The 937,988-nt window shown below is 47.6% G+C and overlaps 322 protein-coding genes and 6 non-coding genes across 340 annotated transcripts; 167 read left to right on the top strand and 161 right to left on the bottom strand.

Moving 5' to 3' along the window:
• Positions 1–1,256: 1,256 nt before the first annotated feature.
• On the bottom strand, positions 1,257–3,239 carry TrAFT101_010796 (uncharacterized protein). Of its 2 annotated transcripts, XM_024901030.2 has the most exons (6): positions 2,569–3,239; positions 2,323–2,507; positions 1,945–2,271; positions 1,778–1,885; positions 1,529–1,695; positions 1,257–1,480 (listed from the first exon to the last, which is right to left on the bottom strand). In XM_024901030.2, exons 1-6 carry the CDS (start codon positions 3,200–3,202, stop codon positions 1,306–1,308), a joined length of 1,596 nt encoding a protein of 531 aa, XP_024756740.2. In that variant the 5' UTR covers positions 3,203–3,239; the 3' UTR covers positions 1,257–1,305. The 2 variants fall into 2 exon arrangements, with proteins under 2 accessions (XP_024756740.2, XP_065985199.1); XM_066129069.1 differs by having other exon boundaries at positions 1,257–1,695.
• A 5,138-nt stretch (positions 3,240–8,377) lies between these two features.
• TrAFT101_010797 (uncharacterized protein) lies at positions 8,378–9,855 on the bottom strand. The gene is made up of 4 exons (XM_024911058.2): positions 9,667–9,855; positions 9,494–9,598; positions 9,054–9,436; positions 8,378–8,958 (listed from the first exon to the last, which is right to left on the bottom strand). Exons 1-4 carry the CDS (start codon positions 9,814–9,816, stop codon positions 8,523–8,525), a joined length of 1,074 nt encoding a protein of 357 aa, XP_024756741.1. The 5' UTR covers positions 9,817–9,855; the 3' UTR covers positions 8,378–8,522.
• A 771-nt stretch (positions 9,856–10,626) lies between these two features.
• Positions 10,627–12,055, top strand: TrAFT101_010798 (uncharacterized protein). The gene is made up of 3 exons (XM_024910752.2): positions 10,627–10,852; positions 10,932–11,366; positions 11,430–12,055. Exons 1-3 carry the CDS (start codon positions 10,786–10,788, stop codon positions 11,792–11,794), a joined length of 867 nt encoding a protein of 288 aa, XP_024756742.1. The 5' UTR covers positions 10,627–10,785; the 3' UTR covers positions 11,795–12,055.
• A 2,102-nt stretch (positions 12,056–14,157) lies between these two features.
• Positions 14,158–16,023, bottom strand: TrAFT101_010799 (uncharacterized protein; the record flags this gene model as incomplete). Its single annotated transcript, XM_024906985.1, has 1 exon — positions 14,158–16,023. One exon carries the CDS (start codon positions 16,021–16,023, stop codon positions 14,158–14,160), a length of 1,866 nt encoding a protein of 621 aa, XP_024756743.1.
• A 1,535-nt stretch (positions 16,024–17,558) lies between these two features.
• TrAFT101_010800 (uncharacterized protein) lies at positions 17,559–18,988 on the bottom strand. Its single transcript, XM_024902759.2, has 5 exons — positions 18,773–18,988; positions 18,438–18,718; positions 18,178–18,372; positions 17,880–18,123; positions 17,559–17,824 (listed from the first exon to the last, which is right to left on the bottom strand). Exons 1-5 carry the CDS (start codon positions 18,887–18,889, stop codon positions 17,648–17,650), a joined length of 1,014 nt encoding a protein of 337 aa, XP_024756744.2. The 5' UTR covers positions 18,890–18,988; the 3' UTR covers positions 17,559–17,647.
• Positions 18,989–21,969: 2,981 nt separating this feature from the next.
• On the bottom strand, positions 21,970–23,530 carry TrAFT101_010801 (uncharacterized protein). The gene is made up of 2 exons (XM_024902760.2): positions 23,215–23,530; positions 21,970–23,138 (listed from the first exon to the last, which is right to left on the bottom strand). The coding sequence occupies exons 1-2, from the start codon at positions 23,496–23,498 to the stop codon at positions 22,139–22,141; spliced, it is 1,284 nt and encodes a 427-aa protein (XP_024756745.1). The 5' UTR covers positions 23,499–23,530; the 3' UTR covers positions 21,970–22,138.
• An 842-nt stretch (positions 23,531–24,372) lies between these two features.
• Positions 24,373–27,318, bottom strand: TrAFT101_010802 (uncharacterized protein). Its single transcript, XM_024902761.2, has 6 exons — positions 26,736–27,318; positions 25,993–26,682; positions 25,485–25,925; positions 24,893–25,421; positions 24,757–24,824; positions 24,373–24,689 (listed from the first exon to the last, which is right to left on the bottom strand). The coding sequence occupies exons 1-6, from the start codon at positions 27,200–27,202 to the stop codon at positions 24,464–24,466; spliced, it is 2,421 nt and encodes an 806-aa protein (XP_024756746.1). The 5' UTR covers positions 27,203–27,318; the 3' UTR covers positions 24,373–24,463.
• A 745-nt stretch (positions 27,319–28,063) lies between these two features.
• TrAFT101_010803 (uncharacterized protein) lies at positions 28,064–29,369 on the bottom strand. The gene has a single exon (XM_024908736.2). The coding sequence runs from the start codon at positions 29,266–29,268 to the stop codon at positions 28,402–28,404; it is 867 nt and encodes a 288-aa protein (XP_024756747.1). The 5' UTR covers positions 29,269–29,369; the 3' UTR covers positions 28,064–28,401.
• Positions 29,370–29,984: 615 nt separating this feature from the next.
• On the bottom strand, positions 29,985–31,328 carry TrAFT101_010804 (uncharacterized protein). Its single transcript, XM_024908737.2, has one exon. It carries the CDS (start codon positions 31,089–31,091, stop codon positions 30,108–30,110), a length of 984 nt encoding a protein of 327 aa, XP_024756748.2. The 5' UTR covers positions 31,092–31,328; the 3' UTR covers positions 29,985–30,107.
• A 1,092-nt stretch (positions 31,329–32,420) lies between these two features.
• TrAFT101_010805 (uncharacterized protein) lies at positions 32,421–33,446 on the top strand. The gene has a single exon (XM_024908738.2). The coding sequence runs from the start codon at positions 32,524–32,526 to the stop codon at positions 33,382–33,384; it is 861 nt and encodes a 286-aa protein (XP_024756749.1). The 5' UTR covers positions 32,421–32,523; the 3' UTR covers positions 33,385–33,446.
• A 313-nt stretch (positions 33,447–33,759) lies between these two features.
• Positions 33,760–35,763, top strand: TrAFT101_010806 (uncharacterized protein). Its single transcript, XM_024910175.2, has 5 exons — positions 33,760–33,934; positions 34,000–34,392; positions 34,495–34,757; positions 34,815–34,936; positions 34,989–35,763. The coding sequence occupies exons 1-5, from the start codon at positions 33,919–33,921 to the stop codon at positions 35,617–35,619; spliced, it is 1,425 nt and encodes a 474-aa protein (XP_024756750.1). The 5' UTR covers positions 33,760–33,918; the 3' UTR covers positions 35,620–35,763.
• Positions 35,556–37,500, bottom strand: TrAFT101_010807 (uncharacterized protein). Its single transcript, XM_024908739.2, has 6 exons — positions 37,406–37,500; positions 37,303–37,344; positions 37,060–37,238; positions 36,790–36,984; positions 36,297–36,716; positions 35,556–36,230 (listed from the first exon to the last, which is right to left on the bottom strand). The coding sequence occupies exons 1-6, from the start codon at positions 37,422–37,424 to the stop codon at positions 36,183–36,185; spliced, it is 903 nt and encodes a 300-aa protein (XP_024756751.1). The 5' UTR covers positions 37,425–37,500; the 3' UTR covers positions 35,556–36,182.
• Positions 37,501–38,228: 728 nt separating this feature from the next.
• TrAFT101_010808 (uncharacterized protein) lies at positions 38,229–39,594 on the bottom strand. The gene is made up of 4 exons (XM_024902083.2): positions 39,164–39,594; positions 39,007–39,106; positions 38,622–38,929; positions 38,229–38,548 (listed from the first exon to the last, which is right to left on the bottom strand). The coding sequence occupies exons 1-4, from the start codon at positions 39,464–39,466 to the stop codon at positions 38,363–38,365; spliced, it is 897 nt and encodes a 298-aa protein (XP_024756752.1). The 5' UTR covers positions 39,467–39,594; the 3' UTR covers positions 38,229–38,362.
• Positions 39,595–43,787: 4,193 nt separating this feature from the next.
• On the top strand, positions 43,788–46,763 carry AOX1_3 (Alternative oxidase, mitochondrial precursor). The gene is made up of 6 exons (XM_024908740.2): positions 43,788–44,078; positions 44,134–45,074; positions 45,151–45,373; positions 45,430–45,646; positions 45,699–46,108; positions 46,168–46,763. Exons 1-6 carry the CDS (start codon positions 43,981–43,983, stop codon positions 46,304–46,306), a joined length of 2,028 nt encoding a protein of 675 aa, XP_024756753.1. The 5' UTR covers positions 43,788–43,980; the 3' UTR covers positions 46,307–46,763.
• A 1,499-nt stretch (positions 46,764–48,262) lies between these two features.
• On the top strand, positions 48,263–49,701 carry TrAFT101_010810 (uncharacterized protein; the record flags this gene model as incomplete). Its single annotated transcript, XM_024901043.2, has 2 exons — positions 48,263–48,368; positions 48,473–49,701. The coding sequence occupies 2 exons, from the start codon at positions 48,263–48,265 to the stop codon at positions 49,543–49,545; spliced, it is 1,179 nt and encodes a 392-aa protein (XP_024756754.1). The 3' UTR covers positions 49,546–49,701.
• A 1,833-nt stretch (positions 49,702–51,534) lies between these two features.
• Positions 51,535–53,599, top strand: TrAFT101_010811 (uncharacterized protein). Its single transcript, XM_024902762.2, has 5 exons — positions 51,535–51,856; positions 51,911–52,170; positions 52,230–52,566; positions 52,630–52,851; positions 52,915–53,599. Exons 1-5 carry the CDS (start codon positions 51,678–51,680, stop codon positions 53,507–53,509), a joined length of 1,593 nt encoding a protein of 530 aa, XP_024756755.1. The 5' UTR covers positions 51,535–51,677; the 3' UTR covers positions 53,510–53,599.
• Positions 53,600–54,333: 734 nt separating this feature from the next.
• TrAFT101_010812 (uncharacterized protein) lies at positions 54,334–55,935 on the top strand. The gene is made up of 3 exons (XM_024910176.2): positions 54,334–54,530; positions 54,585–54,815; positions 54,886–55,935. The coding sequence occupies exons 1-3, from the start codon at positions 54,499–54,501 to the stop codon at positions 55,916–55,918; spliced, it is 1,296 nt and encodes a 431-aa protein (XP_024756756.2). The 5' UTR covers positions 54,334–54,498; the 3' UTR covers positions 55,919–55,935.
• On the bottom strand, positions 55,815–56,746 carry TrAFT101_010813 (uncharacterized protein). The gene is made up of 2 exons (XM_024901040.2): positions 56,325–56,746; positions 55,815–56,242 (listed from the first exon to the last, which is right to left on the bottom strand). The coding sequence occupies exons 1-2, from the start codon at positions 56,729–56,731 to the stop codon at positions 56,188–56,190; spliced, it is 462 nt and encodes a 153-aa protein (XP_024756757.2). The 5' UTR covers positions 56,732–56,746; the 3' UTR covers positions 55,815–56,187.
• A 553-nt stretch (positions 56,747–57,299) lies between these two features.
• TrAFT101_010814 (uncharacterized protein) lies at positions 57,300–61,259 on the bottom strand (the record flags this gene model as incomplete). The annotated part of the gene is made up of 3 exons (XM_024906986.2): positions 57,300–60,093; positions 60,590–60,947; positions 61,247–61,259. 3 exons carry the CDS (start codon positions 61,257–61,259, stop codon positions 57,300–57,302), a joined length of 3,165 nt encoding a protein of 1,054 aa, XP_024756758.2.
• A 4,369-nt stretch (positions 61,260–65,628) lies between these two features.
• TrAFT101_010815 (uncharacterized protein) lies at positions 65,629–66,590 on the bottom strand. Its single transcript, XM_024905479.2, has 4 exons — positions 66,397–66,590; positions 66,184–66,332; positions 65,840–66,073; positions 65,629–65,775 (listed from the first exon to the last, which is right to left on the bottom strand). Exons 1-4 carry the CDS (start codon positions 66,575–66,577, stop codon positions 65,662–65,664), a joined length of 678 nt encoding a protein of 225 aa, XP_024756759.1. The 5' UTR covers positions 66,578–66,590; the 3' UTR covers positions 65,629–65,661.
• A 2,098-nt stretch (positions 66,591–68,688) lies between these two features.
• TrAFT101_010816 (uncharacterized protein) lies at positions 68,689–70,844 on the top strand. Of its 2 annotated transcripts, none has more exons than XM_066129070.1 (2): positions 68,689–69,034; positions 69,088–70,844. In XM_066129070.1, the coding sequence occupies exon 2, from the start codon at positions 69,251–69,253 to the stop codon at positions 70,385–70,387; it is 1,137 nt and encodes a 378-aa protein (XP_065985200.1). In that variant the 5' UTR covers positions 68,689–69,034; positions 69,088–69,250; the 3' UTR covers positions 70,388–70,844. The 2 variants fall into 2 exon arrangements, with proteins under 2 accessions (XP_065985200.1, XP_024756760.1); XM_024905480.2 differs by having other exon boundaries at positions 68,689–68,995; positions 69,088–70,675.
• Positions 70,845–71,250: 406 nt separating this feature from the next.
• TrAFT101_010817 (uncharacterized protein) lies at positions 71,251–74,273 on the top strand. The gene is made up of 3 exons (XM_024910177.2): positions 71,251–72,138; positions 72,207–73,840; positions 73,937–74,273. Exons 1-3 carry the CDS (start codon positions 71,297–71,299, stop codon positions 74,131–74,133), a joined length of 2,673 nt encoding a protein of 890 aa, XP_024756761.1. The 5' UTR covers positions 71,251–71,296; the 3' UTR covers positions 74,134–74,273.
• Positions 74,274–76,438: 2,165 nt separating this feature from the next.
• Positions 76,439–79,853, top strand: TrAFT101_010818 (uncharacterized protein). The gene is made up of 6 exons (XM_024900991.2): positions 76,439–76,941; positions 77,003–77,600; positions 77,670–77,750; positions 77,822–78,459; positions 78,550–78,741; positions 78,829–79,853. The coding sequence occupies exons 1-6, from the start codon at positions 76,799–76,801 to the stop codon at positions 79,508–79,510; spliced, it is 2,334 nt and encodes a 777-aa protein (XP_024756762.1). The 5' UTR covers positions 76,439–76,798; the 3' UTR covers positions 79,511–79,853.
• A 656-nt stretch (positions 79,854–80,509) lies between these two features.
• On the top strand, positions 80,510–83,509 carry TrAFT101_010819 (uncharacterized protein). The gene is made up of 8 exons (XM_024910178.2): positions 80,510–81,368; positions 81,448–81,685; positions 81,742–81,804; positions 81,894–81,971; positions 82,034–82,445; positions 82,513–82,934; positions 82,996–83,134; positions 83,193–83,509. Exons 1-8 carry the CDS (start codon positions 81,161–81,163, stop codon positions 83,331–83,333), a joined length of 1,701 nt encoding a protein of 566 aa, XP_024756763.1. The 5' UTR covers positions 80,510–81,160; the 3' UTR covers positions 83,334–83,509.
• Positions 83,510–84,300: 791 nt separating this feature from the next.
• Positions 84,301–86,268, top strand: TrAFT101_010820 (uncharacterized protein). The gene is made up of 5 exons (XM_024910753.2): positions 84,301–84,451; positions 84,529–84,897; positions 84,961–85,354; positions 85,449–85,718; positions 85,791–86,268. The coding sequence occupies exons 1-5, from the start codon at positions 84,330–84,332 to the stop codon at positions 86,124–86,126; spliced, it is 1,491 nt and encodes a 496-aa protein (XP_024756764.1). The 5' UTR covers positions 84,301–84,329; the 3' UTR covers positions 86,127–86,268.
• Positions 86,269–86,481: 213 nt separating this feature from the next.
• On the top strand, positions 86,482–88,800 carry TrAFT101_010821 (uncharacterized protein). The gene is made up of 5 exons (XM_024910179.2): positions 86,482–87,048; positions 87,122–87,505; positions 87,563–87,630; positions 87,687–88,188; positions 88,257–88,800. Exons 1-5 carry the CDS (start codon positions 86,764–86,766, stop codon positions 88,653–88,655), a joined length of 1,638 nt encoding a protein of 545 aa, XP_024756765.1. The 5' UTR covers positions 86,482–86,763; the 3' UTR covers positions 88,656–88,800.
• TrAFT101_010822 (uncharacterized protein) lies at positions 88,626–90,021 on the bottom strand. Its single transcript, XM_024904369.2, has 2 exons — positions 89,003–90,021; positions 88,626–88,935 (listed from the first exon to the last, which is right to left on the bottom strand). Exons 1-2 carry the CDS (start codon positions 89,855–89,857, stop codon positions 88,777–88,779), a joined length of 1,014 nt encoding a protein of 337 aa, XP_024756766.1. The 5' UTR covers positions 89,858–90,021; the 3' UTR covers positions 88,626–88,776.
• Positions 90,022–90,143: 122 nt separating this feature from the next.
• TrAFT101_010823 (uncharacterized protein) lies at positions 90,144–92,957 on the bottom strand. Its single transcript, XM_024900996.2, has 2 exons — positions 92,610–92,957; positions 90,144–92,513 (listed from the first exon to the last, which is right to left on the bottom strand). Exon 2 carries the CDS (start codon positions 92,330–92,332, stop codon positions 90,485–90,487), a length of 1,848 nt encoding a protein of 615 aa, XP_024756767.1. The 5' UTR covers positions 92,333–92,513; positions 92,610–92,957; the 3' UTR covers positions 90,144–90,484.
• Positions 92,958–93,156: 199 nt separating this feature from the next.
• On the top strand, positions 93,157–94,656 carry TrAFT101_010824 (uncharacterized protein). Its single transcript, XM_024908741.2, has one exon. The coding sequence runs from the start codon at positions 93,345–93,347 to the stop codon at positions 94,446–94,448; it is 1,104 nt and encodes a 367-aa protein (XP_024756768.1). The 5' UTR covers positions 93,157–93,344; the 3' UTR covers positions 94,449–94,656.
• A 34-nt stretch (positions 94,657–94,690) lies between these two features.
• Positions 94,691–96,488, bottom strand: TrAFT101_010825 (uncharacterized protein). Its single transcript, XM_024908742.2, has 3 exons — positions 96,125–96,488; positions 95,954–96,051; positions 94,691–95,888 (listed from the first exon to the last, which is right to left on the bottom strand). Exons 1-3 carry the CDS (start codon positions 96,378–96,380, stop codon positions 94,803–94,805), a joined length of 1,440 nt encoding a protein of 479 aa, XP_024756769.1. The 5' UTR covers positions 96,381–96,488; the 3' UTR covers positions 94,691–94,802.
• A 2,158-nt stretch (positions 96,489–98,646) lies between these two features.
• On the top strand, positions 98,647–99,559 carry TrAFT101_010826 (uncharacterized protein). The gene is made up of 4 exons (XM_066129071.1): positions 98,647–98,824; positions 98,901–99,004; positions 99,082–99,184; positions 99,253–99,559. Exons 1-4 carry the CDS (start codon positions 98,724–98,726, stop codon positions 99,386–99,388), a joined length of 444 nt encoding a protein of 147 aa, XP_065985201.1. The 5' UTR covers positions 98,647–98,723; the 3' UTR covers positions 99,389–99,559.
• On the bottom strand, positions 99,411–101,121 carry CWC25 (RNA-splicing factor). The gene has a single exon (XM_066129072.1). The coding sequence runs from the start codon at positions 100,925–100,927 to the stop codon at positions 99,752–99,754; it is 1,176 nt and encodes a 391-aa protein (XP_065985202.1). The 5' UTR covers positions 100,928–101,121; the 3' UTR covers positions 99,411–99,751.
• A 320-nt stretch (positions 101,122–101,441) lies between these two features.
• Positions 101,442–102,322, bottom strand: TrAFT101_010828 (mitochondrial 37S ribosomal protein uS14m). Its single transcript, XM_024908743.2, has 3 exons — positions 102,181–102,322; positions 101,870–102,041; positions 101,442–101,778 (listed from the first exon to the last, which is right to left on the bottom strand). Exons 1-3 carry the CDS (start codon positions 102,285–102,287, stop codon positions 101,716–101,718), a joined length of 342 nt encoding a protein of 113 aa, XP_024756772.1. The 5' UTR covers positions 102,288–102,322; the 3' UTR covers positions 101,442–101,715.
• Positions 102,319–102,539, bottom strand: TrAFT101_010829 (uncharacterized protein; the record flags this gene model as incomplete). Its single annotated transcript, XM_066129073.1, has 2 exons — positions 102,319–102,453; positions 102,501–102,539. 2 exons carry the CDS (start codon positions 102,537–102,539, stop codon positions 102,319–102,321), a joined length of 174 nt encoding a protein of 57 aa, XP_065985203.1.
• A 413-nt stretch (positions 102,540–102,952) lies between these two features.
• Positions 102,953–103,327, top strand: TrAFT101_010830 (uncharacterized protein; the record flags this gene model as incomplete). Its single annotated transcript, XM_066129074.1, has 1 exon — positions 102,953–103,327. One exon carries the CDS (start codon positions 102,953–102,955, stop codon positions 103,325–103,327), a length of 375 nt encoding a protein of 124 aa, XP_065985204.1.
• A 1,381-nt stretch (positions 103,328–104,708) lies between these two features.
• Positions 104,709–106,174, top strand: TrAFT101_010831 (uncharacterized protein; the record flags this gene model as incomplete). Its single annotated transcript, XM_024900982.1, has 2 exons — positions 104,709–105,505; positions 105,577–106,174. The coding sequence occupies 2 exons, from the start codon at positions 104,709–104,711 to the stop codon at positions 106,172–106,174; spliced, it is 1,395 nt and encodes a 464-aa protein (XP_024756774.1).
• Positions 106,175–107,513: 1,339 nt separating this feature from the next.
• TrAFT101_010832 (uncharacterized protein) lies at positions 107,514–108,975 on the top strand. Its single transcript, XM_024901028.2, has 2 exons — positions 107,514–108,258; positions 108,345–108,975. Exons 1-2 carry the CDS (start codon positions 107,658–107,660, stop codon positions 108,719–108,721), a joined length of 978 nt encoding a protein of 325 aa, XP_024756775.2. The 5' UTR covers positions 107,514–107,657; the 3' UTR covers positions 108,722–108,975.
• Positions 108,976–109,053: 78 nt separating this feature from the next.
• Positions 109,054–110,174, top strand: TrAFT101_010833 (uncharacterized protein). Its single transcript, XM_024904370.2, has 2 exons — positions 109,054–109,225; positions 109,310–110,174. The coding sequence occupies exons 1-2, from the start codon at positions 109,076–109,078 to the stop codon at positions 110,060–110,062; spliced, it is 903 nt and encodes a 300-aa protein (XP_024756776.2). The 5' UTR covers positions 109,054–109,075; the 3' UTR covers positions 110,063–110,174.
• Positions 110,015–111,513, bottom strand: TrAFT101_010834 (uncharacterized protein). Its single transcript, XM_024901042.2, has 3 exons — positions 111,014–111,513; positions 110,884–110,918; positions 110,015–110,759 (listed from the first exon to the last, which is right to left on the bottom strand). The coding sequence occupies exons 1-3, from the start codon at positions 111,053–111,055 to the stop codon at positions 110,222–110,224; spliced, it is 615 nt and encodes a 204-aa protein (XP_024756777.1). The 5' UTR covers positions 111,056–111,513; the 3' UTR covers positions 110,015–110,221.
• Positions 111,514–112,043: 530 nt separating this feature from the next.
• TrAFT101_010835 (uncharacterized protein) lies at positions 112,044–114,341 on the top strand. Its single transcript, XM_024901049.2, has 4 exons — positions 112,044–112,701; positions 112,768–112,881; positions 112,963–113,549; positions 113,611–114,341. Exons 1-4 carry the CDS (start codon positions 112,299–112,301, stop codon positions 114,079–114,081), a joined length of 1,575 nt encoding a protein of 524 aa, XP_024756779.2. The 5' UTR covers positions 112,044–112,298; the 3' UTR covers positions 114,082–114,341.
• Positions 114,342–114,492: 151 nt separating this feature from the next.
• On the top strand, positions 114,493–117,588 carry CSN2 (COP9/signalosome complex subunit Csn2). Of its 2 annotated transcripts, XM_024901058.2 has the most exons (3): positions 114,493–114,684; positions 114,741–114,963; positions 115,030–117,588. In XM_024901058.2, the coding sequence occupies exons 1-3, from the start codon at positions 114,641–114,643 to the stop codon at positions 116,251–116,253; spliced, it is 1,491 nt and encodes a 496-aa protein (XP_024756780.1). In that variant the 5' UTR covers positions 114,493–114,640; the 3' UTR covers positions 116,254–117,588. The 2 variants fall into 2 exon arrangements, with proteins under 2 accessions (XP_024756780.1, XP_065985205.1); XM_066129075.1 differs by having other exon boundaries at positions 114,493–114,963.
• Positions 117,589–125,216: 7,628 nt separating this feature from the next.
• On the bottom strand, positions 125,217–125,753 carry TrAFT101_010837 (uncharacterized protein; the record flags this gene model as incomplete). Its single annotated transcript, XM_066129076.1, has 2 exons — positions 125,217–125,324; positions 125,616–125,753. The coding sequence occupies 2 exons, from the start codon at positions 125,751–125,753 to the stop codon at positions 125,217–125,219; spliced, it is 246 nt and encodes an 81-aa protein (XP_065985206.1).
• A 610-nt stretch (positions 125,754–126,363) lies between these two features.
• On the bottom strand, positions 126,364–127,551 carry TrAFT101_010838 (uncharacterized protein; the record flags this gene model as incomplete). The annotated part of the gene is made up of 2 exons (XM_066129077.1): positions 126,364–127,162; positions 127,228–127,551. 2 exons carry the CDS (start codon positions 127,549–127,551, stop codon positions 127,022–127,024), a joined length of 465 nt encoding a protein of 154 aa, XP_065985207.1. The 3' UTR covers positions 126,364–127,021.
• An 827-nt stretch (positions 127,552–128,378) lies between these two features.
• TrAFT101_010839 (uncharacterized protein) lies at positions 128,379–131,925 on the top strand. Of its 2 annotated transcripts, none has more exons than XM_066129079.1 (3): positions 128,379–129,271; positions 129,489–129,830; positions 129,899–131,925. In XM_066129079.1, exons 2-3 carry the CDS (start codon positions 129,734–129,736, stop codon positions 131,203–131,205), a joined length of 1,404 nt encoding a protein of 467 aa, XP_065985208.1. In that variant the 5' UTR covers positions 128,379–129,271; positions 129,489–129,733; the 3' UTR covers positions 131,206–131,925. The 2 variants fall into 2 exon arrangements, with proteins under 2 accessions (XP_065985208.1, XP_065985209.1); XM_066129078.1 differs by lacking the exon at positions 128,379–129,271 and having other exon boundaries at positions 129,328–129,575; positions 129,767–129,830.
• Positions 131,926–137,205: 5,280 nt separating this feature from the next.
• Positions 137,206–139,774, bottom strand: TrAFT101_010840 (uncharacterized protein). The gene is made up of 3 exons (XM_024906989.2): positions 138,713–139,774; positions 137,635–138,613; positions 137,206–137,582 (listed from the first exon to the last, which is right to left on the bottom strand). Exons 1-3 carry the CDS (start codon positions 139,137–139,139, stop codon positions 137,552–137,554), a joined length of 1,437 nt encoding a protein of 478 aa, XP_024756785.2. The 5' UTR covers positions 139,140–139,774; the 3' UTR covers positions 137,206–137,551.
• A 987-nt stretch (positions 139,775–140,761) lies between these two features.
• Positions 140,762–141,924, top strand: TrAFT101_010841 (uncharacterized protein). Its single transcript, XM_066129080.1, has 2 exons — positions 140,762–141,095; positions 141,183–141,924. The coding sequence occupies exon 2, from the start codon at positions 141,219–141,221 to the stop codon at positions 141,834–141,836; it is 618 nt and encodes a 205-aa protein (XP_065985210.1). The 5' UTR covers positions 140,762–141,095; positions 141,183–141,218; the 3' UTR covers positions 141,837–141,924.
• A 26-nt stretch (positions 141,925–141,950) lies between these two features.
• Positions 141,951–144,279, bottom strand: TrAFT101_010842 (uncharacterized protein). Its single transcript, XM_024901036.2, has 2 exons — positions 143,616–144,279; positions 141,951–143,521 (listed from the first exon to the last, which is right to left on the bottom strand). The coding sequence occupies exon 2, from the start codon at positions 143,452–143,454 to the stop codon at positions 142,129–142,131; it is 1,326 nt and encodes a 441-aa protein (XP_024756788.2). The 5' UTR covers positions 143,455–143,521; positions 143,616–144,279; the 3' UTR covers positions 141,951–142,128.
• A 139-nt stretch (positions 144,280–144,418) lies between these two features.
• On the top strand, positions 144,419–146,494 carry TrAFT101_010843 (uncharacterized protein). Its single transcript, XM_066129081.1, has 4 exons — positions 144,419–144,571; positions 144,723–144,800; positions 144,863–145,743; positions 145,820–146,494. The coding sequence occupies exons 2-4, from the start codon at positions 144,753–144,755 to the stop codon at positions 146,313–146,315; spliced, it is 1,425 nt and encodes a 474-aa protein (XP_065985211.1). The 5' UTR covers positions 144,419–144,571; positions 144,723–144,752; the 3' UTR covers positions 146,316–146,494.
• Positions 146,495–148,867: 2,373 nt separating this feature from the next.
• Positions 148,868–149,170, top strand: TrAFT101_010844 (uncharacterized protein; the record flags this gene model as incomplete). Its single annotated transcript, XM_066129082.1, has 1 exon — positions 148,868–149,170. The coding sequence occupies one exon, from the start codon at positions 148,868–148,870 to the stop codon at positions 149,168–149,170; it is 303 nt and encodes a 100-aa protein (XP_065985212.1).
• Positions 149,171–149,385: 215 nt separating this feature from the next.
• TrAFT101_010845 (uncharacterized protein) lies at positions 149,386–150,494 on the top strand (the record flags this gene model as incomplete). Its single annotated transcript, XM_024901015.2, has 2 exons — positions 149,386–149,793; positions 149,859–150,494. The coding sequence occupies 2 exons, from the start codon at positions 149,386–149,388 to the stop codon at positions 150,492–150,494; spliced, it is 1,044 nt and encodes a 347-aa protein (XP_024756790.2).
• Positions 150,495–150,564: 70 nt separating this feature from the next.
• Positions 150,565–151,518, bottom strand: TrAFT101_010846 (uncharacterized protein; the record flags this gene model as incomplete). The annotated part of the gene is made up of 3 exons (XM_024902764.2): positions 150,565–150,900; positions 150,965–151,333; positions 151,423–151,518. The coding sequence occupies 3 exons, from the start codon at positions 151,516–151,518 to the stop codon at positions 150,745–150,747; spliced, it is 621 nt and encodes a 206-aa protein (XP_024756791.2). The 3' UTR covers positions 150,565–150,744.
• Positions 151,519–151,904: 386 nt separating this feature from the next.
• On the bottom strand, positions 151,905–153,081 carry TrAFT101_010847 (uncharacterized protein; the record flags this gene model as incomplete). The annotated part of the gene is made up of 3 exons (XM_024902084.2): positions 151,905–152,089; positions 152,152–152,879; positions 152,936–153,081. The coding sequence occupies 3 exons, from the start codon at positions 153,079–153,081 to the stop codon at positions 151,905–151,907; spliced, it is 1,059 nt and encodes a 352-aa protein (XP_024756792.2).
• A 536-nt stretch (positions 153,082–153,617) lies between these two features.
• On the bottom strand, positions 153,618–155,839 carry TrAFT101_010848 (uncharacterized protein; the record flags this gene model as incomplete). The annotated part of the gene is made up of 2 exons (XM_024902085.2): positions 153,618–155,262; positions 155,316–155,839. The coding sequence occupies 2 exons, from the start codon at positions 155,837–155,839 to the stop codon at positions 153,618–153,620; spliced, it is 2,169 nt and encodes a 722-aa protein (XP_024756793.2).
• A 1,565-nt stretch (positions 155,840–157,404) lies between these two features.
• On the bottom strand, positions 157,405–158,259 carry TrAFT101_010849 (uncharacterized protein; the record flags this gene model as incomplete). Its single annotated transcript, XM_024910181.1, has 1 exon — positions 157,405–158,259. The coding sequence occupies one exon, from the start codon at positions 158,257–158,259 to the stop codon at positions 157,405–157,407; it is 855 nt and encodes a 284-aa protein (XP_024756794.1).
• Positions 158,260–160,386: 2,127 nt separating this feature from the next.
• Positions 160,387–161,106, top strand: TrAFT101_010850 (uncharacterized protein; the record flags this gene model as incomplete). Its single annotated transcript, XM_024910182.2, has 1 exon — positions 160,387–161,106. The coding sequence occupies one exon, from the start codon at positions 160,387–160,389 to the stop codon at positions 161,104–161,106; it is 720 nt and encodes a 239-aa protein (XP_024756795.2).
• A 1,221-nt stretch (positions 161,107–162,327) lies between these two features.
• Positions 162,328–163,323, top strand: TrAFT101_010851 (uncharacterized protein; the record flags this gene model as incomplete). The annotated part of the gene is made up of 1 exon (XM_024910183.2): positions 162,328–163,323. One exon carries the CDS (start codon positions 162,328–162,330, stop codon positions 163,321–163,323), a length of 996 nt encoding a protein of 331 aa, XP_024756796.1.
• A 1,133-nt stretch (positions 163,324–164,456) lies between these two features.
• TrAFT101_010852 (uncharacterized protein) lies at positions 164,457–164,942 on the top strand (the record flags this gene model as incomplete). The annotated part of the gene is made up of 1 exon (XM_024911059.2): positions 164,457–164,942. The coding sequence occupies one exon, from the start codon at positions 164,457–164,459 to the stop codon at positions 164,940–164,942; it is 486 nt and encodes a 161-aa protein (XP_024756797.1).
• A 797-nt stretch (positions 164,943–165,739) lies between these two features.
• Positions 165,740–168,213, bottom strand: TrAFT101_010853 (uncharacterized protein). The gene is made up of 3 exons (XM_066129083.1): positions 167,451–168,213; positions 167,006–167,361; positions 165,740–166,934 (listed from the first exon to the last, which is right to left on the bottom strand). Exons 1-3 carry the CDS (start codon positions 167,570–167,572, stop codon positions 166,219–166,221), a joined length of 1,194 nt encoding a protein of 397 aa, XP_065985213.1. The 5' UTR covers positions 167,573–168,213; the 3' UTR covers positions 165,740–166,218.
• Positions 168,214–169,029: 816 nt separating this feature from the next.
• On the bottom strand, positions 169,030–171,321 carry BTN1 (battenin CLN3 protein). The gene is made up of 2 exons (XM_024901022.2): positions 171,098–171,321; positions 169,030–171,010 (listed from the first exon to the last, which is right to left on the bottom strand). The coding sequence occupies exons 1-2, from the start codon at positions 171,237–171,239 to the stop codon at positions 169,764–169,766; spliced, it is 1,389 nt and encodes a 462-aa protein (XP_024756799.2). The 5' UTR covers positions 171,240–171,321; the 3' UTR covers positions 169,030–169,763.
• A 203-nt stretch (positions 171,322–171,524) lies between these two features.
• TrAFT101_010856 (uncharacterized protein) lies at positions 171,525–172,482 on the bottom strand. The gene is made up of 3 exons (XM_024902765.2): positions 172,417–172,482; positions 172,019–172,348; positions 171,525–171,925 (listed from the first exon to the last, which is right to left on the bottom strand). Exons 2-3 carry the CDS (start codon positions 172,246–172,248, stop codon positions 171,586–171,588), a joined length of 570 nt encoding a protein of 189 aa, XP_024756800.1. The 5' UTR covers positions 172,249–172,348; positions 172,417–172,482; the 3' UTR covers positions 171,525–171,585.
• Positions 172,483–172,929: 447 nt separating this feature from the next.
• On the top strand, positions 172,930–174,203 carry TrAFT101_010857 (uncharacterized protein). Its single transcript, XM_024902086.2, has 2 exons — positions 172,930–173,626; positions 173,750–174,203. Exons 1-2 carry the CDS (start codon positions 173,079–173,081, stop codon positions 174,024–174,026), a joined length of 825 nt encoding a protein of 274 aa, XP_024756801.1. The 5' UTR covers positions 172,930–173,078; the 3' UTR covers positions 174,027–174,203.
• Positions 174,204–174,231: 28 nt separating this feature from the next.
• Positions 174,232–176,129, bottom strand: TrAFT101_010858 (uncharacterized protein). The gene is made up of 2 exons (XM_024910754.2): positions 175,774–176,129; positions 174,232–175,682 (listed from the first exon to the last, which is right to left on the bottom strand). Exons 1-2 carry the CDS (start codon positions 175,912–175,914, stop codon positions 174,381–174,383), a joined length of 1,443 nt encoding a protein of 480 aa, XP_024756802.1. The 5' UTR covers positions 175,915–176,129; the 3' UTR covers positions 174,232–174,380.
• Positions 176,130–176,522: 393 nt separating this feature from the next.
• On the bottom strand, positions 176,523–178,285 carry TrAFT101_010859 (uncharacterized protein). Its single transcript, XM_024905483.2, has 2 exons — positions 177,884–178,285; positions 176,523–177,788 (listed from the first exon to the last, which is right to left on the bottom strand). Exons 1-2 carry the CDS (start codon positions 177,943–177,945, stop codon positions 176,678–176,680), a joined length of 1,173 nt encoding a protein of 390 aa, XP_024756803.1. The 5' UTR covers positions 177,946–178,285; the 3' UTR covers positions 176,523–176,677.
• A 519-nt stretch (positions 178,286–178,804) lies between these two features.
• On the bottom strand, positions 178,805–180,013 carry TrAFT101_010860 (uncharacterized protein). The gene is made up of 2 exons (XM_024911060.2): positions 179,811–180,013; positions 178,805–179,751 (listed from the first exon to the last, which is right to left on the bottom strand). Exons 1-2 carry the CDS (start codon positions 179,993–179,995, stop codon positions 178,962–178,964), a joined length of 975 nt encoding a protein of 324 aa, XP_024756804.1. The 5' UTR covers positions 179,996–180,013; the 3' UTR covers positions 178,805–178,961.
• A 1,145-nt stretch (positions 180,014–181,158) lies between these two features.
• TrAFT101_010861 (uncharacterized protein) lies at positions 181,159–181,977 on the bottom strand (the record flags this gene model as incomplete). Its single annotated transcript, XM_066129084.1, has 1 exon — positions 181,159–181,977. One exon carries the CDS (start codon positions 181,975–181,977, stop codon positions 181,159–181,161), a length of 819 nt encoding a protein of 272 aa, XP_065985214.1.
• Positions 181,978–183,558: 1,581 nt separating this feature from the next.
• TrAFT101_010862 (uncharacterized protein) lies at positions 183,559–185,341 on the top strand. The gene is made up of 2 exons (XM_024908744.2): positions 183,559–183,997; positions 184,061–185,341. The coding sequence occupies exons 1-2, from the start codon at positions 183,664–183,666 to the stop codon at positions 185,137–185,139; spliced, it is 1,413 nt and encodes a 470-aa protein (XP_024756806.1). The 5' UTR covers positions 183,559–183,663; the 3' UTR covers positions 185,140–185,341.
• A 334-nt stretch (positions 185,342–185,675) lies between these two features.
• TrAFT101_010863 (uncharacterized protein) lies at positions 185,676–188,082 on the top strand. Its single transcript, XM_024903763.2, has 2 exons — positions 185,676–187,609; positions 187,679–188,082. The coding sequence occupies exons 1-2, from the start codon at positions 186,078–186,080 to the stop codon at positions 187,794–187,796; spliced, it is 1,650 nt and encodes a 549-aa protein (XP_024756807.1). The 5' UTR covers positions 185,676–186,077; the 3' UTR covers positions 187,797–188,082.
• Positions 188,083–188,090: 8 nt separating this feature from the next.
• TrAFT101_010864 (uncharacterized protein) lies at positions 188,091–192,870 on the bottom strand. Its single transcript, XM_024902087.2, has 6 exons — positions 192,090–192,870; positions 191,796–192,033; positions 191,705–191,730; positions 191,011–191,554; positions 190,830–190,944; positions 188,091–190,769 (listed from the first exon to the last, which is right to left on the bottom strand). Exons 1-6 carry the CDS (start codon positions 192,752–192,754, stop codon positions 188,290–188,292), a joined length of 4,068 nt encoding a protein of 1,355 aa, XP_024756808.1. The 5' UTR covers positions 192,755–192,870; the 3' UTR covers positions 188,091–188,289.
• Positions 192,871–193,784: 914 nt separating this feature from the next.
• Positions 193,785–194,255, top strand: TrAFT101_010865 (uncharacterized protein; the record flags this gene model as incomplete). Its single annotated transcript, XM_024904373.1, has 1 exon — positions 193,785–194,255. One exon carries the CDS (start codon positions 193,785–193,787, stop codon positions 194,253–194,255), a length of 471 nt encoding a protein of 156 aa, XP_024756809.1.
• A 1,878-nt stretch (positions 194,256–196,133) lies between these two features.
• Positions 196,134–197,746, top strand: TrAFT101_010866 (uncharacterized protein). Its single transcript, XM_024902088.2, has 2 exons — positions 196,134–196,669; positions 196,729–197,746. Exons 1-2 carry the CDS (start codon positions 196,254–196,256, stop codon positions 197,570–197,572), a joined length of 1,260 nt encoding a protein of 419 aa, XP_024756810.1. The 5' UTR covers positions 196,134–196,253; the 3' UTR covers positions 197,573–197,746.
• Positions 197,747–201,329: 3,583 nt separating this feature from the next.
• On the top strand, positions 201,330–206,483 carry TrAFT101_010867 (uncharacterized protein). Its single transcript, XM_024905484.2, has 3 exons — positions 201,330–201,529; positions 201,582–204,723; positions 204,786–206,483. Exons 1-3 carry the CDS (start codon positions 201,420–201,422, stop codon positions 206,274–206,276), a joined length of 4,743 nt encoding a protein of 1,580 aa, XP_024756812.1. The 5' UTR covers positions 201,330–201,419; the 3' UTR covers positions 206,277–206,483.
• TrAFT101_010868 (uncharacterized protein) lies at positions 206,439–207,784 on the bottom strand. Its single transcript, XM_024902766.2, has 3 exons — positions 207,605–207,784; positions 207,107–207,471; positions 206,439–207,036 (listed from the first exon to the last, which is right to left on the bottom strand). Exons 1-3 carry the CDS (start codon positions 207,613–207,615, stop codon positions 206,636–206,638), a joined length of 777 nt encoding a protein of 258 aa, XP_024756813.1. The 5' UTR covers positions 207,616–207,784; the 3' UTR covers positions 206,439–206,635.
• Positions 207,785–208,624: 840 nt separating this feature from the next.
• On the bottom strand, positions 208,625–214,889 carry TrAFT101_010869 (uncharacterized protein). The gene is made up of 9 exons (XM_024902089.2): positions 214,696–214,889; positions 214,359–214,635; positions 213,444–214,305; positions 211,702–213,371; positions 211,299–211,649; positions 210,630–211,238; positions 209,475–210,576; positions 209,114–209,416; positions 208,625–209,059 (listed from the first exon to the last, which is right to left on the bottom strand). The coding sequence occupies exons 2-9, from the start codon at positions 214,526–214,528 to the stop codon at positions 208,874–208,876; spliced, it is 5,253 nt and encodes a 1,750-aa protein (XP_024756814.2). The 5' UTR covers positions 214,529–214,635; positions 214,696–214,889; the 3' UTR covers positions 208,625–208,873.
• A 1,741-nt stretch (positions 214,890–216,630) lies between these two features.
• Positions 216,631–218,713, top strand: BIO2 (biotin synthase). Its single transcript, XM_024901062.2, has 3 exons — positions 216,631–216,911; positions 217,011–217,532; positions 217,593–218,713. Exons 1-3 carry the CDS (start codon positions 216,894–216,896, stop codon positions 218,502–218,504), a joined length of 1,452 nt encoding a protein of 483 aa, XP_024756815.2. The 5' UTR covers positions 216,631–216,893; the 3' UTR covers positions 218,505–218,713.
• Positions 218,324–220,190, bottom strand: TrAFT101_010871 (uncharacterized protein). Its single transcript, XM_024900979.2, has 2 exons — positions 219,233–220,190; positions 218,324–219,167 (listed from the first exon to the last, which is right to left on the bottom strand). The coding sequence occupies exons 1-2, from the start codon at positions 220,062–220,064 to the stop codon at positions 218,692–218,694; spliced, it is 1,308 nt and encodes a 435-aa protein (XP_024756816.1). The 5' UTR covers positions 220,065–220,190; the 3' UTR covers positions 218,324–218,691.
• Positions 220,191–220,871: 681 nt separating this feature from the next.
• TrAFT101_010872 (uncharacterized protein) lies at positions 220,872–222,261 on the top strand (the record flags this gene model as incomplete). The annotated part of the gene is made up of 3 exons (XM_024905485.2): positions 220,872–221,071; positions 221,250–221,346; positions 221,434–222,261. 3 exons carry the CDS (start codon positions 220,872–220,874, stop codon positions 222,259–222,261), a joined length of 1,125 nt encoding a protein of 374 aa, XP_024756817.2.
• A 68-nt stretch (positions 222,262–222,329) lies between these two features.
• On the top strand, positions 222,330–223,611 carry TrAFT101_010873 (uncharacterized protein; the record flags this gene model as incomplete). Its single annotated transcript, XM_066129085.1, has 2 exons — positions 222,330–222,760; positions 222,819–223,611. The coding sequence occupies 2 exons, from the start codon at positions 222,330–222,332 to the stop codon at positions 223,609–223,611; spliced, it is 1,224 nt and encodes a 407-aa protein (XP_065985215.1).
• A 749-nt stretch (positions 223,612–224,360) lies between these two features.
• Positions 224,361–224,804, top strand: TrAFT101_010874 (uncharacterized protein; the record flags this gene model as incomplete). The annotated part of the gene is made up of 1 exon (XM_024903766.2): positions 224,361–224,804. One exon carries the CDS (start codon positions 224,361–224,363, stop codon positions 224,802–224,804), a length of 444 nt encoding a protein of 147 aa, XP_024756818.1.
• Positions 224,805–225,625: 821 nt separating this feature from the next.
• TrAFT101_010875 (uncharacterized protein) lies at positions 225,626–228,264 on the top strand. The gene is made up of 2 exons (XM_024900998.2): positions 225,626–226,711; positions 226,784–228,264. Exons 1-2 carry the CDS (start codon positions 226,404–226,406, stop codon positions 228,015–228,017), a joined length of 1,542 nt encoding a protein of 513 aa, XP_024756819.1. The 5' UTR covers positions 225,626–226,403; the 3' UTR covers positions 228,018–228,264.
• A 249-nt stretch (positions 228,265–228,513) lies between these two features.
• TrAFT101_010876 lies at positions 228,514–228,587 on the top strand. Its single transcript has one exon. It is a non-coding gene; the product is annotated as a tRNA-Asn (tRNA).
• A 649-nt stretch (positions 228,588–229,236) lies between these two features.
• TrAFT101_010877 lies at positions 229,237–229,345 on the top strand. The gene has a single exon. It is a non-coding gene; the product is annotated as a tRNA-Leu (tRNA).
• A 900-nt stretch (positions 229,346–230,245) lies between these two features.
• On the bottom strand, positions 230,246–233,176 carry TrAFT101_010879 (uncharacterized protein). Its single transcript, XM_024902767.2, has 4 exons — positions 233,067–233,176; positions 232,952–232,997; positions 232,162–232,889; positions 230,246–232,101 (listed from the first exon to the last, which is right to left on the bottom strand). The coding sequence occupies exons 1-4, from the start codon at positions 233,111–233,113 to the stop codon at positions 231,336–231,338; spliced, it is 1,587 nt and encodes a 528-aa protein (XP_024756821.1). The 5' UTR covers positions 233,114–233,176; the 3' UTR covers positions 230,246–231,335.
• Positions 230,289–231,212, top strand: TrAFT101_010878 (uncharacterized protein; the record flags this gene model as incomplete). Its single annotated transcript, XM_024908745.2, has 1 exon — positions 230,289–231,212. One exon carries the CDS (start codon positions 230,289–230,291, stop codon positions 231,210–231,212), a length of 924 nt encoding a protein of 307 aa, XP_024756820.2.
• Positions 233,177–233,717: 541 nt separating the features above from the next.
• Positions 233,718–234,979, top strand: TrAFT101_010880 (uncharacterized protein; the record flags this gene model as incomplete). The annotated part of the gene is made up of 3 exons (XM_066129086.1): positions 233,718–233,924; positions 234,104–234,369; positions 234,733–234,979. 3 exons carry the CDS (start codon positions 233,718–233,720, stop codon positions 234,977–234,979), a joined length of 720 nt encoding a protein of 239 aa, XP_065985216.1.
• An 83-nt stretch (positions 234,980–235,062) lies between these two features.
• TrAFT101_012068 (uncharacterized protein) lies at positions 235,063–237,011 on the bottom strand. Its single transcript, XM_024908746.2, has one exon. The coding sequence runs from the start codon at positions 236,655–236,657 to the stop codon at positions 235,119–235,121; it is 1,539 nt and encodes a 512-aa protein (XP_024756823.1). The 5' UTR covers positions 236,658–237,011; the 3' UTR covers positions 235,063–235,118.
• Positions 237,012–237,358: 347 nt separating this feature from the next.
• TrAFT101_010881 (uncharacterized protein) lies at positions 237,359–239,472 on the top strand. Its single transcript, XM_024902768.2, has 5 exons — positions 237,359–237,991; positions 238,084–238,563; positions 238,614–238,945; positions 239,001–239,100; positions 239,160–239,472. The coding sequence occupies exons 1-5, from the start codon at positions 237,527–237,529 to the stop codon at positions 239,340–239,342; spliced, it is 1,560 nt and encodes a 519-aa protein (XP_024756824.2). The 5' UTR covers positions 237,359–237,526; the 3' UTR covers positions 239,343–239,472.
• A 97-nt stretch (positions 239,473–239,569) lies between these two features.
• TrAFT101_010882 (uncharacterized protein) lies at positions 239,570–241,229 on the bottom strand. The gene has a single exon (XM_024901041.2). It carries the CDS (start codon positions 240,783–240,785, stop codon positions 239,649–239,651), a length of 1,137 nt encoding a protein of 378 aa, XP_024756825.1. The 5' UTR covers positions 240,786–241,229; the 3' UTR covers positions 239,570–239,648.
• Positions 241,230–241,892: 663 nt separating this feature from the next.
• On the top strand, positions 241,893–242,451 carry TrAFT101_010883 (uncharacterized protein; the record flags this gene model as incomplete). Its single annotated transcript, XM_024905486.2, has 3 exons — positions 241,893–241,910; positions 242,008–242,086; positions 242,141–242,451. 3 exons carry the CDS (start codon positions 241,893–241,895, stop codon positions 242,449–242,451), a joined length of 408 nt encoding a protein of 135 aa, XP_024756826.2.
• A 261-nt stretch (positions 242,452–242,712) lies between these two features.
• On the top strand, positions 242,713–242,880 carry TrAFT101_010884 (uncharacterized protein; the record flags this gene model as incomplete). The annotated part of the gene is made up of 1 exon (XM_066129087.1): positions 242,713–242,880. The coding sequence occupies one exon, from the start codon at positions 242,713–242,715 to the stop codon at positions 242,878–242,880; it is 168 nt and encodes a 55-aa protein (XP_065985217.1).
• Positions 242,881–243,517: 637 nt separating this feature from the next.
• On the bottom strand, positions 243,518–244,128 carry TrAFT101_010885 (uncharacterized protein; the record flags this gene model as incomplete). Its single annotated transcript, XM_066129088.1, has 2 exons — positions 243,518–243,742; positions 243,820–244,128. 2 exons carry the CDS (start codon positions 244,126–244,128, stop codon positions 243,518–243,520), a joined length of 534 nt encoding a protein of 177 aa, XP_065985218.1.
• A 2,503-nt stretch (positions 244,129–246,631) lies between these two features.
• On the bottom strand, positions 246,632–249,093 carry GLN1 (glutamate--ammonia ligase). The gene is made up of 6 exons (XM_024908747.2): positions 248,887–249,093; positions 248,777–248,812; positions 248,605–248,694; positions 247,651–247,991; positions 247,506–247,588; positions 246,632–247,446 (listed from the first exon to the last, which is right to left on the bottom strand). The coding sequence occupies exons 1-6, from the start codon at positions 248,887–248,889 to the stop codon at positions 246,920–246,922; spliced, it is 1,080 nt and encodes a 359-aa protein (XP_024756828.1). The 5' UTR covers positions 248,890–249,093; the 3' UTR covers positions 246,632–246,919.
• Positions 249,094–253,996: 4,903 nt separating this feature from the next.
• TrAFT101_010887 (uncharacterized protein) lies at positions 253,997–255,014 on the top strand (the record flags this gene model as incomplete). Its single annotated transcript, XM_024906991.1, has 4 exons — positions 253,997–254,073; positions 254,139–254,325; positions 254,401–254,687; positions 254,747–255,014. The coding sequence occupies 4 exons, from the start codon at positions 253,997–253,999 to the stop codon at positions 255,012–255,014; spliced, it is 819 nt and encodes a 272-aa protein (XP_024756830.1).
• A 1,078-nt stretch (positions 255,015–256,092) lies between these two features.
• Positions 256,093–257,741, top strand: TrAFT101_010888 (uncharacterized protein). The gene is made up of 5 exons (XM_066129089.1): positions 256,093–256,624; positions 256,686–256,759; positions 256,839–256,894; positions 256,948–257,052; positions 257,115–257,741. Exons 1-5 carry the CDS (start codon positions 256,185–256,187, stop codon positions 257,547–257,549), a joined length of 1,110 nt encoding a protein of 369 aa, XP_065985219.1. The 5' UTR covers positions 256,093–256,184; the 3' UTR covers positions 257,550–257,741.
• Positions 257,742–258,373: 632 nt separating this feature from the next.
• Positions 258,374–261,042, top strand: TrAFT101_010889 (uncharacterized protein). The gene is made up of 2 exons (XM_024901021.2): positions 258,374–260,787; positions 260,858–261,042. The coding sequence occupies exon 1, from the start codon at positions 258,736–258,738 to the stop codon at positions 259,822–259,824; it is 1,089 nt and encodes a 362-aa protein (XP_024756832.1). The 5' UTR covers positions 258,374–258,735; the 3' UTR covers positions 259,825–260,787; positions 260,858–261,042.
• An 86-nt stretch (positions 261,043–261,128) lies between these two features.
• Positions 261,129–263,620, bottom strand: TrAFT101_010890 (uncharacterized protein). The gene is made up of 2 exons (XM_024901001.2): positions 262,261–263,620; positions 261,129–262,170 (listed from the first exon to the last, which is right to left on the bottom strand). The coding sequence occupies exons 1-2, from the start codon at positions 262,389–262,391 to the stop codon at positions 261,270–261,272; spliced, it is 1,032 nt and encodes a 343-aa protein (XP_024756833.1). The 5' UTR covers positions 262,392–263,620; the 3' UTR covers positions 261,129–261,269.
• A 525-nt stretch (positions 263,621–264,145) lies between these two features.
• On the top strand, positions 264,146–264,463 carry TrAFT101_010891 (uncharacterized protein; the record flags this gene model as incomplete). Its single annotated transcript, XM_024901051.1, has 1 exon — positions 264,146–264,463. One exon carries the CDS (start codon positions 264,146–264,148, stop codon positions 264,461–264,463), a length of 318 nt encoding a protein of 105 aa, XP_024756834.1.
• TrAFT101_010892 (uncharacterized protein) lies at positions 264,402–266,101 on the bottom strand. Its single transcript, XM_024904375.2, has one exon. The coding sequence runs from the start codon at positions 265,718–265,720 to the stop codon at positions 264,734–264,736; it is 987 nt and encodes a 328-aa protein (XP_024756835.1). The 5' UTR covers positions 265,721–266,101; the 3' UTR covers positions 264,402–264,733.
• An 826-nt stretch (positions 266,102–266,927) lies between these two features.
• Positions 266,928–268,880, top strand: TrAFT101_010893 (uncharacterized protein; the record flags this gene model as incomplete). Its single annotated transcript, XM_024902769.2, has 1 exon — positions 266,928–268,880. One exon carries the CDS (start codon positions 266,928–266,930, stop codon positions 268,878–268,880), a length of 1,953 nt encoding a protein of 650 aa, XP_024756836.2.
• Positions 268,881–269,044: 164 nt separating this feature from the next.
• On the bottom strand, positions 269,045–270,857 carry TrAFT101_010894 (uncharacterized protein; the record flags this gene model as incomplete). The annotated part of the gene is made up of 4 exons (XM_024901064.2): positions 269,045–269,302; positions 269,367–270,502; positions 270,556–270,589; positions 270,654–270,857. The coding sequence occupies 4 exons, from the start codon at positions 270,855–270,857 to the stop codon at positions 269,045–269,047; spliced, it is 1,632 nt and encodes a 543-aa protein (XP_024756837.2).
• A 782-nt stretch (positions 270,858–271,639) lies between these two features.
• TrAFT101_010895 (uncharacterized protein) lies at positions 271,640–273,812 on the top strand (the record flags this gene model as incomplete). Its single annotated transcript, XM_024901023.2, has 3 exons — positions 271,640–272,630; positions 272,686–273,106; positions 273,161–273,812. 3 exons carry the CDS (start codon positions 271,640–271,642, stop codon positions 273,810–273,812), a joined length of 2,064 nt encoding a protein of 687 aa, XP_024756838.2.
• Positions 273,813–274,644: 832 nt separating this feature from the next.
• Positions 274,645–275,786, bottom strand: TrAFT101_010896 (uncharacterized protein). The gene has a single exon (XM_024904376.2). The coding sequence runs from the start codon at positions 275,767–275,769 to the stop codon at positions 274,978–274,980; it is 792 nt and encodes a 263-aa protein (XP_024756839.1). The 5' UTR covers positions 275,770–275,786; the 3' UTR covers positions 274,645–274,977.
• Positions 275,787–276,368: 582 nt separating this feature from the next.
• TrAFT101_010897 (uncharacterized protein) lies at positions 276,369–276,824 on the top strand (the record flags this gene model as incomplete). Its single annotated transcript, XM_024908749.2, has 1 exon — positions 276,369–276,824. The coding sequence occupies one exon, from the start codon at positions 276,369–276,371 to the stop codon at positions 276,822–276,824; it is 456 nt and encodes a 151-aa protein (XP_024756840.2).
• A 432-nt stretch (positions 276,825–277,256) lies between these two features.
• TrAFT101_010898 (uncharacterized protein) lies at positions 277,257–278,186 on the top strand. The gene has a single exon (XM_024908750.2). It carries the CDS (start codon positions 277,452–277,454, stop codon positions 277,941–277,943), a length of 492 nt encoding a protein of 163 aa, XP_024756841.1. The 5' UTR covers positions 277,257–277,451; the 3' UTR covers positions 277,944–278,186.
• Positions 278,187–278,222: 36 nt separating this feature from the next.
• On the top strand, positions 278,223–279,581 carry TrAFT101_010899 (uncharacterized protein). Its single transcript, XM_024908751.2, has one exon. The coding sequence runs from the start codon at positions 278,497–278,499 to the stop codon at positions 279,349–279,351; it is 855 nt and encodes a 284-aa protein (XP_024756842.1). The 5' UTR covers positions 278,223–278,496; the 3' UTR covers positions 279,352–279,581.
• Positions 279,582–279,894: 313 nt separating this feature from the next.
• On the bottom strand, positions 279,895–280,943 carry TrAFT101_010900 (uncharacterized protein; the record flags this gene model as incomplete). Its single annotated transcript, XM_024904377.1, has 2 exons — positions 279,895–280,526; positions 280,589–280,943. The coding sequence occupies 2 exons, from the start codon at positions 280,941–280,943 to the stop codon at positions 279,895–279,897; spliced, it is 987 nt and encodes a 328-aa protein (XP_024756843.1).
• Positions 280,944–283,067: 2,124 nt separating this feature from the next.
• TrAFT101_010901 (uncharacterized protein) lies at positions 283,068–284,147 on the top strand. Its single transcript, XM_024908752.2, has one exon. It carries the CDS (start codon positions 283,099–283,101, stop codon positions 283,864–283,866), a length of 768 nt encoding a protein of 255 aa, XP_024756845.1. The 5' UTR covers positions 283,068–283,098; the 3' UTR covers positions 283,867–284,147.
• Positions 284,148–284,475: 328 nt separating this feature from the next.
• Positions 284,476–285,446, top strand: TrAFT101_010902 (uncharacterized protein). Its single transcript, XM_024906992.2, has one exon. The coding sequence runs from the start codon at positions 284,734–284,736 to the stop codon at positions 285,157–285,159; it is 426 nt and encodes a 141-aa protein (XP_024756846.1). The 5' UTR covers positions 284,476–284,733; the 3' UTR covers positions 285,160–285,446.
• On the bottom strand, positions 284,497–290,492 carry TrAFT101_010903 (uncharacterized protein). Its single transcript, XM_024903772.2, has 2 exons — positions 287,070–290,492; positions 284,497–287,010 (listed from the first exon to the last, which is right to left on the bottom strand). Exons 1-2 carry the CDS (start codon positions 289,250–289,252, stop codon positions 285,780–285,782), a joined length of 3,414 nt encoding a protein of 1,137 aa, XP_024756847.2. The 5' UTR covers positions 289,253–290,492; the 3' UTR covers positions 284,497–285,779.
• TrAFT101_010904 (uncharacterized protein) lies at positions 289,324–292,278 on the bottom strand (the record flags this gene model as incomplete). Its single annotated transcript, XM_066129090.1, has 2 exons — positions 289,324–289,574; positions 292,146–292,278. The coding sequence occupies 2 exons, from the start codon at positions 292,276–292,278 to the stop codon at positions 289,324–289,326; spliced, it is 384 nt and encodes a 127-aa protein (XP_065985220.1).
• A 1,870-nt stretch (positions 292,279–294,148) lies between these two features.
• On the top strand, positions 294,149–295,281 carry TrAFT101_010905 (uncharacterized protein; the record flags this gene model as incomplete). The annotated part of the gene is made up of 3 exons (XM_024906218.2): positions 294,149–294,318; positions 294,401–294,843; positions 294,899–295,281. 3 exons carry the CDS (start codon positions 294,149–294,151, stop codon positions 295,279–295,281), a joined length of 996 nt encoding a protein of 331 aa, XP_024756848.1.
• A 1,126-nt stretch (positions 295,282–296,407) lies between these two features.
• Positions 296,408–297,208, top strand: TrAFT101_010906 (uncharacterized protein; the record flags this gene model as incomplete). Its single annotated transcript, XM_024903774.2, has 2 exons — positions 296,408–296,453; positions 296,508–297,208. The coding sequence occupies 2 exons, from the start codon at positions 296,408–296,410 to the stop codon at positions 297,206–297,208; spliced, it is 747 nt and encodes a 248-aa protein (XP_024756849.1).
• TrAFT101_010907 (uncharacterized protein) lies at positions 297,155–298,585 on the bottom strand. The gene has a single exon (XM_024908753.2). It carries the CDS (start codon positions 298,408–298,410, stop codon positions 297,544–297,546), a length of 867 nt encoding a protein of 288 aa, XP_024756850.1. The 5' UTR covers positions 298,411–298,585; the 3' UTR covers positions 297,155–297,543.
• Positions 298,586–300,290: 1,705 nt separating this feature from the next.
• On the top strand, positions 300,291–302,795 carry TrAFT101_010908 (uncharacterized protein; the record flags this gene model as incomplete). The annotated part of the gene is made up of 4 exons (XM_066129091.1): positions 300,291–300,469; positions 300,810–301,485; positions 301,551–301,715; positions 301,782–302,795. The coding sequence occupies 4 exons, from the start codon at positions 300,291–300,293 to the stop codon at positions 302,532–302,534; spliced, it is 1,773 nt and encodes a 590-aa protein (XP_065985221.1). The 3' UTR covers positions 302,535–302,795.
• Positions 302,769–304,924, bottom strand: TrAFT101_010909 (uncharacterized protein; the record flags this gene model as incomplete). The annotated part of the gene is made up of 4 exons (XM_024906219.2): positions 302,769–303,294; positions 303,346–303,575; positions 303,628–304,349; positions 304,450–304,924. The coding sequence occupies 4 exons, from the start codon at positions 304,922–304,924 to the stop codon at positions 302,769–302,771; spliced, it is 1,953 nt and encodes a 650-aa protein (XP_024756852.2).
• Positions 304,925–305,834: 910 nt separating this feature from the next.
• TrAFT101_010910 (uncharacterized protein) lies at positions 305,835–307,212 on the top strand (the record flags this gene model as incomplete). Its single annotated transcript, XM_024900997.2, has 3 exons — positions 305,835–305,930; positions 305,994–306,497; positions 306,553–307,212. 3 exons carry the CDS (start codon positions 305,835–305,837, stop codon positions 307,210–307,212), a joined length of 1,260 nt encoding a protein of 419 aa, XP_024756853.2.
• Positions 307,213–307,480: 268 nt separating this feature from the next.
• On the bottom strand, positions 307,481–309,654 carry TrAFT101_010911 (uncharacterized protein). Its single transcript, XM_024905487.2, has 2 exons — positions 309,012–309,654; positions 307,481–308,932 (listed from the first exon to the last, which is right to left on the bottom strand). Exons 1-2 carry the CDS (start codon positions 309,617–309,619, stop codon positions 307,606–307,608), a joined length of 1,935 nt encoding a protein of 644 aa, XP_024756854.1. The 5' UTR covers positions 309,620–309,654; the 3' UTR covers positions 307,481–307,605.
• Positions 309,655–311,130: 1,476 nt separating this feature from the next.
• TrAFT101_010912 (uncharacterized protein) lies at positions 311,131–311,905 on the bottom strand. Its single transcript, XM_024908754.2, has 3 exons — positions 311,642–311,905; positions 311,349–311,488; positions 311,131–311,280 (listed from the first exon to the last, which is right to left on the bottom strand). Exons 1-3 carry the CDS (start codon positions 311,796–311,798, stop codon positions 311,272–311,274), a joined length of 306 nt encoding a protein of 101 aa, XP_024756855.1. The 5' UTR covers positions 311,799–311,905; the 3' UTR covers positions 311,131–311,271.
• A 392-nt stretch (positions 311,906–312,297) lies between these two features.
• Positions 312,298–313,886, bottom strand: TrAFT101_010913 (uncharacterized protein). Its single transcript, XM_024908755.2, has 5 exons — positions 313,577–313,886; positions 313,382–313,518; positions 313,210–313,308; positions 312,982–313,140; positions 312,298–312,902 (listed from the first exon to the last, which is right to left on the bottom strand). The coding sequence occupies exons 1-5, from the start codon at positions 313,645–313,647 to the stop codon at positions 312,691–312,693; spliced, it is 678 nt and encodes a 225-aa protein (XP_024756856.1). The 5' UTR covers positions 313,648–313,886; the 3' UTR covers positions 312,298–312,690.
• A 327-nt stretch (positions 313,887–314,213) lies between these two features.
• Positions 314,214–319,564, top strand: TrAFT101_010914 (uncharacterized protein). The gene has a single exon (XM_024908756.2). The coding sequence runs from the start codon at positions 314,363–314,365 to the stop codon at positions 319,523–319,525; it is 5,163 nt and encodes a 1,720-aa protein (XP_024756857.1). The 5' UTR covers positions 314,214–314,362; the 3' UTR covers positions 319,526–319,564.
• On the bottom strand, positions 319,498–321,590 carry TrAFT101_010915 (uncharacterized protein). 2 transcript variants are annotated; one of them, XM_024904379.2, is made up of 2 exons: positions 321,403–321,590; positions 319,498–321,278 (listed from the first exon to the last, which is right to left on the bottom strand). In XM_024904379.2, the coding sequence occupies exons 1-2, from the start codon at positions 321,506–321,508 to the stop codon at positions 319,714–319,716; spliced, it is 1,671 nt and encodes a 556-aa protein (XP_024756858.1). In that variant the 5' UTR covers positions 321,509–321,590; the 3' UTR covers positions 319,498–319,713. The 2 variants fall into 2 exon arrangements, with proteins under 2 accessions (XP_024756858.1, XP_065985222.1); XM_066129092.1 differs by having other exon boundaries at positions 319,498–321,590.
• A 397-nt stretch (positions 321,591–321,987) lies between these two features.
• TrAFT101_010916 (uncharacterized protein) lies at positions 321,988–324,268 on the bottom strand (the record flags this gene model as incomplete). Its single annotated transcript, XM_024904380.2, has 4 exons — positions 321,988–322,619; positions 322,685–323,200; positions 323,256–323,910; positions 323,987–324,268. The coding sequence occupies 4 exons, from the start codon at positions 324,266–324,268 to the stop codon at positions 321,988–321,990; spliced, it is 2,085 nt and encodes a 694-aa protein (XP_024756859.2).
• A 243-nt stretch (positions 324,269–324,511) lies between these two features.
• TrAFT101_010917 (uncharacterized protein) lies at positions 324,512–325,627 on the bottom strand (the record flags this gene model as incomplete). The annotated part of the gene is made up of 1 exon (XM_066129093.1): positions 324,512–325,627. The coding sequence occupies one exon, from the start codon at positions 325,625–325,627 to the stop codon at positions 324,512–324,514; it is 1,116 nt and encodes a 371-aa protein (XP_065985223.1).
• A 364-nt stretch (positions 325,628–325,991) lies between these two features.
• On the bottom strand, positions 325,992–326,373 carry TrAFT101_010918 (uncharacterized protein; the record flags this gene model as incomplete). Its single annotated transcript, XM_066129094.1, has 2 exons — positions 325,992–326,261; positions 326,347–326,373. The coding sequence occupies 2 exons, from the start codon at positions 326,371–326,373 to the stop codon at positions 325,992–325,994; spliced, it is 297 nt and encodes a 98-aa protein (XP_065985224.1).
• Positions 326,374–327,687: 1,314 nt separating this feature from the next.
• On the bottom strand, positions 327,688–328,662 carry TrAFT101_010919 (uncharacterized protein; the record flags this gene model as incomplete). Its single annotated transcript, XM_066129095.1, has 1 exon — positions 327,688–328,662. The coding sequence occupies one exon, from the start codon at positions 328,660–328,662 to the stop codon at positions 328,360–328,362; it is 303 nt and encodes a 100-aa protein (XP_065985225.1). The 3' UTR covers positions 327,688–328,359.
• A 926-nt stretch (positions 328,663–329,588) lies between these two features.
• TrAFT101_010920 (uncharacterized protein) lies at positions 329,589–330,802 on the top strand (the record flags this gene model as incomplete). The annotated part of the gene is made up of 2 exons (XM_024901025.2): positions 329,589–329,984; positions 330,107–330,802. 2 exons carry the CDS (start codon positions 329,589–329,591, stop codon positions 330,800–330,802), a joined length of 1,092 nt encoding a protein of 363 aa, XP_024756860.2.
• A 17,388-nt stretch (positions 330,803–348,190) lies between these two features.
• TrAFT101_010921 (uncharacterized protein) lies at positions 348,191–348,653 on the top strand (the record flags this gene model as incomplete). Its single annotated transcript, XM_024900984.2, has 4 exons — positions 348,191–348,208; positions 348,306–348,412; positions 348,471–348,487; positions 348,550–348,653. 4 exons carry the CDS (start codon positions 348,191–348,193, stop codon positions 348,651–348,653), a joined length of 246 nt encoding a protein of 81 aa, XP_024756863.1.
• An 8,747-nt stretch (positions 348,654–357,400) lies between these two features.
• Positions 357,401–365,292, bottom strand: TrAFT101_012069 (Type I Iterative PKS). The gene is made up of 5 exons (XM_024900995.2): positions 365,045–365,292; positions 364,504–364,975; positions 364,130–364,438; positions 363,739–364,073; positions 357,401–363,682 (listed from the first exon to the last, which is right to left on the bottom strand). The coding sequence occupies exons 1-5, from the start codon at positions 365,223–365,225 to the stop codon at positions 357,666–357,668; spliced, it is 7,314 nt and encodes a 2,437-aa protein (XP_024756865.2). The 5' UTR covers positions 365,226–365,292; the 3' UTR covers positions 357,401–357,665.
• Positions 365,293–366,776: 1,484 nt separating this feature from the next.
• On the top strand, positions 366,777–368,070 carry TrAFT101_010922 (putative secondary metabolism biosynthetic enzyme). The gene is made up of 4 exons (XM_024902090.2): positions 366,777–366,892; positions 366,951–367,198; positions 367,249–367,528; positions 367,593–368,070. The coding sequence occupies exons 1-4, from the start codon at positions 366,856–366,858 to the stop codon at positions 367,847–367,849; spliced, it is 822 nt and encodes a 273-aa protein (XP_024756866.2). The 5' UTR covers positions 366,777–366,855; the 3' UTR covers positions 367,850–368,070.
• Positions 368,071–368,220: 150 nt separating this feature from the next.
• TrAFT101_010923 (uncharacterized protein) lies at positions 368,221–369,201 on the top strand. The gene is made up of 2 exons (XM_066129096.1): positions 368,221–368,670; positions 368,729–369,201. Exons 1-2 carry the CDS (start codon positions 368,353–368,355, stop codon positions 369,062–369,064), a joined length of 654 nt encoding a protein of 217 aa, XP_065985226.1. The 5' UTR covers positions 368,221–368,352; the 3' UTR covers positions 369,065–369,201.
• A 359-nt stretch (positions 369,202–369,560) lies between these two features.
• Positions 369,561–371,161, bottom strand: TrAFT101_010924 (uncharacterized protein; the record flags this gene model as incomplete). Its single annotated transcript, XM_024905490.2, has 10 exons — positions 369,561–369,740; positions 369,814–369,950; positions 370,023–370,079; positions 370,137–370,200; positions 370,263–370,278; positions 370,357–370,429; positions 370,485–370,658; positions 370,775–370,782; positions 370,853–371,074; positions 371,127–371,161. The coding sequence occupies 10 exons, from the start codon at positions 371,159–371,161 to the stop codon at positions 369,663–369,665; spliced, it is 864 nt and encodes a 287-aa protein (XP_024756867.1). The 3' UTR covers positions 369,561–369,662.
• A 964-nt stretch (positions 371,162–372,125) lies between these two features.
• Positions 372,126–374,272, top strand: TrAFT101_010925 (uncharacterized protein). Its single transcript, XM_066129097.1, has 6 exons — positions 372,126–372,520; positions 372,632–372,874; positions 372,953–372,988; positions 373,045–373,203; positions 373,258–373,631; positions 373,705–374,272. Exons 1-6 carry the CDS (start codon positions 372,149–372,151, stop codon positions 374,192–374,194), a joined length of 1,674 nt encoding a protein of 557 aa, XP_065985227.1. The 5' UTR covers positions 372,126–372,148; the 3' UTR covers positions 374,195–374,272.
• Positions 374,273–374,774: 502 nt separating this feature from the next.
• Positions 374,775–376,548, top strand: TrAFT101_010926 (uncharacterized protein; the record flags this gene model as incomplete). Its single annotated transcript, XM_024908757.2, has 10 exons — positions 374,775–375,210; positions 375,302–375,313; positions 375,366–375,546; positions 375,630–375,669; positions 375,772–375,794; positions 375,849–375,932; positions 376,016–376,049; positions 376,106–376,181; positions 376,325–376,344; positions 376,419–376,548. The coding sequence occupies exons 1-10, from the start codon at positions 374,884–374,886 to the stop codon at positions 376,546–376,548; spliced, it is 927 nt and encodes a 308-aa protein (XP_024756869.2). The 5' UTR covers positions 374,775–374,883.
• A 138-nt stretch (positions 376,549–376,686) lies between these two features.
• On the top strand, positions 376,687–377,763 carry TrAFT101_010927 (uncharacterized protein; the record flags this gene model as incomplete). Its single annotated transcript, XM_066129098.1, has 6 exons — positions 376,687–376,707; positions 376,914–377,031; positions 377,120–377,259; positions 377,343–377,383; positions 377,431–377,488; positions 377,548–377,763. The coding sequence occupies 6 exons, from the start codon at positions 376,687–376,689 to the stop codon at positions 377,761–377,763; spliced, it is 594 nt and encodes a 197-aa protein (XP_065985228.1).
• A 2,298-nt stretch (positions 377,764–380,061) lies between these two features.
• Positions 380,062–380,907, top strand: TrAFT101_010928 (uncharacterized protein). The gene has a single exon (XM_024908758.2). It carries the CDS (start codon positions 380,149–380,151, stop codon positions 380,668–380,670), a length of 522 nt encoding a protein of 173 aa, XP_024756870.1. The 5' UTR covers positions 380,062–380,148; the 3' UTR covers positions 380,671–380,907.
• Positions 380,814–382,317, bottom strand: TrAFT101_010929 (uncharacterized protein). Its single transcript, XM_024902091.2, has 4 exons — positions 381,664–382,317; positions 381,477–381,602; positions 381,120–381,401; positions 380,814–381,057 (listed from the first exon to the last, which is right to left on the bottom strand). The coding sequence occupies exons 1-4, from the start codon at positions 381,855–381,857 to the stop codon at positions 381,000–381,002; spliced, it is 660 nt and encodes a 219-aa protein (XP_024756871.1). The 5' UTR covers positions 381,858–382,317; the 3' UTR covers positions 380,814–380,999.
• A 1,455-nt stretch (positions 382,318–383,772) lies between these two features.
• Positions 383,773–384,247, top strand: TrAFT101_010930 (uncharacterized protein; the record flags this gene model as incomplete). Its single annotated transcript, XM_066129099.1, has 2 exons — positions 383,773–384,084; positions 384,143–384,247. 2 exons carry the CDS (start codon positions 383,773–383,775, stop codon positions 384,245–384,247), a joined length of 417 nt encoding a protein of 138 aa, XP_065985229.1.
• Positions 384,248–384,445: 198 nt separating this feature from the next.
• Positions 384,446–385,956, top strand: TrAFT101_010931 (uncharacterized protein; the record flags this gene model as incomplete). The annotated part of the gene is made up of 3 exons (XM_024908759.2): positions 384,446–384,879; positions 384,938–385,805; positions 385,873–385,956. The coding sequence occupies 3 exons, from the start codon at positions 384,446–384,448 to the stop codon at positions 385,954–385,956; spliced, it is 1,386 nt and encodes a 461-aa protein (XP_024756872.2).
• A 46-nt stretch (positions 385,957–386,002) lies between these two features.
• TrAFT101_010932 (uncharacterized protein) lies at positions 386,003–387,094 on the bottom strand (the record flags this gene model as incomplete). The annotated part of the gene is made up of 5 exons (XM_024900970.1): positions 386,003–386,193; positions 386,264–386,580; positions 386,662–386,768; positions 386,823–386,981; positions 387,053–387,094. The coding sequence occupies 5 exons, from the start codon at positions 387,092–387,094 to the stop codon at positions 386,003–386,005; spliced, it is 816 nt and encodes a 271-aa protein (XP_024756873.1).
• A 1,537-nt stretch (positions 387,095–388,631) lies between these two features.
• Positions 388,632–390,634, bottom strand: TrAFT101_010933 (uncharacterized protein). Its single transcript, XM_024902772.2, has 6 exons — positions 390,324–390,634; positions 390,037–390,253; positions 389,900–389,967; positions 389,517–389,843; positions 389,062–389,435; positions 388,632–388,977 (listed from the first exon to the last, which is right to left on the bottom strand). Exons 1-6 carry the CDS (start codon positions 390,597–390,599, stop codon positions 388,716–388,718), a joined length of 1,524 nt encoding a protein of 507 aa, XP_024756874.1. The 5' UTR covers positions 390,600–390,634; the 3' UTR covers positions 388,632–388,715.
• Positions 390,635–391,537: 903 nt separating this feature from the next.
• TrAFT101_010934 (uncharacterized protein) lies at positions 391,538–393,136 on the top strand. Its single transcript, XM_024902092.2, has 2 exons — positions 391,538–391,842; positions 391,950–393,136. Exons 1-2 carry the CDS (start codon positions 391,640–391,642, stop codon positions 392,941–392,943), a joined length of 1,197 nt encoding a protein of 398 aa, XP_024756875.1. The 5' UTR covers positions 391,538–391,639; the 3' UTR covers positions 392,944–393,136.
• Positions 393,137–393,840: 704 nt separating this feature from the next.
• Positions 393,841–395,692, top strand: TrAFT101_010935 (uncharacterized protein). Its single transcript, XM_024900975.2, has 3 exons — positions 393,841–395,015; positions 395,070–395,231; positions 395,380–395,692. Exons 1-3 carry the CDS (start codon positions 394,118–394,120, stop codon positions 395,478–395,480), a joined length of 1,161 nt encoding a protein of 386 aa, XP_024756876.2. The 5' UTR covers positions 393,841–394,117; the 3' UTR covers positions 395,481–395,692.
• A 1,042-nt stretch (positions 395,693–396,734) lies between these two features.
• On the top strand, positions 396,735–398,346 carry TrAFT101_010936 (uncharacterized protein). Its single transcript, XM_024901000.2, has 2 exons — positions 396,735–397,851; positions 397,917–398,346. The coding sequence occupies exons 1-2, from the start codon at positions 396,857–396,859 to the stop codon at positions 398,035–398,037; spliced, it is 1,116 nt and encodes a 371-aa protein (XP_024756877.2). The 5' UTR covers positions 396,735–396,856; the 3' UTR covers positions 398,038–398,346.
• A 251-nt stretch (positions 398,347–398,597) lies between these two features.
• Positions 398,598–400,532, bottom strand: TrAFT101_010937 (uncharacterized protein; the record flags this gene model as incomplete). The annotated part of the gene is made up of 3 exons (XM_066129100.1): positions 398,598–399,726; positions 399,807–400,219; positions 400,284–400,532. 3 exons carry the CDS (start codon positions 400,530–400,532, stop codon positions 398,682–398,684), a joined length of 1,707 nt encoding a protein of 568 aa, XP_065985230.1. The 3' UTR covers positions 398,598–398,681.
• Positions 400,533–406,136: 5,604 nt separating this feature from the next.
• TrAFT101_010938 (uncharacterized protein) lies at positions 406,137–407,711 on the bottom strand. The gene is made up of 3 exons (XM_024901066.2): positions 407,365–407,711; positions 406,981–407,296; positions 406,137–406,914 (listed from the first exon to the last, which is right to left on the bottom strand). Exons 1-3 carry the CDS (start codon positions 407,491–407,493, stop codon positions 406,256–406,258), a joined length of 1,104 nt encoding a protein of 367 aa, XP_024756879.1. The 5' UTR covers positions 407,494–407,711; the 3' UTR covers positions 406,137–406,255.
• Positions 407,712–411,371: 3,660 nt separating this feature from the next.
• On the top strand, positions 411,372–411,707 carry TrAFT101_010939 (uncharacterized protein; the record flags this gene model as incomplete). Its single annotated transcript, XM_066129101.1, has 1 exon — positions 411,372–411,707. The coding sequence occupies one exon, from the start codon at positions 411,372–411,374 to the stop codon at positions 411,705–411,707; it is 336 nt and encodes a 111-aa protein (XP_065985231.1).
• Positions 411,708–413,302: 1,595 nt separating this feature from the next.
• On the bottom strand, positions 413,303–417,692 carry TrAFT101_010940 (uncharacterized protein). Its single transcript, XM_024901011.2, has 2 exons — positions 416,077–417,692; positions 413,303–415,991 (listed from the first exon to the last, which is right to left on the bottom strand). Exons 1-2 carry the CDS (start codon positions 416,605–416,607, stop codon positions 413,790–413,792), a joined length of 2,733 nt encoding a protein of 910 aa, XP_024756880.2. The 5' UTR covers positions 416,608–417,692; the 3' UTR covers positions 413,303–413,789.
• On the bottom strand, positions 416,787–418,706 carry TrAFT101_010941 (uncharacterized protein; the record flags this gene model as incomplete). The annotated part of the gene is made up of 2 exons (XM_066129102.1): positions 416,787–416,832; positions 418,468–418,706. 2 exons carry the CDS (start codon positions 418,704–418,706, stop codon positions 416,787–416,789), a joined length of 285 nt encoding a protein of 94 aa, XP_065985232.1.
• A 1,783-nt stretch (positions 418,707–420,489) lies between these two features.
• TrAFT101_010942 (uncharacterized protein) lies at positions 420,490–424,782 on the bottom strand. The gene is made up of 3 exons (XM_024906993.2): positions 424,651–424,782; positions 422,293–424,545; positions 420,490–422,240 (listed from the first exon to the last, which is right to left on the bottom strand). The coding sequence occupies exons 2-3, from the start codon at positions 422,392–422,394 to the stop codon at positions 420,735–420,737; spliced, it is 1,608 nt and encodes a 535-aa protein (XP_024756882.2). The 5' UTR covers positions 422,395–424,545; positions 424,651–424,782; the 3' UTR covers positions 420,490–420,734.
• A 4,230-nt stretch (positions 424,783–429,012) lies between these two features.
• On the top strand, positions 429,013–432,430 carry TrAFT101_010943 (uncharacterized protein). The gene is made up of 2 exons (XM_024906994.2): positions 429,013–429,720; positions 429,886–432,430. The coding sequence occupies exons 1-2, from the start codon at positions 429,487–429,489 to the stop codon at positions 431,506–431,508; spliced, it is 1,857 nt and encodes a 618-aa protein (XP_024756885.2). The 5' UTR covers positions 429,013–429,486; the 3' UTR covers positions 431,509–432,430.
• Positions 432,431–433,493: 1,063 nt separating this feature from the next.
• On the bottom strand, positions 433,494–434,337 carry PSF3 (DNA replication protein). The gene is made up of 2 exons (XM_024908760.2): positions 434,179–434,337; positions 433,494–434,099 (listed from the first exon to the last, which is right to left on the bottom strand). The coding sequence occupies exons 1-2, from the start codon at positions 434,218–434,220 to the stop codon at positions 433,602–433,604; spliced, it is 540 nt and encodes a 179-aa protein (XP_024756886.1). The 5' UTR covers positions 434,221–434,337; the 3' UTR covers positions 433,494–433,601.
• A 1,184-nt stretch (positions 434,338–435,521) lies between these two features.
• TrAFT101_010945 (uncharacterized protein) lies at positions 435,522–437,137 on the top strand. Its single transcript, XM_024908761.2, has 2 exons — positions 435,522–435,699; positions 435,762–437,137. Exons 1-2 carry the CDS (start codon positions 435,682–435,684, stop codon positions 436,953–436,955), a joined length of 1,212 nt encoding a protein of 403 aa, XP_024756888.2. The 5' UTR covers positions 435,522–435,681; the 3' UTR covers positions 436,956–437,137.
• On the bottom strand, positions 436,838–439,127 carry TrAFT101_010946 (uncharacterized protein). 2 transcript variants are annotated; one of them, XM_066129103.1, is made up of 3 exons: positions 437,927–439,127; positions 437,716–437,874; positions 436,838–437,634 (listed from the first exon to the last, which is right to left on the bottom strand). In XM_066129103.1, exons 1-3 carry the CDS (start codon positions 438,876–438,878, stop codon positions 437,459–437,461), a joined length of 1,287 nt encoding a protein of 428 aa, XP_065985233.1. In that variant the 5' UTR covers positions 438,879–439,127; the 3' UTR covers positions 436,838–437,458. The 2 variants fall into 2 exon arrangements, with proteins under 2 accessions (XP_065985233.1, XP_065985234.1); XM_066129104.1 differs by having other exon boundaries at positions 437,033–437,634; positions 437,720–439,127.
• A 198-nt stretch (positions 439,128–439,325) lies between these two features.
• Positions 439,326–441,135, top strand: TrAFT101_010947 (putative secondary metabolism biosynthetic enzyme). The gene is made up of 4 exons (XM_066129105.1): positions 439,326–439,776; positions 439,868–440,628; positions 440,713–440,790; positions 440,857–441,135. Exons 2-3 carry the CDS (start codon positions 439,905–439,907, stop codon positions 440,760–440,762), a joined length of 774 nt encoding a protein of 257 aa, XP_065985235.1. The 5' UTR covers positions 439,326–439,776; positions 439,868–439,904; the 3' UTR covers positions 440,763–440,790; positions 440,857–441,135.
• Positions 441,136–441,982: 847 nt separating this feature from the next.
• TrAFT101_010948 (uncharacterized protein) lies at positions 441,983–444,194 on the top strand. The gene is made up of 5 exons (XM_024910185.2): positions 441,983–442,467; positions 442,533–442,724; positions 442,782–443,113; positions 443,180–443,615; positions 443,716–444,194. The coding sequence occupies exons 1-5, from the start codon at positions 442,080–442,082 to the stop codon at positions 444,003–444,005; spliced, it is 1,638 nt and encodes a 545-aa protein (XP_024756891.1). The 5' UTR covers positions 441,983–442,079; the 3' UTR covers positions 444,006–444,194.
• Positions 444,195–445,565: 1,371 nt separating this feature from the next.
• TRI5 (Trichodiene synthase) lies at positions 445,566–446,635 on the top strand (the record flags this gene model as incomplete). The annotated part of the gene is made up of 2 exons (XM_024906221.2): positions 445,566–446,061; positions 446,121–446,635. The coding sequence occupies 2 exons, from the start codon at positions 445,566–445,568 to the stop codon at positions 446,633–446,635; spliced, it is 1,011 nt and encodes a 336-aa protein (XP_024756892.2).
• A 1,796-nt stretch (positions 446,636–448,431) lies between these two features.
• TrAFT101_010950 (putative secondary metabolism biosynthetic enzyme) lies at positions 448,432–449,964 on the top strand (the record flags this gene model as incomplete). The annotated part of the gene is made up of 6 exons (XM_066129106.1): positions 448,432–448,442; positions 448,500–448,832; positions 448,905–449,074; positions 449,133–449,348; positions 449,410–449,511; positions 449,573–449,964. 6 exons carry the CDS (start codon positions 448,432–448,434, stop codon positions 449,962–449,964), a joined length of 1,224 nt encoding a protein of 407 aa, XP_065985236.1.
• Positions 449,965–451,246: 1,282 nt separating this feature from the next.
• TrAFT101_010951 (uncharacterized protein) lies at positions 451,247–453,312 on the top strand. Its single transcript, XM_024910186.2, has 5 exons — positions 451,247–451,434; positions 451,496–451,519; positions 451,620–452,518; positions 452,577–452,768; positions 452,841–453,312. The coding sequence occupies exons 1-5, from the start codon at positions 451,303–451,305 to the stop codon at positions 453,040–453,042; spliced, it is 1,449 nt and encodes a 482-aa protein (XP_024756894.1). The 5' UTR covers positions 451,247–451,302; the 3' UTR covers positions 453,043–453,312.
• A 59-nt stretch (positions 453,313–453,371) lies between these two features.
• On the bottom strand, positions 453,372–455,033 carry TrAFT101_010952 (uncharacterized protein). Its single transcript, XM_024911062.2, has one exon. It carries the CDS (start codon positions 454,642–454,644, stop codon positions 453,409–453,411), a length of 1,236 nt encoding a protein of 411 aa, XP_024756895.2. The 5' UTR covers positions 454,645–455,033; the 3' UTR covers positions 453,372–453,408.
• Positions 455,034–456,460: 1,427 nt separating this feature from the next.
• Positions 456,461–457,656, bottom strand: TrAFT101_010953 (uncharacterized protein; the record flags this gene model as incomplete). Its single annotated transcript, XM_024906995.1, has 2 exons — positions 456,461–456,996; positions 457,056–457,656. The coding sequence occupies 2 exons, from the start codon at positions 457,654–457,656 to the stop codon at positions 456,461–456,463; spliced, it is 1,137 nt and encodes a 378-aa protein (XP_024756896.1).
• A 519-nt stretch (positions 457,657–458,175) lies between these two features.
• TrAFT101_010954 (uncharacterized protein) lies at positions 458,176–460,114 on the top strand. Its single transcript, XM_024910187.2, has 4 exons — positions 458,176–459,225; positions 459,289–459,417; positions 459,475–459,581; positions 459,653–460,114. Exons 1-4 carry the CDS (start codon positions 458,344–458,346, stop codon positions 460,059–460,061), a joined length of 1,527 nt encoding a protein of 508 aa, XP_024756897.2. The 5' UTR covers positions 458,176–458,343; the 3' UTR covers positions 460,062–460,114.
• On the bottom strand, positions 460,096–462,902 carry TrAFT101_010955 (uncharacterized protein). The gene is made up of 2 exons (XM_024910188.2): positions 462,638–462,902; positions 460,096–462,553 (listed from the first exon to the last, which is right to left on the bottom strand). Exons 1-2 carry the CDS (start codon positions 462,738–462,740, stop codon positions 460,215–460,217), a joined length of 2,442 nt encoding a protein of 813 aa, XP_024756898.1. The 5' UTR covers positions 462,741–462,902; the 3' UTR covers positions 460,096–460,214.
• Positions 462,903–463,089: 187 nt separating this feature from the next.
• Positions 463,090–464,978, top strand: TrAFT101_010956 (uncharacterized protein). The gene is made up of 2 exons (XM_024900988.2): positions 463,090–463,843; positions 463,912–464,978. Exons 1-2 carry the CDS (start codon positions 463,157–463,159, stop codon positions 464,881–464,883), a joined length of 1,659 nt encoding a protein of 552 aa, XP_024756899.1. The 5' UTR covers positions 463,090–463,156; the 3' UTR covers positions 464,884–464,978.
• TrAFT101_010957 (uncharacterized protein) lies at positions 464,952–466,272 on the bottom strand. The gene is made up of 2 exons (XM_024906996.2): positions 465,655–466,272; positions 464,952–465,577 (listed from the first exon to the last, which is right to left on the bottom strand). Exons 1-2 carry the CDS (start codon positions 466,013–466,015, stop codon positions 465,261–465,263), a joined length of 678 nt encoding a protein of 225 aa, XP_024756900.1. The 5' UTR covers positions 466,016–466,272; the 3' UTR covers positions 464,952–465,260.
• A 126-nt stretch (positions 466,273–466,398) lies between these two features.
• On the top strand, positions 466,399–467,516 carry TrAFT101_010958 (uncharacterized protein). Its single transcript, XM_024901029.2, has 3 exons — positions 466,399–466,607; positions 466,751–466,856; positions 466,937–467,516. Exons 1-3 carry the CDS (start codon positions 466,468–466,470, stop codon positions 467,372–467,374), a joined length of 684 nt encoding a protein of 227 aa, XP_024756901.2. The 5' UTR covers positions 466,399–466,467; the 3' UTR covers positions 467,375–467,516.
• On the bottom strand, positions 467,492–473,961 carry TrAFT101_010960 (uncharacterized protein). Its single transcript, XM_066129107.1, has 7 exons — positions 473,786–473,961; positions 472,312–473,694; positions 472,171–472,199; positions 472,051–472,099; positions 471,720–471,969; positions 469,148–471,622; positions 467,492–469,069 (listed from the first exon to the last, which is right to left on the bottom strand). Exons 2-7 carry the CDS (start codon positions 472,777–472,779, stop codon positions 467,724–467,726), a joined length of 4,617 nt encoding a protein of 1,538 aa, XP_065985237.1. The 5' UTR covers positions 472,780–473,694; positions 473,786–473,961; the 3' UTR covers positions 467,492–467,723.
• A 776-nt stretch (positions 473,962–474,737) lies between these two features.
• TrAFT101_010961 (uncharacterized protein) lies at positions 474,738–476,469 on the top strand (the record flags this gene model as incomplete). Its single annotated transcript, XM_066129108.1, has 3 exons — positions 474,738–474,778; positions 475,531–475,881; positions 475,989–476,469. The coding sequence occupies 3 exons, from the start codon at positions 474,738–474,740 to the stop codon at positions 476,467–476,469; spliced, it is 873 nt and encodes a 290-aa protein (XP_065985238.1).
• Positions 476,470–476,617: 148 nt separating this feature from the next.
• PCA2 (putative proteasome subunit alpha type-2) lies at positions 476,618–478,357 on the bottom strand. Its single transcript, XM_024901034.2, has 5 exons — positions 478,204–478,357; positions 478,106–478,125; positions 477,950–478,000; positions 477,291–477,890; positions 476,618–477,209 (listed from the first exon to the last, which is right to left on the bottom strand). The coding sequence occupies exons 1-5, from the start codon at positions 478,245–478,247 to the stop codon at positions 477,091–477,093; spliced, it is 834 nt and encodes a 277-aa protein (XP_024756904.1). The 5' UTR covers positions 478,248–478,357; the 3' UTR covers positions 476,618–477,090.
• Positions 478,358–478,505: 148 nt separating this feature from the next.
• TrAFT101_010963 (uncharacterized protein) lies at positions 478,506–480,258 on the top strand. The gene has a single exon (XM_024908763.2). It carries the CDS (start codon positions 478,892–478,894, stop codon positions 479,831–479,833), a length of 942 nt encoding a protein of 313 aa, XP_024756905.2. The 5' UTR covers positions 478,506–478,891; the 3' UTR covers positions 479,834–480,258.
• Positions 480,259–480,563: 305 nt separating this feature from the next.
• TrAFT101_010964 (uncharacterized protein) lies at positions 480,564–482,853 on the top strand. The gene is made up of 3 exons (XM_024901054.2): positions 480,564–481,383; positions 481,495–481,922; positions 481,990–482,853. Exons 1-3 carry the CDS (start codon positions 481,089–481,091, stop codon positions 482,203–482,205), a joined length of 939 nt encoding a protein of 312 aa, XP_024756907.1. The 5' UTR covers positions 480,564–481,088; the 3' UTR covers positions 482,206–482,853.
• An 805-nt stretch (positions 482,854–483,658) lies between these two features.
• TrAFT101_010965 (uncharacterized protein) lies at positions 483,659–486,040 on the top strand. Its single transcript, XM_024908764.2, has 3 exons — positions 483,659–484,024; positions 484,090–484,695; positions 484,758–486,040. Exons 1-3 carry the CDS (start codon positions 483,924–483,926, stop codon positions 485,749–485,751), a joined length of 1,701 nt encoding a protein of 566 aa, XP_024756908.2. The 5' UTR covers positions 483,659–483,923; the 3' UTR covers positions 485,752–486,040.
• Positions 486,041–488,904: 2,864 nt separating this feature from the next.
• Positions 488,905–492,488, top strand: TrAFT101_010966 (uncharacterized protein). Its single transcript, XM_024900986.2, has 4 exons — positions 488,905–490,365; positions 490,440–491,044; positions 491,150–491,252; positions 491,320–492,488. The coding sequence occupies exons 1-4, from the start codon at positions 489,897–489,899 to the stop codon at positions 492,282–492,284; spliced, it is 2,142 nt and encodes a 713-aa protein (XP_024756909.2). The 5' UTR covers positions 488,905–489,896; the 3' UTR covers positions 492,285–492,488.
• A 1,505-nt stretch (positions 492,489–493,993) lies between these two features.
• Positions 493,994–495,363, bottom strand: TrAFT101_010967 (uncharacterized protein; the record flags this gene model as incomplete). The annotated part of the gene is made up of 3 exons (XM_024903785.2): positions 493,994–494,219; positions 494,318–494,397; positions 494,566–495,363. The coding sequence occupies 3 exons, from the start codon at positions 495,361–495,363 to the stop codon at positions 493,994–493,996; spliced, it is 1,104 nt and encodes a 367-aa protein (XP_024756910.1).
• Positions 495,364–496,084: 721 nt separating this feature from the next.
• Positions 496,085–496,465, bottom strand: TrAFT101_010968 (uncharacterized protein; the record flags this gene model as incomplete). Its single annotated transcript, XM_066129109.1, has 1 exon — positions 496,085–496,465. One exon carries the CDS (start codon positions 496,463–496,465, stop codon positions 496,085–496,087), a length of 381 nt encoding a protein of 126 aa, XP_065985239.1.
• A 3,170-nt stretch (positions 496,466–499,635) lies between these two features.
• Positions 499,636–503,066, top strand: TrAFT101_010969 (uncharacterized protein). The gene is made up of 4 exons (XM_024903788.2): positions 499,636–500,424; positions 500,524–500,672; positions 500,748–501,769; positions 501,893–503,066. The coding sequence occupies exons 1-4, from the start codon at positions 500,310–500,312 to the stop codon at positions 501,954–501,956; spliced, it is 1,350 nt and encodes a 449-aa protein (XP_024756913.1). The 5' UTR covers positions 499,636–500,309; the 3' UTR covers positions 501,957–503,066.
• TrAFT101_010970 (uncharacterized protein) lies at positions 501,960–502,881 on the bottom strand (the record flags this gene model as incomplete). The annotated part of the gene is made up of 2 exons (XM_066129110.1): positions 501,960–502,115; positions 502,855–502,881. 2 exons carry the CDS (start codon positions 502,879–502,881, stop codon positions 501,960–501,962), a joined length of 183 nt encoding a protein of 60 aa, XP_065985240.1.
• A 129-nt stretch (positions 503,067–503,195) lies between the features above and the next one.
• Positions 503,196–504,775, bottom strand: TrAFT101_010971 (uncharacterized protein; the record flags this gene model as incomplete). The annotated part of the gene is made up of 6 exons (XM_066129111.1): positions 503,196–503,336; positions 503,408–503,983; positions 504,041–504,202; positions 504,257–504,488; positions 504,557–504,583; positions 504,741–504,775. 6 exons carry the CDS (start codon positions 504,773–504,775, stop codon positions 503,196–503,198), a joined length of 1,173 nt encoding a protein of 390 aa, XP_065985241.1.
• A 745-nt stretch (positions 504,776–505,520) lies between these two features.
• On the bottom strand, positions 505,521–506,492 carry TrAFT101_010972 (uncharacterized protein; the record flags this gene model as incomplete). The annotated part of the gene is made up of 1 exon (XM_024906997.2): positions 505,521–506,492. The coding sequence occupies one exon, from the start codon at positions 506,490–506,492 to the stop codon at positions 505,521–505,523; it is 972 nt and encodes a 323-aa protein (XP_024756915.2).
• Positions 506,493–507,055: 563 nt separating this feature from the next.
• Positions 507,056–508,183, top strand: TrAFT101_010973 (uncharacterized protein; the record flags this gene model as incomplete). Its single annotated transcript, XM_066129112.1, has 3 exons — positions 507,056–507,073; positions 507,141–507,594; positions 507,651–508,183. 3 exons carry the CDS (start codon positions 507,056–507,058, stop codon positions 508,181–508,183), a joined length of 1,005 nt encoding a protein of 334 aa, XP_065985242.1.
• Positions 508,184–514,023: 5,840 nt separating this feature from the next.
• Positions 514,024–514,371, top strand: TrAFT101_010974 (uncharacterized protein; the record flags this gene model as incomplete). Its single annotated transcript, XM_066129113.1, has 1 exon — positions 514,024–514,371. One exon carries the CDS (start codon positions 514,024–514,026, stop codon positions 514,369–514,371), a length of 348 nt encoding a protein of 115 aa, XP_065985243.1.
• A 612-nt stretch (positions 514,372–514,983) lies between these two features.
• TrAFT101_010975 (uncharacterized protein) lies at positions 514,984–517,341 on the top strand (the record flags this gene model as incomplete). Its single annotated transcript, XM_024900987.2, has 2 exons — positions 514,984–515,145; positions 515,206–517,341. The coding sequence occupies 2 exons, from the start codon at positions 514,984–514,986 to the stop codon at positions 517,339–517,341; spliced, it is 2,298 nt and encodes a 765-aa protein (XP_024756920.2).
• An 892-nt stretch (positions 517,342–518,233) lies between these two features.
• Positions 518,234–518,941, bottom strand: TrAFT101_010976 (uncharacterized protein; the record flags this gene model as incomplete). Its single annotated transcript, XM_066129114.1, has 3 exons — positions 518,741–518,941; positions 518,637–518,682; positions 518,234–518,259 (listed from the first exon to the last, which is right to left on the bottom strand). Exons 1-3 carry the CDS (start codon positions 518,882–518,884, stop codon positions 518,234–518,236), a joined length of 216 nt encoding a protein of 71 aa, XP_065985244.1. The 5' UTR covers positions 518,885–518,941.
• A 239-nt stretch (positions 518,942–519,180) lies between these two features.
• On the top strand, positions 519,181–522,388 carry TrAFT101_010977 (uncharacterized protein). The gene is made up of 5 exons (XM_024901005.2): positions 519,181–520,040; positions 520,126–520,725; positions 520,793–521,044; positions 521,108–521,636; positions 521,717–522,388. The coding sequence occupies exons 1-5, from the start codon at positions 519,847–519,849 to the stop codon at positions 522,047–522,049; spliced, it is 1,908 nt and encodes a 635-aa protein (XP_024756922.2). The 5' UTR covers positions 519,181–519,846; the 3' UTR covers positions 522,050–522,388.
• A 257-nt stretch (positions 522,389–522,645) lies between these two features.
• TrAFT101_010978 (uncharacterized protein) lies at positions 522,646–524,677 on the top strand. The gene is made up of 6 exons (XM_066129115.1): positions 522,646–522,693; positions 522,797–523,018; positions 523,108–523,209; positions 523,298–523,572; positions 523,665–523,919; positions 523,981–524,677. The coding sequence occupies exons 1-6, from the start codon at positions 522,657–522,659 to the stop codon at positions 524,557–524,559; spliced, it is 1,470 nt and encodes a 489-aa protein (XP_065985245.1). The 5' UTR covers positions 522,646–522,656; the 3' UTR covers positions 524,560–524,677.
• A 186-nt stretch (positions 524,678–524,863) lies between these two features.
• TrAFT101_010979 (uncharacterized protein) lies at positions 524,864–526,636 on the bottom strand. The gene has a single exon (XM_024901017.2). It carries the CDS (start codon positions 526,606–526,608, stop codon positions 524,899–524,901), a length of 1,710 nt encoding a protein of 569 aa, XP_024756924.2. The 5' UTR covers positions 526,609–526,636; the 3' UTR covers positions 524,864–524,898.
• A 2,498-nt stretch (positions 526,637–529,134) lies between these two features.
• Positions 529,135–532,020, top strand: TrAFT101_010980 (uncharacterized protein). Its single transcript, XM_024901004.2, has one exon. It carries the CDS (start codon positions 530,413–530,415, stop codon positions 531,877–531,879), a length of 1,467 nt encoding a protein of 488 aa, XP_024756925.2. The 5' UTR covers positions 529,135–530,412; the 3' UTR covers positions 531,880–532,020.
• Positions 532,021–532,084: 64 nt separating this feature from the next.
• Positions 532,085–534,704, bottom strand: TrAFT101_010981 (uncharacterized protein; the record flags this gene model as incomplete). The annotated part of the gene is made up of 4 exons (XM_024910190.2): positions 532,085–532,240; positions 532,319–532,430; positions 532,518–534,248; positions 534,590–534,704. The coding sequence occupies 4 exons, from the start codon at positions 534,702–534,704 to the stop codon at positions 532,105–532,107; spliced, it is 2,094 nt and encodes a 697-aa protein (XP_024756926.2). The 3' UTR covers positions 532,085–532,104.
• Positions 534,705–535,657: 953 nt separating this feature from the next.
• TrAFT101_010982 (uncharacterized protein) lies at positions 535,658–541,958 on the bottom strand. The gene is made up of 2 exons (XM_066129116.1): positions 539,095–541,958; positions 535,658–538,833 (listed from the first exon to the last, which is right to left on the bottom strand). Exons 1-2 carry the CDS (start codon positions 540,540–540,542, stop codon positions 536,073–536,075), a joined length of 4,209 nt encoding a protein of 1,402 aa, XP_065985246.1. The 5' UTR covers positions 540,543–541,958; the 3' UTR covers positions 535,658–536,072.
• TrAFT101_010983 (uncharacterized protein) lies at positions 541,220–543,814 on the top strand (the record flags this gene model as incomplete). Its single annotated transcript, XM_066129117.1, has 3 exons — positions 541,220–541,282; positions 541,355–541,421; positions 543,759–543,814. The coding sequence occupies 3 exons, from the start codon at positions 541,220–541,222 to the stop codon at positions 543,812–543,814; spliced, it is 186 nt and encodes a 61-aa protein (XP_065985247.1).
• Positions 543,815–546,483: 2,669 nt separating this feature from the next.
• Positions 546,484–550,000, top strand: TrAFT101_010984 (uncharacterized protein). Its single transcript, XM_024910191.2, has one exon. The coding sequence runs from the start codon at positions 547,531–547,533 to the stop codon at positions 549,523–549,525; it is 1,995 nt and encodes a 664-aa protein (XP_024756930.2). The 5' UTR covers positions 546,484–547,530; the 3' UTR covers positions 549,526–550,000.
• Positions 550,001–550,460: 460 nt separating this feature from the next.
• TrAFT101_012070 (uncharacterized protein) lies at positions 550,461–552,194 on the bottom strand. The gene has a single exon (XM_024908765.2). It carries the CDS (start codon positions 552,016–552,018, stop codon positions 550,726–550,728), a length of 1,293 nt encoding a protein of 430 aa, XP_024756931.2. The 5' UTR covers positions 552,019–552,194; the 3' UTR covers positions 550,461–550,725.
• Positions 552,195–553,680: 1,486 nt separating this feature from the next.
• Positions 553,681–558,268, top strand: TrAFT101_010985 (uncharacterized protein). The gene is made up of 4 exons (XM_066129118.1): positions 553,681–554,678; positions 554,802–555,442; positions 555,497–557,220; positions 557,349–558,268. Exons 1-4 carry the CDS (start codon positions 554,584–554,586, stop codon positions 557,703–557,705), a joined length of 2,817 nt encoding a protein of 938 aa, XP_065985248.1. The 5' UTR covers positions 553,681–554,583; the 3' UTR covers positions 557,706–558,268.
• Positions 558,269–559,473: 1,205 nt separating this feature from the next.
• On the bottom strand, positions 559,474–560,787 carry TrAFT101_010986 (uncharacterized protein). The gene is made up of 2 exons (XM_024908766.2): positions 560,471–560,787; positions 559,474–560,402 (listed from the first exon to the last, which is right to left on the bottom strand). The coding sequence occupies exons 1-2, from the start codon at positions 560,530–560,532 to the stop codon at positions 559,502–559,504; spliced, it is 963 nt and encodes a 320-aa protein (XP_024756933.2). The 5' UTR covers positions 560,533–560,787; the 3' UTR covers positions 559,474–559,501.
• Positions 560,788–560,985: 198 nt separating this feature from the next.
• TrAFT101_010987 (uncharacterized protein) lies at positions 560,986–561,593 on the top strand (the record flags this gene model as incomplete). Its single annotated transcript, XM_024908767.2, has 2 exons — positions 560,986–561,217; positions 561,325–561,593. The coding sequence occupies 2 exons, from the start codon at positions 560,986–560,988 to the stop codon at positions 561,591–561,593; spliced, it is 501 nt and encodes a 166-aa protein (XP_024756934.2).
• Positions 561,594–561,781: 188 nt separating this feature from the next.
• TrAFT101_010988 (uncharacterized protein) lies at positions 561,782–562,589 on the top strand (the record flags this gene model as incomplete). The annotated part of the gene is made up of 2 exons (XM_066129119.1): positions 561,782–562,393; positions 562,464–562,589. 2 exons carry the CDS (start codon positions 561,782–561,784, stop codon positions 562,587–562,589), a joined length of 738 nt encoding a protein of 245 aa, XP_065985249.1.
• A 1,061-nt stretch (positions 562,590–563,650) lies between these two features.
• Positions 563,651–565,748, top strand: TrAFT101_010989 (uncharacterized protein). Its single transcript, XM_024902774.2, has 3 exons — positions 563,651–564,259; positions 564,336–564,949; positions 565,049–565,748. Exons 1-3 carry the CDS (start codon positions 564,028–564,030, stop codon positions 565,529–565,531), a joined length of 1,329 nt encoding a protein of 442 aa, XP_024756935.2. The 5' UTR covers positions 563,651–564,027; the 3' UTR covers positions 565,532–565,748.
• Positions 565,749–566,076: 328 nt separating this feature from the next.
• On the top strand, positions 566,077–566,168 carry TrAFT101_010990. The gene has a single exon. It is a non-coding gene; the product is annotated as a tRNA-Ala (tRNA).
• Positions 566,169–566,381: 213 nt separating this feature from the next.
• TrAFT101_010991 lies at positions 566,382–566,466 on the top strand. Its single transcript has one exon. It is a non-coding gene; the product is annotated as a tRNA-Pro (tRNA).
• A 377-nt stretch (positions 566,467–566,843) lies between these two features.
• On the bottom strand, positions 566,844–569,489 carry TrAFT101_010992 (uncharacterized protein; the record flags this gene model as incomplete). Its single annotated transcript, XM_066129120.1, has 3 exons — positions 566,844–568,200; positions 568,283–569,114; positions 569,204–569,489. The coding sequence occupies 3 exons, from the start codon at positions 569,487–569,489 to the stop codon at positions 566,844–566,846; spliced, it is 2,475 nt and encodes an 824-aa protein (XP_065985250.1).
• A 580-nt stretch (positions 569,490–570,069) lies between these two features.
• TrAFT101_010993 (uncharacterized protein) lies at positions 570,070–573,144 on the top strand (the record flags this gene model as incomplete). The annotated part of the gene is made up of 1 exon (XM_066129121.1): positions 570,070–573,144. One exon carries the CDS (start codon positions 570,070–570,072, stop codon positions 573,142–573,144), a length of 3,075 nt encoding a protein of 1,024 aa, XP_065985251.1.
• A 1,709-nt stretch (positions 573,145–574,853) lies between these two features.
• Positions 574,854–575,595, top strand: TrAFT101_010994 (uncharacterized protein). Its single transcript, XM_024902093.2, has 2 exons — positions 574,854–575,205; positions 575,343–575,595. The coding sequence occupies exons 1-2, from the start codon at positions 574,902–574,904 to the stop codon at positions 575,453–575,455; spliced, it is 417 nt and encodes a 138-aa protein (XP_024756936.2). The 5' UTR covers positions 574,854–574,901; the 3' UTR covers positions 575,456–575,595.
• Positions 575,596–576,275: 680 nt separating this feature from the next.
• On the top strand, positions 576,276–576,356 carry TrAFT101_010995. The gene has a single exon. It is a non-coding gene; the product is annotated as a tRNA-Ser (tRNA).
• A 1,611-nt stretch (positions 576,357–577,967) lies between these two features.
• Positions 577,968–578,806, top strand: TrAFT101_010996 (uncharacterized protein; the record flags this gene model as incomplete). Its single annotated transcript, XM_066129122.1, has 9 exons — positions 577,968–577,976; positions 578,036–578,046; positions 578,111–578,153; positions 578,275–578,295; positions 578,355–578,375; positions 578,428–578,448; positions 578,573–578,599; positions 578,663–578,683; positions 578,738–578,806. The coding sequence occupies 9 exons, from the start codon at positions 577,968–577,970 to the stop codon at positions 578,804–578,806; spliced, it is 243 nt and encodes an 80-aa protein (XP_065985252.1).
• A 512-nt stretch (positions 578,807–579,318) lies between these two features.
• On the bottom strand, positions 579,319–581,045 carry TrAFT101_010997 (uncharacterized protein). The gene is made up of 3 exons (XM_024910755.2): positions 580,102–581,045; positions 579,778–580,037; positions 579,319–579,674 (listed from the first exon to the last, which is right to left on the bottom strand). Exons 1-3 carry the CDS (start codon positions 581,008–581,010, stop codon positions 579,494–579,496), a joined length of 1,350 nt encoding a protein of 449 aa, XP_024756938.2. The 5' UTR covers positions 581,011–581,045; the 3' UTR covers positions 579,319–579,493.
• Positions 581,046–582,497: 1,452 nt separating this feature from the next.
• Positions 582,498–584,017, bottom strand: TrAFT101_010998 (uncharacterized protein). The gene is made up of 2 exons (XM_024902775.2): positions 583,262–584,017; positions 582,498–583,211 (listed from the first exon to the last, which is right to left on the bottom strand). The coding sequence occupies exons 1-2, from the start codon at positions 583,840–583,842 to the stop codon at positions 582,551–582,553; spliced, it is 1,242 nt and encodes a 413-aa protein (XP_024756939.2). The 5' UTR covers positions 583,843–584,017; the 3' UTR covers positions 582,498–582,550.
• Positions 584,018–584,326: 309 nt separating this feature from the next.
• Positions 584,327–586,880, top strand: TrAFT101_010999 (uncharacterized protein; the record flags this gene model as incomplete). The annotated part of the gene is made up of 6 exons (XM_024910192.2): positions 584,327–584,932; positions 585,014–585,257; positions 585,320–585,728; positions 585,796–586,174; positions 586,246–586,505; positions 586,592–586,880. Exons 1-6 carry the CDS (start codon positions 584,510–584,512, stop codon positions 586,878–586,880), a joined length of 2,004 nt encoding a protein of 667 aa, XP_024756940.2. The 5' UTR covers positions 584,327–584,509.
• A 439-nt stretch (positions 586,881–587,319) lies between these two features.
• Positions 587,320–588,713, top strand: TrAFT101_011000 (uncharacterized protein). Its single transcript, XM_024901016.2, has 4 exons — positions 587,320–587,423; positions 587,485–587,524; positions 587,780–588,156; positions 588,276–588,713. The coding sequence occupies exons 1-4, from the start codon at positions 587,384–587,386 to the stop codon at positions 588,503–588,505; spliced, it is 687 nt and encodes a 228-aa protein (XP_024756941.1). The 5' UTR covers positions 587,320–587,383; the 3' UTR covers positions 588,506–588,713.
• Positions 588,714–589,372: 659 nt separating this feature from the next.
• TrAFT101_011001 (uncharacterized protein) lies at positions 589,373–592,368 on the bottom strand. Its single transcript, XM_024900985.2, has 8 exons — positions 592,156–592,368; positions 591,788–592,059; positions 591,549–591,723; positions 590,429–591,478; positions 590,212–590,296; positions 590,088–590,148; positions 589,843–590,004; positions 589,373–589,788 (listed from the first exon to the last, which is right to left on the bottom strand). Exons 2-7 carry the CDS (start codon positions 591,905–591,907, stop codon positions 589,873–589,875), a joined length of 1,623 nt encoding a protein of 540 aa, XP_024756944.2. The 5' UTR covers positions 591,908–592,059; positions 592,156–592,368; the 3' UTR covers positions 589,373–589,788; positions 589,843–589,872.
• Positions 592,369–592,577: 209 nt separating this feature from the next.
• On the top strand, positions 592,578–594,696 carry TrAFT101_011002 (uncharacterized protein). Of its 2 annotated transcripts, XM_024908768.2 has the most exons (2): positions 592,578–592,896; positions 592,983–594,696. In XM_024908768.2, the coding sequence occupies exons 1-2, from the start codon at positions 592,793–592,795 to the stop codon at positions 594,577–594,579; spliced, it is 1,701 nt and encodes a 566-aa protein (XP_024756945.2). In that variant the 5' UTR covers positions 592,578–592,792; the 3' UTR covers positions 594,580–594,696. The 2 variants fall into 2 exon arrangements, with proteins under 2 accessions (XP_024756945.2, XP_065985253.1); XM_066129123.1 differs by having other exon boundaries at positions 592,578–594,696.
• A 1,261-nt stretch (positions 594,697–595,957) lies between these two features.
• TrAFT101_011003 (uncharacterized protein) lies at positions 595,958–596,125 on the top strand (the record flags this gene model as incomplete). Its single annotated transcript, XM_066129124.1, has 1 exon — positions 595,958–596,125. The coding sequence occupies one exon, from the start codon at positions 595,958–595,960 to the stop codon at positions 596,123–596,125; it is 168 nt and encodes a 55-aa protein (XP_065985254.1).
• Positions 596,126–596,908: 783 nt separating this feature from the next.
• TrAFT101_011004 (uncharacterized protein) lies at positions 596,909–597,331 on the bottom strand (the record flags this gene model as incomplete). The annotated part of the gene is made up of 1 exon (XM_066129125.1): positions 596,909–597,331. The coding sequence occupies one exon, from the start codon at positions 597,329–597,331 to the stop codon at positions 596,909–596,911; it is 423 nt and encodes a 140-aa protein (XP_065985255.1).
• Positions 597,332–597,622: 291 nt separating this feature from the next.
• On the bottom strand, positions 597,623–598,147 carry TrAFT101_011005 (uncharacterized protein; the record flags this gene model as incomplete). The annotated part of the gene is made up of 1 exon (XM_066129126.1): positions 597,623–598,147. The coding sequence occupies one exon, from the start codon at positions 598,145–598,147 to the stop codon at positions 597,623–597,625; it is 525 nt and encodes a 174-aa protein (XP_065985256.1).
• A 252-nt stretch (positions 598,148–598,399) lies between these two features.
• TrAFT101_011006 (putative NRPS-like protein biosynthetic cluster) lies at positions 598,400–602,347 on the bottom strand. Its single transcript, XM_024908769.2, has one exon. The coding sequence runs from the start codon at positions 602,253–602,255 to the stop codon at positions 598,773–598,775; it is 3,483 nt and encodes a 1,160-aa protein (XP_024756948.2). The 5' UTR covers positions 602,256–602,347; the 3' UTR covers positions 598,400–598,772.
• Positions 602,348–603,368: 1,021 nt separating this feature from the next.
• On the bottom strand, positions 603,369–605,051 carry TrAFT101_011007 (putative secondary metabolism biosynthetic enzyme). Its single transcript, XM_024905496.2, has 3 exons — positions 604,660–605,051; positions 604,470–604,603; positions 603,369–604,407 (listed from the first exon to the last, which is right to left on the bottom strand). Exons 1-3 carry the CDS (start codon positions 604,890–604,892, stop codon positions 603,443–603,445), a joined length of 1,332 nt encoding a protein of 443 aa, XP_024756949.2. The 5' UTR covers positions 604,893–605,051; the 3' UTR covers positions 603,369–603,442.
• A 446-nt stretch (positions 605,052–605,497) lies between these two features.
• On the bottom strand, positions 605,498–607,461 carry TrAFT101_011008 (uncharacterized protein). The gene is made up of 3 exons (XM_024902776.2): positions 606,844–607,461; positions 606,664–606,790; positions 605,498–606,612 (listed from the first exon to the last, which is right to left on the bottom strand). Exons 1-3 carry the CDS (start codon positions 606,964–606,966, stop codon positions 605,660–605,662), a joined length of 1,203 nt encoding a protein of 400 aa, XP_024756950.1. The 5' UTR covers positions 606,967–607,461; the 3' UTR covers positions 605,498–605,659.
• A 256-nt stretch (positions 607,462–607,717) lies between these two features.
• On the bottom strand, positions 607,718–610,253 carry TrAFT101_011009 (uncharacterized protein; the record flags this gene model as incomplete). The annotated part of the gene is made up of 7 exons (XM_024900972.2): positions 607,718–608,280; positions 608,348–608,479; positions 608,543–608,706; positions 608,773–609,638; positions 609,713–609,955; positions 610,140–610,183; positions 610,235–610,253. 7 exons carry the CDS (start codon positions 610,251–610,253, stop codon positions 608,132–608,134), a joined length of 1,617 nt encoding a protein of 538 aa, XP_024756951.2. The 3' UTR covers positions 607,718–608,131.
• A 1,659-nt stretch (positions 610,254–611,912) lies between these two features.
• Positions 611,913–616,553, top strand: TrAFT101_011010 (uncharacterized protein). The gene is made up of 4 exons (XM_024905497.2): positions 611,913–612,604; positions 612,833–613,427; positions 613,518–614,133; positions 614,209–616,553. Exons 1-4 carry the CDS (start codon positions 612,002–612,004, stop codon positions 615,812–615,814), a joined length of 3,420 nt encoding a protein of 1,139 aa, XP_024756952.2. The 5' UTR covers positions 611,913–612,001; the 3' UTR covers positions 615,815–616,553.
• Positions 616,554–620,659: 4,106 nt separating this feature from the next.
• Positions 620,660–623,567, top strand: TrAFT101_011011 (uncharacterized protein). The gene is made up of 8 exons (XM_024910193.2): positions 620,660–620,952; positions 621,008–621,164; positions 621,288–621,627; positions 621,683–621,803; positions 621,866–622,095; positions 622,146–622,984; positions 623,080–623,204; positions 623,258–623,567. Exons 1-8 carry the CDS (start codon positions 620,699–620,701, stop codon positions 623,301–623,303), a joined length of 2,112 nt encoding a protein of 703 aa, XP_024756954.2. The 5' UTR covers positions 620,660–620,698; the 3' UTR covers positions 623,304–623,567.
• A 229-nt stretch (positions 623,568–623,796) lies between these two features.
• Positions 623,797–626,671, top strand: TrAFT101_011012 (uncharacterized protein). The gene is made up of 3 exons (XM_024910757.2): positions 623,797–623,836; positions 623,886–623,981; positions 624,033–626,671. Exons 2-3 carry the CDS (start codon positions 623,897–623,899, stop codon positions 626,642–626,644), a joined length of 2,697 nt encoding a protein of 898 aa, XP_024756955.2. The 5' UTR covers positions 623,797–623,836; positions 623,886–623,896; the 3' UTR covers positions 626,645–626,671.
• Positions 626,672–627,631: 960 nt separating this feature from the next.
• On the bottom strand, positions 627,632–628,909 carry TrAFT101_011013 (uncharacterized protein; the record flags this gene model as incomplete). The annotated part of the gene is made up of 1 exon (XM_066129127.1): positions 627,632–628,909. One exon carries the CDS (start codon positions 628,907–628,909, stop codon positions 627,632–627,634), a length of 1,278 nt encoding a protein of 425 aa, XP_065985257.1.
• An 844-nt stretch (positions 628,910–629,753) lies between these two features.
• TrAFT101_011014 (uncharacterized protein) lies at positions 629,754–631,412 on the top strand (the record flags this gene model as incomplete). The annotated part of the gene is made up of 3 exons (XM_024911063.2): positions 629,754–630,472; positions 630,549–630,750; positions 630,816–631,412. 3 exons carry the CDS (start codon positions 629,754–629,756, stop codon positions 631,335–631,337), a joined length of 1,443 nt encoding a protein of 480 aa, XP_024756957.1. The 3' UTR covers positions 631,338–631,412.
• Positions 631,413–631,915: 503 nt separating this feature from the next.
• Positions 631,916–633,614, top strand: TrAFT101_011015 (uncharacterized protein). The gene has a single exon (XM_024908770.2). It carries the CDS (start codon positions 631,978–631,980, stop codon positions 633,298–633,300), a length of 1,323 nt encoding a protein of 440 aa, XP_024756958.2. The 5' UTR covers positions 631,916–631,977; the 3' UTR covers positions 633,301–633,614.
• A 1,085-nt stretch (positions 633,615–634,699) lies between these two features.
• On the bottom strand, positions 634,700–635,985 carry TrAFT101_011016 (uncharacterized protein; the record flags this gene model as incomplete). Its single annotated transcript, XM_024901048.2, has 2 exons — positions 634,700–635,466; positions 635,520–635,985. 2 exons carry the CDS (start codon positions 635,983–635,985, stop codon positions 634,700–634,702), a joined length of 1,233 nt encoding a protein of 410 aa, XP_024756959.2.
• Positions 635,986–643,778: 7,793 nt separating this feature from the next.
• On the top strand, positions 643,779–645,674 carry TrAFT101_011017 (uncharacterized protein; the record flags this gene model as incomplete). The annotated part of the gene is made up of 3 exons (XM_024910195.2): positions 643,779–644,257; positions 644,314–645,001; positions 645,084–645,674. The coding sequence occupies 3 exons, from the start codon at positions 643,779–643,781 to the stop codon at positions 645,672–645,674; spliced, it is 1,758 nt and encodes a 585-aa protein (XP_024756961.1).
• Positions 645,675–647,502: 1,828 nt separating this feature from the next.
• Positions 647,503–650,431, top strand: TrAFT101_011018 (uncharacterized protein). The gene is made up of 2 exons (XM_024902094.2): positions 647,503–648,239; positions 648,291–650,431. The coding sequence occupies exons 1-2, from the start codon at positions 647,649–647,651 to the stop codon at positions 650,349–650,351; spliced, it is 2,652 nt and encodes an 883-aa protein (XP_024756962.1). The 5' UTR covers positions 647,503–647,648; the 3' UTR covers positions 650,352–650,431.
• Positions 650,432–651,369: 938 nt separating this feature from the next.
• Positions 651,370–652,683, top strand: TrAFT101_011019 (uncharacterized protein). The gene has a single exon (XM_024908771.2). The coding sequence runs from the start codon at positions 651,551–651,553 to the stop codon at positions 652,559–652,561; it is 1,011 nt and encodes a 336-aa protein (XP_024756964.1). The 5' UTR covers positions 651,370–651,550; the 3' UTR covers positions 652,562–652,683.
• On the bottom strand, positions 652,600–654,451 carry TrAFT101_011020 (uncharacterized protein). Its single transcript, XM_024907000.2, has one exon. The coding sequence runs from the start codon at positions 654,364–654,366 to the stop codon at positions 652,726–652,728; it is 1,641 nt and encodes a 546-aa protein (XP_024756965.2). The 5' UTR covers positions 654,367–654,451; the 3' UTR covers positions 652,600–652,725.
• A 220-nt stretch (positions 654,452–654,671) lies between these two features.
• TrAFT101_011021 (uncharacterized protein) lies at positions 654,672–657,218 on the top strand. The gene is made up of 4 exons (XM_066129128.1): positions 654,672–654,982; positions 655,048–655,448; positions 655,560–655,965; positions 656,022–657,218. The coding sequence occupies exons 3-4, from the start codon at positions 655,569–655,571 to the stop codon at positions 656,834–656,836; spliced, it is 1,212 nt and encodes a 403-aa protein (XP_065985258.1). The 5' UTR covers positions 654,672–654,982; positions 655,048–655,448; positions 655,560–655,568; the 3' UTR covers positions 656,837–657,218.
• TrAFT101_011022 (uncharacterized protein) lies at positions 657,175–659,130 on the bottom strand. Of its 2 annotated transcripts, XM_066129129.1 has the most exons (5): positions 658,885–659,130; positions 658,450–658,806; positions 658,076–658,231; positions 657,707–657,972; positions 657,175–657,618 (listed from the first exon to the last, which is right to left on the bottom strand). In XM_066129129.1, the coding sequence occupies exons 2-5, from the start codon at positions 658,562–658,564 to the stop codon at positions 657,319–657,321; spliced, it is 837 nt and encodes a 278-aa protein (XP_065985259.1). In that variant the 5' UTR covers positions 658,565–658,806; positions 658,885–659,130; the 3' UTR covers positions 657,175–657,318. The 2 variants fall into 2 exon arrangements, with proteins under 2 accessions (XP_065985259.1, XP_024756967.1); XM_024908772.2 differs by having other exon boundaries at positions 658,076–658,806.
• A 586-nt stretch (positions 659,131–659,716) lies between these two features.
• Positions 659,717–661,210, bottom strand: TrAFT101_011023 (uncharacterized protein; the record flags this gene model as incomplete). Its single annotated transcript, XM_024906225.2, has 1 exon — positions 659,717–661,210. One exon carries the CDS (start codon positions 661,208–661,210, stop codon positions 659,717–659,719), a length of 1,494 nt encoding a protein of 497 aa, XP_024756968.1.
• Positions 661,211–663,685: 2,475 nt separating this feature from the next.
• Positions 663,686–665,377, top strand: TrAFT101_011024 (uncharacterized protein). Its single transcript, XM_024902777.2, has 2 exons — positions 663,686–664,070; positions 664,195–665,377. Exons 1-2 carry the CDS (start codon positions 663,769–663,771, stop codon positions 665,222–665,224), a joined length of 1,332 nt encoding a protein of 443 aa, XP_024756969.2. The 5' UTR covers positions 663,686–663,768; the 3' UTR covers positions 665,225–665,377.
• A 1,715-nt stretch (positions 665,378–667,092) lies between these two features.
• On the top strand, positions 667,093–668,482 carry TrAFT101_011025 (uncharacterized protein; the record flags this gene model as incomplete). The annotated part of the gene is made up of 6 exons (XM_066129130.1): positions 667,093–667,268; positions 667,334–667,413; positions 667,467–667,681; positions 667,743–668,005; positions 668,077–668,101; positions 668,225–668,482. 6 exons carry the CDS (start codon positions 667,093–667,095, stop codon positions 668,480–668,482), a joined length of 1,017 nt encoding a protein of 338 aa, XP_065985260.1.
• Positions 668,483–670,374: 1,892 nt separating this feature from the next.
• On the top strand, positions 670,375–671,191 carry TrAFT101_011026 (uncharacterized protein). Its single transcript, XM_024910758.2, has 2 exons — positions 670,375–670,769; positions 670,838–671,191. The coding sequence occupies exons 1-2, from the start codon at positions 670,445–670,447 to the stop codon at positions 671,167–671,169; spliced, it is 657 nt and encodes a 218-aa protein (XP_024756971.2). The 5' UTR covers positions 670,375–670,444; the 3' UTR covers positions 671,170–671,191.
• A 1,015-nt stretch (positions 671,192–672,206) lies between these two features.
• Positions 672,207–673,201, bottom strand: GET1 (GET complex subunit get1). Its single transcript, XM_024904389.2, has 3 exons — positions 672,976–673,201; positions 672,725–672,911; positions 672,207–672,602 (listed from the first exon to the last, which is right to left on the bottom strand). The coding sequence occupies exons 1-3, from the start codon at positions 673,060–673,062 to the stop codon at positions 672,223–672,225; spliced, it is 654 nt and encodes a 217-aa protein (XP_024756972.2). The 5' UTR covers positions 673,063–673,201; the 3' UTR covers positions 672,207–672,222.
• A 93-nt stretch (positions 673,202–673,294) lies between these two features.
• On the top strand, positions 673,295–674,708 carry TrAFT101_011028 (uncharacterized protein; the record flags this gene model as incomplete). Its single annotated transcript, XM_024908773.2, has 1 exon — positions 673,295–674,708. One exon carries the CDS (start codon positions 673,295–673,297, stop codon positions 674,420–674,422), a length of 1,128 nt encoding a protein of 375 aa, XP_024756973.2. The 3' UTR covers positions 674,423–674,708.
• Positions 674,709–677,663: 2,955 nt separating this feature from the next.
• On the top strand, positions 677,664–680,626 carry TrAFT101_011029 (uncharacterized protein). The gene is made up of 3 exons (XM_024904390.2): positions 677,664–678,370; positions 678,442–679,540; positions 679,610–680,626. The coding sequence occupies exons 1-3, from the start codon at positions 678,194–678,196 to the stop codon at positions 679,873–679,875; spliced, it is 1,542 nt and encodes a 513-aa protein (XP_024756975.2). The 5' UTR covers positions 677,664–678,193; the 3' UTR covers positions 679,876–680,626.
• A 2,796-nt stretch (positions 680,627–683,422) lies between these two features.
• TrAFT101_011030 (uncharacterized protein) lies at positions 683,423–685,546 on the bottom strand. The gene is made up of 8 exons (XM_024910759.2): positions 685,099–685,546; positions 684,891–685,037; positions 684,718–684,834; positions 684,280–684,655; positions 684,102–684,224; positions 683,920–684,042; positions 683,682–683,870; positions 683,423–683,631 (listed from the first exon to the last, which is right to left on the bottom strand). The coding sequence occupies exons 1-8, from the start codon at positions 685,351–685,353 to the stop codon at positions 683,474–683,476; spliced, it is 1,488 nt and encodes a 495-aa protein (XP_024756977.2). The 5' UTR covers positions 685,354–685,546; the 3' UTR covers positions 683,423–683,473.
• Positions 685,547–685,839: 293 nt separating this feature from the next.
• Positions 685,840–687,306, bottom strand: TrAFT101_011031 (uncharacterized protein). Its single transcript, XM_024910760.2, has 2 exons — positions 687,136–687,306; positions 685,840–687,069 (listed from the first exon to the last, which is right to left on the bottom strand). The coding sequence occupies exons 1-2, from the start codon at positions 687,236–687,238 to the stop codon at positions 685,886–685,888; spliced, it is 1,287 nt and encodes a 428-aa protein (XP_024756978.2). The 5' UTR covers positions 687,239–687,306; the 3' UTR covers positions 685,840–685,885.
• A 1,014-nt stretch (positions 687,307–688,320) lies between these two features.
• TrAFT101_011032 (uncharacterized protein) lies at positions 688,321–689,270 on the top strand (the record flags this gene model as incomplete). Its single annotated transcript, XM_066129131.1, has 2 exons — positions 688,321–688,449; positions 688,584–689,270. The coding sequence occupies 2 exons, from the start codon at positions 688,321–688,323 to the stop codon at positions 689,268–689,270; spliced, it is 816 nt and encodes a 271-aa protein (XP_065985261.1).
• A 359-nt stretch (positions 689,271–689,629) lies between these two features.
• On the bottom strand, positions 689,630–690,691 carry TrAFT101_011033 (uncharacterized protein; the record flags this gene model as incomplete). The annotated part of the gene is made up of 1 exon (XM_024907001.2): positions 689,630–690,691. The coding sequence occupies one exon, from the start codon at positions 690,689–690,691 to the stop codon at positions 689,630–689,632; it is 1,062 nt and encodes a 353-aa protein (XP_024756980.1).
• Positions 690,692–691,272: 581 nt separating this feature from the next.
• Positions 691,273–692,335, bottom strand: AXE1_2 (1 carbohydrate esterase). Its single transcript, XM_024908774.2, has 3 exons — positions 691,876–692,335; positions 691,641–691,820; positions 691,273–691,567 (listed from the first exon to the last, which is right to left on the bottom strand). Exons 1-3 carry the CDS (start codon positions 692,239–692,241, stop codon positions 691,397–691,399), a joined length of 717 nt encoding a protein of 238 aa, XP_024756981.1. The 5' UTR covers positions 692,242–692,335; the 3' UTR covers positions 691,273–691,396.
• Positions 692,336–694,765: 2,430 nt separating this feature from the next.
• On the top strand, positions 694,766–694,846 carry TrAFT101_011035. The gene has a single exon. It is a non-coding gene; the product is annotated as a tRNA-Trp (tRNA).
• Positions 694,847–695,204: 358 nt separating this feature from the next.
• Positions 695,205–695,852, bottom strand: TrAFT101_011036 (uncharacterized protein; the record flags this gene model as incomplete). Its single annotated transcript, XM_024900971.2, has 1 exon — positions 695,205–695,852. One exon carries the CDS (start codon positions 695,850–695,852, stop codon positions 695,205–695,207), a length of 648 nt encoding a protein of 215 aa, XP_024756982.1.
• An 883-nt stretch (positions 695,853–696,735) lies between these two features.
• On the bottom strand, positions 696,736–697,782 carry TrAFT101_011037 (uncharacterized protein; the record flags this gene model as incomplete). Its single annotated transcript, XM_024901014.2, has 1 exon — positions 696,736–697,782. One exon carries the CDS (start codon positions 697,780–697,782, stop codon positions 696,736–696,738), a length of 1,047 nt encoding a protein of 348 aa, XP_024756983.2.
• A 1,590-nt stretch (positions 697,783–699,372) lies between these two features.
• TrAFT101_011038 (uncharacterized protein) lies at positions 699,373–701,331 on the top strand (the record flags this gene model as incomplete). The annotated part of the gene is made up of 5 exons (XM_066129132.1): positions 699,373–700,035; positions 700,110–700,177; positions 700,228–700,522; positions 700,586–700,921; positions 701,020–701,331. 5 exons carry the CDS (start codon positions 699,373–699,375, stop codon positions 701,329–701,331), a joined length of 1,674 nt encoding a protein of 557 aa, XP_065985262.1.
• Positions 701,332–703,214: 1,883 nt separating this feature from the next.
• TrAFT101_011039 (uncharacterized protein) lies at positions 703,215–704,536 on the bottom strand. The gene is made up of 2 exons (XM_024911064.2): positions 704,204–704,536; positions 703,215–704,084 (listed from the first exon to the last, which is right to left on the bottom strand). The coding sequence occupies exons 1-2, from the start codon at positions 704,377–704,379 to the stop codon at positions 703,439–703,441; spliced, it is 822 nt and encodes a 273-aa protein (XP_024756985.1). The 5' UTR covers positions 704,380–704,536; the 3' UTR covers positions 703,215–703,438.
• A 71-nt stretch (positions 704,537–704,607) lies between these two features.
• On the bottom strand, positions 704,608–706,509 carry TrAFT101_011040 (mitochondrial 54S ribosomal protein uL24m). The gene is made up of 2 exons (XM_024900977.2): positions 705,576–706,509; positions 704,608–705,514 (listed from the first exon to the last, which is right to left on the bottom strand). The coding sequence occupies exons 1-2, from the start codon at positions 706,029–706,031 to the stop codon at positions 704,825–704,827; spliced, it is 1,146 nt and encodes a 381-aa protein (XP_024756986.2). The 5' UTR covers positions 706,032–706,509; the 3' UTR covers positions 704,608–704,824.
• A 2,580-nt stretch (positions 706,510–709,089) lies between these two features.
• TrAFT101_011041 (uncharacterized protein) lies at positions 709,090–710,420 on the top strand (the record flags this gene model as incomplete). The annotated part of the gene is made up of 5 exons (XM_024904392.1): positions 709,090–709,157; positions 709,290–709,317; positions 709,797–709,994; positions 710,063–710,197; positions 710,262–710,420. The coding sequence occupies 5 exons, from the start codon at positions 709,090–709,092 to the stop codon at positions 710,418–710,420; spliced, it is 588 nt and encodes a 195-aa protein (XP_024756987.1).
• Positions 710,421–711,723: 1,303 nt separating this feature from the next.
• On the bottom strand, positions 711,724–712,195 carry TrAFT101_011042 (uncharacterized protein; the record flags this gene model as incomplete). Its single annotated transcript, XM_066129133.1, has 3 exons — positions 711,724–711,738; positions 711,800–712,080; positions 712,168–712,195. The coding sequence occupies 3 exons, from the start codon at positions 712,193–712,195 to the stop codon at positions 711,724–711,726; spliced, it is 324 nt and encodes a 107-aa protein (XP_065985263.1).
• A 1,071-nt stretch (positions 712,196–713,266) lies between these two features.
• Positions 713,267–715,596, bottom strand: TrAFT101_011043 (uncharacterized protein). Its single transcript, XM_024902778.2, has 4 exons — positions 714,443–715,596; positions 714,192–714,354; positions 713,515–714,087; positions 713,267–713,440 (listed from the first exon to the last, which is right to left on the bottom strand). Exons 1-4 carry the CDS (start codon positions 715,307–715,309, stop codon positions 713,412–713,414), a joined length of 1,632 nt encoding a protein of 543 aa, XP_024756988.1. The 5' UTR covers positions 715,310–715,596; the 3' UTR covers positions 713,267–713,411.
• A 4,857-nt stretch (positions 715,597–720,453) lies between these two features.
• Positions 720,454–721,756, bottom strand: TrAFT101_011044 (uncharacterized protein). Its single transcript, XM_024911065.2, has 2 exons — positions 721,560–721,756; positions 720,454–721,510 (listed from the first exon to the last, which is right to left on the bottom strand). The coding sequence occupies exons 1-2, from the start codon at positions 721,575–721,577 to the stop codon at positions 720,572–720,574; spliced, it is 957 nt and encodes a 318-aa protein (XP_024756989.2). The 5' UTR covers positions 721,578–721,756; the 3' UTR covers positions 720,454–720,571.
• Positions 721,757–722,686: 930 nt separating this feature from the next.
• Positions 722,687–724,659, top strand: TrAFT101_011045 (uncharacterized protein). The gene is made up of 3 exons (XM_066129134.1): positions 722,687–723,043; positions 723,106–723,807; positions 723,892–724,659. The coding sequence occupies exons 2-3, from the start codon at positions 723,309–723,311 to the stop codon at positions 724,470–724,472; spliced, it is 1,080 nt and encodes a 359-aa protein (XP_065985264.1). The 5' UTR covers positions 722,687–723,043; positions 723,106–723,308; the 3' UTR covers positions 724,473–724,659.
• A 1,030-nt stretch (positions 724,660–725,689) lies between these two features.
• Positions 725,690–727,558, top strand: TrAFT101_011046 (uncharacterized protein). The gene is made up of 3 exons (XM_024902095.2): positions 725,690–726,157; positions 726,232–726,790; positions 726,853–727,558. Exons 1-3 carry the CDS (start codon positions 725,975–725,977, stop codon positions 727,269–727,271), a joined length of 1,161 nt encoding a protein of 386 aa, XP_024756991.1. The 5' UTR covers positions 725,690–725,974; the 3' UTR covers positions 727,272–727,558.
• A 4,086-nt stretch (positions 727,559–731,644) lies between these two features.
• On the top strand, positions 731,645–734,224 carry TrAFT101_011047 (uncharacterized protein). Its single transcript, XM_024901013.2, has 2 exons — positions 731,645–732,301; positions 732,386–734,224. The coding sequence occupies exons 1-2, from the start codon at positions 731,841–731,843 to the stop codon at positions 732,969–732,971; spliced, it is 1,047 nt and encodes a 348-aa protein (XP_024756992.2). The 5' UTR covers positions 731,645–731,840; the 3' UTR covers positions 732,972–734,224.
• Positions 734,225–735,678: 1,454 nt separating this feature from the next.
• TrAFT101_011048 (uncharacterized protein) lies at positions 735,679–737,205 on the top strand (the record flags this gene model as incomplete). Its single annotated transcript, XM_024898645.2, has 1 exon — positions 735,679–737,205. One exon carries the CDS (start codon positions 735,679–735,681, stop codon positions 737,203–737,205), a length of 1,527 nt encoding a protein of 508 aa, XP_024756993.2.
• Positions 737,206–739,811: 2,606 nt separating this feature from the next.
• Positions 739,812–740,860, bottom strand: TrAFT101_011049 (uncharacterized protein). The gene is made up of 3 exons (XM_024910761.2): positions 740,571–740,860; positions 740,485–740,516; positions 739,812–740,425 (listed from the first exon to the last, which is right to left on the bottom strand). The coding sequence occupies exons 1-3, from the start codon at positions 740,814–740,816 to the stop codon at positions 740,026–740,028; spliced, it is 678 nt and encodes a 225-aa protein (XP_024756994.2). The 5' UTR covers positions 740,817–740,860; the 3' UTR covers positions 739,812–740,025.
• A 3,385-nt stretch (positions 740,861–744,245) lies between these two features.
• On the bottom strand, positions 744,246–745,118 carry TrAFT101_011050 (uncharacterized protein; the record flags this gene model as incomplete). The annotated part of the gene is made up of 1 exon (XM_066129135.1): positions 744,246–745,118. One exon carries the CDS (start codon positions 745,116–745,118, stop codon positions 744,246–744,248), a length of 873 nt encoding a protein of 290 aa, XP_065985265.1.
• A 2,015-nt stretch (positions 745,119–747,133) lies between these two features.
• Positions 747,134–747,307, bottom strand: TrAFT101_011051 (uncharacterized protein; the record flags this gene model as incomplete). Its single annotated transcript, XM_024907002.2, has 1 exon — positions 747,134–747,307. One exon carries the CDS (start codon positions 747,305–747,307, stop codon positions 747,134–747,136), a length of 174 nt encoding a protein of 57 aa, XP_024756996.2.
• A 1,311-nt stretch (positions 747,308–748,618) lies between these two features.
• TrAFT101_011052 (uncharacterized protein) lies at positions 748,619–749,877 on the bottom strand. Its single transcript, XM_024901026.2, has 4 exons — positions 749,403–749,877; positions 749,224–749,319; positions 748,986–749,161; positions 748,619–748,933 (listed from the first exon to the last, which is right to left on the bottom strand). The coding sequence occupies exons 1-4, from the start codon at positions 749,581–749,583 to the stop codon at positions 748,709–748,711; spliced, it is 678 nt and encodes a 225-aa protein (XP_024756997.2). The 5' UTR covers positions 749,584–749,877; the 3' UTR covers positions 748,619–748,708.
• Positions 749,878–751,246: 1,369 nt separating this feature from the next.
• On the bottom strand, positions 751,247–752,740 carry TrAFT101_011053 (uncharacterized protein). The gene has a single exon (XM_024902096.2). The coding sequence runs from the start codon at positions 752,502–752,504 to the stop codon at positions 751,386–751,388; it is 1,119 nt and encodes a 372-aa protein (XP_024756998.1). The 5' UTR covers positions 752,505–752,740; the 3' UTR covers positions 751,247–751,385.
• A 728-nt stretch (positions 752,741–753,468) lies between these two features.
• Positions 753,469–754,122, bottom strand: TrAFT101_011054 (uncharacterized protein; the record flags this gene model as incomplete). The annotated part of the gene is made up of 1 exon (XM_024901031.2): positions 753,469–754,122. The coding sequence occupies one exon, from the start codon at positions 754,120–754,122 to the stop codon at positions 753,469–753,471; it is 654 nt and encodes a 217-aa protein (XP_024756999.2).
• A 685-nt stretch (positions 754,123–754,807) lies between these two features.
• On the bottom strand, positions 754,808–757,432 carry TrAFT101_011055 (uncharacterized protein). The gene is made up of 4 exons (XM_024908776.2): positions 757,185–757,432; positions 756,530–757,110; positions 756,099–756,473; positions 754,808–755,883 (listed from the first exon to the last, which is right to left on the bottom strand). Exons 1-4 carry the CDS (start codon positions 757,230–757,232, stop codon positions 755,022–755,024), a joined length of 1,866 nt encoding a protein of 621 aa, XP_024757000.2. The 5' UTR covers positions 757,233–757,432; the 3' UTR covers positions 754,808–755,021.
• A 181-nt stretch (positions 757,433–757,613) lies between these two features.
• On the top strand, positions 757,614–758,758 carry TrAFT101_011056 (uncharacterized protein). Its single transcript, XM_024902097.2, has 2 exons — positions 757,614–757,892; positions 758,081–758,758. The coding sequence occupies exons 1-2, from the start codon at positions 757,733–757,735 to the stop codon at positions 758,584–758,586; spliced, it is 666 nt and encodes a 221-aa protein (XP_024757001.2). The 5' UTR covers positions 757,614–757,732; the 3' UTR covers positions 758,587–758,758.
• A 985-nt stretch (positions 758,759–759,743) lies between these two features.
• On the top strand, positions 759,744–761,175 carry TrAFT101_011057 (uncharacterized protein; the record flags this gene model as incomplete). The annotated part of the gene is made up of 5 exons (XM_024900974.2): positions 759,744–759,961; positions 760,021–760,451; positions 760,506–760,692; positions 760,755–760,875; positions 760,936–761,175. 5 exons carry the CDS (start codon positions 759,744–759,746, stop codon positions 761,173–761,175), a joined length of 1,197 nt encoding a protein of 398 aa, XP_024757002.2.
• Positions 761,176–764,340: 3,165 nt separating this feature from the next.
• Positions 764,341–766,026, bottom strand: TrAFT101_011058 (uncharacterized protein; the record flags this gene model as incomplete). Its single annotated transcript, XM_024901009.2, has 5 exons — positions 764,341–764,481; positions 764,604–765,189; positions 765,247–765,314; positions 765,370–765,670; positions 765,782–766,026. The coding sequence occupies 5 exons, from the start codon at positions 766,024–766,026 to the stop codon at positions 764,341–764,343; spliced, it is 1,341 nt and encodes a 446-aa protein (XP_024757004.2).
• Positions 766,027–766,694: 668 nt separating this feature from the next.
• On the top strand, positions 766,695–769,515 carry TrAFT101_011059 (uncharacterized protein). The gene is made up of 9 exons (XM_024901019.2): positions 766,695–766,826; positions 766,877–766,922; positions 766,985–767,111; positions 767,169–767,334; positions 767,392–767,998; positions 768,074–768,142; positions 768,194–768,453; positions 768,519–769,003; positions 769,091–769,515. Exons 1-9 carry the CDS (start codon positions 766,759–766,761, stop codon positions 769,147–769,149), a joined length of 1,887 nt encoding a protein of 628 aa, XP_024757006.2. The 5' UTR covers positions 766,695–766,758; the 3' UTR covers positions 769,150–769,515.
• A 598-nt stretch (positions 769,516–770,113) lies between these two features.
• Positions 770,114–771,989, bottom strand: FDH1_2 (formate dehydrogenase (NAD+)). 2 transcript variants are annotated; one of them, XM_024902779.2, is made up of 6 exons: positions 771,803–771,989; positions 771,675–771,689; positions 771,496–771,610; positions 771,294–771,429; positions 770,599–771,236; positions 770,114–770,539 (listed from the first exon to the last, which is right to left on the bottom strand). In XM_024902779.2, the coding sequence occupies exons 1-6, from the start codon at positions 771,821–771,823 to the stop codon at positions 770,325–770,327; spliced, it is 1,140 nt and encodes a 379-aa protein (XP_024757008.1). In that variant the 5' UTR covers positions 771,824–771,989; the 3' UTR covers positions 770,114–770,324. The 2 variants fall into 2 exon arrangements, with proteins under 2 accessions (XP_024757008.1, XP_065985266.1); XM_066129136.1 differs by having other exon boundaries at positions 770,189–770,539; positions 771,496–771,689.
• Positions 771,990–773,997: 2,008 nt separating this feature from the next.
• On the top strand, positions 773,998–774,735 carry TrAFT101_011061 (uncharacterized protein; the record flags this gene model as incomplete). Its single annotated transcript, XM_024901038.2, has 1 exon — positions 773,998–774,735. The coding sequence occupies one exon, from the start codon at positions 773,998–774,000 to the stop codon at positions 774,733–774,735; it is 738 nt and encodes a 245-aa protein (XP_024757009.2).
• A 1,136-nt stretch (positions 774,736–775,871) lies between these two features.
• TrAFT101_011062 (uncharacterized protein) lies at positions 775,872–778,136 on the top strand. Its single transcript, XM_024902098.2, has 2 exons — positions 775,872–776,275; positions 776,344–778,136. Exons 1-2 carry the CDS (start codon positions 776,037–776,039, stop codon positions 778,037–778,039), a joined length of 1,935 nt encoding a protein of 644 aa, XP_024757010.2. The 5' UTR covers positions 775,872–776,036; the 3' UTR covers positions 778,040–778,136.
• Positions 778,137–778,717: 581 nt separating this feature from the next.
• Positions 778,718–779,768, bottom strand: TrAFT101_011063 (uncharacterized protein; the record flags this gene model as incomplete). The annotated part of the gene is made up of 3 exons (XM_024910762.2): positions 778,718–778,752; positions 778,811–779,161; positions 779,219–779,768. 3 exons carry the CDS (start codon positions 779,766–779,768, stop codon positions 778,718–778,720), a joined length of 936 nt encoding a protein of 311 aa, XP_024757011.1.
• A 1,809-nt stretch (positions 779,769–781,577) lies between these two features.
• Positions 781,578–782,352, bottom strand: TrAFT101_011064 (uncharacterized protein; the record flags this gene model as incomplete). The annotated part of the gene is made up of 5 exons (XM_024903810.2): positions 781,578–781,717; positions 781,817–781,898; positions 781,966–782,062; positions 782,127–782,197; positions 782,260–782,352. 5 exons carry the CDS (start codon positions 782,350–782,352, stop codon positions 781,578–781,580), a joined length of 483 nt encoding a protein of 160 aa, XP_024757012.2.
• Positions 782,353–782,792: 440 nt separating this feature from the next.
• On the top strand, positions 782,793–784,397 carry TrAFT101_011065 (uncharacterized protein). The gene is made up of 3 exons (XM_024901012.2): positions 782,793–782,863; positions 782,911–782,976; positions 783,037–784,397. Exons 1-3 carry the CDS (start codon positions 782,836–782,838, stop codon positions 784,107–784,109), a joined length of 1,167 nt encoding a protein of 388 aa, XP_024757013.2. The 5' UTR covers positions 782,793–782,835; the 3' UTR covers positions 784,110–784,397.
• Positions 784,398–784,579: 182 nt separating this feature from the next.
• Positions 784,580–786,886, top strand: TrAFT101_011066 (uncharacterized protein). The gene is made up of 4 exons (XM_066129137.1): positions 784,580–784,976; positions 785,047–785,177; positions 785,236–786,317; positions 786,382–786,886. The coding sequence occupies exons 1-4, from the start codon at positions 784,931–784,933 to the stop codon at positions 786,773–786,775; spliced, it is 1,653 nt and encodes a 550-aa protein (XP_065985267.1). The 5' UTR covers positions 784,580–784,930; the 3' UTR covers positions 786,776–786,886.
• Positions 786,829–788,084, bottom strand: TrAFT101_011067 (uncharacterized protein). Its single transcript, XM_024910763.2, has 2 exons — positions 788,000–788,084; positions 786,829–787,948 (listed from the first exon to the last, which is right to left on the bottom strand). The coding sequence occupies exons 1-2, from the start codon at positions 788,017–788,019 to the stop codon at positions 786,922–786,924; spliced, it is 1,047 nt and encodes a 348-aa protein (XP_024757016.1). The 5' UTR covers positions 788,020–788,084; the 3' UTR covers positions 786,829–786,921.
• Positions 788,085–789,092: 1,008 nt separating this feature from the next.
• TrAFT101_011068 (uncharacterized protein) lies at positions 789,093–789,465 on the bottom strand (the record flags this gene model as incomplete). The annotated part of the gene is made up of 3 exons (XM_024900999.2): positions 789,093–789,163; positions 789,231–789,315; positions 789,403–789,465. 3 exons carry the CDS (start codon positions 789,463–789,465, stop codon positions 789,093–789,095), a joined length of 219 nt encoding a protein of 72 aa, XP_024757017.2.
• A 1,552-nt stretch (positions 789,466–791,017) lies between these two features.
• On the top strand, positions 791,018–792,723 carry TrAFT101_011069 (uncharacterized protein). Its single transcript, XM_024903811.2, has 2 exons — positions 791,018–792,643; positions 792,704–792,723. Exon 1 carries the CDS (start codon positions 791,463–791,465, stop codon positions 792,258–792,260), a length of 798 nt encoding a protein of 265 aa, XP_024757018.1. The 5' UTR covers positions 791,018–791,462; the 3' UTR covers positions 792,261–792,643; positions 792,704–792,723.
• A 114-nt stretch (positions 792,724–792,837) lies between these two features.
• TrAFT101_011071 (uncharacterized protein) lies at positions 792,838–796,735 on the top strand. Its single transcript, XM_024907004.2, has 5 exons — positions 792,838–793,819; positions 794,002–794,463; positions 794,540–795,438; positions 795,510–795,705; positions 795,771–796,735. The coding sequence occupies exons 1-5, from the start codon at positions 793,658–793,660 to the stop codon at positions 796,149–796,151; spliced, it is 2,100 nt and encodes a 699-aa protein (XP_024757019.2). The 5' UTR covers positions 792,838–793,657; the 3' UTR covers positions 796,152–796,735.
• On the bottom strand, positions 792,933–793,246 carry TrAFT101_011070 (uncharacterized protein; the record flags this gene model as incomplete). Its single annotated transcript, XM_066129138.1, has 1 exon — positions 792,933–793,246. The coding sequence occupies exon 1, from the start codon at positions 793,170–793,172 to the stop codon at positions 792,933–792,935; it is 240 nt and encodes a 79-aa protein (XP_065985268.1). The 5' UTR covers positions 793,173–793,246.
• Positions 796,736–797,155: 420 nt separating the features above from the next.
• TrAFT101_011072 (uncharacterized protein) lies at positions 797,156–799,847 on the top strand. Of its 2 annotated transcripts, XM_066129139.1 has the most exons (4): positions 797,156–797,380; positions 798,449–798,552; positions 798,623–798,724; positions 798,798–799,847. In XM_066129139.1, exons 1-4 carry the CDS (start codon positions 797,375–797,377, stop codon positions 799,666–799,668), a joined length of 1,083 nt encoding a protein of 360 aa, XP_065985269.1. In that variant the 5' UTR covers positions 797,156–797,374; the 3' UTR covers positions 799,669–799,847. The 2 variants fall into 2 exon arrangements, with proteins under 2 accessions (XP_065985269.1, XP_024757021.1); XM_024901006.2 differs by having other exon boundaries at positions 797,156–798,552.
• On the bottom strand, positions 799,803–802,634 carry TrAFT101_011073 (uncharacterized protein). Its single transcript, XM_024902780.2, has 5 exons — positions 802,270–802,634; positions 801,860–802,172; positions 801,218–801,809; positions 800,254–801,163; positions 799,803–800,200 (listed from the first exon to the last, which is right to left on the bottom strand). Exons 1-5 carry the CDS (start codon positions 802,505–802,507, stop codon positions 799,926–799,928), a joined length of 2,328 nt encoding a protein of 775 aa, XP_024757022.2. The 5' UTR covers positions 802,508–802,634; the 3' UTR covers positions 799,803–799,925.
• Positions 802,635–803,016: 382 nt separating this feature from the next.
• TrAFT101_011074 (uncharacterized protein) lies at positions 803,017–806,238 on the top strand. Its single transcript, XM_024908777.2, has one exon. The coding sequence runs from the start codon at positions 803,213–803,215 to the stop codon at positions 805,940–805,942; it is 2,730 nt and encodes a 909-aa protein (XP_024757024.2). The 5' UTR covers positions 803,017–803,212; the 3' UTR covers positions 805,943–806,238.
• Positions 806,239–806,465: 227 nt separating this feature from the next.
• On the bottom strand, positions 806,466–808,250 carry TrAFT101_011075 (uncharacterized protein; the record flags this gene model as incomplete). The annotated part of the gene is made up of 1 exon (XM_024906227.1): positions 806,466–808,250. The coding sequence occupies one exon, from the start codon at positions 808,248–808,250 to the stop codon at positions 806,466–806,468; it is 1,785 nt and encodes a 594-aa protein (XP_024757025.1).
• A 2,495-nt stretch (positions 808,251–810,745) lies between these two features.
• Positions 810,746–811,798, bottom strand: TrAFT101_011076 (uncharacterized protein). Its single transcript, XM_024910197.2, has 3 exons — positions 811,638–811,798; positions 811,372–811,515; positions 810,746–811,318 (listed from the first exon to the last, which is right to left on the bottom strand). Exons 1-3 carry the CDS (start codon positions 811,704–811,706, stop codon positions 811,052–811,054), a joined length of 480 nt encoding a protein of 159 aa, XP_024757027.1. The 5' UTR covers positions 811,707–811,798; the 3' UTR covers positions 810,746–811,051.
• A 6,416-nt stretch (positions 811,799–818,214) lies between these two features.
• Positions 818,215–820,902, top strand: TrAFT101_011077 (uncharacterized protein). The gene has a single exon (XM_024908778.2). The coding sequence runs from the start codon at positions 818,329–818,331 to the stop codon at positions 820,585–820,587; it is 2,259 nt and encodes a 752-aa protein (XP_024757028.2). The 5' UTR covers positions 818,215–818,328; the 3' UTR covers positions 820,588–820,902.
• Positions 820,849–823,335, bottom strand: TrAFT101_011078 (uncharacterized protein). The gene has a single exon (XM_024908779.2). The coding sequence runs from the start codon at positions 822,910–822,912 to the stop codon at positions 821,110–821,112; it is 1,803 nt and encodes a 600-aa protein (XP_024757029.1). The 5' UTR covers positions 822,913–823,335; the 3' UTR covers positions 820,849–821,109.
• A 1,749-nt stretch (positions 823,336–825,084) lies between these two features.
• TrAFT101_011079 (uncharacterized protein) lies at positions 825,085–828,918 on the top strand (the record flags this gene model as incomplete). Its single annotated transcript, XM_066129140.1, has 5 exons — positions 825,085–825,146; positions 825,706–825,917; positions 825,989–827,418; positions 827,481–828,174; positions 828,266–828,918. 5 exons carry the CDS (start codon positions 825,085–825,087, stop codon positions 828,916–828,918), a joined length of 3,051 nt encoding a protein of 1,016 aa, XP_065985270.1.
• Positions 828,919–829,147: 229 nt separating this feature from the next.
• On the bottom strand, positions 829,148–831,804 carry TrAFT101_011080 (uncharacterized protein). Its single transcript, XM_024910198.2, has 5 exons — positions 831,476–831,804; positions 831,129–831,393; positions 830,862–831,069; positions 830,313–830,786; positions 829,148–830,228 (listed from the first exon to the last, which is right to left on the bottom strand). Exons 1-5 carry the CDS (start codon positions 831,652–831,654, stop codon positions 829,339–829,341), a joined length of 2,016 nt encoding a protein of 671 aa, XP_024757031.2. The 5' UTR covers positions 831,655–831,804; the 3' UTR covers positions 829,148–829,338.
• Positions 831,805–832,163: 359 nt separating this feature from the next.
• On the top strand, positions 832,164–836,049 carry TrAFT101_011081 (uncharacterized protein). The gene is made up of 2 exons (XM_024901033.2): positions 832,164–834,649; positions 834,775–836,049. Exons 1-2 carry the CDS (start codon positions 832,264–832,266, stop codon positions 835,773–835,775), a joined length of 3,387 nt encoding a protein of 1,128 aa, XP_024757032.1. The 5' UTR covers positions 832,164–832,263; the 3' UTR covers positions 835,776–836,049.
• Positions 836,050–836,115: 66 nt separating this feature from the next.
• Positions 836,116–838,657, bottom strand: TrAFT101_011082 (uncharacterized protein). The gene has a single exon (XM_024908780.2). The coding sequence runs from the start codon at positions 837,386–837,388 to the stop codon at positions 836,183–836,185; it is 1,206 nt and encodes a 401-aa protein (XP_024757033.2). The 5' UTR covers positions 837,389–838,657; the 3' UTR covers positions 836,116–836,182.
• A 1,960-nt stretch (positions 838,658–840,617) lies between these two features.
• TrAFT101_011083 (uncharacterized protein) lies at positions 840,618–842,320 on the bottom strand (the record flags this gene model as incomplete). The annotated part of the gene is made up of 3 exons (XM_024902781.2): positions 840,618–840,908; positions 840,972–841,838; positions 841,910–842,320. The coding sequence occupies 3 exons, from the start codon at positions 842,318–842,320 to the stop codon at positions 840,618–840,620; spliced, it is 1,569 nt and encodes a 522-aa protein (XP_024757034.1).
• Positions 842,321–842,631: 311 nt separating this feature from the next.
• Positions 842,632–843,057, bottom strand: TrAFT101_011084 (uncharacterized protein; the record flags this gene model as incomplete). The annotated part of the gene is made up of 2 exons (XM_066129141.1): positions 842,632–842,685; positions 842,845–843,057. The coding sequence occupies 2 exons, from the start codon at positions 843,055–843,057 to the stop codon at positions 842,632–842,634; spliced, it is 267 nt and encodes an 88-aa protein (XP_065985271.1).
• Positions 843,058–844,260: 1,203 nt separating this feature from the next.
• On the top strand, positions 844,261–845,073 carry TrAFT101_011085 (uncharacterized protein; the record flags this gene model as incomplete). The annotated part of the gene is made up of 1 exon (XM_024900966.1): positions 844,261–845,073. One exon carries the CDS (start codon positions 844,261–844,263, stop codon positions 845,071–845,073), a length of 813 nt encoding a protein of 270 aa, XP_024757035.1.
• Positions 845,027–847,881, bottom strand: TrAFT101_011086 (uncharacterized protein). 2 transcript variants are annotated; one of them, XM_066129143.1, is made up of 5 exons: positions 847,282–847,881; positions 846,962–847,208; positions 846,681–846,846; positions 846,098–846,629; positions 845,027–846,039 (listed from the first exon to the last, which is right to left on the bottom strand). In XM_066129143.1, the coding sequence occupies exons 2-5, from the start codon at positions 847,020–847,022 to the stop codon at positions 845,329–845,331; spliced, it is 1,470 nt and encodes a 489-aa protein (XP_065985273.1). In that variant the 5' UTR covers positions 847,023–847,208; positions 847,282–847,881; the 3' UTR covers positions 845,027–845,328. The 2 variants fall into 2 exon arrangements, with proteins under 2 accessions (XP_065985273.1, XP_065985272.1); XM_066129142.1 differs by having other exon boundaries at positions 846,681–846,899; positions 846,959–847,208; positions 847,282–847,800.
• Positions 847,882–849,765: 1,884 nt separating this feature from the next.
• TrAFT101_011087 (uncharacterized protein) lies at positions 849,766–850,871 on the top strand (the record flags this gene model as incomplete). The annotated part of the gene is made up of 3 exons (XM_024904394.2): positions 849,766–849,852; positions 849,920–850,676; positions 850,735–850,871. The coding sequence occupies 3 exons, from the start codon at positions 849,766–849,768 to the stop codon at positions 850,869–850,871; spliced, it is 981 nt and encodes a 326-aa protein (XP_024757037.1).
• Positions 850,872–851,050: 179 nt separating this feature from the next.
• On the bottom strand, positions 851,051–853,130 carry TrAFT101_011088 (uncharacterized protein). Its single transcript, XM_024911066.2, has 3 exons — positions 852,860–853,130; positions 852,315–852,798; positions 851,051–852,259 (listed from the first exon to the last, which is right to left on the bottom strand). The coding sequence occupies exons 1-3, from the start codon at positions 853,107–853,109 to the stop codon at positions 851,182–851,184; spliced, it is 1,812 nt and encodes a 603-aa protein (XP_024757038.2). The 5' UTR covers positions 853,110–853,130; the 3' UTR covers positions 851,051–851,181.
• A 685-nt stretch (positions 853,131–853,815) lies between these two features.
• Positions 853,816–854,960, bottom strand: TrAFT101_011089 (uncharacterized protein). The gene has a single exon (XM_024902099.2). It carries the CDS (start codon positions 854,930–854,932, stop codon positions 853,967–853,969), a length of 966 nt encoding a protein of 321 aa, XP_024757039.1. The 5' UTR covers positions 854,933–854,960; the 3' UTR covers positions 853,816–853,966.
• A 730-nt stretch (positions 854,961–855,690) lies between these two features.
• Positions 855,691–857,033, top strand: TrAFT101_011090 (uncharacterized protein). The gene has a single exon (XM_024903813.2). It carries the CDS (start codon positions 855,744–855,746, stop codon positions 856,932–856,934), a length of 1,191 nt encoding a protein of 396 aa, XP_024757040.2. The 5' UTR covers positions 855,691–855,743; the 3' UTR covers positions 856,935–857,033.
• Positions 857,034–857,625: 592 nt separating this feature from the next.
• TrAFT101_011091 (uncharacterized protein) lies at positions 857,626–858,184 on the bottom strand (the record flags this gene model as incomplete). The annotated part of the gene is made up of 2 exons (XM_066129144.1): positions 857,626–857,836; positions 857,916–858,184. 2 exons carry the CDS (start codon positions 858,182–858,184, stop codon positions 857,626–857,628), a joined length of 480 nt encoding a protein of 159 aa, XP_065985274.1.
• A 2,642-nt stretch (positions 858,185–860,826) lies between these two features.
• Positions 860,827–861,927, top strand: TrAFT101_011092 (uncharacterized protein; the record flags this gene model as incomplete). Its single annotated transcript, XM_024901045.2, has 2 exons — positions 860,827–861,743; positions 861,807–861,927. 2 exons carry the CDS (start codon positions 860,827–860,829, stop codon positions 861,925–861,927), a joined length of 1,038 nt encoding a protein of 345 aa, XP_024757042.2.
• Positions 861,928–861,959: 32 nt separating this feature from the next.
• Positions 861,960–864,202, bottom strand: TrAFT101_011093 (uncharacterized protein). Its single transcript, XM_066129145.1, has 6 exons — positions 864,027–864,202; positions 863,627–863,863; positions 863,505–863,573; positions 863,152–863,438; positions 862,835–863,089; positions 861,960–862,759 (listed from the first exon to the last, which is right to left on the bottom strand). Exons 1-6 carry the CDS (start codon positions 864,088–864,090, stop codon positions 862,115–862,117), a joined length of 1,557 nt encoding a protein of 518 aa, XP_065985275.1. The 5' UTR covers positions 864,091–864,202; the 3' UTR covers positions 861,960–862,114.
• A 3,022-nt stretch (positions 864,203–867,224) lies between these two features.
• On the top strand, positions 867,225–868,063 carry TrAFT101_011094 (uncharacterized protein). The gene has a single exon (XM_024903816.2). The coding sequence runs from the start codon at positions 867,248–867,250 to the stop codon at positions 867,881–867,883; it is 636 nt and encodes a 211-aa protein (XP_024757044.2). The 5' UTR covers positions 867,225–867,247; the 3' UTR covers positions 867,884–868,063.
• A 409-nt stretch (positions 868,064–868,472) lies between these two features.
• TrAFT101_011095 (uncharacterized protein) lies at positions 868,473–869,288 on the bottom strand. Its single transcript, XM_024908781.2, has one exon. The coding sequence runs from the start codon at positions 869,014–869,016 to the stop codon at positions 868,669–868,671; it is 348 nt and encodes a 115-aa protein (XP_024757045.1). The 5' UTR covers positions 869,017–869,288; the 3' UTR covers positions 868,473–868,668.
• Positions 869,289–870,547: 1,259 nt separating this feature from the next.
• Positions 870,548–871,360, bottom strand: TrAFT101_011096 (uncharacterized protein; the record flags this gene model as incomplete). The annotated part of the gene is made up of 1 exon (XM_024910200.2): positions 870,548–871,360. One exon carries the CDS (start codon positions 871,358–871,360, stop codon positions 870,548–870,550), a length of 813 nt encoding a protein of 270 aa, XP_024757046.2.
• Positions 871,361–874,512: 3,152 nt separating this feature from the next.
• On the top strand, positions 874,513–875,835 carry TrAFT101_011097 (uncharacterized protein; the record flags this gene model as incomplete). The annotated part of the gene is made up of 6 exons (XM_024904396.1): positions 874,513–874,650; positions 874,709–874,810; positions 874,864–875,160; positions 875,263–875,348; positions 875,413–875,520; positions 875,580–875,835. 6 exons carry the CDS (start codon positions 874,513–874,515, stop codon positions 875,833–875,835), a joined length of 987 nt encoding a protein of 328 aa, XP_024757047.1.
• A 1,319-nt stretch (positions 875,836–877,154) lies between these two features.
• Positions 877,155–879,412, bottom strand: TrAFT101_011098 (uncharacterized protein). The gene is made up of 3 exons (XM_024900992.2): positions 879,127–879,412; positions 877,874–879,073; positions 877,155–877,807 (listed from the first exon to the last, which is right to left on the bottom strand). Exons 1-3 carry the CDS (start codon positions 879,194–879,196, stop codon positions 877,386–877,388), a joined length of 1,692 nt encoding a protein of 563 aa, XP_024757048.2. The 5' UTR covers positions 879,197–879,412; the 3' UTR covers positions 877,155–877,385.
• A 558-nt stretch (positions 879,413–879,970) lies between these two features.
• On the bottom strand, positions 879,971–880,964 carry TrAFT101_011099 (uncharacterized protein; the record flags this gene model as incomplete). Its single annotated transcript, XM_024910201.2, has 2 exons — positions 879,971–880,073; positions 880,168–880,964. The coding sequence occupies 2 exons, from the start codon at positions 880,962–880,964 to the stop codon at positions 879,971–879,973; spliced, it is 900 nt and encodes a 299-aa protein (XP_024757049.2).
• A 1,440-nt stretch (positions 880,965–882,404) lies between these two features.
• On the bottom strand, positions 882,405–883,720 carry TrAFT101_011100 (uncharacterized protein). The gene has a single exon (XM_024908782.2). It carries the CDS (start codon positions 883,536–883,538, stop codon positions 882,582–882,584), a length of 957 nt encoding a protein of 318 aa, XP_024757050.2. The 5' UTR covers positions 883,539–883,720; the 3' UTR covers positions 882,405–882,581.
• Positions 883,721–884,807: 1,087 nt separating this feature from the next.
• TrAFT101_011101 (uncharacterized protein) lies at positions 884,808–885,926 on the top strand. 2 transcript variants are annotated; one of them, XM_024911067.2, is made up of 4 exons: positions 884,808–884,996; positions 885,048–885,229; positions 885,287–885,724; positions 885,777–885,926. In XM_024911067.2, exons 1-4 carry the CDS (start codon positions 884,944–884,946, stop codon positions 885,881–885,883), a joined length of 780 nt encoding a protein of 259 aa, XP_024757051.2. In that variant the 5' UTR covers positions 884,808–884,943; the 3' UTR covers positions 885,884–885,926. The 2 variants fall into 2 exon arrangements, with proteins under 2 accessions (XP_024757051.2, XP_065985276.1); XM_066129146.1 differs by having other exon boundaries at positions 885,287–885,926.
• Positions 885,868–887,513, bottom strand: TrAFT101_011102 (uncharacterized protein; the record flags this gene model as incomplete). The annotated part of the gene is made up of 1 exon (XM_066129147.1): positions 885,868–887,513. The coding sequence occupies one exon, from the start codon at positions 887,511–887,513 to the stop codon at positions 885,936–885,938; it is 1,578 nt and encodes a 525-aa protein (XP_065985277.1). The 3' UTR covers positions 885,868–885,935.
• Positions 887,514–888,365: 852 nt separating this feature from the next.
• On the bottom strand, positions 888,366–892,882 carry TrAFT101_011103 (uncharacterized protein; the record flags this gene model as incomplete). The annotated part of the gene is made up of 3 exons (XM_066129148.1): positions 888,366–888,410; positions 888,496–892,821; positions 892,871–892,882. 3 exons carry the CDS (start codon positions 892,880–892,882, stop codon positions 888,366–888,368), a joined length of 4,383 nt encoding a protein of 1,460 aa, XP_065985278.1.
• Positions 892,883–893,575: 693 nt separating this feature from the next.
• TrAFT101_011104 (uncharacterized protein) lies at positions 893,576–894,562 on the top strand (the record flags this gene model as incomplete). Its single annotated transcript, XM_066129149.1, has 1 exon — positions 893,576–894,562. One exon carries the CDS (start codon positions 893,576–893,578, stop codon positions 894,560–894,562), a length of 987 nt encoding a protein of 328 aa, XP_065985279.1.
• Positions 894,563–895,398: 836 nt separating this feature from the next.
• TrAFT101_011105 (uncharacterized protein) lies at positions 895,399–897,170 on the bottom strand (the record flags this gene model as incomplete). Its single annotated transcript, XM_066129150.1, has 6 exons — positions 895,399–895,682; positions 895,745–895,950; positions 896,014–896,447; positions 896,508–896,569; positions 896,639–897,071; positions 897,132–897,170. 6 exons carry the CDS (start codon positions 897,168–897,170, stop codon positions 895,399–895,401), a joined length of 1,458 nt encoding a protein of 485 aa, XP_065985280.1.
• A 1,393-nt stretch (positions 897,171–898,563) lies between these two features.
• On the top strand, positions 898,564–899,802 carry TrAFT101_011106 (uncharacterized protein). The gene has a single exon (XM_024908783.2). It carries the CDS (start codon positions 898,617–898,619, stop codon positions 899,514–899,516), a length of 900 nt encoding a protein of 299 aa, XP_024757057.2. The 5' UTR covers positions 898,564–898,616; the 3' UTR covers positions 899,517–899,802.
• A 590-nt stretch (positions 899,803–900,392) lies between these two features.
• TrAFT101_011107 (uncharacterized protein) lies at positions 900,393–901,331 on the top strand. The gene is made up of 2 exons (XM_024902100.2): positions 900,393–900,956; positions 901,014–901,331. Exons 1-2 carry the CDS (start codon positions 900,467–900,469, stop codon positions 901,151–901,153), a joined length of 630 nt encoding a protein of 209 aa, XP_024757058.2. The 5' UTR covers positions 900,393–900,466; the 3' UTR covers positions 901,154–901,331.
• A 1,172-nt stretch (positions 901,332–902,503) lies between these two features.
• TrAFT101_011108 (uncharacterized protein) lies at positions 902,504–903,413 on the bottom strand. The gene has a single exon (XM_024905509.2). The coding sequence runs from the start codon at positions 903,119–903,121 to the stop codon at positions 902,528–902,530; it is 594 nt and encodes a 197-aa protein (XP_024757059.2). The 5' UTR covers positions 903,122–903,413; the 3' UTR covers positions 902,504–902,527.
• Positions 903,414–903,858: 445 nt separating this feature from the next.
• TrAFT101_011109 (uncharacterized protein) lies at positions 903,859–905,826 on the bottom strand. Its single transcript, XM_066129151.1, has one exon. It carries the CDS (start codon positions 905,680–905,682, stop codon positions 904,237–904,239), a length of 1,446 nt encoding a protein of 481 aa, XP_065985281.1. The 5' UTR covers positions 905,683–905,826; the 3' UTR covers positions 903,859–904,236.
• Positions 905,827–906,698: 872 nt separating this feature from the next.
• On the bottom strand, positions 906,699–908,102 carry TrAFT101_011110 (uncharacterized protein). The gene is made up of 2 exons (XM_024904400.2): positions 907,213–908,102; positions 906,699–907,161 (listed from the first exon to the last, which is right to left on the bottom strand). The coding sequence occupies exons 1-2, from the start codon at positions 908,009–908,011 to the stop codon at positions 907,022–907,024; spliced, it is 939 nt and encodes a 312-aa protein (XP_024757061.1). The 5' UTR covers positions 908,012–908,102; the 3' UTR covers positions 906,699–907,021.
• A 482-nt stretch (positions 908,103–908,584) lies between these two features.
• On the top strand, positions 908,585–913,268 carry TrAFT101_011111 (uncharacterized protein; the record flags this gene model as incomplete). The annotated part of the gene is made up of 4 exons (XM_024906229.2): positions 908,585–908,595; positions 909,187–909,684; positions 909,746–912,035; positions 912,093–913,268. 4 exons carry the CDS (start codon positions 908,585–908,587, stop codon positions 913,266–913,268), a joined length of 3,975 nt encoding a protein of 1,324 aa, XP_024757062.2.
• A 707-nt stretch (positions 913,269–913,975) lies between these two features.
• Positions 913,976–914,838, bottom strand: TrAFT101_011112 (uncharacterized protein). Its single transcript, XM_024908784.2, has one exon. It carries the CDS (start codon positions 914,773–914,775, stop codon positions 914,053–914,055), a length of 723 nt encoding a protein of 240 aa, XP_024757064.1. The 5' UTR covers positions 914,776–914,838; the 3' UTR covers positions 913,976–914,052.
• Positions 914,839–915,197: 359 nt separating this feature from the next.
• Positions 915,198–916,291, top strand: TrAFT101_011113 (uncharacterized protein; the record flags this gene model as incomplete). The annotated part of the gene is made up of 5 exons (XM_024906230.2): positions 915,198–915,389; positions 915,447–915,551; positions 915,609–915,951; positions 916,011–916,205; positions 916,260–916,291. 5 exons carry the CDS (start codon positions 915,198–915,200, stop codon positions 916,289–916,291), a joined length of 867 nt encoding a protein of 288 aa, XP_024757065.2.
• Positions 916,292–916,383: 92 nt separating this feature from the next.
• Positions 916,384–917,688, bottom strand: TrAFT101_011114 (uncharacterized protein). The gene is made up of 4 exons (XM_024911068.2): positions 917,654–917,688; positions 917,185–917,601; positions 916,933–917,131; positions 916,384–916,873 (listed from the first exon to the last, which is right to left on the bottom strand). Exons 2-4 carry the CDS (start codon positions 917,472–917,474, stop codon positions 916,493–916,495), a joined length of 870 nt encoding a protein of 289 aa, XP_024757066.1. The 5' UTR covers positions 917,475–917,601; positions 917,654–917,688; the 3' UTR covers positions 916,384–916,492.
• A 146-nt stretch (positions 917,689–917,834) lies between these two features.
• On the bottom strand, positions 917,835–918,724 carry TrAFT101_011115 (uncharacterized protein). The gene is made up of 3 exons (XM_024908785.2): positions 918,372–918,724; positions 918,197–918,311; positions 917,835–918,139 (listed from the first exon to the last, which is right to left on the bottom strand). Exons 1-3 carry the CDS (start codon positions 918,540–918,542, stop codon positions 917,958–917,960), a joined length of 468 nt encoding a protein of 155 aa, XP_024757067.1. The 5' UTR covers positions 918,543–918,724; the 3' UTR covers positions 917,835–917,957.
• Positions 918,725–919,571: 847 nt separating this feature from the next.
• On the top strand, positions 919,572–921,442 carry TrAFT101_011116 (uncharacterized protein). The gene is made up of 4 exons (XM_066129152.1): positions 919,572–919,691; positions 919,759–920,363; positions 920,427–920,501; positions 920,558–921,442. The coding sequence occupies exons 1-4, from the start codon at positions 919,574–919,576 to the stop codon at positions 921,314–921,316; spliced, it is 1,557 nt and encodes a 518-aa protein (XP_065985282.1). The 5' UTR covers positions 919,572–919,573; the 3' UTR covers positions 921,317–921,442.
• Positions 921,443–921,455: 13 nt separating this feature from the next.
• On the bottom strand, positions 921,456–922,574 carry TrAFT101_011117 (uncharacterized protein; the record flags this gene model as incomplete). The annotated part of the gene is made up of 1 exon (XM_066129153.1): positions 921,456–922,574. One exon carries the CDS (start codon positions 922,572–922,574, stop codon positions 921,456–921,458), a length of 1,119 nt encoding a protein of 372 aa, XP_065985283.1.
• A 1,610-nt stretch (positions 922,575–924,184) lies between these two features.
• TrAFT101_011118 (uncharacterized protein) lies at positions 924,185–925,783 on the top strand (the record flags this gene model as incomplete). Its single annotated transcript, XM_066129154.1, has 1 exon — positions 924,185–925,783. The coding sequence occupies one exon, from the start codon at positions 924,185–924,187 to the stop codon at positions 925,781–925,783; it is 1,599 nt and encodes a 532-aa protein (XP_065985284.1).
• Positions 925,784–926,334: 551 nt separating this feature from the next.
• On the top strand, positions 926,335–927,438 carry TrAFT101_011119 (uncharacterized protein; the record flags this gene model as incomplete). Its single annotated transcript, XM_024907006.1, has 4 exons — positions 926,335–926,442; positions 926,502–926,728; positions 926,779–927,113; positions 927,182–927,438. 4 exons carry the CDS (start codon positions 926,335–926,337, stop codon positions 927,436–927,438), a joined length of 927 nt encoding a protein of 308 aa, XP_024757071.1.
• Positions 927,439–928,571: 1,133 nt separating this feature from the next.
• Positions 928,572–929,302, top strand: TrAFT101_011120 (uncharacterized protein). Its single transcript, XM_024904401.2, has 4 exons — positions 928,572–928,690; positions 928,755–928,837; positions 928,890–928,946; positions 928,998–929,302. The coding sequence occupies exons 1-4, from the start codon at positions 928,610–928,612 to the stop codon at positions 929,107–929,109; spliced, it is 333 nt and encodes a 110-aa protein (XP_024757072.1). The 5' UTR covers positions 928,572–928,609; the 3' UTR covers positions 929,110–929,302.
• Positions 929,303–930,148: 846 nt separating this feature from the next.
• On the bottom strand, positions 930,149–930,611 carry TrAFT101_011121 (uncharacterized protein; the record flags this gene model as incomplete). Its single annotated transcript, XM_066129155.1, has 2 exons — positions 930,149–930,290; positions 930,376–930,611. The coding sequence occupies 2 exons, from the start codon at positions 930,609–930,611 to the stop codon at positions 930,149–930,151; spliced, it is 378 nt and encodes a 125-aa protein (XP_065985285.1).
• Positions 930,612–932,063: 1,452 nt separating this feature from the next.
• TrAFT101_011122 (uncharacterized protein) lies at positions 932,064–932,924 on the bottom strand (the record flags this gene model as incomplete). Its single annotated transcript, XM_024898687.2, has 1 exon — positions 932,064–932,924. One exon carries the CDS (start codon positions 932,922–932,924, stop codon positions 932,064–932,066), a length of 861 nt encoding a protein of 286 aa, XP_024757076.2.
• Between the last annotated feature and the right edge of the window lie 5,064 nt (positions 932,925–937,988).

Raw genomic sequence — 937,988 nt, forward strand, 5'->3', positions numbered from 1 at the left:
GTCACTTGACCAATCCATGATCCTTTGTAACATTATGCTTCGCAACTGTGACCGAGAAAAGTGCCAGTAATTTTGCCCATACGAGACGACCATGACCAAGACGGAGCTTTTGTGCTGGGATCAGATTTAAAATGATACCAATACTATGCCAGCTCTTTATCAATCTATTCAACTCACTTCCCAGCAATATATCTCCCTTTTGAAATGGTCTGGATAACCCTTCTATAACCATCAGTTGGTCACTAGATATAGTGAGTTTAGTGGATTAGTACCGATCTAGAAGCTCTATCCAATCAGAGCGAACTGTATATCTTCGCTTACGATGGAAATCACGATAAGTAGACGTACCGCCTGCGCGGAGTTAAAGCGGAGAGTCCGCTTTGGCAAATATCGCTCTGGAATGGCCCGTCCACGAGTGGCTAGAAGATTTTTCATCGCATAAAGAAGCGTTACTGGCAAAATGTTTTAAGTGCGTATTCTCGCTTCTGATATTGACAAGACTTGTGCATTTAATCTATCACAGAAACATCCAACACTTCCGTTGGTTGCCGAAGTAGCAGCGATAGTCAGGTTACAGTTCCCGTATATCTGAGTCATTAAAGCAGATGGAATTGTCTGATCTTCTTTGCTATCCTGGATAATAGATGAGGAATCAACCCAAAAATACGAAGCTCCGAGCCATTCGCAAATATTGATGGTATCTTGAAAAGTCTTCGGCAACAAGGCGAGTGGAATATGCTTTCGGAACCTATCCAAGGTACTCTGAAGAGCCGTAAATAGCTGTATGCTGTAATTTCTAATAATGCATGTTGAAATCTTGCGCTACGTTATTAGCGAGCAATATAACTACAGGGACGGCTTAGTCAGTACCTAAGCAGGCTCTTTTGATGTTTACAATAGTGGAATTTATCTATTTACAGCTGGCATAGATGTAATTGTAAAATTTATTTAAGCAAGTACATACTAGTTAGTTAATTAATTATAGTAGGTAGCCACTATATTATAGGGGATAATTGCTATAATATAGCGGATAAGCGCCATAGTATAGTAGAGAAGCACTGTAATATAGTGATCAAGTGCCATAATATAGTGGATAAGCACTGTAAAATAACACTGTAGTTAAAAGTCTATAGGTGTTCTGAGAGATAGCATCTTACTACATACATGTACTTAATGGGTAGTCGCAAACATGTGACTCTAGACTGCACTGTTTGTGCATAAAATCGGAAACTCGTGAATGCTGAGCAAAGGGGCATACGGTGTCATATAATTCTGCATTTGGTGTATAGTTACATTATCTTGTGCTTAATTCCTTTTACGAATCATTTCGACTCTCACACCCTTTGATTCTATACTAGGCAATCCAATAAACGCATCTCGTACAGTGTCCACATCTCTTTCCCTGATTACGTCGTACAAGCGCATGTCGAAGCGCCTAATAATATAGGCAGAAACGAGATATAGCTCGGCGTATGCAAGACTAGTCAAAGATCGTCAGCTATACCAGTATAAGATTCACAAAACTCACTTCATTCCAATACAGCCTCGGTGGCCCTTTGAAAACGGCGCAAAATGGTGAAGCAATTTCTGGGTTCTCCGCGTATCGCCGAGCCAGCGTTCGGGATCAAACATAGTAGGGTTACTATATATGGAGGCATCGAGGAGATATTTCGAAGTATTCATACAAAAAGCAGTCTTGCGCAGGAGTTAGCCAATAACTACCTCACCTGACCTATATCCACAGAACCAGGTTAATAGTAGCCATAGCAATACTCACTCCAGGTTTGAGGCTCCATTGCTTATATTGCAGCGGCTCATCCGCGGTCAATAGAGAGCGATTTGGCACTAGTGCACTAACACGCAACGATTCTCTGATTGTGGCGGTCTGATGTGAATGTCAGTTACAAATTATCATTCAATAAAAAAAATTATGAAAAGTCAAACCAGATATGGTAGAGCCTCAAGCGTCAAATATGGTACCTCCATGTTAGCATTTGGTATGGCTGTGTCGAGTTCTTGTCGCAAATTAGCGAGAATGTGTGGATTTCTCAGTACATGGTAGATGAGTGTTGCTAAGGCTCTACTAGTCGTCTCGGAACCCGCTGTGATAAGAACTAGAGCTTCGTCTGCAAGTCTCTGAGTCTCTATTTCCTCCTCTGGAAGCCTGTCTAGTGCCTCTGTGAAGAGGTTTATCTGCGTTTGCCTAGTTGTCGAATTTGCTTTCGTATCGTTATGTGCGATTTTGATCAGTCGGCATGTTTCAAAGCATCTCTGCATGGTTAATCAGCATAAGCGTCTTAACAAATGGGAATAGGGTTATACATATTTGAATTCAAGAAAGACTTTCATATTCAGACTAGACCAAGCTAAAATACTTGGTGGAACCAGTTGAATGGCTGAATTAAAAAGCTTTCGAACCTGGAGCGTCTCAAAGCCTCCTCTCATCACCTTGATGAAATTATAACTCAAGTCATCGTTATCCATAAGATTCCAAGATTCGCCAAATGCTTTTGTCCTATTCAGCAGGTGATAATCTTTTGAGTAATAATTTACATTCAGTAGACTTACAATATTCTGTGATAATATCCAAGGTCAACGATGTCATTGCCACACTCATGTCAACTATTTCTCCTCTTTGTAGAAAGCTAGATAGTCTTTCACAAAGAATCCTAACCCTACTTTGGATTCTTTCTTCAAGTCTGAGGACTGCGGCTCTTGAAAAGAATGGATTCAATGAGCTCCGGCGGAGACGGTGTAGATCATGAGAAACAGCTGAAGCCATGGATCCAGGTGATCCATTGCCCGAGACGCTGCGTGCATACCGATGCCTTTTTGTTGATCCCCCGGCATAAATCTGGTTATAGAATTCTGGGTCGTGAATTTGAATTTCATCTGGATTAATACGTATAATAGGGCCGTATTCTTTATGAAGTTCGTCGATTTTGTTCCAGTACTGACCGCTAGGTGTCTTGAAAAGGTCATAGTAGGTTTCATACCAGCTAGTAATTGCGGCAAGCCTCGGACCGGGAATTCCGCACAAAGGGTGAAAATAAAGGCGATAGATAATGAATGAGACGACATATATAGCTGCAGCTAGCAAGCATATGCCAGACAAATTGATGGTTTTAAAACTCTCGAGGGATTGTGTCATCATTTTGTCAAATAGAGGGATCTGTCGAAGAAATCGTCGTGACAATTGCATTATCGCTATTCACTATAAGCTGAATCGACGAGTACGATGTTGCCATTATAATGGTGTGCCGCTTACGTGGAGAAAGTTAATTAAATTAGAGGCATCCGCCGGCGTAATATACGGACAGCTCATGAATAATAAGTGATTCAAGGTAAGCTGACAGTTACGCTGACTGTTGGGGTCATGATTCCAAATCTCGGAGCTATAGAAGATAGCATCTGCTACAGTGGCACATAGAAAGTAATTGGCCCCCAAGGTACCGATTATTGAAGCTAGCCATTTGGGATACTAGCGGAAGAGGATACTTATTACCGCTTTATTTCCGATATTGCTCGCTATAGTATAGCGCTTAGTGCACTATATTATAGTAAGTAGGTTGCTGTAATACAGCAAGCGACCACTGTATTATAGGGGCCTTTTTTTTTTTTTTTTCATCTAGCGGCGTAAGCACTAGTACTAAATAGTTAACCTAAAATAGCTTAAATTTTCAATTACCCAAGCAAGGGGTGTGAAGAAAAACGGGGAATTTGCAAACGATCGGCACACAATTCTCAACTTCGCGCACCAATTTGACACCAGTATCCAGTGTTTAGTTGGTCAAATAGTGCTCATACTTTCAATTTGTGTGTGTATTTCATTTTGCGGTCCCTGTTTTTCTTCGCACCGCTTGCCAAGGGAGCACTGTAGCTTAGATTTTTAATAATATAAGATAAGACTATTTACTTTATTCCTTATAATAAAATGCATAGCGTAACCAAATCTTATTTAGCCACAATTCCAATGTGGCAAGAGGCAATGGACAATCAAGACAATGCAAGTAAAAGTAGAAACTATAACATATATCCAAGCAGTATCAGAAAGACTTACAGATGCAGCTTAAGACAGCACAAATGATCGTGGTTAGGTTATTGTGCCAAACTCCTACAGAGAGTGGCTTGGTCTATCTCCGTCTGAGAATGGAGCCTTATAGATAATTCCGACCTCGTTTACTAGGTCAATCACACCGTGTTATAAAGAGGGAGAATGAGAGACAGGGCGAAGAGCTAACGCGTTCAAAGATTTACCAAGGACTGCTTCTTGGTTGCCGAATTTTCACTATCGATCTAGAACCCACGTCGAAAAACAATGAAACAGAATATGATGCGAATATCTGAAACATCTGGCCTGTGCTCTTCCCGTAGAAATACGTATCCAGAACGTTAAACATCACCGAATCAGAATTACGCTGCATACCTCTCAACAAAATTACCAATAGCAACTAAGATCCCGATGCTTCAAATAAAGAAGGTAGTGGAGATAATAGAAAAAGTAAGAATAGGGATCAATTGGGTACTGCTTGTACTTATTTTATGTCTACCCTATAAGCGACACTGCTGTTAACGATTTCCGCCTCTTGCGTTATGTTTTTAGACATCGTAAAGGTCACTGGCTGGAGTAAGAGAAATTGAATTAAGGGGGTATTGTAGAATAGAATCTAGGGCTGTTATGGCTGCTTTTTGAACTGTGTATGTGTTTCAAATGACGATGATTAGAGGCCTCTATACCGCCCATAATCTTGTCAAGGGTCTTAATAGCGTCTGTCGTCTTGATAATCCCTGCCTTTATGGGCTCATTCCTCTTCGCTCTCTCAACCGACCTTAGCACCGCAGACTTCAGTCGAGCAAAATACTCTTGTACTATGCAATTAGTGAAGATATTAACCGTTGGAAGACGAAACGTTGCTCGAAATAACGTGTCTGATATAATCTCATGTCAGCTCTTAGCACAGTGCTGCAATTGACTGGCCTCACCGGCGGCTGCTATTGTGTCTACCATCCGGTTTTATTAACCTGCAAATCCTCAGACGATTCTTGTACATATATATAAAGATAAGCCAATAGGACATATATCTAGCTATTTAATTACAGGGACCAGGGAGCCAGAATATCCCATTGGGAAACTCTACTTGATAACGTAAAAACTTAGAGTGGTAGCGCTAGCCTCAGAACCAGTTCGTTCGCTTCTACATCAGGATTCTTGGTTTTGAAGAGACATAAGCCTGATTACAGATTCATAAGACAACCCTTGCAATGTTAATGGCTTTGCAGTGGCTAGTGGCGGCCGCGTAGAATGGTCGTTGGCGCATGGACGCATTTCACACCAAGGAATAACCCCTAGCTGGTATCAACCTACTGGATATCTTCAAAAGCCTAGGACTTGTTGATTTTAAGAGGTCAAATGCTCACCAACTTGCGTATTCTTCAAGCTCCCCGCGCTAGCAGGGTATTCTTCGCGCAACCTAAAAAGATACGGTGCTTTGGGATTGAGCATAGCGCTAAATGAATTGGCCAGGCGCCTCGGACGTCCCCCCCCCCAAATACAAAAGCAATAGGTACTATGTGTGTTTATAATATTTCCATGGAAGCAAGTATTTGAGTGGTCGCTATTATTAAAGATACGAAGCCATTAATGCACCTTTTTTACGTTAGCTTACAGCGGACAGCAGAGCGCTACTAAGGACCTAACAAAATCACTAAGTTAGCGCTCCCGAGCAATCGATACATGGCAGAGCAGTAATCAACTTACATACCTAAGTAAATAATCGCAAGTGTAAATGATCGCTCAGTCAGAGAGACCAGGTTCCATAGAGTAGCTTAAAGTCTAGAATGCGATTAGACCTTTACCATATTTATTTTCTTTCAACTAATAATCCTTACAACGCCGTCTAGCACTCGAGAATAGTTTTGCAATAGGACACTCGAGACTGCTTAGTTTGCTCAAAGAGTGTCGACTTTCAGATATGTAGCCTGTTTACTAAAGATAATAGCTGCTAATAACGAGGCTGCCTTACGCAGGGATGCTGATGAACTACTCCCCCAACCTGTTCCCGATCCCATAAATCTTTGTAGGCGTTTTTCAGATCTGGTGATTCGAAAATGTACGGCAGTGGCGGTTTTGATATCTCTCGATTCAATAACGTGACTGACTTCTTCAAACTGTTCCCGACCTCTTCCTAATGGCACCGAATCGCGGCTGATCACAGGACAGTGTTGATAAAAGTGGAAGCCCTCCAATCTGTCTTTAACATAAGCTAAGAATTTGATGAATTGGATTTTGCCGCTTGAGGTCAATGACTTAAAACTCTTCTTGCAGGTACTCTAGCCGCCACTTATCTTCACCTTTGTGAAACTAAGCCCACCTGAAGAGGCAATTTTGGCAGTAGTTCCCATTTATCGTCTTGCTTGCTTATAGCTGCTAATGTGACGAGTTCCCAGACTTGTGAAGGGACTGGTGATCAAGAATAATTTAAGTTGCATACTATAACGGTGCTACAAATGAATTGCAGGAGGTATGGAAGCGTTGATTAAAACCTAAGCGGCTGTTTAGCATACGTCTTGCATTAGATGTTGTATAACCTAATTAACTATATAATTGAGAGACGGAGGGCAGTAGAAATGCAGATTGCGTGGTAATATTATAGAATTTGATCTATATCAAGCAACCCTGATTAAGTTTTACACAAGTCTAGAATTTTTAATTAAGAGAGTAGTAGTAGATCTAATAAAGGGTATATGGGCTAAAAGAAGTCCCATGAAGTAACCACTTATTAGAACAATACAGACAGTGTGGGCTAAGATATAGCCATTAGCTCAAGTGACTTCTGTTATACTTACTAATATAAGACAATGGAAATAAAGTCGCGATTAAACCATAAGTTATATATGAGTTCTTAAATCCATATAATTGTGTTGCTTTTGTTTGAAAATGAACAAAAAAAAAAAAAAGGGACAGAAAGAAAGAAAGAAAACAAGAGGAGAAGAAAGGAAGAGGAAATTACAAAGTGCTGCTGTAAGATTTGTGAGGTGCCAAATGGGGCTATAGGTATATATCTAAGCTGGCTAGGGCGCTATGTAAAAAATAAAGTATCAATTCTTCAAGCCATGTTAGCCTAGTGATTCTTTTTGCTTTCTACGTCTATTCACGGAAGGTTATCACAATAAATGATGTCAATGGAATACGGTATTTGTAGCAAAGCTCAAGAGACACTTTGAGAGCAACGGGTTACAAGGAGTTGAGTAAGAAACATAAGATTTAGCAGCGACTTAATTGCCCTGAAACAGGATGGGGCAGGCGCGGGGTTCTTGTTCATAGCAGTGCCCGCCTCGTAACTAATTGGGCGAACCAGGTTGCGTCAGCCCCATGGCTAGTATGCATTGCGAGCCACATGGAAGCTTGGTAAATGCTGTCCCGGAAGCTTTTGCTACTGTGTCTGAATTCTATGGTGAAGTACATAAGTTTATTCTCTCCGGTTTTAAGGGATATACTTCGTTAGGCTGTGGCAAATGTGGAATTTTAATTGCCGCTTGGGGCAGTAAAGGTCAGCACGATCGGGACACAGAGCCTCTATGATTCGCCAACCCTTGGAACGTGGTACAGGAGATATGTGTAGAGGGGGAGGAATGGGGTTTGGGCTTGAGAGTCGCTGACAACTCTGGCCATATTCACCGATGGACTATGCCTTTGCCTTTAAAGGACCGCTCTCCTGCGGCTGGGAGGATTAATCTAAGCGGTTTTAAACAGATTAAAAGACGTGGACGGTATGGAGTAAACTAGCTGTTAATCACGATGGCTAGACTTGGCCGACTCAAGACTAAGCTACTTAGGAATCGTCGGAATCGCCAGAATCGCCGCCGAGAAAAATTAACAAAGAACTAGGTAGTTCGACAAAGAGTAAGCAAGGCTCTCAACCAGAAACCTAGAAACCAAAAACCTAGAGCCAAAACGGTCTGGGATAAAGGCAATTCAGGTATATACAGAATGCATAGTCAAGGCTGACAGTATTGACAGCTTCTAAATTTCATAAGCGGGGCTATAATATTACACTCATGAAGGCGAGGAACATTGGACCATGCCACTTATGGTAATCCGGCGTGCTAATACTACCTACTACCAATAACATAGTCAAAGATGTTCCTTTTTGTCCGACAGAACGGCTCCCAATGGACACACTCTCCAGTCAGCCAAGCTTATCCCCCGCCCCTGCCCCTTATATATATAGAGAGAGAGATGTAGACTTGCTTAGTTCTGCTGAAAGAGCCTCAACCGATCCTAGCAATTGCATTCGCAGTGGAGAATTGATCGTGATTATGGTTCAGGTGGCTAAAACTGGTAGACACAAGACCGTCTTTTAAATTGTCCTTGCGTGCCAACATCCAATTTGATCAAAACTGTAAAGACAGAAGATTAGGTCTGTGACCATTTTGAAAATAAAGCTAAACCAGCAACTGATTTTTCTTTCTGTAACTCTATTAAAGAATCATTTGCTATTCGAACAGATATTAATTCTCAATCAACTCTCATAATTGCTCTGCTTCCACCCCAGGACTTGGCTTCGATCATACGCTCCTGGCGAAATCGCTCGATTGCTTCTTGTCATTGTAACTTTCGTCTCCTTTAAAATGTGTTTAGAGCTTTCCCCATCTCCATCTGTATCTCCCAGCTGCTGAAACGTATCCATGTTGATATCCGCACGCCTATCTTGATGTCCACTCCTTGAAGACATGAATTTATTGGCCGAAGAGGAACCCGAAGTGCCACCACTGGAAGTGCCGCCGAAGATGGGGAGAGAGAGGAGAGGGCGAAGAGCATGCAGCGAGCCTGCGATGATGCCAATGCCCTCTTCGATAATGGACCAAAGGCCGATCTTGCCGGTGCCGAACATGAATTCTGTGGGGTTGCTGTAGAGAGTTAGATAGCGAAGTCGGACGATTGTCGCGCAGCTTGCACTGGTAAAGGGTTAGCTAGCTCGTATAACCAGGTTTCCAGTAGTAGTGGCAAAACGGTATAAGTGGGGCTATTTTCTGTCAGGGGGAGCACATACAAAGCACCCATGCCAAGAATTATAGCCACTGAGAACTTGACCCTGCTCTTCATCTGAATATTCCACAACAAGGCCGCAGGCAAAACTGCCAAAGTCCAATCTGTTATAATCTCGATAGCAGAAAAGAAGAAGCTAACATCGCTATTCAACTCGAGATTACATGAACCGGTAGTAGTTTCGCCCCATAGAGTAGTGATGGGATGGCAAATATTGGAAATGCCGACTATGAAGACGATGGCGGAAACAGCCGTGGCGATTATGACGGCCCAAATAGTCCACTTATAACGACGGCGGGCATCGGCAATCCGGTAAAGAGTTATGGCGATGCTGCTCTTGATGAAGACAGTGCTAGAGGAGTAGAAGTACTCGGCGATGAAAAAGTTCTTTGCCAAGGATCAGTCTCACTTTATTCAAGTGGCTATCGAAGAGGGAGTACACACCTTGGTCCCGTGCATTCTATCACTCGCAGACAGATTGACAGCAAGCTGACCAGATCCGAGATAGCAGCAGACAATGCATAGGGAAGCTGTCACTGTGAAGAGAAGCTGCGAAGCATTAGAAATTTTGCGGGGGTTATTTAGAAGAGGATAATCTGTGCTAGTTGTGCACGTACGAGGCCTATAAACATTAATATATCGTCCCAGCCCGAGGCATTTCTCCAAAACCGCACTGATATCCTGAGGATGAAGGTGAGCCAAGTTAGGACAAGCAGCACTATCGAAGCATAGAGAAGCTGGACGCCGTCCCCCGCCGGCTGGACCATGATGGCAGACGAGCTGAGTCTTCTAGCTGAGGTAGATGAAGAGAAGATGGATAAAAAGAAGAGTTGAAGAGTTGAAAAGTTGCGGAGGAGAAAAAGAGTTGTAAAGTATAGAACGACTTCTCATCTTCAGACTAAAAGGATCGGCGTGGATGAGACCGTAGTGAAAATAAAACGGCGCTTGTCATTTCTTGTTTTCAGCCCAAGCAAGGGGTGAGAAAAAACTGCCGCTGGTCACAGACAGTATACATTATGGCGGCAGACCGGCGGTGATTTCTTTCTAGTTTCCTTTAACCCATGCCGCAGAAGAAAAATAGTGACACGCAAGTCCACTTTGGTATATAAATTGGGTTTAAAGGTGCCACTCTTTTCCTTCTACCACCCGTCACGGCATGCCAAGCTTAGTGTTCATTACTCGAGTACCCCCCTGCACTGTTTTTCTATTGCTGCATGCAAAGCTTGAGGTTCATTACTCGAGTCCCCCTGCATCATGCCACCGGGATGCAACCCTTAATAAGAGAGTGGCCTGTGGGCACAATTCTGCGGTGGAAAAAAAAATGGAAGAAAGTTTAGCGACGGGCAATCCACTTTTGTGCGTAAATTGGGCAGCATACCCCGTAATCATGTCGCTCTTTTTCTTCACACTACCTGACAATTGCCGGACACCGCGCACCAGTCCTCTGTATCCTATGGATGCGTGTGGGGTACAGGCCAAGCTAAGCTTGTTTCACCACCACATCCCAGGCAAAGGGGGGTTATAACGGTTTTCCCCCCTGTTCATGCAGCGGACAAGGAACACCGCCAGTCTGTCACTATAAATCTGTATGTGATAGGCGGCTGTGACTTCTTCCCCCCTGGTTTGTCTTCCTTCCACGATCTCAATCCTCCGACCATTCATCAATCACATTTTCCTGTCCTCCTCTTGTCTCATTGCCTCCACCATTTCTAGAGATCTTATCTTATCTCAACACCATGTCTGAATTTATCATCAAGGACGAGGATTTGAGCAGCCTCAAAGGCAAAGTTGTTGTCCTCACAGGTACGGCCGATTCACCTCTTTGTGCTGTGATCCTGCTGTAATCATGCTTGGCTCGGGCTGACCAACCTATGTCCTATAGGCGGCTCTTCAGGTATTGGCCTGGCTACAGTCAAACTGTTGCTCTCACTGGGAGCATCAGTGGTCAGCGGCGATATCAATCCGCCAGCGGCCTCTGAGTCGACAGAAACGCCTGCCTTTCTATTTGTGAAGACGAATGTGGCCAGTTGGGATGATCTGACTGCACTATTCAAGAAAACGAAGCAGCATTTTGGTCGCATCGATTGCGTCTTCGCCAATGCCGGTATCGGTCCCCGTGCCAACTACTTGGCCCTTGAGACAGATGACCAGGGTAATCTAAAGGAACCATCACACGAACTCATGGAAGTTGGTTTGAGAGGCCTTATCAACACAACTTCTCTAGCTGTTCACTACATCAAGGACCAACCTGAAGGGGGTAGCATTGTTCTTATGGGATCTAGCACCGGGTTACAGCCCCTTCGAGCTGTCGATTACTGTGAGTGGGAAGCAAAGCACTTGGCCGTTGGTAGAAGTTGGCTATACTAACCGAATCATGTAGCCGCGGCCAAACATGGCGTCCTCGGTTTCGGCAGAGGTTTTGCACGGATCGCAGATGTTGCCGGGCTTCCCATTCGCATCAATACTCTGATGCCATCATGGACAACGAGCAACGTCCTCCCAGATTTGGAGGGCCTCATGAGAGGGATCTCACATGTGCCGCAACCCGCTTTGGTGGTTGCACGCGCTGCTGCCTATCTAATGGCCGATGCCTCCAGGCAGGGCGATGTGATATATGTCGCTGATGGGAAGTACAAGGAAATCGAAAAGACCGTGCTCTTTCCTGCGTACGAAACCATTAAAGGAGAGGGAAACCCCACCGATGACGAAGTTCTAAAGCGTCTTCTAGAATTGCCTGCCAACTAATCTGAAAGGATTTGGTAAGTTGCTTAAAAGAACTGGAGCTTTTTTAAATAGACCGTTTAGCAAGCAAGCTGGCATTTTCTGTTCGATACTACCAAATATTGTAAATAATGCGCTTAAGTTGATTAATACAATCTCTAGAGGCAGTTTTTTGGATCTTGACGGCTTTAGTTGGGCAAAGCCATCAGTCAGTTATTTTTAAGTTGCGCAATTGTATATTTCAGGATAAAAGGCTTGCATTCAAGTGGAATAATTATATCGGGTAAAAGTTATGTGGAATATGGCATGATTTTGTAAGCGTTGCACAAATGCTCTAATATCAGAGCTCCTGCGTAACGAAGAAAGCAGCAGCAATTGCTCACTGCTGTGGCAATGCAATTAGTTACACGAAAGGAAGGATGCTGTTATAATGTGGGTGTTGGTTGATATAGAGAGCAAACGAGAGTCATTTAGCCATTCTGCTTTATACGCTCACGTCCGATAATATGCCCAATTGTACTGCTGCTGAGTATGAGTATTGCTATTCTCCTTTGTGGCTAAATACTGAGCTTAACAGGTAGAATGTAGGACTACCTAGTATTATCACGGTGGTTAGCTTCGAAAACAGCCGTTATTATAAATTGGGCGTTAATTAGTGGCTGGAGCTACGCGACTAAGCCTGCATACTAACTTGAGGCATTAATACATGTGGCTGGCGCATTGACGCCAATCTGGAAAATGAATACCGCCTAGGCTGAGGTAGCTCCAACTTGAACCCTACCTATATATAATCTACAACCATTAAAAAAGCTGCCTCTAGTAAATAAGGTGACCAGCAGTCAAAGTCGCCTTTTTCGTTCATCAATTGGTACCACCTCTGGCATCCTGTACCCTATCGCCTATCAATGAGCTCTATACGGGAGTCCAAATAAAATCGTAAGATGCCACTGTATGCTAGCAGTCGAGACCCATATTTTCTGCTGCAAACCGACTGGGATCTACATCAATATTCTCTGTTTACGGGTAAAATAAAATCGCTTGGGTATCCCGGCGCTTGCTCGTTTTTGTGAACGAGGCAAGCAAGGATCTCAATCAAGATCAAAACGAGGTATTTGTCTGTCCACCAGTTGCCTGACTAATTATTCGCATGATATAAACATAGGTTTGTCTCTACTGTATTAATTCCCCTGCCTTTGTACTTCCCAGCACCACTGTCGCTAGTCAAGCGTCAAATGCTGCATGTCAAGCGGCCTGCACGACGACTCTGCCTGTCACCCTGGTGCCTGCCTCTATGCAACTTGCTATACGTAGTCGACATGTGCTTCATTATCTGCTATGGCAAAAGGCATCCTAGATAGGTACATGTAGTAATATAAACTCCAGCTAGGTGGTAGTTAAGTCTGATCAGATCTGTCGTCACACGTTTAATACTGGGCCAAATTATACCAATGATTCGTAAATCTTGTTTCGGCTTCTCTTTTAAAAAGACCGATTTTAATGTAGCCTCTTTTCAGCTTCAACATCACATCTACATTTTCTAGGCGATTATAGCTGTGAGCCAACGGTATGAAAGAGAAAACGGAGATGGAGGGGTTTTTTCTTCTTCTTTTAAACTGAACAATTGAACGGAAATGGAGCCCAATATCTCGGTTTTCATTTCATTGGAATTGACTGTATGAGTTATCTGCAATAAACATGATAAAGCAGAGGGAAAGGGTACAAGGTTGTTCAAACGTTCAATAAAGAAGCTGAAATATATGTTTCAGAAAGTGTCTAGGGCTATCAATTTCCCAAATTAAATTGATGATTCTTTCTACGTGTTATATTAAGCCACTTTCAATTTTGGCATTTCAGTTGTAATAGAACAATCTTTCGTTGAAAGTTTTCGTCAGCAAGGATGATCTTGGGGTTGAGCCTTTAATGATAGATCTTACCGCTATATGACTTGCGTCTGTTTCGCGCTATACTTGTTTGGTGGTGGGAGAGCTGGCCACCTGCCTAGAGGGTAAGAATCTTCTTCTCTTGCCTGGAGATCCCTCCATTCCCCTTGTCATAGATACAAGGGATTTGCTATTAAGATTGGGTATTTCGGGCATAACGTCTGGTGGCATTATGCATAAAAAGAGTCTTCTTTTGGCATATCGGCCCGCAGAATGTTACAAATGTGCAAGATTGTCTGGGGAAGCAATAGATTTATCGTTTTTATATAAAATCTCCACTTTTTAGAGTCTGTCTGACATGCACAAGGCGCCTGCAGTGTTTTCAAACGCATTGCTGGATGCATTGCATTTACCTTACGTAGGTAGTTAACTCTCCATTTAGAAAGGCCCACATAGCCGTTGAATCAGTTTGCTCGTATGTACGAATACAGAGTATTCATATGTAGCTTATTTTGCAGCAAATCTGCTTCTTCGTCTCAAAGCTCCTCCGTAGAAATAGAGCACGAATATCCCGATCACACCCGCACAGCTCAATCCAGCTAACAAGCTGACCCCTTTCCCGACACCCAGATTTATAAATAGTGGCCGCGAAAAATGAATTGCGCCACAAGCGACGCTGCTCCGCACAAAGTCATTTGCTGCAAATAAACTGGCGCTATACCTGGGATAAGCAAGCGCAATATAAATGAAGACGACCTGAAAGATGATAAATATGCCAATGACAACGATTGTTATACCGATAGTCGGAACGATCCACGGTATTTCTGGGCTGGAGTTTCCTGTCCAGCCAAACATAAATAGGCCCATGGGGACAAGAAAGCTAGCAGGAAGACCGCAGACAAGACGACGCTCTGGCTCACCCAACCCCTGTGTTTTAACTTCGGGTTCAAAGACGAACCATAGATACCCGACATAGCAAAATATTGCAATGGAAACACCAACACTAACAGAGAGGAAAATAAGACCGACCTGACCAGCATTCATTCCATAACCATTAGTCGGAGACGCGAGACCAGGGAGGCCCGTAGCATAGACGAACGGAAACACTTCAAAAAAGGAGTAAAAAATTCCGTACATAAGGCCAATGTATAAGCTGGTGAAGAGAACCGACGGGTCGAACAGATTAATTTGAAGGGGCCTCCACAGGCTCTGCACGATGATTTCGCTGACAGTGAGAGCAGCTTGTTCGGTTTCTGATTCGGAATGTAAGTTGTTACTTTTGACCAATCTACGGAGACGCCTAGCACGCCGGAGTAGAATCGTTGCCGTAGATGTCTCTGGCAGACAAAAGAACATGAGTACAAAGACAGGGCTGGCAAGCCAGAGAATCTCCCACAATGACCAGTGCCAATTTGTAGCCGGGACTGAGAAGCCTGAGATGATAGGACCGAGTGCTGGGCCAGCAGTCGCGAATGCAGCCCAGCCAGTCAGTGCATATGGCAGCTTGATGAGGTTATAGATATCACCAAGGCTTGCGCCCCCAGTCGCTAAACATGGAGAGCCAAAGAATCCCTGTAGAAAACGCAAAACAATCAATGCCGGGAAGTTATTGACGACAGCGGTACCAGCTGAGATTGCAACAAAGATGCCAAAACTGATTATATATGGTGGATTACGGCCAATGACTGGAATCTCAGAGAGAGGGGAAAGGATTAGTGGCCCGATGCCATACCCAAGAACATAGAGAGAAAGGCCCATTGATGCAACCTCTGGCGTGACCCCGAATTGATGTTCAATAAATGGCTGAGACGGTGTTATGATAGCGGACCCAATATACACAGAGAGTGTATAGAGATAAATTTGGAGCATAACAAAGAGTTTCTTCCGGGACGACCAATTTTGTGGATTTTCATCATCATCAGTTGCGTACCAGTCAACCAGAATAGTTCCATTCTCTAGTTTCCTAGGCTGGATCGTGGAATGTTGCGCTCTCGCGTTTGCTTGCAATGCTGCATCCGTATATGCTTTTTCTAGGGTGGCGTACGATTCAACATGCGACATCCGAGGCCGAGAAACAATTTTGGATAGCGCCTCGCTGTCAAGATCAAGCATGCTTTCTTCTTCTGTCGAAAGTGACCTTGTTTCTTCAGATGCCGCCACGACCGGGGGACTTTGCTCATTATTTCTGAGATCCTCTTGGGAATGATTGACGGTCCTTGAACTTGGAGGCGGTGTTGATTCTCTGCGGCCGTCATTCATATACAGCTCTCGATAATGAAATTCTGCCTTTTCATCAGGATATTTTAGAAGCTTGCGCTTCGTTATCCATCGTACTAATACACCAAAGGCCGAATCGCGAATCAGAGCAGCCATTGTGTGCAGTGCAGTACCAAATTTGCAAGTTTTACTGGTTTCTTTATTCTAAGCTGTAAATGGGCGTAATGACTTTTTAAGAATAAATTCAATTCAATCTATTGGAAATCTTTAATGAATATGATTGGGCAGACTAAATTTGACTTTGCTCTCTAGCTCTCAGCTCGGGCGGCGGCACATGTAAAGTTGGATTCTTTCAAAATATAGACCAATAAGACCTTTGGAGATAGTCATGTAAGCTGTCAGCTAGGCATAACGACGAAATGGCCCAATGCGGCGTAATGAATCGCAAGTGGCTTCTTTCTTTGAAATGTAGCCCCGCATATTGTTTTCTTACTGGGAGGTATGAGTAGAGCTCCCAGGAATGTGCACCCAATAAGAGTTGTTTCTGTAAACGAGGAGCTACGAATAGAGCTGGTTATCCTTAGATAAGTCATTAATACAACAATATTATTTGTTAAAACATTTCCAGCTAGTTAAAAGACAGCTCAAATTTCTCTGCTCGGAAGAGATCCAATGTTCACCTAGTGACATAGGACACAGCACCTTTGCTTAACATCATTCATCATACTGGTTCTCACGACTCGCCGTATCGTTGCTTGCATTTTCTCACCACCCTTCCCTCAATGTATTTAATCCCACATATCATAGAGTAGTTCGTAGTATCCTCATATTTAAGGCTCCATCTTTTACACAGCGTGATTTCCAATCCCGTGGATAGTCTATATCTCAGCAATACAAGTTCATACTTGTATATTGAATTGCAAGTATTTGTAGAGAATGTGTAATTATGAACGAAGCATAGAGTAGAAGCATATAGTAGAAGCACAGCGTAGAGTGGATGGGCGAGAATAAGTGGCCAGGCTGTGGCAATACAAAGAAGGCTGCGACATCTTTTGAAACGAGCTGCGCGCTTCTGTTGCTAGAACTAAAGAAGAGTAGGTGACACTAGCGAGGCTGATAAAACAGAGATTGAAGACCGCGTTGCTGGTGCCGGAAACGGTGACCTTACTACTAGGGAGCTAAGAATTAAGCCATAGCTAATGAAAAGCAGACTAAATCCAAACTTTTTTATGCTAATTTTCGTCGTTTAGGTGTGCATTCATTTAGGGTTGGTAAAGACGGATAGAGTTGATGGTTAGAGTAAATTTTTTTCTCCCTAAAAAAAAGCTATCTGAATAATTAGTGTATAGGGGCTTACAGATCCGCATTGAACAAAGGTAGTTGTACAAGTCCATTCCGAGGCTCTATGGACATTACGAAGTGAAGTAACAATGATGGATGCAATAAGAGCTAGATATAGCAAAAGTTATACAATGGGGATGAAGCACCGTAGATCAAGCATCATGGCGAAGATTGCTGTTGTCTTTTAGGTTTATATATCTCTAGTTAAGATGATATAGTCTAATAGATGGCTAAATTCTAGAGCAGCATTGGAGATATATTGATGGCAATTATAAATGTTATAACAGTTCAATCATAGGCAAAAAAAAAAAAAAAAAAAAAAAAAAAAAAATTAACAACCGTTAAATTGGGGCAAATATTAAATTTACTTGTATTCTAATATGAGTATGTACAAAAATAATTGTATGAAGCCCTGTATCGAAGAATTCAAGTTGTCCTTTTATTCCAATTCCTTAATTATAAATCTTGATAGAGTTAAACAACCAGTAAGAATTTTTAAACGCTTGGGGTTATTAGTAATATATTGATCGCACGTTTTTACTCCTGTAGAAGCTGCACAACCAGATTCCCAGGTGCCCTGGTCTATACCGTTGCCGCAGAAGTCTGTATTGATGATCTAGCAAATGTTAGTAATGAACCAAATTTGAAGGAATTATATCAAAAGAACTTGCAATTGTTAATTCTTTGAAATACTTCCCAACATTACAATTGCTACCGCTAAGAAACTGTGAAGCCGGGGTGCCCCATTTAGTAGGATCAGGGTTACCACTGGCAATGTCCGCTGGTATATCACTTCTCTTCCACCAGTACAATTTGAGAGCGTCATGCTCCAGCCATGTAGCATAAATGCCGCCTCCGGCCGCATTAAACGTGCTTCCGTAGGAGCCTTTGCTCATCGTATTACCACATCCATCACTGAAAAAGAAAATTTAGCAGCTTGAGCATGTTTCGAAGATGTAGTTGACTAACAAGTTTTGTCCATCCTCGCAAGCTTGGGATATCGTGCCCCCGTTATTGCAATTTGCTCTTTCATCTGTGCCACCAATGTTGGTGAAAGTACACTGACCGCAGGTGTGTAGAGAAACAATATTTTGAGTCTGCATGTTTATATTCTCAATGATGTCAATCTCACCGACAGGATTTTCGTTGAAGTTGTATGCCCAACTGAATGTATAAATTTAACAATTTTGCGCCTCAACACGGAGAAAATGCGAAAATGTATAACTTACAATGCCGGCCAGACACCACATGCAGTGCCTGGCATGTGGACAATATCTGCGATCATAATGCCTGTGCTCCAGGTATCCACAGACTCCAAACGTACACTATCTCGGCCATGGACGGTTGTGCTATTGCCAAGAAGCTGGGCCTTGTTGGTATAATCTACACCAAGATAGACTTGATTATTATCGGTGTTCACGATTCCAGAGGCTAATGCATCAGTCTTGCTCAGATAATTGACCGATCCGTCAGTTGGGTCGCCTGGATAAGTTGGGTAATAATAAGCAGCCTGTCCGTTCTAATTGTTAGTGGTATTGCCACTTTAGTAATATTTAGTACTTACATCTCGAAAATAAAATTTATCTAGAAAGTTGCTTGAGTCATATGTGGTTTGCAACGAGAACGCTTGGACCAGAGATCCTAACGTCATGAATGCAGCTGCTTGTCGAAACACAGACATGGTGAATAGGTATTAACAAGCAAAAAAATGGCATATATCGGTTAAGTTCAATTAATTGTTCGCAGCATAGCAAAATATATTCGTAGCCTTGTATCACGTCGCTTCCCAGTGCTATATATGTATACAGCATTTGTGGGTTGTCATCAATTTAGCTACTCCTAACGGTTTCCATTGAACCACTTCCATCTCAGGGGGAAGATATTGTCAGGACTAACATTGTGGGTCTCCAGGGATCTTTAGGCAGCATCATTTTAGCATAAGAAGAACGTTAAGCTTAGTGAGTTGCAGCATACCTGTTGTTTATCGGCAGGATTCGAGTCATGTGGAGTGTATTGGGGCGGTGACGAGGCTGTGTTGGTGAAAAAATGCACCATACCAGCCATATGGAATATAGGAAAATGGCACCTTCCTAATGCTAAGCTGTGGTGCGAGTGCCCAATACTGTATATGGTGCCAGGTTAGGTCATCCCAACTTTTGACAGATATGGACCAAGCCAGACGCTGTACTGTATGTAGCATAATCTCGTTACATTAGACTGCTACTAATGCACGTTGAAGGGTTAGCTCATAGGCTAGTATAACAGTTTCGTTAAAGAACCAACGTCCAGAGCCCTGACGCACGTTGTGCACGAACATGCGATACTTCGCTGAACACATGGTATACACGAACTTTGACTCTTGAGTTTTGATGGTAACTCTTATCACAACAGTATTTAACGCCTTTAACAAAAGTATAATGACCTTGGTCTGCAATTGAAGATGCTGGCTGCTGCTTTGGTTGAGCGAATCGAACCTAGTCTTGATTTCTCACTCTTACTTGGTTCTAGCCCCAACCTGATGCAGATATGCAATGTAAGAAGGATATGTAACAAAGATGACCAAGACGGCCCTTTTTTCGGCAGGTTGTCAGTTGTACCGTGGCTTCTACCGATGTAACAACAGCCCAAGGGTAGTCATGGTTCCAGCACAGCTATAAGCTCCCGTACGTTACACTCGATTCATGAAGTGTTTGACTGATTCACGAAGCTCAAGGGTTAGATATTCAAGGTATGATCTGTGTTATAAGTGAATCATTGCGAATTTAACGCTCTAACTGTTCTGGTCTGGCACTTATGCTTCTAGTTCTATCAACACAACCTTTGGCTTTTAAAATTCTTGCGTAGGCTGAATTTTTTTTCTTCTATTATTAGTTTCAACTGCAATTCTGTATTAATTATACCATATATTAAATGTTGTGAACAGTACTGCCTACTTCTTGGATGTAGAATATCTGGCGGATACCTAGTTCAGGCTTATTACGTTTCACGCGGTGGTAAGTATTGCTGACCCGCTCCCGAAACACGTCTTTCAATATCTCCGTATTTATTAGCGATCGGACGAATCATGTCTTGCTATCCTTCGGCACATCGGTGCTACAGGTAAGAAAATCAGCCACCCAAACGGACTGGAGGTTCTGCAGTCTTTGGTTGATGAGATAGCATCGAAGTTCAACTGGAAGAGCTGAAAGAACAACTCCCAGAGGGCATCTAATCTCTAGTAAGAAGCACATGGACGGTAGCGCACGTTGGCTTAGGCGATCAATGGGCGCTGAGATAAAGAGAGCGAGGATTTGTCGGCGGCGGCAGAGAGCGAGAGTAAGCGTTCGCCGTCGGACGGATGCGCAGTTTACGAAAAAGTCTATACGTCCTCGATGCTGCGCTGGGGATACAATGCCGTCATGTATTATGGGTGGACATTTCAAGCCGCTCATTGCAAAGAGCACAGCGCATTTGTCGAGTCACAACTTCTAAGAATTTATTTGTTATGAAATGAACGTAGAAGAAGTCGACATCTTTACTGGAAGCGTACTGCAATTTGTGTGGTTATGTGGATATTATTCATATTATAGAAGAGCATCTTGACGTATTTCGGCTGACAACGTACTTGAAACTCGCAGTAGGAAAATAGCAAAAGCTAAATGCGGTAAAGCTGCATGTACGGAATAGTTCTTGCCTAAAGCATACTGAGTAGGAAAGAAGACTGGGCATTTGCGTTATTCGACTCCAGCAGCAACTTTTCAAAGACTTCATTTTCGGCGACCACAAACTAAATCTTAAATAACTAGGTGACGAAACTCGGACACTGATATATTCCGCTGCACGCAAAGGCCTCGCGGCGATAGTGAAACTACTTCTCTTGTATGTACCTATAATTCTTACTATTATATGTCAGTTTTAGTAATGACGACGCTGGCCATGGCATACATCTACGTAATTGCAAAGTGAGCGCAATTTTTCTAGTGCTGTTTGAATTCTCTTTGACCGCGATGCTATTTGTGTAAGGTAGATGTTAACTTTAGACGCACTAGACTAATCAAGCACGGGAGTCACAGTTGCGAAGTTAGAATGCTGCTTTGAATTAGTTACGGAGTAAAGAGAATGGCAAATGCTTACAAATGTTCAAATGGTGGGAACCAACGAGGCCCCGTAGTAACAAGAGTGAGCCTCTAATTTTGGTAGGGAAACATAATGTATGCACGATATACTATAAGTGTCGAGTAATTTAAACAAGATTGCTACCATGATACTAATTGAGTAATTTAATTTACAGTTATTTTACGATGCTCTAAGTACAGGATTTTATTAATTTTCATCTTTACTAAATACAGGATAACTTATCGTGTATTCGAGCAGGCATATTTAGTGTCCAAAAAAATACAGCTTATAGAAGGAAGTTCTTATACCTTTAGCTACTATAATACAGGGATCTTTACTATAATACAGCAGGGATCTTTACTATAATACAGCAGGGATCTTTACTATAATACAGCACTTATCCACTATATTACAGCGCTTATCTGCTATACTTATTACATGTCTATATACTATAAAACAGCACTTGTCCGCTATAATACAGTATTTATTCACTATAGTAAAGTGCTTGGCTACTACTATATAATACCGTTTACTATAATACAGCGCTTATTCAAAATAATATAATACCTTTTATTATATTCTAGTATTTAAAATTATTAACTATTACTTATATTTATTATATTTATTATATATTTTAGTTTTACCTTGTATATATATATACTTCAAGTTACCTTAATATTTAACAATACCTAGGTGGGTATATATCTATTGTAATAATATAAATTCTACTTTTTAAATATTAAATACACCTGCTTAAATGCTATATACATAGCAAGTTCCCGCATTATAAACAATGGGAAAATACCTCTATGCTTCCTATAAGCGCAGTAATATCTTAATCAAAGATGCCCGTTCCTGAATTTTCTTTATCTCCGAACCAGCTCCAGATATCGTTAAGCAAAAGATCAGGAACCTCATATGAAGCAAAATGGCCGCCATGGTCATGAACAAAGCATTTCACAACGTTTCCGCCTCGCCTTGCCCAATCGATTGGTAGACCGTATGCAAGATCGTAAGGAAATTGGCTAATTGCCACAGGTTGCGACACTATTGGAAGATCTGCAAAAGCAACGCTAGAGAATGCCCCATCATTTAACATCTCTTTATACATACGCATGCCACCATAAGGGCCCTGTATATAATACATCAGTGACCAAGTGATGATTTCATCAGGCGTCCAAGCAAAATCTGTGGGGTCAACAATTATTTCCATAATGGAATATACCCATAGAGCATTCCCCAATGGAGAATCAGTGAGAGCGTAGGCCGCGGTAAGAGGCTTTGTTTGCTGGATCATCCGGAATCCGTTATCATTATTGACAAATCCCTCTGATCTGGTGATGTAGAATGTCTCCTCATCGCTTGATAATCCTACCATGAGATTATGAAGGTCATATTCTGAAGGCATGAGAACCCAGAAATTGCTGAGCGCAGTGACAACATTCTTCGGAAACATGTTCGCTTGGTAGCGGAGAATCATGCCTCCAAAATCTCCACCTTGCATAACGTACTTGGGATACCCAAGTTGCTGCATTAGAGCATTGAAAGCTTGTGCAGATTTCACCGGACCAAAACCGGCATGTTGAGGAGCAGGCGAAAAGCCAAATCCTGGAATTGATGGAGCAACAACGTGAAATGCAGGTAGAGATGCGTTTGGAGGACTCGTCAGCTGATCAATGATATTCATGACCTCAAGAAAAGAACCTGGCCACCCGTGAATGAAGAGAAGAGGAATTGCATCATCTCTGGGCGAAAGATGGTGAACATAGTGCAATGGCACTGGAATTGTGGTGTTATCATCTGCAACTTCTACAATAGTTGTAAACTGCTTAAGCCTTTACGGCGTATGTTATGTTAGCAGAATAGATATTGAGCATGGCCGGTTGCTGCTCTTTTTGGAAAGCATCACACCTCTGGTTTATAGATCCTTGAGTTTTTTCCCAGTTGTATTCATGAACCCAGTAATCTCGAATGACGGTGAAATTGTCGAGTGTCGGACCGTCATCTACATCGCCAATAGTAATAGGAGCTCTTGTTATTTCAACCCGACGTCGTGTGTCTTCAATGAATTTGGGATCTACATTGATCTTGAATGGTGTGGGTGTGCTGTAGAAAGAAGCTGCAACATTTGGTATAGAGAAATTGTGAGACGCATCGCAAACAGCCGCGCAAACTAGAAGAAACTTCAATAGCATAATGACCTTGTGCAACGCGCTAGCGGCGAAACTGATGTCTCTGCAGACGAACAGCGAGTATTTTTCCGCCTCACAAGCTTACATATATATATCCCTGGGATACCACAAAAGATTTTTACAACAACCATTTCATTAGTATGGCATAGCGAGAATGAGTTGGAATGACAATATGGTAGTGGTAAGCTAAGAAGCTTTGCCAAGAAGTAGTAAGTAAGGAATAAATGACTCATATGTGGTGTAACTCAGTGTAACAATGTATTACGAGAGTCCTGCGGGTCTATGAGGCGGTAATATTGTTCACCAGTGCTAGGATGCGGAAACGATCTGCGTTTGGATACTGAATAATATAACTTATAGACTTTAGATGAAAGTCTCAGATATTGACCTTGGCATTCAGACATTCCGCTAATGGTAGTATCAGATATTACGATAGCTATTGCGCTAGCTACTGGCTTTCACATTAAAATATATTTACGTCAAAATATAACAGCAATTTCTTTGTTTAAAAAACCACAAGAATTCATAATTCCATTATATAAACGCCAGGTAAAATAACCCAATCATGATAGTAGCTCTGAAAATATTTTCAGTGTATTTCAAAACCGCAGTGCAACTGAAGTTGAGAGATTATTGTCCATTTTAAGTAATTTTCTTGTGTAGCAGTGCGGCTGAAATTGAAAATGAGTAATTTAGCTAGAAAATGTCTCCTCAGGTAGTACTGCAGCAAAAGCCGAATTACTACCTAAATAGTCTCTCTGAGCGTAATAGCGCGTATGGAGGTATATACAAAACTCATGCTATGACAGAGAAAGAAAACAGGCCGGGACGAAAATATAATGTTTCAATAATGTTTATTTCTACGGAAGTATATTTATTATTTATTAAAATATAAGAAAAAAAAGGATATTATATTAAAGTGGTTTATATAAGCTAGTATTGCAGCATTTTTGCGTTTGCCGATTAAACTACCACGACAATAATAAGACTAGCAAAACACTACTAAGGCTTGGCAAAGCTATTACACGGTATCCACTGCTGCTAACTGGCACCGTGGGAGCGAGTATGCCTCCAGTTGTGGTTGCTGGCGATGCTCCTCCAGTAGGCACGGTGGTATTCCAGTTCGTGTTCACAGAAGAGCCAGCTGCAGATTCAGCAGCAGTCGTAACAGTGACCAGAAGGCTTTCAGAAGTGCTAAATCATATCAGTTACAAGGTCGCTTTTTAACCGATATAGAATGTAGAAAGAATGAGTAACTAACATTGTGGCCCCATTTGAGACTGTGTGAGTTAATGTGCAAGGACAATCAGTGATAGTGAGGGTCGTAGCCTATGAACAGGTAAATAATCGTTAGCCGACCAGTGCCCAGGAACGGGCAATATTGAAATATGACTTGCCTCTGTGACCGTATAAGTACTGGATCCAGCTGTGAAAACCGTGCTACCTGGGCAGTATGTTGTGTAGCTCGTAACAACCTCCGTTACGGTGGTTGCCTCTGAAGGCACAGACACAGATACTGCGATAGACGCCGAGGTAGACGTTGCTGTGCTCAAAACTGACGAAACAACTGCAGAGGAGCTGCTCGTAGAACTACAAGTCCCAGCAGAAGCACTTCTCTTCAATAAAGTAAGCTTATCACCCTCCGTGCCGTCAGAGCCATGGATGTAGCTCCATGAAAGGGTTGTAGCATTATGAACAGTCAATCCGCCGAATCCATAGTTGGTTTGGTCAAGGTAAGTAGTGATATTCAATAACGGGTCCGAGCCCAGAGTGCTGTGGCTCTCGATATTTCCCGCAGCTCCGTTGATAATATGAGCCATTGAAACACCGGGATTTGTCCAGTAGGTATTATTGTTTATAACAGAGACTTCGTCGATAGTGCCATTGCTTCTAAGGGGAAGCAGGCGTTCATACCAGTGGATGTGCCTATATAAATATCAGGTGAGTATATGTCGCCAAGATTTACTTAGGTGCGGACTATTAACATACCCCGAAAGGTAAAGATCAACACCATTTTCAAGCATCAAGTCCTCAAAAGCTGCGCGGATGGCTGCCTGATAAGATGAAACTTGAGAGCTATAGAATGGGCGGTGGCTCATCGCAATGACCCATGGCGTTTTGCAGCGGTCTACGCTCTCCAGGTCTTTCTTCAGCCATTGGTATTGCGCATACGCTGTTTTATCCTTGTAGCTACCATCAACGCTGCCAAATGGACCACTGTCAGTAACATAGGTCTGGTTAGCAAAAGGATGAGTCTGATTTCCTTTCACATCTTTGGCGAATGGCCATTCGGGGCTATTGGGATAGTCGGTTTCTCCGTCAAGGGAAACGAAGTGGGCCAAGCCATAGTCAAAAGAATACCAAAAGTTTCCAACTCCTCCCGTCTCATCTCCAGGCATGCGAAATCTGTTTTGGAAAGCGGTGAAATTTCTATTGCCTGTTAGTTATATTACGCGAAGACTCACGGGCCTTCTGCTTTGTCTTTTATGCAACGTACCTCTGTGAAGGAGGGCAGCTATAATAAGTGAGCGAAGACTTCGCAGCCGTTCCATTGGCCTTGTCTTCGTTTAAATAAGCTGTCAGGACATTTCCGGGGCCATCGAATTCCGCGCAGCTGGCCTCATGATTTCCCGGAAGCACCATGTGAGGTGCTTTAAGGGTGATAGGGTTCATCCATTGTTGCCACAAATCCCAGTTTGACTCATATAATACGCTCATGTCACCACCTTGCGGACCACCCTGGTTGGGAACCTCGCCGCTTGGAAGAGGAGTATCATATTCTTTTGGTACAGTACCACCGGGTAGCTGAGTGGATGTGCCATTATAGCACACTGGCCAATCACTTTGGCATGGGAGCAGGCCTGAATACCAGTCATCCGCGTAGCTGATGTCGCCTCCATGCCAAATAAAGGCAGCACCGCCATCAATAGCTTCGTTGAGGTACTTGTACGTTCCGGCAGCATTGGTATAGCCCATGTCATTGATGACTGCAATAGTAAACGCTGAAGAATCTCCTGCCTCATTTGCAGTCTTGAATGAGAGAACGTCAGATGCAGTGGTACCGTTAGCCGCTGGGATCTGGTAATAGTAGGTTGTCCCGGGTTTTAGGTTGGTAATCTGCACATCATGGAAGAATTCGCTGCACTGAGTCGTTACAGCAGTCGAACAAGAAGGCGTGCGGCCATACCTATTTAATCGTATTAGATGCTGTGAATAAAGGACAACGAGAGGCATCAATACGTCACAGTTTTACCAGTAGCGGTTTTACTTAGCTCAGATGCACTAGATCCCCAAACGACGGAGGGAGACTCTCCAAGGCCATAAGGAGTCTGGTAATGAATATTAATGCCGCTTGGTACATATGAGATTGAAATGACATTAATATTGTTGGTCGGGTTTGAAGACGCAGGCTTCACGGCTGGTGGTTCTACCAGTCGTACAAATCCCTTGCCGTTGCCTTTGACAGTCGGGTCAACCCAGTCGCCAACCGGGACTTTTGGGCCTGTGTACGGGTAGAGCTCATCAACAGTTGGCGCAGCCTCGACCGTTACAGCGACAAGCGCTCCCAGAAGAGCAGAGGTAGAGGCGGGCTTCATACTGAATCGATTTCTTTTACCCAACACCAAGACGACCAATGAGATACCGAGAGGCCAAGGGGAACAGCCAAATAGCAGCTCACAGGTTCTAGCAGGCGACGGCAGCAGCATGGCCGAGGCATCGGGGCATTTAATACCAAACGGCTGGCCGGCTCAGGCACCAGCACGGCTATGGATCTCCATTTCATTTTTCACCTGCCATTTAGAGGCTTGTCATGGTTACACTCGTGCAGGCATATATCGGATACGATCCGATTCTAAGAAATATTTTTCATGTGCCCGATGTGGACAAATCTCGTCCAATCCAATAGAGTGATAGATCGCACGTGTAGAGATAAGACTGCTACGATGGACCCTGCGAGGGGAAACCAATAGATGTGGAGCAGTGCCTATCAATTGGCCCTTGCATACAGTCAGGGTCTTTTTGTAAATGAGCCGGAAAGTCGGCATGAAGGTATTCTGGGTAAAGCGCGTCCGAGTTCTTACGTATTAGGTACTTCTAGCAGCTAGTATCTTAGATGGACGCTGGAACTTTTTGATGCTGGTATACTTATCTACTCATACTCGCATACAGTATTTGTGTGGCTGCAAAACGACTGTAATTTACATACAATGCTAGGCAGGGATCTATGTAAACTCTGCGACATGAGGAGGAACGACTTATTTATTGTTTCTAATGCCTTTACGTCTAATTCAAACTTCTTTTCGAGGTTTCTGGGTCTCTAAACCCTCTTCAAAGACGAACAGTTGTGCGAAATCGTGCCGCCAGAGATTTTACACGCGCACCCAATCTATATCGCTTCCCGCACCATTATAGCACATCCCACGTGAAAAAGGATCCTAGCGCGCAATGTCGGTCCACAAAGAGGTCTAGCTGGCTGTCAATTCAGCTGCTGCCAAGCTCCATGGTGCCTGTGTCCACTAGCCAGCATAGGAGAAATGCTAGATCCAACGCAATATGATTACAATTTAGCCGGCAGAAACATGGCAAAAAGCAGGCTTTTGATTTGTTTTCTGTTCCAAGAAAAATTAAGCAGCTAAAATAACTTGCAAAATTCTCCCCCTCGGTGACGATAAAGGGTGCTACTGGACTACGGAAGAGTACATGTAATTTACCGCCATTTGTACCTCAAGTAGCATTCTGTGAGGGCCTCGTGGTAGAGAGCATGTCCTGAGCCTGACGGTAGTTGTGGTAGCTCTCCGTTTCCCTCATTAGTAGCATTGCTAGCTTGGAAATACCGCATTTAACCTGCCCGATTGTGAAGCACTGCCCTAATCCTCACCAGCGTCCCAGTTCAACACAATAACCCTTACAAATCGCTGTTCTTATTGCCTGAAAATACTTTATAAACAGCCATCATATCCTCATCTTGGAACCCAGACTCCATTGCCTGTCGATATAGAGAGTTGCACACTTCCATAAGAGGGGTTTTTGCCTCCGCAGCCTTTGCTGCATCTTGGATAAGTTCAGTGAGGTTGTAGCAATCCTTCACAGCCGCCTGGGCGGACCAGTCTTGCCTGGCCATTTTGGCCAGCTTTATCTTGGAATAGGCGGAAGCCATAGGGCCCGCATCCAGCACACTGCTAAACGCTTGAAGATCAAGGCCCTGTGCCCTGGCTAGATTCATTGACTCTGCAAGGCCAGCCGTAACGGTGATGAGAAAGATGTTGACCGCGTACTTGGTCTTCAAACCTGAGCCGATAGGCCCACAATAGATAGCTGCGCTGGTTATCGGCTCCACGAAAGGCCGGATGCGCTCGCACTCGATCTGGTCGCCCGCCATCATTCCCACCAAGGTGCCTTGTTCAGCAGGAACTTTGCTTCCGCTGACAGGCATCTCGATAAATTTCCCTCCTGCTTCGCGGATCTCTTCTGCTAGGCTGTGGCTGAATTCCGCGGACACTGAGCTGGTGTTGACGAGTGTCTTTCCCCTAAGCGCCCTTTTGAAGTCATCGTCGATTACGGATCGTAGGGCAGGCCCGTTAAACATCATCATGAAAATAATATCGGATTGCTCGACCACGTTGGCTGGAGTGTGACCTAGCGTAGCACCTGCTTGTGCTAATACCGCGCATTTGGAGACCGTTCTGTTCCAAACCGTCGTAGGAAATTTGCGGCATAGATTGAGCGCCATGGGGGTACCCATCACGCCCAGTCCCAGAAATCCAATATTCATATTGCGTGGTGAAAGCTTTTCTTCACTGCGGCTATTCCTTTCCTCCAGCTTTTCTTCTCTCAGCAGCCAAGCTTCTTGGCTATATAATAATTTTTACCATTATATGGGCACAAGTAAGGTCGCGACAAATTCTAGCAGCACTCAGTCTTGCGCAGGGCGCGATCAACATGCTGGGTCCATTGGACGGCTAGATGCGGCGTTAAAGGCAGCATGACGGCCAGCTCCCTGCTTCCCCGGCAACACTTGATTCCTTAAAGCGACACTTTAATGCCGGCTAGATCAAATGATTCTGTGATTTGTTTTCGCTCTATGGTTCCAATCGCAGTAAGACGAGTTAGACTTCCGAGGTTATGTTTGTATGGATGTTAGCTAGTTTAGAGATGCGTTTCCTAATTGTCAATAAGCAACTCATCAAGTTATTAGTCACACTTGACCACACTGAGTTAGGGTAAAATTGGCTATCAAATCGAACAGGCATTTTCTGAAAATATCATGGTAAGGTTTAAGAAGAAACTTGTTTAACTGCAGATAGATAAATGCCCTATTTATTCTTGGACCACAAAATTTCAACAGATAATACCAGAAGGTGCAGCAATTCCGCCTCCATATTATACCTCATGCTAGTAGATACACTTATCCCATAGAACAGGATACCTTAACTGCCATCACAAAAGATGGAGTGGATAACCCATAGATTGAGAATTAATTAGATGTTCAAATATCTGAAAATAATATGATTTCTACGTCTTGAAGCTCTGTAAAGATCCTACTTTTCAATAGAACAAGATGCGCTGTGTTTTATTAGCACAGTTGACTTTTTATTGGAATATACCTCTATATCAGTGCTTTACAACGATTTTCCCTCCCGCATTATGCGAATCCAGCATTTCATGAGCCTTTTGAATCTCGTTATATTCGAAAACAAACGCTGGCTTAGCGTCCCATGCTCCTCTCTCAATCTTGCTAACTATGTCTTGAATGGGAATATTAGACATAGGGAATTCGGGTGTACCCAGCACTTTGCTGTGGAATAAGCTGAAGTGCACTCCAGACTCCATCTCAACCATGGGGTTGAAATCGACCACGGGTGCCAGCCCGCCCAGCCATCCAGCCTGCAACATCCGTCCACCAGGCCGAGTCAGACCGATAGACTCCACCAATACACTGTTGCCGATCAAGTTCAATACTTTATCAAACTTAAATCCGCTAGGAAACTCTGACTGGAGGTCCTTGTGCTCAAGCTTCGCGTCCACAGCCCCCCTCGCCTTGATCTCGTCAAATCTTTCTTTCCGCCGTGTTGTAGCTGTGACCCGAGCTCCCGCATCAACAGCTAAGTGAAGCGCTGCTTGGCCGAGTGTTGAGGTAGATCCACGGATAAGTAGGGTTTCACCAGCCTTTAGATCGAGAACCGTGAATAAACAAGAGTATGCCGTCGAATAGACTTCCGGGACAGCTGCTAACTGCTCCCAAGGAAGGTTTGTTTTGATTGGCACCACATTAGAAATTGGAACATTAACAAATGATCCATATCCTCCAGGGCGATTCCTGCCCATTCCTCCCATAACACCAATTACTTTGGTGCCGATATCTATCTCGCCGCCTGGGCAAGCTTCGACAACCCCGACGCACTCTAAGCCAGTGATGGGATTCCATTCGTCCCATTCACCCTTTCGCATGTGCATCTCTGCGTGGTTTACACCGAAAGCAAAGACTTTAACCAGCACTTCACCGGCGATAGGTTCTGGCTTAGGCACTATTTGGATCTCAAGAACCTCGGGTCCGCCGAATCTCGGTATCACAATGGCCTTCATAGTCTCCGCCATGATGTTCTATTGAGGAGGATTCAAAGGTAAAACTTTTGTTGAAAGTACTGGATTTGTCCAGGTGGTTTCAGATAGAAGGGTATGCCACAAATAGTGATGAGTAGATGCAGAGATGAAGAGATGCTCAGATGAGGAAATGCACAGATATATAACATAAATGGTAGAATGCGGCTGTTCCTAATTCGTATATACGCAACTGTCATTATGTGGTGCCATCTGCATAGTCTTAACCTGACAAATCCTATCTATTGAAGCTATAGCAGTTTACGTCAACACCTCCCAAAGGCAAACAGAAAAAACAAAGCCAATAGTCGTTAACTGGGCTGATTTGTCAATGGCACTACCGGCATACCAGTGATGTAATCGTCGAGAAGTCAGTTGGAGCGTGGGCACACCCGGAATTGTCCGCGCCGTTAGCGTGTGAGCTTGGCAAGCACGGCTAGAGGCAGCATTGACTGCTTTCGTTCTAGCGCCTGTATTTCGCCGCAGAGTCTGTGGAGCTATGAGACCCTTTCAAAGGGTGTGCCGATGCCGAGTCAAAGAGACCTCTTTCCTAAGGCTAGGTCTAATAAGGTCATGAAATTGGCCCATCCTCCCCGTTAGTTCGTAGTCCAAGTCGTCGCCCGGCCTGCGTGAGCAATTGATACTTCATAGTATTGCAAATGGACGAGAAGCCGTACCGAGTTGTTGTATTGCCTTTTGAAGTTTCTGTTATTAGGAGTCTTCTGTGAATGATTATTCGACGGCTTCATTTTCTGAGCCAATTAGTTTCTGAGATAATACTCGCTGTGTTCCAGATGCTCTCAAGAGAAATTTTCTCTGTGAATGAACTACGGAGTACTATATTTCGCCCAATAGCCCAACCTCTGAAATCTCGATATAATTTGTCCATTGAAGAGAGCCAAAGAAAAATGAGCACTGCCTTAATTGAGTTGTAGTTATTTTTTTTACGTCATCATTATCATTATCATTCTTTATTCTTTAATTTTTAATCTCTTTCATATGTCTTCCTTTTCCTTTTTTTTCCGTCATTTAATTTTCTCTCCAGATTACGTGACTGAGCAAATATCACCTTTAGCGCGCATAAACGTTATGTGGGTGCGCAGGCAGCATTTCCCCCATTTGGTTTAGTGACTGACGTCGTTGTAACTTTAATCCATCAGTAATTCCAAACCGCGGAGGCGCCTAATTGAATGCAACAATAGACGGAAAACCTTGGTTATGGTTAACAACGACAAAGATAGAATAGCAGCTATATTTTCCTGAAGGATAAAAGTATATAAAGTCCTCCTGTTAGAAAGTAGCCAGAATATACAATTCATCAACAGTACAACAAAAGAACAACAAAGGAAACAGTACCAATTCCAGATTGCTCGGCTAATAAGCTGCATATATCAACAGATTCGACATCATAGAACCAAAAGCAAGCACAATGGCCGCAACACGGAACATTCGCGTAGCACTACCAAAGAGTGGTGTGAACATTTTTTATCGAGAGCAAAGTCCTGAAAATCCTTCCAGAACTCTTCTACTACTCCACGGTTTCCCGTCGTCGTCACATCAGTATCGCGACATCATTCCATTGCTCGCCACAAAATATCGCGTTATTGCTCCGGACTTGCCCGGTTTCGGATTCACAGAGACTCCTGAAGGTTTCAAATTCACATTTGAATCCCTTACAGATGTTGTCGCTGAATTTTTAGATTCACTTTCTATCTCCAAATTCGCGGTTTATGTCTTTGACTATGGAGCTCCAGTTGGCCTCCGTCTTGCACTACGTCGCCCAGAATCGGTGGAAGGAATTATCACCCAAAACGGAAATGCTTATGTAGAAGGTTTTGGTGACGTCTGGGCACCGATTAAAGATTTTTGGGCTAGCAAGAACACCTCGGATGATCGTTCTAAGATCGCGGGCGCCATGCTGAACTTCGATATTACCAAATTTCAGTATGAGAATGGCACTCCTGACTTACAAACGATTGCACCTGAGTCTTATACGCTGGACTACACTCTATTGCAGCGCCCGGGAAGGACAGACGCGCAGCTTGACCTTTTCATGGATTATCAAAATAACGTTCCACTGTACGAGAAGTTTCAAGAATACTTCCGAAATTCTCAAGTGCCTCTATTGGCAATCTGGGGGCAGAATGATGTGTTTTTTATTCCAGCTGGAGCTCATGCGTTTAAAAAGGACTTGCCCAACGCAACTATTAAACTCATCGATGCAGGCCATTTTGCGGTGGAGAGTGATGGAGCATTGATCGCAAAAGAGGTGGCAGAATTCCTACACTAAACTATTTACAAACTTATAAATGAATCTTAGTTCTTTCACAAATACAATTAATTACCCTAGCGTGCAGAATTTCTCTACTGTGAATGTCGAATGCTGCTAATTTTTTCCCCGTTCTATTCAAGCTTTCGAAGGTGTGCCGCCGCTATCATTCATCGTTCATGCCATTGGCGACAAAGGTGAAAGGTGTCTCGTTAAGCAAGACAGTACTACTAATCATATGCGAGCAGAATTGCAGCGTCAATGCCACTCTGAAACTCAATATATCGGCTACGAGGAAAGAAGTAAGCGTGAGAGACGGACAACAGTCTAGCAGGCTTACTTTGAAGCACTACTTACTAAACAATGCCTAAGCAAGAGGCCGGATTAAGTGGAGCAGCCTTAAGTCTCGGGCTATTCTCCAGCTGTCAAGCCGCATATTCAGCGCCCTCTCTAATTAATGGCTGCGGTTCACTAATAACGATCAATGTTATTTCTCGAGAGTGAAAATCTCTCTGTCGACACTCTTTGGCGTTTAATATACATGAATATTTCAGAATGACAGGAAGAAAGGGTAAGTAAGCTAAAGCATAATGGTATTAAGCCATTCAGGACGCTCCGTTAAACAGCTCATTTTAGGTCAAGAGCAGCGCAGCACTGGCGCTGGCCGTCAACAGTTCGAGTTCATCTCTGTGTCTGGGACGAATATTCGCGGCAACGCAGAAACACGGCGGCGCGTGAGGAGTCGTGCGCAAGCTGACTATCGTCGGCGCAACCCACCTCCCCCGCGGAACGCCTTGACGGTTGACTTGGATGTTGGATCATGGCTACAGGCTTTGTCGCGCGAAGCAGCGACCAGGCCGCCGCATCAAGGACTGGAGTCCGCGGGGATGCAACCAGTGTTGCAATCTACCGAAATGATGCAAATAAACACAAACGAATTTGGTCCTATCAGTGCAGAGAATAGCGCGAGCATTTTTGAGCTGGTGCCCGCAGACCAGAGACCAAGAGTTCGTCAGCTATGGAATCACTGTTCGTACTCCCCTATATGGCTTATGCCTTTCTTTCTTTCTTTCTTTCTTCCTTTCTTCCTTTCTTTCTTTTTTCTTTTTTTTGCTAAAATTCTTGATGCAGTATATGGAGGCTGTGTCGTCTTCAAATCTATGATTGAAATTGGATTTTTCAATCTGTTACAAGGCTCCGCGTCACTTACACAAATGCTATCATCGTCAGCGTGGCATATGAAGAGTTCAAGTACCGAAGACGACGAGAGCAGCATAGATTATGCCAGATACTCTCTGATGGCTACCAGAGCGCTACGGCGTCGACTGGATGACCCCGTTCAAAGGGCCAGTCTAGAGACCATCACAGCAATCCTTGCGTTTGCGGCTTTCGCAGTATGTGTCGGCTAAACCACCCAAATTACCAGGCTTTATCATGCTAACCGCTACCAGAATTTAACTAGCAACCCGCAGCTGATCAACGTTCACCTTGACGGACTTTCTCACGCCATCAGCAGTGTGGGTGGCCTGGCAGCACTCCGGCATTTACCTGTTATTCAAGTAATGATGTATTGGTGCGTTTAATTTGATTCATGTTATCAATGGAATCTAATTTATCACTGCTAGGATCGATGTCCGAGGTAGCTATCTGCAGGATAGAAAACCGCGTTATCCACAGCCATATGAAATCCTATCAACAGAGAGTAAAATTCGAGTCGCACCGATGCCCACCGTGGAACAGTTAGGTAGCAATGGCTTGCTAAGCCAAGATCCGGCCGTGAGACACATTTTTGAAGCCATACAGGAGGTCAATTCTCTCATAAATGCTGAAGCATATGCTCTAGGCGATGCATTTTGGCAAAGCGTCCTCTTCCCAGGCTTTCAACTAGCTCCGATCCTTTACGACCTCTTATCACTGCCCCGAGTTACACATGGTATGTCTAGTAAAATCTTAATTCGAAGAGAATGTTTTCGATTAGCTGGTATCCTCTACATTAGCGAAGTTCGCGCAAAATTTGGGATGGATAACACCGGGGCCACCTCATTTGCCCAAAAATTGCTACGCAGCTTAAAGAGCCCCGAGATGCTCAGCTCATGGGAGTCTGATAACTTTTTCTTAATATGGAGTCTCACTATTGGCTCTGTTTCATTATGCGTACCTGAAGCTCTGCGCCTGGAGTTTATGGACATGCTGGCAGAACGCCTAACACATTCACTTCCTGACGTTTTACCGACAGCGTCTCGGTTGTTCATATGACTAATTTAAAGAAAGCCATTCACTTTTTGTTTACATATTCATTATTTATAAAATAGAGCTTTGTAAGTATATAGGGTTGTAATAATTGCAGAATGCCAGCCTACTTGACTATATTTTTGAACAATAAAAGTCCCCAAGTGTTGCGCTATGTGCATAATTGCCATTATTTGTTTTCATCTTGAAAATTAATCGCACCTATAACGCCATTTTGCGAATTTTACAAACTTTTAAGGCGTAATGTTATCTTCTTCATACCTAGCTTTAATTCCGTACCGTTTACGAAATATGTATTATTATAATAGAGGTAATGGGCCAATTCCTATCGATCCTATGAACGGTTCAAATAATAATCGATATCCGATAATAGGTCCGAGTCAAATACGTCAGATAAACAGCACACAACGCAAACTTGGAGTTTTGTTGTGGATGCGGCCGATAAAAATGGAACAAGCATAAACCTCAGAAAGGTTATCGACGCGCATATTTGCCCAACTGCTAAATCTTTATTCTTCCTGAAATTCAATTGTAGATGAAGCTGAATATTTTAGCAGCTAAAATATTGCTTAGCTAAAGTATGCATGTGACATGGCGTCATTAGCAGTTATTCTTTCCTACAAGTAAAAACATAAGTAAAAATCTCTCAACATCTTCAACGGAATCATCGTGTCATATCTTACTGCATGATCCCACCGAAGCAATTTATCTAAGAGATCTATCGCCTCAATGCTTGCGTATTTCTCATTATCTTCGTTGAAGAGGTTCTGCAAGGGTGTCTTTTCGAAGTGTGGAATATCGTCAAAGCCATCTGGAGTGGTATCTATGTCATATTTCTCCACAACATTAAGTAGACCCTTGGTACCCAATACTCTGGCAATTCTTTGAAGCTGAAGTGAATTGCTCGCTCCATGAAAGAATGGCTCTTTTCGAAAGATCATAGAAGCAAGAAGGACCCCTAAACTCCACATGTCCACGCCACAGTCATACCTTTCGTGATTTAATAACAATTCGGGGGCTCTGTTGAAACCCAAGCCAACGCGGACGCTATATAACGAGCTGGGCACATAAAATTCTGCGTAGTCCCAGCCGAGTAAACGTAACTAGCATCACATAAGTTTTTGTTCAAGTTCTAGCACGCATATCAGGGCCAGAAATATGAGAAGCGGAAACTACCTTTCGCTCAGTAGGGTCAATCATGATATTGTGAGGTCGAATGTCTCTGTGCATTATGCTTTTGCTATGGGAAAACTGGAGGGCTTTCAGAAGCTCTTTGATGTAGTATCGGATATCGTCACTACTAAATGTAGGATATAAACGTCGGAAGTCGATGTTTTCCACGTATTCGAGGACCAAGGATGGTGGTTCCAGCTAGCAGCACACCGATAAAGTGGTCATCGTTAACACTGTCTCGACGTGTTACAATAACATCATAGGGTAGCATACCGGACCATTTCGGATTACACCATATAGCAACAGGATATTAACGCCCCCTCTAAGGGAATGAAGAATATTGATTTCCCGCTCTATCGTGTCTCTCCCCACTTCTTTGGCGGGTTTGAGGATACGTCTCGTAAAATCTGGTATATGGACACCCTCAAATAGATCTGCGTGTTTGCCAGTGCCTTTTCGCGTAGTTATACATCAGAATAAATTGCATATCAAGCTAGCTGACACCAGTAGACATACTAATCTTACGCACAATCTCGTAATCCTCGCTGTTGGTATATTCTATCAAGCGGTATTTGTAACTTGTCTCATTCAAACTTTTACGCTCGTGTTGGCAACATACCGTTAAGATCGCTTGACATAACTTCAGATATAAACGATACTATTGTATGCGATATTTAGAGATCGAGTGGAGGTGGTACTAAGCTGATGTAACGATGGATGCTTTCCTCAATGAAACCATCCACAGGTGAGATCAATCCGCAACTCCGTTATTTTTTTAGGCATGTACGTAAGCCGTTTCGGTGAGCCGGCGGTAGCGTAGTTTATGCACGTGGTTACACCACCGCACTTTACATTGCCGAAAGGAGTAGACCCCATATCATCAATCATTGATGAAGAGACATAAAATGTTCCGAAAGAAAAAAAAAAGTATGAATAACCTCATTCATAGACTATTCAAACAGCTACTACACAAAGCTGATGAACATAAATGATGTTTGATGGACAAAGAAGCGCTACGTCGCTCTAACTACGTAGATCAGGCTCCAAAGGGGTCCTACCCTAAGAAGCATCCATGCAATTTCGGTGGGTGCTCTAAGATGCAAACACCGCCCAAGAGACGCCTACCCCGTTCGGTTCTCTTCGGCGGAGAAAAGGTCCGCTGGACACCGATGCCGAATGCAGGGCTGGAGATGGGGCTATGTCACTAGAGGCTGTTCAGCGTATTCTTCTTCTCTCTATTAAACTTCTAGAAAATGTGCTGTTATTAAGGGAGGGTAGCCGATGTGATTCCATCCAACTCAAAAGGCTTTTTTCAAGTTCCCTCCCATAGGTCGACCTATCTTTATTAAGCATAAGAGCTCTGAAACTAGCGGCCATTCATAAGCCACCTCTCTTAAGTGACCGTTATTATCGTTTTGCATTGAATAGAGAAACAGTGCCTTGATGGATATTATCATTGATCTGAGCAGCATGTGGGCATTTTGATGGGATCATAACCTTCTAAAGTATACTGCGCAAATGTACTGCATTGATGCCAAATATATTATAATTCTGTCCATTTAGCTCCTCGTACTTCTTATTCTACCAATCCTATAGCATCAGGACCATCCACGAATCGAAAGACCGGGTTATAGACTGATCTTGCCAGTAAGTATCCCAGTAGGCCCTCTGGACCAAGATTTTTGAATCCGCCCCTTAGTTGAACCATTCTGAGGATCGCTTCCCCATGTAGTCGGGATTCGATGACATTCCCAGAAAGAAACTGATAAATTTTCATTTTGTAAGGAATAATTCTCCAAGAAGACAACAGGCACAGGTTTGGCTGGAATGCTCACTTCTTCGGTGGATAATACTAAGGCTAGGGCAATAGTATGATCACTGATACGTTGATCGGGGTCTGAAAGTGCAGAGCGAAGTATCTCGATGCATTGGCTCTTATATTTAAGTAATGAAACTTTGTATGTCTCATTTTCGGGATATAATGTCAGTAGACTCCGACAAGCTGCCATTAAAAGCCCGGCTTGGAGTCCTCGTTCCGTGAGTGACCACGGTACAAAGCGCGATCGGACGTTTTGAAGGAGTAATTGTTCAGTTTCATTATGAATGCAATCTGTATAACCATGGTCTATAACATAGGTAATATCTGCAGGCAATTAGTGTTTGCTGTAGCTGCAATTACTTATCTAGAAAATATAAATGATCCTCAACAACCATACTTACAGTGATCGATTAAGGCACTTTCGGGATCAGAAATCTTCCCAAAAGAGGTCTGGAATGGATTTCTCCTGTGAGATGTCACAAAAGTTTGTGGGCTGGGTATCTATATTTCCGATTGATCAGACAGGTTAGTGTTCTCCTGACTCTCCTTCTGACGTACCACTGGCAAGTTGAACTTCGAATTTTCCGGGCCAAGCTGTGTGCCTATCTTCTCTTGTGACCAAAGACTGTTAGTCTTGTTCCCTCGAGTCGCGGGACGGTACTGGCGGATCTCTAGGCGAGTCCGGCGGCTTTCTTGTTTGCGACCATGGGTGTTTTTTGCCACATGAGAGCGAATAGCTGTGAGTGCATCTGATTTAGTTGCATCGTTTGGATTTGTTAGGTTGAGAAACCGTATGTTTAGCGGCTGCTTCCCTTTGTCTTGAGAGCTTGCGGCCACGATCGTGTTGAAATGCTCTTCCATGAGTGTGGTTTCTAAGTGTAGGACAGGAGCTTGCTACAGCTAATGCTTAAAGGGGGGTATATACAACTACCAGTTCTGAAAATATTGACACTAAGCGCCGTTTTAATCTGTTTGCTCAGATGCTTTTGCCTCCACACGTTGGGGGTCACTTTCTTCCTTTTCTTCTTCTTCATTTTAGGCTTAGTTTCATTGTCCCTTCTATGCGGCGAAGGCGGCATAGAGGTTTCACACTAAGACGCCACTACAGAAGGTGCCAAACACCGCGCTGACAGAGATTAGGCTTTGCTTGGCAAGGCGCAGCATACTGTATCCCAGCTTCGGATCAAAAACACACCGTGATCTTCCAATCATCGACATATATCGTATGTGTTGCGGTATAAGTTACTTCCATCGCAACAGACCTAAACTCCGTATTCCTCATCGCTTATGAGCACGAGCCACTCTAATTCATGGATTGTTAGGAAACCCCCCACTCTTACTCCTAACCGAGTGGCCAGGCGTGTGAAGACAGGCAGTACTAACTGAGTCGTGCATAGGTACGGAGTACTACTAGCAGACACTGCAATTCTATGCAAGACTCCGTGATAGAAATATGGATCTATTTTATTCTTTTTTTTTTTTTTTTAACAATTTTTTACAACTTTCTTGAATAATCTTTTTCAGAGGCATCGGTATACCTAAAGACACCATAACTGCGTCTTTTGAGACTCCAGTTCCGTCAGTTGTGTCAATTCACCTGCATATCCGAAGCGCGAAACAGTAGCTGTCCGGCTGCTCAGCTTTAGATCGAATATTTTTATGCGACCTGAGAACAAGATAACTAGTAGCAACTTCGTTCTAGGGTCCAAGCTTTATTAATAGCTATCTGCCGAAAACGGATAATGCTCGTTCCAATCAGCGATCAGCATCGCTTGAATAGTATGTGGGCTAGTCATATGTGGGGCTGAGAACTGCTTTTTCAGTCACTTATAGGACGTGTGGATACTAGCAAAGAGGCTGCATTGCCCAGGAGCTTGTCCGCAGCTGGGCTATTTCTCTTTCTATTAGCCATAGGCAGCATCCAGGGGCTAGGGAGTGATATTGTTATTACTAGCATTATTCTTCCTGGTCGATCGCAATCCAACGTCTTTTGTCTCAATGTTTATAATACAATCAATAAACGGACTATCGAAGTAAGGCTACCTTTTTCACTAAACTGTATTGACGATATTACTTTAACCCCACCCTCCCTCAAATGCAGAATCTTGTTCTACGGGTTACGTGTACTACAAAGCGCACCGAAGTTGTTGTTACAGAATAATGTGAGTTCCTAAATCCACTAGCACTTCTGGGTTCACTTCGTTAATATGGTGTTCATACAAATAGGCATATCCGTTTCAGTCTAACTTTATTCATTTTCTAGCGGAACATTACTCTTTCGAAAAATGTGAAGCTATATGTAGCCCGCACCCAAGCTGACCCATGTTTACTCACGCTGTTGTTAGAAATAACCTCTTTATTAGTTGGGTTTCAGTTGAAGCAAACGCATTTCAATAGTATTTTTTTTAAAAAAAAAAACTCCAGCAGCGACAGTAAATTTCTCCTGCTTATAAAATGTCACGCTGAATGCATGATTGCACCATACAAATCATGCAGGTTATAACCAGGGATACGAGGCTATATGCCCCCTGAACCCAGCATAGAGTATTATTTTACGGATTTACGGAAAACTTAATATTTGTTTAATTTCTCTATTAATGTACGCAATTCAGGGGTAGAAATCCCGAGTTCTGGTCTCTGTATGTGGGATAGTTTCTATGCTACATTAGCTTCGCGGCACTTGGCGTAAACTATTATACTATATAATTAAGGGCGTTACTATCCTATGAGATAGGCTATTTAAAGGCTCAAAACTAAGCTTCCCCCTTTATAATGAGAGTTATAGGTCCAAGTTTGAAGCAATACTTGATGATGGAAACAGAATCATTACACTACAACCCAGAACATAGTTATTGCGACCGAGGAGATCTACTCATCAATATTAGTAATAAACAATTTAGCTCCATTCAAGTGCATTTCCGAACGCTAGGGCATGCTCGAAACGACTGTAAAGCGACCCTAGGCTGAGCAAGATAAAGCTGATGAGGAATCGTAAAATAAAGTTAGCGCTACCTGCCGAGCCCCATATTTCTGGTAAGCGCTTTGCGATTTGAAGAGACGAAATATCACTTATGAAGGCCTTCCTTTTGACCTTGATCATATGATGGTTACAGATTGGAAATTCTTCTGGAGGTTCTGTCTCCGCTTTACTGGTAAAATTCTACGATGACAGGCCATTGAGAATCGAAAACTGCCAATAGCTGGTCATCAAGGAACATGGTTTGGGCGCATGGTCAGTGAATCAAGAATTTTAAGTATACTAGCTCTCCCTGGGAGATAGTTCTTCTCTGTACGACTATTCTCAGTACGAGTAGAATTTCGTAGATAGTTGATGGATAAGATGAAACAATGTGATCAAAGTGGTGGAAACATGCCAGTAGCTCAATCTATAAATAGGCAAGTATACATGAGTACGATGTTGTATTATATAAATTATCCGAGGTTCATATATGGGCTAAAGTAGTGGTGATTTAGCCGCGAGGTCAAGACCCAGGCAGCGGTTAGAGCAGAAGCTTGCCAGTCATAACAATTAGATATACTGTCTATTGATCTTAAATGATATTGCCTTCCCGTACTTTGTGTTTATAGTATATAAACAATCCGCATCTCGCACTCTTGAACATGTATCGTAAATGTGTTACAGTGTCTTGTTATAATGCTTGCTTCCATATTTGTTCTTTCCTTCTGTCTCAACCGTGGCCCAACCAAGGACTAGGTGAGCGCATGTATGCACTACCTAATACCACTGCAACAACGTTATAGGCTATCTTACAACAACCGTAACAGTATTCCGTAGCAGCAGCCTTGATGTACAAATGTGCCATTGCATCATATCTTATCTATTGCATATTACTTCTTTAATAATTGCTTGCCTAATGATTAATAGTACGACATATCAATACCGAGCCAGAAGCATTTATCTTCAAGGTCGACTATCACACTGCGGGGGAGTCTCGACCACACACTTGGGAGATAGCACCGGGAATAATATGCCCCTCTAGACCCTAAACTAGGCCTAGGTATTCGGGCTGCCCGTACTTTGCTATCCAAGCTCAAGCCCACCAGCGAAGAATTGTATAAACATACAATCTTTAGCTGGGATTTTTTTTAGACTAATTGTCCATGTTCCCGCCATCTATATAAATAACATTTTGATTAAAGGAATCGATTTTTTTATAGTTTAATGATATTCAACGACATGAGAATCATTGGACCAGTATCTGCTGTGATATGTTCGGAGCAGTTCATGATACCAATGCGGGGGCCGAGCCTGGCCCTTTCCCTCTGACTTTGTGATCCGTGATATCCTGATTAAGCTATTCCATATCCTCAACACAGAATGAAACACAAAATTACCATAGCATTCCTAACCCCTCACCAACAGTTGCCGCTCGTCTCAAGAGGGTCAAATAATACGTCACATAGCGAGGCAATGTGCTTACACCTTGATGATGAATAGGTCTTTCCCCCGCACTTGACGCAACAAGAACGCAACCTGGGAGATATAAACTCATGAGGGGCTATGCTATATCTCCACAGTCAGCGCTTGGCGAGAATCCGGGGTGCATGAACTGTGGTCGTGATTTGCTCGGATGCTATTGAACACCTAGACAAGCGGGGAGAGCCAGTTCAACAATCATAACATTTCATCCGTGGCTGCCGCAGCTATGCTCAATCATTTAAAGTCAGCCCATGGAATAGGTTCTTTCTTTGAAGTATCACAGATGTAGTAGTACAGGTCTAATAGTGTACTATGCACGATAATATTTGTTATGGCTTCATTAGATGAAATACTATTACCATTGCAGGTCAAATATGAGGAGTAGTTGCGATTAAATACTATAAGACAAACCAACTTTCCGCGACATGTAAAAGTAAAAGCGCAGCAGATTTGTGAAATGACAAAATATAATATATATGTATATGTATCACAGCTATCGTCGCATTTATCTCTTCTTTAGGTAAATATACACGACCATCTCAACACCACTCACCGCATATCACCCCGCAAGTCTTGGCTATGCAAACAGGAAAGCTGCACACCAACCTGCTTTATGTATGCCTATTGGATGTTGTAGCGAGACTAGGCGGGTAAATGGAACAATGGTAGTTCATGGAGACAAATGCATTTGGTGGTCTTGTCTTTGCTATGAGAGAGGGGATACGGCATGATGGTTCGGCTCTTCGGGTCAGTGAGACCCTTAGGGCTAGAGACGTTTTTGAGGGCCTTTAGTTGATGGTCACGATTAGTGATGACATACTTGTTTCCAGAGGTCTATTTAAGATAAAAGATCTGCCACTTACTTTACATGACACTCAGATCAACTTTACGACATCCAGTTTAGGCTTTCAGAGAGTGAAGCTGAGCCCCAAGGATGACAACGCAATACTCAGGATATGGCAGTTCGCTGCCTGATGAGTTCGATATCATCGTGGCAGGAGGCGGAAGTTGTGGATGTGTGGTGGCGGGCAGGTAAGTTGCTGATCCCAATCGCGGCATGAATGGTAGGCCTAACTATATGTAATAGGCTGGCCAATTTAGACCACAAACTCAAAGTTCTCTTGATTGAAGCTGGTGAAAGCAATCTCAATAATCCCTGGGTTTTCCGCCCAGGCATCTATCCGCGAAATATGAAACTGGATTCAAAGACAGCCTCCTTCTATGAATCTCGTCCGTCTAAATGGCTTGCTGGTCGCAAAGCCGTTGTACCTTGCGCACATGTTCTTGGAGGTGGTTCATCAATTAACTTCATGATGTACACCCGTGCCTCGGCCTCTGATTACGATGATTTTCAGGCCAAAGGCTGGACAACCCAGGAACTATTGCCTCTCATGAGGAAACATGAGACGTATCAAAGAGCAAGTCAAAACAGAGACATTCATGGTTTTGAAGGCCCAATCAAGGTATCTTTCGGAAACTACACGTATCCGATTAAAGACGACTTCCTTCGAGCTGCAGAGTCGCAAGGTATCCCTGTTGTTGACGATCTCCAAGATCTAGTCACTGGTCATGGCGCCGAGCATTGGCTCAAGTGGATCAACCGAGATACAGGACGGCGAAGCGATAGTGCGCATGCATACATCCACGCCACTCGAGCAGCCCATTCCAACTTATACCTAGCCTGCAATACAAAGGTTGATAAAGTAATCATTGAAAACGGACGAGCTGTCGGCGTGCAGACTGTCCCAACCAAGTTTCTTGGACAGGGCCAGCCACAAATACGTATATTCCGCGCTCGCAAGCAAATCGTCGTATCCGGCGGAACACTATCTTCCCCACTCATTCTACAGAGATCGGGTATCGGCGATCCCGTCAAACTAAAGAATGCAGGCGTCAACTGTTTAATTAACCTTCCCGGCGTGGGGTTAAATTTCCAAGATCATTACTTGACCTTTTCAGTCTTTAGAGCTAAACCCGATGTCGAAACCTTTGACGACTTCATTCGGGGGGACCCTGAAGTTCAAAAACGTGAGTATACCGGCCATATGACAGCCTTTGATACTCATAAATCATGTGTTTATTGATATTCATTCATCTGAGATAGGTGTTTTTGATGAGTGGCATTTGAAAGGAACAGGCCCTCTCGCAACCAACGGCATCGATGCGGGCGTAAAGATTCGCCCTACGGAGCAAGAATTGAAAGAGTTCGAAAGCTGGCCAACTCCCCATTTTAAAGATGGCTGGGCAAGTTACTTTAAAGACAAGCCGGATAAACCAGTGATGCACTACAGCGTCATATCGGGCTGGTTTGGCGATCATATGTTGATGTAAGATATGAAACGCTTGGAATCGAGAGACCTTTCTGCTCTAACAAAAATCCAAGGCCCAACGGAAAATTCTTTACCATGTTTCATTTCCTAGAATACCCATTCTCTAGGGGTAGTACGCACATCAAGAGTGCTGACCCGTATGAAGCTCCAGATTTTGATTGTGGCTTCATGAATGACGAGCGCGACATGGTACCCATGGTATGGGGATACATTAAATCCAGGGAGACAGCAAGAAGAATGGATTCTTATGCAGGGGAGGTGGAAAATATGGTTCGTATCAGCCTTCCAGATTTGTGGCTCTGCTATCACTAACGAAGTGTAGCACCCATTCTTTGACTACGATTCACCAGCAAGGGCTCATGACATGGACCTGGCCACAACCAAGGCTTATGCACTTCCTGGTAATCTGTCTGCAGGCATTGGCCACGGAAGCTGGTCCTCTCCTCTTCCCGCGGCCGACAACATAGCTGCTGCCAACATCCTGAGTTCAAACAAGGTCAATACTCGCCAAGAGCTTAAATATAGCTCCAAAGACATAAAAGCTATTGAAGAATGGGTTAAACGCCATGTGGAGAGTACTTGGCATAGCTTAGGTACTTGCTCAATGGCTCCAAAGGAGGGCAACAACATCGTGAAGCACGGTGTGCTTGATGAGCGGCTGAATGTGCATGGTGTTAAAGGCCTCAAGGTTGCCGATCTTAGTATTTGTCCCGACAATGTGGGGTGTAATACGTGAGTTTCTTCCTTTTGTCTCCTCTCCGTTGCCATATAGTGGACTAAGTACGGTATAGATATTCAACGGCTCTGTTGATTGGAGAAAAGGCCGCTATGCTAGTAGCAGAGGATTTGGGTTACTCTGGTGAGGCATTGGAGATGAAGGTACCTACTTATAATGCCCCCGGGGAGCTGGCGTTGCAATATCGCCTATGAATGAGGGTGCTATTCCCACGCCATATTTCCAGTATAACCGCTAAATTTAGCCGCGAGCTGGAGTTAAAACGTCAGATTGCTTACAGTCTATCGTGTATTTACCCTGTGTGTATTTCCTGATCCTCCTTTTTGCGTTTTACGCACATTGCGTCTAAATTGTCTATACGCAATAGTATATTTTTTTTCTAAGTTCATTGCGGTAGTGTCTGGAAACAAGGCTCCTTTTCATCCCGTGTGCGCTTGAGAGTGGCGGTAGTGGTGGCTAGTGGGCTTTCTCTGCGCAAAATAATCGTTAAATAATCGCAGCAGTATTCATCGAGGAGAGAAAACTGCGTTACTTTTAAATGACCAGTAAAAGTACAAATATTCACGATTAGTAATCCTGATGAGGACTCTCGCATATTCTAAAACATCTCACTATTAAGGCCCTGTCACCGATTCTACTTACAAAAGCCAGGCTTAAATAACTTCCCTTCTCCCATAATGAAATGGGAGGATTACATGAACGTTATTAAAGGCTATAAAAGTACAATCAGTAGTATATATGAGATCAATATGCGCTTAAAATGAGCGAGGCAGTATCAGAAATGATATATCTCTATCATTGCAGTTGTAGCGTTCAAGTCTACTTGTTGTAAGTTGTAACGTCTCCCTTTTCAATTCTTCACATATGAGGCAGATGGAATTTTCATGTAACCATTTGACTTCCCCAGCTGCCAATAATGTCAATGGTCATTTTGGGAAAAATCGAGAGGTCTAAAACCCTTTATAGATAAAGTAGTACATGCAAATATCTGATAACTCTACTCTACTGTCCCAATTGCGTAGATTCGGATTGATAACGCGGCTGATTTCACGTCGCGTGACTGGTCTTTGCTACAGCCAACCCACCTCCTAGTCGACCCGCCGTAGCATCTCTGTGTCCTTGTCTGCCCCGTGGTGTTTAGTGCCACGAGCTTAGACTTTGGGGTGCTTAACAGTGCGTGGTGCCGTCTTATCCGAAATTACAGAGCGAAAACACTGCCACGTGCAGGAACTGAACACAGGCCATGCTCTGTCGGCGGATAGGCCCTATCACCAATGCGGAAGCTCTGGGAATCAGAGCTGACAAAATGGGCTAGATGCTAAACAGCCTGGGTAAACCGCAAAGATTACTGCCGAGCGATGAGAAGAAGCATTAACGTGCATATCAATCTTGAAATACTAGGAGAAAATGGCTATAGACAGACTTTCGGATATTGGAAACATTTGACACTTTCTATAGGAAGGATGCTCTCGTTAATTTATATCTACCTACCTTATAATATCGCCTTTACAGCTAACAAGCGAACCATGCAGATTACGTTATGCGGCTGATGAAAGAGATTACATGTTTTGGGGGGATGGTTCCTGCATATTTATCGATTTCTAGCTATAGAAGAGCGCGCGATTGGAAGTCCTCTAACCGCTTTCGTTCTCTCAACCTTCCAGATTAGTTATGAGAATATCCTCACCCTGGCTTGACTGGAGCATAACGTTGCATCAATTTAATGCTAATCACTGATATTGCTTTGCAATCTATAGCAAAAGGAGTGCATGTGAATTTTGCAGGTCAATTCCTATCTTTGTCACTATGCAGAAAGCGTTGGAATGTTTCACTCATTAAGCAATCCGCCTGTTCATGTAACCATATCCGCCTGTCAACTGGATCGCCTGAGCAGATTATCTCTCAATTAGCATAGCACCTACTGTAATTTCTTGAATGGAATCAGCACAAGGTTACATGTGTCATCTCTTATTCTAGCTTCCTTATTAGATTGACTAGCTGTTCGTCCCGAAAATCTGCTGGCGCCTGTCAATCAGAGTTCAGAGTGATATAAAGATGTGATCTTCTTTCCCTTTTTCCTAATTCATCATCAGCCACACAACTGGCTCCAATCCCCCAGGCCTTTTCTTTCATTCAGGCTGACGATCACAATGCCTTCTCTGTACCTTACATCCGCCCTCGGGCTGTTGTCCCTCCTCCCCGCTGCACAGGCAGGCTGGAATCCGAACTCAAAGGACAATATTGTCGTATACTGGGGTAAGTATATTAAATTGCAAAAGATGTGGAAGATGGGCCGATTACAATCTCAGGAGATAAAATCGCTGTACGACTCAGAGACTAACGAGCCTTCCAACGTCTAGGGCAGGATGCAGGCAGCATTGGCCAGAACAGGCTGTCTTACTACTGCGAAAATGCCCCTGATGTTGATGTTATCAATATCTCTTTCTTGGTTGGCATCACAGATCTTAACCTGAACCTTGCCAATGTTGGCAACAACTGTACCGCCTTTGCTCAGGATCCCAACCTCCTCGACTGCCCTCAAGTTGCTGCAGATATCGTCGAGTGCCAACAGACATATGGGAAAACCATCATGATGAGTTTGTTTGGCTCGACCTATACTGAAAGTGGTTTCAGTTCGTCGTCAACTGCAGTGTCAGCTGCTCAGGAAATTTGGGCCATGTTTGGTCCTGTCCAGAGCGGCAACAGCACCCCTCGACCTTTTGGCAACGCTGTGGTTGACGGCTTTGATTTTGATTTAGAGGATCCCATCGAAAACAACATGGAACCTTTTGCGGCAGAGCTGAGATCTCTCACAAGCGCTGCTACGTCAAAGAAGTTTTATCTTTCGGCTGCCCCCCAGTGTGTGTACCCCGACGCGTCTGACGAATCGTTCCTCCAGGGAGAGGTGGCCTTTGACTGGTTGAACATCCAATTCTACAACAACGGTTGTGGTACCTCTTATTACCCCTCGGGCTACAACTACGCAACTTGGGACAACTGGGCCAAGACTGTCAGTGCTAACCCAAACACTAAGCTGCTTGTCGGCACTCCGGCCAGTGTCCATGCTGTAAACTTTGCCAACTACTTTCCCACCAATGATCAACTCGCTGGAGCTATCTCATCTTCTAAGTCTTATGATAGCTTCGCAGGTGTGATGTTATGGGATATGGCTCAGCTCTTTGGAAACCCTGGATACCTTGACTTGATCGTAGCAGACCTGGGTGGCGCTTCCACCCCTCCCCCGCCAGCTTCAACCACCCTGTCCACTGTGACTAGGTCATCTACGGCCAGCACCGGACCTACCTCTCCTCCCTCTGGCGGCAGTGTTCCTCAATGGGGCCAGTGCGGTGGTCAGGGATACACTGGACCAACACAATGCCAGTCTCCCTACACTTGCGTTGTTGAGAGCCAGTGGTGGTCATCTTGCCAATAAAGGGCAACCAGACACTTTATAGAGCTCTATGCCTGAGCGCCTCTCGGTATCTGTAAATAGGGAGCAGATGATCCTTTGCGTCTAAGATTGACGAGGCATAGCCCTAGACTGTTTGAGCAGGCCTTTGCGTGCGCGTGCGCATTTGTATATATTTCCCCTATTCTAGTATATATTTAAATATTGTATATAAACATCTTACACTATTAAACCTTATATGAATACCAGACAGATCCTGCTGAAAAATTAAGATTTATGAGATATAATCAATAACTGTATTATAAAACGTAAATACTATATTATAGCAGACGGATGCTATATCATAACATGGCGGACGCTGTATTACAGCATGCAGGCCCTTTAAATATTATGACATATAAATGCCCCATTAAAGCCATTTCAGGAACTGCACTTTACACTGGTCTCGGCTCGTCCAATGAGCCAGACTGGCCCTATCGTCAACTTGCGTCAACTTCTCTACGCTGATTTGTATAAATTAGGTACCAGTTGCTAACACCATTGCAATAAGACTGGACTCAAATACATCTCTATTAACCACGTGATATTTCATTGCCCCTAGTTAATTTAATCTATCGCTTAACATGTTCCAGGATATAGGCTTGTCATTTGTCCCTTGGAAATTGTGTCTATCTCAACTCATGGATAAACTGGTTTGCTACATTTTGCGATCATTTTCAGCAAATTTAGCGTATCCTTTTTAAGCATCTCAAACTATTCTTGTGTATGTATATCTTCTGATGTAAAATCACATTAGACGAACTAAATCATTCATAAAAATAAAAGATCGTGCTTAGGACTAACAGCGTTTAGGTAGTGAGATGCGCTAGATTGACATTTAAATGTTAAGATAAAGAATTGTTGGCTTCTTCAACAATACCTAAGCTGTCATGTAGCGCGGCAACCACTATATACTCTATTTATCACTAATGCCGCAGCATACTTGATCACAATATGGAGTAATACATACTTAATAAGATCGCGTGATTGTATTTTCTCCACTTAGCTGTAAAGCTCGGATATAGTCAGGCAGTTGCGCCAGAACTGTCAACAAGCACATCATGGGGCCAAAGCTCTGGTCTAGGATTATAGAGCCAATGTGTGGCCAGAGCTCCTTGCTGCTGACGTACATACTTGTACAAGGCAGCCTGTACTAATTTGTAGACATGATATACCTATGTAGGTCAATAGTGCAAACCCGTACGCAGGTAATACGCTAACCATCCAAGGAATACGTATTGCGAATACGCGTTGATGTTTTCAAATCGCCAAATTCGCAGACTACACATCGGCATCATACCACAGTTAACCAAGCTGCATTTTCTTCATCCATTGGATGTGGGAATAATAAGCTAAAAGATAGTATCGACCATCGGCTGGTCTAGCAAATAGGTATTCATGCAATGGCAATCTCACCAGTCAGCGGTGCCCTGACATATATGTAATGTTAGTCATTCTATACTTTCAAAGCAATTAGAAAATGAAATTTGCTAGATGTGAATTGAGAATATGTATTTTTTTTTTTTTTCATGAGGCTCATTGCTAGTGATTATCTAGCTGGACAACAACGTCGAAGTGACTCAAAAACTACCCTTACCGCTCACCACAATAACTCCTGGCATTGAAAGTCGGCTTCTGCCGTCCAACCAACAGCGCGGCGTAAGAGCTAATTGTACTTGGGCGATCACACTAACTGCCTTTGGAACCAACGAAAGAATGCGCAATGGATACATACATATTTGGTCATCTTGGCATTCAGGTACCACTCGTGAAATAGGAGTGCCAACTGCTCCGGTGCAGAGAAACCCCAAATCGATAACGTGCGTTGCATTGTCAAAAATTACTATATAAGAACGGCTAGTCATTATTGAGAGAGTGGGACAATCGCCGCAAAACGACCGTTCTGGTGTACAGGCAGCACCCGATAACGATCACGCAATCTGACCGCTGTTGGTGTGCAAGCACACCTTCTCGGCAGGTCCGTGAGACGCTATGATAGTAATGCAGGGAGAATTGTTTGTTTATGATGCGATGTTCGCGGCCACAGTTTCGTCTTTTTGCTAGAAGATACACTTCCCTTCTTCTGTCAGCTGGCTTAGAGAACACCGCAGAACGGCATGGTTACCAGCGACTCTCCGGCGCATTCGAAAAACGAAGCGGTATTTGAGTCCAACGAGAATGGGACTCGGTACTCCGAGGCTGAATTCAAAGAGGAAGTGGGAGGGTTAACATTCGACCAGTATCTTGCAGGAGGACTTGGTCGACATCTGGGCATATTCAGCACAACTTCTCTTATGTGGGATTTCTCGCCACTCCCAACGATTCTATAAGATGGCTAATAAAGCTATAGTATTGGGCGAATAATTGGCACGGGCATTTTCTCTACCCCATCATCAATCATCAATGGCGTTGGATCTCTGGGTGCCTCCATGTTCCTATGGGTTCTGGGACTTCTGTTATCGATTTCGGGCCTTTGCGTCTGGCTTGAATTCGCCTGTATGATCCCTCGAAGCGGTGGCGAGAAAGTATACCTCGAAGCAGCGTATCGCAGGCCAAAGATGCTCATTACTACTGTTTTTGCAGTTCAGGCTGTCGCCCTCGGCTTCACTGGTGAGTCTAGTCTCTCAGAAAGCGAAAGAAAGGGAAAATAATCTAAATTAATACCACAGCTTCTGGTTGTATTGTTTTTGCATCGAACATTTTAGTAGCGGCCAACAGGACTGTCACGGAATGGGCAGAGCGAGGTATTGCCATTGGAGTCATCGTTTCGGTTACTCTGATTCATACATTCATCCCAAAACTCGGAGTCCACGGAATGAATTTTTTTACCGTTTTGAAACTCGTGCTTCTTATATTTATCGTCGTAACTGGATGGGTAGTTCTCGGTGGAGGCGTTTCACGAGTTCCGGATCCTCACGCAAGCTTCCGCGATGCATTTGCTGGCTCTGCAAACTCTGGAAATCCGTATGCAACAGCACTTTTCAAAGTGTTGAACTCGTTTGCGGGGTAAATATCACACTCCAGCAAAGAAATTAAAAGAAATGATTCGGCGCTGACATGCTTCTTTAGATGGTCTAATGCTATGTATGTGCTCAATGAGGTGAAAGATCCTGTTCGCACTATTAAGATAGCTGGTCCTCTGGGTCTCTCGACATGTGGGATATTGTACATCCTTGCAAATGTTGCTTACTTTTCTGCGGCAACACCCAAAGAGATTGCTGCGAGTGGAACGACAGTTGCTTCATTCTTTATGGGGAAAGTGTTTGGAAAGTCCGCTCAGAGAGCGCTTAGGTTAGCCGGAGGCACACCATCCTCGCATTCGTCAACTGTATCATGCCGCTAATAATTTCCCAGCGTCCTTGTAGCTCTCTCTGCATATGGCAATGTGTTGACGGTAACATTTGCCCAGTCTCGCGTTAACCAGGAACTTGCGAAAGAAGGCGTTATTCCTTTTCCACGATTTTGGGCATCATCATGGCCGTTTGGTTCGCCAAGCGCAGGCTTGATTCTGCATTTCATCCCTTCATTCATCGTCATTGTTGCCATACCGTTTGGAGATGCTTATAGTTTCATTCTCGACGTGGAGGGGTATCCAGGGGCTGTTATCAATTTCCTTGTTGTCTCAGGGCTGTTCTATCTTCGTTGGAAAGAGCCAAAGGCGCCGCGTCCATTCAAAGTATGGCTTCCTATTGCAGTGTTCTTCATGGCAGGGCAGGCATTCCAGCTTGTGGCTCCATTCTTGCGGCCCCCAGGCGGCAAAGGTGACACCAGCCTCCCATATTGGCTATACGCAGTTGTGGGCATTTCGGTTTTAGTGGCGTCCGTCGTATACTGGGTCGTATGGTGGGTGTTGATGCCCAAGATTGGAGGATATACATTGGTGCCGCGAAATGAGCCTCTTAAGGATGGGACAAATGTAATTGTTTATCATCGTAGATCGAAAAAATAATTACTTGTCCTTTGTTCCTTTCTACATCCCACAGAACATTGCTTAGAGCTCCATATTATTACAGAACTTTCCACTCAACGCATTTAGGCGCCTGCTTGTGATTGATCAAGAAACGCCCAGTCTCTTTGGCTTATCTTTTTATGCTATTTGCTGATGAAATTGTTGGATTACATGTAGTTTCATTTGCGTCTTTAATTCACTCCAGATACAACCTATATGCTTATCGCCCACAGCATTGGCCTAACATATAACATCGAATAAGCATGTTGGTGTTGTAAATAGAAGCCTTACGGACTTAGAAGCTATTATTGTTTCAACTTATATCCCCATTTTACAAGCTAGAACAAGGCGCAAGATATAAAAGAAAAAAGAATCACTGGTCATAGGAGGAGAATAAAAAATGAAGCAGAAAACGCCGAGTAATATCTTAAAAGTACGCTGATAGTGTATGTAGCTCACCTGACTAGACAGATCCCAGTTGGCATTAGCCACGCCCACAATAGATGGGCTTAAAGCATAGCATGTAGGAATTAGTATATCTCAATCTTTGATTTCGAAAATTGGCCTGAACGCACTGTGCAATCATGCGTGTCCGATTGTCATCTTCCACGGTGAGTGTTCGGTCAATAGAGTTTATTTGCAATTTGCCGGCTGTGTTGGCCAGTAATTATATGTAGTATTGAGCCTCAAAAGAAAATAAACAAAAATAAATAAATACTTGTGGCCGCGTGCCATAAAAAGGCGATAAAAAGATTGTCTATAAGTAAGCGTGGACTATGTGCTCCACATTTTATCAAGTACAAACAACCACCACTCTTTCGATTCCATACTGTACGGTTGAACTTGCGCCACTCGATAATGAGACTGTCTCACCGCCTCTAACACAACAGCCAGCATTGAAGCCATGACGACTATATCAGTCTTGGAACGTTGAACTTTCAATTCTAAATGCTACATGCTTCTCATCTCAGCTGACAGGCTTCTACGATATGGGCTGCTGGGACTCTTTCTGTTGCTTCTGGTAAGGGTTATTTATGTACCCCGCATCTTAGGAGGCTAGTCACTGACAGATCAGCTCTGGCCCCTTGAATAACGCACGAGATGAATGGTACCTGTTTCTAATTGACGGCGCCGGAGGTCGCAAATGGCCGCCGGGAGATGGAGAGTGGTATAATGATCCTGGATATCCAGTCCCGTCTCTGCCGATAGAAGAGATTGTGACTATATCGAATGATGACGGCAAATATTGGGATCTAAGCGTTGCCGTTACGCCCAACCAGCCTGACACTTTTGTCACCCCACTCTGGTGAGTTATCAAGCCGATGAAGACTATACGCATTCGTGTGACGCCTCCTACTTATACATCTATGATATAGCATGGTTGGCTCCTACGGAGATGTATCCATTCCCGGCGTGAAAGATAAACTACACTTGGGTTCTGACTTATGTCTTTTGATACACCCCGCATGCCTCTCTTTTCTCTGTCGCCATACCACTATCACCCCTCGTGAACTCTGGGAGTCATTTTACAAAGAAAATTCATGCTACCAGATGTATGGCGGCGAACTAAATGGACTATTATATTGCGTCAACTACTATGACATGCAAGAGAGAAGTGGGCAGGTGTTTCAGTTTGCCATTGAGCGCCAGTCGCCCCCGTTAGAGCGTCCCGATCTTCCACAAACAAGATGGTTCGATCCGAAAAGCATGGAAGATACAAAGTGGCTGCTGGCTAGGCCAACTCGCCTACCGGCTCCGAAGATTCTGCAGCCAAGTCCAGTGAAGATCTCGGCAGTGAAGCGCCGAAAAGTTTTTGATACTAACGAATTAATCGACATCATTCTCAGCTATATTGTTGACGTTCCTAGCGAAGTTCTTAAAACCGAGCTCCAGCGAAACAACCAGCATCAACATCTGAACGAATCTGGAGACCTTAATAACAATGACCAGGGCAGTCGACGTCGAGACATATTTGAGCCTCCGTCTGCTATTTTAGCGGCAAAAACTCTCCTCTCACTAGCCCAGGTAGATCGCTGGTTCTATGATGCCATCATATATAAGCGACAAGTTTTTTTCCTACGCGCTTTGCGTAACTTTGGCTGGATGCTACCATTCACACCTGCCGATTGGAGAGACAACAGCTGGGCTGAAGATATCTTCGCCGACACATCATCTTCGCGCCAGTCTGAGATCGATTGGCGGCACTACATGCTCAGTTGTGTGAAAAAGACCGACCCAAATATTCGCAACCGTTGGAGGTTTCACAAAATGGCCATTCAGTTTGCACGGGGGACGAACAAGTACAGGAGTGAGGAACACCCCGACTGGTTTTGGAACGTAGGTAGCCTTGGATTTAAACCAAGCTTAGACAAACCAGACCCCGAGGTATGGGAGCTTTACTCGCGGTAATCGAGGGAAACTAGCGAAAATAAAAAATAAAAAAATAATTTCTTTTTTAGCAATCTTGCATATATAATGCTTGGAACAGGTAAAGCCAGCAGCCAAGCACTTGGCTCCGCCGGAATATGTTTTCCTGATTTCACAGCTATAATTTCTTTAGATTGTAAGACCAGCTTGTACAATGTGTAAATGAGTAAGGGCTATAATCTGGAGATGAGAATTTGGGATAGAGTCAGTATAATCAGCGGAAGAAAGGTGGTTATAAAGGACCCAACGTCCTAAAAGTCTTCAAGCCTATATACTTCATATGCCGGTTCCTCATATGGGTGAGCTCTAGAGAAACAAGATTTTAGTTTTATTCTTCATTTCGCAGATCTCTTTCATATCTAATAGCATCGGATGACTTGTGACTTACTTCTTCAACGCCTCCACCGCCTTCTTTGCCACAATAGGACCGACGCAAGGGGCCTCAACCCGGATTTCAGTAACGGATTCTAGCTTGTCCAGCGTCCCAATGTGCGGATTCGCCCCAGCAACCGGTCGAAACTGACCGGTGCCTGACGTCGTCCAGCAACATTCAGTATACGAGCTATTTGGATAACGACCGGCTCCAGCGGCAAAGATGGCGGCTTTGCAGGCTTCAACATGAGTCTCTGGGACGTAGAATACGAGTCGAAAGACAGTTGCCATGGTGCGACGTTCTTTTGCGTTAGAAGAGAAGCAAACTCTTGATTGCGATTTGGAGTAGCTGATAGTGGGTATGCGTGCTCGGAGGAGTGGCAGAGTGCGGGGACGAAGTATCTGAAATGCAATCGTCTTCATTTGATTAAAACTGTTGGAGAAGTACATACGCCGCAGGTATCAGAGAAGTTGGCGATTAGAACCTCGTGACGTTTGGCCAATATTCGCTTACCTAATATAAAGCTAGATTCCCATCATGCTGCGAAACAGACCTCTATTTCATATCTCCAGCTTGCAAAAGCAAACTCGACGTAAATAATGCGCATTTCGCAGTGATCCAATGCAAGCAGTCATCCAGACTCTTTCAAATGCAAAGCACGCTTAATTTTTTGAAACGAGATCCCATGGCTCATTCTACAACCCGCAAAAGGGCGAGCTACGCTTTTGCATAATGTTACTATCACGGCAGCCCTTCCCTTCTGGTTCTTAGCTCTGCGCAGAGGAGACCAGGTATAACTATTCGCAATATACTTAGTTCAAAGAGCAAGAAATTAACAAAGATCAAAAGGACATATGCCGTCCGTTGTATATTGTATCAACGCCAGTTTTAATGCCGTGCCCAAGTATATATCTGTACATCAAGAAAAGCTAGAAAAAGTGATATCAAAGAAAAAGAGACGTCAAAAGGAAAAGTAAAACATATGCCTCTTTAGTTGGCATAGGGCCCATAACGCCATCGCTTCCCATTCTCTTCGACCCACCAGCGGGCCATAAATGCAGCTTCTTCGACCCATTTCGCGGCGTCGACACCATGTGATTTCTCAACACCATACATGAAATTAACAAAGTCGAATCCGAGTAACGTTTGTGCTCCAGTTGGGTCTGTCATTAGATTCGTGAATTGCCACTCGACATTGTCGATAACGGGCACAATGAGGAGCCAGTCAGGGTGACGGGCGTCGCGGATGCTCAGCATGGCGCGACCTGGGTTGATGACGGTGAATTGCCAGTTCCCTTGGCCGGTTTCATTGGACGACGCATGAAGTGGGCGAATAAGAGATTGTCCTTCATAGTTTTGGACCAAATCAGATGCGGCTTGCGTCTGTGACTGGGAAAGCGAGCCTGTTTCGCGGAGGAGATCGAGTATGGTCGGTAAAATTTGCGACGACATTACTGCATCATCGACATCAATTGCCGGCAGCTTTGGGTGAGAGAGAACAAGAGGTACGCGTAGGGTGCCAACATTGGGGTTGTAGTATGGCGCCAGAATGTTATTTTCCGGCATAGACACGCCATGGTCGCCAACCAAAACAACAAGAGTCTCATCCGCAACATCTTCGTCATCAAGAATATCCATTATCTTGCCTAGCCATCTGTCGTCGTAGCCGATGGCATTGAGATAGTGTGAGATATCGTCTAAGCCGTTTCCTAGGGGTGTATATTTTTCCTCAGCAGGAATAGCAAACGGATGGTGGCTTGTACTGGTAAGGTGTGTGACAAATGCTCGCTCGTTATTCTTCTTGGCCTGTACAAATGCATCCCGAATGTAGTCCTCAACGGCAATATCGGCCATGCCAAAGTAATTGATGTCTGGTAGATCTACAGGGCCAAATTTGGCAAAAGGACTCTTTAGATATTCTTTAGAGACCAGGCTTTCCGGGGTGATGCCCATTTTTGACAAGAGGGGCACATATCGATCGTAGTTTTTAGTGACGGATTGCATGAAAGTAGAGCGCCACTTGAACGATGTGAAATCATCAGAATTTCGGACTTCGTGGTGGCCAGGACCGCCGTGATGGCCAGGGGGGCCGTGAGGGTCAGGACCGCCATGGTGACCAGGAGGACCAGGAGGGCCGTGAGGGTCAGGGGGGCCGTGGTGACCAGGAGGACCAGGAGGGCCGTGAGGGTCAGGGGGGCCGTGGTGACCAGGAGGGCCGTGATGACCAGGAGGGCCGTGGTGACCAGGAGGCCCATAGGGGCCACGGTCGTCGAAGTCATCATAATCATCATCGTCTAGTCTGTTGAAGGCGTCGAAGATCTGGGGTAAGCATGGCTGGTAGAAGTGGTGGAGATATTCGAGATTGAAGTCTGCCATGAGCGGTGTGAGGCCGCACATTGTACCCGTAATACTCTTGATGGTGTAGGTAGCCGTGGTGAAGACGTTATTGAAGTTGATACCGCCGCGCTTCTTCTTGGTCTGGTGAGCAAAGCCGTCGTCGTAGTCACCGGTAATAAAATTAGCATTGGGCGTGAGATTTGCCAGCACAGTTTGGGTCTCCTCGGGCAATGTGCCGTTGCTATATGAATTCGCCAGGCGGTTCCAGACAATGCCATCCTTCTTCAGAGGGAAGACGTCTTTTCGTGTGCTTTCGAGAAGGATGAGCATGACGTGGCGAATTGGTACGTCACCCAGCTTGCCTTGTAGAGCTGGCAGCAACTTCTCTTCCAAGTTGGAGATTTTAAGGGGATCTGCGTCAGCACTATAATGCTCGTCGTCCGTATACCAGTCCTCAAATCCGGGAACAGGCCTCTCAGGCAGCCACGAGAACAGGGCTGGGGCGGCTAGTGCGGTGTAGTTATCCCAGGAGTGCCCAATGCTGGAGCCATAGACGGGTTCCAAGTGATCCAGGCTAGGAGACGAAAAGCTGAAGTCGACAAATGGTAAGAGGGCGGGTGTCCAGGATAAGAAGTTTAAGGCACTCTCGTTCGGCCGAATCATAAACAAAATGACATGGGTTAAGAGTGCGCAGCCGATGAAGAGGGAGAATAATCGCCTCAGAATGGTCATTGACGTCTTGCTCTTCATGTTGCAAAACTCTTCTTCTTCCAGCTCGTTGTATGTGTTGGCAAGCTCAATGTCGAGCTGTGGCACCTGAGAGTAAGTCGTTGGCGGAGATGCTTTGCGCAAAGCATACGATATGGGCCACTTGAGAATGTCGGTGGCCACGCCCGCAGTCTTGTAGCAGATCTCTTGCAAGACATAGGCGACAAAGAGGACGGTGGAAAGCACAAACAGGAACGACGCCAGACCAGATAGAAACATGCCAAGGGACGACGCATCGCCCGCCAAGCCAATGTTGCGCCAATGAATCTCCGAGCCGCTTACTGCAAAAAAAGATACCGTCAAGACGCCCACAGTAATGAGATATCCGATAATGATAGAGGCCAGAGTCATCGTCACTGTTCGCAGCCACCCAGACCCCTCCACCAACCAGGGGTCAAGCAGCAGCCGCACGAGCACGAGAAGCGCAGCATCCTGAGCAAAGAACGAATAGCCCCACCGCACCAAGTGAACGACTGGCAATGAAGACAGGTGTGTATAGATGTGAACGCCCTTGGCGCTGAAGATGGAGACGGTTGCGACAGCAAATGCAAACCGCCGGTTGGCGAAGCGAGAAGCGAGGTTGGCAACGAAGCGTCGGCGTGTCAATCGGCTAGCGATGGCAGACGCAACTCGGCGTGTCATGCTGGGGCGTATGGGAGAAGGCGAGGCATCGAGCCGACTGCCAGCGGGCGGCTCCATTATAGTATATGTCGGGAGAATTATTCGATTCGGTATCGCCGTTGCGGTCGAGGAGAAACAGGAAGAGAAGAACAGAGAGAAGGAGAAGAAGAAGCCTCAGAATGGCAAGTAATAATAAGACGATGGTAGTAAAAATCGAACAGGCCGTGGATCAACAAAGAAAGGGAATGCTTTGGATTAGAGAAGAGTCGCACAGCAGCTGGTCTTGACGGACCGTGCCTGGGGTTTGAGGAAGCGACTCGAGCACGATTGCTCGCAGACTCTCATGAGGAGATTTGGATGCAAGACGACGAGGAGGAGAAAAGACTATGGCAAGGGCCAGAGCGCAGCAGAGCAGAGCAGAGCAGAGCCGTGCCGAGCTGAGCTGAGCAAAGCAGGGAGCGAAGAGATTCGGTTCGATGCGATGGGCGAGATTGAGCGGCGGCTAGGCGAAAAGAACGAGAGCACAGACGCTGGAGGAGAGGGACGAGCCGCACGACGAAGCCCGAAGGAGTGGAGGGCTGCTGGGCGGGCTAAAAGGAGCGTTGAGAGCTGACGATGGTGTAGGAAGATGGTCGACGGCGAGGCTCTCTCGCTGCGAGTCTGGCAGCGAGAGAGCCAGGCGGCCACTAGCGGCACGGCACAGTGGCCCAGCTGGAGGCGCTGAGCGCTTTGGCAGCGCATGCAGGCGCCCTAGACAGCGCCTTCGCACGATGTAGCGCGGGATGCGACCAGCCCCTGGCCAGTGTGGAGAGGCGACTGGAGCCGTTGACGAGGGGCTGGAGCGCTGCTGCAGGCGCTGTAGCTTGTCGCCAAAGGGGGGGCCCAGGCCTGGAAAGGCGCACCTGGGGCGAACTGCGCCAACTCAGCCCCCCGCTAGCTCGCTGTGGCTTCGAGAAGCACGCCCTGGGGGGGGTAGAAGGGAGGCAAGAACCGCACGTTGTCAGGAGGCGCGGCGCAACAGGATTGGCCGCAGTGGGCTGGGTCGCCGCCCATTGCGCGCGGCTGATTGGGCAGAGAAGCGTGTGGTCGCGTGCTTGTATTAAACACTAAAAAAAAAAAAAAAAAAAAAAAAAAAAAAAGCGCCATGCTTTTACAGGGCGTTTTAGTTTCTAATTTATTATGAGAATATGCTGTATGCAGTTTATTTTTACACAACACCATCATGGCTTAGCTATTTGTAACAGCGCGAGGATCTGCTTCCCGCTTGCCAAGACACCCCTGCTGACCAGGCGGCATATTTTGTATTTCGTATTTACCTGCCGACATGAAGCTTCACCTACGTTGGAGTGGAATTTCTAAACACTTGCCCTCTCCAGGAGTATATGCACCCATGCTCGTACATCACCAAGATTGCAAGTAGGTAGTAGTAATAGCAGGTGCTGTAGGTAGGTATATGAGGATGCAAACATACTCTACAGATGAAGCCCACTTTCCTCCTTCGTACAACCATAAGCGAGCATACACTCACTGCGAAACTGCAATCCGACTGTGTTCTCGGCATATTCCGCTGACTCATATTGACGCCAATAACATACGAAGTAAGGAGCGGTAATAACTAACACTAGGGTGCTTCATCCATGAACCAGCACGACGTCGATACGCGCATCTCTGGAGCAGGCTCAGGATTGATGTCTCTTTAAACCCCCAGGCATGCGGGAATGCTATCCTTCTCGACGCTGCGTTCAATAGCCGGAACAAGAAATCGTCAAGTACCTACCTATGAAATACGAGTGCTCCAAATTCAGCCTGCTACTGGTAGATACTACTAGGCTACTACTGTAGCATTTGCGTGTTATCGAATGGTTAATCTGCATATCAGCTGCATGCTTGCTGCAAGCCGACATCGAGCGCTGGGACGCGCAGCAGCTAGCGTCATACTGTCTTTTGCCTAGATGTAGTTTAATAGCAAGTTAAAGGTAACCACATGCTACAATCTTTGAAGCCATTTCCAAACGCTCTCATTCCCTATTAATTTTCCATGAGGCGGAAAAGATAACGCCGCGCTGATCTCCGCGCAAAAAGATCCCAGCTGGCAGTAGCATTACTCCAATACGAATAACATATGCACCTAGGAGGTAGTCTCTGCTGTAATTACAAGCAGGCTTCCAAGAGAGGAAGAAATACGCGGGACTAGCATACGCTGAATTTGATATTTTTAGTACCTACATGAAAATCGCTCTGGCGTTTTCTTTTCTTTCCACCGCATGGCCTCTAGAAAGTAGTTATCCCCGTCCAACATGCATACATATATACATTCATACATACATACAAGTAGTCGTACTGGGTGTTCAGCACCCCGTAGCATTGTCAGTGGCACACGTGTGGATGCGGCGTGGTCCGTTTGTCGTCGCTATCGCCCATCTCCGGCTTTTGCTGCGGGTCGGCGGAGCCCCGAGCGAGATGAAGCTTCACTGTTCGTTTCTCGTTATAAAAGGCGGTGGCGGTTTGCTAGCCTGATGTGTGCAAAGTAATGCACATGCGAGCGTGTAACCGAAGAGTCGGCAAAAAGGGGCTGAGAGGGGCCTCTATGAGACGGAGGGAGGGCCATGCTTCCACATGTATCTACTACACGAGACTACTAGCTCCACAGCTCAAATGACTACGAGATGCAGGTACACGAGAGGTACATATGAAGGTCTGTATATCCATTCCAAGTTAGGTACTGAACTCTGGTACACTCGCACTGCTGATAGCAATTTGGAGTTTGACTACTATTACCCTGTAATACTAACAATATGAGTCCACGGGGTGTCCAAGAGCCTACATTGACCTCATAATTTATATGTGCTGCTCCCTGAGCGACGGCTGAGAGTAATTCTATTGTTGCGTGACGCCAAAAGATCCCAGACCTTGGCGCTGACTAGTCACCTTACAATGGATTCTTACAACCCCATATTTTCCGTGGCTAAGCGTCTGGTATAATGAGGAGCACATCGGGAATTGCTCGTTATGGGTAGCAGTACTGGGTAGCGTCCACACGTGCTTCGTGGGCTGGCGCGCTTTCGGGGAGAAAAAGGGGGTATCGCGAGGTAACTCTACATGTGCTTCGCCGACGTTTGGTGCACTGGCAGCACTTGTTGCGAATAATACGGAGTACTATGGAGTCAGTTCTTCGCCCTTTGTCTCCACCAGGGTCAATTTAGCGCCTGTCCTGGGAGACCGTTATTGCAGATTGAGTTGGAAGCCAAGACTGCCAAACTGCCCTGGCCCCTTCTGGTTACATGTATTTTACGGCTGCATTTCCTGGCTACCCAGATAGATGTCTTTGCCCGCGTATCGGAGGGGGAAAAGAGGTCTTTGCCGGCATTAGTAGATACCAAAATATGCCCTCTGCGTACGTACAAGTACGTGTGAGCAGTACTAATAGAACTTGATCATCGCGCGCGCTTGTTTCCCACCAGAAGATCTGTGCCTGTTAGCGACAAATTGCCCACTGACTCGAGTTGGCGATGCGAAGTATCAGCATATATAGATACAAGGCAACTTGCTTGCTAGCGACCATCACAGCGGCCAGGCGTTTTGTTCGACGCTTGTCCCCACGCATTTCGTCATTGCTGTGGTCCCAAGTCGACGATCGCAGCGCGAGCCCCTTCCGCAGTGGCACCAAGGTTCACACCTCCATTTCGGGGTAGCCAGTCATCAGTGTTGCCAACGTACAGTGCTGCGCCTGGGGCTATGAAAATCTCAAACAATTGTGAAGCAGTCATGTGACGAAGGATCTCGGCCCTTGCCAACAAGAGAAGACAGCAGTTTTCTAGTAGTAGGAGGCTAAGACATACCTAGGTATGTAGGTATCAGCATTCAGTCCTCGAGTTTGTACGAAGACTAGATGGTCGATTATTAAATACCGCTAACCATTACGTTGTACACGTAGTTATTCGCATATCTCCCGCCCATTCAAAAACTCTTCTACCACTGTGTTCTTTCAGATTCTTACGGTGCCCGAGTTTGGTGCATTTAGCTGAAACAAATGCTGGTGAAAGTGGAGCATAGGAGAGAGTGTAAATCCAGCTGGAAGGTTCCCATTCCTTCATTTGAAGAAGAAGAAATAAGAGAAAGAGAAAGAGAAATTGTTAGGCATATGATGGTTTGTTGCTCACATATATACTAGGTTTTAAACTATTTATGGTATGGCGTATTCCAGTTGCATTTCCTCTTTGACCAGCCACCAATACAGGACCTCCTCGCTTGCCTACCTGTAAGATGATATTACATATTATAAGTGGCATTTCTAATTTCATTTTAAATTTCATTTTAGTCTTTAAAACTTCATAAACGATGTGATTCTTTCGTTGAATAAAGTCAATACCGTCGAGTATGGAACAAATTATATATTGTCCTTGCAGAGCTGTTCATATTATCTCGGACCATCATTCGGCGGTGGCGCCAAGGTTATTCCTACGAGAAGAAAAATTTACTGGCTTCTGCTTGATAAATTGCCGCCGGAAGCTTTGAAACGAATAAAGAAAAATGACCTTTAGGCCAATTAGTTAATTCCGCAGATAATCCTCCAGGTGCAAGACTGGCGAGCGAATACTATGTCGCAACATCGTGCTGTTAGTTTTCTAACCGAGCTCAACTCATGCAACAGGGCGCTATTGAAGGAGTTGTTTCTTGATTCTAAATACAAACATCAATTGATAAAAGAAATGACAGCTCTTACAACAGCTGATCGTACCCAAATCACTCCGTCGCGACTCTTTTGCGGTTACAGTGCACTTTCCAGGACGACAAGAAAATTATATATTTAAAATAACTTAAAGTATCTAAGCAACTTGAGCTTGAAGCTAAACCACCTTAATACCAACATCGAGGCCAATCTGAAACTCCTCTTTTTCTTCTTCCTCATCCTCATTGTTATTATTAGTTATTAGGGAGAATTAGGGGGAGGATACCTTCCCTCAAAGGAAAAAAGAAACCATAAAGTCTGTTGTATCTAGTAGTCATTCGTCCAAAAAGGCGAAGTGGATAAATCTTTTTTTACAAATTGAAACAACTTAGAATGCACCCATATAGCCTTTCTCATTGAGAAATTCCGGAAAGGAGTAGTCATACCAATGTATGTCATAAAAAAGATCTTATACGACTTTCTTCATTAGCATGAAAACTTTAAAGTTTACCCGTACTTGATAGAGTTATCCTCGCCCTGTTCCAAAACGAAAAAAAAAAAAAATAAATAAATAAATAAATAAATAAATAAATAAATAAATAAATAAATAAATAAATAAATAAATAAATAAATAAATAAATAAATAAATAAATAAATAAATAAATAAATAAATAAATAAATAAATAAATAAATAAATAAATAAATAAATAAATAAATAAATAAATAAATAAATAAATAAATAAATAAATAAATAAATAAATAAATAAATAAATAAATAAATAAATAAATAAATAAATAAATAAATAAATAAATAAATAAATAAATAAATAAATAAATAAAGGATGAGAGGGACAAAAGAGCTCTTTAAATAGCTCTGCTAGTCTTTGGTAGGTAGCACGTGGCAGCCGTAAGATAGCATTCTTAGGATCATATAATATATTGTGTAATATGAAGAAACTATTTGTGTTGGCGAAGCATAGTATACCAAGCCCCAGACCCTGGGCCAAAGTATGGCTGCAAGCGGTTGATTTCCTCTGAAAATGCTTCAGTTTGGGTCCCATCCTCGTGAAGCTAAGAGCCCGTCAGCAGCTCTAATACCATAAAATGTCGTTTACCGATATAGGGTGTTTCTTACCTCAATGCTGTCCCACCCGAGATAGTAGACTCCAAGCTTTCGGTTTGCTTTAGGGACAATTTCTTCACATGGGGCAAAGCAAGATACGCCTGCAGTCTCATTTGTATTAATTGCATATGCCCAATAGCCACCAGTAAAACCCTGGATTTGGTAAGTATCGGAATATGTCTTGTGCATTGACATTTGTAGAGCTTCATTTTCCAATGGCGCATCGTCTTTCAGTCGGATGCATGCCTTGCACGATTGTAAGTAAAGTCAGAGTGACACTGGTGAACAGAGCAACTCCGAATATGTGAAGTAAATGACCAGAATAATATAGAGAGGAGAAAAAGACGAATACGTACAAATTCGCAAACGGGAGCTTCAAGAGCCTTTACGAGATTCTCTAACTGAGCATTATCAAATTCGAACAGCAAAGACGTCGCATCTGTAACACCAATCGCAGCCAACCCTTCACTCAGGACGCTACGATCACGCAGCTCATCAGGCCAATCTAATTGTCGCAAGAATTAGACAGATATCAAAATCATCTTCTCTATCAGTCGGAAAACACTCACGAATTACCCAGCATACCTCGTGGCGTTTTCTAGGTAGACTCAAGGTCCTTGTAGGCATGGTGTAGCCATAATACTGAGTTGTCGCACCTGTTACGGCAATGCTTTGGCGCAGCTTCAAGAATGCTGCTGACGATATGGTAGATGCTGACGGAAATGTGAAGCGTAGTACTTGAGATATCATCGTCTTAAATTTTGGCCGTGTGTTCTAGGTTTGAAAGTCCAAGATAAAATAAAATAAATCCCAAGCGGCCATAACCCCATACTTATAGAAATGAGCCGCCAGTTTTTAGCCTATGTGCCAATATTCGTTGCTCTTCGAAGTACGGAGCAATCCGGTCAGCTATTGGACGCTGGCTTTCTAAAACAGCGGCATCTACAAAGTAGCCCACATCTTATTAATTGATATGAAAATCTCGATTTCAGGAACACAAATACGCATGCACGTCGAATCCTCAATAAGCTATACAATGCAGATATAGGCTCTGCTGTGCTGGCTTCTCCGCTGCGGGCGGAGTTCCGCATCCAGGCGCGGAAAAGCTCTGTTGTACTCACTAGCCAGAGGTGAATCTAATTGGACAGAGGGTACAGATCGAGCACTGGATTGATCTAGAGATATGTTTGTGGTGGGCGCGCGCTTTCCTATTATAGCCCAGGTGTCCAGATGAGACAGTATAGCTCGTTTTACCTCAGCAATTCGAGGTGTAATCAAGACTGCCACATTCAACTCTTAGTGAGAGTTTCGCTACTTTAGTTACTTAACACTATGCCATTCTCGTCCTCTTTCTTTTTACCCTTTCAAGGGAGTTGGGATCTCAATCTCGCGGAGAGGAGTACGCCACGATGATATGCCGTGTGCTTTCAGGATTACTAGCTCAACGAAAGATGTGAGGCCTCACGACTCTATCGAGAATGCATTAATAAAATAAATATTTGTAATCAACAAAGCAGCAATTCTCACATACCTGACCAAAACATTTATAATTTGATTTCCGTGAGGTAATGTCAACAACCAGCTCGAGGACTAGTCGGAGCTCCGACTGGGCTGGATTACCCATGGTAAAATGCCGAATTCAATTGCGCTTTCACAACACAATACTTTAACATCTCAAAATCACAATATAAGCTATGGGTAGGCAAGTTTTTCCAATTAGTCTTTAAAGAAACAATGTTTGTACTTAGTTCATTTCACTTTGCCATAGAATGATATACAGCTACATTAGCACCTCATGCTTTCTTAAGAAAGCTCAAATGGGTATTAACACAGCATTCCATTAGGTCATATTTGCTATATGATATAGGTTACTGTGAGAACGAGTCATATTCGATGCGAATTACTGATAATGATTATTCACAATGGTCTGCTGGCAGTTTCACCAGTTAAAAGAAAATCTAAATATGGACTTTTTAAACTCTTACAAAACCTCCAAGTCTTTCTTCTCGCATTCAAAGACAGGACGAGTCCATTTTCCCATTAGATGAATATCGTTACAATTGGATAAATGGGGTCAAACAAAGTTTATATCAAATACGAACATGGGCGATACTGTATGCTGGAAGTTCAGTTCTTGTCCCTTGCAGCATTCTAGATGTGATGAATAGTTCTTGCATAGCTTATAAATTATCATGGATCTACTACACAATATTCCCAAAGGGCTTCTTTAGAATGAAAACAGTGTTCTTTGTTGTCTTTTTTGACGGACACAACAGGCTCACCTCACGTGTCATTATTATTTAGGCGGGTCGCATTCCGCTTGTATGGAGCATCTGTGACGGGATACATTACCCATTTTTGCTGCAATGCCAAAGGGGATAATAATTACTCGCCGTAAAATGGTCGAAAGGGATATTATTATGACATATAACCCGGTCGAGCCATATCACACGAGTAAACAATATCAGAATTCACAGCCTAAATGAAGTGGCTACGACCCAGTAAAAAGACGAAGAAGAAATTCCGACAGCGCTTAAAATTCCGCAAAATCCGGATACCATACTCCCGTCAATAAGCGGGAGTTTAAGAAGGCGATGTTGCCATACTTTATCAATCGGTGTTATGAAGTTTCCGAGCCGGATTTACGACATCTGTTTCCTATTAGTATGACGCAGATCCATGCTGGTGGAATATCTCCGCGGAATACTGAATAAAAACACCTACTTCGTATGATAAATAGAATAATAATTTGAGGAAAGGAGATATGTCTGACTCTCTTTACCGCATGAAGCTAGCAGTCCTGAGTCATCACTGGACATTCTTACTAGTAGTTAATAATCTCTCCGGTCCTCGCTGCTTTCAATCCTAGACTATAAATACTCTCCAGACCATCCTCACATCTTCTGACCAACATTGCTTTTAAACCCTCATCATATTTTACCAATTAATGCAACCACGCTTACCAACGCCACACGCTTGAAAGTTCGAGAACATGTCGACGCTAACCCAGACGACGGATGAGACGATCTCATTCCATGGCCGATTTTTCCAAGATGATATCGCACTGACTCAGCGTAACCGACATGCACCGCCTAGAGAAGAAGTAGAATCTGCAAGCCCGCCATCAATCGCTCCCGCAGAGACCTCCGAGACGCAATCTTCGAATCGGTACGCTTCTTGAGTATTATACTTGGCCATAGATTTCCGGTTACGATGAACCTTCCCCATCTTTTCTAAACAGGTACTAATTCTTCGATTAGACAAGCTGCTATCATTACTGTTGCCTCTTTTACGGTTGTCTTCACTTGCTGCGGTATCAATTTTGCTTTTGGAATCTTCCAAGCCGTGTTTGAAACCCTTTCGCATCAGCCAGATACCCCCTTTACCGGAGCATCGCCCGCAGAGATCGATCTCATTGGCACCATGTCCATATCTCTTATGACTATCGGAGCTCCATTTGTAGTCGCATGGGCCAAGCGCTTCTCGCCTTCATTGATATCTCTTATCGGGTCCATCATATTCTCGGCATCGCTCATTCTGGCGAGTTTTGGAAAGGCTCTGTGGCATTTCGAGGTCACACAAGGGGTTCTGCTCGGATTAGGAACCTGTCTGAGCTACATGGTTGCCGTGACGATTACCCCTACATGGTTCACTGCTCGTCGTGGTCTTGCATTAGGGATAATCACTTCTGGCACGGGTATTGGAGGCCTTGTTTGGGCTCCTGCACTGAAAGCAGCGATTGACTCCATGGGCTATAGAAATGCCCTGCGCCTTGCTGGAGGAATCGCCTTCGGACTTAATGTTGCAGCTAGTTATGCTATGGAATGGGAACCAGCGACGAAGGCTCGTATCCAAATGGAGAATGGAGCAAGAACGAGCCGCATGGATGGCATCCTCAAGGTGCCTATTGTTGATTGGCGCGTAGCACGAACACGCAAGTTTGTTGCTCAAGCACTGGGTGCTGTCTTTCAGTCTGCAGTCTACTACCTCCCGCTCTTCTTCTTCGCCACTTACGCGAGGACTCTGGGATACAGCGACACAGCCGGCGCAAATTTCATTGCCTTGAGCAATGCGTGCAATGCAATTGGAAAAATTGCCATCGGCTATGCAGCAGATCATCTAGGACGACTAAACGCTCTTGTCATTACCACGATCATTAGTGCTATTGCGACTGTTAGTTTTTGGCTCCCTTCAACAATATCTGGCGATTTAGCTACATCTCAAGGCCTATTCATCACTTTCACGGTCCTCTACGGTATCTTTGCTAGTGCGTACGTGGCTCTATTTCCTGCCAGTTTGGTGGAGCTATTCGGTATTCAAAATTTTTCCTCCGTTAATGGGGTGCTCTACATGGTAAGAGGCTTGGCTTCTCTTGTTGGCACTCCAATTGGCGGCGTTTTGATCCGTAGCCATTCTACTGGCGGCCCCTCGACGTCATACGAAGGCATGACACTGCTTACTACGGTCCTCCTCTTTGCTGCATCTTTCTCAGTCATGTGGGTAAGAATAGAGGCGATGATAGGAGCCGATGGAAAGCTTGTCAAGAAATGGAAGTTGTGAAACATTTCTTCTTCAAAGACTTATTTGCGATACTGCTGTTGTTTAGCTCTTCCAAAGCTTCACAACTAGCTTGAATGAAGCAGATATCTAATGTCATCTGCTCTTACCAACAGGGCAACGGGTTATTGCAGCCATCAATAGTATATGAACGGAAGATAAAGCGCGGATGCAGCTGCTGAAGTAAGGGTATAAAACATGAGGGCGGATATAAAACTAGGTTTTTTTTTTCTCTCAAAGCAAACACAAGACCAAAATAGATTCTGCATCGATTTCATTTTCTAATACCCACTTACTTACATTGTAGATATGTCTCTTCTTTTTATTATCTTTCAAGGTGAATCTATAACGCCAGTGTCGCATTCATATTTTCTACCTTAGCTAGTATCTTGCGCACACAATATGAGGCTATCGCATTGCTCAGTCGCGACTTTGCAAACACCAATCAGCACCAATAGCAAACATGAAGTTTTGCCGTTTCCAGGCAGGTCTGTTATAGATGTGTCATCTAGCTGCCATGCTCATGGAGAAACGCCCAATAGAGCTATATCAAGCTACTAAATGAATCATAATTTATGCCCTGTTCCTCTTTCAGAGCTTCAGCTTGTGGCGTCTAAGCCTGAACCGTTTTAGGACTAAGGTGGCGATTGCGCCTGGAGGCTGCATCAGGTCGTCATATAGCTGGACTCAATGTGTAGAAGACTTTCCAGTGGCTGGCGGATCTACCGGATGGACAAAGCCGTCATCCACAGCATTAACCGGGCGCAAGGCAGCTCTGGGCTCTAGACATGTCCCTATATGTCTTCCCTCCACCTTTACCTCAACAGTCTTCTGAACTTAACATGGTCCATCTTACAAACCGTCAAGGCGACAAAATATTTCTTTCTGTTTGGGCCTGCAAGTGAATCCAAAATGCTGCTCAATCGTACTCGATCGAATGTGGACCCTCATATCAAAACTGATGAAGGACGCAAAAAAAGCAAGGTGCCAGGAGATAAAGGAGCTGTCGGATGCGACGGAAGATTTGAGGTATGCTTCCAAACAGATACTGGGGGCCTGGTGAATTGGTGTAAGAACCTCCAAGAGGCATCACAACGAGTGAAGAACGATGTCTGCTGTGATCCTATATGCGAGAGACGCAAGTCAACCAAGGGCCTCCGCCCACCGTTGAACATTGCAATACACATAGTCGGTTCCCGCGGCGATGTTCAACCTTTCATACCGATTGCTCAAATCCTTTCCAAGCCCCCGTATGAGCATCGAGTGCGCATTTGCACGCACCCTGCGTTCAAAGACTTTGTTGAGTCTCAGGGGGTCGAGTTCTTTAGCATTGGCGGTGATCCTGAAGCGCTAATGTCATACATGGTGAGGAATCCGGGTCTGTTTCCCAATCGAAAAAGTGTCAGGGCAGGTGATATTGGAAAAAGAAGGGCGGAGATGTGGGAGATTATAAATGGTGCGTGGCGAAGTTGTATCGAAGCTGGAAATGGAATGGGGGATCCTGTCAAAGCTACCGACGTAGAGGATGTTGAGGATCTCTTTCTTGCAGACGCCATTATCGCCAACCCGCCATCTATTGCACACATCCATTGCGCCGAAAAGCTAGGGATCCCGCTACATATGGTTTTCACAATGCCATTTTCTCCCACTTCGGCTTTTCCACACCCATTGGCCTCGATGAACTACGCTGGTGCGGATGCCAAGACAGCCAATTATCTTTCTTTCGTTGTGATGGAATTGTTGATGTGGCAAGGGTTAGTCCTTATATCATGTATATGATCCACAACAGAATCTTCATCTACTAACTTAATTCTTCTGTTAGCCTCGGAGATTTAATCAACAAGTTCCGCCGCCAAAAGCTTGGGCTAGATCCTATCAGCGTCATGTGGGGATACCAGCTCCTGTCTAGACTCCGCGTACCGTTTACCTATCTCTGGGCCCAGTCTCTAATACCCAAACCACCTGACTGGGGCTCGCACATCGAAATCGCTGGATATTCATTCCTGCCACTCGCCAGCTCTTACACGCCTCCACCCGAATTGACAGCTTTTCTCGAGGATGGGCCCGCCCCCATTTACATTGGTTTCGGATCTATTGTTGTTGAAGATCCCGATGCTCTTTCAGAGCTCATCTTCGGAGCTGTTAAGCTTGCTGGAGTTCGTGCCATTATTAGCAGAGGGTGGAGTGGTGTGGGGGATAAGTGTACCGTCCCAAAAGAAGTTTTCTTGATTGATAACTGTCCACACGACTGGCTGTTCAAGCGCGTCTCGGCGGTAGTTCATCATGGAGGTGCTGGTACCACTGCCGCCGGAATCGCGGCTGGCCGACCTACTGTCATTATCCCTTTCTTTGGCGACCAACCTTTCTGGGGGAAGATGATTGCACGCTCTGGAGCTGGACCAGAACCAGTGGCGTTCAAAGCATTGACAGCGGAAATCCTTGCCGAGAGCATAACCTTTGCTTTGTCCCCGAGCGCTCAAGAGGCCGCAAAACGAATGGCGGCAGATATTTCTCAAGAAGATGGTGCAGAAGATACCGCAAAGAGGTTCCAAGATCGCATTGCATTGGACAAATTCGAATGCGAGATTTGTCCAGGCCTCTTAGCTACTCATTGGCATAAGAAAACGAAGACGCGCTTGAGTGGCTTTGCTGTTGCATGCTTAGTTGATCGCGGGCTAATACAACCCCCTGAGCTTGACCTTATACGACGCAAAAATTGGTACGTCGATGAAGGTGTTGAGCATCCTTTAGTGGGGTTTGTATCCGCATTCACTGGTCCCGTGATGGACATAACCACAGCAACGTTCGACTACAGTCATGCTTTGAGATCTCGACCCAAGCATGCCCCTGCGCCACCAGAAGGTAGAAGGCAATCATGGCTTGATCCATGGGCAAAGGATAAGATCGAGAATGGATCAATAGCAAGCAACGGGACGTCTCCGAGCCGTCGAATTAATCCCACCACTTTCTCTCGTAGAGAAATGGAGTTGTATGCCTCGAAAGTGGCGAGGAAATCCATAAAGACCAATAACGCCGATGTCGATACCCTTCTTCGACCGCCAACTCTGTATGATAAACAGAAAGCGGCATGGCACGCGCGAGAGAAAGGTCGAAATGGCCGCATCTTCTACTTAACTCGTGCGACTGGCCGGTATGCTTCTGAGTTAACCAAAGTAACCCTAAAAGTTCCTGTATCTTTCTTTTATAACATTGCAAATGGATTTCACAATTACCCTTCGGTCGGCTATGCTGGGGTTGAAGTACGTCGCCGAGACCAGATCGTCAATTTTGAAACTGGTCTTGCGGCAGCCGGCAAAGAGTTTACGCTCGGAATGTGGGAGGCCTTTAGCGGGGTGGTTGTCTGGCCTTACAAAAGTATTCATGAAGATGGTGCGAAAGGAATCGGCAAAGGTGTATGGCGCGGCTCAAAAGGCTTTTTCTCCAACTTGGGTGCCTGTGAGTAATCTTTCCCAATCCCTCCGTCCAATAATCATAAGATGACTGTGGTTATTATTATAAGCAATTGGCAACAAGTTACTAATATCGGCGTAGCAACTTTTGGTTTGCCAGGTTATACGCTTAAGGGTGTGGAAAGGGAGCTGCAAAAGCACCATCTCACTTACTGTAAAGCCGAAATCATTCTAATCAGGCTACGACAAGGCATTGAAGCTTTTCGAAACGCCACTCCACGAGAGAGAGATGGAGTTGTCTGTCGATGGCAGAAACACATCCAAAAGAAAGGTTTGTGAATATCCTTTGAAAGTGAACACTCATGCCGATTTATGGTCACCTTGGTACCCTGTATGATATAGATTGGGATTATACGCCCGATTTACGTCGAAGACAGTGGTTAAAATTTATATTTGTACAGATAAACGATTAGTACTGTTTTTTTTCTTGTCCTTTGAAGTATCCTGTGTATCTAGTAACAGCTATATTACTCTGTAAACTTCATGTGTGCTATGCACTTAAAATTTGGTGAGACCTATATGATATATTCAGTGTGAAGATGAGTTCAGTCGGCAAATATCCAGTATGGGTCTATGTCATAAAACGAGAGACCTAATTGCTCACTTGAAGCACCAGGTTTGCCATTCATGATAGTCTAGAGTAAGATTGATAGAATTCGACGTATTCAATCCATAAACCCAGATTAATAGGGGCGTTGCATATCTTTGTGATATCGTTCATCTACGCTAATTAAGCGCAGCTGAGAATATCATTACCGATGAGGCGGAATGAGGGCAGGGAGGTCGAGTTAAACAGTAAGTGATGTGTTATTTCGTACATTGGACTAACTGGGCAATGAGACTTCAGCAAGGACAAAAGCGAACAAGACAGCGGCCTAATAAAAGCTCCTCATTATAGTACAATTAAAATAATTAATTTGTAATTCTCCCCCGCAACGCTATTCTTGAAATGAATTACGCTGCGTTTATAGAGCAGAATTTTATTACTGAAGAGTAGAGTGAGTGGGTCTTACCGAGGTAATACTATTTCTCTCTCCTAAGACTTGCTTTCTCCGCGTCAAGCTGCTTAGGCCATGATGGCATATAAGTGATTAGTATTATGCAGCACTCTTATTATTAAGGTTAATGTTTCTAGAATTTCTATTTAATGACTGCTAGATTTCTCCTCGTTCTTCTATTATATAAGCTAATATATATGATTCAAAGAGCATCCAGCGGACCTCAATGAGTTCAACTGGGCAACAGTCTGGAAAATTGTCTTATAGCCTAACCGAAGTGACAGCACAATTCTCGTGCAACGATTGATGTACATAAAGCATACATAGTCGAAACAGCGTATTCGCCTTTCATTAAAGATGTGACATATAATCTTTAGTCACAGCTGGGCTAAGGAACTACGATGAAAGTTGTCTCCACTTTGGCTCTTTCTAATACTAACATCTGCGAATCATGGAATAATACAAGCAAAGTCGTCAACTTGTAGAATGTATAATTCACGGACACTAGTTCAAATACCGAGGTCATTGTGGAGCCCGATGTTTGGTATACATAGCGTTGCTGGCTTGGCAGCTACGGAGAATGCCTGCTAGTACATGCGGTTTGGAAAGCCTCCAAGGTACCAGAACCTGGGGATCTGATGGACACACGTTTAGTAAATAGCAGTGAGTGTCACAAGGCCGCGTGGGGACTTGCCACAACCATCGGCCATTCAATACGTCTGCATTACGAGTGTGCGCAAATTGTGTTCTCGAACGAGAGCTTGATACTAATATATATAGAACTAGTATGCGGATTCAGAAGAGGCCATTGGCAGATTTGGAGCCGCCAAGCTACTAAAGTACCTTACTATCTCGCATTATCTTAATCTACGATTAACACTGCTTATCGTTTTCATATCGGCGATGGCGATATTTTGGATCACATCTATCACTTCACTGCTCCATTTTCCAAGTTTGGAACGAGGTTTTGGGCAGTTAGTTCTTGCGCACGAGAGGTTGCAGTGTTTCCATCTCCCGCTTACTAGCGTCCCTCAGCATGGGAGAAATTACATGTAAACGAAACAGTCCCATCACTAAGGCCATACGGAGTAGCCGGGCGCATGTTGCCAGAGTAGGAAGCAGCTTTGGAACTATATTTGGAAAAATGTTCCTTGGCCTTAACATGTGAAAAGTACAAAAGCTGGGATGGATGAAGACGGGAGCGCGGCATATAATATACACTTGACTGATTTAAGGTACAAGGTCACGACAGACAAGAAGCGCTCGCGCACAGTTTTCGCGTGCTCGGAAAAAAAAAGGTTCTTACTGTAAGATTGCGACACCGGAGTCGGAATGCCCAGCGCCAAAGCTCGAGGCTATAGACGGGCATCCATTAAGAGATACACAGTCAACAGCTTTCTCTGAAGTAGGTGGAAACTCCATGGAGTCCTATTGATCAAGCAATTCGAACACTATAACTGCAAACTGACTCGAGGAACCGACGATGCGATGTCTAGCAGCGGCTCCAGAACCAAGCTTGCTTACCAACCACGTAGCCTTGTACTCCGTATATGGCTTCAAAGCTCACATTGAAGATAGTCTCAACTGTTATTAGGTAAGAGCTGCGCGCTGTTAGTGCAGCAACATGTGGCTTGCTGAAAGTAATGGGGGCTGCTATCATTCTCAGCCCTCGGATGTTAGAGTCGGAACAAACGGGAGATTGCGGAGCTCAGCTGGAGTTAGCTAAGTCCCGAGTATGCGGGGAGCGGCACTAAGGCGAACAATTTTCTGGGGAACCGGGGCTCCGACGGATGAAGAACTATAGCTAGTGGGAAGAGAGCAATCCACGTCATGGGGCGCCCTTTTCCCAATCCACAAACTGCTTCTCCGACAGGTCTGCAACTTGTTTCTTTTTTTACCTTTGTTTCTTTTCACCGCACTGCTGCCGATTGGCGTTGCTGAACACGATGCCGCGACGACGCGCCAGCAAGGCTTGCCTTCATTGCCGCCAGAGAAAGGTCCGTTGCGATGTGACGCTGCGAGGGGTTCCTTGCTTGAATTGCCAGCTGGATCACCAGACATGCGCGATCCAGGAGCGCAAATCCAAACGGTATGGCGACCGTAGCTGCGAGCAGTTTCCTTCATCAGACTGACTGTGGGGGCGGCCAAAGACCGCTGGCAGATTCGAATATTTCGGCTTACCGTGAAGGCGGCGCGGTGGTCGAGGGCCTATCGACGAGAGTTGCAGACGAGAATCCCTCCGGCATAGACAGCATAGATCAATGGGCCAAGCGACTGGGCGGAGTGCCACCATTTGGCGCCAAAGGATTATCGACCAGCCCTCACAGCGACGCACGATCGAATGAAAGCAACTGTATCGACCTCGAAGGATTCTCGCCGAAGACTGCATCGGCAATTGCGAATGTACACAACGGCAAAACGAAGTCGAGTCGATATAGTACATTCTCGAATTCATCAAAAGCGCGAGCCAATAGCAACGCATACAACAGCTATGACACTCTGCCCTTTATCGCAACCCCCGAGCTGGGACACCTCTCAGCTCTGGATGTTCGTTTTATGCAACTCAATGGGTGTTTCGAACTCCCTCCAATGCCGATTCTCAACGAACTAGTTCGAATGTATTTTCTTCATACACATCCTATCGTACCGCTCCTTGATGAGGGTGATTTTTGGGATTCATTCTCATGTTCAAGTGGGGAGAAAATTTCTTTGCTTTTGTTTCAAGCGATGGTATTCGCTGCATGCGCCGTGAGCCCAGAGTCCACATATCCTTCGTATAATGTTAATACTGTAGTCTCTCTAACAAAAACACAATAGTTCATTCCAGAAGCTGTTGCAGAAGCAGCAGGTTTCCCCTACCCGAGGGCGGCCGCAGAGGCTTTTTACAAGAAGACCAAGGTCTGGAGCCTATCCCAAGCACGCCGTTGAAAAGAACACTGCTAAAAATGCGAAATTTATCCTCTATACAGATCCTATACGACTTTGAAATTGAGTCGAATCCCATCGCTCTCGGCCAGGTGGCAATACTGCTCACCTTCTGGCCGGGTGGTCTACGGCTGGGCCTAACGAAAGCAAACTCAGCATGGCTGGGCACAGCCATTCGACACGCAAAATCCCTCCGAGCACATCATTTATCGTCGAAGCATGCCAGCCAGCACACGCAAAATGTCCCCCCCAAAACACGGATAATGCTTCGGCGACTCTGGTGGTGCTGTTACTTTCGCGACCGCTCTCTCGCGCTGGCTCTTCGTCGAACGATGCGGATCCCTGAAAAATATCCATTGTTAACTCTCGAAGATTTCGAAGGCGAATTTCACCGCTCTCGCGTATACAATGCTGAAGCAAAGCGCCATATTTTCGATATTTACATTCAAATATCTAAGTTAATCGTAATCATGACGGACGTGCTTCGACTATGCTCGATTTCAGAAGACGGAATAGATAGCGAGACGACCAGGACGGATCATCATGCGATAGCGAATTGCATGGCTCAACTGCAGGCATGGCATGATGAAACCAGGCTACAGTTTCCAGATGATGGAGACCGGCCAGGTGTCCAGCCACACTTTGTCATCATACAGACCAATCTGATGTTTATATACTACTTGTGAGTTCCAATGTCACCTATCACAGCATAATGCCGGTACATACGTGCGGCAATACAGCACTTACAAAAGCTGACAGTGTGCTGATTAAGCGCTGCGAAATTGGCCATCCACCATCAAGAGATTTTCTATGCTGTTCGCGATTCCGACAATGCAAATGGCGAAGGGCCGTATCCCACCCTTGCCGGCAAAAGCGACCAAGTTCGTGATGCTGTCAACAACCTTATCAAGCACCTTTCCAACCCTGTGCAGCTTGGACTGGCGCAATATCTACCCGTCAGCGTGTAAGATTATACCTACTACTACTACCATTCACCATTTTAATCCCCGCCCGTGAGCATGCTTTATGCTAACTTGTTCTGGGTGTCAAGCGTTGCATTTGTTGCCATGCCCCTCCTGGTACAGATTCTCAATGCAAAGATCATGTCCCGCGGCGTGGTAAGTTCGCGAGCGGCAATACATCAAGAGCAGCTGCATTCCCTGATCAATCTGGTCAAGCAGTGCCACCGGCGGCTTGGTGGAGTCGACGCCATGTGTGTTATAATTCGTCGACTAACGGATGCGGCTCAATCCCGATTTCTGACTGGAAAGACATCTCAGGTCACTGAGTTCATCGATTTAATTGACTACAGCCCGCTTGAGTACCTAAGATTCTTCTTGAACCTGGACCTGAACCTCAGCAATGCGACGTTAGTAGAGAATATCCGGTTTTCAGAGCTGAAAGAGGAACTACTCCAATCGAAGAAGACTCCATCAGAAAGCGAGAGTCACACACCGGTTCCGGATGCAGAACAGACCCCGTCATCCACGCAGCCAACAGAGCCAGCCCTTATATCCACATCTACACAGCAAGATGCATGGGGCCTGAATTTCCCGGGGGCCAAAACCGACCCTTTCGCCGCAATAGGCGACTCTCCTCTGGACTTTGACGAGCTCCTAAGTGGACAGGGCATGCTGGGCATCGACCCTTCTTTGATTGATTTGGAGTCTCTGCCCTTTATGAATCAGCGTATGGAATGGGAGATGGATGCCTGGCTGGTGGGAGGATCCTAGGAGGCAGCTGCCACTGTGGCCGTCCGTATGACATGTGCAGTGAAGACATTTTTTTTTTTTTGGAGGGCGCTTAATATGTTCCTTTTCAAAGAGGAACTTTCAAGGAAACAAACTTCGAAAAAGGAAGTGGAAAACGAATTAGCATGGCGCTAGGGGGGCGGTTATTCATTGTGTCTATTACTAGTTTCTGCGTTGTGTGCTGGAGCACGGAATAGCTCACAGCCAACTGACAGAAAATGAACTTGATTTTGTGCCGAGCTTCCTGATAATATCCAAAAAAAAATTTCTTTCACCGTCACGCAGCGAGCTAAAGGTGTAAAAAAAAAACCGCCGTAGATTGGCCACGAATCATGCCATCCTTGAATGATGGGGTGATGAATTTAGCCGGAGCTTTCACCGAGTATACAGTGGGAAAAAAAAACGTGGATTTTTCCAATGCCAAGGCTATCGCTTGAGGCATCCCGGATGAGTAGCCCGGAGCAGATGACTCTGAGAGCATATTAGCGGTTGATCCCGTATTGGGGCGCTACACGGTAACACACACGCCCCCCCATACTGCCGGTTAATATAGCCGCCTCGTGGATAGTTGGAGTGGGCATGAGATCCTTGAGTAGACAAGGCTTCCCCATTCGCGGGTGTGGGTTTGTGGGGTAATATTGCCGCAACTGGGGCATCTTATTCGCCTTGCCAGATAGCTATCAACTCCACTGCCTGGGGAAATGGGAATCGCGACTCAGCAGAAACGCGGAGGGAGGTAAGCTGGTAACCCAATTTTGGTACAATACGTGTACTTGTGGTGGTAGTTGCTACTGTACCACGAAGAACTACAAGTATATTACATGAGTGGCACTGCTACCCAAGCTTCATACGGGCTGCTGCATATGGGCTGCTCCACAGGTCTAAATACATGGTAGCCCAGACATGACATTTATCCTCCCGCTAGAGATTCAGCTTTATTATCCACTACATCACCATGTTAATATTAGAGTGGGAAAAAAAGCTAATACCACCACTGCTAGCAGCATTTTGGCGGTCCTCAGCCAGCCTCGCCTTTGTTCACCAGGAAATGCTGGGACGAAGCGGGCTGAATACTCCAGGAAATGCTCTGGTTCTCTGGTCCGGGGAACACGCCGAATAGGGTCGCCACGGGTGCTAAAGTCGGACCGTTAACACTTTTTCTTCGCCGCTCTTCATTCCTTTAGGACCAGAGCCCCTGTCAGTCAGTTAGTTGGTCGATGTTGGTGAGCCACTCGTGAGCTACGGAATATTTCAAGGCTGCGGCTATTTAGGCTAAATAGCCAGAGCGCTCCTTGCCGTAGCGCCGAGAGTGCCACACGCTTTGGGTGAATATCGCATTGATGCTTCGAGATGACCCTGCCCGTCGGGTACATGGAGACAAGGGCAGAAAAATGCTTTGGAGACAAATCATTTATAAAGTAGTAACGGCCCTCTGATTCCCAGGGTCGCATTGCAGGATGTAACAGAGCTCAATTCGGACTCTGCCTCTTTTTTTTTTCCTCTCTTCCTACTTCCTCCTCCTCTTTCCTCTTCTCATCCTCTACTTTTAATTTTTTCCTTTTCGATATCCGAAGTCCTGTTGCTTTGAGACAAGTGAAGAAAGGAAGCACATTCTCGTCTCTTGTTCTCACAATGGGCGTACAAGCCGACTCCGGCGCTGCCATCTACGATGCAGCGTTGAATCGCCGCCAGGCCCTTATGGGCAACAGTGGAGCTCGCGCTCTTCTCAAGAACTTTCGCGTCTTCAGCTTAGCTGCCTTTGCTTGTATTGGTGGTGTGCTATATGGTTACAACCAGGGAATGTTTTCTGGTGTCCTTGCTATGCCATCTTTCAAACAGCGTAAGTGGCATATACTTGTTCATACTTAGAATTACAGCGTAGTATCAAGTTCAACTATTTGACTAACATGCAATATCAGACATGGGAGCATACGATCCTCTCGACGACAATGCTAGCCAGACTAAGAAGGGTTGGTTGACGGCCATCCTGGAACTCGGTGCCTGGTTTGGAACCCTGTTCTCTGGTTTCATGGCTGAGGCCATCTCTCGCAAATATGGAATTATCGTTGCCTGCTGCATCTTCATTATTGGTGTTGTGGTTCAGGCATGCTCCATTGAGGCCGGATATTCTGCTATTCTTGGAGGTCGATTCGTTACGTATGTTTACATTCCATAATAAGTTGGCGTGGACTCATGCTAACTTTTGAAACCAGTGGTATGGGAGTTGGAAGTTTGTCTATGATTGTGCCAATCTATAACTCCGAAGTGGCCCCTCCGTAAGTTCTCATAGTTATTTGTCCTATGAATATAGGCGGAAGAAATCATAATACGAGGAAGAGCGAGAAATAGCTAACAATTTTCCAAGTGAGGTTCGAGGTGCTCTTGTTGCCCTCCAGCAGCTCGCTATCTGTTTCGGAATCATGGTTTCCTTCTGGATTGATTAGTATGTCCTGAACATCAAAATGGTTGCATATCTATATCTACGATGGAACTAACATATATTAGTGGCACCAACTATATCGGCGGAACTCAACTTGGCGAACAAAGCGACGCGTCTTGGCTTGTACCCGTCTGCCTCCAGATCTTCCCCTGTCTGTGTCTCTTGCTCGGCATGATCTTTATGCCATTCTCTCCTCGTTGGCTGGTTCACCATGATCGCGAAGAGGAGGCCAAGAAAATCTTGTCGACTCTCCGGGATCTTCCGATCGACCACGAGCTGGTTGAACTCGAATTCTTGGAAATCAAGGCTCAGTCTCTGTTCGAAAAGCGAAGCATCGCTGAGCAGTTTCCTCATCTCCGTGAACAAACTGTGTGGAACAACTTCAAGCTTCAGTTTGTTGCTATTAAGTCTCTCTTCCAGTCGAGGAGCATGCTGAAGCGAAGTGCCATTGCCAGTATCACCATGTTTTTCCAACAGGTAAGACTAATATTTCTACATATTTCTACACTCCTTTTCACATCACAAAAATTAACATTATTGGCAGTGGACAGGAATTAACGCCGTGCTTTACTATGCTCCGACCATTTTCAAGGACTTAGGACAAACCGACAACACCGTTTCTCTACTTGCAACCGGCGTGGTTGGCATCGTCATGTTTGTTGCTACTGTTCCTGCTGTGCTGTGGATCGACCGAATCGGACGTAAGCCTGTTTTGATTACTGGTGCCATCGGTATGGCTACATGCCACATTATCATCGCCATTCTCTTTGCCAAGAACTCCAAGAGCTGGCCGGAGCACCAGGCTGCCGGTTGGGCAGCCATTGCCATGGTCTGGCTCTTCGTTGTCCACTTTGGTTACAGTTGGGGACCTTGTGCCTGGATCATTATCGCCGAAATCTGGCCATTGAGCTCTCGACCTTATGGTGTCTCACTGGGAGCATCTAGCAACTGGATGAATAATTTTATGTAAGTCAACACCCAAGAATCCGGGCTTACTTTCAGCTTCTAATACGTTATTCCTCTACAGCATTGGCCAAGTAACCCCCGATATGTTGCAGGGCATCACGTATGGTACTTATATCCTCTTCGGAGTCCTGACGTACCTCGGTGCTGCGTTTATCTACTTCTTCGTTCCTGAGACCAAGCGTCTGACCCTGGAAGAGATGGTAAGACACCCCATCATAGCCAAACCTTCAAAGGCCATGATACTTACTTCTACTATAGGACATCATCTTTGGCAGCGAAGGTACTGCACGTGCAGACTTTGAGCGCATGGAGGAGATCAACAACGAAATTGGTCTTACCGCAATCGTTTACCGACAAGCTGATGAGGTGGTCACAGTGGAGGCTGAGAAGGCGGCCTAGAATGCTCGGCATTTTCTAATTTCTTTGGGGATGAAGATTGATAGTTGGTAATTGCAGAGTGAATTATGCATCAAATTGCGATATTGCATGTATTGATCTCTCGGCTCCTTGAAAACTTAATAGCAATGCGTAATGACATGCGCATTAATAACAATATATCCATATCATTACACGTATCTTCAGTACGAGGTGCAGATTTATTTTCCATGCCATTCATCAAAGTCAATAGTAGCTGCAGCAGTAAATTGAGGGGCTTGGTATACTCATACTCTAATGATAGAGTAATCAAAGTCAGACGAGGCCTGTGATATATATAGCTGGCCATAACCATTTCTCTCTAGCGCAAACTAAGCTAGGAACGGCTGCTAATTGTCATATGGAGCTCAAGGTCATGAAGAGGTTTAACTACCTTTGGCAACCTAGGGGGAAGTAGCCTCTTAAGAATAGTAGTCATTGGTAGCACATCTTTCTCCACCATCTTTTTCTCAAAGGGGAGGGGAAGACCCCACTCTCCACGATTTCGACCCCGTAATGCTCCATTGATAGGCTTTGGTCATTCTGACTGCGAAGAAGTATCTAGCAGATAGGCGTAAAATTGCTTCGTGTATTATTCCAAGTGAATGCGAATCTTGATGAAAGGGGAAAATAGCTAACTGCTGCATCGGATAGCTATCATAGGATTTAAAGACGTTCCTATATCAATGCGGGATTGCATGGTAACGCAAGGAGTATAGTCACTAGCGATAAGCTTTCTTACAAGTTCACACTGCACTCGAAGATAGCTTCAATTAGCGTGGATCTTGACGCTGATAGCATTTGGTGGCGACCGCGGTTCCCCGCGGCGTGCGGCCTAGCTAACGGGTGTTTGTCTTACAAGTGACGAATGTGATTACATCAATGTCTCGTTAGTTTAGTGGAGGGTATATATATGGCTTGTGCTTCGTTCTCCGACTGAGATTTGTTCCCTCCAGCAACATCACATCATCCCTACATAAAATGGCTGCCTCAGTGAAGATTTCTTTGCCCAATGGGCTCAGTTATGACCAGCCCACTGGTCTTTTCATCGATAATAAATTCGTCGCCGGCAATGGCGAAAAGTTTGCCGTCTACAATCCATCGTAAGGCACCCTAATCACCCTTTCGAGTCGGCTAATCTCTTATATAAACGGTGTAACCTGACTTATCTGCTCATTAGAACTGAAGAAGAGATCATCACTCTACAAGGCGCGTCGGAGGCAGACATAGATAAAGCTGTCGCTGCTGCTCGCCGCGCGTTTGAGGGAGAATGGTCGGAGCTTGAAGCGAAAGATCGAGGCGCTCTCATCTATAAGCTTGCTGAATTAATTGAGAGAGATAGAAAGCTACTAGCAAGTATCGATTCTTTTGACAACGGCAAATCTTTCTCCGATGCATATGGACTGGATCTTCTTGAGAGCTATAATGTTTTCCGGTACTACGCCGGCACCGCCGACAAGATCATGGGCAAGACAATCGAGACATCGCCCAAAAAGCTGGCTTATGTATTGCAAGAGCCTCTCGGAGTTTGTGGCCAGATTATTCCTTGGTAGGTGGACCTGAGGAGACAAGCTGTAACTGGGCTGGGTATAGCGACTAACAGGAGTACCAGGAATTATCCGTTCATGATGCTCGCATGGAAGATCGCACCAGCGATAGCATGCGGAAATACTGTAGTGCTGAAGCCTGCAGAACAAACACCTCTCTCAGCTCTTTACTTTGGCAACCTCATCGCCGAAGCCGGCTTTCCACCAGGTGTCGTTAACATTGTCCCCGGCCTCGGAGGTGTAGCTGGCAAAGCTCTTGCGAGCCACTTGGACGTTGACAAGATTGCCTTCACTGGAAGCACTGCCACTGGAAAGGCAATTATGAAGGCAGCCGCAAGTAATCTGAAAAACATTACTCTCGAATGCGGCGGCAAGAGCCCGTGTATTATTTTCGATGATGCAGATCTCGATCAGGCTGTGAAATGGAGTCACAGTGGCATCATGGATAACATGGGTCAAGTAAGTCTACCACAAAAGCGCTGCTTTTATATGCCCTCTGTCTTTTTCATTTTACTTCTCTGGGTATTGTCATATAATTAATCTTAAATATTAGGTATGCACATCAACATCACGTATCTGCGTGCAAGATACGATCTACGACAAATTCCTCGAAAAGTTTACCGAGAGGACAAAGGAAGCCGCAACAAAGATTGGCGACCCATTCCATGAAGATACTTACCAAGGGCCTCAAGTCTCCAAAGCACAATTCGACAGAGTGTTGGGCTACATCGAAGAGGGCAAGAAGTCTGGTGCCCGACTTCTCCATGGCGGTGCTAAGCACGGCGACAAGGGCTACTTTATTCAGCCCACGATTTTTGCAGACGTATTAACCCCCCACCCCACCCGTTTTCTTTTTCAAAATTACATGAAGATTTGCTAATGTGGGTGATTATAGACTACGGAAGACATGAAAATTGTCAAGGAGGAAATTTTCGGCCCCGTTGTTGCAATTTCCAAGTTCAGCACCGAGGCAGAAGCCATCGCCAAGGCAAATGATACATCATATGGACTGGCCGCTGCAGTTTTCACGCAAAAGGTGGCTAGGGCACATAAAGTTGCTCGCAAACTTCAAGCCGGCATGGTTTTCATAAACTCCTCCGGTGATTCACATTTTGGCATTCCGTTTGGCGGCTATAAGTCGTCGGGCATCGGTAGAGAGCTTGGCCAGTACGCTCTAGATGCTTATACGCAATCTAAAGCAGTCCACATAAATCTAGGTACCGAGCTGTAATTAAGCCTTTTACTAAGAGAGAAATGGCACGAGAAGGAAAAATAAAATAAAAGTTCGTTGGCGCTCTTGTATATTTGTTTAGTAATAGGTGTTCCTTACACATGTGAGACTGCCAGGAGTATTCAGTGACACTCATCACAGAGCAATTTACGCTCCCATCCGTATCTACCCGGTCTCTGGCTAATCAACGATTTAATTTACGCCATAGGAATGCAATCCTAAACATACATCGCAATAGCCACGTGATGGTCTTCTTCTAGCTCGGCGAACTGTGATAGCAGCCCGTGTTAGCTTATCGGCTTGGAAGCCACAATGACCCCTCATTTACCGTGATACCATGAGGGGTAGCGGAGAATATATGGTAATAGCGCTCGCTCTCTTTAGATACCATTTCTAGCGCTCCTTTTAGATTCCATTTCTGGCCAAACCTTCCCCAGACTCGAGATTCTAATCGACTCCATTGGGCAGCGTCAAGGGCGACAGTCTATAAGTGGAACACTGGGGCTAATCCCGAACCCGTTATAAGCCGGCCTCTACCTCAGCTTTAAACTCCGTTATCTTTCCTCTCAACATTGACAAACTCATTCATACACGATAGGCTACACAACCCAGAGTACAAAAAAAATAACAAGAAACAATGGGTGACGTTCAACAGCTTCAGTCTTGGGAAGTCAAGGCTTCTTCAGCTAGAGCAAGGCGCGATGCTGGCCTAGCCAAAGTTGAGCCTAAGCTAGAGGGCATCCCTGATATACTACCCCTCAGTTCTCAGGATCTACCAAAAGGCGTGTTGACACCCCGGGAAATCGAAATCACAGAGAAATACTCTGTTACCGAATTATTGAAGATTCTCCGTGAAAGGAAGATCTCAGTTGAGGAAGTAACGCGAGCATTCTTGCGCAGAGCAGCGGTGGCCCAAGTTGCTGTACGTGTCATGTACTACTATGCATATCTTGCATATATCACTGTTGGGCATGATTTGATACTAATTAGTCCAGGTCAACTGTCTTACTGAGCTGCTATGGGATCAAGCGATAGCTCGTGCAAAGCATCTTGATTCGTTGCCAGAACCCAAAGGCACCTTTTTCGGTCTTCCCATCTCAACCAAGGAGCATCATGGCATGGTCGGTGAGAACGTAACTACCAACGCTTCCTATATCGGTTGGGTTGGTGATAACCATGGTTCAAATCTTCTCTACGATATCTTGTATAGTGAAGGATGCGTCTTCTATGCCAGAACCACTCAGCCCCAAACGATCATGCACTTGGAGACGAGCAGTAATGTGTATGGAGTTACTGTTAACCCATACAACCGTACTTTGACTCCTGGAGGAAGCTCCGGAGGTGAATCTGCCCTCGTTGGTATGCGCGGCAGCATTCTGGTGAGTGACATAAATGCCGTTATTCATGCCTTCTGATCAGAGTACTGAGTTGAGCAGGGCGTTGGTGGCGATATTGGAGGCAGTGTTCGATGTCCATGTGCCCATGTCGGCATATATGGCTTTAAGTGAGTGGAATAGCTCTGCTATGCGGCTTTTGGCATTATTGACACACGCTTTGCAGGCCAAGTTCTAAACGAATCTCTGTCTTTGGGCAGAGGGCTAACATGGCTGGCAAAGAAACGATTCTCTCTACTCCTGGACCCATGACAGTAGAGCGTGACGCACTAGAGCTCTTCATGAAAACTGCTATTGCTGCTGAGCCATGGCGCCACGACCCATCCCTTACGGTCAAGGAGTGGAAGCCATATCACTTCACAAAGCCTCTCAAGATTGCCGTCCAATGGTGGGATGGTGTTGTGAAGCCACACCCTCCCATGATACGCGCACTCGAAGAAGTTGTTGCCGCGTGTCGAAAGGCTGGTTTCGAGGTGGTTGACTGGAATTGCGAGTCGCTTGGCCATGATGAAGCTTGGGATATCATCTCAGGGCTCTATTGGCCCGACGGCGGCAAGGAGGTCCTTGATTTGATCAAGGGAGCTGGAGAGTCGGTCTTGCCATTGACCAAATTTATCATTGAAGAGCAGCCAAACGTCAAGGACAGGACCGTGGCTGAGCTTTGGGAGGTGAGTTATCCTCCATGGCCTCAGCGTTGATTTCTATGAAGCACACTGACATGTTTTCTTTTGCTTAGCTCACCGCTCAACGAGATGCCTACCGCGCAAGATACGCCAAGGCCTGGACAGATACCGCAGCTAACGGCGAGAGAGAGGTTGATGTCATCCTGTGCCCTCCTTCATTTGGAGCTGCTACTCCTCTCGAGCAGTCGCGGTACTGGGGCTACACTTCGCAATGGAACCTCCTGGACTACCCGGCCGTTGTCTTCCCAGTCACCACCGTCGACCAGGTGAAGGACGTAAAGGATACCAGCTACGTACCTAAAAACGACCAAGATCGATTTGTGTATGAGATGTACAGCCCAGAGAAGTATGTCAATGCGCCAGTGAGCCTACAGATTGTTGGCAGGCGACAATACGATGAAAAGGTTCTCGCCGCATTGGTAGAAATTGAGCGTGCTATGGGAAGACCATAAGCACTGATATCTGCTATAATATTGTGTACAAATATTCTGGTTAGTAGAGTTTGGTAGAATTAGAAGCGACTAGCATCATCTAAACCACGCAAAACATTCTATGTTTGTCTCTATGAAGCGTCTAGTTATATAATTCAGCCTGTCTCTCAAGCACAATTGGATGCCTCACAGAGCCTGGCTTAAGCTCGGCAAAGTTCAAGTTGATGCCTTCCTCCACTTCCGGATACGGACCTAGAGGAGTTATTGCTAGTGGATTGATTTTCGGGTGACTCTTCGTATACTTCTCCAATGTCAGGTCAGGAAATGCTCTCGGCTTGATTTCCGATTCTCGGATTATATCGACTCACGTTTTCTTTAATGTGTTTGAAATCTGTCGTCTCCTTGAATCCCTTTACATTCCAATACAGATTCTTCAGCCATTCGTGAATGACAGGGTAATTTGCGCGAATGGTCCCCAGGTTGCATTTGAAGTGCTGGACATAGACAGCGTCGAACCGTATAATCGTCGTGTATGCGCGGATGTCTAGTTCTGTAAGATGGCTACCTAGAATGTATGGCCCACCGTTGTGGTGGATGAGACTTTCCAGATGGTTTAGGGCGGCAAAGACAACAGGCACATTTTTGTCGTAGGCCTCTTGTGTCTCTGCAAATCCGGCTTTGTAAACTCCAGAATTTAGATTTCTCTGCATCCACTCAGAAATTTCATCAATTTGGCTTCTTAAGTGCGTCGGGTAGAGATCCAGGTCGTATTTATGTCCCTCTTTGGGCAGTATATCCTCAAAGGCGGTTGGAAGCCAGCGCAGCAGCTCAGCGCTTTCGTTGTTCACAATGGTTCCCTCTTTGGTGTCCCATAGTACCGGAACGCTGTATTTTCCTTTGTATTCAGAATCAGCTTTGAAGTAGACCTCATGAATGTGCTTGGACCCGAATAATTTGTCTACAGTCGCTCCCGCGTATTCGTCATTTGAAGTAGGGAATCTCCAGCCTGGCCAGCCGCCGTCGCCCTTGGGATACGGCATCACAACCGATACATCGATGAGAGATTCCAGCCCTTTAAGATATCGTACAAGGAGAGCACGATGCGCAAATGGACAGAAGAGCCCGACGTAGAGGTGATAACGACCAGCTTCGGGTGGGAATTGGCTCTCTTGCTTGATAACTCCATGCCAGGAGTCAGTTGGGCCGGCGTGCACAACAGCCATGTTGGGTTAAAAGACAATAAACAAGCTTTGTTAACTTTGTTCGCTCCAAAGTTTCTTTAGTTTCACAAGCCTCCTAAAAAGTGTTAGAACTTGGCGATTCTCATGGTCAAAAGAGAATGACATCCAATGGTCTTATTAATCTTCGGAGTAAGGCCCCGCACTGTATGGCCGATTCGCGGAGTTATTTGACGCCAGAGGCAGTTTTGCTGACACTCGATGCGGGACAATCAGTGATATTTTCAGTGATTTACGGTTACATCGAAGGATGACATGAGAAAAATTTTATGCCGTTTGGCGAGGTTGCTCGTTCTTTCTCGTATCCTGGTCGACTCTATGTATTGTGTATCTGCACTGCTTTCGGACTTGAAGAAGCATTGTTCTCGAGTTTCCTTTGCAGTCTCTCAAGCGCCATCATTTAGCAAAGCACAAATAAAAGGGGATAAAAAAAAAAGATATTTAAACGTATAACAAAATAATCCACTTAATATATTAAAACTGCTCTCAAGAGCTCCATCCAATAGCACCAACTCCCTTTTTTTAATTTTCATTCCATCACTATTATTCGGGTATTTTGCCATTTTGCCTAACCTTAACCATCAAATGCAATCATCAAATTCATATATCCTCTCATGACTTGGACGGGTTCTCCACGTTCTCCTCCACTACAACTTCGCCGCTCTGCTCGGCTTCGGTTGAGACATCATCAACCTGCTTCTTCTTCACATCTGCCAGACCATATATAACAATGCTTATGATACCGCAGATAGCAGATAAAATAGAAAACACCAGCGCAACGATACCTCGTGCAGTGAATCCGTCGGGAATCCAGCCGGGCTGGGAGGCTTGGCCCTTGAGGTCGAGGAAATCCAGTGTGTCAGCCGCGGCGTTTCCTTTAGAGGGTATCCCGGCAGCCTGACAAACGTCGATATGCTCTTGTGGGATTGTCATGCGCTCCTTCATCTGCTGAGGGGCTTCGACAAAGATCATGGCCAGACCAGAAGAAAGATGCCAATCAATGTGGCAGTGGAAGATCCAAACACCGGGGTTATCAGCAACAAATCGCATGACAATGTAACCATTGGGAGGCAGCACAAACGTGTCTCTGCGGGCCGGGACCTTGGGGAATGCCGTGTGGTTGTTCGGGTCATACGGCACAGGATCTCCGTTCAAGAAATCGAAGAAGTGCTCTCCATAAGGAGGTTGGCGATCGATCACCTGGAAATTATGTCCGTGAAGGTGGAATGGATGTGAACCAGTGTCAGCGTTGTTGACCACAACCTGCACGACATCATTGTGGTTCAGGACCATTGGATGAGTGAATTCGCCATAAATGCCCTTGTTGCTGACGAGATCATCCCCAGCTGACATTGCAGTGTAGAGAGACGGCACCTTTGGCGTTGTGAATGAAATGTTGTTCAGGAAGGCGTAGCTCTGTCCATTGTTCAGGTTATTCATGATGACAGTCACATTAACCTCCATATCTGGCTCGGGAAGCAGTTCCATTCCGTCAGACGATACCAAGTTTATATCATCGAATGGAACAATACTTTTGCTGTCTGTGACATTAATGGTTGCCTGTGGGTGATCGGCATTTTTGTTATATTCCAGCCAGTTGGTGTTGTTAAGGCGGAGTTCCGGAGGCATGGTGTCGAGAAGAGAGGAATCCGCAACAGTAACAATAGGATAGTTGGTGTCCGTCTCGTTCTTTGTCGTCAATAGAATCGCATATCTTTGAGCAACGCCAAGGTAGAGAGTGTCAGCCTCAGCGGGTTCTGTATAAACACCATCGATTTCCACAATCTTGAAGTTGTGGCCCTCGATGTAGAAATACTGCCCAACAAAGGCGCTGATGTTGATGATTCGGATCAGGTATGTCTTGTTTGGCTTCACGGGCAAGCTGGTGTTGAAAGTGTCGTTGAAAAGGAAAGCATTGGGGATAGGTTCCGCGCCGGTGGGATTGTACACAGACATGAATTCAGACGACAAGTCCTCGACCATGTCGTGATACCAGTCTGACAATGTGACTGTGAACTCTTCGTCAAACTTGAATGGGGCGTCCTCGTCATGGACGATGAGCGCCTGGCGGTAGCCATCGGGGTAGCAGTAGTCTGTATGGCAGTGATACCAATAAGTACCGTTCTGGTTAACTGTGAAGTTGTAGGTCATGCTTGATCCGGCGGGCACAGGGCATTGTGTGATCATGGATGCGCCGTCCATGTAGTTTGTGTTGTTTTGGAACATGCCGTGCCAGTGAATCGAGGCTGCCCGATCAAGGTTGTTGTGCATGTTGACTACGAGGCGATCGCCCTTGTTGACCTCGATGACTGGAAGAGGCCATTGGCCGTTGATACCAACGACTTTGCGGTCTGCCAGTCCATCGGGGTTAGCTGTGACCCAAGTGACGTTGAAGTCGTGTGTAACCGTCTTGGCCTGGCAGCCAAGCGCCGCGAGGGCTAGAACCAAGAATCGCTTCATGTTGGAGAGCTGGTGAAGGCAGACGAATCAAATGATCAACGCGGTAGCCAATTGACCTCTCAGCCGTTCTAGTCCCGTCTCTCTCGCACTCCGTCTGGAGAGCAACGTATGAGATGACACGGTTCCAGACACAATTGACTTGGCTTCGTGTGTGCCACCGTCAAGTGTGGGCGGCAAGGGGCTGATATCTTATGTTAATTGACCATAACCTCCCCAGCAAGAATGGAACAATGTTTCCCCTTCTCTCTCAGCAAAGTTCCCGAGGTCAGCTACTCACCATCCATCAGATAACCAACAGACCGGGTTCCTAGACGAAAAAAAAACGAGCTAGGAAGAGAAAACTAGAGAAGCCCCCACAGGCTAGATGGAAAAATTCTACGCATGTGTGCCGACCACCGCAGCATATGATCCTTGTTCCACGACCCTGAAATCGAATTAAGCCCATAGAGCCCCCGTTTAGACTTCCTGCAAACCCTTCTTGGCGTTCAATAGCGCTGCCGAGAAGCCGTTTGGCATGATCAGATAACGATGTTTCGGCGCTCTAGTTGAGCCATTTTCTTGATCAGATAATTTTTCGTTTGATCAGATAACTCAAAATGCTCATCAAAGCGCGTGGTAGTGGTGGGGTCGCGGTGCCGTGTTAGCCGAGGGGCCGCAGCTGGAGATGCATCAAGAGAATCTGACTGGACGATGCGATTATCTGATCATCTGATTTAGCTGGGAGAGTCCACTTGTGGTGCTTCCAGGCGGCGCCTCAAATGATCCGTCGGGGTCGAGTCCAGTTTCTATGACAAGCTTGGCTGAGGTTCCGGCCCTTCTCGGTTAGAGCTGCCATGAAAGCTTTTTCTCCCCGTGTTATTCAAGCCTTACTCATTCCGTATGCGGCCATGCGAGGCTAAATATACATCAATTGCTGGCCGCCGTTGGAATTGGGTTCCTTTGTCTCTCCCCCCTTCATCTTTCTATTGCCCATTGCCTCTTTCTCTTTGTGGTGTATAGACAGACAGGCACAATGGCGAAGAACGTCTTCGCCGTCCAGATTTTCTTCATTGTGTTCCGAGAGTGCTTGGAAGCTGTCATCATCATCTCAGTCCTCCTCTCTTTCCTCAAACAATGTCTCGGTGGACCAGGCCAAGACCAGGCCATCTATAAACGCCTGGTCAGGCAGGTATGGCTTGGCTCAGCAGCTGGTATTGTCATCTGTCTTATCATTGGTGGTGCTTTCATCGGAGCCTTCTACGGCCTTGGCAAGGACATCTGGTCCCAGTCTGAGGATCTCTGGGAGGGTATCTTTTATCTGATTGCCACAATTATCGTCTCAATCATGGGACTTGCCCTGCTAAGAATCAACAAGATGAAGGACAAGTGGCGTGTCAAGATTGCTCATGCCTTGGCTGAAAAGTCTGGCAATTCTGAAAAGCCGAGGAACTGGCTCAGCGACTGGTCCAGGAGACACGTCATGTTCATCTTGCCGTTTATTACCACTTTGCGAGAAGGAGTTGAGGCTGTCGTCTTTGTTGGTGGCGTCTCTCTTAGCTTGCCCGCAACGGCCTTCCCTCTGCCTGTTGTTTGCGGAATCATCGCTGGTCTCGCCGTCGGTTTCTTCATCTACCGCGGTGGCAACCTGATGTCGATACAGCTCTTCCTCATTGCTTCGACCAGTGTTTTATATCTGATTGCCGCCGGCATGTTCTCCAAGTCTATCTGGAGTCTGCAATACCACACATTTGCTCAGCGTGTCGGAAGCGATGTCGCTGAAGAAGGCAATGGCCCCGGCTCATACAATATTCTCGAGACCGTCTGGCATGTGAACTGCTGCAATCCCGAAACCGACAACGGCTGGGATGTTTTCAACTCCATCCTCGGTTGGCAGAACACCGCCACGTACGGCTCAGTTATCGCTTACAATGTTTACTGGATATTCCTCGTTCTTACAGTTTCTCTGCTCATGTACGAGGAGAAGACGGGATCACTGCCATTGAAGAATCAATTCCTAAACACCGCATCCAAGGTTCCAGGCCTCCGCCGATGGGTCGAGAAGAAGCGTGCGAAGAAAGAAGTCAACGAATTCGAGGTTTTCCAGCAGGTTCAAGCTGCAGGACTTTTGCGAGAGTAAGCTGGGGTTTCAGCAAGATTGGGATGCATAGCGGGGCCACGAAAATGGGTTATGATATTATGTTGATGGGAGTTTTGTATTGATGACGAATATATCCAAATGGCAAGGAGGGCTCGGTTAGACCTCGCAGGCTGATTTTATACTATAGCTTGTGAAGGAGATAATAAAATTTTTCTTTCATCTGCGGGTTGCTTACGTTATTCTATCGCACCGTTATTGTCATCAACCACGTGAAGAAAGCTGTTGTATCGTATTCTATTTGAAACAAATTGAGCTGCAGTCTATATGGCTCCTGGTCTATACATAGTCGCGCTTCTCTTCGCTTTATTACGGCAAGAAATCAACACTTGATGTTTATAGCCACCCAATTCTCCTGAACAAATAGCTACCACCGCCAACGACAGCCGTTGCCCCTGTAAAGGCTATCAGTGTCCCATATCCGCTCCCATATCCAGCAGCAGCTTGGCCTTGCCATGGCATCCCCTTGATCAGTGCCTCGCTCAGCGGCCCTGAAACGACGTTACCAACGCCCCGTCCAGCGGAGAGCACGCCAAATATCATGAGGGGGTCGTAGCTACCACGGTTCCCACTGCCCTCTTCTCCCGATCCACTCATAGTTGATAAATAATATTTCATAACTCCTGGCCAAGTTGACGTATACGAGCCTGCAAACAGACCATATATGACGCAGAACACGTAAAGGGACGCCATGTTAGTGCCAAGTCCCCATAGAAAAAAGGTACCGATTGCTGTGCCAATGGTCGATATTGCGATACACGTCGTCACATGGAGACGATCAGTCAAGGTACCCATGACGACGCACCCTATGACTGCGCCAACGTTCAAGACCAAGAGTGTCAGAGCCGATGGGAAATCGCCAGCACCAAGAGACACACGAGCATATGTCGGCAAATAAATACCCGGAAGAAAGTAGCCAATGCCTTCGACAATATTCGTAAGCTGGAACAAGCAAAAAGAACGGGTCAACAAAAACTTGAGGTTAAAAGGATTGAGGTGTGTGCTTGACGCAGGTACCCGTGGCTTGATGAACCATATCAAGGGAGCAGACAAAATGAACACGCTGAGAGACCATATCCGTAATGTAGTTCTGAATCCGTACTTGTCAAGGAAATATTCCAAAAGAAGAGGAATTGTAAAGCCACCTAGGCCGCTGCCGGCCCACATAGCCCCATAGGCCATTCCACGACGCTTGACGAACCATTCGTTCATATATAAGATACATGGGCAATAACAAATGGAGCCGCCAATTGCGTATAGGACTCCCTGTGTCAAGATGAGGTGCGTGACGTTTTGGGAAAAGGAAGAGATGGCGAGAGCGAGGCATAAGAATAGAAGACCCACGGCAGGCGCATGGCGGGTGGGTCTCGGGTACAAGCGCTGGAGGCCCATGATGATGGGAATATCGAGATACATGATACCCTTTTGGGGAAACACAAGTGTCAGCTTATTTCTTCTGCATTATGGTAATGTAGGATTTCATTTACCATTGCCGTAGTTCCAATAACAGCAATTTTAGACGACCCAGCAAAGGGTTCGTGTGTGCGATAATAGTCTTGAAACACACCAAACGCAAATGGAAAGCCTATCAGAAACAAATATCAAAATCAGTAGTCCACTCTTGGCATCTCCATACATATAGTTAATCTGTCACTTACCCCATACTAACGCCTCTAAAACGAAACAAGCTGCCAAGAAAAGCCAAGCATCTTTCCCCCTGTCTACGGGCGGCAATGAAAACTCTGTTGTGCCGTCCGGGGGAGATTCATCATCTCCAGAGATGACTGCACGGTCTGAATTGTAGTTGCTCTCAGCGGGGGTTGGGCCAGAATTTTGCCTCGGAACATTGACTATATCGGTGGATATATGCTGTGGAGTTGTCTTCAACTCTATAGATGATGGTGTGTCCGCCATGAGACGTTCCAGAGTTCAATTGACTTGAAGAAGTAATAGACCGAATTCGTGTTGTTCAAACGCTACCCTCAGATAACTATATATGTGTATAACAAACCTTGCTTTTCAATCAACCTTTTTATAGGGTAATTATAGCCATATAGATGAGAGGTGGCGTTCATAGCGATCGTTCCGGCAATGGTCTGAGGCCTAATCAATTGACGCCTTGGCTCTGCGCCCTACATGTCAAACCCCACAGCGCCATATAGACTGTCCACGAATGAAGAGCCTTTGGGAACGGACAGACTCCACTCAACGGCACTTAATGATGGGGCATCGACATCGTAATTCCTGATTTATGGTTTAGCAACGAGTCGCGAAAATGCTGCTCAGTCTGAGCTAGAATATTCTTTTCCTAGAATGAGATCACCATGGTATAGAAATGACCACGCCTTTTGCGATGGCACCTTGTTTTATGCCCCGCATCTCCCAGGGAGCGCAACGATTGAAGCCAAGTGGACGTCTCTCGATCCGTTACCTTCTCGAGCGCCCAGTTCCTTGGCCAGCTTCAGTCATGAGGAATCTTCCCATCTGCACAATGCTTCTCCTACCAAAACGGCTATATCCTTTATGTGGAATTGTATAAGCGGCCACGCCTATGTCGCCAATTGCCTTTTAATGGACGGGAAGCATAAAGCAGAAGCAGTAAGAACAGTAACAGCAGGAGGGCAGTGACTAGCATTGCATAGCATCCTGTATATCTCAAAAGTATGAATGGGCTACATCTATTCAAACAAGAATCACAATTGTGTCAATCAAAAAACTCTATAGAGAGCATAACAAAGGACATAAGGCAGCAGGAACGTTTCGAATTATAAAGAGTAATCTCAAAGACCCGACCCTAGGCCAGCTAAAAAAAATATATATATATATATATATATATATAAATAGATCAGTATAGAGGGCAGCATATATTTCTACGATGTTAAAAAAGAAATGGGTTCACCTTGCCTTTTACTTGGTGCAGTATTTCGTGTACTCGCCATACTATTTCTACTCTAAGGGTATAAGTAATCACGCGTGAGGAGCCGACTACTTGCTTTCTTTAAAGACAGCCACTCATTAATGATAGCATCCAGCAGTAATATTTGCTAAAACAGCTCCTAGAAAAGATCAACAGGGGTCTCAACGCAGAGTCAGATGTCCATAAACATCCATCTCAGTCTGAGGACTGACTCAGCCACTCAGACTTAATAAGTCATGCATCTCGAGTTAGGCACCAAGTATTCAATGTTTCACAGCCTCATGCACTGCGAAAACGCACGGCCCCATTTGCCATCCGCGTGTCACCGGTATCGCGATAAAATTAGTAAGAATGTCTCAAATTGCACGTATCACAGCCCAGCCAAGCCAGAATATGCTTAAATTATACTTTCCATCTTCCGGCTGTAGCCTACCCGATGCAAATTATACCTCCGATCTGAGGGGGATCTTGAGACACAGTATTATGCCAAGATCAGACATCACTGGTTTGTTTGGCAGCCCCAGATTATGCGGCTGGAGAACGTCATTTCTACCCCTTTGTCGCCATAAGGGATATGTCTGAGGGAAGGCCTTCTAGAATTGTCGTCTCGCAATAATACGTACTCTCTCATTATCAGATTTAGTATCTTCAACAAAAGCAATAAGTGCCAATTTCTCTTAAAAAAAAATACCCTATTCAGTGTACCAAGCAAGATATCGTATCAATTCCAGCTTATAATGAAAAGAAACACGGTGAGGGCTTGTTCTTGAACCAATATCCATTAATAATATCGACAAGTGGTCTAGAACCATAATATGCTTGATATACTCCCTACATATGTGGCTTACGAAGCGTCAACTCTTGCATGTCGGGGTCTCGGCCACTTTTCAGCTCAGTAAGTTACCATGGCCCCAATAAGGGCCCAGGCGCCTAGCCATTTGTATATTACCTTTTACTGCTCGGCGAGAATTGGATGAATATCGGAGGCAACTACTCACCAATGGCATGAGACCATCAGGCATTCGGTGAGAGGAGGCAATGTCTCACAGTCGGAACGCTATGACAGATGCAGAGATGGGGTAATCCTTGGCGAGATGGAGAAAGGCTCAAGTCATCAAGAAGCAATGGCAATCATGATGGTAATAGTAAATAGTAATGGTAAGAAGAGAAAAGAAAAGGGCGGTCAAAAGCCAATGCTCAAAAACATATAAAGCGAGAGGGTGCTCCTCTCTAAAAACTGCTCTCTTCACCATCATCTCAACGAGACATCAGCTTCATCACCAAGTAAAATCCGTTCAGCAATAATCTTTTTTCGCTAGCTACTAATAGCCTCTATCAAAATGTCTCTCTTTGAAGGAACTTACATCATCCGCTCCGCCTTGTCCCAGCACAAGCCTGTTGATCTTGAGGCTTCCAATCCTACTGGCCGTCTCATCCAATAGTATGCCCTTACATCCACCTCTTGAATTCAATCTTTGATATGGGAAGGCATAGCTAACGCAGAGAGTGATCTACAGCACATTCCACGGCGGCCCCAACCAGCAATGGCGCATTTCCCACGTCGGTAACGACGAGTTCAGCATTCAAAACGTTGCCACTGGCACCTATGCTGCTGCTCAGAGTAAGTTTGGCATCCCTAGAAGCAGGCCAGATACCCAAACAATCCCCGTCCATTGCCTAACTCATTGTCCAACGCAGATGGAAACAATACCGTGATTAGAGCCGCCAGAACCAATCCCCAGGGCGATGCTTCTGCTCGTTGGAAATTTGTCAGGGCCAATGCCAGCAGCGACACTTGGTAGTAAGTCATCACCATGAGCCTCGCTCCTACGTGTACTTAGAGGTAGTATAACTCACACCTTTGTACAGCATTCGCAACGTGGCATACAACAGCAAGACTTTTGATGTAACTGCTAGCAACCAGGCGGATTTGACGGAGATCCTTGCTTATTCTTACCATGGCGGCTTGAACCAGCAGTTTACCTTTACGCGCGTTGGTTGTTAATTCAAGTCTATCTGAATAAAGCCTATGTCGTAGCTGTCGTAGCCGAGATTCAAGACGAGCTCTCTCTATGCTTGTCTTCAGCTACTAAAAGGTTGCCAGATGTACAAGGGAGGGAGGATAAGATCAACTAGTTATATAGCATTGTGAATCGTGAGAATATACTTGTTGCCAAATATTATCAGATGTTTCTATACTCGCGGGGGAAAAGAAAAGTGCTGCCGTCATCATGCCCCAATGCCACGATACAGTATCCCACGAACGCCAGGTGAAGGCCGCCATTAATTAGCCTTGTTTTTTTATTTTCATAGACACAATCGCATCAACATCATCATGGTGTTTTATTAGCCTTGGCCCCCCTGCCTATCACCGTCCGTGTCGAGTATTCATGTTCAATGCCTTTCGATGCAATCCATTGACGAAGCCTCGATCTCCTCCTCGCTCTCGAGCCTTGTCATCAGCCTCTCGAGCAGCACATTCTTGACTTTCTAGAGCCGCGAGTCGCTTCTCTCGATCTTCGTCAAGCTCGGACGCAGCCGACTGCATGGCAGCCAGCTTCCGTGCCTGTTCCTCTGCCTTCCGAGCATCCTCCCCGGCATCATCGCGCTCACGCTCACGTTCTCTGTGAGCGCGAGGATACGCCGGGGAGCGCTTCCGAGGCCGGTCTCCTCTACCGTTGGAGTCTGAGTGTCGGTGGCGACGTTCGCGGCTGCCATCACGGTTCCGATATGAATCATGTCGGTGGCTTCTGGCCTCACGCTCTTGAGAATCATCCCTCCGACGGCTTGATATGTGCTCTCTGTCCTCTGAATAGTCTCGCCGTCTCTCCTTGTAGCTGCGGTGGCGGTCTTCGGAATCAGAATCATCGCCTCGATGGTGGCGCCGTCGCGGGCTGCGCGATCTAGAATACGAGCGTCGGCGATGCCGTGAGTGTCGGTCGTCGTCGCGATCTCTGCTGCGATGCCTGCGATGCTTCCGCCCATGTCTGTCGTCCCCGTTTCTATCACCGTCCTTGCGCTTCCTCTTGCCATCGTCTACGCCCATCGATGAGAGGAGCTGGCGGCGTCTGATCGGGTCGTTCATCATTGCCTCGTACGCGGCCTGTTCTTGGCGCTTGATGGCCAGCAGAGGATCGTCACGGATCTTGGCCGCCGTGTCGCGCGCGCTGTTGGCATTCTGCAGCGCAATGAAACTCTCCTGTCCAGCAGCCTTCTCGAGCTTCTTGTTGTCGTTGCCCTTGATGAGGTTGTCGATTCTCCTCTTTCCCAGCAGATAGGCCTCTGTCTCTTCGGTTGTGCCGGCCTGGCCATCTGTAGGGCCTTGGTACATCCAGTCGACGCGATCTACCCTCTTCTTGCCTCCCGCCGCCTCCAGCTGCCTCTGGAGATCTTCTTTGGCGCGTTCCTCTTTGATCTCATTGATGCGTTGCTGAGTGCGTTTGCGCTCGGCGAGTGCCTTTTGTTCTTCATCGTAGACGGCTTGCTGGTTCCGCCGCAGGCCGGGATGGAACGATTTCTTCAAGTTCAAATCTCCGCCACCCATGATTGTGGCTCGCTGTGTAGACGATCGGGCTGCGGTGGCGAGTTTAGTTGGTGAGCCGCTGCTGTATGGTCGCGAGCCCGCGCGCTGATGGAGAATGAAATGGCAAGATCAGGCTCGATGAATGGTACGCAGAGAAAGCGTTGGATTATTGACAAAATTCAGGTTGAAAGTTGCAGCAAGAGTTGCAAGACTGCAGTGAACGAATGGATGAAGTGGAGAACGCCACATCTTTTTCCAGCTACGTGCAAATGCCGAACTATTGCCAAATCTGCACAGTCTAGGTTTTTGGTCAAGTACAGGGTAGGTAGGAGCCGCAACTGAGGCAGTCTTCGAATTTGACATACTCAAGGCTTGCATCTCTCTGAGGAATAGCGAATATGGATGGCAAAGAAAATGCTATGCGACTGAAATATAGATGGCTTCAAAATGACATTTGTGATTATAGACGTCGCAGGAATTGAAAGCAATTGAAACATGGCCGCCAAATGGAGTAAATTATTTGCTGACAGGTATCTTTGGAATAGCACACATAGAGTAGGTATCACATTCAAGACTCAGGTGACATCTTGAATCTTTAGCACACCAATATGAGAAAAGAAGGGTATTCTTTTCCTCTTTTCCTTTCATTATTAGTTTTTTTTTTCTTCTTTTCTTTAAATTGAACATTTTCTTCTTTCCCCTTTTAGCCGCCTTTGCTTAGAGGTTTGTCTAACCGCACGCAATATCATACACAGATTTTATACAGTCAAGTCGGAATATAAAACGTCATTGAATCGTAAATGCCATATCTACCAGCTGGCTCTCTTCACTCCAGGAAGGTTTCCTGCCAACGCCTCCATTCGGAAATTGAACTGCAGGATTGATATAATGTTAGCTGAGCTGCTCTCTCCACGGGAACACAAACAACGCTGGCCGATCGGCCGACCAGCATGGTGCACGCACTCTAGTCATCTTAAACGCTCTCAGCACACCGCGTCCCTGTCCCCCCATTATACAACGGTTGCGGATCTGCGTGGGTCGGGTATAGGCATGCATCTGGGAGAGCTGCAGCTGGGCAGTGGCGCGAACTCGAGGCGGCAGCGTGGTGTTGCGGATCATGTATCGAAGAGCTTGTCTAAAAATAGCAGAAAAAGCAGAGATTAGCACGCTTCTCCGACCAAGGATTCGTCCATTTCGGCCGCTTAATCTGCGCAATTTTCCTGGCAATTTGGCGCGAGATGCAGCCAGCCATGGAGAGATGAGATGAGCCTTACCTCTCCGTCTCATGCTCCTCAAAGACCTTGCGCTTGGTGTGGTCGCGAATGGTGCGGGCCTTGACGAAGCAGCCCAGGTCGAGCTTCTTGGCCCGGAACATGGACATGGTGGAAAGCGGCGGCCGAAGCTCTGGCAAGTCAATTGACGAGGGTCGGAGACGTTGAAATCTCGGGATCTGGCGAAAGTTTGATGATGCCGGGTCTGGCGGCATTTAGCCGACGTATTGCCGGCAGTTCCTCCGCGACAATTTCGTCAAGCCACTTCGCTTCCGCCTGTTTGTCGAGCTCGTTAGTAGTACTTGTATAGCGCATGTACTCACATCGCCAGCATCATGTGATGTGGTGCTGGAAATAGCCATTGCTACAACTTCATCCTTGATGTTCCTAATGTGGTTTGCTTCTTATGCTTCCATTTGCCGACTCGGCTTCCATATCCGGACTATGTCGCGCCCATTCGTCCAATGACAGCTTTGCTCGTATTCAAACTACGATTTGCTCTCGACCTTATACTAACCTCCGCCAAGCTCGTGTGCTCTCTCTCTCTGTATCTGTACGTCTTTCTCTATCACACAGGAGCACGCCACACCTACAGATGGAAATGTTTGATTTCAGGGGATGTGCAAAATGCAAGAGACTACTACTCACGCTCACGCTTTCGTTGCCGTCACAACCGTTGACAACTCCGCCAGTTGGGTCAGAACAGCGGGCGGGTTTTCTGCGGAGGCGCAGTGCAGTAATACTACTCGCAAGACCGGCCCTGGTTTGATTGCGGATGGATAAACCGGCAGCACTTGTAGGCTGCCTTTCGCAAACTCGGCATCATGGCAACAAAGACCTTTCTATTCTGGCTAATGGGTGGGCTGTCCGAGTCGACTACGAGCACCGATCCAAGGTCCTTGTTTCAAAGAGCAGCACACGCACAAGAGGCTTACTTGCACATCGTGGATCCCCCGTGCTGGACCTTGGCTTGTGCCTGTTGACGGCTTTTGATGGCGATGCCCACTTGGCACACGCACGCATTTTAACTAGCACCTGGCTAGCAGTCGAATACTGGACCCAGCCAGCACTGCGAATCGCATATACAGCATGCATCAATGTACTCGATACCTGGCTGGCGCGACGCTGGGAGATTGGGGCAGCAAATTAAGATCCTGGACGACGAGACGACGACAGGAAACAGAACGAATTGCAGCTCGAGCGCTGCGTGTTCGCGCGTACCCTGTACCCGGCCGCCGCGCCGCGCCGTCAGCAGCGCCGCAGGTACTCGGTACCGCGCACGGCCGTCTCCATCTTTCAGGGGAAACCAGGCCCAGCGGCTTATCCCCTCGCGGGCCTAGCAGCCTCGGCGCGCTGTGCCGGATCGGTCCCTGGCGCAGCATTTGCCTGGAGCTGCCCTTTTCCCTTTTTCCTTTGTTGTCTGCGTGGCGCCTCTCATTGGCCTGCTGGCGCGCCGTTGGTGGCAGCGTAGCTCTCGTGGAACAGACTCGTGGAACAGACTGGGCGGCCCCTGCGTCTGCGTTTCTTGTTCCAGCGTGCCAAGGCGTGCCGGCGTGCATTGCCGGAGGATTTAGAGGTGCCTTTGGGGGCAGAAACAGCGATTGACGATTGATGCTGCCAGCCGCCGCCATGCTGCACCGCTGCGATCGTTCCACGGCCGGCTTCGACGATTCCATCTGCACGGCATCCCAGCGCGTGATTCCATCTTGGTCGCTCTTGGATTCCATTTTTGCCTCCAGGGCCCCTCCAGCACGCCCGGGGGGGCTATTCCCGGCTGTTCCTGGCTGTTCCTGGCTATTCCTGGCTGTTCCTTGGCTATTCCTGGACGCTGAAATTACCAGCCAAGACACTCCCCAGGCGGCCCCTCGCTGGCGACCCGCAGCGCTCAACTGCCTTCGCTCGCAGGTACCAGGTACCGCCCGCGCTGCCCCCCGGCCCAGCATAGCGCGGTACCCCTTACACTCAATGGGCGGACCCCTCGGCGCTTCTTCCCCCGTCTCAGTGCGAAATGCATCAAACCAAGGCGGCGCCCCTAATCTCTTTTACTTGACTTGACTTGCTGGTCGCTCTCGTTCTTCTCTTCTTCTTCATCTCTCCTTCACCTCAGTCCTTCCTTGAAACTCTGCAAATAGAGACATCCGCCGTCGTGCTTCAGGGGCCTCGCAGTCTCTGTTGCTCGCTGTTGAGACTCGTCTCGTCCTTTCATTGTCGTTTTGGCTTTGGCGCAGCTTCGCCGCTCAATCTCTCCAGTGACTCTTTATTGGCTCCCGTTTGGCTGCCTCCTTGCACATAGTCCACCAAAGAAATCACTTATACGCTCTTTCGAGATATATCCCAAATTCGCTTCTCTGCAGGGCCGGAGGAACCACACACTCCCTAAGTTGATACAATTACTCCCACTTGGAGTGTACTGTTCTCGCGCATCGACCTCTTTTATACCCAACCGTGTGTTCAGCTGTTTCATACATACGCCTATATACCGTTAACTGCTCTTCTCTCGCTCTCTCTCTCTCTCTCTCTCTCTGTCCAAAATGCGGTACTTGAGCGGTCTTCTGGCCGCCGCCCCTTTGCTGGGCCTCGTCTCAGCCCAGGTTTCCACATCGTGTAACCCGTTGAATTCGACATGTCCTTCCGACCCGGGCTTCAATACCGACTACACCTTCTACTTCAACACCACGCCGTCTTATGAGCTGTGGGAGACGACTGCTGGGTCTGTCACCTACGACAACGAAAACGGTGCCGGCTTCACCATCAACAAGCAGGGTGACTCGCCTACTATCCGCACCTTGTTCTACTTCTTCTTCGGCCGTGTTGAGCTCTTCCTCAAGGTCGCCCCGGGTGTCGGCATTGTCAGCTCTTCCATGTGGCTGAGTGACGATCTCGACGAGGTCGACTTGGAGTTTCTGGGTGTCAACAACACCATGGCCTCGACCAACTACTTCGGCAAGGGTTATGAGGATTTCCACAATGCCGGCCTGTACACCACGGCCAACAACCAGGAAAACTTCATCAACTACACCACCGTCTGGACCAAGGACGCCCTTCAGTGGTACATCGATGGCAACCTGGTCCGCACTCTCACTCCCGAGCAAGCCAACAAGACCCGAAACTACCCCCAGACTCCCATGAGACTCTCTCTCGGTATCTGGGCTGGCGGTGATCCCAGAATGCCCAACGGTACCCGTGAATGGGCCGGTGGTAACACCGACTACTCCAAGGGCCCATTCACCATGTACGTCAAGAGCGCTCGCGTCACTGACTACGGTGGTGGCACCGAGTACACGTACGGAGATATGACTGGCAGCTATGAAAGCATCAAGGTCACTGGGTGAGTTGCATTATACTGTACCGCACAGCCAGCGGTTGAATCTCTTGATTTTACTGACAGGTGATAACCAGCGGAGAGAAAAACTCCACATTCTACGAGGCCCTCCACCAGCCACCCAAGCTGTCTGCAGCCGACAAGTGGAACAACCTGCCTGCCGGTGCCAGGATCGCCGTGTACGCGGCGGCCGGTGTCGTCGGAGCCGTCCTGATCGGAGCCTTGATCTTCTACTGCATCAAGCAACGCCAATCCGGTGCCCGAGAGGCCCGCCTGGCGACAGAAATGGAAAAGATGGACCGTATGGAACTCGACAAGCTGAAACGCGAAGGCGTTGACCCGGACGCATACACTGACTACGATTCTCGCAGTATGAGGAAAGAAGGCATCGTCACGGCTGATGCGCCCCCAGCAAACGTCAGCCCTCTTGACAGCAAAGGTTGGACCGCCGTCAACATCGAGTCGCCTATGCAGTCGCCCGCTCCCTTCCTCATCCAAGGCTCCAAGAGCCCTACCGCGAGTGGTTTTGATCACGCCATGACCGATCATCCCGGAAGCCCTGGCTCTCCTCCCCAGTCACACGCCGGTCCCCAAAGGGCCTCCAGCACGGCTCCCATCCGGACCTTCAGCGCGAGCCACTCAGGATACCAGGGTCTCCCGGGCGGAGAAGTCTAAAACCCGATAAACGTCATGATAGAAAGGAAGCGGGCTGGTTTTATTTTTAACTTTTTTTTTTTTTGAAACCAAAGAGCGATGGGGGCCATATACAACAGCGCGTGGATGAACTCTTTTGCGTCTTCTTTTTTAATCCAAAAAAAGGGTCTCATTGACTTGTTTCGTGTTTGAACTTTTGCCTCCAGACCTTTGGATGGCGTTTAGGTGTTGAGCTAGAAAGGGATGTATGGCAATTATGGACACACTTTTATTTACCACTTTTTTTTTAAACCCACACATTTAGCCCTTGGGCTTTCTACAACACGTTGCATATAATTTAGCTTGGTCGTGAATATGAACATACTACTTCACTTATTTACATTGCTGAGCTTCTTCTTGCATTGTGATATTCATATGCTGGCCCTTGAATCAGACATATACTCTGTACAGATTCTTGTGCTCTTACTCTTGACGATAAATGTGATACTGTTGAGGCCGGGATCTGTCTACTGCGAGGCTAGGCACATGGCTATGGCAGTATGAACACGACCTGGTTCAAATATTGTATTGACCCTTGATTTTTATTATGTTCTCTGCGGTTACCTGTGCGAGTACCTAAAGACCTGTGGCTACGTTCTTTGTCGCAGATGGAGCTTGGGTGAACGAGAAAAAGAAGATATTAGAGTTGGTTCTCATTTATTTTATTCGTAATTTATAATCTGATTTCCGAAAAGACCCCCAGATTCTATTCTTCCCTTACCATAGTCATGACCATTGTGACGCGAATCGAGCTCTTGCAACAAATGCGTGGAAGCTGGATTGAATTACAGGTTAGGCAGTCTATTGGAGACGACATTGTGAAACCTTTTGAAACCTTCAAATTGATAAGACATTCGTAGAAAGAAAGTGAGGGAGAGAAAAATATTGTATGTGATTAAGATGAATTTTGGCATCATTTCTGTTTCTTTTTTTTTTTTTTTTTTTTTTTTTTTTTTGTTCGTTCATATCTCTGTATATGAAGCAATGGTGTTTGTGAAGTGCATACAGGTACCTAGCAGCATGTGTGTCGTTCGCATAATGCACGTTTCCCAGTGCACGTCCTAACACCTGTTCGATGAAACTGCTGCAGTTTGTACATGAACATGGCAGCGCTGCCTAATAGTTAGCAGTATAGCTCTAGGACAAGTACATCTACTTTGTCCAAGCTAAAAGTCCACAGCGGCCACTCTTCACTGTACTCGCTGCTTGCGCTCGCTGAACTCGCTAAGCTGTTCGCCGCGCTGACGTCACGCGATGAGGTGGAAGGACAAGATGAAATGATGCCTCCATCTCGTTCAGGATCCAATCGAGGGTCTGGAACGCGCGTTCTGCTGTGAAACTGTGATCCTACAAAAGCATTGCCTTTGGCGTTATATCTTATTGATAATTTCTCTCACCCACCTCTTGTTCCTATCAATTTTTGCAAGCTACAATAAAACAAGATACACATATTCCAGCTACAGCCATGGCCGTGAACATCCCCGGCATCGTCTGGAGCGCCATGAGAGCGCTGGGCCTCAACGCAACGACCGCAGAGGACGACGAGGAGCCGATTCAGCATCATGCAGAGCGCCACGATCTGTACGAGCCCAGCCCGATAGACATTGCCGTGGTCAGGGCCATGCTGTGCCGCACCAAGAAGCTGCCGCCGGACCTGATTGACGCCATCTTCGACTTTGCCGAGTACTGGGCTCACTCAACCACGCAGCTGCACGAGAGCATCAGCATCATGGGCGGCAACCCAGACCGGGAGGACAGATTTCTGCTTCGATCGTATCCGCTCGGGCTGGTGAGCGCCGGAGCTCGGCAAAATGCCAACGACCAGCCATACACCACGGCCCTGCCGACTCCTCGTCCGCTGGGCGAGAGCCTTGATGCCAGCTTCTTCGCCAAGTCGGCCAAGTACCCTGTGCCGCGCCTAACTCACCCCGCACGAAAGGTGGTGTTTTCGTTTCGAAGCCAGGACCAAGGATGGGTCACCAGCTCCTCAGACGCCCAGGACCCGTATTCGAAATCGTGGACGTGGTTTGACGCGGGATTGGAGAGGTTTGACGCATCCGGTGCTGGTGAGTTTTGCTCATACCCATCTCACCCATACTGACAAAGAACGACAAAAATTGACAAAAAGCCGATGACTAATGTAACCATTTAGAAGATGGATCAATACCCTCCGTCGACTCGCTCCGGCCGCTTCATCCTCAGATTCGGCAGACATCATCTGATCCAGCCGGCTACAACTACACTCACAAGCTACTGCATTCACCTGAATGGGAGATCCAAAGGAACAAGACAGCTTTCGGAAAGTGGCAAGATCACTCCATCACGTGGTCTTACCTGGACGACATTGCACCTGATTCCGAAGGTGGCCAAGCTCTCGTGGCAAAGGGCAGAGGTCGTGAGACAGGCGATGGAAAGTTTGTGAGAGGACTGCAGGTGGGCGACGTCGTGACGGTCTGGGGCAGGGCGAGATTTGGCGGGTGGGCGAACAGGATCGAGTCTGTGCGGATTGACGTATACTGGGCAGTGTAGATGGGCTTTCTGGGCTTTCTTCTGGGCTTTCTTGTTTTACTTTGTTTGGTCCAAGGCGTCTGGGAGTCTGGAAGCTTGTTAAAGAGTCGATGATTTCACAGCAGGAAGAAGAGAGAAAAAAAAAAAGAGAAAACATATGAAGATTACAGTACTCCCCTGAGATAACAGTAATAATAGTGCATGTGCATGTCTTCATATTGGGCTGAGACCTTGAGCGTTAAATTGAAATTGAAGCCTCAGTGGCGTTGACGTCACGCGAACTGCCGGGTTGAGAATCCACAGCCTCATTCATAGTATCAGGCAGACGGCTCAAGTAATCAAATACACCAGCACCCCCCCAAAATCTATCACGGCATGTTTCTACGGCCGAGGCGCAAACTCCCCTCAAACATCTCTGCTCGCGTGCATCTTCGCACCATGTTGACTTACCGCGGCATTTCCGTTTCCATGCCGGACACGCTCCCCGATCCAGAATCTCACCTCAAGTCCTTCAAGCCTTTCAATGTAAGCCAAAACCAGCCATAGGATATAGCAAGAATATGGAAGTGGAAGCACCTTCAAACAGTTACTAAAATATCCACTTTATAGACTTGGATTGATACTCTGACCCAGTCTCTTGCGCTGCAAAGCCATGCCTCTCACCCATTTCACTCCGACCCCTATGTTCTTCGCAATGTCACGGTTCAGTCTTGCGACTTCTGGGGACCCAACCGGATTGGCTTTATGAAGCTCACCGCGCACGTCTCCAATTCTGCCGGAGAGACGCTGCCCTCGGGATGCCTCTTGCGCGGCCCCAGCGTGGCCATGCTGGTGATGCTCATCCCGGACGACGTGCCGTCGGATTCGGAGGAGCGCTACGTCGTCCTGACGGTCCAGCCGCGCACCCCCGCCGGGAGCCTGACGTTTGTGGAGCTGCCGGCGGGAATGGTGGACGGGGCTGGTAACTTCAAGGGCGTGGCAGCCAAGGAGATTGAGGAGGAGCTGGGCATTACGATTCACGAGGACGAGTTGACATGCCTTAGCCAACTGGCAGAGGCGTCTAGAGAACAGCGGAATACGGATACGGACACCATGGGCGAAAAGGAAAATCTAGCTGCTGCCGTGTTCCCGAGTGCGGGTGGCTGCGACGAGCATATCACCATCTACAGCGCTGAGCGACGCATTCCGAGAAGCCAGCTGAGCGAGTGGGAGGGGCGTCTCACAGGAGAACGAGACTCTGGAGAGAAAATCACGCTCAAGGTGGTGCCCATGAAGGATTTGTGGAAAGAGGGCGCTCGGGATGCCAAGGCCCTCGCCGCACTGGCGCTTTGGCAGGGTCTACGCCAAGAGAAGAAGCTGTAGCTGAAGAAGAAGCCCTGATAGATGCTGAAGATGCTAATGATGCTAATGCTGATGCTGCTGCTGCTGCTCCTCCCCTCCAGTTTCCCCTCTTCACAAGATTAAAATAGAATTGGCTGCTCCAATGGTAGATTTTCATGGCCCATCTTCATCGTCATAACGTTATAGCTTGAGCCTCTGTGCCAGCAGGATACCCTCGGCGAATGTGCCTACTCGCGCGTCGATCGCATAGCCCTCCGCCTCCAGCTTCTTGCATTCCTCCCACAAGCTCGCCAACGGCACGGTGAAGACCTCGATGAACTCGTTTTCTTCCAGCTCCGGCTTCAAATCCTGATTCTCGGGCAGCGACATATCGATCGTGACGTGCACCATGCGCAGATTCGTGTTGCAAAACCCAGGGTCGTTATACATGATGGGTGTTGTCTCAGATACCACGCCCACGTAGCCCGTCTCCTCCTTCAGCTCGCGCACGGCGGCCTGCTCGGCGGTCTCGCCCGCGTCGATCAGTCCGGCGGGGACCTCGATCACGACCTTGTCGACCGGCGGGCGGTACTGCTTCTGCAGGATGATCTCTTTGCCCGTGGGCTTGTCCAGGATGGCGACGATGCCGACGCCGTCGATGTCTGCGCCGGCAGGGCGAGTGCGTCTCTCAGCGGTTTCCCAGACTCGCTCGGTGCCCTTGGGGTCCTGGTACGTGATTCTATGCGCAATATATCAGACAGATGAACGAGGAGAGGAGAGAGGAGAGGAGAGGAGAGGAGAGGAGAGGAGAGGAGAGGAGAGGAGAGGAGGAAGCAGTCTGGTGGCTGTTCCATTCTTCTTACTTGCTCAGGGAGATCCATCGCGACTCGTCGTTGGACTGTGACGGCGCATCGGGGTCAGCAAGAAAGAGAGAAAGACGGCAGCTTGGCGCACGGCTGGGCGACTGGCTAATCCGAGCATGTCAGCACCTACCAGCGGCGTTGTGGACAGCACTTTTGCACTAGCAAAGGACATGGTGACGCGACTGTGGCTGCTTTTGAAATGAGGGAGCAGAAACAATGACGATGCCAAATCTCAGCAAGATGCGGCTAGAGGCCGATGGCGGGGTTCGATGGCGGGGTCCATCGTCCAGCAGCGTGTCCTGCCCCTGTAACTGGCGCTATAATCTCGAGGCAAGTGAAGCAGCTAGCGGGCCAGGTACCCGCTAGCGTTTGCTAATTTGCACCCATGGCTTGGAACTTTGTTCAGCCCCGGGTCTGTGTCCAGTTGATGCTTCGACGCTGCCACGAGCATTGATTGATTGCCACGAGCCAAGAGATGACACGCGTTGCTGGAATCATATCACGACAACGGCCTGGTCTACGCTCCTGGCCTCAACAATACATGCATGCACGTAGCCTTGTCCCGGCTGATGAGCACTGGTTTACCGCTCCGTCATTCGGAAAATCCCCCGCATGGAATGAGACACTCATATTAGGCTCATATAACGCCATTCGTTGCCGAGAGCAGTTGAATCCATGAACCATGGATGCGGAAAGTGGTCAGCATCGGCTACACCAATAAATAGCCCTGCCTTATCTTTGCTGCCGTTTTGAGCTTGTGCCGCCCCATTCCCAAAAGCATCGTTTATACATACTACTAGTAATAGGTAGTACTTGGCTCGTATGCCTCTCAGCACTCGCTCGCTGCAAAGGAGGGAGCAACAAAGCATTTTGGCCATTCCAGACAACATTGAAGACTCATTCTCAACTCCGTCTCTCCAGCCCTGGCGGCAAAACACCTCCCCGCCGCAATAGCCTCGTCCCAAATGCGACAAAGAACGGAATATTGCTGACACGGCCATTGTCATGGTTTGGTGGCGTACGCGTTCCGGATGCTGTACCCACTGTAAAAAGTTCCCTCGGCCGCGCCAATCACCGCCGCCGGGATCCTGAAGCTTTGATAAAGGCTTCACGCCGCCGGCTAACCTTATCCCTTGTGCCCTCGAATTAGACCGTGGGGTATTTGTTGTCTTTGCTACGCTTCGTATGCTATCGACGTGTCGTGCATATCGTGTCGTCATGTAGATGATCTATCTTCTCATCTCAACCCCCCTATGTGCCCCCTTCTCCCAGTCCTTGGCCCTGACGGGGTTTTATAATACAGTCTTTGCAGCATTTCATTTAGTTATTCATTCTTTTTTCTTTCCCGTCTCTTAAGGACCTTCTAATACTATAATAAAACACAAAATAAAAGATACCCCAAAATCTGCCCTATCATGACCCGATACGGCACCGAAGCAGACGCCGAGCCTGCCGGCGTGGGCTCTGACATTGAGGCCTTTGGAAACGGATACCGTCACCGTATCAGTGAGGATGAAGCCGACGAGGAAACGTCGCTGTTGCAGAACAACGATCTGCCAGCCGATATTGCGCCCTCCAAGGGATTCCGCCGCCTCGTCGTGGGAATGTGCGTCCTGTTCCTCTTCATCGTCGAGGTCAGCCAGTACATTCTCAATCCTCCCATGGAGCAGATCATGGAGGATGTCATATGCCGGCGTTACCACCCGGATCATGCCATAGCGATGCCGCAGCTTCACGATAACCGGTGCAAGGACACAGAAGTGCAGAAGACCCTGGCCATGGTGCGGTCGTGGAGCACGTCTCTCGATATGCTGCTCCGTAAGTGTTGACAAAGATTCTAGACTCTGGTTCCATTACCTCTTGCCGCTGACATTTGAGCCATAGCGCTTTTCGTCCAAATCTCTTTTGGAGTCGTTGCTGACAAGTATGGCCGTCGTCTTGTCATATTTCTCTCCCTCTTTGGATGTTTCCTCGAGCAAGCTTGGATAACCACTGTCCGTATGTAATATCCTCCCTCTCTTCTTCCTTCTTCCACCTTTTGTCCGATCTTTTTTTCCATCTGACCTTGCCCTTGCACAGTATTCTTCCCCGATACTTTCTCCATATGGAGCATCCTATACGGCAGCATTTTCCTCTTAATCGGCGGCGGCAGCCAGATGGTCGTTGCCATGATTTCGACCATCGTTGCCGACGTCGTCCCCGTTTCCGAGAGAACTGGCGCATTTTACCTGATTTACGCCATGAATCTTCTCATCTCCATCGTTGTCAACCCCATCGCTGCATTCCTTCTCAGCATTGATCCTTGGCTTGCAATGTGGATCGGAAACACCGTCCTCACCATAGGCATGCTGTCGTCTGCTCTCATCCCGGAGACGCTCAAGTTCCGCCAGGCTGCCGACAACAAGCGCCGCGGTCAGGATGGTTCATCTACCGCTCAGCAAGAAACACTGCTTCCATCGAAGAAGCTTCCTAGTGCGAGAGAACTGGCGCAGCGCGCATGGTTTTCCGCCAAGAACGATGTGTCTCACGTATGGCGCTTCATCTTCACCTCGAAGACGGTCGTACTGCTCCTTCTTGCCTATGGTCCATTCTACCTCATCAAGTTGACATTTGTCTTGGACATTTTGCAGTACATGACTCGCCGCTTCAACTGGGAGTGGTCAACTGTAAGAAAAAGCCCCTTGCTTATATACGACATCCAAGTAGCGGCATTGCTAACATGAATAGGCAACATACATCAACACAGTCAGCAGTTTGGCGGGAGTCTTCACCTTGTTGGTGCTGCTGCCAATATCATCCTCTATTCTGAGCAAACGATTCCGCTTTGATTCCATCAGCCGAGATCTGTTCTTGGCCCGCGCCTCCATCGTCGTCTTCATCGCTGGCAGCCTGCTCACTGCCCTGGCCGGAGTTCCGTGGCTGTTCATCTGCGCCATGGTCATCACCAACATTGGCGTGGGCGTCAGCTCTCTGTGCCGTGCGCTGCTCAATGCTGTGGTTGAGCCGCATACAGTTGCCACTCTGAACACGACCATGTCTACCATGGAGACTCTCGTCGGCTTCCTGGGCGCACCAGTCATGGGATGGCTCCTAAGTCGTGGCATGGAGCTGGGAGGAGTATGGATGGGGCTGCCGTATTTAGCAACCACTCTGCTGGGAGTTGGAGTTATGACGGCGCTCGTTTTCGTTAGACTTTAGACCGAAGCCATTTAACATCTTGGGAGAATAAGTAGTAGAACTCGAGAAACATGAGTTTTAGATTAGAAAGAGAAGCAGCGCGGGACGCAAAACACAAGATGAGAATTGAGACAATATGGAGGGGCTATACAGACGGCGTTGGTGGCTACATGATTTCATATGTTCAATGATGATAACCCTGTATTTAATTTCAAGTCGAGTCTGATCAAACCATTTCATTAATACTAAGTATGTACTCTATGAATATGTACCAGAATCATGAAATGATGTAAGTGCCTGTGCTCTATACATATACTTGGGTGGAGGTTATGGCGCTAATCGGAGCGGAATATTCCTTAGTGCAGCTCCTATCGATAAGCTCCAGCGCGCCCCGCGAAGTTGTCACCTAACAGATACGATGCAGAGCGACTCCACTGAAGCTTCGATTTCAAGATACGCCTGCTCACGACCCAACAGACATAGCGCCACGACTCCATCAGCATCTCTACGACAAATTGGTTGCTTAAAAGAAGCTCCTTCTCCGTTTCCAACACTCCGATAGCCCATAGAATCAGCCGCCATGTCTGACGACGAGGATTTCATGCAAGAGTCCGATGAGGAACAGTTGGTCCTAATCCTAGGAAGCCGAGGGGCTCACGGCCTGTGCTGATGCCTAGCAGATACGACTTCGAGTACGAGGAAGACGACGACGAGCAGGAGGCTGGAGATGTCGACATCGAGAACAAATACTATAATGCGAAGCAGCTGAAGCTCAGCGACCCCCAAGATGCCATTGCGGAGTTTCTCGGAATACCGCCTCTCGAGCCTGACAAGGGAGAATGGGGATTCAAGGGCTTGAAGCAGGCCATCAAGCTGGAATTCAAGCTGGGGCAGTACGATGAGGTGAGTGAGGCTGGCGTCTAGGCTGGGATGATTTGATACAGTTCACTGACAAATTACGTGCTCCAGGCAGCCGATCACTTTGCCGAGCTGCTCACATACGTTAAATCGGCCGTCACGAGAAATTACTCGGAAAAGTCCATCAACAACATGCTCGATTACATCGAAAAAGGCGCCGACGAGTCAGCGGCGGTGAAAAGCATAGAAAAGTTCTACTCCCTAACTCTCCAGAGCTTCCAGAGCACGAACAACGAGCGGTTGTGGCTGAAGACGAACATCAAGCTAGCCAAACTCTTGTTAGATCGCAAAGAGTACTCGGCAGTATCCAAGAAGCTGAGGGAGCTGCACAAGGCCTGTCAGCGCCCCGATGGCAGCGATGACCCGGGCAAGGGAACTTATTCGCTCGAGATTTACGCCCTGGAGATTCAGATGTTGGCCGAGACTAGAAACAACAAACAGCTCAAGACACTGTATAATCGTGCGCTCAAGGTCAAGTCTGCCGTTCCACACCCCCGCATCATGGGCATCATCCGTGAGTGCGGCGGCAAAATGCACATGAGTGAGGAGAACTGGAAGGAGGCGCAAAGTGACTTTTTTGAATCATTCCGCAACTACGACGAGGCAGGATCACTACAGCGGATCCAAGTTCTCAAGTATCTGCTTCTCACCACCATGCTGATGAAGTCAAACATCAACCCGTTTGATTCCCAAGAGACGAAGCCCTACAAGTCTGATCCTCGCATCTCCGCTATGACGGAGCTTGTCGATGCATACCAGCGGGACGACGTTCACGCGTACGAGAAGGCACTGCGAAACAACCAGGACATTCTAGCAGATCCCTTTATCGCAGAGAATATCGATGAAGTTACTCGTAACATACGGACCAAGGGAGTCCTAAAACTCATTGCGCCTTACACACGCATGAAGCTTTCATGGATCGCAAAGCAGCTGAGAATATCAGAGCCAGAGGTGCAAGATATCCTTAGCTTTCTCATTATTGATGGCAAGATCAAGGGATCGGTCAACCAGCAGGCAGGCGTCCTAGAGATAACATCTGATGCCGACATCAGCAGAATCCAGGCGCTCGATAGTCTGACCACGTCCATTAATGAGCTATTTGGGGCGGTATTTCGAGAGGGTGAGGGCTTTCGGAACGAGCATTCCTCTTTCGAAGACGCGACTCCTGGTCTCGATGTTCAAGCCCTAGCCAACCTTGCGAAAGTTGGGGGTCGTCAAGCACAGCGCCAACTACATAGGTCTGGCAAAGGCAAGTCTGCGTTAACGCCACTATGATTACATTGTCTTCTTTCTTTCTTTCTTCTATTATGTTGAGCTCTATGTTTCTCTCACTTTGCTTTGGGGAAGACTTAAGACACATATGCCCCCTTTCAAGCAAGCTTCTATTATAACACCCCCACGCCGGAAATTTATTACCGGATGATCACTCCCCATATACAAGCGCCGTCGCGAGATGGAGAACAAAGCCGGGTCTTCAGTGTGTAGATTTTTGCGGCGGATAAAAGCTGAACGCCAGTGCTTAGCGAGGAAATGCTACGTTGCCAGAAAGGGGGGGAAATAGGCTGACTGGGATTGGCCAATATAGAGCGAGGCCAGCGATTGATGCTTGTCATGCCAACCAAAAAGAAGACACCCACATATATGTAACTACGTGTAGCACTCTGTAGACGAAGTGATATGTATGCGTCCGCCACCGCGATATCAAGGATGCGGATGACATCCGAATGGCGCGGCTAAGAATAAGACAGGGCAGGATTCTCCGTAGTTCATGCGTATATATCGCTTCAGAGAATGGTTTTCTTTTCTAGACACTTCTTCTTTTATGAGATTCTATGTATCAGATTCTGTTTTGCATGAATCCATAGCTTTGAAAGACACAGACATACCATGTTCCTCGAAATATTGGACCGTGGATTTTAACGAGTATCCCTCCGCTATGTACTACAATTAACCAGGAGATTTCCAGGGATACCTAATGAAGTACTCGGTGATGAAAGATTCACAGTCTAATACGTTGATGAAACACGGTACGGAGAGCATTTAATAAACCAGGAGAGCCCATATGTGGGATTCTGTCTTCGGTTGCAAGTCAGCCGCTCGGAGCAGGATGACCGCCAATTGCCCAAACAGCCAGCAGAGATTACTGCCCCTAAACATGTTCCATTCTGACCTCATCTAATCTCAGCCAATAAGTCTCCTGATTCTATAAAACAGGCAACGCGGATAATATAATCCCGTAATCCCTTATTTGTACGAGTACGACGATGCTTCGATTCATGCCTCAACACAACAGACGGAACAAATCTAGGCCGATTGGCAAAGCTGCATAGAAGCGAGTTTGGAATGCCGGGTATCAAGTGTCAGGGATGAGATATCAAAACAAGAAAAAGAGAAGGGAGAGGAGGTATAGAAAAGTGGGAGTGTTACACCGCGTAGCTGGGCTCAGACAAGGGTGTGAAGCATCTCCATTATCCACGCAGTGGAACGTTGATGCTATAAGTCAAATAATCCACATTGAATTTATCATTCACTAGTAGTGATGGAGAATTGCGCAGGGATTGACACAGAAAGGGAAATCCGAGAGCAAGTATTGAGCAATAGGAGAATGACTTATTACTAATTCTCTAGTATAGTCTTCAACACGTAGTTCTTTCTATACCTAAGTAGTGAAACGGTTTGCTCTCCATCCATAGAGACACAAGCCAAGGCTTGTTCCACACAGCAGCATGTCTCGTATTCTTTTCTCTTTTGTTCTTGCTCTGCATGAGACCATAGATAGAAGATGCGTGGACGTGTATCACAGCGAAAATAGAGTCTACAGTGCAGGGTAGGATAAAGAATCTAGACTGGGCCTTGACACAGCACCATCACATTACACACCACACACATATCTACGACACTAATGCTGTGCAGCCACGATACGTAGGGCAGAGAGCTGATTATTATGGCTGCATCATTGGCAAAAAAGCACACACTGCTACTACTGTGAGATAATTCACAAGTTTGCCACGAGTATATCCACTTATAATCCACGGCCCGCAGCTGTCACACTCCAAAGAGGAAGCTGGAGATTATCGCAACAGAAAGCTTCTCGTGCTCTGTAATCTAACGGCTATCGATCGATCCACCAGGCGCTCCGAGCTTCGTCATCGTATCCTCCAGAGCGACACTTGCTTACGCGTGAATTCGTTGCCTCGCCTGGATGCACTCTGTCTGAATTCCTCTATATCTCGCTATAGACACTCCTCTTGAGAGATACATCCAGCTGCGACTTTATAGCAATTGAGTCCTTTTAAGCCCCGGGTTTCACTCCAGGTCTGCCGTGTCCTACAGGGAGACCTTTTGGGCAACGTGCCGCTGAAGAGATTACGCCCGTGGTCGAGCAGCACAGAGATGTGACACCTACCGCTGCGCAGAGCCTTGTGAGCCGAATGATTCGCCGTGGAGACGGCTGGCCCCGAGAGGGTGACACAGAGATTGGTCAGTGTGTGTAATACCTATATCGGGCTCTCTTGGAGACACCTGACAGTTCACAATTCTTTTCCATGCCAAGTTTTGCATAACGCGCTCTCCTGTTGTCATTATTGAACCTGGCCTCTACGTAGCTGCGTTGTGCTTTCTCAACTCTATTTCGTCTCTCTGCGCAGAAGGTTACAGCTAATCCTGCATGTCTCAAATGAATCCCTCCACCAGTTTCCTGCGCTTGTGCTCGTGCGCTTGTGGACCGGGCACACTGAAACATCCTTGGGGGCTGTAAGAAGGCGCAGAATGAGCTTCAGCTTCCTTGCTTGGAAATTTGGTTTCGGAGCAGATCTGCCGTAGGGCGATGCTACAAGTACTTCTACGACCACGAGAAGGCCGGCTCAGGACCCTGTCGGTTCCCGCGCAGGGAACGCCAAAGCAAACCTGCATACATGATGCTAACTACTAAGTGGAAGCATAACTACATGTAGTTACGGCGACAGCATCATTGGTGTTAGTCCCGGCATCACTCTAGAGTAGCAGTAGCGGCGACGGTGGCATTGGTGTGTAGCACAAGCATTTTGCAGTACGGGGGCCAATAGACGCAGGGCCTTGTCTACTGCGGACAGGCATCGTGATGGAGTGGAGATTGACGCCGGCGATCCAATCAACCCCCCCGGAAAGACAGAGGAGAAGGCCTGGCTGCTTGCGGCACGCCACGGACCGCTGAAGTGGCTTTCCTTTTGAGTGCGCGCTATTATTATTCTTGCCGACATAGGGCAGGCTTTGGGATGATGCTGGGGGAGACAATGAGACAAGGACAGCATTGAAAGCATGGATATATACCTACTAGATACTTAGAACTGCCTGCTTGTATGCGTGTATTGGTCTGTATGCAGGTTGCTTGTGTGTTTGTGTGAATGTGCAGCTTGGCGCGGTGATTGGAGTTGAAACATTCAACTTCTGCCGTCTGCCAGCCTATTCTGAAGAGCAGACATGGTGATGTGTTGCTGTAGTTGTATATGTGTTAATATTTAGAGGGTGGTGGTGCTTGTGAAAACTCGCCATCACCTGATGCATACATGTATACTAGACGGCCTTTTGCACGCATTTTACGCCAGACCCAGACATGCAGAGGCAAGTATGTTTTTCGTCACCTTTGCTGGTATCCGTACTCATATTAAATGCTGATAATGCAGGCGTGTACCTTGTATTACTTAGAGACACACTAATATATGCTGTAGATACTTGTTGCACATCATGTGCATTGTAATGGGACTAATACTGCTAGTAATATATTAATATTAACAGCAGCTCAGCTGCCGGACAAAGCCACGCGTAGACAGCCGTCAAGTGGGGGTTAACGTGGGATCTAATGTTTGCCTTTACTAGGTGTGGTGGTATCGCAAATGGGTATGTGCAGGAGCTGAAAAGCGTCGAGTACATGTATGCTAGTAGGTATCTATAATACAGTGGAATGAGACTCTTGTGGAGGAGGCTAGCTGGCATTGATGATGTTCGCCGGCATCGAGAAAGGCAGGGTGGATGGAGTGCCATCATCAAGAGAGCAAGGGAGCAAACACCTGACCACGGCGGATTTCTGAGCTGGGAAATCTTGGTATAACGCGAACAAGGGCTTAGCTGAGGGAGGGGCTAAAGAACGAAAACAGGGAATACCTAGACCTATAGAGGGAACAAAGAAAGAGCTCGGTTACAAGCTCGTGTGCTATAAGTGTTGCTGGATAATAAACTAGTGGCATACGGGATACACTACGAGATATGACATAAAGCTCGATAGCTCTCTATACTAGACCCAGGACTGTGGACTGGCGATATATGGATGTCGATGCTCCGTACAGAGTGCATTCTGCACTTGTAGAACCATATCTATTTTAGAATACAAAAGTAGACGTATTCATCAGCTCTCAGTTTACAACCCGCGCTACCAGTCAATCGGAAAGGTAGGTGATTAGGAAGCAAGTGGCTTACAATATAAATGTGGAACGAAAGCTACATGTGCTTTGAAGGCCATCCAGATTCCATATCACTCAAGTGTCGACTGGCCAACCAGCCTCAAAGATCATTATCCGTTTCAAGTAATTTCTGAAGACGATTGAGTGGAGTCTCTAGCGGAATTAAAGAGCTATGGCTTTTGTGCTGTGAGCAATTACTAAGATGTCTGTGGAAACAAGCAACTTGCCAGGATATCCCAAACCCAGGGCAGTAGGTATGAAGTCGGTATCCGTGTCGGTATCCGTGCGTAAGCTACCTGTACGCAGTACGACTGGCCTACCGAGCCTTAGGTACCTGTATGTGCGTGAGATGAGCATGGGTGGACGGAGCATCCGTAATTATGTAGGTACCTATGAGCCCGAGGGTGGTTTTTTGTGAGAGATATGGCAAGACGGAGGTGATGGTAAGAGGGCAAAAAGAGATCCTGTCATAGATTCAAGCTGCTGGTGACTCTTTTTGCTTGGAAAAATCCTCAGCAGAGCTCTTGCCAGAGCATACTTCTTGCCTGATCTCTTACCAGAAAACGCCCCCGCCTCGTAGGTATGTATAGTTACGAGGTACCTAGTGCTACTGAGTGTATGGTAGCTGTGGTCAAACTTGCCTTGTACACAGAATGCCCTGTCTCGGAGGATATAAATGGGCCTACTTACAAGCAGGTAGTACCTTCATGCTGGCTGCGGAGTAATAATATTACACGTCGTTAATTCTGCGCAGGTTACTGCCCTGATCTGTGCTACTAACTGATTCAAAGCACTTCATGCGACCCTTTAAGCATGCCTCACCGGATAGCTTTACTGTAGGATGGAGGCGATACCACTCTGCTACCAACGACAAGGCACGATTAGCGCCATTTACGAACAAGGGGGCAGTCACATTTGTTAATTTCGTAGTCGTATGTAACTTGCAGCGTATACGGAGAAACTGCTCCCATTGCTGATAGGGCAAAGCAAGTTTTGCCGGTGATCGTGATGCGGTGATGGTGTTGTGTCTAACGCAAGCATCATACATGGACTTAGCAGCATATAACTCCGGTCTACAGATGCTCCAACAACCTAAGCGAGAAGACGAGAGGATATGCGTGCGAAGAGACTTATGCAATCCCCCCCCTTCCAAGGGAATAACATGTAGTATTACGCTGGAGGTATACAATAATAGCAAGCACACGCTTGTGTTTCCGCAGAATGACTGCGCGGAAATCATCCGTGCCACCGGCTATGCGTGTCGAGAGTATCCGGCGCCCTAATGTATCAGTGTCTGTGCATGTAAGGTTTGGCCTCACCTGTTCTTCTGATTGGCAGAGAAATCTTCAGCCTCTTTGGCCGTGGACAGCGCAAAACCTGTTGTTGCGTCGTACAAGTACCGCCGCTTTGCAAGGCCTTGGCCACCTGCCAGGCAATGCAATGCAAGAGCCCTCAAGCTACAATGTATGTATGTACGTATGTGCTGTCCTCGGCTGCGTGCTTACTTGCACGTACATAGTAGGCATGTCTCGGAGCAAGCCACAGCGGCCGTTGGAGAGAGCCAATCGGCAGTCTACGCGCTTGATGACTTGATTTGTATGCGTGTCGTTGCAGGCCTAGGCATAGCATCGGCTGTTGCTGCATGAAGCGAAGGAAGCACACGCCCGCGTCAATGGGTCTGAGTGGCTTTTTCCGTCTTCTCAAGCCCCCGGTCTTGTTCAAAGTAAAAAATTGGTGCTAGCATTGATATTGTGTGTGGCTTTTTGTGTACTCTGCAATCCAGCAGGAACATGCCTTGTCCTGGAGCCATCATACAGACTTTCCTATCCAAGGATTGCCTATCTATCACGCTGTACATGGACTTTAACCCCCTCTGCAGCCGTCGGTATCTCGCCTTTAACGCGTCCCCTCCTTGGGCCGAGTTGGAAGATGTTTGCTCCCCTAACCCATGAGAATCTTGGCCGCCCCCCTCTTCGTTTTAGTGGCCGAAGAGCAAACATTACTACCACTAGTATACTAGTGCTGCTACTAGCGAAGTGGAAGGACATGTCTGCGCCGCTAGTGAAGAGCGCTGAGATCGACAACGGGAGCTATTTTGACGAGGTATTGTCCATCATTGGCCTGGGAACTGGGGTTACAACTGGAGACGAGCGGCTTGTACAGTACTCGTTACCGGCCGCCTTCATGCTGGCGCTGCTGGTGGCATACAGGGCTCGGGTCAGGATTCGGCAGTCGAGGAGGCAGTGATGGAAGCAAAGCCTGCTGGCCAGTCCTCGTGCATGTACCGCTCCTTGTATATACACAGCACTAATCGCTGTTCATCACAGCGCTAAGCAGGGCTTGAGAGCCTTGGGCACATGGCGCTACATGTGTCAAGGCTGGATGGAGTCGGCGAGCTCGGGTGCCTACAAGGTAGTGCCCAGCATCTCCCGCCAGAGAGCCCGTCGACTTGACCTGTTTACGACTGCTGCTAGTACGGCTCGAGTCTAGGTGGCAGGCTGTGATTACTCTTTCTTGTTATTGACCTCCCTTTACAGTAAGATGGCTGAACAAGGACCTGGGAGGCCCGTAAGTGGGGGGGGGGGGGGGGGGGGCAAAAGGAAGACAAAAGGAAGAAGCGGAAGAAGAACGCGGCGGCGAGAGAGAGGTAGCAGGTAGAGAAGAGCGCAGATGGGCCGGCGAGTTGTACCATGGCCGTGCAAGTGGCAGCAAGCAGCACCAATGAAGAGCCAGTGGGGAGTGTCGGCCAACTTTAAAATCAAATGGATATGCCTGGCTTGAAACCCCTGGCAACTGAGTAAAAGAAAGGAAAAGGAAAGCAAGGGAAAGCCAGGAAAAGCAAGGGAGAAAAGCAGGAACAAAAGAGGAGTCAAACATTCGGTGATGTGCTTGTACGGAGCAGCTTTCTGCGCCTCCGCCTTGGCTTGGCACTGATTGGGCTTCGGTGTTAGCTCGCTAGGAAAGCTGATAAATAATTCCTAGCTTACTGTACCAGAGGCAATAGAACAAAAGTCTATGTCTACCTATTCCATTCGAAAGCCCTGTGACATGGCTGCAGATGCTGGCTATGCCCACTGACGCTAATGAATTGGCACCGAGGTAGGGCGCACATCCTGTAGGTAGAACTAGTAGCTGTAGCTGATACTCATACTTGGCAAGTAGAGTATGCTGTAATACTCTCATGCGTCGTTGCATGGTTTCAGGCGCCGGCCCCTGATGCTGCAGTGTTGCTGTGATGTGATATATTCTTTCACATACACGAGCAGCTTGCATGGTTGTTGAATCTCAGCCAGAAGGCGAGGCAGGGCAATTCGCCCTGGATATGAATCGGGCGAGGAGAGTTTATCGTCAAGCAAGCCCGGTTCTTATTCTGGAAGAGGATAGACAATGTACCTCTATACATGGAGTTTAGCCAGTACCTACCAACTAATCTATATACCTACTGGCGCTCATACAAAGCATAGCGTCATTGATTGCAGGCGTGGCATGAGTATAGTGACCCAGGGGTAGCTGCGTGTCCAATGAGAGAGGGTGGGTTTAAGATGACCTCGCGGACGGGAAGCACTCTTTGCGCATAATAGATGCACACGGCTGGCATAATTATGCTAAACAACTCCTATACAATATAGTATAATATAATTGAACAAAAAGACAACGGCAGTAACAAGGTGTGTCAAAGCAAGGTGCCACAGAGCATGGATTCACGTACGCGAGTGCAGCCACACACACGCCCGCTTCTCTCCGGGCAAAGAGGTCCATCGCCCGTTGCATCACGATGGCTCTGTGACTTTTCCGATGGCGCCCAGCTTCACTGTTCCCACAGTTGGCCTACCAGGCCAGTCGCGGATGTCATCGTCGGCGACGTGCAGCCCGCACAGACTCTAGAGGAGAGAAAAGGGCTGGAGCGGGGAGCCTTACCCGTCACTTACAGCATGTACGGGATACATGGACCATACGCACATGCAACTTGATGCTGCAAAGCCTCGCTCTCGTTGTGTGGCGTGCTGCACGAGCATCACACTTACGAATACCTACATGCTTCGTATAATACATGCTATGCCTGTAGCAAATACCGAGCATCGGCCCCTGCCCTGGCTACTGTGCCACTCCAGGAGCACCAGGCTGCTGCATCTCGCCCTCGTCTCCCCTTCATGCTCTCTCTCTCCTCTGGCAGCAACCCCCCCGCGCAGTCTGCCAGGCTCCTGGGATCCTGGCTGTGACCGGCATTGCCGCGTGTGGTCCCCGAGGAACGACGGAGCCAATCTTGCACCCTGTAGCTTTTCCCTCCCTCTCTGCTTTTTCAAATCCCCCCGGTTTCGATAATCTGCAGCTACCCTCTTGTTGCATGCAGGCATTACTCCTTCTCCCAGCTATCGGGAACGAACAAAAAAAGGGCCTGGGTACAAGTACCTCTGAGGCCGGGGAGCACCATTGAATATCAATTACGAGTAGACTAGGTGATAGACCAAGCTGAACCACGGCACTAGCAGCAAACGGCGACTTCTAATGTCGAGGCTGGATGTTTTCATTGGATACGTACCAGTTGAGTAGGAGGGAAAAAAAAAAAAATGGCAACGCATTGCCCAGAGTCTAGTCCTCAAGCTCCCTTGCCCGTGCAATGCAATGCAGTGCAACCGTATTATGCGTACATGTTCCTTTGGACATATGCGGCATTGTGTGCGGCATACAACTACAACGCTCCCCAAGTTGCTCTTGTAGTTAGATGTAGGTATTGTTGGAGAGAAAGAGCAGCAAAATATACAGCAGTAATGACGACACCAGCGACGAGATTTCAAGTCACGGCTATCGCCTCATCTCGTCCCAGCCCTTGGCGTACAGGGGCGGAGGCAGAGGCAGAGGTAGAGGCAGACAGGCAATGACCAGGCAAGAAACACGGGCGGCGTAGTGTGTCTGTCAAAGCTTGGGTCAGCCTGTTGTCTCTTCTCCTGCTCGTATGCAGAGTAATATCTGCGGTATACTACCAGGTATTTGTGCCAGCAGTTGGTGATGACGCATGTATAACCACGCACTAAGTACAGTAGTGGCACATGCCATGTCATGAGCTATATTGCAGCAGCAATGCTGCGCGTTCTCCCGGTCTATAGATAAATACATGTACCTTCATGTACGTCCATGCAGCCCACCTCTACTATGCACAGACAAGTGTCTAAAGCCTGCACGAAGCAGAGGTACAGCCCATACCCTAGGAAACACCAAGTACCCACGCAGTAGGGTTGCAGCCTCGTCACGATATGAGACACCGGCTATTATGACGCTTCCTTCCTCGATCTTGGTCTTGGCTTTTCCACGGAACTTGACAAGGACCTGGTCTTTGTGCATGCAGCCGGCACGACGGAGTCGAACCCGAACGGCTTGGAGGCCCGCCTGCTTCAGGTCCGCAAGCCTTGTAGGGTTTCTTTGTCTCCAAGGTTCTCTTATACTGCTGCTGCCATGCGTACAAGCATCTTTGCCATTTCTTTTTCTTCTTATTTGCCTGCTCGTTTATACGAGGCAGACCGATGTTCTCAGCTCTAGGTACTTCCCATCCCTTGCCCCCTCATCTGGTGCTCCGGCTTCTCCTCGTCTCCTCACTGTCGGTCTCTTGACTCGAGCTACGGTATGTGCCTCTTCCAAGCCTTCATGTTCCTTCTGCCCCGGCTCGTCCATATAACGCCACCTTTTCGCCGCTGCGGCATGGCACCATAGCATTCGCGGATGAAGCACGCACGCAACCGAGTACATGGATCCATTACTCACCTGTGCTTTGTATGTGAGTAAGGCCTCACACCACTCGTAGGTATGGTATAATACTAGCACTCTGGATGGAGTAGACACACACCCACACATGATATAGCTAGCCACTGCTGGGATATTCACTCCCCTGCCAAAACTGTGTACAGGTACTTGTACTTGCACTAGGTACTTCATACCCAGGTATGACCGGGATATGCCCAAGCCCATTGTCGCCTCTATCCTTCCCTTCCATCTCGCTCCGTGAAGGCTGCCAGCACGTACATGCTGCTAGTACCAGCACGGCTACCACAATTGTGGTGTCCTAGTCTACCCGCGAGTTGCGTTGGCTCTTTTGGCCGGGGCGACTCCCCTTCCCCTGACGGTTTTTTCTTCTGAACCGTCACGGTCCGCGCCTTATTAAATTGGCCGTTTTCTCACCGTTCTTTTGGCAGCACGAGCATGGGGGTTAACTGCTGGATACGTAGTAGTGGGCACCTCTTCATCTTGCCCACTCTAGGCTGGGACCAGATCGCCCCCCAGAAGCTCTGGCACCTGATGGCACTGCTAGTGATTTGATTTTTTTTTATTCCGGGTTGACTTGTCTTTTGTTCCTGCAGACAGCGGACGCGCACCAATGGGCCCTGACCGCGGCTCTCTCGCAGCCACCAGCGGGACGGTTTCCAAGCGTTTGATTGAAACGAAAACTACTAGAAACGGTAGGGCTTGTAGTACTGTAGTGTGATTTATACACCCTGCTTATAGGTATATATATATTCGGTACGCGTGTGTGCGTGCGAGCCCGGTCCTTTATTCTTCCATTTTCTTCTGCGTTTCTTGGATTTTGTCCTTGGTCCTTGAATTGTCGGTGTTTGTCTTTAGTACCTGTACAAGGACGAGCACACGAGTCCTACTCTACGCGCGGCCCTTGTCATTTCTGGTGCTTGGCCTCCGCTTGGCCTCCATCCCCATCTCACATCGCGTTGAGCTGTTAATGCATGCCTCTGATCATCCTGGACCTTGCTCCAGCTACAAGTAGTCACAATACAGGGACCAAGTACATACATGTAGGTATTCTACTTGCCCGTCTTTGAGTAGCCACCCGGAGAAGCTGTTTCCAGTCTTGGAGCACTGACCAGCCAGAGGCTTGAGAGTTGAGAGAGTTGAGAGACGGAGAGATGGGGACAGAAGAAGAAGAGAGGGCGTATACTGTAGCAGGCAGCAAGTCGTAGCAAGCAGAACCGCAAGTACCTACATGGCCACCTTGAAGCCCTGCATGTCTCCATTTCTCATCCCTGGACGCTGTGGCCGGACCGCCGAGGCTTTGCGGGAGTTGCCTGTGCGAGCGCCTCTCAACTCTGCTGGGGCCAGACACGCTTTTACGTTGCAACCCGTCTGCTGAGGACATATCTTAGCATATAAGCCGGGAGTTGCTGGTCATATTTCATGTTTTTTTTTTTTTTACCTCTCTCATCCCGCCGTCACTTTGCAGGCTTGTCGACGTCTAAGCGCATACATGCTGTATAGCTCGTACCTACATATTGAGCCCCGGTGGTGATCACTCTCATCGAAGTGGAGGCTCAGAGAGGCTTCAACCCTTCCCCGCTCTCTCTCTTCCTCACACGCTGCCTCCTTTTCTGCCCTCTACGATACATCTCAGTTGTCTGCTCTTCATTCTCTGCCTCCTGCTTCATCTCGGCTTCCTTCGGCATTTATCGATTCTAGTTCTCTTATCCTCCCACAAAGATCAGCCTCTCGCTGTTTGATTATTGTTAATTTTATATCCTTCCGTTCCGTGATCCCCATAAGGCGCCCACTGTCCCGTCTTTTGGTCGCTGCAGCGGCACAGCCGAAGCTCGCTAATCGGTCACGGCGCCTTGACTTGGGCTGCTGAACCCGCCCCCAGAGAGTTGCTACAGCGCTAGACAGGGCCCACCCTCCGCCAACGCACCGTACAGGCACCGCAAGGGCGCCCGTAGCTCCAGCCAGAGCCCTGGAACGCCGAGGACTCTGCACAACAGCACAGCACAGCACAGCACAGCACAGAAGCAAACAACCTGACATTCTCCAAGTACCTACTTGTACCCACGCCCGCTAGGCCTGCATACGGGCAGTTGAGCGCAGGTACCAGTACATGCGACGGAACTTGCAACAGCCCCGGCTCGTGGCACCGACCGCCGCCTGCACCACTCATTTCCTCCCGCACGTCTAACCGCTGCTACCGCCGCTAAGTCGAAAAAAATCAAGACAAAAAAAAAAAAAAAATTAAAAAAAAAATAAATAAATAAATAAAAATAAAAAAAAATTTAAAAATTAATATTAAAGAAGGAAACAGGGACAAGAGAGAAAAAGAGGCAAGATCGCAAACAGAGAAAATCGCCGCCGGCACTGCAGGACTTAATTTTTCCTCCTAGCCCTTCCAGGATTCTTTTTATCTTGCATTTTCGAGCTTTAATTTTCTTCTCTCTCTCTCTCTCTCTCTCTTTTCAAAATATTTCATCCAATCCCGGTGCAGCGCGACTCTGCCTCGATTGCTCCATTCTAGCACTGGGCCAGACATCATAGTGGACACCAGCGCCAGACCACGCCACCAACGCCCGGCCGGTGCCACTGAAGCGCTGCCGCTAAACACACCCACGACGCTGCCGCCGCCCACCGTCACGCCGCAAGAGCTCATCAACCCATCCAGGTGATCTGACGACACTCTTTCCTCACCTCTTCGCCATTCCTCCTCCGCCACTCAAGATTCGTCTGTTTCCGGCCGCCATTCCGGAGGCATGTTCCAGGCTCAGCCAACGCCCTATTCAGGCTCTTCCTACTCGCCCTTTCCATATGGCATAGCAGCGGCAGCTCCCCACAGCCTCGACTTTCTGTTCCCCACCGGCGGAGCTGGCGCTGGCGGCGCATCGAGCGGTGGCTGCTTTTACCCGCCCTACAGCTCCTCGTCTCCGCAGCCGGCGCTGCAACACCAGCACCAGCACCAGCACCAGCACCAGCAGCAGTTCCCTCTGCGGCAGCGACTCAATCGAAGCGGCAGTCCCGTCATCAAGATGGAGGATCAGGACCCGAGTCTGCACGACATGGCAGCGCAGCAGGCGGCTGCCGAGCGGTTCCAGCCAGGCCTTGAGGTGCGTATATGATGCGTATATGATGCGTATATGATGCGGATGTCCAGATGGGCGGGCGAGTTTGTTCGTCGAGAGAGCACCAGCCGGTGGAGAAGGAATGGCGTCCCTTGATTCTTTTTCTCTCGGCAGCAGTCTCCCCTCCTATCTGGTTGATGGGCGGGACAGAGGATATCGCCGGTCAAGATGGCATTGCTAACGTTTCGTGCTGCTTAAACAGGGACCCTTTGTCGGCGACAAGACACCAAGCGACGCCATCACCCAGGAATACGCCAAAGCTGACCCGGTATATGTCGAGAAAACTATTGTTGGTTTACCTTCTCCCCTCCCTTCATCCTCGATGCAAGCAAACAAGAGCACATGGCGGAAAGACGAGCTGGGCCGAAATAAGAAGAGAACAGGGTTACAGGGAAAAAAAAGAAGAGACGCAAAGAGGATGAATGATGTATATCTCGAGAGCTGCTGATGCTGACCACTACTCTTCTCCCCACATCACAGGCTCTGCCCCAGACGTATTCTCACTATCGCCAGATCAAGGGCGATGGAAACTGCGGATGGCGCGGTAAGTCGAGCCTTGGCCCGCTCTTCAAGGGACGCGCAAACTAATGACAAGAATTTCTCCTTCTCCAGCAATCGCATTCGCTTACTACGAGAAGCTTATCGACCTCGGAGACCAAGCCCAAATCGAGGGCGAGGTGGCCCGTCTCATGAGCCTTGGCTCCATGCTCTCCAACATTGGCCGCTACGAATACCACGAAGATTTCGCCGAGGAGGCTCACAGCTTGCTGCGGGATCTTGCTGCCAACATCGCAAATCCGGGCCTGGCTCGAGTGATACTTCTTCAGCGTTTCAATGACGACACCGTCGAGGCAAACATCATCTACTACTTCCGCATGCTGGCCGCCACATATCTCAAAGGAAATGCGAACATCTACGACCCCTTCGTTGCAGACCATGGAGGAATTGCGGCATACTGCTCGCAGGCAATTGATATTGTCAACCGTGAGATTGAGCATCTGGGCATCGTTGGCCTGGCCAACCTGCTCCTCAAGCCGATCGACTTCGTTTTGGAGGTTGCATACCTGGACCGCAGCCCGGGCAGCCAAGTTAACCGCTACCGCTTTCCGGAAGAGGCCAACGAGCAGGACCCGGCAGCTCTCGGACCTACGATATATCTGCTTTATCGCCCCGATCACTACGATATCCTGTACCGCACGCCACCCATCCAGGCTCCGTCGACCCTCCCCTCCAGTTCCGTTGATTTGCAGGTAAATCGAGTTTCCAGCCTCACAAATAACATTGCCATCAATGCCGTTCCTGGCAGCACGGCAGGCTTCCCAGGAGCCAATATGGATCTGCTTTCAATGCTGCCTGGTTTCAGCCTCAACTCGCTGGGCTCGATGAATACCATGCCCGATATATCTCCCATGACGCCACCTATGGCCAGCCCTGTCGACGATCATTATGTATCGTCGCAACCGCCAAGTTCTTGGACAACACCGTTTCCCGAGCCCTTGCCGTCTCAGGTTCCACAGCAGCCACCGCCACCCTCATTCCCTCCCGTAGTCTCGCCGGCTCCAATGACCCCCAGCACCTCGATGACGCCTAGTCCGACAATGATGAACGCCACGAGTATCAGGAGCAACAGCAGCAGCAGCAGCAGCCATCTCTCTGGGTTGGTTTCGAATGCGCGGCCAGCGGATCACACACCTGGATACCGCATAGTGTTTAACCCCTTCCAGCTGGAGTATGACGAGAGCAGGACCACTACTGTTAGAGAGCCAATAGACCAAGCACCGAGAAGCACTACTTTTAAGAACAGCGTGTGGAACAAAGCGCACTATGGCAACCCTGATTTCCACCCAGAAGAGTACGTTCCGGAAGACGACCACTCAGATGGCCGTGGAGGTGGAAGAAAACGGCGGAAGGACTCATGATGATTTTATTATGGCACGCACTCACTGCTTTGCTACCTACTAACACCCGTTGGGTGAAAGTGAAGAGCAGAACAAGCTTGTTCATTTAACCTTGGCAATGCTTAGGCAAAAAGAAAGAAAGAAAAAGAAGAAACAAAATTGCGAAGACCGAACTGGTTTAGCAGAAAGAAAGCAAATACAGAAGAAAAGATACAGCATAGGATGTTGAGATGGTTAAAGCAAGGAGCTTTTGATCGCTTCTGGCTACATGCGTGGAGACGACTGCTTTTTTTTTTTTTTCATGCGAGGATTGATATGCTTCTTTGCATCATTTGGCAGGCATGGCATTCTTCTTGTTTGTGTGTGTGTGTGTGTGTGTTGTGGAATTCAGCTTTGTCTGCTTATCGCATTTTTAATGATGGAATGCTTAGATGAAGCTAAGATGAACTATGAATGGAAGGAGTGTGGGAGACGGAGTGCGAGGCTGGAGTCTGATCAGATTCAATGTCCAGCCTAGAGGAAGATTCACTGGGCGACCAAGCCCCATTTCCTGTACCAGCGTTATTTGGTTTTTGTTGACTTTGTTTTTATCACCGAGAGAATCCTTGGTGGGTATGTCAAGGCGGAGGGCGATATGGTGGAGGCTTCAGATTCTTGTTATATTATGATACGTCATAGCATCGGCGTTTTTTGGGAGAGCTGGTCGGTGGAAACTAATAAATGCAATAACTGTTTGTTCCTACTATCCACTACGCGCTTATGCTTTTTGATTCTTCCTATTGGCCTGCTACACGTGTACGTGTGCTATGTCCTTGTGTATAACCGAGGCTAATGTTGAAGAAGGATGACGAGAGCGCGCCTGTGCTGTTGCTGCATGTGGCTGTTGCCCCTGGTACTTACCTACCTAAGTAGGTAGTATCCTACCAAGCTGTCTTGCATTAACGAGACCAGAGAGACACTTGAGCTAGCAATATAGCATGTGCCGCGAGTAAGACAGACGCCATTGGGCTGACTGCACATAGGTACCTACATATAGCCCTGCTTGAGTGCTGCGTTGGATTGCAGTGGATTCCGGCAGATTTGAGTCCCGCCCAGACGACAAGAGGAATATGGAGCCTCATTTTGAGTCGTATAACAGACTGCTGTGTCTGAGAAGCTGTGGTGGCATATTTCGATGCCAAGACGGCGAGCCCGAACTCGCATTGATAGGGTTGCGACAGACGGCGGTATGATGATGATGCTCTATCGAGTACCCCACCATGATACTGTGGTGTTAAAGTAGAATGCCGTTGCCTTAAGAGATGTTTAGTCTTACTTGAATATATCTGTATGACTGAAGCTAAGGTTTCAATAGCCTCTTGGAAATTAAATTAGTTTAGCTATGATTTTTAGTAAGTTTAACCATTGTATATGATATTACATATGGATTCATTTCCCTACACATTTTTAGCTTATCTGTATTGACATACAATATCCGATTTTTGTATAGGGCTACTGATTATTGAACTTTTCCAATATAGAATACTCATTCTGACACTTATCCTATGCAATTGAGCCTCTTATTTCGTGCTTTAATGTTATAGGGTAATTGGAATGATCAAAGACAGGGCTGTCTCCATCGAATAGGCACCGACATTTTGTCTTTGGGCCGGTCTTAGTCGAACGTGGTCTTATCCGCATTGTCTTTGCTTGTATCGTCCTAACAGAAGTACACGGCTTAAAATGCCTTCTTTGCTTCCTTGGCGGTCCAGCTTGCTAGTGGCTGATAGCAGGAACCTGGTTAAGAAGCACTGTGTTACTTGCAGCACGATGTCATAGTAGCATTCACTCTTCTTTGTAAGCAGTGATGCGCATAATGTGGTTGGATCGAGACTCTTGTCTTATGTGCATATTGGTGAGCGGTGGAGCTGCTTGATTGAGGATTTCTTGTACATAGACACCCGCACGTTATTTATGGAGCGCGGGAGGTTGCCTATGCACTTGTGACAAGATATAAAGTACAAGTATGGAGCACGGGGACTTTGAAGGGGTTGTCCGGTTGACAGCGGCACAGGGAGACGGGAAAAGCAATGACTTCTCTCTGCTTCATACATCGTTTTGGGATAGACACGCCTGGTTCCTTGTCTGCGGACAGCCGCGCGTCTTGATCCGAATTCCATAAGTCAAAGCCCCCCTTCCGACAGGTTTCTTTTGGCGGAATGATCCCTTTCCGGTTTGGCAGGATATGCAGCAACGGCTTAAACTGCATGGGATGGAGCGCTGGTCCAGCCAACAGCGGAAAGAAACCCCTTTAGGGATGTACAGGCCCCTGACTACTATGGTTGCAGTGCATCAAGGGCGTGCATATCACGCATGTGTTCTCTTTACAGTATAAATGGAACGAACACGACGGGTGGAAGGAAGAGAGAAAAGACAGCAGCCAGTAGGATCCAACGCCGGCGGTCGATTCTTGTGCAGTCGGTTGGTTGATGGCTTGGAGGCGATTCATGCTGGTACTGTGGTTGGACGGGCTTGAGTTTCTATCAGCTGAAAAATGATACCCATATGCAGGTGAATTCTGAGATGTTGTTGGTTGAGTATGCATGCTAGGCAAGGTAGTATAGTTCCGGACAAGCTCTTTTCCTCGCTGTACCTAATACCGTATACCCAAGTATAGTAGGTGTGCTGGCTTCGTTATCATCAGACGTTGACCGCATTCGCTTAACCACAGGCGTGGGGAACTGGACACAAAGACAGTTTTGTCTGTCTGTCTGACGGTTAATGAGCTCCATCAATAGCCCATCCTCCCAGCGTTGCAGTGGCCGACTGCCATGCAATAGCCGGAAGGATGAGAATGGATCGTTGTGAGGATGCACGCTGCGCCGTGATGGAGTCTTCTCCAACGTGAGACAAAGATGCAATGCACCTATTAGGCCGAGCAATTGGCGGGGATCTGCTGACCGTAGCAGAGACACGGAAGGACAGAGAAGCGAAGAGAAGACGGTAACAGACGGTGCCCTCATCTCTCTGCAGAGGAGAGGAGAAATTGAGCAATTAAACAGACGGACGGATGGATTGATTGATCCCATCACATGTTTGAGCATGGCCAGCTTGGCGACCAACAGCAGCAGACAGGTCATTTACGTATAGTCATGTATCCGTACATGCTCGGATGTTATTACGTTTAGCCCACACGCGAAAAGGAGGTTAATTGTTGTTAGATGTCGATGGCCTTGCGAGGTAATAATGGGCAAAATGGGTAAGCACATGGCCATCAATATCGTTAGCGGCGGGATATCTGTCAAATGAAACAGCAAGAAGCAAAAAAGAAGAAGAAAGACGAAAAAAAAAAAAGAAAAAAAGAAAAAGAAAAAGACAGAATCCTTGTGCCGGGCTGTCAAAAAAATCCTCCCATTATTGGATGCCACTCCAGCAGCAAAAGGGTTACTTCGCCCGATTTTTTTTCCCTGGGCTGATAGGCGACGGGCCATTTCTGCAGCAACCCCTGTCGTGTCGCTCATGTTTGACACGGGATTGGGCCTCACCTTTTTTTTTTTTTTTTTTTTTTTTTTTTTTTTTTGTTTTATTATCATATTTTTCATGCAGCTTCTTAATCTATTTTAATTAATTTTTTTTTTCTTTCCTTTATGATCCATTTCTGTTCCGTCCTTCTTCCTCGCTTGACCTTTTTGTTCTCCTCCAATTGCCTTTTCTGCCCCCCCTCTCTCCCTCCAAAAAAGACATTAGCTGGCCCTTCTTCTTTATTTCTTCAATCAACAAACACGCTTGTCCTGCTAGGCAATTTTTTTCTCTTTTTCTTTTTGGTGCCCTTTGTTCTCCCGATTCATCTATATCAGTTCAGCAGCAGGCGACAACTGCCGCCTTCAGATCTTTAGTCAAGACAGGCCATTGACCACGTCTCATTCCTGGCCTTTCTCTTCTTAGAGAGCTTCCAGATCAAATCCATCTTCTTCTTCATCTCGCTGCTCGCAATTCAGACTATTACTAGCCGGCCCGCCGTTACGCAATATCCCCTCTGGAGATTAGAGCCAGACAATTGTCTTTTCTTCATTTAAATAACGGTGGACAAGGCACCACCTGATGATCTCACGAAATACCAATACAAGTAGTACTACCGTGTAGTCCCGCTACTTATCTACCTTACCTGATCAGCCTTGGGTGACACCAAGTTACAGCTACCAGGGGTCTTGGCTGCTAGGTATCTCACGTTGCTCACATCACCTGACGGGCTGTTCAAGCTGAGCATAGCTTCGCCACGTGGAGACACTGACGGGCCATTTTTTTTTTCTCTCTCTGTGTTCCGCAAGGGAGCAAGGGGGTGTGAGAAAGAGCTGCTATCGTGCTATTAGTTGTCCCTCGGCCCTGAAATCCAACTTTAGGCAATCACCGATTGTATACAAAAAGATACAAAAGGGAAAAGACGAAGCTATTAAATAAAATTAGACAGCTCGCGGCTCCAGATTTGGTCTAAATTGGGGGCGGGTGGAAGTCAAGCCGCGGCGCTCCACATCAATCCTACTTATTGCTGGTAGCGGTTGGTAGCACACCGAACACGCCCAAAGGGGGTTGAGAAGTGAGGCGGCAAAATCAGGAACGGCGCCAGGGAGAAGATCTGGGGACGGGCTAAAGAACGTGTCTAAACAAGGGAAAGCAGCTTGGCTGAGCATCTGCAACTAGAGGAGTTTTTAATTTGCTTTATTTTTTCGATGGCGGCGACAAATACGGCACCCTCCGACGACCTAGGCGTTGAAGGCGGCATTCATCATCTACATCACGAGGAAGATGATGGTCAAGATTATGCTGCTGGCGGAGAAGATGAAGGCAATGAAGAAGAAGAAGAGGAGGAAGACGGAGAAGCTGATGAGGAGGAAGCGTTAGAAGACGACGATGAAGACGACGCCACGGCCAGCGACTCCAATTCAAACTACTCAACCGCCTCGGAAGATGCCTTGCCGCCCATCCACGAATATGGCCACGTCTACCACGGCTCGGGCCGCATGGTCACCCCCAACGACAGATATGAGAACGAGCGCCAGGGCTACCAACACGAGCTGTTTACGCTCTGCCTCGGCGGCGCCCTCACCTTCACCAAGCTGCCCCTGGAGAAGCTCGATCCCGAGGCCCCTCACTTCCACGTCCTCGACGTGGGCTGCGGCGGCGGCCATTGGGCCATGGAGATGGCGCAGACCAACCCCCTCGTCGACGTGCTGGGCATTGAGCTGAGCAGCGCCAACCTGCCCAAGGAGGTGCCCCCGAACCTGACGTTTGAGATTGCCGACGCAGCGGACGACTGGCCGCCGCGGCTCTACGACTTCATCCACCTGCGGAACCTCGTTGGCGGCGGCATCCGCGACTGGAAGAGACTCATCGTACAGGCCTTTGACCACCTCAAGCCCGGCGGCCAGCTCGAGTTCACCGAGGTCACGCCCATGTTCTTCGCCGTCGACCCCGACCCGCTGGCCGAAACCCCCTCGGACACGTCCTCGGCCGGCGGCGCCGAAGACTCAGAGAGGCCCAGGGCCGCCGTGGGTGCCGCCGCGATAGAGTACGGCACTATCTTTGCGGAGATTTCGGCCGCCCAGGGCATTGACTTTGACCCGACGCCCAAGGTGCGGCCGTGGCTCGTGGAGGTGGGCGCGGAGAGTGTGCGCGAGAGGTCGGATTGGCTGCCGGTGCGGAACTGGGCGAGAGATCCGCTGACGAAGAAGAAGGGGGAGATTTTGAACAAGATGCTTGCTCCAGGTAAGGGTTGTGTGACTTTTGTGTGTGCCTGGCTTTAAAAAAAAATATGGATGCTGATGATTTCGTTGTTTCATAGGTTGTGACCACTGGACGCTGAGAATGTTTGGCCTCGCTGGCTGGAAAGAAGAAGCGACTCGGGAATTACTGGGCAGAGTCATGGAAGAGTACCGGGATCCTCTGCTCAGGAGCTGCATCAAAGTGTACGTGTGATGTGACCTTATACTCCATATTCATTTCTATGTGTGTGTGGTAGGTGTTTTAATTCTGACAACCCCATGACACAGAACCTTTATATCGGCAAGAAAACCTTCCAGCAAAGGCAGTAAGTTGAAGAGTTCAGACAGATCACAATAACACGGCCTCGCAACAAAAACCAAAACTAGAAACCAAGCTTGTTGGTCTCTTTGATGCTTTCCCGCAAGAAAAAAAAAAAGAGCAGCGACAAATAAACGCAAAAAAGGCACGCTAGTACACGATTCAACTACTTGAAGAAAAAAAAAGGAAGTCTAGCCAATACAGTACCCGTCGCTGGTATCTACGTCTCTTACTATTCAAAATCACTCGCATTTATGTGCAGCAATTCATATTTGCCATCATACATGTGTACCCTGCCGCCTCTTACACCTTACACGGACTCGATATACCGCTTCATTTCCCTACGGACAGTTAGTTGTAACCAAAAAAAGAGCTGGGGGGGCGGCCTCTTACCAATCCGTTACGGCTTCGTCAAACAGTCGAATCTCATGCTCCCTGGTGCCGCCGAAATGATCTACGAAATCATCTCCGAGCACTTCTCGTGCGATGCTGTCCTTGGCCATGAATTTGGCTGTTGCCTCTCTCAGGCTCTTCGCCAGACGCGCTCCCTTGTCTGAGGAGCCACCAACATTCTCGCCCATAGCCAGCGGTGGACACGGGATCTCGAGCTTCTTCTCAACACCACGCCAACCGCAGGCCAACACGGCAGCGAGCACGTAGTGAGGGTTCGAATCAGCGCCGGGAACACGAATCTCGAATCGTGTAGCCGAGGCCTTGGACGTGGGCGGTGCGATGAGGCGGATCGAAGCAGCGCGATGCTCAAGACCCCACGAGACAGTTACGGGGGCCCAGAAGTTCTCAACCAGACGCTTGTATGAGTTGATGGTGGGTGCCAGCACAGGCATGATGTCGGGCAGGCCTTCCAAGACACCGGCCAAGAAATGACGTCCTAGATCCGACAGTCCTGCAATGTCCTTCCACGGCGCATTCTCGTCGACTGTCTCTCTCGCCAGCAGGTTCTTGCCGCTCTCGTCAACAATGGACACGTGCATGTGGCCGCTGTTTCCGGGAAGGCCCTGTTTCGGCTTGGCCATGAAGCATGGCGTGATTCGATGCTGGGCGCCGACGCTCTTGACAACGTACTTGAACAAGCTGGCACGATCTGCCATCTCGGCGGCCTCACCAAACTCCAGGGCAGCCTCGAAGACGCCCGGGCCGGACTCGGTGTGCCAGCCCTCAATGTCGCAGGAGAAGTTCTCGCAGGAGTCAAAGACCTCGTAGTACCACTCCTTGTTGTGGACGGGCCGCGTGAGGGAGTATCCAAACATGCCCTCTGTAAGCGAAGGGAGCTGTTGCGTCGGGTTGTTCTGGAGGAAAGCGGCGGGGGACGAAGACGAGTCTGGGGTCTGGAACGTGTAGAATTCGTATTCAGCTAGAAAGAGAGAAGAAAAGAAGAGAGGTTAATATGACAGAGCCTCGTTTGTTTACATTATAGAGAGAAGATTTCCCAGTCGAGAATCTAAAAACTCACCACCAGCCATGGCGCCGTAGCCCTTGGTGCGCAACCGATCCAGCTGCGTCTGCAGCAGACCGCGCGGGCATGCGCAAATCGGCAGCTTCGTGTCCGGGTCGTGGAAGGTAATCAGGAAGAAGGGCACGTTGCCCTCCCACGGTATCCTGCGGTAGCTGCTGAGGTCCGGGATGGCCAGCAGGTCGCGGTAGCCGTTCTCTGCGTTTGAGATTTTGAGCTCGCGCATGTAGGTCATGTCGTGCATGTCCCAGCCGAAGATGACGGAGCAGAAGCCGAAGCCGGCGGTGGCGATGGACAGGAACTTCTTCTTGGAGACGAGCTTGCCGCGGAGGATGCCGTCGACGTCGAGGCCGGCAAGCTTGACTTTGGTGTCGTGCTCGAGGAGGGCCTCGAGGGCCTCGGCCGTGATGGTGGGTTTGGGAGCCATGGTGATGAGGGACGAAGTAAAAGGAAGGGGAGTTAGATGATGAAATCCACGGCGTAATCTTCTACTACGATCCTGTTGAGAGGTTGTTGTAGCTAGAGACGAGTTGAGAGAGACAAAGATGGGGTAACAAGACGGGCAAGAAGGTAGAGAGAGAGAGAGAGAGAGAGAGAGAGGAGAGAGAGAGAAGTAGGAGCCGTGGTTATTAGTGGAATGCGACGATACTGCTGATCAGCCTCCCAAGATGGGTTTAGGACGAAAAAAGAGTCGCAAGCTGCCACAAGAAACAGAATCCACCGCAGCCTTCTAATCGCCCGCTCTTTACTATTCTGAGTCGTCGTCTCCCCCGGATCTCGCAAGCAGTTTTAGATTACGTATCGCAAACTGGAGCTCCGTTTGGCGCGCGACGACAAGCAATGGAGATCTCTTGGTTTCGTTGGAGACGGTCGTCTATGATGCAGCCAACTTGGAGAGCGACAGCGCCCAAATCAAGTGTCAATTCCAGAACTGCGGGGCATCTTGGCCGCGGCTCAGGCAATCATGGCTGAGCTACCGGCCGTGGAGGAGGGGAAACAGGAACCAGGAGGAGGCTAATGATAGAGCTAGCCGCAACCGCTAAATCGTTATCATTGGGGATGGATGGAGGGGATGGAGGGATGGAGGGGGGCGGTTTTTGGAGAAGATGCGGATCGAGTCATGGGCTGGAACTGTTATCTTTGTATGCACACATACACACATACATACATACATACATGTGCTGTATGCATACCATGCACACCTCGCTGGGAGTTGAGATGTGATGCGTGCTTGAATGTATATGGCCTAGTACATGTAACGATGAGCATAGTGGCACTTTTGGTATCAGATGTTTGATATTTGATACGACATACCTGTAGTAGACATCACAGCCACCGCAGCAGCATGAAGCCTCCAGCTCTCGGCCTGTCTACGCGTATAGAATCTCCAGCCATTGCCCAGAACCACGCCAAGCGCCAAACCCCCCTCAGTCACCGCTGTCGGAGCCCCTCCAACGCGCAAATCTAGGGGTCCCCTCCTTCTGATGGATCCGGGCATGTCATACTTTGCCCACCGGGGCCACTCATGGCTCGTTCTCACGCCCACTGGGATGGGGAAGCCTGATTAATGAGCTGCTTAGCACGCGCCAGCCTCGCTGCTAGTCTTGCTTTGGGAAGTTTTCTAGCAACTGCCACAGTGCTGGAGGGCCGTTGCGATAGGGCGCCCTGCTGCTTGTGCGGATGCAGTAATGCTGGGCATCAAGAGCTGCTCCGTGCCCCTGAGCATCGTAGCAGCACCGTCCGCGTCAGGCAACGATCTAACGGTAGTACATAGTAATGGAAGCCTTCTCCAATGTTCCACAGCAGGGCAATCAATCACAAGGGCCGCGGCTACTGAAGGACTAATACTCGGCCTCGAGCCTTCTCCGGACACGGCTGCCAAAAACCCCACCATGGAGGCCCAGCTCAGGTACGACAGATTACGGAACGCATCAGATGGCCACTCCACCCCTTGCGTTGCGTCCCAAGATAAAACCCAATCTCAACCTCAACCTCAGCTTCGCCACTTTTGCATCTGCTTCTCTTTGAATTCTATACTATAAGCAAGCAAACAAAACAAACACACAGTCATCAATCATGGTTGGACGTCTGGCTGGCAAGAACGCCATCATCACCGGTGCCGCGGGGTGAGTTTTTGTCCTCTCATATCTCTCCCGTCCTGTCCGCCGTGAAGATGGATAGACGGATGAGATGAAAAAGAAGCCGGTATTTGCTGACACTTTTTTTTTTTGGTTCATAAAGCGGCATTGGTCTTGAGACTGCAATTCTCTTCGCCAAGGAGGGCGCCAACGTCCTTCTGGCCGACATCTCCGAGCCTGCCTTGGAAAAGGCCGTCGCAAAGGTCAAGGAGCTCGTCCCCTCAGCCCCTCGTCTGGAAACCCGAGTATGTCATGCCATGTCATGTGCAGTCCCATGATGTTTACACATTGGCAAAGTGGTAGTAGACCCATGCTTACGTGCTCTCCCGCAGAAATGCGACGTCTCCAAGGAGGCCGATGTCCAGGCCATGATCGAGTCTCTCGACTCCTGGGGCGGTCTCGACGTCATCTTCAACAACGCCGGCATCATGCACGCCAACGATGACGATGCCATCAACACGCCCGAGGCCATTTGGGACCTCACCCAGAACATCAACGTCAAGGGCGTCTGGTTCGGCTGCAAGCACGCCGTCCTGGCTCTGCGCCGCAACAAGAAGACCAAGGGATCCATCATCAACACCGCCTCCGTCGTCGCCCTCGTCGGTGCCGCCACCCCTCAGCTGGCCTACACAGCCTCCAAGGGCGCGGTGCTTGCCCTGACGCGCGAGCTGGCCATGGTGCACGCCCGCGAGGGCTTCCGCTTCAACAGCCTGTGCCCTGCGCCTCTCAACACGCCTCTGCTGCAGGACTGGCTGGGCGACGACAAGCCCAAGCGCCAGCGCCGTGAGATTCACTTCCCCACCGGCCGCTTCGGCGAGGCGGTGGAGCAGGCTCACGCAGTCGTGTTCTTGGCCAGCGACGAGGCCAGCTTTGTCAACGGCAGCGACTTTGTGGTGGATGGTGGCATGACCAAGGCATATGTCACTCCTGAGGGACCTGCGGCACCTGCGCCGACCAACAATGCTTTGAAGACTTCTTTGGACTAAATGGAGGAAATGCTGGCAAAAAGGGAAAATTAAATAAATAAATATATAATCAAAATTGTATGAATTAATAGATTGAATCGACCACGGGCCATATTTGACAAGTGAATGCAATTGTTATATCGCAAAATGTGTGTATTGCATGAAACAAAATATATATATATACACATCCACATACAAACTATATACCCAACTCCGCCCAAATGTCACTTATGCTATATCTACATGTTCTTTGCAAGTCTTTTTCTTTTTTTTTCTTTCATCAAGTTACGATTTTCATCTTGTTTTAGATTTCTTAGTCAAACTGGCCTTCAGTGTTGCCTTCTCCCATGCTCTTGCTGCTCGAGCTGCCACTCTGGATGGCTCCCAAAATGCCATCAATGTAGCTCGCGCCACTCCACTTCTGGTGCGTCAGGACATCACAGCCCAGCTCTTTCTCTCGCCTCTGCACAACCTCGACATATGCCTTCATGCCGTCCGTCTTGAACTTCTTGGCAAGCTCGTTGGTGATGGTGGCGGTGGAGTGCAAGCCTGCCAGTGAGATGAGCTGCAGGGTGAAGCCCTCCTTGGCGATGTCCCAGATGAACGACTTGAGGCCCTCCTCGGAGAAGCCGTGGGCCATCCAGTTGAATGAGGGAGAGAGGTTGTAGACGAGGGACTTGCCGGGGTTGGCAGCGCGGACGGTGCGGCCCAGCTTGGCGGCAACCTCGACGTTGGGGTCGCCAGTCTCAACCCAGAGGAGATCAGCGTACGGGGCGAATGCCAGGGCGCGCTTGGTGGCGGCCTCCATGCCAGCCTTGAAGTGGTAGTAGCCTTCACGAGTACGGGGGACGTCCCAGTTGAAGTAGACGGGGGTCTCGGTAAACTGGGAGGCGAGGGCACGGCGGCGAGCGATGCCCATGTCGCGGTCCAAGGCTGTGGCGGAGAGATACTCGTCAATCTTGGCCTGGGAGACGCCCTCCTTCTTCATGTGTGCGACGGCAGCCTCATCAAAAGTGACCAAGGTGCTGCTCTTGACCCATTTAGCCTCGAAGACATCGATTTCCGCACCGGTGGCGCCCCTGGCTTCCATGTCCTGAAGCGTCTCGGCGAGGGGCTCGATGGAGGGGTCTGCAACTCCTAGGATGAACTCGTGGTCGCGGACGTCGATGGCGGACGAGATGAGTCGGCCAGACTCGGAGTCGGTACGGGCAATCACCAGGTTCTCAGAGCCCATGACGTCCCACTGGAAACGAGCGGCGTTGAGACGGTTGATATGCTCGCCCGTAGGCACCAGGACCTTGCCGGCCAGGTGGCCGCACTTCTTGCCGCCGTGAAGCTGGTCCTCGAAGTGGACTGCCGCGGCGCCATTCTCCGCAAACAGCTTGGCCAGCTTGAGCACAGCCGAGAGGCCGCCGTGGCCAGTGTCACCGTCGGCGATGATGGGTCGGAGGTAGTCAGTGTAGGGCGTCTTGGAGCGCTCCTCGGGGTCATCTTGCGGCGCGTGTCCCACTGCTTGCGGTCGTGCATGGACTGGGCCTTGGCAAGGCGCTGGACCTGGTTGGGGACGGTGTTGTAGGGGTAGTCGCCAAAGTCGGGAGACACTTCGTTGGTGCTGGTGAGGACCGACGAGCAGGCCCATCCGGAGATGTAGAGGACCTCTTGGTGAGGAGCCTGCTGGGTCATCTGGACGGGATCGATGGCGCCCACTGAGAGGTAGTGATTACAAGAGTCAGCTTTGCGTGCCTTTTATTCTGCGCTTTATGTTCCCTTTATGTTCCCTTTCCTTGAAGTTCGACTTACTTGTGTGGATGGGCTCGCCCTTGGCCTCGCGCTCGCGGATCAGGTTGAACAGCTTGGTGGCCATGACGGAGCTGGGATACTTGATGTACTGGCTGCCGCGCTTCGAGGCGACGTCCGCGGCGCTGTACGGCCGTCGAATGCCGGCAAATCGAGGTGACGCCCACCACTCCTCGATCTCCTTGACCTGGGCCTCGTAGAGGGCATCCTCAGCCGCGCCGGCCTTTTGCGCCTCGGGCAGCAGCTGGTACGAATCGGCTGGCGGGATGGAGTGAGAGGGAGCTGAGGCAGCCATGCGGGCGGTGGTCGCGATGGCACGGATGGCGACAGCGCGTGGGATGGTGCGGCGAAGGGCGACCGAAGCTGTGGAGGAGGAGACCAGAGCGCACGCCCGCTGAGGAGCCCTTGAAGCTATTCGCATCATCGTGATGCTGGTGCTTGTGTGGCGGGAGATGGACACAAACAGAGAGAGAGAGACCCTGTTGCCGCGCTTACTTTACCGAGGCAAAGCAAAAGAGAGCAAACGGCGCTTCGCTGATTTATATTTTATTATTTTATTTTATTTTCCGCGTTATATCCTTCATAGCACTTGGCATTTCGAGCGTCTTCATTTTTTATTTCAAAGCATGGCAACAGAGCTGATTCGGGCTGCACCCCAGACTGAGGGCCGATGCAGGCGAGATTGGCCAATCAGCAGCCGCGGGGCTACCGGCGGGCCGAGCGGCGACGGCTTTCTTCGGCTGTTGCAAAGCGGTGACGGACGAGCTGGCCGAAGCTGCGCCTTTTGGGCGTGCCTGGCCGTGTCTGGCGATTTTGTATTGGCCGGAGAGACGGAGGGGAGCGTCTGGACAAAGTTTTCTGTAGCCGAGTCTGGGGTTTAATCTCTTCGGTCTCCTCCCTTCCCCTGATTTCTCGAGTTTCCAATCCATCATCTTTGTGTTGTGCGGGAACCAGAAGCTGTAAGTATCGCGCCCCGTCTTGTTAGTTGGTGGCATGTGCAAATATACCACCTAGTAGCTACCTACCTAAGTACTACGCAGGCGCAGCACATGTCAGGCAGTAAGTACCTGTAGTTGATATAGCTAACCGACTGCCCCGCCATCCAAACAGCTTTCGGCTCAACTTCATCTGCAAGCAATCATGGCCCTCAACCTCACCTCGTCTGCTCGAGCCCTGCGCTCATTCAAGGTCAGTCAAGATCAGCCTGGACGGCCGTGGGACATTCAATTGACTCTCTGCTCTGCGAACAGCCCTACACCCGTGCCGCTCTCCTCGCCAACGCCGCACGATGCTACTCAACCGCCGAGCCCGACCTCAAGACCACCCTCAAGGAGGTGATCCCCGCCAAGCGTGAGCTTCTCAAGCAGGTCAAGGCCCATGGCAGCAAGGTCATTGGCGAGGTCAAGGTCGAGAACACGCTCGGCGGCATGCGCGGCCTCAAGGCCATGGTCTGGGAGGGCTCCGTCCTCGACGCCAACGAGGGCATCCGCTTCCACGGCCGCACCATCAAGGACTGCCAGAAGGAGCTCCCCAAGGGCAAGACCGGCACCGAGATGCTGCCCGAGTCCATGTTCTGGCTGCTCCTGACCGGCAAAGTCCCCTCCGTCAACCAGGTCCGCGAGTTCTCCCGCGAGCTCGCCTCCAAGGCCCAGATCCCCGCCTTCATCAACAAGATGCTGGATGACTTCCCCAAGGACCTGCACCCCATGACCCAGTTCGCCATTGCCGTCTCGGCCCTCAACTACGAGTCCAAGTTTGCCAAGGCCTACGAGCAGGGCCTGAACAAGGCCGACTACTGGGAGCCTACCTTTGACGACTGCATCTCGCTGCTCGCCAAGCTGCCCACCATTGCCGCCAAGATCTACCAGAATGCCTACAAGGGCGGCGGTGCTCTCCCCGCCGAGGTTGATCTTGAGCAGGATTGGTCTTACAACTTTGCTGCTATGCTCGGCAAGGGCGGCAAGCAGAACGAGGACTTCCAGGATCTCCTCCGTCTCTACCTCGCTCTCCACGGCGACCACGAGGGTGGCAACGTGTCTGCCCACGCCACTCACCTTGTGGGCAGTGCTCTCAGCGATCCCTTCCTTTCTTACAGCGCTGGTCTCCAGGGTCTGGCTGGTCCTCTTCACGGGTAAATCTAGCCCCCCCCCCCCCCCCTCTCTCAAAGATGCTTTCCCATCCCTTACTAACTATGGTGCTCTCTCCAGTCTTGCCGCTCAGGAAGTCCTTCGCTGGATTCTCCAGATGAAGGAGGCCATCCCTGCCGACTACACCGAGCAGGATGTCCACGATTACCTCTGGTCCACCCTCAACTCTGGCCGTGTCGTGCCAGGCTATGGCCACGCCGTCCTGCGTAAGCCTGATCCTCGATTCGAGGCTCTCATGGACTATGCTGCTTCTCGCCCTACCATTGCTAAGGACCCCGTCTTCCAGCTGGTTGAGAAGAACAGCCGCATTGCTCCCGAGGTCCTCAAGAAGCACGGCAAGACCAAGAACCCCTACCCCAACGTCGACAGCAGCTCCGGTGTTCTCTTCCACCACTACGGCTTCCACGAGACTCTGTACTACACCGCCACATTCGGTGTTTCTCGTGGTTTGGGTCCTCTTGCCCAGCTCATCTGGGACCGCGCCCTGGGTCTCCCCATTGAGCGCCCCAAGAGCATCAACCTGGAGGGCTTGTTGAAGCAGGCTGAGAGCAGCTAAATACCATGTATAAAAAAATACCAACGTTGAAATGAAATGTCATCTATGTGAAAGAAAAAAAAAAGGATTGAGATTAGAGCATTGGGCGGGCTGGAATCTTAGTGTACGTGTTTTAGGAGAGCACCTGTATATATATTATGTTTAGCTTGTTGAAATAGATGAGCCCTATTACGTTTCACACACCATTCACAGATCGGGGTAGTCTCGTGTTGTCCTTTCCTTAACCTTTGTTAACAGGTTCTTCTTGGCGGTCCCTTGCGTGCGGAAGGCTGTCTTTTTCTAAACAGGATACCTGACAATAATGGCTGTTGTTTGAGCCGAGACTTCGTACGTTATGGATCTAGACCTTGCAACTACCGGTAAAGGCAGCTGAACGTCTTGGCATGATGTTACGGATCCTAGCGTTGCTGACACTACAACTCTGGGATTTAACGCAGCTACACGTGGTATGGCTACAATAAGACTGGATCCTGAAAATGCCGGGATCTTGACAGCCAGTACATTGCGGATTGTCGGTGGTACTATTGAATATACCTAGGACTAATTCATCGACTGATGATCTGCGCTGTTTATCATTAGCTGAATCTTGAGTTAACGGTAAGTAAACTCCATAATTGAGTTGGCAAGTTGTATTGCATGAACTCTGCAAGTCGACATATATGTATCTGATATCGCATTGGTTACGAAGTTGACAAGGATATACTGGGATTAACTGGCGGCATGTAGTGATAATCTCCGTTCCGCAGCCTCTGCATGGATAGAATTGTGCGAGATATGCATGCTTTACTTGTCCTGGGTGAAGCTTAATCATTTGTCTGACGTAGTTTCGATGCATATGCCAAAGCTGTCATATTGTGATGAGCCAATGAATGCCAAGTTGCAATTCAACTGGCTTTGTAGGCGCATCTTTTAGGACGCAAATACCTACATAGTATTTGGTATGTGTATTACATGTGATCGATACCTCCTTCCAAATATTACTTGATGTTGTTTTTGCCTCTGTTTTGCTTAGTAGACTATCTTATTACCCGATTCGTGCGAATAAGCAAACAAACAGGGTAGTTAGTATGTAGTAAGAGGAGGCGTCTGAGATGATAAGAGCGGGCCTCTTGATCTGACCCTTTTCAGAAAGGTCATCTTCTAAACATAGACATAAACAAAAAGCGTGAGGCTGAAACATAGTCCTATATCATCCCCTTTTCTAATTTCACGGAAAAAATGTACATTAGAGCCGTTGGGAAATGGCTCCCATAATATCTTCCCATGCATCGCACCATGGCTGTTTTAGACAGGTCCGTGTTAGATTTAAGAGCCTTAATGTGCTGCTCTCGTATAGGTAGGTTATACGAATCACACCGCTTCTAGGTGCTATAGCTGAAGTGGATCTTTAGAATAGACGCTTAGTAGGGCATAAAAACCCGTTCTTTGTCTCGCGACCACAGAGGAACGAGAGAATAGAGCAACGACTGGAAATGGGCACTTGAAGACCAATTAATACCCTCCAAAGCGAGCTGCGGTACAAGGTATTATTGTCGACTTACCTTGTTTCTGTTTCTGTTGAGTCATCAGAACATGCTCATCCCCTGTTGAGGATCAGCTCATGAATCTCCTTCCCCCAAGAAACTGCATGATGGCCAAATACCCGAAGGATATACTCCTTATAGCATATTCTATTAATGATGGATGCTTACTTACAACTCATATGAGTAACACTCGTATTCATTAATCCTTCGTCCAAACACAAACGTGGAGGAACCGGCGGAGTACATGTAACCTTAAAATTAGATCCCAGCATAACTTTTTACTTTGTCGATGAGCTAGCAAGGCTTTTTGCCAAGCTCACAACAGGCTCTAGCCAGAACGATCGGCAACCAGGGGTGCCGCCCAGAGGAGAGAGCTGACTGCACTGTATTACAACGGATAAGCTCCACGAATTAGAGGATGACTACAGTATGGTACTGCAATTATCGTTAATTCTAAGCCTTTTTTTTACTTTCTTCTAATTTTTCCACTGCTGTTTATTAATCCGGCCTCGTTAACCCTTCTCTGGACCATCCTGATTCATCAAAGTGGCCGTCACTTGACACAGGGATGTGGACCTTGAATAGTCGAATTGATCGGCCCCCCTCAACGGCCAGCAGGAAAATAGAGAGACTATGACCAAATAGAATCAATGGAAGTGCACCAGAAGCCAAAAATGAAAAGATGCATGACAACAAGCGCGATTCAGGACTGGGCTTGCCCCAAAGTAGCGCGTGTCAGGCTCCCTGCTAGGCCGAGCTTAACGGTCAGGTCCGAATTTCTCGATTCTCATCTAGGAAGCTAGATCTTGGATTGACTACCCCGTTCATTTCACTTGCTACAACTGGATAGGGTAATGCCTATGGCGATTAAGCTCGATGGAACGTTTGCCGATTTGATGCCTGTCAGTCGGTGCCCTGCCGTAATTGCCGGCTAAGGCTGGCTGGCCCAATGTGTGCAGTCGGCCCTTTTGGCCCGGCTGGCTCGCAGAGGACGCATCGAATAGCCTCGTCTCCCCCGGTTTATGGTTGATGGCGGCCAATATTTGTCCGTCCATATGGCGCCAGGAACGCACACACTACTGGGCTCTCGCGTTATGGGAAACAGGGTTTGAGCTGGCTAGCACGCTGATTATGTGGGGGAACATGGCCCTTGGGCCATATTCAGCTGCTCCTTTGAGCCTCCTGAGAAAGATACCCGTCTGCATGGCCGTATACGAAGCACATATCCGCAATCATACGGAGAAAACTTCCAAGGAGTACGGAGCGAGTGGAGTGGCGAGCATGAAGAACGAGGAGCCGAGGAACCCTTGCGTGGATAGTAGTACCCGGTAGGTAGTATGATATGGTATGGTATGGCTTCTCCGTTGTGATTGATGAGAACGGCTTACAAGGCTGATCAGGCGCCGCCTGTAGGCCTCACCAGATCTCAACAAGTATTAATAGCCCGGCTTGGCATCTGCTTTTCTCCCGGCTGAGGCTATCACTCAACTCCATCTCCTCTTATACCAGACTACGCCATCTAGTAAGGAAAGAGACTATTCGCAGCCATGATCTCCTCGCTGCTCTCGCTCGCCGCTTTGGCAGCTGTTCCCGCTCTTGCGGCTCCTACTCCTGCTGCTGCCGGAAACTGCTTTCCCTTTGGCAACGCCACTTTCCCCGGCAACTATGCTGCCCCAAGCACTGCTCTTAGCAACTGGTGGTGCCCTCAGTCCGACTTCTATGGCTTCATGGGCTTCTCGTATCCTCTCGAGGATAGCACTTGCTCCGACTCTGACAACGGCTACGCTCAGATGAAGAAGGACTTTGCCCAGCAGAAGAAGGACTTTGGCGCCAGCATTGTGCGCATGTACTACCCTACGTGCACTCAGTCCAGTGTCTTCATCAATGCGATCAAGGCCGCCTATGACAACGGCATGGGCCTGATTGTTCAGGTCTGGACCAATTTTGGCGATGGTGTAAGTAGTATATGACGATTGACTTTCACATATATGAGTACCCAAGTACTGACAAGATCATTCAGAATGTTTGGCAGCAGTCCCAACAGGCCATCTACAATGCCATCAACGACCCTTCCGTTGCGGCAATTGCTCCTTATGTCGTCCACTGGGCTGAGTTCGGCTCCGAGCCCGTTGGTGATGGTATGGACCAGGGCAACTTTGTCAACGACCTGGGCAAGTTCCGCGCCACTCTCAACGCCAAGGGCATTCAGGCCGGTATCAGCGAGGACTGGGATAGACCCGGTACCATGAGCGGCAACAATGGCCAAGGCCTCGGCTCTATCGGCAAGGGTGTCAAGGCCAACTCTGACTTTGCTCACATCCACCCCATGCCCTTCTACCACTTCAACAACCCCGAGTCGCAAGCTTGGAGCTACATCCAGTCCCAGATCGCCTGGGTCAAGGCCAACGTTGGCCTGCCTACCTTTGTTACCGAGACTCAGTGGGCTTGGGGTCCTACCGACCACTACCCCGGACACCAGGACCTTGGCGTCACTCAGTACACCAACTACTGGAAGACTTTTGACAACAACTGCGCTTACTTCAAGGCCCAGAACGTTGGCTGGTTCCTTCACGCATGGAGGGGCGAGGACACCTTCGACATTGTCAACCCTAATGGTGGCTACATTATCCCTAACTGGAGGCCCCAGCAATGCTAAACGATTAATGACATGACATTTGTGCCAGGGCGCAATATGACAAGCAAAGATGAACCATTTCTTGTGTGAATAACGCTTCATTGTACATAGCTTTGTAACCCTTAATAGGGCATATATATAAACAGCATTGAATTATCCAGGTACTTGGAGTTGATTGTTCATACATCCCACGACCTCAGTATCCGATCTAGATTGTTTTGTGCAAACATAATTTGGAGTACATGTATTAAGTTGTAGATAAGCATTTAAGCTAAACCCGAGCCGCAACCAAGCTCATGTAGATTCCCCATAACAGGCCAATGAAGCTCAGAAAAACGATGCGGCGGTGCACGGGAATGAAGCTAAAGCTAACAATTGAAGCGATTGGCCAAATTTTGTACCCTGCGATAATAATAGGCATTGTTTCCTTGGTTGAGATGATGTTAGTTGTAGTAGTAGCAGCATTAAGAGTCTAATGGTTGAACACTCACAGTTTTAATGTTGGATACTATCTGAATGGCGGGCTGGCCCTTTAAAATCCCCATGACGACCAAAAATGCCACTGTATTCATAATAGCTCCGGCAGTGATGCAGTCAATGAACCATTTGGCCAGTGTGTTGCGAATGCTGAATTTGGATTGCACCGGTCCATCGTCTTGACGCTCGATCCCTTCCCCAATGGAATCTTCCATGGCTCTGAGCTCGATGTCTTTATCACCATGATTGTGCTGTCGACGTATAGGCGGATATGCCGGCAGAGCCTTTTCGAGGAACTGCTGCCATATGTAGTTTGGCGGAGCAGTGATGAGAGTGTATGCAATGAACCGTGCGAGCTGGATAAAGTCCAAATAAAAGGTACGCTGTCATCGCTGTGAGTGTGAGACGTCGAACGTTGTGAAAGAGCATTTGAGACTTATCCAATGGGATTGCGCGAATTAGAGAGTCTTACATTATTCCAGTATGCCTCAATAAACTGGGCACAGAAATTTGAGAGAGTCGACAGGAACGCCGCCTGTAGCGTGGCTGTCATCATTGGGGACGGCATCTTGGGCCACAATTGCAAGCAATTTGTTCACCTAAGCTCCTGTCAAAGATGTATGTGTAGCGATATTGTTTAGAGTTTCGAAATAAAGAAGAAAAAAAAAATAACGTTTCGCAAATGAGTCCACGTCAGAGCCAGGAGAACATCACGTGCCGGGCCGGAACATGGATGGTGATCTACAAGACAAGTGGAATTTTGGTGGAGATGACCGAGTCGGTGTTGTAAAGTCCCAAGATGCAAGAGTTGCGAAAATAGAGTAAGAGTGTATTGTATGCATCTTATTTCGAATCTACTTTTATGTAGATGTAACTGAGGCTGCTAATATGTGCTTCCGTGATATTTCCATTTATTTGACCAAGAAACCAAGAAACGCCACCTTCTCAATACCCTCACTGAGGAATCCTCACCACTATTCGTCCCGTTACCTGGTTATTCTTCAACTTGTCAAAAATATCTGGAACTTTTGAAAATTCTTCCACTTTGACCATAGGACGGATAACTCCTGCAGCGGTTTGTTGGAGAAGCTCCTCCATCATTTGCTCAGTCCCTACCATGACGCCGGTGACCGTGAGTGCTAAGACACGATTAGCAAGATGCCCTTTTCCTGTATTGTGGCTCACGAAATTATGACTCTACCTTTTGCGGCGAATACACTGGCTGCCAAGGGAAAGTTGAAGGTGGCGGCAGGTAATCCTATCACAGCTAATAATGCATTGTTCCGAACCAGCTTTGGCGCAAGCTCAAATGCGGCTTCTGATCCAGAAACAATGAGACAAGCATGAGCCCCCTCACCTGTTATTTCTTTGACTCGCTGCTCAACATCTTCGGTAGCGAAATCGATGAATTCATGGGCGCCGCATTGTAGACTGAGCTCTCGTTTGGATAGCCCGGAATCGACTGCGATAACCCTAAATTTCCTTAATCTGCTGGCGATCTGAACTCCGATATGTCCTAAACCGCCGCCCGAGCCTGAGATTACGACCCAGCCATCTCTGGGTATATGTTCGTCAAGTTTTGCAATCCCACCCATCATTGTTAATCCCGCGCATAGCAGAGGAGAAGCCACTTCTCCGGGAATGCCGTCTGGAATTACGGTCAAGTATCGTGAGTCGGCAATTACGTATTGCTGTAGAGTTCCCTGAGCATGAACACCTGTAAAGGCTGGTTTAATGCAGTGATTGGAAGATCCTCTTTGGCATTCAGAGCATAGCCCGCACGCACTGTGAAGCCATTTCACGCCTACTCGCTGTCCAAGCACTGACTCTGAAACATTCTCGCCTATTTTCACGACAATTCCAACTCCCTCGTGGCCAACAACCGGCTTATAATTTGCCCAGCCGAGCAGTGCCCGAACTTCTGATGCGCTGAAATGATGTTCATTAAGATGCTCATCGCGAAAGAAGAGAAGTCAAGAACGTACCAGATACCGCTATAAGCTAATTTGACAAGAACTTGATCTTTGCCTGGTGTCTCTACGGGATGGGCGTCGTCAATTCGCACTATACCGTTTGGGCCTGGGTGTTCTATAACGGCTGCAGTTTGGAGCGAGGGAACTGGGCTGCCCATCTTAACGCTGTGCCTGTAACAACCTTCGAGTGTAGTCGCGTAGGTGCGATATAACGATTAGGTAAATGTAGCTTCTGAATCAAAATATGATATTATCTTGACAATAGATTACATTTTTGCAGTGGCCAGGCTCATGCCTTTTAACAACTTATCAACTCGCTCTCAACCCATTAGTCCCACTTATAGTGGGCGATTTGTTCGGGCTTCGCGGAGGTAGCATTAGCGGCATCTCCGCACCGGCAGTGGGCTCGGGATACTTGTGATTGGGGAAATTGGAAAGAGATTGAGGGGCGGCTTTGGTATCGGCAGTCGCGTATGTCGAGTTAGAGAAAACAACATGAATCACATATACTGACGGTAGCCAGCAAATAACTTGGCATAAGATAACCATCATGATTTCTTCCATCGCGAACTAATTCTCGAAATACTATAACAGTATCTTTCGGGGTCTGAGAATTTGAAGCACGGTATCAGATGTAATAGTTGAGCAAACGCTTGGGATGAAGCCGAAACATATCGTATAGCAGCTGCGCTTACTAAACTGAACTCTGATTTTCTCCCGAATACTTTTCAAAAACAGCTGCAATATCCAACACTTTACCATCGTATCCACTGCCGCCTTGAAATGTGATGCCAAATGGTAGCCGAACTCCTCCCTCATTAACCCATCCGGCATTGACGCTGACTCCGCATAAATCGATAACATTTCCTGGATGCGTGAATATGCCAAGCTTGGAGTTCGGAATTAGTGGACTGTCTTGTATTTCTTGTATAGTTGGATGCCATGGTACTGTTGGCACGACTAAAACGTCGATACCATCTTCGAATTTGTTGAAGATTTGGCGTCCTCTGGCAATACATTTCATTTGTATGGCCTGGTCTCTATATACCTCCCAACCTTTTAAATCCGACGAGAGAACCTTTTGAATGACCAATTTGGTGGTCGGATGAAGTGTATCGATCTTCTCTGAGAGAAATTCGTAGCCGATTGAAGCGAGACGTTCGTGAATGAGGGATGCACCATAAATGAGATCGCCTGCTGTAGCAAATGGCGTGTAATCGACGTCAACGAGTGTTCCCCCCAGCAACTGCAGCGTTTTAACAGCTTTTTTAAACAGCTCTTGGTATTCCTTTGAACACAGTTGTAAAAGAGAATCTGGAGGCACACCAAACGTAAAGCCCCCCTCTCTTGGTCCTCGGAAATCTACCGTCCAGGTTGGCAAGCTTGCTGGTGGTTTGGCATACGGGTCTAGAGAGTCATACTGATCAAGCACATACCAGACTTGTCTTGCATCGGCGATAGAAGGTGCTAAAATGCCAATTGTATCGAGACTCTGGCATGCAGGCACCGCACCTCTAGCAGAGATAGTGCCCTTGGTGGGTTTGAAGCCAACCACGCCGTTTAATGCAGCAGGGGCACGAACGCTCCCAGCTGTATCAGTTCCAATAGCAAAGGAAACAAGTCCAGCAGCGATGGCGACTGCAGATCCGGAAGATGAGCCACCCGGGACATGACTTTTGCTATGGAAGCAGTGAAGAGCACCGTAAGGCGAGCGGCATCCCACCAAGCCAGTCGCAAGCTGTTCAAGGTTCAATTTCCCTATATACAGTGCCCCCACGTCGAGTAGATGTTGAATTGACGGAGCTGTAGATGTAGCTGTATACGCATAGCTTTCGCATGCTGCTGTAGTAACCACTCCTTCAACATCAATGTTGTCCTTTGTCGCAAACGGGATGCCAAAAAGAGGAGGGAGAGGCCTTCCGGCATATATTGTGCATAACTTTTCAGCAGCTGCTACTACATCCTCTTGAGACTGCCTAGAGATCCAAACAGCTGGATTGACATCTTCGTATTTCGATATGCGATCAAAGACAGATTTTATAACTGCATGTGGCGTGATACGGCCATCTCTGTAAAGACTCTTGAGCTGATCGATAGAAGGAAGCATTGGAGAGTTAAGGTCATTCACAGTCGAAGATGGAATTAGCTGGCGGATTTGCTCTGTTTCCGTAACAAATTCTGAACTATGGCCAACGTATCCGAAAAGGCCATTTTGGCAGCAAACAATATCCAAGGAAGTGGCCGCCATTTGCTCATTAAATCCAGCCGTACAGTCTGATAGAACGCAACATTCATAACCTCTGTCGTTGCACTCTCTCAAGGTACTCGTTACGCAACACCTGCAGACGCAGTCAGTCGCATGTTTTGCCATTATGGTTCGCTTGAAACTTACTCAGTCGTGACTCCAGCAAAGATCAAGTGCGTGATACCTCTAGCTAACAACAATCGGTGAAATTCTGTGCTCCAAAAACTCCCTTTCCCAGGCTTATCTATGATTGGTTCCCCAGCATATGGCTTTAGTTCGTCAATAACATCGTGGCCTTTCTCGCCTCTCACTAGAAGCCTTCCCATGGGGCCCTCATCACCAATACCCATTGATTGACTGCCGTTAGGTCCTCTTGTTTGTCTTAACTTCTTCGCAGCTGGTAGGTCGGAGAGATTCGGAAGGTGGCCTTCTCTGGTGAAAATTATATGCATCCCAATAGCTCGAGCTGCTTCGAGAGCTCTCTGAACATTTGGAACAATTTTGCGAACAAATGAGAAGGTAGCAGGATTTTCGCAAACAATTGACCCGAAGCCATTTGGATCTAAGAAGTCTCTCTGCATATCGATTATAATAAAGGCCGTGGTTGCAGTAGGGCAAGAAAACGGATATGGACGAGCATTTTGAAGCAACAACTTTTCGTCTTGAGTCATATTGAGTGTCTATAGGGCGGTAAACGGAATTTGAAAATACAGCGAGGTAAAATGGGGATGATGTTGGATTCAATTACGCGGAGAAGGGACTTCAATATGCGGGGTGATTTAGCACGACAGTGCAAGTTCCCTCTAGTCATCGAGAGCTTCCGTACTCCTTCCGAGCTTACAAAGCATGCCGGTCATGAATTAAAATGATGTACAATTTTTAACATAGCCTTATGAAGAGTCTGAAAAGAGGGCTATTTAGGACATCGAAAGGCTGTTCCTATCGCAATATATCCATCTTGATAATAGTAGTACGAAGCGATTGCCAGCACCCAAGAGGGGTCAAAGTGAAACAGAGATTGTAGTCTGAGGATAAGCCTGCGAATAGACAAAAACGCTTTGGTATTCTTTCTCTCTATTAAAGAATGCTATTTCATCATTGATAGAATTAGTGGTGAGAATAAGTGGTTGAACTGGCGCCGAATATGCTTTATTTCTTGAGACGTTATGGTGTAGAGTGGGGCCGATATGGTTGGATAAAAGCATTCAAAATACGGCAAATCCTCCTTACAGCTAAGAAGATGGTCTTTCGGGTAATGGTGGCGGCATGCAAATTGAAAGCGAGTTAAAGACGATTATAATACATGGATTATGACAACACACACACACACACACACACACACACACACACACACATATATATATATATATATATAAGTGGTCATATTAGTCTATTGACTAGAATAACTAGCTCTTCATTCTAGATTCATTTTCATGATCATTCTCTTTCTATTAATCCATAGAACTAGCGATATATTTCTACGCATGATAGAGCTTGATCGCCGAGCTATCGCTAATGAATCTAAAGACCACTTTGACACCAACCATACTCAACGAAGTAGCCGCCATTCGCTCATCAAACCCCGGACTCATTAATGTCTTGATACACCCGATGTACTTGGTGCATTTTATTCACAAGGTTTAAAGAAGCTAATGAGCAATATTTCGAGCCTCATTCAACAGTGTCAATAAAGATGTACTTCTCCTACATCATATTCAACCCGCCTCGCTTCTTCCTTGAGTATTAAGCCGACATTAATTCGCGCAACAGCTAGTCAAGCGCAAATGAAGAACACTAATTTTGTCAGAGGAGTTAGAAATCCCAGACATCCAGGATTCAGTGGCAACGTTCCCTCAGCGCCTCAACACAAGATTATATCGGGTCCCAGGAGACGCGAGAGGCTGATGATAACAGTGGCAACAACTACAGCGACGGTGAAAAGAGTGTAACAATTGTTCAAGAATGTGCGACATGGCCATGTGTGACAAGTGTGCGTTAGATTTTACTTTATTTTGTTCATAAAAGAACCACCAATACTGCTGAAGTCAATATGTGTTAATGCTGCTCATAAATACTGCTTATAAGCGATTTACACAATATAGTTATAAAATATAGAAGTTAATATTTAAATAAGAATGCAAAAGTTTTATACGCAAAACAATAAGTGATGCATTATCTATAAATATGTAAGCAATAAAATACCCTCGACAGCTTCAGCACCAAGGGACAAGACTTTCTAATAATCTGTAGAGCTAGCAATGTCTTTCCACTCCTTACACACATCAATCGCTGAGGTTGCGGCAGCAGTAATGTCTTCGATCGCATCAGCACCCAGAGGCAAGAACGAAGGCATTTCTTTATCTTTAGCCATGCCGCTAGAAGTAACCACGTCATAGATAACCTGGGCACCTTTAACCGGGTCTCCACGCTGTTTGTCGCTTTCAAAAGCAATATCACGCTTGTTTGCTTCGCTTAGCTCTCGGTAATCGGCGATGCCGCCGCTCCCACTTGATGTTCTAAAATCCCCATCCTGCTTCAACAATTCTGTACGGAACCGGCCAGGTTCGACAAGCAAGTGTTTGATGCCAAGAGGTCGAACTTCGCCGGCGAGACCAAGGCTGAGTAGCCGTAGAGCTGCTTTGGAGGCGTTGTATATGCTCGCGGCTGGATGGGCAAACCATGCTGCCATTGACCCGATGGTTACCAGAGTTCCAGATCTTCTGCTCCTCATGTGAGGTAGAATGGCGCGATATACGTTGAGGGCTCCAAAAACATTCGTTTGAAATTGTTGATATGTATCTTCAGGAGTCAGATCTTCAAGAACACCCATTTGGACGTAAGCCGCACAGTTAACGGCAACATCGATTGGTCCATGAGTGGAGATAATGAGGTTCATATCTTCCTTTATCTTGTCAAGAGGTTCATTCTGATCAAGGTAGACGAAGTTGATATTTGTATCTTGAACTTGCTGAGCTTTCTTAGGTGAACGTGTTGTGGCAACGACCTTGTTGCCTTGCTTCGCAGCGACAATTGCGAGATGGAGGCCAAGGCCAGATGAGGCGCCAGTGATGAGCCAAGTTTGAGGAGCCATTATTGTTAAATTGTATTTATTTGTTCGATGCGATTCTGGTGTAGATGATGTGAAAATGAGACTGAAGTATCCGGTAAAGAGAGTGGTTGGAATACCATCTCTTGAGAGCAGGAAGTTCCATCTTTATACTTGAATGATCAAGCCACTCCGGGTAGTCTCTGTCTTGCAATCACTAGATCATCTCAAATTTTCTGATCTCGGTATGACTCAACTTCGAAAAAGGTATCATTTAGCCTCTTTTGTTCAATAAATGTTCTTTTTCATGAAGCCATTTAACTGTATTCCTCCGCAATGGCCTGTCTTAGCGGGTCTAGCAAGAGCGGATGAGAGCGGGTGCGAGCGGATAGTGGAGCCTCGGGGCCGCCATTCGGCGTTTATCACGTACTAAAAGATCTGGCGTTGACAATTGCGGAGATAAATCTGCGGAGAATATGGCGATTATACGATGTGCATTAAAATTCGGAAGCAGCAGGAAGCTGGCTGTATGGCGTTCTATTTAGTCTATAATGTGGAATAATTAATGGAAAAACTCAACAGAATTTGAAGAAAATATGTGCAAAACGTCCAAATGAGGAGCAGGTCTTGTCGACACGAGTAATTGCCACTGGCTCACGAATAAAACGGCTGATGGAGCCTCAGTGATGTGGCATTTATTTTCTTTTGAAGTGTTACACGGTTTCTGCTCATAATAGCTGCCTGGCGTGAATTGATACTCTGAGATTCCAATGTGGAATCATTAAGCAGCAATAAGTATACGCGGGAGAGGCCGAAAAGATGAAAATAGAGAAATTTTGCAAAACGGCAAATAGCTAAAGGAAGAGATATAATTGGAGACTAATGTCTCATTTTCAGAGTCTATTATTCCAGAAGATGTAGAGAAAAGGAAAAGCTACAAGTGCTGCTATTGAGATGACCATGAAATCTTCCCTATATAGAAATCGAAGAGTAATATTCTAGACGGAGGAAACGTGATGAGATGTAGTAGAACTGAAGGCTTCTGAGGTTATTACGAAAAGTGGTTCTGCTGATATCAGTATGACGCTACATATCATATCAGCTTACAAAAATCTATAGCTTTGATGCTATATATACAGCAGAGTCTATCAATGAACTTTTGGTATGTTTAGATGCATAAATGTTCGGAAAATGGATAGGAGGAAATGTCAACTTGCCACAGCCATGTTCATACAATTTGGCTATAGAGGGTATATATTGTATCCTCTCTATAACTATTTCACTTTTAGTAAGCGACGTAATTATCTACGGAATTGATTGATAAGGGGAAAATCTAGATTACTGTGACAACTTTTCTTTAGCGGCTTTTCGACGTTAATTTCTGACATGATGCTAATTATGGTGGATTATCCATCTCCGCAGCATACTCGTCTTATATCGGAAAACAGAAGATACTAGCTAGACGGAAATGTCTCTTGTCTATGGTATGTTAAGCTCCTTTTCCTATCTGTAATAGCTATGTTGGTCAGATCATTCTTTAACTTATAGCAATGACATTACAAACGCCATGGCCAGCGAAGACGTGACAGCCGTAGATGATTGTTTTCTCTCGCTTTGTTTTGCTACGTTCAGATTGTTTAACGACATGGAGTGTAATTAGATCGGGATGCTATTTGTTTAGCTTAGGCTATCATTTATTTCTTCGTGGATAAAATGGTTGATGGTTTTTTTTTTTTTTTTTTTCATGTATTATTAAATTTAGATAGCTGAGTCTATATATATGCGGTAGTATGGCTCAGGGGCCTTCTCTTCTGAATCAATCTTCCTAAAAGCACGGTGTTCAATACTCTATGATGCAAAATTCATGTATTTCTTACCAGCATGAAACATTTACACCAATTATAAAAATTCATGTTCTTCTATAGGGGCTTAAGTAGATATCCTGACAGGTGGGGGAAGCTTTTAGTGCTGACCTTTCAGCGGATTCGAGTTTCTCTCCTACTCAAGGTTTTCCTATGCTGACTGCGTTCATATAAAAAGTCTAACAAAGTTCGCCTTATCTGTCCAAACGTAGTTCACTCTCAGTTTTTTGTCCCTTTCTGCAAACCTATTTGGCAATATTCATATTCCTTACGTACTGCTACTATGAGTCCATTTCTATCAACGGCAACGATGCCCCAGTGGCCTGTATCGACCACAAGCATAGGTGTTGTTGTAGCTCGCTTTCAAGAAGACCTCGCACCCTGGCTCCCGGTAGCCAGGTATTCCTATGTATATGACAAGGGTCATATCCCACAATCCAACGACACAGTTAACCACGACGCTTTTCGCTCCTACGTTGAGCTACCCAACATCGGCCGAGAGGGACATACGCACTTGTACCACATTGTCAACAATTGGAATTCTCTAGAAGACTACATGGTCTTCTCTCAGGCAGACCCATTTGATCTGATTGGGTCCATTGTCAATACTACGAGCAAAATGGTGGATGTGGCGCTTCGAGTCAAACCCGGCGAAGTCAATCCTTTTGATTCCAGTCTTTTCCACGATGTAGATGATTGGGCCAAGATTAACTGGACTGATCCAAAAGAAAGCATCTGGATAACACCAAGCGAGCTAAGCTCCCTTGTCTTTGCGCCGTATACACCAGCAGAATTGTGGAAATTTGTGTTAGAAGAGAAGCACCCGCCAGCTATTCGAGCCGCACATGGTGGTACTTTTGCAGTTCAACGAGATACAATTAAAAGTCATCCACGAGAAGTATATGAACGTGCCTTGGAGCGATTTGTCGAGGCCAATGTTTCAAATCCCGAAGTAGGCTTCATGTGGGAACGTTTCTGGACACCAACGTTTTCTTACCGATATTGGCTCCAGGAGGTAGAGAAACCCTAAATCAATTCATCCAGAACACGGGGTCCCTAGGTACATTGTGATAGAAATGTGCCGAGATAGCCTTGATGATATGTTGCAGCGGTGCATGTACTATATTAGTAGTGTATACAAAGCTTATTACCAAAGCAGCTCTGGTGTTGAATATTTTCGATATTATTAGTTCTGCTTTGTGAAAAGCGATATTAGAGGAGACGATAAGTCCATTGTTTAACATGTGGATTATGACATCAAATAACTAACTATGCATTATGACTGGTTTTAATAAGTTTGGCAATAAGGCCTCGTAATACATGATATTGTAACCGCGCAGGCAATCCGCGCCAAAATCCCGGGAGTCCATGTGCAATGGGAGAGCCCAGTGGACTACGTCAGGACGCAGCTTAAGCCAATGGCCCTCGCTGCCGACTCGATAAATATGGACATGCTGTACTTCTCTACGGAGTCGAATGATCAAAGATCCTCAACTTCAGCGGATGATATAGCCTCATTTGCGACTGCAGAGATGGGTATATTCGGAACCAAAGTTCAGAGCTTTGCCGCTTACAAGTCACTATGTAACTCGTAAATCGATCAGTAGGAAGTATCTTTTTGCGTCGGATGCAAAGATTATCACAGAGATGTTTTCTCCCTCAGCATAGTCCTTAGTATACTTTGTTTCCCTACAATTATACGACTTCTACATATATCATGACAAAAGCATGATATATCCAACTGAAAAGAAAAAGAGACAAGTAAGAATTCGAGCTAAAAATAGGGGTATTAATAATTGGAAAATGTTTCGTGGGTCCTGCAAAGTGGTTATTCCCGTTTGCAGGAAGGGAAGTCGTGAAAACAAGCACGAGGAAACAGTGCATTGATGTACCATTTGGCAAGTAGTTGGAGAAGAGAACGTATCAATTCAACAGTCTCTACACAGTAAACACACAAAACATGTGTCCTAAAAGAAAATACGAGATTATTCCACCGTTTGTCCAACATTGATCCCTCCAGTACCGGATTGCTTTGTGGCTCCATTTGGCAGTGTGTTTCAATATAAGAAAAAGTGGCGAAAGCGAACAACTCTTCACGCAAAACACAACTAAAATTTGCTAAAGCGGCGGCAGCAGAACATGCTCAACACCAAGACCGGCACAGACAAAAGACCGCAAAGCACCATCGCCATACTTAGATACTTACCCCCATTCCCACGCAACAAACAAAGAGTCTCTCTGCATCCATCCCATGGCCGGCCCGTCCACGCCGCGGTTCGCCGCCCCCCTGCCGCAGTCCCCGCGGTCCAGCGTGCTCGAATGGCGATTCCCCAAGCCGCACAGCCAGCTCGTGCTGACCGGCCGGTCCCGCGCCGCCTGGCACACGTCGTTTGTGCTCCCGTCGCTCAACCTGCTGCTGGACGCCGGCCTGGTGGTCAACAACCAGCGCCCCAAGCACATCTTCCTGACGCACGGCCACAGCGACCACACGCTGCTGGCGCCGGCCTTTGTCAAGCGCGACGACCCGCCGGACATCTTCTGCCCGGCCGAGATGCGCGCCGCCCTCGACGACTTTGTGCTGGCCAAGACGATGCTGAACCGCGGCGGCGAGATTGGCGCCGAGGACGCCGCGGCCTGTGGCCTGCCCGTGGACGCCGCCGTCGTTGCGCGCAGCGAGCAGCTGGGCCGGACGCCGTCGGCCACGGCCTTTCTCGGGACGCACCGGACGCACGCGCTGCGGCCCGGCGACTCGGTGCCTCTGCGGCGCGCCCCGGGGGTCTCCGCCACGGCCTTCCGCTGCCATCACCAGGTGCCCTGCCTGGGCTACGTCTTCAGCAAGACCACGCAGCGCCTCAAGCCCGAGTTCGCCGCTCTGTCGGGCCCCGAGCTGCAGGCCAAGCGCAAGGCCGGCGAGGAGCTCACGGCGCCTCACACGGCTCCCATCTTCGCCTTTATGGGCGACACCACGGCCCAGACGCTGGCTGAGGAGCCGGCGTGGCTGCAGGAGGGCATCCCCGTGGTGATTACCGAGTGCAGCTTCTTGTACGAGGAGCATCGGGCGCAGGCGGAGAAGACGAAGCACACGCTGTGGAGCGACCTGGAGCCCATCATCCGCAAGTGGCCGCGGACGACGTTTATCTTGACGCATTTCAGCATGAGGTATGACGATGCTGAGGTTGCAAAGTTTTTTAAAGAGATGCCTGATCCACCAGACAATATGGTTGTGTGGGCAGATTTGGAGTGTTGATGTGAAGGAGAGAGAGGAGATTCTTTTCCAGCAACGACACGACACACCCCCGCTGCCATGAGCAGCAGCAGCAGCAGCAGCAAATTCTGTGCGCAACGATGCCGAGTCGGGAGAGCTTCACCGCCAGATGCACCGCCCATTGATGAGCTGTCACTCGTGTTACCGTATATATATGTATGCGTCCCAGTTGCATGTAACGACATGCTGGTCCTACCACAGATGATGCTCTGAGATGAATGTCAGGGGGGGGCTGCGAGCCTGTACGCGGACGCACATTAGGCGAATAAGAAACAGGAGAGAGGGAGAGAGAAAAAGAGAGAAGCCTTGCCTAGGAAAATAAACTTGAACAGCGAATCGTATGCGTGATTGTGATTGTGCATGGCACCATACTTGAAGATATCTAGACTTACACAGAAAGATAAAAATAGCTATAACAAGCAACACGCCATCCTCCAAATTCCGACTCATCGGGACTCCGCCTCCAAAAGCAAAGCCACAGAACAAAGAGAGAGAAAAAAAGACCCTTGCGGCAACTGCTGAGAACCCCGTGTTTCACCTCCCACAAGCCCATCTACAAAAGGCAGTACTAGGGAAATAGCAAACAACTTTATTTGACCCATATGATCGTCCGAGCGTCTAGCCACGAATCGATGATGCAAAGCACGATTTCACAAAGGGGGAAGGGGGAAAATTGGCTCGGTCACGTCCTCCCACTCAAACGAGACTATTTGTAACACATACGATATAAAAAAAAAAAAAAAAAAAAAAAAAAAGGCGCTGTATCCATGACACCGTATCTGTCGAGCAGATTCAAATATAGATAGGGGCTGCCTCACCGGCCTACACTCTCGGTTTTCTTTGGGAGAAAGAGGGCCATCCAGCAGATAACCAATCCTTTCTTCACCCTATCTATGTGCTCGGATCGAAAACGTAAAACAAAGAAAACAAAGAACTTTATGAACGACACTATTCACTCACAAGCGCAGACCCAACTATAGCTTTTTATATCCCCATCTGCCCAAGTCAACGAAGCCATATTCCACACAAACAAGCCATCAACACACGCGCACACACACACACACACACATATATATATATATACCAAACTCATCCACACACAAAATCAAAACGCAATGTGCGTCCACTTCCAGTCCTGGAACCGCTGCTCCTCCTGCCTCCTCACCTTCAACCGCCGCCGCAACCGCGTCCCCTGCTGGAACGGCTCCCTCTCCCACTGGCGAATCCACCACCACGGACTATCCTGCCGCAACGGCCAGTACGAGCGCGCCCCCGACGAGGTCTACACGCACAGATGCTGCGAGGCCTGCCGTCTCGAGGCGGCAAACAGAGCAGCAGCGGACGAGAAATCAGGCGGTGCAGTGGAGACTTCTGACGAGACGGCCGTGGCAAGACTGGGATGGAGGAACGGGAAACGGGCCGGCCGACTTGCGGCTGCGGCAACGACGAGGAGAAGGAGGGCTACGAACGTGAAGAAGATGCTGCTGCTGCGGTGGTGGGCGCTCAAAGAGGCTTTGTGCGGACGAGGTAGTGTGTGTAAGCGGAAAGGGGGGGAGAAGAGACTTGCTCGAGCGAGGATATGGATGCTGGGATACTTGTAAAAAAAACACAGGCAATCAACGACGGCCAAATGTGCCTTTTCCTATGACGGCAATTCTTGATTTATATTCTATAGTTCTCTCTCTCTCTCTGATTTCTTTTTACCTTTTTTTCTCAAAAACAGCCCTCCATTGTCGTGAGTGACTCAAAACACCCCCGTAGCACCAACCTTGCTGCATGTTTTCAATAAGCCTCATGCGCGGCCTCCTGTCCAACTCAATCGCCGTGTCACAGAAACCGGGTCCTCGCAGGATAAAATTACACAGAAAATCGACATAGTTTTAAAGGCGGTGAGGATGATGTTTTTTTTTTTATTCCCTTCTTCTCCTTTTTTTTTCCTCGCGTCTTCTCTCGATTAGCGTGAGAATTTACGAGGCTGGATAGAGACTTAACGGCTTTAACTCATGCACCACCATCTTTTCTGTAGCAAAATGATGATGAAATGATCATATCAATGTCCATCTGCATGTCCACCAGATTGCCTCTTCTTGCAAGATGGGTTATTTTCGTGCTGCTTGAAAGTGATCATGTGGGCACTTCACCCGACAACTTTGCCTTTTCAACTCTCACGCAAACAACACGGCACAGCCTCACATCACAGCCAGAAATAGAATGTTGCCTCATAATCAGATGGGACGCCTTTTTGATGGCTCATCTAAGGATTCCCCCCCGAGGTCGACGTTTCGTGTGAGCCATACCGCTCACACAAAACATGGAAAACTATCTTATACGCAGGCACACATGCTTCAGCTCATAGAACACAATACACCATTGGCTATGCACATATAACAGACAAGCATCCATCCTCCAGTCATTGTAAATATTTATTTCAGCAGCATATTAACCATCTGCCGTCCATTCACTCAGTTATGATGCAAGGTATATCACCATTCGCTATTTATCCACGCCCCAGAGAGCTTTCTTAAGCTGAAAAAAAAAAAAGAGATCCCAAGAAATAACGTCCTTCTTTATATATACAAATCGCGTTTCCTGTTTGAAAGTTTCCATTCCACCGCCCTCTCTTTAAGAAAAAAAAAATGACGAGTCTTTTTTCTTTGCGTCTTTAATGCTTACATATCGTATATGGAAAAAAGAGAAGAAAAAAATTAAGACACAGTTAAGAAAGCCAAGAAACACGATTTGAAAAATGGCCTAGTAGAAATGGCTGGCCGTATTATAAGTGCATTTGTTATATGCCGATATAGATGTATTTTCTCAGTCCTGTCGTGTCGTTTCGTTATGAAGGATCCGTCTCAAAAACGATAGCGTATAAACCATTTATGGCCTCGCCTCAGATGGGACCTTGGCCTCTTCGGCTGCTGCCTTGGCCATGAGATCCTTCTCGGTAATGTAAAATTCATGCTTTGCCTCAAGGAACTCCTTGTGGAACATTTCGAGGTAGGCGCCAGGAACCTGCTGGCCGACAAAGATCTTGATCCAGCTGTCCTTTCCGGTCCACAGGTGGCGGATGAAGCGGCCCTCACACTCGGAATCGCTGTTAGGGAAACCGTTGGCGTCGGTGCAGGCGAGCTGCTTGATGTCGTCGGGATAATCGTATCGGATAAAGGTGCCGAAACCGCCCTGGTCAGTAGGCCGGCCGGGAGAGTTTGTGCGGAACTCGACGCATTCGGGGTGCTTGCCGTTCTCCTCGGGACATCCCGCCCAGGCGTCCATAATCTCGTAGGTCTTGGCGTTGTTCTGCGTGATGATGAATCCGGTGTTGAGCATGAGCTTTCCAAACTTGTCCTTGTTGTACTCGCGGTCAGGGTCAACGGCCAGGGCGAGAGAGTTGTTGGTGGGGCTAATGTCCCAGTAGTTCAAAAGCCACTCGAAAGGAAGGTCGAGGTTCTGGAAGATGGCGTCGGAATCGAGGTACAGGCAGGTCTTGTGCTTCTTGAGGATGGTGGAGATGACCGGGGCCTTTTTCCACGAAGCACGACGGTCCTCGGGCTTCTCGATGGCGACGAAGTAGTATTTGTAGCCGTGGATTTTAGCTGCAGATGATGAGGTTAGTTCAACTGTTCTGTCAATGTTGCCACAGCAGTGGTAGCAGTGCGCAACATACCATAGAGCCAGTGGTTGAGCACGCCAACAGACAGGCCGTGGACCTTTTCAGCATCCTTGTCCCAGCTCATAACAGTGGGCCCAAAGACCTGGCCGGCGACATCAAAGGGCCGGTTGTCGAGATCAATGATGCAGAGGTCCTCGCCCAAGGGCTCTGGGAAGTGGACCTGGTGCTTTTGCTCGAACTTGAAGGCGCCAAAGGGCTGGTAGAATGGTGCGTCAGGCTTGATGGAAGGCTTGTGCACCTCGAACCACACATCGCGGAAGCTGGTCTGCGGCTTGACAGGCTCAGTGGGCGGTGATGGCGATGAGGGCTGGCCGGGCTTCAAGGGCGCGGACTCTTGGTTTGGCTGCGTTCTGCAGGCGACAAGCTGGGTCAGCCTCGTGGTCTGCGGGCAGGGAACACGATGCGATCGATCTGTACGAGGCGATCTGGAGGGACGTACCTGTTGGGCAGCTCGATGGAGTCCATCTGGTTCCAGGCCAGGCCGGCAAAGACGATGATGAAGATGATTGTGCCGGCCAGCAGGGCCGACAGCTTGGAGGATCGCACGCCGCCGACGAACATTATCGCTGCATGCTCTGGCGAGACGAAGCGGTGCTACAAGGAGGGGAGACGAGGCTCGCTGTGCCTGTGTCGCGGCGCAAAAGAAGTGGTCGGAAAAGAAGGATGAAGAGAGTGGAGCCCGGGCGTTGGTAGCGAACGACGATCCGCGAGTCCACCAGACGGCAGAAACGAAGGAGGCGGAGGACAAGCGATTGGCAAGAAAAGAAGGAGAAGAGAACAGAAAAGGGCAATAACAACAAAAAACAGGAGACAGAGGAGAGGAGAGAAAAGACGAGTAACGAGAGAGAGCCAGCGACTCGAGCTGAGGGTTGGACGACGAAAGCGTGGCGAAGCAGCACACAGACAAGACCAGGCGAGAGGATGCAGACGGGCAAATCAACCGGCACAGGCGAAACGCTCAGGCCTGGAAAAGGGGCTCGGCACGGCATCCTAGCGCTGGGGACCTGCTAACAGCTGGCACCAGACACCAGCCTTGGCGCCTTGGCGATGATGGGGCGCGGCGCATTTGCAGCGACGTTTGGGGCCTGTGAGTCGCTAGCTGGTAGCGATGGTCGCGGCTCTAAGGCAAGGGGGGGGGGCACTTCAATTGGTGGCCGCTAACGATTTTATTGCTTTTGACTTTTTTTTTTTTTTGCCGGTAGTAGTAGTAGATGGCCAAGCGGGGGTTGTTTAGTGCTATGAGTAAGAAGATAAGAAGAGGAGCTGGAGTGACGGATGCAAGGGGCAATTATCGTTTCAGCTGTGTGCCGGATGTGCGTACGTATGCTGCCGTCTGCTGCTGTAAACAGCCGTGGAGCGTATTTGTACCTGAGGATCGAGAAAATCATGCTAAAATCGGCTGTCAGCTGCGTTACCAAGAGAAGGTAATCGATGGTTTACCTCGATATGTACATACTGTAGTAAGAATGCAGAAAGTAATCCTTTGGCGGCCATCAACAGCCAATCATCGCATGCGCCAAGAGGCATTGCTCGTATTGACCAACGGCCCAGTCTGCAGCAATTCGACATCCGCCCATCCATCCATCCTCCCAGATCGCCGCTTCAAGCTCCTCTTCCGGCTTCGGGCTTCGTGTGCCCTGCAATATCGAATGCTGCTTCAGGACTTGGGCCCTTGTACCGCATCGTCACTCGCTGGGCTCAGCGCGTCTGTGCTTCAATGCCGAAAGCCATCTAGCGCCAAGGGCCGATCAACACTGCCGGATTTGATGTCGTGATTTCCAGTAGAGCAAGGAATCCTCTGCCTTTTTCTTCCTTTCTTCCTTTCCTTAGTATACTCGGGCTCTGTGATTCGATGCTGCTGTTGGTAGCATCAAGTTGATGGGAAATTACGTAGGTACATAATAGGCACTCCCAAAAATGATGGTTTTTAACGCGAACCCCACTGAAAGTCGTAGTACAATAATTCTGCCTGAATACAATGTAGAGAGACAGAAAATACAAACTCGAATGGGATTACTGTCGCAATGGCAAAAATGAAAGTCAGAATCTATGGATACCAATGACCTTGGTGAGCCTGATTGAGGTCAGGACCAAAAAATTAGACAACACAGGTATAGTACCTATCACTTACACATACTTCATAGTACAGGCAGGTAAACTACTGGAAAAGCCAGCATTAAATCAACCAACAATTACCTGGCACATAGTCTGCCTACTTACACAAACTATACAACCCTCCCATAAGATTGACTAAAACTCAAGACGCAAATATAATCGTTTCTTGTCCCCTCACGCGACAGGCATCTGGCGACAAGACTGTGTAGTATGTCCCAAAAGAGGAAAAGGCCATCAGCAACCGTATCGAGCGTGAGAACTTTGAACGCCACCATTTGAAGAGTCAAAAAGTTTAACAATGTCAACTAATTCTGCTTTCGGCATTTGCGTAATACTAAATCCATTGGCGCTTGCTGCTAAATATATCTTCTTTCATAGTGGACAGTACGATGCATAGAGTACACAGTCCAGAGCGTATCCTAACTTTCAGTAGCGAGTAAAAAAGAGTGATGCTCTAGGCGATATTCGTTTCGCTGCGTCTTACAAAGAGCAGCCAAAAAAGAAAATCGAATGCGTGAACTGGGAATCGAACCCAGGGCTCCCCGACGTTGCGGATGGCAACGGAGAATTTTACCACTAAACCATTCACGCTACTCCATTTGATGTCTGCTCTCTCAACTATTTGCCTCTATATTCCTCAGTTGTGCGCAGGTCCAATCCTCTGGCACCAATCCCGCCCATGCGAGACCTGGTACTCGCAGAGACTCGTCTCCATCAAGATGCTAATCAATCCCGCGATGCATATGCCCCCGCTATCGCTCACTGTCGTAGCGCTCAGACTAAACTCTCGCTCTTCCGCTGGCACTTTCTCCATGATTTCAGCAAAGCAGTTCACGTATACGGCGCCGCCTAGGAGGCCTTCCCAAAAGATGATGATGAACACAATGTAGACGGAGGGGATGAAGAAAAACATGGCATGCAGTGTCAGCAGGATGAGATTTCCCACTTGAAGCAGAGACGGAACGTATAAGTGGTGGATACGGACGAAAGCCGTAGAGGATCGCGAGATGAAGACGCCGAGCTGGTATAGAAATCCATAAAACGGATAGAACTCGCGGTACTCGCTGAACGGTGACGATTCGAGTGGGAAGAGCAGTGTCGGAGAGACGCCCTGGTTGATCGTGTACTCGGCGACGTATACCATAAACAGAGGAGCCATGTACGGTATCACCAGCGACTTGGCTCTCCGCAAGTTATTATTGAGCGAGTTTCCATCGCCCTTGCTCATCGCGTAGGCAGTGTTCGCCGACAGAACGGAAGGCTCTGGCGCAAGCAGGGCAGAAGTGCTAGCTGCCAGTTCCTGCTCCCTCGGCTCCCCATCCACTTCGTCTTCTACGTCCCCTCCGGGAACAGCATCATATTCTTTTAGCGTACTGCCTTGGCGTAGCTGTTCTAGCGGGAGGACGAAGAAGAAGCTGATGAACATGATGGCGGGTAGGCACGCAGAGAAGAGCAAGCTCTGTTGGACAGTGAATCCCCACCAGTCCGTCAACAGCACGTAAAGACCAGCACCGACGAGGCCTGCCGCGCCCGTGCCAGATCCCCATCCCGCCAAGCTCGCATGTCCGTAGTAATGGGACAGCCCCAAGAAACTAAGCTCCCCGCCGCCGCTACTCAGGCTGGCCAAGACAACGCCCACCATCTTGACGGGTACCGACTTGGATGGAGGAGTAAGCGCAATCATCAGCATGCCGCCGGCGGATAGTGCGATGAAGATTAGGACTCGTATTGGATATGGCACGCGGTGAATAAAGTATGGAGCGATGAGCTTCGTGAAGAACGAGGGAACGACATCGGCGAGGAGAACGACACCTTTCGGCAGCGAGCCGACGAGGTCTTGGGCAGCGGAGAGGATGATTACGTAGAGCACATTGTTGATTAGGCCTATCGCGCGCAAAGACAAGACGAACGGTTAGCCCAGCGCATGTCGCACTGAATTTATATGGCCAGTAACTGGGTCAGAATGCGCACCTAGAAGCCAGAAAGCAACCACGACTCTCATGTTGGGATGCTTCACCAAGCTCCGAAGCCGAGAGCCGTACATTGCCCATGACGACGACGGAGATCCCGGCATGGGAAGAAGCCCAGACGCGGATGGGGGTCGACTAGACATTCTAAAGAATCAAGCACAAGTAGTGAATCATCATAAGGAAAGGAGCATGATGGGGCTGGTGAGCTCTGGATAAGCTTGGGAGGATGGAGATGATGCTTAGAGTCAGTGGCTGAGATAGGTCACGCTACATAATGTAGACAGTACTGGCTAGCGATAAGGATGGCGATAAGGAGTGACAGACACTATGACGCAGCCAGGTATTTGGTACTAGTACTACGGTCTAGCCTCTGGCACTTACACGCCCATTTCCACCTTATGATGCGACAACTTGGAGAGGAAATAGCTGTAAAATTCATATTCATTCATTCAATTATTCTTTTTTTTTCTTTTACACAAGTTTATCCATTCATCGCTGCGAATACCCTTCCGTCTCCCGACTCGCCTCAGTCACACTCTCTGGTGCTACCCATCCCTCCGCAGAGATACTATCAGGCACGCTCTCAGGAGTGTAATACTCGCTGCCCTTGAATTGCGATCCTCCAGCTCCCGGAGGGTTTCTTCCTACGTTTGCCTTGGAAGCAATCTTTCCCTGAGTCGCAATGTCGTTGGCGCTGCCAAGACCCCCAGTGTCGGACACTCGTGCGTCTACAATATCGATGTCATTTTGGCCGCCTTGCTGACGGTATGATTCAGCAATCTTATCGTCCGGTCCTCCTTGACCTTCGTAAAGATTTCCTGTAGCTTGTCTGTTTGTGAAACCACCTGTATTAGCATTTTGCTCTCACTGGCATCAACACAGTCAAGTTAACATTAGGGTAGATGGGAGAGAGCTGACTCACCTTCCGCGAGCATCAAGATCTCCTCCCTCACTCGGAGGGATGCGCTTGTTGTAGCCTCTGTTTGTGCTCAAATCATCCCCGTAGGTAACTCCGGCAGAGTCAAACTTTTTTTCCGCATAAGAATTGACACCGGCGTCATCCAAGCCTAGGGGACGAGCGTTTCCAGTCTTGGACTGATACGTGTTGAGGTCGGCCTCGGCACGACGTGAAATTTCTTCGTAGTTGGGCATTTTCGAGACTGATTCTGTATATTTGAGTGAATTTTTAAGAAATTGATAGATTTACTGATGCAAAATTGAAATTTGGCTGTGAGAACCGCAGTATTTATATCTGCCAGAAACTCAGCAATGTCATCTGGATGACTTCAGAGAAGCGCTGTATGATTTCATGATACCCACAACGAAGGCGAAATGTGGACCACGATAGCATATGTGATTGACTACAGCTTCAAAATAGAGTTTCATTTCTGCGATGGCGAGATGGACTCGCAAGACTGGCATCAAGGCATCTATGATGATGAGGACCTCCACAGCTTGACAACGTTGACGCCAGAGCTGGCCAATGTAGCATGATCGTCACCTTTTACTGGAGCCTCACCCTGGAACATTATTTCTGATGATGATTCAATTTACTCTTTTCTTTTCTTTTTTTTTTTTTTACCCTTTTACTTTCATAATGTACTGTAAGGCCCAAATTTCATTCCCTTAGAATGCCAATCATAATACCATTCTTGCAATAGCTATTATGTAGTAGGGTACTATTCAGTTCCTGTAATCTCATAGGTACTACCTAGGTACCTGGTAGGTAATTGCCGGCAAATTCTCGGCTCAAGCCACCACGATGTCGCGATCGCAAAAACGTCCCATAATCTTTTTGCGCCGGTATCCAGAAAAAATTATTAATCTGCGAATCCCGATTCGGCCAACCACAAACCTCTTTTACAACACATTGGAGCTCAGCTTTTAGCTCAGCATAGTGCTATCGTATACACATCAATCCCATCATTTAATAATATATAAACACAACGCACCGTCCGCGTTCCACAGATACAAAGCCCAGCATGGCAGACAACGCCGAATCGGCCTGTCCCGTCGACCACAAAACCCGCGATGCCTGGCTCGAAGCCGCCCGCGCCGCCGAAGCCTCCAAGCAGAGCCAAAGCCAGCCGGCAACGTGCCCCGTCGACCACTCCTCCAGCGCAGCTCCCCCATCGTCCTGGACCCAGAAACTCTCCTCCCTCATCTGGTCACCCTCCGCCGAGACGCCAAAGCTCCCCGCCAACCACCCCACGATATCTTCAAATCCCGGCCTCGACAGCGCGCGAGTCACTTCTTCCATCCCTCGATCCTTTTCAGGAAATGCAGACGAATGTCCCGTCGACCATGGCGCCTCTGCGAACCCTTCCAATGCGGAGATTGAGTCTGGCGTAGACGCTTCCGGGAACTGGGTCTACCCCTCCGAGAAGATGTTCTTCGACGCCATGAAGCGCAAGGGCTACGACGCTCGCGAGGTGGACATGAAGACGGTGGTGCCGATCCACAATGCTGTCAACGAGCGAGCGTGGGAGAAGATTAAGGAGTGGGAAGCTCCCTATCTGATTGAATCAAAGTGCGTAACTTGTCTCTTATTTATACTTCCAAACTTCATTCAACACAAAAAGACATCTCTCTCTTCTCTACCACATCTACACAACAATGCAACTACAATATCTAACTTAATTACCAAAACCAGATGTGGCGGCCCCAAACTCACCTCCTTTGCCAACAAAAGCGAGCGCATGACCCCAACCGCCCGCATCAACACCATCCTAGGCTATACCGCGCCTTTTGATCGCCACGACTGGGTCATCGACCGCTGCGGCACTCGCGTCGACTACGTGATCGACTTCTACGCCGGCCGACCGGGCGGCACTGCTGGCGGGCCGAGTTTCTATCTCGATGTGCGGCCAAAGCTGAATACGTGGGAGGGCGTGAAGATGCGGGCTCTGAGGTGGACAGGGCTTGCGTGAGGGAGAGCAAGATGTTATAAAAGTGAGGTAATATCTTCTCCTTTGGAATGATTCATGTTTGGGATGTATAAATGGGCGTTTTCTTGGGACTGGATAAAAAAAAAAAAGCATGCTGCATTAGATAGATATAAATGGAGCTGACAAGGCTCCTTGTACAATACAATCTCCCTGTACGATTTACGATTACAACATCTTTTTTTTTCATCTGCGTCAATGCGTCATGTCGTTTCTTCGTTATGGTCCTATCTTCGTTTAATCTGTATAATACAGTACCAGCCATATCCGGCGAATAGCAAGAAAAGGTCTTCCCTTCAGCTTGTCCATCATCGCACTTTTCCTAGCAGCAGAAACCATTTAAGCATTCTTTGCACGCGTACGCCGAATCTGCAAGCGCACAGGGGCTTTTGTCTCCAAAGCCTGTGTCTCAAAATCCCAGCCTTGCTCTGCCAACTTGGCCCAGAGGTCGGGACGGTTGAAGCGCGGCACAAAGTCACTGTCCCTGTCCCTGCCCGCGATGCTAAACTTCCTGCCATTGCCTTCGACCCCGGCGTCGCAGAATATTTGGTCCAGTTTCTGTGTGTATGCGCCATTATCGCCCATCATCCATGCCACTTCCATGGCGGCAAACCATGCTCGGATAGCATCGATAGGTTGGGCACCCACCCACAGAAGGAGCTTGATGGGAGTGAGGCGACCAGGGACACGAGAACAGATAAACCGGGTATGATTGATGCCGTCGACGATGATGAGCTTGTCGTGCGGATCGGAGCAGCTCATCGCGTGGCCATAGCTCTCGGCAAATTCGACATGAACTACTTTCTTTCCATGAAGATTGCGCATGATAGGACTCCAAAAGATGACGTTTTCTCTTTTGGCAACTTGCTCGGGAGACAGTATTGTGCCGCTTCGAAGGTATTCTTCAAACAGGATTGTAGCACGTTGGCGATTCAGTGTTGCCATACAGACACTGCATACGCCGAGATAATTCGTCACGAGATGGGCCATGACGAGGAGAATCATCAAGATAACGACGCTGGAGTGATCTTCAATCATCTTGACAACCAGCGTTCCCACAAGCAGACCTATCAATCCCACGGCTGTCTCCTGGCTGGCTTCCTTTGCGTTGAGCTCTGCGAGATTGTCATGTTTTGCAAAGTGAACACTTAGAGCGGCTTTGCTTGCACTGGCAGAAACACCACATAAGGCCCTGAGCGCTTGACCTGTGCTGAGCGCGACGACTTTGCCCCAAGAGCCAAAATATGGACTGTACAGCTCCAAGAAGAAGGCGCTATCGTTGAAGACATCTGCCAGAAAACGGTAGCGCTTGGCATCCGGCTCGATGCGAAGTCCAAAGCGGTGGGCGAAGACGATGGTGGCAATACGAGACATGGCATCCTTCATAATTGTGAGAAGGAGGGCAAAGGTAGCAGAAGACGAAGCATCGCCTACTCCCAGGCCTTGAAGCAGGGCACGATTGGCAAGGAGCGAGCTGATGGTTGAGAAGAAGGCCTGGAGAGAATCGAACATTTGATATGCGAGGTAATCCTTTGAGACGGAGTGTGGGAACCCGACTGGGAGGAACGAGTCAAGCATTGCCTTGCGCCATTCTCGAAGAGAGCGAAAGAACAGGCTGTTGGACTTCTTTTTGAGTTGAATCTAGATTCAGCAGTTAGAATACGCTGTGCTGGCACAAAGAATATCTAGGGAGAGGGAGGAGGATAGAAAGAAAGAGAAAGACTCAGCTCACAGGCAGGATGTGGCCGTCGTGGGCATGAAGCCATTGCTGCTGCGGGTGGCCAGATTTGTCGAGCTCTACAATCTCAACATCGTTGCCCCAGGCCAACAGATCGGTGATCTTCTCCATCGGATCGTCCTCGTCGGACAGCATGGCTGCCTTGCTTGGCCTTGGGGACTTGAAGGCGTATCAGTAAACTCGAGATGGATAGCTAATAGGCTTTGTAGATGATGCAGGAAGAGAATTGCGTGCAACAAGGCTTGCTGGGAAAAATAAAATAAAAAAAAGGTTAACGACGATAGGATTAAAGAAACAGGAGATTTTAATTAGGCGAGGGAATCGAAAGAGGCGTGTGAAGTGCGCGCCAGGTTCGGAGTGAATGGTGCAGAAGGAAAGTTGTAGTTGCAGGGGTGAGGCGGCGGCGCATGGCAGGTGAATCAGAAGTGGCAGATAAAGTGCCAGCAGCTGCTTGAGCCACACAATGGCCAAATATCAGATTGTACGGCATGATGATTATTTGAAATAAAGGGAATTGTCATTAGACGCCCTGATATTGTTTATCCAACATTCTAGCAGTAGCTAAACGCCGTGAATACAATTACATGTATTCGAATCTTTTACTCTTTTTACTGCTTCTTCTGCCTCTACTGGCCTCTGCTGCTTCTTTTACCTTTACTTTATAAGTACATTATAATTTGGCCAAATATTTTACATTACGGGCTGATCTCTTTGCTAACGGCCACGTTGCTGGATAATGAAACTGGGGTGCGGAATAGTAATTCCCAAAATAAATTATCTTTCGTATCCAAGTCATCTATAGATTGTACCTATATGTATCAACTTTTTTGTTCGCCATAGACACATGAACAGCTTATTACATCCCAACAAAAACGCCGTATTTCTATTGCTTTTTCCTCTATCGCTTCACGGGCGAGCCATCCTCAGCAATCAAAAACTCATCCGTCTTCTGCGGGCCCTCGCCAACGCCAGTCATGATGACTCTGCTGACGCCCTCCTTGATTGTGCTTGCAATGCCCTCGTCCAGCTTGACGGTGGCATTTGTGGCGCTTCCGTCCTTCCAGCCGTCTGTGGAGGCGACAAGCGGCGCAAAGGCACCCAGCACTGTGGCCGCATCCTCCTCCAGGTAGTAGATGACGGCGTTTGGGCCGGCGTCAAAAGTGTAGGCAGCGACTGTCTTGCCCGCCTGAGCGTTGATGGCCTCGACGGCGCGGATGGCGGCCCTGGACACGTCGTTCATGTAGAAGATGGGAGGGTAGGTATCGGCGCAAGTGGAGTGGAACGAGTTGGAGTCGCGCATGGTGACCTCGGCGAATTTGGCGAAATCGCGGTTCTTGATGGCATCCTCCATCAGAGCCATGTTGGCGGGCACGACGGTTTCTATTCTCGACTTGAAGAGGCCCGAAGTGGCGACGGTCTGCTGCATGCCAGAGGTGGAGGAGACGCCCTTCTTGGCGGCGCTGACAACCAGAATCAGGGCTCGCATGCTCGGCCAGTGCGATGCGGGGGCGACGAGGTCAGCCTTGGAGTCGCTGCCGTCCTCCTTGTCGCCCATTCTCCAGGCGACGTAGCCGCCGAAGAGACTGCGACAGGCAGAGCCGGAGCCCTGGCGAGCAACGATGGACAGCTCAGACGGAGAATCGGGGAGCTCGTAGAGGTTGGCAATGGCCTGGACGAGGGCTGCGAATCCAGCAGCGGACGACGCCAGACCAGCGGCCGTGGGGAAGTTGTTCTCGGAGACAATCTTCAGGGGAAAGGTCGACAGCTTGGGCAGCGAGGCATCGGCAGCCTCGAGCGCAGCTCTGCGGGCGCGCAGCTCGCGGAAGCAGGCCTGGGTTCGCGCGCCGGAAATATCAGAGGGCTCGCCATTGAGGAGGAGGCTGTCGTCGCCGGAGTAGGTGGAGGAGCAGGAGGCGGTGGTGAGGGTTCGAAGATCGTTCTGTGAGAGCGTCACGGAGAGGGAGCTGTTGGTGGGGAGGTTGAGCTTGGCGTCGCGCTTGCCCCAGTACCTGAGGAGCGGAGATGTTTGTTAGTGATGCTTATTCTCCTCTGAGGCCGCTATTCTTCCTTGCAACATGCGTAAGACTCAACTGCTTCGACGTACTTGACAACAGCAATGTTGACGGGAGCGGTGGTGCTCGCGCGGTAGACCTTTGTGTCTGACATGATGGCGGTTTATGCTCTGTGAAATGCGACAACAAGTGGCAGAACTGGCGACTGTGTGGCTCGGTCCTGTTTCTTATGCAACCTGGATTCCAACGACTGCTGCAAGAGAGAACAATGGCGACGACCCGCGGGGAGACGATAAGGAGAAGTGGTGAGAATGGATGGTGTTGGGCGCAAAAGCGACTAGCACCACTGCCGTCGCCTTCACACCGCCCGGCTCAGGCACCGCCCGTCCACATGCTATACCTTACTAGGCGCTAAATTATAGTGCCCAGCTCTGTATGTGCGCCGCTAATTGATTGATTGATCTCCTTTCTCGATCCTTTGGAGCCAAACCATTGGTGGCGGCCGTGAAGCGATTTTCGTTTTCGGGTCTCTGGCGCGGGGCCTGCGCTGCAACACCCCACCACGCCTCAAGAGCGCCGCTAATATCCACGATTGCAGGGTTTAGATGGGGGATTGGGGGAATACGAGTACGAGAGCTTACATGGATATATGGATGATGTCTGCGCCTTGAGAGAATGGCAAACTCCAGTTGGTTGCATGTCGACTATTGTCAAAGGCGAAACGAATGGCCGACCTTTCTTATTCAAAGAATTGTATCAATTACGTTGTAATAAAATATGCAGAGAACCATTAATGGGGCCATAGATCTCATTGCAAGACGAGACAATCCGCAGCGTAGCTCAAGAAGGCGTGTAGCCTCAACATGCATGTAATATATATCATGCGAAAGAGTTATAGTAGTTAATGATACACGCATTTGAGGTTATGGTATCGCCATCTTTATTAACCTCTTTCCGTCCACGCCCATTGTGATGGGTAGCTATTTCAGAGACAAGCAAGACACGCGATAGAAGCCATGTATTATGCGAGGTGGAAAAAAAAAAAAAAAAAAAAAAAAACTAGGTCACTTGACGATAAGTTCCGGTAATATGTTATATGATTGATATGTAGGAGGTTTGTCAACGTTGGGCCTTGAGCCGGCCAAATTACAAATACCTTCCATCAGATCCTCAACAAACGTGGCTGACATCCGCTTCAGTCGAAGATTTCTTCTGCTCCGGCGAATTACCCGCTGGTACCTCTTCACCATCTGTGCCTCTCCACCTTCTCATTACCTCGGAATCTCTCAGCTTCTGCAGCTCATCTCCAACCATGTCAACGAGCTCTTGGGGATGTTTCCCTAAGCAGTACATGCCAGCTGCAACTACACCTGACACCACGAGTCCAAAGAAGATGGCCGTGAAGATCCAGGACACAAGAGTGTTGAAAAGTCCCCCGAAGGATTCGACGACATCGGCGAACAAGAGTGAAAATGGTGCGAGTACCAGGATGACCGCGACACGGACAGGATACGTGTAGGATGGCGATGAAGAATTCGGCTGCAATGGGACGCTGGCTCTGATCGTCGAGGTGTCGTTCCCCCACATCTTCAGAGACAAAAGCGCATCATCTCCGTGTCCTCGCCCATTCAGTGATATATCGAACTTCTGCACCACTCCTGCCTCCTGCGCCGACCATTGAAGTGTGAGCGGAACATTCGCATACTCTCGGTGAATTTGCCAGAAGAGCAAGATTGCATCTGCTTGCGGGAACCACGGCAAGTTGGCGCCATCCGTATCACCCGCTCGCGCAGTCACGTTGGCTTCCTCCATGCGTCCGTTGACATCAGCCAGTGTATGGCGGAATATGCTTAGAGGCTGTTCCAGCCCCGAGACTGCAAGGGTGAGGTTGGCCCTATCGAGCTTGTAGTCAAGCGCAAAGCCCTGTCGGGAAGTATAAGCATCGACCATTACGGAGCTCCTGTAGGGATGAGAAGTTTAGTCTTTTTGTCTTTATTCATTCGGTTCGCATGCCATTACCAGTATACTCGGCGCAGTGTCTTGCCGCTGAGGAGGACCTTGGTTGCGTAGTCGGTGCCATTGTCATTGTGTTCAGCGGAAGGAAAGGGAAGAAGCGCCCACAGCAGGGCGAGAAGCAACCAAGACCCGAAGATGGCCAAGAATAGGCGCCAGATTATACGGCACAGTTTCCAAGGGCCTATCATCGTGTATGAAAGGGGATACCTACCATGCTAGGTGATGTTGTTGATGGGAATTTTATGAGAATACGACACCATGAATCGCGTGCTAATAGGCTTAGTAATCTGTGATAGTGTAGCGGTTAAGAGGTGCACTAAGGTATGGCGTTAGGGATGTAGTTGCAGTGCGATTATTACATTTATATAGAGAGCCGAAATTAAATATTTACAATGTTTATAGTTGAAGTTGAATGAAGAGAGGGAAGCGGGGGAAATAATATGAATGAACGAGTGGCCTGGTGCGTGCCCTGCCATTGTCGCCCTATTGTTCTGACTTGATATCACTACATCTATCTACTAAAACGGAGTACTCGTTTCGCCTTTGATGGTATATCTTCTTAATGGATATATATCTCTTGTTAAAACTGTATGACAGATGGCTATACTGCCTTTGTTATTCACATTTTACACTTTGTGGCCTGATTAAGTATAATGACCAACACTAGGTTGTATTGAGCCTTGCCGTCGTCATGCTCAGCTACTATGAACACTTGAGCAGAGCGGGACTGGTGTTTCAAATACAACTACAAAGCAGGACATGTTAGACCAAGGTTCCTAGACCATCAACTGATGTCAATATCATCATAAATCTTTAAGCACGAAGAATTTCTCAGTGAAGTCGAGCTAATGTGGAACAGAATTCGGAGTGAGAAGTGGCAAGACGAATTGAGCGAGGCACTTGCTAGGAAAGTTATTCGAAATATCATCTGTAAACTTCCAGAGCAAATCAAATATTCTTTTCAAGCTTGGACAACTTAGATAGGAAGACACGGCATTCAGCATTGAGTTCAGGTACGATAGATGGCACTGGGAAAAAATCGCCTTCGTGGAATCTGGTGGGATGGACAGACAGCGATACGTTCATCATCTGGAGTTTGCTTATGTTCGAATCTTGTCATAATTCTAGTATAAAATCTAATATTATCATCGTGAAAGAGATCGGATAGACGGACACCAAGTAATCTGTCAAGCTAAGCCAAATCACGGCCAAATCAAAGGGGTATCAATTCTATAAACGCCATCCCCATCCAATCCCTAAAAAAGCAAAGTCTTGAAAATGCTAGTCACAATGCCGCCCCCAAACTTATACCCAACTCTACCACCTTCATCCACCTCGTCAACCTCACCCCCTATCCAAGGCCCCAATGCTCCGACCAGAGCAGATCAATAAGGCGCTGCTCTTCCACCGTAAAGTCACACCTATAAATGACGTGCCTATCTTCTCCACAGGGAGTGAAAAAGACGCTCAAATTGGCCTTTTCGATGGTCAAGTTCGGAAGGCCCAACTCTTCAAACCGCTCCATGATGATCTGGGTATTGACCTCATCCATGGCCATCATGACCGCGTTACCCTCGCTATCCCCAGCCTCCCTCACAAGCGGCACCATCCACCTCAGGAACCTCGTAAAGCCTCTCCTCTGGTCATTGTTCCAGCATCGGTGGTATCCTTTATCTTGGACCCACAGCCAGACGTCCAGAGGATTGCACCCGGCAACCCATTGGTATAGCCCGGTGACTCGCTCCAGCATGGGCACACTATCGTAGCTTATTTCGTTGGCTATCAATACGTCCATGGCGACTTTGTCCCCGGTTCTGAGCGCTACGTACATGAGCTCGTTGTAGTCGCGCTTCAGGACGTGGGTGAGGGCGTAGTTGTACATTTGCCCGTTAGTGATGTCGGGGAGGGCCGGGAGGTTGCTGCCATAGTACTCACGGCGAGGTTCTGGGATATCTTGCGCCGTCCCGTCTTCGTATATGGCAAAGTCGAGATCCTCCTTGGTCAATTTGATTCGTGGACCAAGTCGATACCCGGCTGATGCCACGGGTTGCTGGGGACGATTACGTCTGCTAGGGCGAGGGGGAACGGCGGGGAGGTGAGGGTCGTTTTCTTTATTACCACCGTCTCCGGCAGGATTGACGAAGGCGGTGTTGGTGTTGTTCATCTCCATTTTGTGGCAAGAGGAGGAGATGTCTCTCGTGTGGTGGAAGCCAATGGGGCTTGTAGTGACCCTTTTGTGAATGATAGTTATAAGATGTCACAATAGGACATCAACTAATGAAGGTTAGTAAAGGTACTTTGGATAAATAATTTGGACTGAATGCTTTGCAGACATACAATGTAACTACGTAAGTAGGCGTGTGTCTCTATCGGTATCTGGAAGCGGTAGAGTCCAGTGTGTCGAAGGTACAAGATGGTGAAATGTGAGTAAGAACTTGTATAAACCTTGTCAACTGGCTGGATAAGAATGGAATGGAATAGAGAAATAAAGGACGGATGGAATTCTGGTAAAAAGGGCATAATAATAGCTCTTGGGACCTGAGTGGCTGATTGAATTGTTGAACAGAGTTTCCTCTCGATATCGGACAAAGTCTCAGTTAGAGGCGCCATAAAACTCAACCAGAGTTTGAATGGATACTCTACGGAGGTTTACCAGAAACATTGAAAGTAAATCGAGGAGACGTTTGAGAAGGAAAAGCCAATACTGACGCGTAATTGCGTTCTTGTCGTGCCGCCATGCCAACAGCCTCCTTTTAGTCTTGTAGCTTCAGCACTTACCATGCTGTCGGGAAAAGAACTAACTTCGGCTCGAATACCGTTGAAAGTTTGAGAAACTTACACATAATTTTAATAGTAATCGCATAATTCACAATATCTTGACTTGCAGCTCCGCTATACCGACTTTGTTCGTCTACAATTATCACCGCACTATGCACTAGCAATTCCAGCCCCGTGTTCCTAAAACAACAAGATCCATATTTCAAAATCCAAAACCCTGGATCAAGCAACTCATTATACTATATACTCTAGGGCATATTTATATGGTTTTTCCCTTAATTCGATGTCTTGTACCTTTGGGTCATCTCGTCTGCGACACGAAGGTTCGATAGAATAAATACATGTTCAAGATCTAGTGCTGCTGTATGCTACATCTTGCAAACTAATACATTTGGGGTACATATAACTCCCATTTACATCATTAAGTATAGCTCTTGCCCAGCGTATTTGAAGCGTAGCAATTCTTTCTGGGGCGTTGCCCCTCGACAGCACGCCGCCGTTTACTCGTCTCTACGTACAGAATTTAAGGGGGTGTATTATCTCAACACTATGACTTCGATACCTCTTTAGTTCTAACATTATAATTTCAATATGGAAAGAGTCTTTTTATGGAAGCACCCCTGGCTGCTTTGGCTATTGCTCCTCGCGAAAGACTTCATGGTTTAAGATTTCATGGCTTCAGATTTCAAGGGTCCTATTACCAGTACAAGCCACCACGAGTGAGCCTAAGTTTATTCACTCCCTGATGTTAAAGTCTAATCGCATAGGAGTAATTATATTATTCAAATTACATTAGCTCCAACATTTTGTTTGGCGATGTTATCAGTCGCTGTTTTGCTCCAACTGGAGGCCGAAACTAGCAATTTAGATGCTGCGACGACTAACATGGATTGGCTGCAGGGAGCCACAATTGATCGCCAACGCGGCCCGTGACGTCATGATTATTGCTATTCCAAGGAACCAGCTTCACAGCGATTGTCCTTTATTTATCTACAATTTCAACGCGGAATTATCTGTATCAACTTTACCTTCGTTTTACCTTTTTTAATGCACATGACTGGCAACGGCCTAATATGCAATGTTTGGGGCCAGCGCGCGATCAAGCCTCGGCGTCTTGCCGCTGATTTCTAGGTCGCAGGCACTGCCAAGAGCGCATCAATGGCTCAAGCCAAGCATCCAGCAACGATTTCACACGCCTATAAGAAACTTTTCGACGTCGCGGGGGCTGTATGAGGACGGGTCGAAGAGGAAATCGAAGCACTTGCACGAAAAAGGCCAGGAGGCGGATGAGGAAGATGGCAGACGCCATGGAGCGCAGAAAAAGGCTGACGACAGGCCCTGGCACCGATTGAGCGGCAGCAAACAGTACAAAGAGACGTCGCCAGATCCATCTGGAGGAGACGAGTCAAAAGGTATTGCCGTGATGGATGACGGAGCAATTGAGTTCACTGAAAACTGACGTACCGAGTTTTCAGGACGGGTTCTTACAACGCCGACTCGCTTGTTGAAGCTCATACTGCCCATTCCATTCCACCCCGAGCAGGACACGATTAATGAATCGGAAGACGAAAGCTACAAAAAAAAGGGAGAAAGGGTAGAGCCGCTGGCGCTGCTGGTGCATCCCCAGCAGCCGCTTTCCTACCTTGAGCGGTTGATACAGGCAGAGATACCTCCATTGCTGGTCCGTGGCCGCGAAAAGCTGCCTGATATCATCTTTCGAGCTGAGGCCGATCACCAGGAGTTCCCAGGGAGATCGGGAGAACGCGGCAAGAGCAATGTGGCGACGTATTCAGGACTGGGCCGCGAGGGTCCCACAAAGGACAAGGAGGCGAACTGGGTTCGATGGAGTGGCAGCACCGAGGTTGGAGACTTCATTCGAGATGCAGCCCGTGGGCGCGAGTTTGCGATTAATATCGAGGGCTTCAACCAGGAGCTTCGTGTGGCGGTGCCCAGCTTCAAGGATCGGACGTATTACATGCGATTGCAGCTTCGGCGGATGTCGAAAGACATTGACCAAATGAGTAAAATCAAATCCGAGTGCGATCTGTTGGCGCACAAGGGGGCGCACCGCTTGGCCCAGGGAGGCTTCGCGGCTCTCGCCGGCTGGTGGGGGGTTGTCTACTATGTGACGTTCCATACCGAGTTTGGATGGGATCTGGTAGAGCCGATCACGTACCTGGCTGGACTGGCGACTATCATGGGTGGTTACTTGTGGTTCCTGTTCATCAGCCGAGATCTGAGCTACAAGGCCGCGATGAACATTACGGTATCACGGCGGCAGCATGCGTTGTACCAGGAGCGAGGGTTTGATCCTCAGAAGTGGGAGCATCTGGTGCACGAGGCGAACACGCTGCGTCGAGAGATTAAGGCCGCGGCGGTGGAGTACGGCTATGACTGGGATGAGATGAAGGATCTGGGAGGAGAGGAGGTGAAGGAGATATTGGAGAAGGAGAGGAATGGGAAGAAGAAGGACAGAGATGACGATGACGTTGGAGTTGACGACGAGACGATACAGCAGTCGAAGAAGACCAGAGAGGAGCCAAGCCGGAGCTAAGGGCGGGTATCTTTGGAGCAAAGATTTGATGTTTTTTATATGGATCGTACATACAATATCATGGCGTTTGGCAAATGTAGATGCGAGCGGGGATTATAGTCGAGAGCATAGATTAGTAGATGAGCGGACAAGCAACGAGCAGAGAGCACATCAACTTTGAATAGGGTTACATCCAACGAGCAGTTTCCTCCGTACAAGTAGACGAAATAGACATGACTCGTCACCAATATTTGCCGGATCAACGACGCGGTCCGCCCAGCCGAATGGGCCTATTTGCTAGTGTGCCACCATCGGCTGTCTGGGAGCGTCTAATTCGGTATAAAGAGGCAGTGGCGCAAGACTATTTGCGCTGGTCAGGCCACAGCAGCTCGTTCGGTTATGTTTGTTTGCTGGGGGAAGGAAAAAAAAAAAGTTTGTCTCAGCTGTGTCATGAAGCGAGAGAGAGAAGTGCTGTAATGCTGTGATTCTATCAAGAAAGGGAAGAAGAAAAAAAAAAGCATGTGATGCAACTGATGCTGATGCTGCTGCTGCTGCTTGGCGGCTGGAATGTCACCCGCGCCCATGCCAGCAACGCACCACCAAAAACTCCATCTCGATGCATCGCAGCAACGCACCCTGGGATATAAATCCGGGGCAAAGCCATGGCTGCATAAGCTCTGGATGCTCTGCTGCCAACAGCTCCTCTTTCAGCTGCTGCAGTTACCCCGCCCCCGCTGCCGCATTTTGCTCCTGTTCGCTCCACACACCGTTGCATTGATTGTCCCTCCATTTGCTGATGATCTCCAGCACTGCAGCGTCTCTGCGTCTCTGCTTCAGCTTCAGCTTCTGCTTCTGCTTCTGCTTCTGCTCCTGCTCCTAACATCAGCATCAGCATCTACATCTACACAATCCAATCCGTGGTAGACAGACGCAGAGAGACAAACCCCCGGCATCATATCATGGCGCCGCAGCTGCTGCATCTGCCGGACGGCCAGACCTTCACCGTCACGCCCGTCTTCGCCGGCCTGGGCTTCAAGAGCCACGAGATGAACATGCACCCCAACGCCTTCCCCATCGGCTGGAACGTCGTGCTGCACACCGAGGAGGAGGTCGAGTCGCCCTTTGAGCCCTACGAGCGCCGCCGCCGCAGCGACGCCGACGAGGCCGCCGCGCTCGCCACCGAGGGCGACGTCGACGACGACAACGACGACTTCAGCAACAAGAGCCGGTCGTCGCGGCCGTCGTCGTCGCGCACAAAGACGCGCGTGCACCCCTTTGTGCGGCCGACGCTGCACAACGACACGCTCTTCATCTCGTCCATCTCGAACCCGTCCAACTCCGACTTCAAGCCCGCCGCCAGCCCCACGCGCCAGATCGCCATGATGATGTGGGTGACGCTGTACTGGTACTTCCACCAGCCCAAGCCCAGCGCCCAGCTCGACGTGCCCGCCGCCAGAGACACGCCCGCCGACGCAAAGCCCCGCGGCGAGTGGCGCATCAACATCAAGCGCGACGGCGTGCTGCGCGGCCGCAACCTGATCCCCAAGCTGGAGCGCATGGGCCTGATTGCCGCCGCCGACTCGGCCTGCGGCACCAGCCTCGACGACTGCGGCGACGAGTGGGCGCGCATGTTTGTCACCCAGCGCATGTTCTGGCAGATCCCCGGCCACCTGTTCCTCTTCACGCTGCAGCCGAACCATCGGTCCTTCTCGTCCGTGCCTGGGTCGCCGGTGGCTAGTCGTCCCAGCTCGCCCATTCACAGCGAGTCGTCCATGAGCCACTACCTGTCCATGGACAGCCTCGCGCGCCTGGACAACGACCTGCCTGGCGGGCCCATGCCCACGAGCATCCCGCCGGCGCACACCATCACCGTCCCCATGGGGCCCTTTTACTCGTCCTCGCATCTCCCGACGTACTTCCCCCCTCCTCCGCTGCAGTACACCTTTACAGATGGCGTTCGACACCCGGTACGGCCGAAACCCCATAGGATGGGGGAGATTTTCTACTCGCGCTTTGTGCCTAGTGTTGGTCGGTACTTGTCTCTGCGGGTTGCCTCGACGTCGACGAAGCCAGTCCCCTACTTGGGCCCCATTGGATCTAAGCCCCAGGAACACGTACACTTGACGTCTTTGACAGACATGCAGCTCCTGCAAACATGGATGTCAAAACCCCGAGTCAGCGAGTTCTGGGGCGAATACAAACCGGGCTTCCTAGAGGGCGTCCTACAGAAGCGACACTCGTTCCCCGTCATCGCTTCATGGGACGGCATCCCCTTTGGCTATTTTGAGATTTACTGGGTGAAGGAGGACATTCTTGGTCGACACCTGGCCACGGGCGCGGGCGACTTTGATCGCGGCATACACGTCTTCATTGGCGAGGAGTGGGCGAGGGGGAAAGTGCCTTTTTGGCTGACGAGTCTTGTGCACTGGTGCTTTATTGCGGATAATCGGACGATGAGCGTGTCGCTGGAGCCGCGGGTTGATAATGCTAGGTGAGCATTTCCTTTTTTCTTTTTCTCTCTTTTAGCGTTTTCTTGTACTGATGCTGATGAATTGGATAGAATGATGCGACACCTCGACGAAGCAGGCTTTGGAAAAGAGAGGCAGATTTCCTTTCCGCATAAACAGTCGTGGCATGTAAGGCTGTGGCGGGACGCTTGGGAAGGGCCAGCGTTGTAAAGGATTTTTAAAAAGAGGGAGTGAAGAAATTGAATTTGAAATGGGCAAATAGGCATACCTTGGTAGTCGATGGTAGCTTGGCATGTTTTTTTTTTTCTTTTTATTTAATCAAATAGCATAAGGGAGGGCGGAAAATACCCCTATGAGCGAGCTAAGCATGTATAATCGGCCGAGTCAAACTGACTGTTTAAGCCGAATGCATGAGTAATGGCACAACACTAAAGAAAGAATTAAAAAAAAAAAAATTATCATCACACAAGTCAAGAGTTACACTGTTCGTTTAAGCTACAATTGGTGCAATGTTCAATCTCGATTTGTTTTTGTATGGATAAATTTTCCTGTCCTTGTAAAACCAGCCCGTAATCAATCAACCCACCCTACATACGCCTTCCACAGTGTTGAATATTTTCTAAAGTTTCGTTTTTTTTTAAAACAACATGACATGTAATGGAAACAAGTTATAACACAGAATATCACTTGTCAGTGAGTGACTCTAACCAACCCATCTGCGGGCACTGCGGAACATCCTCAGCCAAGGACCAAACTCGCCCCATTGCTCAAGATCCTCCGGAGGTGCATAGCTGGTAATATCCGCCATGATGGTACGCTCGGGGTGAGGCATCATGGCCACGACACGGCCATCGGGGCTCGACACACCAGCAACACCCATCGGGCTGCCGTTGGGGTTGTAGGGGTACTGCTCCGTCACGTTGCCGCGGTTGTCAATGTACCGCAGGGGGACCATGCCGGACTCTGTCAGGGTCTGGAGGGAGTTGGGCGAGGAGAACAAGGCGCGGCCCTCTCCGTGGGACACGACAATGGGCAGCTCGGAGCCGTCCATGCCGTGGAAGAAGACGGAGGGCTTGGACTTGTCGACTTGCACCTTGACCATGCTGTAGCGGGCCTCGAACTGCTCGCTGGTGTTGTCCACAAAGTTGGGCCAGTCCTTGGCGCCGGGGATCAGTTCCTTGATTCTGGTGAGCATCTGGCAGCCGTTGCACACACCCAGCGCAAAGGTGTCGGGGCGCTTGAAGAAGGCGGCAAACTCCCTGCGAGTGTTGTCGTGCATCAGAATCGACTTGGCCCAACCCTGGCCAGCGCCGAGCACGTCACCGTACGAGAAGCCACCAGGAGCTGCTAAACCGGTGAAGTCGGCAAGTGAGCGGCCGTCCAAAATGTCAGTCATGTGGACGTCAATTGGCTCAAAGCCGGCCGCCTTGAAAGCGTAGGCCAGCTCTGCATAACCATTGACGCCCTGCTCTCTGAGAATAGCAACGCGGTGAGTTTTGCCAAAGAAGCCGGTGATGGAGGACGTCAGAGGAAGAATATTCTCGGCAGGATTGAATGACAACTTGTAGGAAAGGCCGGGGTCCGTAGAGTCAGCGATGGTCGAGAATTCAGACTCTGCACAAGCAGAGTTGTCTCTAATCTTTTGCATCTCAAAAGACGTCTTGGACCACCACTGCTGCATCTCGGTTCGATCAAGGGTGGTGAAAGTTGTGCCTCCATAGCGAATGTTCAGGTTTTGTTTGCCTGTTGTTCGAACGACACCAAACTTGCGGATTAGGCCGGGTGGAGGTCCGCAGGTAGCGAAGCACCGCTTGAAGTTGATTTCATCTTCAGCGCGGATCTGGAAGACAGCACCAATCTCCTCGTTGAACATGGCATCGATGATATCTTCGGGGTTGCCCGACTTGGAGATTCCATCCAGCATCATGTCGACACCGCAGCGACCAGCAAACATCATTTCCGCTACGGTCGCGATGAGACCACCGTCAGACCTATCGTGATAAGCGAGGACAACGCCGCTTCTGTGGAGCTGAGACAGGGCATCAAAGTAGTCCGTGATGAGATCAAAGTTCTTCATGTCGGGCGCCTTGTCACCAATAGCGCCGAGAGACTGTGCGAGTGCTGAGCCACCCATGGCTCTTCGTCCCTCTGCAAGATCGACAAACATGAGAGCAGTCTCCCCAACGTCTTCCACTCTGCGAAGCTGGGGAGTCCAAGTGCTGCGAATCTCACGCACGGTAGAAAAGGCGGAAATGACCACAGAGACTGGTGCCGTGACGTTCTTTGATTCCTCTCCATCCTTCCACGATGCCTTCATTGACGTTGAATCCTTGCCGACAGGAATGCTGACCTTGAGTCTGGTGCACATTTCCATAGCTGCTTGGACTGCTTCATACAGAGCAGCTCCTTCACCAGCGTGATTCACAGCAGCCATCCAGTTGGCAGAGAGTTTAACGCGTCGCAGATCGGCTGTAACGTCGGCAGCACCAATGTTCATCAAACTTTCAGCAATGGCCATTCTCGCCGAAGCAGCAGGATCAATCAGGGCAAGCGTAGGCTTCTCTCCCATTGCCATGGCCTCACCAGTCTTTTGCTTGGTATCAAGGTGGAACGACGTGGCTGTTACCGCAACGTCGGCAACTGGGGTTTGCCAAGGTCCAACCATCTGATCGCGCACAGTGAGACCGCCGACAGTTCGATCGCCGATGGTTATCAAGAATGATTTGGAGCCAACTGCTGGCATTAAGAAGACGCGCTCAACAGCCTTCTTAAACAAGTCGGCTCCGCTCAGTTCTCCATATGCCTTTTGTAGGCTGGCCAAGGCATTGAAAGGAAGCAAGTTGGGCTTCTTGGAGACTACGTCTCTCTTCAATAAGCGCTTAGGAGGGAACAGGGCATCCATGGGCAAGTCAATCGGCCTGGGGTACTCCTTGGACTCTCTGTCGGTGAGAATAAGACTAGTAGCTCCGTGCTCATCTTTAGAGATCACAGTTCCGACGTCAGAAAATCCACATCGCTCACGTCGGCAGATGCTCGTGAAGCGGTTCATGCCATCAGCGTTAATAAGAAGGACATATCGCTCTTGAGCTTCGTTGCACCAAATTTCCAACGGGCTCATGCTCTGGTCCATACTCTCGACTTGGCGAAGCTCAAATTTTCCTCCGAATCCAGCGTCCTTCACAACTGGTTAAAGTTAGAACTGCAATAGATCAAAAGATATCACAGGGGGGTGCGTAAACTCACGCTCAGGGAGAGCATTGGACAGTCCACCAGCGCCAACATCGTGGATCATGCCTATCGGGTTCTGGTCACCCAGGGCAGTGCAAGTGTTGATGACCATTTGAGCGCGTCGTTCCATCTGCACTACTATTAGTAGCTGTTTCCTTAGGTGTCTGAATTATCATCCAGTAACGAGTCTGCTTACTTCAGGGTTACCACGCTGGACACTGGCAAAGTCGAGATCCGCATTGCTTTCCGCAGAGTCGCTGCTAGATGCGGCACCGCCACCCAGGCCAATGAGCATTGCAGGGCCTCCGAGAACGATGACATGGGCGCCCTCTCGAACATGCCTCTGCTCTTTTTCAGCATGCTGAGGTCGCACAGTTCCCATACCACCAGCAATCATAATGGGCTTGTGATAGCCCCGCCAGTTTGCAACATCTGATAAATCGGAGCTATCATTAGCATCCTCAGGTGTGAGGAGTGTCCTGAAGCAACCTGCGAGCGCGGGACGGCCAAATTCGTTGTTGAACCGCGCACTACCAATTGGTGCCTCTAGCATAATGTCCAAACTGCTAGCATAGTGGCGAGGCCGGCCAATGTCAGCCTCCCAGGGCGCTTTGTTGTCAGGGATAAGCAGGTCTGAGACCCAAAAGCCGCTTAGGCCGGCCTTGGTCGTAGAACCGCGTCCGACTGCGCCTTCATCTCTGATCTCTCCGCCTGAGCCGGTGGCTGCTCCAGGGAAAGGTCTAAGGGAACATGATTAGCTTCTATTCCAACACCAAAATCCCCAAATGGATGCATTTGCTACTCCTTGAACAGTCTATAATTGAAAATTGGCAAGTAACGAATGGAATTCTGCCGCGTTCAAGGGAAAAAGGAGTCTGGGAGGAACCTACGAGATGGCCGTGGGGTGGTTGTGCGTCTAATATGCAAGCTTTGTTAGAAGACCGCTTACTGGCAAGAGACAATCGCCATGCAAAATCATACCTCAACCTTGGTCAGGATATGGACGACTTCTGGAATGAGCTTCCATGAGCCGGTGGAATAATCCGGCGCCCAAACATTGGCATGATCGCCCTCAATAACCGCCGCGTTGTCACTGTAAGCAGAAACGGTGAAATCAGGCGTGGTCTTGTGAGTCGTCCTGATCATTTCAAACAGGCTCTTATCTTGGTCGACGCCATCGATGGTCCAAGCCGAGTTGAAGACCTTGTGTCGGCAATGCCTGTATATAACAGTGAGCAGCCCACTCATGAGAGTCAAACAGGGATACACTCATACTCTGAGTTAACCTGGGCAAACATGAACAGCTCGACATCGTGAGGCGGCCGTCCAAGCTTGGTGAAAGTGTCGACGAGATACTGCATCTCAGAGTCGTCGAGGCTCAGACCCATCTTGAGATTGTACTCTCTGAGAATCCGCATCGGATCCTCCTTGTCCGCGAAGATGTCGACAGCAACCAGAGGAGACGAAGACTTGGACTCAAACATCTGCACCAAAGACGGCGCCTGAGGGGTGAACAGCTCGGTCATGCGGTCGTGAAGCACATCGCGGAACGCGGCATCTCCGCCTTCGGGCAAGGCCTCCTCAAACTCAATGGAGATGCGACGGCCCCTCTCAATGCGCAAGACACGCTCTCTCAGGCCACAGACATGCGCAATGCTGGTGGCCTTGGAGCTCCATGGCGAAATGTAGCGAGGCGTTGCGTAGATGGTCATGGCATTGCCGGCAGTCTCGGAAGCCAGCCCCCAGCCCTTGACGTCGTGCAGCAGCTCCTCGACCTGCTCCAGAGTGTCGTGGGACGACACCTGCAGGTTCACATAGTAGATCCATTGGCCCTGGATGTCCTTGACCTTGGAGGGGCTGGACTTGTTGATGAGCTCCCTCAGCTTCTGGGCATCCGGGGCCGTGTAGCACGAGCCTCCGACAAGGACCTCGTACGGCATATTGAGGACTTCTGCGGCGGAGAAGAATCACACTGATGCCATAAGACGATTGAATGGAACGGAAGGCTTTTGCACCGGAGAGACGATGCAGCCCCAGGCCAAGCAAAAAAGTTGCGATGATAGAAATTATGCCCCTCTCTTATCAGTCGTGGTGGGGTGAAAATTTTCGGACCGGCAATCGGCCGCGTCGATCGCATAACTGTTTTCTATGACTCAAGCGGTACCTCTGGCCAACTAGCGCCTGGCAGCTCCAGCGAGGTACTCTTTTCTCATTCGCTAACACATTCGCTAACATTGCGCTGGACTAACTCGCTATTGAAGATCGTGCGTCACGGCACAGACTATCCGTGGATAGTATCACGAGAGAAGCAGAAAAAATTTAGAAGAAAAGGAAGGGAAAAAAAAAAAGTGAAAAAGAGAGAGAAAGGAAAGAAAAGAAAGTCTCAATAAAAAGACTGGCGTTCCGTATAGCAATCTAGTGCGTGATTGGCCTATTTGCAGTGAATCTCAATGCATTTATTCAACGCGCTTGAACGTCCTCAAAGTGGAACGCACATGCAATAGAGCGCAAAGTTTGCGAGTGCATGGACGTAGCTGTTGTAGCAATGCGACTCCTCACCGCTTTGCGCATCGATTCACCATTATAGTATTCGACGTGGCAATCTTTTGCTAGGCATGGCTCGGATTCGAAACATCACTGATCTAGATCCAAATGAGAACATTGTCACTGCTTGGCCGCCGCGGCCAACGATTGTTCTCGTATTCAGGTCTCAATGCATGAGTAACCATACACGGCTCTCAAAGTTCAATATCCGATGTGGTTTCCTAAAAGGAAAAACATTTACAATATGAGTGAATCAATGTAACAGAATTATTTAGAAAAATATATAAACCAAGGAACTGGGTGCTACTTGCATTAATCGTTAGCAGACTCAGGAAATATCTTCTAAATAAATATCCCTCGCCCGCATACCACTGAACCATCAGCTACTAAACAGAGCATTTCGCAAGGAGCAAAAATATCATCGCCATGTCGCTTCGTCTCAGGAACAGGCTCACCAGACAGGAGAATGAGCGGATAGTCAGAAGAGTTCTCGACACCAAGATTAGGATTGGCGGCAAATCTTCGTCAATCCGCAACAAAGGTAGAGCTAGGAACCTAGATACTAACGATGGATACGCGATCGTGAACGCTATTAAAGAGGTCATAGAGGATAACAGGCTGGACGTTATCCAGGAAGGAATGCTCTTCGCCGAGCTCGACTGGAGATTCGAGTGCAGCGAATGCCACGTTGTTAAAGACCTTTCCGGATATGTAGAGGCAAATTCTTTCGAAATCAAAGTCACCGACAATGATTTCAAGTTGAAGAGCGTGGGTTGTTGTATGAGCTGCGATGAGCAGCATTATGACGAAAATGATTGGGGAGATTATCAACTTTCATCAGGGAGAATCCAAGACCTTCCAGGTGATCCAAATAGGAATTACTCCCCTAGAAGGTGAAGGAATTATAACGTCAACGGCGGAATGGTAGTTAATTACATGCCAAACACCTTTAGAGATATTTACATCAATACAAGCACGGTGATATAGATCCCTTGGCCTGGATTCTGCTCAACTTATATGACTTAACCAATTCATTACTAGGTAGCGCGTAGCCTAATATCACTATAACTAGAGCTGTATGACAATGCATCTTCTTTCTTCTTCTATGTCATTACATCTTCCTTTCCCTCTAAATACGCCGATATTATATTTTACTAATGGACATTCCGAAAACAGCTCTATTGGCCATTTGGTAAGCCTGATTTCCATCGACGTGACATCAATGTCCAAATATCTATCATAGAGTGGCGAGTTGAGACGGAATTTTCGAAAAGTGGGGGAAAAAATGATTGTAACTTTCGGGTTTTATATAAAAGTTATAGATTTCTCCAATCGAACAGCGCAGCGATCAAGGGCTTTATTGGTGTCCAATCACCACGATAATCGCACACTATCTATCGTTCAGAGACAGCACAAAATGTTATACTTGTGTCGTATGTGTAACCGTACACAGTACACGGATCGAGAACAAATGGCCGTTCAACGCCTGGTCTGCTGGTGAACAAGAGTTCTGCATGCGTCGCCAAAATTCAGGTTTGGATCCCAAGTGCTCAGCTATGATGCTAAAAACAATCGTAATGTGAATGAATGTATTGCAAGAACGCTGTTGAGAAAATTATATAGACCATGTGAGATGGACACTGACTCCATTTACAACAACAGCCAGTATAGCCAACAATCATCTTCCACACAAACATCTCTTATACATCTATTACCAAAATATCCGCTGTCAAAAAAGGATTGAGCTCTATAGCATAATATCATCATGTCGGTTGAAATAGAAGTCAGAGAAGGTGTATCATTGTTTCCAACATAGGCATGGAATCTGGAAGCGAGATCTAGTGGTAAAGTTTATATTAAAAGCCTACAATGATAAGGTTAATGTCAATAGTGAACAAAGGAAGCACGTATTTATTGTCTCTCAAACGCCCTGTCTTGCGGGCCATCTATATGGAAAAAGGCTCAGACGTTGTAGTCGCTGTGGACCCCATAGCATGTCGCTGACGAATGATGTTTGGTTATTTTTATACACCATTCTGCTATATATAGATATGCAGTTGGTCGCTACCATGTGACAGTTCGTGTTTCATATCAGAAGATGGATGTGTAAAGAGCCAATCTGATGATTGCAAATTCGGCCAAGGGATGAAGCAACAGTCGAGATTTAAGCGTTCCATGGTTCATGTTGCTCTTATCAGCACACTGCTGCCCCGCCATGCTTTTTTTTTTAACTTTTGTTGACGAGCTACTTACAATACTCAACAGTATGTCAGCTAGAACAAGCCCAGCTAAGCTGGGCCGTGTAAGGGGATTGTCCAATTTAACAAACCCCTTCTGTGTAACTGACGCTTGGATCGGCTGGCACTTAGTAGGAGCTGTTGGTGGGAGAGACACACTTCGGCTGGTGCCGCCACACTGACCGCTTTGCGAGCAGTTCGTTCTTCAGCATCCAGTTACCCGTCATTGTATAAGCACTGGCCTTGGTCAAATTACAACAGCAAAATGCTCACCTGTAGATCTATAAACCGTACATCACCCCATCTACCTCGTAATAGCGCTACAGGCTGAGGCGGGGACATGACTAGCAACTGGCTAGCTGCCGCCCGCTGAGATTTTGGGCTAACAGGCCACCAAAATTAATAAGCCAATCCTCTCCATTCCTACGACGGCACAACGGTGGATTCGAGCCCTCCCTAGGCGCTTAAGCTGAGCGCTTCCTCTGCCAGTAAAATATGAGAGCCTCATCCCCGGCGTTTAGAAGAGGAGCGCTGTTGCCTAAGGCCCTCCTACGCGAGTTCTTATATCCCCTCTGAGTTCCATGGGCTGGCTGAAAGCATCAGTCTCGATTCCCCGAATGCTCTGCAAAGCATTACAGCGTTAAAGTAAGCCGGCATAATGGCAGAAGCTATCGGAGTAGCCTCAGGGCTACTGGCCTTGGGCCAATTCGCCTTCCAGTCCAGTATCGCGCTTTACCAGACAATCAGTAGCTACCAGTCTCACCAGCAGCGAGTGCGAGACCTCGCAGAGGAGGCAAGCGCACTTAGTGGCGTACTGGCTTCGCTGGTCGAAACAGTCCAGGCTACTACTGATATTGACCTTTCTTCCCTTGAGCTACCTTTGCGACAGTGCGGCAAAGCTTGCCAAGTGTTTGAGCAACAGATACAGAAATGCTCGTCACGGTCTACAGGCTCTCGAGCGAGCGTTCGCGACTGGGCGAGGCTAAAATATATGGGCGACGACATTGATGGATTTAGAAGACTGCTGGCCAGCTACAAAATGACCATAAACGTTGCCCTCACAGACGCCAACCTGTAAGTGCTTTTTGGGTGTGCCACAGACAAGACAGTTCTGACTTTATTACCCTGAGCAGCCGCAGATCCGCCGTCACATCTGAAGCCATAGAGGGTTACAAAGAGCTCCTCGACAGTGCCAAGGAAAATTTGGAGGACCGTCTCGATACAATAAATGAGAAAATGGACGCTATGCTAGGCAAAAGTGTCGCGGGTTCTACGCCAAACACATCTGAGCTGATGCAGATCAAGGAAGAGAAAGCAAGCACGGAAAAGAGTCTCGCAATTTGCGCTCAATTGTCCATGCACATTAGCCAGCTCCAGTTTGCGACAACTCCTACCCCAAGTGCAGGCGGCAGTACCGGTACGAGCTCTATACCCGAAAAAATCACACATGAAGGACTAGAAGAGTGCAAAACTAGCCTTTCTCGTATGGCTACAAAGTTGAGAGCACACGAGAAGCTGCTCTTCAGCCAATTGACGGAAAAGATGAAAGCTTCAACGACATCCCCTGAAGAAGTTGCAGATATTGCAAGATTAAGGGATGAATGGGAGTCCACCTTTGAGTCGATTGATATCTTATCCAAAGCAAATACTTATTTCGAGAACGAGGCAAGCGTTATCGAGAACCACGCAACGGGTGACGCAATGCAGGTGATGGTTACCACCGATGAGAAGACTTTGCACGGGACGAATCGAGGACTCGGATGGAGGTCGAGACAGATCGGTGGGCGCATGGACAATGAGACAGTGCGGGCGATATCGCGGGACATGGTAACCGTTACCATTCGGAATATCCATAACGAAGAACTGCAGCCGCGCCAAGTAGCCCCGGCAGCGCCAGGCGAAATGCAAAGAGATAATCGATTTTCGGAGTTTAATGAGAGGTATGGGGAAGGATTTAAACTAACATCCATGAAGTAAATTAGCCAGTGTTCTATAATGTGTTTCAAAGTATTCATATATCGTTTCTTTTGGTATAATAATTTGTTGTTAAAGGCGCACCGGCCGAGCTTCCAAGCACAAGAGAAATGCATTACAACGATTGCCGTGAACTAAAAGTAGACGTTTATGTAATAATGTGTGATAGCGTTGGAACAGTGCTTCTTAATACTATGAATTTTCGCCATTTCTTGCAGCACAAGACCGGACTGATGCTTCCTGAACTGCAAACTGGAGTGTTACGTCACATAAACTTTCAACTTCTGTCATATCTCCACCTTTCCATTAGGAGTACGGAGTATAGTATGAACAAGGGAGAATATCTCCACTTTCCCGGGTGAAAATTTAACATATATGTTGAGTGCTACACTATTTGAATCATTTTCATTTAGCGAACATAACATACTGCTATACTATCGTCACACGGACCATGCGGTTGACGACTTTTCTCCAGCGATCGATTTTAAGCGGGCATTTGGCCAAATTATGTGTGTAACCGGCTATTCAGTCAATCTTACGTTCCATCCCACGAGATTAACGACGCTGTATGTGATTCTCAATCTAGAATAAATCTTTAAACATGTAATAGCACCGACGACAAAGATAAACCAACTTATGGCGTTTCTGTTATACTTTCCTTTTCGGGCTTCAAAGACCAAAAGGGCAAGCACGGATATAGTGGTACACCTGCTGCGGGGTTTTAGCGCCTTGATTAGTATATATAAGCGCTACCCTATTGTCCATCGAGGTAATCTAAAGAGGTAGTCTGTGATAAATCCAGCTGGCTACCTATAGTACTTACGTTAGTGGCTCTTGTAGAGCGCAGTTTTATACAGACACTGTTATTATTAGCCGTTATTGGAAGTCTCCTTACTATTTACCAGCGCGCTCTGGTAGTATAAATAGCTTAAGATTAAATGTCTCTATAGCATTAGTGCCTAACTGTAAAGCAATATAAAAGCCTATTGGAAACAAGATTTAAGATTTATAAAATTAAAAGGCTTCCATTTACTTATGCTGTAAATATTAAGAGTTTAATTACCTTGGTGGTATAACTGGACGGTATAATAAACTGCCGACTAAAGATAAGAGATTAGTCGTGGAAGCTTTCGAAAGTGCTTTGACTAGGAGAGAACATAGCTTGATACCATTCCGGAAGAAGGGCTTGATCTTTCTCAGATGGGAATTTAGGTGCCCGAAGTGCAAAATTGAAAAGCCGGCCGAGTACTTCGTAGCCAACAAATTTACTCTTAGTGTGCCTAGAGATGAGGATTCTGAACCTCTTTTGATAAGCAGGCGCAATTGCACAAAGTGCGGCAATTGAAGTCCAGTAGCTAGTGGAGCGAGGAGAGAACTTTGTGTTTATTGCGGGCGATGCAAGTAGCTGGTTGGTCTTATATCTGTTTATTACTTTTCGTCTTCTCATATTGTCACTTCTCTTTTTCTTCTGAAAGCATTGAGAACTTGGTCATGATAACCAATAGTGCACAAAATAGCCTTGCAATGCTAGGCGAGAATTTAATACAGGTTGGAGGTACTGAATGAGTAGAAAAATTGGGCTGAGATTTTGCTCTTTGACCGCTGATATACGACTCGTAAGAAATATTGTAAATAATCCACCACATCGTTAACTTTCTCCGTCGGGTGTTTCAAAGCGATATCGCCGCAGGCTGCACCAAGAAATGCTATCGCCACCGGAAAACAAATTGGAGATGATAGGATGAGACAAGCGTCTGCTGTAATTAACCAGCAGTTCCCTTGCTTCAATGTTCCTTAGCTAATTGATACCTCAGTATAGCTAAGACGCCTTTATTCTTTTCTTTTTGCATACTCACCCGTATGCTGTTTATTAAAGCTCAGCTGCACCGGCTAGCTGAACTGTAGAAAGGTGAGCATGAAATTGTGCTCGATTGACTGTAAAGCTTTACTCGGTACGTAAAGAGAAATACTCTTGCCGTCGTAAATCTCCGAATATGGCTCCTTTCGCCTCCCACCAGGGAGCAAATATTGCTCATGGGTTTCCTTTTACGGCCAATATCTCTGGCAAGCTTGCGCCACCCATAATGCGGGTGGTATCAATCCTCCGACCACGTGGATCCAGTAAACCGGGGGGTTACCTGTTCGCTCATGCAGATTGATAAAAGGAAATTATTTTAAACACCTAGACTGAACGGCAAGAGCTGTTTTTGCACATGGGTTATACAGTATACGCATTCTCAATGTGAGCGCATCTAGACCTAAGCGCCTGATCAAGGTGGCGGTAGCATTGGGGGCGCTTTTGGCCGCACGTAGGAAAAAATAGTATTTTCTCCTCTGTGGGAGAGGGGGATGTCCGAATCTATGTGCAAGGTTCAGATTCAGCTGGCGAACGTGAAGTGATGGTGTCGTCGCCGGTGAGAGATGCCAATGGCAGGGCATTGCCGTATCTAAGACAGGGCTCTCGGCGAATGCAGTTGAGAGCACCACTACGAAGTACAGAGCGGAATTTTTGTATCGGATACATGTACAATCTGTGCATGACAGCCGCAGTGAGATGCCGCTAGTTATTGTTCAGGGCGCCAAGCATTATTGGTTTGTAGGCAGGATTCTTGAAGGATAATAATAGACGCAGCTTTGATCCTTAAGCAAGGGATAGGGCGGATGCATTTCAAAATTTCTTTTGTTCCTCAGCTTGAAATTGCTAGTAACACCAGCATGTTGGAACTGCTACTATTATTACTAGGATTCGTATTGGTTTGCTTACTAGCCTGCAAATGATGCATCTTAACATGCTTCTTTTTGCCCAAAGTGGGCCTGACGTTGCGCCTGTATTACAGTATTCTACGATAGCACAGAGTACATATACATAGCATTTTTATCCTTGTGCAGATGCTATCAGTCCTATGCTGGTTATCTGCGTACTGTATGTTGTATGTTGTCTCAACGTGGCATACATGAATTCTACAGCAACGCCACAGCCAGTCCACAGATGCTTATACTACTATCTATGTATTACCAATTCATCTGTAGCTCTAATGCTGCGCATCTTGGTTCCCCCCGAGATCGATTGCCCTCCGTTACATCTACTGTAAGCTACATGCACTGCTCCCACGCTTTATGCCGCCATGCGCCACCGACCTTGCAGGGGATTCCCGCCAGGCACCCGATATTAGAGGCCGCGGCTAGATCTGATTTGTCCCTAGCTGAGCGGTGGTGGCTTTGCGCCAGACTCGGCTTGGCCAGACTCGGCTTGGCCAGACTCGGCTTGGCCAAGCAAACATTGAGCTCTGTTGCTCTATCACAATCCGCTCTTTGGCCCCCCAAGACGCCAGCTTTAGTCTTGCTTCTCTACCTACTATGCTACGGAAGCCTGCCGAAACCCCCGGTTGACTGCTTCTGCACTGCATGTGCCTACTTCTACCTGGAACTACCTATGGTGAACGAGGTCTGGTCTGTGGGTATTGCTGCTCCCACCGTCCACGTCGCACTGGCTGTGCGGCTGCGTTTTTTCGATGCGCCATCAGCCCGTGTCTCCACCAGTCTGCCGGTGAAGGCAAGTTGAAGAGCTAGCCAAGTGGCAAGATATGGGTCCCTGAGGATTCCGAGCGAGTGACCATGGCATGACGGCTGCTTCCTGCCATTCCGAGGCCCGGCCAGGGTTGTTCAGCTCTCAACTCTCTCGGACATGGGTACCGATATCGAGTACGAGCGATATCCGTCTTGTATATTCTCTTGGCGGACTAGCTCAGAGGCTTATCATCTCGTTTTCCTTTAAGATGGGCGAGTCTCCGCCGTTTTGGTTGTCGTTGGACACAACTGTGCTTCGCATCCATCGTTGATATTTGCAATAATGGGTTTAGCGGTACTGCTGCTCACGGCCTTTGTCGGCCTGGCCCAAGGGCTGGCGTCGACAGATACCATAACCTGGGGCGGTGATAACTCTAGGGCCGGATACCAAACGTAAGAGAGCCAGGAGTTGTTTGTTCTTCTACCAGTAACTAATTGCAACTAGGAATCACAATATGGATCCCTCTGTCGTGGGGAGCTCTTCGTTTGGCCAATTGTTCCAGACCCTCCTTCCTGGCGTCTACGGCGGTGCGGCCGAGCAAATCTTCTCCCAGCCTCTCGTCTATACCCCCAGTGGTGGGACAAAGCAGTACGTGTATGTGGCAACTACACAAAACAATGTCTACAAGCTCGATGCAAAGACCGGCGCGATCCTGGCCTCGAGGAATCTGCACATTCCCTTCTTGGCTGCCGATCTCGATGGATGTGTCGATATTAACCCCAACATTGGCATCACTGCTACTGGTGTCATCGATCCTGACACCGATACCATTTATTACACCTCAAAGACATATGCCAATCAAGCTGTGTTAAATACACCTCAGGGTCGTCCTGCCGGCCGATACTTTATCCACGCTTTGGATGCCAATGATCTCAGCGAGAGACCCAACTTCCCGGTTCCCTTGGAAGGAATCATCGCCCGCAACAGCGATGTGCGAATGTTTAATGGAGGCATTCACCACCAGCGCACTGCATTGCTACACACTGGCCAGTTCATTTACGCTGGATTTGCGTCGCATTGTGTTCAGTATAACTTTACCGGCTGGATCATCGGTTGGGACAAGACAAGTGGCAAGTTGGTTGAATACTATGCCATGGAAGGCAAAGGCGTGCCCAACGATATTCGTGGTGCAGGAGTTTGGATGTCTGGTGGAGGTATCGCATCTGACGATGCTGGCTCTATTTGGTATGCCACCGGCAATGGCTACGCGTCACAGTTGTCCAACGTCCCTGTCAAGGGGTTTAATCCTCCCACTTCACTAGAAGAAGCCGCCGTCCACATGACGGTCAACTCTGATGGCAGCCTAAACCTGATTGACTTCTTCATGCCATGGGAGAAGCAAGCTTTAGATGGCGCTGATAGAGATCTGGGTACGAGTCCTCTTGAGATCCTTCCAAGTGAATTTTCCTGCGGCGATATAAAGCGCATCGGAGTTGTCACCGGAAAGAGTGGCAAGACGTATTGGCTCAATATGGACAATCTGGGAGGTTACAGAAATGGCCCTAACAACTTGGACGCTGCTATTCAAGTCTATCAGAACGATAACTCTGTCTACGCTGGCGCTGGCGTCTATCCTCTGGAGGGTGGCTATATATACATCAACGTTATTCAACATCCATCTAATGTCTTCAAATTCTCTTGTGATGCCGGCGTTCCTTCATTTACCAAGGTCGCTGAGAGCCCTGAGACCAACGCATATATTCTCGGTGTTAGCCATGGTACAACAACCTCTCTCAACGGGCAGCCAGGAACAGGTCTCTTTTGGGTGACTGATGTGCAAGGTCTGAATCTCCGCATTTATGATGCTATTCCCAACAATGGCAAGCTCAATATGATCAACTCGTTCAACATCCCCGGTGTCATGAAATTTACTCGACCTGTGTTTGGCGATGGAATTGTGTACGTCGGGACCAACCAAGGCCTTTTCTATGGCTTTGGATCACCCGTTAACGCGCCTCTCAACTGCACCTCGCCCGTTGCGTTTGGTAATGTTAATCTCAAAGCAACCAGCGACCCGCAGTCCGTCAAGTGCACAGCCTTGATCGACCTAACCGTTACCGGCATTGCGCTTGATTCTAAGAAAGATTACAGCATCTCAAGCCTTCCCACCACGCCGCTTCAGTTGGCCAAAGGTGATTCTTTTACCATCCAGGCCAGCTTTAGTCCTACCACCGTTGGCCTCATCTCGAATGATGTTGTCGTTAATACCACAAACAATGTTGCTGGCTACAGTCCCAATACTCACGCTCGATTAACCGGCACTGGACAGAGCGCTGGCCCACTCCTATCAATTGCCCCAACTACAATTACCTTCCAAGGCATTGTCACTGGGCAGAACCCTGATGGCGTCACAGAGACCATGATACTCACCAATCTTGGGAATGGGCCCCTTACTTTCCAAAGTGTCCGGTATTCTAACATTAGCTCCACTGGTCCATGGCAAACGTGGAACGGCTCGGGTAACTTAACAGCTGGTAAATTCCTTGTGCAGAACATCCCCTCTTCCATTGCAGCTGAAGGGAGCTCTACTATACAGATTACGTTTGATGGCTCTGAAAGCGGCACCTTTTCTGGCTTTGTGATGTTTGTTTCTGATGGTGGTAACCAGACAATTTCTATAGCTGGCTCCTCTGGCCCCGCCGCCGTTGCGCTACTCGAATTTCAGACTCCTGATGCGTCTGGCTGGGTACCATACGTTAATGGAACTCCTTTCACTTTTGGAAACGTCACTGAGAACAACGAGCGCTCACTCAAGTTTCGCGTTACTAATAAGGCACCGGAAGGCGGTGTCAGCCTCTCTCTTACTGTCTCCAAGCCTCCTTTTGGTCTTGCTGGTCTCATTCGAGCCGTCAATCAGGTCGATCTTGCTGAAGGAACGTCCTTGGCTCCGGGTGAGAGCGCAAATGCTACCCTCACGTGCACTGTCCCCAAATCGCAATGGAACGTCGATCCTTATAACGGGACAGCGCCTTGGACAATGAATACCAACGATCCGAAGTTCGGAAAGCAGTTTATACAATTCTTTTGCCAAGCCGTCTCAGAACAGGCTCCTCCTCTATTGCCCAACAGTGACCAGGGCCGATATCGTTACATTGGATGTTTCAAGGAGAACAACCCAGGCCGTCAACTGTCTACTCAGCTTTACGGAAATGATAATAATACCAACGCCATGTGCATTTCAGCATGCGCCGAGCAGAACTTTGCATACTGCGGAACACAGTATCATACAGAGTGCTGGGCAGGAAATACGATTCCTATTCTCAAGGTTGATGACTCTAATTGCAACTACTATTGCGGTGGAGATATTAACCAAGTTTGTGGTGGAAACGGCGACGGCACGGAGGCCTTTATTTCTCTTTTTGCCGATTCCTTGTCTACGAATTCGACGACCCCTCCACCACCGACTGGTGGTCCCGTGGTAAATCCTGGTGTTGACGGTTATGTCAGCATTGGATGTTATACTGAAGCTACCAATGCACGCGCTCTTCCTTATGAGCTTGATACGGATAAGCGAACTGTAAAAGAATGTGTAGACGCTTGCAAAGCTAGCAATTACACCTATGCTGGCGTCGAATACGGCGGAGAGGTAAGTCGTTTATGCCGTACGTTTACTAGGGGAGAATTTGTTACTAACATTTGTGTGTTTAGTGCTGGTGTGGTGATTCATTTGGCGATGGTTCCGTTTCTGCCCCTATTACGGATTGTGGCATGACCTGCAATGACAACTCCACAGAGTATTGTGGTGGCTCTAACCGCCTCAACGTTTACAAACTCGGCACTACTGTTATTTCTACAACAACTTCAGCCGTATCTAGCACAGCTACCACTGTTCCTCCTACTAATGGAAGTACGACTGTGATCGCCACAAGCACTGACACTAGTATTTCTAGCACTAGCATCTCGTCCAGCAGCCCAACCCCTACAGGACCATCAGTCAACCCCGGATTGGATGGCTATTCCAGTATTGGCTGCTTTACTGAAGCTACGGATGCGCGGGCTCTCGCCAACTTTATAGACACTACCAACAAGACTGTCGCAGATTGTATAGAGGCGTGCAAGGCAGACAGCTACATCTATGCTGGCCTTGAGTACGGTGGAGAGTGCTGGTGTGATAATTCATTCGCAAATGGGTCTGTTCCTGCTCCGATTGGGGATTGCGGCATGACTTGTGATGGTAACTCGACTGAGTTTTGCGGCGGTTCGGATCGACTCAACGTTTATCAGCTTAAAGGTATTCCGGTTACAAGCTCTGCTCCCGCGACTGCTGCCTCTTCAACCCTCAGCCCTCCAACTACTGTCCCTCCGACTACAAGCTCGGGGACGGCTACGTCTATTCCCACTCCCACCGGCCCTGCAACCAAAAAGATTGTGAACAACTACATATTTCAAGGGTGCTGGGACGAGCCGCCTAATGATCGTGCCATCATTGACCAGATGTATGCGAACGACTCGATGACACTCGAGTCCTGCGCCACTTTTTGCAAAGGGTTTACTTATTTTGGAACCGAGTATGGAAGAGAGTGCTACTGTGGCAATGTTTTGAAGGAAGGCACTGTCAAAGCTACCAACCAAGGGGACTGTTCGTTCCCTTGTGCTGGAGACAACACAGAATTCTGTGGCGCGGGATTTAGACTCGAGTTATACAAGCTCTCGTCCAACGCTACAGCTACGACTGCAAATTCAGGGTTTGGCACCTCAATAGCTCCCAAGAGCTCTGGAGCAGCTACTACTATTTCAGAAGCAGCTACTTCATCTGCGCCGTCTGCATCACCATCTCCGACTGGTCCTGTTATTTTCCATGGCAATAAGAACTTTACCTACTATGGATGCCTGGCAGAGCCTTCGGAAGGTAAACTGATGGACAACCAGGTTTATAACAATGACACGACTATGACACCGCAAGTCTGCTTATCTCACTGTGGGCAGTATAAGTACGCTGGTGTTGAGTATGGTCAAGAGTGTTGGTGCGGCAATACTCTGAATCTTGCGGGCTGGGCCGATTCTACACCAGGCAAGAACGTATCAAGCTCCGAATGCAATGTTGTGTGTCCTGGAAATGCTACAGAATATTGTGGTGCTGGAAACGTGCTTCAGCTGTATGTGAAGAAGACGTTTGTGAGTAAACGATGGCGGAAATGAGATGGGTATGAAAGGTGAAAATAATATGAATGACAAGGGAAGTCTCTTTCTCTGCGTAGATTAGCTTGTGTTATTTATTATATGGATTTTATCGGTTAGTGATTGGGTATGATTGGTGTTAGGTATATACGACGGGAATAATTGGCATATATAAAGTATAGGCTTTCTATTAGGAAGACTGCAAGTAGATAGTGTGCAATATATGGTCACTTTATACTAATGTTCTACTCAAAGAGCTTTATTGTAAATCTTCAATTGTTTTGCCTTGTTGCGTTAATATATCATATCGTAAATCATACATGGCCGACTCGCTTGATCTCTCGCCAGCTTTGTCTTATGTTGAATCCAGGTGTTTGCCTCTATACTGCCTTTCCATCCAACAAAATTTCCACCTTCTCATTATAAAAGGAGATCAAGCCTGCAATGGCAATGCTCTCCTGAATCGGAAAGTTATAATACCAGACAATATCCTTATACTCTTTTCCATCTAGGACGATATTGTAGTATTCTGCAATGCCCTTATAAGGGCAGATTGATGTAGTAGTGCTAGGGCGAAGGAGAGATGGATCAATAGAAGCAAGGGGGACATAATAGCGAACTTTGAGGCCAGTCTCGTGAAGGTGAATGGCGTAGGGGGATTTGGCAACCGTTTTGCCATCGATGCGGACTTCGAAAGGACGAGTGGAGTGGAGGAAGTCGAGGCGCTTGAAAGGGTCCTTAGGGTGGCCGATAATACGGACATCTTCTTCAAGCCATGTGTCTTTAATATGAGGTTAGCATTTGTATTATGAAAGATTTGTATGGATTGGAACGGATATCGGAGGTCTCACCCATCGCACCGAACTCTAGTCTCACAAGTCCTGCCAAGTCTCCCAAACTAGGGTCATTGTCAAACCTCAGTACTCGGTCTGTGGTCTTCTCTGGAACGCCCACTTTTGCCGGAACTGTGAGTTTGACAATGGCTGCGGTCTTCGCAGTGCCTTCGCTCTCGATAGATTGGCTATCGCTGAGAGTGCTGTCCTTGATTTCGGAGGAGGGGATGTAAAATTGAGGGTACCATTCGTGTTCCCAAACCCAGACCGCTCGGGTAGTATCTACGATGGTAGTTTGGTTGAAGACGACGCGAACTCGGCGAGGCGTGGGGAGAACTTTGTGAGCGCCATTCTTTAGGAGACGGTCTGCGAGCTCGACGAGGCTGTTGGTGATTATTGTGTTAGCCAATGTTTAGTACGCAATGTTATTGTGATTGAGGTGTGCGAGAATTGCAATAATGAGAGGTGGAACTGATATGATAATTATCGTCAACTGTGGTGAGAGTAGTGACATACTTGGATCCCATTTTGGCTACTGTCAAAGTGTTATTTTAACTGATAAATGATCTACAAAATTGAAACCACGGGAAGGAAACTAATAAACCAAGACAGAAACAAAAAAGGTATGAAGATGTATTTAAATGCTACGAAAAATGGCCTTATTAATCAACGGTTTGTTTCAACTCCGTTACTCATCTTTTTTCTGCTTTTGGGTTTGTAGGTTTTGAGCGTAAACGCGTGAAAGACCCCGCAAGCTCGTGGTTTTGACGCGCATGACGCAATGGGGAGAGCCGGAGAATTGAGAGCTGACAGATCTTTTTTGAATAGAGGAGGGGAAAGCAGACGCTTAATTGGCGGCTGACGAGCAGCGGCGTGATTTGGAAGAATAGCAGGTGGAGTGGCGATTTGGCTATGCTAGTTATATGCAAGTTAATGTTTACCATTATCCGGATTTAGACAGCAGTGGTTACATAGTTGAATGAAGCTGGACTGACTGGGCCAATTTCGGCTACTTGGTATTAATGCTGACGTGAATTAGCTGTTCACTAAGAATACACCTGCTTTGTATTTACAAAATGAATGTGAAAGGTATAATCGAGCTTCTCCAACCGGAATAAGCTAATAGGGCTGTTCATTACAATAGCTGATGTTGACAAGCGTGAAGTTGTTATTTGTAATCGACGCTATCTAGGTGTAAACACGCAGTAGACTGCCAACCATCGTAGTCACTTGGATAGATACTGGAAGCCCTCTACACTGCCGCTTCTTTTCAAAATATACAAGCCAAGAGTCTATTAATAAAGAAATAGGCCTGCTGAGGATGGGGTGGCTTTATATAAACCTGCAAATGTTATTGAAGCTGCCTATAGTCTAGTTAATGGGCTATAGAAGCTTTCCGCTAAAACCGGAACAAGCCAACAACTATAAGATATATAGGCACCTATAAATATAAATACTATAGATCGAGACAAATAGAGAAAGTGTTATGCATGCAATATCCATAGTTTCAAAGGTAGAGCAACTTTTGAAGGAGGCCAGGCAATTTATCAGGGGCTGCCACGGAAGCTGAAGCGCTAGTGTACTGCGCGTGTAAGCCTGGTTAGATCATAATTTTCTTGTTATTGATACACTCTAAAAGTTCTATTGGAGAAATTGCCAGCATCAAGACAGCCATGCGATGGCCTGTTAGATACAGATGCTACCTCTCAATGCTCTGGCAACGTGCCCTCCTGCCAAAGCTTTGGGCTTAATCTAGCCCTTCTGTGCCACACCATGGCAGAGTAATTAATCTTCAGATTCCACAGTAGGCGTGACAGACCATGTTTGCGCCGTGAATAACAATCTCCCGTCTTGCCTCAGTTGCTCAGGGTCAAAGTATACGCACATGCCAATATTATCGCTATTAAGCCAAAACACACGTAGGATCATGTATATCTCTGAACGATCCGGTGTTGCGTGTGTGCGCCTCATCTGTATGCACTTCATTAGTCTTCGCAGGGATCAACCCTCTTGGAATTTACTTACACGCTCGTATTGGCTGTTGCTCATGTAGAACGGGGTCTCGCGTGGCCCTGTAGTAGTCTTTACCTCTATATAGTACTTGGGTCGAGCATTATGCCATTCATCTTGATCGAGATAGCCGCAACCGATGAGAGTATTAGTGAGCTGGCCTTCAGTATCGTCGTAAACCAGGTCTGCGGTCTCTCTACCACGCCAACTAGCCATGTTGCGATAGTTAGGATGGGCCCTAACGTAACTTCTAATTGTACTCTGCCAGTTCTCGTTACTCCAACGGGGCAATTCAAGCGTGGATAGTAACTCAAACACCTGCAATAAAAAATCAATTAGCCCTTAAAGTTCATGTTGCGCTACTTGCAATACTCACGAATAGCTCGCCCGCGGCCCCGACTTTCTTGTCGCGCTCCAGCTGATTCGCTGATCGAAATCGAGTGACAATACCCAATCCATCGAAACTCTCAAATGTATCATCGCTGAGCTGTCCAGGAAGGTTATTGCGCAAGTCACTCATATCAAAAGAACCTTGAGAAGGAAATGTAGCACTCTGAGCTGTGGCAACAACCCTCTCCAAAAGCACGCCATACTGCGTATCGTCAGACGCCCCCGAAGATGCCAAATTCTCACGACTCTCTACTGGAGTCAAAGATGAATCAGGAGAGCTCAAATGGCCCGAATAAAGAATGGAACGTTGCTGATGAGAAGGTATATCTTCCTGCCTTTGGCCAACCGGCGGCGAGTGATTTGAAAGATGACTTCGCCGAATGACGGTCTCGGCTAATGTCTCCGAGTTGCTTCCTTGACGTCTTAAATAGGGTGTTTCTGACGTCTCATAAAAGCTAGTATTTGTTGACGAAGGACTTGGCGAACGACTTGTGGTAGATAGCTGTTCCGATGGGGTCCCTTCGCTTAATGTACGGTTGTTAAGGCGTAGCGACTGCTCTTGCCTTCGTTCTTGCTCTTGCTCTTGCTCTTGCTCTTGTAGTTGTTCCTGAATTTGACCATGTTCCTCTTCGAAATCACTATCGTCCTGCTCCTCCTCATCGTCTTCGATATCCTCGTTTGACACCCCAACTTGAATGATTCCATGACGGTCGCAGATTTCGTTGAGAACAGAACGATCACATGTAAAGACAATAGCTAGAGTGTTAACTAATTCACTCTCAACTGCGGCAGATTTTTGCATTTTCGGATCTTGCATTATCCACTCGGCGAACTTTCTCGGCAGTGCCGAGCTGAAACAGATCGTCTGGGGCTTTCTCTTCCGAGGCACAAAAATTGTGAGTCCGGAAGAGGTGCATTCAATATGCTCATTTCCAATAACGTTCTCGACGCAGAATTGCTCGTTATTCTGTGATACACTCAGGGTAGAAGATATACGATTTGTCTCCATGGTGTTCATTGTCCGCAAAAGCTGGTAAAATCCAGATGGGTCTGCCAGATAACGGGGGCTGCTGAAGGTAGCCGCAATTCTAATAGACCATCAGCATCGTTAAGTCCAGTTTTATGGAAATGTTTTACATACCGAAGAATATAATAAGCTTTACGCTTCAAATCCCTATTTTTTACCAAAATGGGTCGTCCTGTCTCGGAGACAGAGGTTCCCTCCATAACGCAATTAGAGAGATATCTTCCTTGAAGTTTTGTCCACTCGAAAAATGGCTTCAGCCGACAAATATCTTCCAGATCAAAATCCAGCATCGCTATCTTCTCTTTGAATCCAATACTTAAATAATCCCTGTCTGGAATAGCAAAATCCACCTTCGCTGACCGGAGGGCGACTTCTCCGTTGCAGTATCTTACGGGGAAAATATTAGCATCCAGAATTGGTTGCGGATCCAATGGCATCAAGTTGGTTTGGAGTTGGCTGCTTAGAGATAAGATGGCGACTTTAAGGTCATTGATACCACTTTGCGGGGACGGCTGTTTCAATTCATCATAGAGCATTTGGAAGGTGAGTGATGTAACGCCTAGCATTTCAACGAAAAATGATTTGAGGGCTTCGTAGTCCGAATCCAAGGTGACCTTACCCCGGATTTCAACCGTACTAGACCAGAGACAATCGGAGATGTTGCACCATCTCCATTCGCCACGACATTTCGCATATATTAGTTGTTTCGTGGCAAATACGCCTCTGTGTTTCTATCAGCCTATTTTGAAAATCTCTGGTTCTGCGTGGTGCCACCGAACTCACCTCAAATCGTCTATAGGGGGGGTTATTTTTCTCAGATATCTATACAACCGATCGATCTGTTGAAGGTCATCACAACCTTCAGCTTTCAGTAATTCCAACTCAGCCACAATGTCGAGTAATGAGGCAGAAGGTATTTCGACAATCCTTTGAAACAGGCGCCCTATATACTCCAGTTGATCACCGCCTAAGCTTCTCGAATAAAGGCTACTGAGAGAATACTTTGATCGCATGTCAGGGGGGGCGAGCCACAAGCAATCCGAAGACGATGCCCAGATGGGGACTTCACCATCTGTGAGCCAGAAGGTGCTTTCATCATCTGGCACAAGAATTCTGGCCTCTGCGAAGAAAGCCCTAATCAAGCTTATCAGTCAATACACCCAAATTTAACTTTCTTCGTACTTACTTAATTGTGAGTTGATCCTCCAATTGGTTACCAGCAACGGCTAGCTTCGCGTGGATAGCAGCGTATAAATCGAATATCTTCTGTCTCTGAAGAGCTGATACGACATCCAGGTGTGATTTTTGAATATAACACAACATTTGCATATAGAAGTCTAAATTTTCCTCTTTCCTGACATCGAAACACTGTGTAAGAAAGCTCCATTCGAAACCAAATGTATCAGCTGAGCCGGTGCTATCGATTTTGAGAAATGGGAAATGTGTCGGAAATTCCATGTATAGTGATACTTGGCCGCAAAGATTCCCAAATGGGAGCCATGTATCCCCCAGGGAGATGGGGTAGCTCACTCTGCAAAGATCTTTAGCGGGCAAAGCTTTGATGTTTCGCCGTAGAGTCTGGTTTTCCCTGACTTTTAATCTCGCATTCCGCCAAAGATACTTAAGCAGTTCAAGAAATTGCTCTGGACGGTGTTCATGGACATACATTACAACTTCCGATAACGCTTCTCCACTGTATGTGGTAAGCGGTAACTGTTCGCGTATGCAAACAAAGTTGGAAAGCCACGTCTCCCAAGATGGATGGTCTGAAGTAGGTTTCTCTGGAGCATTTCTCATGTACGATGAATGGATGAATGGAACTGAGAATCCGGGAGCTGCCTCGTCAGGCGCAAGAAGGGACTCTGGGCTTAAAGAGTGAGTCCTTCCAGGACGGTAAACGGCAGTCTGGTATGGCCGACAACGATTCCTCTGGCCATCCACCACCACAACATTTTTAAGCTCTGTTTTGGTAGATACCCCAGGATGGTGTGTGAGATATAGGTACCGTAAATAAGCCATACTTTCCTTGAGGTGAATAATGTTTGCCGACGTGTATGCCCTTAGTATCGATGCCCTAACTATAGCATCATCCGCCTCTGAAGCACCCAGATACTCAAAGAGCCTCTTTCGGTTGACATTGGACGCTGCCGTAGCCTGTAGAACTCTAATATCCAGCTTTTCAGGGATGTCAATGCCTTTTGTTTCTGGAAAATATACTGGACTCCGCGCAGCAGAAGTCCATGTCCCGTATCTAAGGGGAATCAAACGCAATTCCTTTAATTGATTTGCCGCAGCAAAGCCATGATCAAACCATGAACAAAGCAGTCTAGCAACAGCTGAATGCCATTCTTCGGTCATTTCCGTTCCGTACATTCTTGAATTAGAGTTGTGAATATCAGTTCTCAGTAATGCCAATAAATCGTCTGCTGTGAAATACTGAAGCCCATAGTCCTCCAGAATCCGCTTTACTCGTGGAGAATACTTTCGTGAAAGAAACGGATCCTTGACTGGGTCGTCAAATATGGGCTCATCTTTCCCATATACCGCATCAGAATCAAGGATGAACACATCGGTGATGAGACGCAGCTCTTTTCGGCGCCGTGATCTGAGAGTGGGGTTCCCAGTTACCATTTCTTGAATTTGCACATCTAGCTCGGCCCAAAACGTGTTCGAGGCGCCTTGAGTGGTTGGAAGAAACAACGGCCATTCATAGCATAAAGTGTCATGCTTGCAAAACTCTTTGACGGCACAGACGAATGCCTTTGCTATCCAGCAAAGGAGATTTTCATTCCTTTTAGAAGTGGTGATAATGTCTTGGCGATTGGCGCTGGTGTCAAAATCCGAATGAATAAGAAACTACATGACGTGAGTGTTAATCCTTTTGTGCAAAGAAATTAGGATATAATGACGCTGTATATAAAATCTCACCTTATAATCTGATTCCCTTACGGGTAAGAATGCGAATATTTCTTGTTTCTTCTCTGTATCAACAAGCGGCTTGAATTGGACTGAGAGAGGAAATGCTAAAACGACCTCGGCCGTAGTCGAGATAGCCCGAGCTTCATCCGTATTGGGTAAATCGCGATTATCGCTCCTCGCTAATTCATTTGCTTTCAATGTCGTGATATGGTAAATTTGACTTTGATTCCTTGTCTTGGTCCCTTTGGTGGAGCTTGTGTCCAAAGCTACTCGGTATTCATCGACTTGGCGCTTAAGGAACTCTTTCGACTTCTCGACCCTTTCATTTTTGTCATAAAAGGTGACCTTTATTTTCTGAAGTTTTTTCAGAAAAAGCAGACATGTTTGTTGCAGGTCTTCCAACTGTTTGAATATCATTGACTTGAGGTGTTGAAGATCGTCCGGGTCTCCTTCGTCATGAAAATGAAGAGTCATGCGTGTTAGTGGCCCTTTAAGCTTCTCACGAGTCGATACCCAAATAGGTCTGACCATACCAAGTCCTGGGTCATCTTTCTTATGCCTAAATTCAAATGAGAAGTTCCCAGATTGGATATATACCTTCCAAGCGGCGATAAAAACAGACTTGAAACCGATGCCCTTCGCGCCAATATAGCCATATGAGGAGGATTTGGTACTCTGCCCAACTGCACAAATGGCCACCAAGTCCCGCTCGGTAAAGCCGTCTTCATTACATTCTACAATAATGCGATTTTCATACACCTTAAAGGAAATGAAAGGATCTTCGGTGGTCTTGGAAAAGATATTATCTTCCGCGTTTTGAAGAAGTTCAAACACAAATCGAGCGCCACTACCATAAATTTGCTTGGCTAGTCTGAAGATTCGTTAGTACCTTTGTATATTTTGGGGGCTTTGGGCAGCACAAACGTCTTGATCGAGTGCGCCGCCGTATTCTCCATCGCAAGCCAGTTTTCGTCGATTTCGCGACGGTATTCTGGTTTCCATTTTTCGATATCGCTCATCATTTCCTCGTTTAGGTACCCATATTTCCTGGTCAAGCGGCGTACAATCTCCTCGGCCTTCTGTAGTGAAGTCATATTTGCAATAATATACACAATTGTGCTCGTACCATGACAGTATGCGTGGTATACCGAAAGGTGTTGGGACGGACGGCCAATGCGTCAGATGTCCACACGGGTAAAGACTTTGCTTGCAAAAGGAAAAATTAGAAATCACAGTAGGCACATCAAATATTGACTCTTACGTCTCTTCAACGTAGGTATCAGCTGAATATTTAAGCCAGCCATAATCTATAGCATAGCTGTTGTTCTGTGACATGATCTCGTCTGATTTTCGTCAGCTCGGTATGGCCCAGCGGCAAGAGAGGAATCTAGATTGGACAGTGTAGGAATAATAAAAACTGAACTCCGCTCTAATGCAGAAATTCGGATTGGTGGGGCTTGTAAACCAGCATAGCTACTACAGCATTTGCGTTGGTTATGTGGACTATTACTGTCAAAATCTTCATATCGAGCAGGTCGATGTAACCGCACGAAACCCGTCAGCCGACACAGCCTTGAATGAACCGCGCGGCTGAATCAACCTGAAACAAAGGGTCAAAAAGAGCGAAGGAGCATTCGCGGCTAACCTGATAGTAACGCATCCAATACCGAGGGTCTCCGGGAGCCGCGGCGTTGTCTATCTCATTCAGATTCGCTCGCCTTATCACACAAATAGGAAATATTCCTAATAGATGGGAGGTGTTTGCGGGCAAAATAAGCCGACTGCGCAGCGGATGTCCCAACCAACATGCATATCCCCTGTCGTTATGGGACCTCTCTAACCGCTGCGCTCTGATTAGTTGGCAAAATACGACGAACTTATTGGCCTTCCTTAATAAAAGCCTCTTCTGCAGCTCTTATAATGTAGCGATTTGGTCAATTGGTTCATGCTTCGCTGTTGTAATACATATATGTGTAATGCGGAACCCCGTGGCGGCAAATGCTTCTGGGCTATTGCCGCGTCTATTCTGGGTAACCCCATAAATCTGACCGCGGCAAAGAAGCTGCCTCCTGGTTCGATGTACCTGAAGCTGTGCTCTGTAATAATGGAGATAAAATGATGGGGATAGAAGCCGACAATGCTAACATCATTATATATATGATATCGCGTTATACAGTAGCATATGAACAACTTTACACCCACCCATGTAGTATAGGTAACGAGGGAAACTTGTAGAATTGGTCAGTCAAGTAGTGTTGCGACGACTCAATTCTACAATGTATATTTATGATGAGCTAGATCATGTAGAGATATAAGAGGGACATTAGATTGCAAGGTGTATCTGCGTAAAAAGCAAGGCCGCGTTGCACAATCTCTTGTTGAGCTTTAAATGAGTCAATAACCACGCCCAGCTCACGAGGTATGTTGGCGTAGGTTCTTCAGTTTTGGGCGCGAATGTATACACAAATGTACAGATGAAATGCTATTTTATTGAATTATTCCATCGTCCAATCTGTAGATTCGCAGCCAATTTCGCTGTTTCAGGTAATTTTCGCTATATTCGATGCATGCAGAACAGCAAGTGGTTTACCAACCGAAGCATTAAGAAACCTGGCCTACACAGGTACGAAGCATGGTCCGATAATAAGAGGGCCGCAGCCTCGGATCATCAGGAACGCTCTTGATAGCTCTAAAATATTATATTCTAGAACCTTTTAGTCCCCTTTGATAGACTACAATAATAATCATGTGCTAGTGGCGATCTCTCAGATGGTTGCATCATGTATTCAGCGCCAGCGCTAAAATACAGAGGGTTATAGTAGGCCCCTTCAATAGGGGAGAGACGGCATTGCAGGCGTGTACATGTAGTTTATAGCGATCAAGCACAAGATAAACGTGGGGGAAACAAAGAGTCAATCAATCAATGATTAAAGAGTCCAGTAGAAAAATATTTAAAAACATGCAAAAGCGCTTGTTAAACAAACTATCTGGAGACGCCATGGAGTTTAGAATACCATGTGCGTGTAGCTATTCTCCTCGTCGCTTGCCAAGGCACGGTACGCAGCTGTCATTCGCCAGGTACAAATTCATATGAGCCATATACATGTAGATACAGAGACGATGAAGTCAACTTATATCCTATCCAAGCGCTCTGATTCATTTCATTGATGCTGATCACCTCCTTTTACGCTCGTCGGCACAAGGGAGAGTGACAAAAAATTACCGAGCCGCTGCTTTAAGCTGAACCGAAGCCACCCGCTTTGCCCTTTCAGTATTGACTCGATAACCGAGGCCATTTTTTTTTCTATTACCCCATAGCACAAGACGCGGCAGGACAGGGCCGCGTTACGCATCCAAATGACAGCAGGTTAGAATACTGTTAGATAGCAGTGCCCAACAAAAACCGAAACCGGATTTGGATGGAGTCAACGGCGTGCCCCGCCGGCCGAAGATCCGCCAATGCGGAGGGCAGAGAAGGTAAGCCGCAGCTAGACAGACAGCCAAATAGACTAAGAAGACAAGAGTAGAAGAGAAAGGATGAGGGAATTCGACTAATCATAGCGAGTTGCGCTGAAGTCCTGGTCGAGTTCGTCCGTACCGGTGGTGCCACATGCACGCACTGTAGACCTTGAGCCTAGAGAGACGCCATTGAATCACATCAAGCCAAACCCCGATCTGCCCACTCTTTTCAGCTATTGGATAGTAGCGAGTCATAGCTGCTCCCCATCTATCTATCAATCAATACCATTCAACTCTCGCAACAACGCCGGAGAAACACACACAACAACAACCACAACAATGAGAATATCGACCACGACTCTAAGGGCCGGGCGATTGGCCCAGCCCTTCTCGCCTTCGCTCAGGCAAGCCCCAGCCGTGGTGCGAATCAACAGCCGAGCCAACAGCACCGCCGTCGACTCTCCCGTCAACTTTGGAGCTGCCCCTCCCCCTCCCCCGCAGCAGCAGCAGAAATCGGGCTTGGATGGGAAGAAGCTGGTGGCCGACGCGGTGGCAGCAACGCAGCCGCGCAACAACTGGACCAAGGAGGAGATTTCGGCCATTTACTACCAGCCTCTGCTGGAGCTGGCCTACCAGGCTGTAAGTCCAATCAATTGATGGCAGAAGTCAAACACGCTGAAGCTGACTGACATCAACCAGGGATCGCTTCATCGCCGCTTCCACAGCCCCGGCGAGGTCCAGCTATGCACGCTGATGAACATCAAGACGGGCGGCTGCTCTGAGGACTGCTCGTACTGCGCCCAGTCGTCGCGATACTCCAAGGACACGGGCCTCGAAGCCAAGAAGATGGAGTCGGTCGAGTCTGTGCTGGAAGCCGCGCGCCAGGCCCGCGCCAACGGCAGCACGCGCTTCTGCATGGGCGCCGCATGGCGGGACATGCGCGGCCGCAAGTCGGGCCTGAAGAACGTCGTCGAGATGGTCAAGGGCGTCAAGGCCATGGGCATGGAGGCCTGTGTGACGCTGGGCATGATCGATGCCGAGCAGGCGCGCCAGCTCAAGGACGCCGGCCTGACTGCCTACAACCACAACGTCGACACCAGCCGCGAGTTCTACCCTTCCATCATCTCGACTCGCTCGTACGATGAGCGACTGACCACGCTCAGCCATGTGCGCGATGCCGGCATCAACGTCTGCTCTGGCGGTATCCTGGGTCTTGGTGAATCATCCGAGGACCGAGTTGGGCTGCTGCACACAGTCTCCACGCTCCCTAAGCACCCGGAGAGCTTCCCAGTCAATGCCCTTGTGCCGATCAAGGGAACGCCATTGGGCGATCGCGAGCCCATTGCCTTCACAAGCATGCTGCGCACCATTGCCACAGCACGTCTGCTGATGCCTGCGACTATTATTCGTATTGCTGCTGGCCGCAAGACCATGTCGGAGGAGAAGCAGGCGCTCTGCTTCATGGCCGGTGCCAACGCCATCTTTACTGGTGAGAAGATGTTGACGACGGAGTGCAATGGCTGGGACGAGGACAGCGCCATGTTTGGCCGATGGGGGCTGGAACCCATGCAGAGCTTTGACAAGAAGCCCATGGATCCCTCAAGCGCATAGATGGATGGCTATGAGTAATTTTTACGATTTTGTTTTGTCATGATCAATAGGAAATGAAAGAAAAGAAAAGAAAAGAAAAGAAAAGAAAAGGGATAAACAAAAAAGGTTTCTCGCAACGAGCATCACAGGGATGGCACTAGTGAGACTATTTCTACATATACAAGCACAAAATATTATATTTCAATTACTATAACTTGCTCTTTATGGCACCCGTTATCCATTCTTCTACTGCCTTGCACAGTCCTTCCACCTCTTCCACAGTGTTTCCGGCATGCAGGCATACTCTTACTCTGTCCTGTCCAGCTGGAACTGTCGGTGCTACAATCGGTCTCACAGTGAAGCCTCTCTCTTGGCAGTATTGCGCCAAGTTCCTTGCTCGATTCGTAAACAGTGGTAGAATCGGCGATTGTGGTGTCTCAGGGTTTATGCGGAATAACTCTGGTGAAGGATGATGTTGTTTAATAGTATTAGTGAGGAGGTTATGCATTTGGAGGATGAGTGACTGGAGATGCTGAAGGAGAGGATCCGCGTGACCCTGTGCTAGAAAATCGTAGGTTGTGCGTATGCTGGCGAGAGAAGGAAAGGCCATGGCGGTTGTATAGATGAAGCTGCGGGCATAGTTGATGAGATATGATCTCGTTACCGAAGAACATAGCACAATGGCTATTTTCATGCACAATTCCATTAGTATGTTAAGAAGTAAAATGGAGAGAGAAGACGACACTCACCTCCGGAGCATCCCATAGCTTTACCAAAGGTGTGCACACGACCCCATATTCTGCCTTCAAGCCCAAGATGGCAGACGAGCCCTCTGCCCTGGTTGCCAAATATTCCTGTGGAGTGCGCCTCGTCGACAATGATGTAGCCGTTGCCCAGGGGTAGTCTCTTTTCCACACATTCAGCAATGTCTCTTAGCGGTGCTGCATCTCCATCCATACTATACACTCCCTCAACTGCTATGAAGATGTTTTTCTTCCCATTCCGTACATCCACTCCTTCAGCGCCCTCTGTTAAGCTTCTCAATAAGGAGTCTAGGCATTGGCGTTTGCCCTTCTCGCTTGCTGTTTCTGATGCTGCTGCGGAATCTTCATAGACTTTGTTATGTGCAAAAGGAATTCTTTGCGCTCTACTTAATCTCATGCCATCATGAACACTGGCATGAATCAATTCGTCGTAAACAATGACATCTCCCTTTTGCGGCACACAGGCGAATAGCCCTGTGTTGGCTTCGAATCCAGAATTAAATAACAGTCCTGAATCTGCACCGTGAAACTTAGCAATTCGATCTTCCAGATCCTCTGTGAATGCTGAGTTGCCGTCTAATAATCGAGAACCTCCAGATCCCAGGCCAAAGCCAGCTCCAGAGTCTGTTGATTGCAGGTATGGTTGGATGAAGGACAAATAGGCAGCTTTGACAGCTGGATTGGACGAAAGTGATAGATAGCTGTTTGAAGAAAAGTCGACAGAGCTGGGAGAAGGAATTGTGAGGCGGCGAAGGCGGCCTTGAGAAAAGCGTGATGAGAGGATAGAGGCGAGTGTCTCGTCGAGCTTGGGAGCCATCGTTGTTGATTATTGGCTTCGTTTGGCTCAATTGATCGACTCAATTCACGCTTCTCATCAATCGAACTTTGCTATACTGTTTGAAATGATCAATGCACGCTTTTCCTGAAACAACAATACATGTACATGAATGCAGTCACATTCGGCCTGTATCGGCGTCTACGCAAGAGACTCCCGCTCGCGAATTAGTTACTCATCACATGGGTTTAGAGTGAAAAAAAAAAATAGCAATATCTGCTCCACTATATCCAACTATACCCAATTGTCAAGCTCATCCCGCAACTCTACGCCCTTTAAAAAAACCTAAATCATCAATAAAAAAGCCCGCTTATCCATCTTAAGGCAACGTGACAGATTGCCTCGGGTATGCTAACGAATGGGCAATAGACAGCTTTGTTGTCGGCTCTAATAGCAGTGAGGGATTTCGAGGTTCCCAGCTCGTGTCAGTTACTAATATTGAGCTCTTCGGCTTTCGAACCAGGAGCTGCGATGGGTTGCAGAAACCCCACTTCAGCATGGACAAACGGAGATCGGCACGCCCCCAACAAAAATGACAAACGAGAGATGGAGAGAGACCAAACGCAATTCGCACTGCGAAGCAAGCTTCAGCTTAGTGGCCGCCATTACCCTTCTGGGCAACTTCTGCATTCCTAATCCGGCCCCAGAGCTGTCTGTTTTCAACCCTTCTAGCCTCCAAGACAACAAAAAAAGTCAAGGAGGATAGAAGAAAGGAAACACTCTTAATGTCTCACGGCTAGAATCCTAAGTCGCTTTTCTATTTTCATCTCTCTCTTTTAATTTGTCGCCATGCCACAGCCGCCACCGCCGCTCGCATCGCCGCTTTGGCGCTCCCTGCGCGCGTACCAAATCTTCGGTGCCAACACTGAGGTGGGGAAGACGGTCTTCTCAACGCTGCTCTGCAAGGCTGCAGCCGCGAGGACGACAGGTCGCGGCGTAGCGTTTTTGAAGCCTGTCTCGACGGGGCCAGATAGCGAGGCTGATGATCGGTGTAAGTGATGACCTTTTTGAAACAAAGAAGAGAAGAGAAGAGAGCAATTAGAAGAAGAATGCAATTGTTTATCAGAAGTGGGGTTAACGATGAAGAATTAGATGTAGAATGATATAACCACTCAACTGAGACTATGATGAGGGCATCGCTGATTAACCAACCCATCATCCATGCAGTCATATCTCGAAGTTCGCCCCAGATGTCTCCAACAAGACTCTTTTTCAGTATAAAATCCCCGTTAGCCCCCACATTGCTGCCAAGCTCTCCAATACCGTAAGTCTTGCTCAATCTTTCCACAACAAATGAAAGTATCTTAGCTTTGAGATCTGAGTCTCATCATTTCCATCTCTTTATCCTTAGACAATCCCTTCCAATGAAACCCTCCTCTTCCAATGCCGAGACTACGCAGCTCAATGCGCAAACATAGGCCGGAAATGGCTCTTTGTTGAAACTGCCGGAGGTGTTCACTCACCTGGTCCCTCGGGGACAACTCAGGCGGACATGTATGCGCCTCTTCGTTTACCTGTTGTTCTTGTCGGTGATTCCCGACTGGGAGGTATATCTCAGACAATATCAGCCTTTGAGTCACTTCGTATGCGGGGTTATGATGTTGAGTCAGTGGTACTATTCAAGGAGGACAAGTATCAGAATTTTGAGTATCTTTCAGAGTATTTTGCAGAGCATCACGATGTGCCCGTCGCTGGGGTAATCGAGCCGCCTGAAAGGAAATCAAGTCTCGAAGAGGATGTCCGAGCAATGGCTCGTTACTATGAAGAGCAATCCCAGGATAAAAACACAGGCGACGTCATCTCACATCTCGATAAACGTCATGAGCAACGTATCGAATCGCTGGGTTCCATGGCTACTCAGGCTCTCGAGAAGATTTGGTATCCCTTCACTCAGCACAGTCTACTTACTCCCAAGGACATCAACGTCATCGACTCAGCCCACGGCGACTACTTCCAGACTCTCGCTCCCTCTTCATCTTCGTCGACTTCACAAAACGACAGCCTACTCCGCGCCTCATTCGATGGCTCAGCATCATGGTGGACTCAAGGCCTTGGCCATGCCAACCCCAAGCTCACTCTCGCAGCGGCCTACGCTGCCGGCCGTTACGGCCACGTCATGTTCGCCAGCGGCATTCATCGTCCTGCTCTGGAGCTCTCTTCAGTGCTTCTCAAGGGATGAACAGCCCTCGCCTTGACCGCGTATTCTTCTCTGACAACGGCAGCACGGGTATCGAGGTGGCCCTCAAAATGGGCCTTGGGGCAGCAAAACTCCGATACGGATGGGCCAAAGAGGAGAAACTCGGGATTGTAGGCCTCAAAGGCTCCTATCACGGTGATACCATTGGCGCCATGGACTGCTCAGAGCCCAGTGGATATAATGAAAAGGTTGAGTGGTACGATGGAAAGGGTCACTGGTTTGACTATCCGACTGTCCTATGCATCAACGGCAAGTGGCGCGTGAATGTTCCTGAAGAGCTGAGACAGGCATTGGGTGAGGACGCAGACTTTGGCTCGCTATCGGACATCTTCGACGTTCAAGGTCGGGAGAAGAAGGGTCACCATGTTCGATACGAAGCCTTTATCAGAGAATCTCTGGAGAAACTCATTAAGCAAGGCCATCGATTCGGTTCCGTCATTATCGAGCCTGTTGTTCTTGGTGCTGGAGGCATGGCATTAGTGTAAGAATCTGCCCTTCTCGTTAGCTTTTTAAAAGCTCTACTAACTCTTCATACACAGCGATCCTCTCTTCCAGCGCGCCCTCGTCAATGTTGTCCGCAAATCCCCAGATCTGTTCCGCAAACCCGGCGCCGCTGTTGAAGAAACTCCCAGTGATCCCAACGCATGGACTGGCCTTCCTATTATCTTTGACGAGGTCTTCACCGGCCTCTACCGCCTCGGTCGCTTCACATCTTCCTCTTTCCTCAACACATATGCCGACATTTCCGTCCACGCGAAGCTTCTTACAGGAGGCCTTGTTCCACTGTGCACGACGCTTGCTTCGGAGAACATCTTCCAGTCATTTAGCTCTCAAGATAAGACTGATGCACTTCTCCACGGTCATAGCTATACAGCACACCCTGTGGGTTGCCAAGTCGCCTTAGAATCCCTTAATGATTTGCAGAAGATGGACCAAGACGGATCATGGAACTGGGCAAAGTCAAAAGGCTGGAAATCCTCCGAAACTTCTCTCACGAGCGGCCAGTCTGCTGCCAACGTCTGGTCAACCTGGCCTCGCGATCTGGTGGAGGATCTTTCCCGCCAAACAGACCGCGTATCGGGCATCTGGGCTCTTGGCAGTGTTCTTGCAATCCATATCAAGGACGCATCGGGCAGCACGGGATACTTCAGCAATGCTGCACAGAGCCTTCGCGATACCCTCATTGCAGGGGATTCGGAGGGCGCCAATGGGTCATGGAACGTGCACTGTAGAGTGCTTGGAAACGTGCTGTATCTGATGGCGGGGCAGAAGACGACAGAAGAGAGCATTGCGCAGATTAGTTTACAACTGCGAAAAGGATTACAGGTTTAAATTTAGAAATTAGCATGGAACAAAACAATGACTGGTGACGAAAGACTCTGGCTAATTGTCAAAGGGCTGTTACGGGCCAATGAATGAAACAAAAAATATTTTCAGAAATATTCAATGACATTTTTCATTGCTTTGAACGACTCTCTTTTCTTTCTCTTTGTTCAAGGTACATGCCATTGCTTTGATATATTCATCTCTGTATTCAGCCCAATCACTTCATTGTAGTGTAGACAACAAATTCTATCAATATCATAATCGGGATATTTCTGTACACTTTTTTTTTAATGGCAACTTAATAGTGTTCAAATGAAGATATGCAGAGACAAGATCGAAGTATGCCATTTGTGCTTCTAGAGCCTTTCATATACCACCCACTGAATTTCGACTGCATAAAAAGACATCTAAAAATACCACTCACAAACACTGGTTTTTACATCTCATGATTGTTTCTTGTTTTTAAAGAAACAAAATCCTGTATATACATTATGCTGAGGTCAGTCAAAAGAGAACACAGCATCTTTCATTGAACAAGATGTCGTGGCAAGTTGTTAACTGTGACAACTGGAAATGGCAAGTGAATAACCCCCATAATTTCAGCTGTCTTTCCAGCTTAAATACTCTTCGTGCCAACCGTTGAAATGAGAACTTTCTTCTTCTTCCGCAGTCCTTCTTTTAAAAGCTAGCCTGATCTACTGTCTCAATTCTCCCTTCGCCGCAGTTTTAGCAGTACCTACCAGTGTGCCCCAAAAATGGAAGCTTTTAGCGCTATCTCCTCAATATTCAAGTCAATATGGAATATTGATGAAGAGGTGGATGAAGATGAACCCCATCAAGAATCAAGTCCACTAAACAGCTTACACATGCCCCCGCTCCAAGATGACGGAGGCGACAGTAACAACGAAGAGGAGTCAGAGGATGAGGAAGGCCGTGACGAGAGAAATAATTTTGATCCATTCGAAATCATCGACATGGCGTACGAATATCTAGATGGTGAAGAATATTTGGAAGAATCTTGCCTGAGGCTCATCGTGGCTCTGGGTCATGCTATGATACCCACTGCTCAATCCATAGTAACCACAGCTCGTGCAATGATTCCCACTTTTCCGGCCCTTGATTTCTCTTTCTCGGATTTAGAAAGTATTGATGACAATGCCGACCCAGGCGAGGACCTTAGCTGGTCAATCATCGACTAGCGATAGGATCCAGGAACCGTCCTGAATCAAATCGGAAAATAGAGCAGCATGAAAGGGAATTCACTCGCGGGAAATTGAATGATTCACGCGCGGACATTTTGGGGGAGGACTCGACTCCGCGGGGACTCCACCACCCTAATACAGCGGCTGCTGAGTTCGGCAAGGGAAATCTGGGGATAGGGCAGGCTTCTTTGTGTTTATGCTTCGTTTTTGTGTCTGCGCTCGATGATATTCTGGTCTTTATATTTTAAGGGCGGCATACTTATTGTGTGTATCAATGTAATTTGTTTTTATTCAAGTCATTAATAAAACCTCTCTCTCTAATCCGTATAACGGTACTTCCAAACTCCAGCGTTTGACTTGACTCGTGAGACATAGCGAGCGTTACAAAGGCGACTTTAGTATTCTGTACAGGCCGTGAAGACCGTGAAGGCAAGCTACAAGTATTGTTAACTGAAAAAGATGATAGGGCTATTGTATCAAAAATTCCGCTGTGTAGATTTATTGTTTGGGTTGTACTAAGGCGCGTCATAGCAGTTACAGTAGCTACATATGTACGTCTTAATCTGAGATGCAACTCCGGGATCTACATAGAAAGTGCTCTTTCTGTTCGCTATTTGCTAAATATAACCCTTGCCAATATTACGCAAATTCTATGCTTCTAATATATATCATAGAGTTATGATGGACAATAGTGTGTTCCCGTTCCTCTAATCCTACGTAAATAGCATTGTCATCAATAAGCTCCGCGGAGGCGGGAGGGATGGAACACACTACCAGCCAATCAGTTTCCACGCATATCCAATTCACCTACTGCCGCTTCCTCTTCCCGGCTCGTCCCCTTCTTGCCTCACCTTGTAAACAAACTGCAGCGGCATATCCGCAAGCTCAATCCACGGAAAGGTGGGTTGCTGCCAAAGGAAGCAAGGTGAGAAAATACAACTCAAAGCCACTCATTGAATGCAGCCCGCAAATATCGATTGCCGACTCCCATGCCGGAAACACAATCTAGCTCGGGGCCTCGGATTGATCTTCGCCCCAGGCCAGTCTTTGCCCCTCTTGGAAATGGCAACCCTTCTAGGCTGTTTTCCCCCAACTTTGCAGCGACAGGGCCGCCACAGACGGGCAAAGGCTTGTCGTAATTTGGCTGGGAGGCTAGAAGCCGCTACCATCTACCGATTTCTCGCACCCCTTGACGTCTGGGGCAGATTGCGGGGTTAGTCGTCAGGGCCGGCCTGTAAGTTTTGTATATATAGCGAATTCGCCGCTGGGATGAGATTTGCGTTTGGCGACATAGCAGAGTTGTCTGACGTGTAGTTTACCTGTCTGGTTTATTTCTTCTTCTTTTACCCTTATGATTTTTCAAATTCAGACTTCCAAGCGCTGATAACACATCACGAGCTTGCGGCATAAACTTTTTTGCTGCTGACGGAAGAATTAAAAGGCGAAATCATCTCCACAGGAGCTACTAAATAGTCTCCATAAAACGGAGAGCTACGACCCATTCCGACAACCGAAGCAACTTCATATTTTAGTGTCGCAAGGCCTGTGCTCTGGGAAACAAAAGAAGCGAGACAGCAACAGCTCATCAACGCAGCCATGGCGCTGATCGAAAACCTCCTGTCACCTTGGACTCTGGTAGCCCTCGGCGGACTTGTGGTTGTATCATATCTATACCAGTTTCTAGTCACATATGCGCCACTTCGTCGCTTCCCGGCTCCCTTCCCAGCTCAATTTTCGAACCTATGGCTTTTGAATGTCTGTCGCCGAGGTGATCGCTATGATACCGTCGACAAGCTACACAAGAAGATGGGCAAATTCGTGCGAATCCAACCCAACCATGTCTCTATTGCCGATGACGAGGCGATCAACGCCGTCTACGGCCACGGCAACGGCTTTCTGAAATCGTATGGCGCATCCCCATCAAAAACTTCTTTTATAGACCAAAGTGAATAGGGCTTAATACTTACATGAAATAGTGAATTTTACGATGCTTTCGTCTCTATCCAGCGTGGGCTATTCAACACGCGCAACCGCGTTCAGCACACTCGCAAGCGAAAGATGGTTTCTCACACTTTCTCTGCCAAGTCCATCGTCCAGTTCGAACCATACATCCACCAAAACCTGGAGAATTTTGTTAAGCAGCTGGATCGCCTGGTGGATACAAGCCAATTCAAGGGCAAGGATGGTAAAAAGGAGGCCCACTTCGACTGCCTTCCATGGTTCAACTTCATTGCCTTTGATGTCATTGGCGATCTCGCTTTCGGTGCTCCATTCGGCATGCTTGAGAAGGGCGTGGACCTTGCGGAAGTTCGACCCTCACCGGATAGCCCTCCCATCTATGCACCTGCTATTGAGATCCTAAACCGTCGTGGCGAAGTGAGCGCGGCTCTTGGCTGCTTCCCAGCGCTTAAGCCCTATGCCAAGTATCTGCCCGATCCTTTCTTCAGCCAAGGCCTCGCCGCAGTGGAAAACCTCGCCGGAATTGCGGTTGCGTGTGTGAAGCGACGTCTTGACAACCCCCCTGATGTTGAACGCAAGGATCTTCTCGCTCGATTGATGGAAGGCCGTGACGACAAGGGCGAGCCGCTTGGAAGACAGGAATTGACCGCTGAGGCCCTGACGCAACTCATCGCAGGAAGCGACACAACCTCCAACTCGTCATGCGCCTTGATGAACTATGTAGCCCGTAATCCCCGTGTCTTGGAGAAGTTGCAAGCCGAACTGGATGCTGCCATTCCCCAAGGTGTCGACGTCCCAACCTTCGACATGGTCCGCGATCTACCCTACCTCACCGCTGTCATCAACGAAACTCTGCGCCACCACTCGCCTTCCGGCATTGGTCTGCCTCGTGAGATCCCCTCGGACTCTCCTGGTGTTACCATCTGTGGAGAATTCTTCACTGCCGGCACCGTTCTCAGCGTTCCAACTTATACAATTCACCACTCCAAGGAGATCTGGGGCCCCGATGCCGACGACTTCAAGCCAGAGAGATGGGACAGCGCCACACAACGCCAGAAGGATGCCTTCATTCCGTTCAGCTACGGACCTAGAGCTTGTGTTGGCCGAAACGTCGCTGAGATGGAGATGAAACTGATTGCGTCTACTTGGGCGAGAAGATATGGTGCCAAAGTTCTGCAGGGCCCCATGGAAACAAAGGAGGGCTTTTTGAGGAAACCATTGGGGTTGGATATTGCGCTGTACAGGAGATAATTTGGCTCCAAAAAGGAATGGGGAGAATTGGATCATGGCTTTATGAAGGCGTTTTATATATGTGAAGATTGATGCATAGTTTAGAGACTTGATTGAACATCAATAGGAGACTAAGCCGGGGTCTTGAACCAGACAAGGTAAGGAAGGAAAGACAGAGTATTTTATTGTCTTTTGCATTGCAAATAGTTGTATCAATTCCATGTACTATTTCCACTCATATCCTACTTCAATACAACTTCGTCTGTGCAACCTTCTGAATAAGACATAGCATGTAGATGCTCTACCGCTTTCGCAGGTATAAGAGTACACGGCATTAACCATATCTTTGCCTCCAAAACTCTATTTGCAATTTCCTGTCCAACCACAAGTATCCATACATCATCACCATGAGATCCTCTAGCGCTTCAAGCTCTTCAAACAATATGCGAAACACTCGTTCCAACTCTCCTAGGCTTTATGTAGATCATTTACGCTCTCACAGACATCAACAAGTGGATCCTCTGTGGCGCAATTGGCTAGCGCGTCTGACTGTTAATCAGGAGGTTGGAAGTTCGAGCCTTCCCGGAGGAGAACAAAGCTTGATTTTTTGCATTTTTTACCAGTAGTTGGTTGATTTTTCTTTTTTTGGCTGGTTTATATAGAGTATTGTTCTACATATAGGGTTCGGGATATAAATGTTAAAGAAGTAAAAAAAAATGCACACGTACACATGCAGAGCTTTATAAAAAATACAGAACCAGGCATAGCTGGTGTAGGAACACAGCCTTATTGCACGTCGCTATATTATCTATTATATTTAATGGCATACCTCTCTCTATCCATGTATTAAGACTACTGTTCCCAAGAATAGGGATTTTGCAGCATAGTTGATTATATATGCAATACCGCCAGGAATCTATTCTGCGTTTTTGAAGTTGCATTAGGTGCTTACCGCATACGCACAGTTACCTTTTAGGAACACCCCTAATTTCCCTTGAATATTTTATTTTCTTCCTGCCTTTCATTTACCTACATTTAAATACAAAGGATGAATCCCTGCGACGCGCACAGAAACACTTTATTTCTATCAATCACATAACTTTTCATGAGTTTTATTCTTATTGCAGCATTATTTCCGTGGTGATTCTCTGGCTTCTAGGGTATTCACGCAGCCTATTTTGCCACTGCTGCAGCGCAGGTTCAAAAACTGATTGCCGTTCCAGTATTCCCATCTAAAATAGGCACTTTGGCCGAGTGGTCTAAGGCGCCGTGTTCAGGTCCTGTCTAGTCTACTAGACGATCTATTCGCGGTCTAGAAATAGGCGAGGGTTCGAATCCCTCAGGTGTCACTAGAATTTACATTTTTGCATTTTGATGCAAGCAGACACATGCATTTAGGTTTATAATTTTTTTTTTCCTAATTCGCTACAACACTGAGAACTTACATATGTTTTTGTGTTTCTCTTGTCTTGAGTTTCTCTTGTCTTGTCTTGTGCAAAACCTGTAAGGGAACCCCAATTCAAGCTAGGCCATGATACTTCTAAGTTGACCCTCAAGTATTTTCCCATTCCTGTTTTCAATCCAGTTGCATACACGAAAATGGATGTATTACCTTGCGCAAGGTTAAAGGATCGTTTTTAAGTAGATTTACTGCTTGAAGAACTTGGTTTATAAAGAACACATCATTAACATCATATATATGTAATCCGTGTAGATTTGTTTGAAGTGCTCTACTTACAGTCTTGTAATAGCCCTGCACAACGGAGCACAACCTGCTGCGGAATGACGGAAATATACTGCAAGCTACTGTATTGAAACACAACCTATTCCACGGTTATACATTAGGGTGGATATGGAAAACAGCCCATATTGGAATAATACTCCATTAATTATGCTCACAAATAGCAAGAAGCGCCTTTACCATGGAAGCTTCCGCTCACGCCCGCTCGGGGTCCGCTCTGCATAATCCGCGACTAGGCTCCAGAGGCGGGAATATCCCTAATACAGCGGTTTCAACGGTGCTAGCATCGCAAGGATCGACCACATTTTGGAATTTTCCGTTGGCGACATTGGGTTTGTCATGCAACCTCTATCAATTGTGGCTGATGCTCAAGTTATGAGGCGGGCGCCAGAGCGGACGAATGAGGCCAAGGGCGGGCTGTGGAGGAGAGCCATGATCAATTACGAGATAAAGGAACTTAGCGAACCAAGATATATTTATCTGAGTATTATCCGTTTAAAAAATCGGCTATTTTTTTCTTTCAATCAACATACACACAGAAAAGCGCTATCATGGCGTCCGTCGTTTCGCACAAGAAAATATGGTTCATCACTGGCGCATCCTCAGGACTTGGCCTCAGCATGGCTATGTCTGCCCTCTGCGCTGGCCATCGGGTGATTGGTACTGGACGAAACGTTGAGAAGGCTTCATCAGAACATCCAGAGTTCGCTCAACTTGGCGGACAATGGCTCCAGCTCGATGTATCATTGCCAGACGCTGAACAGGCTATACAAGAAATCGTAGCACTGGAAGAGCAGCGTTTTAGCACCGAGACTGAACCGCTCCACTGGGTTGTCGTGAACAATGCAGGTGCTACTTTGCTCGGAGCAGTGGAAGACATGAGCGAGAATCAGATTCAGCAATATTTGCAGACCAATTTGTTCGGGTTCATTCGTGTATGGAAAGCCTTGCTGCCGACTCTACGCCGCAACCGCACAGGAACTCTTGTCAGCATTTCATCCATCTGGGGGTTTGTCCCAAAGCCAGAACACATGCTCTACAGCGCTGCCAAAGCTACTACCGAATCTCTGACCGAATCGTACGCCACTCTGCTCGAACCGTTTGGCATCAGGACTATGATCGTAGAGCCTGGAGGCTTCAGAACCCCTTTTGCAGCCAACAACTCCAAATCGGATGGCGGTATTTCGGCAGATTACGAACCCAGGATTCAAGCTTGGATTGACATTGTAGATGCAGCGTCAAGGGATAAGACAATGGTGAACGGAGACCCTGCCAAATTTGGCGACAGAGTTGTTGAGGCCGTTGAGAACCAAGGCTTCTTCGAGAGTATTTGGGCAGAACATGATAAGAGTAAAGCTCTGAGAGTCTTGCTGGGGACAGACTGTTATAGCTTATTTGAGAGAAGGCTTGGGACTCTGCAGCAGGGATATATAGATATGGCTGAGGTGGCTATATCAACAAATGTAGATCAGTAGCGTTGAAGGGCATGTAATGTTGAGATAGAAGCAGTCAAGTTCAAGTAGTCTTTTCATACGGTACAGATTCTCTAAAGTTGATATTGAATCCAGAAATGAAAAGAGATGTGGATCAACACTGAATCATCCAGATGATGGTGTTAGTGTGTTTGATGCTGTATCAGAACTAGTCAGGCTGAGAATGCCAGCTTGCTGGAGTAACGCCAGATATTCTGTTGCAAGGTTCCAATTATCACCAATCAGCTTCAAGTCTCGTACGATGTCTTCCAATGCGTTGTACATTTGTGGCTCGTGGTCTTCTCGGATAAACCAGGCGCACTCTGTGGCTGAGTGGTATAAGCATTGTGCTATGAGAGGGCACTCGATATTCGCGCGCGCAATCGCCGGTACAATAGTGGAGGAGATGGATATGATTCCATCCAGACTGGCTCTCTGCATCTCCGTCTCCATGGGTATCCTGCTCTGCTCCACAAAAGCTCCCGGCTCATTGCATGCGTAAAGATTGTAGAGGAGAAGCCGCGCAGAGATGCACAGAGAGAGTGCAATTATGGCGGACTTGCGCAAGATCCCTCCAGAAACGTGTCCTTCGATAGAGCTATGCAGCGCTGATAGTGCCGAATGGAGCGCTTGTGCTTCCGGAAGGAGATTCTCAACTTCTTGCAAAGCCTTTTTACTTGCTCTATGACGCATGACTTTACTGAGCATATGTGAAGCTTGACACATCTTGGCAAAGGATCCAACAGATGTTGAGCTGCTGAATGATGTGGTGAATAAGGGTTCGCTTGGGACTATCTTCCCTTCATCCCAATCATCATCATTTATCGGCAACAGCTCATCTTGGGCAGGTTCAGGGACCGTGATTGGTAGATTAGTTTCAATGTTCATGAGTCTATTAGATGAATGTCAGTTGCCCCAGTTGGCAGACACAAGAGCAAAACATATATCTCACCTGTCTAGCAAGTATATCACCCACCACGTTCGGCGCTGTTCTTCCCGAAGCGTCCAGGTTTCGGCACCTTTAAAAAGCTTGTTGTTCTTTCTATCGTGCAATCCTAGCAGAAGACCCAATCTTGATGCTCGACCAAGAGTTGAGTACGCACAAGGGTAAATAGCATGAGACAACTCATAGGCCGCTAAGAGAACGAGAGACTGGACTAATCTCAAAGACAAAAATCCCATCGACTCTGCTTCTGAACAAAGCGACCTAGCTAGCAAATACGAAGGAGAATCTCTGGCACATTTAACGTCTCTTGTGGTGAATGCTTTCATGCAAAGCAGCAAGATCGGGAGACAGCCATCCGCGTCACCCGAGCCGCTATTCAGCTCGTTGAACAGACGTTTCCGGCTAATCATTGGCACCCATTCATGCACCGTCGAGAGATATTCTTCGCACAAAGCGGCTCTATCATCGTCAAGATGCTCGGTTACAAGCTCATTAATGTCTAGATGGCGACTCCATGAGAAAGAATTGACTCCCTGTGGAGCTAAATCCTCAGAGTCCAAGAAAAAGGCCAAAGGAAATTCTTGCGCGGGCCTAGGAAAGGACGCAGCAAGATTATTGTTCAAGAGTATCCCGGATGGAGAAGTTGTGCCAACGTGGAGAGTCTGCTCAATACGGCTGGCTGCTTCTGCTGCTATAGGCTCGGCGTACTCGCAAGCCTTGCCTAGACGATGGCACTTTCTTCATCGTTAGCTGTGAACATTTCATCTAGAAGAGTTCCCCGCAATATGAGACACACCAAAGAACATTTAGGGACCTCTCTCGTGCACTTTCTCTTCAGGCGTCTACAGCGAGTCATGTGTCAGCTCTCAGGCCATTTGGCAGCTGTTGGAAGCGAGGTGTGGATCATGTACCGGCAAGCTCGACAGGCTTGAGACGAGTATAGCTTTGGTCGCATCATGTTACGGTATACTTTGTGCGTATAGAGAGCTATCAGCTTCTTCAATATTGGTTAGGATGTTTTCTACAAGATCATTTGCTGCTTGTCGGTTATGTTGCTTTACGCGGAGTTAAGCTCGAAGCTTGAGATTTCGCCGGATAGTTCGATCATGACGATTAGTCATCACATCTCCCACGTTTGCGTTTGTTGAACTAGAACATCAATTGATGTTCAAGAAAACAAAACATAATGAGGAGAAGACGAGAAAAAAAAAAGTAGTTTTAGTATGACTAGTCTTTCTGCTAGCTCACAATAATGACAGAAGAATTAAATCATTCTGCGGAATGCCAATGCATTTGCTCTGTGGCGAGATGCATTTTACTAATCCGCGTTCTCGTTTGTGGTCCAAATAGTTAAGAAGACAAATTCGTTTTATTGGGCCTGAAATTATTCTATTGAAGCGATTTTTGTGTCTTTTATATGTCATACTGAACACTACATCGAGGTCATTCTTGGCTGGTAAATAAATCGGATGTTAATCGACGGCACAACTCCATCGCTACTACAAAGTGGTCCGCAGACTGATATCCGCTTCTAATTTGCCTTTATTCCTAAATAGAACCCAATGGCATTGTATCCTGGGTATCTTGATTTTATACGTGGTCATGCCGCTTCATATGAGCCCTTGACGGAATTGAGCGGCTTGTCCGCTTCAAGCCTGGATGATCCGCTTCATTCCGCTCTCAAAGGCGGAACGAACGCAGTGGACCAATTTGCCTCGATGGGCCATTCTATTAGACCCAATTATTGGTATTCTTCTTCTTCCAGCCCAGTAAATCATCAAATCATGGATATCAGGCTATAGCGAGAGATTGCCCACTGCGTGTATAAATTCTAGAAAGGCACCGCCTCATACAAGTCGAGCATCTCTAGATTTATTTTGTCTTATATATACTAATATCTTTTCATTTCTAGACGTCCTACTTCGTCAAAATGACATCACTTGTTTAGCTTGTAACTGGCTGCTCCTCTGGCTTTGGACGAGTCTTTGTTGACGAGATCCTACGCCGTGGCAACAAGGTAATTGCAACTGCTTGCCGGCCAGAGAGTGTCGCAGATTTGAAGAAGACCAATGCTACGGTGCTTCAACTCGATGTTACATGGGACTGGACTCGAATTATAGAAGCTATTGATGACGCCATAGGTATTCATGGCCATATAGATGTGTTCGTCAATAATGCCGCTTACGTCCTAGGCGGTGCTTGGGAAGACTTATCGTAAGGACTCACCCGCAGCCTCTACCGATGGAGATGGAGATGCGAATTATTAACAACACACTAGCTCCGAGACTTCCGTGATGCATTCGAGACAAATGTATTTGGCCCTTAAAATGCACCAAAGCAATACTACCCCACTTTAGAGAAAGAAAAACTGGCACAAACGTGTTCATCACTTCTATATCTGGGTGGAGCGGAAGGGAATTCAACGCAGGATACTCTGGAACGAAATTCGCTTTAGAAGGTGCACCGACATGTTCTGTATTAACCATTAAGATGAATATCGCTGGCGAGTGTTAATAGGCATGGCTGAAAGCCTAAATAAGGAAGTGAGATCGCTGGGTTTGCGAACGCTGATTACAGAGAAGATTCTAAAGCTTTTAAGCTTCCCATAGACAAAAATCACACGCAGAGCGGTGATCCCCAAAAAGGAGTGGCAATCATCGTGGACCTTGTTCGCCAAGAGGGAGTTGCCAAAGACGAGACTGTTCCTTTGAGAATGCCTCTGAGTCCTGATGCCTACGAGGTTATTAAGAACAAATGCGATAAGACGATAAATCTTTTGGGAGACTGGAAGGATGTCATCTCCAGCACTGATTTAGACGAATAAGCTGCTTTGCTCGTGCATCACGGCATGTCACTACAATAACTTCTTTCTTCCACCTGTACTTTCGCACATACTAAGGTAGTTTGGGACAATATATAGATGGAATCTTGAAGCTAGCTTTTAATACACCTCTATTCTATACCTAAATATCCGGGCCTCTTAGAGACTCATTCGACTTATCAATCCACACCGTTTTCAACTTAGGCATCTTGTCAAAATGCTCATCAAACGGCCACATAGGTCTTCGTATCCGATGATGCCCCAGCCTCTTCAAGTCCTGATCAACACCGCCCGGCGTTAACCCGAGCATCCAGCCCTTTGCCATATCATACAGCTGCGGCTCAAGGTATCCAATCTTCACAATGACAATATCAGCCGATCTCGGAAGGAGATTAAGATCAGTAAAGTCCTTTTCCTTGTGATATGGCTTTCGTAGCTTTGTCAAGATAGCATACACGGAGCCGACCTGCAATACGACTTCGGTTTCGGCGTCTCGATCGCCATGCTTGATAGAATGAACACGACCAGTCATTGTGAGTGGAGGTGCGTGAATGTTGTCAACATCGGCGCCAGCAGTCACAGTGACAACCGCGTCAACACCAGCAGCAACGGCGGTTTCGATAGCCTTCGGCCCTGGGACACTGGCGTATATGACTGTGTATCCAGAATCAGGCGATTTGAACTCTGGCCTCTCAAGCAACTTTGTGAGCCCCCAAGTCATGTCTCCCGAGCCTCCTGCCGTCGGGTTGTCTCCAGAATCAGAGATAAAATATGGGCGCTCTTCGGGTGGCGACTTGACGGCAGCATCTAGACATTCTGCAAAACTGCCAGTAGGCGCAACGAACTTGAAATCAGCTCGCGCATCCCAGAACAATTTGGCCAGCTTCTCAGCTCCTTGAGAAACCGCACTCTCATCCCATCCCGTAACAACAATGGCAGCGCGGTTTCTTGGCTCATCAGCCCATGCATATCCTACCCAGATAGCCGCATCCAAAACGTCATCCACAGCTTCCACTTCGGGCACAGCAGCGTAGATGTGTTTTGCCGGCTCATCTCGCGTCGAAGTCTGCTCTCCAGGAAGCAAGATAGGAACGGGGATCCAGGCTTTGAGAGGTCGTCTGCCTGGCTCTTTGCCCTTCAATACGTTGACAAGATTCCGGCAGGCTCGCTCTTTTGTGTCCATGGCATCTTCGTGCGGCGCCATGCGGTAGCAGGTGATGAGATCGCACATATGAGCCAGTTCTCGTGAGACGTTGCCGTGGAGATCCATTGACGCCGATACAATGACATCTGGCCCGATGACCGCGCGAACGCGTCTCAAGAGCTCAGCTTCAACGTCGTCCAGTTCCTGCACGCACATGGCGCCATGGATATCGAACCACAAGCCATCAACTTTAGTCTCCGAAACAATTACCTGCAGCCTCTCTACAATCTCCTTGGAGAGCGTCTCAAACGCATCGCGAGTCACAATCCCTCCAGGCAGCGCATGTCCGATGAGAGCGCCTTTCCACTCTGCCTCTATCCCCAGCGGCTTATCGTCGTGAAGAAACTCGTATCGCTCGGCAATCTCGTCACCACGCTTGGGGTGAAAGGCCGGGGCAAGGGTAACGGCAGGGGAGAAGGTCGACGTCTCGCAGGCAAGACCAGCCACGGCGATAACCGGCCGCTTCGACACTTGCATTTTCTGGTCTCTGGGGGGCCGATAACGCTGACGGGCGGTCTGAATGATTATCTTGCTAGCGCTGTGTCGTTGTTGTCCTCCTCTTCCTCCTCCACCCTTCTTATAGTTTGGCCCTTTACCAATGTAATATTAGTCTGTCTCCAGAGTTGTAGAAATGCGGAGCGGCGAGGCTAGTTATAACTGCTATCATACCATGCTCAATGGTTATCGTCGTATTTTGCGTGTCATCAATGGTTTCGAGAGCTAAAGAGCCGTTTATCCGCACAAGCTTCTTTCCATTGGAACTTGACTAAGCTGATTTGACTGTCTGGTGATCAGTGGGGGAACAAACGCGGGGTATCGCCAACGTGAGGAGGCGAGCCTTGGAGTTTAAGATAAGTAAAACATTTCCATAAAGGGTAACTGAATGCAGGTCTGCCACTTTTACCCGACGGCCCTTGTCTTGGCTTGGTAAAGCCGAACCAATATAAAGCCGTTATCAAAGACTTAGTGTCGACCACTCTCATGATATCTGGGGATCGGCCATGAAACGTTCTCTTTCTAGTAGTGTTATCCGCTCTACTGCCGGTACCCGATGAACCGTTGTCGGCGAACTTTTGCTCGGAAAGATTATCAGGCGGTGCCAATAATATGGTGTCTCACATCAATGTTACATCCAGCAGATTAGCTTTAGAGTAGCATTTATATATCCCCCGACGACCTGCTGTTCGCGGGGTGAGAGAGAAAGGCGGAATGATTCGTCAAGGAAGAACGACAGGGCGCAGGAGACGTTCATAGTCTCAGCGTCGGTGCCCATCGGTTTTTGACTCTGATTTAGTCAACCCAAGCATTTCGTGTAAGCGTGAAAAGGACAAACAGAAACAGAAGCCATGCTTCGCAAATCTCCCACTGGGACTTGGATCCCAGCCTGGGTCCCAGAGTCCACCACCACGGTCTCGATTCTTCTGTTAATCTGCTCCATGGTCCAGTCTGCCACCGGTGGCTACGATGGTTCCATGCTCAACGGTCTCAATATCTTGCCTTCGTATGTAAACTATTTCCATCTCGATAACCCCGCGTTTACTGGTCTCAACACCGCATCTGTATTCATCGGCGGCTTCTTCGGACCTATCTGGGCTGGTGTCATGACCGATCGGCTCGGTCGCCGGCCCGCCATCTTTTGGGGTTCGGTGGTCACGCTGCTGGGGATTCTTCTTCAGACTGCGGCACAGAACATTGCAATGTTTGTTATTGCGAGAATCATCCTTGGCTGGGGCAGTGCCATTTCTTCAGTCGCTGGAGGTGTCTATCTTAGCGAGACATTTGCGAGCAGATATCGTGCATGGGGCGTTGGAGTAAGTCCTTGTCTCTCTTGCAGCTCTTTCACGGATAGAGAGAGAAGAAAGCAATGTGTATTTGGCAGCTGACAGTTTGTTCTTTCTGTTAGATCCTAAACAACTTTTACTATGTCGGTTCGTTGATTGCTGCTGGAGTCACTCTCGGTACAGGCCAATGGCAGTCCACCTGGGCTTGGCGGCTACCATCTTTGCTCCAAGGAGTCTTTTCGCTGGCCTATATCCTTGTGTTGCCATTTATTCCTGAATCGCCACGTTGGTTGGTCAGCATGGAACGCTATGAGGATGCTCGTCTATCTGTTGCCCAAACAAACGCTGACGGCGACATCACCAATCCCGTCGTGGTGGCTGTCTACAAAGAGATTGTCGATACTCTTGAGTGGGAGAGGAAGAATGACATGACCATGAGTCCGCGGGAGATCATAAAATCTCCGACAGCACGCAAGAGAACTTTGATTGGCGCTTCGGTCGGACCTTTCTCATGCATTGCGGGAAATGTCATCGCTTCTTACTATCTCGGAAACGAGCTTGACACGGCGGGTATTACGGACCCGAATCAACAACTCAAAGCTGTAAGCATGCCGCTTCATGTTTTGGAAGAGGCGACTAACTATCTGCATAGAATGTTGTCCTTAACGTCTGGTGTCTCTTTTGCGCATTTGGAGGGACTCACCTAGCGGCAGTATGGGGTCGAAAGCCCACTGCGCTGCTTTCACAAGGCCTTCTCATCGTCTGCCTCTTCATCATTGGCGGTCTGACCAAGATGTACGAAGATAACCCCGACGGTGCCTCCAAGAGCTTGGTCTATGGTGACGTCGCTGTCATGTTCCTCTTTCAGGGAATTTACTCCATCGCTTGGACTCCTTTGTTGTATCTTTATCCGCCAGAGGTGATGAACTATCCCATTCGAGCCAACGGACTAGCATTGACGGGATTCGGGTTGAATGGACTGGCGTGAGTACTCGTGAATCTAATCAGTCAATTACTAAGCTAATATCGTTTACTCCAGTTTGCTTCTCACATTCGTCATGCCCATTGCGCTCACAAATATTACATGGAAGACATACATCATCAACGGGTCATGGGATATCGTCACGTTTGTCCTGATTGTAAGAATTTCCTCAGAGGTGATCAAAAAAGAAACAAACTTGATGCTAATTCCGTCTAGTACCTGTATTGGGTGGAAACAAAAGGCAAAACACTGGAGGAAATCGATGCCATTTTCGAGGGAGAGAAGCATTCATCTGTGCCTGATATCGAGGATATCCGAACGGGTAGGAAGACAGTGGACGTAACACAGATAGAGCTTGAGCTTCACGAGGATGTTGGGTTAAAGGAGCACGAAGCCTAAGGCAGAAGTAATTTCCATAAATTGTAGCTTTTGAAGTTATTCAAAGCAAACACGTCACATGTCCATGATATAATTTACTGATACCGCATTCAAGGAATATGTTAAATTAACTCCTGCTCTACCTTTTCGCGATCCAAATAGTATAAAAGTATTAATATGAAGAAGAATTATGCACAGAGAGTGTACTGTTACACTCTAGCAAAGATGTAATCTCTTTGCGGACCACCATCCTCTCCCCATCGATAGTAAACCACCTGCATCAGTACCCCCTTACAATTTGAGCCAAATGTGTATATGCGTCCAAGCTTAGTATGCAGCCAGACCAGAAGCACCGTCAGCAACGGGGATACCTTGTCCTGCGCCGAAAGAGTTGCTAAGAGTCTTGAGAGAACCGTCGGCCTGGATCTTCCAGCCAGAAATAGCACCGCCACCACGCTGGAGGTTGTACAGATATTGACCATCGGCGCTAAGAGCAAGATCGACGGGCTCGGTGCCCTCACCGGGGCTAGCAGCAACCTCCTGGATGAGAGTTGCAGTGCCGTTCGCGGCAACCTTGTAGCTGGAGATGGCGTTGGTGATGAAGCTGGCCGTGTAGGCGTACTTCTCGTCAGGAGTCACAACGACCCAGCAGCCATCAGTCTGCTGGTTCTTCTCAGACTTGGTGATGGGCTTCAAGAGGGGGTTCTCGTCGACCTTGTCAAGACGGTATGTTGACAGACCAGCGTTGCCGAAGGCGGGCAGGCCAGACTCGACAACATAGAGTGTGTTAGACTTGCCCCAGACGGCTCCAAAGGGACGGAGGCCGCTGGATGCGTAAGTGGTTTCCAGGACGGCCTCGCCGTTGGCTGCCACTGAGTATTGGTCGATGGTGCTGCCGACCTTGTTTGTGACGATGATGGTGCGGGCATCAGGGGAAAAGGCAACGGTGCCGGGAACACCAATGGGAGTGCTGGTAGCAATGGTGGAGTTTGTAATGGGTGTAAGCATGCCAGTCATCTCGTTCCTCTTGAAACCAAAGATGCCTGTTGTGGCAACGGAGCCGTCCATGACATAGGCAAATCCGTTGCTGCTCAAGGAAATAGCCAGAGGCTGATCACCAGCATAGATGCACTGAATCTTCTTAAGGCTGGAGCCGCTAACGGAGTAGACGGTAACCTCGTCGCTGGCCGGGTTCACAGCATAGAGGAACTTGTTGTCAGCACTGAGCTGAAGACCTCCCTGAGAATCGAAGTCGACGCCCTGGCCGTGGCCACCAGTGGGGTATTCTCCAGTCTTGGTCAATGTGCCATCGGCGTTACGGGAGAAAGCAATGATTGCGTTGTTGACCGCGTTGGTCAAGGCGAAGACCGCGCCGTTGGCGTTTCGGGAGTCAACGCTGCTAGGAGCAGCGAGGACGGTAGAGAGACCAGTAAGGCCGACAGAAGCAAGAGTAGAGAACTTCATCTTGATTGAATTATTATTGAAGAAGAAGCTGTAAAAACGGCTGAGAAATTATTATTATTAAAGATGTTTGAAAGTGTTAGGAAAGGCGGATATGAGGAGGAGTGTTGATGGTGTGATGATGATGAAGTAAAAGAGAGCAGTTGAGAAGAATCATCGTCACTATTATATACTTTCCATGACTCCTTACAACCATTCAACAAAACTATTCATCCAACTGAGTTCCATCATGTTGAGACCAACACCTCGCCAACATCCAAGTCATCGTCAGCATCAGAGGAGTCTACGTGTGTACCTGAGCAAGTAAGGCTGAGGCTGAGCCCCAAGCCCGCGAATCGTAGACTAGAATCATCCTTGAAAGCGATGCTAATTCCACATCTTGATTCCACTACCCAAGCTGGCGGTATGCCCTGGCTGTTCGTCTTTGAGAACTTTTCCCCTTTTAGAATTTCCTCTTTGGGATCTATTTCTGTGCTTTGCCCGCACCAACTCGGACGAGGACTGGGCTTCTGGGCTAATTAGTACAAGTAAGGTTGTAAACAAAGAATAGTCGGTACCTGCCGCCATCAGCACTCAAAGATTTAGCAAGGACATTTTTTTTCCAGCCACCTGAGGCTGTTTTATTTTGTCAAAAAGCTATCATTGGTCGTACGAGCCACTCAGCACGAGCCGTGTAGCATAAATCGTAGTGCTGGGATCTGCAACGCGGCCCATGATTCCAATTTCTATGTGTCAAGCTTATTCAGTGAGACAACGCTCAATATGGCTGCAGCCGTAACGCTAAATTTCCTTATTCAAGCTAGAGTCTATCTTCGATGTCCCTCCAGATCTCCAGAGCAACCTTCAAGTTTATGCAGCTTTGGGAGATAGATTGAGCCTCTTTAGGTTGGTTGTATAGTGAATGCGCGACATTAAGAGTATGCGCTTTTGTCAGCGAAATCCAGCAACAGACGTATATAGAGCTCGACTAACGTTCCCAGGATGTATTATGCTCAATGAAATAGCTTCAACCTAGGTAACAAACGCTTCTTTCGGCAGCGCTAATAAAGACCGGCAGACGGGCGAATTAGATTACTTTATCCCACTTTATTGGAACGTCTCCGCGGAGCCATGGCGTCCAAGGTGCATGTATGCATAATCCTAATAATAGACGGCCGTCATTTTCACTTGCGAGACACTCCGAGCGCTAACAAACTCTCTTTTCTATTTTCCAGGCGGCTCGCAGTGGGCCCAGGTGTCCCATCTTGCACTGGCGGAAAAGGGTGTCTCTGAAAATGAATATGATGTCAAGGATGTTGATCTGTGTAAGACCTAGACCCTCCGACTAGGCGCAAAGCAGTAACATTTGGAATCAATAGTCGCTGCCGACAACTTCAATCCTGAATACTTGAAGGTGAACCCCAACGGCACCGTGCCTAGCATTACTTCGCCTTCACTAGACAAGAACATCATCGAAAGCGTAGATGTCGCCAGGTGGATTGATGGACTAAAGGGAGAGCGCACCTTGGTGCCCTCGGATGCCGCCGCCAAGAGCAGGGCGCAAGCGATTATTGATCTTGTCCACTCATACGATGGCAGGACCGATACCGTCCTCTTCAATTCTCGGAATGACGAAGAGATGAATGCGAAGAGAAACTTCGGCTTCAAGGATTACCTGGTCAACCGCTAAAACAGGCTCATCAAGGAGAAGGAGGCCAACTCAGACCATCCGTTCTATGGACCCAAGATCCTCGACAATGGCTCCCTTGCCAAATTCTACACTGAACCTATCGGATAGGAGCATAAGCAGTTCTACAAGGAGACTGACGAAGCCCTCAAAATCTGGACCAGAGAGCTGGAGCGGCTGGACTCTCTCCTAGTTCTACCGTATGCAGTAGGTGATTCTGTCACGGAGGCTGATATCCACATCACAACCTAGCAGGCGCACGCAATGTGGGGAGCCGGCTCGGACACGACCCAGATTCATAATTTTGACACCTTGGAGAAGTTGATTCAAAAGTCCGCCTCTAACTTCAAGTTTGGTGAGAAGACCAGGGAATGGTGGGCTAGTATTACCGCCACGGATTCATTCAAGAAAGTATTCCCGCAGTTGTATTAATGAAGCATTGAAATCAGGAGGACATCAATGACGATAGAACGTCAGTAATGTCAATGTTTAGGAAATAAATTACCTTGCTGTATAAACTATACCAGGCAGGCTCAGAAGCGTTGTCGTTCCTAGCTTATATTGAAAAAAAGAAAGAATGAATGAAAAAAGAAAGAACTATAAAAGTCCCCCTAGAGTTAATACTCGAGCCAGTCCTTTATTCCAGCCACTTCAATCTTCTAGGATCCCATCTGTTTAGTCGAGCGCGTCTTGTATTCAAAGTAATTGCCATTAACAAAATATTGGTCTTGTCCAATCAGGTAATAATGATCAATGTGGCCCTGCTGCGCTATGGGACAGTAAATACTGGTAGATTTGATCTAGCAAAAGTGTGTTAATTTCCAGGATCCTTGTTAATCAGGGGAAAGCTGAGTAGCCCACTTGCTGTAGCCAGAAAGCCTGCATGATGGCTTCCCAACTAACCACTTGTTGAGCTAATTTCGCGTTCATATTAGTGGCATCATAGTTATATGTAGGGTAAGCACCAAATATAGCCGGAAAGATGCTGAGGTAATAAGCAGTATCGAGATCCTGGCACCGTCCCGAATATAGAAAAGTATATTTCGTGTAGTGAGCGTTTCTCAACGTCCTAAGCGATTCTCGGATGAGTCGGCATTTCTTCTTCCTCTTCCTCTTCCTCTCCCTTCACCTCTTCATCCTCCTCTTCTTCTTGTATCGGAGAGAGAACCCTCCTTCGGAATTTTAAAGAAGGAGGAGGTTCGTGTGGGGCAGGAATATCGTCAACTCCAGGAACGGCATATATTAGGGCCTTTAAGGCTTTGATGTCAGGGTCCTCATCAAGACGGCCCGAATCCTATGTTCAGAGAATCGAGAAGTGTTAGCTAACTAAGACCAAGAGAAACAAATTGCTCAAGATAATTCAAAACCAACCGGAGACTCGATTGGATCAGCGCCGGCAGCCTCCAAATCCAGGCCGCAAGGCTCAACTTCTTCACCAGGCTGGGGGCGAGGGCTATCCTCGATATCTGCCTGTTTCCAGACCGGCTGAGAGAGGGGGGACGGAGGATGTAACCTTCTGCCGGGGGCTAGAAGCTCAATGTGCTCCCTCTCTAGCTTTCTGGCCCCCTTGAGCGCGTTCCCGAAGCGAACGATCGCCGCGGCGCTCTGGTTGGTGAGGCCGTAGAACTGCACCTCCGCCTCCACCTCCTCTTCGGTCTTGGGTCTTCTTGGTTGGGACATTTTCTTTTATGTTGGCGTTCAGATAGATGGACGGAAGAAACAATCGATGATACTGTGCTATCTGGAAAGCCATGAACAAAAACAGGTAGAAGGCAGTGAAGGTGTGTACTCGAAATACGACAAGCCGCATGGCAGCTGTCAGAAAACCGTCGCAACACGTCCATGCCTTGGTAGCCGCGCAACGCGTTACATGCTCATTCTTTTACAGCTATGTCCTATTCACCTCTCTGGTTTCAAGTCGCGAATGGATAGTGCCAGATAAAGATGAGAAAGTTCGGGATATGCTTCTTGAGATTGTCAAGCTACGGCCTAGTATTTCCCCTATTTCCTCATCAAAACTGCTCTTGGTGATCATTATGCTGGCCCCTCTATGATTATTTGCCAATACTTGGTCTCTGAAGAGCCTCGTGAAAATGCAGGCCCCAAAAAAGCTGTGACATCCCCCAGAGCCTGATACTCCCGCCATTCACTCATCCTCCAACCCGAATCCCGACCGAGGACTTGGATGCCCATGCTGTGCTTAGTCCTACCGAAACATCTGGCTCTATTCCAATCCACGCTGACTTCTCATAATTACACCAATCTGCGCAGATACAACATCTTTTATCACGCTCGCCGACAGCGCCAAGCTCGCGAAAAACTACCCGACCCTCGAGATTCGTACACAAGCCACCCTGGTGACAGCCAGTGGAATACAAACAATAAGCGAACACGCAACAAATACATTATATTCGTCTTCAGATTCCATCTTGTTGCTACCATTCTTCTCCTTTTCCATCAGTCAGGAGTTTGGTAATGCTTCTGGCAACCGTGTTGGCCATCGTGGTGGTATTTCATTATTATAATCGAGCTGGATGTAAAGAAAGACTATAACAGGCGTCGTGCTGAAGGATATAAAGCGTATATCAGTTTACATTTTCTGGCTACTTTGTCACAGACAATGCACTTTTTGGCCACAAGATGAAGATTTCCGCAGACAAAAGAACACGAAGGCGCCACATTTGGTGCGCAGATGGCGGTGGTGAGGTACTCTTGGCACATGTTGATTGTTGAGAGAACAAAGCAATTGTTCTGCACAGGGGTGTGTTGATTGTTGATAGAATACAGTAATATAGTGTACAAGTCTATGTCGATTGCTGAAAGAACAAAGAAATATTTTGTTCAGGTGTGGTAAGTGTTGCTTCATTGTCAGGTAGCCGAGATTAGCTGAGGCTAACAGTAGACGAGGCAGAAGATGAAATGAAGACGAGACGAGAACCAAGTCGTGATGTATCTCTTGTCTAGCAAAGAGCTAAGGATGTTCAAGATGATGGACGCAGAAAGGATGTTATTCCAGAGCAGATTATTCAAGGTGGGAAACTTGACAGTGTGTGCTTGCGTACGTTCCGTTTGCTATTCACTTTACCAGCTGCCATTTGATAAGCATTCAGACACGGGGTGAACAACAGCAATAAGACCGTAAACAATTTAATAAAAAGCCTATGAACCGTTCGCCATAGTAACTGAAACAAATTGACTTTCATTCGGAACATAAACTGCTATACTTTGTCGCTGATGATTTTGTTTTGTGTGGGTTTGCCTCGAGTGGTGTTTGTTGAAGAAGCCTCAAGCCAGCGGCCTGAGAGTTTTCTGTACCTCATATTGCGGCTGTCTCTAAGCTTTGGCTCCATATACATATAAGAGTATATGGGTCAGAAGCGTTGAGCATACGAAGGCTTGTATCAAACCAAAAAACCAGTATACATGGTGACTATGTAAGTGGGAGAATGCGATGAAACGAATTAGCTTCACGAAGTGTCGTATGATACACAAACATGTTCAGCTCATCCGTGTTTTTCTTTCCACAAGGATATTGATTCATTCACACATGCATTTATAAACACAGCTCCATGTACGTATCCACTCCATTGATTTATTTGGTGACCAGTTGATACAGCACATCATAGGCTCCCTTTGTCGGACGGCACTCAAAAATGGCTGCGATCAGATAATTTCCAGAAATAGCCATATTTGATGCACCAGATAAAGTTCGATTCATCGCACGGATACTACCTTATCTCAAAGGCCCAAAAGATTAAACTAAACGAATCATCTCATCATACTTAAAATATAGGTAGGCAAACTTTCTCTCTCCTACAGTAAATCCCACCCAACCTTGTACCTGAAGCCAATCCAGGGTGGCTTGGACCCTTGAAACGGGTCTGATCCACACTCTTAGACTTCTCCGCCAAAGACATGAGTGCCGAGAGTAAGTAAGTATCTGTGTGCATCTTATTGTATGCCAGGTGTTGGCCAGAATGACCAGGGCCAGGTTGGATACTTCATCTGTGCATCGTATATAAAACATACTTGCAAAATGAAGCGATTGCTTAAATTGTATAAGTAGAGGGTAGTGAACATGGAAATGAGAAGAGATAAAGTCAGAGTCCGAGTCAGAGAGTCAGAGTCAGAGTCAGTCAGAGAGTCAGTCAGTCAGTCAGAGAGAGAGTCAGAGAGAGAGATTGCAGAAGTAGTCGCTAATATATTTGCAAAATAATTCTAAGCCGCAGCACTTCTTTGTGCGCAGCCGTCAATGTCTAAACGAAAAATTTCCCATCATTATCCCGTTACGCCGTTAAACCAGAAAATTATTCTGGTCAGTCCATAGCTTCCCTCGATATCATATTAAAGTGTGTGCAGCTTATCCATAATGTTACAACTATCGCCCACGTAAAATTTTCAAATCCACTTCCACCAGCTCGCTAACCCTTCACCTTGATTAGTCCCATCAGCTCACCCTCAGCCGTCCCCTTTAGATCTTGCCGAAGATGGAGGTCATCAGGACCTTGGTGATACGGTACGGGTCAGCGTTGGAGGCGGGGCGGCGATCCTCAAAGTAACCGCAGCCACGGGCGGCAGTCTCACGAGGGACACGGATGGATGTGCCGCGGTTAGCGACACCCCAGCTGAACTTCTCGATGGAGCCGGTCTCGTACTCGCCGGTCAGACGAAGCTCGTTGTCCTCACCGTACTCCTTGATACACTCGGTGTGGTGAGGCTCGAGGGCCTTGATGGCCTCCTCGATGTACTTCATGCCACCCTCGGCACGCATGTCCTTGGTGGAGAAGTTGGAGTGCAGACCGGAGCCGTTCCATGGGCCCTGGATGGGCTTGGGGTGCAGGGTGACCTTGATGCCGAACTCCTCGGCGATGCGGGCAAGGAAGAAACGGGCCATCCAGAGCTCGTCACCCATGTTGATGCCGACGCAAGGGCCGACCTGGAACTCCCACTGACCGGGCAGAACCTCGGCGTTGGTACCGGAGATGTTGATGCCAGCATCTGAAATTCTGATTAGCCTTTGATCAAGAAATATGCAGTTATCAAGTGTGTCAACTTACAGAGACAGGCCTTGTAGTGGGCGTCGACGACGTGGCGCAGGACAACCTTGCCAGCACCTACACCGCAGTAGTAGGGACCCTGACTGTAGGAAAATGTTAGCTCAAAATTCGAATGCTTTTTTTGTTCAAGACATGTATGACGTACGGAGCAGGGTAGCCGCCAACGGGCCAGCCATAGGGCCGGTCATCCTGGCCGAGGAAAGTGTACTCCTGCTCGAGACCGAACCAGGGCTCGCGCTCGGCGTTGGCCTCCATGACCTTGGCGCACTCATGGCGGTAGTTGTACTTGTTGGGAGTGCCGTCGGCGTTCCAGCACTCGGAGAGGACGATGATGTTGGGTGAACCACGGAAGGGATCAGGGTAGACGGCGCAAGGACGCAGGTAGACGTCGGAATCGTGGCCAGCAGCCTGGCCGGTTGAGGAGCCGTCAAAGTTCCAGATGGGGAGGTTTTCGGGGGTGTAGGCCTCGTCCTTGGCATCAAGAGTCTATCATGATGAAGTCAGCAAGCATGTTCGAAATACAGGTTATCGTCGACGATAACGTCAACGTCACACGCGACCCGTTCACGTCACCGCTCTGGTCCCTTTGGGCGATCGACAGCAAACCCGACACTGGCCGAGGCATAGTCATCAATGATCTCAGCCCCAGACAGGCGGGTCTGTCCATGTCCAGAGTGGATAGGCGCAGGCCAGAGGGAGAACGAGGGGCTATTTCGGGATATGGCCAAGGCAAAGCAAGGCTAAGCTGAGCTGGGATAACAAGACTTGGGAAGGTGACCAAGCACTATGTGGTGGACAAATTACACTGACCGTCAGGCACTGCAAAACCACAGCAGCCGACGAGCAGCGTTTTTTTTGTCCCACACATTGCACCAAGCCCCAAGCCCCATCAAAATCCCGCTTGCCTCCGAGCCACACACCAAGAGCGCCAGCTGTGGCGTCATGATTGACACGCGCACAGCCAAAGGCGCGAGTCCCAGCGATATGCGGTGGCGGGGCCAGCGGGACAAGTCGGGGCTTTGCCGGCAAGGTTGCCTTGCATGGCCAAGAAGCAGGGACCAGGGTCGAGATAAGGAAAACGCGCTGGGAGGGAACCTACCCTTGATTTTGATCGAGTCTCGCCGCCGGCATCGATCCAGACGTACTCGGCCATGATCTTGTTCTTCTGGTCGAGCTGGAGATATTTGAGCTGTAAAGAGAAAGCAGGAGTCAGCACTCTATTGTTATTGCATTCGCGCGGTCGGCTCAATGGGGAGAAGCGGTAGTCGTACAGTCTCTGAGGGAGACGATGAAGTCTGATTGGCAGCCTGTAACGCGCAGAACACAATTAGTCCCAGATCCCTTGGATAATAGAGAAAACAGCAGCAGTGGGCTAGCTTACCATGATAGCGGTTTGTGTGGTGTTTGTTGGTAAAATGAAGTAGAAGGAAATCGAGAAATTCCTCTGCGAGGCTGCGGAGAGCGAGACGACGAAGGGTGAAGAAGTTAAGTGTAAGCTCGAGTGAGCAGGCCGGGTATTTAAAGGGCAAAAGAATTAAATGTGCAACCAGTTGGAATGCAATGATTGTTTTCCAAAAAGAAGGTTTCTGTTTTCGATGAAGAAGATTCGGGCGGCGAGGGTTTTAAGTACTAAAGTCTCGAAAGCAAGCGAGAACTGGAAAAGACCAGACTGTGAGACGATACGTACCGCCCCAACCACGGGGACCTGGCGCGCAGGTACCTTCACCCCCAGATGGAGGGGCTGGCCCCGTAGGGTCGCACAAGTATGGAGTACTAGGGGATGGGTATCGCCACCAAGAGGGTCCCCCGCTATCTGTGGTGCTGCTTGTAATGGGTAGTGCGATGGGCGTTGTATGTGTGACAAGTACAGTAACAGGTACTAGGTATGTATGACGGAAGGCGTCGAAGAAGCATCTGTAGAAGACTGAAGAACTTGGAAAGATTAGCATTGGAAGAAGACGCAGAATGAATCTTTGCGATTATTTATTTATTTATTTATTTATTTCTTAATATTTTTCTTTCTTTTGTCAACTGTGCATGATGTCTATTTCTGCTTCTACCTATTCTGTGCTGCGCTCTATTACTTGTTTGTATTTTCAAATTATTCAGCCCTCTGCCAACAACACGGTACGTAGATACCTCCCCCTCCGGTACTCGGTACTTGGTCACACTCGCCCTCTCCGCCATCCTGCTGTACTCCATCCACAAGTACCTGATAAGGGGCGGCGCAGAGGCAACTGGTGGTGGCTGCTTGGACCGCTAGTCCCACTCCCCGATTCTGGACTCTGAGTGGTGAGTGGCCGCGGCGCCAGAGTCCTTTGCTCATTGATTCGTGTCATTCGATACTGATTGCCATGGGCCCTAAAAATTTACATAAACGCCTCACCAAGATTTTTGTTCCCATCGTCCCTTGAGGCTCCAAGCACTTATCCTGGGGGAGGGGACGTAGCCCGCGAGCCAGTGGCCCAGCTCCGATTACCATCCGATGACAGATGATATGACTGTTTTGTCTCTTTTTCGAGTCCCTTGTTTTGGGGGAAATCCAACGATTGCAATTGGTGTGCGTTGAGGTTGGAAGTAGGTTGCATGCAGTTTGTTGCACAGTGCTGCAGTGCATCACCGCCTCAGCCTTTTTCTGTGGTCTGCACCTAATAGGTACTACTCTAAGTCTGTCTGGCTGGCTGGGCCTCCTTTCCAGCTATGCATGTGCTGGCGGTACATGTGTAATGCAGCAATCTGCACGTGTAATCTACCTAATCTGACTTCCTCACATACTTTGCGCCTTTGGAGAACAGGCACATGCGCCACCCGAATCGATGCCGTGGCACAAAGTATAAAATTCTCTCCGAGGCAAAGCCTCAGCCAAGGCCCGGAGAGTTGAGGCTGTGCGCAAGCACGAGCTGAGTCAAAGTGCTCCAGGGTGACGCCTGTTGGTCCCGTAGAGTCGGTACGAAACGCTGTTCTCCGTAAAACCTTAGCATTACACTGGCTGCTTCTAAATATGGAGTATACTGTGAGCAATAGCAGTAGTATTCACGAGCAATACATGGTACTGCAATTGCTTCTTTTACGGAGTATCCGCGTCGCTAGCTTCAGGCACTCGTGCATCCCTCACCGTATTAGCTCCGTGCTTCCCCTTACTTACACCGTCCCGTCCACCGCATGAACAAAGGCCATCGCATCGCCAGCTGGGCTGCCGGCAGTGCCTGTTCTAGGCGGTGCCATGCGCCCAGAACGACCATCGACACGTATTTTTGGGTTTATTTTTACGTTATTTTTTGGTCGCTTCCATCGAATCGGCTTACGCCGAGCATAGCTGCGCAGGTACGTGTCATGTGTCATCAAAGCATCAACCCAGGAACGAGAACAACAGATAAAAAAAAAAAAAAAAGGAGAAGCGGGCAAGGTCATTGATTGTTTGTACGTACAAACTACCTACTACTGGACTTGATGCTCCGTAAGTTTGTGGATGATGGCAGACGAGTACATGCAGAGATACTGTAAGTACTCCGTATGCCGTGAGTCTTCCGGAATCGCGCACGGGTCACTCGCCCATCGCATCCACCTCGGCGGTCCATCGCGGTACTTGCTACAGCCGCCTGTGGCCGCGTGAAAACAGTGCCTGTTTGCGGTACCTGCGCTGGCGGCGAGGCCGTCCACAAGCGGCAGTCCGACATGTGAGCACAGTGTGTGAACGGTGGAGCTGTGGCGATGCCGAACTCGCTGCGACTCGGGATAAGTTAGAGACGAGACAAGCCACAAGACAGACAAGAGACAAGATGCACAAGTACTAGCGGAACTAAGACATGGGAATAAGGGAAAGAATTTGACATTGCTAGAAAAAAATGACGCTTTCAGCTCGGCTGCTCTCTCTCTGTTTCGGCTCCCTTCCCAATCGCTTTCGGCTGTGCGTTGAGCCGTTTGGGCAGCCAAACAAACCAAAAAAAAAAAAAAAAAGCCCGAGTACTGCCGCGGATATAGACATAAAGACATGCTCCCTTGCCAGCAATGCGACTCTGCTTGCGGCAAAGGGAAATTAATACCTCTCTATAACCGCTAGACTGTAGTTTAGCATCTGTTTTAGTGTTTTAGTGGAAAAGACAGATCATCAGTGAAGAAAAAAAAAACGAAAGATAGGGATATTGCATTCCGTAGCCTTGCAGAACGTGTGGCACATGCAAGTCAAATCCTTCACGATATTGACCCAATTCGCTCAGATTATCCGCTCGTCCTAACGCGCTCTCCATAGCACTTGTCATGCTAATAATATCTCGACAGAAAATCATTTGCACCGTACCAAGCTAGCCCGAACTACGGAGCACAAGGGCGCAGAGAATCCCCAGCACGCCTCGCACTAGCCGCCACTTGCAAGGGCCTCTTATCGTCGAGCCCTCATTGGCTGCTCTCCCCGGCTTCTTGACGAATTCTCATCCGAAAGGTTCTCGATTCTCTCGCACGCCCACGCACAAGAAACAGAGAAACGAAAAAGAAATACTGTAGCAAGAAAAAGAAGAAGAAAAGAAAAAGAGGTTCTACATAGGCTAGTAGGAGTAGAGAAAGAGGACTGCCCCGAGCTTCTGGCTGCTGGTGGGGGCGCCCTTTTTCGAGCTTTGCCTTCCCGCGAGGATTAAGAGATACGCTACGATACGGTGCGATGCGATTCGATGCGATGCGATACTCCAGAGTTTATGCGCGGGTAGATGGACTGGGAAAATGTCTCCCCCAAGTTTTCTGCTTCCCCTCCCCCCGAAATCGCTCGACGGAACGGGAGCGCCACAGACGGAAGCTTGAGGAGAGGCCCTGTCCATTCTTCATAGCGCGGCTGCAATCTCTTAACCAGGCGTGGGGAAGAAGAGCGATTGGACTGCCTAAATGGCAGATTGCCCGGGTCGTCGGCGGCTACATGAGCTTCTGGCTTGTGATATAGGCAACATGGGGTGTTGAGATGGCAGGCCCATTGCAGAAACAGAAGATGCCTCCCACGCAGCGACCCCCAGATGATATCTCGGACTGAAACCCCCAAAGTTGACTGTCGGCCGTTTTGCAGTATACATCCATCTCAAATGGATGTTGCCAAACATGGATTGGATGATTGTAATATTATGCCTCACGCCGTTGGTTGGCGGGATAGAGATGCAGATTTGATGCTGCCCGTCACCAGGGTTCGTTCACACCACCCGCATGGCAACAGAGATAAAGTGGCCGCCCTCAGCTGGCACAGGCTATTCCCGAGTGGGAGACTGCAGATTGCAGATTGGAGAGGCGAGGCGAGATGCCAGCGTTATGCTCACGTGCGTCCGGCAAATTCATTCGCCGCTCCGACCGCTGACTATGGCATCAGCCACACGAGCATTACTAAGAGGCTGCTTCGTAGAATAGGTTGGCATTGGGGTTAGCGCCTGAGCCACTCAGCAAGCCATCGCGTCGTCGCTCGCGCAGTGAGATTCAACCTAGTGCCAAACAATAGTCATGCCAAGCACTATTTTGCGTTCAATCTTATATTAGACTAGTATGTCACTTTATTTGTCAATAGCAATGGGAAAACTTCAATATTTGTCATGCCTTCATTCAGTTATGTGAATTATGCGAGCCATATCCCATTGTTTTCCTGAGGCTCAGCGCGCTGTGGCTGAACAACTGCCTCGATATGCCCTACTCCGTTCAAACCGTCAAAACCATTCGCATGCAAGCCTAAATTTTTACGAGCATTCTCAGAAAGCGACAGGCCAATAAGCTTTACCGCCAAAGATGGTACGCGTATCGTCAGCCAACCACAGCAGGATCTCAATGGTATTGTTTCCTCATCTACGGAGGAATCTTCGACCGCCATGCAGTGTGTAAGCCCCCTTAGGCAAGGTTCTTTCTATTTTCAACCCCATACGACCGGGCTATCGGTTTGACTAGCATAGTGGCCAACTGCTAGAGCTTACACCAGAGAAACGCCCCAGCACTGCTGCTTCATCGCCTGCTGTTAATGAATCCAAGAGCTGGCAGCCCGGCTTTGCTCGCTTTTTAAGGCTGTCGTTGCAACTAAACATGGCTAATTCAGCCAAGTTCAGGATTCTCAAAACTCTTTTTTGCACCTTTTATTTCCCCCCTCGGGTTGTGAGATCGTACGGCCAAATTACATACACTAACAGATCGTGAGAGTTCGTCAGCACCGTCTTTCATCCTGCAGCTTAGCCCCTTCAAGTTCAGCCAATCAGCCCACGTATTTAGCCCCCTAATTAACAAGCTCAGCCCAGAGTAATGATCTGAAATCAAGTCATTGTTGCTTTATAACAGACTTTGACACTACTTAGACGCTGATCGTAGCTGTTAGCGGAGCTCTTAAAGATGGCTGCCTATATATGCATATATATATATATATAGAACCTAGCGAGATGCCAACTCCGAGATTGTTTGGCATTCTTGCCTTTAACTCTCACACCTAGCAAACAGCGACCAACAAAACTATCCTCTGCCGAAATTCTTCATACATCAGATTCAGCATGTCTCGCCTTGTCGATAGACTTCCTACACCGGAGAAGGTGAAGGAGAAGAAAGTGATTGTGCTCAGTCGCAGTCGGTAGGCTCTCCTTACCTCGAAGCTTTACCTCCATCTTATCTAACACAATAATGCGTCTTCATCAGTGTTGGAACTTTCTCTCTCTACCAAGCTCTCGCAACATTAGGATACAAGCCTTACCATATGTACGAGGTGGCCATGAATGGCACCACTCATCTCGAGCTCTTCGAAGAGGCTATACGTTGCAAATACTCAGGCAAAGATAAACCATATGGCAAAGCCGAATTTGACAAATGGCTCTGCAACTATGATGTAAGACATCTCTCCGTCCTTCTGTCTCTCTTTTTCATACATGCAAGAGGGATTATAAGCTAACTCTACAACAAGGCCATCGTTGAAATCCCCCAATTTTTCATCGAAGAGTTTGTCGAGTTTTACCCCAACGCGAAATTTATACTCGTCGAACGCGATGTCGACGCTTGGGAGCGTTCGTTGAATAATACTATCAAGGGCGTTTTCGAGGCTTGCAGATCGTTCCCCATGAATGTCACCCAACATGTTGATCCTTTCATCAAGGGGTTTGTCGCTCTCCACAATACGTTTGAAGACGTCATGTTCCACGGAAAAGGTGTAAACGGGGGCATGGAAGACGCCAAGAAGGATAGTATATCAGAGTATGCACACCTAATTCTCTTCTTTTAATTGTGAGAGGCTAACAAGAACAACTCTGTAGCGCCAAAAAGGCAAAGAGACTGGCTCCAAAGGATCAGCTTTTGACCTGCACCCTAGAAGGTGGTTTTGGTTGGGAAGAGATTTGTCCCTTCCTTGAGAAAGACATTCCCAAGACACCGTACCCTAGAGGTAACGCTCCCGCTCAGTTCGAACATCTTGTGAAAACAGTCCTTGGCCCTCGTATCAGAAACTCGGTTTTGAAGCTTTTGGGGACGGTACTCGTGCCAGCAGTTAGCATTGGCATGTGGTTTTACGTGAAAAGGCGTTAAGGGCAGCTACTGATTTCATATTGGCGACGTGGAGCGGAGCGCTGAGTTGCATTTGATGGCAGTTGGGCGTAAATTGTACAAGGCTTTAGCATGATCCTGACCGTACTTGTTCCAGCGTCGTTTCACGGAACAATTGTGGTATAAACAAATAGGATTATTACACGAATTTTACCTAATATCTAATTGAGCATTCTAGAGATATATGAGCTTTTGTTCAAGTCCAATGCTTTCCTATCTTTATTCGTTGAACGATGGTGTCTGAGACTATCTAGCTTACTCTTGTTTCTCTCTGTTCGCAAAAGCCATCCAAGTTCTGTCACACTTCGACACAGAATTTTATTGAGCAGGACATGTAACTTATACAGCCTAGACATGCTGAAGCCAGGAATCGCGTCTCGTTCAGGAGAACTACCGGGGTGCGAATCCCTGTTCAGTCAGCATGTATATCTATGCCTTAACTTGTAGTATAATTTTAGTTGCCGGCTATGAAAAGGTATTCTCGCATTTGGCTTGCATCTTTCATGCAATTGTGGGTATAAAGGAAGCTGGTGCTGGTTTATAAGCAATATAAATTTCCGACGTAGGGAGAAGAAAGAGGATTATGTCCCATGTAAACATGCCGTTTACTCCCCTAACGTCGACTTACTCTATTATACTCCAGAATTTCATCAACTGAGAGTATCTTTATTCCGTACAAAGTTGGGTATATGGTAGGTGTAATACTTAGGCATATAAGATTTATGCCTCAGAGATTTCAATATTCGGCATGGCGATGCCTCAACTAGCCAGGCGTGTATTTTGTAACACTTTCAGAATGCAACTCAGTCGAAAGGCTAAAACCCTTTTTAATAATTGTATAAAGTATTTCACGACAGTTTCACGGGCCTAATTACTTGGATGTGTATGCAAGAACAATTTAATACCCAGCTGTCATATCGAGCTCTTGCCAAATGGTGAAAACGCAAGCAGAGAAAAGTGAAGAGCGCGTCGCTGAGAGATGAAGGAAGTAACAGCCATGCTATACCAATATGAGCTCAAATTATTAATATTTAAATTTCTAAAAATAAATCTCTCTCTTTTAACTATTTTTTGTTTCTTTGATCAACCAAACAACATTTCTCGCACTCATATTTGCTCCTCACCCATTCTATATTTCTTGCGCCCGCTTCAATGGATCCTCGTCGACCGACTTTAATCTTCTTGCCCCCGGAAATCATGGAGAACAAACCGTCAAATAAACCGCTCCTCGCGACGGATGGTTCATCCACCGAAAGCGATAGCAACTCCGCGAAGAGCGAGGATACGAAACGACCGGCTTTATCCATTCCTTCAAACATTCCCCCAGTCGTTCTAGACAAGATCAAATCACAGGACAATCCTTTCCCGATCGACTATTACAACTTGTCGTTGGATCCAAAAGTCGAGGAGATCATTCAGGGGGCTTTTCCGTCTTCAATTTTCACCGGAAGATGGACTTACAACAATCTCCCGCAATTTGGCGATATTCCTCACCCTTTTGCACCTATATTAACCCAGGGCCCATCATCAGCTAACAAGGAATCGGACAAGGGCGCGGTCCAAAGGGATTTACCCTGCTGCTTTCATCAAAAGTATGTTTGAGTCGCTCATATTATTATTCGACATGAGGACAACGCATTAACGTTTTTTAAGCCTGCTGCCATGTGTACGTTGTGCGCTGCGTTTACAAGATGGTGACCTTCGCGCTCTTTGCCGAAAGGATGTTGGTATGGAACATTGATGATGCCTCGCAATTTCACTCATATTTTCACTGTTCTGGGCCTTCATTTAGCTGACATGCTCTAGAAAATGAGACTGAGACCTGTGTCGAATGCGCTTATGCTGGTCGCACATGCACCTGGGTGAGCACGGCAAGTGAAAGGAGGAATCGTCTAGTAGGCTGATATGGAATTAGGCCGGCTTCAAGCCATATGAAGAAGGGATTATTTTGGTGCGGGCACGTTTACACGCAATACAAAATGTTGCCCAAGATGGATTGGATGATTCGCATTCTAGAATTGTAGGTCGATATACTCTTTACGGCTGCAAAGTGCTGACTTATGCGCGGCTTCACATTCACAGGCTCTCCAGGCGATGCAGACCGCAGCGGCACAATACTTGGCCGCATTCTGGAGAGACGGGGATATTTATGACTTGATCGGAGTTCAATGCCTCTATAACTCATCAAGTGCAAGGAAACAGAGGGCTCTCATCCAGAAGAAGAAGAACAGCCGAAAGCGTATCCAGAGAGGGACTGGAAATGAAGCTAGTAAGGAAGACGGCAAAGACGCTGAGATGTCATTGTTTCTTAATCAAGGCTTCGGCTTGATGATGGGGCATCTGCTCATAATTCGAGAGATGATGAACTGCAATAGGAAGATCTCAGAGACGCTTCAAAAAAATAATGAGATGTTGCACAAACTCCTAGGCAGCCAAAAGCCCTTAGCACAGGCCGTTGGTTTTGCTGAAGAAGAGAGTGAGGGACATGGCACTGTTCCCGAGGCTGATGTCGCCTGAAGCTGAGTTTTGCCGGAGGGAGGGGAAACATAAATTGTCGAGCGGAGTAGCAATACGAGATGCTGGTATTGGATGCAGCGTGTGTCAGACAGCGAAATTTGTGTGCGATTCTCGAACCTAGATTCTAGCTAGAAGATCGTGCTAGCGGCAGAAACAGTATGATTTATGACTAGTAATAATAGTAACAGCAGCAGTATTAAGATTACGGAGAAACAGTGTCTTAACCGCTTAAGCGGGCCCTGCTTAATTGGTGTGAGACAGATGGGTAGGCATCTCCAAGAGACCGAGCGTCGTACTCTGCGTCAAGAGGACTGTGATTGCCGCAAGATAGGGTTCATGAATGTCCAGGCGCCCGCTCTGATTAGAATGATATACTAATACGGCGACTATTTCGTGCCATTTTCCGGAAATACTATGCCGTCTTATCGAGTTGAGCCTACGTGCTTAGACGCGATATCTGCGGGCAAAGATACAGCAGGAGGGACAAATATTCGGCCGTCGCCCTTTCGCGGCAGTCATGATCACAATCACACGATGAGAATGGTGGCTCTTGGCAGCTATCAGGGCCCCTGGTAGCGCTCCCTGCAACGGCTAATAAACTCTAGAACCTAGGTTGATATATGCTTAGCGTGCATAAATGTAACCTTGGCCGTTAGACTTGGCCTGTCCATCTCCCGTCGGAGACGCCCCGGCCAGAGACCCCGCGGCTCATACCAGAGTATGGGACGGCAACGGTGCTGGTGAGAGGGCTCCGCAATGGTGTCTTGGCATGGCCTACTTGGGAAGGTTGCAAGAATCTGATTGTTTCCCAAGGGAGAAGCTGTCCCAAATATTGGAATCCTCTTATGCGAGTGTGCCTGGGTGTAAGTGGATCGTGAGCCTGCTCTTTGGCAGAGAGAGAGGCCTTGGAAGGGGAGAGCAAAAGCGTCAAGGCCATGAGGGCTAAGAGGAGGAGGGCCCTTGGCAAATGATCAAGTCCGGTCCTAAAGGCCCGAATTTGGCTGAATTGCCCGGAAGAGAAGGGGAAGGGAGACGGTAAGACTTGTTGTGGTTTAAGCGTTGAGGATGGATGTATATATAAATCTCCTCCCGCACCGGCGTGGTTCTTGGCGATGGGATCTTGCCCATCCATTGCCTTCTTAGCCTTACCCTGTCGTGCCGGTGCCGATCTTTCTTGCTCCTCAAAATGAAGTCGGCATTTGTCTATCTAGCATCCATGCTGGCGACGCTGTCGCTGGCTGTGCCTGTCCAGGATGTTGCTGTTGCTCGGTCTGAGCCGACGGATCTGCCCCGTCTGGTGATTTACTTCCAGACGACGCACGACCAAAGCAACAACCCCATCTCGATGCTGCCGCTCATCAACGAGCAGGGCATTGCGCTGACGCATCTGATTGTGTGTTCGTTCCACATCAACCAGGGCGGCGTCATCCATCTCAATGACTTCCCTCCGGATGACCCTCACTTCTCCACCCTCTGGAACGAGACTGTTATCATGAAGCAGGCCGGCGTCAAGATCATGGGAATGGTTGGCGGTGCCGCCGCCGGATCCTACAGCACTTCCACGCTTGATTCTACCGACAGTGCCACCTTTGAGCACTACTATGGCCAGCTACACGACTTGATCATCAACTTTGGGCTCGACGGCATGGACCTCGACGTGGAGCAGCCCTTTAGCCGGAACGGCATCAACCGCCTCATCTCCCGCCTGAGGTCCGACTTTGGACCAGACTTCCTCATCACCTTGGCCCCCGTCGCGACCGCGCTGGAGAACAGCGCCAACCTGTCTGGCTTCAACTACAACGTCCTCCAGACGGACCAGGGCTCCAACATCGACTGGTACAACACGCAGTTCTACAGCGGCTTTGGCACCATGGAATCGCCCAACGACTACATCAACATTGTCAACACCGGCTACTCGCCTGACATTGTCGTCGCCGGACAACTGACCTCGCCGGCCGATGGCGGCGGCTGGATCCCCACGGCCGACCTCAACAACACCATCATCACGCTCGACCAGAAGTACGGCCAGATTGGCGGCGTCATGGGCTGGGAGTACTTCAACTCCCTGCCCGGCGACACCAGCGCTCCCTGGGAGTGGGCGCAGATTGTCACGGAGATTCTGCGCCCTGGCCTGACGCCTGAACTGAAGATTACGAAGCAGGATGCGGAGCGCCTGCAGGCTGCTTATTCGACCAGCGTGGCGGCGAATGGCAACAAGGACAAGAGCTTCGTTAAGAAGCCTAGTGTGAATTACATGAAGTGGGTGAATGCGTAAAGGGGCAATTCGTTGGAGGAAGGGATGGGGGATTTTGTAAATACATACTACACGCTTTGGATAGCTTGTTCATAACGAATATTTGCCTGGCATCAAAAATGCATGGCTGCGTCGTCAAATGTGCGCGTGAAAGCCCTGACAAAGGAATACAAAAAAACATCAAAACGTTGGACAATTGCGCACCTGACTGATTACTGAGAAATTAAACTTAAAATGTTGGTTTCATGCATGATTTGCGTTTGAACCGGTGATCATCCATGACCGGGGGTGTGTTGCATAGCATCGGACTATAATCTTGCATGAGTGAGGGGTTGATTTCTGCGACGATCAAGGTAGGAATCGGGGCGATCACAAGATGGAGAGCCGGGGGGGATGAAGCTTGGTTTTGGGGAGAAGGGATGCAAAAGTGCAGATCTTGTTGAGAGATTTGGATGATGGTGGTTGTTTTCTTTATGAGATGTGATGATGGCACATCATCTCCTATAAGTACCTATCTGGATGGTTGAGGGTTGATATGGTAGTAGCCATGGGTAATGCGAGGTTACATTGTGGTGCTGCATCTGCGGCATTAATGTATCACAGAATATACCATGAACTAAAAGAAATCGCAACGTATAAGCAGTAAATGAAAGTTTTTACTAGTACCTTCAGGCAAACTCGGGATGAATCTCAAAGTTAAGAAGCGAGGCCAGGAACAGAGATAGACTTTCGGCCGAACATGAGCATGTGAGAAACCTTATGGGCAAGGAGTATTTGAACATGTCTTTCCATCTTTTGCGCAATTATTCCTTTTGAACGTGTAAGTATGCTCGGATGGCCGGAAGGGAGTGGATTTGGACATCTCATGCGGGCGTTATTCAGTTTCTCATAATAGCATTTGGCAATGACGAGAGCTTCAAACCGTGGCTACTGATAAGACTACAAGATCTGGCAAATTTGAGTTTTCACTTATTTATTGTATGAGTAGGTACCTGATATATTCCACCAGGCCTTGTGGATACTGAATTGCGGCCGCTTGGCGTTTTCTATGTAGCTCGGGCTTACGATTAAGCAATAGTCAGGATATTGATTATGAGCATAGTATAATATTTGGTTTCTCCTCATTTTTGGCTAGTAAAGTAGCTAGGTATTGGTGACTAAGCTGCGATTTTGATGAAAATCCGCGTATTTCGTGTATACCGCATGCATGTATGGTATGTATGGTGATGTGCGTTCCGTAATGGCTCTCATATCTTAGAGTAGTTTCACTTTATTCTCATAGAGAATATAAAATATGCAAGTTTATACAAAATTGACAACTGGATGTAAAGGTATTTTTTATTCACTCTGGTATTTTCGCTAATTCTAGACCTTTGCTAATCCCCCTTCCCGCCATAACCACGAAACTCCCTGCCCAAGCCTCTTTTTTAAAACTCATGCCACCATCATTCCAAGCATCCTTTTTTTTAGTGCTTGTGGTCGTGGTCGCGGCTGTTGCAGCACGCGCCCTGCATAGCCGCTCTCGCAAGCTTAGCACGGGTAGCAGGACGAGCAGCGGGCAGCAAGTCTCGGCCCAGCAGGTCAGGCAGGGGAGCAGCATCACGGGCCTCGGCAGAGCCCTCGTCACGCTTGGCAATGTTGGCGCTGTAGACCATGTTGAGCCAGTTGCCCAGGCGGTAACCGGCCTTGGCGATCTGCAGCTCGACGGTGCCAATCACAGAGTTGTAGTAGGTAGGGTAGAGGTCGCCTTGCTGCAAGGCAGCGGCACCGTTGGGCATGACGACGGTGCAGACGTAGGCGTTTGCGTCGCTGGCCCAGCGGGTGGCAGTGGTGATGACATCGTTGATGTCGTCGCCGTCGATCCAGCTGGCGGCCTGAGACTCGTAAGCGCCAGAGGTGATGTCGCCGATCAGGGTGTTGGCCCAGGTCTGGGCGTCAGCCAGGGAGTCGCCTCCAATAAGAGTCTCGGGGATGTAAGTGTCCCAGTCGGCGTGGAGGTTGTCGCTGTAGCCCTGGTAGGTGACTTTGATGTCGTTTCCACCAACTTCATAGGCCTCGTCGTGAAGGGGCTGGGTCAGATCGCCAACAAAGTGGACGAGGAACTTGAGAGCCTGCTGGACGTTGGCCGCGGAGAGACGTCCGTCTCCAACGCGCTGGGTGTAGTTGGCCATGGCCGAGATGGAGCAGCCAGAGCTGCCGCAGTCACGGTCATAGTCGACGTTGCATGAGCTGGGAGGGTTGTCCTCAGCGTCAATGAAGTGGAAGGGAGCAGACCATTTACCGGCAGTGGTTGCTCGGTAGTCATCAGCCCATGAGGCGATGTTGGCCAGGTATGAGCTGGAGGAGTCATCAAGGACGCCCTGAGCCCTGTTTATTTGTCTGTTAGCAAATCATGGCCATAGTCACAACGGTAGAGTCTCTTCTCTTCTCTCAACTGCTCTAGATCATAACGCTTACCATGAGGCCGTAGCAGAGTTGAGATAGTGCTGGGCAATGTAGGCAACAGTTGCGTGGCCCAAAACACCCCAGGCCTGAGCACCCTGGACTGAGGCGAGAGCCGTCAAAGCGACCTTGGAGATGGAGGGCATTTTGAAGACTAAGAGTTGCAGATCTTGTTCACTGACGCCTTGGTAGAATCAACAGCGATAACAGCAGAAAAGGATCTGCATCATAAACAGCCACCAACTCCAGCTTTATATAACCGCTTCCCCAGAATTACAGCTTCATCTTCAGCCGGCCCGCAACTCGCCGCATTGCGATGCGATGCGATATACAATGCGATGCTAGCTTTGGATCTTTGTCTCCCTCTTTCCACTTCGAAGCCGTATCAGATGCCTTATCTCGACCACGATCTGCGTCTAAACCCAGACCCTGAACCGTAAGAGGCTGATCTAATCTTCACGAGCCCTTCTCCCCCGCGGCCAGCTTGCCCGTTTCAGCAGGTCAACGGCACCGGCATTGGAGCCAACCGGCGATTCGGCATCGGATGGTGGAGCAGCGTGAAAGCGCATGTGCCATCTTGTTAGTGTGATAGGAGGGAAAGAGACAGTGTTGACGAGCGTTGCGGGACTTTTTGCTGGCGATTGATTGTGCTGCCGGATTTGGCGTCGGTCTGGGAGGGTTTGTCTGCTTAAGTATAGGCGAACCGGCACTAGCAAATTTTTAAGAACTGTAGGCGAGGGCAAGGTGGGAGAAAAAAAGCTTGTTTCCCGGGCAATTTTGAGATCTGGACTGGATCAGCGTCGATGGAAGATGCAACAGGGACAGGGCTGATGGTTAATATAGCATTCGGGCACTGGAAGATGGGCAGATGAGAAAGGATGATGGACCTATGGAAAGTCAGTTTCCGAGCGCGTGTTATCGCCGTCTCTAGTTTATGGAGTTGTCTTCTACACACCTTGCTTATCGAATGGGGGGATTTGCAAGCGAGCTAGATGGTTTGGAGATGCCTATAGTAGAATAACCACTTTGCCGCTCACATGTAAGTGGGTGGTGTCTTAATAAAATCCGGGCATCCTGTACGAGCAGCAAGGCCCGTTATTGCCATCCAGTGTTGAAGATAACACGCCTGGATTGTTTTGCTTTAAGCAGATACATGCACACACTTTTGTTTTCCTCTACATAGAAGCAGCTGCCTGTGCTATTCTCTTGATTATTCGTTGGTGTTTTCCCATTCATCGGACCTTATACGGCTCGGGCCGAGCCAGCCTCTGATCCTGAAACCTGTCTGGCCAACACGCAGTTGAGGAGCTGGGGAATAGGAGGATGTCCAGATAGCGATTCAGTTATAAACTAACCTTCCGAGACTAATCCAACCATATCAGTACTCTTATAGATTATTTCATCCGCACATGAGCTAGATTCAGCCCTCCTTCTGTTTTCTCGCAGCGAAACGGCACGCTTTTGCCGCTCTGGTCCATTTTTGCCCCTCTTTGATGAGAGCCGTCTATTTGCCCTGGAGCATGCGAAGAACCTCCACTCACGTTATGCCTCGCAGATGCTGCGTAATCAACGGTCCTGATGAAAATCCGTCTCTTGAAGCTTCGGCATCGGGTCTCAATTGGGCCACTTTGGCGATGTAACCCCCCTGCATATTTTCTCGGCCTCTCACAGCACGCCATTCGCCCCGCCAAAGCCATGGGGGTCCCCTCTCTCAGCTTTAGGACCAAAGGCCCTCAGACTAGCCCCCTTTTCCCATGTTTCCTTTCCAGCCCGTAGGCTATTATAGATTGCAAGACCACGAAAAAGAGAGGCCACTCTACGGATAACAAGTAAGGCGTAAAAAAATAATATTTTTAGTGCTACCGCTGCTCGCTATCCTCCGTATTAACAGCCAATGTAGATGTCCAACAAAATAACCGATGCTCGCCTGGAATGGCTGGAAGACACAAGACGGCGAAAGAGTATGCTCATCAAAAAGCTTGAGGAGGAGGAGAAGAAAATGATGGGTGAAAAGGGCGCATCCGCGGACGCCGCGGCAGAACCGACGCCGCAGCAAGATTCTGAGGGCCAGCTGCCAGACGCGCTCGAAAAGTACCAATTGAACATTGACCGGTATAAAGAGGAGCTGCTCGCGATTGAAAAGGAATTTGAGTCCTGGCAGGAAATGGGATTTAGCCTGCCTGCTTCGAAAGGCGTGGAGACGGACGCCAGCACATAAGTTCCCGTGGAGCAAATCACGCGTTCTCGCATCTTTCTCTATACATATTTGCTGGCTTGGCGGGTAAATCTTTTTGCCTGCGCTTTATAACGCATATCATGAATTATATAACGACATGATGATCAATGCTAGATGAATCGCATTTTTCTTCTTTAATTGAACATGCAATTGGGATCAGATGACTAAGACGCTCCCAGCAAGTAGACACGCGGTTGTGAAGATGTATCCTCCCTCTGATTTTATGGGCAATGTCTGATGACGCTGGTTATTTCAGGCGGATAGAACATCGAGAATGGATAAGATAATGCCCCTGAGTACATTGTTCACGCAAGCTCCTTCTTGGATGACCTGTTCAATCCGCTCGAGACATCCGGCTGCAGTCTGAAAGACAGACTTGATGGCATCCGAGGTGAAAAGATCCAGGCCTACCGTGTATAATTCGGCCACATAGTCTTTGCATTCGAGACTACAGAAGCCATTGGCAATATAGCACTGCGCGTGTGACCCAAACGCCGCATCATGGACGCTCTGGCACGTGGCATTGCAAGCTGAAACCACTGGAACGAGTGTTTTCTGCAGGCAGTTCATGGTGCCCCATATAAACTGCTGGCCATTTTCGGAAAAGAGATTGAGATTCTGATCGAACTTTTCGCAGTTCTTCAATCCGTAGTTGATGGCGTATGAATTGGGGTCACCAGAGCAGGGCACGGAGTCTTCGACACAAGTCTGGTAAAAGTCGCACTGGTGAGGAGGCGGCACTTGGCACGAACTTGCGCACATTGGATAGCCGGGACACGAGTTGCAGTCGCCGCACGTTGAGCATCCATTGTCTACCGCAGCCTGGAGGAATGACTTTGAGACATTCACAATAGAAGTCGGAGTCCCAAAGCGAAGCGAGAAGCTGCTCACAAACGGATATCCTTGGGTGTCGGCAGCGATGATTCCTAGCAGAGCTGTGCCGTCACCGAGGCCGTTGGGGAACGCAATATCTGAGGCGGACGCTTGAAAATCGCTATACTCTTCGCCATTGACGAATACAAACACTTTGTCGGCGTCGAGGCTTGAGCATGAAATGACGGCTTTGAACCGAGTTCCTGGGGCGTTGACCTCTTCGGTTGAGGCGCCCTCTAGAGTGAATCCCGGCTCACACGGGGGCTTTGGAGGAAGCGTCGAGCCTCTTTTCGAAACGCTGCCATCGGCGCGGCATAGCTGGATGATTGTGAAGCCAACGGCTGCGATGTGGTAAAGAGGCTTCATTCTGGGTTTGATGGGCTTGTCTTCGTAGCAGTGGTGAAGAAAAGAGCGTCGCCAGACATCAGACCTGGAAGCACCCCAGGTATTCGGCTCGGGCAAACCGTCAGCCAACAACCCCAGCGTTTCAAGCGTCAAGGATCGGCTTGGACGGACTGTCTGCCGTTACATCCTCGGCACCGCTACCCTGTAAATGTGCATGCGATCAAGAAAAGGTGACGGCGTTTCCATCTTTTGAAGATTGGCATCTATCGGAGGAGCGCGTCTAAGCAGTTGATGAAGGCGTCCGTACGCTCTTCATAAGAAGCATGCATGGCTGATCGGCTTTCATTGGCTAATACGTGCGTGGTACAGTATGTGAGTAGTAATGCGGATCTCGGAGGCATCCTGCCGAGTAACCCACCCGCTAAAGGGATACGCCATGACTCTTCAACATCTGATTAACAATCAACACGACGCAAAACAACTGAGCGGGAGATTCAGAGGTTTTAGGCAGTTGTAATTGGAAACGACCTTGTCTGTGTTCACGGCATTCTGTCAGAATCAACTCGCGTCATGTGATGCTGCCATCACGTGTGCTTGTCGTTTGTAAGGCGCTAGGGCGTGCTTTTGACTCGACATTGACATTGACATGGAGTGGAACCCGGTCTCTGGGCTTCGTTAATAATAAAAGTTGGGGTAGATTCGTCTTGGAGCTCCGACTCACCGAGACTGACGAAAGGGCGTGCACCAGAAAAGATGCGGCACAAGGTCAAGGTGCCCCCCTGCCAATTCTGTAGCAAGTCGTTTCTGAGGACGGAGCATTTACGGCGCCATGAGAGAACTCGTACGTGCTTTGGATGGGATTCTCATTGTCTGGTCTGTTAATCACTGACTTGGGGTAGATACAAAGGAGAAGCCCCATGCCTGTATATGTGGACGGACGTTCTCACGCCAGTGCGTTTATTCCATTGTCATCATTCCCACAGGGCGAAAACTCATGTGAACTAGGGACTTGTTATCACGCCATGTCAAGTTGGCCAAGGAGTTGGGAGAACATGGGCCCCTTAATCCTAATGCCTCCCACCGGCGAAGGAGAGTAGGGGACAAGACCGAAATTCCCATCCCGGATTTTGAGCCAACAGAAGGGCTGAGAGCCAGTAACACACACCATCAAAATGCCTTGACCCCGTCCGCGAGCAATGCGCAGCCCTGCCATTCTGCAGAGTTGGACATGCTATGGGACAGCTTCCAATTGCAACACAACCCTTTTGAACTTTCATATTTTCATCCAGAATTTCCGATGAATTTTCAAGCGTATGATTTTTCGTCTTCGCTAAGTGTGCCGTCGCTGCTGGAGACGACGACATCTGAAAGAGATGTGTCAATCAGAACAGAAGAGTGCATATGGCAGGATGACTTGCCGTGCGCTTCTTCCTTGTTGCTCCAGCCCCCTATCAAGGATCCATCTATACACCCTCGGCCAATGCTCGCCAATGCGTCGGTTGGCACGCCGAGCGAGCAATACTTGCAGTCTTCGGCGAGGAATCTATGCTACATGTCCCGGGATGCTTATGACTTGGTTTCGGCCAGAGTCCAAGACAATGCTGCGCTTCTCCCATTGGACTTTCAGCTTCCTTCGAAGCATACATTCAGTAGATACATTGAAGGCTTCTCTAGCTTCAACTTACACCGGCCGTTTCTACATCTCTCAACAAAAAATCTCTCTCAGATGCCATTGGAGCTGGTATTTTCCATTGCTGCAATGGGGGCTCAATATCGATTTGAGGCAGAGTCGGCCTTGTCGCTGTATTACGCTGCCAAGAGTCTCATAGATATCAAACTCAGCAAGGTTTGCGCAGCCGTAGTGGAGGCCGCTCATAACTCGACGATACAAGCAAAGCCAACTCATGAAGCCGTTGCTAGCATTATGACGAATACACGGAGGTCTATAAATCAATCGCCCCTTGAAATTGAAACAATCCAGGCCATGATCATTTGCATGTCCCTGTGTTCATGGGAATACAAGAATCTATTACCGGACGCGTTCAGTTTAGCAGAACAGATTGTCTTTCACCTGCGCCAAGGAGGATACTTGCGTGAAGACAATGTACCAGAGAATGAAACGTGGGAACAGTGGATATATAACGAAGGGCGTCGACGGACGGTGTTCATTGCATTTATAATCTTCAATCTACATACAATTTTCTACGAAACTCCGCCGCGGCTCATGGCCCGAGAACTTTGGTCGATAATGATGCCACAGCACGAAAGTGCATGGTGGGCTTCCACGGAGCCTGAATGGGAGGAAATACGACGTCGTGACCCGCCAATGTCTAGTACTTTTGGCGATTATTATTTGGAATTGACCATACCCAAGGAATCACGAAATCCGGACCATCGCACTTCTGCCTTTGGAGGTCTGATTTCTGTTCATGGTCTGGTGCAGCAAATACACCTCACGAGAGAGACTCTTCTCCATATTGACGCCTATGGAGATGTTGACAAAGTGCCATTTTCAGAAGACGTCTTTATGAAGTTTAGACGAGCCCTCTGTCGCTGGGATGGCAGCTGGTCGCGGAACAGAGAGAGTACCACGCAGCCCATTGCTTACATGGCGCCGCTAGGGTTTAATGCTACAGCAGTGTTCCGCATTGCCTGGATAAGGCTGAGCTTCAACATGGCAGTATGTCGAAACTTTAGTACCAGAGATCCAGCTATAATCGCAGCCGCATTTGCTCAATCTCCCATGCCCGAACGATCGCCGCGTTTGTATTCGGCCGTTCTCCAGAGCGCCCATGCACTCAGCATACCAGTTCGCATCGGAATCAGATATGCATCAAAAACTCAAATCTTGTCCTGGAGCATCATTCACAGTATTGCGAATCTGGAGTGCGCTTTGTTCTTAAGCAAATGGCTCATGCGGGCCAGCTTGGAGAGTGAGTCGTTGGAGCAAGAGGAGAAGGTCTTGATTCGCATCATTGCGCGTATTTTGAAGGAGACTCCCTTCTTTGAACCTAGCTCGGAAGACTACTGCAGTGCAGTGGTGATTAGACACATAGCGTATTCAGTGTTACGACTATTTACGGAGATGTTTAAAGAGTCTCATTTGTTTGATGCAATTGGAACGTGTATAGAGGCGGTTGACCAGTATGCAGCAACGTTAGAATGTTATAACGAGATTTAACAAGGCACGTAACATATATAGGCGTTTGAATACACATTCATATTTTTCTTTTACCAAAGACTTTGCCTTTGCGACGTTATACATAAGATATCTAAATAAGCACACCGGCTGGAAAAGAAGAGGGGAGACACGGGAAAATAATGCACTTCAGTTCATATATCCTCTTAAACCAATCCGAAAATAGTGCGAAGCGCAGTCCCAAAAGCCCGAACAGCCACTTCTATGCTCTCGGCGTTCGCCGCTGCAAACGTGAGGCGGAAGAAGACGTCTTGAAGAAGCAGATCCGGTTCTGCCCTAAACCAGGAGCCCTTTGCGAGGAGAACACCTCTTTTGAGGCACGCTGAGAATATTTCTTCTTCAATGTCGAGCGGGGAGTATATATTCGAGTTGGGGTGGCAGTTGTACTTGATTTTGAGCCAGCACTTGTAACATCCTGTTAGCTTCTACAAAACATGAACAGGATTTTTTTCTTTTTCAACAACTTACAAACATCCCAGCACTTGGAACATCCCAGCTGACAATCAACTTTGGCAGAAATTTGTCAAATGCACTCATCATGACGTCTCTTCTGTCAGTATATCCCGCTTGTAAACGCTGCAGCCAATTTAGAAATCCCGTGTGGCCCCATTTCTCATCGACTAGCTTATATACGATGGCCTGCGAGAAGCCGCTGGGGCCTTGGTTTGCCGTTTCGCTGTGGCGGATGAATCGCTCAATCATTTGCTCGGAGGCGGTCACCCAGCCCATTCTTGTGCCGGGGGCGAGGATCTTGGAGAAGGAGTCGAGGCGCAGTACGCGGCCGTCGGTGTCGATGCTTAGGAATGAGGTTGGCATGGAGGCGAGAAACTCGCCGACGGATAGTTTTGGAGGAGGTTGGCCACCAGAAGTGCGAGAACGTAGCTGGAGAAAATAGTATGGGTCGTCTTCGATGATGTATACGTCGTGTTTCTGGCAGATGCCGTATATGGCCCTTCTTCTTGATGCGCTTTGTGTTGATCCTGTTGGGCTTTGGCCCGTTGGTACGGTGTACAGCACGTGTGGTTTTCTTGCTCCTCTTTTCGCTACATCCCAGTTGGTTAGGATTTCATCCATAGCTTCTGGTATGAGTCCTTCTGCATCCATATTGATGCCGACTGTTCTAATGCCCAGGGGAATGGCTGTCTCCAAGGCTGTAGTGTAGCTGTATTCTTCCGTCATCCACGAATCACCTCTGTTTTTGTCACAGAGCATCCTCAATGCTTTATATAAGCCGTCCGTGCTTCCAGTAGTTAGGCAGGTATCCCAGTCGGCATAAGGAGGGTTGTGAACCAGCTCCACATGTTCAGTGATCCAACGGATCATCTGTGCCGAGCCTGCTGCTTGGCCATAGTTCAAAGCGACCGAGAGATCAAACGCCGCGTTTTCAGAAGCGATATCGTGTATTCCCATTGTGATTGTCGATTCGGCTTCGAGGAGGCTGCTCTGGCTCGAGATGGGAACTTTGGCACTTATAGAGCGGAAACTGAAATAGTCAGGAGTTGGAAGACCTCCAGCAAGCGAAATGATTCCCGGTCTTTTGAGGAATCTTGCGGCGACTTTTAGAAGACCGGGAGCGCGTGCCAAAGATTCAGCCGTCAAGTGGTCTGTAGCATTAGGTTAGGGGATGCTTGTTGCGGTCAACAAGAGTTAGACTTACTGTCCCATCTTCTTGCCGCCGGTTTGTTGGAAGCCTGTCACATCACACGTCCTAGTAAGTTATATTATATATAAAGGATATTGAGAAGATGAACTGACTCTTGAACATTGCAGCTTAAACATGTCGGAGTCTGCATAGGCAGCTGTTGGAGCCATCATCTGGCCAACAGCCTGTCGTCGGGCATCAATATCAGCAATGGTAGGATCTTTCATAGAACGATCGCTAATACAAATACCCGAGTGCCACTCCGGACTCGGTGTATCATCCAACGGCATAATATCTCTTGTGCTTAAAGGAGTCATATTGTTGTGCAAATTTTGTTGATATTCAAAGAGATATTCAAACAAGTAGCGAGCAGAGAAGAGCTCGGAAGCAGAGCAAGTTGGAAATTTTCTTTTCTACAACTTGGGGTTTCTTGGAGTAGATACTGCCTATATCGCTGCCTATTCTTCTCGGCTCTACCCGCAACTCCCTTGGTGTTACCATGACTGCTATTTCGCCGATGATCGCTATGCGAGTGTAGCGGCGGCATAATATGGGGCGGGCGTTTGTATGAGTCTCGCCCCAACTTGGGGTAGAAATGAGGCCGTGGGGCAGATTGGCTCGAATTGACTCCGATGACATGATGCTCGACCTGATATGGAAATGAAGCTGACTTTGAGATATTAGTCAACATGAAAAGGTATTTCTAATCACGATTTCCTGCTTTATTCTGTTTAAAATTTGTGCTTCTGACTTTGATGGTGTTTGTTGACTTGCGCGCGCCTTTCACACCCTCAAAAGACACAATAGTACATATCTGCGGAATATGTCTACGGTTATTGAAATACAAGGCGTATCACTATTTTTGAATACGAGCTATACTGGAAGCTTTAATTAATACGATTCAATACGCAAAATTGTCAACATCGTATGCTTTGTCGACTTTCACGATGGTTTCCTCAAAGTCAACTACGTGCCAGGATGTACAGTGCCAGTATCATGTAAGCACCGTATCTGTAATCGTGACTGACTAATCTCGACATCCTCTGCTCAACAACAAATCAACTCATTAAAAAGGCATCTCGTCAACTGACTCGCCGCCATGGACAGCCCCATCTCTCTATCAGAGGCTCCCAAGCGCAAAAATGGCCGTCTGCAGTCGTGCGAGCCCTGCCGAAGGCGCAAAGTTGCGTGTGACCACCGCCTTCCGGTGTGTTCGCGATGCCGTCGCGGAGGCGTCGCCGATAAATGCGTCTATATGACTCAGCCTGGCCAGCGAAGCCATCCTCATCAAAACCGTCATGGCAGTATTTCAAGGTCGGCGGCGGCTGTATCCGTGCCGCCTTTGAGGCCGCCGCACGTTGTCAACGGCAACTCGGTCTCAATTTCACTGACCCCCAAGGCGACCATGCCCGAGAACAACAATATTGGATACCTCGGCGCAACCAGCTTTACGGCCTTTTATGAAGAGGCGCAGAATCGCCTATCCACGGTATGGAAGCGCGAGCCAGATCCAGAGACGCTGCCGCTGAAGATTGTGGAAGCTTTCCCTCGCTTGGATGAGTTTGCCATCAGCGCTCTGCGCGTTATCCCCGATATCGCTACTTCTAAGCTCTTGGCGAGGATGTACTCTAGTTTCTACGGAAGCTGGTGTCCGCTTGCAGGGGAATGGCTGACCGAGTCTATGTGGGCGACATTTGGTGGAACCTTGGGCCAAGAGCCTCGAGACGAGGAGCAGCTTAGACGCATGTCACTCAAATTATGCCGGAACAGCGCGGTTCCTCTGGGCGATAACCACACAGATGTGGAAGAGTGGTTTGCAGAGTTTTCCGGGCCAAAGCTTCGATGGGAGTCTCTTGGGTTGCTCTTTGTTATTTGGGCTTATGGCGCTCGCAGACTTCCTGACAAGGCAGTCTTACCTCAGGACTGTATCGAGCTACAGAACAACCATGGGAGCTGTCTTGTAAGCCGGTATAAGATGGCTGCTTGGAAGTGTATTGAGCTCAGCCGTGACGCTTCCAACAGCAATACGTTATTGGCTTTTGTTGTCTTTGGACACTGCTTGCTGGAGTCGAATGTGTCAGGAGATGCAGGTAGGGTTACTTGATTAGCTTCTCCCGATTGCTTTATTCTAACACTGTGTCCCAGGCATGCAATACTGGAGAGCGCACGGAGATCTCATGGCTTTGACAACCTACTTGGGTCTCCATGTCTCGCCAAACGCCGATTCAATGGACTGGACCGTAACAACACAAATCAGGCGCCGGCTATTCGCAGCCATCTTCGCACATGACAAGGTAACGGCCACATTCACCGGAAGACCCATGTTCCTCGGCAGGAAATTCTCGTCAACACCGCTGCCTCTCGATATGAGCGATGAATTGTTACTGTCAAAGCCTCCACTGACTAGGCGTGAAGACTGTCGCGTGGATGAGAACGGATGGAATATCGATGGCAAGATCTATATGACGACGACTCTCCGCGCAAGGGCTATGCTGTCGTATGTGAGAGATGAGATTCTGGAAATTGCTCTTCAGGGCATGGATTTTGGTGGAAAGATGGCACTTCTGTAAGTCATGACTCCCTACTTATCAGAGTTTCTGCTAAATTAGTGACATGCTAGCAACCTGAAATGGCGAGAAATGCAAATAGTCGACGGCTTTCCACCTTGTTTGATATATCACCCCGAGGATATCCACAACCCAGACATCCCCGGAAGAGAAGTCTACGGCAAAGTCCTCATCTGGCTGGAACACCTCCAAAACCTCTTCTTCATCGAGCGCCTCCTCAGCAAAGAAGACGACGCGTGCGAAGGAAACGAAACGCGGCTCTTCGAAATCAGCATCGAAATGGTGACGCTGGCTCATCTCTTCTGGACACATCAGAACCGCCTCAAAACCGCCCAAGACTGCGTCGAATGGAACGTTGTCTCCTTTGCCGCCCCAGCAGGCGGAGTACTCTGCATGGAGCTATTGAGAGGCACAACGCGCGGCACCATGAGTCCAGTCGCTACAAAGGCTGTCATTGTGGAGAAGCTGGGAATGTTGGCTTCGTTCCTGGACTGGGTTGGCCCTATTTCGCCAAATGCAGATATTTGCTTTAGAGTGAAGAAGGTTGTGAGGCGAGTGCTGGAGCAGGCGTTGGAGGCGCCGGTGCAGACGAATATGTTGGATGAAGGAGGGCATTGGAATATGGACGTTTCAGCGGATTTCAGCACGTTTTTTAATCTTGATTTGTTGGATACATTTGAGTGGCTGAGGCCAGAGGGAGCATGAGCGAGCTTGATATTACACTATAGAGTTGCATTGGGAACTCGTCCCTGTTGGTCGGCGCGTTTTATGACTTACCCTGAATCTAGTTTCACTACCTCTATAGTCACCCCCGCTTGAGTCCTGGCTCCTGGCCCTGGAGAACCCCAGCGCCAGGCCCCAGGCACAAAAGCTTTGAGCAGACTTCCATCAAAGAGACATCGTGGTGAACCACCATGCGTGGAATAAAGTTCCGATTCGATCAATGAAGCTCAATATGGCGGCTGTTCGTCATAGCAATGCAGAACGACGCCGAAAACGAGACGAGTGCCGCAAGAGGCTCGCCCAGCATATCAGTAAGCAAGGAATGTAATTCCTCTTATTGATGGTAATGACGATATCCTGAATAAAGGACAACTTCTGTTTACCAATCTAGATACCTTAACGAAAATACGACTATAAACCTGAACACTGACTTCTTTGACGGAGCTTACCCTGCGGCTATGGATCTAAAAGGCGGATCTTGATAACATTATAGTACTAACTACTAAAGGAGTGATGTGCCCTTGGCAGTAAACCTGTTTTTGGAAGCTAAGCGTTCTTCTAGAACTCTGGAGGTGGCTATAGGGCAGATTATGCTGGATAGCGCCTACGGAACCGGCTTATGCTCGCTCTACAGAACCATCTACTTGAGAAGCTAACATACGATAGCAGGGCATACACGTTAACTGCAATATATCTCGGCGGACTAATCAGGTTTCACCGCTCCTAGTCAAGCCAGGAGCAGGAACAAGATTTGCTAAACCAACAGGGTACGCTGCCTGACCTAGATGGACGGAACGGAGCCTATATTTCCTATGGAGAGGCCTATGTTGATTGTTTCATGAATGGTAAGCTGGAGAGCTCCGCTCATTTTGACAGACTATCTTTGGTCTAAAGTCTCCATCAAGGTCTCACATAGCGGTGCTAGTGAGCGTAGATGGTAAAGGAAATGAATTCAGGATGGAGAGCTTCTTTTGCACGCTGTTGCAGGTCATGTTTCTATCTGCTGACTATTTCTCTCCCTTGTTTGCTTCATCAGTAAGCGTCGGTTCTGATGAATTCTCAGATCTGTGGTTTGATGAATAGCGTTGTTTTTGTATCTGCTGCAAATGCTACTCTGGATTGACTGGACTTATGGGAGTCTGACCTCTTAGTTCAAGAGATCACGAGCCTTTTGAAGATCGTCGTAACGATCTTTAAGTCCAGCATGCATCATCAACACCTCCTTCTCTTTAATTCCCTTGCTGATAGCCAATACCATGTCCGCATACGTCCTCATCCCGCTCTTCAGCCCACTAATATTGGCCTTATCGATGTTATTTTTGACCTGGGCGAGAAGAGGACCCAAATTCTTCTGCATGTAGAAACTAATTTGACCCAATTTATTTCGGAAGATCTCGAATCGAAGAATGAGTGTATCTTCGACTCGGACCTGGCCAAACTCTTCGCGTTTTGAAAAGTGCTTGACGGACCACTTTCGCCATTCGGTTGTGACATCCGTCAGAATCTTCAAGGCACCCCCCACTGCTCCAATGGCTTGAATGAGGTCGGAATAATCTGGTCCAGGAGGCGGGTGCTTTGCCATAAGACCCTCGACGGCCTCGAGTCCAACTTGGAACAACGCTCCTTTCATAATCTCGCGACCAGTCCAGCGCGCGAAGGTCTTTGCGTCTTGCCAGAGCAGGTTGAGTTGTCCTCTGCTCAGATTCGCCACGTCGGCAGAGCCGATCAGATCCGCGGCAGCTCCACTCCCGGCCTCTTCGAATATGGGTTCCAAGATGATTTCTCCCTCTGCAGTTGTACCCGTCAAGAGCTCAGCGCCTCCAGCAATGAGTCCTTCGCCCGCAACATCTAGCAAAGCAGTTGATGCTGCAGCTTCAACGTCCGCCTCACTGATGACTGCGAGCAGCTCGACAAAAACTTCTGCCACTGCCCCTGCCATTTTTGTTCTGTGATTGAATTGGAGTATGTTAGAAAGGTCGAGCGAGGAATGACTTGTGTTCAGAACTTGAGCGGGCAAAAGACTCGGCTCTCGTTGTGGACAAGGTATCTCTAGTCGACACGTTCTGTTTGCAATCGGGGATCCAAAATAGTGTAACGGATAACTCAGCCATATTGCCAGCACGGCCGAGCCGCGCGACTGAGGAGACACATGCCATGGCTTTGCTGAGGGTCGTGGCTCGCCTCGATAGCACACCTCGAACGCATGACTTGGCTTGACTGACAATATCGACCAAACAACGTGTTCTAGACTCTAGCCAATCCGGCATAGCTTTCAGCTCAGCCAATACGGCACAGCTTTCAGCTCGTTCAATAGCACAGTCGTTAGCTCAGTCAATTCGGCATAGCTTTCAGCTCTGTCCTAATCGTCTGGATGGTGAGTGGTTGAAGCCAACAAAGTACTTAGGCAGTGTCCAGCATAAAGCCCGAGATCCTTCTCCAAGGCGACTACTCTCTTCAGACCATCTTTTTCTTGCATTCAGCATCGTGGCCAGTGCACACAACTCGCTTCTAATCTTCACCCTCCTCGAAACATCCACAATGACGGGAAGCTACAGCATCACCACCGTCAATCGCAGTTCAGTTGCATGGAAACGATATTACTGGACTGCACCATCCGACCTTGCCTTCACTATCAACACCCAACCCAACGACAAGCTATTGGGTGGTAATGGCCAGGAGATCCTCGCATGGGATCAGGCGATTAAGTTCCTCGGCGCCGGAGGCACGGAGGGCTACGCTGATGGCCAAGTCATCTGGCAGGCTCCAAATGGCAAGTGCTTCGGCATCCAGATCCATATCCCTGTACAGCTGTTTGGCATGGGGACGTCGCCCTACTACCAGGTCAAGACTGTGCAGGACGGCGGCTGGGATGGTGAACACAGATCAGATCCCTACAACTTTACTAAGGATATTGGCTTCGATGTTACCGTCAAGGCCGTGGCGGATCACGCAACTATGCACGTCACGGCCACAATCAACGATCTCGCCAGTTAATGGTCGCGTGGTTGGGTAGTAACTTTTTTTTAATTAGGCATAGCCTTTAGGCATTAGGCTTAGCTTTTTAAATTAATAAATACCTTTAAAGCTGGTCTTGCAGTATAGAATAAGGAATTTGAACCTCTTGACTTGCCTTTGCAACTAAGCTTTTATTATAGACCTAGTACAGCCCTTTTATAATGAACTATTCTTTATTCGTCTCTAGGTTCTTTACAATATTATTTTTATTAAGATATAATACAAATTATATTTATAATAATAATAATCTTATGGTGCTATTATTGTTGATTTCATTATAACGTAGCGATCTTCCGGGGGTGTCGAAGTTGCAGTGACCCACTCGAGTATTGCATGCCAAGAGGACGCTATTGGCACCGGATACGCCCAGCGCCACAGTTCAGCTCTTGTCTTGCATTTCAGCTTGCAACTTTCGATAAATCTGCTCGTCAACCTGCCAGGATGAGCTGACTAAAGTCTATGGAATGCCCTGAAGCTTCACAGCCGGGGAGTATTTAAGCCACTCTTTGCTTGTATGGAAGTTGTTACTACAGCTCTCCCCAAACCCCATCGTCCACGATTACTTCCGATCTCTCTGCTCAGTCTTCAACCCCAACCATTACAAACATGGCTACCATCTCCGAAATCGCAGCTCGAATGAATGAAGCAAATGCGAGAACCTTCAGCGGGAGACAGCTGGACAAAGCTGCCAACGAACGTATCAAGATTTTGAAGGAGGAGGGCAACATTGGAAACGCTGCTGAGGAAGGCGAAATCGACATCACCGAAGGTAACGTCGGGCCCGAGGGCGACGAGTTCCCCGGTACCGTCCACTTGGATGCCGAGGGCAGAACGTTCGGTATGACCGAGACAGAAGCAGAAGCCCTTTCAAAGTTCCACAAGTGCTTGAACGGCGTCGACAAAGCATTCGAGGAGATGAAGCTCTCCCGCCCGACCTCGCAGGCATGGTGGGGACAAATGCGCGACAAGTTACAGGAGGGCAAGTTTCTCGAAGTCAGGGAGGAGATCTATCAGGAGATGAAAAACTACCAGAAGCACACAGTCGCAGGCGAGGTCGACTATGTGCTCTCGCTGCAGCAAGTCTACGACCGAATCTAGATCGTGCGTGCCGTGCCGCTCGCGTCGGTTAGCTGCATGCTTCGACCCAGTTTTCTCAGCTGCCAATAGATATGAATAAATCTAGATCTAGACTCTCAGCCTAGCCACACTATGCGGACAGACCGGATGTAATAGTGTTATTGAGTACTTCAGCTTAGCCATGTCAACCAAGTTCCAACCAATATAGTCCCACAAGTATTGCAATATAGACACGGGTCTGACTCCGTCATCTGATGCGACCAGAAGTCTAGACTCTTCAGCCTCGCAGTGAACGTAGACTTGCTTCACCACCGCATCTAAGCACGTGTATCTTCCTCCAAGGTGCATTGGATCGGCTGCCTCCCGCAGAGAAAGGGAGTGACGGGAGTCATCTAATGGATTGTCTATATAAGTTCCATTCTCTAGCATTCATCACTCAGACAGTACTCTTCTGATCACCCACTTCATTACTTCTCAAGGCCAACCAACCACACCACATTTTAGCTTCATTACTATACTACACCTAAACCTGTCATCAATAGCCTCCTCGAGAATTCTTTTAACATCAAAGACAATGAGCGGACCTATCGCCGAGATTCTGGAGGTAGCGGGCAAAGAGGCTGAGGCCGAGGGTGTTCTACTCGGCAAGGGGGCAGCCGAAGGTGTCGAGATAGCCGGGGAAAGTGTCATGAGTGAAGCCAAACTGATGGAGGAGGTTGAGCAACTCGCCATCAAAGAGGCCCCCGAGTCCCTGGTTAAGAATACAGAAGTCGAAATTTCTGCATCCCTTAAAGAGGGTAGTGAGATGGTCATGGCCGAGGCCAAAGCTGGCGGCACACTCAAAACGCTGGCGGACAAGCTCAAGTCCGTTTCCAAGTACATGTGGGACAACAAGGGCGCGTTCGCCAAGATGATGGGCGCCGAAGTAGCCAAGGGCGCCTTCTTCACGCTCGGCATGATTGCAGTGGAAAAGATCTTCGCTGCGAAGCAGCAGAAGAACCCGACGCCCGAGGGCCAGCACCGCCTGGACATTGTTCGTGCCATCAACAAGGAGCGCCTCACCTCCAACCCCATCATCAAGCAATGGCGAACTTGGCTAGCGGACCATTTCGAGGATCGCGCGACCTTCGGCGCCATTAGCGTCGAGGGCACGGAAATTCAGAGGTTCCAGATTCTTCAGAACAGGATCTCGGAGGCCCAGCATTTCTCGGACGATACGGTTGTCAAGGCTACAGAGGCGCTGAAGGCGGCGCCCGGCAATGACAGTGCAAAGGAGCTCTTGACCAAGGAAATCGAGTGGATGGGGAAGCTCAAGGCCATCAGTGATGAAATCAAGACCAAGGAGTCTTTAATGGTTGCAGCTGGCCTGAAGGACCGCGGCGATGACTTGGACAAGGCCAAGAAGCTCCTAGAGGATCAGAATAAGTAAGGTTATCTAGGAACCGGGCGGGGGACTTGTTGTTGAGACGGCTGTAGTGACGTTTCGAGAGAATAACTAGGATATGGTGATAGTAGAGGAGTAAGAGGAAAACGACTTAGACGATGGGGCACACATGTGCCAGTTGTTGAATTCGGTTGTGTTTAGCCCGGTCAGCTTGCAAAGATAAATAAGAAGATCTAGTATAAAGTCGGGGTTGGATTAGTAAAATATAATAGGTTTATTTACAGCTCGTCGGATGAATAGTGTAGTTAAGGTGATTAAAGGTGATTAAAACCTGAACAAGAGCATCGTTACTTACTAACCAAGCCAGAGCGCGAGTCTCCTGGGTTTCGTCGCAGACTACCCAAGTATTCAAGTAATCAAGCCCCTAGCGTATTACTTGGAATACTAGACATTTATTAATAACCATTCGGATATATTTTAGTTAACAACGATATATTAACTTCGAGACGATACTAGCCCTTTTACAACTCGTGTGTGAGGCATTACGGCTGTCAGTTGATGCTACTCTTCTTCGCGACAATCAATGCCTTACACGGTATAGCTTTTCTCGATGCGCGCAAACTCCTCCTGAGTATGGGACCAAACCTCTTCCATAACCCCATTGGCTCTCAAGTCTGTTATTTTCTGCATCACTTCGGAGGAGGCATTTTCGCAATCTTCTCGGATAGAGTAAACACCTCCTCCAGCTTGTCCACCTGGTCCCAGTGCCACTTCAACGCCATCTCCCAAAGGGATTGCCGTAGATGTGGTTTTCAGAGGCGAATATTTCGAACTTGTAGCCAAGTACAAGTGCCTCTCGCCAGACTCTTCTAAAGGCACCAATGTCATTGTGTTCAACATCTCTTCCGGTACATCCTTAAGAAGTGATGTTTTAACCGTGCCCGGGTAATCATGCACGATGCTAACCTCTGGAGAGGACCTTGCCACAGCTTGTAAGCCAAGAGTAGCCAATGTCGATAGATGCTCGCGGAGATTTCCCTTTGGCACGTTCAGTGCTTGAAAGTCTGCTGTATCCAGATTGCCTTCATGGCCGCCTCCTCCTACCGAGACTATTCGTCGGAGAGATGGGGCTTGCTCTATAAGTGGTATGAGGTTTTGAATGATTCGGATGCGAGAATAATAGTTCAAAACAGCGAGAAGATGAAGGCCCTCGGACGTAACTTATAGCCGGCCATTAGTTCAAACAGAACCTGAAAACATAGAGCATAGACCTGGTTCTTACCACTTCGGCTGAAATCATATACTCCTTGACTCAGTACAAGCATATTGATGAAAGTTTCTTCCTTCTTGATCTCATTGCAAAGATCATCAGCTCCACGAATCAGGCTCACATCGCTTTTGCAGAAGATGTATTGTCCCGCAGGGTTGATACGCTTGCATTCCGCCAAGACGCGATTGCCTGAATCTTGAGAACGACCGGCAATGTAGATACGAGGATTCTTTGCATATTTGGCCAAGCACTTGGCAGTTGCTTCGCCAATTCCGCTTGTGCCTCCGACAAAAACTGCTACGATCTTTTCAGGCAAAGTAGAAGAGATCAAGAAGTTTGAGGCGCGCACTTGTGAGAGGGAAACCATTGTGCCAAATTAGACTGGACAAACTCGAATTTATAGTAATTGTGTTCTTGGGAATTCTATATTCTTGGGCAAAACCATTTTGTTCAAGTTCCAGAGGACGCTTTTATATCTGGACATGAGTGTTTGCTGGCTTATGACTGTCTTGACTGTTATTGCGATTATAAGTTGGAGTGGCGCTGACTCTGACCACAACAGTATAAACAATCCCCGAACCCCCCACTAAGAAACGCCGATCGTGCATGATTAGCTTCATTTACCCATCAAAAGCATACTAGTTTACTGATTTCATTCTATTTCTTCATCATCTTTATCATCGCCATCACTATCAACAGCCCCAAAGCCTCATGTCATGGATTTGCCAGTAACTCCTAATGAGCATGCGGCATCGGGATCTTTAGGAGAGAATCCGAGCAACACAATCAGGCAAAGACAGGGGGCCGGCATTCGCTCGTCATGCGATCGCTGTCACAGACAAAAACTCCGATGCAGACGGGACGCCGAATCCGCCACATGTAACCGGTGTCAACGTCTGAAAGCGCCGTGCCAATATAGTCGCCGGGGCTCTAAACCCTCGTCGACGGTGTATAGAGCAGTGGGAATCTCCAGCGAGTCACCCAGTCAAGGCTGGGTTACTTCAGCGACCGAAGAAATAGGTTCCTTACCACTCCCGGCTTCACGAACTTTCAACTTGGACGAAAGCACTCGGTTGTCTCCTCGTGTAGCGGATACTCTCTATTCCAGCAGCAGCTTTCAAGATCTTTCTTGGCCGGGAATACTACCCGCCATTACTGAAGATTCCCATGGCTTGGATTCTTTTATCTGCAATTGGGATGCCTTTCCATTCGCTCACGACTCAAGCTGCGGTAACTCCTCGATTGAGAACAGCATTGATTTGCGCGTGCAAAAACATGATTCAGATCCAAGAGATGACCTTGAAATACGATGTCGTGCTTCTAAAAGGCTCGCAACACTGAGTGTCGAGCTGTATGCATCTGTGATGCCTATTCCCATACTGGAAAAGATTCGTGTGGCCGCAGAAACGGTGACAACAGTTGAGAATAAATCTAGGCAAACGGTCAAACTCATTTTCGACGACTTATTTAAACATACCAAAGATTTCAACCACGTCATACAAAGCTTGTCCTCGGCCCCTGGCCAAGGGGCTCAAACTACCTTGATTCCAGATGAAGCACTCATTTCTCTGATATTTTCATGCCACTGTCAGTTGACTGAAGCATACAAAAGCCTATTGAATATGATACGAGCTTGTATAGAGCATTCTATTGCTCCAGCATTGGACACAGGCTGGGCTGTTATCCTACCAAGGCTTCAAGTGGGCTCAGTAGCTCTTCCAAGTCTACAAGTCGATAATAAGAATCCGGTATCTTCAAGGGCCACATCCCACATGTACATAACTTCGATAACAGCGGTTATGGCGCTGTTATGGACGCAGATGATGAGCGCGGTCAAAGCGGTGGCTACAAACCAGGAGGATGCTTGGAGCATCTATGGGTCTACAGCGGCAGTGATGTGGGATGCAATGTCTCGGCGAACTGACGAAGTGATGCGTAGAATTGAGCTCACAAGTTCTTTATTATAGTCGAGTTAATTGGTATCAGGCGAGGATTTTTGCACCGCGACGTATTTGGTAACTGGCTTAACTAACATTGGGACTTTGATTCAAGGCGAGCTAGGTGTCATAGATGTATCAAAATTCGACCTTTTGCGGTTCAGATATGATAGAGACTGGTTTGGTCCATAATGAATCGGATCAAAATCTCTGCTCATGTTCCTATTGTTCCCATACCTGCTGTATGTTCAAGAAGCGAGACGTTTCAGAAATGGATCTACCCAATATACACTGGTGATGGGGTTTGGGTGTTGATTTGCGCACAGACTAGATTTGTCATTTTTAGTTATCTTTCACATTGGATCCGTAGGACCGACCAGGCAATTCAGAGATTTATAGAAACAGGCTTAACAGGGCGGGACATGAGCTATGCTCCATACGCGGGGTAGTTGGGCCAAAGACTCCCATTCTTATTGCTCCTTTGGGAGGCCTCACCTACTTATCCGCACATTTTTTGAGGCTAAAGGCATGAAATCCGTCTTCAAGTCCATTCTTTATACCTCAAGTTAAACCCAATTATACAATATGGCCTCCAAAAGCAACGCCGTCGTAATATTTGATAATCCCAGCAAGGAGGGCAAGATATGGTCACATCATGTACTCCGAGTTTTGTTCTCAATCCATTATAAAGGAATTCTCTATTCATTCAAAGGGATCGAATATCCTGATATTGTCTCAACATTTGCGCCGACGAGTCTGGAACCAAAAGATGATCCTATAGAGCCATACGAGATACCGGTGCTCCAGTTCCAGACATCATCTAGCGCTGTTGGGTACGAAATGAACGTCCCCAAGATAATTCAAGCCCTTGAGGACTTGAAACCTGAACCATATCTCCGGTTTGATACGCCGCGAAGTGTCGAATATAGGGCACGTTTTGGACCAGCGTTTGTGCCTATTATCCAACTCACCGTTGGACACGTACCTCAAATCCTGTCAGAGCGCAGTGCCGTGGCATTTTGCGAGAAGCGGAAGCTACGATGGGGAAAGTCGGTAGAGCAGTGGATCGAGGATCATCCTATACAAGAGGGTCTGTCTGTGGCGGAACCTCGACTCAGAGAGCTTGGCGACTGGCTGGAAGCAGTTCCCGGCCCGTTTGTCGATGGCGACAGCCCTGGCTATGCTGATTTCACCATTGCAAGCTTATTAGCGTTTGTGAAAGCCGTTGGTTTGTCAGACGTTTTTGAAAGGGTGTTAGGCTTCCATGCAGCGATTCGGCGACTGTATGATGCTGTTGGTTTGACCCAAGCGGGAAATATTTGGTGCCAGTATCTGTTTGAGGAGAGTAAATAAGCCACTTATGCAGGTCTTGGGCTTGCTGGGTACCTTGACAAGGCTGATAGAAGACGTCGAGCCAATTCGATATCTGAAGACTGAATATAAATGGCAACAGAAAAGAAGGTCATGCTCACACTAACTCTGTCCTTTCTGATTGTGAGACATGAGTTGATGCCATGCTGATGATGTCAATTTATTCAACTATTTTGCTTTAATTTAAATCATCTCCTTGAACACGAAGGCGGCAGCTTCCATAAATCTTCAAAAAAAACTCAAGTCGTAAAACTTCTTACTCCAAGCTGAGCAGTGCTGTGGTAGAGTCCGGCACTGATTTTGTTCTGTATTGTCCGATATATTTAATGTACATCATACTTATTAATCCAAACTTACTAAACCTTTCATTGCCTCTCGCAGCTGCTCCAGTTATAACGCAATTTTTCTACTAAAGAATAGATAGACCCATGATAGCTGTCAGCAGGAGAAGACGTCTCAGAGAAGCATCATTGGAGGGCTTCGTTCAAGGCGAATAGGCAGAAACACTGCCACTGTTGCCTCCACCATTCACCCAAGCTGCAAACAGCATTTCATTCCGTACAACATTAAAAATAAAAACTACATTATGTATAAACAGCCTTAACATAGCTACGGCAACTAGGCCCAGGTCCTGTTCAAATACCTGTGCCCACCTCTAGCACAGACTTTCACTAAGCACCCGCTGCTATCCCCCCCCACCAGCCTAAACCTCGGCTATCCATCCGCCTTATTCCGCCATCATCGTCATCGCCATTACTACTACTACTTACTCATCTCCAGCTTCATCTCTCCACCTCCAACTCTTCCACAACCAAACACCAACCACCACCACCACCACCACCAAACAAAATGCCTCCTCTCCGCCCCTTCAACCTCAACCTCCGCCTCTCCCTCCGCCAATCTTCCCACCGCCTCTCCTCAACCTTCTCCTCCCGCCCCGCGCCCCCAAAGCTCCCCGCCGCCCAACAAGCCGAATTCGAGCGCCTCCAGCGCGCCGCCGCCGTCTCCTCCGCCTTCCAGGAAATCCAGACGACCCAAACCCCTCCCTCAACGGAATCTCCCCGCCACGCAACAAACGTCGCCGCCGCCGCCACAAACACCAACACCAGCGACGGCGAGAGTTCCCTCAACCAGGGCCTGTTCCGCGGCGCGCCGCCCGAGTTCGAGGGCGACAAGAATCCCAAGACGGGCGAGATTGGCGGGCCTAAGAACGAGCCTTTGAGATGGGGCGGTAATGGCGACTGGAGCTATAATGGGAGAGTGACGGATTTTTAAAGAAATATGACAAGAAAGGAAAACGGAAGGGAAAGGAAGTGAGACGACATTTGGTGTGTGTACGATAGGAAAAAAAAAAGTTGAGATGGATTGCTGCAGACAGCTTCTGAAGCTTGAACGAAAAATATTTGGCTGCGAAAGAGAAAGAGGGAACCGCACACGAAAAGAGACTAGGAATATCAAGTCATCCTGGTTCAGAAAAGATACCAACGTCGCCCAAAGCGACTTGAATTGTACACTATAACAACAAATAGACCTGAAACGAATCATGTACCATTACTATTGCCACACACGCGCGCGCATCATCATGAGTAGAGAGAAGAGCGAATTTCTCATGCCCCAAATGAAAAGAAAAGAAAGAAAAAAGAAAAGCCTTTCCCCCCCAGTCTCCTTGGAAAACAAGAAATCATAAAGCAAATTTTGTTCTTCCCGCTACTTTTTGTTGTCCTTCCGTCCAAAATACATAAGCTCCCCGTGAGCTGCCTTTCTTCCTTGAATGATTCCTTCCTATGCAGAGCAAATAAGCCTTCGTTAAATGGTCGTAAAAAATGAAAATGAAAATAGAAGTAATAAAAAACAATAGGTAGTTGAGTGGAATTTCAAGGAAATAGATAAGCAAGCTACTTTTCTTCAACAGCAGCCACCTTTTCTTCATTTCCCAAATCTCCCATCTCAACGTCCTTGTCCTGATCGTGTCCTTCAGACTGGCCCTCGCTCATCTTCTTCTCACCGGGTTGATTCTCCTTGTCGCCCTCGCTATGTCGGCGCTTCGCATCCAGAGAGTCGTCTGTGGGATTCTTATTCACCCAGTTGCCAGAGATCTCGCTGCCTATGCCAGGTTTAGCATCCAGACTCTTGGTCAATCCCGCTATCATTATATAATTGACCGCCTGCTCTCTCATGCGCTCTCGTCGGCCCTTTCCACGCAGTCGAGCTTGGGGCTGGGCGCCGTTCTGCACCCAGCGGATGCTCTTGACCATGTAGCTTAATCCATCGTGGACGGCGTGTCGAGATCCGTATTCGCCGCCAAATTCTCGGCTTGTAATACCGTAGCGCGTAGAGGAGCCGTATTTGACTAGTCGAGGTAATATCAAAACAGTAACGTGTAGGTCGCGCTCGGCTGGGACGGCCATTGGACCAGCGACGGGAGGCGCCGAGATGAGACCTTCGGATGTGGCATTCGCGGACTCGCTTTCTTGGTTCTTAACCTTTCGGCGCTTTGTCTCTCCATTCATCCCTTGGTCCAAATCCAGCAGAGATGTGTCGACATCCTCGGTCCATTCTCCCTTGATCCATCCTCCGTGAATGCATGCCGCCACCACATCTGAGTCGTCGGTATAGACATCTGTGCCCCATAGGAAAGCTCTGGATGTAATCTCCTCTCGAGCAATCGAAGATAGGTGGATGCGCGACACTTTGACGGTTAGCGTGCAGTTTTCTTTGCCTTTGATCAGATCATATGGCAGTGGCTTCGGGTTAGACGAGAAGCCCCGGTGCGTGGGGGTGTGCGGGAGCAGTCGTCCTGCTTTCAGTTCTGGCTCGTAGATGAAATCGCCCAAGTGGTGGCGGGGATGGCGAGCTACCTGCTCCAGCACAGCCTTGGATGACACAATCGTTCGCGGCTTGGGAGGGATCGGCGCCGGAGGGCTTTGGGCGGTCTTTGGAGCCTGGGCGGGTTGTGCTGTTCTTGCTGCATGATGATGATGGTGGTGGTGATGATGAGGCGCAACGGCCGGTGCCTTTTCAGTAGGTGAGGTAGTCGGGGTAACGCCTTTGAAGTTCTTGAACGTGGTGATACCAACAGTAGGAGAGGCAGCTCCTTCAGGCGCGTGGTGGTGATGGTGGTGGTGACTATCAAAGGTTAGCTTAAAGTTTACGAGTAAAAGAGCTGGAAAGAATCGGAAACGTACTGGTGATGGTGATGCCCATGCCCCCTAATGCGCTTCGCACCACGGCCTACCGGCGTCAATCTCCCCGAGCTTTCATCATCACGGCTGTCTTCTGTATTCAGCTTGCGCCTTCGGCCCCTGCCCTTGGTGGCACCATCCGGACCCGCGTCTGGTGGTGGATTTTCAGAGTCCTCTCGTTTGGCTAGCGCAGCATTAATGTACTGAGCCATTGGCGCAGACGTAACAGGACTTGACACACCGCTCATACTTCCCACACCACTGCCTATGCCTGCAAACATGCGGCCAAACTCGCTCTTAATGCCTGGCTCTGCAGCAGGCCCCGGCTGCTGAGGCTGCGCGCCTTGAACAGCTTGTGGAAGCGGGGAGACGCGCCCTTTACGGTTAATCTCTTGGATAGCAAGAAGGTTGCGTTGATGGATGCCAGGTCCCCCTGACGGGTCATCGACATTCCTGTTTCGCGAGGCATCGAACTGGTGGTGACCATGACCGGCAGCGCCACCAAAGGGCACGGATGAAAGAGACGGTGGAGCCTCATCGAGAGGTCGCGATCTAGGTGGCTGTTGCTGTTGCTGTTGCTGGGAGTGGTGAAGCTCCATTCGAGCGCGGTCTGGAGACTCGTGTGGCTGGGGCGGACCGGCAACACCAGACGAGCTGGGGGGGTAGGCTGGATGCGAGGCCGGAGGGAATCTCTCTGGAGGCGCTGTCGGATATGCTGAAGGATTGTGAGGTGCATAGGGTCCAGAGGTGGGAGGATAGTCTGGGTGAGCGCGTTGGTGCTCCAGTGTTGCGGCTCTGTAGTTGACTTCGGGTTCGGGTCGTCCCCAGCGAGGGTCCCGAGGATCGCGTCGGTCGAGCAGCTCGGCAGGGGGTGGGCCGTAGGGGGTAGATTGATGTACCGGGGGTTCGCGATGTGCCTGATCATGTGGCGGCGGAGGTTGTCGATTCGGATCGCCTCCGGAATACGCCCGCTCCCTGCCTTCTCGCTCCCGCTGCTGCTGCTGCTCCAATCCAATTGTAGCTGCCCTTTCTCTCTCGGCCCTGTAGCGATCGTCGTAGGGATAAGGTCTTAGGCCGGTCCTGTCGCCATACTCCATACCTGGGGCCGGTCGCATGCCTTCTTCCCGGCGGCCATAGGCATCTTCTGGCCCCGTCGCTCTCCCGATGTCCATCGGCCGTGGTGGCATCGCCCCGTACGGTCTAGATTGCGCAGCATTCTGGCCAGGAGGTGGTGGCCCTGTCGGTATCCTTGCTTGTTCTCTCGAAGGGTCGACCGAGCTTGACGGGTGTCGTGAGTGGTATGGCTGTTGTGGCTGCTGCTGCTGCTGCTGCTGTTGTTGTTGTTGTTGTTGTTGTTGTTGTTGTTGTTGTGGCGTGCCATACCGTTGGACATCTGGGGGCGTGGCATAGTGGCCTCGAGGAGAAGGCGCAGCACCGACTCGGGGATCGTATGGTCGCTGCAGCTCGGGGGTTTGAGGACGTCGGAATGGGGGGTATTCGGAGGATGCAGAGTGCATTCGAGGCGAGGCTTGAATAGACGATGCGAAGCCAGGACCAGAGGTCGAGGCTGATGTGGGTGCCGAGTGCGAAGAGTAGTGTTGAGCTGAAGAGGCTGGGGGCTGGGCTTCTCGTGAGGCTGGGGGAGGGCCGCCGAGCATGGACGAAATCGACATGGAGCTTCCGCCATTGGACACTGAGCCGGATCGTGCGATGGAGCTTAAGGCTGGCAGCTCACGGCCAGAAGGAAAAGCGCTTGGTGGCCCAACAGCGACCGGCGGAGGCCTGGGGGGAGGCGGTGCGTATCCCATGACGGCGTGTGGCTGCTGGTGCTGGTGCTGGTGTTGATGCTGGTGCTGGTGCTGCGCGTGCGGCCCCGGCTGCTGGGGAGGCGACGTGGGCGGCGGCATGTTGCGACTGAGCTCGCGGGCGGTGGGCAGCGACGAGGCGCTCTGGGCGCGCGAATGGCTGGGCTCTGAAGGATAGTCGCGGACGGCGTGCGGAGGGCGGTGATAGGGCGCGTCGGAGATGCGTCGCTGGTGCGCAGCATAGGCTGGGCTGGCGATGCGATGCGAGGCTGCGGCCGGCGCCGATGCGTGCGTGGATGGCGGGAAGTGCGGTCGCGATGCCGAATTGCTGTGGTTGTGGTGATGGTTGGGGTAAAGAGCTGGCGACCGTCTGGGATCCATAGTGCCGAAGTTTTGGCTGGCTAGCTCGAAAATTCCGACCCGGGCCTGCGGAGCGATCCAGCGGCGATCAATCAGGCGCAGACTGTGTGAAGCTGGGCCGAGCTGCCAAGCCCTGTGCAGCAGAGGAATGCGAGGCGAGGGCACAGGAGAGGCTGTGGCGAGACGATGATTGTGCAGAGTCGGGTCTGGAGGCCAGTCGTGCCGCCGAGGAGCTGCAGAAAGTCGCCCGTGGACATGCACCCGGCAGCTGCCGTGGTGGCAGGCGTCGAGCCGAAAGTTTTTTTGCGATGGCCGCTAAAGCAGTGCGAAAAAAAGCTGCTCCCTGCGTCACGATTAAAATCAGAAATGTTATGGATGGGATGCAAGAAAAAAAAAAGGTGCGGGCCAGCCACTGACAGCACGAGATCGCCAGGCGCTAGAAACCTTCAGCTCAGCGCCAAGCTCCCCCTTTGTTTCGCCCGCGCAGCCGCAATTCAGCTATAAAAAAGAAACGGCGGTTTACGGCGGCAGAGCCCAGTCCACTTTTCTTGGCTGAAGGAAAAAAAGAAGTTGTCATGGAAGAAGAGGCCCGAGGCTGGAGCGAAAAAAACCAGACGACACACGGCAGCGGCCGAGCAGGCCAGTCAGCCGTGCAGGGATGCTGAGCTTGTCCCCTGTTCCTTGAGCTTCTTGCTGGCGCTGCAGTTGGGCGCGAGCGTGACGAGATGCGCGAAACTTTGGGTGAGGGGGAACCCCTTGGAGGAGGGCCAGTGGGGGCGCTGCTAGTCGTACAAGTACCTGTGTGTACAGCAGCAGATGCCACTGCTAGTACCGCCGCCAGGATCAGGTACCTCTTCGCCTGCCGGAACTCGCGTGTCCTCTTTTCTTCTTCTTTTTCTTCTTCTTTGTCTTATTTTTCTCGCGGCGGCGGCTCTCAGTTCATATAGATATGGGAGGGGAGAGGGCAGAGACGGTTGACGGCATGTGAGGTTATGGATGGCGAGGGTTATTGTTGGTGCCTCTGGTGCATCGTGTTCGAATGGCTGGGGCTCGGACTTTTCTCGCTTGCTCGCTGTCGTTCTGAGAAGAGTGAGACGAGGGATCGCACAGCCGTCGCGAGTCGGCGATGAGAGCAGTGGCAGAACCAATTCTGTAGATGTAAGTGAAGGGTGCAGCTGGTGTTCAGACACTGGTTACCGTCGAGATCTGGCGATGGCAGCTGTTGCAAGAGACAGACAGGCAAACAGACAGACAGAACTGGGAGCAGCACATAGATTGGCTTGGAGCTAGTGGGCGCGGATCCCGGGGCAGGTTTTTGCTTGGCGCCAACGCAGGAGCTTTATGCGGGGAAGCTCCCACAAGTGGCTGCTGCAGGGCCGCGATAGGTGGTACCTGCTAGCGCTGTAGCAGCAGACGCTTTGGCGGGCTGCGTGTGCCTCACAGGTCCTGCCTGGGCCAAGCCGCTGCGGAGAGCTACTTACATGTAGCTGGCCACCAGTTGCAGCAGCAGTAATTCCTGCTGTAAAAGCCGAGTGCCTGGAGCATTGATGTCCATCGTTACATGTATAAAATAGGACTGCAGATAGCCACATAGCAGCCGTATCTTTTCAAGTCAAATCAAAACTACCCTGTTTGAGCCTCTACGAATATACACAGTACTGCTGCTCGGTAATCGCCGCACATCAAACAAAAAAAAAAAAAAAAAAAAAATCTGCATGTGCGCATCACAAGAGCGCAGGTTGCCCACGCCAGTACGTACGCATCCCTCTCTCCTGGATGGCTGTGAAAATGGCTCATTGGCCGAGAGTTTATCAAGGCTCAAGCAAAAGGCAAAAACTAACCAGACACATGGCCAGAAAGGTAAAATACGAGCACAGCATCATCTGCGCTGCTCTTCCAGCCTCCACCTCATCGCGCGACATCTGAGACAAACCTGAGGCTGACGACGGAAGAGATAAAAAAAGAACCAGAAACCTCGTGAGTGTCTACAGTATCGACTCTTGCTAGATCCAGCTGAACAAAAGAGACCAGAGTCGCGTCGTCAGGGCCGGCCACACAAAACAAACAAACAAACAAACATAAACCACCCCCTTCAGGAACCAGGCCAGGGCCCCCTGGTCGCATCAGAACCCGTCGATGCGCTGGACGAAGCTAAGGCACATATCATGCACGCATTATAACCGACGCGGAAGCCTTCACGGCGATGCTCAGTGGCTCGCCAGGCAGCCCGCATGCACCTGGACCCTTCACCGCTGGACCAGACGCCCGATTCGGGGCAATGGGACCGGCAAATGACGGGCAACGGCGTTGATTTCATTCCTCTTGTTCGTCTCTGTGGTCAGACGCATGCACGTATGCGCAAACGCCTTGTTCCTGTGCTGCTGCTCTCTCAGTCTCTCAGTCTTGCTAGTCTACGAACCCCTGGCGTGGCTAGGTCGACATGGCTGCTCCCCGCAATACTTTTCGCACAAAAAAAAAAAAAAAGAAGAGAATTTTACAATGCAAGGAGAAATCTACTCGCGAGAGTGAAAATAAGGGTCTCAGGGCACGTGTTACAACAACAAAAACTTCCATCCTGGCAATCCATCCCACCAAAGTGGGTTGGTGGTGGGGAGTCGGCCCCTCGAAAAAAACGGAACAGGTGGTGAGAGAAAAAAAGAACGAAAATTGGGCAGAATTGGCGTCTTCTGGCGGTGAAAGAACTTGGTGGCACTGAAATAAAGCATGGAAAACATCACGTCTCATTCTCACAGGCTGCCTGCAGGTCGCGTCGATGCACGACCTCATGCGTGTCGATGGAGCACGTAATTCATGGCAGACGAGTGTTGCTGTGCATACACATGAACGTTTGATGCTCCAGGACTGCTCTTACTTGTATGTAGCAGCTCTGCTGTACTGCAGTATCGCACCGCACCTTTCTCGAGGGCAAAATCTTTCGTTGGCGTCACTGCCTCTGCATGCATGCATGCATGCTGCAAGTGGGCGTGGGTGTGGACGCGTTGGGCTGCGATTCTTCTCGTCTTGCGTTGACGGCTCCACACCGCCATGGCAACTGTGTGACACCAGATTCGAGTCTCTTGATACGGATGAGTGTGGGGTTTTGACTTGATAGCGGAAAGAAAAGTCTCGGACGCCCGATGTGCCGCTGCAGAACTGTTTACTTACTGGTTCAGGTTAGACGTGAGGGCCTCACCACAGCTTTGTCTTGATATATGCAGGAGCACATCACGAGCCATTTGCTCTCGACATGATGGCAAACACCGTCTTTGTGTGTTGCTGATGAGATGATGTCCAGCTATGATTACCAATGCGAGAATTCGTGTATAAAGTGGTGCAACGTGCCTGACCTTTGCTCATCTATTCAAGCTTCAACATCATCTCCAACACTTGGCTCGTAGGCTATGTAGCACCTGATGATGATTGGTAAGTAATGTGAGTTGAGAACTTGGAATGATTAGAAAAGGAGCATTTTCTTGTCGGCTGCTTTATTACGGCTTCCGTCACCAGTCATCTAGGGCCTACCTTTCCATAGTCTATTCGATACACTTTTACATCAACAAGCACGCGGATTTCTGCGTACCATGCCCAAGATAATTGCATTTGCTTCACCCAGATGCTTGCCTGGTAGAGCAGACCCGGATACTGGAACGCTCAGCTATTGCGCATCTCTCGCTGCCATGGCTTTTAGCCGGCTTTGGGCAGTAGAATGAAGCTATATCATGGCAAGAACAGTGAATAATGCCATGTTTCACGGCGGCACCGCGTGTTTGCCCTTCGGAGTTGGCGCAAAAGAGTGCATGCGGCTCGCCGCTTTTGACTTGTCCGTGCCCATTGGTGCAACACTCAGGTTGCCAAGCCGGGAGAATGATTGCCTGTGGTACCATGATAAGAACTCTCCCTGCGCATAGCCTATGGATAGCTTCATACTTATGGCGAGTTGTCATATAATCCAGCACCAAGTTGTTCTCATCTTCGCATTGATGCCAGCGAATGAATCTATCTTCTAATGAAGAAACTAGGCCACTTTCTCCATTTTCAAGGTGTTTAGACATCGCTATTATAGCATTATACTAGACTTTCCTGAGTTATTATACGTCTCTAGGGTGGCACTCAATCATATGGTACTTCATATTTACTCTCAGTTAATTGATCATAAATCCTGTAAATGTAAACTTTGTGATTCGTCTACGAGAGTTTTTTTTTTTTTATTTCCGTTCTTTTCAGAGACATTGATCACTGAGAGTCAATGCAGTCTCAAGAAATATGGTCAGGAAACTTGCTCTGCGCCAGAACTCTGCTCCACTTGTTGATTCTGTACGTTATCCTTCAACCACCGATACTCCGTGCCAAGTGTGTATAAACCACCGATAGTCCGTACTCAATATAAATAGATGTATGTGAGACCAAGTGTGGAAATGAAGAACAACAGTGCAATTTAACAGCTCCCATTGGCCTGGCATGCGCCAAATCACTACGCAGCAACGATGGCAATATCCTCCCCTATCAAACACTTGACAGGCTGGGAACACCCTACGTAGTGGCGTACCGCCATCTGCAGGGCTTCATAAATGTTTGTGAGGCACATGCACCACCGATATCAGAGCTCCGAGACACCTCGTCATACCCAGAAGCTCCACCAGGCGCTGCGACAGGAGATGAAATGAGGGGTTTGGCCCAATTATAGCAGCATATGAGCTCTGTTCACAGGATGAAATTACAAATAGATGCGTCAAATTGTTTGAGCTTGCAGTCACACAGTTGGAAATCCAGTTTTGTATTATCGTTCGTTTCATTATATATATATATTATATGTATCTATATATAACCCCCCTCTTCTACCTCAGACGAGGCTCGAGATAAAAGGCCATTCTTCCACAACACACACTTAAGAGCTCATCGAATAATCCATCTGCCATCATGTCTTGTCCTACGGTCCGTGTTGCTGCCACCCAAGCTGAGCCCGCCTGGTTCGACCTTCAAGGTGCTGTAGATAAGACTTGTAAGCTCATAGAAGAAGCAGCCTCGAAAGATGCTCAGCTTGTTGGATTCCCTGAAGTCTGGATCCCAGGTTATCCATGCTGGATTTGGTGAGTTAATGCAAAAAGAAATGGCATATTACGATTAGCCTTCCTGTTCCAATAAACTAACTCTGATTGATGGCGTAACTAGGACTCGGAATGTTGACTTTGATCTGAATGTTCAATATATTAAAAATTCCCTTCGCCTGGACTCTCCAGAAATGCAAAGAATCCAGGACTGCGCCCGTGAAAACAATATCGCAGTATCCTTGGGATTTTCGGAGAATTGCAATGGCTCACTCTACATCGCTCAAGTTCTGATCGGACCCGACGGGGAGATCAAAGTCCATCGTCGAAAGATGAAGGGGACTCACATGGAACGCACAGTATTTGGCGACGGCTCTAGCCATGCTTTGCAGAACGTGGAAGAGCTCCCATTTGCCCGCGTTGGCTCGCTGAATTGCTGGGAACATTTGCAGCCGCTCCTCAAGTACAACGCAATCACGCAGAATGGCGATATTCATGTTGCGGCTTGGCCTCCGCTGTCAAACGACGTTGTTGGAGATTTTGGGGCTTACTCTATGACTGCAGAAGGTGCGTATCGGCTTTCTCTGGTTTCGTGATCTAGGTTTTGCTGAATGCCTTGAAGGATCTAAAACACTCTCGCGCACTTATGCCATGGAATCTGGGACATTTGTGCTGCATTGTACGCAGATAATCACGGAAAAGGGAATCAAGGCCATGAGAACAGGTGGACAAACTATAATGTCAGCACCGGGAGGTGGCCATACGACCATTTTCGGTCCGGATGGTCGAGTTATGACGGAACCCATTCCCGAAGATAAAGAAGGCATTATTTATGCCAATTTGGACATGGACGAGTTGGTCAAGAACAAAATGTTTGTCGACTGTACGGGACACTACAGCCGTCCAGACGTTCTCTGGCTTGGGGTCTCTCCTGAGATTAAACGTGTAGTCAGGTCGCAGCGAGTAGAAGTTGCCCAAGACAGCAGTGAGCCAATCGACTGGTAAATAATGGGGGATCGGGTTATATAAAATTTTAGTTTGGCAACGCCAGAGGAAATGAAGTTGTGCGTTGATGGATAAATTTGAACTGTGGGAAAATTGAACGAGGCCTAGGAAATGATTTGAAATCAACGAGATATAAGTATTCTTGATTAATATGTGATCAAGATTAAGCTATGAAATAGTACTAATATATCAATGAACCACCAGTCATGTACACAACTCAAGTATTTCTTCGGCACCACAAGAGCTTGACAGCAAACTAGGGCATTTGGAGTTCTATTATTAGATTTAGATGCTAGCCAATGCGTTCACGATTTCAAGTCCGCTTTTGCAGCCGGTTGTGCCGAGAGGCAGGATGACGGGACAGCTGACGTGCAGTCTTTCAAAAGACATCGGTCAGCACGTTATCGAAACGATACATACTGCTTCACGACACATTGCGTCAGGAATTGCGCTTGAGGCCAGAGTTTTATCAACGTAAAGCTTTGAAGACCATTTTTCACCAATACGGGCAAATATGGATTAAATTGATTGATAGCATCCGTCTGGAATCATAAATGTTGCCGCAAGAGTGTCAGTTGTGGGCTAAATCTCATAAACTCGCTTGAGAATCTAAATTATCGGCCAAATACTACAAGTCTCTGCTCCCGACCGTCGGCAAAATCTCTCGCCCGATGTAGCCCGATGACATCGGCATTAGAGGTGTCAGAAGACAAGATCGATCGTTATGGTAATAAGACGACATGCTCCAAGGAACAAGGCGAAAGAAGAGGTGCTTAGTAGACGACCTATCTGACTAAGGTGTGGCGTTGTGACTCTGGTCAATGAAGGAGAGAGCTTCATGTTCTAATAAGCGTCGTTTGCACACGCTAGCCTTGTGCTACGGGAGAATAATCCTTCCGAGTATTGCTATTTCTGTCTATCGGCCTGTTATGCCCCCGGAAGTATGTTTGCCATCTCGCCGCTGTAGAAGCTCACCAGGTGGTTATATACTTGATGCGTAGCTTGTGAAATATGGTATTAAATGTTAAGCCATTTTCTTCGTTGCATAACGTGTATTCGTTATTGTCTGGTCATTTAGGCATTCGGAGAATATAAAAAACATCATCTCTATAAAGAAGTCATCACGATGCGACGTTACGGAGTTACGCTACCAGCGCTTCTCTTGACATTTGGTGAGCGACTGCAGAGTATGTTGGCTGAGTGGCATTACCGCTGACAATTCCCAGCATCAAGCCTGGTTCTCGCACAAGAGATTAACAGCCAGGTTGACAGCAGAAGAGTTCAATTAAACGATCCTGGCCCTGAGAAATACAAAATTTGGAACCGAGAACGAAATGCACACGCATGCATCATGTCCATCGTCTTCATTGTGCTCTACCCTCTTGGCGCAATCTCTCTCCACCTCCCTCTCCTGCATATCCCATATCTCAGAAACACATATCTTCAAAACAAAGTCATGGCGATGCATGTTCCAATTCAGCTGATCGGATTCGTCATGATGATTGGAGGCTTTGGTCTCGGCATCAAGGTCGCCTCCTTTGTTGGCTTTCTCAGCCATCCGGTGCGCGCCCACGTCGTCATAGGTTTCATTGTCGTTTGCACAATCATACTCTTTCAGCCTCTCCTGGGACTCCTTCAGCACAGATATTTCAAGAGGACGGGTGGCAAGAGCAAGTTTGCATATATGCACCGCTGGCTAGGACGAGGCGCTATCATAACCGGCATGATCAACACAGGGGTGGGTTTTCAGCTGGCTCAAAAGAATGTGATAATCCACACGAGTTCATATGTCAGGAGCTATGTTATTCTTGGTATTTTGACAACTATTTGGGTTAGTTTGATTCTTTATGATGAGCGCAGATGGCGCAAGCAGCCGCCGTTTCGGATGGAGGAGAAAAGGGAGTCACAGGAGCAGCCACTGCAGTAGTAACACAATAGGAATAATAGGAATGCGAGGACTCGTCTTATTTTATTAGGACTGCGTTTAATGATACATCTACCGGGATCTGTTGTAATAACCAGCAGTTAATTTTATTAGACAATGATTTAATACATGAAGCTTGCTAAACGCCCTGCCTTTGGCTGCGGTTGTGATGAGACTTGACATACTTGTTTTGTATTCGTCTTCTGAGACTCTTGAATCATTGTGTAAATCTGTGTACATGTATTTATGATTCGCTCATTAAGTCATCACGCTTTTGCTGAATAACCATCATCTCAATCTATAAGCCCCTAATTTTCTCTCTGCAAAGCAAGCGCCGCTTATTTGGTCGCGGTAAGAACATGAACGGCATATTTGAGTTCTGCAGTACCATCATCGTGCATTATGAACCCTTCCGTCTGTTGTAACTCGCGTCTTATAATGTCGACTGCCTCATCCCACTTCTCTTCATCTTCTTCGCTCCATCCCCCGCTTGGCATTCCCCTCATACTCCAGAGTAACGTCGTGGCTCGCTCGTAGTTCCCGACATTCACAAACATGTGGCATTGTTCCACCTTGATAGCCTCTTTTTCGAACCCACCAGCCTCCACAATGCCGGCTATGAAGCTAGGATCCGTCCACTCTTCGAACGAATTCCACTGCGGCAATATGCCATCCGGGCGGGTCGCTCGAGATGCCTCACGGATAGGTTCAAGCACACAGCTATGGCCGAAACAGTTCAAGAGGAGCGTCCCCCCAGGTTTGAGCGTGCGATACATCTCCTTGACTGCATCGACGCCGTTGTTTCGCGGGCCCACAAAGATCATCGCATTGCCGAAGCTGTGAGTAAAGGTCTCGTCTGGGAATGAGAGCGAGTCGGCGTCCATGACGAGCCCTTCGGCAGGCCATGACGAGGCCGCCGCCCGAGCGCGATACGAGTCCACCGCGCCTCTCGAAATATCTGTGCCCGTGATGCTTATAGAGGCTGCTACCTCTGGAGGCACCGAGGCCATGATGACGGTAGTCGCAGCACCAGATCCGCAGCCATTGTCATGGATTTTGGCGCCGGCCGGAATAGCCGGGATTTGTGCCAGAGAGACTGCAGCCAGTCGTTCCCCGCCGTCTCTTGCCAGTTCTTTGAAGCTTTCGGGCGTGGGCGGTATCATCTGCTTCGGCCAGAAGGCCTTTGGGCGTGCTGACTCAGTCATGGCTGAAGAACAAGCGCGGGTGGGTAGGGACTATTTCTAGACCAGCGAAGATCTCGGACAATCGGCTCCAAGACGTCAAAGGCTCACGCGTTGTTCTCAGGTTCACGATCTCCTATTAGCCGAGCTCCTGAGCAGAATACACGTAACCACTCCCACTCGTTTGGATCAGCGGGCATGCAGGGACCTGGTCCCCCACTCTGGGCTCCTCTTTAATACAACGGCACATGGGCTCTGTAACAGAAGACTGATGAAACAAAGGCAGTGGGTTGATTCGAATGCATAACCTGCACCCGTTTCCATGGTGAGTTGATAAACTGAACCACGCCAGCACTGTGAAGAGCGATCAATTGCTTCATTTTTACCAACGGCCCAGTGTTTAGTGTGGATCCGGGCTTTCTTTGTCACATTCTCTCCTTTCAGCACAGTTAGCAACTAAAGTGTCAGAATTCAATGACAGGGTTTGGCCATAACAGTGCCTGTGCTTTACAGGCACTCTAATGGAATTCAGATCTAAGCTGCTAATTATGAGATTAAATCCCTCAAAAATCGACTGACAGGCGAACTTTTTTTTCTCTTTAAAAATAAAAGTGTAGATTCTAACCAATGAGCTGCTAGAAAATACGCCGTATTACAATAGTCAAGGGGTCCTTCCTAAAGCGAAGCGTCGTACCTATCTCAGCCACTCCAAGGATCTAAAGAGTCCAGTCTTCAACCACTCGGACAGACCCTTGTTCAATGATCCTAGCGGGCACTATTATTTCATACTGCGTGCCCCTATTCGGATTGCTTCAGCCTCTAATGACGACGCATCACCCCAACATTGAATTTACGTATAGAATACGGAAAACGGGATATTTTTGGGGTCGGTCAGTATGAAGAGGCCTCCTGATATTCGAATGGTTTACTCTATCTGGGCTTCTAGAATTCTGATGCGCAATGACCCTCGTGGAGATCATTCAGACAATACTTGCGCCAAACACTAGTTGACATCTAGTGCCTATTTTCTATGGACACTATTTGAAGAGATTGAGTCTTAATTGGCGGGGGCTTGATCAGGCGGCGCGCGTGGCGCATAGATTTGCTTCCAGAATACCCATCCTACTGTTGCTGCCAGGTACTAGTTTGGATGATGTGTGTATTAAATCTCTATGGTAGTACATAGTACCTAGATTGTCGAGGGTCTCGACTTATGAATAACCCTTTGTTTGCCAAGCGTACCTGCATCACGCTTATGCAGATCCAGACACGTTTGCTGCTAGGGACGCTGTCAGGCTTCATCTCAGCTCGTATGTCTTCGCAGAGACAAGCCATAACATCGCTTGCAAGGATGAATTGAGTAGTATCAGCAAAGTAGCAATTTACTAATTAGATTGGCCTCCTATTGGCATGCCAATAGTCCACGTCCGTGTGCACATCAGACCTAGCGTTGGAATATCTCCATTGGCGTGACGAGCCGAGATCCTCTCTCTCCTTTCCCTATGGCCAAAGCACCTCCATGCTCCATAGTGCTAACCGACGCGCGGCCAAGCGTGCGTGTGAAACGGCCGACATGATTTCCGTATACCGTTGTTGCGTGGGCAAAGGTCCCTTTGATCGAGTCCTTCCTTTTTCCCCATATGGGGCTGATTCAAGACTAAGAAAGAAAGGAGGCAGGGACTTGGTTTGAGCAGGTATTACTATTGAGCGCCTGCACTTTGTACATTTCAGACAGACTCGTTCCTTCTAATGCTTCCAATTTCGAATTAAAGCGTTCGATTCCCTCTGTTCTTCACCACGAAAGAAGCGTCCTTTCGAAGCAACTGTTTCTCGACGATTGATATACCTACCTCGCAACCCGGAACACGATCGATATCCGCTTTCGGGCATCACGCTTCTCGACCATGGACCGTGATCAGGTCCTATCTCAGCGTGTTGTCGAAGGCATGATTGCCGACGGCGACACAATTGTCATCTTCGAAGACTATGTCCTGCGACTCAACGGCTGGCTCGACAAGCATCCTGGCGGCTCTCTGGTTATTCAGCACATGGTGGGCCGAGACGCGACCGATGAAATCACGGCGTAAATATCCCTTAATTTTTTCCAATATTCTTCCTTCATTTCCCATACATGCATTCAACCCGCTTGCTTCTCAGAGGCAGTTACTTGCCATTGACGTTGCGCCCTTGTTTCAATGTGTAAAACAAAAATAGCACTGAGCACAGAAACTATTACTGGTTCCATCTGGTTTAAGCTTAAAAAGCGCTGTGCTGTGCCAAGTACCTAGTGCATCATATACGCGGGACGGCACGCGGGGGTTGCCAAGTTTGATCAAGATCCCCCAGGCCACCCAATCATTTAGTCCAGCATGCTGCTGCTTAGTATCCAAATTGCTGACATTATCTCTTCGCATGTGCTCTAGCTATCATTCAGCTGCCACGCTGCGAACGATGAAAGCCTACCGGATTGGTCGGAAACCGATGGGGCCATGGCTAAATAAGACACCTCCAGTCAGGGGCGGCGTCTTTCGATCATACAGCCTCCACAATGAGCCGGACGTTCCGGAATCGTCAATCTGGATCTCAGAGCCGGAAAGCCTTTCGGATGATGCCGACAATGATTCGTCTGACGATCTTCTAAGCGACCGTCTAAGCTCCTCATATACACCTGCGTCTCTCTCTCCATGTAGCACCCCTAGCTTGCACGGCGTTGACGTACCAAATGCCGGCATCTCTCGCCTAAGCTTGGAAAAGGGCCTCAGTCTTCGCAGACGCATAGCCTCATCTGCCTCATCTACTACTAGTAGCGCTGCTACTCCACCGACTAAATGCCCTGTCCAATACACGGATTGGGCCGTGCAGCAAGGGGTCGATAAAGGCCGGCGCGACTACCCGTCTGTAGATCCTATTGTGCAACAAGGCATCGTCAACAGGTACCGAGCTTTACATCAGCAGATACACGATGAAGGACTCGACAGCTGTCGGTATATCGAGTATGGCAAAGAAATGATGCGATACACGAGTCTCTTTGTTGGCTTTCTTACTGCCTTACACTATGGATGGTACATGACTTCAGCTGTCATGCTGGGGCTGTTCTGGGTTAGCTCTGCTGTGCTTCTTCTGACAAAAGAGAGTATGCTAACATAACACTTTACCAATTCTAGCATCAAATAATGTTCACTGCTCACGATGCTGGCCATCTAGCCATCACTCAGGTATTTGCCATCGACACGCTCATCGGCATGTTCATCGCCGACTTTTGCTGTGGCCTATCTATCGGGTGGTGGAAGAGCAGTCACAATGTCCATCATCTTATTACCAATCAACCAGTAAGTTGCTGATGGCTCATCTCTTCCGCCGCAATAGTCCACGCATAGATTAATCGTATTACTCAGGAACACGATCCCGACATTCAGAATGTCCCTCTCTTCGCCACCTGCCCTTCTTTCTTTCGATCACTTCGTTCCACATACTACAATTTCGTCTTCGTCTGGGACGCCGCCGCTGATCTCATTGTCCCATACCAAAAATATATATACTATCCCATCATGGCCCTTGCCCGCTTCAATCTTTACTTTCTCTCATGGATACACCTATTATCTGGCAAATCATCTTCTCTAGGATCTACCAAAGCATGGTGGATTCGACCGACGGAAATCGCATTTTGCAGCTGCTACTGGTTTTTCTTTGGGTACTGCCTGGTTTGGCGCTCATTACCGACATGGACTATTCGTGTGGCCTTTGTTCTAGTGTCGCACATCGTCACCATGCCTTTGCATGTCCAAATCACTCTTTCACACTGGGGCATGTCTACATCAGACCTAGGCGAGTCCGAATCTTTTGCCCAGCGCCAGCTACGAACCACCATGGATGTGGACTGCCCCGCCTGGCTTGACTTTATTCACGGCGGGCTGCAATTCCAAGCTGTTCACCATTTATTTCCTCGAGTGCCACGACATAACCTTCGCAGAGTGCAGACTCTAGTCAAAGAATTCTGCCAAGAGACTGGTGTTCCCTATTCTATTTTGGGCTTTGTTGACGGCAACCAAAAAGTTATTGGCCGTCTTGACGAAGTGAGCGAACAGCTCAGAATGATGCTGGACTGCCAAAAGCATATGGCTGAGACAGGAGAAAGCGGGTTACACTGAGACGCTATCAAGCAGCCAGTTCTGTTTTACGTGATGTTGGTGAAACTCTTGTGTTTTATAAATTTATAGAGGGCTGATAGAAAGGCGTTATGGGTAATTTTGTATTATTAGAGGTATTGCCAGAGGTGCAAAGTGGGTTCAAATATCTTATTAGATTTTAGCGTGGATCATACATTTATAGGCCAATTATGACCATTTTCTAATTTTTATGCATATATGACGTCTCATAATGTATTAGTTTTTATAGTAATGAGAATCCCAAGAAAACCAATCCAGTGTACTTTCAAATGATCGTTTACGTGTGCGAAGCGAAGCGCCATCGGATTCTAAACAGCCCAGAATGTTTTCGATATCAATATTGTCAAATCCAGGCTGCGCAGCATCTTGATCATTGATGTAGGCCATAAAGGCGTCAGTATATGACTCAAAATCAACCTCATTTTCCTTTGACAGGATATCCATCTCCTGGGCAGGAGTGTTTTCTGTACTTGTGGTTGCTATCGTTGACTCGATGGCTTGAAGTTCTGAATCCGCATGTTCTTTCGACGTGATAAAGCGAGCCAAATTATAGAAAACGAGAGCTGTTCTTTCTAACTTGGACGAAACGTCGGAAAGGGATCCGAGCTGTTTCATACTGTTAAAATAAGTGGCGGTTTGGTTCAGTAGTTCAATATCTTGGTTTGCAGTTGGCGATGACGGATGAGTTATAATGTGACCGAAAATTGTAAAGAATGGTGTGAAAGGATAGTATAATAACTGCCTAAGGGATTGTCAAAACTGGCAGCTTTGGAAATTGTTTGATAGCACATACCACACTAGCCCATTATACACATGGGTTGAATTTGATACCAAACCAGGAAGCAACGTAATGGCATCTCGAGCAGCCTGGATTCGGAGTTCTTTATCATTTGGATCTTTGCGTAATAGCAGTATTAAGATATGCAGATACTGAAATCTCATGGCGCGAACACCAATCATCATTTCTTGAAGCTGGTGAGCTGATGAGCTAGCTGATTCCGTATTGATGGCCTTCAAAAGGAGCTGGCTGTGACTTAGTATTGGAGCTATCACACACAGAGAGAGAGAGACTAACCTCGTTGGTTACTGAATCCCATGATTGCAGCTGGGCGGTCAAAGATTGATAACTAGTCAAATTTCCAGGGTTTGCTAGGAAATCCAGCACGGCTCCAGTCAGTTTTGCCAGTTTCATTCCCTGGATAAAGAAATGAGCGCCATATGTTGAGGCAATAGGTCCATTCTCTGTTTGTACATGCTCTTTTCGATGGGGATGGTATCTTAAGAGATACTGGAAATCGGGCAGTGGGACATTTTCGTAGATGGCGGTTGGAAGTAACATAGGTCGACCGAATGCCAATGAACAAGACTTGTCCACCGAAAACAGCGACCAGAACAGTGCTAATCGACGTTGCCGCTGTTCATAGGCATCGCCTTTCAAGCTATGCAGCCCGACAGCTTGAGCTTGGCGGCAAGCATGGCCCACGAGCATCCACGACAAATTGGGCGAAGCGTATTGCTCGCCGTGGCAACCTAGCAGCATGAGTGCCTGGATATTTGTCTCGCTGGGCTCTAGGAATATCCTAAAGTCATTTAGTGCCAGATTTGTGTTCTTCTTGAGATTTTCAACGATATCTGCTTGCGAGACGTCATGCTGTAAAAGACTTAGGAGAATAAAGTTGATGTAAACGATCCAAGCGCGCTGGGGCACTGTAGCTGGATTGAATATGGCACTCAAGAGAATCTCTTCGGGCGGTGTGATGAATAGGACTTCGGCAAGCTGCACATTTTGTAGGAAGTCTGATATTCGTTAGCGTTGTGATCTGATGACTGTTGGCAAAATAGGCAGACATGCAACTTATTAATCTATATCCAATGGGCTTTGAAGGTATATAGTAACCATTAATAAATTCAAAAGACGCTGCATCGTTGTAAGGCGGTTGAAGGTTAATTGTAGTCAGGAATTTAGAGAGGTCTTGCAGCGCAGTGGAGGCTGCTTGGTGTTCAGCGAGCTGCTCATGTAATGATTTAATCTTGATTAGCTCTAAATGCCTGGATGCTTCGCCCAAGTAGGCGAATGAATGTGCCTCGTCCAAAGTAAGTTCGGGAGATTCGGCTGATGGCTGGTATGATGGGAATGCCTCATTATCTGATTTTGTCGTGGTTGAAGGGGTTATGGAATCTCCATTTTCGTTGACAGAACTGAGAGAGGTATTGATTGTTTCGGAGAGAGTTTCTAAGGCCTTCTCAACACGCGATAGACGCTGGTCGACGCCCCTAGAGTATTGGAGTGACGTATTTGCTGCCAACTTGGCCGGTTCATTTCTATCGTGTATAGTTAGACTCTGGTCTGCTCTGAACCATTTCAGTGACATACGTAGAGCAAAGCTTATCAGATTGTGCGACTGGATTTAGCCTGTGATAGATACATTCGCCCGGCCAAGGACGGCATGCCGCACATTTAGGAAATTCTCTTGAACACCTACTTTGATTAGCAATTTTGGCAGACCATGCAGCCTAGTAAACTAACTTGATCTTCTTTTGCCGACAATGGGTGCACTATAGATGGGATGGACGGCATCAGCTGCAAGGGACCACAGTGGCCATCGTGAGAAAATGCGACGTACCGCAAATCGTGCTAGCCCTGCGTTTTTGGAAGCCGGCATATTCTCGCTCATGATGACATAGGAAGTTAAACGAAGCTTGGATTGATCCTCCGGGGCATCCCAAGGCAATGGGGACATAAACCCTCGAATGTACCGGCAGCGAACTCCGGCTTCAAGAGCTTTCATTGGCTACGTCCGGAGTTTATTTGCTGCCCCTTACATAAGTCCGGGTTCATCCAATCAGCGTTTGGAGTGGCGTACGGATGAGGCGATGTCGAAAGAGCCTCCTTCGCTTAAGATACATGGATTCACAATACCGAATGTTCATCATACACAATGTAATAGTGAATTATACCAAATAATGTTACTGACCACTATTAATAATAGCTGGATTCTGAGTTAACGGAGCTGGCTATTTTTTAACCGCTAGCTTATTGGTTCTATCATTACAGACAACTTTCTAGTTGTTATTCTTACATCGATATCAGTAAAGAGCGGTGTCTATAGATAACTTGACCCAATATACGCCCTGCTGGCAATGCGGTATTTAAATCTACAAATTCCATTTCTAAGAGTGTTAGCTTTGGCACATAAATCTCCGAACGATATTTGAAGTTGGAGCCCAGGCTATACGGAGTGCCAGCGGGGGGGCTATCTGCGATCTGGACAACGTCCGGCCATGCATACTCTTATTGGCCAAATCTGGAACAAGGATTCCGGAACTCTAGCTGCGGCTCATAAGGAAAGATATATATCTGCCATCAAATCCTTCATGGTTTGTATATGTTTTCTATGTACTTCATTTCTTTAAACGACCATCCAGTCTCACCAAATCTAGACCATCATCATCATGTCAGTCCCGCCAATTGCAATTCTCGGAGGTGGCCCAAGCGGCCTTACTCTCGCTCGACTGCTAGAATGCAACAAAATAGACTATGTTATTTACGAGCGTGATGCCTCCTCATCGATAGAGGGCCAAGGGGGCTCGCTCGATATCCACGGGACGACCGGCCAACAGGTTTTGAAGGAAGCAGGTCTTTTTGAGGAATTTAAAAAGTATGCGCGCTGGGAAGCGTCGAAGACAATCATCCAGGATAAGAACGGTACCACGCACCTCGTGTTTGGAGAAGATCAAGATGCTCCAGAAATTGACCGCGCATCGCTGCGCAAAATTCTTGTTGAATCTATCCCCCCAAGCAAAATTCGATGGGGTCATCCTGTTAAAACCGTTGAAAACCTTGGTAGTGGGGAAATAACAATCAATTTTGTCAACGGTACTTCTGTCAGCGGCTTCAAGCTGGTTGTTGGTGCGGATGGCGCGTGGAGTAAAGCAAGACACTTGGTAAGTGAGAAGAACTGCTACATAAGATATAACTTGAATGCTAACAGTGAAATAGCTCACTTCTGCAAAGCCACAATATTCTGGCAAGCATTATCTTGAAGCAAAGATTTCCACCTCGAATCCATTTTATCCGACCATCAATGAAATAGTCGGCGTCGGAAATCTCATAGCTCTGGGAGAAGGCAAACAGCTTTCGGCTGCAGAGCAGGGAGATGGCTCTTATCGTATCTACATTGGCTTGGTGGTCCCTGAGGACTTTGCTAAAAGCGGCATTGTGGATCTCTCCAAAGCAGATGGAGATGTTGCCCGCAGTCAATTCATAACCAATGCCGACTTCTTCGGAACTTGGGGCTCTGAGCTCAAAGACGTTATTGCGAACTCGCAAGGCGCTTTTAAGTCTTGGCCTCTTTATTACCTCCCACCAGACGCTCTATCGTGGGATCGTGTTCCAGGCATAGCTCTCGTAGGAGACGCTGCTCACCTGTCTACCCCATTTGTGGGAGAGGGAGTCAACTGCTCGATGTTTGACTCTCTGGTACTGGCTAGACAGATCGTGGAGCACGGTTTGGAAAAGCTAGATGCAGCAGTGGAAGCATATGAAAAAGACATGTTTGAGCGCGGAAAAGACTTGATAGAGAGAAGCAACGGGAGTGCCGCTTTCCTATTTGCGCCGAATGCTCCGAAACCTCTATTGGATGTTATTGCAAAGAGTTAAAGGTGATTAATGACACTTAGAGCAATCCGCAACAGATTGAAAGAGTCGACTCCACGAAGTCTGCTTTAATATCAAGACACGCTCTTGGAATCAAGATTATGTGCAATTTTATTACATTCATATTTTCATCGTTACAAATGGCCGTACGTCCGTCTCTACCTATCAATTAGAATTTACTAGTCAAATTGTTCATTGAAATGATTGAGAGCATTAAGCAATTTATAGATGGTTTGGGTCTATCTTGCATCGTTATTGAGACAATACAATACTCAGTCATTCATTATCTTTGTCATACATAAATACACTTTTATCTGTTAAAACTTCCTAAGTAGTTGTCGGTTTCTTTCTATCATTTCAATTTGTATAAAGAATCTCGCTCATATTTCCAATTTCCTATACAATCTTCACCACCTTTTCATTTTTATCTCGTATCACTGCAGCATAGGACCAGTCTTCGTTTTCCTTCACAATGGAGACCTTGATATCTCCTTCTCCAATTACCCCTGAGCCAACTTGTAGCTCTTCTTGTTGTTCTGGCTCTTCAGATTCCGTTCGGTCCTCTGAATTCACTGTAGGTGAGCTTTTAATTTTATCTTCTCTAAATATCGTCGTCATTAAACCGTCGATTGTGAGTTTTGCTTTAATACCCGCTGACTCGCTGGGATGTGTCAAAATGATAGCGGCGATCGCAAATAGTACAACACCTAGGACGTAAACAAATTTAAAAGCGATCAAAAGATAAAAGGGAATTGTCGGGACTCGTGTGAGTAATAAGGTTGAGCGAGATTGTTCAAGGAGATTTGATCGGTTACTTATGGCGCCAATCGATAGAGATAATGCAATGTGGGCAATGTAATTTGCGGTTATAGTTGCAATTTCAGCAGAGTTGTTGCTGACGCTTGCTAGGTTTGTTGCGACTTGCATCAGATCATTTGCATGTTGATCGGATAGAGGAGCGGATAGAATACCGCCCATGGTACTATTCGCAAGCGTAGTGTTGAGACTAATTGCAGAGCCATTGACCCAAGCATAGGTGGCCTCATAAAATGTAGCGGAGCAGTTGAGAATCCAATTGTATACGTCTGGAATATTAGAGCTAGCAATGATCCCAGTGTCGTTTAAAAACGCATTAGAGTCAATCTGTACTCTTGTAGCCCAAGCAGCAAAATATACTGGGTTCTGGAAACTGAAACGGGTCGTTTTGGTCAAGCTTGAATCGGTGAATAATCTTGCGCCTGATGGGTTATAAAATATTTCTGCATCGTCTGGGTTATTGTCAGGCTCGTTGAAACTACCTGCAAGCGCTTTCGTGCAGTTGTAATCTGAGTTCCCAACGTCGGTGTCTTTTGTGCACTGGTATGTTATCGACTGGCACTGAACTGACGCCGCGAAAGTGCCAGCTTTATAATCGAGATCTGATGATCCTGCTGCGTCTGCGAGATACAAGATCGTCTGTGATGGGCTTGCTGAGAATTGGTTCACAACGTTGGTGGTAGAGATGTTGTTTGCGATTTTGAAACCCTCGCTGCTGGATTGTAGGGAGCTTTCCATCTGGGAAACTTCAATGTTGCATGGAGCATCTTCATTAGTGTGTGCTATGCATTCACCACTTAGCCCTCGACCATAAGCGTGCGCGGGAGGGCTAATGACTTGGATTTGCGTTTGTTCCTTTGGTACCACAACAATGCCAAACCAAGTATCAATGATTGGGATCACAAAACTGGTGAATGTTTAGTAAATGAGCACTCAGATATCTCATCGAAAAGTCTTCTCTGCCCAATGTGGAATATGATACCTACCCTAAGAGTGTTGTAAAAGTAAGGGTAATGACAACGGTCAACAGAGGGCCATTAAACCTGTTACCTCTCCTCGCTCTATAGCATATTGAATCCCACATACCCAGCCAACCGCTAAGAAGTAGCCCTAGTAGAATCGACATTTGCTTTGGCGTAAGGAGTTTAGCATCTTGCTCTTTTTCTGTTATCTTGTGTATCGTATTCGCAGCGAAAAAGGCTGCTATTCCGGTTACAGCGCTTGAAAGATATGGAATGAATTTTCCAGTCACAGAGGCAATTGTACTGAGAGATGACGGATTGAATTCGATATAATATGCATTTGGACCTCCTGTTTGAATCAGACTATCGAAGTTGTTCGGCCGCGCAGCAGTATTGTTGCCAGAGGGGGAAGTTTGTAGTTCTGGTAAGCCGGTGTTAATAATTACGCGATGTTTCAAAGTTAAGCCGATAAGAACTCCAGTCACGGATAATACAAGGAGGCTAGGTATTGCGGCTGCAAGGAGGATAGACGTGTAAGCGCCGATTCGTGGCTTTTCATTTTCGTTCTTATTGACTGCCACTTCGGCCTTTTGTAAGTTAGAAGAATACGCAGAGTATTTAGGTTTAGCCATATTGATGCGGCTTTTAAGGCAGGCTCAATGGGTAAAAGAGAAAGAGAAAGAAAAGCTGTCTGCAAAAAAGAGGACTGCTAAACACTGGGCTTCTGGGCTTCAAGTATTTTTTTTTTTTTCTCTTGGGCAATTCGTGCTACCCCAGCATTGTGCTCCCATTAGTGCTGCGTGGGCGGCTGATAAGACAGCCTTGGAAGCAGGGAATGCGATCCAACAGCCAACTCGCCTAAGCCTCAAGGGCCCCCAAGGCAAGGCCCCTTGCATCTAGCATGGATATTTATAGAGAGCGCGGCACTTGTATTCAAACAAGAGGCGGGGCTACTGCATCCTACCACGCCACCGATGAACTAGTTTTAGAATCAAAGATGAAGGCAGCCGGTTTAGCTGATGATGAAAATCAGAACCCAGTTGTGAAGCCAATACTACGCTATTGTGACACCAGAGCCTTGCCGACTAACACGAGGAGGATTGCTTCAGGCTATAGACGGGGGCACAAGGCAATGTGCGCTACGGATGACATGAAACGCTAAGCAGAATATCCTCTTCAAAACTATGGGCTAGGCATCTAGTTTTGCCGCACAGCAAATCGGTCTTTTATCTCACGCCTAAATGTGGAGCTTCACTTTGTTTGTTAATCTGAAACTTTCGCGTCAGCTGCTGCGTTCTCAATGGCTTTTAAGATATTGGAAATTCGGCTCCTACGCATCGAATCTATTGCAGTGCGTAGCTGCCACACCAGTAATACCATCAGCCGACATTTTCAGTTGTCTTATTTTTCTTCCTTTTCCCTTCAATGAGTCTAGTCGGCTAGCCCTCTCCCTCCTAGAATGCGAGACATGTTAATTCTAGAGTGTATCTTCTATCCCTGCAACATCTTCTCGGAGTATCGCACAAGGGAGTAGTCTCTTGAATGCACAGAGCTCTTCACTACCCTTGGGCAGCAGTATGAATCGTATAAGACAGATGTATCGACCAAGTCTCATTCGAATATAAGCCCGAGTTGTGTGGTCGCGGAGCTTCATCTCATTTGTCTCTGTAGTAGGTGATGCTGAGCTTCCGTGAATGTCCCATCGGCCCATCGGTAAGCTTTGCTATCATATTAGCTTCCCTCTCCCGCTTATACAAGATATCAAAGACTATCAATGAATGCAACATTGACGAATATGACGTGGCATTGCGGCTAGGGCTAAAGATCTCATCGAAGAGTTACAGCTGCGTGTCTTCATCCAATGAGAAGTTCTTCATCCAATGAGAAGTCAACCTTCATATGAAGTAGCTGAAGTGTCCGCCGCAGGAATGGCAGCAACCAGCAGTAGAGGCTTGGCATGTATGGTGTCATATGCGCACAATTTCGATCATATAACATAATAGATATGCTGTTCGATAAAACTCATGTATAATTGTAATTGACATGAAGCTCCAGGCAGGACGCCGAAACAGCTGGTGGGCAATGAAATCACATTTCACGGCATCACATATGTCGCTGATCTTGAAGCAGACACTAGAGGAAATTGATAGTGTACGTGTGTGTAGAGGTGCTTCAAATAGTTTCAATATTTAGTATACGGCTCTTGATACCGCAGTGACTTATATACTGTTATTGGGTAAATGTTCTAACGAGTCTTGAGTAAAGCTATGTTTAATTATTCAAGTTAAACGAACTAAACACAAATTGTTAGTCAACTTTGATTCCAGCGGGGATCAAGGCATGTGACAAAGTGAGACTTACAACTAATTCACCGTTCTCGTTAGCAATACGTTCGCTCAATTCAATACCCTGTCGTTCCCGATATCCTCCATCACGCATGGGAAGCTCGGCGGTCAAGAGAGTGCCCTCTAGACGAATGTCGTTGGCTGAATCAGAAAAGTCTGAGAAATTACCTCAGTTAGCAATTGTTTATATCTAACAATTTGATCGAGTAGCAGCATATAGTCTAAGACAATATAGACATAGTAAAACAGATCCAAGGCGGTGTGATAATTAGACCACAACAAAAGAGGACGGGGAAAGACAACACGTACTGACACCATCCCACATGAACCAGCCATCTTCATTGCCGATGAATCTGTTAAGATCAATCCTGGACTCAACCCAATTTCCGTCTCTGTCACAGACGTTGGCAAAGAGAATGTGACCATCCTCCAGAAAGATATCTCTTGATGAAGCTTGGAAAGACATTGCGTTCGTGAGAATAGGCAGGCAAACAAAAGACGCAAAATGCTCGTGTGTGGTTTTGAGTAGTATTACAGAAAGATATCGAATTAGACAATAGTACGAATATACATGATATTTATATCTTCCAGAGCAAAGTCCACACGTACATGCACGTAAAAGGAGGCGGCTGTGTAGGGGCGTGAATATGCCCATTACCCCGCTCAGCTCATGCAACCCCGCCTTGTTGAACTGTTGTACAATGGATACCCAACACAATGGACGATCTCAGCTCGAAGAGATGTTGTAGAGCTAATTATTAAGCATATAAAGTATGGATAAAATGTTTAGTTGGCTGTCTAATAAAATACTCTAATTAGGAGTTGCTGGCTATTAACAGCCGGAAAATCTCATTCTTAGTGCTTGGTAGTGCCGCCATTTCAGCCTCAACCGACTGGGAGGGCAGCCTTTAGTAGCCACACTCATGTGGATTCGAATTAATACACCAAACGCTAAATTGGCTGCTGCGGAATATGGTTAAATACCAATTACGTTGTGGTATCTAAGCATAAAAAAGAGAGGCTGGGCCAAAGAGCAAATATGTCATCCAACTCCACATATCAAAATGTCGGTATGCGATTTAGTTTCGTCGCCACTTGCTGACACATGCCCTATATGCCGCTATGTACAATTAATTGATCTTTGTTACATTTCTCTGAATAAGAGGGGTTCGACTTTATTAAAGGATTGTATAAACGAAGACTTTATTGAGGACTGTATAAACGATGGATTGAACCGTTATATCGCCATCATAAGGCGCTTGTATTTGCAGACATGGGGCCCAGCAACTCTCAAGTAATTCGTTTTCCATCTGCGATACCCTCGACATCATGGAACGGCGCCTCGTCTTATTGGGGCCCTATGTTTGGTCAGCCGATAAAACAACGTTGTGAGCCTTTGTAGCAGTAAGTGCATTGATGGATTTCGTCGTCGTTGTTTCAAGGCTCGAGCCGCTAACAATGCTCCCTTTAATCTTGCTAATAAGACCAGCCGTCGACACCACACCGAGTTTCAGAGCGTCGCTAATCAATCTCGTTATCCCATGTTGCATGACGCCACGCTGTATTTCTTCTATACTCGCATATCCTTGTTATCGAATGCTCTATTCTTAATCTCGGACCAGATGTTTTGCTAGTGGAATTTGACTTACTCTGCATGGCTGGAGTGTGTCCCTTGTGCAGGCTAATGGTGTACTTTTTAAGCTGCGACTTTCGATATTTTATCGCCAAACCAACGGGATGGCCTAAGCTGGCAATTATGTGCTTATTACCGTCCTCCTCGGTGTTTAATGAGTAATATTTTCGCAAGGCTATAATACGGTTGCAGTTGCAGCAAATTAGCAAACAATGCCTTCAAACTAGCATGAGTTCTGACCTACCTTCATCTTTTTCTTTATTGATACACTCCAGCTTAACAGACTCGTCGTCAGCTTTCAACCCTGCCATCTTTAACAGCTGCCGAATGGTTTCGTCGTCCTCTGGAAATTTTATCCACCCAGGTCAGACGTCTTCCTTGAACAAGAAACCGATGAATGAATAAAGCGTGCTTACTATAAATGATGATACCATGCTCAAATCGGGATTCGCCCGAGTAGCATATCAAGAAGAACACATCAATGTAGCCGATGAGCCGTATCTTGCCAGGCCAGCGTTCATTATCAATGAGAATATCCCATGGGTGGATGTCGCTAGATGCTGACTTTTAAGCACGGTAGTCATTAATAAATGAGATCTGGCATTACATACTAATCGCATTCAATGATCTTGTCGTCTATACTTCGATCAAAGGTCCGAAGAACACGATGATAGGATGCCATTCTCTGAGGAAATCGGTATTAAAGTATGGACTAAGATGTCAAAGCAGTTGAAGATAACATGGAATATTTATTATTAGGCAGCGGCAGCAGTGTTAGAATAAAGCGTGAAGCCGTTGTTTGGCATTGTCTTGCCCACGGTCAAGCATTACAGGGGACATAAATGCATGAATGTCAGCATGAGCTAGCTCATGCGACTACTGTATGTGCAAATAGCGCAAAATGCCACATCGCTTCACATTAGTCAAGTGTTTGACATCCTATCATTTCGATCACTGTTGAGACCACGTCACTCGGCTTTGGGCAGTAATGCAGATGCTTATGGAGCCAGAGACGCCGATTGCATGAATTATGGGTAACGCCGTCTAATGAAAGGATGCCGGATGGCATGTTTTCAAGCCGCAGCCAATGGAATCGCATAGTCAGCGACGATACACTAGTCATGGCGGCAGCTGAAGCAAGCGCCAAAATGGCTAACCCGGTTCCAAATAGTGATATATGATGCCTCGATCCATTCTTAACACCGCCTTCCTATCTCCCAGCGATTATTCAGCTAGAAGTTCGTTCAATACGCTCAATCTTCTAACGCTCTGTCTTCCAACTTGGCATCCAGGGAATTGCAGGCTATGCTACACCTATTTTCCACCAGATACGGTGGTCAATACTCCCATCCCTGTCTGCAGCAGAGTAGCACGCATCTTTCGTTTCTTACACTGCCATGGACGATCAACTGGAAAACCCGGCTCAGTCTGGGGAGGCAGAAGACACCTCAAAAAGAGCCAAGCTTGCCATGAAAATGAGGAAAAGCATGGGGCTTAACCAGGAGCCCGCGGACGACCAACTAGAAACCTCAGCCCAGCCTGGGGAGTCAGAAGACATCTCTAAAAGAGCCAAGCTTGCCATGAAGATGATCAAAACCATGGGACTTAATCAAGAGATGATAAGAAGTATCGTCACATCATGGCTTGTTCCTCAGTTCAAACCAGAGATCATCGCGGAATATGGCCAACATCTCGCCAAAATTCATGACGTAGGGTTTTTAGGAGTATCGAACACCTCCACCGAGGTATCAAGGCCATTTCGAATGTTCGACATTGCCGATGGCATGCTTGTTGAAGATATTGACCCCTCCGCACCATATTGTATGGTGTCACATCGTTGGAAAGATCCAGAAATCAACCTCGATCTGCTTCAAAGAGTCAAAAAGAAAGTTTCAAAGTCTTATCCTACTTGGTACAATACAGACCGGACTGACGTTGAAATGATCCTCAAGTATTGCAAAGAAAAAATTCAGAAGCAAAGGAAAAAGGTCAATGGCTGCGCCGTGAAGAACAGGCTTGATGAGAAGTTAGCACAAAAAGACTGCTACGTCTTGTCTCTTCTTCGGATGTATCACCACAGCAAAAAGATTCGTAAAGAGGTTAAAGATGCTCATTCTCACTTAGAAAAGATGATACGTGATAAAAAGGTCACAGATATGGAAAGCAGAGTTTTCAGAGACCTCAGCAATAAAGCAAAGTATAACATTGACGACACTGGAATCAGAGCTTCACTGGCCAATCCTGAAGAGCAACAGCCTGCAATTGATGATACGGAGGACGATATAGATGCAATTAAAGCAGCTTATGAGAGGGTATTTGATGCCGAGTGGGAACGCGATAAACATTCGGACGATGCTAAATTCGATGCCCTCAGCCGTGATCTACGTGAGATGGTAGAGAAAATGGTTCGCTGTTTACGTCTATGGAGATCTGCCATCAAGATCGAGCAATCGATTCTAAAGGTTGGAGAAATATTCAGGCGAGGTCTAGTACCAGGGTATAAACAACAACAGAAATTCTATGTGTGGCTTGATACCTGCTGCATCGACAAGAGCAATCATAACGAGTATTCCGAATCAATGTCGCTAATGGGAGATTGGTATGCCCAATCTGCTTTTACTCTAGTACACTTGGACACCGGATTTGATAAATTGCCTGACAAGTCTGATGCTGAAATTTACTGGGATGAGTATTTGCAGACAGATGGCGATTATCACAAACTTGAGACCATCGCCAATCGAAGGACAGACTCGATTCAGAAATATGAGGATATCGCGAAGGAACCAGAAATCGAATGGTCGACCCGAGGATGGACACTGCAGGAGCTTGTTATGAGTAGGATGACTTATTACGTCAATGCTGATTGGCGACTATTACCGCGGCCTGTTGAAAATCTGGGGCGAGCATACCATCTTATTCCACACATGGGGCTATATACCAACCTCCTCGGCGTCAAACCCACCCCGAATGCGTGGAAACCAGAAGTTCTCATGACTGCTCTGTTGAATTGTGGAGCTGTTCAGTACACAGAGGCGATTAAGGCTGTTTATCCTAGAATCGAGCAAGAATCTGATGAAGAAGAGGTTGAAGAAGGCTTCTCTCTGAGTAATGCTCTGTTGGCCTCGATTGCAATGCCTTGGAACATAATGGATACCGTTTTCCATGTTACGAAGCCAGAACCTGCCCAAAATGAGAAAACAAAAGTCAAATTCTCCGGAGATGCCTTACTACGCGAAATTGCTGTCATATGGGATCAGAATCTGGCGAGTCAATTTCCTCAGGTCGAGGAAAATGGGAAGAATAAAGAAAAACAGAAAGCTTATAAAGTAAATGAGCATCTTCGCCTTGAAGATAACTTGAACGCAGAGGATAGAGTCTCACATGCACTTTCTATCATCAAAGCTCTTGAGCTGGTGGGGCTTTGTTTTCCTAGGGATATATCTTCTGAAACGGCAAAAACCGAGATCGCACAAGCAGTTTTCTTTGCCACCATGGCATTGGCTGAGTGCTATGAGCAAACTAAATATCCAATGGTTATTCGAGAAGTGGCAACACAAGAGAACATGGGCAAGAAACGAAGCGACAGAGAAGAGAAGGCTATTTTGAAGCAAAAGAGAGAAATCGAAAAGAGAGTGAAGCTCGAAATAAGGAAGAGGCTTTTCCAAGAGCTTCTGGATTCGTTTCCCGAAGCAAAAGAGCATTATTCTATTGAAACTATCGAAAGCTTGGAAGAAAAGGAAGAGGCAATTGCCAAGACTTTTGCACATATCTTACATGTCCTGGTCGACGAGGTGAACGATTTGATCCTGGACGATCGGCAATACATTGCCGAGTTTGGAAATATCACTCTTTTGGATTCGTGGGTAGATGGAACGCGCAGACATGGATTTACCACACAAGAGGTCATGGCGTTGGCATGCAAGCGAAAAACTACAAAGTCATTTGATCGCGCATACTCGTTGATGGGTATCTTGGGCGTTCGTTTTCCAACATTTCCTGCCGAAGGATATGAGAAAGCACTTTGTCGGCTGTTTGATGAAACAGTCACTAGTCGTAACGACGTCTCTGTTTTTAACTGGGCCGGCTATAGCAAAGGAAGCTCAATTCGCGGGCGCTCAATGTACCCTTCGACTCAAGAGGCATACCAAATCAAGAACAGCCGTCTTCATAGCCGCAACTCTATGGCTGAAACCGAGAAAGACAAAATGTTGCAAACTACGAGCTATTACCATGCTCTTGTCTCACTTTTGCGCGACTTGATTGAGTTTCTCAAGAAAACCGTACCAGCGAAGCAGGTGGTCGAATGGATTGGCTACATTTCTGCCATCATCTATTCTTTTGATCTAGAGAATCTGAAAGCTGCCCCAACTGCCGCTGAGAAAGCAGATAAACTGAGCGGCCGCAGCAATATCTCAAATGGAGCTAATGCACTGCCGTATGAGATTGAAGTCCTCAGCAAATTCATCGGATATATCATTAATGGACCAGCCCAAATCAAACCCGATCCAAATAGGCTGTTGTCGAGTACAGCGATCAGAAATCCGAGATTTGAAGTTGACATAAATCCAGATATCCCGCCAGTGTTGGATCCGCCTGCTCAGATACCAGTTATTAATAACGAGCAACTTGGGCGTGATTTCGACCCAAATACGAATCAAACGGAAGGTATCTCACCACCGGAACCAGTAGATGTTCCATTACCAACAGAAGACCGAGAAAATGAGAGTCCTACTGTGGGTAGAAAGAGCAGATTTGTCGAGCAGCTTTCAGAAGCAGGTTCGGCTCCGGTGCCACTTGTAATAGGCGACAACGACACATCACAAATTAGAAGCAATATTCCTTTAAGTGAAAATGATGAAATATCGAGGTACCTTCAGAATTGGGCCACAAAATCTCTTCGAGGCGTCAGAGAAGACCCAAGTTTCTTTGAGACCCAGATACCAGCTAAAGTGCAGGGGATACGGCATAAAATTGAGAAACAGCATAGGGAAAATGGTGTTCAAAGGACAGCTAGTTTTGGTTCGCCCAATATGGTCTCACCGCATCCCATCATTGTTACCAATGCAGGCATTGAGAGTATATTTGACATTCAGCGCGTCATCGTCACGATGGCTGATCTTCAAGGTCTACGGCAACAAGTCGAGCATGCAACAAGTCCAGATCAAATTATCTCTGGCTATTGCTCGATTAGCACTGGATTTGCACAAGTTATTGTCCAGTTCTCTTGCAAGAGCGAAATATTGAGAAAACAGCTGGAAGTCATTGATGGGATTGACTTTCGCGTGATGAAGGAGCAGAACAAAAAGGAAGATAAAAAGCGAGAACATAAGATGACAAGTAAGGTTTTATGGGAAAAAATGAAAAAGGAAAAGAAGAGCCGGGAAGAAAAGAAGAAGAAGAAAGACAAGAGAGAAGAGTCCGAACCCGACCAAGTCTTCTCTGTGGATTTAGAAGAAGTCAATGGCGAAAACGAGGCAGTGAATAATGTTTCTGGAGAAGCCCAATCTCGTGACCTGGACGAAGAGAAGACCATCAATCGCATGATCAAATTTATCCAGGAAGATGATTTACGACTTGTTGCAGGCGAATGGGTCCTTGCGAGATGCTCGGGCGTGGCCAATGCTGACTGGTTCCTCTGTCATCTCGAACTAGGCTCTACACATCCGTTCTATGGTTACCGCATACCAACAAGCGAGATTGATTTCAATAATTGCATCCCCGAAGATGGATTAGTGACTGAGTGGAACAGATACATGAACCGAAAGAAAGAGGAAATGTGCAAAATCCTGGCGACATTCCTTAAATCCAAAGAGCATAAACTCAAAAGAAGGAGGCTTGTGGGTCGCATTATGCGTGATCTTGCACCGCTGGATGAGAAAGCTGAGGAGGAGCTTCAGGAAACTCCAAGAAGCAGTTTGGAGAGGAATGGAACGAACGGGTTGGAGATGAACGGAACGAATGGTTTGGAGGGGGTTGAAACCCATGAGGAACATGTCAATCCTATTCAGCATGAGTATGACTATCTGGATGACTTTGCTGAAAACAGGAACGATGACAACACGAATGATGCTGGCAGGTTAACGCAGCCATTTTCAGAGCTGTACTCCCAAGATTCCATATCAAGCGTGCAACACGATGACGTATGGTCAGCTCTACAAGACCCCAATTCCCAGTATTCCACCACAAGCGTCGAAGCACAAGATATGTGGGGTAACCAGGAACTTCGCCCCGAAGACTCCGTATCAAACTATGGAGATCGAGACTCGAGGCCAAGCCAAGAGCCACCAAGCACATCTTTCGACTCCATGACAGTCACAGGGGGGAATGTAGTAGTGGAAGTAGAAGAAGAAGAAGCGGAAGAGAAATCTAAACTCTGGGACTATCTGCCTCTGATTGAAAAGGTGGCTGAAAAGACGGCGAAACATTATGATAAACATTTGAGCGCTACTGTGTTGAAGGATACGCCTACAGTTTTGAGGCAGGCGATTGAGAATTTGAATGACAATAGGGACTTTTTACCGGCTATGTTTCACTCAGCGAAGAAAATCCACATGTTTTAGATATAATATGAGGAAATACATATTTATATACTATTTGGAGTTTGAATCAATTTTTTCCCCAATGTAGATATATCACGGATCAAAAGCGTATAACACTCCATACTAGGTCATAACTTCACCGCTTAGTGTGAGTACCCCGTATTGCCATTCTATTCCATCTTCTTCTCTTGAAAAAGCTTCATACAATTTTAACCCCGACGAAACCGTAGCGGATTCCGGTGCGAGCGCTCCACTCTCGGCAGAGGTACATAAGGCCTCTCATACTCTGGATCAAAAGCATCCCTTACAATGCCCATAGTCCACGCTAAGTTATCCTCTCCAGAGACAAAGAGATTGTCACCCCCACGATACAAAAACTCTTCAACTTCTTCGTCAAGCCAAATCGCGCGTCCACGAAGATAATTCGCGCGGCTGCGAGTACAAGGATCAGGTATGGGTATAGCCAATCTAACCTTTGGCCGCGCGGGCCGTTCATGCAGCCGCAAAGTGCCACGCATATCATTAAGGAGATCGTGGTAGTTGTCATCTTCATACAGATCCAAGAATCCCAGCTCAAGAGATCGCAGCCCAGTAAGTTGTGAAAGCGTTGATATCAAGTCGGCGCTGCGTAGTGGGAAGTTCCACAGTCGAAAGTGCTGCAGTGCTGTCCAGCTTTCAATAGGGAGGAATGTTTGCAGCGTCGGTGGCTGGATACGACGGTCTAGGATATCCATATCCCAGTTTGTCTCCATGCTGAAATGCTCTAGCTGTGAAGCTTCTGCTATGGCATTTCGCAACAGATTATTGCGAAAAGCCGCCCAATCGACATTTGGCAGCTCTTGTCCATTCACATGGAGCGACAATTGCAACTTTTTGAAGTTGGGTTGCTGAAGAATAGTCTGGAAATTGGAATATTCCTCGCATGGCTGCTCAAAGAGGCGGCAGTTAAGGCCGGTGTGAATATAGTGGGCGTCGATTATGAATTCGGAGACGTGATGGTGTTGTTTCTCTTCAGCCAAAATCTTTGCTACCATATTATAGCCGCGCCATATCTCTTTTTCTTCCTCCCAGGGTGTTGCGAACATGACAGGGTTATTGCCGCGCCGAGTTGGCCAGCCGCGAGGGATTGGGTAATTCATTCCAAGAGGAATAGATCGAATCGTAGGGGTCTCGTAAAGAGGATGAAATGGAGACCCATGAGCCGCAGGCGTAACAGTGATTTTACGCAGTGCGGGAAAGTGCCTTAGAGCACACCGAAACGCCTTAGCATCAGCTTCAGTACCGATATTATGTTGTTGTTCACTCTGTAGATATATCAAAAGTTGCATTGCATCTTCCATTGAGAATTTGTATCCTGCTCGTCGGGCTTCTCCGAGGCGTTCAGAAAGCACTTTGACGTCGGTGCCATAACGCCTATTTATTTCTTCGATATTGTCATCTACCTCAAATTGAAGCCATACTTGTTCCGGATCCATGAATCTTGTTTGGAATACGGCAAGGTCGTAAATCCTGTCGTTGTAATCAGCAGGACAGCGTACGAATGCATCGTCATAAACAATCTCGACAATGTCGTGGCGATAGACATCGCTATCGGCAATAGCATAAAAGGCTAGGATGTCAACCGAATGCGGGGAAATAAAGACTCGATTTATACGAAGCTTGAGACCGCTAAAGAGTCGGCAGGTCAAACGTAAACTCTTGATTGAGCGATTATCCAGATAGCTCACTACATTCTGAATAAGCTCCCAAGGCAGTGGTGAGTAGAGAGTGGAGTCTATAAATATGGCAATTAGACCACCTAGGCAATGATATTGACCGAGAGAAGAGAGCCAATGGACCAGTGATGGGAAGGCTTTTAGTCGAATGAGATTGCGCCCTCGCCATCAGAAACTATTTACCTATGCTTTCAGCTCCTCCAGCCAAATTGGCCTGTGACAGCTTGTCATTTTCATCTTCTGCCTGATTTTGTCGTTGGGCATATGTTGACGACGTGCCATCTTCCATGGCCACACAAAAGAGCTGGCAGAGTAGAGAGAACCTTGTAGTTAAGCTGATTGACGAAGTATCAGTGGTAAAAATGATGTGGAAAGTACGAGGCTCTATGAGCGGGGAAATTTTGAGGGGGGTCGCATTCGCAATTTATATCCATGTACCGCATGGTACATGGATACCTGTGTTGATATCCCTTGCATAAGGCTGTAGCAAGGCTTTGCAAGTTAGAGTTAGATTCACGCGCGCTGCCCAGAAATTCAACGCAGCCTGAAATTCATCTTAGTAAGTCTCTATCCAAATTGCAGATGATTGGTGTATAAGAAAACATCGGGAACAGCGTATTACTCATATTACCAGCAGTCCTCATGCACCTCTGATTCGCCCAGCTCAATAGACGCTAGCTTTGCTCTCGCCGTTAAAACTCATTATGCTACTAGGTATTTGTGAAAGTAGAAGATATTTTCGTGATATCAACTAGCCGTGTGATGTATTTAATCTAGCCAAAAAGGATCCAACTGCTGCAGAAAACCTAGCTCGACATTAATAAAGCTCTTCCACAGATCAACTTCTCTCAGCCATGGCTTCGTCTGTACAGCGAATGTCACGGCCACACAGTATTTCAATAAATCCGTTGCATCCTCTCCCATAACGAGGATTAAGTCACCTCTAGTAAACACACGGTCTTCAAACTGCTCTTCCAACAGTTCTAGCCTCTTGCTTATGGTATGGTGTATGCTGAACTCGCTACCAGGCATATCTTTAGGCACAAACTTCCACTCCCAGGGACGGCCGACGCTGTCAAGGAAGCTGTTGCCCTGCCGGTTCTGTAATCCGACCATGAGGGGATAAAAGTGTGGTGCCGACCAGAGCCGAAGGAGAGCGAAGCGCGCACCTTGATGCTTGCTTGCAAACGCCTGAGCATGAGGCAACAGCTTTGTCCATTTCTCCGGACCGGAGAAGAAGGGTGGAAACAACGTTGGAAAGTTATTATATCGGTCCTCGTAACAGATGAAAAGATCTAATGTGTCTGGACGATGAGGTTCTGTCATTGCCACTGCCACTCCGGGGACAATTTGCGGATCGTTCTGGTGGTAGGCTGGGGCGATAATTCCTGCCCGGTACACTGCAACTTGTAAGCAATTACCACTATTGAAGCTTATGAAGCCGGGTAAAACAGGGGAGACTAACGTTTGGCTATAGTCGGGCGGATGGCAATGCTCCATTCGAGAGGAAAGGTTTCCGTATAGTGTCCTGGACCTTTCGCAGCTTTGTTCCATTCATCCCAAAACTTCTTATCGCGAAACTTGTAGCTTGTCCGGCTCTTTCTATCAGGCAGAGATTGACTACGTTCTTGTGGTCTAAACAAGAGAGACTTTTTGAAGCTTTCGCATTCGCCGGATTCCAAGAATGCTGTTACTTTGTCCGTTACAGTTGATTCTGGGAAAAACATGGCCACCATCAAGAAGGCTTGGACTAAATCCTGAACAACAAAAGGATGAGGCCATGGAGCAGCTGGATCATCAGCATAATCGTCGTAGTCTGCTCGAATCTGAAGCCAGTCAAGGATTTCGACAAGGAATAAAACCCAGTCAGTCGCTCCAGTGTGGGTAGTTTTGAGCAGAGCGCCAATTTTATCTTGAACTTGGAAATATTTCTCGCTACTGCCTGGTTCAAGATCTCCCTGGTGAAACGACTCTTTAAATCCTATTCGTAGCAATAAGTATCTTAATTCAAAGCATTTGGTTGCATAATCACTTACCAAATGACCTGTCACGTTCCATAATCTCCATAAAGTCTGCATCTTCCGATCTATCAGCTAACAGCTGACTCTGGTTGATCGTGTCGAGGCCAGTGTGATTGAGAAGCTTGCGCTGTTGCACTGAAAGAGTGCCCTGGCGGAGCTGTCCGAAGCCAGTCTGCCATATCCTAGGAAGGGCCCAAATGCTACCTTCATCACTGTCCAACGTTTCTTCAAAGGCGGCGGCATGATCTTTACCCTCACGAGCCAACGCCAGGCTTCTTTCGAGCTGTCGGATGCGGCTAGGTAAATTTGGAGTCTCAATGCGACTAACACCATTTCTAATCTCTCGGAAATGTACTCTCTTCTTGTTAGAAGCCGCCTCATCTGGAAATAGAACTTCATCTTCAACAACATTGGCTTTGTTGTAGAACAAGTACGGGGAAGAACCCAGCTCGCGAGTGGCTCGAGAAGTAATATTCCCTTCCTGGATATTAAAAGCTCTGAATTCGACCTGGTCGCTTGTCACAGTGTCCCAGATACTTTCAACATCTTCACCTGCCTTTATTTTGCGAGTGCGCATTGTATCTTTCTCTCTGGTCAATGTCCGCAAGAGCGGTTCCATGTGAAGATATACATCTCGTGGATGTGTAAGGCGCCATGCCGTACGAAGCTCCTTTTTTTTGGGGGGGGGACAAGATAAATTAGCATAATACGTTCCTTGCAGCCGTATGGCATTGAACGAAACTTACTGTTACCACAACGGTATACATATCCATCGGTGGTTCATCCGGCACAAAGCTCCAGATAAAAACGTCATAATAGTCTTGAAATCCAAAGCGCCATTCTCTCAGAGAGTCGGTCATATCATAGTAATCAGGGCCCACCTCGAGAACATTGTCCCATTCGTTCTTCGAAGCTCTTCCAATCCCTTGCTTCCTACGATAAGTCCAGAGGTGCTCCTCAGGAGGTGCCGTTATCACGCGACCAGTTTTGCCATCTCTTACAAGGACCAATAGCTCTCCAGTCCGCATGGTAATGTACTGCAGAAAACGCCAAGTGACGGGATCACTGCGCTTCATGTGGCCGACAATAATGTTTCTCGTCTCAATTATATCATGCTGGCGCCGAATTTTGCTCCGGCCACCAACTTGAAGATGGCGGCTGTGTTGCTGAGCATCGAGATCGATGAAGTAGGGGAAGAACTCTAGCTCTTGCAGCTGTTGAATAAGCCTATTGTTGCCCCAGGATGCCCAATTTGAAGCAGGGAAATACTGTCATAGGGTGAGCAGGCTCAAGTCAGAAAACTCGGCCCAATTCCGGCAAAGCTGAATGGCATGCTTAAGATCACAGTCTTTGGCTATAATGGAGAACTGCAACCAGCCGTCTCGAGACATTGCCTTTTCGCTGGCATGGTTCCATACACTCTTGCCACAAATAGTAACTCGAGTCTTCTGCGACGAGGATCCGGCTTTCTCCTTGCGAGGCTTAAGCTCGCTGGGGAACAATTTTTCCACTAGCCAATTGTCGGTATGGAGGTGTGCATATCGGTCATTGTCGGACATCAAGTCAGCAAAGGTATCGTCATCTTCATCCTCGGTCTCACTTTCGTCTGAGGCGTTGTCAATATCTTCTTCCGCATCATCTCCACGTGCGAAATCAGCGCATGCATCTCGAATTTGCTGCAGAGAAGGATCTTCCAACTTTAAGCAGAGGTCTCGCAAGTCCGAGTCAACTATCTCAGCGTCATTGAGAAACTCTTCCACGCTGCTGGAACGAAGCGCAGCCGGTAGCATGGAAGCCTGTGCAAGCAGCAGCCGGCAGAAGAGCAGCAATTTGATCTCCCTGATATCCTTGACAGCGGACTCAATCTCATCATCCGTCATCGGTGCCGTTCTGGTATGGGTCTCGTGAGGATTTTCCAATGAACCTACGAGTTGGAAGCCCCAAATGTTCTCCATCTTCTTTTCAACCCCCTCGCTGAGACGCTTTCTCATCTCACGTTCTGTTTCTATATTTTTCTTGTCCGGCACGTGTTGGTCAGCATTTGTGCTAGCTTTTTTGCTTTCTTGTATGGCCATAAGCCTCTTCTGGCCTCTATCGGCTATACTTGCGGCAGCAGAAACACCTGAATTGCCAGGTTTCGTGGCGCTTCTCTTGGCATTCGACCGTTTCTTTGCTTTCTTAGAAGGGGCTTGGCTGTCTTCCGTTGGAAGGGCCTCTGTAGAAGTGGCCACTGGGTCGACCGAGTCATCCCCTTCGTTGCCATCGGTACTTTCAGCATCCATCCAGAGGAAGTGTTTGATCAAGTCAATGTATTGGGTCCGTTTATCGAGTTTCATGTCTTTAATGGGATCCCAATCTTCGTCATTGTCTGTCTCATCCGCTAACATAGCTATGCGCTCCTGGTAAGCTTGTTCGAGGTACACATCTTGGCTTCTTTTTTCTTCCTCTCGCCTAGCTCGTTCCAGTCTCGCACGCAACTTGTCTCGGTAACGCTTGAACAAGGATGCTTCCTGCTTGACTTTTCTCTGCTCTTTCTCCCGGGTTGCTTCCTCTTCTTCCTGGGCCTTGCGTACCCAAGCGAACCATTGTTCTTTTCGATAGAGTAGATCAGCAGTACGCTTTTCCAATCTCTCTAGAGATTGAAGAATGTTGTGGCGCTGGCTACTGAGCTTATCAATATATGCTTGATGCCCATAATCGACTTGTAGCGAGTAGAAGTGCGATGATGAAGCTTGCGGGCATCAATCACTTTTACAATGAGGACATATATCTCAAATAGATGGAATGCACTTCTCTTAGAGTATTTTCGTCTTCTATGTCCTCAAATGTCTGGTTGGCCAGGGTAACTTTGGCTTTCTTTAGGTAGGGAGGGCTCTCGTCATCCAGCGCATCCAGCGAAGCATTGCGGCGTTTGTATCCCCTATAGAGACCATAGACTTGCTTGGAATGGAACCAGCAAAAGATTCCGTTGGCATGTGTAGCCTCTTTCGTGCACTTGCTACCATCAGAAAGGTGCAACGCCTACTCAAATCTTGGCCAATCGTGGCGCATGTTAGCTCGAGATTCTTCCTTCAGTGCTCAGATCAGCGGGCCAACATTTCCGCACCTGGCACTCGGAAGAATTTTGAGTCATGATAGGCCTCTTATCTCGCGCTGAGAGCAGCTCTCAGTTACTTGATTCAAAGAGCACAGTCTACAGCAAAGGTCGGCCACAACAAGGCCATAGCGCAGGTATAGATTGCAGGCGACGACTTCTGGTACTGTGATGGCTTCTAGTGGCGGCGTTGAGCACTGCACTGCACCGGATTTTAGGCTAGAAACTAAGCACAATTGGATGACATTGCGCGTTGGAATCTTGTGAATCAGCCTCAAAACATGCCTCGAAACGAATCACGACCCCTCAGCTCAAAGTCGTGTCAAAACGCACATCTACACGTGACTAAGGTACGTGCAGCAAAAGATGGGGCTGATTGCGCTTGTATATGGGCCGAGCCTGACCTCTCCGTAGTGGCAAACAAAACAAAACAAAACAAAACACATCACTGGACATGGAGAAAAAACTGGCTCCAGCGAGTCAGGAAAAGCGCCTCTGTACGATGATTATCTGTTTCTGCGCGGAGATGTCTCAGCCTTTGGCAGGGTGGGTGCGTCTAATGCAGGAGAATCTGCTGATACATACACCATTGGCATGCTGCATGCTGCGACGGTCAAGATAGCGGAAGACATACAGCATGCATTAGCACTATAGCGATAAGAGGCCGATAAGATACCGATAATGCCACTGCCCAGGCCAGCGAAAAGACAATCGGCGTGGCTGCCAGCCTTGCGAATAGCAGCATTCTGGAGCCATTCTACGAGCAACATAGTCAGGGCCAGTAGTTGGCCAAGCAATTTCTTGGCAGGAACAACGAGCAAGGCAGCGAGATCGACATAGGGCGATCCTTCGTCATAGACACCTCATGATAGACAACCCGTCACAGGCAGAGGAGGGTCCTCCAGAATGGGATGGTGCCCGTGGGCTTTTCCAGGTCCTATCGGTGAGTCCGGTGTTGTAGCTGAGGACTCGCAGGCGTCAAGGTATGCGATGGCTTGCTTGGATCGAAGGCGAGGAAAATTTTGTCGCTGGTGTTGTATCGCGCCTCGACGTCACTATTGGTACGGTGCTGCCGAGGCAGGCGTATATAGTAGTGTCTTCCGATGAAATCGCATGTCATCGCCTACACAGAGCAGCACAAGCGTCGGTGAAATGGCAAAGGTGTCGCCGCTTGCCATCCAGAGGGACGAGCGTGGGCCTTTCTGTTGACTAGCTAAAGCCACCGCCGCTCTCCACTGCCTACATTGGATATGACGAACGATACTCCAGGAATCCTGCTCTCGAGCTGGATATTATATACTCCGTACGGCTACTTATAATCATTACGAGCAATGCTAACTAAAGACAAGTAGGTGATTTGATCCGTCAGTCTGGCTGCGTATCGCCGCCAGCTAGATGCGGTTCGTGTCATACTAGCAGTGCTACATAATACGGCATCATCCAAGGGGGGTCCTGGCCCCAGACAGAAGCGTGGTATCCCGGGCTAGTGATGTATAAGTGGTGCTGCTACTGGGACTAGTATCATTACTTCTGACGACTCTGCGGGAAGCGTACCCCGTACTCTGCATGCAGTATGAATTCCGTGGAGCTAAGGGTATCAATACTGCAAGCAACAGCACGCTACTGCTACTAGTAGGTACCTGCACTATCACGAGCTAAGAACACGTGCCAATTTTCTCCCACATGCAGTAGAGCCCTCCACAGTCTCTCCCCTCCTCCTGCTGATCCCCCTCCACCCTCATCTCCTCGCCTTTGACTCGCTGGCTGCTGAGTCTCCGTCATCTTGCAACCTCCTCAGCTTCGCCTGCTGCTGCTAGCATGTTCGCACGAGTATATCCCTCATGCCGGTCGGCGTCATTCCAGAAGCCAACGGTGCTTGAAGGCGCGGAGACGATGTCGCTAACAGGCCTCCAATGGATGGAGCAGCGCCGCGGGTCTCTCCCAATCGGCTAACTGCATCCCAGATCTTCCACTTTTCCCAACACGGCGTTGGACGCTAGTCTCCCTTGACCCCCGCAATAGGGATTATCGACCTGTTTCCTCACGACGGAGCGAGTGCATGCATACGAGCGCTCTCAAGCCTTGGGGACCAGCCATGAATGGCGCTTCCATCACCTTGAATCCATATACAGATACGGCCATGCTCAGCCACGACTGTTGAAGGGAGACGGCTGTGAGGGCCGCTTCTGAGTGAATTGGCCTCATGTCGCGCGGCCCGAACCTCGCCAATCGTGGAACGCTGTGCTTGCAACGCTCATCCGCAGGGGGCTCTACTAGTCGCACCTTGGATGCGCGAGGCCGGCTAAATTGCGCTTTTGTGTACGCCATGGTGGCCGCCACGGGAAGGGTCCATCGCTAAAGAGAATCAACGTGGAGCGCCATGTGCGAGAGTGCAAAACCGACTCCAGCGAGTAATCTCCGAGCCTGGTTCAGTGGCTATCGCCAGCCGGGCACATCACCCACACGGCCCCAAAGCCATACGCGGCGCACGCCTATAAGGACAAGTGCAGCGCCTGGACGCGCGTCAGTTCAACCGACACCGATAATGGACCCTACCTGCCTGCCCAGTACACTGTCTGGAGGGCAACCCTGTGGCGAGACATGACGCTCAGTCGCCCGGCATCATGATGCTTGGCATTATGCTGACGACGAGTGAGGCTGCGCTCTGCGCCAAGAAATTCCAGGCCGAGGGCTGGCAAGAGGCCGCGACTTAGCTTTAATCACACGGAACAACCAGATTTTGGCCATGAGATACACGTATAATGCCCACCAAGCCTTTTGGAGGCCGTCTTGGAGCAGGGCTACCAATGCCAGTGGGGGTTAGGGGCCGGGGGGAAGACTCTGATTAATCTGAGATCGGCTAGGCGTTGCTGCTAGCCTTGGCGCGTACCTGACTTAGTCTTAACGCACAAGACTAAGAATGCTTCTAAGGGCTGCTGGTTCCCACACTCTCCCTAGGCCTGGACCCCTAGAGCTTCGCATCGGATCCCTTGTTCGGCGGTACCCCTGGTGGCCAATCAAAGTCTTCAGGGCTGACCTTCTGGTGCTCTAGCCATGGGGGAAGGCAGGCTATTATAGCAGTAGCCATGCTCCATTCACTGCTACGCTGTTGGGCCCGTGCCTATGGTTTTGCGTTCTATTCAGATTAAAAGCCTGTGCTCTGCGGGAACCAAAACGTTTATACATTCCCAGCCCCATCTCTACATTCATCCTGGAACTCCATCATACAGTAATTCCGGCGGCTGGCCTCCAGAATGTCAAACTGCAGGATGCCTTTCGACGAAGAGCGCCAGGACGGCGGCGACTCGCCATCATCTTGCCAGAGATGGTCGATGAAGTATTTGCGGTTGCCGAGGTTGACCAAGATGGCGGTCTTCTTGCTCTTGGTCGTCGACCTGGCCATCGTGGGAGTGCTTCTCTATACGCTTGAGCCTCTCATTACTCTATTGCGCAGGAACGAAGAACTGTTTACGCCTACAGTCACACTGCCTCTCAACGGCACCGCGGGCGCGTCGTACTACTCAGGCGATCTAGACCGACAAAAGATTCCACGCATTCTGCACCAGACTACCGCCAACAGCACGATTCCTGATAAATGGGTTAAATCGCAGCAGAGCTGCAAAGAAACCTATTCTGACTTTGAGTACAAGGTAAGCCAGACCAGGCTACGAAATGGTGGAAAGGGGGGGAGTGGTTCCCAACCGAGTGCATTTGTTGTTGCGGCACACGTCTGCAGGCTGTTTAGAATCGTTACTAACTGGAGATCATTCAGCTGTGGACTGATGAGTCGGCTCGCGACTTCATCTCTGCCGAATATCCTTGGTTCGTGGAGAATTGGGATGGCTATGCATTCCCTATCCAGCGCGCCGATGCCATCCGCTACTTCGTTCTCCACCACTATGGAGGCATCTACCTCGACATGGATACTTTCTGTAACGAGCCCATCCCTCTTGAGCAGCTCGAAGCTGGCCCGTCGCCTCATTATGCTCTCTTCAAGTCAACGCTGCCAACTGGCGTGACAAACGATTTTATGATCTCGACCGCGCGACATCCCGCTTACGCAGCCGCGGTCTCCAAGCTGCCATTATTTTACGACATCACTCGATTTTGGGCTGAGCTACAGCCTTACGCCAACATCATGATGTCTTCTGGCCCGCTGTTCCTCAGCCTCGTGGTTAAAGACTACCTGCTTGGACAGCCCTCTTTGCCTTCGCCGACGGTAGAGGTCATCCATCCTACTGAATTGACTTCATACATTACCGATCTCGAGAGCGCTACTTGGCACAAGGCAGACGCTCATGCCCTGATGTGGCTGGGGACTCGGCCATGGACTTGGTTCTTGGCAGGAGCGGTAGCGCTAGTCGCCATTCTATACTTGATTAACTATTTGCTGCTGTTAACCTGTGAAGTTTTCCTTCGCAAGGTTCCCTCCATCACGTATGCCATCAAAGAGAGCAAGTTAGCATGAGAGCGAGAAAGCTTTTGTTTTGAGTATAAACGTGTACATATACATCTTGGCGATATTGGTTGCATCTTTTTCACGCTGAGGATCAAATGGGTCTGATTTAACGATATGGAGTATCTTTTTGGGGGCAATCAAGGATGGTGCTATGGGATAACGATAAAGATCTGTGAAACGCTCAATAAGCTCAGATGATCTTATACTAATTCAATAATGACAAAATTTCAAGCATGACAAGAGACTATGCTGGTACGCTGTAGCTAGGAACAAGCTGGGCAAGTAGAGCTGCCTCCCTGTCGCAACGAACGCATCCACCGCCTGCTGCAGGACTGTGGTTGTGATGACAATTCAAATATTTCAGTTTCAATGACAGCAGACGCACCATTCGTAAAACGAGTGATAGTTGTGATGACGACTCAAATGTTTCATTCAACTTCAATAACAAGTAGACCATTTTTCACGAAATGCGTCATAATCCATTGGAGAGCATATTTACACTTACTTAATGATGCTTATACAACGAGGGGAACCACTTTAGAATTCCACTAGTGGCATACTTGTACATTGTTATGTCCCCGCTGATTCTAGCCCCTGAGAATTCTTGTACGGTGCTGGAGTTGAGTTCATAATCGCACACGAAGAGTCTCTAGACGTATAGTCTTTGCTCTGGAATGACGTAGAGCAGTAACTGTCCCAGTCAAGGTTTTTTTAGAGCCACGATATAGGTAGTAGTTCCATTACCTGGCCATTCGAGCTTGGTTTCCCTCGTTTGTGGCTTAATCAAATTCCAAGAGCGGTATCCGCGCTTGCAAAGCGAAAAATGTGATTGGTCATTTCCGTCAGGCTATTAGGAGTCCAAGCGTTTCTATGCATAAGTATGCTTCATCTTACTTTAAGATGGCGTGTTGAAAGATACTTGGGTTGGCATAACCTGTTTTCACAGTTCCTGAATACTATTTAATAAATCCCTTATTAGCATTTTCCGGCTTTTACCCCATCGAGGTTAAATTGAATATTGCTAAATTCGATCTAACTAGTCAAGGATACTTGTGCCTATGGAAGGATCCCCGCTCGGTTTTACTGCAACAAACATCCTTACTATCTCTTTTTCTACAAAACAGACGTATTTCAAATTTATTACAAGTAGAGAAGCCATCTCTCACACCCATCATGCATGTCGTCATTCCCCAGCTTGGCGTTCAGCCCTAGTGCTACTTGGCAAAAACGATGTGGGCATCATTGGTGTTACTTGAGAAGGCGCTAAGCCGATGAATGAAGGATAGGCTTGAAGCACAGGCCTGCCTACCCTCTTAGACACTTGCGGTTATTATATGTTAAGGTGATTATGGTGGCTGTTTGAATAAAATGGCATCTTATCTTGTTCAGCCAGTTTTTGGAAATATCTACTTTATAGGCCATGTTCGTTTCAGAAAAAACCAGAGTAAAAGGACGAGAACCATATCACGATCTGTGTCGCTATCAATCCATTTATCATAAAATAGCAAGGCGATTAATGCTAGGATAAACAAAATACATATAGAAACTATGATATTTACATACACAGAAGCGCTAAGTTTAGTGTACTTTGATACAAAGTAATAGACGTAAGGCCACTGAGTTGAAGTTGCACCTTCAACCAGATTCACTGCCAATCACATCATTTATTCTACGACCGTTTGAGGAAATACATTGTAGCTCACGTATACAAGAAGATGACAGCCTACGCAATCATTTTCTTTGAAGAGTCACACGTTAGATAATGAATAACACTCAGTGTGAACAAACCTTGAAGAATCTTAAGCATTCAATGAGGCTTTTTAATCTTTGCAGCAAGCACAAAAGTACCGAAAGGGAGTACCATCAATGTCGAGATGGTCAATTCTATGAAACTAAAGATACTCCGCAGCCTTGGCTTAGGGATATGTGTTTGTAGCCTAGATACCCAAAGTCTTTTCGACAGAAACATCGACAATCATCGAGGATATTAGCAGCAGCTTTTATAAGATTAAAAAATTGCTGTGGAAGGTTGAGTAATAAAATATTTAAGGTCGGCATTTAAAATGGCATCTTCTCCTGTAGTTGTTAATTTGGAAGTAGTAACCCTCTGCCTTTTTATTGAAAACTAATTAACAATAGGGTATTCAATACCTGAACACTGCAAAGAGCCCACTCATTAACATAACCTTTAGCAGCGAGCTTCATCGAGCCCATCAAGACAACGTGACATATAATTCCAGATGCAATTCCTCTTCCTGCTCCTCCAAGCAATCGAAGCGCCAAATATGCCCCAGGGAAGAACAATAGCCAGGTTGTCACAAGGCCTGGGTTATAGGCTAGTCCGTCCATTAACGATGGTATTACGTGCGTTAATCCGTTTATGAAAGCAAACCCGTAAAAGCTTCTGGCGACGTTAATCCTTGTGCGAGCGAAAATCGCAGTCACCCACACTGTTGTGCTGTTGACAAAGAGTATAACTAGTGGCGTCAATGGACATTCTTCGATGTTTTCGAAGCCCTGATTTTTGAACGGTTTTGTAAACATCTGTTTTCGGCGATAATAAATCTTAAACATGAAAGGACAAAGAGAGGAAGGAGAGAAAGGAGCTTACAAGTTGATCACAGAAATGGGACCGAAATGCGTACCGCCTCCCCAGAATATCATAACCGTGTTCTTCGAATTGATGCAACAAGTACATAGGTAACGCAGCTCTCATCCACCAAGATTGATCGTTAATTAATGATCTCCATGCAGATTGGCGCCTTGGATAAGCACCTAGAGAATAATTTGGTGATTTGCAGAGCTCAAGTATTACAGGAGCCCCTGCAATCAAGCTAAGAAATGGCCAGATCAAGAGAACATCCATCGCATAGTTAATGATAAAAATAAATATTTATATTGTATCGGTGATGAAGTACAAAGAAACAGATTGAAAATTCCATCGGAGTTCCTCAATACACTTCGCCCGAGGGCTCTGATTTATACACAGCATATTATGATGAACGAGTTATTGCTAGGTTTATATAGTGAAGGATCAGAAGCATTAGCTCAGCACTAGTTGAACGTTGATTGCTATTCTGCTTCACGCTATCACAGTGAACAACCTATGAAACGAATCCAGGAAATTGCAATGCAAGGTACAGAATTAACAATAAGTAATCCTTACAAAAGCTTAAACTCTCTATTGATTATTTCGATAACGTCCTCTTTCAAAGCCATTTGAAAAGCTCTATTTTCTCCACTTTCGACCGAATTTAGGCGAGACTGTGAACTTAAGGTGTCATACTTTAGCAGCGCTCTAGATCCGAGTTTGTGCGGACATAATCCTCGGCACGCAGCCGCATTTTAGCTATCGTCTGCATTCCGCGCACATTCTTTACCAAAAAGTGACAATGTGGTTGCTGGATTAATAAACTTTTGATATTTGACGCTTTTGTCTTTATCCTAGCGAGGTTATGTGTTTGTAGCAGAATCTCAAATGGAGTACTATTTCCCTTTAACTTTGCGACAGAGAATGCAATCAGATCTATACCTCTCATTCGTGCCGAAGCTGGCCAATCAATCGCTCAAGACACTTGTTTCTAAATAGCTATATATCTCACGCTTATACCGGTGATGATTTTAAGAGTTGTAAATACAGAAGGACTGCTTTTAAGCAGCTAGAGCGCCTGTGAGATTAGAGGTAGGACACAGCCAGACTCGAAGTCCGGATATTTGGCATCTAATATACTCCTTGTATTACCACGCAATAGCAGAAGCTATACACTGACAACCATAGTAATAACGACTTCTATCATAATTTTAATATTTATTTCGCGTCGAATCCCAAACTATGAATCCGATAGAGCTCCTGGAAAACTTGTAATTGATGCCAACAATAATCGCGATGGTATTCAAAGAGGTCATTCCGTGCACCCAGTCAAGTGACACACGATGCCGTAAACGCGGCAGACAGGCTGTTTAATGATGCTGTGGCCACTTGGACCAGCCGAATAGATCTTTTGCACTTTTGCAAGCAGCCGCTAATAAAGACGAAGAACTAGATCCTGAATCAAGGCTTTGGGTTCAGTTTAAGCTACTTGGTTTTATTTCTGCTGGCCATGGCCTAGCCAATGAGCTCAAAACTTCCCGGCTACGCTGCTCATATGTAGCTTTACACGCTCGAATGAGTCAAGTTGTGTGCTGCTCAAGAATCGCGAGGTTGTAACATTATTTCATGGTATAATAATGCGCCTGAAAATTTACTTGTGGATATTTAGGTAGTTACATTAAGAAAATATATAGCTCGGCCACGGCATCCACGATCTAATATCTCGTACGAAATTTTCGCGATTCCATGGCACTCAACTTCTTGTTGGCTTCGGAGAAATGCCGAGCACATTCCTAGAAAATTGATGCTGGGATCGCGAGATTTCGAAGCACCTCAGCTGTCATTATCCGCGTCTCAGCCCACGACATTTATCTGAGTAGCATGAAAGCATCCTGAAGCACAAGATCCACCCTCTCGGATACCATATGATCTAGTAGAAAGCATCAAGTCCAGAAATACGCATCGTAGGTTTAGGCTATTGCACATTCTGTGAGTCTCTAATTCCCATATATATCGTAGGTATCTTTACTAAAATAACTATCTTTTCAGGGTTGTATCGATTTTCGATCTTCAATCCATACCCCTCAGACACACGAAGAAAGAGAACAAATCGACTTGGGCAAGTTCTGGTATGATCTACAAGAAGAAATAGAAGGCTTAGATATGACACGTTCACGGAACATTGGCCATGAAGAAGCGACGTTCGGACATCTCTTGAGCGGATATGACATGAGTTACTATGGCTATCTGAGGTAGGACTTTTACTGAAGTCGCTATAGCGAGATCTAACATGTTCACTATTTCCAGATGTCTAGCGTACGCCCAAGACGTTTTTCAAGAAGCTTTTGCAAAAGATCTACATAATCGAGAAGCTCGGAATTGTTTCCGTTACAAAATTTTAGAATATTGGGGAATATCATCCACATTGGCTCCAGATGCTTCAAGAGTACTTAGGACGAGAGCCAAATTATACGCTTTACACGATAGTCTGTCAATGTAGTGCGCCCATATCTACCTTAGTTGACTCAACATCATGTTCAGTTGATGTAAGGAACATTGCAAAAGAAAGCTAGGAAGCATTCAAACCGTCGCAAAGAGATGAGGACTCATCGCTTTGATTGATCGGTCGCATTGCTATTAGGTTTGTGCAGTCGTGGCCGTAGATACTGTTGCGGACCAATAGCAAAGCACTCACTTCCCTCATGGTCACATAGCAATAATAGCAACGACAAAGAAAAAAAGTCCTCTCTTACAGCTTGCTCTACAGAGTAAAAAGCACAAATATCAATCTCGGAGTTATACAACGACGACAATAAATAATCGTCAGGATGTGAAATATGATCTCTTCAGCTATACATGGAAACACTATGGAATGGGTGTGGATAGTCAAATAAGGTCGGGTAGCATACGAATACGCTCTATCCAGTAATTAGAAGCTTAATAGGCATAATTTAGACGTTCTAGAGCTGAACGAGATAGAATTAATCTACATCACCTACGTCACTTATATTATAATTTCACTCACAGAATGTTACCACTCTATTTACTGCATACCATGAACGGCTGTGCTTATCAAGGCTACTTTACTACTACCTAACTACCTTTCTAAGCCATGTATGCGAAACGTTGTTACATTGTACCGTACCCAGTGGGATATTAAAATGGCAGGCTTATTACGGTAAAGTTTCCTTACAAAACGTGTCAGCACAGCGGGATGCGGGCTATCAGGAGGCCGTTCATGCATGAGAATTGAAAAATCCTGACTCCTCCATAAGCGGAGAGGCTCCACTGGATGCCGAGGCATGCCAGACGTATCATCGGGCCTCTAAGCGTCGGCAGTGAAGTTTCGACTTATACGTATGAATGCTTTATGGAAATAAAAATCATAACTACGTCGCAGGAGTTCGAACAGTAGTATGGCAAGCAGATACCATCACTAAATAGGACGATCAAAGCCCACCTCAGGCCATTTCTTCGACTCTATTTAAGGGCTTTTGCAGATAAGGTGTGTAGGGATATGTAACGGCTACGAGCTATTGGGGGCAGAAGTATCAGGTAACTATACCTATAGTACTACGCAGCGTTGTCTTCAACGTGGAGACGCAGCACTGCATAGGGCTGACAGTCGCCCGTTTGATCAAAACTTATAACGGCTAGTCACTCATGAGAGCCGCACAAAGTCGCCTAAACTTGTCTGTATATCCGGCCGGCAATAACGTAGGACCGGCGAGTCGCGTAGCGTATTACATCTCGTATACCTACTTCCTCTGATAGACTCGAAGGAAGTGACAAGATGCTCCATATCTCACGTCTTATGGAGACCTACTGGTTACAGCCAACGTGCGGGCTTGCCCAGTTCGAAGGGTTGAATTTGGCAAGCCAGCAACTATATCCGCTTTCTCAGCCCGTGAGTTTCCTGTTCAGAAAAAGGTCATGTCTGAGAAACGCTACTTCTACTTCTATGCGTTTAAATAGAGATGTGGCGCCCATACTGCGCTCAGAAAGTACAGTTCGAGCTGATAAAAAAAGGGCAAAGGGAGGGGGAAAAACAAAGATATCCACTTCATGAAGCGGCAATTTCAGTGATCTGCCCACAAATAACCGTCCCGTCGGCGGAGTATGTTCTATTCGGAATAGTATCGGCGTTCAGTAAGCAGCTTAAAAATAAGGAAAAATAAAAGGCCATTTGATAGTCAGGTTTAGCCATGGTATTCGTGCTTTTCGGAATCCAAAAGTGCTTTACTTTTGCTTTTGAAGTGGATTCTGAAAGAAAATAATATTCTGATGCACCCCTCCGAGCAAAACAGGAAGTACATTTCGTGTTCTCTTAGCCGTTTCAGCCGAATATTCGTGGAGAAGGATAATCTTGGGCCTATCTATTTGCTGCGGTGATCGCAGATCCCCTTTTGATGGCTGTCGCCGCTACAAGTGCAATTGTACAGGGACCGGTCCCAAGAATAGCCTCCCTGCTCCGTGCAAGACTTTGTTTCGCTGAGCCTGTGCCATGTCCTGACAGGAGAAACGCCCGGTCTCAATAACTCATAGTGGGCCATCTATGAGTACGACTGAGGCTGCCGCCGCAGGTAATATTTCCGCCACCCAGCAACCTCGTAAACACGCAACCTTGTATCAATTATACGCATACTCACACCCTCCCCAAGATCACTGCTGTGGGGGGTTCCACGGGGCATGCAACCCATGCCCTAAAATAGGCATAGTGCCTAGTGACTTCATAATCACATGGCTGAGTTGGGAGACACCGAGAACCAGTTTTAGCTGACCGATTTAGATCTCGCAGGTCTGGGGGCGCAGGGAAGGGTGGAGGGATATTGTCTAGCAGTACGAACATGAATCATTACGAAGTACAGTACATAGCAATCTCTTACGGAACCTGTCCGTGACTCAACTGACATGTGCAAGCAGGCCAGTAGAAACGAACAAAAAAAAGAAATAAAAAGAAAAGAGGAGGAGGCAGAGAGTAGGCGTGTGTAAGAAGGATCATCCTTTGGGCCGTCTTCGGTGGTCGGCACGGAATAAGTTTTACTTGGCACAGGCTACACCCAGTGAGTCTTCATTTGTATTCCACTAAACTATCCCTTTTCACAGGATCGCCACAGAAGGCTACGTAGCACGGATTACGGAGTAATATATGACCTGGCCACGGAGTATTACAGCTTACGAAAACTGGGATTCAACTAATCACTCCATAAGCGACAAGCGGACCAAGGGCGGCTTATGGGAAGATGCTGGTTCGGCAGTCTTTATACCACCGAGAACCTGCTTTAAACTTTATTAACCACAACATATTGGAATAGTAGTTATTATTATTTTTAACCGATTGCAATGAGCAACCAGTAGTAATAAATTACCATACCAGGAATAACAACTGGTCACAAGGTAACTATTCGTGTCGAAAGACCATAAATTTCTCTCACCGCTGATCGTGCACGGCCTCTATCATTCAACCAGAGTTCACCTGCATAGGTGTGTAGAGTAACACTAGCAGTATTTCCGATGTTTCTAGGATCAGAAGATCCTTGGTCAAAAGAGAGAAAAACAATTTATTCTATTTCATTAATTGATTCTAAAGGCAATTTTATAACTCCTAATCCCCCAAATATGCAAGCCAATATTTTCAGCTCAGCGTGGTCCAAAATGTAGAGCTATTGTTATAACCGTTGCTATATATGACCAACCCGCGAACCATTTGAAGAGAGGAAAAACAACTCAAATGGCCAAGATTTATAACAAGGTCTTCTCGAGCATAAACTTATGAGTAAGGTGATCATCAATTACTACCTTACTCCTTGACGCGAGGCCTTCACACTAAACCAAGCTACTGAACTTTTTTTCCCCATTATCCATTAAATTTTAATAACTGATTTAATGATATGTCACAAAATATTCTTTAACAGTTGTCCTGGGGGATCCTCTTTAGTTAGAGACTTTCCGTCGTTGCTCATTTTTGTGTAGCCCATTATGTTGATCTTTGCTATGGCTTCTTAACCTAGAGGGTATTTTATAAACTCGTTTCACTTCATGTAAACGTCCTTCCAGAAGGTATTGCGGTAATGTAGTGGGCCTTGGAAAATATGGCTGTATTAGATATAACGTAGAAGTATAGTAATGTGGGCTAGTATGAGCAGCATGCAAATTGATGTGTGGGTGTAGGCGTCCATCTTTAGCGCTGTTGGGAGTACACCTTGGATAAGAATTGAGGATAATTAAAGCTTCGGATTTACGTGCGCAAAGCTATTTCGGTATAGCGAAATTCGGAAAAAGTTACTCAATTGTCTCAAGTCGGCAACGTTAGGTTTAGTTGTATATTTATAAGATTCGTCACAAACGTTGGCGAGCAATGGTGCAGGTACGTCGGGCATCTGGCAGAATTTGAGTTTACCACAATCTGCATCCCTGCAAATGGATTGACTAAAAAATTAAGCATTTCCTAGTAATTTACGACGATAATTCTCAAGATGCTTAATCCTCTAGACTAAGTTTCTGCCCGTGGTGCGAAAAGTGAGTTAGCAACCAACGGCTTGGTAAATTGGCAGTTAAGTGCGCTTACCTAGGCCACGGCTGCGCATAGGAACGTGTACAGTAACGCATGTTAAATTTCAAGGACATCGTGAACTATCTACAAAATAACAAATACTTAAACAATCTGTAGCTTAACCAGTGCAGGATGAACTGACTATATATACCCACAGGATGCCAAATTTGTATATGAAGCTGCGGAGATATTTGCCCACACGCTATTTTGCCAGGACACCCCCTTGTAGAATAATCGGTAAAGCATAGGAGGGGGGAGAATAAGATGGACTATTGCTGTTGTGGAGTACTTGCTGTGATACCTACCTCTTATTTAGAAGGCTGTCGCAAAGATAGCTGACGTAGCAAGCTTCGGTCGCATCACCCTCATTACAGAGGAACATGACATGCAATCGATGCCATAAGTATTTGTAATATTGCTAATAACCTATATATCGCAGCTACATATCGCAGCTATAGTTTTTTTAAATGCTTTTTTAGTCTCTGGTTATACTCAAGGTGCCAGCGCCTTTCACAGAAACTGGACGCCTCGCTCCGCCAGAGATTTCCAGGATTGCAATGACTGGCTGCATGTCTGATCACTTGCGAAAGTGTTGAAACAATGTCTAAAAAGTTGCTGTTTTCTAGATTATAAGATAGCTAGATAGATGCACTAGGAAGTTTGTAGTATAAGATGGACCAAAAAGGCGTTTCAACCGCGTTTACAGGTATACGGCGTAGAACTACCACAATCCAGATCATACTATTCATTGTTGTTAATACGCCCACACTCACCTGATCTTGTCTGAGCTACTTCATTCTATTTCGTAAGGCACATACCTGCCTGATTATTAACTCACCTTCATGTATTATATGCTTAAAGGAATCTACGCAAACTTTCATTGTAGAAATACTAATCATCCGCCCGATTTCTATAGACGTTGGCCAGGGCCAAGAACAATAGCCTCTGTCACATTCGCTATAATCCCACGTTTATCCTGTGAACAATCTTCCTCCGTTCATCCCGGCGAAAACCAAGACTGTCGCATATGCTGCTTGTGTTCTTACATATACATACACCGAACATAGTACTAGTTGCCACCACAACTGCCGCATATCCTCGCCAGATTCGGTTGTGGATTTTGATGAAAATCCCTCCACTATCTACCACAATCAGGCAAGTAGTTGCCAAAGACAGCTAGTGAAACACTTTACATGGAAAGACTCTAAAGTCGAGACTTTTGAGTTGCAAAGAAATACGGTACTCGTATACGAACAAGTATGGGGTGCATGTACAGTAATATGGAGTAAGAATATGGAGTAGGTAATAGGCCGTGCATGCACACGTCAATCTGCATCTACAAGGATCTCTGCATGACGCTTCTCTTCTTACCGCCATGTCAAGAGCGAAAGCCACCTGGATAGCTGTTTTTGGCAGCCCGCTCGCCGCATCCAACTTGAAACTAACCCCAAGCGCAGTTGGATGTCAATGCCGACTTCTTCTTTGGCAAAAATTTTCTTTCCCTCTTGCCGGGCAGTATGACTCGTAAGGGGCCTTTGCGCGGTATTTGTATACACACACCTTATTATGGAAGCTCTCTCTCTCTCTCTCTCTCTTCGAGATTAGAGGGCTTCATCCTGAGCTGGCGAATCGGCCATACACTGTTGCAGCAATAGGGCTGGCGTTGCCCCCATCGGTACTCCAAGTGTCTTACATTTCTTTGCAAAAAAAAAACTTCCGTCGGCAAGTCACATCGGCAAATTCGATTTTGCTGCGATAAAATATTACCCGTTAGTAGTAATACTGTATCCAGACAAAGCACGGAGCACACGCTGAATGGGAAAATAGTAGTGAGTTTTGGCGCTCATAATATTGCCGCTCCAGGGAAGTCGCTGGTAACATTAAATTTGCCCGTGTAAGATTGCCACTCGCCTGTGAATGCAGGCCCTATTTCTGAAGGAATAACTCCACCGTCGGAGGGTTTCCCTGTAAGGCGTACTGGGTCTCATACTATACGATCTCGGCTCCCAGAGGCGCAATGCTAGATTGATAACAGCGGCTGCTTCGGGGGACTTCCCATGACTGAGGGCCTTCCCATGAATGGCATTGTACTATAAATGCAAGCTTTGAAAAGCTGGTGTAGTGCCCAAGCATGCAATCAGCGGAAGCAAAACACCTCCTCGTCAGCGAAAAAGCAGAGCTTAGTGAAAGAGAGGCAGCAGAAAGATGAACATGTGCCAGGATTTCAATCGCCGCAAGTCTTCCGCCGCCAGGTCGCAAGCTACTGCTCGGGCCGCTGGCGCATTCGGTTTGCTAACTGCTTGTAAATGCGACGCCATCTCCCCGGTCTCGGTCCATGACCGACGAGTTTTCAAGCGGTGCTATTGCTACTTCCGCCACTACCAATAGGACTCAACAAAACTCTTCTACTTGCTGCTGAGATCTCCGCCGCCCGCGCCGTCCCGTCGTCGTGGTGCTGAGACCCGAACACAGCCAATGAGCCAGGTCCGCCATCAGCGCCTCTTGCGAAGGCGTCAACCGCTGGTGGGCTTTGGAGGCTGTCACGAGGGGAAACAATCCCGCAACAACAACCCATCAGGGTGCATACTATCAGCCACGGCTCACCGATAAGACTCGGCGTCTATCCACTACTGCCTTGTTGCGGCTTGGTGGCGTGTGGCCGCCGTCGATTAGCCCGAGCGTTTAGCATCCACCGTGGGCTTTGTCCGCACGCCGGCCGACACTAGAGGCTTGGATTTCTTCAGTAGTTACTTAATGATGATACAAGGAGAGCGAGAATGAAGGGAGAGACAGGCTTGACAACTTAGCCGTTTCTTCTTTCCCTCATACGCAGGCTATTGGTCAAGTATCAAGAGCTGTCCTGTCAACAAGTGGAGAGCAGCTCTCCTCGGCCGTAAGATTCGGCCGCTACTAGGGTCTAAGCACATTAGTAGTACTATCGACAAGGCCTAAAGCCCGGGAAATGCTCATGTTTTGCTCGACCGAAATAGCGGTGCGAGGCTCCGCCGCGGCGGAATCGCGTCGAGTTCCAGTCCGTGCAGCGGCGGAAGCTTCATTATCCTGGAATACAACCTGGCGCAGAACGAGTGCTTCGTCCAAGTGACATTTGTTTATGCGCGTCATGTACGCCCATCTCCGAGTTCATGCAACAAGGCCAAGAGAAGACAGGCTGGGCGCAGAAACAGACCCGGTGCGTGGATGGAGAGAGAGAGGGTAAACACCGCCGCTGCTATAGAGTTGCGTCCCTCGACGTCAGGGCCCCCAGAAGACTCGGCCCTTGCAACCAGCTGTGCATCCTGGAAAATCCCAGAGACGAGCAGCCGGTGACGCCAGTGATTGGCTCGAGCAGTATTTACACGTACATACAGGCAGTGCTATAGCCGACTTGTACCCCTAGCCAGGTCCCGTGCACGACGGACGAACCCCTTGGGGCTCTTCAATGTCAATCTTTATTGATGGCATGTAGTCACAAGCTTCGGATTGTTCCGCCTATGAAGGACACCGAGTTCTCTCTGTAACAGGTACCTACATGTAATAAATTTCAGTGGACTCTTTCATTTGTTCCATACAGATTCTTTTCAATGGGGCCGGGCTAAGGGAGCCACCAGTTTCCGGCACAGCAAATCTATGCCGGTTGCGGCAAATATCAAAGTGGAAAAGATGACTGCAGATACTTTGTGCCTGTACGTCGATGATGCCATTGATGTCGGCATTACTTGCTGTTTACTTTGGAGTCAGAGGGCCCGTGACCACGACTAGTAATGTGAAACATGCGGCGGCGAAAGTGACGACTCTGAACACGATCGCATGAATTCGTGTAGCCACAAGCATAAGACCCTTTGAGACAATGCGGCGTGGAGAACGCCTAGCTCGAGACGCGATACTGAGTCCCAGGCCGTCGGGCGAGCCGCAAGCTGTCAACGGCCGGGCTCAATTTATTCGTACATACAGCACTATGTCATTGAGGGGCTCTAGAACGCGAAGAAGGGAGCGGTCCGGTGGAATGATTGGGTACCAAGGGGTAGAAGGCCAAGTTCATGGTGATTAACGGTGTCAAAAAAGAAGACTATGTGGGGATGTGCCAAAGCTCGCTCGAAGAATTTTTCTGCTTCTAGCCTTCTATTCTTTTTTTTCTTCGATGCTTGTGAAAGCAAGGGGGGTGGACACATCATATCACGATCATGGTATGTTATGACCTCGTATACTGCTGTCCGTCTGTTTAGGCAGTTGAAGTGCATGTATCTTTGTCTATAATGACCGAATTCGCTGTCAACGCGAGGCGTGACGAAGGAACCTAATGCATTCTGTCCCTAATCTTACATGTACACTAACGTTACGAGCCGTGTGCTGTGGCGCTGCTGAGACATTTGCCGTTCAAGAAAAAAACGTGGAAGAACATCTCCATTTCTCTAGCGGGATGTCAATGAAGCTACTGCGGCCTTGCCGGCGACGTCCATGCGGCGAAGTTCGCTGGTTCCTGCATTTGGAAGGCAGGCTAACACGCACAGACAGTTGTACTGTGTCATGACGCTCTTTGGTGTCTTTTGTCGAAGTTGAGCGTCCCGTCTCTTGGTGTCTCGGAGACGCACGCCCTCTTCTCCACCCCCGGTCAATATGGTACAGTAGTTCCCCGATGCAGTACTTGGAGAGAGAGATATGACCATCCACAGTCGTTCTTTGGCCGGCGATGGAGACTGATATTTCCAGGGATTATGGAGACAGCAACTGCTATATACGGCTATAAAAAAATTTTTTTTTTTGACAGAACACCATCGCGATATACTCGCGAGCGGCTGTGCTTATGGCGCCTCCTTAAGCCAGAGACCCCTGCTTAGGGGACTTGCTCGCCAAGTCGTAGAGATGCCAATCTATGGATACGTACGTATGGACTTGTGACCCTGGGCAAAGGGTAATTTTGCCTTTGTGTTGCTGGTATAAGTATGTACTGCTCATGATACTGTTATTCTTTAATATTACTTGGCAGATACATATTTGCAATAGCCGTCGGGCCTGTGAGCTCCGTAACAAGGCCTGGCAGGGTGGCAGAGTCGAGGCCAGCTGGGAGGGCATTTCGGCATGGCGGAAATTCTCGTTTGGGGCTAAAACCGATGGATAGATTCGAGGCCATTTTCAGCCACTCTTAAGCGCTCCCACCGATTTGGTAGCCTTCATTTTACCAGGGGGTGTGCTTTTACAGTAGAGCGACGGCACCACTCCGTAGTATCGAAACCCACGGTGTTTCCCACTAAGTGGGCTGGCCAGGTTTGACGAAGTCTTCCAGAAAGCTTCCAAGGGACCACCCGTTCTGTGCATGGCGGGTCTTTCTTTTGCCGCCCTTTCGTCTCCCGCTGTTTCGAATGGGCTGCAATATTGGTGACTCGTATTCCAGCCATCCACTCACAATCTCTGCCTAGAAGTTTGCCGAAGAGTCAAGATGGAGACATGCCGATTCACAGCCATGGTCGTGCAGTTGCCAGCTGAGCTGGCTCTGGCATACTTGTGCTATACAGCTATACAAGGACTCAGTAAACGAGTGTAGTCTTGTGCGTGCACAAGATAAGGTAACAAGTAGAGCAGCCGCTCTGGGCTTGGCTCTGCATAGTACATAGAAAGCTTTGGCGCGAGCATGGTTCCCATCCCTCCCCCCAGCTCGACATGCGGCAGCAATGGCACACCATTTTCGAGAGATTTGGAAGCTCCAGAGGCTGCAGCCAGTAAAGGCGAACAAAGCAAGTCATGACACCAAGTTGCGTACCCGCCGTTGATGTCCCAAGGATCCCGCGCTTGCAAGGACTGGACCCATGACTCTGCGCAAATAAAATACGCTGCTGATTGTGCTTGTCTTCAACTTCATCTTCTCGCCTTACCTCTTTGGCTCGTTCTTGGCAAATCGTAGCGCTGTTTTGTCATGGCGGCCTGATGAAAAAGAAGAGTTAAAAAAAGAAAACAGGAAAACAACAAATAAAAAAAGAAACAGTCGTAGATATGGGGCATCACTTGGTCGCCGCGAGACGGACCGGAATGAGTCCAACCAGCGCAAGATGGAGGGCAGAATCTGCCACCAACGACTGAGTAACCAGGCCTGCCAGGTTACCAAGGTCCCAAATTGTGGGCTTCGTCTGCTTGGCTCTCCCAAGAGACCATCCAACCACGTGGGCTCTTTGGGCTTGCCAATGTCAGCAGCAAGTCTTTTGGGATTTTCATCTTTCACCGGTTTCAAATTTTATGCATGTATGTTCTGGTTAGCTAATGCAGCTGCATGGGCCCAGTGTGCCAATGGATGCTGCCCAGTGTCGTACTTGGTGCCGATGCTGGCGATGAGATGATGGAGGAGTGCTGCATGGCTACGAAGCATTGCTGGTAAGGCTTATGACTGTGATGTGACGCCTCCCTCTCAACTACCTACAACAGTATCTGCGCTCATTGGAGTCCAGAGGTCAAAAAAAAAAAAAATCAACGCAGTCACATAGTGGCGTCCAAAGTGTCTTCTCCTCACTCCGCCATGCGCCCTAGGCTGCAGAAGCTTCAAGTCGGTGCTTGATCTAGCGCGGATTGGCTGAACCTTGGGGATTCCATTACAGGGTATTCCCTACCAGCTTCCACGGATATTTGCCTCCAGAGAGCTGGATCATCGCTAGAATAGGTCGCTGAGAGGGGTCGTCATAATATCGTTGGTTGGTAGCATTCTGTAACGGCCTGTAGCATTCATCCTCGTGTTGTCTCATGACCACCAACGAGCAATCATACCATTGCTACAACCGCTCCCTGCGAATAGCACAGCCCGTGATTTCACCAAGATCCTCGCAAACTCTGGGATATTTCCCGTACCGACGGCGTGGATTGGTCCCATCGGACTTCCCCTGCCAGCCCAGAGAGGGGGTAGCAGCCAGCACTGCTGAATCAAGACATGGAATGGACAAGAGCCCCATGCCGCGCGTTTGAATCGCAGCAACTAGTAAAAGTCCTGCGGACAAAGCGGCACGCATCTCTCTGCTCTGCTCTGCAGGTGCCGCGAGCGATTAAAGCTGAGGCGGCGGTGAAGGCAAACAGGCTGGATGGATGGACAGATGGTGGGAGGGAGCGGATTGAGGGATGCCTCGAGTAATCGACAGCAGCTAAACTGACGGACTGCATCGTAGTGCTGCGGCATTCCGCGTTACTAAAACTTGGAGGGCAAAGACAGCGGCGGACCGTCCCCTCCTCCTCAACTGCTAGTATAGCGGTGCTACCGACCTAGCAGCAGTAGCACAGGCAACTTGACGAGATAGCGAGCAAAAACAAGGCCATGGTGGTAGTGACCTACATATTAAGCCTGCAAGAGCAATGTACGAGTAATACCAACGGGTGCTTCTTAGCTCATTAGAGCCCCAAACGCCACAACACGCTCCAATATACGAAAAATACTGAGCCACGGAGACGCTGCAAAATAGGAGACCAGGGTCTTTATGCAACTATCGAGTCCTGCCGAGTGTCTGAGCGCGCCGGTGACTGGCAGAGACTTCCGCTGCGCAGTCACTCATTATACCTACCTGTACCAAACTAGCAGACCGTGGACTGCCCATTTTCAACCACCCTGCAAATATCCACACACCCCCACTCGCTGAAGCCCTCGTGTAGCACCATATTTGGTGCCTGTGTGAGCAAGGGAGGTACAGACAATACTAGTGGTAGTCGCAATAACGCTCTCCTCTCATTCTCGGCGTTCAGCAAAGCTCTCTCTTGCACACACCCATCACCGCCAACACACCCCTCCCCCCCGACGTCAGGGCAAAGACCCATGGGCAAACAACTTTTTTGATGGCTCAAGCTCGAGTAACTCAGGCCAGGGTTATAGTGGCCAGAGGGGTGCACGCCTGGGCAATAACCCTCCGGCGGTACTTCACGCCTCGCTGATTCTGGAGGCTTTGAGGGCGGGTCACCTCTACTTTTTACATCGATGCCTGTCATGGGAGTCCCGGAGACCTGGTCAGTCAAAAGCGTCCCTGTTTGACGGCTAGTCATCCTAGGTATAAACGTTGGCGTCCCCCCGCCGCCTGCAAGCTGCTGCATTGGGGACTTCACTCACGACAGCAACTAGTAATACGGCTCTATCAACCTCTCTGGCCTGGCTTCTATCTCTATTCACTTGCCCTCATCCAATCCTTTTCTTTTTTCGCCTTGGTCGACTGCCTTGGGACGATAACGACATCTCGACTAACGTCCGAGAAGCACTTCCCTCCAATCTTTTTTCCACCCTTCATAAGTATCAGCAACCATGTGCAACTACATCTACGTACGACTGCCCGCCTTCTTTTTTTCCTGCCCGATATTATATTCGAATTCGAAGCTGGGATCAATGTGCCAATGCTAACACAGCCTGCCACTTACAGAAAGAGCTCAAGTGCCAGCACCACTACCACCTGGTAGAATCATGGTGCCCTAAATATATTCAGACTGAGCGACGGTGCGTTCCCACAATTGTGAGCAAACAGTACTGGTAAGTTTTGGGATAGGATAGCCGATTCAGCATTACAGAGCTAACATGTTATTTGCAGGGGCGACGATATCTGTGGTATGCATTGCGACTAACACCAATACTCTCGTGATTTGACTGGGCACTAACACTACCAACAGCTGCTTGCCGAGAACGCCAGACACCTAGCAACCACCCATGGGCAAAGCTCATCCGCAGGCCAGAATCCCGATCGGTTCCTCAGGCGCGAGTGCCTGCCCAATAAATCATCATCGCATAGAAGCCCAGGACCACAAACACACAACTCAACATATGGATTATACTCTTAGGCGCTGATATGCTCTACCCTCTCCAAGCATATAAAACCTGGAGACAAAAGGCAAACAAACAAAAAAGATATCATTGGATTGGGCATCTTGGCGCCCAAACAGCAATCGGACTTGACGGAATACGGCCACAGGAGGACCTCTGTTTTTACTTATTATTGACTGGATGGAAATGGAAACCAAAAATTGAGGCGCACACGCATACGAAATACATACGCAAACCCTCAAAAATCAACAACCACCAAAAAAAAAAAAAAAAAAAAAAAAGGCTGCCATAATATGGACACAAGACGGCATGGGACGGGAATGGCTTATACTCTCCCCCAGGTGCAAACCTGGTTCATTAGCTCATTTGTTTTGGAGTTTCACTAAGCAGGCATTCTCCGCTGGGATTTGTGTTTTTACTATTGTTTTTGTTTGTTTCGTCTCTGCTCATTTACACTTGGGACGGTTTCACAGGCGCAAAGTCAGTCATTTTTGTTTAACAACCAGCTGCACTTTGCGCTGCTCTGCACTGCATTAGCCTCTTTTCACAGAAGAGGAGGGAGTTCGTTTTTGGGATTATTGGATATGGAAACAAAGCGCAATTCGAGTTGAGTTGTCTCAGCAGCCGGCCAGACAACAAGCCACGGCAACACAAGGAGGTGGCCATACCTCAGTGACACCACACCGGTATGCAAGAAACAAGAACTGGCCTCTGCTCCGAGCAACACACCGAATATGGCATTTCAATGGTGGCGGCCGAGGCCACCATCATCAACCACGAGGTCTGTCCGCAGGAGGACAGATGCTCTTTGGGAAGGGATTAGAAAAAGGGAACATTCAAAATGTATTGATAGATGGATATCTTTGGAAACATAGGCGGCGTATTTTTTTTTTCTTTGCTAGGATCATTTTTTGCGGGCAGCCCTTCCGGAAAGCTGGGACGGTGGCTGCGCTTAGCATTTTTCGGAGTATCATAGTACCAATAGTCTGTGAAAGCGAATGGGACAAGTCATTTTTTGTTTATTCAGCAACTGGCCTTTTGAGTCGTGAGGCTTTCCAGGGCAACAATAGCAGATGATCAGGCACAAGCACTAAGCCAAAGACCGTGTGTAATCCCGCCGCCACGAATCTCCAAACCCCATGTCTCGCTCTAGCCTGTCCGCCATGGCTGAGACATGCGCCATCTGGGCAGCAAACATTCGGTTCGTTCCCCTGAAAGGTGGCGCGGCCCTCACGTTGTACAAACGCAATCCAGCACATCTAATCTTGTTCAGCTCTTCACCGGCCCCATTGATGCTAAGCCCATTTTTGTATGCCCGGCGTTGTTTTATGTGTGACGCCATGCCGTGGCTGTTTGTTTGCTGTGCTCTGGTGAGGTTTGCTTGGCAAAAATATGCCTACCGTCGCATACATCAAGTTTGCGAAGCTAGTTGCAATATATTCGGTAAATTCGCGCCTCGTCTTGCCTTTTCTTAACTCCGCAACCTCGGTTGAGTTGAACGAAACCAGAAATAGAACTGGAGCTAGAATCAGAGTGGCATTGTTTTCCTTAATCCATACCCTTTTTTGTTTTTGTGGTCACGGGCAAATGCGCATTAGAAAAGCGTCATTTTTTTTTTGTTGCTGGTTGTGAGACTTACGTGTGGTTGGTGAGGTCGTGCACGGATACGATGCGCATTGAGTAATGATGCTGTGGCTTGAGTTTTGGTGCATCTAGACCGTGAGCAAACCGGGCTTCAAGTAACACAACAGCACAGCCAACTGAGTTGGCATACATACGTTACGTTGGTTGATGGAGATCGGAGACTTTCTCCTTGTGAGCTCTCTCGTGCATCTTATTGGACGGCGGTTCCCCAGCGGCCAGTGAAACTTGATCCTGCGTCGTATTGCAGGCCATCAACAGCTAACCCCAGATATTATCGTGCCCCTGATACGACTCTCCTGTCTGCTGTCACATCGCATCAGCACCATCCATCCCTCCTACATGTCACAGAAAGGTGACCTGTCATAACATCTCGCCGGGCTTGTTCTCTCCGCGCGGGCTTTATCTTCGTCCACTTACATAGTATAATGCCATGCAGAAGAGGCCCCCCCTCTTTCAGCGCGGCATCCATCCAATCAGCGCGGTCCTAGATAGGTACCGCTAAGCTTCTGGCTTTGTTGTCTCTTCCGGAGTGACACGAGCTGTTCACATATCAAATTCTGTGTTTGAAAGCAATAATGCATTAATAAGTGGGACAAAGAGAAAATAATTAGAGGTAAATTTAGACTTTGTATAAGTCTAATTGACACAACATGTCTCGATTCTAGTATTGTGTGTACACCTGCACAGGCTGAGTGAGTGAGTGTGGTGGGCAGATGCCATTGCGGAGATAAAACCATCTTGCGGCGAAAGCATGCGATTTTCGCTTACTCACGCGAGCGTGCATGAATACCACCTGTCTTTAGCAAAGCACATTGGAACGCACATTGCATGGATAATCTAATCCCACACACTTTGGATAACTGATACTCGGATGAGCAACGCTTCCGCCCTGCAAACTCTGTCGAGCGAATGCTTCATTATGCGCTTGGCTGTTAGCAGAGAAAACTACGCCTAAATGTCCTTCGGGATGCGTCGGCCAAGGGATGACGCGGAAATAAGAACAGAGGTTTCCCGCGACTAATGGCCGTTAGTACGCATATTTCGTACGAAGCACACGCACGCCAGCTCCCAAGCTGCATAAGTGCCCGTTTCCTAAAATCCTACGTTGGGCAGTCACAGAGCGTTAGTACAAGCAAGTTCCACTTTGTAAGATGTGCGTCTGAATACTCCAGACAAATTAATCGCAGGATAGATTAGCCAATACGTAGAAGTACCAAAAAGGTTAAGAAGAGATTGATTTGGTGTCATTAGGGCTGCGGCAGGATAAAATTGTTGCTGCCTAAGCTTTCCCTCTCTTTCGGATGTCCGTCAGTTCGGTGTTCCCACTACGAAGTACGTATGTGTGGCCCGCAAAGCGTCGTCCTTTTCCACTAGGGGACTAAAACTAACGCAATAGCTATGCATATTTCACGCCTCGTCGGTCAAGGACCGATATTGTGGTGGTGGCGCCAACGCACAGCATCCGTCTATACACCGCAAGCGCCTAGTTGAGGCGACAAGGCTCAGGGGACGCTCAGCCAAGACATGGCCTCGCAGGATTCTTTTCCCAGTAAATCAGGTTACTACTGCACCAGAACGGTAAAGTGCGCGATTACTGCGTACAATACTAGCACTTGGCTCTGCCGTATTAGACTATTTGTATGATATATTTGCATCTATCGCTGTCTTAGCCTGTTAAGGCCAGCAAATTAGTATGTAGAAAACGACTTCGGCAACTCCTTCACGGGCTGTCTCTAGGGTTGATTCCATTCCATTGGCTCTTTCTAAGGCTTAATGTAAACCTATGAGCTTGGTATGCATTCTTCCCCTACAAGGCAGGCCAGCTGGAGTATACGAAGAAATATTAGCATGATCTTCGTAGGGCTTAAACTACTCGTTACGGCTCTCCACACCGATAGGCTCGAGCTTTACGAAACCAAATTCTTTGTCTAAGTTCACAAAATAAATGACTGCATGGTTAAAATTCGCCCGTCATCAATGATAGAATCCGCGAGTCTGTCTGTGGCCCCATGCAATTAAATTCCATGCGAGCAGCACTTCATAAAATCACGGACATCCCACGAGAGTGACACGTCAGTTTGGGGCAAGGAACATCAGATCCCTGCTCAGGTGAAATAGAAACCAGTGAGGCGATGAATAGAGAATCCTAGGCTATTTTGCTCAACCAAATTTGAGACCCCTTCCTTTCCAGGCTACCGGTACAGTTTATCGCTGTTGGCCTTGTCGCCGGAGGTGTTGTGAAAATTCTTCTTCCTTGTGATGTGTACTCTAGCGATTGGTTACCGGGAACCCGGAAATTGGCAGCCCTTATGACTTGAAGAGCAACAGAGAAATCGCAGATTGGTTGTGTCGTGAAATGAGCTGCCCAACAGCTTGTTGTTAGAAGACACTACATGTACAGAATAGCTTGATGCGGGTCGTTTGTGGTCTTGCGTACATGTAGGTCAGAATGTTTCCGATAGTCTGCATGACCCACGGGATATAGCCCAGCCCTATGAGGGGTGCGATTCGAGTCTCCATGGTTCGTAATGGCACGTACATACCGGTCCATGCACGGATATAGGGGGATTTCTTGCCAGAAGCAGCTGATGTGAGCAGTCGGCAACCAAACTAAGTCGCAATCCCTCGACCATTTGAGTTGCCGGTCTCGAATGCAACGTACTGGGCACAATTCCAGGCACCGCCAGGGTCACTACCTGCCCTTTCCTTCATAAGCATCTCCACGGCCAGCCATGACTGCACCTTGGCCCCTGAGATGGGTGTACAAGTGCAGTAGAGTAGCATTTACTGTACATGCGGCTCACCCTTGTTGCATCTTGCAGCCAACGGTGTCTGTGATAGCACCAAGTTGCACGCATATATGCATGCCAGTGCATGTTATATCGGCCGGAAAAGGGGGCACTCGTGGTGATTTCATTTGGCGAGATCTCAGTCCTCATCGAGACCGACAACTCAGCGGAACCATCACCGTTTTCTCTGTTAAAGGGTTGACTTATGGTGCACAGTAGAAGCATCTCAGCTCGAGTATGACATGGGATCCGCTTCCCCGCATAGTGTCCCAAGCATGTGACCAATCTCTGCAATGTTCCTGAGTGGCGATGGACTCAAACTTCCCATTGGCAAATATGGGGGAGCTGCTGATCATCTGGCGATTGGCTTTCGACAGACTCTCCCACTGCTTAACTCGCTGACAGTCTCGACACTAGCGAGCGAAAGGTGCTGACACTAAACGGCTTGCAATACGCTAAACGCTGTCAAAGAATGGAATATGGCGCCACAACTTGGTTTTGCTTCATATCTCGAATGCGACTCGTCACTATTCTTCACAATCCGGAATGACGGGAAACCAAAAGGGGACACACGCCCCATCTCCACAGACGCCATCGCCAGCCAGCTAGTGGGCAGCAGCAGCCATTCCGATTGGCGTGTTCGCAAAAAAACATCGACGGCAGTGCTGTATGCGGGCGAATTCTGTAGCCGACTGGCGCTTTACGCGCTGGGCGACCTTCCTTCATGAAGACAGCTCTTGGCTCGCTAATTCCTGGCGCTTGATGATTTGGACGCAACAGTTGCAGGGCGTTGCAAGGACGCGGCAGATGGCCTCTGCATGCCGACAAGCGAAACGCCGTTGGCCTCTGTTTACATGGCCCCTGGAGAAGTCCCGTGAGCGGACTCTCATGCAAGAATCTGCGAGAGACCCTGGTAGGCCGAATGACCAATAATCTGGAGGGCTTGCGCACAAACGCCTCTGAAGCCGTTGTTCTGTTTGCCGAATGTAACTCTGTCCGTGAAAGAATGTACAATTAGGCGAAGCTGAGTTGGCTGCGGATTTCGCAGCAAAGAAGACTTTACAGTAACAGCATTGTTTCTTTACACGTAGTGTTGTATTTCAACAGGGACGAGGGTATTTTCTCTCACAAGGATTTTCTGCTCTTAGATTGGCTGCAAAGAGTATCATCCTGGCTCTGGGTGTCACCGTCGACGTTACCTTCATCTCTCACAGCGTATCTCGATCTAGAATTGGTGACAACCACCGCACCCACAAAAGCCAGGGGTACAATCAATAACGGCGATGCAGGCTATTAAGACCGGTCTCTGATCGGCCAACTACTAAAATCACGGGCTTTAAAACTCCAAGCAGCAGGGACTAATCCAAAATTAGTGACATGACATGATTTTTGACGTTTTAGCGTAGTACCGGCTACCCGTATGTAGGGACGCATGAAGGGATGGGCTTTCCAGAGAGATTAGAAACCTTCGGCTGTCTAGCTTGCAATCGACATGGATCTCTCCTCAAGACTGTTGCTCTCCTTGCTGCAGGGCGCCATCTTGGTCATATATCACAAACGCGACTGACATCGGTAACGGCATACGCCCTTCTACATCACCGATCGGGCCAGAGAACGTGAAACGCCCACCACATTGCCGCAGAACAGGCAACAAGTTTCGAAAGAGAGACCATGAGTGGGCGGGGGTTACAAGGCAGCGGTCCGAAGCCCACATTTGCGAGTAGCCGTGATTATGTATGTATGGCGGCGAGGCGGATGCGGGAATAGGACATGGATATGCGCAATACGGGGGGGGGGGGCTTATACTACATATGTAGGTATACGAGCCCGCAGTAGGCAGGGCATCCCCCTTGCGGGATATGAGCCTGCTATGAGTAAACATTGTACTGTAGCGAGAGGCCAGCCCTTGGTCGGGCAATTGTCAGCATCTTGCTTTAACGCCGGCGTTCGTCCCAGGAATTTGGTTCATCTGATGCGGACTGGTTCTCGGCCTATTCGGCGACTGTGGGCGCAGCGTGTGCCCGACAATCAGGTGATTCCCCTTGCGCATAGGGCGTTCTCTGTAAGGCGAATGCCTTCTTATTAATACAAATACTAATATGAATGCGTGGCGCTGGCGGCGTAGCCCAGGCGAACAGCTTAACCCTACGTGAAGTCGGTTAAAGGTCATGGGCGAGCGGTGCCGAGTCTGGGGGTGCTTGTATCCAAAGCCAGGCGACATGTACTTATTTCCTGAAGTAGTAGTTGCTCATCCACCTTTTCGACTTAAGCTCTTACCAACCTGAGAAATTCTTCTCTAATCTTAGTCTGTTAGATATGCCCATTAAACATAGTAGGTACTGGTAGTGGCACAAGAGTTAGAGAAAATGGCACGGAGCTCACGTAGACTGATCATAGTATAGCAGTTCTGTAGCCATATGCTCGGTAACCACAAAATAATGCAACAGTAATCAAATACCTGGCTGAATAAAAAGAGATAGTGGTAGCAAGCGCGCGCCAGTTCAGCACAGAGACCTTCCGTACAAGCAACAATATTCACGGGTCCAGCCAGCGCTACTCCATAGTGAATCCAGCAGTTAGTCTATCTCCATCCTCTCCGTGAGGTCCGTGGTTCGCCGTGGGTTTGCTTCGGCATCCTTCTCCTTTTCTTTCCCTATTCACGGTCCGGCGTCCGAGCCTTTCGGATACCCAATTCAGAATGAGTTACGACACACGGATATGTCATCTTCACTATAAATATTAAAGTATAGAAAATGAGTACTGAGAGATTGAACGAAAAGATAGATCAAGCTGGTGGGCCTCCTGTTAGTTTCGAATAGACGCCGCTAGATCCTTCATTAAAGCGACTAGAGCTTAAAATACCAAAGCTTCATCGGCAGCTGAATGACAGGTTCTAGTGGCCGGCATAGAAAACAGTATGACTCGCTAGGGGGCAATGGAGGGTTTTGATATGGTCCCTAGGCCCATTGGCCAACGGCGTTGCCGCCGAAGCACTCCCATTGGCCTTTGGAACAAGCTTGGCAACAAGGAGCATCGAGTAGGCTATTAGCTCATTAGATTGGGCGTCACCGTAAGTACAAGCGAGGGCTGAGATGACCTGATGGTCATGTGGCGGAAAGTTTTGCGGCAGCTCGGGTTTCTTTACTTGTTTATGATAGAATTCATACTGGAGACCGTAGTATTTGAATGATTTCTTGATCTAGAATACAATCTAAACACGACATCAAACCAGCGGCCCTCTTCTTCCACACCGCATCATTGTACGTAGCCTTGTACGCGCGCTGCAAAGTGGAACTGGCGTCATCTTCTGCTGAAAACAACCGTTTCACGATAACACACTGAAAAGCAGTTCGTGAAGAGCCGCAATCTACCTCGTAGACATATCGCCTATCGTAGCTCTACCACCTCCACAGTCGACGGGATCTTCCGCGCTGCGGTTTCTCGGTCACGGCGTTAACCTTTTTTACATCACGTACGAAACAATTTCTCCCAGCCTACTCCGTGCTTCGTGTGTGTTTAGCATCTATCGACCCCCTGTAGAGGACCCATATTCTCGGGCGTGTTCGCGACGCGAGCAGCTGGCGGATTAGTGGAGACCGCACTCAGCTTCGCAGTTGAGAATCAGCGAGCTGAAGTTTGCATCAGATAGTAAATATGACAGACTGAGACAAGTTGATTACTATACCTCAAGCGGTACAGGGGCAGTAATCATATGACGAGCGCGAATGGTGAAAATGGAGGAGATCAGATATTTTATACGCTGACATGGAATTATCTTTTGCAGTTAATCAACTAACATACTAGAGACATTAGCTGGTGTCTTGAAATGAGACAAGCATTCTGTCATAATTGATGACACTTCGAAATGGGGCAAACGTACAGGACATTTACCTGCATTATACATTAGTATAAGGGCTGACGAAGTCTATCTGGATATACTAGCTCCTTCATTAAGATTTAATATTGCGTCCTTCCTATTTTGCGCGATATTTTGCTGAATTGCATAGTGAGAACACGCTAGCTAATTCTATTCATCCTATTCTGTCCAAAGCTACATGGGCAAATTTTGACAATAAGAAACCTGCGATATTAACTGTCTGAGAGTATATACGATAGTTGGAAAAAAAAAGAGAACTATTTCTTCATGTGGGCTTGGAAAAGGCTCCAAAATTAGCATTCGACAATGTATTTTATCATTTATTTACCGAAATCGTTTATGAGACTACCTCTGCGTAAGGACATGGTTTCACAAGATGCTGCCGAGAGTCGTGGATATAAATTGATATAACTCAAAAATCTAACAATGACTAAAAAGAAACATTAACTATACTGAATATGCCAAAGAAAATATTGTAGATACAAAGAAAGACGACAAAAAGAAATCCTTGAAGAGCGCAACCAAGCGTATCAATCGTAGAACCCACCTCTAAGTTCACTATCGAAACTCCTAGCTACGCCTTCGCTCTTCCACATGGTATCACCATTGTATTTTTTTTTTCTCTTCAAATTTTTATTTTCTAAAAGCAACCTCCTTAACTGACCCAGCTGGTCACCAGCTTCTCCTCAACAAACTCTGCCAGCGTGTGCAGAGACTTCTGGGGGCTGACAATATCCAAGAAAGGCACATCAACCTTGAAAGTATTGAAGAACCAAGTTCGGAACTCAGCGGCAAGCATACTGTCAACACCAAATGAGGGGAGAGGAGCGCGATCATCAACTGCATCGAGCTGCATCAAGATCAAGTTGCTGAAGCGTTTCTTGGTAAGTCGCAAGATTGCGTCAAGCATTGTAGGTGCGCTGGCCTCGGGCGCAAGCATAGACACAGCACCAGCAGGGACATCCTTGAACCATTCAGCAGCAGCGGCGAGTTGGCCAACATCACCGCTCTTCTCTTCATCATTGGCATCCTTCTCAGCGAGCAGAGATGCAGCAAGGATAGTTGCACGAGCCTCTTCTGTGACGCCGTTGTTCACTTCGAAACCCTGAGCCATCAACTTGCGAGCACCGTAAGACTCCAAGCCAGTCAGGATATGAGCGGCCTCGCTAGGCATGGAGACACCACGAGCAAACTCGGCATCACTCCAGGGGCCGGCAATACCATAGTCCAAGACTTGGAGGAACTCGTCCTCATTGAGCGGCTGGATTCCCTTTCGGAGCAGCATAGCCTCAATTTCGGGATTCTCATGGAGATATCCGACTTCTGAAATCATTCCCAGGCCCACAGACACAGCAGGCTTGCCTTGAGAACGGCGCCACTTGGCAAAGGAGTCTAGGAAGTTGTTGGCAGCGCAGTAGTTACTCTCAGTGGCAGTACCGCAAGTTCCAGAGATGGACGAAGTCAGAAGGAAGAAATCTAGATCAGCATCGTAGCCCTCGAGAGCATTGTGCAAGTTCCAAGAACCCTTCCACTTGGGCTGAATACCGGTGTGCCAGGCCTTATTTGTCATGACAGAGAACAGAGCTTCACTGAGACCCATAGCAGCTTGAACAACACCACCGATGGGGCCGTCCTTGGCAGCTGCGACAACAGCTTCACGAACGTGGTCCTCCTCAGAGACATCGCCTCGGACGACGGTTACAGTAGCACCAGCATCGCGGAGACGGTTCACAAGCTCGGCGGCACTGGGCTTATCGCATCCAGAGCGGCCAAGGAAACAGAACTTGCGAGCGCCGCGAGACATCATCCAGCGACTGAGACTGCGGCCAAGACCACCCAGGCAGCCCACGAGCAAGTAGGTCTTTTCAGGGCTGAAGACAGACTGGTAAGTTGCTGGCATAACTTGAACCAGGCTGTTGGGATTTTCCATCGAGACCACAACCTTGCCGACACGGTCCTTGTTACCGAAGTAGCGGTAGGCGTGGCCAATCTCCGAAACATCATACGTTGCGATGGGAGAAGCCTTAATGATACCGGCACGGTACATCTTGACAACTTCGGCAGTGTGGTTGAAGACAACGTCCTGGTAGTAGCTGTCAGAGTCGTAGAAGAACTCTGACAAGTCAAAGGCAGTGAATGTAGCGTTCTTCAAGAAGATGCGCATGTCCAGCTTGCCCGCGTCAATCAGCTCACGCTTGCCAATCTCGACGAAGCGTCCAAAAGGAGCAATGCAAGACCAAGAGGCGTGCATCAGATCTCCGACAAGGGAGTTGACAATGACGTTGACACCTCGGCCGCCAGTAGCAGTCATGATGTCGTCCACGAAAGAGGCATTACGCGAGTGGAAGATGTTTTCAGTCGGCACGCCCATCTCCTTGACCAGATACTCGCGCTTAGACTGTGAGCCCACAGTCGCGAAAACCGTGGCGCCCAAGTGCTTGGCCAGAGTGATGGCCGCGAGACCAAAAGCGCCAGCACCAGAGTGAATCAGGACGGACTCACCAGCACGAAGGTGGGCACGGTCCTTGAGGGCAACCAGCGCAGTGCAGTAGACACCCAGAAGAGTAGGGACGACAGTGAACTCTTCTTCAGGCAGCATCTTGTGAACAGCCTGCACGGGAACTCTCTCGGTGGTGCTGAAGTGGTTAGGAATGAAACCAGCAACTCGGTCTCCCACCTTGAGATGCTCGACACCAGGTCCAATAGCCGAGACGACACCACCGAAATCCAGAGCCGTGGTGGCTTCCTTAGTCTCAACACGGCCATTGATGGCGTAGATGTCCTTGGCGTTGAGGCCAACAGCGCGAAGATCAACATCCACAAAGCCAGCAGGAGGAGTGGTTTTAAGCTCGGAGATCTGCTGGAAGTGAATAGTATCAGTCATGCCGACCTGGCCAACAGAGAGCCTAGCCGGGCCGACCTCTCCAAGAGGAACTAGCTTCATAGTGTCATTAGGCGTCATACGCTGGCGGAAGAGAGAGTTCAGCTCGAAGTCGGGAGTGAAACGGCTGACATAGAGAATGCCGTCTTTCTGGATGAACTCCTTATCATCAGTAGCGTAGCGGAACGTCAGAGCCGCCGACACGTTGTTGCAAATGGCGTTCAAGAAGCCGGGATTGGTAATATCAGCGCCAACATCGAGAACAGTGTATCGCAGTGCTGGCTGTTCAAGCATCAAGGCTCGTGAAAGACCGCTGGACAAGGTCAAGTTGGGGTTGGGCGCAGAGAGCATATTTGCTCCAGTCAGCCACAAGAGATCGCTAACATTGTCAGTGATTTTGCGGAAGAGATCCATATCCTCACTGCTGATGGTAGCCAGGAACTCATTCTCCATCTCCATGACAGACACGCAGACGACCTGATCGTGAAGAGCAACAGTTTCAATGTTGGCAATGGTTACAGTGCTCAGTTTCTCAACACCGGCATTCTTCTTCAGGTGAGCGGCCACAGCATCGGCCAGGGTATCAATGGAAGTAGAAGACTGATTGGGCTTGACGATGACGACTTCCTTGTTTTCTAATCCAGTTTGCTTGGCGTTACGAACAGCGGCGAGTGTCTCGTTGGGGAGCTCCAGGGTTGTAAAACCAGCTGCTTGAAGGGCAGAAACGGCATCCTTGGTCTTGCGAGTGATGACAATACCATTATCGGAAACCTGGGAGATGACCTCGTCTGCCGCCTTGCTCCAAACCTTCTTCGAGACGGAGAGATGAGGGATGAGGATGGTGTCATAAGGGTCGGCGCTCTTAGCATTCTCAATAGCAAGCTTGTTGTCCTCTCCAAGCTTACCATCGTTCCAGGACTTGAATCGTGGGAATGCGGTGTCCTTGCCCAAGATTGCCTGGCAATCTTTGGGAGTCCATTGGCGATCCTGTCCAAGCTCCAAGACACTCATACGAGGAATCTTGTGGCCGAAAAGATCGAGCAGAGCTGCGAACACCACGAGCGCTCCATTGTCGTTCAAATCATCGGATTGCTCCTCTGAGAACGCCTCAATGAAGTCTCGAATGGCACTCTCAGAACCAGGCTGGAGACGAAGAACGTCGGGCTTCCACTGGATGCGAAGACACGGTTGTCGCTGAAGATACATGCTGGTCTCAGACTCCACTGGAGACTTTCCAGTGTACAAATTCATGCGAAGGTGAGGGACGTCGATGGCTGGCGTGCCATCTGGCAGTCTAAGAGTGAAGGCAACGGCGCGAGAGGCAAAACCCGTCTTCTCCATGCTCGTGTGGATTCTAACCTCCTGGCTACCAAGGCTTGCAGAGCCACCCTTGGGAATCTGGATAGAACAGTTGGAAATGAAGCAAGGAATAAAAGCCTTTAGATCATTGACGACACCGGCAGTGCCTCCGATAATAGCGGCTTGGAAACAAGCATCGATGGTAATGGGATGCATGGCATAAAACATGCCATTGGCAGCTTCGGATGGAGGAGCCAGATGTGTGGTTGAGATGGAATCTGTGGAAATTCGGTTTCCATCAGTGTGCAAGCTAGTCAATGACTGGAAGGTCGGACCAAAGTTGAGGCCCTCCTCCTTTGCCTTGGCATACCAGCGGGCCATACCCCAGACTTCGTAACCCTGTTCCTGGACCTCGACGGCTCCATCCTTGGGAGCCAGAGTGGACTCAGAGACACGAATGCTACCCATGCAATGCAGAGTGGCAACACCAGACTGGAAAGAAGAGACAGAGAACTCGTACCAGTTGCCAGAAGTATTGGCGGTAGAAATCTTTCGCTGGGTCATGACAGTGTGGAGCTCTAGGCTATCAGCCCCAGCATCGTTTTCTTCAGGCACAACAAATGCTGCGCTGATGTTGACGTTCTCAAATTCGAATCCGTAGGACTCTCCTGCAACAAGTCTGCTCTTGATATCCAGCACTTGCGAGAGAGCCTCAATAGCGATCGACATGTATGCTGCTCCTGGCAAGACAATTTGAGACTCACCGAGCTTGTGGTCGCGCAGCCATGGCATCTCAGACACGCGAGGGATGTTTCTCCAGCACCACTCGATGCCGTTACCAGCCGTGGCTCGAGTTCCCAGGAGCTCGTGGCGGATATACTTTCGATGACGGTGCTCAACACTGGCGCGAGGCTCGTGCCAGGGCAGCGGCTTGGAGTAGTCCCAGGGGTACGAAGCCAGAATAGGAACAGGAAGTGACTGGTGTCTTGGGACGCTGTTAACCGCATACCAGTCCAGGGTGTGGCCATAAGAGAAAAGGGTACCCGCAAGCTTCTTCAAGCAGACATAGGCATCCTCCTTTCGGACGAGGGTGGGAGAGTAGGGAACAGCTTCCTTGTCGCGCTTAGCACCAGTTCGGATCTGCTGAATAGGACCCTTGAGAGCTGAGTGAGGACCGATTTCAACCAAGTGATACTTATCACCGGTGATCATCTTAGTCAAGCCGGCGCTGAATTGAACGGGCTGCTCAAGGTTCTTACGGAAGTAAGAGGCCATGTTTGTGGAGGCATCAACAGCACCAAGAGCATCCGGGGAGTGGCCAACAGTAGAGAACATCTCGGCCTCCATGTCGCCATCCTTCTTTGTAGTGAAGTGAGGGGTAACAAGCGACTCGTACAGGTCACCAATCTCAACCATCATGTGAGAGTGGTAAGCGCGGCCACCAGTTTCAAGCTTGCGAGCAAACTTGCCCTCCTTCTGGAGCTCAGTTTGGAGAGCGTCAATATCCTTGATAGCACCACTAAGAGTAACGCTCTCGGGGGCGTTGACACAGGCAACTCGGACTTCTTTCAGACCCAGCTCCTCAATCAGAGCCTTGGCAGCGTCTGGAGAGACACCGGCAGCCATCATGTTGCCGCGAGACTTGAGTTGGCCGACGGCGAAGCCTCTGAAGTAAGCCGCCAGAATGGCCTCAGAAGCAGTGAGCAGACCAGCACCATAAGCGGCCGCAATCTCTCCAGATGAGTGGCCGATAACAGCAGTTGGACTAACTCCCCAGCTGCGCAACATATTGACAAGAGCGACCTGGACGGCGGTGCAGATTGGCTGACTGCGAGTGACATCGTTGATCTTGCTAACGGCGGGCTTGTCGAGAAGAGTCTGCTCCAGTGTCCAAGAAGGCTTGTATTCTGCAGGCAGTGACTGCAAGACCTCATCGAGATCACGGATGCTAGCCAAGAAACTGATATCGTTCTCGATGAGTTCCTTGGCCATGTTGGCGTACTGTGCACCCTGACCAGTGAAGACAAAGGCAAACGGAAGAGGCTGGGTACCAGGGCTAGCTTTGTCGCCAGCGTCAGCCATCTCGATCAGCGATGGTTGAGAGTCCCCCTTCGCAGAGGCGAGGACAAAGTCACGCAGGCGCAGCTTGGCCTGTCGCTTGCTCATAGCAGCTGCCAAGGCTTTCACGTCATTTGGCTCAGTTCTCTCCAATGTCTCGATGTTTTGCTTGCGGCGAGCTTCCAATGACTTGCCTGATGAGGCAGAGAAAGGAAGCACGAAAACCTGGCCCTTACTGGACTCGTAGGGGCTTGTCAAAGTTCTAGAGACAGGGGAGGATGCTAACGAGCCAACAAAGTAGCTGCCAATAGATTCGAGGATAACATGTCCATTTGCACCACCGTAGCCAAAAGAGTTTACACTGGCACGTCGGATGGCTCTTGGCCATGCTTCGTTTTCAGTCATGACCTTCATGTTACGCTCCTTTAGTTTCACTGTGAAGAATGTTAGCGACTTGTATATCGAGAGAATACAGAGCAGCTTAGCTTACACTTTGGGTTGATATTCTTTACACCGTAAGTGGGTGGAATCACACCATGCTCAAAAGCAAGGGCAACCTTGATGATGGAAGTCAAACCGCTGGCGGCTTCAGAGTGGCCCATATTTGTTTTGACGGCTCCGAGTCTCAGGGGCTCACCCTCGCGGCCTGCAAAACAGGCCGCAATGCCATCCACTTCTATGGGATCACCAACCGGAGTACCGGTACCGTGGCACTCGACGTAATCAGTATCAGCGAATGAAAGGCCTGCGTTGTGGTAGGCCTTTCGAATGACAGCCGCCTGCATCTTGGCATCTGGCAGAGTGATACCGGGTGTTTTGCCGTTGCTGTTTTACGATGTCGGTTAGTTGAGCTTAAAAATAAAACAAGCCGGGTGACTTACGCATTGATGGCAGTTCCACGAATGACAGCATGGATCTTGCGGTCACTCTTCATTGCAGACGTTAGCTTGGTGATGTAAATGGCGTTGAGAGCCTCTGCACGGGCATAACCATCAGCCGAGGTATCGAACGTGTGGCAAGCAGAGGTTGGCGACAAGAAGCCACCCTTTGCAGTTCCAAAGTGCTGCTCGGGCGACATGACCAAGTTAGCACCAGCAACGATAGCAGAATCACAATCGCCATTCTTGATGGCATTCACAGCTTGGTGAAGCGCGTAAATGGTAGATGAGCAAGCAGTGTCAAGCGTGAAACTGGTCACATCATATTAGTTATAAAATTTCATGTGTAAATGGATGGAGAAGCATAATGGACTAACCTGGGACCGTGCAAGTTAAAGACATGGCTGACACGGTTGGCCATGATTGATGTGCCGCTACCAGTAGCAGAAAGACGATGCACATAATCGGTATCACGGGACTGCATGACTGAGTAGTCGGCAGTAAAGTTGCCAACATACACTCCCGTGCTAGTACCGTTCACATCTTCCATAGACAATCCAGCATTCTCGAAACACTCATAGACTACCTCGAGCAGTTTTCGCTGTTGAGGATCCATGTAAGAGGCTTCGAGGTTGTTGATACCAAAGAAGGAAGGATCAAACTTGCGGACATCTTCATTGATGAAGTATCCGCCATCCACTGCCATGACACCAGCCCTGCTACCATCTTTATTGTAGAATCCTCTAAAGTCATACCGCTCCAGTGGCACGGTACATTGTGCAGTCTTCTTGTTGTACAGGTAGTCCCAAAGCCCTGATGGTGAGGTGATTCCACCAGGGAGATGGCACGCTGAAGAAAGAGCAAGTAGGTTAGCTAATAGCTCACGAATTTACAAAGAGGATCTCTGAAAAGACTTACCCATGCCAACAATGCACACCGTGTTGTCTTCAACGGTAAAGGCACTGGAAGGCCCAGACGTCTCCTGCATTTCATCATTCAAGTAAGATGTCTCAGTAACAACGATGGCATCTTTTGCGTGACTGTGGAGAAGAGACTCCGAGTCGGAGGGAACATCCAAAGCAGGCTCAAGAGTGAACATTGTGAAGGATAATGATGATAATGACAAGGAAAGTCTTGGAATCTGAAGATAGAATTCTACAAAGGAGAGGTGAAGAGGTGTAATGGGAAGCTTGATTTGGAAATCTTCAGTAGAGAGAGACTATGTCGTTTTAAATATTATTCTATGCTGTGCTATGGAGAGCAATCACAGACATGTAATCAAAGCTGTCATTGCTGCTACACACCATTCTCTCGCAGGCAGCTGAAGCACATGGCGCAGCATCTTGGTTAGATCCACTGTCTCATCGTGACAATGAATACGATTACCAAGTTCAGAAGATGCAACAGGCTAAACACGGTAAGAGAATGTAAATGGTAGATCCCGAGATCCTTCAGGGCTTTCCCACGTTTCAACAGTACTCATTAGGGTCCGTCCATACGAAGTAAAGGCTCAGGCACCCTGCAGACAGTTGTCCAATAGGGTCGTCAGCATCCACAATTTAGTTGGCCGAACCATAAAGAATATGCTCTTGTGAGTTCTGGATTCAACACAGCGGCCTCTATTCCCCCTCTAACAAGATAAGCACGCATTGACGCTCTGAGGGCCTGCATAGCTCTTTGGCTGAGATATGACTGGATAGGATCCGTAAGCGCTAGGAGGCTATTCGTTCGAACAAAACGCTGCTCGGACTCTCCGTGCTGGGCGAATTTCTTAGATATGCCTTGAAGATTCTCAGCTGGAAACAACTTCGCATGCACTGGCCGCTAGTAAGGTATGCAATCCAATCTAAGGGGGAAGCCTTTTGTCCGGGCTACTCCAGGCGGGGCATCATCCTTCGCTTACTCCGGAGATTATCACGATTGGAATATCCTGAGAACTGGAACACCTTGTGGGGGTTTGAATTCCCAATGGAGAGAAGCATGCAGCATGCAGAATGCACAGATAATACAACGTTTACACGTGGGATGCGGCCCGGGAAACCGTTACGAGGATTCCCGCCCCAGCCCCACGAGGTGAGGTGGGACTAGATTCTTCCCATGTTACACACGCCCCCTTGCTCTGGGCTGCAGGGATTTCGGCGATATTGAGTTTGACTACGACCGAAATTGACCTTTGAGCTGTAACTGCCATTGATTTGCATTTATTTCCTCTTTTGGTTATCTCAGAACGTCAATTTTCCGACATCCGGGCCGTCACTGATGTTCACATCACTTTCTCACGTAATTTCAATAATTTCAGCAAAGGGGGAAAAGAAGCATTCTATCAGTGACAGTTTGAGGCCTCTAAGGTGAAATAACGTAGCTATTTTTTTTATTCTCAATCACGTAGTAAAGACTGAAGTTCGTGTGTCTCAATGCCGGCTGATACGTATCACAAACAGCAATTGTATAGAAAAGAATTTAAGTGATGGATAATGAAATGAATTGACTGAAATTTATTGGTTGGTGTATACAATTGATCAATAGTAGCTATTGTATAGGTTAGGATCTACCTTTGCTTATACCATATACCATCCACAGGTATATTAGGCTCCGGTCCAGCCAGCAAGTTTCAACGTTATCTTAACATTTCGCAACACTCACCGCTGATTACCAATTGATTCAAACACCGTACTGAATCAAGTCGCATCCTTCTTATCCAAGATAACTGTTTTCGTATCTTTTAAACCATGGATATCAGTGGAAATGCATTCATCGTAGGGGGTGGTAAGCAAAACCCACGTATCTGACTCTCCCTCCAGTAGGAACGCTAACTGGCATCTAGGCAGCGGTATAGGAAGAGCTTGCGCCCTTGGCCTTGCCAAAGACGGCGCTGCTGGTATCCTTATCGCGGACATGAACGTTGAAGCTGCGGGCCGCGTCATTGCTGAATGCAAATCTGTGGCAACCGCTAGCAACTTTCGTGCTGAGGCAATCCAAATCGATATCTCGCAGGAAGAGTCGGTGGCAAAGGCTACCAGCTACATGGTTGAGACTTTCGGAAGGATTGACTACTGCATCAACTGCGCAGGGGTACGCTTGATGCGAGCAGATTCCGATTAGAAATGCTAATTTTGTCGCAGATTGGCGTTCAGATGCCACTAAACATAGCTGAAGCAGACCTAGGCGAGTTCAGCCGCTTTCTTCGAATCCATGTGGAGGGAACGTTCCTGCTGGTGCGCAGCGCCTGTGCCGTGATGCAACGCCAGGAACTGAAGCCGATCGACGCCGCAAACCCGGGCCGAGGAGGGACTCGTGGCTCGATTGTGACTCTGGGCTCGGGAAATTCCTTCGCAGCAGCTCCTCACTTGGTGCAATATACGGCTGCTAAGCACGCGGTACTGGGTGTGACCAAAAACGCCGGTATGTTCGGCCCGCCTAGCGGCGATTACCCAGTTTGGCAATTTTACTGATACGGCAAGTTTAGCTCTGGATAACGCACCCTACGGAATCAGGGTCAATTGCGTCTGTCCCACGTGGGTGGAAACCCCGATGATCCAAAGTGCGCGGGACGGCGGCATGGACATTGACAGCTGGGTCAACAAGGTGGTGCCTTTGGGCCGGATTGCTACTGCGGAAGAGGTGGCGGATTCGGTGATCTTCCTCTGCAGCCCGAGGGCCAGCTACGTGACGGGATCCGGATTCATCATCGATGGAGGCACCACGCTTACCTGCCATGCTTAGATAGGGCGGAGAACCATGTAAAGCCCAGATCTCAATTCCTGGGCCTTTAGTTGCGACAGATGTGATTAGTAAATTTGTTTAGGATCTTGGCCAAAGCTGTTCCGTCAGCAGGGGCTGTAACATCAGCCCCAGCCTCAGTTTTAGCCTCTAGTGCCAAGCAGCCGAATTAAACTAGATCGAGATAAATGCTTACACCAACGGCGGCCCGATCCCGTTTTCACCACACACCGAGCGATTGAATGCCACCAACTGTGCTCCGTAGGATTTACCGTATCTCCGCCTTGCATCTATCCCCAGGTACACTGAGTGACAATGCTTGTTTTCGAGTTTTTGGGAGGATTCAAAGACTCCTTGTATGGAAATCACTGAGAGTCGAGATGCCTATTTAATTGGCTTCATTTTTCTCTCATTTACCGACTGATAAACTATCCATCGACATCTTTTGCATCTTCTCCAACACTCTCTCAGTAATAACCCAAACAAAAAAAGTTCCAAGAATCACAATGACCGAGCAACAGCAGCAGCAACAGCTTAACCCCGAGTTGGCCAAGATGCTGGAAAACAACCCAGAGTTGGCTAAGATGCTCGCCACAAGCGCTGGTTATGTCAACACATTCCCAGCTCCCGGTCTTCGACGCACCGTCCGACACATCACTGGCCACAACGCTGAGGGCAAGGGCGTATTCATCAAGACTGACTGTGGTGACCACCACCGTGTAATTGGTAACGACCAAGCTCTTGCCAACATCATCTACTCAACCAAGGAGACTCCCGTTGAGATGAACGGCGATGTTGACCTGAAGTTTGCTTTGGAGAACGAGGTAAGCATTCATCTGACGAGAGTCATCTCAATATGGACACCGCGACTAACTTTTAAAGCCTCCTCTGCACTACCACAACGGCTCTGTTTGCCGCATGATTGACTTTGCCCCTGGCGTTATTTCTCCTATGCATCGTGCCGTGTCGCTCGACTATGGTGTCGTTATCGAGGGAGAGTTCAAGCTGATTCTTGACTCTGGCGAGTCGCGAATCCTGCGCCAGGGCGATGTCAGCGTTCAGCGTGCCAGTGCCCATCAGTGGGAGAACATCACTGGCGGCGGTCTTTTGCCTGGTCGTATGCTGTGGGTTCTGCTTGACTGCAAGCCTATTCTTGTTGACGGAAAGCCACTTGGAGAGGAGCTTAACGAGCTTGCACCATACTATGAGAACCGATAAGCGGGTTTTTATTGTATTAGGGGACTGCATGTATTCTTTATAGAGATTTTCTACACGTGGGCTAGTTATTAATGGCCCAGAATTGAATACTACTCATCAATTGCGCTAGATGTACCACTATGCCTATTATTGACCGCTTTCCTATTAATATAAATAATTTACAAAGCACAGGGTGTTAGTCCCTTCTCTAGCTTCTATTGCGTCTTGGCAGATGCTTTAAGTTTATCTATAGATGCAAAGCTAGGGTCAGATACGGCCATTCGTGATGCACCCACAAGTTTTGCTGCCGAGAGATGGGCAGATGGTTAACATATCTAACATGGCGAGGTTAATCCTTTACATCTACGGAAAGTTCTCTCAATCACGCCTTGGATTTAGTCTTTAGCCTTTAACTTGCGTTGGACATGATTGGTTCACTTTAAACTAAGCATCAGCGAAAGGCTTCCGATGGGTCTTGGGGGAATTTCACAGATGAACAGATATTGAGACAATAAAATGCCACATGATGAAATTAACAAGGAGCTAAACTAATAATACTATATCTTGTGAGCCTCTTTAAAGATTATCTATGCTATTAACTAATGTTTATAGCTACTGTTTAATCATCCTTCTTGGCGTTTGCCAAATGCGCTTTCTTGACCTTATCCAGGTTAAACTCGCGGTAGAAGAAAAAATCCTAAACATCGAGAAGAATTGTTAGCCTCTGATATCCTTTTTCTAGAATATTATTGACCTTGTGATTTGCATACCCAGATTGTACGCCATGCAAACATGTCCAAAAATCGAATTATGGCAGTGGCGCTTCCGGTCCAGAGCCACGGTACTGGGGATGACCTTAAGCTCTGAGATACAACATTCGATGCATATACAAATCTACTTGTAGTCTCTGTAAAAGGAAATATATCTCAGTTTGTTTCTGCTTATTAGAATCTGGATGCATCAGATTGTGGCTTCTTACTGGGTGTTCTTGTGACATGGTCTTTAAATTCAGTGGCGAGAGGTGTGTAGTATGATCCTTGACGTATCTTAGTATTTAATCTTCAACGTATCAATACATGAAATAGCGACATACCTTCAGGCAGCTTTCGGTTAACGTCGTTTTTGAGAATGTTGGTTCCAACTTCTCCAGAGATGACCTTTTGCATCCACCGGGTCAGCCTCTGTCAATATCATATGTATATAAGCGCAGTAAACTCACTGTAATAACTTTAACACTGCATGAGAGTAGATGATTAATTAGTAATTAGCATTGACCTTGTACCGCATATCTCGTTCCCATAATTATGCCTTACTTAAATGGTGACATCTCAAGACGCAACGTATTAGAATAATGATGAAGAGCAGCTTTAGATGCATTGTAGGATGCTTTGAGAATGTTAGCCTGTCATCTTCAAAAAATACTTAGAAGGCGTCAGCATACCTCCATACATATATGGCACGACACCACCAATGGACCCAATGTTGACAATAGTTCCAGCCGCTCGGATGAGCGTGTCATGGAAGTGGTGCACCATCTGCATTGGGCCAAAAACATTAACCTCAAACATTCGCTTCACAGCATTGACATCAGTGTCAATAGCGGTCATCGTATAGCCTAAAATACACGTAAGGAGTCAATTAGAGCACTGCTTCCCGTTTGGTAAATATGGGAATAAATATGGGAAGGGGAATAAATATGGGAAGGGGAATAAATATGGGAATTCATCATACATATCCCCCTAAGTTAACGTTAGAAAAAATGCCATTTAAAACTAGAGAATAAAAAACCAGCAAGCGGGGCATACTTACGCATTGTTAACGAGACAGTCCAAATAACCGTTGGTAACTGCCAGGACCTCTTCCTTTAGGTGTATGACAGACTTTTCGTCCCTTACATCTAATGGAAACCAAGTGATCCCAGCAGCAGTTAGATGATCGCTATCTTCGTTTGGGAGCACTGTAGCAATAGCGTGGACACCACGACGAGTATACTCTAGGACAAGAGCCTCACCAATCCCGCCTTTCCCACACCTATGAGGATTCTTCAGCGAAGTTCAGAGGGCTGCTGATTTGCAGAACTTACCCTGTAACCAAAGCAAATTTTTTATCTCGACCCATCGTTTTAGAAGCTTGATATTAAAAGTTCAATAATATAGAGAGCACCTCAAAAACCGAGCAAATGAAGCGATCGCGGCGCGGATTTGACAGTGAGGGAGCTATTATGTGTTGTGGCGTGATAATGAGCCGATGCAGTGATTTGTATGTTCACCAATGCCAGTAAATAATCGGGCTGCAGCTTTGCAAAGCATATATTTTTATTTTTTGTTGCTTTATTCACCATACACGTTTACGACCACAGGATCTCAATCTCAGCACTGATGGATGACAAGCTAGGACCCTGGCATAAGTAAGCTCAATAGGGCATTCCGTACCCTGCACGCCCAAGATAGGCATACACCATACCTCCTGTCAGCTCCCCCAACCTTAGATCGGGCCCGCCACCTCGCTGCCGGGCCGAAGCATTCACGGTTAGGTCTCGTGCCGTGTCTCGCGGATGGTGAACACAGCCTGACAATTCGGCCCCCCGATCCTTGTATACTCAGATCAGTAAATTCCGACTGTTTAGCTTACTCGTGTACCCGGATCAGCAGATATTCTTGCGAGTCTGCCTGTTCTCTATGGTTATGGTGTCACAAGAAGCCAAAAAGAAAGAACAGTATCCATGCGAGGCGCTGGTATGTGCATCAAAGACTCCGTCTAGCTACAGAGCCCTGCCATCTGGTTACACCCGGGCAGTATATTTGGGAGCCAAGAGAAGGATCGCTCCTTATATCGCACCAGTATTATTACATGTAATGACCTATAAAAATGAATGAGATATGCCCTGATTAGCGCTGGGATGTATCGTCGGAAGCCATAGCCCCGCCTGTAAACAGTTAATTTCTGGCACCTTGTGCCTATTTTGTGACATCGGCACAACTCCTCCTCTTTATAATTCTTACAAGATTCAGGTATTCGCACATCTAGCTTGAGTTAGGAAGACCTATAAACAAGTATACGACCTTGCAGAACGCTTGTTTTTGGTGCCTACGAGCTGTTGTCACTATGGGCGTAGTGACGGCGGATATGCCAAGAGCATGGGCTGTGCTTGGCCTCATGGCCTCCACGCTTCTGCTCTGGCAACTTAGCAAAATCGGGCGACGGCCAAGCAATTATCCTCCTGGACCACCGACACTACCTTTGATTGGTAACCTTCATCAGATGCCAAAGAAACATACTCACTTACAGTTTCAGAAATGGGCAGAAGAATATGGACCGGTATATTCGCTTATGTTGGGACCTAGGGTTGCCATTGTATTATCGTCAGATGTGGCTGTCAAAGACCTACTGGACAAACGTAATTCAATCTACTCAGGAAGACCGGAACTGTACATGGGCCAAGATATTATGAGCGGAGGTCTCCGTCCGCTATTCATGGTAAGTCTTTATCCTTAATTGCACCCCGTTAGCTCAACTTCTAGATTAATTCAGTTTTATCTTAGCCGAGTTATGGCTGTTTATTGTAATGACTGACGGGAAGCTCTACAGGGAAACGTACCAGTGTGGCGTATGGTTCGAAAGCTCGCACACGGCATTCTCAATGTGAAGATCTCTCGAACTTATGTGCCATACCAGGACCTTGAAGTCAGAGCTATGCTCGTGGGATTATTAGATAATCCAAAAGACTTCTTGAATCATATTCGCCGGTATACAACGTCTCTAACTACGCAGATGGCTTTTGGCTACCGTACAGCGGCAAGCGACGATGAAGATTTACTCGGCATGTTTGAAGTACGCTATTTATCATGCATTTAGACCTTGCACTTGAAGTTAAAAAAAAAAAAAAAAGCGAACTGACAGATTCTATAGAATTTTGATGAGCTTTCTCAGATCGCTGGAAGTCAAGTGAGTATCTTTATTTCTATATGTATCCAGTCTATTGATTGTATTCGCTACCATAGTCCGGTGCCATACTCGATTTATATCCCATTGCCAGATCTCTGCCTGATTTCCTTCTTCCTATCAGAAAAGCAGGAAAAGAGTACCACAAGAGAGAAATGAAATTGTTCATGAAACACTTCTTGAATGCTCGAAAACAGCTGAAGAGTGGTAATGCAAAGGTAAGACACTGGAAACCCGAGATGCGATATTATTCGAGCTAACACTAAGAATAGCCATGCTGCGCCATTGATCTTCTCAACGCGCAAAAGGAGCTCGGCTTTTCAGATGAGTTAGCATGCTATATGGGTGGTTCCCTTCTCCAGGCCGGTTCTGAAACCACAGCAATTATTTTGGTCGGCTTCTTCGAAGCTATGCTGGTCTATCCCGAGGTTGCCAAAGAAGCTCAAGCGGAAATTGATCGTGTCTGCGGAGACCGCATGCCTGATTTGAATGATGTCCCCGACATGCCTTACATCCGTGCTTGCATGAAAGAAAGCATGCGATGGATGCCTGCTACAGCTCTTGGTGTACCACACGCTGTGACGCAAGATGACTCCTACATGGGATATCATATCCCAAAAGATGCTGCCGTATTTCTTAACGTCTGGTAAGTTCATATGATGCTCTTTCACAAGTTATATCTCACAGCAAAGACTGGATTTGCTAAAGATGTTTCCTAGGGCTATTCATAATGACCCCAAAAGGCATCCCGATCCACGAAAATATGACCCTTCTCGCTGGGCGGGAGATAACCAAAATTCGGCCCAATCAGCTGTCACTGGTGATCCTACCAAGCGTGATCACTTTGTTTTTGGAGCTGGCCGGCGATTGTGTCAGGGTATGCACATCGCTGATCGATCTCTTTTCCTGGCAATGTCGCGTACACTCTGGGCATTCGATTTGAAGCGACCAATAGACGAAAAGACTGGACGAGAAATAATCCCTGATGTTGATGACATTCAAGATGGTTTGTTTATATCGCCTGCACCTTTCAAGGCCAACATCGTTCCAAGAAGCGAAAGTAGAGCCGCGGCAGTGAGGAAGGAATGGGAAAGTATGGCAGAATTGCTTGACGAAGATTTGCAGTGGAAAATTGTTCCGGAAGGCCTCAAATGGAGAGATTATGAACCTCTCGACGAGAATGAAGATTTACTCGAGGCTCTTAGTTAATTTGTCTGTATCAAAATTTCTCTTTAAATGGGGTAGGTATTTACAACTTCCGTAGGTACCTATACATCGTGTCTAGGCTTTTGGAAGATCATATCGATCTCCATCTCATTAATTTATTAATTTAAATTGATAACGACTGATCTCAATTTTAAGGTTGCTACCCAGCTCGCTAATCAACATGTTTTTTTTTTTTTTTTTTTTGTTGATTCTCAAGTCAAACCGAGAAAGCGTTTCGCGGTATGTGACATAAGCTCTTCTTACTGCAACGTAATATGGCAAACGAATAGCAGTTTCACGCCAACGAAATATCCCAATGCTTTGGATAAAGTATTTTACTAATAATTATTATACAATAGCTAAAATCCAAGAGGCTGCGGAATTACTGCAGAACGTATTCAATGCATCGTAGCAGAATCTACGTCTCTCACAAAAAATTGTTCCGATTATTCGCGATGTCGGCCCCTCCACCAGCAATTGGTATCCCGGTCGGGTAAGGCGCTCTTGTCGCTATTGGCTGAGCAGCTTTATCGATAAGACTAGTATGGCCTTACAATAGACTTTGGTCTAAATTATGACGCCAATGGGCAGTTGAGAAACACCAAAAATTTCGCAGCTCATCCAGTCGCTGTGGACATCATTTCCGTTGCTACACACAGCAGAATATCCAAAAGATCTCACTGCTTCCCAAAATGGCCCAACAAGCACAGGACACCCAGGCCCAGATCCAGGAGCTGCAGAAGCAGATCGAACAGCTCCAGGCGTCTCAGAAGAGCCCGTACGATGGCTACCAGACATCCCTGACAAGCCGCTACTGCAGCGCTGAGATGACCCAGCTCTTCAGCCAGAGGTCGAGGCACTCTACCTGGCGCAAGCTCTGGCTGGGCCTTGCCGAGGCTGAATACGAGCTGGGTATCGATACCATTACCCCCCAGGCTCTGGACGAGATGAGGGCTCACCTGACCGTGACCGACGACGACTTTGAAGCTGCGCGCATCGAGGAGAGGATTAGACGTCATGTGAGTTTGCAAATTTGCTTGTATATATGTTGTTGCTATGCATTGATATGCCTCATTTTAATTTCTTGTGCTAATACCTTTTTCCTTATAGGATGTTATGGCTGTAAGCCTTTCTTTATCGTGCAATGTTCTGCACCAGCTAACGTATAACGCAGCACGTCCACGCTTTTGGCCTTGTTGCCCCGGCTGCTGCTGGTGTCATCCATTACGGAGCCACATCTTGCTACGTTACTGATAACGCAGAGCTCATCCTCCAAGCTAAAGCGCTTGATCTGTTGACCCAGAAGCTGTCCAAGGTTATCTCCAACCTGAAGGCCTTCTCTCTCCAGTGGAAAGGTGGGTCATGAAGTCGATATCTCTGGCTTGTCTGCACTCCTATACTGTTTGAATGAAACATTGCTGAATGTTATGGAATGTAGCGGAGCCAACATTGGCCTATACCCATCTGCAGAGCGCTCAGTAAGACGTCCCGTTCCACCAATGTTGAAAAGAGACAAACGAACCCCACTCTCTTCGTTCCGGCTGGCTTTGAAACCAGGATAACTGCTGACAATATCATAGGCCAATTACTGTTGGCCGTCGCTGTAAGTCTGCAAAGCAATCTATGCCGTGACGATAAATGATTCTGATGAGAACAGCTGCCCAATGGCTCCAGGATCTTACTTTCGATTTGGAAAATCTCGAAACTGTTCGCAAAAACCTCAAGTTCCGAGGCGCGCAAGGTACGTCTAGAACCAGCCGCTATGGAACATGCATGAACCCCATAGCTTGAGGAATTTCATGCTCAGTCACTGATGGAATATAGGAACCACCGGTACACAAGCATCCTTCCTGGAGATGTAGGCCTTTACCTGACCCGAATCAGAAGCCACTCTGCTAATCACGCAATTCACAGCTTCCAAGGCGATCATGCTAAGTGTGACAAACTGAATGAAATTCTTTGCAAAAAATTTGGATTCCCGGCCTGCTATGTAAGCTCTCTCTCTAGCTCAGCCTCCTTATCTCTTCTATTTCTACACACAGTTCTTGGCCACTGCATCTCCGATACTATTTTCATATTTATATTAAAAAAGCTTGCTGACTCTTATTTCTCTTCTCTTCTTTCCTCTTTTAGGATATTTCTACCCAGACATAGTGAGTAGTTGCTTTTAGGCGAACGGTAGATTTGCCTCTGCAGCCCTAGGTTTTATACTAATTCAACAAAAAAGCACGCGCAAGGTTGACCTCATCATTGCCCAGGCAGTAGCCGGCATTGGAGCTACTGCTCATAAGATTGCGAACGATATTCGGTTGTTGGCTAACTTCAAGGAGATTGAGGTTTGTTTCACTATCCTCTGATCACGAAATACTTTATTGCACAAAAACTAATGGATTATTAGGAGTAAATATCTTCCAATCACAAAACACTTTGCTGCACAAAAACTAATAGGAGTATGTATTAGGCCATTTGAAGCTAAACAAATCGGTTCTTCGGCTATGGCATACAAGCGCAACCCGGTCAGTATCTCCTTTCAAATTCCTCTGCTTTTTTTTTTTTGCGCTACCTCTCTATGTGTGTAAACGTTGTTGGTGGTGGTGTTGTGTTTGTTGCTTTTTCATGGGGGGTTACTTATCAGCTGGATACGCATCGCCAGGATCGATACATATGCTTCTACTCTTCTGAAAAGTTTCTACTAGTGTTAATTTTACTGACTTTCGTATAGATGAGAAGCGAGAGAATTTGCTCCTTGTCTCGCGCCCTGATGTCCAAGCCAGCTTCCTTTGCCAACACATTGTCTACACAATGGATGGAGCGAACTCTTGATGACAGTGCCATTAGACGTAAGTAGCGCATGAAAGAAGCTGGATCATAATCTTCTTCCTAGTATACTTTTGAGTGAATACAGGGAGGCACGGCTAACGATAGCAGGAATGGATATCCCTGAGATGATGCTGCTCGCAGAGGCCGTTCTCATCAGCTTGGATAACGTTACAGATGGTCTCGTTGTCTACCCGGCGCGAATTCGAAGCAGATTTCTTGAGGAATTGCCGTTTATGGTGACCGAGGCAGTAAGCATTCCATTTTTCACAAGAGACGGCGTCTCTACAGCAGAAGCGGCCTTTTCGTTCGATCTTTTGCTAATAACCCATAGATTATTATGAAGCTTGTGGCCAAGGGCGGTTCAAGACAAGAGTAAGTCGTGATTAATCAATCTTAATGATCATTACTGAATGAATTAGGGCACACGAGGAGATCCGTGTTATCTCACGCCAAGCTGCAAGCGTTGTGAAGATGGAGGTAAGGCGACATCCCCCTATATGTATTCTTGCTCATAACTCATCACATGTGATATTCAGGGCAAGCCGAATGACTTGATCGAGCGTATTCGCAACACTGAGTATTTCAAGCCCATCTGGGACGAGCTTGATGGCATGATGAAGCCTGAGTTGTATGTCGGCCGTAGTGTCGAGATTGTCGAGAGATACTGCGGCGCTGGTGGCCCCGTGGAGAAGCTGCTTGCTCCATACAAGGAGTACCTCGCTCAGTCTACCACTGCGCAGCTGAACGTTTAAGCTCATCAGTGGCAGCATATAAGTAATCAAAAAGGCGCTTGTGATCTTTGTGCATTAGCTCAAAAAGACAATGAAAGGGATGAGAGATGAGGGCCAATATGCCCATAGCTAGTCTAGACACGATAAGCTTCAACACGCTACGTCACATTGCTATTTCAATGATAGACTAATCGCACACAGACTGGGAGTAACTCCCATACATCATATATGTCCTTGACTCGAATCAGAAAGGTCCTCTTTATCCTGAAATATGTGCATGACGTCGATTGAAAGATGGCGGCACAGTGAATCTCAATGATTGTTACCAGTAGGATTGTATATTTTCGTGGGATTAGCCCACTGAAACAGCTACCAATCTTGGAAGATCCAGTCAAATCAATCTGATGATATCTGCTACCGTACATACTAGTAGATTTAGTCACTGTCACGATCTTACGGTGACTGTCACACCCATCCCAACAAGGAGGATAGGACACGGAAGATACCATCTTGGGTATGAGTACTTGACTGGTCGGCGATAGGTATAATAGCAATCCCAATATAAAAGATAGGTCTGTGGGGTGGTGAAAGATTGTTGCTGGCAACTACTGCCATATTCGGCAGCGCCAACATCACTTTCTATTTTTAACGTATAGTAAACTATTCAACTATATGACATTTCTATTTCTCCTCTAGTTTATGTTCGCTACCAAGTCAACAGAAGAGAAATAATAGTGATACTGGGTAAGGAGAGAGTACGCGAAGAGGTTCGAAGGATGGTAATTTGTTCTTTAATTTACCTACTTGCCAACTGAGGCAGCTTTACCACCTTGCTAATATCCTCCTCTGTCTCAAGCTGTACAGCAACAAGGTGGGTTAGCAGATGGCAAAAAAAAAAAAAAAAAAAAAAAAAAAAATTATCTAAAGACCGCTATGTTGAAAAATTTTCCCAGGCCACATACATCAGACCCATAGGAATCTCCTCATAGGTACTATCCTCTCCGAGCTGATGTTGAGCAGGGCCCGCATGCGACGTTAACGGTTGTGCCTGAAAGCTGACGTGAACGCTAGAACAGACACGCCTCATGTGTGTCCCTAGCTAGATCCCGCAGGCGTGCGAATCCAGTATTACCAGGATACGGCCTCTTCTGATTCCATACGACACGCGGACACACAAGTTCGTCCCGGCCCGGCATGAGAGGATCTGAGCAGGCATCTCGGATGTGCGCGCCGGATCAACAGAGCGGTTCGAGATCAAGGTGGGGGAGTTGATCTAGTACATACGGGGACCCTGGTCCTCTACATAGTGGAGAGGGCGTGTGAGAAGAAGATCGTAAGGACCCATTTTTCTTTGTGACAGCTGAGTCTGTCTTTGTGAGGGCAGAACACGGGCCGGTTGCGGTGCAGCCGAAACTTGATCCAAAAGGATCTTGTGTAGGCCGAGTGTAAGCTATGCTTATTGTGACGCTCCTTTTAGGTAGAGTGGTACAGGGTATGGCTTCGTCGACAGTTTTGAAGATGAAATCTGATTGATGTTGTATAGCACCATCGTAAACTACATGATTGTAGATAGTTTATAGTGTAAATAGCTTATTATATGTACAAGTTGCTATCCCTGGGGCTTATTTGTATGCTATATATCTATTATTTGTTCAGAATGATATGGAGTGCGATGGTGACTGCTCATTAGAAACTCATGTTTGCTGCACTGTCTTAACCGCGCAACATTTTACATCGAATTACATCATTCGTAGCGTCTGTGTAACCATATTCTAAAGGACGGATTTGCTTAGACATGTGCTTCATCCGATTAGGCTGCCACATCCCCGAATCCAGACTTTGTTTGATGCTATCGCCATATTCACTTTTTCAGCTACAAAGCTATAGTCAACTCGTAGAGTAGTTGATTCAATCGCGTCATACTTATATCCCCGGACCGCAGTCTTCCGACACTCCTCACTCCCATATATTGATCCGACAGCAGCTATGTGGTCTTCTTGGGTCTTTTTCACACCAGAGAAAGAGCCTAGCAGATATCGATTTTTCGATTCACAGCTGCTTTGAAACACGCTGTCTCTGGTTAAAGGAAACGTAAGTCTCTGTGGGAAATGTTTATTTTCACCGAGACTTGTATCGTGCTTAAACTGGAGACTGCTTGCCAGCTTCTGGCGCTCTTTCAATTATGCATGCGGCTGGTAGTGTTTCGGTGAAGTTGTTTGTGGGCTGATGTGGCTTGCCGGATCCAGCTCATAGCATCCTCTTCAAAAAAAGAAAAAAGAAGAAGAAGAAGGAAGCAGCAGAGACAATTATAAAAAAAATCATCAAATAACGTTAGCCACTGCTGATTTCCTTGATTGCCTACGCCTGACTGACACCGCGAGACGCACGCCTTCACCTCGCTCCACAATGGGTGTTGACTGTGGGTTCGATGTCTATCCCAAACTCAGCCGAGAGTCCCAGGGCCTCTACGAGAGGTTCCTCGAACAAGTCATTCAGAAATACAAGCAAGCCGTCCACCCCAACACCGGGGAGCCCTTAATCCAGATTGTTGGCACCCCAGGGACCCAAAACGCTTACATATACTTCAACGTTGGTGAGGGTCCAATGCTGCCATATAATCTCGACCACTTCATGCGTTTCGAATCTAAACTTGTCAATCGCGATAATGTAATGCCATACCTAAAGGAGGTCTACTTAATTGCCCGACAGTACTTCCCCGATAACGTCCAGTTTTGGGTGTCTGGAGCGTCCCCAAGCCTTATTCGGGTACTCGATAGGATTCCGAACATAAGGGAGCAAGAAGGACCGCCTCAGGTGGGGGAGGAGTGGTATAAGGTGCGGGCTCAGCTTTCTCGTCTGGGGGGAGAGCAGGAGCAAGGAACAAAAGATGGAGAAGGCGTTGAGGGCGCTGACTCTCGAGATGGTTAACAGTATGGAGATCCTCTATAGCTGGTTTGGCTAGCTCGACAAGGCTGAGGCTATATACTTGCAGGCGCTACAAGGGTTTTGAAATGGTACGATTTACCAGAAATCCCCCCTCATACGAAACATTTCTATCTTTATAACAGACTCGACTCAAAGTAATATAGCTTGTTAAAAATGCTGAATTCTGACTTGAAGCAATATATTGGGGTTAGTGATATATAAAGATGCAGGACACCCCCAGGCTGGTCCATACACCACTTAAATTATGCCTAGTCAGGTGAACCTGGCTCGCTTAAATAAAGGAGGACTTAACGACCACTTTCTTCCCCATCTCAAGTCGACTTTTTATCTTCCGGCTCTTTGTAATATTCTGGATATGATGGCTTGTATCTATCACATGTTGTTAGTGCTGCAAAAAAAACGGGACACAAAAGTCCAAGGCAAAAACGTACCCGAGTAGGTAACCACCAACCCAGTAAGCCAACACATATTGGACCGACGCAAGAAGCCACAAGGGGATCCAAAAAGGTGGTGTGGCTAGAGTTGCGCAATCATAAGAGATAAGCGCGAGTTGGAATACAGATGGTGCCACCTTTGCCTTATGACAGTCTGCCTGGTAGCCTATCAAGTTGCGAATGAACCTTTCATCGAAACTGTTATCGAGGCCTTGCGGTTCCGCCCAAACTTTGAAAATCAAATCTTCCTCGTTAGAAGCATGCGACCAAAATTTGTGCCTATAGGATTGCCGTGATTAGTTTCCAAGTAGCATTCGACACGGCTGGCGAGGCTAGAGGATGTGTCAAGCTCACCGTGTACCAGCGGGCACCTCAATAATGCCATCGTCCTTTGTAGCCCTGATCTCCTTCCCATTTTTATGTATTCCAATTACGCCTTGCTCGACTTGGAAATATTCAGTCTGCTTCCAGTGAATGTGTCTATATGATAATGGTGAGCTTCGCACAATATAAAACGACGCATTGTTTGAGCAAGCCTTACAGCGGCGGGCCAGAAAGCCCATTCTTCACCAGGCTGTTGTTGATGTAGTGTGTTTCCCTCACAACCCATCGACCATCAGGTTCTATAAGGAACTCAAAGAGTGCCGCGTTGTCATTCGAATAAATGCTTATATCTGAAGCAATTGGGGATCGCTGGGGGCGAGGAGAAAGCCACAATTGCCAAAACCAAGCCATTTTCTATGTTGTATGAAAAAAAATTCCAAATAGTCTCGACAGCAAAATGAAATTCTGTCGAAACAACGATAACAAAGGAAATGAGGGGGAGGGGGCGTGCAAGATACACTCTCGAGATGTTGTGTGTGGGATCGCTGGTGAGGAAGCGATATTTGAGCAAATCGTAACAACAGTAAGTAGATTTCACAAGACAAGGACGATGGGGTGATTTTAGAAAACAGCTATTCACGTGCTTGAAGTCATCTCGGGCCGTACAATGGTAAATGTATCACCTTCGGCGGTGCACGAGCCAGGGTCTACCTATCCAAACGCAGCATTGGCATGATATCTTGCTACCATCTACACCGCCGCTCAGCTGAGAACAAGACTGGATCGCATGATAAATAAGATAAATTTCCATGCCGCGCCGACACATGTAAGATCTGATTATTTGTAGTAGGATTACGGTGTATCTCGAAGGAATATCCTTATCATGCTAACATGGAGCAAATGCTCAAAGGATGCCGCATCTCACTTTTAGTGGTGGCTGGGAGTGAAACAGGAGGGGTGAGAGCTGACAGAAATGCAGCCATACCTATTTTCTCAAACTCCGCCTTAGCTTCTTTCTATCATGGGGTAGCCCCCGGCTCCCATTGGCGGCCCGTATTAAGACAGTGCTTCCGCATTTGGCACTGAATATCGAAATCACCGAAATGCTTTGTTCCGAGCTCCAGTTCCCAGGCACGCTTCGTACCTACATTCATGTCAACATACGGAAGGTCGTACGACACGTGTGAGCCATGTGCTGGGGCGGCATCGTGTTGTTTGCTCCCCGCCAGCTTGACTAACCCCAGTCCCAGCCCTCGAGTTCTGGGAGTTTACGGGGAAGAAATGCAAATGCTTAGTGAATTTGGCAAAGTAAACAAACCCGAACTGAAAAATATTCCTTATAGAGTAAAAGTAGCATTTTAATGGACTTTTGGGGGGCAGTAGAGTTCCAGTGACTCGACCATGGGTGACGTTGGCTATGTGTGCTGATCTCCTTGTTACTCAAGGAACGATTCAAACAGCGTGTCTTGCCAACCAGGATCGCTGTTGGCAGCGGTGCGTAACTTCAGACATATGGCGTAACTTCTCAGCGCCAGATGTATAATCTTTCAACAAAAGGCCGCTCGAAGTCTTTGTCTATCTACGGTTACGAGGGCAAATACTCAAACTGCAGGGTATGGGGGCCAAGTACATCCACGACGCTCAGAACAAATTTTGTAGCCCTGTTGTGACTGATTAAATAAAATAACGTGTGGAGGCATGAATTCATAATTTTTTTGTTTCTTTGTAGTATCTACTCTTGAATTCAATTATTAGAATATGTTGTTAGTGCAATAGACTAGATCGGGTTGTTGCCACAAGAGCTGTACTATTGTAATCGTCAGTTCCGCACATGTCCAAGCACTGGTACTAGGCCCATATGTAGTTTCCGTATGTTGAGCTGGAGTGCTATTTGTTCTGCTCTTAGTTTAGTATACGAAGTGCTGCAGATAAAATACTGGACAATAATCTGTTACTCCAGCCCTGGCAAATCTACTGCTGTGAGTCATCCGATTACTATCCTCCCATAGACTGATAACATGAGTCAACGAATATGGAGGGAGGGCAGACTTGACGATAACTGATGATTGTAGGCCTAGATTGCAGGCGTTTTAGCGGCAGAGCTCAGCAGCAAAGGAATGCTTATGTCATCCCTGCTCGCCTTATCTTGTATCTTTCGCAGCGAAAAGGGCAGGAGGGGTACACACGTGAATGGCGGGGCAGGTTCAGATTCTGGCTGCTGCCACAGCCGTGACTCGACATAAATCGAAACTCCAAGCAGAGTCAGTCTATCCTCAGCGACCGACATCCACCCCCGTTACAGTTACGACACGACGCTGTCTTCGCAATGGCTGACGCTTTGGCCGAGGGCGTTGCCAAGCTCGTTCTCGATGCCGAGACGGGCGAGATGGTGACCAAGAACGAGCTGAAGAAGCGGACTCAGAAGCGAGCCCGAAAAGCTGCTGCTGCTGCGAACCGTGCCAATGCCCAGCAAGAGAAGAGCAACCAGCCAGCAGCCGCCAAGCCTGCGAAGCCCGAAGAGCGCGTCATTGACCCAGAAGCCATGTTCAAGCAGGGATTCTTGGGCGAAGTCTACAAGCTGCGTCCGGAGAAGGAGGTTGTCACGCGATTCCCGCCCGAGCCCAATGGCTACCTTCATGTAAGGCTTCTTTATTCTGCGCCTCTGAGAGTTTTGGAGTAGCTAAAAGGAATATCAGCTTGGACACGCCAAGGCAATCGCCGTCAACTTTGGCTTTGCAAAGTATCACGGCGGTAGAACTGTGAGTATCCTCCAACGATTCTTGTTTTTGCAAAGTAGCTAAATCATCATAGATTCTTAGGTAAAGACGACTCCACACTCTGGATCGACTTAGTTTCCCGCTGACACGGCCGAATGTAGATTCGACGACACAAACCCCGACGCTGAGAAAGGAGAATACTTTGTCGCTATTGAAGAGACCATCCGATGGCTTGGATTCACACCGAGTGAAATCACTTATGCGTCCGACAACTACCAGCGAATGTACGATCTCGCCGAAGAGCTGATTAAGATGGAGAGGGCCTATGTGTGCCATTGCGACGACGTCGAGACCAAGAAGCAGCGCGGTGGCGAGGACGGCTTGACTCCAAGATATCGTTGTGAGCATGCAAAGCAGGACGTTGAGACAAACCTCAAGAAGTTTCGTGGCATGAGAGATGGAGAATATGAGCCGAGAAGCGCCTGGCTTCGCATGAAGCAAGACATTGAGGGCAACCCGAATCCTCAGATGTGGGATCTTGCCGCATACCGAATCCCCAAAGACCAAGAGCCACACTACCGAACGGGCACCAAGTGGCGGATATACCCAACCTACGACTTCGCACACTGCCTATGTGACAGCTTTGAAGGCATCACACACAGCTTGTGTACCACTGAATTTATCATGTCGCGAGAGAGCTATGAGTGGCTCAATAAGTTCGTATTTTGCCTACCCATCTCTTTGCACCTAGCTGTCAACTAACTGTGAATGTAGGCTTCTGGTGGAATTCCAACCCATGCAGCGTGAATACGGCCGCTTAAACCTTAGCGGCACGATCATGAGCAAGAGAGGTTTGAGAACTTTGATAGAAAACAACGTTGTTCGAGGATGGGACGACCCGCGACTATATACAATTAAAGGCATTCGACGACGAGGCATCCCCCCAGGCGCACTTCTCTCTTTCATTTATGAGCTTGGTGTGACTACCAGCGTAACGCAAGTTAACATCAAGCGTTTCGAGCAGTCTATCCGAGTCTATCTTGAGAGGACAGTTCCCCGCCTCATGCTTGTCCTGGATCCTGTCCCCGTGGTCATCGAAGATGGCGAAGAGCAGGACCTCGATATTCCCTTTTCACCAAAAGACCCCAAGCTGGGATCCCACACCCTTCGCTTGACCAAGACCGTCTACATCGACCGCTCGGATTTCCGCGAGGTAGACAGCAAAGACTACTTCCGCCTCGCTCCAGGCAAGACTGTTGGCCTGTTGAACGTGCCCCTCCCCATCAAAGCTGTGTCTTTCACCAAAGATGAAACTACAGGAGCTATCAAGGAGATTCGAGCCGTTTTTGACAAGGAGGGCAAGAAACCCAAGACATACATCCAGTGGGTACCCGAAGGCTCGCCCGCAGCTGAAGTACGGATACATGAGCCCCTTTTCAAATCCGATAGCCCTGCATCGGCCCCTGGCGGTCTTTTGAGTGATGTCAATCCGAATAGCGAGACCATCTGGCCAAATGCAATGATTGAAAACGGCTTCTACGAAGTGAAGCGAAGGGCGCCCTGGCCCGAAGCTGAAGGAGAAAAGACTGGAGAAGCACTTCCAGAGAGCGTGCGGTTCCAGGCCATTCGTGTTGCGTACTTTGTAAGTTGATCTTATTTTCCCGTGACACCTGTTATATATGCTAACAAACCTTTTTTCGCGTAACTAGGCCCTGGATTCGGATAGTACGGATGACAAGATCGTGCTTAACCGCATTGTGGCATTAAAGGAGGACTCTGGAAAGAGTAGCTAGATTGAATAGAGAATCAATTGTTTCATGATCAATATAAGCGTCTGACCTATAGCCACTGCTTGTTTCCATAGTGAGACACGTATGAACCACCACTTCCGCCATCAATGCTTGCCTTTTCCCACACGGAGATTACATCTTTTACGGCGGCTTCTGGGGTGGCTGGGCCCTTGAATTGGGGGCTATATGCCAAAAACTTCTGAAACATGCCTCCTGCTTTGACCATTTGTTCTGGGGTAGCTGATTGAAGAATTCAATAGTTAGCTAATTGAATACATAAGAGAGATGTAAGAGAGGAAGAAGCTCGTACCGTTCTTGAAGTGTCCAGTCTCCACCGCACCGGGGCAAATACTCATACAAAGAACGCCTTGTTTCTTGTACTGCGCATGGAATTTTCCGATGGCAACATTCATTGCCGCCTTGCTGATAGCGTATCCAGGAGCGGTATCCAATTCGTATTGGTTGATTGGATCCAGGTCCGCCATGCCGGTGGACAAGGCAATTACTTTTCTGGCATTGCCCGCGAGGATAAGTGGCATGAACTGGTTGATCAGATGGATATTGGAAACGACGTTGATTTGGAAGGACTTGAGCACGTCTTCCTCAAGAGCCTGCGGGTCCTCGCTTCTAGTTGCGGTGGTATGAACGTTAGTTTCACTCTCTTCAACTGTGGGATCTAAGCGTGAGATGGAATCGACATGGGCTTACAGCACTCCGATAGGGTCGTATGCATCATACTCTGATACATATGCGGCGTTGGCGATGAGATGGTCAAGACCGCCGCCGGTAATCTTCGCAGTTTGTGCAACGGCGCTCTATCCATATGGCGTTAGAGACTTTCTTCAGCCTGCTTTCACTTTCTTCCTCACTTTAACAGCCTCATAATCGGTGATATCGGCTTGCAAAATGTGAATGTTGGAGCGTCCAGCGAGCTCCTCGGCTACAGCCTTTTCAGTTGTAGGCTTATCTCGAACGAGGCCAATAATGATGTTGTTCGAGTCGCTGGATAGCTGCCGAACAAACTCAAACTGTTCATACATACGGTCAATCCTATAATGAAAACGAAAGAAAGCTTTCTTCCTTGAGAGATATCACTTACACCTAGGCCTCTGGAGGCGCCAGTGATAACGTAGGAAGGCATCTTTATAGTATTGTGTTTTGAGAGAGGATATTAAAGAAAAATGCCAACGTTTGAGTCAGCAAAGAAAATGAAGAGATGCTATTCATCTAGTCTCAGACAAATCAAGAAGACTCAGTGCTTAAATACTTTAGATCTATGCCTGGAGCAAGTGGGCGGTGAGGGCGGTGGCTTTGGTGCAGAGCACATACTACAGATTCACGTCCCTTGCCCAAGTGAAAACTGATATTACGCTTGCATATTCACCCAACATTGTTTTTCCCTCCATGACGTACCCAAATACCGCCGTTATTAAGAAGAGACGCGTCAAAACTCGGATACGGTGCAACTCATCTGGAGTAGCGGACTTTGGTGGACTTTGGTGGACTTTGGCTGCTCTGCCTGAAGCCACTCGGACATCCGAGTTTGCCGTCCCTTGAAAATGAAACAACGTCTAAAACAAGGTTAAAAATTGCATTTAAAAAGAGGAATCAAGTGGGTACTCGAATATGAAGGGGTATTAACGGACGTTTTCACGAATTACGACCCGAGTCCCGTGTCGGCCTCTACTTGCCAATCCATTCACATTTTCGAACCGCCCACAATTCTTGAAGCGACGACAAATATCAGCTATTCAATCGTATATTATTAGAGTGAGTCACTTAGACTTTGTCCTTCTGTAGTGTACTAAGGGCTTTGAAAGCCTACGAATCTTAGCATTCGATTGGAGATTCGCCGTCTGCATCAGAGGGGTAATTCAACTAACGGCTTTATGACCAAGTCGTCTGTAAAAGAAACATGGATTATCTCTCTTTGGAAAGAACTTCGTCTAGATAAGTGGTAGCGGCACCATCCAACGGCGTGGGAAGAGTCCACTGGTTTATGGCGATCAACTTGGTTATGAAGGCTGGATATCTGTAGAAGAAGTCCTTCCCGCGAGTTATACCCGCATTTGACACATTAATAATGGAAACGCCAGTGCGGACGAGCTTAGATGGCTTTGAAACAAATATTACTACATTTGCCTTAACAATTCACAAAAAGGTGGCCGAGCAAACCGTTTTACTCGCTCTAGTTGGGCAATACTTAGACCCTGAGTTTAACTGTATGGAGGAGCAGGATCGCCGAAAGAAAAAGTTGACAGGTACATGTAGTTGACTTGTGAAGCGACCTCGTTCCCTATTGCTCATACGGCAGTATGTGGCGTGCTGATCAGACCAACATTGAGAATAGAGTTATAAATCCGATTCAAGCTCTCACAACGCTTCGCAAAATCGAGACCTATCCATACACTAGCAGGTGGAGAATACAATGTGAGCGAACTGCCATTCTTTGCGAAGTGGGTTGCTTCAGCCGGACCATTTTGGTAATGGAATATTTAGAGGAGCGATTACCACCTAGCTTATGGCGTCAAATTGGCAAGGCAAAAGAGACATTATACATACCTATGTATGAGCAAGTTGATGTTATAAACATTTATATATAGTTACATAACGGATAAGTATAAAAGTAGACCAAAATCTAATTATAATCAATTTGATAAAAATAAATACATATCGTTGTTCAATATAAGATGTACTCAGTTCTAAGGCTTCTAGGAAATACACTTTCGAAACGAACAATATGTCATTAAGAACGTGAGTTCTTAAGGGTATGACTGAGGCAGAGGATGGCCATAAGCAAAGAGGTTAGACGGATCGTACTTGTGCTTCAGCTGGGCCAGACGAGGCAGCTTGTCCGCACCAAATACGTTCTCAATGGGCTCGTCGCCCCGAGCATAGTTGACGAAAACAGTGGGTTTGCTGTATCCAGTGTACGGGGCGTACTGTGAGCGTATCTTGGCACCATACGTGTTTGCTGCTTGTTGCGTTGCGCTGTCTGTGGCGTCGTAAACGAACTGAGCTTGGCTATTACAACAAATGTTTTGTTAGCAAGTCGTGTCCCACAAAAGAAGAAAAGAAGGGAAAAAAAGTGAGTATCGTGGATCTTACAAAAAGCCCCTGACATCTCTCCATGGCCAACAGGTCTCGCTTGCAGGGACAGCAGCAGTCGCCTGGTTGCCAAAGAGCTCTAGCATAATCTGGCTGGCGCGGCCGCCAGGGTTCTTCTCAAAGAAATCTGTGATTGTCTCAAAGCCTTGTTGCCAGCCAACTGCGCTATAAACCTTCTGGTTGAGAGAAAAGCTATTTCGCGGCTTATTGGGCAGACAGTTTTCTGGGTCATAGCCAGCGCCGCTAATGGCAATAATTTTGTTCCACGGGATGGTAGCACTGATATATTGGGCGCCCAATGCGAGAATTGGAGCCAAGGCCTTGCGGGCGTCTGCCTCTGTACCAAAAAAGATCCAATCGGAACCGACTTGGCTCTATGTATCCGGTAAATCAGCACCCACTCAATTGTACGCCTCATCTTTATCCGAAAGGCAGCCAAAGTGACATGAACTTACAACGTTGAGAGTGCTGTTCCAGTTGAGAACCAGGACGGCAGCCAAGTTGGCGGGCATGGGGCTGTAGTGCTTCTCGATTACTTTGAAATAATCGAGACTTTTCTCTTTTGGAAGGTAGAAGTCAAGCATGAAGACATTTCCGTTATTGTTGCTAGCCAGCGTCTGGACCTTGAAAGTGGCAGATGTGATGACACCGAAATTTGCACCTGCACCGCGGATAGCCCACCACAAGTCTGGGTACGAAGTGGCCGATACCGTTTTGGCAACCCCATCAGCTCCAACCAGACGGACGGATTGTAACGCGTCAGCAGTCAGGCCTAGCTCACCCTATGTTGTCCAAAGTTTAGCAATGTGTACCTGTGGCTGTCGAAATGAGGTCTTACCATAAGACGTCCAACGCCACCGCCAATGGCAACACCAATGACAGACGGACATGAGCAGCTACCAGTTTCTAAGAAAACTGTTTAGTAAAAGGTCTTACAAAATTATTTTAAGCAGCGACGGCAACAGAGACACTTACGGACGTAAAATCCAGCGTTGTACAATGGGTCAAGGATATCACGATAACGAGCCCCAGGACCAACAGTTAACGTCTTGGCGGCAGAGTCGATTTTAACAGTGTTGAACTTGCTCATGTCTAGGGATAAACCGTTTTGTAATTTGCCGAAACTTGCCGCATATCCATGGCCACCGCTGCGAGCCATGAAAGGGATCCCATACGTTCTGGCAAGGTTGATCTTGAAACACGCGAGTTAACAAAGTTGGTCTAATCAACAGCTGTGCCCGCCAGGCGAATATTTTTCATACCACTTTGCTAACATCCGCCTCTGTTCCTGGGCTCACGGCAGCGCTATAGGTCGGCGCGCTGAAAATGGACCAACGCTCCGTGGCATTAGCAAAGGTAGCGTCGCCTGGGAATGAGACCGTTGTATTCACAGCCCAGTGTCGGGCCGGGTCTGTCAGTAGGCCCTTTAGGTCTGCTTTACACGCTGCCGCGGTTGCTGCAGGATGAGCTGCAGCATCTCCACAGAGAGATAGGAAACAGAGGGCAGATGCCCACGTTGAGAATTTCGCCTTGACCATGACTGTTTTGAAGACAAGAGAGATGGAGATGCGGTGTTAGCCTACATGGCGAGAAGCATAGGGGCTACAGGCACGGTTTATATTCTCGAATCTCAATACGAGAGGTCAGCAACCTCTGGCAAATCCAATATCCAAGGCGTATTTCTGGATATTTTTGGGCACCCTTTTCACTAGTTCCCCCTTGAATAACCATCCATTATACCGCCATGCTCAATCGAGCGGCCGCATTGATCTCAGCTACACGCATCTGGCTTGAGGCTTACAGCGGGTACTTGGTCAGGAGAGAATCCTTCGCAAGACCCAGAAAATGGCACGTTATTTGAGGTTGGGGCTTGCAACCAATATAGTTCCCTCTTGCCGGTAACCGATGTACACGGGCCGAGACTGGTTTTGTTTGTCTGGCTGTGTCTCTATTGACTGGCTGTGCTGACTGCAGACTTACATGCACCCCTGGCCCGACTCGTGGGGCCTCCTTCAGCTGCTAACTTCTAGTCTACATCGCTAAATTAGCCCCGAGATCCCTGAAGCACCCAAGAAATCAGAATATATGGTTAAGCGACTTGTAGCTTTTTGTTAAACTAACTTTATGCAAAAAAAGATATTTTATTAATACTTACTAACTAAAAGAGATGAATAATACTTTATATATATATAATTTAATACTTGTATAATTCTGGTTTTAAAATGTTTTAAAAAAGACTTTATAAATATTATCTTGTAAAATATAATTAGCATAAGTAAAAAAACTGTTATTAATGTTAATAATCACCGAAGTCTGTATGAATATAATAAATTCTAAAAATAAGTTGAACCAGTTTTTCGTTTTAATATGTACATTGATGTACTACGTACATGCACATGCAGTTGATGCTCGAGCCATCTTGGCGCATGTTGGGCGTTGGGCTGTGCATCTTGTTGCCCTCCACCAAAACTCGGCCTTGCCGTTTTCTTTTTCCGACTTGTGACGAGGGATTAGTAAAAACCAATCTCTCCGCATATGCTATGCCCTAAATTTTGCCTCTCGCAAGCCTCCAATAATCATGACGTCCATCTCCAGCCTCAAACAGTCTCTTTACTATGAGATAGCTGTTACTAAGGTTCAAGGCAGAATAAATCTGCCAGAAGAAGCCATCGCCAATCCGCATCACATTTACAAGCAAGGAGTCTTTAGTCGCTTCAGGAACCCATATCCTTCCTATGGAGAACACCCCGAGTTTGTTCATTATCTCAAAAACGTCGTCTGGTGAGTTTCTTTCATACGAATTGGAATGACATTTCCTTTTTTTCTTCCTCTTTTTCTCCTTCTTTACATATATATTCTTTATGGCTTACTTGAAAGGTCTAATTTAGGCCGGTTATTCGTGGCGAGCTCCAGATACCAGATACCACGCTCTCCAAAATCGCTGTGAAGACACCTCAGTGGCTTCCTCACCGAAAAGCGTCGACGAAACTTCGTGCTACTTGGCTTGGCCACGCATGCTACTATGTCGAATTCCCCTCTGGTCTACGAGTTCTCTTCGACCCTGTATTTGAAGACAGATGCTCCCCAGTCAGCTTCTTGGGACCTCGACGCTTCACCCAACCTCCTTGCGATGTTAAAGATATCCCAGTCATTGATGCTGTCCTTATCAGCCACAGCCACTACGATCATTTATCTCATAATTCGGTGCTTGAGATCCAAAAGGCACACCCAAGAGCACAATTTTTCGTTGGTCTGGGCTTGGAAAAATGGTTCCGCAAAGCGGGTCTGACCAATGTCACCGAGCTTGACTGGTGGGAAGATGCTGAAATGACCATCAAAGCCAGAGACGGTGATAGCAAAGAGCAAATCATCCAGGCACGCCTGTCATGTTTACCTTGCCAGCACACCTCTGGTCGCATCCCCTTTGATGTAGACCGAGACACCACACTGTGGGCGTCTTGGGCGGTCCAATCAGGCGATAAGAAGGTCTGGTTTGGAGGCGACACGGGCTACCGAGCCGTGCCAAAGATTCCCAAGGCTTCTGATGACTATGGTCCAGACTGGGACCATCTGCCTCGCTGCCCTCAATTTAAGCAAATTGGAGAACATCGTGGGCCATTCGATCTAGGACTCATTCCTATTGGCGCTTACTATCCGCGAGTTGCCTTTTCGGCTATGCACGCCAATCCTTTTGACTCCGTGGAGATCTTTACGGACACCAAGTGCAAGAGGGCTATGGGCATCCATTGGGGAACATGGGCACTGACTCATGAGGAAGTGCAAGAGCCGCCTAAGATTCTAAAAGAGGCATTGCGGCGTAAAGGGCTTCCCGAACATGGTGTTTTTGACGTGTGTGACATTGGCGAGAGTAGAGAATTTTAGACTAAAGACTAAAGCTGAAGCTGGAGTTGTAGCTAGCTACTAGTATCTGTATTACGGAGATTTCTTTTTATGCCGAAGAGCTTTGGGCTATATTGCTTCCAGTCAATTTACATTCTACGGCAGAATCTTCAAGCAATGTACATGAATGATATGATGCGACTTTGCTGCTCATTTTGTGATCACAACGTTCAAATGTAGTGCTCTTTCCGCTCTAGCGATGATGGGAACCCCACGTACACCTAATTTTCTTCAAACAGGCATACAGCACTGAGGTTTCTTGAAGCTGTGTGAAAGCTACAGTGATGCATCAAGTTAAGATCATGCGCTGATCACATGCTATCGCATTAGAGGGGTGGCAATTGTTTCGTTAAGATCCCAGCTGAAGACGATGTAAGTAGCAGCCAAAGTTGCAAAGGCTGCCACACAACCTAAACTATCAAGGCAGCTGAGGAATCAGCCTAGCGCAAATTTATATAAATCCCTCTAGTTTTTCTATGCGAAGTTTATGATCTTGGAACTACTGTATCGATGGGATCACATGTGTCGGGTCGGGGCTTCCGGCTCAGCTGCGTTGAGGAGACATGCCGAAAACACACAATAGCCTAATAGAGGCAAGCGGCTGTGAGCATTTCAAGGCCTCCACCTGGTGGTGATTCTGTCGATCATTATGCCCACTTCAGCCCGGGCCGAAGCGTTTAGGGTTTAGAGCCAGGACTAGTGACAGCCCCGTCAGCCGAGGGGTGTGATTTCTTTGATCTCCATCTTTGATAGACGACAGGGATATATACTGCGGCCCCCAACTTTCCTCTTTACCAAAGCTGCTTCTTTGATTGTGGGGACTTTTGATGCATGCTATGTTGAAACAATTGATTCAATATCAAGTATAGGATCTTTATTGTGCATGTCAACTCGCCGGCTGCCATTCCATACGACCATGAATTAGCGTCAGGCTATGTAAGCAAGCAGGAACGCCGAAGGATGACTTTGTGTCGGTGAGATCTAGATAAGCCGGCGGCCGTGGACCGAACCGTATCCAGATTCCCCGTATCATATGCTAAAGGTGTAAGAGTCTGCTAAATACACTGCTAGAGTCTGTCAACTCTATGGCAGATATTAGTATCGGTGCCTGGCCTGCTCCAGCAAGCGATTATAGCATCCGCCATTTTTTGCCCTAATGAACAACATGGTGCGCCTTACAAACCTCCTCAGAGCCACGCTGCTCCCCTTGACGGTCAACGCGGGATTGTCAAATTTTGACGATTGGGAACATGGTCGTGTTGCTCTTCAGGACGTCAGCATTCATTTCCGCTACGCGGGCTCGGGCCCGCCAGTGCTTCTTGTGCATGGCACTCCTCAATTCAGCCTGACCTGGCAATTCATTGGCCCCATCCTCGCAGAGCAGTATACTGTCATCGCAGTCGATGTCCGCGGTACTGGAGATTCCAGCATCCCGCCAAACGAGGACTATACTTGTGAAACGGTTGCTGGCGATCTCAAGGGCGTGCTAGACTTCTTGAACATCACATCTGCGTACGTTTTCGCCCACGACAGTGGAGTCGGCATGGCTACAGCTCTTGCGATCCAGCATCCATCTATGGTGAAGAGGCTGGCAATCGCTGAATACCTGTTCCCGGGCTTTGGCTATGAGCAAGCAGCAGCGCCTGGACCTTATATGGATCTATACGGCAATCCGCAGCTCTCAGCATTTACCATTCCTGATTTTGCCGAATTTCTCGTCACCGGCAAGGAAAAGCAGCTTCTGCAGTGGTATTTCTACAAGGGTAGCTATTCTGGTGGCACCAGCTTCAGTGAGGAAACGCTGAACCGATATACCTCGAGTATCTCCAAGCCTGGTTTCCTCAGATCTATGCTTGGTGTCTACTCAGCGGCGACGGTCCATGCAGATTCACAGTTTTTCCGATCCCACTTGGGCCCAAGCCCTTTGAATATTCCCGTGCTTGCGATTGGAGGAGAAGCAAGTAATGGGAATGAGGATATCATGCGTGTTCTATACTCGAGAGTATCGACAGACCTAAGCACTGCCGTAGTCCCCAAGGCAGGCCACTGGCTGGGTAAGTCTATTTATATAAAAATCGTGGGCTTCATATCTAATACCTTGTCACTAGGCGATGAGAACCCATCATGGACGGCAAAGCGTGTAGCGAAATTCTTTTCGGAAGACAAGCCAGCCTTGGAGAAAGTTGATCTCTCTCCCTTGGCTGACAAGGTTACCCTTCAAGTTGGCTTCTTTGGGACTTTCAGAAATGCTGCCCTCGGCGCAGACCTTGGTACGTAAAGCCCAGCAAATGCTAGCTTCTTTGCCACGTTTAAGGGCCTGGTGTACATTCATGTACAGAATTGTGGATGGGGCAAACCAAGCAAAAGACAAGGCATTATTCAAGTTTTAGGTGCGACAAATACTGACTTCTTATGTAGTTGCTCAAGTTGCTCAAATGCGTCAACAATTAGAGTTTGCATCTGCCGCTGTCGGGGATGATCAAACACAATACGCCGCCATGGGTAACGGACCGAAATAGTCCTGATTCACTGCAGAATGCCAATTTTCAAATGTCGCGGATACCAGTGGCGTCAGAAAGGGGGTTTAGAAATAGAAGTGATTGGCTGCAAGGATAGTAAACAAGATGGGAGAAGAAATTGAGTATTTCTAGATGAATAACTAGACTGAATTGCTGCGCGAAGACTGGAATAACAAATACAAAAGAATGCCAATATATAGACTCTTGGCGACAAATTGAACCTTTTTTTTCTCAAACAAAGCGTAACTTGGAGGGCTTATATCAGCCTGTCTATCAAATTAGTACTCCGTATATTACACTAAGTAGCAAGTTTTGTTGATAATTAGGGAACGCACTCTTGAACCAGTAGCTTACGCGCCTACAAACACAAGCATGATTCCAAAATACTCAGCTTGTTGTGCGGTTATCAGGACCACGGAGCCAGAACATGTTACGGAATCATTTGATATAGCCGCAACGCCTGCGTTCTCTGAAGGACGGAGCCGCTGCTGCAACTAGGGATCGTTTTGCGCAGTGAATCTGTGTTGTGATTCCATCCAACAGGAGAAATTGATGCCCTTTATATGCCAAGCCTGGCTTTATCGTTTTTCTAAGCTATACGTTATCAGGAAAGCGTGGTGGACTACAAAGTATACAAATTCCAAAAAAAAAGAAAAAAAAAAAAAAATCTATTTAATAAAATAATTCAATATTTATACAAATATTTTTTCCCAAAGTATATCTAGAATACCCACAGGCTTTGATTGCATTTTGCAAGAACGGATTGTCGGATTATCCAGACACATAGCCTGTATTGGGAACCTCCGATCATGCCCGAGAGAGAGCCGTTGGACGCCCCCCGCCCTTCTCTTAGTTCCAGTACGGAGTAGTACTAAAAGGATCTCCTGCACGATATTCGCACACCCCCGAGCGTGTATTTTGTTATGTTGCTACTTTATGCAAATAACAGCCTATCTACCATAGTATAGTAAATTATTATGTGATAATTTTAGTTGAAAAACAATAAAAATACATAATGATTTATACTAATATTACTTTTAATATATTTAGAATACGTAAAATACTCATTCTATTCCATCAACCCGCATATTTTAGCACCTATTCCTTGTTCACTCGGTGTACTGTTCGGCCCCACACAGCTCCTCCGGTCTGTTGGTTGGTTGTTCTGCACCTGTTACACGTGTGAAAGGATAGTCGGCAGGACTGCTCATGCCGTGCTTGTTGGTTGGAATGTGCTATAAGAATGTCGCATCACGTCAATAGAGCCCCGCCGTCATAACCGCCCCTCATCATCCTCTCCTGCTCGTCCATATAAGCCGCCGACTCTGCCTGTCGCGACAGTCTCAGGCTTCCAGCTGCTCTCCTGCATCCGGTCCATGGCCATCTGCTCGTTTCTGTCCCTCACTCGCTCACATCCGAAAGCCGCAAACACCGTCCAGATGGGCACTCCCGAGTTTACCCTTGCCGCTGCAGAGAAGCAGGCAGGCAGAAAGGCGTGGGCCTATCGCCAGTTCATCGGCAAGACACCGCTTGTGGACAAAAAGGACGCCGAGCTTGTTGCCGGCAAGACGGCCATTGTCACCGGCTCTAACATTGGACTCGGCCTCGAGACGGCTCGTCAGCTGCTTGACCTGGGCGTCGCCAGGCTGATTCTTGCCGTGCGCACTGTGTCCAAGGGCGAGAAGGCCCGGGAAAATCTGCTTGCCGGTCGAAAAAACTTCAAGGGCGAAATTGAGGTCTGGGAGATCGACATGCTCTCATACGATTCCATCCTCAAGTTTGCGGAGCGCGCCAAAACCTTGGATCGCCTCGACATCGCCATCTTGAATGCCGGTTCTTATCGGGCATTTGAGGAGTTCCACTCGTCCACTGGCTACGAGGACAGCATCCAAGTCAATTACTTGTCGACCATATTCTTGTCAATCCTGCTATTGCCAATTCTCAAGACCAAAGCGCAAACAACGCCAGGCCGCCTTACTCTTGTCTCATCCGACACAGCCTCCTGGGCCAAGTTCGAGGAAAGAAAGGAGCGCCCGCTTCTTGATTTTTACAAAAAGAAAACGGACCCGAAGAATTGGAACCATGCAGAGCGCTATGCAACGAGTAAGCTGCTGGGCCAACTCTTTGTAAGCAAACTTGTGGAAAAGGTGCCCTCTTCTGCTGTTACTTTGAACTTGGTCAATCCGGGCTTGTGCTACGGCACTGAAATCGTCCGCGATGGCGACGGCCACTTCCTTGGCATGATCTACAGGTTGGGATTCCGCGCACTCGGCAAGCCAGCTCCCGTTGGCGCCCGTAGCATCGTGCATGCGGGAGTCTCTTTTGGTGAGGCATCACATGGGCAATACACAGAAGATGGAGAGATACGTCCGTAAGTTTAGTCTCAAGACCAGAAAATGCAATCTTGATGTCCGTTGCTAACTTCCTCGTGCCTAGGTTGGCTGCACTTCTCTACAAGCCCGAGGGCAAGGAAATAGCCGCTCAGCTGTGGGAAGAGACATTGGCAGAGCTACCCTCAGCTCCTGTTCAAGAGTCACTACAGGCGTTGAGTTACTAATGAAGACAACAGAATAGTCTGCACCGTGCACCGATGAGATACGGGGAGTTTGAGGGCATATTTTGGGCGAAGAAAGTTTTATTCGGAACAAAGTTTTAACTCGTTTTGATTTAAGGACGGAGCTATTATACTAGTGATATCAAGATCTTTACATTAGGTCCAGCAACAAGACTGTATTTCATTTGTTTTCTCCGTATTCTAGCTAGTCGTGGGGATTTTATAATTAGTCGTTAGTGCAATCTTACAAATAAGTCTGTTTCAAACAATAGAAGAGAAAGATATCTACTCTATCAGACTTCATAATCAGGCCCTTAAAACTTCTATCCTTCTCCTCAGCAATCCAGCTTCCGCATCTTTTCAAATTCTTGATCAAAAGGCTCCGTTATCGTTGAAGGCTAATCTCTTATCAACGGTTGATTTCGTCAATATGGTTACCACAAATCCGATTATTGATCTAATCATCTGCGCTCTTGGTATGATGACATAACGGATTTAGTTTCAGGTTTCCGAGCGAATAGTTTCCAATTATAACATACTTTATTGTAAGATAGAAATAATATCCGTGTATATACTGTCCCCGTGTGCTACCCTCCTTACTGCAAATATCCTATCCAAATCCAAATGCGAGCAACCGACGTTCCACGTTAAGCGCCACCTGCAGCTGCTTTGATCGCATCTGGGTCGATCCTTTTCCATGGCATTGCTGCAGCTACCAACATAGAAACTCCAACAATTGCACAGATGAGGAGATATGCGTCCCTGATTCCAATAGAATAAGCTGCAAGGATGCCTGGGAGGTCTTCTGGTGAAAAGACCTTGCGCAAGTCTCCAGCACCAGTAGCTATGACCTCCATTGGGATCACATTGGGAGCCAACCTGGGCAGACTGACCAGCAAGCGGTTCACAAAAGCGGCTTGGGCTGCAGACACCCAAATGGCGCCACCGAGGGTTTGAAACTCCAGCAACATGGCGGTGACGGCCGGTAGGTCAACTGCTTCGACACTCGCCTGTGCTGTAGAGAGGGGAATCTGGAACCCAAGGCCAAGGCCTATGCCGCACACGATCTGGATACCAACCCACGTCCCAGTGTCAGTGTTAATGTCAAACAAGTAGCTAAGACCGCAGCCAAGGGTTGCAATGGCCGATCCAACGAACATGACGGCCGTAACCATGCCTGTGTTGGTGGTAATGATGCCGGAGACGAGGATAAATAGCATACCCGGGATGATGAAAGCCAAGGTGTGTGCGCCAGCAAGCACAGCACTATCATCTCGGATAGCCTGAAAGTAGAGAGGGAGGTAATAGACCATGGCGTAGAGGGCTCCGCCTTGAAAGGCTATATAAATCATCGATAGCCCGACAAAACGCTTCTTAAAGAGCCGGGGGATCACTGTCGCTCGTTCACCCTGCCACATCTCAATGAATCCAAAGAGAATGAATGCCACAATACAAGTCACGAGGAGACCGATGACAGTTGCAGAGTTCCACGGTTTCGTTACACCGCCGTATTGCACAGCTAGGAGGTATGTTACAATACCTCCTAGCAGCAATACAAAGCCAATCGGATCCATCTGGAGCAGCTTCTCCTTCAATGGCGCTTGTCGAGGGCGGGCGACAGCCGGAAGGCGAAGGAAAAAGATGACGCCAAGGACGGGTGGAACACCAATAGGTAGATTAATGTAGAAACACCTTGAAATCTTGTTTCAGCCATTTGAGGTTCACAAAAGGGGGGGGGGGGGGGGGGGGTTGAAGACGGATATATATCTTACCATCGCCAGGTGACATCAGCAGCAAACGCACCGCCGATCGAGGGACCTAAGATACTTCCGATACCAAAAATGGCCCCAAGCATAGCGGTGTAATTCGCTCTTTTCTTGGGCTCCACGATGAAAGCGACTATTGTATAGGAGCCGGAGCCGACGCCAGAGGACCCAATACCGGCGATGACACGGCCTGCGATGAAGACTGCTGATGAAGGCGCCACGGCACAAATAAGACTGCCCACTTCGAAGATGAAAATAGCTGTGAGAAAGCTCAATTTGAGAGGGAAGTTTTGATAAATCTTGCCCCAAGTGGATTGACAGCCGCCAGCGGTCAGAAAGAAGGCGGCAGCATACCAGGCTTGATCTTTGATACCGTGGAAGTCGTTGGTGATGGCGGGAACGGAGGTTGCGACGATGGTCTGAGACAGTTGATGAGTAATGACTTCATGGTTACAAGTGGAAAAAATAACGGAACAAACATACCATGTCAAGGGCAATCAAGAAAATACAGAGCATAAGAGAAATCATGTTGACCCAGAGCGCGAAACCGGAAATGTATTGTGATTCCGATTGCGCGCTCTCGCCATTTTGGTCTGATGCCAATACTTGGTTAACATCTTTGATTTCGTCCTTTGAGCCGGGAGACTCAAGATCTGAGGTATCTGGAGAAGACGAGGACGGCAAGTCAGCAAGCGGGTAATGAGGACCTTCCGGCTGTCGTGTATCGCTCATATTGGAGACTTTGAAGCAGTGCAATCAATACCTTGCAGCCAACGAGAGCAACTTAGAGGCCATTAGATCTTTAGGTAGTAGTACCTATATAAGTGACGAGTATTGGGGCCAGAGTTGGGCCATAGTGACGGGCCCCCTCCTGATCTGTTAATTTTCCGAGCAAAGGTGCTCGGTTGGGAAGCAAACGCAGCCAGAGGATACCCCGACTCTCCGCTGCTGCACATAAAGCACGGGCAACCCGACGGTTGGCAGTGCAGCACGCTTTACGAGTATGTAGGAAGAACTTGAGTCCACGATTGAAAGGAATAACTATGCCAAGACTACAACAATGTACAGTGATTTACAGGTCAACCTTTTCGATGATTCCCCCTCGCAGTCACCAACCACGCGGTGTCTTAGAAGTAGAGATATGCCCTTCTTGACAAGTCCGCTCCCACGACAGATCAATGTCTTATACCAGCGTTTGGGCAGCCAAGCTGAAAACCTTGATGCAGCGCCAAAAACTTGCCGAAAGCAGGAAAGCGCGCGTGACATGAATACAGGGGACAATCGGAGGTGTGGAGACGGCCAACTCGTTCCCCTCAGAGCTCCAATTACGCCTTATCGTACCAACACAGATGGAGTACTGCGAGGGGGTGGGAAAGCTACACGTTGGAATGCAAAGTACAGGCTAGAACGCGGAGACCGAGCAAGTAAGACGGCGTATTAAAATGCCGAGAGAATTTGCCGGCCCTATCTAGGGTATGCACCAAAGACTTTACCTATATACAGTATTGTAGCATTTATAGAGCATTGAGAGCATTAGGAGACATTGTAGAAACCTTGCGTATAATGCGGAGAAACAAGGATAAGTCAAAGTATTTTAAATACGAACTAAGTAAAATTACTGCTATATTATTCAAATATTTTGAAGAAAAAAACACTTGCTATAGTTCAAGTTTTACTTCAGTTTTATTATTTTTTTTTTTCCCCCGTGTAAAATAGGCAGGCAACCGAAAATTACTTTCCCCATGTTTTTCCCCTCCATTTTCCCGCTTTCTTCTAACAACGCAAAGAATAACCGGATTAGGTACCAAGTTCTTAATACACTTCTATGCAGATACGAATGGCAATTCAGGATTTATTAATATACACCCTGTGATATGAGAGGGGTGCCTTGCATGCTGGTACGATTTACAAGGTACTAACACCGTAGATGGATCTTGGGTCCACATAAAACCCCGAGCCAAATCGGGATCGGCCCGGGGCCTAAAAAGGAAATTGATAGACAGGGCCTAATCATGTTGATCGTAGATGCAATACAACCCAGAGCCAGGGTTGCGTTTTTGGGAACTTGCAAAGAGGCCATTGTTTATTGATGTCTTGACCTGCAGCAACCCACTTTGGTGATGAAGGTCTAGCATAGTATATTACGTGTAGCATTTATATATGTTAAATGTATCTAAATACAAGCCATGCCCTTCAAGCAGTCTCAACTTGTAATACTTAATCCGAGTTTCTATGTAGTAATCTATAATCATAAATTTCATTTATAGTACGAAACGAGTAATTTAGCATTTTAATAGAAATGCATCTGTGCATTTTCTACATTTGGCTGGCTCTACTAAGTTCCTTAATTATTCGATTTGCACAATTTCAGGGATCGAACATGTGGGCATGTAATAGTGCGGTATGGTTATTTTTAATGTGGCTGCTTGGTCCTTTTGGCGAAGCATTAGAAGAAGGAATATATCCTTACCTGAAAACACGTATTAGCATTAGTGTCTTCGTGAGCATAATATTTCAATATCTCCTTAGATGTGAAAGAGCCTCAAATCCGATTAGGGGTATGACAGGGTAGAGGGGTTTGCGCACGAGTGGGTGGGATATCAGCCATGCCACGCAATGAGACCCCACAAAGAATTGAGACAGCAGTAATACGATCAGCTGTCACAAAAAAGTGCCACAGCTTACATGTTCTTCTTTCAGGTATTCAGCTGGGACGGACCGATTCCGTTGCTGCCTATGTCTCCACCAGAAAAAAAACTTGTATACATGAATCAAGCCAATACGTAGTGAGCAGCTGAGGACGAAGCGTTCTTGACGCACAAGACAGTCTGATCTCAATACAGCAAAGATGACGCTAACGATGGACTCTATGTCACTGAGCGGGAGTTTCCGACGCCAGTACCGATAAATGCAGTCAGACAAACATGAAGCCGGTTCGTGAGCTGACCAACTCTGGCATGGAAGGCTTCGTCTCCCCTTAAGCGGCATAACAAGTATTTCATGATATAGATAGGCTAGAAAGAAGAACCCATTGCCATCTATCAAACTGAAAATCATCCTTACTAAATCAAGCAAATGGACACCAAGTAATTAAAGTAATTAACGAAGACTTAGTTGCTCGCTACAAGCACTTGGTTTATTAAATGCTTCTCTAATCACACCCTTTCCTGAACTGGCCGTCAAATGAAAGGACCTCGTAATAAGGGAAAGAGGATTTTATTATCCGATAACACGGACAATTAATGCGCTATTAGGAACAAAGAGGTAAGTACTAACATTATGACACAAGAAAGACCCTAGTTAATGTAAGCGGCAATGCTAATATACTAGAAAGAATGAGGCAGCATAATTCCCCTAAAAGTTTTGATTCTGAATAACCTCTAACGTTCACTTCAGCCTAAATTGCTATTGTGTAAAAGACAGACCTGCTCACATAGAACGTAGCATTATCCTTGTAAGGGTTGCCTATTTCCAACGGTTACACATCCACTATGGCTGCCTAATACTCATAACGGTCTCTATCCTTGTTTCCTTTTACTTACACAATATACTATCTCGATTAAACGTAGTGTAATAATTAAGAGCTAATGTAAGCCAATTCTTGTCTATGGCTAAAGCAGAATTACACATTAATGTAATCCAAGCGTAATCTGTGTCTCTCCTTTCCAATTGTATACCATCACCGGGAATAACACTCCGCCTGGCCGAGTAATACAGACTCTTTGACCGCTAGTGTTTAGCAACCAATAGGAGAAAACATGGTAAGGAGCTTAACTAGCTTGAACCAAACTATGTGGAGTAGCAAATTAGGTAAAGGGGCGACTCATGAGCATGGTACCTGGTTGTCAAACGGTTAGTTAAGTTTCCATATCCAGGGACGAACTCTACTCGAACTCCACTCGTTGGTTGCTCACGCTCTCTTCACGTATTTTTATGACCCCTGATGTCCACATTTATCCGAAAAATACCACCAAATACGTCCTAGATGGAGGGCTCTTAAACAAATATATCCCCTAACAGTATGGAGGCAAGAGACCTGCCCCACAGTCTCCAACTCACAGTGATATCCTTCAACTCTAGAGAATATTATCCATGTCTTATAAGAACAATGCATAAAGGCGAAGGAAGATAGTGATCAAGGGTTGAATTAACCAGGGTATTTTTTATAATCTGGGCTGGCTCACCAACTTGGCCTCGATCTCAGAACTTTAAACCCAATATGCTTCAGCCTCTACTGTATATGTATGTTACTGGTCTTATCGAGGGAGGCTAAACAATTTAAGGAATAGCATGCATGCCGTTGAAAAAGGACGTCAATAGGGCTGAATTTGGGTATTGAAGTGTCATCTAAAATGGGGGGCCATGTAAGAGAATATTGGGTGCCCATGAACTGATGATAGGTCAACTAGGGAACAGCAACTCTTCCGACCGCCCGGTACCCAAAGCATGCGAGGCTCTTTTGGGGTGTTAGATGCAAACATTCTTAGAAGACTGTTTCCACTCCCAGAGATTTGTTGATGTAAGTGGTTGTGGAGAACATGATGGGGAAACTTAGCGAGAGCCAAAGATCGGGATAGAGAAGTGGCTCAGGATATGAATCCTACTTTGGGCTGCAATATGTAGGTAGGGAAGATAAAACCTACTCGCCATACTAATTACAGATAATTTGATGAGAGCAGACCTGTAAGCTGACAGGTGGAGTAAGGAATAGTTTGAAGTAAACAAGCTGGGTAACTACATAATTTATTAAACGTAAACTTACTGATCAGTGCATTTTCCAACTAAACCATTTAATTACAAAGATTGTAAATGAGAAAAATCCACCCGGGTATCGTAAACTCCAATAAAGTGGACATGCATTGAGTATAACTTTTGAAAGAGAGTGTCGTTGTTGACTCTGAACGTCGTTATGCGCATGGCAGCAATGACTGTATACGAGGTTCCCTTCCAAAAACTGTTCAGTGGAGAGTCCCCATATATTGACCAAGTCGCCAAGATTTAGGATCACACTATAGCATTAAAGGAAAATGCATCCATGATATTGGCCCAGGTATTGCAAAACAACTACTGACCCTCTCTTGATCCAGTATAACGGTTCTGCAACATCACGAGGCTTGGTACATTTATGGGGACACTCCACAAGTGAGTCTTGCGTGAATACCCGGTATCTCCAAGCGCTGCCTAATGTTGTTGTCTCGCCATCTTTTTTACTGAATTCGTGTAGTGGGCAAGGCAGCAAGAATGTAGGGGGACTCCCTGGTATCTTGCGAGGGCTGTGTGTTGGCGCTAAGCTTCCATGTAATTATCATCAATCACGATCACTGCTTTCTATTATTGCAAGAATTACAGTGCAAGCACAGCGGGGGCCAGCGCATTTCCCAATTTTATCATTTATATTGGTAATGGTGCAATTTGTGTTTTACGGTACGGCTAATGTCGTTATCACAACTAGAAACGGTTCCTGGCTATTTTCATTTAGTGATGACACCCTGTCAAAGCCAAGAAACTAAATAAGTCGCCGCAAATTCGATCCTAAAATGGAAATCAAGACTTTGACAACAATGGCTATCAGTTGCTCGGCTCGAAGGATTTAAGGAAGAGCTGAGACACTGTGGCAGTGGCGATCTTCCCCAACTGAACAGTTTCGTCGTCGAATAGAAGTCGTGGTAAAACGCCCATACAGGGAAGCGTTGCTCGAAGGTCACCTATCTCTGTAGGAGTGAGTGTGAGTGGCTTACCCTCCTTTGCTCCATGCGATAAGCAGGGTAATCATTACTCCGCACGTGGGCGAAGTGTGAGATGGATGCATGCAACCCTGAGCACTGCAAGGAGTCCATCTCAATAATGCAACCCTCTCGCTGATGTGGGTTTGGCAAAAATCATGTCATTAGTTTATCGAGTTTACAAGTGGTAAACCTCCTCGTCAGGGTTTTGTCTTCCAGAAAACCCCCCTTGTGCTGTGAACCAAGCAAGCTGTTCGTAGTTGAGAAGTGAGATGCACTAGGCTCGTTCTCCTCGTAAAAGATGACATCTACAGCCGCATGTGGACCGTGAACAGGGGACTAACGGAATCTCGGTGCGGATAGGTGTGGATGTCAGCAATCAGGAAATCTCTGTTCGACATATACACCTGATTCTGGTTACACACTTGGGGTATTTTGCGTATTATAGGGCGAGTGTCCACGGAACCGCCTGCTAGCGCTACCGGGAGTGACACAGACACTTGCGTTTTCGTCCTGCTTTAGGGTCCCGGAAGGCCGAAGATCTAGGACTGATGGAGTATGGACGCGCATTGACGACATATGCCACATGTTGCTTGGAGTGGTGGGTGTGAGGGCGAGACGGTTCATTATCTAAGATATGCGAGGGCAAGATAGTATTGCATGTACACGCGCGCTGCTAATGAAAGCCTCCAGAGTCTAAGTAGTGCAAAAACAGCCAATCACATTGTAATTCTACAAATAATCCTCCCAGCCCTTCAGCTCCTGTATGACACTCGATAACCTCGTCTCGACGGCCGGTAAAAACACGTCGTTGACATCGTGTTGCTTTAGCCTCGTGACTGCGGCTAAAAGCTCTCTGCACCGTACCAACAGTGAGACCCGAAGGATGTGTGCCCACTCATGCTTCGATTCAACGTGGTAGTCCCCCACATTGCACAGTCTTGCGGCGGCAGAAGGATTCTCATCCTCGACTTCTTGTCGCATCTGTCGAATGCAGTTCGCGGCACCCCTTTCTAAATACAGCGAAAGCCCCTCTATGACGAGTACGATAAGCTTAGTCGTCGCTCGAGGCGTTTGGCTGTGGTCGCAGGATATCCACGAGTTGAGGCGTGCCAGGGCAATCTTTTGGTAGCCGAGTATAGTGTCGCTGGAAACGTCCACGTTGTTTTCGTATTGTAGTTCAAGCTCTTCGAGCATGTGAAGCGCAGACTGGGCACAGGCGCATAGGTTTCCGTCCTTGATAGACGGGCTATCGCCCAGGCACAACCCTTCTGTCGTTCTCAGCGTCCGTCGTGGTGCTGCGGGAAACGGCTGACTTTGTGATGGAGAGATGCTGTTGCTTGAAGCTAGACTGCTAAGATCGCCCAGGGTGGAGTTTAATTGATCAAGGTCTATTTGACGGATCGCGGTGTTAGTATAAGCTGGATAACAACCACCTGCCCAAAGAAAAGCCTTACCGATATTGAAGCTGTCACTCAAGTCCAATGAAAAATATGAAGGGCTGAAATCCAGCGACGGCGAGAATTCTGAAGTGGGAACTGTGGAAGCAAGGGGATGAGAGTCTCCTATGGGCGCCGCAGATGTGCTACTGCCGCTCTCTCCATTCTTGAGGCTCGTCTCACTGCTCGAGCCGCCTTTTGTGCTGTCGTGACTGTCGGTGGGAGGCGAATTCTTTCGTCTCTTGGTGCCACGCTTGGTTCTCTCTGGAAAGACGCATGTAATACCCGTCCCTTGACATCGCTGGCAGCCTGTGCTTTCTCCAGAGCATTTGACCTGTAGGCTGTGGTGTTAGTGGCGCGTGCGTCTCAATGAGCATGATGCTATAATTATTATTTACACACTTTTCGAGCCCGGCATTCTATACAAGCGAGGCGTGATTGTCGATATTCGCCAAAGGTGTGATTGCTGGCCATCTTGGATACGCTGTCGGCTTCCGCCGAGCCGTTGTTGTAGGAGATTGTGTAGAACATGTTTGCGGGTCCGTGCCGATAAGACGGCTTGGTGTACGGTTGCAAGAGAGTGGCTCCGGCAATGGTATTAAAGATGAAATAAGGAAAGAGATGACACAGCCAGAAATAGAAACTAGGGCAGAGGTAATAACTAGTAGACGACGCAGAATGTCGTCAATGGAAACTCGATAACAACCGGATTTGTTTGTGTGAGCGTGGCGTAAAGCTTGGCATCTGAATATCCAGTGCAACCCAGGAAAAGTGAAGAAAGACTCAATCCTATAAGTTGTCTCGTAGGGCACGGCTCCTGTATACTCGCAACAGATCTACGGCCCCTCCGTACTTTTATCCCTAGTTCCAAAAGCTCACAAGTGATGATTTACCGACTCTTGGCCACCCTTGCAACCTGTCAGGAACGAACTAAGCGAACTTGGCAGCTTATAGGCTGTGTTTGTCGCCTCGCAGGACCAGCGACAACTGCTATTTTCCCGCAGCAGAGCTGATTCTTTGGTGCTCACCTATCCTGCACGCCCACGGCGCAGGCATACCCGAGTGTGCATATAACCTGATGTGCCCCCTTCCCATGTAGCAAGTACAGGTTAACTCGATTAGAATTAATATGTCTTTTGCCGCCCCACCGTGCAGTTCATGGACATTGTTGCATTCCGTTTAGCAACATGACATCAGCTGGATACATTAACATGCGCAATGCAAGCCGTTGCTAGCAGTTTGCCTTTAATTCATTAAACAAGTTAATTTTCTTTTATAGAGTATTTTAATGTTGCTTCTCATACAATAATACAATACAATAAATTTATTTATTTATTTTTAATTTTTAATTTTGTATTTTTTATTATAATATGGCAATTAAAGTTATTTATAAGTATTTTTATTATATTATTATTGTATAAAGCATTTCAAAAACAACTTGTATATTAAACTGAGGTTTTTTATACTGTTTATTTACAGTTTTCTATATATTAATATATATATATATATATATATATATATATATATAAGGGTGTGTATGTACAAAAACTAAGTACCTATGTATATGTTATATCCAAATGGAGATTTATAGAACAACACATGTAATCCCCCCCAGCCCATTGGATGGCGCAGCAGGGGTCAGGGGGCGTGGGCGAGCAAACGTGCTCGAGTTACGTTTACGTGTATTACTTGCTGGGTGGATAGACTAGCTGCCAACCAATCGACATGCCCCGGCAGCTCCCGCGATAGCCAGTGTGTCGGATGCCAGTAAGCGTGGATACGGGTGAGACAAGCCACCAATGCAATTCTCCATGGGCGCTTCTCGGCACCCTAATGCCATAAAGGCTGCCACACCTACGCCTCGGAGACAGAGGGAGCCATCAGTGGAGAGTTCTGGAGTTGCACGGCAGTTGCTCATGGGGCTTAGCTTGACGGTGCTCCGAATTGCAGGTTGCTTGCTAGCCCCTGCTAGTCTTGATGCTGGTGTTTATTTAGCAACCAGGGGTTCGGTATCCCCAGGCCTGCGTAGGATCCATCCAGTCGATATGCCCTCTAGTGCACCTGTGTCATGGGCTGAAAATCCTCCCAGAGCTCAAAAGGGATAGCACCGCAGTAGCGGCATGTCGAAGACCCCTTCGTCTGTTAGTGTTGCCATTGCAACGAGTACCTACATGTGCTGCTGATACGTTGACGTCCGTGCTTGCACAGGCGACCGCCACAAAGCCCTACCGTGGAGTTCCTGGCTGAGGCCGCAGGATTTAGGGCATGGACATTAGCTACATGTACTTTTGCATCTGGATGCTTTGGGTTTACTGCGAAAGCGCAAAGACCAGGGCCAGGCCCATCCGTTCATCAGGGAGCCCCCCATGAGCAATCGAAGCCTCCCCAATCTCAGCGCTAAAACTCGTCGTATTTGAAGCATTGGGCTGGTGGAGTGATGCAAAGTTTCACACGTGGGATCTGACTGCATAATACGGAGGGCAGTGGCTGCAGGCAGAAGAAGGAGGGGGCAAAGGGAGGGGGGCACAGCCAGCGGAGGGAGGCAGCAAGTGCCTATCTCTGTCTATTGCGCAAGTGAAGCATATTCCCTCGGAACACTGGATTGTGGATTGTGATGGAAGCCCCTCCACTATTTACCATGATCGGTCGAGAGATTGCCCAGGATAGCTAGCGGACCACTTTATAAAGAAAGATTCACAGTTCAACGTCTCGAGTGCCATGCGGTAGCTGAAAACGTGTGAAAGCGGGGGTTGTGGGAAGAGAAAAGAGGAACGTTACGTAGCCAATATCAAGCCGCCGTCTAGCTAGTTGTCTCTTTTGCTCAGCTGAACCGTAAGAGGAAAGCATACAAAATAAACATCTCATTCAATACCTACACCCAGGACAAACGTCGAGATGAGAAAACTAGGCTCAGTATGAGTGTAGCGGGTGGCAAAAGTCTGCAAACACGAGCTGATATCATTACATGCGTGCATTTTATGTTGTTTCTACCAAAAAGTCCCATGACCGGCTGACAAGACTAGATGTATGTAGTATTAAAGGCAGAACTTAGTAAGGCCTAAGCCTTAAAGAAATTACTAGGCTTCTTTTGATTCGAGTGAAAATGAATGGCCAATTCTATCTATTTCCTAAAACGTCTATCTCTTAGTAATAAAACATATAATCGTATGTTTTTCTCCCTCTCTTCATTTGAGAAACGAAAATTTCCTATTGTAGTAAGAGGATTTTGTGTTATTAAGTAAATGAAGAATAGTAAAAGAGATGGTATTCTCTGTATAAAATAGTAAGAAAGTAACTGGGGTCCCTGGTTGCTGAATTGTTAAATTATGGTTATTACAACTTCGGAAAAATCGAATAGGAACGACTTGACTGCCACATAGCCCCATAAAATATTTATTTGTAACGTCAGTAACCAAGCATACCATGCCATGCCAAATCCAATAGTAGTTCGTTTCCCCTTTCTCCCTCCCAACCCTGTCTCTCAATAAGTAGTAACGGCTTCTCGAGGATCCTGCTCCTTCCGCCTTGCTGTTTCAAGAATTGCTCGATACTTAATTCACACCGGTTTACGTCTCGCCAGTGCCGTCTATTATAGCACTAACTAAAATTGAAGAAAGCAAGCGAATATAAACTGCCGATTCCACATCTCTCTCTAACCCTCCGGTCTTACTAACAATCCCTGACAACGCCCGCTCGGTAGACGGTAGCCTTTGTACCATGCAGCCCTCCGTTCCTCGACCGCTTCTTTGGCGACGTTGTATAATAGTGAGTCCGGGGCAGCGAGATGCGAGGAACAGCCGCTGAAACTGAACTGAGGCAGGCTCACTCCGAGGTTGACGCCAACGAGAGCTCGCTCAAGTCGTGGCATTGAGTTCAGGATTGCGCCGGCGGCGTGATCGGCACCGTAGTTGCCCCGATCTGCCTTACGGAACCCCTCATGCCTCTCTGTCTATATAAAGACGGACAATCCGCTTACAGCATCGTATCTTGCTGCTGGACGCCTGGCCAGCCGCACATGGATGTTATAGTAGCGGCTACACTAAGGTACCGAGTGGGGTGCGTTCGATTCTGTCTCTCTCTCTTACTGCGCTGTAGGTAGTACACTACTGTCCCAAACCGGCTCCTTCAACGGGTATGCGGCTTTGCTGCCGCCTCGTCAATCCTCTCTTTTTAATTTTCTGCTTTTTCTTTTCTTTTTTTTTTTTTTTTCTTTTTTTTTTTTTTGTTGCGGACCGGAGCTAAGCAAAGGAGCCGCCGCATTGGGTAATATCGATGCTGGAATCGAAAAGCAGTTTTGCGGCTGGACGACAAGGGCAAAAGACATGTTCAAGTGAACGCAGGGATCCCCACACTGGAGGGAGCCGGATTGCGGGACAAGAAGTCGATGGCGACTGGGGGACACGCTCCTTATGCGAAGAATACTGCGACGCTACCTTTTGTTGTTTTGTGGCACCGCAACGAATCTGCCGTGGCAGTCCAAGTTCCCCATGTGTGTACATCATCAATACGGCACAGGAACAGAACAGAGCTGGATGGGGGCGGTGGTCCCGGCTGCGTTTCATCAATTCCATCGACCCTTTGCCAAGACTAAGCGAAACCGCACCGTAAGCAAACGTTCAAACACAGCACTAGCGGGGCGTGAAGACCACGAAGCGAGACCACGAGGCGAGAACACGTCACGAACGTTATTTGATCCAGGAGGCGAAGCCTTGTTCTTGAAGGATCGCGGTTATCACGAAAGCTAGGGGTCACTATATGAAGAATCAGACGTGTTGTTTCTTTTTCCATCCGTCTAATCGAGCCCATGATTAGTATAGGGAGGCTTGGACACCTAGTTACATGTAGGTCAGCACTTCAACACAGCCATTCGCCTGACTCGTCATAACGGCATTTACAGCGACGATCTCGACGATCCCATTCGAGTTCAACAACGCCCTATCAAGTTGCAACAACGACATCCTGCCATCTACCTGCATTCTCCAGTGGTTGAAATTTACTCGGCAATTTCGGAAAGCAGCTTTCTAGAGTCTGGCACAAGAGTCTCTTCAACCTGCGAGGCTTGCCAGAGGCCTCTGAACAGCCTACTGAAGACTCCAAATTGTCTCTCCAGTGACCCCATATCACCACATTCAGCAGCATTGAGACGGCTGCTGACTCTCAACATATCGACTCACTGGTAACGTTGTCCTATGGAAGCCAAGCTACGCGCCTTGACAGAACGCCGCGCCGCTGAACCGCGCCGAGTTGCACCCAATCACGTCCGTGGCGCCGAATTACGCTGCACCATAGAGGTAGCTGGAAGCCAAGCAGCTTTCCATCCTACGAGTCAGACAGACACCACCCCCTTAACGTCCAACATGGTATTCCTTTGGAGCATCTCATCAATGAGACTAGTTACACCGTCTTATGACGATATGATGACCATCACCAGATCCCTTTCCCAGGCGTAGGCCAGTCTCGAGAGAGCTATGGGCTTCGTCAAGGATATTGACACTTCGAGATTTCACCGCAGAGCCCATGCAGAAGCAGCCATTGCTGTAAACATGACCAGGTATTTTTGTCTCTCCAAAGGATTGATATTCTCGTTGACTACATTCTGTGCTCCGGTCCAAGGGGAGACACGACATGAAGAGTGAGCTATTTTGCTATTTTGCTGTTTTGCGATTCTTGTCAAACGTGCCATCTACCGCCATAGCCACAGACATCTCATCGATCGATACCACATGCACTCATTCCCTCACAGAATCTCAAGAGTCAACACCTGCGACCCCCATCACAGCGCCACATCAGCAAGCCGCAAGATCCACGCCCGGCCGCTTCCCTAATTTTCCTTTAGCGATAAAAATATACGCCCCAGCGCTCCAAGCCAGATCTCAAGATCCTCCAATGATGATGCTATAAATAAAGTGGCGGCTTCTCTATACACACGACGAAACTTGCTAAAGTGGAGGAGATTCGACATTTGCCTGCCTCTATGCAACTTCTCATGATTGGTTTCCTTTGTCGACCATACTTTCATCTAATTGGAACTACACGGTCATCATATGAGCATTGCCCCTTGGATTTCACATTTCCTATTCAAAATGCCGTCTGCTGTCATACCTGTGAATGTCCTGTCTGCGATCTCATCCCATATAGAGCAACTCGTTTGTATGGAGCTGGCAGCTGCCATTTTAATCACATCGCCACAATACCTAATAATACTGTACGCACAAGAAAGAAGCGAGTTTCACAGGAAAGAAAGAAAGCTTTATAGGAAAAAGAAAGTTTCTCGAAAACAATAGATCCAGCAATTTCAAGATTTTTTTTTTAAAGTAAAAATTATATTGTAAATTATATATCTCATCAATCCGTTAAGAAATAACAAAAAGTCAAATATCATAACCGAGTGCCTGTGAAGGCCTCATTTTTGCTTCCCTCGTCATGCATCATGAATAAAAAAAATACACACATGTACACGCTTCCGACTCCTCGTGCGATGCTTGCTATGTGGCTAAATGAAGAATAAAAAGGACGTAAAGTCAAAGGACAAAAGAGAATACAGGAAAATGAAGAGAATGTGTTCGTGGGCTGAGTCTCTCACGCTCTATGGTTGTTTCTCACAACATAGGAGATGAGAGGCAAAGCAGAAAAAAGGTAAAAGAAAAAATGCCTGTCGAGGCGCATGGATAGGGAGAGTCACAATATAATGCATGCCCTGATCCATTATAATGCTTGACATATCCGTTAATACACTGACAAAGGAAAAGAATCTTTGGTGATAGTGAGTGTAATGTCTGGTGTCTGCTTGCTGCCCTTGCTTTCTTTCATGATGCAGAGCGCAGCTTCTAAGTGGCCCTGTTCCTCAAGCTGCTGCTACCCCTTGAAAATCCAGGTAGCCACTTCCTCCGAGTTCCAATGACTGACGCCGCCGGCGTAGCTGGCTCAGCCGGTAGCTTCCTCGCAGCTGGTGAATTTCGCCCGTTAACAGCCGTCTCGGAGAGTCGTACGGGAGCACTGGTCGATGAGGGTATAAAGGAGGGTGCTGCTTCGGTTCCCACCGTATTCCTTCTCCTCTGTCGAAGCGTAAGCGTGATGGGCGGTGGCGTAGAGCCAGCACGAGGATCGAGCTCGCTGCCAATGTTTCTGTTCATCCAAGGTTGAAGACTAACGCCCTGGGTGCTCTTGAACGATTCGGAAAAGGTAGTCTCCGTGGCGCTCGCAGGCATGCTGGATGGAGAAGTGGGAGCTACTGAGCGACGGAACAGTCTATTCAATGCAGTCCGTGGTCCGCTGACCGGAGGGTAGTGGTTTCTCTTCTCGCTATTCGGGAGCTGAGGAATAGACGGAGACTGGATAGGCGTGTGGTAATCGTGTTTCACCTGGACGCTATTACTTCGTTGCCTAGAGCGATTGACATATTCCAGCTCCTCTGGGTGCTCTGGCTGTTCTGGAGTGCTGGTAAGGGTGAGTGTTCTGGGTGAGTTCCGGGCAGATGAGGTAGTCGATGACGTCCGAGCATGGAGGCTCGACCGCCTACCGGGTGGAGGCGGAGCCGTATTCGTAACGAGAGACTGGCGTAGTGAGAAGAGGTCGTTGATATAGTCGGCATCGTTGCCAATGCCTTGCGATTGAGTCTTCTGATGCCCAAAGCCAGGTGGAAAGTTGAACATATCGGAAGAGACATTATCGTCTCGTGTTGGCTTGTTGCTCTCTCGCATCCAAATGTCAAGACTAGATCGCGGTGAGTGAGAATCGGATTGCTCATCAGAGTCGGTGCTGTCCCATTGGTTGTCCTTCTTACGAGACGTCGTAGACTCGCTAGCGGCTCTTTGGTGATGATGATGATGCTGCTGTGGCATGGGAACAGCAATACCGTAAGAGTGTCCGTTTTCATCGCCAGCACCCTTGTCTACGCCCCGCAATTGACTTTGCTTTCCTCGGAATGAAACTCGCAGCGACTGATTGTCCTGATCGCTATATACGACTGATGCCCTGTCATTTCGGCTGTCTTGTCTTGTAAGTGAATCGTTGGAACTTCGCATTCGATGCAGTGTCGATGTCGAGATCGTGTCTGGGGTGGGAGGGAAATTTGGATCATGAAGTCGAAAAGTACCAGGGCCGTCCGTCATGACCTTTCTCAATGTAGGGGGAGGCTGTGAGCGTCGTCGATCTCTGCTCGAGTTGGCCACAGGGTGGAAGCCCTCCTGGAGCACGCTCTGAGACCGGGCTAGCTGTTCGATCTGCTGTAGCGGGGAGGCGTGACCCACGGAACCCGAGATGCTAGGATGGCGGGGAGCGGCTGAACGGCTTCCGCCGTTGAAATGATTGGCAGAAGCGGCCCGGGGCGGGAATCCAGTTATCCTCTTGGAGACGTCCCGGCCCTCAGCCGTGTATATCTGCGAGTCGGCATCAAGGCCATCCAGGCTAAGGGGTTGATCGACGGGTGGGGGGAAAATGCTTTCTTGGCCCTTTTTACCATAAACACTGGCAAAGGAGCTTTCGCTGAGGACGCTCAAGGTTGGACTACCCGGAGCCGGCCCATTAGTTGCGCCGTTGTCCACCTCGAGGTTCCCCTCAGTGACCCGCGCCAGGCTGAGCGCGCTACCCCGGACTCCGAGATAAACGTTGCGCAGGTTCTCGGTGTTTTCGCTCTTTTCTGAAAGGAAGCTTGGCACGCGGTTGATGGCCCTGTTTCCATCTACTTGCTTGCCGGCCTCGTCAGCTGGAAGGTCGAGAGATGGCCTGAGATACTTTTGCTCCATATCTTGACGGCAAAAGAATCTTTCCTGCTCGACTTGCAGAACCATGTTTCTCTCTTGAAGTAACTGGTCTACCTTGGCCTCCAACATGACGATCATGGCGACGGCCTCCTCAACAGCCTTGTCGCGTTTTTCGAGCTCGTCGAGTAAGGTTTCGTTCATCTCTTCGGTTTGGCGCTTCTCCTTTTCTAGGCTCTCGATGCTTGATTCCAGTGTTGACTGCTTTTCGCGACGGTGATATAATTCCAGCTTCAAATCGAAATTTTCCTTGTGGAGTCTTGAGATGACCTGTCAATCGGTTAGCTTGAGAAATAAGAACGGGGGAGAGAAAATTGGCGAGCGAGAGTGCCTCCTCATCTCATCGGTAACATACATTGTCCATGTCTTTAACGCCCAACCCAGGCTTCTTGGCAGGATCATTGCCGCTGCTCGATTTGGGGCGTGATCCATCTGATGACGCTGCAATCGATCTCCTCCTTGGAGAGTTAATGCGGCTAATACTGAGTGGTACGCCAAAGTCTTCGTTGACTCGTGATAGGGAGCTTTGGCTGAGCTTGTCGACTTCAGCTCTTCGTTCTCGCTGTAGCTTCTCCTGTAGGAACGACGAAACTGCCTGGGTACGAGGGGACTCGACGCTGCCCTCTCTCGAGGCTTGGGGCGTAGGTTTGGGAGTAGATCGAGGCGACAGCACAGGCTCCTTGTAAGGGCTGTGGTGGTATCGATGGCTCGGGTGGTCGATGGAAAGTTGAGGTGAAGGCGCAAGGCGAGGGCCTGGGACCGGACTTCTTACGCCTTGGGCCGTCATACGTGTCGACGCGGATCTGTTGGACGCCCGCGAAGAGGCGCGAGGATACTGAGCCGGAGCCTTTTGAAAGGCTCTTGACGACATGCTTGACGAATCCATGGCGCAACTATGTGTTGAATGATGGTTGCGGAGCAGCGTAAAGCTGCAAAATCAAAAATAAAGGAATGACGACGAGTAGGAGCAAACACGATGGCTGATATATATATATATATATATATATATATATATATATATATATATATGCCTATGTGGGTATATATATCAGGTGCAGCGGCTGTTCAAGGTTTGCGCTGAAGGCCGCATCGAAAGTCAAAGTTACTAGGCCTGAGAGTTTAGCGCTTAGTCGGTGCCGGGACTACGAAGTGAATGTATGCCAGGTAGGAATAAGAATATGTCGAGACGAGGTCAGACGCGATCGCGTGAGAGACTTTGGCGCGCGAGAGAGCGTGGTGCAGGCACAGTCCAAGGGGGTCGATCTCGCGATTCCGCAAGGTCTGGAGCATGTACGCGGTAGGGGTATGTATCGCAATCCAGATTCCGGCCGCCAGCCTCGGCTCCAGGCGTTGGCAAGGTCTGGCCTGGTGAATGTGGATAAGGAGAGAGAGCAGGCACTTTGCGCCAGAGAGGAGGCGAAGGTGAATAGGATGCGCAGCGGGCAGTGACGGGCTTGAAAAAGCAGAGCAGAGCAAGGCGGTGGATATGGATGTGGGAATATGCCGTCGTCGTGGAAACTCGCTTAAGGCAAGGGTTCGTATTATGTTCCAGCAGCAGCAGAAAAAAAGAGACAAGTTGGCGATCAGCAAGACCGCAATAGCGGCGGCAACAACAACAATCAAATATGCGTCTTGCAGTGCGAGTTGGGGACTCTAGGAATGCAGTCGGGAATGAGAACGGGGGTGGAGAGGCGATATGAAGCTCTGGCGGAGGAATGGCGAGGAAAGACGAGGGCAGATGCGATCCGGTCCTTTTTCTTGTGCGCGATGCAGGCGAGGCAGACTAGAGGGAGCAGGCAGAGTCAAGCAGAAAGAACATACTGTACGGGCCGGCGCCATCCATGCGAAAATCGAATTCAAGTGCGAACAATGCAGCGTCAGTCGTAAAATCAGGGACAGAGAGATGCGATGCGATGCGATGCGGGAAATGGAGATGGAGACAGATGATGGAGAATGAACGTCGAGGGAGGAGCTGCTGGGCGAGTGAAGCGTAGTGCGGCTACTCCGTAATTGCTGTAGCACTTGGTGCTTCAGTGGGTGGCTTGCAGCGAGCCAGGGGTCGGCGCTAGTGCCTGTGCCTGAAGCCAGGCCTGAGAGTTAGCGCAAAGGGGCGGCGGTCCGGCCTTTGCAGAGGGATGGATGGAGCAGATCAGTTGAATTGAAGGTCGCTGCGGGATAGAAGCGGCCGGCTGTGATTGGCGGCAAAGCGCAAATGGGTGGCTGCTGTCTGCGACGCCCGACCTATAAGAGAGCGCTGAACGGCTCAAACGCGCAATCAATCAATTGAGCGCACAGGTAGCCACGAAGAGTCCAATCTCTCTGTCTTTCTGTTTCCTCTCTCTCGCTCTCTCTCCTATGCTGACCCAGTCAATGCAATGCCCGGCGTGTGTCCGCATTGCCGCATAAACCACGTCTCCATCCGCATATCCACCCTTTTGTGGTCTCCCGCCCTGCCCGCCGCCTCTCTCTTTTCCTGGTACGCGCAAAGCCACGATGACACTCTTTTCAGCCCAGACCTCGACCCCAGCCCCCTTTTACCGCCATCTCATTTTTTTTTTCTTGTCTCGCTCTTTGTCCCGCCAGTTTGCGGCGGAGCGCACAGCAAGACAAAGAGGCTGCAGCAGCCCAACGACGCAGCTCATCTTTCAGCCCAACACAATTTTTTTTGTCCCTCTTTGTCTTTGACGTCCAGCCAGTCCATTGATGCTCTACTTGGAATCAAGGACTAGCGGTCAATGAATGTCACCCGTTCTGATGGTAGCGCTGCCCACTCCGGCCTAGCTGCATGGGGTTGTTCTGTATAGACTTCGAGAATGAGTGACACCCGACCACACCAAACGGCCTCTTGGATGGCACAGTTTCCTCTTCCATTTCTTCTAGCGCACCGCACTCTTCGCGCCTCTCCCAAACGCCGCCCGTCAGAAAAGCGGTGGAGAAGCCGGGCTGCTGCCGCATCCAGGTTCCAGCAGGTGGCGCCGCCTGCATGTCCCCTCCTGCAGCCACCCCTTTTGAGGCTAATCGCGATTCTCGTCTCTGCCATCCTGTCTCTTTGGCACTGCTGCTCGTCGAAGCGAACAAAAACAACGAATCGACGGCCTGGACAGCGGTTCATCGCTAACAGACTCCCCTATCATATAAACTCGCTGCTACGATTTCCGGGGCTGCCCATCACTGGATCTCCCGCAGCCGCGGGGCTTGTTTCGTCTCCAGCTGGGGCCGGGGCCGTGGTTCCGCCTTTCAGGGCTCCATTTTATCTTCATCTCTCGCCAGCGCCACACGACCACAGCGCCGGCCAACGTTCGTTTTCTCGTGGCGCGCGACAAACGTGGCAGCCACAGTTGATTCGTTCGCTCGCTACCCAGGCCGGGCAGGGTGTATTTTGCATTTACGGAGTATTTCCGTTCGTTGAGCATCTCTCGTTCGTTTCTTCCTCGCCTATGCTGCAATGATGTGATGTCGCTTGACTTGCCAATGCCACCTTCCATCACGCATACTGAATCCGTCGGTGCCGGCACTGAACAAACGACCAATTGCTTTATACGGTGAAGCATCACTAAGACGCCCAACATCTCTCACTCCGCTGTTATCGATTAACTTTGCGAGACATTGAATGACGATACACTTGTAACAACCGCCCTATTGGAAACATGGACTCTGGCGGTATCATTACGTGATCATTCTGCTTGTATGAGACAAGGCCAGCTCGCCAGATACCCACGAACCGTAAGCAAGCAATCACGCAAGTCACACCGATCATCCTCAATACCCATGTTCCTGTATCCTCTCTCAACAAGCGGGGGTGCTCACCAAAAAAAACCCGATGTACGGAGTAGTCAGCAAAAGACAAAAGCAATAGGTAAAACAAACCGCAGCTTCAAGTCCTAGAGCAAACATCCCACCGCTGCCAACTCCTATCCAGCACGCATATCAGACCGCTCGATCATGATTCGCTCACTACATCACCACCATGAACTAAAAAAGAAAAATCCCATCCTCATCATCAACGCCGTACGAACCACCACTGCATAAACCCCTCTCTCTCTCATCCTCGCCCCCATCGACACCGCCTCACAGAACCAATGGGCATAAGGTATGGTATCCCTGTCGCTAAGAGCGGTAAAGAATGAACAACGCAGACATAAATATAGCACAACCGATATGCGAAGAAATGAAGAAAATGTATACCCGGTTGGGCTCGGTAGTTGATGCTCCGCACTCAATGCTATTTCGTATCCGCATCTGCTCCGTAACAACGCATAAAGCGTTCCACGTCTGCGCTCTCCACCAGACAGCGAACGCACTGACGATGTCGTGGCGCCCCGTAATTACTGTAAGTTGTATGTACGTAAAAATCCAAGTACCTACATGTGCATTCAAAATGCATTGGAAGCGCGGGTGTATCACTTAAGCTCAGCCCGACCGCATATCCGGATCTTTTCTTTGCTCGCCTCGACACAGGCACGACTGCCATACTGGAACACACGCACAACACGTGGCAGACGCTCCATCAAAGAAACGGTGTCTTGGATATCCCAGTAGCTCTCTGTCTTTGTGTGATCCTGATCCCATCTTATCTGCTTCATCTCCCTTGCATACAGACAGACAGACATGCATACAAACAAGCAGATTGCAACCTAGAGTGAGAGATGGTTGCTATAGATACATGTATGTATACATCTACTCATAACATCTCTAGATCATTGGAATACTTATCGTGTAATGCAAATCTACTATACTTATAACATCACTAGGTAGACAATTGAAATACTTTCAGTGTAATGCAATGCAGACATGGTTCAACCATGCTTGCAACGTTAATAACGGCTATATACTATATACCTATTTCGTAGTTCACAATACACTGCTGCGCCAAGTAACGAAACCAGCAGCAGCATAAACGAATGATGATGATGACGATGCTAAGATATGAATATGATATGATGCCAATAAAAGACAATTTCCTCAACGCCAAAAAGAAAAAAGACGAGCTTCATTCATACATTTTCCCCTCACTCACAGTTCCTCCTTGAAAAACCGCTCCTCACTCCCTTCTTCATCCGGCCCCTTCTTCCGCTTCCCATTGCCACCATTGTCTTTACTCTTCTCCTTTTTGCCCGAACCCTTCTTCCCCGAACCCTTATCACTCTTCTTCCCCTTCCCTCCTTTCGCCTTCTCATCCGCGCCGTCACCATCACCATCACCATCACCCTCCTCATGCAACCACCCACGAAGCTGCCTCTCCTCATCGTCAACACCACCCACAATCTCCAGCTGCCAGCCAGCATCGCCCGCGAGCCGCTTCATCTCCTCCTCCATCTCCTCCACCATGTCGGGCTTAATGTTCAGCTTCTCGAGCTCCTCCTTGCTAAGGCGGTCGACCTTACCGCCGTCTTCTTTGCTGGCTGCCTGGACGAGCACCTTGATGAGCTGCTCCGTAGCCTGCTGAGTGTTCATGTAGTTTCGGGGCGGTGCCAGTATGATTGGCGGCTGGCCATCCTTGTCACCGGCAGAAAGTGATTTCCGTCCGCCGACAAGCACGCCGCCAACCGTAACCGGAGTCTCATCCACCGTATTATGCAGCTCGCCCGACTCCTCTTCCTGCTCAATCGGCTCATCCACTTTGGGAAATTTAGTTGGGTGCTGATCAATAAGCGGAGGCGTCTGCCTTTCATCATCGGTAATGAGCTGGCAAGTAATTGGATTTGCCTTATTCTCCTCCGGCGGCAAAAAGGCAACATCGTCACACAGTCTTGGCGTGTTGACCACCATGACATATGCGCAAATCGTAACCTCCTTGATCCATCCGATGCGGTCGTTTTTCATTCCCGGAACGCAGTGGTACTGCACCTCAATGGTTCGCTCCCTCATCGTCAAATCGCATATAGTCCCCCCTCCGAGCCTCTGCACGAGGTATCGCTGATCGCCCTTGACTTGTAACTCAGCCGGTGGCTTCTCATCATCGCTAGAGCTAGAGCTCGACGTCGAGTGTGTTTCAGATGTTTCGGGGAGAGACGCCTGGCCCAGGATGTATTCGGCGGCATGGGGATCGCGCTGGGGCGGCTTTCCCATGGGCGTCGAGGGAAGGGCATGGAACTGCACAATCTCGCGATTGTTGCAGAACCTGTAGCTCCACCAGCCCGACATGAAATAGAGGCATGTGTCGTCGAGCTGGCTGAGCAGGTTCCAGCCGCTAGCAGCAGCTCGGTCAAGCTCGCGTGCCTCTTCTGCCTTGGCCAGTTCGGTTGCCGTCTGGTTCTCCGGAGACGGAGGCTCGATGACGGGTATGGCGCAGAGGTATCGATGCGGCGGCATGTTCATCACTTCGTACGTGAGAGGCGACTCGTTCTTGGTGGCAGTATAGCGTCCATCGTGACCATCTTGGGCTGTGCCGCTGCCGCCGGTATCGCTGATTGTAGGCTGCGACGAATCGGCCGAAAACGTGGGGTGTTCGATGTTGTATTCCAGCAGCGACTGCGCATCCTTCTCCGAGATGTAGTGGTTGGAGAAGATGACCTCAAACTGCGATATCGTCAGCTGTGGTTTGTCATGCGCATGAGCTCAAGAGCCGTACCTGCGGAAAGGCCTGCAAGTCCTCATGGATGCTAAAGGCGGGCGACTTGGCCCTGCACAGCGGCAAGGCCGCCAGAAGCGATAGCTGTAGACGGCGCATCATGCCATAGTATGCCAGCGAGTTTGGCAAAGCATGCGGCTGGCTTCTTGGACTGGGTTTGGACCCCCAAGCAATCGGATCAACACCGCCCGATATGCGATGCAGTTGAGGTCACTGTGTCATCGCCGCAGGGTTCAGCCGAGCTTTTGCCGATCACTAATACTCAAGCAAAGCAAAGCATAGCACAGCAAACGGAAGCCATCATACAGCAAGCTCACGATAAGCACCCAGCCTCCAAATCCTTTTACAACTATCGCCTTGTCATGCCTGATAAAGAGTTTCTGTGATTTAGTCAAATCAATTCATCATGCATAACCGTCTGCCTCGTCCTATTGCCTGTGTCCCAGCGCCCTTCTTGGTCATGTGCTTCCCTATGCGTTAGCCTCTGCTTCAGCCGCGAACATCCGCTCATCTGCCATCAGTTCCGCACCGTTAGACCAAAGGCATATCAGTCGAGCCTCTAAGCCGAGAGATAAGAGATGTTCCAAATCAACCAATCCTTCACCGAATTGGAGTTCCCTCCGGCACCGCAGCTAGGATATCGGCGAGATGCGCCCTCAGTAGCGAACAGCCCAACACCCTTAGATGTCCACATCCACAGGCTATGCCATCCGAAGCTTTCCCCGGATTTGCGTGTTTTGCCTCCCACCCCAGAAAGCCCCCGGTGGACTCTCTCTTCCCCCAGAAGTGGCTGTATGTACATGTACGAGTACCTACGTCCAGCCGGCTCTAAATGGACTAAGCCCTTCCAGACAGCCAATAGGTCATTTGACACGCCAACTTGCCATCTCAGTTGAGCATTAAAGGTTGCACCCCTGCATCAGCGGGCGGGATTGGACTTCCAGTGTATCCGTCGATGACGGAAGGGGTCCAGAATCAGGAAAGGCCACACAGCATGAGAGAAAAGGCAACACTTGGCATTCGATCAAACGCTGGGAAAGGAGGGGGGGCAGGCTTGGAGAGCGGGTACAAAGCCAGCGTATGGCACAATGAGCCTTTTCGCTTGTACTGCTCTTCCACAAGACCAAGTACACGTGGTGGCTTTGCTGCAGAATCAATTGTTTTGGCCAAATGCAGGTTACCGTTTACGATCGCGACCAGCGGTTGACGTACATGCAGACGGCAAATCTGAGTCACGGCCTGTCTCAATCGCAACTCAATCGCAGCGGCGCAATTGACCACTAGGAGAGAGCAGCGCGCCAGGGTCCTCGGAGAAAGCACAAGTGGTCACACACCAGGCTGGAAGGCTGTGTGAGCTTTCACATGACAAAAGAGCTGATCGTTCTGACGCTCGAGCCAAAAGGCCTAGGCTCTCCGGCCTTGGTCTTCCAAACTCCGTCTCGCCTCTTCCTTGCGAGCTCGGAGACGCGGCCATGTACTAGAGCTGAAGAAACTTTTGAGGGGAGGTCAGCGAGACGCTCGCGAGGGCCACCGCAGCTGCTCTTAGCACCCCATTGCATTGAGCGATTAAAGCCACTTGCCAACGCATATTACGACGTCGATGGCACGAAAATGCCTTGCGACCTGGTCACCTTTGAGCACTAGAGGGCATCACAGACCACCTCCCGACGCTCGGGCCAAGGGCTTCGAAGCCGTCGAAGCCTTCTAGACGTGTTCCATGGCATTCATCTACTACTACTTGTAGCACGGTGGCACCGGCGGCAGCATCCATCGAGAATCCAAAGCGCCATCAGCCCCGCGATCGCCTAGCCTAAAGCCCCCTGGTCATACTCTGCAATTTAGCTGTCCATGGCTGATGTCAAGCCCCATCAATTAGCCTGCGACGATGGGATTTGGGTGGCCGGTCTGTGCTGGGACGACGGTATGAGGAAGGATTCGATTCCATTCGCTGCGTGGGGTTTGAAATCTCCTACCGCGCTGCCGCCTGGAGAGATGGCTTGTATGCAATGCGGCCAGTGTCGCGTGCATGTAATTCGTACTTTGTTGCGCTTCTCGTATTCCTCGCAGTAAGAGAATGAATCGCGGGATCGGCGGGTAGAACAAGCGCCATGATCCTGACAAGGCTGAATTGGCGAGCTAATGAGCTAGCACTATGGGCACTTCAAGTGCTCACCTTGCAGCGAGACGAGAGGCATTAACTTGTGGCCAGCAATTACAGTTGGAGCTATCCGGCTGACGATTCCGGTTCTTTTTCTTTTGCTAAGAGAACTTGTTAAGCGAATTCCCATAGTAGGCAGTTGGAAAGGGAATTAATGAGATATGACATTGCACAACCGCCAAAATGCTCCGTACACGTACCCGGTTGACTGCGTCCTTTACTTGCCCGGGTCCGGCATTTGGCTCAATCCCAGAGATGCTTGGCATAGCTGCGCTGTGCTATATCCGCAAATAGAAGCGATTTGAGCGCTTTTTGAGGCGACTATGGCGGCACTAGAACAGGAAACACAAATCACTGCTGCCAAAAACGAATGCGCGGTTTTTGTCGATTGAATTACAGGGCTGCCTGGGGAAACATGCCATAGAGAAAGCCATCTCTGTGCATGCTCGTCCAAGCCTGAAACTTTGGCGCGTTCCAGCCATCAAGCAGGTATATGTATGTACGCGATATGATATAGAATGCAGCACGACAATGCCTCTATTTGGAGTAGTGCCGCCAGGCTGCTTTTCTTGCGACCGATTATACTAATACAGCCAAGCATGGGTTTCGTAATCTGGCTGTATATATCGCCGTGCCAGCAAGGAGAGACGAACAAGATACGCTTCGTGGCTAGCCCTGCGAGTGACATGCTGCTGTAGGAGCACGATGATTGTTGGGTTAGCGCCTGCTCTGTGAATGGCTGCATGGCCAGCTGAATCCCAGGGGCTGGGCTCTCCTTGCTTGCCTAGATGCGCCTCCAGAATAAGGCCGTGGGCTTGGAATCGGCACTTTCACCACCGGGTCGAATGGACGCACTAGCACCGGCTCGATCCTATCTGAGACTGCAGCAGGGAGCAGCGAAAAGAAAAAAACGACAGCCAGGAACGGTTCCGCAGCGTCCCACCAAGCCCAGAGCCGGGGGGAAACCACTTGGACCTTGCATTCGATGCGAATGCCAGCAGCCAGCGCTATCCCATCCCCACCATCCTCTGGCCATCGTCATCGGCGAATAAGACCGTCCCAGGCGCGATTCGCGGCAGTGGTCTTGATTTGATGCGGGCACCAGGCCACGGCCACCGTTTCCTTTCCTCTGCTGGCCTTTTGGCCTCTGGCCGATCCTCTCACGTCGCGCCAGCAAACCAGCCCAAACCGATTCAAACCAGCCCGAATCAGGCATGGCAGCTCTCATCCACGACAACGAGACTCGACGCCGCAACTGCTTGCGCATGCATACTGTACTTGTAGTACAGGAAATCTGTAGATACTCTATACACCAGGGTACACAGGCATGTACAAATAATGCAGATAGGTGTGCAAACAGGCTGCCTTAGTGGACTGCAGATCCAGGAACAGCAGCAACGACAGCCGTTCCCCGGTTTCACTCGACACCAACCACTGCAGCCGCTGCAACTCCATGGCCAGTCAGGGTTCGATACAGGCACCATGTACGAAGTACAGAGCAATGGTATCTGTACGAGCATGCCGGATGCTGGCCCTCACCGCCAGATGGCTGGCCCGTAGCAGATACAGTGGAAAAGCCATGTGGCAACGTAAGGTACCCAGTGATGATAGGTACCCAAGGCAGGTTCCTGTATGAGCTGGTGTGAGGTAAGCCTGTGAGTGAGCAGCAGCATGTGTGTCTGCCGCGACGTGCATGCGCATGCTCTCGACACCGCTCGCATCGCATTGAGCATACAGTACACACGCACTTGCAGAGATATCGCACAGGTATGTATGTACGTATCGTATATCAAGGTGCCCAGTACTCCGTATACCACACACATACGCCAGGAAACAAGAAATAGACTTGCTTTGTGGCGCACCAGGGATCTCGGGCATCCTGGCCTAGCCTCCGTTTCTGCCAGAGCAGAGCCCACCCCATGCCAGAGACCGCTGGGAACTTGACTTGCTTGGGCTTGGCTGGGGGCAGAGTGAGCGAGCTGTTGTGCGCTAATCGTGCGCGCTCTCGCCTTACTTTTTCCAATGGAGCCAATTGGCGGGCTGCGCGAGAGGTGTGGGAGGCATGGATGCTGTTGCTGTTGCTGCCTTGCGTCCTGGATGAATTCAAGCCGCAACCCTTGTGTCCGGCCACCAAGACACACATCGGGCAGTGCTTTAGTTTTGGCTGGCTACAGCACCAGCCCCTCCTCTTCGGTAAACACTTGGGACTGACCGAACGAGGACTTGGGGAGATGATTTTGGCAAAAGTCTTGACGCCGGCGACAATGGACAGCGGCATCGCCCCCCTTTTGGAGCTACTTGCCTCCCACAGCAAGGTAAGGTGCGAAATACTAGCTGCCACGCTGCCACGGGAACAGCACGATGAGTCAATGCGCCCCCAACGAGACACCGAAGGTCCTTTGCCTTCTTTTGATGCGCCGCTGGGCATCCGGATGGCTGACGTCTTGAATCTGGGCACCAAAGGATGGGGACACGGTCCCAGAGCGTGCCACCGTTACGGGTGCTGCTGAGCATCGCCCACAACATGCACGTTCACATACACAGACACATACACATACGAACGCACGCCTACAGAGCGGCGACGTGTCTGGCAGGCTTTCCGTAGTCTTTTCCCTCGTCGACATCACCTGCTCGGCAGCAAGGTACGGGTACGAGGTACTCGTCCTGGTCGCAGTTTCAACAACATCTTGATGCCGATCCCCTGGGGGTTGTGGCACAAAGCAGCTCCATCGACGCCAAGGCCTTTCCTGGCGTTTTGGTGTGGGATGTAATAAATCGCCAGCCACAAATATGCTGCTAGCGCGGGTGCTCCTTTGGCTTGCGCATATGTGTTCATCTTTTTTTTTTTCCTCTCCTTTTTCTCCTTTTTCTTCATGTTCCGCTGCAGTCGCAGCCATTGGTGGTGGTGGTGGCCCAGTCATGGCGCGAACCCGGAGAGAGCCAGAGAGAGCTGGCGGCCATTGTGTCATTGGCTTCGGTTCCCATGGACCATGGAGCAGCGATAAGGATGGCACACTAGCGGTCACTAAATCAGATTTCAAATGCTGCTAGCAGCAATAACGGTGCAACGCTGCTGATTTGGCCTGGCATGTTTCGGGTGCAAGCCGCATAGCCGCATCCCGATCATTGGGTTTGGCTGCCGCGGATGACTGGCAGGTTCATCGACGGCGGACAGGGTTGAGCATCCAATCGCGCCATCCTGGCAGCCTCCAGTTGGCAGCTAGTGCTAGCGGCCATGTACGTATGCACAGTACACTGCTAGCAGAATGGTGATGGCATTGAGCCTTTGTTTCCTGTCAGCGGGTGATCTTGTCGGACAGAGACATCCATTACCAGGCATGTCCAATACCATACCCACTTGCGGTGGCGACGGAGAGCGATTTCCATATCGCTCGTCTCGCTCGCAGCATCCTTGCTAGCACCGATCCAAGAGCTGGAGCGACCAGGCAGTGGACGACGCATGGCAGCGTCGCCAAGCGAACGACAGACAGGGCATGGGCAGGCCTTAGCATCTCTCGAATCGGCAGATTGGCGCCTGGGGGATGAGGCGGGGGATGAGAACACGAGCTGCAGGTCTTCAAAACGCTCAGCTGCAGTCGAGAGAGAGCGCGAGAGAGCAGGCAATCCTGATGGAGCCGACCGCCGTCTAGCTCTCGTCCTCGTCGTCAAGCGCCAAGTGCGCTGCGATCGAGCGTGTACGGGTACAAGGCCGTCCCGGTAGGGGCTTACAGCGGATCAGCGCCCAGAGAGCGCCTTGGGCAAGCAGCGAGACGTCACCCCCCCCCCCCCCCCCTCTGAAGCTCCAGCGTCTCCTCTGGCGGGCTGCATGCGCTGGCTGGTAGCGGCGACCCGGTGAGCGCGGACGCAGCTCGCAGCGCAGATACAGCGCGCGCAGGTACCAGCACGGTAGAGGAACCTGGGCTCCGTGCAGCGACGGCAGCGACCGTCTTTAGCCTAAGGGCCTAGTTGAGCCTCTTCCGGCTCCCAAATCAAGTCACCCGCACCCGCAGTAGTCCCAGCCAGCACAGGGCACAGGCGCTCTGCCCGGCGCTCTCTCTGCGCGAGTCCGTGTATCGCTGCTGCGTCTGATGCCACCCAATGCAGCCCGCCTGCTTCTCTCCGCTACCTGCGCTGTACCTCGTGCTCGACGCACCCAAGGCACACCCGCTGCTGGTATCGAGTACCTGCAGCGCCCAAAATGTCTCGACCGCCTGGCGCTCTCCTGCTGCTTCCCAGCAAGGCGGTCGGTCATCTGCAGCGCCAACTGGCTGGGCTTATACACCAACAATGTATGTACGTTGCGCGTTGGCGGACTGCCGCGGCACCATATAACTGGCCGCCCGCCGTCGTTTGCTTCTATTTCCCCCTTCTATCCTACTCGCATTTACATACATACTGTCCATCTTGCCCAGCAACACTTCATCGCTCGTCTTTCTGACCGACTCTCCTTATCGTTGTCGTCTTCCTCTTCATACTTTTCTCTCTCTTATTTCTTCTTCTTCTTCTTCATCTTCTTCTTCATCTTCTTACTTCTCATTCTATACCTTGCTTACATACCATTTATTATAATTCTCTACTTGAGCACCGTCCTACGACCTTCTTTCCCTCCTTTTCTCTTCTTCTACATTCGACTTGCGCCGATATTGATAGCCCTACAGCTGCTGCTACCACCATCATAAGTGGCTGCACAAACATACTGCTGCCTATCTGTCCTGCTATATATACCCTGACACGGAGCTCTCAATCTCTGCCCTAATCACTTACACGCTCTCATACTGTCGACTTCAGCCATTCACTACGTGCTTGGCCTACTATTGCTGCCACTCTGCTGCTGCTCCTGCTGCCGCTACATATCTACGCGGCTACTGATATCGTACTGCGAACTGCACATATTTAATACTCGTCGCGCCCCCTTCTCCTCTCCTCTATTCCTCTCTCTACCTATCCATCAATATCTGTCAACATCCAACATCCCGCCTGTCTTGTCTGGTCCATATTAAGCCAGACAGACCTTATAATTTACCTAATTCCAGCGGATGCCAGACCAGACTTTCAACTGGCAACGCATGGAGTTTCCCATGGAGTCGTCTCCCCGTAGCGCAGGCCCGCGGCTGCAGCCAGCCCATCATGTGCAGATGCGGCCTGTGGCTCCGAGACTGCAGGTCTCCAACTTTCAGTTTACAGAGGGCAACGCCGCCTCTACATACGGCGCGCCGGCCCTGAACAGAGGCTTCAGCGCCAATCCTGCCTTTGTGCCTTTCGAGGCCAATGTGAGTGCCCTGCCTCTGCTCAATATACACGTGCCTACCTCTCTGCACACACTGCTCAATGTCTACACCGATATCCCCTTCTTCCATGTTCTTTCATCGCCTTCCCGTACTGCACGCATCCTTGGCCAAAGCAGAGTATATGCTAACACGTTCCTTTCTGATTAGAACCGCAACAGCTATCCTCTCCACCAGCCGACAACGCTGGCGTTTCCAATGCAACGCAACGCATCCATCCATTCGGAACCCGGCATGCCCTTACAAGGCCCCCATGGCCATGGCCAAGGGGCAATGGCGCTGGCATCAACCTACCACCCTCAAAGCATTGAGGGGCTTTCTGTTGCACCGTTTGATGGGGTCAACGAGAACTCTCTTTCTCTCATCTCCCCCAACATTGGTTTAAACCCAGGGACATACCTATCTACCACGGGAACAAACCTGTCTCCCGATGACATGCCCTTGAGCGATATGCCTTCAGCTCCTCCCTCAATGGTCTCAGCATCCTCAGTTGGTGATCTACCGTATCCCATGACCCGCGAAGGCAGTCATGTTCAAGCCAGCCCTAGCTTCATGCACAGAATGCCCTCGTTCTCGTCCTTCAAAGAAGAACCACACTTTGGCCAAGGGGCATCCGATTATTCTCAGCCAAACAGCCCATGGAAGCCATCAAACCTAGATACTGATCTCTTTGCCATCGGCAATGGCATTACTTCTTCTCTTTTTAAACAATACGATGCTTTAGAAAATCAATCACCACCATTCCCTTCCTCTGCTTCGATGGAAAGAGAAACCTCGAATATCAGCATCAAGAGCACAAAGTCGACGGCCTCTAATTTGGAGCGTCGTTTCAAAGCGGCTACGGAGCGCGTCATCCAAACTAGCAAAGATACTGTTATTGCCCCTATGCCTCAGCCCCTGCCCCCAAACACGGCCACCTCTTTTATCCTTGGGGAAGGGCGCACCCTCCAAGAAGACAATAAAAACAAGCCAAAGTCGAAGCCTCCCAAGCTGTGCCCACACTGCAATGAATATCCTAATGGTTTTCGGGGCGATCATGAGCTTCGACGCCATACTAAAGCCAAACATAGGAGTATCGTCAAGAAGTGGAGATGCCGAGATCCTACCAAGTTTGGTATTTTTACTGAACTCAGGACCCTTTATTCACTTTCCAAGTGCAAGGCCTGCGCATCGGGGAAGCTGTACGGCGCATACTATAATGCGGCTGCCCATCTTCGACGCACACATTTCACAGTCAAGCCTACCCGAGCAAGGGGTGGTTCGTCTAACAGGAACGGAGGCAGAGGAGGCGGCGATTGGCCCGCCATGAAGCATCTCAAGCTGTGGTTCGAAGAGGTTACTGTCGAAGGTGACGGATCTGATTCACTTGGCACGGCTGCTGAATCCTCAGACAAGTGCTCTCCTTCCCACAGAGTTGGAGAGGCCGAACTTATTCCCGATACACAGATGCCAGATGCTGTTGGCCAGTTGAAAGACACCGATACATACAACGATTTTTTTAGCCCTGACTTGGCTTCTATGGATATCATACCTGCCGGTTACTTGGCTCAATCTAGCCAGGCAGCTTCTGGTCTCAACATGATGGTGTCTGGACTGAACGACAATGACATTGTGATGGACTCTTCGTCGCAAGACTCGATTCTGGCTTCAGATCTCCAAGATATGGACTTTCTTCCCTATGGCCAATGTATAAATCATACGGAGAATGAAGGGAAAATACCTTATGACTTATTCATACCAGACATGTCATACTCTGCTTCATCTCATGAGTAATGCGCTACTTGCTTTTGGATCTGAGAAAATACTTTGGAACGGATTTTTGAAGAAAAAGAAAAGGCATTCAAAAAAAAAAATCAAGAGCTATCATCTTAGCGAAGAAAAACCGACAGCGATGAGCAATTCGGTATTTCGCGCTGTTGAGCTATCTTTACAACACACTTTAAGTACTTGTGCTTCTTCTGTTTTTGCTCTTACTTGTTGTATACTCTTTTTCGATTTGGTTCTAATTTTCTTTCTTTTTTTTTTTTTTTTTTTTTTGCGCCTTTTGCCCTTTTTTATCCTGTGTGTGTGCTTGTTTTTTCCCTTTTACTTGTTGTTTTTGAACCAGGGTTGGATACGTTCTGGGCTGTTCAGCCAATGACACGATTAAACGGCTCCGGCTTCAACAGACCGCCGCAGCACTCACAGCGGCTGCTACCACGTTTTGTCTCTTCTTAAGCAAGAGGCCTTTATACTATTGTTGCTTCTATTGTTGTCACTTTTTTTTTTTTGGCGCCACGCACACGCGTGTGTCGCAGCATTTGTGAAGCGGGCGGCGTTGTGCGACCATTATTGGATAAGGAACGGTAGACTGACGGTGTTTGACGAGCGACGCCTACAGCGGGCTGTTTGGAGTCGGCTCTTTTTTTAATTGTGTATGAGGTATTTTGTATGGATATGGATATGACTACGGAATTATGGAATTGTATGATGCTATGCTGGATGAGACTCTTTTGGTTTTGGATTGCAGGGCTTGTGTTGTTTGAGTTCAAAGTGCACCTAGGATAGACCTAGACTGATATACTGGAGGTGCACTTGTAGCATAACAGGGTACAGGATGATATACTATGCTATGAAGCCACAATTAGGCTTTGTAGTAGTTTTGTTTTGGTTTTTAACTTGTATGCACGTCTTTCTCAATAGGAATGCAAATTTTGTTGCCTCTTAGTTTTCTGCCATGAGCAAGTGTTACTGCATGTGAGAGACATTGTTACAAATTAAATTCAACCTAGGCCATGATCCTGCTGGCTGACTTCTCACCGAAGCTCTTCGAACTGAGAATTCATCGTGCAGAATTCTGTGTAGAGAGGAGTAACAGGGATGGGCCCTGGCATTTGATGGAGTTTTTTTTTTTTTTTTTTTTTTTTTTTTTTTTTTTTTAGGGGAAAAAGTGAGACAGATGCGGACAAGTCTGCGGTGGGAGGAGGGAGGCTGAGGCGGATGATTGGGCGTTTGTTGGGATTTGTATGTGTGTGTGGGAGGCGAGCGTGTGGGAGGGTATGAGCTGGCAGCCTTTTTTTTTCCTCCTTTCCATTTGGATATATTACTAGTCTACCTCATATGGGACGGGAACTGCTCGATGGAGTCATGGTGCATATCTTGGTGTTGTATTGCGTGAGGCTGAGTACATGCGCCATGCGTGCGTGTATCAATACTTTGGATGAGGAGGAAGTGGAGGGTAAGATTCTGGGTATGTGAAGTATTGGTTACAACTTGAGGCTCATGTCTTTTTACCGCCTGTTTGTTTGTTTTTTTATTTACCGCTTGTTTTGGCTTTAGGTGTTTTTATTTTTTCTGTTCTTATGTACTGGTTAATATACCTGGGTGGCGTGTCATTAGATAGATACCCTATACGGGCTTTGTCTTCATATGCGCATACACCGCTAGTTGTCACTGCTGTTGAGGCTGTGAAACGAAATTGGCATGGATGTGTCTCATGATTGATAATTGTCTGGAGTCTGTTTTCCTTTTTTCCTTTGAGGCTGTGGAGAGGTGTTGTTAGGTGACCATCGCCATGTATGGCCGAAATGTGTAGTAGAAAGGCTACTGCAAATAGTATCTGACAATAGGTGTGTAGTGTTAGAAAAAAATAAATACCCAAGCTATTGAGATGGAGATTTGCGTGTATAATGAAATAGCATTGTTGAATAACGATGGTTCGCCGTCACGCTTCTTTGTCCGATGTTGATTTGCAAACATTTGGCAATTGATCATTGTCTTCATTGCAGGTCTCTTTAGACCTTATTCATACATTCTATTCAAGGCACCATGTCTCCTTTCCAAATGCCAGGGTATCATCGTAAAATCGCCCGATTCCTCGCTCAACATCATGATTTCTTAACGTTATCCGTCCACTCCTTGGCCCCCCTCACTCCCTCGTGCCCTCTCCTAAACAGCCGCCTCTCCCACTCATCCAGTCCCCGCAGGAACTCCTCGCCCTGGCCCCCCAGTCCCGACTCTTCGGCCTTGCGCGCATGCAATCCCACATCCGCTGCCCTCACCACAAACGTCCTCCTCAGTATGGCGCTCAGCTCCCTCTCGTCAAACAGATCCAGCATCCGCACCGCCACGCCGTAGAAATATGCGCTCTGGTCTCGCAGTGCCACGGCCCGCGGGTCGGCTTTCAGCGCGGCCTGGACCTGTTCGGACAGGCACGGCGGCAGGGTCAGCGTCAGCGGCGGCTTGGAATCTTCGCCTGCGGAGGCGAGAGCGAACATTTCGGCGAGCCATAGGGGCAGCGCGAGGCGTGAGCCGGGCTTCAGGCCATTGGAGTTGTCGAGGTGGCCGAGGTAAGGCACGTCGAGCTCGAAGCGACAGGGAACTTTCTGGTGATTGATTTTGAGCTTCCCATTCGAAACTGCTCGTTCCTCCTCTTGCATTGGGAGATTAAAGAGCAATACGTACCTCCCCGTCAGTGAGAATGGCGTCAACGTCGTAATAGGACATGTCGAGTCTGCATCGCGGGCGCGGTTATAGAGAGCCTCGCGTGTCTGAGGTTGGGCTTTTTTGGAGCTTTGGTGGGGTTGAGATGCTGGCGCTGGGTTTTGGGACGCGTTAAGTGGCGTTTGGGCGCTGACTAACTGGCAGCGGGCGATCGTGAAGCACCAGCTACTAACCTATGCAAGGGAAGCAGGTATTTAATAGTATATGTCGTAACCTGGTTGAGAAAAAGCATAAAAAAGAGTTAAAGAAAAGAATTTGTCGTATTGCTCTTGGCTTGTTACTAGTTTCGAAACAGAGTGTTGCAGCTGGATAGGTATAGTATAGTAGTAGGCTCTGTGTAAGTAGTACTTACCTACATGGACTCCGTCGTAATAGTAAATGCAACCACATGCACCGATTTCGAGTATTTGGAAGACATTTATCAAGTGGCCATCGCCTTTAATCATGCAGTAGCTGTATTTTCCACATATAGATCATGCTACGCATGTAATGTGACTTTTGTCTGCTAACAAGGTTATCTTTTTGATGGCTTGCTGCCTGTCAGCAGAACGCGTGTCGGGCCGCTTGTTCATCTTTAGAGTCTTTTGAGGCGCTTTTAGATCCAACAGTGGTCATTTACAGCATGAAAATGTGATTTCTAATAGATTGCCTTTTATGTAGCAACTCTACCTTGGCGACTAGTTTGCATACCCGGCGGCCGCGATTAGTGTCTAACCGTTTCGTGCGTTTCAGGGTGTCGCAACTTCGCCGTCTGTTACAACTCCATGAGTTGCAATGATGCCGCGAGCTATCACATCAGACGTCTGCAGGCCCCAGAATATTCCTGCACGTCATTGGCCTTCATTTTAAGATAATGTTCCAATAACAGCTCTTCACTTGGAACTCTTTTTGACAAGTAAAGGACAAAGCACCCCTGCTACCTTGCATGATCTGTGGCGTCCACTTGGGCCCCCGCATTCTTTTTAGCTTCAATCTGTGCGATGTGACTCTTTGAACTGTTTGTCTCTTCTGGCGGCTTTCCGTCTTTGACATTATTGCTTGTGATTCCAAATATCAGATCTCATCGTACCGCCATCAATTGACGGTATCGGCTTGGATGCTCTTGAGATTGGGGCATTCGTCATTCTTCAGTGTGGGCTTCGTACACGTTTTGTTGAGACTGAACCTGAACACACCCTTACTTTGAAGCCTGCTGGAGAGAAGCCTGTGCTTAGTCTAAGATTGTTGCTCTCGAGTCGTATTTAATACCCCCTATATTCGACTGTCTGGATCAAAGAGGGAGAGCGTCCTCGGCCTTGTCTTGCAGAGACTTGGGAAAATACGGGATTCGGGGTTCTAGCTATTAAGTCCGCCTCTCCTGTGCGGACTTTATACCCTCGCGCCCAGCACTCCAATCCGCCTAGAGCTTACACTTTGTTTCACCAAACCTATCATATTTTTGATACGTGAAACTCCAACTCCAAGATGTCGTCCATGGTTGAGGTAAGCCGCTTAGACCTTGGATCAGGATCGTCCATGTTGAGCATTACTAATCTCATGTGAAGCGCATAATTAATGTTTATAATTGGTGGAATGGCGTCAATAAAATCAAAGCAAGCCTGAAAGAAAAGAACCCAGACGCAATCAAGTTCGGCGTCATATCAGCCGCGGCAATTAATTTCACCTCTTTTTTCGACCCGGTCCAGACCCACCAAGGCGTCGAGATTGTAGCTATTGCGGCAAGATCGAGAGCAAAAGCAGAAGCACAAGTGGCGAAATACAAGCTCACTGCAGCCAAAATATACGATTCGTATGAAGACATCCTCCAAGATCCCAATGTCGAGGCCGTCTACATTCCTCTTCCCAATGGCCTTCATCATCAATGGGCCATTAAAGCATTGATGGCCGGCAAGCACGTCTTGATCGAGAAGCCTATTGGGTCCAATGCTGCCGAAGCCAAAGAGATTCAGGATTGCGCCAAAGAAAATGGCAAACTTGCTCTTGAAGCTTACCACTGGCGACTTCATCCTGCCGCTCATCGTGTCAAGGAGATTATTGAAAGCGGCAAATATGGCCACGTCACGGCTACGTCTTCGAAAATGGTCGTTCCTCCTGGAGCGTTAGGCGCTGACGATATCCGCTTCAACTATGCCCTGGGAGGCGGGGCTTCCATGGATCTTTGCTACGTCGTTTCGGCGTCTTTGTACTGGGCATCCGCTCCCAATGATGTGAAAGGAGCCACCTTTGAGGTCTTGGAAGCGAAGCCTCAGGTCAATAAGCTCGATAAACGAATTGACGAAGGCATGGACGCAAGTTTTGTTATCCGTAATGCGGATAGTACAAGACCACCAATCATGTGCACCACCAGTTGTAAACTGGTGCTGCCAAAGTTCTTGGGTTTTATTCCACAGCTATGGGACCTGACGCCGACAACGGTGGTGGAGCTAGAGCAAGCCAAAATCGAGTTTACGGCTTATGTTGGCCCGTATATTGGGCACAAGATCATCATCACCGAGAAGAGCGGCAAGAAGACCACTGAAACTCTCTACAAAGATGGACCCCTATGGGGCAAGCGGGGAGAATCTTGGTGGACAACGTATAGATATCAACTTGAGGCGTTTGCGGATCGTGTCAGGGCGGCTAAAAACCAGGAACCGTATAATGGACCTTGGGTTGATATGGATGAAAGCGTGAAGCTTATGGAGATTATCGATGGTATCTACAAGAAGGCAGGAATGCCAGTGCGCGGAACAGAGTAGTGGGCTATCGGGAGTACTCGGTGGCTGGCTGAGTCTTGTTTGCGTTCAATGATAACCCCACTCAGCGTTATATTGGTGCGATAAGGAAAAGTGTATTTCGATATAACTATTTGTATCTCCAATTATTGTTTAGTATATATTTTATGCCTGTAATAGCAAAACACTCATATTTATTTTGGTCTACACGTACTACGCCTTCGTATGTTCGTCAGATGATGCACCATCACGACATGTGAGGCAATTGCAAGTGAAAAAGTGCGTTGGAGTGACATTGAAGTGCATGGGGGCAAATAATAGGGCTTTAAGAAGAATTCTCTAGCTGCTTTACACAGATTTTGTCAAGATTGTCGCAAGAGCTAAAGAATCCACATAGTATGAATCTTTGTATTCGCGCTTGTTACTTACTATCCTAGAAACCTCATTTTTGGGGTCAGGTTCAACAGCCGTATGTTAACGGCAATACCTGGAGGCGTTCAATGCCACATGATCTCTGATCCGCCCTTCTAACTCGTAGCTTCTTGAAATTCTTGTATAATTATGCTTAGCGTTTCCAAGCTCCGCTTAAGCGTCTGCACATGATCATGATCTACGGTAGGAGGACAGCCTGCTAAGTTGCCTGTACCCAACGTATTTTGGCTTTCAGTGGTCTCAGAGTCGCGTATAAAGTGGCGCACAATATCTATCATAGAACTTGAAGTATTAGCATTTGGAAATTTGTCTTGGTTTACCATTGTGAGGTAGTTTGTGGTGAGGGATGCACCTGCAGTCTCTTCCATAGATCTTACTAGGACGGCAGCACGATCGGCGTGGTAGTCCTTGTTAATAGCATGAACGATCTCCCTAAACCGGAGGACCTCAGGAATATTGTCATCGGCCACAACGTTCGTGATTTTGGACAATAGACTGTGTTCCACGCCGTCTAACGTTTTGTTAGCAAGCCAGGACACCGCGCTTTCAGGGCCGGCACGCACTGGAAAATAGCTTCGATATCAGACGTATGTTCGCGGGGTTAGCCGTACGAGGGCTCAGGGCTAATAAATTGGCTAGCATTGGCAGAAACCATTTCGTGCCAAATTCTAATGCTATCGCCTTTGCCTCGAAGAATTCGGAATTGTCTATCGCCTCTTGCTCCATGATTTTGGACGGCGACGGCTCTCGAAACTTTATCACTGCTTTTGCCCATAATTGAGCTTCGCTTTCCATTTCCACTTTGAAGTTGGGCATCATGGCAAACAAGTGATTGTTAATAACCTTATCGCAAGGCACCGTACATGAACGGCCATTGATCTTGGTCTGCCCCTGTGAAAGGTATTCTCCGAAGTAGTAAATACCAGAATACTCCTCATGTTTCCTATTTCGTAATTGACGGATGTTGCTGAGCCCTATGTTTTTCCAGTAACGCCGCTTGTTTTTATACCAGATGACGTGGTCATCGGTGACCTTATCTTGGAATTCCTCGATCAGGTCGAGGTCTTTTATGAACACTCCGCTAGGGAACTGAGTAGTGTCAACAATGCACAGATAAATCATGTTCAGTTCGACGTGTTCCTTCTTATACTTGAAGATAGCGTACTGGATCGCGAAAAGAAGCGAAGTTGTCCAGGATATGAAAGGATCTCCATTTAATTTTGGCCACGGCATGAGATGCTCGTTGAGAGTTAAAGCGACAGCTGAAGCATTATCTCGTTTAAAAATATCTGTGAAATTGCCCTTTTGCGCGTCAACGGATTTCATCCATTCACTACTGTTCTCTCCTGCGGAATTCTTTGAAAAAACGCGAAAGAGATAACGGGGAGTGTCCTGTAATTTCGTTGCGAGATTGCCTGATGGACAGAACGGAATCTCATTTGGTATATCTTTGTCTATGGGATTAATCAGTCGGTTGATGCTTAGTGCATCAAAGCCTGTTTCTAGCTCGTTCATGGCTTCGCGGCCGGTATAACTTTTTAGTAGAGACGACGCGAGTTGATATTTAACACACAGTAAAAGATTATAATGCAGTGTCAAGTTGAATCAGTGAAGGTTCTCATGCAGAGGTGCCAGCGCGTCGACCTAGTTCCTACACTTGCTCTATCCCAGGTGCCCAACCCAAGTTTGCTGCCTAAGCTACCGCAACCACTTAGAGCGCATGCAGCTGCCATCCCAAGTTGGTGTTGTATTCCAGCCTGGCAACATGCAGCTGCCCCGGGTTTCCACAGGATTCCATGAAACTTGTTCGGAGCCAGATGTCTGCCGGCAGCTTAAGCGTTAGTACTTGGGTTTTGCCCCGCACTGAGGCTGTCCTCCCTCAATGCTACATGTACTTACATGTACTTATGATACCTTGAGGTACCTTACGCTAACAGAAACCATTCCCAGACCACCTCATGTTTGTCCAGACTCTGGTCTCTGTTTAATGTATATCTTCTCTCAAATTCTTCCATGCCAGCTATAAACAGCACATATAATTTTCCAGAGGCAGGTCTTTTTGCTCATAACAATATAATATCTGGCGGAGTTTCTCTTTTAGTTTGGGTATGGATGAGTGAATAATCCATTGCTTGTGGATAGCTGTGATCCGACTGCTCGGTTCCTTGTGGCTCCCTCGGACTCCGCATCGTTGAAGTAAGCCGCTGGCAAAGAATGTCTATTAAAAACTGGATTCGTGTCTTCAATTCTCCTGATTTGTGCTTGTTTTGCAAGCTTCGCCGTAAGATCCGCGATATCGATTTTTGCGGTCATAAGCCTCGCAGCTCCGGCCAACACGGGTGTCATTCGTCCCTGTTTTAGTGTTGTCCAATATACCCTATATATAGTTCATGAGTATCTGCTTAATTCGGAGGTAAATTGAGTGTAATTTTTCTTGTCAAACAATTGAAAACCTTTCAAGGGGTCTCTTCAGTGAAACATTACTTAATATTGAGATTTCACAGGAGCGAATAACGGAAGTAAAGGAATCACACCATCATTATGACTCAATCTAGTCTTGTGGGGAAGGAGTATCGAGGTTATCGATCTAAAGATGGAGGTGTCACTGCGTTTGACGCCAAAATTCCGGAACTGGGTCCTCGAGATATTGTTGTTCGCATCACTCACACTGGTCTTTGCGCTAGTGATGTGGCGATGGTAAAACTTCCCGTTGCTCTAGGCCATGAAGGGGTAGGAATTGTTGAGATGGTCGGCTTTGATGCGAAGCAGTTGAAAGTTGGTGACCGGGTTGGCGGCGGATATCATCGGGATGCCTGTGGCAACTGCAAGTTCTGTCTTAAAGGCAAAGATATCTACTGCTATGATCGTATTGTCATGGGCGAGGGAGACTACGACAATGGAACCTTTGGCCAGTTTTATATCGGCAAAGAGACGTTTTTGCACAAGATTCCGGATAGCATTCCTAGCGAGTATGCTGCCCCACTTCAGTGTGCTGGCGTTGCAGTATACACTGCTCTCCGGGAAACAGTCGAGCCTGGTATGCGAGTTGGAATATATGGAATTGGTGGCCTTGGCCATCTTGCAATGCAATATGCTGCCAAGATGGGTACTAAAGTCGTTGTGTACAGCACATCTGCAGACAAAGAGCAGGAAGCACGCGCCTGGGGAGCCAGTGAATTTCACCTAATCAGTACTATGTATGAAACCATCAAAGCTCCAATAAAGGTATTGTTGATTACTGGAAGTTATATCCAGATTTTGAAAAGTAAGTAAATTGCTTCTTTGTCATGCCTTGCAAAAGTTAATTTTTCTTTCGTTGTCAAATATACGTCGCTAAAATCTGAATGAGAACAACGACAAAGGAATTCTTATCGCGAAATGGCATTATCGTACCACTGACTGCCCCAATTGGAGCTATGAATCTTAAGTAAGATCTGAATTCTATCATAGCACGGATATTTTGGGTTTGACTTTTACTAACTACAACTGCAAGCACACGCAATATGTTCTTCGATGCCTATCACATACATGCAAGTCTAGTTGGCCCCAGAGCAATGCACGCAGAGACGCTCGAATTTGCTGCCAAAAATGACATTAAACCTCTGATTCAGGTCACTAAACTTGATAATGTTAGCTCTCTTCACAAAGTTATCAGTGATATGGAAGCAAATGCCATCAGGTACAGAGCTGTGTTTGAACTATAGATTCCAATGAGAGCCATAACATTATTAGCGATGTCATATTCACGAAGTTTCGTAAGCGATAAGTTTACTGACCGTATTGTGTAAATTTTCATTATACTATTCAGTAAACATCTATCTTTTCTGACTTGACTTCGGGTTCTATCCGTGTATTAAATGTTAATTATAATCTAAATATGATATCATTGTGATGATATTCCTAATCAGGAGCCATATGGACATTCGCATCTGACTCTTTTATGTATAAGGAGCCTGACGAATTCTAAAAGTCCTTGGATATTTTGAAGCAAAACCTTGGTCTACTGGTTATTAGAAGACTTCAAATTTCTGGATAATTCTTCAGAACTGTTTCTCAAATAAAAGAGCTAGCGAAAGGAGATGCTAGCAGTTAAAGAGTGAACCTAGGAACCTCTCATCTTTCTCTAAAACCGACACTGTAGGCTTAGCTTGAGATTACTGAGTACAGTAAAAACCAGTTGTGGCTGGCTTAAGTTCAAACTCGACAGCACTACGCCACAGCGCTATGAATGAATAACCCGAATCAGATTCAGCGGCTATTAAGAACCAATCATTGAAAGGGATTGACATAAAAAGTCTGAAATAGGAATGTGGAGTAATGAGAAGAAACTACATGTATCCCGTAGTGAAGCTTTAATCTGACTTAACGCAAAGAAAACCTTAAATCAGTTCGGCTTGTAAGTCATTCTGAATAAGCCCTAACACTTAATGTCTCGTGTGAGAGTAATAGCTTTGTCTTATGCGTTGGACGGACCGCTCAGCCTATCCTAGCTCAAAAAGATTCAGATTTAACTTCCATTAAAATACACTTTTTGCCGTGCTTATCTTCTTCCTTGCATATTACACCGCTCTCGAGTATTCTTTTTAAAAATGCACGTCCCCCCATCTCATTCGCAAAAAAATTTGCCTGTTTTTACTCAGTTTGTATGCAGTAATACCTTATCGAGCCTCTTTGGGCTAATAGTACTGGTTTTAGGAATTGCACCAATTCGTAACAATGAGGCCCGAAATGCTGGCCGTTGCCTCGGCGTCAGGTGGTGTTTTATCCCACCTTGTTTATTTCATTCATGGACACAGGTCTATGGAAGCGCCCAAGATTGTTGGGTTCTACATAGTCGCAGTGTGTTTACTATGGATGCGGTGCATTCATTTACAAGGGGCGGTCCATGGAGCCTCAAACGCTGGCATCATATCGGCGTCTTATTTTTTAGGACTCTTCACTAGTATTCTAGTATATCGCATCTTCTTCCATCGCTTAAGGCGCTTCCCTGGACCGTTTGCAGCAAAAGTCACAAAACTGTACGGACCATATACAGCTCTGGATAGGAAACCACACCTTCACTGGTCCAAGCTTTTCGACAAATATGGAGACATCATACGAATTGGTAAGCCTTCAGTTAGACAGATCTCTATGTGGAAATAGGGCTGATATGTTTATTAAATGCTATAGGCCCTAATGAGCTCATGGCTCTATCGATAGACGCTCAGCAGAAGATTCATGGAGCAGGATCACCATGTTCAAAGCAGAACTCAGCCTACGAGTCCGTGAACTATAAGGGCCACCCAAATCTTGATACCATCTTGAACCACAAGGACCATCGTTGGAGAAGACAGATCTGGGACAAGGCCTTTAGCACCAAATGTTAGTATATTAGATTTATTATCCTTCCCCCTGGTACTGATCTCTATACATTATCAGCTCTAGAAACATACGAACGCAACGCTCGTGAAGTAGTATACGAATGGCTAGAGAAATTGAAATCGCTTCAGGGCCAGCCCATCAACACCTCACTATATTCCACTTTGATACCATTTGAAAACATGGGCCGAATGGGATTTTCAGCCAGTTTCGGATCAATCAAAGCGGGCAAAGAAGATGACATGTTACACTACCTTGAAGTCACTCTGGGTACCCTTGCCAAGCTTGGACTGTTATGGTGGCCGATTGCTTTGATGAATGCCATCGGTGGCAGTAATGATCTCATCAAGTTCCAAAAATTAGCTTGTCAGATGGTAGACAGAAGAGGAGAGGTAGGTACTGCGACTCGCAATCTCTGCGCCACGCTTCTTGTAAGTCATTTTCTGACAGCAATACAGCAAGCAGATGACGAACATGAAGATATAATGAAATATTTCCTCGAAGATTATCACTCCAAGGAACCCAAAACTATGCACCATATTGACGACATATACTCGGACGCCCAAGCTGTTATGACTGGTGGAACTGACACTATTGCAGCCGTATTGTCATTCGCATTTTACTATATTGCACGAGATCCCACCGTCCAAGACAAGCTGCGTTCAGAACTGCAACCATTATTTGGGCGTACAGCACCTGGCGAATTTACGAACCATGACTTGGGTGAGGCTGCGGCGCCATACTTGAACGCCGTGATTAACGAGACGATGAGAGTGGATAATCCAACTTGCGCCAACGGACCTCGAATGATGCCACCTGAGGGACTCGAAATTGATGGCGTTTTAATTCCTGGAGAAACACTAGTTTATGTGCCAATAAATTCTATGCATAGAAGTGAGTATCTATCTAGATCAATTCCTTCATTTCCATGATCTTGGAGCTATCATCAAAGTCACTTGGCACAGCCCTTGCCTAACCGCTGTCATCATAACAGGCGCGAAATATTTTAAAGAGCCAGATAGCTTTATCCCCGAAAGGTGGACAACACGACCTGACCTAGTAATCGACAAGCGGGCATTTCATCCTTTCCTCCTCGGCCCATACAATTGTGTAGGGAAGAGACTGGCTATGATTGTGATACGGTTCACAATAGCGTATACAGTTTGGAATTACGACTTCAAGTTTGCTCCTGGAGAGGATGGGACTTCGATCCACCGAGATATGATAAACCAGGCAATTTTGAAAGCCGGTGGTCTGCATTGTGTATTTAATAAGAGAGCTTAAAGATTGTACCCGAAAATATCTACATAACAGGTAGCATCTTTTATGAGGAAGATGTTGATGTCTCAATTTCTCAAAAGCAGTTAGGATTCAGTGACGAATCGGCTGAGTCAAGGTACACATGTGTGTACATAGCATATGTGCCGTTTCAAGCAAAAAACTCATAAGCTGATGAAAAAGAAACAAGACCTGTATACTGATTTCTTGCATATGAAGAACAAGAACACGGGAACGAAAAGCATAAAATAAAGGCTGGTGGCACTTCGTGAGAGAATTTAGTGCGTCAGTGGCGCTGTTAGTGCTTAGACTATCAGCACGTCAATTCTCAATTCCCGGCCTTTAGCGCCTAATTAACTGCTCTAATTATATTGATAATAGTTATATATATGTTAATTAATTACTCTAAATCGTTTATCAATTCATTTAATACTTCAATAGTTTACAAAGAACTTGACAACTTTTAGTATTCTACTCTATATATCTTTATTAATTAATATAACCATATTAAAAAGCTTCTTTTATACTGCATTGTATTGTTTAAATACTAAAACATTCACTAAGACTTCCATCACCAACACTAGATGACGCTGCAATCATTGTACGAAACTAGGTAGCCGGCTATTGGTGCAATGACCCTTGTTATATACGACATGGGAATACACAAAGAATGAGCACGCCTGGTGGCTGAGAATATTGGGAGCTGAGAATATTGGGGGCTGAGAATATTGGAGGTTGCCGGTAAAGATCGATAAAACTCCATGTAGCCTAGTTATGTTATTATGTATAAGTAGCTACGTGCCACATGGAATAATGAACCTGCAGCGGGCCAAATGGAACCAGTAGCTAGCTGAAAGAAGCAATCACTCAATTTACTGCGGCATCATTCATATCATGCGTTTCATATATCTCTTACCTCTCCATTCTGCCCACCACATTTGAATCACGCCGCCGGACGCGGCACAATGCCCTTTATTCTAAATATCAACGTCCATTCGCAAAATCTGAGCTAATTTGACCAAAGATTGGGCCTTTGGCATTTAATCACCATTAGACTCGAGTAAGTTGTGTCGTACAGCAAGCTAAGGCTAACTTGGTAGGATATCCATGGAGTGCTGCAACACTCCATGTAATCATGTGTTACCTAGCACGAATGGCGGCTTCTATCCAACTTTACCGTGAAACTCTCGACGCAGCCTGTTTTCGTTTCTTTTGAGAAGTTGCGTGATTAATGAGTGAATATCTTGCGGTGGGCTAGATGGAAGTATCAGTAGCCAGCTGAAAGAAGTAGGTGCTTAATTTAATATGCAGTATCTTGGTTTAGGATCGGAAATGCGAGATAATTAGAGTAGCGAGAAGATTCCATCTGAAGCGTGCGCAAATATCCACCCTAGATCATGCACATGTAGAGTATGTTTTCATGTTTCAGTATATATAGACGCAGGATCTTCCATAATATGATCTATTCTGTAGAATTTTTCGATGAGTTCTTCAACACCGAAAACAATTAGTTGCATAATTTTCTAAATTTAAATTACTTTCTATTCTTCTACGTATATCATCGTCATGGTTGAGCTTAATAATGTTCCCCGCGAAGAGCATTTCCCTCGAGCTACTTATATGGAGGCCATGGTCCGCCTATTGGACACTGTAAGCTACAATGATGAGAATTTGACAGATGCAGAACGTGTCAAATGCCTGAAATATTGCTATGCAAAAGCTGCTGAGCATTTCGCTCAGCCTCATGTTCAAGAAGCTCTCAAAGTGCCTCCTAAACAGCTGGATGCTGCTCTCAAGACCATTGTCGGCATGTGCGTTTACTCCTGGTGTCGTGTGAGTCAAGAGCTCATGGCAGATCTCAGCATCTACTTTACATATGCTCTGCTTCTTGATGACAGCAGGGAAGAGCCCGCTGACACCATGGCGACCTGGTACGGCGATCTTCTAAATGCCAAGCCACAAGCTCATGGTTGGTGGAGACTGGTCAACGACTTCATTCCTAAAGTTCTTCGTCATTATGGAGGCTACTGCCAGATGACCATAGTTCGAAGCACAATTGACTGTAAGTTTACATGTTTTTATTTCTACCTGAGGCAAAAAGTCTCATGCTATCAAATACAGTCTTCCAGGGTTGCTGGATTGAGCAGCACAATTTCAAGGGCTTCCGGGGCTCAAGCGACTATCCTTGCTTCCTTCGCCGTCTTAATGGTCTTGGGCAGTCTGTTGGCGCTTTGATCTGGCCGATCGAGTTAATTAATGAAGAAAAACACTTTCTCGAAATCACCATGGCCATTGCCCAGGTAGAGAATTGGATACCCTGGACGAACGATTTGTTCTCTTTCTACAAGGAGTACTTTATAGAGCGCGATCAGACCTCCCTAATTAACAACTATGTAGAGTGCGAGGGTATCACTATCCATCAGGCTCTCGGCAAACTCTGCAAAGATACAATCCGCAGTTCTGAAGAGATAATCCAGGTTTTCCATGACAAAGACCCTAAGATGTACGAATTTCTCAATCGCTTTATGCAAGGGTACATTACTTGGCATTTATCTGATGATCGGTACCGCCTCGTTGAGTTGTACGAATCTGCAGGAGACGACGTTATGGCTCAAAGATTCAAAAAAATATGTTGAATCTGCTCGCCGTGTCGGTTATATAGATCCTGCCGCATATTGCGTGCCGTCAGTTACCGAGCTGTGCGACCGTGAGATGGCCATCAATCTTTGACAAAACACGTATAGATAGTATTTGAAGACTAGGTGCTCCTAGAGATATTATAAACCCTAATGACAATCGCAAGATAGTTTTCTTTTTTCTTCACAGCTCTTATTGGAGACAGCTAAAAATTGATGTTAGTTTAAGTTAAAGAATACAAACAAAAAATCGCACACTCCTACAATGTAAATTTTCGAGACATCATACTACCGATACAATGCAGTCACAGCATAGCCCTTAGCTATACATAATATAGAAAGGCGCAAGACTTGCGTTGATCGCCGTGACAAAATTCGGTGCCGCTGATGGCTCACTGCAAAGGGTTTTGGCGTTGTCCCAAATGCAACACCAATGGTAATTTGATTGCTCAATAGCCTATCTAAGCTTGCTGCTCAGCTATCATTCAAAAGTGAGACTGCCATCTAATTTAGCATCCTGCAAACTACATGCCTACAAGCCCAGCTAACGGCGCAAGTGGGACTGTGAGATATTGTGGGAATAGGCGCAGCTGGAAGCTGTATATCAGATTCTTTTTAAAGAAGCGCCAGCGAAATACGAAATGCTTGCATGTGAAGGAAGCCGCTCAGCCTTACTACAACTTGTGGATGAAAACCGCCGGCCGATGATTGGATGGATAGATGGTGGAACAACGTGTGCAGTCTGTAGCACGGAGTGGCTACGTATTACTGCTAGCTCTGAGAAGAGGGTTCGCCCCAGCCGCGCATGAATCGACTAAACAGCTCTTAGAGCTTGTCAGACCCGATCCGAGGTTCCGGCTCACGGTACGAACACGTTTGGCGCCGAAAATCGGAGTTTTGCGCGCGTCTATACGGTTGTTATTCTACGCTCTTGCATTGTTCATTATTGCCCTCTCATGATTATCAGGGGTCAAGGATGATGCAGAACTACAAGGAAGAAAAGGATAGTTTACGAATATTCTTGAGATCCTCGCGGCATGTCATAAATACAATTACAGCCTAGACATTGATGGTGGCGTATTTAGTCAGCATATCATCGATTAGTCTGGCGTTTCTTCTCGAGTCCCAGAGGCGAAACGTATCTCAAAGTTTTACATCGTATTAGCGCAAGTGACAGTCGGCCATTATGCGCTGTGGGTTTTTTGATGGGTCGATTCAACCTCCGTATCGACTCCGATGAGCCACTACTGCTCTTTGCATTTGTCAAATAGAGAGGGCTCCGATGAAGCTAGTGATATAGTCAATTCTGGCAAAGAGACAGAAAGTCGAAAAGCTAGGATCTTGAGCGAAACTAGTATATTTAGTGGAACGAAATAAGGGGCGAGAGATTTCAATTACTGTCAGAAAGATGGCGGCCATATAAAAGGACCCCATAATGACTGAGTGTGAGCCAGTAGCATCGAGTCATGATATCAAACAAGTTAATACGGCCGGTAAGCTGGCACAAGTGCGCGCGGCCCTGAGAATCTAGTGATGGCAAAATAAATCTACCCTAGTCAGATTTTAGACGCGAGCTCACTCCCGGAGGTCTACGGAGCAATTTCCTCACTATCTATGTGTATGTGCGGAATAGATATAAAGCAGGCCGTGTCAACCTGCCGCGCCGTCCTTGGCTTCAAGTCTTGGGGAATATATCTGAAATTTTAGAGAAACGATCAATCACTACACTGATGGCTCAATTAAAGAATGGGACAAAGTCCCCGATCCAACCGGCTCAGAGGGTAGCGAGCTCTACAATGGATGTGTGGTGAGTGACTCAACCACGTGTTTGGTTGTCATCTTGATTCGTTAATGCTGTCAATAGGTCCATTATCAATGCTGCTGCCGCAACTACACCTAATCAGCCTGTGGTAAACATGGGACAAGGCTTTTTTGGCTACAATCCTCCTCAGTTTCTCATAGACGCGGCCAAGAGCGCGGTAGAACGCCTCGACTGCAACCAGTATGCTCCTCCAAAAGGCCGTCCTCGTTTGCGAGAGGCCATTTCCAACGCATACTCTCCTTTCTGGGGCCGCAAGCTGTGCCCTGAGACAGAAATTACAGTTACTACCGGCGCCAATGAAGGGTTCCTGAGCTGTTGCATGGCGTTCCTCCAAGAGGGCGATGAAGTCCTACTACTAGAACCATTCTTCGATCAGTAAGCGCACCGTCTTACATTTTATTTGCTATTAGCATAAAATGGCTCTTTTTATGTTCTAACATAAAGCAGATACATCAGCAATATTGAGATGGCTGGCGCCAAGGTTGTTTCTGTGCCATTACAACCGCCAAAGTCTGGCATGACAAAAACCCATTCCGCTGGCGAATGGACCCTTGATATCGCCGCTTTCCGGGATGCTGTCACTCCTAGAACGAGAATGCTCGTATTAAATACACCCCGTGAGCATCCGCCGAACCCGCCAAGTGTGGATTTGTTGCTAACCGATTCAACTCATAGACAACCCCCTGGGAAAGATCTTCACCCCCAAGGAGCTCAAATTAATTGCAGACGTCTGCGTTCAGAACAACATTCTCATCATCTCAGATGAGGTTTACGACCGACTATTCTATGTTCCGTTTACTCGCATTGCGACTCTATCACCGGAGGTTGAGAAAATCACACTAACCCTCAGTTCCGCGGGAAAGAACTTTTACGCCACCGGCTGGCGAGTCGGTAAGTCCTTTCCTGATGCAACTCCCAACAATGCTTCTTTTCAAGCTAACTGAGGGTATAGGCTGGGTTATGGGACCCGCGGAGCTCGTACAATATGTCACAAAAGCACATGCGCGAATCTGCTACTGCTCTCCGTCACCACTCCAGGAAGCATTTGCGATTGGTAAGTTTGATACTTGGATCTTATCCCGATCCAGTAAATAGTGTGCTAATAGGTCGTTTAGGATTCGAGCAGGCTGAGGAGAACGGCTTCTGGGACGAATGCATCTCTGACATGAAGGGCAAGATGGATCTGTTTAACGACATCTGGCGTGAGCTTGACATGCCGTACTCAGAACCCGAAGGAGGCTACTTCGTAGTGGTCAACATGAGCAAAGTGACGCTGCCAGAGAACTACCCGTTCCCACCCCATGTCCAGGAGCGTCCACGAGACTTCAAGTTGGCATGGTTCCTGATCCAGGAACTTGGTGTGGCGGCAATTCCGCCAAGCGAGTTCTATTCACCAGCTAATCAACACATTGGAGAGCAGTGGATGCGGTTTGCCGTATGCAAGCCAGATTCTGTGCTCGAGGCTGCCAAGGAGAGACTGCGAGGATTAAAAGCGTACATAAACTAGACGCCTCTATTAACTGCGGTTCAGGTGTAAGGTATAAAAAAAAAACTGGAAAATGACTGAAGTACATAGGTGTTTTTTAGCGAATATCTTGTCAGGGAGAAATATATGTTGACTACTTGTATATAAGCTGCTTACGGTTAAGTCGCGCAGTATCGCCGCAATCACCACTGCGGGCCATCCCGAAGTTGATGATCTTCGAAAGATAAGCATCATGTTCAGGGGGCGTGGACCCAGTATTTAGTCCGACTCTTCTTGTTCCCTACTTATAAAACACGATCCCATACAGCGCCGGGGCTATAACTTGCACGTTTCGTCCACTTACATCTCTCTGCATGCATGCTCTAGCTAATCATAGCGTGTTGTAAAAGTTCACTGTAAGTACTTCGTACATGTAGTGATTATTGTGTGCCCGCAAGGCTGCGCTATGTCCTGATGATTTGGGTTTCCTACTCGGCAGATGTACCCCTTGTATGCGTATTGTTCAATAACGAAACCCACGTGGGATATAGAGAATATGCCTGTGTTCCAACTGTATCAAGTAATAGACAGCCTTGTTTAGCTACTCTATGGCACCCTCCTCTGCGATCTACAAGTCGTCCAGGCAGCCAAGGGCTACTAAAGAGGTTTAAGTCAAGAGTGAAGGGATTGCTAATCCAACACGAATGCAAGGCAGGGGTAACGCCGAACCATGTCTTTAACCAAAAGCTCACTACGTCCGGTATTGGATAATCACCCGACCAAGCTAAGAATCACATCTGCCGTACGGACCATGGCCGCAACGCAATAGGCTCTGAAATAAGCACAAATAGCTTATTTTCCTAATGATTGACGCCCGCTGATACTGATAGAGTCTTCTTTTAAGAGTCTTCTTTTAAGAGTCCCTAGGGCTAATAACCCTTATACGCTATAGTGATACGGAGTATCTTAAGATGAATCAATTGCTGATCAGCATTTTCCTCACTCGAACTAAGCGGATATAAAAAAGAGGGACCTCCGAAAGGATCGGCGGCATACAGACATGGATCTCGCACACACAGAAGCGGCAACAAACCGTCCCCCCAGCTGTTCATATTTTGCATTTACGTGTATATTTCGATTTTGCCGTTCCTGATTTACTGATACCCGCTGGCCCGCTTACCCGTCTCGCCTTTAAGCAGACTAGTGCTGATCTAACAAAAGCCGAGTGGGACATGTCGACCCCCGAACTGCCGTCTCTCTTTATAATATAAAGCCAATGTTACCTACCTATGATAAGCATTGAATCCTACCCTTGGCCACCTTTTTTCCCTTTGACTGTCTTGTGTTGTTATCCTGCAGTATTTTTGCAGATCTATCAAAATGGAGAAAACAGACGAAACAGTAGTTGAGGGCGTGATAGACAGGTCTACGGAAAGCGACCCATCTATTGAAATTGCAACAGATGCAGATCGGGCGCTGCTGCGAAAGATTGACTGGCGCTTGATGCCAGTGGTGAGTCTCAGTTACTGAAGATTTGCTTAAAAATGTAATCAACATACTGACTAATTTCCAGTTGTGTATCACATATGCCCTTCAGGTGAGAATTCTTAGATTTTCCGTTGGGACATTTCTATGTTCGAAATTAGAAGCCCAAGTTTTGGAGAAAGTAAGTAGCCCACTGACAAGCTCTCAATTAGTACTGGGATAAAGGCTTGCTTGGACAAGCAGCTGTGTTTGGTCTGCGAACAGACCTAGGCTTGACAAAAGGAAAATCATTCTCTTGGGTCTCTGTGGTATTTTACTTTGGCCACATAGCTGGCATGTATCCTGCTTCGCTACTTGCCCAACGGTTCCGCCCAAAGCGTGCTTGCTCTGTCCTATCAGTTCTGTGGTCAATCATCATGCTCACAACTCCCGCCTGCAAAACCTACTCTGGCATTCTAGCGAATCGATTCTTCCTCGGCGTCGTTGAAGCCGGCGTCAACCCGATATTTATGCTCGTTGTCGGCATGTGGTATACGAAACAGGAGCAAGTCTTGCGATCTAGCATTTGGTTTTCATTCAGCGGCGGCTCGTTATTAATTTCCCCGGTAATCAACTTTGGGTTGGCTCATATCCAGAGCAGCCGCCTGCACCCGTGGCAGATCATGTATTTATTTGCAGGCGGACTTTCTTTCTTTTGGGGCATTGCACTGCTCTTTATATTCCCCGATACTCCAGAGCACGCCAAGGGCTTTACAGAAAGCGAGAGAGAGCGCGTGATTGAGCGCACACGTCTTAATAACGCAGGCACCACGAACACAAAGGTGAAGCTCTACCAGATTACGGAGGCACTCTTTGAGTTCCAGTTCTGGGCTATTATCGTTTTGTCTTTATTGAGTTGCACCGGCGCAGCTGTTGTCACTCAGTTTGCGTCCATCGTGTTCAACGGCATGGGATTTGATGCTTACACTTCTCTCTTACTCAATCTTCCAACTGGCGCTATGGCTTTTATCTGTGTCCTGGGCTCAGGATATCTTGGAAGAAACTGGAACAACGGTCGGTTCTATATTATCTCACTTTCTTGCCTGCCGGTCATTCTTGGGTGCTCGTTAATGTATGTTACATTTCATTACATGTTTCTGCCTTGTGTGACGTACTAACATGCATCCAAGTTGGAAAGTCGACAATCGAGGCGCAAAGATCTTTGGCTTTTACTTTCTTAATTTCTTTTCAGCAGCTTGGGTCCAATGTATTGGCCTGGGGACGTCGAACGCGGGCGGTTATACCAAGAAATCCGTATATGCCGCCGGAACTTTTATCGGCTATTCATTGGGCAATGTTATGGGCTCTTTACTCTTCGATCAGTAAGTTATAGCTTATGTTGCGTCCTATTTATTAGAAGATTGGTCGAGACACTAACTCTAATTTCTTTACAGGAAATTTGCCCCCAAATTTAGTCAAAGCTTTACAGGTATCATGGTTTGCTTTGCTGTTTGTTTCTTCCTTGCTCAAGCGGTTCGCTTTATGCTGGATAGAGAAAACAAGAATCGAACAAAACTCTATGGGCCGCCTACCTTTGACAAGGCTCTCGAAGACCTATCTGACAAAGAGAATACTTCATTCAGATATGCTTTATAAACTCTTTTTCAATTTTAAGAGGAGCACAATGGCTTGAAAAGGTCATGGAATTGGGTACAAGAACCCTGAAAGAATTTCTCCTGTTTCAGGATGGCCAATATTGAGTATAAAAGAAGATCGTTAGTGAAGGTGGTCCTTCCACGCTGTTGACATGATAATACAAACCAATAGGTCTAGAAAGATAAATTGATAACGAAGTTATGAGTTACACTCTATTTAATAGTTCAAATTTTAGGGAGCAATCTCAAAAGAATTGTAGATACTTTGCGTCAACATCCTGGACTGCAATTTGTTTTACCGAGGCAATGCAATCTACGCCAATTAACTAAGCTTGACAAAATTGAATTTATTCTTCTAAGAAAAGTATTATTTACCCTGGGCCTTCACTCCAGCATCTCCCAGAGGTACAATAATGCTGTAGCTCTGAGGGCTATTCTGAGGCTGCACACCAGTATTGAGCAACAGCGGCGTCATCAGCCCATCGTCCGAAAAGTATAGCTCTGGTCTCTCTCTGCGGTAAAAGTTGATAGTTGTCCCATCATCATATTCTACCTCGGTGCTGAATGCCAGCGTCTGGCTGCCAAACGTCCAGGGCCCAGTATAGTTCTTAGCCCAGGCATGTCGACCAACCTTTGGTCCCGAGCCAAAAGCGCCATCTGCCTCAAGAGAATGCAGAAGCATGTGAAAGTTGCCTCGTTTGTCGCGCCAGACGAATGGATCTTCGTTGCCTTCGTCAAAGATGGGATCTGGCTCAATCTTTGTGTAAGGACCTTCGTAGCCAGTCTCTGAGATGGCGACATTGATTTGCTCTGCACCACCACAGTTGAATGGACAACCTCGGTAGACCAAGAGCATAGCGTCAGTGTGGCCAGGGCAGTGTTGGCCATTTGCGTATGCCCCTGTTCTCGAGCACGAGTTGGAGTACAGGGGGAATGGAGCAGGGTTCGTGACATCGGCATCCCAATCGGTTGTATTGTCGCCCTGCATCACCTGTCCCTTGAACTCCCAGTGTCGAAGATCTCTGCTGCTGAGCACGGATATACCACTCTCTCCATTGTTGTTGTTTCCCGGCCCGCAAGTGACGCTCTGAGACTGGCATGTGTCCGATACGTTCGTGGGGCATCCAATGTAATACAGGAGCCACTCTCTATCAGCCGGGCTATACACGACGTTCGGGTTATGGGCGAAAGTTCCCATGACCTCAGCCGCAAAGCTGTAAGGACCAGCAGGACCAGTGCGAGATTCAGCACGGATGATGCGGCTGTAGGGAGCCCAGTAGTCAAGACCACAGCTGTGTGTAAACTCAGAAGCAAAGAGATGATAAAGATCTTTCTCCCAGGGATCCTTGACAATCTTGGAACACCATGATGATGTGCCCTCTGCAGTCAGATTGTAACCGCCCGCCCTTTTGGCGGGACGAATGTCAAGGGCGCCGCAATCATCGCCAGTCCAAGCCGGATCACACTTGCAGACGCCGTTGCGGCCGCAAACACCGTTGAGGCTACAATCTTCGTCGGACGTGCATGTCTGATATGAAGAAGCAACGAAGAAGGCAATCAAAAGAAATGAGAGCCGGGCTAACTCCAGCCGAAGGAGTCTCATTGTAAGGCGAGATTGGCGAATTAGCCGACTAGAATATTTATAATGTCCCAAGTATGAAGCTGTTAAAAGGCCAATTCAGGCTTTCATCTTAGGGAGACGGTGTCTTTGGGCGATGTCAATGCTGTATATTACATCGGCAGTCATATCTTGTGCAGCTAACGGTTGGTGCCAAGCTTTTATATCCCATTTGCTATACTATAACGGCATCTTCAACTTGAAGATCGTAATGGAGATCAGACCGAAATGCGGGGTGAGGCCGACGGGTAAATGCTAACTAATACCAACGACGGCGTGGATGATGGCTTAGAATAAGTGAAATTGGATCGACAGGACGTATTGTACCTATGTTTAAGCGTTCAGGCGAAGAGGCTCCATCTCCTATAAAGGCAAGGCAATCCGACGGGTATATTTTCGAGATAGCTCAAGAGGCAACTATCGTCATAGCTGCCATGTGCTTTGAGACTCATTTGCTAATAATGCCGATGCCATTGCCGCCCAAATGTCCGCTTTTTAGCGATTTGCCGCAACTAGTAATTCCTTGCCCGATTGTTACTCTCCTCTGCAGCTTCTGTTCTAGAACTAGTACGACATCGTAGCGTGAACTGGGGACTTACATCTGCTAGTGATCGAATCTGGTATGTCTTAGCGAAGATCCGAGAACATGTCCTCCGCCTTGGAGGATTCTGCGACAAGATGCTATTGATGGATTATTTTCAATAATGCAGAAATGCAGTGGAGTAATGTGTTTCTTAATTTTCTGTCATGTGATGGATTGATAATAATGCTGCATACATAATGCTTTACACGTATTACTCAAACCTTACTCATTGGACGTTCAAGTAGAGTTGGATAAAGTTATACCGCCAAACTATCAAGACATCATACCATTCTTCTTACTAGATTCGACTCGTACGACGGTAGCCAGATGGAACAATCTTTCTTAAATGTTCTAGCCAATCTACACTCCCCTCTTTTACACGAGACTCATGATTCTTTTTGCCAAAAGTCCATTGGAGCTTGCAGAAGCCATAACTTCTGTTGGCTGAAAAATATTATCCCGTGGGTTTAAACAGTTTGCAATCACAACACGCAGCCAAAACAATATTGCATGCCGCTAGAACTTGATTCCATATAACCACCAACGCTAGCTTGCACCACATTCTGGCTGTATACTCTTAGACTATTTGTCTATGTGGTTATAGATATAAAATTAGCCTTTAAATATCCCATGGTAAATTAACTATTACGCGACTCTTAATTCTAATTACTACAAGGCAACGACAGCGCCCTCTTAAGGTGTAATAGTTGGAGCCCTTGCACCGCTTAATGCCCTGCCAGAGCGGCTTGTAGGTAACAGCGAAGACGACACATTAGAAGTATAGCCGGACGGGTGCTTGATATGTGGCCAGCATCATATTGTCGCCATCGAAATTACGTACATGCACTTCCTTAATTACGAGCGCGCGGCTATTACTATCCCAAAGCAGCTTGGCCAACTTATATTAAGATTCTCCCCATGTGGAAGAAAAGATAAAGCCAGTGCTGAAGAAGGAATTGAAGCTTTGTTGTGTATTCTATCACTGAAATCTGAAGGGATCAGAGAGATTACTCTCCTAATTCGAGATGCCCATCTGTAGATCTCATATATCTCACCTCAATGTAAGATGTAAAGTGTAAGTATTATTTTCTAGGTAGTTAGCTTCATGGCATTCAATCATTAGGCCTAAAATAAAATTGAACAATTTATTATCACTACACAAGGGAATCTTGAATACGAGCTACCACTTATATCAAGATACCAGACATCGCACGTATCTCAATCATACTTGGGGTTCGCATCCTTAAGAATCCTATCCAACAGCTTGTGCAACCTCAATGCGTCCTCAAAATCAGGAGCGCCCTCCTTGCTCACGGCAAAATCTTCAAACAGGTAAGCCGTGTTCTGTCCTGGGAATGCCACGCCCTCAACATGTGCCGGGGTACCCTCTCCCCATGCAACCACTCTAGCCCCGTTCTCTTCCTTAGCCGTCTTGATGCGAATTTCTCGCGGGTGGCTACCCATTTGCAGCATGGGCCCGTCAACGGTGAACTCGATTTCACCCTCTGTGCCGGTGATGACCCAGCGCGTAGGCTTTCCAACGAGCTGAGGGTTACGGCGATAGTTGACGCTGGCGATGGCGCCATTGTTGAGAACACCTTGAACAAACATGTGGTCCGGGGCCTTTCTGGGATATGCTGGGTCGACAATCTGGCCAGTTCTTTGGTCGAGAAGCTTCACTGTCGGATACTGGGTGAGGAATGACGCCTTGACGGTAGCAAAGTCGCCCAGCACATGCAGAAATCCTGCAAGGACTGGTATTTCGCATCATGGTTAGCTTCTGCCGCGATGTACATGTTTCAATTTCACTTACAGTGAGCCATTGCAATGTGGAATTCGTTACCACCCGACTTGAGATCCAGGTAATAGGTTGCATCAAACCCCCAGACATCGGGAGGTCCGTAGTTGGGCGAAAGCTGAGCCTCTGTGCTCGTAATCTTGCCAATGGCACCGCTGTCGACCAACTCCTTGACTTTGGCAAAGGCGGGATCAGCAAGGAACTGCGTGCCAATAATCGTCTTCAAATTGGCGTCTTTGGCCAGCTTTGTCAGTTCTTCTGCCTCTGCCGTGTTTGCTCCAAGAGGCCATTCTACAAAGACTTGCTTCTTGGCTAAGAGGGCGGGTTTGGCTACAGCGTAGTGCTTTCCAACGTTGATAGACACAGCCACCAGGTCAACGTTGGGATCGTTGGCAATGTCCTCTGGGTTGCCGTAAGCCTTGACTGTCGAGCCCAGCTTGTGAAACTCGATGGATCGACGAGCAGATGCCACGGTAGAGTTGCACACGGCAACGAGCTCATAGTGAGGCGAGGAGAGAAAGGATGGTAGAAGAGCAGAAGCGGCCCAAGCTCCAGCAGCAACAAGTCCAGGTTCTATGGCACCAAGACCAATGATACCAACTCGGATAGGGGCCATTTTGATGATTGGTTAAGATGGGTGTGAGGTTGTTTTCTGTGTCCAAGTGAATGGCTTATAAAGGCGAAGGTGGTGATGATGATGATGATGATACTTGATCGAAATGTGTGCTCTCCATTCATTCATCTGTCCGAGGGCTCAAGGGACTATTTGTACTTAAGACATATGAGATCTCGTCTCCCCCCTCTCCTCCTCATCACCCCATATCCAGCCATAACTGTTTCACTCATGCTGTATTGCGTCTTCATCTAGCATTGCATTATTAATGACGCCATCCATACAATATCGGAATTCCGCCAGATATAACACAAGGCGGAATAACCTACCCACCGCCGATTATCAAGGATAAATATGTCTCTTGTTGATTAACTAAGCCTGGAGGCGGGCCATTACATGATACGCTCCATCTCTCAACCGCGTCTAGCCTGTTAAGACGGCAATCTGGCGCCACCAGATCAAGCCATGTCGGAGACGTCGCTGCCCCCTGACCGAGCTCCACCTGAACTCCGGCAGTGAGACCCACGCGAACTCCGATGCCACGGAGATTCATCCGTCCGCCTTGACTAATAGCGAATTACACTGAATGGCCGTCTTTGTGTCTTTCCCTTTGCGGACTTCTGCATCCCAGAACCTCATCTCTTAGCAGTCTTGATACAGTGCATCGACTTCATATTTCTTCTGTACAAGATGCCCATATCCAGGAAAAAGACATGCGTCCAGTGCAGAAAAGCAAAAGCCCGCTGCAGCCTGACTCTCCCCCGCTGCGCGCGATGCATCGACAAGGGCCTCTCGTGCGAATACGCCGCCGTCACGATCCCGCGCATGGCCCCTTACTCGACCATCGCCACTAACACTGCTAACGATGGTCGATCCGGGAACCTGCATGACGGCGCTACGGATTTCCGGAGAGTCTCCGCCAAGCACGGAAGACAGCAGCTTGGTGTCCATCCGGATCCAGAAAGCGGCCCTCTGAGCGAGTCGATTCCTCTTGCGGTCGATGCGCCGGTGCTGGCTCCGTCTCTGGACTCCTCTGACACTTGGCCGGCCACAATGCAAGCTGATCTCGGGGCTGGAGCTGACATGGCGTTTACCATAGCGTCGATGATAGAGCCTTGCCACAACGTCATGAGATTCATGAGCAACATCGACATGCATGTCACTCAGAATCCAGCCACCGATGAGGCCGACGACGCTCGCCTGCGCAATCCCGTCAACGGCTCAGGCACTCACTCAAATGTCCTCGCCCATGACTCTTCATCTTGCATGCTCACCAGCCGTCGCGGCCTCACAGCAAATGCAATCCTCTCAACGAGGACCATCTTTGGCCAGGTGTGCGCCTATCCCGCCATGATGGTCAGCGGACACGCTCTTCCTCCCTTTATCCACAGCAGATGTGCTCTGGATGACAGTACGACGTATAATTGTGCAAAAGCACAAAAGCACGAATGCCTAGGAAAGACATTAAGTATCTGTGCGGCTCTAATAGGCATGTGGCTGGAGAGAACACCGGCCAGCAGCCCTTTTGTATGGGAGACGATATACAAGGAGATTGCCAAACTGGATAGCGAGGTATTATTGCATACCTGTATTCTTTAACAGATGTGAACTAACGTCTAATTTTGAACATGTCAGTACGAGTCGTATGATATGGAGACATCGGTCGAGTCCATGCAGGCCATGACAATATATATGCTACTCCAAGCACAGGATACAGATACGATAGTCAAAAACGACGTCAAGTTTCTCCTCACGGCATTAGCGGTAGGCACATATTTCTACCGCCCCTCTCTAAAGCCCCTAGACTCACACACTGCACAGCATACTTGCCAAAAAGTACATGAAACCTTGGAGTACAACACATTCGTCGACACTCTCGACAACCCTCTGGATCGCAAAACGTGGGCCCTCTACGAAGCTACACGAAGGTAGTCCGATTTCTTCCTCTTCCAATCTACTTTATTTTCCCATCTTCTATTACTAATATACCATAAATTAGAACCATATGTCTCATCTATACTGTAGAAATATTCCTCGAAGTCAGATTCCGCCAACACGATTTCCACAGCTGTCAAAAATTCTCCAATGCTCCACTCCCCTGTATCCGCGATCTCTGGGAAGTCCCCTCCACATATGAATGGAAGAAGCGATACAATGCGTTTCTCCGCGCAAGGTCTGCTGAGAAGATACTTACTCTTGGTGATTACAAGCTGTCGCAGCACTTGTCCGCTGAGGAGTTTGTCCGCAACACTACAACTGGGGATAGCTATGGATGTATAACGAAGGATGTGCTGAGGTGGTGTGAGGGCTTGGATCAGCTTGGGACGTTGATTACCCTAGCCTCAGCACTTATCAAGTATGAATTAGAATCGTCAGAGATAGCAGTCGGCTATGTTAAAGTCCCGTAGAATGCAGCGTCACAATATCAAACAGATACACATCACATAATGTTCTTGGTAAAGTAGGGGATACACAACTAATAATGTATAATGAGAGAGAGAAAACATTCATAATAATCATAAGCTCTAGAATATGCCATTATATCTTTTGCGACAGTTCCATCACTCCATCATGGTATCTCCATCCAGCTCTTGCGCCTGCTCAACAGCAACAGCGCCGGCTTCCAACAATGGCCCAGTAACTGGGACTGCATGTCGCGGCCAAACTCTCTTATATAAGCTAATTGCCACAGAGTCCTGGGGGTTGATACGTCCGTCAAACGTCGCCTTAAAGTAACCGTGAGTACCCAAGGGCTCCTTGATGAAACCGCTACGTCCGCGCTTAGTCCACAGAGGCATCGCCTTGAACCACTCCACATCCTCACGGTTGAAGAACATGTATCGAACGGTGACAATCTTCTTATGGATGTGGTACGGGTGACCTGCGAGGATGACGCGCTTGGCAACAACGCGGGACGTTGAAGGAGGAAGAGCTGTGCCTGTAGCAATCAATGTCAGGCCAGCGTTGGATGTACCCTCACCCTCAACATCTGCACCCGCAACAGTCCGCTTGAAGAACAGAACAGGAACAGCGCCCCATGTAACAGGTCCCATGAATGTGGCAATAGCCGATTGACCAGGGTGCAAGTATCGGCAGTACTTGTGTACGTCATTTGGCGTCGAGCCAGACTGTGAGAACAGAGGCTTGATAACCATTCTTCGAGGGCCGCACTGAGCAATCAACTCCTCCTTAGCCTTGATCGAAGCGGTATAATCAGAGCTGAGGTTGATCAGATAGTTAACCACAGTCTTCTTGTTCTCATGTCGGAGCAAGGAAACTAATGTGACTGGCGAGCTGGGGTTGTAGGACTGCGCTGCAGCGGCTGGGATACCCTTGATATAAACATGAACGCGAGTTCCAGGCTGCACACCGCCAACCAAAGCCTCACGAGTCGCTCTTGATCGCGAAGAGTTGTAGTCAGGAATCTGCAACAACCGGCGCCATTCCTCTGGTTCGTGAGCTCGATCCTCATCTTCCTGCCAAGGTGAAGTTCGGAGACTCTTCAGACCACGGTATCGAGCCAATCTCTCTCTGGCCAGAACATTAGGGTGAAGCTCAATCTCATCAGGGAACTCCTTGTCATCTTCAGCCTCATCGCGCTTCCGTGCTCGGTACTGCTCCAGCTGTACAGCATCCTCATCCTCATCGGGTTCCATCATCTCAGACTGGGGATATTCCGTAGGAGCACCTTCTGTGGGCTCAGGCTTCGCAAAGCCTTCCATGCCATCCTCAGGACCAATCTCCTCCTCATCAGCGTTTTCATCATCCATCTCCATATCTTCCATGTCAGAGCCAGAGTCTGATACATCATCCAGATACCAAGCGGACTGGTATTTTGAGGTTCCCTTGGGTACTTTCTTGGTTCCCGCTGTTGCTTCATCCTCTTCATCCGAAAAGTAATGGTGCTCGTCTAGCAATACACCCTTCTTCTCTGATGGCGCGACAGACATGGCGGCATCATCTTCTGCGTCCATCATGACATCTTCGGGCGCGAGTTGATCCAAATCATCTCGATCCTCAGAGGGCTCTTCCAGAATCTTTTCTTCCTCAGTCTCAATCGTCATTTCTCCCTTTTTCTTAACGTTTTTTGGTAGAGGGGCAGCAACAATCTTTTCGATCTGATATGTACCCCAGTCACCAACCTGTATCAGTCGGTCCGCCTTCAGCCCTTTACCCCTAACCACACCAGTGACAATTGTGGATTCTGAGTCATTCGATGCAAACTTGACACTCTCCGCCAGCATCCAGCTTCTCTCATCTCTCCACCTGATGCCCTTGGGGGTTGTGCTGCAGAGGGATCGCATCAGATTGGCGCAATCCTGCCTATTATCGATGCTGTAGAGCTTCTCTTGCTCGGGGTGGAAGTGCGTAATGAAGGATTTGAGCGAGGTCATGACACCAGGTCTCTGCTTTGCAGGCTCGATTCTATCAAGCCCTTGTACCATCGTGAACAGTGTCGACAAACCCTGACTCTCGACGCTTCGAAGAATCAGCTCTCCCAATGCGTCAACCTCGACAGAGGCGGAAAGAACAATGATGACGAAATCGGCAGCACTGGCAGCATCCAAGCATGCGCTAAGGTCTCTTTCAAGAGCAACATATTGCAGCTTCTGCTTAAATCGGTCGACCGACACCTGGAAGTTGTTGCTGCTAAGATCGGCCTCGATATCGACGCTGCTGTTTAGCGACTGGATGGCTGCCTTGGCGTCGCCATCAGCGCAAAGAGGAATGACGGCAGCAATTCTCGGCGCTGCATCTTTCCCAGAGAAAATCGACGTGTCCTTCAAATGCTCTCTGTGCTTCGTGAGACGATTCTGCTTCGCCTGGTTTCGTCGGTCGAATTTAGACATGACTTGTTGGTGGGGAGTTTTGCGCGATCCTTTTTCGTTTGGGACTCGGCCTATGGAATGCAATGTTAGGGTTTTGTCCGTCGTATATGAAAAGACCAACAAAGTTTATTGTCCATGCAATTAGGCAACTACACCTTTTGCGCGATCCCTCAGCTCATGCTTGGAAGCGGCCTTGGACTTGAATGGCTTGTTGGTGACTTTGGTCGTGGGCCGATGATGATGCGCCACGGCGGACATTTTTGCGTCGCCCCCAGCCTTGAACCGAAACGGTAGCGATGCCAGTTTGGTGTGTTGCGAAATGCCCAAAAGCTGGTATTTTTTGGGCAATTTTTCACTCCGATGTGAAACCTTGGAGGATTCGCAAGATTAGCCTATACAGGAAACGCAAGGCAAAGTGCAGAATCGATTATCTGGATGGTGGGGTTTTCTTGGTTATCATGAATTTTTTTGTTGTGGCTCGTTATCGATAACCGCGGTGGGCTAGCGCACTCCGGCTCTGCCAATGGCAGCGCTACGATAGGCCGCGACAAAGTCTAGGCGCTGGAAATTTTGTCTGCGATCTTCATAGCCCGTTATTTTCTGCCAATAGCTAGAACCCAGCGTCTTGATTTCTCGAATTTGATCGCGAAATCGCCAAAACTCACATCAGCGCAATGGGTGCGGAAACAGCCGTCGCGCGGCCCCCCACGGCTCGCAAGAGCGATGCAATTGTCACCAAGGAGCGACGAACAGACATAGCCACTCGCGCAGAGAGAGAGAAAGCCCGACGGATAAGGGAAGCCAACCAAGCCTATGGTCGTGGAAAACAGATCAACACCAAGCAGATCAAAGACAAGAAACTCCGGAGAAATTTGAAAGAGCTGGAGAATAAATACCAAAATGCAGCCCTCAAAGCCAAAGATGCCGAGATTCTGCTGGAAAACGAATCAGGGTTCTTGGAGGCCGAAGGAGAGCTGGAGCGAACGTACAAGGTCCGACAAGACGAGATTGTGGCCAATGTTGCGGTCGAGACGGCGAAGAAGCGATTCGAGCTCAACTTGGATCAACTAGGGCCATACCTGTGCGACTACTCGAGGAATGGACGAGAGCTGCTGCTCGGTGGGCGAAAGGGCCACGTCGCGACCATGGACTGGCGAGAAGGCAAACTCGGATGCGAGATCCAGCTGGGGGAAACGATTCGAGATGTCAAGTGGCTGCACAACAACCAATTCTTCGCGGTAGCGCAGAAGAAATACGTTTACATCTACGACCGCAATGGCGTCGAATTACATTGCCTGCGGAAGCACTCCGAGGTCACACACATGGAGTTTCTGCCATACCACTTCCTCTTGGCTACAATGGTATGAGTCTCTCCAACCTTTTCCCTCCACATAGCACGCAGAATAAACAACTAACCACGAAATTATAGAACACCGGAGGCGTTCTGAAATACCAAGATACCTCAACCGGTCAAGTCGTCGCCGAAATCCCATCCAGACTTGGCCCCCCTTGCTCATTAACTCACAACCCCTACAACGCCATCATCCACGCCGGACATCAGAACGGCACCGTCACCCTCTGGTCACCAAACTCCGCTGAGCCAGTCGTCAAGTTATTAGCACACCGAGGCCCCGTGCGGTCCATTGCGGTCGATCGAGAGGGCCGATACATGGTCTCAGCAGGACAGGACGCGAAAATGGCCGTCTGGGATATTCGAATGTTCAAGGAAGTAAACACCTATTCGACATACACCCCGGCATCTTCCGTCGCCATCTCAGATACCGGCCTCACAGCCGTCGGCTGGGGCACCTCAACGACCATCTGGAAGGGCCTCTTCAACAAGAACGCCGCCACCCAGGAGCGAGTAACGCACCCATACATGAAATGGGGCCGCGAGGGCAAGACGGTCGAGCGCGTCCGCTGGTGCCCCTATGAAGATGTCCTCGGCATCAGCCACGACAAGGGCTTCTCCTCCATCATCATCCCCGGCGCCGGAGAGGCCAACTTCGACGCCTTCGAGGCCAACCCCTTCGAGACGAACAAGCAGCGACAGGAGACCGAAGTCCGCGGCCTGCTGAACAAGCTGTCGCCCGAGATGATTGCCCTGGACCCCAACTTCATCGGCAACATCGACCTGAGGTCCGACGCGCAGCGCAAGGCCGAAAAGGACCTGGACGCCAAGCCCACGGACATTGCAGAGGAGATTCGCAACCGCGCGAGAGGAAAGAATGGCGCGTTGAAGAAGTACCTGCGCAAGCAGCGCAAGAGGAATATCATCGACGAGAAGAGGATGCGGGTGGACGAGCTGTGGAAGGAGCAGCAGAAGAAGAACGACAAGAAGCGACAGGAGGTAGAGGAGGATCTGGGGCCGGCGCTGTCGCGGTTTGCAAAGAAGGAGTAGTTGTAGCAGATGGTACATATCAAAACGTAGTATATACTAATACCCATGGCATTATAGACAAAGGTTGCCCGTCCAATGAAAGAACCAAGGCTGTGATCACGTATACCGATGGAGGAATAACGCCTTGTCGTGAAATCATCAAACACTCTATTTTCTTTTCCTATTCCCAATGTATCGTGTGTTTTATCTTGTTTAAACCCATACATAGCATCCTACCTATCTTGGCTAAAAAAATACTTTGCAGCCTGTCGCCTAGACGCCGTTGATGCAACCATGCCCGCACATCTTCTTTTCAGCCCATAAATCAAAACCATATGCAATGATATCCCGTATATATATATATATGTGCGCGCGTGCGTGTCCTCAAAGACAACTCCTTACAACAGCTTCAGCCCACCCGTAACCTTGTCCACCAAGCTCTTCGGGGCCGGTCCGACTCCCAGCACCGTCATGCTGCCCGCCTCAATCTGCGTCCGGCCCGCATCCTGAATCACCTCGGCCGTGAGTCCCATTGCGCGGGCCTTGCCCCGCAGCTCCAGCATCTCGGCCTGGCTCTTGACCTGGACGGCGATCTTGGCCTGGCCGAAGCGCTCCCATCGGGCGAGCAGCTTGCGTTCGGGGGAGGCCGGGTCGGCGCGGGCGAGAGCCTTGTAGCAGGCGAGGGTGGCGTGAGAGCACTGCGCAGCGATTTTGCCTGTTTGGTAGACGATTTGCGTTAGAACCCACACCAACCCAAAGGAACAGGGAAAGATAAAAAAGAGTCAGTCGTACCTTTGGTCATGCCCAGATCCGTCCTCACGACCAGCACCAGCTTACACTCCTCGCTAGTATCCTCCATCAAGCTCCTCTTCTCCGCCACTCCCGAATCTCTAAACTTGAGCCCCTGTCTCATATCCGCGTCCAGCCCGTTCGCCCAGTTCGGAGCATGGTCCAGTATGGCATCGCCCTCGTCCACGTCGCTCTCCTCGCTCTCGACAGGGTCGTTTCGGTACTTTCGTCGCTCTTCGGCTAGTGCTGGAGAGATGAGATATCCTCTAGAGGTGTAAATGCCAAACACGTAGCCTGTGATGACACTGGCGAGGGCGGTGGTGAGGATGACGCCCGTCTGGGTGGCCTGGTCGGGGGAAGCCATGGCGGGGTGGAAGGGAGGGTGAAGAGTTGGTTGTTGGATATGGCGATCGCAGAAATGCTGTATACGGTGGTGGATTTGGTGTGAATTGGTGAGTAAAGGATGAGCGAGAGAAGATGAGAGGCAGAATCTCAAGGCGGTGGTGCTCAGGAGCTGTAAGAGATCTGGGACATGCAAGTTTCAAGTCTTGGGCGCAGAAAAGGAAAAAAAAAGTGCCACTAGCTTGAGCCCATTGGTGCATGCGCTGTATCATCTTCAAAACACCAGCAATAGCGCCCCCCTTCACCGGAATACGGCGACCTGCCCGCCCTGTAAAGCCCCTCCAACCCCCACCTTCGGCCGCTAATCCAGCGCTAAAGACCGCATGCTCTGTCTTCATGTGAATCGACGAATCCTCCAAAGTCTGTTATAAATCGCCCTGAATCCATAACGCCATTCCTCCTCTCACCACCGCCATGGCCGACAAAAAGGCCCTCATAGTGGCCCTCTCAGGCTGCTCCTCCAGCGGCAAAACAACGCTCGCCCGGCTTCTGCGCGACATCTTCCCCAGCACGTTTATCCTCCACGAAGATGACTTTTACAGGCCCGAGACGGAGTGAGATTCTCTCCCTCCACTGTGTTGTGTTGTGTTGTGTTGAGTGAATATGAACTTGCTTCCACTCACTTCTCACTTCCCGACTCTCATGCCTCCCCCCTTATATCTTGCTTTCTATATACGCTAACAAGCAAGAACTCTAGGCTCCCCAAAAAGGATGATCTCCTAGACTGGGACTGCGCCGAGGCCATAGACATTCCCGCCATGGCCGAGACTCTCTCTTACATCCGCCAACACGCCGCTTTTCCCGTACGCCGCCACAAACTCATCTCTTCCTCCAATCCTCACTTTCAACCAACTAACTAACTGACAAACTCTCCTCCTCTCAGCCAACTCTCGACTCCTACCAAGACAAAAACTCCGTCGGCGAATGCCCCGTCCCCCATCCACCATCTCAGCCCTCAAATCCAAAGTCTCCTCCCTCCTCCCCTCAACCCACCCCCTGGCCACCTCCGCCCTCCATCTCTGCATCCTGGACGGCTTCCTCCTCTACCCGCCTTCCATGTCCGCCATCCAGCCCCATCTCGACATCAAAATCTTCCTGCGCGCCTCGTACGCCCAGGCCAAGGCTCGTCGTGAGGCCCGCGACGGATACGTCACGCTGGAGGGCTTCTGGGCCGATCCGCCGGGATACGTGGACAAGATTGTCTGGCCGAATTACGTGGCGGAGCATTCGTGGATGTTTCAGGATGGGGATGTGGAGGGTGAGTACAAGGCTGATGTGCTGGAGCGAGACGCAATCAGGGTGCCGGGTGGGAGTGGCGTAGACGGCGAGATGGACAAGATTCTGGAATGGATGGTAGATCTGATATTGGAAGAAATGAAGAAGCACGCTTAATGCTTTTTTAGAGAAAATAAAACTAAACTTGGTTTGGATAATAGAAGATAAAAGAGGTTCTTTATTTCTCGGCCTTTCTATATGATTTGTAAAGCATCTCAAAGGATGAGAGCATCGCTCAAGAAGTGAAATATGTCTATCTAAGTTAACCAATGTAGCATATAAGACGGCAACTGTCATCTATAGCTCCCTTTTATATATCCCAAAACAAGATGTCTTCTCCAAAAACGTTTCGTTTGCATAGCATCGTCAAACATATACATCAAAAATGCTGATCCTCAAACGTCGTCAAAACCCACACTCGCTTCACCCATCACAACATCACCATCGGCTTCAGCTTCAGCTTCAGCTTCCGCCTTGGCCTTGGCCTCCGCATCTCTCTGCCTCTTCTCCTCCGCCAAAATCTTCACCGCCTCCGTCGCAGCCTTCGTCTTAATCTCCTCCTTATTGATCCCTCCCCGAGCCTCCACCACCACCCTCTCCCCAATCACAACCTTACAAAAGAACTCCTTGTCGCCAGGAGATTCAGCAATGTCTTCAGTATGAAAATCGTAAACCACAGTCTCGGAATTCGCCCACTTGCCCAGCTCTTCCTTCGGATGCTGCACGTGTACACGATCACGCAGCAGCCGATCCAAGTACTTCAGGAGTCCAAACCGAGCACACACAGCCTCGCACACGTCCAGCGATCCCGAGTCGATCCATACCGCGCCAAGCACCGCCTCAAACAAATCAGAGTAAAACTTCTTTGGATTCAGTGCCGCCAGCAGAGCCCAGGGATAGTGCGTGCCGTTCTCCATGGCGTCGATAATCTTGCCCCGCAAGGCCGCATGTCTCGTCACAGTCGCCAACTGCTCAATTCCAATGGAAGTCGCCGCGTGCCGCATAAACTGCCACAGGTAAGTATGCGTTTCTTGGTGCCCCACGTCGCCTTCGTCCGTCACGACGGCCTCGACGGACTTCAAGCCGTGCTCCATCGTCATAAACGCGAGAAAATCGCCATTCACCAGGCCTGTTTTCAACGTGTGCATCGTATAATGGGGCAGCTCCGGCACCACTTTAAAGATTTTGGTAACAACAATGTGATCAAGAACAGCATCGCCCAAATATTCCAGCCTTTCGAGGGATCGCTTGCCAGTGTCCACCACATTGTCCGCCACGTATGAGGCGTGCGTCAAAGCCTCTGTCAAAAGAGCCTTCCGCTGAAAGGTGTATCCAAGTAGCCTCTCCAGGGGCTCCAAAATCGGCGGAAGGGGCTCATTCGGCGGCACTCTATTCAGAAGGATCTTTCTACCCTTTTCCACGCCATTCCATTCGATTTCCGGGAGAAACAAGGCGATACATTTCTCCGCCATGGCGATATCTCCCTCTTTGTATGAGATTCCAATCAATGCTTCAACCACATCTGCGAGTGTTTTAGTCGAAAGCCTCCTCTCGGATGCAGGAGCATTAACGTCGTCCTGTAGGCTGTCCTCCAAGTACAACGGGCGCCACTTCTGACCTGTGAAAGGCTTTGTGACAAGGTACCTAGGCAGCCGAAAGTCAACTGCTGCTCGGTATAGTCTTACGTTGGAAATAAGTCGGTCTCTCCAGTATGAAAGGTAGCCCTCAGGCCAGTCGGGATCTAAGCAACATCATGTTAGCAAGAGAAAAGGGGGGGGTAGAAACCAAGGAATTCGTCGCAATTGGGAGGTCTTCTCACTGGTAACAGCAGCTTGTATGCAAGTGCAAATCTTGAGAATAGAATCGCCCAAAAACTCTACTCTTTCATAATTCATCGGCTCATTAGCACTCCGCGCACATATAGCCTCTCTAACTGAACCCCAGTCCGACAACCCGACTGGCCCAAGAACAGTGGTGGCCAGCTCCCTGGCCATGAGCATCAAGCCCAGCTCATGTATAATCGTAGGTATCATCATACCAAACATTGCATGCCTCGCCGGTATGGAATCAACCATTGCCCAATCCATGGGATACACCCGCGAGTAAGGCCTGCTGCTGGCTTGCTCTTTCTGGGGGTCCCCCTGCATGCGGTGCAGGAAATCAGTTCTCCGTGTCCACTTCTTAAGCACGAGATAAGGCCCCTTTTCGGGGGCTTTTTCGTACCCGTAAAAGGCGTTCTGCACCAGGCTTATAGACGGTTTGCATTCGATTATATCCTTGTATATATAGGGAGAGTTGATGTTGTCTCGTATAAGATACTGTCCGTTTTTCACATCTTCATCGAACGGATCAAACTCAACTGTGCCAATTTGGTCCATTGAGAGCGATTTGCCTTTTGCCCAAATTCGTACCACGTGTTCTCGTTCTCCGTTGTGGAGTTCATCTTTCGGCCACCTATGGCAGAAATGCAGCGCGAGGAGAGTTGAGGTATGGTCTGGCAAAGATGCAACCTGGTCATGCGGCACAGCCCTCCCTTCGGTGAACCGCAGCTCCAGCTTATGGCCTCTTTCGAGAAACAAGTGCAGAGGTGGAGGCTGATCAAGCTTTACAGGCAGCAGCATCTCATATTCGTCAATCACCTGGCCATCTTCTTCGGTGAAAGTAATAGAGTATAGCCATTTGTCGCCGGCTTCTCGCCATGCACGGGCGATATGATGCCATGGATTCATCATGGGCTCAACAGCCACATCAGATGCTCGATTATCGATACCGGGGATCTCATCAGCTTTGAACGGCAACAGATTTTCGTTCAGGAGCCCGGCATCGTTCAAAGCCATGTAGGCTTGGAAGGCAGCATCTTTGGTGGCATTCTTTTCTGATTTCCACGAAGACAAACTGTTATACTGCCTCGGATCCACGGGAATAAACGGCGGAAGCAAAACAGTGGCCGTCAAGGCAACAGAATCCGGGTCTTTGTGAATAATGTAATCTGGCCGGCTGTCAACAAACTCTGTCGGCGATAGCACCCTGCAAAAATGCTCGAGGTGCGATTTGGCATTGTCAAAGTCGAGTCTCGCTCCAGTCGATGGGTGAGTGTAACATATGCTGCTTGGGCTCTCGGAATTTTCCATCATCTCTAGTTTCTGAATTTCTCTCTGTTCATCTTCAAAAAGCTTCTTCATCTCTTCTTCTTTCTCATCCCATTTCTGCAACGCTGGGTTATCTTGGTCAAAGAAAATGACAAGTTTCGAGTCCTTCATTCGAGCCCGCCCGCGCCTCTGTATAAATGATTTTGAAGTCTTTGGGACATCAAAGCAGATGACGAGATTGCAGGCAGGAACGTCAATCCCCTCTTCCAAGACGGAGGTTGCAATGAGCAGGTTAATCTTGCCAGAGCGGAAATTCTGCAGGGCCTTGATATCTCCCTTTTCTCCAAAGTCATACACGACTTTTCGCTTCGATGAATAACTGGAAGATCCAACCATGGTGCCAATTTTGTACTTTTTTGTGACGGCGGGGTTTACGGAGAGGATCTCGGCGAGCATCTTCACCATGACCCGCTCTTCGACAAAGATGATTCCCACCGTGTTCGATTCATCCATTGACAAGAGCTCTTCCAAGAGCATAAGAACTTTGTCTGAAATGTCGCTTATGTCTTGCGGAGTCTTGGGAGGGGGCTTGATGTCGACTCGACGAAAGACGTCGGCCAGATATTTCTTTTCACGGTCACGACACTGATACCACTGGTCAAAAAATAAGTCGCCCGAATCTACTTTGTCAAGATAAGCCGATATGCTCTTCCAGATGAAAAGGTCAGCAGCCCAAGGCCCAAGCTGTTGGCATACCCCCTGCGACTGCGAGCAAAATGTCTTCATCTGAGTTTGCGTAAAGGTGTCGCGCTTCTGAATCGTTTTCTCTAGCAAACGCTGATTCTTCTCCGAAGGTTCTATTATCAACGACACCACAAAAGGGTCTGTATTGATATCTAGATCACTGTAAGCCTGATGAAGAGATTTCATGGCAGGAGTAGAGTGTTCTTCGGCTGGCAGGTAGATTTTATGCTGGATATTGGGTCGCTTGACACATTTGACGAGCTCGTCACGGTGCAGGGTGGGAGAGATGCATCTTGCATCCATCAGCTGCTCCAAAACCGGGAGATCTGTGGCGTTGGATTGAATGCTGGGGGTTGCTGTCAAACCCAATATCGAGGGCACGCTCTTGCCAGCCAGCAGGCATGGATGGTAATGGTTCTGCATGATCTTGCCGCCAGGGTTTTTGCCAATGCAGTTATGGACTAGATTTGGACCAAGACATGTCAGCCATTCAAAACATTCAAAGCCAGGAAAGCTGCCTTTTGTTTCTCTGTTTCTGGAAGGGACGGGAACGCATACCTTCGTCGAATACAATCAGAGCCAGGTGTCCCATGTGAATGTACGCATGGTCAAGAGCATCCAGGAGAATCTGGGGTGTAGTGATGACAACTCGAGTCTTCTCCAGAAGGGCACTCCAGATGTCCTGCCCCCAAGTGGGCAGATGGCGGTTGCCAGCCAGCATTTTCATAGGCACGGAGGGAATCTGCAGCTTCAGTACTACATGCTGCTGAGCACTCAACGAAACAGTTGGCGTAATAAACCAGATAATCTGAGAGATGACTTATGAGCGCCCATTATTCTTTCATGAGGTTGCATTACTCCTAGCATAAAGCCATGAATAGTAGCTCACCTTTTCCGGGTCGCATTTCTCCAATTCTGCTTTGATACGAAGTACAGCCCTGATGCAAGCTCGAGTCAGCGTGGATCGGTCAGGGCTAATGGTCGTCGACGCAAGTCTATTTCGACTTACACTTGAGTTTTGCCACTGCCCGTGTCCATCTACACCTCTCAACCACCACTCTTTGGTCAGAACAGCATAATTCAATTTCAAAACAGTGACATCGACACATGAAAACTAGTCACTGATTAAAACTAGAAAGCTCCCACTTACAGCAACAATCACATTCTGCTTGAGGCTCTGCTCGAGCATCTCAAGCTGGTAAGCTCTCGACGCCATTATTGCTTGCTCTCCATTGCCACTTGGAGTTTCTGCCTGGCTTCCCGGGCCCAGAACCTGCTGGGTGGACGCGGCGTCTCTAATATCGGTCCCAGGCACAAGAGCCTCGTCCACGCCAGCGCCAGCGCCAGCATCATCAGCGACGCCCGCCCACTTCTCGATGCTGTGACTAGCCTCGCCATCCAGGGGGGCATCGCCCACAGCACGCCCTCCAGGCGTCCGCGATCCGGACACGTCTGAATCTGAATCGACACTGGCCGGCGTCACGTCACCACCAGACGAACGACGCATCGACGACAGGGCCCTGGGCAGCGCGCCCGGAGCAGGTCCCGAAGCCGAGCCAGGGCCACCACCAGATGCCAGGCCCTCCGCCGCTAACTTGCATGCCGGAGAGCGCCACATGAGACGGCGGTGCTTTGGCGTTCCCGCAGCTGCGGATCGGGTGTGACTCAGGCAACGACCACCTCGACGAAGCCGCAGGCTCCAGGATGGCAACCTGACGTGTGTTCCAGACGCAATCACCACGGAAAGGGGAAAGGCGGTATGGCTGTTTGCTTCCAAGGTTGCCCGAAAGAGAAAGCAGGGCCGCCGGCCGGATCCCTAGCTCGAGATATTACAAGTATGCTTTACACTTCACAAGGCGTAGAGCGTGTTGCGGGGTAGCCTTGGGGGGGTGAAGGCGCTTGTGGCCCTGCTGTATAAGACGGATCGACTGCTGCGAGCCAAGCAAACGGACAGGCTGATTTGAAATGCGTGTGACTACCAACTAGGCAAGTAAGTCATGTCGTTTGGTACGCGTGGTGGGCAGCATAATCCCAGCTCAAAGGTGCATAAGGACAGCCCGAGGCGTCAACAGCTGAGGCGTCTCCGAATGTGGGACGGGCTGCAGGCCTCGTTGTAGCGGTTGCTGGGACAATTCGATAGTAAATCTCAGCTTGCAGTAATAAAGATGTTGGAGGCGAGGACGCAATCCGATGACGAGTGGGGGACGAAGTCTGTGTTATGCGCCTTAAATACGACTTTGGCTTTGGCTACATCGACATGATTGTTCGTTACACTCGAATCAGCGGGAGGCCGCAGCATACTTTGAAGCGATAGGCGCCCAACTCAACAAACGGGGCCTGTATAGAGCCTGGGCCAATTATTTCTTCAATTTATCTCTTTTCTCTTTGGGTGGCTCTGTCTGTGGGTTACACACTGGGCTGTTACACCGGCAGCGAACACGAAGAGCTGTGGCCCAAAGTAACTTCAATCCTTTCGCCCTCTGGACGTCTTTGTTGGCGTAGATATGACCGCATCCTGCTACAGTATGTAGACCTAGATGTGATGTTAGCGGACCAAAATAAGGCTGGCGTTGTTAGCTCTGCTGAAGAAACGTAAACGTGCTGCCTAATAAATATCTACATACACCCTAACAGCCAATCATGATGGCCTCACAATGACGATTTAGTAATGCCAGATGATAATACCTATACAAAAAAACTGCAAATTCTCTTGTTGCTTCCGCCCCACGAGCGCTGCTTGCCTCCCGACTTGGTCACGTATCAGACCAAGGCAGTTAGTCTGACATGTCGGCGGCCCTGCGAGCGATATTATTTCGTGTTTCACAAAGACGCTTTACCCGGCAGGCCAATCAATCGACGGGTGGTCACAAGGCTTGTTTGGGCACTGCGACAATTTTATGTTTTTGTTTTTCTGGAGGAGCCCAATAATTACGGAGCACTCGGTTGCGGAAGGATTCGGCTAGGCATGAGAACACAATGTGTGCTTTTTTAATATGGATTGACAGGATGAGCTTTCACTGCCAATGTTAAGGATCACCAAAGTTCCGGCTAAAGTTTAGAACGCTGGAGCACTCAACACTCAGCAACATATTGAAGAGAAGAACTTGAAAAAGAACGCACCTTTAGTTAGTTTCCAATTCGACTTGCAAAGCTATATATTGTCACAGCAATGTAGATACAACAGCCTGTGACTGTAGATGTAATCGAAAATGCGCTCGAAAACGCACCTCGTCTGATATAGCCAACCAACCATCTCGATGCCATCCATGTATGTACAAGCCACACTCGGCCGGCACTTCCTCCACCTGCTCGGGAATTATCGACCCACCATCACGGATCTTATCATTTAAGGAACTCGCCAGAACAGACGCCCTTACTGCCGATCTACCGCCGCGGTGTTCCGTGCTCTTATGCAGCCTGGGGGAGTCATAAGAGTCATCATTCGGATATGGCTCACAGGCCGTGAAATCACGGAGCCTAGCGCCGTACGATTCGCTATAAATAATCCGTGCTAGTGGGGGTTATACGCCCCAAGTTAACGGGCCCGGAGTAATACGCCAGTTCGACTTACACCCAATGAGTGCACGCAGCAGAGCAGATGACTGCCAAGGATGCGTGTAAATATTTACCTCAAGACGACGAGAAAATTTCAATGTAGCGTCAAGGATACAGAAAGAGGCAAGAGAATGGCCCGCTGCAATCGTAAAAGAGCCGTCAATCATGTACGAGGTAGCATTTCTGCCCAATTGAGATTCGCTTCCTCATTGGCCGCATGATCCAATCCATCTACTCTGCAGGCATCAATTGAATCTGTCCGAGCAGCCGCTCTTGATGCCACGAGGCCTGCATCAGCACCCAGGATTGTAAAACAGTCGCCGTTCCTCTACTGTGATGAAAACAGAAAAAAAAAAAAACAACCCTTTTCTGCAGCCAATCGCCAAAATGGTGTCGTAGCATCGAGGCTAGTCACCAGGCAGCCTCGTTTTGTCACTCACAGGGCTCTTTGTAGTTCATAAAAAAAAAGGCCAATTGGCTTTCCTGTCGATATCCCTTCCTGATCCACCAGCCGCTTTAACCATGCAACTGGCAAACCCGCGTATCCGATCCATGGACCTTTTCGCAGCAGGCTTCAACGCCTGGCACCAGCTCTCCATCAATTGCTACGTCAGTCAAGATGCCCAAATCTCAAAGGAGGAGCCTCATGACCTCCCTCGCTTTACAAAAGTTCTTTCCGCAACGACTATCAAACGACCAGTCTCTCGACTCACTTACACCATCGGTATATAATAACTCACATTATATTAACTCCGTCTGAAGCAAGCAGACACGCTCCGATTTCGCTTATGCTAACAAACTGGTCCTTTTGCAGTTCATCGAGATGGGGCCTCATCGTCGCCGGCTTAGGCCCCAAAACCCTGGAAGAAGCCGAGGCCGAGTTTCTCTACACGTCAGCCGAAACTGCCTCCGGGGAACTTTTAGCCATTGTCCCCGACAAAGATGGCGACGGCAACGACAGCAACAAGCTGGTAAAGTACTCGTCCTTATCGTCTCGAAGAGCCGGCGCCCAGCCTGAGTCCATCTTCGACTGCCACCCTCCAGCCACGCAAGTCGCTGCGTTCGACACCGGCTTCGTCATCCTCCATTCTGACGGCTCGGTCTCTACTTTTGGCGACTCTCGCTTTGAAGCTTGTCTCGGAAGAGACACTGATACTCCAGATCGGTAAGCCAAGAAAAAAAAAACCCCCCATAGGGTAGAAAACCCCTTCCTCTTCCCCCGACGCACACCGGACTTCGTGTCCCACTAACCCGGTCAACCGAGCCCTACAGACCATCTGATAAGCCGGGCCCGGTACCCGACCTCAATGACATCGCGTCGGCCGATGACCCAGTCAAGCTCGTCACCGCCGGCGGAACTGCTGTGGCGGCGCTGACGAGCACCAGCCGCAGCGTCTACGTCTGGGGCTGCTCTCCGCCATCGGCAGCTTCGAAAACATCAGCAAGTAGCTCCCAGACTCGTCGTCGGGGACATGCTTTTCAAGAGCTGTCGGGCGTGCCCAACTATACGGAAGTCGACGGTGGAAAAGACGTCGTGGATGTTGCCTTGGGAGAAGCTCATGCCATTGCACTGACCCTGGATGGACTAATCTATGTGATTGGTGAGAATGGTAATGGTCAGCTTGGGCTTGGGAAAGAAGTTGAAAGAGCAGAGACATGGATGAGAGTTCCGTTCCTCGCTGCAGATGGATATGAGATTGTGGGTGTGGCGGCTGGTCCGCGAGCGTCTTTCATTCTGACCGCCAAATCATAGATGGCTTTGTTGTCGCAGCAGAGCCTACTGAAAGGGGGAAAGGAGGAGATTTGTTTATTTGGAGTGCTCTATTCAGAAGCATCCGGGCGTGTGTTGCTTTACATGCAAGAAGCATTGACGCTTTTATTGCTCTCTCTGTTTCAGCACTGGGTACAGCTTCCATGAGAGACAACTGACTGGAAGTAGCCATTCATCGTGCTAAATATTTTTGTCAATGAAGCTTTTATGCCTCGTTATTTACACAAAAGCCTGTATATCATTACTCAGAACATGGGCATGTCTATAGTAGAATTGGCACCTTTTATTCCAACCGCCAAGACATGAATGAGTTGCCACAGCAGTTTGCTAAAGCTCAAATCAAGGATAGACTCTGGAGAAAGATGTGTATTTGTTTGTCTGCTCGACGAGCGTTCGAGAATATGACATTTCACATTCAAGAAGCGGTAACGCTTTACGCATTCTTTGCTTTAGAATTGGCCCAGTGGCTTCGACTACCAGGGGTAGGTAGCCAGCAAAAAGTAAACCTCTATCGTGCCAAATTCTTTTTTGTATTAAGCTTTTATGTCTCATTGGTATACATCAAAGCCTGCTTTATCATTATTCAGAGCATGGGTATGTCTATCATAGACTTGACAAGTAATCCTCAATCTCCTGGGGAGTCAACTTTCTAAACCGGGGGCCAGTGGCACCCTCAACGCCTTCAACGCCCAGCAGATGGTGAGCCGGGGGTCCAACAATGCCTAAAGAAGTAATGAACTGTCAGCAACACGCAAACGCCAATCGCAATATATATACCTATCATGCAAGGGGAGAAGACCTACCAATCTCAATAGAATCACCGCTCATTTCACCCTCAATGTTGTCCTTGAGCGTCAGCAGAGCAATGTGAATAGCATCTTCCAGCTCCAGCTCCTCGGAATATCTCTTCTCCAAAAAGGTCTTGGCCTTGGTCGCACTCTTGCCAATGGCTGTGGCCTTCCAGGGGAAATAGCTGCCCGTGGGGTCAACTTGGTACAGCATGGGTCCTCCCTTGTGAATTCCTCCCGTCTTTTTTGTCTTCTTCACTTCCTCACCCTCCTTGATCTCGGTCTCCTCCTCTTCGGGGTCGATGCCCTCGTCCCAGCCGGCAACCAGCATACTGACACCATATGGTCGAACACCAGCTGACTGGGTGGCCTCTTGCATGACTCTGGCCACATCCTGCACGAGTATTCTGGTAGGAGGGTATTCGTTGTAGATACGCTTGTATCCCGTGTGTGCAACCTTGCGCGCTCTGTCGACTAGTACTCTGTAGTCGGGTCCCATGCCGGAGTATACGGTGCCGATGTTGGGAGTGATGTGGCTAATCTTAGACAGACTGCTCTGGTCGGCGAGGGGAGAGGACGATTTCTTTTCGGTAGCGAGGACGATGCCATTCGTGGCTGTAGGTCTCATCTGATTAGCTAGCCGGTCATCTGTTCGCTGCGCTGGCAAGCCATACCTTTAATACCCAGAGCAGTGATGCCCTGGTTGACCGCATTCAGCGCATACTCTGCAAGACAGAAATCAGCATGTCAGCCCTATTCCAAACCATTCCAACTGTATGACCATCTGGATAGCTCCAACGATGGGTCCGGTTGCCAAGAGCTATGCGTACCGATTTGTACCAGCTTGCCGCTGTCGAAGGGAACAAGGTCAGTAGAGGGGTCTTTTGGGAGATGGAGAGGGAGATGGAGATGACATCAGCCTGCGTACCTGGGCGAGAATGTGGTCAGAGAGAAGGAGTATCTGTCAGCCATGTCTAGAAGCCTGCCGAGAATCTATCGGGTCAATTGCTTTGATATGCGGTGCGCCAAATGCTTCTTCTCGAGTGTTGATGAAGCTATTCTGACCCGAGCTGCTCTGCTGCAACACAGTGGAATCCCACTGGCGGCAGCAGGCACACTGAGCTGCGCGTCAAGCTTGCCAGGCAGTGGGCTGGCTGCGGAGCTTTTATTTTGCCGAGTTCCGGTGGGGGGAGCTTTGATGGAACCTCCAGCACTACCACTTTTGGTGCTTGAGCTTTTCTCGTCGTCCAAACTCCGCCAGAGAAAAATCCTTTTCCGCAGTCACGCAGCCGGAGAACTCGGCTAGCTGAGCTACATGGAATGTGATGCGGAAATCGATGAAGTGGCCTCTTCTACTGCTATCAATGTGAAGACTTGACGCGTTGCTCTTCTTCCTTTCCCGCACTGCTGCCTGACCAGACAATTCGCCAGGTACTACTACTTCGTACCATGTGAAGCTACCAGCTGCTCTCCCTTTGTCATCCTTCTTCTTCTTGATACTACTTATTGCGTTACCAGCTGGCTGAGAGCCTATTTCTGACTTTCTGTCACTTTGGACGCGTCGAAAGCTGACCCCGCAACTGCTTACTGCTACTTGGAGAGAAATTGCAGCCGTGATGGATTGGTTTGGCGAGCGAGCCCGAACGCCGTATCAGTCGTCGGTTCATGACAAGACTTTTACGACGTATCCAGATGAGTGGACAGCATCTGACAACGAGAGAGAGCATGCATCTGCACAAGCTCAGAGTCAGCCGCCGCAAGACGCTTCGCACAAGCAGAGGCGATATAAGCCACGAACCTGTCGTATTTGCCTCGATGTCGTGGAACCAAAATACCCTTCAAATTCGGGCAAGCCGGTATACGTATCCGATGACGCCGAGCTAGGAAGGCTTTTGTCCCCCTGCAAGTGCAAGGGATCGCAGAAATATGTGCATGAGGGATGTCTCAATTCTTGGCGGCTATCAAACCCCACGGCCCAAAGAAACTACTGGCAATGCCCAACGTGCAAGTTCTCCTATCGACTGGTGCGCCTCCATTGGGCCTCGATGCTAAGTAGCAAATGGGCTCAGGCCGGGCTGACGGTGGCTATACTTGTTGTCAGCATATTCTTTCTGGGATTTCTGGCAGACCCGCTCATCAATCTTTGGGTTGATCCCGTCGGTACAATCAGCGAAACCGTTACGAGCGTGGTGACGGATATTGAAGCGCTTCAGGAGCCAGATTGGGAGCCGCCGACGACATGGGTGGAGCATTTCACAAAGGGCTTCTTCTCCCTTGGGCTCGTCGGCATCTTCAAATCCATGCTCGCCGTCTCGCCGTGGCATTGGTGGAACCTGCGCAGCATGACGGGCCGACGCCAGGAAGGCGGAAGAGCAAGAGTTGAAAACATCAGCATTTTGTTTGTCATTATCGGGGCCTTTACCGCCCTGATGGGAATATGGAAAGGGGTCAAGAAGCTCAGTGAACGAGTGCTGAAGAATGTGAGTGAGAGAGTCTTGGATGTCGGCGCTGACGACGATGACGGTGACCTTGATGAGGACGAAAGGAAGGACCAATGATGAAACTTTGCTGCCTTCCATGCGGATCTACCATTGCTTTCCACCCTTATGTTGACGATATCCCAACGTTTTGCACACTCTTAAGTTGTCTCGAACTCGCTCTTCCGTGTCAAGCCAACTAGTCTGCGTGCAAATAGCGACGCTCTACCATTGCCTTGGGCAAAGGCCGTCTTGGTTCTTTGTCCGCTGGCATGGTATGAGATTTGCCGGTGCGTTTTTGCGTGCTCGAGAAGCCCCTTGGGGATTCAAGACACTGCGATTCCAGCGAGTATCTGCTCCGTACGCCATAGTACACCTACCTTTAAGCAGCATCATTTGGACAGCCCGGCACATTTTGTTACATAGAGTGTTGACTGTATAATTTATGATTTACTATAATTCTTGTTTTTCAATGTAACCATTATACCCGTTAAACTATTGAGTCCTTCAGGTGTCATGTACCTAATCAATGATGTTGTTATGGCAGGTAGATTAGACACTGCTTCGACTTGTACATCTAGCTCGTATGCCGCCTAACACGAGGTACAAAGTACACTTCATAGTTCTGAAAAAGCCTCGCCCTTATCAGCCTCATCCCGTCTCTGCGATAACGCCTGAATCACATCTCCTCCTTAGTACTAGCCCGTCAACTTCGGCGCCCGAGTCCGTATGCAGTGCTAGCAAAAATACGAGGCGACGCCGCAAGGACAGGGCGCCGTTTGCAAGCACTGGCTGGGCCGGCGATTCGTACTCCCGGCGCCGGCACCTCGTGTTCCAGGCCAGCTAACACTGACCGAAAAAAAGAGACCCCTAATAATAGCAGCAGTACAAATGTCATAAGGGATCGTCGTTCGCCATCGCCTCACCGCGCGCGAAATCGCCTTTTTTTCGCAGCGGCCCGTAACAATCATCCCGCCACTCGTTTAATTCGATTCGATTTGGGTTCTTGATTTTATTGATTTTTTTTCTTCTTTCGCACGAGCTTCTATCGACGGACGCTGCAGACGGTGGCTGTCACGGACCGGCCTCCGCTCGCTCTCCTTATCGGCCGTCGCACAGCTGGTCTCAGGACGATAGAAGACGCCTTGAAGCGACTCTCGCATCCTACCACCTCTGCAATTTAGCGATTCGACTGCACAATCTGACTTAATACACGGCGACGAGACGAAACAAGAAGAACTCGAAAAGAAACCGCTTCAATCGATCCAAATCCTTGGCAAAACAGGCTGCTGCGTTGGGGATACGAGATACGAGATCCCCCCCTCGAACCGTCAAGATGCACTACGCCTATCCTGCTCGCAAGAGCTCCAACCCGCCTCCCTTCCGACCCAGATCCACGAGACTGCCCGGCTTGCGAAGGAGTCGGCTCAGGACCATTGGCATTGTTGCGTTTGCGATATTTGCGCTGCTTTGGCTGTTTTCAAATCCAAGCGTTCCTCGCCCCGATCGCGAGCGTGTGCCTTCAGGCCAGCCGCCAGTTGTCATTGTGACAGTCATTGACCCGACTTCATACAATAACGCCTATCTAAAAACAATCAGAGAGAACCGAGAGCAGTATGCGGCCAAGCATGGTGGGTTGCCCCTCTTCTTCATCTCTCTGCTTTGTCGCTTCTTGTCTCAAGACACGCTATACCATTGTTCCAATATGCGCGGAAATGACTGACACGCAGTATATAATACAGGATACGAGGCATTTATCGTCAAGGCCTACGACTACGATACTCAGGGAGCGCCACAGAGCTGGTCGAAGCTCATGGCTATGCGACACGCATTGACCAAATTCCCCGAGTGCAAGTTCATCTGGTATCTTGACCAGGACGCTTACATCATGGACGTCAACAAGTCATTGGAGGAACATATCCTGGGCCAGAGGAAGCTGGAGGGCTTGATGATCAAGAACTACCCTGTTGTTCCTCCGGACAGCATTATCAGAACCTTCTCGCACTTGAGGGCGGATAATGTTGATCTCATCGTCAGCCAGGACAGGTCAGGCCTGGTGGCTGGGAGCGTGATTGTGAGGAACAGCGAATGGAGCAAGTTCTTCATCGAGACTTGGATGGACCCTCTGTACCGAAGCTACAACTTCCAAAAGGCAGAGAGACATGCTCTGGTGAGTGAAGCTGAGAACAAGCAAATGGGGAGAGGAGAAGAAGGCAGAACTAATGCAGGAAATACAGGAACATATTGTTCAATGGCACCCCACCATCCTCTCGAAGCTGGCGCTCGTGCCTCAGCGCACACTCGGCCCGTACACGCGCACCGACCAAGGCGATGCATACCAAGACGGCGACTTTGTGGTCTACTTTTGGGGCTGTGCCAAGTCAGGCCAGGGCAGCTGCGAAACCGAATCGTCAAGTTACTACAAGAAATGGAGCTCGGCTTTCGGCAACTAAACGGAGAGCAAGCATTCCACTTATTTACCAGGAGAAAAAAAATAACCACAGGAAAAGAAGAGGTTTGGGAGGCAAAATATGGGCAAAAAAGATATATTGAACAAACAAATACTTGGGAAATATGGAAGGCGGGCGACTGCGGCGGCGGCGGCAAGGAAACACACAAAGGCAAAAAAGCAAAACAAAAAAGATACTCTTGCGTAATAACCCGGCGTTCGTTCGGAGCATATATCCTTCCTGGAGTCTATACATCCACGGCGTTTTATCTTGGCTGACAACGTGTTGTGTCGTCGACAGCTTTGGAAGAAAGAGATTTGGGCAAACATTTGAAAAAGAGATGATACAGGGGTGGGGTGCAAATAAACGATTTGGAGTATCTAAAGAAAACGAAGATGTTTGTTACCAACAGGAGGGAGATGGGGAAGGAGAGGGGAGGAGAGGCAATATATAAAGCAAACGGTATTACGCTGATGAATTATGTCTTTTTTTACTTTTTTTTGATTGGACTCGTCCTGCGTGGAGGATGGGTTGATATTTGGGGAAGGGCGGGTACTTTTACTTATAGCTGCTTGGCTACTTTTTTGATAATACTACTCTATGTGAATACTGGATATCAGTGCTCTGTCGGAGTAATGATTTGACATTGGCCTATCTGACTTGTGTTTTAAGATGAGGTGGCATATTATTACCATTAACGCTTGATAATATGTCTGATATATAAGACAATAGAAAACAAGGACCGAGTATGTACAAGCACACTATGCAGAGCAATTTGATGGTGGGACAATGCCCCGTCTTTCGAAAACTCAACAATCAACGTTACTTTGTATTTTATGGTCGAATACTTGGCGACACGTATATTCTCAACCGCATTCAGCCTGAGGACTCGTATCGATTTGACATGTCATGGCGCCGAAGTGGGTAAACAGCAAACTCAATCCCCAGCCCAGACTACTTACACGGGTCCATCCGGTTACAGAGCTTGGATGAACATGGCGTGCTGAACAAGTTTTCGACATTGCGGTGTTGTATTTATAATCAGTACCTAATCATTAATATATTCTACTAAATATATCAGATTCTAAATCTTATTAACGAAAAAAGACGGATTGTAAACAACTAACCCCATGCACAAAGCCCAAACATGTCCTCCGGCTTTGCATCTCACGGCGTCCGCGGGTTTTTTATCCTTCGCTTCAGTCCCGTCTCGGCTTAGCGGCCGTCCCGCTGGGACATGTGAAGGCGGGCGTCATATCAGAGCGCTATCCCGTATTGGGTATTTTCCGGGGCCAATACGTGCCAGCCGAGGCGCGGGATTGGGCAGGTTCGAGACGAAGACCACTTGCTCTTTCCCGGAACACGGAACACGCGCATCATTGATTGCTTGGACGAATTGATTGCGGGAAAGCATGTACTCGGCAGCGGTAATCTGGCGGCGGGGGTACCTTTGCCGCGGGCCGGATGTACATCCAAGTACGTAGAGCAGCTGGTGTTAGTGGCAAGTTGCTTCAACTGTTTGTCTGCTAGGCCGTCAAAGCTTGTCCTCCTCACGCTCTTATTGCCCTGTCTCTCTCCCCGCCCTGGGTGCGCTGCATGCAGTGATATTTCCGTTTCTTTTGCTGTTGTGCAATGCCGGCCTGTTTGAATTGATCTCTCTGCTGCTCCAGCATCCTGTTAGACGAGCATAGACGGAACGAACGAAAAACAACGCCGCCGCGATGCCAGGGAGCTCACGCATTCCTCAGAGCCTCCGCGGCAGTCTGGAGAGCGTCAAGCGCCGCCGACAGGCGCTCTCCCTCCGCATGATCAACCTGGACCTGTGAGTTCTGCGGCGATTGCGATGGATCCGCTTGTTGCTGACGTCTTCTTTTTCCTCTGCCGCAGCCTCAAGAACATCCTCTTCTTCTTCTTCGTGCTCCGGTATACCCGGCGGCTGTGGTGGAAGCTCAAGGGCCGAGGCATCATCGGCGCCATCCTCGAGCTGTACCGCGACATTGAACGGACGCTCTATGGCTACTTTTTGCGCGCGCCGGGCGTGCGCGGCCAGGTGCAGAAGAAGGTCAAGGAATCGCTCGAGAAGATGTCCAACAAGCTGGTGCCCCCCGGCCAGACGAGATACCTGACGCTGCCGAAGGAGGGCATGACGGACGAGGCGGTGCGCGCAGAGCTCGACGCCCTTGCCAACATGGACCATACGCGCTGGGAGGATGGCTTTGTGTCTGGCGCGGTGTACCATGGCGAGGACGAGCTGCTCAAGCTGCAGGCCGAGGCCTTTGGCAAGTTTACCGTGGCGAATCCAATCCACCCGGATGTCTTCCCTGGCGTGCGCAAGATGGAGGCCGAGATTGTGAGCATGGTGCTCAACATGTTCCATGCCCCGATCGGAGCTGCTGGAGTGACAACCTCCGGCGGCACTGAGAGTATCCTGATGGCTGTGCTGTCTGCACGCCAAAAGGCCTACAATGAGCGTGGAGTTACGGAGCCCGAGATGTAAGTGCCATCTGCAAATTATGGCATAGTATGATATGCATAGTATACTAATGATTGTATAGGATCCTGCCGGCCACCGCACATACGGCCTTCCGCAAGGCTGGCGAGTACTTCAAGATCAAGATTCACTACGTAGACTGCCCTGCTCCCTCGTATCAGGTAGATATTCGCCGCGTCTCACGCCTCATCAACAGCAACACTGTTATGCTTGTTGGTTCTGCGCCCAACTTCCCCCACGGCATCATCGATGACATTTCAGCCCTGAGCAAGCTCGCACTGCGCAAGAAGCTCTGCCTTCACGTGGACTGCTGCCTCGGCTCCTTTGTCATTGCCAACCTTGAAAAGGCTGGCTTTGAGTCGACGCCCTTTGATTTCCGCCTCAAGGGTGTCACCAGTATCAGCTGCGACACGCACAAGTACGGCTTCGCCCCCAAGGGCAGCTCCACGGTGCTCTACCGCAACGCCGAGCTGCGATCATACCAGTACTTTGTGTCTCCCGACTGGGCAGGGGGCGTCTACGCCTCGCCCGGCTTGGCAGGATCACGGCCAGGAGCGCTGATTGCCGGCTGCTGGGCCAGCATGATGCGCCTGGGTGAGGCGGGCTACGTGGACGCCTGCGTCAAGATTGTGGGGGCCACCAAGAAGATTGCCGAGGCGATTGAGAACGGCCCCGTGCTCGGCGGCGAGCTGGACCTCATCGGCAAGCCGCTGGTGTCGGTTGTCGCCTTTTCGTCCAAGACGCTCAACGTGTACGATATCGCAGACGGCATGTCATCCAAGGGCTGGCACCTTAACGCGCTGCAGAGCCCACCGGCCATCCACGTCGCAGTGACCATGCCCATAGTGAAGGTGTGGGAGCGGCTGGTTGCTGATTTGGAGACGGTCGTGGAGGAGGAGCGCGAGAAGGAGAGGGTCAGGCTGGTGGAGGGCAAGGGGGCCAAGGGCAAGGCAATGGGCGACTCGGCGGCGCTGTACGGCGTGGCGGGATCGCTGCCGAACAAGGGGGTGGTTGTTGATCTGGCGACAGGGTTCCTCGACTTGCTGTACAAGGTGTGACGAGAGTGAGGCGACGAGTGTGAGTGTGAGTGTGAGTGTGAGTGCACGTGTGTGAGTACGGAGTTTTTGCCCGCATCTGTCTGTCTGCCTGCTTGTGTGTCTGTGTCTGTCTGTGTCTGTGTCTGTGTTTAGACATGTGAGTGACCGGAGTTACTACTACTACGGAAGTGCAAACTTGTAGTATTATTTTTGTCTCTTTTGGTATCCCTTTTCTTGTTTTTTATCCCATGGGTTTATTCTTGGATAGCTAGCTAGTACTATTAGGCCATAGATAGCAGACGGAGCTAGGAAGAAACAAAAAAAAAAACTGATCCAAAGTGCAACCACACAAGAGTCTCATGTAACCTCATCTATCACGCTTCACGATGAGTCCTATCGAGTTGCACAACCTGCTGCCTGCGACTTATGTCTTGCAGATTCTCGATCACCCACATAACATACATGAACACGTACATACATGCGCTGTATCCACGTCAATGATTCGATCGATTTCAAATCTCCATGTCCGCCTCCATCTCCATCCAGGTTGCTGGACTTGTCTGAACCCTGCAGGAAACCGGTCCAACAAGCCCAAGCCATGTTACGAATCCTTGGTAAAACCGGGTCTTTTGGTCGATTGATCATTTTTTTTTTTTTTGTTTCAGGAGGTCTTGCAAGGCAAGGAAGATAAGGACAGCAGCATCCATTTTCGCCTTGCTGTAACCTGCACATGTATCCATGCATGCACGTCTTGTCTTGTCTCTTTTACAGTGGTTTATTATTACTGTATGTTTTTACTGCTTTTTGTTTCTCAATTCCGTATATGCAAAGTAATGGAATTTCGGGACTGGGGGGGGAATAGAGAGGGCGAATGACAGCACGGAGTGTGGTCCAATTAGACGCAGTTGAGCTAGGAGATTAGAACAGCCTCACTTTGTTTTACTCCTCTTTGTGTGTTGTTGGTTGTTGTCACCATCTCCACTCTCTTCTCTCGCTCGCCTATATCCAAAACAAGGCTCAAAATGGGATCATTACAAAGTCCAAAGCTGCATAATACATGCTTACTATTACTGCTAATGGCTTAGACGGGGACTCAAGAGAAAGAGCTGGCACCTGCGTCGTCTGCTCTTTTCGCTAGTGGCAAAAAAAGGAAAGTGAAGCTACGCGATGCATGAACTGGCATCATGCGGAGAGAGTGTGTCCGGGTTGAATCTAGTCTTGGGCCTAGACAGCTGCAGCTATCCTCTTTTTTTGCCTCTCTCGTGTCTATCTTGAAAGAGAGGGGGGAGGGGGGAAGAGGAAGCAGTAAGATGTTGGTGATGCGCTCGTATATTCCTGCGGATATTTCACCTTCCGGAACATACTTTTCATGCGTTGCCCCATTTTCATACATATTTTACGCTCAGGTACATATTAACGCAGTGCATGTGAGGGAGTCTGCTAGTTTGTTTTATCCAAGTTTTTTCATCTTGGTTTAGCTGCATCGGGCCGGGCGAACGATGGGTAAAACGGGTGGCTGCACGCCAATGGCTTTTTGATCGTTTTGCCATTTTATTGCCTTGCCTCTTTGTAATGTATGTAGAGATAACGGGATGGAAGGGGATACGTGGTCGTCTGTGGTTGTTGCGTTTTTCCTTTTGGGCGAGGCGATCGGCGCTGGACAAGGTCCAGGGTTGAAGTTGATGATGCGGATGATGGAGGGGTCCCCTATGATGATGGTTTACGGTACACGGATGCATGTACATACATACATAGAAGGGACTAATAATACCACATGCCTAGGGATAGCTGGGTTTATGAGCTAGTGGCTGGCAGTGAGAGGGGAAGATTTTCAGCTCTCCCGGTGGTGATTTGTGTAGAGGATGAGGACGGGGATGATCTCTATGGAATTGGGGTATGCAGAGTGTAATGATATGCGTGGTGTAAGTCATTGCCTGTGCAGCACGTAGAGCATGATGTGTTGCGGGTGTAAGTCTCTATGCAAGAGTGTATATCAAAATGGCTGATGACTATGGATGATGAATGATAGCTAGGTGTTAGTATGAAATTCCTGCATAGGAGGAACGCGGAATAATGCATTGCATTAAAGCACAATGCACAAAGAAGGCGAAGAGCCGACATGAGTGAGGGTATGACGACAGAAGTCCACAGCAGCTGAAAAGAAATACGACCTACTACCGCAGTAATACGATACGCAGCCCAGCAGCAGCAATCGTGAGATTTTTTTTGCTCTACGGTGGACGTGTCACGGCAGCCAGCAGCTCCAGGCCAATCCCCGACTTACCTCATCGTTACACTGCAATGCTGGAGTCATCCCTACAGCAAGAAAAGCAGCAAAAACAGGGCCAACAGGGCCATCCGGTTAGTACTATTGCAGACTAGGCTTGGCTGGACTGGACTGGAACTAATCATACTGGGCTCAGGCCAGCGAATCACCGGACAGGGACCAGGGGCCATTCAGAGCGAGGCTTTGCGGGCTGTGGCGAGGTCCGTGAGTGGACAGGCCGGGCTGCTGCTTGGCGTTTTCTACGTTCCAAGTGGTGCTGGCTGGGAGGAGAGGAGAGGAGAAGACTGACAAGAGGGATGATCCTGGCACTTGGGCAGTCTTGTGATGCTTTTCTTTCGCTTTGATTTCTTGGGTTTGGGTTGAAGAGGGGGAATATTGAGGAGGAGAAGGATTCAGTTGGGCCGTGATGAGGGTTCGTGGTGGTGTAAGTGGCAGTAGTTAGTCATGTAAGTGAAGGCAAACAAGAGACAGACTATCACGAGCTTCTACCTCCATCTACAAGATGCCACCGCAGCACGGCAATGACTTTGGCATCTGACTCTTGCTTCTTCAGTGGTACACGTACAGACACCCCATCGCCAGCCATCCCGCAGGTACCATCAGCCTCCCTTACAGACAGGCACCGTCGCCATCGCCCACTTACATCATCTCGAGCGGGCCCTGCCCAACTCCCGCCACAGCAGCCCAACCAACCCAACTCATACACATATCAAAAGGCACGGCCCCATCGCCGCAGGGCCCATCATGATGCAAATCGCTTCCTTTCTTTTCTTTGGCTCTCTCTTCCCCCTGTCTCACCCAAAACGCAGCCACTCTTGACGCTGCCGAAGCGCATTCGTCGTTTGCCGTCGTCTCCCAAAACTCGCCCCTTGTCCCCTGTCAAAAAAACAGGTACATGGAGAGAGAGATAGAGACTGAGAGAAGAGGCTGGCAAAAATAGCAAACCCCTGTACTGTACTGTACCACAGACATACTGTACCTTTTGTAAAACCGAGTCTCCACGAGGGGGGTGCCGTGACCAATCTTTTTTTGGCTGCTTTTTTCTTTGGTGACTGTTTCGCCTCAAAGGGCGTCCCCCTCCAAGCAGCACTCTTTGTCCAATGCCTTGGAACCCTGCTCGACCACGTCGTCTAATGTTGCGCGCAGTAGGTACCAGCTACCCTTGGCCAAGGCAAACCAGGTTGTCCGTCCACTTGTTTCTCCCAAGAAAGCCGCGCAGCTCTTTTCTCCGGCGCGTCGAAGGGTGGACAAAAAAAAAGGGAAAAAGTTACATCTTAGTGTTAGCTTCTTGATCAAGAGAGTGGCTGCGATGTCATCATGTTGTGTTTCCCACACGCTTGACTCTGTGCCTCCTTTTTCTCTTATAATTTTTTTTATCCTCCTAGCCGCCGGTTTCACTGCCCCTTCCACTTGGGTACCTGATCTGGCCTGACTTTTTTTTATAATTATCTTCTTTTGACACTTCATCAATTTCATATAATTTGCCGTGTGCTTCCCCATCGCCCTCCCTCTTATTTCTTTGTGCTTCCCGTCCTTGTGAATCCCGAGAGCTGCAATCAAACCTCCGACCAGACTCAACAAAAAAAAAACACTTCTCATACACATCTTCCATCTTCTCTCTCAACCTCTTCTTCACACAAACAACCCTTCTTCTATCTAGTCACCCCTCTCCTAGGACCTCTAACGCTGTGTCCTCCTCTATATTGCCACCCTCTCTCCTGGTTATCTCGGCCTATCAAACAGTAAACGGCCCAACCATCAACTGCCGATAACAAAATTCTTGTCATTCTCCCCCGGCTCGACTGCCGCAGATACTTCTTCAAATTCTTTTCTCCTGGTGGTGCCAGAATTTCTGCCGTGCCCCCGTAACCCACATCAAATGGCTACCGAGGCGACGGTCTTACACGGACCTCTGCCGTCGGCGGCAGATGGGAGCACAACCTCGCCAACACCGCGCGGCGGTGACGGGAAGCTGGATGGCCGGCCTTTGAGCCATACCGCCGTTTCCAGACAAAGACAAAGGCGAGAGCGGAAGAGAGATGAAGACGAAGATAAAGAGGCCCTCTCAGACGACGCTGCCTCTGTCGGGTCTGGACGAAGGGCGCCTTCAAGACGGTCGTCTTTTCCGTACAGAGACATCATCAAGTCTGTTCTATCGCACGTTATGACCAAGAACGAGATTTCCACATCTTCTTCTCCTTCTCCTTCTTCTCCACCCTCTTCTTCACACGGCAAAGACAAGTCCGAGATGAAGGACAAGAAGGTCGAAGAGGTCGTCAGGGGCCTTGCCATGGAGGAGTGGAACGCACGGTGGCTGGATGAGCTTGTGGCCAAGGTCAAAGGAGAGCGTAAGTCAGATCCATGAGATGAGAATTTCCCCCCTTTTTAATACATATAAACGAATGTTAACCAACTTATACAGTCAATGACGCCGCCTCATATCACAGCGTCTCTGATGACTGCCCTCCCACGCCATCCTCTCAGTCCAGCGACGATGATGATGATGATGATGATGCCGCCTCTCTGAAAGATTCCATGAAGCGCTACCAGCCCACCGTGGAAGACTACGATGAAGACGAGGACTCAGCATCAGAGCCTGAATCTCAAGACACCGCTCAAGACGGCACCTCCCAGCCGCTCAGCCGCTCCTCTTCACTCTCATCAAGCTCCTCCACAGACTCGGCCATGTCCTCCCCCAGCAGCCACTCCTCATACTCCACCACGGCTTCATCCCCTCCCCCCGCCGAGCCAAAGGATCCTCGCCTGTCTCCTCGCCCGACAGTTCACTTCTCCGACAAACAACCCCCTGTTATACACTACATCACCGACCCGCCCGAGCCCGAGCCTGAGCCTGAGTCTGAGCCTGAGCGTGAACCTGAATTATACCAAACTCATTCGCTGCCTTCTCAGCCAAGGCCTCCTGTTGTGTCTGAGAGACAGGCTCCCACATGGGGAGCACTGTTTAACGAGAGGGATGAGCCTACTCCTGCACTGGGCAGATTTCTCCGTGGCTTGGCAAACTACATTGTAAGTTATAACCAGTCCTTTTTCTCTCTCACACACAAAGACATACACGTATATATATACATCTCCTTGGGCACAGAAAGCTAATTCTATATGCGAACCTTTCAGATTGCAGAGTACTCCCCCACAGATTCCCTCGTCATCACCCCCGACAAACTCTTCAAATTCTACACCCGCTACAAGCTCGACAATGAATTCTTCCCCTTCCAACGTACGTTGCCTCCCCCCCTTTTCCCCCCATATATCATCTATAATCATACTGATTTCTTTTATCACAGGCGTCTTCGACACCCGCTACCACAAATCCCTCCGCGGCCTCTCATTCCTCTTCACCGACCTCCGCTGCGAGCACCACCTCGTCCAGGAATCCATCACCACCAAACCCATCATCCCGTCCCTCACGCCCACCGGCTTCGAGGACTGGATGACGCTGCTGATCCGCGCATTCCCCGACCGCGAGGCCAAGCGGCTGGACATGGTCCTCGCCGACATCCCCCTCCTGGCAGACGATAACAGGCACAGCAGCAGGAGTCCCGTAAGGGCCAGCAGCAGCAGCTCTGGCGAGAGGCCTCTTCTTCTTCTTCCCAGACAACTCCCTCGGCAGCTCTTCCCTGAAAGAGGCCACGCTCGGGCTTTTGACCTGCTGGCCTCGTCTTTCTCAGAGTGGAACAGAATCACTACTACAGTGCCTGTCCCGCCTCCTGAAGTGCCGCCTCCTCACCCGCTTGCCTATTCACTCAGCTCTAATATCCCGGCTTCGCTGCAGAAACTTCCTCCAGCGGCGAGCAAGGCCCTCAAGGAAGATACTCGCCGCCACAAGGACGCCTGCTACATCGACCAGACACGCCTGCGTCCATCCTCCATCATCTACCCTTCCTCTGCATCCCCCACATCGCCATCCTCATCCTCCTTCTCGACATCCTCGTCCATACCCGCAGATGTCGTCAAATCCCACTCCGAGCTGCAGCAGCAGCAGCCATCTTCCACCTCCGGCTCAAGCTCCTCCTCGTCGTCCAAGCATCACCACCGCACATCTCGCTCCAAAGAACGCGACTCCCGTCATCGATCTTCCCGCCCGCGCGAGAGGTCGCCTCCTCCGTCGAGCAGTGGACGGCGCAGTCATAGAAGTAGACGATACAGGGCATCTAGCCCTAGCGAGTCGGTAGAGCAGAGATATAGCTCTGGAAGAAGTGATGAGCGACGGAGGGAGAGAGAGAGGAGAGGCAGCGTGGCTGAAAGGTGATGTTAGTCTTTCATTTTTTTATTTTTTTTACTTATTTATATCCCAGATGGGATTTTCATGTATTTTATGTTTGCCTGGGAGAGAAGATTGAATCGATTTACAGGCAAAGGGTATTGGGGCGTTGTAGTGGATCAAAAAGATTGGAATAGCATAATTAATAGCGATAGCTTGTTTTTATATCTAGGATATTAATAATGAATTGAAAAAAAAAAAAAAAAAATATTTGAAATGAAGATAGAAAAAGATGTCTAATGTCGGGGAACTCTGTGTATATTTTTTTTTTGTTCCTGTTTTTTTTTTTTCTCTCACTTCCCACTTAGACTCGTCATTTCTCTTCATCTCATCTCTTCCTCCTCACACAAATATTCTCTTTCTGATATTTTCAATGCTAATAACAGCCACTTCATTAATATCTCCATCTCCACTGTCTTCACCAATTTTCCCGCCCTTTGATAACAATTTCAGGCAGAAAAGAATAGTTATACGTGAAAGGTATAAACATATAAAAAGGGGGGACTGGGCGCATATCAATTTGCCACAGAAAAACAAACAAGAAATCAAAGCAATAATGTCATATTCCGCTCGCAAGACACAAACACTTTGTTGATGCGATGCCCAAATTGTAGCTGTAAAACAAAAACAGATAAAAGACAACGCATACACTAAATACAAGAAAGAAGCAAACAATATAGATGTGGAAATGACAGCAAAAACGATCCGTGGGAATAAAAACAGCCTTGCGCCCATCACTATGCCTGCCCGATTTGTTTTACTTTTCATTGAGGCTGAGTGGTAAAGAGAGTCTATCATGTGCATCCTCTCACAAAGATCATGACGAGTTCTTCTTCTTCTCCTTCTTTCCATCTCAGCCGGAAAAGGATTGTAAAAATGGTAATAAAAAGATTTACACAATAATCACTCTTTAAAGGGTGACCCAAAAAAAAGGAAAATTGGGGGAATAAAGAGTGTGTCACAGAGCATTGTACTTCAGTGATGAGAAAAGAAAAATTGTGGAAAACAACAATGGGTTTGACAGAGGTCGGCCACATTATGGTAGCTTTTGTTCGTCCATTACATAGACTCCATCGATTTTTTGCATGTTTTCGGGGGTAGAAGGGGAAAAATGCTGGCAAAAGAAAAAAAAGAAAAGAAGGGTGAAAAGGACAAAATGAATTAAAGAACGAAAGCCGCAATTCAATCTGTTATGCTCGCTCGCTTCGCGTTTTTTTTTTTCTTTGCTTTTGCTTTGCTTTTGCTTCGGTCATGGAACAAAATGTGTCCCATGCAGGTTCAGAAAAGAGAAAGGGGGGCAAATATAATCAGTCTGTCGTGTTCCAAAATTTGCCCCAGTCCATAATGAAAAAGAGATAGGGGATGCACTCAAATTCTCAAGAAAAACAAAGATGAGTCAACCGAAAATGAAATAGGCCGTAGCAAGGGCTGGGGGGAGGGTTGGTAAAATCGATGTCTCGTGAATCATATCGTGGAAAAAGAAAAGCATAGTCGTCATCGCCCGTTTTATCATTTCGCTCCATCCAAACAAAAGAAAACGCCGTTGCCTTGCGTCATCATCGTAAGTCAGTCCTGGTCGAATCGCTTGCCATAATTCTCTGGTGGTAGACGACTTCGAATATCGTGAGAGCGTCGCTGATTGATGGCGGCGGCGGCAATCTTATTTTTAGTCATACTCGTGGACTTATAGACAGCGGTCACCTCGCTGATGAAGAGGAGGCAATCGAAGAATCGTAACCCAGGTTGCTAACCCTAGCAGAACGAAGGGCACGCTTCCTCTTATAGGCCCTATAGCCTTCCTTGAAGACGGAAAAGGATCGCAGCAATTCTTTGTCTGGATGGGGTGGTAACTGAATCTCGACAGCTTTGAGGCAGACGCGGAGATTTGTTAGCTCGTTGTCGTTTTCCTGCAGTTCGTCTTCCCTATAAAGTGTGTGAGTTCATGAATAAAATGAAATGCAATGCAAAATGCGAAAATGCATAGCGGAAAGTGAAAAGTGGGAACAAAAAGGTTGGCTTACAAATAAGTAATGCGATTCTGCAGGAAAATGATACGTTGGGCAGCACGCTCAGCCCGTTCAACCAACAACCTATGAATGTGCTGCGACGGTCCAGTCAGCATATATGTATTTACGTGTGTGTGTGTGTGTGTGTGTGTGAGTGTGTGTGCGGAAATGAGAGTGGTGACGGAGACGAATGAGGAAAATGAGACGAAAATAAAAATAGAGTGAGATGAAATGAAATGAGAGGATGAAGAGAAAATACTCACGTCGGACTCTTCCTGGCGGGCTGTGAGATTGGTCACCACGGTGTCGAGCTCTTCATTCAGCTTTATCAACTCTCCAATGATCTTGTTGGACTGCGCCGCCGTCATTCCGCTTTTCGGTGGCGGGGCCTCTTCTTCCTCCGACTCGTCATGGCGATCATGATACATGATGGATGACGAGGGCGTGGGTGACATTTGGTCGGGAAAGCGATTGCGGAACAGAGATGACGGTGAGCTGAAAATGGCGCTGCTGTCCATGTCGCTGTTTCTGTTCTTGCGCACGGGTGTCTCCAGATTCAGCGGGCGAGGCTTTCGCGACAGCGGCGGGCTCCCATAGATGCTGCCTGTGCTGATGCCGCCGCCGAGGGCCTGCTCGATCTGGTTGACCTGGCTGTCCAGCGCCATGAGCTCTTCCATGCTGTCGCCGTACGTCAGACGCTGTGCCAGCATGCTGAGGCGTCTCGCCAGCTCCAGCTTGCCGGCCCGCACGTCGCCCTCGCGGCTGCGGGAGACGTCCAGCTCCCTTCGCAGGGGGCTCAGGACGCTGCTCCCCGAAAATGCATAGCTGGAGGACCCGACGCTGGGACTTGACCGCATCAGCGGCGGCGGCGTCTCGGACCCGGCGAGGCTGTCTCGTCTGGTGGCGCTGCTGGTGCTGCGAGTGCTCTGGCTCTGGTTGCTGACTCGGCGATGGAATGCGCTAGGGCTGGTCCGGCTGCCAGCGCTGGTGCCCGAGCTGGTGCGGCGCTTCATCGACTCGAGCACCTTTGGCCGCTCCTCGTCATGATCCCGTCGACCCATTGCGATATCTGCCAGGCGGCGTCGGGAACTCGAGAGCCTGCCTCACCGACTCTGAAATGTGTGGCGTCGCAGCAGCGCCCCGAAAAATAAGGCACAGCGAACTGCCGGGATATGGTTGGGCGTCGCTGTCCGGCCAGCCTCTCTCGTCGTGTGTGTCGAAGCCCCCCTCTCTTTGCGTCTCCTTGTTGTTGTCAATTGTCGGCTCCCCTCAGCACGCGGCACCGGGACGCCAGACGGGCGCAGCTGCGGAGGCTTGTCGTCGGAATCGAAGGTCGCTGGCGATGTCGAGGATGGCGATGAGGACGAAAATGCCCATTGGCCTCTGGGGAGGTTTGTGACTAAAAGTGACACTCTTAGCCGCCTCTCCCTAATTCAGGCCGTTTGGCGGGTTGGCAGGATTTTGGGGGAGGAGTTTGGCTCAGGTACAAGGCACGGGTACATCCAGGCCTGGCGGCGGATCAATGGGGCCCCGGAGCTCCGTGCTCGCAAACAAGGATTTGACAAGTCATCACGCACCACACGCAAAACCGTGTGCAGGGATGGATAAGCAGCGCGCCGGCAGACACCAGAAAAATTAATTAAATTAATCCAGCGTTTTGTTTGCCTGGCCTCGCGCTCGGACTGGTTCGCAACCGGTTCGCACCGCCACACCCTCTCGCTGCGTGCATGAGAAGCGCGCCACACGTTCGACGGTGAGAGGCCGGCCGCCTGCTATCGCGCATTAGCTGGCACCAGCGATGAGAGTCAAATCCTGCGTCAGCCAGACTGCCTGGGCTGGCACGAGGCTGTCATTGGTAGACGGGCTCTGTCCCATCAGAAAGCATGCGGTTGGACGGGCAACTCGATGCAGAGACTGCCATGTGATGGCTTTGGCCGCCTTTGCCACATGTATGTATGTATTCAAGCTGCGTGGCGTCGCTGGTTCGATATATCGTGATATGACGTGAAAGATGACGAGCCGAGGGGCGGGAGAAAAGAGGTGAGAAGGAGAAGCGACATTTTCAGGCACACGAAGGACACGATGAAAGGAGAAGAAGGAATAGAGAGAGAAGAAAGCAGCGCCCAGGCAGATGGACGCGTTAACGCTGCTGGCGCTATACATTGCTAGCTATTCACGCTTTGCCAACCACCCAATTTCGTTAATGCCGGGATCCCCTCTAAGGAGGCGTCCCAACCACGTCCGCACCTCATGGCCGCCCAAAAACCTCCAGCCGCGATGCTCTGAATTATATGCAGCGTGCTGTAGGTGAGGTCGCAGACAAGGCATGCAATGGCCCAGCCACGTTTTGCTGGCATCACATCATACCGTATCATCTGTGTACATGGCTGGACGGGGCGGCGATACGCCCTCACCTAGCCACATGCACTCTACTGCACGGCACACAGCATTTCATCAGCAATCTCCAACAAGAAAACGGAGCTGTAAATACTGTACCAACTGCTATGGTGGGGCTCAAGTGGTGCCTGATTTTTCCAATTAAATGGGCATTTTGTCGTGCAGGATTTACGGCATCAAAAAAGCTCCTGGCACCTACTCTACACTACATACATGTGCTTGGACTTACATTGGACGACATTCGTGCTTTCGGCAATGGCGCTTCAACATGCAAGCGCCGTACATCAGAGACCAGCACTTGGTACACCGTATTCTCAAAATACGTGCTAGCATATGCCCTGCTTTATACGCTGTGCCCCTCCATCGAATAAGATACCCAGAGATTTCTGCAGCAAGGGGCGGCCGCATGAGGCACAAGCCCCTATGCACTTACATATAGAAGCGAAGCTTTTGCAGACGGCTAATACCGTAGAAGCAGTATTAGTGCTGCCTGCCCCAGCCAGCCGTGGGGAATGACGACGCAGGAGTAGGTACAAGCACGAATGGGAGCTCTCGTAGCGTCCAGCACAGCAGCTTAGCAAAAACGCAACACCGCTGTTTTGCTGCGGCAGAGGCGGATGCTGGTGATGCTGATGCCAATGCAGATGCCCCTTCGTTGCGACTCATTCGGGTAATGGATGATCCGCTATGGGAACAGGCTAAGCCGGATCACCTCTAGTAGTTTATCAGCTGCCAAAGACGCATCCAAGGAGAAGACAAAAAAAATCAGCGACGCAAAATGAACATGCATACACAAATAGAAATATAGCGCTAAAGTGTGTAAAAGGTCTCCATTTTATATAACATCCAGTATATAGGTATATGTGATAGGAGTGATGGAAATGGTAGAGGCAACAGAGTAGCAGCGTACGTAACAGCTTTGATGAGTGAAATGCTGCCTTACAAGCTGCTGCAAACTCTGACGCTGTAAAGGTCGTTGTTGATTGGAGAAGGCGGTTATCAACGCCTCGTCGCGTTATTTAGCATTATTGCAAGGCATCCCGATACACCAAGAAACGGTTCCGATACCCATCCGCCAAAGCAAGAAAGAAAATCGAGCATTCAGTCAACAGATTTCAAGTTCAAAGTCGCCGCAGAAAAGCAGGAAGATGGAAATTAAGTTCCGTACTGGCCTGAGACTACAGAATTTCATTAACATGTAGCTGTAATTCAGGGGAGCCTCAAGACTAACTATTTACATATAGGTACCTTAACCTATAGGTGTAACTGCTTCTGTCTTGAAATACTACCTATACCTATATTTAAGGATTTTTCTTAATATTCGCGTGCAATCGCAGACCCCTTTACACGTATCAATTCCAACTGCCAGGAGCAGCCGGACACGCCGTATCCAGTAAGCGCTTGGTATCGATGTTGAAGTCGATCTTGGTGCGTCTTCGGCGAGCAATACTATGGCCGAAGACAATTACAGTTACCTATATTGATCGAGGCCATCCAGTTTGAATTGATCAAAAGCGGTAAGCTGGATGAAGAATATGAACATACATACCTACTTCGGCACTATATGATGAGCTTGATTAGCTAGCGTTTTGACAATCAGAGCACACCAGAGATGTAGATGGTAGGTATTGATATTAACCAACCAGTCCTAGTTCGAAACTGGCAACCCTGGATATCTGAAGCAGATTCTGTTTTCTATTCCATACCACTTTCCATGTGACAATCATGTGTCTACCGGGGGGGAGGCCTTTTAGACACCGACTACCGAGTCTCTACCGATATTCTAGATTCATGCACGACAGGTGAAAATTGGCCCTGGATTACAAGACGTACTCGGAGTATTGGGTCGTATTACGACTAGGAACTGCTGAAAATCTCCGAGGACATCTTTTTGAATTGCCCCCTAGCGGTGGCGGAAGCTGAGGTAAGGCCACCAAGATTTGCTCAGATTCGACGCCGAAAGACTGGTGGGCTGACCAGATCCGTGGTAAGTTTCTTATCTCTCACGTCAGGCGTTTTGGGCCCTCTTCTTTTTCTCTTTTCTATTATTATAGACAACTACGGCCAATCGTTGGGTTTCCCAACAACCAGGAAACAAGTAAAGGGGGGCAAATGCAAATTGATTTTTCATCTCAGGTTGAGCAACGCCGGGAGGATGGGCGTGCCTGACGGAGCATGGCGAGATGGCGCACGTCTCTCGTGCCAATATTCCCGTTTGTCCGTGGTGCTACCTTGTTTGGTGCCTGTGGCCGCACTGTGCTTCCCGTCGTTTGTGGTGTTTATTGTCTAGACGATTGTGCAGATTCCTTCAGACCGACAGATGGACGAGATGGACGAATGAACGGGCGGGCGTGGTGTTACAAGGCTAGGTATGCAGGGAAATGCACGCAAGCAGCCATCAATCTATGCTTTCACAAAAGCCATCGCCAGGGCTTGTCCTATACAAGCACTGCCAGACAATGCTAGTGCCAGCAGGTACCAAAATACTAGTAGTAGTACTAGCAGTATCGTAGCAAGTTCAAAAAGGGGGCCCAAGAGGCCAAGAGAAGGGGATCTGGATGAGACGAGCCGAGATGCGATGGCGATACGATCCAGCCCGAGTTGGCGGTCAACAAGACGGACGGCATTGGCTGATGGGATCAAGTGATCTTGGACGAGAAGTGGCAGGCTTTTCAAATGAATATTCCAGCACGGTCCTTGGGGGCTCTTGGCCACTGTGCCCGCCGGGGCTCCACCTGCATTAGCCGCTGGGACCGCCACGGCGCACCGCTAGTGTCAGCTTTCAGTGCCTGGTAGGCCTGTCTCTGGGGGCACGAAACGGCTCGCATGACCGACGACCGCCAACCTCGACGTCACTCATTGTGGTGGTAGCCGCTGTCACCTGTAGCCTCGTGCAAGGAAGTCTCTTCCATCTGCACCACTGCGTCTCCTTTTTCCAACCTCGCTCTCTCCTCCTTGTGCTGTTGCTATTTATGAAATTTTTCCTTTTTTTCTTTGCAACTTTATATATATGTGTGTGCGTATATATATGCCTACATGCTGTAAATATCGTCCATTGCACATGCCCACCTTATATACATAATCGCACGCATCAGCTCTCCCCCCTCCCCGGCCCAGCCAGCAGCAGCGCACGATCCCTCCGGCCTTGTCCCGCACATCCTCGGCTACCGCCCAGCTACTGCTTTAACCTTAGTAGCTTCCGCGGGGCCGCAATCGCTCGTCGCCACAACTTAAGAGTCAGACGAGGCTTTCAAGCCAGAGACAAAGACACGCTGCCATCTGCGTGTTTGCTGGAATTGTCCATTTTCTTATGCGCCGCGTCTTACGCTTCCTCCAGCAGTGCCACCGCAGCAGCAGCTTCACCTCGGCCTGCCCTGCAATCCCTCTCTAAACGCAGCCCCTCATCTTGTCTCGCCCTCACAAACCTCTTCCTCTACTACGCACTCCTTGCTACTCTCCCTCTTCACGCTCGGCTCACATTGATTGCGCATCTCGACACCACCTGCCTACGGCGTGTCCCTCTGCATCCGCTGTCCTCTGAAACATCCAATTCTCTCTTCCATCTCCGGGGGAACGCGCGCGCGCCGCTGCTCCCCCGCCAGCGCCCATCATGTCATGGCGGGCGTCCGAAACCCTGATGGACACCATCCGCCACTATGCCAGGTTTCCAGCAACCGGCGTGAGTCTGCGCCAGATGGTGCAGTTTGGCGATAAGCCGTCCACAGGTGCGTTGTCCTCTCTCTCCTTCGCGATGCCTGATCCATTGCCCTGATTGAGTCGTTGCGCCGCTTCAACCTTCAGCCGTGCTGACATCATCGCCTCAGGAACCCTCTTCCGCGCCTCACAGTTTCTTGCCGAGGAGCTGCCCATCCGCCTGGCGCATCGCGTCGAGGAGTTGGAAACCCTGCCCGACGGGCTCAACGACATGCCGTCGGTGCAAAAGGTCAAGGACTGGTATGCCCAATCCTTCGAGGTACGTCTGCGCAACGTGTAATGTCTTGCTTTTGCTGTGCCGAGGCTAATTGCAGTCCGATTCCCCTCCGAACAGGAAATCACCCAGCTGCCTCGACCGAAGCTCGCCAAGGAAACAAAGGAACGACTCATGAAGCCGGCCAAATATGGCTCGCGCGGCTTTGCACAGCTGTCCGAATCAACGCCGAATCCATCCATTGACGAGGGCGAGGCCTCGGGCTGGGGAAACCTCCACCTGAATGCCAATGGTAACGGCCACTCCAATGGCAATGGAAACGGCCATGGAAAGGCCCGATCCGTTGCGCGGAGATACTTTGCGACCGTTGACGACAACGGCGACTGGCCGCCCGAGCTGCAGCTCTACAACCAAAAGTTTGCCCAGTGTCTGCACAAGATCAAGAGGCGGCACGACAGCGTCGTCACTACAATGGCCCAGGGCATCCTGGAGTACAAGCGCCGCCGCCAGCGCATGCAAATCGACTCCAACATCCAGTCCTTCCTCGACCGCTTCTACATGTCCCGCATCGGCATCCGCATGCTCATCGGCCAGCACATTGCCCTGACCGACCAGAGCCACCACCGCGACCCCACCTACGTCGGCGTCATCTGCACCAAGACCAACGTCAAGGAGCTCGCGCAGGAGGCCATTGAGAACGCCCGCTTCGTCTGCGAGGACCACTATGGCCTGTTCGAAGCCCCGCGGATCCAGTTGGTATGCAACCCCAACCTAGACTTCATGTACGTCCCCGGCCATCTGTCGCACATGCTCTTCGAGACCCTCAAGAACTCCCTGCGCGCCGTTGTCGAGACCCACGGCATGGACAAGCAAGAGTTCCCCGTCACCAAGGTCATTGTTGCCGAAGGTAAAGAAGACATCACCATCAAGATCTCCGACGAAGGCGGCGGCATTGCAAGAAGCGCCATTCCCCTCGTATGGACCTACATGTACACCACCGTCGACCGCACACCCAATCTCGATCCAGATTTCGACAAGAGCGACTTCAAGGCCCCCATGGCGGGCTTCGGATACGGCTTGCCCATCTCACGACTATATGCCCGGTACTTTGGCGGCGATTTAAAACTCATCAGCATGGAAGGGTAAGTTCCGCCACTGGTCCTATGATCCTATGACCTGCATGACATGCAGGTCCTCTTCACCGCTAGTTTTGAGAAAATAAATGCGTATACTAACCTATCTCCCCTTTTTTTCCCCAATCTTAGTTACGGCACCGACGTCTACCTCCACCTTAACCGCCTATCCTCATCGTCAGAACCTCTCCAATAGCAATTAAGCACCGCCCACGCTAGAACCTCCTCGGCGCTCAGCATTCGCAGCAGGCTCAAGAGCAGCTCGCGCGAAGTGACTGAGCGTCGACAGGTGGGGGACGCTGAGGCGGTGGTGAATGCGCCTCCAAGCAGCTTTCTCAACAAGGACGATAAGCAGCTATAAGATTGGAATTAAAAAAAATAAATAAAACCCAAGTGTGGGGATAATGATGATACCAGGCATCGTCATCTCTCTCTCTCCCTTACGCACACTCACGCTCACACATACACACACAAACACTAACGTACACTCAATGCGAAACGCTTCAACAACGTGGGAAGTAGAAGATATTCATTCTACCCCCAAAGCCTGCATTGCATTTTCACACAAGCATTGTAGACCGAGCACACACCGTTTTATCTAGCTAGGAGCAGTCCTACAAGCAACGCGCACGCAAGCACACACACACACACACACTCACAAATGTATAACTACTCGCCTATCATAAAAAAGGCAGCTGTCAAAGTTATTTCGAATCAATCTTATACCATCTCTTCCACCCAAAACCAAAGGAAGGAAGTCAACCATGTAACGAAATACTACTTGAATATATATACTTGAATAGGATAGGATAGGATAGGAAAGAATAGGGCAGCACAGGACAGGACAACCGAAAAGAAACCAATGTTATGATGTTTATTTTCTTAATTTTATTTTTTATTTTATCCCGTGTCAAGTTGTTCACTCTTGTTTCGGCTCGAATAGCCCAGCCAAAGCAAGGTACATCTAACACGTCAAGCAATTTCATTGATTCAGAACGCAGGTTACGACAAGGAGAAGGGGGAGAAGGAGGGAAAAATAGGATCCATGATGGAGTGGGTTTTTTGAGGGGGGCTATACAAAGGTGTAAAATTACAATGGATGATTTACAATGTATGAGCATATCTTGGCGATGAAGACTAAGTCGCGTTGGCGTTGGCCATGTCCTACGAGTAGGTGCTTTTTCAACCCGCGACGAAAACTACTTCTGTTGCAGATTTCACTAGCTTCGGACGCTACAATTAGGATGGAAAAAGATGTACAAATATATCATCCGTAGCATCATCGTCCATTTTAGACTAAATCGAAGGCCATCATCTCATATCTGTGAATCTCCTTGGTATCCCGCTTCACTGCTGGGTGCTATCAATTATTATGATTAAAAAGCAAAAAGGCAAAATTGTCTCAGGCAAATATGCCTTTCCTTAATCCTGAGTCCTAGTCGTCGTCGTCGTCATCTGGCTCACAAAAGTCGTCAAAGTTATGCTGCTCCGGGCGATGCTTCACCGGACCAACTTGTCGCGCTGCGAGGTGGTGGCTCGTTCCAGCTTGGCGTAGTTCCGTTTGGGTCATTCGCATCTGGAGAATTTCCTTAGCATCGAGTTTCGATGAAACAAAAGATAAATACAAAACAAGGGACAGATACTTACATCCTTAGATTTCACCCAGTTGTTTCTACCGGAGACTCCAAAATTCGCCGAGGAGGTTTGTCCTTCTCCCGCGTCGCTAGGGGCTTTGCTCGAGCTGTCTACAATAGAGCTTGCTGTGAGTGACTTTACGTTTCGGTGCGGCACTCCTGTCGGATCCCAAGCGTTGAAAGATACACGACGTGGTTTGCTGGCATCCTTCATCTCTCTCGCTGTCGTAGCCGTGGAAATGCTGCTTGGGTTGAAGTCGCTTTCGCTGGGTGCGTAGTCAGAAGCATTAGCATGCTGAGAAGGCGTCGATTGCTGCATCATGATGCCACGAAGATGCGGGGGCAGCTGCTTCCGGAGCGAAGCCTGGCTGCTCGTGTCTGCATCTTTTGGTTTCTCGACTGGAGATATGAATGTGGTCTCTGATTTGGCCATCTTGACTTTCAAGTGGGGCGAGATGTATTTTGGTCCTGGTTTAGCAACCGCTCCAGAGGCAGAATGAGCCAGACGGCTACTGAGGATGGAGGAGATATCAAGAAGAGAAGGATCAATGTCTCCCAAGCCAAGAGACGATAGACCAGTGACTGGAGCCTATTCTGCAGTTAGCATATCCGTGTGCCGTGATATTGAAGCTGTGTAAATACATACCTGGGGCAAGAGATCGTCGGAAAAGAAATCGGTGTCGTCAACGAAAGAAGCTGGCCACATTTCTCCACGCTCCTCCTCGACAGAGATGTGGCCTGTCTCGAGCGGTGCAGGTACAACTTCTGGCTCCTGGGTCTCCATCCATGCTGTGCATCTTTTACAATGCTTCAAAATGGTCAATTAGAGCTAGTTCATCGCAGTATAAGGAAGAAGACCTACAGCACTCTCATGCCTCTTGCTATTGCCACTGAACTCACTCAAGGGCTTGACGAGTCCGCACAACTCACAAGTCATCTCCGTGCGTTGGCCAGACGTGTGCTCTTTGCATGTCATTCCCGAGTTTGCTGCATCGATGGGATGTCGACGGTCTATCTGGAACTGAATGAACCTCTGTTGGTTCTTGGAAAATGCATCAAGAGGCTTCCACTCTCCGCCAACCTTGCATCGATATCTAGTATCAGCTAGAGTTAGTTGATGATGGAACAAATGACAGCTTAGAGAGTAGAAATTCGCTCGTACTTGACTGGGATGCTTGGTTGCGTCGCCCTAGAACTAGTCAGTTGATTTATTTTTTTGCAGTTTGGCCAAGTAACAGCGAGTTGAGTCCACCAGCTGCTGTGGCGAGACAAAACTGTGGTAGTGGAAGATCACAGGCCAAGGCAATCAAAGACAGGAAATAGGGCGATCAACTCATGAAACTTACAAGTTGAACTTGGAGTTTGCTTTCTTGCTCGCCATAGCTCAAGAACGCAAGCAATATCGGTAGCTGGAACAGCGTGTGCTGATGTATGGAAGCGCCAAAGAGGAAAAGAGTGGATGGTGAAAGAGCGAGAATTTAGAGAAAGAGAAAGATAGAGAGAGGGAAGAAAGATGAAAAGGGTTTATATCTGCATGTGATCTACTCTAAATCACGGCAGGTGCCAAAATCTGCCAGGGGCGCTCTTTCTATTGTTCCTCTTTTCTTTGTTCGACAATAGGACCGGCAAATTCAGGCATCCACCTTGCAAGGCACGAGAACCTGCTATTTTCCCGTGCCGATCTGCAAGAAGCCGAAATGAACAGAGGAGAATTTGGGCCGAATCAAGAGGCTATACTGCTGTATGTGGTGCAGAGACACGCTATCATTTTCATCTAAAGTAGGACAGGCGTTCATTTGGATATATTTTTAGAGCTGCACACACACAACTCCATTCACCGGGCAACAAATTCAAGTAATATCTTATTTATATTTTACAACTGAATACATGTACATATATGTACTACGTTCTATATATATGCCTTGGTAGATAAATCCACCTACATTTCCTTCTCCGCGAGAATGGAGTCGAGTAACGTTCCACTAATTGAGCAGCAAAACAAACGCTACAACAGCCTGGGGCTCCCTCCCAGAGGCAAAAATCTGGAATGTTGAGGTATTCGGGGCCGTTGAAGCCATCAAACTGGCCAAGATCAGGATCCGCTCCGACCAAAGTGTCAAACTACACTACATGTGCATCTGGTAATTACTGTCCACCGTTACACGCCTCACACCTCCCATTGGCGATTTCACTACCCACACTAACTCGACCGGATGCTGGATTTGGTCATTCCATATCAGCTTGTTCTTAAAATCGAAGTCTCGCATATTGTTGCCAATCCGTGCGCATGAGAATTGCTCTCCAGGTGAGCTGGGCGGGATACCCCAATTGCTGTGTGTAATTTGCTCCCGCTTGCGAGTGTATTCATCGTGTGGTTTCATGTTATATATGACATAAACCCCGTTGATATGTCCAGAAACATTAAGTCGGGCTACAACAGAAAAGCCAGTCTGTTCCCAGTCTTCGTCACGATCGTCGCCTTCCTCCAATGTTGTCGGCATCTCCTCAGCAGTCTCGCATTCTAAACACTGCAGCTCGCCGAGCTCGTGGAAAACAAATCCCGGGGCCTCTGCGTCATCTGACTCTGCTGACTTGGTAGACTGCTCTGATAAATTAAGGGCGCGGCGGTTAAGCGGCAGAGATGGCTCACGGGGCTGCACTGTGGTATTCACGCCGAGAAATGCAGCCTCCATGACTTCAAGATCTGTGTCAGGATATCCAGCTTTCTGTGGTTCTAAGCTGTATAAAGAGGGAAGCAAGCGGTATAGAGTCGTATTCTCATAGCCAAGGGGTATCCAGGGCCGAACATCCCACTTCAGTCCAGGCAGGAGTTCTTTGCGTTCCGTCGGATTCAGAAAGTTGATTGAATCTGCGATTTCAATAAATCGAGCCGGCGTTAAGATACCAGAAGGATTGGCTAAATGCGGACAATTCTCTTGCAGAAAAATGTTGTGTTGGTATTCGCAGAATGCTCGCAGCTCTTCTATATCTGGGATCATCTCGTCGAGAGCTCTCATGTGGTCTGCACCGTTAAGGCGGCGACTATTCAACTCTTCATGAATCTCGTCCCAACGAGAATTGCGGTCTGCGGGCTCCATGATAGTACTTGGGAGGAGAGCAAAATAGCATACGAAGCTCTATCCAGATAGAGGGAAAAGAGGATGGAGAGATAGAGAAAGAATTTAGTATCCAGAAGTAAAAGGAGCGGGTTATATTCACTTTTACTGTGGAAATGTGAAGGGAGGGCCTCGTAATATTCGATTTACTTTTGTTGTGGAAAAGTCAAAATGGGATCACGTAATGTTGAACAGAGGCAGTGATTCACCCCAACGCGAATGTTCGATTAACTGTTGTTGCACAAAATTAAAGGAGAGCCACGTGGCAATCAACAGAGGCAGTGACTTACTTCAACATAGACACTCAAGTTATTTTTGTGTTGAAGTAAAAAAAAAGTGAAAAGGGGCCACGTGGTGTAGAGCAGATTTATCCATTTAACGCAAACTGCTCGAGTGGCCGTCCCTCCCTTTTGATATTTACAATTCCTATACGATCCCCAAAGTCTCCAGCTTTATCCAACAACGTCTATACCAAGCCAACTCACCTAGCCTTTGTCAAAGTTTACACCACAAGCCTGCAGGTCTATTTTGACTTTTTTAATAAAATGGCACCACCAGAGCTTGTGAGAGAGTTCCCGGCTGTGAAGCCCCAACTTGTATTCCCCCCCAAAGAGCTATGTGGACATTCAGGGGACTTTGGCCAAGCCCATCGACGTCATCCACCGCGCAATCATCGCTTTGAACGAAGATATCGCTATGTTTGAGGCAATGGGTTATCACAAAAGACATACCGCAGCAAGCAACGAGTTCCTTCGCAGTCTATGTTATTATTCAGAAGTTCTTATTTTGGATTCTCTAATCAAGATGGAGAGTGAATTCCAAGCTTACGCTTGCACGCCCGCTTCACGAGCCATTGAGCCCCATCGCTCAATTGGTTCAGGCCTGGCAGATGCAAGAGTCTCTTTTTCCCGATTCTTACATTTCATACGCCGCGTATTAGACGAAGCAGGTTGGGAAGTTAGCTGGAATGCTCCGTCAACAGGTGACATGGTTCCGACAGCTTGTCCATACCAGCTACTCTACCAGATGATATGTATGGAGAAATTATCCTCCGCCTCAACTGACCAGATACCGCGTACCTTCTGTAAGTTCCGTCATCTGGGGATACTTCTGAGGAGGTTTATGTACTAATTATATCAGTATCTCTGCAAAAGCAAGCGTATTTGTCACTGCCTCAACTGCCTCCTGGTATAAAGAGAGTCACTTCTAACGACAATTGTGGACGGCCCACGATGATCTTCATTGCAGGAACACTCGACCTATCCCGCCTTGTCTTCGGTGCAAACGAGACTGCATGGGGTGACTTAACGGCGGTGTCTGCTATAACCAGAAAAGCACGCGACATCAGACTTCGACACTATATCACACCGGCAATGCAAGCTTTCCAAGCACTCCATAGAAAGGAGGTGGAAGCGCTAACCGAGCTTCAGGGAAATTCAGGTGGTAATTTTGATGGAGCAGAACTTCTATGGAGGGCTCGTTCAAGAGCGATGGAACAAATGAGGTCCGATGACAGCTTTTTGGGCGGAGAGAACGAGATGGGGCTCGCCCTTCGCCCACCATCGTGGTCAATTAACCAAGGGTGCTATTTATGCCAGGGTATGATGGGATATAAGTCTCCCAAAGTCTGGAATGAAAATCAGCGACGAAGGTATATTCTCACGTTCGACTAGGAGAAGCGAGGCGAATATCCTCATTCATGTGCTGAAGGGGAGGCACGGCTGCAAAGCATGGGACGGCAGTAGGAAGAAAAGGATTGTATATATAATTTTCCTCCATAGACAAGACGAATTACGACAAAAAGTTCACAAAGGATTGATTTTCATGCATGCAATGGAGAACGCAATCAAACATCGGGACCTCGACCCAGCCGCTAACCTGAGCTTAAAAACTACATGTACTCAACCAGCAACTGGCCGGGCAGAAAAGTTGACCGCTTTCGCGATGCAGAGAGAACCTGTTCTTCAAGTGTTTTTATGTTGTCTGTACGTGATGCCCTCGGTGATCGGCACAGTCTCTTCCGGACCTTGACGCTGATCTCAACTCACATACTTGTAAGACGGAGTCTCCGCGCCTACGGAACCTTCTTTATGCACGATTATGCCCAGAGCACGTCCCCAGCGCCGCTGCAACGGGTGGTTTAACCAATTTTACAAAGTGCCATGGGCCTGTTTCGCTGGGGTGCATGTATGTCGTACAGATATTTCCGCAAAAGAGCCAGGGCTCCTCGAGACAAGGTTCAGCTAAAACCTGTCGACTGGTCTCGTGAACAATTTACAGGCACGCGAACGTGGTTATATCCCCGATACCGAGATTGATTCACACGTGCATCGTGCGATAACACTCGTATATACAAGGACTTTTGTGTGCGACACGCCAATCCTTCCCGCTGAGCGAAGATGGCCTTGAAACATGAAGAAACGGGATGGGCCTAGCAATTGGCCATTTTCTTTTCGCACCACCCAATGCTCAGGCCACAGGCCACAGGCCATCAGATCTGCGACGGAGCCTGGAATCGGATAGGGGCTGCCGTTGGAAGTTGGCTAGAATGACTGCTGGGGATGGATGGGGAGTAAATCCCGTGTTCCAGGTCGGCTGGCCGTTCCGGATTCCCGCGTCGCCCCCATTGCTATGAGCTACGAGCATGAGAGACGAGGTTCACTATCGCCACGCTGACCTGGGACCTGCCGCTACGGCAAAATGACGAATTGGCAGGCAGCGTAGCAGAGTCAAACGCAGCGCGGCGCCCGACGTCTGTCCAACGGTGCTGCTCTTGGAGAGTTCGATGGAAGCCAAGATGCTGCTGGTACGCGTGCTTGTGTCACCGATACGGGTATATGCTAGGCACTGCTGGTGGTTCTGGACCTTGCTATTGCTGGTTACTCAATATGAGAATGTACCATCAACGAGAGAATCGATCCGTCCAGTAACCGATGGGAGGATACTTAAACTTAGCCCTCCCGGCAGTGGCACCAAGCCAAAGCTGCTGCTTCTCTCTCGTCAGGCTGGTGAGGCTGCTCCTGAGCCAGCCAGCTCCACTCCACCATCTCAAAGAAAGTCGCCACCATTTCAGGTACACAAAGGATGGCGGCGTATGTCCTAGCTATCCTATATCCCTTGCTGTCAATCGATCAACACTAGTAGACGCACCGGTTTTCCCTCTGGAAAAAGCAAAGGAGCATTCGTATTACTACTACTCGTAGTACTTGGTAGCATGAACATTACTACCTATTATAGCACCTTTGTTGTGCAATTGTGGTATGTCTTGTCAGCCTGGATGCTCGCCGGGCCTGACGTGCAGCTGAGACGTCCTGTGGGGTCGTTCCTGGAGCCTCTTTTGCACTGACAGTTCAGGTTTGTTCCTCCTCACATGCTCCCTTTCTTTCTTGCATTTTCCCAAGTGCCAGCATAAACATGAGGGGCTGTTCGATGATGGCTTTCTCATTTCTTGCCGTGGGGAAAATAAAAAGGAAAATTGGCTGCCGGGGATGATGGACGGCGGTCAAATAAGACAAACGTCTACTAGAGGTGCAGCAGCCGCTTGCCTGCAGTCCGGATGCACTGCTAGCAGTTCCGCATGGACGGTATCATGGGCAAGGGTCTGGCCTGGTTTGGTTTGTCTCCCCTTGCATACGCTGCCAGGGCTGGAGTTTTCAGCTGCTACCAATACTTTGGTGTCAACGACTTCGAGTCCAGCACGGGTATGGATTTGGCATCGAGTGCTATTGGATCTTGCATAGATCGGCTACATGTGTATATCGCTTGAGTCTACTACCTACGAAGTACTAGTGAGTACGACTTCAACTTACTAGTGGCGAGATATTGGCGGCGCATGCAAGACCTAAAGCGTATGAATACTACTCCGTAACGAGCTCATGATAAAACACATCAAACAGGCAGTCCGGCTCTGGCCGAAGGCTATGCAACTGGAATTCTATCCATCCGGGTGGAGCTCATCGGGAAGACGTCAAGAAGAAGGCAGCATGAACCCGCAAAAAATATGGGCAACAGTCCGCAAAACGACCGTTTCTGATACCGTAGCATCGCAGCAGCATCCAATCTCTGCCTTCACATGCCCGAGACACTCTACTGCAGCCTGACAGGTAAGGTACCGTGCATACATGTACATGTACGGCACATGCTGTAATTCGTCTCGGCGCAGCAGCGGCCAACAGGCTGGAACGGGTGACGCCACCACACTTGACGTTGCATGAGTCGCCTGTTTGTTTCTGATAGCCGCCACCCTCTCGGCCAGTTTGTTCTCGATTAGTATCGTGTGTGAGCCTCCCTGCATTTCTTTTGGCGGCATTTTACTGATTGAAGCTGCAAGAAACCGGCCCCTTTCTTTGGATAGCTTCTCCCAGTATCTGTAATGGAAGGCTGTGACTGGAGGCAGCAGTGATTTTCTGTTGTGGAGGCAGAATCTGTCAGGATAACCAGGTGTACATGCATACACGCTGGATCCGCCGCGTAATGCGATTCGTAGCAGCATTTGTCAATACTTGTAAAGCTACCTTATGCTCGTAGGCTTTCTGCCTAGCATATTTCATGCGAACGAAGAAAAAAAAAACGCTCATGTCTCCGTGCATATGTCAGTGGCGTTTCATGCGGCCAATGTATTTCTACAAGTACAAGGAGGCAAAAAGAAACAGAAAAACACGCAAGAAAAAAAAAACAAAACAAAAGGACGCTGCCTAGCATCAAGTGTGATGTGATGGCTGTCAAAGAACACGCCGCGGCAGCGAGCCGTCGCGATCCGGATGGCTGGAAGCCTGGGCAAGCTTAGCTGTTCCTGCGCATCCCTGCCACAGTTGGACTCGCAAACAGACTAGGCCTGCCTGTAGGGCCTGATACAGTAATGGTGGATGTCTTGAGGGAGCCCAATCGCACTGTAAGATTAAGCCCAGCCGTGAGGCTTCAAAAGCGCTGACAAAGATTATTACCGCCGCTGCTATTCACAGCTGGCTCTGCAGATTAATTAGAACCAGTCATGGCAGAGCTAATATAGCAATGATATTAGTGCTCCGTAGTATGCCACTATAGATTCTAAGAATAAACAGAGTAAATAAGATCAAGGACCGCTCTGGGGCAGATCGAAATCACCAAATCTCGCTCCTCCGAATAGCGGCCAACCAGAAGCGCCATCTAGCACCGTCAAAATTCAAAATTTACAGCGCAGACTCGGTAGCTTCGGGGTACTTTTCTGTGACGGGAATTGAAAGAAACATGGCAGATGCCCCCAATCCAAGCGTCCTAATCCCAAGGAAGCTAGAAATCTTATATTCGCTGCTCATAGCAGACTAGCCGCAGTGGGGAGGGACCCTTTTGGCGTTGCAGCCGACGTCGCGTGTGAACGCCTTCGCTTATGCAGCAGTTGGAAAGTGATTAAAACAGTTGGGAAAAAAAAACAAATAGTGAGAGGAAAAAGCAAATTGTGAAGCAGCCGAAATGAAAAGAGATTGGTGCTGGGCGGGGTACTCCATACGCACAGAATAGGCCATTATACCTCATTCCGCGGCACAAAATGTGTCAGCGGGTAAAGTACCCTTCTCATTACGCCGTGTATCAGTACTCCGTATTCCAGCCGACACGCTCCAGTATCAACTGGCCGCGGGCCCCGGCACTTTCTGACTGGCCCATTATAGATCCAGAATATCCTCGAATAGGAGCGCTGCAAAACGTGCCCCGGGACACTTGGGTGGGCGGCCAACTGGTGCGGTGCTGTGCTGGCAGCGCGACGTGTGGCGCCTCGAGTCTGATACTGCATGGCATGTACATGCTGCATCTGTCTGCATTGTCCGATGCTCGCTCACGATACTGCCGCTGCATGCAATAGTACCGCTGCCATCTGATAGTGCTATACTAGTATTGGTAGCAGTGACATTTCACCTTCTTGCGGTGAAGGGTACATACAGGACTAACTAGCATTGCAAAGTACTGCACCCAGAGACAAAGAGTTTTCTCACCCGTCATGGGGCATGCGGTGTATGCCCGATTAAGCCGTGGAGGAGCATATCGCAGCATTGAGCCTGCACGTGTTGGCACTATTCGAGCATTTTGCATACCGTGCTTGAATCGCGCCGTGCTGCCTCCGTTACTAAGCACGCAAATCCAACTACAGTGCCACTACTTGCCTGTGTATCTCCGATGAATGCTCTCCAGCTCCAGCATGCCTCCCCTTCCATCTAGGATCCCTTGCCCGCTACGCAAATTGCCCAATTTGAGCGTGACAAAAAGAAGTTCTATGGTAGATTCCACGGCCCACTTGATAAATTAAGAGACGGAGGTCCCTATTGCAGCCCAGACGAGTGAGGACTAGTGCATGGCTGGCGCTAGGCCAGGCACGGCTACCGCGGCGGCTACCGGCGACGGGTACAGATACTACGCCCAGATACGAAGCTACCTGAACGTGGCTGCGGAGGGCGGAGTGGCGGGCGGTAGCACAGCACCACGAGCTAGGAAAGGTACCTTGAGGGCAGAGCTCGGCGCGGTTAGGAGTACAATACAGCACAATCAATGGCCTGTTGCTACCCGAAGCTGCTGCAGCCCAGCCAAAGTGCGGTCAAACCAACCGTGACTTGTGGGCGCTGGCAGCTACATGTACCTGCTGTTTGCGAGCAGCGTGCTCCCGCGCCCATCTCACTCTGCGCGCACAGTCCTGTGGCAGCTCCAGGTACCACTACCAGCAAATGCCTGCATGTACCGCCACGGGCTCCCCTCAAATCGATCAATCACGACGCTCTTTTCTTCTCCTCCTCACCAAAATCTCAACCCATTCATGCGAACGGCGGCGACGGCGGAGCCAAACCCCTGCCTGGTCTCTCTCAATTTTTTTTTTCCCTGACCTTGTCGAAGCCCCCATGGCATGACCAACTCGCTCGCTACCACTACAGACAGCAGTCCTTTGTCACCCCATACAGTAGTCAAATCGAACTGGGGTGGGAGAGAAGGCTTCTGGACCACTCGTTTTTTTCCCATTTTTGCAGCATCGTCGCGGTGCCGCTGCTCTTCAGCCTGTCGGTCGGTGCCAGGTACAGATACACGCCGAGCTCGCCTCTGCTTACTCGTATTCCCATTGCACGGCGCTGCCTCTGCACTGCTCGCTCGCTCTGCACCGTGCTCGTACCAGTACATCTCGTGAACCAGAATCACACTGAATGGCATGCAACACCAGCATTTTCACGGCGCAAAAGCACGGGCCGTGAATGACCGACCCCCTGTTGGCGTGTTTCTGCCGCTGCTCATTCTTTGGCTCGCCTCTGCGACACGCGCTCCAGCAGCGAAAACCACCCCCGGCTAACCACCAGCCAGTCCTGGATCGAAATGCGCGGTGGCTGACGGCGGTCGCTCAAGTCAAGATACGACTCGCTGCAGGCCTCTCGCTGCCTCTGCGCTCGCTCGCTCGCTCGTACCCGCAGATTTGCTGCGACTGGCTGTTTTCCCACGGCCTGGAGAGCGCTGGTCGCCTGGCTCTGCGCTGCTGTCCACTCGCATCTCTCTCCAGCGTCGCTCGATGCATACATATCGACCGACCCAAGGCCATCACCCCCGCGAAAAGGGACCCTCCTTTTCCCCTACATTCTGTCGCTCTCACTCTCGCTTTTGCTGCTCTTGTCCCGGCACTCACTTGCTGCTCACCTCTCTCGCTCTGCCCGGAATCACGAACCCCCCCGGTCGCCGTCCCAACACATCTCAGTTTCCTGTCATCTCATCTCATCGCTCATCTCGACAAGTACTGCTACTCGCGCTACTGCTGCTCATCTTGCCATCCCCTGCTCGCGCTGCCAAGCTTAAAACCGTCCAGAAAAGTACAGTGGACTCTGCTCCCAAATACAGACAGGCCCAACTGCCTACTAATTAGCGGTCCGCGATCAGCTGGGTCTAGCCTCTATTGTAGGGGCCGGTGGTGGTGCCGCAAAGTACCTCCAACCACCCCTGGGCTGGGCCGTTGACACTTGAGCTCCCCTTTTTCATAACCTCCAAGCCTTATCCACTTTGAAATCAATCCTCACCTCAGTCACTCCTTACGCTTGACCTCCTTTCGGCCTCTTCTCTCATCCGTCTTTTTTGGAATTTTCACACTTTTGATTCTTTCTCTCCTCTCTTGTTTGTCTGTGTAAGCGACCCGCCCTTCCTCCAAGCATCAACCCGACCGCTCTGTTCGACCGCATCATTCACAATCACCCTTTTTCCCGTTTCTCCTGCGAGCAAGCTAGCTATCTGAGTTTCGATCTGCCTCTCCCCCGTTTGCTTTACCTGAATGCTACGATAAACGATCTGCAGCTCTACGATAGAGCTCATCTCTTGCGGGCCATTAGGTGTTGACTTATTATCGGTCGAATTTATTCCTTTTTTATTCCTGACCGCCCCTCTCCCAACCCTCGGCGTCTTGCTTGAAGCTGCTCTGCAACTTCTTGATAGCGCCATCCCAAGAGACGAGCCCCGTCTTGGTCAGATCCAAACACACAGCAACATGGCCACCGTGGAAATGACGCTGCGGCAACAGCCTCACGGCACCATGGCGCTCGAAGACCGCTTCGAGGTCATCAAGGAGATTGGAGACGGAAGTTTTGGCAGCGTCGTTCTCGCTCGAACCCGAACGGCAGGCGCAGCTGTTGCCCGCCGAGGCACTCTTGTAAGACACCGAAAATAATCGTATGCCCGTCTCGACCATTGGTTAACACGTTCGCTGCAGGTCGCAATCAAGTCCATGAAGAAGACGTTTGAGTCTCTGTCGCCATGTCTTGAGCTTCGAGAAGTCGTCTTTCTCCGAACCCTTCCTCCTCATCCCCATCTCGTTCCCGCCCTCGACATCTTCCTAGATCCCTTTACGAAAAAGCTACACATTGCCATGGAGTACATGGAGGGCAATCTGTACCAGCTGATGAAGGCCAGAGACCACAAATATCTCGACAATGCAAGTGTCAAGAGCATCTTGTTCCAGATTATGCAGGGTCTCGAGCACATCCACTCCCACAACTTCTTCCACCGCGACATCAAGCCCGAGAACATTCTCGTTTCCACGTCAGCTCACCAGGACACCTCAAATTCATTCCGAAGATACTCTGCCCTGGTTACGCCACCCTCGACTCCTCCTACTTACACCGTCAAGTTGGCTGATTTCGGTCTCGCTCGTGAGACTCACTCCAAGCTCCCGTACACTACCTACGTTTCCACGAGATGGTACCGAGCGCCCGAGGTTCTGCTGCGCGCCGGCGAGTATTCGGCGCCCGTCGATATCTGGGCCGTCGGCGCCATGGCCGTGGAGATTGCTACGCTGAAGCCGCTGTTCCCTGGTGGAAACGAGGTTGACCAGGTGTGGAGGGTTTGCGAAATCATGGGCAGCCCTGGAAACTGGTACAACAAGGCCGGTGCCCGCGTGGGAGGAGGTGAATGGCGCGAAGGTACTAGACTGGCCTCTAAGCTGGGCTTCTCTTTTCCCAAGATGGCGCCTCACGCAATGGATACCATCCTGCAGTCTCCTCAGTGGCCGCCTGCGCTGAGCCACTTTGTTACCTGGTGCTTGATGTGGGATCCCAAGAACCGTCCTACGTCTACGCAGTCTTTGAACCACGAGTACTTCGCCGACGCTACGGATCCGTCAAGGCCCAAGTCATCCGCTTCCAAGATTTTGGGTCGCAAGCAGTCCGATCTAAGCCGCGCCTCCAAAGAGGGCTTGGCTCCTTCAAACTCCGTCTCAAAGCCCTCTTGGTTCCGCAAGTCTCTCATCGGCCGCAGCGACATTCCCGAAACCGTGGTTGTTGCCCCCGTCCAGCCGTCGCCTGTGCAAACCTCCAGCACTGTCGATACTGCCAATGCTAAGCAGGTTACCAAGTCCAAGCGGACCACCTGGGCGAACGGTCTCTCCAGCGCCGCGCCAATGCCAATTCTGCCTTCCATCAAGCCGATTTCGCCCTTGTCCGACGCCGTGACGGCGCGTGCCAACAGCAACACTGAGAGCCAAGACAAGAGCAAGAAGCTTGGCCGACAGCTCTCCGTGAACTCGAGCACCAACAACTACACCGAGCTGCATCGCGCTCAGGCCGAACGCGCTCTAAACGGACAGACGGGCCTTGCCTCGCCCCCTAGCGCTCACAAGGAGAGCTTCTTCTCGCACCTTCGGAAGCGAGCAAGACGCTTCTCTGGCCGCCACCAGACTCCTGTTTCGCCAGCATACGACGACATGGAAGCGCAAGTGGGATGCAGCCCTTGGAACAGCAATAGATCATCTATGCTTGTTGACCAGCAAGTGAGCGTCGTCCCAAAGGCCGAAGGAGGATATGAGTCCTTGGATAAAGCCCTACACGATGTCCAGGGCGCTGAGCCCCGAGCTCCCGTTCCCCCCTCACATCAGCTTGCGGCAGCCGGAAAGCTTAAGCGCCACCATTCGCTGCCGTATCAACAGCCCAGATCTGTCGACAACCTGATTGGCGCTGCCCGGAATGGTCCCATCTCGAGCCGTACTCGACGTGCCCAAGCGGTTCACGATGTTCAGCAGTACGAGACGCCAGCCGAGGAAGACGAACTCCTCGATGAGGCTCTTACAGCGACTCAGCGAGCAATGAAGCGCTTAGAAAACAACACGAAGCCGCTGCGGCAGTCTGCGAGCAACCTGGGCCTGTCCAGCTCTCAGCCATATCCTAGTCCATCGCCATCTGCCAACAGCAACCAACTGCTCTACGCAGACGGCGCTGAGGCCATGGCACCGAAACCTCTTGATCTCAGCAAGAAAACCTCAAACCAGTACAAGTGGCCCACTCCCCCATACGAGGGTGGTGAGTGGAGTGCTACGGCTTCCGCAAGCATTTGGGCTGCTGGAAACCGCATCTAAGAGATCCCATTAATAATATATTTGTCGAGCGATGGAGGGGGTCTCTTTTGTTTTTTTCTTCTCTCGGACATGTTCATGTTCAGTGGCGAGGCAACAAAAAAAAGTTGGGTTTTTTTTTTATTTAATATGGCGTGTACTATTTTTTTTTTCTTCGCATGATAAATGGTGTTTTGGTGTTGGTGTGCGACACATTTTCTCTCACTCCTTGGATCTTGAGTCGCCGGGTCGACCATCATATCATTTGATTTTTTTTATTTTTCGATATTTTTGATTGGGGTATCAAGTTCTTTTGGTTTATTCTGCGTATTTCGGCTGGCACAAACACATACTCAACCTACATACATCCATCTACACACGATATATCACCCTCGGGAAGGTTTTCGACATTATAACTCGAAGCCGCAGCTCGAGGCAGCCTTCGGATTATTTATTATGCCTTTTGGATTTTTTGCTTCTTTCAACATTTGAAATATTTGAGCGCGCTCTCATAACACCCGAAATACCCCATTATAGACTGAAAAAAAAAATGAAAGAGGGGCGAGCATGGCTCTCGCCTTGCTTGAATCAACATACCTCATATAGTACACCATATTATATTATTTCCTTTGTCAACATCGTTTTTCCTTTCTTTTCTTTTATACCAAGTAGGAGGGGGAGAAGACGAGAAGAAGAATGAGAAGAAGAAAGACTGAAGATTAGGGACTGGAGTCTGTGGCGTTATTTTTCCTATTTTTGTTGTGGTTGGAATACATTATATATATATCTATAGTATATCTCTTCTTTACGGTCGTTTTACCAACTTTTTTGCAGACAAAAGATCCCCCAGGTTTGTGGCTGAAGCAATATAGGTGCATTTATTTCTTGTTGCTATACTCATTGGAAACTGGAGTTTTTATTTGATGTGAACCTGGTCCTGCTCTACACTCCACACAATTTGTTAAAAAGCAATGAAGCATAATTTATCAAACTTTCTATCTTGTTCCATAATTTCTTTCTACATATACATTTATTCGACTTATTATGTTTCTATTGAGTGATTCTATAGTTGAACATCTGTTTGAAATGCAGAGCAACCACGTAATGATGAGGAGGGAGCCAAAGCGATATGATGTATCGTATATGAAGAAATCTCCGGATTCCGCTAATTGACGCTGTGGCTGTATCTTTGATGCCTAAGCGGTATGTGTGCGCCCGTAGTTGGTTTGTAAGGGTTGCAAGTGGACACCATGTAAGCGTATTCGGCGGAGATGCGAACTCGCCCTCATCACTCCCTTTTTTATTTTGTTTATTCGTACCTCGGTAGACCCAGTAGTAGGCGAATAACGAGGGACGGCGATTCGACTGCTCTGTTTTGTCGGTGCCTAGCTTACGCGAGGGAACGAACGATTCTTTATCCTACCTGATATGAGATGAGTGAGGTGTGCCGACGGGAAGATCCACAGGCGAAATCTGGGAGCCTTGCGGGAACCTGGTCTATTGCTTGGTTTGATATGCACTGCCACGTCAACCATTTATTTGCTTGTTCTTTAGAGCATCGGTACATGATATCATTTGCAATGGTGTGTTTTGGATATGGCTTGTGAGAGATGCCAGTTATAGATATTGCAAATTATAATTCTAACGTGTGCAATACGCTTTGAAGCTGCAATACAGTGAATTACAGGCATAAGCATTGAGGCGAAAGGTACAAGAGTACATGTCAGAAAAGAAGGGAAAAGAAGCATATGATCGGTGGTCACGTGATCGCGCTAAGCCCCTCCAAGGCAAACTCGGGGCAGCCCAGCGCTATACATTGGGGAAAACACCGCTAGAGGGAGCTGAAGGCAGCCTTGGACGTTATAAAAAAAGGACACCAGGCAACAGGATAATCTTGAGACGACCAGGGCACATTTGGCCTTTTATATGCTCCTTTCTCTCCAAGACGCTTGCATCTCTCGCCTCATTGTTTGCTGTTTGACGAAGAAGGATATTTTATGAGATAGTCGCGCGAAGGGGCCAGAGCTTTGAGCGGCTTTTCGAGGTGCTGCGGGTCTCATCTTGCTATATTTCACCTTTACTTGCATTCGAGGGAGAACACCAAGAGAAAAGAGGAGGGGGTCTTTGATGTGGACGGCGACGACGACAGCGATAGGGACATTTCTGCCTGGGCTTGTCAGTGAATTAGCGGTAAGATAAGGGGTGCGAATAGACGAAAGTTTGTGCGAATTCAGGGGCCGGCGCTTCTGCTCACACCCCCGGGACCATTGTTTCTCTCGGCGACTATTCAGGGCTTTCTCATCAGCGGGTTGCATTGCTGGTTTTTTTATCGCATCTGGGCAACTTTCTGAACGTGGTCTCTTTTCTTATACGGTTCACGCAAGCGACGGAGGAAGGGTTGGAGAGAGAGAGAGAGAGAGAAGAGGGGGCCAAGACTCCTGGAATGAGTTCTGGCTGTGTTCATTGAGGACGGACTGAAAATCACGGGAGTGTATATTGCGGGCGTTTTGAGCCGCCTCTTGAAGAGAGATGCAGAACCTCAGTTTGCCGGTGCGGTCGACGCCGAGTCGGCGGAATCAGGAGAGCAGAAGCTATTTCACCAGCTACACGCCGCCGAGCTCTACCGAGGCGATTAATGGACCGGTGAGGGAGCCGGTGAGGGAGCAGCCGCCGATGACGGATCGGTTGATTGTGGGAGTGGACTTTGGCACGACGTTTTCAGGGTGGGTAGATGGCGTCCTTTTTGTTGCTATCTGCTTTGGGAGGATGATGAAAATGCGCTGGATCATTGTGCTAACATCGTCTCAGTGTCGCTGCGGTATATACATCAACGCCGGATGACGTCGAAATCATCAAGACGTGGCTAGGCGGCAATGGAATCACCTCGGACAAAGTTCCCACGGAGATTGCATACAGCTTCCCTGCCAACGACACAACAGGCGCTGAGCCCACTGTAAAATGGGGTTTCCAGTTCAAGCCAGACGAGTCCAGGCTGCGGTGTATCAAGCTGTTCCTTGATCGCTCTCAAAAGCTCCCCTTTTACGTCAGCCCACTAGACACGGCGGCACAACTTAAGAAGTTCAACAAGAATGTCGTGGATGCTGTCAGCGACTACCTTACTCAGATTTACCGGCACACCATGGATACCCTGACGCGGCGTTATGGAGAGTCCTTTATGGCATCGACAAAGGTCGAGTTTGTGCTGACTTGTCCGGCGGTTTGGAGCGATGCGGCCAAGAACACGACGCTGCAGGCGGCTGAGCGGGCGGGCATGGGCAGCCGGTCTGAGATTCAGATGATCAGTGAGCCTGAAGCGGCGGCTGTTTATACGCTCAAGGCGATTCAGCCTAATCACTTGAGCATTGGTGATAATTTCATCGTGTGCGACGCGGGCGGTGGGACGGTAGAGTAAGTATCACACCTATCCCCCTGTTACCAATCGTTATAGGTAAACCAAGTTGCTAAAGGATTTCAGCTTGATTGCGTACAAAATTATATCCCTGAAACCCTTGAGAGTCGAGGAATCTGCTGTGGGAACAGGAGGGCTCTGTGGAAGTGCCTTTTTGAATTACAGATTTGAGGAGCATGTCCGGACAAGGCTGGGGCAGGCCCGGTTCGACGAGATGAAGACGAAAAAGGGCAAGACATGGCAGATGGGCTTGCGGTACTTTGAAGAGTTTGTCAAGCGCAATTTCAACGAGGATGAGCATCAGGAGATTAATGTTCCGTATGTTTCTCACATGCACGCTATATTTTTTTACCGGACTATCTGCTAACCTACTTTTTTCAGTTTCCCTGGCCTTCCGGATGATGAGGAAGCGGGGCTTGACTCAGGATTCATGGTCATGAGCGCCGAGCAGATCAAGGACATTTTCGAGCCCGTCATCAAAGAGGTGTGCGATCTAGTTCAAGGTCAAGTGGACGGCCTCCGTGCCAAGGGAGGCATCGTATCTGGCATTGTATTAGTGGGTGGATTTGGCCAGAGCAACTATCTCTACCGACGGCTCAAGTCACATTTCTCCAGCGCCGCGCCGCCTCCGTACAGCGAGCGGCCAACGCATGCGACTGCAAACTCTTCGCAGGACAGTGGATCCATCGAGGTGATGCAGCCGGTGTATGCCTGGACGGCAGTTGTGCGCGGAGCAGTGCTGAGGGGTCTGGAGGGCAACATGGTCATTTCTAGAAAATCTAGGATGCACTACGGAACATCATTTGCAACGGTATATGATGAGGAGAAGCACTCGGTGAGCGAGCGATATTGGTCACCACTGTGGGAGCGCTGGATGGTGTCAGACCGGATGCAGTGGCACATTGCCAAGGTACGTTTTTGAAAGATGTTTTCTTTTCGGATTCTATTATATATATATATATATATATATCTAACTGACTCAAAACGTAGGGTGAATCGCTCTCTCCTCTATCTCCCATTGCGTTCCATTATACTCGCAACTTTCGTCCCGGCCAGTCGCTCATCGTGACGGATGACCTGATTGCGTGCGACGCCGACGACCCCCCTGCAGCATACACGAGGGATCTGGTCAATGTATGCACATTGACAACGGATCTAAACGCGGTGCCGAGGAGCTTGTTTACAAGGTTAACCACGACTAGAGGCGTGGAATTCGACAACCTTGACTTTACGTTGGAGATGATTGTGGATAGTGCGGGGCTGGGATTTGAGCTCAAGGTGGATGGCGTGAGGTATGGGCGAGTGGAAGCCGAGTTTCATTAATACATCAAGATGACGGCTGTATGCTTAGTGTTGATGTTGGTGTTGGTGTTGTTAAAGCGCATATTGACGTACATGTACACAATAGAAGGATGTTTGGGATCTGGGCAGCTGAGTTTTAAATCGTGTACTTGCCATCGAGATGGAAGAGTCTCAACTTGGTCGTGAGGGACTTGCAGTTGCGAAGCCGCGAATCGGCGACAAGCATATTACTCAAGAGGAAGAATCCAACAGTGATGGCTACGTCAATATGTAGATATTGCCATTATAGTCATCGAGCTTTTACCGAGTCGGGCTGGCGCATGAATCAATCAGAGTTGGCAGCGCTGACATAATTGTCCCGAGAGTTTTTAATAGTTGCAAGCTCCATACCCATGAGCTTAATAAACGGCGCCGCCGGACCGTCTCTGGTTGGATTTTAAGCTCTGGCAGAGCATTACCTCGTTTTCTGTTCATTTGTCATCAAGCAAATTGCCCGCAACTACTTAGTACCAGGGTTCGCAAGAACCTGTTCGTAACTAGATAAACTCTTCGAAACCCCTATCGAAACGATCGAAACGCCTATTTTTTTATTTTATTTTATTTTATTTTTTTTTTTTTTAACTTCTCTATGACTCAAACGCAGAAGCGCTGCTGGAATTGTCGTCGTAGGACCTCCTTCAAAGCCCCCTTATCAAGCTAGATAGAGAGAGGCGCCCCTCTTCCATCTCTCCGACTCAGCCGCTAACTGGAAGCAATTTCACCTCGCAGAACAGAAGATTGCTTGTGACAAGACTCAACCGCACTGCAACAATTGTGTGAAGAAGGGTCGACAATGTCTGGGCTACGGACTGAAGCTGTCGTGGCCGCGGAAGGGCGATGAGCGACGCGCTGCATTGCTGCATAAGAAGCACTTTATCATTCCTGTGCGGTCCAAGGAGGCGGTTTTTGTTCATGCGACGTCTGAGGATGTGAGGGCGTTGCAGGAAAACGGTATGAATAAGATGCTCTGAAGCTTGACATCTTTGCGGTTTTGCGGTTTGGGCTAACAAGATGATTCTTTCGTTTTTTTGTCTGTTCAGAAGCACTGGCTCGGTATGAAATGCCTGCGTTGCGCGAGCGTTGGTGTGTAAGACAGCCAAATGCCAACATGGCCAAGCTGGATCCCTTCCTTGCTACAAATGGTAAGTTGCGTTTTCAGGCCAAAGGGAACAAATAAATACTCTTTTCATGAAAAAAAAACTGTTTGTGCTAATGCGAGAGAGAGGATAGCCTGGAGTCCCGTTGCTCGCATCGTGTCGGCTAGCAAACGCAACGACGAGCTCTACGGCTTATTGGTCAGGATGGCGTTTCAAGACGACAGCCTGCCGTCGCTGGCTTCGAGATATGCCATCAGCGCTCTGTCGTACCAGCATTTGGCCATGGAGGGGGCGGCCGTGATGCATCAGATGGCGGCAATACGCGCTCTTCAGACGGCCATTGAGACGGCGTCGCCGGCGGAGTGCATGCAGCTGATGGCGGCGAGCATGCTGCTGAACATATATGAGGTTTGCTAAAGACTGCACAATAGCTGTGTTTTGTTCCCAGCTAAGCTAGCAGTAATATGCTAATTATATGGGTGTGTGTGTGTGTGTGTTAGACGTTGAACTTTGATACCTCGGATCTCAACTGGGCCATATTCTTCTGCGGCACAAAGAGGCTCGCAAACTTGGTCACCAAGCAGCATGACACCTACTTTGGAGACGAGGCAATGATTATCGACTGGATCTTTTATCACGACGCCATGTACAAGTTTAGCATCCGGCACTGGCGGAAGAAGAACCATGATCAGATTCTCCTGGCGGGGCAGAAGAAGGTTCTTTCCAAGGCGGTGTTTTCGCCCGAGAGACAGACTGTAGGTGATGATGTTCTCGATGAGAGAAACGGCGGGGCTATTGCTAACTTGGGTGATTAAGATTGTGCCGATCCTTGGCTGCTCCTTGGAACTGTTAGACATTGTATGCCAAGTGGTCGATAATGTTTACGAACCTGGGCACCCAGATTATCTATCTGAGTCGCACCTCAAGACGGTACGGTCCTTGGAAATTCGCCTAAAGTATCTCGAGCAGCGACAGGCCGCCGTATTACCAAGCGATGGCAAGGAAGAAACGCAGGAAACCCAGACCGCCGAGCTGTTCCGCCTCGCTGCCATCATCTATCTCCTACGCATGGCCAAAGGCGAGCCTGAAACGTCAAAATGCCTCGCCTACGCCATGGACCAGGCATTCGAGATTCTTAACCAGATTGAGTACTGCGACCGGCCCTGGCCCCTGTTCATCATTGGGCTTGAGTCTCGGACAGAGGAGCACCGCGCCCGTGTGCTGAAAGTGTTGGAGAAGTCTGTGAAGCGTCGGCCTCTGGGATCCATGGCCCTTGTGAATAGGATGGTGCCAGATGCGTGGACACAACAAGATCTTCGAGAGGTGCCGATGGAGCCGTTTACGCTTTACGAGATGGTTATTCGGCGGAACCGAGTAACGCCGTGCTTCACATGAAAGTTTCAACAAAAGTGATTCGTGCATATAGGTAATGAGTTTGGGTGTGTTTATTAGGCGCTTCTAGGTGCTATGCTAATTCTTCAGTCTAATTATAACCGGTAAGATAATAGGAGAGAAAATGTTTATATTTATTCCAGTTCCAAAACCCAAAAACCACAACCATGCTTGCCGTCTATTATGCCAATCAAGGAGGCTAAATAATAGGGGGGGAAATAACAGGAGACTGCCATTATTGTCTATACATCGTTTACGCCTTGAAATATCATTCATACAATTTCCTCATCCGACCCTTTTTTTTTTCCCATTTCTTTTTCCTTTACTACTCCTTCTTCTGTTTTAGGCACCAGTCACGATAATCTCGCCAAACAGCTTCTCACGCTTCATGAAAAGCCCAGTGACAATCATGCCACCACCACCGGCGCAGACCAGGATAAAAGTCCGCTGCATGGCCTTTGTGATTGCCAAGATGGCCTGGGCTCTGAGGTCGCCGGTAATCTCCTCGAAGATGACGCTCTGGGCTCCGGCAATGGCAGCCCGGATGTCCGCTTCGGTGAAGTTTGTGCCGGCGAGCACTTGCGTCAGGTTCCTGATGGCGGTGGACTGGAAGACCTGGCCGGCAATGACGAGCCAGACGGCCTGGCCACCGACCTGGAAGATGTTCTGGATGGAAAGGGCGTTGCCCTGGTCCTTGGGGTCGCACTTGAGAGAGGCGACAGCAAAGCCAATCTGGATGGTCAGGCCGGTTCCCGCGCCGGTGAGGACGGTGAAGCCGTAGATGTAGCTCGTGGGCGTCGAGGGGTCGAGGTAGGCCGTGAGCAGCGCCGAGCCGAGCGAGACGATGACGCCGGAGATGACGTACATGGGCATGTAGTACTGGATGCGCGAGAGGAAGTGGCCGGACGCGAGGTTGAAGCTGACGGTGACGATGACAAAGGGCAGCAGGCGCACGGCGGCGTCGACGGCCGAGTCGCCGTGGACGAACTGGAAGTAGATGGGGATGAAGTAGGTGAGGACGAAGAGCGAGGCGATGCACGACAGCGTCGAGAGGGCCAGCAGGATCTGCGTGCGCGAGCGGAACAGGTGCACCGGCAGCGAGCGGTTCTCCGGCGTCGTGAACCAGCAGAAGGTCTGCTGCGAGAGGTACAGCGCCGTGAGCACGCCGAAGACGACGAGCGTGGCAATGGTGCGGCCGTCGTTCCAGGGCCACTGGCCACCGGCCATGGTGAAGCCCATGGTGTAAGTCACCCACGCCGCCGCGCCGAGCACCAGGCCGACGTAGTCGAACGTCTTGATGCGCTCCATGACGGTCTTGCCCACGACGGGGTGCACGTCCGGCAGGCCGAAGACGTAGACGGGGGCAAAGACGCCGCCCAGCACGAGGTTGATGTAGAAGGCCCAGCGCCAGGTCGCGCTCGACTGGGTGAAGCCGCCGCCGACGAGCGGGCCCAGCACGGCGCCGATCCCCCACCAGAAGGCCGTGCCGGAGAGATACGTGCCGCGCTCCTTGGGCAGCGACAACGCGGTGAAGTACTGCAGCGTGCCCATGAAGATGCCCGCGCCGCCCGCGCCGGCAACCACGCGGCCGACGATCAGCGCCGTCATGGTGGGCGCGGCGCCGCACAGCGCGGATCCGGCCTGGAAGAGCACCATGGCGGCGGCAAAGTTCCACTTCATGTTGAAGGTGCCGTACAGCTTGCCCCAGAGCGTGATGACGACGACGGAGCCCACGGGAAACCCGGCGCCGATCCAGGCGAGCTGCTCGACGTGGCCGAACTTTTCGACGACGGCGCCCTGCACGTCGGCGGCGATGGTCGTGTCCAGGCCGTAGATGAAGGTGCCGACGTAGAGGGCGAAGCAGACGAGGAGCCAGCGCAGGCCGGTGATGGAGCGGACGGGCTTGGAGGAGGACGACGGCTGAGGGGCGGATTCCTCGTCGGAGGAGGAGGTGGCGACGGCGGTTTCTTTTTCGGACGAGGGTGTTTCGAGGCCCATGTTGAAGGTGGAGGAGGAGGGGGCGGTGATGGCGGTTTCTTTTTCGTCTGTCATGGTGAGGGAGATGCTAGATAGCGAGGAGGAGGAGGTATTTTGATGTATGTATACCACTTATACACTATACACTCTGTGTTTGTGGATAGAGTGTATGTGTGTGGTATATAGGTATACTGTGACACGAAGGCCAATTGCAAAAGATATCAACAGCAAGTGTCAGATATATATATATGTAGATATGTTATATATCTAGACAGAGAAGAGAGAAGACCGACACTCGCTCCAACGCAGAAGCGTGTAAGAAAACAAGCCTCTTTTTCCAACATCTCACATCCTTCGAAGCAGCAGCACGTCCCCTTAAGTATATATGAAATGCCACGCACCATGTGTCAAAAAACCAGCTCAGCTCCGAATACGCATTCAATTTTTTAATTTTTTTTTCTTTTTTTCCCTTCCTCCTCGGCATCTTTACAGAGAAGGCGGTTGTTTCCCGTCGTCGGAATTAGTAAGCCACCCCTGCTGGTATATACAGCAGAGCTGTATTTCCGAGACAGGGGGGGCAGGACGACTTCGAGGGAGGTTGCATTCTTTGAGCTGACCGGTTGCAGGTTTTTTTTTTTTTTGCCTAAACTGCGAAGGGAAGTTTTTCTTGTTTTTGGGGCAAGGGAGGGCTTGTTGGTTTTGCACATGTGGTTGTTGTTTTTTTGGACTTGGCATTAGGTACATGTAGTGTGTGGGTTAATTTTATTTAATTTTCTGGTTTTTATCTTGGATAACTACAGTACATGTATACATAATAGGTACTACTACTGGCTGTTGGTTGGTTGTTGGGGGCTTGGGCTCTTTTTGCACAAGGGCGGGAACAGATGCATACATGGCCTGCACGTTGACTGACTAGTGGCAGTTTAACAGGCAACTTGTTCCGTTGTATCGACCTTGCGCAGGGTAGTAGTGGCATGAAGTTATCAGAGCTGCAGGCGTCAAGTGTCAATCTGCGAGTTTCTTTCGGCTGCGATCTGATATGCCCATAATTCGAGGTTGCATTGCGAGATTTTGTGTGATGCCTGTTTCATCATCTACTGTATCCATGTATGTATGTATGTATGTATGTGTCTTCCTCGCTCTCTCTGATTGTTTTGTCTTCCTTCAGTCTGTCTGGCCAAGAATGAGCGTATCTGAGAACCTAAAAACTAGGGCGTTGGCTAAGACCAAGACATCGTGGGCCCATTGGCCATTCTCCATGCTGCTAGTACAAACTCCGGCAGTAGATGAAAAACTAGAGTACGGTTGATTAGTGGAGCGAGGATCAACAAATAGTGCTGCGCCTAGTAGCTCGAAATATCCCGAGATTGCCCTGCCCAAGTATCTGCTGTTGTTGACACTCACAATGAGGGACTCGTCGGGGCTTATCAGTTGGTCATGTCCACCCCTGTGACGGGCCTTGTACGATTTTTTTTTCTCTTCAGGTTGTTTCTGCTTTTGCAAAAAGCGATAGATTCTCGTGGGGCTCCATCGGAGACCGAAAAGTTGGATTCGTCTTACACCGTCATCTTCCTTCTTAATCTCGCCAATCCCACCCCATACCCAGCCGTGCTTCCGATTCAAAAGAGGGGATTAAAGCGAATCAACGACTGAGAAACGTTCTCATGCCTCCAATTCGGCATTTGGGAGCTTAGTGGTCCGCCTGTTCACATGCTTAATCTGGCTTTATCTGGAGGTGCTGGAGCCGGAATCCGGAAGACTTTGACATTTGCCTATCGAGGAACTGCTAAGCTTGATGGGGACTAGGCTGTTAGGTAGTAATAAGGTCTCGGCCTAACGCCACTTCATATTCTAATGGGTGTATTTATAATCAAATTCTTAGTACATTATCAGGAAAATCAGATACTGTTGCAGAGTATTCACATCTTATGTTTTATACACCAATTTTACAAACACTGCTTATATCTTTATATATTTTTTATATAAAAGCCTTTGTGCTTTTACTTTTTACCACTGTTACGTTTGCAGGCTCTCTTCCTATCGCGATTCATCCATGCTTGTAGTCTGTTCCTCTCAAGCCATCTACTAATGCGTTGCTCTCACTAGAGTCGCATTGCATATTGCCAAGTCAGTAGTGGGCCGTGTGAGCAAGATAACATGGAAAGGTTAATAATTTTAGCGCCTGTTATTTCAATTAATAACTAAGTTGTAAACAGTATATTAACAAACTAGTGTAAATTACTACTGGCCTAAAACAGTTAGGGGAGATATTATAATAAAATTGCATGTTCTATAAAATATATTTATCATATAATTTCTAGGTATCCTATTGTGCAATATGTAGAAATTATAAGTTTTAAAACTATCAATAACTAAATAACTGGTATATGAATTTTTTAAAATAATAATAAAAATTAAAGTTTAAATATATTCTTGTTAAATAGGCTGTCAATAAAAGATCGTTCAATGTTTTCAAATAATAAAAAAGAAAAGAAAAGCAAAACTCACAAACTCAAATATATCTTTAAAACAAACCGGCATTGTAGTTTGATCTGGGTGTAATATCCGAAACATGACTCAAAGGTTCGGCGTTTACGTTGGCGAAACAACTCAATCGGGTAGCCAAACAACTCAAGCATATCCAACAACTGGATAGGTTGTTCTTCTCACTCGTATTCTTGTTCTTGTCCTTGCAGCCGAATCAGACACCAATTGACCAATGTTATAAATCAAGCCCAATGAGTTGGAACGCTGCAAGCAACAGCAATACTTCATCCTCACGCCAGGCAACCCTTGCCATGTCCTCGCGGGAATTGCCCACAGACGTTTTCAGACAATCCTCATAGCAACAGAGAGAACTTTCCAATAAGGTGTGCCGATCTTCAGCCGGTTGCTCCCTCGCAATCCACCTACAAGTAATACATTCTCTCGCCCCGTTCATGTCAGATTCGGGCGAGTACCTATTAGTCGTTCATATTATGTTGCGTGGGTCCCGATCGGCTTGGCGGTGAGCGGATTAAGTCGGACCTGAGCTAGTTATTTGTCGTGGGGGGATAATTCGGAAATAAATATAGGAATTACGGCATGCTCCCTGCTGTTTGCGGTTGTGAATGATACGATACGATACGAGGCGAAGGCTGAACGTCTGGGGTGGGAACCGACAGGCGGATGATGGTCGAGCTGAGGTTGATGCTGCTGCTACTGTACGAAATACTCGCGTCTGGCCCTTTTTTTTTTTTTTTTTTTTTGGTCAAATTAATACAGCTGAGTTGAGGCTGTATGGTAGCAGCAGCATCTCCAAGGCGGGTTTAATGCGAACCATCTCAGACACATGTTACATTACAGCTAACAGCATCCTATTTATATAGCAGCGAGGTTCCCCCGAGACAAATACATGAGCAAATACACCAATCAATTGAATCGCGAGTTCCTTTTGCACACAAAATCCTCTCTCCTCAATCCAAGCACCGTCGATGCTGGTGAAGCTTCTCTGGAACAAACTCGGCGGCCGTTAGTGGCTGCTAAAACCTCGGCGCGCTCTGCCAAAAACGGACGCGATGGACTAACACGGCAGGACAATTTTCTTAGTGCGGGGGATTTTTGCGAGGCGACTCTTTTTCCCCGAAAAATATGAGAGACGACGCGCTGAGCGGTTCTTTCAGCAGTATAGCGATTGATTGATTGATTTCACCCGTTTCTTTGATTGTTCACCGTTGAGGTTTGTAGTTGCTTGACGTTGATGAGGCTCGTCGTAGCTGGCCGGCGACTGTGCGAGGGGCGAGCGAATCTCTTGGCCATCTCGTAATCGAGGACAGGGACATCCCGTTGCTCATTTCGACTCATCTCATCTCACCCCTTTGATTCATCGCATCCACCGCCATGGACTCGCTCCAGGACCGCATCTCTATCCTCCTGGACTGGGCAGCTTCTCACCACGCAACGCTGCACCCCTCGGCCGAAGTCTACGACGACGCTGAAACCGGCCTCTCGTTCCGCGTCAAGCCCTCCTCAGCATCGTCCATCTCGCCCTACGAGCCCATCGTCAGCTTACCGACGAATCTGTCCCTCTCCTATGCAAACGCCCTGCAGCCAACGCCCGCCTTTCCCAGGGAGTTCCTCTCAAAAACGAAGCCGCATGTCATTGGCCGGCTCTTCCTCATCAAGGAGCTGCTCAGGGGCGAGGAGTCCTTCTGGTACCCCTATATCCAGGCACTGCCGCAGCCGGAGGACGTTGACGACTGGGCGCTGCCGCCGTTCTGGCCCGAGGAGGAGGCCGAGCTGCTGGAGGGCACAAACGTCGAGATTGGGCTGGACAAGATCCGCAATGACCTGAAGAGAGAGTTTCGAGATGCCAAAGCCCTGCTGCTTGCGTCGCAAAAGGATGCCGAGGACGACTTCAGCGAACTGTTGACCAAGGAACTGTACAACTGGGCGTACTGCATCTTTTCAAGCCGCTCCTTCAGGGCCTCGCTTGTCATGTCCGAGGCGCAGCAGCAGTCCCTTCCGGAAGACGTATCGGTCGACGACTTTTCAGTGCTGCTCCCGCTGTTTGACATTGGAAACCATGACATGACGGTGGACGTGAAATGGGAGCTTGCGGCTGCGGAGGGTGCAAAGGATCGGAATTCAGGGGCTTCGTGCCAGCTCAAGGTTGGCCGGGAGCACAGGCCGGGGCAGCAAATCTTCAACAACTACAGCCCCAAAACCAACGCCGAGCTCCTCCTGGGATACGGCTTCATGCTCCCCGTCACGGATGAGCTGCACAACGACTATATTCACGTTCGGAAGCGCACTGCTCCGTCGGCCCCTTTGCCTGCAAATCCCCAGTCCGGCAGCAGCGTGCCCGAGGAGTATCTCATCTCTCTACGGCCTATAACCGATCCGTCTTCCTTGCTCGCCGTCTCCAAGCAATCACTTCTCATCAACCCTCCGGCGCTTGGACTCCTCGGAGCCTTCAAGCACGTGCAGCACGACATGGTCTGGGATATCCTCATGACGCTCCTTCAGCACTCTTCCATACCGCTCATCAAGCTCATCCCGCTCAACTCCAACACGTTCCCATCGGAGGAGGAGGCAGTGAGGCAGCGCCAAGAGAGATTCTTCTCCGGCCACGTCAACGACGAGTGCCAGGAATATCTGGAACAGACCGTGGCCATTATCCAGCACAAGGTGCTGCAGGAGCTGGAGAGGCTAAACGAGACGGACATGGAGGTTGTGGGAGACGATGTGGAGCTGCTGTCGCCGAATCAACGGCTGGCTTTGGAATATAGGGAGCGATGCCGACGGGTGCTGGAGAATACGCTGGCGACGATGGGAGAGGATGAGATGATGCAATATGACGATTGAAACGCCTGGATGGATACACTAGAACACTAAGACGAGATACCAAAAAATGGTCATGAGAGGGAACATAGACATATATTGTATAGTAATGTTATTCGTTTGAGAGCATTTATATCTGAATGACGCTCTCGCTTTGCGTTGAACCGTCAGACTTTCTCTCCTCCTTGTACGCGCGTTATGGTATCAACACATCTAAATGAAAACAAATAAAACAAAAAAAAAAAACTATCAAGAACTACCCAACGCATCCTTCAGTTCGGCCTGCATTAGCGCCTCTTCGAGAGGAATCTCCTTGAGCGAGACAATCTTTGTCTTTTTGTAAAACTTCCATATCAGGTATGCTGCCAACACCAGCGGAATGTCCCTTTTTTCATTTGTCAGTATTAGCTGCTCAAGAAAGGAGGAAGATTCAACAAGAAGAAGAAGAAGAGAGAAAACTTACAAATACGCAGAGACAAAGCCACTGGCGCTCCAGTTGCCCTTTGTAAAGACGTAGAAGCCGTTGGTCAGCAGGATGATGCTGCACATGAAGAGCGCGGCAGACGAGCTGTACACTGTTGATGGAAATCATTTCTTGTCAGCACGCACCACCACATAAATATACGTAACCCAAATTCGAACAAACAACAAAAACAACTTACATGTCCAGCTGTTGTGCCACGGCAGCCGCGTATACGGAATCCCCTGCACCTTCAACGCCATCCGCAGCCGCACATGGTTCAGCACGATGCAGATCCAGCTCACCAAGACGCCCGCGCCCACCAGGTCCATCAGCCAGTAAAACGCCGTCAAGGCCCCGTTGCTCAGGCTCATAAACGCCAGGAACGAGAACAGAATGTACAGCGCCGTGGCCACGTACGGAACACCCCACGACGTCGTGCGCAGAAACACCCGCGGCGCCTGTCTCTTCAGCGCCAGGCCGTACAGCACGCGCGTGCCGGACAGCAGCGCCTGGTTCGACGACGACCAGGCCGACGTGATGACGATGGCGTTGATGACGGACGGCACGGCGGGGTATCCCGCGGCCGAGACGGCGATGACAAAGGGGCTCTGCGCCGCGGTGCCGGACGCGTCGTTGAGCCGGTCGTCGTCGGAGCTGACAATCATGCCGACAATCAGAATGGCCAGCATGTAGAAGAGGATGATGCGGATGAAGACGTTGCGGCACGCCCGGGGGATCGCCCGCCGCGGGTTCGCCGTCTCGGCACCCGCCATGGCCAGCGACTCCACGCCGGCAAAGGAGAAGACGGCGCCGGTCATGACGCTCCAGTAGCCCAGGAACTTGCCCCAGCTGCCCGTGGCGATGTACTCGACAAACGGGCCCGGGTCCCTCCAGAAGCGGAAGTAGGTCGGCTTCACGCCGGGGATGCCGCCGAGGTCGATGACCAGCCCGAAGATGATGAGGAACACCACCATGAGGATCTTGAGCGTGGCGAAGAAGGCCTCGACCTCGCCGAACCAGCGGATGCCGGAGAAGCCCACGACGGCCGTCAGGATGATGAAGAGGATGATCCACACGCTGGGGTTGAGGTCCGGCAGCCAGTACGCAAACAGCACGCAAATGGCCGTGATCTCGCTCGGGATCGACAGCAGGTTGCCGTACACCAGGTTCCAGCCGACGGCGAAGCCCAGCGCCGGGTCGACCAGCACCTCGGCGTGCCGCACAAACGACCCCGTCACGGGCAGCAGCGCCGACACCTCGCCCAGCGCAAACTGCACGGCGCTCACCACCAAGCCAACGGTGCCGTAGCCCAGCAGCGCTCCCAGCGGGCCTCCCGTCTGGACGGCGCTGCCGAGGCCCAGGAACAGACCCGTGCCGATGGCGCCGGCGATGCCCAGCATGGTCAGGTGGCGCTCCTTGAGGCCGCGCTTGAGGTCGCGCTCTTCGGTGGCGGTGACGAGGTCGCCGTCGAGGTCGCCGAGGCCCTTGACGGGGTCGTTGTCGTCCATGAGGTGGGACGAGACTTGCTGCTCGATGTCGATGGCGTTGTCGGGCGTGGCGGTGACTTTGATGTCTGAGTTGTCTTTGCCGTAGGTGTAGTTTGACGGTGTTGTGTTGTAGCCTCCTCCTCCTCCTCCTCCTCCGTTGCCTCCTCCGCCTTCAGATCGATCGATGAGCGGCGACATTGCGTTTGGTGGTGTTGAAGCTTTGGAAGCAGATGCTCGGTTTCCACTCGTCATACCCTGGCAAAGGCTGATAACTCTTTTGTTATTCTTCTGTAATTTGCTTTGCAGTCTGTCTTCAACAGCTGCTTCAAGCCTTCTTTCTCTGTCCTCAGCTTGAACCTTGCAAGAAAGTAGTTGAATTGAAGCAAGACTAAGAAAGGAGGGGGGGGAGGATATTCCCAAAATCCTCAGCTCTGCTTTACTGACTGCATGTAAGTCAGTTACACACACGTGCCTCCTCTTCGTCTGTATGTCTCACACAGAGACAATTCTTCTGCTGCATCCAACTCAATGGAAAGGAAGAAAAGAAGAGTTCGTCTCCCACATCGTTAAAAAGGTAAGAAAGAAAAAAAATCATCCAAAAGCCCGTAAGCGCACCTCGGCACTAACAAGGTCTTACTACTACAACGGTACGTAGTAAGTGATTTAAAAAAAAAAAAAAAAAATGGCAAAGCAAGCTTCCAAGCTCGTTATCTTTCCCCCCTCACCAGACGCGGTATAGCGGAGTGGTTTTAGCACTGATATCGCAATCGGGCCCCTGGCTCACCCAATTTTTGTGTGTAGCTCTCCACAGTGGGTGTTTGAATTTCGTGTTGCCTGTTTGGGCATCTATACACCAGGTTGAGGGTTGAGTCTGGGATTCTTTCAAACACTTGAATCATCTTGCATTATTACTATTTCTTCTCAATAGAAATACTCTTCAAAAGCTCTCAAAAACAATAATGATAATCAAAGCAGCTGCGTTCATCTCATGCAATTCAAACTACTACATGCACTGACATCCCCATGTGAAGAAACGTGGAGAGCGTGGCACTAAACGGATAGTTCCACGCGCTATAGAGGACTTTTGCAGCCCACACAGCCTTGCTCAATGGGGAACTAAACTGGTAACATTCTCGTACCCGGCTCAAAAACTAGTTGCTGTTAGAATGGCGCCATGGTGCCGAGCACGGCTTGTTTGTTGGGAGCTATTGGTCACTTGTATCGGACGTTTACCATGTAAATCCCCGAAACTAAAGAGGCTCAAATGGTGCAACTGCAGCAAATGCAACCTCGATAGGTTCTCTTACCAGCGTCTCTAAATAACTGAGCAGTGCATATATGTTCCATCCCGTTGAGAAAGGCTCTCTGGCCACAATCTACTAATTCATAGTAACTCAATTGTCAGCCCAAAACACCAAGCAACTTCAAACTGAGATGCAAATGAAGAAGCATAGGCCAGATTTTAATACTGCAAGTAGTAACCACCAGCAGAATTTTTATTCAGCTCTTGTGTCGCTTAGATCCCACTCATTCTTAGATAATGATTAGCCCAGTTTCCTTCATCGTTACCGTCTTAGTATCCTCTATTTTCAGTCAACCATTTCAAGCACCTACCTCACTTGCCCAACCTCAGCCCGCTCCACAATGAGTATCCAAACTTCTACATATTCTACGTGTAAGCAGTATATATCACAACTCGCCACACATCTCGATTCAAGAGAAAACACTAGGTCAAACAAAGTAAGAAAGAAACATCCAAATGCATTGATACACTACATCTCTATTCACTCTCTCTCAAAAAGAAAAGAAGAAGAAGAAGAAGAAGAAGAAGAATACATTTCCCTCTCCCCATCTGCATTAAAGAAAATAGATAAAAGTAAAAAACAAAGTCTGCTCTTCATTCTTCCCCCTCCACCCTTCCCAGCGTAAAATATAATTATAATCCAATTTTTCTTCCCAAGGCGCCACGCAATGCTAACCCGTATTAAAAATACACAATCCTCCCTCAACCACAAAGTAAACAAAGAAAGAAAAAACAGACGAGTTTGGATCAAAATCAAATGAAACGCTGCCACCAAAGAGGGGCAGCTATATAGGCTATATATGACTCGCCGCTAATAGCAAAGCAAAGGGGTGGTATATATAGCCAACCCCTTTTCTCACATCTAGACAGCAACAGTCAAAAACAAAGACAAGGGAAAAAAGGGTGCGATTTGCCAAGTAATGCTCCTTCATACGATGCTCGCAAACAGTAATATCAGTGTCCTCTAAGGGAAAACACCCTGTCGCCACCTCTCAACTCGGTCCAAGCTGCCATTCGGCAGAGCCATCCCCGTGCCCAGCTGAATAACCCCGTTGGAGTTGTATAAATTGCGAGCGTTGCTATACATCGGATTATTAGCCATCTGGTTCATGCCAGCCCCGTGAAAGCCAGTCAGCGTGCTGTACGACTGCTGCATGCCATAGGCAGTTTGAGGTGGCATCATCATGGTAGCCCGATGATTTCTAGGACCGGTGTTGGTGAAGCTCCGGCTGTGCAGCGTATTGAGAGCAACCGTCGATCTGGACGCCGCCTCGATGCCGAGACCGCCCGTTCCGTCATTGTACAAGCCTCCCTTGAAGCCTCCCGCGCGAGCGTTGCCCGGGAGCGCCAGGGCAGTGGGCATCTGAGCCCTCATGGCAGCCATCCTGGCGTTCTGTTCGGCGATTCTCATCTGCTCTTCTTGTTGGCGTCGTTGGTCCGCAATGCGAGGATCTTCGGCTAGCTGGTGCACGGAAAGCATATCGGCCATGCTCACACGGCGAGAAAGCCTATTGGCCTGTTCACCTGTCAGGTTACCATAAGCCGCCAGTCGCTCGCCCGTCAGGTTGCCATAGCTCATCTCCCTTGCGCGAGCCTCGCGTTCAGCCTGCAGTCGGCGGCGGCGCTGGCCCAGGGTCTCGTCCTCTGGGTTGGGCGATTTGTCTCCTTCCTTGTCCTTGGGTTCTTCGAGATCGCCAAACTGGCTCAGGAGCTCCGCGGAAAACGCGTTGCTGACGGGGCGAGCCCTGGGCAGTGTCGATTCTGCCAGGCGTCGCTTTCTGGCTCCAAGAGTCTCTTCCTCAATCTCCTCTGCAAGCGGCTCTGCAGATGCAGATGCAGCTGTTGCAGTGATGGTGGTGCGCGCATCGTCATCAATAGCTCCGTCCGGCGTAATGATGCGAGGCGAACCAGCTGCAGGCTGTACCTCTGCCATGCGCGTAGGGCCCAAACTCAGGTTGCTCTGGCGCTTGGCAGCGGTAAAGGCAGCAGAGGCTCGGCCCTGCAGACGAGCGGCGCGCTGGCTCAGGGGTTCGTTTTCCTCCATCTCGCGAGCCTCCATCAGTCCAATAGGGCGTTCGAGATCGAGCACATTCTTGGCACCGTCGTGCATTGCGGCAATGACAGCCAGGGGCACGTCTTCGTCATCCGATAGGTGCTGCTCTGCAGGGACATTTTGGTCCTCCCAGGCAAGGTTCACGCGGCCCTTGAGGCGCTGCTTCCGCTGCATCTCGGCGACAGCATCCATCTCCAGGAGAGTGGCGCGCATTCGTTGGGGCACCATGTTGCCCTGGTTGAGCACTCGCTCCTTTTGTCGTTGCTTTCGAAGATGAATCTCGCCAAGAAGTGTCGTGGGCATCCCCTCAAAGATGCCTTCTTCAGGTTCCTCCTCTTCTCTTCTTGCTTCTTCTTCGTCTTCTTCGTCAGCTCCATCGTGGCTGTCGTCGTGAGCTCCACTAGGGCCAGCTTCAGATTCGTTGGCCTCTATTCCTAGCAAGCTGCTCTTGCTTCGTTTAGTGAGCAACCTAATGGTTGACCCCTTGGATGACGCGTCACCAAGAGTGTTTGTAGAAAGTTGTTGTGACTTGTGCTTCGCCGCCGCCGCCTTCTTCTTGTTTTCTTTCTTCTTCTCCTGACCATATACCTCATTGCCCAGCTTGCCGGCATACAAATGGTCGGTAAAGGCACTGACGGGAGCGGTCGCTGAGGCATCGAGAATGCTATCGAGGGTAGCCATGGCCGATCCGTCCTTGACCTCAATCTCGGGGATCTCAGAGGGCTGCTCGAAAAACACGCTGGCTCGGAGATGCGGGGGAAGGGTGCCCAGTTTGTCCATGTTTGACTTGCGCTTGTCGGCATCATTCTTAGATAGCCGCTGAGGACGGCGAAGGTCCTCTAGAGAGGGTGGTGCAGATACATCCCTAGACTGAGGGACGGATCCCTCTACGAAATATGGCGTAGGAGTAGTGGCAGTGTCGTCATCACCGTCGTCCAGCTTGTCTGCCACCGAGAGGGCAGCAAAGGAGTTGCGGTGCCCACTCAGAGGGTCAGGCAGAGCAATCTGCTCCAAGTCGGGGACGATGGACTTTCTCTTATTCTCCTTGGGCTGCATCATGGCACTCAGGAGCTGCGAGCGTCGCTGGTTTCGATCAGCAGCCTTGGGCTTGTTGGATAGCTTAGGGGGTAGGTTAAGCATGGCCGGAACACGAGCTGGGTAGTACAGCATCTGCTGGCCGGATTGGGGATCAAAGTAGGATTGCGGTCTCACGAACTCTCCGGAAGACCGTTGCTGAGGGGTGCGTAGTTGGGAAGTGTCTTCCTGGGCGACAGGAGGATGAGGGGGCAGCTGGCCTGGTGGAGGTGCCTGGTACTGCTGCTGGAGCTGGTATTGCTCCTGTTGTTGTTGATGATGAAGCGGCATATCCGGCAGCCTCTCTCGCTTCTGCAAGCGTGACCCCATGTCGGCCGTAGCGAAACGCTCATCTTCCGTATCCGTCTCGCAGTGAGCGCCGTCAAAGTCGTCAAAGGCTTCCTGGGCCACCTGGAAAGTATTTGTGGAGTTGGCCGTCATGGGCCTGTCGGCTTCGTCGTAGTGATCGGGAGGCAGGTCTGGGTTGACCAAGACGAGATTCGAAGCCCTGTGGCTCCGGAAGCCTCCTTCCAGCATCTCTTGGAAGTCGTCCATGTGCGGACCGCCAACGGCGTCTTGTTCAATCATTCTCCTGGCGCTAGCTTCAGCATCAGTATCGGCATCGGCATCAGTGGCGTGCTCGGCCTCGTCGAGGACTTGTTGGGTCAGGGAAATGGGCTCCGACTCGGAGATCTCAGCCAGCGAGGGCTTGGCCGACCGCACGCTTCGCACGGAGCTCTTGCCCGGGCCGTGGCGGGACAGAATGGAGTTGATGGCGTCGTGCTCCGGCCGGCCTGTCGAGGCGTTGGAGCCGGAGCGCATGCGGCCGGTGAGGGAGTTTGTGGGCGACATGACATACGCAGCGGGAGAGTAGCCCTTTTGGCGGGCGGCGGCGGCGGCGGATGAGGATGCGTTGGACGGGTATCGGCGCAGGCGTGAGGAGGCCGAGTGCTCGTCGGCAGAGGCTGCGCGGGCGGCGAGGATGGACGATCGTCTGCTGTCGCTTCGTTTCAGTTCGCCGTGCAGTTCGCGGATGGCATCGTCGATGGAGCTGGTCATGGACAGGCGCTCGGCGGTGGCCTCGAGATGGGCGACGTTGCTGATGGTGGACGCAGATCGCGTGAGCAGATCCGAGTGGTGGTGGTTTCTGGCCTCGGCGTCGGTTGCAATGTGCAGGATGGGCTTTGGATGGGCCAGCTTGGTGCCCGGCTGCACGCTGCCCGTATGCAATGGAGGATCTTCGGCAGGCGAGCGGCGCAGCAGGCCTGGCTGTGAGGACGACGATGCAGATGCAGGGGACCAGACGGTGGTGCTAATTGCAGCGCTGGCAATATCCGAATCCCGGCCATAATTTGAGGGGCGCTCGTGTCGGCCGGGCGTGGCGCGTGCGTCGTCGGGGCTCTGGGGCAGGGGCGCGGAAATGATGCCTCTGGAGGTGTCATGCTTATTATTGCTGCTTCTATTAAGAGAAACAGGAGCAGCAGCAGCAGCAGCAGCTGAAGAAGAAGAAGAAGCATTATTGGAATAGCTGCTGCTGCCGCCGTGATTTGCGCTGGGGGACCACGGCAGCGGCGGCCCTGCTGTGCCTGTGCCCGTGCTTTTTTCTTTCCAGCCCGCCTCGTCTACTTCTTCTTCTTCTTCCTCTCCCACCTCTGCCTCGGTTTCTGCCTCGTCCACCCGCAGCCCCCGTCGCATCCTCTCTGTTGCCTCTGCCGCTGCGGTTCCTGCGATTGACAGCCGTGACTCTTGGCCGGCTGCACGAGGCGCAATGGCAGAAGCGGCTGTGGGCGACGACATGGCCAGATAGCGCTGCCGAATTGCTGCGGCAGACTCAGAACTGGGAGATGTTGGAGACGATGTCGTAGGCAGCTTCTTGCCCTGCTTGCCGCCGCTGCTGGGCGCAGAGTCCACAAACAGGCTCAGAGGCGTGCTGACTCGGCCGGCGACGGAAAGGAACGTCGGCGACGCGGGACTCGTTGCCGTCGACGACGTCGAGAGTGGCGAAAGAGGTGCTGCGGCCGGTGCAGATGCCGGCACTGATGCTTCTTGCGCCGGTGCTGGTGCTTGTGCTTGTCCCTGTGCTATTGCTTGTACTGGTACTGGTTCTGATGCTGGCGCTTCTCTTATGGTGGTGCCTGTGCTGCTGCTGCCGTCGGCGTCAGGGCTCTCGTCATTACTATTGCTCGTGTTACTGCTGTGGCTGTCCACAATGCCTCTGCCCTCAACCGGTGCTGGTGCTGGTGCTGGTGCTGGTGCAGCTTCAGCATCCGCGCCAGCGTCTGCAGCGTCTGCAGCAGCTCCTGGCATGGCGACAAGAACAAGAGAGAGGAGGGAAAAGCCTCCCAGGGAAATGCGACCCTCGTATTATCTAGCCCAATATCAACCCGCAACAAATGCCCGTCCCTCCAGATACGGTATCTGCCTGTTTGTTTCCCCCGTCTGGCGTCTGCAATCTCTATTCGGGATGGTCAGGTCAGGTGGGCGAGCTGGGCCGTAGTCGATACCGCAGAAGGCCTTGTCTGGCGCTCAATTGGGTGCGCGCGTGATGGCCGAGACATGAACGAAGCCGCAGCTGCGCGGCCAGGGTCCAAAGGCGAAAAAGCGGAGGCTCGTGACAGTTTAGATTGAGCCGGTAGTCGCAGTATCAGCGTATTAGCGCCAATGCGTCGCTTCTGTTATCTTTGATGCAGGCGAAGGGCCGTAATTATTTGTGTTGTTTGTTGTCAATCCAGGGAAGGGAAAGAGAGAGATGGAATTCCAAGGCAGGCAAAAAGCATGTAGCCGAGTAGAGCCCAGAAACAATCTTATCCTCCAAGCCAGCAAAACAACAACAACTTCCACCCTCGGGAGTTACTTTACTGGGCTGGTGGATTAAAGGCCCAAAGCAAAATGGAAATGAATGAATAAAGAAAAAAAAACTGCCGACTTGGAAGGGAAAAAAAAAAAAAGAGAGTTTGGAGAACTTTGGTCTTAGGCTCGGCAAGATGCAAATAGCGGCCGAAGCGGCGTGGCCCGTTCCAACGTTGTTTTTTTTGTTACGGACAGTGGTATGTGGACTCGTGTGCCTCGTTTTTTCGTAGCGGATCAAGAGCCCAGCCAGCGGCGCTAATGGCGAGTAGGATCTGGATGCTGACGATGCTAGTGGTGATGGCGATGCTGGAGATAGAGCAGCGTGGCATAGAGGCAGTTGTTATCTCTCTCCAATGAAGGGACTAATGAATGAATGTGTGCTGTGGTGGCTGGCATCAAAGGAAAAGGAATGCCAGTGTAAATTGCGTGTATCGCAGGCAAAGAGTGAGTGATGAGGGAGAGAGGAAGAAAAAGGAGTACCTAGACTAGATTGTGTTCTATTCGCTCTTCTCTCTATTCGCATCCAAGCTTCTTTCTCTTCTCTCGTCGCTCTCCATCCATCCATCTGTATGTATGTTGGTTAATAAACAAACGCCCCCCGTCGCACCAAGTCGAGAACAGCGCAGCACCTCCACTTGACAGGACCTGCGACCGGAACTGAGGCCCAGGAGGTTTTTGCTCTTGGTCTGAATCCCGATATATCCCTGCGCTGAGCTTATACAGTAGGCAGCGATTGCTACAGGCTGAATGCGCGCTGCGAGGGCACTGGCGCTGGGCAGATCAGCTGGAAACCTTGTTTTTTTAGTGCTTGCAGTTGTGTGGTGGCTTCATGTTGCTATTTGGGCCCTCCAAAACTCTGCGTGGGAAAGGCTCGTTTCAGCCAGATGAAGTGAAATGAGGTGGATTCTTTCTTTGTTTTCTTTTTTCTTTCTTGATTCATTTTTTCTCCTACTCCTCCTGTTCCCATATTTAACTCCATCTCCCGTTAATGCCGCTATTCTGCTCTGTCAAGCCTTGGCTCTATGTCATACTGATGCGATCGAGATTCTGATTCCTCTGCTTCCCACGCCCCTGGACCGCCGATCCTTGCCTGCTTGCTGTTTGCCAGCTTGCTCTCTCGGGATGCCCCATGCAAGGACCCGGGGCTTTTGTGCCGCCTATCAAAGTGGTGCACAGCCAATCTGCACCTTTCAGCGGCATTTGATAAGACCGGTGCTGCAGTCCTGCATGCTTAGCAGCTTCACCATGTGTGCAAGTATACCAAAAAAGCGGCATCCAGCCAGCTGCCTTGGTGTTCAAAAGGAGTGTCTCCAGCTTGTTCTAGCTGTGGATAGCAGCATAATACCATGATGCTACCGCAAATCTGCTGACTCTGCCGAGCTGCTGCTGCTGCTGTCCTCATCCTTGTTCATGCCAACCCAGCTGAGGAGGCTCTTTGGTGAGTGTCACACTCTGCACACGCGCAGCTTCACCGGATGCATGAGCCGGGTTCTCGCGCGCCACCAACTCGAGGCGTACGTCCTGCTTGTGCCACCACGGCATATAAGATGCATGGCACAAATCTCCCAGCAGCCGAGATGACTGCACGACGCAAACCAACGTGATGTAATGCGAACTCTCTTCTTCTCGGCTTTCTCTGTCGTCTCTCTCTCCCTCTCTGTGTCTATTCCCACTCAAAAAGAAACGGCATGGACCTATAGTGTTACTATCCCAAGCCATGTCTCTCTCTCTCTCTCTCGCCCTCTATTTTAGCGTCAGCCCGGCTTCTCTGTGCCCACCAGCATTCCGCGCGCCGTCCACTCGGAAGACCCAATTACCATACAAATTGCAGGTCCCTCGCAGCAAGCCGCACAAGGACTACCCCTGCAGCCACTCAAGCCATTCTGGACCGTCTTTTTCCCTTTTTTTTTTTTCCCTCTTTCTTCCAAGTTTTGCCTGGGACGCACGCTGCAGGGGTTCCCAGGAGAAAAAAGAGAGGGACCGGCTCGCATAGGGGGCAGCAGCCCGATTGGCTGGTGTGTATGCCACCACTACGTCCGACGCACTACGAGCAGAGCCAGTGCTGACTACGGATGCTACGGTAAGAATCTGAAAAGTAAGACAAAGGCGAAGCAGGAAAGGAACTGAAATGAAATGAATGAATGGACGTTACAATAATAACAAGAAGAGAGAGCCGCGGGGAAAGTTCGGTAAGTATGAGATGTATCTTTTGCTGGTGAGACTTACGATCGCGCGTATCCATTTTGGGCCGTCGTCCTGCAAGCCATCCGCGAGATGGAGAAGAAAGAATGGAAGAAGCAGACAAAACAGGCAGCCAGCCAGGCAAGCCACCAACTTGTTTTCCACATCTGCTGCAAGGGAGCAAAAAGCTGCCCGATACGTGTATTTGAGTCAGCGTGCCTGGATGATTCTTCTTGTCATAGACATGGGTGAAACTCAGGAATGCCTCCATGCACTTCAACCTCCAACAGCTTTCACCTTTTTTTTTTTTTTTTTTTTTTGCTATTCACTTCAAGCTACAGATTATAAGGAAATGAATGGAACTGGCTTCAATGGGCCCCTTAAACTTTATTTGTCTCGCCATGATCTTGCCAGGGGACAATCACCGACGAAGAAATTCCGTCTTGTGTGACGTGACATTTTTCCTATTGCATATATTGAAAAGCTTCACAGAGCCAGACTCGGCAGTTGGAGCTGATAGCAGTCCATACAATACGCTTCACCTCTAAGAGCATAAAAAACAAACATTGTTCGTAATTATTTGTCGTAAATCTGTTCCCAACATCATACATGGCCATGTAACCAGCTTCAAAATTCATCTGGCAGTCTCAGCTCCAGGGTAGGCGCATGCATGTGTACATATACATGTACACACTCGTACATCAACTTCTGAAACAAGGCCACTCATCATGATGCCTTTGTTGCCAAGTCCACCTGTGGCTGCATCTCAGTGGGCTCTGCATTCCGTGCCTGCATTACCTCCAGTTGCCAAGAGGCGGCCAAGCTCCTCATGATTGTCTTATTCCCCAATGGCGGTGAGCTAGATGGCATTGTTTCATTGAATCGGACAAGGTACAAGTTGTATTCACCCTACAGATATTTTGCGGAGAAACAAGCACTGCTTGGCATTTTGGAGTAACCAAGTGAAGATGGAATGTCACCATGAGCTAATCACCAAAATCAACCGTTGAGGCGTGGCAGGTAAAACCACCAAGCACAGACCACAGGATCTACTACCAAGGTAGTATTTCATATGTGCTCCAAGCTCCAAGCTCCAAGCTCCAAGTCCCAAACACATAAACCTCGCTCGGCCGAGTGGCCGCAGCGTCTCAAAGCAAGGGCCAGCCGTCTATTTCGCCTTGCAGAGCGCGGATCCTCAATTGCCCAGGAGCTACAGGCATGTTTACGGAATGCTACTGATAATGTTACTGACAATGCTGACTGATACTGAATACTTTCGTCCTTGCACATGCCAGAAGCCCTTTTTCCCTAAAATATCTACCCGAGCCGGATCCGGCTCGGGTACTCAAGAGAGGAAAGCGGCTTCAGGGCAAGAAATTAAAAAGGCTGTCTGACAGCAGATTCAATTTTAGTAAAAATAGGATCAAGCAGAAAATAGAAACATTGCCCACAATTAATAGCGTGTAATAGTACGAGTTGCAGTAATAATAAACAGGTACGGAGTACTGTGCGCAAGTATGTCGACAGAATGAAAGGGCCTGGAATGTCATTGATGGAGCAGCGTCGACTGGCGAGTCCCCAATCCACACGGAGCAACATCCCGTATCTACGAAAAAGCGCGCTCGGCACTTGGTAGAGGCCAAAGCTGGTGTGTCTAAGCGAAATCTTGGACACCCGAGACAAACGCAGTAGCTCAGTTCCAAAACTCCACAATATACGGAGGGCGAAATCTCGGATCTGCAAAATTCTCGTACAAAAAGAAGCCACTTTGTCACTGGCTTGCTGTGGCGATTTTAGACCCGGCTCCAGCCCCCCCGTGGCGCAGCTCACTTGACGTTTTTTCCCCCTGGATTTAGCAGCTTTAGCACACCTCGTGGCCATCTTTAGACGTGGTGCTAAAGCTGTCTAGGAGCCCTCGACTTCTATTCCCAGTATAAAGCATTATACTAGCTGTACAGTATCTACGCGCAATATTCACACAGACGGCTATGCTATTAGATAACCGATACTCCGTCATCGGATGCATGACAGGTCGTTGGCTCCAATAACGTGCTCGCGATGTGTCGAGTTAATATCGCGCTTATCACGAAATCAAGCAATGGTGGTCTGCTGTTTTATGGTTTATGTAGGTGCATGCGCGGTACAAGCAAATCAAGTCCTACGGGAGCACATGCGCACTTTATGCATCCTGCAGTGCTGGATATGGTCCCTCGACCCGCCGCCCGTCGGCATAAGATTGCCGGAAAGGGTTAAACAAGAGAGAAGAAGAGAAGAGAAGAGAGGAATACTGTACAGCAAGTGTCACGAAGTAGACAAAGAAAAATGCAAAGTGTCGGTGAAGTATCGTGAAAGGGCGGGCATGACAGCCGGATAGAGTCCGTGAGCCCCAGCACTTTTTGAGCGGCACAAACAAGGGGCCTGGCGAGGGAGGGCTGATTGAGCCCTTCTAGAACGCAAACGGCGAGGATGCATCGATGGTTTTGATAACGAAATTTTTACCTTCGTCTGTCTGTCTGCGGAGCAAAGGGAGGCGGCGTTGGCGGCTGATTGCGGGATTATCCTTATCTTGATTCACATGTACATACATGTCGAGGTGCCAAAGGGCTCAAAGCTACTATTGACGTGCTATTAGCAATGCTAGTGGACAAAGTGGTGGTGATTGACGCATCCAGAGGCCTCGGCTTACAGCTTAGACTAGCGAGGCAATGCACGATGCTGATGCTCCCCATCTCTGTCAGCTCACGCCCGGCATTACCTAACACCAACAGATGCAGCAAACAACGTGGTGGCCCGTCTATAGCCATGCGGGGGAAGAATTTTCTCGACGGACTAGCCTCCTCATGATCACCCATGGCGCAAGGATCTGAGGGGCGTAAAAACCGGTGAGGACGACGACGAGAAGAGAAGGAGGGGCATTGGAGATTTTCTTGGTGTGTAGACTGCTTTCTCCTTTCAGGTACCGGCACCGTGCACAATGGATTGGACACAAACTGTAGACCTGACTTGCACCATGGCAGAATCTTACTGTACATGTACGCGCAAGTGGCTCGCTGCACGTGCGCGTGCTCTTGCATTGTTTAGAGTTTCTTACGTTGGAATTGCTAATCGGCCTTTGTGAGCTGCTATAATTAATCAATTAATTAATTAATTGCCCAATATCATTGACTGATCGCTTGCTGTGGTGACCGAGATTGGGCACCACTTCAGTCCGTCAATGGTCGTGTAAATTGTCCAATGCCTTAGTACTAAGGTACTAACCTACCCATGTATGTACTGGACCTGCCAACTCAGGGGGAGCACAGCGCCTAAACTACCGATGATAGCCCCCCTAACTGGCCTCCAGCCCCCCTATGGGTCCCTAACGCCTCCCCTAACGCATCCCCTAGCGCCCCGTCCCCTACAGCGTCTGTCACCTGAGACCGTGCACACTCTCCCCATTACCTAACAGCCTACTGTGCGGGCACTTGGCCCGTCCACCGCCCCGGCCATCTCCATCTCCAACTCTTCAGCCATCAAATCGTGAGGGCCGGTGACTGCGGCGCCGCAGCACCAACTCCATGCTATCCGCAGCATCCCCGCATCGCCTCCTCTGACTTGCTCGGGTCGACAGGTTAGAGGGCAGCGCAACAGGCACAGAGGCTCCATTCCGCCGTCCGTCTTTGCCGCTCAGCAAGGCACGAACTCCTCCGGGGAAGTCCCCAAGAAGCAAAAGGCCCTGGGTCAAGCATTTGCATCTGCGTCGCCATCCCTGCTCGAACCGGACGTCTAGAATCGCAGAGAATATACAAGTACCGGAGTACTCAGACTCAGCTCGTACGGTACAAGTACAACCCATACATACACGAAGAGACAAAAAAAAAAAGAGAGAGAGAGAGCCAGCGAGAGAGCCGCTTTTGCCCCGCCAACAAAGCATACAGCCAGCCAGCCAGCGCCAATACCCTTACCCAGACCTTGTGCATGCTTGCTTCGTGCTTGCATACAGTACACAGACGATACCACATACCGCACACGAAGCACGAAGCACGGAGACGACCCGTGCGACCACGTCTATACCGCCTCGACCGACAAAAGCGTCCCCGAGGGCATGTCCTCCTCTTAACGTCGCTCTTCTCTTCTCCTGGACCTTCCAGCAAGGCTCCTGAACCTGATCCCACCCATCCCAACGCACAGAGCGGCATTATACCATTCATAGCCGGTCATCTGTCAACCGGTTATTCACTCAAATCCTCCCCCGCCAGCGCAGATCGCCCACCCACCTGCAGCCATGGACATCAACATGTCCAACCCGGATCCGCCGCGGCGGCGCTTCGTCCCTGTTCCGATCGAAACGTCGTTTCAGTCTTATCGTAAGAACGTCTACGACTACACGTCGCAGCACAGGATAGGGCCCAATCCAGAGTTGACCCCGGAGCCATCACCGCGATCTCCCGAGGCGCAATTCAATCTCGGAGCGGCGCAGGACAACAGCGAGCCGCATGAGAGGCGGCGCTTTGCCCCTCAGCTGATTGAGACGTCCAGACGGTCAAGAAGAGTTGGCGAACAAGGGCCCGCCACCAAGCCTGCGGACAAGACAGACATTACACCCTATACAAACCACATTTATTCTGCGAAATCGAAATCAAATCGAAGACAACAGGGACACGCCGGTGGCGAGGAAGAAATTCAGCGCCATGTCCAAAAACGCCCATCGCCGCCCACGCGGCGGGAGACAGAGGAAGAGGGAGTCCAGGAATATCTCTTGGAGCTGGCAGCAAAAGAAGTCGCGCGGCAGATAGAAGAGGTCGCCCTTGCAGCTTTCCCCAACAGCCGCCCCCGCGAAGGTGGCGTGGCCCATTTCTACTTTCGGGAGGGCTCATCTGACAGCGAGAACTCTCCCGAAGCCTCTCCCCCGGATGAGGACGCCGGCCAGCATAGGCTCAGGCGTAAATCGTCGAACCTAGGGCTGAATTGGTGGCACAAGCATATGCAGGAGCATGCGCTGCGCCTGGAGCAGGAGCGAGGAGGAGATCGGATGGATGTGGACAATGAAGAGGCTGTCGTCATGGAGGAGGAGGAGGATAAGGATAAGGATAAGGCTGCTGCTGCTGCTGCTCCTGTCGCTGCTGCAGCAGACAGCCCCATCATCCGGTCTGACTCTGATCTGGACAAGATGGAGCTGCCGTCCCCTCCCGATCTCATGTGGACAACCACCAAGCCACTCTCGCCTACCGATGACCGGCGAGATTCGGCGGCTGAGATGCAGCTGGCGCTGGCAGAGGCCAATCGCCATGCAGCCCAAGCGCAAACCTCATCCGCTCAGGCGGTTCCTCCAGCCCTTGGCCAAGGCGCGCCGGGCGAGCCCCACCCTCCCGTGTCTCAGCAGGTCCCCGGCCGCCAGGAACCCAGTGCCAGTCCCTTCGGCAGGCCGTTTGGCGCTTTCCGACTTCCGCCCGATCAGGACCCTAAGCTTCTTAAGTTGCGCCAGGGCCCCTCCCCTCCTATGCTCGGCAAGGACCTCGTCTTTCGACGATGCCCCTCTCCCAAGTTCACCACGCTCGAGCCCGAAGACCCCCTTGAGGCGCACATGATTGAGGACCAAGCTCGGGATCTGCCGGGCCAGGCCGGGCTTTGGAGGGGGTACTGCTGCAGGTCGGAATCAACCGGAGGCTTCATCGTGCCCCCCGAGTTGCACAACCCCAAGATGATTGAGACGCCCATTACCGCAAACTTTCCCGGCCATGATGTCGTCGACGCCAGCGTACTCAGCGAGGAGCCCGTCTCAATCTTCTCGCATTCTGGATATGCGTCGTCCGGCCTGACCTCGAGCAATAGCGGCGGTCTTTGGGGCGGCGCAACTCACCAGCACGCCAACGGCGGTGCAGAAGAGTTGAGCGGTCTGAAGGAGCGGCTCCAGAGAGAAAAGGCCAATGCCGAGCGAGACGACAAGATCTTGCAAGAGTTTGACGGGGGCTTTGTCACGCAAGTGTACAACTACCTGTCGCTAGGCTATCCCGCCATGGCGCGCGGCTTTGATGAAGAGCTCTCTCGAATCAGCCATATCGGCATCGATCAGCTGCGAAGGGACGACGCGAAGCAAATGGCCAAGGGCCACATGGTGGAGGTGAGGGTGGACGAGTCCGCCCCTGAGGAGGAGAGATGCCCGAGATGGGTGGCGCTACGATCCTACATTACCGAGTGGGCGAGACAGCACCCAGATCTGGACAATCTCGACCCATTGGCCTGGGGTGTGCGCGAGAGGAGAGGCAGTTGGGCCATCTAAACGGCTCTCTCTATTGTACTGCCGTGTGATTTTGCCTCACATGAGTCTGCCTTGGCTTCCCTTTTTTTTTTTTCTTCTCTCGCTTCTCATTGCCAGTTTTGTTTTATCCTTAGCACTTTTGCAATGTGGCATTTATCAAGACAAGCGAGCGAAAGAAACAATTTTTTTGGCGTGCTTTTTTTGACATATTATGCTGCAGCAGTCCGTTTTTGGAGCAAACAGCAAGCTGCTACTTCTTACTCGCACCACTATCATACGACATTTTAATGGCTTATTCCCTTTTTATTTCTATGGCCATAGATACACGAGTTTCTTTCTTTCCTGTTTTCTTCTGGCTCGCTAGTGTCTACATTCCTTATTATTTATGCATGGCGATGGGTGGATTGGCGTACATGGGCATGTTTTCTTTTTTATATATGTAGCTGCTCCTAAGAGATAAGGAGGAATGTCAGCAAATTTATGTCTTTTTTTTTTTCATCCTATTATAGTATTTACGTATGGCGAACCAAAAATATCTGCAAAGAGGAAGAGAGCGAGCGAGCGAATAAATGACTTTTTGAGCGACGGGATTTTTTTTTTTTTTTTTTACAATTTTCTTATAAAATGGAGAAGAAAAAAAAAAGGAGATATGATTTTATAACGGGACATTGCTATAAAATCAACTTGTAAGAGAAGAGTGGACTTTTTACCTCGCAATGTTGGGTTTTATAGCGGATAGCAAATGAGGAATTGTTGATTTACTATTACTGGTGAATTGAAGTGTTTGTGTCTTGCGCGCTCTCTTACATCTTCCTTTTTGGTGAGAAGACGACACTTTACGACACTCTATGCCCTTGATTTTGTAGACAGAGAGCACTATACATATACATATATTTATATATATATTCATCACAAGATCATTTCTACATGATTGAAATCGAGATTAAGAAAAAAAATAGAACAAAGATCATGTCTACTCTTTGACAACATATTAAAAAGTAAGATCCAAACGCCCAATACTGTGAAGACCTATAATGCTATGCCTCCTTTGCAGCACTTCTTTTTTCCTTTCCTTCCTCCAATTTTTCTTTTGCACAACAGTACACACAATACAACAACACATACATACATACATGCATGCATACATACACGCACCAAAGTGCCTTGTTCTCTCTCACACACACGCACCAAAGTGCCTTGTTCTCTCTCACACACACGCTTTTATTTCTTCTTGCCAAACGACCGTGTCACCTTCTGCATCTTTGTTGGCGGCGCAACCTCCACATCGCTCTCGTCATCCTCACCCATAGACTCATCAACATCGTCAAAGTCCACTTCATCCTCGTCCAGGGGCTCTTCGCCGGCGTCGCTCTCGTCCTCGCCCTGCTCGGAGCCTTCCTCCTCGTCTTCAGAATCGCCGATGAAGCCGTTCAAGACACGGTCGTCGTCGTCTTCTTCCTCGTCATCATCGCGGGCGGCCTTGGAAGCGCCACCTCTTCTCCGGGAGCGGGAGCCATTGGCGGCGGCGTCCTTTTCAGCGTCGTTCTCCTCGCCTTCCACGTAGATGACGTCTTCCTCGTCGGCATCGTCCTCGCCGTCCTGAAGCAGGCCGGCGCTTCGCTGCATCTTCCTCCGCAGCTCCATCTGGCCCTCGAGGATATCCAGCTTGCCCTTGAGGGCGAGCAGGCTGTTGAGACCCTTTGCTCTCTCGGCAAGCACCTTTTGCAGGCTGTTGAGATCATGGAGGAGCTTGGGCTGGGCGGCCAGGGCTCCGCCGTGGGCAACCAGCGTCCACTGCACCCACGTCATGAGGGTGCCGGCTCGGCCAGGCCGTCTGTGCAGCCGGGCGGCGAGCTTGTTGAGCAGGACGCCGGCGAGGGAGCTGTCGATGCGCTCGATTGTGTTTTGGATGGTGGGGATGTCAGTCGTGTGCAGGCATGACTCGAGGAGGTCTGTGTCGTCGCTTTTCAGGGCCTGGGTGAGGACGGTTGTGAGGGACTGGTGGGTGGGAGGGGCGATGGCGCTTCGTGACGACTCGACGGCGGCAATGCTGTCTGCGGCAGACTGCTGGAGCAGGGCATTGACGTCGATGATCTCGTTGCCGCGCAGCAGCTCGCCAAAGGAGGGGGATGTGCCCTCAGCATCAGACTCGCCATCGTCTGCGTCGTCTTTTTTAGGGTTCTGCGGCCCATTGGCCAACGACTGTGACTCTGCGCCCTTGCCAACATCGGCCTCCTCGTTGGCGTCCTCCATGTCAGAGAGATCCTCATCGCTGTCAGCATCATCCGAGATCTCTATGGGGTCGGCCTGCGAGCTCTGCAGGGCATCGGTGCCAGCGACTGTTGATCTGGACTCGTCAATTGTGTTCTTGGTTGCTCTCCTGGCATCGGGCTTGACAACCGGGGTCGCCAGCTTGGCCGCAGCCTTTCTCTTTGGGGTCGACATCGGGAGAAGAAACGAAAGGTTCTGACTGGCGACGTCGTAGAGATTTGGAAGTGAGAAGCCTTGCACCATAGGCTATGATTTTCTATCCTCTCTTCTGTCCGCTTGATAGTGACAGAAAGAGAGCCCGACTACGGGTTTTTTGTTGCTGTTGGAGCGAGAAGAAGGAATGGAAATTGAAGGGAAAAGGATGTGAAGAAAGGATTGAATAGTCTTTCTTGTTCTCCCTCAACCGCCGAGCAGATGGGAAAATTTCACGGGTCGCTGTTCAGTCTTGGTAAGTGAACTTTTTTTTTTTTGGACTGGCCGAGTCTAGCGTGGTTGTTTCGACTTTCCCCACACTTGCATTGGCTCTAAGAAGGAAAAAAAAAAAGATGACATAAGACAATTATTGCTTATCGATATGCACGTGACAAGTCAGATGCTCTTTGCTCTGCGCACGTGCTCTTGGAGCGACGCGATTGCCGCTTCTCCGAGATTTTCCCGCCAGCGCAGCAAAAGGCTGGAGCTGTCGGTTGGCTAGCGTCGCGATCCCTGCAAGAGAAACTAAGGTTGTTGCTTGCGCCTAACCAGACTCTGAAATTTGAGCCTCCGCCTGCGGCTGTTGATTGGCCGGCTGTTTTTATTCCCAGGTACAGAGTACATATGTACAAGACCCAGAGTCGTCCAAATTGCGCTGTTTGCTTCTGGTGTGGATCGCCCGATTAGGCTTAGAGATGGAGCCGCAGCTCTACACCCGCCACAGCTGTAGTGATTTTGTTCTTTCTTCTTCTTTTTCAGGTGCGGAGCCCAAGCTTATTGCATACGGACGGGTGTAGACTCGATAAAAGAATTTTCCTGGCGCGTCTCCAGCTTTTTTTGTTATCGGCGACGCGTGGATCACGATGTCATCCAAACTGGCTACAGACCTTTATTTGAGATGCAGCTGACACGGTTCTGCATTCATACTCTCTGTAATATTGCGGCAAAAATGCATTGACCATGTCTTTTAACATGCCGAGCACTTCAATGGATTTACAATGCTGATTTCTTCTCACCATCCTAGGCCATCCCACCTCCCACAACCAAATACAATCAACGCTCTGTTTATTGCCGGGTAGGAGGAAACACGGGTTGGATGGGAGGGAGTGGGGGATTCAGAGACACGACAAGCCTCCTATTCCAGGCGAACCCACCAGCCAGACCCAATGGATCGTCTTTGTCTCTGCGCCTGTGAACCAGTCACGGTATTCCTACTCTAGTCGAGTTATACCATGTATCACCACCGGGTCTTTACATACATGCAGGCAGCCATCCCTTCTAGCCACCGACTCTGTATTAGTCAGTTGGGCACAGCTGCCTACTCGTATCTGTACAACGTGCACGTCCAGAGCGAGAGAAAGCTGAAAGCAGGGACATGGGCAAAGACGCGGTCAGTTCCAATGCAGTCTTGCTTATGTGCAGTCGCGATAATAAACGGTAGCCTCTTTGGTCTCTTGTTCCTTTGTTTTGCAAGCGAGTTGCGAGCGCCGCAATGTGGCCCCAGCAAGACGTCGGAGTGGCGCATTGAACTTGGCCGCGCTGCAGCCAATCACCGCAGCTGCAGGCCCAGCCACCAGCCACAGTGTCCCTTACAGTGATGGCCCCGCTTACGCAATAATCCACCCGCCGCCCCGGTAGCTTCAAATCAAGCCCGCCGCGCCGGCGGCCTTCCTCTCTCATAAATACCACCGCGCCTCCGACCGGCAAAACCTCACTGACGTGCACGCGCTTTTCCTCGCAAAGGCCCTCCCCTCCCCCTCCTCGCCGCGACGCCGCAAGGAAAATAGATAATCCCCCTCCTGCAAGTACCTGCCGCATCGCCGCCTCGCCTCGCGCCCTGTCCAGCCAACCACGGCCTGCGCCTCAGCCTTTGCCGACCTTTAGCCCGTCGCAAGAGGTCCACGGTACTTGTTCCGCATTCCGACCAACCATCGCCCTTTCGCATTCTCTCTCTCCAAAAAATATTCCGCCCACCTTTTTTTGGGGGAGCTTCCTTGCCATCGTGACGAAAGGCATTCCGCCCGCTTTCGTCACTAGCCGCTTTCTCGCCAACCGCTGCGCATCCGAGCCCAGCGCCATCGTCTGCTGCATCGCATCAAATCGCATCGCATCGCATCGCATCGCATCGGGCCCTCCTGCTCGTCGCCAGGCACTGCATTGCATTGCATTGTCACAATCCCGTCACTTTGGGAAGCTGCTTGCGGTGCACTGACGCTTCCGCGTTGCGCGCGCATCCGCACCTCTCTATTCAGACTCGCTCGTGTCTGTGCTGCAGCCGCGCCTCCCACCATTGAATAGCTTCTGCTGTCTGTGTGGGCGCATCACTCCACGCTTCCCTCACCATAGCATTAATTTCACTTCTTTCACGACCTTTCTCTCTACGCCCTGTTTAATCATCTCTACAGCAGCTCTCAACTCCAGCCCTCTGCGCCTGTCGCAACCCCGAAGCTTTGTGCTTCCATTGTTGCTATCGATACTGCCTGATTTCGCAGGGCGCTCGCCCTTGCCGAGTTTGATGTCGCGCCATCTCTGCTAAATTCACCATCTTCCGCATCATTCACCCGACTCTCTGGCGCACGCTTTTCTCTGCAGCCTCTCACATCGTCAACCGCAGCCATGGCGTCGCCGACTACGGATACACCGACCGTGGACCCTGCGGCGCGCGACTCGCCGTCCTTGCCTGACAAGGTAAAGACTGCCGATGTCAACGGGTGAGTGCATTTCCGCGCTGTGAGCTTATTGGCGCAGTGTTCTGTAGATATTTTTGATCGTTGCCTCTCTCGCATCAAGATGCGCCTGTAGTGCTGACATGAGCCTTGTCTGTTTCTGTCTAGTCATGCACCGCCCGCCTCGGAGCCAACCAAGGACGCCCCGACCGAATCTGAAACTGAGCCGAAATCAGAACCTGAGAACAAGCCCTCATCGGACAAGCCTGACGAGGCCCTTGTCAATGGCAAATCGACACCCGCTGATGCCGCCACTCCCAACGGCGTGGCTGCTGTCAATGGAGAGGGCGACAAGCTAGAGAACAAGGACGCGCCACGCGACGCAACGCCTGCGGCGGCTGCAAAGCCCGAAACTAGCCAAGATAAACCAGCTGACAATGCCAAGGAGGAAGAAAAGGCCTCTGAAGAACCAGCAGCGCAGAAAGAAGAGCCAAAAGCTGCGTCAGCGCAAGATAATTCTGATGTACAAATGACAGATGCCAATGAAGATGCTGCTGCTACGAGTTCTAAGGAATCTGCTCCTGAAGAAAGCACCGAGAAGAAGGCTTCTGATGATTCTAAACCCCCAGCTGCTGTCGATGCTGGTGCAGACATCGATGCCGATGCCGATGCCGATGCCGAAGCTGACGTCGACGCTGATGCCGACACCATCATGACCGATGATAAGCCCGCCGAAGAGCCCGCCAAGCCCAAAGTTGAAGAGACGCAGGAGGCACCGCCTTCATCAGATGTTGATGTCGGCTCATCAGGTATCTCTCAATTGGCCATTGACTCCAAATCCCCTATTAACTCCTCCATCGAAGTGTCCATGACCGACGCCCTCGGCTCAAAAGTTGCTCGGGAACGAGAGGAGGAAGAGGATGATGAGCCGCTTGCCAAGCGAGCAAAGACTGAGCCAAAAGATGAAGGTGCAGTCATCACGGCGACACCCAAAAGTGAGAACGCTGGTACGCCCGGACCTGGTAGCGATCGTGGTCTGGGACGCCTTGCTTCTCTGCAAAAGTGGGGTGACTCAGGAGTCCGTGAAAAGAAAATTTCGCCCTTCCAGCGTCGCGAAATTCGAAAGATTATCGGCAGAGTAAAGAAGACCAAGCATGGTGGTCACTTCCGGGATTCCGTCCCGAAGCTGTGGCCGGCACTGGGAGAGTCTTACTTGGCAAGGATTGAGAATCCCATGGACCTGGCTGAGATTGACCGAGGCCTCCGCGACCCCAACAGCATTTACACTACGTTTGGTGACGTGCAAAAGGACCTGCAACTCATCTTTGAGAACACTTTGACCTTCAACGGCGCCTTACACGATGTTACAGATGCAGCATTCTACGCAGTACGAAATGTATGGCAAGAGGCCGTTACCATCCCCGACGACGAGCCTGCGCGGCCCAAATCCGTAGCCAAGCCGAAGCCTCCCCGCGAGCCTCGCGTCTTACCAGGCGGACCCCCAGACAGTGCCGCGCGAAGGCAATCCTCAGGGCCTGCATCCAGCCCGCCACCCCCCGTGAATGAACCGAAACCGAAGCCCCAGGCCGCAGAGCCTATTGCGGATCGTCGCGGCTCAACAGCCACAGACGGAGATAGACCAAAACGGACGGTAAGGGCACCGAAGCCCAAGGATATCGATTATACCACTAAGCCTTCTCGCAAGAAACTCAAGCCCGAATTGCAATTTTGCGACGAGGTACTGGCGGAGCTCATGCATCCCAAGAACTCGACGCTCAATATGTGGTTCCTCGATGCCGTCGACGCTGAAGGCCTCAACATTCCCGACTACTACGCCATTATCAAGAAGCCCATGGACCTGGGCAAGGTGTTGCGCATGGTCAGCGCGGGCGAGATTGCCAACGCCAAGGAATTTGACAAGAACATGCGTCTCATCTTCACCAACTGCTACCAGTTCAATGGACCTCCTGAGCAGGGCAACCCCGTATCTATGGTAGCCAAGCAGCTTGAAGACCTCTACAACCAGCAGCTGAAGGGCAAGGATGCATGGCTGGCTAGATACGCCAAGGCAAATGCACCCGCTGCGTCCGCCTCCAACGCTAGTGACGACGAGGAAGAGGATGACAGCGAGGAAGAGGATGCTGGCGCCCCGAGCGTAGATAACTCCAAGGAAATCCAGGAACTTAAGGCGAAACTGGAAGAAGAGAGCAGTAAACTCAACCGCATGTTTGCTTCCGGCACGCCGCAGGCTCTGATTGAATGCCAAAAGGTCATTGTCGAGACTGTGCAGCAGGCCCTTTACAAAGTGGCGCAGAGCCAGGGTGGCGAGGGCAAGGCCAAGCACCAAGACAAGTCGGCCAAGAAGTCAGCCAAGCCAAGCAAGAGCAAGGCGGCCGGCAGCGCCCCGGCGCGTAAGTCGTCTAGCCACGCACCCCCTCCCAAGAAGTCGGGCGTTGCCAAGAAGCCAGCCCCCAAGAAGAGCCTGTCGGCAGCCGACAAGGATCAAATCGCGAGCGCCATCAACGATCTTGAATACCCCCATCTCGACCGAGCTATTGACATAATTAAGCGCGATACGGGTCAAAACGTAAGTGCCTCTTTGATTCGTCCCCCCCCCCCCCCCCTTCCCCCCTTTCTCCATCTTGTTCTGGGTTGGGGCCAGGTCCAAAAAATAAAATAAAATAAAAATGATGTGCTAATATTTGGCCTTAACAGGAAAATAACGAAGGCGAACTCGAGCTGGATATTGACCAGCTCAGCAACGAGGCGCTGATCAAGCTATGGGAGCTTTGCAAGAAGGTGCTCCCTGGATTCGGTAAAGATTCAAACGCCACAGCAAAGTCGCCGGAAGTTAATAGGGCGGTCCCCGCAAAGCAGGCTCCTAAATCGGCTTCGAAGCCTAAGAAGAACAAACCCATGAGCGCGCAGGAGCAGGAGGCACGCATCGCACAGTTGACAGCCATTTCACAGCTGTACAAGCCCGGACAAGAGCCTGCCGATGACGCACCTTCTGCGCCGGGGCCTGGTCGTCATGACGAGTCGAGCGATGACTCTGATTCGGAAGAAGAGTAAGAGAAAGCCCGGGGTTTCTTTTTGCTCTCTCCGCAAATAGATTCGCTATGGGGCGTACTTTGTCTCTGCTTGTAAGAGGATAAAAGAGCTGCGCTGGTTATATGCTCGTTTGGGTACTGAGGTCGCAACCTGCAATGACGGTTGCAAGTTAGAGGGGATATATGTGTTTTTTCGGCCAAGTAATTTTTTTGACTCGCCTGCTCAATGGCGGTGAGTGAGCGATGTGGTCTGACTGAAATGGTAGGGACACGGAGGAACAGTCCAGAGGGCCGTTGAAGGAAAAAAAACGTATTGGGAGGATTAAAGAGGCGCTGGGGAGTTTGGCTGGTAACGACTAGGTTTTTTTTTTTCTCTCGCTGGAATTGCGCTGCGCCATTGCAATTTCTCTATTTGCTTTTTTTGCTGCTTGATACTCCTTGAGAATGCGAGAGAAGAGGGTGGCGGTAAGGATGGATGGGATGGGCCGCGGTGGAGGGCGCAACGAATTGTACGTAGTGTAGGATGAATTGTATAATATGACCATGACGCGTGAGACGAGATTCTGCTTGCTTTGTGTGCGGCTCGTTGTGCATATTTGGATAATGCATGGCTGTTGCTGAAGCCTTTGTCGTGAAGTAGCTTGGTGGGAGTTGTTTGTTATCCGAGACTTGGCAGTGCATTGCTGTGAAAGGACCGAATCGCGCTGCTGAAAATCGAGAATAGAGATGTTTGTTTCGGCATCGTGATGATGTAAGGGTGTAGACGGAGTGGATTGCGGTCATGGATCTGTTGAGTTGGCTTATTGGTTAGTTTGGTGCGGAGTTTTGTTTGTAGTTGATGGGGATGAAGATGGGAGATAGGATGGTGGATGGATGGATGACGTTTTTTTTTTTTTTTTTTTTTTTTTCTTCATCTGTATTATTCCAGGAAACAATTGAAGAAGAAGAGATGTAGAAGAGAGAAAGACCTTGGCAAGGAAGAAGCGGAGGTGGTGAGGGAGAAGTTGGCTGTTTATACCAATGGGTTGGGTTGAGGCTAGGAAAAGTCTCACCTTGTTTGAGCTGCTAGCCATGGCGGTGGCTTAAATTTGTTTGTATGTGTGCATTTGTGCGAATAGCTCGAACAATACAAGCGGGTTAAAGTGTAAGATTAACATTTTTGAACCTTGTAAAATGTATGTTGAAAAGGTTTGAGAGGCGATGATGGCGTAGGATATAGTTTTTTTTTCTTCTGCGGTTGATATCGGTGATGATTATTAGTATAGGTGAAGCGAGGGCGAGAAGGTTTTTGTGTTGGGGTGGAGAGGAGCGGGAGTGGAGAAGAAAATATGTTGAAGAAGAGAAGAATAAGAAGATGAGAAGGAATGAGTAATTATGAAAGATAAAAGGGAAGAAGAGATGTTGTTGATTAATACTGGATATTAGAGATGCTGATGAAGGAAAAAAAAAAGGTATGTGTAGTAAGAGATAAGGATAAGATAGAGAGAATGTTTGGAGGGACGGAGTGCGGGAGCGGCTATCGGTGTTTGTGCCGGATTAGTAGCCCTTTGGGTGGTACGGCACGACTAATTACAGGTCTGCTGCAGGAATCGGGCAAGCAAACATGGCAATGTGTATATAATTAGGGATGAGGAATTGCGAAATTAAGGGGTTTGCTGTGTAAATATTTTCAGGATTAAATTCAATTTTTGGTATAATCATGACGTGTTTAACATTTGTGTACTTGATCTAGGTATTACTCCATAGTCTTTACTCTATATACATACATACATGTGTATCTATCTCTCATGCTCATGATGCTCTGTAACCAACTTCACTCTACACATCCGACCTCGTCGGCACCGGCAGCCTCCTCTGCAGCCTCATGCAAATCTCCACATAGTCCGGCTCAGTCTCCGGCGTGATCCTCCCATGGCGAATCAGAAAATCAATCATGACGGCGCACACATTCGTCTTGAACTCGCCCGCCAACATGCGCCGCTCAACCTCGTCGCAGCTCATCAGCACAAACTCCTCGACCTCCCCGTCGTCGCCCAGGCGCGGCACCTGCTCCCCCTGGCCGGACAGCTCCAGGTCGTAAGTGTACAGAATCTCCGAGTGGACCAGCTCCGAGCGCGGGTTGCGGTTCACCATTGTGATGGCCCCCGTGGCGCGCAGGCGAGGCGCCACGAGGGATTGCGGCAGCGACGCTTCCTCCATGGACTCGGCGAAGATGCAGTCCAGGGGGGAGTCGCTGGCCTTGACGCCGCCGGCGACGGTGCTGTCCAGCATGCCCGGGTAGGTGTGCAGCGTCTTGCTCCGCCGGGCGACCCAGATGCGCAGCTCGCCGGTGGCGGCGTCCCTTGTGTAGGCCGTGAGGTGGGCGCCGCGGGTGGCGATGCCGAAGAGGGCGGCGGCAAAGCGCTCGATCTGGACAAAGTGCCGGGCTCCGGGGACGAGGAAGTACTCGCTGTGGAGGCCGTTGAGCGTGGGGAAGATGTTGCCGTCGATGGCGGCGTCTACGGCTTGCTGGAAGGCGGAGTTGGCGTGGTCGGAGGGAGAGGTGCTGGCCGGAGGGGCGGAGAGGATGACTTGGCGCGTGTCGTGGTTGATGGAGATGGATGGCGGCCATGGCATGCGGGCGATGGTGGTTGGGTGGATGTAGCCGTGGACGCGGTCATCGGGGGCCAGGATGAGACGGTAGTAGGGATGGTGGTTGAGTTCGAAGTCGAGGGGTGCGCTGGAGGAGGTGAGTTGATGTGAGTTTGGTGTCAAGATGGTGGTGGTGATGAATGATGGTGGTCTCACTTGTCAAAGACTGTGATGAGGTCCAGGAGCCCTGATGATGGGCGAGTGCTGGGGGCGGCCATGACGGCGAGAACAAGACAATCACTTGATGCTTGATGAGACGCCCCTGAAGAAGAGTGAAGAAGAAGTTATAACGGCTAAGCTGGTGCGGATGTTTGTCTCACAACAGACCGGACTGGATGAAGAGCTGAGATGGAAGAGTAGTGAGTAAAAGGCACCGTCTTTGACTGGTTGGTGGGCTTTGAGATGGGTCCCCGCTCTTAGCATGGATGGATGTGGCTATTTCTGGAAAATGGTTCAATTGGTGGCTGTTGAATCAAGCTTTTGTATTCCGTGTAAGTGAGGATATTGTGCAAATTGGTACACGGCGGACGGAACAGCGCTAACTGCTTCTTGGCTTCAATCCAGCTTGTTGAATCTTCATTGGCGGCCGCACCTTGGCAGCCTTTGACATCACGCGGAGGGGCCCAAGATCTGCATCTCGATTACTTTAGCTCTCTTTTGCATCGCATCACATGCAGCCACCATTGATTGATTGGGCCTCTGTAAAAAGTTACGCTGTGAGAAGCAAGCCACACCGACAAGCTGCAAAGCCGGAATACCTATCCTTGTTCGTTCGTTATAGGAAAGTCTTGTTATACGCGGCAATGGACACGTTGGATGCCATTTTGGAGCGGGCTGTCGCCGACGGGGAGGACACCAAGAACAAGCTGCTTGGAGCCGCATTTGTAGTGACAGACCGAAATGGTGAGCAGTTGTCCTTTTGTTTTGTTCACCTACCGTATCTCTTAAAGTTTCTTTCCCTTATATTGGCCCTTATTATCCATCGCTGCATCGCTTATGGAAACCCGCAGGCATCATCTACTCTGGCTCTGCTGGGCGAACGGGCATTGACGCCAACTCGCCAAAATTCGATGGCGACACTCTCACCTACGGCGCTTCTATTACCAAGCTCCTCTCCGCGACCTGCATCATGCAGCTGGTTGAGCAAGGCAAGATTTCGCTGGACGACAACATGCGGCTGCTTGTTCCCGAGCTGGACAAGATGCAGATCTTGCGGGGATTTACAGCCGAGGGGCAGCCTGTGCTGGAGGACAATCAACGGCCGATAACACTCAAGTGAGTTCTTGCATAGGTAGTACGGAGCAGTGCTGAGATGTAGAAGTTTACAATGTATAACACAGCGCAACACACACATGCATATACTGATATGGCTACAGGCAGCTGATGGTTCACACCGTCGGTCTCCACTACGACGTGGCAGACCCGAATCTGCGACGATGGTCCGAAGCCATCGGTCGCCCAATTGGAATGGCGATTCGCATGTCCAGAGACGGCTACAACACGCCGCTCGTGTTCCCCCCCGGCGACGGCTGGGCCTACGGGTCTGCGCTGGACTGGGCCGGGGTCGGCCTGGAGACGCTGGAGAAGCAGAGTCTCGGCGAGTACATGAAGCAGCACGTCCTGGATCCGCTCGAGATGCACGACACGGGCTTCCGCGTCAGGCAGCTGCCTCACACCGCAGGTCGACGGGCAGAGGTGGCCATCCGCGACGCCGCCAGCGGCTCGCTATCAGCCCTCGACATTGTGCCGGAGGAGCCCGAGATGGACAGCGCCGGGGCGGGCATCCACACCACGGCCAATGATTATGTCCGGCTGCTGCGCGCGATGCTGCAGGCCGAGCCGGGCGTGGTCTCGGCGGAGACGGCGCGGATGATGTTTGCGCCGCAGCTGGATGATGGGCAGCGGACGATGATGAGGGACGTTGTCTATGGTGAGGGGGCGCGGGCTGCGTATATCCCTGAGTTGCCGGATGGCGTGGCGCTGCAGTATGGGTATGGCGGGATGGTGACGATGGAGGATGTTGCTGGGCTGAGGAGGAAGGGCAGTCTGTCGTGGAGTGGAGCGTGCAGTTCGCGATGGGTGAGTTTTTGCTTCTAGTCTGCCGCTTCTCTTTTTAACGTTCTTCTGTGTTTCTAACGCACATTGCTAGTGGATTGATCGGGAGTCGGGCATCGCGGCGGTGCTGATGGTGGCCATGTTTCCGTTTGGCGACCCGGTGTCGTCGCGGCTGTATGCGGACCTGCAGCGGGCTGTGTACGGCGAGCTTGTCCAGTGAAGGAAGCAGACATGATGCTTTACAAGCACAGCAAGATAACAAGATGAGGCTCATTCAGAGCAGCATTATAAATAGATAGAGCACGACCGTTGATACGGGGTGAACCCTGTCGCTGTGCTCCGTAATGGAAAACCCCGACTGCTAGTGCGCGCGGATCCTCCGCCTTTTGCTCGCGATCTGCCCATGTCCCCTCTGCATCGCATGCCGATTCAAATCGGTTCAGACTGTCTGTCATCTTAACCATCTACATATAATCCATCGCCACCGTCTCTCGCCATCGTGTTCGGTGAGCATCGTATCTCCATATACGTACCGAGTACATGCAATCCGTATCTATACCAACCTCGTGCAGGATTTGCCGTCTTATCCACGGCAGCCGTAATCCGAGCCCAGGCACGAGTAAGCACCTTGGGCTTTTTTCTCCCCTCTCGTATCCTTTCGTAATACGCATTGGCTGGTTAAAAAAAGAATTGGTATTTTTTCTGATCCTCCGTCGTACCTGTACGAGTAAGGAGCACCGTCCAGAACGATTGGGCCTTGAACAGGTACCCGTAGCGGCTCCGCTTTAAGGCCCGCAGCCCTGCGTCGTTTTTTTCTCTTTTTGTCGCGGGCGTAGTTGAATTTCCAATCATTGGATGTCACTAGTAGTATATGGAGTTTTTTTTTTTTTTTTTTTTCTTTTTTTCTTTTTTATATACGCCTACTTTGGTGGCGCGTGTCAACGGGAAATCTACCCTGCGCCATGCATATGTATGCATTTCACCTGTAAAAGTGTAAATTTTTAAACAGCTGTGGCGTGACAAGCAGCAGTAAACAAGCAACCCCCAATGAATACGAGCACAGCGCATTGTGTTGATAGTCTGACAGCCAGAATACGAAGAGGGCAGCCCGCTATGCCCAAACTGGCCCCAACACGAGCCGTGACAGGCAATTGGGCGTCGCTAGGTGGCATCCGGGAGGCGCTAAAGCGGCCGTTTTGCTCTTCACAGCCCCAGGAAGCGCCGCTTGTCAGTCCAGGTCGGGCTGGCTGTCAGTTTGCATGATTTCTGGGTGTGGCTCGCTCTCCTGTCGCTTCTTCTTCCTCTTCTTCACCTCTTCTCTTCTTGGACTGTTGCCTCCCATCGCTCGCTCGCTCGTCCCGTCAAACCATGACGCAGCTGTAACACGTTCGTTATCTCGTTATTCTGGCTGTCGTCGGTTCTGCTCGCTGTTCTGCTTAGCAATTTGCTGTTGCGTTACTTTACTTGACCGTCTCGTTTTGGCATCGCCAGTTCCCTTCGCTAATACGCATACGCCATCTCGTTAAAAACCAAGCCCCGGCCGGAGCTTGTGCGACAATCACCAGTTTAACACTAAGAAAGACAGAAGAAGGGAAAATAAATATTTAAACGAAATATAAATATTTCTTTAATCACAACACAACATATACCATATTACTATGCGCGCTACATCCACCTTTGCGGCCGCGTTGGCCCTGGCCTCTGGCGCCGCCGCCGGCAAGATGAGGTATCTGGGCGTTGCCATCCCCGGAATCGACTTTGGATGCGACATTGACGGCAGCTGTCCTACCGACACCTCGTCAGTTCCGCTACTGAGCTACAAGGGAGGTGATGGCGCGGGCCAGATGAAGCATTTCGCAGAGGACGACGGCCTAAACGTCTTTCGCATCTGTGAGTGTCTAGTTTCTCATATCAACATCATATCATTCCGTGTCATGTCGCTCATACTAATATCGACTGTTGCTAGCCGCCACATGGCAATTCGTCACCAACAACACCGTAGACGGCAAGCTGGATGAGCTCAACTGGGGGTCCTACAACAAGGTCATCGATGCCTGTCTCGTCACCGGCGCCTACTGCATGATTGACATGCACAACTTTGCCCGATACAATGGTGGAATCATTGGCCAGGGAGGCGTGGACGACGATGTCTTTGTCAACCTCTGGGTCCAGATCGCAAAGTACTACGAGAAGAACGACAAGATCATCTTTGGCCTGATGAACGAGCCCCACGACCTGGACGTCAACATCTGGGCCCAGACCTGCCAGAAGGTCGTCACTGGCATCCGAAATGCCGGCGCCACCTCGCAGATGATTCTCCTGCCCGGAACCAACTTTGCCAGTGTCGGGACGTACGTGTCGAGCGGAAGCGCCGATGCCCTCGCTGCCATTACAAACCCGGACAAGAGCACCGACCTGCTGTATTTTGATGTGCACAAATATCTCGACATCAACAACTCGGGCTCTCACGTGCTGTGCACCACCGACAACGTCCAGGCGTTTGAGGATTTCGCGACGTGGCTGAGGGAGAATAAGCGCCAGGCCATCATTTCGGAAACTGGTGCATCCATGGATCCTTCGGTGAGCGACTCTCTTCCAACTTTTTTTATTACCTTCATTTTTCTTTTTGAAGTGAGAGGTAATGAGACACTGAATTTGTGACTAACATTGTAAAAATAGTGCATGACCGATTTCTGTGCTCAGAACAAGGCCATCAGTGCCAACAGCGATGTCTACATCGGCTTCGTCGGATGGGGCGCCGGAAGCTTTGACACCACTTACATCCTGACGCTCACACCCCTTGGCGAGCCCGGCAACTATACCGACAACAAGCTGATGAAGCAGTGTATCCTCGACCAGTTCACTCTCGACTCCAAATACGCGCCCACGCCCACTTCAATCTCAACCGCCACAGAGACTGGCACCTCAACGCCCACCCCGAACCCATCTAGCACTGGCGGCTCACCGGCATCAACAACGCCCAGCGCTGAGAAGCAAACCCCTTCGCCCTCTTCCAAGGCGAATCCCGTCAACGATCCCTCCTCTGACACCAACAATTCCTCCAAAGACGGCAAGTCGGCGGCGCCGTCGGGGGCTAAGGCCATGACCGGCAGCTTGCTCCTGACGGGGGCTGCTTTTGGCTACATGCTGATTGCGTTTTGATGATTTGATTCTTGGATATTTAATGGTATGATTTGAAGAGAGACGTTATATATATATATATATATACACAGTATATGAGTACATACATACAACTTAGAGAGCCTGTCTTTTACAATGCGTTTTGAGCAGGAAGGGAGGACGGGATATCGGTACTTAATAAGTGGCAGATTTAGCGCATAGAGGAATAATAATTCCATTGACTTTTGCTTGACGGATAGACGTCATTTCCACGTGTTGGCGCAGGCGGAAAGTCTAAAGCCTCCCTTTGATGTTGTGCGTTGCCTATTTTTAGGGAGCTTCTATTCTTCTTATAAGAGCGCCAACGGATTGTAAATTCTAGGTGAAATAACGTATTGCAACAGTAGGACATCTTGACCAGTTACTTATAATGAGATGCCAAGACAATGCAGCATGATGTATTATGCTTCTAATAGCTAGTAGTAGAAGTAAGATGGAAGCAATTGTACTGTATTTAATTCCAGCTCTGCCTCTATTTTTCCTGTTGAGCCATATAAGTCTGTTTACAAAGCCGCATTTTCAACATCGGGGATATGGTGTAGGGGTATCACGTTTGCTTTGCATTGTTCATTCAATACAAGCCTGTAAAAGGTCGGGGGTTCAAATCCCTCTGTCTCCACGTGTTCTTTCTTTTTTTGCGATTTTTTTTGCATGTACTTTGTTTATTCGGAAGGGAGGAAAATTGTCTAGTGGATGGAGTCTGCTTTTTTAGTGCCGCGGTGCTATTGTGGGGTTGAACTAGTGGGTGGATACTGGTTTGTCTTTTTTAGTGGGTGGCTATGGAACTGCCTTTATAAGGTAGTGTAAGATACCATTAGTCATAACAGCTAGAGGCCAAATGGTCTAGTGGTATGATTCTTGCTTTGGGTTACCAACTCAACTGCAAGAGGTCCCGTGTTCAATCCACGGTTTGGCCCCTCAACATTTCTTTTTTGCTTTTTTTCCACTTACATGTATACTTTGCTTTTTTTTTTTTTTTTTTTATGAATCTGACTGTCTAGGTAGGCATTTCTTTTTTACAGTATTTATTTGATACGTCTTATGAATCTGATTGCTTTCAATGTTGTAACGGGTAACATCTGCCATCCAATGTGGCTGAGTGGTTAGCAAGCCTACATAGGGCTTCATGTCCTTGGTCTCAACAGACATGGGCATGAGCTTTATGTTGGCCTACCCGCATTAAGTAAACCATTAATTAGGTTTGGTGAACAAAATCCAAATTCCTGCCCAAAAATCTACTATATAATTTCCTAATTCCCTGTTTAAAATTCCTATCTCTGAAATATTTTGGTTGTTATATTTGAATCTCAAGGTTTTGAAACGTACTTTCTTTCCAAAGATCCTCAATACTCTCAGTTACATCTCGATGCTTCTCTCCGGCTGGATGCTTCTCCCCACGTATCTCCTGTTGGGGACCTAATACTTGCTGACACAACCTATCAGCATCGTTATATCGGCCTTGTTCATGATATGTTATTGCAAGGCTCGCCATGCTCCTGATTGTATCTGGATGTTTCTCCCCAAGCGCCTCCTGTTGGAGACTTAATGCTTTCTCCTTCAACTCCTTAGCTTCATTATATCTGCCCTGTTTATGATATATTGCTCCAAGGTTTACCATGCTCCTAAGTGTATCTGGATGCTTTCCCCCAAGAACCTCTTCTCGGAGACTTAATGCTTGCTTATATAATCTCTCAGCATCGTTATATTGGCCCTGTTGATGGTACGTTAATGCGAGGTTTGCCACGCTCCTGATTGTATCTGGGTGTTTTTCCCCAAGCGCCTCCTGTTGGAGACTTAATGCTTGCTCCTTTAACTTCTTGGCCTCGTCATATCTGCCTTGTTCATGATAAATTGCCCCAAGGTCCGCCATGCTCCTAATTGTATCTGTATGCGTTTCTCCAAGCACCTCTTGTCGGAGATTCAATGCCTGCTTATATAATATCTCAGCATTATTGTATCGACCCTGTGCATGGTACGTTATTGCGAGGTTCGCAATGTTATTAATTGTATCTGGATGCTTCTCCCCAAGTGCCTCCTGTTGGAGATTTAAAGCTTGCTTTATTAACCTCTCAGCCTTTGTATATTGGCCTTGTGCATGATATGTGGCTGCGAGGCTTGCCATGCTACTGGTCGTAGCTGGATGTTTCTCCTTGATGTGCTCCGTTCCAGATTCAACCAGATCTTTGTCGTCCCCCACAGTACCGCTGCTTTGCGGCAGTGAAGCTCTAATGCTCCCCTTCTCGGCTTCAGTGTCGCCTGGTATCTCATCTTGGTAGCTTGGAAGAGACTTGAGGGCTAAGCGACTTAAGTGTTCGGCGATGTGGTCCTTTAGATGGCCATCAATCTTGGCCGCATCTTTGTCACAAATTGGGCATGATAAAAACAGTCTCACTGCCTTGCGGGTATTCTTCTTCGCTAAGACGCGGAGCTGGGTATCGCTGAGTTTGGTATTGTGGACATCTCGCATGTGTCTGATGTACTCGTCGCGGGTAGAAAATGGACCCAGCTCGCGGTGAGAGGAGCAGCGCCAGAGCCTGCTGTGTTGATACAAATGGCTAAGCCATTCATCACTGTGTTTATATAGCATGTCTGCCTCCTCGCAATCCTCAAAGAGGCACACATAAGGGTCTAGGTCATTTTTGACGTGATTTCTAGAAGTCTGTTCAGTATTACCCCCAGACGGTAAGAACGTTATAGATTTGATGATTCCTGGTTCAGGGTCAGGTTACTCACTGCCATTTTTGCTCATCGAACATCTCTTGGACTGGAAGAGCGTACAGACAATAAGGACAAATAATCTCTCCCATTGCTTGGAGATCTGATTCCAGCAAATCATTAAGCTTTGACTCCGCGACTAATCTCATCTCCCCAAGCCTTAAAGCTTTATGAAAATCGGCTACGCGTTCACTCTTGAGTTGTTCGTATTTCCTTTTGGCAGAGAGACCAGGAGCGGGTGGGAATATGAGTGTCTCATTACCAAGGGTGGCCGTCTCTCTTACAGAAATAACGAAAGGGCTTGAAGAGGCTGTCATGAAGCTGTCAGGGGAGAAAGTTGTCACGCTTCGATTCGGTGGAGATGTAATTATGGTCGATGCTACGACAGAAATTGGACCGTTATCCTGTTCGGGATCGTGATGAGTGGAGGATACTCCTTGCTGAGCAGCTGGTAAGGTAATGGAAGCCTTGTGAATTGCTATCTGCGGCTGGATAGTGGTATTCGCTTTACGATGTCTCCTGTACAGGATTCGTTTCTGTCGAAGGAGCATTGTGCGAGCAAGTCTCTGTTGGATTATTTTGCTAATATTGGGAAACTGAGAGCCAATGTGATTTTCGAAATGATCGAGTAGAAGAGGCTCCACACTATTTCCATCGTTGTCTGTGATCTGAAAATCGCTTACTTTGAGAACCTGGGTTGCTTTGCTGGCTCTGCGGATTGTATTCGAAGTCTTGTTTAGACGGTTGATCTCAGTTGCGATGTCTACAAGACACTGTTCCAGTTGTTCGTTTGCAGAACTCCGAGCATCTGATGCCGCGAATTTGCCCAACGCATCGAGGACATCCGAGCCTGTGTATTTTTAACTTGAATTGTTCACCATTTGGCGGTAGAGGCCAGAACAAAATCAAAATAAGGTGGCATGAAAGAGTGAGACATACAGGCACGGATACGGTAGTCCAGAGACTCCAGAAGGCCGGTGACAACCCTCTGCACTTCCGGCGCGTATCGCAGGCGATTATCCATGGACGTTTGCCCAGGTGCAAAGATTTCGATGCCTGCAGCCCATGTAGATAGCCTCGCAATTTGGTCTTCTACTGCTGAGAATTCCCTAGGATGTACGGAGGACGCCCTGAGGAGGCATTGCTGGAAAGATTCCAAGCACTGGGTGGTACAGACGGCAATAGCCGGCTCCTTTGGGCCTACAAACTCGTCTGCATCTGTCATGGCAACAAGGTCGCCGAATTTAGGGTGGTAGAATTGTATTAAAAGGTGGATTTTATATCATCGGTACAACTACTCATGGGCATTCATGTCAGAACGTGCTGCCTTTGAGATGAGAGAGGTCTCATGGTGCCATGTCGAGGCGTTAAGGCATGAATCCACTGAACCCCTCTCTGAGTCTTTTGTTATTGGCCATTTCGATGAGGCAGCAGTTTCGACGAAGCAACACTAACAGATTGAGAGCTCACCAACTTGAAAACCAGGGGAGAAGATACGCTAGAATAATCTATGACGTTTAATTTGAATGCTAGAAAAATCGTCCAAGTTTTGGAATGTCTGTATAAATTCCGGAGAAGTTTGGAACAAGAATTTCTTTTGATACGGAGTTGGTCTTTCCTATGTACTCGTTAGCTCGCGATGTCACTTCGATAAGATCTCGTCTTAGCTGCATCTAGCTACCTGTACTCCCCGCCCCCGCGCATGCGTATAAAAGAGCCTCCTCGTCAATAATGACCAACACCTTAGTCCATTCGCAGCGCTGACGCCAGAATTTGTAGTCGTGGCGTAGTAGAGGGCGGGCGAGATGGCCATATGTCTTGCTTCCGAGGACGAGGGCTGCAATTCCGACTTGCTCCTGAAAACGTCCGAGTCAGTTATGGAGATCGCGCACCTTGCTCGAATCAACGACGCCAATAAAGAAACCAGGGTCTTCTACAGTCACCTGGCATCCCATTGTGTCAGATTGCGAGACTACTCACTGCGCGCAAGGCAGAGCTCGTCTCGAATAAACAGTGAACATGTCAATCAGGCCCTGGCCCACCTCGGTTCTATCGTCTCAGAGAGCTGTCTCCAGCAATCGCCGTCAAACCCGGCCACATTAGAATTTCGTCTCGGGATGCTCAACCTTTTCTGGAGTGAGGAAAGAAAGCAGTCAAGCGAGAGGAGGCTTGACTTTATAAGCCGATGGTTGACACCTGGGGAGCAACAAGGATGGGTAGATAGCGCGCTGGAAAGCTGTGCCGACGAACTCGACAAACAACACCCAGACCAGGCTTCCAAGAAATCGGCAGACAAGTTCCCATCTCTAAACATCATTGAGCCATCATATACCATATGCAAGGCGGCCCAATCGATCTTCGATGCGCTGTTAGACTGCAAGGGATGCTCCTGTCCCAATCCGCATGAGTTTGAGGCGAAACTCGAACTGGGCACGTACCGGAGGCCCAATAAGAAAGTCAACAAGAAACGGCTTGTTAAATCTATTCGAAAACGCGTCCGATATCCTCGTGGCAATGATAATACTGTTGGGGAGCTTGATTTTGACATGTTTCTCTCCATGGAGCGGGATTGGCATGAAGTTCGAGTCCAGGTCGGTAAAGAGCGGGGAGTTTGCTTTAATATTTCAGGTGAGGCACCGTCACCTCGTGTAAGCAGCACCGAGGATGGATACGCAAGAGTAGAGAGGCTATGCAAGCCAATTACCAAGACGAAAACGAAGGCCTTGCAACGCCTTGTGTTGAAGGTCAACAGTGGCCAACTCTTTGAGATGGGATTTGAGAAGAGCAACTTTCCGATCGACAAGACCGCCAATCCAATCTCTCTCTCTCAATGTTTTGAAGAACGGCACGACTTCTTCACGGAGAAGACGAAGCGAATCCTCTCTCTCATCATCGGCTCTACAATTCTGCACCTAAACGGCACTTCCTGGCTCCAGCCAGGGTGGGGGTCAGAAAATATCAAGTTCTTCCAGACAATTTTCTGCAAGACTCCATTGCGACCTTTTATTCAAATCCAGCTACCCAAGACCAGTTCTGCCGGCGCAGATGATTTTCGACTCGTCGTAAATGGTGGGGACAGTGACGATGAAACATCAGACGATCTTGATTTAGGGCATCGCTGCCCGGTAATGGTTGCTCTAGCCGTGGTCCTCATAGAGGTGTATTTCGTCAAACCATTCAAAAAATTGGCAGAAATGCATGAAGTCCCACTGATCGAGGTTTCTAGCGGCCGCATCACCCTCATTGACGTGGATCAGGTGTTCAATGGCGATGAGGAAACTGGCAAGGAGGGATGGCGATCCCAGATCCCCGAAGACTCTCCTCTTCTTATGGCCATTGACAACTGCTTGGATGGTGAATTGTGGGAGGATGAAGAAGGTGGGCCCCTCGACAGTGAAATGCTCAAGTCGCGGATATATCAACATGTTGTTCGACTGCTGGAGCTTCACTTAATCCAAGGCTTCAGTCAGATACCGCTAGATGGTGTTGACGAATATGCTAGAGATCTGGATTTTGGGAAGTGGGGCCAGGTCATAACCAGACCAGAGCTAGACAGCCAAGCAACTTCGCTGCCCTCTGGAGTGCTCACACCCACTCGGATACCATCATCCACGGTTATGGCGCTTGCTCCAAGCCAAGTCGGAGTCCCTTCGCTCAAACGCAAATGGGGACAGAGATATTCACAATTATACTCTCTGGGTTCGTACCCGTCACCGAATCTGGATACGACTTTGACAACCGATGTTGAATATAAGTTATCCCAGTTCTTTGATAATGAAATGGGTGGCCGGATTTCCTTACAACCTCCTGCCAACCGCACACACTTCCATGTTGCCATCATTTGCGCTTTGCCTCGAGAAGTTGATGCCGTCACTCTGCTTTTTGACCAATTCTGGGACGATGAGGGTGATCTTTACGGCCGAGCTGATGGCGACATGAATACCTATATCACCGGTCGCATTGGGGATCACAACATTGTTCTTGCTCTCCTACCAGGTATGGGGACAAATAACGCAGCTGCTGCGACTGCTAGCTTGCGATCGAGCTATACCAGCCTTAGGCTCGCTATCCTCGTCGGTATTTGTGGGGGAGTCCCTCGCATTGCCAACCTCGATGCATTTCTAGGTGATGTAGTAGTGAGCAAGACTATCATCCACTATGACTATGGCAGGCTATATCCTGGACACTTTGTAGTGAAGAATACCGTTGAAGACAGCCTTGGGAGTACCAACAGGGATATTCGAGGCCTCCTTGCGGTTTTTGAAACGGAGTTGATGAGGAAGCGGCTACAAAAGGAGGCTTCGGAATACTTGAAACATTTGCAAAATAAAGCTAGACAGGATCGACGACGGGCAGATTATAAATATCCCGGGATTGCGGAAGATAAACTATACCCCCCGGCATATGTTCACAAACATCGGACATCGTGTGACTTGTGTACTACTCTAGACACCTTTTGTGACTCAGCTTCTGAGGCGTCGTGTGCCGTGGCGGGGTGCAGTTCAACCGACCTGGTTGTAAGAGAGCATACTGTCGAAGAGGCCAATTTCAGCCCAGAGATCTTCATCGGTCGAATAGGGTCAGGAAATACAGTTATGAATAGCGGGGAAGACCGTGATCGAATCGCCAGCGCACACAACGTCATTGCCTTCGAAATGGAAGGCGCTGGAGCCTGGGATGAAATTCCGTGTATCGTTGTGAAGGGCATCTGTGACTACGCAGACAGCCATAAGAATAAATCCTGGCAAGATTTTGCGGCGGCCACTGCTGCAGCTGTCACGAAGGCTATCCTTGGGCGGTATATAATCCGTGATGGGGATCGAGATTTAGCTAGAATTGATGGTGTGGCCTTATCTCATCCTATTGCTCTCTCGCACTAAGCTATGTACAAATAGCTCAGAAGGGGCAAACGAGCGAACGGAATATTTCGTCCAGCTTATTCGGGGGCAATGTTTAGGCCAACCAGGGTAAGGTGCGGGGGCTAAACATCTTGATCCTACTGAAGGGTAGAAAGTTGGCATTTGCGGTGGCCAGGAATGTTGTAACGTAATGGCATAAATGGTAGGGCTAGTGAGTCCTGTTATAACTTTATCCTGGGTGCCTCAGTACTTAATACAAAAGTACACATAGTATAATATAAAGCCACACTAGCCGTAGTCAAGTCCAATTTAGCAACACTACATGTAGGTAGTTTTGCCCATTTACTACCTATAGGGTAACTGGGTACTAGTAGCTAGATGGTTGACTGGAAATGATACCTATATATGCATATGCCTAGTCACTGGCTTTATAAGTTAACGAAAACGCGGCATTATAATCTGTCTTTCATCGACTAATGTATGTTGTAAATGGTATTATTTCTTTTGTTAACGTAATAAACGCAAGAATATAGTATAATAACAATATATTATACTTCAGATCATCAACGCCAGTGCCTATTCTACAATTTCTCTGACAAATTGATTCCAACGTGCATTTCCGCAATAGGCATCGTCAGCTTTACGCATGGGATAAGCATCTTCTCGAATTCGGTAGGTGTATATCTAGTTATGAATGCGCTGCACCAGGCGCATGCCTAGGCCGTGCGGGAGCATCCGGATAAGCTCATTTGTTTGACCTTTGACAGTATTTTTGGTGGCCAAGGGCCTTTTCTGAATGAAAGTGGTTTCGGTTTTATGTTTAAGAGTATACTTTCTCCATGAGAAAAGGCCTCGATAACCCAATTAACCAATTCCGACAAAAAAAAAAAAAAAAAAAAAAAAAAAACAAGGGGGAAAAGAATTTAGCCTTGAGTTGCTTCGGATCTTGTCCTGTTATTGGATCGGCACTAAGCAAAGAGCCAAGACTTGCATAAAATATAAGGGATCTTCATTCCGAGGCGCAGCAAGATATCCCGAATCGGGAAGTTTCATCATCTGATAGTTATAAGGACCCCCGTATTCTTCTACAAATTCCTATTGATGCGGGCGCAATCGTTCTCAACTTGGGAGCAGCTCCGCGGCTGCCTATTCGTGCTGCACACTGGGGTAGTTTGGTCCTTGGCCTCCTTGAATACGCGCACTTCTTTTGACCTTCCTAGTTGCGCAAGATCTTACTGTTTTGAAGGGCTTTTCGTGTTATCAAATGTCGGCGCTTTTTTTAATTTCTATTGCGATGTGTAGGCGCGGGATGGTTTTCTTGGAATGGTATTTGTCGGCTTGTGAGAATGCCGAGAGGATGCTGTGAGAGATCATCGCCTTGGTATTCTGATGGATGTCGTTGCATTGATTGGGCGGAGTATGAAGTATTCCAGTTTCTGGTGGGGGACTGAGGAATGAATAGGGCAAGTGATGTTGCCATGAGCTTTTAGTCGACGTGAAATGAAACGTCGTAAGTTCACGGCGGTGGGAAATATGGGTGCTGGGATATGTACCAGACCTGTGATCGTGGTGGTGTAGTAGTAGATAATCGGTTGCCAAGATTGATTAGTGAGTCGTTGCAGGGAGAATTGTTTTACAGTACATTGAGTATATAGTCTGGCCGCATCTCTAGCTTTTATCGTTTTCTTTACTTCTCGATCGCTTGAGCTTCCAGCATCCATCCTGCAGAATCCTCGCTCATTCCTTACGCTTAATTCGTCATATTTTCAGCATTCAAAATGAACTTTCTCAGCCTCCTCGCCCTCGTCGCCTTTGCCAGCGCCGCTCCCACCTCCGAGACGGCCAACGATCTCGTAGAGAGAATCTCTGGCGGTTGCGGTGTCAAGCAGGCTTCCTTCTACGGCGATGCTCAAGTCGCCGCCGCCGCCAACCAGGCGTGCACGTTATTTAAATCCGGAAAGGTGGTTGGGTCGAACAAGTATCCCCACAAGTTCAACAATGGCGAAAAGTTCAAGTTCCACGGGGTTGCTGGGCCTTATCAGGAGTTTCCTATTATTAAGACTGGTGCGATTTACAACGGAGGTACGTGTGTTATACACCATCAACCATCCTCTTATTTTCTGGCTCATTCTTGCTTGGTTATTCTTTTCTCTCTCTTTTACTTTCTTCAACTGAAGACGCTGCTTAATTTTATGTAACTGACGAGATGTGACATGTAGGCCCTCTGGGACCTGACCGCGTTGTGATCAACAGTGCCTTTACGGTTGCTGGCCTTATTACACACAATGGAGCTAGTGGGAATAAGTTTGTCGCTTGCTCTGGAACTAATTAAGGGCGAAGGAATTGTAGCGCGGAAGGCAATGGGGGATTTTGCGCCAGAAATAACCAGGGCTATGCGCTCGGGTCACTAGAAGTTTGATCTGTACATATATATATAGTACATATATGTAGTTGCCATATTTTGAATATGATGTTTATTTCTGTATATCAATGAACAGCGGTGATTAGACGCAATTTTTTTTGTTACCTATACTTTTGGAACTGGGCTACAAAGAGTCCATGTATTTAGGCGATAATTAAATACTGAATTCAACATGAAAACCTGTATGAGTGAACGATCATAGCACACCATTGCATATGTCCCGGAAAATGCTCGCAACGGTTATTTTATGTCGATCGATGTGTCATCCATCGGTAACTCGCCTGATTATAATAGTCTCACAAACACTCTACAAGAGTATAAGACGTTGTTGCTGTTAGGTAACCTGAGGCGTTCCACTCGAGCTCTCTTTTAATATTAATACATAAGTAATACCAATTAAGTAGATTTGAATTACCTCTCTCAACCCATCGCAACAAAAAACTCTCGAGAAGTTTGTTTCTTGGTAGCAGAGCCAGTGAATATTGCCAAAGGCGCAATGTAAGCCCGAGGTGTAGTAGTGGGTACGGATAGGCCCTTTTGGGAAATGCTGCACTATTGTACTTCATCCCGCTTCACAGCGCATGTTTTGATCGCTGCGCATCATCTCGCAACACTATACATTGTGTGCTCATATCATCAAAAGCACATCAAATGGTCGTCTTGGAGTATTCGCTCAAAGATCGAGGCTTAGATACCTGTTTACTGCCCTGTTCTTAGCATCAGCTCAGAAGGCGGAGTGCCAGAGTGGTTAATGGGTATGACTAGAAATCATATGGTTTCGGCCTCGCAGGTTCGAATCCTGTCTCCGTCGAGTCACAATTCCCATGGAATTAATTTTTTCCTCAATTGCATGGGAATAATTGCATGGGAATATGCATTTTTTTTTTCATTTTGGATTTGCGCATGATTTTTCCTCTTTTTTGATTCTTGAGACAGTTGTTGCATGTGTCATTCGTTTTGGGGTCTGCATCTGAGTACATGTATAGGCGCCACTAACAGAAAGACATGTGCAAGTTAACATAGGCACTGAGCCAAGCTTCTCCTTCAACTACTATTAGATATTATAACAGAGCAGGGCCAATTACGATATAATATGCTATTCGCTTCAATCCTTGTATTAGACGGATCCAAATTGGACACTGGCAAGATATTGAACTAAGTTTCCCACAGTAGATTGCATTAAAATACATATTCAAGCTGTTAGTCGTTATCGGGATTGGGTTGCCACTTCTGCTCAAAGATTTCCAGTCTCAGAGAGCTTGTAATTTCCGTGGCGGGGCGATCACTGTTGACGATTCGAGAACTCCGTGAACATTATTGGAAGGAATCGAATCTGCAAAAGTCAGTATGATTGCAGTGCTGGACGTGAGAATTTTGTGCTTACATGTATGCCGCTTAGTTGATGTTTAGATATTATTACACCAATGCTGAAGTGCTGTTTTGTCGTAATTGTTTGGACTGCTTGTTTTCCTGATATCAGCCGCTGGCATCAATACCTGCATCCACCGCTCCTTCTTTTTTGACATGCAAAATCTGTACGCCTTCTTACTCTGAACATTTGTTTTCTCGCTTCCCTTCCTTTCCCTTTCCTTTCCTTTTTTTCTCTTCAAGACCATCACCCACTTTGTGCTGTAAGCATACCGAGCGAATCTCCCCGTTGATGAAACAGGTGAGATGAGATCTGGACTGCGATATTAACTTTTGTTTTGTAGCATCACTTTTCTCCCAAGTACGATGCAACTGAGCCGCCGAGCCTTTGAAATGGTTGTCTAATCGTATGCTCCATAGAACCCGACTCAAAGAGTTCGTATACATCAATATGAAATTGAAAACCTGTTCAACATTTGCTAACTACATTGGATTCTAGTACATTCAAAATTTCAAGATGCTTGTTCGTACATACATCTATCACGCCTCCCACGCCCCTCATGCTGCATTTACAAGCAGGTGGTTGCACGGATTACTCCCAAACTATCACTCTCGCCATACTCGAGAAAGATCCAACTAACGTCAGTTGACTCCTCTAGGCAAACAAAGAGAACGTACGTTGACCATGTGGATCGATCGAATCTTTGACACTTGCTGTCCACCACATTCTGCTATTGAACAAGGGTGGTGAGGGATAAGACGACTGACTGTAGGACGGCAAAAAGTCGCACGCCCCCCAGGGTCAAAAGGCGAGTCCCATATCTGTCCTATCCATCGCTCCCTTCTGTGATATAATACAATGTTGCTGACCCTTTGTTTTAGAGGAGCAATGAAGAGGTAAAAAATAACCCATTTAAAAATTGAAAACGACCTACTGACAATTGTGTCAGCTCGCGCCGAAATCGCCGGCCCAGTCACCGGCAAAGGTACGCACTGTTGGCTGTAAGAAAGTGTTCCATGTATTGACTACTGCATGATCTGGCAGAAAACAAAGATGCCCCTGGTAAGCTGGATATCGGGAAGAGTGTATTCATGTTATCCTCACTGACATATTGCAGAAAGGGTCGCGTGAAGTGAGTTATATCGTCTGCGAGAGTAGGGATGTCTTCTCTAATAACTAGCTAATTCCAAATACAGGAGGCTGAGCAAAAGCTGGAGGCAAGAATTCTTTTGCGATGAAGTAAGCAACGCATGTTGACTCTCTCACTAGAATCTGCGCCAAACTTTGCGGGTGAGCCTAAACCAAGTCCCCCTCGGCCTTTTAGGATAAGAATTAAGCTAAGGGGATAATTGTACTATAGGATGTGATCAAGAAAGAGTTTGTAGGCTTGGCCTTGCTAGTTTTATATGCCATCAGACAATCTAACAAATATATTCACAGAGAGTAGTGGAGCACAAGCAAGTAAGTAGAAACGACAACGTCTCGTCGAATTATGTTATACTAATGTTGTTAGTTTGTGCTTGATCGAATCGAGGTACGTCCTTATTTAATTCTAATGTTCAGAATATGATAATTTGACGCATATTGAAGCATTGGACGAAAGAGCTCGCTGTAAGTAATGATAAACTTATTTCACAATTAGTACTGACAGTCTACAGACTCGCACAGCTGGCCCGGCTGGCAAGGTTCGTATATTTATTTTTTTTGGGATTCGCCATGACTGATTCAGCGTCTCAAAATCATCACAGGATGCCAACGCCGTCGCCGATGTAAGCATCCGATCACATAGTGTATCAAGGTAAGAAGATGACTAAAAGGAATAGGCCGTGTTGGAAAAAATTGTGAAGGAGGACCAGGAGCAGGAAGAGCAGGAGAAGGAGGACGAGAAGTAGGAGGAGGAGGAGGAGGAGGAGGAGGAGAAGGAGGAGATCTAGATTTACCTTTCAACATAAACATAATTATTAATGAATGATCACATTACTCTGGTATTCGTTTTTATAATGATCTTATTATAGCCCTCGTCTCCTAAGGGCTGCTACAACCCATACAGGCGGCATGTTACGTATGTCTTACAAGGATCACAAATGCCAACCCAGTACTTCGTACAAGCCTTGTTTCACTACCATTTCCATGGGATAGGAGCACGATATAATCTCACTAAGCGTTATGCCACAAATGTCAAGACCAAAGGACCTAAAAGCCCGGTTACTGAGGATCGAGAGAGTTATAGTAGGTATGGGCTGAGTTAACATTTGATATCCTAGTGGCATGTAGTGGCAAAATTATTACACTGAAGTGACAATGAAGAATCTGGACATTACTATAAGAATGAACTGTATCATATTTACATGTTTATACCATTACATAACTTAGCCATAACAATTTCTTTTTTGGGTTTCAAATATCTGGAGATGTTTTTTATGATAAAGATATGTAAGATTATTCTCTATCGATTTATATACATATATGTACCGATAGCCTACAGAATTTATCGCTTATTAAACCCCATCTACACATAGGAAACGACGGTGTCTTGTCAGACTTGTACGAGGCGACTCCTGTAGACTCAGAAAAGCCCCTTAAGTTGCCGGTCCAGAGTGGTGGCAGACACCGTCAACGCAAGTATAGTCGGCGTTGCAAGGCTGAGACGCGCTGCAATTCCAACCACCGCATCCCCAGGTGCAGTTCTTGCAGTATCCGCCAACGCAAGAGTAGGCCGACTGGCATGGACTAGAGCTGCTGCAGTCCCAACCCTCGCAGCTAGAAAGGGGCGTTAATTGTCAACTCAACTTCTAAGTAAATCAAAGGAAAGAATGAAAACAGAAAAAAGGTATGTGAAGGAAGAAGATAGAATGCAACTTACCCCCAGGTGCAGGTATCTGCTGGATATCCATTGCCGCCGCTGCCACCGCCGCCGCCAGAAGGAGGGCTGGATCCTCCAGCTGGAGGAGCACCGACGAAGCTCCAGTCTTGCTTTGTGGTCTTGGTGTTTGCTTGGGAGATGGCGTACTGGAGATTTCCCTTGCCGCTGTTGAAGCCGATTTCGAAGCCGTCGTAGCCGGTGCAGCAGCCGCTGTTGCAGGACTCCGTGCCGTCGTCACCAGGGATCATTTGCCAGTAGAGCTGTTTGTACAATTACTTGTTAGAATAAAATTACGAGGTTGGGATTTCATTTGATGCAACGTACCCATGGGTAGGCAATGGAATTAAGGGCGGCCGATTGGTCGTTGAAGTCGGAGGGGTAACTCGTCGCAACTCCCCATTCCTCAACGTAGACCAGCTTGTTGTTGGCTGCCGCGCTGGCTTCAAAGCCGGGCATGATGCTACCCCAGGTAGACGCTGAGCCGACGTAGGCGTGGATGCTCATGAGGTCGATGCTCGAGCAGGACAAGGCCTTGGGGAGCATGTTGTAGCCATGGCTCTGGTCTCCGCCGATGCCGCCGGTTGCGACCTTGATGTTGGAGTCGGTGATGTACTTTTTGAAGTTTGCTGCCCTGTTGCAGAGCCAGTTAGAGGGATCGTTGTTGGCGCCGTCAGAGGTGAACTGGAAGGGCTCGTTCTCGAGATCAAAGGCGAGAATGGCCTCGGACCAGTTGCCCCATGCGAGGCCGCTGCTGGGGGACTTGTAAGTCAGGATGGCCTTGATACGAGCATCGTACTGGGCTTGGGCATTGGAGTTGCTGTAGAAAGAGGTGCCGTAGGTGTGGCAGTAGATGTCGCAGCCGTTTCCCGAGACACTGCCGTCGTGGATGTCGTTGCCGTCGTGGGGGGAGATGATGGCTTTCATCCCCTTTGCGGCCAGCTGGGCGAGGACCTTGTCAACTGCTGCGAGGGAGTTCCAGTTGTAGGTTCCTATGGTTGCCTCAAAGTCGGCAACGCTGGTAACTACATTGCTTCCCTTGACGCAGCCGGTGCCGAGCTGGTTGATCCAGATGCGGACAACTTTGGCTCCATAGCTGGCAAGAGTGTCGATGTAGTTTGCCTGGTCCGAGGCGGAGAGGCCAGGAAGGAAGTACAAGCTGGATCCTGCAAAGGAGTTTGAAGCTGCGGCAAGGCCGGAGCTGGCGAGGGCGTATGCCGCCAAATTCAGCTTCATGATGGATCAGAAGCAGAAGAGGGTAGTGAGTTTAATACGCAAGGCAGTTGAGAGTGTCTTGGGATTTTCTACAATTGAAAACAGCGGGATCATCTTGCCCTTTAATAGTTCTACAAGTTCCTTAGTCGATTGCGAGACTACCCGTCACATGGCTTCATTCAGGACACAAGAGGCGAGATGCGAGACTCTGCCGATGTAAAACCTCAGCTCATCATACAGGTAAGGAATGTCTACTCATCGTGATACTGTGATACAAGCCTCCCCCCACCTAAATATGTCAAAGGCCGATTTGGGAAACAGCGGAAGGAGGGTTTCCGTGTCCAAAAGGGTACATATTTCGGCACATCGCCAAGCCTAAGGGGCCGGCAGCCGGTTCGTGGAGCTGGAGAATATCCCGAGAGTAAGCTTATTGGCTGTGGCTCGCTGTTGTCGTCCTGTTTTGGAAAGAAGCACATCATGATGGGCCCTTTGGTAATTCGGGCCGACCGCGCTTCAGAGGATCGGCCGTGTAGTCGTATGTATATCGAGGCGGCGCATAGTAGACGCGATTGGACGATTGCTTCTGACGCAGACGTTGCCTAATTGGGGCAATACAAATTCATGACGGAAAGGTTCAAAATAGAGGTGATTGGATGATTGATTCTTATGCTTATGTTGGAAGGATTGAAATGGGTGCATTGTGAGCGAGTCAGTGTGTTTGCTGACAAGAGTTGAATTGGTTGTTGCAGAGCGAGTTTGCACCTAAGGCAGACATCGCAATTTGATCCGAATTGGGCAATATAATTCGTGGCGAGAAACCTTACAGGACAGCATCAAGAAGCTCGGACTCAGTACTTTTGCAGTCACAGGCACAAAGCAAAGACTAGCATATCGGCGTTACAGTACAATAACCCCTTTACTCAAATTGTAAGCTTCTACTTCCAGCAAGGTGCGGCGGCCTTTCCCGAGCCCTATTCGACAAAGTCGTGCGGTTCCCCCACGTAGCCCGTAAGCGATAGGCGGAAAGGACTAATGCAGACGCTGCAGAGCTTGGATCATATTACATACGAGCACACATCACATGCTAGGTTCCAAAGCCTGTTGCTAATAAGCCAGTCTTGTTCGTGGATTATACGAGATTGTTGCCTAGAGCTGTCACCCCGCAATCCGACGGTTGACAGGGACCCATATCTGCGCACGGACAATTTTGGTGCTTTGAATAGTCTTAAGTCTATACAGCTAAGATGCTTGATTTTACTTTACGACTTTGAGGTTGTTTAGTTAAGCTGTGTTGTCTATAATTAAGAGAGAGTAGCGAAGTACATGTGGCGTTTGTAGTGGCGTTTTTAAATACAGTATTGGCGTAGGCTCCGCGGTATTCGCAGTCTTTAACAAATGGTTTGGTGTGAATTTGAATTGAAACATGGCATCTGTTATCTTTCCGCTTACATCAGTGGTAAAATACATGCAGGACGGACGTAGATTTCGTATGTTGACTAAGATCCGGTTTAGGATAGATGTGAGGGACGACTTAAGCCATATCTCCGCCCCAGCGTCTGTATCATTGGCAAACCAGTTCGTCTACGCTTTCGCTGTCCTCGGGGTCCTCGGTGCCTCTCTCTAACCAACGAATGGTCCCAGTCCCCGGATCCAAAATACATCCAAAATGAGTACATTCATTCATAATGGGATACGCCTTCACCCACTTTTGCAATGTGTGTTCGAAAATAGCAGGGCTTTCTCCTCCTCTCCCTCTCTTTGAATCACGTTGTTGCCTCTTGGCCAGCGCAGTCCATTTGCTCAGGATGCAATCCTTTCGCTCTTCACTCTCCTCAACCAATATCTCCATACCCAAGATTGAACTGCTCTCCTTTTGGCTATACGCCTGATCTGACTGATTTGCTGGCGCAAAGTCGTGATTTGTATGTACAATGAAGTCGACGGCTGACCTGGTTTGCGCGTTGACGAGGTCTTTTTGGACCACGGTTGTTTCCGTGCCAGAGCAGAGTATTACGTAGCAGGGCGCAGCCCGTGTTCTCGTGATGGATGTAATTACGTTGTTAATGGATAGATGATGGCGCTCTGGGTGGAGAAAGTGTTGGCGGAGGACTGATGATATAGACGGCTGGACACCGAAGAGCACAAGGCACTGGTGGATACGGAGCGATAGTGTAGAGCAGTTGTGGTTGGGCCGGAAGTTGAGCGATATAGAAAGGTCCTGCCTGGGGAGTCGTAAGCTTGCAACTGTGTTAGAGTCTTCAATGCGGCCTACCTCACTCCGGTCAACACGCCAACAAACCCGGCATAGGAAACGGTCCTCGCAATCACCGCCTGAGGCTCTTTGGACTTTGACCTCACAAACTCTAGGACAACAAGGACGCTCCTCAGTTCAGGCATCGCCCAGTCTAGAGTTCGAAAATGCATCATCCTCGCCCTGCGTTCCGCATGGGCTTGACCCTCTGCCGGATCCATCTCTCCCTTCTTGAGCCGGGTCAGGACGCCGCCGCTTGTGCACCCTAACAAAGAATCAAGCAGCAGATTAAAGGCAACCAGGAAATACATGTCTACTCCACTGGCCTTTGAAATGCCAACCAGTTCTTGCGTTTCTTCATATGAATATACTCGCCGAAGAATGAGAAAGGCTGCAAATTTGATGATGGAGTGCAGGAACGTCCACGGCACTATTGACCCGAGGACTGTGTCAAATAATGGAGTGATTTCTTTCATTCGCGGCGCAAAATCCGAGGCTAGCTTGACATAACGCTCAGCTGGAGGAAGGGAAAGGTCGATACGATACGTGGGGATGGGCTCTCCGACAGAATCAACCGCCAGTTCTGAGCGGCGCGACGCCATGCTGGTGTTTTGGTGTTGATGTGTCTCAGTTTGAACAGAGAGGTGTCTCTGACATTGTTTTTATGTTTACAGCAAGCTGCCATTGAGTTAGCGGCAGTGGGATGGATGACTCAGATGTCAAGGTCCAATTGAGAGTTCATGTTATCTTTTCGGCTGTTGAAGCTGCGATTCACGCCCTGTGATCAATCTTATTTGGACAGCTAACATGGCGGTACATGTATTTATTACAGCTGTGAAAGTGGCACTTATAACATGCATCTTCCGGCAAAACATCGCAAATCTTGCCGCGAGTTCCCAATACATGGATGCGATATATGGGGCTGCTGCCTGGCTAAAGCAGCCATTATCGAATTATTGTGGCGCCCCCCACCACGCTTGACCTCTTATTCTCATAGATCCCAGGAACGGCGACGGATTGCCTGGATCATCCTGGGCAATTCCCGTCTGTACGAGTCTTGTACTATTTCGCAGTGCTATTTAGATTGATGTTGTGTGTTTCTGTACTTTCTTTGTACTTATAGCTTTTAGAGCTAAGGATTGCTTGAAGCCCCAGTCCTGCCTAAACCTCGATCCACTTTGACTGTCTCCAAGAGACGCGATTTTGTTGAAAGTGAAGCATAAAAATGGCATCTTCCGCATCTTCCCTCATTGCAAGTCCTCCGTCTTAATGCCCCAGCATCAGTCAAGTTCCAACTGGCTCTCAAATATCTTTTCAGTATTTTCCCAGCACAAAGCAGACAGAATGGCCGGCTTTCAGTATGCAGGGATCAATCTACCAGTGTCAACAGAGTATATTTCTATGAAAGATGAGGAGCCCATCTACCCAATTGGTCTACCAGATGCTCGGGGGGCAAATTCGGATATATTGCCCGTTAGAGAAGTCGCCATGATGATTCTCATGGACAATTTGACAGACAAGCCGAATTGGCACGAGAAGGTGTTTGATGAGGCCATTGTAGCAAAATGGCGCTACGAGGCCACGACGCAGTCAGAAAACAGCCTCTTTGTGAGGATCATGGAGGGCAAATGGCATTCAGATCGGATTCCATTGCCCGAATGCCGAATCATCTCGGAAGCAGCCTTTGAGTTTGTTCGTTCATGACCCCATATCTCCTCCTTGTCGTATGATGCCAGACTAACGAAGAGATCGGCCTTGCTGCCGACTTCGTAGTGCATTGCGGAATTACGCAACAAAGCCAAGTACTTTATCGAGACTGGTCTGATCCCTACGCTTGATTCGGCGGGCAATGCCATCGTCAAGTCAGATAACTTGATTAGTGATAGTCTTCGAGATGAATTGGTCAAGGCGTTTGAGACGCTCCGAGCGGACCAAGCTGCGAACGTGGACTGGCACCCTCGAAGCAACGACATGGTGCAAGACCTAGTGCATCCGTCCATGTATCCATTTGTATTCGGTATGTGTTTAGTATTGTCACCTTGTATAATCGCAATACCTAACCGAATTGAAAACAAAAAGGCCGGTCCAAGTTTCTTGATGAGGAACAAGTTGGCACAAAAAATGCCCTCGAGTTCATCGGCAAGGGTAGAGTTGTACCGGAAATAGATAAGATGGCAGATTATGGGCAAAGATTTCTCAACGCTTATTGGATGAGGGAAAGAAATGTAGTTCCCAAAGAGTATCGCTCGAGCGTCTACCAGTGGCTACCTGCCAATGTGACATTCCGCGACGACGGGACTACAGAGTTTACGAGCTACATCAACAATCTGCATCCGGATAAGTATCCGGCCATCTATGAAGCAATTGAGCATGCTATTGATGCGGCTCTTCCTGCGTGGGATCAGTGCCTTCGGGAGAATCTTGGTTACAAGAAGAATACCGTGGCGGGGAGGTCTGAGTCCCGTTTCGAGCTGATTACCGAGGCAAGGTATGTTACCATCTTATTTGAGCTACTACAGAAGAAAGCACGTATGGGCTGACAGGGATATATCTAGTGACGAGGAAGACCATTTGTGGACGAGAGTAATGAAGTTTGGTATACGGGATGAGTATGAGTATGAGGATGAGGATGAGGACAAAGACGAAGACGAAGACGAAGACGAGCCCCGCTATGTTCGCATTCGAACCTTTGACTTGCGAAGACGTGCGTTTCGCAAGATTTACCCCAGCGTCGGCCCAACACTTGTTCCTGGACAGTGGCTCAAGGGCCGAGAAGCCATCCTCCCGGAGCCGGATGAGTTTGCAGAGATTGATTACTCTCCAATGAGAAGACTTCGCAAGATGTTTAAAGAACATGGGCTGCAGGTTATTGTAAAGATGGCGAGCATTGAACTGACTCCCGAGAAGCCTCATTTCCCAACGGGATCGTGGCATGTTAGTTGTCTCTTTCTCCTGTGACTGCTTTTGGCTGCTGGCGTGATGAATACTAAAACATGGGTTTATAGGTTGAAGGCCAGACGAACGAGAAAATATGCGCTACGGCGCTGTTCTATCTCGATAGCGAGAACGTCACGGACAGCCATTTGTCGTTCCGCATGCAGACAAACTCGTATCTGCAAGACGATATTTCAACAGGACAAGACCAGTACAACTACCTGGAGCGAGTCTATGGCACCGGTCTTGGACAGTTTAAAGCCTCTTGCTTGCAGACCTATGGAGACGTGAAGACGCCACAAGGACGGCTGCTCGCTTTCCCCAACGTGTTGTAAGTGGAACTACTGCTAATATTTATACATGTTTATACTTGATTCGTTCTAACCGTCATTGCGTTGTTCTCTCTTTTCTTTTTAGCCAACATCGAGTTTCGTCCTTCAGACTCAAAGACGCCACCAAGCCAGGCCACAGACGTTTCTTGGCTCTGTGGCTTGTGGATCCTCATGAGCGAGTCGTGTCGACTGCCAATGTGCCGCCGCAGCAGAGAGACTGGTGGACTGATGGCCAGAACGAAGTGCCTGAGAGTCTCATGACGGCGGAGGAGGCGCAGGAGCATCGGCTGAAGCTGATGGATGAGCGATCCACGCATGTGGTCGAGGTGGAGCGCAACCTGCAGAGAGCCATGTATAATTTTTGCGAGCACTAGCTGGTCAGTTGGTTGGTTAGAGTAAAGCGTAGATTGTGCGTGTTTATGATGAATGTAAAAGTAACCAATTTTTGTTCTCGTCTCTTGTTGTCATGGAGCAAACAATGCATACAGTTATTCATATGTAAACATACCGTCCTCGACTTCTGCTGGTTGGCGGGGCATCTATTTCTGGCGCGGGGCAGCTGTGGCTCAGGCGTCGTAGCCGCCGTGGCGCGCCCAGCGTCTGTATCATCGCTCGCATTCGCCACTTTTCCAGATTTTTTTTTTTCATTTAGGCGGGGTGATTCATTTTTTTCTTCGTGCCTCAGGCCCCCGCCACCGTCTCCCCCTCTGCTAGGGCTCCCGTGGTGGGGTTGCATCAATACTGCGCATTTCTGCTTGATCTTTTTTTTTCTTGCGCCTCCTCGTTGATACCCAAACTCGATTCTCCCCAAACCACAACAACCGCCTATCTTCGTCCCTTTTTCCTCTTCTCCAGATCCCACACCACAACCGCAGCCATGGGTTTCACCGATCTCCTCACCGATGCTGGCCTTGCCGGTAAGCGCCGTCGACGCAAAACGCTGGATGAACCAGAAAGTGGCTGACAGAGTGTCCATAGTCCTGAACAGCTGGGTTTCCACCCGCTCCTACATCGTTGGGTATGCTAAATCCCCCTCCGCAGCGACAGCGACGACGATTTGCACTTCGATTCTGCCATCGCACATTGCATCCATCGATTTTGTCTTGTTCTTCGCTGCCCTGGTTGAGTCACAATCAGTCGATGGATGCAGCCTAGCCCCTCTTTCATATTTTTTTCCACCCCTCACTTCAGTGCATGCATGAACTTCAAGAAAAAAAAAAAAAAAAAACTCTCCAAGATGCCCCTCACTAACGTCTACCCCGCCATACTACAGCTTCTCTGCCACCCAGGCCGACGTTGCCGTCTTCAAGGCCCTCAAGGAGGCTCCCGCCGCCGACAAGTACCCCTCTGCCGCTCGTTGGTACAAGCACATTGCCTCTTACGAGGATGAGTTCGCCACCCTCGACGGCGATGCCAGCAAGCCCTACACCGTCTACGGCCCTGAGGTCGCCGAGGTCACCCTGAACCCCGCCAAGGCCCCCGCCGCCGAGGAGGATGATGATGTCGACCTGTTCGGCTCTGACGACGAGGAGGAGGATGCCGAGGCCGCCCGTGTCCGTGAGGAGCGCCTGGCTGAGTACCGCAAGAAGAAGGAGAACAAGCCCAAGGTCGCCGCCAAGTCTGTTGTGACCATGGATGTCAAGCCTTGGGGTACGTTTTATAGCCATCCAAACTGTTTTGCATTTGTCTATGCCGGAGTTGTTTTCCGCATCGTACACTGCAATTCATACCTTTTTAAACTTTTTGATGCTAACAATTTTCGATTCTAGATGACGAGACTGATCTGGCCGCTCTGGAGGCTGCCGTCCGTGGCATTGAGAAGGACGGTCTGGTCTGGGGTGCTTCCAAGCTGGTCGCCGTCGGCTTCGGTATCAAGAAGCTGCAGATCAACTTGGTTGTTGAGGACGAGAAGGTCTCCCTGGATGAGCTCCAGGAGGAGATCCAGGAGTTCGAGGACTACGTCCAGTCTTCCGACGTTGTTGCCATGCAGAAGCTGTAAAGCAAATGAAAAAGGAAAATACGGGTGTTGCTCTGTTGTGAAACGAAATTTATCATGGGTAATGAATGATTGGGGACAAGAATCTATCAGTGTCTTACATAGTTTGTTATGCGCTGGGTGAGGGACAATCAAAGATGCCCTCTCGCATAGTCACGGATTCTAAAAAGTAAAAAAAATACGAAGCCATAGACAAATATTTCTACTGGGCACAGATTCTTGTTGTGACGTACATTGTTCTTTTTTTGACTTGTAGCTGCTAAACGGCTAAAGGCTACGTTTTGGCTGTGTGTTTTAGGCTAACCCAATTCTGTCCTACAACATGTATGTAATGGCCACTATATTGACATGCGTTGCTTGTAGCTTAAATTTTGCATCTCGACTTCAGACAAACTACAAAAAAGGCAAAAAGAGAAAACATACAACAGCCGGTGTTCGCCAGTGGTCACCCACCTGACTACTAATCTGCCTCTCATTGGCTTGACTCTGGGAGAGCGGACGGGATCCCGTATATTCCAATGGATATGGTCGTATGTGACGATATTGGCTGCTAGAAGCACTTATATACCACCACAACCACAACTGCCCACAACTCCATACAAAAAAGCAAAAAACAAAAACATACAACAGCCGGTGTTCGCTGGTGGTCACCCACCCAACTACTAATCTGCCGGTTAGTGGCTTATCTATGGGGGAGCAGACGGGACCCCGAGTTTTCCACTACCTATGGTCGTATGTATTTACAAGACGAGGATATTTTGTTTATATATGCTGCATTTGATCTCTTTTAGCCATACATCCCTTTCTCAGGCTATGGACGGTCAATAATTCTAAGCAGACTGAGATTCAAAAGCCCACCAACTTGAATACTGGAATTTTCTGGAGACCTCAAAGGCCATAACGGACCATTCAAAACTTCATTTGCAATTATATTAAAGATGTGCGGTGCAGTTGTATGATAGCAACATCAATTATCTATATAGTCAGCACGCCAGAAATGATCCATAGCACTAGATGGGATCGCTTTACGAAAAAAAAGAGAAAGTGGAAAAAGATAGCTTTCAGATTTCTTTTCCGCAGCTGTACCTACGGGCTTTGATAGGTCAGTTGCGTGAGAGGATACGGCAGTATCAAGCCACCCTCCACCGAAATGCTAGTCGATTGTACAAGAGGACGCCGACGCATGCTCAGCACTCCCAAGCCAGGAATATACTGCGAATGATGTTGTCGCAGGTCGAGCATGGGCGTCAATCCTGTGCACATATAGAGCCGCCGAATCTGCGATACTAGAGACTATTAAGCACTGTAGTGGCAACATCGATTTCCTTGCTGGAACTTACCGAACGACGACCCCACCGCTTCGACAACTTTCAAGCAGCGCCGCTTATGAAAGGTATGTATTGCTGCGGGCATGTAATGTTGGATGATGGAACCATGCCTTGAAGATATGCCTGAACGTGTTCAAAGTAACAATCCGATCCTCCCTGGAGGACGACTGTATGCTGCATTCGAGAGAAATAGCCCATAAGTAAGCTTAGACTCTTATTTGAGATGGTTTTGTGATTGAAATTTGATAACAACTTACACCAACGGCTTCTTGCAATAAAAGTATCGAGCCGGGAAATCGTGAAGATGTCTTGCGCGCTCTGCGAAGAGGCGAAGTCAATTAGCAACATACTAGATGGTGAAAGAGTTTGGCCGAAACATACGATATCAACGGCGTTATAGGGTCAATGGTATTACTCGCTATCAGGATGGGGAAAGATGTAGGCCTGTCTAGTCCGATTATTTGGTCTGTATAAGAAAAAAGCTGGTTAGATTTTGCGTCCCTTACAGATGTTCCTTTACCCTCATTTCGAAGAAGGGTCTTCGAAAATACACGGAGAAAAAAAAAGAAAAAAGAGAGAAAAAGAGAGAGATTCTCACCTTGAACCACCATGCTGTCAGACAATTGTGGTCGGAATGATCTACATAATATAGAATCCACGAAGATAGGGAAGACATCGCCTATGTACTTGCTCTTGGAGACCGTGTACTCGACGTAGCTCTTGAATTCTTCAATGGAAGTAAGCTTGTTTCTCCGATATGAATCGGCGCATTGGATAACGTGACCGGCATCGAACGTGACGCCTAGCCCGTCAAACTTGCCCGCAAGAGCAGACGCGTTCCCACACTCGAGCTGATGTAGGATGTCGGCCATGACTGGGAAGGACGCTATTGGGACGTAAAGAGCATCAACGAAAAGGGCCTTTAGGTCTGAATAGGTGACCAACGCCGGCAGGCCTCGACTTTGGACCTCACTTATAGGGACCGGATGGTTCTTAAGTTGAAGGATGATGTTGTCCATTCTGGCTGTGATGTTTGCTGGCGTAGGTCCCCAGAAGGAACATCTTTCAGGACCTGAAGAATGGCAGAAGCTCGAGAACTTTTCCATGGCCTCGTCCATCTGATCGACGTTGGCACTATAGTCATTGTCATAATATTGCTCTGCGTCCGCAATACCATCGAGTATCATTCTTCCAACTCGGTCAGGAAACATGGAAGCGAAAGTGGCACCCACAACAGTGCCGTAGCTGATGCCATACAGCCACAATTTGGCATCTGATGGTGCTTTACCAGCCAACTCGGCCTCAGCTTCTATAAATGTGAGCAAATCACGGGCGACTGCCGGTGTAGTCACATAAAATCCATGAGGCGACTCTTTCTCGACAGCATTATTGCACCACTCTCCGTAGATAGAGCTTGAGTAGTACTGTTCCTCAAGCGATGTCGATGAGATGTTGGTAACTCCCGTACTATGTAGTCGACTGAAGGCTGTTCTTGCCTCTGTGTTTCCCGAGAAGCAGTCGAGGCTCAGACCGCTGTTGTTTACACCGCGAGGGTCAAAGGAGACGATGTTGTACTGCTCTCCAAAGGCTTGGCTTGCGATGACTCGGTTTGTGAGAAGGAGGTCGACACCAGAACCACCCGGACCGCCTAACGAATAGTCAGTCCAGTCACATGGATTTTAGTCAACTTTGTATGAGTGATCTGATCGAGACCTTACCGGGATTGATTATGACGCTTGGAGACTCCATGGTGGCATTCTTTCCAGCGAGTTTTATAAAGGCAATTGACGTCGTGCCAAGACTTGTGTCTGAATAGTCCAAAGGAACTTCTAGTCTAGAGCATGTAAAGTCATCAAAACATGGTGTCCACGTTAGGTTGGCTGATGGTTCAATCTAGAGGGATAGTCAGAAAGATTGAAACTTTAGACGATGTGGTTTGGCAAAGTGCCAGACTCACATTGTCAAATCCATAGACCATGCTCCTATCATTCCAACTATGGGCTTTGCATCCCAGGCTATTGAAAAGAAGGACTACGCTCAAAAACCCTTTCATTGTTATCCCCAGAAAGTTTCTCATTAGGATTTTGTTGTATTGCTTGTAAGCATTGGTGATAGGATTGTCATAGCTGCAGCTGGCACAATCGGGATATCATAGAACTACTTATACTAGTTGAATTTCCCAAGAGACTTGTTCAGGTGCCCCGCTTGTACGAAGTCTCCAATCGATATCTATTCTAACACAACCAGGTATCAGTATTATAACAGCATCCTCATCTCAACTACGTAGGCGGAGTGACGTGGTAGGGTGGCAGTGCTCCTTGGCACCTGGTACTTAGTTGACAGGGCTTTTCTCAGCATCGTGTTGAGATGCAGTGCCCACAGAGAAACGGGCATGGAGTGACAGAATGCGACGACTGTTGAAGCCTGGTGCGGCAACCTTCTTCTACAAATAAGGTCCCAGTTTCCATCCTTTCGGCCTGAAAAACATAATATCTCACTGGTGGAAGGAAGTATAATCCGAATAATTATAAAACTCGAGGAAGGCCAGAGATAGCTTGTAGTTGCGACGTTGGATCCCGTGTGCAGTGCACTGTTCACCCTGACGAGCTCCTTCGTTCGCCCCGCTTGTACGAACTGGCCAATTAACATCCATCATGATACTCACTAATCTCTATTACGATTCATCCCCTCGAGCTATTCGGCCTTCTTCCATTCCTTTATATAATGTCCATCTTTTCTCGTTAAAGTGATCCTTCGCAAAAGATGTGGGCGATGGCTTCCCCGCTGCTGTACGAACAGACTAATAGACGACCCTCTTCGTATTCGATCGATACCTGGTATAATTTGCTTGAAAACGCCATTGCGGCATGCAACTAGCCACTTTAGGGTCGTAGTGGTCCTAGGATTGCCTTCTGCTTGAAACGACGCCTACCGCAATTATTGGTCAGCTAACATCATCGTGATGAGCGGGATTGCGAAAGAAAACACCAAGGCGGCCAATCAAGCTTGGAGAAGAAAGCCTCGGAAGTTCGCTCCAAAGTCAAGACTGGGATGTAAGACTTGCAAGTGAGTCTAGACCCCGTGTATTGCTACTTTGCGATCAACTGTGTACAGACTCACAAGGTAACACTCAACCTCGATGCACCTCCCAGGATAAGACGAATCAAATGCGATCTTTCTCGGCCTTCATGCTTGAAATGCCAGTCCACAGGTCGCATCTGTGACGGCTACAGCGAAATGCTCCGCGAGATTGAATCAAATTATTCTCACAACGGCATGACCCACGAAGCGGATAGAGGCACCACGACCAGTGCGAATCATCCAGAAGAATGTTATGCGAAACACCATGGCCTCATTTCGCAGAATCTCAGACCCTTTATGATCTTACCAGTGACCGGGTCAGGCCAAAGAGAGGCAATGGATTTTTTTGAGTATACTTCGATCAAGCATCTAAATGAATACCGCCCTAGTGAACCATGGCGGAAAAGTCTCCTGTTCTTCTCCCAAACGGTACCATCAGTGCGGTATGCTGCTATCGCAGTGGCCTTGGCCAACCGAAACTACCTGAATCGCGGTTCTAGCGACCATTTGCACCAACCGCCATTCTCGAATGACTGGCTACCACATGAGGTTCCCTTGCTTTACTATAATCGAGCCATCCAACTTCTTCTGAAGCATGAGAGCGGAGACAGCGACGATACGACAGCTATCACACTTTTGGTCTGCTATCTCTTCATCTGCTTTGATCAGCTGGCGGGCAACTACGTACAAGCAATGAAGCACCTACGCGGAGGTGTTGAGCTCTCACGAAACATTCACAAGGCTATACTGAATAACAACAATACATATGACGATACCAAGGCCTTAGGGGTTCACGCACTTATTTGCCAGGTAACAAGACAGATCCACTGTCTTGATATGCAGGCCGTAGCGTTTCTGGTTGACTGGACTCCCGCCGATATCCAAGAAACACTCATATCCCAGCTTGCATGCCCCAACAGTGCCTTTCAGTCTCTCGACCAAGCCGCTGACCACCTACAGAGCCTCGTCGCTCGTGTAATGAGTCTACGCAATACGGTGCAGCAAATGCCCTTAACGGGCAAGATACCCCTGCCACCTTCGTCAACCAAGCATATAGTTCTTAGGCAGTTGGAAACGTGGTCGAGTCTCTTCGAAAACATGCTGCAACATGGCAGCTCCTATGAGACAGACCCTGAGAGTAATCCGCTTATCTCACTGCTACGCCTACAACATACTATCGCATGGACTTTCCTCAGTAGTTCCGGACCTGGCAGGGAAATAGAATACGACAACTTTTTGACTCAGTTCCAGCAATGCGTGGCGTTGGCAGGTGACTTAGCGGCAGTGCATGAGCGATATTCGGGGTCGTTAAAGCCGACATACACGCCGGAAATTGGAATTATCCCAGTGCTGTATATAATCGCGGCCAAATGCCGGCATCCTGTGGTCCGGCGCGAGGCCGTGGGTATTTTGAGGCGGCAACCGATACGGGAGGCGGTTTGGGATAGCCTCGTTGTTGCCAGGGTCGTTGAAAGGATAATAGAAATTGAGGAGGGTGGGATTGAGAAGTGGGAAATGTCACAGAGTATGGAACAGATTGCTGTGCGGCAGAGGATCGAGGCGGTGTCTTGGGTACATGTCGTCGGTGGACAGTCTGCGGGCAAAGTCGATATGAGGTATACGTTCTGCGGGCGGGAGGAACTGCATATCGAGTCTCTCATGATATAATAAGCTCGGTGATTAATAAAATAGTCAAATTTTTAGTTATAGAACACACATTACACCGAAACAATTTACTCTGGTATTGAGTACTACCTCAGTGAATGAGTCGATACAGACAATACATGTAACCCATTATACAATTATTATCCTGAAGTGACAAACTCATTTGACTTCTCCACCATTTGCCAACTAGCCACAGCATCGTTGAAGAGGCATTGTCACCTTGCGCAACATAGCTTTCCTCCATTTCGCTGGGGGTTCACTCCGATTTACCCCCAAGATACCATAACACAGCATCAGCATAATCTGCTCCCGCTTAATCATTAACATCGCACTGCCATTTTCGAGCTGCCACAATATCGAAACACATCTTCTGAATATCATTTTGCCCCACCGGTAACTTTATTCTGCATATTTCATGTTCCAGAACATCACCAAAGCAAAGGTCCAGGAGCATAATACCTAAATGATCAAGTGTGTCGGCAAATTCAAGGTTTTTGTCTTGTTTAAGTGGAAATCTAAAGTTTTAGCTTATGTGAGGTTGGTCAATTTAATATAAGCCGCTTTTAAATTGCCATAGAGAAAAAGAATATCAACACTTTTAAGGGATAATGGTATCTAAGGGGAGCCCAACATGTGAAGATATATTAAAGCGATGAATAATAATAATGTACATCTCTGCAAGAGCATAAATAGTTTATGTATTCCGTCTCAAAGTATCTAGTCGAGAGTCACCGAAGAAATTAACTTAATGCTTGAGCCCTTCTTTTGAGAAACATGCTTTCAGTCTCTTTCTTATGTTCAGTGCTTGCTGCTAATAGTAAGGATCAATTTCTCTGTTAGAAGTATTAATGTGATTTTTCTTACAGAGTTATTAAGCAGTTTCTATGCCTATTCTGAGTCAATGTCAAACGTTCTATTTATTTCGTCCAAAACGCGTCTGATATTCTATATATATCGCAGATAAAGCTCACTGAAACCCTAAAGGCGTTCCTCAAGAAGGTCTGCAACAGAGCTGTCGCGCCAGCAATCGCCTCCTAGTGTCATAAGCAACTTTATGATCATGTCTTCATCTACTATAAAGGGATCTAGGAGTTTTCTCAATGTATCTATAAATAACAGTTTACAAATATCCAACTCATTCATCCAATTTTTATATTCATTCTGAATCGTGAAAAGAAGGCCATGATAGTCTGAATAGAAGCTTACGAAAGGGCGCAGGGAAAGACTTACCTACAACCTTTGGCAGTGGACATTTGCAAGACCTGAAGATGAAAGCTAAGAAGCTAGGAGCGGCAGCTGATATCCTAGGGCAAAGAGGAGATTACGTGGAGATAACAGAAACGCAATAATCCAAATCGCAGAATCGCATGATATCCAAATCATGAAACTTCTTGAGGGCCAGTATGAAGGCCAAATTCACGTCACCGAGAAGATTTTGATGGCAGCAGCGAGGAATGACAGCAGTGGCGAGGCAATTATGGAACTCCTTCTTGGCCAGCATAGCGATAAAATCCTTACTACCGAGGAGATGATGAAGACGCAGCGCTGAATAGAACATGTGGCTTGGTGGTGACGAAACTACTTCTCAGTTGTTGTGGAGATCAGGCCCCTGTTACAGAAGGTGTGGTAAGGTGCTTGAATCGGCTATTACAGCGACGTAAACCTCGCCTTTGGCACTGGAAGCTTCTTCGTCCCACTGGTGCTGGAAGCAACCCTCTCTATATTTGGAAGGCCTGGGAGCGGTATCTGAATGTGGTATGAACCACAGTAGGCAGCATGGAAGCTGATGTTCCCACAGCCCGGCGAGATATCTGTTGTTCGACCAGAACTCCGCAAAATACCCCGCGATGCCTGAGAGGGCATTGAGCCGATCGCAAAGATGTGCTTTAGAGCCCCCTTTTCTCCTTTCTTTGACGGAGATCTGCGGTAGGCTTGACAACTTCGGGGTAAAGATACGATCTGGGAGTCGTGGGAAGCCGTCCTGACCATCAGCCATGTTCTGATTGCTACTGAAATTCCTGTGGCCCATCTGGCACTGATATTGAAGGGTATGGCTGCAGTACCAGAGCGCTCGCGCAGATAGGACCCTCTCTTCCAGATACTATGCTCGTGTATTGACCGGTTTTTTTGGGCCTTCATTGAATGGCTTGCACCCATATGGTTTCAATACTGGCCCCCGACAGCGAAATGGGAGCCTGTATGGAGAGTTGTATAGGTTCCAGGGACTAAAGAAACCCTTATTGACTCTGACAGTATTAGCAGCGATGCTTATATTGTGTGTAGAAGCAGCTGGACTGAGCCATGAGATATAGACGCAAATGTCGAAAATCGTCTAAAAAAGGGGCATTGCACCGTATACTTCTCTAAGCTGTTCCCAAGTGACACTCTGTCCATAGATAAGCTTTGCAACCATCTGGCCAGCCCAAAGACTCCCCCTTGGTGAAGCCATGTACTGACGATGGGTGATCTCTGCACTCCTAGAAGCCATGTAGGCGGAAAGGGGCGTAACATTCGAGCTCAATAGTGAGTCCATCTCCGGATAATCCAAAGGCGGCCTCTTTTCTTGATTTCTTTCCATTTCCCTTATCGACTCCACAATAAGATTCTTGAACTCGACAATAGGCTTATTTTCCTCATCTGATAACCCCGGAAAGATGACTAATTCCGGGCAGGCTGACAGCTGCTCGAGAGGACCTGCTTGCGCGTGACTCCAGTCAATAATCCCAACCAGATTGTACTCGTTGTCAAAAAGCATATTGCCAAAATGCAAATCAAGATGGCAGAGGGGAAAGGGACCTCGGACTCTATCCTCAATGATGATATGCGTTAGGGCTGTTTTCAATACCCAACAAGCTGTCAGCCAGTCTGGGCCATCTGGATGCATGGAAAGAATTTCCCGGTTTTCGCTCTGCCTCTGATTGTAGAAATATTCTAATGAAGTTTCTAGAGGGCCAGGCGAGGAATGCCAGGCCATGGCCACTATTTTAACAGGCTGATCAACGTTCTCTCCGCACCAAAGGCGCCCGATGCGACTGAACGTCAGCTTCTAAAGCCCTGAAAAAAGATTTGCAAGCTGTTGGGCCACTTTGACCCGATATTGGAGGGGTATAGTGGTTGCTAGCCCATTGGGAAGGATACGGCCACTTAGGTACTCCATTATGATGTACGGGTAACCAAAAAGTTGGTCCGCGGATGCCTCGATTTCGAAGACATGAGGTATTGGGATAGTAGTATTTTTATGGATCATCTTCATTGTAGCAATCTCACTGAGCATTGGGATTCTGTCGCCGTCATCGAAATCTTGATACGGGATACGAGCAATCCAGCACACGTCGTCTGAAAACGCAAGCTCCAGAACCACGTTGCTGAAACCAGATGTAAAATGAGTCAAGTTGATATCGCACTCCAAATTTGGGGGTAGGTTCGCTTGGTGTTTTTTCCGCGACTCTATTGCACGCGCCTTCAAATGTTCAAAATTTGCTGAAGAGAGGAGAAGCTGGATTCGCTTATGTTTATCTGAATCTGGGCTCAGGCTTGCAAAACCCTCCCAGCCATTGTTTGGTCTCTCCATCTTGCCAGACAACCTCAACCGATGGCAATATTCTGAAAAAAGTTTCAAAGAACTGAAACAGTAAGAGAAAATCGGAAATCAAGGATTGTGTGGGTAGTGGAGGAAATGACGGTGAGGATCATTTGCGGAGGTGCTTTGACAACGCAATGGTAGGGCAAAGACATGTGACCGCGGTGGAATCCGACAGCCAACCAACCAAGTAGGTTATGTAAATATATGAGATCACTTGAATATTTATCTGTACTCTAGGTTATGGGATTGTCGGCCTGGCGTTGTGCCATAGTCGACTATTTTTTTTTTGGCTGCCCAAGTGATCTCTACGTGAAGCTTACTTAGGCTTAATCACTAATGATAGCTAAATGGCACACGACTGGTACCCCCAAAAAGATGTATTTGCTATGAAATACATGTATATTTGCCAGACTACAAATATAACGGTTAGCTAGCTAAGAGCTCATTCCACTTGCCCAAAGTTTTGCTGACCCGGCCCTCTGTTTACTTGGCGCTGGCCGCCGCTTCTCTCGGATCCGGCTGGACCCGCTTCAGTTGCCTGTTGCCGATACCGAAGCCATGTAAGTCAAGTCAACCGCTCCACTCCCTCAACCAAGCCCAAGGGAAAGTCTACTCAGCTCCAGTCCGTCAATTTGGATCGGTTGATAATTGGATGGTGAAGTTTGCCTTGGACTACTGCCCTCTTTTTTGCTAGATGATGGTGCTCATCGTCGTCTGTAAAACTGTCGCTGCTGTCGTTTTCTGGATGCATACCATTCACATATGAAGGGTTTATAGATACCTCCTTGAACGGAAGGAAGATGAATTGGATATTGCAGAGGTACTCTACACAGCGACGGACCGCCGCTTCAACCTCGTTCAGGGTACCGGATGCTTCCATTGACCTAAGCCTAACTTCTTTAGCCGGCGTCCTACTGCCAAGGCTCGGCCCCAAATGCTGCTGTATGCTCCATAGGGGGTGGGCTTCCTGGTCTCGCTCAAGATCAGCATTGGCTTGGCCAATCCACGAATCCCAGTCCAGTTGTTTTAGAGAAATCTGAGCTTGTGACTGGATGGCATGCCAGAAGCGGTGTACTGGCAAACCGCGGCTCAGGTCATCAAATATCACAGTGGAGTTGACGGTTCTATTCTCGCGAGCATCCTCGTGGCTGGGACTAGAGCAACCACTGTGTATAGACCTAGGGGGCGTAATAGGCCCAGGGGAAGCATTGAATGCCCGTAGCAGCGCTTGGTAAGTTATGTGTTTTGCGACATAGGTGACCTCTGCTATGTCCAGCCAGTAGTCTGGCGGGTCAGAAGGAAAGGATCCCATGCGGACGGCTCCAGCAACCAGCTTCCAGATAAAGTCATCGGTGTTGGAGAGGCCAGACACCTCATCGCCAATGATGTAACCAGGTTTGATGACCATAAAGGTGCGACTCAATTCCTCATTGTTCGTGTGGACCATTTCGTTGCACAGGCGGCCCGCAGCCAAGGTTAGTTGTTCCGACACATACTTGGTCTGGCTGTATCCTTCAGACCCGTTGAGAGTCTGTTGATAGTCTGCTTCTGACTGACCTGGGCCTTGCTTGATGCCGCCAGAGATGAAGATAAAGGTTCGGAGGCGCTGGGATTGGAGAGCAACCTCTAGTAAATGGAATGTTGAGATGACATTTGCTCTCTCCAGGACATCGTAGTCAGCACCATAATGGACAACAGCACCGTTATGAATGATTGTGTCAATATTGGACATCTCGATCCATTGTTCTTCTTGAAGACCCAACTGTGGTTGGGCCAAGTTCCCTACCCAGACTTCGATGCGACAGAATGCACTCTTCTGCCACCAGCCTGCAGTAATCGCTACTTCACGAACCCGTTCTCTTGCTATACCAATATCTGCTGCGCGTACTATTACAACAATCTTGCTCACTTGGTGGTTGTTGAATAGCTCGCCCAAGATATGTGTCCCCAGATACCCAGTCGCACCCGTTAGTAATACTTGGGAGCCTCGAGTTCCTAGAGAATGCGACGTTGGAGCGTTTATGGATACATTTCCAAGGCTTGCTACCCAAGATTCCAGAATAGTAGCTATATCCATCTGCGGCCCATCGACTGTCTGCCCACTTTCGTGCTGCTCCAGCAGTGTTGCGAGATATTGGATCGTAGTCTCCCGGCGTAAGAGCTGCGGGACTGTGGTGGGCAAGTTGAATTCTGTCTTTAATGCCTTGGAGAGGAGAATGGCACGAAGAGAGTCTCCGCCACATTGAAGAAAGCTCATGTTTGTGTGAACAGTGGCCGCGTCCATTCCTAGCACTTCTGCCCAGAGTCTCTGAAGCGCCAACTCAGTGCCATTATGGGGTAAAATATAGTCTTCCTGTGGAAACGTACGGCATGCCAGCAAGTCATGACTAGATATCTGCAATGCTAAAGAGCGCAAAAGCCTTCTGTTAACTTTTCCGGAAGGAGTGAATGGCATTTCAGACAATTGGAAATACAGGGACGGCACCATATAGTCAGGAAGTACTGCCCGTAACGCACGATCAATTTCTGCTTGAAGGCCCTGCAACAGTGTGTCAGGCGCATAGAGATTGATGCATGGTAGGCTTGTTGACTTGGTTAGATGTTTCTGCGGCAAGCACTGGGGTTGAAGATTGAGCTGGCGTTCCACGTATAAAAAGCAAGAAACGCTGGCATTTTCACTACCTTGGCTGGGTATTATCGCCTCAACAACTAACTCTTTTACTCGGACGGGCGATCCCAGATCTCCTGACCGAAGGCAGTTCCAGATATGAAACTCGACTGCGCTCAGATCAACACGTTGGCCACGTATTTTGACCATGGTATCCTTACGGCCGATATAGTCAAGCGTCCAGTCTCGATTGTTTCGTACAAGATCACCAGTCCTATACAGTCTGCCCCGTCGACCAGCAACACGGCCATGGCCATCAGTTAGCCATGCTGGGTCAACAACAAAGGCTGCCTCTGTTTGCTGTGGAGCATTCAGATACCCCAATGTCAGCATCGGACTTTCCACTAATAATTCTCCCACCTCACCGAATGCACAGAGAACATCCGAGTCCTCAGATTGGACCACCCAGCAGTTCCCAGGATGCCGAGAACTTATCTGAGAAGATGCCCAGTTCTCTTCAACCAAGGGGGTAAGGGAAACGACGGGACACTCAGTTGCGCCGTACCAACTAAATAGAGAAATACCCATGTCAAACAAGGGGCTAATTCTTGATGTAAGTGCCTCACCCGTTAACACAGCTACTTCAATTGGCGTCGAGACAACGGCTTCAGCCAACACGGACATCATGACAGAGGGCGTGGTACAAATAAAATTTGCCTTCATCCTTTGGATAGCTGCGACGAGGTTGTTTAGTCTCTCCGCTTCTGAAGGAATACAGAGACATCCGCCAGCTACCAGAGTCATAAAAATCTCATGCAGGCTTACATCAAATGAGTAAGAGGAAAATTGGAAAAGCCGAGAGCCCTGGCCAAGTTGGAGGATTTGCGATCCGTATGCTGCAGAGGTTGAGATGCATTCTGGGCCGAGCATTACACCTTTTGGCGATCCGGTGCTGCCTGATGTAAACACAATGGCTGCAACTTTTGCAGATGCCTTCCCAGTAGTCTGCTCTGGGCCACTCAACGACCGGTCTTCAAGGCCGAATCTGTCCACAGCAAGAGCTGGTACTGCTGTACTGACTGCTATTGTGTCCTCCGATGTTGTAAGGATGCAAGGTGGATCCAGGATGTCCAGAATTTGGGCAAGCCTAGCCGTTGGCGTAGCAATATCTAGAGGAGCTATTCCCCAGCCTCCAAGCAGAGCCCCGACCATGGCTATGGGCATCCATTTTGATTTGCTCATCACGATTGGCAGTACCTTGCCAGAGCGTGGATACACATGTTGAGATAGGTGATTGGCTAGATTTGACGCCAGATGCATGAATTGTCCATAGGTGTAATCTCCATCCCAGGCAGCAATAGCTGGCTGATTACTCTGCAGGCTTGCACGCCGGGCAATGAGCTCTTGGACGGTTCTGGAAATCGTATTGGGAACTTGAGCATTCCGTGCCCATAGTTTGGAAAGATCTGATGTTGTAAGTGAGGACATTATTGTAAAAAAGAAGATTAGTAAATATTAAACGTTAGATATTCTCTATATATTCATGTATCTTTTAATAAACAAAGTACGACTGTTCATGGTTAGGTAAAGGGATTATATATACATATATTTACTGTAAGGATTATTGTAGTATTCCCTAGGGTCCCCCAATCCTATATACATGTACGTAAGTCAGTTGGCATTCGGTGCAACTCCACTTAGTGTTATTACAAGGAGGTTTTAAATAATAACATCTTTGAAAAGTCCCTAGTCTTACAATTATTTATAATTAATACAAGAGAAAGTAAGACAACAGTACTTAAACACATACATATATGTATTTACTGAAAATACCAATGGAGCAACTGACATCATTGTTAAGGGACTCGAAATGCTAGTAAGCGCGAAATCCATCATAACTTGCTTTGTGACCTGGAAGTGACACGACGACAAAGGCTTCCGTTATGCACTTCTTAATGCGATACCTTGATGTTGTATTGACGTGATCCCGTCCATTTCCTGAAAGGCTGGTTACTACTGTGCACCCATAAATATATGTCAAGTTAATCTGACTAATAACGCTTATGAGTGCTCGGATGATAATGTCTCGCCCGGACGATAATGTGTCTAAGACACTGAAGGATATGACTCTTGAAACAGGGGGGCAAATCGGCATTTCTCGTTTTTTTCTCAAAGCTGAAACAGATTAGGCCATGTTGGATGTCTTGAAATACTTGGCTTAGGTTGGCTGTGCGTGTCTATTAGTCGTATCCTAGTTCATAGCTACATGTTCTCTTCACTTCTAATCATATCCAAAACGAATGTGGTTTAATGCTCTATCGTTGTGAACCGATGGGGCAAGGACTCTTTCTAAGAAAGATAGGTTTCCAAGATACTGATTGACCACGTTCTTTCGTACACATTGAAAGGGGAGGACAAACGCGGGAAGTTAGATGTATATGTACTAATTGGGGGTGCTACGTGTCTCATTGGCTGCAAATAAAACTACGTCTAACCAACGATGTTTGCATATAGTAGAGGTCTATCATTTGGAAAATAAATAAATACACAACTGTATACGAATCTCTGCATATGGGAACTACCGTTGAGGTAGTACGATGACGGAGGAGCTGCACAGTCTCACATTCTTACCAAACATCTCTATTACAAGCGTTAAGCACTAGGTCTACCTGCTGTTAATTACAAGTGGAGATTACCTCCTCCAGCTCATTACACAATGCTAGAACCTCGCTCACCGTGTTATAGTGAACAAAGCTGGCTCGAATAATCCCGTCGCTGTGAGGCCGCAGAACATCAAATGTTGCTCGCGGTGCCCAACCATCACCCCATAAGAGCCGGAATTTGTCACGAACATGAATCTGCATCACAACATCACTAGACTTGCGTCCAAGTACCTCGAATATCACAATTGACACGCGTTGACTTGGATCTGCAGTACGCTTTCCAAACACTCGGTAGACCGTGGGCCGGCTGAGCAAGTAGTCCAAAAAGACTTTAGTCAGGACTGTCTCCTGCTGGATGATGGCGTCCCACCCAAGATTGCCCAAATACTTGGATATGGGGCCACACATTGCTTCCAGCTCGTAGCAAACATTGCCCAAGTGAAGTTTGCCGTCAAGGCTGGAGTGGTCGAGGAAGTAATGGTTGATGCTGCTCATGTAACGGTCTTGTGCGCGGCGGTGTGCGTATAACTGCGCCAGGTGTGGACCAAAGACTTTGTACCAGCTGAAGCAGTAGAAATCCACGTCAAGTGCTTTGACGTCAACGGGACGATGGGGAGCCCAGGCGACTCCGTCCACAGCAATCATGCAGCCGGGGATGGTATGAACAAGGTCGGCCAGCTCCCGAATCGGATGGATTGTTCCAACCACATTGGAGACGTGGTTACAAGTAACGAGGCGTGTTTTGGGAGTCAGAAGAGGCTTGAGTGACTCAACCGTCAGGCAAGGGCTATCAGTCTCGTCTTGTGACGGTGTCCACCATTTAATGGTGATGCCCAGATTTCGGGCGAGAAGGACCCATGAAGCTGCAGCCGCTTCATGACACAGGGTAGAGCAGACCATTTCGGCGTCTGTGTTGAGATATGGTTGTATGGACTGACTTAACAGCCGCATCAAAGCAGTTGTGGACGGTCCGAAGGCTGATATAGAACGCTTGGTGAGCATAGATTCACAGGGAGTCATTGATAAAATGCAAACATACCAATCTCCGACGGCTCAGCATTGATGAAAGCCGCACACTCGTTCCAATTCTCGGCATATTCGGCTTGTGCCGCGTCACTTCGAGGGTCTCCGTCTCCACGGTCAAGTGGCATAGCATTCATGCGATCACTCGCTCTGTTCCATTAATTAGTACCCATTGCGTAATTCCAAAGGCTAGTTTAGAAACTTACGCCGTGACAGCATCCCGCAGTATCACAGTCCCTGACGCATTGTTGAACAGAACAGTCTCCCCGCTGCTGAGAATGGGAAAGTGAGATCGGACTTGTTCCGTGTCAATCGCATCACGAATAGTCTCGCTAGGATTGGCAGCTCCATTGCTGTATTTCGTGGCTTCCGTTGCGGTCTTCCCGTTAAGATGATGGGAGGCACATTCGCCGTTTTCCGTCGTGATACTAGGTGACATGTTGGATGGAAAGGATGAACTAAATAGTAATGGAGTATGGGATGGTAATAAATAGAGAGCAAGGCGTGGGCTGAAACGGACAGCGGAGTATTATATATTTATACTATACTAGGAACTGAACCTTCCGGTCCCAATGCAACATCATTCACACAAGTCTCAATTTTTGTCCGTTCGCAAGGGAGACTTATTTCCTCCCCCTGAATATAAAAAAATAATACTTTATACTAAAGGCTTATGTAGCCCCTGAGAATCCGTGCGTACTTGGCCTGATTCATCAACTACTACCCCCAAGCAATACGTTTTAGTATTACATCAGCCAGCGCTGGATTGGTCCAAGAGATGTCTCGCTTTCTTGAAAATTATCCGGTCGGGGTTTGGCGACATCTAAGTAGTCAAACAGGGGCAGAAACTGAGGTCTTTCCACGGAAAGCCATGATTATGCGGTAAGAATGTAGACCATACGATGTTTCCCGGACTTAAGCGGCGAAGCGGATAGGCGTGTGCATCAAATGAGGGCTGTAGGTACCTGTATGGGCGCCATGTAGAAAACATTACTTTTGACGTATCATGAACCATTCTTCCCAGTCACCAGAACGGAACAGGGGATGAAAACAGACATAATTGTTTACACAAATCTGAAATAAAAATTACTTTCAAAACCCAATAGCTAAGCTCTCTTAGCTGTGCTTTCTGTATTCTAATAGCTAATTCTACCAATCTTACGCAGCCAGAAAGACAAAGTTTAAAAGTCAAAGGTCGTCTTGAAGTCAGTTCTGTCCATAGGTTGCGTGCAAATTCCATTGCAAATCCTCCATCGGATCCTTCAAGCTCGCTTGTGTCCCCGATTTACTCTTTTTTATCTCGTTTTGAACCATCATTGAGATGGATTCATATGCAAGATTTGCTGCCGCAAAAGCTGTATCACCTCCAGCGCTGTCATAGGCTGGAGTGACCTCTACGATATCCACGCCAACAACGTGAAGCTTGGATAACACAGTCATGACTCTCATCAGCTCACGAGACGACCAGCCACCCGTTTCAGGCGCCCCGGTTCCAGGGGCAAACGCCGGATCAAGCACGTCAATATCGATGCTGACATACACAGGCACATCCTCCCCGATTTTATCGTGAATCTTCTTGATGATGGCATTTGGGCCTTCATCATCCATCTCCTCGACAGAGATGCGCAGGAATCCGAGGGAATCATCGCTGTGGAAATCCTGCAGGCTCGAGACTCTGCCGTGAACGCCAGCGTGAACTAGATGGCCCGGGATCAGTAGGCCCTCTTGAGCGGCCTGCCAAAACACCGTGCCGTGGTGGATCTCAGAAGCCTGAGATTTCCAGGCCTTCCGTGGGTACGAGTCGGGATCCATCGTATCGATGTGTGCATCGAAATGGAGAAGCGCGACAGGCTCTTTTCGAACCCTATTTAGAGCCCGGAGCATGGGAAGCACAATAGAGTGGTCACCGCCAAGAAGCACAAGCCGTGGATGGCTCCATGGGCTCTTGTCTGATGTAGCGTGTGACATTAGCTCAGTTAAGGCTTCACCCATCTGCTCCATTGCTAGAACAGGGTCTATTGGAACGACGGGTATGTCGCCGCAGTCTAGAACCTTTGCCCATGATTCATATGGGTTGAAGTGAAGGCTGGGATGGAAGCTTCTCCCCGAGAGATGGCGTCCAGATGCCCATCGAATTGCCTTTGGTCCCTCACGAGTTCCTAGACTTTGTGAGCGATGTTTATGCTTTTCGGCTCAGAAGCAAACATTACCTGATCGGTATGTAGTAAGAGAATCGAAAGGGACGCCTACAATGGCGATATCAAATGCTTCGGAGCGATTGACCAAACATCGTGAGTGTGGGAGGTGGTTGAATGTCGAAATACCAGAGAATGCCCACTATTTCATCAAGCTTAGTTATCATCCCATCGATTGAGAACAAAAATACTCACGTCAGAACCCCATAGATCTTCAAGATTAGGCTCTGAAGATCCTCTCACAGACAAGGAAAGGACAGCTATGGTAAAGAGACCCACAAACAGGGATCGAAAAGAAGCTGTGACATGCAAACTCATCTTTACGGCTCATATCCAAACTGTGTCTATAGATCTTCTCCCAGATTGTCATCCTGTGCAGGCATGCTGGGTATTAATAGTTTTCGAGTAATATCTTTGTCCACCGAGGCGGATCTGTGGATCTTGATTCTTGCAATTTCGCTTCGTATTCTTCTCCCTTCCTCCTGCGAAGCTATGCAGTCTGTTAGTCCTAAAAATGAGACTTGGATGTATCCACTAAACACTACAGTTTACATGATCCGACCGGGGTTCGATATGGTGCTGTGGATGCCGTAACCATGTTTTGACCCATAAATAGGATCGTAAATTATAGCAGAAAGTCGCCTCAGATTGAATTAATTGTCAATTGATTTGCTGTTGCTACCACTGAGAAAGAACCTGTTAGTATTTGCTTGGTTAGACCAATTAGCCGACAACATTGATCACAGTCATCTCTCTAGCGGCGCTATATCTTATATCCTGTTGAATGAATATTGATTCGCGTCTAGTATGGTAGTTGAAGAGTTCTTATGGTAATTGGCTTTGGTAAATTCTGTATCTGAGTAATGTTTCTGCATTCGAGTAATGTCTAGAATAGGTTAGAAGGTATCTAGATTGACCTTGCTCGCATGTGATACTGCCACGCTCTGGCTTCCTGTAAGTTAATATGAGGTAGTTACCAAGGGACAAGCATAGATTCTGGCTTCATGGTGGCGGATAAGCTAAGCTAGGTTACAGGCGGTGTAATAATTACAAGTGAAGTGATATCTAAGTCAAGTTCAATTGTTATCTTAAGAAGATGCTATCTAACTTATTTAAAAAGATTTAAGAAGCAAACATATATATCCTGTCGTATATGATGGATCAGAACAGATAGATGCCAATTCACCTCAATGATTTTATGTTTATCTGGGAGTGCCTGCTTTATAGGACCATTGCCGCAACTTTAAGAGTCGGATCGTGGCAGCTATGCGTATAGTTTTTGAACCTACTAACTGGGATTCTCCATAGGGTCAAATGATTGTTGATGACCGTGATACCATTGCTACACCCGCTGAAATGAATCTGAACGTATTTCAAGAGTTGCATTGATAGACCAGGTTCCCGCTCTACAGGGACGGACAGACTTACATCTTTCCATTGTAGGAACGACAGCTGTCTATTCTACTGCGCTTCTAAGGGCCGTTCAAATCCTCATTGCGTGGCTTTCTGTGGCATGTAGATACTGATACCAGTCGTCGATAGGCGACAAAGATTCCAAGAGTTGACTCATGGGACGCTCAGTACTTTGGCAACCAAACTCATATTCCACGGGACAGCCTGTTGCATTCGAATCTAGCCAGCAGTTGTAAGTATTATGGCCTTGAGAGAACCAAATTTAGATGTGAAATAGCAAGCTCACCAAAGAACATAGCATCTTCATCTGCGCTTGGTACTGTTGATTCGGGCGGCGTCATGTTTTGCCCCGTCCGAACAGTGCAAGTGCCTGGGAATGAGTTCAACCGCATTGTTTCACGAGAGCCTTGGAACGTTTCTTCTGATTGGCACGTGTAAGCATGTCGGTGGGTATTCTTGAAAGCACTTTAACGGTGCTTACCACTGATGTGTCTCCGCTTCTTGGCTGTCATATCTCTCAGCGCCGATGCGATGTGATTTCCCAGCCTTGTAAGTTCTAAATCCACCACAAGCTTACTTATACCCAACTCCTTGAATTTAATCGCAGCTGCGTTCATTTGCTCTCTGGTGCATCTGGATGTGTATCTACATTGTTATCTGTCAGAATTTAGCCATGCTTCTGGGCGTTGAGATCTGGATGGTGAGACATACGCTGAGTGAGGCAAGTCCGAGGGCAGTGCGATAAGATATCCGAGATCTTCTGTTTCACCAAATGTTTTGCTCCACTCATGATACTTACAACCTTGGTCTACCCAGTTGAGACACTTGTTTGCGGCTTTTTGATTCTGGAAACGATTTGGAAACTCTTGGCAAAGCTTTTTGATCAGGTCAGAGCGCCTTTCTCGGACCCAGTGCGTGCCGGTGTGAAAACCAGCCTCCACAACATGGCTGTAAATGTTATAACACTCAAATCTGTGGTAGATCCTCATCAGATCCCGAATGTCAGTGTTTTCTTTCTTTGTGGCAAGGGCAGCTTCCCATCCCTGTCCATTTGGAAAAACTACTTTAGCTTCCTTGATTGCGCCAAGGAAACGTGCAGGATTTGTTTTGCAATTCTCCAAGAGTCGTTGAGTACTCGGAGTAAGTTTAATTTCAGCACATGCGGACAAACGGCTGCTGCCACAGCTGTCATGATCCACCCAGTCTTGGAACACGTTCGTGTCATGTTGGTACAAGGGGACGGTTGAGAGAACAGGCAACCCGGCAATGGCATTTGGGGTACATGAAGGCTGCTGACATGGAGCAGCTTGTTCTGAATAACACATACTGGTTGTACTCTGGTAGTTATGACTGTTCCCCTGTGATATCGAGGTTACTAATCCATCACCAGAGCAGGCGCCTCCATCCGCCGAAACCGAATGAGGAGAGGAGGGCCAATGGGTTTTCGAGAGCTGATGGCCGACTGAGTCTGAGCCACCCTCTCTCTCTGGCCATTGGCGGTGCTTGCGTCCAGTAGAAGGCGTTTTGGTGGATCTCTGCTGCCCCTTGGCGCCTGGTAGCCGATGGATGCCGGTTCTCTTGACAGGCTCGATTAGCTTATCACATGTAGGCAGTTCCATGATACATATGGGATGCACCGAGACGGACCAACCTTGTTCTGATACAGCCAGAAGAATAGACGATGTAAGGCTGAGATTTCGTTTGCTGAGAGGTGCTGGAAGCAACTTAACACTTGCGCTGCCGAGATTCGGTTCTCATTGGCACTGAGAAAACGACCGAGTTGGGCGAGCAGGTCTTGCAGATCAGAGTTTGAACGCGGCCCGGTCTGCATCCTCGTAGGCAACAAACTCGTACCAGGGAAGCCCAGATTAAACACGACCGGGAAGGGACGGGGCTGAGGAAGATGTTGTTATACCAACATGATGTGGCTTCATGTTTCAAATCCCTTGCATCAGTTCATCGTAGCCTGAGGCCTATTGTGACGGAGGCCCGAGCGCGGGATTACCCGCTCAATGGCGGCGGTGCGCCGTAAGTAGCGGGCTTCCTCTTGCCGAAATAGGCATTTTTGTAGGGCCTACGGAGTAGTCCTCGATCCGCTGCACATAATACAGCGATCGGCTGACTACAGGTAAGTTTTAGCGCTTAATCCACTGTAATATTGCGATCGGCTTACTAAGTGGACGAGCTGGCATTCTTTGCACCTTGGCCGCTCCATCAGAAGTGACCCCATGGGCCAATGCCTTTCGCCACAAGGTATCACAAAGATCCGGTAGCTTCAATGGAATGTTGTGAGTACGGAAAAAACCCTGTATTGCTGCAAATGCAAATTCTTTTAGTGTCATCTTATATTCTATTCCGCGCGTAGCGTGTGGTAGTCCATGAGGAACTAAATGTTATCTGTCTCCAATTATGAGCAAGATCGGAAATGGAGAAAGTCAAACAAGCAGAGCTTACATAAAAATATTCTCTCAATCGACTCAAAACTTGATTGCATCTTTTGTGGCTTGAAAGTCGTAATGGTTGGCTGAAGCTTTCGTCATATGTAGCAGCTCAGCTCTGCATGTCGACGCCAGTCACGATGACGGCATATGGAGTAGCGAGATTGGCATCAGGATCCAAGACATCGTTTGCGACGGCATCTATTCCGGCTAGAATGCGGTGATACGCTTCGCCGCAAGACCCCACTTACGCACGAATTTCTGAGAAATTCACGACCTTGTGGAACTCCTTGTAAGCTTCATGGCGTCTCGATGAGCCGGAGGGACTGTCGGTGAGTCGTTAGATCATCCTCTCGCAGGCATGAGGCCAGCGGCTCAAGCTCGCCCTGCAGCTTAGTGTTAGCTCTCCAAAGGCTGGGCCAACCAATGATTGGGGGAAAGATCAACGTACCCAGCAAGCCAGATGTGCTTTTGGATAGTCCAAGCGGCAAACACCTGGCCCGAAGTGTAGAGGATAGAGCCTCTCATTTATACTTGATAGCTCTGCCCAGACATGGTATGCTAGCGATGGGGAATGACTGCATGATGCATTATCAAATCCTGGATGTGGCCTAGAAGCTCTTGCAAACGAGAGCCTACTGAGACGCCAGCCTGGCCGTCGCGATTCCAGATGCATTCAGTAAAAGTCAACAGTTCAAATGATTGCAAGAAGACGGCGACGCAGCACCAGCGCAACAATATCTGAACATTCGGTTGATCCGCCCCGGATGCGACTCGTTCATTACCCTGTAGACTTTGCGGCTGTCCGACCAGACGGACCCGCAATAGACGGCGTCTTCCCATCTACGTACAAATACTTGCGAGTCTATGTAAAGATGTTAAAGTTTGGTTCTGACGGGCCATACAACCACGGAGAAACTAATATGGTTCATTAGTAAGGCACAAAGGAAATGGTTGAGTTGATATTGAACAAGGATCGCCCCGCTATTAACCGACAGGCTGATTGGGCTCATTAATGCTAGATCTAAGCCTCATTATGCTTCGCATAGTCCAATGGGTCAATTCTTGGTTCGAGTTCAAGAAATAATCTTGCATAGTATCTTCATAGACGATAATATACGATATCCATCATCTCTGCTGTCTCAAATTATATGGAGGGCGCTGGGCATGTTTCTTCCTGCCGCGTGAATGACAAAAGTAATAAAGGGCTATGGGGCATTTATGGTCTTCCCCCAATAGGAATTGAAATAGTGTTGCCCGCTTTTCTGGCAGGCCTTGTCATACATGTACCTACATGTAGCTATTAATATGAATGTAGCTGACTGAGGGGTCGCGGGTACCTGACAGCCGACTCCGCATTGGTGCCTAACTTGGGCTATGCAATGTATCAAAGATGCGCCAACTTACTGCCTTACAATACTGTATTTTTGTCGTGATCACTCATTGCGTCCGATATCCCTTTGACAGGAACGGGTTGCTCGAAAAAGTTGGTCTTCATAAGCATGGGTGGCTCCGTGCAGGCCGAGCCAGTCAATAGAAGAAGCCGCTTCAAAGCCTACCTCAAACGAAAGCTCAAGGAAAATGATATAACGCAGGACTCCCCAGGCTCGTTGCCCAAGGCAGAGGGATCACCAGCCAGAAGTGCAGTCTCATCGAACCCACCTGCTACATCCGAGGAAACGGATGCTGCTATAAACGCTGTTGATGCTACTACCTCTACTACCTCTACTGGTGTTACTGGTGCTAATGCTTCTATTGACAAGCCTGTCAAATCTCGGACCGACGTAATAGAAGAGTGTGCCGAATCTGACTTGTGGTCTCGGGCCTACCGAAAATTAGACGAGAAGACTAAAACGTGGATCGGCGATGCCCCCAAGAACGGTAATGGGGAGGAGAGGACTCACGACCTCATCAAAATCGTTCGAAAAAGAGAAGAAGAATACAAGGATAGAACTCCGAAGCTCAGAGTTGGTGATCAAGAGATCATGTGGAGAGATTACGCCAACAGGGTGGTGGCGTGGGTGACGGCAATTGGAGACATATCCATCAGCTTTGCCCCAGCACCATCCTCGGTCGTTTGGTCAGCTCTCAAAGTACTTTTAAATGTAAGAATATACACCCAAGCGGGAAACAAAAAACTAGGAATTTTGCAACCATAAGCACAGCCCTATTATTATGCATAATGTTGTTCTACTATATTAAGAATAACTTTCAATGGCCTTTGTGTTTTTATTTCTATTTGTGTGTGGTTTTCATTCTGTGGTTCTTGTTTATTTTATCTTTCCTTGACGCTATAATGATATTGTTCTTCTAATTGTTAAATCTCCGACCAGGCAAATGTGTCCCAATGCGAGGACCTTGTAGCCATCTTTGGATGTGCCGAAAAAGTCCTACGGCTTATTAGGCATGGCAAGGTGTACGAGGAGGTATATCTTAGTGGTGACTCTTGCAATGCAGCAACACAGAATCTACAGGATGCACTTGTTGACCTGTACAAATCATTGATGGAGCTCCTAGCCCACGCCTTTACGCGATTGAATGAAGGGCAAGGGAAGCAGTTTCTGCATGCCCTCATCTCTGGTGGAGAAGGTGCAAAATTAGTATCAGCGCTGGCAGAGCAAGAACGCAATGTGCCAATGGCAGCTCAAGCCTGTGGTGCGGGTGCGTCTCAAGAACATCAAAATCTTCTACAGAATCTCGATGAACCACTAAGGAGCGTTGAAGTCACCGTAAAGAAGCTGCTTGAGAAGATTGAGGATGGTACACTGGAACAAGTGCTAGACTATATTAGCACCATACCAATCGGCGAGCACCAGCAAGAAAAATGTGAAGCAAGAACCCCTGCGACATGCGAATGGCTATTAAATCATTCTAAATTTCTCGAATGGGAAGGATCAAGTTCTTCAATTCTATGGCTTCAAGGCAACGGTACGTAACTATACCTCACTTGACTTGGTATAAGGATAAGAGACAGCATGAACATGATGAACTGATCTTTCTACTTTGCTTTTGTTTTAGTTGGCGCAGGGAAGTCTTTTCTTTCCTCTAAGGTAATTGACCACCATCTTGTCACTCGTCAGCAGAAAGCCGAGCACGATGAAGGCTTTGCCTACTTCTACTGCAGTCGCTCAGATCCAGTGCGTCGAGAGACAAAGCACATCCTTAGGAGCTATATTTCTCAGCTTGCTAGGGTGCCAAAGTATCCAACTATGATGGAAAAAAATATCTATACCTTGTACCTCAAGGCGAAGAAGGAGAAAAGAGGCTTTAGCATCGATGAATGCGAGACGGCCCTGATTGAACTAGTAAACTTCTACCCCCGGACCACCTTGATCTTGGATGCCCTAGATGAATGCGAGATGGACACTAGAGAGACTATTGCTCGTATTTTAGGTAATCTTGTCGACAAGGGTGAAGGCACTGTCAAAGTTTTCATTGCCAGTCGTAAGGAGGCTGATATCGAAGAATATCTTGAGTCACAGAAGCTGGTTGAGATTAGTGCCGCCGATAACAAGGATGATATCGAGAAGTACGTTGAACAGGAGGTAGCAAAAGTTGGTAGCGTATGGAGCTCAGTTTCGGCAGAAGTCAAGGAGCAGGTCAAGAAAACGATTGCAGAAAAAAGTGATGGAATGTGAGTTACCGGTGGCCACAGACTGTTGTTCTGATTAATTCAACAACCTTTTGAATCATGCTGATCAATTGGCAGGTTCCGATGGGCATACCTGCAATGGGAACAGCTCAAAAAGTTGAGAACTAACAAAAGCATTCGTGAGCGGCTTGGGAGGCTGCCTGAAAGTCTCACACAAGCGTACGATGAAATCTATTCAAAAAATGAAGAAAAAGATGTCTTACAACGGGCAGTCAAATGGGTTTTATGCGCCAGAGAGCCATTGACAAGCAAAGTTCTTCTAATGGCCATTCGATTGGAGAGCAACCTTCAATCCCTTACTCTATCAGACCCTATCGGCGAATCAACCTTGGAGAGTATCTGCTCACATTTAATTGTCCTAGACTCTCAACTGAGGGTGTGGAAATTCCCGCATGCATCAGTTGCAGAGTATTTTGAGAACCAACATAAGAGCTGGATAGATCAAGCTTCTGAAGAAGTGGCGATTCTTCTGGTTTCGTGCTTGATAGATTGCTACTCGGAATGGACACTACCTGAATATTATACCGAGATCGAAGAGTTCTTCCAGATGACACCAGACCTTGATAATCACTCAGATCCGCGACATCCCCTTCAAGAATATGCAAGAAAATATTGGGTGCAACACGTGCAAAACATTCAAAACCAGTGCCAGGAGGCGGCCGGTCTATCAGAGGTTCTTAAATGCTTTTTGGGGCCACCAGGTTTTCAGAAATCCTCTAGTCAACAGTACCAAGCCTGGTGCAGACACATGAGCAGCAGAGATGATCTTGTTTACAGCCACGGTTATTATTGGGATGTACAGCCATCAAAAAGTTCCATTTTTGGAATTTGTGTTTTTGGTCTTCACAAGTTGCTCAAGGGCTGGTGGGATGAAGACATTGATGTCTCGCAAGTCAATAACACGAAATTGGATTTGCTCGCAATTGCTGTAAAGTACGGCCATGATGACCTTTGTTCTGAGCTCATTGACCGGGGAAGCGATATAAACAAAAGACTGGATAGTGTTTGGGAAAGCGCCTTCATGGAAGCTATTGACATGAAACACACTGAAACGGCAAGGCTGCTCCTAAACAGGGGTGTCGATCCAAATATTCTCGGTAACGGTCAAAGTCCGCTCTGTCTGGCTGTTGATTTTGCAGAGGATTTGGTTGAACCTCTTCTTGAGGCAGGAGCGGATCCCAACATGACATGTTCAGACTGTATGTTTCGTTGCGCCTTGGAAGCGGCTGCCTCGCGAGATAAACTTAATTTAGCAAAGCTCCTGATAAAATATGGAGCAGATGTGAATTTGACGGCTGGAACTAGCTTTTACTGCAGTCTTCTAGCATCAGCCGCACTACATGGTTCGCTAAAGTGTGCAAGGCTTTTCGTGGAGAATGGAGCCGATGTGAATGCGCACCGTGGCGGAAATTATGACAGTGTTTTGGCTGCTGCGATATTCGGCCGGGGGGGAGTTGAGATGGTCAAGTACTTGATTGAGGAGGCAGGAGCGGACCCAACCATCTTATCTTCAAATACTCCACGTTTAACTAGAAATTATGCCCGTGGGCGCACTGAGAGGCGGAAAGCAGTAGAATATCTCATAAAGCGGGGGCATGTTGAAGAGAGTGTCCTGCTTGACATTGGCTTCCCCTCGTCAGATCTCCCTGTAGCAGAACGGTAACGGAGATTTGGGAGATTTGGTAGTATCAGATGGGGAATACTGCTAACCCAACTGAAAGAAGAATTAAATATACCGTAAAACTTGATAGCAGTATGTGCCTGAATCAAGATAATATCAGCACATACATCAGGAAAGGCTGTTCAGATCTAGGTATTTTGCTTATCTAATTTTGGAATTATTTAGATATAGTAGATATAGAAGGTCTATGAGACGGCTGGTGTTGATTCAGCACTCTTGCATTAACGAATATAAGCTTTATCCGGTAAGACACAACTATCCAATGAGGCGACTGGCCCTCTGCATTGCTCCTGAAGGCTCTGTTCGTTATTTACGTCGACTTCTAGCGATCGACTACAGGCGAAAGTAGTAAAAAGGCCCAAACAATGTGCCCATAACATCCGCGATCTGTATCGGCTCACTAGCATACCCCAAGTCTAGAATGTCACTCAACATCGTCTCCCTCGAATGAGGCGTGTTTGGCCAGGTGATATTGCCATACTCATCTCCACCAAGCTTTTTCTACCGTGTTTCAGGATCAATCGCTTGCCTACGCAAACATCTATGAGCAGCTTGACCGGAGTGACAATTTACGAGTACTGACCACAGAGTCCATACGCGGTCTACCATTTCGTGGTGGACATAGAATGCTGGGTCACCAGGGGAGGCAAAAACATCAGCCCCAGGATCGCCGCTAAACACTGCAGTTTAGAAAGTCTCATTGCACTTCTAGCCAGCACAGAGAACCTACCCAATAGTAGTGTGTGCTGCGATGTGAGGGCCAACGGCCTCGGTGCTGGAGGGCACACCTTCTAATTAATACCGAAATACTTCAACGTTGTTTTATCGCAGCAGATCTACCAATATATGGTTAGTAATATTGTTTCCTTTTACATGTACTTCGTCTCACCTAAAATACTAGTATAGTTAGCGAAACGAGTGGTATGAGTTAGGCCAATATCCCGCGTAAACCTCCGTGGATTGTATGCCACGCTGCCACCTGGACCGAGATTGAAGGTCATATTGGCGAATGTAGGCTGGGAGGCACTCACATCCCGACTCCAACGATAGGGAGGACTTTCGTTGACTGGCGAAAATGTCTGTCTTGAGGGATGAAGTGCCTATTCTTACCTAGGCTGTAGGCATCACCATTGAAGATGGGAGTTCGGAATATTTGGGCCAGTCCCAGTACTATTTCTAGTATCAATCAAGCCCGGATTAAGTGTCAGCGCTTCATGTAAGGATGAATATACAGGGCGGTAGTCCTTGCAGTCACATTCTTCGCGTAATGCACGCTCATATTCATGTATAGGCCAGCGATGCCATGTCAAAAAATTGCCAGTGAGGTGAATAGTTAGTGCATGCTGGATGTGCGCCGCAACGAAGCCGTCATACTATAGCTGAGTTAGTAGGGTATATGTATGGATGACGGCGTCAATCAGAGGCTGGGAAACTACAGACCCGAGACCTCGCACCAGGCACCACACTCGCTGGAGAGCGTGATGGTAAGCTCTGAAGATACTTGACAGCTTTGATGTAGTCTAATCTCTCGGCCTTGGAAAGGGAACCGCTGTGCTGATTGGGCTGAGTTCCATCTACATAGGAGCTTATCAACATACTATTCGCGGCGGAAACATAGTTTTTTCTATAAATTGAGCACTCTGACCTCTCGTATGAAGTACAGCTCCCTTATTGTTAAGTAACTTGAAAATATTTGTCTGTATGTCTTCAGCAAGATGCTAAAACCCCTGCTTGTCTTTGATGTCGCAGTCGATCGGTAGTGCGTAATGCCCTTAGCTTGGGATCACCACGAGGATAATGAAGGATAAGATGGAGAATAGCTTCATGTTCAAAGATCTGGAAAAAATTTGATGTCTGTGTTGAAACAGGTTGATTTGATGACGTGTAATCCCGGGTATATAGGCCTGACTGGCATCTTACTCTTGAGACAGTGCCGAGATACCACCCTTTGGGCAAGAGCTCAAATGAGACTGGAGTGTAGTACAGCTACATGCAATTGGACTCGTTAGCACGCATCTGCTCACATCAAATGTCGTTATTTTCTCTATTCCTTACAGAGCAAGGTGAGGATAGTCATATTCTTCTTTATGTATTGCGAAATATGTAGAATAAGGTTTTAATAGCAGTGCATCGATGGCTTTACTGGATTCTCTCAATGCTGTTACCGGTATAGCGTGTTTCATACAGACGGCCTCGAGTCCGATATTCTACATCAGAGGTCTGTCTATTGCAATCCCCCACAAGAATGAGAGAGCTCACTCTCTTTGATACAAATTTTCTTGATTCTTTGTGTTAGTATATTTCAAGCACACCCACATACGGCGTCAAAGGTATTTTCTATCTAGACATTGGCTGGCTGAGGAGGCAGCAGATAGAGACCAGCGCTTCTAGCACTTCCACCTCTTGCGCATAAGGGAGCATCTCTGCTATTATGAGATCTGAAACTGGAGTTTAGCAACGGCTAGACCGCTTCAATAACCCTGGCCTATTATGTGGTGGATCAGACGCTGCAGATTGCTAAATAAATGAAGCGATGGCCCCTCGGCTTGAATCTCGGAAAGCGCTTTTATCAATGCTTTCATGGGGAGAGAAATATTTTGATGAAGCCATAGAGTTAGACGAAGATATGTCTGAGTCCGACGACTGAGTCGACTAGGTTTGTGGGGTGCACGGATTGTGTCCAAACCGGATAGCTGTACCATAGCTGATACAAAGGATGCTGCTTGATCATGTATATGATCGTTTGTGGAGCTGTTTACTTCTTGGAGATTATAGCTAGCTTCACGTTACTTTGCTACCAAAATTCTTCTTGATGTTTGACTAGCAAAGTCTGGAGATTATAACACGAATTGGTGCACATTACGCGGGCCAGCATTATCACATGGATCAAGATAATTCGCAATAAATGGAAAGGGTGAGTTGCTTCAGAGGCCCATTTGTCTTACCTAAGGACTTTTGCCAAATAATAACACATATGGACTCTCCAAGGGACAACGGAGATGGAGGTAGAGCAGTAGTAAAAGCCCTGCGTTGAGAAGAGTCTATACTACCGTACATAATACCCAACACTACCTATACAAAGACATGATCATTACTCCGAATTTGGTATAATTAAATAACTTACTCTAACAAACAGAGTGCGAGAGGATGCACAGAACCACCGAGAATAGAAACATGTAAAAAGAGGCCACGAAGCCTGGCTGGTTTTTATTAGACACTTGTTAAACTACAAGAATACTTCATACTTGGTAAGCTACTCTTGGATTATTACAACGATAGACTATGTTAATACTACGATTTGGGTACGGGATTATTGTCTATTAAAAACGGAATTTATGAGACACTGGAATGTTAGGATGCCGGGAATGGAGGCCACTGAGCACAACGAAAGAGCTTAATGGGAAACCGGATTTTCCACTATTTATGGTAGTATGCATTTGAAGATGTCGCAATTGGTATTATGTTGTAAATTTTATTAAGCATATTATAGTGCCGATACTCTATTACAAGTTAGGCTTTATTGTGGTCTTCATCCAACGTGCTTAGTCTCCATACGGCGAGTAAATTACCGCATAACCCCCATCAACCTCCTCCAAAGTTTGGGAGCCTACAAAGAGTTGGTGACATTTATGCCGACATAGCGAGAGTTACCAGCAGGATACCTATTTGGGGCATGCAGGTTAGGCAGCAACGCAACCTCGAATGGAAGATGCTAGTTTTATTTGTGCCCGTGATAATGTGGAAGATATATTCTTTAACCGTTTTAATAATGGAAGATGGTGTGATGAAGATGCAACTATCTGATACAAACGGTTCTGCCAAGATCTCTTTGGTATGATTGATGATTATAGCGTTACTTTAAGATCATGATTCTTAAAGAGGGTGATAGAGCTAAAAGAGATTGGATGCAAGCTGCAGGTTCTCGGCAGATAAGAAGATGGAGTTCTTGGAGCTGCCATGATTATAAAGAGATTACCAAGGCATATGAGTACTAGTTTTCATGGGAGGACTCGTATTCAATATTGCTATCTACCTTACATTAAAGTAAGAGTTTGTAGGACACTCTGCTATCAAGGAAGGTATGGTTTGATTTGAATAATGAGGGGTTAACTACGAATCTCGAAGCTTTTATCTATTCTTGACTAAATATTGTTAAATCTGGAGATAACGTTGTTGACGGAATAGAGGGGCAAGAGCACGCGCATAGCGCATAATGAAGACTTGGCATCTGTTTTTGGAAAAGGCGACATTCTATGTAATGAATTTCTCCGCTAAACTATGTCTCCCCAAGTCACTCTCTAATATCAACGTTAGAATTCAATAACGCCATACCTGCATGTATGTCAACCCCGTCATTGGAATATTGGGAGCACGTCTATAGTTTATGATGCGTCTGTGGTTAGAATCACTCTCTATTTAGCTGGTCTACACCATATCATTAAATAACTGCTGGTGTGTATAAGCTAATCTCATGACTTTACCTTTTTCTTCTTGGCTATCTTGAACATTTTATTAGTATAATAAATGGAGGGTTTTAATAAACATTCTTCATATTATATATCTCTAAAGAGTTATGGAAATACTTTATCAGACATAGTAATACGGTTATACATGGTTGCATTTGTTCCTATATCCGGCTAAAGTACAGGGATCTATTATCTCTGCTTGCTATCACTTGACACACATTGTCTAATGTACCTTCCACATCTAGCAACACCCTGTTCACGTCAAATCAATGATTGCTTCTTAAATCAAGATGGAGCTATATATTTACATGATGTCTTCTGCTGCCTCAGTTGTAGTGTAGTCATCGCTATAGTATCTCTATCCGTTTGATAGATTGAGTTTACTTTATAGAAAGCGGCCATGTTACTCCGTTCTCTCGCCGCCGCTTTTGGCCTTGGGCTGGCCATTGAAGTTGTTGCAAGTCCTCTTTTGCGCGACAACCCCCCCGGCAAGCGTGATGTTCCAAACACGCACACGGTGCATGAACGGCACAAGTCTCGCATAGCCCAACACTGGACTAAGAGGGAAAGATTGTCTCCTAAAACTATTCTGCCCATGCGTATTGGCTTGAAGCAGCGCAATTTAGATGCAGGGCATACTAGACTTATGGAAATGTTGGCGAAATACCTAAATAAGTGCATAGGGGTGACGCTAACATTCAGAGTATAGTTCTACTCCCGGTTCCACCAGTTATGGCAAACACATGACCTCAGAGGAAATCATCGACTTCTTTGCTCCTGCGCAGTCTAGCGTGGATGCTGTCATTAATTGGCTCGTGTCTTCCGGCATTGAAAGGCAGCGTATTAGCCAATCAGCTAATAAACAGGCAAGTACATGTATATCTCATAAGCTCGGCTACTACCGAGGCGTATACGCCTAAGGCTGGCGCGGATAAGCGTCTTCTCTATCAATATCTTTGCGCAATTCGCTCTAATTGCCAGGACTATAGTGGATTCAATTTGACGCAGCAACCGAAGAGGCTGAGGACCTCCTCATCACCGACTTCTATTTCTGGGAGGACAGCACCGGCTCGCATAGAGACATTGCCTGCGACGAATATCATGTTCCTACCCATATTCAGGAACACATTGACTATGCAACTCCAGGAATTAGGATGCGAGAAAATGGCGCCTTGAAGCGAAAGCTTAAGAAGCGCAGAGAACATGTCCCAGGACTTGCGGACGGTCCAATGGCTAAGAATAACATCGCTTATATAAGTGCTGCCAATGACATCCCAGGTGTGAATTCTACTACTTGCAGCACTGTTATCACTGCCGACTGTATTAGAGGTGGGCGGCCCCAGATCTCATCCAGCGTACCTGACTGGACTAATGTGTAGTGTAGTTCAGTACGGCGTCGCCAATGGCACAACCGCTGCTCCTGGAAATGAGCTTGGAATCTTCGAAGCTCTGAACGATCATTATAGTACAGCTGATCTTGACCAGTTCTTGGCAAATCTCTACCCGTAAGGAGCCCGAGATGACACTCTATGCTTACTACAGAGGCTCAAAGCTCATTCTGTACCAGCTACCTTGATATTCCGGCAGGGACGTATCCCGAAAATCGACTAGTCGATGGTGCCATAGGGTCTTATGAAGACCTCGTGGCCTCTGTCGGTACTGGTTTTGGCAGCATTGGACCGGAGTCTACTTTGGACTTCCAGGCTTCTATCCCGCTCATATGGCCCCAAACAACGGTCTTATTCCAGACAGATGATGAATACTGGGAGATTGTGGGATCAGAGGGCTTCTTTAACAGTAAGACCGCCTATTGCCCCCTATTCACATGTTTAACTGACAGGTTCAAGCTTTTCTTGACGCTCTTGATGGTAGCTACTGCACCTACAGTGCCTTCAACGAGACCGGCGATTGCACTGACCCATCATGCGCTGACCCCTTCTACCCAAATACCAATTATCCTGCGCCTATCGGATATCAAGGACAACTCCAATGCGGTGTGTATAAGCCTACTAACGTGATATCCATCTCGTATAGCGCCATTGAGGATCTCCTTCCCAATAACTATCAGTACCGTCAATGCAACGAGTATATGAAGCTTGGTCTGCAGGGAGTTACTGTTGTTATGTCTTCGGGCGACGACGGTGTTGCGTCCCACCTGGGCTGTATCGGCTCAAACGAGGAACCCACTGTAGGGACTATATTCGCACCGTCCTTCCCTCAGACCTGCCCTTACATCCTTACTGTCGGCGGTACGGAGCTGAGGCGTTCAGACCCTACTGCACCTCCAATTGAGTGGGAGATACTCGAAGAGGTCGCCACTACGCAATTCCCTAGTGGTGGGGGTTTCAGTAATATCCACAGTGCTGCCGATTATCAGAAGGAAGCTATCCAGGCGTATTATGATCAGGTGCAGGCTTCGTTGCCATTTAGCTCGTATAACCAGATTATTGTTAATGGCAGCTTCGATAACATCACAGACGTTAATCAAGTGTATAATAGCGGTGGCCGAGGTTATCCAGACGTGGCAGCTGTAGGAGAGAACCAGATTATTGTCTATGGAGGAGACTATTACACAATTGGCGGGACCTCGCTTTCGGCTCCTCTCTGGGGCTCTATACTGACTCTGATCAACGAGAAGCGTATTGCGGCAGGAAAGGGCACACTTGGATTTGTTAACCCAGCTCTGGTAAGTGGTGTTGTAATTTTGGAATGTGGATGACTTTCTTGTTGGACACAAGATGGGGCTTCTTCATCGTTGCTAACTTTCGACTACTCTATCAGTATGCACATCCGGAGGCATTTAACGACATCACCGAGGGTAATAATGCGGCCTGTAGCTCTGCCGATGAAACAACCCTTTGGGGTTTCCCTGCCGCTGCTGGGTGGGATCCAGTGACAGGGCTTGGGTATGATTCTAGTATTTTCTCCAAGGTAACTCAACTGACTCGTAACATCGCAGGTCTCCAAACTTTACCACTCTTGAAACGGTTCTAGTCGCCCTTTAAACCAGAAGCTGCCGATGAAGGAACAGATAGAATGAGCCCATAACTACCTAGCTTGCTGGGTAGTTGTGGGCCCAAAGGAACTTGTATACATGAAGTAGGTTCAGTGTCTGTCCAGATGAGCCGGGCTCGTGGGTACTTGTCTCATTCAATATTTTTTTTATATATAATGAGATTCTTATATTATTATTAACATTTTTAAATACAGTGATTGTATTCGAGAGTATCTAAATTGCCAGGCTAATAAAAGCTATAGTTCAGAATGTGCATTGTTAAAAATCAGACTGGCATTAGTTTCATTGATGTGACAAACCTTGAGCTTAGATGTTTTCTGACGAAGATTAAATAGCATCTACATAGGCTTTTCAGTTTGTATAGGACGAGGGCAGTGTATAACCACGGATTCAATAGTTCCTTCATAGCTCCCTTGTACATATACCTGCACTATTCCTAAGCGCTAATGCGGGGTAAGTGGCCTCACACATGCAACTCTCGTCTAATCGACCAGCTACATACATACACAATCTCTATCTTCTGTACGATAACGAGCCAAGCACTTTCCATCTCATAGTAACTTTACTATAGACATTTGCAAGATGTCCGCTTTTGGTCCTTCGGAGGAGTTTGATCCGGCAAAAACCAAGCCACGAGGATCAATTCCCAAGGATGATTTTCCACCCAGTATGTGCTGCTATTAACCTCATAACTCCGGCTAATAGGCGATTTGTGAAGGACCCGAGATTATTCCTATTGAGTCGCAAAATTTTCATGGACCTGGTATACTGGCAGTGGCAATCTACGAAGGGCTTGACCTCACAGTCCCGTCCGAGTATGAAGAGGCCTTTAAGCATGAACAGGATCCTTTGACAGCCCCTACTACCGCAACTCAAGCTAGAGGCTCTCTGCTTTCAATGCCCGATCACCAAAACTTGCCACATGCAGTATTAGAATTCGATAGTTCTCAAATCCACGTCAAAGCTCGTTCGGGAACCCTGAAAAACCCTGTATGGGAAAAAGAAAGAGGCAGATCCTACAACTATGCGAAGTTTGATGTCTTCAGACCTGGCGAATTGACGATCCGCCTTTACGCAAAGCATCAACACAGTCGCGAAAGAAGTCAGGATATATTTCTTGGTACAGCGAAACTATATCCTTGTTTTGAACACGAATCCTCTTCTCAAACGAGATGGCTGCAAATCAATAATGGTACTGGAAGGTTACACATTAAGGTTGAATACGCTAAGAATAAGACATTGCATATCCGCACTTCGATAGACCACGAATTTTATAAAAGGGACTACGTTGATTATGGTTTTCGAGTCGGGATATTAAGCAGCAATTGCTGTTACGAATGTATTAGTATTCCGAAATCCGCCAACTTCTCGCACAGCGACGTGATACAGGCCCTCCTTTCACCAGTCAATAACAATCCTTTCATAGCGCCGCTTAAATTCGCCGCACAGACACCAACGAAGCTATGTTTCTTCTGGGCATCTATGTCTGGTGGGTATCTTTTCTATTACCTGCAAATGGCGCAGCGTTTTCGGATTGATAGGGCAAGATTATATACTGCAGAGATTCTAGTTGCATTAGAGTGGTTACATGACGTGGACCCTTCTTATTATCATTTTGAACCACGCAATTTTCTTCTGGATTCTATGGGCCATGTTGTTCTCCACGATCCCCGTCTTATCTATCTGGGGATAGAAGGTACGGAAATCGAGTCAGACATTACTGTGGACTACCTGGCTCCCGAACTACTTACTAGCAAGGGCTCTACAAGTACTATTACTACAGCATCAAAGTGGTGGACATTAGGAGTTTTCCTCTACGAGATGTTGACGGGACTACCTCCATTTTACAACGAGGATATGCAAGAGAGATGCCGCAATATCCTGTCCGAACCTCTCGAGGTTTCAAAATTGCTACCGGCATCTGCGCAAGATCTTCTTGCCAAGCTCCTTATTCGCAATCCCGGAGAGCGACTAGGGGCGAACGGGGCATCCGAGATTAAAGAGCATCCTTTTTTTGACGAACTTGACTGGAATAAAGTTGCGCGGCGGGAGTATGAGCCCGCTTTCAAACCCCCTGAGCTAACTGCGTACTTTGAACACCGAAAACACCAACCACTGGCTGAACTAGTGCATTTATTTGACGGGTTCGAAAACAGAAAGCCTGATAAGCCTACCACTGTGCCAGCCGCCATCGAACCCCATCAGCCTGCAATTGTGCCGGTTGCTATAGAATCTCATCGCATCACCGCCCAATCTACTAGCGTTGGCGTCGAAAAGAAAGAGGATTGGGAGCTGGTCTGGAACATTCAAGACCAAGCGTTCCATTTCTTTAATTGCTCTACAAAGGATAAAAAGCCAATTACCAATTTGAAACAGAAATATACGCCGCCTACGAAGCAGCACTCTCAGTCTATTTCCATCACGCATCAAGATGGTAAAGCCAGCATCCATGAAAGCTCCGACGCAAACGTCCATGACTTTCCAAATGAAACTCAGAGACAGGGTGCACTTGATGCAGTGCTGAAGAACAAATATTTACATCTTGTGCCCGTATTATTGAAGGAATATACCACCGATGTAAACTTTGATCTTAGTTTTACATCTCAAACGCCATTAGAATATGTTACGGAGCTGGGGGATGTTCCAATAGTAGAACTATTCCTTGCTACTGGCGCTGACGCTAATACTAGTACAAAGAGTTCATACACCTTAGGGGGTCGGCCGTTATTAAGTGCAGTGCAACAGGGAAACCACGAGCTGGTTAAGATCTTGGTTCAAAAGACAGATCGAATTCCTTGCACAAGAGCACTGGGTCATGCCATAACAAAACGAGATATATCTATTATTAATATCTTGCTTGCTAATGGCGTAAAGTGTGACTTTAAAGATTCAGATCGACCGTTAGACCCCAAATGTCGAGACCATGGCGGGTATCGTGAGCTTTTTACATTCAACATGACTTATGGGGATAAATCTGAACCCGCAGAATACACACCTCCCCTTATCAGGGCTATTGTTTTAGGCGATGAGGATCTAGTGCGGCTATTGCTGGCTCATGGCGCAGATGTCAACATCGGTTTTCATGATTTAAATAGTAGCATGCTACCTAGCAATTGGCCGATCAACATAAACTGCGGGAGGCCGATACAATTAGCGATGGAGCTAGAACACTATAATATGGTTCAGCTATTACTTGATAAGGGTGCAGATATTAATCTTGCTCAGCCAATTTTGCAGCATCATGATTGCAAGATGATACCGCGGATGGTATATCACCAGATTATCTCGCGTCTAAGGTCAATGACATTATCCGCAACTATAGCGAATTAATAAATAGAAAATTATACACTTGGGGCAATTCTATATTATATTTGACGCAATAATTGATGCAATAACTATTTTCCTATGTTAAATCGGCATGTTTATTCACATTGCTATGTTAGAGTAGTATGGCCAGCGAACCAGAGACTTGAAACGAGATTAAGGAGACAGTAATGGCCTTTGTGAGTTTCAGCGTAAGCCTCGGCCCACTCATTGACGAGTTTATTCATAACATCAAGTTTGCCAGTGTACAAAACCATGGCCCACGTTGCCATGAGGTAACCCTCATTTGCGTTGTCAAGTTGCCCCCCACGGCCAAGGGATGCCTTGACTGTGCCTCTGATTCAAGTAAGCTGCCAGATAAAGCTTTAGTCAGAATTTTGGCATGGCTATCTCACACAGCTTTCAAGAAGATAACTTATTGGCGTGTGTTTCCATGCATTACAGATGCTCTATAGTGGCAGCTAGTGATACTTCTATAGATGGTAGCAACCAAGGAAGCGGCAAGGAAGTGATGGCATTGCTCCCCGGCCGTCCAGGGAGGGTCATGAGTAAGTTGTGGTTATCCCGATGGAAGCTCGTACGAATCTACGCCTTGTGGATAAATATGGATAAATATGGGAATACAGCAGTTACTGTGGCAAGACAGAAAGCCACCATATCATGCTTCTCCTGTCTTTTCCCTTGAGGACATGGCCTCGCTTGAGCCTTGGAGGCCCTTGCAAAGTACTGTCCTACGAATCGAGGCAATATATTCGAATCAGACTATTCCCTCACAGCCAAGCCTGTCGGAGTGTAGGAAAGGGTATCGAAATGTCCCTGCGCTTTGCAGGTACGTGGCCATTGACAGCTTCAACATTAGAAACCACCTCTTTATGATCCTTGTTATCTACTCATATCTAGACAAGTGGAAGAAGTAATAAAACATGGTGATTGTCGGAAGCCTTATCTTCCTAAGGCACTCATTTTGTTTAATGAGCGAGATGCTGTTTTTTGCTACACTTCCTCTACTGGTTCTAGTACCCCAATGTGATATACCTTCTCCTTGCTATTATCTACTATGTAAGGAATCATTTCTCTTGTTTGATATAGATGAACGCTTCCCCATCTCAGGTACTCCGCAAAGGTTCCCGGCTCACAGTCTGCATTTTCGTTCTCTGGCAGATCCAATAGATCCGCTAGGAAATCCTTTCCGCCGGGATGACCATGAGATAGCTTCATAGTTGAGCTATTCGCCAGAGCGTCATGTACAAACTCCTGCGCTTCGAGCCAGTTCGCATGGACTTCATCCGACTCACTGCCGTTCAGTCCATCTCTTCGCGTCTGCAGATAGCCGAGCTGCCGAGGACCAGACCATTTTGTTTTCGGCTGCACGTAGTATGTCTCTTGCATAGCCTTGGCGAAGAGTATATTCTCCCGATAGTACTTTGGCCCATCGAAACCATCACTAGGATCAACGAGCTTCCGGAGCCGCTCAAAGGCTACGAAGTGAGCGAGATAGTCAGTAAAGGACTCCATTGTCACGTCCAGCACAAGCTTGCTTTTGCTCAAGGGAGGATTCAACAGCGGTAGATGCTTTAAGAGGGGGTGTTTGTGAAATCCATCAGCATTAGTGACCCCTATCCACATGGTGAGATATATGTCATGCCAGCGCTTGATGAAGGGATTGTTTCTCTTGGCGGCGATGAAGCCGTTTATCATGGCATCCTCATCAGGACGTAGGCTGAGCACGAAGCCAGCCATCTCATACGGCGTGACCGGGTCCTCAATCTGCCGCCAGCAGATGTCTTCGATGTGTCGAAATAAGAGAGTTCCGGCATCAAGCCACACGCCGCCATATAGCCATAACAGGGGCAGCCTAACTATATCGCCTGAGTGCTGTCCTACGCTCGGCCCGTCCATTGTGCCATGCAGGAACGCATTTGGCAGGTATTCGTCAGGAACGAAATGGCGGACATTCGTCTCAGAGCCGGGGACACAGTCAACGACGTGGACAGTCCAGTCCGGCCCAAGACGGCGGATCCAGTTTATAACGTTACGACGACACCATGGCCGCATGGAGAGAAAGCCGGAGTGCCAGAAGGCCCAAATGTTCTTGTCAGAGCTCACGGCGTGGCGGGTGGTAAGCCATGCTGAAATCTCTTCATCACTACGGTGGTCGGTGATGATGGGGGAAACAGGGACCAGACCGGGTGGCAAAGTGGATAAATCAGGCGGATTTGCAACTATCGGAGGTGCGATAGGAGGATACAGCCTGGCCGGAGATGGGGGCATGGTAAGCTTCTAAGCATGTATAATAGGCCCGTGAAAAGGAAGTTGCGTCGGTTCAGAGGACTCATACTGTCAACTGGGTACATGCGTGGAGTTTATAAAGCCCCATAAGCTGTAAAGGGTGTTGTTGAGACGTCTTGTGTCCAACTGCAAGGTCAGGATTGGTGCTCCGCGGATGTCGCGGAGCACCAATCCTGACCTTGCAATTAGACATCTATAGCTCGCTGATCCACCAATTGTGCCTCAGTTTTGTAACTCTGTGTTTTATCTCTCGATTCCAAATCACAGCTTGTTGAGTACACGCGTGCCCGGTAAGGGCACACGTTACACCGAAGATGCGTAGTGGAGACTATATGTACGATAAAGCTTTTGATGGAACCGACACCAGAAGTCGGGATAGGCCACATAGCGACGAGGACCACATTGTGTGTAACATTCATAGAGGTGATGCACTCCTTCTTCTTGCCCTGCCATCCTGCCCGGCTATTAGCATAAGGGGAAATCCTGGGGTACCTTGCAGTGTCGCATCGTATCGCCCAGCATAGCCTACGGAGCACAGTAAATCCTAAGGTGGGGCCGTAGACGGTAAGCATAAACCATGGTAGCTGGGGATCTTCGTCTTAAATACCTATATACGTACAATGTACTATATGGGGTAAGCAGCGTATCTGAGCTCTCGGGCATGTAAAAGCTAGGCAGAAGGCCACATTGCCTCGTGTACTTTATTGTTGGTATCTCGTGCTGTCCTCTTGAGTAGCCACTCTCCTGCAGACGCATCCATTTTGCATGAAACTTCATATTGTTCACGTCGTATTAGTTCATTTGTGTCAACTCAATTCACGCCGCCATGTCTCTCTACAAAGCAATTGTTCTTGACCTGAATGGCGTTCTTCTCTCGTACGGGGGCTCGGTCTTCTCAAGTGTCTTGAAACCCAGCCAGATCAAGAACGTGCTCGACTCGCCAACATGGTATGACTATGAGTGCGGGCACTTATCCCGTCAAGAATGCTACGAGAGAGTCTCCTCCGAGTTTGGTCTTGACGTCAATGTCTGGACCGAGACCCTGGATCAGCTCACCGAAACGGTCAGACCGCATTCCGAGTTCATAGACGCCGTTAAGAATATCAAGGCAGCCTTTCCAGATATCAAGGTCTATGGAATGAGCAACATTTCACAGCCCGACTATGAATTTTTGAAGCCAATGATCTCCGTTTGGGGCATTCTAGATGGATTCCAGACAAGTGGGCAGACTGGAGTGAGAAAGCCGGACAGTGCTTCTTATATAAAGTTTCTTGAGACGTATGAGCTTGATGCAGGAAGCTGCATATTTGTCGACGACAGGGTTGAAAATGTAGTTGCAGCTGCTGCATTAGGATTCAAAGGAGTGACGTTTAGCAACCCAAAAGAGGTTGAGAGGACGATCTGGAACTTGTTGGGAGACCCCGTGAATCGCGGCATGGAGTATATGGAGAGAAACGCGAAAAAAATGATGCTGGAACTGAGCACTGGAGGAGAACAGCCTGATAATTTTAGCCAGTTTATCATTTTGGAGCTGACCAGAGACAAGTGAGTTTTATGAATGTCCTGTGGCTTCTGGATCTTGCGAAAGGCAAAGGAAAATCAACCACTAATAAGTATGCAGGCGCTTGATCAAGCTGGACAGGAGAGAAGGGCCAACATGGAACTATTTTCACCACTCGAACACGTTCATGGGCACGACTTACAGCGATGACTGCGATACTACCTCCTACGCTATGTGCACACTGGACGATATTCCCGCCCATGAGAAGGAGGCAGCGATGGATGTCATTCTTAATAACCTCAGCCCGGACAATCTACCATTGGTAAGAAGCACCTGGTCCCTCTTTTCCTAATACATTTTTTTTTTAACATATGGTGGTGTGCATAGTGCTGGTTTAACAAGAACCGTCCTCGTCTCTGCCACGGCATCATTGCCAACGCCTTCCGCTTCTTCTGCCTTCAAGGCCAAGGCCACAAACTTGCACATACCTACCTCTTCCTCTGCCGCCTGCTACGGACCAAGACCTATGAGCTCGGAAGCCGCTACTATGAGAACATTGACTACATGCCTTACATCCTTAGTAATTTGTGCTCGCGGCGGCCCAAGGATCCGTCGTTGTCGGAGATGCGCGAGCTATTAGTGAGTGAAATCAGGGACCGGGCAGGGTGTGATGGCGACGTGTTGGGAGCGGCACTGAGGACTCTGAGTGCTCAGGCTATGGGAGTGCCGTACGCGAAGAGAGATGTGCGAGTGCTGCTGGAGAGCCAACAACTCGACGGTGGTTGGAACAGGGTCTGGCTGTTCAAGTACGGCAAGGAGGATATCAAGGTTGGCAGCAGGGGTGTAATCACGGCCATGGCTGTCAAAGCCCTACGGCAATATGCAGAAGATGAAGGCAGGGCCATGTAAGCACTTAACGGCAGTTGACGGCAGTTGACGGAACTAGACGGCACTAGATGAGGAGTTCTATAGACAGGCGTTAAGATACGAAATGCATTTAACTGTATTCTCACATGTCGCAAAACACATGAACTCATTCTTTTAGCAACTGTAATTCATACTGTACGATTTAACACTATGCGACATATCTGACACGGAAGGTTGGGCGTATCATTCAAGCTAATAGTGTTGCTAAATCGGCTTGCGTATCTAGTTTTTTACAAATACGCTCGCAATTCGACATGGCCCCCGTGCAAGGCAACAATCAATCCTTCAACGGCGGGGCGATAACTCTTAATTGCATGCGACAAGAGTAATACTTAGGAACGTTACATCTTACAACGTCAAATCCTTCGCTTCCTTTCTGGTCCCGCAGTGAGAGCGGGAGGTTGCCGGTGCGTCGGGATAAGCAAGCTTTTTGAATTAAATGATTTGAATGAGTTGAAAGATCGTCCCCGCGAAGTCATGCCGCTTGACTGAATTCCTCATTACAAAAGTGCTCATCTGAGAAAACAACCACGACCGGAATTGCTTTTAATTTTAATTTTTTTAAATTTTTTTTTAATTCCCATTTGCTTCTTGCTGACATGCTCGTAACATCGTGCGCGCCATGGCGGTCCTGATCCCACAGTCTCCTCTCGAATGGTGCCTCTTCGCCACCATGCTCTCATTCTTGTACATAATCTCTTTCCTCTTCTACAACATTTTCCTTCATCCCCTCCGTAGGTTTCCCGGTCCTCTTATCAATAGAGCCAGCGTGCTTCCCAAGCTCTACTTCCTGTCTCGCGGTCGCCTTGTCTACCATGTCAAGGATGTACACACGCAGTACGGCCCGGTAGTTCGCATTGCTCCCAACGAGCTCTCATTCACAGATCCTCAAGCATGGGAAGATATTTTCATTCGGCAGCCGCCCGGTATTGCCAGAAACCCCCACGGCCACGCCTTGGCACCAGACATGGCGTTCTACAACCCGTTCAACGACCTACCGCCGTCCATTATAAGCTCGTCAGATGAGGCGCATCATCATCTTCGAAAGAAGCTGAGTCCTGGATTCAGCGACAGGGCAATGAAAGCTCAAGAACCACTCATCGGCAGCTACGTTGATCTTCTGATACGGAGACTCGGAGAACACAGCACCGATGCCACGGGGAGACCTCAAAGTGTCAATATGCGCGACTGGATCGCCTACGCCACCTTCGACATCATTGGCAGCCTCACATTTGGGGAAGACTTTGGATGCCTCGAAGGTAGTGGTTATCATCCATGGATCGCGCTTGTGCTCGGCAGCTTCAAAGGCCGCGTCAAGATTCAGATCTTCAAAGCCCTTGGGATCCTGGCGCCTGCAAATTGGATCATGAGGCAGCTGGGCGTTGGGTATAAAGCCCGCAAGATGCATTTTGAGCTAGTCCTGAGCAAAACGAAGAAGCGTATTGCGATGGGCACGGACAGAAGCGATTTTTTAGACACGTTGGTTCGGGATGGGATGAGCATGGATGGGCTGAAGAGGAACGCGACATTGCTGGTCAATGCTGGAAGCGAGACCACTGCAACACTGCTCACGGGGACACTATTCCTCCTTGCAATGCACCCGGACGTCCTACAGAAACTGGTGGCCGAGGTCCGAGGTCGATTCCAGAGGCGAGAGGACATCACCCTCACCAGCGTAGCTGGCCTGACTTATATGCTGGCTGTCTTGGATGAGGCTCTGCGGATCTACCCACCAGACGGAGTCTCCTCGCCGCGCCTGGTGCCCGCGGGAGGCCATGAGATTGCCGGGTCTTTGTTCCTGGGGGCACCCGCGTCGGAATCTGGCAATGGGCCATATATCGGGACGAAAGGCTCTTCCTCGAGCCATCTCGCTTCGATCCTGACCGCTTCTATAACAAGGGAGACGAAAAGTCGAGATACGCAGGTGATCGGCTCGACGCGGTGAACGCGTTCCTAGTCGGGCAAAGGAGCTGTATTGGGAGGAATCTGGCTTATGCCGAGATGAGACTAATCCTCGCAAGGTTGATGTGGGAGTTTGACATGTCGATTGATGAGAGCAGCAGGAATTGGATGGATGGGCAAGAGAACTTTGAGCTGTGGGTAAAGCCAGACTTGAATATCCATTTGAAGACGGTAGATAGGGGGCAATAGCTGGTATGTTATCCACGATGATGGCCTCCTATAGCAATCCATACATCGGCAACTGCTTCTTGTAATCTTGTCCATGGCCATGTGCCACTTTACAATGGTAGAGAAGAGCATAAGAATATGAAGTATAGAATCTGCATGTTTTTGTAGAGTCAATCGTAGTATTGCAAAAGACAATGGCCGGGATCAGTATATAACTGACATTTCTAAGGGAGCGAATCAGCTCGTGGAAGCTTCGAGGCTAGTGATAAAAAAGATTGTTTTTCTTCTTTTTTTTTTCAAAAAAAAAAAAAAAGAACAGTGGTTACCTTTATATAATACCGTTAAAAATTATAGTCATGAGATGCTACAACAGTTATGTATGAAAATTATTGGTTTAGTTGCTTCTGAAAACGAAGCCGTGTAACTACGATCTTGGAAGCCAGGGGCGCCAGTGCCATTGAATCCACTTGAAGAACTTGACAGGACTCCGAATTTTCCACTGCCTATGGTCGTATGTGAAAGGATAACTCACAGATTCAGTATATATAATGGCATTGAGTCTTGATACTTTTACCTTTATTCGATGTGGCTTGATGTAATAGAACTTCTCATGCGGTGCTACTACTGCTTCATTGCGGCAATTGAAGATATAGTTGTTTAGACTAAAACTTCTTTGCAAACAGCTCAACGACGTTGTTGCCCCTAACTTGAAAATAGAGGTTAAAAAAAGAAGGGTTAGCTCACTGCTAGTGCCCAATTACCCCAGGCTACATGTATATATGGGTGGGCTATAAATGCGTCTGCGAGAAGCTATCGTGTAGGGCTCGCTCTACGCTCAATATTTTGTACAAGAAGCGTCACGTATAGATGAGGAGACTTGCCAACGTCATACTACACGACGACAATCTTGAGATTAATAGTGAAGAGGCATAGGATCCAGCTAAGTAGGCCGGCCGGTATATGACACCAATTCTTTACCACTTCTTCATAGCGTTAATTACTGTAAGACTTTCGGGCTCCAGTGGGCAATTACTTATTAAAACCACCAACCCCAGTGCTTTCCTTGCCGGAAAAACATTAGTACATTGTAATGTGGAGAGTACCCTGATTGCTAAGCGAAATGCTACCTATGTAAGACATATACAAAGCGACAAGTCCCAATGTTAATAGAAGGCTTCAGTGCCTACAGTTCTCCTCTCCACAATCCGTGTCACTCAAGCGCTAGAGTAAATAGCCATACCCTGCCAGCCTTTCCTGGCTCCTATCGCGCCCAGATCTAGATTTTGGATCATTTTGGGGGTATTCGCAGCCAGATCGACCACAGCAACGCTTGCAATGTTAGTCAGGCTGTACAAATATGTTCCATCAGATGCGCTGTCAAAAACTCCAACATCACTTGTTGGTAATGTAATGGTGCCACTGGCGAAACCCGTACTAGGATTCACAACAGTGATGTCAGTAGTACTTGCGGTTATGACATATGCACTACTAAGTTCTTGCACATACACTCCCCAGCAAGCGAGCCCTTCATTCGACGGAAGCGCAACTGTGTTTTTGACCGCAACCTGCAAGCTGGAAGACACCGAGAGAATGTAGGCTACTCCAGCAGCATCTGTAAGTAGAAGAGAATCATCTGTCCCCAGAAATGTGAGGCTAAAGTCCAATATGACACCTGCTGGTTGCGAGATGGTTGCAGTCGTGGAAACTTTATTTCCAACCACTGGCCACGCATAGATTGAGCCAAGGGTTGGACTGGCACCTGCAGAAGAAGGAGGCGCGCCCTTAGTGGAAACAAAGAGACCTGTTGAAGACGGATTGAACATGATATCTGAGGCGGTGAGGATGGGGCCACCTGGCGGTGTCGTTTGATTAATGGTTTGGGTGATTGAGCGAAGGCTGCTGTCCAAGGCCACGAGACCACGAGACTCATCAGCCGAAAAGCAAGCAACCCCAGCCCTAGTTCCACCATTGAGAACACAAGCTACGACGAGTTAGATTTTTCTTTTGGGAATATCTAATATTATGTAAACGTACCAATGTTGAGAGTCTCTGAGTAGGTTACCGAGATTGGGAAATCACCCAAGGTGCTGACAGGTTCTCTGACAAGGGTGAGGTCCTGAGGGTTACTAGAATCAATCACAAACATTGAAAGTGTGTTGCTTCCAGGATTAACAGCAAAAAGAAAATTCTTAGACACAATAAGCGCGTTGGCAGAGAATAGACTGTCTGGTCCTGCAAACCCAGTGTTATCAGGAGGAGGGGGGTTCGAAATAATCCACTTTGCCCATGAGCCATTTCCTTTGGTAAAGGTTCTCATGGGATTAGAAAGAGTTCCATTGCTGGAAACGTTCAAAGACACGATTGAAGCACCACTTGGGTCATTGTCAAGGAAATAAACAGCGCGTCGTGCTGCGTTTGCATTCCAATTTGACCCAACACCGGGGAGGCTTGAGGCCGAGGAGAGCGTCAGCCAACAAGCAATAAGCGAGGGAAGAAGCATTATGTAAAGATTACTTCGGTTGAGCTAATAGTATTGTAATGAAGAATGCTCTTGCTATGTCTCTGATTTTACATGAACGAAAGCCTGGTGAGACATGAGGCTATTTATACATGAGTTGACTGATGAACATGACGTTGTAATAACTAAGCTATTAAACCTATGGCGGTGAATACTCTACGGAAGTTTTGAATTCAAGAGCAACAGTATCTGCAGGCGTTTTTTGCCCAATATCTAGCCGAGATTTCATGTCGTAATTGCGGCATATGCATATTACTATTTGGGTCCTGATCCACATCTCTCAATGCAAATAAATGAGGGTCTCGGTTAAGATATACAACACACACCCTATTCTTGTTTCAGAAACAACCATCAATATATTTCATAGAACGAATTCAATAGGTAGCATAACGTTCAGGTCTCCAGTCAGTCAGTACCGCTCTTACCGCGGCTGTGTAATTGCCAATGAATAGTATGACTCCTAAGAATTGGTAGGACATTTTGCGAAGATTAGACTGTGGCATACTGAGGGTGCTTACTTTTTGGCAGCTTATGTAAGAGCTGCTGTCCACATTGAGTTATATTAAGGTTGCCTTATACGTGTTGACCGAATGCCATACTCTATACTGGTATCAAAACTATTTAAGATGTACTCAACAGAACCAACTTATATTGGCTGACCACACGAATATCATTAAATCGGATTAAAAATATCTATAACTCCAGCTACTGGTTGCTCTATGATATTAAAGATAGTAGGTTTTGCCGTCTGGCAGGAAAAAAAGGGTTTTAAGTAGCGCAATGACTAAATGACTAGGATATAGCGAGATATGCGAGGTCTCTCCACTTTAATATAGAATTAGGAAGTTGGCTTATGTCTAACCTTAGATACCTATATGTAGGGCGTTCAGAGTGCATGGATGAAATGGAGACGACATGAGAGCTGCCCATCTCGGAATAGAGCTTTTGATTAAGCATTATCTTCTTACTCTTGTGTGCATGCATGTAGCTTAGCTCTTTTAACTACCTACTAACCCCCTGGTTCCGCCTTTAGTGACCAACTGGCAATGAAAATCTGATACAGGCATGCCTAAAAGAACGAATCAAATTGCGTCAGGTCACCAAAATCGTTCATCAACTCCGTTATTTTATTCATTTTCGTTGCATTACGAGCGGTATTTGCTGCTTCAAGACACCGGAGCGGATGCTGTAGACGTTTTCTTCTTCTTCTTCTTCTTCTTTTTCCCCTAAGTTTTGGATTGCACACAAATGGCTGCTCTGCTACTATAAGGATACGAATATATAATTATCTTACGGCAATTTTACCCTTGAATTGTCTTTGAGTAAACCATATTTATCCTCTAGAGTTGACCTGATATGAATGACATTTCGTTTAGAATTAGAATTTATTAGTCGCGGCATCTGTCCTTATCTTAGGTTGCCAATCGCATAGCCGGTACAAGTCCTGGCCTTGAGTGACGACTTTGACAGAGTAATTTGTTAGAATCTAGCCAATTAACTTTTTTAAAAAACTTCATTGTCGCCAGGTTTAAATGCAAATAGAGATTTTCGATATTGCGTATTGCGCTTTGTCTCGTTTGCTATAGCAGATTACATACGCTAGGGCAGAATTAGCCAATACAGACACTGATTTGCTTCCTCATAAACTCTTCATATTCAGATTAGCGTTAGGCATATAAGCCTTTGTAAATACCAGGATGATGACGGATTGTCATTTGGCGCAGGGGTCTTCCAGAATCGATTGGATGCATCCCAATAGCCCCTCTTAGCTGCAGTTATACCTAGAGCAAATTGAGCTTGTGATCTACAGTAATAGCATGCAGCCATCTCCTTTTAGTTCTTCTTGCTCTAGCCTCTAGCTTTCCACTCTATGAATTGGCCAATATAGACGTCATAAATCCCATAAATATACTAGTTCGAGTCATTAAGCTCCCCAGCCTGTTCGCAATCTGCCTGGATCCTATCGAGAAAATTGACGACTACAAGCATTTCAAGGCCGATGAGCGGGCTTTGGCCATCCAGTTCGCATCTCACAGATCGTGAATCAAGAAATTGGGGAAGTGTCTTCGATTGGATGGAGATATTATAGAATTATCTGAGGAATGACACGAGGCTCTGACAGACTCAGAAACACTAAAAATTTTGCGCCAGGTTATCGATGCAATGAGAGAAATTTTAAGTGATCAGGAAGGGCAAAATATACAAGATATAAGTGATATACGGAATCAGCCTACCACAAGAACTGATATTTCTTTCGCTAGAAGTTTGGTCGAGCTACCTCGAACAACTCCCGGATTATGAGGTTCAAAGCTTGCGTGGGCACAGAAGGGCAAAAGCAGACGAGAAAGACGAGCAGAACTACTCGGGAGACTAGTACAGTAGTTGCATTATCTAATTCCCATTGAAGCCTTCTCGCAGCTTATCATAGGGCCTGCCGTTCAACATAGCTTGCATACAATGGTCGCCGATTCACCATGAATATTTAAATTGAGTGCCACACTTCAAGACCTAGAAGACGAGACTGAAGAGGAAACACTACGCGAACTGCACACTTGGCTTTCTCAGTATCCCCCCAATGAGATTTTTGAGGAAGCTATTTAGACGAGATTCTATAATATCTGTGGCTGGATCTTCCGGTGGTCAGGTTTTCAAGAATGGCTTTCTCTCCGGGAAGACGGAGCAAAACCCGAGATATAATGATAAATGGCCCTGCTGGCTTTAGAAAAACAGTGCCCTGTGCTGGAATAGTCGAGCATCTTTTAGCAACGGCCAAACTCCCGTGGCATACTTCTTCTTCTCGTCCTATATCGAGAGCCGAAATGATCCATGCGAAGCTATTCGATATTGGATTTCTCGCGTTATGTTCCAGGCGCTGAAATTAACGCTGTTGACTCCCACAGGCTACGCCTTTACGCAATGCAGGGGAGGCGAACCAGAACGAGGTGACCAAGCTGCTTTTACAGTATGGGACCAATGTGATAGCTCTAAATATTGATGAGCATCCCCTTCTATATTTTGCTTTAGAGAGAAATGATGTCTACATGGCACGCCTATTCATTGATGCAGCCCCTGATCAAATACCAATGACGGGAAAATACGACAGGTGGCTGCCACTGCACTACGGTCTTTCTCAACTTTGTGATATCTGCGAGGCTGCTTCTTGGCTGTGGAGCAGTTCTTAATTTTGTCAGCAGTGGAGAAAGCAACCCATTGATGCTCACTACCAACCTTCATAGTAGTGAGACGATTCATGGGCTTATTGGTAGACGGGCTGACCTCAATATACGAAATGACTACACAGCAATGACATTGGCAGCCTGGAACAAAACCACCAAGTAGTGAGAATTCTGGTAGAAAATGGCGCTACTCTGGCAATTTTTGATAATCATGGCTATAACGCTTTGCATTATGCAGTAGGTATCGTTTCGGTCGATTTTGTCCACACTCTTTTATGGCGGGAGCCAATCATGAACTCACAGCGCATAAAACGGGATATTCACCTCTTTTTCTTGCGTCGAATAAGTGGTATACTGAGGTAGTCAAGCTGCTTATGAACGTGGAGCGAACGCTGTGGTTAAGACCACTCAGCGTGAAATACGTTTAAGCGCAGCTATCGAAAGGGGCCATGTTGAAGTTGTGAAGCTCCTGCTCGAAACCAGAGTGGAGCCTCACGAAATCTTCTTTCATTCAGCACTGGCTCCGTCAATTTTGGGTGCCAGCGGTGGGTAGCTTGAAGTTCTCAAACTCTTTCTTAGTTGTGGAGTCGATATTTCCGTTCCATATCCACATGGAATAAGCCACTGATGGGGAGACCAACTCACCTTCAACTGGATGCAATGCAATTTCTGTTGATCAAAGGCGAAGATATAACTGCACTTGACAATAATGGCCGCTCTTTGCTATTTTATGCAGTTGAAAATGCGTTTCAATAGTCATTAATCTTCTCCTTGCAAGTGGTGCTGATATCTTGGTAACCGACATCAAAGATGGACAGTTCTTCACTATGCAGCTTCCAGTGGGCTCATAGATATCGTTCATACACTCATTGAGGTAGGATGTGATATACAAGCTGCAACTTCGAGTGGATGTACAGCTCTGTTCTTAACTGTGGAACGGGGGCACGTCAAACTTATACATTTGTTACTAAAGGAAGGTTCAACAACAATGGATAAGCTGGAGATAGTATACCATACGTGGCATCTTTATGTGGACAATCCGAGGTTATGAGAGACCGGCTGCAAACAGCCGGCCTAGCGAGTATAAACCAAACAGAAGCCGAGGGGCGCGCGCCACTATTCGGCCGGGCAATGCGTGGATGCAGTGGCATAGTTGAGTTACTGATATTAAAAAAAATTGATGATAACAAACGAGACCGGTACAATACCCTGCCATTATTCGCTGCGGTACGAAACAAACATTTGGAGGTTGTAAAGCAGCTGTTAGCGACAGATCAAGTGGTACTTGACTATGAAGAGTGTTTCAGGGAACAGTCGGACTTGGGCATACAAAAGAAAGAATCATGAGATAACTGAACTTGTGTAGCTTGCAGCTGCTAAATAGAATCTCAAAAGTCTAAAGTCATATTAAGATATTAATCTCGTCAGAAAGCTATATTTTTGATCTGAGAGCTTCTTGGTGTGATATTTTCACACAAAGAGTCCAGCCTAACGTGGAATACTTTGACCGCGAATTATGTGCAGATTTTCTAATATGTTCAGAGTGTGCCACTGCCGGGCTTAAATGTCGAAGACCCTCACATAAATGGGAATCTGCATACAATATCTCAGAAGATCATTCTCATGATAATGAAAGTTAAATTATCTGTTTGTGTCAAGTTAATAAAAAGCCGGCACGGGTATGAAGCTGCAGTGGAAGCCGATGGTAATGCTACGATCCCGTTTTAGTCACTCATTTACGTAATTCACGAACGCATTTTCAAGCGCCGCTTTGCTCTTTTAATCCCCTCAATATAAATGGAGATGGACTCGTCCTAGTCTACTACTCAATTACAAATTTATATAATGCCTCAATTGCCGCAAGTTCCTTATTGCTTAACTGCCACACGAGAGATTATCTTATACGCCTTTATATAGATATAGATATAGATATATAAACCTTTGCCATCCTTTATGCAGCGAAGTGATTAACGATTTGTAATGAGAGCAGGCCTTGCTAAATCAGGATACTACAAGCCTCTACCGTAAGTACGGCATAGCCATAGCTAAAGATAATATCGTGTGTGTGAACCACTCATGGCACCTTTGGAAGTGGCCATACCCCAAGATTTCTGCCAACAGTTCAACGTTGAGCGGGGGAGCTGGGGTCTGGGGCGTATTATCAGGGCCTAGAATCCCCAGCATTCACATGAAATGGAGATCTTGAGGGTCAATCTGGTTCCTATAATTTACCATGTTGCCTCGAAGTTTCAGCCAACCCACAGTTCCATCAGCCTACACCATCCGCTTTAAATCTAGGCACAATTACTACGTTTTAGTCTCAACAAGCTATATAGCAATGAGCCTCTAATTTTGAGTATTGGCATTTTTCCCTCCTCACTCATAAAAAAAAAGAGTACAAAGGCTAGCAGAGTTATCGCAACACTAATGCGAAAACCCTTAGCCTAGTAGAGAAAATAAACCCGTTCAAAAAGCCCCTACAATCACAACAGACGAGTGAATAAATTAGATTTGTAGAATGGCTTCTTTCAACCACACTATCGAAAAATGTCCCTGGAATATGTGTCACAGCTCAAGAATCTTCTTTACGATTTGTCGCCGTTTTACGGCTCTCGTTGGTGCCCGTCAGCCTATCATTCAGAGAATCCGAGTCAAGGCTCTTGAATGCGCCAGTCTAGAAGGCAATAACGCCATCCAAGCCCGGATATGCCATGCCGAGAGTGGGCCGCATCGGAAGGCGGGCCTCGGGTTTTGGTTCTGTAACAGATGACAAAAGCCGTGCTGCACATCGAGTCGGCACTGCCGGACTGCAAAGTATTTTCCGAAGACGGCGCCAGTCTTGTTATATTGGGCCTAGTTTCGACACCTCGGCAGGCTAGCGAGTGGGAGCCAGTAAGCAGTCGTCTGATGCTATTCGTATAAAACCCTTTATTATTATCTATCGCCTGCTGTACTGTATTGCTATGTAACTACCAATGAGGCTCTGCCATGAGTGGATGACTTTTGATTGACTAACCGCCTTCTCGCTACTGAGCCGTAAATGACTCTGCAACGCTGACCTAACCTTCACTAACCTCTTTCAAAAGAAAAGGAAAACAAAATGCTAAGAAGACAATGCAAGTATCGAATGTGTTGCTGCGGAAGCCCCGTGTAGTCCAAGCCATCTCAGTACTCTCATGTGATATTCACTGCAAGAAACGAAGAGGCCTATCCAAATCCTCTGTAGCGTGCTGAGGCTGATAAAAATTTTCGTCAACTTTAAATAAATAGAGACGAGTGTAAGAGTATGTTTCCTCCGAATTATTGCCGCAATCAGACTCAGCCGCAACGTGGCACGGCGGAGACTTTGTCAGTCTAAAACCTGCGGCCAAGCCGGGCCGCTATAAGGTCCTTGGCGATATCGCTTTCAAGCCACAGCAGCCAACGCCCTCGGAGTCTTCCGAGGCAGCAAAGACCAAAGATCACTGCCGTAGAGCCTCGCCGACTTGGTTTTCTCCACTATAAGTGTTCTACAGTGGCGTCATTGGTGGCCTGTCAACCACTAAGTCCGCGGATGACGGCTTTCTCGGAGCAAGAAAACGCCACGCTGCATAACAGCCGGTGATCTGAGCATGGAACCGTTGCTAGTGTCTTAGTACCGCTTGCTGCCTGTCAAGCTTTGCCAAGGGCCTAAAACGTAGTTAAACAAGTTCCCGAATGCAACATGCATTCTGGAAATATTCGATGTCAGATTCCAAAACAGCAAAGTTAAGCATCCTTCAAGTAGTCAGGGTCATGCACAAGCCACGCATGATACGAATCCCATGATAGGTTTACGAATATCTCCCCACAAAAATATCTTCGATGTGCTAGTCATGTCAAGTAAAACTGGGCTAAAACTCCGCGAGGAAATATTTTTTAGGTAACTAATACAAAGATTGGCCACAGTTTCAACTTTCCGGGCTCGGAGAGTTACCTGGGACCCCGGACGTTGTACAGCTGCCGGCATTCTCGGTAAGATCGACTGCAACTGGGACTTTTGTCTGGGAGCGTGAGGACTTTTGTCTGGATGCTCCTCCATACGCCCTTTCTTTTACTTGTTTAACCAGACTCACCTATCATTTTAGTGGGCCATGAAAACTCCTCGGGCAAAAGTCATAATATTCGGCGTTTCTTTAAACTAGTAACAGCCTTTAGCTGGTTGGTAATCACGCCCATTCATGATATCGACAATTGTCAACGGGCTGGGCTCCAAGAAAAGCCATAGTCCGTTAAGGTGGGCATCGCCACAAGCCCTAGAAGGCAGAAGGTTTCCAAATATTTCCCGCCTTTAGTTAGTCTCAATCCGTGGCAACTGATAAGAGTCACCGATGTAAAAGATGCCATACCGCCGAATAGATTCATATATCCCCAGAATGCCTTTCTTTTCCCCAGAGAGTTTCTGATCTTTTTCCCCATGGTTTAGTTTGTTGCTGTTGCAAGTTTCCACGAGCGAAGTCCGTTTTCACGACTGTCCCACGTTTCTCAGTCCTACCCAATCCCAGCCTTTAATATCCTCTTACTATCTCATCTTTTACATTTCATAACTTAGTTTGCATCTGCTACTTCACAGTCATCAACATGGGCTCCGATAAAGAGGATTACTCCTCTGGACCCGAGGATGGCACTGTCTCGGCCGTCATTAAACCCCAGCACCGCCCTATGTACGATTCTAGCGTAACCATCGAGGAGTATATGTACTACGCTCAAAAGGCGCGAGTCGAAGAAGATGAATTAAAAGCCACAGCACCGCCTTCTACTTGGAAGGATTATATACGCCCATCAAAAGCAGAACCCCGACGACTTGAGGGTGAACAGCCCACCGAGAATGAGGTTAAGAACGCCTCACCCACAGGTGACAATGAGAGCAATCGTCTAGAAATTACCGACCTCGAGTGGACCAATGCCAGCCGTGCTCTGCGTTCCGCTAGTGCCGCAGCATGCTTTTACTTGATTACAACTGACATCTTGGGTCCTTTTGGAGTTGGTTTCTCTCTCGGTACCATGGGCTGGGGCCAGGGCATCGGACTGTTCACTGTTTTCGGTCTATGCGCTGGATTGTAAGCAATATGAACGCGTTTATTGGTCGTTTGGCATATGCTAATTTTTGTTTTAGTTCTGGTTATCTTCTCTGGAAAGCCTTCTTATTTCTTGATTCGTATGAGTTTCCGGTAAAGAACTATGGTGACATTGGACTTCGCCTTTATGGAAGTTGGTTTCGCCACACAATCAACTTTCTCCAAGCTGTTCAGTTGACTATTAGCGTTGGCGTCCTCGTTATCAGCAATGGTCTTTCTATTTCACAAGTTTCCAAGTTCCGGCTTTGCTACGTTGTGTGCTGCTTGATCTGGGCAGTTGTTGGTTTCTTCCTGGGACAAATTCGAACACTCAACAAACTAGGCCTGTTGGCGAACTTTGCTGTTGTTATTAATCTCTTGATTATGTTCATCAGCATGGGAGTCATGGCCCACAGCGAGCCCAACTATGGAGCCGCGCAGGCAGGTTCTGCCGGTGCTGCCCTGGGTGGCACCTCAGTTGCACCGTTCGCCAACGGAACTTATCCTCCGGTTCAACGATATGGCGGCTCTCCACCATCAACCAACGGCTTCATTGGATCTATCAACGGTCTCATGAATGGTGTCTATGCCTACGGCGGCGCGCAATTGTTCATCGAGTTCATGGCTGAGCTCCAGCGACCTCGAGATTTCTTGAAGGCTATGTGGGGTGCTCAGTTCTTTATTTATGCGTGCTACATGTCCTATGGATCATTTGTTTACTACTATCAGGGACAGTATGCCAATCAAGTAAGTCTATCCCCCGCATTCCGCGCTAGAGACGTGGAATGTATGACACATGATATTGAACACAGTTGACTAACAACACCAGCTTGCCTATCAAGGTCTCTCGCCCTACGCCTGGCAGACAGTTTGCAATATGCTAGCTGTCATAACCGGCATTATTGCTGCAACTCTTTACGGAAATATTGGCATTAAGGTCATCTACAACAACGTCTTCATGGAGATGTTCAAAGCCCCACCACTGACTACCAAGGGAGGCAAGATCCTATGGGCTGTTTTAGTCCCAATCTACTGGATTATTGCCTTTATTATTGCCGGTTCTATTCCGGATTTCTTTGGTTTAACGAGCGTTACCGCTGCTGTGTGTCTCGTGCAATTTACGTATACCTTCCCTGCCTTCATCGGCCTCGGACTTTCTGTGCAGAGGACAGCAATGGAAGGAGAAGAAGGTTTCGACCCGACGACTGGTACTGTACGTCGCAGAGATTCGGGAGTCAAACGAATTCTCCGAGGATTCTTTGGCAGGTTCTGGTGGCTGAACATCATCCTGCTTGTCTACACACTTGGTTCCCTGGCACTGAGCGGCCTGGGTACATATGCAGCGGTCGAGGGCCTTATGTCTGCATTTAAATCACCGCAGATAAACACTTTCACATGCGCATCTCCTTTGGAAGGATAATTAGACTTGGGGCTATATATATTGGGAAATAATTGGATTGATGTTAACGTGGTTCGCAAATTTACGGAGCAATGGGGTAACAATGGATAGCATTTTTTGCGATATATTTTGATGATAGATTTGGGTAAATGAAGCGATGTGCAATATATATTATAATTACCTGTGTCCTACTAGGTACGATTGATTATGTAAGCGAGGCCTTTTATACATTGAATGCTTGATATTGCTAGGACCTTTCAGCCGACTTTTCCAACAAGAGCAGGCGTCAAACTCGGCAAATTACCAGTTTTGCGCACATACAACGCAGAATCATATTAAAATCTATATACAAGAGTGATCTTCAAATCTATTCGACCTGATGCAGAAGATGATAACCCAACATAAACACGGAGGATCGCAGATGCCTCCGAAAGCACTCCGGCTACTCCTGAAAAACCCACAGTGGAATAAAGATCTTTCCGTGCCATATAATCAACGCCAAAGTATACACTGCAACTGTCCCTAGAAAGTATTCAAGAGAAATAGACATTGTTCCAGAGAGCCCAGCCCAGAGCGCCTCATCTACCAGTAGCGCCTGCACGGTTCTCATCTCCTCCTGTGCATATCGATTTAGAGCCGCGTTGAGACACAAATCAGCAGCGGCAACGTAAATTAGCCCTGTCGATCATAGAACACCGACTCCGGTGTCGACCGAACTAAATTGCTACCTCCCAACCAAATACAACACCTAGAACTTAAGCTTATGAAACATAATCTCAACAAATATATACCTCCACTATTACCAGCACTGAAATTACCAAACTCAACACCGAGAGCCTTATAGCTTAAAATTTACGGGTAACAGAGCCGCAAAATCTTCTGTCTCTTAACCATCAAATACGTTGGAGGTCTGGGAAATCTACAGCACTTTTAGCCGCCCTGAGTGTAAAAAAGGTCATCCAGTTCAATCAGAGTCGTTCCGCGAGAGTAGGGCTATATATTCGAATAAAACTTTTCAACTCCGGGCTTTGAGATACACGCCACTGAAGCTTGGTGCACGAGCATAGAGCTGTACGACTCTGATATTTACACCAGTGGTGCGGGGTTCGCCAGGCCGACGACCCTGAGGGCGACGTTTATGGAGACACCAGCAATGGCGATATTTAGGTTCCGTTTGACGAGAGAGCTAATCCTGACCCAGGCTCAGAAGATCCTGACTATATCACCAAGAAATGAAGAGCGACCATGAAAATACTTGGAATACATATCTCATTTTGAAGGCTGTATATTATGAGGTCCCCGCGAAGTATCTTTACGCTATAAGACAAAAGTTTCATGATCAAGATTAGACTTGAGCAGCGACTATTTTGTAGCATATGCTGATATAATCCAACCTCCTAGAGCAGATCAAACTGATATATATCATATGGCTTTTAAGACAATGTTTCCAAGATTGAAAAAACATCCCATATGGGGCACGTATGGGTCTAGAGGAGCCAGTTATTCCAACGGCGGCTACAATTCGCGAGGCGTCAATTAATACAAATGAGCCTACGAACAATATAAATCTGCAAAATGCAAATATGTCTTCGAGCATTCCAATAAAATAGCACTAGTAGGGTGGGAACACCGTCTGAATAGCAATACTAATCACATTAAAACTTTGTTTCTACTCGCATCCTGCGAGACATTCTTACTTGGGCATTTGCATGGGCTGAGAGCCCTTTTTCTGTCTTGATTGCATGGTTGGTGTGGGTATTTATTCCTCTAGGTAGCTCTTATTGGCTGCGACCTCGCTAAGCCCGCTCTGTTAATCCTCTGCCTGATGGATTTCTCGAACGTAAGAGTGCCAACGCGAGCAAGAAGAGAGCCAACAATAAACTGATCTTGCCCCTACAAGATGAAAACAGCTGGCCACCCAAGCCTTTCTGCTGCATAAACACGTTCAGTTACTTCCACTGACTAAAGTCATAAAGACACCACCCAGCAATAAGAATGTCGGCGGTGCAGGACGTCGGACTGGACTCTCAAAAGAGCGATCAAAGCAATGTTGGAGATCCGTATCAGTATTCCCCACTGCTCGGCTCTGGTAATATTCGATTACTTCGTCTATTACCTCATGGCGACCAAAATGCGCCTCTTCAGTGCCAACTGTTTGACTATCCCATGTTGGAGCTGGGCGACGGGCCGCACATGTATGAAGCCTTATCATATGTCTGGGGAAGCTCAGAAAAGCCTCACACTGTCTGCGTCAATGGCAGTACTATGGCCATTACTGCAAATCTCCATGAAGTGCTAGCACGCCTTCGAGATCGAATGATTGAGCGAATACTATGGATAGACGCTATCTGCATTGACCAAAGCAATACTAAAGAGCGCGGAGATCAAATTAGACACATGGCAGAGATATATTGCAAGGCGAATCGTGTGATTGTATGGCTAGGTGAAAGTGCAGATGGTAGCGATCAAGCACTCAAGAGCATACGAATAGCTGCAGATGAAGAAGTCCCTAGATCCTCCGATCATGCCTTTGATCGACGAGCTATTTTAGCCATGCTTCAGCGACCGTGGTTTCGGCGGATATGGGTAAGGCTAAATTCTTGTCATTAAAAAAAGCATACTAATACAGAGAAATAGGTACTCCAAGAGATTGCCGCAGCTCAACATATCGTCATTATGTGTGGATCTATGAGGATTGATGGATACGCCTTCTGCTTGGGGCTACCATCACTACTTTCTTACACAGATATCCCGGACCATATACGTTCAGTAACTTATCTAATGAGAGGCTCCATATTCCGACCAAAATACAGCCTCAATACATCAGGCGATATATCTTTAGATATACGCTCCCTAGGCGAGCTCATAGATATGTACCATGCTCATGAGGCTACCGAGCGCCACGATAAAATTTTTGCTTTGCTAGGTATGAGCTCAGATAATCCGGCTACTGCTGGATTGGTACCTAATTACAAAATTACCTGGGACGAGCTCATGGCGCAAGCTGTGAGGTTCGTGCTTGGTGAAAAAGTGGTTGTCAAGACTTGGGTGCATCTGCAAGCGGCCGTTATATCTGCCAAAGGTTATGTAATTGGCATCGTGACTTCAGTTCGATCAACTGAGGGTACATATCGCAACGACAGGCAAATCGTGAATATTAAAACAAAGGACAACATCGACTACTCGTGGACCGTTCAAGCTACCGCAAAACCCATTCAAGCTGGTGATATTTGCTGCCACCTCCTTGGCGCTGCCAAGCCAATGATCATCAGATCATGTGCAGACTACTTTTCGGTAATCATGTCTGGGTTTGTGCCTTCACAGTATGACGGAGTGCAAAGTACAAGATTTGATCAATTAGAGCAGCCAGGGAGCCCGTCTGTGCATGATTTTCTTCTCGTATGGGATTGGGATACTTCCTATGAAAAGATGTCAGATGGAAAATATGAAACATGGTTAAGCAGCCGAGCACCCGAACACACCTATGGCGAATCAGAATGCCAATCTGACAAGCAAAATCGTTTATGGAACGCGGTTATGATTATGAGCGATGCCGGGAGCAATAAAAGCCATCTCATTGATACGCTTCAAGAAATGAAAAAGACTTATACAAAAGATTTTGGAGAAGGAGAACCACGTATGCTGACCTGTATGAGTAAACTTTCCCTGGCATATGGCAGAGCAGGGCGTATCTGGGAAGCAGAAAATGAGTTTTGGTGTATGATTTGGACCAAGATGGGCTTGCCAGAGGGGGTCCAAGAAGTCATCAAAGATTTGACTAGTTTTGGAGCAATGTGGAAAAGCCATGGCCAATTGGACAGAGCCACGCATCTGCAGAAGACAGCAGATTTATTGAAAGAAGTGGGCATTCATCCGCTAACAGCGGATGAAGCGGTCGAAACCATAAGGTCTATTTATCCAGAAGTGGCCATATCCCTCGTTAGGCGAAGACTCAGAAAGCATCGAGGCCTTAGACGAGCAACTACAGAAGCGAGACGAAGAGGCAGAAGCATACAAGAAGTCAATCAGCCGTTTGGTCAAAAAAGTTTGACAGCGGAAAACTTGGAGGGATTGCTTATGGAAGCCATAGAACAAGGGAATTTTGAAGCGACGTTTCTTTTGCTTTGCCAAAAAGAGATTGAGGTTGCAGAAACGATGGTTATAAAGGCGATAAAGAAGTATGGCGATTCAACAATCTGGTGCCTGCTTGGAAGAGAAAAAGATCTCGTTCAGATCACAGAAGATATCGTCATTGCTGCAGCAATAAAGAGCAGCGAGTCAGTATTACAGTATCTGCTTGAGAGACACAGAGAAAAAGTTCTCATCACGGAAGAAGTGGTTATTGCAGCAGTCGAGAACAAGGAACGCTCGGTATTAACCTACCTACTGGAGAGATGGGGTCATGAAATCCTGGTTACAGAAAGAGTGGCTATAAAAGCAGCAAGAAACGGGTTTTTCCCTGCGCTGAAGATACTACTTCAGGCAAAAGGGCGCGAGATCGAAATCACAGACGATGTAATTCTCGCAGCGGCATTAAATAGGGAAAAGTCGGTGCTATATACGTTGCTGCAGGAGAGAGGAAACGAGATCCAGATGACGGAACCAGCAATTGAAGCTGCGAGAAGAAATGGGAATACCTTGGCGCTGCAATACCTGCTGAATAAGAAGAAGGAAAGAGAACGCAGCCTCAAAAATTAATCGTGGATGGAGTTGCTAATAGCTGTAATGGTGAATATATCTCAGTGGGACCAGCCCTGCATCGTCTACTTTCCAAGCTGCTCTTCTAGTATAAAGGAACATAAGCTGATGAACAACTACATTTTCTCTTAGAGAAAGAGAGAATGAGAGATAAAAAACTAAATCTAAAAATAAATAAATAAATAAACAAAAATAAAACATACAACACCAGTAGTTCGCTGGTCGTCACCGACCCAGCTACTACTCCGGCGCTCATCTGGTTATCAATCGGAGATCAGACGGGATCCAGATTTTTCAGGTGGCTGTGGTCGTATGTGATTGTAGGAGACGTTTTGCCATGCTAAAAGGTTAGTTGTTGACATGTCAACACGGTGGCTTCGTTGAACTGTAAGAGCAAGGCGAGATGGAGATGGGCCGGGTTAAGAGATGAGGTATTATATGAGTAAAGATAGAAGATGTAAACAGCTTCAAGAAAATGAATTATTGATAGAATGACAGCTGTATGGGTATCTACATTACTGGCACTGCGCCAAGGTTTGTTGAAACAGTTTTCGACGACTGTTGAATAGGAAGCAGTCGATAAACGTATGTCAGCTAGCAAATAGGCCGAGTCTTTTGACCAACAGAGCCAGCTCCTCCCTTAAACGACGTCATATCTGCTGTTGAACTTTTGAATAGTGTATGCTCTACGATTGGTGCATGGTACATGCTCTCCTTTTCACAATGGGCCATTCTCCGCCTGATACTCCGTACATTGAGAAAGATTATGAAACGCCATTGCGACTGTACGATCGCCACATTTGCGGACAAATTTAACATTTGATTGGCCAGCTCGCATTTTCAGCTCTTTCATTGGCTGGACGTAGGTAATAGACCCACCGTCTCCGAGCTGGGTTCCGAAATAGGAAAATAGGTCCACGAAAGCCTACTCCATAGAAGCGCTGGCGGAGCGCCTATAGCGGATTTAAAGCATGAGGAAGCCGAAGGAGACAGACGAAACGGAGTTAGAAACAAAGATTCAATGATATCAAGGGGTACGAAAGAGATATAAGATGCGGGAGTCGACCCCGTTGTGATGCGTTTCCAATTTCTTCATTCAAAACAGTTCGACCCTCACCAGAATCAACGCTAAGCCGAATTCATACTTTCAAATTGCACATAGATAGTATATACAATATACGTACTTGTATATTCCCATCATGTCTCGATACGCTGCTGTTCACGCCTGGAACAACCTCGCCGGCCCTGGCGACGCCCGTCCTACTGCTGAACAGATCATCAAGGACGCCGGCAAGGAAGATCTAAAGGGACAAGTCATTATCATCACCGGAGTCTCTACTGGCATTGGCGCTTCCAGTGCCAGGGCCCTCGCCGCCACCGGCGCAACCCTCTACTTGGCAGGCCGAAGCATTCCCAAGGCCAAGGCCGCACTCTCAACCATTGCCGACCTGCCCAACGTTCACTTTCTTGAGCTCGATTTAGCATCGAATGCCAGCGTCAAGGCTTTCGCTGCCGAGTTCCTGAAGCAATCCGGCGGCAAGCTCAATGTTTTCCTGAGCAATGCCGGCGGCGTGCTTGCCGATCGTCAAGTCACAGTCGACGGCTTCGAGAGACAATTTGCCATCAACCATCTCGGCGCTTTCCTCCTCTTCTCGCTTCTCAAAGACGCTCTGCTCTCCAGCGCTTCTGCTTCTAACCCCAGCCGTGTGGTTCTCGTCACTAGCTACGGACACCGCCTGGGCAGCATCCAGTGGGACGACTTGTACTTTGAAAACACCGAGTACACTTCAATCGGCGCTTATTCCCAGGCGAAGCTGGCAAGCGTATACACGGCCACCGAGATCACCCGTCGCTACGGCGCTCAGAACCTACTCGCGTGGAGCGTCCACCCGGGTGGCATTCTCGAGTCTAGCTTTTTGGACAACAGTGGCTACGACGCAGCAGTAATTGATAAAATGGTGGAAACTTGGCCCAAGAATTTCTTCAAGACAAACGAGCAGGGCGCTGCGACACAGGTGTGGGCAGCTGTCAGCGACGACGTCCTGGCCCCTGAAGCCAAGGGAAAGTACTTGGAAGACTGTTCGGTTGCGGTCCACATGAGCCAGTCCGATAAAGGGGAGTGGAAGGGTTATGTGGACCAGACTTATAATGAGACTGATGAAAAGAAGATTTGGGAAATCAGCGAGAAGTTGCTTGGGATCAAGGTTTAATTCACGAGATGAATGGTCAGGGAGACTGGCTGAATTGTCGAAAGAAGAATGGCATTAAGTAAATATATATATGTATAGCGAATATTCTACCGTCAGTATATCCAAACATTTTTTGGCGTCGTAATATGTTTGCCAGATATTTTATAAAAAGTGTTTGTAATTTGTTAAAAGTCTCTAGGCCTTTTTTCGTATAGCCTCCAGTAGCTTCTTCGTTGCTCCGTGATTTCGTGAAATGACACGCAGCCTGGGTTATAGTAGTCTTCAGTATCCCCGAACGGCCACATCACAGTTACTAGGATTTCGTCTTCAGCGCACAACTGCGGCTTCCTCCATGTGGTCCAGGCAAGTTCATGCACGAGACTGCGTACAATAGCGCGACTTTGGTTGACTGCCTTCTCCATGTCACTACTTTTTATGCTTTTATTAATGAAGTATGCATCAGTTGAAGTATCAGGCGCAGCTCGGAGGAGAACTGTTCGCATCACATAAAGGTCGTTGCAAATATGCTGCATAACATCTGAAAGGGCAGTGTGGATCAAGTCGTCTTGTAGAGTCCAATCCTTCCGAGCTGACTGTGAGGACTTTAGATACTGTGTAGCACAACGATCAATGGCCTCGGCCGTTTTGTTCCTGTTGTCCTCGTCCTCTGCCAAGGTGACATCGTCAGGTAGACCAGGAGCTTCGTAATATGCGAGCACAGCACCTTCTAGTTCTCCAATGAATATATCCGTTGATACATTAGTCGAGGCCATCGCAGCAAGCCGCTTGGAGAATCGAGTGACAATCATGTCTACAATGCCCTGCCAGTTGACATTAAACCGCCTTGGCTCTTCAAAGACCTTCTGTAGGTAAGTCCTGATATCTAATCGATGTTTCAATTTCGCAGCTTTTAACCTTATAAGATCGGGTCGCTCTGGATCAGTATGAGAGATATTGATTGGAAAGAAGAATCCTGACACCATGGATGAAAAATCCATCTTGACTCGATCACCACCAAGCCCGTCGTAACGCTCGGCGACTGCGCGAGTCCACAAATAAGGACTCATAAAGTCATCATCCTTTAGTCTGTCCTCTTGAATCAGAGCTCGTACCGACGACTCATGCTGCAGGTCGTCGGATTTAAAATCGCACCAGATGACCTCAAAGCCAATCTCCATGCGCATAATGCCAGCCCACCCCCATTTGGTGATCATGTCGCACATGGCCGTTGCGCGCTGCATCTCGCTCTGAATGTTGTACCACTGCCAGCTACTATTTGGGAAAAGGACGTGGTCCTGCGAATCTAGTGTCCCTATGGGACTCTTTGCTGCCCCTGAACCGTCTATATAGAGCAGCTGGACATCTCGTGTTGTCTGGTAGGTCTGGAGGTAGCCCCTGATTCTTCCTTCAGAGTCACGGTCACGGTGGTCTTCCGTTTCTGGCTGTACCAGAAATTTCTGCGGAGAAGATGGTGCCTGGGGCTGCCCTTCATGCTCAGGACCCTTGGGCGGATTTGGTGGGTGTCGAGGTACTCGAACGAAGTTTTCTGCGTGCTCAACTTCAAAAGCCAGCCACTCAAGGCCTTCAGGAGGGTCCTTGGAGTATCCTCCATGATACAGCAAAGCCCCAGCCGAAAGGGTCACGGGGATGAAGCCGAAACCATTATGATTTAGCGAGGATCCCCACTGGCGACCAGCGGAATGAATGGCGTTGAAGATGCGGTTGGCGTTGGCCGATGCGCTGTCATGGTTTGGGCGGATCGGTTCCGCTGTTGGCGAAGCCTTGGCCGCCACGGCAGAAATGGCCAGCAACGTGAGACTCTTCATTGTGGCCAGCGCTGTGTCTCATTACGCCTGTGTCACGACTCATCTCAGGGGGAGCGTTTTCTAGCTCGCGGACATGTGCTAACATGACGCGTTCTCTAGGCCGATTCCCCGCTGACAGCTGACACGATTAGCTCGGACACCCTGGTTGCAGGATCTGGGAGAGCGATTATCTGCAGCGAATCACAGCAGAGGCCTGTACAGTATCTATTGCGGTACTCGGTAGATTTAACTGGTGTTGCTTAGAGCTCGCATGTGCATTGTTGGCTGTCGCTGCGACCTGTTTTTTCGCTATGTTTGACAAAGATTAGCCAACCCCATTGTCCATGTATTCACAGGCGACAACCAGGCCAGTTCCATCCAGCGTCTCCATGCGACGGCGTTTGTTAATAAGTTGGAGATGATGCATGAAGTTGATAGACCATTTCGCTTCCAACACTTCCACCGTGTGCTGCTTCGTAGCCTCTGCAGCAAACCGCGTACTTGACTGTGTTAATGGCGCCCACTTGGCTATCTCGGTACTGGGTTCCGTTATCGTCATGCTTGATCGATGCCGCAGTAACAGAGTAGCGGTTCGTCTTTCTATAATGCATTGACGAGAAACGCTCAATCAACTACCGTTCGTAAAGACGGTTTGTGTTTCCAAGGCTTCCAATATGCGTGCATAACATGTGCAAGCTCCAGTCCGCTGCAATCACCAAGTTCCGCCGAATTGATTCACACATGCCCAAAACATGGCTTCAATCTTGGGCCGATTTCTATGTCTATTCGTATCAATGTTAAAAGACGAAGATTGGCAATTGTAGTCAGTCATATGCATGCTCTTTGCTCCGGATTGAGGGTTTTCCCGATCTTCTTCTCAAGGCAACTGACAGGCAGCTGTCCATGACCTGTTCCTTCCTCCAGCCCGTTGCCCAGTCAAAATCGAGCCGAACAACGAATTTCTTTGACCGATTTCGACCCTCTGTGCCATCCTTTTTTTTTTCTGCCCTCTCTTCTCTCTTCGACACCTCATAGCCGACAAGCATTTGGACCTCTTTCATTCGATGTTGCCATTTTGATCACCAATTCTCCCCTTTAATCTTGTTGGGTTCTCTTCATTCCCCTTCCATCCCTCTTCTCATTTCTGCGGACGCCATCTGCAAACCAACCGCTGCATCGTCCCCATCCAAGTGCTGACGTTTTTGGTCCTTCAGCTAGGAAAAATGGCAGAGCCAGCACTTGAAGCTGGTCGTCTCTCGCCCGTCTTCGACCGCAAGGAAAACGACCGTCTCCGCAAGATGGAAGGTCTGAATCCAGAGAGAGCGAGACGACTGCTGCAGCCACGCTCTCCGTCTGTGCCGCATAACAACTCTGTCGGGCCACGAAGGACAGGTAGCAACACAGTCGCACTTGGCAAGCCTGCTGCTCAGAAACCCGCAAGCATCAAGCAGGAGTGCTCTCCATCGCCGAATGGAGAAGCTCGGCTGTCGCTTGTGCGCACTCCAAAGCCTGTTCTATCGGTGATTACGGGAGCCAAGAGGCCTCGTAATCATCTGAATGAACCCCAGGAGCCGTATCAACGGCGGCAGTGGTGCTCCAGCCCTCCTATCTTCCCACCCCGTAAGTAGATTTTCACTATAGCCAGCATACCAAGGTGATACTCAACTACATTTCAGCGCCACCCCCCAACCCACATACCGTCTACCTAGAGAGCCTTCTCCAGCCTCATTGCCTTTCGTTGACTCTCCGGTCGAGATTTGGCGATGGAAGCCAAGTCGTTTCGACTCAATATCGCTCAGTTACAAACGCAGGTCTTCTTTTGGGAGAGTCGATCCAAAACCAGCTAGACCTCCCTATATTGCAACTGCCGGCTCCAGCCCACTTTGTTGGGGGGCTGGAGCGGACCGTCGAAGGGGAGCTTCTAGAGGGTATTTGGTACAACCTCACTCCTGAAGCAAAGTATGCCTATGCACGTCAACTACGCCACATCCTCAATACCATGCGCCTTGGCATGGCTCAAACTTTCGGTGCAACAGCTCCACAAGCCAAGCGGAATATACTAGGATCTGCCTTTGCAGGTCCTTATTCTCTAATTCTGGATCAGCATGTCCAGAACACATACTGGGCTGTTCGTGCAAAGCCCACGTGTGGTCAGTTTGTCGCTTTCTTAGCCTCGTCGTTTGTTTCATCTGTCCCAGCAAACGTTGCTACTGCTCTCGCTTGTCATTTCCGGTCAGACTATGCGATCCGCTTCACTCACGGCGAACTCAGCCCAAGAAATGTTGTTGTCCAGAATAGCAAGATTGTGTGTATTCTAGGCTGGGACAGTGGAGGTTGGTATCCAGAGTGGTGGGAGTACGTCAAGTTCTTTGAAGCTCGTACAGGCCCCGAAAACCAAGACTGGTACGACTACGCGGCTCACATTTTCGCCGACACCTTTCCGGCTGAGCTGGTGGCATACCAGGGTATCGCCAGATGTCAAAGATATTGAAGAAGTCAGGAACTGAGGGAGGCTGCACACAGTGGCTCTTTTTCTCCCTCTCCCTCCTCTTCTCTTGCTCCTTTTCAGCATCTCATTTTATCTTTTGCTTTATAAGTTTATGTGGAATTGCCAAATTACTGCGATGCATTCAATATTGTCGTGCGCAGGTTGATAAAGAGGCCTGGGGTCACCTTGGGTGAAAGGTTTTGGTACCAGGTGCAGTGTATGCACGGGAAATAGGAAATACGACTTATTGAGTGCCGTGCAAGTCCTAATAATGGTCAGCCTTCCATTTCAGCATTTACTCATCATGGATACACATCGTGAAGTGAGCTGAGGTATATGTACGGATATAGAAATCGCCTCAATTGTAATCTTCATTCTCCTGTCAAATACCTATACACTACAGACATTCAACAGGGCTGGAGCAGGAATATGCTACAATGTTGCTTAACTTTATGTCTTCATTTTACCCAGACGTGTATACAGCTTTATTTTGCGAATCGCTTGGCAACAGTTCCCCAGTTGATGACATCCCAAATGGCACTAAAGTATTCAGCCTTGCGGTTCTGGTACTGAAGGTAGTAGGCGTGCTCCCAGGCGTCAATTCCCAGAAGAGGCTCCAAGTTGCCGGTGACGGGGTCCTGGTTGGCACGAGTGACGAGACCGAGGTTTCCGGAAGACTTGTCCTTGACGAGCCAGGCCCAGCCAGAGCCCTGGATGCCGGCGAGGGCAGTGTTGGTCTGCTTCTTGAAGTTCTCAAAGGAACCAAAGTCCTGCTTGATGGCGGTCTTTTGCGCGCATTATGCCTGTTAGTTTCGGCTTTTTCATAAAGAATTGGAGAAGAGACGGAAGGGTATATTGTATATCGTATCGTACCAAAAGCTGGCCGTCGGGCTCACCACCACCGCCCTTGCCGTTGGGGGCGAGGTTCTCCCAGAAGAGGGAGTGGTTGACATGGCCACCGCCGTGGAAGTTGAGCAGAGGAGCCTGGGCAGCGGCGGCCTTGGAGTCACCCTTGGCCTGGGCGTCGCCGAGGGCCTCGACAGCGGCGTTGAAGCCGTTGACGTATGTCTGGTGGTGCTTGGAGTGGTGAAGCTCCATGATCTGGCCGGAGATGTAGGGCTCGAGCGCGCCGTAGTCGTCTGGATCCGGGAGAATTGCTCATCAGCTCTGCTCTGCGCTGCTCTCGCTGCGGCGCGAATTCGAGTGCAAATCATCGTCGCTGCGTGTGTTTCGAAGACTTACAAGGCAGGTCGGGAAGAGTCGCCTTGCCACGGGTGAAGCTGGTGGTGGCCATGGCGGCGAGGGGCTTTGCGGCGCGGGCGCGGAGGCCGGCGCGCAGGACGGGCGTCGTGCGGAGGAGGGAGGAAGACATTGCTGCTGCTGTGGCGGTTGTTGAAGCTATTCGCAGGTGAGTTTTTGGTCTCTGTTCGCGGCAATTGGTGGGAGAGATGAGGGGCTCGGCTTGGTCAAAAGAGCTTGACGGAGGATGGAGGGGAGCTCCAAGAGTGCAATTGGGAAGCTGGAGAGCAGGGACGACAGCCTCTGGTTTGAACTGGAGAGCGGCAGAACAGAGAAGCGCGAGGGTGGAATTGCGAAATCACCGAAAGGGCGCTTACCAATGATTTTTCTGTGCTGCTTGCTTGCAAAGATGATGTCAACGGGAAGATCAAGCCGATGGAGCTGCCTCGGATTTTCGAGCTTAGCCGGAGCTGTGCCCGGAGCTGAGCGCATCGTTTCGTCACTTTAGCGGGGAGAGAGCTGTCAAGAGGTAGCGGGTACTTTTCAGTGGGCGGGCTGGCGCTGGGATTTCCGAGCATTGGGGAAGTAGTCGGTACGAAGTAGCTCTGATAGCGCATCGATACGCTGCACCAGTCACGAAGCTCTTATTACATGCTCAGCAGCGAGGTGAGAGATCATTATATCGGCAGTAGTCATTGATATTACCTCCTTAGAGTAACTTGTAGCTATTTGCACTAAGAAGGTTTCGAATGAGGAACAGCATCATACACAGCGAATCTACCACCACCAGATCTCGCAAAGACTAGACTTACTCTCTTTAAGACTTGGCCAGGCTATACCCGTGTAGGTAGTTTGCGGTCAAAAATGAAGTACAAAAAGTAAAATTAGAGCAGAACAGTACACGATCAAGAGGATCGCAAATCTTCAACTCTTTGGCGAAACGTAGCATGTAAGATCGAGGTGAGAGGCTGGCAGAGTCTGCGCCATCTCTATCAAGTATCTCGCCATCGTCAACGCATATGCATGTACATGTACTTAATGCCAATGCTGAACTTGCCGACTGCGGAAGAAAAATCAAGCGGGATAGTAAAAGGTTCAACATGATTGATTGCTTCTTTATACTAGAGTCTTAAATCATACGACTTCGTGTTATTAGGATAAGTCCTACTCTAATCGCAGCGGTCTTACGCATGATATGTCTGTTCTAAGTAGTTTGACCAATTTGGGCAGTAGTTCGTATTGCATTTTGAGTAATGATCACGGCAAGAATAAGCTTACACAAGGAACTGGCTATTACGATAATCCATTGCATGAAGCTAGTCGAAGTTTGGGCACGAATCCTACAATAAGGAATCGTTACCCCTGAGTTGTCACTTGCATAGTATGTAAGACTTTTTTTTTATCGGCCTTACAGTACATACCACGAAAAAAAAAATGAAAAAGCAAAGGGTATAAGCTATTTTTTTTCTTCTCCAAACATCTATATATCTAGAAAGCTCATTCTATAGAAGAAAAGGAAAGAAACTCTCTATGATTTACAAGGTAGTTCCTATGTACAGCCGGTAGCTTATAATCTACCGAAACAACCCATCCAAAAGATCTACCAGCATTTAACAAAAGAAAAATGAAGGTATTCTAGTAATCTCAGAGCTTAAAAACATGTTCCTTTAGAAAAGACGCCTCAACTTCCTTGGCGATCAGATCGATGCTCTGGATAACCTCAAAGAGCTGCTCTCTGCTCAGCTCCGGGGATATCGTGCACATCCGAAGATTCAAAGCCTTGCGGAGTCTCGTCGTCATCGGTGCCGCGATGTTTCGTTCCACTGCCAGTCGAGAAATAGCGGCGTTGATATCATCGCAACACTTCTCAACATCCAGGCTGGGGTCAAGGTTCTCCATCGGGGGAATATACCGAAAATTGAACATCCCCAACGAGGCTGTTGATAGGATTTCCCAGTTCTCAAGCTCTCGGAAAGTCTGTTCCGCGAATTCAGCAAGGTAGATTCCATGATCAATCATTTCTCCCATCTTCTCGAGGCCCACTCGTTGGAGGGTGAACCAGAGCTTCAACCCTCGGGCAGAGCGAGACATCTCGATACCGCGATTCCAGAAATTCACCGTATCGGTATTCACCTCTTCTGCGTCCCGAATATATGAAGCCTCTGTGTTGAAGCTTTGTACCAGGTGGCGCTTGTCCCGGACAAGTACCAGGCCACAGTCATAGATTTGGAACAGCCATTTATGAGGATCCCAAGACAAGCTATTTGCTCTCCCAAGACCGTCGGCGCAGCCCTTGTGATCTTTTGAGAGAACTACAGATGCCCCGTAGGCACCATCGACGTGCAGCCATAGATTTTCCTCCTGGGCTATATCTGCAAGCGCATTTAGGTCATCTATGCCTCCGGTATTAGTAAACCCGCAACTTCCAGCGATTAAGAACGGCACCAAGCCATTCTTCCTATCAATCGCAATTTGCCGACGCAGACTCTGGGGGTCGATCCGAAAATCTGAGTCGGATTCCACGCGATGGATCTGGCTTCGGAGAAAGCCCGCCACAGTCAGGCCTTTGGTCACGGAAACGTGAGTCTCTTTCGAAGCATAGATCACTGCTTTTGGTCTCTGATCAAACTGTAGCATGGCATCTCGCGCAGTTACGACAGCAGTCAAGTTAGCCATTGTGCCTCCAGACACAAAGACACCACCAGCAGAAGATGGAAGGCCTGCCTGCTCAGCCATCCACTTTATGAGGGTATCCTCGACAGTGCTAGGGCCGGAGCCTTGATACCAACTACCAGTACCAACGTTAAACATGGTTGTTATTATGTTCCCCAAATATGAATTTTCGTTTATGGGTGATGGAATGAGACCAAAAAACTTGGGGTGCTCCATTGCCACTCGGTGGGACATGATCTTGACCATATCACTTATGACTTGATCCATAGGCATACCATCTGCCTTTGGTATTGTGGCATCTCGCATTTGTGCAGTATCTTCCTTAGTCGCAATGTCGACAATTTGAGGTGACAGAGTTGCCTTCTGTGCGAGCAAGAACTGATGAAAAAGATCTTCAATCAACTGTACATGGTCTGCTTTCGGCAGCGTAACACTATCATCTTGGTAGACATTAAGATCAGTCATTGTAATGGTGCAGTATTTTAGATAGAGAAGACTGAGTAAATGCAAATAAAATGTCCCGATTTTGGATGAGAGATTCAATATTCCATTTCATTGTAAACTAAGCTCTATATATATATGTCTTTGAGCCTCAAGGATTTTGGAGAGGGCCGACCATTCTTCGAACTAGGGAGGATTTGAGAGTATTTACTCCATAGTCCCACGTTACTTGGACAAGACATAACCCTGCTGGTATCTGTAAGCCGAGTTTACGCAAAATCAGTATAGGTATTTGCCATTCCAGCTTCCTTTTTGCAGACATTTCGTTTATAAAATTATTTACCAATCGGTTATATATACTTAACATAATGTGAGATTGCGCCATGTTGGAGTCTGACATAATAAAAATGCTGATACCTATGAATAATCAAGAAGGGATCCATTTACTACGTACCTCTTTGGTATATGCAACAGGCCCATGAGATGTATACGACATAGAGGAATACTGCGTACGGAGCAGACGAGGGAGTTTTGCAGTTTAGCCTTGCGGCTAGTTGCAAGGGTAGGGGCGGCTGGCCAAGATCTACAACTGCCGAGGCTTACAATATCAGGTAGCGAATATTATAGCACCCCAGTAGCATTATCAGGCATGAAAAATACGCCTTTTTGTTCCATTTGTCGCTTCTAAGCGAAGCGGATCTCGCAGAAATATATGCTAAAATGTAGTCCAGATTAATATGAATGTAATAATCTTAGTATAAAGGCATAATAATATTATATAATTTTTTTATGTAAAATATAGATAATAAAGAAAAAAAATCGCCAATTCTTTATTTTATATATAAATATACATGAAAACAACATGATTATTTTCTTGGTATTAACACTATATCAGATGTGCATAATGAAGCAAGTTGTGTAACTTTTTAAATATAAGAATATACCAATATTCTACGCTTAATCAATAGTCTAGTATTGGACAACAGAATACATATTGTTATTTATGTAACTCATGTATTATTGATATGTAAAATAATAATTTAGATGAATGTTTTGCATATAAGTGCTAGACGTCATGATATCTGGAGGTATGCCGGAAATAATTTCGGGAATGGCGTAAGATAATCTGGGGCAAGTGTAATTCCGAGTATTTCCAAGCAGGAACACACCTAAGTTGCTCCGTTCAGATCAACCTATCAGTTCTTATACCTAGTAGGTGCATCTATTTCGTATCTCCATTTTGTTTTATGTAACAGATACACAAGGGTATTTTGGTTAGGTTTACGCATAAGTGACAAATGAACATGTTGCATTCACATGTCTTAGCTAATCTTTATAAAATTAGCCATCCGAGTGGTGTGAAGAAAAGTAGGGAATTTACAAACAATCGGCACACACTTCTCAACTTTGCGCACATAACGACACCAGTATCTAAAATTTAACTGGTCCAATAGTGCTTATATTCTCAATTTGTATGTGTATTTTCATTCTGCAGTCCATATTGTTTTTCTCGCACCACTTACCATTATATTATCTACAGTGCCTTTACGTACAATAATTCAGCTAAATAAAGAGCCTCTGCCCTAAATACTACAATCTGTATAAATATATAAACATTTATAACTAGCTCTCAAAAGTCAGAACACAATTTTCGTAGAGAAAATGCATAAATCTCAATAGCATTCGTTTTCTGCTTTGACGCTATTAACTACTAGTAAGGAAAAGCCTTTATACAGCTCCCAGTCACTCCTAAGCTCTGGGTAGTTCAACATCAGTGTTCCTTTTATTTCGAGGCACCAAGATATCGGAAAGATAACTGTTGTAGGAGTGAAAGTAAAGACGTATAGGGTAGTGAGCAAATGTTCGATTAAGAGGATACAGGGAAAACATTGCACCCCACTGTAGCTCAGTATAAGCAACCACCGCTTACACGATACAAGTATAGATCAACTCACCAGCGACTAGGAGTCATTTGCACTCAGTTGTTGTCAGTAACTAAGGAATTGAGTACAATAAAACGAAAAGAGGGCTTCATCTTGCAAATAGTAATGGTTAAAGCAGCTAGTGCTGGTTATGGCGCCATACGATACTGATATCTCCTGTTTCGCAGCCGGTTGTACCAGCGCCATAGTTACAATACCCCTGGTCTCCAGTTCAAAGCTAATCCAGTAGCAACCTGAAAAGACAATCCCGATACTAGGGATATGGGTATAACACGGGCTGTAACAAAAGCGTTTCCTATGCTTCATATTTCCATGCGATATAAATATTCGGTTATCAAACACTTGATGAGTATCAGTGTATGGCTCTATTAATATCAAACCTAGACAATCAATTTTTCCATCTCATATACGGCCATTAAGTCATAGCGTTTAAGTATCAACGGCAAGGATATGAAGCGGGTCTTGAGACGGAGAAGTTGGCGGATAAAAGGAATTTCCACGTATCGCATCATCTACTAATCTTAATACCGCATGTAATTATGTTATTCGCAAAATACAACACATTGCTGTTTCAAGACTCACTCTTTGCGCTCCACACTTGCCAACTCATACACATCCATTTACGACCTTCAAAGGCTCATGGCGGACTCTAAATTGCCGCGGTTCACAGTAATCATCGTCGGCGGCAGTCTGGTCGGCCTCATAACAGCGTTGGCACTAGAAAAAGCTGGGATTGACCATGTTCTGTTAGAGAAGGGGGAGATTGCACCCCATCTGGGTGCCTCTATATCCATTCACCCACACACCCAGCGGGTAATGGAACAACTTGGTGTATGGCCCGAGATCAAAGCTAGCGCTCTGCCACTAGATATCCGGCACCACTATGATGAAAATGGAAAATTGTTTGAACATTCTACTATCTTGCAAGAAATTTCTAAGATGTGAGTGTGAAAGCTGCCAGTCAAACAAGGCCATTTCTTTTCCTCTTCTAATGGCGAATACTACTATACCTAACATGTATAAGTGAAGAGGGCATGCCGCAATGTATTAACCCGTTCTTAATAGGACTTCTCAACGATGGACTACCTTTGTGGAACGAAGATTCATGCTTAGCTGTATCTATAACCAGATCGAGGACAAATCCCGTCTTCGGACACAAACATGTGTGACTTCGTTTACCGAGACAGAGGATGGTGTTGAGGTGACCACGGACAAAGGTGAAATCATCAAAGGAGATATTCTTCTTGGTGCGGATGGCATCCATAGTACAATACGGGAACTGATAGCGGAAAAGCTCTCCATCACCAACGCCGCCGCATCAAAAGAAATGCGAACTGGTTTCACAAGCACGTATCATTGTATATTTGCAACATCCAAAAATGCCAGGGTATCTAATGGTCAGCAATTTTTGCCCAATGGGGGTGTGCATAACGTCTATTACCCGGGTTTCTCTGGCGTTGTTGCTATAGGCGTCCCGGGCTTTGCCTATTGGTTTATGTTTGTCAAGAGTGATAAGAAAACAAGAATGCCCGGGATACCCAAATTCACCGAAGAAGAGACTGAGGCCACCATCGCCAAATATGGAGACTATGCACTTGGCCCAGGCTACACGTTCAAGGATTTATGGGATAGTAGAATCAAAGCGAGCATGCTATCCCTCGAAGATGGAATTTTGAAGTCAAAGTGGAATACAGGTGGTCGTGTGGCTCTAATGGGCGATTCAGTGCATAAATCGACAATTAACGTTGGCCTCGGTGGCAATTTAGCTGTTGAGGGTGTTGTTCATCTTGTTAATGAATTAGTACCCTTGGTACAACAATGCGAAGCAAGCGGAAGAAAGCCAACACGAAATGAGATTACGGCCGCCTTGGATGCCTACGAAGAGAAGCAGCGACCACATGCAAAGACGATTGTCACCATGTCCAGATATGTTACCCGCTATGAAGCAATGGAGACATGGTGGCTGAGGATTTTACGCCGTGTATCTCCATGGATCAGTGACAAGAGAAAAGCTAAAGCATTCGTTGGATATATCAACGAAGCGCCACGATTAAACTTTTTACCAGACCCAGACGAGAAACAGAAGTTGGTTTAAAGAGTGTTGCTCAGCGATTGTAGATATTGAATCGGGCAAATAAAGTAATTTTATAGGAGGCAATATTAGTAATGGAGATTGTATTGATATATGTACAACTTTACTACCTAGTACATGAGAATTTAATGACGATGCGGTAGAATAAAACGGGGGATTTTTAAAAGATTGATACATTCATCTATCATTGAGACGAAGTATAAAGCCCCCATAGTCTTCTTCTCATATCACTTCTTGCTATAGTGTTTATAAAACGCCTTTTCTCATCTATGTAAGCGCATTTTTGTAGAGTGGTTCATAGAGATTCTTGATCAATGGCTTACAGAGGGAATTTATCTGATTCTGATTATGCACTTCAGGTGACTACCTACGCATTATCATAGTCTATCTCTGCGGTCCAATTCCTAACTGATCAAAGGGGTACCATAGATCATTGGGACCAAGATCTTATTAACCCGCTAGCAGCACAGCGGCCGGTGGTGCTCATTAATCATGCCTGCTTCGGGAGATCTAATGGGCATTTCCCCCGACTATGGCGCAAAATGGACAATACTTGGTTGATGCCATGAAAAGGCTAGGCGTGAATGTTATGGGATTCCCCAGAGGAGGATGCACCACGCAAATGACTACTCTTAACGCTCCCACCATTGTTCGTTGTCTACTTCTCGAAGCTACTATGTCAAGTATGGGTGAGGGTATCTAAATAAGTTCTGCCGAGCCGCTATAGTAGCTTCGGACTGCTGTTGCGCAGGAAAATCACAAAAATGCATTTATTTCTACGTTCTTTACAGGCTCTTCACTCCTTGTCCCGAGAAGGTTGGAAATTCGAAGTCCGGGGAGCGGATAGTTTGGTCACATGTAGTTTTTTGACACCAGATGGGATACTATGTCTCTAGATATTAATGAGAAAAGGTCATTAATGATTAATATAATGTTTGTATAATGCGAATAGCCAAATTCCGTTTATTTTATAGCCATAGTGGGCATCTGAATATTATTTATCCAGATGGTGTAGTGGCATTTAACTGGAGAATTCAAGATACGCCATCTCCCTAGAAAGATGATTAAAGAGCCACATTCTCGAGTTTAATGAAGTCGAGATCAGTTATAGCCTGTATAAAGAGTTTAAGGCTTTCAGTTTTGAGCTCGCTGCTAACAAAGCTGCAACCCCGCCATCCATTCAGGGGAAGCTGTGAAGGGGGGCCTATATAATAAGGGTTCAGTGCTATACATACTCCGTATAGGTTCTGGGATTATGGAGGTGTTCGTTTATGCAGTGCTTAGCTTAAGGTTCAAGCGAGACCATATTCAGCTGAAACCACGCTCCGCACGCCATGACAATGGCATTCGCTGATGGCTTCGAGCGATCGTTAGTTACTGAAACAAAATTGTGTGGAGCAGATCAGCCTTTCTCCACGGAAAACAATTCAGATACCGCGGGGTTAGCACAGCGGTAACACGTCTATGTACTCTCACTTTTATTTCAGCTCATAAAGAGAATCACTAGTCTGATACCAAACCACAGTTAGCGCTTTTATTTATATGTAGTTAGCACTTTACTCCAGTTACCAGTGAAATACGATTTCCTAGCGCGTAGCAATCTACCGCGCGGCATGAGTCAGCGCGAGCGCTTGATTGTCATCAAGTTGAAGCCCGGGTAAGAAAGCATAAGAACCTCAATTCCTCTGTTGCTGCATTATTATGTCTGATAGACAATTCTTCTTTTAACATTCGTATCTATTTGTTTTGAGTCAATTTCAACAAAATGGTAAGGGCTCCTGCTCACTAAGTGTGATGGTTTATTGTACTATCTATATTCCGTAGCGCTATAGGCCGTCGTCCCCAGTTGTCTTGCTAATACTTTTACTACAATGTTTTTGAGCAGTCGAACGGCAATATCACAAACTGGAAATCTTTCTCCGATAAAGGGGGCAATTTCCAGCGCCCACAAGCTGTCCTTCGTGACAGCATTTCCAACAAATCTGGATCCAAATTCCCAGCAGAACGAGGCAGATATCATCTCTACGTCAGCTATGCTTGCCCTTGGGTATGCAGTCCCCTGCACCACCGCTATTAATTCAACATTAAGCTCATATGACACTAGGCGCATAGGATATTGATTGCTCGGAAACTCAAAGGCTTAGAAGAGATCATCCCATTCACGTCTGTACACTGGCTTCTTAAAGACGGCGGTATGAAATGGGTCCAAAATTTACTATGTTTGTGACAGCTAACCGATTTATAGGATGGCGGTTTGTAACTGCCGAAGACAATGAAGCCGAAGGAGAAAATGCTATTCCCGACCCTTTGCATGAACATTTTACTCATCTGCGACAAGTGTATTACGAAACTGACCCTGACTATCAAGCCCGGTTCAGCGTACCAGTCTTGTATGACAAGATCCAAAAGACAATTGTAAACAACGAAAGTAGCGAAATCCTTCGCATGTTTGGCACAGAGGTGAGTTATGATCGCAAACTATAAGCATCTGTGATGCAAGATTTTAACGGTCGGGTACTAGTTTGACGACATCATTGATCCAAAGTATCGCGACGTATCGTTATACCCTGAAGCGCTGCAGAGTCAGATTGATGAGGTTCAAGCTTGGCATTACGATGACATTAACAACGGCGTGTATAAATGCGGCGTTGCTACCACACAGGAGGCATATGAACACGCCGTAATGGAGCTTTTTGGGGCCCTTGATAAAGTTGAAAGCCATTTTGCATCGACTGGCGGGCCTTACTGGTTTGGCCAGAGCCTTACCGAAGTCGACATTCGGCTGTAAGCTACTACTAGACCCGTGGAGCTTTTTCTTTTGGTCCTTGTTGAATGATACTAACACGTTAATGCAGATATGTCACGATCATCCGCTTTGATGTACGTTCTCTCTCTCTCTTTACAGTCCACTTCTGGCATTTTCCTACTTCAACAGTTCCTCCACACTTGATACAAAGCTCCAAATTTGGCGGATTTTGCCGAATCTTACTAATTATTTAACAGCCTGTATATGTTCAGCATTTCAAATGCAACATTCGAGATATCCGATCCGGCTACCCTCACATTCATAAGTGGTTACGAAACCTATACTGGAACATCCCAGCGTTCAAGGGAACTACTAATTTCCATCATATCAAAAACCATTATACCAAAAGCCACACTCCCATCAACCCTTTTTCAATCACTCCAGTTGGACCGCTCCCGCATATCTTACCTCTAGATAAGGAGGTGGCCGCTGTGGAAGTAGCTGCACAACCCTGAGCATCCTAGGGGTAGAAAGTGTATCTTAGTCTACGAATTATTAAACGATTAGAGTCTGAGATGGAAACGGCAGCCACAAAGTGTAGCTATTTGCCATAAAGAGAATACAAGAGATTCTACCAATTGCAAAAAGAGAAAGCACAAAGGATCCTGCCCGAGAATATTCCAATTATTGTTGATGTATCATAAACCATCCTGATAATGAATTCGGCGGAATTTTATTACAAAAAATGATAATTACTGTGTAACACTAGGACTTGGAACTGTGTAGGAAATCGGTTAGGCATGCCCTATATAGGGTGTTAGTATGGAATCAATACTTGAAACGTAAAGACTTCGATTACCGCATCTAGTAACTGCTATTTATATCACTATTTTAACAGCATGTTTCTATTGTTTGGGCAACAGGACCTTTAAATTGAGCGTCGTGATTTCATGCTCGACAATATACAAACATCTCTCAGGAGCTCAGGAGAAAGACTTCAAACTTGATCAGGAAGGATAGCAAAGGAATAATCCAAATGTAGGGTGAATGCAAGCCCGATATCCTGTGTCAGATCAAATTGAGTCCACAACTCTAGGGCCTTCTGGAAGAGAAAGTCTTCGGTCTTGCTTTGCTGCATCTTGAATGTATCAGGGAAATCTATTTTCAGTATTACTTCATGCCTATATACATAAATACTATAACACTTGCACAGATATTTCTTGTTGATTAGTAAATATTTTATCTAGTAAATATTCTCTATTATTTCCACTTTAGTATAATTTGCCGGGGTAAACAATTAAGCGGAAAAGCGGGCATACACAAAACCAGGGAAAGCAGAATGAATATTTGCGCACATTGGGACGGATATGAACAATCAGCTCATTGAGTTTTGTCATCGTGCTGTATGCATATAGTAGATATTTCCTTGTTGGCTATTCACACAAATCCTACTTTTCTTATATCCGAATAGCGGACCAGTTGTCAAATCTGCATGTCAGAAAGCATGGTCCGCCTTTACGCTTACTCACCGTGTCACTTTTACACAGTCAGATTCATGGGTAAACAAGTATAATACTACCTATAGCTTTGGGGGTAAATGCTCGAGATCCTTCTTGACAAAGGCTGATATTTTTGTGATATTAACTAGATAGAATATGATTACAATAGAAAATAAAGGATTTATGATATTAAGCGCAATTAGTTTTCAGCCAAGTATAAAATTTATCCTCGTAGAAAATAGGCATAGACAATTTTACACACCCAGGAAATAGCAAAGTTATCCTTATATGTCAACGTCATCAGACTTTGCCGTAACTTTCATGTATTCCAATATGCAGTAACCGTCAGCAGTCTAAAACAACCCCCCGCGCTCCGCCATGTCGAAGCCCACTTTTGTACCTGGATTTGATCTACGGAGTAAACGTGTCACTTTTTTTTCCCTCTTATTTTCTTGCTGCCCAGTATCTATGTTACATGAGACTTTAGATGCTTGTATTACGTAGCAGTGAGCGTTCCACTTCCAAGTTCCAGGCGGCATCAGAGGCGGCACAGCGTCAAATGTCGCTGACTGACGAGTATTCCGTATTTCCGTACAGGCATGTCAGGATTCCATGTGGATATGAAAAGATTTTATGTTGGCTTCGCTTAAAGCAAACGAATGCACATGGCGTATACTGGGTAGTAATCTTAACTAATAACTAAGAACAGCTGGAACCTTGTGTGGAGGTAACTTTGTAGAGCTTAAGCCAAAGCTTCTTGGGTAAATACCGTGCAAAACCGTGTTATGTATTTAGCTAACAATCTATGCTCGTATACACGGATTGTAAAGTCAACTACCTTTAAACCCCCCGGTGTATTTAGAAGTCAAAATGCCGTCCCTAAGTTCTCTTAAGCTTTATCCCGTTAATCTAGCAAGAGACTGGGATCCATTATTCAGAACTTTTTGGAAATCATGGAGCATTCCAAGGCAGGCAGCAATGGTAGCAACATTCCCTCACATAGGCCAAGGAGGGCCAGAAGAAGTTGAATCATTTGAGGTCAAGAAAGCTCAATATCTTGCCGCCGCAAAGACGAGTCCTGGACAGCTATGGTACAAGGTCATTGATGAAGAGCAATCGCTTTCTCCCATTGTTGGTGGCGTGTGCTTAACGCACTGGAAAGAGGAGCAACAGCCGAAGCATATGCCAGATGAGTCCCATAATGGATTCGAACCGGGATCGCAGATTCAGAAGGTGTCTGAGCAGTTTTACGGACAGCTTCATGAGTGGCACAGCCAAATAATGCGGCCACGCGAGCATATATGTAAGTCGCCCAGCCGCTTCATCAATGGTTACATGCCCAAGACAGTAACTGATCCCCTGGGATAATAGATGGCCAAGCCATGTGGATGCTCCCAGAGTATCGCCAACTTCGCGCTGCGCCAATGATTATGCAAATAATTGACGAACTTTGTGATAAACATGACATCGAAGGATACGGTGAATTCGTGCAAATGAGCCACGGTTTGGGAGTTAAGAGTGGTTTTGAACTTATACGCAAAGAGTTTTTGAAGATCAATATCGATAATGCAACTGAGGAAACTCAAAAACTAATTGACGATTTCCAATCAGAGCCAATATACTTGATGGTGAGACCGAAGAAGAGCGACGCGAAAAGCACTCCTCGGCCCAGCTTTGTTGGGCTAAGAGAGTCAAAGCTATAGAGAGGACATCGGATATTGGGATGTAAGTAGGGGTGAGAGGAAAGTTACATGTGAACCTATAGTTATACTGGCACGATAGACAATCACAGGACTTGTAGAAATCAGAGCATGTATTAGAACCTACTTTACTCATCCCAACTGCAAGATCAGAGAGTGTTGAAGTTATACGCCAGATGGGCCGGGCTTCTCGCTCAATGAGACGCATGAATCACGTCGTCCGATCATCAGTTCTGGAGGATGCTAAGGGAATTGCCGTATTGTTGCAATAACTCTTTTATCAGAGAAACGTACATAAAGAACAAGATTCGCTACTAGTACCCAAAAAGTGAATATTTCGATACTTGTATGCATCCTCTATTCAAGATACACCAGCCTGAGGCTCTCGTGCGTATACATGTACATTCACCTAGTACTAAGAGGTACTCAGGCATTCATTGTGTGCAGCCTCTGGACTGGGTGGGGTCGGAAACGGGTTTAGTTAGACCCGTCCCCGCCAATTTTTTGGGTTTTTCTATCCAGCTTTTCTTCGCGGCCTTGATAGTTTCTTGTTCCCTACCTATCCATTTCTTTCAAACTCTTTTTTTCTCTTCCTACTCGGTAGATCGGGTCGCTCTTGATGCGCCTAATGGAAGATCAAATCGACAACCAGCGCAGCTAGCAGCAGCATTTTAATGAGATATTCTTGTTTCATTTTCCTCCTTGACCGATATCCGTGCCTTTGCGATGCCGTGAAATCCTTGCCCTTCCCCCTCATGGCACATTCGAAGCTTTCGCGATCTTCTTCTCAGTGGTCGCCAGAGTCAATATGAAGCCTATAAAAACCCTTGCAAAAGGTCATTCTCTGTCGTGTTACAAAGTCTCAGCGTTTGCAATGAAGAACTTTGCGTCAAAATTTCAACGAGATACATTTCGCTCCCTACAAATTTCGTAGCTTTGACTCGCTTGCTTAAATGCTCCTGGCCCCTCTGCTGAGGCACCTTGGGCTGGGGCTTAGGGCTATTCTTCAAATATTATGGACACAACATGTAATTGCAACTGTGGCATCTATAGTACCTATGAAGTCTTCTTCTCGTCCGTAGCAGGACTCGGGGCGGCATCCTTGTTGCTCTTCTCCGCACCAGCAGCTGGGACAGGAGCTTCCTTCTGCTTCGTGCCCTGGGCGAGCTTGAAGAGGGACGTAAAGATATCCATAAGCAGCGTGATGATGCCTGTGCACGCGAGCTGCCAGGAGGCGATGCTAACGCTTCCCAAGGGAGCTCGCGGGAACGAGATGATCCACTCGGCGTAGTAGGGAAACCAGCCGTGCGGCAGCCAGAACATGGGCTGCGTGGCGTACCAGAAGGGGATGATGTATTGCGGCGCGCGGGTGAGGAGGAAGCGCAAGGCTGTCAGGGCGCTGTCGAACCTGGAGCGGGCCGAGTCGAGTCCCTTTTCTACACGCACAGACGCAGGGCAGTTAGTCAATCTATCGTGATGATCGTCCCGTAGATGCCGCAGCAGGGCGGATGGATGGAGATGTGAACATGTGTCTCAGACTGCAGGAACCGCTACGTACTGGATGTCTCGAGCTGCTCAAGCAGCTTGTCGTGCTTGCGCCTCAGCTTTGCCCACTTTGCAAACTCGTCCTGGCTGCTTGTGGCGTTCATCTCTCGGCGCGCGGCGAGGTATTCGGCCTGCAGTTTTCGCTGCTCGGCGGCGGCCTTGGAGGTCGGCACGGGGAGGTAGTTGATGAGGGTCCATAGCTGCAGAAGAGCGCTGTTAGCACGAGAAACTCGACGAGGCTGCAGACGAGTCGACGGGTCGTACCAGGTCGTTGATCTTTGCTGCACCGATTGCGTTGATGAGCTTGACGGTGGCCTCGATGAGGAACACGATGATCATGAGGTTCGCCATCTTGGCGGCGTAAAAACGCTAGTGGCTCGTAGAGAGAAGAGAGAAGAGAGAAGAAAGAAGATGCTGCTTCTCTCTGCAGCTGCGAAGCTTCACGAGAGGGCTTTTTTCTTCGTTTTTTTTGCTCCTTGTTACTGCGAGGCCAAGAAGACGGACAAGGTGACTCCCGCAGCTGTAGCTTTGCCAGCTGGACACATGCGAAGCGACGACGTATGTCATAACCCCGACAGATTGCATGTGGGCTGTCCAGTGGTTTTTCGCCCAGCTCCACGCCCGCCGCAATTCGCTCCACCATATAACTATATGCGCTTACCCTGCACTAAACGTTGAAAGCGAGCAGAATCCCACGACAAGCAACGGCAACCCTTTTTGCGCTCAGATGTCTAGAGCGCTGGACGATGATGTCAAGAAGGCAATCAAGCATGGCGACCATGAGCAGATTTTCACCAAGATTGCAGATGCTCTGTCGCTGCGGCATGCAGAATTGCTGGAGATAGAATTGCTAGGGAGGAGCCACATGGCCGATGCAGAGACGATACTGCTGCAGGACGGACCAGCCATCGCGGTGCCAAAGCTACGACTGGTGCAGGCATTCATTTTTGCCCGGGCACTGCTTTACAAAGGCAAAGATGTGTCGAGAGCTACGGCCGTCATGCTGCTGATGGACCCTGAGCATCTGACCGCCGCCAACACGAGGAAGAGGATGCTCCAGGATGCCATCAAGCCAGGCACGGACGTTGAGGCGAGAATACGAGATGAGCTATACTTTGTCGATAGCCTTCTTACGAGCCGTCTCCATCGACACACCAAATCGCCTACCTTGTGGGGGCATCGCCAATGGCTCATGCAGCGATTCCAGGAGCATGGCCTAAAGATAGATGCCACCAGCATCATGACGGCAGTCATCTCGGTAGCCGCCGAGCGACACCCACGCAACTACTACGCCTGGCTGCACGCCCGCTACCTCGCAAACGCCGTCTCTGAAACAGCCGCCGAGCGGGACAAAGACAGAGACAAAGACAAAGACCTCGCGGGGATGCTGGAAGCGGCCAAGAACTGGGCCGTCCGTCACCACGACGACATCTCCGGGTGGGCATTCCTCATGTTCTTCCTGGACCGGCACCCGGAATACGCTGGGCCGGTGGTCCGCGAGACAACGAGGCTGGCGGCGTCATTTCACTGGCGGAATGAGTCTGTGTGGTATTTTCTGAGGAACATCTCGGCGAGGGCTTGGTGCGACAGGGATTGGCGAGAAGGGGTCGAGGCGACGAGGCTGGCGTTGCTGGGCGGCGCGGAAAGGGGCTCTGACGGAGAGAGGATATTGGAGCAGGCGGCGAGTTGGATTCAGGCATATTCTACATGAGCGATGAGAAGACTGCATCTCTTTTTTCTTTCGTTTTCTTTTTACTTTTCATTTCCCGTTGTTCATGCTATCATCAGTCATAGTATAGATCCTGACCCTTTCTAGAGCGACACATCATTTCAGGGGAAAAACCACATACACGTACGAATACAACAGAGCAGTAGTGGTAGCAGCGTGGCTGTGTGAGCAGTGACACAATATCGCGTACAACTCTGGGCATGGAGTCTAATAAGCTACACTGCGCTAAATGCCCGGGTTTCGCAAGGCACGTCGATCTCCTTCCATCTTTCTCAACGTTACACACAAGGTAGGTCTCTTGGCCCAATATGGGAGTTGACGACATGGGTTAGATTCAGGTATGCCGGAAAATGAAGAGTGACCCCGGCCGCATTCCAGAAAGGGGAGGACGCAGGATTCGGTCACCGGGCATCCGGGTTTCGAAATGTAAAACCCCTTGAGGTGTGTTGTTCATAGAATTGTATAATTATTAGCAGAAAAGTATTGGGGACATTAGCAATTCGTAGAGACAGAGAGTCGGGTGATGAATGAGTGTGTGAGTGTGGTGATGGAGAGATGATGATGATTGCCGGTGAGCCTCATTGCTCCCGCTGCCCGAATTGACGACGCCAAGACGACCTGCGGGAACAAAGAGGAAAAGAAGCGAGAATGAAAGCGGGGGATTACTATGCACATGGCTTTAATCGAGAACTGGTGCTATAAAAAGCATTAAGCTATAGAAACACGGAGATGAGGTCGATAGAGACGAATTCGAGCCGTAAACGAGATTACGTGTACCGCTGCATACCAGCTAACATAAGCGAGAGGGAGCCTTTGTGTTGTAAAGTCTCAACAACAGGTCCAGTACGGGGTACTATAGTTCTATGAGAATCAACTACTTGAGTACATGGGTAAGAGTCATTATACAGTAATTCGCGTTTCGCTTCAAATGCATGATACTAGTACACATCGCAATTCGACAAAAGCAGCATCCAATGTCGCCTCGACTTAACGCCGTAGCGCGCGGACGCACAAACGCTGGGCTGGCCATCGGCCCTTTGGAGATGAAATGGTGCCTAGCTCCAAGATCGGCAGTATCACTGCCCCTAGAGCGTGTTGATATCACAAACAGCTAAGACCATCACGGCAGTTGATAGAGACTGAGAGCTCATACTGCAGAGAGGCAGTTGCAGGCAGCATGTGCAGGCATCACAAGTACATGCCAGATGTGTACTTGTAGAGAGCAATTGGGTAATTGAGTAATGGCCGAAGCATACATGGCGTTTCTGCGTGTATGCCCATGATTGGCACTGCGGCTCAAAGGATGCGCTGCATCAACGCTGCCGGCATCACGCATCAGAACGTCTCGCAGCGGCACAGATGCAAGATCCAATGACGTGCCTCTTTTGCTTCGATGCTTGTTCCTCTCCCGCTTCTGCAGCCGCCACAGTGTCTCAGCTGCGGGATCGATCCTCCCACGGCGCCGTTGCATGACATGCAGCGCACACGCACAGACAGACATGCGTTGGCGCGTGTGGTGGTGGCGGTGGTGGGCTATTGATGGGATTGAAATGACGATTGCCTGGGGCGTCGAACCATTGGCTCGTTTGGGCTTAAGGCGTGCCCTGGAGAGGCGCTGAGTTTAGCGGCCCGCTCGGCTGTGGCTCGCCCTGCGGATGGGATGGGCCCTAAACAGAGCTGGAGGAGAAGAGCAGCCACCACTAAAGGCCGACGTGTGGCGCGGCTGCGGCGGTTTGCAAAAGGGATGGAAGCCAATATCAAAAACGGTGGAACGAAACGAAACGAAACGAAACGGGCACAGCAAGACGTCGAAAAAAAGAAAAAAAAAAAAAGCTTAAATCATATCAGTCGCCTCGCATGACATGTCTTGGACGAGAGTTTTGCCTTTCCAACACAATGCCAGTGAATTTTCCATATCAGCACCTACCCAAGCCATGACACGAGGCTACACCTTTTCTGCTGGCATCCCACAGCAGTTGGACCAATTACTGGCCCTCGGAATGACGAGTCACAAACACCGTTTTGGTTGAAGCTGTCTTGTGTGTCGCACCATGAAAGAGGAGCAAGTCCAAAGCCTCAAGGCTAAGACGTCACTGTTGAGTGGTGATTGCTTGCAGGCCCGGGACTTGCTGATAAGCCATGGATGCAACTCATATCGCAATACTGCATCTAGCAGGCGGCTGCTGCACCGGCGCTGACGCCAGCTCCAGCTTGCAGATTGCTCGCATTGCTAGCACCTGCGTCGTTGAAGACCGGGGCTGGGCGGCCAATTAGCTGGTCGCCCATCCTTGCATCGACTGTTGTTTTTTTTGTTGCTTGCAGCTTAGCGAGGAGCCAAGGCTGGTATGCGGATCACCACAGCGAGCCCTGGAGCATTTAGCTCTATTAAGGCCTATGCTACTGCTAGTGCTGGACACTGCCAGATATGAGCACATCAACTCTGATACCGCACACCGAGAGAGCCAATCTGAGCAACGCTGCTCTAATGCTGGCTAATAAAAGTACGTCGTGTATGGAGCACTTGAGCGGGTAGGTAGCGTTTGCTTGACTCAGTCGCTCTGTTCAATTACATACTATAGTACTCCGTACTGGCAGTTGGGGCTCTGCCTTAAGGCTCGATCTGGCATGGAGTGCGTCTGAATGACCTCAAGCAGCTGCAAAATAAATCGCTCAAAAACGCCAGAAACAAAAAAAGACAAAAGCTTGGAAGCGATGCAGATTAACGAAAAGGCCGATTCGAGACACGGCGTGCAGCAGCCACCGCAGATGACCTGCCGGACGGTGCGACCTGCGCATCAGGCTGCCCAGCCTCGTGTGGCCTTGTGTTGGCAGAGGCATCAAAAGACCAAATCTCGAAATGCAGACTGCATCTGCATCGCCTGCAGCTGACCTCCATCGTGCGTGTTTCCCCGCGCCGTCAGGCCAGCAGCTCCCATCCTTGCCGCTAAAGCCCGCTACAGCTGCCCGCTAGCCTTTTAGTACTTGTACAGGGCCAAGGCCCCCCCCCCCCCCCCCCCCCCCCCCGAAAAGCGGCTTCATTAATTTCGACATCTCGCTTCTGCAGCTCCCCCCTTGGGCCACTCCACTAAAAATCGACGATACAGAGGCCAGACGCGCTGCAGGCCATTTGCTTAGCTGCTGCGAGCTCCATAATATATGCACGACTCCGCGCTCAACCTGTGCTAATTTTCTGCCTTTTGCCATCCTCTCTTCGCCTCCTCCTCTCTCCTCTCCTCGTCCCGTCGTCCTTTTTTTTCTCTCCCCTCTCCATACCATAGACTTGCCAGTTTTTCTTTGGTCATCTGTCATATTTTTATTTTCATTTTTTAATACGTTTATTTACTTAAACTGCCCTTAATATCCTTATCAAGGCTGCACTCGCTCTCGCTCTCTCTCATCGTCAATCATTAATATTAGCGCATCTTTTTTGTTTTTGCTTGTTTCGGCATCTGCATCTGCATCTGCATCTGCTCTTTTCCCAGCTTCCCTTTCGGACTGTCCTTGTTTGCCTGCTAGCGATATCGACCCGGACTCCCGACTCGATTCGTTCTGTTGCCACCGCCTGTTTCTTGTCTCTACAACTGATTTGCTGTTCCTTTTGCTGTCGTGTTTTCTCAACGCCATCGTCCCATCCTTTCGACCTTCCGTTTTATACCTCCCCTCCAATAATCTGGCAATGTTATATGCGTAATATCTAATCACCTAATTACTTCACTGTCAAGTACGGCAACATCTCCGCTGCTGTAACTCAACATGCGCTCCAACACCGTCTTGCTGGCGCCGCTGGCCCTGTTTGCTTCGGGTGCGCTCTCCTTCTATCCGTACACACCACCGTGGTTGAAGGAGATTGAAGAGAAACATGCCGGTGAGGCGAGGAGGAGTGTAGAAGATGGTGTGACGTTTGACATTAAGCGAAGAGCATCAAGACGGGTACGTTTGGTTGGGGTGGCAGACTCCCTATATACAATGTCTATCGTATGCTGACCATCATGTCCTTCAAGGCTCCCGTATCACAAGAACAAAAGGCTGCATGGCAGGCCGCCCTGCTATCTCACAAATACGGCGGCGACGATGATTCTTCGAGCTCGAACAAAAACACAAATCTTGCCAAGCGAGACAACAAGTTCAACATCATGCAGGCCGTCGATCCCAACGAACCAGACACCGCCGGCCTCGACCAAGACGGCACCGATTACTCGTATTTTGTCCAGGCGGAACTTGGCTCCCAGAAGAAAAAGATGTACATGTTGCTCGATACTGGCGCTGGTTCCAGTTGGGTTATGGGTACCGACTGCACATCTCAAGCCTGCACGCTGCACGACTCCTTTGGGCCGAGCGATTCGAGCACCCTCAAAACCAGCTCCAAAACTTTCAACATTGCCTATGGATCTGGATCTGTCAGCGGCTCATTGGTCAACGACACCATTAGCGTCGCCGGCATGAGCTTGACATATCAGTTTGGTCTGGCCTCCAACACGTCTTCCGACTTTGTCCACTTTGCCTTTGACGGCATTCTTGGAATGTCCATGAATAGTGGCGCAAATGAAAACTTTCTTTCTGCATTGGGCGGTGCCGGCTTACTCGACAAGAGCATCTTTTCTGTTGCCCTGAGTCGAGCTTCCGATGGTTACAACGACGGCGAAGTTACCTTTGGTGCCACCAACCCGTCAAGATACACCGGCGCCATCACTTACACGAGTATCCCCGAGGGCACCGATTGGTCCATTCCCTTGGACGACATGTCCTATAACGGGAAGAAGGGAAATGTTGGTGGCATCAATGCCTACATCGACACAGGCACCTCCTACATCTTCGGCCCTTCAAAGAACGTCAAGGCGCTGCACGCCGTCATTGACGGAGCTCAGAGCTCGGATGGCGTCACTTGGACTGTTCCCTGCGATACCACTACTCCCCTGGTCGCTACCTTTTCTGGCGTCGACTTCAGCATCTCTCCCAAGGACTGGGTTTCCCCCAAGGATAGCACTGGAAAGTGTACAAGCAATGTCTATGGCTACGAGGTTGTCCAAGGCTCTTGGCTCTTTGGCGATACGTTTCTAAAGAACGTCTACGCCGTCTTTGACAAAGACCAGAAGCGAATTGGTTAGCAGCCCCCACCTCCTTTTCTTTTTATAAATAACCTACTGGAACTGTAACGCTAACATGATTCAGGATTTGCCAAGCGTACCAACACTAGCACCGGGAACAAGAGCATTGCCACCGCCACGGATTCTGGTGTTGCTTCTGCTACCGGAGCAGCCACTGGCACCTCTACGTTCGAGCCTCCATCCCCAACCGCCTTGGGCCTCAGTGGCCAAGAGACATCAGGAGCTCACCCTACCCAAACACGAACCAGCTCCTCAGCCACCTCATTCCTCCGGACTGGCAGCCCGACCCTTGTTCTATGTATATTGCCGTTTCTTGTACTGCTGGTATGAAATACTACCACGCTCAGTCATTACCTACTATATTTTATAATATGAAACTCCGAGATAGTCCTGGGCAACCTTCCATGGAAAAAACGGTTCACCAAATATAACGCCGTCGTGCGGCCTTTACGTCGCCTGCATAAATGAGAGTTTTGAAGCCGATCTTTGGGCATATCCGAAATGAACGCGCCACCTCCTTCAGTCTTTAAAATTGCTGGAAAGATTAGTCGTATGGGCCTCATCGGCAGTAGGACGTGAAACTCCTATGCTGCTCCGACCCGAGAAAGCTCTATGGTCCTATACACACACATTCGAGCGTAATTCAACTGCACCGGTCGGTACAAAGATAAAAATATCCATGAAAGTACCCTTGACTTGGCATTGTGTTTCAGGTTTGTGAGGCTATGTCTCTCATTCATCTTGGCATAGCCTTTTGAGGTGCATGTGCAAGAGATTTCCCAGGCCTACGGTTGCTTGGCTTTTTTTTTTTTTTTTTTTTTTTTTTATAAAGCGTGTGCGTCCTGGTTGTCAGTACTTGTTTGTCCAAGTCAATTGACGAGCCCAGTGTATGTATTACACTATTTTGCTATTCTAGCATTCCATAGCGAAGCGCACTGCTGCAATGAGACGTCGTGTTGGCGCAAGGGTTATTGTTTGTTATACATACTACTATCGCATAAGCCATGTTTGGAAGTTTTTAGCATGAAGCGAAAAGTCTGTCATTTACAGTAGCCAATGGATGCGAAATACAATGAATGAGTTTAATTTTACTTTTGAAGCTGTCCATCTAACCAACTACCAACAGCAACTGCAGTGCAGCAGCATATTGTGATCCATGCTTTCCAGAATCATCTCCCGTGTATTTTAACCGTGTTAAGCTACCGAACTAATCTCTTAACATTTTGCAATAATAATCTCAATTCTTGTCTACATTGCCTACACTATATAATAAAAATCATATAACTAAACTAGTATATGCCTTATAAAGGAGAATTAATTTTAAACAGAAGATCGATCCAGTAATATACAATAAGGTATTAAAAGTTTAGGCTTAAATATGTTTTTAATAACTTCATAATATATTTTTATAAATAGCTTTATTTGTTGGTGTAACTTGTAGATATATTGTATCTTACGCCGGAGAAGGATTGACGACTACACTTGTTGATGAAGTAAACAATATACTATCTTCAGTAAATCCCAACCCCAGTTATGCAGATATCCATTCAGTACGGTGGCGGTGCGCCGATATAAACCGTCAATGTGTCCGGATTACCAGAAGAAACAAGCCCCGAAACATCTTCGTGTCCATTAGGATTGACATCATCGTAGGAAAACGCGTAGCCTCTCCCGTCTACTTGCAGCTCATGCACGATGCGACTATAATGGTGCGTTGGATCGACTCTGTAGTGATATGACGAATTCAGGCTGGGCTGCACGTCTCCCCCTTGAATGAGGAGCGTCGACCGGACAAATGCGGCGCAAAGACGGGGGACTACAGCGGCGTGGACATGGTTATCGCCTTCTTGGACCTCGAATGGGCCGCTGTTGCAGCTCCAGATGTCGGGGGCTGTGGGCTTAGGATAGTCACGGTTGTCCTCGTTGCAGTGCATGGTGCCGTTGGAGACTTGGCATTCAATTGTGCCCAGCGATGTCTGCGTGTTGATGGAAAGAGTGTGGGAGGAATAATACTCCCATACTGTGTCGACGTAGTCTTGCCAGTAATCTTCAAAGTCAGCTGCGTAGACGCGCTGATAGTAATTTGGAGAGAGGACCCGGACTGGATCTCCCGTTTCGCCGATAACGCACATTGCGAGCCAGAGATAGCCGTCGCTGGTGGTTTGGTTGAACAAGCCTTCGCAGAGCTCGTATACGGCGTTGGGTCTGAGGCCTCGTGTGATTTGGGGCGTGCTGCCGTCTTTCGTTGAGAGGATCATGCTGAGGATGAGGCCAACGAAGTCGACGTAGCTGATGTTGGCGTAGAGAGCGCCGTTGTCGAGATATGTGAACTCGATGAAGCCCCAGTTGAGAGATGAGCTTGGGTCACGGAAATTGTTGACTGAGGGCTGGACGAGGCCGTCTCCGCTTCCTGTGTCGACCATGAAGAATTTGAGATGGCCCTCGCAGAAGTAGACCCTTCCGGAGGTGAGGGGGATTGAGATGTTGAGGGTGAGAGATTCGCCTTTTGGAGGGAGAGGGATAGCAAGATCGTTTTTGATCTCGATGGGGGTGAGAGAGCCGTTGGAGCTGGGGTAGATGAGGTTGCCTTTTGCGTCGATGAAGACAATGGCGCCGTCAGAGTCGAGGCCCTGAATGTAGGCATTGATTGAGCCGCCATTGTGATTGTTATAAAGCTCCAATGGCAAGTTGTGACGGCTTGTATTGTTCCATCCATAGCTTTTGGCTTTGGACATGTTCTTGTGGCGCGTGCCATTGAGAGTGTTGAATTTTGTTATCACGACATCTTCGATTCCGCCTGATTGAGCGATGGTGAAGCCTCTATCGTTTGAAATGTGGGCGTTGAGGCGGAGAGAGGACGCGATGCCTGCAAATGCACAGATGAGAATTAGACAATGCATGACGAGACGTGATGATGAGTGAGAAGTTCTAGGCATAAAGATGCTATGCTGGTGAAGAGCAATGATCTGTATTGAACAAAGAACAGAAAAACAGGGCATTTCTATATGATATCAACTCCGTCACAGCCGCGTTCCCCTCCAATTTGCAACCCTTGATTGGTCTGATATCCCGAACTCAATGGCCTCGCTTAAAGACTTGGAGTAACATCCTGCTCCACACATTGGTACGAAAGATCGTAACGATATCCGGTTTCATTATCCAAGTTTCGAATGCTTGAGTGTGAACTTCCCAGATTGTGCGATTGTATCTTGAGTGGATGTCGCAGCCGAAGGTTTAAATAGGTCGAGATATAAATAGCTGGGGCTAAATATCGTGGCGTAATGTCTTTATGCCAAGTAAGAAAGCTTTAGAATAGGGCATAGACGAGGCTGCTTGGTATATGAAATGATCCATATGGTAAATAAGATCTATGGCCATCTTGGTACATGTATATAGCCATCAATATGATCAAAGTTGTATAAGTGTGTCTAAGACTAGGCCAAAGACTAGGCGACAGCGATGAAGTGATAGCTACAACTAAAGCTTTTTTTTTTTTTTTATGTTAGATAGCTTAACGGAGCACTGACTAAAAGCGCCAAGTCGTATCTAGTGCTACTCTAACTTTCACTCAAAATCGTGGAGCCAGGGCTAGAGATTTGATTCGAACGATATAATTAGAGATTTGGTTTGGCGATGTGGCTAAGTGGCTGATGGGGCCGCAAAGGTATTGTAGGGGGGGAATCTTGGTAAGCGACATTGATAGAATTCAATGTATGTGGTGGTGTTATAACATCACCCGAACAGACGAATGGACAGATGGATGAAAGAGAGATTAAAGATCAAAGGATATCAGCGATAGTATATATTATGTTTAAATAACAAATGTGGCAATGGGGGATATGGAGCGAAATTCTAGTCGAGTCTGAATAGTATGGCTCTCCATCTGCTCCTCACCAGAGATGACAATATTTTATTACAAAGAGAGAGCTTATATGTTTGGCACTGGGCGAGGCGCAGCCACTGCCTCGTATGCTGCCATGAAACGCACCAGCGACTCTTCATCGTTTGCCCTAGCTAGGAAACTCAATCCGAATGGGCGTCCGTTGTATCGCAGCTGTCCGACTGGCGCAGTGGCGATGGGGTAGCCTATTCTGAGGTTAACAACATCAATTGTACAATACAGGGGTTCGATTTACCTGCTGCAGCGGCATGTATGCAAAGTGAACTATCGCCAGGTGCCGCAATAATATTTAGTCCTTGAGTGTCGAAAGCGTTGTTGATGATCTGCTGTCCGATAGGTCGGAATCTACTCTTCAAGGATTCGATCTTTTCCGGCTCGTCGTTGTAAGTGAGAGACTTTTCAAGGTCATTTTGCTCCGTATAGGCTAAGGTTATCATTAGTTAAAGAATACACTTGAGGCTAACGCAACTCACGAGGGGGCATAGCTTTCTCGCTATTCTCTCGGTTAAATTTGACAATGTCTTCGACACTCCTCACGGGACATTCGTCAAACGAGTCGACGAATCGAGGGATGCATACGTTTTTAAATTCCCAAACTATGTTGTTGAATTAGTATATCGAGCCATTTGTACCATCCGGTGGCATTTATACTTGCATGCGATTGGCGTAATGGCAGGCTCTCCGTCCACAGTCAATTCTTCGACGCCTGCAATCTCGGCAGGATATTTCAAGGCACACCCCCTTTTCTTGAGAAGTTCAACGACTGCCTCGTATTCTTCTACCTGTGAGGACAGTGAGAATTAGACATGCTATATATTCAAGATGGCTTCAACCTACCATTTGCTCTGCCGTTCCTTCATGCTGTGGACACATTTCTTCGCTTATTGTCCACGCGCGAGGATCGAGAAATCCAACCGACAGCCCTTCCCAGGTCCCAAAACAAGTAGAATCGAATGTGCGCTTCAGTAAGATCTCAGCCATCAGTCGTATGTCTGCAGCGCTTTTTGCCATGGGTCCCGCGCAGTCGAAGAAATCCGACAGCGCGTATAGACCAGTTGTATCAAGGGCACCGTGTGTTATTTTGAGAGCATATAGCCCTGCGCGAGTCGATGGAGTGACGATGGATCCGACTGTTTCTGTTCCCATCGCCAGAGGACTAAAGCCTGCAGCTACAGCAACAGCGGAACCTGTGGAGGACCCCCCTGGGGCCTAGTAAACATGAGTATCATCTATTACACGCATCTCACAACTTTATCAGCGGTTATACTCACCGAGTGCCCTATTAGAGTCTCGTTTTCTTCAATCTTGCCGACGTATGGAGACAGCGTCTGGCCGCCATGACTCGACCAACCCGACATTATGGTTGTCATTTTCATGCCAGCGAATTCCTGCCATATTAGAGTGTGTCAGCGAAGTAACGAGCTTGCTACAATAGGATCCCCACCGTCATGTTTCCCTTTCCCAGTATAATCAAGCCAGCATCTATTAGGGTTTGCGCAATTGCAGAGTTCTTTGCTGTTTTGGCTCCGACAAAGGCCCATGATCCCAAAGTAGTGCTCATGCCAAGATCGGCAGCAGTTATAAAGCTATCCTACAAGCCAAATTAGTCTTTTGCGACATCAAACAGAATGCTCATTCGTGCTCATACCCACCTTGAGGACAATTGGAATTCCATGAAATGCGCTGCGGATCTTGCCATTCCTACGCTCTTCATCCAGAGCTGCAGCGGCACTCACCACCTTATCTCGAGGCGCAGCGGAAATGAAAGCGTTGAAGACTGGCTCATGGCGATCAATCTGTTCAAAGTACTGCTGGACAATTTCCACGCTGGTGATCTTATTTTCTACTAGGAGGCGTTGCAGATCCACGGCGTTTACGGTCAAAACGTTGAATGATGAGCTGGACATTTTGTCAGACTATTTTTGCTGAATGATAAAAGATCAATGCAAAATAGGAAGTAAAATGGTGTTCTTCCCTAATCTTGGTAACGAAGTTGAGGGAACTGGGGCCGAATATATGCAGGCGACTCGCTATTTGTATGCCTAGGTAAATGCATGTGGCTGACAGCACGCGCATATGTAATTTTATATTACCGTAGATTACGAAGCTCACCGGAATTCGCGTTTATAAATTCGGTTGCCTGGTAAGAGTCCATCTAGTTTCATACTTTTTCCCCTCCAACAGACAAAAGTTCCAAGTGAAATTTCTAGGCAGAATTTAATTCTAATCGCGGGAGATTCTTGGATGCGGGGCTTTAATTGCGCAGATTGACACTGACTATAAGAAAACTGAATATTATCACTACATGTAGGTTTAATATTATATTAATTGATGCCTATTTAAATATTGAAATCACGAACAAAAACATATACTGTATAAGATCTTGTGTTTACTATAATACAACAACTATTATGACTTACTTCTGTCGCATTTAGCATGCTATCTACTTGTATCTTCTGGCGACTGATTTACAGCACGCGCGGTTGGCGCCGTGGAGCTGGCATCCTGGCAATTGGAACCAGAAGGCTCAGCTTGTATCTTGACACCGGCATCCTTGGAGCCACCAACAACAGCTTCCTTTCCTTTCGGCTCGCCTTCGAGGTCACTTTGCTTTTTCTTGGCCCCCCCGAATTCCCATAAGGTGGGAAGCCAAAACACCATAAAAACTGTATATGGAATCACCACCAATGCGCCAATCGCCGCGGCGATTACATAGCCCAGAATCTTTGCCCCAAGTACCACGTCTTTAAACATGCCCACCACGAAGGATGTTAGCACGAGGGCGCCCAGTGTCAACGTGATGCCAAATATCGTGGCCAACAGAGCAGGACGCAGTATCGCCTTGTACCAATGGTACTTGAAGAGTCTGCTCTCCAGCTCTTTCGCCGAGGAGAGCAAAAGCATGATCACAACCAAAAGCGCAACTGCCGCTGCGAGCAGAACCACAGCGCCGAAGAAATCGTACAGCAGATCGCCCAAGTCCTTGAAGCGTGACTGCATACTAAGGACGCCTGCTGATAGGGACAGAAGTAGGAAAATTGTAGCTAGAAGCGTTAACATCTGGACGTTGCTCGACTGGCTCATTTCCTTGGATAGTCTCAGTAGCTGGAGATTGTGATCCAGGTCGCCTGAAATCCTGCTGAGACGCGTCATGATGTCCTTGCTACAGCCCCGGATCTCAGCACCCAGAACTGCCAGCCTTGTGCTGTTCTCCCCTATACCGTCATCCAGGGCCAAGACGACGTCAAGCAACGACTCAGTGGTAGCTGTCAGCTCGGCAGCAAGGCTTCTGAGTTGTCTATAGAGATGAGAGTCCGTCATGATGGCTTTAAGATTCCAGCGCCGCAGTTCGACTTCCCGAGGGTCGTACATGAACATGCGAGGGGCTGCATAATCCATTGTGAAGCTCTGTAAGAAGTCAGAAAATAGGTTAAGGTTGGCATGGTGAAGCTGAAGAAAAAAGATTTGCCCGAGATTGCGTCTCGTCCTCTGCGGGAGATATATGTCCCCAAGCTGTCTAAATTCTGATAGAAATCGTTCTGTGGTTGCGAATGATGGCAATGTATTGACTTTGATCTTTGTGGCAACTGCATTGGTTGTATACGCCTCGCATACAATTAAGGCTAAACACCATTAGCCACCTCATAGTGACGGGTCTCAGATGTGCTAGATGGATGGGTATTGTATACCTCCCAGTGCTCCGCCAAGGTCATCATCTATCTGTAGCCTCCTTACAGTCCGGCCCCAGAGCAAGCTTGAGCGTCCGGCGAGTTCGGCTAATTCTTTTCTCATATATCGAAGAGCTTTTGATGTAGTGACTTGTTAAGAATGAGTAGAGTCAATGATATGGTATCCTTCTAGTATGCACCACGGTTTCGAATTGGCATCCCTCCACTGGCGGGTTGCTGCCCGAAACCCAGTGGCAGAAGTCTCCACCAAATCAGGCGACGATTTGAGCATTTTCTTTGGTATGAAACGCTCAGTGAAGCTCACAAATCTGTTTTTGGATTGCTTCGGACTTTCAACGCTAATAATATCCTCTGTCAATCCTATAGGGTCAATCCGGATTTTGATGACTGAGGATTCGGATTGTATCTCTTCCCGGGAGTCTTGAGAGAAGCTGAGACGTATCAAAGCGCCTAAGATGAGAGAAGCCATGTTTTCTTGTGTTGGTTTAGGAACCCTACTGCGACCAACATGTAATGCTACTAATTGAAGACTGTCAGTCGGGGATAGCAAGTTGGGAGCTGAAAACAAATATTTGTGAGGGGGGTTATGTCACGAGAGACATGACGTCCTATCATTGGTACAAGCGAGCGCCGCGCTCATACAATGCCAGCACATAGGTATAGGTAGCTTATGCAATAACCTCGCCTATATATATACCTGATATGTCTCACAAACGACAGGAAGACTAATCACTTGCCGATCATGCAGAACTAGTTAATCAAGTAGCGCTAAGAAGTACAAAATGGCCCTGTATCCTGGTGGTAAAAAAGTAAGATCTGTTCTTATACATAGGAATAGCTGTAAGCTTGAGAGTCAATACGTAATAGTTTCACCCTGCTATGTCCATTTATGAATATCACAAAGTTGTTATAGTTTGCGAAATAAAAAGCCCGAAAGCCCGATATTTCTAACTAAAAACAAGATTGATAGAGTACGATCTCTTGCAGCCATTGCAAAGCCCCCCGCGTCTCCTTCCCTTTTCAGACTAATTTAGTATATGGCCACATTGGTGCCTGCGGGCTGAACTTTTGACTCAGAGCGGGAAATCGAGAACGCACGTTCTGGTATCAGCATTTAAAGCTTCAGAAATCTGCTTCTAATCTTGATGATCCAACCTGGGCTTTTCAATCAGTAGAAGTACAATTATGTCTAGCAAAATCGTTCAAAATGAAGAGGATCCATTCGAGATCTATGATCTCGATTCCGGGCGGAAGCTGCTGCACGAGTACAGCGGAATTCCCGATGAAGATATGAGGGATCATATTGAATTAATTGTAAGTTATGATCACACATACTCCTCCGTTGAATCTCATTTAGCTAAAGCTTGATAGCAAACAAAAGCTCTTCAAGTGGTATAACGCCCTTTTATCCACCCATGCTTCAGATCACCAATACTAACCTGTTTTAGCGACCTTATCCATGCATTAGACGGTACCGTTTCTTGGATCTGATCATGATGACCACGGATGTGTATCAAGAAGTCTTGGATCGAGTAAAAAAGGGTGAAAAATTCATGGACCTGGGCTGTTGCTTTGGCCAAGAGATTCGCCAACTTGTCCACGACGGCGCGCCTTCTGCCAATACATATGGCTCCGATCTTTGGGAAGACTTTCTGTCCATCGGCTACGAATTATTTAAAGACAAAGACCGACTGGAAACTAAATTTATAGCGGCTGACATCTTTGATGATTCTTCTCCGCTTGTGGGATTGACTGGAAAGATGAATATCATTTATGTTGGGGATTTTTTCCACCTCTTTAGTCTTGAAGAACAGGAGAATGCTGCAACCAGAGTCGCTCAGCTGTTGGCCCCACAACCTGGTTCTCTAATTATTGGAAGACAGTCAGGTAGTGAGATTGCAGGGGAATATTCGCGGGCTAGTGATACCAGCGGGAGGAGGCACTTTCAGCATAATCCCCAAAGCTGGAAAGAGCTGTGGGAGCGCATTGGCGAGAAAACGGGGATTAAATGGTCGACAGAGGTGAATATATGCCCCGAATTCAAGTTCAAATCCGCTGTGCGGGAAGACAAGTCAAGTGAGGTTCAACGTCTCATGAGCGCCAAGGGGTTGAGATTTATCATCAGGCAGTTGTAGCATAGTATTCTAACATAGTTCCACAGCTGTCAGATTTTTTGTCAAATGTAATGTATCGGTATAAAAATTATGGATTCCTTACGTATCGTTCCGCGATCAAACCCTATAAAGCGATTTTGAAGCAAAGCTGCGAAGGAGATTTGCGAAGGTCTTAACAAGGCGCCTCGAACGGCTGACTACGATTAAACTAGGTGGCTTTGATCAAACTAGGTGGCTTTGATTGGCGCAGCAGCTTTGTTAACCACTATGAACGCTTTGAGCGGGTTTTATTATAGCTACAACGTATTATCGCTCTCCGACTGAAATATACCCGTACTGGTCTGAGAGCGTTACACACATTCAAAGCGCGGATGCCTTCGCTAGGAATCTCCAATTTCATCGTTCGAAGTAGTGGCTGCAGCCTGCCTGATCTTCTCCATGAGCAGCTTGGGAAGCTCCTTGATTTGATCTGATCGCGTTGCCAAAGCTTTGGCACTCGATTCCAGAAATCGGTCTTCAAAAATATTCCATAGCTTCTGATCAGCCGTAGCCAAGCGGCCAGGCCGAGGATACCATGGATCATTGCCCCAAAAAGCGCTGCAAGCTTGCTCAATACCGCTTTCATCAAGAGTCAAATCCCTGCACAAGTCAAAATCCAATATCCAAATTGCATGCGGGCCTAATATGTTGATATTGTTTAGACACGCATCCTCAGATTGCACCTGGGGGCGTTTGCAGATATTGGATTTGCTCCGCGGCCGAGCAAGTACAAACTCAACATCATTGCCATCTACTTCTGCAACCCAGTGCATAAAAGCAAGAGCGTCTGCCATGACAAGTGCATAATCACTGGGATCAATGCCCAGTTGTTCCATCTGATCCAGATGTAGTGGAAAGTTTCGAAGGCTGAAAGTTCGCAGGCGCTTCCTCGACTCTGTACCAGTCTCGGGAGTACGATACCTTCGGCGGCCAAGATATGGTCGGATAAGACAATGCTCGTTGCTTGAACTGTTCATGGCGCTCTCTTCATCAACGTCGGGGCGGAATTTTCGTATGAGGAGTCTCCGAGTGGAAGCCTGAACCGGTATGATCTTCTCACTGACAATAGCATTGCATGCTGTGTAATTTTCAGGTAATCTTGGCAGGATGCCAGACCATGTTGAGCTATCTTGCGAATTGAGGAATCCGAAAGACTCAGGGATGGCGAATGATGAAGGATGAGATTGCGAAGATGCTCTCAGCAATTTTTGATGCATCTTGTACTCGTGAGAGATTGATCTTCCTGTACTTCCATCTTCGCGTTTCATGGCCAGATGGCCATGTCCGTCGCATTTTGGACAACGAGTTGCCCATACTGTTCCACAGCGGCCTTGGCCTATTCTTTCCAGCTGCGTTGATTCATGTGCGACAGATAGTTCCTGGATGCCAGCTTTCGTGTCCATGGTGTGCAAATATATTGGGTGTGGCCGATGAAATAAAATGCGATTGCGTGAGTAGTCTGAGTCGATACGGTGAGAAAGGAGATCATCGAGGCGCAAGCAGTGCCGTTGGAGAAAACCAGCTTTTGTTGTTGTTTTTAGCTTAAATTTTGAAGAGTAAACAAAAATCTGCTGGCGTAAAGTTGTCGCAGCGACTGGCTACGTGAAAATGCACTACTCCTCTAGCTCAGCCACGGGATGGCCGTGTTAAGCTTGCACTTTCGCGTAAGGGTCTAGGTATATTCATCTACCTATTTCTAGAAGCACCTTGATCCATCACGAACTCCATCACTGCAACACACCTGTCATTGCTTCAAAGAGATATTCCTACTTTCTTGTTTTTACCTAAGCTGAGCACTTGTTTCAATACACGTTTTCATGCTGCTAGCAATCAAAACGAAGAGCGCAGTTGTGTAGTGACTTTGTTCAGGGCTCATTTTACAAATCGTGCAGCTTGTTTCATGATATCATTGCGTTACTGTCACAAATATTCTAGTATTAGATGCACACAGTTATAAAGTTCACAATAGTCATCAACTCAATAAACAGAATGATCAATTTGAAGTGTAAATGCCATATTACTTTTATACGTGATAGCCATCGCCCTTGACGGACATTCCAACAACCCACTACATCATTAGAGTCATCAGCGCCCAATAATTCCTCAACTTATGAGAGCTTGCTGTTGATAAAAGCGAGGGCTTGCTGGCCGTACTCCTGGCCGTAGCCTTGGTGAGTGGCAGGGTTGTTTCCATTGCAGCAGTATGGGTCTGAGGCATCACAGTACGACTTGATCTTGGATGCGCTGGGACAAGAGAAGCCAGCTGGGCGGGGATCGAACTAGTAAGAGTATCAGGGTTAGAAGGCAATAATCTACAAACACTAACCTATTTCGTAACTGGAGAACACTTACACCTTGGGTAGCACAGGTTCCGACATTGTACGGCAGTCCGTGAATGTTTCGAGGGTCTCCCATAAAGATTGCGGCCTTGATAGCAGAGACTGCTCCTGCAGATAAAGGAACAGCAGTATTGCCATATCCCTCAGCAGGGTCACCTCCACCGCAAAATGCGTCATCAAAGATTTGGCCACCCTTTTACATCGTTTGTTAGTATTTGATACATTCATAGGGCGATAGAGGCACAGACCTGCGAGTATCCGACTAAGACTAGCTGTGTGTTTGGGCAAGAGTTGTGGAAGTTGTTCACCGCCGTGACAACTGCGTTGATACCTTGAACAACCGAGTTGGCATAGCTAACTCCGCCACAAGAAGACTGGCCACCACAAGCTGGGTAGTTGATGGCCTCGGACGTGGTTCCAGGATGAGCTGAGATGACCAGATTCACAACAGTACCAGATGAACCATATCCCGGCGGTGCCGTAGTCTCACGAGCACCGAAGACATGAATCTTCGGGCATTGACGTTTCTCAACTTTCTCAACATCTACTGGGCTACCCGTGGCAAGAAGAGCCTGACCCAGCAAAAAGGTGATGGTGTTCTTGACTGAAGGCATTTTAATTTTAAAAATAGAGAGACAGCTAGTGGTGGGCCAATGAAGAGTAAGATGGTGGTTATTCAAAAGATGAATGATGTTTAGGGCGAATGAGATATTATATAGCATCGTGAATCTAATAATAGTCTCCCCAAACATCTATATTTGACCTTATTCACATGATCCAAGATTTTTTTCATCACTGCTGGCTCACTGCTTGTCAAAGCCCCAATTCTTTCTAGTTGTTGTCGTATTCCTTTCCCCCAGCACTCACCCTTACACCTACGTCTAGAATTAGGCTAAATCAACTCTCATCGTAACCCTGTATCCTAATTGGGTACTTGACTTTTAAAGCAATATATCAATCGTCAAATTTGTCTATGCGTTTACATTTACGTACTAGTATAATGCGTATACGAATTGAAGATCATCGCTCAGTTCGCAATTATACTTCACCAATAAAAAAAAATGCAGCAAGGATATCTTATAAACATTCCCTTTAGGCCGAGGAGCCGATAGCGAGTCTTCCGATTCCTCTGGTGAATGATTGGAGAGGTTATCTCTCATTTTAGCCGCTCTCATGCGCTCATACTCGTTAGAACTCGGTTATGACTATTGTTTTTCTTTCCCTTTTCCCTTTTCCTTTTTTTTTTTTTAAAAAAAAAAGTACTACACTACAATGCAATTTTGGGAATACAAGTCCAGCATTTCACACTGAATCTCTTCTCATTAGTGTTTGTAAAATAATAACATCGCCACCATAAATTACATTTAATTCCCGGTGTACTCGCTTGGGGAGCTCTGGCGTTGTCAGACAACCACATCTTTACCATAGCTTGGGGGCGGCATCAAGTCGAGCGCCTTGGCATCCAAAACCTTATTGTTTAATGCAGGCCGCATCATGTAGGTCTTCCAAAGACACCGAAGGCGGGTTGGCTGAAGGTCTTTAACCCCACACTGGGGCGGATGCTACAACGAAGAGCCACCATGATGTGACATCTTGGCAAGCTTAGCATTGAATTCTAGATACACCATTGGCAGGCTAATATACACCTACTTAGCCGGATGCACCCCAGATCTTCAAAGCCATTCTCGACCATCCGATGGCCGACTTAAGGTTGGAATGAGCCGGCGTTAGTGCGCTACTGTCTCTGGAGCGGTTGTGGACGATTCGGCACGAAGCGTGATGATTAACCTATTGTAGTAATGCCGTTGAACCGGCACTTGAGAAATTTAGGCAATATTGTTGCCGTGCTGTTGATGGTAGATGAAGAGTTCCACCCCCACAAGCCGCTCACATACGCTTGGTGGTCCTTCTTAAGTGGTGTCGGATATTGAAACAAGAAACGTCTTTTCTGCTGCATAGCAGGCCCAAAATCAGGATTTGAGACCATGGCAGCGGAACGGCTGACTTTAGTTGTAGAACATGCTTCTCAACGCTACCACCGACTTTCAACAACTCAAATTTCCGATAGACAGAGTTCAAGTACTTCGTGATTGCAGATGTATGACTTCTACATAATGCACTTTCTCAACATTCCAATCGTTGCCGCTGCCGACAATTATCTCCCATCTTTTATCTCGCGATTGTTCGAAAGGATATCGATAGTAACTAATGTAGGCAATTCTTTTACGAAACTTTAAACACATGGCTTTCTACTATGTTGTTTACTCTCTTGATGTAGTCATGAGCCGGCTTGGAAGAAATTGAAGCTGTTGGTTCGAATACTATAGAGAATACAAGATTGATCAGAATCCTTCTTCCACATCTAACTCAATGTCAACTATTAGCTCAGATGCTGAGCCGTTACTTCAGAACATATCTATAGTTAAATGTTTTCAATCGTACTACCTATCCATTTAGGATAATAACTAAATCTACTGTTTATGGAAGACCTGCATAGAGAAGAAGTGGTAGAAGGGAGAAATTGGATAGGATGCTAGAGGGGGGCAGGAAATAATGGTGATGCTTAAAAGATAGCTGTCGCATGGCAGCCCAGCTAGATGATCATTAGCTGAAACGAAGATATGAATTCGTCTTTGCAAAATCGCAAATCAGTCGCAATAACAGAGGCCCATATTGATTAGCGAAGCGAAATCGATAAAACCAATACACCTTATTCTACTGACGGCCATAAAACTACAAGTCTAAGTCCGTGGGGTTAAAAGATAGTTTCGTCAGAGGTAAACGAGGACTTTAGATTCCGTATCCTTGCATATTGATTCTTAGAGGACATATTTTATCTTTACGTGGCATGGCGCAGTTATGTAACGTTTCGATATAAAAATGAAGAAACCTGAGCTTGGTATTGGAAGGGAGATTGTTATTTTGCAATGTTGTGTGCACTTCAAAGACCATTGTCAATTTAGATGATTGTCTAATAAAAAAAAAAAGACTACTACTACTTGAGCGCTATCAGAATAATTAAATAATTCTTGTCGAAAAACATTAGGTTGGTCTTGATAATAGAGCACCTCATTTTAGTAAATCACGGGTTGTGCGCTAGAGTTTATAGTCACTTTATTTTTCTGAAGCACATCAACAGGACCCATGGCGCAACGGTAGCGCGTCAGATTCCAGCTCGGAATCTCCTGAAGGTTATCCGTTCGAATCGGGTTGGGTTCAATACCCTTCAACATATTTTTTTGTTCCCCCACTACAACGAATGCATATTTTTGCCATTTTCCATGGTTGACCTAGCGGTTATTTATAGGAGAAGACCAACTATGTGACTAAATTACTCAGAAGATGACACGAACACTAGCGCTTAATACAGTTGGGTCTTGGTTGGCAACGGAGGTACCGCTAAATTGTTGATTGAGCAAAGGGTAATGAGTACAAATTTTGGATAAGTTTATTCGATACCAATTCTGCAACCGTAATGATGCTGAACATTCTAGCTACCGAATAACGAATGCTAAACTGCGCAGAGAATTTGATAGTCTAATAATCATCATCCCTTCTCTTATGTAACACGAATGGTCTACAGAGAATCTACCCACGCAAGCGCAGTGGTAGTCTCCAGTCTCTGCCTATAATCAGGATCAATGTGGATGTTCCTCACGACTCCCTTTGTATCAACCAGAATAGTTGTCGGAATAGGCACAGCCATAGAATCATCGCCATTTCGAACTTTCAAATCAATTTCGAACGCATTGAATATAGGTTCAACAGACTGGGGTTGATCCCAGACGATCCCAAGCTGCCTAGCGAATTTGTTGCCCACATCCGACAAAACTTCAAACTTGAGATCGTTCTTCTCAGCAGTAGATAGAGAAGAGTTGGGCAGCTCAGGAGAGATGGCCACGATAGTCACGCCTTTGGCGTGAAATTCATCGAGATGCAGTTGCAAAGAACGCAGAGCCAAATTGCAAAAAGGGCACCAGTCACCACGGTAGAAAGTGATTAGAACTGGGCCTTTGGCAAGGAGGCTATCACTAGTCACTTCTTTGCCAAGGGCATTGGGCAGCTTGAAACTTGGAAGAGAAGCTCCAATTTGAATAGAATCATTTTTATCAAAAGTGGCTTTCAAACTGGCAATTGATTCTTTGATGGCTGAAACGACTGGAGCAGGCGCGTTTTGGTTGACTTTCTCGACAATCGCAGACAGCTGGGAAGCTAGGGTAGACATTTTTGGATATTTTAAAAATAATATGAAGAATAAGAGTGAGGAAGTTGTCCTTGAAGAATTCTATGCAATTGTCTGCAGAATGAGTTTTGATGATGCCATTCCCAATTTCATCCTCGCTGGCATCTGCATCATATATACATTTTTCAAGAATTTTACAAAAGCTGTAGAAATATTTCCAATTTGTCAGGAAGTGTTTTGTAAGCCATGGTCTCTACTCCACTGAGATAATGATTGTTAATCTTTGCTGCGTAACGATGAGAAATAGCTCAACAGCTCATGAGTTGGGAGTTTAACGTTGGTCGATGAAAGATCATTTGTATTGGATAGAACGCATATTGGTTTCCACCAGTATTCCACGTTTGGGCTAGACTATTTGATATGGGATGGCGCATGGCAAGTTTTTGCGTGCGGGTTTCTATTGGATGGCAAACAGAGAGGCTGGCCTATAACGGGCAAGCGTATTTCATCGCAAAAAGTTGCACTAATCCTAAGGAGTTCGGCAACGTCTAGTTTTGGCTTGTCCCTACATACATGCATATATAATCAGGATGGACGTGGACGACTCTAATACGCACTGGATCATTAAATCATCCATTAATGTCGGGATACGTCTGGATTAGAGTACATACTTGTCTTGAAAGTACGTCTCTGCTTAGTTCTGGTCATACTTTGCAGATATGTCCAGGTTCCCAGGCAACACCACAAAGAAGTTGCAGACTCCAATTTCGTTACCCGCACATTCCATCCTGTACGTAGAATGCTAGATGGAAGCGCCCCCTTGAGAGACGGAACATTGCTGATCATCTCGTGGAAGGTGTTTTCCACTATGCGACTACGAAAAGACTCAACTTTTAAGGCCTGCCCTTACGCAGCAGTGATGACCCTACCAACGCTCTCGATTCTGCTGCTCGTATTCGTCCTCCATATTGTATTCATCCCACATCCTCTTCATAGTCTGCGCATCAATATCGCTTCTGATCGCCTGGTCCGATTTTCGATGACCTTCGAAATAGATACCTAGATGGTTAATCCATCCTTCGATGCGACCGTCCCCAAGAAACTTTATCCAGCCTTTGTTGTATCTATCGTCGTAAGATATGGGTCCGTTGGGCTCATGACCACGCCAAGAAAATGGCACTGCGTCCAAAGACGAACTGCAAGGCCGTTCTTGAAAATACATCACCCCTTCGACGAGGCCCAGGTCGAATCTCCCCCATAGGCTAGGACCAGCTAGAGTAAGCACGAGATTGAGTCTTGATGCGTACTCGGGCCGCTGTTCGTCAACAGACCGGGAACTGATATCGTATCGGCCATTCAGAGGGCCAAGAGATGGGAGCCTTGCCCTTTGGACTGAAGGATGATTCCCTTCGTGTCTGTTTTGGTCTTGGTAGTTGTCTTGATATGGTGGAGGGGGCTGGTCGAAGGGATTTGTATAGTCCCTATATTCACTGTCTTGATGTGTCAATGAATAGATACGCCACTGTAGAGCTAATGGACGACTAAGTCTTGCTGCTCGTCCCAATAGACAGAAAGGAACTGGTGAAGTGCGTGAGGCAGGCTCTTGGCGGCTGAATGCTTGTGAACTGCCGTCACGACGGGCAGTTTGCTTTGTTGCAGATTGCCGTGCTGGAGCAGAGCTTTCTTCCAATGACGCAGATGTGCTAGCTCTCTTGGCCGTAGTAAAAGCAACACTTCCTGGTAAATTCGTATTAATCGTTACGTTGACGGTAACATCAGCTTTCCTCTTTCCAGTCGCGGCCTCTAGCGAGGACCCTGCCTGCGACGCGGCTACGGCTTCAAGCCCCTGTGCTGCTTTCTTCATATCTTCCATCTCTCGCTTTATCCGCTCCGTCTTCAGCTTCTTTTCCAAATCTGTGATGGATGAAGGCACAGACAAAGTTCCTTTTCGAACTGCGTCAAAAAGTCGCATGCGTGCTACAGATTTCACCTTGGAAGGCTGGATCCCATGGTGGATGAGTTGGGCCTCCCCAAACTTGAGAAATTAATGGTGCGTTATTACTGCCAAAGTTGAGGAGTTGGGCAAAGCGATTATATGTATCCAGGTCAATTTAGCCCCTCCTGTAATGAAGCGATGTATTACCTTGAAAGCATATTTGCGCCATGCGGGTATTTCCAGCTGCTCTCCTATGTCACTAATATTCAATCTCTATGTTACAGTGACAAGTGTCCTCTTCAACTCTGTGGCGACGACAAACAAACTTCAGTGAGCGTTCACTGCTCAAATTGAGCTTCCAGTCATTTGAACCAACTAAAACGATGCAGATAGTGATGTATCCTCTGTTCTTGGAGCGTTCGCGTGCTTTGATATCCCTCACTACACTTTGCTAAAACAACGACAACAGATATAAGTGTATAGTGGGTATAAGCCCCAACAGAACTCTATTTCGATCTCGCAAGAGCTAAATATCTAGGTAGTTGCCCATTCTCGCCAGGAGAATCCAGCCTCCACCTTGGTGTGGGCCAGTCTGTCGCTTAATCAAAGCACTGCCTGCTATTCTCTGCGGTTGAAAGTTGAAGAATACTCCAAAAGTCTTCCAAGATCGCTGAGTACCTCTCGACATTTGTGTCTTGATTGTCAAGTACCTTATACCTGTATTTTCATTCTACATCTTAATCAAGCTTGATATCTATCATCGAACGAGGCTGAGAAATAAAACACGGCCTCAAATCAAAATGGCAGAGTAGGTATAGGCTGACAAAGTCAACATGAGAAGTTTAGCCCTGCCGAAGTGCGATAATGGCCATCGTACTTTATCGTATGCAGCAGCTAGTCGTTGCTTCTCGGTGAACACAGACTGAATCGTGGAGCTGTCAGCTTTACATGCCTGGTAAAGTTAGTCGAGTTTAAAAGTTAGGACATTCGCACCAATATGGTTCGACGCGTCCGAAAATGGACGATGGATTTGGCTCGAGGCAGCAGCAGCAGTGGGACATTTAATTGCTTAGTATAGGGGATTCCGGGACCCCTTCTATGCTAAAATCTCACTCAACTCTGCCTTTTAGACCCGCGGCTTGTATAGCACATGGCCCTTCTACTAGTAATACTACAAATTATAGGCAGGTCGTTTTCATTATCCTTGTAATTTTTCCCAGAGCACATAATTAAGCTGACCACTCCGTGAAAGCATCCAATAGCGTCGAAGGTATTATTTACGTATGCCTGTACATCATCTTTATCTACACTGAATATCTCCATCTGAGTCTTTACGAGTTGAAAAAATTCTTTCAATGCGCCTATAGACTTAACAGGAAGGTGATCAAAGTTCAGGGATAGTGACAAACAGAAACCAGGGGCGAGTTTTGGCCAAGAATATGGAACCCTACGAAATGAAGTTCAACGTTACTCCCAGCACCAGCCCCGAATCATGTTGATAAAAGTTGGATCCATGTACTTTCATATAAGATGCCCTCGCCTTATCGTAACCTCCAAAGTCGTTAAGCTTATACGCTCGCGCAATCTTTAAATCCCGAGAGTGTAACGCGCTTCCAATTGGTCATCATGGTGCTCTCCTACCGCCTCCTCTCTACCGTCACCAAGCTCAGCTTGGTAGCCGGTTCTGCCTATGCTGAGAGTGAGTACATTTGGCCCAATGCCAAAACTGACTTGCTTGAGTCTATGCTCTACGAGCAGCAGGGATTAGGATCTGGCAACTCGCCAGCAACCTTTATTGTTCCCTGCGAAAAGGTCAATTTTGGCACTGGGCGTAACGGGGCTGCAGAGTGGCTGCGAACGGCATACCATGACATGGCAACTGCGGATGTTGTGGCTGGCACAGGTGGTATCGACGCGTCTATTGGGTTTGAGGTAAACCGCGACGAGAATCCTGGTGTTGGATTCAACGAGACGCTTGTGAATCTAGCTGCATTTCTGACGCCCCGTTCCTCAATGGCAGACTTGATCGCTTTGGGGGCAGTGTTTGCTGCAAATGGATGCTCAAATGGAAACGTTACGATTCCCTTTCGAGCAGGCAGAGTTGATGCTAAAGGACCCGGTGCGCCAGGTGTGCCCAAACCAGAGCAGCCGTTGGACGAGCACATTACCAGTTTCCAGAGACAAGGGTTTACGCCACAAGAGATGATTGGGTTGGTGGCATGTGGTCATACGCTGGGAGGCGTCCATGGTGTAGATTTTCCGGAGATTGTGCCAGTTGTTAAGGATCCAGTAAGCCGCTCTCTGGATAGCCGATGCTAATTATTATATGCAAGCACTTTGAGCAGGCTAACCATTATGCACAGGCAACGGATCAGAATACGCAGACTTTCGACACAACTAACTCGGGAATGAATGCGTTCGACAATACTGTGTAAGACGAGCTTAGTTTCTTTCGACGACCTGCAACTAACTAGAAGCCAGTGCTGTTCAGTTCGTGAATAACGTTACGCAGAATCCGCTGGCATTTGGTCACAATGAGACCACCAATTCCGATGGAAGAATTTTCAACTCTGATGGAGGAGAAGTAATTGGGAAAATGGCAGATTCTCCGTCTTACTTTTACCAGACTTGCACAACACTCCTCGAACGAATGATCAATACAGTTCCCAAGGGTGTAACTCTTACGGATCCGATCCAGCCTATTGCCGTAAAGCCTTCCAAGCTGTTCGCCACTATTAACTCGAATGGGACGATGACCATGTCTGGCAGCATTAGAGTATGTTACCTCGTTTTATTGAGACGCGTAATATGAGGTAGAACGCTAATGGAGTGTAAACAGCTTATTGGCCCCGTAACTGCCAACCCAAATCGCACAGTCAAGATTCACTTCCATCCTCGTTCTGGAGAGAGCTGCACAGATACAAACACTTGTACCGTTAGCAGCAACGTGGCCTCAGTCGGCTCTGCTCATGTCATTTCCGGAAACCCTCCTCTGACTTTCTGGTGGTACCAGTTCTCGACAGTGATTCCCATCACACAAGGTGTTTCCGGATTTGATGTAGAGGTTGTCGACAACAACAATGGAGTCACCAACAGCACTATGTACAAGAATGGTGGACGAGGGTTCCCGTTCGATGATATGATCGTTACGCAACCAAAGCTGTCATGTTCTGAAGTAAGCTTCAACGGACTTATGAACTTGACTGTTGCGGCAAGCCTCCCTACCCGCTGATACGCGCTATTTGGCCACGAAAGCTAACAACACCAATCTAGATCCGCGACGACTCAAAACTCGATTCGTTGAAGGCCATAGTACACGTTCCAGAACCCCTCAATTCTACCACGCCGGCCGTTGGCTCGATACCCCTTAATTTTGCCAAAGTCGGCCCCGTCGCAGGATCAGGCTATACCCTCTACAATGCCACTATTGTTAACGGAGTTATTCCCGCCGATTTTGTCAACAATTTTGCTGGAAGTTATATGCGAACCTATGACCTGATTGCTTCAAATAGCACACATACTGTGGAAAGGGAGTTCAATATGATGGATGGGCTCAACGCTTGTCCGGATCCCAATATCTTTTAAGAGATTAGGGGGTTTATTTTTATTCGTGTAAATATTAATAACGATCAATAACGATTTGTAAATATCACTATACATAGTATATATCTAGACTTGCTTCTGCGAGAAGTCGGAAGAGCCCACTGCCATCATATATAAAGTCTAGTGTTAACAAACATCATGGAACTATGCGATATTGCTTACCTCCGTTGTGTAGAAAGCTATTGGGGAGTGCCGTTACCTGATAGCGGGCTAGTATGAGGGTTAACAAGCACCTCGAACTCAATTCTATGTGATGAATAAACGATTCAGGGTCATGCAAACGGGGAGTAAAAAAGAAATGGGGGGGGGCCAATTCTATTATTACGCGTACTGTTACTTTACTAGAGTCAATGACAGCTACTGCTTCTACTGCTTCTACTGCTTCTACTGCTTCTTTGCTCGCAAACCAGTAAAATGAATTATTATTAGAGTATTAGGAGAGGAAAACAGCAAAAAGTACACCAACTCTTCGCCACCAATATGTATCCTTCGCGTCTTCTTCTCCTCCTTCCTCCATTTTTTATTTTATTTTAGCCCAATTTAGAGACAGTAAAGAAAGTAGCGTTTTGCTGAGTTGGTCATCACTCTGCCAACGCAGGATTAAACTTCAAAAGTCGGTCCTTCAGGCTGAGGAAGTGTCTGCGTACGCGTAAACTATCTTTTTAGAAATAAAAAAAACTCTAGAACTAACCTAAATGTCAAATTTTCAACAAATTATACAAAACTGAAATCATAAAGACTACAAATAAGCGGTTATATATATCTGAGGACCACCCAAGCATTCTCTGTTGCGTGTTGCATCCAGACTAACACTCACCCCTTTCGGCTCTGAGTTTTTGAATTGTTAACAAATATGTCTCCACCAAAAGATACGAATAGTTCGCAGAGAGCAGCATTGCCGGGCAGCTCAAATTATTGACTCTATCGTAAAGTTACAGGAGGAGATGGGCATAAGCCCCTGAACGAATCAGTACGCCGCCGGATAGTGCTCGTGCTCACTGGTGCCAAAGAAACGTGAGGCTGAGAAGGAAGAGCCAGAAGAGCAAGAGAATAAGACCGCGCAAGCTGAAAAAGAGTTGGAGATAACGAAAAGAGCTCCAAACCTCGACGAGGCCCGACTTCGAAGACTTGAATCTCTGAAGATAAATCACTCGAGATGATCAAAAAAGAGATCAAGGTCAGAGAATAGCGTGGAGAGGGTGCAGACGGAAGAAAAGCTCCACCAACCCTTGTCTTGGTCGTAAAGTTTGTGCGCGTCTATACTAGATACTCAATATGATGAGAATCTACAACTCGAGAAATAAAAGACAGCATAGAACACCACCAGCAGCAGCCATGGAATATTTTTGTCATCACCAAATGGGGTAGACACTCTTTTGGTTCATGAAACAACCTTGATCACCGAATGGGGTACATACTCTCCTGATTTGAAGTGCACTGGTGAAAATACAAGACAGCATCAATCAAGCATCTTCGAGTGGCGGCTCGCATGAGTACGCATCTTTTCTTTAATTGACTCGCACATGATGGTCAACGCTTGATACCTCCGGGATGGTCAATCAACCAAGGCTGCTACTATGCCAAGGGATAAAGGGATATCAGTTTCCCAAATGTTGGAATGAAAGTCAGTGCGTACAAGACGCAGGCGGCTAATATGATGAAAGCCGATCAAGAAGCCTACATTCAACTTCTAAAGCACTACTCCTTTGTTGTCCCGATGGACACCATCGATGATCCCATCATCTGCGGCAAATCTACTTGAATCAAGTATATGGAATGCTGGGGGCTATCCTGACTGGAGATCGGCCAAAAGAAAATTGTACTATACAAATGAATTATAAAAGAGGAAATAGAGGCAATAGAAACGATTTATAACTTGGTGTTTTCATTTTTATCTGTGGTTAGTTTCACCTTGCGGACTCTATTTTGCCCCTCCCCCAGGCCCGGTGAGAACTGAAGCTCCTTTGAACTCATCCCACGGATAATAAGTACAGGGATCGTTGATTACCATCTACCTACCTATGTATCACAGACTGCCAGAGTCTTTCTCCCCCATATACACACATCTTCAAACATCATACAATTTTCCCTAAGCCTCCTTCTTCAACGCCTCAAGACCCTCAGTCGGCCTCGGCCCTCCACGACTCCTCCTCTCCTCCTCTGCGCCGCTCGCCTTCCACGCACTCAGGATGAGATTCACAATGTGATCCACGCCCACATCCTTCTTCACCTGTGCGAAAACCGTCGGTCCCCCTTCTCGCATCTTTCTCGCATCCCTCTCCATGACTCCCAGGTCCGCCCCCACAGCCTCGGCCAGATCCGTCTTGTTCACCACCAACAGGTCGCTCTGCGTGATGCCGGGACCTCCTTTCCGGGGCACCTTGTCGCCACCACTGACATCAATAACGTAGATGATGAAGTCGGCAAGCTCGCGGCTGTAGTTTGCAGCCAGGTTATCGCCCCCGGACTCGATGAGCAGCAGGTCAGAATCGAACTCGGCATGCAGATCTTCCAGGGCAGCGAGATTGGCCGAGATGTCTTCGCGGACAGCCGCGTGGGGGCAGCCGCCGGTCTCGATGGCGCGGATGCGCTGCGGAGGAAGAGCAGCGTGGCGGGTGAGAAACTCGGCGTCTTCCTTGGTGAAGATGTCGTTTGTGACGGCGGCGAGAGAGTATTTCTCCCTGAGGGCGAGGCAGAGCGCCAGCATCAAGGCTGTCTTGCCTGAGCCGACGGGACTGTGCATGGCAAAGCATGTTAGCATTTATCTATAAGTGAAAGAAGGAAAAAAAAAAAACAAAGAGAGAGAGAGATGATTCTCCTCAATGAGAAGCGGCAAAGAAAATGGTGAGCTCACCCGCCGATTCCAATCGTGAATGCGCGATCAGACCAGGTGCGGCCCTCGACGATGGGCATTTCGCGTCCGATATAGCTGCCGGGGCCATCGAGGATTTCGTGAGAGTGGCCGTGCTCTTGAGCTGAGAAGCCATTGTGGGAGTGCGGAACGCCGTCGTGAGAGTGAGTGTGCGCCATGGTTCTTGCTCTTATTATAAAAAGTATTAAAAAAAAAGTAAAAGCTTGAAAAAAAATATGGACGAGAAAATTATAGCTATGAGTGAAAAGAGCTTTTCACTAAAGGACGATATCTGAGGCAACGTCACGCCAAATCATGGCGGCCGATAAGAGGCGCGGGAGGCGGGGGAGGGGTTGGTGATGAATGGAAGATCTGATCTCTTATCTCTGAAAATAATAGAAATAGGTCATGGCCCAGAGCGGAGATATGCGCCTCGTCCTAGCGCGTGCGAGGCAGTTGGTCAATTGTCTTCATTTGCGCCGTCATAATGTACAGCTCGTACACAGGTCTATATAATTACACAAGCCAAAGCCAATCCTCTTCCGCGCCTGGCTAAGAATTTTTTTCTTTTTTCTTCCATTTATCCTCCTGTTTATTTCCCCCTTTCCCCCATTAACCAACCGTCTACTGAGCTGTCGGTGATGGCGCATTGGTATCATCTTTGGGAGGCACTGGTGCTGCTGATACCTCAGACACACCAGCATTCTCCAAAGCTGCCGACTTCTTCTTGGCCATAAACTCGCCAATCTTGGTCAGCATCTCCTCTGACAGCTCCGGCTCTCCACGCTCCGCACGAGCTTCCCGGTTCTTCTCGTGGAACTCATCCAATGGTGTCTGCATGGCCTTGATAGTCTCCTGTCGCCCCTTCTTCAAAGCCTCCTCCATCTCCTTCTTCTCAATGTACCACGCCTCGTGTCTTGTTCTGAATCTCGAGAATTTGTTTCTCAGCTCGTCCACAACCTGCTCCGGCATTGGTGGTGACAAAAGTCCGTAGTAGAATGATCTGTCTTCAACTTGCTCGCGAACAGTGTCTGCCGCCATGGTTTCGAATTCGGGCACCTCAACCTCGGGCCAGGGAATCACAACGTTGAGTCCGGGCACCAGGCGATCCCACTTCTTGCCGTACTGCCAGCGGTCCAGCGACATGTTGGGGGACTGCATGTTCGGAGGCACTGCCTTGAGCTGGTTTATGACCGTGTCTCGGGTGACTCCTGTGTCGGGGTTCGTAATCGGGTAGACGAGGCGGATGGATGCGATAGAAATGGGCATTGGCTGTGGTCGACTAGGGTTGCCAAACATGCCTTGAACAACAGCCTTCATACAGTCAGATATTTGGTATAGTTTGAGAGAATTTCGCAGACAAGAATGAACATACCTGATGGCGGTGTTCCAAGGTAACGGTTCCGGACTGCGGCTGGACCGACCTGATGCGGTCAATCTTGCCCTTGTCGGGACCATCCTGAATAACCACTCTGTCTCCAGGCGCAAGGTTAAGCTGCTTCACGCCTCCAGCCCAGGCACAGCGCTGCTCAATCACCTTTGGGTTCGGTTGGTGCAGGCCATAATTTGACCAGTCCTGTCGCACATTCTCCTTGAAGGCGCCGTAGTCATTGAATCCAAGGTCTCGCTTGGGTGCCAAAGGTCCCAATTCCCAGTCTTCTTTCCGGGCTTTCCTTGCGTCTTTGAGGTTCTGTCGGACTTCCTCCACTGCTGATCGTAGCGCAAGACGGCTTCGAAGCTTGCTGTCGACATTTTCTTGCTCCATCTGGAGTCTCGTGCGGCGGGACGCCTGGCGCTGGGCCTGGGCCGCTCGTTTCGCTAGCTTCTGCATGGCTGTGGGAGAGAATCAATGTCTGTGTCTATGATTCCAAATCGCAGCCCATTGATCGCAATGGACGCCGCCCGCACCACCAAGAATAGATCGTGATATCGTCTGATGGTCTCTTTGCGGGACGACTTTCCAGGTGGACTCGGAAAATCTTCGATTTGGTCCAAAACGAGCTTAGCGCGGGACATGGCCGAGCGACACCGATAAGCTGATAGAGCCAGGTCAGGCTTTGGCTATGGCGGGGTGTAACAATGACTATGCACACTGTGCGTTACGGCGGGGTTTTAGTGAGGGCTGAGTCTGCGGCCTGGCTGTCCGACGTGCCTGGTGCTCTGCAAAAATACAGTGCACATACTGCTCGGAGCAGGACGCGTTAGCACGGGGTACCTGTACTTGCTCTTGGCAGCACGCTAATGGCGGCGAATACATTGTGATGCTACAAGCGGCGTCGCGGAGCCTTGGAGAGATTGCAGTGAAATAAAGGGGAGGGAGTCAAGGGGAAAAGGGAAGAAAAAAGCAAAGCAAGAAAAAATAGGAGAGTGTGCTTGATGCAGTGATGCCATGCCAAGGAGTAGTTGATACAAAGTACCGACTCGGAGTACCTATAGTACTTTGTACCGCTGATTCGTAACACAACACTGTGCTTGGATGGAGCACAGAGAGCACCAGTTCCCCGATGCTTTCCAGGCAGCATTCCAGCTCCCATGTCGGCGGTCAAAAGCGACCGTTCGCGCTGTTCTTTTGCATGCAATGATGTGATGGCTTCAATGTTTTGTGCATCCAGAGCAAGGGCTACTAATGCATCTACAATATCTACAAGTACGTACGATTCACAGCGGACTGGGAAGCTCCATAACAACGCAAGGCCGAAAAGGCCCAACAAGGAAATGCGTCGAGAGCATGTCGATCATGTGATCCCTTAATTTGGGGTCTGGCGCATCTGCTTCGCTCGCTGACGCTACTGCTTGCACTACCAGCTCCCCAGCCTGGCTGTACGTGCTAGTACTGATACATGACAGCTCTTCGGCATGCATGCAGCAATTGCCTGGCCAAGTCCTAGATGGCGTAGGACTTTGCCACCAGGAGTTGCAGGGCCGCATGTCAGGAGGCACACAGGCCGTGTCACCCTGCCTAGGCGGCGGGAAGCGGTCTGGCTGGCCTGGGGAAGACAAAAAAGTCGAGCCTTAGTAAGGTGAGATTCGCCCAAATACGAGGTTGATGCAGCGCACTTGGCGTTGGTGTAGGACAGGTTTAAATAGCAACTCGTCGTCATCCCCAACAAATCGTCTATGCCGCTATGAGAATAGCCGCTGCAAAGACAAGGCTTTATCTTGATCCAACAAGATGCAGCATCATGGGATGTCCTATAAGTATACGAGCAGCACCAACGACGTCTGGAGTACTAAGGCAGGCCTTTTACTCCAGCACATCTAGGGAGCACAGAGCACCTGGAGAGGCGACAGCCGGGCCACTGCTCACTGCACTGCAACGCACGCGCCCGGCCTCTCACATGTCCGCGTACCAAGCATCATCATTCATTCGTACCTAGGTACAAAGCACCGCTGGCCGAGTGATTCACAGTCATGGGCAAATTAAAAGTGGTCATCTCAGTGAGCTTGATGCAGCTGTGCTCAGACAGGCGGAAAACGCAGCTCTAGTGCTGGTTCAGGGTACTGGACTCTGGAACTTGCCGCCGTTAATGGTCGATGCCGTACTGGCTACTCGCAGCGGTAGCACACTTCCATTCTACCGGCACGCACCCCGTAGAGCAGCAAAAGTACAGATACTTTGTCTCAGTTTAGCGGTGGAGCTCCATCTTATAAAGGATCAAGTAACGCTCTTGGGCGCTCGCAAGTGCTGCGCCGTACGGAGCTCCGAGTAGCGTGTACCTGGCTCTAGCGCTGGTTGCTCTGCCTCGTCACATGTACCTGCCCTTATCTCCCAGCAGCGTCTCAGCCACCTCCCGCTGGCGCTGGCGGCGACGCGTCCAGGCCGACATCCCTCGAGCCTCTCTCAGACTGCCTGTCTGTCTCTTCTGCAGCCTCGTTTGCCGTGCCGTGTCGTGCCGTTGCCGTAGTAGCGGTCAGATAAGGTCGAAGCAATGGGACCTCTTGGCTGTTGGGTCCTTCAACGTGGGTATTACAGAGCACAGCTCGGCGGCCAGAAGCTGCAGCAGCTGCAGCCGTAGCCGCTAAATGGATCAAGTCAATGCCAGGTGCTGTGCCTCTGCAACGAGTACCGAGTACATCTACCAAGGCTTAGCACCAAGGCACCTCATACCTGTAGCACAGTAGCGCTGAGCTCTGCAGTGGCTGGAACACAGCACAGCACGCGCCGAACAGCACGCAAAAGCCGGGGCGCCCCTCCTTTCTGCCACCTGGAACAGGCAATCAAGCCATGGAGCCATTGGCGAGTCCCCAGAGAAATTGTTGGCTGCCTCAGGACGCGCTAGCCAAGGTACGCAGTACAAATGCAAGTACAAGGTACCGCCCGCACAGGCAGCACTGAGAGCCGCCGTCGCCAGGGCCACCACCGCTGGCCTACTAAATTAGAGGAAGAAGAGCTGAACAAGAGCCCATTTGGCTGCTGTCACTAGATTCGGTGCATATCTGCTCTGCAGCTAGAATTCTGCCTAAAAAATATACCTCGGGAAATAATTTGGCAGTCCTAAATAACTTCTCTTTTTGAAGTTTTTGTTTTTATTTTCTTTTGCAGCTTTGCTTATTGTCCCTGCGTTCTATACCAAGTCCTCTAGGACCGAGAGAGGACTCGCCAGCCCCCAATAATAAAAAGCAGCGCTCGCTCCTCCCCCTCTCCACCCAAAGTCATCCGGTAGCGCCAAGTACCCAGTACTTCGTGCCTGCAAAAGCCAAAAAAAAAAGGCCCAGGCCTGACCGAGACCAGCTTCTCTCTCTCTTCCGTCACAATCCCCCTTCTGACGTCCATCTCTCTTCCTTTCATTCCATCACAACCACCATCAACCAACGCCCGAGACGCTCTCTGCCTTCATTGTTACCAGCCGACGCTTCTTATCCATCTCTTCGAATCCCTCACAGACGCCATGGCTGAAATCCGCCGAAAGCTCGTCATCGTCGGCGACGGTGCCTGCGGTAAAACCTGTTTGTTGATGTGAGTGCTGATGCCCATCCCATGTGCGGCACGCTTCCTCGAGCAGCCGCCATCGCCTCGAGCTTCACGCTGCTTGCAACGCATCGCCATCTGGCCAGAGGAACGAGTCCGGCTAACCTGTTTGCTGTGCAGTGTCTTCTCCAAGGGCGCTTTCCCTGAGGTACGCATTGAAACGCAGCCCGTCTGCATTCCCCTATTTTGCCCTCCGCCGCGTTTTCATTAGCCGCCGCCTTGTATTTTCCCGCCCCAGGCCAAGAGCCACCACAACAACAATATCATCATCGCCATTGGGAGATGATTCGCCGACCCGAGCCCCTTCTTCTGCCATCTCCTGCCAGTTTCTTGATAGCAGCGTGCCGCAAGACCAAGATTGGGTGCTGCGTGGTGTTGGCACCAGCCCCGACCGCGGCAAAATTTCTTGACGTGTCACAATCTAGCTGCGGGCTCCTTCTCAGCCTGGAACACATCAATATCCTTATCCCTATCAGATTTCTCATCATCACCATCAAGCCCTACCATCTGCCATGAATCTCTCCCTTGCGAAAAAGAAGCAGAATAAATTGGAGAAAAAAATATATACGGCATCATTACGTGCTGCCCCCATAATCAACGCGATGCTAACGTATTATACCGTTCTAGGTCTATGTCCCCACCGTTTTCGAGAACTATGTCGCCGACGTCCAGGTTGACAACAAGCACGTTGAGCTGGCCCTGTGGGATACGGCTGGCCAGGAAGATTACGACCGTCTCCGACCTCTCTCGTACCCTGATTCTCACGTCATCCTGATCTGCTTCGCTATCGACTCTCCTGATTCTCTGGACAACGTCCTTGAGAAGGTACGTCATCCGCCTTTACAACTATCTCTAGAAATGGAGAAATGCTAACGCGTCTGCGTCTTTGACAGTGGATCTCTGAGGTCGTGCACTTCTGCTCCGGTCTCCCCATCATCCTGGTCGGCTGCAAGAACGATCTGCGAGACGACCCCAACACCATCGAGGCCTTGAGGGCAACCAACCAGAAGCCGGTTTCCACTCAGGACGTGAGTACTTGTCTTTGAACGGCGCCTAAACCCGCAAATATGCTGACCTCGTACTTCCATATAGGCTGAGGCTGTTGCCAAGAAGATCGGTGCCTACAAGTACTTGGAGTGCTCTGCTCGAACCGGCAACGGTGTTCGTGAGGTCTTTGAGCACGCCACTCGTGCCGCCCTCATGTCTCGCACCAGCCGCAAGAGCAGCCACAAGAAGTGCCTTGTTCTGTAAACACGTTTTATCCTTGCGCCCGTCTATCTCAGACGCAACCCGTTTCCATTCTCGGCTCGATTCCCCCCTTTGTTTGTAATTCGATGCGTTTCTTGCTCTTCTTCACAAGCCAGCTGAAACAAACAAGTACATGGCTAGTTTGGTGATAAAGGGATGGGTGTCAGCCTCAATGGTTTATCGGCTGTTTACGGATATAGGTTTTCTTTTTTTTGGGGGGGGTTTGGAATTCGATTGTCTCGTTTTCCGTGTCTCGCTTCGCTAGCGCCCACGGCGAGAAAGGGTTATTTGGTTGCGTGCATGGTTCTGCAGTCCCATCACCGTCATGGAGTAAGGATTCTCTAGGGAAAGAGAGATGATTCGCGAGAGAAGGTAAACCAGAAGTTTTCCCCCCTTATGCCTCTGTCATAATGCCGGCGGGCAAGCCGGTCTTGCTTTACTGTATCCTCCCAGTGGTGCGAAACGGGGTCGACGGGCCTAATGTTGGAGCTGGCTTTCTTTTTTCTTTAGCTACGAGCGGTTGATGGTTGATTCGGCAGCGTACAGATGGAATAGAAGGGCATGCAGTTTGTCTAGTTTATGGGAGGAGAGAAGACACAGCGAGAAGAATCAGGGAGGGGATGTAAGTAGGTAGTCGTGGATTTGTCGCACTTTTTTGTAAGTTGCCGGGATTCGTGAGCGGTCTCTACAACAGGTCATCATACATTGTTTCGTTTTTTTTTTCTTTTTCTACTTTCTTCAGTCTCCAAGCACGAGGATTTCCGCGCTGTGTTTTTGCTCTTTGACTGTCTTGTCTTTTTTCTTTTTCTTTTTTTTTTAATTTGGCTTGTTTGTAATATTGGCTTATCTTTTACTCAGAATATTCTAGACTGCGGATAACCCATATTGATCCCGAGGCTGTGAACCTGTCCAAGCCGTGATATGCGGATATGGCCGCTCTTATTGCAAGACTTGGGTGTAATATGTAATGTGATGTTTTCTTATAGCATACATGGTGCTATTTTCGATTTCTCCCATGGCCAGTAGCTACTGTAGCTACCTATTGGAATATGCATGAAATGCTCCCTCCTATCAACGCCTTGCCTTGATGCACTTTATCCTCGTGATATGTCATTATTCTATCCATCCATCCTTCCATCCATTCATCCATCCATTCATACATACATCCATCCTTCCATCTACTGCCGTACTCTACCCATCCTCCCGTATAGTCTTTTACGCGCCCCGCCCATCCATCCAGCCTCAGTACCATCTCGTCATTGTCGTGACTAAACAAGGCGTCGACGCGGGAAATTTTAGCAGGAACTTAGACGGGGCAAGTCTATCATTCGTGTCAGTTGTAAAACGTTGTTGCTCGTGCTGCTACCAGGAAGAAGACTTACGGCACCGCATTTGGAGCAGGTCTTGGAGCTGGAGTCCATGGCGGCGGAGCACTTGGGGCAAGAGGCGTGGTTGAAGTTGACGGGCTGCATTTTGATGTGTGGTGGTTTTCCCAACTTTGTAGCAGAGAGAGCAGTTTGCATATATAGCAGTGTGTTGCGGATGGCAGAAACGGGATCGATCGGGTTGGTTTGTCGGGGAAGAGAGGTCTGGGATTTTTGGAGCTGGGCGGGGTCGTTGTTTTTTATACGTCCAGGACTCAGTAGAGGTAGGCAGATGATGGCTATGGATATGGTTTAGGACGCGGCACATCGCGGTAGGCAAGCGAGGCTTTTGAGTCTCATTGGCTTCTGGGGAGGGCACTATTTACTATTGAGGCATACCGCTATTTTCATCATGCTACTACCTACTAGGTATTAGTTAGTAGGTAGTCCCTGTGTTGGTGGTGGATCGAAACTAGCAATACCGAGGGTCCAACGGCTCTTGGAGATGCCCACGATGTACGGAGACTGTAACCCTCCTATCTGGTCTGTCTGATAAGGTATCCAAATGTGGCATTTACCCACATACATACTACATGAGTCTCTCCCAGTAAGATGGTCATTCACGGATAAAAGACAAAGAGGGGAACGCAGGATTGTAGGATTCTTTTGGAGAAGCCTCATGTAGTATCCGCTCTGATTCGGGGGGGCTTGATTTAGCGGGGGGGGCTGTGTGGGCTCATTACATGTAATCTAAACTAGCACTTTGCTATGGCTGCGTTAATGCGTGAGAGGCGATTGGCTGTGTGGTGTGGGTGTATTTGTGTTCAAGGGTGACATATATACAGTATAGAGGTAGGTAGACGGGCAAACAGCATCTAATATGTAGGCATGGAAATAATTGATGTGGTGTTTCCTATCTACACAGAGCTGCTGTTATCTGCCGGTGAGTTATCGGTGTCCGGGAGAGATGTTGACGATCCTTGCTGCCCGCATCAGGCAGAAAGCTGAAACTCAATGATCATGTGGTCTCTTTTGTGAGCTCGTGACAGGCTGTGCTGGGCAAACGAGAGTGGCCACGCGGAAACTTGCGGCGATGAAAGCGAGGCGAGAAGCGAGGCTGCTGACGAGCGGTTTCTAAAAGCGTTGGAAGAAAGTTTGACGGTGAAGGCGGGTGTTGATTGCCTGATGTCGTTGAGGCTTTGTGGCTACCCGGTAGTTGGCAAGAATAGGTTAGTATTGACCGGGATTATTCTACAACACACAGATGATACACATGTTTATGGTTGAAATGTAATGTAGTTCAACTCACGTCAAGCTATGCCCAAATACGTACCAAGATTAGTCTTCATGTTTTTTTACTGCACAGGATATTCCATCTATATGACCCATCGATGGAGATCACCACAGCTAGTCTTACACAAACTCGTGTACAGTCCACAAAGCGGTAATGAAAAGTCCGAGTCCAACCAGACTTCCTTATTGCACATACAGTCCTGTTCAATCCTTGTCCCTGCATCTAGGGAGTTATGCATATTCCTTTGGTTCCATGCTTTCTATATATATATATATATGCTTTCGTAGTCATACAGTTGCTAAGTTCTAAAATTTCAAGTTCGTGGGCGTTGCTGTTCTACGTGCACTGCGTTGTAGTCTCTGAGCCTGTTGTTGCAACGACAGCTGTCAGCTTCAACTAATAAAGAGGGCATATCAAGGTACAGGAAAAGGGGGCTCACCATTAATCATTTTATCTATTGCCTGAATCACGCTGATTACCATGACGGCAACTCCAAACACCACTATTGCGCCAGCCACATATGTGCGCCAACTCCTCGTCGTCAGCTTGATGTAGCACATGGGCGGCAAGATGTATGCCATGGCAACCGCACTGGTTGCACCCACGAGCTCAAAGACGATGCCCAAATCACATGTCAACATGCTCAGAGTCGTGGCGCCCACAACCAGTGCCGTGCTGATTATCAGATGTCGCCGCAGATCAAACGGCTCGTTTGGATAAAAGTACGTAATCATGACCTCGCGGCAGACGAATGCTTCCAAAGGCAGAGTCGTCAGCATGTTGAGGCCAAAGCACAACCGCGCGACGTTGACCATGGAGTTGTCCGATGAAAAGTTATTGAGCACATTGCCCATTGTTTTGTCGCCAAAAGTGAGGAAGCCGCCGAGGGCCATGATCAAACACGCGAGCATGGATACGATGGTGGAGTAGTGCGTAACGCGGGAGAAGTTGTCGATTGTCGGTGTCTTGAGGGAGCCGTAGATGAGGAGGGAATTGTGATGGCAGACAAATGCTAAACAGAGCGTCAACGTTAGCTACAGTAACTATACTATATACTATGCTCTCCGGTTGTGGCAGTAGCTAAGGGTATAGAATATGGAATGGAGGCGTTCGTACCAAATGATATCACGCCAATAGCCTGAAAGATGCCGCTGTTGATTGTCAACAACGGCGTGCTGAAGGAACCGCGGTCTGCAGATGGAACAAGCACGCCTTGTACCAGCACTGTAACGACAATGACCAGCATGCCGATAAGAGCCAATGTACTCGCCTTGGCCAACTATTTGTTGAGGCAATATTGGGTCAGCAGGGATTCACTCTCTCCTCCATTGAAACCAAGGTCAAAGGTGAACTGTAGTCAATCTTACCTTTGCAATGTCCCTGTACAAAGTCAATGGGTAACTGATTCCCATGCAAAATACCGCAATCGCGACTCGTCTGTTCGTCAACAGCCCCAGCACCGGCACACTCCCCAGGTCCGTCCATATAGCTGTCAAGACATGCGGGATTGTATCGCCCACAATGACTCCAAACGCCACCATGCCGCCAAAGGCAAACAACCACTGCGCAATGCTTATCGCAATCAGCCCGGGGCGCCCAAAGCAATGCTCGACCGTGCCCTGGAAGCTGCTCGTTCCGCTGAGCTTGCTGTTGATGACAATCAGACAGATGGTCCAGTCCACCACCGCGGTCAGCGCAACGAGCAGCACCGTGCCCGCCAGCAGGCCCGCTTGCCGCATTGCATATGGCTGGCCGATGATGCCGGCGCCGATGATGGAATTGGCCATGTTCATAAAGGCCGATTTGAGCCCGGACTTGGGCCGCCGCAGCTCTGCCGTCGCGGCGCTCTCTTCGTCTTCTTCGCCCGCGTCATCCCATTCTCGAGCGACCGTGATGCTGGGCGCCTCGATCTCGGTGAGCAGCGGTACGCGGTGCGAGTCGTTTATGGAAGTGGCGCCATCGTCAAAGTCGAGTCTATCGTCAGACGAGAGCGACGACGTCGAGGGCCGTCCGTGGAGGGGTCCGTCGCTGAAGTTGAGGATGCGCGGCGTCAGGTCGAACTGCACGCGGCCGGGCGTTCGCGGCGTCTTGGATTCGATCTCAAAGTCGGGTCGTGGTGCCTTGAGCACGCTCGTGATGATGGAGAGGTCGCCTCTCTCTGGTTCGCCGGCCAGCAGGCCTCGGTCGTCATCGCCGAAGTTGGTCTCGCCGTAGTTCTCTTTGGCCATGGTCATTATAACAGCGTGGCGGCGTCTCGCCCGGTCACCATTTTCGCACGGGGAGGCCCAGAACTAGCAAGGAAAAGGCAGAAAACGAAGGAGAAGTGCAATGTCCGCCTCTGCGTGAGCAGCCCGTGCTGAGTATCGACGCACAACGAGTCTGGGAGCTGGGAAATATCGTGTCTGCCAGGACCAGATTCAGGGGCTTTGGTGTTTCCCAAATGCTATTGCAACCGGAGTTTGACCCTGAGGACCCGAGAGCTACGCAATTGCGGCCCGCAAGAGGTTTAGTGCCGCCTGTAGATGTTGGAAGTCATTCCCGACTAGGCTAAGCCGAGGCGGGCTTTGGGCCTATCGAAATCCGCGCCGGCGGAGCACAGGCGGGTCGGTGCCTGCTGGAAGCACGATTTAGTGGGCGCTGGGGCCTATAATTAAACTGACTGATGGAAGCATGAATAGGGCTTGGACCGGCTGCTGCGGATCTTGGACTGGATTCATAAAGAAGGACAAGGACGAAGGAATAAGAATGATGTAGATGAATTCAAATATACATGTTGAAGGACTGCTGGCAAGAGCCCCGGCGTGGAATCCCATGACCTCAGCTTACACCTCTTATACACTCCATCTGCCATCGTCTCTAAATAGAAAAACTACAGCGCCTATGACGCAAGGCTTCTGGAATTATAACTCCCTGCCAATAGAATCATCAGACGGGGCGTGCCAAGAGATGGTGTCAAACTACCTGCGTAGTCGCTCATTGTTACCGCAGACACACTGTACCTGAGACATGGGCGGTCACAAGGTGGGATTAAAGTCGTCTGCGAGGTGGTACTGCTAAAACAAATCTCGATAGATCGCCGCCAAGAGTTGAGAACCTCTTTGTTATTTTCTAGCCCATAAATGCCATAGTCTGTGGCCTCTATCAAGATAAACGTGTTCTAGCGCATCTGTATAGGTTGCTCAATGTCATCGCGCCGCTTCCCACTCTCTGCTCTACTGTAAGCCGCGCCAGACACTCGAAGATATTCCAAGTATAAATCGCATAACCAAGCAATCTGGTTACTCATAAATAACATGTGTTTCTCCATAGCCACCACTCTATATGGAGCTTCCTGATCTATCCGAACAATTCGTACCTTACACTGGAAACGAGCGGTTTCCTTGGCAGTCTCGCGCAAGCCAGCAGTAACAATGCTCTCGGCCTAGTTTATAATAACATTGACGATAAGCAGTCAAACAGCCTAGTTATTAAAAATGAACAACATTGCTCCTTTGATCGAGTCTCCGAGGGTGCATCCACTGCTCATGTACCAATGCCATACACCAATGCGCAAGTCTTTCACCGGTCAGATCGTTCACTCATACCTACTTGAATCATAATTTGTTTCAGTTTCTATCCATACGTCGCCAATGAAGCTTGCGCATAATATCTGCTAGAGAGGGTTATCGACAGCTGTAAGTTATGGAGACTTCGGCAGTATTGTTGGCTGGCAAGCGTCGAAATGACTCTGCCAAAATGGAAGTCCACAATCACCGCTAGGATAATAAAGGTTCTATATAATGCGGCAACATATCATTCCTAAAAATGTGATACAGTAAACGCCTCTTGATTACCCTTTGTTGCTAGAAAGAAGTTTGTTTGCGAACATTTGCAGATACTGAAGCTAATAACCTAGATGGGTAGCGATCTTTAAGCTGTTATAACCCAGTTCTAGATATGGGAGTCAATTTTGTCGAGTTACATCTACTGCTGAACTTTAATATCTGAGATTGGAAATTGCGTAGAAGGCTAAGAAGCGGTATCTCGATTCCAACTCCAGAGCGAGAAGTGATTTGGAGACATGTTATCGTACATCCATCGGTTCTACCAGCCCTGCCTCACTATGCAATCGGGCAACAATGCAGTTATTTAATCATGTAGATATGACCATTTACAATGCTCTTAACTGATCAAAACATATTTCGCGGTCCATTGTAGCACCAATTGTTTTATAGCGGAATACATCGTGGGCCGCAATTTGTAAAGGACAAGCTGCAGCCCGCTATAGGTATAAGTGTCACAACATTTGATGATAACCACAAAACCTGCAAAGTCGATTGCAATTGAATTCAATTGAATTCCGACCTTTACCGGCCTTTAGTACAGTGAACCGTTCATTCTGCCGCGAAAGTGTCCTAAATATTGGCCACGAAGATAAAATACCTTTTACTTGCTAAATTATATTTCGTTTATGATGAAATATCCCAGTTGACTTGTTGTCAAGTTAGCAATTAGATTCCCTTTGCTCATATGATTTATAACATCCCACTGAGACAGATAGGATACGTTTTTCTTTACGGTTTGAGATTTCCCAAGCTCTGAGGCTATATTTACCAATCAGTCGATAGAGATAGAGTATCCAGATCTAGCTCCATCATGACTTGACCTAGTCCCTTTAAAAACTAGAGACTGTGTGATCTTTGAAACAGAGAGCGGGAGAGACTTTCTCACTTCATCTTTATTAGAAAAAGTATACCAACATGAGAAACGCTCCCCGATGACGGCTATGGAAGCACGCGGATAGATTAGCCTATTGATTAAGTAGACCTGCTCAATAAACCATTACGAAATTAGTAGATGAGTAACTCCCTCGAAATTATTCTAGAGCAGCTGGCTAAGTTTATTTACCTTAACCGCAACCGTGTTACAATCGACAAGGTGAAAACACAGTTTTAAGCTCGGGAACAGCCAGCGCAGTAGGATGGATGAAAAATCAACTTCATACCAGATACATTCAGAACAGGAACTAATGATAAGACTTATGCGGGACGTGTGTCGGTAGGGGGGAATGCCATCAGGAGTAGATCATGAAGAATAACATTCGGCGCTACTCCTTCAACCATGGCTACGACGATCGAGATGAAAGTATGAACACGGTCATTTAAAGTCGGTATATTTACCTTAGATACTTTTCCTACCTCTGTATCAACCTTTATTAGTCAATTGAACTGGTTTGTACAAACTATCCCGCCGTTGGTGATAAGACGAACTTGTACCCTAGACTGTAAATCTGTTTAACGATGAATGAACAATGGTCATTCAAACCTACAGGGGACAGGGGACTCTCTGAATGCAAGATTGGCTCGCATTCGGATTAAAAAATGCTGATAGGTATACGTGGTGGAAAGTTTCAGTCTAGTGGTAGTTGCTGCTTTTATATTAGACGAGCTCCGAGACAATCTACTCTTTTACCGTATGTTTTGCGCCAGAAATGTATGTTGCATGTTATCAAATATCTGATATTATTAAACCGAGGCATATATTAGATAGAAGACTGAGGAAAAATCATTGGGGAATCATGTCCCGCATGTGATTTGACAGGAATGCTATTAACGGGGCTGTTCAGAATTCAGCTGTGCACTCAACATCTGGGGACAGATCAGCATATTAAATGGGGCATAATGGATCTCTATGAAATCAAATGGAGGAGAAATCGTTTTCAACCTCCTCAATTATTAGAAATTAAGTGAAACAGAGTTTTCGGTGCGAAGAACACCGAGAGTTAGCGGAAATCTCGCACTGACGAGGCTTGACTCTGAGGTGGAGTTTACTTCATTCACCCCCAGTCAAGGCAAAAGATCCCCCATTACACAGAGGCTATAACAACTTTGTACTCTGTATTTACAGATCATTTTACACATCTACGCCACCAATATCCTTGGTGTCTTTGCTGCCCATGCCTAGAGTTTAAAAGAGGAATATACATGGGGGGAGATTCCAGAATGTAGATCTTCTCGTCGTGATACCGTCCGTATTGCCGTATTCCTTCTGTGGCCTGACTCTGACACACTAGCTTCGTTCCGTCGCTCCCGCGTAAACTAACTGGCTAGGCCGGGCCGTTATAGACTAGAGAAAATCCAACAACTTGCTAAAATTTTGGCCCACAATAGAAGACATAGCCACGAAGAAATCACGATATCTTTCTCAAAAGGCTCCGTTTATTACCGAGGCCTTAGGTTTACTGGGGCCTACCTAGCAGCGTTACATTCACATTTACAAAAGTGTAACATCATTTCCAAAAGAAGGAAAATAGAACGAAGGAAGCGAAAAAAAGAAACCCCTAGTGGATCAGATAAATGACAGCTCGCCAGGAAGCAGTAGAGCAATGCTACACTGCGCAATTATGCAATGAAGCCAGCACAACTATTTATATTTAACATATTTATACAGCAAACCTTGCACTTGTACAGGATTTTACTCCCTTGCACACTTGTGTATCGGGCCTTCTCTTTACCCCGTCTATACTTATTAGCCGCAATCTCGTACCCGCGTCTCTACAAGGGCTGCTGTTAGTTCTCACGCTGTCTTCCGTAAGCGGACTAGATTGTGATAATAAGACTCCTTGGCTCAAAAAACTTCATAGGGACGTCGAACCACTCTCAATGTCACATCGTTCGACGCCCAATAGTATCCAAGTTGCGCGACAAAACTGTTCAATACAGGCATGTGGATACAATTGAATGCTGGATATACGCCCTCTCAACGGTCATGCCGTATTAGAAGTTATTTTAGCGTCTTTGCGGCATATCCGCCTTTTGTTGCCGCTTGGAATCATAACTACATGTAGACGTCTGCTCGAGAAGGAACACACACACGGCGAAGATAATTCATCCGAATAGTCATATTGTGAAACAGCTAGGATTTAGAATTATGAGTTTGATGGCACAAGGAGCATGGCTCACGAGTTGCGGTATCATGAGCTCGGAGTGTTCATGCCGCACACTGTACGGAAGAGAACTTCCGACTTTGAATAACAAGGAAGCTGAGCGCAATTGGAGTTTGTCATTTGCCTAATGCAGTTGTATCGAACGAGTGGGCTTGGCTGCAGCCAACACAAAAAGGGTTCAATAAAATTTGCCGCGAGCCCCTAGCATGTTAATGCGTGTTGGTTGTCCCTCTTCTGCAGACCGCCCCTCTGTTTCCCCAAGATCTCAACGGTATTGCCAGCATTCACTGGCCAATGCGCTTGGGAGTCTTCTCCCACTGGCCAAAGCGCATGAGAATGTCATTCATGGCCAATGCGCTTGGGAATTATACGATCTGTAGGATCCACAACGGTATAACTTGGTTCATGTTCAAGCAGATGCAAGCAGATGGAAATAATGAGTTTATCATGGAGCTTAAATCTAAAATCAGTCTATAGTACATTCGATCTATTTTGATAAAACAACTTTTCACCGCACTCTGTCCCTCTCTATGCCTTGCCCTGAAGCCTCATCGTCTAGCATCAACTTCTTTTAGTGCTTATCAAACAATCCCATCAGGCGATAACGCGGAGATGAGGTGTGGAAGTGGGTGATGCCCTTGGCATATGTGTCGAAGTTGGCACGGTATTCTGGCTCATCCTCAAGTACAGCAAGCACACGCTCACGGACTCGGATGCCCTCTTCAGCAAGGGTGCTCAGGGCTTCCAGGACAGTGATATTTTCTCTCTGAGCGCGCATATCAATGTAGTTGCCCTTCTCGCCAGCCAGGAGCTCTTTATAGAAGGAGATAACATCGTTGACAATGTTGGTAAAGACGATAACATCAGGGATGACCTGGACGTACTTGTCTAGTCCACCAGTAGGCAATCTCGGATCTGAGGGTCGTGCTAGAGCCAACAACGCATACATTGGGGAAAGCCCCGTTTTGAAGCGTAGCCAATCAGGGAAGGCCACTGCCTGGGGCTGGATTTCAACATCCTTGGTCAAGGACTCGATTCCAATGCCGTTGATGAAGTCATAGCAGGCAATGGCAATCATATTGGCAACAAGGGGGTCAAAGTGCTTCCATAGACGGGGTGTGAGCTCACGGGCGTACCAGTCAAGGACTGGATCACCGCATGGCTGACCAGTGGCTACGTTGAGCTGTAGTTGGCGAAGGACATCAGGCTTCTCTTCAAGGATATCTTCGGCGTGGAAGAAGAAGATAGTAAGCTGAGCAACCATGACTTGGTACTCGAGAGGGTGGGATGATGTAAAGTCAGCTGCTACATAACACGCCATGGTGAACTGATCCTTTGAGTTCAGATAGTCCAAGTGATCTTTGAGGCTGGACTGCTGTAACTCTGAGACAACTGCTGCTCGAAGCTTGGCGATAGGTGTCAAGGTAAGAGCCTTTTCATCAATCTTGTAGCCGCCTGTAACTTCAGAAACGAAATGTGAAAGAACTTCACGGATGGTGGCGAGGGAAGTCTATTCTTGTTAATGAAAGGGCCACTTATGTCATGGGAGTGAAGCATACCTCCGGGATGGCCATCATGTTGACTGTAGATATTGGTAAACCGGTATGGAGTTGGATGGATAGGAGGTACTGGTATAGAACAGTCTAAAATAAGTATTTATGGGTTGAAGTTGTGATGATTGTGCTCAGGGGAAAAAAAAGCGTATAAATCCTTTGCTGAATGGCTCGTGAATGTGACTTCTGAGTGTGGTGATTTTTTTTCGTTGTAGTCTATTTGAAGTCTTTTGAAAATGGAATGATAGAATGAGGAATGAAAGACAAGAGCAACCGGTTGAACTTGGCTTTTTATAATCGTCACCTTCTATAAAATATGGATAAGGGAGGAAAAGACGAGGAGCAGAAGGGGGGGGGGGTTCCGGCGCCGGCGCCGCGGCTACGGTAGTGAAGCGTGAAGATCGTTCCATCTATCCCCTAGCTTGTTTGCTAAAACGATATGTAAAAAAACCTATAGATGGATCTAGGTAATTAACCTTATAAGATGATACACTCTGTGGATTTGGCCTTGTAAATGTGAGAGGTACCAAAATATCCTTACGGGCTTGGCACTGGCAGCTCCCTGGAACAAGATAGCACATCCTACCCATCATACGGAAGGCCGACTCTGAATTTCACAAGGATCACTTGACGCTACTACTTTGTAGTGCGAGTAGCAATTTCACCAAGAGAACAAAAAGTCCACAAAAGTACTCCGTACCCAAGTTCTGGGACTTCGCATCTCACATTAGATCCGGTAAGATCCAGGGTATTCGATGTAGCATCATACCAGAGGTGGCAGCTTGTTCCTCACTTAAACGTTTCTGACACTTGTGGGCTTGTGGGGGTGGGTGTGTTGCGTATTAGCGCTAGGACCGTTGGGCCGGTATGGACGAGACGTAAATCGCGGCTACGCTGCGGCTAATACAAGCTGTCCAAGTACCCAAGGTTCCACTGTTTTATGAGCCAGTTGGCAAAGCCGAAATAACAGGTCACAATGAGAGCCACAAGTACAAATAGTGCTTGTACCATGAAGATCGGGCCAGTCTGCTCCGTATTTGTCCGCCGTCGGGTCTAGAGCCGATAGAGCCGGGCATCGGCCACCACACCAAGGACTTGACATGTATCCCAGGGGCCGGCAAAGCTTCCAATTGGCACTCTGATGACTTGCAGAACTCTTCAAGAGATTAGGGGGTACGGTTCGACAGCGCCGGGGCTTATGCTGCACCCCGTACAGGCAGCCGCGAAGCTAGCCTGTTGAGCCAGCATCAGAGACGCGATGAGTGCCTAACAGCAATTGTGCTGTAGAATCTTGGGAGTTGTGTAAATCTTTACACCGCCGTTTTGTGTCTGACGCGGCTAATTTCTGGACTTATCTTCGTGCTGTTAACTTGACACAATGCGGGAGACCCTGGAGCCCACTTTCTATCCAGGTATCTGGATAGACGGTTGCATCCAGTTGCATCCATGGCTATTTAGTCGAACTAAATCATGCAGTCCCGTCCACATAGGTAAGAAGATTGCTTTTGTGATAGGTGTCCTATCACAATTTCTGAACTCCTGAGTCTCCTAGAAGCCTTGAAACAGGATGGAGCTAGAGAATCGGTGAGTATTAGGGGGTAAATAAGAGACATATCGTTAATATAAGATGGGGGGGCTTCGAACTCATCTCTACTTGTACGACTGAATCCGGTATCACTCTACACTGCCTCTCCCCTCACGCAACTTCCTCTTCAAACCAAGCAAACGGCCGCAACGCAAAACAAAGGCGCAAAAATGTCTGGCGACAACACAAGCGAGCAGCTGCCAGCTGTCCCCTCAGAGATTACTGCCGAATGGCTTGGCGCCAAGCTCGGACAGAAGATCAAGTCCATTGAGAACACTCACAACATCTGGGGAACTGGCAGCAAGCTGTTCTACACTATCACGTATGAGGATGAGAGCAGCGAGCCGAGACCAACTCACGTCTGCATCAAGGGCGTCTTCGACCCCAAGATGATTGAGGACCAGCCGTGGACAGTCAGTCTGGCACAGCGAGAGTCGGACTTCTTCTCAAAGATCGCCCCTGGGCTGGAGAACATGCTCTTCCCCAAGGGCTGGTGGAGCGGCCAGAGCGAGAAGCAGGGTATCGCCATCATGGACGACCTGACTAAGGATGGCGTTACGTTCCCCCCCGAAGTCGCCTCATACTCGGTCGACCAGGTTATGAACGGTGTTCAGCAGCTGGCTGGCCTGCACGCAAAGTACTGGGGCCAGAGTCAAGACGACCACCCTTGTAAGTGAAGATTCTCCCCCCCCTGCCCCCTATCCTTTCCTCCCCCCGGTCTTTCCCGGTAGTTGGTGTCTTACAAAGTGACAGGGATCTGGAACAACTACGACCCGGCAATGAAGTTCATGTGCACGCCGTGGGATGATGTGGTGCGAAGCCCAGGCCGGCCCCAATTGCCCGAGTACCTCATGGATGGCAAGCGGTGCAATGAGGCCCTGGATCGCTACTACGCAGAGCGTAACCCGCGGTTCCGAACTCTGCTACATGGAGACACTCACATGGGGAACGTGTACCTGACATCCGACGGCCGCATCGGGTTCCTGGACTGGTCTGCCTTCCACTTCGGTTCCTGCTTCCACGATGTCGTCTACCACATGACGGCGATGCTGACTGTCGAGGACCGCCGGGCCCATGAGATGAAGATCCTGGACCACTACCTCGAGACGCTGCACCGCCTCGGTGGACCCAAGTTCGACCGCCACAACGACCCAGAGGTTATGATTGAGTACCGACGCTCGTTCATGACCAACGTGATCTGGATCATCTGCCCTGAGGCTCTGCAGAGCAGAGAGCGTATTGCCTCCCTATGTGAGCGTACCGTGGCTGCTTACAACGACCACAAGGTCATCGATGTCATCCTGGACGCGCCTAAGCCGGCTGCTGCTGCCTGAGACTGAGACGCAGGGGGAGCAAGAAACCATTAACCGAACTCCATTGCGGTGGTGTTATAATGTTATCATGAGTAGTACCATTTTGTACTAGTATTAAAACGAAACTACATAAATACTAGTAGTTTACCTATATCCATAGCCAAATAAACAACGCAGTAAAAGTCGCCTGAACCGATTTTCAACGCACATGCTACGGCTAGTTCCCAGCCAGTGAATGCTTGTTATATTTTCGACTTTAACCGACTAGAGAGAGCGAGTTCCACAATTATTCAACGGCACGGGCGCAGATCTGTTACCGCTTCTAGTCGCGGCTTTGCCAGGCCGTTAGCCGAGTTTTTTTTTTTTTGAAACGGGTACTGGGATGTTGCATGACAATAATAACGTCGATCCTTACTAAGTGAGCTTTTCTTGCATCTGGCTAGTTCGTTTCCGTCGTTAGTAAGCTCAACTGCCTAGATGGACGAGAAGGGGGTATATCAGTAATTCCGCAGATAGTCCTTTACACCGTTGAATCTCCATCTATCCGTGCCACTACTAGTAGCTAGTGGTAGGTCATTCCGGGCCGCGGTATCCACATTATGCCTCGACGCGGCAGTGACTTGTAATATTCTCGCTACTTGTCTTTCGGTTTATGGAACGTTCTCTTGCCACTTCTTTTCGTATTGGGACCTGGGAACGAGGTACAGTGTAGGCGAGCTCGCTCCGCATTGGTACTCAGACTACTGGTACTGCTCGTACAGACAGGCACCTGTATAAAGTTGGCAAGTTCGTCAACCGGAATCCTTCCGGGTCATGGATGTACGCCTTCGCTGCTGTTACCCCTATTAGATGAATTGAACAGCTCCGCAGAGCTACTCTGTATTTTGAATAGTTTGTATTGCTAGCAAGAAGCATAACGCAGCGTTACATCTGGGACTGTTTAGCTGCAGAGATATTATGGAGAGGTACATGCTTGGTCCAGTAATAAAGGGGCACTTCGGCAAAGGCAACAGCTCTAAACTAGCATTTGCTGATGCCTTACCTTTGCGCCTTACTGACCTTTATCCTTCGTATGTAGAAAGAAAAGTGCTCTTGGGTTACCTAATGGCCTTTCTCATTGTTTTGAAATGTACATAGTAAAAGTTTCTCTTGGGAAAAAAAGGCTCAGCGGGGAAAACGTTCCGTACGCCCACAGACCATACCCCCAGACATAACATCCCGTGCCCTCACCCCATAAGATACAGGCTGACAGGGTTCAACATGACCAATGTTTTGTCGGATGCTGGCCTGCAGCTTTTTCTGTAATGGGATCATCACTCGTCTCGCTTTTGAAATTGCCTCCCCTGCTCGGAGAACCAAAGTTCCAGGAACGAAAGCTGAGTGGTTCCACGGGGTGAAACCCCTTAGTTAAGTCTTCATATAGAGACGGCTTCGTGTCCTCCAATTTTTTTTTCTCCTTGGCAAGAGAAAGCGAACTTGAATTGTTAGGTAAACATTAAGGTTCCAACTGTGATGCTACAGCCATGGCGAAAGATCTGACGACTACCGTATACGAACCCATCCAGCCTGAGGGCCTGGCGCTCGGCTTGATGGTGACGACCATCGTTTTTACTGTTTTATCTACAATTGTAGTGGGCCTACGCTTCTATGCTCGCATTTCGCTAAACCTGTTCTCCATTGAAGACTGGTTGATGCTTGCCGGATGGGTAAGTAATGCATCATCCTCAACGTCAATGGCCCCGATCTGCACTCTGTCTGACTACTGACCTACCATTTCTAGCTTGTCAACCTTGGACATAATGCTGCAGTCATTGTTCTCTCATATAGTGGCATCGGATCGCATGACGATATCATCACGGTCGGCATGCAGTTCCACATGGGACTGTGGACAATTATCTGGCAATTCTTATATGTCCTGGATGGTGCTCTGATCAAGTCCAGTATCATCTGGACGCTTCTCCGACTAGCTAAAGGTTTGAACAAGAACTATACGCGCATCTTGTGGGTTCTGTTTGCCTTTGCCTGGATTACATGGCAGATCTCATGGCCAGTGGCGATCTTCCAGTGCAAGCCGGTCGCAGCAGCATGGGGTGAACCGGGAGACTGCACCTCTGGCCAGACAGTCATCTTGAACGTGTCATACTTTGTTTCCGCCGCCAACATCTTTACCGATATCTCTACTTCGCTCGTGCCCGCCTTCTTGCTTCGCCACGTCCAGATCCCTCCGAGATTGAAGATGGTCACTATCGGTATTCTGTCTCTGGGTGTTCTCGCATCTGTAGCAACCACCATTCGCATTACTTATACTTGGGCCTACACTACGCCTCACAACAGATACTGTAAGTACAATGCCCGCTTTTGTGGCCATTTGACGTGAAGTTGCTAACGAACAAAATTTCAGTCGAGATTGGCAAGATTGTCTTGTTGACCGTGCTCGAGTGCGACCTGGGTATCATCGCTGGTTCGATGCCCATGCTGCGCACTCTCTTGCGAGTTGTTGCACCCGGGCTTGCTGCTACGGATGGTGCAACACCTGGTCAATCCCGCGACATCAATCTTAAGACCATTGGCTCTTCTGGACGACGCACCCATATGAAGCTAACAAACGCTGGAGAGTCAAAAAACTATGATAAAGACTACCATTTCCAAGACCGGGAAGGTAGTGATGATAACGAATCGAGCCGCCACATCATTCACGTTACTCGCAAGATCGAGCAGGATAGTGTTTCTGACCGCGGCGGAATGGATGACCACTACCAAGTCGTCGTCACAAGCAGCGACGGACAAGGAGTAAACTATGGAAGTGATAGATATCACTAACAATCTTTTGCTGCGAAGTCATGAGGGTCGGGATGAAAACGTGCTGGTCTCGCTCCGATTTTTTGTTTCTCACACCAACACTAATTGTCCATTTAAATCAGTATTTTAATAAATAGTCTTATAGGATTGCCAGATCCTCAAGGCTTAAAAATCCGGAGTTTAGGAGGCTTTAGTTTACTTTTTACGATATCGAGAGAATTGATTTCTCTGAGGTGGCATATCGGCAAATAAAAATAGATTTTGGATTTAACGGTCACAAATGACTTAATATCAACAGAATATTGGCGTAAATCCAACTTGAGAGCGATGGATGATATTCCAGCCCAAATGAGTTTGTCCCTGACACGAATGCAGATCCCCCCCTTTTCAAGAAGATGAAGCAGCCATCACATGCCTTTATCCGCGGTATTGAAAGTCGACAATACATGTGAGTATTCGAAGTGAATGCTCGTTATGAGAGAGACTAGTGTGAACATGTTTCTGCACTTTGTATTCTCAACTGACTGCATTGCGCATTCTTCGCCATATTGGCCACCCCATCTGTGGACATAGGAAGCTTTTCAGCTTGCTATCGTAGAGGAAATACAGGCAGCTTCAATCTTTAACTTTGATTCAGTACTTTTATATACAACACAATGAATCATCGCTTCATAAGCCATGTTAGAGATTGCTTTCTAAGCATTTGAACAATATTATAAAAGAAGTATAATATCTAGGACATCTTTAAGATGATCTCGGCATTTAGAAGATCTCATGAGAATGGAAATTAAGAGGGGAGCTAGACTTCACCGCTATTAAGCTTTCCCTTGACTCATGCTTGATTGCGGTCAGCTCGTATTAAGAAAATGTTGGCATACAAAATACAAACCGAGAATATTGATTCATGACAAATCTTATGAAGACAACGGCATTATACTTATCCTCGCAGCATTACATATCTTGAATTCGCCTAATATGGACTTGATTGAAAGGGCTTGGCCTAATATAGATGTAACTTAGCGGAATCATACGAGAGTGATGTGATTTCTTGCCACTTCCGCGACACATTTTTGACTCAGTCGAACTAAAAGTCATTATGTAGATGTTTGCCGTAATACGATAGCTCGAGAGACCTATGAGCACATTATCCGTGTATGAAGGCAAAGACTTACATCATTTATTGATGAATCACAATGTACGAGAATGTTATATTGCTACGTTTAGATCAACGACAACACAAAGAGTTGATGCCAAGGGCGTCATGAAAACTAGCTACTACAAAGGCTTTGTAATTATTTTGCTTCGTAAGAAAAAAAAAAAGACCAATGCCAAAATAAAGGAGGCTCAGTATACGCGGAGAAGAGAGAGAATAGAGTATTAGCTGAATAGCCCTTTCTCTTTTGGGCCTTTTGAGATGCTATGTTAAGCGGTGTGGTCGTGGCATTAGCATCGATACTTGTTACGAGTGATTATATAAAGAAGATAAGTTTAACGTATACTCACTATATAGATTATCTCTACAGTTTGTTCATTCGTAACTGTGTACGTTGTATATAAGTGATTCCCTAAATTTCTCATCTACCGGTGTCGAGTGAATAACAAAGCCACTGATTCCAAGGAACCCTATTGCTTCTAGGCAAAATATAAAGTCTGTGCTGTCTACTGTTAATGTAGCGTGTGATCTCGTTGAGTTAACGCATGTTTAGAGTACTCTCTTCTCTATATTGTACACCAGGTAATTGTGGTTCTGCTGCAAGTAACTCAGTGTATGCGGGCATATAACTATTACTCCGTTCCGAGCGCGAGAGGTTGAAGCCTAAGAACTCGTAATAGGGTTAAGCAACTCATATTCTAAGCTAGGCCAAAGCCATTAAAACAGCCAATCTCTGAACTTTTCCCGTAAGACAGACAAGGCGATCGCGTAGTCTGTTGATACTCTCGGTAAAATTGTCAAATAAAGCTAGTACACCCAATGACACCACGGAACAGTTTGAGACTCTATTGCGATAAGTAGTATTCCAGAAGAACATTATCAAATACTCGACATGTGACGTTCGGTAAATTGTACAAACTGTCACCGCGTCTCATAGGTGAAACGGACAAGGTTACGCAATTTTCGGGAAAACGTTCAAGACACTCAGCCGTAGTGTAACGTCGTACGGCGGAGTGAGATATTAAATTGTGACAGCTCTAACGGTAAAGCGATTTAGGAGCTCATAAATATAGCAGAGTCTCAGACGTAGACCTGGTTCGTCGTTTTGTCTGCGCTGGGGTGCTCTGCCGTGCGGCAATTTACCCGGTTCTAGAAGAGGTCGTTAAGAAGTGACTGGGTTTCATGTTTTTGGATCTCGTTTAAATTTGTATAAGGGTATTCATCGCTTCTGGAAGAATGCCTCATATCGCTTGGAGGTGAATGCTGATCTCCAAGGTTAAGCCGCCGCCCCCACGTCTCATCGGGCCTGGTATATTGCCTGGGGTCTTGGAACTTTAATTATCACCTTTGATGAATGCTTCATTCCACGCTGAATGAAATGTTTACATGTGAACGTCAAGTATCTAGAACACGTGTATGCAGCAAATTCGAAGCGAAGGCGCATTCGTTGGACGAGACCCTTTTGACAAATTCACTAATGGGACTTGCCTTGTCATTGTCGATCACTATATAAGCTTGTCTGCAAGAAATACAACCAATCTTTCAAAACAGTGGCATAGTAGGCCACACAACTTTCTTCTTCTTTTGTTTAGGATGCAGATTTTTTGAGAATTCCACCAGGCTCAACTGCTATGAAGTCAAACATCGCCAGCTTCACTTCAGTGACAAGTGCAGCCACTACGACAATTGTCCGGTCGCAAATAAAGTCGAAAATCATTCATTATATGGTACCAATGGCCTGCATATGAATATCGCTTGTGCGTGGAGATTTTGTCCAAAATGTGTATTTGCAACTGCTTACAGCAGATAGAGAAGAGCTGGCTGACGATGGTAGCGAACAGCAGCTCCTTGAACACAACTGGGACCTAATTGCACAATATACGAGTTCTTGGTCTTCTTTTAATTATAATATAAGATGAAGCAAGATACTGCGAAAACTACAAGACAAACCAAAGTACGGTTGAAGCAAGTCGATGGCTATAACTAAGCTATGATCCTTGGCTGGGCGCTGCGAAAGTTGAAAGTCGACGCACGCATATCCACGCTCTCAGTGCCATGAAAACGGTGTTGTGCTACTCCTTTGTGGCGAAGCTCTCAATATACAACCCTTGTACAATTCAACCATGCGCTTTGAGCTCAGATTTTCCATGCTGCGTAATATGGCATTTTGATGCTGCTGCTGCCAGGGCGGCAGGAGCAGGACTTCGCCTCCACTCAACTTAGGGTTTAGCATTGAGTGAGTTAAGTTGGCCAGTCTCACAATATGTGGAGGCGGAGTACGCCACGAGTCTCACTGATGCGCAAAACGTAAGCAAGTTTTGTCGGCAATTGAAGTATCCTGCAGAGAGTAGCGAAGCACATGCGTCTGTCTACATGTTGTACATGTTGTACGTACACACATATGCAAACACTTGAAAAACTACCAGTATGGAGCACTGGTGGGAGGCAGCCTGGCTGTGGGACCGGGCGGGTAAGGCTAGACAGAGCACGCACATAATCCGCAGCTCGGGCGAGATTTGCATGCTGACGGCAGAGTGCCATGCAGATGCAGATTGATTCACTCGCTTGGCATCACAGCCTGGATTGGAGTTGCGTGCTCGCCTGTACTGCCTGCCGAGTCAGAAGAACTTGATGTTTCAAACTGCACTCCGTACATGCTTTCGTAATATGATATGAACTACGTAACGGCTCTGGAATTACATCCTGTCTCACGGGGAAACGCGGGAATTCAAATCCAGTAATACCGAGCATTAGCGGCGTCTATAATATCTGCCCGGCCACGACGGGCAATGGCACAATCCGGCGTAGCCATGATGGGACACAGACAGCCAGCTAAGACCAGAAAAGCCAAATTGGCGAGCAGGAGCCAACGTGGTGAAGATTGATTACCGATCCTCCCTCGCACCAAAAACAGGCAGAAATGCGCTTCCGAGGGGACAGGCGGCCCACCTCGGACCTAGGGCTGTGTCTCTCTTGTCTCTTGTGGCTGGCTCCATGCGTCCTAGGCGATGACTCTAACTCGCAGCCAGCCAATAAACGCCGCCTTGGGTTTCGTGCTAGTTACAGCCCGCAATTGCAAACAGTACAAGTCTGAGTCTGCAGAAGTTGCAGCCACGGGCGAGTACCGGCCCTCTTGGCAACAAGTAGCCGTTCTGGCAACGCCCGAGCACGGAGGAGCAAATCTAGATTTCCAAAGTTCCTGCCCCTCTCCCATCTGCACGGGTTCCCACTCCACACATTGCAAACACCCCTCGTGATCATCAGCGCCGGCATATATTAATACTCTGTTGCGTCGACATACCTGACGGCCTGCAGAGACTGCAGACTGCAGAACACTGAAGAGCCTGCTGCGGCCCGCAATCTGACCAGCCGATAACCGGGCATCACGGAGCCTTCCTGGCACGGAAACAACCGCAGAAAGTTGCAGCTAATAGTACATGGAGTTGCTACATAATAAGCGTCGTCTCTCATCCTCTTCGTCTCTTCGCTCCGGCACTCTCGCCTGCCACCCCCGTAACCACAACAACAACCCTCACTCTCTGAATCCAGCAGCCATGGGTGGCATCCCAGCAGACAGTTTCGCCTCGTCTGTTCCGCGCACAGCGGTTCCGGCCGGCACGCCGACGCCTCCTCCCGAGCCCATGTCCGAGCCGTATCATGGATATTCGTTTCCCCACGACAAATTGAAATGTCGCCTGACACGTGCGAACAAGACGCCGCTGGTTCTTGTGTCGTGCGGCAGCTTTTCGCCGCCAACTTCGCTGCACATGTCCATGTTTTCAGTTGCCGAGAGCTATGTAGACCACACCGGGTATGAACTGGTCGGCAGCTACATGAGCCCGTGCAGCGATACATATGGCAAAAGTTCGCTGGTCCCCGCCCACCATCGCATCAACATGTAAGTCTAGAATCTACAAATGCGAAAGCGGTGCTCCCACTTGGTGTGAAAATCTTGCTAACGAATTGCCGCGTGAATTACTAGGTGCCGACTTGCTATTGAACAGACCAACAGCAACGCCATGATCGACGACTGGGAGACTTTGCGCCGGGATGAGGCCGGCCGCCCTGTTTACACACGCACTGCCGATGTCCTCAAGAGACTCGACGAGCAGCTAAATGATGTCCTCGGCGGCATTCAGACCGTTGATGGCACGTATGTAAGAGCACGCGTTATGCTGCTTATTGGCGCCGACCTGGCCCTCACCATGAGCGACCCCAAGGTGTGGGCGCCCGCCGACATTGACGTGCTCCTGGGCTACTATGGCGCCTTCATTGTCGAGAGACCTGCTCTTTGCGATATCCAGGAAGCCATCCGGCCGCTCAAGAAATACAACGACAACATTATGGTAGTGCCGTCCTTCCAGAACGACGTTTCCTCGACCAAAGCCCGCGCCCAGATCCGCAACGGCGAAGTCGCACAGGACCTCCCTCGATCCGTGTACGATTACATCAAGCTGCACCATTTGTATCAGAGTGCTCCGCCAAAGGAGAGGCATTCCATTGATAAGACCGGAAAGTCGGATCTGGATATGGTAACACCACGTTTGCCTGTCGCAACCCACAGGTGACACCAGTGACACCTTGAGAACTATTATAACATTATCGCAGAGCACCAAGGCAGCATGCTTGTTCATATATTGGACGCAGCAAGTATACCCGCCTAGGCCTTGTACCATTTTCACCAGCGCCAGTCAAGCGATGATAGATGCTAGATCGCAGTATCATTTTTCTTTTTCTCTGTTTCTTTTAAGGATGTCTTGGAGTTTGGATTTGTTAGTTTTGTACTTTTGATATCACACTGGCATTTTATGAGCTATGCTAGTACTCTTCTTGCCATGTATTTGAGCCACAATCCTCTATCATCAAGGGACTGGGCCGTCGCATTGGCATCCTCCACCCGGATGGGTTGCATTTTACAAGAGCTACTAGGTGGAATGGAAACGAAGCTTAATAATGAAGTTGATGGAAACGGGCTTTGGGTAGACGTTTTGATTTGATACAGATAGCAAAACAGCCATGGAAGGGATTACACGCGACAGGGACGGCTAGAAAGACTTCTGACACAATCTCTGGGAACATAGCGATAAACGGACATGAGGGAACACTACCGTGATAGAGTTTTCGAGATGATGCGACTCTTGGGGGGCTTTTTTTTTCTCGATATTTTAGAAGCTGCATGTTTTCTTTTGTTCATTTTGTAACGGGGAGACTGGGCTGAATGCCCTCTATCCATGTAGGCTTGCTAGTACTGCATCACTAGTATGCTCATTAAAAAGAACTCGGGCGAGCGGAAAGCTCTCGGATCAGAGGATTGTTTAAGCAGCCTCTACTGAATCCTTCTTCTTTGTCCCTTTTCCCCTTCCATACATCTGACAACTTTATGAATAGCTGAGCTGGCTAAAGAGACGCCGAGTTAATGGTCCAGGGCGGGCTCCAGCACACGCCTTGATTCTGCAGTTTCAAGATATCGCGCTCACGGACATTTTTCGGCTTTTCGGCGTCTTAAGAAGAAAAACGTACTGGGGTCAATGCAAGGAATATGAGCGATATCGCATTACGTCAAGGAATTTGAGAGGGAAAGAAGGATATGAAATAAATGGCCCGGTGGGGGAAAAGAAAAATAACCCTTATTTGAGAGAGGGTAATCTACGACTGAAAACTATAGTACTTCGTATTTGTCTATGAATAGTTAGGGCTAGGTAAAATTATTGACTGCAGTTGTTGAGTAGGTACATGTAGGTATTGACAGGCGCTGCTAGAGTTTAGAAGTGGCTACTACCTATGTACCTAAGAGCGGGGACCAAATAACCAATATACTCACACCAATAGAAATAAAATGCTAAATTTATATAAAAGCTTTATTATATTATATATACCTAGTATAGGTAATAACACTAGTAGTAGTAGACGTAGTAGAAGTAGTAGAAAGTTAGGTATATTTAGACTTAGTTACCATAATCCAACCAATTTCTCCATTATCAATTCGTTAATACGACCATTATATACCGTCCCTCACGGCTTGACCAACTGAGAGTTCGACTTCTATCTGACGGCTCCTGGACTGAAAGGCAACGATTGAGGTTTTTACCCTTCTTATGATCTATTTAGGCTTGAAGTAATCACAGTGTCTTGCGACTGGTATAATAGAGTGTACGTACCTTATGGTACCAGCTTCAATATTTTGCAATAAGCGCGCTCAAAAAGCTAAAATGGGGGGTCCTGGTCTGAATAAGATTACTCTAGGATACTGTATGGGGGCTTCTACTTGTAGAAGTCGGGCTATGGACGCTATGCTGCTTGGGATTTTGGAAACGGATGGCAAGAAGCTGATCCTTTGATACATATTGTCCTTGGTCCCTACACAGTGACCATTGATCTGTGGACAACTACCAAGGCTATTAGAAATTATGCGACCGGTGATTGGAATTGACCGGAGGCTTATCTGGAAGGTCTCTCTATGGCACCCTTACTGGCGAGTTGATCTCTCGATGGAAAATGAGCTTTGGAGAGGAGGCTGGGATCAGAGCATTACACTTATTCCCCCATCACCAAGTTTCAACATGCTTTTGGTTCTTATCAACCCTGGATTTCTGGCTCTGGCACACCAAGTGTCGACTTATTTGAATGCATGACGTGGGCGTCGTAAATGTGACTATACTGGGCAGCTTCGCAGTAGTGCGTTGAACCCTATCTGACCTCCACCGTGATTAAAGTACCTCCAGCACGGTTCTCTGAGTGGGTCACAAAAGAGGAATTCAATATACATATGGCAAAGGTCCACGGAATCGATCGGAAAGCCACAGGTTTGTGATACCTATGGTAAGGAAATTGCTATTAAACTTGACCTCTTCATTCATAAGAGAAGTGTTTGCAGAGCCCTAGAGAATAGACCTCATGAATACAGTAAATGCGCTGCATGCATGCATGTATATATTAACTTGATGTCCATATGTGTAGTCACGAGAGTTGAACCCTTGATCCATATAAACATGTAAAATATACCCGACACCAACAAAAGTCTAATCTAAGCTACTTTGCATGCTAATAAGTATTTTCCCAACATATATAGGAATTCAATATTCAAGGTCAATAAACAGACCCTCAGCCACGTGTGAATTCAGTGATGGGAAATTACCCAACAAATTCACGCTGCGTTGCCAATATATAATGGGCTTGATCAAGGAAATCTCGAATTATGGTGTCCTATCTAAGCAGCAGTCATTGATCGTGTCTGATATCTTCCTCTAATCAGAACAACCACCAAGTAAAGTGACAATGACGCGCAAAAGTGCCGATAGAAGACCTCGTGGCCTAAAGCGCAAACGAAGCCAGGTACCGCAGCCATCAAAGATCAACTGGGCAGATATGCCTCTAGAGTTGAGAGAGATGATCTTAGAGGCTTTAGAAGACTCGTTACAGGGTGGGAAAACAGCCTCATACGCCTCTGTCTGCAAAGAATGGAACCGAATCCTTGAGCCTTACATCTTCAAGCGCCTCAAGTTATCGTTAAAACGGATCCAAGAATTTAAAAAAATTGTTACCGATCGTCGTCGACCATTCGTTCAATTTATATGGTTCCGGTTCGAGAGAGCTGTCTACCAAGATGAGCTAGACAATGTCAAATTCTCGTACGCAATTTTTCATTTATTTCAGACTCTATCAGAATGGGGAGAAAGAAATAAGGGCCATCCGGGTATTGTTTTAGAGTTGAGCGCGTTCTCGGTCGCCGATCCTTGGCACTCAATGAAAGATACCGTGCCAAAGGAACTTAAAGACGTTGATGTCACAGAGGATAGCGATGCGTTAAATACCATGTACGAGAAATCTCCTCTCCGCCGCATGCGAGGACTGTCAGAAGAAGCAAAATCCCAGCAAGCGATGTCGATAAGCTTCTACCGCCCTTTGGACTTTCCAAGCGTACTAGAAATGCCATTCCCAACGGTGCATTTGATCACAGACCTAACTGTGCGACGCCAAATGCATAGCGGCTTTTTCACAAGATACATAGGGCGTTTGATCAAGGCACTCCCCAGGCTCGAATTCCTAACATTCGAGCCATCAAGTACTTCTTTTCTACAGGGGCATGGTTGGGGAGGTTTGGGATTAAACCCAAATATCCAAGCTGTGGAAAAAGTTTTAAACCAGATACCGTTTTCGATTAGACGTTTACAGCTATTTGAAGACGATATTTCATTATACAGCAATAACGGAAGGTCAAGAATTGGGACTGATCGCCATGCCCTGGGTCGACTTGTTGCAAACATCAGCCAAGAAAAAGAACCAGAAGCGCTGGCTTGTTGTTTCATCATCGATGCCTCGGATTTTTTCGCAGATTTTTGGGCGCCCCAGATAACTCGGGCTCCAGATAAAAAGCTCGGATGGACCAAGCTTACCTCGCTTGTCTTGACTTCTTCTCTCATCACGCCGTCCTCTACCGGACGAGTGCCAGCCTTGTTGCTAGCAGCCGCCCGCGCCGCGCGGCATATGCCCAGCTTGGAGATTATGGAGCTCTATAATGCAGAAACAGCATATGGTGGTATTTTCACCTACATACACGACGAAGAAGGTAGTATTATCCGGTGGGAAAGCAGTTGGAAGTGGGAATTTCCATCCGAGGTCATTTGGATTTGGAAAATGACTGCAAAGGTTCACGGAACGGATATTTTTGATCATAGCTCGGATCGGATACAGAAACGCGATTTGGGATGGCCGGGTAGGATTATATCACAGCTTCGTACGCGTGTGACGGTTGTGCATCCATTCACGTACTGTAACATGATGAATGGGTTAAATCACATGTAGAGTACTGACAGCGCAAGCGGAAAGAGAGAAAAAAAAGAGGGGACAGAAGAAAAGGGAAAGAAAGAAATATAAAAGAGAATCTGGAATACCACCTCTCCTATTATACATGAGAACGTATTGGCTATTCGCTTACCTATACAAACACTGAAACCATGGTCTTGGATCCAACATGGAAAGTTTAGAAATAATGATGCTATTTGATAGTACGTTTAAGATCCATGTGTTTCTCTCTTTATGCTGCTCAGGAGGTTAGTGTGCACGTCGTGAGAATTCAGCTACGTAATAATAAAGGCGAGGTACTTTGACGGATTTATTCCTCTTGACTATTCAAGGCTGGTTTAGATAATGCATACTAAACGCCTTGCTATTATCACCATTCTACAGCAAGACTAATCCAAGAATACTACTCTACTTTCACTATTGAGGAAGCAGACTGTGGGCACCAAAGCTCACTAACTTCGTCATCTATCCCTCAAAGATCTTGGCCACACCACTACATTATCACTGCTATTTCGCTGTTGTTCCTGACCCATAGAGCTATTGCTTATATGGTTTGTCTTTCGATGGCAGTATTACGTCTGTTAGTCGTGTCACGAGAGGCCAAAACTGAAGGAAGAGGGGCCATGTCAGATTTACAAGCTCTCTCTTGACGAAGTATCCATCTGCGGCAATATTCAGAGATGAAGTCATCGAATCTACAATATGGCTAACGATGGAACCTGTCATGAAATTTATCGCACTGTCACTGCACCTGCATCTTGATCAACAAGCGTCCACCTACAACAATATTTGGAGGTGAAATTGGTCAGATTGAGGTCATAATCAGCAACGGAATATATCACCCTGTCACGGTGGAGGAAATATGACCGTATACAAAGCAATACGAGGGGGCTGGTGGGTTACATGGATATCGGTATACATATGGGCATAATTATCCTGAGCACAATCATCCGGTTTCAACCTGTCATGACAATAACGTTTTGATGAAGAGTCTACCTATAGCAACACTCGAGTGATGAACTTGACCGCGTTGAGATCATGGTCAAAGATGGAATCTATCGTGCTCTCACGGCAGAGGAAAGGCGGTGTACAAAGTAGTACTTAGGGAGTTGGTGGGATCAGGAAATTCGTATTTTCGGTGGAACCGGGATAGCATAAGTACCAGTCCAGAACAGAAAGGGCAAGAGCGGTCACTTCAACTTTTCGAAATCGTCTCTCCAACAGGTATAGTTATATGAGAATAGCCGTTCATTTCCCATCAGCGAATGCGAAATGCTGATGGAAGAAGCGGGATGTCTAGAACGCAGAGTTAGGATAGAAGACTAGAATACCAGGTACATACACAGAGAGTCAAAACTGAGAATATTTGGCGTCGCATGAATAGATTGGGAATGTAGACAAACTCACTGCCGGAATATTTATTTTATTTTGCTTCATTTTATATTGTATTACCGTAATTTATAAATACGTCTGCTTTAGTTCTACTTAGTCTGCTAAAATTAATAGTCGTTCCAATCATTCGCTATGTATATCCTGCCAGCAGAAGTGGCAGTATAGCAATAGAAGTAGAGAGAGTAGAGAGAGTAGAGAGAGTAGAGAGAGTAGAGAGAGTAGAGAGAGTAGAGAGAGTAGAGAGAGTAGAGAGAGTAGAGAGAGTAGAGAGAGTAGAGAGAGTAGAGAGAGTAGAGAGAGTAGAGAGAGTAGAGAGAGTAGAGAGAGTAGAGAGAGTAGAGAGAGTAGAGAGAGTAGAGAGAGTAGAGAGAGTAGAGAGAGTAGAGAGAGTAGAGAGAGTAGCGATAGAGAGGCGCTATGCCTTCAACGCTATTTCTGAGGATATTGCAGGCAATGATGTCTACTTTGGGTGCCTCCAGGTGTAATAGCCACAGCCCCTTGAAAATCTTTAACTAATCGCCGGTTCTATCTTTCGCTGTACGTCGGTACTTACAGTAATACCGCTAGAGCTTGGATGAGTTTCATGCATCCATGATCCGTAGTGGGATTACAGCATCTGTGGGAGAAATCTTTAAAACTGGGTACGTTCTCCAGCGTATGGACAATCTGACCTTTGATGTTATGTTTCAGGAAACGATAAATTGCAGTAGGACCTAAGAAGCTATTAAAGAGCTCAATATGTCCAATACATCAAGACTGTTACAAGGAAATTAATTCCATTTTAGAGGAAACGAATTATAGATGCCAAGGACACTTGGTCTCCCAGTGCACCTCTCCAAGGGTTTAGCTACAGTATTGTATTTTCACCTTTACTTTATTGTCATAAGCTATGTTACAGACCAATTAATGAGTAAATCTGAAATTGATTCATTCCATCAAGCATGACTTGCTCGCCAAAGCGAGAGTAATACGGTTGTTTAACAATGTAGGATATGACCCGAAGTTTTATTATCAGTTCTTTTTTATAAACTACACTTCTAATCCACGGGAAAATTTAAAATTCGGTATTTTATGGAGGAAATTAGCCGCAGAGACAAAAGGCTTTTCACCTGGTATAGCAGTGCGGATATGTGGATTATATTTATCGCCCCGCCTTTCGCATCACGGGAAACTGGTTGAACGGTAGAGGCATACTAAAGGCAACTATAGCTATATCCCAGGTGTAAATAAATTTGTATTTTAAACTCGTTAGAGACCTAAAATGATACCCTGACTAGAAATAGACAAGCGGGGTCGGAATTGAGATTGGCGCTTATATCGTTAACAGACAGATGTATACCCTGTATGGAATCTTCAATCTTCGCGAGAGTCTGACACCAATCCCTGGGGCGCTAAACAGCAGTTGAGTCTCAAGGCTTGTTGCTGACCTTAGTTTGATACGCTTTGTTGCACACCGCCTTGGCCTCCCCACCCTTCCACTGCCATAACTTGAAAATTCATTGTGCCTAGATTCATACCGAGTGATTTCCATGCGTTAAAGTGGTTTGCAACAGTGACTGTGCCACTGGATCTTTTGGAGTTCCGGACGGAGATATACTGGTTAAAGGTCGCTGTGCCCTGAATAGAAGGTTCATTAACACGAGTATTCTCCCAAATCGTGTAACTTGATCCGTCACTGGTGACGCTGCCTTTCACCGTGCCGGCGGAAGGATATCCAAAGTTATTTTCCATGATATAGTACTCAACAAGGGGGTTGGTGCTCCAGCCATAGACAGCAAGCAGGCCAACGCCGCTGCCGACACCAAAGTTGCCGCTGAAGTTAATGGGACTATAATAGAGAGGATTAATTAAGGGAATGTACAAAAAGAAGGTGGTAGCAGTGCTCACCTAGAGCCACCAGGGTTCCAACCGACGCCAACCTAGCTTAATGTCAGCATCTCCGCTTGCGAATGCCACTTCAGGGGTAAACATACTACGAAATCCTGAGGATAAGACCAGTTGACGGCAAATCCTGTGTTTGAGTGAGAGTAAACGACATCTCCACCAGTAGTATAATCCTGGTTGTAGTTTATGGCGGATCGGCGAACCGGATTGGATGCTCCAAGAACAAAGTTGTGAGGCCCACGCTCAATTAAGTCAGTATTGCGTTCCTCTACGGGAGCAGCCAAGGAGCTAGCAATGCCGACTAAGGTAACTAAGAGAGATGAGAATGCCACCATGGTGAAATATCTTGGCAAACGCGATGATACGATGGTAGTGATGGATGCAAGAGTTTAGATTTAGGCGGCTTGGCCATCCCTATATATCATTTTCAGCCACAGGGTTTCTTGACGTATCTATTCATCGACGGATTAGTACAAAATAATAGATTTATCTCACAAATAGGAATATTGTCAAGAGTTTCGAAATTATGACTAGCCTCAAGCGGATCTGGGGTAGGTCGGTTAAGTACAACATTTAGCCTGCTAATTACATCGATCGACTTTTTGCGGAGGAGGTAGTATTCCAGTAGTCCGTTAATATAATTTTAGATACACTACGGAATATATTGCGGCACTTGCATGCGGTACATGGCAAAACCTTCTTAGTATTACAACTGGGAGAAACATAGTAGACATGAGATTACGTCTAAGCTATCCATACGGCCAGTCTCTCGGTGGTAATTTCTGCTTTGTCAATTTTTTTTCCTCTACTGTGGATAGGGTTATGTTACGTTATTATGCGACGACTTCAAGCAATTACAGTAAACAAGGATCCGTGTAGCGTTTGAGAAGCCTTCTTCCCAGAAACCTCAATCTATGTCTGTCAATGCTCTCAGTTGCCTATGTTAAATTTACAAGATTTTACTGCGCTACATGCTGATCATCAGTATAACTACAACTAAGGATAAAAGACAAAGCATTCAGAGATGAGAAATTGTAGAAGAAAAGGTCTCAGAAAGAAGCATAGGTCATAACCTTGTCTTTTCTTGGCACCCAATTGGTGGTGGTAGTATCAATGGCCGTCTTCTTCATATATTGTGTATTATCATAAGTGGAGCATACGTTTTGTGATACGTAAATTTTCATAATACTGGTGCTTAATTAAGTAAGAGGTATTCTATTATTATTACAATGCTATATACACTCTCACTCTCAAGCAATATCACGCCCTCACGCTATCCGAATGTATTAAGTTCCGTCTATTCCGCATCCCGTGGCCCGTATCGCACACCCCGTGTTCCACTTGCTATTTAGCCTGTGAAATAGAGTGCTTAGGGCCTGTCCGCATCTATTCCTTGATTGGGCTTGATATGCTTTGTAAAACTTGCCAACCCCGCATTGCACTGAAGAGAGTAAGAATTGACATTGAACCATTAAACAACATAATATTTGTAATCATTATTACGAAGTTTTTTCAATGGTCGCTGTCACAAAGATGTATTGCCTAAATAGAAGGATCTTAGATGCAGGTTGCATAGGTACCGACTGAGCTTGCAGATGCATGCCGATGTAACCCTGTTTGCCGCTCCAATCGCACCATATACTCAGTAATGGTAGTTATCTAGTTTCAGTACCAAGATAATATTATAGAACATATTTTATCTCTGTCATTTAATATTGAAGTAATAATAATGCAGATACTGATACTGCTTCCTTCATGTTATGTAAGAGTTTAAAATGCCTCTCCTTTCTACCGGATTAAACTTGAGCATAGCTGGTTATTCTTCTTAATATTGAGTTGATGCTGCGTGACGAGAACACAAGTAACTTTAACGTTACAATCATAATACGCTAAAACAGATAATTGTAGGCGAAAGACATTATGCAAGATACGTTAGCGTACCGAAGAAATATGAAGATTGTTGAGAGAGAGCTCCAGAGCCCTTTTAGTTCCCAGTAACCAGCATCGGACACTTAAATAAAATACGATAGGCAGCCAAATTACAATCATAACCACAGTAGACTAGTATTATGCATCACAAGGAGGTGTTAGTATTAGCAATTCTGACTCACTAAGCTCATCATCGAGTTATCATGATATCACTTCCGCTAGAGGCTACATACATATATTCTGTTATTAAAATGGCAGCCTTTTTTATTCTCTTTAGTTTTTAGTCTTATCTTACTTCTATATCAAGTTTTACCATTGGAACGTTTTTTGACAAAACATCACTAGCTTTCTATACTGTAATCGAGAAACGATCTCTCTAGAAAAAAAAGCTGTAGTCTGTTATATGTCGGTCTGATAAACTCTTGCGTGCATATTGTATTAAAGCTTTTTCTGGCAATCGGCCCCAGGAGATAAGAAGCAGTAAAGGTTTGATTCATATCTACCTAACCTCACAATTCGTATTAAGAATACCTATGTACACTAATTCGCGTCGTCACAAGGCAAAAGATATAGGGTGAGAGATAATAAAAGTGTGTCAACTGCCCAGACATGATACTAGGGTGTGTAGCAAAGGCCTTTAACCATTGAACCACATTTATATATATATAATTAAATGCATAATATATTAATGAAAGGTTCTACATGATATGCCTTGCAGGAGTAATTAGCCTGAGTTCACTAGCCTGCTTATATGCAGCTTTTGAAGAATGCCAGAACAGGTCAACGCGTGTTAATTACACGATGCATCCAATTACAGATCTTTCCCTTCTTTATTCGCTATCTTGAACTGGTCAGCTTTTTACTTTAGCCGTACCTTTATCTTGTTGCATTTTACTTTTCTTCTTTTCATCTTTTTTCTCTCCGTACTTTAATGCCACATCGATTTTTAGCAGGTCATTGATATAATTGGAGGTATTGTTGTAAAAAAGGTAACCTCTTAAATATAAGAAAATAAAATGGTTTTTGAAATTGAATATAAAGTCTTGTAAACTACCTGTTGTATTGTTCGTATCTTTAACATTTCACAGTAATAAAGCGTTACCACTCGCTGTTTATGCCGCTGTTGATACCCATCTCTATTGGATATATATGATATAAATATGTATTGTACCTCATGCTTTCCTTTTGTTCTTAGAAGATGCTTATATATACATATTTCCTAATAATAAAGCCTCGTTTGTCGACAAGTAAGATACACCCACCCACCGCTGAGCATGGCTATAACTACAGCCAAATTAAACCTTTGTAAATAAGCTTCTCTACAGGCTTTTATGATCATTTTAGGAAAGGAAGTCAGGAGCCACATGGTCTGGCCACGAGGTCCAGTTTTGCTTGGAACTGACCTCACCCAATGGCTAGGACTCTTATTTAAAGAGATGAATGCATTTTCCATCCCACCATCTCAGTACTGAAGCAACATTGGGTATCTAGCAACTGAACTAATAATTTACATGCGTATGTAGTGCTTAGAGATAGAGCGCAGAGCCAAGTCGAGAGAAAGATGAAGGAAATGAGTGGAATTATGACAATTATAGCTCAAATCCAAGTGCTACCTATGGGTTCATTTTACAATGTAGTATGTACAGTTTGAATCAGGCTCTTACGAGAATGAATGACTAACTAATTTGCCACAAGAACTATGAATTCTTAATATGGAGGGTACATATTAGAATTAGTGTCTGGAGTGCTGCGGCAGATGTGTTTAAGTAGATTAGACAGTTTATTTGACTGTGAAACTAAATCTTGCCGGTCCTATCGAGTTTTGTTCATCTATTTTACTTCTTCTCCCACACCGACTTGTTTTCCTCCACAAATTCTTCCAAGCTCTGCGATGGGTGACCGATAATCTTCTCAAACCAATCGTTGGTACCAGCCAAAAGTCCATCATGATGCATTCCGGTTGCTGCGTCGAAATGTTGCTCCAGGTACGGGATTTCAATGCCCGTAAAAGACCGAATTAATACACTAGCACTGACTTTTTCGTAGCGAATTTCTCTTCCAAGGTGCTTCGACAGAACACTGGCAATCTCGGACGGCGTCAACTCTGTAGGGCCGAAGAGAGGGTATGTCTGTCCTGCATGGCCGGCAGGGTTCTCAAGCAACGTGGCGGTGAACTCTCCGAGATCCTTGGTGGAGACTGAGGCAAATTTTCCAGATGGACTAAATGGAACAGCAAAGCGATCTTCTTCCCTAATCATTTTCCCGGCAAAGATAAGCCATCCGTGGAATATAGTTGGTCGCAAGTGCGTAACGGGTGTGCCAGCCCAATCGAAAACTCGCTCCGCAAGCCAGTGGTTAAGGGCAGCATTGCTAGGGGCGTCTGGTCTCGCTGTGATCTGGGACATGTTGACGATGAATTCTGCTTTGGCTTCTGTAGCTGCCTGAGCAAAAATGGCACTGGCATCGATTAACCCTGGCCGTACAGGATACACAAAATAAGCTCTTTTGATGCCCTCGAATGCACGTCGCACTGAGCGCAAATCAAGGAGATCCCCAACGACGACTTCGGCGCCTTGAGCTTCAAGCTGGCGCGAGCGATCGTCTTCCTTGTGAACAAGCGCACGGACAGCAAGACCTTTCTGCAACAGATGCTTGATTGTAGCGCGTCCAGTGGACCCCGTGGCGCCAGTGATGAGGATTGGAGCCATTGTGAAATAACTTCTTTTAGCAATATATGGCTTTTTACGAAGCTGCCAGCTGACTTTCAAGAGTAATTGTGAATTTTTTGCAGCTTCTAGTAAGACACTGATAGACTATAATGAGAACCTCTTCATTTGATGCCATGTCTCTGACGTTGTATTTATACAACACAAGTGTGCGATAACATGAGCGGATCACCGTCTGGCACCAGCTTTGGCGATTTGGGGCCCTCTTGGAAATCAGTTCTACCTGATTTGGTGATTAGTATTCTTCGATGCTACCGGAAACATTTTGGTTTGAGCTTAAAGTTGGCTGGGGTGGGAGGACTCATCCAGAGTCACTGAATTTCAGCCACGTGCGAGGTAATATGTTACCTATAGCAATTGAACCTATCAGCTGTGAAACCCTGGTTGTTGCCAATAGCTTGCTTTCTAAAATTACTAAATAGTTTCATCATTCTATGCATAGCTTGAAGTGCCTACTGTGTCCAATTACGACAGTCCGGTAGACATAATTCCGATTTCCATACAAGTTTATACATATTACGTCTGAGAAGTGCTGGAGTTGGTAAAGGCATGATCTTCAGGAAGAAATAATCAACTGCTAAATATTTCAGGACCATCCACCAACACCTGTCATACGGTAATGTTTTCTGCAAACTTATTTTCAGGTACTCCAGAATGTGAGAGCATTGATCTTCTGCTCGTTATTCATTACTAACCTCATCTTTACCGAATGTCGTTGAGACTACAGTGACGCACGTCTATCTTTATTTCCCTAAAACAACCAACTTCCTTGTTCTAGTAAGCATAATGATATCCGTACATCATTTAGTCTTGACGGCCAGCACAGTCCTTGACATTATTTGTTTAATATCTCGAGACGTCAACCTGGGGTAACTACAAGAGGCTGTAAAATTCCCTCCGAAATGTGGGCCTTTGGAAGATATTTGGATCAGTAAATCTGTTGGACCCATAGAGGTCCCTTGAGGATGCCGAGGCGGACGACAAGCCACTTGTGAAAGATACAAGGCAATTTTATAGAATATCAATATATAAAGCAGCCTTTATCATCTATGAGAGACTATATGAGCACCGTGCAAAACGTAACTTGGTTGTTTAGTAATTATTATGTAGGGTTCAGTAATCATAATTGAAGCCACATGTTTCTCCCGAGGGACTTAGTATATGGACTACAGGTGCTGTGCATTCGTAAACGTATTGCTGCCTCAAATATAGGTTGGTAGTGATGTCCTATGTTGGGCCGAGAGGAATAGTTGCGCTGACGGCATAAGCAGTAGTAACCACGAAATACCCAACATACTTACCTACCTTCGCGAAGCCTGCTCAGGTTTAGGTACATATGGTATTCGCTAACATCGTGCCCGTTATCAGTTATTTTTGGCAGTTTCGTCCAAACAACTGTGAATCTTTCAGGATGCCAAAATTTAATTCCCAATGTGGACTTGGATAATGCGAGTAGCTTTCCCTCGTTGTCGGTGGCAAAGATTCTTCCCCCTTTTCTCTGATACAATCTAAGTATCAATTATATTGGAACACGATGTGTTATACTTTACGAACCATCATTCGGATAACTATGCTACCTGGGTCATATACCAACTTACAGCAGTACTGTGAGAGATCGGCGTCGTACAAGGGAGTGAAGGAGTGCAAAGAGTTAGATTACTACAAAGTGGCAGGAAGTTCTCATTAGGATGCTATAAAAGGCTAAATTTATCTCCGGCTTCCTATGCGCTACGTATTCCTAGTGCCTTTATCAAGGTGTCATCTAGATTCTCCTTGGGTAGCTCTAAAATATCATTCCATTTTTCGGCACGAGCGCCAAATGTGTTATAACCCCAAGGCGCATAATAAGAGGCCGATACGGTTTCAATGTATCCTTGTAGCCACTCGCCACGCTTAATGCGTGCTTCGCCTTTTGCTGCAAGATCTTCCGTGGAAGCTTGGGTTACTTCAAATTTTCTACCAGAGTCGCTCAAGAGTCGCCAAAACTTCATTTTGAGTTAAGCGCGGAACGAACTGACACGAACATCTTGGTTCTTAGTATCATTTTCATGCGTGAGCACAGAAGCAATAGCCTCCGCAACGGTCTTTGTGTTGGTGCAGCTGAATTCTTGGTCACCAGAATCGAATATGGTAACTTTAAACGACTCGAGATCCCACTCCATCACACCCATGTCAAGTTTAAATTCTCTCGCAGACTGGGTAAGCATCTATAAGAACTGGATTAGCCTCTAATAACTCCGACGTACTTAGAGAGGGACGGAAGCGGTTTGGGGAACAATGAGAATAGTTACAGCATACCCAATCGAAGAACGGGCCAGTAAAAATCCTTGTCCCATTAAGGCCCTGTGATTCTTTCCCTACGAGGTATTCCCCAAACTCTTTTTTCCCGGCAGTAAACGAAATCCGTTTCTCAATATCGATTAATGTTGTGTCACCACCATAATCGCTAGGTAGAAAGCGCTTTGCTAGCACAGATACAGGCATCAACTACAAATCATAATTTGGAACATGATTATTAATCGCTCCTTTAATATATTTACTTTCTGAATCAGATAACTAATCCGACCATCTTTAGGTATTACTCATTTGACCTTGTCATTTGTAATTATCTGAACTCTTGATCTTAATGACTGTAGAGAATTGAGCGCATTAAGTGGATTATTAGGTTCAGGAACAGCGCAGCTAAGCATTTTAATATAGAACACAACCCTATACATGTTCCAATGAATCGGCAGGATTTTAAAACATTGTGTTGGGCTACAGACGGTGGTTTTTACAATATATATAGTAACAACTGCCTGTTCAAATATACAGCTATTCCTTGGAGACTTACTTGTCTTCGTCCATTGACTGAAATGTCTCCTGTTGAGAATTGCTTGGTGACGAAACAATATCCAGTTTTAAGCCAGTAGAAACCTGCCTTTCCTTGATAATCATTTTCTACTGAGTATTATAATAAGTCAATTTAACACTGTACTTTTTATGACTGGGTGATATTCTTTTTTAGTAGCAAGCAGGTGTGGATGTAGTCCCGTCACTATACACCATATGCTTCGTATATAAGTCTTAATTACGGGTTGTGGCTTGGGCTTATTAAGGGAATCATTATGAAGTGTTCCGAGATGCTTCAATTGCATTTCGCCAACCATTTAACGTAGTAATGACATTTATATCGCTGATATAGTACGGTATAGGTTCTAATATCTCCTTACCTATGAACAGGCAAAACGAGAGCTAGCTTACTTTTTTAAATGCATCCTCCAGCTTGGTTATCTTTAAAGGGTGGCGTGACAAACCTTTCTCCTACCAAGATTAGTAAAAGCCTGCCAGGGCTTCCGCCATTTGGAGATAATTAGATGCTAGAAACGGCATAGAGCCGAACAGTACATGGTTAATGCTATATGCAGCTTTAATCTGAAAAATATCCCCTATCCGCGGATCAGTATAGAAATTAGCCTTTAGAGTTCAAACAATATACATTTCGCATGAAGTCTGATCAATTGTTCATAATCCTTATTTACGAGCTATAAGAATCTATTCCAGGCGCTAAAGAGTATATCTCAAACTGGTCACTAGTTAGGATGTTCGTAGTAGGTGACAGTGAATGTACCGTCTGTCTTTTGAACAACGTGTGCATAAAATTTTCCCAGTCCTTCGCCGCTGCTAAAATCGATGGTAGCACCATCTCTAACAACAGAATGGTAGTCAACAATTTCACCTGGAACCTGCTGGCTCTCAGCAATGAAAAACTTCATTTTTGGGGTAATCTGGATATTCATATTATTCCTTGGGGCAATCTAGTATTCGACATGTTATTAAACGCCAACTTAAATCTGGAGACAGACGTACTGATGCAACTGGAGCAACTTGGCCTCGGTTATTGACTTTTGCAAGACCAACCAGATATGTGTTATTGGGCACGAGGAAGTCGGTACCCGTTTTAATCTCGTAGGCGCCCGGAATAGCAGACGGAGTGGTTTCTTGAATTACAGGGAAGCTTTGAATGATTTTTTTGTCAAAAGTGCCTAAGTAAAGCGTTAAATTAGCTTTAAGTATCAATTTGACATTAAACGAAGCATAAACTTACTTCCAGGTGTTGAAACCGTGCCAAGCTGAGCCAATAAGCTCATGCCGGTGGAAACGACCACCCCTGGAGCAGGTGTGGTAGGCACAGTGCCAACCCCTAGTTGTTCATTGGTTAGCAAAACGAAGCATGAATAAGAGGTGTATGGTTAACAATAGACGTCAAGTAATGTTACTGCTTACATGCATAAAAATCTATTCCAGTATGGATTTCAAAGTTTCCGCCATACGGCACAAATGAGGTATACCAAACATTAAGCCAAGGCTCAAGACCCCCAGTGAAACTTGGGGGTTCCATGAACGCAGCATAGTTCGTGTTTGCTCCGCGTTTATTTTCAAGGGAGATAGTGTAGACTGTAGACATTTTGAAAGAAATGATTAGTGTGAATATTTTTTAAACGCTTGTAGTGTTCGCTCTAGAGATGATGAGGAAAGAGTGTTTGAATTGGGGGGTTGACGTGCTTTTATAGATGAAAATGACCACTCAATTTGCATGAGGTAGGTTTGGACGTGTCGAAAGTGGTGGACTTTGGCTGCCGCAGAGCGTAGCAGATACAAGTGCTGCTAGTTCAGCCAGTATAGAGCCACAATATGAAGCAGTAATACCCAACCGAAGCCTAAATATTATTTTCCTACCCCCGTGTACGCCGGGCAATACTATTTTCATAAAAAGCAGTGTTTGAAAGGTGAAAATTAAGTCCCCAAAGTAGCGACTTGATATCCAATAGTAACTTCGAACGGCCATGATATTAGTAACATAGCTACTCAGCAGCTGCATAATGTGCTATGCAGGAGCCAACGCCAATTTTTGGAAGGACTATTGTGGCAAATCAAAATGCTGCAAGCAGCTGGCCTGGTAAGTATCTGCTTAAGAGCCGGGAGGTTTAAACGCCTATAATTGGGGGAAGCATTGAAACGCCAGACCGCGCCGGGCAAGGGCATCGGGCTAGTTGACAGCCTGCAGCCGGTGAGCACAGTGAGGCTTCTCCAGCTGCATCGCATTCCCGCTGTGGCCACAATTATGAAGTATGACGGGAGATGGCAAAAAACTTGGGTATTTTTACTTCTTATTTCAAGATTTTTTTCTTCTTCCTAATTTGAGCATGTAAAGATGTTTTTAAAAGTTGCGTACAGCCTATTAGAAGAAATACACAGTATGGAGCATAATTCGAAAACTAATTGTAGGGGGTCTTTGGTACGACACTGCTGAGTGAAGATGGCTTTCCATAGGATTGCACAAGCTATGCCTATGGCTCGATACTGTACAGCATCTCACAGATCCAATATCATGTGCGTTCCGAATAGCATCGATGGTTGTCACGTTTATGATGCAAGGGAACGTACATAAAGTATTTTGAAAGCTCTATCGCAATACACCGGGCGCCACGTTGAAGTGCAGGGAACTATTCATGTCTCTCTTCAAGCCCAACGCAAGGCAATGACCTGCCTTGCATGAAAGTTTCATGCCATTTGTGCGTGCGTATACAGGAGAATTTTTTTCAGGGTACGCTCATATTAAGAACTATAAGACTGGCTACTTTTAGATATTTCTGGCTGTAAATGAATAAAGCTTAGCCGGCATAGTTCTCCAGGCAATAGCCCTGGGTTAGATTTGCTAGAACCGGTAGACATCTGTGCTAAGACTTTAGTGAACCCCTACGGAGAATACTTACACAAACTACTAAACGTTTGGTTGCATGCGTGGCTGTGTGGGTCTATATGCGGTATTACTGCAAAAAAGCCTTGACAGCTCTATTAAGAGGTGACACGTTAGCATGCATATGTACGTCAAAGAAAATAGATGAACTAGCAAAATGGTTGAGAAATCGAGCCTTTCAAGTAATATTGCAGAAAAGGTGAGAAAAATAAACAATACCATGGACGTGAACGTGGAGCAACATTCGGGGTTACGTGCCGCAGCTTCCTATCCTAGGCCGTGTTACAGCAAAGTTTCACCTCTGGCGTAAAGCGGTGTATTTTTGACATAGGTCCCATGGTTAATTGCAATAGAATTTTACGATGCGATCATTGATAAATGGCTTTCCAGAAAAGCAATCGTAGAGAACACTAAAGTTTATGGTCGTGTAAAAGACTAGTAGTGGGATAGAAACCTATGATGACTGTCGCTTCACGAAACGTTCTAAGGAATAGCTATTTTATATAGCCCTAGGAGATTTGTTTCATATTATCCAGCAGCATCCACCAGCCTGATCGTGGCTGAAAAGTGTCATACACTCCTTCATTTTCGCTTGCGGTTGCTGTCATGCCTATTGAGCCAGCTATGACAGTGGTGTCATATTCAGTCATTGTCGACAGATCAATAACTTTTACCGGTACGTCGACGACAGCCTTTGGTATCTTTTTAGCTCGGATTATTGGGAAAACAACACCATCAATAATTAATCTCTTCCTGTCTTCGGGATCTTCATCGCCAAACTGGAACTTCTTGCTAGATAGTTCTTCGTCTGTATACTGATGGATTTTTGTTCCTTGGCCATCCCAAAAGCAGAAAGCAGTGAGCCATCCCGACAAGGACTCCAAACCTTGTCCTGAGCCCTCCCAACCAGCTTTATGTACTGCTTTCATCCAGAAATCCTTGGTAGTCTGATCATCTGCATGATCATACGTTTCAATCATTTTCTCGGTGACTTTGGCGAGTAATTTACTCCATTCCTCGGGTTCATCGCCAAATGTAGCAAGCTTGGGCAATCTCTCAAGAAGATTAACCCAGTCTTCCCTTTCACCGAGGAGAGTAACGCTTGGAAATCCACAGCCTACTTCAGTAATGAAGTCGAAATATTCTTTTGTGGTTGCCATCATAACCATTGCGGCCACACTGATATCGGTGCTAGTACTGGTGCTGAAATTCGGCATAAGAAATTTCTCAAGTTCAGGGTCGACTACATTCTTTTGTATTAATTGAGAAAACAATACTGCAGCGTGTGCAACATTCAAGGTTTCCATGGTTTGTGATAACAGTTTGACTACTAACTGCTCCTTGCCTTCGTGTGTAACGAAAAGATGCCTCAGCTTTTCAGCGTGAGCATTTATATAGAAGCTAAGCTGAGTCGTAATAGCCAGCCATATATCATCAGGGCGGAGTACGAGATGTAGATCTTGCTGAAAGGCGCGAATGATCCCTTCAATCAGACCGTTGTCATAAGGTACCACCGTGATTTCAGGATTTCGATCAATATCCGAGAAAGAATGGTGCAGAATCTTCCTTGATTCGGTGCCTGGTGGCGGATTGTTTAAGCCCTGCTCGAAGGCATCTTGGGCATCCATACCCTTTGGGAAAGGCGTCCAAGGCCTAGGTACGCTTCGGAGAAGCTGATTGGAAGAGTGTACCGTCTCATCTCTATTGGAACCGATGACTTCTGGATTTGGCCTAGTTACCACATGTGCGCCCGATAATCTTTTGAAGCCACCTGATGTCTCCTTATTGCTGGGTGATTGAAGAGATAGAAAATGGATAGGAAGTGCTTTGTTGAATTGGAAGCTTGTTAATGTTGCGAGTAAGACACAAACTAGTACAGCTTTCCAGCTGAACAACACGTTGTCGCGGTTCGTCCCGCTTGTCTCGCGAGAATTAGAAGTGGCTTTTGGCATTTTCTGCTTGTCGAGAAGGTGTGAAAGAAAGAAACCTAAAAGGCCAAACTGCCAACTTCAGTCAGCCACGCTTTATACACTCATCGTAAGACATAGCCTATCCGTCACAATACGAAATTTGTGAATGCCAAGCATAATCGCGTGGGGCATAGCAACGGATACGTGTCAATTGTGTGTATGTTATATATCAATGCTGAAAGCGACTAAAATCTCGTATTCAACTAAACTATAGAGAGTGCTGAGCTAGACTGGGGCAGCTTAAACAAAACTTTAAACGCTAATACTGAAGACCCGCCAAGTGTGAAGCTGATTCCCGTTGATACGGCCGGCAATTCTTTGACGCCGAGATATATAATACATATGCAATGAATGCGGTGTCTCCAGATTTAGATATGGTGAAAAGTGTAGTAGGCACAATTTAACTTATTCCCACAAGATAATAAATTCTAGTCATCTCTATATGCTGTATCTAAGAGTTGTGTTGGAGTTCTCTTGTCGCTTGTTGCCCGTGAGTTTACCAGTTTTCGGCATAGTCTTTGATATGCGGTCTCCGTTTTGCTATCTCCGGTTTGCACATTGCCAAGTCTTTCCTGTGGAGAAACAAAATTGAAATCCCGTCAATCGCGTGGTTCGTAGTCATTTAGACGCTGCGGGATTCAATTTGGGCCTTGTGAGTCGCCAAAATTTCGGCCTCTTCCCTAATTGTTTTAACAGCAGCCGGACGAGCGTCTATACGAAGCTTCCACGCCGCTAATTTTTTGAGATGATCAATTCTCACACCAGAGCGACTGTTCCAAAGAGTACCCCATACATATGCATCGGCTATAGTAAGATTCTCACCAAACAAATAAGAGCGACCATCCGCGAGTCGGTCCTCTAAGAGTTGGTATGCTCTTAGGAGCTTGTTAGAGTTGAATTGGATGCCTTCCTCGGTCATCAGCTTGCGCATAAGTGGGATGTGCTTCTGCGCGATCTCGGTTGCAAGCTGAACGAGAAACTGATCGGCTTTTGCACGGTGAAGAGTACCAGGTGGCGGGTGCATGCCAGACTCTGGGCGTTGATCGGCGAAATATGAACAGATGATAATTGTTTCAGATATAACATCATTGCCTTTGTTGTTGTCAAGCTTTAGAACAGGTACATAAAGTAGAGGGTTGATAATTGCAAAGTCTTCTCCGTTTGATGCGCTCTTGCCAAAGACATCAAAGTGGACAAGCTCATGGTCAATGCCAAGCTCGTTTGCAACAAGCTGAGCGGCTCGAGAACAAGTATCGTAGGCAATATACAGTTTCATTGTAGAGCCTTGTTTCCGTTGTTGAATTATAAGAACGAAGTTGGGAGAAATTAATGCTCAAAGTTAAGACTGGTTTATTTGAAATGGCTGCTGGATTAGGAACGAATAGCAACTTATATGCATTTTGATGAGCCACCAAGACACTGTCTTCTCGCTGATACTATCAACACCTCTTTGGTTCTTTGGGGCTAACGATACTCTTGGCAACTATTTGCAAACAAAACCGGAGAAACCGTTCAGTGAAAGGGAAACAATCTGGTGGAGCTTGCACTGTGGCGGGCACACTTGTGAGCTGTTGGGCTGGCACTAGCAATGCCAGTAAGACTTTGCGGCGGCTGAGGAGAAGTGTTGCTGCTGGTGGTAGCCATTTCTCTCGCTTTTTCGCAACCGCCTTCTAGCACCTGAGGTAAGCTTTTATAATTCCGTAAGCAAAAGAGGCAAGATACGGCAAGAAATTGCGGAGAGTGGTCAGCCACTTGTCGTCCCATGTATACACGTATTTGGAGGGCCCGCGCAAAGTAGCAATCATAATCATAGGCCCAACTCTATGGATTAACGTAAGCGCAATATTTGCGCTGATACGAAATTTATTTGTCTATACTTTACAAAACCTCACATGTACCTCAAATATCACAGTGACAGGACGGCTACGGTGGCTAGATTGAACAAGGATACCAGATTGTATCTTTTTAGTATTTTAAACACAGGTGCTGTTACATCGAAGAGCCCCTCTTCATATTAATGGGCTGTTTTGCCGTATCCAATAAGACAACGCTTAACAAAGGCAAATGTAGCCCCAAGCTACTACCTACATGGAAGCGTCGTAAATTTACTGCACCATACCAGCAATTTTGTCACCTTGAATCTCGTCATGCATTCTCTTTTTCTCTTTTTTTCTTTTAGCTCTGTGGAATAGTACCATACCATTCTTCCTGAAGCCTCCTGACCTGGGCCGCGGTTGGCCACCCCGAATCAGACTCAACATCCTGTAATAGCTGTACTACAGCTCTTCGTTCTCGTGCTTCTTCCAAGCATTGTCCTGCTAAGACGAGCGGCTGTACCGAGTGAATGCGAGCAGCGCCACCTGGTCGACCCGCTGCAATCCCGCATATTTTTACACAATTATCTCTTATATCTATCAGTCTTTCTCGATAGTCTTTAAGCTGCGTGAGGGGGTTTGATTGATCGATCGGCTTGGCAAGAAGCAAAAGGACACGGGCGAAATGGTAGTACGAAAGAGTCGCCGCAGATACCTGTGTTGGAAAGAGGATTTCATCGAAAACTGGCTCTTCAGGACCTTGTGGGAGTGTTAAGTGACTGGAAAGCGTGTAATGAGAATATGGCTCAAAATTGGCACTCAACTGAGCGTGCCAATCATCTAAAGCACCCCAAAGATAGAACCAGCTATTGCGCTCAGGGTTTTCCATGATGCGGCCACCACTGCTAGGTATGGCAGTAAACTGGTCGATAATACTTGTCATCAATGAGAATAACTGCACCCAAGGTGTCCTAGACATGGACTTAGATTCGCCAACACCCAAGGCATCGTCATTATTCTCGCAATTGCCATAAGAAGCTTCAAAGTTAAGTATAGGTATGCGATTTTGATCATATGAATTCAGGAGGTCGTGGGGCATGCAGAGCCAATAGCTGGCTAGAGCAGCGGGATTCGCAAGTTGTTTAAAAGGCGGGAAATAGGATTTTGGAGTAGAAATATCGTTCGGGTATTTCGCCAGCTTACTTTTTACATCGTGTATCCGCCTAAGCCTGCTGTTAGATTCATTCGCCTTTGTTTATATGATTCAAGACGCGTGAAATATCACGCAGTGATTTGCAATCTTTGACACTTGCTTCTCTTTGTAGCCAAGGGGAAGAAGGTTTAACCGGCATCAAAACATCATTTGATGTAGTGGTCTTAACGATATTATGGAGGTAGAAGTAGCTATTTGATTAACAGAGAATGAATATATACTTACGTGCGGAATTCGTCGTAGTTCGAATCAATCAATTCATAAATTGTCAAGATAGCATTACTTGCTGTTGCCACATCTAGAAATCCTGGCGGATAATTGCCAATCGTATCGTAAAGTTGTGACTGCTGCTGAGAGCTTGTAGCTGCCTGGTGATAGTAGTTGGCAGCTTTGAAAGCCCAGTCGACATGGCCTGCGCTTGGATACATTTCTGTCAAGGCCAAGGTGCTTCTTAAACCGCAGTTGGTGGCCCGAAAGCCACCGACATGACTCAGATGCTTGGCAGAAACTGCAGAAATTGCGTATTTTAAGACAGGGTTAGTCTCAACGAGGCGAGGGATACGAGTCTGAAAGAAACATCTCTCGTCGAAAATGCCTAACCTGTTATTGATTAAATGGGGTCAAAAGTAAGTGACGACGACAGGGTGGAGACGTACCAAGGGGCCAAGTTGTCAACATAATGCCGAAGAAGGAAAACGATTTCTTGTTCGCTCTCAAGCATAAACTCCGAGGCTAGGGCAGCAAGCCCCATTTCAAACTCGCTATTTGACGCGGAAGATATCAGTCCCGGTGATGTCTCTGGAGCCGGTCCAGGGGTTTTGAATTGAGCAGGTAGATTGCCCAAGCTTGCTTCTTTGATGTTAACATTGTTGCCACCAAGATCAAAGTGAAAGTCCACCGGTAATGAAATAGATGAGTCCAAGCTTTGTAATCCAGGGTCAGTGGCTTTGGGGAAGTCCAATGAAGAGATTTCTAAAGACTCTGTCTTCTGGATAGCTAATGATGTGCTGGCCTGGCGAGATTCTATGCTAGAATCTTCGTGTATCGTAGAGATCTTTTCAGTCGTGTTAGCGAAAGCATTTGTAGGCTGTACCTTGGTTGATCGAGAAGACTGCCTCTTCTGCCGTTTGTGCGGCAGCTTGGCACCATTGTTGATAAACTTCCAATCGTCGTTGTATCCGGGACATTCATGCTTGGCAGACACACACTGCTTGCAGCTAGGTCGTGTTCCATCGCACTGATGTGCTATTAATTAGGGTAATGCTCACAACAGCGGATACCAAGGAAAACAGAGAAACGAGTAGCACATACCTTGATGTGCCGTTTCCTGCATCGTTGACAAGCCGAACCGGGGGACATTGCCCTTCGTAGTGTTTGTATGTATACTCCGTACTACTCTGTATGCAATGCCTGCCTGGCTCAGATAATAAGAACAGCTTGGAGTGGTGTTGGTGGCGGACGATGGAGGATGTTACCCATTGAGGTAAGGAATCGACCCTTGAGTTAGGCTATGGATTGAAAACACATGTACAAGTTTCATTGATGTCACATGGGGGCAAGAAAAAGCAAATGGGCAATTTACTTTACAGTCTTTCAATCATTCCCCCGAAGGCTGGGCGGACTAATATCGGTAGGATGACGTTGCTTCTTTAGGCTAAACGTCCCGTCTTCGCCTCTTTCGGCCAAATGTCGCTAGCTCAGCCATACAGTTCCTTCATCCTTTCACTTGGACTCTCGGTCATATTGATCCTGCCAGTAATTCTTGCAATAAACGCTGCGGCCTGATTCATGTTCGAACATCACATCCTAACAGTAGATTCTTTTAACCCTTTTTTACCTTTTACTCTCAGTAACGCGCTATGGCGGAATCATCTCATTCTCTCGCCAAAAGACGGCGAACGTCAGCCTCAGAGACAAACAGATATCCCGTCATCGCTGGCTATAGAATCGCCAGTTACGCACCACCGGGAAAACAATTGACAATGAATGAACAGAAAATAATATACCATGCGTGGAAGAGTGAGTATCTTCAATGTTTCATTCTTGTGGCGAGTAGCTGAGACTCCAACGTTCAATTTCGATCATCTGTAGCATGATGTTCCTGATTTGCAATGACCGTTCACCCTGTAAAAGCTTGACATGATTTGGCATCATAGCTATGGGTTTGGAGCGTCTTAATGAGAATCTAAACAACTAACAATTTATAGAAAGCGGCTCACCACACAACCCGCTATGCTATACCTGCCGCAAGCCGGGGAACATGTTATTAGATTGCGGTGCCTGCTGCCGATCATACCACCAAACTTGCCTCCCAAAGCAATCAGAGCAACGAAAAGAATTCTATTGTGACGCATGTGTTAGGAGAGGCTGGCACACTCAACCCCCCTTGTTTGAAGATGAGAAGTCGAATCAGTCTCATCCAAAAGCTACAACTGAGCCTGTCCAACGAACTACAATCAAGTTTGAGGAAGTAAAGCCGATTCTCGAGATTTCCAACAGTACTAGCTCCGAGAAGACGCATGGTAAGTCCGATGTTTTAGACAACTCATCACCTACATCTGAACCTAGTAGAATGTCAAATAGCGGACATGGCGACGTTATGCGCTCTCTTCAGAGCCTTCGTGAAAGGGTCACTATCCTTGAGAAGGAAAATGAGGCACTGCGGCTCAATTCAAGACCCAAAAACCCAAAGAAGCGCGAGTTTAGCGACTGACGACTTTTTTTTTTTTTTACAAAAAAAAACTTACTGCTCTGGAATTATTGTTTCAGAGAACTTGTATACTATCGTATGGGTCATTGACATAGGAGATTTCTCTTTCTTTTCCTTTTTTTCTTCGGCTTAGCGAGCAATCATTAACAGCAATATGACTTTATTTTTGTCTCGTCATCTTCTATACAACTCTTCAACTACTATGTGAACGTATGCACATAATTATTCCTTAAGATTCGTTATCATTATCAGAGCAGGAAAAATAGGTTGTCATCAATGACATCTCAAAATTATCGTACTGTGCTACCATGCCAACGGCTATGGGATCTCTTAAACCCAGTTTGTCCATATGCAGGCCAAGCTCCGAGAACATACTATTCTCCCAGTCTCTCGATTTGGAACCTCTGCCCTTCTTAGGGAACCGCCTTTTTATGTTTAGGTAATGACGTCAAGTGACCCTCTTCGACCAAAAGAGGGTGTCCATTTTTTGAGCTTGAAGAGACTTGGATCCGGCGGGCGATATTTCCGCATTTGGGATATTGTCAAATAAGACGAGCATTTTCTCAGAATGGAATGGAATCAAACCTACTTCAGATAGCTAGTCCGTTCACTTGCGCAGAAGTAAAGCGCTTCAGCTGACGGCCTGCGCCGAAGAAGCTGTAACAGCGGAATGCAAAAAGAGTTCAGCCACTTGTCCAGGCCCAGCGTAAGACTCCTTCAGCCGGGCATTATCTCCACGTCCCTCAGCCAACTCGGAGAGCTCCCCCGAAAAAGTGGCGCTCGATAAACTCCTCATTAGGGTATCTCCGATATAGTGTAACATACCACTATAGCTATTTGTCGAGCATGCTGTAGCGAACAGGAGCGGGATCGCGAGAAACGCCAGATTCGGCTAGGTTGGATGTGATTTGACATCGCGGCGCTTCCAAGTTTTGCATCCCGTAGCAAGTGCGGGCGATGAGACTTATCATGGTATTGAAGAATAGCAAAATAATAAGAGAAAATTTACTATCCGTAAACTATAAAGCACTGACAACTCTCCTCATAATGACTCGTTCAGTTTTTTTAACATTCTTCTCAACGACTTCTCTATAACAACGTAACATCTAGTCAAGAGATTAAGAACTATTGGAGAGAGCAATTACCATCTATCTGTTAAAATGTCTTCCACTTTTGCAACCCTCCCAGCCAATAGGAAATCGAATCCGACTCCCTTTACTGTGGCTATTCCGGAAGAGCAACTCAGTGACTTCCGAAACCTTTTAGAGCTCTCGAAAATTGGGCCAAAGACGTATGAAAACGAATTAACTGATGGCCGGTTCGGCATTAGCCGAGACTGGTTGGTTCAAGCCAAAGAAGAGTGGCTGAAATGGGACTGGTAAGCGAACATAAGACAACTGAGACCGAGTCAGTTCGCAACTAACAATTTACATAAAGGCGTACCTGCGAGAAACATATTAATAACTTTCCCAACTTTATTCAGCCTATCACAGAGAACGGCGACGTTTTCAACATTCACTTTGTCGCACTATTCTCTCAAAAACTCGATGCGATTCCACTGCTTTGCTTGCACGGTTGGCCAGGTAACTTTCTGGAATTTTATTCCATTTTACGTATCCTAGCCGAGCGATACTCTCCTGAGACGCTTCTTCCGTATCATGTTATCGTCCCTTCTTTGCCTGGCTACGCTTTCTCTTCGCCGCCGCCCCTCGAAAGAGACTTTCAGCTTCAGAACATCGCAAGCATTATGAACTCATTGATGATTGAGCTGGGATTTGGCAATGGATATGCTGTACAAGGAGGAGATATTGGCAGCAAAGTTTCACGTGTTCTAGCTGCAACTTTCGATACAGTAAAAGCCGTTCATAGTAAGTCGGGAGATAAGCTGAACAAAGAGTACGCGATACTAAGATCTAACGCAGTTAACTTCTGTATCATGCCTGAGCCGGAGGGTATCATGGATAGTGATATTAGCGAAGTAGAGAAGCAAGGCTTGGAGAGATCCAGTATATTCAAGGCGCTAGGCTCTTCATACGCTTTGCAGCATGCAACAAAACCCAGCACAATTGGGCTTGTGCTTGCCTCAAACCCAATTGCGCTTCTTGCATGGTAAGATCCTCCGAGCGAATTCCCGTCTAAATTATAGTAGCTAATTAAGCGAATCATCTTAGGATTGGAGAAAAGTTTGTCGCCTGGACAGATGAAGATCCTCCAATGGACGAGATTCTGTCTTCAGTTACGCTATATTGGCTAACGGAGACCTTTCCTCGGTCTATCTACCCATACCGACAGGTAAGCTTGCTTTCTGCGAAGCCAAAAAAAAAGTCAAACATTTTCTTATCAAGGTGGCAGCTATTTACTCCTGGCCTTATTGGAGCTCATGAGAACCCTGAGTGGTATATCAAAAAGCCTTTCGGATATTCCTTCTTCCCGAAGGAACTTGCACCAATCCCTCAGGCTTGGGTTAAATCAACTGGCACTCTCGAGTTCTATCGCCAGCACGAGAGTGGCGGTCATTTTGCTGCCATGGAAAAGCCAGAAATTCTGCTCGCCGACGTGGAGGAATTTCTCAAGCAGGTGTGGAAACAATGAATTACTGCTGAGTAACAGATCAACTTTTGGCACTACTTTATTTACGGTTGGGTTATTAAAAAAGTATGGTAAGTGGTAATACGTACTATTAACAGATTGCGACGTAAATTATATAATATTTAGCTTAAAAATTGTTATTTATTCTATGTGTGCAACTCATTAAGAACCAGTTTTGCTTTTTACTAATTGCTTTTTACTAATTACTTTTTACTAATTGTTCGAACTGAAGATTGGTAGAGACCTTTCCCACCATTATCCATTTTGAGGCTGAAATATCCGCGTCTTATCATAACCATAGACTCTTTGAACTCCTCCATCAGTCTCTAGTATATTATGAATCGTTCTATATTTGTTGATCTGAGCTCATGAAGAACATTGAGCTCGCCGTGGAAGGCAATCACATCTCTATTGAGCGCATTAGCGACTCTTTGCCCTTTTGGAGCCAACTGTTGCCCACCAAAAGATATTGGAACAGCTCCATTGCATGAGAAAAGGTAGATTGGTTTCCCTTCTTGTTGCAAGAAGAATCCATTTTTATGGTCTATATTGTCTTATATTGTTTGTAGGATAGTATCCTGTGCCACGTTCGGTGCGGTATCTCCCCAAAGTCCTTCCACGATCGCACCGTTCCGAGCCATATTCCTCCAACCAAGCAGCCTACCACTAGTGTCGCCATGAGTCATGAATCCCTGATGTCCTGAAGGCCTGGCATGCTATCAATTGTATCAAAATAGTCAACGTGTCCTGTCCATGGCGGTTGTCCCTCGGGACCATTGAGAAGAGGGCCTTCTTTAAATGTTACTTGTAAGGGGCCTAGTGGTTTCGATAAAGGTTGTTGTTTCCTCTAGAGCCATTCATGCCAAAGACACTCACATGCCCCGTAGGATCGATGTGGCTGATGGGGTCGCCTAAACAGTAACCATATGGATTGATCTCTCCAGAGAGGAACGGGCTCCATTGATCTGGACTATGGAAGCGCATCAATACGGGGTTGTATACGCGGCACCCATTTCCAAGATGATACCAGCTAGTGGTGGGATCTCTCCACTGGCCGTTGAATCCAAGAGCCTGATGACCCATATCCATAAGGCATGTACTGTTGGTGCTTGATATTGTCCGGTTTCTGCGTGTCAAACCATGCCAAGACTGACTGATGGCTGTCTGCCCAAAAACCAATCTAAGAGCTCCCATTTTTCTGCGATGAAATTTGACCCCAGTAGGTTTTAACATCGGTGGGAAACTTATTTTATGGCCTCCGCACGTGAGAGCAACAATTTTGTTGTTGCGGCAATGAAGAAAAGAAGCTATTCCATCTGCCTTTTGGCACACTAATTTGCCGCTTGCATCATAGCAATGATGACTCAATATCTTATCTTTGGCATCAGATACCATGCTTAAACGACCTTTTGCATCGTAATTGAGCCTGCGGCCCTGTTCATCTCTGATCAGACACCCGTTTCTGTCATACTCCAGAGCAATTTCTGATGCATATTCCTTATGTGTGTTCGTAATATTAATTATTTGGGTCGGACCTTCGGAGCCGAAAATGTTCTTTCGGGTGTTTTGAGACCCATCTTGGAAAGTGTTCACAATCTTAACCAGATTCTCATACTTGTCAAAACTAAACTGCTGCCTTTGAATATTTTGCCCCGCTTCGTCCACCATCGGCTGTGCTCCCTGATACTTGTAATCGATTAAACGATACTGCTGGTCATATTCAAAGCTCTCTTCTCTCAACAATATGCTTTTGCTATCCTTTAAAGTGCGATTTATGAGAAGATGCATTTCATTGTAAGTTTGGCCTAATTGATGAAGCAATTCCTTTCCTGTAAAGACGGTACGCTCAATTTCTCTACCGAATTCATCATACTTAAACTCGTTTTTCGGCTTTCCTTTTTCCCATCGTCGTAAGAACAGCTCTCAGAGAGTCGGTTGTTCTTATTGTAGGCAAAAGTGGTCCTAAACCTCCTTGCACCACTTGTTTTGGTCGGCCAAATTGATCGTACTGGATTTCCAGCTTTTGACTATGCACATCTGTATAAGTTTTTAGTTTTCCGACCACTGAGTACGTAGACTGGGTGGAAAATTGCTTCTTGCTGCCAATTTGGGTTCTCTCTTTAGTCAAGAAGCCAGATGGTAAATACTCTCGCATTTCGGCGACACACGAGCCTTCAATAAGCACGGGATGATTCTATATAAGTATTCTGATAATCTCTCCAGCACTTTGTTATTAGCTGAAATTGATAGCCTAATTAATGAGTACAGCGGTCCACATTGCATTATGCAAGCTGAAACTCCACCATTAGGATACAACTCAACGGTCAAAGATAGCAATCGCTGCACAGGCAAAGGCAGGATTGCCGCATCGGCAATGCCAAACTGTCTCGCTCTAGACAAATACATGCGCAATATGGAAATGTCCAGGAAAGAAGAGATATTCAGCTCTTTTATCCCGCTCGCAAGTCTAATTAGAAACAAATAAAGTTAAGCGCATGGGGATATTTTCAGCTTTCAGCTGGTGCCGTGCGCTGTATAAGTGTGGGCTGATTTCTAGTTCTACGAAATGATGCTCTTATTATCACCAAAGGTTTATGCAGTTCTTGTTCCTAAAAATGTAAAAATCGAGTAGATAAGTCAATTGAAAAAATTACGTCCAATATTAATGACAAAAGTTAATTATTTTGTTTCCAGCTCCTTGTAGAAATGGTGGCGGTTATCTTCTGCAGCCGTCATACCACACTGCCTCTGCAAATTCGTCAGATTGCCACTCTTCACGCGAGTCAGGATTAGACGAAATTGAAGACTTTAATTTAATAACAAAGATAATTAATATATAGTATCCGCTCTTTTGTGCTTCTAAAGTGGCACTCTAGACCACTCGAGCTCTTTTATCTAAGTCCTATTTTATGTATTGGAATTACTCCATCTCGTGATTTCCAACGAGCATCGTCTAAGCGATCTATTAGTGTGTGCCATGGTCTATATTATTTTAACCAAACCGTATAATGCCAGGTCAAGCCTTTCTTTTCCCTCTTTCCCACTTAGCTGCATTTGTTTTCGTGTAGTGATAAATTCTTAATAATCAATAAATATTAAGTGTCCGAACAAATGGATAGCGTACCATCAAGCTTAAGCTCAGGCTTGTCTTTTCTGCCACTATTTTGCTTATACAGCCTCAGCGACTTGGTTATTCTTCTTTTTCCACTGTTCATAATCTGGCGCCATGAAGATTTTACCATCCATGATCTTCATTATCGTGAAAATGGCAACCATGATCCACAGCAGCGTTACTATTACCGCGACAATCTATTGTTCATGTGCGTTAGCGTCTAATTGCATCGCTCAGTAGAGAATATTCCGTAACTAATATTCGAATAGAAGCATTAAGACGAAGCGAGGATTTAGAAGAGAGAAAAAAGGCAACTTACAGTTCCCAAAACGTCGAAGAATCTTGACGGCATTTCTTGGCCAATCGCTATTGTCGCACCAGCCCAGACACCAAGAGGAAATGTGAATCCCCACCAGCCAATGTTAAACGCCAACTTGCGACGACTCAGACTAGCCAGAGCGAAGAAAATCCATGCCAAGCCATTTGCCCACATAATAAAGCCAAGTATCCATCCTGTAACATATAAAATCTCTCCAGAATTGGTTCCCATTTTTCCGAGTACACCAGTTTTGGGAAAGACTTCAGCCGCTACTTTGCCGAGCTGCATAATCGCATACCCACCTTGACCAAGGGGTGCAACAGGCAAAAACATGGACACTATAGCTTCCGGAGGTGGTAAGTTGTGCATTGATAGGCGTTGATACAAAATAACAAGGCAGGTAAGAGAAAGCGGCATGGCGGTTCCCCAGAGGAAGTATGAAGTTATAAGAGTCCAAAGAGCATGCTGCTCGTTCTCTATGACTTCAGCCACAACTCCGCCAATAGCAGACGCGACGACCGCAGAAGCTATGGGAAGAAGCCAGGTTGCAGAAAGAGTTTCTAATTTGACATCGTGGACGTGCATACTGGGAATTAGAATTAGTCAAGTCGGTCGGAGCAACCGGCCGACGGCGATCACTTACATGACAAATGGTATCCAGTAGCAGATTATAATCGATATCGCTGCATCAATCCACCAAAGCGTCCATGCCTAGAACAAAAATTCAGCTTGCTTTCGAATCTCCACAAATCACTTTTCAACTTACCAATGTAATCGCCCAGTCGCCCCAAGCAGGCACACATATCAAGACAATCATTTCGACAATTGTAGAGAGGCCAATCGGAAATGCTCCCAATAATAGTGGTACGCCAGGATGTCTTATCATAGTCATAAATAGGCCCGGATTAATGAGATACCGAAGCGCAGATATGAATATAAAGAGAATGAAAAGAAAGAGATTCAGAACAAAAAAGATGACTGAGATCCAATACAACCAAGCTCCATTGTAAGGGAGGTTATGAAGGAGGATAGAAACAATGCCAGTGCCCATGTTGACGGTGAACCACCTAGAAGAATAATTATTAGAATTACACAGGGCTATTGATATGATAAGGGTGTGTGATTGAAGGTATTCCCAACAGACGACGTGAAACGAAGAATTCGAGGTGTCCACTTACGCTGGAACGAAAGTATGGACAACAATCCAAACATTTTTCTTGCGATTTTGAGGAGGAATGGGATCGACATTTGGCTTCTCCATGTCGACTTGCGGAACATTGACCGCATATTGTATTGTAAGATTGCCGTTAGAAGATGACAGTGTTGTCGAAGACGCAGCCACAGCCCCAGTATCAAATCTTAGACCAGCTAGGGCACTACTTCTATGGATGGAAGAAGAGACTTGTGCCAAAGAGCTGTCCATTGCGCACACTCTTCCACAAGATCACACGTTCGCTTGGAAGATGGTGCCAGATTGAAAATGCTGAGATAAGGCTATAGTTGGAGGATAGCAAATTTAAATCGATTCAAGCGTCGATATCTATTTATATAGCAGCCGCAATACTGTCCCTGATTAAGTGGGACATCGGCCCAGCACAACTTGCTTAATCTATGCATAGTTAACAAGAAATTCGCCGTATCAGCAGTCAATTTACTCGCCGTAGTAGACTGAATAATTCATATTATCGTATTCAAACTCCCCAGGGGCTAGGTCCAGGAGCCAAGGAGCACATTTGAATCACCAGAGCAAACACCGAGTAAATCAATCCCCGGCCAGTACGATTTCGGCCCACCGGCCGCACCGACTAGTCCAAGTGCTATTGTATGAAGAAATAAGCTCCGTAAACGGATCTCCGGCTTAGCACGCTTTCAGCATAGAAATGGCGGGTTATTGCCTATATATTCCCGCAAGCTTTCTGCGGGAGTGCCGCCTTGCCACCGTTATTAGTCAGTCACCCATTGTAGTCAAAGTCAAACCCCTCGGTGTTTGAATCGAGGCGAAACACCAAGTAGCCCATGGATATACTAGCCCGCACTTCTTAACCTAGTTGTGTCCGCTACATAAAACATTTCCGATTGACACGCGTTCACAATAATTTGTGAAAAGAAAAAGTGCTTCGCACTCTCCTGATTATTTGAGCAATTACCGCCCATCATGCCTCAGAGAAAGGCTACCGGGAGAAAGTTGCCGATGCCGCCGGCAAAGGTAGCATGTTTACATTGGTACGGTCCTCTTTTCTTCCCATCTCATATTTGCCTCTAATAGAATATAGCCGTGCAGCAAGGACGCGTTGCGACGGCGAACAACCGTGTTATGGCGTAAGTACAATAGTGTACAGCAGCGCCATTGTACAAATGAAGATCTGATTTGTCTTTTGAAGTGTAAGATCAGAGATCGGAATTGCTCCTACGTACCTAGCAAAAGAGGTGGTTCACGAAAAAGGCGCGTCCAAAAAAAAGGACACGTAACCGAGGATGGGGTATTATTACCTTCGCCTCCAGCTCAGCGTCCGTCACTTCCACCGCATGATGATCACATAGATGATAGCTGACTCGTCTCAGAAGTCCTCACTCTTGAAAGCATTGAACACCTTGCCATTCCTGGGGCTGGCCTAAAGCGACCAGAAACAATTGAAAAGCAGGATCAATCGTATACGAAAGATGAAACCCTTTCAATAGCCAGTCTAGCTGGTGAACATGGAGCTAGAGTATATGAAAATGAACAGGAGCTGTGAGTGTGGCTGATATCATATTCAAAACTTCACACAGGGCTAATGTAGAAGAAAAGGCTAAACGCATATTACATCTTCATTCATCCCTATCTCCCGATCCTTCCTCCGCCGAAGTATCGCTCAACGCTCGATTGTCCTATTCCTTGGCCAATCGCAGATCCTAAAAGGGCCCTTCCGAATTTATCAGAATCTCCCCTTAGTCTCGCACTTTCTGCTATACTGGCCCTTATTCCTTTACCACACGAGGCGCGCTGTACCTCGGCGGCATGTGTGTCGTTTCGAAAATCTCTAGCCCAAAGATTTGTGCAAGCGGCACTGCAGCGGGTCGACGCTGATTCGGAATTTCTTGATTTCATTTCAGACCGCCATGTGGGCTCAGCAGCTGCCTCTGGGCAGTTACCAATAGCTCGAGACCCTTTTCATCCACAAACACCAGTGGAGTTGGAAAGTATCTTGGCACTGCTTCTTTTAAGCAACTATGAGCACACTGAACGTGCCAACTTGCTAAAAATGACTGCCCGAGCAAGTCAGGCTTTAATAATAGCAAAGAATATGTCTCTCCATCGATTAGGACTCGAAACTGACAACTTTTCTGAGGCAAAGAGAAGGGTTTGGTGGATGACCTACTTTTGTGCGCATCTATGTTCCGTGGTTCGACAAAGCGTGAGTTAATACACACAACGTTTGCCCTGGAGGCTAGCCCCAGACACTAATCTAGCATCTTTCCCATATATATAGGCATGTTTAAACATCGATGACGACAGTCAATTCACAACGCCGTATCCACGTTTAGAATGCGATCCAGAGGTTAGTTATTGTTCAGTGTATGAGTGTGTATATCAGACTCTGACATCCCAGGCATGGTTAATCTTCCTCGATGCTCTGCGAATTGGAGTAGCAAGTGTAAAGTTTACGTCCAGCTACAACGAACAGCTAAATTCACACACGGACATGTCAGCTGTCAATGAACAGATGAAATTACTTGACAGATGGGTTCTACAAGTCTATAATCGCGCAGAGAGCTATATACCCGTCTCAGGCGCTGTAGAACTTGATCCTTCGTACGAGTCTACTACTGCGCAGGTAATGCGACGACTTTCACGAATTAGATTATCCAGGTGTGTAACAGACTCAGCCTCGTGCCGCAGTAAGATTTAGACTAATTTCTCCTCAAATACGGCAGCACGAGAATTCGCCTCCATCGATTTCAAGCCTTTTCGGATACCCCCCTCTTCAGCGAGAATCACTGTGATCTCAAGACTACAAATAGCTTCAATAACTCCGCGAACATCTCGAGTGATACAAATATTACCCCATACAACATGCTTCAATCTCCTGCCTTCACTTACGATCAGTCTACCGATATTTGCGTGGCATCCGCGTTAACGATCGCAAGACAGTTACAAAGACTACCCTTCCCTAGCACATCTATTGGAGTGGCTAGTCCTCGGGCAATGCCTACATGCACATGTTGTGCTATGCAAGCTAGTTACGTCTTGCTCATGCAATTCTATAAACTTCACGCTACGCACACCCAACCGATACTATCGGGCGACCTACCCCAAGATACAGAGCGCGCTGTTGATGAACTTCGGCATGGCTTGGAAGATATTATCTCTTCGATGAATAATTTTGCAACTGCATTTGAAGCGATTGCAGGAATGCGAGGTGGGTTGATCTTTTACCAATGAGCCTTCACAAATTATCATGTTAAATGATGCGCTAGTCGCTGACACTATTGCTATATCACGTTAGATGAAATCGAGATCGCTTTTCACATTGCCTTTCCGTATATCGCGACTATTCCGAGGTGATACGGGATAGGCTTGGTAGTCTTTACATCTCAAATTAATGGCAAAAGGACAAAAAAGGGGACAAAAACATACATACAACAGCCGGTGTTCGCCAGTGGTCACCCACCTGACTACTAATCTGCCTCTTATTAGTTTGACTCTGGGAGAGCGGACGGGATCCCGTATTCTCTAAATAGATATGGTCGTATGTATTAGGTTCTGGCTGTAAGCTGCCTTATTACGGCAGACATCCAGACACTAGTATCATTAAGCAAAAAAGGGAAAAAACATACAACAGCCGGTGTTCGCTGATGGTCACCCACTCAACTACTAATCTGCCGGTTAGTGGCTTGTCTATGGGGGAGCAGACGGGACCCCGAATTCTCCACTACCTATGGTCGTATGTGCTTGAGCAAGAAGATAGCTTAGTCTATATCCATAACTACCATACAATGATGTTCAGATTCTACGTCTGAATTCTAATCATAACAGACTGTATATCATTTGTCATATATGTGAAAATGTTGCCCCATTTTCAGTTGCAGCTCCGTTAAGGCAGCAGGAATCCAAAGCTTGGCTTCTGATAGCCTTGAATTCAGCTTTTCTTCTAAAATCCTCCTTACTGCCCTTTCCCAAATGGCTGATCGTCATCACTGGTCCTCATGACTCTGGTACCGAACCCTCTGACTACCTGGTGAGATGACGCAAGGCGTAGAGCTTCCTGAGATAGTGTTTATTGAGCGAGAAGGTATTCCTGTTGCTTTAGAGGCAATTTCGCTCATTTCAAGTAAATTTGCTGTTTAAACAGGTCTGAAATATTGTTTAGATAATGCCCAATTTTCTATGTAAACAATTGATCAGAGTATTGGAGAACAGATTGCTGCTGAGAAAATATTTCTAGGAATTTTACTAGTTGTATATATGTTTATAATTCTTGTTCTCCAATGGAGCATGAACAGGCCGTTACGCAATATGTAGTTGAATACTTGACAGCTTTGGATCATCTTTTAAGTGCACAATTTTTGCACGTACAATTTAGAAACGGTAAGTTATGAGTCAACCGTACTAAGCAAAAGTATGTTCTTCTAAATAAATCCCATTTATATGTTCATCTGAGAGTGGTTTGCTGGTCTCCTCTTTTTCCTTTCTGGATCGTACTCATACAACTCCAGATCTGCGGACAATGAGCTAACAAGTTAAGCCATGTCAACCACACAGCGGATGCAGTTACCACTCTTCATATTCTGGAAAGCGGTATTCATATCACCGAGTGTTTCGCGGTGCGTAATATACTCATTTACCTTGAGATCCCCTTGAAGATAATCTTCCACAAGACCAGGCAGTTGAGATCGACCCTTTACACCTCCAAATGCGCAACCCCTCCACACCCTTCCAGTGACAAGTTGGAACGCTAAGAGGTATGGTAAGCATCAAGCGACTAAAATAAGTCTAGGCAGGGAGCAAACTTACGCCTAGTAGAAATCTCTTGGCCAGCTGCAGCGACACCAATAATAATGCTCTGACCCCAGCCTTTGTGACAAGCTTCTAGAGCAGCGCGCATAACGCCGACATTGCCGGTGCAGTCAAAAGTGTAGTCGCATCCGCCATCCGTCATCTCAATAAGCTTTTCTTGAATAGTCTGTTTCCCAAGCTTGGTGGGGTTGACGAAGTCAGTTGCACCAAACTTGCGAGCCCAGGCTTCTTTCTCGTCGTTCACGTCAACAACAATAATTTTGCCAGCTGCATTCTTCACTGCACCCTCAATCACAGAGAGTCCAACGCACCCAGCGCCAAAGACGGCGACGTTAGATCCCTTTTCCACATTGGCTGTGATAGTTGCAGCACCGTAACCAGTAGTGATACCACAGCCCAGGAGGCAAGCTCGATCAAATGGTGCTTTGCTGTTAATGGCGACAACTGAGATATCCGCAACAACCGTATACTGAGAGAATGTCGAGGTTCCCATGTAATGGAATAGGTCTTTCCCACGGGCCTTGAAGCGAGTGGTGCCGTCAGGCATCACACCTTTACCCTGAGTGGCACGAATCTTCTGGCATAGATTAGTCTTGCCAGACTTGCAAAACTTGCATTCACCACACTCCGGCGTGCTTATCTATTGTTAGCCAGACACTCATAACGCTGGATCTTGAGGATATTTGAGTTACTAGAGAGCGATAACATGGTCACCAGGTTTGACGTTAGTAACTCCTTCGCCTACTGACTCAACCACTCCGGCACCCTCGTGGCCAAGAATAGCGGGAAAAGCTCCCTCCGGGTCTTTTCCTGATATCGTGTATGCATCTGTTTATTTATTTAGAAAACTTGTGTATGAGAAATCGAGTGCGAAGGAAGCGGAAGAAATTTTACCTGTGTGACAAACGCCGGTGTATAGAATTTGAATGCGAACTTCATGCGCCTTTGGGGCTGCAACCTCAACATCTTCAATGGAGAGCGGCTCGTTTGCGGCCCACGCAATGGCGGCCTCTTGCGGCTCAGTTATCACGTCCCTGATCAACATCCTCTAGAAAGTTTATCGACATTCATACCTTACAGGTAATGGGCTAGAAAGACTTTTGTTAGCGATTCCTCTTCTTTTGGCAGCAAATGTTGAGAAAAAGCTCCAAGCAAGGTTCCCAGATTGTGGGTTGGAGATGCGGCGTGGAAAATTACTTACTTTTCCAGCAGTAGCAGCCATGATGTCCGTCTAACCTATCGTATCAATTATATTGTGTTGTTATAGAATTGAAGATGTATTCTTCGAGAGCTTCTGTGCTTATATAAATTTTTTTGCCCAACAGAAGGCGATACCCCTGTTATAAACTCATGAAATTGTTAGCAGCGCAAGTTGTGTTATCTAGAGATGTTGCCGCATGGAGAGACTTTCCATCTACTATGGTCGAGATTTCTCCATGCTTGAAAATGACATCTTTATGACTCAGGTTCTTCTCGTTCACGCAGCCAGACGTTTAATTTATTAACCGATATTTCAGCTCCCAAGCCTGTAACTTCGTCATTGGCTGAACTCAAAGTCGCATACATGGAATAATCGACGGGCATATCCGGTCAATCAGTTATAGTTTACGAACAGTTCTAGTCCCAATATCCCTACCCCTCATATCCACTAAAGGCTCCCTCTGATATTAGATAGGCCCAAAAAAAACAGCTTACGTTAAGCTACTTTGGCGCTACATAACTTTCCCCTTTTTTTTTTCTTCTTACACTTCTTTTTCCCACGTTGCCACGCCACTCACTAGCTACTTTATGTCAGTGAATTTTACCAATAGCATAGTTCAATAGCGGAGAAGTATAGATTAAATACGAAATTTATAAAACAGTTTCGATCTGTCCGTGTTGGACAAAAATAGAGTGCTCTGGAAGTTTCCTACCCAGAAGAAAGGCGCCTGAAGCGGCTTGTCCATGCAAATATCTGGGAAATTCTCGAAGAAATCGGAATGAAGGCAGCGAAATGCTTCGGTAGCTTGTACCATATCATCAGATAGTAGCCGAACTTCTTGTCTTACTGAACGTCTTCAACGTTCAACGAGCTGTTGTCAAGTCTATGGCGAGGTATGAACAGCCGGGGAAGCACGCAAAGACCAAGAAATGGCTTCAGAGAAGATCGCGTATGATTGTATATTACACGAATATCCTGATATTTTTACGCAACATCATCTAGAATGCATAGCTCTGGCCCTGAGAATCACGAAGCTTTTGTTCATTGCAAGCGTTCATGCCGCCACATCTACGTCGCTGACACAACAAAGAGCACCCTCCACCACGAGCACACGGCTAAATTGCTGGCAAAGTCCGTATCTCAAATTGCAGCACAATTACCCAAGATTGATCTAATCACCATGTTATACCCTACCGAGAGAATTCAACTAGCAGCGCCATATGCATAGGAAATTTGATGCACTTGTCGAAACCATGGAGCTATCTGAAATCACGATCAAAGTCTCTAAGGACAAATAGCCTGCAAATAGTAAACGAATTTTAGACGCCTTAGCGCCACGGTGCAGACAATCCTTGAGGACAGCCTGGGCTTCAATCTCATAAGGGCTTTAGATCAAATGCTAAGATCCATGAGCGAAACAGCAAACCGGACTATACTCAAGGTCGTCGTAATAAGTTACGAACCGAAATGGATTGCATCTCTCCCGAGTGACATATTAGACTCGACTGTGTCTGTGTAGATCAGGCAGCAGAAACGTAAACCGGTACTCGACACGAAGCGGTTCATGGGAAATTCCTTATTGAAAAGTCGAGGGAACAGTGTGTAGCTATGTCATTCTCTCGCTCGGAACTCTGGATGAAAGTGCCGTCAAGTGCGACTAGTCAATCAAGTGTTTTTTTTTAATATGTTTTAGCATTAACATTTTACTTCATACAGGAAAGTACAGCTGAACAAGTTCCTTTTTAGTTGGTAATTTGCAAATTTGCTTTGCAGCTTTGCTTTAAATTCTTGCTTTAGATATATTTTGAAATCAATTGCGACCGAATTGCCACCCACATCAAAAGCAATGTTAATTACGATAGCTGCCTCAGGTAGCCGTCTCAGGAACAAAGTCTTTATCAGCAGATTGTCCAGCCGGGGTCGGCGGTTAAAAACTGGGCTACACGTACCGATGGAGACGTTGCTTTAGATATGGCCAATTCGAACTAAGATAAGAGAGCTAGATTACCATCAGCATCAACAGTATTCTTGTGCTCGCTATTAACTGACTATTTTCGGCCTTTTATCCGCGGAAATGGTATTTTCCTTTTAATGACATTGAGTCAAGATATAAACCCTCCCCTTTTGCCTTCTTGTCGTCCACTAGCTTCTGGCTAACAACAAAATTCAGCTTTCTACCAACATCTGCTGTAACAATGGCGACGCACTCAATCATCTCTCCCGGAATTCTTTATTTTGGAACACCAGTTGTGCTTATTACCTCCCAAAACGAAGATGGACCGGACAATATTTGTGCTATTTCATCGGTGTTTTGGCTTGGTCACCGCTGCATTCTCGGATTCGGCGCTGGGAGTAAAACGCCACAAAATATCCTTAGAACAGGCCAATGCGTGGTGAATCTCCCTGATGACAGCATGGCTCGCCATATCAATCTATTAGCCACTACAACTGGCTCGAAAAACGTATCAGCTTCGAAGCTCGAGAGAAACTATCGCTATGTTAAGGACAAATGGAGGGTAGCCGAGCTAACGCCTCAAACTTCCGATCTTGTTCGCCCAGCACGTATTCTAGAGTGCCCAGTTCAGATGGAATGCGAACTAGCCAAAAGCCATACGTTAATGGATGATTTTCCCGATCTCAAGGGCGCAGTTGTGGCTATTGAGCTCAAGGTTCTCCGAACCCACATTTTGGATCAACTTCGGATGCCAGGGCATCCCAATCGAATTAATCCGGACCGTTTGAGACCCATTTTCATGTGTTTCCAGGAGTTTTACGGATTTAGAGATGGAAAAGTAGCGGAGAGCGCGTTAGGTAAGATTGATGAAGAAAAGTATCGAAGGCTCACACGAAGTAGTGTAGTTGCGCTTCCTGGAGATAGAGATAAGGAGATGGTCGAACAAAAATGGGAAAAGATGGATACAAACCAATGTTAAAGTACAGGCCCGTATAGAATAGACTAGCGTGAAGATTGCTCAAAAGAGATATTTATAGCTGATGGTGAATTTCAGAGCTATGGAACACTAAATATAGATCCGAATAAAATCTTATTCTATAACTTCTACTGCTTTTACATCATATGTTTATACATGATTCAACATGACTCTCTTATAATTTTAATATTCTTATTCTTATTTTCGTGTATCTTTCATTTACAGTCTCTCTTCTTTGCTCCCCCATCGGTTAAAGAGCATTATACTTAACTGTGAATGTAAAAGTGGTAATAAGCGATTATTGATATAAGTCTATCTAGAAATCGAGAAGTTGCGACGTACGACTCCAAATTTAGAGTGCCAGACTCTAGATATAATACATTTAACTTAATGGAGAATCTTTGATGAGGTCCGAATCTTCCACTACGCACGATTGTATCAAAGGTCTCCATGTCTAATATACCATTATAGCAATAACGCGTTTTATTTTCAACTCAACAGTAACAGTACTAGTTACAAGTCTCCTCAATGGCTCCCAATCCGTTTATCCTGAAGACAGCTTCAGACTAGCCCTATTGGCTCAAGATTGAAGCAGCTTGTTTAACACCAAAAAACAACCTAGACGCTGTGGAATCAGTTCTCAGCTAAATTACGCCAAAATTTTAGCCTGATGTGTGACAGAATAGTATCCACTGGCAGAACCACCAATAGGCGCTATCGAATTTCAGAACATATATTGTGTTCTTCGGCCTCCTTCAACAAAATGATTAGTATGGCAACATGATCACAAGCATAATCATTGGGAAATGGTCAAAAATGGCGGATCATGATTCGTTTGAAGATCAAACGCATTCTACCATATACTGAGCCGCGATGAAGCTAATTATAGCCATCTTACATAGTAGTCGGGAAAAAAGCCTTTTGTTTTGGTGGCTTGTCTGCTTGCCCACCTTCGGCATTTGGCTGCCGAGCGAGAAGTTTTGAGCAAGTAGATGGGCACTAGGCCAGTAATTAGCATCTATTCGCTAACCGTTTATGAATCATCTATTCTATATAAAGAAGGGGCACGAATGCGGGCGGTAAGAAGCCCATAAGGAAGTGTCGGACGATTATGTCTAGTGCGCCAGCAGATAAGCAGCCTTCCACGACGTCGAACTTTGTCAGTCAATTGGACTCCAAGGGAAAAGATGATTTAAGAAAGGACTTTTCATACTTTCACTCCACAGTTTTCATACCTGTGTGCAATAAGGCATCGTACAACTTACCGGGCCGCCGTTCAACAATCGGCCGCCATCGCCATCGCCATGGACATGGACATGGATATGGGCGGTGACAGCCCCTCATCTTCGTCACCTCTCAATGCAACCGCAGTTGACTTTTCCAACGAGACACAAGCATTCAACTTTTTGCAGGAGATCCTCGACGATTCGACTTTGGGCGTGGTGGGGAACCAATACGCGAGATACTTCTGGTATGGCGTTGTCGTGGTCATATCCCTTGCGAGTCTCTGCAACATCGCACAGAGATCTGTGCTATGGATGAGGTGGGTTTTTGCAAACGCATTGTATGCTTGAACAAAAGTGCTTCATATTGACAGACAGTGTGGCTCAGACTCCGAGCAAGCGCGAGAAACCGTTCACGGCCGGCGATGTCTACAAACTTCGTCACCCAAAGCCTCGCTACCGCAACCGCTCTCCTTCGAGAGCCGGGCTATATCCAGATCACGCCTGTCGGAGCATCAAGATGGTTCAAAGTGCCTCCTCTGGGCCATGCCTACATCATTGTTGCGTATTTCGCCTTTATCCTAGCGCTGGTGTTCATCAACAACAACGTCCCTGGCGCTCAGCACTACCAGGCTCTGGGTATCCGCGCTGGATGGCTTGGAGCAGCGCAGGTACCGCTACTGGTATTGACGTCGAGCAAGACGAATCTAATTGGCTTCCTTGTTAACTCGTCCGTCGAGAGGCTCAACATCTATCACCGATGGGTCTCTCGTGGCTTGCTGCTGCTGGCAACGCTGCACTTTGGTCTGCAGAGCCACGCCTGGAATATCTACGGTTTAATGGCAATGGAATGGCAAACAGACGCCTGCCCCCCTACTGGCATGGCAGCGTATGCCATCTTGTTATGGATGAACCTAACATCGCTAGCACCACTACGATTTTTCTCGTACAAAATATTCGTAGTGCAGCATTTGCTCACGTACTTTGGCTTTATAATTGCCATTGTCTATCACCTTTATGGGACTTCATCTCCCTATTCCACAAACTATATCTACATAAGCATTGCACTATATCTAGTTGGACAGCTGATCCGCTTCGTACGGGCTGTCGTAACCAACATTCGACCAAGCAAAGCGACCTTGACAGTGCTCGAAGGAGACGCTACCAAGATTCGGCTCTCCAGTCGACAGATCAAATCATGGGGAGGTGGATCATATGTACGCTTATTTATGCCGCGGTTCAACGTCGTCCTCGGACATCCTGCGACAATATTATCAACGCCATCATCACATGGCGGTGATCTGGTATTTATCTTGCGCGCATGTGGTGGTTTCACTCGACGTCTTCTCAAGGCTGCCGAAGCTGGGAACGATCAGTCTGAGTATTTGACTTTTATAGACGGACCATATCCAAGCCCGCATGCAGATTTCGCCTGCTTTGATACGTTGGTCCTTATTGCCGGATCGACGGGGGTGACTTTCACCCTGTCGATTCTTCTAGACATCGCAAGGCGAACTCAAGCGGGAAAACCTCTTCCTCTTCGGACTCTTCACTTCACCTGGGTGATCAAACGTCGTAGCTGGATATCCTGGGTTTCCGAGGAGTTGCGCTCAGCATTTGACATGCTTCGCGAAGCAGGTATTGAAACTGTATGCAATATTCACATCACATGTGACGATGATATCGCGGGTGATGAATCTGCTGGCGGGTGTCAGTGTGGAGAGGGTTGTGGATGCTGCCAAGTCCAAGAACAAAAACAAGACTGTGACAGTGATCAGCAAACCAGTCTTGATAAAGAGAAAGACGCAGAAGAAAGTATGGCGCAAGTCTCCAGGCCACAGAGCCGTAGGATTTCAGACGCAGATCTTCCATATGCTGAGATACAGGTTGGACGGCCTACATTTAGGAATCTACTAGAAAGGCGAGTGTGCCAGGCGCAAGGCGAGACGGCTGTTGCGGTTTGTGGCCCGCTGGGGTTATCTGTCGCAGTGAGAGCGGCAGTGGTAAAAGTAAGCGATGATTTGGCTGTTGACAAGGGAAATGGAATATCCGGTGTTTATATGCATATTGAGAATTTTGAATAGGTAGAGAGGGGGGGGTAATAATGATAATGTTATGACGACAACATATTTGTCACGCGAGTAAATGAAAGAAGCATGGCCTAAAAGTATTCAAGTAGCCTCATATAATGCCATCTTGGTCGATTTATCCACTAAATGGCGCAGAGTACATATAGCTATGTATGCATAATAGGAATTACCACAGTGGTCTCAAGAAATCGCCAATTGTTCATTGCCGAGAGTGTCTGGATATTCCTTCAAGAATCTCCCCTATCGTAGCAGTGAGACCCGGTCCTCAATTTTCTCTTCAAAATATCCGTCTTTGTGATAACACATGTAGGCAAGATATATCATTTGAAGGATCATACTTTGAACGAATAGATTGAATAGGTAATTAAAAGATGCTGTTAAACATCACAACGCGTTCTTATTCTTAGCATGAAACTATAACTACAAAGAGAACCGTCCACTTTCACAGGGAACATAAGGCGGAGTCGAAAAATAATTCATTAAGTTTGCAAATAAAATGTATACGAACCAGTCATATGATATCAAAACCTTCAAGTGAAGAAAAAAGAGTCAGGCCCCGAGGGCAGCCTCTATGAGTACATGTAAGAAGAAACGAGTCAGATCTAAAATAATCCTTTTTTATTGAACACCTCCAAGCCAACGTCCCCCTCATTTACTATCGTATCAAACCGCTTATGAGATAGCGGCCATGTTCATGGGGAGAGAGCCTGCAGACGTCTAATTAGTATTTGGGTTGCTATGAAGGAATATTTGGATCAGACTTACCACCCCAGCCACCATGAGCGCCAACACCCTGGGCAGCATTCACGGGAAAGCTACCAGGAGCGCACTGGCAGGTGCATGAGCAGCTTCCATCAGCACCAACGCTGCCCTGGCCAGTGGTGACAGTGCCGGAGCTAGCAGGAGGAGGAGCGGCAGCAGGAGGAGCGGCAGCAGCGGACGATTGGGCGGGAGGAGGAGCAGGAGCGCCACTTCCACCAGTGATGGGAGTAGCAGAGCCAGTGCCGTTCTGAGCAATGGCCATTTGCTGGAACATAGCCTGGGTCTTGGCAGCGGTAGGGTTAATGGAGAAAACCATTCCCTTACCGCAGTGGCCAGCCTGTCGGCAGTAGAACCCTAGAGGGGGTTAGTTTTATACCATTCCAGCCATCACATATATCGCAAGAGACTTACAGAGAGGAGTAGAGACCATAACCTGCATAGCAACCTGGGGAGGAGGAGAGACGGTGTTGTTGGGGTTGGGCTGGAAACCAGAGTCCATACCACCTTCAAGCTTCTTGCAAGGAGTGTTGAAGGCAGACTGGGTAACCGTGTGGTTCTTGGACTGGAACTCAAAAACGACGGTATCGCCAATGGGGATGTTGTCGAGCTGAGGAGGAGAGTAGGCAAGACCAGCAGCTCCTCCAACAGTGACGGTGTGTGTGGCGCCGGGAGCGACGGCAGTCGATGTCTGCCCTCCGACGGTCACTGTCTGGGTCACGGTAACCTTCTGGTTAATCGTTGTGGTAGCGGCACCGCTACCAGGGTTGACCCAGATGATGACAATCTCGGTGTTTGCGTCGGCGGTGAGGCCGTGGCCAGCCATGCCATTGGCAATAGCGATGGCTTTCTCATCCAAATCGATTTCCTTTCCTCGGGCAGCGTTGTCCGGGTAGGCATTCTGGACCTTGGTGGCGATAGCCAGAGGCGCTGTGGCCAAAGCTAACCAGGAACCAAACTTCATCTTGACGGTATTGGTAAATTATTGAAAATCTGACTTTATACTCGTAAATAGGGGCTGTTAACTTGAATCAACCAAGTTGTTATTGTCTTTAAAGGCTGGTATAGCGAGTGCCTGCTCGTGAAGCGAATGGAAAAAAGAAACAGAAAAAAGAGGGAAAAGGACAACTGCCGAAACAATTGGAGACTAGCGATGAAGAAACGAGAAGATGTTTCCTCGACTCGGGGAAGGCTAGACATTTTATCTATCCAAAGGCCATGCGGCCTCAGAATAACGCCAATCATGTCTTCCTAATTGAGCCAGGTCCTTAAGCCCCCCGTTGCTAAGCTAGAGAGCGTTATTCCGGGGCTTAATGCATCCGAATCAGTAGTGCTCCGTCCTTCTTTGCGGATTTGGTGGTTTGCAGGGGTTCAAGGAGAAACCTGTAACAGGATTGTCTCGAGTAGCGTTTGGCGATGTTTTGGCGTGGCCCAGCCACCAACCCTGGTCCAGCGGCTAGGGCCATGCATACAAGAAAGCCGCATGTTTCCTAAGAGGCATAAACGTAACTCTGTTGAAGCATTTTCTTATCTTTGCATCAGCTGCAATTGGGCATCGGCTCGCCACGTTCAGCCCCTGTAGCTCATACTCGGGAAGCAAATTAGTCGACATGCATCGTGGAAGGCGCCGCATTCTAGGCTACCTGGAGACAGACCCAAGCATAACTTGGCATTCATTATCGTCCAGTATATGGCATTAGCTTAGTAATTCTTCGCAATGTCGCGTGCAGTATTAATTTCATGCCGATAGCGCCTTGCTGCAGACCAGGAAACGTCCCTTGGCGAACACGTAAATGTCGGGGTAGAAGCAGACACAAGCTTGGGCGGCTAGGTCAATACCGGAGGCCCCAGGCTCCAGATTACCGCTCAAAATGGCATAGACTAGCAGCTATCAGGGGCTGGAGCCAGAAAAATCGTCAAGCACTGGCGGCCCGGCTAGTCACATAGGGGCCTCAAACAGCTATTGTGGAGGATGAAACACGGCATCAAGATGGGCCGGGGACTGGGTCGTAGCGCATTTCTCATCAATCACTTGTCGCTTTTGCAGCTCCCAGCTAAGGTTGCCTCACCGGATCTATCGAAACGCGACCAAGCGATCTTCTCCTTCAATTTAAGACCTGCTCGCTACCAAACTGACAGCGAGAAAAAACGTGCTGAGTCTGGAACCTGGAGTAGTGAGCCCGGTAGCGGCAGTGCGTCGCAGGGGTAGTCACAGGGTTCCGCAAAAACAGCAGGAAGTGTAATTAAACGAAAAGCTCGGTCACAAATGAAGGTGAATAAAAAAAGAGAACAGAACAGAAGAGGAACAAAAGGAGAGTTAAAGAAGGAGAGGGTGCAGGATTGAGCTGCCGTACTTGTAAATGGACAAAATCCCGTGATCCGCTATAAAAGCAAAAGACAGTTCCAGATGATATTTCCAGATGATATCAAACAAATGTGTCATTCTAGTGGCGGTGATCCGGATGCCTTACAAGTGCAGCCACTAGTATTTCGTAGCATATGAAACAAATCTTCCAGTAGATAACTGCCAGCTCGCAGCGTGTCTGAATTCGGCAGTGCTGGGCCAAAACACCCATGCATTGCAATAAATTAGAATTGCACCTACACGCTGCTTCGCTGAGGCGTGGGGCCTGGAGTCGCTTCGGCCAATGGGACTAGCAGGGGAATAAAACGTGAGTGGTCGCAGGGCTTCCACAGCATTTTGCACTTCAACTGTGGCGCAGCCTTCTTCTCCCCGCGATCAATTTAGTCGTCGCTGATGGGTCCAGCTCGCTCACTGAGGTCCAGGCTGTTGCTGCTGCTGTCCCTGCTGCTGTCCCTGCTGCTGTCCCTGCTGCTGTCCCTCAAATAGCCCAGTGTAGTAGCCCGCGTAGTACCAGGACATGAGAAGCTTCTTCAGATTATCATCGCGAACTGGTAATCGTATCTCGGAAGTTTCCCCGGTGTCAGTGCGTCATCTTCAAGGGACATTGGGTGAAATTGCAAGGGTAGCGCCTTGCACATATTACTCACCTGTCCCAAGTATTGCCTGAGACGGGAAGGCAGAGGGTATGGGGTTCAAATTGTGACCAGGCTGCTTGTTGTTCTGTTCAGTCTGCAAGATGTTAATAAGCTACAAGTCCCAGAAGCCCTTGGAAACGGCAGTCTATCTCGACACGCACATTATCTGCTGCTGCAGTATCGTTGCTAGGCGGGTCCTCGTGGTGGTTTTGTGACGGCTCATTGACCGACTCGTCTGCTTTGAGAGGTTCATCTACTCTATACCCGGTATTAGTAAAGACACCGGCTATGGCTCTGCTAGATTTCAAGTGGCAAAACCGACTTGGACGAACCAGCCTCGGCTTGTTCTAAATCTCGGATGCTGCCGCCTTTTGTGTGTATGCTGTGGTATTTCTAGCACTCGTTAAGCCGGCGATCTCTCTCTTCATTCTGCATGGGTGAGGGGGCTGCTTTACCTTGTATTCCTGCAGAGCCTGGTTCCAGGAGTCAATCAGGAGTGAGTCGTCCCATACTTCTTCATGTTGAGGATCTGATTCATCGATGTTCATCGCGATAGGAAATGATGGCCTTCGTGATGGAGAGGTTGTTGGAAGGAATAAGTTCCAGACACAGAAGCCGTGGCGAAGGGCCAGACCGCACTTGTAAAAGTAGCGTGATTTTCAATTTCTGACTTGAACAGTAGTTGAAGAACGTAATAATTAAAATTAAAGAATAACTAATTGTAAAAACCAGCCACAAATATTTTCAATAGAGCAGATTAATGAGGTCAATAGGCAATTCGCATTTTTGTTTTAATCGAGAGACGTGCCTGCAGGTACCTACCCTACGAAGCAATTGGCTCACTTATCGATAGAGCTCAATGGGCATGGTCGCTGCTAGTGAAGTCTAGACCCACCAATCGCGCGCATTCAGCAGCCTCACCGCTCTGTAAAAACGGCAGAATCTTAAATTTTCCAGTATTTTTTTTGAATGGCAATTTGCGACGCCTCAGACCCATTGTATCAAAATATCATTAGGCAATTCCAAACAAAATGCCTCGAGAACTTCGCAACCGAAAGGGTAAGGATCGTGATAATTTCTCCTTGCAATCTGCTAATTTCAAATAGTTGCATCCCCGAAGAACGAGGCCGCAAAGCCTTTGGAGAAGGCAACTCCCAAGGGAAAAAGAAAGGGTACGACTGCTGATTTGGCTTGAGCTTCTACGAGTTACCTGATGTTAACAATTCCAGCAGCAGCCGCCGAAGTAGCTTCACCTGTAGCGCTGAAGAAGCAAAAGTCCAGCAAAAAGCCCGAAGTTGAGGCCAAGTCGACCAAGTCCCCAAAGCCCAAGGCTAAGGAAGAAAAGAAGGAAGAGAAGAAGGAGGACAAGAAGGAAGAGAAGAAGGAAGAGAAGAAGGAAGAGAAGAAGGAGGACAAGAAGGAGGACAAGAAGGAAGATGTGATTGAGATGGACGAAGATTCAGACTCCGAAGGCCAAGAGGGCGAAGAGAATCTCCAGGTCCTTGCCGTCAACATTGACCCAGAAGAGGAGAACGCGGTGGCTCAAGAAGAGTTCCAGCCCGGACAAGATGTCGGCAAGATCCCCAAGGTCTCGAAAGATGTCCAGAAATCGATAAAGGCTTCAAAGGAGGAACCCGGCGTTGTCTATATTGGACGCATACCCCACGGTTTCTACGAGTTCGAAATGAAGCAATACTTGTCCCAATTCGGTCCCATCTCACGACTCCGCCTATCGCGCAACAAGAAGACGGGTGCCAGCAAGCACTTTGCCTTTGTCGAGTTTGCCGAGGCTAGCACGGCCGAGATTGTCTCCAAGACTATGGATAACTATCTTCTTTTTGGACACATTCTGAAGTGCAAGGTTCTCTCCAAGGACCAGATCCACGACGACCTGTTCAAGGGAGCGAACAGGAGATTTAAGAAGGTGCCATGGAACAAGATGGCCGGCCTGCAGTTGACAAAGCCTCAGACTGAATCAGCCTGGGAAGCCAAGGTCTCCAGAGAGCGAAACAACCGTGCAAAGAAGGCTGCCAAACTACAGGCACTGGGATATTCTTATGAGGCCCCCGCACTGAAAGACGTTCCGGCACCCGCACCCGCGGCAATTGAGAATGGAGAGGAGGCCAAGGCGATTGAGGCTGCTCCTGAAACAACACCCGAGGAGAAGCCAGCGGAGGAGTCCGAGAAGGTGGAAGCTGAAGAGAAGCCTTCAACCCCGGCGAAGACAAAGGCCACTCCGGTAAAGAAGGCGGCGGCCAAGCCCAAGACGCCCAGGTCAACCAAGGCCAAGAAGGCCAAGGCTTAATGTAATCGTGTGGATTTGGTGTTTTCGCTATGTTTATATTGTTTTATACGTGGCAGGTTAATCACGGCGCAGTGGTTCATTAAAATGCAAGTAGACTTCTTCGGCCCTAGCACTCGTTTTTGAGAGGATAAACATTCTATGTGATTAAAAAGCATGTTCGCACATAAGCGAACCCGCTGCGCTCATGGGGATAGAGCAGCAATGGGATTATAAAAGGCGATGTGATCTACTTCGCGCAAGTTTGTGAAAAAGCCATTAATATGTGATCTCTTTCAAAAATATGATGGCGAAGATGATTGTAAGATGAGAAAAAAAGAAGAGAAAAAAAAAATCCAAAAGCGCCGCGCAAGTGGAGGACTTTGATGAAAATAATACCGATGACTAAGCGCCCGACCCGATGCGGCTTTGGGATACGTACGACAATTCGCACCAAAAGGGCGCCTCGTATTCCGCGATAGACTAATGCCAACTTCGTATCTCTGCGAACACCTGTCTTCTGGAAGACCTCTCGCGCGTGCCGAAATCTTCTAGAACTGGTTGGATTTCTTCGCTGCTTCGTTGTTTCTGCATCACTGTCTCAATTGCACATTCAGGGCGTCGGTTCCGCATTCGCAGCTCACACCCCAGCCTTGTACAAGCCGTATCCGCAAGCATCGATTAGACGAATCGGAGTGGACACCGTAGACGAGCTTGCGAGCTAATTTGCCAATCGCGGTCGTCCTCGTACGATAGATCCTCGGACGGGAGCACTGCACCAGGACTCGCAACTCGCGCAGAGGCATCGCATAGGCTGCATGACATCTCTTTGACGATTGCCCACCATGTCCTCGACAGCGGCCACAGAGCCTAGCTTAACGTCCAGTCCAGGTTAGTGAACTGAACTACTACGATCAAGAGCTGGCGGGATTTTGTGTGCTAAAGCCGGCAAATGAGGCAGCGGCAAAGAAGAAGAGTAACAAGAAGAAGAAGAATGCGAACAAGAACAAAGAATCAGCCCAGCCGAGCAACGGCGACATCAAGGTCGATAAGGACGAGATAGATGACGAACCGGACACCCCAACGACTGCTGTTAGTGTATGTCGAGATGTTCAAGTCCAATAGAGCTTCTGCTTACCCACTACACCAGGAAATACCCGGCAATGTCGATCACACAGACGAACCCAAGGCCGAGAGCAACGGGCACGCGGTAGCACCTTCAAATCACGAGCATAACGAGCCCACTTTGTTGCAGAACTACGATGGCGATTCCGATACATCAGCGAAACTAGAAGCCATGGGCAAGGAGCGAGAGGCTCTCCGGGTCGAAGTTGAACAGTTGCGCAAACAGCTGGAAAGCATCCAGGAAAATCACCAGACTGAGGTCTCGCAGCTGCAGACAGAACTAGAGGACAGCAATGCGGCAAGAGAAACTGCGGAAGAGCAATATCAAACGCTGCTAGGGCGAGTCGAGAAAATTAAAGAAACCCTGAGCGACAGACTTAAACGCGACAAGGCTGAGCTGGAAGAGGCGAAAGAGCACATCGAGGAGCTTGAGGCGCAAAATGAGGAGCTTCGAAACTCGGCAGATTCATCCAGCGGAGAAATCGCCAAGCTCAAGGAAGAGCTTCAGGACGCCACGCGGGAGCTGACAACTCTGCGCAGTCGCAATAACCTGTCTGCAACAAATTGGGGGAAAGAAAGGGAAGAGCTCATCAAGTCGATTCAGCACCTCAAAGAAGAGATGGAGACAACTTCCAATGCCATGGGCGAGTGGGAGGTCATTGCCATGGAAGAGCGTTCTATCAAAGAGAATCTTGGAGATAAAATCAGCGAACTGGAGGAGGAAATCGCTGGCTTAAGAGAGGGATATGAGGCCGCCGCCTCTGAGCGCGATAGCCAGGCAACGCTCATCGACAACCTCCAGAACGCTTTACGAGAGATCCAAGACGCCCGAAAGAAGGAGCTCCGCGATTTGGTCGAAACTAGTGAAGCGCAGCTCCAGGAACAGAAGAAACTGGTGCGCGAGGCTGTCGCAAAAGCTACAGAGGCACAGGAGGCCAAGGACGAGCTTGTCAAAGAGCTCGAGCGCACTTCTCCATTTGAAAAGGAGGTCAAAGAAAAGAACCTTCTCATCGGAAAGCTGCGACATGAGGCTATTGTGCTCAATGATCACCTTACCAAGGCTCTGCGCTACCTAAAGAAGACAAAGCCGGAAGATAATGTTGACAGGTAAGTACGAGGACTTTGATGAATTTCTTTAAGAGGCATCGCTAACATGAATTTTCCTCTACAGACAAGTTGTCACCAACCACCTGCTTCATTTCCTCACGCTAGATCGCGGTGACGCCAAGCGTTTCCAAGTTTTGCAAGTCATGGCAGGCTATCTCAACTGGACTGATGAGCAGCGGGAACAGGCCGGACTTGCTCGACCAGGGGGTTCTAGCAACTCCTTACGCCTCCCCCTCTCCCCCTTCCAGCGCACCCCCAGCTCGCCATCACTGAGTGCAGACATATTCTCTGAGCCCTCGTCTGCGAGAGATAGAGAATCCTTGGCTGAGCTCTGGGCCGGCTTCCTAGAGCGTAGTGCACAGGAGGGAACCAGTGAAGGGCCATCAAGAAAAGGCAGTGCAAGCAGTGTAGCCACAGGTGCCGGTGTCACAATAGGGCGTCCGGAATCACGGTCTTAATATTGTTAGAAGTGATATAGATATTGTGGAGCAGAAGAATTCAATTTCAACCATGACACGATACATTAGAAACAGCGCCTTGCTTTTGATGAAACTAATATATATATACATACATGTATCCAAATATATCTAATATGCTAATCACTCTATTCTTGCTGTCGTAGGACGCTCTGCGTATACGTTTCCGCATCTCGCGTTATGTTTTGGATATCGATCCTGTTACTTAGAGCGTCATTTACACCATCAATGACTTCTCGCTCCTCCATGACTTCTCCCATAAGCCGAACTTCGTGCTGCCAGTAGCCTTGAGAACGGGATCGTAAATCTTCGTCACGCATGATTGTGTTCTTCACAATGCCAGACGCATTCATCTTGCTCTTAGCAGTAACGAGCGCCCTGTTTACGAGCTCAATTCGTTCTGCTGGAGATGGGGGCTGGACAAATGCGCGGTTCGTAGCCGCCAAATACAAGGCAAACGCAACGACAGCATCGAGAGCAGCCAGGGCGACGAACCTGTAGTTGCGCATCGTCCAGTAGAAAAAGTCTATATCGCTAAGACGCAACGCCCGCGAATTCACTTGATGGTTATAAGAGTGCACAAAATACACCTCCAGCCCAGCCAGAATCGCAGAGGCAATGGTTGCCAGCGACCGCCATTGAGAACCATATTTGCCCGTCACCGAAGGACTCGTCACTATGGCGAGCGCGGTCAAGTTTGCAATATGCGGCCACAATATCGCGGGGAGAGCATAGTAGAAGTAGCTTCTCGGTTCGTCAGCACTGCAGAACAAGCATTCAGCCAAGACCTCCGGGCCGAACTGGAAGTACAGAAGCCGGCTCTCCTGGTTGACGAATTTGGATCTCAGTGCGTGGTCCCACTCCGTAAAGACGTTGTTGGGCCGCACGGCCGAGATGCGGTTGAACAGCACATCGACGGGGATTTGCAGCCGGCTCTGCGTTTTGGTGAAGACGTTTTCGGGGGAAAAGAAGGGCAATGTTTTCACAACGAGCATGAATGCGAAGAATGAGAGCATGAAAATCGCTATGCGGATCGTTGTCGGAACGGGCTGCACGGAAAGGCCATGTCGTCGAGGAGCCGATCGGACGCTTCGATAGTAGGAGATGGCCTTGGGCAGAAGCATGGGCCCAAAGAAAAGGACAAAGGCACGGATGCTGCGAAATAGCTATTAGCACGGTCGGTAACCCAGCGGGCGTGGTACTTACGAATCCCAAGAGATGGCCATTGTGAGGACCGCACCGCTGGACAGAACGTCAGTGACCAGGGAGAAAGAGCCAGGTGGCCAAGCAAAGACAAGGCTGTGAGATTGATGCCAGCATGTCGGCAAGGCTGCATGGGATAACGGCGTTATCAAATCAAGAGTGGGTCTGTATGTTTCCAGCGAATCAGCGCTCGTCTATAATAAGTACAGCATCTACTAGCTACTAGGTAGCCTCTACTAAACCTACCTTAGTACTCCGTACTAGGGTAGACCTATACACTCTCCAAACTACCCTAGAGTTTTTAACTTGAATGTTAAAAGACAATATATTGCATTACCCAGGTACCTAGGTGCTTTTTTTATACCTCCGAATACCTCTAGCACTCAACAAGATTTGAATACATTAGTATTAGATCATGGGGAGTGTTAGATATTGTTATTGGTTCTCCATTGATGTTTGTCTAGCCTTAGTAGTAGGTATTTAATATCCAATAAGAACTTGTAGATGGTAACGTCCCCCTACATAAATGTGCTGCAGATGCGCTATCGCTGTGCATTGGTGCCTGGATATCCGGCCATTAGAAGCTTCTAGAATAGGCATCATCCTGAGCCAGGCAGATTTCCAACGACAACGTTGAAATATTCGCCAAGTTCTATATATAGATATCTACTTACCATGCTACGGTGATGGCAAACTTAAAATGCCAATAGCTGCAGTAGGAAGAGTAAGAAGATGCTGTCGGCTAGCACCTATTGGTTTTCCATGCAAACTTTAGTTTCAATATATGACGAAGGGTTTACGACTGAAACGAGCTGCTGCGCCCCTGTAAACTATAAACCGCGGAGTCAGCAGGAACAGCAACGTGTACATTCAAGCTCGTGATCACTGGCATCGCGACAGCAGTGACAAACATCAATTTCGCTGTGTATTCGTGGCTACTCAAAGATATCCCCCCTTCTCCTTTTTACGTAGATTGTCCCAAAAATGCGCCGTGTTGTAAATTTCCAAGTCGCGCCAAGTTTCGCCGTACCATTGTTGCCGTGCCAGTGGGAATATCGCATGTAGCATCCATCGCTGAATTGCCTCCCAAGTCCCTTTATTTCTTGATTTTCGCCTCCATCTTCGCCTTCAGCGCTTCTGCTTCCTTTTCCGCTCTTTTCTTGTCGGCTGTTGGCAATTAGAGATACGTTAGCTTAGTTCGCGCAAAAGAGGCATGTTCCCATTGCAAACTGACCCTCCATTTGTTTCTGTCGCATCTTCTCGGCGTCACTCAAGCCTTGCTTCGCCATCTCGGAGCCAGATTTGGCGTTGCCGCCTTTCTATGGTAAACGTTAGCCTTTTTGTGTTCCCCCCGTCTCACGCTTCCATTCTTGCGAGAAAGCATCGCGAGCGCGATTTCAGCTTACCTTGGCGGCCTCCTTCTTGGCATTCTTGGCTCGAGCCAACTCACGTTGATTTCCGCGGGTCATGGTGGCGCCGGTGGGAGCTGCTTCTCGTACACAATGGAACAGGGTGAAGATGGATGAAGGTGATGCTTTGGCTTGCACCGATCTGCGTGGGCCTTAAAAAGCCGTGGCGGCAAGGGCCAATCAACGAAGGCTATTAGCTTGCTGGGCCTCGCGGATAAGCACCGATGCACTGCACTAGCAGATCGGTGGTCCTTTGCGGCTTCAAGTTCTAGATTCAGAGCCACGAGAAGGTCCTCCCTTGATTGCCTGCCTTGATTGCTTGCCTTGTCTCCCTCCATAAGTGACGATGTTTTGGGCCTTTTAAGGGCTGGATATGCAGGGATGTCCGCATTCGACGCCGTGTCCCGGCAATGGATGGCGATGACCCGGGCTCTCGGTGTAAGACTCGGCGGCTATTAAGGTACCCGCGCTCATGTAAATACTAGGTAGTAAGGCAGGTACCTGAGTAAGCCACTGCCGGGCGCGGATATCAGGCGTATCATCCGCATTCTCAGGACTGGAATGCCGCGCCGAACTCGTAGGTCTTCCATTGACAAACACGAAATGCTTTCGGAGTATCTGGAGGGCCTATTTGGCTATTTATATCGTAGTAAGAATTCATCTCAGTGTTCAACAGAGAGTTGATGTGACGTGAACGATTCTCAGGCCAACAGCGCAGAGTCGACGAGCTCAACACATGTGAGACATTGGATATTCTGTAGCACTTTGTAGAATATCGAATAATAAAAGCGCGGTAGAAGCTTATTTTTAGCCACCTTTGCTCCGTGAACGAGTATATGGAGGGCAAAATATATCTTTTTGGTCGCGCTCTCATTATCAACTGTTACTCACAATTATAACAGTGATGTACATGTACATGTGCTGCTCAGTATTTTTGCCTGCGTTCATAGTTTAAGTACGTCCCCGCAGCAGTGCTTTGGCGCCACTCTCCAACGCTTTGCTGAAACACCTTGCAAGCCGTTATAGCCAATCAACCCTCTTCACAGCCCTGGCCTTGAGATCAAACCACAGACTCCCAGCTAATGGCCCGTTTCTGGGCCACTTGCCGCCGCAGCGTTATTGGTCTTGATCAAACGATGGCATCATCTCAACATGAGCCGATGCTACTGTGCGCCAGCCTTTGGCCTGGCTGCTTTCTCTGACAGGTCTAAATCAGGAGCTCTTGAGCTTCAGCTGTTGCGATTCTGGCGCAAGCGCGGCCAGACATCGAGGCCGGATTGCTAATGAAACAAGCTGCTCTCGGCGCGGCTAGCTGGCCGTTCTATTTTGGCATCTGGTCTGCTGAAAATGATCTTGGGCAAACGATTGGCCTTGGAGGCTGCCAAATGTTTGGCACACGCCGTGAAGGAGAGTAGAGACGCGGGTTGCAGGCCGCATGCTTCCCCATGGAGCTGGCCATGTATCGGAAGAGCGCTGCTTTTGTTAGCTGCTGTCTGTTTCAGCTGCGAGGTTTGGTCTTTGCTGTCCTGTAGGTGAGGGCGGCAAATCGTGGTGGATTGGGTGTGTAGTCTTCCATATTAAAGAAGTGCTGAGCCTCTCCTCAGATCGCCCGCCGTTTCCCCTCTCAGCGTATTTTTTTTTCTTATTATTGTCCATCTCTTGTGTTTTTCTTTTCTATTGTCTTTGCGAACAATTGTTTGTTGAACGGTATTGAAGTTGCTTCCCAATCGTTGAACAGCAGCTCTCGCTTTCTTTCACCCTGCCACTTCTCTTCTACTCTCCTTTCTACGTAAGCTTCGTCGCCTTCGTCGCCGCTGGGCTGGTTCCCTCATTTTCTCTGCATCAACTAGATCTTTTTCCGTTGTCAAGATTATACGATTCGAATACGTTATCTGGGTCTCCCTATATATATATTTTTTCCTTTTCTCTTTCACACTCATTCACTAGCGGGCGGTGCTTGCTTCCGAGAGGATTACCAACTACTACTTCAAGCAACCCTCATCTATAGCACTCATTTTGCAATTTTGTGCAATTTTTTTTCTTTCTAAAAGTTTATCATGGCTGGCTTCATGAACTCGTCAGCTATTCGGGGCGCTGGACTGGTCATTCTCCAGGCCCTCCGTGTCGCTACCGTCATCACTCTCTTGACTGCCGGAGCGGCTTGCTGGATTCTAATCATCAACGTCCAAAAGAGTAAGCCGTACTTCATTTTTGAGTGCTTCACGCTCTTCTTCGTCTCGGTTTTCTGCTCCTTGCTCGTCGTCTCGGAACTGGCTTTTGCGGAATTCATCAAGATCTACCTACGTCGCATGTGGCCTGTCTTGTCCGACCACCACGGGCTTAGTTGGCTGGGCATCGGCATGATTATCATCGGCTGCAACCTCTTGGGAATGCTCAACCACGACCTGAACATGTCTTCTGCCCTCTCCTCACTGGTGCTCGCTGCAGGTATCCTGTCCTTTATTTTCGGCTTCCTCAACTTCATCTGTTCGTTCATCTGGTGTGACAGAAAAGAGGGCATCACGTCTCGCGACATTCGTGCAAACGGCTCGCTGGCGCGGTCTCAGCGCCCATACTCCGAATACGGCGGCAGCAGCAAGTCGTCTTCCATTCGAAACGAGAAGACGAGGAGCCGATTTATGTTTTGGAAAAACGAAAAAGACGAAGAATATATGACAGGCCAGCCTGAGAGTCGCCCTCCCTACATCATCACTCATCACGTTCGTGATATCGAAGCTCAGAGCGATAGCCCCATTATCCCGGGCCTGAAGCGTCCTGATACGGCTTTGCACCCAATGAACAGCCGCAGCAGCCGCAGCAGTCGGTATTCTGAGGCGAACATGTCTCGCTTTTGATCGCTGGATAGGCTCTGAGTCTAAAGCATCTGACTCTTTCAGTAAAAAGAGGGTGAAAAAAAAAATGGATGATCCTCGCAATGGCCGAGATGGTTCGCCGATGGGATGAATTGCATGGATCAGGGGCGTTGAGGACTGGAATAAATGCAGGTTCATAATATCGGAATACCCCAAAGTGGGCAGGGAATTGCCTTTTTGTTTTGTTTGTGTTTACGTATTTTTTCTTCTTCTCTAGATTGCTCTAGCAATGATTCAATTCGAACCCCCAACAATGAGAAACAACATACGTGTACCTAGGCAGCACCTTGGTAGTCGTTATGCGAGCTTCATCTTCACGTGAATACGTGTATTCTTAGGTACCTAAGCATGCTAGATGGCCCAAGGTAAGTCGTGTAGACACGTGAGCAACGGAAGAAGTAAGTGGCAATAACTTTTGCAATTAGTTGTTCCCTGCTGTCCCTATCCGATTTCCTTTCATCTACTTCATCTATTCACATCAACCTCTCAGCATTGTTCGCTTGATTGCTTTGGGGCCTTTGCCGAATTATCGCCTAGGCTCGAATGGCCCGTGCAACGCTTGATTACCTAATACCAATAGTAGCTGACACATCACGTGATCCAGATTAGCCATTCAACTCTGACCAGCTGCTCTGTTTGCTGATCCAACGCTTTTCATTTTCCCTTTTCCATGGTAGCTCTGGCGACCTGAAGCGGCTCATCTCGACGGTGTAGGGTTTCTTCCTGTAGGAGGGAGCCAGACTGCGGCATTCGAATCTTCTCTCTTTCCAAGCGGACCATCTTGTCATTACTCCCCTTTCCGGTTCCGACGTCCTTTGTCTTGAAGCGAGATCGAATCTTGTCTATTCTGCCGGCATCCTTTTGCGACGACGACGCGGCATTCGAGGCGATCATTGAAAGTAGCTGTTCCCACAATACATCCCATATACGCGGCACAGACCACAGGCGGTCATTCTAGCGTAGGCGTGCCTGCGGGTATAGTGTTTGAATATCGCAGCGAGTGAAAGAGGTTGCGTCAAGAGGAACGCTGAAGAGGGCTTTACAAAGGTTCAATACGATAGCTTGTGGCTGAGTTTAGAGTTATTGAGGACGGCGAAGGCCAGGAAAAGTACATCTTGGAATATACTTCGCCTCTTCTTGAAACGTGCGGTCATTGTGTCTGGTTCCTTTTGTTCGTTGCCTACGCGGATTTTAGCTTTCTAATTACTCAAAGCGGTGGAGACGTTTTCTATTGCTTGTTTGTTTATGTCCTTGGGATCTTGGGCAACTATTATTGCTCCTTTTTATTATCCTGGCCATATCTGACTGTCAACATCTCTATTTCTTCTTCTCTCTCTCCCCTTAAACTATTATTTGAGCCATCGACAGAACAATTCAAAATGTCGTCTGATGGCGATGAGGTGGCGGAGGATTACCGTCTTGCCCTCGAGGATCTCTCCTCTAATATGCGTTTTGAGATCAGCAACTTGACAGTAATTGCCAGAGAGAATACAGAGCATGCTTTGGCTATCGCAGAGGTTCTGCAGCAGCACATTCTGAAGGTAGGATGCTAGCATTTCCTAAAATACTTCCTTGGGAGAAGAACCGTTTGACACGATGGAATCTTTTCCTTGTTATTTCTTTCTTTCTTTCTTCCTTTCTTTCTTTCTTTTTTTTTTTTCATCAATTAATGCTATCCTTTTCTATTCCCCTGTTGGATATTCAAATGCTCATTCGTAACTAGGCACCGCCAAATAAGAAACTGCCAGCCTTATATGTAATGGACTCAATCGTCAAGAATGTTGGCACTCCATATACGCTATACTTCGGTCGAACTCTGTTCAAGATATTCATGGAGTCATATGCGGTGGTTGATCATGGCGTGCGCAGAAAGATGGAGGAGATGCTCAAAACATGGAAAGATCCTGTTCCTGGATCAATGGATACGCGCCCCGTCTTTTCACACGAATTGGTGCGGCCGATTGAGAATGCTCTTATGAAGGCCCGAGCAGCAAGCATGCCCCAACAGGCACAGAGCGCCATACCAGGCAGACCTCGATCAGCAATGTTCCCTCATCGGAACACACCGACGCCGCCTGGAATGCGTGGATACCCTGGCCCGGCTGGGAACTTTCCACCACAGCCTCATCCTTTCGCCAACGGAGGGCATCCCGGCGAGCCGGTCGCTGGCTATCCCGGACAGCAGGTGAGTTTGTCCATTTCTTCAAAATCATGTCCCTCTTCTGTGTATTTGGCATTTATTCTGACACGTCTGTGTATAGCCTGCTCCTTATCCCCCACCATCTACTTTGGCCCCTTACAATTCGACCCCAGCTTCCTTCCCCCAAGCCGCCCAAGGACCATACGGCTCAGGATTGCCTCTGCCGTCTGGAATAAGCGTAGAGACCTTGAGCAGTGACATTCAAAATTTGATTGTTGCGATGAGGGCCGAGTTCTCGCAGAATCCGCATGATAGCGGAGCTCAGAGCAGGTTAAAGGCTCTGTTGGATCTCCAGAGCGTTGTACAACACTCAAATCTGCCACCAGATCAGCTTGAGCTCATTAAAAACAAAGTAACAGAACTTGCTGCCGTGACAATTAGGGCCACTCTCGGCCATAGCTCTGCAAACTCTACCCCTATCCCAGCACCAGCGGTGCCGCCGGCTATGGCGCTTTCCGTGCATCCTCCCTCTACCTCTGTAACCCCGTCACCGGTTCCGGCGGCCCAGTCCGCTGTGCCGGTGACTCTTGATTCATTGCTTGGGAAAGGGGCGATGGCAGCTTTGCTGAGTATGCAGTCGAGCAACTCTCAGCAGAACACAACACCTAAGCCTCCGTTCGCTGGCGTCCCTATACGGTCGCCGCAGATGAATCATAACGAGCCACCCAAGGCAGCTGCAGCACCAGCACCACCACCATCCATGCCCGCGGCTCCAGCCTCGAGTGCCTCTTCCTTATTAGATCAGCTCCGAGCTGCGGGTATGCTCCCACCCGCAACACCTACCAATGTTCCAGCTCCCAACCAGGCACCGGCTGTTCCGGTAATGCCGCCTTCTATATTTCCTTCGGGCCTACCAGCGAGCATCGCCAGCCTACTAGCGGCCCATAAGCCAGATTCTGGCCGATCCAGTGCAGATAGCCTGGCCAGCTCTACTGGCCTGGATTTCGCTATAAAGAAACAGTAAGTTGGCTTTCTATACGTCCTTTTTAATTTTTGATCATGATGCATTTTACTGACATAATACGACATAGATTTCGTCCCGAGTCTATTGCTGCGTTATATGACGATCTAGGACCTCCGTGTACGCAGTGCGGCAGACGGTTTAGGACTGACGAAGAAGGAAGAAGAAAGAAGACGGCTCATATGGATTGGCACTTTCAAGTGCACCAGCGGAGCACAGAGGCCGAAAAACGAGGCACTCATCGGAGCTGGTACGTTGACCAGCAGGTAAGTCTACTATGCCCCCAAATTCCTACTGGTTCAAGGAAAGCAAAATCTGACTTGTAATACAGGACTGGCTCAAAGCCCGGGAAGCTGTTGACGCGATACATGATGTGTCTTCCAAGGAGGAGTCGGCTCAAGCCTCTAAGGATTCGGAGGGACCAAAGTATATCCTCGTACCAGATCCAAGCAGCGGCATTAACAATGTTTGCCCAATCTGTCAGGAACGATTTGAGAACAAGTGGCTCGATACGGTCCAAGAATGGGTATGGCTCGATACAATCTTGGTGGGCAACCGGGCATATCACGCCTCATGCCGTGCTGAGGCGACGAGGGATCGAGAGTCTACACCCGTCCAATCACGGCGCACTCCGGAACCGGTGCTGGGAAAGAGAAAAGCAGAGACGGGTCTTGCGTCTCCAAAGATTAGAGTGCAGAAGCCGTTTATGTAACGACATGAGCATATTGTTGATTTAGCGAAAGACGAAGCGTTGTTTGGGAGGCAATTTGGCTATGGTATGCAATTCTACAATGGTCACGGGTTTCTATGGACGATTGGGAGAAGATGGGCATGGAAAAGAAAAAGCAACATACATGGACTGGCGTTTGGATGCATTGAGAAATCGACAATCTATCTTTGTCCGCGGATGGTTTGAGTCCAGTTCAACTGAGACACTTGCAGAGTCTAGTGCCGATCGATTACAAGGGTTATAAAGCGTGCGTGGCGACGAAACATGAGACAGACACACGGCTTGTTTTATTGATGCTTCCTGATTTTATCTTTCTGGATGACGCTGGGTGAGGGTGAGACATCTGTGTGGATGAGAGTGAGGATGAATTTTAATATAGAGATACATGCTTATTAAGAGCAGCCATGTAATAGCGAATACTAATAGGAGTTTCAGATTCCCCCAAAAAGGTTGAAAGGCACTGTGAAGTTTCATTTTGTGGTTTCAGCGGTTGATTGTTGGGAGGACGTGGAAGAAGGAGATATTTTAGGTACATGCAAGGCGATGAATCAATTAATTGATGTGCGTGCTCTGCCTGATTGAATATAACATTCTTTCAGCTTCTAAAGCTCAAAGTTGTACAAGGATGCTGCCTGTATGCATGTATTCTCGGTGACTGGAAATGCCATCGCCAGCTGGCACAACGCAAAGCAGCCGTCTTATGAAGCTGAACTCGACGGATATCCTGCCGTGAAATGTCACCAAATGGACGACGCCCCCAACTTTAGCGTCCAGCCGCAGCTGTGAAAAAGCAAGCAACGGCCCCCAGCGGCACAGCGCTCCAGCGAGCTCCAGCAGGCCCTTTCTAGCGGCCTTAGCGCACTGCCGCCTGTGGAGAGCCCCCAGCACCCCAGCTGAAGCTCCCGCCAGCCACTAAAGCGTGCTTACCTACTCACCGGAATCCATCCCCGCTGGCCTCACTTGTCGATCCGTCAATCATCTCCAGCAATGCGGCTGTAACCACTCCAGAGACTCCCACCCCCTGCGAAATCCGCTTCCCACCCTGCAAGACGACACGCGACGACGACGCGAAGGGCCACTGGACGCCGTGAGAGTTTCCGTCTCCAATTCGCCGGACGAGCTGCATTGGTTGAGCTGGGCGGCCTCGTCACACTGACCGTCGATTGGCCGGCGCTTTCGTCCCTTGTTTCTGGCTTCATCGCACCATGGAGGTGAGCAGTCCGACGTCCTTTGCGCCTTTTTATATGCCTTGCTTCAATCCCAGCTGCATGCTGTGTGTCTCGATAAGCGCCTTGTCACACGCGCAAGAGGCAGGGCTTTGCTCCAGTGAGCTGCTTCTGTGTGTCACCCACATGCTTCCTTATTTTCTTTTTTCTGATAGCGAACCAGAGAGCGCTGCCTAGCCCTGTTCGCTGTTCTCAAGTCTTTTTTTTTTCTTTTCTTTTTTTGTCCCTCTAAATTTTCGCCCCCTTGGCCCAGTCTGGACTCGCAGGGAGCAGGCAGACGTCTGATGGCCTGAGACCCCCTTTGGCTCGTGACCTGGTGCCCTTTTTGACGGAGAGACATTAGCATGCAGAGAGACGGCTGCTGCTCGAGTGGGCACCGCGGAGGGACATGGTTCATGGTTTGACTCGCTTGGGCTGCGCTGGTTGAGTTGGGCAGCGGGCAGAGGAGCAGCGAAGCACGTGTGACGACGCAGACGACGTGATGGCTCGTGTCACCTTGATGCCTGATTTGCGCCGCATCGTGGTCGGACGAGGTGAAGCCTTGGCCTTGGCCCTTTCGTCGCCGGCGGCCGGGCTCAGGGCGCAGTGGCTTGTGCCGACTTGTGCGTGTGTGCTGGGGGCAAGCCGCGGGCTGCGCCAAAAGCAACATCGGTGAGGGCAGGGTGCATATAGCTGCTGCTGCCATATGAGAGTGAGGACAGAGCTCAAGTGAGCCTTGAGAGCCGTCATCTCGGCCGGAAATTACTGCAGAGCAAGGGCGTTTCACGCACCCTCTTTCTCTTTGCCTGATATAACACGATATGACATGATATGAGAAGAGCAAACACATCTTTCTTTCACAAGCGTGGGATAAAGAGCGCCCTCAAATCCTGAAGCTGCAGAGCATCAGACGCGCCATCAGGAGAAGCAGCATCTACAATGTCTCTCAGCCCTCCCATCTATGATTCGCCTGCGGAGAGGCAGCTCGCTGAGCTCAATGCCCTTAGTCGCTCTCCCGTTCGTTCCGGTGTGATGAGTCCAGCCAGGCTAAAACTTCAACTTCTTTATGAGCAGAGCAACCAAGAACCGATAAAAAAGGGCACGCTGAGGCCTGCGGACCCGGCTGGCGGCGCGTTTGAGAAGGGAAAGCCGCGATTGCTGTTGATGGGACAGAGACGGTGAGTCGATTTGCGCGAAGTCGAAGATGCAATCCAGCTGCGGATTTACTGACGGTTACGCATTTGATAGGAGCGGAAAGTCATCTATTTCCAGTGTGGTTTTCCACAAGCTCGCACCTAATGAGACGCTATTTCTCGAATCAACCGCACGGATACAAAAGGATACCATGTCGTGAGTTTTCTTCCTCTTCTATTTTATTCTTCTTTGAGTCATTGTTTCCCTCGGCTAATCATGTCAACACAAGATCCTTTATGGACTTCCAAATTTGGGACTTTCCTGGCCAGATAGACGTCTACGATAACCCCAGCTTCGATATGGATGCCATCTTTGGTGGACTCGGCGCTTTGATCTGGGTCATCGATGCTCAGGACGATTATCTCGAGGCCGTCGCTCGTCTCAACGTCACCATTCTTGCACTCCAACGATCATATCCTAACATCAATATCGAAGTGTTTATCCACAAAGTAGATGGTTTATCAGACGACTATAAGCTCGATATTCAGAGAGACATCACTATTCGCATTCAAGATGAACTATCCGACCATGGATTTGAGAACGCTCCCGTTACTTTCCACCTTACTTCAATCTATAACCACTCCATCTTCGAGGCCTTCAGCAAGGTCATCCAAAAGCTTATCCCTCGGCTCGGAACACTGGAGTCAATGCTGACAAACCTCTGCCGAACATGCCGCTTCGAAAAGGCCTACCTCTTCGACGTGCTGTCCAAGATTTACATTGCTACTGATTCCGCGACGGCAGACATGGCCAGCTACGAGATCTGCAGCGACTACATAGACGTCATTATCGACATCACCGAAATTTACGGCACGTGGCAGCGAAGTGACGATGGCCGCAAACGTCTCGAGGGCGAGCCGTGGAATGCAAAGTTGGAGGACCAGGTGGGCTGCTCGACGGCAGAGAGCTGCCTTGTCTTGCACGATAGCCACAAGCCCATCATGCTGCGCGAAGTCGATCGGTATCTCGCGCTGGTGGCGATTATGACGGATGATTCGTATGATCGGATGCCGTTGGTGAATATGAATGTCGAGGCGGTAGTCGAAGGGCTGACGGAGTTTTTTGACATCACAAAACCAAAGATTAATGTTGCGGGCTAGATGGAGACTGTGACAGGTGTTTTGTGTATTACAGGGATAGGCGTTTGTTGGCAAATAATTTTTTCTCTCTTCTCTTCTCTTTTGGAAGCAGAGAACTGTTTATAGCTGTATGGTAGATGATTTTTAACCGAATATTGTGGTTAATTAGTTTTATTCATTTTTTAAAAATTGCATTCCTTCTACTATAAATCTGTATCTCTCTCTCTCTCTCAATAGCGTGGTCTAATTCCAAAATTAGCCTAACAAATGGTGATACATTATCCATCGGAAGGTATTTTATAAGTCTTCCATGTTGTGCGATTACTGCCCAGAAGACAGATTCGCGCAGGCAATTCCCCTCTAACGTCGCTTCTATCATGAGCTTCCATACGGATGGGCCGAAGTACCTGGTGGTTGGCTGGAAAATGATAGGTTGTAAAGATGTCGGCTGATGTTGAGGACGAAATCTGGCCGGGATTTGCAGCATCGTAAAGGCTATATGAGAGCAAAGATTCGTCTTGGGTGGGGATGAGGATGATTGAAGGAGGATTGTCTGTGAAGTGTTAGTAGATGAACAATCTTTTAGGTGGACAAAATGAAACGTACTGCTCTCGGTACAGAATACCACAAGGGTTTTGTCATTGAGGAATTTCAGATCGGCGAGTGATCGGGAACCAAGATCGACAACGCAGGCCATGACTGGCTTATTATCACTGATTCCGTTTGTTATCGCCATGTCCATCCGAAATAAATGCACTTTGCTTGGATCCTGCTGCGAGGCCAGCGCAGTGAATACAGCTCCGCTTCTCTTGCTGGAGCCGTACATTTTCATGTCCATCTTGGTGATAGGTTTTCCGATAGATAGCTTGACTGGCCTGCCGAAGCGGACGCTGCGCCTCTTTGCTTCGGCGATGCTGCTAAAGATCTTGTTTGACCATGTCGAGGCGTAGTTGACCAGGAAATCGACGTGTGGGAGGGCTTTCATGCCGGGCTGGCCAGCTTCGTGCTTCTTTAACTGCTTGTCCAAGACGTCTAGCAGTGTTGGGCCGTCATCTATGAAATCCCAGTCGGAATCGTAGTCCTCTTTGGCAATCTCATTGAGGAAGATGTCGAGAGGACTATTTGTTAGGTAGCGCTCAATGTAGGTCAGCACTTTTGTGTGGTCCATCATAGCCTCCTTGTCTGTGAGTTCTTCAACGCCCGTGCCAGGTCCTCCCAGCTGGTCGATTTGGAAACGAAGCCACGCTGAAAAGGCGGAGAAATGCTGGAGCTCGTCCATCGTATGGATGAGGACCTTGTGTCCGACCAGGGTGAGACAGCTGATAGTGTCAAGAACGCGGTTGAGATGGGGGATGGATAGGCCGATATCTTCACGGTCGCTATAAAAGCGGGCGAGACCGCGGAGGCGGCTGAGGATGACGGAGCAGCGTTCGAGAGCTGGAAGGAAATACTGATGAACGAGGCTACGAAGGCCTTCTAGGCCAGATACCACTGCCTTGTCCCAGCGTTTGTGGCCCTGAAGCTATTCATTAGCCTATGAAAATGATTCAAGATGTATTGAGATGCGTACCCGCTCTGCTAGGCTGTCGACGAGCCATTCCTTTACAGGAGCATAAGCGTGGCCAGTCAAGGCCGTGTGAAACAGGGCAGAGACGATTTCTCTCGGCCCACTGTTCATCTCTTCCAAGTCACCCTGCACACTGCGGAGGAAGCGAGCCGGAAGTTCTCTTGCGTTTTTCCACTCAACCTGCATATGAAGGGATATCTGCTTTAGGTACCGTAGTAGTGCTTGGATGGTGGTGAGTTTGGAGGATAAAAGCGACAAATTGATGGGGGAAAAGGAGAGAAATGGGAGATCCATAGGAACAAGATGGAGTTCTCGAGGCTCGTTTTGCTTTTCTGCGTAGAGGAGAGAATGTGTTGATGTTCGTGGGTGAGCTGCATGGTGTATCACATGCATCGCACTGGACGGTGCTGACGCTGGCGAGTCTAGTAGTGGCTGTGGAAACGTGCCAATGATGAAAGAGTCGTAGATGCTGAGTTGTATTTTGCCATCGCTGGTCCCCACAATCATCACGTTGACTTGGTCATACGTGTCTCGCTTAGGAGTTCGGAAGAGAAAGTCGATGCCGCTGCGCAGAGTGAAGACGGTAGCATCCTCGCTGTTCCAATGTTAGGATGGCACAAATCAATCTGAGAGAACAAAGCTCACCCTGCACCAGCACTACTCGTTGGCAGGGGGCTAATTCTGGGCAACGCCGTTTCAACTTCTAGAAATGTGAGTTCTTGAGGCAGATCAAGATGCGTCTTGGCGCCCGGCTCGGTCCAGCCCTTGGTAACTTCGTCTCCAAGCCTGTGAGCAATTGCTCCATCTGCCTTGCTGGCGATAATGGCAGTGGACCAGCCAATATGGGTGATTGTGGCCTCAGCCTTGTCGCAGACTGGAAGATGATGGGCAGCCTTGTTGTTCTCCAAGCCCATGAGCCGCACAACGCCGTCACTCCAGCCCAGCGACAGGAATTGGCCTGTAGTTTTCACCAGGAAATACCGTTAGCATATATAGGTACATATACTGAGATGTACAAGAATAGGTATATACGCTTATACAAGGCCCATACTTACCATCGGGCCTCCATGTCACTGCGCACACCTCGGGCGCTTTCTCTCCCGGAGAAGCAACCTGGTGGATTTTAGAGACAACCTGATCCAGCGGCCGGTATACAAGCACGCTTCTATCGTCTTGGTCCCAGGTGGCCGCCAAATCGAGAGTCGGACAGCCGATGGGGAAGCGTCCTCCAGGCGGAGTTTTGGACTGGAGCTCCGTTTCGCCCAGAAGCTCCAGCTCCTTCACCTGTGCCATTTCTGCGGCTCAGACCATTCCCATAAATGAGCATTTGTATATGGGCTTCAAGGATCCGGTGAAGAGGAGGGCATTTCTGCAAACGCGAGGCGCTTTGTTTGGGGGTTGCAGGTGCCAGCCATGATGTAGGCGTGGCTCGGCGCGCCTTGAATTTTTGGTATGCATCTTGAGGGAGAATCCTGATTTTATAAGTTGTTGTGATAGCAGTCCAAGCACATACGACCATAGGTAGTGGAAAACTCGGGGTCCCGTCTGCTCCCCCATAGATAAGCCACTAACCGGCAGATTAGTAGTTGGGTGGGTGACCACCAGCGAACACCGGCTGTTGTATGTTTTCGTTTTTTATTTTTTTCTCCCCCGCTATTGCTGTTTATACGTACATCTTTACTTAAGGTGCTTGGTGCAATATCGCTATTTTGGGCATGCGTAACTTCTTTTTTTATGTCGATTAAATAGCTTGCAGCTGATCTTATTACCTCCTTCACAACCTCCACGTCTCCTCCTCATGTCTTTGTAGTTATGTGGCTGTGTATCTGTTTGCTATGCCTCTAATGGGTTTCGGGCATAGCTTAATGTCTCCAGGGCAGAATTGCAGGCAGAATTGATTTGTCTGTTTGCCCGATGCAACCTTGTCTTGGTTGCTCTATGAATCAAAGCTGCTGCAATCCATGGACTCTCATCTTTGTTCCTACGCGTATGTAAAACATGGCCGCCAATTACGAATATGACAAGATTGACCTTGATGGACCCGGCTTTCGACTTGTGCGGCTTCACCAAGGCGACGGCGGCGACTTGAGTTGCGATCTTTTTCAAGCAGTCCTACACCAACACGATGAATTGATACCGTATGAAGCGCTCTCTTACACATGGGGGCCGACCGGAGGCCATCACAGCATCGTTGTCAATGACCAAAGAATGGGAATCACTGCAAATTTACACCTGGCTCTCATGAACCTTCGCTATCCGCACAGCGACCGAATACTCTGGGTAGATGCCGTTTGCATCGATCAGAGCAATGTGAAAGAGAGGAACCATCAGGTTGCGCACATGAGCGACATTTATAAACAAGCCGGCCGTGTTATTTTCTTCCTGGGGAATGCAACATTTACGACTGATGCATTCATGCATTGTATGCAGCTTGTTCAGCAGGAGTGCTCCAAGCACGCGTATCGATCCTGGACGCGGGACGATATACGCTGGAAGAAGATTTGGGCAGCTGTCCAGGAGAAGACACAAGGATTTGACGATGTGCCATGCCAGGGATTCAAGAGTCTTCTCAGTCGGTCTTGGTTTCGCAGGGTCTGGATTTTGCAGGAAGTGGCCAATGCAAAGGCCGCCGTTGTATGTTGCGGGAATCGAGAAATACCGGCAAATACTTTTGCCATTGCGCCCATCATCTTTGGCGTTAAACCAAGCGTACACTGCCAGTCTGTCATTGACATTATGCCTGGTCCCTGGAGAAAATCTTCTTGGTGGAGCGAAAAGCCATGCCTTTACACTTTATTCCTCAGATTTGGGGAGACTGAAGCAAGTGAACCCCGAGATCTCATTTACGCTCTGAAAGCTATAGCTGCCGATTCCGATTCCAATTCTCCTATTTTAACACCGGACTATGAGAAGACAGAACGTCGTCTAGTTTGCGATGTTGTGGGATTTCTGCTTGGTTTTAAAAGTGACAAAGGCTTGTTGAGCAGCAGTGTGAATACGACTATCAAAGACGTCATTAAAAATCTGGAAAAGGTTAAAAATCACTGGATATGGGAAGCTGTCAAAACCGCCGACTTTGAATGCTTGGAGGGTATTTTGCGGGCTCCTGGGGTCGAAATTCCCGAGGGCACCATAAGTCTTGTGGCAGAATATGACATGACTGGAGAAATGATGAACTTGCTTCTCGCTCACCGCAACAAAGAGTCTGAGGTGGCCGTTGCCACTTTCTTGAACGCAGTGGAGATAGGCACAGTACCAGCCATAGCAGTTTTGGAGGACTATATCAGTTCCCAAACCGCAATTCCCACATTTAGTGAAAAGTTACTAGCAGCGGCACGGAATCAACGTCAAGGTGCTTCTCTGATGGAACGTTTTCTACCAAACATTCCGAAACTGGATGATTATACGAGAATTGCGGAAGCAGCAGCCGCTAACAAGGCACAGGCTATCAAGATTATACAACAGCTGATTCAGCGAAACTGCCGCATCATCTTAACTCATCAGCTTCACAAGAATGCGCTGATGAGTGGATGCTACAAAGATGTGTTGGAACTCTTCGTCAAATACCCGTTGAGCCACGATCAAATGGTTGACGGAGTGGCAATGAATGGGGTAAATGAACAGCCAGACAGCGCCAACAGTGCTAGAGCCTTCTTCAGGAGCCAAGCCAAATTCCTAATCCGCCATGCATTCTTTGACCATCAGCTATTCGCCATGTTCAAGTTGTCGGGCCAGCAGCTCGAAAGCCACGGCTATATCTTTTTAGAAGAATTCTTCATATGCGCTGCCGAGGTTTTTGCAGAATCGACGGCTGAGTTGTTATCACAACAGCGGGAACAGTTTAGTTCCGCTCTCACGATGCATTGGATCCTTGAAGACAGCGGATTTCAGATCCACGTCACTAAAGATGCTGTTCAAGCGGCTATAGATGGAAAATTTGGAAGCCAAATCTTTCGCTTCCTAAAAGAGGCGCGAGAATTTGTTATTGACTTTGAAGCTGCGTTGGGAGTAGTCAAACTCGGTAACATTCCTTCAGTAGAAAAGATTCTTCTCTACCAAGGGGGCCTCTTCCGGCGCAATGCCTCAATCGTGGGTGCGTTCCAAGAATGGTATATCTACAGCGACAAGTATATCGACAAAAGCAAGCAGCAAAAATACAACTGGTTAATTCATGCTATTTACTGCGAATGTTATGAAGCTTCCCAGCTGCTGCTCTCCTTTGGTGCTGACACTGAGCAGAAGGATTTCGATGGGCAGACTGCACTTACTGCTACCGAGAGCCATCGAATTGCGGCGTTGCTTCTTTCTTATGGTGCCAATATTGATGCGAGAGGATCCTGCCGCAGAACCCCAGTTCACTGGGCCGTATCGAGAAAGAATTATCACTTGGCGGAACTGCTTCTTGTCTGCGGCGCCGATGTTAACACCACGGATCATTTTGGAGAAACTCCGCTTGATGTGGCGGCGCAATTTGGCAATGATACTTCACTATTTAGAATGCTTCGTGAATACGGAGCATATAAGATGACGACGTCTTCCAGTTCAAAATTGATCGAAACTATACTGCAAGAACCAACGCCGGAGTCTCCCGTGCCCATCAGTGCCACAGTACAGGGGCTGATGGAAGAATTTGGCCTAGTTGCAAAACCACATTGTTGGGCAAACTTTGAACTGTCGCCAAAGGATAGATGCACAGGTCAGAAGAGAAGACGATCTTTGATGCACTAAGTAGCTACTTCAAAGGCCAAAAGTGATTGCGCGTTTCGCTAGTCTTTAAGAGCTTGTGTAGAGTCACAACTCGATTAAAGGCAAAGCGTTGCTAAAAGAATTTTGTTTTTGGAAAGATAGTAGGCCAATAACAACTGCTAATAAATGATAGTTGAATGATGCGTGAATTGTTACAGTTCGTCTTGTTTTATAGTATGATTATCATGACACCAAGCGGCGCTGATTTTTATAGTTGATATTGAAGCGAGCTTCCGATTGTTGCTTGCATGAAAATAATTAATTGTATTATAAGATCCATAGCCTCAAAACTGTCTAACATCACAAACTACTAGATAATTCCCCTGTTTACCAATTGATGAAGTCGTACGCTCCCGGAGCATTAGCTGCACAGAAGAACACGCCCCGCTCTATAAAACAATCCATGCTTATGTCAAACTCCTTGCTAGAAGAACCGTTTGAACATACCGACCATAGTTTCCAAGTCTAGAATATATATGCGTTTCCCTCTTATTGAATCCATCGTCTATTGCGCAAACTTAGATTTGGCACGGAGCTTCTTGCCAAACTTGTACATCAACAATGTGCCAATTATTCCCATCACGCTGAGCCCGGCCAAGACTGTCACACCTTTGTGTACGCCCAAGTTGACAAACATTGGCCTGGCAGCAAGAATGCATCCGGAAGCAATAGCGGATCTGATCAAATCGTTGCCCGTAAAGATTGACGCCGCGTATTGAGGATACGAAACCGGTACATACATGAAGAGGCCCTGGATGACACAGTATTGGCCGACAACAAAAATGGCTACGCCAATCAGCGGCACAATCCAGTGGATACTGGCGCGAGCAGTCCAAGCAAATATGAAAAGCCCAACCGGAATAACAAAAGAACCAAATATGGCTGGCAGCAAGCGATGTTCCTGCTCTCGAAACCCGTTCTTGATGTTATCCGGAATCATGTAAAAGTAAAGATAGGCAAAGTACAGAATGAGGCCAATGATGGCGCCCACCTCACAGGCCAAGAACGCAAGACCCGTCTCTCCAAGGTTGAAGCCATAGAAAGGTGGGAAGACGAGAGGGAAAACCTCAAAAAAGGTGAAATAGATTGCGTATGTCAAGGCTGTGTACATGTTAACAAAGAAGATTGACGGATCTTTGATCGTGATTTCAAATGGCCGGATCAGCGCAGCAATAAGCACGCTCGAGCTTGTCATGTGTCTCTGATCGATTTCACTCTGAGACTGGAGACGCGAATCACCAGTGAGCTTTCGAAGTCGCTTGGCGCGCCTCAAAAGAATGTTGGGTGTGGATGTTTCGGGAGTTAGTGCCAGCAAAAATATGGCCATGACCGCGCAGATCCAGACAACTTCCCATAGAGGCCATCTCCAGCCCTTTGCCATTGCAGCAAAGCCAGCGAATGTAGGCCCGACGGCAGGTCCTGCCCAGAATGACAACACCCACCAACCAAGGCCGTAGGGAAAGTAAATGAGAGTGAAGATGTCTCCTATGGAAGCTCCTCCAATGGCTATGCCCACGCTCCCAAAAAAGCCGGCAAAGAATCGAATGGCCAAGAGGCCACCGAAGCTGTTGATCGTCGCTGCTGGGAATGAGAGAGCAAAGAAGACGATGAATGTGAGGTAGTAGACTGGATTTCTTCCAATCACTGGAATTTCTGTGAGCGGGCCAAAGATCAGTGGCCCTACGCCATAAGCCAAGACATACAGAGCAAGGCCAAGCTCAGATGCTTCTATGCTGACGCCAAAATGTTCCACGATGCCTGGCTCAGAGAAAGCAAAGACTGAACCGGCTACGTAGGTGACCCATGTATACAAGCAGATAACGAAGACAATGTAGCTTTTCTTCAGCGACGACCAGTTGCGAGGGTTCTCTGGATCATCGGTTGTGTACCAATCGACTAGAATAAGCCCATCGTTTGTTTGATGTGGAGCAATAGGCTCACTTTTTGTCCTTTGGAGCTCACCTTGTTGTTCAAGGTCGATTCTTTGATCTCTATATGGACCGCTTTGGATGCTTGCTGCCGTTGGTTTTCTGCCCAAGTCTTCTCCATCATTACCAGCAGTATCAGAAGACGAAGCGGATAGAGATAGAGGAGCGCCAGATTGTTGATTAATTTGTGAATTTGAAGGACCAGAGGTAGCCTCTTGTTGTTTCTCTTTGCCGATTAAGAGCGCTGCGTATTCTGGTCCTAGCACGAAACCTGGCTTCTCTTCAGGATATTGCAGCCATTTGTTTCCAGAAATAAACCGAATGGCTTGACCAAGCGCTGACTCTCGGAATAGATCAGACATATCTCTAATTCCCTTTATATATAGTTTGTGCTTCGACAAGTAATAAAAAAATTATAAAACTCTGATGAAGGGCAGTGTGAATATTGAGTGAAGATGCCGAAGCTAAGCTGCTGTCGGCTCTAATCTATGAAGGCTCAAAGCATACTTTATATCAGCAGAGGCTTACGATCAATTATAAATCACCACCCTATCTTACATGTAAGTCGAAGAGTAAATTTGAAAACGGAATCTTCGGATGATAAACGTCACAATCCGTGAATCCACGGGGTGGTAAGTAGGTGCATATCGATGGCAGGGATTTGAAATGTTAAACTAAGATTGCTTTTGAAGAGCCATCACGACTATTAGCTTCATTTGATATGCCGGCACCTAATCTTGTCAAGTAGGCGGCTCTGGATTTGCCACGAATACTGTTTGAACCCACAACAAATTCAATTTAGACTCTTTAGATCAAGATGATGTCTAATCAGCTCAATTTAGACATACAAGATAGTTATCCTTGCGTGGATATACTGAGGCAATAGATGTGATTTCTGATAATTGAACAATATTCGATTATCAATTACATACACTCCGGCGCTGTCCTATGCCGCTGAAATCCAGTCCTTTGGCAGTATATCATAACCGAAAGCGACTTTGTGTATAACAACATACTTTATCTCGCGAGAGTAATCTTCTGGAACCTTACCAACAGATCATTTCCAGATTTAAGAGCTTATGGCGTTGAGATCCAAAATTTCGGCTTTAACCGCCCCGCGATGCTGCTTGCGGAAAGGGAAGCCTCAATCATGTTGACTTTAAAGGCTAGCTTGCATTTTCCAAATTCAGAAAAAAAGCAGCACAGAAATTTCCATTTGGAGTTAGTCTCTCCATCGCTCATCTGTGCCATTGTATATCAGCCCCTGTCACAGACGTCGTGGAATAATCCTAGGAATTAAGATAATAGAAGCTAGCTTGTTTGAATTGTTAATGCCTCTTGCGAGCTGGCCGCTAGTTATCTGATTAAATGCTGCGTTGGATGTCGAGGCGGCTCATAGTATTACAAATTGATGAGTCCATGCTTCGTATTCCACATTGGATTCAAAACTTTATTATGACATCATAACTCATATGTAAGAAGAGTAACATTTGTAGATAAAGCGATATCTTGTATTTCAATGTTACAACTTTGGCCAATGATCTCCGCGCTCGAAGTTAATATTGCCTTAAAGAAGGGTCTAAAGTTACGTGAAGCAGATGAGAAATTTTGAAAGTTGAGTTGAAGCTGATACCATTTTGCTAACAAGGATTATTCACACCGCTCAGTCTCTATTATCTTTCCATTAGAGAACATAATTTCTGAGGCTATTGGGATACAGACGGACGCGAGTCCGAATACGATTGCTCCAAGGCAACGCTTCTTGCGTTCATAAGCAAGTGTTTATTAAGATATTCCGATAGTAGTTAGAACTCATATTACTTTACTCCTCTGTGTCTAAGTATACATGTAACGCAAACCGCGGTGTTATGAAAGCTGCTTATACGCAATTAAGATAGATTCAATTATTCAATTCTTTGAGTTATTTTTCGGAAGTTTCAAGAAGCGGCTTAATAATTGTGACTCCTAACAAACGCTTCTGTAACAAGGCGATTCGAAACAATAGAGAGTATGTCAGATTGTGACATCGCTGCTACATATCTTATGAGTATCCATTTTGGACGCCCGATAAGTTGCCACCTGCATGTATGGTGCTTTAAATAATGGGCGTGATCCGCATTTAGCCGTGGGATGCTGGGCAATTGCGAATGCAGTAGGTAAATTTGCCCAGCCAAGCTGTACATTACGTCGGTGGCGATAAAGTCGATGAAACTTGTTCGTGATGGTAATTATTTCTGTTTGCAGATACCAGACCGATAGTAGAAGAGCCGTCTGTGAACTAATTAGAAGGCTATATATGGGGAACAGCGTACCTAGATCTGAGTCGAAGCAACACGGCGGTTGCTTAAACTCTCTGCAGACGTGAGCTACTCTATTTATTTAGCAATCAATCCAATGAGTGTGTAACAAAACTGCATACTATCTTTAAATTCCACTTATAGTTTATGTTCATTACTCCTTTCTCTGGATCTCAGTATATTTAGGAAGAACTCTACCTCTGTTGTTGCCGACTAGCCATCACTGGAGTAACTCGAATGTACTTCGTTCACGCATGTGACTCTCTTCACTAATGTTGATGCATTGAGTTCATGAATTCGCTATATTGACCGTTACCTTCACAGCTGGCTCAACCGATTATAATATTGGCATCACGCACTACCCGTGACATCTAGCGAGGTAGTACAAAAGCGATGCTCAATTTTGTTTCTCCACATGGCGGCTTGCTCGTAAGCCAGATTCACTAGGAAACATCTAATTTTTCACTACCATACACATACTCTCTACAGGTCAATGCTTAATCTCTTCACAAAAAAATTGTCCTTTCAAAAGCAAAAACAAAAAGATAAAAACATACAACAGCCGGTGTTCGCCAGTGGTCACCCACCTGACTACTAATCTGCCGGTTAGTGGCTTGTCTATGGGGGAGCAGACGGGACCCCGAATTCTCCACTACCTATGGTCGTATGTGATGGACGTATCTGCATATTCAATATATAAAAGGGAGCTCGTCGTTTGAAGAGATGGTTAGGATAGGATAGCCACGCCGCCTCGGATCCGTCTGTTTGCGCCATTGGCAGCTGGTCGTAAGAGAATAACTGGTTATCCGTGTTTAATCCCTTGCCTTTGGCTGTCTGACTGTACTCAGCCAATCCCTATTTGAAGTCTAATGCTCCGCCTCTGAGCCCGGTTTCGAAGTCTTCTCAGCCTCTTTCTTCAGATCAGCGTTGAATTTGTCCCAAGGACCCAGATCGAATTTCCTTGAGTTCCACCACGGCGAAGAGAGCGTGATCAAGAGTCCTCGGAAATCCTCTCCTTGAGTGAAAGTGGTGCTTCCTGGAGTTGCTTCGCTGGGAGTGAAATGGAACTGATGCACGCCCTTGGCAAGTCCGAATAACGACCCCTCCCACTGAAAGGATTCAGGCGAATTCTCCTATCCAAGCTTAGCATATGTCCTTGTCTTACAGACGCAATCTGGCGATTTACCACTACGACTGGATTGTGTGTACTTCCATTCATGTTGACTTTCAGGCCGTCCCCCGCTTTCAGATCCAGAGGTTGCTTGCTGGGGTCGACAGGCTGAATGTTCCAGCCGGGTTGCCATTGCGAATAGCGCGCAAAGTCCAAAAACTACATGTATATGGCAGACTCGTTAGTGCGAGAGGCATGAGATCCTATGCTGCTGCTCGACTGTTGCTTATATGTAGGGAGATGTAGATCTCAGGACATCCTGTTCAAGTCGACGCACGTACCACTGACCTGACAACGGCTGGCGACGCAGCAATCTCAATCTTTGTAGATACGCTCAAGATCGGGCTCATGGTTGTCTTGAATGAGAAATCTGCAGATGATTGTGAAAAATAAAGATGGCTTAGATGATAACGGACATGCTTTCATAATATTATGAGTAACATTACGAACCTTTAACCATGTTATGATGTTAGGATTTAGCGCGAATCCCATGTTCAGCTAGGCGAAATCCTTCCGTTTGTCAGCGTGCGCCACGCCGCCTAATAGATATAATAGCGCGCCGTGCGCGCTGAACACGGGTTATATAGATCATAATAGCATACAACACTTAGTTTTATTTGTAAAAAAACATCAACTACGGTGCTTATATATATCACCTCGAAATGTCAATGTGGGATTCTAAGCTTTCACGACATATCTCTTTATGGTGTATGTCATTTTGAGGCTTAGTAAAGCAGTACACCTGTTGATACAACCATTTCGCCGCTGGAAACAGATTAAACACACATCAAGTAGTTGCTAAAAGAGATTGTCAGATATAAGCGGGCTTCGAAATAGTCTGCCACTCGCAACTACTAAACACGTTCGACAATAGGATAGCATTTAGCGAGACGCGCCATTAAGCGAATAATCGTGTGCGTGAAGAGCTATCTTTGGTCAGCGAGAATCCCAGCGAAAGACAATTTGTGTGAAGCATGATGTGCCTTATATGCAGACGGAACATTGAAGTACTTATTGATTCAGCTAATGATAGCGATACGTAGTCATACCCCCATGCCCATATGCTTAGAGCTACAACCCTGGGTTGTTACGCCCAAGGCAGGAATTGTATCGGGCGTCAATATAATAAATAGCTGCCCGCCGAGCAAGCAGCACGGGGTACAGCCGTGCACTAAATGCATGTATCCTTGAAGGTGAGGCATCGAAATATTGACCACAGCCACAACATAGCCCACAATGGAGTATATACCATGTCTTTCATACTCACGCAGTGATTTTCTATATATAACGTGCTCGACTTTAATTTTGTTCAGAGTCAAGTGGCACCTCCACATTTATCTAGAAGGTAGACAGCAATTCAAGGGATAGTGAGGAATTACAACTCAAGGAAAGTTTATGCCAAAGTTACTGATTTCATGGCACAAAGACAACTTGAAGAGGGCGCGTCCTGCGTGGAGAAATTGTCTCCATGAAGTCTCAGAGAGCCTTTGATAGTGCAGTAGGCATTGGCTAATGGCGTAACGTGTTGTGGAACGAAGAAGACATTGTAACTTCGCAAGATAACGGCGGGTGCGTGATTCGCCCAGCTTGCCCACTTCACAATGGTGACCATCATGGTAGCCACATTGGAACACGCCGCTTCACTGTGCAATGCAAATTTTCTACGTTGAATCCGCCATTCAATCCGCCAAAGCATGGTTACAGGCTAGCTAAAACAGTGGTTCCCATTCTGTTTCCGTGGTGATGAAGGACGCTGTTTCTCTAACACGGGTTCTGAGATATTCTTATCTTTGGATCGACGACCTTTGTATCCTAAGCGGGTGTCAGAAAACCAAGTTTTCCGGGGTCCAGTACACTTACGAGGATGAAGGCTACAAGAAAAACTCGTGAGCATGTGAATTCTCTGTCTTAGAAACGGAATACTGCGTTGGGAATGCCTTGAAGGCTATGATTAGAAACTAATCTTATGATCAACAATATTCTATTATTTAACCACTTGAATGATGCTAAAGAGCGAATCAATGCAAAGCGCGCTATCCAGGCTAACTCATAGAAAAGAGCAGCACTAAAGAGCTGCCCAAAAGTTTCAGTGTTTTGACACCTAGAAACGGCAACTCGAGGCATCCACCCGGAGGAGACTCACAAAATCGTCCAATCGCTTGCCAGCTATCATTTTGATTTCTCGCGACTGAGCGAACGGCGCAGGAAATAATGATTTTATGGTATCTGGAATGGGGACAGGCTACTGGAGAGCCTCTGTTGAAGAATTGTAGCACCTCTTCCCAAGGCCGAAGCCATAAATATGCCACCATGGACCTGAGCGGCTGTAGATGGCGAGATATCGGTTGATATGATAGATTTCTATGGAAGGGAAGGTATCGATCATCTCTCGGGAGCTTCTGTGGTTCCATCGGGTTACAAGCCAACGAGTCGTTGGCCTGCATACCTGCCTCGATAACACTGAGGGCTACTCTACGCCGAAAGGAACCTTACCATTTTGTAAATACAGATGATTCTGAAATCGTTGTTTAAGGATTGTGTATTCCTGAAAAAAAAAAAAGAAAAAAAAAGAGAAAGGTAAGAAAAATCGTCAGTTTTACTTCATTCAACATACCCAGCTTCTCCTCTATATTGATTGCTAAAACAACAGAAAGAAACCCCTTAACCTAACTGCAAGGCAAAAATGAAAATGTTTTTGCGGTATTATATCGTTATTTTCCATAAGAGTCATTATCTTGTACCATGGAGGTTTCTGTACTGTGGACGCTGTAGGGTTGAGTTGTTACTTGCTTAAAAACATAATACCACTTTTCCATTTTGCGGAAGCTGTGTTTATAATTTATAATCATTATAATTTATAATCATGGTCAATTGAACATTAAGGTTTATATATTCTCTTTCAATCGCATCACAGATTGTGCGGACTTGTTCAAAATTCATGTGTTCATATTCCAAATTGCCGTCAAAACACAGTATTATCGGTTGCGACTTGTTCACAAAACAGGTGAGTGGTAACGAAACAACAGGAAGTGTTTACAAGAAAAGGATGTAAATTACCCTGCTTACTCTTGTAATACAATAACATAATTGTGTAACATTAGGAGATTTTCTACTCATTATTCCCGAATTACAGTGGATTTAGGCCATTTCCCTTTCCAGTTTAAAACACATTCATGACTTTTACACTACTTATACAGGTATTAAGCAAGACGGCATTACGTCGACACCAATGAGTCCCCATAATGCTAGATTCGCTGACCTGAGCCGCCATAATCAGAGATTTTATATCTAGCTCAGTTTATAAGATCGTAAATTAAAAAGAAATTTCATATATGAAGCATTAAATTGCGCCAGTGAGCTAACGGAAGCAAAATCGGAATATCCGAATACGACTACCTCATAAGTCGGAAAGAGGGGACTCGTCTGACAGACAGGATTAAATGGCACACTAAACAGAGCGATAATGGCCGGAGGTTTGACACTTGCAGTGCTTACACTGATTGATGGCAAATATGAAAGCAGCTCAAAGTTAAAAAGCTAGCAATAACAGCCATACGAGAATCCGATTTTGCAATCGGCCCGTGGTAGATCAACTCTACCACCGTTGTTACCCTACGATGATGGGAAGAGCAAACACTCACGCATCATCAATATCAGCGCGAAAGATTCTCAAGTGGATCAAGAAACTCATCATGTTTGGCATGACATCACACTGCAAGAGTCACATGTCTACATTGAACATGAATATGTAAATCCTGACAATGAAAGGGGAATCGGACATTTTTGACGGCTCAGACTTTTCCGACATCTGGACGTCTGTGGCATCGGAAACCGGATTAGCCGGCTCAGCCCGTCGAAAGGCAATCGCCCAAGTAGAAAGGGAAATTAGACACGGCAAGTTTAGTGCTAGTATAGAAAACAGATTGAACTAATTTGGGGCAGGTATTTCTTGTTTTGATACTGTATCTAACTTTTTCTGCACTTTTGGCTGACTTAGACTTACAAGAGATCGTAATTATTGCTCTTTTGATTTTTGAAGAAGCTATGGCCCCTCGCGGCAGGAATGGAATCATCGCTAATAGCTCAAAACATTCACAGGAGGCTGCAGTAGCTTAGGCACTCTCCAAACTCTGGAAAACGCGGGATCATGGTGCTGACCCAAATCCATTGATTGAAGGGAGCGGATGCCAAGAGCCTAGAGTAAATGATATTTGAGAATACTAAACTTACTGACCAAGCTGGCATGGCATCCTTCGGCTATACTATCCATCCTTTGCATGTGAAACCCATAAACGAAAACGAGGGATAGCTATCAAAGGCATCCAAGAGGCCGCTCGTTCTTGGCATTATGAAATAGGTTGGCCAACACTTGGTCGACAGGAGACCTAGGCCTTAGCTAGCCATGTCCATGTAGCACCCCGGGACAAGGAAATCCGAAAAAGAAACGAAAACTAGAGCTAAAAGCTAGGTAAGAGATCAGAGCATTTTTAGTTTCTAGCCCCCGAGACAACTTAGTTGGACTGGCTATCTAAGTTTAGAAATCGGGTGTGGGGGCAAAGTCAATCGAGATTGCAAGAGGCTGTAGAATCCATATGAATTTGGACCACGCTATGAAGCCACAGCGTAATAAACAGCTTGTTGGAGCAACTCGTCCGACAAACCGCCCATATAGGTCTATGTCATTGTGGTGTGCTACAGTTGCGGCTGAACTTAGTTCCCCTTCTTTCTCTCCTCCGCTTCGGGCTAGCTGCAGCTTCTCTGCTAAGCCAAGAGAAGCCAAGAGAAGCCAAGATGGGTCAAAGTTTTCGTCACCTTATTTAAGTTGTTAAGCATCAAATGCACGGTTAAAAACCAGCCCCCGCCATGAACCCGTATACACATGTCTCACTAACACAACACAGCTGCGTGACTTCGGTGTGCAACGCCGTGGATGTGCTATTTCTTGGCCGGCAACTCATAGGTCTTCGCCGGAATCGAACCTTCCTTGGTCTGTGATTCGATATCTGCTTGCCCAAAGGATGGGTTATTAGCCCCCAATGGCTTGAGAAGCGGAGGAGGATTGACCCGCGTTATCCAAGAATAGTTCAGGTCTGGCTGCAGATTCTATATCGCTGCCTCGTACTCCCTACCTATGCACTGCTCGTATGACTGCTTTTGCGACAATCAGCTGAAGCTGACACAGTGCGTGCGATAGTCCTCTTGCAGAACGGACCTGTCTGAGCACCATCGGGCACGAGAGGCACACTACATAGGCATGACCGCATTGCCTAGGTGATACATGCTGTGTTGGCCGCTGCGTCTCCAATCAGACAGATTGGGGTATCCCCTGTCACTATTCAAACCCCTGCCTTCCCGTCTAATGCAGTGCCGCATGAATTACAAGGGGCACGGGCTGCAGTCAAAGGCACTGTGCCCCAGACCTGTTGGATACTCTAGCAGCGTGCACCTGCATAAGCAGCCACGATCCTGAAGTTTAATTCCCCTCACTAGACGTCTTCCGATCGACTCCATACTTGCGCGGCAGTTTCGGAAGTCGGGCGTGCCCACGCATCTCCACAGTCCCCTGACCCGGCAGAGATGGCCGCGGGGAAAGCATGATAGTTGAGTCTCGGTTCTTTGTATGTCTATTGTCTTGCCATGTGCCAACTCAAGCCTTTTTCTAGCCGAGTTTAGCAGTGTTTCAACGAATACATTGCTTCCAATTCGTAGTTGGTCACATCGGAATATAGGCTACTTGAAATACATTGTGAGGGATTCAGTAGAAAAAAACGAGGAGAACGTAGTCAGCGGCGAGCCCCATGCTACGGCGCTGAATCGGTCCCGAGCTGCTCCTGTGGGTGCAAGGGGAAACACCTCGTAATTCTTTTACCAACTTGCTTTTTGTCCCGTCTCAAGCCTGCTTCCAATGAGAATTTTTCCGGCCATGGCATTAGAGGGGGCCTTTCTGCTGCTACCTGCGGCAGCCATTCGCTATTGACACACTAACGCTTCTTGCACTTAGCTTATACCTCCGTCAAGAAGCCATTAGAGCAAGCGGCTGATCCGCTGAAATTCAATTCTTCCAAGGCTTCCTATTTTCCGTGCCTCTAGTCTGGCTAAAGTGAGCCGGTTTGAACAGCCCTTCCACCATAGCTAGTTGTGGGCCTTCTACTCGTGCTAAAATCAGAACTCCGGTGAATATAAAGCATCACCATTTCATCTTTCACGAAGCATCGTAGCATCAGACATGGCATAGGGGACAGTCTAATTCTGTGGCTGATAAAAAACTATGATCGACGGTAAGGGTTATAGAGAACATAAGCAGCAAATCTAATGGGGGTGACAGCTCTCTGCTTTTTGTTCTTCTTTTTAATAGCCTTGCTAACAAGGTTAAGCATCTCGTATTCCCTTGCATATGGGCGTTCTCAGTGGTCCAATGGCAACAAAGGGATGCCTCGTATTCCTCAACGCTATGTAATTACATTGTATTAACTCTAGTAAAAAGCTAAACTCTCTGGCTCAGCGACGATCCGAGTGGATGAGACGTACAGTGCTTGTTTGGATCTATTGATGCTGAAATGCAAGGTTGGTTATACAAACTGTGAGTGGCCGAGTGATTATACGCTCACCGTCTTGGTCAACTCTTGGCTGGCTGATCGTGACCGCTTGGCCGAATATGGGTGCGGCTGAATCTTAGACAGAGAAGAGTCCCAGCCCGATCTTTCTCTTTCCGGCACTTCTGGTAGAGTTTAGGCCGTTAGGTAGTTTTCTGTCGAGAGCCTATACTGTATTATGTAGAGAGATGATAACTATATAAACTCTGGTTTCACCTAGATGTTAATCTTCTTTTTCTAACTATCAACTGATCTTCTGCCTGCCGACAATTTGAGGCCTAGTTACTGATCTCCTTCTCTAGGTAATCAGTTGCTATAGAGGCCGCCGCTTGTCAATATTTTGAATTTCATTATCTTAGATTGTTGATAGCTGCCCACCATGTTACTGAAGCGGGTTCTCGTTTCGGCGTTGCTCTCCCTGAGCTCTGTCAAGGCTTTTCCCAATCCAAATCACGCCAATGACCTCGAGGCTAGAGAAGCTGAAGATAACCTCGTTGCTCGTGGCGGTAACACCGATTGCGGCTCTTACGCCAGCTGGAACTACGGAAAGAACTGCTGTGTCTGCAAGGATAATGGCAAGAATTACGACTCTAAGTCTAAGACATGCAACTGTCCTCCTGGTCTGACTTGGAATGGCCATCAGTGTGTTCACGACTGTGGTAGCCAGGCTACCTGGCAATATGGCAAGTGTTCTTGTAATAACCAGGGCCAAATATACAACCCCAAGACAAAGACCTGCAGCTGCCCATCCGGGCAAGTATGGAACGGCAAGCAATGCGTTGTAGACTGCGGCAAGCAAGCACACTACGATCAATGGCAAAAGAAATGCGTCTGCAATAACAACGGCCAGGTCTACAACTCCGATACGAAGACTTGCAGCTGCCCGTCCGGGCAAGTCTGGAACGGCTACGGATGTGTTGTCGACTGCGGCAAACAAGCACACTACGACAAATGGCAAAAGAAATGCGTCTGCAATAACAACGGCGAGATCTACAACTCCAACAGCAAAACTTGCAGTTGCCCCGGTGGTCAGTACTGGAACGGCAAGAAGTGCGCATGCCCCTACGGCCAGATCTGGAACGGCAAACAGTGTGTTCCAAACTGTGGCAAGCAAGCGCATTACGATCAATGGCAGAAGAAGTGTGTTTGCAATAACAACGGCGAGGTCTATAACTCAAAGACCCAAACCTGCAGCTGCCCCGGTGGTCAATACTGGAACGGCAAGAAGTGCGCATGCCCCTATGGCCAGGTCTGGAACGGTAAACAATGCGTACCAAACTGCGGCAAAGAAGCGCATTACGATCAATGGCAGAAGAAGTGTGTTTGCAATAACAACGGCGAGGTCTATAACTCGAAGACCCAAACCTGCAGCTGCCCCGGTGGTCAATACTGGAACGGCAAGAAGTGCGCATGCCCCTATGGTCAGGTCTGGAACGGCAAACAGTGCGTACCAAATTGCGGCAAAGAGGCACACTTCGACTGGAACCAGAAGAAGTGCGTATGCAATAACAAGGGCGAGGTCTATAACTCGAAGACCCAAACCTGCAGTTGCCCCGGTGGTCAATACTGGAACGGCAAGCAGTGTGTATGCCCGTATGGTCAGGTCTGGAACGGCAAACAGTGCGTACCAAATTGCGGCAAAGAGGCACACTTCGACTGGAACCAGAAGAAGTGCGTATGCAATAACAAGGGCGAGGTCTATAACTCGAAGACCCAAACCTGCAGCTGCCCCGGTGGTCAGTACTGGAACGGAAAGCAGTGCGCTTGTCCTTACGGTCAAATTTGGAATGGAAAGCAATGCGTGCCAAACTGTGGCAAAGAGGCACACTTTGATTGGAACCAAAAGAAGTGCGTATGCAACAATAACGGCGAAGTTTACGACTCCAAGACCCAAACCTGCAGCTGCCCAGGTGGTCAATACTGGAATGGAAAGCAGTGCGCTTGTCCTTACGGTCAAATTTGGAACGGCAAACAATGCGTGCCAAACTGTGGCAAAGAGGCACACTTTGATTGGAACCAAAAGAAGTGCGTATGCAACAATAACGGCGAAATTTACGACTCCAAGACTCAGACTTGCAGCTGCCCCGACGGCCAGTACTGGAATGGAAAGCAGTGTGCTTGCCCTTACGGCCAAATCTGGAATGGAAAGCAATGCGTGCCAAACTGCGGCAAAGATGCCACCTATGACGGCCAGAAGAAGAAATGTGTTTGCAACAAACAGGGCCAAGTCTTTGATTCCAAGTCTCTAACATGCAGCTGCCCTCCAGGAACAGTTTGGAACAGCTATGCTTGCGTTCAGGATTGTGGTAAGGATGCACACTACGATTCCAATCAGAAGTGCTGCGTCTGCAATAACAAGGGCCAGATCTTCAACTCCGGAAGCAAGACCTGCAGTTGCCCGTCTGGAACAACTTGGAATGGCTCTTCCTGCGTTAAACAACCAGATTGTGGCAAGGATGCACACTACGATACCAACCAGAAGTGCTGCGTCTGCAATAAGCAGGGCCAAGTATTTAATTCCGGAAGCAAGACATGCAGCTGCCCAGGCAATCAATACTGGGACGGCAATAAATGCGCGTGCCCATATCAGTCGACATGGGACAGCAGCAAGAAGACGTGCAAACAAACCTCGCCTTAAGATGACGAGAGTGTAGGTATTCTATGAGAGTACTGTCCTGACTCTCATTAACATATGGAGGAATTTGTTAAATATGACTACTCTGTTACATAAATTGGAACAAGCTGTTAAGAGAAAAAAAATGGCAAACGACTTGAAAAAAAAGGAGGGGGCTTCTTTTGCCTGGAGCAACTTTTCTCTTCTCTTGAGGCGTGCGGTGGGAATGAAATGTGGATAATGATGGGCAGCCTCTACACTTTGAGAAATGCAGCCACTGTAGTAATGCAAACTTTTTAGGTCTACGATACCTCTTTATGTGATATTATTAAGCCTGTGTGATGGTAAATGACTTTATGGATTATCATTGACAAAGGTAGGCTTTATTAATTATAGAGGCCTTGAAGTTATGCGGTCATGCTGATAACCCCACAATAAGTGAGCAAACTCATAGGTGTCCAATGCAGCATGATATATGGCTGATAGACATATTGAAGGCTAAATGCAAAGTAAAGCTCGTATAAAACGTCTCTCCAGCACTCTCTTCTAAACCGCTATAGATTGAAAATCAGGATTTCGAACATCTGCTTCCAATACGGTGCCATTCATAAACTTAGTTCCCTTCTTCAATATCTCCACACGGCCAGGATGCAAGTGCCGTGGCGGCTCATTAACCACTGTTCCATTTGCGTAAATGATGCCCCCCCACGTTTCCGACAAACTAGTCATTTTGAGTTCTGAGCTCGCGCCCGACAGCAGCGGCGAAACAGAGCTCACGTTGCAATTTTGGCTAACCATATACAAGTTTAAACCGACAGCTAGAGTGTACAAGTCGGCGCTTAGCTGATTCCAATTGTGTTGGCCCTTCACAACTACGCCAATGTAATCAGTAAGTATAACGGTTGGCCAACTCTGAGGGTTCATGTTGTTAACACCCATCCAGTAGAGCGCTGGATTGGTAGGCATAATTCCAATGCCCTCAATAGTATACAGGGTCGTAGTGAAGATGTCTGCGCTCACAAGCCATTGACTTATATGAAACGTGTCAGAGCTACCTCCTCGAGCCACTGCCTTCCAGTCGGATGCCTGGTCCTCCGCCATGGGCTGAGTATCGCCCAAATTCGACCAATCGTCATTGATAGAGAGCACATTGGCCTGGTATATGCCATCAGATACAGAGTCTTGAGGCACGCCTGACTGCAAATCTCCGGCAAGAAGGAATAGCACACAGCCGTTTCCTCCATTTTGATCCATGAAATAAGACGCTGGCTTTTGGTTGAATGTGCTGCTGGTGTCCAAATTGCCGCAGCGATTGTTTACGCCTTTGAGTTTACTGAAAAAGTCATCGACTATCGAGCTGGTCCAGTAAATGGGCCCCAGACTGGGCACCTCGCGAATGCCGACCAGGTATCGGACGTGGAAAATGATGATCTCTCCCGGACTCTCAGCTGTGAACTGGTTGATTTCACTAATCACACTATCGAGGGATTCCCCTGTATTGCCAAGGGCGATCTCAGCCGTCTCGTCATTGACGTGCATGGTCCAAAAACTGTACTTGGAGGTATTCGTAACGGAATGCACTGATCCAACACGTAGATCGAAATAGCGAGCACCTGCGTAGAGTTGATCGTAGATGCTGATTCCTTGCGTCTGTGTATTTTCGCTGATACCTCCTCCAATAATCTGGTTGCTGATGTACGACATTCCAGAATCATGGCTCCCGGGTATGACAACGTGCTGGATCTGCCTGTCTTTAATCACATCGTACATGTTCTTCATCCAGTTCCCGGGGCCGTATTTAATCGATGTCATGAAGCCATAGCTATCGCTGCCCGTGATAACCAGCGTTACAGGGGACTGCTCCGCTGGGTCCAGGTACTCACGCTGGCCCTGGCCCAAACCAGTAAGGTCAATTACCGTGCGGGCTGGGTGCGTATCCGGGATATGAGTTGTGGCTCTGATGAAGAACGTTTTACTCGTCCCATCGATGGCATAGTACGCCTCGCCGTTGTCATCCACAGCACTTGCTCCAGCTTTATTGGTGTAGACAACAACATTCTGGCGAGCATGGCCCTGTGGAACATCGCCCCAGTCAAAAGTATCCATTTGATATGAGTGCGTATTCTGCAACACAAATCTGTGAGGCGTAAGATTTACAATGGTGATGTATTGTCGTGAGCCAGGCACGCTGTTGATGCCCTCGATGAGGTTCCATGGCATGTATGTTCCATTTGGCGGCGCTTCGTTGCTGTAAGTGAGATTTTGAGGATTGCAGGCGTTGATGGCTGCACTTCCGGCAGCGAATATCCAACCGCAGCCGGCCGCAGCCAAGATGGCGTTGAACCTCATTGAAAATATTCTGACGCTCCTTTGTAGGTTCTCTCTTTCCCTTTACTGCGCAAACAATGAATTGTTTGGGAGGCGTTGAAGAGATTCTGCCACCAACCCAAATTTCACCTGCACCTCTTCACCTAGCAATATTATGCAAAAATCGTATCGCCCAGTTTCAATGGCCGCTGTGTTGAAGCACTCGATTTAGAATGAATATCCTGATTGAAACTTTTGCTGGGACAAATACCGTATAATGCACTCGATTAATTTGAGACACCGAACATTTAGTAATGACCAACAATAGGGCAGACAGCAGCAGTACAGCGCCCTTGGAGGGAGCATATGAAGACCCAAAAGGTTTACTAGACAAAAGGCCTTGTAGAGTTAATATACCTATGGCAGTCGCTTGATCTTCCCATCAAGGCCACCACCTCGGCCCGCAGAACCGTTGTACATGACCACATGTTAAAAGCAGGTGGGAAAGCTATATAGTTTCTGTGTAGACTTTTCTTAGCGCTACGGTCAGATGAGGATACAATCGGGGGCACAATGAAACATCGCAGGAGGTTGAGCATTAATAAAGAGCACGAATGTGGGTGATAGGCTGGGAATTAGTGCACGAGGATCGAGGCTAGGTCATTAAGAGCAGTTCAACAGGAAAGGGGCCGCAGCTAACTAATTTAAAGCTTTCAACGAACTTTAACGGCTCTGAACTTGAGACCATCTATGAAGAAAGATTGGTTGATGGATTGGCGGCTAATTAATAAGGCAGGTCAGAATGCAATGCAACCTAGCTGGTCACCACCACCAGCCGTCTTCAGAACAGAGTACTACTACATGCATGTATGTGCGATGGGCAGGATAGAACCGAAGGTAGGACCCTTCATTTACTGAGGGCCATTTTTCAAATAAACAGATAATGCGCACTCTGGGCAGCTGAAACACGGAAGCAGGCATGCAATTTCAAGGGACATGGATTCAAGGTACCTCATGCGCGCTTAAGCTGCTGACCCCCAAATGCCAGCAGGAAAATGCGCATGTGGCCAAGATAAGTTTCGCACTGTCTTGTCATTCTGGCTTACTTAGCTCATGACACATGATCTTCTCCTGGGGTCCAAGTCATCATGCCTTTCATCGTGCCTTTAACAGTCATGAGAGCAACTGGATGAACTTACAAGGAATTGTAGCTAATTTGTAAGACAGCCGACAAGTGAACAAATCCAAACTCATCTTTATTCCGTGCATGGATTTAGCTTTACTGTGCAAGATAGCTCCGCTTTGTAACTAATAGAGTATTGCTTTGAACCGCCAAACAGGCCCGATTACCTCTGCAGGTATCGCGAAGTAAATCGGTATGGCATGGAACGCAAAGTTAGGAGAGAGAGGCGATTAAAGCATCAAGATACTCGCATTTATAACCTAAGTGCCTTTGGTATTGACTCACTCTGAAAATGAGATTGAAGGAAAATGCTGCTACTGAGGGAATACTGCTACTAAAGGAAGATACTGCTACTAAAGGAAAATACTGCTACTATTATTCTATTTTATTCTAACAGTTTCTCTTCTCGTGCTTTTATAAACTGGCAAATCTGCAAATTTCGCCTTGCATTTGTCGCAATTAAAAGACTTGCTGAAGTGGGCTACCATCCAGTATACCAGTGTAACTTCGTTGAGACCAGGCTCTCCCAAAGCAGCTCTCTGGGCATACCTATTACACCTAGTTTTGGACTTGTTGACCATGTGATTAGACAATATCATGGTATTACGCCAATCCCAGCCTAATGCCATTGCTTGAGGCCTCGACGGAACATAGAACGGGTAGAATAGCTGGTCATTTCCTTTGGGTCTGGGAATTGTCAAGTAGAAGTCGAACTCCTACTTGGTCAAGCCGTATCTTTCTGCTACTTTGACGAGCTCGTTGTAGAATTTAGTTGCTTGTATCCCCTCCTAGTGTTTATAGCCAGTTCCAACGTCGCCTTTATGGGCTACATAGAAGAATTCTGTTTCTTGACAAGCAGCAATGCCGTTGGCTAAACGGGCGGATTTTGTGCTAGTCCGCAGTATCTCAAGCACCTCCCTTTGCTTTGCAGGTTCCCATTCCACCCATTTATCGATTTGATTTCTTTTCTCCTTTGTTTTGAATCCACGTGAATAATTTGATGGAAAAGTGAGCAGTGTGTGACAGCGGCTATGCGATGCCCTCAAGTGGCAGACAGCTGGCAGCCGTTATGCGGCTCTAAAGTGAGCCGCAAGTCAGAAATTGTGCCACTTCAAGGCCAAGTTCTTTTATTTTCTTCGTCTTCTCCCTTTTTGTCTTCCTCGCCTTCTTTTCCTTCTTCAATCGTATCCTACTTAACGACCCTACCATCTTACGTAGCGTCGCCCTCATCTCGGCAAATCTCCCCCCTTAGGCCCTTGGTCTTCACGATATCTTCATCCAGCTTCATATTCCTTCTTTTCTTATATTGAGAATTTGTATGAAAAATCTGCGTTCGATCGCGACAATAGCTAATTTACTCCAAAATAGTCTTCAGGCTCTTTCTGTTACACCTCCCAGTCGGCCATCGTGTCTCCCTCGTCGCCTTCAACCCGAAGCCTAAAGCCCTCTTGCTCGCAACCTTGGCGAGCACCTATTCCTTTTTTTCACGAATCATTTTCGAGCGTGTTTTCTCTCCTCCCTCTGTCTCTTCTCGCACCACTCAGTTGAACGTGTATAACCTCCTAACCCCACCCCCCCTCCTCTCCTCCTTTTCACGACTCAATCGAGCGTGTATTTTAAATCGACAAAATGCCATAGTTAAAGTCCTCTAGAGCATCTTCTCTCGCCAACCATTTCTGGAAGCATTGCGCTATGCTGATTGACGGTCATATTCTTGGCGGAGCCGGCTTGGGTGTTGACTCATACATCTCCACCACCATCCAGATTCATCGGGAGGTCGATGCAACTTCTGTTGTGAGATTCTCAATTAGCATTCCATTCGGAAGTAGTAACGAAGATGATGGCTTTGGTGTCTGTCATACGGGTAAGTGAATGGCCAAAATAAGAACCGCTCCATTTCTCTCCAGAAACATTGTACTGATTTACCCAACTTAGTCAATCGTCAAAACAACAGCATCCCCCCTACCGACTCTTACAGGTTGGTGATCAAGTTCCCGACTTCTCCCAAGCTCGATTTCACCGTCAAGCCGGCTGATGATAGTTTCCGAAAACTTCTCCCCGCTACCGACAAAAAGTTGAGCAGCCTCGTCATTCACCTCACGGGTTATCTAGAGGTCGAAGGATTTGGTATGCCTTTTGCCAACCGTGGCCACCCAAGCGAAGGTGTTGTCAGTGATGACAAATGTATCAAAGGGAGTATTACCTTGATGGGAATGATTCGACGTTTGAAGTTTCACTTCATCGTCGCTTCGCATGAATCAGTCCTATTCCATCAACTAGACGCTGGGATTCCCGCCCCCTTCAGATACACTTACGGCGAGGAGCATCATTGGTCCGAGGAACGTTACGACCAGATGCTGCCAAAAACAAAGGGTCATCAATTCAAGCCCTCTTGGTCCTTTGATAATGACAATGAGCATCTCGCCGCCCTCACGCAGTCACAAGTCCAGGATGTTATGTGGATTCACAAGACATCGCAAAAGATTGCTGAGACCAAGTTCCCGGCTTATTTCATTAAGCCTTTGAATTGCCCGCCCGAAGACTACTCCCTCTTCCACGTCATCTTGCCGCTTGGACAAAATTTTTTTCTTCAGCACGAGGACGCATGGCGCGTGCTCACCAAGTCTGGTTACCTTAAACTCAGGCTTTTTGACAATGAAGAGGACAAGAATCCAGCCAAATGGGACGCCCGCATTCAAGAAGGTTTCAAAACTCTTGACACTTTGCACGATCATCCTGTTGACAAGTTTGACCTTGTTCTTCAAGTTCGGAGGCCCAAGTCGACCCAACCTGCCCGCCGCCCTTACTTCGAGGTCAAGGTTTTTGAAGATCCCATAGCGGCCAACGTTGCCCTGCGCAAAGGCAAAGAGAACTGGACTTGCGTTTCCCTTGACTTTGAAGACCAACTCAGAGACTACATACCCAAGGTTGATGCAGTCAACGAGCTCCGCCCGCAAGCCCAGCCGACAAACCCCATTGCCTGCGGAATACCCGAGGATGTCGTGGACGCAGCTGCTAAAACAGACGGAAGGTTGCCAATCTCGCCTGATCTCAAGTTCAAGATGGATCTTCATCGAGATATGCTGCGTGGGAAGGGCTTCTGGAAGACTTTGGTGAGCGGCACTGTCAACGCCGCTGAGGATGCCGACCAAGCTTTGGACAAATTCAGAGAACCCGGTTTGAACGATATTGAACCTCGCCCGTGGGATCAGATCCAGCTCCAACGTCGCCTCCCTCTGGTTAATCTCATAGACATTACCCAGGGCATTGTCGTCGCTTTATTTAAAGAGGTCCTGCTGGAAGACCGGCATCGCTTGATGAAGTACTTGAGCGAATTGTATCTTGGTCTTGGCCTCATCACGGCAGTATGTTCTTTAACCCTATCATCTTTTACTTGCATTCTTACTACTAATTACAACGTGTCTAGGGGCCTGGCTTCGGAAAGACAGCTGCGCTGGCTATCGCCGCTCTCGCCATGTTGACGACTCTCAAACGAGTTTTCGCCACTGCTCCTACGAACGTCGCTGCCGACAATTTCGCCGAGCGATTGGATCGTATATCGCAAAGAGTAACTGCCCGCCTCAATGAAGGCAAGTCTGCTGACGATATGACGAGAGTCCGAAGCGCTTTAGTCCTCCGTGGATGCAAGCCTGATGAAGAGGTCGATGCATTCTTCAACACCCTGAAAGATCCTCAACTAGGCGACAAAGCTGGCCCTAACAACAACTGGGGTATTGGGTCTAAGTGGAGGCTGCATCTATCTCCATCCGTTTGGCTGCTAATGGTCCTACGCTCTCCTGCTGTTCGCCCCCTAAGCGCAAATGATCCTCTGGCTATCCATGAGATGCAAGCCAAGATGGACTCAAAGCTCACCTATGCCCGCTTTCGTGACGTCGCCACCGGGGCCATTACTTGGCAAGAGCACGAGAAGGAAGACATGGTCGAACCACGTCTTGTTGCGGAGATGCTCAACACCATTCTCCGAAACGCCGATATTGTCTGCACCACTCCAGCAATCTCTTGCCAGCCGCCCTTTAAATGGTGGAAAGAACAAAACGCCCAAGGTATTGTAGTAGACGAGGCAGGCAGCATTAGCCGACTGGATCTTTACAGCGTCTGGGGTAATACGCTTCTGCCTTGCCTCTTAGGTGGTGATGATCAGCAGCTCCTTCACTTATGGTCCCGGCAGCATCATCGCCAACCACAGCATAGGCCAAACCTTGGAAAATTACCTCAAGACAAGGTTCCCACAGCTGAAATCGGCGCGTGCCAGTGCTCTGCAGGAGGTGTTTATACACTGCCCGGGCACCGTTTGTGTTATCGATGAGGTCACCAAGTCCAAGAGAAACCAAGAGCAGGTCAATCGAGCTCTTGGCTTTCTCGGTGACTTAGTCAAAACAATCGGCATCCCCGCCTCCAGCATAGCCGTTATCAGCCATTACAAGGCCAATGTAGAGCTTTTTGAGCGCTGTCGGAAAGACCCGCAGCATTCGGCGCCCCTTGTGGATATGCCCCCCGCCGCCACGGTCGACTCTTTCCAAGGGCGCGAGGCCGATATCATGGTGGTCATTCTCGGAACCACCAAAGAAGTTGGCCCTGGCTTTACAGTTGACAAGAATCGCCTCAATGTGATGTTCAGCCGCCAAAGAAGCGGAATGCTAATATTTGGCGATATTGGCGTGCTGGGGCGGGTGAATGAGCAGCCAAAGGCAGCGGCGGCCAGGGGCAGAGCTCAGGGCAGAGGGGGCAAGGGGAGAATGACGGTCACGATAGGTGACACGAAGAACTTTGTGAAGCGCGGAATGCTGAACAATGTGCTGGACGGCTGGTCTGAGTCTGGGCGTGTCGTCGAGGTGCGGAAGTAGGTAGTTGCGGGCTCTCTTGATAGTAAATGACAACAGTTGCCTGAATACATATATCTCTCCATTGTATCGCTTTGCTATGACACCCATATAAAATGGTCTTTCAGTGAAGTACCCGACAGAAATCTGTCTACTTGCTCCGATTCAAACGCTGGTAGCGATAAATTGGAACGAAGTGCGGGGAAGGATCAGTGGGAGCGCAATCTGTATGGAATCTCATTATGTTATATATTGAGCATAAATCCATTATATTCCGTGATGAAAATGATAATCATTATGAAAAACATCTTTTTTCTGACCTTCTGCTGCCTATTCGTCGTCTAGTGTGGAAATACAGGGGAAAACAACAACAGTACTGATTTATCGTGATAACCATTGTATACCAGCTATTATGCGCGTGTACTTCCCAAATATAGATCGTATTCAATAAATGAGAGGCTGCGGTGACTTTGCCCTTCGTATTTCTCGCATCAATCTATCACCACCTCCGCGTATGTCGCCTAAGCCTGCTGCGTTTAGCCGAATACTTTCTTTGGCTTGATCAACTCTATAGATTAGTCTATGACTCCTATTAGGGCTTGTCATGAACAGCTTCAGCTTGGGCCCAGCGGCAAATCCTTGGAGGACTTGTCTAATTAGCGTCTGAAATAAAATGAGAACTCGGTCCATCCTTTCCCCGTAATCGTGAAGATCAGACTCAAAATCCGAAATGCTGTCTACAAGTACGTAGATTATAGTGTCCGGTTGTATCTGCCAGAACAGTCTCTCAAAAAAGAAACAGAGTGCCTCCGTGTTGCTTGCCGCTACAGCGTCGTACAAACTTTGATCAACAAAATTGAGCGACAAGTTATAACTTTTCGGGTATAGAAGTAGTTGGCTGATGATACTCCGTAAGAGACCCTTGGGTCCTGAATTCTCTTTCTGTGGATCAGTATGATGGCCGCAGAAAAATTGTAGCACAATACCAGTTTGAGCTTGAATAAGAGTTGAGGCAAATGAAGCAGTGAAGTAGGACATTGGGGATGTTCGTCCTACACTCTCCCCACGGCTACAACCGTCAACAAGCACTAGGCTCGGCCAGTCTGCTGATAGCCATTCCTTGAACTGACGTTTCTGCCTCAGTAATGTAGCGTATCCCAGTGCCTCATCACTCATCAGGCTTTCCTTGCGTAGGATACGATCCGCATCGCCTATCGGATCAGGTGTTTGCAGTAAGTTGATGATATCACCCTCACTTAGGGCTGGTGCATATTGAACAAGAGGCTGAGATGCTGGATAAGGAGAAATGATATTGGGAGGGAGCGCAAAAAGTTCTATGTAGCATCTAGTCAGCAAGTTTTGTGCTGCTTATCAAAGGGTAGAAAAAAAGGAGAAAAAAAAAAAGAGTGCCAGCTTACGTCGTTGAACGATTGAATCAGCAACAAACTGATACAAAGCGCTCTGAAGCTGCTCATGAATCGATGCTGGCAACGCATCGACCAGTCTTTGTAGTCCTGCCTCAAACTGCTTCCTCTCTTCTCCCTCTTTTGCTATCTGTCTTTTAGTTTGTGCAAGTTGGTCGCCCATCTGATTAGCGGATTCTATCATTTGAGAACGGAACTGGTCCACCTGTGAAGACAGCTTATAGTGACCTTCACTGGTTTCTTGTTGTAAGTTTGCTACTCTGGCTTTGATGTCATGAGCTGTCTTGCGAGTAGCCTCCGCTGCTATGCGCCCTTGCTGCGCCGACGCCTTCGTCTCTTGCCATACCTGTCGGTCCAAATGGGCCGTAGCTTCGAAGACTGCCTGCTTTGCCTTATTGATCCTCTTGGAGATTTCGCCTATCTTCGCAGCCTCTACTTCGGGGATCTGCTTAACAAACTTTTTGAAAACTAAGATATATGTTGTCAGAGCAAACATCTTTCTGTCCTCCTGCACCTTTGTGCTCGGAATGAGTGGCCTCTTACCATTTGCATCTTTATGTGTGCGATTCAAAATTGTCAAGAGTTCTGAAAGACAGTCCACTAGGATCCCATAAAAATCCCAAACCAAATTCTTCAGTCTTATTTCTTCACGATAGACATCGCATATCTGATAGACACTAGCCAAGACACCGGGAGCGTCGTCAAGTTCTTGTAGGATATTCCCCACGTTAGAAAGTCTTTTTCGGCACGACTACATTACATGCATGTTAGCAACATCCTTCATTAGACTTCACGTACATGTAGTCTTACCTGAAAAATGAATACCAGGCCTGTTTTGAGGACGCTGAGGCCATTCTCGTCAGGGATAGCTTCGGAAAGGCGCTCTAAAATATCTATAGCTACGTCGCCTTTCCTGATCCATCCTCTGAATCGATTATCTTCGACCTTTTTTTCATATGTGTTTTTTGCTTCTTCAATGGAATTGAACACATCTTTCCAGCTGACTTCTTGGGGTGAGGTTGTTGAATCGCCAGGTTGAAGAGACTCGATGGCCGCCGACAAGTCCTCGACTTTGCTACAATCGAGTTAGAAAGATAGGAGTTGCGCTAGGCAAAATTAGAAGGAAAGTAGGAGAAAAAAATTAAACAAAAAAATACCGGTTGATAGGAACTCTCCATTCTGCACGCTGACTACTGTACTCTGTTGGTGATGCTAATCCCTGGTGAACTGCCGCACCCTCGGTTTGGCTCCAGTCTTTCATTACTTGAATTTCGCGGCCATTGCTCATAATCTCCCTCATCCCTTGCCCCACCTCCAATGGTCGCCGAAAAGCCATGTTGAGTTACGTGTCTGTTATCTTTCCACGAGAGAGGGCGGAATGTTTCAGCGTCTATATATGCTCGTAGTGTAGTTTTGAACCTCCAACCTGATTACAACCAAAGTCTCAACAGCGCTGGCGAGAAGCTGAAATCTTGCAGGATTGACAACCTCGCTCATATTCAATACCCCGCTTAGGATGGATGCCTCGCCTATTCCCAAAAGGACAACGATCACAAATGACGAGAAGAAATGTGGGTTGATTATTATTTATAGGCTGCATTAGTCGCCCGTCGGGAGAGCCTTGAACCAATATTTGGACTGAGTTTTGCATAGGGTTAGGCTCCTACGCAGGAGTATCAATTTATTTTACTGGATAAAGCCTGTCACTGCCCCTGTCGAGTTTATGATTATTCCAAGTTGTGACTCGCCCATGCATGGGCCTATGCCCAAGTAAGCGCAGCTGCTTATGAGGAATTAATCAGCTTCGTGGCGGAAGCGCTGCTTCAGCTGTATGTGTTTTCCGACTCTACGTATTTAAGAGAAATCCCCCCCTCTTCGATGGACATGTACCCAGTTGAGCCGCATTTGTAGTAAATCTTCTTCACTAGCCAAAAAAAGACACACAATGGCGGCAGGTGCTGGGGTAACCAGCCAGAATGGCGAAACAAGCACTGCCAAGGAGGCTACAATTTTGACTCCGTCTATCGCAGGTTCCGTCGCAGAACAAAGCGAAAGGCCTATAAATAGCACTTCGAACGGCGAAACCTCCGATTCATCAAAAAATGATGTAAAACAAGAGAAGAACAAGAAGGATGAGCCCAAGCAGGATGAGTCTAAAGACAAGAAGAATGAACCCGACTCCGCACAAATAGAGAAGCCAACCGCGGCTCCAGAACCCACTACTGTTAACGTATCAACAAGCAAAAAAGAGAAGCCAAAGCCAAAGCCCATGCAGGCATTTTCGCGAGTTATCCCAAAAACCCGAGAATGTTTCACTTGGGATGAATTCAAGAATCACCGAACCGAAGATCACAACTATGCTATCGAGACACTCGTGGCTGGCGATTCGCTGAAAGCAGAAATAGAGGAGTCGGCACTTCTCTATGAAGGTCTTCAAGATTTTCAGTATATGGGTGGTTGGGGAGGCGGTTTCCGGAGAGGCTTTGGCCGACGAAACCCTCAACACAAGACCGTCGTCGACGACGGAGACGAAGTCTGGCTTCAGCGAGTGCGAATCAACTCAAGGGCTGTCATGATGTATCTCGGACGCCAAAGTCCGGCAGGAAAGAAATGGAATGGGCGACCTCATGTCTTCCGTCGACCTTTCCGTTACCTGATACATTTTCATGATAAAATGAAAGAAGCGCTAGCTGAGCTAGAAGAATCGGCATCAAGTGCTGATTCGAAGTCTGCTGGCTCGCAGCAAGCCCAAGAATCAACTTCAGATAAGGGCAAAGAAAGATCAGACTCTGATTCTCTCGGAATAGAGTCCCTCTTCACCCATGCTGATACACTGGCTGAGATGAAACTCTACATAAAATTTATAGATGAACAGGTGATGCCAGAGTATCAGCGCTTTCAAGACCAAGACATAAACACTGCGCCTACAAAGATTAGATGGGACCTTCTATGGTATCTGTTTAAGCCTGGAGACCTAGTCTATGTACCTAATCTCAATAGCGGTGTTCGTGCTCGAATCCCCATGGGCTGGGACAGCGTGCTTCAGAGTCTCCAAGCTGGGTTTGGAGATGGTGGTGCAATGGTCTCAGGGTCGTCGTCCACCCACAACACCAGAGGATCTCATACTGACCAGATGATATGGAGGATATATCGAGCACCTTTCAAGCAAACGGTTATTGATGGCTGCAACTGTGAATCTTGCCTGAAAATGGACTCAACTTGGTCAATATCGTGCTACCACATAGACTACGACGGACAGAATTATTCAGCTGTTGGTAGGACTATCGAGATTCCCTCATTCGAAGGAGAGCGCGAAATCACACAGCTGCCCTGCTATCCTATGAGATACGTCAAACAGCGAGATGAGATAATGGAGAGAGGCCGACAATTCGGAAGCAAGTTCATCCAACACATTGACCCTGACAAGAGATACAGCTTCTACCGCGGCTGGACGCTCATTAAAACGCCTCTAGGCCAATCCATCGAGGACAAAAATGGAAGAGTCATGACAAGCCCTGAGCATATCGAAAGTGAGATTCTCGTCGACTTTGAGGAAGCCTATAATACAGATCCTTCATGGAAGCCCGACATTTTGGCAGTCGACCCGCTGACTTACAGAGTTGTCATATCAGTTGACAATGAGAGTCCGCTACAAGAGTGGCATGATGAAAAGCGCACCAACCTCAAGGATGCATGGGAAGACAAATTGATTACTGAGGACGGCGTTGATATACTCCAGATGAATGATTTTATCGAAACAGATTTGCTTCTGAGGAAAAAGAAAGACAACGAAAACGAGACTGAGATTGGAGAACTTGAAGGCGACAATCTGGCACTTTTACCTAGAAGACTCTTTGCATATGCCCTTTGGGAGCGCAAATTCGTCCAGGTTGACGTTCGAGACGTTTCGTTCCCCGAGCTCAAAGACAAGGACAGGGCCTTTGATAGTCTCCAGATTCCCGGCGAACACAAGACGCTTATTCAATCGCTAGTCTACTCTCATTTCAAAAAGAGGGCCAACGAAGGCACTGTTGAGATTGCAACCCAAGATCTCATTCGCGGGAAAGGCAAAGGGATAGTAATCTTGCTCTTTGGTGTGCCTGGCGTTGGTAAAACAGCCACTGCTGAGGCAGTTGCGCAGAAATTTGAGAAGCCTCTGTTCCCCATCACATGTGGAGACTTGGGCTTCACGCCTGAGAGCGTGGAAAGATCCTTGAGCGAGATATTTCGTCTGGCTCACCTGTGGGATTGCGTTCTTCTTCTGGACGAAGCGGATGTCTTTATTACACAGAGAGATAGGAAAGATTTGGAAAGGAATGCTTTAGTCTCTGGTAAGTGTTTACTATATCGTGCCTCAGGCTTTTAACTTTGGACATGTATAAGTTTTTTTTTTTTTTTTTTTTTTTTTTTAAAAAAAAAAAAAGAAGTGCTAACATTCAACTTCAATCTCTTTTAGTGTTCCTGCGAATGCTCGAATATTACAACGGCATTCTGTTCCTAACCACGAACCGGCCTGGCGTTCTTGACGAAGCAGTTAAATCGCGTGTGCACTTGAACCTTCATTACAACTTCCTCACCGAGGAGCAGGTGGTTGCAATCTTCAAACTCAACATCCAGCGACTGAGAGAAATCGAAGACCAGGCCGCCAAGGCTCCCGGACATAACAAGCTTTTCATCGATGAGGCCGATATCACTAGTTTTGCCAGCGACCACTGGAGAAATCACACAGACGGTATTGGAAGATGGAACGGACGACAGATACGCAATGCTTTTTTGATCGCAAGCTCACTTGCGCATTACGAGGGAGACATGGGTGAAAGACCAGAGGGGCTACAGAAACAACTCACATCAAAGCACTTCAAGAAGGTAGAGGAAACTACTAGGAGGTATGATGAGTACCGCGTGGCATGCCTTGGTGATACAGATAGCTATCTCGCCCACGACCGGTATGAGAGAGACGATGACTGGAATCCTCACGCCAGAGGAGCGCCTAATGCCTATATGGCTGCTGTTCAGCCTCAAGGTCCTGGCTATTTGCCCAGAACGGGGAGTTACCCGTGGCAGCGGCCCGTACAAGCACCTGTAAGCATGAACCCGAACTCGGTGCAAAGACAAGGACCTGGAGGATGGTCGAGTAATGTAGAGCCACGCCCTCCTACCTCTGGATATCAACCGTCGATGCAGCCGCCTCATGGACACCCCCCGCAGCAACAATTCTCACAGCATTCAGGGCATATGCCGCTGAAAGGACCCGGTGGTTCAAACAGTCCCAACTACACTACTCAAGGGCCCTACCCTTCCCCTCCAGTAGGGCATAATGAGTCACAAGGTTATGATATGGGAGGCAATCCACAGATGAAACCTAGGGGAGAGCCAAAAATGAATGATGAATGGCATGGCGCTGGTCAGCAGCAGCAACAGTGGCAGCAGAATCAGAATGGGTTCAGTTCATACTAAGCAGGTGGGACGCATTCATTAAATAACAGTGGCTATCTATGTCTTCCATAGAATTGCCTAATTGCGCTTTTCTCAGTATACGGAGAATATTGTTCACATGCATGACATTTAAGCTTATATAATAAAGACATCTGACGCATGCTCTTACGCTAAACGTATTATTAAAATAATGGTCGTCTATTGATACACCATTACAAGAACATGAAAGATCTGGATATGTAATGAAAATGCTTGTATTGACAAGTTCAATAATGAATCTACAATTGTGAAAAATATAATGTACATCAAAATCTGTAGGCTCTATGGCCGTTCGTTCTTTCTCATAGTGACCATTGTCATTGTTTATCCGACCACGTTCCGATGAGATATTCAACCCATTTCGCACACTAACAATTAGAAAACATCGCTTACTGCTTCTGAGCCCAACCGACCTGGGTGTTGCCGCTGTCAAAGACGACGTAGGCAGCCTTGAGGGCAATATCACCAAAAATGGCGAATGGAAGACCACCAGAGGACTGGATACCACCGAAGCACTCGCTGCCGCTGGCCGGGGCGTAGTTGATCAGGCTACCGGGGACGGTGATCTTGCCGTCTCCAACAGTGAAGGTGAAGTCTGGGGGAGTGGCGCTGCAGTCAAAAACGTATCCACCCTGCTGCTGGTCCTGGCGGGCACCCTGAACGTTCTTGTAGTAAGCGCTGACGAGGTCGTCGCTGGCGAGGAGAAGAGTGGTACCGGTATCGGCAATGGCGTTGAAGGATCCACCAATATCGCTGCTGGTGCTGAACTGCCAGAAGCCCTGACTGTTGTCGACGGGAGCGTAGAGAACGTTGCTGGCGTCGGAGGGGATGGTTCCGAAGATGTAGCTGCCGGGAGTCTGGTGGCGGAGATCGGCAACGAAGACAGGAGCATCGAGGCTTCCGGAGATGTTGTCGAACCAGGTCTTCTGCTGGGTGGGCTTAACAGTGTTGATGGAGCTGAAAGCAAGGCCGACGAGGCCATCGTTCTTGCCCTGAGCGAACTGATCGGAGACTTTCTGGGCCGACTCAACGGCCTGAGACTTGACGGTCAGGCTGCCAACAGTGACGACATCGGTGTAGACATCACCGGAGGAGGAAGACTGATCTCCATAGGTAATGGACCAGGTAGCACCATCCAGCTTCTGGGCAGAAGTGCTCTTACCCGGGCTGTAGATGCTGTGGCCCTGAGCAGAGCTAGAATCGGTTTCGCTGGAGAAGACCCAGAGGTCGGAGCTGCCGGTGTCGAAGTCCAGGTTGAGAGTCTGGGGAGGAGTACCAATCTGAACAGGGACGAGATACTCAAGATCATCGCCATCCGGGGTGGCGGTGGCATTGCCGCTGCTACGCTTGATGAGTTGGGCAGACTTGATAGTCTCGATAGCCTCGATCAAAGTGTCGGAGACTGGGACGCCGTACTTGGCGTAAGCACGAGCTAGAGCGAGAGCACCATTCTTTCCTGTGAAGCCGGTGTTGGCGGTTCTCTTAATCTCGAAAGAGCCAGGCTGGGGAGCCATGTAAGGAATGGCACTACCTGCTGCCAAAGAGGCAGACAGGAAGGTGACGAGGAAACTGCCGAAGGACGTGGTGGGCTGCATCTTGAAGTATGCTTGAACAATGGAAGAAAAGCAAATGACTTGGAAGGAAGAAATTGGTTAAATAGAATGAAATGAAAGTGGATCTATGGTAGTTCTGGAGATGCTGATGAGAGACGAATTGTAATTTCTCCTTAGGCGAGATTGTCAACCCTTATTTATCCTTTTTTTTTATCTCCCCTAAAGATCGACGTTAGTAACTCCCGCCAAGAAACACCACGATAATTCCGACACGAGATATCGTAAAAGTCCTTTTGATCGGGAAACCAGTACGAGAATAGAAGGTCAAAATGCTTGAGACGACATAAGGTTACGATGATAGACATCTGACACCGCTCTCCCCAGAACTCACGATGCAGCAATGCCTCATCAGGGAGCCTAATTGGGCAGTTGGTTGTGATGCCATTGGAGAACTTTTGCGAGTCAGTTCGGAAAGGCTTCTTTGATGCTGCTAGCAGCAAGTGTAGTCAAGGCATGCAAGTCGTGGAGACAGTGGAGGCGACCAATAATAGTACGTATGATGCCTTAAATGCTAGACCGATAGCACGCAAGCGTGTTTTACTCAAAGAGATCTAGGTATTATGATAAGCTGCAACCTCAGCCCATATTAACGAATCTCAGCTGCGGTTTCCGGTCCGAAGAGTTAAGCATAGTTTGGATTGACGCAATGACTGGCAGAAAGGAGCGTAGCTTATGCTTCAGTATGGGCCCATCTGGAAATAGCAGTACTCTTAGGATCCGGGAACTTATGCTCCATTCAGAAGTTTGAACTGCCTGTCATACCGGAGATCCTCATACGATGTTCAGGGCACTTGCCAAGAAGATGAAACTGCCTGGTGAGGCCTTTTGACGATCTGCTATAAACATCGCCAAGAAGGGACGATCAGCCCGGATGATCTTGGTGGGTTGCCCCACTGACGATAGCCAACGAAGACACGGCCTTCACTTCCTTCCGGCGTTTCAGTCACATCCACCAAGGATTAGTATTCTTGGATTGGAGGAGCTGGAGATAAGCTAGGACTCGTCATAGCCCTGGAGCATTAATGGGCATAATAGAGTTGTCAAATCAATGCTGACTACCGCTGTATAAAGTGGCGCAAGGGAGGCGGCTCAACTTCCTTGAAATGCCATCATCACAGGGACTTTCCGATAAAGACAAGGATCAGCCGCAGCCCCTGTTTAGTGTTTAGATGACAGGAGGAAGTACAGGTACCTTTGTCGCCATCGCCATATGAAGACAAGCACGAGCGCGGGTACAAAAATGAGCAAGAGAAAGCAGAAGAAACAAGGAAAAGAACAGAAAGGAGCGCAACAAGCGCAACGAAAAGTTCTCTGGCCGTCCAAAAAGACCGACGCGCGTTCCACTGCTTGCTCCGGCGTGTTAGCTAGATATCATGGGGAAGGTGGAGATTTCTCGAAAACAGAGTCTAGGCAGAAAGAATGTTCTAGCCATTGGATAAAGGCTTGCCCGACTGCGCCTCAAATTTCATGGGCGGATCAAGATCCCAGGCCAATAAGATACTATCAAGACAGCTGCGGCAGATCGCCGTTTGTTTACGACAAAGGGAGATAGATATGCTCATTCTTTCATTGATTATTGGCTTCCCGTGTTATTAAGGACCAGCAACGGCTTGAATAACTGCCAATGGATCAATATAACCTCAAATCAAAAAGGTGCGGCGGGTGACAGTTAATAGATATTGCGGCATATTGATAAGAATAAGAATAAGAATAGCCGGCCAAGCCGGAGAAATTAAAGCCAAGTCTCTAGCGAACAAGGGAGAGGTGCGACATACTGCACCGCTACCGCTCCCTTGGGATAGCTGACGGGTAATCTGGGGATTTATACATGCGCAGAAGCCTTAGCAGAAGCCTTATGTAATGACTCATAAAACTTGGCTGTCTTTTATAAAAATAAACAATCTGTCTCAAAAATGATAAAGTTTAAGGCCTTTGCCATCTCCTAAGATGCTTCTAATTGCAGATCAATTCATTGCGGCCAGCTCCAGAGCATTGCTGATCTTCACAATTTACGGATAACGAAACAGCCCCATTTATATCCCTTTTGCAAATCCACCAATCCCCAGTTATCTGCATAAACGCGGGATAAAAATACCTAAAATGCCCCCGCCATCTGCGAGTTCGCTGTGATCTGACGGTTCCAATGTAGACACTCGCAAATACTTCACATAACTGCTTCTATGGTGGAAAAATGGGGATCCATTATTCGAGTAATATGCTTAAAAGTAGTCTTTAAAACTTTGATCCCATTTGTCGCAGTGTCAATTATCTCCTGTAGAGGAGTAAAACCTCGGTGGCAATCCTGGATTGCATATGGTAAATCTTAGAGCGGGTTAAAGCAGCAATCTTAGATAATGTGAAGATGGCAATCTTGAAATCATTAGTTGACATTAAGAATATAGCCCCTGTAATTATGAATAATAATATTAAAGGATATTCTATTATTTTGAATTGTTCTCCCATTATTTTAAGCCGCCCGTCAACTCAAGTAAAATAATTTTCATTACATTTGGCCTATTTTGTGAAGAATACGGGATAAAGTCCGGTACCGTTTCTCTATTTTCATATTCAGAAAAGCGAAGAAGTTTGTAGGGTAGCTCTGCGCCAAAGGAATGATTTAGAGATTACGGCGATGGCCACAACACGGCTAGACAAATGGACGTGCATGCTACATTTCACATTGTGAGGCAAATCATTCATATATTATCTCTGGCTACACAATACTACGCTGGAATACCTTACATAAATATTTGACAATAGGTAAGCAACAAGGAGAGATTAAGAGAGTTTGATATCCTACTTGAGAAAGCATTGGGGAGGGTTTAAATTGCCGTGAAGTCCTGGCCAGGCGGATTGCATCTATTCCGCGTCTGCCTCGCCAGAATCCTGCAGGAATAATGGTGCGGGGTGTCGTTTTCTAATCTGGTCTGGGCTGGATACAAGCAAACGGCACTGATACACGCCATGAAAAACCGAGGCATTGCCATAAATAATCATTTTTCATTCAATCTCCTAAATGAAACTATACTATCATATTCGCAAGCTATCATATGCAATATTAGCTCTTATGTCGTTTATAGGTAGCTTCTAAGTCTCATCTGGTGCTTCATTTTCTTTCTGGGCATCGATGTTGAAACAAGTAAATAGAGTAATTATATAACTAGGAAAAGAGGGGAAAAAAAAGAAACTTTTCATGTCACAGCTCAGATATCTACTCGGCAAAATGCAATTTGACGTTAACACCCTCACCGGGAGAGTTGATCAAAGTTAAGCCGTGAGAAACCGGGCCAGCTTGTGATCCATCGATGCTGTCAATGCGCTGCATCAATCGGATCACGACATAGCCTGTCTCTGTAAGTGCAAATTGCTGACCAATGCAGATTCTTGGTCCTCCGTTGAATGGGAGATAGTCCCAGCCTGGCCGTCGCGTTTCCCATCTCTCTGGCTTAAAGATCTCTGCGTCGGGGCCCCAGATATCCTTGCGGCGGTGCATCAGAAAAACCTAGTTGACGACGATATTAGACGGGAAAGCCTTAAAACTAGGGGCGTGGGAAATTTTGCTTACAGAATAGCCAATGTCTTGACCCTTTCTCACAAAGATTGGTGACTGTCCGTCTTTGCCACCCCCCACAGGCAGCGTTGTATCTACTTGGGCGGTTCGAACATTCATGGGGACTGCAGGATAGAGGCGTAGGCACTCATTCAAACACCATTGGAGATACTGGCAGCTTTTCATCTTCTCGAATGTGATTTCCTTGGGGTTGGAATATGTTCCAAACTCTTCCAGGATGATGGTTCTCAGGCGTCGGTAGATGTGTGAGTACCGAGGGTCGGCCATGGTATAAAAGAAAAATCCTAGAGTCGAAGCAGTAGTATCTCGACCGGCAAGCAAGATATTGAGAAGTTCGGATCGCAGCTCCTCGGGGTCTTGGGTATCCTTGGCTAGTGCTTTGAGGAAGACATATCTTCCTTCATCCGCAGACTTCTTCTCGCTGGCGCCTTCAGCAAGCGCTTTCTGGACAAAGTAGTCGACAAAATCGTGCACACTCTTGACCATCCGCGTAAACTCGGAAGTATGCGCCAGCTTGTAATTGGGGCCCAGTCGCGCTCCAATGGAAAGAGTATACTGTGCTCTATCAAAAGCATATGCGAAGTTGACATCATCATCAGAATTGGGTTGGTGATCCACGAGTTGGCTGTTCACACTCTCCCCGAAGAGGAATTCGGTTGCAGAGTCGAGCGTGAGTCTGAAAAACAGAGGCTGAAGGTCCACCAGACTTGTCCAGCCATCCGGTTTAACATGGCGGTCGAGTACTGTCATAAAAGCTCTGACATGATCTTCCTCTAGGCTGAGGTCACTCACTTGGCCGCGATTGAATTGTGGACGCAGTAATGCTCTAGAATGCTCCCAGTATTTGCCATTTGAGGCGAACTTGCCGAGAAGAGTAGTTAGCACACATGTGTTGTTGAGCACACATGGGGCTTTCATAGAGCAAGACTCACAATTCCGTGTCCAAGCAAAGGCTCGAAATTTTCTGTCCGATTTACACCCAAGCCGAAATCCTTGAATTTGAGCGCTAGAATAGTCTGGATATTCCGAGGATCCATCGTCACAATTGTTTCCCGAAAGAACGGCGATCTAACGCGTAATGTGCCCACCGTGCGGCCATGTTTGATTGCCTCCCGCTCGAAATTGCTCTGAACATAAGTGGGAAACTGCTTTCTACGGCTCGCCTTGACACCTTTTACCAAATCGGCTATACCAGTTGGGTCAAATGTTGACATCCATGGAGGCGAATCGCATCCGAGCTCCCTGGCCCGAGCTCTATAATAGAGAATCTCGCGGATTTGGTTGAAGATGTAGACAACAGCTAATGCTGCGGCTACAATGCCCGTCGCAAGAACCAGCTGCATATTGACTATGAAACTGACAATGTAACGTAAAGTAGAGAAATGAAGAAATGAGTCGAGATAACGTTTGCGAGAAATAAAAGATAAAAACTCTCACTCTCGGCTAATCTAGTTGTTTAGTTTACTATGACAAAAGAGTTGTGGTCATAGAGCGGCTATATACGGGGAACGAAAGCTTGACAAAATAGTTTGGCACAAACGCCAACTAAGAAAACAGCAGGAGAGACGGATCAACTCAATGGCCTGGACGGGCTCTCGTCCTTAATCCGGTCCCGTTTGTGCAGTAAATTGTGTCGTTTGTGACTCTCCACACGCTAGTTTTGAACAGTGCCAATGGCGGCGGTTATATGGTGCCATACCAAGCCGCCCTAGTCTCCTCTGCAAGGGTTAGTGAAAACCAATTTGCAAAGATGGAGCACAAGTCCAGCTTGCTGGCTGGCGTTTGTGCCTCGCTGCAACCTGCTACAACTGTCGGATAGCTGCATAACTGTGTCTCAATGGAACGGAATCGGGTTATATGGACTGACCGCTTGGAATCTCGTCTCTTCCCCCTTCTGGACAAACGCTGCTGATGACCCTCGCCTCTTGGGTTGGATGATGCCAACGATGTTGCATCTTCTAGTGCGATCTTCACATGCTGGGGAAGATCTTTGGCTGGTTGATTCTGACTGGCCACAGCCGATGCGGGGGACGGCACGGACGGAGGGCGTGACGAACCCGCGGGAGCCGTACAAAAACATGCTTTGCAGGCATTGCTGCTGTACAAGGTGATATTTCGTGTTGTTGCGTGTGCCATATGAGAGGCGCTTACGTATGTGTATGTATGTATGTCTCAGCTCATTGCAAGGGGTTGGTGAAAGCCGAGGTCCGCCATGGTATCGCGAGCTTGTGAGCGTTTATGCAAAAACGACTTTTGTTGTGCCGCGATTTTATTTGATGTTTGAATTAATGGCGCTATGACGCTTTATATCGAAGATGTCATGAACTGTTCGGAAATAAGATGCTGAGTGGCTTGAAGGATTGGGGAGCTGCTGTGGAATGTGGAGGGTAGCATCTGGTGCATGTCTCGGATTCTGCCCTGGGATCTCTACGACATTAAACCCGGCCCTCAGGTGCATACAATAGGAGAGTTGTCGCATGAACGAGAACACAAAGCCAAAACCTATCAATGTGATGATATGGGCAGTACAGCTGTTACCCGGGGATGCGCGGATTTGATCTGCGTATCGAGTCTAGTAAATTGCGGATAGATCTAAATACGTGCTTACTGCGTGGCTCTCGCTTGTTTTAGCCCCAGAGCTTTGAGGACTCGGGTGAGGCTGTATGTCAAGCCTTGCCCAAACGATAGCAAAAATGGCGAGATTTGAGACCAGGCTAGCCTGTCGTCTAAGTAATATATATCCATATAAGTAGTGCAATATTTAAATGGAATATAGGCCTCGTAGGATGATGCACAGATAATCACGCAATCTCTTAAGTAATATGCGAGAGGAAATTAGACTCCTCGGAATAGGCATTTCTTTGTTTTGATCCTATCTCAGCCCTCCCAAGTAATAACCGAAGCTGATTGGCTGCCAAGCTCCCTTGCTGACCGAGACCTAAAAGACCTGCACAGACAAAAACAATTGAAAGGAATAGTAAAATCATTAGAAGTGCCATGCTATATGACAAATGAAGCAATTTGACACTGTTGAATTACTGCAGCATTTTAACTGGATCTGCTCATGAGGAGTTGCGAAAATGGCCTTGAATTAATAGGTCTCATCTGCCTGTTAGCGCCTCTGCCTAGCTGCTTGTATCTTGCCGAATATATTTCCGGATCGGAAGAAGAGCAATTGCGACTGGGAAGTAAATTCGAAACTTCATGACTAGTTTTATCTGTTCCTGATCGTGATTTCTACAACTGTATACTTTAGAAAACGAATCATATAACTAAAAGCAAAATGACGGCGGCCGGCAAAAATAATGAGCCATCGGCTCTGGCCATTCGGCGAGTTACGCACGACAAAATCCTCCTCTTTGGAGACTCCCTCACAGAACTTAGCAGTAACATCCACACACTTTCATTTGCTCTCACGCCTGCACTACAGCATTACTATTTTCGCAAACTTGCCGTGGTTGCAAGAGGATATGGAGGCTACAGCTCGATGCATCTGAAACATGCGCTGCTGCCCACATTGCGTGCGGAAACAGCAGCTGGAGAGGCGATCAAGTTATTGGTGGTAGAGATGGGCACAAACGACGCCGCGGAGCGTGATATACAAACCGTGCCAGTGGAAAAATACAGCGAAAATCTCCAGTGGATTGTGGAGCAAGCCAGAAACGCAGGCGTTGAGAGAATCATATTGGTGGGCCCAGGGCCTGTTGACGAGAACATGCTTGAACCTCCCGTATACAACCGAGTGATGAGAAATTTGAAATACTCGGAAGCCGCAAAAGCCGTTGCAAAACGCTGTGGTGTGCCATTCATCGACATGTGGCATACGATGATGTCGCACGTGGGATGGCAAGAAGGACAGCCAGTGCCAGGCATATTCGGTACAAGCCAGACGGTACTGAAAGATGTATTAGACGACGGAATTCATCTAACTGGTAAGGGCTACAGAATATGGTACAATGAGCTCTTGGCAATAATCGAAGCCGACTTTCCAGAGCTAAAATCTGAAGCGCTGCCAACGGTACTGCCACATATATTTGATGTTGACAGGGATAATTTGCCTGAAACGTTGTGGCAAGAGGTTAAAGTGAAAGAGTGAAGAATAGCTTCTTTACCTTATTCTATCTTGGGTGGTGTGCATTAGCAGCTTTCTTGCTTAGAAGAAACAGTCGTAAGACGATAGACCTCCACCAGGATCATTCTTCACTATTCATATAATAGACTCATCCTTAAAGAGTTAACGCAAGTTTACAGTGTGATATGTAGGCAAAAGAAGAGGGGGAATAAACAAATAAATACATAAAGAACAAGCGGGACTATTTCCAGATAAAATTCATGGCTTGTCATCAACGATTCACTTCTTCCGTACACTTCGTGCCGCATCCGCGATCCTGGCTTCTGCGTTCTCTAACAGCCCCGGAGAGATTTGTTCCGGGTCGATAATTTCCTTCATTGCATGGGAAAGGATGCGGAGAAAACTGATATAGGACGCAAAGTCGTCTGCTCCATTGTATATCATTCGGAAACATACTTGGATGGCAGTCGTAATAGGCCAGACAAAGAATCGGTCCAGCTGTCGGAAAGTAACCGCTCTACTGCCCGTCAGCTGCATGCCCACCTGAACAGCTTTAACAATGTCGATAACGGCAAAGGCACATTTGGAGTTTGCTTCCACGGCAAGATTCTCCGGCAGCTGATCTTTCTCGACCCTAAAAAGCGCTGTCTCGTGCAAATTGATCTTTAGGGTGTTTAGATTCATTCGCAGCCCTATGGCAAGTGGATCATTGCCACAGTTGCCGTTCATATGCGGCGCTAACAAAGTTTTTCGGCAATGCTCGACGGCTTTGTCAATAGCATAGTGAGTCTCCCAGAATCCCTGCGATGTCTCATCATAAGAGGACTCAATATGTCTAAAGTAGCGCTGGTAAAGAGAAATCATAAGGGTGTCGGCTGCAAATGACGACAGTGAAATAGTTTCCGTTAGCCCAAATACTTCATCCAGCCTCGGCATCGTTTCATCCAAGAAGTCTGGATACTCGCTGGAGCTGGGGAGCGGAACATTAATCTAGGTGGTATCGTTAGCTGGAACAAGCAGCCAGTTGGAAGGCACGTCTAGCACTCACGACTCCTGTAAAGGTTGGACAGATGTTTGATCTGAGGCTGGCAAACGAGTCAAAAATAAAGAGGCTCCAGAAAACTCGCCGCTTCTCTTCTTGCTCTGCCGGACTGATGGAATGACTGGACTGTTTACTTAGGCCCCATCGTGCATACATTCGGGAATCGCTTTTCGCATTTTCTAAGCCCAATATTTGAACTAGCTTGATTGCGCGACCCAGTGTCAGATAGGCTCGAGCGAAGTTTGGCTGCTTAAGTTCATATAGTGTCAATATCACGTAAGCTTGTAGAATATTGATATTCTCCAATGAATCACCACTCTCTTGCCTCTCGCAAAGGTCAATAAGGTTGCGAGCCTGTTCATGATAAAAACTTGCATAGTCCTGCAGTTCTGGCACAGAAAATGCCGCCAAGGCTCCCATGGCATAGGACAAAGCCTGCAACTCAACGGTGGGACATGGCTGCGATAGTTCATGCTCAAAGCGAGTTCGGTTGATAATGGGAATTATGGGATGGAAAATTTCAAAGTATCGTTCATAGCTGCCATTTTTTCAGCTCAGATCATTATTAAACAAGATCGCTTATACCCACAGCTTCTGCAGAATTGTAGCCAAGACCGTGGGCATAGGCTCAGTAGTCGGTGTTGGGATGTCAAAAATTGTAGGCTCAAATTCTAAAGGTTGGTTATCCAACATGGTCTGAGCCATCATGATAGTCTCAGAATTGGAAGCTATAAAAGTGTCGAGCGGTAAGAACGCTGAGGCCTCTTTAGCTGATGTAGCTGATGTGGTGACGCTCGTTTGGTTGAACCTAGCTCAGAGAATTATAAATATTGAGTAATCTTGCGAGGTGGCCTTGAACTGCCTTACCACCTTGTTGCTGTCTGCTGGGACAACTGTTTATTGTACAGATCGTCTGATTCTTGAAGGTCATATGTAGGATATGTAGGAGCGGGCACAGAACTCCAGTGCGATTGGGCCTCTTCTTGGGATGGGGTTTTATGCGGTGGCGAGGGTTTTGTTGGTAGTCCAGTGCGGTCAACGTCTCTCCATGCCACTGAAAACTGCGGTTGATTCTGCTGCATCAAATGTGTAGAAGCCAGCTGGGCCTCTGCTTGTTCTGAGGGAAACATCAGCCACCAGTGCTCCTCATGTCATGTGCCCCACCACCGCCTCGAGACAACAACACTCACTGAGTCTGTTATTCAACGTCTCAAGAAATCTCGACATGCCCATCCTGGAATTTGTCGGCTTCGTTCGGCCAGAATAGTGACATGCTACTCCCATCTTGACGCATCTATTACACGGTGGATCCTGTCTATCGCATCTGACTTTGCGCGCTCGACACGTGTCGCACGCGCGCCTTCTTAGAGATGAGCTTATTCTTTGCGTTGATACCGCTGTGCTCTTTAATGCTGCCTCCTCTACAGTTTGGTGAATAATGTCTTCCTCGTGACCAGCCATGGATGAGAGGGTTGCTGGCTCCTCGTTGGAGACCTCATTTGTTGCCGTACTCATCGCTGGGGCTTTCAACGCTGAACTGTTAATTTCACATCAAATGCGCCAAGACACACATGTAATAGATATGTACATGCTTAGCAGTTGTCCACTCTCAGTGTGCGGCTCATACACAAGTGAATGTCATTGATCGCGTATTATGAGGAGTATTTGTTCGGGCTTCGCTGGCGTCAGTGGGAGGTGTGAGTACGAGCTGACGGGCCGTAGCCCCAAACGGGTTACTAAACTCCTCTACATCTGCTAGCCAAGGACGCAAAACATCCACCTGTCCTTGGCCACTGCATTCTACTTAGGATATCATAATACCGTTGTCAAGGCAGAATCAAGACTGCATACGTATGCCCGCAAATCGATTTTGGAGTACCAATAGAAGCTCGGTTTAGACATAACAATGTATCGCACGAAAGCCCGTTTCGCCGTTTTGCAGAGGGGACGAACAGCAGCACGTGCATGTAAGCCACCGTCTCCACTCAGCCAGCGGGGTGCAGATCCAACCAGACAGCAGTCAGCACTGGCACTATTGCGGAGGGGATATTTTACATATCGTGGACAAACCAAGAACTGCCATGTGAGTGTCGGCCAACGTCACGCTTCGATGCTTGAAGTATACATTTCTTCCGTTGGCAGCGTAAATTGGTATATCTCCACTCCCGCAACTCGTGTCGTTGGATTCTCTCTTGGATTTAGCATCTGAATTAAGACTGATAAGATGTCGATGAAGTAAAGCCGATATGGAGGGTCAATGATGTAGTGTGTATGATTCGTGTCAGCACCAGGCTTCGTTTCTTTGCAAGCTTTGATCGAGCTTTGCGGTCTACTCATGTTCAACTAGATTGAAGGAACGAGCGTTCTCTTGATGTAATAGTGAAGAAGGAGAAAGAAAGAAAGAAGAAAGTAAAAGAAAGTCAATCTCAACAAGAAAAGTACTTGAGGTGGAGGATTGGTAGGGTGAAACAAATCCTTCAGACTCTGGAATTTTCATGGCCCAGGATTCCAACGTCGAAGTCCGTAGAGCAGGATCAAGAAAAACAAGTGCAGGATTGTTTTCTAAAATCCGTGACAATGTCCGCTTCTTATCGCCATTTATCAGCGCAAAGAACAATTTTAAACGAAATATACGTTCATTGCAACCTCAGAATCCACTGAGGCAGCTCATTCACCAATCAACAATCTTTCCAGTGAAGCCATGTGGAAGCTCGCGGGAGAGGTGCGGCCCGAAGTGGAGCTCGCTACCAGCTGGGCGGGCCGACCGTGCACTGCATGTGCGTCCGAGTCACTAGATATTCTAATTAAGAGACGGCTGAGAAGTACAATAAACCTGACAGAAAAAATAAGTCAGAATGTCTACATTACTACACAAGATTGCTAATAGCTCTAGTTAGCTGCCATTGTCCATTTTAATGTTGCGCGTAGGCTTTTTGATCAAGCATTTTCTATCAGTTAACCCTCGGCTGGTCTGAATGTATATGTGCAACGACTTTTAATAGCCTGGTTATGTTGAAAAAAAATTTGTAGCTTTACCATCATGCACATATACCTGCTGTTTGTATCCATGATTTACAATCCTGTATACACGCCGCTACAATACTCGGCAGACATCGCATGATGCCCTATTTGCACCCCGTAGAGTAAATATAAACATTCCCAACATCACAAGTATTTAAGTACTAATTAGTACTTTATGGCGTATTTGGATTGTATAATTACTAAATTCCTATGTACCTTTTACTATATATTGTCGTTGTGAGCGCTGATTCAGCAGGTGTGGCATCGTTGCCTTGTCCTTGTAGCAAAGGCTTTATGTTATCTCCGATTCTCTCCTTATAAGTAGTTCTGGGCTCGGACCCCGCCTTGTCCGCGCCTCCACAATTGGCCGCTACACCATCTCTGGCACGGCGCTCAGTTATGGTTAGAGTGCCTAGAAAGGATCTGTGAAGCTGTCATCAATTAACGATATAGATAACTATGAAAAAGCGTACAAATTCTATATAATGGACTTGGGCGCACCCAACTCTTTGGACAATCTTTCACACTCACACCAACAACTCAGCTCGCACAAATAACAGTAGTTGCAGCCCGGCTTTATTCTCTTCTCTAGAGTCTTTAGCAGTACACTCAACATAAAGCTCATCTCTATCGCCAAGAACTTATCTATCAGAATGCCTGGCACCATCAGCTTTCTGAAACAGTCTTTTCCGGGTGCTCCCACCTTTACGGAAAAAGATGTTCCTGACCTACAAGGAAAAGTCCGTAACGTCTTGACTCTTCACACGTAGCATTTCGAAAGCTATAAATGCTAATGTTGAGCTTTAGACTATTATTGTCACTGGCTCCAATACTGGCCTCGGTAAAGAAATTGCCCAGATCGTCTATTCCAAGAACGCCAAGGTATACATGATGGCACGATCCGAGGAAAAGACCAACAAAGCCATCGACAGCATCAAGGCCGCCGTCCCAAGCTCAAGGGGCGAACTTCTCTACTTGAAGCTTGACCTCTCTGACATCCCCAGTGCCAAAGCTTCCGCAGAGGAATTTTTGCGTCGAGAGCAGAACCTCCATCTACTTTTTAACAATGCTGGTGTTGGGTATCCAGAGAAGGGTAGTAAATCTAAGCAGGGCTACGAGCTTCAGCTGGGCGTAAACTGCCTTGGAACCTTTACCTTCACAAAAGCCCTGACAACTTCCCTCATATCAGCCGCTAAAACTGCGCCAGTTAACTCTGTTCGTGTCATATGGGTTTCATCTTCAGCAGCTGAGGCTGTTTCGACCAAAGATTATATTGAAAACTTATCCCAGGTGGAAAAGCTGGGAGCTTTTGAACAATACTGTGTCAGCAAGCTAGGAAATTACTGGCATGCCGCAGAGTTTGCTGCCCGCTACAAGGATAATGGAATAATCTCCATTCCTTTGAACCCTGGTAACCTCGATTCAGACTTTTGGCGCACTCAAGGTGCCCTCATGACATGTATCTTGAGAAAGACACTTTTATACCCTCCGATTTATGGTGCTTATACAAATCTTTTTGCTGCTTTCTCCCCTGAAGTCACTATCGAGAGATCGGGCACTTTTGGTAAGCGACATTGCTTCTCATATAAAAAAACATCTAAGTAGCTAATTGAGATTTATAGTCGCACCGTGGGGTAAGTTCTGGAATGTCTCTAGGGAGATGATTGACGGTACGAGACCAAAGTCTCAAGGAGGCTCTGGCATTGCAGCCAGCTTCTGGGAGTGGACCGAGGCTCAGGTTGAGCGCTACATCAGGTGAAGCGATATTTGGATTTAGAATTGACATTTTTTTGTCGGTATAGTCTGGGTGTTTGGACATTGGGTACTATAATTAGACTGTTTCTTATATTCGTAATATTACCATTACCATTACTACCACTTTACCTTTATGGAATAACTTGGTAAGAGTATCCTGATCGCTTAAAAAGGCATCACAGTATGAGTTATTAGCTTTCTATTTTAAAAAAAAATGAGTGCATTAGTGCATGAGTGCATTAATGGTTCAATCAATGCTCCGTTAAATCTGGATTATTACGACAAAATAGCAGAGGGATCAAACTCTTGTCAACTCAAAATTTCCAATCTAAATATTTCTCAGGCACTTTTGGCCACTTGTCTACACCATCTTGAATAATAACCGACATGCCACCCAAGAGATGGTTGCTAATGTGGCAATGCAACAGCCAGGCACCAGGATTCACAACTTGATAACGTACTACAATCCACGTGGTTGAGTTAATCGCCGGTCTTGACGCGAAGCTATCTCTCCTAGGTGGGTTTATGAGATTAAATAACTCCGGTTTCTCATTTATAGCTTCTTCTACTGAAGCCCAAGGAAAGTCGCCATCGCCGCCTCCAATTTGAAACATTTTGTTGTTGTGTTTGTGAATTGGATGTGGCGGCATGGGTATTGTGCTGGCGAACAATACGAGGTCAATCCAAGTGCCATTTCGCGTTGAAATAGTTGTATTGTCATGCACAACTTCAGGCTTTTTAAACAAAATAGGTGTTTTGTCACTATCGAGAGTGGCGGGCATAAGACGAGTCGAGTTCAAAGCCCAAAGATAAGACGCCCCGTCAAGCCTCATGTTGAGCTTATACAGCGCATCGGCCGTCTTAGAAATTGGCTCCGGTGGAAATGGCGCTGCTATGTCTTGGTTGAATACCGTCACATTCTTCGATAATGGTACGCCTGTGATGCTGATGTATGGCTGCGACTCGCTCTCGTTGCTCTTGCCGTAGCCCTGTACCTCCAAGATTGCGTGACCGGTCAATACTTGAGGAGCGCTCACTGCATTGCAGCGAATATTGAACTTTCCAACTTTTTTAATATTAACCATGATGCCATAACGATCTCCATTGGTTAAAACAAGAGCTTGTGCTTTTTGAGGTTCTATATATGCGCCATCCATAGAATATATCCACATATCGTGCTCGTCGATGGATACCATCGCTGTGATGAAGTTTAATGAACCAATGATGGTCAATGAGAGCCAATTTTGGGTGTCCAGTTCAGAATACTGGGTTCGAAGAACTTCAATGCTGCCTTTGGTCTCCTTGCAGCCGGTAAAAGCTCCGGCTGGAATAGCAGAGAGGTTGCTCTGGCTTGGGTCGCCCAATGCAGCGAGCACTTTCGGGGGTAGGCACCTTAGTCACAATTAGCATAAAGTATTTTTGGATGAAAGCAAAATGTGAAACTTACGACTTGTCTGTCATGGACGTTGCGTTACCCAGCGCCAAATAAGCCTTTTGTTCGTCACTCAAATTGGCTGCAACTTCGGCTGCAGCAAGACACTGCACGCGTCCTTTGCCATTAAACAATATTGAGTCATAACACGAGTCTTCAATACCACTAGCCAATGCCATATTCCATTTTTCTTCCGAGGTGAAATGATTCAGATCTGCGATTGCAACGGGTTTGACGTTGCGCTCTGCCCTTACCATTGCGGCAATAGCAACAGGGTCGGAAGATATTAAGTGGAAGGGCTTCTGACTTTCAGGAAGAGGATGGATAATAACTGGTCCGTATAAACCGTCCTCTATCTGGCCATGAAAGTGCGAGTGGTACCAGTAGCTGCCGTACTGTGATGCTGAGAATTGGTAGACAAAGTGGCCGCCGGGTGGAATAGCGCGCTGGGAAAGCCCTGGGACACCATCAGACCATGGCGTGCCTAGCATTTCAATGCCTTTTCATATTAAATTCAATGTTAGTGGCCACTTATTTGCATTATACAATTGCAAACTTACCATGAAAGTGTATAGTGGTGTTGTAACAGGATTTGTTCTTGACACGCACAATCACCCAATCATTCTGTTCAACCTCAATTGTAGGACCCGGAGACTGCTCATTGATCAAGAACATATTACGTGAGAAGCCATCCGGCGCATGCTTAGCCCAAGTCACCACAAGGTCAAACTCGCGTACTTGTGTTGGAGGGGCATTAGTTGGAAGCGACCATGCTGCTAACAGCCGCGCAAAGAGAAGTAGGAGAAGCATGTGTAGCTTGGTTGTTAATGACTGGGAAGTCTATGTAGATTAACATGAATAGTAAAAGGAGAGTGAAGATGAGAAGTGGTTTTTAATATTACATGTCTTACTCTTGCCGCCTAGATCCCCGGCCATAGGCTGTGTGGTTCAGCCCTGTCTCCAATCTGCATCCTGCAGGCCAATTTCAACTGTTCAATAACCAACTCACATCATAGACCATCGATCGGCCCCTGAGCTGAATCCGCTGAGCAAATCTGTGCTAGTATTTGGAAATTACTGGCGGATTGATACCCGTGTAGTTGGCAGCGACTGCGGCGGCGCACAGTCTAACTGGTGGGCCGTGATCCGCTTTCAGCCTCGTTTGTCTGTAGGATTCGAACAAATAAACATGGCGGCCTATGAACGCGCCAACACATCAAATCTGCAGCCAACTCCTTGGTGAGAAATCCTACAACTATGTCATAGTTAGTCATGATACGTTTGCCTATTCCGTCCAGGGTATTGATTTTCGCCTATTTCACGCTCCATCTTAACGGCTTTATCCATTCGTATCGTACACCACTCCAATACCTCAGAGGTGTGCCGTTGCAAACACGAAGTGGCACAAGAATCTACCCGCAGATACCTGCGACCTGATGTAATACAAAACGGGCAGCCCGTGGATTAGTAGAAATAATAATAAATTAATTCTTGCCACCACATGCACTACGTAATTCTGGCCTTCGAATTCTACTATAATTCTAACACCGAGCTGAGTAGCGCCGAGAGCTTCATCGGGTAGCCATCGCGAGAGTGGCGGGGGCCACACGGGTAGCATAGGATAACTAATGGCATAACGAGCATTTGGGTATTGATGTGGATTCATGCTAGGTTAAAAATTCCCTTATACTCGGGTGTTCTTCCATTGGCGCCTCTTGCCTCAAGAGCCACCATCCCACAACTTCAGGTAGTTGATTTCCTGGAAATATGCACTTTTTGCTCTCCACATTGCCTTCCTCTTCACCCACCAAGGTCCAATCTAGCTCGACAACTTGGTCTTCTTGATCCCCCTTCAATTCCTCCTCCAGCGCTTTCTCCATATCGGCTTTGATATCTCCCCACGTAGTCATGCTCAGCATCGTCCTGCTCCCTTCGGCCACGCCTGGGATCACCAAGACTTCTGGAGCCGCATTCCCTGCCGCTGCTCCATTGTGCACCGCGTTTCGGATGCCCAGTCCCGCACCAGCCCATGGTATCTCAGTCGTCTCTGGTAAATGCACCAACTCGGCTTGATACTTGGTCACGCCGTATGGCTCCCGCCCCCATGTAACGCCTCCTTTGTGGCGCACTCGCGGAAGGACATAGTGAATACCTTCTAGTGCAGGCATATGTAGATAAAGTCCTCTCACGACGCTCCGCCAATGCAGGCGGATAAATTCATCTCCAGGGGCAGTCTGCCGTGGCACGTCTCGGAACCAGGCTCTCCATTCTATCCCAACGTGTAATGCCTGTTCCCATCCACGAATCCGAGACTTTCCGCCTCTGGAGCGCAGCATGTGGCGCTGGTTGCGGTCGAAATACAAGATGTCACGCTTTGGATTAAACCACGGCCCTGCGCCGCCAACATGAGCGAGGAAGAAGCCTCCATTGCGAAGGGCCACAGTACGTGACTCGGAGCATATGCGGAGCGCGATGGGTGGAGGATGCCGCTTGTGGAAGGTAAGGGCCTTTTCCAGACCGAATTCTGCCGTGCCCTTGATGTGGAATATCCGCGGAGGAGGAAGAGTGGCCTCCCAAATAAGGGCGCGGATTTCTATGGGTAAGCCGGAAAAGTTGAATGTCTCTTGGGCCATGATGGCTTGATCATTGAGTGAAATGAGAACTGAGTAATACTGGATCGACTATTACTTGAGATCTAATTCGAGATGGCACCTTAAGTACGTGTAGTACTCGGCAGGGCGCGCACGCACGCTAAAAGAATGCTGCCTCTGGTTAGGCAACCAGTTTTAAAAGTCAAACAGCTATTTTGGTCGGTTGATTGGTTGATGGCGGCCACAACGAAAACGCAGCTCAAGGCAGCCAAATAAACATGAATAGGGAGGGCATATTACGTGCACATGGAGAACGTAGTGTACTTAGGTAGCCATCACAGTTATTGCAGCAGCTGAACTACAAGGAAGTGCTATCATTGCAAACGACTGCCTGAACCGCGGACGCCCTGGCCCACCGACCTCAGCTTGTTGGCGTCAGTGCTGTGGCTCTAAAGCTCAGAATAGATAGCTCAGTACGTTTTCTCTGACGTAGCCGAGAGGGATGTGGAGATCCACATCGTTCCAAATTTAGCATCAAAAGCATCTATAAAACAATGCAACTATGCCTTACGATACTCCCAATATCAGAATTTGAAAGGTGCGGAAACCATGATTTCTACCCTCTACCATTAGGTGTCAAGGCTTATGTACTTAGTAATAAGTTGTTAAACTGCTAGTAAGTGTAAATTAGGCGGAATACTGTTTGGAGAGCGTGACCTTAGTAAGACCCACCATATGGTGGCGGCAGCGAGCTTTGATTCTCATCCTATCAAGACTTACTAGAATCGGCATGCTTAATCGTGTGAGAAATGTGACTTTTTACTCCAAGGTATAAATTCGCATATATGTCTAAATGATGGCTCTGTCTCATGATTATTTTGTTCCCCGGAGCCATTTTAACGAGAATCCGAAGCATCCGGCTAGTCATATCGTCTCAAAAGTGAAACTTTTGATAATCGCTCTCGCAGCCACATCAGTTTTTGTCCCCGCCATCATCTGGCCCAGTTTACTTCCTAGATTTCCTCTCGGATATGCTGCTGATAGAAAATTTCTTTATGAAATCGGAGTGTGTGAAACTGCCACAGCAGACGCTTTGAATATAACCATCTACCAAGATGTACCTTTAGCGCCGTCACCACTCCCGCCGTCGCACGCGGCATCCGATGGAGAGGCAATCATTGAGCTGTTTCAAAATCTCAGCAGGACAACAACTTGGAAAAGCATTGCAAATATCAGCTTCGAAGGCGATACGTTTGAACCTGAGGGCCTAGTCCGCCTTGGTCCGGATCGCTTCGTGGTGAGCAGCGGGGAGTACACCGAGCTCACGAAGAAGTATCCTCGCCCTATCAATGGGACAGATCGGACACCAGGGAAGGGATTTGCTCATCTGATGGTGTTTAACGGGAAGGGAGAGCGCATTGCTGATGCCACGATTACAAATCAAGGAGCGACAGAGTATCATAATGGTGGAATCGACTATGATGGGCAGTCGATTTGGGGAGCAGTTTCACAATATCGACCAAACAGCACGGCATATGTTTACAAAACTAGTCCATCAAACCTGAAGCCCAAGATTATTCTGCGTCACAATGACCATCTGGGTGGCGTTGTACACAATACCGTCAACAACAGCCTTACAACGCTCAACTGGGGAAGCCGAGATGCGTTCACTTGGGCTCTCAACAAGGTAGTTCCAGATGGCTGCTCCACCCGGGAACCACAGGCTGCAGTCCAAAACCCCAGCTATTTTGTGGACTACCAAGACTGCAAATGGCTGGGCCAAAGCGAATTTTACCGTGGCACGAGTGTGATGCTTTGCTCTGGAGTGGCCGCCTTAGACGGTCAATACCACCTCGGCGGGATTGCACTAGTTGATGTCCAGACGATGCGTCCATTAGCTGAAGTACCTATCATGCTTCAGAGCGCTCTTGGAGTAAGGATGACGCAGAACCCTGTCGATGTGAGTGTGGAAGATGGAAAATTGAGATTTTATTGGCTTCCGGATCAGAGGAACAGTACGTTGTATGTGTATGAAGCTGCTTAGTTTTAAGCATATGGCGAAGAATTCGGTTAAATTCGCCGTTTAATGTAATAAAACAACTCCATTGGGATCCTTGACAAATTCTTTCTGGCGTAGGTATACACGAGTAGTGAATATGACACCGTCTGTCTGACTCTTCGCCTTGGAGATTGACTGCAAATTAAGTAGGCCTGTACTTTCTTTCTTTTTCCCACTCTTCTTGTTAGCATCATTAGCGTGTCATCATAAACTTCATTGTCGTGTGTTTGGGGAGAATTGAACTGAAAACGTCTCAAGGACAGCTGCGACAGAAGAACGGCGCGTAAATACAGCACTTTCACTAGAACATGGGAGACCATATGCATTCTCCCAGGATTAGACCTGTAGGATGTAAATTATTGATTATGTACACGGGTTCTTATAGCACTTCCAAGCAGGGTATAAGTAAATTCTCGTTAGAAGTGCTCGCTTGGGGGCGATTTATCTGGCATGTGTCCTTTCTGGCCGCTGTAAAACCCTCGGGGATTTTTCCGATAAAGTCATGAAGCATGCTTTGCAAATTGGGCATGTATCATGCTTCTTTAGATACCATTTTGCTAAGCAAAGAGAGTGAAAGACGTGTGAACATGGTAGCGGACGAATTGTATCATCGCCTTGTAATGTTTCCAGACATATTACACTGAATATTCATTAGCGAATTACAAAACAATTCACCCTAAGGCGTGGGCATAAAGACATACCAAGAAATAAATGTAGCTCCCTGTATTAACGGATTGTCTGCATTTCTGCTATCTCCCTTCCAGTTTGTATACGTCTTGCTTGGCACCATTTGGTCCAATCGTTCAATTTTACTGGCATTTTTGGCATTTTCCGGATCATCTCCCTCTTGAGTTGACCTTTTACGATCGAGAACCTTGGTATACTGCCTGTTGGAGCCATGAGCTGCTGTAGCTAACCATACATGTTGACGAGGCTATTTGGATAGGTTCAGATTCGTATACTTACGCAAGTAAAACAAGTGCTATTATAATTACTACAACAATGACGGACATGGCAATTATAGGAACGTAGTCATGGCTACCACTTGAAGTTTGCGTTTCGCTTGTATCATTCCGCCGATCCAAATAGGATGATCTCGTTATCCTAGAATGAAATGACATTTGATTGTCGCTCATATTGTGGGTATATCGCGATTTGTTTCCGCCGCAGTTTTGAGAAAACGTCTTGGCGGAAACCGCGGCTTTAATACCACGAGATATACCGGTTGTCTTCATGACATGGAAGAAGCTTTTATTTTGAACCCCATCTGTCATCTACCGAACAACTGGTCCACAGCCGCAGAGGCGCCGCCACATACCAAAATTGCGGCGCAGATCCAGACTCCTGTAAATCACTGCCCGTTTTCTTTCCTTGCGGTAGTGAAAATTACGACCTATTTCCCAATCACAATGGTGAAAGTTTTTAGCATCTTCAATTTTAATGTCAATTAACAGAGCTGTTATTTATAATGATAGTCATTGCTCGCTTGTAAGACGAAGGGCTTCATAAGCTCTCATGAGGTCCGGCTAGGCAGATATAAACGAGGAGTAAGCATCTTAAACTGCTCGACATGACTGGACTACAAGGCTGGAAGTCAAAGTGGCTTCAGCTACTGCTTTCAAGCCTCATTGATTGGGCAATGGCGGATGTGAGCTGTGGCTGATATGCCTTTAAGCTGAGTTTAGAGTTCATGGCTGACACTCAGCTGAATGGCTTGAGATTACTTTGGACTTTGCACATGCGATACCATCACGCATATTGTAACCGTTTTAGCCGTTACTAGTATAGCTTGGGCCTAGATTATACGAGAGGTATCGGAGAATTGGAGAATTACCAATAGACTAGAGGGGGCTATTCGATTCTTTAACTGTGATTAACGATTAATCCAAATAACGCGTGGACTTGCCGTATGTGCGCCTCCATTCATGTAGATGAAATCATAAAGACTGTGCGGGTTACTTTCAAGTATATATATATATATATTTACGGCGATGCTCATAGAGATTGCTATTGTATACATATAATTATCTACCGAAGGGGGAGAACATCACGTAGCTCTCTACATTACTGCCAGCCGATATTTACCACCAGTAGGCGCAAGCTAAAAGGACTTGCCACTTGTTGGATAGCTACATGCATAATCGGCTAGAGCTTAAAATGGGACTTTACTACTACGAGTCATGTCATAATGTATTTTTAAAGTTGTGCATTAGAAACTTTAATTTGGCATGTGTCGGCATACTAAGATGACGGGACGAGATATCCAAAAGCAGCAACTAGCGTCGAGCATACATGTATATAGCCGGCACGCTCTTTCGGGGTAATTTATCATGTCACGCCTAGTCGCTCATAGTAGACTGATCTCGGCAGCTAAATAGAACATCAGATACTGTTCTAAACACATCGAAAGGCAATATTTCTAATGCAGAAGCTAATCCACGGGCTCATATGACCTCTCTGATTGTAGTAATACTACCACTCATATCCGCGCGCCTCATCGCTTCTACTCCTTGATGAAGTCAAGATTGCATAATCAGAGACAATTGCCTCTGAAGCTACAGGACATGGATAGAAAATAAGCGCTGAACAAAGACAAGCTTAAAATGTCTAGAATGAGTCGTATCCTAGACTAAAAAAGAGCAAGATCAGCTGCGACTAGACACCGTCTCCATATAATAATCTATTGCAGCGGGAGGCTAAAAACCAATTCGATATCCTTTCGCTCTCCGGGTTTACGCCTTAGAGATCAGATCAATCTTAGTGGGCTCAGACACATATAAGGCTGCTAGCTTTCCAGGATCCATGCCACAAGCAGCGGGTTTTCATATTATAGAGATCTGACCAATGCACTCTAAACCATTTTTCTCGGACATCGAAAATCCGATTAGCCGAGATTTGGCTCGCATTTCCGCATTTCCACTCCACAAACTATGCAAAATTGTGCATTCAGTACTATTAATGCCTTTGGCTATGGCGATAATAATGATACATCTTATTTTCCTATTGAGCTTTGTATGGTAATAACAGATTGTCGCTTGCTCAACGTCACACTGTGCCCTCTATAATGTGTACGAAATGATATCCCAGTGTGAATATTGTAATCTATGCGAGCTAGATGTTATAGAAGACAGCAGAACTGATCTTGAGTGTGCGATTCGTTTTTTTTCCCTCTTTCCTTTACGATATAATAAATAGCCGTTCAACAACACCGGATGGTTGCGGCTCGCTGTGTTTTGCCAATCGCCGCTGACATGCCTTCCACATGTTTGTTACTCGTTCTACAAGCATATCAAATGCCCTCGGGGTCCGCGGGCAGCTCATATGGCAGCTACTAAACAAACTGCATAGTTGGCTGTAGCATCACTACGTAGTTGGCTTATTTCTGCTGTTGAGCAACCCATTTAGTGACGCGGAGGCTGCTATATCAGACTCATGTGCGACTGCTCCTTTGCAAAGTCCGAAGCGCGCGCGAGGCGGCGGCACTAGGGGATTGCTAAATCCGCCGCTTGCGGTGGTCCATATAGCTGCTACATGAGCGACCAGAAATGACCAATAAACAACTTTGTCGCCCATCTCGTAAGTCCATGATCCATGACTGAAAATGATTTATCTACGTACCACTACAGCTGTAAATTGCTGTTCCAAGTGTTTGTCGCCAAGCCCAGCTTGTCCTTGTTAGGCTGCCAGCTTCGGAGAAAAGACAATGTGAAGCGCGAGGATGGGGCTCATGGTGAAAGAGTTCTACGTCTTAAATTTTGAATATACGTATATATAGGAAGTGTAATTGAAATGTAATTGAAATGTCTTGTCATGACAACTATCATTTCACTGCCATTTAACTATACACACTCTCCAATAATCAGCTCTCTTGTTCTAAATGGCGCCGCAATTCGATATTACACCCGAGAAGCGAGCATCTCAGCTTGCATTCATACAACGCCAGCTATTCCGTGTACCTCCGACATGGACCAAGAAAGATATCGATCTTAGAGGCAAGACTGCCATTGTAACCGGATCCAATACCGGTCTTGGGTTTGAGTGTGCTGGTCAGCTCCTCGATCTTGGTCTTAGCAAGCTCATTTTAGCCGTTCGCAGCGAAGCCAAAGGCGAAGAAGCAAAAAAGTTGCTTCTAGCGGGCCGAGATCCTAACAAGCTACCAGTCATTCAAGTATGGAAGCTTGATCTGTCGAGTTATGATTCCATCATGGCGTTTGTAGAACGCACCAAGACTCTGGAGCGGCTGGATATCACCATTAACAATGCAGGTTTGATGAAGAAAACCTTTGAGAAAAATCCCTCTACTGGGCACGAAGAGATCTTCCAAGTGAATTACCTTGGTCAATCTCTCTTCACTTTATTACTCCTCCCAGTGATTAAAGAGAAAAACTCGCCCGAACAACCCGGCCGCCTCGTCCTAGTTTCGTCTGATACAGCTGCATGGGCCGCGTTCAAGGGAAACAAGTCTGATCTTTTGTTTGAAGGGTTAGATAACCCTCAACTATTTAACAGCAGAGATCAATATTCCACTTCTAAATTACTAGGCCAGCTGTTTTTAACAGAATTGGTGAAGCGTGTACCATCATCAGTCGCCATAATAAACGCTCCAAACCCAGGGCTTTGCAAATCAAGCCTAGGTCGTGATTATGACAGCGCGTTTGAGAGGGCTTTTCTTTTCATGTTTCAACTTTTGCTCGGACGAGATGGCTCTGTGGGGGCACGCGCCTTTACGGATGCAGCTGTGAAACAGGGTACAGAATCCCATGGACAGTATCTGGAAGATGGAAAAGTTCAACCGTACGTTCAACTCATACAGATAACAGAATTGCATTACAGTTCACTAACACAGCTTTATTATAGAATGGCACCTATTGTATATGAAATTGAAGGAGAAAGGTTGGCACAGAAGCTTTGGGAAGAGACCATGAATGAATTCGCTTTTGCAAAAGCAGCGGATATCGTCCATTCGTTAAGTAGATGAGGAAATCTATACCGGCCTATAAGGATCAAGAATCACAGTTTGCTACTATATTATCTAGTATACTAGATATACTTCTAATAATAAATGTTTGATTTAGCCATGATCATTCGGCCAAGGCTAATTTCATGCTTAATATTCAGCGCTGTTGCAAACAACTCCATGGATTCGCATTATTTCCATAGTTTCATCAGATAGACAAAAACGGCACACCGTTCGCACCCGTAATAGCATTAACTACAAATGGGGAAGTGAAGGTCGGTGGCATGCTGCTAGCGCTCATCACGGCATTCAATATGAAAAGCGCATCAGCCTGCTCAGGACCTTCCAAGTCCTGCTGAGCCCAAAATTTCCTGATCATTTCCTCTGTCGGTCCCAAGTTGTTCATTGGTCGTGCTTCCATTGTCCGTTTTATTGTTGATAGAATTAACAACCGCTGCTCGTCTGTCTCTGCTTGGATGGATAAGATGAATAGGGGGAAAGGGCGGTCATAGAGCCGGATCTTTTCCAGCAGTATAAAGGCCTTGGCGGCGGCAGTTCGGGCGGTTGTTGAAGACATGAAAGCTCCTTTGACAACTCGGTCGACATATATGACCAAGGCAAACTGGAACAATTTGTCATTCATGCTTTCGGCAACTTTGTTTATGGTGATATCCTCTCCCACATCAAAGCAGTCGCGCAAGTTGTCAATATCCTTGAGTCGTTGTTCAAGATCATGAATGGCGTGTAGGCGCTTAATTGATAGATAATTAGGGTCATCACGATTCTTGACGAGATCCATGGCTTCGCTCAAGAAATCAAGAACTTCGGGAGAGCAACCAAGCATATTGTGCATCTAGGGTACAATTGTTAGCAGGGGAATGGTAGTGCATGCATATGATTCGGTGAGAGAGGATTTGGAAATTCATACAGTTATGACATCGATGTCATATGCTGAATCAGAGACAAGAATATCTGATTTGGCCATTACTTCCATCTGTGGAGTCCGCTGCTGCCAATGCTGTATGCTAAACTTATACAGCACTTTATGATAACGAACCCAGTTTAGCAAGATAGCACAGTCTCCTGCGTACTTTCGATGAATGTTAAAGCCCGAATTGACAATTTTCATGCAGCCGTCGAAGTATACCGACCAGTCATTGGTCTTGCCACTTTGACTGAGGACCTGGTAGTTACAACAAGAGTTAGCAATATATAAACATATAGTAGCCACCCAAAAAGTTTTACCTCATATAACGTCAGAAGCAGGCTAGTAGCAATAGCCTGAGGCCGAGATTTATTATCCAGACCCTGTGTGAGGGCACCTTTAAGGTTTGAAATTGCTAAAATCTTGTATTTGAGCGCCTCATCTGATCTATGCAGCGACAATAGTGAGATGGCGTTCATGGAGTGGCGAACAGATAATGATGGCACGCTGTTGTCATCGAGTGACATTCGATACAAGAGGCCGCAAACATCATCTTGGAACGTGCCTGATGTGACGAGGCGTATAGCCGATGGTATTCGCGGCCCATCTGTGATGTCTCAGCATAAAAGCGCCAACTAATTACATCTGGTTGAACACGCAAGGGTTGACTTACAGAAGCCTAGTTTAGGTGACCACAGGGAATGACTTGGTGCCGCTTGTGCCAAGACACCTATATGTTGCACTATAAGCCAAGGTTAGACAGCCTATGACTTTCAAGTCATTGATGGGACTAACTATGAGCTCCCGTATTAATATGTTCACGATACAGGCTTACATCCCAGGTAGATGTATTAAGGAACACAACTGGATTGGCTTGATAGGCGTTCCGGCTCTGCACGTTTGCTGTTGCCGCACGACGCTTGTCCCCCTTCCGTGGCCATGACAGATTCTCACTGTATCCCGAGCATGCCTTCCCGCGTGTTTTACAGGCTGTGCACTCGGGCAGGGCCTTATCGCATGCTATCTTAAGGACTAAAACAAGTCAGCTGTGCTGAAGGAGTCATCTTGCCGAAACTGGACCCGCGTCATGATAGCCTCTTGCAACTTCAGGGGCTACGCAAAGGATCACATGAAAAAAAAAAAAAAGATCACGTAACACAGGCGCGCGCTAGAGGATGGTGAAAATCTCACGTACTTCGACAGCTCAAGCAGGATTTTCTCGTTCGCGGTGCTCGACTAGTGGTGGCTGCTGCAGTCATTATGATACTCCAAATCTTTTCTCGTGGCAAAATCGATAAGTAATCCTCTGGGACACGGGAAGATCGATGGATCTATGGATATCGTATGCATCTGCTAGAGTCTCGTGGTTGAGGCTGTCAGATGAGAAAGTCTAAGCCAAGTGGGGCTCCAAGCCAGAATCTTCAAGCCATGCTTTAGCTAATCCATGACAATATTATGCCAGACACTGTATGAAGCACGGAGTAAGGCATCATGTGACGGCTGCGCTTCCAACAGCGGTAAATCATAAGAAGACAAAACAACCCCCCTGTAGAGTATGAAAGGTTGGCTCAGTATTCTCCATATCGATTCACATGATTTTTCTATCAATGCCAACGGAGTTTCACCACTATATAGCTAGGCTGATGCGGTAAATCGTAGAGTGCATACTCTCTCTCGCTAGAATATGGATGCGTTGGGCACTGTTGGCTTTAGAGGAGCTTGTGCTTGTGCACCCTCTCTAGAAATCAAAGCTGTAACGGCTTGCATCTTTTATTTACTCCTGCTTTTATCAGAGCCCGTGATATTTGAAGCTCTACCAAAGACCGCATCTGTCCATCTGAATACACGATCTTCGCTATAGTCTGGGCCTCATACAAGTAGTGACCCTTCTATCTCACCACTTGTGCTCTTCATGGCCCACCAAAGCCGATCTTGAGTGCCGTTAGAATACTAGAATGGAGCATGAGGGTATGGCCAACTGTTTCCCAGAACCACGCATGTTTAGGTTACCCCAGAGGTGCTTAAACAGCAGCGATTAGATAGGTCTCTTACCTTCCCTCGTATCATTCCGAGAAACTCATTAGCAGCCAAATGCGTCGCACAATTGCTAATTCTTTAAAAAAAAAAAAAAAATGTAACTGGATTTTTAAAAATCGGAGCTGTCGCTTAGGCGACTAGAGATGAGAGAGCATCTTTGGCTTGCAGGTGCAAGACGTTCATCCACGAAACTACATTTACAAGCTGCCCTCGGCCGTAACACCATACTTGCAGACCGCTTTGGTATGTATCTCTTATGGGACGGCAATGGGCTCATTTTGCTAAACCCATTCCCAGATGGCTTCTTAGTCCATAATTCCGGCAGATTGATATCAGCTGCGTTGACAACTGTTGTTACACATGCACTAGTCGTCAAATTGCGGTTGCAAGAGTTGCCGATATTTAAAATCATCAGAGAACTAAGTCTAGGTAGTCTCTATAGCTACTTATAATGTAATAACCACCTGTGGAAAGTTGCCTTGGCCTTTCTTTACACGTATGCCTGCTTAGTACTTTTGGAAAGCGACTTTCATACTGCCATTGAGAAGTGCCTATTACCAAGAGAGCCTGATGACCCGGCCATGATATAGATGCTGTGGCAATATCTGGTGAGACAACTCATCGCCCGACGTCATCCAAATAAGATCCAAGCTCGCTTCCGCCGTGTAGAGCCCGCTTATCACGAATCAATGTTATTCATCGTACTTGGAAATTGCTTTATGCTCAATCATACTTCATACTTTGGTGGATGGAATACGTATAGTAGCTTCTTCCGTGATATTGCAGCTTGGATTGCTGCGTTTGCCGCATACATGGCCTCGATTTTAACCGTAGTGCGGGTCGGACTTGCAACTAAGTAGCTTCAGAGCAGCCCTCTCTTTGGGTGTCGTATACCGTTACACTCCTTGCAATTTTGGAGCCTATAGGCTTGGTTGGTTTGGTATCATTGCGCGTGGTAAGTGAGCTTCTATTGCTGGTAACTTTTAAACAAGAAAAGGGCCATCTGACTTCATCATCGCCCTAGGAACATGGTGCTATCGCGGAGTTAACGCCTGCACTTATCATGTTTCGGTTCTCGCAAGCATATCACCAGAGAAAAAAAGGTCAATCATATTCACTAGTCTCGATAATGCTCTAGGCACTAAATGGAATATAAAACATGGAAATATACACACTAAGTAGCGCATAAACGAGCATGACATTCTCCGATCGAATAATTGGTGGCTTTTGGCAACTTTGAGTACTTGGTATTAGCTCGCATTCCAGAAAGAAAAATCTTCAACCTGGACATGAGGAATATGAGGCCAAAGCATACGTTCAGAGCTCGCTTATAGTCTTGGCATATTGCATAAGCATCTTTGCAGCTTTAATAATGGTTCAAGGCATTTAGGCAATTTCGTTTCTATATAAGAAGGCTCGCAAACTGTTGCCTCTGTTCACGGAATTATTCTCCCATTCTCACCCTGGTTGCATAACGCCGCCACGTCATAAATCTTTGCGTGGTTCAATACATACAAACGCCAAGCGATACTCCTCTTTGTGTTATTCCGGAAATTAAGAAATCAGTTTATACGCGGAAACCGTGAAAGCATTTGGTAGTATATCCGAAGTGGAGTAGCCTTGCTAGCTCCCCATACCTTATCAGATCGATCCAAGACCGCACAACAGATCCAAAATTGGCGACAGCATCGCCAAATATGTAGTACCTTCCTATTTTGGTTCAAATATTAAGCGGTGCAATAAATACTGGATGACTCTCGTATCACCTTAGCCAACCGAATGCACATTCTCGCTTAGCTGAAAATAGAAGTTACTCGGCGGTTTTGCAAGCGAGCTTCAAAAGATGGGATGGAATTGGAAGTGGGGACATGGGGAAGTTGATTTCGTAGCCGCAATATACACATTTCAGATGTGTGATAGATGTCAAGAGTTTCGAGTGGTTTTATAATCGTCTAAGCTGAAGAGGATTATATAGTATGTCAACAATATTTACATTCCTCACGTAGAGAATTATAGCATCTTTTTTCTTTACTGAGCTTCTAAATTACTGTGTAAACTTGATCTTGTTTCCGGTTACCACATCAATTGTTAGTGTGTAAGGCGGCATCGATCGGGATTTTCGATATTCTCCGCAAGCATGGACGCTGCTCGCGTGTATATACCGATGCAGAATTTATCCAATTTACCGCGCACAACTCAACAAGCTCTATAGCCGACGGCATTGTACAAGTTACCGATCTTCATGCATTTCGAAGTCAATCGGTTCAACTCATAATGCCGAGGTATAGTATAAGTAGCTCAAGAGGCCAACGTCAATTGTTTACTCTAGACACTGACAACCATTGACTCCTGGAAGCTTATAAACTTCGACAGATAACTATGGCGTACAAGCTTATTACGGCTGCCTTGGCTTTCGCCACCAGCGTATCTCAAGTTGCTGCTCAGGAATGTGCTCAAAATCTCTTAACTACACATGCTGGTGTTCAATTCTATCTTTATGATGATTCTATTGCTTCAAATAACTACAAACCTCTTCAACTTCGACCTAGCAAGGATGGAAAGTTTAGCTATCTCGCCATAGACAACAGCTCTCCAGTTTTTACTGCCAACCTCGACAATGGTGTCTTGATCAGTGAAAACAAAAGCTCTGACGGCACTCTTTTCGATACAGGTGCCAGAGGCTTCTTGCAAAATTACACCAATGTTGATAATTACATCCCACCTACCTTGGTAGGCCAGCTTGCCTTTGCAAATACTTCCACCTTTGCCAACGCGTCTGATTCCAACTGGCTTCTGGGGCCTTCAGGTGGAACAAACATCTACAACCTCTGGCACGACGAGCCTGTCAACACGCTCAATGGAATGCAGATTTGCGAAGCTGATTTTGACCTCAATGAGGATGGAACACCTTGGTATTATTTTCAATACGTGGACTGGGTTATTTACTACCCACCAAACTGTGAATTTGTTGCAATCCTGACAAATGTTACCTCGCCGGACCTGCCTACATGCTAAGCATTAGATTCTGTTTAGCTAACATAAGCCCCTTATTTGTCGGAGGCTAACGCATGGTGAAAGCGTTAGGGATGTTTGGTGATTTAAGAAAAATTATTCATGGATGCTGGGGTTGCCTTCAGAATATTGGAATCAAATACTATCAAATTGTAAACCTCTTAATTGAAAATATATCCATGAACAAGAGTGTTGATTGTGCAACCTTGAGCTTCAATGTGTTGGTTGAAAAGAATGTAAGACAATGTAATCACAAGACAAGGCTAGTAAAATAACAAAGTACACATGATAGAATACTTAGATTGGCTAGCACATGTATCATGCAGAACTACATTAGGAAGTCTCTACACACTTGAGTAAAACAACCAGGGATTACTATACTAAGCAAAGTGACTGTTTCAAGAACGAAAAAGGATACATATGAAAGCGGTGACGGCGACAAACATATGCAGAATTGAGCAGAGACTAATAGCTGATCCGATATCGTGGGTTATCCTGTAGGTCGATATGCATACCGTCAGTATTTGGAAAGGCTGATGCAGGATAACTTATTTCACTAGAACTTTGGCCAATGAACAATGGTACAGATAGACACGATTACAAGCTAATATAACCGTACTTCGTACTTTGTATTCAAATTGAGGTCAATAAGAGTGGTAATGTATTTAATATTAGTGAACGAATGGAGAAAATCCCAGCTTCAAAACTAATTCCGTCTCTTAATGCAACGACGATTCACTGTTTCCTTTCTCCACGCATTCAACAGCCGTTGGCCAACCTGCGAGCCTTTATCCGCAGCGAGCAGTGCCAGAACCACAATCACTACCCACGCCATAGTCGCAGCAGGATCCGGAGGGCGAACATTCATAAACGTGATTGTTAACACGCTTAGCCGTAATGATGTAGCCGTCGCCGTTAGACCAGACACAGTTGCCGCAGTACTGGCCTTGTTTGAGAGGATGTTTAGTGCTACACTTGCACCCATTGGCCACGCATGATCGTTTATCCAACGGAAGGAGTGATCGCTCTTCGACTTGGGCGATTGCTTCTACCTCCGCTCGAGCCTCAACGTCGACGCCAGCAACTGCGGCAGAGGCGAATGGAGCAATAAGAGCTGCAAGGAGGATGAAACGCATTTTGACGAGATTGATGGTTTTCGTTGCGATTGGACTTTTAGAGTAGATACACTTTTAATCGAGACTTCTGTGAATTGCTGAGGCCGAAAGCCATTCTTCGACAGGGTCTTATATACTGCGGCCCGTCGCAACGAATGCCAATTTGAACAAATCAACGGCTGCTAATTGCCATAAGCCCCGGGGAAGAATACATCCGATTCTACATCAGTCTGTCCAATGATTGATGCCCAATTCTTAGCTCGCTTCACAACATTCCTTAAAGACATCATGGAGGCAGTAAGACACAGGCGCGAAGGATACGGTAAATCACTAGCAAGCGTTGTGACGAGTACTAACTATTTTGCGCCCCGCATGTCTCAGTTGTCGAGGTTACATTGCATCCATCAGCTATACTACGAATAGCCAGAGATCCGATGAAAATTGCTAATAAAATGTTTAATTGGCTAAATCACCAGTAAGCAAAGCTTTCAATTCCTCCATGTCCATCCATGCGCATAAGAAGCTAATTTTAAGCTTCAAATGTTAATGGATGAGATCGAAGGGCGCCTTACCATAGGGAAGTGAACTACCCACTGCTTATTACGGTAAAGGAATAGGAAGTTTATAAATAATATAATACGTTGTATTCCTTTTCAGCCGAGAATGGAACACTTTGATCACGGGTTGACCAATTCGTCCGTGCTTATAAGCTTCTACTGGTATTGATCGGCGCACCGGACACTATTTCTGCTTGTTTGGATGGGCTTTAAAGTATACCTGTGTTACTAAAGGCGCATGACACTCCATCCAGATGCATACGAGAACAAGGCAAATTGAAAATAACTTACGTTAACAATTGTAAATTTGGGAAGCCGGAGCTCGATCTCTAGTGTTGCCCACCCACATCTGGATGGTTCCTACTGCCTTCGTGAGCTCATTGGCCTGTGATATTTTATGCATTCTAACTTATTATGCAACTTATGCTAAGGAATAGTTTCCTTATTAAAACATAGTCTAGCTCTAGGTGAGAATGAGACAAAGAGCAATCACTTCGGAAAGGAAATAGTCTACATAGCTATATAAGGCCCATCTTACATTAGTATAAATTACAGGCCGAGAGATACATATATATTTTAATAACTTAGTTTAAGAACGCGTAGCATCTAATTGAAACTATTTATCCATTGAAAAGCTGCTCTGTACACACGTAGAGCGTATTATACCACTACCCTGTACAAGTTCACCTAGTCAGCAAACTTCCGTAACTGCAAGGAACGTCCATATTAGGCTGCTCTCTTCATTTGTACGGTTTTATACGGTCTATAATTTGTTGAATCAATAAAGAGCTTCATTATTCATTTAGTCTATTACATTTGTATAATTTGACGAGCTCGCAGCGTTTGCCCTATATAGTTTTAGGCAAATCTACCTCATGACTCTAAGTGTCACACAATTATTACACCGGCGATCAAACTTTATGACATCAAACAACTATGTGACCAATTCCCTCTAACAATATCACAAAGGCCTTTTTTGCTCCCTCAAACTCCTCTCATAGAGACTCAACTAGCTCGATAGTCTTATGATCAAGGATCGCTGAACCATATCTCTCGCTCATGGCGTGCACACGTTCCATAGTTTGCAATTTGTAGGGAGTGAGCATCCATCCGATGCCTGACATAAGAGACTTGCGGTACTCTACCAAAACCTCATCCAATGTCAATTTCGGTCCTCCAAACTTCGCCAATGTATCTAGGTAATGTTGTAAAATAGACATCTCATGCGCTTTGCGATCCTCCACTGACAAGGCTCCCACAATGAAGTAAGCAAGGTCGTGGAATGCAGAGCCCACGTGGATGAGCTGCCAATCGAGGAATCTTGGTGCTCCAGTAATAAAGTATGTGTTGCCCGCGTGCGGGTCGCCGTGGAGGAGACACGTAAATCGCGGATCGCGAGTCTTGAGGTGTTTCTTCATTGCTGCCGTGATGCGTTCCTCGTTCCAGTCTGCTGGAAAGTGTGGTCGGTTTTCGGCAACAACCATACCTTGCCAAAGACCACACAAGCTTAAGATGGTGGCATCATAGTGTTCCGGATCTGTAAGCCAAGTAGGTAGTTTGGCGCTCTTATCTCCCCAAGTTCCAGCATGCAGTCCCGCAAGCTGCTCAACGGCTGCCTTGACTTGGTCCACTGTCCAAACTTCTGTTGGCTCGCCAAATCTTGCGCCTTGCTTATTCAGGTCGTCTAAGATCACAATTCCTTGCTCCTTGTTGGCTCCAGACCACCAGCACTTGGCAGTATCCACATGGTTAATCTTAGGAACAACGTGACTGAAGAATCCAACTTCTCGTGTATAAATTCTGATCATAATATCCGGATACTGAGCTACCACCGCCTGGTTAAAGCCTCCCTTCAAGCAAATGTGGGTGGGTTTCCCAGCTGCACTGGCCACAGCTTCATCGTCGTATGCAACTGTAACGAATAGTTTACTAGCAGTTGCAAGGAGGATTTTGTTGGTGAATGTAAATGATTTCACTTTATGTCCCAGGGCGCTGGAGAGCCACTCTGTTGTGACCTCTTCTGGGATAATGGAAGGCTGTGTTCAGTGGTTGGCATATTGGCGACTTTTGCTTCTTCAAAGTAAGGTGAGTGCTGATTGAGTATATGGAGTCAAGAGATTTATCAAGGAGCTGGCTGCCTTTAGTATTTTTAAACCTCAATAGGTTGAAACCAAAGCTCTTTAAACACATTATGGAGTATATTCAGGGGGGAAAGAAGAGCGGGATGAGCTACAAGTATGTGGTGTACCTAGCCTACCTTCAACATTCTCCTGGGTAGTCTCAAGAGGGTAAAGATGGGGGAGTCATGTAGTAATGCTAAGGATGGAGTTCCTGAATCAGTTTTCACCGCTGCTTCTGCAGTAGCCCAATAACCTGGGGACACATTTACCTATTTAGAACCAACAGCAGCACTAATATAGCGGTACCTTGCGAAAATACAGGGGTTTGTTGCAAATAAACAGACCTGTCATGCCCGCATGCCGATTTTTACCAGGGTGCACCCAACGACATCCGGCTAGACTTCCAAGAGCGATAATCAGGTACATAACAAAGAGATAAGTGGTTTCAATTTCTATCAGTTGGTATAGCTTTCAAAAGGGGCGTACCAATGGTGTAAGGATAAAGGCATAATGGTTTCACTGCCAAAGTTTATGTATTATGCCTCCTGTTAGTACTAGCGTGCTGACGGATAAAAAGGCCATACACTAATCGAATAAACAAGCTGCCAAATTCGGCTGCAATGTCTTCTCAAACTACGAATAGCCCGAGTACGATTCCGTACAAGTACTAGCATCTCTAGTAATTTTAAGTAGGTATTTGTACGCCGCCGTCAAGTCTGTCATCGAGAAATACCTACCTATGGTACCACGTAGTGCTGCCCAAGACTGCAATGGGTTGAAATTAGGCGACTCGCCGTATCCCACTGTTATCCGCTAGCTGGCGTGGCTGACATGTACAAATGGTTCGTTTTTTGCAGGTTCAAACCGGGTTTTCACCAGGGGGAAAACGTCCGGGCGTATGAACGCTTGTGGCTTCCTAAGAACCGCTCTTCAGCGCTTTAATCCGTAGCTGAACCATGGACGCGTGAAATACTGTTGCAAACGATGAGGTCGTTTTCAAGCACGATTGTACTACCTATTCGTACTCGTCGCAGTGGGACGGAATGCAGGGTACAGCTTCTCCGCATGAGGATACCCCCCTGTGGGCTTCTACAAGCTGATATAGTACGGGGTACGTGGTATCTCCACCAAGCTATCAGAGAGGCTGTGCCAAACTGTCAATGCCTGCAAAGAACTTAAGTGCACTAAAGATCACGATAGGAGGCCCAAGAGACCCTTCTAAGAACCATGTCAAGGCGTATTGGGATACTTCAAAGAGTGTACCTCGCGGTACCATCGGCAGCGTGAGCATTACTCTTGTTTCATGGCTTATAAGTATGTAACCATTATAGCACTTCAATCTGTTCCATACTACTAGAATAGCTTCCTCGTAATGGGTGCAGCATTGTGTCACACACTTCGTCTCATGAGAATTGCAGATATCATGTTTCGTCGAGCGAGTTCGCTGTATCTGCATCCCCTTCGAATATCACGATTCTTAGTAGGCGGCTACACTTATTAAACTCTTCAAACATTACATACAAGAAATGTAGAGGCAAAATGAGTCTTTACTTCTTATGAACTCCCCATGTAATTGCCACATAAACAAGCAATTAGCGTAGGATTAGTACGTTGTCATCCCCCTTTATTGCTCTGTAGGCGAGTAGTGAGTAGGTATCTTATGCGACTCCAGAAAAGTTCCCCTAGAAGGAGAGTAATACTACTTCTGTAGCTTCAACCAAGCTAATATCGAATTTGGAAAATCTAAACCACCAAGAAGCACCTCCCATAATTATTGCTGCCCTTTTTGAAGTTATAGAGGGCAGATATAAAAACGTTATATATTCTCCGTATTGTGAGGCTTAGGCACCTTACTCATATGCCCGCAAGAGAAGACCAATACCTTGTTTGAACTTTACTACGGGGTATATAACCCGTCTTAATTAGCTCGTGGGTGGTAAATCATTTTATTGGTGAGATTCGACTTGCTCCAAGCTGCTCGGGCTATTTGAAACCGAGTCTCCTTTTATACATCCCAATAGCTAACCGTAGTCCAGATTGCGGGATATTCTGCCCCCAACTTGACCGCGTATAAGTAGGTACCTGCAAGAACACATATTAAACTCTGGGAAGATGCTGTCCTCTTCGGCAACGTATCTCTTCAGGTAACAGATACGGCGGTATTACTGCCCTTTCTGAGTATAACTGCCGAAGTCGGAAATGCAGCTCAACGACTGCGCGGAACTCAATTCACTTCCGCGGGAGCACTATGTACAGGGAAATGCTTGCCGTAGACTTCCAGAGATATTGCGGGTCCTTTCCTTTTTCTGGAGCGGAATTGTCAAAAGTCGTTTGATTCACCCCGGACTGCTCCGTAGGTCGCCCTATGACAGGCAAGAGGTCGCGAGAGTCATTTTTTCCCGCTAGGGGGCGATCCATGACTTGAGCTCGATGTGACATCGTTCCGTTGCGGAAAACGGCTTGGCAGCTCTGTACCATCCATGTCAGACCAGTTTTCCCTGTCACTCCAGCATTACCGGAATGGCAAATGGGTTGTGAACCCACTTTCTGGATTACTAGGTATAAGCAATTCCGACACTTGTAGAATACGCGGCGATTGTACAGTACGATTTAGAAGGCCAATACCCCTGAGTGAAAGCCGTTGAAACAACGGTTTTGAGCATTGTACTCTGGTAAATTGGTCCATTGCAGATCTTTAGCATTAAGTAATCAATTTCGATTCACCAAATACTTCCTGGGCCCGGAAGGCAGCAAGCAAAAATGGGACGACTGTGTATACTCATCTTTTCTTCAAACCGGCCTCACTCCCAACAGCCAGGCGCGGCAAAACCAGCATCACTATGAGTGCAAGGCATAATTTCTGGGCGGTAATGGTTGCGTTTGTTGTGCTGAACACCATTACCGTGGGACTGAGGTTATGGCTCCGAGTCTCCAGCAAAAGTTTTGGGTATGATGATTGGGCCACATGTGTTGCATATGTGAGTTTGCGGACTTTACCGCTATTCCCGCCCCGTCTTCTGACTCTTCAATCTGCAGAGCGTTTTTGTCGTCTTTTGTGCGTTTGAGTTTCGGGCCCTTGGATATGGATATGGAGCAACAGACGTGCAGCCTTGGTACAACCCTCTGCTGGCGGCTGAGGTTAGTTCTCTCTTTGGGTCGGGAAGGGATCTCGAAATTAACGTTTTTGGTAGTATTTTGTTGTTGCGCAGTTGCTGTACCTCATAGCCCAGTTGGCAGCCAAGATCAGCGTGGCTTTGGTCTTGTATCGAATTGCTACAATGGCGCCTATGGTACGAAGGATACTTGTCGGCTCAATATCGATTCTCTCCATTGTATCTATAGCTGCCATCTTTATTTTCGCCTTCCAATGCCGTCCGCTCTCTGTGGCCTGGGGCGTTGGCACTGGAACATGCTTACCTGGGTCAGCTATCGCCAACACTGCCTATGCTGTATCAGCTGCTGATATTTTATTCAGCTGGCTATATGGAGTAAGTAGTGTCCGCTCTACCACATGGCCTTCTTGTGGATAGATGTCCCGACTCTGTGTGTAACTATGAAGTGCCCTTATAAGTAACATATTGATATTATAGCTTTTGCCTATCTATTTGCTCTGGAGTGTTCAGATAAGCATGCGAACAAAACTTGTTGTCTCTGTTCTTCTTGGATTTGGCGCGGTGTACGTATTGTTTACCTGAGTGGAATTATTTGAAGGCTAATAGATGTGTCTTTGACGTTCCTAGGAGCTGCATTGCGACGATTCTACGACTCAACTATGCCATTGAGGTTTCTCGACTTCCATCGACAGCTGCAGCACAAGCCGTCAACCTACTCCTGACAGCGACGATATAGTATGTCGAATCCAGCACAGAGATAGTTTCTAATATGGCTGACCGACAATCTCTTCTAGCTCGGCGACAGAGGTTGGCCTAGCCATCTTCTGTGCGTCCCTTGCCGCTCTGAAGCCGCTCTTGAAATTCATCCCCTGGGTTCCTGGATCTTCCAAAGGCACCTCTAAGTTCGATAGTAGTCTTGAGCCACGAGGTCCAAGTATTCGACTTCAAGACAGACAGGTGGAGACCGGGAGCGAGGAAAGCATCCTCCAAAACACGCATCACCGTATTCAAAAGACGACCCATTACGAAGTCCATTACGAAGAGCACTAATGTATGGTTTAAAAGCTTCAAAGATGCCATTGAACTTGGAGGCCCCTAAAAGTATTTCCTTTTCCACTGATACATAGATTCACAACTACCCGGCGTAGCGAAGCGTGTGCTCTTTCATCGCAATAATATTTATTCTCTTTCTTTGCGGAATGCTCATACAATACTGCCAGATGAGTTTTCACCCATTTGTCTAAATATAATTGTTTTATTTTTGCGGATTTTATTTCTTGTTTTGGTAATTATTCATGACTTATATTCGACAATTATATTCGACACATTATCCTGCGGTTGATTACGCACAGTTCAGGACCAAGATGAGCGGCAATTCTACGTTCAATCGATACGCTCCCTAATATCTATTCTAAACTGATTTTGGTTTCAACGGTGCTGCTCTATACGCGCTGCACCAAAGGAAATCATGTAAAATAATTTTCATGACTAAAAATGATGACTGGAGATATCACAAGCTTTGCTTCACGTCAGCACTGGGGCACAAATGCTTTTTGACAAAGGAAGAAAAGGGGTTAAGAGGAAAGAGAAGCAAGAGAAAATTGATAAGCGCTATGGGATATGTAGATAGCTTTCATGGGAATCTTCATGTATATAAAACTGGATTGTCAGCGGCACGGACTATGGCTTTCTATTTCTTCTTTAACGCGGCCATGATACTGCTTTTCCGCAAGCACTCTCATCTTTGTTTGAACCCCTTACAATGCGCCGGGCAAGTCCACAACTGGTTGCAAACATAAAAGGCGTGACCGAGCCAAGATGCATATACGATGATAGAAACTAGCTGCTTTTGTGATGGCACTGCTGAATTACCCAGAACATCGCTGTCTCAGATGCTGGCCCGTAATGGAGTAGACGCCAGGGTGGTTCCTGGGCTGGCACATCCCGAGTAGCCGAAGCAGCGGGGCCAAACATGACATACAGAGAACGAAGCTGCCGGCTTAACACCGATATGTGAACCAGGGGTTAATGCGAGGAGAGTTCTAATAGAGGTCAACTGTCCAACAGCGAGAAGCTGGAGCTACATCACCAACCTGGATACGCATTCTAATACATATTTCTCCTGTGCGACATTCAGGTCAATTAAGATTGCTCTTATTGCAGAAATCTCCTGACCCATCTCAGTATCCTTGAAAGGCGTGAGAGGCTCTTCAGGACATGCTAGCGCCGGCATTCGGCAAAAATGGGACGTCAGCAGTCCAATCAGGAAGCTACCTAGCTATACGTGGAAAAATAGGGCTGTACGTAAATCAGCAAATACTGTAGAGGCTTGGAACGCGATATCCGGGAAGTCGATAAAATTAAGGAGTGCTTATGCTGCCAAGGAACATCCAAGAATAGTCTTCTATTGCCAACGTATAGGCTCAATCATCTCCTTCCTCAGCTATAGACGTACAAATCTATTAACGGGCATACGTGCATTCTCTGTCCTTATAACGCGACATGAAGCATACCCTTCTCATATGTCCAAAACCATTTCGATACCTTTTTTATGTGTATTCTGTTATGCACTCATAAATCCATTGATCCTTTGTTAAATTCTATCCAAGCCGCACTTTGTGCCATATACGCAAACATTCTTGCAAATCCATCGCTAGTGTACCCTCCAAAGCATCCGACGTATCCTTGATCAAAGCAATAAGCAAAGTGGCTTCAGCAAACGTAGATAAATCATCTCGGATGGCTTGGTAATCAGCAGTCTTCATTCCTCCCACATCAGCCCACGCTTTCCAAGTGTCCAGCATCTTGCAGAGGACAGAGGTGAACTCTCCATCGCGAATCATGCGATGCAGCATGAAACCGACAACTTCTTTGACCGACAAGGATTCGTCCCAGATATTTCGAGCCTTGAGCCATTTCAAAGAGTAATCGGCGACAAGTTTCGTATCCCATTTTGGACTTTGAAGAGCTTCCATGGTCCGTTTATCACGTCGCTGTTGATCTGTCCTCATTTTTTCACGCACTATTATAGCAGGTTTGATCAGCATCGCGTGCATTCCTTGCCTAGATATAGAAACGGGGAACTCACTGTCTTGCATGCGCTGTTCTGTCTCTCTGCGCATTCTGTCATTGACGGCTTGTTGCCGTTGCGCAGGGGCCATGCGCGCTTCTGCTTCCATGGCCGCCCGCTGCTCTCGACCCCTCTGTGCAAATGTATCTATCGAAGCGCCATAGTCATTGTATTTCGTAGCCCATTCAGGCGTCTCCGACTCATCTACCATACCCAGTAACACTAGGACGCCGCACGGAACTGTCTCTTTTCTAGAGAACGACAGGATGGTGTCTGGAATTTTATAGTTCCAGAGGATGGTCTGACTGGAAGTTCCATAGGCTGTAGCAGCACTGGCAAACCAAACGCCATCTGACTTTCGAGGTTGTATGCGAAGGTGGTTGATGTATAAATCCTCAGGAGTGCTATTGCTGTTGATATCACTTTGGATAAGTGCTGTAACAAGCCCGGATAGGGATATCTCGCAGGTTATGTCGTGCTTAACGTCAGAGTGAATTTGAAGTTGGACCGAATCGGTTTCACTAGTGCCCCCATCCTGGGCCTGAACTTCATATTCGTTGGAGCTTGGTGCCTTTTTCTCATGTTCCTTCTTCTGAGAGCCACCGACGGTAGACCCTGGCTCTGTTGACTTTCCTGCCGGCGATGGTAAGCGAACCCAATATGGCGGTAGATGGGCGTGATCGCGTGTGATCCATGAGCTAGACCAGGCCACGGCGAGAGACAAATACCCATCCGAATCATCCAACGGGGCTATCGTAAGGGCCTTTTGCCTTCCATCGGGAGACATCATCAGGGAGCAGCCCACAGGTGTCCACAGCCCTGTGGATCTCAGCAATTTCCAGCCTTGGGGATCTGGCACAGCACCTAGATCCAGCAGATACGACACCAGCTCGTCAAAGGCAATCTCAACCTGGGGTTGGCGCACTTGATCGGCATACTCAACGCGCTGGGTCTTGACGCCTATGGCGTTGGTCCTCCAGTTGAAGGTGGTCCAGCTGCCGCCGGGAATAGAGCTGGGATGGCGCGAAAGGGTCCAGTACTCGGACCTGTTCTGGAACCGGTCCAGCGGCATCACGGCATACCGCGGCAGCTCAATCTCAATAACGCGATTGACGACATCGCTGCGTGTCAGCGCGGTCAGCCGGCTGCGCCGAAGCATGCGCTTTATGCGCGAAAGCGAGGCTAGAGTTGCAAATGTGTTGTATAGAATGGGCAGAACTGCTTGACTGTTAGGTGGCTGTCACAACGTTTCACCGCCGTGACGACTTTACCTCCAAGAACCGCCAACGGCACCCCGATATAGGTGATGATATCAGTCGCTGACGTGCCATTGTCCGACATGGTGGCTCTGGGGCCTGCACCGCGACAGAGCAAGAGATGCAGGAGCACGTCTTTGCCCGCAAACAGCGGCAGAACGTTGAATCGAGCGTTGAAGAGAGGCGAAGCAACGATGTTAAATTGGCTGCTAGTCTCGTTTCTGCTCAGCTCAGCCGCCTCAGCTGCCCACCTGGATCAGTCTTAGCGCTGGGATGGTGCATCTCAGCTGGACTCTGCTGCGGATCCTGCCGTGAGAGGAGAGGCTCTCCGCGTGGCTGTGACGGGTAGGAAACAAAACAAATTTGTAGACAATAGTCAGTTGAGCTGCATCTGGTGCACGCAATTCCGTCTGCGCTGAATTCTTGTAGATCGTCCGTGGTGGCCCTTTGCATGGAACATCGAGGCTCTGTGCGGGTACCTGACGCTAAGCGCCCTCTACCCCATATTTTCAGCCCCCGCTGCTCTCTGGGCTTGTACTTGCAGGGCCATTAGGATCTTAAGGCTGCCTAGAGCTGAGATGCTTCGAGACTTAGCGACATCGATACATATGATCACAACACCATCATTAAAAGAACAGTCAAAAATTGTATCTACGTCACAAATAGAGAGACTACAAATGGTGCTCCAGCTACTTCCTGACACGGCGTAAGAGTGAAAATCGGATGAATCAAGATTATATCTATAATGGATACCGAATAGCACTGAACCGATAGAAACGAGCTTGCTGTAATTCCACAACGTCCATCATCAAGGGCATTTCCATACCCGCTACTTGATGCCTGAGATGATACGAGGGTGTTACAAGTTGGCCTCCCGTTCCTCCAACATCTCCAGTGCTCGGCTTCCTTCCTCATCGGCAAGCTGATATGCAATAGAGGCACCAACGCGAAGTCCTACAATGCTGTCAGAACAGACAATAGTGAAATCGACATAGATCAGTTCAAAACAACTCACCGTTGCTACTCGCCATCAGAGCTTGTTTAATCGATTCCTACGTATCGCCCGCGGCAAAGCATCCCAGCACGTTGGTGCGCAGCATCATCGGATCAGTCACCACATCCCCATTCGGCTTCGCTTCGAGCCCCAGCTGATCAATCAAGGGCTGACCTCGGCTCTTGGTTGGAGGGCGATGGAGAAGCATGCCTAGCTTCGCCGGAGAGCCTCTGTCAAACTCGATTGTGATTCCGCTTTCGGGGCCTTCGCCATTATTGACAAGGCGAAGGACTTTTCGCTGGTCTAGCTTGACGCCACTTGCCAGCACCTTTTTCAGGGCGTTCTGGGTGGGCTCGTCTTGAGGAACTGGCCCGTTGCTGTAGATTGTAAAGTCCTTGTTGAAAGGCAGCGTCATCAGGGCAAAGTGAGCGTAGGAGGGATTTGGAAACGTCAACATGCCAATGGGGTAATCTTTTTGTTCGTAACCGTCGCAAAAGGGGCATTGGTAGCTGCAGATAAAAGTTAGCAGTGCTCTGGCCACTGTATGTATGCTTGTTCTTGTTGGAGAACAGTCAACTTGCATATGATGGGGCCAATTCTCTGCGTAGCCCTCGATATCCGTCGGAATTACATCTTCAGCTCCAGTAGCGAGCACCAACTTGCGCCCTAGATAGGCATTATTTGCACTATCAACTGCTTGGAAGCACTTGTATCCGGGGAGAATCTCGGTATTGGAGACTGTAACAATCTTTGCAGCCTTGAACGAGACTTGGCCCGAGTTTTTCTCTTCAATCTGCTGCCGTGCGATTGATCGGAATGACTCTGGAGGGATTCCATCTCGGGACAAGTACGTGTGCATCTCCTTGGCGCCGTGATTGCGATACTCGCCAGAGACGAAGACGATGGAAAAACGACACACGCGGGCCAGAGTCAGCGCCGTCGACAGCCCTTCGGCTTTTACAATGCTCCATCAAATTGCGAATTTTTTTTATGAAGTGTCCAAACCCCAGAAACGTTATACTGTCACAACTTAAAAATATTGGGTTCATTAACACCAATATCCACGCCTTGGACATTGTAATTGGTAAATTTCAAAATAATCGTGAAATGGACATTCGTGGGCGAAAAAGCATGCGAGCAGCTTTGAACAATATGTATTCAATGACTAGGCAAGTATACTATTCTCCGACAATACTAATATCCGTTAAGTGTTTCCACCCGTAGCCCGTCTAATCTAGATATGTCCCAAGGAGATTGGAGTTCACTACCTAGCCGGTTCGACCAAGATATGGAGACTTATCGAACCGCGGTAAAGCAGTATGTAATTTGGGCACAGGGGCCGGAATAATATAAAAAGAGAATTATACTAGCATCTTGTTTTCTTATATATATTTTTATTGCGTATCGTAACTACTTGTTGAGCTATGACGATAGATTGCTTAATTACACAATCATTACAGCCTAACATTTGAGAACATCCTGAATGATTGGAAAGATTATTTTGCAAATCCAAGAAAGGCAGCAATTACCTGGACGCTTTTGTGATATTTTAGTGATAACTACTTGTGGACCTCAAGAGAGAATAGTTTCGAAGTAGGCAATGCCAGTTTCCAGTTATCTTATCCCAGTTGCCCGTGTTAAATTACAAGTTAAATTACAAGAAAAGAGACTGTTGAGAAAAGATGCTAGCTAACAAAATTGTCTAGCAATTTGTACTATAGCTGGCCCAGCTGCTTTTCAGCACGGACGTTGTGCCGTCTTTGTTGCTGACGGCGTGTATTAGGTATTAGAGGGCTGCTTAGATATAGCTCATGTAAAAGCAATAATTTCAGTCCGCCTGCACGTACAAGAGCCTATAGCTCCACATTGATCCTAATCAAGTATCAACAGCAAATTTACCTACATAGTGCTATAGACGCCATATCTACAGGTACATACTTCAACGCTTAATGCGCACTAGTAATCGTATCCCGGAAGTTTCCCCAGTGTCAGTGCGTCATCTTCAAGGAGCATTGGGTGAAATTGCAAGGGTAGCGCCTTGCACATATTCAATTTATCGTTGATCTTAGACTAATTCAATTTGGTTCTTGTTAAGTTAATATTTTGAAAGAAACTATGGTGTTACAGTAACTAAAGAGGTAATAGAAGGTTAGATTCTATCTCTCGCCCAGTTATATACATCAGCCTTGACGTTTCCCCAGCAGTTTGTTTCCTTGGTGCCTATTAGGGCTGCCGAACCGCTCTTATTGGGTAAATATCTGTTGAGATAATACATGCGTCCATCGCTTAATCAAATATATGGGTGTTACATAGCCATTAGCATCGCGAAACAAGACGCCGCTTGCAAACAATTCAGCATAACAATCTACAATATACGCATAACTGCTCTTTATTATAGAAAAATACATAATCGCTCCTTATGAACCTTATTTGACTCTAAAATAAACATTAAAGCTGATAGTGTGAATTTTCGTAGCTAAGAAGACGCCGGTAGGTTATCCAAGACCCAATTTACTCCATTGACAACAATGTCCGGCTGGGTCATCTGGACAAAGTGACCACTCTCGGTGGCAAATACAAGCTCGCTTCTGGTAGAGAGATTTAAAAATTTCTCCATGAGACCCTTGCTTTTCTCATCGACTGTCCTGATCATCTCTCTAACGTAGCTCCTCTGGTCCTCTGTTCCATTCCCTTTCGCAACGCCCGCCTTGTATAGTCCATTCCAATCTCTGCTTCGCGTGCCTCCAATTACATAAACTGGTTTATCCCCAACCAATGGCTGTTTTTCACTCAGTTTCTTCTTTCGCAACGTCGCAAAACTTGGCAGGTACTGCTCTACATCCTCCTTCTGTGCAATCAGCTTGTACTTTTCAGTCGATTCTGCCGCTTTAAACGCATCCCACTCTTCTTGTGTCAATTGATGCTCCGCTTCAACACCCCAGGCAGCATATGGCTCAACATCCGCGGCTATAGCATTCCACAGAATTGGATCATCTACGTTGATTACCAGAGGAGCAGTCTCATGGTTGGCGTCAACAAGGACTAGACCAGCGATCTGGCTAGTTCCTTTCAGGGCAATGAACTCATGAATGAGCACACCGGCCCAGGAATGTCCAACGATGATCAGAGGATTCGGAATGGGAGCTTTTTCAATCAAAAGGGAGAGCTCCAGAGCAATGTTCTCAGCTGAGGGAACGAGCGGCGAAGATTGTGAGTTACGATAACCCGAACGATCGTAAGTGTAGCTTCGCAGCGAGGGAGGAAGCAGCCTCACCACGGCTTGCCAGTTGAGGGCATCGCTTGCTACGCCCGAGACGAAGAGTACGACAGGATCTTTGGAGCTGCTGGGCTCTGGACCGTGAGAGTAGAGGGCCAAAGAATGACTGCCGATGTCGACGAGTCTGCCGTTCAAAGGAAGGATTGAGGAAGTCATTGTGGGATGATAGTTTTAGGAAATCTGAAGACTTGCAGAGTTGTTTATGAGCCGGTCTGTGATACAAGAGGCCATTGAGTAGCCAATCCGGTTTTAATTTATGGCGGAAGATAGTGGTATAGAGTTATGGGGAGCAGAATCTATGAGTGGGACATATCAAGAGGATTCCAAATAGGATCGAGTCACCAGCCAGATACAATTGAACATAGCGCTGCGCCTGGCTACTTGTACAGATACCTATTGTGTGATTTTGGGCATAGGTTACGCTTTCTACCTTGTTATCAAGACTAAGGCGTTTTAATTGAGCAATTTTTATTGATTCAAGGCGTCTCTACATAGCAGATGTTTGAACTTGTATGTGGAATCATCTGGCCGATGAGTCACGCATTCACAGTTCCCAGCTACAAGAGCGGCTTGACACGGCTAACTCACACCACGTCCCTACTAGCGCCTTCAAATGCCTCCACCGCTCTCACAAGTCAGCAGGGACATGTATGATGCATTTCTACCAGGAATTGAATGCCTGTAAAAAGACTAATTATATATATACAAGATTGGGTTTATGTTTAGAGAATTTTTCCCTCGTGCACGTTTTGAAACAATCTGCATCCTATGCGCCGCTTTCTCTTCACGAACGAAAACGCAGCTACAGCCTCCATAGTCCGCTTATAATGAAGACCTCCACTGCTGTTAGTTCACATATCTAGGCTCTAAATGCAAGAAAGTCGACCAAACTTTCTTCAGAAAAGAAGCATTGTAAATTTATTTTCCTGAGCTTAACTTAACCTATGGTCTAATTATATGGTCAATCAATTTGTTATTTGCATTTACTTGGCTTACAAACAAGGCGTCGCAAGAATCCCGCCGCCAACTATCAGGGCAATTTCTTTCTTACAAAAAGCAAAGTTCTATTCAAGTCCTACATAGCACTCGGCTCCTTTTGAGATTCTAAGACACCAGAAAAATATTCCAAGTTGCCGCCGCAAGCGATATGGCGATATGGCGATTGACGGATCTCAAGCTACTGCGCGTTGGTTCAAAGTTCCTCTCATAGCGACTCGAAAGGTCAATTTGGGCTACCCAGTGTGATAAACTTAGACTAGCCCCATGCCATACTGTTACATCGCGTAGCCTATACCCTATATCCGAAACAGGTACATTCTTTACAGCGCCACACTCCATCCACGCAACGTTGTCTTTGGCCAACGATGGATCTCGTTTACCCTATAAAACTTGAGACGCTCGCAGCACTTTCTTCTCTGAAATGCTTTGATAGATCACTCCAATGTTATCTCCTATGCTCGCATACTATCTTTACAGCTTATCATAACGGTTCTATGATTATAGTTTACTTGGGCACATAGTAAGCACTACGTGTAACCTTTACAATATAACGAAATAAATCATGCAGCATGAATGTATACTTGTTTTTGGGTGCTCAGATAAGTTGGCAAATTCGTATGACTCTACACAGTGTTCGCTATACTTTAAAGCTAACAACAACATGAGTGGTTTGAAAGCCGATGAAAGGGCAATCGCAGCACAAGGCATCCCCATGAGAGCAGTCTCCACTGGTTCAGCTATACGAAATGGAGACACCCATGTAGAAAATCTTCCAGCAGCATGTTTGATCCCTGAAGATGAAATTGATCTTGCCATTCGCGAAATAGACTGCAAAGCGATAAAGATTGGTTAGCAGAAACCGTTTCTATATAAAGCACTTCAAATCTAATGTTCATCGTGTATAGGTGCCTTGATTTCTGAGAAATCAATTCAAATTGTGTCCAGTACCTTGCAGCAAAACAAGCAATTGATGTCAGTCATAGACGTCGAGCCTTTCTTCAAAGCAAGCCCTACGCCTAAGTCTGAAGAAATCACAGCACTCAGGAAGGATATACTGCCATTTATAAATATCCTTTCTGCAACAGTTCCTGAAGTCAAGGCACTGTTAGACGAAGCTGGCATCTTAATCGATTACCCAAAAAGTATTCAAGATGTAATATCGATGGCAAATACCTTACGAAGTTTAGGACCCAAATACGTGATTATAAAAAGAGAGATCTTCGACGAGGGTGATGGGACGACGACACTGCATTTCGTTTTATGCGGGGATGCAGAGCCTCTAATAGTGGCTTCCCGCTTTGAAAATCCGAAAAGGTTATTTGGAGCAAGCTATTCCATCCCTCGTAAGTAATGGGTGTATTATATATCAGAGAATTAAAACTAACAATGTCATAGCGGCGATTACGGCATACCTAGCTAAAGGATATGGTGTTCCAGAAGCAGTGTCTGCAGGCTTTAAGTTCGCCGAAGAGATGCTTAAAGGAGGACAATATTTTGATTGACTGTATATGTAATTACTATTTGGATGCAAATGTTTAACTCATGTATTCCATCTTATACTGATTGAATCTCGGGCCTAATCCCATTTCTCGATTGACGCCACTTCATTCCTCTCCACCGCAGCAGCATCACAGCCAAGACTCCAAATCCGCCGCTCCACAGCCCCAAAGTGGTGAAATACCACCCTCGGCCAGCTGTCGTGAGCAACGGCTGAAGCACCGCCACTCCGGCCGCGGCCATGGCACACCGAGTGACGCTTGTTGCCGCAGCCGCCGTGCTGGGGCTATGTGGGAATCCGTCCACAAGAAGAGCTCCATAAGTTGTGTAAAACGCCGTTCCCCAGAAGCCTTGGATGAACTGGAGAACGAGTGGCACAGCAACTGGAGCACCACGGTCGACCGCCCACCCATATCCAATTATTGTTGCTGTCGAGATGGCTAGGAGATGGAAGCTGAAGCGCGTTCTGGCAAGCTCAATTGGGAAACTCAGCAGGTCTTCGCCTGTTACGCGCTCATTGGCCCGGCCTGTGGCCCGTGTGATGGCGCGGTAGTTGGCATCCATCATCTTCCCTGTGCAATAGCTACCTATAATGATACCTACGCCTCGCGGTAGATATGCCAATCCAAGCTCCAAGTCATTGAAGCCGTATATATCCTTAAATATATCTGGCACGGCAGCTACAAACGAATAGTCTACTGTGTAGAAAGATCCGTGAATCCAGAGCGCCAGGAACGTATCCCTATAAAATATGATGCGAAGACAGGCAAAGAGATTGCCAAGCCCATAAGCCCGGACGACTGTCTTTGGTGCTTCGGTGGCTGTAGCAGTTGGTTCTAGCTCACTTTTATTCGATAATCCTTCGAATCGGCGCCTAACAAGGCCCAACCAGCTGAGTTGCCACCAGTTGAACCGTGAAGGATCGCGTCCATTGCCAACTAGATTTCTGGCCGTTTCTGGGAGTAAAAACCCCACCCCACAGAAAAGGATCACACCAACAATGACGAGAGCCCAAAACACCCACACATAGCTGCCGCTTGTATAGGCCACAACGCCGCCGACTACGGGACCAACGCATGCCCCAAGATTGAGGGCCATACTGATAGGGCCCAGCATATGCCCTCTCTCGCTGGATTCACAGACATCCGCAACGACGCCAAAGCTGATGGCATAGGCAGCACTGGCACCTAAGCTCTGGATCGCTCGCAACACTAGGAGAACGGTATAGTTGTCCTTGTTGGCTGCAAGGCCAATATTTCCCACAACGTAAAGCCCAAGCGTTAGCAAAAAGAAGGGCCTTCGGCCATAAGAATCCGATAACGGCCCAAAGAGAACTGGTGAGACTGCCTGAAAGATGATGTAGAGTGTCAAAGTCAGGTTGATGGCTTGCGCTGAGGTATGAAATTGGGCACGTAAAAGAGGTAGCAGGGGGAAATATATCGTGGCCGTCAGAGGTGACGTGATTGTTGCGATACCGAGAAGTAATTGCAGTTGCCTTAGCTGGGCCTTGGAGAATACGGTGTATGCCGGCTGTGCAGTTGCCGGTAACGACTCCTCGTTGCTATTGGACGCTGTTTTGTTATCATTAATAGGAGCCGGGCCTGGCTTCTCATGTGTAGAAATTTCTATAGCCATTATTGCTAGTATAGTAGAAGGATTGCGCACTTCTATGTCGAATTCTTGTCGTCGTCTCCCTCATTACCAGGGCTGAGAGTAAACAACGTGGGCCTGGCCTGAGCACAATATGTGTACCCTGTGACTTGCGGGGTAGCCAAATGATGACGGGGATTGGCATATCATTTTTAGTCGTTTAATGAGTTCAAAATGCATTTAAACGGCGATTGCATTGTCGAAAGCCCTTACGAGTTTTGCACGTGGGACGTTTTGGGTGGGCTTTCCATTAGTGCTCGTCCACGACATGGTTCTAAGAAGATCATAATATTTGTGCTCTTAATATGCGTATGTACTATGAATGATTTGCTTACTCTCGTGTTCTTAATATTCTTTTAGCTTCATCCAGTAATATCAATGTAAAAGTGTCTTTCTAAACTTAATACAAAGGGTGCTACTATCGATATAGATAATTCGCCCTGGGTTCATCAAGATTGCTCATGATCAGCACAACATGACCATCCTTGGGCCAAAACAGTGTCCCGTCCTCTGTCAGGCAACAATTATCGAGGCTGGTGCTCCCCACCCAATCCCGTGGGATAAAATAGAGTCGGTCATACGATTCTAGGGTGTCGGCTTGGGACATCGATTCAAGATAGTAGCCGCAAAGCCAGAGATTATCATCCAGAAAAACGAACTTCAATCCTGGTAAAACACCCAGCGGTACTTTTACATGAGAAGATATACTAGTAGGGATATGAAAATAGGCCAAAGACAAAGGTAGCCTGCTGCTAGACTCGGCCGTCTCTAAGACATGAATTGGAAAGATGAATGCTTGATGATTAGTCTTCCTATCACGAGTAACCGTTTTGACGTTTAAGAGAATATGTTTGGCATCCTGCGTCGATATAACTCTGGAAACTGTGGATTCGCGATCGTGTATTAATTGCGCTGAATCCGTCACCGTCGACGCTTTGCCTGTGTCATGGAATGCCTGAGTTCTTACCCTCGATCCTTGCATCTGGGTATAACTTGAAGACTTTATTCTTTGAAGCCCATTCCATGTGTAAGTGAGCATATCTATAGGTCCAAATGCGAGAATGAAATTCGGCTGCGTGGGATGAAGTAGCCATCGGCGAAAGATTGTCGTGTCAACGCTCGACGAGCACTGCACTGCGCCGTCCTTGACACTACAAACAAAGCTCTTCTTTCTTGTTGAGATAAAAAGCAGTGAGCTATCGAGGCTAAAGATAATTTCCTCAATATTGTCATTTTCGAGGTCAATCTGTGGAGAAGGCAGTTGTAATACCTCCACCTTCTCTTTATCCTCTCGACGCAGCCACTTCACCTGGATATCACCAGCCAGATCGGCAACCGCAACGTATTTACCATCTGCGCTCCATTTAATGTGTGAGACATTGAGAAAATTGTAAAATTGCGCAAATTCAACACCTTCACTTGCTCCTCTTTGAAACTGTACAATTGTCCCGTCTTCATAGCCTACGCAGTACGATGAGCCATTGGGTTCTGGAGATAGTGCTGTAACAGGCTCGAAGTGATTAACCCGCGACTCGGAATGTCTTGAAAGTGCTGAGGAAGATTGATCTTCGCTGTTTGTGTCGCTCATGCTTTCTTCGCTCTCCAAAAAGCGTGTTAAGGTGTTTGATTCCCAGGCATTGATGGAGCTACCGCGGAGATCATAGAACCGACCACTATCGGGACTGAATGTCAAACCAGTGACAAGATCCTCAGATGAAAGATGGTAAATTACGGAAAAGAATGCAAAATTCCAGATGCGAACAGAACCATCACTGCTGCTGGTCGCGAATACTCTGCCGTTAGGACTAGCGGCAATCTCGTCCGCAGCTACTCGAGCCTCTACGTTCTCATTCGTAAGCGGGTGCCATTTGAAGACGCATCCGTTTTTATATATTCCCAGGACATGATTCGTGATAGGATTCCATGTAAATCTGTCCACGGCAAACCAGTTTGATGAAGATCGATGTTGATCGCTGTGAAAATCCTTGGCCCTCTTACATCTGTTAAGGCACCGCCCATCTGCGATTCTCCAAACCGACAGTGGCGCTCCTCTATACGAGACGCCAACCAAAGTTTTGTCCCCGTTGAATGAGATGCACATTGGAGAGCTAATGATAGCACCATCAACCCTTCCTGTCTCCTTTAGAAGGGTTGGGTTTAATATCTGCCACCCACCATCCATATTATCGCAATGTATGTATCTTATAATATTATCGTCGCCTCCGACCAGCAGCTTTTGATCATTCTCAGCGAAAGTTATTAGCATGGCCTTCGTATTTGGAGGATTATTTGTCGATGAGAGCAGTCTTCCTTCAGCAACTAACCACATTTTTGAAGTCCTAAGTCCATATGTAGCAAGCTTTTGGCCATTATCATTCAGGGTCATTGCTGTCACAGGCTCGCCATGGGAGATTTTGACAATATCTGTAAAGTTGGAAGAGTCCCAGATATAAACCACGCCCGTGGAAGCAAGTACTGCGAGATTGTTACCGGCACAAGCAATTTTCCAAGCCTGGGCATCACCTGGGAGTACAAGTCTACCGAGGTTATCGTTCCAAGGGACATCTCTGCTGCCGAGTAGTTTTATGTTGGCTAAATTAGGATCATGGTACTGTCGGTGCAGCACTGATTTAGGTGGACAGAACGCTGGAACGATGTCGTATATCACGCCGGGCTCCGTGACAAGCGTTGGGCCGAATTTTCCAACAAGTTTGACAAGGTCAACAATCCAGTCATCAATCAGCGCAAGATCAGACAACCGATGGAGCATAGGGTTTCTCGATACGTCTTCTTTTCGTGTCCGATGAACAAATGATGCCAAGGCCTTTGATGCCCGTACCAGGATTTCTAGCCGCCTCAAAAGCGCCAAAGCATGAACCCAGGTAAGAACTGCGGGACTCTGGAAAAATCTCACAAGATGATCCAAATTATCTGACGAAATCGAGTGGCTCTGCGTTAGATGATATGACCAATTGAGTGCCGCGTAAAAGACAAACGGCTCGCTCGTCTGAAGTGCATGCTGACTTTCCATTAACCGCCATCGAAGATCAGCCTTCTCAAGCTGGATCAAGGTTCGGACAAATAGCTTCCCGTGAGTTTGGCGAACGTCAACGTGGAATTGGCTATCCAAAGTGCCTGTGAAATATTCTCGCGCGGTATGGTGTAATATGGTTACCTTGTCTTTATTATTGACATGTAAGAACTGCCCACAGGACTCTTGAATCGTCTTTTTGAGATCAAAGAGGCCAGAGAAATCTGGCTGCAATGCCTGTGAGAGTTCTTGTATGCTGAGAGATCGCTGGGCACATATTGTCCACTCAATCAAACTTTTGATCAGCGGCTTATTCGACTTTCGTGTTGAATCAACAAGAGTGCGTTCCATTCGTTGATACAAACTAACCATGTCATCCGGAATTTCCTCAAGAACTTCTTGAATGCTCTCTTCAGTATGGCACCCCAAAATCTCCTCGAGTACCAGCTTTGTCCACAAGAAATTTCCCTCAGCACGCGACATAATGTTTTGGGTCAACTGCTGCTTGAAGCGGTCGCTTCCACCCAGATGTCTAATTTCTCCCTCTACCAAGAGTTCGATATCCCGCTTACTATGAAGCTGACCGGAATTGTCCATTCTAGTGACGTTGATATCAGCACGCGAGAGACGATCAAATCCGACGGAAATAGTATTCAAGTTTCTGCTGAGAACTAGAATCCTCACTGGGATCTTTGCTCCTTCCAAGCCCCTAAGGCATTCCAAGAAGGATTTCAGCGAATCACACTCATCCAGGGCATCAAAAACCCAGTACACAGGATCGGCGCGTCCAGTTTCGAACAGTAACTTCTCGAATGTATTTCGCCATATTAACAGTGCATCTGCGGACTCGAGTCCTAGACTTGTTGTTGATGAGCCATTTAGCGTTTTCCTAAATTCCGGAAGGTCTTTGGCGAGCTGTAGCGCTAGAGCTTTCAGGCTCCCAGCAACAGATCGTTTACGTGGTTCCGAATAATTGAATAGAAAATATTGGCACTGTAGACCCAATTCCTTGAGGCGATGAATAATAAATGCCGCCAAGATAGACTTCCCACTGCCTGGAGGGGCACTGTACCAAAGTATGCGCGATTCAGAGGACGGTTTCATCCAAATTTCAGCCTCTGGCTCTCGTAAAAACCATTCACAAGTATTCGCAATCCAGTCCCGACGAAGTCTATGGAAATCCTCTTCAGAGGTATGACAATTGCGGAACAATTCAGATACATTTATATCATTTTTAGGTTCTCGTGTATCTTCTTGAACTGCTTTCGTACGAAACAGTGTCACCAAGGATTTCAGGGCATTCCTAACGCTGAGGTAGTTAGAGTCGACTGGACTTGAGTATTTGCAAACATCATGATGGTCAGCTTGTAGTGGCCTCGAGATCTCAGCTGGATACCCTAGTACGGAAGAATCTTTCTCCAACACCATAAGTTTCTTTGGACCAATGGCAGTTGCCATGGTTTCGTAGAAGGACCAAATAGACAGTCTGGGTGCTAGATGACGAAATTGCTCATTCAGTTCTTCTATTGCGGTAGAATTTTTGTTTAGATCTGAGATGAAATGTTTGGAAGACTGAAATGATGCCGCTAATATCCGATTCAGAGTCTCGGCGAGATTCGTGCCGCGGTGAGGTGTCGACAAGAAGATAATGGCAGATATCGACTTCGTAATTTCCTTGTAAGTTTCATCGTATAGGCCAAGAAGATAGGCTTTCTTGACTACCAAACCACCCATGCTGTGGACAACAAAGATTATGGGATTTGTTCCGATAGCTATATCTTCTCCAGAGGCGCCTTTGGAGAAGCGCATCTCATATAGGAGTTCTTTGGCGAAATCCGTAATGTTGGAGATGCCAGCTCCACCGCGCCAGTTTGCATCATATCCAAAGGTCGAAATGCGTGCTTTGCCGACATCTGGCTCGAAAGGGAGCCATGCCTCAGGCCAAAAGAGAGACGGATCACGATTTTTCGTCCAAGTCTTCTGGCTATGACCACCGAGACCATGCACAAATATAATATCTAAAGCAGCAAGCTCGGGCTGATGGAGAACTCGAAGCCCCAGGCCCGCCGGTGCTGGTGTAGGTGATCGACTGCGAGAACGAGAATTCGAAGAACTCTGCAGCTCTGTGGAAGTTAATGAATAGGCGATAGATTTGCCGTCGATATTGAAGTTTGGTATTGTTTGAGGAGAGGTGGAAGTGTCGGGTGTCGTTCTTTCATTTCCACCTTGTGGCTGCGTCTTGTTCTTGCGGAAGCGTCTGAACTAGTCGTGGCCGTCAGTAGCCATTATTAGGAAACAGGCAATTGTGAACTAAACTCACCATCTCGACCACCTTAAGAGGGGTTGGGGTAACGAAGGTGGAGGTTATTTACCTCGCAAGACACTGTGGATTGCCGCTGCAGCGTATCGCCGACTTGCAAGTGCCCCAGCCCAACTATTCGCTAAACGCCCGTGCTATCCTTCGTATGTCATCTAATGATGCAATACCTACTACGAATGCTGCCAAGTGACAAAGTGAGGCGACGAGCTCAGACATAACGCGGACGTGGCGCCGGCCTGTCCCCTCCCGCACCTCGAGCCGCCGGCTAGTACCAGCCAAACGCATCCGACTCGGCTCAAGGTTCCCTCTAGGTCACTATGTAAGCTGTTGGTTGCGAGCAGGCGAGCAGGTGGATCAGGTTGTGCGTCTCACAAACCCAGTTGGGCATCTGGACCGGGCGGGGTATCACACAAGAAGGATCGACTTGTTCCGCTGCAAGACAGCTCTTCCCATCCTTGCATGGGCCTGAGCCGCGGAAGATGAGCCTGCAATTTCGCAGTTGCTTGTTATTGGTCTTTTCATACATGACCTCCATAAGAGTCATGCAGCCACTACATAAATGAATCTGTATGCAAAAAGTTGCCTTACACGAGCATGGAGGGATTTAACCCAGCTGCATCCTCATCTAGACCTGAAATTTAGTGTTTACTCCTCTTTGTGAAGGTGTAATTCGTACTTCGTTGCTTGTTCTTTTAAATGGCCATGGCTCAAAGACTTTCATCTCTTATTGAGAGCTCTCGTGCGGTTTCTGAACCATATACCGGAGATTTTCGTGTCGACGACAATGTCCTTGCCAAATTTCCAGAAGGAACAACAATCCTGTCTGCGGACAGCTTTGGTACTTCCGCATGGACAGTATCAGCTCGACTACATCTGAAGCTACCCAACGGTTCCGAGGAAAGATATTTCCTCAAGTCAGCTCCGGAGAAGGATGGTCGGACTCTCATGGAGGGTGAGTTTAACGCGATGTCTGAGATTTACAAATGGGCGCCAGATCTGGCCCCAAAGCCACATAGTTGGGGAAAATACGCGCTCGAAAAACCAGAAGCATACTTTTTCTTATCCCAATATATGGACCTGAGTGATATGATGCCGGAACCAAATCAGCTGTGTACGAAGCTTGCTCGCCTTCACCGTGAGAGCCAGTCTCCAACGGGTCAATTCGGCTTTCATATTACTACTTGCCAAGGTCATACCCCACAGTCGCTAACTTGGGAGTCCAATTGGACTGTATTCTTCACCCAACTCCTTAAACACGTGATCAACAAGGATTTCACGGTCAATGGATATTGGGAGGAGCTGGACCGAGTAGAAAAGCAGCTAATTGCACACGTTATCCCTCGACTCCTGGACGCTTTGGTAAAAGATGGCAGAAAGATAAAGCCTAGCCTCATCCATTCAAATCTGTGGGAGGGTAACAGCGGCACTTCTTTCGAGAATAATAATATATACATCTTCGACGCGGCCGCATTTTACGCCCATCATGAGATGGAGGTGGGAAATTGGCGCTGCTATTATAACAAAATCAGTAACAGGGTATACACCAGAACATATCTTCGGCACCATGGCCCAAGCGAGCCAAAAGATGAATGGGAAGACCGAAATCGTCTGTATTGCATTTACTACAACACGATCTATTCGGTCAATCATCTTGGCACAGGAAAGGCTGTGCGTCAACGGTGAGCATCTTTCAATACTATTTACATAATACTAAAATTTTTGAGCTAACAAAAGGACAGAGCTTATCAGGATATGTATTATCTTATTGATAAGTATGCCCCCTTTCCGCAGGGTGAAGGACCATCAAAGCTAGATGAGTCGGAAATAGTCTCATTGTCTGCTGAGCGAGACCACACGGCGAATTAGTTTTCTAAAGATAAACGTGCTTTTTAAACAGCAGCGAGTTCACTATTGGAAGGGTCGCTGTGTACACAGGTAGCTGTCTGGAAGAACGGCAGCGGAAGCACGATCACATTATGAAATTATGGCTACAAACTGTCAGTTTGCTAGAACCAAATTTTTGTTTGCTGCATGCAGACGAGTAAGAAGAAGTAGGGTCTGGGTTTGATGATTTACTAAGAATCCTCTTTACTTATTGAGACATGATATAATTCATTCTATTGCCGTGAACTGTCACATACGACCACAGGTAGTGGAGAATTCGGGGTCCCGTCTGCTCCCCCATAGACAAGCCACTAACCGGCAGATTAGTAGTTGAGTGGGTGACCATCAGCGAACACCGGCTGTTGTATGTTTTTTTATATATTTTTTTACTCTTTTAATTGTTATTCTATTATGATTTCGCAATATTTTTGGTAGTGCTTATAGCCCAAGCTGTATGCGAGGGAGCTACTAACGAACATGAAATCGGGTCGTACCGAGAACTTGACAGCGCGAAACGGCTAGCATTATTCCGCAGCATATTGAAGGGATTAGTTTTTTCTTTTCTCGGATGAACGAAATATCTTTGCTTTTCAAGGTCGTGTATGTCTTTTTGCTAGAATTTATGAAAACATTTCTTATACCTTCTGGGAACCTGATAATTGGATGATACCTGGACGCAGCTTCGGCATCAGCCCATCAGGGTCATACTTTGAGCTGATCTCCAGCAGTCGCTTCCTATTCTCTTCTCCATACCCGCCGTATACATCCTGGTGGCCAGCTGCATAGTTGAGATATTGGTACCTATGGAATGTGCCATTGGCCCGAGTGGCCTTCTCAACCTTTTCCACAAACTGATCGGCAACCTGCGAGATGTGCTTATCATGTTGAATGTCGGTCCACCTCCATAACAGCGAAATGTCTAGTTACAACACTTGTTAGTAAAATCTTATCCAATTACAAAATATCGCGTTTCTGGCATACCTATAAGAGGCATGTCTTCTGGCTTAATTCCCAAGGCATTGCCAACATCGTCTTTTGGAAGCATAGCCTCGAGCAATGGCTGGTACAATAAAGAGGGCACGAAGCCAGCACAATCCTTCAAAAGAGCCACAGATTCATCATGGATAGCAGCAATCTGCCTCAGCGTTGATAGATGACATTTCACAGACATGGAAGTAGTCCGGTACCTAGAGGAGTGGTCAGCTCGTAGTCCATTAATCTCCTTTTTTAGCCTCCTAGGACGCACATACCTGGAGCCTGATTCATTTTGGCTATCCATCTCGTCACAAAAATTCTTCAAGGTGCGCGTTTGAGTCGATGAGAAAAGGGGAGTGAGACGCTTAAAATCATCAAAAGCCGGGGGGTTCTCGGATTGAGGATTGCTGTGAGACATGACCATAGTATACACACTATTACCATCTCTAGCCATATCAGTAACTAGGAGAAATGCCTCAGCGAGGGGATCTTGATTGGTGTGTACAAATTTATTAAATGCGTCGAAAATAGCAGTCTCATGTTCATGAGCAAATGCACTGGCGCCACCCCATATTTCTCCAAGATCAAATGTTTTTAGCTCAAGACGAGTGACAATGCCAAATGTGATACCGGCTCCTCTCATTCCCCAGAAAAGGTCAGGGAGAGACTTTTTGGTGATATTTAGAACTTCGCCATTGGCAAGAACAAGCTTCGGGGGGAACTGTGAGCGGTGGCTTGATATCTGACGAATGGTGGATGTAAAACTTACCTTGTAGCTGATGACGTTGTCGCAAGCAAGCCCTCTTTCGCTGGAAAAGAAAGAAATACCACCTGTGGATCTTTAGTTTAGCCACTTGCTTGTGTATACTCTCTTAAATTGAATGTTCTGAGGTCTCGTACCTCCCATAGTAAGCCCACTAACACCGACGCTAGAAATTCGGCCACCAACACATCCAAGACCATGAGCCTCCAGCTTCTGGTAGAGTTCTCCAAACCTGCAGCCGGCTCCAACAGCAACAGACTTGCGGTTATCAGAGACCGTGATGTCCTTCAGACGGCTTAGATCGATAGTAATGCCGTTTTCAGCATTGGTCCCGGAAGGATATGGGCAATGTCCTCCCGCTTTAACGGCAAAGGTAGCTCCAGTTTCCCTAACAATCTTGATAGTTTCTGATACATCCGTGACATTTATTGGGAGAACACGGCATGCGGGTACGATCTGCGACGATTGTGCGATGAAATAAAAGTCTGTACCATATTTGCCTAGATCTGGATGCGCGTCATTGGGCAAAATAACCTTGTCGGCACCTAGCTTGTCGCGGAGGATCAGAGCCTACAGTCATGAGAATAGATTTCCAGATTAGACAGTCAGAAAACAAAAAGGTCGACTCACAGCTTTCCTGCCAGCATCTGTAGTGGCTGCAGAAGACATATTGATTCTCGAATAGCAGGTAACATATAAGAATGTCAGTTTACAGTTCAAAAAGTTGGGCCTGCTAAGATCAAACTGTCTACAGACTTTATACAAATCGAATAAGAATAAGAAAATGCCGGATGCTCAGTGCAAATGGATACATGTTGCCATCACTCTGTACGCTCTTCATCTGGAATTAGCTGCTTTTAGTTCATCGAATAAGCAGACGCTATAAGCAGCCTTATTCTCCATTGGGTTATAGTGATTATTACCTAGTAATTCTCTAGACTCGAATCTAACTTTTGCTTGACGGACTATTGGTGATGCCCTGCCCAATGAAATGATTGCTCATAGTGCTGACCATCTGCGGCTGTGAAATTGAAAGAGTTTTAGTCTGGATTTCGAGGAAGATGTGCCTTTTTCTTTCTGCATAGGTACGGCCATAGCAAAATATGCCGAACTCTTAAGCCTAATTCGCCACACGAGTCGAAGAGGCGTGATTAAGAACCGGGAGGGTAAGCATAATGAGCTGAGCACTGTCTTGTAGCGCCCGTTGAGCTATGCATGTGGGTCGAAGATGGTTTGGTATCTTGGTTGTCGCACACAGGAGAGATCACCGAGAACGGCTATGGCCAAGCGGGCCAGCAGGACTCGGTTGAGTTGCTCTTTCTTTTTTATAATCTGTTCCAACTTCTAGGATTTTTCTGCGACTCTTGAGATCTATAAAATTGTAAGTACATACAAATACGAAGAGTAGCTCAGCAATGTAAGGAAGACACGTAGGAGAAGAACATCCGACAATTTCTCCATATTCGGATCCCTCTAACTTCCTATTCTCAGGCTCGGGTATTTTATGTTGATTTGCCGGCTCTCATAAGTTATGTCAAGTTTAGAATACCGACTAGTGATCTTACTGAATTGCACTACAATGCTCTAGGAGGATTGGTCTATAGCTTTCAACAATACCAAAGGTATTAATTCGCTGAGACGCGCCAACGTCCACTCGGTGAATGTGGTGGGCATATGTGTAGCCGACGCAGCCGACTGGCTAGCTTCTTCCAACGAAAATATAGCCCTCCTCACAAATAAGTATTGTCTGTTTTCAGATAAGAAGTGGGTTCATTTACGATACCAAAATACCAAAATGTTCAATGTTGGAGAGGAGTTAAAGAGCTTCTTAGAATCTATATATCATGGTAATTGAATACCAGCGTCAGATTAACACCGCTCACAGGATTAACAACTACCTGTAAACAGTTGATAGCTACAGCGCAGCCTCGAACCCCACACTGCCTCTATCCCTGTACAAGACGCTCCCGATTAGGCATCAGGCGATTCGGCTTTGAGTCGAAATAGCTAATCGCGTTAGCAGACAAAACGCGGTAGCTACCAGAGCATCATCACGACCGTTTCAAAAGCGACAACTAACAACAATAAATTTCTTTTAGACGCCCGTTTTAAGAAATGTCTGAGGATCGTTTTGTATCACTCCCCTCTGGATGCCGGATCTGCTATCAGGTGTTCGGGAACCCCTTGCATCCAGCCATCCTCCTCGTCTCAGGGCACAGTAGTGCCATGACGCAGAAAACAGGCGGGCTCATTGCGCTGCTTAGCCCCTATGACAATCCACATTTTATCATTCGCTTTGATCACCGAGATACAGGCCGTTCAACGTCTTTTACCAAGCCATCTGACGGTGCACCAGTATATACACTAGATGCCATGGTCGATGATATCGTTGGCCTCATTAAACACCTCGAACTCGAAAGTATCCATCTCGTCGGCACCAGCTTGGGCGGGCCTCTCGCATGGCAGACAGCAAGCCGGTTGCCTGGTGTTGTCCGAAGTTTAGCCCTTGTTTTCACGAGCCCAGTTGGGCGACAACAGCTTCCTAGTGATAACTTGCCTCAGGTAAACTTGGAGGGGCAATGGCTGCTGGCCGAGGCATATGAGATTCCAGATGACCGGGATGATGACGAAGGCTGGATCGAATCATATATGCGCCTCGACCTTGCTCTTGCAACGCGGCCCCCTACGGAGGAGGAAAAGGCTGAATCGAGACGGGATTGTGAGATCACATATTACCGCGAGAAAGAGAGCGGGACCATGTGGACCAAGTATAATCACTCTGATGCGTCTGGCGTGAGGTGGCCGCGCGAATTGCTCAAGCATATTCGATGCCCAACCGTTATTATTCACGCCGCAAAAGACCAGATTTTCCCGCTTAAGCACGCAGAAGCTCTGAGAGATGATGTTGATGGGGCAACGCTTGTCGTCCTCGAAGACTGTGGGCATGAGATACCACACCGCGTTCGTCAAAGGATGGCGGATGAGATTCTTGCCAACGTGAAAAAGGGAGAGTAGACCGAAGCGTTGTTGCTCATTAGTTACTGTTTCTGTGATCTGGCAAATCAGCCACCCTTGTATTTGCTGTATACCAGTTTTGCCTCAGCGTCAATGGAAATGCTTAACTGTATATAACGGTCATAAGACAACAGAATCTATAGACATGCCTAATGTAACTATGACACGTAGCATCTCTCAACATGAAGGGTAGCTATAAGACAGTTTTAGTAGCGCAAGCCGACGGCCGGGCATCTAGTACTTCTCAAAAACCCAATACACGATACCGACCCCGGTACCGCTTCACCGCAGGTGTTGTTAAGATAACTTATATTCTGCTATCATCATAACCAACAATTAACTTGATCTTGTTTTACTAAGAGCCTTGCCGCATTTATCAACTCTCCAAACTAAGCGCCCAGAACACCGCGCAAATACCGCAATACATGTACAAACATCTGCTGCCATATTCACATCAGCCACGTCGTTCCTATAAATACACGTATTACTATCTCAAGTCTCAACTAAGTGATTATACTAGGCAGTTAATTACCAACACTTCAAGTTTTTCATTATTCACAATCCTCTTAGTCCACTCGTCATGCATGTATTCTGCTGGGCCTCTCCGGCGGCTTCTTAAGCCACATTCTAATCTCTGCAGGCCTCCCACATATAACCGCTGGCCTCCAAGGCGACCTGCAGAATCCCCTGTTGTTAGCGCGCAATAGCGCTAACCAAGGCGTTTTTTCTTCTTCTTTTTAATTAACGATTATGAAAGTGTTGTGGCGTAGGTAAGTGCATCTGCACAGCCGCCTCAGCTAGGAACTATAGGCTGCCTAATTCCAGCTTCTAGTAGATGCTCTCAGCTATAATTCACCCAAGGTTGCATTCAGTCTTCAATCTGATCTTTTCTCTCACAAAACCCCATTCCTGCATTATTACACATTTTTTTATCAACAAATCAAAAGAAGATGGATTTCCTCTGCTGCCTTTTCGATGGTGACCGCGCGCCGTCCGACTCATTTCATCGCACTTACAGCGTCATCACGGAGAAGCCAGCACTTCATCCTCCTATCCACTACACCATCGAAGAAACCGCTGAGACCGTCATCGAAATCCTTCTTGGTGCAGACAAGCCAGGAGCTCTCCTTTCAGAGCAACTCGATGACGCCGTATCGGTCAACGGATGGTCCGAATCGTTGGCACAAAACATCCTGAAGAAGTTGGAGGACGTGCTAAGAGACGGGCGTGAGAAAATGGGTCCAGCTATGGCTGAAGCATATGAACAGGCTTGTATGGCTGCGGAGATTACATTCTCAGATTTGTTTGAATACGTAAAAGAGCACCCCATCGAGATCGCAGCGTCTGTGCTGCTTTCCGTTGTTGCGTTCGGCGTGCTTGTGAGATTGATGCCAATGGTCCTAGAACTTCTAGGATTCGGTGAATTGGGCCCAGTCACTGGTGAGTTCCATGAATTATTTAAGTGAGCGTGATTATAACCTATTTTGCTCGTAATAGGCACCTTTGCTTCTTGGTGGCAATCCAAATATGGCGGATACGTCCCTAAGGAATCTCTTTTCTCTTTCTTCCAAAGGCTGGCTATGAAATGGGTAAAGGCTAACCGAGACGATTCCAACATAGATTGTCCCTGGTTATGAGTATAGAACATAGGGGGGATATATGTGTTGCCTAACATTGGGCGTGCTGCAAAACTCGAAAAGTCATCTATTTCCATCTGAACATAGGACATTTGATCAGTGTCTAGCATCGCCATATGGGTCAAACATTGGGTTGTTTTTCTCTTGTACCTCTACATCCTAATTCTAGCAAGCGTCCAAATGTGTAATATACACTGTTAACTGTTACTCCGTACGGAAATTGAAGATGAATGAACCATGAAAACAGTGCCCACACACACGTAGCGAAGGGATTTAAATATCTACCCTCGCTATCACATAAGAATATTTGAGATATCACTATAACTTTCTTCCTTTCTTCTTTGAAAGTATCACCTGTGTGTCCCGAGACTGACGATGGCGTGGAAGGAAAAGGATAGAATAACGTACGTTTTCTAGAGACGGGCTCTCCGAATGATCTTCAAGAGCACGCAAAAGGCACATGCTCCTATATACCAACTTTATCGTAGTGTGGAAGCCAGATGACTGCTTCAAGATACTTACAAAGGAGCGAACAACTAGTTAGGATTGGGTCGGTGATGGCCACATCGTCCATTTCCAGTATTGTGATGAAGAGGGGTGACGCATACACAGCGCGTTGGAGACCCTCCCTCCGCCAAACCGCCAACTCTGACTCATCTTGTTTACTGACCGGATAGGTCGCCTATGTAGGGAGCATGCTGAAGCTCGTGCGGGACGGCGTAGAAAGTTTTTGGCAGAGAATTCTCCCATTTGGTGAGTAGCTTTCGGGCATGGAGCGAGAGAAGTTGATCAGCTCCAACAAAAAGTCTGCGGCTAAATCCCGAAATAGCAAGGACGTACACTTGCGTGAGCGGCTTCTTACAGTGGAGCATTAGCTTGTTAGGAGTATAAGCATGAACAGGACAGTGCCTGCAGCACACTCACTCGTGGGTCATGCGCCGTGTGTGGAGGGTGCGGATCAGGTACTTATGCATAAATTTGTTAGTCTTGGTTTTCTCCATGCTTGAGAGACTCCTAGAACATACACACACTGGTAGGCAGTTTGCATCAAAATGACCTCTTGACGTAAGGTAGCCTCAGATGGATGTTGTCGGTTGGTCAGTAAGACAAATCGGCTTGTCCGCCGCAGTTAAGCGCGTTGAGCATCCAGAGAACAAACATCAGCCGTCGTCGCTATTCCTATGCAGTCCGACTCACAGTCGGGTCCTTGTGATTCATGCTCATGATATGGGCCAGCATCGAGGTGAAGGAAGCCAGGCCATGAGCTTGCAGAGCCGCCAGAAAGCCCGTGTTCGAAGGCTATTAGGATAAGGGCGGGGAATTTGGTCCGCAAAGGGAGCCGCGAGCCTCTGCATGATTTGTATTTTGGATTCTTTAATCCGTTATACAAGGAATCAAATTCCTGTGCCTATATACATCCTTTAAAGTAGATGGCTCTCTAAACTCCAGTTCCGCAATTATAGATTCTTCGAAGAATTCGACGAGTTGGCGTAGGAAGGACCCTGGCTCAGCTCCAGGAACACAAGCTGTGGGGTCACTCTGAGCTAGGCCGTCAAGTAGCATAGGACTTTCTCCGATAGCTATCTCCAGATCTGTGATTTTTGCTTCAAGCCTCATTGCCTCACGCCGCCCAAGGGCTTTGTAAACTTTGGCCGTTCTCGCCTCAAGCAAGAACGCAAGGACATCCGACTTGTGTCGTTTCTTCGCGACCGTCATCGGCGTATCAAAATGCGGTGCACTGCCGCAAAGAGCATCCATATTTGCGCCATAACGGATAAGGACCTTGACAGTTTCCAGCTCGCCGCCCTCTGCTGCCGCAAAAAGGGCAGTGTGGTTGAGGGTGGTGTGTCTAGGTTCCGGGGCTGGCGATTCTAGCCCAGCAGTGAACACCCCCTCGATGACTTTTTTTACCTCTTCTAGAGTCAGGCCGGATACTTCTACAGCAGATATCGACCGGGGGTCCGCCATTTGTCTATTGAGGTTGAGCGCAGGATGAGACTTGTTTGGATCTCTGGGAAACTCGAGATGGGTTCAGAGAGTTTGAGGGGTTGTGTGGTGCTACTGGAAGTCTCATAACTCTTGACAACGAGAGATGGTAGGAAAGTGGCTAAATGATCTAGGTCCTCTTGTGCAAGGATCTCGTCGGTCTGAATCGTGGGATTCGCACTTGGAAGAGAAGTCTGAGGCCGGATATCAGTGATGAGAGCCTTTGTAACGGGATTTGAGTCTAGGCCGATCTAGATACGTAGCGAGGATCGTAATTAGTGTCTTTTGTGGTCGTCAGAGATAATTGTTCATTTCTGATATGTTAAAGGAGGATTGTTTTTTTTTTCTATTTAATTGTGGGCGAGTCCCTAGTTATCCCAGGCTCTACTTGCCGGAAAGGTTCGCACGAGTTCCCATTATTAGGTGATGATAAATTGAATAGAACTGGGTCAAGAGCCACCGACGAAAGTTTAAGGTAAGAGATGTAGGATGACTTGAGGAGCAAAAGCCTCTCTCCCCAGGCTAGATATTGGGGGTGCCTGCAGGAATCTAGGGGTGAAATTACACGCCTTAGGTCATCTTCAGCTGCCCCGCTCATCACCAAGATTCCAGTCTTCAGCCTCCTCCAGTAGCTTAATTTGACCATCCCTTCAAGTTCCCTTGTGCACACACACCTCTTCTTTCAAGACTACATGTAGTTAGATTGACTCCTGTGTGGCCTCTGATATAACGATACCTCTGTCTGAATCAGAATCGATTTATTACATAAAATCCCCTCAGAGGAAAAGAGGAATCAGGATTGGATCCCAAGATCCTTCCAGTGAGTGTCTTGATCCACACTCTGCGAGAACTGTCTTGGTGCCTCCACAAACCGCCACTTCTGCCGATCCAGCGCTAGCTCTCGGATCTCTCTCCGGCAGCCCCTCCCCTCTGCAGCTACGGATCCTCTGCCGCCCCAACGGTTCTCCTGCTATTCTCCCGCATGATATCCAGCGGCGACCGCAGTCCCATCGCCCGGGCATTGACGGTCATGTCGGCCCCTATATCCCACCAACAGCCCCGATGCCACTCGTCTGCCCTTCTCCCCGCGGCGGCCTCTAGTCGCCGGTCATGGCGTCGATGTCCGCGCCGTGTGCGATCAGAGCCGAGACACACTCCGGGTGGCTGTTGCGTGCGGCGAGGTGGAGCGGCGTCCTGCCGAGCATGTCGGCGGCGTTGGTATCCGCTCCGCGCTGCAGCAGGAGGCGTAGAGAGTTTGGGGATCCGTTGAGGGCGGTGATATGCGCCAGCGTGATGTCGCCCTCCATCTTCTCCTTGGCATCTGCGCCAGCGTCGAGGAGGAGCTGGAGGATCTCGGGCTCTTCTGGGCCGTGGCAGGCGGCTGCTTGGACAATCGGGTGGACAAGTCGTCCGCCTCGCTCTGCCGCAATCTTGAAATCCGCGTTATGGGCTAAGAGAAGCTCCACTGCCCGTTTGCATCGGGTCTCGATGGCTAGCGCCAGGGGCGTGGTGTTGCCGTAGGAGAGTGGTGAGACTCGGTTTAGATCTGTGAGGCTTTCTTCAACGAGGGCCTCAAGGACAGCCCCGCGCCACTCATCTGGCTTCTTCATCTGCTGAATCGCAAACAGAAGTGGTGTCCAGCCGTCAGCAGCGGCCATGTTCGGGTCGGCCCCTTTTCGGAGCAGAGGGACAACAGCTAGGGCGGGATCGTGGCCGGCCATGATGGCGAAATGAAGGGCTGTGTTCCCATTCCCGTCTGCTAACTGGGGATTCGCTCCAAGATCCAAGAGCAGGGATACGGGGGGAGGAAACGGCCTCTTCATTGCTGCGATGTGAAGTGGCGTTTGGCCGTCCTCGTCTTTAGCGTCCAGCTCGGCGCCGTGCCGAACCAGATTCCGGATCACTTCTTCATGTCCGTAGTCCACTGCAGTATGCAGAGGAGTCCGTCCATCATTTGCTCGTGCGTTTGAGTCCGCCTTTCCGTCAAGCAGTATGGTTGCGACGCCATTGGTTCCGTAGAGGCTAGACACATGAAGCGGAACCCAGCCCTTGTTGTCCCGGACCTCACTGTTGGCCTTCCACTCGAGCAAGAGGCCGGCCATTGTCGCGTTACCGCTGCGGCTCACGGCGTGAAGTGCCGCCCACGAGACGGAGCACTCGATATTGGGATCTGCCCCTGCCTCGAGTAGAAGGGCTGCGGCCCCGAGGTGGTCATGGCAAACGGCAGCGAAGAGTGCTGTTTCTCCAAGCCCGTCTCTGACGTTGACGTTGACCCCAGGCTGCTGAACAAGTCGCCCCAGGCGGGATATGTCTCCACACACGGCGGCGTCAACGATGGGTTCGTTTTGTGTGAACTGTCTTGCCATGTCCATCATGGCCACAGCGGCTTGGTGGGAAGGAATCTCAGATCCCGTCCCGTTGTCAGTTGTTTCCGCAGGTTCATCTTCCTCAAAATCAGAGTCTTCTGCCATGACGGCGCGCAGTAGTGCTAAGCGGTCAGCGGCAGAGAGGTTGGCCAAAGGGTCGTCGGTTGAAGTGTCCATCTTGTCGAGAGGCGAGCAGTCCTTATTGAGATGTTTAATGTTACATCAAGTTTGGCTAGGTTGGCCTTCGATGTTGAACTCGGTGAGTTGATATTGTCAGCGAAGATCAGCAATGTTTCCTCTATCACAGGCCAATGATACCTAATTCTCAAACTGCACCGTGAATACCACTTGGGTGGGGAGCTGAACACTTGTTGCAGACCAAGACCCTGGAATGTGGCTCACAAGGACACTAGATAGCGTGCATGTGGCGTTCACCCCCCCACGAGTTTATTGAATCAAACAATATTGCGGGGTGTAGGGCTGATTCGCTGTTCGGAGCATCTAATAATGGATACCATGAGAGTCACCCTCAGGGCTTTCCCAAGATTCACAATTTACCTTATCCACGCGATTGTAAACTTGGGGTATTGTGTGCTAGCTGGTGTTTTAGGGATGAACAAGCGTATCATCATTGCAGCATATCATTACATCTGGAGTCTTAAGAATAATGATGGCATGTTCGCAAACTTGTATGACAGAATACGTGTGGTCACTGGCGACATGGGAAATACGATGCGCGTAGAGCAGCTGCCAAAGAGTACATGCATGTCCCTCCTAGTTCTTTGATGGCGCTCTAACTTGGCGCGGACCTACAGTTATTTCACTAAGCCCTGTCTCTATTGGAGCATCAAACAAATGAAAATATTTTGACAGTATATCATACAATTAAACTTTTCGTGGCACAGCTGTATGCATGTATGCTTCGGCGCCTATTAATGGCACCCATGGCATTATAAACTCTATTTTAATATTCAACAAGGATATTCTCTATGGGCTCTAGGTATTTGTCTTGGCTGATCTTAGTCAGCTTATAGAATAGCCATCAAATCGGTCAGCGATATTAATCACTCATCACAAGCAAGGCGCTCTAGAGAGCAAGCGTAGGTTAATAGACTCAATAAAATCGTAAAAGTTGAATCAGCCATCTTACGAAGTGCCAGGCATTGCCAAACTCTGGTTGTTGAGACCATCAGGTTTTTATCCAGCGTCCGGCCATTCAGGCATATGGTTTCCCCCCTTTAACGATATAATTAAAAAAAATGTATTGCAGGCCAAGGTTCTCAGATAGGATATTATATAATAATAATAACAGCAGTAATAGTATTAATTCCTGAAAACGTATGACCGTTGCAGACGTTACAGTAAGTTGCGCGATCCCATTCCTTTGTCTACAATATATAAAATTTTAGTTCCTCAAAATACTTTTAGTTAGTTCTCTCTGTGATGTTCCACTGATGGAGTTCATCTTGACCATGGAGAACCCAGAAATAGCGAACCCGTCGCTATGTAGCATTGTCTAAATCTCGATAATCATTTGACCGAGGCCAGGCTGAATCACTGTCTCCAAGGGAACGAGCTGGATATCATTGGCATCAGGGTCAGTGCTTAACAAATTAGCATCATTAGAAGCTTCTTCCCAATTTATGGAATCTGATTCTGCCGTCGATTAGCTGATCGCCACCCAGAACGAAGCATATCAAACCTCACCATAGTCAGAAGAGTCTTCTTCCTCTGCATAAGTCATCGGTCCATCAAGCGAAGTAGCCTCCCGCTTCGCTATAGTGATTTCAGGTACATTTTTGCCTCTCATAAACTGGAGGATACGGTTCCGCCTCGCGACCTGGCGGTAGCGGACGGCGATTATCCTCTCCCCGAACAGGCTCGCCATTTGCACAAACGTCTTGTCCCGGTCACAGCCCGCATCTATCTTGACCTCGAGCCATGGAGGAATGGGCACGCCCGCCGCCGTGAGAATCTCCGTGACAGAGAGGCTGAGGCGGCCGGCCCAGTTCTTCGACGCGAGCCACTTCGCGTCCGCGTTGATACACGTCTTGAAGCCGACAATCATGTACAGCTTGGACTGCTCTTCGAGAGTCTCGAGAATTTCATTTCGCACCTTTAGATCCTTCCACATGGCTTTGAGGACATGCGATTCGCGCTGCAGTTTGAATGTCCGTATGGTTTGGGCCGACACGTCGAAATTGAAACCGCCACCCCAGCTTCCCTCGACCTTGACGATCTCCGACAGCTGGAAACCAACTTTGTTGTTCGTCGAGGCATCAACGACCTCTTGCGCGTTCTTCGCTTCTATTATCGAGGGCGGCAATTCATAAAAGGGGCTAGGGTCAAGTGGCGTCCAGTCCTGAGTTGGATTGTTTGGGTTCGTACAGAGCCGCCCAAGGAAACTATCCAGCACCGTGGCTGTATTTCCGCCGCTCTGTTGCATTGCAGAGGCATCGATGAGATCAGATATGCCAAGAAGCAGGAACGAGGGCTTTTTGGTCATGTTGCTTGTGGTGTAAATCCTGTATGCCCTAGAGATCCCTTTGAGTCTTTCCTTGCAATCCTATCTAGCCGACACGCTTGTTAGGATGTGGTCTCGTTTATTAACCGTCACCAGGGTGACATATCTACCCCTTTGGATGATGTTACCATTCATGCAGTACCGCCCGAATTCAATGATGTAAACATTATCCACATCCATTCCAGTCTTATAATAAGGTTCCCCTCTTGCAGCCGAGCTGAGGCCACCAAATGGAGCCTAAACTTAATACATGCATGTAGTCTAAGAATTTCTAGCGTTGCGTGTGGAAAGTATTGCCGTGCATACACCTGAGAGCTGCAGTGATCAACCTCTTCCTGCCAAAGATTTCCCTGTGTCTCTAGTCTTATAGGGATCACCAAGTCTTCGATTTAGACAGAGATTGCGATGTGATTATCCTATCGGTAGAAGAGCGCAGACACGGGCTTCTGAATTGAATGTTTGAAGCGATTTGCAGGGGCTAGAATAGCGGTGCTTTTCAAAATATTGGTTAACACTGTGGATAAGTTCTTTCTTTCAGCTCATGTGATGGTTGCGATGCTAGTGTGGTTGGTGAACAGCTTCTTTTGTCGGTCGCGGCTGTGACAAACTTTCACTGATAAAGAGGTTGTCGTAGTATCCGTGGCCAAGAGCTATGTATGTGCTAAAAAAAAAAAAAAAAAAAAAAAAAAAAAAAAAAAAAAAAAAAAAGCTGGAATTTTCAATTTTACCTACCTAGGTATAAAACGAATACACGAGATTGAAGAGAGAGGATAATCGATAGCCTTCAGCCACCGATAGAAGCAATCACTGCAAGACAGCTTCAGCTCCAACGCTACCCGATGTTATCTTCAGAGTCTCTTCTCTATTGTGTGATATAACTACAACTCTTCATTCTCTCCTGATCAAGACGCCAAAATGAACCAGGGAGAGTATCGGCTCGTCTTCCAGGCCCACAGTGTGGCATCAGGTGAGCTACGAGGGGAGTTACTCCTTTTTTCCAATTCGGCGATATCTGCAAACCCAATAAATCAGGCGCCTCGTTCGCTCAGCCTACTTTCTATCGAGGACGAAGAAGACGTGAGATGGTCGTTAGAAGACTACATATACGATCCATTTATGTCCGGCCGGTCCATGAATGCTTCGTTAATCTTAAATAGTCACTGTGAGCAACTCAAGCAGGGCCTGAAGATTGAGCAGATGCTCAATGAAAGCGGAGTTTGCTTGCAAGGAGAGCAGTGGATTCCATTAGATATCCAGGATTGCGATACAGATATAGCCCAGCAGGATGAACATCATGTGTATCCGCACTGGGAACTATTAGAACGAAAACCAGTCTTTGCCAATGGCCCGTCTCTTGCGGTGCGGCATGTCTCATCTCCCGCTTCTAGACAATCCGCTATGAGCATCGAGACGGCCGACTCTTTCAATATCTTACTAGTGACATCCAGGAAGAAGAAAAAGAGCGTTGACATCCAGCCGCGGCTGATATCGATGCCCCTCTATTCCCTTGTCAGCGGCATCCCGAGGTCGCGCGTCTGGATTGACATCATGCGACCGGATACGTTTGAGTCATTTAAACAATATCTCGCGCAAAAGAAGTACAACCTCGTGCACTTCGATTTACACGGCAATGTTGATAGCCGAACCGGTGACAGGTAGGTAAAGCCGGAACCCTAGACGAAAGACAAATCGGCTGGTGCTGAGATATGACGCCAGTGTCCTCATATTTGCCGGTATTCCCATCCGCGGTAGCACAGTTGCCGAGGAGCTGAAGCGCGTGGGAATCAAGTTTGTGGTCCTCAATGCCTGCCGTAGTGCTCACCCGAGCCAAGATCGGCATACCAATGCTAATTTGGCCAAGACTTTGGTGCAAAGTGGTGTTGGCACTGTCATTGGCATGGTATACTCCATTACGCCAGAGGCAGTGATAGAATTTCTCAATCACTTCTACAAGAGTTTGCTGCTTGAAGGCCGAGACGTGCTCTACTCCATCAGATCTGGCCGGGCAGCTTTGCGGACCAAGCAGATCAGAAAAGTCAAGTTCGGGTGGAGAGTGCCCATCGAAGACCACATACTACCTGTCTTGTATCAATCAGATCCTACAGATGTCCGACTCAGATTTGCCGACACCTTAAACCACGTGAAGGTAAACAACGCGTTAGCACAGCCACCAGCTCTTGAATGGAGGGACTATGACGTCCACGCCATAGAGAAGCTGCTGTCCAAGAGCCACACAGTCTGTCTTTCTGGTTCCCCTGGCGTGGGAAAGGCGACGCTTGTGAGACACTTGAGGTGGTGGTGGCAAGCGACCAGCTTCATCTCAAAGTCCATCGCCCTAGATTTCTTTGACTGTAGCCCGTCAGACTTGTCACAATCTGGGTTCGTGCGAGACAAGCTTTCCTCCCAGCTCTGTGAGCTTAACTCTTCACTCTTTCCCGAGGTTGTTAGAGACGACACTTCTCTTTGCAGGCTTCTAGAAGGTCAAAACTGCCTTGTCTTGCTGGAGAATATTGACTGGATCAGGCGCCATGATACCAACGCGGAAGTAATCGAACAGGAAATCAACACGCTTCTGTCCTCGTTGAAGGACCTCTCGCCCCCCTGCCTCGTGCTAATTTCGACATCGTCACTCCAACTCAGCTGGCTTGACCGCGCCCCAGATCGCTATGAGCTCGGGCCCCTTGATCCGTATTCTGCAACGCAGTTGGCAGCCAAGATGATCGGTTGGGACGACAGCAGCGAGAATGCACCAACCGGAGAATCCAGGTGGCTAGAACGTGTGTTGCAAACAATCTCGTTTCATCCCGCAGCCATTCGCTCCTTGTTGCCTCCAGCATACAAGGCAGCGGGCTCCTGTGCTGAACTCTTTCGCAGGCTGCATATTGGAGCTACGGAGGACGCATGGGAACTACAGACAACGGTCCGCGTTCGACGTCAGTTTGAATATGCAAGCAAAACCTTGGGGCCACTAGTTTCAATATTCGCGGCGGTTCAACGGAATTGCTCCCGGGGCTATTTAAAGCAACAGCTGGCTGCTAACAAATGCGCTTCTGAAGGAGGGCTGGAGGAGTCCAAGGGAAAGTCCAAGGTAGATCAACTTGAGGACATTTTGGGAGTGCTCAAAGAATGTGGAATCGGTCGTGAAGCAAGTCAGCATCAAGGCGGGACATTGGAGGCTGTGGACATCCACCCCCTTTTCTGCCATTATCTTCGTCGTTTTGTTTGTACGCCAGCACAACAGGCTCTTGCCTTCTCAAACCTTGTCCTTCATACACACAATGTTTGTCAAGAATTCATCGATCAACCACTCTTCACGCCGGCAATGAACGAGGCGTTGCACGTCGAATGGTTTCCCATGATAACCTCACTCTACTCTCTGACTCAGAAGTGCGCCGGCATCGCCACGGTTGACCGCTGTTTCGATCTCCCCTGGATATTCGCCGCCCTCAGAGTCCATCAACGTAGTCTCTGGCAGCTCGCCGACGAAGAGGAGGTCATCGCTGACATCACTCTGCGAGGTCTGCGGTGCGTGCTCCCAGAGCTGAAGCTTTCTAGCAATTATGCTTGGAAAATCCAAGCGAGAATATACCTCACGAATAGACTACAGAGACTCTCACAGCCAGACAACTGGTTGGTGTTACTGATGCTGCAGTGGCTCGTGGTGTATTGGTACGACTTGAGCCGACACGTTGCGAGAACTTTCAACGGCTACATGATGCAACTTCTTGACACCGTCAGCGTGGTTAATAACGGTCAAGGGGGGTCTTTTCATGGCCTTGAAGGCTTTTTTAAATGCATTGGGTACTTGTTTGCAACTGAACTAGGCGTCATGGATGACACCTGGCATCTTGAAGAATACTTGCCAATCTGGCGAGCCCTCCAAATGAGCGACATCTTTCCTGATCATTTACACCAAAGGTTTCTTCAGACTTGGGATCAGGACCTTCGCTTTAGGCTCAACCACCTTCAGGCCAGTTTAGATGTCCGAATCCAGGAGTTACTGCCGGTAAGTCACTTTCTTTGAATGGATCTATCTATGGATTTTGAATTCATATCTGGGCAGGGTAAAATTGATCGCCTAGGCGCCGTTGGCCAGATCAGCGAAGAGAGATCCCAGGCACTGGATGATGATTGCAACATGATTGAAGTAGTGCAAAGACCTGCACAATTTGAGAACAAAGTCGCGCACTTCCACGCCGCGTTACAGAAGGCTTCAGTGAGACACGACACGCGACGGATTCGACACCTACTCAAGTGCCTTATTAGGGTATCGCTTCTAAGTTTGAAACAAGTCTTGGTCAAAAAGAAGATTCTGCTAACATGTCGCAAGATCCTAAATAGCTACGGTGATTCGGTCGGGACCTTGCACGTCCTGAAGCGCCTGGCAGCCACACAGGATGAGCTTGAAAACATGCCCGGGTACGTTGAATCTCAGTTTGCCGAAAACGAATTCGAAAGATGGACACTCAGTATCCAAATGGACTGCACAGAGAGGCTCAGATGGAGCGGTGCAAACGATACAGCAAGACGGCAACGGGCGGTGATGGGCCGACTGCTGGAAGTCCGCGAAGCCAACTGGACTACAGAGGATATGCAGGCCGAAGAGCGGCAGCAGAAGAGAGCCATTTTACGAGAACGATTGGAAAAGTTTCAGGATGGGAAAGCGCTTCGTGACGCCGGCGGATTCTATGACATTCGGTCCATGGCCGGCAAATCCATTAGCCCGGATGAGTTGGCGTCATGGCCAGAATATCAAAGAGTGGCCTTCGAAGGCCTCGATCCCTCGAGACTCAAGGGCCTCAAGCGGATACTGCCGTCGAAACCCCAGCCGCCGAGTGACTTGTATCTCTCAAGACCTTTTGCTGTAGTTGCTCAGTGGTTGTCAGCTGCTTGGTACCTCGATATGGCAGCTGGTAATGGCGCTGGAGGTGGTGGAAAGCAGCCCCATACGCCATCGGTCAAGTTTGAGCGCAGAAGCACTCCACTTGATGTCTATCTCCTGGCAGAGCATCTGAGACATGCCCAACCAGTCGATCTAGCTCGTCCGTCCACAAGCCCATGGGAGTTTCCCGCTATCGCGCCTGATTGGTACCAGTCGAATCTAGAGCCCGAGACGGAAGTGGCCAGGGCAGTAGAAGCGTGGTATGAAGATATTCGCAAGTGTGATGAGATGAGACAGGAGGTCAATGATGCTCGGGAGGAATATATTCGCCAAAGAGACAATCAAATGAAGTCTTAGTCACTTGGATGATGCGAAGTCTCCACCAAGGCCCCGGCAGAGTCTCTGGCTAATCATACAGGCACTTGGAGAGCTACCCAGAACGAAACGAAGCGAAACCGAAAAGAAAAAAAAATGTTGAGCTGATCATGGTCTATATGTCCAAGAGTTGTGATCACTTTACGCTAATAGGTAGGTTATAAGTTGCTATACTAGAGGCCCTAGCACATACGACCATAGGTAGTGGAGAATTCGGGGTCCCGTCTGCTCCCCCATAGACAAGCCACTAACCGGCAGATTAGTAGTCAGGTGGGTGACCACTGGCGAACACCGGCTGTTGTATGTTTTTTTTACATTATTTTGTAATTTTTTACCTCTTTATTAATGCTACATAACCTCCATTTGCATATGTAAAGGACGCCCGTGTCGTTGATGTCGTTTGTCCCAGAGATGCTTACACGATGCCAAAGGTTATATATAATGAGATACTTAAAAGAAGTGTAGCTAATAAAAAGCGTTTATAAGATAGTTAAATGATACATAGGCTATCTATTATAGGAATTATCATATCATTATGTTCCAGCAGCCAAAGCTCTCGCAAAGAACCTCATTGCAGGTGAAAGTTGTTGCCCCAGTGTAGGCTTTGTCACATGCTTCTTTATTACCCATGTGTTGAAATCCAACTATTTGACATAAGACTTACACTCAATGGCAATTATAATTGACAGGTAAGCAATTTAATTGGCGTCTTGTAAGCAGTGGTTAAATAATAAAAAGCCATTTAGTAAATATTTTGTTAGCCGTGCTAGACTGGGCTGAGGTAGCTGATGAGACCAAAAAGGTGACTATTTACAACGGTGCATCCATCCCCAGGTCTTGTTGCTCTTCTGTATCCTGACTGGAGGCACTGATGAATAGCTTCCATATCGACGCCCTTGAAGTTTTGTTGTCCAATGATTCTATACGCAGCAACACAATTTGTTGTAGATTCGCCAGGCTGCGGTAGTGGGAGAGTTTGACAGTCATACTCAGCTACAAAGGCTAGAGCGAGCGTTGACTCATCCACTTCTATATCATTTCCAGCGTTTAACCCTGAAAGATCGTTGTTGGAGTTTGGGATAACTGGTCTGTCAAACGGTAGGTTGACCATGGCATTATGTTTAGACGGTAAGGAATTGCCTCGCTGTCTCTGGTTGTTCAAAGGGCGGCAATACGCATATTCTAAGGTGGTATGAGGCGTGGGAGAGTTGAAAGAACGCTCCACGGATGAGATACTTGTCAGAGCGGGTTCCCCTCTTGCCTCCTCCACTAAACGTTTCACTTCAGCCGTAAGTGCCGTGATGCGATGTTCGGCGGCAATCAACCGTCTCTGCGACTCTGCCAATTCATTTTCTAGAGTAGAGATATGAGCCTTGACTTTAGCCCGATGTCTTCGCTGGTTGTCTCGAATTTGAGTGGCCTTTTGCTTTGGAGATTTGGACTTGGATGACCACTTGGATACCATAGCTGAAGGCGGGGAAGCAGGCATTGTGAGTACTTCTTTGACCTTTGACCGACTAAGTAAGTCAGCCGATTGACGCAATTCTCTTTTGAGGGTGATGAAACAAGATGTAAATTTGAAAAGGAAGGTTTGTTTGTCTCAATCTAAGAGACGCAACCTAAAAGGGTGGAGGTGCGATGACATACAAATTTCTTACCACATCGAGAATAGTGGCATGCGTCACGGCAAGCTCCACGACGCTTAAGCCTCGAGTGCCCCAAAAAGTTCCAGATCAGGCAGGGAATGAGTGACCTGCATAACGTCCCCGCCCGGCATGGGTCAGTCATTCCTAAAGGCTTTATGGAATACATATATTAATGGGTAGAAGTTGCTGAGTTGGGGCTTTCAATGGCGGTCATCTTTCAATATCATCACAAAGCCACGATAAATAGTACTTCATCCTATCACTCATGGAAGCTCAAGGCATTTACGCCGAGGTCCACAAGCGGTACTCGGCTGCTGCGGCCGGTGTAGAAGCTCACTATGCCGATTCTGTGGCAAAATCATTTGGCTACACAAAAGAAGAATTGTCAGACATTCCTCAGGATGCCAACTTAGGCCTCTCTTGCGGCAATCCTCTCGCCATCGCGAGCCTGCGTGAGGTGCGTAATTAATGAAGCAAGAGTCTATTCAACTAATATCGCTCATGGATACTACAGGGAGAGACTGTAATCGACCTTGGAAGCGGTGCTGGGTTTGATGCCTTCCTCGCCGCTCGAAAAGTAGGGTCTAGCGGCAGAGTAATTGGCGTGGATATGAACGAGGTTAGTTCAAAAATTCGCAGCAAGTGAGTTATCTAACACATGTCTTCCTTCATGTAGGATATGCTTAAGAAAGCAGAGGGGCTGAAGGCCTCGTGGGGCAAGAATAATGTGGAGTTTGTACAATCGCAAATCACACGAATCTCTCTAGAGGACGGCATCGCGGATTGTATCATTTCCAATTGTGTCGTCAATCTTGTCCCAGAACAGGAGAAGCAGCTGGCCTTCAATGAGATGTTCCGTCTATTGAAGCCGGGCGGACGGGTTGCCATTTCGGACATCCTCGCCAAGATCCCACTACCTGACAATATCAAGAAGAGCATGGCTTTGTATGTCGGCTGCATTGCCGGGGCAAGCGAGGTTGGGATGTACCAAAAGTACCTAAAAGAAGCTGGATTTAGTGGTTGGTGAAATGAGGCTTTGGCTGTAAAGATTTCTTGCTGACTGGGAAAATCTACGCAGGCATCATCATACAGGATTCAGGGAATGACTTGAATGTCTATCACAACGAGACGAGTGACGGCTGCTGCAAGAGTCTTTCCACCCACAACTCCTATCCTGCGGAGCAGGATAAAGACTGCTATACGGAAGCAGGTTGCAGTTCAACAGAAAGTGACTTGATTAATATTCAAGACATTGACTTTAATGAATGGACTGGTAAGTAAAGTGCTCTCATTTCTGGTATCTTCATGGACTAAGAATTTTTCATAGCTTCATACAAGATATTTGCGGTCAAAGATTGATGGCTATCATACAGTAACGCTGAAGAGCACATCTCATGTTCCAAAGGAACCACCTTAAGAAATGCACAGGTTATCTGAGACACATTGTGATGCTTAATTATTGACCGCCTAGATACATGTATTTACAGATTCAAAAAATTATCTCTATGGGCACGCCTTGTTGAATTCATGTCTACGCTTGTCGTATAATTCGGGCGCAATCTAGTTCTGTAAAGTCTCTTTTTGCCTTCTCTCCTCGCGTTCACTATATCGATCCCCAAAAAGCTCAAAATGGGGACGCATCACAATTGTGTATTTTACCAACTCTTCCATGCAATCCACAAGACGATCGCGGTTTGAGCTGGCAATCATGCGGCTGCCCTCTTCCTCAGAAGTAAACTGGGTGTAGGCTTTTGGAACAGAGCTCTGGTTCGGTATGGTGAACATGCGCATCCAGCGCCCCAGAATGCGTAAAGAGTTGACGGCGTTAAATGACTGCGAGCCGCCACTGACTTGCGCAATGGCCAAGGTCCTGCCCTGAGTAGGCCGTACAGAGCCAGACGACAGAGGGATCCAGTCTATCTGTTGCTTGAATAAACCCGTCTGGTACAATATTAGAACCTAATACTGTAATTCTGATCCTGCACAATCCTTAAACTCACCAGGTTTCCGTGCTGTTCGGGGCTGACCCAGAGGTGCCCGTCACTCCATTTACTCAGTTCACGCAGCTCTTGAACTTTTGGATGGTCATGCTGCACATCATCTTTTTGGGGTAAGCCAGCTGGATCATATACTCTCACATCGCATCCAAGGCGAAACAAAATTCGCGATGCCTCGTAGGCCAGAAGGCGGGAAAACGATCTACCTCGATGTGTTAGCAGCTAGATCTTTAAGCGCGACGCTGCTGCGCTAACCTGTTTCTCAAACTTCCATATAAGACAAGGACCCGGAGGCGATCCTGCTTTTTATTCATAATCTCTGACTCGACCATTTTCAACGTCGTAGCCAACTCCAAGTTCGCAACCCAGTCGTCCTCTATACAGGTAGCTTCGGGCAACAGGAATGGCCGGTACCGCTGCCTAATATGGGCTTCATCTTCGTGGATACCAATAGCCAACGACTTATAACTATACTTTGGGTCGACTTCTAGTAAGCTAGTCACCCTAGCAGCGTGAGCATTATTTAAATCTCCATGTCCGTTCATGATAAGATGAAGCCGTGATAGACAGCGTCTTCTTGGTGCTGGGTAAACACAAGGTCTTCCAAGTCCAAAGTAAGGCCACGTGGAAAGGCGCAAGAATGCCAAACTTTGGCTCTGATGGGCGACAGAACTAAACAGGAAATTAACGCGGTTCATTACTTGGGCTTCAAGGTGGGACGGACATCGTCAAGGGGTTCAGATCCTGTATTTTTTATATGCTTGAGTCAAGAAAAGTATTGAGCACTAATGATGATGGCTGCCCCGCTCATCGGCAGGCAGACTAAGGCACATCGACAAATTTACGCTCACTCTTACTCCCGATGCTCCACCCCGAGAAACAGCTACTTATTAGTGGCAAATAATGCATAGTGTTCATGCTTTCCGTCAGTTCAGCTCATTTATAGAAATCCTAAGCATGTTCTTTCAAAATAGTAGTTGAATTATCGACATTTCTATGCCTTTCCTCCACCAGTGATACGAACAACCCTACTGGCTTCCCCAGTGGGCATGGTCATAGTCATCAACCCAATCTATGTACTCGGCGCCCCCTTTCACCCACCCTTTAACTCCCTCAAGTAGAATAATGCTCTGAGTATTCTTATCTCCTTTCTCCTCCAGGTAATCATCAAACCAGCAAGCAGCACGTGTGCCACGGCCACGGGACGATGCTATCCATTCAAAATATTAATCTGGTCACCATCCCATGGAAACAAGGATAAACCTACAGCAATACCAAATAACCTTCCGAATTCCGGCAGCTTTTACCATGTTGTAAACTGTTGGCAAGGCTGGAAACAAACTTTGCGCTGGAAGATTGATGGAGCCCCGGATAGTGCCACCCTAGATTCGGTCCTCGTCAGTACAAAAACAGGCCGATTTACCGCTAGCTGAGACACATACTTGATGGTCAGTTCTTCTTAGATCGACCAGCAAGTAATCTTTTCCAGCTTCACTGCCGCTGTCTTTCATCATCTTGAGAACTTCTCCACGTGTCATGGCCCCGGGCTCTTGCTTCCTCGGTGAGGGAAAAGCGGCGTGCCATGGCAACTCAATTATGTTCATCGAGGTCATTGTCTCCTGGAGAAATCAGAAGTCATCGATGAAATAGCAACATGTGAAAGGCGAAAAGCAACTTTTAGAAAGCATCATTGCGGCTAGTCTAACAATACATGTATAAAAGGCTTCATATTCTTGGATGCATGTTTCAGCATCCAATGACAGCTCGGGAGTGTGACGGCCCCATCTGGAAGGCCTTGGAAGTATTCAACAAAACTGAAAAGAAGAAAAAAAAACAGGGGGAGGGCTATCAATGCCACTTGAGATAAATTCCATTTCCAGAATTTCCACTATTGAAGGGAGTGTGTCAGACCCGGCCTATAATTGGCTGGTACTCCCCCGATTCCAAGCCGTGACCCTCGGTTTCCCTTTTTAGTAATGTCTCTCGCGCTAAGCCGCTGTTCAACGGCCATTCTGGACTGACGATCGTCGGTCTCAGCTCCTAGATCTTTCCTTTCACTGATACGCTTTTTTGCGCCGTCATCGCCTTATTGTTTTTCCTCTAGAGATATTGAGCCCTACATAGTTTATGCTTTAGCTTTGTGACCCCATATCAAATGTCGATTCGATAGCGGGACTGAACGACCTGTCAGACAGCAGCTTTGACTATACTATATAGCAGCACTAAGCCCAAACGAAGTTGCTAATTAAAGACAAGGGGCCGCTCGGTAATAAAGGAAACCTTCGATAGAAAATCATTAGGAAAACAAAGTTGCTATCCAACCTGTGCCTAATCGATCTGAAGATACGTACTAGAAACCTGGCACTCCCGACTATACTTTTGTTATAAAAAGAAAGTATTCGGCTTAGACCGTGTTAGCCGCGGAGAAGCAAGGCTGATTACTACTAGTTGTACTCCGTAATTGTGCTCGCATTAGCTAGCCTATTTCGACATAGGAAGTGGGTACATGTTTTAGTTCCATGTCATCTTCTGCATCAACGGGGGGTTGAATAAACCAAGAGCTTCACAACTGCCTTCAATTCAAACGCTGGTTTTACGTTTGGTAACTTACTGTACAAAAGCTTAGCCAAGAGTACGCGCCATAATGTCTTCTTTTTGCGCCGCATCTGAAGCCGAGCTCCAGTCGCGAGTCTTGTCAGTTAAGCCGCGTGGACGTCGTAGCAAAGGATGTCTAACGTGCCGACAGCGAAAAGTGAAATGCGGTATGCAATAATCTATGAACTACTCTTGAAATAAGGAGCCTAACTATTGCTTTGAATCCCTTAAAAGACGAAAAGCTTCCCTACTGTCTTAGATGCTTGAATGCTTCACGGCAGTGTTTAGGATATGGTAACCCCCAGGTTTTCATAAATCAAATGCTATCGCCAGCTCCATTGAACCCCGATACGAAGGGGGGGCAGAATATTCAAAACCCGCCAAGAAAAATGACTTTTAAATTCTCCACTTCTGGCACAAAGCTTTCTATGATGCTCTCACCCGGTATCTCAAGAGACGAGATAACTATATCTCATCTGATAAGAAAATTCCCCGTCGATTTCGCATGGAGGCTTCCACCCGGGGCTCATGGCTCGCCTTTGTCTGCCGTGTTTTCTAACCCAAGCGAGCGTACTACCGCCTACATGGCTGGGATATGTCTTGCCGAAGCGTTTTTTGCCCGGGCCCACAAACGCCACGATCTGGTGGTACATGCAACGCTATTATACAACCGTTCGCTGCAGCACCTCCGCCAAGATTTACAAGACTTGAGCCGCCATACATCAGCTGCTGCTATGTACTCTAACCTCTGGAGCTCTTTTCTTCTCTGCTTGTATGAGGTTGTATCCGGCGTTAGCTCAGTTGGGTGGCTAGAGCATTGCCACGGCATCACTGCTCTTGTAAGTGGCTAATATGATGGGGCGGTGCTCTTCCCTAAGAGTGAGCTAATTTGGCATATATAGATACAGATGCTAGGGCCATACGCGTTTCAGGAACTCGACACAAATTTAATGCTAGAAACGTATCGAGGGTTGATTGTGGGTAACCCCAGTCTTTGCCGTATTTGATAAAGCTGACTCAAGTACATGTGCAGGTTGTAAATTTTCTTTTGCAGCGGAAGCACTGCTTTCTCGAGACAGCTGATTGGAAGACCATACCCTGGCTGATTAAAGGAAAGTCGCTCGGATCTTCACTACAAGATCTATTTTGTGACATCCCGGGATTGATCGAAGACGTAGATGTAATCACGTCGCGATCTACCCTGGGAGAAGACTTAGAAGGCATGAAAGAGGCACTTTACGGGAAAATCGAAAACACGATTCAGCAAGCACACCAACTGCGATGGCGGTGGGAGCAAGATCACGCTAATGCATGCAAAGAGGTACCGTCTTCAGGCTATTCTCCGAGCTCTTCCAGTGATCGGGGATCCTCGCCTTTTCCGACTGTCCTTCACTTCAGTAACATGGATCGTGCTATTGAAATTGTATTCTTCAATACGCTTCATTTACTTATAGATACGCTATTGGACCCTATAGCTCCTGATGCGATGCCTTTTTTGAATCCATCAGGATTACAAGAGTATTTTGGCCCTTTTCAGAACCCGCTGCTTCTTCCAGGTCAAGGGAGCAGAGAGGATCACGCCTTAGAGATCTGCAGAATCGTTGACTTCATGTCACACTGCAAATATGACAGTCTCGGAATGTTTATGCTTCTGTTTCCTCTATACGTGGCACGTTTGTGTTTAGCTCGACGCCCAGATGTTTGTTCGTGGATAGGGAGAGTTATGAACCAGCTTGTTCGTGAGAAGGGATTGAATATTGGAGAAGTTTTATCAGAAGGCACAGCATATTAATTTCAGCGTCAAATAGCGGAATCGATACTGGTATTAGCTAGATCTAGAATATGACACAAACAAAGGGGAAAAAAAATAGAAATCAAGACTGCCATCATATATGGTAACTCAACCCTGAAACAGCCATCTTCAAGGAAAATTACTCTTCTTTGCTTTTAGGAATAATCACAAGAAAGTTGATTCGCCTGATGCTCTTTTCTTCCTTGTCCCTTTTCTTGTACCTCTTTTGCGCTTTTTCAACTTCTTTCTCATACTTGAGAGTAGCTTTTAGGCGACGATCCTCAAGACGCTCAAAATCTCTATCTGCGTGGCGGTCCCTTTCACCAACGCTTCTCGCCTTCTCTTCAAAACGCCCCATGGAGTTTTCGTACTTCGAAAGGGCCTTTTGGCTTGCTTTCTCGTGTTTATCGTTCACTTTCACCCTCTTCTTGAGCATAGATTTCTCGGCGGACTTTCGCTCAGCCTCACTGACAAAAACATCCACTTTGCTCAAAAGATTGGAGGGGTTGGCGACTGGAGGAAGCTCTTCAATAACCAGAGGAGATATCCACGTTTCAAGAGCTCTTAGACGGCGCTGCTGAGCACTAATGGTTTTGAGCTCATTTGACTCGGCGAGGGCCTGAAGAGGCTCCAAGATAGGCGATTGCTTATCTATCTTTCCCTTTTCATTCAGTATAGGCATGTTGGCAAGTTTGGCAACGTATTTCAACTTTGTAATTTTTGCCTCCAAGCCTCTGGGAAAGAAGATGTCTTTATTCGCTTGTCGAATGACCATCTCAGATCTAATCTTGGACATGGCAAAAGTTCCAACATTTGCGCTAATGCCAGCTGCCGCCGAAACAATTTGAGCAGTCGGCTCGGGAACAAATCCAACAACATCAGACGCATAGCCAAGAACTCGCAGCCCTGGGCTTGCAACAATAGCGCGGTTGAGGTGATCTAGAAATTCTAGAAACTCATTTCGAGAAATGTTCAAATCTTCCAACACAGGTGGGTATGCTCGAAGGAATGCAGACCCTAGATCTGCATTTGTAGCGGGAATTGCAATTGGCTTCGAAAAGTTGAACGAAGTATTCGAGCCGCTGATTAATAGATCTCTTTGCCTTTGGATTAATATTTCCTCATATTTTGGTGGATCAGAGTCGGAGGAGCTTCTCGTAGATGAGGACTCCTCGAACTCTGTAATGGTGGTTCCTCGGTAGCGGTCCGAAGAGAGTCTCTTCATATCATCTTTATAGCTGACACCTGAGAAGGCCATTTTGGAGAAATTGAAGAGATAAAAGGCGAGATATTAAATAGATTGTGGGTATACTCGAAGAAACGCTGTGTATTGATGTCGCTTATATAGGTATCTGTATATAGAAGTGGTAGAGCTTGAAGAAAAGCGTCTCCATTCCAGGGCCAGTCGCCCTCTTTAAATCTTCTTCATCTTCGTCTTCTGACTGCCACTTCAGCCAATGGCTTTACCTATTCCTGTATACACTAACTCACTTGACAGAAAATAAGTTTCCAGGATATGTCTTGGCCTTCTGATGATGAATCGAGTGCGTAAACTTGTTGCGACGATTCGTCAGTTTTTTGAAAGTGAAACGACTGCTTTGACTACGGATATAAGCACCACTAAACCCATTCCCGCTAGCTAACGCGAGATGAATCGCAAATCCTTTGAGTGAATCACTACCGAACACTGCCGCGCTAAAATGCAGGGATCAGGTTGCTAAATATGTACGCGAACCCACATAAATCAGCCCAGCGGATAACTCCAATTTGAGCTATCAAATACTCGACCGTTTGCGGAAGTGGAAAAGCCATTCGAGCTTTGATAAGGAGCCCAGTTCACGTCTTGAGAGATGAAACTTAAAGCGGCAATGATCCGCTTTGAAGCGATGAGTTGGCGCGGCGCAGGATGATAACATGTCATGAGTATATAAATAACAATTGCGAAGAAGCAGCCGAGAGGTATCGCCATAAGTTTCCTAAAGAGGCAACAGTAACACTTCAAAGCAGCTAGAGAATGTAAGTTAAAATTCCAGCACCACTCTTCAGCCATGATATATTTAATAGCCTTGAAACAGCCATGCGATTTTTGCAAAGTCGAGAGCTTGCGTCATTATCATATATCATTTCTCCATAAACTAATAAATTTGATTTCAGCTGACGTATTTCTCTATGCCGTAATGATATGGGTCGTGCATGGGAGTGGCTGTATGCGTGTTATTTCCAGAATACCGTCAATTTGGAGAATTCCCACCGCGCCTCAAGTTTGATCATGGTTGAGCACCAATGGTCGCAAGTGTTGTCAATTTTAAGCTTACTTTGCCAGACAGAGCTGTTTTTGAGTGCGTAGATAGGATGATCATCCGTCTCCCTACAAAGTCAATACAACATGATCCTGAACCGGTTGGCCAACCATCTACAACAACCAAGAACAAAGACATAGAAGAAAACGAAGGAGAGAAAGAGAAAAGAAAGGATGATTAAATCCTGAGGCTGCGAGCTGGATATCTAATTGCATGTGTTGTCCTGCTGAGTAACAGCAGAAGAGTCTTGCTCTGCTGGTTCTAAATATACGCTTGGCTCCATTTGGAAGGCGCGCGTTCTCCAATTTCAGCGCCAGAGAATAAGAGTTGAACTCAAGTCGTTTGCTAATCACAACTGTGTCTTCGTTCCAGCAACAGTCTTTTCACTCGCCAACTTACCAAAAGGTAGCGGATTGTACTATTCGGATCTTTCCGATTCACAATGACGTCCTTGGCTTGTTGGACCTGTCGACTGCGAAGAAAAAGATGCGACCGGAATCGGCCAGTATGCAAGAGTTGCGCCAACCTAGATATCGGCTGCTGCTATAACAAAGAGCGCCCAGAATGGATGGACGGCGGCGAGAAGCAATTGGAAAAAACACAAGCAATCAAGGCTCAAGTGAAGCAAGGAGTTACAGCTCGAAGAGGAGGCAGTGAAGCTGCGATTCGGGTTTTCTCGCTTCATACCAGCCAACAAGTTGAACGATCGCCAACTGCGGTGCCGGAAATATCTTCTGCCAGCTCTTCAGGCCCATCTCTGACAGGCCGTGGCTCATCGGCTACTGCTGCGAATGGATCAACTATAGAGGAAACAGAAAATTTCCTCATCACCTTGTACCTTGATACAGTCTTCCCACTTCTATTCCCTCAATACGAGCCCGCCATACTGTCCGGTGGACGGAGCTGGATATCGGCGCTATTCAAAACCAATAAGGCGGTATACCACAGTGCTCTTAGCACCAGCGCATATTATTTCACCCTTTTTCTGGCTAAAGATGCGGCCCATACTCTCCGCACCCCATGCGAGCAGCATGTTTGGGATACGCTTGCCAAGCATATGGAGATGTCCATAAAGGCTATTAAGCATGACACGGATCAATATCACTTACAAGGCGGCTGTTCAGATGTATCCTCTAAGCTACATGTTCTAGAAAGCGTTGTTCAGTACTTGATCTTCGCAACAGCCATGCCTCAGGGAGCAGATTGGAAGATGCATTTGTCAGCCGCTTTGACATTGCTGAAAGAGATACTTCAATCTCACGGAGCGACTGACGGTAAATACTCTCTAGAAACAATTATACAAGCGATGGATAGGCCATCGATATTTGATGGTATACAATTAGGATTCCGCGCCTGGAATAACGACCAAGCTGCTTTTCAATTCTATGGTTCATTTCTTTTATATTCAGACATTATAGCGAGTATCCAACTAGGGCGTCCCTCACGGCTACGACATCATCATCAGAGCTTAATAAGCAATCGTAAAGCTCTCATAGCTCCGGACGGTAGTGCCCAGCCATTACCCGGGCTGGAGACAGTTATCGGATGCCATGGTTGGGTCCTTACTGCTCTTAGTGAGATTTCGGAAATGGAAGCTGCAAAACGCTCTTCTCAGAGCAAAGAGGAGTATTTTTTGGCAGAGCTCATGAGAAAAGGTTCTGATCTCAAGACAAAACTTCAAGTACGTATGGAAGGAATTGAAGCAAATATCCGGCCAGAATGTCATCCCACGCAGCAGGATTCTATGGAATCCTGTAATCAAAGCGAGAAACTTCCACTGCAGAAGGATGTTCTCATAACAAAAGTTTGGCTGCACGCGGCGATAATGTATCTGTCGGTTATTTTAGATGGTTGGCAGCCAAGTAGCCTTTACATCCGCGAGAATGTGAACTCGATTTTGAGTATTGCGGATAGTTTCTCATCAGAGCTTTCAATACGCAGCCTCATGTTTCCCCTCTGCATTTCAGGATTCTTAGCTATGCCAGAACAGGAGCATACATTTAGGCGCCTCTTTTCTGCTCTGGGGTCGTTTCAAGCTCTAGGTCCTGCGAAACGGGCTTTCCGATTGATAGAACAAGTCTGGGAGCTTCGAGATGAGTTGGACGGAGACTCATGGGGACTATATGATTGCTTTCAGATAATGGGATCTGAGGTATTACTCATCTAATAGGAATAAACGCTGCGTATGCGGACAACTGGGCTTTTAGCGACTTGGTAGCCTGTTATCTTGTGTAAGATTTACAGCATCAGTATGCAATGTTTAGTAATATGAGCATGAAATATTATATTTCAGCTGCACCAAAATACATAGATTCATATACCATTTGGCGGCTATATACTTAGTATATGCTGAAAATTGTTGGAGAGCTAAATAAAGACCTGCGAATGTCGTCGCATTTCCAAATTAGGAAAGCGCGCGCAGCTCTTGTATGTCAAGCTAAATTAGATCAGCGAAATAACGATTGTTAATGTCTAAACTTGCTTTGAAACATGAATTAATATTTACACATAAGAGCTGACAAATTGTAGAAATAAATGATAACCATTTGGATTTATAAGAAGTGTCGCTCATTTTCACGTATATAAATACTACGCCTTGGAATCATGTCCATTTGTGAATCTAAAGACTGTCTTATGTCTTCCATTTCGATTTCGAATACAGAACATACTTGCACAGCGGAGAAATAATTAAGCTTACTGGTTAATATACATTTGAAAATGTCAGTCGTTGTTGCTGTAGCTGGTGGCACGGGTAACGTTGGCCGCACCATTGTTGAGACTCTTGCAACGTCTCCAAGTTACAAAGTCATTGTTCTAGGACGCAAGGTACGGAATTTTTCTCAGCATTAAGACATATCTAAAGTCATCTAAAGCGAATAATATAGTCTCAAACAGTCTTGGATAATGTTCCATGTTACGCCGTTGACTATACCGATATCGGTGCAACCGCCAAACTCTTAGCGCAGCATGAAGTGGCGATAATCATCTCTACCATTCAAGTGACTGACGAGACATCCTCTGCTGCTGAGGTCAATCTCATAAAAGCCGCAGAACAAGCCTCAGCTGTATCCCGGTTTATTGCTAGCGGTTGGGGATCGCTTCCCACTGAGACGTAAGAAGTCCGTGCAATACTATCTAAATACGAACTAACAATGAGCTCAGATCCCCCGTCTCGATACTCCAAAAAGCTTCTAACGCTGCGCTACGGAGCACCACACTCGAATGGACACGATTCTCAGTTGGCTTTTTCATGGATTACTATGGAATTCCTGCGATCAAAACACACCTCCCTCCCATGTCCTTTGCTGTTGACATGAGCAGCAGGAAGGCAGCTATCCCTGGAACTGGAAATGAACCGATATCTCTCATCTACTCATACGACGTCGCCAAATTCGTTTCTGCATATTTGGGCGCTCCAAAGTGGGAGGAAATAACGTACGTATATGGGGAGAAAACGACCTGGAACAAATTCGTCAAAATAGCGGAAGAGGTAACAGGTATGAAGAGGCAGATCTCCAGCTATATTAGTTGAATGGACTTCTTTCATTAACATCTTTTATTTCAGGTACTCAGTTTGAAGTATCATACGATCCAATTGAGAAGCTTGCAAGAGGAGAAGTCACTGAGCTCCCCTCTCACAAAGCAGAACTAGCAAACTCTCCGTTCCCAGAACCTTTTGCTCGGCAGATTTTGGCTCTTCTTGGAAGCTGGGTTGTTGGAGGCCAGTTCGACATCCCCGTTGAGAAGGCTCTCAACAAGAGCTTTCCGGATATCAAGCCCATAGGGGTTCAAGAAATGCTTCTCGTTAGGAAAACGACTTAGTCTCGCGAACAATCATTCGAATCAGTGGCCCATGATATATATTATCGGCTCATGTTGATTGTTAACTATAGTTTCAGGCATAATGCGCTTTACCTCTACATGAGATGCTATTAATGAGGACTAGTCAATTATGCTATAAATCTTTTCTATTAATAGTGTTATTCTAAGGTCTCATCTATCACTTGCCTCGCATTATCGTTTTCTTCCCAAAATGCGTGTACAGCATATCTAAATGTACCTCAAGATACATGTACTGTTCCAGCCTGACCGCCATTTCTGCTTCTCCGTAGGTCTGTTTGAGTCGTCAGTCGCATGAAATCAAGCTCGGTAGCTCAGCAATATCCCTGTAGCAACTCAAACTCACCTTCATACGTGCTTTGATCGGCAAGCCAATAGTTAGCAAGAAGACAGCGAAAGTAAAAAAGGCCAATCAGTAGCATGTAACTACTCTGTAGCACTCAAGTCACTGTCCAGTTATATTCAAATACGCATTGTTTTCCCTCCATGTCTCAGTTTCCATTCTCTGCATTCCCGACAGTGAGTACAGGTACTGGCGCTGTACCCTCCACGTCGTATGCAAGCAATCCCCCAACTCCAATACTAGATCACGGCCTAGTGATGCGAGTGAGGCTCCATTTTAAGATTCAATACCTCCGCCATTAAACCAGGGACTGCATTTTGACCGACTGGAGCCCCCTCTCTTTCACCTACCTTGATAACTGAGACAAGCAGCCCAATAACCAGCCTTTGGGAACGCTACCCCTCGTAAAGAACCTTGCGTCTTTGCGCATTGGCCAAGATCGAGTAATGTTTTTTGTAAAAGTCGATCGGCTGTAGATCTCAAAAGGACAATCTAAGACACTCTTACTCAGCCAAGTCTCCCTCCCTACGTCAGCCTGTCAACTGGGATCGGCCTAGTCCTAGTCGAGGACCTAAGTAGCGGAGCGGGTATCAACTACATTACATTTTCATGGTGTACTTTGATTCTGCTCCCGTATTTGTCTTCTGACTTGAGCTCTGATACCTTATGTAAGACTATGTCCCTGTATTCAGAATACCGTAATATATAGTATCGGAACGATGTATAAATAGGCGCTTCATGTGCCTCAAATCGCTGGTTTCTCCATCGAACATCCGACTGCTTATCGTTTACCTTTGATCAATACCAGCCATGAAGTCATCCGCTTTGGTCTCCTTCGCCTTCGCTGCCCTGACTGTGGCTGTCAAGAAAACCCCAGTCCCAGACCCTTTTGTGAGCCGGTTCAATTCTACCCCACTGCTACCACTGTTCACTGACCAAATTCACCGGTATATAGGGACTTTTGTTCACTCATGAGAATTATAAGGGAGGCCGATTCTTTATCAGCGATGATTGCACTCCTATCACTTCTGACTTCATGTGAGTACCATGTCCTAAATAATACTAATTTCGCAAACTCAACTCGTTATAGTGGTTCTATCTGGATCCCAACCATAGAAGGCCATACTATAAAATGTTTTCTGCATGAGTAAGTCGGATTCTTTGCTTGCGTTTATTGTTCTTGACTGACGTCTTACAGCGACGAAGAATGCGGCGGTGGCTCAGTGGTCATTTCGTATAATGATTCCCAAACTGATATCCCAACTAAAATTGGGGACCAGGTAGTGGCGGCTCAATGCCTCTACTTCTAAATTGTAGTCGACTACTCAGCAGTCGATCACTCGCCGTCGATATGGGCTTTCTGGAGGATTTAATAAGTGTGCAATTCGGCCACCAGTTTGCCTCAGATAGACTTATAGATGGATTCGCTAAGCAAAACAACAAAGAATAACATTAACTACCTTGGGAAACCACCTATAGTTTTTAAAACATCACACATCAAATGCACCATATTTCAGGATTGTTTATGTGTGTAATCTTGAGGAGGAATATGCAGAGGCCGCTACGAGCGTACGCATATGCAAAGCTGCAGCCCCACCTCTAGTTACAACACCGAAAACAAGATCTCACGATGCAACGCCAGCTGGATTACAAGAATATTAATGAAACAAAAAAGCAACGCAAAAAACATACAACAGCCGGTGTTCGCCAGTGGTCACCCACCTGACTACTAATCTGCCTCTCATTGGCTTGACTCTGGGAGAGCGGACGGGATCCCGTATATTCCAATGGATATGGTCGTATGTGATAGAACACTGTGTTGCTGGTAATTATAGAGCAACCACCAACGAAACGATGTAAAAATAAAAAACATACAACAGCCGGTGTTCGCTGATGGTCACCCACTCAACTACTAATCTGCCGGTTAGTGGCTTGTCTATGGGGGAGCAGACGGGACCCCGAATTCTCCACTACCTATGGTCGTATGTGCTAAATCAAGGGCCTGGAACTGTTTATAACTATACACGGAGTCATGACTTTTTTCTTACCATCCATTAATCACCAGCCGAAGCTATAAGCTGATACTAATACTTGATCAACTCCGTATCATTTGTACTATATGATTGCAGGGCTAAATGGTGTCTTGGGGAGTTGATAGGGCAGTGGTCAGAGCCGTGAGTCTAAGAAACGGCCGAGGGTGATTGTATGAGCATGGTAAATTGAGAATATGATAAAAGATTACTCTGCACCATAAACGGTTAAGATGGAAGTGAAGTTTAAATTTCTTGATAATTTCGATACAATCTTCTCAAATGGCATTGATTGAGATGTAACACGCAACATGGAACATTATCCCCCCATCCACCACAGCTCAAATGCGACAACATTGCCTGCCTCTGGATAAACCGTAAAACAACCTTGAAATCCCTTAAGTACAGGTGTATTTGCGGTGCCCGGGATGTACGAAAATATGCGAGAATTCGGGTATGGCCTACAAAGTCGAAATAATTACGGTCAGCAAGCGGTAACCACCGGAGCAGCGGAGCAATGGCAGAAGGGAAAGGGCTACAGCATACATGACACCGTTGAAGGTAGCCGATGTGACAGAACCATCCATAAAAATGCCTCGAACATGCACTTCGGTCATTTCATAGTTGCATATTATCTTGTAACAGCCAGACTGGCAGGGGCCACCGGAAGTCGTGCGGCTCTTGAAGTTGGCAACTCCATAGGCATCTACCCGGAGCCGCTTTCTGTCCATGAGGATTGGTGGATTTCCAGGAGAACCAGTTGCTCCGTCGTACAATATCATAGCTCCGGAGCTGTTTATTTGAGACCCAGCTGCGTGATCCTGAGATAGAAGAGAGGAAGATGATGCGAAAGGTGATACTCTTTGGATAGATTGCGCTTATGATAGACGTTGGTACTGCTGAGAAAGAATCGCCATGGTCTCATCGCGCCCGGTGCTAGACTCACCAAAGATAGAATCATGATTGGGATGAATTACATCGCCAGGGTTGTCTCTTTGGCTTTTCAAGAGGTCGATTTCTATCTTCTGAGCATGTATTAACTGATCTTTCAAAGCGGATATTCCTATCTCTGCAAAACATCAGCGAATTGGACCAGAGTACGATGATACTCGAGAGTACTTTTTTTTTTGTTATATTTCGCACTCTTTTAGCCTTAACCTTCATTCTCTCTGTTCCTTCTTGGTCGACATTTGCTTCCAAGTGAGTAACTTACCGTCTCCCCGTTTAAACGCGCCACCTCCTCGCCGGAAGTGCTCCTGGAACTGGTTGTTTAATATCGGAGCAATACTTGTTAAATGATTTTGTAATATAGTGTTCTTGTGTTGGCTCGCTCGCTGCGCCCTACGTTTGCGCCATGATCTATACTCCACAGCAATAGCACACCACGCGGATATGATGCTGAGCACGAGAGCCACGATTTCGAGGCCAGACATGCTTTATGCGTCTTTCGAGTAAATTCGTTCTGCACGGAGATACTATTAGGATCGAAAAGTAGTAGGAGATTGCACGACAAACCCTCTTTTAGTATTTTACGCCAGTTTGCCAGAGTTTATAGCTACCCAGAAGCACCGATGCCGCTCCTTCAAAGTTCAACTTGTATCTTTCTCCCCCGCCTTCGGGAATGGTGTTTAAAAAGTCGCTTAACATCTACGCGACAGTGTTTCAGCAGCCGCCGGTAATAGCACACAGCAATTCTGAGGTTTCGCCCTTATTTTTGTAGTGGTGGTCTGAATCCTTCGTGGCGGTGCTAATAATCTATAGCTAAGTCGATATTCGCTACAAACAATCTTAGCCGCTTCATGGGTTTGCGATGTCCTGAGACTTGTGGCTACGGAACGAATAGCTATAAAATCGTCCGTTTCATGCTCAGTATAGCCAAGTATATAAAACGACGATAAACTTCGCCTGTCGCGCTATCACAGGGTCGCTCGTGGCTGGAACAATGTTATTTTGAGCTTAGTCTAAGGATATGAGAACGAAATGAGACAACGGGAATGTATATTTCGTATTGCCTAATGTGGAAACATTTATTCCCGCCAAGAATAGGTTAGCATGAAGCGGCGGTATTGGGCACCGTGACTCTCACCATGCTTTGGTATCGAAAGAATGAAAGGTGCTCCAATTAATCTTCGTTAGAATAAAAGGCTATTACTTTCAAAGAGTATCAGATATAAGTAGATATAAAGTTTAAAATAGTCGGAGAGCTGAAATTTGGCCAGCTATATCTTAGCACATTAGTCTACCACAGTATTGACTTTTCTGATAGCTTTCTCGCTCTCAGTAACTGATATTATGGCTCCGAGTTTCCCATCCTCATTAATGAAATGGATAACGTAATTGTATTGTTGAAAGATCTGACCTGGCAAAAAGTTTTTGAAAGGCTTGGCGACCCGTCCAGTAATGAAGTAAGCAGAACCAACCCGCTGGTGTTCTTCGTCAACGACCAGCCCGTCAACCTCCACTTTCAACTCTATGAGAGCGTCTTGTACGGCAAGATTCTGTTGGACTATCTCCTGTGCCTTGACCTTTTGTACGCCATTAAACAACACTTCGGGAGCACTATATTCGAGCACAGATTCCTCAGCATTTCCTTTGCTTATGCCTTCTATGAAATTTATAAATTTCTCTTTCAACCCCGTCACCTGCTCAGGAAGCCTATAGCCATATCCTGTATCAAATGGCGTCCTAGGAAGGCTCTCGACTTGATTCTTTATCGACTCTTTATCCGTAGCTGTGAGGATCCGCAGAACTTTACCATCCTTATACTCATAGAATGTGAGTTCCGAAAACTCAAATGGGCGTCCAGAGGGCTTGATTCCCATGAATTCTTGCTTGAGGGTGCCTCGCACGATTAGGCGACCAAATACGAAGCTGTTGCTTTTATCGGCAAATGCCTGGTCCAGCGTAACATGTAGATCCGGAATAGCCTTGAATCCTTCCTTTGCTTGATTAACATATTGCTCGGCAGTTTGAGCTTGGTGATTCCGAGTAAGCTCTGGGTGAAGCCCAGCCGTTATTGTGGCCCAATCTTGCTTAGCAAGAGCCGCCGCGTAAGTGCGGAATAGAGAGACGATGTCATCTGCAGAGTTGCTCATGGTAGCTAAGATATTGTGTGACTGTTATATGGATTGCGTAAGAGATGGAATTTAACTCGGTATATAGTTGAATTGGACATTTGGTGCTATCATCAGATTTATATTTGTAGATGCTAGAACCCCTCATTTCAGCGGGCGCTGCTTCTAATCAAGCATCTAAAGTACCCGTATTATGTTGTTTAGCTTACAGTGATGGACGAAAAACGGCTGCTTACCTCAGTTTAGCGAATGACAGGAGTTTACTAGTCTTGGATAACAAACAATGACGCGGGCCGATAATTGGAAAGCCACGGCCGCACAAAACCGAAAGCCACTGAGCTGCAGTAAAGAACTTAATGGGGCACTAAATTCTCCACTGCCATAGCCAAATAGTACGGTGGCACCTTAGATAGGGTGTGCAAGAGTGCAAAAACCCTGCAACTTATAAATTTGGAAAAAACAAAAGAATCATAAAATTACAAAAATTATATATTATACAACCTCTATTTTATTTATAATAAAAATATATTTAATAAAAGATTTAAAAAGCATATAAAAGCAGATTATTTCTTTATTTAATACTAATCTTATATACTAGCAAATATTTACTTAAATAAATAATTTACTATTAGCCTAAGAGTAATAGAGTATTAATATTTATATACTAAAGACTATATTTATATTATAGGGACTTTTATAATAGTAATTTTAAGTAAATTTTAATTTTTTATATAAGGAGATATTTAATTTATTTTTAAAAAATAAATTAAAGCTTAAGATTTTTATATATATAAATAATTTTCTTTAATAGTAAAGTAAATCTACTATTTCTCTTTATATACTAAAGTTAACTTTTATTAAATAAGGCTTATAATAGTAAATATATATATAAGTCTTTAATAATATAATTAAGTATATATAATAGTACTTCTTTTATTATAAATATAGTAATACTTTAATTTAAAGAGACCTATAGTAAGATAAATATATAGTTTTACTTTAAGTAATTTATACTATCTACTAGCAGAATAATATAAAGCATTATTTTTATATTAGTAAAGAAAAAGAAAAAGCTTTATAAATAATAATTATTTTTTTAAAAAAAGACTTATAATAATTATTTACTATATAAAGCTTTAGTTAAAGATATCTTTATAACTATATTTAATTAAAAAGCTAAGTATTTATTACTTAAAATTGCCTTTATAATTTTTATTATATAATTCTCTTAAAGAAAGTAAAAAAATAATATAAAGGAAATTTTAAGTATTATATAGACTTTACAGTCTCTAGATTAAATTTCCTTTAATGCTTTAATAAATATAAAAAACTAAAAAGATTTAATATTTAAATATATATATATATTAATACTTACTTATAATATATTATCTAGTTTTATATTAAATAATCTACTATAATATTAATAAATATACTTAAGTAATATCTTTATATAATATAGTAACTATAAATATAATTATTCTTTACTTAATTAAATTATAGTATTAAAATACCTTTATAAATAACAGCTTAAGTAACTCTTATTAAGGCTAAACCAGCTAGCATTATATATAAAGACTAAAATAGCATTTAATATTAATATTATTAAAAAAATTAAATTATATTTTACTATATTTATAATTTAAGTATTTATAATATATAAATTAAAAGCTAATAGTATTAATTTTAATAAAGCGCTTTTAATTAATAGATTATAAATAAAAAATATATTATATAAAGTCTTTACTAGCTAATTAAATAATTATATTTTATTAAATTTATAAAATATACTTTATTTATAAAAAATAATCTTATTAATTAAATTACCTTATATATAATTTATAGCTCTATAATAAAAGATAAATTTATTAATTTTATTAATCTATAGAATTTATATAAGATTTATATATAGAAAAATTATTAATATATAATTTTTAAGTAATTAATTAATTTATATAATAAAAGAGATATATAAAATTAAAGAGTTATAATTAATAAAAATAAAAATATTATTAATAATTAAGTACTTTATATAATACTAAAGCTATTATAAAATATAAATTTAAATTTTTTTTCTTTTTACTAAAATAAAAGCTTAATATATAAAGCAATTATTTTAAATAAGTTTATATAATATAAATTTAAATAATTATTAATGCCTATATATTATAGTTTATCTTTAACTATATATATAAATCTAAAAACACTAAAAAAGTAAATAACTTTTTATTCTTTAGCTTACTTTAAAGCTTTAGGGTAAAATTTAAAAATATATATAGTAAAATCTTTATTATATAAGTATATATTAATTATTTATAGACTTTACTTCTTTAATATAATTTAAAACTTAAAAGAGATTATAGATTATAAAAAGATTTAATATTAAATGCTTTTTAAAGCTAGATTTAAAAGTTTATAAATAAAAAAATAATTAATTTCTTTTAAATTATATAACTTACTGCTGCTTTTAAGCAGGACATCTGCTTTAAATATTATATATATAAGCTGCAGGGCTAATAGATTTTAAAAGTTTTATTTTTTTTTAGTTTTTTTTATTTTTATTACCTCCTCTAGGACTTATATAATTAAATAAGCTAGTAAATAATTAGTGCTTAATTAAAATAATAAAAAAAGCACTTAGTAAAGATAATAATAAAAGAAAACTTTTATTATTATTAAAAAGTATATTTTTTATATACAGCAGCGTTTTATAAGTAAAAGCTAAAAAAAAAAAAAAATCTTCCTTTTATTTAAACTTTATTTTTTTTATATATTTTTTATTTTTTTTTATTTAAAAGTTTATATAGATAATAATTTATTTATTTTCTTTTTGCTATTAAATTCCTTTATCTTTTTATATAAATAGCTTTTATATTATCTAGTTTATAAAAAGTAATTTTAATAGCTAGTTAAATCTTTTTTATATAGACTAAAACTTCTTAAGTTTTTAAAGAATATTTTTTTTAAATTACTAAAAAAAGCTTAATTATATATACTTTTTAATTTATTTACTTTTAATAAAACTAAATAGCGCTTTTAATTATATATTATTCTATAGAATTATTAATAAATTAAGTATATTTATAAAAGTTAGCTTTATAGTTTAAAAGTAATATAAATTATATATATTTAATTTAATTACTTTATTAAAAATAAAAAAACTACTTTATATTTTATTTATTATAAAAAAAGAAATTAAGTAAATCTACAGTTTAATTAAATAGTTATATAAATCTAGCTATATTTCTTTAAATCTATAGCTTTTTTTTACTGCTTTTAAAGCATTTATTTTAAATTTTTATATTAAATTACTTATATAATTACATTTTTATAGTTATTTTAGTCCTTAAAGCTAATAGCCTTAAGTATTTACTTAAGTTTTTATATATAATACTTAAAATACTTAACTTATTATATAAGAAAAGTAAATATTATCTTTAAAGTTATTAATAATAATAGAATTAAGTTAAGCGCAGCTATAAAATAAATAAAAAGTAAAATCTAGATTCTTTTTATATAAACTTATATATATAGTCTTTAACCTTTAGGCAGGCTTTTATTATTTATAAATGCATTATAATAAAAAAATAAAGCTATATAAAAATAAAGATAATAAAGAAAAAAAAGAAAAAAAAAAAAAAAAAAAGTATAGTATACAGTAGATATATTAAAAATAAAGTTATATAGATATAGTATATTAATTTTATAAAGTATTATAAAAATATAGGTATATTATTAATATATATAATAAATGTAGCTCTTTAGTTAGCAATATAAAAAGATATTTAGTTAAGCTTTCTTTATATATAATTTATATAAACACTGCACTTACTAATATATTTATAAAAATACTACTAAAATACTATTTACTAGCACTTTACTGCCTAGCTTTATTATATAAGTAAAATAAAAAATATACCTTCTTCCCTTTCTTTTCTTCTTTTTTTTTTTTTTCTTTTTCTTTATTATTATTATTATTATTATTACTACTACTATTACTACCACTACTACTATTATAGCAGTAATAGCAGCAGCAGCAGCAGCAGTAATAATAATAATAATAATAATAATAATAACATTAGCATTATTATTATATTATATATACTTTATGCCTTTACTTTATATAGCCTTTATTATTAACTTTATTACTTATAGTAATAATAACTAATACCTCTGCTAAAACTAAAAGCTATAGACTCTTTCTTATATAATAAATTCTTTTTTTTTACTATTAATAATATATATAAGGCTAATATTTTACTTTAGCCTTTATTAATAAATTTAATATAAATGCTACTAGAACTATACTTTATTAAGGTTAATGTTAATAGCTAGTAACTTTAATTATATATATATAATATATTATAGCAGGCTACTATTAGTCTGCCTGGTTGTTTAATTAAGTTTATTTAGGGCTATATATAACTAAATTAAATTACTAATATATAGGACTTATATATAAATGCCTTTTTTATTTAAAGTAAAGGCATTTTTATTTTAACTTTATATAATAAATGCTAATAGCTAATAACTATAAATTAAAATATATATATAGCTCCTTTTTTTATTTACATTTACCTTTTAGGCTATTTTAATAGCTGCTGTAGTAATTATAAATAATAAAACTATACTGCTTAATGCTTTTAATAGAATAAGTTAATAGGGTATATATAAAAAAAGTTTAATAATAGTAATAGTCCCCCTCCTCCTTTTTATATAGTTATAGCTCTTTTTATTACTTTAGGGTTAGTAGAAGATTTAATTTACTTAAATAACTAAAAGATTAAAAATACTTATATATATAACTTTTCTTTTTTTTTTTTTTTTTTCTTTTTATATATACCTATATATATATATATTAATACTGCTAATAAAGCCTTAGTTAAGTAACTTTATACAGAGGTATTAGTAAGATTAAGTAGTCTTATTAACCTAAGATAATAACTGGCACCTTTTTATAGTGTTTTAGGTTAATAATTAAGCTTTATATAAAAGCTTTAGTAAAGCAAAGACCAGTTAACCTATATAAAATAGCTAAAAGCTATATAAGCGCATAGAGTATAGTTAAATATAGATTTTTTTTATTTT

The sequence above is a fragment of the Trichoderma asperellum genome, chromosome 7 (assembly GCF_020647865.1).
Source record: "Trichoderma asperellum chromosome 7, complete sequence".
Classification (NCBI taxonomy): Eukaryota; Fungi; Ascomycota; class Sordariomycetes; order Hypocreales; family Hypocreaceae; genus Trichoderma; species Trichoderma asperellum.

What these genes read in the sequence shown, in the direction of transcription:
- TrAFT101_010796 (XM_024901030.2), bottom strand. Translation starts at nt 3,202, where the DNA reads ATGCAATTGTCACGACGATTTCTTCGACAGATCCCTCTATTTGACAAA. An exon ending in GGATATTATCACAGAATATT is followed by an intron (nt 2,508 to 2,568) that starts GTAAGTCTACTG and finishes ATAGGACAAAAG; the next exon opens with CATTTGGCGAATCTTGGAAT. An exon ending in AATGGAGCCTCAAACCTGGA is followed by an intron (nt 1,696 to 1,777) that starts GTGAGTATTGCT and finishes CTCCTGCGCAAG; the next exon opens with ACTGCTTTTTGTATGAATAC.
- TrAFT101_010797 (XM_024911058.2), bottom strand. Translation starts at nt 9,816, where the DNA reads ATGGTCCAGCCGGCGGGGGACGGCGTCCAGCTTCTCTATGCTTCGATA. An exon ending in TATTAATGTTTATAGGCCTC is followed by an intron (nt 9,599 to 9,666) that starts GTACGTGCACAA and finishes AATGCTTCGCAG; the next exon opens with CTTCTCTTCACAGTGACAGC. An exon ending in ATAGAATGCACGGGACCAAG is followed by an intron (nt 9,437 to 9,493) that starts GTGTGTACTCCC and finishes TCCTTGGCAAAG; the next exon opens with AACTTTTTCATCGCCGAGTA.
- TrAFT101_010798 (XM_024910752.2), top strand. Translation starts at nt 10,786, where the DNA reads ATGTCTGAATTTATCATCAAGGACGAGGATTTGAGCAGCCTCAAAGGC. An exon ending in CAAAGTTGTTGTCCTCACAG is followed by an intron (nt 10,853 to 10,931) that starts GTACGGCCGATT and finishes TATGTCCTATAG; the next exon opens with GCGGCTCTTCAGGTATTGGC. An exon ending in CCTTCGAGCTGTCGATTACT is followed by an intron (nt 11,367 to 11,429) that starts GTGAGTGGGAAG and finishes CGAATCATGTAG; the next exon opens with CCGCGGCCAAACATGGCGTC.
- TrAFT101_010800 (XM_024902759.2), bottom strand. Translation starts at nt 18,889, where the DNA reads ATGTCTGTGTTTCGACAAGCAGCTGCATTCATGACGTTAGGATCTCTG. An exon ending in TGCGAGGATGGACAAAACTT is followed by an intron (nt 18,124 to 18,177) that starts GTTAGTCAACTA and finishes TTTCTTTTTCAG; the next exon opens with TGATGGATGTGGTAATACGA. An exon ending in ATTTCAAAGAATTAACAATT is followed by an intron (nt 17,825 to 17,879) that starts GCAAGTTCTTTT and finishes AACATTTGCTAG; the next exon opens with ATCATCAATACAGACTTCTG.
- TrAFT101_010801 (XM_024902760.2), bottom strand. Translation starts at nt 23,498, where the DNA reads ATGCTATTGAAGTTTCTTCTAGTTTGCGCGGCTGTTTGCGATGCGTCT. An exon ending in CAAGGATCTATAAACCAGAG is followed by an intron (nt 23,139 to 23,214) that starts GTGTGATGCTTT and finishes TACGCCGTAAAG; the next exon opens with GCTTAAGCAGTTTACAACTA.
- TrAFT101_010802 (XM_024902761.2), bottom strand. Translation starts at nt 27,202, where the DNA reads ATGCTGCTGCCGTCGCCTGCTAGAACCTGTGAGCTGCTATTTGGCTGT. An exon ending in AGCTGCCCTCCTTCACAGAG is followed by an intron (nt 25,926 to 25,992) that starts GTACGTTGCATA and finishes AACAGGCAATAG; the next exon opens with AAATTTCACCGCTTTCCAAA. An exon ending in GTACTTATACGGTCACAGAG is followed by an intron (nt 24,825 to 24,892) that starts GCAAGTCATATT and finishes ACCTGTTCATAG; the next exon opens with GCTACGACCCTCACTATCAC.
- TrAFT101_010803 (XM_024908736.2), bottom strand. Translation starts at nt 29,268, where the DNA reads ATGAATATTGGATTTCTGGGACTGGGCGTGATGGGTACCCCCATGGCG.
- TrAFT101_010804 (XM_024908737.2), bottom strand. Translation starts at nt 31,091, where the DNA reads ATGGCGGAGACTATGAAGGCCATTGTGATACCGAGATTCGGCGGACCC.
- TrAFT101_010805 (XM_024908738.2), top strand. Translation starts at nt 32,524, where the DNA reads ATGGCCGCAACACGGAACATTCGCGTAGCACTACCAAAGAGTGGTGTG.
- TrAFT101_010806 (XM_024910175.2), top strand. An exon ending in TCGTCAGCTATGGAATCACT is followed by an intron (nt 34,393 to 34,494) that starts GTTCGTACTCCC and finishes TTCTTGATGCAG; the next exon opens with TATATGGAGGCTGTGTCGTC. An exon ending in TTGCGTTTGCGGCTTTCGCA is followed by an intron (nt 34,758 to 34,814) that starts GTATGTGTCGGC and finishes AACCGCTACCAG; the next exon opens with AATTTAACTAGCAACCCGCA.
- TrAFT101_010807 (XM_024908739.2), bottom strand. An exon ending in CGAGATTGTGCGTAAGATTA is followed by an intron (nt 37,239 to 37,302) that starts GTATGTCTACTG and finishes CTACGCGAAAAG; the next exon opens with GCACTGGCAAACACGCAGAT. An exon ending in TTGACCCTACTGAGCGAAAG is followed by an intron (nt 36,717 to 36,789) that starts GTAGTTTCCGCT and finishes ATGTGATGCTAG; the next exon opens with TTACGTTTACTCGGCTGGGA.
- TrAFT101_010808 (XM_024902083.2), bottom strand. Translation starts at nt 39,466, where the DNA reads ATGGAAGAGCATTTCAACACGATCGTGGCCGCAAGCTCTCAAGACAAA. An exon ending in CGAAGTTCAACTTGCCAGTG is followed by an intron (nt 39,107 to 39,163) that starts GTACGTCAGAAG and finishes TCGGAAATATAG; the next exon opens with ATACCCAGCCCACAAACTTT. An exon ending in TAGTATTATCCACCGAAGAA is followed by an intron (nt 38,549 to 38,621) that starts GTGAGCATTCCA and finishes AAAATTTATCAG; the next exon opens with TTTCTTTCTGGGAATGTCAT.
- AOX1_3 (XM_024908740.2), top strand. Translation starts at nt 43,981, where the DNA reads ATGACAACGCAATACTCAGGATATGGCAGTTCGCTGCCTGATGAGTTC. An exon ending in GGATGTGTGGTGGCGGGCAG is followed by an intron (nt 44,079 to 44,133) that starts GTAAGTTGCTGA and finishes TATATGTAATAG; the next exon opens with GCTGGCCAATTTAGACCACA. An exon ending in GGACCCTGAAGTTCAAAAAC is followed by an intron (nt 45,075 to 45,150) that starts GTGAGTATACCG and finishes CATCTGAGATAG; the next exon opens with GTGTTTTTGATGAGTGGCAT.
- TrAFT101_010811 (XM_024902762.2), top strand. Translation starts at nt 51,678, where the DNA reads ATGGTTACCAGCGACTCTCCGGCGCATTCGAAAAACGAAGCGGTATTT. An exon ending in TGTCGCCCTCGGCTTCACTG is followed by an intron (nt 52,171 to 52,229) that starts GTGAGTCTAGTC and finishes TTAATACCACAG; the next exon opens with CTTCTGGTTGTATTGTTTTT. An exon ending in TCCGCTCAGAGAGCGCTTAG is followed by an intron (nt 52,852 to 52,914) that starts GTTAGCCGGAGG and finishes ATAATTTCCCAG; the next exon opens with CGTCCTTGTAGCTCTCTCTG.
- TrAFT101_010812 (XM_024910176.2), top strand. Translation starts at nt 54,499, where the DNA reads ATGGGCTGCTGGGACTCTTTCTGTTGCTTCTG. An exon ending in GACTCTTTCTGTTGCTTCTG is followed by an intron (nt 54,531 to 54,584) that starts GTAAGGGTTATT and finishes CTGACAGATCAG; the next exon opens with CTCTGGCCCCTTGAATAACG. An exon ending in ACTTTTGTCACCCCACTCTG is followed by an intron (nt 54,816 to 54,885) that starts GTGAGTTATCAA and finishes TCTATGATATAG; the next exon opens with CATGGTTGGCTCCTACGGAG.
- TrAFT101_010813 (XM_024901040.2), bottom strand. Translation starts at nt 56,731, where the DNA reads ATGAAGACGATTGCATTTCAGATACTTCGTCCCCGCACTCTGCCACTC. An exon ending in GCGGTGGAGGCGTTGAAGAA is followed by an intron (nt 56,243 to 56,324) that starts GTAAGTCACAAG and finishes TTGTTTCTCTAG; the next exon opens with AGCTCACCCATATGAGGAAC.
- TrAFT101_010815 (XM_024905479.2), bottom strand. Translation starts at nt 66,577, where the DNA reads ATGATATCTCAAGTACTACGCTTCACATTTCCGTCAGCATCTACCATA. An exon ending in AAGCTCCCGTTTGCGAATTT is followed by an intron (nt 66,074 to 66,183) that starts GTACGTATTCGT and finishes CAATCGTGCAAG; the next exon opens with GCATGCATCCGACTGAAAGA. An exon ending in TCGGGTGGGACAGCATTGAG is followed by an intron (nt 65,776 to 65,839) that starts GTAAGAAACACC and finishes ACGGGCTCTTAG; the next exon opens with CTTCACGAGGATGGGACCCA.
- TrAFT101_010816 (XM_024905480.2), top strand. Translation starts at nt 68,820, where the DNA reads ATGTCGACGCTAACCCAGACGACGGATGAGACGATCTCATTCCATGGC. An exon ending in GAGACGCAATCTTCGAATCG is followed by an intron (nt 68,996 to 69,087) that starts GTACGCTTCTTG and finishes TTCTTCGATTAG; the next exon opens with ACAAGCTGCTATCATTACTG.
- TrAFT101_010817 (XM_024910177.2), top strand. Translation starts at nt 71,297, where the DNA reads ATGCTGCTCAATCGTACTCGATCGAATGTGGACCCTCATATCAAAACT. An exon ending in GAATTGTTGATGTGGCAAGG is followed by an intron (nt 72,139 to 72,206) that starts GTTAGTCCTTAT and finishes TTCTTCTGTTAG; the next exon opens with CCTCGGAGATTTAATCAACA. An exon ending in TTTCTCCAACTTGGGTGCCT is followed by an intron (nt 73,841 to 73,936) that starts GTGAGTAATCTT and finishes ATATCGGCGTAG; the next exon opens with CAACTTTTGGTTTGCCAGGT.
- TrAFT101_010818 (XM_024900991.2), top strand. Translation starts at nt 76,799, where the DNA reads ATGCCGCGACGACGCGCCAGCAAGGCTTGCCTTCATTGCCGCCAGAGA. An exon ending in CAGGAGCGCAAATCCAAACG is followed by an intron (nt 76,942 to 77,002) that starts GTATGGCGACCG and finishes GGGCGGCCAAAG; the next exon opens with ACCGCTGGCAGATTCGAATA. An exon ending in CTTTTTACAAGAAGACCAAG is followed by an intron (nt 77,751 to 77,821) that starts GTCTGGAGCCTA and finishes TCCTCTATACAG; the next exon opens with ATCCTATACGACTTTGAAAT.
- TrAFT101_010819 (XM_024910178.2), top strand. Translation starts at nt 81,161, where the DNA reads ATGGGCGTACAAGCCGACTCCGGCGCTGCCATCTACGATGCAGCGTTG. An exon ending in CTTGGAGGTCGATTCGTTAC is followed by an intron (nt 81,686 to 81,741) that starts GTATGTTTACAT and finishes TTTTGAAACCAG; the next exon opens with TGGTATGGGAGTTGGAAGTT. An exon ending in TCACCATGTTTTTCCAACAG is followed by an intron (nt 82,446 to 82,512) that starts GTAAGACTAATA and finishes CATTATTGGCAG; the next exon opens with TGGACAGGAATTAACGCCGT.
- TrAFT101_010820 (XM_024910753.2), top strand. Translation starts at nt 84,330, where the DNA reads ATGGCTGCCTCAGTGAAGATTTCTTTGCCCAATGGGCTCAGTTATGAC. An exon ending in TGTGGCCAGATTATTCCTTG is followed by an intron (nt 84,898 to 84,960) that starts GTAGGTGGACCT and finishes CAGGAGTACCAG; the next exon opens with GAATTATCCGTTCATGATGC. An exon ending in TCATGGATAACATGGGTCAA is followed by an intron (nt 85,355 to 85,448) that starts GTAAGTCTACCA and finishes CTTAAATATTAG; the next exon opens with GTATGCACATCAACATCACG.
- TrAFT101_010821 (XM_024910179.2), top strand. Translation starts at nt 86,764, where the DNA reads ATGGGTGACGTTCAACAGCTTCAGTCTTGGGAAGTCAAGGCTTCTTCA. An exon ending in CAGCGGTGGCCCAAGTTGCT is followed by an intron (nt 87,049 to 87,121) that starts GTACGTGTCATG and finishes TAATTAGTCCAG; the next exon opens with GTCAACTGTCTTACTGAGCT. An exon ending in GTCGGCATATATGGCTTTAA is followed by an intron (nt 87,631 to 87,686) that starts GTGAGTGGAATA and finishes CACGCTTTGCAG; the next exon opens with GCCAAGTTCTAAACGAATCT.
- TrAFT101_010822 (XM_024904369.2), bottom strand. Translation starts at nt 89,857, where the DNA reads ATGGCTGTTGTGCACGCCGGCCCAACTGACTCCTGGCATGGAGTTATC. An exon ending in TCAAACACATTAAAGAAAAC is followed by an intron (nt 88,936 to 89,002) that starts GTGAGTCGATAT and finishes ACATTGGAGAAG; the next exon opens with TATACGAAGAGTCACCCGAA.
- TrAFT101_010823 (XM_024900996.2), bottom strand. Translation starts at nt 92,332, where the DNA reads ATGAAGCGATTCTTGGTTCTAGCCCTCGCGGCGCTTGGCTGCCAGGCC.
- TrAFT101_010824 (XM_024908741.2), top strand. Translation starts at nt 93,345, where the DNA reads ATGGCGAAGAACGTCTTCGCCGTCCAGATTTTCTTCATTGTGTTCCGA.
- TrAFT101_010825 (XM_024908742.2), bottom strand. Translation starts at nt 96,380, where the DNA reads ATGGCGGACACACCATCATCTATAGAGTTGAAGACAACTCCACAGCAT. An exon ending in TTTAGAGGCGTTAGTATGGG is followed by an intron (nt 96,052 to 96,124) that starts GTAAGTGACAGA and finishes TGTTTCTGATAG; the next exon opens with GCTTTCCATTTGCGTTTGGT. An exon ending in TTATTGGAACTACGGCAATG is followed by an intron (nt 95,889 to 95,953) that starts GTAAATGAAATC and finishes TTTCCCCAAAAG; the next exon opens with GGTATCATGTATCTCGATAT.
- TrAFT101_010826 (XM_066129071.1), top strand. Translation starts at nt 98,724, where the DNA reads ATGTCTCTCTTTGAAGGAACTTACATCATCCGCTCCGCCTTGTCCCAG. An exon ending in CACCTATGCTGCTGCTCAGA is followed by an intron (nt 99,005 to 99,081) that starts GTAAGTTTGGCA and finishes TGTCCAACGCAG; the next exon opens with ATGGAAACAATACCGTGATT. An exon ending in GCCAGCAGCGACACTTGGTA is followed by an intron (nt 99,185 to 99,252) that starts GTAAGTCATCAC and finishes ACCTTTGTACAG; the next exon opens with CATTCGCAACGTGGCATACA.
- CWC25 (XM_066129072.1), bottom strand. Translation starts at nt 100,927, where the DNA reads ATGGGTGGCGGAGATTTGAACTTGAAGAAATCGTTCCATCCCGGCCTG.
- TrAFT101_010828 (XM_024908743.2), bottom strand. Translation starts at nt 102,287, where the DNA reads ATGTCCATGTTCCGGGCCAAGAAGCTCGACCTGGGCTGCTTCGTCAAG. An exon ending in GAGGAGCATGAGACGGAGAG is followed by an intron (nt 102,042 to 102,180) that starts GTAAGGCTCATC and finishes TGCTATTTTTAG; the next exon opens with ACAAGCTCTTCGATACATGA. An exon ending in GAGCGTTTAAGATGACTAGA is followed by an intron (nt 101,779 to 101,869) that starts GTGCGTGCACCA and finishes TCAATCCTGCAG; the next exon opens with TTCAATTTCCGAATGGAGGC.
- TrAFT101_010832 (XM_024901028.2), top strand. Translation starts at nt 107,658, where the DNA reads ATGGCCGTGAACATCCCCGGCATCGTCTGGAGCGCCATGAGAGCGCTG. An exon ending in GTTTGACGCATCCGGTGCTG is followed by an intron (nt 108,259 to 108,344) that starts GTGAGTTTTGCT and finishes GTAACCATTTAG; the next exon opens with AAGATGGATCAATACCCTCC.
- TrAFT101_010833 (XM_024904370.2), top strand. Translation starts at nt 109,076, where the DNA reads ATGTTTCTACGGCCGAGGCGCAAACTCCCCTCAAACATCTCTGCTCGC. An exon ending in AGTCCTTCAAGCCTTTCAAT is followed by an intron (nt 109,226 to 109,309) that starts GTAAGCCAAAAC and finishes TCCACTTTATAG; the next exon opens with ACTTGGATTGATACTCTGAC.
- TrAFT101_010834 (XM_024901042.2), bottom strand. Translation starts at nt 111,055, where the DNA reads ATGTCCTTTGCTAGTGCAAAAGTGCTGTCCACAACGCCGCTG. An exon ending in TGCTGTCCACAACGCCGCTG is followed by an intron (nt 110,919 to 111,013) that starts GTAGGTGCTGAC and finishes GCGCCGTCACAG; the next exon opens with TCCAACGACGAGTCGCGATG. An exon ending in CGATGGATCTCCCTGAGCAA is followed by an intron (nt 110,760 to 110,883) that starts GTAAGAAGAATG and finishes TATTGCGCATAG; the next exon opens with AATCACGTACCAGGACCCCA.
- TrAFT101_010835 (XM_024901049.2), top strand. Translation starts at nt 112,299, where the DNA reads ATGACCCGATACGGCACCGAAGCAGACGCCGAGCCTGCCGGCGTGGGC. An exon ending in AGCTTGGATAACCACTGTCC is followed by an intron (nt 112,882 to 112,962) that starts GTATGTAATATC and finishes GCCCTTGCACAG; the next exon opens with TATTCTTCCCCGATACTTTC. An exon ending in TCAACTGGGAGTGGTCAACT is followed by an intron (nt 113,550 to 113,610) that starts GTAAGAAAAAGC and finishes TAACATGAATAG; the next exon opens with GCAACATACATCAACACAGT.
- CSN2 (XM_024901058.2), top strand. Translation starts at nt 114,641, where the DNA reads ATGTCTGACGACGAGGATTTCATGCAAGAGTCCGATGAGGAACA. An exon ending in CAAGAGTCCGATGAGGAACA is followed by an intron (nt 114,685 to 114,740) that starts GTTGGTCCTAAT and finishes GATGCCTAGCAG; the next exon opens with ATACGACTTCGAGTACGAGG. An exon ending in AGCTGGGGCAGTACGATGAG is followed by an intron (nt 114,964 to 115,029) that starts GTGAGTGAGGCT and finishes TACGTGCTCCAG; the next exon opens with GCAGCCGATCACTTTGCCGA.
- TrAFT101_010839 (XM_066129079.1), top strand. Translation starts at nt 129,734, where the DNA reads ATGCTGACCACTACTCTTCTCCCCACATCACAGGCTCTGCCCCAGACG. An exon ending in TGGAAACTGCGGATGGCGCG is followed by an intron (nt 129,831 to 129,898) that starts GTAAGTCGAGCC and finishes CTCCTTCTCCAG; the next exon opens with CAATCGCATTCGCTTACTAC.
- TrAFT101_010840 (XM_024906989.2), bottom strand. Translation starts at nt 139,139, where the DNA reads ATGGCTCCCAAACCCACCATCACGGCCGAGGCCCTCGAGGCCCTCCTC. An exon ending in CTACGGCGCCATGGCTGGTG is followed by an intron (nt 138,614 to 138,712) that starts GTGAGTTTTTAG and finishes CTCTCTTTCTAG; the next exon opens with CTGAATACGAATTCTACACG. An exon ending in GACGAAGCCGTAACGGATTG is followed by an intron (nt 137,583 to 137,634) that starts GTAAGAGGCCGC and finishes AACTGTCCGTAG; the next exon opens with GGAAATGAAGCGGTATATCG.
- TrAFT101_010841 (XM_066129080.1), top strand. Translation starts at nt 141,219, where the DNA reads ATGATCGAGTCTCTCGACTCCTGGGGCGGTCTCGACGTCATCTTCAAC.
- TrAFT101_010842 (XM_024901036.2), bottom strand. Translation starts at nt 143,454, where the DNA reads ATGGGCCTGCTCGTCGGTCCTCACCAGCACCAACGAAGTGTCTCCCGA.
- TrAFT101_010843 (XM_066129081.1), top strand. Translation starts at nt 144,753, where the DNA reads ATGGCCCTCAACCTCACCTCGTCTGCTCGAGCCCTGCGCTCATTCAAG. An exon ending in GAGCCCTGCGCTCATTCAAG is followed by an intron (nt 144,801 to 144,862) that starts GTCAGTCAAGAT and finishes CTCTGCGAACAG; the next exon opens with CCCTACACCCGTGCCGCTCT. An exon ending in CTGGCTGGTCCTCTTCACGG is followed by an intron (nt 145,744 to 145,819) that starts GTAAATCTAGCC and finishes TGCTCTCTCCAG; the next exon opens with TCTTGCCGCTCAGGAAGTCC.
- TrAFT101_010853 (XM_066129083.1), bottom strand. Translation starts at nt 167,572, where the DNA reads ATGTTCGTCGGCGGCGTGCGATCCTCCAAGCTGTCGGCCCTGCTGGCC. An exon ending in TCCATCGAGCTGCCCAACAG is followed by an intron (nt 167,362 to 167,450) that starts GTACGTCCCTCC and finishes TGTCGCCTGCAG; the next exon opens with AACGCAGCCAAACCAAGAGT. An exon ending in GCTCAACCACTGGCTCTATG is followed by an intron (nt 166,935 to 167,005) that starts GTATGTTGCGCA and finishes CATCATCTGCAG; the next exon opens with CTAAAATCCACGGCTACAAA.
- BTN1 (XM_024901022.2), bottom strand. Translation starts at nt 171,239, where the DNA reads ATGTCTAGTCGACCCCCATCCGCGTCTGGGCTTCTTCCCATGCCGGGA. An exon ending in GGTTGCTTTCTGGCTTCTAG is followed by an intron (nt 171,011 to 171,097) that starts GTGCGCATTCTG and finishes TGCGCGCGATAG; the next exon opens with GCCTAATCAACAATGTGCTC.
- TrAFT101_010856 (XM_024902765.2), bottom strand. Translation starts at nt 172,248, where the DNA reads ATGCCCAACTACGAAGAAATTTCACGTCGTGCCGAGGCCGACCTCAAC. An exon ending in GATCTTGATGCTCGCGGAAG is followed by an intron (nt 171,926 to 172,018) that starts GTGAGTCAGCTC and finishes TTTCACAAACAG; the next exon opens with ACAAGCTACAGGAAATCTTT.
- TrAFT101_010857 (XM_024902086.2), top strand. Translation starts at nt 173,079, where the DNA reads ATGGCAGACAACGCCGAATCGGCCTGTCCCGTCGACCACAAAACCCGC. An exon ending in CCCTATCTGATTGAATCAAA is followed by an intron (nt 173,627 to 173,749) that starts GTGCGTAACTTG and finishes TACCAAAACCAG; the next exon opens with ATGTGGCGGCCCCAAACTCA.
- TrAFT101_010858 (XM_024910754.2), bottom strand. Translation starts at nt 175,914, where the DNA reads ATGCTGTCCGACGAGGACGATCCGATGGAGAAGATCACCGATCTGTTG. An exon ending in ACGACGGCCACATCCTGCCT is followed by an intron (nt 175,683 to 175,773) that starts GTGAGCTGAGTC and finishes TGCTGAATCTAG; the next exon opens with ATTCAACTCAAAAAGAAGTC.
- TrAFT101_010859 (XM_024905483.2), bottom strand. Translation starts at nt 177,945, where the DNA reads ATGTCAGACACAAAGGTCTACCGCGCGAGCACCACCGCTCCCGTCAAC. An exon ending in GTCAACATTGCTGTTGTCAA is followed by an intron (nt 177,789 to 177,883) that starts GTACGTCGAAGC and finishes TCCGCTCCTCAG; the next exon opens with GTACTGGGGCAAGCGCGACG.
- TrAFT101_010860 (XM_024911060.2), bottom strand. Translation starts at nt 179,995, where the DNA reads ATGATAGGCCCTTGGAAACTGTGCCGTATAATCTGGCGCCTATTCTTG. An exon ending in ACACTGCGCCGAGTATACTG is followed by an intron (nt 179,752 to 179,810) that starts GTAATGGCATGC and finishes TCATCCCTACAG; the next exon opens with GAGCTCCGTAATGGTCGATG.
- TrAFT101_010862 (XM_024908744.2), top strand. Translation starts at nt 183,664, where the DNA reads ATGTTTGGGGCCAGCGCGCGATCAAGCCTCGGCGTCTTGCCGCTGATT. An exon ending in TGGAGGAGACGAGTCAAAAG is followed by an intron (nt 183,998 to 184,060) that starts GTATTGCCGTGA and finishes CCGAGTTTTCAG; the next exon opens with GACGGGTTCTTACAACGCCG.
- TrAFT101_010863 (XM_024903763.2), top strand. Translation starts at nt 186,078, where the DNA reads ATGGCGCCGCAGCTGCTGCATCTGCCGGACGGCCAGACCTTCACCGTC. An exon ending in CCGCGGGTTGATAATGCTAG is followed by an intron (nt 187,610 to 187,678) that starts GTGAGCATTTCC and finishes TGAATTGGATAG; the next exon opens with AATGATGCGACACCTCGACG.
- TrAFT101_010864 (XM_024902087.2), bottom strand. Translation starts at nt 192,754, where the DNA reads ATGCCGTACGAGGTCCTTGTCGGAGGCTCGTGCTACACGGCCCCGGAT. An exon ending in ATATCCTGACCAAGGTTGAG is followed by an intron (nt 191,731 to 191,795) that starts GTATGATTTTGC and finishes CTTGCATATTAG; the next exon opens with ACGCACAACCACCCCACGGC. An exon ending in TCCAGCGTGGTAACCCTGAA is followed by an intron (nt 190,945 to 191,010) that starts GTAAGCAGACTC and finishes ATAGTAGTGCAG; the next exon opens with ATGGAACGACGCGCTCAAAT.
- TrAFT101_010866 (XM_024902088.2), top strand. Translation starts at nt 196,254, where the DNA reads ATGGCAGAAGCTATCGGAGTAGCCTCAGGGCTACTGGCCTTGGGCCAA. An exon ending in GCCCTCACAGACGCCAACCT is followed by an intron (nt 196,670 to 196,728) that starts GTAAGTGCTTTT and finishes TACCCTGAGCAG; the next exon opens with CCGCAGATCCGCCGTCACAT.
- TrAFT101_010867 (XM_024905484.2), top strand. Translation starts at nt 201,420, where the DNA reads ATGGGTTTAGCGGTACTGCTGCTCACGGCCTTTGTCGGCCTGGCCCAA. An exon ending in TCTAGGGCCGGATACCAAAC is followed by an intron (nt 201,530 to 201,581) that starts GTAAGAGAGCCA and finishes AATTGCAACTAG; the next exon opens with GAATCACAATATGGATCCCT. An exon ending in GCGTCGAATACGGCGGAGAG is followed by an intron (nt 204,724 to 204,785) that starts GTAAGTCGTTTA and finishes TTGTGTGTTTAG; the next exon opens with TGCTGGTGTGGTGATTCATT.
- TrAFT101_010868 (XM_024902766.2), bottom strand. An exon ending in ACTAGAGTTCGGTGCGATGG is followed by an intron (nt 207,037 to 207,106) that starts GTGAGACCTCCG and finishes CTCATATTAAAG; the next exon opens with ACACATGGCTTGAAGAAGAT.
- TrAFT101_010869 (XM_024902089.2), bottom strand. Translation starts at nt 214,528, where the DNA reads ATGACTTCACTACAGAAGGCCGAGGAGATTGTACGCCGCTTGACCAGG. An exon ending in GCGGCGCACTCGATCAAGAC is followed by an intron (nt 214,306 to 214,358) that starts GTTTGTGCTGCC and finishes ACGAATCTTCAG; the next exon opens with ACTAGCCAAGCAAATTTATG. An exon ending in GAGGATCAACTCACAATTAA is followed by an intron (nt 211,650 to 211,701) that starts GTAAGTACGAAG and finishes AAGCTTGATTAG; the next exon opens with GGCTTTCTTCGCAGAGGCCA.
- BIO2 (XM_024901062.2), top strand. An exon ending in TGGAGCTGGCCTACCAGGCT is followed by an intron (nt 217,533 to 217,592) that starts GTAAGTCCAATC and finishes GACATCAACCAG; the next exon opens with GGATCGCTTCATCGCCGCTT.
- TrAFT101_010871 (XM_024900979.2), bottom strand. Translation starts at nt 220,064, where the DNA reads ATGGCTCCCAAGCTCGACGAGACACTCGCCTCTATCCTCTCATCACGC. An exon ending in AGCTATGGGATGCTCCGGAG is followed by an intron (nt 219,168 to 219,232) that starts GTGAGTGTCGTC and finishes GCATGAAAATAG; the next exon opens with CCATTGTGCTATGTTCTTCG.
- TrAFT101_010875 (XM_024900998.2), top strand. Translation starts at nt 226,404, where the DNA reads ATGGCGCTGATCGAAAACCTCCTGTCACCTTGGACTCTGGTAGCCCTC. An exon ending in GGCAACGGCTTTCTGAAATC is followed by an intron (nt 226,712 to 226,783) that starts GTATGGCGCATC and finishes TACATGAAATAG; the next exon opens with TGAATTTTACGATGCTTTCG.
- TrAFT101_010879 (XM_024902767.2), bottom strand. Translation starts at nt 233,113, where the DNA reads ATGATGCGACCAAAGCTATACTCGTCTCAAGCCTGTCGAGCTTGCCG. An exon ending in CAAGCCTGTCGAGCTTGCCG is followed by an intron (nt 232,998 to 233,066) that starts GTACATGATCCA and finishes GACTCGCTGTAG; the next exon opens with ACGCCTGAAGAGAAAGTGCA. An exon ending in GTGATATACTTGCTAGACAG is followed by an intron (nt 232,102 to 232,161) that starts GTGAGATATATG and finishes TTCATCTAATAG; the next exon opens with ACTCATGAACATTGAAACTA.
- TrAFT101_012068 (XM_024908746.2), bottom strand. Translation starts at nt 236,657, where the DNA reads ATGCAAGTGTCGAAGCGGCCGGTTATCGCCGTGGCTGGTCTTGCCTGC.
- TrAFT101_010881 (XM_024902768.2), top strand. Translation starts at nt 237,527, where the DNA reads ATGCTTCGCAAATCTCCCACTGGGACTTGGATCCCAGCCTGGGTCCCA. An exon ending in CGAATCAACAACTCAAAGCT is followed by an intron (nt 238,564 to 238,613) that starts GTAAGCATGCCG and finishes CTATCTGCATAG; the next exon opens with AATGTTGTCCTTAACGTCTG. An exon ending in TTCGGGTTGAATGGACTGGC is followed by an intron (nt 238,946 to 239,000) that starts GTGAGTACTCGT and finishes CGTTTACTCCAG; the next exon opens with TTTGCTTCTCACATTCGTCA.
- TrAFT101_010882 (XM_024901041.2), bottom strand. Translation starts at nt 240,785, where the DNA reads ATGAAGTTCTCTACTCTTGCTTCTGTCGGCCTTACTGGTCTCTCTACC.
- GLN1 (XM_024908747.2), bottom strand. An exon ending in GTTGGCGGCTACCCTGCTCC is followed by an intron (nt 247,589 to 247,650) that starts GTACGTCATACA and finishes ATTTTCCTACAG; the next exon opens with TCAGGGTCCCTACTACTGCG. An exon ending in CCACTACAAGGCCTGTCTCT is followed by an intron (nt 247,447 to 247,505) that starts GTAAGTTGACAC and finishes TCAGAATTTCAG; the next exon opens with ATGCTGGCATCAACATCTCC.
- TrAFT101_010888 (XM_066129089.1), top strand. Translation starts at nt 256,185, where the DNA reads ATGGATCCTCGTCGACCGACTTTAATCTTCTTGCCCCCGGAAATCATG. An exon ending in TCTTTGCCGAAAGGATGTTG is followed by an intron (nt 256,760 to 256,838) that starts GTATGGAACATT and finishes GACATGCTCTAG; the next exon opens with AAAATGAGACTGAGACCTGT. An exon ending in ATGATTCGCATTCTAGAATT is followed by an intron (nt 257,053 to 257,114) that starts GTAGGTCGATAT and finishes TCACATTCACAG; the next exon opens with GCTCTCCAGGCGATGCAGAC.
- TrAFT101_010889 (XM_024901021.2), top strand. Translation starts at nt 258,736, where the DNA reads ATGAAGTCGGCATTTGTCTATCTAGCATCCATGCTGGCGACGCTGTCG.
- TrAFT101_010890 (XM_024901001.2), bottom strand. Translation starts at nt 262,391, where the DNA reads ATGCCCTCCATCTCCAAGGTCGCTTTGACGGCTCTCGCCTCAGTCCAG. An exon ending in AACTCTGCTACGGCCTCATG is followed by an intron (nt 262,171 to 262,260) that starts GTAAGCGTTATG and finishes ACAAATAAACAG; the next exon opens with GGCTCAGGGCGTCCTTGATG.
- TrAFT101_010892 (XM_024904375.2), bottom strand. Translation starts at nt 265,720, where the DNA reads ATGAAGCCTCTTTACCACATCGCAGCCGTTGGCTTCACAATCATCCAG.
- TrAFT101_010896 (XM_024904376.2), bottom strand. Translation starts at nt 275,769, where the DNA reads ATGGCAGGGGCAGTGGCAGAAGTTTTTGTCGAGCTGCTCGCAGTCATC.
- TrAFT101_010898 (XM_024908750.2), top strand. Translation starts at nt 277,452, where the DNA reads ATGGCTACCATCTCCGAAATCGCAGCTCGAATGAATGAAGCAAATGCG.
- TrAFT101_010899 (XM_024908751.2), top strand. Translation starts at nt 278,497, where the DNA reads ATGAGCGGACCTATCGCCGAGATTCTGGAGGTAGCGGGCAAAGAGGCT.
- TrAFT101_010901 (XM_024908752.2), top strand. Translation starts at nt 283,099, where the DNA reads ATGGCCTCCAAAAGCAACGCCGTCGTAATATTTGATAATCCCAGCAAG.
- TrAFT101_010902 (XM_024906992.2), top strand. Translation starts at nt 284,734, where the DNA reads ATGCCTCCTCTCCGCCCCTTCAACCTCAACCTCCGCCTCTCCCTCCGC.
- TrAFT101_010903 (XM_024903772.2), bottom strand. Translation starts at nt 289,252, where the DNA reads ATGGATCCCAGACGGTCGCCAGCTCTTTACCCCAACCATCACCACAAC. An exon ending in CATGGGCATCACCATCACCA is followed by an intron (nt 287,011 to 287,069) that starts GTACGTTTCCGA and finishes AACCTTTGATAG; the next exon opens with TCACCACCACCATCACCACC.
- TrAFT101_010907 (XM_024908753.2), bottom strand. Translation starts at nt 298,410, where the DNA reads ATGACTGAGTCAGCACGCCCAAAGGCCTTCTGGCCGAAGCAGATGATA.
- TrAFT101_010911 (XM_024905487.2), bottom strand. Translation starts at nt 309,619, where the DNA reads ATGGCTAAACCTAAATACTCTGCGTATTCTTCTAACTTACAAAAGGCC. An exon ending in ACTTTTACAACACTCTTAGG is followed by an intron (nt 308,933 to 309,011) that starts GTAGGTATCATA and finishes AACATTCACCAG; the next exon opens with TTTTGTGATCCCAATCATTG.
- TrAFT101_010912 (XM_024908754.2), bottom strand. Translation starts at nt 311,798, where the DNA reads ATGTCTTTCCAAGCTTCATCAAGAGATATCTTTCTGGAGGATGGTCAC. An exon ending in GTTCATGTGGGATGGTGTCA is followed by an intron (nt 311,489 to 311,641) that starts GTACGTGTTGTC and finishes GTAATTTCTCAG; the next exon opens with ACTTTTCTGATTCAGCCAAC.
- TrAFT101_010913 (XM_024908755.2), bottom strand. Translation starts at nt 313,647, where the DNA reads ATGGCATCCTATCATCGTGTTCTTCGGACCTTTGATCGAAGTATAGAC. An exon ending in AAGATCATTGAATGCGATTA is followed by an intron (nt 313,519 to 313,576) that starts GTATGTAATGCC and finishes GTCAGCATCTAG; the next exon opens with CGACATCCACCCATGGGATA. An exon ending in CAATAAAGAAAAAGATGAAG is followed by an intron (nt 313,141 to 313,209) that starts GTAGGTCAGAAC and finishes ACCGTATTATAG; the next exon opens with CCTTGCGAAAATATTACTCA.
- TrAFT101_010914 (XM_024908756.2), top strand. Translation starts at nt 314,363, where the DNA reads ATGGACGATCAACTGGAAAACCCGGCTCAGTCTGGGGAGGCAGAAGAC.
- TrAFT101_010915 (XM_024904379.2), bottom strand. Translation starts at nt 321,508, where the DNA reads ATGGAAGATGGCACGTCGTCAACATATGCCCAACGACAAAATCAGGCA. An exon ending in TGGAGGAGCTGAAAGCATAG is followed by an intron (nt 321,279 to 321,402) that starts GTAAATAGTTTC and finishes CCATATTTATAG; the next exon opens with ACTCCACTCTCTACTCACCA.
- TrAFT101_012069 (XM_024900995.2), bottom strand. Translation starts at nt 365,225, where the DNA reads ATGTTCACTCTTGAGCCTGCTTTGGATGTTCCCTCCGACTCGGAGTCT. An exon ending in GGTGTGCATTGTTGGCATGG is followed by an intron (nt 364,976 to 365,044) that starts GTAAGTCTTTTC and finishes CTCTTTCTTCAG; the next exon opens with CGTGCCATCTCCCTGGTGGA. An exon ending in AAAGAATATCAACCCAAAGT is followed by an intron (nt 363,683 to 363,738) that starts GTAAGCTAAGCT and finishes CATTCTTCACAG; the next exon opens with TGAAACTAAAGGAGCGTAAC.
- TrAFT101_010922 (XM_024902090.2), top strand. Translation starts at nt 366,856, where the DNA reads ATGGATATCAGTGGAAATGCATTCATCGTAGGGGGTG. An exon ending in TGCATTCATCGTAGGGGGTG is followed by an intron (nt 366,893 to 366,950) that starts GTAAGCAAAACC and finishes ACTGGCATCTAG; the next exon opens with GCAGCGGTATAGGAAGAGCT. An exon ending in GGGTGTGACCAAAAACGCCG is followed by an intron (nt 367,529 to 367,592) that starts GTATGTTCGGCC and finishes CGGCAAGTTTAG; the next exon opens with CTCTGGATAACGCACCCTAC.
- TrAFT101_010923 (XM_066129096.1), top strand. Translation starts at nt 368,353, where the DNA reads ATGACCGAGCAACAGCAGCAGCAACAGCTTAACCCCGAGTTGGCCAAG. An exon ending in AGTTTGCTTTGGAGAACGAG is followed by an intron (nt 368,671 to 368,728) that starts GTAAGCATTCAT and finishes TAACTTTTAAAG; the next exon opens with CCTCCTCTGCACTACCACAA.
- TrAFT101_010925 (XM_066129097.1), top strand. Translation starts at nt 372,149, where the DNA reads ATGGGCGTAGTGACGGCGGATATGCCAAGAGCATGGGCTGTGCTTGGC. An exon ending in CTCAGATCGCTGGAAGTCAA is followed by an intron (nt 372,989 to 373,044) that starts GTGAGTATCTTT and finishes TCGCTACCATAG; the next exon opens with TCCGGTGCCATACTCGATTT. An exon ending in TGAAGAGTGGTAATGCAAAG is followed by an intron (nt 373,204 to 373,257) that starts GTAAGACACTGG and finishes CACTAAGAATAG; the next exon opens with CCATGCTGCGCCATTGATCT.
- TrAFT101_010928 (XM_024908758.2), top strand. Translation starts at nt 380,149, where the DNA reads ATGGGTGTTGACTGTGGGTTCGATGTCTATCCCAAACTCAGCCGAGAG.
- TrAFT101_010929 (XM_024902091.2), bottom strand. Translation starts at nt 381,857, where the DNA reads ATGGCTTGGTTTTGGCAATTGTGGCTTTCTCCTCGCCCCCAGCGATCC. An exon ending in GAGGTGCCCGCTGGTACACG is followed by an intron (nt 381,402 to 381,476) that starts GTGAGCTTGACA and finishes GCAATCCTATAG; the next exon opens with GCACAAATTTTGGTCGCATG. An exon ending in GTTGGTGGTTACCTACTCGG is followed by an intron (nt 381,058 to 381,119) that starts GTACGTTTTTGC and finishes AACATGTGATAG; the next exon opens with ATACAAGCCATCATATCCAG.
- TrAFT101_010933 (XM_024902772.2), bottom strand. Translation starts at nt 390,599, where the DNA reads ATGGTCAAGGCGAAATTCTCAACGTGGGCATCTGCCCTCTGTTTCCTA. An exon ending in CAACGCTGGATTTTACGTCC is followed by an intron (nt 389,968 to 390,036) that starts GTAAGTGTCTCT and finishes CAGTTTTCTTAG; the next exon opens with AAACTGGTAGCTGCTCATGT. An exon ending in AGAGATGTCAGGGGCTTTTT is followed by an intron (nt 388,978 to 389,061) that starts GTAAGATCCACG and finishes TTGTTGTAATAG; the next exon opens with CCAAGCTCAGTTCGTTTACG.
- TrAFT101_010934 (XM_024902092.2), top strand. Translation starts at nt 391,640, where the DNA reads ATGACGTCCATCTCCAGCCTCAAACAGTCTCTTTACTATGAGATAGCT. An exon ending in TATCTCAAAAACGTCGTCTG is followed by an intron (nt 391,843 to 391,949) that starts GTGAGTTTCTTT and finishes GGTCTAATTTAG; the next exon opens with GCCGGTTATTCGTGGCGAGC.
- TrAFT101_010935 (XM_024900975.2), top strand. Translation starts at nt 394,118, where the DNA reads ATGAACAACATGGTGCGCCTTACAAACCTCCTCAGAGCCACGCTGCTC. An exon ending in CAAGGCAGGCCACTGGCTGG is followed by an intron (nt 395,016 to 395,069) that starts GTAAGTCTATTT and finishes CCTTGTCACTAG; the next exon opens with GCGATGAGAACCCATCATGG. An exon ending in TGCCCTCGGCGCAGACCTTG is followed by an intron (nt 395,232 to 395,379) that starts GTACGTAAAGCC and finishes CTTCTTATGTAG; the next exon opens with TTGCTCAAGTTGCTCAAATG.
- TrAFT101_010936 (XM_024901000.2), top strand. Translation starts at nt 396,857, where the DNA reads ATGGCCATCTGCTCGTTTCTGTCCCTCACTCGCTCACATCCGAAAGCC. An exon ending in GAAGATGGAGAGATACGTCC is followed by an intron (nt 397,852 to 397,916) that starts GTAAGTTTAGTC and finishes CCTCGTGCCTAG; the next exon opens with GTTGGCTGCACTTCTCTACA.
- TrAFT101_010938 (XM_024901066.2), bottom strand. Translation starts at nt 407,493, where the DNA reads ATGTTCTACACAATCTCCTACAACAACGGCTCGGCGGAAGCCGACAGC. An exon ending in TAGAATGCCGGGCTCGAAAA is followed by an intron (nt 407,297 to 407,364) that starts GTGTGTAAATAA and finishes CACAGCCTACAG; the next exon opens with GTCAAATGCTCTGGAGAAAG. An exon ending in GAGTGACAGCTTCAATATCG is followed by an intron (nt 406,915 to 406,980) that starts GTAAGGCTTTTC and finishes TCCGTCAAATAG; the next exon opens with ACCTTGATCAATTAAACTCC.
- TrAFT101_010940 (XM_024901011.2), bottom strand. Translation starts at nt 416,607, where the DNA reads ATGGATTCGTCAAGCATGTCGTCAAGAGCCTTTCAAAAGGCTCCGGCT. An exon ending in GCGTTAAAGACATGGACAAT is followed by an intron (nt 415,992 to 416,076) that starts GTATGTTACCGA and finishes ACCGATTGACAG; the next exon opens with GTCATCTCAAGACTCCACAA.
- TrAFT101_010942 (XM_024906993.2), bottom strand. Translation starts at nt 422,394, where the DNA reads ATGATGCGCCGTCTACAGCTATCGCTTCTGGCGGCCTTGCCGCTGTGC. An exon ending in ACTTGCAGGCCTTTCCGCAG is followed by an intron (nt 422,241 to 422,292) that starts GTACGGCTCTTG and finishes ACGATATCGCAG; the next exon opens with TTTGAGGTCATCTTCTCCAA.
- TrAFT101_010943 (XM_024906994.2), top strand. Translation starts at nt 429,487, where the DNA reads ATGCCAGACCAGACTTTCAACTGGCAACGCATGGAGTTTCCCATGGAG. An exon ending in TTGTGCCTTTCGAGGCCAAT is followed by an intron (nt 429,721 to 429,885) that starts GTGAGTGCCCTG and finishes CTTTCTGATTAG; the next exon opens with AACCGCAACAGCTATCCTCT.
- PSF3 (XM_024908760.2), bottom strand. Translation starts at nt 434,220, where the DNA reads ATGTCCTATTACGACGTTGACGCCATTCTCACTGACGGGGAG. An exon ending in CCATTCTCACTGACGGGGAG is followed by an intron (nt 434,100 to 434,178) that starts GTACGTATTGCT and finishes ATCAATCACCAG; the next exon opens with AAAGTTCCCTGTCGCTTCGA.
- TrAFT101_010946 (XM_066129103.1), bottom strand. Translation starts at nt 438,878, where the DNA reads ATGAACGAGCTAGAAACAGGCTTTGATGCACTAAGCATCAACCGACTG. An exon ending in GATATCGAAGCTATTTTCCA is followed by an intron (nt 437,875 to 437,926) that starts GTGCGTGCCGGC and finishes ACAAAACGTTAG; the next exon opens with ACGGCGTGGAACACAGTCTA. An exon ending in ATCTATGGAAGAGACTGCAG is followed by an intron (nt 437,635 to 437,715) that starts GTGCATCCCTCA and finishes GTTCTATGATAG; the next exon opens with ATATTGTGCGCCACTTTATA.
- TrAFT101_010947 (XM_066129105.1), top strand. Translation starts at nt 439,905, where the DNA reads ATGACTCAATCTAGTCTTGTGGGGAAGGAGTATCGAGGTTATCGATCT. An exon ending in TTATATCCAGATTTTGAAAA is followed by an intron (nt 440,629 to 440,712) that starts GTAAGTAAATTG and finishes AATCTGAATGAG; the next exon opens with AACAACGACAAAGGAATTCT.
- TrAFT101_010948 (XM_024910185.2), top strand. Translation starts at nt 442,080, where the DNA reads ATGAGGCCCGAAATGCTGGCCGTTGCCTCGGCGTCAGGTGGTGTTTTA. An exon ending in TGGAGACATCATACGAATTG is followed by an intron (nt 442,468 to 442,532) that starts GTAAGCCTTCAG and finishes TAAATGCTATAG; the next exon opens with GCCCTAATGAGCTCATGGCT. An exon ending in CAAGGCCTTTAGCACCAAAT is followed by an intron (nt 442,725 to 442,781) that starts GTTAGTATATTA and finishes ATACATTATCAG; the next exon opens with CTCTAGAAACATACGAACGC.
- TrAFT101_010951 (XM_024910186.2), top strand. Translation starts at nt 451,303, where the DNA reads ATGGAGAAAACAGACGAAACAGTAGTTGAGGGCGTGATAGACAGGTCT. An exon ending in ACTGGCGCTTGATGCCAGTG is followed by an intron (nt 451,435 to 451,495) that starts GTGAGTCTCAGT and finishes ACTAATTTCCAG; the next exon opens with TTGTGTATCACATATGCCCT. An exon ending in GTATCACATATGCCCTTCAG is followed by an intron (nt 451,520 to 451,619) that starts GTGAGAATTCTT and finishes GCTCTCAATTAG; the next exon opens with TACTGGGATAAAGGCTTGCT.
- TrAFT101_010952 (XM_024911062.2), bottom strand. Translation starts at nt 454,644, where the DNA reads ATGAGACTCCTTCGGCTGGAGTTAGCCCGGCTCTCATTTCTTTTGATT.
- TrAFT101_010954 (XM_024910187.2), top strand. Translation starts at nt 458,344, where the DNA reads ATGCCCATATCCAGGAAAAAGACATGCGTCCAGTGCAGAAAAGCAAAA. An exon ending in TTGCCAAACTGGATAGCGAG is followed by an intron (nt 459,226 to 459,288) that starts GTATTATTGCAT and finishes TGAACATGTCAG; the next exon opens with TACGAGTCGTATGATATGGA. An exon ending in TTCTCCTCACGGCATTAGCG is followed by an intron (nt 459,418 to 459,474) that starts GTAGGCACATAT and finishes CACACTGCACAG; the next exon opens with CATACTTGCCAAAAAGTACA.
- TrAFT101_010955 (XM_024910188.2), bottom strand. Translation starts at nt 462,740, where the DNA reads ATGTCCGCCGTGGCGCATCATCATCGGCCCACGACCAAAGTCACCAAC. An exon ending in GCTGAGGGATCGCGCAAAAG is followed by an intron (nt 462,554 to 462,637) that starts GTGTAGTTGCCT and finishes TGCATTCCATAG; the next exon opens with GCCGAGTCCCAAACGAAAAA.
- TrAFT101_010956 (XM_024900988.2), top strand. Translation starts at nt 463,157, where the DNA reads ATGGGTGCGGAAACAGCCGTCGCGCGGCCCCCCACGGCTCGCAAGAGC. An exon ending in ACTTCCTCTTGGCTACAATG is followed by an intron (nt 463,844 to 463,911) that starts GTATGAGTCTCT and finishes ACGAAATTATAG; the next exon opens with AACACCGGAGGCGTTCTGAA.
- TrAFT101_010957 (XM_024906996.2), bottom strand. Translation starts at nt 466,015, where the DNA reads ATGGCTTCCCCCGACCAGGCCACCCAGACGGGCGTCATCCTCACCACC. An exon ending in GGATCTGGGCATGACCAAAG is followed by an intron (nt 465,578 to 465,654) that starts GTACGACTGACT and finishes TCTACCAAACAG; the next exon opens with GCAAAATCGCTGCGCAGTGC.
- TrAFT101_010958 (XM_024901029.2), top strand. Translation starts at nt 466,468, where the DNA reads ATGGCCGACAAAAAGGCCCTCATAGTGGCCCTCTCAGGCTGCTCCTCC. An exon ending in TTTTACAGGCCCGAGACGGA is followed by an intron (nt 466,608 to 466,750) that starts GTGAGATTCTCT and finishes CAAGAACTCTAG; the next exon opens with GCTCCCCAAAAAGGATGATC. An exon ending in GCCAACACGCCGCTTTTCCC is followed by an intron (nt 466,857 to 466,936) that starts GTACGCCGCCAC and finishes TCCTCCTCTCAG; the next exon opens with CCAACTCTCGACTCCTACCA.
- TrAFT101_010960 (XM_066129107.1), bottom strand. Translation starts at nt 472,779, where the DNA reads ATGTGGCGCTCTCCGGCATGCAAGTTAGCGGCGGAGGGCCTGGCATCT. An exon ending in AGCAGAATGTGATTGTTGCT is followed by an intron (nt 472,200 to 472,311) that starts GTAAGTGGGAGC and finishes TGAGAGGTGTAG; the next exon opens with ATGGACACGGGCAGTGGCAA. An exon ending in TCTGATTGTATTCGACGAAG is followed by an intron (nt 471,623 to 471,719) that starts GTATGCGTTCCC and finishes GTCCAAATCTAG; the next exon opens with TCCATAACTGCATTGGCAAA.
- PCA2 (XM_024901034.2), bottom strand. Translation starts at nt 478,247, where the DNA reads ATGGCTGACAGATACTCCTTCTCTCTGACCACATTCTCGCCCAG. An exon ending in CTGACCACATTCTCGCCCAG is followed by an intron (nt 478,126 to 478,203) that starts GTACGCAGGCTG and finishes TCCCTTCGACAG; the next exon opens with CGGCAAGCTGGTACAAATCG. An exon ending in CGGCAAGCTGGTACAAATCG is followed by an intron (nt 478,001 to 478,105) that starts GTACGCATAGCT and finishes TCTGTCTTGCAG; the next exon opens with AGTATGCGCTGAATGCGGTC.
- TrAFT101_010963 (XM_024908763.2), top strand. Translation starts at nt 478,892, where the DNA reads ATGGATTGGTTTGGCGAGCGAGCCCGAACGCCGTATCAGTCGTCGGTT.
- TrAFT101_010964 (XM_024901054.2), top strand. Translation starts at nt 481,089, where the DNA reads ATGCACTACGCCTATCCTGCTCGCAAGAGCTCCAACCCGCCTCCCTTC. An exon ending in GCAGTATGCGGCCAAGCATG is followed by an intron (nt 481,384 to 481,494) that starts GTGGGTTGCCCC and finishes TATATAATACAG; the next exon opens with GATACGAGGCATTTATCGTC. An exon ending in AGGCAGAGAGACATGCTCTG is followed by an intron (nt 481,923 to 481,989) that starts GTGAGTGAAGCT and finishes CAGGAAATACAG; the next exon opens with GAACATATTGTTCAATGGCA.
- TrAFT101_010965 (XM_024908764.2), top strand. Translation starts at nt 483,924, where the DNA reads ATGCCAGGGAGCTCACGCATTCCTCAGAGCCTCCGCGGCAGTCTGGAG. An exon ending in CGCATGATCAACCTGGACCT is followed by an intron (nt 484,025 to 484,089) that starts GTGAGTTCTGCG and finishes CCTCTGCCGCAG; the next exon opens with CCTCAAGAACATCCTCTTCT. An exon ending in GGAGTTACGGAGCCCGAGAT is followed by an intron (nt 484,696 to 484,757) that starts GTAAGTGCCATC and finishes ATGATTGTATAG; the next exon opens with GATCCTGCCGGCCACCGCAC.
- TrAFT101_010966 (XM_024900986.2), top strand. Translation starts at nt 489,897, where the DNA reads ATGGCTACCGAGGCGACGGTCTTACACGGACCTCTGCCGTCGGCGGCA. An exon ending in GTGGCTTGGCAAACTACATT is followed by an intron (nt 491,045 to 491,149) that starts GTAAGTTATAAC and finishes CGAACCTTTCAG; the next exon opens with ATTGCAGAGTACTCCCCCAC. An exon ending in TGAATTCTTCCCCTTCCAAC is followed by an intron (nt 491,253 to 491,319) that starts GTACGTTGCCTC and finishes CTTTTATCACAG; the next exon opens with GCGTCTTCGACACCCGCTAC.
- TrAFT101_010969 (XM_024903788.2), top strand. Translation starts at nt 500,310, where the DNA reads ATGTCATGGCGGGCGTCCGAAACCCTGATGGACACCATCCGCCACTAT. An exon ending in GGTATGCCCAATCCTTCGAG is followed by an intron (nt 500,673 to 500,747) that starts GTACGTCTGCGC and finishes CCCTCCGAACAG; the next exon opens with GAAATCACCCAGCTGCCTCG. An exon ending in AAACTCATCAGCATGGAAGG is followed by an intron (nt 501,770 to 501,892) that starts GTAAGTTCCGCC and finishes CCCCAATCTTAG; the next exon opens with TTACGGCACCGACGTCTACC.
- TrAFT101_010977 (XM_024901005.2), top strand. Translation starts at nt 519,847, where the DNA reads ATGCAGAACCTCAGTTTGCCGGTGCGGTCGACGCCGAGTCGGCGGAAT. An exon ending in TTTGGCACGACGTTTTCAGG is followed by an intron (nt 520,041 to 520,125) that starts GTGGGTAGATGG and finishes ACATCGTCTCAG; the next exon opens with TGTCGCTGCGGTATATACAT. An exon ending in GCGGGCGGTGGGACGGTAGA is followed by an intron (nt 520,726 to 520,792) that starts GTAAGTATCACA and finishes AAAGGATTTCAG; the next exon opens with CTTGATTGCGTACAAAATTA.
- TrAFT101_010978 (XM_066129115.1), top strand. Translation starts at nt 522,657, where the DNA reads ATGACTCAAACGCAGAAGCGCTGCTGGAATTGTCGTC. An exon ending in GCGCTGCTGGAATTGTCGTC is followed by an intron (nt 522,694 to 522,796) that starts GTAGGACCTCCT and finishes TTCACCTCGCAG; the next exon opens with AACAGAAGATTGCTTGTGAC. An exon ending in GAGGGCGTTGCAGGAAAACG is followed by an intron (nt 523,019 to 523,107) that starts GTATGAATAAGA and finishes TTGTCTGTTCAG; the next exon opens with AAGCACTGGCTCGGTATGAA.
- TrAFT101_010979 (XM_024901017.2), bottom strand. Translation starts at nt 526,608, where the DNA reads ATGACAGACGAAAAAGAAACCGCCATCACCGCCCCCTCCTCCTCCACC.
- TrAFT101_010980 (XM_024901004.2), top strand. Translation starts at nt 530,413, where the DNA reads ATGGACTCGCTCCAGGACCGCATCTCTATCCTCCTGGACTGGGCAGCT.
- TrAFT101_010982 (XM_066129116.1), bottom strand. Translation starts at nt 540,542, where the DNA reads ATGCCAGGAGCTGCTGCAGACGCTGCAGACGCTGGCGCGGATGCTGAA. An exon ending in AAGGGCTACTCTCCCGCTGC is followed by an intron (nt 538,834 to 539,094) that starts GTATGTCATGTC and finishes TGCTGAAGCTAG; the next exon opens with CGCCAGGAGAATGATTGAAC.
- TrAFT101_010984 (XM_024910191.2), top strand. Translation starts at nt 547,531, where the DNA reads ATGGACATCAACATGTCCAACCCGGATCCGCCGCGGCGGCGCTTCGTC.
- TrAFT101_012070 (XM_024908765.2), bottom strand. Translation starts at nt 552,018, where the DNA reads ATGGTGCAAGGCTTCTCACTTCCAAATCTCTACGACGTCGCCAGTCAG.
- TrAFT101_010985 (XM_066129118.1), top strand. Translation starts at nt 554,584, where the DNA reads ATGGCGTCGCCGACTACGGATACACCGACCGTGGACCCTGCGGCGCGC. An exon ending in AAGACTGCCGATGTCAACGG is followed by an intron (nt 554,679 to 554,801) that starts GTGAGTGCATTT and finishes GTTTCTGTCTAG; the next exon opens with TCATGCACCGCCCGCCTCGG. An exon ending in TGTTGATGTCGGCTCATCAG is followed by an intron (nt 555,443 to 555,496) that starts GTATCTCTCAAT and finishes CCTCCATCGAAG; the next exon opens with TGTCCATGACCGACGCCCTC.
- TrAFT101_010986 (XM_024908766.2), bottom strand. Translation starts at nt 560,532, where the DNA reads ATGGCCGCCCCCAGCACTCGCCCATCATCAGGGCTCCTGGACCTCATC. An exon ending in CTCATCACAGTCTTTGACAA is followed by an intron (nt 560,403 to 560,470) that starts GTGAGACCACCA and finishes CACCTCCTCCAG; the next exon opens with CGCACCCCTCGACTTCGAAC.
- TrAFT101_010989 (XM_024902774.2), top strand. Translation starts at nt 564,028, where the DNA reads ATGCGCGCTACATCCACCTTTGCGGCCGCGTTGGCCCTGGCCTCTGGC. An exon ending in CCTAAACGTCTTTCGCATCT is followed by an intron (nt 564,260 to 564,335) that starts GTGAGTGTCTAG and finishes GACTGTTGCTAG; the next exon opens with CCGCCACATGGCAATTCGTC. An exon ending in GTGCATCCATGGATCCTTCG is followed by an intron (nt 564,950 to 565,048) that starts GTGAGCGACTCT and finishes TTGTAAAAATAG; the next exon opens with TGCATGACCGATTTCTGTGC.
- TrAFT101_010994 (XM_024902093.2), top strand. Translation starts at nt 574,902, where the DNA reads ATGAACTTTCTCAGCCTCCTCGCCCTCGTCGCCTTTGCCAGCGCCGCT. An exon ending in TGGTGCGATTTACAACGGAG is followed by an intron (nt 575,206 to 575,342) that starts GTACGTGTGTTA and finishes TGTGACATGTAG; the next exon opens with GCCCTCTGGGACCTGACCGC.
- TrAFT101_010997 (XM_024910755.2), bottom strand. Translation starts at nt 581,010, where the DNA reads ATGAAGCTGAATTTGGCGGCATACGCCCTCGCCAGCTCCGGCCTTGCC. An exon ending in ATTCCATTGCCTACCCATGG is followed by an intron (nt 580,038 to 580,101) that starts GTACGTTGCATC and finishes TTGTACAAACAG; the next exon opens with CTCTACTGGCAAATGATCCC. An exon ending in GCAGATACCTGCACCTGGGG is followed by an intron (nt 579,675 to 579,777) that starts GTAAGTTGCATT and finishes GCCCCTTTCTAG; the next exon opens with CTGCGAGGGTTGGGACTGCA.
- TrAFT101_010998 (XM_024902775.2), bottom strand. Translation starts at nt 583,842, where the DNA reads ATGGCGTCGCGCCGCTCAGAACTGGCGGTTGATTCTGTCGGAGAGCCC. An exon ending in GGCGTGTTGACCGGAGTGAG is followed by an intron (nt 583,212 to 583,261) that starts GTAGGCCGCATT and finishes ACGACTCCCCAG; the next exon opens with GCAGGACCTTTCTATATCGC.
- TrAFT101_011000 (XM_024901016.2), top strand. Translation starts at nt 587,384, where the DNA reads ATGGGTTTCACCGATCTCCTCACCGATGCTGGCCTTGCCG. An exon ending in CACCGATGCTGGCCTTGCCG is followed by an intron (nt 587,424 to 587,484) that starts GTAAGCGCCGTC and finishes GAGTGTCCATAG; the next exon opens with TCCTGAACAGCTGGGTTTCC. An exon ending in CATGGATGTCAAGCCTTGGG is followed by an intron (nt 588,157 to 588,275) that starts GTACGTTTTATA and finishes TTTCGATTCTAG; the next exon opens with ATGACGAGACTGATCTGGCC.
- TrAFT101_011001 (XM_024900985.2), bottom strand. Translation starts at nt 591,907, where the DNA reads ATGAGAAACTTTCTGGGGATAACAATGAAAGGGTTTTTGAGCGTAGTC. An exon ending in TGACAGCATGGTGGTTCAAG is followed by an intron (nt 590,297 to 590,428) that starts GTGAGAATCTCT and finishes TTTCTTATACAG; the next exon opens with ACCAAATAATCGGACTAGAC. An exon ending in CCTATAACGCCGTTGATATC is followed by an intron (nt 590,149 to 590,211) that starts GTATGTTTCGGC and finishes GCCTCTTCGCAG; the next exon opens with AGCGCGCAAGACATCTTCAC.
- TrAFT101_011002 (XM_024908768.2), top strand. Translation starts at nt 592,793, where the DNA reads ATGAGCGGGATTGCGAAAGAAAACACCAAGGCGGCCAATCAAGCTTGG. An exon ending in CTGGGATGTAAGACTTGCAA is followed by an intron (nt 592,897 to 592,982) that starts GTGAGTCTAGAC and finishes TGCACCTCCCAG; the next exon opens with GATAAGACGAATCAAATGCG.
- TrAFT101_011006 (XM_024908769.2), bottom strand. Translation starts at nt 602,255, where the DNA reads ATGTCCTCACTTACAACATCAGATCTTTCCAAACTATGGGCACGGAAT.
- TrAFT101_011007 (XM_024905496.2), bottom strand. Translation starts at nt 604,892, where the DNA reads ATGTCACCTAGTATCACGACGGAAAACGGCGAATGTGCCTCCCATCAT. An exon ending in CTGCGGGATGCTGTCACGGC is followed by an intron (nt 604,604 to 604,659) that starts GTAAGTTTCTAA and finishes TTAATGGAACAG; the next exon opens with AGCGAGTGATCGCATGAATG. An exon ending in TGCTGAGCCGTCGGAGATTG is followed by an intron (nt 604,408 to 604,469) that starts GTATGTTTGCAT and finishes GTTCTATATCAG; the next exon opens with CCTTCGGACCGTCCACAACT.
- TrAFT101_011008 (XM_024902776.2), bottom strand. Translation starts at nt 606,966, where the DNA reads ATGAGTTTGCATGTCACAGCTTCTTTTCGATCCCTGTTTGTGGGTCTC. An exon ending in AAGATCTATGGGGTTCTGAC is followed by an intron (nt 606,791 to 606,843) that starts GTGAGTATTTTT and finishes TTGATGAAATAG; the next exon opens with TGGGCATTCTCTGGTATTTC. An exon ending in TCTTACTACATACCGATCAG is followed by an intron (nt 606,613 to 606,663) that starts GTAATGTTTGCT and finishes CACAAAGTCTAG; the next exon opens with GAACTCGTGAGGGACCAAAG.
- TrAFT101_011010 (XM_024905497.2), top strand. Translation starts at nt 612,002, where the DNA reads ATGGGTGGCTCCGTGCAGGCCGAGCCAGTCAATAGAAGAAGCCGCTTC. An exon ending in TCTATGGCTTCAAGGCAACG is followed by an intron (nt 613,428 to 613,517) that starts GTACGTAACTAT and finishes CTTTTGTTTTAG; the next exon opens with TTGGCGCAGGGAAGTCTTTT. An exon ending in GCAGAAAAAAGTGATGGAAT is followed by an intron (nt 614,134 to 614,208) that starts GTGAGTTACCGG and finishes ATCAATTGGCAG; the next exon opens with GTTCCGATGGGCATACCTGC.
- TrAFT101_011011 (XM_024910193.2), top strand. Translation starts at nt 620,699, where the DNA reads ATGTTACTCCGTTCTCTCGCCGCCGCTTTTGGCCTTGGGCTGGCCATT. An exon ending in CATACTAGACTTATGGAAAT is followed by an intron (nt 620,953 to 621,007) that starts GTTGGCGAAATA and finishes TTCAGAGTATAG; the next exon opens with TTCTACTCCCGGTTCCACCA. An exon ending in TTCTTGGCAAATCTCTACCC is followed by an intron (nt 621,804 to 621,865) that starts GTAAGGAGCCCG and finishes ATTCTGTACCAG; the next exon opens with CTACCTTGATATTCCGGCAG.
- TrAFT101_011012 (XM_024910757.2), top strand. Translation starts at nt 623,897, where the DNA reads ATGTCCGCTTTTGGTCCTTCGGAGGAGTTTGATCCGGCAAAAACCAAG. An exon ending in CAAGGATGATTTTCCACCCA is followed by an intron (nt 623,982 to 624,032) that starts GTATGTGCTGCT and finishes CGATTTGTGAAG; the next exon opens with GACCCGAGATTATTCCTATT.
- TrAFT101_011015 (XM_024908770.2), top strand. Translation starts at nt 631,978, where the DNA reads ATGGCGGTCCTGATCCCACAGTCTCCTCTCGAATGGTGCCTCTTCGCC.
- TrAFT101_011018 (XM_024902094.2), top strand. Translation starts at nt 647,649, where the DNA reads ATGTCGGCGGTGCAGGACGTCGGACTGGACTCTCAAAAGAGCGATCAA. An exon ending in CGTGGTTTCGGCGGATATGG is followed by an intron (nt 648,240 to 648,290) that starts GTAAGGCTAAAT and finishes ACAGAGAAATAG; the next exon opens with GTACTCCAAGAGATTGCCGC.
- TrAFT101_011019 (XM_024908771.2), top strand. Translation starts at nt 651,551, where the DNA reads ATGTCTCGATACGCTGCTGTTCACGCCTGGAACAACCTCGCCGGCCCT.
- TrAFT101_011020 (XM_024907000.2), bottom strand. Translation starts at nt 654,366, where the DNA reads ATGAAGAGTCTCACGTTGCTGGCCATTTCTGCCGTGGCGGCCAAGGCT.
- TrAFT101_011021 (XM_066129128.1), top strand. Translation starts at nt 655,569, where the DNA reads ATGGCAGAGCCAGCACTTGAAGCTGGTCGTCTCTCGCCCGTCTTCGAC. An exon ending in CCCTCCTATCTTCCCACCCC is followed by an intron (nt 655,966 to 656,021) that starts GTAAGTAGATTT and finishes ACTACATTTCAG; the next exon opens with CGCCACCCCCCAACCCACAT.
- TrAFT101_011022 (XM_066129129.1), bottom strand. Translation starts at nt 658,564, where the DNA reads ATGCGCTCAGCTCCGGGCACAGCTCCGGCTAAGCTCGAAAATCCGAGG. An exon ending in GCAGCACAGAAAAATCATTG is followed by an intron (nt 658,232 to 658,449) that starts GTAAGCGCCCTT and finishes ACCTGCGAATAG; the next exon opens with CTTCAACAACCGCCACAGCA. An exon ending in AGCCCGACGGCCAGCTTTTG is followed by an intron (nt 657,619 to 657,706) that starts GTACGATACGAT and finishes TGCGCGCAAAAG; the next exon opens with ACCGCCATCAAGCAGGACTT.
- TrAFT101_011024 (XM_024902777.2), top strand. Translation starts at nt 663,769, where the DNA reads ATGGCGGACTCTAAATTGCCGCGGTTCACAGTAATCATCGTCGGCGGC. An exon ending in TTGCAAGAAATTTCTAAGAT is followed by an intron (nt 664,071 to 664,194) that starts GTGAGTGTGAAA and finishes CGTTCTTAATAG; the next exon opens with GACTTCTCAACGATGGACTA.
- TrAFT101_011026 (XM_024910758.2), top strand. Translation starts at nt 670,445, where the DNA reads ATGGTAGCAACATTCCCTCACATAGGCCAAGGAGGGCCAGAAGAAGTT. An exon ending in GCGGCCACGCGAGCATATAT is followed by an intron (nt 670,770 to 670,837) that starts GTAAGTCGCCCA and finishes CTGGGATAATAG; the next exon opens with ATGGCCAAGCCATGTGGATG.
- GET1 (XM_024904389.2), bottom strand. Translation starts at nt 673,062, where the DNA reads ATGGCGAACCTCATGATCATCGTGTTCCTCATCGAGGCCACCGTCAAG. An exon ending in CAGCAAAGATCAACGACCTG is followed by an intron (nt 672,912 to 672,975) that starts GTACGACCCGTC and finishes GCTCTTCTGCAG; the next exon opens with CTATGGACCCTCATCAACTA. An exon ending in TGAGCAGCTCGAGACATCCA is followed by an intron (nt 672,603 to 672,724) that starts GTACGTAGCGGT and finishes CTGTGCGTGTAG; the next exon opens with AAAAGGGACTCGACTCGGCC.
- TrAFT101_011029 (XM_024904390.2), top strand. Translation starts at nt 678,194, where the DNA reads ATGCGCTCCAACACCGTCTTGCTGGCGCCGCTGGCCCTGTTTGCTTCG. An exon ending in AGCGAAGAGCATCAAGACGG is followed by an intron (nt 678,371 to 678,441) that starts GTACGTTTGGTT and finishes ATGTCCTTCAAG; the next exon opens with GCTCCCGTATCACAAGAACA. An exon ending in CAAAGACCAGAAGCGAATTG is followed by an intron (nt 679,541 to 679,609) that starts GTTAGCAGCCCC and finishes AACATGATTCAG; the next exon opens with GATTTGCCAAGCGTACCAAC.
- TrAFT101_011030 (XM_024910759.2), bottom strand. Translation starts at nt 685,353, where the DNA reads ATGTCCAGCTCATCATTCAACGTTTTGACCGTAAACGCCGTGGATCTG. An exon ending in CGAGAAAGCTATGCCCCCTC is followed by an intron (nt 683,871 to 683,919) that starts GTGAGTTGCGTT and finishes TGATAACCTTAG; the next exon opens with CCTATACGGAGCAAAATGAC. An exon ending in CATACATGCCGCTGCAGCAG is followed by an intron (nt 683,632 to 683,681) that starts GTAAATCGAACC and finishes ACCTCAGAATAG; the next exon opens with GCTACCCCATCGCCACTGCG.
- TrAFT101_011031 (XM_024910760.2), bottom strand. Translation starts at nt 687,238, where the DNA reads ATGAGAAAAGAATTAGCCGAACTCGCCGGACGCTCAAGCTTGCTCTGG. An exon ending in CCTTGGCGGAGCACTGGGAG is followed by an intron (nt 687,070 to 687,135) that starts GTATACAATACC and finishes AATGGTGTTTAG; the next exon opens with CCTTAATTGTATGCGAGGCG.
- AXE1_2 (XM_024908774.2), bottom strand. Translation starts at nt 692,241, where the DNA reads ATGCCTTCAGTCAAGAACACCATCACCTTTTTGCTGGGTCAGGCTCTT. An exon ending in TCTTAGTCGGATACTCGCAG is followed by an intron (nt 691,821 to 691,875) that starts GTCTGTGCCTCT and finishes ACGATGTAAAAG; the next exon opens with GGTGGCCAAATCTTTGATGA. An exon ending in GAACCTGTGCTACCCAAGGT is followed by an intron (nt 691,568 to 691,640) that starts GTAAGTGTTCTC and finishes TACTCTTACTAG; the next exon opens with TTCGATCCCCGCCCAGCTGG.
- TrAFT101_011039 (XM_024911064.2), bottom strand. Translation starts at nt 704,379, where the DNA reads ATGGCGCACACTCACTCTCACGACGGCGTTCCGCACTCCCACAATGGC. An exon ending in TTCACGATTGGAATCGGCGG is followed by an intron (nt 704,085 to 704,203) that starts GTGAGCTCACCA and finishes TGCCATGCACAG; the next exon opens with TCCCGTCGGCTCAGGCAAGA.
- TrAFT101_011040 (XM_024900977.2), bottom strand. Translation starts at nt 706,031, where the DNA reads ATGCAGAAGCTAGCGAAACGAGCGGCCCAGGCCCAGCGCCAGGCGTCC. An exon ending in CCTTGGAACACCGCCATCAG is followed by an intron (nt 705,515 to 705,575) that starts GTATGTTCATTC and finishes GACTGTATGAAG; the next exon opens with GCTGTTGTTCAAGGCATGTT.
- TrAFT101_011043 (XM_024902778.2), bottom strand. Translation starts at nt 715,309, where the DNA reads ATGACCATGGCCAAAGAGAACTACGGCGAGACCAACTTCGGCGATGAC. An exon ending in TATTGGCGTGATATCATTTG is followed by an intron (nt 714,088 to 714,191) that starts GTACGAACGCCT and finishes CGCTCTGTTTAG; the next exon opens with CATTTGTCTGCCATCACAAT. An exon ending in AATAGATAAAATGATTAATG is followed by an intron (nt 713,441 to 713,514) that starts GTGAGCCCCCTT and finishes TTGCAACAACAG; the next exon opens with GCTCAGAGACTACAACGCAG.
- TrAFT101_011045 (XM_066129134.1), top strand. Translation starts at nt 723,309, where the DNA reads ATGTCTGGCGACAACACAAGCGAGCAGCTGCCAGCTGTCCCCTCAGAG. An exon ending in GAGTCAAGACGACCACCCTT is followed by an intron (nt 723,808 to 723,891) that starts GTAAGTGAAGAT and finishes ACAAAGTGACAG; the next exon opens with GGATCTGGAACAACTACGAC.
- TrAFT101_011046 (XM_024902095.2), top strand. Translation starts at nt 725,975, where the DNA reads ATGGCGAAAGATCTGACGACTACCGTATACGAACCCATCCAGCCTGAG. An exon ending in GGTTGATGCTTGCCGGATGG is followed by an intron (nt 726,158 to 726,231) that starts GTAAGTAATGCA and finishes TACCATTTCTAG; the next exon opens with CTTGTCAACCTTGGACATAA. An exon ending in TACGCCTCACAACAGATACT is followed by an intron (nt 726,791 to 726,852) that starts GTAAGTACAATG and finishes ACAAAATTTCAG; the next exon opens with TCGAGATTGGCAAGATTGTC.
- TrAFT101_011047 (XM_024901013.2), top strand. Translation starts at nt 731,841, where the DNA reads ATGGAGTTGCTACATAATAAGCGTCGTCTCTCATCCTCTTCGTCTCTT. An exon ending in GCCCACCATCGCATCAACAT is followed by an intron (nt 732,302 to 732,385) that starts GTAAGTCTAGAA and finishes GTGAATTACTAG; the next exon opens with GTGCCGACTTGCTATTGAAC.
- TrAFT101_011049 (XM_024910761.2), bottom strand. Translation starts at nt 740,816, where the DNA reads ATGGTGGCATTCTCATCTCTCTTAGTTACCTTAGTCGGCATTGCTAGC. An exon ending in CTTATCCTCAGGATTTCGTA is followed by an intron (nt 740,517 to 740,570) that starts GTATGTTTACCC and finishes ACATTAAGCTAG; the next exon opens with GTTGGCGTCGGTTGGAACCC. An exon ending in TGGAACCCTGGTGGCTCTAG is followed by an intron (nt 740,426 to 740,484) that starts GTGAGCACTGCT and finishes TCTCTATTATAG; the next exon opens with TCCCATTAACTTCAGCGGCA.
- TrAFT101_011052 (XM_024901026.2), bottom strand. Translation starts at nt 749,583, where the DNA reads ATGTCTACAGTCTACACTATCTCCCTTGAAAATAAACGCGGAGCAAAC. An exon ending in CACGGTTTCAACACCTGGAA is followed by an intron (nt 749,162 to 749,223) that starts GTAAGTTTATGC and finishes CGCTTTACTTAG; the next exon opens with GCACTTTTGACAAAAAAATC. An exon ending in AAGTTGCTCCAGTTGCATCA is followed by an intron (nt 748,934 to 748,985) that starts GTACGTCTGTCT and finishes GTCGAATACTAG; the next exon opens with ATTGCCCCAAGGAATAATAT.
- TrAFT101_011053 (XM_024902096.2), bottom strand. Translation starts at nt 752,504, where the DNA reads ATGGATGCCCAAGATGCCTTCGAGCAGGGCTTAAACAATCCGCCACCA.
- TrAFT101_011055 (XM_024908776.2), bottom strand. Translation starts at nt 757,232, where the DNA reads ATGTCCCCCGGTTCGGCTTGTCAACGATGCAGGAAACGGCACATCAAG. An exon ending in GCAGGAAACGGCACATCAAG is followed by an intron (nt 757,111 to 757,184) that starts GTATGTGCTACT and finishes ATAGCACATCAG; the next exon opens with TGCGATGGAACACGACCTAG. An exon ending in AACTACGACGAATTCCGCAC is followed by an intron (nt 755,884 to 756,098) that starts GTAAGTATATAT and finishes CAGCAGGCTTAG; the next exon opens with GCGGATACACGATGTAAAAA.
- TrAFT101_011056 (XM_024902097.2), top strand. Translation starts at nt 757,733, where the DNA reads ATGGCGGAATCATCTCATTCTCTCGCCAAAAGACGGCGAACGTCAGCC. An exon ending in AATATACCATGCGTGGAAGA is followed by an intron (nt 757,893 to 758,080) that starts GTGAGTATCTTC and finishes AACAATTTATAG; the next exon opens with AAAGCGGCTCACCACACAAC.
- TrAFT101_011059 (XM_024901019.2), top strand. Translation starts at nt 766,759, where the DNA reads ATGCCTCAGAGAAAGGCTACCGGGAGAAAGTTGCCGATGCCGCCGGCA. An exon ending in GCGAACAACCGTGTTATGGC is followed by an intron (nt 766,923 to 766,984) that starts GTAAGTACAATA and finishes TGTCTTTTGAAG; the next exon opens with TGTAAGATCAGAGATCGGAA. An exon ending in TATGAAAATGAACAGGAGCT is followed by an intron (nt 767,335 to 767,391) that starts GTGAGTGTGGCT and finishes GTAGAAGAAAAG; the next exon opens with GCTAAACGCATATTACATCT.
- FDH1_2 (XM_024902779.2), bottom strand. Translation starts at nt 771,823, where the DNA reads ATGGCTGCTACTGCTGGAAAA. An exon ending in GACCATGTTATCGCTCTCTA is followed by an intron (nt 771,237 to 771,293) that starts GTAACTCAAATA and finishes ACAATAGATAAG; the next exon opens with CACGCCGGAGTGTGGTGAAT. An exon ending in CCAAGAGATTTCTACTAGGC is followed by an intron (nt 770,540 to 770,598) that starts GTAAGTTTGCTC and finishes CATACCTCTTAG; the next exon opens with CGTTCCAACTTGTCACTGGA.
- TrAFT101_011062 (XM_024902098.2), top strand. Translation starts at nt 776,037, where the DNA reads ATGGACATGGACATGGATATGGGCGGTGACAGCCCCTCATCTTCGTCA. An exon ending in AGATCTGTGCTATGGATGAG is followed by an intron (nt 776,276 to 776,343) that starts GTGGGTTTTTGC and finishes AGTGTGGCTCAG; the next exon opens with ACTCCGAGCAAGCGCGAGAA.
- TrAFT101_011065 (XM_024901012.2), top strand. Translation starts at nt 782,836, where the DNA reads ATGCCTCGAGAACTTCGCAACCGAAAGG. An exon ending in AGAACTTCGCAACCGAAAGG is followed by an intron (nt 782,864 to 782,910) that starts GTAAGGATCGTG and finishes AATTTCAAATAG; the next exon opens with TTGCATCCCCGAAGAACGAG. An exon ending in TCCCAAGGGAAAAAGAAAGG is followed by an intron (nt 782,977 to 783,036) that starts GTACGACTGCTG and finishes CAATTCCAGCAG; the next exon opens with CAGCCGCCGAAGTAGCTTCA.
- TrAFT101_011066 (XM_066129137.1), top strand. Translation starts at nt 784,931, where the DNA reads ATGTCCTCGACAGCGGCCACAGAGCCTAGCTTAACGTCCAGTCCAG. An exon ending in TAGCTTAACGTCCAGTCCAG is followed by an intron (nt 784,977 to 785,046) that starts GTTAGTGAACTG and finishes CAAATGAGGCAG; the next exon opens with CGGCAAAGAAGAAGAGTAAC. An exon ending in CGGACACCCCAACGACTGCT is followed by an intron (nt 785,178 to 785,235) that starts GTTAGTGTATGT and finishes CCACTACACCAG; the next exon opens with GAAATACCCGGCAATGTCGA.
- TrAFT101_011067 (XM_024910763.2), bottom strand. Translation starts at nt 788,019, where the DNA reads ATGGCCATCTCTTGGGATTC. An exon ending in ATGGCCATCTCTTGGGATTC is followed by an intron (nt 787,949 to 787,999) that starts GTAAGTACCACG and finishes GCTATTTCGCAG; the next exon opens with CATCCGTGCCTTTGTCCTTT.
- TrAFT101_011069 (XM_024903811.2), top strand. Translation starts at nt 791,463, where the DNA reads ATGGCTGGCTTCATGAACTCGTCAGCTATTCGGGGCGCTGGACTGGTC.
- TrAFT101_011071 (XM_024907004.2), top strand. Translation starts at nt 793,658, where the DNA reads ATGTCGTCTGATGGCGATGAGGTGGCGGAGGATTACCGTCTTGCCCTC. An exon ending in TGCAGCAGCACATTCTGAAG is followed by an intron (nt 793,820 to 794,001) that starts GTAGGATGCTAG and finishes ATTCGTAACTAG; the next exon opens with GCACCGCCAAATAAGAAACT. An exon ending in GCTGGTACGTTGACCAGCAG is followed by an intron (nt 795,706 to 795,770) that starts GTAAGTCTACTA and finishes CTTGTAATACAG; the next exon opens with GACTGGCTCAAAGCCCGGGA.
- TrAFT101_011072 (XM_024901006.2), top strand. Translation starts at nt 798,314, where the DNA reads ATGTCTCTCAGCCCTCCCATCTATGATTCGCCTGCGGAGAGGCAGCTC. An exon ending in CTGTTGATGGGACAGAGACG is followed by an intron (nt 798,553 to 798,622) that starts GTGAGTCGATTT and finishes CGCATTTGATAG; the next exon opens with GAGCGGAAAGTCATCTATTT. An exon ending in ATACAAAAGGATACCATGTC is followed by an intron (nt 798,725 to 798,797) that starts GTGAGTTTTCTT and finishes TGTCAACACAAG; the next exon opens with ATCCTTTATGGACTTCCAAA.
- TrAFT101_011073 (XM_024902780.2), bottom strand. Translation starts at nt 802,507, where the DNA reads ATGGCACAGGTGAAGGAGCTGGAGCTTCTGGGCGAAACGGAGCTCCAG. An exon ending in AGTGACATGGAGGCCCGATG is followed by an intron (nt 802,173 to 802,269) that starts GTAAGTATGGGC and finishes TGAAAACTACAG; the next exon opens with GCCAATTCCTGTCGCTGGGC. An exon ending in ACGAGTAGTGCTGGTGCAGG is followed by an intron (nt 801,810 to 801,859) that starts GTGAGCTTTGTT and finishes ACATTGGAACAG; the next exon opens with CGAGGATGCTACCGTCTTCA.
- TrAFT101_011074 (XM_024908777.2), top strand. Translation starts at nt 803,213, where the DNA reads ATGGCCGCCAATTACGAATATGACAAGATTGACCTTGATGGACCCGGC.
- TrAFT101_011076 (XM_024910197.2), bottom strand. Translation starts at nt 811,706, where the DNA reads ATGAGCCCGATCTTGAGCGTATCTACAAAGATTGAGATTGCTGCGTCG. An exon ending in CAGCCGTTGTCAGGTCAGTG is followed by an intron (nt 811,516 to 811,637) that starts GTACGTGCGTCG and finishes ATATACATGTAG; the next exon opens with TTTTTGGACTTTGCGCGCTA. An exon ending in CACACAATCCAGTCGTAGTG is followed by an intron (nt 811,319 to 811,371) that starts GTAAATCGCCAG and finishes AAGCTTGGATAG; the next exon opens with GAGAATTCGCCTGAATCCTT.
- TrAFT101_011077 (XM_024908778.2), top strand. Translation starts at nt 818,329, where the DNA reads ATGTTACTGAAGCGGGTTCTCGTTTCGGCGTTGCTCTCCCTGAGCTCT.
- TrAFT101_011078 (XM_024908779.2), bottom strand. Translation starts at nt 822,912, where the DNA reads ATGAGGTTCAACGCCATCTTGGCTGCGGCCGGCTGCGGTTGGATATTC.
- TrAFT101_011080 (XM_024910198.2), bottom strand. Translation starts at nt 831,654, where the DNA reads ATGGCTTTTCGGCGACCATTGGAGGTGGGGCAAGGGATGAGGGAGATT. An exon ending in CACACATAAAGATGCAAATG is followed by an intron (nt 830,787 to 830,861) that starts GTAAGAGGCCAC and finishes CATATATCTTAG; the next exon opens with TTTTCAAAAAGTTTGTTAAG. An exon ending in TGATTCAATCGTTCAACGAC is followed by an intron (nt 830,229 to 830,312) that starts GTAAGCTGGCAC and finishes GATGCTACATAG; the next exon opens with AACTTTTTGCGCTCCCTCCC.
- TrAFT101_011081 (XM_024901033.2), top strand. Translation starts at nt 832,264, where the DNA reads ATGGCGGCAGGTGCTGGGGTAACCAGCCAGAATGGCGAAACAAGCACT. An exon ending in AAGGAATGCTTTAGTCTCTG is followed by an intron (nt 834,650 to 834,774) that starts GTAAGTGTTTAC and finishes AATCTCTTTTAG; the next exon opens with TGTTCCTGCGAATGCTCGAA.
- TrAFT101_011082 (XM_024908780.2), bottom strand. Translation starts at nt 837,388, where the DNA reads ATGCAGCCCACCACGTCCTTCGGCAGTTTCCTCGTCACCTTCCTGTCT.
- TrAFT101_011086 (XM_066129142.1), bottom strand. Translation starts at nt 847,606, where the DNA reads ATGAGTACGGCAACAAATGAGGTCTCCAACGAGGAGCCAGCAACCCTC. An exon ending in CAGCAGACAGCAACAAGGTG is followed by an intron (nt 846,900 to 846,958) that starts GTAAGGCAGTTC and finishes TCTCTGAGCTAG; the next exon opens with GTTCAACCAAACGAGCGTCA. An exon ending in GCTACAATTCTGCAGAAGCT is followed by an intron (nt 846,630 to 846,680) that starts GTGGGTATAAGC and finishes AAAAAATGGCAG; the next exon opens with CTATGAACGATACTTTGAAA.
- TrAFT101_011088 (XM_024911066.2), bottom strand. Translation starts at nt 853,109, where the DNA reads ATGCTTCTCCTACTTCTCTTTGCGCGGCTGTTAGCAGCATGGTCGCTT. An exon ending in CACCACTATACACTTTCATG is followed by an intron (nt 852,799 to 852,859) that starts GTAAGTTTGCAA and finishes TAATATGAAAAG; the next exon opens with GCATTGAAATGCTAGGCACG. An exon ending in ACGTCCATGACAGACAAGTC is followed by an intron (nt 852,260 to 852,314) that starts GTAAGTTTCACA and finishes ATTGTGACTAAG; the next exon opens with GTGCCTACCCCCGAAAGTGC.
- TrAFT101_011089 (XM_024902099.2), bottom strand. Translation starts at nt 854,932, where the DNA reads ATGGCCCAAGAGACATTCAACTTTTCCGGCTTACCCATAGAAATCCGC.
- TrAFT101_011090 (XM_024903813.2), top strand. Translation starts at nt 855,744, where the DNA reads ATGATGGCTCTGTCTCATGATTATTTTGTTCCCCGGAGCCATTTTAAC.
- TrAFT101_011093 (XM_066129145.1), bottom strand. Translation starts at nt 864,090, where the DNA reads ATGACTGCAGCAGCCACCACTAGTCGAGCACCGCGAACGAGAAAATCC. An exon ending in ATCCTGCTTGAGCTGTCGAA is followed by an intron (nt 863,864 to 864,026) that starts GTACGTGAGATT and finishes GACTTGTTTTAG; the next exon opens with TCCTTAAGATAGCATGCGAT. An exon ending in TGCTTCTGACGTTATATGAG is followed by an intron (nt 863,090 to 863,151) that starts GTAAAACTTTTT and finishes TGTAACTACCAG; the next exon opens with GTCCTCAGTCAAAGTGGCAA.
- TrAFT101_011094 (XM_024903816.2), top strand. Translation starts at nt 867,248, where the DNA reads ATGGCGTACAAGCTTATTACGGCTGCCTTGGCTTTCGCCACCAGCGTA.
- TrAFT101_011095 (XM_024908781.2), bottom strand. Translation starts at nt 869,016, where the DNA reads ATGCGTTTCATCCTCCTTGCAGCTCTTATTGCTCCATTCGCCTCTGCC.
- TrAFT101_011098 (XM_024900992.2), bottom strand. Translation starts at nt 879,196, where the DNA reads ATGTCGGACAATGGCACGTCAGCGACTGATATCATCACCTATATCGGG. An exon ending in GCCGTTGGCGGTTCTTGGAG is followed by an intron (nt 879,074 to 879,126) that starts GTAAAGTCGTCA and finishes ACAGTCAAGCAG; the next exon opens with TTCTGCCCATTCTATACAAC. An exon ending in AGAACAGCGCATGCAAGACA is followed by an intron (nt 877,808 to 877,873) that starts GTGAGTTCCCCG and finishes CTGCTATAATAG; the next exon opens with TGCGTGAAAAAATGAGGACA.
- TrAFT101_011100 (XM_024908782.2), bottom strand. Translation starts at nt 883,538, where the DNA reads ATGACTTCCTCAATCCTTCCTTTGAACGGCAGACTCGTCGACATCGGC.
- TrAFT101_011101 (XM_024911067.2), top strand. Translation starts at nt 884,944, where the DNA reads ATGCAGCATGAATGTATACTTGTTTTTGGGTGCTCAGATAAGTTGGCA. An exon ending in TCAGATAAGTTGGCAAATTC is followed by an intron (nt 884,997 to 885,047) that starts GTATGACTCTAC and finishes CAACAACATGAG; the next exon opens with TGGTTTGAAAGCCGATGAAA. An exon ending in CTGCAAAGCGATAAAGATTG is followed by an intron (nt 885,230 to 885,286) that starts GTTAGCAGAAAC and finishes CATCGTGTATAG; the next exon opens with GTGCCTTGATTTCTGAGAAA.
- TrAFT101_011106 (XM_024908783.2), top strand. Translation starts at nt 898,617, where the DNA reads ATGTCTGAGGATCGTTTTGTATCACTCCCCTCTGGATGCCGGATCTGC.
- TrAFT101_011107 (XM_024902100.2), top strand. Translation starts at nt 900,467, where the DNA reads ATGGATTTCCTCTGCTGCCTTTTCGATGGTGACCGCGCGCCGTCCGAC. An exon ending in TGAATTGGGCCCAGTCACTG is followed by an intron (nt 900,957 to 901,013) that starts GTGAGTTCCATG and finishes TGCTCGTAATAG; the next exon opens with GCACCTTTGCTTCTTGGTGG.
- TrAFT101_011108 (XM_024905509.2), bottom strand. Translation starts at nt 903,121, where the DNA reads ATGGCGGACCCCCGGTCGATATCTGCTGTAGAAGTATCCGGCCTGACT.
- TrAFT101_011109 (XM_066129151.1), bottom strand. Translation starts at nt 905,682, where the DNA reads ATGGACACTTCAACCGACGACCCTTTGGCCAACCTCTCTGCCGCTGAC.
- TrAFT101_011110 (XM_024904400.2), bottom strand. Translation starts at nt 908,011, where the DNA reads ATGACCAAAAAGCCCTCGTTCCTGCTTCTTGGCATATCTGATCTCATC. An exon ending in AGAAGACTCTTCTGACTATG is followed by an intron (nt 907,162 to 907,212) that starts GTGAGGTTTGAT and finishes AATCGACGGCAG; the next exon opens with AATCAGATTCCATAAATTGG.
- TrAFT101_011112 (XM_024908784.2), bottom strand. Translation starts at nt 914,775, where the DNA reads ATGCCTGCTTCCCCGCCTTCAGCTATGGTATCCAAGTGGTCATCCAAG.
- TrAFT101_011114 (XM_024911068.2), bottom strand. Translation starts at nt 917,474, where the DNA reads ATGAACGGACATGGAGATTTAAATAATGCTCACGCTGCTAGGGTGACT. An exon ending in TATGGAAGTTTGAGAAACAG is followed by an intron (nt 917,132 to 917,184) that starts GTTAGCGCAGCA and finishes ACATCGAGGTAG; the next exon opens with ATCGTTTTCCCGCCTTCTGG. An exon ending in CCGAACAGCACGGAAACCTG is followed by an intron (nt 916,874 to 916,932) that starts GTGAGTTTAAGG and finishes ATATTGTACCAG; the next exon opens with ACGGGTTTATTCAAGCAACA.
- TrAFT101_011115 (XM_024908785.2), bottom strand. Translation starts at nt 918,542, where the DNA reads ATGACCTCGATGAACATAATTGAGTTGCCATGGCACGCCGCTTTTCCC. An exon ending in TAAGAAGAACTGACCATCAA is followed by an intron (nt 918,312 to 918,371) that starts GTATGTGTCTCA and finishes GACCGAATCTAG; the next exon opens with GGTGGCACTATCCGGGGCTC. An exon ending in GAAGGTTATTTGGTATTGCT is followed by an intron (nt 918,140 to 918,196) that starts GTAGGTTTATCC and finishes TTGAATGGATAG; the next exon opens with CATCGTCCCGTGGCCGTGGC.
- TrAFT101_011116 (XM_066129152.1), top strand. Translation starts at nt 919,574, where the DNA reads ATGTCTTCTTTTTGCGCCGCATCTGAAGCCGAGCTCCAGTCGCGAGTC. An exon ending in ACAGCGAAAAGTGAAATGCG is followed by an intron (nt 919,692 to 919,758) that starts GTATGCAATAAT and finishes ATCCCTTAAAAG; the next exon opens with ACGAAAAGCTTCCCTACTGT. An exon ending in AAACGTATCGAGGGTTGATT is followed by an intron (nt 920,502 to 920,557) that starts GTGGGTAACCCC and finishes GTACATGTGCAG; the next exon opens with GTTGTAAATTTTCTTTTGCA.
- TrAFT101_011120 (XM_024904401.2), top strand. Translation starts at nt 928,610, where the DNA reads ATGAAGTCATCCGCTTTGGTCTCCTTCGCCTTCGCTGCCCTGACTGTG. An exon ending in CCCCAGTCCCAGACCCTTTT is followed by an intron (nt 928,691 to 928,754) that starts GTGAGCCGGTTC and finishes ACCGGTATATAG; the next exon opens with GGACTTTTGTTCACTCATGA. An exon ending in CCTATCACTTCTGACTTCAT is followed by an intron (nt 928,838 to 928,889) that starts GTGAGTACCATG and finishes AACTCGTTATAG; the next exon opens with TGGTTCTATCTGGATCCCAA.